General features: G+C 29.2%; 3 protein-coding genes across 13 annotated transcripts; 1 reads left to right on the plus strand and 2 right to left on the minus strand.

The window, feature by feature from the left end:
* Positions 1-227,130: 227,130 nt before the first annotated feature.
* LOC129963954 (NEDD4-binding protein 1-like) lies at positions 227,131-267,417 on the minus strand. Of its 2 annotated transcripts, none has more exons than XM_056078580.1 (6): positions 267,139-267,417; positions 263,021-263,272; positions 258,849-259,255; positions 254,751-254,990; positions 252,716-252,823; positions 227,131-228,110 (listed from the first exon to the last, which is right to left on the minus strand). In XM_056078580.1, exons 1-6 carry the CDS (start codon positions 267,304-267,306, stop codon positions 228,008-228,010), a joined length of 1,278 nt encoding a protein of 425 aa, XP_055934555.1. In that variant the 5' UTR covers positions 267,307-267,417; the 3' UTR covers positions 227,131-228,007. The 2 variants fall into 2 exon arrangements, with proteins under 2 accessions (XP_055934555.1, XP_055934554.1); XM_056078579.1 differs by having other exon boundaries at positions 227,135-228,110; positions 263,021-263,284.
* A 43,358-nt stretch (positions 267,418-310,775) lies between these two features.
* Positions 310,776-809,053, plus strand: LOC129963311 (follistatin-related protein 5-like). Of its 3 annotated transcripts, none has more exons than XM_056077602.1 (15): positions 310,776-310,927; positions 347,465-347,551; positions 651,129-651,255; positions 750,401-750,646; positions 756,352-756,675; positions 760,804-761,019; positions 777,872-778,038; positions 791,057-791,174; positions 793,580-793,738; positions 795,034-795,165; positions 796,400-796,659; positions 798,458-798,643; positions 802,427-802,607; positions 804,229-804,435; positions 806,148-809,053. In XM_056077602.1, the coding sequence occupies exons 2-15, from the start codon at positions 347,483-347,485 to the stop codon at positions 806,510-806,512; spliced, it is 2,757 nt and encodes a 918-aa protein (XP_055933577.1). In that variant the 5' UTR covers positions 310,776-310,927; positions 347,465-347,482; the 3' UTR covers positions 806,513-809,053. The 3 variants fall into 3 exon arrangements, with proteins under 3 accessions (XP_055933577.1, XP_055933579.1, XP_055933578.1); XM_056077604.1 differs by having other exon boundaries at positions 760,804-761,007; XM_056077603.1 differs by having other exon boundaries at positions 750,401-750,637.
* Positions 809,054-814,228: 5,175 nt separating this feature from the next.
* Positions 814,229-948,821, minus strand: LOC129963208 (rap guanine nucleotide exchange factor 2-like). 8 transcript variants are annotated; one of them, XM_056077389.1, is made up of 29 exons: positions 948,476-948,821; positions 903,881-903,956; positions 890,374-890,442; positions 844,464-844,625; positions 841,948-842,169; positions 841,046-841,150; positions 839,419-839,609; positions 837,750-837,972; positions 837,444-837,605; positions 836,946-837,053; positions 836,222-836,425; positions 835,391-835,499; positions 834,996-835,302; positions 834,175-834,424; positions 833,286-833,350; positions 833,033-833,198; positions 831,465-831,641; positions 830,560-830,659; positions 829,008-829,135; positions 828,780-828,863; positions 828,592-828,666; positions 827,848-827,919; positions 826,726-826,875; positions 824,895-825,003; positions 824,708-824,812; positions 823,923-824,168; positions 821,541-821,681; positions 819,628-819,695; positions 814,229-817,695 (listed from the first exon to the last, which is right to left on the minus strand). In XM_056077389.1, exons 1-28 carry the CDS (start codon positions 948,556-948,558, stop codon positions 819,655-819,657), a joined length of 3,930 nt encoding a protein of 1,309 aa, XP_055933364.1. In that variant the 5' UTR covers positions 948,559-948,821; the 3' UTR covers positions 814,229-817,695; positions 819,628-819,654. The 8 variants fall into 8 exon arrangements, with proteins under 8 accessions (XP_055933364.1, XP_055933361.1, XP_055933362.1 ...); XM_056077386.1 differs by having other exon boundaries at positions 831,438-831,641; XM_056077387.1 differs by lacking the exon at positions 948,476-948,821 and adding an exon at positions 914,086-914,336 and having other exon boundaries at positions 831,438-831,641.
* Between the last annotated feature and the right edge of the window lie 62,997 nt (positions 948,822-1,011,818).

The following is a 1,011,818-nucleotide window of genomic DNA, read 5'->3' on the forward strand; positions in this document are numbered from 1 at the left end:
CACACATTTCTTTGTAAAGAAATTCTAGGAAGCATTCTAGATTTAAATGCCATAAGCTCTTGCATCAAAAGGTGGACCTCACTTGCTATGTTTCCAGATCTCTTTATCTCATATTGGCTATCCCTTGAATGAATTCGAACACTTTGGTTTTCTTTCTTTTTATACAACCAAAGGGGCATTTTTCTTTTGCTTTCTTTCTGCAGCTGGAGAATTCATAAAAGATTGTTTTGTGTGAAGGCAGTGGATTCCCAATGAAAAAAATTACGAAACTTAATTTAGAACGTTCCTCGTAGGAACGAGCAATTTTAAAGTATAATAATTATTGCAAATAAATGTGTAAGCAGTTTTGAATATCAATTTCAAGAAGTAAACGTTTGGTAAAAGATAGATTCTGGTGCAAACACATAGACGTTTACTTTCCGCTTCTTTGGTTCAAACTAGACTGAAGACAACAGAATATTTTCATCGAGTACAGAGCTAATTTCGTTGTGAGCCGGTCTTTGCAAATTTATTACGTTCTGGGATTTGTACATGTAATATATAAAGTTTCTTTATTTTTGTAAAAAAGCCAAATTTCTTACTGATTTTTTTTTCAAAAAAGATGTGCAAAATGATTGGAATCAAATTATTCCTTGTGAGAGAATTATAGTAATATATAGCATCTGACGTTAAGTATTTCAAGTTACGATGAAATAAGCGACCCACAAGTGAATTTAAATTAAAGATAACATTAGTCAATTAATAAGAACATCCCATTTAAACCTAAGCTTATAATGGGCTGTTTTAAACTTTGCTTCAAAGCAGGCCATTTTGAACAAATTCGGAACGGAATTCATTTTATGAGTCTTTGCAGGTTAATTCCATCTTAAATTCATGTACTCGAAATTTGTAAGACACATAAGCAATAAGACGCTATGTACTCAGCACTGGATTTCAGGCATAATATGATTGTGAATATCAGAACCTCTTACCTCTAATCCGATTCTTTACTCCCATCCCCCCCCACGGACCCAATTTAAAACTTTACGAACCATTAAAATATATAATATAGTTTAGTTTCAAAAAAATTCACTCGTAACGATGATACATACACATTAAAAATTTGCAAATAATATATTTTTGCAATTCTTGTTCTAACATTCGAATGCCAATTTAATTATCGCTTATAAGCTTAAATAATAAGGAAAATCTTTTTTAGGTGTAGGAGAAACAATTTTTATCAAATATTAGCATTTTGTTTTGGCAATTCGTTTATTTTTATTTAAATAACTGATTTATAGCGAGACAAAGAATATACAAGCAGATGAATATTGCATAATTGTTCAGGTGAAATAAATAAAACTCATTAACAGAGCAAGAAATGCATAGAAAAATATATTATATTAAAGTTTTCAAAGAAAGGATTTCAAATGCTTCCTATATTTAGGAATAACCTGCTGAACATTGCATTCCCAGAAACATCGCTTCCCCTCATATCTCTCCCTATATATATTTATATATCTCTTCAAAATACACCTCTAAACGATTTTCCAACAATTCTGAGCAGCAGCTGTGAAGACATTCTAGCCGATGTTTTTGCCCGAATTAAGATTTCGCCAAACTATATTATGTCTTTACAATCTATAGGATTTTGCAGAATTCAATAAAATAATTTTTTAATCATCATAATGAAATCATTGAAATACACACACATATTATATATATATATATATATATATTGAAAATTTTATTGAAAAAAATGATTAATAACAAGTCATATAAAAAAGTTTGTGACAGTTATGTAGTGAACGTTCCACCATAGATCTTACTGAAATAATAAAAATACTCTAATTGTAGAAAGAAAGTTCTTAAATTCTTGAGTTTTTTTAGGTTATAAATTAGTCAAATAAACCTGAGTGTCCCGTAATGTTGCGAATCAACAGCTGCTTAAAACAGTTTTAACCAAAAGAAACCTAATGTTCAAACTGATTTTTCTGATGGTAAGAATAATACACGTAATTTGTTATTTTTCCTTAAATAAGCTAAATTATATATATCGAATCGTCTCTCCCTTAAACCAAAAATGTTCGTTAAGTGGGAGGTGTAATTTATTTATATTTATTTAAATTATTTACTCAAATCATATAAATAAAGAACACACTTAATAGGAAAGAAATTATATGAATGCTAACACAAAATTATTGAAATAAATCCATTTGGAGAACGTGTGATGTACAGAAATAAATATCACATCGTTTTCAGATATATAGAATTTCAATTCAAAGGAAAAAACGTAGTTTGATTTAAAGGATTTTAAAGTGCAAAACATTTATTATTATAATAATTGTATATCTAATGCATTTTTTCATTCTTTAAGAATGAAACAGTTATCACCCAACATTAGATTAGTATCTCATTAATCCTTTTCGTATGAATTAGAGGTTATTTACTTTTATGAATACCTACGAAATGAAAAGTTTTGCTACTTAATAACGGAATTCATTTAAAAAAATAATAAAAAAGCGCTCTTGAAACAAGAGAAACCTTAATTTTTTTAAAGAAATACTATAACTAATCAATGATTAATCTCAGTACTTCAAGGACGAAGTGCATCTTATACCGCATTTTATATATATAATTCAAAAAATTGTTAGAATTAATTCAAACTATTCCCATTTATTTTACAGCTTCTCCTCGTTTAAAACTACAAGAAAAGTTTATAGAGATATTAGAATGTATAAAAAAAAGGGTTTTCTAATTATCTTCACATTAGTTTTCGGAAATATCAAACTTTTCTCTTCAGGTTCTCTGACGTAAACCTCACTTGGAATAAGATTTTATTTAATTATAAAATATTTTTTCTCCGTCTTTAAAATGGAAAAAAAAACATTTTTGAATTAATTAAATTTCTTCTGAATGAAAAAAGTTTGATTAAATTTCCTTTAGGATTACATTTTTACTTTTGCTTCTCGTTACGTAAAAATAACTAATTGAAGAAATTGCTCTCAAAATTATTCATTTTTAAATTTAATTTTGATTTGAAGAAAAATTTTAATAGTTATTATTTAAAATATACATTTTAAATGAAGGGAAGAAAGAATATATTTAATTTATACAATGTTTCATAAAATCATATGCAATTAAATAAGAAAATTCTCCAAAATGTTCCTCAAAGTAATTACAGGAATTATCTGCACAATTCATAAATGATACCAAATTGCAGCAATCCTTGAACAAACATTTCCTGAAGTACTAAGAAATGAAATTCAAAGCTTAAATTCAAAATTCTAAAATGGGACGGGGTTTTGTTTAATAGCTTTATTTCCAGTGCTAATAATATCCCATGTTTTAAGGTATGTGACAGTGCTCGGTATGATTTTTTGGAAAAACTTTCAAGAATTGTTACATTTTTGAATATTTGCATTAAAAAGATTGAAAAATCATCTAAGAAACCAAAACATCAATAAAACATTTCGTAAATATGTACTACAAGATATATTTAAGAAACTTGGGATTTTGTTTATCTATTAAAATTTGCTCATTAGTTCTTGGTAGTAATAGATAAATCTCATTGCATTATAATTATTCGTTTTGAAATGTTTGGTTGAAAACCATGCAGAATTTTACCAAAACCTTAAAAGACTTAAGGGAATTCGAGACAAATCAGAATATATTTATAAAAACTTAACATGTAAATTCCAGAAAAAATTATACCACAATTATTTCTGAACATTACTTCTTAGCAGCTACTAATTATCTAAATTCATTTTGTGCTTTATAGTATAGATAAATACCATTATCTATATTATAAAGCACTAACGCATGTGCCACAGAAAGCAAACTGATTATCTATTTTCGAATAACAACATTCAAATATAAATTACGATTTAAAAAAATGCTTTCTTTGAGCATTAATTCCGAAGATTTATTTTTCCTTCTGCCTCTGTTTATAGCATGTACACTTTTCAAAATGCACGAGTTTTTTTATTGAATTAAATTCATAAATTATTTTTTTTCTTAAATAACAAAGTAAACTTCTGTTTTCGAAAAAAATGTGTATTCCATTTTTTAGCAGTCTAAGAAATCAACACCGGTGAACAATCTGGTTACCAAAGTTGGCTAATATTATATATCCCTTTAAATAGATAATGACTGCGAATGAATGAATATTCATGCAAAAGACTTTTGTAAGAAAATTTATATGAAGTTTTCTCAAATGGTAACTTCAAATATCGACTACAAATTCAAATCATTTATATTTTTTCGAGATAATTTAATTCTAGAAGACCACTATTTTAGGAAAAATATTGCTGTATTAAATCCTAGTCCAAATTTGGCGTTATGCTAAATGAGGATTATGAGATGCTTGGAAGCATTTTTAGTGTCGGATTCTGTAGACATAATTGAGTTTGGATCTTGTAGCGATTAGTTGCTGAAAACTATTTAAGACAATTTGTCTCCGAGTTTCATTCTGTCTGAAAACACTGAAACTTTGAAGAAATTTTCCTTGAGTATTCGAGATGTAAATTCTGCAATTCATTAGATGCATTCGCGCCTTTAACTAAATCTATTCAAAGTTTCACAGATTCAAATAAAAATCTTTCTAGGCATCTAAAGTATTCGCATTCAAGAGAGAATTCAGCTTATAACTTTGCTTGGGGATAATTTCTCCCAAAGTGTTTAAACAAGATTTTTAATTTTGAGCCTTAAGTCATCGAGACAGTCAAATTTCAACTTTGGAGGATATGGTACCCTTAGAGAAAAAGACAGAAATAGCTAAAATAATTTTGAAAGTAATAATAGAACATTCTATAGTAACACATGAAAAATTTTATTATGAGTAAAAAGATATTTAAACATTTATTTTAAAGAAAAAATTCCATTTGAATTTAAGATTTATCTATTTATGAAAGTGATTAATTTTTTTTCTGTACAGTTCCATTAATTTAAATGTTGCGTAATCTTAACTGAATGAAAAAACTGAAAACTTCCTGGTCAATAACAATATAATTTCCTAATGATATTATTTTATCCGACAGTTTTTATAATTTCTTAGTAAAATAGAATTTCCATTAAAAATTGAAGCAGTTTTTTTAATTTTTTTAATTGCCTTTTATTTTTATTATTTATAAAAAAATTGTCATTTAAACACCTGCAATTCAATGAACTCATTTTAAAAAAAGAGAAAATTCTGCACTTGTAAAAGAAACTTCTGATTTAAAAGATAATCAAAAAAATTTTTTGGCTAAAAAATATTTTATTAAAATTATTACTATCACAAATAGATGAAGATCACAAGTAAAAGCGTTTACAAGAATTAAAAAAAACTAGTTAAAATTACAAGAGCATACATGTTTGCTAATTCATGAAATTACTTTTTGGATTGGATATTTAATGTCTATTATCTCTGAATATTATCTCAGAAAATTCTAATATTAAGTAATAACATTTAAACAATATGCACAGTGCGAGGGAGAGTCAAAAAGTTAAGGGACATTTAGGAAACGGTGCCTTTATTTTAATGATAGAAAACTGAAACATTCATTATTTTTTTAAATAACCAGCCTCGATTTCGAAGTACTTTTCTCCACATCTAGAAAAATTTTTTATTCTCTCTGAAAAAAAGGTTTTTGATTGTATCCGTTACCAATTTTGCACCGCCTCAATAATTTCCTTCATGTGTTTCAAATTTACTTCCCCTTACAACTTTCTTCCAATCATATGAAAATCGCTTGGTGCCAGGTCTTTACTGTATGGTGGATGTTCCAGCACTTCGAATCCCAACTTCTTTATTGTTTCGTTGGCCGTGGCCGAGCGTTATCTTGCTGCAGGATGATATCTTTTCGCAGTTTTCCCACGACGTTTTAATCTGATTCCAGGTTTCAATTTAATTCGCAATACATCTCAATAGTTCTCTTACCTCTCTGAGTATACCTCTTGGAGTGAAATGAACAACTACTACACCTTACATGTCCCTGAATAGTGTAGCATAATGCATTTTACCAGCTGATGGTTGAGGTTTAAATTTTCTAACCTCTGGTGATGATAAGTGTTTTCAAACCGTGCTAGCAGCCTTACTTTCCAGATCGTGATAAAGTACCCATGTCTCATCTATAATAACGATTTGCTGTAAAACTCCATCTTCCCCGCGAAGTTAACGAGCCAAATGTTTACACTAATTATAGACTTACACCGACTATTACCACTAATTCAGCGCTGGATGCTAGCAGTGTTACCAAACCCTAGAAAGAGAAATTGCAAAAGTCCTTTTACTTTTTGACTTTCCTTCATAACATGTAAACCTCCAATAATAATTTTGAAACATAATATTTCAAAGCTCAACTAATTTGCTTTAAAAATTATTTGAAATTCTCTTCTATACAAAACCATTCATATAAATATTTGCTTACTGTAAAACTTTAAGGAAGTTGATAAGTAATTACGAAGCCGTTTTAGCTCATTAACAAAAGTCCCAAATAGCTTAAGTACAAGATATTGGTTAGATATTTTAAAGTTTATTATAATAACTTCAAAGAAAACCAGAGCACTTAGCCGCAAAAATGAACCATTTTGATTAAAAAATTGGTTCATTTTTTGATCACATGGGTTTTCCCTCTAAACATTAAATTATTTAATTTTTTAATAATTTTTTTTATAAATTGATATTGAGTAGAATTTTAATAACAGAAAAGTACAGGAGAATAGCTGAAAAGAAAAGAAAAACACAGAAGAGTAAAATTAGTTCCATGAACTGCAATAAGTACATTAAAGAAATTCAAAAATTTCATAGTTCTGACATGGTTTTGCATGATGAAATCATGCATGTTCTAACTAATCTTGAAAGTATTTTTATAACTATTGAAACCACTTTACTAGAGGAGCTATTAATATTTAATAAAAAATCAATCAAATAATAATTATCGAATGAAATTCTTCCAATACAAAGGTTTAGTGGATATGATTTCATTGTTTATAACATATTTTACTGTTTAGAATAATTAAATTTAGAACCAGACAAAAGTATCAAAAGCACTTAAAATCTTAAAATAATTTTGACATCAATACAGAAAGGAACATATATGAGACTCAAATTTTATGCACTCTGAGTGTTAAAAATTTAATGGTATACAAGAATTGAAGAGGCAGAGAAAGACCCTTTCCTACCAAAATCCATTAAAATTTCAAAACACTGGACATAGATTGTATGTAAGATAGCAGTTAATTTTTATTGCGGAAATTATTCAAATTCAGCGACAGCAAGGAATTATCAAATTTTCTCAGCAATAATTCCATGCAAAGGAAAATAATTCTTTGATTGAATGTTGAATAATACTGAAATTACTTTGAGAACAGTTAAGGTTTTCCACATGCAAGACCCAGATTTAACAAACCAATGACAAAGTTACATTTAGAGACATTTCTTCAGATTTTTTTTGTCCTTTTTGAAATATTAACACTTTTAGGAAGATCTTATAAAAGAACATAATTTTGCTGAGGAACGGATTTAAAACCCCAATTAATAATCCACAGACAATTGAATCCTTTTTTTTTATTTTCAATTAAATTTTATTGACTGGAAGCTAAGTATTTTGTACAAGCTTCATCCTGAAGAATTAAATGAACCTTAAATATGCCGTGTTTGTTGTTAATTAAAGTATTATCTGAGATAATTGGTTTTGTACTATCTGGAAGATTTTTTTGGGGTTCTTTATCATTAATTAATTTTTCTTCAATTAATTTATTTTTATAGAACATTAAAGCTCAAAACCGCTTGAAAAAGCAGCAGTTTTAATAATTAAAAACTTGTTAGGGACTGCAAAATTATTTTAAATGGTTAGTGATGAAGAACTCAATTATAAAAAGATATTTTTAATAAATATACTACCCAGGTTTTGATTAAGAGATTTTTAAAAATAGTTCTGTTTTAAGTTTAAGGCTGGTGATAACTGTACGAGTTTTTAATTATAAAAGTTTAATAGGTATAAGCTTGTTTTAGAAACATATGCTGATCGTGGTATCCTTGATAAAAAAAAATATGACCAATTATTAAAAACGATTAAATACCTTTAAATGTAAACAACATGGAACGTTTTTTAAAGACATTCCACAGGATGTATAAAAATGCAAAATTTTAAATTGAGTGATTCCATATGCATCTTATGAGAAGTTTATGAAAAACATCGATATAAACGAGCAATTTTAAAGTTATTATTGCAGTTTAAGTTGTTGTTTTTTCTTTTTTTTTCTAAATTTTGAATATCAATATATTTAAGAAATGGCTGGTAAAAAAATCAATTAAATTCTGGGCTTTTTTTTTTCTTTGATCGACAGATTTTGTCTTCAGAACAGTCAGAAGTTTCAAATCTGTTCCGGTCTTCATGAAGTGAACATTTGAAATTTTATGTCTCATGAATATAAAATCAATAAGAATCAAAATTCTTTATTGTTGCTGAGTTGCATAAAGAATGCCCTGTTAATTTCTTAAAAGGAGAAGCAGAGTAGTTAAAATTCAATAATTTTTTTTCAATACCTGCTAGAAAAAAAATAAGCTATACAATATCATAACTAAGCTAAGACAGTAGTCATGTATGTATAACTTAAATTCTGATGACATGCATTTAAACATATAGAAAAACATAATACAAAACAGTGATAATTAGATGATATTAACGTCTCACTTTAAAGCTACATGAATCTGGATTTGGAATGGACTAGCAAAGTTTGAGCCTTGGCAAGAGTGTGAAAAATCTATGTTTCCCCATTTCAAGAATTCAATATACTATAATGGCACATAAGTATTTACTAAATTATGAACCTACCCCTACTTGAGAATGATCTTATTGTCTTTTATCAGCTAAATATTTATAAATGCGTTTATAATTAGCATATATAAACAAAATTTTAGCATATATAAACAAAATCGTTTAATAATAAGGATATTAGTTTGATATTTATGGATATATTTAAGGGAATGATTTGTTTGACTCAAAATCAAACTTATTTTTCTTTATACGAAATGTTAGAACCTATAGGCTATTTTACTGCTTACTGGTTTTGAACACCACCAAGAAAACCGGAAAAGAGCTCACTTGCATTTGGTTAGGGCAGCAAAACCAAAAATGGATTTTGAGCCATTAAACCAAATTAAGACTACCAAATTTGTAGTACATCAGGGTTCTAAACATCATGAACAATCAAATATCAAATTTATGACTATCTGATCACAGCACCAAGATCTTATCACTCCCCACAGCCAGAGCTAAAAGCCAGGAAAACGATTGTAAAAATTTATCCTTACTTGTAGAGCAATTTAATCATGGTTGTGGAGCAAATTAATTAAAAATTGCGAGTAACATAGTATAATAATTTTTATAAGCATACAAGCTTCAGAGTTAAATAATGATTATATTGAAAAATTCTTCTGCAGTTAACCAAACATGACTCATAAAAAGACGAATAAAATTACGTGAAATGCTTCATGTGACATGGATACCAAGACAAAATTATTAAATTCATTAGCAATCAATGAAAATATCCATAAGAAAGGATCCTATTGAAGGACTGCAAGGAAAGAAGTTCGTTTAGTTATAAATAGGGATAATTTGCTGAACTTTTCATTCCTAAAAACACATTTTTTTCCTATTTATTTATATATCATTTTATAACACACTCTTAGCAATTTTCCATCATTTCTAAGCCATAGGCAAGACAGTTCTTAGCGATCTTTCAGTTCGAATCGAGTCTTCATAAAACATTATTACATTTAACTTTTTTTATAGAACTCAATAAATCTTTATCTTTAGTTCAATAATTTCAATGAAATAAATATGAAAAATACAAAAAAAAAGAACATGAGAAGTTGAAAAATAATTCAAATTGCAAAGAATATCTACAACTTCGATGAACAAACAGCAGAGAACCCTTATAGAATCACCTTACATTTATAGTTGCAGGAAGAATGTTCCTAGAATTTTGAATATTTTTTTTAAGTTATATTATAGTGAGATTAATTTGGGTATTAACAACTACCTGAAGAATTTCAGAAAGCATAATTTAATATTCAAATTGATTTTTCTTGGCGATACGAGTTTTAATGATTATTTTGTTTTAAGTATTTTAAAGATAAACGTAGTATTTAAATTATTCTAATTTTTTTCTCCCAAGAATGCTTATAATACTGAAGCAGTGTTATTTCATTACAAATCTATTAAGACACAAAATATCAATTTCTATAAAAATTGTAACAAATGCACTGTTTCATTGGTTTTGAAAGTAGAAAAGCCATCATTAAACTTGAAATTATAATTCTGTTTTTCTGAGAAGCAGAATAACTGCTCAGAATTTTTATCACTGTTTTTTACAAATGTTTTGCTAATAAATGGCGGAATTTCTTTTTATAATGGAAGAATAGAGAAATGCGAATAAAACAAAAAACGTTTCTTTGAAGAAATTATAATTATTTATTAAAAATACGCAGTAAATATTCAAAGATTTATGCTAGTGATTAAAGATAGCATCATCTTATACCACATATTATTATATAATAATCTAATAAAATATTTGAATTTATTCAAATTTATTTAAGGTTATTTTAATAGCCTTTCCTTTGAACGACAAGAAATGCTTCCGAAAATATTTGAATTCATAGAAAAAATTCTATTTAAAAATCTTAACTAGAATTTTGAAAATTTCGAACTCTTCAACATTACTTCTTGAAAATATCAATTATTATAAGATTTTATTTAAACATGAAGATATTTTCTTCTTTGATTTCAGGTGTGAAAAAAAAAACAAATCTTCTGAGTTAATTAGGTTTCTTTTGAATGGGGGAGATTCAATTAATCACCGCATATTTTTCTAATTTTAAATTTTAATAGGAAATGGATTTCAAAAATGTTAAAAATCTAAATTCAGAAAAATCTCGATTTCTTTGCGAATTTTTAAAATATTAATGATTAAAGAAATATAATTAAGAAAAAGATATTGGAATTATAATTACTTTGGAAATAAATGTAATGTTGTTTTTCGATTACGTAACATACGAGTCATCATCAGGATTTGAAAGCGATTATTTGAATGGAAAACCCGGCTCTTCTTAATCTGTTTTAAAATGCTTTTTATATTATATCTAGTTCTTATTTAATTTTCTTTATAAACGGGTATTAAATTGAAATGTACGACATTTTGCGCAGTTACTTGGAAGCATCTAATAGTCGTTCAAAAAATTAAGACAGAAATTGTTATCTTTGCTTCTCGTTGAAGTGTGGATGTTCCATGACTTATAAAAACAATTTATAACAAAAAGTTGTTTTGACATAATAATTAATTATATAATGTAATGTGTGTGTGTGTGTGTGTGTTTAGTTACAATTAAATTTTATAGTTAGAAGCAATGGCATAATATTGATATGAACATAATTTTTATGGCAAAATTATTTCTTTAGAATATAAGATACAACAACCAAATCTGATTAACAAATTTAATGCAATTATTCAAATTATGATTGTTTCGATTTCGAGAGCTAAGCAAACCACTCTTGAATTATTGATAATACATTTTTATTACTTATTGGCACAGAAAGTACAAAAGTAAAAGTATTGCAACCATAAAAAAAAAATTAAAACTCGAGATTTTTGGGAATCTGCAAGTTTTAGAAATCCACAATTCCAAAAAAAGCGAATTTTTGAAATTACATTTGCCTGAAACACTGTTCATTTTGCTTGATCAAAAACACGTCGAGCAAGAAGTATAAAATTTGGTATACAATTTTTACACCCAATTTGTAGTTCTACATTGAATTTTGAGCAAAACCGTTTCTGAGGAATTCTGTTGTCAGAATAAAATTAAACACAATACCGACAAAATGTAAATAATTAGATAAATAAAATTTGGTATAGTTTTATCATCTAAAATGTGGATTCGCATAAAATCTTAACTACATCTGTCAAAGTGTTGACTGTCGGACTGTACTATCGCTTATATGTAAATGCAATAGCTGAAAACTCAATGATTTAAATAAAGGGCATTAGATATATGTTCTTATGATTACAATTAAAGATCTATTTCAAGTTTTTATTTCAATTAAAAAGAAAAAGAGCTTCCAAAAGAACTATTCAATTTTCTGGTTATTGTGTATTTATCGCATGCCTGCAATTAATCGTCGAAAATCGCACGCTACCCTTGGAAATATTCTAGATTCATATCTAGAGATCGATATTTCTTAACTTTTGTTCGTCAATAACATAATTAATACTAGTTTTATTTACTATACTACAAAGCACAAAACTCATGTGTGGGATTCTGAAAATGAAAATCTGAACCCTAAAGATATTTACTGCCTTGCCAAAAGTTCACAATTACATACTGGGGAAGAGGGACGACAACGTTATTAGAGAATATGGGAGAAAATTTTGGCATATGAAAGAAATATTTCTTTGAACGTATCCATTAGAAATTTTAAAGTATTTACTTTGATTTTTTTTATCTATAATATTTTTTCAATGGCTAACATATGCTTTCAGAGACATCTCCATCTACCTCATTTCTGATGAAATAAATTATATATTTCTTTATTTTGAGAAGTCATTTCTTTCTTGGAAAAATATGCCGATAATATACCGCCTTTCATTGATTTATGAAATATCTTTATCACTTTTGTACTGTAAAAATAATGTTTTCCATGTTTGTACTAGTAAAATGTACTTTTTCTAATTTGCAGTTCAACTTGTGTGTGCGTGTGTGTGTTCGCGTGTGTGTGTAACTATTAGGTGGAAATATACTCTTTTTTCTATCTCTTGAACAAGAATTTTTGAAATTTCTATTACATTTTCAATAATTAGATCGTAATTGGACAATTCTTCCAACATCATCACTATACTTCAAGCTACAAGCAAACAGAAATATTGAATTCGAACATTTTGCAAACTATCGATAGAAATTTTGCAACAGTAACTGAATATTTTAAAAATAAAGTTTATATTTCTTTTTATATTTAAAGAAATTTATTATAATTAATTCCAGAAAAAATTCTTTTATTATTTCAAAAATAGATTTCAAGTCTTTATAAGTATTTTTAAAAAGTAATCAGGATGAAATGAAATTCTAACCTTATTTTTAATGAGAAACCTGAAATATCGATATCAAACAAAGCTGGTTGCATCTGTAAAAGGAGTGGCTTGGTCTTGAGTATTTGGCAGGTGCTAAAGAAAATAAATAGAAAAAGGAATTACGCATAATCACTTCCACATCTTAAAGCCAATTTAATGACACGAAAAAAAATTACTTATTTAATAATCTTGTGGGCGTTAAATTGCATTTCCAATGTTTTTAATCGTATTTCTCAATGCTGTCAAAACAACTTCCCTAGTTAATTAAAGTAATCACCGCTTATCAAATTAAAACTGTATACGGCATTTAATTTTCTTATTGAATAAACTTAATTGATGCATTTATTGTTTTTGCAAAGTTCTATAATGCGTACTTGTATATTTAAGATTAATATGATACAAACTTAAATTTTATTTCAATAAATTATAAAGCATCTTATAAGTGAAAAAATTCATTCAAATACTTAAAAATAATCCAGACATAGTTAAATGAAAAACAATATCTTTCATATCGGTTAATAAATTTAATATTCGATTACTATTCTAACGTTTGCATTCGGTTTTCACCCCTTGGCTTTAGAAATTTGAGAAATTTCTTAATTATTCCTGTCAATATCGACAATTCAAAGTCAGCAGAAGAATTATTTACTATAAAAAAGAAGACAGAATAACTTTTAGAAGTAGAACTTTTAAAAATAGTAAAATCACAATATCACCAATAGTAATAGCACAATATCGCCTTAAAAGATTATATTTTCCTCTTCTATTTAAAGACTAATATTGGAGCTTTACAGAATGTATTGGCATAGTTTGGTATAAATCTTTTGATACGTTAGAAAAGCCATAACACTTATAACTACGATTTTAATAAATTTTAAGAAAGAATTAAAATTAATTTTTGTAAAAGTAATCCAAAACCTATCAATTTTATGAATAAACATAAAATACAATTTTTAAAAGAATAATTTCTCAATAAATAACAAGTAAATTGATGCATTAATATAGATAATTATTAGATTGTTGGAGAGAAATTAAGCAAAGAAAATTTTATTATATTATATTATATATAGTAACCAATGTAAAGTAAGAAAAAGTTTGAAAACGAAACTAAAATGAAAACGGCGCTGGGAGCCTACCTCTGTTTACATAATTTACCGTTAATTTTTTTAAAAACAGGGAATCACAATCGATAGTTTAAAGTTTCCTTGACTGTTGGATGGTATGTTCTGGCCTTTTCGTTTTTAATTTTAATTTTAGTGCTAGTTTTTGTTTTTATTGTTATTTTTGTTATTGTATTTTTACTTTGTTGTGGTTATTTTCTTCTAATTTATTATTTTGTATTTCCTTTCTGTTAAAATGGTATATCTCTTGAGCATAATTTCAGGGGATTTTCGGGTCACGAGGAATCATTATTAGACAATGTCTGTATGTCCTCACAGAAAAAATCCCTTTCTTTGAATCCCTGCCTGAGGGTGACCCTTGAAAAAGTCTTCAGGCCGGATTCTTTTTTTATATTTTTTTAATAATTTTTTTTGGTTTAATTTTTATTTGATTTTTGTTTTTCCTATTAACTTGATTCTAATACTTTTGTATATTATATATATATATATAAAATTTGTTTTCTTTAAATATTAATTAATTTTTTATTTTAAAATATTTTTTTGCTTTATTAATATTTAAATTGGAAAGGTAACATTTAATTTTCAAAGAATCCTCTTTTTGCAGGTTTTAGCAGAAGAAACTTCGATTCGATGCTCATTTCATAGATGGTCAAAAGGGACACACTCGTTAGAATTTTGTAAAACCCAAGAAAAAGAATACCAATGCGAAACAAGATCCATTTACTTAAAAAAAAATAAACTATTCCAATAAATATGAATTCAAAGTTTTTAGAAGAAAAATTATAGTAACAAATATTTTTCTATGAAGGAGCGAAAATTTAGCCAGAAAATAAAATCAATCTTTTCATTTCAAGAGAGCGTGATTAAGTTACTTTATTAACTATTAGATAGCGCAGAAAATCCATTTTTGAAACAAAAACAGTCTTAATATTTTAATAAAATACAGAAGGGTGCTAAGATTTAGATTTCTTGAATATCTATTATGCACTTGAAAATTTAAAACTAAAATTCTTTTGTTCGAAGAGGAATTATATAAAACACTGCAAGCAATTGAGTCTTCAGAAAATAATAAAATTTCATTTTCAGAAGTCCACTCGCAGTTTTGATAACTACGCATTTACACTGAAGAAACATTAAATTGTCCAAAAATAATTCAGTCGAGTTTTACTGAATTTTTAAATCATTTTAATAGCGATCCTATAAATTTTAGTATTTCAACAATATCATAAAATAGTGATCACAAAACTAAACACCGGAAAGCGAGACTTTATTATATATTAAATGATGCCTTGCATTATACATTTCAAAAATATTCTCGATTAAAATTAGTTTCAGAATAAATGGAATTACATTACCAAAAATAAATCCATGCTATTCTTGCTTTAATCCATTTTAAAATTGAAAAATTCACAAGGAAAGTGGGTGCATAAAATCTATTTGTTAATTAAGAAATGAAAAATATATAATACAAGGACATTTTATATCTCAAGTTTATTATACAGAGGGTCAAACATACAATATTGTGACATTTGAGCCAATTTGTACTACATACTCTTAAGATTAAAATTCTACACAGACAACAAAATATTGAGCAGAAATATCTTCTCTACAAAAGTAATCAGAGTATTCTAATAATTACTTTTATACAACCAAATTACAGAATAACAATGATTATCAAAACAATCACGCCGTAAAGATAAAAAGAACAATTTGAATCACATTAAAAGTCTTAAACACAAGTCCATATAATCTCACTTTATAATTTTTTTAAATGATAGTAAAAATTTCATTCTTAAAATGGAAGGATAATTTACAAATTAAGTAAACATTTCAAATGCGATTTTTAAGATTTCAGAAAAAAATTTATGATCTAAGAAAAGAATTTCTGTAAGTTTCCATTGAGAAATAGTTATGTATTATTACTAATAAATTTATTCGTATTTTTAAAACTTTTGCTAATATGCTTTATTAGTTAAAAGCACCTTGAAGATCTCAAAGGAATGGCGAAAGTCTGTCCAGATCAACCCACCATTCATCCTTTGATGATACACTAGAGAAATGTTAAATTTGAAATAGGAAAGGATTAATTTTCAAATTTAAAAAAATCGAATAAAGTTAGCCCCGCCTCCTGAGACCTATAAAAGGAAGCACCCGCAGCTGCCAGGCAGTGGTGACTCGAGTGGTGAATTGAGAAGTCGGAAGCGACAGAGCAGAGCACAGTGAACCAGAGTCGTCGTGGTGAATTGGGTCGTGAACCAGATGGGAGAGTAGTCGGAAGCGACAGAGAAGGGTGGTCGTGGACCAGTGGAGTCGAAGAGTAGTCGGAAGCGACGGTGAAGAACTCGTCTTCCAGGGACTAGCGGAGCAGTAGAGCTGCTGTGTATACTGTTTGTATGCTGCACGTCTCGGCTGAAGATAATCGTCTTTTGTGCTGTATATAGTTGTCTTCTTTGTGCTGTTCTGTGTTTCTTCGTGTAAATAAACGTCGTTGTTTTATTTTCTACTGCCGCCTGGTAATTGAGTGTTCTCCACACCATATAACTCCTACTATCCAAACGAACCCCGGAAATTTCGTAACAATATAAAGAGGAAGGGTGATATGCGTACGAGATGACTGGACTAGGGAAAAAATAAATAATTTAGGATTAAAAAACCGATACTTGAAACGAACCTGTATATTTTCGTATTTATTGACGCGAAAGAAAGCAAAATTGGCTATTTTATATTTAAAGTTTTTAAACAACAGAAATCAATAAATAAGTCCGTGAAATTTCTCATTGTGCTTCTTTATTCTTAAATCAAAAAAAATCCACATCTCTCTTGAATTTCAAAAACGAGATATATACTTCGTTTTGCAAGTTACATCGAATCATTACATATATTCATAGAAAAGTAAAAATGAAATAAAATATCAATTGTCGCTATAGAAATTTTGATGCTTCCAGTTACAAAATAACCAGCATTATCACTACATATTAGTAGGGCTCTTACTATCAAGTAACAACCTGCATAATTGATTTCCTAATATGTAGCAGTTTGTATAATTATCATTAATGTTATCAGTATTTTGTAAAAACTACCCAAATAAATAGAGCACAAAACAATAAAATCGCAATCATTAATATAATGTTCAGTTTAAATAATTACAGCAAAATAAATAGACTCTAAACAGTTTTGCAAAATTATTATATTATTGAATAATAATTTTGCAAAACTTCCCAATGAATTCACGTACCAGAATATGGCGAGGTTCTAGTTTCTTAATAGATTAATTTTTATAAACATCTATTATAAATTATAAGACAATTAGACACTAAACAAAATCATGTACTTCGAATTTAAATTCATTTTAAGGCCGAAATGTTAATATGAATCATGACGAGTGGTTATGATCGAGTATTTCTTAGATTAGTTCATGTATTTTCAGGGTCATTACGCAATTTAACTTCTGAGATCAAACAGAATGAAGAAAGAAGTGCAATTCGCAAAAATAGAAATAGTACAAGTATGGGAATATGCAAATATGTTCTATGTAAGCTATATTTTAATAAATACTTATCTTTTACCAACAAAAGTTTTGCTATGTGTTAAACATTAAAAATGTACTAAACAAATAACATTGAAACGAAGAATGTTTCTGTTGAGCATTTTCCAACTCCATATTAAAGATTTGTATGATTTTAAAGAAAACGTTCTAAGCAACTTAAACACGTTCAAAAAGATAAAACATACTATATTTCTGATTACAATCAACAGATAAATCCAAAGTTTTATCGTATTATGGCGCAAATTTACTATCCACACTATCCTAATTGTTTCAAAACATTTCCTGCAATACACATTATCAACCAATATGAAACCGAATCACTCATTTCTCACATTTTCCCCATAGAGTAGGATGGACTCAGTACAAAACGTTAATACCGTAGTGTACCCCCAAATCTATGCTCTCATTTCCCACACCTCAGTCAAAAAAGAACAACCCCTTCTATACACTCATTTCCCACACCTCAGTCAAAAAAGAACAACCCCTTCGATACACTCATTTCGCACACCTCAGACAAAAAAGAACAACCCCTTCGATACACTCATTTCCCACACCTCAGTAAAAAAAGAACAACCCCTTCGATACACTCATTTCCCACACCTCAGTCAAAAAAGAACACCCCCTTCGATACACTCATTTCCCACACCTCAGTCAAAAAAGAACAACCCCCTTCGATACACTCATTTCCCACACCTCAGTCAAAAAAGAACAACCCCCTTCGATACACTCATTTCCCACACCTCAGTCAAAAAAGAACAACCCCCTTCGATACACTCATTTCCCACACCTCAGTCAAAAAGGAACAACCCCTTCGATACACTCATTTCCCACACCTCAGTCAAAAAAGAACAACCCCTTCGATACACTCATTTCCCACACCTCAGTCAAAAAAGAACAACCCCTTCGATACACTCATTTCCCACATCTCAGTCAAAAAAGAACAACCCCTTCGATACACTCATTTCGCACACCTCAGTCAAAAAAGAACAACCCCTTCGATACACTCATTTCCCACACCTCAGTCAAAAAAGAACAACCCCTTCGATACACTCATTTCCCACACCTCAGTCAAAAAAGAACAACCCCTTCGATACACTCATTTCCCACACCTCAGTCAAAAAAGAACCACCCCCTTCGATACACTCATTTCCCACACCTCAGTCAAAAAAGAACCACCCCCTTCGATACACTCATTTCCCACACCTCAGTCAAAAAAGAACAACCCCTTCGATACACTCATTTCCCACACCTCAGTCAAAAAAGAACAACCCCTTCGATACACTCATTTCCCACACCTCAGTCAAAAAAGAACAACCCCTTCGATACACTCATTTCCCACACCTCAGTCAAAAAGGAACAACCCCTTCGATACACTCATTTCCCACACCTCAGTCAAAAAAGAAAAAAGCCTTCGATACACTCATTTCCCACACCTCAGTCAAAAAAGAACAACCTCTTCAATACACTCATTTCCCACACCTCAAGCAAAAAACACTCCTCTGATACATTCATTTCCCTCTTTTCAAGCATAAAAGATACCCCCCACCCCCGAAATACTCATTTTCTTTTACCACATAAAATACCCTATCCCTCGGCATACATTTCATACAAACTACCATATCTCGAATACAGATATCCCTATTCATATTGGACTCCAACACTAGGTGAAAGTTTCCCCTGAAGAATACGGCATTTTTATTATACAAACCTTTAATCTATACTTATAATAAAGCTCAATGTGTGTGTGTGTGTGTGTGTGTGTGTGTGTGTGTGTGTGTGTGTGTGTGTGTGTGTGTGTGTGCTCTACAGGCCAGGTCATTTGACATACAGCTATCAAATTTGGTACATGTATACCTTAGAGGTCGGGATTGTGCACCTGGGGTCCCTTTTTTTGAAATTTTAATTAGGATTTTAATTATTAATTAAAACCTAACTTTCCCGCCAAAAAAAATCTTCCATTTTCCCCATCGCCAACTTTTCCGCCAAAAAAATCTTCCATTTTCGCCACCATAAATGAGTAAGGCTTTCGGTTGTTTGTTTTTTCTCCCAACAGTAATGAGGCTAGGGTTAGTATTTTTCGGCGGATTATTTCAAACGATTCTGTTTATTTTCTTAATGTTTGATGCATTTAAAATTAAACATTGTTAATTAATCGATCCTTCAGATTCATTCTGAAGTACTTTTGAATTAAAATAAAACAGAATAAAGGAAATTAAAAATTTCTAATCCGCATAGCGTTACCCCAAATGGCGTAGAAAAAAAATCACGTATTTGCGTTACGTAACTGGCGTTGAAAATTCACGCATGCGCTTTGTGTTCTGAATTCCGCATTGTGTTGACGAATTATTATCAAGGGATGCGGACTGGATTTAATTTTTTTTTAGGCTCGTTGCATACTTTTGTAATTAAAATGTATTTATGTTAGTTATATATTTTTTGTATATGCTTATAGTTTTAAGTGCATCGTTTTTTTAAAGTGCATAGTAGTTTTTTTAAAACCTGTTTTAAACCATCTATTTTAAACGATTCGTTTCATTTTCTTAGTGTTTGATGCATTTAAAAGTAAACATTGTTAATTAATCGATCTGCTCATTATGAATCTAAGAAAATTTTGTTGACAAATTCTTGAGATAATACGTAAATTGAAAAAGATACTCTTTAGTGCCCATAAAGTTTAAACGCTGAGTGACTCTATTTTCATTAATCAGATTATAAAAAAATTCTTTGTTTCAGTAAAAAATATTATATTAATTGCAGATTAATTCTTTCCACTTTAATTTAAAGCATAAATTCTACGGGTGCTAACAGAAAATGAGAGAGATACATATTACGTTATGACTGAAGGCCTTTATAATATTATGAGTGAATTATGACTATCAAAATTTGAAGTTTTAAAATATTTTGATGAAGAAGCTATTAAAGTAGGAATTGCATAAAATATTTAAATATAAAAATTTTAACGAACATTAATATTGGAGAACCGGCTGGTCGACAAATTCTTGAGATATTACATAAATTAAGAAAGATATTTTTTAGTTCCCATAAGGTTTAAATGCTCAGTGACTCTGTTTTCGTTAATCATGTTATTAAAAAAATTAACATTTATTGACGAACACGAACACACTGATATTCACCGTTACTCTGATTAGATGTTATAAAATCTGAATAGATAAACATAAACGTGTAAATAGCTGTGCGCCGGTTTCTATGGCAACACAGCTGTAAAGGGAAAAGAAGTTTCTAAGACAGAACATCTGCTTTACACAATTTTATAGAATAACTTTTCCCCTTTTTCGTTTCATTTTTTTTTTAAATTACTGATTTAATAAGAACACCTGCTTTACCCAATTTTTTAGAATAGTTTTTTCCCCCTTTTCGCTTGCTTTAAAAAAACATCTATACTTATATATAAAGTTCAATGTGTGTGTGTGTTGGCGCTCCACAGAAAAGACCATTTGACCTACAGCTACCAAATTTGGTACATGTATATCTTAGAGGTCGGGAATGTGCACCTGGGGTCCCTTTTTTGAATTTTTAATTAGAATTTTAATTATTAATTAAAAGCTAACTTTCTCGACAAAAAATTATTCATTTTCCCTACCACCAAATGTGTAAGAGTTCAGTTTTTTTCCCAACAGTAATGAGGCTATGCTTAAGATTTTTTGGCTGATTATTTCAAAGGATTTTGTTTATTTTCGTAATGTTTGATGCATTTAAAATTAAACATTGTTAATTAATCGATCTGGTCATGATGAATCTGAGAAAATTTTGTTGACAAATTTTCGAAATATTACATAAATTAAGAAAGATATTCTTTAGTGCCCGTAAAGTTTAAACACTCAGTGACTGTTTTCAATAATCATATTACAAAAAAAAAATACTTTGTTTCAGTAAAAAATATTATATTAATTGCAGATTAATCCTTTTCACTTTAATTTAAAGTATGAATTCTATGGGAGCCAACAGAAAATGAGAGAGATACATATTACGTTATGACTGAAGGCCTTTATAATATTATGAGGGAATTATATGACAATCAAAATTTGAAGTTTTAAAATATTTCGATGAAGAAGCTATTAAAGTAGAAATTGCATAAAATATTTAATTATTAAAATTTTAACGAACATTAAGATTGGCGAACCGGCTGGTCGCCAAAGGCGGCTAGTACTAAATATTCGCTCCACGAAGTCTTAGTTTTATCACACGATTTCCAACCTGTTCACGGCAAATAAAAAGCAACATATAAGCAGTTTTTCGAAATTTTACAACATTGTAGGTGCACTGGCTTACAACAACATGACAAGAAATTTAAGAAATTCGTTTCTTTCTGCAACATATTTTGCGAGACAAAAAATTGCAATTTCCTTGTTTATTTCCCTGAAATATTGTCACTCCGTGTCTTAAATATCACAATTCTTGCTGGGGAAAGGGCTTGATCCCAAAATTTTAACGTAACCATCTCAAAAATACCCTCAAGATTGATTTAAAAATACTCTATTACTCTACGAGGTTGCTTTATTTTTACAATAATGCTGAATTTTTACTAATGAATTTCGGTTTCAAAGAATATGACGAGTTCAATTTTTGGCTTTCCAAATGTCTTGATGAATACTTATTTGAACTGATTCACTCACTGATCCTTGAAACAAACTATTCTAATAATTTAATTTCTTTATCAAATATTTTTGAAAAACTCTCTCCGTGCTACTTTTCTTGAAACTTAGCCTGTCATTAATATTTAATTAATCAATCATTTGCATTTTTGTTCATTTCTATGCTAAACATTGATAGGTTCGTATATTCACCAAAACTGATGATGCCTAATTAAGCATGCAAAGGAACAAATTTTGATAAACTAATTATACTAATGTCTTTCACAAAGCTGAATGATTTGTAAATGGGATTAGTGAAGTTTATTTAGAAAGATTGTTATCTAATTTTGCACTTACGTATTGTTAGAAACTCAAAAATTGCCCACTAAGATTGCATTCAGTGTGCATAGCAAAATGCAATTCCTGTTTGAAGTTGTGTTAAAAACTGTGCTTTTCTTGAAACAGTTATAAACACACAGAAGTTTCTAGTATGCAAATGCTTCCGAGTTTAATAAATATCAACTATAATAAATTTTAACTGGCAGTAAATCGCAATTTCCAAAACGAAAATTCCCCTCCAATATATTTTCCGAGCATACGAATTCATCAAAGTGTTTTCTCCTCCATTTTTCTCGCTTGTACAAGTATTGTCCCTGCTTGTTAAGTTTCTCTGAGTTATTTCCCTTGTTACAGATTAAGTACTACATCGAATTTTCAAGCTTTAATATGCTTTAATAACTAACTAGGAGCATTCTTTAATTTATTTCATTTCGTTGCAAGAATGGCATCCTTTAAAAGGAATATGTGTTTTAATTTAAATGGTTTAATTTTAATTCTTACCATTTATTACTTGAATGTCGGAACTACATGCTCTTAATTGCTGTAATAAACGAACATATTACTAATATATAAGTAAGATTAAAGTGCTTCTTTCAAGTATCGCGAATATATAGAAGGTTAAGATACTCGAGCTTGCTTAGCCACAAAATTGCTTTTTCCCGATTAACAGTCTAATTGCTTGGAATAGGTTTAAAGCATTCTTTACATCTGGATGAAAGATTTTTAAATAAAAGACGCATTTCCTATTAGATTTCAATCTATTCGATAAAACAAAAGAGGAATATTTAATGTTATCACATCAAGCGCATTAGCTTTTAACATTTCATAAATTCAAAAAAAAAAGAGTTTTCAAATTTGAGAAATTTTTTGACATTAGCTGCTTAGTGGAATACCTTGATTATTTGATCATCTTTAAGAAAATATTTAAATAAATCCTGTTATTAAAATATCTATTCAAAACTAAGTACGTTTGCCTTTTTGCTATTTCAGATCGATGCAAGGAAAAAATGTGCACTACCTTAATATTTAAATTTCGTTGTAGTGTAGGAATATTTAAATTTAAAATAATATTTTAAAATATTCTATAACATTTTATTACTAAGGCTCATAATGATTTGAATTCTACAAAATCTAGCATCACCCTTAACATTGAAAATTTTTGAACTGATCCTAGATTTCATTTTCAGCATGCAAACTTATTATCCCCCACAAAACTATTAACAAATTTAGTTTTCTACTTCATAAAACTTGATCAAGTATTACATGTTTTTAAAAGTGTGGTAAGAACGGTATAGTAATGCTATTTAGAATCGGAATTGTTACTTTTATTTTCTCAAAATTGAGAGAGGGGAGTTGCAAAGAATGTGCGCCAAATGCAGATCTTTAAGACATCACAAAAACTCATTTACTGAAATGAAAAATAAAATTGTCGCTTTAACTAAGAATGAAATTATTAAACTAATTTTTATTCTATTTTTATTGATTCTCTGAATTCTAATCTAATTCCCTTAAGCAAAAAAATTGATTTTAAAACTAATACATTAGAATAATATCGAATTAGGGTGGATTCCAACGATATTTTGAAGAAACCTTTTTCGAATGCGCCAAGAACCATTTCTGAGTAACAAACACGAAAATTATTTTATCTTACTTCGTTAGAACCGTCATTTTTGAGATGGATTTCGATGACTTCTATTGACTTTATCCAAGTTAAGTTCATTGCACTCTCAGCTCTTCTGTTTACAGAGTTCTAGAACAGGATATGGAGGCGCCGACTTTGAAGCCTGTCATTGTCAGTTGACAGAGTGTCAGAATAGCTTGAGAAATGTTGAGAAAAAAATTCAGAATTCAACGTATTTAAATCAAATTTTCCATGTGGAATATTGAACCTGAAAAGAAAAATCATGTTACTATATATGAAAATTTAGAATTATCTGTATACTCTGTCAAACTGTTACAGAAATCTCTTAATAAAAAATTACAAATGGCACAAAATTAACCTTTCTCGAAATGTGATTATTTGAACTGAAATTAATTTTCATAATGAAAAGAAACAATGCGGAATAATAAGAACTTAAAATAAAAACTATATTTAATATAAGAAATTAATATCTAACAATCCAGAAGAGTCATTTTTAATTACCTCTTCAATTGACTTAAATATTAGCTTTTCAATTTCAACAAAATGAATAGTATTTTGAGAAGTGTTGAAACAAGCGTACTAATTTTTATTCTATGTGTCGATTTATTTTTCGCTAGAGAATAAAATTCTCAGTTGCCAAATTCCAGACGATTCAGTCAAACTTTAAATACTGAAATTATCTAATTAAATTAAAATATTTGCTATGATAGGCCATTTAGTTTTGGTGGCAATATATATACCGTATTCTATTCGATAATGCGCTATAAATATTTGGTACAAAATTACAATTTAACACTGAAGTCTTAAGAGGCAATTGGCAATTTCAAAACTGATCATAATATATTCACAGAAAATAAACATGAAGATCCAAGAACAAAAAGTACCTCAAAAATTACCGAACACGACTCCTTATCTGCTAGCTAATTATACATTGGAAGCTAATATGGATATCGTTTAGTTCAAAATGCGTCTGCGAGTCAATATATTTCATGCAAAGAATTATTTTCGTATAAAAATTAGCATTAAGTCTTCTCAAATTACGAATTACATTTTCAAGTACTACTGTTCTAGATTAAATAAGCTAGAATACATACCAAACTCACTTCAGAGAATCTGCTGATAAGTAAAAACGGCTTCAAGCTGAGACTTCAAGAGATACGTCAAACGCTTAGAAGTCCGATTCTGTAAACGTAATTGAATTTTAATGTTAATGATTAGCTGCATACAACTTTATACTCTCTTTTTAAGACAATTTGTCTACAACTTTGAGTTTGGGAGAACTTAACGAACTTATCAGAAGTTTCCATCCATTTAGTGAAATGCAAGCTCTGATTTATTAGATGCAATTGCGCCTTTTACTAATCAGGAAGTTCTTTTTAGATTTACGAAGTGTTCGGAAATTTACAGAATTTAGTTTAAAACACTGTTTGCAAAAATTCTTTAATTAAAAAAATTAACCTATATCGGAGTATTAAACTTTTTAAACTGTTTAGGAAGTTGGTAGTTCCAGAAAAACGAAAATGGTAAAAAAATTAGTGAAAATAATGTTCGATATCAAACGAATCGACTAAAAAATAATCTAAAATCACCATTTCGGGTAAAATATCTTACTCTTCATAAAAGTAATGTCTTCAATCTTAAATTTAATTTAAGTAGTGAAGTCTTCTGGAATATAAAATTAAGGTAAGATCAGACAAAACTAATTTAACTCAATTTATTGACAAAAATTAACTGCATAATTTTATTCGTCAGGAATACGAACTTCTTATAAATTAATATTCTTGTGCAAAATAAAAACTTCCAGAAATTTAATTATCGTTTAAATGCCCTTTGTGAATTATCAATAACACTTGCAAATATTTTCATCAATAAATACGTGTGAGAAATCATCGATTGAGTAATTTTTACGTTAAGAAAACTATTAGCCTAAAATACAGCAAGACAATGAGATTTTATTTTTTTAAATGATAATTTCGACATTTTTATATTAAACTACTATCATTGTTACAAATGGATAAAAGATAGTTCATTAGTAAAAATGTTGACAAGAATTAATCATTAAAAGAACATACTCATTTGCTTACACGAGGACTAAAACTTCACGATATTTAAAATGTTTACCGTCGCAAGTTAAACATTTGAAAAAATTTCATATTAAACAATAATCCAAGCGCATGTAAACCTTCAAAAGTACTTTGAAGTAAAATTGAGTCAATTATCAAATAATGTTCCTTAATGACATATTAGATAGATTGTATCTTAAATAAATCGTTTATATCATTTGCTTCCTGAAATAGCCATACGAAATATTTGAAAAACACTGTAAAGAATTTTGAAGACATTTATCAAAGAAATCTACATGATGAGAACTTCCAATATTTATCCATTTAACGACGTTAGTTGAGTTCTCAGGCATATGCATGCCATTCAAAAGGACGTTAATTTATTATTATATACATGTCATAACCTTTACTTGTACATCATTCTCTTCTGCAGAACTTTTGCACAATTTAGTACCCTATTAAGTATAGAAACTATATTGTATTATTATAAAATTGATAATTTCGATTTGAACCTAATCAAAATATGTATTAGACAATTTATATATTATGAAAAACTAAGGGAAGACAAAGATACTAAGCTTGAAAAATAAATAAATCTAAACTTCTACATAATGAAGAAAATGGATTGAAAGATTTCATTCAGTATGTAGAAAAAATGATATTTTTAAATAGGATCATCATTTGTTTGACTTTTATTAAACAAGACACCCAAAAAAGTTAGTTTATCAGCATGGATGTCAGTGAAAGAAAGGAAAGTACTACAGATTATGGAATCGAAATCTGAGTTCTTTGTTTTGCATATTTTGGGGCATTTTAACTTTATTTGTTAAGTGGCCACAGTTTTGCAACAAAATATTGATTTCATTCTAATAATACTGAAGGTATATAGTACATTTGAGCTTTTTGCAAGTTAAGTTGCAAGAGCCAAATGCAAATATCCTAATTTCCATTTGGTCAGGAAAATTTGGCTCCATGAGATGATTGCTTGGTCATTCGATAACGATGACTAAATCCGTTCTTAATATAATTCACACATTAATATAAGAAATCAATTAAACATAAGTTTAAAATTTAAAAATTATTCAATAGCATTTGTTTTGCTCATCATTATGTTTCCATGATTCCAGTATGTAGACTCTTAAGAAACTGGACTTCAAAAAAATTATACAATTCTATTTGGAATTTTAATTCTAATAAAAATGCATGTCGATTGAAAGCTAAATCGCTATGCATCGCAAAGATTTGCTAAAATCTTGTTAACCTTCTTTTTAATGAGCTATATTCTCTTGTTTTTTTTTTTTTTTAATAAAAATAATTTCCGATTTTGTAACAAAACGAGGATCTATTATTTATGTTTAATTACGTTTTATAATTTTTATAAATTATTATGCATTTTTTCAGGGTTTTTATATTTTAATTATGGCATTAACTGAATGTCATTGTGTTTCCATATCAGTGGCGTCATCTGGTGGTGAATTTATGGAAGAATTGTTTTTTATTTTTCCTTATAATTATAACAATGAAATTAAAAAATAAAAAATTGAAAAATCCTTAAAATAAGTATGTTTATTTATTAGTAAAATCCAATGAGTTTATTTTCAAATGCTTCTTTTCGAATTTATACTTTATACTAAAGGCATAGAAAATATTGTGTTATAGGTACCTCAAAATAATTGCAATTTGGAGCAGAAAAGACACAAATTGCTTTACAATTTGACTCTTTCCTGAAGTAATTGATATAGTCTAGAAATGGTCAAAACAGGCAAACAACAAATTTTGTCTTTGCTAATAATAAAGAGAAAATGTGTATTTGTTTCTTTCTGTGTGATGGGTTTCTAATAAATAGATTTATAGTACAGATATATTTTTCAAACGCTAAATTCCACCAAAGAGCAATATTTTGAGATCTTAATTGAAAATTTTAATTATTTAAAAATTATGCGAGATTTTGACTTTTTCTGTGATAGTATTCATAAATATGATTTTTAACGTCATTTAAACGTCATAAATTTTAATTTTTTTAATAATAAAAATGTATTTATTATTAAAAATAATAAATAATAATTTTTTAAACTTTTGTTGATGCCTATTTAGTTGTAACTTGTTTCTGAATGCTTCCAAAATTATTTTTTGTACAATTTTCCAAAACATTTTTTTTGTTGTTGTTGTTGAAACGAATTTGAAATTGTTTTAAGTTCACGCAAACCATTTAATGATGGGATTCTTTTTTTTTTATTTTAATGAAAGCTACATCCGTTAGGAAGATTCATGTTCATAATAAACTGAGCGGGAGTAAATTTGTTAAAATAAATCCATTATTGCATTACTTTAATAAATAATTTTTCTCAATTTAATAATAAAAATACTTCGTTAAATAAAATCATGTAAAAGGATTTTAACCAACTTCAAAAAACTAATATTCTCTTTGAATCTATCTATCTGCTAACTCGGCTGGATTTTTAATAATAATAATATATGTCGTTTTTTAGAAAATAGAATTTTTAGAAAGAATGTAAATTTCATAGCCCATTTATTGATATTATAAATTTCTCGCCATTGCTAATTTAATTATTTGTTCATCAGCAATAACCATAATATATTCTGCTACTTCAATAAAACATGAAAATTAATTTTAGTGATGGTTTGATGCTATATAATAGCATGCCTAAAATATCTACTTATTCATTCTTAAACTTCTGAAATATTTTTTTAAACATAAGAAAAGTTTCATTTTTTATTTCATTTATTTGATTTTCCAATTGTTCATACTGCCCAATTTTTAAATTAGTGAATCTTAGAAATGTTCTTCATTTGTTTATTTAAATACATAAAAATTCCAATCGCTTTACGAGTTCTGTTGTAAATTAAAATCAATTTCGAAACATAATTTTTTTTAGCCTCAGGCTGAAACTGAATAAGATATTTTCGTATCTGAAACTGATTTGTTTATTTTCCAGGATCTGCGTTGAAAAAACTTAAGAATCGGAAACAGTGAAATTCATCTTTTTTATATAATTTATTGTCATATTTACTTGCTGTAAAACTTTTTACAAATATATTCCAGAAAAATAAACATTTTTTTTGTTTGCGTTTTAGATTCTTAATCAATTTATTCTTCGTCTATAGCTAAATTTATTTTCAGGTAATGAATTTAATAGATCAATATTTTGTTTAAAATGTCTGCGAGATTTAAAAGCCAAAAGATTTATAAAACTTCTAAGATATTTTTTCAAAAAAATTTATTCTAGTTTTGTTTAAAAAGTAAATGATATTGAAAATGTAAAAACTCAAAAAACCGTAGAATCTTTAGTTCAGAGTATAAATTTTTCTATTTATTTTGGAGCTTTAACTAGAAAGCTCAATATTCTAAACGACATTGCACAATATTATTCATTATGATAAAGAAACGAATATCAAACTTCGAATCAAAATTAAATGCCTTTTATAAATACAAAAGAATCTTATGTCAAAGGAAATTAATTGTTTCACATAATATCTTTTAGTACGTAATGAATTAGAATGATAAGGCGAGATTTATTTTCACTAAACTGCGTGTTTATTTGAAAAAGCTAATCTATTAAATTCCCTCTTTCGTTAAGATCAGAGTGATTTGTGCAAAGTCAGAACGTCAATGCATAAATTTTAATAAGCTGTATCTAGTTACAGATATTAAAGGAAGCTATGTCACATAAAGAGTATTTTTAAAGTGTTTGCAAAGACTTAATAAATATATAATATAATATATAAATATATATAATATATATATATATATATATATTCTTAAAACGGATGAAAACCAGATATTGGTGGATTTTTTTTCTTCTTTAAAACGGAAATGAGGACAAATATATGATAAAAATAATTTGTTACTCAAAAAAAATTGAAAATTGTAAGAAAGTATATTATTTTAATTATTTTTAATATATCTAAATATTAGTTTCTTTAGAATATAAATGTTTTTTTTTCTATAATTTAAGTAATTGCTTTTATAAAAGGTAAATTATGATTATTTATCGGAAATAGTTAATCGCATTTCCAATTTTTTTTTAGCATATGAACAGTATATAGATGTTCAAGAACACATTGAAGTGATTATTGTCCAGTATTTAATAACCAATCAGATGACAATTCTTACTTTTTGCTAAATTTAATGCCAATATAACAGCTCGTAAATGAATCATAAACTACAACGTTGTTATGAACATTCAAATTTTTATATAATGTTTACGTTAAATTTAAATGCACAGAACTACTGACAAACTTCAGATTTTTCAAATGATAACTTGCCAAATCTGTTATGAGATTTTATAGAGTTAAGATCTAATGGTTTGAATATATATTAAATGTTGGTTAAATCTTTGACTTGCTTAGATTTTTGAATGTGTGTGAAGTTTTCTGCTTTAACTGAAGTATGAAGGAAGCAAAGAATTCAAAAACTATTTTCGGAAATTTAATGAAATGCTTTCTATATATATTTTTTAATTTATTGTCTTTTTAACAGAACCTTTATATGAGATTCCTTGCATTAGAAACTTTGTATGATAGTTTTAATTCCTTCTTTAAAATGGCAAATGTACCTTTATTTGATAATAGATAATTTTATCATAATGTGCTCTGTATTTGGTGGTGCTTGTTTCCTCTTCAAACTGCTGCTTTAATCATTCAAATTGCAATTTGGTTACAATTTTCATTCAAGTTTTAATAAACCATTTGAAAATTCAGTATATATCGTGTTTTTGTAAATATCACAATGTAATTACATATATTTTTATTTTCATTCCTATGTATATCGATATGTATATTTTTATTGAAAATTAATCAGTTAATCTTGTACCAAATAAATATTTTGAATAACAAACACCTTTGAATAATTAATAAAGGAAAAATATCTCGAAAACAAAGGTTTTGTAAATCTAAATTGAATCAAAATTTTCATAATCATATAATGTAATTATTAAATTAATTGTACCATTAATTTCATATGCTCCTATAAGAATAAGATGGTTTACGTTATCTTCATGATGTTGTATGTAATTCGGGATATCAAACAACATGATAAAGATATTTTGCAATATATTGTGCTAATAATAATTAAAGCAACAATAAATTAAAATGCATTTAAAAGGTAAAGAAGTCTTTCTTTAATAATTGCATTGTTTTTTTAACATTTCCTTCGAAAAAGTAAAAATTGCATGATTGTGTACATTTATTCTACTAATAAAAACCAGCTATAATTTTCTACCCATGAAAACGAATGAATATCTTACTTGGAATGAACATTTTCAAAAAAAAATAAAATAAAAGACTAACGTAGAAAACTATCTTTGTTAAAATACCAGTCGAAAAGGATTCATTTTACAAAGTAGCATCTGCTGATTTATTTGTAAAAACTATTGAATAGTATCTGATAGCTTCATGACAAATTTTTTATCTCCTGAGAAGTATAAAACAGATTTCATGTTCTTTCCGAAAATAACGAACAACATCTTATTTTCAGAGGAATTTCTTTTCAGTTTCCCTTTCATTTGTATCCATATCTAAATTTATTTTCAATTTTTAAAAAAGTTTAACAATTTTATACTTTGTTGGAATGTTTATTCTAATTAGCAGAAAAGAAATAATTTGGTTTATTTTTATTGGAAACAAAAATTGAAAATCGCTTCAGATCTTTTTCATATATTATATAGAATGAAACAATAACTAGATACTAATCAAGACATTATCAAAAATATTAATCAAATATATCAATACCCTTTTAAATATAGTTAGAGATTCTTGTATTTTTTCATCGTTCATAAATATTGTTTTACCTGATAATGGTATTAGTAATTCCCTTTTAAATTTAAAGCAACTGCCTCTAAGTTTTTGTTACAAAAATGAAAATTACTTCAATATCAATATTCGGGTCTAGTTTTCAAAATTTTAATCAGCTTTACATATAATATAAAACGAAATATGGACATAAAACAAAAAAATATTGTTTGTCGAGCAGATACAATTAATAGGTTGTTTCATTTTAATCTAGTTCATTGTGTGAAAGTAAAGAAATTATATTTTTAAAAGCCGCAGCACTCTCAGGATATCAATAGATCAGCAAACGAGATGGATACAACTATTCTTGCATATTTTAATAAATTCAAAATTGCTGCTCACTTTAGGAAACTTGAGCTAAAGAGATTTGACGATCAAATGATTTGAACTCAGTGCAAGCGGACTGTACTCTGAATATTTGTGTAGGACTTCAAAGTAAGTTTGTCTAAACCATTAACACCTCTATTAATGTGGAACGTATTCTGTGCATTATGTATTAACTTACAGTGACAATAGTTGACCTGTGATATTTCCCTTTGGAAATCAGTGTTCATGGCATTTAAATGCAAATGAATGATAGCATTTTGAATCTGATAAACTTAAATTAGTTCATACATTTTTCTTGCAAACACTTAGGAAGGAAACCTTAATTATCTTATCACTCAATAAATATTAGAGTAATAACGTGATTAAAAAAATTATGTTTTCACAATACAATACAAGTTGATTTAAATGAAAATAAATAAAACAGTGAGTATTTAAATTGTATTTTAACTTTTCAAACTATCATACAAACTGTCAATTATATCAAAGAACAAAATCCCATAAAACAATAAAAGTATTGAGCTTTCTTATGTGCGATAGTTCGGAAACAAATTTTCTAATCATTTGGCTATAAATTGAATTCTATTTTTGTAATTAACAACTGAAATTAAAATATTCATCTTGTTTATCATGGAGAAACTTACTCCACAAAATCAATAAAATCATTTATTTTTTCTAAAATCTATAAATATAAAAAATGCCTGTTAGATTAAGAAGCACATTTATATTAATTTTTACGTACTTATTCTTGAATAAACACGTAATAATAATAAAAAATGCATTTATCCTTTTCCTCGTAATACAGGATCCTATAATCTTAGCATTTCTCTAAATAGGTTACAAGACATTAGGGCTCATCAAATGAGCCTATCGTAAATAATTCTTATAAGAGTAGCTTAATAGAATCTCCCGCAATCAAAAAAATAGTGGGAAAGATAATGTGTTTGTTGCACAGATTTCCTAAAGAGCAATTATCTTATTCAGTTCAGAAAATTGTAGGATAAGAAATCAAGTACTCTTTATTATAAAATTATCAAGCATATATATGAGCCGAAGAAGATCAATATGTATATATTTATTTAAGTAAAATTAATGTAAAGATAAGTTAAGTAATCTATTATTCAGTGGATTTTGATACAATTTGAAGCACACGTGTAACAATTTTGATTTACGTTTATTATGTTTAGAATGTTCTACACATTTAAATTTCAGGAAACGCATGCAGTTACAACTTGTGATTCTAATGTACCTGTCATTTCAGCAAGTTTACATTATTTTCGTCTGATGATATATTTTTCTCTTTTCCAAAACTAATTTCTGCTTTTCTTCTAAAAGACTTGTAAAGAAATAGACGAACATAGAAACATATATTAGAATTTTAAAAAATAGCATAAGTACAGAGGTTTTATTAAAATATATTCATTTATGAAGGAATATCTTTTATTAATATAATTTTAAAAAAGTGTGAAGAAAATGCTATTTAATAAATTTCTTTTCCATTAAAAAAAACCCAGTCTATTAAAACAAATTTGTATTTTTTTATTTTCATAATAGATTTGATATTAATATTTCTTATTATTCCGACAATAATCTCGTTTCTCATTTTAGACAAGACAATGAAGTTAACGATAAGAAAAATTCAAATGATATAAAATTACATTATTCATGACACAATATTTGCAGCAAAAGTATCAAAAGCCCAGTAAATAATATTACAAGTTAGTAAGATAAAATAAATATTTTTAAATTTAACATTTTTTTATACAAATACAGGAATGAATTTTTAAATTCAGATCAAACCTTATTTAAGAGCTACTGTTTATTTTCTGTTTATTTTTATGCTTGAATTACAGTTATATTTTTTCCTTATAAGAAATAAAGTACTGATTGGCTTCCATCAGATCTGTATGATTAGAAAATTTACAAAAGAAAGGACTAAAAGTCACTAAATATAATTCAGTCATTAAGTTACATCCCTATCCACCATTTAACGACGAAATTCACTTCCATTTCTTAAACCAAATTTCTTTTACTGAACAATCAGTCAAAGATTTTTCTATTGAAGAGAATTATACTGGAGAAAATTCGTTGGTAATTACTGAGTGTTAAGGATATGAATTATTTCCGAAATAAGAATTTACTTCATATTTATTCATCATCCATTTCCATCACTTTGAAATCTTAATGGATTTTGGAAGAGCAAAATATGATTTTTTTGCCCAGCAATAAGGTACCATTAAGATTTCAGCATTGCAAGGAATCAAGGTTTGAAAGCACAATCTGCACTTCTTTCTAGGAAAGATAAGATGTTAATAAAATGTCTTAACGTCGAAATGAAATTTAATTTTGGTTGCGTCTCTTTTACTTTCAGGAACCTTTTATTATTCTAAAAATGCTTTTAAAAGCATCGATCATATTCAATTGGCTTTGTTGCTCGTATGTTATTATAAACTCTTAAAATTAAATGGCTTTCGAAAATTTTTATTTACTTTTTACTAAAATAGGTTTAGGTGATTTTCAATGAAAAAAATAAAGTTGAAAGATGAAACATGAATTTAATTTGTCGTGATAGTCATGGGTATGGACTTGTTTATTGTTCTTTTAACACTTCTTTTCTTTCTTTAACACAACAACAAACTTTCTTTTAACACAAACATGTGAATCTTAAATTTATTTCTTGTTTTTTGACAATTATTGCAAAATTTTGAATTTTTTCATATCTAATTTTTGAAAAGTATGTAAAAAAACACAAATAAACTTAATTTCAATATTACCACATTCTCTATCTCCTGGTGATCATTAACAATTATGATTGTATCTTTTATACTATTCTGCATTCTTTTTATGAAGATTTTATGTTTTCATTGATTGTGCTCTACGTCACTCAAAATATCTAACCCTGATATTATAACCTATTATCTGATGAACATTCAATTTGCAAATTTGATTTGAGAAAAACAGTTTATTTTCCTGACACAGTTTATTTTACCTTTATACTTAAGTTTCCTGTAACAGAAAGAGGAACTGATTATGCACGAGTTTTAACCACAATGCAAAACATTTGTATCAAGAAATATTTATTTTTATCATTATTTACATCATTATTGTTTGTTCTTCATGTCTGATCTCTTATTTCTAAATACATCATTTCAAATTACATTATTTAGTGTTATGTATTACTTATTATTTCCATTCTTAATTTGTCTAATTATTCATTCTTCATGTTTCACTTTATGCTTTTAACAAAGCTTTAACTGGTCTTATTGTCTAGATGCAAGGATATAAAATAGTGTTCATTTTGTAATCAGAGTTATTTGAGAAAAACGCTTATCAGAAAGTATATATAATTTTGTAATTAAAGTGAATTTGTATTTAATTTCTTTAATAAAAACTCAATCTTGATCTGCTATGGGCTTTCTAAAATAGGTGTTGCTGAATTTTAAAATGGTTTTTTCAAAAATCGATATATTTAAATATAAATCCATGTATACGATATTTAATACAATTTTCATCTGAATATTTGAATCTCCATTAATACTCATACTTATTACTACTCTTTACTTAATCTACTATATCAAAATAGTTCAGGTGTTGCGTTTATTTAACCTCTTTCTTAAAGAAGGCCCTTATTATATTATATTACAATCATTAAATTTTGATAATTTTCCTATTTAGTATTACAGTTCATAAAGTTACAATAAAATGTGAAGATTGTTTTAAAAGTTAGAAGCAGAAGGCTTAAATGTTAGTTTAACTTTGTTGAATTCTCATAATTCATGAAACTATTTTTATTAATGATACTTAAAACATTTTTACTGACAATAAAAATGTAATAAGTAGAATTAATATAGTTGAATATTATTGTTTATTAATTAATAAACAATTATTGAAAGTTAGCTGCATTATTGAATAATTTAGCTAGCATTCAATAATTCAGTAAGCAAGTGTATTAAACAGAAGGGAGTGTTTTCAGAATTATTACGACATAATTAAAAGTTAATGATCATTTTGTCCCGATTATTTTTACCTACATTCAGTCTTCCGTTTGCATTTTTAATTAAATAATCGTTTAAATAAAGGTTAAAAAAATTCAAAGAACATTTGCGAAAACCGAAAGAAAGTAGAGCGAACTTTTTATTCAAATAATAATGAATACATTTTTATTAAGGACTAGAGAATTTCGCTCGTTAATCCCGATGTAGTCCTGAAATCATGCTTGTCCTCAAGTTAATGGATATCCTTGAGGGATTGATTCCTTCCCTCCAACAAAAGTAAATGAAAACAAACTGTTTTAAATGTCATGAACCAAAAAAAAAAATAACTTCATTCAAAAAAATAAAAAAATAAATATCTTAGAGTTAAAATATCTTATAATTAGAGAAGTAAATAGCTTATTAGTTGAAATTCACGAGAAATCAAATCATAATTTTTAAGTTTCTTGGTAGAAATGAAGAATTAAAACATGAAATTAAAAAAAAATTAAACAATTAAATAAAAAGTTTCTTAAAATCAAAAAGTTTATTGCGTTTTTCTTCCTCTGATATCGCTGGACTCCCCATTACTGTTTTAAAAAACAATGCAGGATTAACGCTTGTGTTGCTTAAGTACTCAGACGATTGCTTGTGGAGAAACAAAAAATTCCCGTTATTCGAAAAAGGTAAACAAACCGAGAAGATATTTATTAGTGTTGCCACAAATAGTGTGTCTAAAAGTAGAATTAACAAATAATATTGTTTTAAACATTTGTTATTAACTTGATGTTAATTATGCTTTACTTTTCCTTTTTTGCCACCATATTAACATTAAATGCAATATATATATTTACTACGACGTAATAAAAATTTTCAATAAATATTTAGAACAATAATGGCAAAGCAAATCTCCAATGCCATCGATCTAATGATTCTCTATCTACCAATCACAAAGCGAATAAAACAAAATATTTACATAAAACTTTTTTATATAATAGATAGAATGAAGATGCGTATTTTTCTTTAAAATATCCTTAATCTTACTGATTGATAAGAGTTTGTAATATTATTAATTAGATACTTGATAATTTCTCTCAATTACTTCTTCATATTACTTTCAGTACTTCATATCTAAATCAAAACTTCATATTACTTTCAGTACTTCATATCTAAATCAAAACTTCACATTACTTTCAGTACTTCATATCTAAATCAAAACTTCATATTACTTTCAGTACTTCATATCTAAATCAAAACTTCACATTACTTTCAGTATTTCATATCTAAATCAAAACTTCATATTACTTTCAATACTTCATATCTAAATCAAAACAAGGGGACATTTTTGTATGCTGTATAAACAATATAAAACTGTGGTTATGTCCATAATGTGATAAAGAACTATTTTATGGAATTCAGTGATAAGTTTGGAAGGAAAAATCTTTAAATATACCATTGACAATATTGAGAATTATTAACAACTGAATATATTGTTAACAAGTAGTTTCTTTAGTATTTAGTAGTTTTAGTATATAGTATACAATTTATAAATATAAAATAAAAACGTTTACAATTTTTCATTTTATATTTAATACATTTTAAATTGAGTATCTGATTGTAAACTCACATGAGACAATCTGTTTTTTCTTTATATCAAGATACATTTACGCTGTTTACACTTTTTAAAGGGGTCTCTCAAGTTTTATGATTAATGGCTGAAAACAAATTCTTGTTATAAGTACTAGTACCGACAAAGTAAAAAGAAAAATGAAGCAAATGTAAAAATTTGCTGGTCAATATTGAGCTAAATGTAAGAGCTTGTCATGAAATCAAGTGATGTATGTTTTAATGACTCAAGATTATGAAATGAGTTTAAAAAAACTCAAAAAGTTCCACAAACATGCATAAAAGAACGGATGAGCATGTGAGCAAGAAAATTTATTACACAAAATATCTGCTTAAAATTACTGAATTCGCTTTAATTACATCACAGCTGCGTTTAGATATGATATAAAATGCAATGCTTAACTCAGCGACAGGGTGGGTAAAAAATCTGTAAAAAGTTTTAAAAACCCAGAAAATTAAGCAGAATTAAAAATAATGTGCATGTTTAGCATCGATAAGTCACGGGATTTTTTTTAAAGTAAGAAAAAATAAATAATTAGATAAACAGCCGATAGGAGGCGTTTTGTACATAAGTTTAAGAAAAGACAGGCAAATAACACAAATAATGTTACAAATATTATATTATAGCAATGTGTGTTCCACATTTAGATACTGACGCTAATGTTTCCATTTCGGTTGCAACGCGCGCTGAACGTGTTTGCCTTAGACTTGGTTGTCCGGATCTTACACGATCCTCCAGCGATCCAGTTTTCTGAAAACGCTGAGAAAGCTTTATAAGGCCTACCACTGTTAAAGGCCTTTTTCTTGTCTTAACATTTTTCTGAAGTCGGAATTTAATCAGCGAACCAGTCGCTGATTTCTGGCTCATGTAAAACAGCTTCACCAACAAAGCTTTATCTTTTCCACACAACGTCCTTTTTCACATACATGATAGCATGCAGCGGAGAACTATTTCTGGATCAAGAGCCTAAGTATTTATAATCGCCTGTCTCATTTGCATACATCACACTAAGTCGTTCGTGCCAGTGCCAGTGCCATCTGTCGTCTGTTTTTTGAATTTTTTTCTTATCTTAAAAAAAAAATCCTGTGACCTATCAATGCTAAACCTGCAAGCCGTTTTTTATTTTGGTTACTTTTCGAATTTTTATGGACTTTTTGCCCACCCTGTAGTTTGCATATAGCTCCACCTCGTGAAAGCAATCAAAAATAGTGTTCTCATCTCGAAAACAGTATGAGTTGAGTATGAGTCATGAAGTTATAAACCAAAATAATGTCAAAACAATATGGATAAATTAGAGTTAAGAATAGATTATATAAGGGATGCAATTTCCAAACTACTATGTCACAAATAAACTGTTTTAAAAGTTGTAACATCGTTTTAAAGCAAATAGAGTAACTAATCTCCAGTTATTTCTATATCCTTTTCTTCTGTATAGGCCTTCTATATTATTATATTTTATATTATTATCAATCTTCCTTAATTTCAAATTGATAGAGAATAAGTTCATACAAAGAATAAGTTTATAATAGACAGAGACATAACTCCAGAAAGGTTTCTAAGCAATAATGTTACTCTACTAAAAGAGAAATACCATTCAAAATTTTAGCACAATTTCCATTACGGGAGCAAATCTTAACATGGGCCATCATGTCTCTTAACTAAATATAGCTTCAAGAAAATTCCCACGCATTTCAAAAGTCTAAAGCTTTACAAGTTATTAAAGAAAAAAAAATATCTCCTCATCACAATCCATTAAAATTTCATTGCTATGAATATTCATTACGTTTGCAGGCATAGAGATTTATTTATCTGAACAAAATTAAGTCAAAATGTTCGGCAGGTGAATCAGCTCTTCAATTTTCATTCAGCATATATAATGACAACAAATTTTTGATTTGAAAGCTAAGTGAATGTTATTGGGCGCACCATTTTTCCGATAATGCACTCTCAGATATCGGCTAAATAAAGGGCTATTTTTGAAAATCGTGTTCGAATTTACAAGTGTTTGTCTGCTTTTGAGCAAATAATTTTCACGCATGATTGAGAATTTAAATATATTTGTTATAATTACTATTATAAAGAGAGTATTTACCAGTAGTATTATTTTATTGATGGTGTAAAATGAAATCAACACTGAAACCCGATATAAAAGTTTAGGGAATAGCCAATAACGTAATAGAGCCACTTTTTATCAATAGAGTCCATTCATAGTTAACCCTAATGACGATGATGTCGTGTCCGCGTTACCACGGAAAGGGGGTGCAGTAGCTTCTGAGGGTAAAGACCGTTGAGCACCCTAGGGCAGAAGTTTGACTTTTAGCTCATGAAACATACACACACATTCGCTTGTACAATCCCTTTTTACAGTGGGGCACATTCACACACCTCCCAGATAGAACGCAGATGACGAACGTCCATGCCCAAAACGGGATTCGAACCCGTGACGCCCAGATCACGGGGAAGACGCGCTACCCCTATGCCAGGACGCCGGCAGATAGCCCTAATTTTTACCTCATTATTATTTTTATATACTAATGTACATCAAGTTACTTTGAATGAATTACTTTTGAACTTGAAACAAAAATTTTCTGCTAATGAATTATTTTTATAGTTTAAAATTATAAACGCTGCAAAAGATATTTCAAATTAATTCAGGCATTTTGTTCTATGAAAATTTAACTTTAATTTTATGAATAACTGAAGAACGTGATCATAACTTATATTAAATATGTGTTAATTCGGTTTACTTCATAATTTTTGTGCAATTCTCAACAAGAAAAATCTTTAAAATATAAAGTTTATCCGAGTATTTGTAGTTCGAAAAACAGTTATTCAATGCAATGTCCCCATTTTTCATTAAAAAAATATTTTTTCAATCAATAAAAGATGGATTTGAACGTTTAAATGCAAATATATTACTCCTATTTACATAAATGAAATGCAGAAATTAAATAAAATGCTCCGTTGGAAAAAGAAATCCTGTTGATAAAAAGCTTAGTAAGAATAAACTGAAATATAAAAAGAATTTTTTTCCTTTCATTGTAAAGGCATTTTCGTTTCCTGAAGCCACATAGATAAGCAAATATTTAATTAATAAAGGCATTAATTATCAAATTCTTTTATAGTAAGACAGTTTTGGATTAACTGCTTTCATTAAATAATTGAAAATGATTATAGTTAATTAATATTTTTATCCCAGATAATTGAAACATTTATTACGAAAATAATTTTATAATACAAATATTCATCATTGAGAAGATTTAAGATTCACTTTTTATTACAAAAGATGGGATAGTTTTAATGGACAGGGTACTTAATACTTTAAATATGAGTTAATTGGTTCTTCAATTAAATTATAGTTTCGATAATATATTGTATTTCCTTTCGGTCAATCTTTGAAACTAATAACTGGGTTCAGTTTCTTATTGCTTTGTCAAATTTTTAATTCTTTATCTCAAAGTCATTCAAAGAAAATTTGTAATATGTATTGAATTTCTCTTTAACATATTTTAAAATTCATATCTTTTATTTAGAAGATATTAGATCAAAATAATTATCCACCTTTAAGACAAACTTTTTAAAAGTTTTTAAAATTTAAAGATATATTCTTCTTTATTTACTTAAAATTTCAGAGAACTTTGAGAGATCTAGATTAATGAGATTCAGAAAAGAGTACTCTTATTCTTTATTTTTGGAGAACTTAATGTATTTTGTCAAAAGAAAAAACGATTATTTCCAATAAGAGAGCGATTTTTATGATTTTAGGAATTGCATTTTAAAAAAATTAAAATGTAACACTAGAAAATATTTTATTAGAAATTATGAAATGACAAATAATAAAGCAATAGTTATTTCTTTCAATCTGTTATTGAAAAAAAATGAAATAACATGATTGTTTTTAATATACAAATTATTACTTCATACAGATTTACAATATTAAGAATGCAGTTTAATATGATGCCAAATATATAAGTTGATCAGAAAGACTTCATTACATGAAAAAACCTATATCATTCGGCTCTGCATAGAATAACTTATTTCCCAACTTTTAAATCTATTTTACAAATTAATTTCAAATGTTCCTTCTGCATGTATACAGTACGAATAATTTATGCAGCATCAAATAGCACTGTTAATAATAAGGTGTCTGGGATTGTTAGACAGAGTTAAATGTATACGTTTTATAGACACAAACTTTTAAAATTCTTTTATTGAATTATTAAAACCGGTTCCTCTGCATTTATTAGAAATGTGTAGTTAATCTGTAATGTAGAATGGATGCAATAAAATTTTAAAGGTACAGAGTCCTTGAGAAAACTGCTAAGCCTTTCTACAGGAAGTTCAACATCGTAAGAAATGGAGAACAAGTACTTCATTAAAATTAGATTCTCGACGACGAAACTGATGATTTAACCATCAAATTGTTGAAAGGCGAAATATTCAGTTCGTTTCAACAATCTTTCAGTTTGCAGTCGATTAAATATGCTGACTTCAGAGATCGATCACTTTTAATTTATTCGGATTTGTTTCCCAAGTAGGTTAAAATGATCCTAAAAGAATTTAACTGCAGGATGTTTATGGAAAACTTTTATTGCTACTATTTAGGCATGTTGACCTTTTATGGTATTTTAAAAGAAAGAAATCCAATGTTTCATTTTGATTTTTGCTTTGTATGATTGATGAAGTCAGTATTTTTTGTAATTAATTTATTTCCGATTAATTGTAGCATAACAAAATAATCGCTATTCTATTGTTTACTGATTATGTTATAAACCCCATTGGGGTGCACTCAAAAAATAGCCTTTGAATTATACACCATACCTTCTGAAGAAGGGTTGTACTGTAGTCGACGAAGATCATTAGAATTCAACATGCTGGAGTGTTATTGCTACAATGATAGACCTTCTATTTACTCTGGACACTGCAGCAGGGCGGGATAGCTCTTTTGCACTTCCGATCTCTTTAATTTTCAGCCAAGAGAAATTCAGTTACTCAAAATATCCGGATGCTATTTGACAGACCGAAGGTTGACTTTCATAAGGTTACCATATCACCAATCTCGCTGGAGAGACTGGATATGGTGATGGGAAATTTTAGTTCAGTGACTAATTTTTCACTTCTCTAGTGGGTACAATAATAGTATTACTGCACTTGAACCATCGTCGGAAATTAAAATTAATGCTTATAGAAAATTAAATTATCCTATTTTAATCAAATTTTTTAAAAAAATTTAAAATATTAAAAATCGCAATTTATTTAAAACTCCTTTTATCCCTAAATGCCAAAATAATTTTTTATATATTCTTTAAATTAAAAATAAATTTTAATATGGAAATAATCTATAACTATTTTGGAAAATATTTATCTTGGAAATTATGGATTATATTAAAGACCGTCTATTTAGTAGGCAAAAGAAAGAAAGAATTCTGAAGAAATATTAATTTTTTCAAACCATTTTTAAAGTACATCAATCATTTATAGTTTTTTTTCTAGCACTTTTTTTTTAATTATTTCTTTTGCGAATATGTTTTTGATCACTTTTCAGAAACTTAATTTTAAAATATATGTTTTAATCATGAATGATAATGTATTCTTTAATAAAAAGCAGATGACTCAAAATTCATTCTATTTATATTGAACTTGCATAATAAACTTATAAAATTGATAACTTCGAAATTTCGCTAATAAATTTTAATTAATGAGGTTTTATTAATAAGAAATCGAAATCCAAAAATGGGCTTTTAAATTCATAAAATTATTTTTTTTAAATCCTTTCTAAAAATAAATGATAAATTCAGAATCATTCAAAATAATAAATTCAGAAAAAAATATTATTGAAATAAATTAATTTTGAAAACAAAGCTTCAAAGTTTTTTTAAGGGAATATTCACCTTATTTTAACACACGTATCACATTTAGTAGCTACATTATAGTATAATAAAGTTATTTTCGATATAGATGTTTTAATGTATGCATTTTAGATCCTGGTTAAACTATAATTTTCAATCGGTTCTTGTCACAAAGAAAATGCGATATTTTTTTCTGCTAATTGTATTCTGTCAAAAAGAATTTGTGAAAGTAAAAATATATTGTATTCTTTTTGTAATGTAATTTCATATTTAAAATAACACCAATACAATAAGAAAAGAAAACTGCAAAAAATGATTTTATCCAATAAGCACATGGAGTTATAGAGCGTTGAAACTGAGGATATATATATATATAGAACTTACAAATAATAAATACTGTTTTGAGGCAGTAAATAGCTTTGAATTCTGATAGTTTTGACTCTCTAATATAGTGATAGCCATATTTCTCTAATAAAATTGTAAAACAAAAGAAAATGATTTCAAATTTGCAAACTTTTTTTGACTCCACAAACTAACTCTCGATCAAACTCCATGGTTTTGTTTGAGAAGAAAAAGGAATAAAAAAGAACATTATTTTGAATATTAATATTTCTGTGCTGAAATTAATCGATCATCATTGGTTATCGATCTTATATATATATATATATGAGCTTTTTACTTCCTAAACGTCTATTCACTGGCCGAAAATGTGCTATTTAAATCAAAATATTATCATTCTTTCCTTCCAATATTGTTAAAATGGATTTCTAATGAAATTTACCAAAAAGCAATCGTAATAAATGCGAATCAATAAACAGCTGGCAGAATGAGTTCCTCGTCAATAGAAATATAATAGCTCAAAGAGACGCTTTCTTTTTTAGCACAAATTCTCAGAATATTATCCGATAAAACTGAAATCAAATCATTTGTTCATTGGAATTTTTGGATAATCTTTCGCAATCAAGTATCCTAAGCCAAATTGCAATTTCTGCTTTATTATTACATACAATACATTAGAGAATACAGTTATATCTACCCTGAATAAAGATAAGCTTTTTTTTTTGGTTAACACGTTGAAACTATAATAAAGTTTCCTTTACATCATTAAGATAAAACAATTCACCAAATGAAACAAAATCAAATGAACACAAACTATTATTTTAATATCCTAAAGGAAAATATTTTATATACAAATATTTCTACTTTAAATTATATAAGAAAATAATTAAAATTATGAAAACTAGGTCCTAAAATTGATACTGAAAGGATCTTCGTATTTGAAATAAATGTGAAACCACAGTGGAGTTAGATCCAAAATAGAAAATTGCATATTGTTGTTGTTTCTGATGGCACTTGCCATGTACACGCTCGCCGACCAAGTCAGCGATTTTAGGCCAAGTGAGCCTCTTTTTGTTTAAGTAGCGTCAACTAGAGCCAAGAGAGCGTCTTAGTTACTCACGCAGCACTTTCTCTTGCACAACCCCTTTCTACAGGGGGGAACTTTCACACACCTCACAGATAGAACAGATGAAGAACAACCAAGCCCATACCGGGACTCGAACCCGGGACGCCCATATCACGGGGAAGACGCGCAACACCTATGTCAGGGCGCCGGCCGAAATTGTATATTATCACAAGTATCAAACAAAATGGCTTTGAAATGAGCAATGTGAAAAAAAAATCAGTGACTAAATATAAAGTAATATTGATGAATTTGACTAATAATAGTAGACGTTTGCAGCTATTGGATTTTTGTGACTTGATATTTGATCCATATTCTAATGGTGATGAATACACGAATGGTTTTTAATTTCCTTTTTCAGTAGGGCAAAATCATATAATTTCTTTTTTCACAATTTAATTAACATTCCAACCATGTATAAAATTGAGGGAATTAAAAAATAACACAAGAATGTCAACTAAAAATTGGGAGTAAAAAAGTAATGAAATCCTGCAAAAGCATATTATTAATGCGGTATATCCTAAATATTAAATTTAAAAAATAGAAATTAAATGCTATTTTCTATTTTAACCTGTTTTTAATAAAAGCTGTAATCATTCATCATAACCCTTTAAATATAACGGCTATTCAATTTTTTTAGTGTATACACAATTAATTGGCAGTAAGAAAACACTGAAACGAGTAGTTCCCAGTATGTGATGAAAAATCAAATATACTTTTTTTTTTGAAATATTTAATAGAAAGTGTGCGAAATTTGGAATCATGATTTACAGTAGTATGATAAATACTCATATCTCTAGTCGATATTTCAATTAAATATAAAAACACTAAACTGCCGCCAAAGTTGAATTTTTTGATATCTTACTAAAATTATTACAGGATTTCATGCATTTAAGGTTTAATTATTTTCAACCGTATTAATTTTTGGCAAAAATATTATGACGCAGGAGACATAACAGTCTTTATTATCTCTTCAACTCCGTTTCTGTCTAATCTAAACTAAATTTTAATTTTTATAATGTTGATGATGTTTATTGGTTTAATCTTCATTTTATGATAGATTTAACTTGAATGTTTTTCGCAACAATAAAATTTCCATTTTTCTTAGATTTTTGAATATGGATGAAACCCTCTAAATTGTTGACGCAGCCAAAAATTATTTCTTCTAGGTATTAAAAAAATAACTCATCCTGTGTTTTAATTTATTTCTTTTTTAAGAAAATTTTAATGAGCATTAGCATTAGTCATTTGCATTAGTTATAGCTTTTCAGCCGGCATCCTGGCATAGGGGTAGCGCGTCTTCCCCGTGATCTGGGCGTCCCGGGTTCGAGTCCCGGTTTGGGCATGGTTGTTCTTCTGTTGTTCTATCTGTGAGATGTGTGAATGTGCCCTCCTGTAAAAAGGGGTTGTGCAAGCGAATGAATGATGCGTGAGTGGCAAAGTCGTACTCTTGGCCCTAGTTGGCGCTGCTATAAAAAATAAGAGACGTCCCCCTCAGGCTTAAATCGATGTCTTCGTAACAGCGGGCTTGTCAGTGGCAAGTGCCATAAGAAACAAACAAACAAACAATAGCTTTTAATCTCTTCTTTTAATAACTCCTCATGGTTTAAATGGAAATACAGTTTTGAACGATGTATGAGCTGAATATTGTTAGTGCTTGTTTCTTTCCTTTAACTGTTGATTCAATTATCAGAATTTTAACGTTAATTATCTTTTATAACATTTGATAATTTAAAATATTATGTATTTTGAAAATTTATGAGTGTGTTTTCTTCTAATTTTAATTTTTATTATTATTATGCAAACATAAATTTCAAATGAATCTCAAATTTCATTTTTCATGAATTAACTATTAAATTACTGTAACAATAATTTGGTAAATCTTTCTCCATTGGCATAAGACGCACCACATCATTGTTATGATAACTTTACAATATAGACAAGAAAATCGAATGAAAGTTATCATAACAATCGAATTGTTATGATAACTTTACAAAGACAGAATATCGAAAAATATACATAAATAATGCAGTTTATTCCAATAAAGCTAAAGAATAAATATAAAAAACAGTGAAAAGTTTCCTACAAATATAATAATAAAATGTAAAAGCTGTATAATGATATACGTTATTTTTAACAAAGGAAACGAGTTGAAATTTTCTGCCAGTGAAAATGTCTGCTTAACCTACTTGGAAGAAAACTTTGAAACAAAAAGGAAAGGAAAGACACTATGGATATACATCTTGGTAATGATTACAAGCGAAAGAGAGTTTTTCTTACAAAGTAATTTCTGCTTTTTTTATTCGTGAAAATTATTGATGATGGATCGGATATATTTGAAAATCCTTTTTTTTTATCTCCATGGAAATATGAGAATATATTTCTTATTCTCCTTAAAAAGAAGTTCTTATTTTCCAAAATTATTAGATAACAAATGAAAATGAAAATAATTTAAAATTTTTAGATATCAAATGAAAAGGAAAATAATTTAAATAAGCAATAGGTTTTAAAAACAATACAATATATTACATTCGTTAGTTTTAAGACAAAAAAAAAATTCTCCTTTTAGTGAAAATTACTTGCCTGAAAGCTTCGTAATTGCACTAAAGTAATTTTAAATCACTATAGTTCGCTAAGGTTCCTTTAAATAGGCGCATCACATTTAAAGCATTGACGTCTGACCTTTTATAAATCATTCTGACCTTTTGAAGCTAGCAACTTTAATAAATTAGTTTTACAAATGAATGCACAGTTTAGTAGAAATAAATCTAACTTCATCAATCTAATTCATTAAAGAACTACTAAATAAGAAATACATTATGTACTAAAATATTTTACGTGGGAGAAATGGTTAAGTTTTCCGAAGAGAGTAAAGTTCTTTTGTTCTAGAATAGGCAATTAAATTTGGTTGGAACTTTACTATCGGTTTAATTTTGATGTTCAAATATCATTTAATATTTTAAAATTTAAGTAATTTGTTTACAATTTTCATTTAAAAAACTTCTTTGCTCAGCTAATTCACTTATTTTATATTTTAAGATAATTTTTTTCGGGTGTAAAAAGGACTATTATACAAATTAAAAATATTTTTCATTACAATCTGCAGCATCTGGGAAGCAATAAAAAAATCTCATTAAGACTTGCCTTACTTACATGCCTTGCAACAGTCAAGTATTCCAACAAATTTTTAAGTCGTAATTAACACTAAATTAGTTATAAGTAATATTGGTAAGGAAAGATTGAAGCAACCGTAATCTGAAGGAGCAACGTCTGGTGAACACTTCCGGCAGGGCAAAAAGTGACAGTTACTTTTTTCAAATTTTTTTTCTCTACTTTTACAACATTTGGCTAGCCATACATTTGACTTTCCGACCCGCCCAATGGCACACGGATTTAAACCATAAAACTGAATGAACGGACCGCCGCAACAGCAACACTGGTGGGAACTGTGGAGATGCTGCATGTAAATTACATCAATGAATCATTTTTATTTCAATTATATTTAATGTTAGTATAGAAAAAATATGCTCTCGGGTTTTCATGGAGAAATTATGTACTTTGAAAATAGTATATGGTCTTTCTACTTAGGAAGTATAACTTTTATGATATCATTTCTTGTTAAAGTGATATTTTATATAACGGTTGGGGATTCAGCCATTTGGTATTAGAGCACTGGAGTGTAAATGATGACAAATAAAAAGTCTCCAAAGATTGGATCCGAAAAAAGGAAAGGTTTAATTTAAACACAATTTATTAAGTGGAAATAAAATTAAACACATGATGAACTATTTAAAGATTTAATGGGAAAACTTATAAATACATAAACGGTCATTACAGGACCCGAAACCAGCACCGAACCACATTACAAAGATAATGATACTTATATCATGTCTTAATTCTTATATTTGCATATTAGCTACGGTTATCGAGAAAAATAAATGATAGATACGATGCCGATTTAATAGCTATATGGTTAATGTCAAGTGAAGTGATTTACTCATACTAATGACGCACAATAGCAGGTTCAAAATGAATTAGAATAAAGTACCAGAGACAAAAGAATTTGTAATTTAGAACCTTAATGCCGAAATTTCCTAACATTTCTCGAATAAATTTCCTAGGTCTCTGGAATGAATATAAACATTCTTCAAGAGACCAGCTGTCAGTTTTTTGAATGCGTAAAGCTTAAGTCTCTACACTCATTCTGTAGGCGGTTGGCTTGAATTACGAGATTTAATGGCCAAAATATACAAGGTGACCCATAATTCATAGTATAAGAATTGGTGCAGGACATTGCAACAATCATGCAATGTAGAGACGTACCGATACTAGTGGCAGTATATAGAGGGATAAAAACAATAAATAAGAGATGAATGGAAAAACAAAGTGTTTATTGATTGCATTGCTGGAAAGTAAAACTTTACAATGATTATTCAAAATTGTGCCCACCAACATTGATACAAGCTTGACAACGCTGGTGAAGGTGTTTGCTTTCATGTTCAAAAAATTCAGGACATTTCACGCACACGTGAAGAAGCTGCGGATATTCGCGCAAGGAGATTCTCACCTGAATCAGATTGATTCATGTACACAAGATTATTCGAAAGTGCCCATGAAAAATAACAGACGAGGTATAAATTGGAGGTCGTAATGGTCAAAGCACTCAGTTCATCAACTCCTCCTTTTCCTTTATTTGAACTTTACAGCATCATTGGCACCCATAAATTCCTACACGTTTATAGATTGTTACAGTATCCCGCACCAAACTTTAAAGTTTAAACCATGAATTCGGGATCACTCCATAGAAAAAGACATTAGAGGGAATCTCTAGACACTCTCTCTCTCTCTTCAGTATATAAAAATTTTAGTATCAAGGTATTTACAACATTAAAGAAACTGGAGTGACAAAGATTCAGACGCCAAGAATGGTATTAGTCAGAAACTGCAGCACAGAGAATGTAGCCATTAATCAAAGAGTTAATTTTCCTAAATCTTTATCTCATACTCTCCAATAAAAACGTTATTCCTCATGAGATTGTGAGCCTTGGGATAAACCGAAAGTTCTCTGCACGGCAATGGATAGTTACAAATTCGAAACATAGATGTTAGTGTGAGTTTAACATTTTTACAGAATAAGTAAGAATATAGAATTTTGGAAGCCTTTTAAAACTGATTACAACCAAACTTTGATACAAAACTACTGTTTTAGTAGCAAGATATTATACCGAATTTCATTTATTTAAGTCATTGCGTTTATCAGTTATTCCGTTTCTAGATACAGGTTAAACAAACATAAACAAACTAATAACATAGATGCTAAATAAAGACCTATAGATGATCAATCACTTGACGGATTTGGTCCAAAATTCAATAAGAATCTGTATTTTTGATGCCAATTTTGAGAACAAAACTTTATTTATCAGATCATTCTCATTTAGTAGTAATCGTATTCACTTATACTCGAACAGCCAAACAGGCAACCTTCTTGTAAATGAATTTCGATCAAAGTTTGATAAAAATTTATAAATTTGTTTATAATTCTACTATATATATATGTTTATAATTATATATATATTTGTTTATAATTATATATATATTTGTTTATAATTATATATATATTTGTTTATAATTCTATATATATTTGTTTATAATTCTATATATTTTTATTTATAATTCTCTATATATTTGTTTATAATTCCATATATATTTGTTTTTAATTCTATATATTTTTGTTTATAATTCTATATATATTTGTTTATAATTCTCTATATATTTGTTTATACTTCTATATATTTTTGTTTATAATTCTCTATATATTTGTTTATAATTCTATATATTTTTGTTTATAATTCTCTATATATTTGTTTATAATTCTATATATTTTTGTTTATAATTCTATATATATTTGTTTATAATTCTATATATATTTGTTTATAATTCCATATATTTTTGTTTATAATTCTCTATATATTTGTTTATAATTCTGTAAACCAAATTTCAGCTCTTTAGTTTGAAATGTTTTTGAGTCATTATGCTCTCAGACAAATAGACATAATGCCGAAAAGATGTATTTCGAATTCAAGAACTGAAACTTGAAGTTGCATCAAAATCTCGAGCTCGATTTTTTTTTTTGACAATTATAGTATTTTGTATAAGAGAAAGTAAAAATGATTCTTACTGTTAGTACTAATATTAACTCGGTTCTTTTTTTTTCTTTGGAAAAATTTCAAATATCATCTCCTTTCAAATGCACTTAAAAGAAGTTCAGGCGTTTCAGCGAATAAATATGTATAGCTTCAAAAACACCAAAGAAAAGCATGTCCTACTTTTGGATAATAATCAATGCCATTTCAACTTACTAACACTGAATTTCGTATGTCTCAATCATTGATTGATGACGTATGTCTCAACCATTATATTGGTCCACAGGAAATAAGGAATTTCTAGAAATATGTCAAAGTGGAAATCAGTAATGGTTTCATTTTAACAGATTTCATTGGTAAAAATATGCTTTGTTAACTGAAGCCGCAAGACAACGAACTATGAACAGAAAGCTACCATATACTGTATGGAAAACAACATCAGTTCTGAAAAATAAACGATGGAAAAAGAAATCTTTAATGGATGACTTTAGGAGAACAGGATAACGATTCATATTGCGTAAAATTTTCTGAATCCTTTTCAATTATGGACTGGTTTCAACGTGACTGAAAGAAAATGTCATTCATGCTGTGTACGATTAAACAGAAAAATAATGAGAAAGTATATCATTATTATCACAATAATACACAAATATTGCACATTATCAAGTAATATCTTACAATTTTTTCAATATCATATAATATTACTATATAATAATACTGCATTATATTGTATAGCCTCGAACACTATTGTATAATATCTTATTGTATATTATTTTATTTTGTTAACTTGAATAAATGCTAGTGCTAAAGCAGAAATCATACAAGATGCTTTAAGTTCAAAATATTTTTTTCTGCCAAAACAATTACAAATATCGAATATCAATTTTAAAGAATATTACCAGTGTTTAGTAATCTATCATTTAAAATTTTCGCAGAAATTTTAAATAAAATATTAATTTAATAAATGCATTATTTGAAACTAAAGCTTGTGTATCGACAAACAGAAAAACGATTTGAAAGCTAAAAAAGGGGGGGAAAATGAATGCTTATTTCCCTGGAAAATATTTGAAGAAAGCATTGCAATATCCACATATGACTTTAAAAAATAAAGAAAGGTGAATTTCAATGCTTATGAATCTTAAGAGTTGCAGTTCAGATTCGAGCAAATAAATAAAACAATATAGGCTACATAAAAATCGAATTCAGCCTCATCCTGCGGCTATATATTTTGATCTGAAATAGATTTTCAAATACAAGCGATTGGAAATTTTATCTTTGAAGATAAACAAAGGCTTATAAGATAGTTGTCTTAAAATAGGGAAATGTGAAATAAAGGAAGAATCAATTTAAGTGACTAAAAAGCTGAAGCTTTTCTTATGTTTTCAAAAACGTCCCAAAAGTTTAATATAATAGGAATAGTTTCTTAATGTATAAGTCACTATATATCATCAAAATAATATTAAAATTAAGATTCCTATTTTAATAAATCAACAAGTTGTATTATGATATAATGAATAAAGTAAATGGATAACGGAAATAATAGATTATATTATGAATTTCGCTGAATAAAGAAGTGAATGGATAGTGCTGACACATTTACAATATCTGTAAATGGATAGTGAAATTTGCGTCTTAAATATTTCAAAAGCAACATTTATTTTTACTATTAATATTTATTAAAAAAACTAGCCGCATTTGCAGATTGACTGCTTCATAGGAAATATTTGTTGTGTTTAGTTTAATTAAAACTTTTGTGAATAAGTAGATTCAACAAAGCATTTTTATGCATTAAATAGCGGCAAAAATGAAAATTTTACTATTTTAATAACCTTACACATGCTCTGTTTATTATGTGCATGAGCTTTCCTAATAAAGTCCTATGATGTCATTAAGCAATTTACAACTTAAATTTCTGAGTAATCTGTTCCAAATAGTATGTTGCTTTTGAGATTGTTGTATGTTTTGAGATTGTATGCTGAGCGTGCTTCGCAGATAGTTAGCAGAATCTTTATTTCTTAACTTCAACAAGAAAAGTAACTCAGACAATTAAATATCTGATGAAATAATGAAAGTAATTTGATTTTCCTTTCAAAAAGTAAATGAATTTTTAAAAATTTATTTAAACATTTCTTTTTTTGAAAAAAAAATAGTTGTAATTCAGAAAAAAAAATTGTACATAAATTAAATTGTTATTATTAAAAAGATAATATTTGGATTTTTAAATTGAAATAAAATTAATTTATGCTATAGTAGTTTTGAAAACTATCGTGGAAAAAATCCAAAAATCTAGCTAAATTTTTAAATAATTAAAATTTTGGTTAAAATTTTAAGCAAATGTTCTATAATGCACATTCCAATTCCAAAAATATATAAGTGAGTAATATGATATATCTATGGCAAATGTCCAAATGTCCTTCCAATTGAAAATTAAAATATATAGTGAAACAATCGCTCATTATCTACTTTTTATTATAAGATTCAATGCTACTTATTTTTAATAAATTGATGCAGCAATTGTTTCAAAAGCCGAAGCCAAAATGCAACTATTCTTAATACACTATACCCAATAACTTTTCCAGTTCCTTCTAATAAAATATCAAACGTTAATAAATTTAATAAAAACAGTTATTAGGAAGAAATTGCATTACTTTACTAATATTTAATTTTTTAAATTTTTTCAATTTGTATTATAAATATCATTGAACACTGAAATCAATTTTTCGTGAAACTACCACTAGGTGGTGCCACTGGTAAAGAAACAGAATATTATAGATTAACTGATAATTGAATTAAGAAACTGTTGAAAAGGGAAGTGTTATTAAGAAGACATTAGTATACATAATTTCGAAACACCAGAAACCTGTAAATGAGTAAAAAAAAATTGATAAGATTATTTCAATTTTTCATATTTAAAAGAAGCGTAGTTAAATAAAAGTGTAAAATTAAAACCCTCTGCACAATTCCGTGGATAGAAGCTGGAACGCAATTTCATTTTTACATTTTATAGCCATATATTGCTTCAAATTTGGGTTTTAATATGATTAAACTAAACTAAACTAAGCCAAGCACATCTCACACACTAAAAATAAGATATTTCCAGCCATTCGATTTTAACAAATCTTTGCTTTCCGACCGATAAGTAATTTTAATGGAATCAAAATTCCAAATAAATGTTCTGTGATCACTTACAGATAAGTTTCTAAGGAGTCCATTTATTAGAGTAATAAAAACACATTGACAAGTAAAACAAATCTATTGATTAGTTTTTGAATTTAAAGCTTATGGTTTACTGGTATATTGGATTATTGTCTAGTGTAGAAATTGCTGGAATTGTATAAGAACGGATTTAACAATCATTATCTAACTAGCATGCCAGGCAGCATAAAGTTTCTGAAACAAACGAACATTTAGATTTTTTATTTGATATAGTAACAGGCTTAATTTGTAAATGATTTACAAGCATTATATATTTTCACTAGCCTTTCATCGAAACCAATGTTTTATAATTTTTTTTAAACTGGGTTTTGGAACAAATCTTGTTCACATGTAACAGCAGGGCAAAATAATATTCCCAGAGTTCGAATCCGTAATCTATGGCGTTTTCTTAACTTGACACCTATGCTGTTAAATCAATATTTTTGGGTATATTCACAAAAAATAATAAAAAATGTTCTTTTTCAAATAACAATTGTATATATTGAAAAAATCATTCCTTCCATTTATTTTGTACAAATTTTAATGGAGTTCTGTTTTAAATTACGTTACATTTTCTTTTCAAGTTACACTTTTTTCATATTGCATAAATCGTCTAACACTTTTTCTGATCGGATTCGAAGCCAAATACTAAATTTTTCAACAATCCTATTTGATTACTATGCTTATTCGGCAATTGGCATTTCGAAAACTTCTGAAGAAGAGAACGAAGCCCAAGTAAAAGGTGTCCTAATTTTCATCATGATAAAACAGCTCTACTTTGAATAGCAAGCAACTGAACTGTACTAGCCCTTCAATGTCATTAACCAGGGTTATTTTGCATAGCTGTATTTGAAGTTATCGTTAAAAGTTATAAAGCCACCAGTCAATACGATGTTATGAAACCATTTTTAGTGTTTAGCATTGTGCTTAAGACGGTAATTTACTAAGCAAATAATCTTTGCCAAATTTATTAAATATTCTGCTTGAGTATTTAAGAAAGAAAAGTATTTGTATAAAGGACTTGATATAGAAGAATTTTCTCAATATTATTTACGGAATATTACTTTAATTTGATGTTTTATTTCAAAACATTTTTGAAGATTTCAATGCTGATAGACTATTATTCAAAGCTACAGTTTTTTAAATGTTTATTTCATAGTAGTAATCTTATAGTTAATTTTCATTTCTGGACTAGCAAACAGGTATGCTTTTATACTTTCTAATAATTTAATATTTGGTAATATTTTCTATTGGTGAGAAGTATTTCGATGTTAAGACTTTTTTATAAAACATGAAGTTTGACAAAATAATAACATTAGATTAATACCCGGAAACACAAAAATGCCTCGCAACTGATTTCATTTGTGAATAAAATTGCAAATATTTAAATACTAATTATTTTTGCAACCGTTCATAAAAGTCATTGCTTTTAAAAATGTTTCGTTTTTCTCTGGAATAGGTTATAGGATTGTTTTTGATTGTTTAAGAAATTATCAAGCCTGTCAAATGAAATTATTATTACAGCACCAGAAAATTTGGTTGCCAAATTGAAAAATAAGCATCAAAATTGCTAAAAGGCAAAATTAATTTAATTGGGTTTTAAAAAACCTTCCCCCTCCCCCCCCCCCTTATAATTGAACTGAAGATTTAAATAGTTATAGATATATATGCAAAAAAATGAAGAAATGTTTAACATTTATTGTTTAAAATAGCACTTTTAGATAGTTGAGCTGCAATATTCGACTATTAGTTTTAAAAATTATTTTAGAAAAATATAATTCTCATTTCTATAGACATTAACGGTCTAAAAGATAAATTCTACATTTTTCGACTACTTAATATTTCATTAAATGTAAAATTGTTCTTTACAGCTCTTAGAAAAAGTTTTGACAAAACGTTTGAAGCTTCTATTTAGGAGATAAATATTCAAATATTTAGAAAGAGAACTTGTTGCTATAATTTCTGAAACTTTGAGTATATTTAGCAAAAGATGGGTTGCATCTAATTAATCCCAGAATTTGCATTTAGCAAACTAGAGGGAAGTTTGTTTCCAAATGGAATGAAAATCTCGTACAAATTCTCTTTTTAAGAGTTCAGTGTCGCATGCAACTAATAAATAAGATTTAAATTGAATTGTGTTAAAATACGATATCGACGTATTTCATGCCTCTGATAACTTATATTTAGCGAGCAGTAAAGTTTTAAATCGTCTTATATTTCAATAATTTCTTTGAAATGACTCTTGCATATATCCCAGCTGATCTTGCCTGGAACATTCAAATTTGTATTTGAAATTAGAAGTTGCCTTTTGAGAACTTTTTTAATGAATTTTTCATATTAAAATAATTTCTTGTATAAAATGCATTGATCATTTGTCTAAAGAGATATACATTTTTTATCTAAATGTGCTATAATTAGCTAGCGGGTAAGGAATAAATTTTATAAAGTGCTTATTCTTGAAACATCCTTCTGATTTATTACGTTTATATTTTTAACAGTTTGAAATTTGTCGTTAAACGAGTGTCCCTTTCTAAATTTAATGCAATATACCATATTGCTTTTTTTGTTGCAAAATATTTTTAATAGGTAAGCATTTGTTGCAAAATTTAATAGTTTAAAATTGGTCTGAATTATTTAATTTTTGAAGCAGAGAATTCTATTTTTACGATTTCAATAAGACAAATTTTTAAATGCTATACTTTATATTTCAAGTCTTCCCAAAACAGAAATGGTTTTTATTAAAATGCAAAATTAAAACTCTCCAATAAAACAAATAAAAACTATTTTGCTGTGTTAAATATTTATTACTTCAATTATAATTAATTTTTAACTTTCTAAAAGTAAAGAGACGTGGGTAATATTTAGAATGGAAAGCAATTTAAATAAATTGAAACATTCTTTGAACTATTCTATACTGAAGCATTTTGTTAGAAACTCTCTATTAATGTTAAGAAATATTTCACCCATTCGAACAAAAAAACTAAATTTAATGAAAAAAAATCCCATCTTTATATGGGTTAATACTGACAGTTTTAATAATATATATTAAATGATTTCTTTAACAGACTATATTATTTTATATTTAGAAAACGTCAATTTTCCTATAAAACTTTTCTTTTCAGGTTTAATATTTAACATTGGAAAATTGAATTGAAATACAACTCGACCCTCAATCCTTTGCCTAGTATTTTTCAAGTGATTCTGACGTGTTTGCTGCCCATAACATACTTGAAATTTGGAACCTCCGAACTTATACTGGAAATCTGTAAATAGATCTAATGATCCATTGAAGTGGATATTGACTCGTACAGAACTTTGACAGAATCATCGTAACAATGAATATTCGTATCAACAGATCTGTTACTCAAAACCTTTCAGTGGCGTATTCGAAAATGATTCTTCTCTATTTATTCAGAATGCCGTAGAATGCCCATAGGAATGTAACAATTTGCAATATAATATTTTCAAATCTTATGACATAACTATATTAGCATTCAGTAATAATGGGAAAATATTTTAAAATTGGCAAACTATGTTTATTAAATAAAGCGTTTTTTATCGTAATTGAAATTAAATATCGCGTACATCTAGAAACTCATTTTGGTGTGGATTTTTTAGAAATGAATTTAATTTTTTTAAATCTACTTTAATATTAATTTAATAATTTAACATCCAGTTAAAACTGGCATCTTATTATTGATTCAGAAAATGAGGTTATTTTAAAAGATTTTTAGAGAAGAATTCAATTAATGTTACATGAACCTTTTCATTTTGCAAGTGAAGCAAAGACAGAATTTAAATGAAAAATCTGATTTTGAAGCGAATTACTGTTCTATCAATTTCACAACCTTGTAGATATGTTTATAATCTTTAACAAGTTTTATAAAATGGAATATTAAATTTTTTAATTTTTAAGATAATATACTGTAGGATGGAAGATTTATAAGGTTGGTTCAAAAATAAGTGATTTTTATGGGCAATGCTAGATTACGGAGAATGAAAAAATTTATTTTAGTAAGAAATGCTATAAAATATTACACATGTATTTTAAGTGTGAAATTCTTCTTTTCTGCGAAATAAGAAATGTAGGGCATGTAATCTGTTTTTTCACCATTGCATTTGTATAAAATAGAAGTTCCAACTTCAGTAAATCTCGAATGTTCCGATTTTAAATTGTTATAATTATATTTAATCGTATCCTTTCTTAAAGGCATGACAGTAATCATATCCACAATAGTCAATTCTCAAAGTAGTCGTCGTTTAAATGCTCTAAATGGGAAAAGCTTTGGATTTCGTGAGGACCCGTTAAATATCTAAAGTTAAACCCTCTAACTGATAAACTCTTACTGATAAACTTTCTTTAATCTTTATAATGACTGGAAGTCTTTGAAATGTGAATGTAATTTTAACTTCTAGAAGTAAATAATTGAAAATTTTAAATTTTTCTTGGCAAAAATTTATATTTGAAAGGCGAATTCATCTACTGATATAGGTATTGTAAAACGGGGAAACTAATATCCACTTCATGAAGCTGATTAGTTGAAATTCATAACCGATAATTGAAAAACTCAAATGGTTTATAGAAGTTCATGAAATTTCATTTCTATTTTCTATCGAGTTTCGCAAAATTTTTGACATCTGAATATGAAGTGTATTTTATGCAGGTTGCATTAAAACAATTACTTTCTTTGTAATTCAAACTGTCGTTAGAACAAACTAAATAGCAATGTTTAGATAAAAATTTCTTTTTCCAGTTACAAATCCTCAACATTGATTAATTTGCATTAATTGTTAGGCAACTAAATAGCTAGTAATTTCCATTATTTGTTTTGTATACAATAGGACAATATCAGTGAAAATTCAAATTACCCGAGTTTTCATAGAAAGGCATAAAAAAGGCAACCTATCAATTAAAACTATAATTTAAAATGAATATATGATATGCTTTTCTCTCATTTTAGAAATTCAACAAAAAAGAAAATATCTACTTAATAAGTTATAAATGAGATGAGTTAAGTAAAACTCTCGTGTCAAAATATGATCAGGTTAAGAATTTCAAAAAATAGATCAATTCCTTTAAACATGCCCTGAGAAATAAATATGAAAAGTTAAACATTCAACAAATCATGCCCTAAGAAACCTTTCATAAAAGATAATTATTGTAGAAAATTCTCTAATGTGGCGTAGAAGGGATTTGTGTGTGGGGAGGGAGGGAAATGTGTGTAAATTTGAGATGGATTGTTCTGTTATGGGCATGATATATCTGCTTTTTAAGTAATCTCTTCTATGCTGATTAGAAGGGGAGGGGATCTGTGGAATGGCGTACGTATGTGAACATTGGGGTAAGGCTTTTGTGTTGCTGTGGAATCGGAAATGTGTGGACTGAGTGGTTTTGTGCTGCTGTAGAATGGGATATGTATGAGAATTGAGGGTTTTGCTTTGTACTGGTGAGAAATTGGAAATATGCGAGCTTTAGGGGTGGTTTTGTGCTGCTGAGGAAGGGGAAATGTATGTAAGCTTCGGGGGTGTTCGTTTTGTGCTGCTGAGGAATGGGAAATGAGTGCGAGCAGTGGGGCTGGTGATTTTGTGCTGCTGATGAATGGGTAATGCGTGTGAGCAGTGGGACTGGTGATTTTGTGCTGCTGAGGAATGGGGAATGTGTGTGTGTGCAGTGGGGCTGGGGATTTTGTGCTGTTGAGGAATGGGGAATGTGTGTGTGTGCAGTGGGGCAGGGGATTTTGTGCTGCTGAGGAATGGGTAATGTGTGTGTGCAGTGGGACTGGGGATTTTGTGCTGCTGAGGAATGGGTAATGTGTGTGTGCAGTGGGACTGGTGATTTTGTGCTGCTGAGGAATGGGTAATGTGTGTGTGCAGTGGGACTGGTGATTTTGTGCTGCTGAGGAATGGGTAATGCGTGTGAGTAGTGGGACTGGTGGTTTTGTACTGCTGTAGAGTAGCAAGTGTGGGAATGGTCTGTAATATGTCGTGTTAGCATAATTATTCCTTACCTCTCATAGTGTGCACATTACTTCTATGCACACTACTTACATGCTTTTATTTATTTTTTGCCATTTGATGTACAAAAGTATTGGTAGATAATGTATTGTGGTGGGAAATGCTTCGTAGTGGTGGTGTGGGATGTTCGTATAGGAAAAGGATGTGTTATTGTAGAGGTATTGGAGGTGATAGAGAATCTTACTGTTGTGTTGTGCAGAATCTTTGATTCATCATGAGTAATTTTAATGAAAATTCGTCTAGAAACGTCTAAATTCTTAATACTGTATAAGATGAAATGTTTCTTGAACGATAACTAAATATTTTTTCATTTTAAGAAGGAAATGCATCTATGTGTTCAGATTTCGTTGCAGTTCGGTTAGTAAATATTTGCTGTTTATTATAAATTCTTCGATTCCTTTTCTAAAAATGTTTGAATTCACATATTATTGTTTCCCTTGTTATCGAAAATGGATTTTTGTTTTATCTTTAAATTGCAATCACGTAGTTAAAAACTCATGACCACTGCAAAAAATTTCAAAATTGACTTATTTCAGAAAATAAGTAGTTGGGAAATTGCTCAAAATTCAAAGTGATTTTCCTACTGTTTAAGCTGACGATGGACGTTCATTAGCTGACTTATTTAAAAATAAAACTCTTGACGTATTCAGTAATTTCAGTTCAATGGCTCGATACTACTTTCAGTAAATTATTCGTGACTGTTGTTTAGTTTTATTCTTTAAAGAATTTACGATGATCCTATTATTGACTAAGGTTTTTGTTCTGTCATTTTTTTGTGCGAGTGTGCATCCCTACTTTATATACTAAGAAAACAACGCGGTTAATTTTTAGTTACTTGATAGTAATTTTTAAACTAATACGTAACCCTAATGTTACCTGATGCATAACTGGAATTAGAACTTTTAGATATTAATTTGTTTAATTTTACATTTTCAGATTTTAAGAAATAATATACAGAATAATTTACCGCAACATGCATGAAAATACTTTCTTCCAAAAATTAGCCTTGAAAGATAAGTTATTTTTTTTGTCGATATCTTAAACATAAATTCATAGAAAATGTCGTAAAATAACTCAAAGATTCAAGCGATTTACGATTTCAAAAAAAAATGCGAATTTATCTTTCTAATGCTCTGATAAAATTTTCGAGTTTAAAAATTAAATTCCCACTTGTCAAATTTATGATCTTGTAATTATTTCGCATATGCAGTAGTTTTTTGTGATCTTTCCTTTTTCTCTTGACATCTTAAAATTTGATTTTCTGATTCTGAAAATATCTTGAACATTTTTCATGTCGTTTAAAATCTCAATCTTTTCGGTTCTTTCAATGAATAATTCAATTCAGGAAATGAAACATATGGATGAAAGGTTGTTAAAACAGATCTTATGGCGGGCTAAACAATTATTCGAAAGAAAGTTTATGGAATGTTGGGCAAATAATAATAAACCTTCGATATTTTAGGGAACTTTTAAAATGGGAAAATATTCGATATTTCAAAACTAAATATGAAATGTATAAATTTTATAATGTGCTTCCTATATATAGATTCTGAATATGCCTAAATTAATTGCTTTTCTCAATGCTTTTAAATGAAGAACTGTGTATATCTTAACATCAAGCAACAGTTTCGAAGGAAAATTTGATTAAATTAATCTTAAAGTCAATGTGCGTCTTATTTCAAATGGTCCTTACTCTTGCATTAAAATGAAAGATAATTATAAGTAGCTATAGTGCAGTGGGTAAGGAAGTTGGAACAATTTTTTCTGCTTAGGAAAGATTTATACCATTCGGACACAGAATGTTGATGAACTCTAAATTGTTGCATTAAAGGTTTTCTTGGAAAAATTTAAATATCTGAGCAAAAGTAAGAATACTATACTTTCAGTATACGGTTGACACTATAAATATTATCGGTAACAATCGTGACATTATTTAAAGACGTAACGTAAACAACTGCAGTTTTCTAAAGTTAAAAAAAATTACGTAACTCCACACCAAAATGATCTAATTGTAAGAAAAGATAATAAAATTTTAATTGCAGAACTGTTTTATTTCGTAGATATTCTTTTTCAGAGTTAGATCATTTTTATGAAATTTTTGAAGCGTTCTAAATATTTAACGGAAAAGATGTATTTAAAAATGTACAAATGCATTCTGAACAAATGAGGATGAAAATTTGCGAATACGTCTTAGAATTGGTTCAAATTAACAAGAAAGCAAAGATTGTAGGCCTGCATTCAATTAACTACTAAACTTGTGCTGCCAACTTCCGAAGAAATGAATTTCTGAATGCACCAAATAAAGCTTTTAAAAGCGAGAACATTTATATTTTTCACTTAATATGCAAAGTTGTGCTCAAAAGGATATGAATTCACCTGTTGCTCATGCTAAAATAAAATTCTGCAGTGAAGTATTGCAGCTGATGTTGGGCTTTGCTGGTTCCTACGTCAACTCTGTTTATCGCTCGATATGTAATGTTTTTAATGAAAAGAATATAATATCTTGAATTGGTTAACATGGAGGCCTTCAAGATTACAAGAGAGTAAGTTATATTTTCATGTAGTATCAAAATAATTCTGTTTGTAATTAGTATTGCACATATAAAATTAATATGAATGTGGACAAGTGAAATTTTCTGTAAATTATTTCGGTTGTGTTAATCTATACTTATAATAAAGCTCAGTGTGTGTGTGTGTGTGTGTGTGTGTGTGTGTGTGTGTGTGTGTGTGTGTGTGTGTGTGTGTGTGTTGGCGCTCTACAGGCCAGGTCATTTGACATACAGCTATCAAATTTGGTACATGTATACCTTAGAGGTCGGGAACGTGCACCTGGGGTAACTTTTTTTGAAATTTTAATTAAAATTTTAATTAAAAACTAACTTTCCCACCAAAAAAATCTTCCATTTTCCCCACCGCCAAATGAGTAAGGCTTCAATTTTTTTTTTCTCCCAACAGTCATGAGGCTAGGGTTAACATTTTTCGGCGGATTATTTCAAACGATTCTGTTTATTTTCTTAATGTTTTATGCATTTAAAATAAAACATTGTTAATTAATCGATCTGTTCATGATGGATCTGAGAAAATTTTGTAGACAAATTCTTGAGATATTACATAACTTAAGAAAGATATTCTTTAGTGCCCATAAAGTTTAAACGCTCAGTGACTCTATTATCAGTAATCATATTATTAAAAAAAATGCTTTATTTCAGTAAAAAATATTATTATATTAATTGCAGTTTAGTCATTTCCATTTTAATTTTAAGCATAAATTCTACCGGAACTAACAGAAAATTAGAGAGATACATATTATGTTATGGCTGAAGGACTTTATATTATTATGAGTGAATTACATGACTATCAAAATTTGAAGCTTTAAAATATTTGATGAAGAAGCTATTAAAGTAGGAATTACATAAAATAGTTAATTATTAAAATTTTAACGAGCATTAAGATTGGCGAACCGTCTGGTCGCCAAAGGCGGCTAGTTATTCATATAGATAATTAGATTCTGATAATTGGTTCAGTTTGATATTATTTTCTCTAAGCTAGAATATACTGTTATAATCCGAAGTTTATGTAATAATAAACTAAATCTCTTTAATAACCATAAGTTATATCTTCAAATTCTTAAATAATTCATGTATTAAATGAAGATTAATGTCTTATTGCGCCAATATTCTACTTGCATTTTAATCTCATTTATAGTTGGTTGAATTCGTAACTGAGATCTAATTAAAATATTTTCTACTCTTTTCAGATTCCGGAGTGCTTATGAGATTAGATAGTTTAATTCTTTTGAACAGTTCAAAGATTTCGCCGAAGTGTTTTGGTTCAATGTTATTTTCAACGTCTTTATGACAAATATCGCAATGAAATTTGAGAGCTGGTTCAACCTTTCGAATGTCCTTGGTTGCTGAAGACTGGACTTTCAGCACAAGAAATTGATTACACTAGAAATCTCTCTAAGGAATGAAATGTTTATTGCATTCATGAAAACTATATTTAAATTTTCCACATCTCATACAGCAATTATGGATTTACTATTTAGAAAAGGAAATATTTAAATATTAAATAGCAGTTTCTTAATTTAAAAAGAATTTAATCTTCATAGCAAAGTGACTTGTTGTGGGAAAAATATAAACTGCAACTGTAGTGAAACTGGATTTTTTTTTCAGAATTGGGTAATTCAGAACTATTCGAAAATATTTAAAACATTTTCCTACCGAAACTTGATGCATTCTAAATATATAAGAATGAAAAAAATATTTGCGAATTGTTTCAAATTAACAATAAAGCCAGGACTAAATGGCCATATTCAGTTAGCAACTAAAACTGGACAGCCAAGTTTTTAGGAAAGGGATTCCTCAAAGTACACCAGAATAATGCTTTTTTTCAGAAGAGTACATTTGTTTTTTCACTTTAAATGCAACGTTAGAAAAGTAAGGACAAAACGTATGAATACATCAGCTGCTGCTGTTATAATTAGAATATTGCAGATAAATGCCGATGCTGATGAACGGATATTTCTGCATCTAAAAGCGATTCTATTTCCTGTTCAATATACTAAATGCAAAGAATGTAATATTGTGAATTGAATGCCATCGAGATGTTCTATATTGAATGAAATGGTAAGTTCTTGTAGCATTTTCAAAATAACAATTCTCCTTGTGAATGACCGAATTAGAATTATATAAAATTTTAATGTAAGTGAATGAAATTATACTGTAAATTACTCAGTTGCAATTAAAAATTTGAAATGCTCATACATGTTAAAACTTTGAAAGACAATAAAATATAAAATATTCAAATATTAATAAGTATCCTCTAAGCTAGAACTTAATATAATCCAAACAGTTGTTTATATGCTGCTGAACTAAATCTCATTTGGATCCATAAGTCATGTTTTCAAATGGATGCGTGAATATTTTGATAGGTAGCGAATTTAACAAAGATTACCATAGTTTTATTAAGCCATTATTCTACTTATATTTTATCTGATTATAGTTCGTTGTATTCGTTCACTACTGATGCTGAACTGACATTTCTGGATCCTGAAGGCAGCTCTGTTTGATATTAAATATGTAAAGAAAGTAGTATTTTGAATTGCATGATGTGATGGCATTTGTGATTACAAGAGATTGTGTGAGTTATGTTTTCATATTTTTGCCAATACAATTGTTTGTAAACGGGAGAATTGGTATGATATGAAATTTAATATAAATATGAATAAATGAAAATTCAATTATGCTTAGAATAAGTGGAATTGGATTAATTTTTCATATACAGAAATAATTAAAAGGATTCTTATAAAGGATTCAATATTAATATTAAATTAAATAGAATTTCTGAATTAATGCTTTATTAATTCACACATGTTTATATAATATTAAACTAAATCTCATTTAGAACCGAAAATGTTTTCAGATGGATTCGTAAAATTAGACGAATTTAATAAATATTATAATTTGAATACATATTATAGTTCATAAATAAAATATAATTGAATATTATATTTACATTACGCACTCATTTATAGTTCGCTGAATTTGTAAGTAATATCTAATTTAGAATTTTCTCAATTTTTTTCAGATCTCTCACCGAGTGCTCATAGGATTATTAGATAGTTTAGTTCTGTGGAACAGAGCAAAGATTTTCTTAAATCATCGAATGTTCATGTTCAATACCATTTTCAAGACTTTTATTGTAAAATGCTCGATAAAATTTGGTAGTCGGAGTTGGTTATATCAGTCAGAATATTGTCCTTTCAGCGTAAGAAATTGATAAAACTGGAAATACACTCAGAGGAATGAAAACAAGTTTATTCCATCAAACAGCACTGTATAAAACGTTTCCTTTAGCATTCATGACGTTACTACTTAAAAATGGAAATATTTAAAAGAAAAAAAATTCAGAAAAAAGATTTTAAGATTTCAACTAAAGTAATCAAGTTAGAGAGAGAATCAAATTTTGACTGTAGTGAAACTGTTTTATTTTACGAATATTCTTTTTGTTTCAGAATTGGATCATTCTGATAAAATTTCCTGAATTGTTCGAAAATATTTAAATTTCCATAGGAAAATGTCCTAATGCGTCCTGATTAAATAAGGATGTAAATGTTTTTACGAATAGCTCATGGAACAAGAAAGGCAAGCTTCCAAGGTTATATTCAATTGGAAACTACAACTGGAGTGTATAGTTTCCAGAAAACGATTTTCTCAAAGTGCTCCAAAACAAAACTAAAAGCATTCTCAGAAGCGGTTACATTCTGTTTCACTTAAAATTCAACGTTATACCGAAAAGTATATGAATACATTTGCTTACAACTGTTTCAATTATTAAAATATTGCAGAGAAATGCCAGTACCTGATGAATAGATATTTCTGTATCTAAAAGCGATTCTAATTAATGTTCGTCATTCATTATAGTAAATTCAAAGGATGCAATATTATAAATAGGATGGCATCGGGATGTTCAATTATAGATTACATGAGATGGTAAGTTCTCAAATTTTCGAAATGACACCGTTTATAAATGATAGAAATGTATAAAATTTAAATGTGACTGAATGAAATTGACCGTAATTTACTCAGTTGCAATAATTTAAAATATAAAGTGTTCATATGTAGTAATACTTTAATAATTTTACTAAATGGTACAATTTTAATATTTTTATTGTTCAATATGTTCCAAGTTGGAAAGTATTATAATCTAATCCGTTGTTTATATACTATTAAAATAAATCTTATTTGGACCCAGAAGATTGATTGAAGAAGTTTTCAGATTGATTCGTGAATAATTTGATAGGTGTTGAATGTAATAATTGCCATAGTTTTATTGTACCGATATTCTACTTATATTTTGTATTTATTTTCCTCTATTTGAATTCATTCGCAGCTGATGGTGAAGTGACATTTCTGGATCCTAAAAGTGACTGTTTACTGTTTGGTATTCAGTATCCTTAATGCAAAGAATATAGCATTTTGAAATGTATGACCTGGTGGTATTGGAGATTACAAGAGATGGTAAGTTATGTTTTCATATTGTTATCAGTATATTGGTTCTATTTGTAAACAATAGAATTGTTATGATATAAAATTTAATATAAATATGAATAAATGAAATTTTCTGCGAATCGTTTTAAATAATTGCAATCGGGCCAATTTTTCATATACAGAAATGAGTAGATTTTGTTATGGGGTTTAATTTTATGTTCAATTTTTCTGCGTTACAAAATGCTCTTATAATTCAAAAACATATTTATATAATTTAAATTTTATTTGGAACCAAAAATGTTTTCAGATGCATTCATGAAATTAGATTAAATGAACAATAAGTGCTTTTATGCGTCAATATTTTTAAATTTTGTACTTGGTTATAATTGGTTAAATTTGTAATTAATATCTAAAACATTCTACTTTTTTTTCAGATCTATATCACTGGGTGCCCACAGGATTAATAGATAATTAAGTTCTCTGAAATGGAGCAAATATTTCATCTTTTTTCCTATCGAAGCTTTCCTGTTCAGTGCCATTTTCAAGACTTAAGTGACAAAATGTTCAATGAAATTAGATAGGTGGATTTGTTTATACGAGGCAGAATATTGCTCTTTGAGCGAAAGAAGTTGATAAAATTAGAAGTACTCAGAGGGGAATGAAAACGAGTTTTCTTGCATTAACGAGGGCAGAATATTTTTTTTTATTGCAGCCATGACGTTACTGCTTGTATATGGAAATATTAAATAAAAATAAGTTTTCCAAATTTAAAAGAAAATAAAACTTTTCACCAAAGGTGTCTAGTTGTGGAAAGAGATAATAAAATTTTAATTGAAAGTGGAAAAGTTTTATTTCAAGAATATTCTTTTTTCATAATTAGATCATTCTATCATCTTAGAAAATATTTTTATTTCAGTAGGAAAATGTTCTAATGCTTTCTGAGGAAATAAGGATGAAAATACTTTTGCGAATGCATCATATAATTGGTTCAAATTAAAGGCAAGATTCCGCGGTCATTTAATTGTCAACTACAACTCGATTGTCAATTCTTCAGAAAACGATTCTCTAAAAAGTCGCCAGACAAGTTTCTTTTCGAAGTGTTTATTCTATACTTCTATCGTTTAAGTCATTTCAAATAGAATGTTATGTTCAAGAGGTTAATATACATCTGTTGCTGATACTATAATTAATGGAATTCTAGCAAAATACCGGCGCTGATAATCGACGGACATTTCTGAATCTCAAAGTTGATTCCATTTCATGTCCATTATTCAATGTGCTTAAACGCAAAGAATGTTATAGTTTATCGGATGACATGGAGGTGTTCTACATTATATGAGATGGTAAGTTACATTTTCATAGCATCGTCAAGGTAAAGAATATTTTGGACAAGACAATTAAAATTATATAAATTTTATATATGAAAGCATTAAATTTATTATAATTACTTTACTGCAACAATTTAAAATATAAAGTGTTCATATATGAAATGTCTTGAAAACCTTTACTAAATGCTTCGATTTTAATATTTTAAGTCAAACTGTACCTAAGCTAAAAAATGCTATTATAATTCAAGCGGTCATTTATATAATAAACTGAATCTCATTTGAATTCGTAATGGATACTTTCAGTTATTTTCGGGAATTATTTGACAGGGTAGAGAATTGAATATAGATTATCATAATTTTATAACACCAATATTCTATTTACATTTTATACTCTTCTATAGGGGAGGAATGTATAATTTTATATATAATAAAATACCTTCTATTTTCTTTTTAGAATTTTAGAGCTTAAAAATCTGATCTCTTGAATGACGTAAAGATTCATCTGAATTCATACAGGAATACTGATTCAAGACTATTTTCAAGACTCATGGCAAAGTTCACAAAGAAATTGGGATGTAAGGTTTAGGGCATGAAATTTAGGTATGTTCCCAAGGCGCTTGAAAAGTCAAATCCATTGGAAAATAATTCATAAAAAATAATGGAAGTCGTGAAATTAATATGGAACTTGTTTAGAAAGCACTGTGAATTTGAAATATTTCATCAATGATGCTTGTAATTTGTATATTCAGTTTCAGAACTTTGAAAAATACAATCATTATCTGAAATTTCCAAGTGCATTAAACATGGGTGCAAGTCTTTTCGCATGTATACTACGCCAGCACACAATAAAATGAGTTTCTTTTTTAAGGAAAAAATGTATAGAGTGTTATTCGATATTAGTTATTTCTATTTCAAATTAATGTGGTATTTCAAACAATAATGGCAACTAGGTTTGGGACAATTCAAGATTCGAAATAGGCGTTTCTTTCTTTAGAAGTCAGCTTGAATCATAATATAGTTCAGTCATGCGAAATTATAGATTAATTCTATTTAGATTCGGTTACTTCTATTTTTTTCTTGCAGTCTTTTAATCATTAATTTCTTAAAGTAAATCAAAGACGTTTGTACAGCGTTGTCTATGTTTCACCAAACAAAAGGTTAAAATTTCCATCAATATAAAGCTGTAAGGTAATTCAAGTCTTCAAACTTGATTTCTTTGCCGAACTGTGCAATTAAATCGAATTGAAATGACTACTCTAAGATGCTCTTTTGAAGCCACCAGTCAAAATGTTATAAAGCCATTTTAGTATTTATTATTTTGCTTAAAAATTTAGATTCTTAAGCAGATAATCTTTGCCGAGTTTATTATAAATATTTGAGAAATATTTTCGAATTGAGAGAGGTTTTTGCATGAATATGTGAGAAAAAGTATTTGTATAAAATACTTGATGTACTAGAATTTTTTTAGTATTTATGGAACTTTCCTTGAATTTTTACATTGTTCTATTTCAAAAGATTTACATGCATCTAGATCATTATTCATTGTTTTGATTTCGAAATATTCATTTTGTACTAGGAAACATCTATTTTCGTTTCTGGACTAGCAAACAGGTATGCATGTTCTTATAAATTCTAATAATTTAATTTTTGGTAAGTTTCTATTGGTGAGAAATATTTCGACATTAGCATTTTTCTAGGTAAAACATGAATTATAGCAAAATAATAAAACTGGAAATTTCCCCAAAAACGCAGAAATTGCACACAACATTCATTTATGGATAGAATTCTATGTATTTAAATACCAGTTATTTTTCGTAAGAGCTCATTAAATGTTATTTTAAAAAATGTTTTTCCTTGGGATTGTTTTTGATTGTTTAAGAAATTATCTAGTTTATCAAATGAAATTGTTTTTAAAGCACCGGAAAATATTATCGCCAAAGTGAAAAATACACAACGGAATAATAAAAATGTTCAAAATTAATTTAATTGGGCATTATAGGAAAAAACATTACCCTTTATTTGAATACCGATCTGAAATATTTGTAGATATTTAAGAGAAGAAATGCTTAGAACGTATAATCTAAAATGGCATTTATAAATTGGATTGCAAGATTCGGTTATTGGTTTCAAAATTCATTTTAGTAAAATATTTGTCGTTCCCTTATTTCAATAGCTATTAACTGTGTAAAGTTGAAATTAACTAGTTTCGATTATTTAATGTTTCATTTTAAAATTGCTCTTTACAGTTCATAAAAAATTCATTTCGACGAAGTTTTAAGACGAATATTATTTTTAAAGAGAAATATTTACCATAATCTCAAACTTAGAATCTATTTAGCAAAAACCTGTTTGCATCTAATGAATTACAGAACCTACATTTCGCGAGCTTGAGAGAAATTTCTTTCAAGTACTCCCAAATCGAATAAAAGCCATGAGCAGTTTCTCTTTTTAAGAGTTCGATGTCTTATGCAACTATAATCGCTAAGATCTAAATTCATTTGTTTTAAAATGATATTCAAGCATCTGATAACTTACTTTTACCGAATGGCATTTGAAATGGATTCATGCTTCAGTAACTTCTTTGAAATGAGTTGTGTGTTTTCCAATCTATCTAACCCAGAAGATTTGAATTTTTATTCGAAATTGGAGGTTGTCTTTTTAAGAACATTTAATGAATTTCCATAGTAAAATTATTAGTATAAAAATGCATTCACAGTTTGAGATGAAAAATGTAACATTTTAAACAATGTGCTATAATTAGTTAGCAGCTTAATGTTAATAAATATTTGTATTTCCGATTCTTGAAATTTCTAATTTTTTACGTATCTATTTTTATTAATTTGGAACTGACCGTTAAACAAAGGGCCCTTTTTAAAGAGTATTTAAACGTTTGCCTTTTTCATCTCGAATGAATGAACAGTTGTGATAGGTAAATATTAATTACAATATTTAATTTATTCAATTTGTCCGAAAGCAGAAACTTAGCTTACTGAAATGGTAGCAAGGACAAATTTTTAGAATGCAATATTTTATGTTTAAGTAGTCTCCATAAAATGCCAAATAGCTTCAATAAAACAAGAAATAAAAATTATTTTTGTTATAAAAAATATTTATCATTTCAATCGTAATTTATTTTCTTGCTAAAAATAAAGTAGTTTAATTATTTAAATTGGTTTCCATTAATATTAATAAGTTAAAGCATTCGTTGAACTGCTATAGACTGAAGTATTTTATATTATAAACTGTATATTAATGTTAAAAAATATTTCATCCGTTCAAGCAAAAAAAAAAAAAAAAAACTAAATGAAAGAATAAATTTTTATAATTGACAGCATTAATCCCTCTAAAGTTTTCTATTCAATGGCTTCTATAACTATTAGACTAATGTTTTCAAAAAACGTCAGTTTTCCAATAAAATATTTTTTTTCAGGTTCAGTACTTAACATGGAAAATTGAATTGAAATACAACGCGACATCTCCATCTTTTGTCTAGTATTCAAGTGATTCTGACACGTCTGTTCCGCATTATATACTTGGAATTTGAAGCCTCCTGACTCTGTAATGAAAATCTGTAAATGTCTCCTAATCGAATGAAGTGGATATTTAATAATATACTAGAGACTTTTATTTATATTGCCTGTGGTAACAAGGAGCATTCTCATCATGTAGGAACCAAATAAGACTTCGGATCTTTTTCTAGGAACCTTTCAGTGGCGTATTCGAAAGAGATTCTTCCCGATTTATTCAGAATGTCGTAGGATGCAATAGAGGGGTGAGAAATTCTAATATTAAATTTCAAATAAACTTAAAACTCCCATGTGTAACTAGGTTGCAATGGGAGAATAATTCAAAGTTAGCTGATTAGAATGTTTGCAAACTGAAAAATTTTTTATCGCAATTGAAACGAAATCACGTCTTGCGTACATCTAAAAGATCGTTTTGGTGTGGATTTCATTTAAATGAACTTAAATTAAAATTTACTCGAATGTTAATTTAATAATTTGATTCTTAAAACCGACATTTTATTTTGGGTTCAGAAGATGGGGTTATTTTAATATTTTTTTCAAAAAGAATAAAATTCAATTAATGTTATGTAAACCTTTTCATTTTGATAGTGAAGCAAGGGCAAAATAAAAGCTTTGAAATCCAATTTTGAAGAGCATTCTTGTTGCATTATCTTCACATAAAACCCTGAAGAAATATATATCTTTAACAAGTTTTAGAAAGCGGAAGATTAAATTTGTTGAATTTTAACGATAACGTACCGTACGATGTAAGAATTAGGTGATTAGTTGAAAAATAAGTAATTTTTAAGGGGAATGCCAAATTACAAAGAATTAAAAAATTGTATTTTAGTAAGAAATCCTATACAAACTTTTAAAATATTCACTTCTATTTTAAATATAAAATTCTCCCTTTCTGCTAAATTTCAAATTTAGGGCATGCAATTTATTTTCCCACCCTTGCATTTATCTAAAAAACTAAAGATCAAGCATAGTAAATCTCGTATGCCCCAATTTTAATCCTTCATAACTAGTCAACCTTCTTTTAAAGTCACAGCAGTGATTGTACCCACAACAGTCATTCCTCTAAATAGTTAACGTTGAATTTTTCTCAAAATTGGAGAAAACCTTGAATTTTGTGAGGATCCGCTGAATATCAACTCAATGCCTCGAATGAGTTCATAAAGTTTCTTTAATCTTTATAAACAAGCATCGAATCTCGTAAGAATTGCATCAGTTCATTCATAACTTGTTATGCAAAAGTACAGAATGCTTAACCCAGCTCTCAGCAATCGGACTATTTGTTGGAAAAATCCGACAGCTATGCTCCGATCAAGTTGAATTCCTTTAACATTTTTTTATATCCGCAGTTCTTTACAGTACAGCTTTAATCACGCTTATTATCCTTTTGGCTGAAAAAATACAAATGTAATTTTAGATAGAAGAAATAAATGATTTGAAATTAAAATTATTTAATTTTTCTTGCATTTTTTTTTTCTCATTTTAAGCATATTTAATACAGAAATTAAAATTACTGGCCTTAACTTTTACTAGTTAAGGCTTAGATTACAATAAATTAAGGGTTATATTCAATCTACATCAAGAAGAATTACTACTAAAGTGGGAACAAATTCAAGGAACAATTTAATATGGAAGAAAAATGGCGAAACATAGATGAAAAAAAATAATATCCGAGAGGCGAATTCTTCTGCTAGGTATAGGTGCTGTAAAATCTGAAACTTATCTTCACTTTTTTAAACTAGTCGCTTTCTGTCACTTTTCTGAAATTTATAATCATTGAAAACTTAAATAGCTTACAAAAGCTCACGCAGTTTCATTTGTAAAGTCTCGTAAAGTTTTTCTGATAGCCTCCAAATATGAAGCATATTTTTTATGCATGTGCATTAAAGCGATTATTTTTTGCAATTCCAACAATCGTTAAAACAAATTAAATAGTAATGTTAGTTACAAATCCGCAACTTTATTAGTATTTTTATTGTTAGGAAAATTAAATTTCGATTTGCCTAGAATAAAGCGCATCAATATCGGCGATACTCAAATTATCGAATTTTCTTAGAAAGGCAAAGTTTCTTTTAAAAAAAGCAACCTATAAAAACAATTGAAATTATGAATAGGTTTAAAATGCGTCCATGATCGGGGTTTTTATTCTAGAAATTTTCTAGAATGTAAGAAAATTTTACGAAATTGGTTATAAATGAGATTAATATAAGCTTTTTGATGTCAAAATATAAATGATCAGGTTCTGAATTTTAAGCAGTAGATTCTTTTATATAAGTGCCATAAATAGATGAAACTCTAAGCAAATCATACCCTTCTAAATTTTTTCAAGGATAAATAAGTATTGTAAAAATACTATCGAGTGTAACTTGGAGTAGTTTGTAGGTGGACGTGGAGGAGATACTTTTGAAATGATTTTTTTGTTATGGACTTGCTTACATCTGTATTTGAGATCGCTTTTGTGAGGTTTTAGAGGGGAGGGGTACTGTGGAATGGCATATATATGCAAGTATTGGGGATAGTGCTTTTGTGTTGCTATGGAATCGGAAATGTGTGCGAGCTTCGGAGGTGTTTGCTTTCTGCTTCTGAAAAATGGGAAATGTTTGTGAGCGAGCATGGTATGTATCGTTTTTGTACTGGTGAGGAATATAAAATGTCTGTGAGCGAGCCGTGGTGTGTATCGTTTTTGTACTGGTGAGGAATGGGAAATGTGTGAGCGAGCCGTGGTGTGTATCGTTTTTGTACTGGTGAGGAATGGGAAATGTGTGAGCGAGCCGTGGTGTGGATCGTTTTTGTACTGGTGAGGAATGGGAAATGTGTGTGAGCGAGCCGTGGTGTGGATCGTTTTTGTACTGGTGAGGAATGGGAAATGTGTGTGAGCGAGCCGTGGTGTGTATCGTTTTTGTACTGGTGAGGAATGGGAAATGTGTGTGAGCGAGCCGTGGTGTGTGTGTGGCTTTGTGCTATTGAGGAATGGGAAATGTGTGCGAGCTGCGGAGATGCTTGTCTTGTGATGCTGTAGAATAGCGAATGGGTGGGATGGTCAGTGATCTGCGCCGTTAGCTTAATTATCCCTTACTCCTCATTTAGAAGGTAATGTATATGCTGTGCTCAACTTGCATACTGCGAAAGATTTTTGGCATTTCATGCACAAAAGCTGATTTATATCATTCGATAATGCGTCGAGTGGGAAATATGTGTGTCATGGTGGTGTGTGTACGTAGGGAAACAGATGTTATAATAGTATCGAAGATTATAGAGAATGTCTTAATGGTGTGCTGTATGGAATCTTTAATTTTTCACAAATAATTTTAAAGAAAAATATCAATTCTTAATTCTTTATAAAGTAAAACTTTTTCTTATAACGATAACAAAATACTATCTAATGTTAATATGTAAATGCACTTATGGATGCAGAATCCGCCTGTAGTTCGTTTAGTAATTTTTGGTTTGAGACATTCCGGAATTCCTTTGCTCTTAAATTACATATTACTTTGCTCTTGTTCTCAAGAAAGAATTTTTGTATTATCTTAAAAGTTCATAATCATTACAATTTAAATTCCAATGTTACAATTTAAAAATTGGCTTATTTCAGTATTAAAAATGAGAAGTTGGGAAGTAGCACAAAATTTCAATGGGTGACTTTTCGACTATTTATGTTGATGATGGATGTTCATTAGTTTATATAATTAAAAATATACGTGACGTATTCAATAAGTAATTTCAGTCCAATAGTTCATTAATTTCAGAAAGTTCTTCATGCCTTTAAAAAATTTAAGAATCCTTTTAATGACTATAGTTTTCAATGTTTTCCCAGGTGCCTTTTCGTGTGTATCTACGCTAAACACAAGTTGTTTGTATCTGCATTCCTGCTGTTGTATATTACGAAAACAACGCAGCTAATTTTTAATTACTAAATATAAATTTTTAAACTAATACTCTTAAGGCTATCCGATTCGTAACTGAAATCGGAACTTTTCTATAAACTTGTATATCTTAAATTTTCAGATTTTAAGAAACGAAAGATGTGGAATAATTCAGTCATGTCTGAAAATTGCACTTTCTATTGAAAATTCGCCATGAAAAATGCTTTTTATTTTTGTCGATACTTAAGAGTAAACATAAAACTAAAGAAATATTTTCAAATGTAAATGATTAGGGTTTGTGACTTCTAGCTATTATAAAATTTAAACGAGTTGCAATTTTTTTTTTAAAAAAAAATGCGAACTAAGCTCTTTTAATTGCTCTGATATATTTCCCAGCATAAAAGTTTGATTAGCAAGTGTCAATTTTATGATCTTATATTTTGTTACATATCTTTCATATGAAGGTATTTCTTGTTGTATTGTGATCTTTTTTTCCCCGTGACATCTTAAATTTTCACTTTCTGATTATGAAGGTATTCTTTTAAACATTTTGAACATCATTTAAAATCCCAGTCTGTGTTCTTTCAATGTATAATTCAATTGTTAGAAATGGAATTAAACATTCTCTGTATCAGGACAAAGTATATAATGTATATATGTTAAAGTATATAATTCTTGGCAGACTGAATGTACATTCAAAAGAAATGTTAAGCAATTTAATGTTAAGCAAATTTTTAAAAAAACCTGCGATATTTCATAAGTTTATTAAAATATCCAAACTTATCCAGGTTTTAAACTGAGCATGAAATGCATAAATTTTGGAATGCGCTTTCTATATAGATTCTGATTAGGCTTAAATTAATAATTACTCTTCTCGACGCTTTTCTTTAATTAAACAACTGTGCATACCTGAACGTCAAGCATTTCCAGAGGAAAACTTGATTCAAATTCAGTTAGGAAAAGTCAATGTGCTTGTTATTTTAAATAGGCTTTGCTCTTACATTAAAATAAAAGGTAATTATAAGTATCCACAGAGCAGTGGGTAAGGAATTTTGTTCAGTTTCCTTCAATATAAATTTTCTACATAAGGAATGATTCATATTACTTCAGACATTGAGCATTGATACATTCTGAATATTTGCATTAATTTTTTGAGAAAATTTAACCATATCGTCACTAGTCTTTCAGTATAAGATTTACGTTAGAAATATTCTAAGATGATAAAATCTTATTCCCTTCTAGAAAGATTTATCAAATTTATTTAAAATTACAGATTAGAAATCATAATTACTTTGAAACGGAATTTCAATAACATTAGTTTCTAAAAATTCTGAAACTTCACACCAAAGTGATCTAATTGTGGAAGGAGGTAATCAATTTTTTACTGTAGAGAAATCATTTGTTTTCGAGAATAATTTTTTTTGTTTCTGAATTTGATAATTCTAATGAAATTTTCCAAACCGTTCGAAAATATTTATCGGATAAGATTTATTCTTTAAAAAAAATTTCCAAATGCATTCTGAATAAATGAGGATGAAAATTCATTTTCGAATATGTCCTAGAATTGGTTCATATTAAAAGAAAGCCAAGATTTCATGTGCACATTCGATTATCAACTGGACTGCCAGCAATTCAAGAAAGGAATTTCTCAAAATACACGGATTCGAGTTTTTTAAAAGCGAGTACATTTTATGTTTCACTTAAAATGCAAAGTTGTGATGAAAAGGATACGAATTCCCCTGTTGGGCATGCTAAAATTAATGGAATTCTGCAGAGAAACATTGACGCTGTTGTTGGACTTCTCTGGATCCTATGACAACTCTGTTTACCGTACGATATGGGATGTTTTTAATGAAAAAAAATTGAATTGGATAACATGGTGGCATTCCAGATAGTAAGGCATGGTAAGTTGCGTTTTGATATCATTGTCAAGATAATTATTCTATCTGTAAACAGAATTGGAATGATGTAAAACTAATCAATGTGAACAAATGAAATTGTCTGCAATTTTTTTAAATTATTGCAGTTGTATTATATATCCATATATAGAAATAACTTCAAAGTTCCGGAAAAATGACTGAATTTAAATATCTTACTTTCTCTAAGCTAAAAAATGCTTATAATCCGAACCGAAGTTTATATAATAATAAATTAAATATCTTTGGAATCCGTCACCTAAGGATCCCAAACAGATCAGATAAATTTATAAATAATTCATGAATTGAATAAAGATTACAAAAGTTTTATCGTGCCCTTATTTTACTTGCATTTTATGCTCAATTTATTTGAATTCGTAAATGATATCTAAAATAATTTCTCTTTTTCGATCCCGGAATACAAAATTTTCATACAAAAAGTACAAAATTTTCATCGAAGTATTTCGATCCAATATCATGTTCAATGTCTTTATAGCAAAGATCGAAATGAAATTTGATAATTGGTCATATTGTTTGAAGGTCCTTAATCTCAGAAGACTCCTCTTTCAGCCTAATAAATTGATAATATTAGAGGCAATCAAAGGAATGGAAAGTTTATTGTATTCATATTTTTCACATTTCAAATACCAATCATGGAATAACTATTTAGAAAGGGAAATATTTAAATAAAGGTTGGTAGTTTCTTAATTTTGAAAAAATTAGAATTCATAGCAAAGTGATTTATTGAGGAGAATTTAATTTCAATTGTAGTAAAAGATATGCATTTTATTTCGTAATTGATCACCGTGATTAAATATTCTCTATTCACAAATACTTAAATTATCATAGGAAAAATGCTGTAATGCATTCTGAATAAATCAGGATGAAAGTCCATCTGCGAATGCATCTTAAAAAAAGTCCGAATTAACAAGAAAGCCAAGACTGCATGGGCCATTTTTCAATTAACCATTAAAACTGCTAAAGTGCTCCCAAAAGCTTTTTCAGAAGAATGTCTGTCACTTAAAATGCAACGTCAGGTAGAAAGGCAGATGAATGTCTCAGCTGCTGCTGATATAATTGAAATATTGCAGAGAAATGCTGCCACTGGTGAACGGATTTTTCTGCTTCTTAAAGGTGATCCAGTTTCTTGTTCATTATTCACTATGCTGAAGAATACAATCCAATCAAATACAATGCTATGCTAAAGAATACAAAGAGTAGTATATTGTAAAATCGATGGCATCGAGGTGTTCTAGAATACATGAAAAGATAAGTTCGCAAGGCATTTTTAAAATATCGATTCAGAATTACAATTACATAACATTTGAATACGAGTCAATTAAATTTACTGTAGATTACTCAATTGCTATAATTTAAAATATAAAGTGTTCATATATAGTATTGCTTCAAAAACTTTAATAAATATTTCAATTCTAATATTTTATTGAAGTTAATTTGTTTCCAAGCTATAAACTAATATAATAAAAAAAAATTGTTTATATACTATTAAATTGAATCTGATTTGGACCCATAACTTATACCTACAAGTGGATTTATGAATAATTAAGAAGTGAATTGAACATGATTTTATTGTTCCAATATTCAACATATATTTTGTATTTACTTATAGATAGTTGAATTTATTCGCTGCTGATTCTGAATTGACATTTCTAGATCCTAAATGTGGTTCTTTTTATTGCTTGATATTCAGTATCCTCAGTTATTCAATACCAAATGTCATCAGGTCATACAAGAAATGGTAAGTTACGTTTTCATCATGTCAATATGATTCTTTTTGTAAGCGCGAGAATTGTATGATATAAAATTTTCAAAAAGGGGGTCACTTTGAGGATTTAATGAAATTTAATTTCTTCGATTATAAAATGCTTTTGTAATCCAAACAATGTCTATATAATATTAAATTGAATATCATTTAGAACCAAAAGTGATGTTTTTAGATGGATGCGTGAATAATTAGACTATTCAGTTGAACAAATATTGTCAGTATTTTAGAGTCAATAATCTACTTAAATTTTATGCACACTTATAATTGCTCTAATTCGTAACTGATATCTAATTAAAATGTTTATTACTTTTCAGATATACCTCACTGAGTGTTCACAGGATTATTGATTCTTTGAAACAGAACAAAGTTTCCATCTTAAATCATCGAACTTTTTCTGTTCAACACTATTTTCAAGACTTCTATGGCACAGCATGCAACGAAATTAGATCGTTGGGTTTGGTCATACCAGCTATAAGATTGAACATTCAATGTAAGAAGTTGATGAAACTTGAAATATACGATTCTCTTTTAATTCCTTTAAGAGTTTTCAGATTTCAAGTAGTAGTCATAACATTACAATTTAGAAACGGAAATATTTATATAAAATAGCAGTTTCTAAATGTTAAGTAAAAAATTTGGGAACTCTAACCAAAGTGATATAGTTACGGAAAGGGAACCAAATTTTAACATTGTTTATTTTGCGAATATTTTGTTTCAGAATTAGATCATTCTGATAAATATTCTGAATTATTCGAAAATAGATAATTTTCTTGTGGAAATATAAATAATTCCGAATGAATAAGGATGAAAATGCTTCTACGAATACATCATAAAATTGGTTCAAATTAAAGAGAAAAGCAAGATTCCATGGCCATGTTCAATTGGAAACTTAAACTCGACTGCCAAGTTCCCAGAAAACAATTTTCTCAAAAGGCTCCAAATTTTCTTCTGGGACTATTCTCTACATCTATCGTTTAAGTCGGTTAAAATGCAATATTATGTTGAAGAGAATCTGTTGCCGATGCTATAATTAATAGAATTCTGTAAAGATATGGTAGCATTCATGATGAATAGACATTTCTGGATCTCAAAATTGATTCTATTTTCCTTCTCGTCATTCATTGTTCTGAAAGCAAATAATATAATATTTGATAACCAGATAGCATGGAGGTGTTCCACATCACACGAGATAGTAAGTTACGTTTTCATAGCTTTATCAAACTGATTCTTTTTGTACACAGGATTAGAATGACATAAAATTTACTATAATAATTGAATTGCAGTAATTCAAAATATATTCTTCATGTGTCGAAATGTTTTAAGCCTTTACTAAATTATTCAATTTTAATATTTTAAGTTAAATTGCCGCTCAGAGTGAAAATACTATAATTCAAACAAATATTTATTAACATTAAACTAAATATCTTCTTGAATCCGTAATGATATTTTCAGATGGATTCATTAGTTATTTATAAGCCTATGAAATGTATATAGATCATGATAATAACACCAATATTCCATTTGCATTTTATACTCACTTACAGGAAAGGAATTCGTAATTGATATCCAATAATTAAAATATTTCCAATTTTCTTTTTAGATCTTGCTAAATTTGCCTGAGAACTTTAAGATCAGATCTTTTGAATGGTGCAGATTTCGTCTGAATTTATCGAGGAATCCTGATTCAAGACTAGTTTCAAGGCTTTTATGTCAAAATGCACAAACAAATTGGGATGTGAAATTTGAGACATGAAAATTAAAAGCTTGATGTCAAATTCACTGGCAAATAATTCATAAAATAATGGAATCAAGGCCATTATTTTGTTATGTAACTGACATTATTATGGAATTTGTTATGAAAGCAGTGTTATTTTGAAATGTTTCATCAATGACGCTTTTCAGTTTTAAGAATCTTGAAAAAGAAAATCATTATCGAAAATTTAAGTGCATTAAATAACATACATGCAAACCTATTCACATGTATACTAAGCCAGCATGCAATGTTTCCTTTGAAGAAAAAATGCATGTATAATATTCTAAATTTAAATAGATTATTATTTGTATTTAAAATAGATCTCTAATTTCAAATGCCAACTCGGTTTGAAGCAATTAAATCAAGAGGCGTAGTAAGCTTTTATGCTTTAGGAAGTCAGTTTGAATCATGATAAAATTCAGGCATGTGAAACTAGTATATAGATATTCTTGCTATTTAGATTTTAGTTCTGTTTTTCGTTGCAGTTACTTTTTTAAGAAATTAATGTTTAATATTAATAAGTTTAAGGACATGTAGGAGGGTTTTACTCCACCGTCTGCAGCGTTGTTTATGCTTCACTAAACAAAGTTAAAATCATTTCCATGTATAAATGTAAAGCTTCAAGATAATTTGACTTTTCTAACTTGATCCTTGTTGAACTGTGTATTTAAATCGCATTGAAATGACTACTGTAAGATTTTCTGCTACAGAAATTTTCATATTTATATAAATGCATTAATGTCAATGCTTCTGGGTGCCATCATTGTTGCTAGTTTGGTCACCTAGATTTCATTAGACAAATGTGGAACATAAATCTTCAGAACATTTCATATTTTATTTACAGATGACTAAAATATATTTTAATCCAAGAAGTAAAATTGTAAACTTTTGTAATATTTAGCATATAACTATCGGTTCATCTTATATTTGCAAAAGTACTCAACGAAATTGTATTCCAATTTCCTCACAAATTTCATGTGTTTTAATTAGCCAATGATTAAGTAAGTTCAAAATGTAACCTTCAATAATTTAATTTTGTTTGATTACATCCTTAATAAAAGAAAATAAATTAATTTGCCAAAGAATTTTTTTAGCATATCTATATAATATTGTTTTCTTGAATAAGTCTTATGAAAATATTTATTTGTACAATTGTAAATTTCAATGGATGTAAAAACTGTACAAATTTTGTGTATAAATCCTTTAATACATAAGTTTTTGAAAAAAAAATGATTTTAAAATGCATCTTTTTGCTTAATTTTTTTAAAAAGCTTTAAATGCTAAAAACGTTTTTTAACGATATTTTAAGATAAGTCTCCAATTCGCAATACTAGTCTTTAGTTGGGTAAAAATGGGCATAATGATATAATCATGAATATTTTAAAATTAGAAACTTTTAATTAATTTACAGATTGTCATATGGTGTAATTAACCGTACAATAATAAAATGTAAATGCATTCCCAAGTAAAAAATCCCTCGTTGCCTTGAAGATATTGAGAATTTAACATTTTCAGTAAACACTTTACTGGGAATACTTTAAATTTTAAAGATTAGTCATCTTGATATTTTAAATTTCAAATTTTAAACTTTCTATCCATTTTTAGAAACTTTTTAAATATTAAGGAATTAAGTATGAAATAGACGATTAATTTCTAATTTTTTTTTATGTAAGGGTGAATGATAGGTTGATCCGGACAGTCTATCAGGCATCCTGCGGGTTTAAGGAAGCATTATTTGGTCACCATGCCAGATCACCATGGTGATCAATATGCATATAGTTAAAAATTTTCTTCATATTCTTTTTTAAATGCAAGCTTATAGTGAGCAGTATATAGCTATTTTTCAATGACTGTTGTCAATTCAATAGGGTATCCTTAAAGTTAATATCTTCTGTTCTTCTGAAGTTAATCCTCTTCTGAAATACTTGCAAATTCTTAATTTAGAAATTTTGTCCTTAATTTTTAAATGTTTTTAAAATGTAATTTAATAAAATAAAATATATTTGTTTTAATGTAATTAATTCTGTTACGATACTTTGATTTTTATAATCATTAATGGTTATCACTGTTTTTCTATAATTTTGTTAAAACAATGTAACTGTTTAAAAATTTGTTAACCCAGTAAAGTGGGCATTTTCTGTGTATTTTAGTATGTTTTGAAATTCTCACCTCAATATAGCATATATTACCTTAAATCTCCTTAATTGTGTAAATATTTGATTACTTGTTTGACAAACTTGTAAATAAATTTTTTATTGTATCGCATTCATAATGAGTATCTCTTTAGTCGGCCAGTTAATTTATATACCCACTCTTAATGCACGTACTTGAATTTGAATTTTAAAATGGTAGTGAAATTGTATTAAATCATACAATTAATTCAATTTAGATTTCCAAAATGTTTGTCTTTAAAATATATTTGGCTAATCATTATGATGTAAAATGTTAAAACTAGATCTAAATTGAAACAAGGAATTCGGCCGTTTAGTTTAATCTATCACATTTAATGTCAACGCAATGCTGGAGAAAATATAAAGGAATTTCCATAAAATTAGTTCTTTACAACTTTTAGTCAGTTTATAATTAAATACGTTACGATTAAGTTCCTTTTAGATCTCATTTGTCAAAATTATGATCAAGCTTTAAAAAAATTGAGTTTCTTTCCCTTAATTCTAAAAATTCATGGGCTTATATAAGCAGCTGTGGAACATTTTCAGGCAGTTTCAACTTCTAATTTTCCAAGGCTTTACGAAAATAATGGAGCTTCTAATCTTGCTTCTGAGAATATTAATTTCAGATTTTTACAAAATGCTGACAAACTAATTTAAAACTTTTTCCATTAGAAAAGATTTCTGGATTCGAAGTAGGTTCGAGTTACCAAATAATTCTATTCTAATGTTAAGCTTCCTTTTTCAGTGAAAAATTCATTGCTTGTATTTTATTTCCAAGCTAAGAACCGGCAAAATTTATCTGATATAATTTCACTGCAATGTGTTTTCCAATTAATGCATTTTTTTCCTTAAAAACTTTAAAATTGCTTCATAAATGTTTTATTTTCCATAATTTTTACCAAACTTTAACAAAACTTTTTATTATATATTTCTAATGACCAAATCAGATGAAATATTTTAAATGATTCATATTTTTCTGCCATTGTTGTATGCATTTAAATTTTTTTAACATTGTTAATCTTGGTCAATTAAGTCTGCTAACATGAGAAATAAAAGGTCAAATCTTTTTAATTTAAATTTCTTGGAATTTCCCTGGTTTCAAAGGGTATTTTTATTTATAAACAAAACTGTTGCTTTATATTCATAAGTTCGAATTAATTTAGGAATAGTTCTTATTTTCAGGAAAATTGTTAAATTTATCAAAGCCACCGAATATAATCTTTGTCTAGAAACTATCATAAATACAGAATTCTTAAGACCTATCATTTACTGAACTCGAAAAAACCATTTGAAGAGTATTTCTACACTTTATTTTTGTAAAGTATTTCATGATTGCTCGTATTCGGATAACAGCAAACGTCATTCAGTGAATAATTATTTAGAAAACACATATGATGAATTTATATCTTGTTTTAACGCGTAATTCCTCGTGTGAATCGCTTTTGATTCGTACTATCTAATTGGATATTTTTGTCTCTACTACAGTTAAAAAACAGCAAAGAAATAATCTTATTAGATAGTGGTCAGAATTATAAGGCGTGAATGGGGTAGCAAAATATTCAGTCCTAAATCATTAACTCTTTAAACTCGGAAAAGGAATCCGATGCATAATTATGTACCTAATACAAAGATTTGTTTATTGCTCTGAAAAATATATATGCATAATTGTTTTAAGTCGAATTTCTTTGAAAAATCGATCTACGTCTTACCTTTCAGTAGGCGTTTTTAACAATCAAAATTGAAAAATAAATGAATAAAATGTCAATGTTGCACCATCTTGAATGGTGAGTGAGAGGCACTATCCAGTGCAAAGGGTTAAAAAGAAAAAAATTGTTAATTAGATGCAAAAATGATATAAAACTAAAATTAGAATACAATTTATATCAAACTTAAAAGTTTCATCAGTGTTGGCACAAAAAAAAAAGTTTCAGAAAAATTTCTTATCAAAATATTTTCTTGACTTCGTTCGGTTATTCTTTTATCAGCTTATCGATTTCAGGATTCCTGTTCCATAAACAAGTCAAATAAGTGTTCACTTCGCTGTAAAAAGTTTTAAAGCACGAATGAAGTATCCATCTATGTTTGTTCTATTAAAAGTAACTAAAATATTTAAGTTACTTTTCCACCAGTCTCTTTTATTTAAATTAAAATATCACTTTACCAGATGTTTATTGCCGAGTAATTTTTTTAAAAAGTGTGAATTTTATTTAAAAAACATCTTAAATCTCAAAATTAGGATTTTAATTGAAAATTTATGAATGAATATTTTTAGAATAAATAAAGGTATAATATTTAGCATAAAAATTACTTTTTAAATATTAGAAATTCTCACACTTCATCGGATAATGCTGATACATGAATGGCATTCATGAACAACTACATTAAAAAATCGTTTAAATGCCAGTTGATCAGTTGATAAAAAAATTCATTTGTTAAGGACGAAGATCATGTTAATTAGATTTTATTATTAAATATTATATTATTCACCGTTTTCAATTGTTACAAATTTTATTGCCTCTATAAGAATAATTCTTCTGTTGGTTTTGATAAATTTTGTTTAACATTTTAAAACAAAGAAATAATGAGAAATTCGGAAATCTTTCTTCAATCAACGAAAATATCAAGACAAATGGATGTAGTGTTAATTAAAAACACGTGTATTTTTTTTTCTATCCAACTGTTTTTGAATTCTTTTAATGGTAAACTCCATTTGAATACTTAATGTTTTATTGAGAAATCAAAGTTTCATCTCATTTGTTACAAAAATGCAGTTTTGAAAAACCATTTAGTTTCTTTTAAAGTTTAGGTAAAGGAATCGGAAATGATCTCTCGCAAAAGATATCAAATATTATAAAGAATTAAAATAAACGCAACTCTAAGAATTTTCTAAAATTGCAGCTTCATATAAAATGCCCTAATTACTCTACTAATCCTCTATATTTTTAACCTATTTTATTCAAGTTATTTGTTTAAATTCACCTGGGCTAAGATTAATCTCAAAGTAAGAAAAGTAATTACTTATTGAAGTTTATTTTTTACATGAAGCAACATTAGTCTATTAAGGAATAATCATTTATTATAATACCTCATTATAAAAACAAATATCGGTTAAATAAATGAGGTAGTAAAAAAATTAATTCGCATTATTCAGCGTTGATAAGAAATTATTATCGATAAGTACAAATAATTAGGCATCACAAGGCATTAATCAGTTTATTACCAAATTTATTTTTTTGAAGTCCCTCTAATCCTTTTTTATAAAGCCATTTTCATTAGATAAAAATATTATACATTGATCATGCCAAAATGAATGTTTGTAGTGATGCACATTTACATTGAACGCATTCTGTGTATTGTTTGTCTTTCTCGGGGAAAAATATTTTTATTTTTCGCAGCAATATTTTCTTTTGCTTGTGCCAAATACTTAAAATCAGGACTTACCTTTTACATATATATTCAACTTCATTCGTTTCCTTTGATATCTCAGGATTTTTTTTTTATAAAAATTTGAATTCATTCCGTTTATGATTAATTTTTTATTGAAACAATAGAAAACGGTATATTTATGTATAACATTCTAAATTTTTTTTAGAATTTCGAGTAGTGCATGATTATTTAAGCTACTAGTATTACTGTTATACAGAGTTGTTCAATCGTTGATGCGCAACTCACTTTAAAAACAAGCAATACATTCACAGAAAACAACTTTTTCCTCGTTGCCTCACAGCATGAAATAATTAGCGTAGAATTATTAATAGCTCCATTTCTTAGAATGTTTTAGTTAAATTGTTCAAGAAATTGAAGAACAAATGTTTATATCTAATGTCAGAATTACACAAAAGGAAAATTGACACTATAAAGATACTTTATCTATAAAAATACGAAAGAGCTAGTTTTTACGGAACGGACTCGGAAAGCAGAAGAAATTTCGCCAACTTTTAAACAAAAGATTATAATCGCATTTCTAGATAAATAAGTCGCATTTAAGCCTCTACAAACATGTATGAAATTTTAAGAGAGCTAATATACTTAAGGTGAAAAATTCAAGAAAATAATTTCCAATCTGTAATGTAAACGTAGAACTTTTTCTAAAAGAAATCTATAAAATATATTCTAGAAAAAAAATACGGTTACTTAACCAATTCCTTGTATAGTTCCTTGCTAAATGGATCGATATCACTAAATAACAAATAACTATAATAAATAAAGTATTATAAGTTATGAAAAAATAATTAAATAGTTTAAAATTATTATTTACTAATTATTTTCATTTCAATAATTTTATTTATTTTGGCAATCGGTTTTTGTTGCGCTAACTTGCACTCTTAGGAAATATTTTTATATAAAAAAAATTAACATTCATATTGGCATGGTTACAGATTCTATCAGTAGTTGCATGGAGTGTTACACACTTCAATTTAGTGTCTATTTATAAGCAAATCAGAATATTTTATATGAACCATTGCAATAGAGTCTATTTAACTAATTCAAGAGAAAATTAATATATCAAATAAGAAAATGTTTATAGATTTTGGTGTGGCTTTCATATTTAACATAATTTTTTTAATAAATTTTCCATTTCGGCTACAATTGTTATTCCTACATTTTCAGGAGCACTGTTGCTTTCTTGAGCATAAACCGTTTTTCCTCTTTAAAGATTCAAAAATAATAAAAAAATAGGAACATCACTCATAATTTAAATAATACTGCAGTAATTCTAATAAATTTAATAGGCAAAGTCAAAATTATAATTTTATCAAAGCCCAACGTTTCGAACATTGCATTCCAATATATTTTTTCCTTGATCAAACACCTCATATTTACCTTTTTGCATTTTTAAAATCCATTTATTTGTATGCACACATTTAAATTTTGCTAATATTTCAGAGTATTTTTTTCACAATTTCTTTTTTTTTATAGTTTTATTGTCTTATATTGATGTGATTTTGCCTTTTATTTGATGCAGCAGTATCAACCCATTCTAGGTAATTACTGAAAACATAAAGAATAAATAACCAATTGTAGCATAAAATAAAAATAAATGCTAAAGTTATGAACTATCATCATATTTTGAGGCCATAATATCCTATTTTCTTGGCTTTGAAGTAGAAGAATTACCAATTTGAAATCAAATTCCACAAATATCAGTCCTGTATGGGACCTGATGCATGTTAAATCTCACATAACTGGTCAGACCTGACAGATTATTGGCTGCTGAAGTTTGGAGTGGAGGTTGCTATGTCAGGTATAATCAACTAACCCCAGTTCAAAATTATCAGGCATTTCTCTAAATATCTCTTATGTTACTTCAAAATGGGATGTTAAAATAAGTAAAAATATCATATTTTAAGAAATATATATTTCGCTTTTTAGTAATTTTTTAGAAAATGATTCTTTTTCTACTCTAGAAATATTGTAATTTTGTATCTTTACTAAAGTTTGCAGGTAGTTAGTAATTAGTTAGCTAATATTTCAATGCAATATTGCTAATTTAACAGCAAATAATTACGCAAAACACTACACCAGTGAAATATTTTCTTTTTTTCCTTCATCTAATGATACTTTTAAAGCAAAGTTAATTAATTTCAGAAAAAGTGTAATTTAAAGATGAATAAAGTTTTGAACCACTTCTTTAAGTAGTTTATTTCTTCAAGTATTTTATTCGTGAAACGAAAAAAAAAATTAATAATTGTGAACAAGAAAAAAATTTTTAATCAAATATTTTTTATTCATAAGAAATCTAATTAATTCAAGTTATCTGTATTTTCATATCGGATATCGAGAAAAAGAAGTATTTCACATTCAAATAAAATCTTTTTCTAATTGCCACTTCTGAGGATTCTTGGAGAAACATTTGAAGTTTCCAAACTTAATATGAAGTTTGTTGGTTAGTCTTATATCGATTGACTCTAATATCATCAATTTTTTTGTTTTTTAAAATAAGAAGCAATGAAATAACTGAAAATTTTGAATCAATTCTAATACTTCATTGGATTCTGTTGCAGAGTTTTTGTAATAGTGTGATAAATCCTTATTTAATATCGGCGTAAATTTTTAATTAAACATTATGATCTAATTCTAAAAAATTAAGAATTTTCATGTTTTATAAACGTCCTTCAATTTTTAAAATAAAAATTGTTTAAAACTAAATATATATTAATTAATTTGTATCTTTTTACTGCTCTGCGTGTATTTTTAACAATCAAAAATAAATAAATAAAACGCCAAAATGATTCATCGTCTTGAATGGTGAGTGAGATTCTCCCTCCTGGTACAAAAGATTAAATAAAATAAATAATTTTGGAACAAAGAATTCTATGTATTTGAATTTGGTATATCTCCTTTAGAGCAAAATGGTGATTTGTAACTCCAATTATTAAGTAAATTCGATTTGAATATTAAATTTCATTTTCTGACCTTGTTTCATATAGCTGTTGATTCTCGACATGATAACTTAAATATCCATGTTATCTTATCGATTTAAAACCTGAAAAAAAAAGAAATTCAAAATTCGGAGTATCATCTTTCTATTAGTTTGACCTTGGGGTGATAATCATAATAGTTAGTGATAGTTCGTTTATTAAATATGCATAATTTTCTTACAACTGGAATTAGTTTAAATTATTCTTTTTTTGGTGAAGTTCCTTTTTTTTGTATTAATATTTCAATGAAATTATTTAATTAAAGTATCTTTATTGAATTTTGCAAGCACAAATAGGGTGTAAAAATTTAATATTGTTCTACAGATTTGGAATTCGAAAGATTGCTTAGAACTGTTCCTAGACTGCGACTCAGAATTTATATAAAAGATCTAAGCCTAAAAACTGTGTATAAATTATTTGAAATAAATGGAAGTAAACGGTGTTTTTGGAAATGCAAAGTTCAGCAGGTTATCTCTACACATAAAGATACAAGTACATCTGAAATCCTTCTGTTTCACCTTCCAATGTAGTAAATTTTCATAAATTTTCATCCGCTCCATAAAAAATGAACTATTTTGTCTTCATATTCATGTCACTTCTAATTCTTAAAGTATTTTTTTTTTAATTTAACCAGCTATGAATCAGTGTCTACTAATAATAAAGATGAAATGTGCGTGTCCTTGGCTTTGAAAACATTGCATTAAAAGTGAGTAGCATGCTATCAAACGGAATTTTCATCTAACAAATAAATCCAGCAAAGCAGTTGGACAAAGTAAATCTTTTCCTCTTATGAACATATTCCCTTATTATTTAAATATGCAAGCATTGGTTAATTTTGGAGTTCAGGTGGTTATAACAATTATTGTAGTCCCATGTCCCACGCAATTCCTAATTCATTTACATCAGGTCTATGGTAGAACTACTGTGCAAGTAGAGGAAAATGATAGGATAATAGATGGATTTGATGGTTGGTCTCCATGCCTTTACTCAAAGCCGCGAGCAATTATGATAAGATCTTAGCTCAATAATCAGAGATGTTTAGTTTCGGAACCTGATTGTGCTAATATTTTACAATGTCCGTAGCCATTACATGCTACGACACTAGAAATGTAACTTTCTGCCATTTGTATAGCATAGAAACTTGGAGCAGAGCCCAATGCGAGGCAGTTTCATAGTCTGTTAAGAGTTCATACAAATGAAATCCATTCCAAAGCTGACCTCGTTTGTCCTTGAAAAAAGATGTTATTGATATCAACTTTAATTCTTATTTTTTGAATCACTTGTGTCCAAGCATATTAAAACTCATGCCAGTAGAATTTGACTGATGTCCACTGATTTTCTATAGTACTCTAAAAAGTAAGTAATTTATTCTATCTACTCTGTAAGTCTTTTTAAGAAATGAATAAGAGTGTGTTTTTTTTTTTTCAGAAAGAATAAGGAAGCTTGATCTTTATTAATATATTATCCGCAAAGCATAATGTGTGTTAATTTTCAATTGAATAAAGACTGGAGAATAGCATGAACAAATTCGAACTGGGCAATCATCACTCTTTGGTCAACGAAATAATGATAAGTTTTCCAGAAATTCACCCCAAAGTTTATCTTTTACAAAATGTTGCTTTCTTAAATTTATATTATAAATCTAAAAACATATCTATCACAAACAATAAAATTTCAATAATAAATCTAAAATTTCTTATTTATAACAAAGTTTTTTTCATAGAAATCGCCAAAAGGAACAATTGGGTTGTATCTTTTAATTTTAAATATATTTTAGTTTATATCCTGTGGACATTCAAGTCTCCGAATGAATTTTTCTATGTTTTAGTATCAAAGATATTAAATATTTTTATTTGTTTTCAGATAATTGCCTGAATTCTTTACTAAGGATACTAACACCTACTTGGGTTTCAAAATCATGGCATGTAAACTTTTAAAAATAAAAACTTGTACAAGTACAGTTAGGATACAATTTAACGCAAAATTGCATTGTAAAAAGTATCAAACAACAGTAATAAAACACATTAATAAAATTTTTTGTAAATGAATTCTTTATCGCTAACGATTAAAAATAGTTTTAAAGTACTTAAAAGGAATTTAATTATTAAAATTGGTGTTTACTCAAACTGTATTGCTGTTTCATATTCTGTAGGAGCGAAGTAATTGAAATAAAAAAGAAATTCAAACTAATAAAGAACCACTAAATGTTACCAGATTGTATAAAATCAATCATCTCAAATGGTGCTTCCATGAATATCAAGTATAGTATAACAAATACTTTAAACAATTTTAGTTTCAGGATAAAGCCTAAACAAATATACTTAGCTTTCAATCTAAAAGAATCAAATCAAAATATTATGCAATTAATGGTATTATCGTTTTTTAATTGGATCTCAAATCCATTGTGCAACATAAATTACCTTTCAAATGATTTGCATTAGTGCAGTGAAGTTAGTTTTAAAACTGACAAAATAATTGAAGGAATGTTTCTAAATATAGCTTTGTCATTAATTTGCATCTCTCTGAGTCAAAAGGAAGCTCGTAGGTTCTCAAAGTAAATTACGTTCACTTAAGGTTCAGTAAAAAATTATCCTTCTTTGTATCCAGTATAATTCATTGAGAGTTAAATCGTTGAATTTAAATTATTTCCGCAATGAAATACACTCACTCATATTGGTATCGCTTTGAAAACCTAATGGTTTTTGGAAGGGAAAAGGATCATTTTCCTTCCTTTATCTCTCGCGTATCATTAAGGTTTTAACATCCTGCTCAGCGATACCTTAAAATCCTAAATTGCATGTCATTCTTGAATGATTTCAAAATTATTTCACCACGATTTTAAATACTTTTGATTTTCAAATTCTAAAATTAATATTTTAAATATATTTTGCCATAATTAAAAACAATGGATTGAATGATGTTGTGAGAGTCGATATTTTTTTATTATTTACTATCAAAAAAATTACTTTATGTCGAGTACTTTTCTGTAGTTAAAAAAATAATATTTGTTAAAAACTCTAAGAACATGCATGATTCCACAGTTTTGCCACGCAAGACATGTGTTCTTCAAATAAACCTTGTGAATATTCTGCATGTCATTAATAGATTCTACTTTTCAAATTGCTTTTTTTCACTTACTGCATTCTTTTCACACTATCGTATGAATGACGCTTCTACTGCTGCAAGTTCTAAAAAGATTTTGTTCTTCTAGATGTTTCTAAACAAGGACCTTTATGAGAATCGTATATATTCTGAAAAAAATATAAAAAAACAGTCTAGATGAAACATATTATATCATCTGAAACATATTGAAAAATTTAAATTTAAATATTTCTTGGCAATATTGCTATGAAATTCAAACAATTTCCATTGTTGTATCTTATAACTAATTGCGTAACTATCTACCCATTGTTGAAACCTAAGAAGAAAGATTTTGTTAATCAAATGCGTAGTTTTCATAAGTAATCAGAAAATGGAATATCTTTATAGCAAAAGAAAATATAAAAGTTGGAATAGATTACCATTCTCATTATATAATCTCAATATGACGTCAAGGGATTCGATTCAGTTACGAAATTCCATTAACATAGTAATGAGAGAAAATATAGTGTATTCAAGTAACAAAATTGTTTTAATTTCTGTTCTAATTTTATACTAAAAAATATCTCGTTGGGGAATCATGAACTTGAATTGATGTAATTGAAATATAACGACTAGATTTGAAGAAATTGATGTTAGAAGAAGTTATTTAACAAGATATATCAACCAATAGTCTCAGCGATGCAGCTGATTGCTATAGGCAATTATTTATAAATAAGAGAAAAATCATTTCATTTTAGATGAATAAAGAGCTACATGTTTGCAATAAAACTAAACAATACAAGCAAGATATGATAGTTTTACAAACAATAGAAATATAAATGATATTTATAATAATATTATCTAAGATAATGGGAAATATTTGAATAGCAAAAGGTATTTTAAAAAACAAATATCTTTTTATATGATGATAAAAGTGTTATGTAATTTGCTCCTGAACAAATCCATATCAAACATCAGCAAACACTGTCTGGAAAGACATTTAAGTATTACTAAATTTAATATACATCGTCCAGTCATATTAATGTGACTACCTGTCAAAATCAAGAATAACCACTTTTCGCAGAGTGGACAGCTGTGAGACGTGCAGGAAGAGAGTCAATTAGGTTCCTGAAGGGGTTCAATGGGATGTTTAGCCATGCCAACTCCAACGCCAGGGCCAGCTGCGCTAGGTTATGCGAGTGAGGATCCATGATGCTGACAATCGAATCGAGGTGGTCCCGCAGATTCTCGATTGGGCGCAAGTCCGTGGAATTTGTTGGCCAAGGGAGTACCGTAAACCCATCCTGTTGCTCTTCGAATCACGCACGTACACTACGAGCTTTATGACAAGTCGCATTGTTCTGCTGGTAGATGCCATCATCCTGAGGAACAACAATTCACATGTAGGGGTGAACATTGTGCGCAAAGATAGATGCATACTTGTATTGATCCATCGTAATTTCCACAAACATGAGTACGCCCAGAGAATACCACAAAAACATTTCCCAGACCATAATGATCCCTCCTTCAGCTTGGACCCTTCCGGCAATTGCCGAAGGTTGTTTTCTTTCAAACGTTTCACGCCGTATATGCCAATGTCCATCTGTCCCATGGAGTATAAAACATGATTCATCGGAAAAAGCCACCTGTCTCCACTCAGTGAGAGTCCAGTTGCGGTACTGATGTGTAAATTCCAGCCTTCATCACCGATGAACAGCAGTCAGCATAGATGCATTAACTAGGCGTCTGCTGCGGAGGCCCATACGGAGCAACGTTCGCCGAGCCGTCGCTGTGGAGACACTGTTGGTAGCTCCTTAGTTCATATGGGCTGTCAGTTGCTCAACGGTTGCACGTCTATTCGCTCGAACGCATCTCCGCGGCCATAGTTTGCCTCTGTATTCTATGACCCGTGCTGCACCACATTTATCACGTTGCTGATTTTGTATAATGCCATTTTGCCATGCATGGTATACTTTTACCACGGCGGCCCACGAGCAATTTACAAAATCAGCCGTTTCGGAAATGTTTCCACCCTTGGCCCGAAAGCCAATGATCATGCCCTTTGGGACGTCGCATAAATCTCTCCGTTTCTGCATGACTGCAAGAACTGAAATGTTTTCCGAATGCCTACGACACATTTTATATATTATATATTTACACCAAATTTTCTGATAGGATGTGCCTTCTGCGATTGGTTATTTAATGTTGACGTCAAAAGTAAGCGGTAGTCACATTAATATGACTGGACTGTGTAGTTAAAGGAAATTTAAACCTTTCAATGAAAATTAAAAGAAATCTCAGTTGATGAAAGATCATGGAAACTCATAGAATTAAAAAACTTACATTCCTTGTATGGAGGCAGCGATTAGTGATTCGCCAGGACAAAGGAATTTTAAGATTTTCAATTATTTTTTGATGGGGGAGGGGGTTTAGTCTTAGTAGCTCCTTCTGCAAAATATTTTTAAACTTCCGATTTTGATAGATGTATATCTGATATTATTTTAGGAGTTCGTACTGTTCTACTCATTGTTACGTATGCACTAATTGTGCTAAAGAAAAGGAGTTTTTAAAAATGAGTACATATTGAAAAAATTTCAACCGTTGCTTAATTTTGAAGTTAAACCTTAATTTCTAGTAAAAGATATTATATCCATCAAACAAGTGATATTCCTATATTCTCATGAATATTATTTGTGAGTGAGAAATATTAAAATGTAAAGTAAAAATATTTACTAGTAATTACTAGTAAATATTAAAATGTAATGGCATTCAGTATTGGTAACTATTTGCTGTTATCAATCCTAACAAGTAAAAAAAAAAATTAAAAAGAATTCTAATCATTATGTTTTTAAAAACAATATGAGGACAAAATAAATTTAGAATGTAAATAAAGCAATTATGAAAAATATCGATCATAAAAATTCTAACATAGAATCGGTGGAATATATTTGTGATTCATAAATGGGATTTATAAATTTATAAAAATATATTTGTGATTAATTTTTGGTAAAATAATAGTTTTTAAGAAATATTTTTGAACGTTGTAAACATTTTATATATCAATTCATATTTAAATTTCTAGTCGCATGTCCTTTCAACTGATACTACTTGAGACTTTTATCTTCTCCCAATTTTTCTCGAGCTGGCTAAAACATGTTAAGCAATTAGGGAAAATTGAATTTCGTCTCATGAATAAGTTGATTGGAAATTTTTTACTCTCAGCTAGCGTCATCTAATCAACTCAATTCTTTTCTGAATGATAAGTTGCATCAAATATTGTGCATTTTCTCTTGGGCAATCAAGATAATGGATTAACACGAGGAAATTTTGAATATCAAATCATTAAAACATTTATCTCAATTATTGGCACAATAGTGCTAATATTTACAAATTTGGTGATACCCATTAAGGGTTTTTTTTCGTATGCGAATTATAGAGAAATTATTATAATCGTCAAAAAATCCATACTTTAAATTTTGACGAATCTCCGGGTTTTAGACTTTCCTGGGTACGAAAAACATATTTTTGGAAAATGTCTGCCCGTCTCTTTTTATATGACAGAAAATTATAAAACGCTTTGAACCAGAGGGATGAAATTTGGTATACAGTCTTTGTATCAAATTTATAGATTTCTGTCACATTTTGAGCGAAATCCGTTTAGAGGAAGAATATCTGTACGGTTGTCTGAATATAAGTTAACACTATAACTTAAAATTTAAGAGAGGTAGATAGAAAAAATTCGGTATATATGTTTATCATCTGAATATACCTATCCAATTCGGAGTCAAATCCCACATGAGGTTGACAGTTATTTGGACTGTACTTTCAGAAATAAGTATAAGCGATGATTCAAAAACTCAGTGATTTAAATATATCAAATTTGATATGGGATATTGTGATTACTAAAGTAGTCTTGTGTCGAAGTCTTCTTTCAATTCGTTGGGAAGAACAGAAGAACACGTCTAAAACACAAGTGCCGGCGTCCTGGCATAGGGGTAGCGCGTATTCCCCGTGATCTGGGCGTCTTGGGCTCGAGTCCCGGTTCGGGCATGGTTGTTCTTCTGTTCTATCTGTGAGATGTGTCAATGTGCCCACTTTAAAAAGGGGTTGTGCAAACGAATATGTTGCGTAAGTAGCTAAGACGTAATCTTGGCCCTAGTTGGCGCTACTAAAACAAGAGACGCTCACTTGGCTTAAAATCGTTGACTTCATCCGCGAGCTTATCCATGGCAAGTGCCATTAGAAACAACAAAACACAAATATGCATTTCAGATATTACATATTATTAATCGCGTTCCAAGGATTAATCGCGAGAAAACTCGCCAAGAATCTCATAATTGTTCCACAAAAAAATGTTAAATTCATGCCAAAGTTTAATGTCTCTTGACTGTTGTACGTTATTGCCATGCAAGGCTTGGCATAACACCTTTATTAGAGAGTATAAGAGAAAGTTCTAGAGAGGTTTTACAATGGTTTTTCTTTTGCAAAAGATGGTTTTAAAAAAATGTCATTAATCTATTTTTTCTTAAATATGATAAATCTTTCAAAATTTGAAAATCGCAATGATATTTTAATTTTTTTATTCTTATTCCTTCAACCAACAATTTTTCTCTTAGAATGTATTCTGTATGAAATCATCTTCAGTTTTCCAACTTTGATGTTACGTTTCATAATATTTAGTCTTCAAAGCAAAATTTATTACTATTCATCAATATATTCGATAGCTATAAGATGGTTTTATGACATGAAAATAAATCTAATTTCCAAAAGCAAAATTTTTATCTTCTTATCATATATCATTTCCCTTCACCTCTGTTTCAAGTAAAATTCCACTTGAAAACTCGATATTTCATCCAAATGTTACCCGATGCGTGATGTGCATTCTATTTTGAGATACCAAAATATTTCCAATGAAAAAAAAAGTTGAAAAATATACGGGCGATTAATTGAAGTTCCTCGGATTTTTAGAGAAAAATTCGCTATTTTTGCCTTGTGCTCATTCCTGTTTTTGAATTCATTAATCAGAGAGAAATGCAACTAAATATAATATGGGTTTATGAAATAAATTTTGTGGCAAAAGGATAAATTATATTTTATAAAAAATATCTTCCTCTTCCCAAAAGTTTGGACATTTTTTTGTTTCTTGCTTTTTTTGCTTGAAATAAAATTTATCTCTTTTTGGAAATAAAGTTGATTGAAAGTTGAATTAAAACTCTCTCTCGTTGTAATTTAAATAATTTGCTATAACATTTGATATCTTCATTAAAACCAAATTTAAAAAATTTTCTGTCCACTAATCTCATTAATTACGTGAAAAACAATTGCACTTTTCCCATGATGCTAATTATATATCCTGTAAATCGAGCTTTTTAATCTACTATTGTTTTAATACTTAGAAAGCATGTTATCCCAAAATCTCCACCTACTGTTTTAATTTAAATATCTAACATAAGAAAACTTTAACTTGTTATTTAAAAGGCTAAGTTTCATAAACAGATTCAAGGTGCATAAATAATAAAAGTTTTTTAATTTCCAAAAATACATTTCAAAACTTCTATGCCTATATTTATTAAAGAATTCTAATCAAATTGAGATTGAGATCTTTTTCATTTTTTAGAAAGTTGCATGAAAGCATTCAGAAATAATTTTTATATTTATATTAATATCAAAACTATATAGATTTTAAAACACAGAATAATAGCTATCTTTTAAATTAGTTAATTAATTTTTAAATAGTGGCTTTGTTTCGCCAAAACTTCCTTGTATTAAAACTTGGAGAAATCGGTGTTTAATTTCGTATATTGAAGAGAATATTGTATGCAGTTTGAAACAGTATGCTTTCCCATAAACTAATTTCATCCAAAACTTTTAATATTATGTGATATAATATCCTATAATCATAAATTTATATCTGGATTTATGTAACCAATTTAAAATAAGAAATATTTTGAAAATGAAACGAAAACGAAACGAAATCGTTTTGGAATCGCAACTAAAAATTATTTCTAATTCAAACTAAAACCAAAATAATGCTACCTTTCTGGATTTAAAAATCGAAATTGCTAATGATAAAACAATAGTTGGTATCTACGATAAAAGGGATGAATTCAGCTTTAAAATAACCAAACTTTGTAATTATCATTCCAATCTAAATTCTAAAATTTTCAAAAATCTAATTTTCTCACAATTTAATAGGATTAAAAGGGTTTGTAATAATAAAAATTCCTATATTGAAGCATCAAATAAACTCATTAAAAATTTAATTAATAATGAATTTCCCAGAAACTACTGTAATATCAACTTTTTGATTAAACAAGGTATGATTTGGGATTAATTCTTTACTTAAAATAAAAATAGAACTTTCCTTCCATATTAGATGTCTAGTCTGCATTCCTTCACGGAAAAAATCTTTTTTTAAAAATCCCTGCCTGAGGATGACCTTTGAAAAAGTCTTCAGGCCGGATTCTTTTTTTTTTTATTTGGTTTAATTTGATTTTCCTATTAACTTGATTTTTATTACTTTTATCTGGATTTATGCATACTTGATTATCGCATTCACATGCATATGAATAAGAGTATAAACAGAGAGTTTGAGAGATTTCATTCTAAATTTGATAGACACTTACAGTTTTGATGATCTAAGACAATTTTCCTTCATTTAACTTGTTACGATCTAGAGATCGTGTTCACATTAGTTGGGGCAGACAAACAAATATAATTCAAAAGCTTTGTTTATTCAAATTTATTAAAATCCAAAATTCATTAAAATATAAAAGCTATTTTCGTCTTTTTCGTTGTCAACATACTCCAGAAGGTGCCCAGAAGAAGATTAATAAACTTCAACAAAGCAGCATACATTGAGTAGAATCGAAAGGCCATAGAAATGTCAGGTCGGAAATGTCTTCCTGATGCGATAGATGGCGTTGTAGATGCACGGATGTTTCGAGTGTGTGTAGAGTGGTGGAAAAGTAGCAAAATAAATGAAACAAACAAATATAACGTCATTATCTAGTGAAGCAGTATACCCAATTCCCTGTCCCATCGAGTTTTGACTGCTTTTGGAAATACATCAGATCATCCATATACAAAACCGCACTGATCGGCGTCTCCGAAGTGCCTTGTCATTAAGAAAGAAATAACAATTGATTCTCTAATTTTCAAGAATCGTTCTATTGTTTTTAAGCACTCTTGGTTAATAAACAAATTTCAATTATTTATCATCCCTTTGCAATAAAACGTTTCACAATATTTGCATAGCATTCGTTGTGTACATGCGCATATTTTGAGTAAGAAAAAATCATATTATACAATAAGTTTCGTAAAAAAATTATGCTAATAAAAAAAATAAAGTTCCTGATTTTGTTTTCTTTTTTCAAAATCTAATGTATGCATGTATACTCCCAGAAAGAATACTAATGAATGTGAGTAAAATACCTCATCGAAAATAGAACTGTGAAAATTAATACATAAATCCACTATCAGAAATGCTGGTAAGTTGTAATAATTGAAATGAAGAATGTGAAACGCTATGGATATTTTCTAGACAATTATACATTCAATAATAATAATTTTCAATCTATTTTTATGCATTTACAATTGAATATCATGTTCAAAATTATCGTCTGATTATTATTTAGCAATTAACTCGAATTTAGAATGTGATATCTGTAAAAGGATAATCGGTTTTATCATAGCATAAAACTTTTCATTCAATCTTTCGTAAATGTCTAATCGATACGTAGTTACCAAAAACTGCATATATTAATATCATGATGTTTATCGCCGGCGTCCTGGCATAGGGGTATCGTTTCTTCCTCGTGATCTGGATGTCCTGGATTCGAGTCCCGATTCAGGCATGGTTGCTCTTCATCTGTTCTATCTGTGAGATGTGTAAATGTGCCCCCCTGTAAAAAAGGGTTGTGCAAGCGAATGTGGTGCGTGAGTAGCTAAGACGCACTCTTGGCCCTAGTTGGCGCTACTAAAACAAGAGACGCTCCCTCGACTTAACTCTTTAACATCCAAGCACTTTTCAAGTGGCACTCCCTTTAACATCCAGACTTTTTCAGCGTGGCTCTGAAAGACATGGACTCTTCCTAGCTGAGGGGCAGTTTAACCCCTCACTCTGAAGTAATAAAACTGTCGACGCTCTACCTTGAATAATTGCCTTGCGGTTTTCGACAACGAGATTCATTTTCCAGCAGCTTAAGAGTTTTATTCTAATGTATTTATATTTTTTAGTGTGAAGTGTTTCGCTCATCATCTTTGTGGGGTATTTTTTTTTTTTACAAAAAATTTGAAATTTATTCTATAATTTAGAAAATAGTTTTTTTTTTGTAAGTTTTATGTTAGGCTTACAAACCATTTAAATAAAAACTTGCTTTACTAGCAATTTCAAAAACATTTTTATGTTTCATTTGATTTTCAATAGGCTTTTACATTTTTTTGTTGCCAAAATTAAATAATATGTCATATATTACCATGTAAAATTTTTTTGCATAGTAATGTAAAACATACATTATATATATATATATCAATGCAATTAGTTCATTTTTTAACATAGTATAGATGTGAATGCTTTTCAGTGATAATCAAGATAATGTATTAAATCTTCATTTAATACCAAAATAAAAACAATCGTTGGATAAAAAAATGGTATTGCTCTTTTTGAAAGATGTTTCGAAAATAATATGTTCTTTCAACACTCAGCTAAGATTTTTTTTTATTGTCTTTAGCATTTTTTTTCAATATAAACGATTATCTTTATTGAATTTTTAAATATAAAATATTATTTTGCATTTACAAAAGTGATACTAAGAGAAAAGTTTTTGAAAAATTTTTAAAGAAGTTTTCACATTTTTTTCCCCAAAACCTTACGCATTCTTGCTTTTACATTAAATAATCGAAAAGAATGTAGGGTAAATATAAATTCCAAAAAATATCTTTATTTTGCCACTCATTTTTACTAATATTTTAAAATATAACTATTAAAATTTTTTTCTAACCAAGGGAATGTATTACGTCAAATCTTATATATCTCATCTATCGAATTGTTTCGATAGATGAGTTAACATATTTTTAAAACTTCATTTAATAATGATATACAAACATTTATGAAATAAAATTCGGGAGAAAAATTACTCATCGAAATATATTTCGAAAATACATTCCTTCAGTTTTCAGCCTGAACATTTTACTAAAATATTACGTTCTTCATAAACTAAATATGAAGATTTAACACATTTAAAATTACATTAATCATAAATATTACTTTTTTAGTATGAACTGTCATGTTGAATTTTTCAAGCTGAATTTCTGATTTTAAAATGTTATGTGAAGTTTTCTATAGTATTGTTAAGACAAGATAAATTTTTGAACGAAAGCTTCATGTTAAATTTCCACAAATTTACACAAGAGGGAATCATTTGCAAATTTTTGATAATATGTACATTATATAACATTTTTTGACTCCTAATCTCTCTCTCTCTCCTTCATCTGACCGACGTTAGTTTCATCTCTTGCTTCTTTGCTTAGAATAAACGAGAGATCAGCTAAAGTATCATTTTTTGGCCAACCATCATCTGATAGATCACTGTCACTTTCATCAGAATCAAGTAAAATTGCTTTAATTTCTTCTTCAGTGTGTTCACGATTTCTTTTACTCATAATGAAGAAATAATAAGCGTTTCAATAGAAAAATTACTCTGATAATCCAAACACCCGATTCACAGTACATAAAATAAAGAGTAGCAATTCACAACTGAAGAGAAATTTTCCGAATGGCATTCTAAAAAGGAACTCAGTATTTATATAACTTATATCACTCTTTAAAGAGGGCGATAAAGAATACTCCCAATCTTTTTTTTTGTCTGTCTTTTAATTCTATTTTAAAAGCGGTAGTTTGTACACTGCCTCAGAATTTCCGACAGTCCTTTGATGAAAGAATAAGATGCTTGGAGTGTAAAACGACTTCCTTCCATAGTAACAACTGTCGCTACCCATTTTGTAAGAAAACTGCGATGTGAATAGGCAGCAGTGTCAATGCAATGGTTTGTCTTTATATCATTACAATAGTCTTACTACTGAAAAGAGGCTTCTGATGCTTGTCCGAAAAATAAACAATGTGTCGGTATCCTTATATATCATTCATCGTTACCAGAGAACTTCAGTGGAAAATTTCTCTTATAAATGCCCATAAAATCTTTCCAATTTTGAGCTAACAACACGTGAAAATAGAAACTAAAACCCTTTCAAAATACAAAATGTACGCCAACAACCTATTTACTGAATCCCTCCTCAACCCCTACCGCCCTAAGGCACAGGGGAAACTACTGTGAAAAAGCCGCGATTGTCGAAGATAACGAGGACCTCCTGGAGTGCTCAGTAGAGGAGCCTCTTTTAATACCCATCTCCCCTAAAACGGCTAACAGCCGCCCCAAACCGACCCATGTGGATATTATAGGGTAAATTCTCAAACCGCCCCAAACCGCCCCGCTGGAATCGAGAGGGTTAAAATCGCCGACTTCGTCAGCGAGCTTGTCCATGGCAAGTGCCATTATAAACAACAATGATGTTTATCAAATCATTTTGTATTGAAACTCACTCTCCACATACTTCTAATATAGGAAATATAAAGATTACTTTAAAATTTTAGTAACTTTTATATACACTGATTTGAAATAATAAGGGATTTTATTACAGGATTATATCTAATATGTGCCATTAATAGAAGAAAATTTTATAGGAAAAATATAAAATAATAACAATGGTGGAATTAAAAACTAAAAATAATGCTTAGGAAGGTAAGAGGGTTGCGTAGATGTTTTGAAAGTGAATACGATGCTGAAAGTCGCCTTAAAAGACAAATATTGATGAAAAGAGAATTAGTAAAATAAAAAGAATATTAAAAATGCCAAGCAACATTGTTTTGAAAAGTTTTTAGACAGGATAACTTTTAAAACTCAAGGAGGTATAATCAAAATCATCGGCAAAGACGAAGATTCAATCCAAAATATGAACAAAATTAAGAAAAATAATGGAGAATATACATAAACAATCCAATATAGTTTTGATTATAAAATTCAGAAACAATTTGCAAGGATTCTTGAAGTAGAAGAAAAGGACTATAATCATTCTTTAGAAGAAGAAATGCAAGAATTTACCATCTTGGAAATCGAAAGAATTCTTAAAAATACGATAAAACTGGCCGCTTCAAGTCACAATGGATGGACAGTTGGATTATTGATTAGGTATTGTTTGCGGGCTATGAATGGTTTATAAAAATGATGAACTGGTGTCTAAATAATAGTTATTTTCCAGAAGAATGGAAGGTATCCAAATTAATTTCAATTCCAAAGGAGGGAAAAGATTTAACAAATCATAAATCTTACGGCATTAATTGCCTTTTGCCAGTTTGAGGTAAGGTTTTTAGACAAACTTCTAACGAGCAGAGTAATGCATTTAATGAGCCTCAAAACTTTTTTAATAAGAAGTATGGTTTTAGAAAAAGATTGAGGACAATACATGCCTTGGAAAAAGTTTAGGGATTTATTAATTGTGCAAGAGATAACAAATAATCACGTTTATGATTTCATTAGACATTGAAAATGTGTTTAATGCAATTGGTGTACTGAATATCAAGCGAAAACTTAGAAAATATGGGGAGAGCAAATCATTAAATGGGCTTTTGGATAGTTTCTTGTGTAATCGTACAATACTTTATAGCAACGAAATTCGGTATTACATTCAAGGAGTACTTTATGACTCAAGTTCCTCTCCAATTGTGTGGTTGTCAATTATGAACGAGTTATAGCAAGAATTTAAAGACAATCCTGAATTTAGAGTACAAGCAGTTGCAGATGAGGTGGTAGTCCTTATGATAAGTAAAATATCCTTTCATTTTTCTCGGACGAGCAAAGCTATAATGAAAATTATGGATTAAATTTTAGCACAAATAAATGAAAAATAAATCGTCATTTTTCAAAAATTAGATTAAATTGGAAAAGAAAGAATATACGAAAAACTTAAAATACTTAGGAATCAATTTCAACACTAATCTGTCATTTATTCCACACTTAAACGAAATAATACTTAAAATAGGAAAACTAAATGAAAAAATAAAAAGATTGACCAAGACGATGTGGGATATTACCACTCTTACAGTTAAAGAAATATATAAAAATGTACTTGAAAAAATTATAACATATGGGTTTGAGATAAAATAAGTTTATTTTTCTGATAACTTGACTGAATCAAACACTCTCTAATGAATTTTTCATTATTTATTTCATTTCAAAATTATTAGAAATAATTTCATAGAAACTTTTAAAGTATTTCAAAACCTAAGATTATTCAAAAGTCACGAGACTTTTATGTAGGCGATAGATCGGAATTCTAAATTCCATTTCAATCTTTTATTAGTAAATCTAATCATGAAAAACTTAAGAAGCAAATATCCTTAATCCACAATACAAAAAAATAATAAAGCATTAAAAGATTTGAGACTTCTACTTAGTATAAAGATAAAGAAATCCAATAATTTTAGTGAATAGTTAGGAAGAGGGTTGTTTTGCTTTGAGCTAAATACATACCAAAAGAGCAACTTTGAATCAAATTTTAAAAGATAAGTCTTTTTTATACGACCATTAGGAAATCGAAAAGTGCTACTTTACTTTTTTATTATTTTAAGAAGAAGAGTGCCCTCAAGTGTTTCTTAAAGTACCAATAATAGGTTGGACCGAAGATATTCCGAATTTTCTTTCTAATTTCGATCGATTCGAAGTTTTTTTTTTTTTTTTTTTTTTGCATATAAGAGTAGAAACAAAGTCCTGATGCGCTCTTGGCTGAAGTATCAGCACTTTTAGCCATCAACATTCTTAATTTTTCTTTGAATTTTTTTCTCTCCTCATAGTTTCAGTTTGTTACTTCAGTGTGGTTGTGAGAATGCCTTCATAAATAGTTGTTTATGCTTCATGATTTAAATAATCTTTTAAAATTAATAAAGAATTGCAAATACAATATCATAACCTTTGTCTTTATCCACATTTCTCTTATATTTTATTTGCAAAATGCTGAAGCAACCATAATGACGTACAACACAAAAGATATAAAGATATTAACAAATGACATTAAGAGCAAATCCAAACAATCTTGTATGCAAACAATATACTATATAAAATTAAAATTAAATTAATTCTCATAAAGATAATTACTAACAATGAAAACGGACCGCGTTGGCCTGGTGGCAAAATCTAGTCTTCCAGACCGGAAAGTTCTAGGTTCGAAGTCGATTCCACCGAAGAACCGCCGTGTCAGCGGAGCTGGTGCACGCTAAATGCGCTGTTGTTGATGGGCTGCAGAATTTTGGAGAAGAAAGTGTCGTCCTCGTCATCTGACCGCGGTTCAAAATTACCGTGGTGAGATGACGAGGATGACACTTCAAGACATAGTGTTACTTTAAAAAGGAACGTTAATATAACTACACCAAACCAAACTAACAACAAAAATTATCTTTAACTAACTCATTTATTTTATTAAACACTTTTACCCATTGTTTACAAATAAAAAGTTGAAGAGTTGATTCATTGAAAATTCAGAATCACTAGTAATTATTTCTTCAATACACCAAAACAATTCTTCTGAAGTACAGTTACCAATTATGTTGTTAACCCATATGCATAATTTGTAACTCCTTCTCATTGAAGGTCAATATCCAGTTACTCGGGCTGTTAATTATTCAGAAATCTCCATTTGCCTTCTTTTTATAATCACAATCTTCTGTTAATTATTTTGCATTAAAAAAATTTTTTTTCGCCTACTTTAACTTCCCTTCATTTCAGATAACTACAAAGATTGTCGTACATGATTGATTAAGACGGAAATGTTACGGAATTTACCAGAGGGCACTCGGATATTCGAAAAGTTTTTCAGAGGTCATGGGTAATCTATTGTTTTGAAACTAACCTTAATTAAAGGCGCCCTTTATATTCTTCGTGAATTCCAATAAACATTTTATTTCTCTTGTCCAAATTAGCGTATATAAAATTCAAAATATCTTACTATATAAAGACCAGGTATGCATTTTTTTCTTCTTTTTTAATTTTTTTTACTTCTTTTTATTTATTATTATTATTTTTATTTGAAAATGTGAGACATTATTTCCGAAAATAAAAAATCTTTCCACCGTTTTTTTTTTTTTTTTTTTTTTTTTTTTTTCATTCTGACTAAGTTTTCTTTTCAACTCAATTCAATTATTCATTTATTAAAAACCAATTTTAAAAAGAGAATCTTCCCAAAGGGACATTAACAAAATATCATACCTGATTTTATTCTTTTTTGTTATTTAAGCCAGAAACAAATGTACAAAATGGTAGGCCCTGATTAGAGGTCGACATAATTTTTAAAAACTGCCTCGGGAGATTCCGATTTTAATTCTGAATGAGTTTAAATTCCATACAATGTTTCATTAATCTCTGATTCAGTCCCCTATGTCAAATTATATTTATTATAATTTCTGTATTTTATGTGCATCTTCAATATTACGTTTAACAATCCTTTCACAGCAGTTTTACCTTGAAATTTTTAACCTTCAAATGGGTTTCGAATACCTTTATTAAAATCTAATGACCTAGTGAAATCTCGATGCATTAATTTATGTGACCCTTCAACGTAATTCCTGTCACTTACTCTGAAGATTAATTTAATCTATCTATCTACTTGATCGATTTGTAGTCCTAGTTTTACAAAATGATACGCGTTGTTCTGAGAATATTTAAAGCCTTTGAAATTCTGGATCTAACCAACAGATAGAATCTAAGATTTTAATAATATAATATCAATAGCAGCATTGATATCATTAAAATGCAGATGGCGCACCTATATAATATTTTTCACATTGAAATTTATTTCATCAGAAATACTTTAACACAAATATAGAGGTAAGTATAGTTTATGTATTTCAAATAAAAAAATAATAATATATATGTAAATATCTAATTTTAATTTAATATAGTAATCAATGTACACTTTCAGTTGGATTCATTAATTAATAAATATGCTAAAGTCTAGCAATAGAAAATATAACATGATTTAATTTCATATTTAACACTATAATTGCATTATATGTTAATTTACAGAATTCCAAAATATCAAATGGAACACATTTTTCCTGCCTTTTTATTAGCAATCTAAATAAAAATTCTTAGTAATAAATAAAATATTTGTTCCGGAAAGTGAAATAATTTATAAGGAAATTTTAATAATTAAGGTTTATGATTTTAAAAGAATCAAATTACGGCATTATTAATTATAATAGATACAACGATTGTTGCTGTAATTTAAATTGCTAATTCATCAAAAATACAATTATTGTTCTGAGCAATAATATGAAAGATTATTTTTTTCTATAGAAGTGCGGGAAACATCTAATATGAAGTATGGTATTGAGACAAAACTCCTGACAAGTGGCTAGAAAAAAAAACTATAGGACAAAAATACAGATGAATTATTTAATGCATAAATGAAAAAAAAAATTATTTGCACATATTTACTTAGAAAAATTGTGTTTGAGCTTTAATTAACCGACAACTCCGAAATGGAATAGTTTATTGAAAAAAACGTGGTAGTAATTTAATGGATATTGTTTTCAAAATAAGTATCTTCAAAATGTCCATAACACAATAATGAAACAGGGTTTAAAAAATTTGACAACTACCAATTCAAAATCTTCTTTTTTTATTCAGAAGAAAATGCAGCAGCTATCGATTATTTTTTGTAATTAATCAGATTGTTCTGCTTTTTTTTCTAAATTATGTCCTTCTTATGTTCCAAAAGATAGAAATAAAATGGGTTAATATCTGGAGAATAAAAAGGTATCCACTTTAATGATTTGAATCCCAATTTGAACAATGATAGCCATGAACTCACATTCAAAATTCACAGAAAATTTGAGTTGGTTTTTAAATGTTCGCAAATGTTAATTAAATGTTAAAGTGTAATAAATTAAATGTTAAAAGTCGCAATTTTATCACATGAATTCCAATTTTTTATAATAAACCTGTATTCGGGTTTCTATGAGGGTTTGAAAGACATTTTGAAAAATAGAGGAGCAATTTCTTCTTACTGCCTTTTTCATTTCACATATTTATTGCAATAATTTGTGAGACAGAGAAAGGTTATTTCTATAAAATATTGCAAGTTAATAAAAAATATCTGTAATGAAAGTTTATAAGCCAGTTAACAGCTACGCTACACGAGCAATTGCTTTTGTATTGTGGTCATGTTATTCGGCTGCGAATCACAAAATCCCAGGTTCTATCCTCGCTCATCACAACCGCCTCATTGGTGACCTCGGACGATGAACCATCAACCTTCGTACAGCTTTTGTGGCGCCATCTACCCACAGCAAACGAAAGTCGTTAGAATCACTTGACGCAGCAACACAAAGCCGTCAGACTCACTAGACGCAGCAACACAAAGCCGTCAGACTCACTTGACGCAACAGCAACCATTCACCCACACGCTCGCCATAACGCTTGGTGCTTCTCAAATGGGTACAAGAGCATTAGAATCAACAGCTATTACATCACCACTCAACAGCCATATCGTTCGTCTCACCTCCGACTCACTGGAGTGAGAGTCCGTTGTGAAAGCTTATAAGCCAGTTAACAGCTACGCTACACGAGCAATTGCTTTTGTATTGTGGTCATGTTACTTGGCTGCGAACCACAAAGCCCCAGGTTCTATCCTCCCGCATTACAAACCGCCACAATATATTGAAAACTTTTATAAAACGGAGATAATGAACTTCTAACTTGAAAACTGTACAAAAACCAAATAAATCGTGATTAATCATTTTTCACAAGTATTCAGTAAGAACTTTAGCGAAATAATTTTATTTGCCTAAAGAGTTATCTTAATAAATTTAAATAGCTCTTACTCTCAAATCACAGACATTTAATTCGCATCAACTTAGAGTCACTCAGAGCAAATAGATGTATGATGTGTTAAATAAATTTGCTGTACGTCTCTCAAGAATAAACATGATATACCATTTCCATCGTCAACTGAAATCTTATTTCAAAGTTGCTAAGGTCTCAATTATTTATACTTCCGGATTTCCTGTCTTTGGTTTCTCAAGGTTCTCGTTTCTTAGATTTTATACCAAGTTTTATATATAGCATGTTGCATTGTAATTTCCTCAGACATGCTGAAGTTTCTCTTACGGTAATTCAATCAAATAAACTAAAAGTTTGAGTCTAATTTAATACAAAAGTCAAACTCTCAGGTTTTCCAACAATAGAAAATTATTTAAAATTAAATGTATAGAAATAGTATTTGATAGACTTGAAAACAAAAGGCATTTGTTCATGTGAATTGTGAAAATATGTGGCAAATATATTGAACTAGATCTTCAGGAGCTTAAAATAATAATTAGGTAATTTTTATACCAAATAAATGTGGGGCTGTATAAAACATTTTTGGTTGAAACATTCGCAAATTTTATTATTATTATTTTTTAATTTCCATTGAATATGTTTTTTTCTCCTATGACCTAATTATTTGCAAGAAAAGTCATTTAATTTTTGGACTTGTAATATTAAGTGGATTTTTCTCCTGTGTAAAAGATTATCCCAATTTTCTCTGTCATACTCATCCCAAAGTAATTGGGAAAAGGCTTTTACCATTCTTAATTTTTACTTAATACAACTTTTCTTCTTAATACTTAATATTACTGATTTTAATCGTTTTCCTAATTATTAAAGTGCTTTGTCAATGTTGATTACAAAATAAAACCAAACTAAAAACGTACCATTTCTAATCCCTACATCTAGGATCACTAAGATTTGTACTTATAAGATGCTCGTTGAAAACATGAAACGAAAGAAACAGAAATATTATTAAGTAAAACAAAATACTAGAACTGGCACATTATGTATGCTGTTAAATATAAATATCTCAAAATAATTTGCTCAGAAATAAACGCTAAAATATAAAAAATTAAAAAATAAATATCAATGCTTGTGTTGCAAAATGCAAATAAAAAAGAAATTGCTGGAAAAAAACTAAAAAATTATTGAAGTACCGAGAACATGAGTCACTTGAAAAAATGTTGAGCAAGTTTATTCTATAATAAATAAGGATCATAATAATTAAATTCTTCAAATGTTTTATCGTTAATTGTTCATGAGCATTATTGATTCAAATGAACGAATAAATGTCATGGAATAACATATAAAATTTATATAAATATATCTGAAATATCTGAAAGCTAATATGTTCAGATTTTTTTTTCCAATTTTTAAATCTTTCTGAAAAAATTGATATACATTTTAAATATTATCAATTATTTCATTATTCATAAAGTGATGTAATTTGATTTAAATAGAGTAAAACTTTTTAAAAATTCACTAAATCCATTGCATTTCGAATAACTCAGAAAGAGAGTAAAATATTTTATAAAGTGAAACCAAAAAGTAATAAATAATTGTATTTTTGCAATATAATAATAATAACCAATTTTTCAACATGTACATTTTAATCTACATTGATTTAAATAAAAGATAATTTAATCAAGTTAATTCATTAATTTTGAGAATTTAAAAATCTGCGAAAATTTCATGCGCTGTCCGTCTTCGAATATTTTTTTTTAATAATTAAAAAAATTTAGTAATTTTTTTATCATTTGTTCGTATTTTTTGAATAGAACATTGGTGAATCTAAAAAAAATAAAATAAACAGAAAATTTTAGTAAACGAAATGTAAACAGAATTATACAATTTCATTTATTCATGAAGGAAATTCAAAATAACTGGTCCTTTTGTATAAAATATTAATAGACGCTTTCTGCACAATGCTGATAAAGAATGAAAAAAATATCTTAGAAAGCGAGCTAATTAATTTCTCACTTTCCTCTTCAAAGCACAAAGGTCAAATGAATATGATTTCAATTCTTTTAATAGCTTTTTCAGAATAATAAATGCATCCTAATGTAGAACAAAATTCAACCAAAATTAAATTTCATTTCGATGTTAAGACATTTTATTAATGTCTAACTTTCTTTGAAAGAAGAGAAAATTGTGTTTTCAAGATTTTGTCACTCACGAGGCTAAAATCTTAATTGGTATACAAGACTGATGGAAAAAAAATCACACCTTATCTTTCCAAAATCTGTTAAGTTTTCAAAGGTATGGGAAAGGTTTGTGTGTGAATATGTGGTGAATTTTTGTTTCGGGAGTAAATTCTACCCTTGGGCTAAATATGTACTGAATTACAATTTACCTCCTTATAATTAACTGCAACTGAAAATAATTCTTTAATTGAATGTCAAGAAAACGTGACTTGGTTCAGCAATGAAAGAGATTTTAAGTATTGCATGATGGATAATGTCGTAAACTAATAGCTACTATATTTTAGTGGCTTTTCGTCTTTTATTGTATTACTTTTCTAATCGCAACGCTTTAATGGCAATCAAATAACTTAGTTTCTTTAAAGATGATAAAGTAAAAGTAATTTAAAAGACAAAATTAATATAAAAGAAATAAAATTTCATTTTACACTTTTTAGACTTAATGTTATTACATTAAGTCTAAAAAGTGTATTCCTGCACATTTACAAAAGAAATTCTGAGAATGTAAATATACTTTTTTTCTGTTTCATTTGATTGTAAAATCATCTACTCGATTATTGAGGCCTTTTACTGCAAATATTATATTATTTAAACTGCATTTTTATATCATTTGAGTCACTTTTTTCCACTTTTACTGTAATTTTTATTTATTATTTGTCACTATTATTTTTCTCAATTATGAAACGAAAATATTACTGTAAGAAAAAGAAATATTGATACCAACTGTTTTGAGAAAAATTTTGTACAGTACATTTTTTTAGGTTATTCCGAATCCAGATTTTTTTAGGTACAATCCAAATTTTTGGTTTTAGGTTATCACTTTTCTAATCGTGTCACTTTAATGAAAAACAAAAACATTAATTTCATCAGAGATAATAAAATAAAATTGCTTAAAAAGACAGAAAATTAACAGAAAAGAAATAAAACCTCATAAATAACAGTAAATTTGAATCTGAAAGCTTACTCATGAGTATATATAAAAGAAAAATGAGTATATATATATGAGTATATATATATATATATATATATATATATATACATTTTCTTTTAAATCATTTACTTAAATGGTAATGCCTTTTGCTGCAAATATTGTATTATTTAAGCTATAATTTTATAGCATTTAAATTACTTTCTTCTATTTTTACTGTAAATTTTATTTATCTCTTGTCACTATCACTTTTCTCAATTATGGAAAGAAAATGTTATTGGAAAAAAGAAACATTGATATCAATTGAGGAAAATTTTGTAGAATATAATTTTGTTTTAGGAGATTCGTTAGGATTGAATTTTTTCAACTGGAAATAAATTTACAACAAAAAATTTTCTTCAAACTTTTCTTTACACACCTTGATTAAAATAGCTCTTTATAACCAGTAAATTTACAGAACTTTTGTGCGTATGGCTTTTTCTAGTTTCTTTATTTGAGAAAATCTAATTGAAGAGAATAAGGGAGAATTATTACCTAAGTTAAAAAAATAATAATGTCTTAAATAATATTGGTTTGAGATTGATTTAATCAATTGTCTTCAATGAAAAAAAAACATAAAATAAAATTGTGTCATGGAAAAAAAATTAGTTTTTGCTCAAAATATTCTGATTAATTAAGATTTTCTGATTAATTAAACTATTTTCGAAACTACTGTTAAAACACTTCATATAAAAACTTACAAACCTGCTCTAATTAGTATTTCATGAAGAAAATTACATTTCAATTCTTAGAAATAAATTTGTTTCGAAAGTAATTTTCAGCTATTCATCTTTTAATGAGATCAGATGAGTTATGAAATCTTTTCTTGACAATTTCAAATAAGAGTAAATTTTTATATTAGAAATGGGTAGAATAAGAATTAATTAAAATCTTTTTGCTCGATAGATATATGAAAGTTCTATTGACTTGAGATTATACAGTTCTGACTTTTAGCAAAATATAGCTAGTTTAAGTGCAGAAAATGATATAAAATATGAGCAATTTTTTTCTTCTTTGCATCTATAATAAACTTCTACATATTGGTAAAAATAGGAAACTTAAAACTTTCTATGGAATCTATAAATTTTTAAATTTTAAGATTCTATAGCAATTTTCTTTATAGATATTTCAATATTCTTTATAGAAGTCTCAAACATGTAATAGAAAATTTAAATAAACCAAATAAAAATTATCTTCACTTACTCCTTATGTTTCGGTACATATCAATGGTTTTTATAATATTGTTGTGGCTTTTCACCGGCGGGTTCGCTTTGATAGTGGGTGTATGGTGTTAAAGCACAATCAGCAGGCTTCAGTAGAAAACATCGACGTTTATTTACAAGAAGACGCTATTACAAAGACGACGAGTACACAGACAACAAATATTTACAGCAGAAATGAACACAGTAGCACACTACGGACTACAGTAGCCCACAAGTAGCAATTGTCCACAGCACACGAAGCGGCCAGACAGAATCCAGCAGGAGAGGGGATCCTCAGAGCTTCGCTCTACGCTCTCTCCAACGGCTGAACTTCTCACTGTCTCTTCTCGCTTTAGCTGCCGACTCACTACTTCTCACAACTGGCTACTACACAAAAGATACGACGCTGCTTCCCCAGTAGACAACAGAATTCGGCACACAGCAGTTCAGCACTTGCTCCACACAACGCTAGCACTTCGTTGTTTCTTCGCTATCCTCTCAAAGACTCGTTACTTGTTGGCGACTCCAACTACAATTCAATTCACGACGACGACTCCCGACGACACACCACAGCTTGAGAGTGGCGGCCTTTTATAGTTCCCAGGAGGTGGGCCTAGAATCTTCTAGACCAATTAGGCGTATATCGGTTCCTAATGGACGGATCGACCAAATACTCGAAATTTCGAACATTATCCATTTTGTCGTCAAATGTATCGCCAAGCTCTGGGATCACTGGCTCGACATCCAACAGCATCCAATACATATGACTGTAAAACGATCTGTCTTATTATAACACTATTCGTGATGGGCAGCAAAATTACAGGTTTTTAAGAATAATATACAGGGTGGTCATAATTAAAGTTACCCTGTTTAGACCTACGTAGTGTCAGCTCTAGTGGAAGGATGTCGAAGAAACTTGATATTTAGGTTGTATGGATCATGGGGGAAAGAAATCTGCAATAAAAAAAATTAGTTCAAATTTCGGCCGATAGATGGTGGTTTTCATGTACGATAAAGGCCGTTATGCAAATTTAGAGTAATTTAAAAAGCCAGTACTCACTACCGCAAAATCATTCTTCGCTATGTCGTTAGAAAAGAAAGGAAAAGCTTTATTGGTAAAGTTGTTTTATCAGAACAGCATAATTTGTCAGCTGCACTGCGAGAATATCGGTACTTGAAAGACTTACGAAAAGGGCCTATGTCCAGGCAGGCTTTGAAAAAGATGATTATTAAATATGAAGAGACTGGAGAGTTGGGTGTGGTACAAGGAAGAGAACAGAAACGGATTTCAAATGAAACTGCGGAAGATGTCGCTCTTGCCGTGTCAAAAGAGTGTCTGATGCGTAATATTCTTCATCAAGTGCTCAAGCGGTGACAAGTGATTTGTCCCTACCTTGGTCTACAGTACGAAAAGTTCTTCGACCCATCGTAAAGTGGTATCCATACACATCCATCATGTGCAAGCGCTGAATCCTGCAGACCTGGAGAAACGAAATCAATTTGCTAGAATTTTTGAGCCAGAATAGCCGTTGACAATTCATTGCCTTGGAGCATTTTGTGGTCGGACGAGGCTCATTTTACCCTAGGCGAAGCAGTTAATACTCAGAACTGTAGCTTATGGGGTACTGCAAATCCTAATGATGTGCATGAACAGTCTCTAAATCCTGATTACATTACTGTATGGTGTGGTTTTACTGCTGATTTCATTCTTGTTCCTTTTTTTTTTTTTTTTTTTTTTTTGAGGAGAACACGCCTCATGGTTCTTAAAGGTGTTCCGTTACGGGTGCCCGTTACCGCGACCTTCTTCAACAGCAAGTCATTCTTGCGTTACAAGAACGAAAATGTTTAGGGACTACTGTCTTCATGCAAGATGGTGCACCACCTCACATTGCTCGATCTGTGACGGCATTGCTTTGTGCCTATTTTGAAGATCAACGGGTAATTTCAAGACGTTTTACAACTGTCTGGCCTCCGTGTTCTCCGGACTTGAATCTCTGTGATTTCTGATTGTGGGGATTCCTGAAAGATCGTGTTTGTGGAGGAAGCATACGGACTGCATGACTTGAAAGCACGTATAACACATCATGTTGCTGAAATTGATCAAGAAACACTTCGTGCCACTGTTGAACACGCCATAATACGCTTTGAACATGTGCTTGATGAAAATGGAATGCACATTGAACATATATTGCAATAAAATAAAGTTTTTAAGTTCCAAATTGTGTTTTTCGTTTTTCATGCGCCGCCTTCTCACCTGGCGGTTGAAATTTGAACTAAATTTTTTAATTGCAGATTTCTTTTCCCCATGATCCATACATCCTAAGTATCAAGTTTCTTCGACATCCTTCCACTAAAGCGGACACTACGTAGGTATAAACAGGGTAACTTTAATTATAACCACATTATCCATTAACTATATATATATATATATATATATATATATATATATATATATATATATATATAATCTTTATTATTATTATCATTATTATCTTTTTTATATAAATAATCACAAGAAACTTTTATTTAATTTATATTTTTATAACTAAATTTTATATGTAATATAATAATAAATATTCATCAAGCATATCTTAAAATTGATGACTTCGTTTGTTTTTTCTTGTTAACAACAGGTACATTATTAAAATTTCTTAATCGCGCGCGCGCGCTCGTATGTTGTCTATGTTTGTCATTTTGTACTAAATCAAAAAGACAAATTAAATAAAGACAATTCATTTCAAACAGTATGAACTGCTTCTCATAGATATTAATTCGATACATACAAGAGACTATACTACAGTAAAAACTATAAATGACTACAAAAACAAATTACAGACTATAAAATAATAACAAATTATTTAAAAGGCAGGGCAAAATAAATCCTTTCAAACCTTCGTTTTTTCCTATTATATTAATGCATGTATCTTTCTTAACTACAGGTAAACTAGGATTTCCATTATTTCTCTATTGCTCTGTCACTTTCAACAGCATTTAATACATAATTCTAAGTAAAATTAACTATTAATCAATTTACTTTAAAACTCATTGATTATTAAAGTAATAAAAATTCATATAAGAATCACTATAAGATATAACATATAAGATCGACAAATCATTAGTGTATCGCATCACTTCTATTATAACGGGAAAAATTTATTTAATTATTACCTAATTTAGTAGATTACCTAATTACTTAATTTTTTTAGATTACCTAATAATCTCACAAAAGAAATTGCCTTCAATTGCAAGGAATTATTAGGGAAAAAATAGGATGGTTTTTCAATGAATACTGAAATATTTAGAAAAAGAGTATTTCTGAAACAAAAATTCACTTTTTTCTATAAATAATTCATTTCTAACTATTTGAAACTTTAATAGATTTTAGAAAAAATAAAAGGTAATTTTTTTTTTTTGCTATCCTTTTCTTGCTTTAAAATGTTAACGCTGGTAAATAAATACATTTAAAAGTCAAAATCTACATATCATTTCTGGGGAGAAGTTGATAAAACAATTTGTTAACAAAATAAAATCGAATATTGATTGTATATATATACTGAATAAAGAAGCTATTATTCTAAAAAGTACTTTTAAAAGCAAAGAAACATATAAATTACCGTTCTGCTAGAATATCGTGAATAATTTTATAAATTTTAATAAATATTGACATTTTTTTTTTAATTTTTCGTAGAAAGTATGAATAATTTTTGGTACTGTACAAAAAAAGAATGTGTGTCCGACATTTGCAACAAAAAATTTTGACAAATTTTAAATTTTCGCCTTTCTTTCTATGATTTTTTTTTATTCCAACTCATAAGTCGCGTTAAGAAAAAAGATCACGATTTTTGCCATTGTCGCATATTAACCCGTTTAAAATTAATTTGTTAAATTTATTAAATAATCTTATCTATATTATAATCGATTACACTTAATACTCTGAATTTAAGCACAAATTATGATATTTGCCACAGATCGTTTCTTAAAGATAAGATTTAATGCTTCACAATTGCTTCTAATTTCTAAAATTAAAGTAAATAGAATCTTTCTCAAATACTTATCCCTGTTTTTACTTATAGCGCACTAGTGTCTGGTGGTTTCGAGACCGTAGAGGCCCAGGTTCTAATACAGATTCCATTGAAAATTCGTAGTGTATAAAGACTGGTGCAATAGTGCAATTAAGACTGGTGCAATAAAGACCATAGAGTGCTAAAACACTCTATGATAATATGTTCAAGAGACTCGGAAGCAGATGCTGCCCTCGTCATCTGACCATGGTTAATAATTAGGAGATCCATTCTAAAATAGCCTCCATATTTCTTCGAAATTGTATATTAATATAAAATCCTAATGAACTAAATCCATTATATTTGTTACTTTCATATTAAATATTATTCTTGTCTAAATTGTTCAAATTTTAGAACTTTTTATTTATGAAATATTTGATATTATTCATTATATTATTAATAATAAAATTTGAATTTTTGACATCCATAACAAAAAATTAAAGAATTTAGAACTTGTAATTTACAGATGTTTCAGAATATTTTAATTACTAATATTTATTATTTCATGATATTAATTTCAGTCGTTCTCTGCTTAAAAAGTAATTGAATGCATAAAGATTCTAATTGTATTTTAAATTTCATCTAAAATACATTCCCTTTTTTTTAAAACCACATAATAAGTATTTCAATTTTTGCTGTCCTATTCTTGAAAAGTGAAACTGTTAATTTAAAGGTATTTTATCTTGCATCTAAATCAGTTTTTTTAGTGGCTTAGATAGAATATGCAGAATCCAGGGTTATTGTTTTCCTTTTCCAAGAAATATAGTATCTTAACCCTCTCATGAACATCCTAACAATATTGTTCAGCATCTAACAGCTTTTCAACAGCAAACATATTCATATTAGTTTAGAGAGACTATGTTGCGTTTCCTTTCTATTGTTTTTCTTTCAAGGGTATACTGTTTATTAAAATTCGAATGTTCATTTATCTTGCATTTAAAGCATATTTATTTTACTAGACAGGTTATAAAATGACATTAAATTTTATTTTGCTAATCTGTTTTTATATACATTGGTTTTAATTAAACTGGTCTTAAAACGAATAATGTCAAAGATCATTCTATTTTATCGTGCATATAAAGTATATTCTTTATTGTTTCTTAGCAATCCATATAGTGTTTCGATGCGTAAAAAAAATCCTTTTCATTATTTCCGTTTAGAATATAATCTTACTCATTATATTTCAAAGTAATGTGTTTTTCTTCAAGGTTTTGATTTTTTAGCACTTTTTGAATTCACAGATGCATGCAGATTGGTGAGTAACAAGCGTTTGTGGTTCACGTGGTTCATGCATTTTCCACATGGTCATACGCCTCATTTTAATTACATTTTCTGGTTTTCATTGAGACCGTATAAATTTCTTTCATTCTTTGGATTTTAATGCGTCTTCTCTACTTGGCAAAAAGTTTCTTTTCAATTTAATTTATTCTTGAAAGTCATTGTTATTTTTTAAGAAATTTAAAATAATATTCTTACTTTTACTCTATCACTTTTTAACATGAATTGGCATACCCGAGAAAAGTCTTGCTCCAGGAAAAAATCCACATTCTTACATCTTTTTATCGTTGACTTTCTCATCATTTAAACTTAAGAAAAAAAACTTCAAAGAATCGAAAATGTAATTAAAAACATATTTTTAAAATATACTTTTAATAGCTGTTAAATAGAAATTTTTACTTAATTATTTTTTACTTTTTAATTTAGAAATCTATTGTTCCTCAAATTTACTACCAGAAGAAATACGGTATTACTCATAAAAAATCAAGATTAAACTAAGTTAAACTGTTAATTCAGTTTTAAAAATAATTAAATGCAATATTTTTACAGAGAATTCATAAGTATGAAAGTTGTCAAAATTCTGCCACATCAGAAAATGAGCAGAAAGAAATCTATTACGAAATTCAATCTTCAGAAAATGAAACAAGTCAATGGGGGCCGCGGTGGCCTGGTGGTAAGGTCTCGGCTTGTGAACCGTAGGGTTTCAGGTTCGGGACCCGATTCCAAAGAAGAACCGTCGTGTAAGGGAGTCTGTTGCACGTTAAATCCGTCATGCCAAACGTCCTCCCGTTGGCGTGGTGTGGAGAGGGGGTGCCAGCTCAGGTGTCGTCCTCGTCATCTGACCGCGGTTCAAAACTACGAGGTCCATCCCAAAATAGCCCTAGTGTTGCTTTACAATGGGACGTTAATGTAACTAAACCAAACCAAATGTAACAAGTCAAATTAAGTCGATGTTTAAAATTGGAGAAAAGATCTTTTCCAAGACACAAATATTTATACAATTTTTCTATCCAAGAATTGGTTGCTATTTCTCGTAAAGCCTTTCTCTTAACTTTTTGTACCACTTAAATATTAATTTACCACTAATTTTTAATTTATTCGAGTACCACCAGATAAATTATGATGTACAATAAAGAAAAATAGAAAAGAAAAAGAAAAAAAAAAAACCCGTGCAAAAAATTATTTTAATGAATAACACAATTTATTAAATAATAAAAGTGTTTGTTCCGCCTAGTGATAACTGTTGTCAGTACTACATTCTTAATGTTTCATGGGTACCATCAAAAATAGCGATAGTGTTGCGAAGATATAAGATCACTATTGGCCATAAGCAACTAGTTGTACAGTTGATCCCATCGACGCTGACTAATCAGTCGAGGCATTGAATCTAACGAGACATATTAGACGACTGTGATAAGTGGATCGACCGAGTAACTAGTTGCCGTCCGTGATCTGAGCCATCAACTACATGGGTAGCCCTAAAGCATGATGGAGGGCTGTACTTAATGTAGCCTATTAGCGAAGGACGGCAAGGGGTATCATTGATCGCCTGATGTAACAGAACCCGCACATGAAAGGCCGCTATAATACTTGCTCTTAACTCTACAATCCTTCACTAGCTTGTCATTTTGATATTTTTAAAAATGAAAATATAAGTAGTTTAAAATCAGTTGTTTATTTTGAAATATGTTGCTGAATTTCAGTTATAGGGTCAAATACTTATTATATAAATTTTTATCAATTTCCTTTTTTGAAGAGTTAGTTACTTTTAATACGTCGTTTGTTGCTTTTAAAATCAAACGTTTGCAACCTTTAAATTTCTAATCGTTTTAAGATTATAGGATTAAATGAATTCAATTTTTAAATTTTTAAAATGTTTTTATTGATTGTGCATTTTTTTTATTGATTGTATTAAGCTTTTAAAGTTTCAAGGATTTAAGAATGGTTTCCCTTTCCTTTTAATTTCATTATGCATTTTAAATATATTTAGCTTTTAAATATGTCGTATATTTTTAATGTTTTAAGGTATATTGCCAATTTTTAATTCTTAATGTGTGTGTTCTTAATCTTTATGAGTTGACTATAGTTACACCTAATATGTTTATAATGTTCATGTCATTCAATATTATAGCTTTTATATTTTATGTATTAATTGTTTATTTTATAATACAGTCGAGAACCGGAATATTTTTTGTAGTATACTTTTTCTTTTCAAAAATAAATGAAATTTAAAATCGAGAAAGGAAGCAATAACAAATGAAAGCCAAAACCAAATTGCTTGAAATTAGCTTCAAATAATTCTCAATCTAAATTAGGATGTCTGTGTATGGGGGTGCATTCTTGCTCGTATCTTCACTCCTAGGGACAAACCAAAAAATCTAAAGCTACCAAACTGGAAAAGAGGGAAAGATACCCAAACTGGAAGCTTACCAAACTGGAAAAGAGGGAATTTGAGATGGAAAATGTCCATCTGAAATATTTTTTTTTTGAAATTTTAATTAATTTCAAATCAAGAAATCCATCAATTTTGATTTCTCCGTTAAACCTTCTGAAAATGTCACAACAAAAAATAATTACATTTACACCATCTCAACACTAAAAACCCCATCTTTCTAATCGTACCTATTTAATAGTTGTATAATTTTTTTTCTGGTTTTAATTAATTTTTAGAGATATTTTAAACTTATTTCGAAACAATGTATTTTATTTCTGTGAACAAACACAAATCGTTTTCATTGTTTCATCAGATTAAATCGCTTGATTTTTTTCCAATTTTGGAAGCTGAAAAAGAAAAACATCACTAATAATCAATCATTATATCTGGGAAATCCGAAAAAGAAATTTCATTACCACAACAAACAGCAATTTCAAATGACACTTAAATTTTTAATGCCATTTTGATATCATAAAGACTCGACTTCACTAGCAAAGTCCTCTTTTATTGATACACTTCTGAACACCAAATTATGCTAATATATTCAATTTAAACTATGTTCAATCAATATTTCAGACTAGCCAACTAGTTGTCAAAAGTGGTTGCATTAATTTTAAATCAAACCAATATTTCATAATGTGTGTTTACTCATGCAAAACCGGAGTCCTGGCATAGGGTCTTCCCCATGATCTGGGCGTCCTGGGTTCGAGTCCCGGTTTGGGCATGATTGTTCTATCTGTGAGATGTATGAATGTTCTCTCCTGTACAAAGGGGTTGTGCAAGCGAATGAGTGATGCGTGAGTAGCAAAGTCGTACTCTTGGCCGTAGTTGGCGTTAATAAACAAAAACAAGACACGCTCCCCCACAGGCTTAAATCGCTGTCTTCATAACAGCGGGTTTGTCCATGGCAAGTGCCATAAAAAAAATATAACAACTAATACAATAAATTATTTCAATTTCATGTCGGCCTAGATAAAACGATTTTATATAATTTGTAAAATTTACTAAGGCAACATGGAAATATAAATTTCCATGTTGTTTTAACAATTTCTGTATTTTTTTTAATTGAAAGAGAGATTTGAGATAAGATGAAAATTATCGTGTTATAAAAGCCCATATCGTTATTTATATCATGATATCATATTCAAAAATCTATGCATGCATTAATTATAGCTGCAAAGCCCTATTTTTTCTTATTGTTATGTGAATCAGTGTGAATGTGCGAAGAGAATGAAAGGAAAATACCTTAAAACATTAATTCTTATTTAAAAGTTCAATTCAAATGAATTGAATAAATTTGCTGCTCTTATTTCATTAATTGCAATTCTTTCTTATTACAATTTAAAAAATTGATAAGTTAATCATTTAATTAAATATATGTTAAATTTCGAAAAATTAATTTAAAATCGATAAAAATATGAAAGTTGAAGATATATATAATTAAAGACAGTGTATAGCTCAATAAAATACTAAATCTTAATTCTTTCAAAATAATAATCGATTTTATAGTGCATTATAATAAAAAAAACTAACAAACCAAAATTTTAATGAATTTAGTAATATTTAAAAAACACACATTTTTCACTTTCTTGTTTTCGAAATTATGAGAAAATATTATATTAATCAAAAGAGATTCGATTCGAAATTCTAAAATACTTTTACATTTAAGTTTCCACCAAATAAAATTTTTAAAAAAGACATATCTGCCTCCTGCTTTTTGGTAAACACTATAATTCTAAAAATCTCGAACTGGAATATTGGAATTTTTTATGCGATTTTGGAAGAAATTCATAAATGGGGAATCGGACTTCCTGGATATTCCGTAGGCATGTTATAATTCAGAAACTTAGAGGATTTTGAAGACTCAGACTCAGACTTATAAGATTTTGAAGAAGACTCACAGATCAGAAGACTCTGAATTGTAATGAGAATCGAGCTTGGGACTGATCCATCATAAAATGATCTGATTGGAGGTGCATCAATTCTTGGTCATTTAAGAGCGATGAATCAAAAATACATAAAGTTTGAGAAATTAATCTTAATATACAATTTTTACACATAATTTGTCTATCAATTTCAAATTTTGAATCAAATTGATCATGTAATGATTGAAAATACGTACTAAACTCTCTTCTAAATTCCCTTCAAGTTGTGGAAATATACAGAAAAAGACCTAAATTGTGAAAACATACATGCAAATTCTGGATACATCGACCGTTTTCTGCAAGAACAAGGCAATTCTTCATTCATGATGTCTTGAATTTATTTTTGAATGTCTAGTTCTTATTCTAGGAGTTAAAATAATATGCAAATGATAAGAAAATACTAAAATAGAAAATTCTGAAAGAGCAATGTCGCAAATGTTATGTCACATCGAATATGTAACTCCGCAAAACTTGCATTATATTATTTCAAATTGTCATGTCTAAATCTATTTCAATGTTTGATACTCAGACTTCTTCTTACAAGAAAAGGAAATTAAATGGCATTTTATTTGACATAACTGTAGAATGGTAAAAAAAAATTATATCACAATGCTTGAATAAATTATTTGCACAAAAAATAAAACAATAAAACAATATTTACCATAAATAAAATTCAAAGAAAATTTGAAATTTTAATCCAAATTATTTTAATTTTGTCAATATCTTTATTTTTATATACACTTAATTATATAGAAAACATGCCTAAAATACATTTAATATCATTGAAATAAATGCATGTGAATATAAATCCCACAAGTTAAATAATAAAAAATATGGCTGTGATATTTATTGAAACACACTGCTAAAAGTTTATTTAATTTAAAGTAACAGTTGCACTAAAATGAAATTAGAATTGCTACAAAAATAATACTTTCAATTTTAAAATGTTGTCCAAGTCGTTATTTTACGATAATGTGCTGGAAATTATATCTTTCGGGCGTTGTTTTTATTTATTACCTTTAAAATAACTTTCCAAAAATAGTTTAAATAAATTTTGAAAACTCTTCGTTATAAAAGTAATTTTTTATTAATGTGTTAAAAAATGGATAATTTATTTACAAATATACTTTTTATAATTTAAATTAAAAAAGAGTATTTCTATTATTATTAGAATTCGTTTTAAAGAATTTCTATTGGCTTATATAAATACTAAAGAAATTTGAAATTTATTTTTTAAATTCCCAACCAGATGGCGCCACAGGATAATAATAAACTTTGTTTAAATTATTCGAATAAATAATTGATAATTTTAACAGAAATTATTTATTTTTAATTTAATTCTGAAAATATTAGTGCATTATCATCAAAGATATACAAATTGATAAAATTTCAAACTATCGAACAATAACATGAATGAGAAAAAAAACATTATAAATAAGACTCTATTATTAATTTTTCCTTTATGTAATGAGTATATTTCGAATGAAAATATGAGCATGTACTGAATGATAAATATTTTTGGATGCAATTATTCTCGCTTCTTCATTTGACATAATGCATGCTCCGATGCCATGTCCAATAGTTCAAAACGGTTGACTTTTTTTCCAATAACTTAAAATGTATTGTATGAGCTAGTTAATTCTGATTTAGGTTTAATTCTGCTTTTTATACTATACTTAATATTTATTTTTCCGCCATTCCAAAATAATTACACAAATCATTTAAATTTCGATTGATCAAGCTCTTAATAAATTATTTTATTTAGACTAATAGAAATGTCATATTTAGTCTGGAATAATATACTCAAAGTTAACTCTCGTGCTAATAAACCGAAACAAACCATTTGAGATAAACTTGATACAACAAGCATCTTAATGAAAGGAGAGTAGAATGTGATGTTTTCCTTAACGGATCGATGCTTAGTATGAAAGTGTGTGAAAATATAAATTGCCAGGTTATACAATTCCACCAAATTTATATAATTATACTAGCTAAACTGAAATAATGAATTATCCATTTACCAGAAAATAAAAGAATAAATTAGACATAAACTGAAAAAATAAGTTAGACGTTCACTAGAGAATTATTTTGAAATTTAAATGGTTATAAATGTTTTGTATTGAAAAATTTACAATCAAATTTAAAAATTCTAATGAAAAGCATAATTTAATCCAAAAATAACTTAATATTCCAGTAGAATAGCCCAAAATTGTGTATTGATGATTTAGCTATCAACTTATATCAGTTTTATAACGTGATAAGTGAAATAAACTAATTTAATTAAGATATCTTATAATTGAAATAAAAAAATGATAAACGCTTGTATTAAATGATGTTTCATGTTCTAAACATTGTTTATATATTAATACTCTTTCCTACACAAAATTTCTAAAAGATTCCATAATTATCCTTTCAACAAAATAATATATCTTAATATAAAGAATATTTTATAAAAACAAATATTAATGTTTTTAAAGTAATAAATTTTTGATAATGTTGAACACAAATATGTTCCTTTTTTAATAAAAACATAAAATTTTCACTGCTTTAGCATATACAATTTAGCATATTTAATAATTTACAGCTGAGTGAGGATTTAATGGTCAAAAAATAAAACTGAAATATTTTTCAAAAAAATACTTATATTTTTAATGTATTTTCTATTCCTTATTTATATCTTTTTTATAACTTGGCTATGCATTATATGTGTGGAGAAATAATATGATTAACAAAAGGTTGTAGTGCTATCATTCTGATAGCTGCAAAATATTCAGAATTACAAACTAACTATATTTTTTCAGATTTTTATCAACAACTTTACCAGCACCTCAGATTTCCACAGCTTGATTGTACCGCAATAAAAATGGAATTGTTTCTTTTTCTCTTTCATCTCGTTACTGAATCGCTGACACATACTCAAAGGTAAGCATAAGCGTGGGGAGATCAATTTCACTTCAGTTCCAAATGATCGGGAAATCATAGGGAAAGTGTAATAATTTTAGGAAAAGAAATTATATTTTTAATGCATTTACTTTTTCTTGATTATAACAGTTTTCTATAGATTATGCATTCAATCATCATATTCTAAAATTCATCATATCAAATTCAACTATTTCGTTGAATTTAGCATCAGAAATATTTTTTCAAAAGTTGTCGGCTGTCATAATTTACCCAGACATGGTGCAAGTTGTAATAAACATGGTACAAATAGTAATAATAAAAACAAGAGTATATAAAAAAATTATCATCACCATTCCTTTTCCAATTAAAGAATATTAGATATTTGGTAATTATCTTTAGCAAACATTGTAATATATCATGGGTTTTACAATGAAATGAAGATATAATTATTAATCAATCGATATAAAAGTTAGTCTGCGTCAAAACTGCAATTGTAAAAAAAGCAATAGATTTATTTTAGCAGACAGATAAATTGCTTTGTACACATTTTGTACCTACATTTTGCCACAAAACATTGAACTCCTTCTCGTTCATCAAAATTGCCGGTTTGCGATGCGCTGGTAGTAATGTCTTGGCTTCAAAGCATGAGAATTCGAAATTCAAAATGCAATTCCTCTGAACATCATTCTTGTAAGTGAGCCTCGTGTACACTAAATTCGTAGAGGCTTAACATCCTCTTGCTGGCGAAACAGGCAAACTTGAAGATAATCCTCCAGCTTAGTTGCTGTCCTCATCATCTGATGAACGCTTAAAATTATATGATCTATCCAAAAATAACCCTAGCATTCCTATAAAATGGGATATTCATTTAATATATTATATCTCCAGAGTTGTTATAGACATCTCTGCAAACTCAGCGAGGACAGTTCTCCGTTTTCTGAATATTATACAATCAAAATCATCCTTTTTTTTTTTTTTCCTCTTTTTATATTTTTAAACCTTTTCCCTTCCTTTATCCTTTCTCTTATTGTTTTCATTTCTTATTAATTATTTCGTCATATTCTTTTTTCATCGCTTTTTTATCTTCAAGTTGGTCATTTAGAATATGGGATTTTGTTTAAATGAATCTCTGTTAGGGGAATCCTTAGAGAAGGATCTGAACTTTTACATTGCTTGCTTACTTTTAAAGCAAAACGTCTTATTAAGTAATTCAAACTCAAATCAGGATAAATCTCATAAGGCGCAATATGCTACAACTTACCTCGAAACTTATGTAGAAGCAATACAAATTATGTAGGACAATACAAATTGTCCCATTGCATAGTTTCCGATATTTGTGTTGATTTGTAGAAAAAAACACTGAAATTAGTAAAAGAATTAAAGCAGCTGGTCTTTAAAATTTAACAAATAAACAAATAAATAATAAAAAAAATATTAGCTATTTTTTTAAATTAAAATTTATCAGTCTGGAGTAGCTGGATCAGTCCGTCGAAAAGCAAGCGTTGTATGGAGCTCAAGTGATTGCTGAATTGAGCTATGTGCCGAGCCCTGGTGTTTATTGTAGATGCAGCATTGAGTCGTGCGAGGAGTAGCCAGTCGTGTAGCAGTGAGTCGGCAGGTGGATACAGCTAAAGCGTGGAGACAGTGGAGAATTTCAGGCATTTGGACAGACCTTAGAGAGTAGCTACATAGATTCCCTTCTCCTGCTGAATTCTGTCTGGCCGCTTTGTGTGCTGTGGTTGTTATTACTACCGATTAATATGTGTTGTCTGCGTTCGTCTCGGCTGTATATTTGTTGTCTGTCTGATTGTCTAAATGTTTAATAAAAGACGTCATTCGTTATTCAGGCTTGCTGAATGTTTTCACACCATACACCCACTACAATTGAACCCGGTGACTTTACGGATTTAGTGGAATTGAAGTTCCGTAACAATATTATGACGCCTCTTTTGCTGAGAGAAATATGTTTAAGTTTTTAATATTTCTACATAGTCTTTACCTATATGACCACAATTTTGTATTTTCCAATGGCAATTATTTTCAGAATCACATTTCCAAATTCTTAATATGGTCATTTTGTTGCATTTCTACTGTTGTACAGCAACGTAATAATAGGTTTCTCGTTTTTGATTCTATGTAGATCACAATTGCTCCCACAAATAATTCTTAATATTGTCATTTTGTTGCATTTCTACTGTTGTGCAGCTATGTAATAATAGGTTTCTCGTTTTTGCTTCTACAAACATTACAATTGCTCTCGCAAATAATTCTTAATATGGTCATTTTATTGCATTTCTACTGTTGTGCAGCAACGTAAGAATAGGTTTCTCGTTTTTGCTTCTATGTAGATCACAATTGCTCCCGCAAATAATTCTTAATATGGTGATTTTGTTGCATTTCTACTGTTGAGCAGCAATGTAATAATAGGTTTCTCGTTTTTGCTTCTATGTAGATCGCAAATAATTCTTAATATGGTCATTTTGTTGCATTTCTACTGTTGTGCAGCAGTGTAATAATAGGTTTCTCGTTTTGGTTCTACAAAGATTACAATTGCTCTCGCAAATAATTCTTAATATGGTCAGTTTGTTGCATTTCTACTGTTGTGCAGCAACGTAAGAATAGGTTTCTCGTTTTTGCTTCTATGTAGATCACAATTGCTATCGCAAATAATTCTTAATATGGTCATTTTGTTGCATTTCTACTGTTGTGCAGCAATGTAATAATAGGTTTCTCGTTTTGGTTCTACAAAGATTACAATTGCTCTCGCAAATAATTCTTAATATGGTCATTTTATTGCATTTCTACTGTTGTGCAGCAGCGTAAGAATAGGTTTCTCGTTTTTGCTTCTATGTAGATCGCAAATAATTCTTAATATGGTCATTTTGTTGCATTTCTACTGTTGTGCAGCAATGTAATAATAGGTTTCTCGTTTTGCTTCTACAAAGATTACAATTGCTCTCGCAAATAATTCTTAATATGGTCATTTTATTGCATTTCTACTGTTGTGCAGCAACGTAAGAATAGGTTTCTCGTTTTTGCTTCTATGTAGATCGCAAATAATTCTTAATATGGTCATTTTGTTGCATTTCTACTGTTGTGCAGCAATGTAATAATAGGTTTCTCGTTTTGGTTCTACAAAGATTACAATTGCTCTCGCAAATAATTCTTAATATGGTCAGTTTGTTGCATTTCTACTGTTGTGCAGCAACGTAAGAATAGGTTTCTCGTTTTTGCTTCTACATATATTACAATTGCTCTCGCAAATAATTCTTAATATGGTCATTTTATTGCATTTCTACTGTTGTGCAGCAACGTAAGAATATGTTTCTCGTTTTTGCTTCTATGTAGATCGCAAATAATTCTTAATATGGTCATTTTGTTGCATTTCTACTGTTGTGCAGCAATGTAATAATAGGTTTCTCGTTTTGGTTCTACAAAGATTACAATTGCTTTCGCAAATAATTCTTAATATGGTCAGTTTGTTGCATTTCTACTGTTGTGCAGCAACGTAAGAATAGGTTTCTCGTTTTTGCTTCTACATATATTACAATTGCTCTCGCAAATAATTCTTAATATGGTCATTTTATTGCATTTCTACTGTTGTGCAGCAACGTAAGAATAGGTTTCTCGTTTTTGCTTCTACATAGATTACAATTGCTCCCGCAAATAATTCCCTTGCAAATATTTATTTATTTTTGTTATTAAGGTATAAAGGTTATACTTTTTATCCAAAAATGTATGATTGATTATCTAAATGAAAATTAATGGCAAATAAGCTTCGATAAGAATAAACAAGTATATTAGCGAAATAATGAGATAAAGAAAAATTTATGAGAAATAAAATTTAAATTTGGGCGAAGTAATAACTATATTTGTTCGCTATATTTGTGTATCTATTTTCTTTCTAGTTCACTGTATTTGTGTATCTATTTCTTTTAAAACATTAATGTTGAATAAATTAATAAAATCGATATTATTACTATTTAAAAAAATAATAAAACACTTACTTGTGCAAACTTTGAGGAAAATTAAACTTATAAATAAAATTTCAAATTTTTCCCGATTTTATTCTTACCTAATTTTAAAAAAAAATTGAAATATATAATTTGAATTAACTATATCTAATTAATTCATTTAATTATCAGGAATAATTTAACTTAATTTTTAAAGGTTTAATGATGGCAATTCGTCTTTTTAATATTGGGCATAATAAAAAAATCTTTAATGCTACATTTTTAGTTAAATCAAAGCTTTAAGGGTTTAATGATGACAGTTCATCTTTCGAATATTAGGAAAAAATAAAAAAATAAATGCTTCACTAAATGTCAGGTAACCTGCTTCGAGCTTTCAAACATATTTCAACTTAAAAAGCAGCTAATTATATAAATATTTCCATCTATTTTTAAAACTTAACTACTATGTAAATCCTATATTTTATCCTATATAATATCGAGGAATAAACCAAAAAAATTGCCAAAAATAGTAAAATTTTTATAACTATAAATCATGGTTAAAATTACGAGGTATATAAAAATATGTAACCATCTTTAAAAATAATCATATAATTTCAATCCCTAATTGATTGAACTCTAGATTTTAATATCGTTAACCAGCTAAATAAGTATTAAAATATATTTAAGCAAATATTTTACTTGTTATCACTATAATATAATTTAAATAAAGGTTTTATAGGGATGAAATGGTAAATGTGTAGATAATCAACTCCTTTTTTCCTCATAAATGCCTATCTTGAGACGTTTGTTTATAACAACCTTGAACTGTTTCCTTGCTATTTTCTCTTCTTTAGCTAAAGCATTAAAAAGTAAAGAATGTAAAGATAAAGTAACTACATTTAAATATATATTTCGCTCTAAAATTACCTTTGAAAAGGAATCATATTACATTTGAAAACTATTTCTATTCTTTGGAGGATGACAGATGCATTAGAGGTTGGATTTGTTTTCATAAAGTTCAGCATCGACTCAAAAAGAAATATTAATGGTACTTTTAAGATAAAATCATCCACGTTGTTAAACCCTTAATGGTACACACAAGTGATAAAAAAGAATATCCTTTATTTTCCTAAAAATCAAGATTTCAAAGCGGTGGAAATGTAGGGAATCTTTATTTCAAAATTATTAGTGATTGAGAAGTGAATTTTTATTTCAAAATTTATTTAAATCCAGGGACTTAATGTGCTGTGAATTATTATCCAATTTACTCCTGGATAAAAGAGACAAATGGAAGGCAATTTTTTGACTAAACGCTATTTTTAGAATTCTGCATTTAATGTTAGAATGATATAAGTTAATGGCTAGGCTATGTTAATCAATACTTTTTTAATACTTATGTTACGATAACTATAAGACAGCTTGAAAATCACTTAATACTGTATTTTTAAAAGGTTGAAAATAATTAAGGAGAGAAAATAACAAGAACAGATAGTTATTGAGAGTACTTATTTTACTCAAAATTTTGAATCAAGCTGTTAAAAGCTTCGTTTATTCATGTTTCCTTCGCTAGCAAGTAAGTAAAGTTCCTATGGGGAGTAAACGCCAAAACATACAATTTTTTCTTTTGTTATTAAAAGGGTTTAGCTTGAATGTTATCACATGTGTTCAAATGAATTATTGTAAACACTGAGTCATTTCTAAACATATCATTTGACATTCTTTCATTTTAGTTATTTTCAAATTATATATATATATATATATATATATATATATATATATATATATATATATATATATATATATATATATATATATATATATATATATATATATATATGTGTGTGTGTGTGTGTGTGTGTGTGTGTGTGTGTGTGTGTGTGTGTGTGTGTGTGTGTGTATTGTGATTGGAGTTTTGTAATTTTTTGTAATTGATTATTCATTCGTATCCTCATGGTCTGTGGCTTATTCTTGGTTGCAATTCCCTTTTTAATATTTTAAAATTTAATTAACAGTATTCATTTAATGTAATTTTGATTCTGTATTAGTAACACTATTTGGCAATTAAATTATTCCGTGATTCTATAAATTTGAAATAATGAATTAAATGCTAAAGTATAAAGAATAGAAAATTATTTAAATAAAAATGTTATAATTTTTAGCCTTCTAGAAAAATCACAATTTGATAATTCTCGTTACTAATTTTCAATGAATTTAATGAAAAAAGTCGGTTTAAAGTAAAATATTTTTCGCTCAGATTTTTTGACAACTGTTATTAATTTTAAATGATTTTAAATCAATGATGCAGTATAAAAAAATACGCTGCTTCCCGCTGTTTTTTTGTCGTTTTATATCCCAATGTTGTTTTATTTAAAAAAATCAGACTTGTGGTACTTGTGTATAAATTTCTCTGATTATTTGTCTCTAATATTAATTCGAAATGTAAATAAGCCATTTTTTACAAATAAAATTCTGCTTGAAATTCAGTAAAAGAGAAAAATATCGAATTGCCTTTTTTCTAAACATTGTTTATGTACATGTTTCTCAAGACGAAATTTATTAAATTTCCTTTTTAACAGGATCTATTTTTAATTTCAAAATTTATTCGCCATTATGACTTGATAGTAGTCAATTTATCTTGTTTGGAAATGTACTGGTTCTTCAATTATACAACTCCAAAAATATTAGTATACCAAATTTCATCTCTTTAGCTTATTCCATTGTTAGAGTCATATGCACGCTGAGGATATATATTTTAAGACATTCCAGGTGTCCTAGCATACAAGACAAACGCTCCACCTTCACAGCTATGCACAATTTTCGCGAAATTCTCTTTCAGATTTTATAAACACCGAATTTTAAGCATTGGAAATATTAGGTGTCGATCTCAGCACCCCAAATGTAATATTCGTCTGTTTCGTTCAAATAAAGATTCCCAGTAAAAGAATATACAGCTAAAAAATCAATTAAATCTACAACAATAATCCATGTTATGACCACATACGAAATATCGCATTATTTCTCTGCTTATTTTAGTTACCGTTTTAAAGATAAATTAACAGTCAGGCATACATAGATCGGCAAACAATATTTTTTGTATATACATTCCCATTCTCGACATACCTACACAGATTCCAACTACCCAATTCTCCTTGCTGTAGCTGTGGGAAGATAGGATCCCTAATTCACTATGCCACCGAATGCTTACTGATTCTCTCATGACACAGGAGAAAACCAAAAACAAGTCTCGAGGAAGAATGGTATGGGAGAGCTGCATCGAATACCCTTTCACGCGGCAAGATCCACTCCATAGAAAATCATATTCATAAATACTAAGACTTCTTCAAGACTACACAATAGCTGAGACCAATATACCATTTATCAAAATCAGCCGAAATTATTCCCTCAAAAGTGCAGCTCTCACGAAAGAAATCAAAACCACAGGACCCAGCCAGATGCTACAGATTTCTGACTCTACAGTGTTTGTTTATATGCTTATACATGTTATACAGATGTTCACAATGTAATTTATTAATTTTTTTTTCTTTTTCAGTTAATAATATCATTTTCCTGTGAATGCAATAACCCAGAGTCACCATTTGTTTAAGTATTCTTGCCCCCTCCATTTAGTTATTACTTCACCAAAACATTGAATACAGTCGTGTAGAATTTGACACCGATGGGATTTTCTATGGAGATCCCTGCATGGTTTGTCGTCTCTTTCTTTCTTTTAACATCTATTTTTTTTAATTCCTTCCGCCTTGTGCTCATCCAATTGGTTAGATAACTTAGTGTTATAGACACCGGGGGCACAGGATGGCATTATGTTATGTATTCGAAGATGAAAAATGGGTATATTTTTTAAAGTTTTAAATTTAAATTTTTTTTTGACAAATATAGCAATATCCTTTCTTTTTTACAAAAAAAAAAATAGTGTGGCGGATGAAAAATGTAGACAGTTTATAAAACCAAATATAAGGAAAAAAAATGAACTTCATTTCACCAATCTTTAAACTTAACTAAACACTAGCTGCAAGAAAATATAAATGTAATATTTCATAATGATCCATTTTTTATAAAACATTTCAAATTATTTAGTGTCTGTATCAATAAATGAGCCAACACAAAATGGAAAATAAAGTGAGTATCTTTGTAATATCTTTTAAAAGTTTTTAATGCTAATTAGATTCAAATACTTCGTAAATTGTTATAATTTTTCAATTTTATAGTCTAGTTCTTCGCAAAAAATATAAATAGCAGGACTGGACTTTCAAATATTGTTTTTAAGTTATTAATGAAAAACAACACTAAAATGAACAAAATTTCCAAGTATGAAATCTTTTGTAGTAAAGATTTTAAATTTTAATAAAGAGTTTCATAGTTAATACTTTTGGCTACAACATATATGCTTGAACCTAATGTATATAACTGTTTCTCCAAAGTCGTTTTAGAATTTCCTCTAAATATTTTTGACTTATTGTAATATAAATTTTACTTTTGTAAATATTTCTAAAATCATTCATTTTTTTTAATTCTGAAAATACATTTGAAGTAACAAACAGCTTGACTCTAGAATCTCATTTTAAATATGCGTAAATCGTTATAGCCTTCAATTTCTCTTCGTTAATAACTCTTTTGAATAGACATAGTCGAACAAACAGGTTTTTTTATTTAGGTTAAACTGATAGATACAACTTTATCACGTTTTTCTTTTCTTTTAATTGCTTTATAAGCTTGCAATATATCAAAATCAATATATGCAATGTATACATCAAAAACCATGTAAATCAAAAGTCCTGGTCTTTAGTTTCATTTTCTATAGAAACATGACAGTTTGAATAAACATGTTAAAAAAATAAAACCCAGCGTTGCCAGACTTATCATGGGAAAAGATAACATTGACAACTGTGTTGAAATCCTTCAAAAACATTTAAAAAAAAGAATTTCAAACTGTGAAAGCATTTCAAATATTAATATGAACTCTTTACAGTTAAAGCAAATATGCAAGAATGTTCATAATATAAAAGTTAGAATATTTGAAATTTACTAACCTCAAGGTCTAAAAAAATCTATTCTATAAAAAAATAAGGAATGATTGAACAAAAGAGGAACGGGTGATATTTGATACATGAATTTAGGATCAGATTTATAGGTTTCCACCACATTTTTAGCGAAATACATTCCCAGGAAATCTGGCTTTCTGGCTGTCTTAGTATAAGTGAATTTAATAACTAAACACAAAGAGTGAGATAAATAAAATTTGTACATAGGTTAAGAATCTACAGTGAAGACTCTAGTTGAATTATGAAAAAAATCTGTAAAAGGGTTAACTGTCTGTCGTTTTGTATTTTCACATGCATACAATTGCAATAACTTAAGCCAAGGAATTTCGGTATGTGATTTTAGGCCTGCAGTTCTATGTCAAATTTTGGTTCCAATTGGCGCCCAAAATATATATTCGCACAATAGATTCAATAAAAATTATAGATTGAATCTAACTATTTATAATTCATAAGTATTATCCGTCATTACCAGGCAAGCCATTTAAGGCCTTTTCCGATGTTCCAATTTGTGGGAGGTGGGAGTGAAGTTAAGACTTACCGGAGAATATGTGAGAAAGTTTCGACAATACCACCCCGCTGATTTATTAAAAGAGGCGTGAAAGTACTTTTACAATAATACATCACAAAATTATAGAAGAAGACTTTAAAATGTTTATTAATTTTTAATTTATATTTTGAAAACGTTTCCTAAGTATGTATCACAAGCCCAAGAAGAAATTATTGCCAAATTTTTTCGATCTAGGTCTGCCGACATTTTTTTTCATTAGTCATACCACGTCTATAAAGTTATCTATAAACGTTAAGATATATATATACGTTATCATCCAAAATATTAAATAGATGCCTTCTTCCAAATTCTCATCTTGCCATTTTGGCGATATTTAATTGCTTTATAATATTTTCAATAAAGGGGAGACATAAAAATTAACTTAGTCAACTTTTAGTCTACAGTATGCGTAATAATTCAAATTTAATATTTTAAACACCATTATCTTCATGTTTAAAGTTTTAGAAAGAAAAATATTGCTCAGATATGTTTCTGTTTCCTTACTAAAAATATTTAAAATAATTTTATGTGTCGAGAAGTTGAATTAATGAGGAACTAATATCATATTTTAACCTAGCAAAAATGTTTTATTCCTATACTTCACACATTTTTTGAAACTCCTAATGTAAAACTTCAAAGAAATTTAAACTGATTAAAAGATGGTTTTCTAGATATGATATTTGTTGCTAAAAATTCAAACCTTTCTTCAAAGGTAATCTCTGTAGTATTAATTAGAGAAAATTCTTATTTGGGATTCAAATATTTTTTTCTGGGCATTTTTTAACCGAAAAAAATTATTGCACTTTAAATCAATTATCCATTTTTGAAAGAGAAAGAAGAAGAAAAAAATTATTTTTATAGCGGAGGCTGTCATTTTTTATAAGAAAAATTAATAAGTTATGAGAATTAATTCCTTATTATAAATGAAAATTCATTTAGCAATTATTTCGCTTCGCCCTCTTACATTGACTCTTTTTCCTCTACCATCTTTTTTTTTCTTTTTTTCACTAATGCTTTTGGTAGCTAACGTGTTTACCGAAATATTCATTGCATTTAATTTCAGTTTTATTTGTCAAATATGTTATTTAGTAATATATTTTATACTAAGTAAAGTATTTTAAACTTATATCTAGATAGAAACTTTGGGGCAGTGGTGGCCTGTTGGTAAGGTCTCGGCGGAGGGTTTCGTTTCAGGTTCGAAACCCGACTCCCCCCAAAACCGATATCTAAGCTGGTCTGGTTAAATCTGTCGCGGCCAAATGTCTTCCCTTTGGTATGGCATAGAAGTTTGGAGAGGGGGATGTCAGTTCAGATGTCGTCCTTGCCATTTGAACGTGGTTCAAAGTTACAATGTTCGTTCCAAAATAGGCCTAGCGTTGCTTTGAAACGGGACGTTAATATAACTAAAGTAATATGGAAATTTTAATAGATCATAGAAATCATAAGAACCTTGCTCTTTTCATTGTATGCTTGAAATTTCATTAGGTAGTGAAGTCATATAGCATTAGAGTCGTATGATAAACGTAGTTAAAATTATCAGTAGTTTCGCAGTTTATTAAATATGACTTCTATATACAGGGTGTTCATTAATTATTGTCGGGGTTTCCGTACCTCATAACTTTCTAATAAAAAATATTACTCAAAAACCGATTACGTATTCGTAAATTACAACTCAAAGAATTTTATTAATGATATTAAAGTGTAAAGCTTGCACAATTTGCACTTTGTAGGTATTCAGTTGAAGGCGATTCTTTGAGTTGTACTTTACGAATACATATTTCTTTGAGTTGTAATTTACGTATTCATAATTCTTTGAGTTGTAATTTACGAATATATAATTCTTTGAGTTGTAATTTACGAATACATAATCGCCTTCAACTGAATGCCAACTCAATGAATTACAACTCAAAGAATTATGAATACGTAAATTACAACTCAAAGAATTGTGTATTCGTAAAGTACAACTCAAAGAATCGCCTTCAGCTGAATACCTACAAAGTGCAAATTGTGCAAGCTTTACACTTTAATATCATTAATAAAATTCTTTGAGTTGTACTTTACAAATACGTAATCGGTTTTTGCGTAATATTTTTTATTCAAAAGTTATGAGGTACGGAAACCCCGACAATAATTAATGAACACCCTATATTTTCTGAAGGAAGGACAAAATATTCGTCCATTTTTAGAAATATAAGAATATTTGTAAAGGTTTAAAAGATTTTTTTTTTTTTTGTCAAATGACTGATTTAGCATTTGAAACAAATAACAGAATTTGAATCCAAACTGCTCTAAAATGTTCACTGCATTTTTCTTCAAGTATAATTCACAATATCAATTAAAAAAATTTAAAACTCTAATGATTTCTATATATTCCGAATACATTATTGAATGGTAATACTTTATTACATTTTCTTTATTTCAAAATATAAATTTTTAAATGTCTGTCTCACATGATGCATTTATAAGTACATTAAAAAAATCTATTTATTCGCATTATTTTACAACAAAAAATTCTTGTTAGTTCAAATTTGGCCTAAGAAACATATTAAACCCGCTGTTTCCTTGCAAATGAAAATCTTGCAAAAGTTTTACAATAAATAAATTATTAATATATTTTTTTACAACACAACAGGCGTATCCAGCTATTATTGGTAATATCCAAAATATATAGCGAAACTATATGGATTTCCCTTTTTTTGTAATAAATTCACATGAGAAAAATTTAGATCCTAGTACCTCACATTTCATGTTTAAAATTGTCATATTGCTGTTCTCCCTAAAGACCATCTTTGCTGCGTTTTCCGTTTCACTCCCATAAATACTTGCTTTTTATTCATTCTTTTTTTTTTATCATTTCTTTTATACTATATAATAGAAATCGTACGCTTTGTTTTCCAGATCCATTCTGTAGAATTTATGTCTGCTATAGAAAGAAAATTTATCTTTTTTATATTTATTTCCAAAATTTTATAGTTTCAGATGTGAAGTAACCCTCGGGAAACACTACTTCTGTCAAGATGATACATTTCATGTTATAAAAGTTCATCCAGTTTCAGTATTATATTCCTGGCAATTTCACCCAACTGTAATATCAATGATTGAGACTATGAATATAGGAGATACAGCAAAGTAGAAAAACTAATGAAGGTATGAAGGCGAAAATAAATATTTGCAATCACTATGATATAGTAGTGGTTTTCAAACTAAGTACCACTGAATCCTGGAGTGAAGCCAGATTTCCTTAGATTGAGTCTAGAGTGGATGAAGCAGGATTTCTTCGATACCAGAAATGCTTCTAGAAATAAAAATAAGGAGATACCATCCACTGATAACTGATAATCCAAATTATATCAGGATATATGAGATTTTTTGTATACTTTCAAAAATTTGGAAGACTGCAGGGAAATGATGCATCTGTGATGAAATTGAAACTGTTCATTGTTATTTAAAGGAATGCATAGAAATCTAGGAACTAAGAAAGAATTTGCAAGTTAGAAATGATAACTTAAGTACAGTACTGATGACACCAAATAATCTTCTTGTTGTTTATTATGACACTTGCAACGGTCAAGCCCGCTGTTCAAACACAGCCGATTTAAGCCTAAGGGGGAGCACCTCTTGTTTTTATCGTAGAGCCAACTTAGGCCAACAGTACGACTTGGCTACTCTCGCATCACTCATTCGCTTGCACAACCCCTTTTTACAGGAAGGCACATTCACACATCTCACAGATAGAGCAGGAAGAACAACCATGCCCATACCAGGACTCGAACCCGGGACGCCCAGATCACGGGGAAGATGCCCTACCCCTATGGCAGGACGCTGGTCAAATAATTTTAAAACACTGAACGTGAAGTTAAAAATTGTCAGTTATTTACAAACTATTTGAAAATTTTGAAGTGTTTGGGTTTCTATTGTTTGGAATGAGAATTTGAAGGAATATTAAGAATTTTGATTAGATTTTCTTAAAGTGGTGGCCTGCTCCTCGTTTAACAGGATGGTAGACGTACGGGAAGATGAGGAGGAAGGTCAGAGATTGACCACTTTGTTCCTGGGAGCCCATCGCCTCGAAGAGAATGTCAGCTCGGCGAATAAGCTATTGTTATGGACGGGTTATGTTGAAGACAGCAGTCGGTCACAACATATCCATTCGGTAGTATTTCAGTAGTGGAGGGGTGGTCGGCTCTACATAAGGAAAGGAAGATACTAGAAATGCTGATTCTAGTAAAAACTTATTCCAGAACAGGAAATGTGCTTGCAAATAACATATATAGAAATAGAAATTGTATTAAAAAATTGTGTAAAATTTTATTTGTGCAAAAAAAAAAATGAAATCACATCCCAGTCACTAGGTGCGATGATGCTAGAGGGACAACAGTTGTTATTAAGTGAATTATATTATTATTATTAAGAAATAGATAAATAAAATTACATTTTACATATTTTGAATTCAGCTCTCTATCCTGTAACTTTTTCTTTACCAGAATTAATGTAATGCAACTACAAATGTCTCACATATGCTTTTAGAGAAAGGTATAGGATTCTGCCAGGAGGACAAATATTTTGAAAGGTGCCATGAGTCTAAAAGGTTTAAAGAATCACTATGCTAAAGGATTGAAATTTTGTATACTTGCATATTCTCTGTTAAAGGAGTTTATTTTCAATACTTTCAAGATTTAATTATTGTTCCTTAATCTTTTGAGTCTATGTCCGTGGTACCTCCTGATAATAGCTTTCATAAATAATAAATTTTGATCTTAAATGGAAGAAAATAGTTTAAATAAAAGAAATTTCTGAATAGTAAGTTAATAAATTTCTCTAAATTGGGCAAAGTTATTGAATCATTAATTTTATTCTTTAGAGTTTATTTGATACTGTATGAAGTGTAGGAAAGAATACCGTCAGTTTTCTCTATGCATAGATATTTGGCAGCTGTCTCATTAAATTTATTAAAGTACTTCAATAACATGTATTGCTTAATAATAATGACTTTCAGTTAAAAATCGCACATAAAACTACTTAAATGGTAGTTTACATTTCTTGTTTAACATTATAATAAAAATAGCTTAACAATTTTTTTTTTTTTTTGAAGTTTTAATCATTTATAACCAGGTTCTTCCAAATTTTCTTTGAAATAAAAAGTCGAAAAAAAAAATGAAAGAGGAAAAATAAAAGGGGTGTTCAAATGAAAAGGTACGAAACGACACTGTGGTTATAAACGAAGATTTTATTCGAAGTATGCACCATAGACCTGAGCATAGCGATCCCATTGATTATCGAGCCGAAGGATTCCTTGTTCCCAGAATTCATGTGGCCGTGACGGGATCCAACCCTTCACAGCGTCCTTGAGTTTGCCGTCCGAATTGAAGCACTTCCCTTTCAGATGATTTTTCAGGGGACCAAACACATGAAAATCGCATGTCCGGGCTGTAGGGTGGATGGTTGAGCTGCTCTCACTTAAACTTAGCCAGTTCCGCGTGTATGACCTTGGAGACATGTGGACGCGGGTTATCATGGAGCAGAACCACACCATCCGTGAGTAGCCTCGGTCATTTGTTCTTGATGGGCCTGTGTAGTGATCGGAGTGCCCCACAGTACACATCGAAGTTAATGGCTTTGAAAAAACATCTGGAAGGGAAGCGCTTCAACTCGGACGACGAACTCAAGGACGCTGTGAAGGACTGGGTCTCGTCACGGCCACAGGAAGTCTGGGAACAAGGAATCCTTCGGTTCGATAATCAATGGGATCGTTGTGCTCAGGTCTATGGTGCATACTTCGAATGAAATCTTCGTTAATACCCATAGTGTCGTTTCGTACCTTTTCATTTGGACACCCCTTTTATCTTTTCTGATCCTTTCTGTAAAAGAAGTTGAAATAAATTAATAAATATATATCATTAACGTGATATGAAATCCAGCTTTTCTTTTCGGAAATTAGAAAATATATACCCGATGTAAAAAATCATTATTTTTGTTTTGCTGAATTCAAGTGTATGTAGAATTTTCAAGACAAATAAATTTTTAAAATCACACTATTACTAGTGTATTAGAAAGTAGAATTCTTTATTTTAATAATTGCCTATTTTTTATTCCGTAATGTATAATAAATACTACGAAATGTTGAAACCAATTTTCTTCTTAAATTTCTTTCCAGAAAATGTCTATTGGTATGGAATAAAAAATTACTTAAATAAATCTTACTGAATAATATGTTTTAGAAATACTAAAATAGGGTTTTGTCGGCAATAATACACAAATGCATGAAATTCCGAAAGTATAGCACACCAGAAAGTGAGTGAAAAATCTATTGAAATATTCCAATCTTACGCACACGACATAAATCAAGTTGATTAAAAGTATGCAAAAGTCTATTCGTGGAATATAATTATCTATTGTTCTTGAACTCTAAATTAAATGTTAAGCAAATTGGAAAATGTATAGCTTATAAAATTCGCAACAGTAAAAACCAATAACAATTCACTTTTATAAATTTTCAAATGGATAAAGCCATCATAAGTGAAATTCTCCATAGAATTAAAAAAATTTAAATGATGTGAAAAGGTTTTATTAATTAAAAATCACAAGTCGGTTGAAATAATATTTTTAAAATTATTCTTTGCGAAATGTCAAAGGAAGGTAAGAGAAGATTTACATTTTTCTAATATAAGAAAAAAAGATCTTCCGTTCTTGAAAAGTTACTTATGTGATAAAAATAAACTTATTCAGATTATAATCAAGTACTTCACTAAGCTTTAATTGACTCTAAATTAATACGAGCCTCTGAAAAATTCCAAATATTTTGACTCATTTTTGGAGGGAAGTAATGAATCATTCCCGGCTGGTAAATTTAGTACTAAAAGATGTTATTAAGATTTGATTCAAAATAAAAATCTCAAAAACTCTGTTTCATTAGTGAGCTAAAAGGAAGAATATCATCTTTTAAGAAGTTTATCTTAGTTTTTCCAAAAAGAAGAAATGCTCTACTCTATTAAAATTAATTAGTATATTCTAGATTTTTGGCATCGAGAAGGAAATAGTTTTGATTTTATATAAAATTTGGAAAAAACATAGATATATTCTCTATTGGTTGAGTTAAATTCACTTCCTCCTTTCGTAAAACGTGGAATTAAAACTGATGGCGTTATTTGTTTTAAATAACAATATTTTTTTCAAGAATCTAGGAAATAAAAAAAATCCTCTCGGCCAGCTGAAAAGTATAAGTGCATTCCTTTTCATATATGTTACTATTTTCAAATTCCTTTCAATTCTTAGACAGAAATCAAAACCTAAAACATTCTTGAATACTCTCCAATTATTTTTCCCACCTCCTCTCCCCGCATAAAATTTATTCCTTCTGCATTTAAATAATTTCAAACTATGGAAATAAAAGAAAAGTGACAGTTTCATTTCATTTTTTTTTTCAAAACTGACATCATAAATTGCTGATGTTAGAAACAGTCAGGACTTGAAAATCACTTTTTAATCTCTAAGATATTGCAGATATCGATAAACTTTAAATATAGAAGTGATTTGTCTTAATGAGGCGCTAATTTAGCTAATATAATTTATTTTTCTATCTTCAATAATAAGAAAGTTACAGGGAAATGAAAATTTCAACTCCCCCCCCATTTCCACTCCCTTTAATCTAGATGGCCTATTTACGAACTCATACGAGGTCTTTACATTTTTAATAACATATTCCAAGCCAGTTAAAATCCAAATAAAATTGTTCTAGTTACCTTGTTCCCTAGATAACTTAGGCGCCGGCGTGCTGGTGTAGGTGTAGTGCATTTTCCCCGTGATCTGGGAGTCCTAGGTTCGAATCCCAGTTTGGGTATGGTTGTTCTATGTGTGAATGTGCCATCCTGTACAAAGGGGTTGTGCAAGCGAATGAGTGATGCGTGAGTAGCAAAGTCGTACTCTTGGCCCTAGTTGGCGCTACTAAACAAACAAGAGACCCTCCCCCACCGGCTTAAATCGCTGTCTTCGTAACAGCGGGCTTGTCCATACCAAGTGCCATAAGAAACAATAATAACATGGCAAAGCGTTATACTCATACATATAAACTTTTGAAGAAGCTTAGTTTTGGGTTCTATAGACCATGATTGGTGAAGAACTGCAGAAATTTTCCCTCGGCCTTATCATGTGAATGAGTGCAACAGGTAGTCTTCCTATAGGAATCTACCTAATAGCAGAAGGGTATGAAATGATGGTAGAAAAGCTTTGAGTGAAAAGGAATTTTAATCTTACTCATAATGTATTCTGATTTTAATTAGTATTTATGATTTCTTTTCTTTGCGGATTCACTGTAGGTTTGAGTTTTTGTTTTAATTCACTTTTCGTATTTTACTTTTTGTTTTGTTTTTCATTCACAGATTTTATGTTGAAGAAATCCATATTATAATCTCTACTAATGATGAAGATATGTAGGGAGTGCATTCCCTGCAGGTAAAAGCATTCGATAAAGAGCTACAATAATTGAAATATAGATATTTTGGAGGGTGGAAATATGCAACTAAGAGTGATAGTTTTGAAATTTTTTAAATAATTTTAACTGATTAAATTTGGCGAAATTTTGCTTTTTAACGAGATAACTTTCCAAACGATTTACGGCATAAAAAGCTTTTTACTTTTTCTTAAAAATTCATAAAATTAAATTAAAACATCTTTCCTTATTGTTACAATTTCATCCTTGCTTTTCTTCCCATTGTTGATTACCAAAATATGAAAATTCAGCTAATTTTTCCATGTTCAGTTGGTATAAGTGTAAAGCCTACTTTATTAAAAAAAATGTTGAAATTTAAGGTTTAACTTCAAAATCAAGTAATGGCAAAACAATTTTAAACTGCGCCTATTTTTAAAAACTACTGCTCTTTCCTCTACCAATTGGTTGCACAAAAAATCTAAATGTGAAATAACAGAAATGTATAACACAATGAACAGGCAAGGCTTCTAAAATAGTACGAGTTATATGTTTGTGGTGAATAGCATATAAGCCAGTTCACAACTACTTTACCTGAGCATATGCTTTTGTATCCTGGTTATGTTACTGGACTGCGAACCACAAGGTCCCAGGTTCTATCCTCGCGCATCTCAATTCGTTAAATGTTTATCAAAATTTTAAATTTTAAAATATTTTACTGAGGGAGTTATTCAGACAGGATTAAGATTGCTAAGAATTTAATCGAAATTCTGAGCGATCATAATACTTGCGAGTCAATAGGTTGTCAAAGTCGACAAATAAGGAATAAGAAAGTGAAGTTACAATACCTACCTTTGAATAAAACGTATCTGAGAATTTTAAAAAATAATACAGTTGTAATAACTCATTATATATATATATATATATATATATATATATATATATATATATATATATATATATATATATATATATATATATATATATATATATATATATATATATATATATATATATATATATATATATATATATATATATATATATATATATATATATGAGAGAGAGATTTATTTGACAGTAATCACAACCAATATTTCCGGAGAATCAGCTTACCTCTAAATACGGCTAGTACACCAATAAAAGCATGTGTTTTTAAAACTTTTTTTCCTAATATTTTTAACAGTTTAGTCTTTTGTTTATATACCTATATTATGAATATTTGAAAAATCTTACCATTGAATCTTCTTAAATTCTGAACCAAACGGCTGTGCTTAAAAAGAACCAAAACAGGTCAGGATAGCCTTGTTGGTAAGGCGTTTGATTCGCATCCCTTGGATAGTGAGTTCGAATCCCGCCAACCGAAGACTCTCCATGTATAAGGTAGCTGGTGCACGTATTACTCTTTCGTGGTCACAAAGTCCTCCAAGTCGAGACAGTACCATTGGGGGTACTGATTCCGAGGTGATCTTTCTCTGATTCAGATCTAAATTACAATCTGTGGATGAGTGAATGAAATGTATGAATGAAGACCGCCTCATAAAAAGGGTTGTGATGCATGAGTAGCTAAATCGTGCTCTTGGCCCTAGATGGCGCTTCTGAAACAAGAAGTACTAAAAATCTCTGCTTAAAATCGGTGACTTTGTGAGCGGGCTTGTCTATGACAAGTGCCATAAGAAACATAATCAAAATTTAATTACAAATATTATTTGGTCAATTATCTTTCTGAGTATAATCAGCCAAATGCATCCATGAAAAAATATTTCCTTTTTTTATGAATATATCTTTAGAGAATTAGTTATTTTATATTCATATATTTTAGTATTTTTTTATATCTTAAAACGTTTTATTAATGTTTCCAATTGAATTTTAGAATGAAAACATTTCAATCATTTTTAACTAATCTGAAAAATATTCATTGCTCTTTAAGCTAACAATAAATTCGGTTTGATTGCATTAATTAATTTTCTTTTGTTTTAAGAAAGCATTATTTTTTATTTTAAATACGTTTTACGATTAAATATTCTACATTTTGGAGATAATCAAAGCTTAAAGTTCCATCTTCTGTTTTGTTTTGCTTATTAAAGAAATTACACTATCATTTCGATAGTGGAGGAATTTTATTATTTTTTTTTTACAAAGAAACGCATTTTTAGAGCTATAATTAATTAAAAAGCAAATTAATTGCTTAATTAATTTACTTAGACATATTACATTTCTATTGTATGTTTTCAGTAATTTCATTCCTTATATGATTTGATTTCAAATTAAATTTAAAAAATTGCTTGGGTAATTGAGATGCTCAATAACAATTATTAATTACATTTTTTATTGCACAATGATTATTATTAATTAACATTATGAAATGTCTGAATATTTTCGCTAACAATAACGGTTGAATATTTTGTTATGTATTAATCGCCGCTGGCGGCCATCTAATTCACCAGGAATAATGTTTGAATTTACTTTCAATTTATATCTTATATGTAGCTTAACGTTCATGATTCCCACAAGAAAGTATTTTAAGCCTCAAATTGGGAGATACTTCAAAACCACATTGTTTTAATTACCTTTTACTTGTCCTGTTCAATGTGTTTCTCAACTATCCTAATAGTCACGTCTCATGATATTACAATGGTATCTGTGAGTCACGTCACTGGGAAGGACGGGTACTCACAGATTCGCAGAGCTTTTACACTTCAGTTCTTTGCTTAAATGTTGGTTGAAGTCAATTGACCATGGAATATTCTCCGGAATGGCGAGGTTCACTTTTGGCTCAATGGACAAGTTATATCCAAAATTGTCGAATTTGGATAGCAGGAAACTTTTGCACTAATCAAGGACAATCCTTGCATCAAGTGACTACCTATACCAATAGGTCGTATTTTTTGAAGAAATAATTGCAAATGGAATCCAAACCTGTTCCTTCATAGGACATCGAACTGTGATATGCTGAATGACTTTGTAATCCCATAACTTCAACGACCTGGGGGCTTTCAGGACATCATTTTCATGCAAGATGGCACATCTCCTCACATTGGTCGCCATGTAAAGCAACTGATAATTTCCTAGATGCACAGGTGATCGGCCATCATTTTCCAATAATATGGCCTATTCAAACGCTCAATATCTCTCGCAGCGATTTCAGTTGTAGATTTTCCAAAAGCATAGCAAGGCAAGCAAGTGTGCCAGATCTGAAAAGGTAGTATTTGGCACCATGTTCTTGCTTTTTCAACAGACTTACTTCAATTAACAGTTTAACGCATAGTTCGAATAGATTAGAGGCACAGTGCCGAGCAAGAAGGAGGATAAATTAAGCCATTTTATTAATTTTACATTGTTTAACCTTTATAAAGCATATCAAATTTATGTGCTCATTTTATGTGCTTTACACCGCCACTTATCATCAGAATTTTTTATTAAAATGCCTTATTTAATAAATTTTAAGAGCATCTTTTGAATTATTTACTTTTCAAATTTTATCTTTTGGACCAATAGCACGCATTCTAGAGCCGTTGCAGTGGACAAGTCATTTCTTACTAACCCTGTATATGAACAGAGAGTCAGAATTTTTTATTTTTTACGGATTTTGTCAAAACTTCGATGCTAATCTATAATTCTAGAAATAAAATTTCATGCCAGATTTTATTTCTTTAGCTCCTTGTACAGTACAATTCAGACATGTGCTGGTGAATGTATAGACAAATTGCTAGAAGATCGGTTTGACCAAATATTAAATACAAAGCTACAATTTGTTTACAGCATACAGAATCTCCTCCTTCCAGCTACGCGCTTGGGTTTGAGTTTTCTAGACAAACAGATTTAATTCAAGAAACGATAGTTTTCTGTCTCTAGAAAATATAAGATTTGAAGATTTATCAAAATCTCGAGGGCAAATTTTTAAACTATTCCTAAATGTACTATGTATTTTTTTTATATAATAAATTAGAAACTGGACTTACTGCAAAATATAGATGATTTATCTAACAAAATATTTCTAGCTAGCAAGAAATAACAATATAAATGCTAATATATCCGCTCTTAAATTTTATGAAACTCGTTCTACAATCAGAAATATAGCAAAAATTTTATTTTTAAATCAAAAAATGAAACCATGCACAATTGAGAAAAAAATTGATCATCTTTATATATTTTATGAGATTTTTTTTTTTAATTTCATATTATACTTTATGAAAATCTAAAAAGTCGATTAAAGAATAATGATAAAACCCGCAGACTTGCAAATATTTATCTTAACTACTAAATGATAATAGCACTAAGATAAACAAAATTTTCTAGTATGGAAATTTTGAGATACAAGAATTTTGTGTTTTTGTATTTGAGTATTGCTTGTATTGTTTACTCAAATAAAAGATTTTGCAACAAAGTTCATCGACAACGTTATTTGTTTAATTATTTTAAATAAATCCTTTAAAATTTTAATTTCGCAACTAATTTTCTCTATGAAAATACTTCATAATACTTTAAAGTAATAGTTAATACAATCTTATTAGAAATAGTTTGAATTTTCAGAACTTGAAGTTTAATTTCTGTTTCTAGTAATTATTTTTTCTACATATTGTTCATCAAAAACCCCTTCAAACTATAAAAAATCTTTTAAAATTAGAAAAAACAAATATACTAAAATGATAAGAAGTTGCTTTGAAGATAATATTTACTTCGAAATTTCTGTGTTTGCAAATAATGAGAGTAAAAAGTTATAATTCAAAAGAATTTTCAAATTAAATTTAAACTTAATTAATTCATTTTTTTAATTTAAGACTAATCTCTCCTGTTTATGTCGTATCTTAATAATGCTTCACTCACTATTCGTCTCTCAATACATTATATTTCATATTCATTCTTATACAGATGTGATAATATACATTAAAGATATATTTAATATCATCAAAATGAGCGAAAGTATAAATCTAGCTATAAAAAGGATAAATACTTTTATATAATACGCTTAGTTAAAATTTAGCAGAAATTGCATGGAAATAAATATTATTACATAGAAAAACTCATTTCTTTCTTTAGTATTATTATAAAAATTATTTTTGTTCCATAATATGCTCCTAAGTTTTAAAGAAAAAATTTTGTATTTGTATTGATTAACTTCAGGTGAAAATTAAATCAAAATTTTTAAAAACCTTCTTAATTGAGTATTTATTATTCAACTAAGTAACTAAATCTCAATTAGATGATTGCAGGTCCAACAATCTGCCCTGCAGAAAGTTTTGAACCATTTTTTGTAACCATACATGTGGCATGAAGCAATCTACAGATAATATAATAATTTCCAAATATGATTATAATAAAAAGACTTCAAAAAAGGTAGATTCTATGGAATATGTTTCTATTGCACAGCCGCCACATAAAAGCTAAATAAATTAATAGCATAATGCATTTATCGAAGACCAAACTAAAATTTTCTTCATTTGATAACCTCCAAAACTAAATTTTTCTTGATAATTCCAATCTTGCATAACGTGTTTGATGAAAACAAAATTTAATTTCTTACATTTGATGGCATCAAAAACTAAATATTTCTTCATAATTCTATTCGAACAAAATTGATGGTAACAAAGATATAATTTCTTTTATTTGATAACATTGAAAATTATATTTTTCTTGATAATTCCAATCTGCAATTCGTGCTGATACTGGCAGCAGTCTCTGTTGTTATTAAGGGTATAGTGAAACTTAATTATTTTAACTGTAGCAGTTTGAAGTTTTAGATTTATAAAAAAATTATAATTAAAGACTGCTATTTTTTTAAATGTATTGAAAAAGACAAAAGTAAAATTTTTTTAAAGTCTTATTTTTTAGTATTCAATAATTTTAATAAATAAAAACATTTTTTTTAAATCTTTTTTTTTAATTTTTTTTCCTATTAACAAAAATAGGTATTCTTATAGCTTTCTACTTATGGATGATACCTTAACATAATGTTAATTGAAAATTCAAAGGAGAACGCAATTTAAATTGCCGACGAATTCGAATAGAAAAAAGCGTTCGAGTTAGCAATTTTTCATTACGTACGTTTTATATAACATGACAGAAAATTCATCAAAATTTTTAATCAATTAATAATTACATTATATTTTGTATATTTGAAACTAACAAATTATTCTACGCGTTTTTCTTTTAGTTGAGATTTCATTAATAATGCAAGCATATTTTCATTCTTAGAAAATTTAAAATAGAATTTTAAGACAAAATATATTCTATTAATTTAATAAATTCTATTCATTAAACTGAAATTGCAGATTATTTATCTCGTTAAATAGGGCAAGATATTTTTGCCTCTTTTTAATTATCTAATTATTAATTTCCTTTACCTTTCTTAGGTATTTTTTTACTTTGTTTTACATATTTAATACACTTAATTTTTTTTAATATTTAATTTTAATTCACCATCAGTATTAAAACAAAGTTTTTTTAGCATTCAAATAATTTCAGATCATTTACTTTTCCACAAAATTTAATTTAGTAATTAAAACTTTCCAGAAGAAGACTTTATATAATTATCTTTCAAATCCATACATTTTTAGTACATCTTCCGAAATACCGATAAGAAGTTTTCAAATTCTTTTTAATCTGCAAAATCGAAAAATAAATCGATGTACACTTTCAGAAACTTACAGAAAATGCATATTTCGATATAACCTTTTTTAATTTTCGTATTTCAGATAATTAGAAACTTTTCTAATACTCTCATTGTAATTCCTATATTACATAGTTTATTTTTTAATCTTTTTAATGAATTGTTTTTTATAGAGAATGTAAAATAAAACATTTTCACGCTTTTAAAAAAATATCTCCGAATGTATCGGTGAGAATTATCATAAAATCATTTTACTTGAAAGGAAAAATTTGAATTTTTTTCAAATAATTTACCTCAAAAATTTCGTTCTTATTTTTACTTTTTAACTTTTTATAACTTTAAATTTCTCGTAAAATTATTCAAAATATCATATGTTAAACTTTCATGACTGCTGATTAGAATGATTTTGCAAGTTGATAAAATGATATGATTAAAATTATAAAAATGTGGTTGCTGGCATAGATACTGTCCTTGCCATATTATTAATAATGATCAAAATAAAAAATCACGTTTCGAAACAACTTCCATAAAATTTCAAAATACGATCGCATTTTACAAGATTCGTATGAATTTATGATTGTATTTTAGTCGTATTAATATCTAAAAAATGTTTTTATTTTTAATATTTTGTTTGTAATTTATACTGTTTTGAGGAACCCTGGCAAAAAAAATAATAATAACCCTTCAGTCGTTATACTTATCCATTCTCATAGACATTGAATTATCGCTTCTTATAAGCTGAAATCGGATTATTTAATGACGCTATAATTCAATATAAAAATTACACCTATTTTCAAAACATCTCAAGTATTCTATGAATACTTAATTGAATCAAGAATTGTGCATTTCCACATTTAGTCTCACCTATTTAAATTAAAAAGTCTCACCTATTTAAATAAAATAACACAGGTCAGCAAGAAAATTTCATTTTGTGCCTGAAATTTAACGATTGTAATTTTAATGCTAATTACAAATTTTTAAAAAAACAACTTCCCACCATCAGTATTACTTTATGAAATTCAGAAAAGCCCTCTTAAAAAAAATATTTTGAATTTATGTTGAAAAGTCGATTTTTTTGCGGAACTATAATTTTTTTTTATTTAATATTCTTAATGTTTGTACAGGTTTCTATATAAAACCATAAAAATTTTATTTCTAAATCTATTTTTGAGGAAATCACACTGATTTTTTTTATATTTGCACTCACATACGTTTTAATTCTATTTTATATCTTTAGATGCTATTTTCTCATATAAAGAATATAATAGAATTTTCTTACGATAAACTTCATAGATTAAAAATTTAATGCATATTTTTTCATTCAGATTTGGTAAATAATTTCTCAATACCTCCTACAGTTCCAGATATAGAAAATAAGTAATCTATTCATTTAGAAATATTTTATATTTGTTTTCTAGTGCTTCAAATTGTGAAGAAAAATTAACAATTTCTTGTTATTTATCAATCAAAAGAAAATATTTTAAAAAAATGGATAAACAAATAAATGACTTTTAGTTCTAGAACTAGATAATATATTGCAACTATATGTAGAATTTTAGCAGATTATTTGATAAACTTAACTAGAAGATTTTTGCTTTATACGACCTTTTATCCAAAAAAATGCCTTTTTTACATATTTTTATAAATATTATGACACTTAATTGGTATATTTTAGTTTCATAGATGTTTTTTCTGTCATTTTTATACAAATATTGAAAAAAATAACAATTTTCGAACGTATTTTTAAAAACAAGTCATTCCGAACGTAGTCATTGTCGAATGTCAATATTCCGCGAGACAACTTTATTCTTTAAATTGTCAAATTGACAATTTCGTGTTATTTATCAGTCAAAAGCAAACATTTAAAAAAATGGATAAAAAAAATTAATGATTTTTAGTTCAATAACTAGATAATATATTGAAGCTATCTGCAAAATTTTAGTAGATTATTTGATAAACTTAACTAGAAGATTTTTGCTTTATACGACCTTTTATCCAAAAAAATGCCATTTTTACTAATTTTTGTAAATCTTATGACACTTAATTGGTATATTTTGGTTTCATAGATGTTTTTTCTGTCATTTTTATGCAAATATTCAAAAATATAGCAATTTTTTAACTTTCTTTTTTAAAGTCATTCCGAACGTAGTCACTTACTTTAAAAGAATAGGTTATTTCTTGAACAGGAAAATCAGATGAAAAGAAACGTAGATGAATATCAGTATTTTCTTTTACACAGAAAGTCCTTCTAGGAACAAAAGAAAAAGATACGATGTCTTTAATCATGACGAAGATTAATTTTATGAGAAAAATGATTAACTCTTCCCCTAGTCATCAAGGGGACTACATGAAATGTCCTTACTTCTTGTCCCTGAGGGATAACAGAACAATCAATACAATACAAGGAAAAGTGTCCTACCAGGCAAAATGGAGTTGGTGCAGAGAGAAATGACATCCATGAACTAATCTTGATAAAAATTCATGAAAAGTTTTTTTAAAAAACCTTTACTCTGCTGCATATAAGGTTATAAGATTCATGATAGCCATCGTTTTGCTTATATAGGTAAGAAAAATACCAGATATAAGTAGGAAATCACAAACTGGCTACTCCGACTCGCCGCAAGGCGCACGAAAAAAGTTGAATGACTGGACTATCTCGACAGAAACACTGGCAGGAATTTTGGTTGAGCCCTGTAATGTCTTGATCTAGACTGATCAAATAGCGAAGCAGAATTTCCAGACAATTCTTTATTTTACAGCCCTATATATACAAAAGAACAACTTGTTCTAATCTTGGTTAAATAAATAGTTATTTACACCTGTAGTAGGAGATACAACAGTCAAAGTCGAAGGGTTTCTTGAAACTCCTTTGGTTCACAAACTCCGAACTCGTGGGCGTAGTCCAACAGTCCCTGCAATTTGTTTCTTCTGTCCTCTAAAAAAATCTCCACATTTTATTTCGGCGACAATCTCCGCTTCTTAATTTACATTGGTCATTTGAGCTCTCTTTCGAACAATCGGGGTTCAGCCATATGCTCTCTCAGTGGCTCGTGGGAAGTTCCTTTCACAAAGAGAAACATCTTGCATCCAGATGTTTAGACACCCCTTTCTCTTTGAAGGTTCTATCAATACCTCTTGGACGAGGAATTCCACATGTGGTCTGTCATTGTAGTCTCTAATGAACAGATGCGAGACCACCTAGGTGAAAGGATCCACCATCTGGTTATCTCGAGGGGTTTAGTAAGTAACAGCGACGACACAGCTGGCTGTAAATGTCTTATCAGTACTGGGAAACGGGAAATGTTATAGTCCTAAAAGTAATTACCGGCTACAATGCAACTCTTCCCGTGGAAAGTACGTCCCGTCATCGATGAGAAGTAGCTAACTCCAACTTTTTTCTGTACCCACCAAGGTGGTGAGAACCAACCACCATACCGGAAGCTTCCCATCCTCATTTTTGAAGTGCCCACCCGTGGGAGTGGTGAAAGTAAGGACAAAATCTAGAAACTGGAATTTTTAATGATCGCTAAAATTTTAATTTCTTTTTCTACTTGACTCTGGAAGATAACAGTTTTATGCAATCGCAGATTAAATATATTACCAATCTACCTAGTTTCATATGTCTGAATTAATTTAAATTTTAAGAAAATGTATTACATTACAAAAGACAAAAACGGTAATTGTGTGTAGGAAAAATATTTTGAAGTGCCCACCTGTGGGAGTGATGTAAGTAAGTACAAAAGCTAGAAACTGGAATTTTTAATGATCGCTAAAAAAATTTTTATCTACGTGATTCTTAAAGATAACAGTTTTATGCAATCATAGATTAAATATATTACCAATCTACCTAGTTTCATATGTCTGAATTAATTTAAATTTTAAGAAAATGTATTACATTACAAAAGTCAAAAACGGTAATTATGTGCAGGAAAAATATTTGATTCATAACATGTAAGCGAAAAAGGAGAAATGTAAACAAATGAAGAAGAAAATGTTATCTTTTCATACGCAATGCAGTATATTCTCCGTTATTCCCCCCAAAAAATGAATTTCGTATCATATGTTCCATTCGAAGGGAAGAACTGAACTGAGCAAAAGAAATTTTCCATATATTCCACTACATCTTCAACTACTCAAAAGTTTTTTTCGAAAAAAAAAAAAGTGGTGTCTTTCCGTTTTTTCCATCGAGACCACATTTCTTGGATTCCTGTCAGCCACAACTTCCTCAAACGGAAAACGACTTGAACCATATTTCTTTTTAATTTCCTATGCGCTATAAGCAAAGCCTAGAAAACTACTTTATGATACGCAGTTAGAATCAATCCATTTTGCATGTAAAGATTTCAAATTCCTTTCTTTTAGTTAAGTTAAGTTTATTTTATTTATAATTTCAATACCGAAAATGCAAAAATATATAAAATCGGAAACATCGCATGAAAAATATTATTTTAAATATATTCGAAGGAATTTACTTAATTCATACATAGCTCAAAATCAATTCTTCTAATCTTATACATTGCTTCTCTTGTTTGTAGCGATCAATAAAATATTAATGGACAAAGTTTTATTAATGATTTCTGTAATAATATAATCAATTTAAAATATAGTGCATTACATGCTCACAATTTCAGTCAAAAGAAGAAGTACAAGATACAAAGATAATAATTCGATCCTTTATTGACAGCTTAAGTGAAAAAATATTTTCCTATTCGTAATCTTTGGAGTCCACTATTTCATATGTGCTATTCCAGATTATGATTTCTTCTAATATCACTTTTTCACTTTCTTATAGAGGAAATATGTGAAAAAAAAGTATTATATCCTTAGAAAAATTTGAATTCAAGAATTTGACACTTCTCCAAGTTTCAGATCACCCTGAATCCGAAAAAAAAACTGATTTGAAATTATGCCTGCCTGTGAAACAATAACTCAAAAAACACTTTTTCTAGAAAACATAAAACGGGCGTGGCTTGTGTACTGTACTGGCATGTCTTTACACTAAATCTATATATTTCCAACAAATTTTGAGAGAAATCCATTCAGAAAAAGTATGCTTATTTGACTGTCAGATGCAGGCAGGTAAAATCGGTCACTGTAAAAAAGTAAAGAACTTGATAGTTAAAATTTGGTGTACAGATTTAACATTTAAAATGTAAATCTCTACCACATTTTCAAGTAAATCCGTCAAGTGTGTGTGTGGGGGAGGGGGGGGGGTCTTTCTGTATTTTCGAATGCATGTAAACTAAATTATTCAAAAACATACTGATTTAGACAAATGAAATTCCGTATGTGAGCTTGTTAACAAAATTGCTAAAAATAAACGTGATTGATCTAACATTCCAATCGGTGAAGGGAAAAAAATGTTCAAAATACATATTTGGTTTTATTTATCTGTGCTATGAAGCACTAAATGTTCATTAGCAGGATTCTGAAAATAAAATTCATAGCATTCGGGAATTTCATTGTCTTACCTAAGAACCATCATTTTATTCCAGAATGGGACAGGATAACACTGTTATTAGACATTATGTTAGCAATTTTCTAGGAAATAACCCCCCCCCCCCCGATTTAAGCTTAAAAGCAAATGACGTTCATTATTTTTAGTGACTGCTGCTTATCTAAACACGGCAAATATCCCACGTGCAGTTTTGAAGGTTTTAACTCCTAGATTAAATATAATGATGTCGACAGTTTTGTCTGTCTAATACACAAATTTTATTATCTAAAAATACACAAAAATTAAATAATGAAAAACCTAAAGTTCACTATTTTATAAATCATTAAATTCTCTTGAATGATGTATAAGATGCTATATCATGCATTCCTGCATTTTCAAATTTGAAAAATAAAATGCTCATGAATTATTTCTTAACCTAATAATAAACATATTCTCCTAAGACTAGGACTTCCCTTCCCTGACATAAACATATATCCCCTATATTTAGGCGCTGTTTTCCTTTTTTAAATATTTTTTAAATCTTTGGCGCCTTCTATTTAGATATCTAATCTTCTAATCAACGAGAAATTGTTTTTTTTTGTTTAATTCATTCACTTAAAACTTAGCAAAAAAACCCAGACGCAAAATATTGCTTTTGCAGTTTCGATTATCAATTACTTATCACTATCATTCGTAAGAAAATGCCATTAAAAACACGTCAAGAACTAAAATTGTCTTAAATTATCTAATTCTTAACTTTTATTTGTTAGTAAACAAATACAATTGCATGCAATTGTTCTTTGAAAATCGCAAGAGTTCTGTTGAAAAAGAAGGAAGGAAAAATGCAATGAAGATTTCTAGCAAATTTCTCCACAGATTGTACTTGACAGGAAAACTTCATGTTTTATGCAACGAGCTAAACTTGTCATGATTCATTTGTCATTTCCGAAAAATATAAGAAACTTCAAATAATTTTTAGTATAACGAATTTACATTTCTCACAGTTGTAATATTTGGGGGACGGATAAGAATATTACTCTGAAACTGATATATATATATATATATTTTTAGCTAATAATGAATTGATTGTCATTTTTTTATTGACTAAAAATAAGAAACAACTGAAAATTCGTAATCTTAAAGTTTATTACCTCTTTCAGCAGAGATGGAATCGTATGAAACTTATTATGTGGGAACTTATAATATTATAGGATGGTGAATACTTTAAGTGACTTTCTAAGGCAGGTGGTGGAATTTCAATGATCTATGTCTTTTTTTAGAATTTTATAAGACCAACAGAGGGCATCTCTACTTTTTTAGATGTGTTCAATATCTTGTTTCTGCCTGTTTGCTTTGTTCTATTTCTTCCTTAATCAACCAGATCCACAGGAGAAATAAACATTAATTAAAAGAATGAAATATTAGTTTAAATATATTTAGTAATGAATAATTGAAAATAATGTCATAAATCTTAAAGACTTTAGATATCTACAACGAAATCACAAAATAATGAAAAGTTAGGGTCAGATAGCGTAAATGGGTAAAAGATATAATTACAAACTGTAGGTACAGTACCGGTGCCGATTTAGCAAGATAGAAAACATATGCCTTATTTTAGACAGTCTTTAAAGTAATGAAAAAACTTTCCTGCTTTAATCAGTGTTATTCTAAAACACCTAATTTTCTTTAGTAGAAACAGTTTTCAAAAGAATAAAAACCAAACTTTCTTATGTTTTGTTTTTTGTTCTCTACATAGGTTATTTACAAGGAAAGTTATAAAGTTTTATGTTTGCGAGTAAGATTCAATTTTCCCTTTTGGATTTTCACCTGAATATTATGTTTTACCCTTGACAATTTTCTCCATCGTTTAGTTAGAAACAGACATTTAATGTCATAAATAAATATATCCTTCGTGCATTTTGAATAATTTATTCTGTGATAGGAAGTAATATCAAGTTTAAAATGATGGTAATCTCCTGTGCAGCCAATAATGTTTATTATTTTATGCTAAATTTACAATTGCTATTTTCAAAAAATTTAATATTTAATGAACATAAGTGATTCATATGTAAAAAAAAAAATGATTTTTTTTTAATGCAATAAAATTTATTTTTGTGTAAAAATAGTTTCGGAAATTATCGTAGATAAATGTCAAATTCTGCTTGATTTTTAATTAATTAAACTTCTCATTAAAATTCAAAAAAAAATCAATCCGAGTTGTATATTTCCATCCTCCAAAGTACATATGACCCAAATTTGGCAGTTGTATATCAAACGGTGTATTCCGTGGAATATCAACACACTCACGCATTCATCTTTATTATTAGTGGAGATAGAGATTTCATTCCCTGCGATCACTTTTTTAAAAATATTGTAAAATTCTCTTAGTAAAATAAATCAAAACATATGAACACATCGCAAATTGTTGATATACATTATTTGTCTATTGTCAAATCCCAAAACAAATGTTAGTGGATCTTTCTTCCATAAAATATTCTACTATCAACAAAAATTTTAAAACATTTTCACACTTTTTTTTTTATTTTCTTTCTTCGAGCTTTCATTGGTTTTTCTCTTATTATTTTTTGATAAATAAGTTTCAAAATCCCTTATTTACTCGTAGAACCTAACATTTCAATTTAGGAATTTCAGCCTGAAAAATATCTTCAATATAAAAGCGCGAGTTTATGTAGTATTATTGAAAAGATTGTGTAAAAATAGAAACTTTTAGTCTATGACGAAGTTGAAAGAGATGCAGATTTATATAGTTCTGTGATTCGCGAAATGGATATTGCTTGGTTTGTCTGCTCAAGGGTTTAAGAGATTTAAGGCGTCATAAAAGACACTATCTTTGTTTATGCATACCTTTTGAAAGAAATTTCGAATGGTTGGAGTTGAAATATTTCTCGAGACATATTTCAAAACAATTGTAAGGGGAAAACCATTTATATATATATATGTATATATATATATATATATATATATATATATATATATATATATATATATATATATATATATATATATATATATATATATATATATATATATATATATATATATATATATATAGGTGTATACAAAAAGAAAATATTATAATCGTCAAAAAAAATTCAAATTTCAGATGTTAATGAGTCTTTTCATTTCAGATTTTCTTGAGTTCAAAAAATACATTTTTGAAATTATGTCTGTCTGTGTCGTCCTAGGGGGGCACCTCAAAAACGAGGATGAGAAACTTTGGTAAGGAAATATTTGGAAATCAACTCCAAATGAAAGAACGAACGAAAATTTTAGAGAGAATGTAATTTGCTCTTTATATTTTCATTTACGATATAAACTGCAAACTGTCAACGAAAACCTTTTTATGATATTGTATACTCTGTATGACATAATGTCTGATTTCCTTAAGAAAGCAACTTAATGAATAAATATATTTTTAAAGCAAGTTATAAAAATGTGAGTATAAAATACTTTTTTATTCTTGTTTTCAAACATTTTTTTTAATTCTTTTTCTTCATCTTTTTCTGCTTCAATAATATCATTTACTTTTATTTCTAAACCTATGAAAAGGTGCGTGATACCGACAGTATTGTTGCGAAAGTCATCCCTAGAAAACCAACCAATCAGAGCTAACCAGAATTGATGTCAGCTGTTCTGCTCTTACTTTTCATATATGTGCTAAATTGTTTGCCTTCTAAATTTTTTGTATGTGTTTGCACCATGTTTATTTTAATTTACATGGTAATCAATCAAAAGAATCAATCATTTAATCAATGAAAAGAACAATAAAAAGTCTCACTTTGAACACGATAAGTGCGAACTGCTCTCTTCATTTCGGAATTTTTTAATGTTACTTGCTTAAAGTGTTACATAAGTTATACCTATAGAAATTATTATTTTTAACTGTAATTATCACCTTATTATTAAAATTATTTATATTTTATTTATTAAAACTATTAACCTTTTGCACTCGATAAGTGACCCATGGTCACTATTTAAGACGGTGCATCATTTTGACGATTTATTTATTTATTTTTCAATTTGGATTGTTAAAAATGCCTGCTTAATGTTAAAAAGATTTATATTAATTTCTCGTTGTAAACTCAACTTAAAATAATTATATAGATTTATTTTTCGGAGTAATAAACAAGTCCTTGCTTTGGGTGAATAATTATGCAACGAATTATTTCTAAAGTGCAGAGTTAAAAATTAAAATAAGTTCTTTTCTGTCATTTTCGGCTTTAAAATTATCATTTCTTCTTAACTATTTTAGATCCAGTTATTTTTTTAAGTTGACTTTTTGGACAAATCGAGTTTTCATTGTGATCCTTTCAGTTTCAAATAAGCAAAATTTCACTAGATGTACATTTATTCGATATTATCATTTGCGGCGGAATTTTATTAACATTAAAAATTACTCTTAAAACCAAACAGTATTATTCAAAAAATATTATTTCAAACGACATAAAATAATGCACATTGCCACAAAAATCATTCTGAAGAATATGGATCTCTCAAAGCAACTATTAAATTCACTTATGTTCTTTTTACGAGCTTTCGTGACTTTTGGCAAATCCCTTCAGAATCTCTTTGATGCCGTTAATACAAATGACTGTTGCAATTTTCAATAAAATAAAGGACACATTTGAGAACATGGGATTGAGGGTTAGGTGGGGTCCTTCTACTATTTTAATCAATAAATACATGTAATCACCTAAAATTTATTTACATTAATGTACGCAACCATAGGCACATTTCAGTTTATGATATGTCGCGTGATCTTTTCTGGCTAAAAACACATCAAACTTGCTCTGGTCTTACAATATATAATGTAGTAACAAAGAATTGCTATGAAATATAGTTATTTTTACAAACAAATAAAGAAAATGATTTCTATTAATACATTTAATTATAAATTAAATTAAATTACTTTCATTTACGAGACTTACTATAGGATTATTTCATGTATAAAAGAAAATTACATGAATAAAAGATTAAATTTCTTAACATGAAGCAAAAAAATTAATTTCTGAAGTCAAACAATACAACTAAAAATTTAAACTGCCAATAAAATTTTATTTCTAATCAAAAGTTTTATTCACTAAAGAAACATAAAATCATTCCTTAATAGATAATATTTTATAACTTCCTTTTTGAATCCAAAGGAATTTACCTGCAGCTATTCACGATAGGCAGGTCTGTTTAATATTTTCGCAATCCATAAATGATGGTTGCTTTTTATTACCACTGAATTTTGAAAGCCGTTAATTTCTAAAGTGTCATATTTGCTCCGTTTCAGTGAAAAATCATTAGTAAAACAATATATATATTTTTTCACTTTACCTAAGTAATAAGCATATTAATGCATTTTAAATCGGAATAATCCAAATATTTATTTTTTGATCTTTTCAAAAACAAATAAATATCGTTAGAATTAAAACACTTTCAATATTTTCTTACCTTCGATCTCTAGATCTCAGTAAATATTTTATGTTTCAACAATTTTTAAACCTATTTTATCTACAATTTACTTATAATTATATGGAATAACTTATCTTTAAAGAATGATAATATAGAGTATTTGATTAAATTTTTTTATCCGAATATTCATTTAAATACACAAAATTAAGATGCTTTTTCCAAAAAAAAATTCTTATTTCATTTTTATGGGGGTTTTACTGGTAAAATGTAGATTTACTGAGGAATGTTCCAAAAAAACATTTTTTCACATTTCAGCGCTTCTGCCGTGTTAATTTACAGATTTACTTTGACAATCTACTAGTAATATGATTTTCATATTTCAGCAATAATTTAGTTTGACTTTAGGCAATTACTTTAAATAAGGTTTTCTAATAATGAGAATCATATTCCGTTCATAAAATCTACATCCTCACAATAACAACTCAATAAATACTAATAGTAATAATTAGTAAATAATTTGTCAAAACATTCTTTATAAATGCGCTTTTCTATAAAACTGAAATTAAAAATTAAGGAATTATTTCGAATAGGATTAAAAATATTTTTATACATTCAGAACCAATAAAAACATTGGAATGTCAATTTTTATCAATTATAAAAATTAATATAAGAGCTTTAGAAGCAATTTTGCTAAGAAATAATTAGCTATTCTCCCAATTATATTCAGATGGAAATTCAGATTTTTCGCTTGCTTTTTTTTCTAATCTATTCAGTAAAATTGTATTAAAGAGAGCGTGATTCTGATGAATTAGCAGCCATCTTTCTACCTGAGACAGATGAGATATAACATTAATGGATCGCTTAGAACTAACTGGGCTGCAATGAATACTTAATTGTATTAAAGAGAGCGTGATTCTGATGAATTAGCAGCCATCTTTCTATCTGAGACAGATGAGATATAACATTAATGGATCGCTTAGAACTAACTGGGCTGCAATGAATACTTAATTGTATTAAATAGAGCGTGATTCTGATGAATTAGCAGCCATCTTTCTACCTGAGACAGATGAGATATAACATTAATGGATCGATTAGAACTAACTGGGCTGCAATGAATACTTAATTGTATTAAATAGAGCGTGATTCTGATGAATTAGCAGCCATCTTTCTACCTGAGACAGATGAGATATAACATTAATGGATCGCTTAGAACTAACTGGGCTGCAATGAATACTTAAGTGTTATACTCGTGATGTTTATTTTCTACTTCTCTGCGGAGATTTAGATGAAATTGGTACAATGAAAGAGAGAAAAACAGCCAGATCCAACAGAATTTAATTCACATTCGTTTCCTATCTTATCGAAATAGATTCGTCTAATGCCATACACAATAATCTGTATTTTTCTATGTCATTTATCATGTCTGAAACTTTTACTGATGTTTATACAACTAGAATGATGTCTGCTCAGCCTCAGACCAGCAATAGTGCTGTAATACCATAACTGACAAGGTCGCAGAATAAAGAAATGGTGCTATGTTATGTTATGAATATCAACTGTCACTACAATGTCCTATTCTACTGCCACTACAAAATTCTACTTGAGCATAATCCAAATGAATCATTAACAGATTATTTCCGTTTGGAATTTATTATTCAGAAACAGCATGATATATTCAGTGATATTCACATTTTCAATGATAATTTTTTACCTTTTTTTCAAATTCTAAAATAGGTTGGAAACAAATAATTAGTACCTTATCTTATATGAAAAGATTTTTTTTATATCTATTTTTCTTTAACACAAAATCTGCTCAGACCAACGACATAGCAATTGTTCGCACAGTCTATCTAAAGTGTCTATTTAAGTCTATCTAAAGTGCAATTAAAGTTCAGATAACTTCAAAAACTTCCGAAACTTCTTTTTTCGTTCATTTCTCAGCTGCCAAATATGAAGGGGAAAAAACGATTTTCATATTTTACACTGAGAAAGCACTTACCTAACTGGATGAAATAATTTTGCAGCTGCTCCCTTCCATAACATTGATTTGTTGGTAAGCAAATTTGAGTGAATTCAAACATTTCAGGAACACCACAAAAACTGTTTAAAGAAGACGGCAAATTTTTCTTTACGGTTAAGTATACCAGGGAAAAAAAAGCTCATGTTTTATTCAACGAAATATGAGATGCAAAAACTTTTGGATAAGTTCACTTCTTCCAAATCAAAGATGTCACTAAATCTTTGAGTTATATATTTTGAATATCCGAATTTCATTTCTTATTGCGATTTTAAAGATCGACAGCACCTGAGATGGAAAAATTAATAAAAATATGTGTAGAATTATTTTCCCCTTAATAGAAAAGGAAATGACCAAAAACAAACGCTCAGTTTTTAATTAATTTCATAATGCATATTATTAAAAACAATATATGTAATGAAACATAAAAAGAAGTTAAATGAAATGTACAAAAATTTTTGCCGCACTGTTTTAAAAATTCTGAATACTCGTATAAAATTGTAGTGGAGCGAGATAGAACCTGGGACCTTGTTTTTCTCAGCCGAGTAACATGACCACAATACAAAAGCAATTGCTCGGGCAGCGTAGCTGTTAACTGGTTTATAAGCGTTCACCACAGACTCTCCCTCCAGTGAGTCGGAGGTGAGATGAACGATATGGCTGTTGAGTGGTGATGTATTAGCTTTAGAGTCTAATGTGCCTGTACCCATTTAGGTAGAGCGCAGCGTTATGGCGAGCTTGCTGTTGCGCCACGTGAGTCTGACGACTTTGAGTTGCTGTGGGTAGATGGCGCCACGACAGCTGTATGAAGGTTGAAGGTTGGTCGTCTGAGGTCACCAATGTGGCGAATTGTAATGAGCACGGATAGAACCTGGGACCTTGTGGTTCTCAGCCGAGTAACATGCCCATAATACAAAAGCAACTGCTCGGGTAGCGTAGCTGTTAACTGGCTTATAAGCTGCTTTCACCACAAAATCTAAAAACCAGCGCGGGTGTTCTCCCCAAAACTTTATCACATACTCTCTAACTACTATACTATTTATACTCTCTAACTACTATACTACTTATCCAGAGAAGGCCATGAATGACAGTGGCGTGCAATAGTTTCGAAATATTACTATCTGGCCAAAATTTAGCATTTTTACTGAACCAATCTTGTTATCATTGGCGAGTTATTTTGGCGATCAATCCTTAGCAAGCGGTTAATAGTGCCCGAAAATAAAATTTGTCTTTCAGACTCGTTTTTCCCAACCGATCGTAACACATATTTAAAAGAACGGAACTACATTTGTAATCACAAAACCGCTTACCAAAATTTGATAAATTTAAATCATTGCGTTTTTGAGTTACCGCTTTTTCATGTTTTCCGCGTTTCTGAATATACAGACCAACAGACAATCAACTCCTAGTTGGATTTGACTCAAAATTTGATAGGTGTCTACATTATAAATGTTAAATACGCATACCGAATTTTATCCATCTAGATTTCTTTGTTTTTTAATTTATATTCGAATAGCCGGGCAAACCAAATTCCTCTGAAAGGATTTTGCTTGAAATTTGATAGAAATTTACAAATTAGGTGTAAAGATCGTATACCAAATTTCATCCGTCTAGCTCAAAGCGGGTTTTTTTTTCAGTTATCTTTGTCACAAGCAGTCATTTTCCAGAAATATGTCTTTCGAACACAAGGAGATTAAAACGTGGAGATTCGTCAAAATCTGGATCTCGTTTTTTTTTATTTTTTTGACAATTACAATACTTTCTATGTACTTCGTATATGAGAATATATATAATAATAATCTATACGAATATGAGATATGATATCATATACGATATGTATATGAACATATATATGTGTGTGTGTTTGGCGAATAGTGATGCGCGAGAATAGAATCTGAGACCTTGTGGTTCGCAGTCCAGTAACATGACCACAATACAAAAGCAATTACCCGTGTAGCGTAGCTGTTAACTGGCTTATATGCCAATTAACCACAAACTCTCCCTCCAGTGAGTCGAAGGTGAGACGAACGATATGGCTGTTGAGTGGTGATGTATTAGCCGTTGAATCGAATGCGTTTGTACCCATTTGAGCATTTGAGAAGCGCCAAGCGTTTTGGCGAGTGCGTGTGGTTGCTGTTGTGCTAAGTGAATCTGACGACTATGGTTTGCTGTGGGTAGATGGCGCCACAACAGCTGTACGAAGGTTGAAGGTTCATCGTCCGAGGTCACCAACGCAGCGATTTGTTATGAGCGAGGATAGAACCTGGGACCTTGAGGTTCGCAGTCACATGACCACAATACCAAAGCAATTACCCCTGCAGCGTAGCTGTTATCTGGCTTATATGCTATTCACCACATATATAATAATTATATATATGAGAATATATATAATATAAAGATATATAGTAGTCTTTTTTATTTCATATTCAATTTTTTAAAAAAATTACTTCTTTTAAATTCCACAAATAAAATAAAAATAGTAAAATCTTGAACTTCTCATTACTTTTTCACGTTAGATCATTCCTTTCTAGAAAACCACATAAAGAGTATAGATGAGAAATCAACGTTTTTGTTCATTAAGCAGCAAATAAATAAATAATCTTGGCAAATTTCCTCATTTATCCAGATCCTCAACAGAAATGGTAAGATATACCTAGGAACTGCACTGTCACAGAGATAGAGCTATAGATACCGGTTTGAAAAATTCGTGACGGCCAGTCATTCGAATTTATTCGTATAGAATGATAATATATAGCATCCTTACTTCCGTGTACATTTTATCGCTCATAGGCTCAATCAAACCATATTTAAAACGAGCTTTTCAATTAAACGTAATATATAATTTATATGAATGATAAATGTACAAGTATATAAAGTCATGCCGTAACAAACTAGCTAAAGAATTCTATTTAAAATATTGCTTTTAAGCATTGTTTTCTCATTTCAAGCTATAAACAATTATTTCTCATTAAATTACTGGAACAATTATAATTATTTATAGAATTAATAATCAAAAATAGGCATATTTCGGGCCTTTTTTAAACATAAAAATGCCTAACAAGAGACAGAATTCACTTTATATCGTCTAGTTTAGTTAGAAACACCGTTTAGTCCTGACCAGACTAGCGGGCAGAAATGTAGAATTCTATAAATAGTATTTTTGACTGCAAAAAAAGTCGTTCATTAAATATATCTCAAAATTAGAATCTTTGTATAGTTCGTTCTTGTTTATTTTGTAGTTGTATATTTAAAACATTGAAAATATCTCGACAAAGTTCGACAATTAAAACTACGAAACCGATTTCGATAATTTTGGCTTCATATAAAAGTTCATAGTCCCTAAATTTGCCACCAAGAGTCGTTTGCCCTCCTCTTTCCGCACTTCTTGTGAAAAATAAAAAGGAAAAATCTTTGTAACGCAATCTCTAGGGGACATCTTACGACAAAGTTCGTCAAACAAAACCATCGATCCGATTTCGCTAAATAATAATAATTTTCTAATAAAATATAATTTAATTAATAATATTCAAATAAATATAATTTAATTTTCATATAAAAGCTCGTGATCCCTAAATATGTCAGCAAGGGCTCATTTTCAGCAGAAATCATAAAAACAAAGCTTCACTGTGCATTCTCTAAGGGAAAATTTTGTAACGGAATTCGTCAACCCCAACCACTGAATCTATTTCCAGAAATTTTACTCCTAATATCTGATGACCTTGATTGATTTAAAATGAAATACAAATTGGAGAAGTCGGTACAGCATTTATACTAGAGAAAATAATACTTTGATTTTTCCATTTCCTTTAAAATATAGATGGTGAGTGAACAGCTGGTCGAAAAGGCGGACGGTTCTTGTTTATATTGTACACAAGAAAGTAAAAAATGATACAGTAAGAATTACAAGAAGACAAATTTGTTGCTTATTGCATCAGTAAAAAAAAGTTAAATCATTAATCATTTATGATACTTTTATTTTTCAGAAATCTGTATTCTAAAGCTGTCGACGCAACAATTAGGTGCATACAGTATAAACATGAAACAATTGTGAAGATGTAACAAGATCATTACATATAAATATTATTATAAATCCACAAAAAAAAAAGAAAAAAGAATTTATAAATTTTAACAATAAATCTATTAATCGTAAAAACGAGCAGAGTATTATAAATACAATTTAAAAATAGAAATAATTTATAACCATTTTCGATTCCATTGCTTACAGCCTTTCTTTGCAACGAATTATTATTTCGCATCATAATAATAATGAAAACAATTCGTAAAAAAATATATATTTATAATAACTGGCAAATTAAGGAGCCACCACCTCAACTCCAAATATTTTAAAGATTTCGGCTATTCTGTGCCATCTGAAACTCGTGAATCTTAGATGGGTCATCAATAATCGCGTGCTATCCACCACACTTCCTTTTCGAAAGATTACTATTTCATTGTACATTCACTAAACAAAAAGAGAACTCCCCTGTCACAAACACTTCACTGATTTCGACAATTTTTATTTCAAATGAAAACTTATAATTCAGATTCGTTATCAAGAAACGCCCATTGCTATCATCCCTCATTTCTGAAAGACATCACAGTGGCAGAGAGCCCTAGCCTCGACGACTCGATCGATTTCAGTTATTTTATTTCAGAATTAATTTCGTTATTTTGCGAGTATAACTAATAAGTTCAATATTCTTAATTTTACTACGCAAAAAAACATGAAGAAGTTAATAAATTTCATACCTCATACATGCAATAAGTAGAATCCTTTTTTTTTTTTTTTTTTTTTTTTTTTTTAGCTTGATAAGATGCAGATTACCAAAGATGGTTGAGATCATATTACTTATATTAATGCTGTTATAGATTATATTAATGCTGTTAAGATGGTGGACAAACAATTGATCCTTGAAGGCAGCTTGAACTTATTAACCAAGGTTAAGTTTCGTCCTTTCCAGGATGCCAAAAACTCCCAGTATAGTCAAGAAATATTCTTTCAATAAAGTAGTTTGCTATCAATACGCAAAAAGCCGGTCTACCCTTCGACAATACTTGATGCAATTTACAAAGAACAGGCCAGATTAATTCTGGTGAGTCCTAAAGAATAACATATTTTCACGTTTCTATGTAATCCAAACATTGATTAGTTACCGAAATATCCATCTCTTAACCTGAAAAGAAATTATATGAAAGTTGTTACTCTATGATATATCTTTAGAAAGCAGGAAAGCATTCAATTTTCCAACAGTAAGTAGTGAAGAAATGAAAATATAAAGTTTCTACAATAATCTAAAAAGAAAAAGAAAATCAGCTAGTCTGAGTGATTGTAAGAAGTACACAAATAGGATAAAGAAAATGATAGTACATCACAGCTGCAAGTTGGTTCCTCTCTTTATTAATTTAAATTATATAATCTTTTTTTTAAATTCAGAATATCAGAATATTATTTAAAGCTTCTTATATTCTTTTTTAAACTTTTGTTTAATATTCATAAATAATGAGATAATATAATGTAATAAAGTTTTTATTTCCAACCTAATGTAGTGATTATAAAGGTTTTATGCGTTATGAGATCTCTATGAAAGTACAATATTTTAATATCATATTATCTTAGTTAAATTAATTAATTATTTTATCACTAAATTTTGATTCCATACCAATGAAATTTAATACTTGGTAGGGAATTTGATTGATTTTAACATTAAATAATCAATATATATAATTGTTCGATGCCGTCAGTATCACGTGGCAGAGGTAAAAATATCCCTGCTCTATTGGTTTGCGTTATCATCGGAAGCGAAATCTCAATTTTTGTTTTGTTGTCTAGCAACAGAGGAGACAAGTAATATGGGATCACAAAATTCGTAATTTATTTGCATTCTTTATGCGGATTGTAGCAAAGGGGAATAAGCTGAAGTCTGCACCGTACATCCTGCAAAAGACCTCCTTAAAAACATTATATGCGGTTAATTATTTTTTCTTTCTCGTTCTTTTTTTCAGATATTATATATTTTATCATTAAATTCAATATAACTATATTTATGTTATTAAATTTTACAAATATTAATAGAATACGAATATGGAAAGGTTACTTTTCTTTTAATACCTAATTTAGTTCAACAAGCAAACGAGTAATTCTTAATAAAAGAATCAATAAAATTAGATATCATAAGCTCGTTGTGCAATTTTTTTAATTGAAATTTCCTATGAATGAGAAATAAAATAACAAATTTTGAAATACAAAAAAGGAAAAAGAGAACTGGAAAGTATACGTACAAAATTTTAAAATATTTTAAGACGAGGTCTTTTTAACATGAAAAAATGAATGCAATTACTATACTTATTACTATACATACTATATACTTATGCAATTACTATCATTACATTTCTTTCTTTTACTGGATGCTTGGTTTCTCATTAAGTAGTAAAAATATTAATTATTTAAAAAAAAAATTTTACAAACACCAAACAATCTTTTTCATAAAAACTTCTCCCTCAGTCAGTAATAAAACTATTGATTATTTAATAAATAATTTTACGATTATTAAAACTTCTTGCTTAAAGCAGTAACTGAAAGCAGAATAAGAAACTTTAATAGGTCATGGAAGAATTTCCATTGTACAAAAATACTATTTAAAGTCAATGTAAAACATAAGTTAAAAAAAAAAAGTCGATAAAACTTAGAAAATTTCAACTACAATTCTGCCAATGTCTAACAAGCATTGACACATACTTGAATATTCATTAGCACAAATTATTATAAGTATTTTTATTTCAAGAATTAGAAAATATAATGTTACTTGAATACGATAATTCTCTCTCTGATGAGTTCTGCTCAGAAAAAAAAAAAGTACACTTTGATGCATAATAAATTTAAGTTAAATCTACCCCTCCCTACTGTTATGACATCGAGCAACGTTATCAATGATCTTGCACCAACACTTTTTTTTTCCGAGAGCGTTTTGTTATTTTATCGCTGTGTCATAAGCGGTAGAGTGAAATAGTTTTTGTGTGTTTCGCAGTCATTCATATTCCAAAATATTTTGTTTGAAATTTTGCTTAAAATTTTCAAAATCCGTTGATAAGAAAATTTAGGTTTTGCAACAAGCTTATGTAAATATTTTCTTAGTTATTCCAATGTTATGAAATAGAACACGCCCTAAAGACGGTTCGAAAATGGGAACAATTCCAAATAAATGAAGCAATCTTCACATAGGAAACAGATTCTTTGATTTTTTTTTTTTAAATAATCATTTAATTGCCCGCAATGTCTTAAATGTTATGCAGCTGAAATTTCGAACTCTTTACAATCAGTTTCTAATTTTTTAAGAGCGGTAGATATTTGAGTGAAAATATAACGGCAAATTAAATCTCCCATGTTCCATCGAATCTGTTTAGAAACAGTCTCTTGACTCAACACCTCTTCGAATAACAACCTTCAGTGATATGAGATGGATCCTAACAATTCTTTCAAGCTCCTTATCAGTCTGGAGTCATTATTACTTTGGTATCAATGCCAGCTCTCCAAATCAGCGAACAGATGAAAATCACTCAATTCTATGCGAAGGTGAGGGGACGAGAACACAAATCAATCGAAACGGAAGAATTTTTTCAATGAGTTGATCGCACGATTCAAAATAAATGGAGGATGCTGAAAACCCAAGCGAAGGGTTAGCCTGACAACATTCCAAAATGGGGGTTTTTAGAAGGTGAATATTTATATCTTAAAAGTCCATATTTTATTTTTCCTTCAAGGGAACTCAAAGAAGTTTCAGATTAATGGAAAGCTTCAAAGCAGGTTAAGATTCATCCCACATCATTGGTGGTAACGTTCTTTGAAAAAAGGATCGAAACTTGGTTTGCAGATATTACAAATAAATTCGTCATCTGAGCATCCCGGGTCTGGCATGGTTGTTCTTCTTCTGTGATTTATCTGTGAGGTGTGTGAATGTGCCCCCCTCCGTAAAAAGGGGTTGTGCAAGCGAATGGGACGCATGAAGTAGGCCTATTTGGCGCTACTGAAAAAAACAAGAGACCCTCACTCGGCTTAAATAGCTGACAGTTAACTGTCAGCTATTTAAGCTGACAGATAACATTTGGTAATAAATTCATTTTGTACTTTATTCAAATCTTTTTTATTGTCCATTGGAGCTTGAAAAACATGACCTTCGTTTATGGAAACTCACTATCAAGCCTCTAAAAACATTTTGTAAATCTCTAAAAAAGTATTTATATGAGCTTCAAAATAATGTGCAATAAAAAACAGCATATGATTTTCAATTTAAATGTCAAGATAAACATTATTTCACACTATGTTGGTAGGACTTTAGATTTTTAGGATTGAAAAAAAAATTAGAATTATTGTTGGGAAAACTATCAATGTAAAAAATGCCTATGTTAATATATATAATGTATATTTGTGCATAGATAATGTATAACATAATTCTAGTTATGTTTATACTCGAATGCACATATATAATCAGACTATATTAATTTTGATGTAAAATATATATGCAATATCATGTTTCCACCTAACTTTTGAAAATAAATTCATTCTGCTTTCTACTGCTATGTTCTACGGTCCACAGAGCTTGAAAAAAAGCTATTTTATATAAAGAAAAAGATGATGTTAAGTGCATGTAAAATAAATTTTAATTTAATATATGCACAAGTTAACTTTAAAACAATTATCTTTGTTCGTTGGCCTCAGCAATTAAATTTAATGTACTGAATGAAATTAAATTCCAAACACAAATTGTGAAGAGTATGAGGTAAAAATTATTTGTAAAAAAAGAGATACCAAAAGTTATCGATACAATCAATATCTTGAATTAGAAGGTCAACACATTAAAATTGTTGAATGTAAGTCAGTAACCCCTATTGTTGATTCATAGAAGATTATTTTCTGAGAGTTTCACACCATTGCTGCGCACTTTTCATCACTAAAACATTAATGAAATATTAAGTTACCCACTTTCCACGCATACATTTTGATCTTTCCCTTTGCAAAAATATATCATATTACAGACTTTTGTAACTGAATTTATTTCTCTTTGTCTTCTACAGTTTGTATTTGAAATTTGGTTTAAAACCGTCTAATTACTTTTATTTGTAAATACCTCTTGACAGATAAAGTTCTTTTATGACCATCATATAAAATCCTGCAATATTAGCATCAGAAATAGAGACATTATTATTTTATATTCCTTCGATTCTTTTCATTTTTTGAAGTAAATTGTTAACTTTCAGAATCGTATGTGCTTGCCAAGTTTCTTACTCTCTGCCATCATCTTATCACCAGGAAAAATAAAATTTTTACTTTCACAATATTGACAACACTATATCCCCATATGTCTACTCCAGCATAAATATGTTCTGATAGACCACATATTCCTGCTTTCATATTTTTTTCGTCCTTGATTTATTTTTCATACCCTATCAAATATATAAGTTTTCGTTGAGAAAAAGATATCAAGACTTTCTTTGTTTATGATTCCTTCGAGGAAAGACAAGTTTTATAAATTACTCTATGATACTCCTTTGTGTTTTTACGATTTTTTTAACAACGCTCTTTTTCTTGTGTTGTTTTTTACATATCATTCCTTCTCAGAATATTTTTTCGCAGCAATATTCTATATTTTATCTTAAACTGCTACAAAAGAATTCTAAATTCAAAAATGAATTATATTTTCGCAATTGGTAATGAATCAATTATAAATTCATCGAATTAGTGGTTGTCAACCACACTGTCATAAATCCGAAGAAACAAAGTCTGCGAATTATATTTTCACTAAATTTTGGAGAATGAAATCATGAATATAGAGTATAGAAAGGAAATGAATGAATTTTAAAATGCCAGCACACAAACCAATTCCATTTTTTTCTCAGAAAGTATATTTGTAGTCTGTGAAAAAAATCTTAAGAAATAAAATTTTATATAGCATATGTAATATTACGAAATATTCAGCATCTTGAATATTTTTTTTGAAAATTTTACATTGACTGGAGTGCACAGATTGTTTCTATTTCTGCTTGTGTCAATAGAAGAAAATATATCTGAACTTGAAAAATTAAAATATTCTCATATTGCACAAGCGCATTATAAGTTGGTCGCCCTTGGCGACCAGCTTGGTTACCCTTTGCATTCCGAAAAATAAATCGATGCATAATTATTCACCAAATACAATGTTTATTGATCTGATAAATAAAATTACATACTTATTTTAAGCTTATTTCTTCCGAAAATCACTTCCTACACTTTCTTATCACTCTATAGATATTTTTAACAATCGGATTTTTTTCCAAAAAAATTCTGCAACTTCAAAATAATGCATCGTTTTAAATAGTGCCTGAGAGGAGATATCCGAATATAAAGAGTTAATTTAAAAAACAATCATCTATATATAATTTCATATCCATAATTTTGACAAAATACCATATTTTAAAATCGTATTTTTTTAATTGTTTTACTATATTCTGTTCATTTTGTAAATAAAATATCAATTGATAATTAATATTTTATCTGCAATATCATCACTGAAAGGATATATTTTCAGAAATTCTAAGTGGTTGATGATATTATTCTAAACCAATGAACCCCCGACATTCGTGACAAACCTAGTAGCTATCTGGTGACTTGGCGAAAAATTTGGCGACTTTAGCTCTAATAAGTAAGATGTAGAAAATACAAGAGATACGGCGATATCTCCATTAGAAGTCAATATCCTTCTAAAATATTCGATATCCTGCTATGGATACTATTGTTACGGATTTCTCTTCACCTCCGAGTTCTTTTGATAGTGGGTGTATGGTGTGAAAACACAATCAGCAGGCGACAGTAGAAAACAACGACGACGTTTATTTACACGAAGACACGAGTACACAAAGACGACGAATACACAGACGACAAATATTTACAGCCGAGACGAACACAGGACAGCAAACAACAGTAGACAGTAGCCCACAAGTAGTAATCGTCCACAGCACACGAAGCTGCCAGCCAGAATCCACAAGGAGAGGGGGTCCTCGGAGCTTCGCTCTTCGGTCATTCCAACGGCTGAACTTCTCACTGTCACTTCTCGCTTTAGCTGCTGACTCACTACTTCTCACAACCGGCTACTACATAAAAGATACGACGCTGCTTCCACAACAGAAAACTCAATTCGTCACACAGCAGTTCAGCACTCTCTCCACGCAACATTGACACTCCGCTGTTACTTCGCTATCCTCTCGAAAACCCGTTACTTGTAGGCGACTCCGACTACAATTCATGACGACGACTCTCGACGATAACACTTTAACTTGAAAGTGTCGGTCTTTTATAGTTCCCGGGAGGTGAGGCTAGAATCTTCTAGACCAATCAGGCGTATTTCGCTTCCTAATGGACGGATCGGCAAAATTCTCGAAGTTTCGAGCATTATCCATTTTGTCGCCAAAGTCGCCGTCAAGCTCTGGGAGCACTGGCTCGGCATCCTGCAGCATCCAATACGGATGACTGTAAATTAGTCTTTCTTATGATGACACTTCGTGCTGGGAAGCAAAATTACAGGTTCGTAACACTATATAAATGTTGACGCGTTCAGTTGAGAAGTTCATTCTTTGAATGATGTTTATGGAATGAATTTTACAGATATATTGTTTGCGAATGTGTTTATATATTTCTCCTGAGGCTAACCTTGCAGGCGCTATATCTGTATTTCGCATTTTTTTTTTTCTTTTTTTATTAAATAAAACATCTTTATCCATTAGAGAACTTATTTGACTTTTCACCGTACAATCACCGGACAATTTTTTGTAGCAATATAATTTTCTTACTAGCAACAGTTAAAACTGTTAAGACTAATCATTTTGCATTCGAGAATTTCAATTAAATCTCACATTTTTAATGATTAAGACAGAATAACTATAGTTTTTGTGAGAGAATTTTTAGAAAAATTAATAATTATACATTTAAGATTTAAATATATTAATGATTTTTCTTTAATCTAAACATATTTAATACTTTGTAAGGGAATTATGAATATCAAATTATGTATCACAAATTTAACTGATATTAAACACAGATAAGACTGTCAGTGAAACTGGTCGCTAAAAACGGCAATCATAAAATAAAACAGAAATCGAGGGGGAATAATACGAGTTGAGTGAAGTGAAATATTTTCTTTCTAAAATAGTAACACATATATTGCAATGCAATTTTAGTTCATTTTTTGATTATTCGACACTTTTAGTTTTAGTTCTGGCTTCAGAAATAGATAACCAATGAAAAATTAATCTATTAAAGCTATTAAGAGAGTCCTGAATAGGAAATAAAAGTGATTATTTATTTCATTACAAACAGTTCTAGTACTCCATTTCCAGACTAAACTTACGGCTCACATACAGTGAGCAAATTGATAGAGATAAAAATTGTACTGACAGCTTCATCATCAATATCAATAACAATATTACAGTAGTGCGTGATTAATCATCCATCTCATCACTAACTTTCATACAGAAGATTCAAGGTCAAACGATGGAAAAATATTTATAATAGTTAATTGTATGTAGTAGAAATATTTTTAGAATTTTCATTTAGCATCATGACCGTTTTAGAAAAACTTTTTTAAAAAATGAAGCAATCTGGAAAAGAGAATTGTTACGAAAACCAAATATTTCATAAACTTTTTTCGGAAAAAAAGCTTTCATTATTTGCACATCTTGGAAAAATTACACATGACTGTTAGTATGTAAACGTTTAAGCTGTTAATATGCTATGCTAATAAAACAGTTTTTTTGAATGTGGGTAATATTTAACAAATAATTATTATTATTAATATAATTTTTAAATATTAAGTATTAATTAATATTTAATAAGTGATTAATTATTGCTATTAATTAATTTATTATGCAATTTTTAAAGTAAGGTACCGAGTTCCCTTAAAAATCTCTGTATGGAATTGATTACAATATAACGTTTTCTTTTTTTAATAATGCATAGCTACATCCATACCAAACCAAAGGGGAAACTACATGAACTTTAAAATAGAGGCATGACGTTAAGATTCTAAGATTATTAAAAAAGAGAAAATAAATTTTTTAACGAAAATAAGAAAGTCAAAGCAACATGAAAACATGGGTAGTTCTCAATAAATAATATAAACCAATTAAGACGTAATGAATATCATAAGCAGAAGTAAAGTTCTTAAATATTAACTAAAAATTAGAATAAGTTTAGCAAAAAATAAAGGTTTTAAGAATACAGCTTTGTTTGCTTACTAAAAAAAAAATTCCAGTTTATTTTATTTCACTATTTTGATTTCTAATTATAATTCCCAACTACTTTAACATTAATTATTGATAATTATTTCTTTTCTAATTATAATAAAAATTCTAGCATACCAGAAAGCGTGAGGAAAGTCGATGGCAAAAGTCCTTCTTACAAATATAAGACTAGTAAATTTAAATAAATGCTTGCAAAAATGCTTTAAGGTTATTCGAATTCAAACTTATTAACTACATTTATCCCCGAGTATGTGAATGAGAAGCTTCAATATAAGTAAGCGAGTTCTCGCTTCCCTGGTGAGTATAGCAATTTTGGGGAGTGTCTCATTATCTTAGATTTAATGACTTGATATGTCTCGTAAGCACCCTCACTGATGAATCGAGCTAATATTACAATCGTGGTCCTGAAGACTCCAATCGTAGATTCCATTTTGCGTTGTCGCGCAGATCCTCACTAACCTCCGGATGCCTAGGCCTGGCGGGGATTTCTCAGTCCTAATTATTTACTGTATTTCATAAAACGTTTTACTCTCTTACAGTTTTATTTGAGTCTAAATTTTTAGACAATATAAATTAAATTTACTTTTTATTACGGTAATAAAAGTATGCTTTAATTTTTTATTCATATTATTTTGCACTTTATTCAATTTTCAGAATAACATTTCGTTTTTAAAGAATTTTTTAAATCATTATAATGATTTAAGCAATTCTTACTTTTTCAAATTTCAGGGCTTCTTTATTTAAAATAAGCTATTTCTTCAAAGTAAAAAGTTTTAAAAAATTAATGTTGAACGCCCTTTCAATATTTTGATAAAATGTAACAAATTTCTTTCTGCTATTTAATCCGTTTCTTTTCAAAATTCTAATTAAAATTAAATAGAATGTTGCGAATTGCTACTGCCATTCATATCTCAACAGAAAAGAAACAATTAGAAATCCGTCAGATGCAGCAAAATAAAAATAAAAATATTTAAAAAAAATTAACGAAAACTTTTAGGAAAATGAAAGCTGCCTACACAATGCATGACGTTTACTGACTGACAAGAAGTTGAATAAAAGCTTGCTTACAGCTTTTAGATCCGAGTTCCAACCATTCTGAAGTTTCTATTTAAGGGAAAATGAAGCAATGTTTTTCTCCTTTGTGATAGCATTTCTTGGATTCCCAGTGCTATTTCTGCTTTATATTGAGGTTGTCGACCACAAAATACTTTTGTACAAGATAAAAAGTACAAATAAAAGTGTAAAGTTATTTTTGGGTTAAGCAATTTCCAGATCTTTGTATAGCTGAAATTTTATCATGGATCCTTCAATAACTCTCCCCTCCCATTCAAAGTCATTCTTTTTTTTTTCCAAAGAGAAATAGAAGTAATAAAGGATACAAATGAATCAGGCGATAGCAACTAAAAAAAATAATACATGAGATACATGTTAGTTTAGATTTTATGTATAGTTACTCGTATCTGATGAAATTCGTGATTAGATGCGCCTTTCGGGCAGCTTGCTTAAAGTGAAATAAGAAAACTATTGAAATGGAGATTTAACAAAAGTTTTATATTATTTCTAAATACTAAATTTTAGTTTACATACTTTTATTTATTAGTTCAATAAATTTTAATTTACTTAAATTTATTTTTAGTTTACTTAATTTTAATTTATTTAATTTTAGTTTAGTAAATTTTAATTTTAAAATTAAATTTAGTTCAATTATAAAAACATTTCAGATTTTCTTTCTTTTTCGTAAAAATGTATAAAAAAATTGAGAATTATTAATACTTAATAAATCGTATTCAAGATATTTGGAAAAAAAGGATATAGAAACTCTAATTTAATTTTTTTTTAATTCCTGCTAATCAAACGGAAAACGAAGATACATCATTTTTGTCAGAACATATTGCAAACACACTTTCATCATATTTCCCTCTTATTTCATAGAGTTTGAGCTACAGAGTTCAAAATAGGTGAAAAAGAATGCGAATTACATAAGCATCCCCTTAAAGTGCTTCAAATGTATGTTAAATCAGGAAATTGAAATTACAAATCGAAATCAAGAATTAAAAATCACTTTTTAGAAAGAAAAAAAATACTTATGAGCAATCGTAACAATCGAAAACTTTGAACTCAGAAATATTTTAACCCTTTATTTATTAAGATCTTTAAAATCTGTTAAATTTTGTGCGCACTTTTTTTAAATGTTAAATTTAGATGCAAGTAAACATTCTATTGCACAATTTCCATTATATCATCACCGAGGTTATTAATTATATGGAAAATATCTTAAAATTTCGAAGTTCCGACAAAGTTTATGGGAAACAATATCTTTGTAATAATAATATTATATTATTTTTAATATTTAAAATTGGTATACTAATTTAAAGGATAAAAAATTAAAAAATAATGTTATCAAATAATTTTGTTTATAATTTAAAAATATAAAATAAAAAATAGGCAACAATTATAATTAAAATGCAAATCAAATAAATAACTTATATATGAGAACATATAAACGACTATCAATATTTTAGTCACCAACTTGGTTTTACAACATCTTAGATACTTGTACGCAGCAAACGTCTAAAAAGAAATAATCCTTTGTTTTCATCCAACAATTGAAGAACATTTAAAATAACACAGTATCATGCGAAAACTGAGAGAATTTATAAGTCCCATTAATAAATAAGAGGAAATAATTTCTTAAAAATTAGATATTTATAAACATTTAAATTTTTTAATAAATGATGACTTGACAATAATTGCAGCACTTGCATTTTAATAGCCATCTTAAATAACCGCATAAACTATAATTTTTCTGTTTTAAGTTTTAGTTTTCTTGAGCTGAGTTATAGAACATATATCAAAATATAATTCTCTTTATTGTGTATATACACTGCGATTTTTAAAACACTTTATTACAAAAGAAATAGAAATTTATATCACTACTTTCTTTATAATAGTACATCTTAATTTCTCATTATTTCTTAAAAAATGTTTCCAAGAAGATACTTACATTTTAATAATCATTCACAACATTTCTGTTAGTTATCATAATAACTTAACTAATCATACTTAAAATATTCAAAACATTAAAAGCATGATAATAGCATTGGAAATTGAATTTGTTTAATGTTAAATATTCATAGAATATAAAAATTTTCAAAATGTCAAGAAATTTCAACAATTAATTTCTTCGTATTTCTTTTTATTAAATTTAATATTATGTTTCCCAATTATTGTAATGTCTCATTACATCTCAATATTTGTTAAATCTCAAACATTTTTGTGATACCAATTTAACTTTTCTAAAATATTTAATATCAATATTCCCCAGATTGCTCATTTTAGAAAAGGCATATTAACCACTCATTTGGAGCAATTCTGGAAATTTTATATTGATTTCCGATATTTATTCATGTTTGCATTGATTATTTCTTTTAAATTTATTTAAAATCCTTTGACTAAAAGAAAATTCAACATCATGGAATATCATACATATATTTTTTGAGATTATTGTTGTTAATTATATCTTTAATGAATTCAAAAGAATGTTTAAACTTTTCTCATCTAATCTTTGCTTTCAAAATAAAATAAAAAAATACAATTGTAGTGAAATATGTATCGGTTTTATAAGAAAGATACAATTTTTATTCTTAGCAAAGTTAATTAAATGAAATTTTAAAAAAATCATTCCATGGCAAGTAAACAGAATCGAACAGTTTTCGAAATTCCAAATTTTCTAATTTACATTTCTTTTTTACTAAAAAATTTCTGTATTTAACACTTGAATAATAATTTTAGAAATAATTTTAGGATAATTTTTATAAGCTGGCTTGCTATCTATATGGCATAATATTATGTGGCGAGAAGAAACTAAAACTCATGCAAAGCCCTTTTATAGAACAAATATCATTGGGCTTAAATTTAAAAGACAACTACATTTTGGCAATAGATAATTACTAAAAAAAATCAATTTCCCAACATTTTTGTTAAATTTTCAATTAAAAATTAATAAAAATGTCAACATTTTTTCCTCAATATCTCCGAAGCATACTTTCGTGTAAAAAACATTTTTGATGCACTTTAAGATGTAAAAAAAAAGATTTTTCTTTTATAGCAATTTTTTTTTGTAAAAATAAAATTTTGTACAAAACGCGTTTTTATTTATATTTTTAACAATACTTTTCTTTCTTTAATAATTGAATTTATATGCAAGCGCGTTACAATTATATCAAATATATATTTATATCGTTATCATTGCTATTGTTAAAAGTAAATTTTCAAAAAGGATAGTGTAGTGAAGGCTTATAAGTCAGTTAACAGCTACCTACCCGAGCAATTGTTTTTGTATTGTGGTCATGTTACTGGGCTGTGAACCATAAGGTCCCAGGTTCTATCCTCGCGCATAACAATCCGCCACATTGGTGACCAGGACGTGATACCTTCAACCTTCGTACAGCTGTTGTGGCGCCATCTACCCACAGCCAAAGCCGTCAGACTCACTTGACGCAGCAACCACTCACCCACACACGCTTGCCATAACGCTTGGCACTACTCAAATGGGTACAGGCGCATTAGAATCAACAGCTAAATACATCACCACTCAACACCCATATCTTTCGACTCACTGGAGAGAGAGTCTATAGTGAAAGCTTATAAGCCAGTTAACAGCTACGTTACCCGAGCAATTGCTTTTGTACAGTGGTCATGTTACTGGGCTGCGAACCATAAGGTCCCAGGTTCTATCCTCGCTCGTATCAATCCGCCACAATAGAGGTAGACCAATAAACTCTAAACCATTATGACGCTAAAATGTTTCAAACCAATGCGATTTTTTATTAAGTTATAATAATAAAATAATAAATATTCTTCTCAAAAATAAACCATTGTATTCTTTTAGTTTTTTTTTTTTTTTCGATCAGAAATCCCAACCGTTAATAATTGTTTCCATAAAATAAATAAATTTTTATAAACAATATTAATCAAAGAAAAATATTTGACAACCACATAAAACATTTTTTTATATTTTAATCGAGTCACGAAATCCGATAACTCAAAATACTCACGAAACAGAAGCAAATACTCTTTATTATGTGATGGTTTTACCGATTTCGTGACTCGTTACAAAGCAACTGAAAACCTCTTTAAGGCATTTGAAGGAATTGATTTTGTTGTAATAATAAAATAATAAATGTACTAGGGAATATGGGAGTTGGAAAAACATTGCTATTTCAGGTGTGTGCCTATTGATGTCACAATCTTTAGCTACCCATTAATTTAAGTCTTTTATGAATAATTCGGGTTTATTTTATTGTAAACAACCACAAACGCACTATAAGTATTAAACGTGGCAGGAATTTTTAAATAAAAAAAATATCATAAATAAATCTGTCATGAATTATATTACTGTTAATGCTATGTATGTTTTATAACATAGCATTAAATAAAAAATTCGTGTATTTTCTCCTAACAAAGGATTTTATTAAAATATGCTGCTGAAGGTAATTTTGAGAAAATATATAATTCAATGTCAAGTCTCTTATTAATTTATAAGCGATTACTATGAATTTTAATGTAATTTTTTTATTATATATTGAGATGTTTATGCGTGATAAAGGAATAGAAAAATTTTATAAGTTATTTTCGTTGTAATTTTATAAAATTTATTTCTAATAACTTCAAACGAGCAATTCTTCTATATAAATATATATATTTCGTGTATTTCGGAAAGAATCTAACGATTTGGATCAAATTTTATATTTATATAAGGATTCTATTTTTATGTTTGTCTATGTAGATGCCTTTCCTGAACAAACGCGATTTTAGATACAAAAAAAAATTATAACTAACTATTAGAATAAGTGTATTCAACTTCCGCTTCCAAGCGTGGACAGTGCAATTTAGTAATCAGAGCAACATGAATGGCACGTGCGTTTTAGGTACTCGATTCGAGTCGCGCTTTTAATTTTGTATTTTTTATGTATTTATATTTATAGTTTTTCTTTTTACGTTTATCTATATATGTAAATTTCCTGCAAAAAGGCGATTTTACACAAAAACCTTAACTTATAACTATTAGAGCCTTTAACTATCTGTTCTCATGTTGGCAATGTCATATAGCGCCATCTGGGACCCGATTTCTTCATGGTAAAACTGATTATAAGTTGAAAAATATAAATAATGATAAATAAACTGTAAAATGAATACTGTAATAGAGCAGATTGTTTCGAGTAACAAGTTAAACTAAGTGCATTCATGATTTTTTTTTTAAATGACCAGTTCATATGTAGGTAAGATTGAGAATATTCATAAAAAAATTGCCGAGCAAAGCTTGGTCTTCCAGATATTGTATATAAGACTCTAGCGTAAGTAGCACACAAATTGGATATATTACATATTGTAATAAATGACCTCAGTCAAATATAAACAAACTGTAGTACGAACGTTAAGCACTTCATTTAAGGCTTTTATAGCTACACAAAATTCCATTCTGTGCTTAACTAATTCATGGAATTACAAAATATCATAAGCATTTCTCATAAAATCCTGGCCATCGAAACCTTCATGCAGTCAAAGGAATGTAAATAAAATCAAAATTCTGTCGAAAAACAAAAGATTTTATTAGGCTAAACAGCAACCAAAAGGTAATGGCTATGACATACATTGTTAACACATAAAATCCAGTAATCCATAAAAAAAATTTATTATGTAACTAGAAATCCCATGACATAACTGATAAATCATGATCAGTTAATTCATGAAATAATTAAGAATTCTATAAAATGACTGAACTATATACTTTAACTATAAAATATACATTATTTCAGTTTGCCCAAGCAGTGATTTATTTTAGGCTAGCCGCCTTTGGCTACCAGCCGGTTCGCCAATCTTAATGCTCGTTAAAATTTTAATAATTAAATATTTTATGCAATTCCAACTTTAATAGATTCTTCAGCAAAATATTTTAAAACTTCAAATTTTGATAGTCATATAATTCACTCATAATATTATAAAGGCCTTCAGTCATAACGTGATATGTATCTCTCTAATTTTCTGTTACCCCTCGTAGAATTTATGCTTTAAATTAAAGTGTAAAGGATTAATCTGCAATTAATATAATAATATTTTTTACTGAAACAAAGCATTTTTTTAATAATATGATTACTGATAATAGAGTCACTGAGCGTTTAAACTTTATGGACACTAAAGAATATCTTTCTTAATTTATATAATATCTCAAGAATTTGTCAACAAAATTTTCTCAGATTCATCATGAACGGATCGATTCATTAACAATGTTTCATTTTAAATGCATCAAACACTAAGAAAATAAAATGAATCGTTTAAAATAATCGGTCGAAAACAGGTTTAAAAAAACTACTTAAAAAACGATGTACTTAAAACTATAAGCATATATCAAAAATTATATAACTACCATAAATACAATTTAATTACAAAAGCATGCAACTAACCTAAAAATAATTTAAATCATTGAAAACAGGCTAAAAAAAACTACTTAAAAAACGATGTACTTAAAACTATAAGCATATACAAAAAATATATAACTAACATAAATACAATTTACTTACAAAAGCATACAACTAACCTAAAAGTAATTTAAATCGTCCGTTGATAATGGTTGCCATGCCAACAATCAGAACACAGTGCGCATGCGTGAATTTTCTTCGCCTTTTACGGTAACGCAAATGCGTGAATTTTTCTACGCCAGTTGGGGTAACGCTATGCAGATTATACATTTTTAATTTCCTTTATTCTGTGTTATTTTAATTCAAAAGTACTTCAGAATGAATCTGAAACATGGATTAATTAACAATGTTTAATTTTAAATGCATAAAATATTAAGAAAATAAACAGAATCGTTTAAAATAATCCACCGAAAAATCTTAACCCTAGCCTCATTACTGTTGGGAGAAAAAAAGAACTAAAGCCTAAATCATTTGGCGTTGGGGAAAATGGAAGATTATTTTGGCGGAAAAGTTGGCGGTGGGGAAAATGGAAGATTTTTTTGGCGGGAAAGTTAGTTTTTAATTAATAATTAAAATTCTAATTAAAATTTCAAAAAAAGGGACCCCAGGTGCACATTCCCGACCTCTAAGGTATACATGTACCAAATTTGGTAGCTGTATGTCAAATGACCTGGCCTGTAGAGCGCCAACACACACACACACACACACACACACACATTGAGCTTTATTATAAGTATAGATTGATTCCATTCATATGTTTCAATTTTATTAAATAACATGGTTAGTTTTTAACAAATGTTTTCCATATTGATAATTTAATAATCAGAAAAGTGAATAATCTGAGCAAGCAATCTGGTCCCCATAGGCGGCTAGTATAATAATATTTGTTCATACCTTCAATGAACAAAACTATTCTCACTCTCTGAAATACTTGTATATTCTAGATCTCTTTAACTTTGCAGATTTGAATTTAGTCAATTCAACTGAGAAAACCCGGTTCTTAATTTTAAGTCTAAAGCTAACCGTGAACTGCAAGACTTTTCTGATTGTGAAAAATTGAAATTAGTAAGGTGTTGGAATATTTTCGCTTCTTTAATTTTTTATCTAAATTATTAGCAATTATATATTTGTCCTTTTGCAATATGTTACAAAGAGTCAACATGAGCTACATTTAATATATTTAAAATTTAGCAGAAATAGTTAATTCCAAAATGTCTATTTTGATTAGCTATTTTTTTTCCAAAAATTCCAGTAAAAAAATAAACCGATAATTTATAAACGGTTGCAAGTAACAGTATTTCAGGTGTCAGTCGTCATACATGGGGCTATATCTCCTAAGAAATTTGAAAGAGCCCTAATAAATTAAATTTATAAAGTTCTTTAAATATATAATTTCAACACACCATATCAATTACAGATATTTAAAACGCAGTTTTATTCTAAAATATTAATAAATTCAAAGTGTTTTAGATATTATTCAGACATATTTAACTGTTCATGTTCATATTTCATGTAGATTTTTCCTATAGAATTTGTGTTGACATTTTTAAACTATCGGTATGGTTTTGAATGAATCTAGTTAATGATAACTTAGATTCATCTTTAAAAAAATATTAATTATAAATCTGTCAAATATCTTTCATGGGCATTTCAGAAGCAATAAATAAATCAAAGAATTTTTAGTTTGTTTTCATACATGACAGATTTTTCAATTCAAATTAGATAAATAAAGAACACATTTTGGTATCGTAGTGGAAAAAGCAAAAAGAAATGGTGTAAATGAGCTTTCATTTTGTCTTCTTGTTAATATAAGCTGATTTAACATTCCACGTAAATGAAAATTATGCACCATATTCCTTTTTTTCTGCCCCCACGTAAATCTCTTCTATCTTATATTTTATTATCAGTTCACTGATCTTGTTCGATTTAAGGTATTAAAAATAAACAAATTTTGAAAAATAATTTGAAGGCTTCATTCGTGCTTTTCGAAAACTCTGAAAATATTCTTCTAATTAGCAAAAAGAATTAACGGTTTTCTAAATACGAAAAAAAATTATTTCACAATTTAAAAGCAGCAATTATTTCATTCTTTACTTAATTAGAACTTTTAAGATGCATTTAAGCTTATTTGTGCTATGTATGTTTTGTTTTCTTTATGTAACGAAAACAATGCGAACAATAATTATAAATAAAATTCCACTCCAATACGTGTCTTATTGACAAACGTTTTGATAAGGTTAATCCCTTTAATTAAATAAGATGCAAATTGCTGTATTCGATTATAATAGTTTTATTTTAAGAGGATTAAGAATCAGGCATATATATTTTTTCATAGAATTAAATAAAAGCACTTCTAACTTTAAATTGGTAGGTAATTGTACAACTAATTTAGTTTAATTAATGTTCATATTTGAAACTGCATTGGGCCTGTTTTAGGACAGGATTGAGATATCTAAAGTTGGCGTTACAAGATACTTTGAACACCTTCCACATCTAGACGTTAGAAATTTATAGCCTCCCTGGTGTACCTACGAATTAATTAGACATAGGAACTTCCAATGACAACCGGCAAACATTCGCTTTGGAAGATATTGCCGTGGGTGTCTCTCTTTTAAAATGTTCATCGTCCGCCTAATATTCGAATAATCTACCTAATTATATTAACCCTTCTTTACCATTTCTTAACTTGAAAAAGGATAATTTAATTAGATATTTGATTTGGTCGATGGGAATTGCAGCAGAGTAACGCACCAGTCAATGTATTAAATCAGAGTTAAAAGAGTTCTCTAACATTCGTAGAACACATCATGAATAATTTTACTGCCATTAATCAGGTAGACAATCATTTTTAATTAACAAATTAAAACAAGTACTTCGGCAATAACAAGTACAACTTCATTTTCAACATCAACTAACCGCTTAAATTGGTCGAAAATTGAATGAAATTTCAATGGATCAAATATTTAAAACACTGTATAGCAGATGCACTTATTTCCAAAACTAACGAATCATTTGACTCAACGTTGGATGACTCATCACGTAGTACTAGCTAAGCTGGCACTGCTTTTTTACCTATGGGAGGATATTTGACTTCTGATAGATTTAAGAAGTACTAAATAGTATAAATATGGGATAGGATTTAAGTTCCACACGAAGGCAACACGCAAAGTGATTTCATATTGCTTATACTACTCTCCCGATCGGCAATCAGAAAAGAGTAGAATTGGAAGACATTGACGCAATTTGATGTTCGCAATGTGATACCTGTTTTTTTTTTTTTTTTTTTTTTTTTTTTCATAAATATAAAAGGCAGTCAGCCTTCTTTATTCTTTTCCTATTTATTCAAATTTTTTTCTTGTCCTTTGGCATCGGATTTCGAGCCTCTGATTCCAAAGCCAAGTCTTTGCAACGAGGTCACCACAGCCCCTATTATTGCAGAATTTGATTTCTTCGAAATGATCTACATTAACGAAAGGTTCGAAATTATCTACTTTTATGAAGTGTTCGAAATTACCTACATTTCTGAAGCTATTTTATTTCTAAATTTTTAAATCTTTTTTAGAAAATTATGAATAGACCTTTTGTTCCTTCAAAAAAAATTCAAATATTCTTTGCTTCCTCACAATTAATTGCTTTATTTGAACGATTTCAAAGCACTAATAAAATAAACGCAAGCTCTTTATTGTTACAAATCTATAATGTTGCTTCCCAGCACGGTTAGTTCAATCACTGGAAAGACTGTTTAACAATCAGCTCTGATGGATGCTTGCTCTGGTGCCGAGTCAGTAATCTCAGAACTTGGCGACCATTTGGTGACTTGACATCCAATTTGGCTACTTTGGCGACATAATAGATAATACTGAAATTTTTCAGAATTTTGTGATAGAGCCAATAGGAACTGAGCTATGCCTCATTGTTCCAGAACCTTCTCTGCCCGCCTTCGAGAACTATAAATGGCCGGCAAACTCAAGCCGAAGACAGTCGTAATCGTGGAAAGAATCAACGGCGAATGGTTGGATCAGTCCAGCGTAGAGCAAGCATTGTTTGGAGTTCAAGTGATTGCTGAATTCAGCTGTGTGCTAAGTCCTGGTGTTTATTGCAGAAGTAGCATCGACTCGTGTGAGGAGTAGCTAGTCGCGTAATAGTGAGTCGGCAGTTGGATTCAGCTAAAGCGACGAGACAGTGGAGAATTGCAAGCGTTTGGAGAGACCATGGAGAGTAGCTACAAAGATTTCCTCCTCCTGCTGAATTCTGTCTGGTCGCTTTGTTTGCTGTAGTTTTTATTACTGCTGATTACTACTTGTGAGCTACTGTTTGTTGTCGTATACTGCTGTATGTTGTCTGCATATTCTTGTTTAATAAAAGTCGTTGTCTTTTGTTACTGAGGCCTATTGACTGTTTCTTCATGGATCAAGTAATGTAAGAACCCGAATTCATAACAATATACATGAAATAATATGAGCATCAGTAAATGAAAACGATTTTGAACTGTCAACTAACTAGCCGCATCCAATACTTCAAACATGTTAATAAATGATTCAAGACAATGAAATTATATAAAAGATTAAATCCACATACATAAAGATAAATGTTTAATCGATACACCATCGAAATAAGTACTTCAAACAGTATTAAATTTTATTCCAAATTTAGTTTCCGATTTGCACATCTTTATTAAACCTAAACAAAATGTCGTTTTTAAAAAATTAAGAATTTCTCAACTAAAATTTGTAAATCATAGTTTGTTTCAATCTTTTTATTCAAATTTTGTGGCGGAAATGAAACACGAATTATAATAGTTGCAAAAAAATTATTATAGTACAAAGAAATTAAAAATCTGTTATTAAAAAATAAATGTTTAATTTTATATTTTATCTATACTTTTATATTTTATATTTTATCTATACTTTTATATTTTATATTTTATCTATAATTTTATATTTTATCTATACAGCTCGAAGTTGATTATTACATCATCTTAAAGTTTAAAAATTAATCTTTTCAATGATACCAATGTTTTAACTGATAAATTAAGTTTCTGTTTTTAACTTTTCACAGTATTTCAATCATATTTTCTAACAATTTATTTCGCACAAAATGAAATTAAAATTTAACCTGCTCAAGCACGTTATGAGTGAGTGAGAAAAATTAGCTTTCAGCAACGCTTTGCCATGACGTTGACAAAAACTCAAATTGAAAGATTAAGTTAAATTTTACAAAACATTTACGGTAAACTAAATACCGGCGAATGTGTAATCTTAAACACGCGTTTGCATGAAACGGAATAAATATGAAATGTGATATTTTCCAAAAAATCCAGAAAAAGTTTCCTTTGAAATTTTAAGATAGTTATATTATTAATTCAGTTTTAATTAAGGCATACATAGTTTAATATATACAGAATATTAAATCTATTCAGTCTCCAACAACTAATTTTTAAAACTTTATTAATTGGTGTATATATCTAATAAAAAACTAAATGAAATAATTGTATTTTATGTAGTTTAAATCAATAAACGTTCTGATGAATTATGAATTTTAAATTTTTATGCAGATTCTCGATTTTTAGAGTTATATTTAATAAAATATTATAGAGACACTCATATTTTAAATAAAATAATGTCCACTCTTTTTTAATTAAAACTGATTGAGTTATCAAAATTTAAATGCCTCTATTCTATAAAAACGCACGATTTTAGGTCTCTCCATCGATCGCCTTAAGGAAAATACGGCAACCAGCGCTTGGACTTTCCCGTGACTGATCGTCTAAAATCCTTATATTGTTGATTGTTCATTATAATTAAGCTTTAAAATTCGGTCAGCCGTGATCGCAGAGGATTACAACGTTAGTTTGTCAAGATAATTTTATTATATATGGTTTATAGAATCGACGAACTGAATATAATTTAGATTTCATAATTGTTTTCAGAAATACATTTAGTGATTGAAATAAAATAATATATTATTTATCGCATTTAAATCTTTTTGAAGGTAAAACTGTATTTTATAATGAATCAGAAAAAATTTTATGGAATAATTCTTTGAAATATTTCATAAATTATAAAAAAAATATTTAGTGGTACGAATAAGATTACAATACTGAATGATTAGATCTTCTTTACTTATGTGTGTGTGTGAAATGTGTTTGGCTTCAGGAAAAATGTTTTCTTATTTATTAAAGTTTTTTCTCTTCCATTATAAATTCAAATTTAAATCTTATGGCAGCTGGCAGCAAATTAGAAAGATATATAGTAAGGCCTCTATATTAATAAGAGTTATGTGACTATAAAAATTTGAAACTTAAACTAATTTTCTGAAGAAGGTATTAAGAGACCAAGATACACAACTTTTAATTGAAAACTTTAACGAGCATTAAAATTGTCGAACCGGCTGGTCGCCAAAGACGGCTAGTTACCAACAAAAATACTTATTTACTCTGCCTGGGAAATTTATAATATTGCAAAGACATTTTTATTGATGTTAGAAAGATCATAGAGTTTACGTTTTAAATATTCATGATTGAAATCCATTAAACCGCATATACTTTCTACTCAGGCCAAGACGCACTTCTACAAAGCAAATGCGATGCTAGAAAATAGTAAAATACATGTGCTTTAAATATTTAATGAAGGAAGCGAATATTTGTAGCGTGGAAATGTAAATGTATATATTCAAAACAAAAATAACAGGTAAACTTTTTTGTCAGATTTAATAAACCTTCTTTATTTTAAATTTACTGTTGAGTAGCCTCTTAAACGTTGCAGTTCCAGGGAACAGCGCTTGGAGGTGTGCTACTCTCGTTCCCCGCCCGCCAACCTTCCCTTCATCGCTGCATGTGACGGCTCTCTTGATTCCAAGACAGCATCTTTTAATTGATGATAATCTTTGAAACCGCATCTAGACCCCGATAAAAGTTTTGGGTCCAGCATCTGGCAACTGAAGAAGACAGTTTTAAACATTATTGGGCAGCTGAAGATAGTTTTGATGTTACATTGCATTCTGCCGTTGTCGGTACTCAGCTGGCAAGTCTAGGGTCATACAAAATTGGTAGACCGCATAGGATTCCACAACTGGGATTCCTATAGGAAACAGTCGTGCAGGCAAATTTAAGGCACAGCACATTTTGTAAATCATTAACGATTTAACAGTTGGAGCATCAGTCTTCTGAACTTTAATAGGATCCAGTTCAACAGGTAGCTCCAAAGTCTGGCATATCTTAGAAACTGCATACGAGCGCACAACAGCAATTCGTGGAACAGGGAGATGAGACGGTACATCCGTATCAAAATCAAAATCCAGATCTGAATCAAGAGATAGTGAATCGGGAAAAAGGAAATATTCTAGCATTTCCCACATCGTCCTTAAGACGAGGAATACAAAGATGGCCAAGCCTCATTGAAATTCTCGAAAATCGCAAAAAGCAGATTAAAGCAAGAAATGTCACTCAACATTCGGTTTGCAAAACAGGAAATGAATTTTAATAGAAAACAACAGAGAAGGGATTCATTATTTGTTCTGTTAGATTGTTTGCGTTTGTAACTTTGTTGACTGTTTATAACAATGACAAGTATTAACTACTGAAATATTTTGAGTTTATTAACAAATGAAATATGGCGAATAGTTATTACCATCTTAACAATTGAAAGCCACCAATAATGCTTTGGAAGTTGATTGGGAGTGAAAAAGTAAGAAATTAATATCTAAATGAATTATGTAGACATAAATATAAAAATTTATTTAAAAGTGATTAGTAATTAGAAATTCTGAGTTAAAATTCACCGATTTTATTTAAAATTGCACGGAAAATACAAAAATAATATTTTCATTTCGCTTTGTAAGTGGGAAAATAATTGCACCTTCTTACATCATATCTGGCATAGGAGACATGGAACAAGGTGAGTTAAGGTTACGAAAAGAAGTGAAAAACTCGATGGGAAAATTAGTGTTGAACTGTTGCTATTATTATAATTAGAATTATAATAATAGCGGTAAATTTTAATACAGCAATTTATATTCATTTATAATCAGTTTTTTAAAGGGAAAAGAGTTTAATACAACTGAATAAAAACGCATATTATCGTGAAAATAAAAAAAAAATTGCCATTTTGATAGGGAAATAAGGTCATAGGGAAATCAATATCTGTGGTATTTAATATGTTTAAGTAATATGTTCTTTTAATATGTTTATGTTATGTTATAATAGTTTTATGTTCTTTTAATATGTTCTTTTAAAGGGAAAAGAGTTTAATACAACTGAATAAAAACGCATATTATCGTGAAAATAAAAAGAAATTGCCATTTTGATAGGAAAATAAGGTCATAGGGAAATCAGTATCTGTGGTATTTAATATGTTTAAGTAATATGTTCTTTTAATATGTTTATGTTATGTTATAATAGTTTTATGTTCTTTTAATATGTTCTTTTAAAGGGAAAAGAGTTTAACACAACTGAATAAAAACGCATATTATCGTGAAAATAAAAAAAAAATGCCATTTTGATAGGGAAATAAGGTTATAGGGAAATCAATATCTGTGGTATTTAATATGTTTAAGTAATATGTTCTTTTAATATGTTTATGTTATGTTATAATAGTTTTATGTTCTTTTAATATGTTCTTTTAAAGGGAAAAGAGTTTAATACAACTGAATAAAAACACATATTATCGTGAAAATAAAAAAAAATTGCCATTTTGATAGGAAAATAAGGTCATAGGGAAATCAGTATCTGTGGTATTTAATATATTGAAGTATGAATATAGCAGTGTGTTGAATTAATGTCATTCTTCCAAATAAAAATGACCGCTATAGTTCGTCAACGAATGTTAATATTTTTAGACGTTACAGCATTATCAGTTTTTTTTTAAATAAAGATTTTTAGAAATTTCTTACAGAAATTCATAATGCAGAAATCGATTCAATAGTTTACAAAATTATGTACGTAATAATGAAGTGTATCTCATCTTCCGAAACCAGCCATAAGTTTATAAATACTTACTACTTCTGATTTTCAATTTCCGTTTCTAATCGTTTTCAAGTAATAATTGTCCTTCTAAATAATAGTAAGACTACTCGAAGTTATGATATAAATTAAGACGTCAAAGTATACAGCACATGCAGTCAAAGTAGGTTTACAATGTGTTTCGGTTAATTCTAGAATATAAAAAAAAATTTACAATTTAACGAGCATTTGCACAGATCTCACGTTTTCGTGATATTTTTGTATATTAGAGCAATGAAACATGCTTGAATAACGAACGATTTAATCTAATATATAAAAATGAATTTTTGTTTGTTCGTATTTTTTGCGCTGCCGTACTGTTGATGCGAGTGCGATAAAACTTTGCCAAATTATTGCTTGCACTTGCGCAGAGGTTATAGGAATAGTACAATTATTAGCATTTAGTATTTTTAGCGCAAAAAATTTTACAAACAAATCGCTACATATGTTTCTATAATTCAGCATTACTTTGATGATGATGATGATGTCGTGTCAGTGTTACCACGGAAAGGGGATGCAATAGTTTCTGAGGGTAAAGACCCCTGAGCACCCGAGGGCAAAAGTCTGACTCCTAGCTCATATGAAGATGAAAATCACACATTCGCTTGCACAACCCCTTGTTTAAAGGGGGGGGGCACATTCACACACCTCACAGATATAACACAGATGAAGAACAGCCATGCCCGAACCGGGATTCGAACCTGGGACGCCCAGATCACGGGGAAGCATTACTTTAAAATTGACAATTGAAATCGACAAAAGACAAACAGTAAAACGGCACGTGTTAATCGCAAATATATTAATTAAAAAATATTATTGACATCGGTATAAATCAATGTGAATGAAATGAAATCGAAAATATTTAGTGTAAGGGCTATTTTTTCTTTCTTTTCGTTAATGAATAGTCATCTACACAAAATGTTATCATTCAACGTGAACAATATTCTGGCTGAGGTGAACTGCACATATTATTCAGAATTTATCTCACATATACAAAATAGAATTATTAGAGCAATGAAGCAGATTGCTTACGAATTGCAAATTCATGTGTTTCAGAATCTTAATCGTGCGAATCAATCGACAACAATCGAAAAGCAACGTTTCTATGCTACCCGATCACACGCATCAGAATCGGAAGATCAACATGGGGCAAGAATCGAAGCAACTGTTTTTAATGGAGAGTCGAATGGAGATGTGCACATTTCACGTATTCCCATTATTCCCACCGACATGACTTTTGATTTCAAACGACAGCAACTCCCGATTCGATTTGCATTCTCGATGACCATCAACAAGGTGCAAGGTCAATCACTTCAAGTGTGCGGATTGAACCTAGAAAATCCATGTTTTTCACATGGCTAATTGTATATTGGATGCTCATGAGTCGGACAGCCAAGACATTTATTTGTTTTTGCTGAAGACGGAAAAACAAAAAAACTATTGTCTACCCTAAAGCACTTGAATAATAAGGAAAAAAAGAATAGAATAAACATTATTTATACTTCTCCTTTATATATCATTCAATTTCAATGAATATTCATTGTCGAGAAGAAAATAAATATCATTATTTCATTATATCATTACTGCACTTGTGACCACAAAATCCCATACCAAATATTATATATTTAAGTCACTCCGTTTTTTGAATTATCGCGTTTACGCATTTCTGAAAATACAGATTGACAGACTATCAAACCCTTCGTTCGATTTGGCTCAAGCTTTGACAGATGTCTACTCTATAGATATGAAATCTGTGAACCGACGTTTTGTAGTTATCTTGTTAACTTATATTCGAACGATCGGACAGACGAACTTCCTTTGATCAGATTTTACTAAAAAATTGATATAAATCTGCAAATTTGGGATAAAGAACGTATACCAAATTTCAACTATCTAGCTCGAATCGTTTGTGAGTTATCTTTGTTACAGACAGACAAACAGACGGACATTTTCCCAAAATATATAACTCGAACTCAGTGAGATCTACAACGTGGAGATTCGTCAAATTTCGTATCTAATAATATTATAAATGTTATTAGATACAGACTGAAATTACTATAATATTATATTATATTAAATATCTAATCAACATTGCAAAAAGCAGTTTTGATAATATGCTTCTGGGAAAAAATAAAAATATATTACCATTTACAAAATGGACTGCAAGTGCAAATATGTGATAAATTTTAATACATCAGTCTCAAATCCCATAAAGACTATTTAAAGTTTATGCAGTTTCCGCAATCCTTTAAGTCTCCATTTTCAAATATTTCTGACTGTCAGATCAAAATAAAAAAAATTTCAAACCATTTTTATTCAATAAACTGAAATTTTATTCAAGTACTTTTTCCAGGTACTTGCCTAACGAAATAAAATAAATTTGATGCCTTCTTGGTATCTAGAACTTCAATTTGTTTGTAAGCAAATTTGTCTGGACTCAAATATTTGCTGAATATCAGGAATGCTATATAAAAAAGAAAGCATAGCCCAACGTGGCGATATTTTCCTTACAGCAAAGTAAAGAAAACGAAATCTCATGATTTATTCAACAAATATGAGATGTAAGAGGTTTTGGGCCAGATTCACCGCTTCCAAATCAAAGCTGTCATTGAATCTTTTTTTCCACTTATTTTCGATATCTGAGTTCCTGTTGTTATTTATTTTATTGACGGTTAATGCAGTAGAAATTGAAGGGAAAATACTTAAAATATGAATAAATTTTATTGCATTTTATAAAAGAACAAGAAACAACAGAAACAAAAGTTTAAATGAAAATTTTGAATTTAATTTTTATCGTTTGCTATCATAGTAATACATCTTAAAAGCAACATCATATAAACAATTAAACATTAAAATGAAAAATGGAAAATGATGCTTTATTCCACAAATATTGGCATGAATATGTAAAGAACTACGCCTTTAATTTAAACAAACAATTAGATTTACTGGAAAGAAACAACTCGCAATAGACAAGACTGAGAACTTACTCAGAACTGATGGAATTCACCTTTTATACACATATAAAATGTTCGAGAACAATGCAATTTGAATATTTAACCCTTTCGAGACCTATCTGATAAAATTCTCATTGGTTTAAATATTTTTTAATGTCTCGCAGGTCTTGAAAGGGTTAATAAAGATCTAGAATCTTCCGGAACTTAGATAATTAATAAACCTTTTAAGTAAATGAATTCCAGTCTATGATTAAAACACCGTGGTTGGGATTCGAACCATGGACCCACCAATCAGAAATGAGATGCTCTGTCGACTGAATCACGATGATTGCTAGTTACTCGGATTTGTGCAGCAATATTCTAGAAATCCTAATGCATAATTAGCAAAAGCACAGTTAACATGTACACATATAACAGCATTTGCAGATACTTTTAACACTGTAATTCACTCAGCGTAAAGAAGATTTAAAAAAAAAATAGCGTCTGCTATCTCCAAAGAGAGAAGTGACTGCTCGTGTAATCTCCTCACCTAATATAGTCTCCAAAAAAAATGTGATGTCAGATAGACTTCATAAAAAAATCTCTAGATCTCAGTTGTAATAAACATAGATCCATAAGTCCTGCATTTACTAGAATCGTCATTTCTATCGCCAAAATTGGGAGGTCATAAAATTACCATTAAGAATATCTCTAAATCTCTCTTTTCAGTAATGAGACCATCACTGATTGAAAGCAATATTGCAATAGACAACAGTGTCATCTTTAAAAATTATTTCCCATAATTTACAAAATATGTAATAAGAATTATAAAATAAAACATTTAAAGAGCTAAGACAAATATCGTGCCAAGTATAAATGTTCAAATATAATTTTTAAAAATTTATATACTTTTAATAATGGGAAAGGGAAAATATTTTTATAGATTTCTTTTATTTTTTTGTATTTATCATTCATTGTTATAACTATTATGTAAAATTCAAATCAAATATCTTGAATTGTCTACAAAATAATTACACGCATATGGAATTAACATTCAATTAATCTCAATAAAAAGATTTCATTTAAGTTTTCACTATTTTAACTTACATCTGATCTTACAATTTCACTAAAACGTGAGGAAATATATTTGCATTATCTTTAAAATAAAAATCTTGATAGGTAAATAGATTCAAACCATATAGAATCTTTTGTCTAGTTTTTCATATTGGATAAAAATCTGAACAACCTGAAATGTGATTTTTATCATTTTACTGACAAAAATTAGCAAACTTTATTAACTATTAAAACTTTAATAAAAGTGCTGACTGAATGAAAGGTATTTTATGACTTTATTTGACTTAGAAAATTTCTGAATACTTTCCAGCTTATACTTTCAGTCAAAAATGGACTTAATTCCATTTATTATTTTAAATCCAACTAATAAACATTTTAAAAAAATAACTTTTGAAAGAAATAATCTTAATTCTTCTCCTGTGGGGAAACGTAAAAATCGTTTTTTTTAAAGTTATTATTACAATTCATAATTAAACAGATTCATTTTTAAAAAATTATTAAATGCCTTAAAGTATTAATTGCAGCAAAAGCTTGAATTAATTAAAATAGCAAATATTACTGATCAAATTAAAATCGGAAACTTGGAGAGTTTAGAAGCAGCGTAAGGCTCTTAGCTTTCTGAAATTTTCAAAATAAAATGCACGTATGTATAGCTTTTCAAAATAATACATTTGCAAAAAAAAAAAAAAAAAAAAAAAGTAAGAAAGTGAATATAACAAGAGAAACTGAAATAAGGAGATTTAAAAAAAAAAGTCAAAGTGAAATCAAATAGATTTTACTATTTAATACAGTTTTATAAAACACTGTCAATAAGTCAAGTGGTAAAAAAAATTGTTTGTTTGTATTGCTATATAAAGATGTTATTATTGTTATATAAAAAAAGATAACAATGTGAATAAAAATATAAAATTCATAAAATATAAATGTGAGAATAGAAACCAATGACTTTCGAAAAAGAAACTAGGCTTCGATAGTGATATTTTTTTACTAAGTTAGAAATATTTGAAGATGTTTACAAAACCACGTGATCAATGGCGCTAAAAGAAATTGCATTCAGCTAAAATATGAGAATCCTAGGAAATAGGACAAAATTTGAAAAACAAAAAATGCGCTGAGCTGGATGGATTAGAATTACCAAACTAATGGAAATCAGAATTACCATTATTTGCACCAAAGAATGGTAATCATATAAGAATTATTATTTGTATTAATTACCATTATTATTATAATTATCAAATTTGACACAAATTTATTTTGAAGGTTAAATATGTGCACCTAAAAGCAATTCGTAAAAAAAAATAATAAGAGAAATTTTAACGTTTTCATGCGATAACTCCTGAAAGCATTATTATTTTTTGTATAATTTTTAGTAATAGATTTCTTTGCTGGAATGAATTGTAAGAAGAACAAATTTAATCATTTTATCAAATATTTAATCACTGATTTCTTCAATTACAGAAAGGTATGGTAAGAAGATTCTGCTAATAATTCTAATTATTCACACGGTTTGCATGAATAATCACAAAATGAAATTCTATTGACACAAAGGTCATAGTGTTTTAGATGACCAAAACACTTAAGTTTCCAATGGAATTACGATGCCATTAGGAAAGTTCAAGTGCAAAATAAACAGAACAAACATAAAACTATTAAAATTACACAACTTTATTGTTAATCATAATTTATTGTTGAAACATTCTTTATTTAGAAAATTATCAAATTTATACACCAAATTAAGAAACAGATTTAATCGAAATTAACCAATCAATATTAACTGGTTACTAAAAACGATTATTATATAACATTTAAATGAGTGATAGTTTTGAGTTTCATGGACAAACATAGGAGTATTTCTGCAGAATTTTTCCGAAGTTCCATCATTGCAATATGTAGTTTTCCAATAAAGAATGCGCCTAAAAAATCTGATAATATTATTCAGTTTATTTGATTTGATTTCAGAAGTGAAAGTTTTTTTACTCATATATTCATACACCAAAGATCAATTCTTAGCAAGACTGAATTTAGTTATCTTCTAAAAATAAAAGTATTGAAAATTTTACCAATACAAGAATTCAAATATTGTTGAACATTTGATCGATTAGATTAAGTATGAAAAATTTTTTCATAAATATTCAAAGTGTTGGATCAAAATATCTCTATATTAGTACTATGGATAGAAATGGGAATCAGAAAAATATATATTCATGTAAATCTAATCGGAAACCTGCCAAACTCTGAATGAAAAAAAAAAATTTAAAATATTCGATTTAAAAAATATTCTTTTTATTAGTGAACTAAAATGATAATTCAGAAAAATAATTTTCTGTTATCTCCGAATTTACTTTTCTTATTATTTCTAAAATTTTATTTTAAGATTTTAAGTAGAAATGCTTTATCAGAAATACTTAGGATTTTCGTTACACAAAAAAATTCAAAGCATGATAGTCTAATAGAAGAATTATTCTTCAAATACCAAAGGATTGCAAATTTGATACTGAATTCCAATAAAAATTCTAACCGCGGTGTGGTGGCGGTAAGGTCTTGACTTCGTGGTTAAAGAACTCCATGGTCGAGCCTCGATTTCTTCAAAGAGCTGCTGTACATGTGGATCAGGGGCACTTTAAATCCCTAAAACCCTGCTTCCCAGTTAATGTGGTTTAGAAGTTAATTGAATAGGAATTGGGGTTCAGGTGTCTCCCTCTTTATCTGATCATGGTAAATATACATCGTAAAGCATCAAAATGTGTCAATCTTGTAAAAAAATATAATTGATTTTGCTTTCTCGCATATGATATTCCTAGAAAATTATATATTATTTTATGTTATATATATATATATATATATATATATATATTGTTACGAATCTGTGAGACGGCTTCCCAACATAGTCGGTTCCATAGGAGGTCCCAGAGCTTGGCGACAAACTTAGCGACTTGGCGACGACTTTGGCATTAAAATAGATTATACCCGAAACATCGAGAATTTTCCCGATCCGTCCAGTAGGAACGGAGATACACCTCGAACGTTCCTGATTGGTTGAGAGGCCTCTAGCCCCGCCTCTAGAGACCTATAAAAGGAAGCACCCGCAGATGCCGGGCAGTGGTGAACGGACGGTGAATTGAGTTGTGGACCAGTGGAGTCGAAGAGTAGTCGGAAGCGACGGTGAAGAACTCGTCTTCCAGGGACTAGTGGAGAAGCGACGGAGTAGAGCTGCTGTGTATACTGTTGTATGCTACTGTGTATGCTGCACGTCTCGGCTGAAGATAATCCTCTTCTGTGCTGTATATAGTTGTCGTCTTTGTGCTGTCTTCGTGTAAATAAACGCCGTTTTTTTATTTTCTACTGGTGATTGAGCGTTCTTCAGGGAATCCAGCTCCTATAGGAATCCCAGCTGTGAAATCCTATGCAATATACCAATTTTGTATGGCCCTAGACTTGCCAGCTGAGTACCGACAACGCAGAATCCAATGTAACATCAAAACTTCGGCTTTGCTGTGGATTCTCCAAGGAGTGTCATGCAAGTAGGTGCCGAGGAATCTCATGTGAATCCGGACATGTTACGTCGTCGCAGAAGGACCCTTCCAGCAAAAACGAATGCGCTCTTCAGAGGATCCAGTGTGGAGAGCTGCGGACAATTCTCAAGTGTCGAGAATGAGCCGGGAATTGGCGGAGATATTTCCTTGTAAGCTTTGGCAACGAAGGTGAATACCTGGCTTTCGAGTGGACTTCAGAAGGCACCGTTGGATCATCCTGATATACGAGTGGTTCGATGGAAGAAGTTTAAAGTGACCAAGCTACCAGCCTGGCAAGAATTCATTCCGGAGGCCTCTACTACGATCCAGCGTTTCGCTCCATGGGACACATTGCATTTTAAGGAGAGCCGTTGTTTTATTTTCTACTGCCGCCTGGTGATTGAGCGTCCCTCACACCGTATAACCCCCACTATCCAAACGAACCCCGGAAATTTCGTAACAATATATATATATATATATATATATATATATATATATATATATATATATATATATATATAGTAATCTTCAAAGCACTTGGCAGTTTTCCCAAAAATTATATAATTTATTAATAAATCGCAAAACTTATTCAGTGGGAGTGGTCTCCCTTATAATTTCTCGCATACTCTCTAGGAAACTTATGATACCAGAAAACGCCTTACAAGGCATTGGCGTACAATAGTTACGAAACATTAATTTTTGGCGTGAATTTAGCATTTTTACTGAATCTATCGATTGGCGATTTTTTTAGCAATTATATCGTTAGTTGTATCTGAAAATCGAATTTATGCTTTAGACACGTTTTTCTCAATCATCTAAAGCAAAAATTTCACACAAAACTGCACTTGTAGTCACAAAATCCCATATGAAATTTAATATATTTACGTCATTGTATTTTTGAATTATCGCGTTTACTTGTTTCTGAAAGTACAGACCGACAGACAATCAATCCGTCTTTGAGTTCAGCTCAAATTTTGTCTATTGTCTGCATTATAGATGTTAAATCTGTGCATCGAATTTTATCTATCTAGCTTTCTTCGTTTTGTATTAATCGCTTTAACTTTCAATCAAACAGCCAGATAGATGGATTTTTCATCTGCAGATTTTATTCAAAATTGTTAGAAATCTGTAAATTTGGGTTTAAGATCGTATACGGAATTTTAACCGTCTAGCTCAAAACGTTTTTGATTTATCTTTGTCACAGACTAACAAATGTACATTTTCCAAAAATGTATCTTTCGAACTCAGGAAGATCTAAAACGTAAAGACATAAAAATCTCGAGTTCGAATTTTTTGGTGATTACTCTATTTTCTCTGGACTACGTATACGAGAAAGTAAAAATGATTTTGTGCAATTAATATTTGTAGCAGTTGCATTACTCTTATCTTCTCTTTTGGATACTAGATGGCGATACCTAATTAGGCCATCGCATATGTCAGCCCATAGTGCATTGCGATTTTAATTGGAATGAGATGTGATGCTGAACTGTGAAGCCGCGCGCGTGAATGTCTTGTCTTTGTGTTTGTGCTTGTTTAGTGTGTGAATGTGATTATTAAAAGAAATGTTGCTAAAAACATTCGTCCTGTTGCTTCCTGCATGGATCATAATAATATACATTCCACCACACTGGCGCCCAACGTGGGGTCCGACGGAAAAGAATTTGTGAGGAAACGAAAGTGACGTCGTCCCGACCATCACAGAACAGAACGCCGTCTCATACCCCTGTTTTCGTGACCATTCTGGTCACTGAACGGTTTGGTAGGCATGTTACGGGAATTTTATTTAATTAACAAAATATTTACAGTAGGAAAACGAAACAAAAATAACTATTTACAAAATTTACAATTATATAAAAAATTATATTATGATGAGACCGTTTACATAATTTTTCAACTTAGAAATATAATTTGTAGTAATTAACTTAGAAATATAATGCAGATTGAGAGATAAAATTTGTAAAAATATACATACAATCTGTGTTCACATTTTTTATGTTATAGTAGATCAGGATGCAGTTAAAAAAAAATCAGATGGAAAATGATTTGAGAAATGGAAATGAAGACAATCTCTGTTTGATTGAAATGTGTGACAGGAGACTGCAGTGCTTGTTTTTTCCCTTAGTCTTTTTTGGTATGAGACTTGATGTTGAGTGCTATGGAGGCGAGAATAGGTCTCTATTTCCACTTATAAATTTAATTATACTGTGGATTTTTTGCCTGGAAAGGAAGTTGCCGGCGACTCTTTTCACGAGAAAAGTTTCCCGCCACCACATTGGCGCCCAACGAAAAAGAATCTCTGATGAAACGGAAGTGAAGTCGTCCCGACGATCACAAGAAAATTTTCCCGCCACCACATTGGCGCCCAACGTAAATAAATTTCTGATGAAATGAAAATGAAGTCGTCCCGACGATCACAAGAAAATTTTCCCGCCACCGCATATTCTTATTTTAATTTTTAAAATTCTTGCGACTAGTAGATTTTACATATCATAACATTTTAAACAACAGTATATTTAGGCATAGATATTTTACTCCTAAGTAATAACGAGTAAAAAATTTAAGACAATTTATTGAATTAAAAGAAATTAAGTTTAAAGAAATTATAGAATTACATAAATAACCTACGTTCTTTGGAATTAAAAGGTTTGATATTATATATTTATTATTCATAATATTATACTAAATTGAATTTGAAATTTTAGGATAATATATTTCCATTACTATAAGTGGAAAATCCAAAGAAAGAACTCGACTTGTTTACGTCTCTAAATTCTTCCTTGGAACTTGGAAATATCAGGAATATGAATATCTATTCATATTCTTTACACTTTGCAAAATTTCCCTTGGGGCGATAAACTGATTTCTCACGTGACTATGCTCGTCACGAACTGGGAAACACGTGAATGAACACTTACGAAAAACTGTTCTAACAAAAGTACTTTTAAGCGCACGTGGCAAAAGAATCGAATCGGATAATTTTGGAAATTTCCTGACAAATTTATTCGAAATAAAGAAAAACCAAAATTAAATATTCTAATCTAGTAAAACTTAAACAATATTCTTCATAACCGAAATGTCATCTGTATAAATGAAAAAGAGATTTTAGCCGATAAAAATTATTATACTTTTCAACAACGGCAATTTAGAAAGCAACAGTGCTGCAAATAATAATAAAGAAAAATTCGAAATCTGCGATTGCAAATTTCAAGTTATCATGCGAGAAGATTCATATTTCGCAATCACCAATATTTAGAAAAGCAATGGTTTTTAATCATCTAAAACTCATTCTAATTCTAAAATTTTTCACGAGGCCAGAATTTTTTTTCGTGAAATACCAGTTTGAAACAATTATGTGACTATCAGATTAGGCATGCGTCGATATTTAAAAAACAATGATTTTTTTTCCCCAGCTCAAAGTTGTTCGAGTTCAAAAGCTTTTTTTTTTAACAATAAAATAGTGTTTTTTTTTTGTTTTTTTTGCAAAACACGGTTTAACTGGTTTGGAATGATCATATGACTATTATATTACGCAATCGTCAATTTTTAAAAGCGTTTTTTTTAAACATTTTTAATTAGTTCCAACAAAACTTTTTCTTTTTTGCCAGCTAGAAAATTTAAAATAAAAATTTTTGAAAAACTTTTTTTTTATTGTTATATATATATATACCGGGTGCGGCATAAATTCATACAAACTTCAAAAAATCATAATAAAAAAAGTAATTCTCGAAAAAAATGGCGGTTTGCGGGAATGTGTTAAGGGAGCCTTTGGATTTTGTTATTTCCATTAAAAAAAGTGCATTTAGAAGATGCACACAGATGGCCGATAGATGGCGCTCACACGTCATACCGATACGGTTTATGCAAATCAGCAAAGCTATAAAACACAAGGCTGGAAATGGATCTGTCATTCGACGTCAGTAGCATGCTATCGCTACCGGATCGAAAATTAGTGATTAAAATGTTCTATAAGAACGGTGAATCCGCACAAAAGCATTGCGACAGTTACGGACGGTGAAAGGAATTAAGGCGAAGAAAAACCCAATTTCATTGAATGGGATATTGAATTCAGTTCTAATTTTAAGGAAACGGGAAGATTAGAGTCTACGAAGTGGCAAACCATCCGTCAGCGCTGACTGCGTCCCTGTTATCCAAAGGGTCATGATAAATGTGGCAACCGAGACTTCAACGGGGAGTTGCAGTACACGTGAAGCAGGTAAAGTAACAGGAATTCCGGAAAGGTCTATCTGACGCATTCTGCACGAAATCTTGAAACTGCATCCGTACAAAATAGAGGCATTTCACCAGTTGTTGCCAGCAGATTACGAGAAAAGACAAGCCTTTGCAACATGAGTGCTCGCACAAATGGAACGTGACCCAGAATGGTTACTGAACATCATGTGGACAGATGAATCCCACTTTTCATTGCATGGTGACGTCAATACGCAAAACAGTCGTATCTGGGCGACATCAAAAGCTCGTACGAACACAACGAAACCACTACATTCTCCGCATGTGATTGTTTCGTGCGATTTGACTGCGTCCTTCATTCTAGGACCTAGGCTTTTGCGTGACCACGTTATGTCTGCTTTGCAGCAAAGACGTGCATTATCTTCCGGCACCTTCATGCAGGATGGTGCCCCGCACCACGTTGCTACTTCCGTTAAAACGTTCCTCCTAGACACATTCACTGAGGACAGAGTGATAAGCCGAGGATGTAAGAATGAGTGGTTCTCACGATCGCCAGATCTTGCTCTAGAGGACTTTTGGTTGTGGGGATACCTAAAGTCTCGTGTCTACCGGAGCTCTCCTGCCACTTTGATGGAACTGAAAGATGCCATTCAATTAGTCGTTGGTGGCATCGATGCCGATATCTTACAATCCTCACTTGCTTAATACCTTGTGGTGGCGGTCATGTTGAGCATCTTTTACTTTAAAATAAAATGTACTATAATGTTACTGTGCTCTGTTTTCCTGATTTGTATAAACCGTCTCGGTATGACGTGTGAGCGCCATCTATCGGTCATTTTCAAAATGCACTTTTTTTAATGGAAATAACAAAATCCAAAGGCTATCTGAACATATTCCCGCAAACCGCAATTTTTTAGAGCATTACTTTTTTATTATGATTTTTTGAAGTTTGCAAGAATTTATGCAGCACCAGGTATATATATATATATATATATATATATATATATATATATATATATATATATATATATAATTTCTGTTTTCTTCTTTGTACTTCTTCGGGCGATAATTTCTAAAGCCTTTATTTTCTGCCTGCACATTTTGAGGCATTAAAAACCACAAACCAAAACATCATACTCATACATGATTTTAAAAACCTTCATAAAAGGATATGATTAAAACACATTGTTTAAAAAAGTTTATTCTCTTAACAGTCCAAATTTTTCAACGTATTTTTCTGAAATGTAGTAAGACTAATAATTTATAATCTTAAAAAATCAGAGACTATCTTCTTTTGTAAAGTATACCAAATTAGATGAGTTTTCTTTCGGGCAGCGTGAAAGCGAAATCAAAATCAAATAACAGGTAATGAGGAAAAGTGAAGAAATACAAATCAAGATTTAAAAGCCGAGGGGAAGAATAAAAATATTTAAAAGAAAAGGAAGAAAAAGAGAAAGCCCCAAAGATTGGTTCGCGTTTGTCAAACCTGGTCTGTAATCACAACATCCAATCACTGATAAACTCAACTCAATCTAAGGAATACTCCGTTTTCGCCTTCCACTACTGCGCAGTTATTTCGAGTTTCACAAATTCAAGGTTTTCTGGGGCTTGTCTTCGAACAGACTAAAATTGCATATTTCTGCTAATTAATTCTTCCTCCGTCTTTTCTTCGTGTATTATTATTGTTATTATTATTCGTGTTCGTTATTCATTAAACTCATTGAAGAAAAATAATAAACAACTTTTCAAACGAAAAAAATAAAATTTAAAAATAATTTTAGGAAATGCTGCAGCCCTTCAATTCTAATGAAGGAACAAGCCTTGCTCTTCAGTAATAAATATGTTGCTTTTATAGCTGTTTACTTTAACTTAAATCTTTCCAAATGGAAATAATAAGCTGCAAACGAAATTGAAAAACAAAGAAAAATAACTGAATGGTGTAATTCATATGTAATTCGAGTAATATGTTTAAATTGTTTCATTATTTAGTTAAAATTAGCTTATTTCTACATTTACTTTATTTTTTAATTTGAAATTCTTTAAATGTGCATGGTCTAATGTTTATTAGTTGAAGAAAATTAGTTTTAAAAAAATAAAGGACTGGAAATATCTATTGGCAATATAATATAAAAATGCAAAATTTCAAAAGCTGCGCGTGTTGTAGTTTTTAAATTATTTGCTTAAAATTCATTTATTTAAATGTATCAATACAAATCGTATTAAATATGCATTCAGCATTAAATGCTAAATTATGCGACATCAATAATTATCTAAGATAGCTTCAGCAGGCAATTGTTCATTATTTTTGCACCAAGAATTCAAAAAAATTGAATTATTAACTTAAATGATAAGGAATAAGCCTTCACCTCCCAACTTTCCAAAAAAAATATTTTAATATTCTAAAATTTTCAGAAATTATTTTAGAAAACCAGTGGCAGTGATCTCCCAAAACTCTCTCGCTTATTCCTTAATAAACTTGTTGTGCCAAATATCGCCTTACATGGCATTTGTGAACAATAGTTACAAAACATTTGGCGTGAATTTAGCATTTTTACTAAATCTATCATGACATCATTGGCAGCTATTTGTTGATTATTCCCTGGAATGGTTAATAGTATCCGAAAATCGAATTTGTGTCTTAGACTCGTTAATATCAACAACTTGAAGTAATTTTTTTTTAAATTGAAATCTGCTATCGCAAATTTCAAGTTATTATAAGAAACATTATTTTTTTAAGTCACATGGTATCAATCCGACAGAAAAACATCATGTTCTCACATGACTCATATTTCACAATCATCAATATTTTGAAAAGCGATGGTTTTTGACCCTCTCAAAATCAATTGAGTTCTAAAATTTTTTTTTTCTCAACACCAGAATTTTTCCCCCTGAAAAACCAGTTTAAACTGGTTTGAAATAATCACGTGGCAGTCAGATTACGTATGTCGTATTACGTGTCGATATTTAAAATTTCTTTCCTCTTTTCAAAATTATTTGAATTTCAAAACATTACCTCAAAGCCATTTTTTTTTTTTTTTTTTTCGAAAATTTGGTTTAAATTTGTCTGGAATGATCACATGATTATTGAATTGCGCAATCGTCAATTTTAGGAAAGCGATGTGTGTGTGTGTGTTTTCCCCATCACAAAATCGCTTGAGTTTCAAAATTTGTTTTGTCAGATATATAATTTTTTTAAAATTTTCTAGATAGAATTTTTTTTTTTTTTAAATTTTTATATAACTCCCGATTTCTCCTCTCGCTGTTTTGAATTCACTCCCAATTTCTTCTCTGCGCTTCTTCGGGTGGTAACTTCTTGCGACCGGGTCCTTTTTGGACAGACAGGAGAATCGAGTGTATTGTGGACATTAGCGCCAAGTTGTAACTTTTTGTTGGCAATAAGTCGCCAAATCTCATAACCTTCTTTATCATTTTCTAATAACCCTAAACGTGAAAAATTGATGCTTCAAAAGCGATAACTCGCCAATTCTATGCCCGTGCATTTTCAGACTTCAAAAACTCTAAACCAAAACAACATCATGTTCTCACATGATAATAAATATTTGACACAAAACTCCACTTGTAGTCACAAAATCACATACCAAATTTGATATATTTAAGTAACTGCCAGTTTCAGTTGTTTCATTTATATTTTTGAATGTACAGATTCGACAGACGAACAACTCCTTATTGGATTTGACGTAAAATTTGATACATGTTGACACTTTAAATATTAAATATGTGTACTGGTTATTGTGTTAACTTATATACGAGCAGCCGGTTAGATGAACATTCCCTTGACAGATTTCACTCAAAATTTGATAGAAATCTGCAAATTTAATATATATACCAAATTTCAACCATCTAGCTCAAAGGATTTTCGAGTTATTTTTGTCACAGACTGACAGATCGACAGTTTCTAAAAATGTGTTTTTCAAATTCATGGAAGTCTAAAACGTGGATCTCATCTAAATCTCGAGTTCGAATTTTTTGTCAATTACTATATATATATATATATATATATATATATATATATATATATATATATATATATATATATATATATATATATATATATATATATATATATATATATATATATATATACTTTGGAGAGTAGGAATGTGCTGCTTAATTAATTAAAAATTAAGCGAAATTGTGGTGATAGTAATTGGTATAGTCTAGAGTTTGGTAAATTCAATATATATATATATATATATATATATATATATATATATATATATATATATATATATATATATTGTTACGAATCTGTAATGCTGCTTCCCAGCATAGTTGGTTCCATCATCAGAAAGACCGTTTTACAGTCATCTGTATTGGACGGAGTCCGGGTGTCGCGTCGGAGGTCCCAGAGCTTGGCGACAAATTTGGCGATCATTTGGCCACTTAGCGACGAATTTGGCCACTTTGGCGCTAAAATAGATTATACCGAAACATCGAGAATTTTCCCGCTCCGTCCATTGGGAACCGAGATAAGCCTCGAAAGTTCCTGCTTGGTTGAGAGGCTTCTAGCTCCGCCTCCTGAGACCTATAAAAGGAGGCAGTCTGCAACTGCCAGAGAGAGTAGTCGGAATCGACGGTGAAGAACGAGTTTTCCAGAGATTAGCAGAGAAGCGACAGAGTCAAGCTAGTGCTGAACTAAGCTGTGCGCTACTGTCTGCAGTAGAGTCTTGTTGTGTGCACGTCTCTACTAAAGATAATTGTCTTCTCTGTGCTGTATTAAGTTGTCGTCTTTGTGCCGTCCTGTGTGTCTTCGTGTAAATAAATATCGTTGTTTTTTTTTTCTACAGCCGTCTGCTGATTGAGCGTTTTCCACACCATATAACTTCCACTATCCAAACGAACTCGGAAATTTCGTAACAATATATATATATATATATATATATATATATATATATATATATATATATATATATATATATATATATATATACTGAATTTACCAAACTCTAGATCAAATGGTCTCTTCGGAGCATCTGCATACAATCATACAAAAACACAGGTACACGAACAATCATCTTTATTATTAGTAGATATAGATATTTTTCTTTCAGCAAAAAAAATTATCGGTAGCAAAAATTTTTATGTGCGTTAATAAGATTGTGCATGATAGATGGAAATATAGTTTTTTAATCAACAAAAAATTAGTTATTTAATTAATTAAACAAAACCTTCGATATTCAAATGTTAATTGTTCTTTCCCTTTTGGTTTATCATTTATATAGAATTTTTTTTTCTACCAAAGTTTTCTAAAAGTATTCAATCACAATTTTTTTATTTTCTTACAAAGAAATATTTGAAACTTACTGTAGATTGCCAAATCCTAACTTATTAGGAAGTTTCTTAAAGGTATAATAATGAAAGAATTTTTAATTTAGTGCTACACATAAAATGAAACGAAAAATTCTCCCTAAAAAGCAATTTGATATAAAAATGTGAGAACTTAAAAACTATTTAAAGAACTGAAAATAAATTACGAGCTTATAAAGTGTGGTGTAACAAATTCTTATTATTTCTTCCTGGATTTCGTTTCATTGAGGCGAAAAAAGTAGATTATCATTGCATTCGATTAAGCGAAATATATATTTATTTTACAGATTTGTTTAGAAACAGAACGATTTTTAGAAAACGATTTTTTTTTTAGAATTTGAACAATGAAAAAATAATTATATCTATCTTTATTCTTTATCAAATTTCAAATTCCTATGAAGTTCGATGACTTCAATTTGCAGAAGGATATAGCCACCGGGAATTTATAAAAAATTCAGTCCCAAAGGATAAGGGAAAAACTTTTTATCTTGCTTTTCTCATTTTCCTTTTATAAAACGGAACTTCTAAATTGTTGGAACTCTAACAGAAAAGTTGTAGGCATTTTTTCACTCAGCTTTTCCCTTGAGTCTGTATACGTGCTGTATGGTGAAGCAAGCTTTCATTTCCGTAAACGTTTCCTTTTTTTTTTTTTCAGTTCTTTGCTTTGCTGCTCTTGATGGCTTTGTTACAAACTGTTACTTTTTTGAAGAAATGTGAATGGCAGTTAACTATTCCCCATTTTCTATCAAATTCCTGAATTTCAAATAGCAAAAGAAAAATTTGTTAGATTCTGTAGAAATTCTTTCTTTCTTCTTGCTTTACGAAGTTTCAAAAGCCTTACATAGTTATTTGTGAATGATTGTGTTTCGTTACGATAAAACGTAATTTAAATTGCTTTTAAAATTAAAAAAAAATTATAAAAAAATGAAAAAAAATCAGCAAAAAAATAATTATACGACTTTCAATTTAATTTCATACAATTTATATCCTATCCAAAATACTTCTAAAACAGAGAGGTGATCTCTCCAAGACTTTCTCGTTTCGTTCTAATAAATTTATCATGTCAGAGAATTGCTTACATAGCACTGGCGTACAATAGTTACGAAATAATTTTTGGAGTAAATTTAGCATGTTTATTGAATCTATCGAGTAATACTTGGCAAGTTATTTGACTATTAATCTCTGGCATGCGATTAACAATATCCAAAAATCGAATTTGTGTTTTAGACGTGTTTTTCTGAACCGATTGAAACAAAAACAGAATTGCATTTGTAGTCAAATTCTCATACCAAATTTGATATATTTAAGTCATTGCATTTTTGAATTATCTCGTTTGTTTATTTCTGAAGGTACATACCGATAGACAGTCAACCCGCTGTTGAATTTGGCTCAAAATTTGGCAGGTGTCTACACTATAGATGTTAAATCTGTCGTCCTAATTTTATCTATCTAGCACTCTTCGTTTTGTAGTTTTCGTATTAACTTATATGCGAACAGTCAGACAAATAGATTTCCTCTCAGCAGATTTTACTGAAAATTTCCATATACCAAATTTTAATCGTCTAGCTCAAATCATTTTTGAATTATCTTTCTCACAGACAGACGGACAATTTCCAAAAATATATTCTTTGAACTCAGCGAGGTCTAAAACGTGGAGATTCGTCGAAATATCGAGTTCGAATTTTTTGACGATTACAATACTTTCTCTATACTACCAATACGGGAAAGTGAAAGGGGACAGAGATATATTCCATAACGAAAAGATTGGAAAATAAGACCTAAGAAAAATCAGAAAATAATTATAGAGTAATTTAATTTTATACGTGAATGAATCCAGAACATATATTGTATGGAATATCTACATGGAATGCTTGCGCCATCTATAAGTAAAATATGAAACTATCAGTATTTCGCACAGTCTCAGGCATTTTAGGCAGTTCGAAAAAAAAAAAAATAGTGAAATATGAAATACCCCTACTAATTGATTTATTTGTGTTTAATAAGCTTACCCTTTTAAAGCTACGTGAAGTGCTTTTACTTTCTCATAAAACTTAGGTTTTAAAAAAATTCATACAATTATGTTTTAAATGAAAATGTGTGATCATCTGATAAGCCTCCATAAGTAAGGTTCATGTACACAAAGACTAAACCAGGTTTAAGGCTAATAAAAAAATATTGCTTAAATATTTATTGCAATCCGATATATTTGAAAATACTTTATTGAAATAGCTTTGGATATTAAATTGTGGCTAAAAGATCATTGTTTTCATCAAAAAAAAAAAAAAAAAAATCGAATTTGAAATTTTGTGGAATTTTTATATTTTAGACCATTTAAGTCCAGAAACACGTTTTCGAAATCCTATCTGTTCTGTGAAAATAAAACTAAAAAATTCTTTAAGATAGACGAATGAAATTAGATATGTGATATTTACACTAGATTCTTTGATTTCCATTAAATTTTGAACTAAATCTATTTAGAGGAAGTTTATCTTTTCAGCAGCTCGGGTACAAACGAAAACGATAAATACAAAATGCAAACAGATAAATAAATAAAACTTGACATGCACAGATTACGCATCCAAATTATAGAAAATGGATGCATCTTTATGAAATTAGGACCTCGGATCCATCGCGGGATGGACTATATGTCGGTTTACACTTTTGTATGCATATAAGTCTATTAACTCAAGATATTATCAGATTTGTCTATGATATTGTTCGACATTCTGATTGCCGGCCAATATCATGAAGATATTGTACAATGTTGTTCGGCATTCCGTGCTTATAAGAGAGATTACTCAATAACGAAATGATGTAGACAAATGAAATTTGGTACGTACTTTTTGTATCTAAAGTACAAATCCTTATCAAAATTTGAACCAAATTAGTCGAGTCATTGATCGTCTGTCGGTGTGTACTTTCACATGCACGTAAACGCTTTATCTTATAAACGAAACGTTAATCAATGAAATTGGATATCTGATTTTGTTATAATAGTAGTTCGGTGTCAAATTTTAGTTTCAACCGGTAGAAAAAAAATATACCTCGAAAAATATTTTCGACTTTCCTTACTACACTACGAAGTACACAATTCCTACAACAGAAATCTAAAAGACTCTGAAAATAAAAATCTGGGAACTCGTGGTGCTCACTGTTTAGAATTTGGTGGAGAGGACATAATACCTTTATTAGAAAATATACGAGAAAGTTTAGGATAGAACACTCGCGCTGGTTTGAAATGGAACAAACAATATGACGATGATTGAACCAGAATCTGAAATCCCACTCAAAATTTCCGCACCATACCAGTGTGAGGATTTTGCTTAACTTATGAGGAATTAAATCGGCATTAGATACCCATATACAAGATATATTAACCCTCTGCTCTCGGAAAAGTAATTCGATGCATAATTATTCACTTAATACAAGGGTTTGTTTATTGCTCCAATATATATATATATATATATATATATATATATATATATATATATATATATAATGAATTTTTGGTTGAAGTAAAGTGCAGGTTTGAAGACATAGACGAGACGTTGTATTTTTAATTTCGTTTCATTCTCTTCCGAGTGGCAAGCATGATTATTTACAAGGCGCTGCGCGGCACAAAAGCAGACGTAAAGAAGAGCGAAAAGGGCCGAGCAAATGATCACTAGCCTTATATAAGATAGGATTTCTGGCCTCGCGCCAATTCAATATACGTGGTGGCCTTTGACACATTCTCAAGGGTACCGAAGGATCACTTTCATTTGAAACGTAGTACTGATGGCGCATTATTTTTACAAAGGGATTGATTAAACCGAAAGTGGAATTGGATCAAGAAATAAGAGAATATTTTAGAATGAAGTTACTAAGGTCTAAATAAAGTTTTGAAAATTAATTTGGATTAAATTAAGAGTTTAATATATATATATATATATATATATATATATATATATATATATATATATATATATATATATATATATATATATATATATATATATATATAATTGTTTTAAGTTGAATTTCCCAAGGAAATTAATCTACGTCTGTTTACCATTTTGTAGGTACTTTTAACAATTAAAATTAAAAAATAAATAAAACGTCAAAATGATGTATCGTCTTGAATAGTGCCTAAGAGGCACCATTCGAGTGCAAAGGTTTAAAAAGAATTACTGTTGAACTCGCAATCTTTCTGTATGAAATCGTAGCTTGGTCCTCATGGCTCTGTTTAGGTGGAAGAATCTATTATCTTATTATTTTTCTTAGTTCCGCTAAAAGGTGTTAAGTATTTAGTGTGATAATATCTCAAGTACATTCCAAAATTATTAGAAGAGTTTCGTTAAATTTTATAGCAAAATTGAAGCCCAAATTTCAAGTGGTTTCCACTCATCCACTCGGATAAAATATATGAAAGTTTTATTCACGGAACTACGCTTGTCATGAGTGTCATGAATTTTTCCGAAATTCCTTCACGTATGATAGAACGCATAACACTCACTGTCTCATGTGTGTTATCATGGATACTTTTCCCATCATAAAATGTCAAGGCAGAATTCAAATTTAAATTTAGATTACTTTTGCAATATTTTAAAAGCAACACTTGTAGCATTTTAGTAGGAAAATATATATATAAATATATTCTCTAAGAAAATATGATATGCAGAAAGCAGAAAAGGCCGCATTGCTTTAAAAAGAAATTCAGGAGAATAATTTATAAAACCATTCTTAAAGAATGAAGAACAAAAGATGATCTCGGTATCTTTTTTCCGCGAAAAAAATGGATAGGATATGATGAATAGAGTAGGTCCCCAAAAAAGGGGATATTTCTGACCTATCAGAGCTTCTTTAGACTTCAGAAGACGCACAGCGATATAGACTTGTCGGTATGAGCATGGGAAAAAGAGTTACTCTTGCAATGTGGTCAAGACGATGATGGAAATCTAGAATATCGATATAGCAGATAAGGGAACAGTACTTAACTCTTCATTTCTAAACGGCATGGACTCAAAAAATATGAAAACAAAACTCTTTTTATCTGATACTTAAATCGATAAGCGGAGAAGAGATTTTATTAGTTCGACAATAAATGCATTTAACATTTCTTTAATTATATATGTGTGTGTAATGATATATCTTCATCTAATTTAAATCCTAATTAATTTCCAAATTTTTATCGTAATTTAGTCCACATTAACTTAATTCTAAAATGTTCTCTTGTTTCCTGATCCACTTCCCACTTTTTTATTTAATTAATTTAACACGCTCTTTGTAAAACTGCTGATTTCAGCATTTTCACAAAGCTCCAAGTAAAGGAATAAAAATCTCTAATGCTTATAACATTCTTTTAAAGATACCTGAATTTCCCTTTCCTAAGTCTATAGTTGTCAAAGAAATCCTTATTAAAATCTCATTGTAAAATCACTGAAGGGAAAAATTTTGGTCTCTTCTACTCTGGTGTCAAGATGTAGACTGACGGTTTTTATTTGTACAAATTATGCTTCTCGGGATGAAATAAATCGAAGTTTAAAATTCCAAAAGTTTCTTCTTTTCTGCCACGTATCTGCTAAAATATGTTTGCACACACACAATTTTTCGATACAAAATAATCATAATTTTGCAGCGATCACTTTTCGCATACAGTAAAACGTCTTTATTGCGTCTTTTAAGAGATTGCTCCCAAATGATGCTGTTATTTTCTTTTTTCCCTTTGAACACTTAAATACCTTTTTAACGGATATTTTGCTATTATTGACTGAATTTTTAATACAGTTTGGTACTGATAGTTACACTGCTAGCCTTTTACCAAAGGCATATGAATATTTGTATGCAGAATTACTTACAGAAATGCAGAATATACTTGCTGAGAAAGAGAAATATATAAATCTGGAAGTGGATCACAGGGCATATTTTTCATACTTCTCTGCGAAGCACTTTGACGAATTTTGTGCTTTAAACTAGTAACATGCAGCCAGATTTGGCAAATTTAGATTCCCATTGATCGTCTCCTAACATATCAAATAGTGTTTGATATCATGGAATACTTATGCTGCAACTCATCAGAGCCAGGCTACACCCAATAGAAGATGTTATAATATTCTTGAAAGGAGGAAAACAAAATTGCTTCTTAAATCCTTTTATACAGATGACATTGCGTACTAATCGATTTTTGTGCGGTGATAATAATTTCTAGTATTGAACATATTTGCATATTTAACGCATCTTAAAAAAGTATCGAGAGGAAGAAGAAAAACCAATGATATAAGAAATAGGAAAGAAAGATTTTTTTATAATACATTTTAATTAAATTACGTCCTTTAAAAGATAGTAATATAACTAATGTATCAAAATATTTTTTTCTCCTGTTTAATACATTTCACAATAGTGTGCCTATCACATTCACTTCTCCGCAAAGGGGTGATACGTAATGAGTGAGAACACATATCTAGAATTATGTGTTAGCGCGTTCATCTTTATTTTCTGCTTTAATTTGAAACAGCGCAATGTTCCCTACTTTTCAGAAACTTAAGGCTATCACTATGAGGGATTTTATCTCGAAGAGGGTGATAGCAGTGAATAAGATGAACATCTTTGCAATGTTTTCATTATTAAGCCAAAACCTTTGCTTTGCTAGATGCTAAGGTTTCTTCAATTCTTTTCCCTTACCATTTTGATTTATTGCTATTTTATTTTAATTAAAAACAAGAGTAATTATTGTTGATATTACTTGTTCAATTTTGTTAATTATTCGCCATCCTTATGCCATCTAATTCCGCTGATTATCGGGAGTTACTGTATTGCTAAACAAAATGTACATCTCCCCTTCTAAATCTTATTTCACCCCTATTTTGATGAAATCAACGCCTCTTGGCGCATGTGCAAAAGTATGAAGGGTTCCGTATACGAGAATTTTCGATACAAATTGCTTAGTAAAAAATTAATATTTCTTACTCCATTTGCCATCTTACTCCAATGTTAACTTAGGTGCATGTGTAAAAGAGTGCAATATTTTCAGATCTGAAAACAGATAGAACTAGATATTCAAAATGGTGGTGCCACAATTCGTATAGTTTCCGTACAGAAGCCCCATATAACTATTAAAAATATTTTTTTTAAATATAAGAATACTTTGAAATATGTGAATACTTTTTATTCCGAACATTATTAGTCAACATACACTAGTTTTACGCTTCCACTACAGCCACAAGGCACTATAATCTGATTATCAAATAATAATACAAAAATTAAATTAACAAAAATAATAATGGTCTCCTCTTTGAATTCTCATTTTTCAATAATGTTCTCTAGTTTCGTTCTTGATGAAAAAAATCATCCATTTCTACCACGTTTCCTGATTAAAAAATAGACATTCTTAATTTAATTTCATTCATAAAATAAATTCCAGTTATTTTAATAGATAAACTCTCCTTATTTTTTAATTTTTTTTTTTAAATAAATATCCAAAATGGTTTTGCATGAATGAGAACTTGATGTTCTTTCCTTCTTTTGAAAATCTAATTTATTTACAAACTCCAGAAGTTATACAATAAAAACAAATTTCATAAGGTGCATTTCATTTTTAAGAGCTTACAACTTTCGCATTAAAATAATAAAATCCATACCAAAAAATATGAATACTCTTTCTTTACTTTCAAATAAGTATTTTATGTGATGACAAAGGTAAGAAATTATGTCTCACTGCTGCCATTGAAATAGTTCTAGATCAGCCTTAAGGGAAAATAATAATAAACATTAGAATTTCTCTTAGAAATCTACATTTTTATAATGTAAATTTTTAAAAAAAAACAACTTTTTAATAAAATGCATTTTACTCGCTTAATACTTTTTAGCTTCTGAAAATTATTACACCATAATACGAAGTCACTAGAATTTTAATAGCAATATATTTTCCAAAATTTTTCTTTCCACTTTTTCTGTATGGTTTTCTGAAAGAAGTACAACAGATCTTTATGTAGCCATCCTAAAAATGTTTACTATAAAAAATGATGAAGGGAATTGAAAAACTGAGATTTCTTAACCAATATAAACAGATAATAGTTGTTTCTTTGTAATTCCTTTGAAAACATGTTTGATATTGCCAAAAAAAAATGTCTTAGTTACATTATCCAAAAGCAAATCTGCGAGGTTTGCTAAATCTAAGAATAAATATTTTGTGCAAGCAAAACTTTCCGAAACATAATTAAAGTACAGTACACTCCCGATTATCCGCGGAATTGGGTGGCGCGGCCGCCGCGGATAACAAAAATCGCGGATAATCCGAAAAAAGCTAAAAACGGGTATAGCAAAAGAGAAAACAGTCATTCCAACTTTGAAAAATCGTCTTATGTACAATAAAACGTAAAATAAACAGCAGGAAATGTTTAACTAACGCTTGATATTTTAGTATATCACTCCAAACTAACCTAAAATGCATTTTGTTAATGAAAACAGAAAAGTGCTTTGTACTTACGAGAGGCGTCAAGGATGCACAGAAAAATTAATACATATTACTCATCAGAGGGGAAGGTTCCGAGAAGGCCTGGGATATTTTTGCCATAAATAAGCAAAATGTAAGCAAAATTTAACGTTTCGCTCAGTTTGGTGAACATTTTTATTTTCTTTGCTTTACGCTTGTACAAAAAAAAAAAAAACTTTGTGCGGCAGGCGCGGATAACCGGGAGTCTACTGTATATCAAAAAGAGCTAAATGAAATAACTAACGTACCAAATCTAGAGGCTTTAAGTCACATAAGGTTTGATTGAAATATATATATATATATATATATATATATATATTTGATTCGAGCATCAATGCTCCGAGACAGCGCGTGTATGTTTGCGCTTTACACTCCAAATCGTTTAATCCACAGCAAACAAATTTGGCACACATACCTCCTAAGGCGGAAACGCACATTTCGAAATTTTAATTAAAATTATAAATAATTAAAATTTAGCCTCTGCATGCGAAAACTTTCGAAAATATTACATAAATTCCACACCGTATCAAAATTTAAAAAATAGCTTTTCCATGATACCAATTTTATAACCAAGAAACTTTTTCCTGAACTTTGTGAATTTTTTTGAAAATATTTTTTTGTTCAAATTTCCAACGAAAGAGTACATTGCTGCCTTGAAATTCAAACCGTTTTCATTGTTTCGACAAATATTTTATCATATAATTTTCTTCCATGATTGACAACTGAAAAAAAAAAAAAAAAAAAAAAAAAAAACGCGCGAGTGGTTTTCCAAAAACTTTCTAGTATATTCCCAAATAAAGGTATTATCATAGAGAACGCCTTCCATGGCATTGGCGTACAATAGTTACGAAATATTAACCTTTGGAATAAATATAGCATTTTTACAGAATCTATCGAGTAAACTTTGGTGTGTTATTTAACGATTAATACCTGGCATGCGGTTAATAGAACCCGAAACTCGAATTTGTGTTTTAGACGCGTTTATTGACCGATTGAAACAAAAAAAATCTCACAGAGAGCAACAATTGTAGTCACAAAACCCCATATCAAATTTGATATATTTAAGTCATTGCGTGTTTGACTCATCATGTTTACATGTTTCTGAAAATACAAACCGACAGACAGTCAATTCCTTTTTGGATTTGGCTCAAAATTTGAAAGGTGTCTAAACTATAGATGTCACTTCTGTATATCGCTCCTGTGAATTTTATCTATTTAGATCTCTTCATTTTGGAGTTATTGTCTAAAATTATATTCGAAAAGTCGGACAAAAAGGCTTCCAGTGAGCGGATTTTGCTCAAAACTTGATCTAAAAATTTGGTGTAAAAGATTTTATACCGAATTTCATTCGTTTAGATCAAAACATTTTTGTATTATCTTTGTCACAGACGGAAATGTTCTAAAAACTCAGGGAAGGTCTAAACATTTTCCAAAAACAAGGACGATCTAAACGCGGATTTATCAAAATCTCGAGTTCGAATTTTTTGGACAATCACTATACTTTTTGTACTACATATACGAGAAAGTAAAGGGATTCTTTTTAATATCCGAGTAATTTATAAGACGAATAAAAAAGTGAAGTTACTATATAACGAAAGTTAGAAAATAGATGAACCGGACATTACTCTGTTAATAGGATATCAAAACCGATCCCCAGATGTCATGGGATCGGTTTCTGTTAGAATAGTCTGTAATGAACAGAGTATATGTAAGAGATATACTCTGTTCATATTGTTGTTGTTTCTTATGGCACTTACCGTAGGCAAGCCCGCTGTTCGAAGACAGCGGATTTAAGCCTGGGGGGAGCGCCTCTTGTTTCTATAGTAGCGCCATCTAGGGCCAAGAAAACGACTTAGCTACACACACGTCACAACCTTTTTTACGGCGCGGACTTCATTCACGCAAACACAGATCGTAATTTAGACCTGAATCAGAGAACGATCACCCCCGATCCAGTACCCCCAGTGGCATTACTCTCGACATGTAGGGCATTGTGACCACGACAGATTTAACGCGCGTCAGCCACCAAGCATGCAGGGAATCTTCGGCCGGCGGGGTTCGAACTCGCAACCTAAGGGACGCGAATCCGACGCTCTACCAACCAGGCTATCCCGGCCTACTCTGTTCATTAAGGATCATAACATGCATAATAAACGGAGCATATAAAAGACAATTAAAATTTTGCGTTTTTTTTTTTTTTTTACTTTTTGTTATTTCAGAAATTTATCACAAAAAAAAAACGGCAAGATTTCGCGTAATTTTTTAGTTAAAATTCTAATAAAAATAATCGCCCCGAGGTGCACATTTCCATCCTCCAAAGTAAATATCTGCCAACTTTACTTCAAACTCTCGAGTCTGTAAAGAGCCTACAAACATAATAAAGATGAAAGTATGTGTGTCTAAGTACAACTTTAGTTATATTAACATCCCATTTTAATTATTATAAATAATGCTTTTGAAGTAACACCAAGGCTATTTCGGGATAGTTACAACAGCTGTGAACTATGATCAAGTAAGAATATCACATTCTGCATCCCTTTCTCCAAACTTGAATGCCATAGAAGCAAGCTTGCATCTGATTTCACTCTTGTGCTCAAAATTTGAAAGGTGTCTAAACTATGATGTCACTTCTGTATGTCGATTCTGTAAATTTTATCTATTTAGCTCTTTCCATTTTGAAGAGAGCTAAAATTTATCCTTTACTATTATAACTACTTACTATTATTTTCTTTACTATTTATCCTTTATTATCATACTACACTATTTTTCCTGTTAACTATATACTTTTCAAGAGACAACAAATTCACAGCACTGTTGTATATGATATAAGAAGAGTGACATCTTGATATGTTTAGCAGTTTATAGATATATATATATATATATAGTGAAACCTACATACACTAAATCTCCTATACAAAGATTTCAAATAAGATTAAAAACCTGTTATTTGATTTATTATATGCCTAACACTTCAAATAACAGCTCTTGAAAAATTCTCACTTCAAATATGCCAGGTTCATCAATCAGTATATATTACTGGAGATAATTTCTTATATAGCAGAAAATCCCTAAAAAAATGTTTTAGATTAATGAAAAGAATTGTATCCATTATGATGTTATAAAGGATAACGTAGAACCACCATTATAGTTGCAAAATCAAATATTCCTTATTGCTTTTACCAATTTACAGGGGTGTTTGTGGGACCGCAAAAAATCCCCTGAAACTTTTACGGACTTACTACCGGCATTTTGGAGTTTCGAGAAGGGGGGGGGGGAGAAATGAAAAATTACAATTATGAAGTATTGAATGACCTAATTATAAAAGTTCATTGAATTACTTTTTTTGCAAAATTAATAACCATAAATTTTCAAACATATAAACTACTACATTTTATGCAAATATTTTAAATTACCTGAATTAATTCTTTTAAAAAAATTATCTAATTTCTGCTGCTATTTTTTTATTTTCTGATGTTTGTGGGCTTGTCTTTCTTTTGTGGTGAACTTCATAATTGCAGGAAGGTTGACTTTTATTTTCCTCATTTACAGTTGAAGAAATTTCCTCGAGAATAGCACATGCAGAGGTAGAAGCAGTTTGCTTTACTGCAAATGTAGAAGGGTTTTCAGAGACTTTTATAGGTTGACTCATCTGAAATACATGTTTTTAAGTCCTCTTGATATGTTTTCCAACTTCTGTTCATATTCAGTAAGAGATCTTTGTGAATTGGATCAGTCATTGGATTTTTTGAGCCATATTTTTCACATGAGGTTTCTTTAGAAGCCATTAAATCATATTTAATAGTCTGCACTGCATCTAGGGAATCAATCTTAAGAGAGGTTCTATAGTCAGTGACAAGTGTATCCATTAAGTTGAATGCACTTTCCACTAATGGGCCATGGAAGCAGCTAAGGCAGGCTTTGACCAATTTAGCCAATGTAGGATACTTATAATCATTTGTGAAATCATCTTTTAAATTAAAAACTTTAGACCAATATTTATCAATTGTACACTTGACTTGATTTCCACTTTCATCAGATGTGTAGAGCATTTCTTTGGTGATATCAATATCACTCTGGTATAACCTTATTTCAGCTTCTACTTTTGACTTTTCATTATCACTAAAAATATGGGACATAAAAGATGATAATTTTTCAAAAGCTAATATTGTACTGGTTTTACCTCTTAGCTCTGGATCTAATGCTGTAAAACTAATTAGATATGAATTTTTAAGGGTAATTTCTGTTTCATATGCTGAAATTTCAAAGTGAAATTCTCTTGCGTACATAAATAAAAAAATATTTCAATAAGCGAAACGAAAAATTTACACGTGCATCAATAAATGAAACGAAAATTTTACACAGTGGAGAAAAAAAAGTTGCAAAGCGATCAATGACAAATAGCTAATACGGCGAAAAATCCCCCTTCTCTACTTATTGGCGCCACGCCAGGAGAGATAAGACCTTTGAACCGAGAGTCACGTGATCGCACATCTGGTCGAACGAAGTCTCTCCCTTTTTTTTCTGCCGCGCCTACTTGCCGAAAAGAATCCAGAAGAGAATGTCCGAGAACCGGGGGAATGAGTCATAACTCGCAATAAGGAAAGAACAAAAAAGAAGTTTTTCCCCCCTTTTTACGCATTATCACTGCCTTTGGAGAAAGAAAGGAAAAGTTTTCACCACACACACTGCCCTTGCGTTTTCTGCTTTCAAAGCAAACAAAATTACCCAGATCAAAATAAATAATTCATTATTATTCCTACTTCCTTTTGAACGACGATCCCCGGAATTTCCGGGTATCGAAGTTCAAAATCCCCGGAATTCCGGGGTTTCCCTGGAGCACAAACACCCCTGAATTTAGATAAAAGGGTGTAAATTGCTACTGTTATTGCATTATATACTGCAATGATTGGAATTCAACTACTGAAATCTTACAGAGATCTCTTTATTCTTTTTCATTATCAAGAAATATGATTTGAGAATTGACTAACTCATAGCATATTTCTTTTTATCCAAAACAGTTTCTCTATGTACATTCTGATTCCTTTAACTTGTTCTAAATGCATTAACATATCACCCAGGACATCATTTGATCTTTTCTTTGAAATTCTAAGCAAAAATTTTTTGTATGGGTTTTCTCTCAGTGCAGGGTGTGTATACTAATTTTATCTTTAAAAAATACTTTTAAAAATATAAAATACTTTTTAAAAGTATTTTGCTTTATAAATACTTTTTAAGAATCCTTTAGAGTAAAAATAAGAACCTCCTCCTTAACCAAATTTTTTTATTATTATTATTATAGAACTATAAGTTCGAATGAAATAAATTAACTAAGTGAGCATCCAATTTTATACAAATATACACATAAAATACCATCAGGAATCACTGAATATTTTTCACCAACACTGAAACTAAGGTATTTAAAACACCTTTTTTTATGTGTTTCATTTGAAAAACCTTATTAAGACTTTCAGTGCATATCTTAAATTATTTAATTGCATTGCAATTAGTAGTATAAGAGGAGGAAAAGATTAAACTGCTACTTTAAAAACATTCCAATTTCTCAAATAAGGTCAAGTGCATAAGTAAACAAATTTTATTAAATATGTAAATAAAAGATTATTTCTCTTCACAGATTTTTTATAACACTTTCAATTTTTTGCATTAATAAATCGTCCCAACTAATTAATTTTGTTAATAATGAAAAGTTTTAGGCTTGCAGAAAAAGTAAATGCATTAGCTTTATAATCAATTTCAACAATTTCCTTTTCAAAGGTCAATTCCTTTCCCATAAAGAGATCAAGAAATTAGAGAGTAATTTTTTTTTTATATCATTGACAACTATTTTGCCATTTATTTCCACAAAAGTAGACAAAATTTTTAATGGTCTGATATAACTAACTTTCTCAATTCTTTAATAATGTTTACCAAATGGATTCTATCAAACTGTTTTATATGGTCATAGACTACATGTTATGAAACATTTTTATTCAGATTTCCACTTCGTTATTTTAATTAATGCCAAATCCTCTTTCAATAGATGCTTGTTCATAAGAAAGAATGAAAAGACTCTTCAAATTTTTTAAATTTTTGACCTTTAAATAAAGTATTTTTAAAAATTCCTCACCCAATCCCATTTTCCGGGCATGAAAATTATTAAAAACAAGTAACAGTGATTTGACAAGAAAGTCTATAAACACCATAAGAGCAGCATCTTCATACCACATTTCATCCTTTTTGATGAAAGCATAACAGTGAACATGGTTCATTTTTCACACTTACTTGTTCTCTGCCAAAACAACATCTCGTACTGATGCAAAATTTACTGAAATCATTGTGCATTCCAACATTTTAAAAACAAGATACTCACAATTCACATTTGAAAAGCATAACATGTTATTGCATATTGTTTTTGTGGAATGTAAGTCTTTCAATAATTTGTCCTTGCTTACGCCTGTACTTACTTTATCAATTGCAAACCAAGATAAATTAGAAAAATCATATTTTCACTATAGCAATTTATTGAAGAAATAATTTCAAATTTTCTTTCAAAACTTTGAAAAAGCACATATGTTGTTTTACTAACTTACATACATCATATATTATTATATATATTATTAAAAGGCAAGAGTAAGTCATCAATGATACATTTAAAGAAATACATGTGTGCTCTGTCATAAATACATGTGAAACCAGCTGAAAACTCTCACTGCTGCTTCATTGCATATTTCCTAATGAAGGTTATCACCCATTTCTCTGGGGGGTGGGGGGGAGATAAGAATATTCCAAAACTTTTGAGGCAGCCAATTAAATCCAAAATTTATGACAGAGCTACAATTTTAGAAACAAGACAACAAATTTCCTTTATATAAGTTTTGAAAATTAAAAATAAAATATAACAAAATCAATCATACAATTTTTCTATATAAGTCATGTACAAATAGCTTAATCTAAATTTTCAAAATGATCAAGGAAAATGTTTCTTCACTAGTTCATTAGTGGAATCCCCAATTATGATAAAACTAATATGTTAACATTATTCCATTTTAATAACAACATTCTTTACTAATAAAGTTTCACTAAAACTTCCGAATTTTTTTACCTGCGATTTGGTTTACAGAAAAATGCTATTCTTTTTATTCTTCTGCTCGGAATATACAGTCAAATTCAAATTTATTTTTCTCTAAAAAAAGGGGGGAAGGAGAGGAAAGAAAGCTGTAAAAAGTGAGCACATTTTATTTTAAATATAAGCTTTATTGCTGCTTTTTTTATAACCATTATTACACAAAATATTAAACACTAACTTGAATTCTCCACAAATTCTGAAATTCAAAAAAATTTAATAACTGACATATTTATGTCAGTTATTTTCCAATTCCTTCAGATTATAAGAGGACAATTGGATAGAATGATACATTCCATAATGTTTGTGTACAATCAAGTTTGATTTTACTAATAGAAATAGTATCCTTCAAAATAATTTGCTATGTTAATTCAGGTCTGTATAAATTTCTAAGAATTAATGGTTTCCTAGCAAGAAGTAAGTCTTGTACTTCTGTATTATATATAATAAAAATGTTCATTGACAAACAACAAAGCAACTGAATTGTAAAAGAAAACAATTATAAACTCATTTTAATTTTATTTCCACACAGTTTTGATGACTGTATGTACAATGACAGGGTGAAGTTTTAAATTATAAATTATATACAAACTTTTTTTTTCTTTTCAAAAAAGTATCAAAAACTCAGAACAAAAATTCAAAAAAATTGCACATAGTTATCAGGCAGGGAATGAAAGAAAATTTTCAAGGGATGGGCCATTCCTTCCTAATGGATCCTGAGGTATCATAATTATATCTCCAACAAAGCAAAACATTAATAATCTGCATGGGAAGGAAATAAAATTATTAATAAATGATATGTAAATGCAATGCAAGATTACAAAAAAAAAAAAAAAAAAAAAAATACTCCTTTAATGAAATCAAACAACACAAGATTATTGTTTGACTGCATTCACGGATTATTTTTAACAATACAAATTATAAAATAAACTCTACACAACTGAATATTACTATTTCAAGAATTTAAACAGGAATAAAAGAACTATCTATCAATTTATGCACAAAAAATTAACAACAGAAGCATTAACATAATATATTACAAGAAAATAGTAATACAATTATAATTTCTATTGACTTAACAGGGCTAAATATTTCTAACTTTTCAAAGATAACTTAACACCATACCATTAGAAATATAGTGGCTTTTAGAATTAAGAGAATTTTCAATCTGGCTTGCTTGCGCCCAAAAGTATAGGACAGATTTTAATGAAATTATTTGGACACAAGTTGATATAATATATAAAGAAAAGCCACACAATAATTATGATCCATACATATGATCATATATTCATCAGTAGAGAATATGAAATCGACATTAAAAAATTAATTTAAAAAAAGATCAATAAGGAGCCCTGTATAGACATATGAATTTATGTTAAAATTAAGGGATCCTATACTATATGAAATTATATTCAAAATTAAGCAGATTACGAATGATGGCGGCAATCACTCCCATTGTTTTCAGATCCAAGATCTCACCCCTATATATATATATCAGCACTCAAGAGCTTCTGTCTATGATATGAAGGTCCATGAATCCATTCATCAGGATGCCTGCGAGAGCTTTCAAGCCTCCACTGCCATACTAGACTTTTCTCTGAAACTGTCAGATGGTGGGTCCTTAGTTCCTCCAGTATGACTGTGCAGCGAGAATCAATGATTTAAAACTCATCATGGAAAGAAATATTCCTTATTTATTCTTGCTCCAAACTAATAGTTTCTAATCTTGTATCTGTGACTACTTTTAGTCATAGGGATGTGATCTTGAAGCCCTCTGCCTTTTTAAGCAGATAATTCACCTATAATTTATTTTTAACGATAGTAACTGTTCACATATGGTTCAAAGAGTCAACAAATTTCTGAAAAGTGAAAATATTTAGTACATGATATACGTCCAGCTTACTCTCTGGACCTTAACCCAAAAAGCATGTCTGGGACTCTTGGGAAGATGACATCAATTCACCTTCTCCTTCTGGGAATCTGAAAAATATTTCTAGAAGATTAAGAGTGATTACCAGAAGGATTCATAAGTTGTCAAACCATAAGAAATGACAATATCCATATTAATAACCTTCTCTTATCTTGTAATGTCTATTTTAATACTTGTCTGCATTGATGACATATAAATGATCATGCATGTAGCCCATAACAGTTTACGAGGTACTTCCAATTGTATCCCACCAACTAACATACATAATATCATTAAAGTCTATTTACTATTACTAATGGAGACAGATGACCAAAATTGAAAATTCTCTTAATTTTGAAAACTATTAAACATATTAGAATACTGAAGTTTAAATTTTTTATATATCCAATTGGATAAGTGCGGTCTTGGCCAGAATGAAACAAGTGATAGTTTCAGCTGTAACTATACAAAAAATTGATTCAAAATCGTTCTTGACAACACAATATGCAAAGTAGTGTTGTTGTTTTTTCACCCTTCACTTTTTTTATAATTTGAGATTTGCACAAATACATAATTAAATTTAAAAGTCTATATAACATGTTTTTAGCAGAATATTTGTTTCCCAAAATCGTATGCAAGTTAAAAATCCCTACATTTATACATTAACAAAAATGCAAAACCTGGTGCTTTAAAAATTTTTTTGAAAGAAATATTAAAAACTAATTATAAAAGGCAGATTAGGGGATTTTTTTTGTTTGTTTGTTTAAGAATAGTGCATATACACTTCTGTATTATTTAAGCCAAAGTTAAGCATAGGATTAAAATTACTATCATTTCCAATATTACAATTTTCTGATTAATATATGATCAATGCTTGAGAACTTCTTTGTGGTTAAGCTTTAGATTATGGGTCAAATGATGTTTCTAGAAAGAAAGGAAAAATAACTGAATAATAAAAACTGCAATTTCCTTTAACCATACAAAGAGTTTTCTTTTCCTTTTTTAAAAAATTTTATTATTATTATTAGCAATCAATCAATCTATAATGACACACAAACAATCTGTCTGCGCAAGATGACAAGGGAGTAAAATGATCAGAATAGAGACTGCTTAGTTTAACAGAAACATTGATCCTTTGCAATTGTTGTTCTGTTGGCAAAGATTAAATGTCCTAGTTGATCCTCTGAATTGTTCAATAGGGAAAAAATAAAAATGGGTACAAGAAAAAAAGAAGAGTTTTCATGTTAGGAAATGAAATTGAATATCATTCTTCCATTTTACTACGCAATTCATTCAAAGATACTTAACGTATTTAAAATCTTAATTTTTAATGCATTCTTTAACATTTTATAATATTTTATTGAAAACTATTATATTTTAAAAGCAATGGAATTTTTGAAAAAAAAATTCCAAGAAATTTTATTTTTGTTCGAGATTAGCTTTGGTTCGAGATTTACGAACAAAATTCAAATAAATGTTAATGAAAAAGCCATACTATCAAAAAAAATTTGGACATCTTTGAAAAACATTAGATTATAATATGATTGAAATCCAAAAGGGCATATACTAAATTTAAATGAAATATACATTGTTGTCTTTACAAAGAAGTATCAGAAGATTACAACATTATTTAGTTTTAATATTAGATTTTTTTAATCCTGACCAAAGTAAAGCATATAAGATAATTTAGACCAAAACAAACTTAGACTTAATAAATAATTTTTCTTAATAATACTGATTGTTTCATTAATTTCTTTAACTATTTTTAAATATACTTATTACTACTTATAAAAAAATATTCTTTTTCAATTATTTTCAGACATAAGGAGATGAACTATAGTAGTGAATATATTTATATAAAAAAGTATTTGTTATTAAAAAAAATCATCTAAAGTTAGACATGAAATCTATCCATTGTTTATGATTTCAATTTTAAAGATGAAAACAGATTTGGAAAACAAATAAGTTTTTACTATTTATTATTTTTAAAAAATATTACTAAAACTATTCAAAAATATATAATTATACTACTACTAAAAATTCCTTTAAAAAAATAACATATCTTACTAAACAAATAATGAGCTTACTTTTATTATTTGAAACTTGAAATGTTTCATAATTGCTGTAAAATAATTCAAATACCAAACTAGAATATCTAAATAATTACAGATATTTTTAAAATCTCAAGCTTAAATATCAAACAGAATAAAATTTTAGAACTGAAAAACATTAACGACATTATGCTATCAAATGTTATTAACTTGCTTAATACATACATACATACATACAGAAAATACAATGCAATAAAATAACAACAAATAAAATAAAATTGTCCTTGTTTCAAATATGAAATATGTAAATTTGACATTATGATAAGAAAAATTTAAATTTCAGTATAGGGCAGAGTGTAAGTTCTCCAAAGAAAGTTTTCCTTAATCATCCAAAATTTGCAGAACTTTTAAATAATCAGCCTGTTTGCCAAAAAATATTGTTTCAACTTCATTTCAAAAGAAACATTAATAACATTTTTTTTTAATTTTTCTTTTTTATTTAAGAAAAATTTAAATCTTATCTAAAAAAACATCTACACAAATTGAAAATGCAATGCAATAAAATTCTGCTCATTCTAACTAATATTCCAATAATTTTCAAAAAGAAAATGGTAGATAATAATTATTGCTTTATTGAAATATCACTATGAAGGAGGGGAGAGAGTGCTGAAAATGCTATTCATCCAGTTTAAAGAATTGTATAAAACACAAAGATAAAGACGGAATAACTGAGATTGTAGAAAAGACTACAAATGTAATTTTTAAAATACAGTTTCTCAAACTAATAAGCAAAGAGCTTTCAAATTTGTGAAAACTGCTTAAAACAGGAATTGCAAAAACTACAAGGATACAAAAAAAAAAAGGAAGCAAATATAACAAACAAATATAAAATTGCTAAAATATAGTAATCACCAGAAAAAAATTCTAAAACAGCAAATTCAAATGAAATTAAAGAATTTTATTTTCTTAAAATGGGAGGCACAGATGAAGTTGATAACTTACTAATGAAACTAAATTTAGTTTCAAACTGTTGTCTGTTATTTCACAATATGTTAATAATGAAATAAAATCCAAGAAACAATTTAAAAAGTAAATTAAACATTTTTATCACAAATTTCATTATAAGCTTGAAAGCAAAAGAAATTATATAGTACTTCATGAAGGAAAGAAATGAAAGTAAAAAGAAAATAATGCATGAATTGATAAAAAAAAAAAAAAAAAGCTGCACAAGTTGATAAAATAGAAATTTATAAAATCAAAGAACTATTAAATTTTAAAGAATATTAAACAAAGAAATCTGAATTTCCTTTCCCACAAAAATAGTATTAAAAAAAATTCTTGTAAAATATTCTGCTATCATCAATTCTGCAAAGCAAAGAATTTTTCTTTTTTAAAAAAAAGTTAGTTTAAGAAATAAGAATTAGTACAAGAAATAAAAAACAAATAATAAAACTTCTAAAAAGATATTCTAAGACAATACAATCAAAATTTAATTGATTAAAAACATTCCTTTTGAAACTCGATCTTTAATAATAAAGCAATAGCTTTACTTTATAATGGTATAATAATATAATATGATAAAAAACAAATGTTTTATATACAGTTCCACCAAAGTACAAATAAGCATATTATATATATATATATATATATATATATATATATATATATATATATATATATATATATATATATACAAAAGTATTAGAATCAAGTTAATAGGAAAAACAAAATCAAATAAAAATTAAACCAAAAAAATTATTAAAAAATATTAAAAAAGAATCCGGCCTGAAGACTTTTTCAAGGGTCACCCTCAGGCAGGGATTCAAATAAAGGGATTTTTTCTGTGAGGACATACAGACATTAAGTCTAATAATGATTCCTCGTGACCCGAAAATCCCCCGAAATTATGCTCAAGAGATATACCATTTTAACAGAAAGGAAATACAAAATAACAAATTAGAAAAAAACCACAAAGTAAAAATACAATGAAAACAATAACAATAAAAACAAAAACAGCATTAAAATTAAAATTAAAATTAAAAACAAAAAGGCCAGAACATACCTTCCAACAGTGAATGAAACTTTAAACAATCGATTGTGATTTCCTGTTTTTGAAAGTTAACGGTTAAATTATGTAAACAGAGGTAGGCACCCAGCGCCATCTATTGAGTGATCCAATATGCAAGTAAATTTCTATTTTTATTTAAGCCAAAAGATTAATCCCAAACCATACCTTGTTTAATTAAAAAATTGACATTACAGTAATTTCTAGGAAAATCATTTTTAATTAAATTTTTAAGGAGGATATTTGATGCTTCAATATAAGAATTTTTATTATTGCAAACCCTTTTGATCCTGTTAACTTGTGAGAAAATTAGATTTTTGAAAATTTTAGAGTTTAGATTGGAATGGTAGTTACATAGTTTTGTTATTTTAAGGTTGAAATCATCCCTTTTATCGTATATACCAACTATTGTTTTATCATTAGCAATTTCGATTTTTAAATCCAGAAAGGTAGCCTCAAGTTGATTTATATTTGTATCTTTTAGAATTAAATCTTTTGGATAGCAATTAGTAATAATATTAGTATTGTCGAAGTTAATCAAAAGTAGGTCATCAATATATCTCCACCCGTTTATTAAATTATATTTAATTATTTTTTTCTCATAGTAATGCAGGAAAATATTAGCTAAAGCACTTGAGAAAGCTGTCCCCATTGGAATGCCCTTGACTTGTTTATAAAAATTAATACCATTAAACACGTAATTTTCAGTAATATTAAAATTACATAACTCAAGCCAGTTATTTTTAGGAATGATATTTTCATTTAAATATTCGTCATATATAAAAGTGCAGACCTTTATTAATTTTTCATGAGGTAGATTAGTGTATAAATTTTCGAAATCAAAAGTATTAAGTTTATTAATGTTGTTATCTTTAAGAAAATCCAATACTTCTTTGTTACTAGAAATAATAAAGTTGTCTTCATTTTTTATTTTGTCCAGGATAATTTTTAAGTATTTAAAGAAATGTTTACCCGTATAGTAATTATAACTACCAGTGCTACAGGTTACGAATCTGAATTTTAATGGATTTTTATGAAATTTAACTGTTGGGAATAAATAAGGATAGTTAAGAGAGCAAGTCTTAGTTTTGGTTTTTTTTGCAAAAGCAAGCATTCTTTTATCTAATTCCTTTTTTCCGGTGTTCTTTAACATATAAGTTGCATTAGAGTTATATTCATTAATTAAAAGTTCTTTATAATAATATTTACAAATTAAACAGAAATTATTTGCTGATTTATCTATTACTGTAATAACAAATTTTTCTTTTAAATTTTTTATTTCATTTTTTAATGTTTTACTAAAATAAATCCCACGTTCTTTAGATCTGTCAAAATCAGTATTCAATTTTATTTTAATTTCCTTTAAAATTCTCACTTTCCATTCCCCGAAACCTTCCGCAGGCCAGTGGTATTTTCTAGATAATTTGGCAATAAAAACATCCAAATCATTACCAATAGAAATCAAAATTTTGTTATGGTTTATTTTTTCTCTTAATCTAAATTTTGTTCCTCTTCCCATCAAATCTCTTAAAGAGTTGGATTCAATAATTTTTAAATTACCTGTAATAATATGACCTTTATCAATATCTATAAAATCTTTATATTTTTCCTTGTTACAGTAACAATCTGTTTTATTTATTTTATCTAAATTTTTGCTATAGTAATTATAATTACAAATTTTTTTCTTTAAAGTTGAAGTGTAACTAAACGCTATTGATACATTAGTTTTATCTGCAAGAGGAAAAAATATATTATTATTATGTATAATTTTGGGTAATTTTAGATATTCGAAGTAAATATCCAAGAATTTAATCACACAGTATTCTTTGTAAACATTATTTTTATTATTAAAAAGTAAATCGTTTTTTCCAATGTTAAGTTTACATTTAATAAGATCTAGAATAATACATTTAGTGTACGAATTTTTAAACTCTAATTCCCCGAATTTATTATTTAAAAACCATTTCATTTTATTATTTCTAAGACCAAAAATGTATTTCCTAATTCTGTGAATGTTTTCACTATTGTGTTCCAGATTACAGTAATTTTGAAATTCCTCAAATATAATTTGAAAATTGCCTCCTTTCCCTTTACCTCTTTTAAATCTTTTAGAAAAGTTATCTTTATTTAGAAAATTTTTAAAAATGTTAAATTTGTTATAAATGCAATTATTGTTTAAATCTGCATAACCTTCCCCATTTAATTTACTATTGAGACCATAAGGAAATAAAGTTTTCAGGTTGCAAATATAAATGTTTTCCAGATCTAATCTTTTGTTTAATTCGTTAATATTGTCTTCTAGAATGTAGATATTAATATTGTTAAAGTTATGGTTTTGAAAATGCTCCAGTTCGAAGTCAGTGGTCCTATTTTTTATGAAGTTTTTTATATCGGATCTGTGATTGTTAATTCTTAAATTAAGCTCGGTGCTAGTTTGGCCAATATATTTTAAATTACATTCTGAACAATTAAGGAGATAAATCAAATTTTTGTTTTTACAGAATGTTTGTAATTTTGAGTTTTCATTTTTGATCTGTTCCTTATCTGCCAAAGGACATGTCCTACACTTTCCGTTTCCACAAATTTTATATTTTTTTGTATTTTTAAGATTTTTTAAACAAAACAATTGTGTCGGTAATTTTTTCTCCGTGAATGCTCCTGACACAAAGCTATCCACAGTGCCCCTTGGTAGAGCGCGCGACGGGCCATGCGCTATGATAAATTCGTTATTAACTTTTTGCATAGTTTAATTTATTTATTAAAATGAAAATATATCTCTTAAACGCCAAAAACAAGGAATTCTCGAAAAAGTAAAATCAGGAAAAATGATCTGAAAATTCTTAAATTTTTTAGGCAATACACCAAAAAACCTATTGAACCCCCCACCACCACCAAAAAAAAAACTATTAAAAATATTTTATTTAAAAATTTTGCAGTTCGTGGAACAGCGCACCTGCAGCTAAATTCCAACCAAATGCAAGAACGAGTAACCAATCTAAAGTAAGAAAAAGTTTGAAAACGAAACTAAAATGAAAACGAAACAAAACAGTTTCGAAATCGCAACTAAAATTTATTATCTATTTAAACTAAAACCAAAAAGGAACTTCATAGTATTTAGAGAGCGCAATTGCAGCTACTTCTAAAACACAGATGAATTTATACAAAAGTATTAGAATCAAGTTAATAGGAAAAACAAAATCAAATAAAAATTAAACCAAAAAAATTATTAAAAAATATTAAAAAAGAATCCGGCCTGAAGACTTTTTCAAGGGTCACCCTCAGGCAGGGATTCAAATAAAGGGATTTTTTCTGTGAGGACATACAGACATTAAGTCTAATAATGATTCCTCGTGACCCGAAAATCCCCCGAAATTATGCTCAAGAGATATACCATTTTAACAGAAAGGAAATACAAAATAACAAATTAGAAAAAAACCACAAAGTAAAAATACAATGAAAACAATAACAATAAAAACAAAAACAGCATTAAAATTAAAATTAAAATTAAAAACAAAAAGGCCAGAACATACCTTCCAACAGTGAATGAAACTTTAAACAATCGATTGTGATTTCCTGTTTTTGAAAGTTAACGGTTAAATTATGTAAACAGAGGTAGGCACCCAGCGCCATCTATTGAGTGATCCAATATGCAAGTAAATTTCTATTTTTATTTAAGCCAAAAGATTAATCCCAAACCATACCTTGTTTAATTAAAAAATTGACATTACAGTAATTTCTAGGAAAATCATTTTTAATTAAATTTTTAAGGAGGATATTTGATGCTTCAATATAAGAATTTTTATTATTGCAAACCCTTTTGATCCTGTTAACTTGTGAGAAAATTAGATTTTTGAAAATTTTAGAGTTTAGATTGGAATGGTAGTTACATAGTTTTGTTATTTTAAAGTTGAAATCATCCCTTTTATCGTATATACCAACTATTGTTTTATCATTAGCAATTTCGATTTTTAAATCCAGAAAGGTAGCCTCAAGTTGATTTATATTTGTATCTTTTAGAATTAAATCTTTTGGATAGCAATTAGTAATAATATTAGTATTGTCGAAGTTAATCAAAAATACTATGAAGTTCCTTTTTGGTTTTAGTTTAAATAGATAATAAATTTTAGTTGCGATTTCGAAACTGTTTTGTTTCGTTTTCATTTTAGTTTCGTTTTCAAACTTTTTCTTACTTATTGATTAACTTCGACAATACTAATATTATTACTAATTGCTATCCAAAAGATTTAATTCTAAAAGATACAAATATAAATCAACTTGAGGCTACCTTTCTGGATTTAAAAATCGAAATTGCTAATGATAAAACAATAGTTGGTATATACGATAAAAGGGATGATTTCAACTTTAAAATAACAAAACTATGTAACTACCATTCCAATCTAAACTCTAAAATTTTCAAAAATCTAATTTTCTCACAAGTTAACAGGATCAAAAGGGTTTGCAATAATAAAAATTCTTATATTGAAGCATCAAATATCCTCCTTAAAAATTTAATTAAAAATGATTTTCCTAGAAATTACTGTAATGTCAATTTTTTAATTAAACAAGGTATGGTTTGGGATTAATCTTTTGGCTTAAATAAAAATAGAAATTTACTTGCATATTGGATCACTCAATAGATGGCGCTGGGTGCCTACCTCTGTTTACATAATTTAACCGTTAACTTTCAAAAACAGGAAATCACAATCGATTGTTTAAAGTTTCATTCACTGTTGGAAGGTATGTTCTGGCCTTTTTGTTTTTAATTTTAATTTTAATTTTAATGCTGTTTTTGTTTTTATTGTTATTGTTTTCATTGTATTTTTACTTTGTGGTTTTTTTCTAATTTGTTATTTTGTATTTCCTTTCTGTTAAAATGGTATATCTCTTGAGCATAATTTCGGGGGATTTTCGGGTCACGAGGAATCATTATTAGACTTAATGTCTGTATGTCCTCACAGAAAAAATCCCTTTATTTGAATCCCTGCCTGAGGGTGACCCTTGAAAAAGTCTTCAGGCCGGATTCTTTTTTAATATTTTTTAATAATTTTTTTGGTTTAATTTTTATTTGATTTTGTTTTTCCTATTAACTTGATTCTAATACTTTTGTATAAATTCATCTGTGTTTTAGAAGTAGCTGCAATTGCGCTCTCTAAATACTATGAAGTTCCTTTTTGGTTTTAGTTTAAATAGATAATAAATTTTAGTTGCGATTTCGAAACTGTTTTGTTTCGTTTTCATTTTAGTTTCGTTTTCAAACTTTTTCTTACTTTAGATTGGTTACTCGTTCTTGCATTTGGTTGGAATTTAGCTGCAGGTGCGCTGTTCCACGAACTGCAAAATTTTTAAATAAAATATTTTTAATAGTTTTTTTTGGTGGTGGTGGGGGGTTCAATAGGTTTTTTGGTGTATTGCCTAAAAAATTTAAGAATTTTCAGATCATTTTTCCTGATTTTACTTTTTCGAGAATTCCTTGTTTTTGGCGTTTAAGAGATATATTTTCATTTTAATAAATAAATTAAACTATGCAAAAAGTTAATAACGAATTTATCATAGCGCATGGCCCGTCGCGCGCTCTACCAAGGGGCACTGTGGATAGCTTTGTGTCAGGAGCATTCACGGAGAAAAAATTACCGACACAATTGTTTTGTTTAAAAAATCTTAAAAATACAAAAAAATATAAAATTTGTGGAAACGGAAAGTGTAGGACATGTCCTTTGGCAGATAAGGAACAGATCAAAAATGAAAACTCAAAATTACAAACATTCTGTAAAAACAAAAATTTGATTTATCTCCTTAATTGTTCAGAATGTAATTTAAAATATATTGGCCAAACTAGCACCGAGCTTAATTTAAGAATTAACAATCACAGATCCGATATAAAAAACTTCATAAAAAATAGGACCACTGACTTCGAACTGGAGCATTTTCAAAACCATAACTTTAACAATATTAATATCTACATTCTAGAAGACAATATTAACGAATTAAACAAAAGATTAGATCTGGAAAACATTTATATTTGCAACCTGAAAACTTTATTTCCTTATGGTCTCAATAGTAAATTAAATGGGGAAGGTTATGCAGATTTAAACAATAATTGCATTTATAACAAATTTAACATTTTTAAAAATTTTCTAAATAAAGATAACTTTTCTAAAAGATTTAAAAGAGGTAAAGGGAAAGGAGGCAATTTTCAAATTATATTTGAGGAATTTCAAAATTACTGTAATCTGGAACACAATAGTGAAAACATTCACAGAATTAGGAAATACATTTTTGGTCTTAGAAATAATAAAATGAAATGGTTTTTAAATAATAAATTCGGGGAATTAGAGTTTAAAAATTCGTACACTAAATGTATTATTCTAGATCTTATTAAATGTAAACTTAACATTGGAAAAAACGATTTACTTTTTAATAATAAAAATAATGTTTACAAAGAATACTGTGTGATTAAATTCTTGGATATTTACTTCGAATATCTAAAATTACCCAAAATTATACATAATAATAATATATTTTTTCCTCTTGCAGATAAAACTAATGTATCAATAGCGTTTAGTTACACTTCAACTTTAAAGAAAAAAATTTGTAATTATAATTACTATAGCAAAAATTTAGATAAAATAAATAAAACAGATTGTTACTGTAACAAGGAAAAATATAAAGATTTTATAGATATTGATAAAGGTCATATTATTACAGGTAATTTAAAAATTATTGAATCCAACTCTTTAAGAGATTTGATGGGAAGAGGAACAAAATTTAGATTAAGAGAAAAAATAAACCATAACAAAATTTTGATTTCTATTGGTAATGATTTGGATGTTTTTATTGCCAAATTATCTAGAAAATACCACTGGCCTGCGGAAGGTTTCGGGGAATGGAAAGTGAGAATTTTAAAGGAAATTAAAATAAAATTGAATACTGATTTTGACAGATCTAAAGAACGTGGGATTTATTTTAGTAAAACATTAAAAAATGAAATAAAAAATTTAAAAGAAAAATTTGTTATTACAGTAATAGATAAATCAGCAAATAATTTCTGTTTAATTTGTAAATATTATTATAAAGAACTTTTAATTAATGAATATAACTCTAATGCAACTTATATGTTAAAGAACACCGGAAAAAAGGAATTAGATAAAAGAATGCTTGCTTTTGCAAAAAAAACCAAAACTAAGACTTGCTCTCTTAACTATCCTTATTTATTCCCAACAGTTAAATTTCATAAAAATCCATTAAAATTCAGATTCGTAACCTGTAGCACTGGTAGTTATAATTACTATACGGGTAAACATTTCTTTAAATACTTAAAAATTATCCTGGACAAAATAAAAAATGAAGACAACTTTATTATTTCTAGTAACAAAGAAGTATTGGATTTTCTTAAAGATAACAACATTAATAAACTTAATACTTTTGATTTCGAAAATTTATACACTAATCTACCTCATGAAAAATTAATAAAGGTCTGCACTTTTATATATGACGAATATTTAAATGAAAATATCATTCCTAAAAATAACTGGCTTGAGTTATGTAATTTTAATATTACTGAAAATTACGTGTTTAATGGTATTAATTTTTATAAACAAGTCAAGGGCATTCCAATGGGGACAGCTTTCTCAAGTGCTTTAGCTAATATTTTCCTGCATTACTATGAGAAAAAAATAATTAAATATAATTTAATAAACGGGTGGAGATATATTGATGACCTACTTTTGATTAACTTCGACAATACTAATATTATTACTAATTGCTATCCAAAAGATTTAATTCTAAAAGATACAAATATAAATCAACTTGAGGCTACCTTTCTGGATTTAAAAATCGAAATTGCTAATGATAAAACAATAGTTGGTATATACGATAAAAGGGATGATTTCAACTTTAAAATAACAAAACTATGTAACTACCATTCCAATCTAAACTCTAAAATTTTCAAAAATCTAATTTTCTCACAAGTTAACAGGATCAAAAGGGTTTGCAATAATAAAAATTCTTATATTGAAGCATCAAATATCCTCCTTAAAAATTTAATTAAAAATGATTTTCCTAGAAATTACTGTAATGTCAATTTTTTAATTAAACAAGGTATGGTTTGGGATTAATCTTTTGGCTTAAATAAAAATAGAAATTTACTTGCATATTGGATCACTCAATAGATGGCGCTGGGTGCCTACCTCTGTTTACATAATTTAACCGTTAACTTTCAAAAACAGGAAATCACAATCGATTGTTTAAAGTTTCATTCACTGTTGGAAGGTATGTTCTGGCCTTTTTGTTTTTAATTTTAATTTTAATTTTAATGCTGTTTTTGTTTTTATTGTTATTGTTTTCATTGTATTTTTACTTTGTGGTTTTTTTCTAATTTGTTATTTTGTATTTCCTTTCTGTTAAAATGGTATATCTCTTGAGCATAATTTCGGGGGATTTTCGGGTCACGAGGAATCATTATTAGACTTAATGTCTGTATGTCCTCACAGAAAAAATCCCTTTATTTGAATCCCTGCCTGAGGGTGACCCTTGAAAAAGTCTTCAGGCCGGATTCTTTTTTAATATTTTTTAATAATTTTTTTGGTTTAATTTTTATTTGATTTTGTTTTTCCTATTAACTTGATTCTAATACTTTTGTATAAATTCATCTGTGTTTTAGAAGTAGCTGCAATTGCGCTCTCTAAATACTATGAAGTTCCTTTTTGGTTTTAGTTTAAATAGATAATAAATTTTAGTTGCGATTTCGAAACTGTTTTGTTTCGTTTTCATTTTAGTTTCGTTTTCAAACTTTTTCTTACTTTAGATTGGTTATATATATATATATATATATATATATATATATAAAGGTATAGTAAAAATTCTTAGAAAATAACAGATAATTATTGCTCAAAAAAAAATCTTCACATAGAATAAAGTAAGTGAGAAATGTGATGAATCAATTGGAGAATGAAAAATGAATAGCAAATAATGTCAACAATTCATTAGTATCGAGTAAATAAAAGCAATTTCTACAGAAGTTATCATTAAAATGACAAGAGTAATAATAGAACTACACAAAACATTCAAAAGAGTCCACCAATTCTTAAACTATTAGTTATAATTTCAATAGTAGCAGAGAAGAATATTCAGGATATGTAAAGAAATTTGTTTACTTGAACATTAAAAATAATTTTCACAAAGGGAACAGAAAAATGATAACAAAAAAAAATCTTGCATGAAATAAATGCATACTTAAAACACATTCTCACAAAGAAAGATTTCAAAACTTAAATTGGTATAAGAAGTGACTTCTAAATTTTTTATGAATAAGTGACATTACATAGAATGGAAAATTTACCGTAATTTCATAAAAACTCTTCAAATAATTACAAATGGTATCAATAAATGATGTTATAATAGTACTAATAATTTGACAATTTTAAAAACTATATATAATATTGCTAACAATTTTATTTTAACTAGAATTAAAATATAAATTTGCAAACTATATGCATAAATTAATATTTTTTAATTTAAATAAAATTTTATGACTGCATTTTAGATCACATATTTTACAAGACAAAAAAATATACAATTTTGTAATGAGAAATAAGTATTATAACCAAATATCAATCGTATTTTCAGTTATGTTATGATAAAAGAGATCAAATCTTAAGAATTGGAGCTGAAAATTCTATAGTTTTAGAAAAAAAATTCAAAAAAAAAAACAAAAAACAATCTAATTATTTGAAAAGCTTGTGATAAAAAGTTCCATTAACAAAATTCAAACTTCTTTATAATAAGTGCATTTCTGGTAGCTGTGGAAAAGTATTTACTACATATTATGTGATATTCATTCCATAAATTATGAGCTAAAACAAGTCTGACTAAATTTGCTAAGAAAACATAATATAATGAAATAATATACATTTTGTGTTCTTTCAGTTAAATCATATCACAAATGATGATTATTGCTAACATTTCAGTAACAGTACAAAAAAACAAAAATACTGAAGTATATAGTTTTTTTCAGAATAAGGGGGAAAATATCACTTGAAACCAGCTCTATGAAAATTAAACTTTTTAAGAGAATTATTTTTCAATTAAAAACAAGAATGATAATGATAATTCATTTAAGAAAGAAATGATTTTAAAAAAAGTGATTTTAATAAATAGTAATATTTAAATAATAATCAAATTTTTTTGCTAGTTATCACTCGATATGACTTAAAAAATGGAATTCACATAAAAACTATAAATGCTATGTAAAAAAATATGAATGAATAGAACACTGGAAAACAAAAGAATGAGCAAAAATAGCATTGCATGCATGAATGAGCATGTAAAATTATAAATTAAAACACTAGCAGAAAGAAAGGAGCATGCTTTGCATAAACAAAATCAAAATGATCATTAAAAAAATAGTGTATTAAATAAATACAGTTCTCTTTCAAAACAGTCAACTTTCAAAATTTCCTTCTTTCTTTTTTTTTTTTTTTTAAATAAATACAACTTTTTAAAAAAAAATTTTTTTCAAGGCATGCATTTTTATAGACATGACACAATCTCAGAACAGGAAAAAGAATAAAACTTCATAAAATAATGAATAAAGAATTTCGTGATAATAATGAATTGTGCTAAATATAAATATCAAGAAATAAAATAAAAATGATCAATTTAACAAAAAAATGAATAAATTTATTTAAAAAAGTGTTTAAAAATAAAAAAATATTACATGAAAGAAAATTAATCTCAATAATGACCAAAATCGACTCCGAAAACACTAAAATTTGCGCTTTTACAAAAATGTGTCATATCAGATTTAAAATTCTTTGTTATGGGTGTTTTTTTATGATAATTGTTTTAGTTAAAATATTCTCCTCTTTTTAATACTACTTCTACTCTGAAACAATAAGAAAACTTACCTTTATAAAATTTATTAAATCTGTTACAAAAATAAATAACTAATAAAAAATGTTCCAATCTTCTTATTTTTAAAAAAAATTGCAATTAACTTTTTTACAAAAATAAATAAAATTTCAAAAAAAGGTACAAGGAAATAATCTTCCATTACAGTCAGAATATATTTTAAATAATATGCCATTCAATACCAAAACTAAGAAACAACTGAAAGCATCAATTAAAACTATTCTCTATTTGAAGAAACTGCAATCTGTACTTCATTAAAATATTTTATAAGATATACAGGATAAATACTTTAATCCTTCTCTCCTCAAATAATAAGTAAAGCAAAAATAAAATAATGAATTTTATATCTAGGAATATCAAAAAGGAAATTTTTTTTATACAATGAGGTATCTTGCAATTCTCAGCAGTGACAAGTTTCATAGTTCATATTTAAATTCAAAAATTAAATTAGATGCGATCAGAAACTTAAATAATAAAAAAATGTGGAAGAACACAAAATATCCAAAAAACCAAAGCAAAATGCTCTTCATTACAGCAAACATTACTTTTGTTCTTAATTAACCATATAAAAAAATTCTTCAAGAAACCGTCCATGAGAAGGCTCAACTGAAAGTGTATTTAAGTAACAAATAGAACAAAATTTTAACCATCCATCAATTGAAATAGTTTTCTTTGTCATGATTTATTTCATTTATTTTAAAAGATACATTAATTTTATATTTATAAATTTAAATAGAGGGGTCTTATTTACAGATGCACTTTTTAATCTGTAAATTCATACTCAATGAAAATAAATTTAAAAAAAATCAGTTCTAATAATTAAAATCTCTAAAAATTATTCCTAAATACAACAGCAACCCCCCTCCCTTCTACAACATCAGATGATATTTACTGATTTAAATTATTGCATTTGTAATTTTTTTTAAAATCTAATTTCTCTTAATGGGAAAAAAAAAAAAAAAATATTTAAAGAAATGACAGCATTTTGCACAGTTTTTGAATATTTCAGGCTGTACAAGAACTTATTACTTACGTTGCTTTTACAAATTGGTTACACTTTAAAACATTGTAATTATACTTTTGGTGATACACCCACAGTTTTCGAGAATGAGCACTAGCTACTGTTGTGGATGCATCACAGTACATAGCAATTATCATTTTATAATACCCAGATACCACATTCACATTAGTAACACAAGCACACAGTTTACATACTTCATCAGTTATTTGAATTAGTATTTATCGTGACGACATTTCAGTACTTTAAAGAATCAATTATTTTGATTTATTAACACAAAAGTTTTGAATAATATATTTTCAAAGAAAATAAATATATGCTCTGATATGCTGTTAAATCTTCATAACATTAACCCTCTCGCTGCATATCGAGCAATTGCCACAGGCAACATAGAAGTAGCAAAATTTGGGCAACCAGCGATTTCAGTGGGGATGCATTTCTCTTTTCCCATTCATAGTTTCGTATCAGCTTTTCTGGTTTCATTCAGATCTGGGTTCACAGAAGTGTTAGTTGTCCATGCTTCTACGAAATATACAAGTATGTTTTACAGCATGATACATGCTCTTTTCAAAGCTCAAAGATGTCTGGAAGGAAATGTTTCTCGATTTTTGGGCCTATTTTGATAATAAAATTATGCAGCAAGAGGGTTGAAGAACTATTTTTAAAGAATAGAAAGAATAATTTTGGTTTAACCAAATGGAAACTAAATATGAAGAAAACATCAGGGAAGATTAATAGATAGCTTTGAAAACAGAGAAGCCATTAAATACACAAAATTACATTTGCATTACAAAATCAAATCAAGTTGGCATTCAAACTTTTTAAGGCCCACTTTTGAGTGTCAGCCCACTGCTTATATAAATAACAGAGAGCCTCTGAACTCCTTAAGAATTCAGGATACACCAGTGCGCCTTAACGATATTTATAAGACATTCCATCTTTATTTATTTGCCCCAAGAGTGATATTTCATCAAAATGACATAAATTCACTCTAGTGGGCATGAAATCAACTAGCCATCAATGAAAGCAGGAAAGCTTTGACTGATAGCAACATCTCAATTTATTCCTCTTATGTTTTGTGGCACAAAATTTTGTCACAAAACATGAGAAATCCTATTGGGTTCTCAAAAAAGTCATGATAACATCTTTTGTTTTACAAATGCTATTTATATTAAAAAACAAATATAATGCAAGTTTAATTAAATCTTGCTATCTTTCAATTAATTTTAAGTCAATTTTAATTTTTATCTTAATCAGAAAAACTAAAAAAGATTAGCTTATTCATAGTTCTATCTAAATAAAATATGTTATATTCTATTTCACCCTAACTTGACAGTATTGTAAAAGGCAGGAAATGTGACTCTCCGCGTTGGGAAAGAGTTCCCCATCAATTTTGACTTTAAAATAGCTAAAATGCGCAGAATATCAAAAAATATCATAAATCACAGAAATCCTTTTTTTATCAATATGTATTTAAAATCATTCTCAAGTTAGAAGTGCTTATCTGTTAAGTATTTTGTAAACAAAGCGAACGAATAAAACCAAACGATTGACAATGAATTCCACTTTGGCTAGAACCGGTCTTCAAGGTCAAATATTTGGCGCATTTTTCTTGTACGTTTGCACCAACTTTGTTTCATTCAGTTCGCAACTGTTATTATCACAACTCACACTCTTTTATTCTCGCTTTATGTGTTTAACAGTATTTTTGATACTGTTAAACACGTTAATAGTTATTAGTTTCGATTGTTGAATATTTATTCAATTCGTTATTTCTATTCACTGCTAAAATGTCTAAAAAAGTGTTATCACCGATTGTGCTGTACACACCTTCAAGACGATTGAAACAACAAAAAGTGCAGTACGCAGAAACATATTAAATGTTTACACTTGACTCAGAGAAGAAAACCCTCAAGATTCTATCAACCAAATCGTTGATAAAATTTCGCATCTTACAGTTGTTTCGCAAAGAACAATTTCAGTTTGAAAAAAGAAATAAAGGCATCCAGTCCTTTAAGTACCCATAGAAAGAAATGACCAGGCTCAGTAGGTAAACAATCAAGTCTTGTAAAATATGATGACTTTACATTATCATGTATTTGACGAAAAATCCTTGCATTTTTTTGGAGAAATGAGATTCCAACATTAGATAAAGTTTTAAAAGATGTGAACAATGATACATATATCTTTTCGAAAAACATTAGCCGGACTATGCTTTACAGAATATTGAGAGATTTGGGGTTTTCGTTTGAAAAACGATGAAACGAAATGAAATAATTTTAGTGATTTAATAAAATAATGTATCAATAATATTGAACAAAATAAGGAAAAAATTTAATTCTCTGATATAAAATGATAATGAAGTTAATAAATATTTACTATTTGGTGAAAAATTTGCGAGATTAAGTTTTGCCAGTGATTTGCATTTCTAGTAACTTTGTAGTTTAAAGTAACCCAGTTCCCCTGCAACGACTGTGATTCGGCATGCCTAGAATATACTCTACTGCCAAGTGAGGGTGGAACAGAGTATAGCATCTCTCTTGCTCCTCTAGCCTATTTAGAGCTTTACACCCAGATAGGTAAACTCGGTCTGAGAGGGTTCTTGAAACAATGTACCATACAAAAATAAAAGCTCAAAGATATAAAGTTGATCAAGCATAGAAGAAGTAACAATATACCTTCTCCAAATTCAAACAATTTTTTATCCATAAATCAAACCTCAAGTCTGATTTTCTATTATTGTGATGCCCCTCTCTTCCCCCCTAGAGAGCTAGGAATACTTCTGCACAATAGTCAATAAACACAACATTCAAATTTCCTGTCTTATAAAATGCATATTACAAATATTTATATAAGTTATCAAATGAATATCTTTGAGTTACTAAAAAACCTAAATATGGAACTCCCAGTTTCTTCATTTCATCATGGACATTTGAATGATAGGTGTCAAATGATGTTGGAATATCTCGCATTACAAAACAAATGTTTGACTCAACTAATTGATTTATTTTGACATAGTGAGTCTTCCACATCAAGAAGGAAAATTCAGATTAAAATTATCTTGACAACATTTCATACAATTCTCATTTTAAATTTCACATTGTTTTTTACAAGTCTGATATATGTTCTTCCCTCTATGAAAGTAAAAATATAGCAATATTATGCAATTTGATGATAAACCATTGCCATGTGTTCTAAGAAAACAAAATGCATCATGACTTTTCATAAGACCCGATAGAAATTTTGAGGTGTGTGAGTGCACTGAAGCACAGTTTCATTAGTAATGATAATGTTAGCTCTAAGAAGAAGACAACAGGTACAAACCTATATCTTCTTAACTCTGAGCATCAAATGTTACCAATAGAATAATAAAAAATATATAAATATAACAGTAGAATACTAAAGTACAAAAAGAAAAACAGTTTGAAATAAAATCAATTCTTGATGCCAATTATAAGCAAACACAATATTTTACAATATGATATATATATAAAAAAAAATGAATGTTTTAATCTTTTTGATTTAATAGAAGATATACATTAGTGTGTATGTACTCATGAATACATAAACATATTAAATAACAAAATAGTAATAAAGAAATAGTTAAAAAAACAGCCAAACTAAGCTTTTTTTTACAATACTAATGTCAATATTATGCCTGAATAAAAGTATGGCTGGAAGAAAAAAACTTTAAGCAGTTCCCCCCCTCCTCCCACACACACACCTTTTTTTTTTACATGCACAGATTTTGTAAAATAAAAGATGGCAGTACGACTATATGCATGAGTGCATGCAATAAATTCAATGCAATACCATTTCTAAATTAATACTTTATCTAATACTTAAAGTAACAGTTTTTTTTTAAAGTCTTAATTATATATGGAGTTAAATGGATTTTAATTTCTGGTCTAATTTTAGAAAATTTCATTAACAAATGTTAATATTTTATTGATGTGAAAATTGTTTGCTTCAAAAAAATTTTAGTTCAGTTACATTTTGGAAATATTCCTTATTCAAAATGAAAAAGTTAAGTGTTACCACACTTTCCTCCTTGCAGTTAGGAAATGCTCTTAACATACTATTCAAATTCTTAGTCACAGTTAATCACAAAGAACTTTAAAACTATCTAAAAGATGAAATGGTGACTGATAATGAAGGGGAAACAATAAAGATGCTTTAATAATAGTCAATCATGTTCTACTTACGCATCAAAATACACACATTTATATATGCATCTAATATAAAGCTCCGAATTAAATAAGTTTCATATTTTACTGAAATTATTTTAGCCATACTTAATTTCACACCAAATACATAACAATTTTCATTTCAGAAAATTTCTTTAATGTATAAATACTGAATAATAAAGTGAAACATAAAAATGTGCTAAAAGCTACAAAGCATTTCATTGACTTTCCCCATTTTAATGTAAATTGCCTAGGATCTTTTTTTTATTTATTTAAAAAGAAGAAATCACATTACTTCTGAAATGCAAACTATAAAATCACTTATAGGGTTCACACAACTATTGAATGAGAAAAAAAAAAAAAAAAAAAAAAAAATCAAGGATCATGCAAATTTAATTGAACATTTTCACTGATTTTTCTTGCTCATTACTTTTAAATGTTAAAGTGAAAAGCATAAAAGAATTCTATGTTCATCTTGCAGTTAATAAAGAAAACTAAAAAGTTCATAATGAATTTCAAGATTGCAATGGAATGTGCCCATACTATTTGCAGACACATGATAAAACTAGATGCTAATTTCACACACATAACAACTGACATTTCCCTTCACTTTATACACTTGCACTCTAGCTGAAGCACTGAAAATTTTTGTCCTTTATTGCTTTCTGAGCTTGTTTGCTTGCAGACTTCTCGCTTTTCAAATTTCCATTCTTTAGATAAGCTATATGAATTGTATTTACCTTTCTTATACTTTTCATCATTTGATATTGTAAACTCTGCTTGTCAAAACTTTTGAAATATTTAGAGTCAGTACTTATTTATTTACATTTAATGCAAATTCCTTTGTGATTTGAAAGCCCTTTATTCTGCCATATATATTTATTTTTTTAATTCATCTAAACCAAAAGTTTTGCAATATGTTCCTTTTTTTTTTTTTTCCCCTTCAGGTTCTCATAGCATGTTCATTCCTGAACTTGAATATTTTTATTTAAGGAGAAACTCCATTTATCTAGAGCCAAGTTGTGGGATAGTATCATTCGATTTTTCATTACAGCCCATAATTTGTTAAGATTTTTTTTATCTATTTTGATGAAAATTTATCAATTTGATTCTTAGATACTTTAAATTTCTCAAATCCAACAGAATAATTAAAAAAGAAACAAAATCATTAAAAAAAGTGTTAAATTCCACTAAAACAATACCCCATTCTTTTTCTTATATTTGCTGGCAATTCACAAATGTAAAAAGGGTTGTTGCAAAAACAGGCTTTTTTTGTCCATTCTTCTAAGATCTAAACCACTCATACTCCAGATAAATACATAGTTGACAAAAGACATTTAAAAATCCAAAAATGAAGTTATATACCAAGTCCCAACATTCTTATGTTTCAGATTTCTTAATTGTTTTCCTGAATTTTTTTCTCATTAATAAGATTTAAGATTTTGTCCTTACTGAAACCCTACTAATATTACTGAAATTGGAATATGAATCTTTGTTTGAAAAATCATACTTGAAAATGCCATTTATAATTGTTCCGCCATCAAAAACATCCTGCTTTTATAACCAGTGTCAAAAAAGAGAAAAGTGAACAGCCTCTCTAGCAGAATGATAAAAAAAAAAAAACCTAGTATTCTTGTCAATCACTAGAAAAACTCAATTTGCCAGGTAACATCAAACCATTGCTATACTTTGCAATAAATTTAATATACGGAATCATCCAGAAAACTTGTATTTTCAATGTTCTCAACGACAGCTCCACCTTTTTACTGTTCATTCAGCAGAGCTGCATTCTTTAGCATTGAAGTTTTATAAAAACTTTTTTGGAAATCCTCACTCTCTGAAAATTTTATACTGCCCTACTGTCTTCTAGTTAATCTTTGATACACTCTAAATAAAGGAATGCCAATATCTCATGTGAAAATTAAATGAATTGCAGACAAAAACATAGGATACAAATAATCACATTCTCAACAATGTTTTTTAAAAAGTTTATTTTCTTGGCATTCTATCGTTCAAATATTCCAAAAAATTCCAATTTACTGATACCATAAATTGGCATGGGTAAAATCCTTCCTAAGATGGGTAAAATACTCATTTTATTCACAGAATTACCAAATTCTAGTAAAGTATTTTTGGCTGTGAAATAGCTTATGAAAGCTGAACAATATCTCAATCTCTGGTTTTCAGCAAACACCAAACATGTAAATCGACCTGCTTTGTTTACAGAGATGTGTTGAATATTTGTAACCATAAGATGATATATATACAGACACTTAAGATTACAGACTTTAAATAAAAAAATTAAGCAAGAAATGGCATGGGAACTTTTCACTAAAAAAATTTAATATCGCTTTGAAAGAGTTATACGAAAAAAAAATAATAAAAAAAATCTCTATGCACTTTAAAAACCAATGAATACAATGAATTATACATTAACTCCTGTTGCTGGATTGGAAATAGATGTGGTTCCTATAACAATACCCTTTTTCTCGGTGCTGAATTTTCAAAGCAAAATCAAATCACAAGTTCCTCTTCTCTCAAATCACACAAAAAAGGATGCTTACACCACCTATTTTTTAAGGACAAGAGCCTTCTAAAAAATCAAGTACTTCTCTGGAGCTCCGAGTATAGGGGAAAAAAATTAAGGTATGTGGGAATCCTGTTTTACTGGGGGGAAATTAATAATTACTTATACTCAGAATATATATATTAGTTCATATTTTAGATAAATTAGTTTCAGATATATATTTAAAAACACACTACAGAGCTACTTCAAAATTGATATTTCATTTTCATTAATTTTTTATATGAATATCTTTTTATTGATGACACATATTCATAACAATATAATTATAAACAAGTCAAGCAAAGAAAAATTAATAGTAATAATACTTTAAAAAGCACTGAGTAAATAAAGTATAATCTTCATTAACACACAACTCTGCCCTACAAATATCTATCAATATGCTCATTAAAACTGGAGTTCTTAAAAACCATACCTGTACAAAATTTATAATGATAAATATCAATATTATATTTATTGAATATGATATTAATAAAATATATTAGTATGATAAAATAAACATCAGCTTAACACAATATTTGACTTGAAAATATATCATCCATTCAGAACTTACTACTAAAAATGCAGATCTAAATAATGGGATAAAGTTATTATTATTACTTACTTACTTAAAAAAAAAAAAAAAAAAAAAAAATCCATACTAACCTTTCATTGATAGTTCTCTTAAATTCTTCATTCTCATCCACCAGATCTCTATAATTGTCATTGGATAATATGACACCACCAGTTTTAGCTGCCAATTCAACAATAAACCTATAAGGCAATTTTTTTAATTAAAAAAGCTTTAAAAAATATCTTAAATTTAATGGCTTTTTTTAATGAGTGAATACTTCAAAAATGAATTAATTTTAAACATTAAATAATGCTAACAATTTTTGTTATAAATAGTTGAACACTAAAATAGGATAGTTTCCCTCCATTATGAAATATATTTTTCATTTGATATTTAATAAGAAAAAATTTATATAACAAATTAAGTTTTGTAACATATGTAGGTTACAAATTGTAAATGAAATATATTTTGCATATTTAATATTATGTAGTCTAACTTATTGCAAAGTAATATTAAATAGCCTTTTACCACCAATAAATTCAGGTTATTATGAATTAGAAAACTTACTTGAAAATTAAGTTAAAATATTCTTCCTGAAAAACGAATACATAAAGACCACTCTTTCATAGCATGCAAATGAACAGTGTTTATAAGATATATGTGTATCATGATACACAAATGCATTAAAAAACAATTAAATATGATTTCAAGTAAAAGAATACATTAAAGGTAATAATATATATGAAATAATAGGATGATCATGTTTAATTACAAAAAAATTTAGCAATTTTTAGGTAGTAAGGGATGTAATGGTAAGTTAGGTAGTAAAGGTGCTTACAAAACTTTTAAATAATAAGATAAATCAAAATTTGTGAATATTCTTTAAATAATAATAAATCATAATTTTGAATAAAAACCTTTGAACAATGTTTTAAAATGAGTTTTTTTATTTCAACAATCTAACTCTTTTTAAATAATTTCTAACACATTTTTATTGTAATAAAAATACTCAATTAAATGAAATTCATTACTTCATTAAGTCTTACAATTATTCACTTTTAACATAACAAAAAATGTTCCCTTTTCCAAATTTTAACTACAAAGATTTTTCAAAACTGTTTTTATTAAAACATGTATGTCTTTAAGATAGCATTCTTTCTCAGAATAGCATATTAAAAAAAAAAAAAAAAAAAAAAAAAAAACATTCTGAAGCAATCAAGACTAAACTAGAATCATGCTATGATGTTTTGAATTAGATGTGAATTTGCTTTTTTATTATTATTACTGATTTATAAACTAAAGAATGGTGCATATTTGATATTAAGCTCAGTATATTTGACTTTACCTAATGTATTAAGAATATTACTTAATGTCATAACACATTCATAAAACATGTCCAAAAATAATCATGTTTTATAAATATATTTTTGTAACTTATGCTGCCTTTATCTCTTTATAAATAAAAAAAGAATAGTAAACACAAAAGAAAAAATGATTAACATCTTCATAATGCAATTTTTTTAACTAATTAAAAAATTAACAACTTTCTCTTCAAAACAGTTTGATGATATTGTAGTTTTCACATTGTATTTGATTTTATCTTATGTTATAAGTAATACAATAGATATGCATCAGGAAAATATGAATAACTTTTTTCTTGGTCATTTATAACACGGCCTTTATTAAATCTATTATAAAACAAAGAAATCTACAATCATATGAAAATACTTAATAATGCGCATTGCAAGCTTACATAAAAAAGAATATATTTACTTGTATGAAAATAGACTAAACTGCGAATTCATCTAAAGCAAATTACATTTCTTAAAAAATTGACATATCAAGGTATTTTAATTATTAAAGAATTACTGAAAAAAATCAATCCAAAGCATAATTATTTTTAAATTGTTATAAAAAAAACAAAATATTTCATAAAAGCTTTTTGTGGTATGTTTCTATAATTTCTAATAACACAGAATAAAAGATAAATACAAACATTATGGAAAGATCCAAAAGGTAAAATTAATTATGTTAAAAGTATTCAAAAATCCTTCACATAATGAATTATAAAAATATTTATTATTTTATACATATTTAAAATTTAAAAAAAAAAAAAAACTGCTTTACCGATCATCATAGCATGTGACTCTCTTATTATTTATTCTCCTTGATGGTGTGAAAACAACATGTTGTGCTTTGGATAATTCTTCAAGTAATGGCTGATCAGTAGTCAGAATTGGTCCAAACCTATTATGTCGGCGGTAGTGAGGAACAAAGGCTGTCACTTGTGTATGTCCTCTTTGCAGAAAATAATCAATAGCAATTTTAATACCTTTGCAAGAAAATGTATTGGTGACTCGTCCATGCCTGTTTAAAAATGTTAAATAAAAATTGAATATCAAAAAATTAATATTTGGTCTCAGATAACAGTTTAATAATATGGTCAGAGAAAAAATCAGGGTGCGTAGCGAGAAACTGCAGCCAAAATTAAGTACTCTTAAGCACTTTTTAAGCACCTTTGCATATATAAACTGCTTAGTTTATAAGCATAGTATTTTTTTGTTTTGTTTTATAATAATGCATAGTTTTTAGTGAAAAATTTTCTTAAAACTCAATTTTAAATATTTATTCTTTAAATTTTAATAATTAGTTCTGTATTTGCACAATATCTTCTATTGTGAAATTGTCTTTTTTTTTATTTGATAAAAATGTAGAAATGATCATAAAAATGGAGGGGAAAAAATTTAATACAAAAAAATTAAGTCAGCTTTTATAAGATTGACAATAAATATCTATGGACCTTTCCAGCCTTTCTTAAAATTAAAGCTTAATTTAGATAGACATACTTCTGAAATTGTATAGTGATATAGAAGCTCATTATGACCAAATATTTTGTATTTGATTTTATATAAGCAACAACAAATACGATTCAACATGGCTGAGATGGAAAGAGTAAATTTCCTTCCGCACTGACTCCTTCTATTCAGATATTTTAATTGCAATCTTATAAAGTTGAGAACAAAAACATTCCTATGGCTATCATCATAAGCAAAACTGCCATGATATTGATGATAGAACAACACCATGTTCTAAATGAGTTTTTAAAATAATTTTTTTTATAGAAAATAATAGCAGCATTCACAAATGATCAGACTAAGAAGACATTGTCTTATTGCCTCTTATTTCTAAAGTGTAGTAAAGGCCTTTTCTTTAATGTCCAATGTTCCTAAAATTTAATGAAAACCTGTTTTTTAACATACAAGCAAAAATTCTTATTATATATATATATATATATATATATATATATATATATATTATAAAGGACTGAAAATGCTTCAAACAAATTCATGAAGCCAACAAAAAAAAAAAAAAAAAAAAAAAAATAGCTCTGAGTTAGAACCTAAACGAAAATAAGCCGGAGGGAGTGCTTCTCCCAAAACTTTCTCGCATACTGCCAGAAAATGCCTAGAATGGCAGTAGCTAAGAATAGTTACAAAATATTAACTTTAGGAGTGAATAAACAGTTTTACTGATTCTATCATATGATCATGGGCAAGTGTTTTGATATTAATCTCCAGCATGCGGTTCAAAGTACCCGAGAAGCGAATTTCGGTTTTAAACACATTCTTCCCAATTTATTAAAACAAAAATCTGACTCAAAACTACACTTATAGTCACCAAATTTCATACAAAATTTGATATCGTTTTTAAGTTATCACGATTGCATGTTTCTGTAAGTACAGACTGACATACGGTGAACCCCTTATTGGATTCAGCTCAAATTTTGGAAAATGTTTATACAATAGATATTAAATCTGTGTAATAAATTATGTGTAACTAACTTATATTCTTAGTTAGTCGAACAGACAAACAGACTTCCTCTAAACAAATGTTGCTGCAAATTTGATCGAAATCTACAAATTTGGTGAGAAGACCATATACCAAATTTCATCCATCTAGCTCAAAGTGGGTTTTTTTTTTTTTGTGTGTGTGTGTGTTATCTGTGTCACAGACAGACATTTTCTGAAAATGTGTTTTTAAAATTCAGAGAGGTTTCAAAAGCAGTTTTTTTCTTTCTTTTATTACAATTTTAAAAGCTGCAAAATAATTGATTCAACAATTCGAAGAAGCAATCTTGTTTTGAATTTCATTATAATAAAAATCATTGGTATAAACTGTGTCCAAAACTAATTTCTCAAACATTTTTAAGACTAAAAAGAAAAAAAAATTAAAAAATTAAATTAACCAAACAAAATTTTTATCATTGAAAAGCTATCCTTTTTTAACCTTTAAAACGGTGTTAAAATAATTTTTATATGATAATATACTTTGATGTTCTGATGAAAACATGTTAAAATTCTATTTTTAAATTTAACTTTGAATTAAAAGTTTGAGAAATCCATTCTTAGTGGGTTTCTAATGCCCAAAAAATAATTTCCCGAATTTCATGCTCCTATTCAATGGCTTTATGCTGGACGTAGCTCAGGATAAGTCTTTATATATTAAAAGAGATTTCATTGGGAAAAAAATTTCTGTAAGTCATAAAAAGAAAAAAGTCCTCACTTTTTTTTTTACTTCTTTAAAAATGTTTTAAGTACCGGATCATTTTTTTTTCATAATCAAAACAAATCCAAAGAGATTAGTCCAACAAATAAAAATGTTCAAATCGATGGGGACATACAAAAAATATCGCGATCATTGAAAATTTAAGACTTCAAGTTAAAATTTCATTATACTAGATTTTACGCGATTGACAGATGCAATTACATACCGCAATTTATTATAGTTAAATATAGTACAATTGAATACCTGTAGCAGATCATTCATACATTTGCTCCAAAATGACATATTAATGAGAAAGATGATTAAATATGTTAAGTCTTTTTAAAGCAGCTTTTCCCATGTTCAATATATTATTTTGCCGCATCAAATTCGTATTGGTTTTTTCTCATTTTCCATTAATCGGACCATATCGCATATTCTTCTTTAACAACAGGTAAAAGTTTAAATATATACTAACCAGACATAAATAAATTCTTCAACATCTAAAACATTAAAAATTTAAAGAACGGTTTTCGATTCACAATAAGTATGGCATAGAACGCATTTGTACTGCCTGTTTCATATAATAATTGCAGTATTTTAATAAATGGCAATGCACGAAGAAAAAGGAGAGGAAAAAAGATCAGAAAGAGAGGGAGGGAAGGAAGGGCAGGGAGAAAGGAATCATTAAACGTTATCGTAATATGTACTGGAATACTTCTTCGAATTCTTCCCTTTTGTTTGTTTTCTTTTTTTGATACACCTGGTAAATAAGCCTTTATGACCATGATTTCAAATAATCATATTCAACTTGTGGGAAAACAAAAGTTGAATATGATAATTTTTACGGACCTTTTCAAAAAATTAAGCACTTTTAAGGTGCTTAAAAATGGTTTTCAAATTTACACTTTTTATGACACTACGCACCCTGAAAAACAAACTAACAAGAATAAATAGGTCAAATGAATAGAAAGTGGTTTAGAAGAACACCTATAAAATGTAAATAATAATCCCTGATTCTCAAGATCCTTGGAGCTCAGAAACCTCAAAATATAGAAACTTTCTACTTTTAAGAAAAAAAAAAATGTAAAAAATTCCCAACAACCTCCAAAACTACAATAAAAGTTTACCTTATTAATGAGTCAATAGAGAATAAAGGAAAAAATCTTTAACCAAAATTAATTGTCTTAGCTGTAGCCTTTACATATTTCACTGAAATGGAAATTCTAAGAAAGTCTTTCCATCTCAAAGCAAATCTGAGTAAGGCAAGCACTCTTAACTAAGAACATGCTTCAAATATCATAGACATTATACTTAACAAAAGAGAATGGATATTTAGCAAGGATATTTGGATATTTTGGGTCTCAATTGGAACTTGTGAGTTTTCAATATTGAAACTTTTTAAACTGCAGGTATTATTATAATTGTAAATGCATGCAAAAAGATTAAAGGTCCATTCGTATTTTTTTTAAAAATAATAATAAAGTACTTAATATAATAAAAAAACAAATATTAATAGTTAATGGTTAACTAGCCAAATATTTCTCTCATGTATAATTTCTTCCAGCAACATTCCCAATTCATGCTTTACTTAAATTTGAATCAAAATATTCATCTTAAGAAAATTTCAACATAAACATTATCTTGCAACAAGTACAAAAAAAAAAAAAAAAAAATTCTTACTCTCGAGCAACATTACTGCCATCAATTACAACAGGCCTTAAAGACTTAGGTCCACTAACAATGGGTCTTGGAATTTCATCTTCTATAATAATATCACAGTCATCTATTCCATTTGGAATGTTTTCTTCCTTTTCTTCAGAATGTAAGGAAATAAAATCAGGTGACAGTGGTGAATCACTCAATTCAATGGTGTCATCTACCGGATTATGCTCATTGAAGTTTCCATTTAATTGTGCATTTTCCACAGAAATATAACCAGGTGAGGGATTTGGCGATTCAGGTTTTGTTTTAGTTGATGAGTTGTTTTTGCCATCAATTTCATTAAAGTTCACAGTATTTTCCTTTTCACTAATGATAGGTATATAATCAGTTAGAGGTGATGATTCATCTTTTGACTGATTCTGTACCTGAACCAATAAAAAGAAAGCCTATCTTAAATAAACTTATCAAACTGAGGCAGTCAACTTCATTTAATAGTAGACAGTAAAAAGCTGTCAGTTAATCAAAATTTCGAATTAAGTTAGAATTTTTAAAAAATATTTATGATGGAACAGTTTCTATAATTTGTAAGTGACACAGAAATAATAATAAAAAAAATACAGTGAAAATTCTAGTTATGCTAAGAAGTTGAAAGCTTTTGATGATAATCTTTATCATACTGTATCAGAAAGTTGAATAAAAATTACAATACATATAGCAAATACCTTTATATTTATATAAAAAAGAATTAATCAAATTATTAATAAATTTCTTATGATAACACATAACTAGGAACAATAAATTAAAATATTTTATTTTTTATCCGCTACAGAAATATAAATATGTATGATGAATTCTACTTATGCCAATAAATCGGATAATGCAGTATCATTTGACTTCCATACAATATCTTTTTTTAATAAAATGAAGCAAACACATTTTGGTCATTATTTCCTTTATTTAATACACTCTAGTATAAAGAAACCGACTATAAAAAAAAGTCTTAAAAATGATTTAAAGTACTGCTTGGGGATAACTTAAGACTTTCAAATCAACATCATAACATTTTTGAGTTTAAATTACAAAGAAAATGTTTCCAAAAATAAGGATCAGATATTTAATTTTCAGCTTCTTCAAAACATTTTAATTTAAGCTACTTTTATTAACCTTAACTGCTAAATGTATCCAAAACTTTGACAAAGTTAAATAATATGCCACCAAACTACCACTTATTTATTCATTCTGTCAAATATACAAATAAAGGTATAGATTTGAGTTTTTAATTAGTTTTATTTTATTGCTAATAATAATAAACATGAAAAATTCTAAATTACCATTTTTTGAGTGATCTACTAGCTACGTTTGCATTCACTGAAACAGTCGCTATATTTTTTATCCCCCTCCCTCATACTGTTGGACTGATCTGCTTAAAATTTTATATCTGGGGTTTTTTTATTACAAAGAGTCAATTAAAACAGATGAGTATAAAATGTGTAATATCAGTCTAGAAGGTGTGCTTGGAAATTTTTTTATATGGTTTTGAAACATTATTACAATTTTTTATGTAATATTTTAAAATATTAATTGTAATTATTCATTTTATCTTTTTAAATTTCACATCAATAATCTTGTGTTACTTTAAGTATTATTGATCATAATAAAATGCACTATATTTTTAATATTAAATATCAAGTACTTTTAATGATGATTTAAAATATGATATGTATAGTTACATATTAAAAAATTACTTCATTTCTATGCAAAGAGTATTTTTTATTATGCATATTTTTATGAAATATAATGTGCGTTATAATTAGGGGAGAAACTGCTTTCAGCCTAAACAGAGAATCAACTTTTGTTTATTCCTGTTCTATGCGATCACTTCTTTCTGAATGCATCTGTCCAAAAGACTGTTAAAAAGAGCATTTACCAATGTCGAATATTTTCTCCTTGAAATTAACTTTTATAGAATAGGAGTAATAATAAATGTCCAAATTTTTTTAAACAGATTTTACAATACTTTTATAAATATAAGACAAAAAGGAGGATAGTATAATTTTCAGGGAAAGGCTATTTGCAGATACCATACAATAGATGAAACAATAGTTGCAGACATTACATACATATAATTGTTATGGAAATTCCTCCACTAAGTCTGTAAAGTTAAGGGGTATGCTGATACTGGGTGTATGGTGTAGCAGTTAACAGGTCTCAGTAACAAATAACAATGTTTATTAACAAGACACAAATACACAGACAACAAAACACATACAAGACCTACACAAGCAATACACAACAGCCCACAAATAGTAATTGTTAGTAAACAACAACCACAGCACCCAAAGAGAACCAGACAGAATTCAGCAGGATGAGGGAATCTACATAGTTATTCATTAAAGTCACTCCAAATGCCTGCTATTCTCCATTGTCTCCTCACTTTAGCTGTGCCTAAATGCCAACAAACTATTCCACACACAACTCACTGCTGCTTCAATACTTGTCTCCAAGACTTCATCACATGGTTCAATCCCACTAATCGTTCGAGCTCCATTTAATGCTTGCACCTTGCTGGACTGATTCAACTTTAACTATATGACTGACCTCGGCTTGGACAGCCAGCCTTTTATAGCTTCTGAAGCAGGACAGAGAAGGTTCTTAAAGAATCAAACATGATTTATCTCCTATTGGTCATATCCACAAAACTCCAGTATCACCCATTCTGCCTCCAAGCCCGGAGGAGGAGAGGGGGGCTCATTGATCCGATGTCCAATCAGCATCCAATAGAGCTGACCGTAAAATTGTCTTTCCTAAGATGGAATTAACTAAGCTGGGAAGCAATGTTACATTCTCAAACATTACAGCTATGGAGAAAATATTTGACAGGTCTAAAATATTCTATTTTGTTTAAATGCATCAAAATGAGTTTATAACTTTTCATTTGGATTTTATATAGAATTGCATTATGTGCAGTATATTAAAAAAAGGAGTTGTTCCAATGTATCTTATAATAAAAATAGTTTATATATAAAAGGCAAAATATAAAATATCAAATTTAATAAACATGTTTAAAATTGATTAATAAAATTTCCAGTCATCCTACTGAACAATCATACAGCTAACAAAGAATAAAAATGATATGATCCTATTGATGAAAATTAAATTTGCAATTCCTGGTCAGTTATTGGTGCTTTTTGTGATTAAGTCACAAGTCCTTACTGAAGACTGCAACAAATTTATTTAGACTATGATTTAAATATTTCTGAAAGTTCAAACAACACATTTTCAATATAAATTCACTATTTCCCAATGTGGTTTCACACAGATTTAATTTTGAAAGTATTGATTTCAGATTTTCAACACTTTAAATAGTTGTTTAAATTCTTGGGAATCTTTTAGGCTAAGAAGTTTTATATACTAAGTTATATAAAATATAAAAACCCTAACCATGAAAAGCATAACTTTTATCAACTTTCTAAGAAGTGTAATTTTATCAATAAACCTTAATATATTATTTGCAAATAAATTAGCAGAAAATCAGCATCTAATATCAGCCAAAAAATGAAATCCAAACACTTTACCAGTGAAATTTATTAATTTCCTTAACTTCATGTAAATAATGGCAAATGTAAGTTCTTACAGAAGAAATAATAAATTTGTAAATGATACAAAAAATATTTCATTTGCATATGCAATTCCTGTATAATTGTCTCTTTAAAAGGAAACTAAATTAACAATTATAAATATTTATATATGAAAGCATTTAAGATTTAAAAACGAAGTATTAAGCACAAAATAAAAACTTACTTAAAGTTAACATTTATTAAATTTAGAAATAGAACTATTTCTTCACCAGATATAAGTAACAAAAAATATTTATCCTCAAATACTTCAGATATCAACAGTCTGAATCTAACATGTACAGAAACAATTGCAACATATAACACAATGTATTATCATTGAGTGTGTCTTTTTACTAAAAATGCCTAAAATACATTAATAGCAATACTATAAATACATATATTAAATATTTTACAGATATGCTATTTGCTAAATTGCATTAAAGTTAGTCAACATTTAAAACAAATATAAGCAAAAAAATTATTAAAAATCTGAAATAATTTTCACACAATAAAAGTTTTAAGTCTCGCAAATAAAGAAACACAGAAGAAAATTAATTTCAAATAGAAACTTACATTATCATCATCTGCCGATTCCCCACTATCCTCTAAGAGTATTGTTGAAGACAAAACCACAGAGTCACCCGATTCCTTACTTGCAGCAGATTTTTTCTTAGGTCTTCTCTTTTGCCTTTTTTTACGTTTTGGTTGCATTTCCATGGGATTAGGTGAAAGACTAGAATCACTATCAGAAAGAGTTATAGTGGTAACATTGTTCTCAACTGTAATTCTCTGCTCACGTCTTTGTTTCATTTGGTCCAGTCTTTTCTGTATAAAATTCTAATCAAAATTATAATTATTTAACATAATTTCATAATTATTATAATGACTGATACGATGATATAGTATAAAAGTAGACATATTTACCAAAAAAAAATTTATATTTTCAGCTAACACAATAATAATATTTCCAATACCATCATAAAATGTTTAAACATTTTCTATCCACAGACATTCTTCCACTTATTCGAATTAATTGTAAGTCTTATCTATTAATAACAGAAATTATGGCCATGATCTAATCATAATTTAATGTTCTGATCTTTTCTATCAATACAAATTCCACCCATTCTCAAAATCAGAGTTTTAAATGACATTTCTCCAACAATAATTAATATTCTTAAGTCAGTCATAAAACAGTATTCTGATCCTCTTAGTCATCATTAATTCATCTTGTTCTGGGAATTAGAATTTTAAATACCTTCTATTATTCTAGGAACTCGGAAATCTAAAATAGCATCAAAAGAGTAAAGTTTACTTTCTCTTCTTTGGATTCTTTAAATGAGATGTGTCAATTTACTTATTCAGTAGGAATAAGTAGGTAATTTTTTTTTCAATAAAAGTATGTATAAAAATTGGAGATAAAAATAATCTTTAATTAATCTCCTCTGTCACTTGTTGAAATATATATATATATATATATATGTGTGTGTAACATTATATTGAATCCTGTCAGCTAAATAATATGTAAAATTTTGTTTGAAGCAGAAGGCAGGTTTGAAGACATAGACGAAACATGTATTTTTAATTTTGTTTTATTCTCTCTTTAATATCCATTTCCAAAAAGCAATTTATTTATAAGCAGACACAGTGCGACACAAAAGCAGAAGTAAGAAAAAAGAGAGAAAAGACCGAACAAATGATCACTAGTCTTATATAACATGGGGTTTCCGGTCATGCACCAATGGAATACATGTGCTGACCTTTGACACCTTTTCAAGGGCACCGAAGTATCACTTTCCTTTGAAACGTAGTTTTGATAGCACATTAGTTTTACAGAGGAATTAATTAAACCGAAAGTGGAATTAAATCATGAGAAAAGAGAATATTTTAAAATGAAGTTATGATGGGCTAAATTAAGATAAAGTATTGGAAATTAATTTGGATTAATTAAGTTTAAAATATCATTACATATATATATACTAGTTGCTCAAAGACTAAATGATAAACTATTTTTCTGCTTTAAATGTTATGCTAATAGATTCAGCTACTACAAATGTTTTCCCAAATTAAACTCTTAAACCCAATTTACTAGTTATATGCAATTCAATAGTGAAACAATGATATTAAAGCCTATTACTGAATATCTCAAAATTACAGGGTTACTACAATTCAGCAGAAAATTATTATGACTCCAAGAATATATTATGAAAAATATATCATTTTTCAAGATGTACCATCAAATAATGGTTGCACCTATAAATCTGTAGCCCAAATAAGTAATAGGTGCAAATAAGCAAAATGCTTATACAGTAACTGTAGTGTTTTATATAGTTGAATTATATATTCGAGTAATAATTAAATCAACAGCCAAAACTTACATGGTTATTTCTTTATTTCTGGCTCAAATTTAATACTAGCAAAACAGATTAAAAATACAAATTTGATGATTTTTTTAATTATTTTTTCCAGAAATTGTAGAGCTTTTATAATTTTTAAAAAATTTCATAATATTTAAATAGCTAGAACTCAAATATTATTTAATATAACAAAACAAAATTTTTACTTTGCTCAGGCTTTTCCTTTTAAAAATATATAAAGGATTGGGAACATGGAATAAATTTTGATGCCTTCACCAAATCAAATTAAAATATGAGAGATAGGAGATAAAAAACCTCTTCTTTTAATAATGCTATCTAGACATTGCAACGGTAGGACCAGGTACTGTTCATACAAAATCTCTTATCCTAGTTTGGCTAATAGTTTTGAAAATATGAATCAAACAGATTCCATAGAATGTAATAACTAAATACTTGTTTCGGTTGAAGTACAGTTTAGCGTGCCCCCGAGTTTGTCGCCAATATGGTAACCCAACGAAATAATGTTATAGCAACCCTAATGTTTTTTTACTGCTTTTTACAATGGTTGAGTTGTAGATGAACTACATCTATTTTATGAAAATGTTAAATTAAAAATAAAAAATATCAATTAAAGATTTCAATTTTGTATTATAATTCAAAGTTTTTTATTGCTAATAAGACACTGTAATGTTATTTTTAATGTGAATACGAACAGAAAATATTTATTCTTTTGCAATACTTAACTGTCGATATAAGTTTTAGAAATTGTCTGAATTACTAATTAAAAATATTGTCTGCAATGTAATTCCTTCACTTTTTGTAATTCTTTTGCTGATCTGATAAGTCGTTACTTTGCTAATCGTTCAAGAATAGATATGTGGTGAATGGGATGGCAGGAAATATATTGAACCTGCAGAATGGAAGGGTGAGTGCAATACATTTTTTACAAGTTCATGAAGTTGGTAAAGGATGCTTATTTGAAATTATGTATGGTGAATGGTTTGATTGCTTCTCTTTTCTTTTGGTTATATACTGTTCCTGTTATCTACACAGTCCTTACGTTCAATTTAGCTAGCGAAGCTACGAGGATCCTGCTCCCACAGCTAGCGAAGCTATAGGATGTTTTTTTAAGTTAAAAAATTCTGCCCAGTGCCTTCTTTAGATGCTGAAGGCATCACACGCTCTAAATTTTACTCTCTACACAACAGACCAGCACAGTCAATTTAAAAAATTTTTTATTTCAAAATTGTTAAAATAAGCAGCAATAGTGATCCCAAAGGTTAAAAACAAATAAAAAATCTCAGAGAAAACAATACTTATTAATGAAGATTATAATTTTAACATAGAAAGTGATAACTGTAACTGTTTTGCAGAAGTATGCGTTTATTTTGTCCGCCATCTTTATTGGCGACTTGGCATCTTTGGCACAGCAAGGAGCATACTAAACTACACTTTTACCCTTGCTTCCATCCAAGCTTACACAGCCTTCCTACTTTCATTTAAATTCAAAAAAAGAATTGGTTGAACTTAGTAAGTATAGTTGTTCCTGATAATTTCTTCTTAAGAAAAACAAATCTCTAATAGCAACAAGGAATGAGTGCATTTTTTTGTTTTTTTCCCTGTGTTATTTCTATTATCCTCAGAATATTAATGTTTGCCATAATAGTGACGCTACTAGATTCCAACTCCAACTACTTGTGAAGCCATAGGATGTTTTTAAGTTGAGAAACTGAGTCAGTGTCTTTTACAGAAGCCAATGACATTACATGCTCTATTCTCTAAAGCACAGACAAGTTTGAAAAAGTTCCTTATTTCAGAATTCAAAGGAGATTTAGAATTAGTGGTCCATAAAGAAGTCTTAGATAAAATAATTGTGATCAATAAAGATTATAATTTTAATATTAAAAAATTGGGTAAGTGTAACTAGTCATTGTTTATCTAGTGCATTGTTTTTTGGTAAAATCTCAACAGTGTAATTAGTTAATGCATATATAGACAGCCATTGTGATTGGCGATTTGGCACTTCTGCCATATTTGGCGAGGTAGGGGGGGGGGGCACACTGTTGAGATTTTACCAAAAAAACTCATTTTTAATAAAGTAAATTGGTAGGAGATAAAATGAACTACTTTCACTATACATTTAATGATTGCACTTTTAAAAAATCTTATAAATCAGTCCGTATAAATTCATTTAAGTCAATACTGCAAAACACTTAAGGTGAGCGGAATTCTTCACTCAGATAGGATTTGGTCACCATTCATCCTACCTCACAATACATTAATAGTTAATAAATTTTGAACATGAAATTAAATTAATTTAAAATATACTCTCACCTTTACAAGATCAATTTTCCCTCCATACACCGTTGCAACCACAACATCGTGGTCACAAGGAGATACATAATCAGGTATATGGATGCTTACATTATATCTACGCTGTATGATATTTTTTAACTTTAAGACCAATCTCTGTTCATCAGGCGTTAAAAGTAAATTTTCCATATTTATAACTTGAAAATCATTACAATTTACATTCACTTTTCAACATTCTACACTCAATTTTGAAAACAAGATACGGATTAAAAAATTCCACTTCAATTGAAAAATCTACAACGGCACAGGCAGTTAAATAATTTCCAGATTTTTCTTCAAATATAATGTGACGAGGACAAAATATAGAAATCAAATCATGCTGAAGTAATATTTTTAAAATTATAAATATGATTTTGGTATCCTAAAATGAAAGTGCAATACTGAAGAAAAAATTAAATCATCAAGAATTTATTTATGTTGCATATGTGTCGTGTTAGAACATCAAAAATATATGATGTATTCACTTTCCACAGAGCCACCATGGCATTGCATTAACAGATAGTATCTAAGCAGAAACGATTATAGCAAGAAAAATATTCAGTTTTTCTTTAGTTTGAAATATTTTGTCTGTAATTTTCCTTTTCAATATAGTGTTAGAATCCTAGACACCATGCACCAATGCATTACTTCTATTGTACAATATATTCGGATATATAATCCAAAGGCTTGGACTGTATTCTGGAAACATTACTATAAATTTTATTTAAAATTTTCAGCTTTTATGCTATCAATAGAATTTTTCGTAATTTTCCAAAAACTGCAGCAGTTCTTACTCACTTCCTGACCTTTCACTTTAAACTGAACAGTACAGCAATGTGTAATATTTTAGCAGATATTGAGCAATATTGTGACTACTGAGGAATAACGAATATATAACAAACATGTCAATAATATTATATAATATATTCCTATTCTAAATTTTTTAAAGCATTCACACAGTAAAATTCTGAAACAATAATATTAGATATGGCTTAATAAATCATTTAATTAAAAATTTTATTTTAAAAAATTAATTTTAATATTTTTTTTATTATTGCACAATATTGGAAAAAATAACACTCAAAATCTTACATCAAACAAGATTATCCATAGGAAAACTATATTTTTTATTCTGTATTTATCAGCATTGATTATTTTTATGAGCATATTTGGGTTATAACAATACGAAATCGCAGTTTATTAGTATGTCCTTTACCTGAAGTGATCAGACAACTGGATACATATTTTTGTGATATTTTGAATCGTTGAACTTATTAAAAAAAACATATTTTTTAAAAATAATAGGTCCTAGGTCATCTTATTTTTATTCAAAGTAAAATAGATTAAAGTTAGAAAATAAAAAAGAAATTAAAGAGAAAAAACAGTTAGAATAAAAAGAAAAATTGAAAGAAATAAAATAAAAATTTAAATGCATATAGATATAAACATTTTGTTTATATCTATTGAAAAATTCTTCATCCACCTTTCACTATAAATAGAAAAAAAAACCAAATTATTATGTTTCAGTAAACTGTCAAGAATTTTGATTAGCGACCCTTATTTTACAGATAATTTTATTTTACCATTTTCTAAATATTAAAATTTTAACTGAAAAAATTTAATTGTTTCAGAAAAAAATTTTCATACCTCATAAAATTAAAGGTCATTACTTTTGAGCTTAACTTTAATACAAATCGTAATTACGAGTGAAATCCTTTTTTCTTTGACTACAAATCACCTTCTTAACTTTAAATTCTTAAAAAATAAATTTAATTAAAAGGAAAAAATGTAGACGTGCACGATATTCCTTTTGAACCAAGCATATAGTTACCATAATCGAAATCGCAAATCCGACTTCTAGAGTTTGCTAACCCAATTGATAAGATGCTTTTTGCAAAGAAAAGATCCCAGTTCCGAATCTCAAGATGCGATCAAAACAAACATTTAACGAATTTAGATGAAAACTTTTAATGCATTCTTTCATACTCGAATTGATCATTTATTTTTAGAATATTTAAATCACATTAAAGTAAGTTGGTAAATATGGGGAAAACTAAAATTACTCGTTACTAAATTACTAATTTGCCAAAGGACAAAGTTTTGTATTCAAAGTGTTATTCATTTCAATGGTATCTAATGGCGTTTAGAGAATTTAGGGAAAGAATTTACAAATAATTTTGTTGAGACTACCCCCGAATGTCATCAAATATTAAAAATTCCAATCCCTGACAATTAATATTATATTCGTCAGAAATATAATGAATTTTGGATTCTTTCTTCCACTTATATTTGATGGATAATATCGCCTATAATCTTGGTAAGAGGTAAAGGATTTCTTCATATTTATTTAGATTTAATATAGTTAATAGCCCTAATTATGTTTGATTCTTTCTGCGTAATGTCAACGACTATGCTTGATTTTATTCTTCTATTCACAATTTTTAATTTTTGGTTTCAACTGATCCTGATAAGACTCGGTCGATTCAAATTATCAAAAGAAAAAATGCTTTGAAATCTAATTTTAAGATATAACTATTAATTTTTTTAATAAACCATTAAAAAATTATTGGCATATAATATCATGAAGATCTGTAACAATATTTATCATCTTGTGCTAAAAGGTATACTTATATATTTTTACATTCCCAGACAGAATTTCTCATCCTATAGTATATGTACTTCCAGAGAATATGTGAAAAGTCCCCAGTAGGAATGCGGGAAAAAAAAAATGTGTGGACGTGATCTTGACATGCATTTTAGTAGATGCCGGTAATTATTTACAATGGGTGGAGTAGAAGTAAATTACAACATTAATGATCATACAAGGGGGTATACAAATAAAGAAAGAGCTGAGAGACATCGCTCTGATCTGAAAAGCATTAACCTACATCTCTTTATCGCTAATTATGCGGATTTCTACTTTTCAAATAAGTAAGTATTTTGCAAAATCCTATCACCTTTCAGCCAGATAATAATTTAAATTTTATACTATACCACTTGTAAAATTGTATAATTCCAGTAGCATCACTATATCATAAAACACCTGTATATCGACTATAGATTGGTCAAGCTTCTTCATTTTAGATGTCATAAAATATATTGAGGAATACTTAATACCGTATCAACAATATTTCAAAGTATTTTTAAACGTTCGCCTTTCTTTTATTGCCTTTACTAACAATGCATTTGTTATTTTCTCGCATACCACTACTGGTGGTTTCCCTGTGGCGAAGGTATTTACGTTTCGAAGCATTAATTTATTTTTATTAAACCTTACGATTAGTTTTCTCTTATTCTGCCATTTTAGAGTATGTTCATTTCATCATTTATTCCTTTTAAAACATTCAAACTATGTCTTACCTCTGACTTAGTGCACCGTTTGGTGGATAACATAAATAAGAGCTTGTGTTGATTAGCTAATGCAGAAAAAAGACCTGCTATTGAAGCAGAAGATTGTGAATTACTTTATATTGCCATGATACAAAGTTATTCGTGCTTTGTAAATGCTGTTCCAGCTCACTCTCAATTAGTGAATGGAAATACAAAGCATAATAATGGTGCAACAACAACAGCAACAAAAAACACGCAATATATTTTTCCAAAATTTTTCATTTTGTAACTTAATGCTACCTAATAAATGCTTTTTTTCTGTATTTTTTGTTTTTGTTTTTGAAGCCTTTTATATGTAATTATAATAAAATAATTACTTATAATAACTTTTAATTAATAATTTTTATATGCAATAATAAAAGCAACATGTTGGTCTTTTAGTTTCGCAAATTCTTATATTTAAAATCGATTTGAGAACTCTGAAAAGTCGATAGATGCTTTTTAAAATCATCTAATCTCAGGTGATAATCATCAATTATCACCTGATGAAAGAATTAGAAACAAAAAGCATTGAAACAATATTCAAGATATTCAGGAAGTAAATTATTAAGTTATGCTAAGTAAGAAATTTATTTATTACGGACAATTTTCGCCATTAAGATTGGGTTTATCTTATAAGTCAAAGTGTGCTAAAAGTCAAATTAATTGAAAAATCAATGTCAGACCATTGGCATTTTTTTTAACTCCCGTTTTATTTTAAAATTACAACAATTTCACAAATGACATTTTTCATGCAGCTATATCCTCGTTGCTTTCCGGAACGTCATCGTCCACGACGCCAGAACCCACTCGCTCTCTTTCATCGTTCTTCAGCTGTGTTCTTCCCGTGTCGGCCGTTAGCTTCTCGCCATCGTTGTCGTTCGGCTTTGCTTCGTCATTGTTCTCATCTGTCTCCGATGTCGCCAAAGCAGCTACTTCGTCATTCGTTTCGTCTGGCTGATCATCCTGATCTGTCTAAGAAAAACACATTTTTATTACCTTAAAAGCTTAAAATAAATGTTTCTGATAAAAAGTACGGTTGTGATATTACCTTTAAACACGAAAAATTAACTGTATACTCATTTTGTCACCATTTGGATACTTTAAATCTGGGCCGGCCTTAGGAAGAACAGGATCCAATTAGAGAAAATACAGCCAAACTTTTTTTAATGCTTTAAGAATTTAAAGAATTAAAATTAAGAAGGGAAAAAAACAGTGGAACTGTTCTTCCTCCGACTTTCAGGTTATTTATTCGATATCGTGTGTAAAATGATTTGTAGTATAATCAGAAAAAGTGTGTAAGCAGTTCCTTTCTCCCATTAGGAAACAAAATGTAATGGAAAAAAAATAGAATTTTTACAACCTCGTATATGCAGTATAGAGAAAGTATAGTTATCATCAAAAAATTCGAACCGGAGATTTTGACAAATCTCCACATTTTAGACCTCCTTGAGTTCGTAAAACACTTTGGAAAATGTCCGACAGTCTGTGACAAAGATAACTAAATAACGTTTTGAGCTAGACGGTTGAAATGTGATATACGGTCTTTATACCAAGTTTACAGATACTAGAGTAATTTTGCTTGGAATTTAACTGACCTATGATATGTTAATAATAAACGCAGAAGTCTCAGCCGAGCTCGTGGTTATCAAGATTAAAGGGGGTGGAAGTTGTAAAGATTGATATTTTCATTTCCCCATAACTTCCTTACGATTGAAGATAGGAAAAGTTTTTAAAAATAGACTTTAAGACTAAAAAAGAAATATTTTTAATAATATTAATATTATTTATATAGAATTTTTTTATAACTTTAATAATATTTTTAATTTAATTTTATACATTATATGTTAAGATGTTTTTAAGTGTTATGATGGAAATGAAATTGATCCATCAAATATCTAATCATGTGTTTTTACCGATCATTAACTACGCAGTAGGATTTTCACTTTCTCTTTCTTTTTGTAATATATACAATTTTTAATTTACAGTAAGCTGATTTAATTGTATTCACATTTTTCAGTGATGTCAAATAACTAGGAGAAATGTTGTTTTTAAAAATAAATACCATTTTCAAGATGTAACAGGCTAGAAAAACAATAATCTGCAGGAGCAAACTAGTCGTCAAAGGCGGCTAGTTATCAATAGTTTCATTACTTCTTAAAGCTTAATTTTTCCTTTTCTATAGTCAGTAGTTAAATTTTGGGTTGGCCTATTAGCACAAAATGGTCGACAATAATTTTTGGATAACTTCACGATATTGTAAGGTATTAGACAAGCGATATAACATTACACAATATAACGAAAAAAAATTATGTGATATTTTAAAATTTTTGATTTTACATTATTTCAGAAATGAAAATGGAAATTACATTTATAAATAAAAATTTTAGGAAAATTTTATATAATCTTACGTTTGTAAATTTTAGGATTTTGCAAAATATTTTGAGGTGCTTGTGAGGAAAGGTTGAAATAGAATTAGACATAAAACGCGAGCCATCGTAACTCTTGATGGTTTTATAAAATGGAATATTTTTGCTTGTTTTATAAATAATTTTGAGAAAAGGAAATATAAATAATGTAGAGTTTTCTCATGACTATATCCATTTTTTTTTATTTAGTACAGATTTATTTTACTTTAAATTAAAATAAAAAACTCTTGGAAGTTGGAGAGCAAAGTGCATTCTTTTTTTTATCTTTTAAAAATGAAATTAATACTTTATAATTTCCTTCGATCCTTCGACAAAAACAATGAAATATTACACATTGATGCGACCATCGATAATAAATTTATAATTGTCAAACAATAATTGCAAAATGCATAATACTAAGGTTACAAATATCATAAAAGTAAAATACAAACAAGTTTGTTTCAAAATTTAAAATGTGTCATTAAAAAACTTTGATGTTTTTAATCAAGTGTCATAAAACTTTATCAGCTGGCAAGAACTAAAAATTTATCATCTGCATTTTAAACATGTTTGAAGGAATCAGTTATCTTCTGTTTCCACTGAATGCTGAAAATAATGATTTATGATATAAATTAAGAGTTTATCGTTTGATTTTTCATTTATATTGAAGGAAAAAAAAATCGTCTGCTTTTCTGAATTAATGCTGGGTTTACACTTGGCTACTTTTTTGGCGTGAAAAAATGGATCACTTATCACAGATTAATTCTGACATTTTTCTTATCGTTGTTCTTTCTAACACGAGGTTTTATTTATTAATTTTTTTGTCATATCTTTTCTATAATTTTCCAAATTAGGTATTTTGAACTTTTTTTATTTTATTTTACTATGTTTCTTTGATAAATATCCACCATTTTAATACAATACGCGATGAAAAACAAAAATTCAAGTATTCCAAAACGGCAATTTATAGCCAAGCATGGAATGCTTGAATCTATCTTATAAAATTGTGGCAAACATAAAATCAGTCCCTTTCTACGCATGCGCTGCCTACTTGCCATCTTATAACTGGCCGAGTGTAAACGCGGCATTAATATTAGAATTAAAATATTATTTGTTGCACTTTCAAATTTTTCTATTATAACTATTAACTGGAATAAAAGTATATATAGCATCTGTTTATAACATATCTATTATAAAGTTATAATAGTTGAAATTAATTTTAAAAAGTGAATTTAACTAACAAAATTTGTGTCTTTTGTAAGAAATACCGAGGAAATTATTTTGTAAGTAACAATTTCTACAAAATATAATCAAATCTTTAAATAATCTTAATATGAATTTCCTTACATCAATACCGGTTTCTCTTCGAGAAACCATTTTCAAATTAAAAATTTGACTTTCAGTTCATCTAACAAATTTAATCAAGTAACAAGGATCGTTGAAAAGTTTTAAGATAAGATTACGCAAAAGTAGATTAAAGTAGCAGTCAAGATGATAATATTTAGTGATAGTTAAAAATGTGCGAACATCCTGTGTATTCTGAATTTTTTGAGGCAAAACTTTGCATATGTTTATTTAAAATGGTCCTGAAACTTTTCAATTTAGAAGTTTTTCGTTGATCGTTCTTTAATTTTACTTTTAATTAAACCATCTGTCATATGTAAAAATAAAAACAAGTTTGCACTTCTCGGTAATGTGTTATTTACATTAAAAGTCGGATTTATCAAGTAAAAGTAAGGCATTCTTCAATAGTTTGAACCACTATATACCGTCATGCAGAAATTCCAATTTTAGAAAATAATTTGGTTTATTATTTGGCATGTAATATTTTAAAATAATTAATATTCTGGACTATTTTTAAATTGATTATAATGTTGTCAATAAATATTTTAATGCTATATTTTTATTCAATTATTTTTTCAAATTATTAAATTCAGCATTTTTATTAATCTGCAAGCTCTTCAAAGCATTGTGTTTCATAATAATTCAATAATGTCTCAATCGCGGCATTTTCTCAACAGGAAAACGAATAAGAAATAGCAACACATTAAATTGCAAAGCTTCTTAGTCTCAAAAACTTTATATAAAAACTAATATTAGTCGAAAAGTTATGGATATTAATTAGATAGTTATGAAAACTCAAAAAGTGCGCAGAATGTAAACAGAAACGATCCGAGTCATGAAAGAGAATAACCATTTCATCTAAAGAATTGACTCATTAAAAAATTATTAATTTATTTCTTAAAAAAATAAAATTGCTTCAAAGTGTGAAAAAAAAAAAAAAAAAGAAACTAACCAAATTTTTTCAGTCTGAAATTAATAGCAGAAAATTTCTGATATTTTCAATACTACTTAGATTTGAATTATAAAATTTGGAGTCAAACTTTTTAACCGTACGGACCATAAAAAAGTGATTTAAAAATATCAATATTTTTGTGTTTTTTTAGGCGTCATATATGTATGTGTAGCCTTAAAGAAGTACGAATTTCTTTTTCAATAATGTTATATCTGATTTTTCTTTGAATATTATTAAATTTAACTTTAAATATTATTTTCTTTTTTATAATATTAAAAAAAAGTTGGCACTTATAGCAATATAATGAAAATTAGGTTTAATATCATCGCAGAGCATGTCTAGATGCAGTTTCTGTAAAAGTATTAGTGCGAAATATACCTAAAACTGTTTTTTTTTTTATTATTATTATTAAAGTTAGAGGAAAGTTGTATGGAAATAAGATTAGCATCTCTTTAAAGCTAATTTTTTGAATTAAAAAATAAATAAGTCAATGAATAGGAACGAAAAACAAAACGTGGCACAAATTTTTTTTTTGTGCTCTTTAACTATTATAGGCTCTGACACTATCAAGACAAAAATTTTAAGTATTTCAGTCGTATTTATCTTTTTATAAGCTTACTTTAAAATAATCTAAAATACATAGATAAAAAAAAGCATGAAAAAGAAAAAGAAAAAAAGAAAAAAAAAATGTTTTGTGTCGTTGCTCGAGTCAGGAATTTCAAGGTCAACCATTAAATATATTTCTTCTCCATCATAGAGGAATTGAGTCATAGGCTGCATATCACAGTGAAATGAAACCAAAAAACTGGGAGCTAGCTCCACTATGCTGCGCATTCCTATATAACAAAAAAGATCGTTTTGAGAGAACGTAATAGGGACTTAATACGATAATAAACATACAGTATATCTCAGAGATTTTTCAGACTGAATAAAACCTAAATGTAGAATTAGTACAAAAGTTCAAACATGCCGAATTCGCAATTTTCTTTTCAATTGTAATCGACATTTTTTTTTTTTTTTTTTTTTTTTTTTACTATTGTCGGGATTAGTTTCCCTTCCTAAACCCAGAGGGCAGCTCATTCCCGTTGTCTTGAAAGTTATGTAGAAAAGATTTCTTGTTTGCTTGGCAGTCAAGAAAAGTTTAAGTTCACGCGGCGTGTGAGCGATGAGTAGCTCGCGAAGAAAAGCAGAGCAAGTTTATTTTTGCGATCACACTCAGCGAGTTTCTTAAGAAATCAGTTGTTTATGAAGAAAATAATTCTGTCATGAAGAAATATTCGAAACTGCGATATGGAATTGCTTATCAGAAATTGTATAAGAATAAGGAGTAGCTCGATGTGAGTAAAATGGATTGACTAGACAAGAAAACTGTTTCCTGATTTTTTCTTACGTAGAATCTTCTATTTTTTGCAAACAAGAGCACAAGGTATGTGCTCACGAACAGTGCGAAATACTTCGTAGGGATTTGCCCCCCTGTCGACAGCTATTAAGGAAATGTAATAACATAAAAAATTTAATATATATCTCAGCTTGAAATCTAACTAATTTTTAATTTGTAATTCTGTATATAAGGGTTAATCCCATGGAATCACAATCATACATGAAACTAACAGTTCAACTCCTCTTACTCTTCTCATTCCAAAGACATAATAAGAATACATGATATTCGAGAATAAATTATTATTTTTTCTTCTTTCATTTTACTTGGCTTTTAGAAATTGAAATAAAAGCATTAATATTTCATCCTCGCTGTCTGGCAAGTAAGACATCTATACCCCCCCCTAGTCCCAACCCCTTCTCACTTCACCACTGGCTCATGTGACTGTCATTTTATATTTTACTTTGAGCTTTTATTGTTATATTTTATATAAACTTTCAGAAAAAAAAATTGTGTTAGCTTTCAGCTTTTACGTATAATGCTCAAGAAAAAATCAATTGCCGGAAGAAAATAGTTTTCTAGCATCCACTTAGAAATCCCATTAAAAGCGAAGTCTGAAAGCTATTAAGCTTATGTCATGCTGTGTTCTTTAAGGCATATAGGATTTTCGCTTAAAATGGTTGCTTTTTTTATTAATAAAATTTTTATATAATGTCAATATAATTATCAAATTATATTTACTTTAGTAATACTATCTATTAAAGGCGAATAAATCTCACCTAAAAAACCCTTCTAAGTAGAATTAATTCAAAAAAAAACTTTGTTAAATAAATGAAGCAAAGTTAAAGAGCCAATAAAAAAAAATTAAAAAAACTTAACTATTACTCAGAAAAGAAAAATAAATGAATAATTATTTAAAACGACAAGAGAAATTTCAAATTTGATGTAATGATATTTCACTTCACGTATGTTACTATAGCTTATCAAGTTGAGGTTAAAAATCATCGCACTTAAACTCCATAGAAAAATATTTTAAATCTTAAAACTAAATTTTGTGCAAAATTTGGGAGTTGGGACCATTGGGAAACATTCTTTTCTTATTTTCGATGCTCTCTAAATATGGACAATCATTATAATCAATAGTGATTGCAGATTTATAGAATTTTGAAATTATCAGTAAATTGGTAAAATCATTAAACAACATTTACATACCGGTAAATTATCATACTGATAAATTTACATAATGGTAGCTACCACTTAGCTTTGAATATAAAACAAAAATTTGTAATAATGAGTCATTTCATTTGTTCTTGTGCACTGTGACAAAAATGCTTGAAGATAAATTACTTTCAGAATATAAATAATGCAAAAATAATTTAATAATTATTAAAGATGTAATTTAATATATGACAAATTTGTCAAAATGTTTTTAAAAAAATACGAATTGCGACAAAAATTCTTAAAGACAAATTGCTTTCAGAATATAAATAATGTGAAGAGAATTCAATAATTATCAAAGATGTAATTTAATATATGATCCATTTGTCAACATGTTTAAAAAAATACGAATTAGTGAATATGATTATCTGGAATAGTTCTCAAATTGTGAGTTAATTTTTAAACTGTCCAGCCATATATTTAAGGATAACTCTCTTCATCTAACAAGTGTAATTTTACAGTAAATCATTTTAATTGAATGCCCGATTTTTGAGCAGCATAAAGTTCACTTTTTTAAAACATTGAAATTTAACTTTGCTGGAGCTGGTGGATGATAAATGCCATCCAAATATTTTTAACTTTTTAAAAGCTATTCACTTTTAGATTTGCATTTTGTTTCATTAGCATTAGTTTTATCTCTGTAGTCAAAGGTTTTGCGTCTCTGATATCGCATTTTTTTGTTTTTGTGTCGCTGTTTTGCTTTAATGTATTTTATTTTTTTAAATTTTAACCTTTCATTATTGTCTTATCATTCCATCATCAAGTTTTTATTTGTTTTTTTCTTTTATATTTTTGTAAAGCATTTTATCGTCTAGTGGGATTTCTTTTTACCGTTTGCTTCGCATAACATAGCCAAATATGGTCCTTACGCCATTAGGAAAGCAAACAAACTAACTAATTAACATGTATAATCTAACCGAAAAAGAAAGCCGACAGTTTCTGTTGATCAAAGCGACCTTGGAACACAAAATCTTCGGCAGAGATAGAAAAATCTATCCTAAGAATTAGCATATAGGAAGTAGATTGCCTATCTGAAATCTTTTGAAGGGAAAATGGCTTATATTCCAGTGACCATTCCAATTATAACCAGCTATATACTGAAGAGATCAGCGATCTATCAGTTTTCAAATAATGTTCTTTAAAAGTACAGCCAGCATAAAACAATGAATAAATTCTTCAGATTTAAAATTAATTGCTTAAACCCGCCTTGTATGTTGTTATGTAGCTTGTATGGCCACTTTGTAGTTCATATGGCAAGTAATCGAGAAAAATGCGTACGTCAACTAGCTTATGAGTCCATGAACCAACTAGTGATTCTTTTGTTGCTAAACCAATATTCTGTCTCTGGGCCCATCATTATCCTTTTAATCAACCCATATAATTATAGGCGTGGACAAAAGATATCACTGAGCGTGTAATGACAGAGCCGGAATATCGATTGTGCAAGATAGATAACTGTCTAATGGCTCCAAAATTTAAGACGATTCCGATTCCTGGATATATTTTTTGAGGTATTTATTAAAACAATTTAACTTTGTCAATCAATCAACTCATCTACAAGGACCATTCACTTAAATTTATTTAAATTCAAATCAATAATCGTTAAATTTTTGAACACTCACTTTAGGAATTTTTTTATGTTTTTAACACTAATAAATCTTTGTGCTCTAACATCTTTCATAGTTGGCTGATTAGATAACATATCAATAGCTCTTGTTTTATATTCCAGCATTTAGAATACATTAAAAAGGATTTATAATATTTTTGAAAAATATTATTTGAAATTGTTTCACACGAGAATTTCTAAAGCCATTTCTATTGAAGATGACTATAAATTAAATGTTTTTTTTATTTCAATTTATCACAATATTATAAAAAGCTATAATTTAATCTCCGTAGAAAGAACGAACCAGAAAGGAATTCTTACTAATACTGCTGACCTTTTCCCTTTTGTTTACCAAACTTTGAAGAACTTTTTGATTCAATTTCCTGAAGATTATTAAGAGTTTGGCTGAAATTTTTTTTTCTTTTTTCTTTTTTTTTTTTAAAGAATGGGTTTCCAACTGGCTAAAGAAAATGATTGTAACAGAGATTAAGATATAGTTACTGTAAATGAATAGAAGGATTTTTTTTTCACTGAAATACTCATGAAAGTGGGTTCACAGCTAGATTGGATTGCCGTTGAAGTTACCCGTGTTTCCTAAAAACTCTTTTTGCTGAGAAAAATTAAAAAATGTCTAGGAATGTCGGAACAGCTTTCGTATATATATATATATATATATATATATATATATATATATATATATATATAATTTGGAGTGTACTTACTATAATAAAAGTTTGTTGACTTCTTCTACTCAGAAATTAGGAATAACAATCGATAATTAATCGATCAGAAATATTTTTATTTTTTCAAAATATAAAGAATGCTTTTTCTGTGGAATTCTAGAGGACTCGTGTGTTTGGTTTTTGCAGCCAAAAAATATTTGTGATCAAATCAACAATGAAAATTAATCCTCTTTACTTTAGATGCAGTAATATAACCTTTCTTTAAAGAACATTCTAACCATCTACATTTAGAAATCGAAAAATGGGAACTTTTTGATGGAAGAACGTATCTGGTTTATTTTTAGAACGAGCTTCAAGCAAAATTCTTTTTCGTCAAAACCATCTTCCTTTTTTCCTATTTTCATGTTTACACCAATAGTATTTGACTTTTCCCTTCGCCGAACTACGAAATGCCCTAAGCCTTTGGGTGAAGCTTGGGTTTTGGATTATTTCACATACCAGCAGGTATTTTGATGTCCATCTTTTTACTTGTTTGCTTTTTATCAGAATTTTTTGCTTCTTTGCATCTTATAACTTTTTGATGGTAAATTCTTATTTTTACAGGAGTAATTCCTATATCACTTCTAAAAGTAGGTAAACACTTTATGGTACTACTCTAAACACCAAATATGTCGAAACCGAGTAAAGGTGTCACAACAATTAATGCAACAGTTGCACAACATGCATATATCAATGTTAAGTTAAAAGAGCGATAATATATTTTTACACATCGAATTATATTGCAGTGTTTAAAAATGGGAAGATTTTACAAAAGTTCCATCATTACTTTCTTTTGAAGTTAAATATTTACTATGTTTAGCACAAAATTTAAATGAATCAAAAATTTTATTAAAAACTAAGCTTAAAGAGAAATATTCGAAATATGGAAAAATATTTCGAATCATCATATATTTGTCATTAAGAACGAAAAGAAATTTCAATATATAACATTTGTCGCAACAATGAAAGAATAAAAAATATTGCTGTAAAATATTTTTACAAATTTATTATTTTGGAGTAAGCATGTACGGCTATTAAATTTATATCATTACAAAAATAATTTTTTTTTTTGAATCTTGGAATGGTGTCAATATTTTTTTGTTCTGTAATAATTTTGGAAACTTGTTCTTTAATAATTTATTCCACTAGAATAAATTATAAAAGAAAAAATGTCAAAATTTCATTTAATCTTTAATTAACTTGTATTCTTATTTGAATTTAAAAAAAAAGAATGATTTCGGCTGCATGTTTACACCTTCAAAACATATTTGTGTCAATTTTGTTAGCTTTTATTCCAAAGCTGCTCCTTGCAGAATACTGAAATACACAGGCACACATTCGCTTCGATTACAAATAGAATCAAAATGGATGTCTAAATCTCTTGTAATATTATGTATGCTGAGTAGAGATTGCAATATCGGACCAAAAGTTCAATACCGGTATTCCGTATTTTTTAGATCTTAATACCGGTAGTAGAAATCTCAGAAAAAGAAAGAAAACCCAGCTGTTTCTTTGTTTTATTTGCCAGTTTTATTAGAGAGGGCAAATATCACAAAAAATAATTTGTAACTTATAAATTATGACAGTATATAAAGAATTACAAAAAGTAAAAGAACATCTTTTTTAGTTAAATCATAAAACAGTGTAAATATCACTATTCAGTCTGTGGTACTATTACGAATTTTTGAAATGTGATCTTAAAAAAACGTAATGCATCAATTGTACTGTCATTAAGCCTGGAACGTAAATTTGTGCAAAAATTACGAGCTGTCGAAAACGCCCTTTCGGCGTCTACGCTAATTGGTGGTACTGTTAACAATGCGCGATTTACTTTTTCCATGTATTTACCTCTAAATCCCTCATCTTCGAATAAATAGATTTCCCGTCGGATGGTTTGGATATAGCTGATTTCTGAATTGTATTTTGGTTTGTTGATTTTTTTATTTTATTTATCGCTAATTCTAATTTTTGTTCAAGAGACAATTCCTTTTCACTATCGACATTAGTGTCATCATAATCTTCGATAACTCTACAGGATTCTTCTGAATGTGGATAGGTTTGTGGGTAAAAAGTTTTAAGAAAATTTATTATAAACTTAATCAAATTTTAATTGGTAAGTCTTTTTCATTTTCATTTTTAAAATCATTATAATTATGTAAATACCGTAAGACATTTTCTATTTCAGTATGCCTTTCTTATATGCGATTTTTCAACGTAATATATAATTCTTCACATAGTAATGTGTGCTGTTCTTTCAGTGACTGCAACATGAAATTTATTGTTGCATTAGCTGTTAATAAATTTGAATCTGAACGACATAATGCCTCAACAGCCAATTTTATTGGAAGTAGAACTGATACAATTCTGGATATTATGTCGAATTCACTATTAGAAAAATTAATTTGCAGGTTTAAGTCGATTATTGTTTTTTGGATTGGATATCTCAGTTCCAAATATCGTTCCATCATTAGGAGTAAACTGCTCCAACGCGTTTTAGAATATAATATTAATATATATTCTGTTTTATTTTCAGTTAGTATATATTTTTGTAATATGGCATTTTTTTTTTGTAGCGAAATGTTTAAATATCTTAACAATTTTTCGAATTTTATAAATTATTGGAATCAATTCTTGATGGGTTAATATTTCATCCTCATTTGCAATAACTTCTTCAACATTGTCATTATCTTCATTGTCAATATCACCCTCACTCTCTTCAAAGTCGGAATCCGAAGTTTCTATATCCACAGTATTTGGATTCTTCTGTTCTTTATTTTTTTGATATAATGCATCTATTACTCCCAATTTCTAGTGAATACCGAAAAAACGGTATTTAAACTTGTGAATACCGGTATTACAAAATTGTACAAATGGCTCAAAATACCGCTATTCGGTATCCCGGTATTGCAATCCCTAATGCTGAGGAATTTGTAAACTCCTAAATAGTAAAAAATTAAATAATTAAAAATATAAAAAAAACTCTAATTTGCATTACAAGAATCAGTAATGAAACTTTTCTAAATACTTCAGACTCTTTCTTTGCTAACAAACAGCTCTTAAATGAATTTCTAAATAACAATACCAATTTACTTCAGATAATATAGCCACTATAAAATATGGATTGTGAGCGGATTGAATAAAACACAGATAAGACAAGAATTGTGAATGTTAATAATTTGAAACTAAAATACAATATTTCTTGTTCTTAACAGATTTAATTTTATTTTTAAAAAGGTTCAATATAATCAAATTGTAAAAAAGAAAGAAAAAATTAGTCAAAGCGAATTAGAATGATTGAAATCATCAATTTGTGAAAGAAGTTAAAGCAACTGCAGCCACATTAGATAAAGATTCATTATCTCATGAAAAATGACATACTAAACACTTCCTTTTTTCAGCGTTACTAAATATGCATCCTCTAAAATCAGTAAAAATTAACTACATCCAAAAAAATTCGAAAAAAATAATCTTTACTTACCACGATTCAGACATAGTTGCAACTTACAAATGACAATAAAATTTGACAAAAAGGTAAGAAACTTCACACATTCAATCTATAAGAATTATTTTCATTGGGGCGTCTTTTCAGGTCAACTTTTAGAGGACCTGTTTGTTACAAAATATCCAATCAGGGTAAACTTGCCCTTTGGAATTCTGGCTCAGAAAGTATGAAGGAGGGAGGAGAAAATTGAGGAGGGGAATTAAATCTGTGTCCTTATTGAGACAACTAGGGTTGTCTTTGCTTGTTGTTCTGCCTCCTTACTGCTGATAGATTTCGGAACATTTTGTTCTTATTTCATATTAGCCTCCTTTGGCGACCAGATGGTTTGTCCAGATTAATGATTTTTAAAAATTTCAATTGTTTCCGCAGCAAAATATTTTTTAGATTTTAAATTTTGATAGACATACATTTAACTTATATTATTTCAAAAGCCTTACACATTTCTGACCATTGTGTTGTTCATTTTTCTAATTTTCTATTTGCCTCCAATTATTTTGCAGGAAAAAGCAGCAGTATTGTAACCTAGAGGCACTTTAACATTTTTTCCACCATTTCCCGATTTTGAATTTAAGCCTTAATTTTAAGTACAAAAAAAAGTACCAAAAATTTATTAAATGCATGCCGTATATGGAAACCTATTCAATACAGAAAATTAAACCTAAACTTCATATCTTGATCACAACAAATGAAAAATAGCAGAATGAAATATTAATAGTAGAAACAAGGCGAACTATGAGTTTTACTTCAAAGGTGAAATATATTATAGTAAAATTCGCTTAATATATTTTAAAAATTAATTAAAAATTTATAAAATTATACGGTAAAAATTTGGTATTATTGAAAAGATACTTTTTTTTTAATTTTAAGGTGCTGCAAAAATTTTTTTTTCTATTGTAATGGTGTCGTAAGTTACTGCGGAAACACACCAAAATTTCGCATAATATTTGATTAATTAAAATTTGAATAAATATTTCCCCCCCCCCCCCCAAAAAAAAATCTCTCCGAGGTGCACATTCCCGTTCTCCAAAATATATATGTCAAATTTAGGAAGTTAAATGGTCTAGCCGGTAGAATGCCATAAGACACACGCACAACTTTATTAGTTATAGTTTTATTATAAATATTTCTGCATTTTCTAAGGATCTGTCTAGTTTTACCGAATGCTCCTTTTTTACAATGACATTTTAACTTTATTTTTGCTTAAAGTGTAAGGAAACAAAAATGCAGAATTCTTATTTTTATTTAATTTTATTAAATAAATATACGCATAAAAGTACCTGAATCTCCAGAATTTTGAGGACTTGATACTTTCCAATTGTGATGAGCAAAATAACATTTTAAAGCAAAAACGAAAATGCTCATTTCAATGATTGTGTTCATGAATTGAACACAATGAAATTCTTCATCGCGTTCAAATATTTTTATCTTTTTCAGTTCTCGAAATTGTTTTATATTTTGGATGGTGTTCGTTTTATAAAAAAATTGTTCAGAGTTAAAATTTACGAAATTTAGAAGTCTGATATTGCGAAATATAATTTTAAAATTAAATTTTAGTGAACAATTTTATGATGTAGAAGGTACTTTTGAATAGATTTTTTTCCACCACTGTATATGGAAATGAGGAAGATGCTATATATGATGGCTGCAAATATATTGAAGGCCAAAGAACTGTTTCAGATTATATTTTCATCTAACATTCAATGATTCATAAATTTATTTTGAATCAATTTTGAAATCGTAATATAAATTCTCATTCAGTTTCTACGACATTACTTCGAAATCATTTTAGTTTATAAATTATGAATCAGTTATTCATTTGATTTCAGTTTATACGTTATTTCCTGGAAACCCTTCTAACTTGTGAATCATGGATTATCAAACCTTTCTAACTTATGAATCATGGAATGGTTGATTATATTAATAATCAACCATTTTTTGGCGATCATCTAGTTCTCAGGAATTTCGGTTGTATTTAATTTCTGGGGAATATTTTATGTATAACTTAATATCCACGCTTCTTTCTTTCAACAAAATATTTTAAACCCTAATTTGAGATAGGAATTATAGAACAATTATTTTTGTAACTTTACAGCCATTTTATTCATTGCATACATCCATTCATATTTCAATGAAGTCAAGCTACATGATTCCACAGTCGCATGAAAAATATAAACATCCATGCATCTAATTTCAAATTGTTTTATGTGAGGCTGTAGCTTCACTTTTAGCTTAATTCATTCATTATTCAAAATGAGAAATTAATTTTGAAATTAAATTGGTTAATCAAGGGCAAGGCACTGATTGTAAATTTGAGTATGGGATAAAATTTAGTATAATGGTAGTATGCTTTTAAGATTTTCATTCATATACATATTAAAGAACAATAGCCTTCTAATCTTTTGCATTAACTTATATATCAGTAAACTGTCGCCATTATTAAACAACCGATCAGCCACCTAGGCAGTGTCTTCGTGTCTGTGAAGTCAAAGTTCAAAGCTCAAATTTTTTTTTGTTACATTTTAATTTTTCTCAAAATTATTTGAATTAAATTAACAATTTATAAGTAATTTTAATTAATATATCATTCATCTTTTATTCAAGAATAAATATTTATTTTTCTCCTAATGCTTGAATTATAATTCAACTTTTAAACAGCAAAATAATAATAAATATGAACGTGTTTTTTTCAAAAATTATTTAAATTAAACTTCTATTCAGTACCCAATCAACACGGTAGTCAAGACTTGCTGCCACGATGCCAGGATTCGATACTGGATATGTTTGTTAAAAATTTCTTTTAAAAATTCCTTCATATTATCAATTTTCAAATATTTTAAATTTATGTTACTCATTTCTTATGGAAAAATAATTTTCATTCACCTAATAATTGAAATATATTGAGAATTAAATTTTTAACTGTAAAATAATGATAAATATAACTTGGTGGTGAATGAACGGTGAGAAAAAATTAAATTACTATTATCATTCTAAAATTATTAAAACTTTTTAATTTTTGGATTTTAAGAGCGACAGATTATTTGTTCTAATCTACAATACCGTGCTTGACCCAAAAATGAAAAAAAAGCAGCTGATAATTTATTAAATATATAAGCAAGCGTTTCAGTCTTTGATAATCGAAAGTAGAAAGCAGATGTTAGCTAATGAAGGCGGTGGCAGATGGCCCCAAAATTTGACTATCGTTCAAATTCGAGCAAAACATTAATATCAGCATTTAGATGACATATGTGTATATACGAACAGGAAAAAAAAACTAATTCTAAACTAAACGAAGAACTGATATTATAACACACTAGCATAAACCTATAAGAAAAAATAAATGGGCATGGCATTCTGATTATATTTTGAAATACTTCAGTTCAACTATAGTTCTGCCAGAAACACCTGTCAGTTCTTTTTGGACTTTACTATGATTGAAGTGTCACATATCATCATTTACTTACTTGAACATAATGTAGATGGTTAAGAGATTCTGAAATCCAAATGCTTCTGTATAATAATAAGTAATATATTAATTAAAACTATTTGTAAATCGTTAAATTAATTGAAATAATTTTGGAAAAAAGTAAATAGCTTACATAAAAACATAGCTTACATATTGATAGTTTGAAGTCTATTTTCTCGGAATTGACTGCCTATTGCACTATAATATTTTCATGAATAAGGCATCCTAAAAGAATACAATCACTGTTTTAAATCTCATTCTTTCACTCAATCTAATCAAATTTTCTATCTAATTTTAAATTTCATTGGATTCAACTTTTCAACTCGTGTGCTCCCATTGTAAGATCAATTAACTTGTGTCAAGTAAACATATTCAACTGCCTTTTCTTCTAAGATCTTATCTCAGCCTCAGAAACTTATTCTGAGATCTTCAGATTCATAGAACTTTGCTAATTGTATAGAAGTTAGGAAAAGAAGAAGAAAAAGTCAAAGAACAAATCTTCCTAAAAAAGAGCAACAATGAAAGGAATGAAAAGCAAGTCTAAATTTTGAACTATCTCACCCCTTTATGTTTCCAATACAATTCAATGCAGGTTCCTGATTCTCCTGTTTTTGTTACAATGCTTGATTTCTCCTGTAGGCTTGATCCTGAAGCCATACCAGCAGCCAATCTCTCCATTAGCAGTACAAAGAAAGAAACCAGATCGTCTGAAACCAAAGATACAATGGACTGCGATCCAAATGTAACAAAAGAAGAAACCCATGCTACTGAACAAAAACAAATACCCCTTTCAGCCAGTTCTACTTGTTCTAATAAATCCAACTTGAGAAAAAAAAATTAGAAAAATTTAATTTTGATAATTAGATTTATAACTTTTAATTTTTCAACTTCAAATACTTTTGTCCATGAGAAGTATTTGAGGAAATGTCACATGAAAAGTATTAAATGATTTTTGTTGCAATATCTTCTCACATTTATAAAGCATATGAAGAAAAAGACACTGTAATTGCTAAAAAATTTCGAGCACCAGGCTTAAAAGAATTCTCACGTTTCAGATTACCCTGAATCAGAAAAATACTTTTTTTTAATGATGTATGCCTGTCGCTTTGCCTGTTTCTGAACATGATAATTCAAAACCCCTTGAGCTAGAAGGATGGAATTTTGTATATGGTATTCAAATCAACTTTGTTGACTTCTATCAAGTTTTGAATTAAATCTATTTAGAGCAAGTATATCTTTCCAGCTACCCGAGTACAATGGAATACGATAATTACAACGATTGAGGAGCTAAATAAATAAAATTTGGTGCACAGGTTTATCATTTAAAGTACAGATCTATATCAAATTTGAATCCAATTTAATGTCTGTCTATCCTTATATCTAAGAAAGATAATTTAAACAACCTAAGTTAATTAAATTTCATACACAGTCTTAGTATTTGCCGTATATATTCTTATGAAATTTCGAACTAAATGTATCAAGTTGTTGATTATCTGTCAGTCTGTGATTTTACATGCATATAAACTTAATGACTTGAACAAATAAAATCTAGTATGTAATCTGGTGATTATTCAATTAAGTAACGATACTGAAGAGACAGTTATAATATTTAGCAATTAAGTTAGCGATAATAAATCAACAATAACCTAAAACTATAACTGTAATCTTGACAACTGAGAATACACATTTTCAGCTATCTGTTCTGAAAGCGAGAATTAAGAATCTATATTTTCAGCGTCAGTTTAATGCAATAAATGGTAGGTCCTATAGGGGTTATAGAAATGATATTTCTGTACACTTCAATAAAAGAGGCTGGGCCGTGATTTAGAGGTTTTTCAATGTGATCACCCTCTCAAGGACAGTGGATGTCGCAAAATATATATCGTCATAAAATGAAAGATTAATCCCTATTAGAGGAATACTCAGCACAAGCCGAGATGTTGGGTCATATAAGATCATCGAGATCAGGACTTCCCCTAGATAGACCGTGAAATTTTACATAATCTCTCAGAAAAGAGTCATATTGCGTTGATGGAGGGGAGAGAGACGGCCATGCAAATGAAAAAAAGTGGCTTCTGAATCTTCTGTAAAGAAATGTAGAGCCAAGAGCCAAACTTCTCCAATGAAATTTACACGATTTCTTTTCTTTTCCCAATTCAGTGAGCTCGCGTAACTATAAAAGAATTTGTTCGATAAAATATTTGTTATGACATATTATTGAATAATCAATTGTATATCAATTGAAATGCATATTTCGTTTATATAAATTATTTTAACAGCTTCAGATAAGAAATTTTATGACTTATGTGAGCCTTTTAGTACTTTTAACTTTTAAATAGACAGGCTTACTTTTTATTTGAAAGGTCTTTAAATTTATTCATCAAAAGAGAAGAGTTCTTTTTTTTAAAAAAAAAGAATCATAATATGTAAGAAGCAGCAAGATGTTGTTCTTTTATGAAAACATACCAAAAACTGTCAAGAATTTCGCTGTGCTGCTATTTTTCTTATTTTTGTTTCTCAATTTTTTTTATACTTTAAATGAGATGTAATCTTTACTGTGAAAACATTAATAAGAAAAATTAGAATATTTTCTCGTTTAATGAAATTTCTTATTTTGAGGAATGTGTTTCATAGGCAATTAAGATCAACGCAATGAATAAAATTGTGGAGTGTTTTCAAATGGATTAAAAAAGGATAAACAAAATTTAAACAGGATTAATTTTAAAAGAAAATTGTTGGAGGGAATGTATAGAAAGAATGAGTAATTAATTTTTCAACAGCAAACATAACGTTCATTTTCTAAATGAGCTGTATATAGGCAGCACATACACAATATCGAAGTAGATTAGTTTCATTTATAACATTAATTCTTTACTACTAATGAATTGCAATATAATATATAACTATTGAAATTGAAAGCAAATCATTCATTTTAATCCTTCTTGTGATAGCTGTATAAGAAAATGTTTTTTATGATGAAGAATTTTCTTTCTTTATCCCAGAAAAGTGAACATTTTTGCCATTTAGAATTGATTAAATACAAGTTCGTCTGATTAAGACTTTTACAACTGTCTGTCTGGAAACAAATTTGGGAATTGATTAGATATAAGTTCATCTGATGAGGGCTTCTACAATTGTCTATCTGGGGCATGTCTAATTTGGGAATTTTCGAGGATAACTCAATTTACTACAAAATTAAGAATAGAAGAAAATAACTTATTGAGTTCCAGCTCCATAACAGTTTGATGCTTCTGTTGCTTATCTTGGGCTCCGAGTTTTCAACCTTTAGTTGATTATATCTTCATAGAATACAGAAAACAAAATTTCAAAGAAAAGAAACTATAATATTATGATGTTTTTTCTTGAATAAAACATTAATATTAATCATTCAGTAAATTATAAATTTATATTTTGGATTGAAATCAGTAATGTCTGTCATTCATATGTATGTGAGATTAGAATCATAATAATACATGTCAATTATACAGTCATAATAATTAGGTACGTCGTAAAATGTCTTAGAAGAAAAGTACTATTCTAGACTCAAATTCAATATGCCCTAATAAATCAAAATGTGAAAATGCTTTTGCTGTTGTCTTGCATAAATAAGGGCAGAAATAATTCGGAAATTCCATTCTCATTTGTTAAAAATTCTTACATCTCATCGAGTTTTAAAGGGGTCCGGGACACATAAATCGTCAAATTTTCGAAAAAAAATTTTTTAGCTGAAAAAATCCTGCATGCTTTTCTGCTTAAAATAACATTCAAATCATGTTTCTATCTTAATTAGAACGAGAGATATCATAATTTTTGTTGACCACTGCTTTGAAATTCCAACTGTCAAAAAGGTGTTGCCATGGCAACTTCATCTCTTTAAATGTAAACAGACATTTCCTGGCATTGTTTTAGCGTAATTTTTGATTTTTTGAAAATAAATTTTTAATTAAACCAAATACTTGTGAGGAAGGGAGGTGTCTCTTATGCATCTGGAAGCTTTTAAAGGTATTTAAATAGTTTTAGTTCTTATAAATTTTATTTTTAAACTTTAAACGCATTTTTAACCATGATGCGATTTTTCATTATTTGTTGTGATCAAATTGATATAAGTCCAGATCATATAAAGATAGAGGTCTGAAATTTGAAACACATACTTTTCAAACTATTTACTTTAATTTTGATTCAGCAAATTTTAAAAAAAAATTTACTTTTCAAGATATGATTTTTTTAAAAAAAGTACCCAAGATTTTTTCAAAATTTTCATTCAAATATTTTTTAAATTAATATTTTTTAAATTGCCGAATCAAAATGAAAGAATATATATTTGCGTTTGATTTAATGAAAAAATTTTGAAAATTGATCAAAAATATTTTGAGTTATATCGATTTAAAACAACGTCACTTTAAAAAAAAAATTTAAATTTTAAGTTAAAAAATTTTTTTTGAAAACTTTTGTGTTGTGATTTTGCTTATTAATAAAATGATTGATCAGTACAAAAAATTTCAAAATTTTAAATTAATTAATAAAAAAATTTTCAAAATGTGTCCCGGACCCCCTTAATAATTCCATACAGTTTTTAGTAGAATAGGTTGATACCAAATGGCAGACAGTGCAATTCTAACTATCTTCTTAGGTATAAAATTTGCACTCTTATAAAAGAAGATTTTGTACCGGAAAGTGGCACAAAAACAATGGATGAATGCAACTTGCAATTAATATTCATGTTGACTCCGAAACCATGCATGTGAGCAATTTTGGTCTAGTATCAAAAACAGGTTTTTATTTTCAATTTACTAAAGATTGTCAGTGATGTGCTGCAACAATTAAATGTTTTTAGATTAGAATGATATGGAAATAATTAAAATTTTAATACAAATGAAGTGTTTTCATTTTGGATTAAAAGTGTTCAAGTGTTCAGATAGATTCAGAGATTTCAAGTGTTTTTAGATATTTTTTTCCCAAAATTAGATAGTTTGTCAGGAACAGTCCACCGCATTATTGCTAAAGAGAATGTATTTGAAGTAACTACTAGTCACTTAGCCGATTAAGACATGATATTGCTAAGCAAAAATAATTGGAAGAAGGTGCGTATGATTTATGTCCATTAGATGCGCTATTAAGAAGAATTACTCAAAAAATAGTAAGCAGGTATATGCTTTTGCCACGAATAACTTTTTACAGTAACACTGGTTGCCAGAGTTTTCCCCGAATTAAGCATCATTGTAAAGAAGTTTTCAACCATCCAAGATGGCAACTTATCTCCACATACTGAAGTTAATCAGATATTTAAGTGTTACATAAATCCATTAACGCAGCTTTAATCACCAGAAATTGCCACACTTCCATTTTACATAAATCCTTAGTTAAATAAACTAGCGATTGTAGCTATCCTTACACAAATAAATGATATAACGCAGAATCACAGTTAGACCATAATAATTAAATTAAAAACGCCTCAATTCTCAGTAATCAAATTACGAAATTATAATTTGGCACAAATATCATAAAAATATTGATAACTCGAAGAACTGTAAAAGTTTTTTGGAATAAAAAAAAAAGATAGAACTTATTATTGAAGCAAATATATGAAAAGTAATTACAATAATAATAAATAGATAACATTTAAGTAATCTTAACAAAAATAAATAATACAAATTTGGATCACAGTGAAATCATAAATAAACAAGTAAGAAATTTGATTTCATTAAATGTAACTCGCCTCAACAATCTTCATCCAATTGAATTCTGATAGAATTATATCGAAAGTAATCAACGAAGAATATATATAGTTCAATATTTAATTTAGTACAGAAATAATTATATGCATTTTTTTTTGTGTGCAATCAACAGGTCAAACAGTCGATCTCTGCATAAAATTATTTTTCAAACTTTAAATCCCACTCATTTTCGACTAAAAAAATAATTTTTTGAAAATTAAGATTTTTTTATTATATGAATGTATAAAACTAGATTTTATTTCTTGAGAAAAAAATTAAATCAAAGATCTTTATTGTTGCACAAATTTAGTAATGTAATATAACACAAGCTAATAATTAAATGAAAATTGTATGGTTTCATGTAACATGTATAGTACATGTTACCTTTAATTAATTCCATAAAAACAGTTTATAAAACATTCTTTTATTAAAGTACTAAAAACATTATTTTTTTTATTTTGATTACTCATCTTTCAGTCTTCAATTTATAACTAATTATGGATACTAGAGATCAGTCTTTGGTCCATTTCACCACCAAATAGTCTCATTTACATGGAATTAAATTTTAACTAAAATTAATCAACTTATAGTTAAGTTTCTATAATATTATAATATAGTAATGCAATTGAGAATACACAAGCGTATGAAATTTCACAATTCAAACGCATAAGAAATAGTGAAAAAAAGTATTAGAGAATTTAACCTTTTCAAGCATCAAATAAATAAAATAAAAGCGTGTAGAAAGAAACTAAAATTCTGCATATTTATATTTTTTACGAAAATGAACTTTATCAAACTTTCTAACCTCTGGAAACTGGCATAAATAGATAACTCTACCAAAAAGCGCTCGATTAAAAACTGAATCTTTAGCCACCAAAATGGTTCCACACGAAAAACTGAGAAAAAAGTAAAAAAAAAAACTTGAAATGTGACAGAATTAGGTCAATGAGAAAAATACATCCGTTTGCGAAATTTTATTCACCGTATTGTAAAATGCAGGCAGATAATTTTATTTTCCAAGAAAGTTTCCAGACAGTTTTATCTAAAGTTAGCGAAAAGTAAAAGAGTTAGATATACAACAAAATTTCAAAATCATTATTATGTTGATATGTCGACTTCTGCTTTTGAAATCAAAATCATTGAAATATGCAATGCTAGGAGAAAAATACTTTTGAAAGTGGAAAATATTATAGAAACTTTTATAATATTATTGGAAATATATTGGAGAAATATTATTCAGATTTATACCATCTCTATACATAAATTGAATGTCTGATTGTATATTTTTGTTTGTTTGAGCCTTTTTAGATTCCACACTCCTTGGCAGAATTAAAAAAAAATCGACACGCATATTTCTTAGAATCTAGAAGAATTAAACACGCTGTTAAAAATTTCTACGGTTCTTTAAACGGGGCGAAATGTTGGTAGAATGATTTTATGTTTTTCCGACATAACTTTGAGACATATCGCACAGAATTTATTTTTACACCATTCTTAGATCTAAAATGTTCGAAGATATAAATTTAATTTCTGTACACTATTTCTCTAATTTTAATCTCTCTCTCTCTCTTTCTATAATCTGGAGAACCAAGATTAGATCTGCAGTTTTTAATTTTTTTAACTGTATTTTTTCGGAGAAAATATTTAGATACGAATCGCATATTGATTACATATGAATATTTTTCATTCAATCTTATCTACATATGAACTGCTCGTTTAAATAAAAAGAAATCATAAATGCACTTAATTTAATACGTTATTCGGAACAACAATGCAATACAACACGTTATATTATAGTTTGTCTATCATTATTTATATACTCTTAGTTTTAACATGGTGTAATCGTGTCTGACATGGTTCTATATGACATTATCAGCAAATAGAAAAAGGCTCTAATAGTTAATTGTAAAAAAAAAAAAAATCTGTAAAATCGCGTTTTCTAGGGAAAAGACACATGCAAAGATATACTTAAAAAGCAAAAATATTACATATAAATACATATGTAAAAAATAAAGCAAAAAGCGCGACTCGATTCCGCAACACATGCGTTATTCATGCTGTTGTGGTGAAAACTTCTAAGCGAATTAACAGCTACACTATCCGAGCAATTGCTTTTGTATTGTGATCATATTACTGAACTGCGAACCACAAGGTCTCAGCTTCCATCCTCACTCATACCAATCCGCCATATTGGTGACTTCGAACGATGAACCTTCAACCTTCGTATAGCTGTTGTGGCGCCATCTACCCGCAACCAAAGTCGTCAGATTCACTTGACGCAGCAACACAAAAAGGCAGCAGCAACACAAAGTCGTCAGACTCGCTTGACACAGCAAACAGCAACAGCAACCACTCACCCTCATCATAACGCTTGGCGCTACTCAAATGGGTACAGGCGCTTTAGAATCAACAGCTAAATACATCACCACTCAACAGCCATATCGTTCGTCTCACCTGCGACTCACTGCAGGGAGAGTCTGTGGTGAAAGTTTATAAGCCAGTTAACAGCTACGCTACCCGAGCAATTGCTTTTGTATTGTGGTTATGTTATTGGGTTGCAAACCATAATGTCTCAGGTTCTATCCTCGCGCATACCAATCTGCCACAATAAAGATAGACCAGTCAACTCTAAACCATTATGACGGTACAATGTTTCAAACCAGTGCGCTTTTTTTATTAAATTATAATAATAAAATAATAAATATTCTGGACTGGACTGCGAAAATATAAATATACAGGACTGCGAACCACAAGGTCCCAGGTTCTATCCTTGCTCATTCCAATCCGCCACACTGTTCTGACCATTATACTGTATTGCCCACACGTCCACGGGGAAATTCAGTGTACTAATTCTGATAATTATGAAAAAATGTTTCTTTTTTTTTTGTTTAAAATCGCGTTTTTTCGGTAAGAACACCTATATAGTAGATAAAGTTTAAAAGTAAAACCTTATCTAAATATAAAATTTGATCCAAATAATTAGAGCCGCTTCCAAACACAATATATATATATATATATATATATATATATATATATATATATATATATATATATATATATATATATATATATATATATATATATATATATATATATATATATATATATATATATATATATATATATATATATATATATATATACAGGGGTGTTTGTGCTCCGGGGAAACCCCGGAATTCCGGGGATTTTGAACTTCGATCCCCGGAATTTCCGGGGATCGTCATTCAAAAGGAAGTAGGAATAATAATGAATTATTTATTTTGATCTGGGTAATTTTGTTTGCTTTTAAAGCAGAAAACGCAAGGTCAGTGTATGTGGTGAAAACTTTTCCTTTCTTTCTCCAAAGGCAGTGATAATGCGTGAAAAGGGGGAAAAAACTTCTTTTTTGTTCTTTCCTTATTGCGAGTTATGACTCATTCCCCCGGTTCTCGGACATTCTCTTCTGGATTCTTTTCGGCAAGTAGGCGCGGCAGAAAAAAAAGGGGGAGACTTCGTTCGACCAGATGTGCGATAACGTGACTCTGGGTTCAAAGGTCTTATCTCTACTGGCGTGGCGCCAATAAGTAAAGAAGGGGGATTTTTCGCCTTATTAGCTATTTGTCATTGATCGCTTCGGAACTTTTTTTTTCTTCGCTGTGTAAAATTTTCGTTTCATTTATTGATGCACGTGTAAATTTTTCGTTGCGCTTATTGAAATATTTTTTTATTTATGTACGCAAGAGAATTTCATTTAGAAATTTCAGCATATGAAACAGAAATTACCCCTTAAAAATTCATATCTAATTAGTTTTACAGCATTAGATCCAGAGCTAAGAGGTAAAACCAGTACAATATTAGCTTTTGAAAAATTATCATCTTTTATGTCCCATATTTTTAGTGATAATGAAAAGTCAAAAGTAGAAGATGAAATAAGGTTATACCAGAATGATATTGATATCACCAAAGAAATGCTCTACACATCTGATGAAAGTGGAAATCAAGTCAAGTGTACAATTGATAAATATTGGTCTAAAGTTTTTAATTTAAAAGATGATTTCACAAATGATTATAAGTATCCTACATTGGCTAAATTGGTCAAAGCCTGCCTTAGCTGCTTCCATGGCCCATTAGTGGAAAGTGCATTCAACTTAATGGATACACTTGTCACTGACTATAGAACCTCTCTTAAGATTGATTCCCTAGATGCAGTGCAGACTATTAAATATGATTTAATGGCTTCTAAAGAAACCTCATGTGAAAAATATGGCTCAAAAAATCCAATGACTGATCCAATTCACAAAGATCTCTTACTGAATATGAACAGAAGTTGGAAAACATATCAAGAGGACTTAAAAACATGTATTTCAGATGAGTCACCTATAAAAGTCTCTGAAAAACCTTCTACATTAGCAGAAAAGCAAACTGCTTCTACCTCTGCATGTGCAGTTCTCGAGGAAATTTCTTCAACTGTAAATGAGGAAAATAAAAGTCAACCTTCCTGCAATTATGAAGTTCACCACAAAAGAAAGACAAGCCCACAAACATCAGAAAATAAAAAAAAAAAGCAGCAGAAATTAGATAATTTTTTTTAAAAGAATTAATTCAGGTAATTTAAAAGATTTGCATAAAATGTAGTAGTTTATATGTTTGAAAATTTATGGTTATTAATTTTGCAAAAAAAGTAATTCATTGAACTTTTATAATTAGGGCATTCAATGCTTCATAATTGTAATTTTTCATTTCTCCTCCCCCCCTTCTCGAAACTCCAAAATGCCGGTAGTAAGTCCGTAAAAGTTTCAGGGGATTTTTTGGGTGTCCCACAAACACCCCTGTATATATATATATATATATATATATATATATATATATATATATATACACACACACAAGAATCTATGCTTAAAGTTATAAGATATATATAAAGAGAATGCGAGAAAGAAAAAGAACAAACAAATGCAGGTAGAGTCGCTGATACAGCATCTAGTTAAAAAATGCAGCTTAAAAATATTGTTATTCATTGAAAAATACTATTTTTCATAAAAATTTGTATTATGGAAGGAACTTTTTTTTCAATAATAAGGCATAATTATTTATTAATTTTTATTTATTGGAAGTTTTCCCTTGAGCTAGTTAAGGAAACATTGCACAGCGGTATTGACTAATTCAAACTTCAAAATATATATATATAATGGGACCATTATGTGTTTATGTATCGATAAATTCGAATTAAAAATAACAGTATTTAAAAGTATAGTAACATAAAAACGTCAATTTCTGATATAAAAATGGTATAAAGGGTTTATTTTAAATACATGATAATGTTAACCCTTAGTACTTGAATGACGCCCCTCACTTAAAAGACGGTGTATCATTTTGAGATTTTATTTATTTATTTTTCAATTTTGATTGTTAAAAACGCCTACGGAATGGTAAAAAGATGTAGATTAACTTTTCAGTGAAATGAAACTTAAAAAAATTATATATATATTTATTTTTCAGAACAATAAACAAGCCCTTGTATTCAGTGAATAACTATGCATCGAATTATTTTTCCGAGAGTAAGAGGTTAATATATAAGTTATAATAAAACACCAAACAGCAATAGTTGTATCTATAATTTTCATTTTTATATAGTTACTAGCTGACCTGGCAAACGTTGTTCTGCCATATAAATTATTTCTAGTGAATATTTTGGTTGTTAATTAAAAAATAACGAATGTGTTTACGATGGGATGTATGACAGAAAGAGGAATGGAGAGCTGAAGACGATGATCGCCAATAAAAAAAAAAAACCATTTATTTTCTCAATATAATGTATTTCATTAACATAACGAACATGTGCACTGCTTGATCTCTTAAAAACTAAATGTAAAGTAAAAAAGTAATATATTTTTTATCCTAAAGTATAAAAATGAAATAAAGAAAATCAAAATTCATTTCAAAGAACAATTTAGAGTACAATATTTTTTGTCAGTCCGTCTTTAGAAAACACAAATACGCTCGATGGTTTGCCCACGCAAAAACATGCCACGTACATCCACGTATGCCACCATGTCCGTGTGAAAAACATGGTGTGCCCAAATCTAAGTTGCAAACAGACATTGTTTGTCCTTGCGACTTATTGATTGTCATTGCGAATGCCAATCTAATAGAAAATAGAACGCGTTTGAATTCAATTGGCACGCCTGTGAGAATCATTGGAATTCGTCGCAGCAAAACATTTTCGACTCGGAATTTGCCATTCAAAATGGTGGCTTCGATAACGTTTTACATCAATTTTTTAATGATCAATCGCGTGCCATTGCACAGCCGTGGTGAATTCAAATTCCGAAGTAAAATAACCGGAGATACAGCTTTCAGTCGTAGAAGGTGTGATAACATGCCCGGCAAATCCAGTGAGTTCAAAAACTCTGTAGGATAATTTACAGCTTCGTTAGCATCGCAAACTGTATTGATCGATTTGTATGATATCAGGTCGCCTGGGAACGACTGCTGTATCTTGAAGCTTAAATCGTCGACGTCCACATTTTTTGCTGCCAAATTGGCTCTTTCTGCTAGCCACGCATGATTTATGTATTGTGTGCGTACATCTGGAAATATGAATGATAATAAATAAAATAATAATGGTATAAAAATGAAATAATATTTTCAAATATTAACAATAAAAAGCTCATAAACAAGAAAATAATCATCATAAATAAACAAAATATAGCATTTTGATTACAACAATCATACAATGAATATCAAAACAAACAATAAAATTCACACCTGACGTTTCACAAATCACATCACAAATGATATAAATTTTCTCGCTTTGTTAATTGAAACTGCATACATTGTCATGTAAAGTAAAACGGGACTGTAGAATGCAGAACATGTATGCATTGACTAATAAAAGTGAATTCAGAAATAGAAACAATTTTTAATTTGGACTTCGAATTGAACAAAATAAATATGAATTATAAATAGCATCTAAACATTGAATTATAGGAATGTCAAGGATTCAGGATTCAGAGAAAAGGTTCGATTTGCCAATGAATTCGAATTAATTAAATAATGTTTTTTTGTTCACATGATACAATTTTTTACAAATAAAAAGAAAGTATCAGATAGATTGTTAAATAGTAATTTTATATGTTTTTTATAACACTGCATCCACAAATATAAAAAAATGTATTGTTTAATCAATCAATATTTTTAATAGAAAAAAAATCGAAGCCTAGATTTTATGCAAAAGCCATGGAAACATCTTATCTTTTGAAATAATTTCTAAAACTTAAGCATATTTATTCGTCTACCCACACTAAAATGATAAAAATCTAAAAGCCAAATTTTTAAATTTTTTTCTTTGCATTATTTAAACCAGAAAAGCGACTTTTTAAACAAATCCGATGATTTTTACAAAAGCAACTGGTTTTTTAACATCATGTAATCTTTTTCGATTAACTGGAATTCTTTTTTATTGCCATTTAATCAATTCTATAAGTAAATTGGATCAAAATGATAAATAAAAAAATCGTTTTATAAAAGTTTTTTTTTTATAGTTATTGCTTTCTTGCTTTTAATTTTTAATATTTATATTATAATTCAGAATTATAAAGAAATCTTATAATCAAATTTACTTCGGATATATAATTATAATTTTCCAAATAAAAGTTTTAATAAAAAAATTGATTTAAATTCTTTTAAACAAATTTTTAATTTTTGTATCATTTTAAGTAATCATTTTTAATTTTTATACCATTCTATAGCAAATATTATCAATATCTTAGAATAAACTAAAGATTTAGCTTTGCTGCAAATTAATGTAGTTTGTTTTGTTAGATTTCTGATTTTTCATTTCTTTTCTTGCTAAACAAATCCGAAACAAATTTCTAAAGATAATGTAAGAAATTATTAACTAATATAGTGCTTAATAACCTTTCTTCTCCTTTTATTGAAGTTCTTCAAACTAAATCTCTGTGTTCTAACTACTGACTGAAATAATGAATTATTATTTTAAAGAAAAATTTTGGAACTAATTATGTATCCAGTTACATTTTGTCCATTTTTATGACATTAATATTGTTGTAAATAAAATATGCTGTAAGATAAAGAATATTTTAAATAATAAGTTTCAATTTTTTCTCCTGTAATTAATTATAACTCAAAGTAACAATATGATGAACGCTTTGAGTCATATAATTATGACCAAACAAATAGTTCCGAATGTGACTTAATGAATATTAAAAAAATTTAACAAAGTTTAATTTTTAATACCCATTATCGATATTCTGTTTGATGAAATTCTACGTTTAAAAAGAAAGCTGTTTGAGATGATTGAATCTTTCTTATCGCATTAACGTATTGTAACTTATAGTAACACGTATTAAATGGCCAGATTGTAATACGATCATTAGTAGTTTAAGCTTTCAAACTTTTAGCTCAATTTGAAATGTTGCTTGTGATAATTAGCCTTTCTTTAAGAATTTTATCTAAGACTTTTTAAGTCATTCTTAGGATTTACAGGAATATGACAATGAAAAGCATAATTCTGTATAGTTATATTGAAGTTCTGATGACGATGTAAGGTGTTGAGAGTATTTTGACTTATTTAAGTGCGCTTAGCTAATATTTATAGATTAAATTGATTTATTTATACAGTTTATGTTATGTTATGATGGGCCTAGAAGCCAGAAAGACCAGTCTTGTCGGTTGATTGCGCTTCATTCTCTGACCAATGTAGTTCATCAACAATGTTTTTTGTTTTTTTCTTCACTTTGGAAATCCCCATGTCCCCCTTAATCAAGGCATCTGGTTTTCATCATGTCTCTAGGAGATAAGAGGCATACCCCATGGAGTGTCACATTTGCACATTGGAAGATAAACAAAAGCACCTGCAGATGATTTGTCCAACGTGATTGGACTATTGATTACGTCATTTTGGTACAGAGGGAAACATATCAACTCGTTCATTTCGAAGTACTAATATCAAATTTGAGTTGCTCCACATTACGTTACTCACAGTCGATGCAGTCCTTAATACCTTAAACAAATTTTTTTTCATTTGATCGTACCTACGATTATCTTTTAAGGATTTGTTTATCTAGCTTAGGATTAATTCTTGAGATTCACATGAATGTGATATTTACTATAATAGTTTAATGCAATTATATTAAATAGAAAGCATATAAATTACTACTTTTCGATTTTCCTAATATAGAATTTTAAGTTAGAAATTTGACTTATAACCCTTTTTAGATAAGAAGTTAATAGATGTCTGAAAAATGTGTTCATTTCTCTTCTGTTATGATTCTAAATTATATAGAACAAATGTCTGTCATTTTTTAAACTTGCTTCTGATTCTTGTGGGCGTTTTGTTTTAATGCCACAAGAAAAAATCTTGGGACAGATTTCAAAATTTTGAAATATTTCCAGATGACAAACACGATAATGATCCAAGAATAAAAAAAAAACTATTTTTCAGCGTAATAACAGAGAAAGAACATTTGCCATTAGACGTCGCATTTAACGTTCATCAAGCTCACATAAATGATATACCTTGGTTGAAATCGAGTTTCCGAACCTTAAACAATCTCAACTCAAAGATGGGACCTTATTACAGGGCAGTTGTTGGGAACTGTCGTGAATGTTATACTCTTTTAAAAGTAAATTCATATTGTCGAATTGGAATGTGATAAAATATAGTATTTTTAAAAGAAAACGATTTAATCAAATATCTGAATATTAATTTTAGCCGTATCAATATTGAGAGGCCCCAAACATCCGTTCAATGAAATTGCAACTGACGCCCAAAACTCTTGGTTATCAGTAACTAATTGAATATTCGAAGCCCGTTCTTTATTAATTAGAGGCGCTAGCCCAGATGGGTCTGGGAGACATGGAAGTTTTCTGAGACTTTCAAAGTAGGTCTGAGTACATATATGTTTAATATACATCAACTAAATGGCTGTTGTTGCGGTTTTAGAAAAGACAATGGGATTTTTCTTATTTTTGAAATTGTAGTCCCCTGTACGCATATGCAGGATCTCTACTTCGATTAAGTAATGGCATTGACTCTTAATTCGAAAAATTTCGTGCCGTGAAGTCTTCATAAACTCTTCCATACCAGAATTTAGAATAGGGAAATTTAATTTTTGAATTTCAGGAAAGAAAAAAGTTATTTTTAGGTTGATACATGCGATATGCTGTTGTGTTTAATTTTAGTAAATGATTAGTATCAATACTATTTTTTAGAGAAAAAAAGTATTTTTATGTGAAATCCTTGCTTTACCTTTCTTTCGAGGACTGATACATTGTCTAGACAAAAATTTAGAAGAATTATTGGATTAGGAACACGTATAGCACAACATAGCTAATCTTAATAAATAATTAAGAGAAAATTTAATCCTTCAGATTGGCAACAACTAGATTACTCCTTCATTTTTTACAATCTTTTCACCGAATTATGTTCTTAAACTCGGTTTTGAAATATTTTGTTGCGAATATGAGGTATGTGCTTTTTTAAAAAAAATTATATATATATATATATATATATATATATATATATATATATATAAATTTTGAAAATGATTTCATTTTGAGCTCATCGTGTATGACTTTCCGCCTCACAAATAAAGGAGAATCAGTCTCTTGAATCAAATGCTTAGTTTGAAAAATTTTCCAATCATTTTAATTTGAAAGCTTACCAATATGTTTAATTTGATAAACTGTCCAATATTTTTAGTTTGAAAAACTTTTCATTAATAGTTGTTAATACGGAACCTCAGAATGGAGATCCATATATCATAATTGGTCTTATGATTTGTTGAGCAGAAGCTTCTGTTTGATAAGTAGTTTATTCCATCGAAAAATTGTTGATTTTGACATTCATCATAGTAATTTGATAAAGATCTCTTTATTTTATCTATAAGAGGAGGATTTACTGTCTGGAAATAACCCCTGACATTTGTATTCGTGCGACCACGCGATAGGTTGGCCGAAAAATATGTATTTGTGGTAAATAGAACGTCAGAATTAACTTTGATTTTCCAATCAACGAATCAGATAAAACTGAAAGACATGGTGTTGCAAGGATTCGCTACAATAATTTTTTGATTTGAATTTTGTTTATTTGTGTTCCATTTTTAAAACTGCCTTAGTAACTACATTTGCCTTTATTTACAAGACGTTGGATGTTTTACGCAACCTCTTATAAATGGACTAAATAGAGAATTTGTCGTAAGATTAATTGAAATATCAAACTGCAACCCGAAACTCAATTTATGGTATTGCACCCATCGCTTCACAAACACATAATGCATCCGTTTGCCAGCTCACGAGTACATAATTATGCGAGTCTACCGTCACTGTGGGGTTTCCCATTCACGATCATCATTCATTTGTCTGAAATACGTAGTAATTTCCCCAGCCTGTCCAATTTTGTTCTTTTAAATTTAAATTAACCTCGCTCCGTCTGTCATGACGTCACAAATACCAATTCCATCATGGTTACTAAAGCTCCTCCCACGTCAGACGTCGTCGATCATCATGCAATCGCAAGCTGGGATTTGAAATCAGTACATATTGGATAACGGCGCATGCTTGAAAATATTTCTGCCTAGTATATCTGAGACTATATAAATCTCAATTAAATACATCCTCTTTATTTAAAATCTATTTTTCATTAAAAGATGACGATATTCAGGAACTTCTCATTATTTAGTTATTAACTGAATATTGTTTGACTCCATATTTTTCTTCCTTTTATCATTTAATTGTATTCATGCTTGAAAGTACGATAATATTTGAATTCTTTTTTCAGTAGATTTTTTTTTTTTTAGTTTTATCGATTAAGCAATTGTTGTAGGTTTAAATAAAATTCTAGTTTTTTTTTTTTTTTTTTTTTTAAACAGAAATATTAATTTTGCGGTCTTTCCGAAATTGATCCTTTGTCTACAGTTTGAATTTAAAGAAGACAAAAAAAGTAAAAGCGTAAGTATATATTTTTTTACGTTAATTTCAGTTTCTTTTTTAACTTATTCGCATACGAGAGAACATATAGAAATAGTATAGAGGAAGTATAGAAGCCGTCAAAAAATTCGAAATCGAGATTTTTACGAATATCCACGTTTTAGAGTCCCCATGAGTTTGAAAAATACATTTTTGGAAAATGTCCATCCGTCAATCTGTGAAAATTAACTCAAACGCTTTGAGCTAGACTGGTGAAATTTGGTATGGTTCCTTTACTCCAAATTTGCAGATTTTTTTGATCAAATTTTGAGTAAAATCTGTTCAGAGGAAGCCCTGCTGTCGGCTAATCGCATATAAGCTAACACCATAATTACAAAACGGTGATAGTTAGACAGATAAAATTACTCACCAATATTTTCACCCAAACATCTTCTAAAATTAAAATTTCTGTAGTTAATTAGAGTCCGTATTAATAAATTTAGCTGAAAACTATATAGATATCTACATATTTCTCCTCTGGCAATAACTTTGAACCATGGATTTAATCATGAATTATTTTGAATTCTTGAGGGTTTCCAATACTGAATGTATCTATATGTAATCTTGAATGTAGTTAAACCTGATCAGTTTATATAAATTATAAAATTATCTAAATTATTTTATTTAATTAGGCAGTATCAGAGACTATATCTTTTGTTATTGAAATGGAATATTTTATTTATCACGTAAAATTTTTACTAATGTATACACATCTCGCGTATCTTTTCATATAAAGAAAAATATTTAATTTTATGTTCTTTTATAAAAATCTTTAGTTTTTGCCCAAGTAGACGAAATTTCGCAAACGTGCTCTTCAACGCAAGAGGAGGCTTAAAGTTTAATTGGAATGTAAGTTAATTAAAAATTAAGCAAATTTTTAGCTTTCTGAATGTAACTTCCGAAAGTATTATTTCTGAAAAAATAGTTTTGCATTATCCTGAAATTAAATATATATATTTTTTCAATGATAGCAATTTCTTTTCAGTATATTTTATCTAATTTTAATAAAGTTTTAGAATTTAATTTGATGTACAATTACAGCAATGCTCTTTTTGTTAAAAACCGAAACTAATGTCATTATTCCATCAAATCATTTCATCGCGAGCTTTTGCCAATGTTGCAGTTAAAAAAAATCGTTTTCTTTTGACATTATTTCCGAAGTAAGAATTTCAATTCCACTGTTATTTAAGGTATAATATCTTTTTTTAATTTGAACCCACAATGAGTTTAGAAAAATGAGTCTGTTATTTTCTTATTTTTCAGTTTTATAAAATATAAAGGTAAAATTTAAGATAAATGTATTCCATATTAAAAACTTAACAACAAAAACCAATATAAAGTCAAGGTAGCATAGAATGCCCATAAAATAACTATACCAGTTCGGAAACATCAATGGCTACAGCTAAAGAATTGAATGAAAACAAATTTTATGCACAAACAATAGAAATAAAGCGTAGATTAATTCATGGCGTAAAAGTAGTATAATTTCCCTATGTTATATCTTGTACACAGGAAAGATCAATATGTTGAAAATGCTGACATATACCAGGAGCGCTTATGTTGATTAATAAAAAGTTATTTTCAGTGAAATTCATTTTTATGTCATTCGTTCTTGTATGAGTAATTTTTATCATTTGAATACTAATGAGGTATTTTCTGTGCGTTCATTGTAATTATTGACCCCTTTTCGGTTTCGATAGCATACAGATTTCTTCTGTCAACGAATTTTGTTACTTTTTTATGGATTTCATCTTCCAATGTCTTCTATTATGTATACGAATTTGGATACATCCCGTTGATGATTTCTAGTTTAGATGGCTCCAAATAGGGGAAGTTGGTTTTAGCCTTTTCATTATATTAAATGAGTCGATGTTCATTCCAAACAATGCTTTCAAGAAGATAAGAATAACTTTAATAATTCATTAATATGGTAGAACAGAGTAGAGAGATACCATTTATACAAAAAGGATGAAAACTAAGCCGTTATTATTTTTTAATCGGAATCACAATATGAGCCGTTTATTTTGAAAATAGGGCAAGTCCATTTTTTGTTATTGCGAGATATTTAAAGGTTTGCTTTTCAATAAATTTAAAAATATTGGTAAGTATTAATAGAGTTATTTTTTGCATTTTGTGGTACCAGATAATGTAGGTTTACAATCCAATAGTGGTTACAGTGCTGACTAAAAAAATAAGAGTTCCATTATAACTAAATAAACTTGCCTCACTTTTAAAATTAAAGAATTATTGAAATCATTCATTTAGTTGGGAAATGATATTTCGGTTGCATCAGCCTTTTTTTAAGAATTAAAACAAAATACTATTCAAATTTTTATAAATATTTATTCATTTGATAAAAAAGGAAACAAAACCAAGAATATTCTAGTAGAAAATATAACATAACAACAAACAATTCAGTTTTATTAAGAATTTCAATGAAATTATATATTTCAGTTTATACGTAGGTATAATCAATTTGAATTTTATTCAAGATTTAACCTTTTAAAAAATTCATGATGAACGGGAGGTATATATGGTAATAAATCCATCATATCCTCGTATTTTTAAGATGTAATAAATCTCCTTTTTTTCTTACATAAAATATAATTTTAGATTTCTGAAATTACTTGGAATTATTTATCTTCCTCGTTGTGTTGACAAATCAATAATTTTAAATTCAACATCTCGTTCTATCGAAAATTTGTAGAACATTTTGTATGGTGCATCCCTTGTAAATCTGATTCAGTATATAGTTAATCAATTCACGGTTTCTCCATCGGTATTTTTATTTCTTTTTAAAACCTCTTTTTCCAAAGGTTAGGTTGAAAATAAATTTCCATGTTTAATTTCATGTACTAAAAATTTATTATGTTTTCGACAATTTTGTTTTACTTGATAGTAATCCTGGGGAATATGCAAGGAACTGGTTTCTGGATTGAATACTTACTGGATAATTCCACTCCAAAATCACGATCGTTCGGTAGAAATGAATGTCCTGACAATAAAAATTTGTGATCAATGATATTTATTTCTTTGTCACTGGACTGAATAATCGGTGATGGAAGCAAACATATTATTATCGAACACACAAAATTAAGATATACTTTTTATTATTTATAAAATACTGTAGTTATCAAAAATAGATAAATAGAAACATCCTAGATTTCAGACATGATGTCAAACGGTCACATTTCTTTCACCATAGAGCAACCGGAGCTAAAGTTTGCCGTAATATATTCGGTCAAATATAATTTCAATCTAAGTTGGACTTGCACCACTTTCAAAATAAACAGATTTTCAATATTGTTAAGAGCTAAAACTTCCATCTCCAAAATACTAGAATCTAAATATTTTTTTACTATAATTTTTTTACTCATAAAAAGATCATAACAAGTTTTATCTATAACAGCCATTTTTTCAAAAACGGACTTACCCTACTTTCAAAGTAAACGGCTCATATATAATAACATAGTTTGCAGTTCTATATCCGTTACCAATTGTAGAGTTATCTCGTTAAAAAACTGGATAGCTCTGCAATTGGTGGAGCGATGTATTATATAGAATAAGTAATAATTTACAAATGTCCAATGTGCTGTCTTCCCTTCAGGAAAGCAATTATCTGATTAAAACCCGTTTTTTTCTTGGTATGAAGCAACACTTATTTGGTTTCTATACTGTTATAACATCAGTTTCTTTATTTAACCGCTGACTTAAAATGAGCTCTCAAAATGTAAGAAAAGTTCAATACATCTCAGAATCATAAAAAAAAATTAAGTTGTAAATGTTAGAAAAAAAAAGAATCCACATAGTGCCAAAAGAAACTTAATGCTAATTTCATAACTAAATAAATGTTCTTAGTAAATAAGTATCATTACTTAAAAATATATCAAATTAACTGACAAAAATGATTAAAAAACGTTTTTTTCCAGAAAAAAAACTATATTTAGTATCTATACAGATCTGGCAGAGCCTTTTCTTCAGGTAAACACTTATAAATATTCTGTGTAGATTCCAGGTCATTTCAAAATACCACTTTTGATACTTTAATAGACGGTTGCTTGTATCTTACCAAAGCTACAACTATTTCTGATGATGCTAGATACTTGAATTCTGTTTCAACAGTCTGATTAATTTCATATTCTGATGATTTAGCTGAGATTTCAATATTAGCAAGATTCAAATAATTAGATATTAAATGAAATATAACAAAGTTATTTCAATGCAAAGGCCGGGCACTATCATAAATTGCGACATCTGGTAGATGAAATATTTGAAGGAAAAGTCATTTAAAGAGCTCTGCAGAATAAACTGTTGAATCTAGAGCTAAGAAATTGGCATAAAATTCTTTTTGAATGGCAGAAGTTCATTAAAAACGAATTTTGAAAATTCTATTTTAATTTTTAATTAAAAGTCAATCGAAAATGTATCTGTCTTTTAATAGCTTAACGAATATAGCACATAAAAATTCTTTTTGTACCAATTTAATGATCAAAATATGAGCTTTTTAGTGAGCCGATTATATTTCTCTGCAATTTTTTCAATAATTTATAAAAATATATATTTTTTGTTTAGTTATTGGAATTAAACTTAAGCGAGTTTCAGCTATATTGAATATATTCTTTAGTCTGCATTATCGTATCTGTAATTGAAAGGCAATTTTAAAATAAATAAGGAAAAAAAGATGAATCAAACCTGAAACACAATCATCTTATTAAGTTTTATACTCCAGGTAAAAATGTCGTTTGGAATTTTCAAAGATGAAAGCTTTTTACATCTGCATAAAATTATTTCTTTAATTTTATTGAATAAAAAATCAATAAATTTGTTTTTGGTGTTAAGGTTGTTGATAAACCATTATTAAACTCTGTTTTTTTTAAAAATTAATCTGCTTTATCTGCATAACGCCAAAAGTCTTTTATGATAAGAAAAAAAATCATTTATCAAATTATAGAATTTATGACAAACAATATTGAAGGAATTTCAATTTAGAACCACTGCAACACATAAGTTACAATTTACTGGTTACGGAACAGAACATGACCGGAGACGACAAACAATTTATGATTAAAAAAACAACCACATTGCATTAAATATTTTCAATATCTCCAAACCATTGTTAGGGAACTGGTTTGTTATTGCATAACCGAGTCCCATGTATTTTTTTCCCTTACAAAACCCAAATTGTTAGATTATTTGTAATTTGAGAGTTTTTAGATTTTTGTTGCAAAATAGAAAAACTTGAAATTGTTCGATTTAAAGATGTTAAACTTTGTATTCAGATTCTTAAATCGAGACAAATTCATTTTATATGTCTAATTGTATTGCTTTAGTAGAAGATGCGCTATTTTATTTTTGATGATGAAAATTCCACAAGATGCTAATTTAAATTTCAATTTGGCTATTTGATATATTTTATACAAATTTGAATCCATTGTTCGAAATAAAATTTTGATTACTCTAACTAGAAGCGTTTTAACCATTTTTAAAACTTTTATTAAAGTTAGGGTTATTTATTTTTTTAAAAAATAATGGTTCACATATTTATTCATTATGTTCATATAAGAAAAATATTCATTTTTATATTGGACATTAAAGCCATCATTTATTTTAATTTAAGTCGTTTATGAGCTATATTTATGACGTAAACTTCTTACCATGAAAAATATTAAGCTTATTGTAGAACAAATATTAAAAATTCCAAATTTCGAAAATGGAAGAATTCCTTGCGATAACCTCTACGGCTTTGAATATGAGAGATTCTTCCCATTTTTCTACAGAATGCGGAAATAAAAATTTATAAGCTCAAACTATTCAATGATCACATGCGCAGTCCATCAACTAATACTTTCTCTATTCTTCCAAATCGCAGATGGGGATCGTCGGCGGTCTCTTCCCCCCAGGCGTAAACTGAAAGCACCGGTAGCGCGCGCCATCTGATGGCCATCGCTGGCAACTGATCCTCCTTATAAACGAAGTGGTTTTCATCGTCATATGACGTACGACGAGCTCGCTGTTGAAAGTGATATTAACTGGGGGTAAAAAAGCAACAAAGGATCTGGTGACAGGCGTTTGTGTGCAGTTTCGGATTCGCAACTCAGTCGGATTTATTCATTCTTGGTTTGAAGGTGAGGTAAATTTACTTACCGCTTTTACTATCCTTCAATGTTTTCGCTGATTTTCATGTGGATAGGAAAAATAGTAAAATCAATGAGAAAACATTCTTCTAAAAATTGCTTCGAAATGTTATGATGCCGATGAAAATTAAAATAATGTAGAATTTTGATTTGGTTTTTATGTTAATTTATGTCGTATAGAGTTTATTCAAAAATATAAGAAATATCGTTTATTTGTTGATAAATCCGCTTGATTCGGAAAATAAGTTAATTACTTTTTAATGGTAATTTGCACTGGATACTAGTTCTTATTTGATTATAAAATGGGCAATTGATAAGATAAACTATCTTCAGAAAAAATAAACACGCAATGAATAATTAGAATAATATAATAAGAAAAAACAAACATAAAACCTTTTACTTTGAAAAATCAATATTAATAATTTATTTTTAATGTATGTTTCACACACACACACACACAAAAATGCATGCAAATTCTTCTTTCATTTCGAATTTAGAACCAAATGTTTAGTTTCAAAACTGTTTTATATTTCCAAATTTAGCTGCTGGAGAAAAAGAAAGTCCCCAAAGTAAACAGGTTGTTTATTTGTTTGTTGTACAAATCGTCACATCTGAATATATTCTGATGAATTTTGTTTGATACTTGTTAATGATTGCTTATTAGCTTCATTCCTAGTAAAAATTTAAATGCAATACGTAACGTTATTTTGAATCCACGTGGAGAAAATTTCTTTATAAACCAAACACTCGGGCGTTTAACTTTAAATAGATTTAATTAATTTTAAGTAGATTTAATTATAATATCTTTTTCTATATGTTACTTTTGCACCACTAATACTATTTATTAATAAATTAAATGCACATATTTTGTTATGTTATTATCGTTTCGTATCGTTCACAATATTTGTGTTGATTTTTTAGTGTCATTCTGTGAATTATTTTTTTGTGTAAACTGCAAATTATATTTAATAATTTAGTTAATAAAGGAAAAATATTTTTCTGGTTTCCAACATGTATTCAAATTCTGATGTATTTTATAAGATTTTTATGGATTATGGAATATATTGCATCGAAATTCCACGTTGAGGTCTGAACTTTAAGCAGTTTTTAACTATTGGAAATTAAATTTAGATAGAATTTTATAGATTTGATAGATGCAAAATTTTGCAGTAGATTTTTTTTATATTGATATTATACATTGCTAATATAGTGATAAATAATAAAAATGTTCATGTTAATGAATGAATAAATAGTCTGAATAGGAGTCAAAATTCATTAAAAATACTTTTTTTCCTAGAATTTATAATAAGTTTCGTTAAATTATTGCATTCCTGTAACTTCTATTTTTAGAATGATCTATAAGTTGAAAATGATATAAATCAAATTCTCTTAAAATATTAACTCAATTATAATATCTTAGGATTAATCACTATTCGATTCTTATTTGTGTATATATTGCACTAAATTCTGGAATATAATTCTCAAATTGAAGTGAAATAGTGTTTTTACTGGATTTTGACAAGATGCAATTCTCAAAAAAACGCTCTAAAATTAAGTATAAAAAAAAGTTAAAAGTTTATGATGACTTTAATCTATGAAGCAATAAAAGCAAATAAGCCAATGAAGCTATAAAGCAATATACTATCTATTTTCCGATATTTACTGTTCATACAAATCAAAATTAGTTTCCCTAGAATTTTATTTCTCTATTTATATTTATTCAATCTATTTTCTTTTTCGTTTACATTATTATTTTTGATAAATTCAACAGCAAAGAAAAAGCGTATTTAACTTATTCCTACATTTTATTGCTTATTTTGCATTGAAGCTACGGTTATACAAACCTAAGAAAAGAATTTTTGTGTTTAAATTTTCATTTTACAGGTATTATGGGCAAAATTATGCTTTCATTTTTTAAAATAAAAATTGTGGTACTTTAAAATTAATTAAACATTATTCAATTTTAATTTTTTTTTTCAAATAGAAATAAGCTAATGAGTTTTAAAAAGTAGATAAAAATTAAATTTCTCTAATATTTATCCCTTTTTGCCTAAGATATTTTACAAGTATATTTTGTTTATATTTTTGTCTCAAAATATGTAATTTTATTTTTTCTTGCCCCGTTTTCAATTCATCTCGGAAAATCTGTATCAACGATTTAATCTGAAATTTTGAACTCAATTCAAACGAAGTTTTTTCTTTCTTCCAATAAATCGTGCATTGCCTGATAAGTGAACGATAAAAAGTATCTCGAATTTCTCATATTTCTAAATAAATGTGGTGTTTTAATCTAATGCAGAATGATTGTTGTATTGGATATTGCAGATTCTGATTCACACTTGGGAATTGAATTATAGTGCATTCGCGTTCTCACGAACGTGAATTGTAAATTCATAGGCTTCTGCGAATTATTGGACTATCTGGAAGTGAATTCCAATTAACTAATATAAGTGGAATTCCTTATGCGATCTTAAAGCGATTGCACTCTCTTTGAATCTCCTAGCTACGAGCGCTTCTTCACGCTCGTACACGCTTTCAAACACGATATGCAAAAAATTATAGAGATAAACCAAAGCTGGATTAAGCCTTCAAGAGACCTTTAGATAATACGAATTATAAAGCTCCTTTTTCTATCCGTACTTTAAAAGCCATATTTTTATCGATTTTAATTAATTGTTATATACGTAGTTTTAAGCAATAACTTTTGACTTACCAGAATAATAAATGCTTAGATCTTTCTAAAAAAATTGGCTTCATTATAATGTAAAAAAACAAAACAAAAAACAATTAAATTTAAAAATTTTAAACAAAATTGTTAATAAAAAAAATAAGACATTTTGTTAACACAATTTAAATAATATTTAATAAGAGTCCGAAAAATATTTAAGTTATGAAACACTAGGTATTTTTTAAGAATTAAAAATTTGTATAATTTGTTAGCGATGATGAATTAGATATGTTACTAAAGTAATGTTGAAACTTAATTTAAGCAATACTTGATTTTAATTTGAAAAAGTTCGATTCCATGGTCTTTACATTTAAATGAAAAGATAAAAATGACTTTTTAAATGATGCAAAACTGTCTCACGGTTTGGTGCATACTAACGTTTTGAAGCCTCTTGGTCATCAACCAGTTTGTCTATTTAATTTAATAATCCGATCTTCAGACATATAGTTAGAAAAAATTAGTAAATAACGTACGAAATTATTAAATATTTGTTTAATTATTTCAGCCATTTAATGCCATTGTGGGGAGAAAATGGAATTAAAAAAATTATTTTTTATATGAAAAATCTTCTACGGTCAAATAAAAAAAATGATCGTTTAATTTAATTTTTTTTCTTTCGATTTCTTCGTGTGCGCCTACAAACCTTTTAAGCAACCTTTTAAGTGTGGCCACAAATGGCTGTGCATGTATATTATGCAACCAGATGTTTTCGATGGCGTCGATAAACCTCCCCTAAATGCATTACTTTAAAGTAGACCTGTAATTATATTTAGCTGTAACGGTTTACCTGATTTACTTGATTTCGTTATTTTAATGTTGTCCAGCCATAATTTTAGAAAATATTATTAATAAAAATCACCATTACTCCATATTAGAATTTAGAGATAAAATTATCGATGCGTAATGCCAGTTTAATTGCAACGCTATCTTCCTGAAATCTACAATATCTGAATTTTTTTAATTGTAGTTATCGTAGTTTGCGTGTATCTAATGTTAAATATTTTTACCAAATGAAAAAAAACAAAAAACAGCGCATGATAAATAAATGAGTAATTATAAAAGTTATGTACTACTTCTCTTAGAGCGACTATGCCCTTATAAATAAATACAGTAATTAAAACTATTATTAGTATTTTTATTAAACGTTAATGACAATGTCCATGTAAATATCTATGTGTCTATGGTAGTTTTTTTTTTATAGTATAACGAAGAATATCAAATGAGCATTTTTTGAAAAGAACCATTTTCCGTTTATGCATTTATTCTAAAATTCGGCATATATGATATTTTGCTGTAAGAATAATGAGTCAAATTTCATTTATCTAGATTGTTACCTTTTTAAATTATTATTCACATGTCGAAATACTTATAGTTCAACATGTCAAACATATACCTTCTTAACTATAAGTATATTGCAATCCGATATTTCATTAAATGTATCAAATATTGGTAACCTGAAAATGCTGATGCATATAGTAAATAAGTAAGAGGAAACAAAAATATTAGAAGTTTCCATAGAGGAAGTCTTGATAAATATATATCAACGACAACAAAACATACAGTTTTCCATTAAACTGCACAAAGAACTTAACATTTCCTATAACCTTTCTGCTCTAACTTGATCAAGAATTCAACTACCATTTCTGCTTTTATTTATACTTTTTGTGGATATTTGAATTAAGACTATCAAGTTTTTAATTTTCAATATCGAATCAAATTTTTCTTATTTCAGAAACTGATGTTATATTGAGGCAAAAATGAAAATCCTTGGCAGACATATTTTTCTTAACATAACATCAATTTCTGAAATAAGACAATTTGGTTTCTTCTTCTTTACTTCTTCCATTTAATATAAAAACAGATTCATCATTTATACCTTTCGAAGATGCAAATGAAATAAAATTATCGTGTTTTATAATGTCCTTTTCATTTTGTAATATTTGAAAAAGTGCACAGCAAAGCACCGTTTATACAACTTTCAAGGGACTAACATAAAACAAAATGTAAATGCAAAGACATGTAATTGAAATTTTAATAAACCGCTAATTAATTTGAAAGTAATAATTTTTAAAAATAATGCTAGTATATTAATATACAAGATTCATAAAGATTCAAATTATCAAATATGCAAAGTAGGCAATTTTCGGATCGCCGTTGCCTATATATATATATATATATATATATATATATATATATATATATATAATATAAAGGCAATCTAATTTTATGCTGCCATTTTTTTTCAAAGGTCATACTCGAATGTTTTCAGATTAACACCTTGACTGTTTTGAGCATCACCGGTGACCGACGGGCTCATATAAATTACACTGTAAGAAATTCAGCGCAGCTGTCAATGTGTTAAAATCGAGAGACCTTTTAAATGTCAGAGTATTATCCTTAGATTTTCCATGTTTTCAAATTTTCCTAGAGATAATCGTAATCCAGTCTTTTTCGCAAATAACTGACTTATTCAATAGCTTTCACTAGTTTACTTTTGAGTATTTTGACAATGTTAAAAACGATCCTACATTAATATTTATACATAAATTGTTGAATCTGGTTATGTTGAAGGTGATCTCGATTTAATGTTTTGTTATTTCTGTTATAATATTTATTATTTAAAAATTGATTACACAGAGATTGAAATAAAATTAAAATTTTTACTTCTTCTGGTTTCAGAAGTTGTGGTGATAAAGGTCCTGAAACTTGTATAGCTATGTACCCTACACGGCTTAATCCGCCCTTGGTTACATGATAGGATTAGAAACACTTATTATTAAAATAATTAAATTTTTTTAATTAAATACTGATCGTAAGAGTGAGGAAAACCGTTTTTATATCGTATATCTAGAGCAATAATTATATATTTCTTGTTTTATCCGATTTACGAATATCTTAACACTATTTATCTGAAGATAGGTATTTTATTACAAAAAAAGAAAATAACTTCTTTAATCGCCATATGGCTTTTGTTCTTGCACTAGTTTTTTTGACAAACAAAATTAGTTCGAAATTTTTCAGTGGCGTTCACAGCGTCTTTCAAGACAGACGGAATTCTTTCTTCGTCATCGTTTAAATTTATTAAATGTCAAAAAGAAGAATAAACAACATAATAATTCTTCACTTTCCAAGAAAAATTATTTAATAGAAATGAAAAAAAAAATTACTGTGACAGAAAATTCGAGAGTAATATATAAAGTGTTTTGTGCTATTTTACTGAATATAATATTGAATCTGTTATTTGTATGCTTCCCTTATTTTTAATGAGCATTGAAACCTTTATGTTATAAAAGATTTTTTGTGTTATACATTTATAAAGTAATTTATCTTTTGTATTTGTCCTTTGAAATAATATGCTTCGATGTAACTAGTAAAAGTAGAGCTTTTTAAGAAAAACATTTATTTCGGAAAATTCAACGAAATTTCATTAATAATTGTTTTTCATAGATGTACAGTTGGTCACAAAATCTGAATACAAAAAAATTTAGTAAAAAAAAAACGATTATAATTTAGCATACGATTGTTTCCATAAATCATAAAGGCGGTTATAAAGATTTTAAAAACACTATTTACGTCGGTAAATTTCTCTGTGAATACTCTTGGTAGCTCGAAGAATTTCAAGGCGGTAATTCCAATTCCCGTCAATTATTGCCCACAAATTCGATTGTCACGCTAGACATAGAAGCTGCTATCCAAACTCTGATTCTATAAATATTAACTAGCGTTGTAAACAAAGTATCCTTTATGTTATCCTCAAAATTCACATTAAACATTAATTGAATTCATAGAACCAAAGAACACATTAAATCATTTTCTTCATTCGCGCCATTTTGATACAATCGAATTTAAAATCACTATTTCTGCATTAGATGAGGTATCTGTTGGATTAAAATAAAGTCAAGATCATGACAATTCTGTAGTAAAAATTATACAGTATTACATTCATTGACTCTTTCGTGCTAATGTTTTATAATCGCGGAAAGATGGCCCCTCTGTATTGTGATAAATCAGATCTTGTGAAATTTAAAAAAAACTGCGAAGGTTTTGTTGAAGATGACTTAAGTATTAAAAAATTTAATGATCAATAATGTTTTAGGATTGATTTGTTTCTTTTTATTTTAATTATAAAATTTACTCTTATTTATATAACTGCGATAACATATGGATAAAAACAAATTCATTTAATATTTTCGCAACTCACTTGAGTATAAATCGAGTAATTAAAATAATAGAAAGTATTAATGTAAATTTTTCTTCAAAATATTTTAAGAAAATTTACTAAAATTAAAGAAAAAGTTGTTAGGTAGAAAAGTTTGGAATCGCTGAAAAACTAAATTGTTGAATCTTAAAGTAGTGGGAAGATGGTTTTACTAAACTATGATGATTCGAGGTTATAAAGAAAAAAAAATGATAAAATTTTGATCAATTTCTTTTTATAAAAAAAATCTAATTAAAATTTTGAGAAACTCTTTCTTAGTGGTCGTTTACTATCCCAGAATTAAATTCGTAACAAATTTGTGGATGTATATCCACTTGTCTGTCCTATAAAGCAGTTTGAAAATTTTTTGCATCCCTTTTGTCTCTTGATGCAGACAAGATATATGCCAGATATATCCATATATGTTAGTACCCTTATGGATAGTATGCTAGTTTATAAACATTATAATATTAATATGAATGCTGTGCGATTAGAAAACAAATGAGTTGCATTTTTTTTAACACTACGCTTTGCCAATTTATGGGCTACATTTTTTTCGAATACATTCAGAGTATTTCAAAATAATATTTCTGCGATATGGTTACATCAAAAAAATTTCTATCAACAAATAAACCATCAATAAATAATTTTGTATGAAATTTGCTATTTGTTTTTACCTTTTGGTTATTCTTTAAATTACAATTTTTGTTTATTTCTGTTTATAATTAATATTAACTGCGCTTTGACGACCAACTGGTTTGCTGTGGTTATATTTAACTTCAGTTAAATCGATTGGACATAATTACTTACCAATGATTCTGCGAAATTATCAGCATTAGTGTTAATTTAAGTGTCTTATATCTATCTGTTCACTGAAAACTTGGACTTTTCTAATGGAGACTAGTCCTTTGACAACAAAAGCGCTGTTAAAAACGTAAATGTACGGCCCATCTGTCTTCTAAATTTCTTGCTATTGTAACTTTTTTTTTATTTGTCTTGTATACCACGCAGTTATTTAACAGAATCTTCCTTTAGCTCTCAACAATGAAAGAAAATCATGCAATTAAATATTTGAAACCATGAAACCGGTTTGAATTTCAGAACAATAATGTAATCTATAGTTGGAAACAAAGTATTTTTCCAAAGTAAGTAAACAATTCCGAAAATTAAGGAAAAAACTTTGAGTAATTATTAAGTTGGTATTATTAAAAGACACTTTTTAAAATTTTGAAGAGGTTTAAAATTAAATTTTATGCAATTAATATTTTCAGAAATTTTGAAAAAACGCCAAAATTCCGTTTAATTTTTAATTAATTAAAATTGTAATTGCGATTTCAGAAAAGTCGCTCGGTGGTACACATTCTCACCTTTCAAGATATATTTGTGATAAATTTAGTAGCTATAGTTCAAATGGTCTTGTTTGTAGAGCTCCAATGCACCCACGCACAGACACACACCCACGCATTCGTCATCATGAAATTATTATTTTAGCAATTAAAAGATTTTCAGCTTTTGATATTTTTCGTATACATGATTAAGTATATTTCAGTACATATTTGTAAAACTAATTTGTGATTTTTTTTAATAACTTCGTCGATTTTCATCAAACTTCCAGGCGCTTTTTTAAGTTATATCTTTATAAACTGATATAATTCAATAAAGTTTTATAATATCATGAGATTGCTTTCATTCATAGTACAATCAAATAGCTATAGTACGAAAATTAGATAAAATCTGTGGTATTATTTGCATATTGATATTTTGGTACCAATTTCTATTTTTAATTTTAATTACGTCTGCATTCGAACGAACTCGTTGAATTTTGCCTCCCTTTGACAGAATTCTTGAATTTTAAATATGGGTTATTAAAGCAACTTTTCAGATCTTAAGCCATTTTAACTGAACATATTTTTCTAATTACGGTTTCAGTATTTAACTTGTAGCTTTTTATTCCATTTTACTAATATAATCATTCCTTTCGGTTACTTGTGAGGTACTGAAGGATCTATACAGGCAAGCATTATCGAATAAAGAAAGGAACTATCTAGGGAACAAAAGTTTTATTAATGTAGAGTATTTGCTTAATGGAGGAGGGATTAGAGGTTAGACGATCGGAATGAATGCTTCTGTAGGCGCTCTTAGAGGGCGCCATGGGGACAAAACATTAGTGTTGTACAATTTTTTGCGGTCAATCTGATGACATGGCGAAAAAATATTATGCTTCAAGCGCCACTCACTCTTGTTATACCAATGTGAGAATATATTCATATAACATCATAGTAGTTGATATATATTACAATGTTTTTCCTTTGAAGCTATAGAACCGATTCCAGAATTAAATTGATGTCGTGAGTATGATGTGTCAGGCATGAACATAAATTGACTTCATTTCTGTTCGTTTAAATGATTGTTGTATGAGTTTGTATGAAACAAAAAATTCTGTTAATGCAATATCTCATATTTTTGAAAGTGACTAATCATAGCAAAGAAATTCTATTTAGAAAAAGTGAAATTTTCTTTTTTAATTTTAATTATAATAAACATAAATATCTGGAAATATACTTGAATTTCTAAAATGTATTTTTAAAGAAAATGATTCTGCTGCTTGAATTATTATGGTCAATATATGATACTCAATTTGCAACTAATAATTTATTGCAAGGTTTCTTATATAGTGGATTTCAACTCGAATTGGGGTTGTTTGGACCTATACTAAATACTTGGCCTTTTTTTATTTGAATCCTATAATATTTTATTATCAAAAATAGCAAATCAAATCATTCTTATTTAAAACATTTTAATCAAATATAATTTATTCTTATTTAAGCAAATCAAATCATGTTTATTTAAAACATTTAGTGTGTTTTAACGAGTTTTCCTAAACATTATTTTAGCTAATTTTGATAGTAAAATCTGACCAGATTTTATTTTTTATCAATTGTTATTCAAAATACATTATAATTTTTACAATAATTATAATTTCACTTAAAAGCAGCGAAATTATTTTTGCTTATTTGGCCCAGTATAACCAAAAATGATTTTTTTTTTTTAGTGTGTGTGTCATAAACCAAACTTTTATCTGCCATTAACCTTTGTGCGAATATCTTTTATTAATTTCTTACTTTCTAGATTTAATTAAATATTTTATTTCATCTTGCATGTGATCTTGAAAACATCCACTGAGTTAAAAAAAAGTGGTGAATTAACCAATGGTTTTATTTTCCCATCGTGTTATAAAATTAGAATTCTATATACATTAGAACTCTAATTTAAAAGCACGATACACATTTAAACCTCGATAATTACTGGGTTGCTTCAAATATTGGTAAAAAAATACAATTTTTCGCTGTTTAATATTATTTCATGCTTCTAATTCATTTATTATCTGATGATACATTTTATATGTACTTTGTATCAAACCTACCTGCAACCGAGCTGGAAATTGCCCTTCCACAATTTCCAGTCCCATTATACTTAGATTTGGATGGAATCCAGAGTTCTCCCCTTTAACTCTTTCTGAAGAATGGCTTACCTTAATTCAGTCTCAGTCGCGGACTGACATGAAGGATTAGATCAATACTTTGCGGGCGCAGGTATACGTGGCCGGCATTAATCTTCTTGCCTAATGGGGGAGGGGGGAAATGAATGGGTCGGATATATGCGGAGAAATCGAATTTTCTGTACATGCTCCGAGGAAGTGCATAGATCCATTAATAATACGATTTTTTTTCTCTTTTTCTGCTATGTATTTTAGACACATTCATTTCAACAAGTGGGGGCTCGCTGCTTGGGGATTTTTTTTTAGGAGCTAGCATTAGATCTGGTTAATGCATCCTATTTTTTTAAACAATGAAATAAGTTTTTGTGATATATTAATGGATTAGTTGTGGTTTATTATATGCAAGTTTTTTTTCACAGTTTAGACAAACTAAATTGCATCAAAAAACTTAATAAAACATTGATGTAAATTTTAAAAAAAAATATGTTGAAGGTTTAAACTTGATTATCCTTTTTTAATATTTAAATTAAATTTTGTAAAATAATTAGCAGTTTCTTTCCGAATAATGCTGATATGATAGGAGATATAGGACTTTAAGCTAGGAAAAATACAAGTGCAGAACATTTCGTTCATCTTTCCATTCCAGACTCCAGGATCAAAAATTTCCATTGAATATCAGCTCTCAGCAGTCTTAGTTCATCTAATCTGCAATTATGGGCTAAATGCTCTCAAGTGAATCCGGCATTATAGATAAAGATGAGCATCCAGTGTATAAGATGCGAGTTATCAAATGTTGAAAATTACATAATCGGAGGATACATTGTCGGAGGATACATGAAATTAATTAATTGAAGCAAGTTATCTATACCTGTTGTTTTTTTCTTCTTTTTTTTTGAAGTCATCATTGGAGAATAACATTATTCAGTCAAATTTTATTGAATTTAACTTTCATGTTTTTAAGTAATCTTGTATTATTATAAACTATCAAAACAATAAAAAATCAAAATATTTCTTTAAAAATGGATGATTGATAACACCATAAGTATTTTTTTCTTGTCTGCGCCTGAAAAGTAATCTGAGCCGCGAAAAGTAATCGTAAATTGATAAAACCATAAATATTTCTTTTCTTGTCTGAGCCTGAAAAGTAATCTGAGCCGCGAAAAGTAATCGTAAATTGATAAAACCATAAATATTTCTTTTCTTGTCTGAGCCTGAAAAGTAATCTGAGCCGCGAAAAGTAATCGTAAATTGATAAAACCATAAATATTTCTTTTCTTGTTTGAGCCTGAAAAGTAATCTGAGCCGCGAAAAGTAATCGTAAATTGATAAAACCATAAATATTTCTTTTCTTGTCTGAGCCTGAAAAGTAATCTGAGCCGCGAAAAGTAATCGTAAATTGATAAAACCACAAATATTTCTTTTCTTGTCTGAGCCTGAAAAGTAATCGCGATTAAAAAAAAATTGTATTCAAAACAAAGGTCAAGTAATGCCAAGGCAGGTATCCTCTACTTAAGAATTCATTAGTCATATGATTGATATCAAGAATATTCAGTCTACAATTTACTGGTTAAGGTATGAGGAAATTAACAAATCATATCGGAAGAAATTTAGAATGAAATTGCTTGTTTCACCAAATAATAAAAATGGAAAAGTTTTGCGACTTGAATGCATTATTTCATCATGCTTCAACTTACTAGAGTATATGGAAGACGAATTTTGTATGATTTTGTATCAATCCAGGAAAACTTTTAAGAAAAACCAAATAAATTTTTAATACTACACATGACCATAACTTCATCGACCCACGTCATCTAAAATAAAATTATTTATCCGACTGTAAAGCAACACGAGCATGTTTTGGGACGGATCTCGCCATTTCGAATAGAGGTCAGATAGCAGCTGAGGCAGCAACTTCTTTATAAACTTCGAGTCACTCTTGCTGGAGGACATTTGATCTTTGATGTTAGATTAAACTGGCTGCAGGTTCATACATTCGGGAATTTGTAATAAAATGAGTTTTAAATTTTTAGCCTCTGTTGCCGAAATCAAGCCAGTGCCACCGCTGCCTTAGCTATGCATGACGCAATTAGTTTTAAGCAGTTATGAAGCTTAATCAACATATTATTAATTAAAAAATTATTAATATAATGGAATAATTTTTAAGATATATGGATAATCTGCAATCTATATTATTTTTCTTACAATAAATATATTAATCATTTGGAAATTTTATTTTGCATTTTCAAAAAAGCCTTCAGAGTGTCTTCATTATGTTAATTCCTTGCTGAAACAGAGGAGCTGTTCTCCCCGAAAGTTTCTCGTATATTCTCCAATAAAGGTCTTAGCTATTTCCCTTCCTCCGCATAAAATTGCGGACCTTGAGCCGTGAATAACTTGAATGGTATTGGTGCATGATGGTTACATATGGATCTTAGGCTTGAATCTAGCATTTTTACTAAGCCTATTGTGAGAACATATATTTTGAACATCTTTTTGTCTGCTGATTAATACCATAATTTACCATCACAGCACTACAGCGCTGTAGTCAAAAAAAAAAAAAAAAAAAAAAAAGACATACCGAATTTTATTGTTTTAAATCATTGTGTTTATGAGTTATTGCATGCGAAATGACAGATCGATAGACCATGATACGTTTGACGAATTTGGTTCAAAATTTGACAGATAGCTACAGTTTGAATGCTAAACCTGTGCAACAAATTTCATCTGTCTAGCTCTTTGAGTTTTGCAGTTATCGAGTTCACTTGCACTCGAACAGCTAGTCAGATTTCTTGGGAATGGATTTCGATCAAAATATGTTAGAAATCTACAAATTTGGTGACAATTCCACATCCTGAAATTCAGCTTCAGTTGTCTTGCTCAAAGTATTGCTGTCTTACAGACAGACATAATGCCAAAAATAAGTTTTTGGATTCAAGGAGATATAACTTCGAGATCAGTATTCAAGGAGATCGTCAAAACTTCGAATACAGTATTTCTTCGATTACAATACTTCATCGTATCCGAGAAAATAAGAATGCTTATGAAAGCTTCATTATGGAGTCCCCGCTTCAAAACTGGAGAGTTGCGGTATTGACACCCGATTTCACGAAGGGTAATACATCACTTAATAAGTCCCCGGTCTGACACATAAATGGCAACATTACTGACAGACACAATTCCCGGCTAGTACTAACCTTCAAACAGTTCATATCAAAGTTTAATGGCACTCTGACCGTTAGTTTAGAAGTTACAGTCGTTTTAGTGACCCCAGTTTTATAATTTTCAAGACAATGGATAAAAAGGAATTTCGTGTGTTGATTTAGCACTGTTTTTTGATGGGGGAAAAATACTGCTGAAGCCAAAAAGTGGTTTGATAAGCATTATGGGGTCTCTGCACCAGGGAAATCAACTATTATTGACTAGTATGCTGAATTTAAACGCGGTCGTACAAGCACTGATGATGCTAAACGCTCTGGTCGCCCCAAATCGGCAGTTGTTTCAGAAAACATAAAAATGTCCCCAAAATAGTTTTAAAAGACCGTAAAATTAAGAATTTTGAGGTCGCTGACACCTTGAAAATATCAGAAGGTAAAGTCTTTACAATTTTGCATTTAAATTTGGGCATGTTCAAGTTGCTTTCGAAGTGGGTGCCGCGTTTGCTCACACCGGAACAGAAACAGCAACGCGTCGACGATTCAGAGTGCTGTTTGGAGTTGTTCAAGCGAAATAAAAAGGATTTCTTGCTTCGGTATGTGACAATGGATGAAACATGGATCCACCACCACACCCTGAATCTAAAAGATCGTCAGGTGAGTGAACAACAGCCGGTGAAAGTCGTCCAAAGCAACCAAAAACTCAAAAGTCGACTGGCAAGATTATGGCATCTGTATTTTGGGACGCGCGTGGAATTTTGTTCATCGACTAACTTGAGAAAGACAAAACTATCAATAGTGAATATTATATGGCGTTATTGGATCGATTGAGTGTAGAAATCAAGATAAAACGGCCCCACATGTAAAAGAAAAATGTGCTGTTTCACCAGAACAATACCCGTGTCACAAATCGATGAATTAGATGAATCGTTAAATTAGATGAATTACGCTTTGAACTGTTTCCCCACCCACCATACTCTCCAGATTTGGCCACCAGCGACTACTGTCTTTTTGCAGACATGAAAAAGGTGCTACATTGAAAGAATTTTGGCTCAAATGAAGAAGTGATTACCGAAACTGAGGTCTCTTTTGAAAGCAAAGACAAATCGTTTTACATAAAGGACATCGAAAAGCTAGAGGAGCGTTGGAACGAATGCATCGCTCTTGAAGAAGAGTATGTTGATGAATAAAATGGAATTTCTAAAAAAATTGTTTTTCTTAGTTAGACTGGAGATTTGAGTGATGTGTTACAATGTATGTACAGGCTTGTACATCTGTTGAGAAACAAACAAAATTTCCATTCCCCCTGGAATGAAAATTTTGAACAAGGTTGCCATCTCCATCAATTGCTAAAATAATATTTTTTTCTTTTAGCTGTTAAAACCAAAATGTTCTGCAATTATTAAGAATCAGTTCTCTATTATGTAATATTTCTTTGCTTGTAAGATTGTCATATAGCGAAAATGGAGGATATTTTAAGAAAAAAAAATGAATTGCATTGAATTGATTTTCTCTCTAGAAGAATTATTCCTTTATATGCTATGGGAAAAGTCTCTATTTTTTTTCCTGTCGTTTGTTCTCGAGAGGAACTCTTTCGTAATTTTGCTTCGATTCCCGTGGAAAAATATCCAGACGGCAGATAACAGCAGCAGTTGGATCGTGCTTGATACGGAAGCAGCCAGAAAAAAAAATAAACTCGCAAAAGACATACATAAAAAAAAAGAGAGACACAGACTTAGCTCAGTTGCAAATTCTAAACAATTCCGAAGGACGAGGAATAAATAAATAAAATAAAATAAAGTAAAATGAGGGGAAAAAAGGAAACACAATCAGAAAACAAGAAACGAATGAAAATGCCACGAAATAAAATAAAGGAGAAAACGATAAAAAAAAATCAGTTTAAAATAAACACCCTATCGATTTAAGGCTAGGGAGAGGTGGGCGAATAGGATAAGCAGACTCGGAGAAATGGCAGCACAGAAGGAAAGTTGCAATTCGATTTGCTGCTAACGCTTTTCAACTTGATCAAAAGAAGAGTTGTGTCTCATGTCGAGGAACATAGCTGGCTGTCTCTGTATATACAGTGCGAAGCAATAGTTGATTTCTAGAAACTGTTTACTCGCAAGTCTTACGGCGCTTTGATTCGATGCCCGAGGGCGTATAGAAATGAGATGGATTTCTCATCTTGTAGGCTAGAAATGATTGCCACTGTTTCGATATGTTTTCGATGCCTGTAGCAGAGAATTTTTTTCTTCTTTTTAAAGTTGCTTCAGAGCTAAGTACTTCTTTGTTTACAAATGCTGATTTGCAAGTGTGTTTTTCCAGCAAATTATGTTTTTTCAGATATCCTTTTTTTCTTGAGGAAGTGTAATTTCACCCTGCAGAGTTGATGGAATTCGTGCCATCTGTTTTCTTTTTTTTTTTTTTTCAGTGCCTCAGAGGAATTTTCAATTCATACATCGCTTCTAGTGAATGCAAACTTGGAATTTGCATTTCTTCGTCGATGCCTTGTTTGCTTTGACAAATAATAAAGTTTCGACTGAAATCAATCTGATTTTTTTTTTGTCAGATAGTTTTTTGTACTGAATAAATAATATTTTCTAAATATTGATACGTCACTAGAAATAAAATAATCTATTTTATAGAATGATGATATTTTGTCTCATTTTCTTTGCAAAATAAAAAATAACTCTGCCATAGAATATATTCCAAGTGATATTACATACTATAATTTTACGTATATACTATAATTCAAAGTGCAGGGTGGTTATAATTAAAATTTCACTTTGAAATGATCATAAACGGGAAAATTACTGGACCAAATGTTATCAAACTTGGTAATGGTTTAAAGGAGGCCATGGTAACTTCTTTCCTGTAAAAAAAAAAATAATAATAATTAAAAAAAATACAAAAACTCGCCACTAGAGGGATGGTGAGGTATTCAATATTGTTAAACAAAATAAGGCATGAAAACCTCGGTTTAAAATGTGTTTAATCGTTTCTGAAACGTGTTACAAAGCATGTTCAATGTGGCGTTACAATGCTAATGTAAGTTAAATCGCATTACTTGCATTCTTAAATACAGCTCGTAGCATATCAGGAGGAATGTTACGCATATATCGATGTATCGCATCTTTGCGTTACAGCGCCATTTTCTCCTGGTGGTGAGTTTTTTTCTGGAAAAGAAATTCCCATGACCGTCTTTAAACTATTACCAAGTTTGATAACATTTGGCCCAGTAGATTTCCTCTTATGACCATTTTAAAATGGAACTTTAATTATAACCACACTATACATTAGTCAAATTTTGTCTAGATAAATAGCGAATATGGATGTAAAAAAAGTCATTCATATTTTCATCAAATTTATGTTATTATTTATGGAGAAATTCAATAAAATAAAAAATCAGTTTTAAAGAAATTAGTTATACATTTAGGTTTAATCTATGCATCTTAATAAAAGTCATTGTGGTTGTGTATATATACATATATGTATATTCCACAACTCTTCCTTAACCACCGGCTTGATTTCAATCAAACTTTATCAACATTTATTCTTTAAGACAAGAAAAAGAATATTGCCAAATGTTCAAAGTGCAAAGTTCAAATTCAAAATTTTACCATTTCAGTAATATTATTTTCATTTTTGCTCAATATTGGTTTCAATTTTTATAAATTTATTTTTAAAAAATGAAACGGATTAATATTACCCTTTGAACTATACTACTAATTATTTTTAATATCTGTTTTATTTTAGTATCTATCTTTTTTTTTACTTGGCGCTCATTCGTTTCAAAGCATGATTAACCATGTGTAGAAGTATTATTATTTAAATTGATCTATTTATTCCCAGGTAGAGACGTGGTACTTGCTTTAGAATTTATTACAAAAGATGTTTTTTTGTTGGGGATCAATTTTATTTCGCAAAATAATTGATTTACGGAAAGAGAAATAGGAAAGCTTTTATATAATATACAGTAAATGGAAAAAAGAATGATAGCAAATGATAAGATGAAAATCGATTAGGAAAAGGGCAAAAAATTGGAAAAATGTTGTAATCAAGACAGAGTTACCCCTGCCCTGCCTAGGTATTTAGGCCACCTTATTGACTGAATAACTGCCATCGCGACGAGGGAATGTAGAAAGTGCAGTTAGAGGAAGGAAACACCTGCTGTTTTTATGAGTTACAGTCCGAAACATTTTGGACGCATTATTTCGATTTATTGTAATACTTATTCATTTATACAAATAGGCATTCTTATGTTATCACGAATACATACATGCAAATTTATAGATCAATTTAGTTCCAAAAATATGTTCTTCAAACTTAAATAGACTTGAAATGGGATGATTCATCGGAAACTCGACGTCGCATTTTTTTATCAACTATAATTCTTTTTCTTTATATATTTTGTATCTCAGAAAATAAAAAGAAATAATTAACCCACTTCTAATTTTCATTCTATGAACAACAGCAAAATATGTTAATAAAATAAAGCTAAATCCAATTTCTTACATAATTATCGGCAAATGTGTAGTAATTTTGTTATCTTAAACGAATTAGACGTTTTCTCTGTACTGAGCGAATATTTTGTATTTTCGCTTATTCCGCACAAAATAAAGAAATGGTAATTTATTAGTGATTTTCGACTTCTAATCTTAATAAATAGCTGATAAAAAAATCTTAGATACATTAGTACGTTGTACCAAAAGAAGCAAAAACTTATAGATTGAAATATTTGTTTATAAAAATCAATACTAATATCACTCTTGCAATTGTTTTGTTTGGCGCTATTCATTTTCCTTCTGCCATTTTTTTAAACCTTACATTTTTTTTTATAAAAAAATCCTGGATTTATATGATTTCCTTCTTATGTATAAGGATTAAAGATAGAATGTCAATCTTCTGCAGATGCTTCGTCTGTTACGATACCAGCTGCCTTTGGCGACCAAATAATTTGCTGAGATTATTTGTTGTATTTAATTTCAATTGCATCTCTTATGCATAATTTGATGTTCATGCTCCCCTCAATAAAGTATTTCTGAAGAAAAAATATAACAAGTCATATTGTTTTCATAGCCTTATACTTACTCTGTTTATTGTGTACATGAACATTCTTGATGGAATAGAGGTCCATGAATCTTTGTCATTAACAATTGAAACCCCCGGCTAATTTGTCTCTTATTGCATGTTGTTTTCTGTGGAAAAGCCTCTTCACTTTCTGATTCTCCATGTAAACTGCGGAGATAAAAACGTTTTTCCATGACTTTGAACGGAGAAAAAAACTATGGAACATCACTGTCGTACTGTTGTGATAATTTTCCATTTTAAAATTAATCATGTTCAATTGCGATACTATTTTTTTATTTCATTTTTCATTTCGTGTATTTTGTTGACAGAAAAAAGAATGTTGCCTTCTATTTATATCTAATTTGTGAAACTTTGGTTAATGTTTTTATCAAATTTCAATGAATTCTAACTAATAAAAATTTTTGCAATTACAATTTTTCTTAATTTTTGGAAAAAATGCAGTTGACGTTTCGTATTAATTTTTCTTTATTGTACGGGCGTTAGCTCGGCAAAAAAATTAGGAGTTTATATTTTAATTAAACGGATTAAATATATAAAGCATATTAAAAATTCCTCTTTCCGTGAAGCAATTTTTTCCCCTTAATTGCAAAAATAATAATAATAATAATAATAATAAATAAATAAATAAATCTAATTTGCATAATGAAGTTTATGAGAAGACTACGAAAGCGGAATTTTATAATAGAATCTTAATTTTTCTGTCAAAATAGCAGTAATAAACAATAAATAAAATTTTGAAAGCATTTTTCTTATGTTATATATTTTATAATTATTATGGATTAATATGATTTCATGCTGTATCCGTGCACGTTTATTATCTTTCTGCTTTTAAAACTCATATTATCAATCTCCTTTCATGTTATCTTATCTCCTTTTACACTTGAAAGAATATTTTAAAGAGCGTCTGAAAGTCACGAAATGCCCTACAATCAAATTCAGTCATGAGAAAGTCATGATTCTCCGACAAGGATAGTACATTTTTTTTCAGCCATGAATAATTTTCTTTGAATTCTGAGAATGGGAAAAGTTTCTGTATTTTTGAATAAAATAACTTTTTTTTTTGTACATTAAAATGAAACTATTTTGAGACGGGCCTTGTCGTTTTGAACAATATTCATATGATAAAGATGGCATTGATCCGATTTCCCGTTCTCCAAGTTTTAGATCTAATCAACGACTGGACGTTAGATGCCTTCAGTTTTATAATAGAATCCTGTAGAGGGGCGAGACTCTATAACTTCATTATGAGGTAGATGAAAATGATAGACGAGTTTCAAAAATAGTTATTTAATTATTTTCTAAATTCCACATTTTACAAGACAACATGAAAAATATGACACTCGGATTACAATCTAATAATGATCCCCAAGAAGAATCATGAGAAATATACCTTGATGTTAATAAGGTAGCGCCATCTGTTGTACCAAAAGAGAAGGTAGTAGAGCTATGTAACAGCTACAATCCTAATTTTTATGTCAAAATAAGCAACAGTAAACTATAAATAAAATTTTGAAAGCATTTTCTTATGATACGTATTTTATAATCATTATGGTATGGCTTTCATTCTTGGATGCAAGACTTCCGGTTTCTGAAGCTGTGTTTCTTTAGCTTTACCACTGCCTTAGTTCCTAAAAAGAAGGAAAAATAATTTTATCATCGCAAAAAGTCTTCACACTTGGTAATATGTATATATCAGTTGTTTTTTTTAAATTCTAGAATATATATGCAATTCTAGAATATATATTTTATTATGTTTATAAATTTATTTTTGTTTAATCTTTAACACATCTGTTCAAAAATATAGCCACTCAGATTATTTTTTTGTTAGACTCATTTTAAGATTTGCAATAAAAACTGTACTTTACATATTGTAAATTCCTTATAATAAAACATAATCCAATTTGTATACATCCTTACAAATGTAGCAACAGCACAATACAAATTATTTTCACAAGGTAGAGGTAATAAAAATACTACCAATGTTTGTAGCAGTTCATTGGCCACCGGTTTTTGCCTTCAGCTGCTTATCCTGGAGTTATTTAGACTTTTGTTGACTATGAAAATTCGTTGCATACGGAGAGGTAAAAAAAAAAAAAAAAAAAAAAAAAAACATTAGGTGAAACAATAGAAGAAAATCTTAAATTTGAACATTTCAGATTTAGTATTGTTTCCGTCTGAGAACTATAATGTGTTCATAATGTCTTTGAGGAGATTCCGATTGCCGTAGTTCTAAAATAAAGCAAAATATAACTATAATACTTTCACAGCATGAATATATAAAAACAAATTATGCAGAAAAAATAAAAAAAATACAAAAAATATTCGATGCATTAAATTCAATGTTTTTTTATTGTGTGTTTGGAAAATTGGAATATCGTTAGACATAATTTTGTATTGATCATGTAATTAAACTTGGCAAGCTGGTAAATAATTTTGTATCGAGTTGGAAAGTTTAATACTTAAGGTTATATCTACAAAATGAATTTAAATATTTTCCATAACAGTGTAGACATATAATATAATAAATTAAAAATAATGGAAGTTTCAATTGAAACATCTAGAAATTAGCTGAAAAATAATGGAGAATTCATTCATAAGAATATTTTACTTCCATTTTGGGAATTTTCACTTATCTTTTAATATTTATTTTTTACAAATTAGAAAAATTAAACATTTTTTTGTTATTTAAAGTATTTAATTTAAAATTTTGAAAATTCTTTCTAACCTACAATGACGGTTTTCAAATTTATTAGATTAAAAGCCAAACAAAGTTTATTTCTTTCTACATAACTCTCCTTTTTTGTAAACTACAGCAGATAAAATTTTTAAAACATTTCTTTCCGAATTATGGCAGTTTCTTTTACCTCCTCAACCCCGAACTCGAGAAAGAACCATTACACGTATGAATTCATGCAGCCATTCTTGAGGGTATTCTTATCCGACCCGAATAAAAAAAGTGACCGAGTGGCATGTGCGTGTGGCCCATCACCCTGCGACCTTGGAGAGGGTCGTCCGCCCGGTTTTTGGGACCAGCTGCCCTGTCTGCCCCGCACGCGTCTGGCGGACGAATAATTGAAAGGCCGATCGCCATTTCCACTGGTTATTAACACAGATCACGTGCTCTGAGAGGAGATCTTCCGACTGAAAAATGTTCAATTAAAATTTCATCAGCCGCTGGTGCAGCTGCCCGCGCTTGGTTTACGATTGGACCTGACTGATTACCAGCGTTCATCTCTACGTGACCCCCATGATTTTAATTTGGAAAAGCATCGTTTCTAATAAACAATAAACGAAGCGGATGCACGTAGAAGGGTTTCATAAAATGAATGCATAAATGAGAAAAATTATCTTGCGTTATTGTCATGTGTCTTCATTAATAATGATGGGTGCCAGTGGCGTAAAGGGGGAGGTAGGGGATTGTAGATTTTCATTTTTGAAGAGTTTCTATTGAGATATATATTTATTATTGATATTTTAAAATCTACAAAGATGACAAGAGATATTGAGGATTTCTAAATAGGCAGTTAACTAGGTAATTGGGCTAAGGCAAGTCTATTAAAAAATGCTATCAGCCCGGTTGTTAAATAAATAAATTTATAAGAAATACGAATTGGTTTATATGTAAAATATTAGGATTATGATGAATATTTACAATGGATTGTTAAAATTATTATTTAATAAATTAAATTATACTTAATTATATATTTTTAAAATATTAGGGTATTAATTATTTTTAATTTATCTTATTTTTCATACATCTTTAAATAGCGATTTAAAATATTGCATGTGTTTGGCTTTTATTATTTTATTAATGTTTTGCGTGATAATAGAATGCTTTTATTTGTGAGAAATATTTAGCTAATAACCATCATTAATTTTTTAGTTAAAATTTTTTTTTAAATTTTAAAAGGTTACTAAAATAAAAAAAAAATAGTCTAATACAAATCAAACTAAGACATATTCAGAATTAAAAAAAAAAGAAACTGAATTGAAGTACTTTATATATACTAAAGTACTTAAATAGCATAACCTCATAATATATATTGTCTGGGACCTCAAAATGTCCAAATCCACCGTTAACTATTAGATGGGGAAAGGGACATCCGGTGCGTTGTGCGCTATGGGATTTTAAACTTTGTTACGCCACTGATGCATTTCTCTAATCGCATTATTTTTATTTATTTATTTTATAAAGACCTAAATGATCAAATTATAGAAACATTAATTTGAAATGCCTTTTTGGGTGGTTGCTATATTTTCGTTATAATTACTCTTAATAATGTTTAAAGGCTGGACTACTATCTGCAAATTGCGTCATGTGACATTCATGATTAAAGATCGTGCAAAATGGATTACTTTTTGGAGTTAGAGCTAAAAAAATTAGCAAATAGTTGCTCATTAAGAAAAAAGTTCATTCAAAATTTAAATTAAATTGGGATATTAAATTTTTCTTTCATTCACTTCGATGTAAACACTATTTTTGTATTGCTTTAAATTTTAAAAAGCCACTAGGAGTGGTCTCCTACAAACTTCCTCGCATACTCTCTAATAAATATGCTCGTGTGTAATCAATCGCAAGCCGTTGGCGAACAATTGTTAGGAAAGTGCTTACTAGAATGTGATGTTTGAATATTTTTTTTTGCGATTAATCGTTGGGATGAGGTTAATACTAGAAAACCAAATGCATATTCTGGTCTTCTTTTTTTACTGAATTTTTAATTATTTTTATTCATAGAAACGAATTATGAATTATATCTTTATAATTCTGAATTATATATAATTAATTATATTAGAATTATTATTAAATTAATATTAAATTATATTAGAATTATTATACATTTTTATAATTCTGAATTATATATAATTAATTATATTAGAATTATTTTAAATTAATATTAAATTATATTAGAATTATTATATATTTTTATAATTCTGAATTATATATACTAATTCTAATATAGTTAATAATTAATAATATTTTTTAATTATAATTAGTAAATAATATAATATAATTAACTCCATTCGTATTATGAACTTTGTTCATTGTTCCAGAGTTTTCAAGATTGCATAATTTTTTAATGATTTTTCTTGAAAAAAAATGAAATAATATCAATCCCAGTTATTAATAATGTCATATAATATTATCAACAAAATTTATCAGCCATTATTAAACTCAGTAGTTATTAAATATTCTTATAATAATTTTCAAAAATCTTATGATAGTCTCGTTATCAAGGTAAAAAAACATTTACTTTACAGGGTAAATCATTAAAAAGAAGAAAATTTTCGCAAATGATTATGATGCTATGACCTCATGGAACATAATTGAAAAAGATTTTTCAGATAACTGTCTGCTGCCATAGACACTAAGAAACCATTTTACGAGCTTTCGCCGAAAGATTGTTTCGCAGTAAATTATTAATGAATTTAGAGACCGATATTTTCAAAAAGGGGCATTAATATCGCATATACATTTACACGATCTTTAAAAGAAAATTCTTCATAGAGAAATAGTTGCCTCGTTACACTGTAACATGCGAGAACTTATATATATTTTATAATTTTATTTATTTTGTACTTTAAATTATGATTAACTCGTTGAGACTAATCTAATTTAAAATATAGATTTCAGTAAATTTATTCTAAACAAGGTTAAAAATATAAAGATAATTATTAAACATAAGGAAACACCAAAAAAAAATGTTTTTGGTTTCAAGGGTTTTTTTTTTTTTTTTTTTTTTTTTGAAAAAATTGCAAAAAAAAAAAAAAAAAAAAAAAAACTCTTTGTTGAAAATCAATTAAAAACACTTTTTATCGATATATTTTAGAAGATTTTTAAAATATAGTAAAATATCAAAGCATAAGAATTGCTATTGAAATTTTTGCATTGCCTAAGGAAAAAAACACTATAAATTTCCAAACGGCAATACTTTGCTTTCAAAATGTAGCTGATAATTTGCAGATGCCAATTGAAATTTGCTAAATAATTGAAAATATATATTAATTTGCTAGGCAATTCAAAAATAAATGAATAAAATAAAATAGAAAATAGTGGGAAATATTTGGTTAGTCACAGAAATAAATGTAATTATCTTATATATAGGACATTGTGTTATATGCCAGCTAATAGCTTAAGTTATGTTAAGGTCCGCTTTTGAAGTAACATGGATTTAGAGGGACAAATACATACGTCCTGTAGATAAGTTGGTGGATGGTAACTGGTTAAGTTATATTAGGACCTATTTTGAAGTAACATGAATAGTTAGAAATAGTACGAATAATTTGAATCATGGCGAAATGACGAGAACGAAACCTGAACCGGCAAATTTTTTTAAAAACTTTTACACCTCACCTACGAAACGTGAGGTTTAACGTAATCTAACGTCACATTAACAATAATCATTTGTTACACTAATATTTAGTAAGCAGAACCTAACAATCTTGAAGTCCACGATTTCTTAAATTATGGATTACAGATTTAAATATAGTTTGATTATTACTACCCCATATGCTTTAATTAATATTCATTGTTAAAATATCTTATTTTTTATCCGTTAAAACAGCCTTTGTAATAAAAGCTGCTAAAATCTTTTTATATTACAAGGGGTGTTCAAATGAAAAGGTGCGAAAAGATACTGTGGGTATAAATGAAGATTTTATTCAAAGTATACACCATAGGCCTGAGCACAACGATCCCATTGATTAACGAGCCGAAGGATTTCTTGTTCCCAGAATTTTTGTGCCCGTGACGAGAGCTAGTCCTTCACAGCGTCCTTGAGTTCACCGTCCAAGGTCCAGTACCTGTTGAATTCTCCGAGCACAGAAGAACCATTAACTCCGATGTGTACTGTGAGACGTTCCGAAGACTACGCAGGTCCATCAGGAACAAAGGACCGGGGCTACTCACGGAGGGTATGATTCATGATAAAGAGCGTCCGCATGTATCTAGGATCACACACGCGGAACTGGCCAAGTTCAAGTGGGAGAAGCTCGATCATCCGCCCTACAGCCCGAGCATGTCGCCCTGTGATTTTCATGTGTTTGGTTCCCTAAAAAGACATTTGAAAGGGAAGTGCTTCAACTCGGACTGGCGAACTCAAGGGCGCTTTGAAGGACTGGACCTCGTTACGGACACATGAATTCAGGGAACAAGGAATCCTTCGGTTCGTTAATCAATGGGATCGTTGTGCTCAAATCTATGGGTATACTTTGAATAAAGTATTCATTTAATACCCATAGTGTCATTTCGTATCTTTTCATTTAAACACTCCTTGTAATTTGACGGCATAACTGAATTAAGCAAGTGGCCAATGCATTTGAATAAGTATTGTAATTAGAAAACTCAAGTAAATAAAATATTATCTCAAAGCGTCCTTAAATATTCTTCAAGGTGACACACATAAACGCACAATCTCATAAATGTTCTAATTAAATTTTTATACTTGGAGAAGATTTCAGAGAAAGGGAAGGAAAATCCTCTGCACGTTCTTTGTTAAAGAGTGTTCTTAATTTGTGAAGCCATTTTGACGCATAATTTTACCATTAAAATGAATTTCATGTCTTTCGAAGGAAGGGCGTTTATTAGAATTAAAGAACTTCCTTTGCAAGAAAAAAAAATTAGTAATTTACTAGTGCATCTTTTTAATAGAATTACTTTTTTTCTCTCTCGGTGAAGAGCACTAAAAAACGTCTTATTTATGAGTTACCTCGCATTATTTTTCAAATTATTAGAATAATTCATGAGTTAAAATTTAATTATTATATTTGTGTATTAAATCTGAATGTTGAAATGAGTTGTAGGAAATTTTTGATTTGGTGTTGATTCATATTTACGATTAAAGTAAGCTTAACCAATAGTCGTGGTTTCTCTGAGAATTTCGCATGTATTCTCCAATGAAGGTCGATAAAATCAGTAGAATTGTGGCTTTATCCCGGGTCCACAAATGTCTTGCATGGTATTGGTGAACATAGTTAAGAAATATAGATCTTTGGCTCGGATCTAATATTTGTACATAATCTATCGTGTTGTTGTGACTTATGTCACTTTACAAGCCCGCTGACAGTTATGTCAGCGATTCAAGCCGAGTGAGCGTCTCTTTTTTTTTACAATTGCGCCAACTAGGGCCTAGAGTACGACTTAGCTACTCACGCGTTACAACCATTTTTTACGGGAAGAACTTCATTTATGCATTTCATTCACTCATCCACAGATCGTAATTTAGACCTGAATCAGAGAACTATCCCCTCTAAATCAGTATCCCCCAGTGGTATTACTCTCGACATGGAGGACTTTGTGACCACGGCAATGCGCCAGCCACCACACAGAAGGAGAGTCTTCGGTTGGCGGAATTCGTACTGGCAATCCAATGGATGCGGGTTCAACGCCCTACAAACCAGGCTATCCTGGCCCTTAAATCTATCATGTAAATATGTATTTTTTCTGGCCGATTGAAACCAAAATTTGACACGGAATTACAACTGTAGTCACAAGATCACATAGCGAATTTTTATTGATTTAAGTCATTGCGCTTATGAGTTTATCTGCATGCAGAAGTATAGACCTACTTTCGGTCAATCCTTTGACCGATTTGGTTCAAAATCTGATAAAAATCTACATTTCAGATGCTAAATCCGAGTGCAAATTTTATCTAACTAGTTCTTTACTTTTCATTTTTATATAGTTCACTTATATTCGAACAATTAAACAGACAAACTTGCTCTGGATGGATTTCGCCCCAAATATGATAGAAATCTACAAATCTGGTTTAAAGACCATATACCAAATTTTATTCGTCAAGCTCAAAGGAATTGAGTTATAGTGTTTACATATAGACAGACATAATGCCAAAATGTGTTTTTTCGAAATTCAGGTAGGTTTGATACATAGAGATGAGTTGTAATATCGAATACGAATTTTGTAACGATGACAAAACTTTCTCCGCATTTCGTACACAGAGAATTAAAATCGAAATCACGCTGATAATTTTGATCTTGTTGATACGTGGAATCCGTGTTTTGAGAAAGTGATTGATTGACATTAGTAAATAAAATGCCTTTTATTAACGGATCATTTTAGATATATCCTATGAAATCATAGTCACTTGAAAAATGTAATTGTACCTGTCAACTAGCAAATTGACAGTCAACATTATATCGTGTTTTGCTTTGAGTCATTACTTTTATTTCTACTTTCGCATTTACAAAGCCATTCAAAGAGAAAATGTTATTACCGTCAAGAAATTCTTACTTTAAATTTTAATGAATATCCGCATTTCAGATCTCATTGTGTCCGAAAAACACATTTTTCTACCTCTCTGCCTGTGAACACAATAGTAAAAAAAAAAAAAAACTTTCAGCTTGACGGATGAAATTTATTATACGGTCTGACCATGAAATTTGTTGATTTCTATCAAATTTTGAACGAAATCTATTCATAGGAAGTTTGTCTGTCTTTCTGTTCGATTTCAAATGAAAATAACTACAAAATAAAAAAAAATAAAAACCCGAGACTAAAGCAGTTCCATTGTCTAATGTATAAATCTGCATCAAATCTGACAAAAGATGACTGTCTGTCCCTTTGTACATGAGCATGCATGTAAACGTTGCAACTCGAAGATGCGGCCACTTAAGTAGATGCAACTTCGTGTGTAATTGTATTGTAATTTTATGCTGAAATTCAATTTCAATCTCTCAACAAAAAAGTTGTTCAAAATGCTCACTCAGTTTTATTGATGTTACTACGAATTGCAAAATGTTTAATTGTATAACTCTGATAATAAAACTTGTTCATCGTTTTGCTCCAATTCAATTTTTGTGCTGGGGTAGGAGGAGGATAAACACCTTTTATTAGATTGTTTGCGAGAAATTTTTGCGAAGCCCACTCACACTGGTTTCCTATAAGAGGCACAGAACGGATCTCAAAATGAAATCAGAGCGGCGCATTTCAGTTTATGTTTAATAGTATCGAGCAAGCATGAATTCATTACGTCATCACGCGAAGATAAGGGAACAATTTACTTTGTGTTTTTGATACAGAATTTAAAATTCCATTAAAAAAATTTTTTTTTTGTCTTTGTGGACTGCATAAGAATGAGTTAACTTATTTACTTAATAGAACTTATGAACGTGGTTTAATGACTACAGAAAATGAAAAATATTGCTACAAAATTAATTTTCAAATTTATTTTGAAAACTTTATTAAAAAAAAACAATTGGTCAAACATAAAATTGGCGTGAAAAAAAATTAAACATTTACAACATTTTAAACTGATGCAGAACTTGCTTTTGTATGATAATATACACCAAAAATATGAAGAAAATTTTAAAATTTTAATTACCTTTTCAATTAATTGAGAAAATTGAAACTAAAAACCTTTTTACACATTTTTAACTTAAGAAATAAATTTGTGCCAAATTAGGTAGAACTAGATCCAAAGGCCTGTCCTGTTAAGATTTTGATTGATTTTTATATTAACGCACGAGATCGATGACATTTAGCCTATAAACATTATTTCGTAAAAAAACATATTGGAAATTATAAAAGCCATTATTTATGATTGATATCTGTGATCAAACAGATTATAGAAATAAAATCGACAGATAAATAAATCTATTGACAGGAAATAGAGCAAAGAGTTGTCATGTTAAACGTACAATATTCTGATTATTCACATTTTAAGAACTTATTCACAGTCTAGAACTTCTGGTTATATTAACAGAAACAAAATGATTCTTATTGTGTAGATTTTATGTATGTATTCATTAAATATCTATGTGAAAAATAAGCTGAGATTATTTTAAGAGCTCTTAGCTTCGCATAAATTCTTCCTTTAAAAATACCGATTTGAAGTCTTTGACTAAATAGAATAGAATGTGGTTTGCGAATAACATTTTATTCTTGTCGACTTCAATTTGAATTCGTGTCGTGAAGTGAATAAAAAAAACCCACATATGAATAAATCTGAATGAAAGAGAAGTTTCTATCTATTTTTTAATTTATTATCTATTTAATGTTGGTTTTTTCAGACAATTTTTTTAAGTCATTTTTGTACTTAAATGCTTTTTATTCATAAAACGATTGTTCTTTTCCTAATAATAATCTCTTTATTATCTAATTTATATCGAGTATAAAAAGTAGTTCTTAAAAATAAGAACTCTTTTGTTGTATATTTAATAGTCATTTTACAATTAATGTTTTGATAAATGTTATTTAATAACTAGAATATTTCTTAATCATTATTGACGTTGTAGACAAAATTTACTATAGATAAATAATACAAATTTTTTATGTACATAATAAAATAATTCATTTTTTATTAAATGAAAAATGTATATTAAGCTATAAACTCTTCAGTGGAAAAAAAATCCATTTTTTTTACATACATATGCATTTATAAATATCTTTCAAATACAGATTTTCTTTGTTAGCATTAACCAAATTATTTTATTTCAGATTTTTTTAAGTGCATCTTCATCTACTATGTTATGATAACAAGTGCAATAATTCACATAATGCATGTGTTTTTTTTCATACATAATATTTCTCTGCATATTATTACTCTAAATAATTTTTCTATAATATTTCAAAGTAGAAAACCATTGTAAACAATTTCGTATTATTATCATTTCTTATATGTTTGTAAATTTTGTACATAGTTATTTTTGTTTTATCTTTTGAAAATATTCTGGTATTTAATAAAATTCCCTAACATGCCTATCGGACAAGAAGGTATGAGACGGCGTTCTTTTCTGTAAGACCAGAGCCAAATAGAAGTGAAAGATTAATATATTTAATTTCAGACTTTGTCGCTTTTTTTAATTGAGAAAAATTATTTATTTCAATTCGCTGTGTTTATTTTTTATACAATTAAAAGAAAAAATTACAAACATTAAATATGCTTATTTTCCGTATCTAACTAACCCCCGGAGGGGGGGGAGGATGAGATGCTTCCGGCATGGTGGTTGGATCTCGCCACCCTGGAGGGTACACTAATAGATGGGAGATCTGACTCCTCCCATCGATGACGAGACGTACTTCCTTCGGGGAGGGTTGTACCGTGGCCGGTGATGACTCTTAGGAATCAACCGCAGTTCCCGCCATTCAGCCTTATGGTTTAAATCCGTGTGTCTTCATGGCGGGTCGGAGTGTCAGTTGGTTGTTTGACTTTCCGTATCTAACTGCATGGATTTTATTTGTATAAAAAGTATATCGCTTATAAGTAATTTAACAAAAGAATAAAAATCATGAAAATATTTTTGATAAAAAAGCCGAAACATTATTTCTTGGAGAAATCTTATTAAAAATCACACAGGTCGTATGAGTGACGTATATTAGGAGCTCGAAATGATCTAGGTCTAGTACTGTAATTAACTTTAAAACAGGTAGTTGAAAGCTAGGGTTGTGTTTGTATATACAATTATTAATGTAGTCTGCAACTTAATAACACGCTGTACATTTGACCGAAACTTTCATGTGCAAATTTACATCATCATATTATTCAATGTAACCCTTAATTATGAAGGGCTAAGTTGGGTCTTTAATTATGTTCTGACAATTTGAAATCCATTAAGCTGTAGAATGCTGGTTACTGAATTTAAACCCGTGTTTATCCGTTGTTCTGAACAGCAAAATTTGTTATTCTAATTTACCATACATTTTTATATTAGGCCCACTATATATCTAGATTTATAAATAAAATTATGCAAGTTGATTTTATTTATAGTTCTTCTTCAATATGTCTGCAAATGTAAAAATTTATTTTGTCCGAATAACTGATTTTTAAATCGTTAGAAATAGACAAGTGCTTCCAGTTCCAAAATTCCAAAAAAAAAAAAAAAAAAAAAAAATGTAAAGAACTATATTTTATCTCGTGTGTAGAATCAATAAAAGTAATGCTGAAAAAATTTATAAGTTTAAACTTATATATAGTTCTCCGGTCCTATTAATCATATATGGAAAAATATTTTTAACGTTTAAACATTTTAATCGAAAAAATGTTCCGTTCTTTTGTGATCAAAACTGTCCAAGGTATGAAGCTTTGAATTTCATTAATTTAGAACAAGAATTGTCGCTTCTAGAAAGGGCTCGTATATTGGTTGAAGGAACATCTTCTAGCTGACTAATGGAATAGTTTGAAATCGTGCAAAATATTGATGTTTTTAGCCTTCTAATTCGGTCAGCTTCCGTCACAGAAGCATGAAATTCTTTTCCTTTTAAGCGGAGGTCAAGAATATAATCTTAACATAACTTTATAATAATATAGTCGTGTGGCCGAAGGGAGATACTTTTGAATTTTTAATTCCTATTTATTCCATCCCGGGAGGCATAATTCATATACAGAAATAAGTGGGGAAAAACACACCAATCTACATCGCGACACAAGAACAGAAGAGAGCGAAAAAGAAAATTTTCCTTCAGTGATTTTATAATGAAATATTTATAGGGATTTCATTGACATGTGTAGATTTAGGATAGGGAAATTTAGGTATCTTTAAAAGAATGTGGTAAACATCAGGGATTTTTATCCCTTCGCTCAGATCATGAGAAAATGCTAAGATATCAGTATTACAGAACGCGTGTTAAAAAGGTGGAATCGGATCAGGAAATGAGAGAACAATTTAGAATGAAGTTAATATGGGCTAAATTAAGATAAAAATTAATTAGGATTTAATTTAGATTTAAAAATATCATCACACTCACACATAAAAAGGATGTTAACATTCGTTTTTCAACTTTCAAGATATAATATTCCTGCCTTTCTTTATATGTGCTTATAACTGTATTAATTCTTATTCTTGCATTAGTTTGATTTACTTAATAACTGTATAATCTTTTAAGAAAGATTATCCTTAAATTAGAGGAGTAACGGTTAATTTTTTACATGATTCTTTAATTAATTTAAGAAGATTAAGAATTAAGAAGAATTTAAATTCTTCAAGTCTTGCTTTAGCTATGTTCAATTGATATTTTCATATGTTTTATATAAAGCAGCTTTTTACAAACCTTATTTCATTTAAGATATTCCAAGAAAAAAATGTCCACTAACTCATTTCCGTTTCAAAAGATTTGATCCTAAAGTAGATAAATAAGAAAAAATATATATTAATTAATAATAAACTAACATTAGAATGATTATTTGCAAAATTTCATAGAAAAACTTATTAAATAGAAATAATAAAACTAAAAATATTATAGAATATTATAATATTATTAGAAAAAAATATATTAATTAATAATAAAAAAACATTAAAATGATATTTTACAAAATTTGATAGAAAAACTTATGCTATTCTTTGAGTTATTTCCGTTTGCATATATTGAAGAATATTGAAGACGAATTACGTATGAAGGATTTGAAGCCATCATTAAGGGTTTTATGCAACCTAATTGAGTTAGTGACTCTACCGTAATGGTAATTTTACTATTTTTATCCCACCATTGTAATGCGTCGAACCAGTTAATCAACATAGCTTTATTTTGATCTTTTAATTATTGTGACTTCGTTGGCTTCCTGCAGTCGTGCTGGTACTTTGATAACTTAATTATATAACGGATATGAAAATTTTAAGTCCAGACATGAAGTAATGCGAAAGTTGAGAAAAAAAAAGAATTATGGGGTCCCTTTAGAGGGACAGCTGTGGTCAACAACCCCTGGTCACTAATCATCTCATCGCCTTCCTGGATCTTAGATTAGTAGTTGAAGACTAGGTCTTTATCCATTAAGTATATCCATATTCAGTGAAGGAATAGGAAATTGAAGTATTGCACTCTGTGCTGAACATTGCCTCTATGTTGTCCAAAGGAATATAACTAAGTACTTCATCTTTTCATTTACTTTGGGCATTTCAAGTAGTTCTTCCGATTATGAAGTGTTGCCATGGCAACTATTTTTACGATTTTCAGGTGACAGTTTTAACGAATTTTTCTCCTCTGCAATGCATATTTTTTACTTATGAACCAAAAATATCCAGGCGAACCAACTTTTTTTGTTACAGATCAAAGAAATTTTAATCCTCCATTGTCAATTAATAATAACAGTTAATAATTTGTAAGAATTAATTTGATTTATGAATTTACTGATTAAAATAATCAAACGTTGATTTCTTTCATTCTCTGTTAATAAGATTCAATTAGTGTGTTATTTTTATCTCATGGAATTTCTATTGTGTTTTTTTTCCAAATAAGAGTTACAACTAATTAATCTTCTCCTTCCATTGCGTTTTTTTTTGGGTTTTTTTTTTGCAAAATTTTATCCTCTACAAGTAAGTTAATCACCAATTATTTCAACGAATCTATCCTTATTTACTTTATTTGAAATCACTTATCTGCGCACTTTATTCATTTCCCAAAGTTCATTATATCAGAAAATCTGAAGAAGTTTGTTGAAGCGTCATTATAATTTAATTTCCGTTTATGATTGCGATGTTGAAATTTTATTACAATGTAATTGATTCGATACTTATGAGGATTTGAAAAATGAAAATGCTTGGATAAATAATTCTTAACGGAGCGAAAAAAAATCAATTAAATTATTTGAATCTTCAAAAAATTATTTTCTGTTTGTGTACATACCTTATTGCCTTAGTTAATGCTATAATTTTTATTAAGTTTTGTTTGTGGCATTAATTAATATTTGGAAACATTATTTGCTTAATACATGAGAAACTGATGTGAAGTAATGTATTAACCTTTGATTAAAAACAATGAAATTCTTTATTGTATGTAATAAATAAGGAAATAATTTTTAAAGATGTTCATATTTATTTTGAAGATAATTTAATTGTTTTTAACCCTTGCCATTTTTTAATCTTTAATAATTTTTTAACTATTCATGCTCGTCTAACTTCAACTCTCTTACTTGCCGTTTTATCGACCTCAAAATTAAAAGTCGAGTTTTCAAAGGAAAACAAATCAATCGACGAATTTATTATTAATTCGAAATATTTGGGAATATTGAAAACTACACGTATTAATCTAATATTATATACAAAGGCAAGTAATGAAATGGACAGGCGATATGTTCGGTTTTTTTGTCAGAATTCCAAAACACAATATACAGGATTACTCAAAATAGTTGCATCGAAATGAGCGATCGTATCTTTTATGTAAATAGCAGTGATAAGAAAAATATAATACAGAGTGAAGTAGATAATTGAATATAATGCAGAGGGAAGTAGATAATTGAATATAATGCAGAGGGAAGTAGATAATTGAATATAATGCAGAGGGAAGTAGATAATTGAATATAATGCAGAGGGAAGTAGATAATTGAATATAATGCAGAGGGAAGTAAAGTAGATAATTGAATATAATGCAGAGGGAAGTAAAGTTGATAATTGAGTATAATGCAGAGGGAAGTAGATAATTGAATATAATGCAGAGGGAAGTAGATAATTGAATATAATGCAGAGGGAAGTAGATAATTGAGTATAATGCAGAGGGAAGTAGATAATTGAATATAATACAGAGGGAAGTAAAGTAGATAATTGAATATAATGCAGAGGGAAGTAAAGTTGATAATTGAGTATAATGCAGAGGGAAGTAAAGTAGATAATTGAATATAATGCAGAGGGAAGTAGATAATTGAATATAATCTAGATATTACCTGAAGGAAGCATAAAGTTTTGAGAGAGCTTGTGATAATTATTCTATATCTCTTTCCTTAATTCATTGGCATTTTTATAGTCATATATTAAACAAATAGTCGCCACATACAGTAGTGGAGGCTAGTTGTTTCTAATAATGTTATACTATTCTTAATCGATGTAATTGGTTTGGATAACATTGTTTTACTGAAGATAAATCATCGCTTCTTTCCCTGCATGGAAGAACAACGGTAATGGTTATTTTCTTTGCTTTCATTAATTCCTTTTTGTACTATATTTTTCATTTCTTACAAACACAAAAACTTTTCGTATGGGAAAAAAAAAAAAACTTACCGAGAGTACAAAATCGAATATAACAATCTAATATCCAGTTTTCAATAAAGAAAATGTGAAAAACTAGCATTTGCCTTCATTTAAATACATTCGACGAACTGTATACAAAATGTCATTATAAGTTTAATTTTATCCTTATACTAATTTAGAAGAAAATAGTGAATCTGAAGATTCATTTTTTGACTGAGGGGATATCGTCTCTTTATGGAAATCTGCGAAAGAATTAAAAATATTTTTATTTTAAATATATTTATTTAGTTGGTTTATTTCAGTGAAACTTGTATTGGTGGTAAAAGAGTATTAAACATTATTATTAAAAATCAATTTTAAGTTGTAAGTAGTTAATGTAATTTTTATGATATGCGGTCTTTCTTTTTGATTCAAATATGTGAGTTGCAAAATTAGCGCTGAAAAATTGATAACTTATCCTAAGTACGTGTTATAACGATTTTTGTTGTTTCATTTCATCCATAATATGCTGATAAAGACATTTTTTTCAGTTACTTTTTATATTATACTTTGTAATCTTCTTAATTATATGAAATATGTTTAATAAAAACTGTTTTTTAAATGCCATTTCTATTAGTGTTCTAAAGGAATGAATTTTCTACTACTTATTTTTTAATTCATAGCTCATTATCATAAATGTGAAAACCATGAAATTCTTGTGATAAATCCTGAATCTTGGAGGCGTATCCACTTTTAATGATATCGATTGATTATCAGTTCTGAGAATATTAAAGTAGTGTTTTGCCATCAAGAAGGCACTGTTGTATATAATTTCCATACTTTAATACGCAAAATCGATAACAGTATTGTGTAATTAAACCATTAATATAAGCATTTGATGAAAATTCATAAGTTCATGATATGGATATACTTGAATTCCTTAGAAAATTAATACTTATTTCTTTTGTTTCAGGGAATTTAAAAACTGACGATGATATTGCGGTCACTTAAAACGCCTCTGCTCTTCATAGTTTTGTGTTTCGTATTTACAACATGCAAGGTAAGAATGAGCATTATATGAATTACCTTTTTTAATGACCTTTCAAAAAAGTTACCAGTTTCGTAAAAAAAATTCGGCGAAAATAAAATGGTAATGTGTAGATTTTCAACATATATCAATGAGTAAGTTTTAAGTCTTAACTCTTTTTTTAATTCAACTTTTTAAAAAAAATTGTTTTTTATCTAACTGAAGATCGTAACGTCGAAAATTAATAGGCTAAAAGGTTTTATGTTTCTCATTCATTAAAAAACAGAAATCGAATTTGTTATATTAGAGCAACTTATTTTAAAAGATTTTCTCAACATTTCAAATTTTAAAATGTAAATGACCAGTTTTTTTAAAATTTCCAGTGTATTTTCTTTAGAGATTTGTATTTTGGATTTCCTTAATAAATATATATTTATATATTTTATATGGGACATTAAAATGCCTAAATTTGTGCTGAATTCTTATACATGTAAAAGCTGCAATTTTCGCAAGTCTTCTTTACACAATTATTCTATCTATTCATTTCTCATTCTTTATATAAGAATTTTCATTTCTATCTTAAATGTGAAAATGTATAATTTCGGTATCTGTACATTTTTTTTTTATATAAACATTTATGTTTTCGTCAAAAACATCGCAAATCTTCCTCCATTGCTGAAGACCCCCATATCTGTACTAGAAATAAATATATAAATATTTCTTTTAAAGAAAAAAAAAGATAGTGGTATTAAGAAAAAATCTTGTTCAATATGTTATGCGAATGAAAATTTTGTTATTATATCACATGTAAATAATTATGCTGACTTTCTCTTGTTCTCTGTTGATTGCATTCCATAAAATGTTTGGAAATTCAAGTATTGAAGTTATGGATCTTTATCCTTCACTGAGTAATCAATTCTGTCTAAACAGCACCCTGCACATTTCACAACTTATTGTTTTCAAAAAAATCCAAGAAATCTATCCTACTGCTTTATCAATTCCTAGTTCTAAAGTAGTCTGAGCTAAGGGATCAAATTTTACACCCAAGTTATCATATTTAATCTTGAAAATCCGAAAAAGGAGTAGTAATTTGAGTAGCAGCCTTTATTGAAATTTTTAAATGTGCATGATGTATGATTTTACCCCTCTTAGCTTCCTGTTGTTCTGAACAATTAAATAAAAAAAAGTCAAATTCACCCCACATACATGAACACAAGGGGAGTGAAAATTTTAAGAGAAAGAGAGTCTATAATAATTTTTGAGAAGGGATCTGTAATAATTTTGCATATTTTTCCTTTTTTTATTGCATCCAAGATTTTCAAAGAACTTACAAAAGGATTTTTTTTTCATACTTTTCAAATTGCGTAGATAAAATAGCTATATCGGTAGACATCAATATGATGATTTAATGGAAGAAATGAAATAGTGATATTGGAACAGTCTGTTTGAGTATTTATTCTAGGAATGAGTGATTTATGTAAGTGATAGTAATTTTAAGTGGTTATAGTAATACAATAAGTTCCTAAATGATTAAGTAATATCCTTTTTGTTGGTGAGGGGTTCATTGTGATATGGGATAGCAGTCACCGCATTCAGTTATGTTTAATTATCAATATCTTTATGATCAAGCTGAACGGAATGATGACCATTTGTTTCTCTTGATTTGAAAACTTCATGGCTTTTTTTTATATTACTTTGGCTAATAAATCGGATGATCCTGAAAAATTTTTGAATACACAGCCAAAATAGTTTTTAAACATTTCAATATGATTTTAAATATGAATAAGTTTTGTTAGCCGAGTAGTCGCATGTTTGATAATTTGATTTTTAATATGGATACATTTTATCAGTCATGCGTTATGGCAGAAAAAATCATATCCCTTACTGAATTTCAGATTTGTTTTAGCAATATTAAGGTGTATGTACACACTTGAAACTTCGAAAATCGTTCAAAATATCGAATATTTTTTTTATTGTTTAATAATGTTCTCTGATCCTTGAGCTTTCAAATGATACCAAGATGTTGTCAATATTCGAAATATTTCTCGAGTTATAATTATTTTTCTTGAGGTGCTTTCATTAAAAACTCTAGTTACGGTGTTTTTAAAACTCATTTTATGAAGAATGATATTTTTCCACTATGTTGCTTCATTCAAACAATCATAACTCAACAAGAAATGAACCAAATACAATTATTTATACATCAAAATAATCTGTATGAAATAGCGGATGTTTTGTGCCTCAATCAAAGTTATATTTATAGAAATAAATTTTTAATAGCTGTTTAAAAGTTAAAATGACAGAAAAAATCTCGCTTTTTCTATTCATCGTTGATGAAAAAATTGTTTTAAAAAAACTATACAATTTTATAAATTGTTTGAGGCAGACAGCATGAAGACTCATATTAGGCATCATTTCCAACTAGAATTGTGTGTCTGTACAAATTAGTATTTAAGATATCATGTTTCAAAAAATAGGCTAATTAGCTCATTAAATATTATTTAATTAATTAATAATGAGTGTAATATGGTTTTTTCTCACTGAAATGAGTTTAAACATATATGAGTTTAAACCTACTGTAAAAAAACTGGATTTTTAAAGTTAAAATTTTAAAAAAAATCTTGAAGTGTGTACGTACACCTTAATACAAAACACAGATTAATTATTATTTTTACAAAATAAAAGGCTGTTTGTGATTATTTGATTTAAAAATTATTTTTAAATGTAGCAATATAACATGCAGTAAATAGAAAATTATGAAAACATTACATAGCATTTAAAGACTATTTAGATGTTATTTTGAAGTATCGCCTGTATCTTAGAGCTAAGATTTGCCTGTGCGAAAAATATTTATCGAAAAAAAAGTCGCCTTTCATTTTGAAAATATAGGCATTAAATTTTGCTAATACTATTATGCTAAAAACAAAATGATCGATTTTTCCTCTTCATTCCCTCTTGATTGCATTAAGTAAAAAAATCATTCACAACAAACTCAATAAACTAAATGATGATCAAAAAAGCTTATTCGCCGTCGAGCAATAAATTCCATCGAAACAACACCCTGAATACATCAAGAATCATTGAACTCAAAAGCCCGCCGAAGCTAACAAGAGTGGGCTTCTTTATCAGTTTCCGATTCTAAAAACAAGGAAGCACGAGGGAATCGAACTTTATATCCAGACTGTCAGATTTAATCCCAAAATTTGAGGAAGGAGTACCTGGAATTTGAGCAGCTTTTTTTTATGAGGGAGGTGGGAGTGAACAAGCATGCGCGATTTTATCCCTCCTACTTTCCATCGCTTCTCTTCTAACCCAATTAAGAGGAGAACAAAGTCAAAATATCCCACCTGACTGAGTATATAAAAAAAGGGGGTGGATGGTAGAAAATATAAAAGGGAAAAAGTCATCACGGAAGAGTCAACAAAAATTTTTCTGTTATGGGCTCCTCATAGACTTTGGGAGGACGTGGAATGACAGTTTGGGGGAGAAAGAAATGCAGTAAAAGGAGGCTGGTTGTTCCTCTGCCATCGCAGGAATATAATGACTTTTCTTCTTTCCGCAAACGTCTAATTGTCTTTCGCGCTCTTTGTTCAAGGAGAAGACACTTAACAAGAACCCGGATGGGAAATTTTTTACGATTCTTCACCCCCCTCCCCATCTCTTGCTTTTTGAGTTTCGGGATTGCAGCGCCTCTGTGGCTGATAAGTTGATGACATGGTGGGTGAGTTCGGTATGCCTTAATGTCTACCGTTCCAAATTGACATTTTTTTGGCAGTGTTAGACGTTTTGCTATAAATATTATGCGGTTCCTCGATATTACGAGTTTTAGTTGTAGAAGATTGTAAATGTGCCACCTCAGAATAATAGCAGTAAAATAAAAGAAAGATTACTGAAGTTTCTGTAGAATTCTCTGAAGACATTAGCCATGTATTGGTATATGTAAAAGATGCGTCAAAATTAACGCAAGATTTGAATTTGCCACTATTCGTGCCGTAAAATGTTGGCAATCCTATTAAAAAACCATTTATAGTTTAGGGATAATATAAATGGAGCGTTACACGATAGAACAACGTATTTACGCAAGATTTGAATTAAATAAAAGAATACATTTTTTTAAAATTGTTATATTCTTATTGAATCGTAAAGTACACATAATGGAATAACATATAGGGCAGTTAGCCACCACGGCTTTGTTGGTACATACGCACTCTTTTGTCGGAATTTTCCATGCCCATTTTGCATTACGTGGCTGAATTTTGTCGAGTTTCCTCTTTCAATGCACTCATGCTAGTGGGCTTGTTGACATAGATCTTGGATTGCAAATAACTCTGTAAATCACACTGTGTTAAATCACACGATCCAAGGGGCCAATTCTCAAATTTTCGAACTGTTCCCGTCAGACTTTCATTATTTTTGAAATATTGTTCAACAATGAAAACACGTTGTTCTATAATATAGCGCTCCATTTTTACTAATCCTAAACTATCAGCTGTCAAATGTTTTGCGTTAATTTTGGGATACCCTCTATTTCCTTAATATTTGAACATTCTTTCCTTTTGAAGTGCAAATTTGCATCATATTTCGAGACAAAAGGCATTCCAACCATTAGTTATAGAAAAGTGGCTTTTATGAAAATTTCTTACAAATGAAAATTAATGCAAAAAGATTACATGCTTTTCAAGCGTCATTTTTTCTTCTTTTTGCGTGACTATTAGTGTATATTTTTTTCGTTCTTAGATTTCTTAGTCCCTTTCAACCTCCTCCCCAACATATTTTCGCATCCTTTCCAATCAAGGTATTTTACTTCTCTCCCCCCCATAAAACTGCGAATATTGGACAGGATCGTAATTCCAAGTGTACTCAGATTTTTATTTTTACAGTCGCCCTCATAAGAGCTTTGTGCTTCTTAATATATTCGGAAAAAGTGAATATACATTTTAGGCACCTTATGTTCAACCGATAGAAACGAAATTTCCTTTATTTAAGTTGCTACGTTTGTGAGATTTTACGTTTACATGCATGCAATTGGAATCTAAGACAAGGAGCTATACGATTAGCATACCAAAATACGACTTAGGAGGATGAATGTTTAGATATTTTTGCCCCATGTTCTTCCCTTAAAAGAGACTTCCAACATTCTTCATTGTAAAGATAAGAAACTTAGTTCCCCAATATGATGAATGTCTGATTTTTCATAACGATTATATGGAAAAGTAATTATGTTCGTACATAACTATTGGTAACAAATTCATTTTGTTCCCGATTCTTATATTTTTTTATGGTCCATTGCAAAAAGCAACCGCCTATCTTATTGACAAACCACGTAAACTATCTTAAACATTTAACTAAAAAGGAATTTAATAATAAAGCTTCAAAATGATGTGTGATAAAACCAATTTGTGATTTTCAGTTTAAAATTCAAAAGAAACATTATATTGCTACGAATGTGTGATGCTGCTTCCCAGCATAATTAGTTCCATCATCAGAAAAACTGTTTTACAGTCATTGGCATTGGACGGGAGTCCGGGTTCCACGTCGGAGGTCCCAGAGCTTGGAGACAAACTTGGCGACCATTTGGCGACGAATTTGGCGACTTTAGCGCCAAAATAGATTATACCCGAAACATCGAGAATTTTCTCGAACCGTCCATTAGGAACCGAGATACGCCTCGAACGTTCCTGATTGGTTGAGAGGCTTCTAGCCCCGCCTCCTGAGACCTATAAAAGGAGGCAGTCTGCAGCTACCGGTAGTTGTCGGAATCGATGCTGAAGAACGAGTCTTTCAGAGATTAGCAGAGCAGCGACGGAGTCAAGCTAGTGCTGAACTAAGCGGTGCGCTACTGTCTGCAGTAGAGTCTTGTTGTGTGCACGTCTCGGCTGAAGATAATTGTCTTCTCTATGCTGTATATAGTTGTCGTCTTTGTACTGTCCTGTGTGTCTTCGTATAAATAAACGTCTTTTTTTACTGCCGCTATCCAACTAACTTTCACTATCCAAACGAACCGGAAATTTCGCAACAATATTATATTACGTTTGTGAGATTTAGACTTTTAGTATTGAGAAGCTATTGGCATTATTGTTAAGAAATTTATAATTTATCAAAGAAGAAATCTTTTACATTATATGTTGAGATTAATAACCATATTGCTAAATGGCATAATTACGCTTAGTTAAAATTAATAAATTAAAACAATATAATGTAAAAAGTCCTTATTTCTTTTGTTTTCAAACTTTTTCTAAAATATTTTCTACTTCAATAAGAACCGAATCGAAATTTCTTCAGAAATATTTTTTCAATTTTATACAAAAAATAGTGTGTGAATTTTAATTCCACATTAGGAAGTGTTATCAGCTCGCTCGAATATAGTCTGAGCTTTACTTAAAAAAGTGCAATTTAGTTTTAACTTTATAAATGCAAATTTACATTTATTAATGTTTCTAAAAATGATTTTTTGTATAGTAAATATGCCTCTACTTTCAACTTGGATTTCATTTTAATTATGACTAAATTTTTGAAATTCTATTACTTTAAAATAAAATTCTATATTTTTACCAGAAGGAATTCAAAAATAATGTTTGCAAAATTAATCAATAAAAAAAATTCTAATTTTTCAATACAATTAGAATTTTTTAAAACTTTATCTCTATTAATATTATTTCCTTTACTTAATAAAATTTGAAACCCTAAATATTTATTTTTATAATTCCTCCTGTTAAATAAAATCGTTTGCTTTTACCTGCATCAGTTCGATGAAATGTAAAATTAATATTTTCTTATTCAATTCACGTCAAAGCACTCTATTGGACCTGCTCAGCATAGATAAAAGTAATATATTTATGTTCTGTCAAAGCTGATTACTGCCTAAAATACTTATTTAACAATTTACTCGAGTTCAGACCGGAAGGCTAAATTATTAAAAGCAGAAAATAATCTTATTATGAAAAAAGCAAAAGGGAATATTTTAATATATTTACTCAAGAAACTTCATTCTCCATGTACCTATATTTACGATGTCAATCTAAATTTAAAACACAATTGCGTTTGACAATATTTACTCTTGCGAAAATTATATCAGCTTCAAAAGACGGGAAAATGAAGTAAGACGCTGATATGAACTTATTTTCTCATTTTCCGGTTTAAACATAAAAAAAAAATATTAAACTAAGCTGAGAGATTCTGTTTGTGTATTCTAGGGAATAGATTATTAATGCAGTAAAGGAAAATTCTTAGATAAGTGTTAGGAGTTTGGATAAATTTCACAAAACAAACAAAAAAACACTCTTAACAGTATTTTTAACTGTTTTATTTAAAATTAATCTACTTTAGGAACTCGATAATTCTAGAATAGAATACTTGTTAAAGAAATTGATTTTTAAATATTCGTAATATTTTTATTTCCATTTTAGTTTAACGTTTAAAGATCATAATGAATTAAGTTTATTTGAAATAGAAATTTCCAAATACTGTAATATTTTCATTGAACAAACCCTAAATTGTATTTTAAACTGTTTTATTTAAAATTATTCTACTTTAAGGGCTCAATGATTGTAGAATAAAACACATGTTAAAAAAATTGTTAAATATTCATGGTGTTTTTTTTTTAATTTTCAATTTAGTTTAACCTTTAAAGGTCATATTGAGTTATGATTATTTGAATGAAAATTTCTAAATGCTATAATATATTCATTGAAATATATCATCATTACAAAATAAATTCAGTATAATTTCACAGAAAATTTATTGAATCGAATTAACTTTGTTTAAGTAATTGTTTTTACATGTTATCTCAACTTAAATTATTATTAGAACGTTCCAAATGTTTTTTGTTTTATTCTAATTAAAATTAAATAGAATAAAACAAAAATATTAATTATTGTTCCATTATTATTCCGTTTTTATTAATTTATTGTATAATTTTTAATATTAAATTAATGAGTAGGTTGTTAATAAGGTGATAAACGTATAAACGGTTATTTACTGCAGTTTTTTTAATACACTTGCAATATTTGTATAACACGATGGTAGGCTCTTTAAAAAATAGGTATGAAAGTATATAATTAAGCGGAACAAAGAACTAGTATATAAAAGGGCTTTCCAAAAGAAAGGTATATTGTTCATTTTAATTTTAATAGCACCCTGAAACTGGTTGACAATTTTTTTTGACAATGAAGAACTGCATAAAAAAACAAAAGAAAAAAACATTCGTTCAATTATAATCTTCTGAAGCATATTACTTCATTTCACTTTGTTTCTTTCAGCTGCTAAGTCGCCATTAATTGTCGATGCCGAAATGAACCCGCGAAAAGGTTAAGTGCAAATACAAAGCGAGCGGAGATTAAAAGTCTTCCATTTAATTTCAAACGCTCTTCATTAATTTCAGCTCGAGAAAGGAGATTACGATCGCATTAATCTGAATGGATAGTATCACTACCGCTTTTGTTGTGGAGATTAAGAAGAAAAAAAAAGTAAAAATCTTTCACGAAATCTTTGTTTCCGAATGAACTCGTGTACTTTAGAAGCTAGTTAAGCGACTTCTTATTAATCACGGAAGATTGGCTTTCATTTAAGCTCCTTTTTTTTGGAAGATATTGTTTTATATTCTTTTTTTTTATCAGTATCTTTATCAGTTGCTTATTCCGAATCGACTAAATCTTTTGAATTCTGTTGCGAGTTATTTCGTAAGCTGAATGTTTATGAAAAAGGATCCTAGGATGTACATCTGGGAATGTTGTACCGGTAAGCTGTTTGTATATGAAATGAGAACAAAAAAAATAAACAGCTTAATTATTAATTTTTGTAAATCTTGAAGATATGAATAAAAAAAAATCCGTAAAATGTTTATATTGCTATTATCTTTACTATTTTTCGTCAAGCTGAATTATTCCCAATTTTCAGATTAGATTATTATATACTTGGTTATAATTTAGTTACAAAGATGAGTTTTGCAGAAACCTTGCTAATCCTTTCTTTTCATTTATTCTGCTAACTTGTTAAATAAAGCAGCAGGAGCATTTTCTATCGAAACTTTCTCCCATACTCTACAATAAAGGCGGTAACATAGTCATCCGGCATAATATTATAAAATGCCATGAACATCACAAATACTCAGATTTTTATTTTCACAGGAGAGCTGGACACTTCGTAATATAGTAAAGAAAAATTAATACATGTATATTAACTGCACGCAGGGGCGAATAATAGTTACCGAAAATCAATTTTTAGCTTGAATCTAATGTTTTTTCTGAATCTTTCTTGCGATATTTGACCATTAATCGCTAACATGTTGTTATTACATAAATACTACAATACTGACTATGAATTTTGACGCTTTTTGAAATCAATGCTTGATTTAAATATACAATTTGTTACAAGATCACATACCAAATTTCTTTTATATGTCATTTTGTTTTTGAGTTATCATTTTTATATGCATGAGAAAAATGCAGACCGACAGATGATCAACTGTTTGATATATTTGGTTCAAAATACGATACAGAGTTACATTATAGATGCTAAATCTGAGTAACATATTTTATCTATCTGCGTTTTGTAGTTATTGTGATCATTTGTACTCGGACAGACTGACTTTCTCTGAATGGATTTCATTTAAAAATTAATAGACATCTATAAATTTGGTGCCAAGACTTATCTTAATTTAATTTGTCTATCTTAAAGCATTTTTGAGTTTACCATGTTCATTGGCAAATGACATAATTCCAAAAATGCATTTTTATTGATTCGCCTGAACTAACTGAAATGTGAGGATTCGTCAAAGTTTCGAGTTCGAATTTTTTGACGATTACAGTTCTTTCTATTTGTATGGAAAAAAAGTAAAAAGTTATATTTAAAACAAAAGTGATATATATCGCGGGACTCATTGCTTCGATGCTCTGAAGCACGTATTAATCCTATTCGTGATTATTTAATGTTGGCTTGAATGGCACTAATTATGAAAGAGTTGAAATGTTTCTTCTTGACCTTTTCATGTATTTACAAAATATGGCGTGTTTTTGTTTGTTTGTTTAGCTTCGTATTACAGTAAAGAGAATTGTGTAAACATTTTAGACTGCAATTTTCTCTCTCCAAAATTAGATTTTGATCTGTAAATTGAGTGTACAAAAATCAATATCTCGATTTTAAATTCATATATATATGAAAATACAAAAATGTGAGGTTCAAAATTGGACAAATGTATGCAATTGTGCCGAAAAGACCACATTTTAAAATTCACGTGATTTTCTTGGAGTGTTTTTCAGTTACCGTATTTAAATATTTACAATAAATACACGAATATAGTTAAAGACGAATTTTGCCCTGGTGGGAAAATCACATATTAAAATCCACACACTTAATAATGTTCTTAAGTCAAATTGTGTTAATATGCAGTCTAATAAATATGTCAAATTGAACATGTTGACAAATTTAAGTCCAAAATTTGATATTATTAGATGCCAAATCTCTTTTATCTAGCTCTTTGCAGTTTTGAGTTATCGTATTCATTAACTGGCAGATATAACTGTAAAAAAAGTTTTTTTGTTTCAAATTTGAGTTTTAAAATCTTGGAGATTTATTGAAATTTCGTGGTCGAATTTTGCGGTGATTGTAATATTCTTTTTTTCAATACGCTACATATTTTAAGATTTCGATTGTATGTTATGTAAGCAATGGAGCCGAGTTTAGTTTGAAAATATCTAATCCAAAACAGACCAAAAATTGTATGGCATGCTGCTTCAAACCTCCTTAATTATATGATGCACAAATCGCAAAAGTTCGTCCATGCAAATTTAGAAAGCATGATTAGCTTTACAAATGATATTATGATAATTGGAATCTTTCGCCAGCGAAGCATCAAACAAAGTCATTAAAGTTGCCATAATAATTTATGACTAAAATACATTAAGCTACAATTCACCCCGAGCATATCATACATTGTTTAACTTTAGAATTTACTATGTAATAACGTCAGGATGGAGTCAAAGATTGCTGCAGCATTTTCCCAAAATTATAGAAATGGATCATAGGAATTTAATTATAAAATATATGTAGATGAAGGAACAGTTAGATCAATGTGAGAGGTAAGGTGGAATATTTACTTTGAAATAAATTTATTATTTTAAACTCAATGAAAATTTTACTAAGATTAAGTTTGTTAAGTTGCTTCAATTTCAGAAGTTTGTATTTTGCATGACAGTTTTGTTGATTTGATAAATCTGTAACAGTTCGGAAGATGAATATTGATAATTTTTTTAGCAATCGAATCCTCACTGATTCTTGGCAGTGAAAATGATCATTATTTATCTCACCGAATACATTTAACTGCAACTGTGCCCCTTTCCTTTTGAGTGTATTCGTAATTTATTCTCTGTGTTTCTTCACATTTTGTGTTCCTATATTATAGTTTTATAAAAGCCGTGTTCTATTAAAAAAATTGCCGCAGGAACTAGTTTTTATATTTTTGTTTCTCAAAATCTATAATATTCTGTTTATATAAATCTGTTTACTTTTACTAAAAGAATCTTATGAAAGGGATAGCGTTACAGGATGGCCATAAAATAACTTGAGAGAAAAAAGATCAATGTATCCAAATGCAATCAAATTTGACTTACAACCATGGGATTTCAATCTATGTGAAAAATTAATGCTCAAATTTCTGCCAAAAATCTGCAACATGGCATTGAAAATGTAACCAGCCAAGTCAATTAATCGAACTAATAACTAATTAAAGAAATCAAAATTTTCATTGCAAATGTGCGCAACATGCAAATACTATATTGCATGAACTACATGCAGATTTTATTTTGACATTATAGATGCAAGTAGTTTGATGTGCTTGACATCACAGTAATTGAATATGAATAGGTAATTGTAACTGGAACTACGATTGTTTTAAACGCACAAGGTGACGTCACCATGAAAAATCTTCGAACTAATATTACGGTTCATGTCCTTTTATAGGGATATCAAACCAATGCTTGTAAAATTTGTTATTCCACAAAAGTGTATTTCTACCTACAATCTACTATTTTAGGCACGGTGTAGAAATTGTTGATTCTATATTAAACGTTCAGCAAGCTCTATGGAAACCTTTGGCAAAAAAAAAAAAAAAATGGATATGGATATGGATAAAAGCTATGCGTATTCTTACCGACGCCATCAAGTTCACCGTTTTTCTTTTCTTAGAAATTTTCATTATATTATCATCGATAAAGAATGGTTCACAAAGGGTACGATGAAAATCTAGCCGTCTTGGAAGATCGCATCAGTTAAATTTTTTCTTTCTGGTGTAAGACATGGATATATTTCTAAAGCGTTCGACTGATCAATTCATTGAATTTCATACATATAAGATGCCAAAATAAAAAATTTTGTGGAAATTGGGATTTTTAATTATCTTGATTTTGATTGCTCAATTGCATGTATAGCGCCTTATTACAGATAACGGTGGAAATTGGAACTAATTTATTCATTTTATACATCGGAATCTCGCGAGGAAATAAAACAGTTGACAAAATTTGATTATATTCTGTTAAACAGATTTGTTACTGATATATAGTATAAAATTGAATTCCATATTATATTATTTTATAGCCACTCTGTACTTTTCCGAAGATACCGAAACAATCATTTAGAGCAATAAAATTTTCATTCATGAAATATCTATGTCGAATTTGAAATATGTTGAAAATTTTTATATAGACTGTGGAAAAATAAGTAACTGTATGTGTTTTACGAATGCATTCAGCTAGAATTTCTTGATTAAATATATACCAAAAAAAAAGAACGAATCACTTCACGAACAACGTACAGTTCTTGGGGGTTTTATTAACGTGAACCATTTCTAAACAAAAAAAAACCCTTCTTTGTTTTTTTAATTAATTTTTCTTCTCTGTTTAGTCGAAAAGAAGTTTTGGATAGATTAAGAAAAAAAAAATGCTGATTCGACTTTCCATTAAGCATTTCGTAAGCTTCTGCTACGATTTTTTTCCTCCATTTCTTCCAATTTTAATTGAAGAACTGTGCTTTATTTTTTTTTCTTTTCTATTTTTTTACTTTTTTACTAAAGAAAAAAAAATAATACAAAAGAATTTTTTTTTTCGCATGCGACAATTCTTGGGGAATACGTTGATAGTTAATTTACGAATCGAAACTTTCCGCTAGGTAATTAGAAAGGAAACGAGAAAAGTCTGTTCTTTTGACCTCATACTGATAAGAAAGAGAGAAAAGCAAATCGGAAGATATTTATTTTTTCGAATGTTCGTTGCCATTCTTTTTTTCTTTAATAATCGTTTGCATAGCAATGAGAATATTCAGTCATCTGTGATCGAGAAATAAGTAATTAAATTCTAATCACTCTTTTGTTGATTTCCAAAAAAGAAATAAAATAAGAATAAGAAAATAGTGCTGTAAACATTAATATGATCAAATTGGAATGGAATGGTTGCTTGAAAATTTAATTCGCTTTTTTTAATCGATGAAAATGTGAGTGAATTTTTAAATGAGCGATAATCATTTGTTTTGAAAGAAAATAGTCATAAAGAAAAAAAATGAAAATGAATTTTTAAACCTTGAGTTTAATTTTAGACCTTTATTTATGAAATATTTCTTTCTGGAGTTTCAATTAAAAGATTATCGCTGAAAAAATAAATTGCTTATTGATTTATTTTTGTCTTAAAAATTTTTAAAAAAGGAATTTCTCTTTCATAAAATATATACAAATTTGAGCTTAAATTAAACATCGGATAATTTTCTAAAAATGCTTATCAATAGATAATTTAAAATTTCTTTAATTTATGCTCAGATGATGATGTTGAATATTTCTATGTTTTTGTAAAAATAAGACATTTTTGATTAATTATTTTTTTAGCTAAAAATGAATTAAAAAATTTTATCAAATTGAATTGAAAAACGAAATTTATTTAAATTTTTATTTAAAAGTATTTTAATAGATTATTTATTTGAATATCATTGTAATAAATTTCAAGTAATTAAAATATTTCGAACCAACTTAATTTATGCAGAAATATTTCTAAACAGTATCAAAATGTGTTTTTCAAGAAAATGTATTATTATTGTACTGATTTCTGCACTTTATTTCACAAAAATTCTTTTGAAATTATGGAGATATAAATGGGATTTAGAATAAAATTTACTTTCTTTATGTATATGTTTGTGTTCTATATTCTGTTTTGAATATCTGCAAAGAAAAGAACATTTTCTTATTTATTCATTGAGACTCCATAAAATAAATCTGTTTGAAGCATTGAAATTAATCTTCATATTTATAAGCACATTAAAGAATTGTAAATGTAGAAGCTTTTAAAACATATATCAAAATACTGGTTAAATATTACTCGCGAGTATTTTAATAAAATGTTACAAAAGTTTCATCTTTCTGTTTGCAAATTTTCCTTTCTTTCTTTCTCCATAAAATACGTATTTGTGCTTGAAATAAATCCTAAATTGCAGTGTCATAAAGATAAAAATTTTAATTAATAAATTGTGCATAATACCTAAGATTTTCTCATAAAAATTAACATTTATGTGCTGGTGAATATTCATTCGTCTACTTAGCAGCTTTATTCTTCCTTTTATTTTCATCACATTTATGTGAAAGAAAAATGAATTATTTCCGACTTAAAAAGAGCTCATTAGCTCTAATGTCTTAACCATCTTTAATGTATTCAAGAATTTAACTAAAGAATGATTTAAGATATTTTCATGAGAAAATATTGTATGGATATCTTAATTTTTCAAGAAAGAAGAGAAGATACACGGATTATTTAAATGACTCGACGAAACTATTTCTTAAGAGAGAAAGATAGTTTCATCATGACGATAATTCAACATTGCAAGTAGAAATATAATTTTTAAGTGAGCTATTTTAACTAATGTCTCAATTGCTATTGTTCTATAAAAGCTCTAATTCCTCTTAGCTAGATTACAGTTAGATACAGATTTTGTTTAATATCAAGAATAAGCTTGAAAAAAAGGTTCTTAAAAAACGAATTATCGGGCAGAAATTTCTTTCTGGAGGACTTAAATGAGCTTACCTCTTTTATGTTTGCATTAAGGTTAAGAAGAAATGTTTTAATATTACTATAATTACTTAATATTACAAGTTGACTATACGCTGAAAATTACGACCGAATATTTCATGGGTGTTTAACTTTTTCTACGTATATTCAGATTTATATAAATGATTATATTGAATTAAATGCTTTAAATTATGAGTTTCATTACGCACTAGACTGTGAGGAATCTGAAATATTGCTTCCTTGCCCAGCTAGTCTCATAGCAGGGAAGAGAGTTTTACAGATATTCTGAATTAATGCCAGATCAATGAAGTCCGGCATTAATGATAAACTCTGGCGACAAGTGGTTCTAGAAAATACTAGAATCATGGAGATATCTCAGTTATGAGCAAAGACCATTCTAAAAAATTCTATATCCTCTTGGGGAAACTATTAAAAGAGAAGCGTTCCAAATCGTGAATTCTCTGTGTGGAATATTCAGTGAAGAACGAGCTCTCCAGCTGTTTTATGCTGGACATTGTGCTGCTATTAAATTAGTAAATTGCTATCTGCTATTGTATTGTTGATTTTTGCAAATGTTACCTTTGTAGACCATTTAGGCTGTGTCTTGTTATCTGTGCTTTGTATTTTCTAGTGAAATAAAGCATTATTAAACTAGTTGAAGATCAAAGCATTTTGTTGCATTGGGCCAGTTAAAGTAAGAAATAAAAGATTCACCATGAATTTCGTACTCCAAAAGCAAATCATTATGTAACTAATGGAAGGTTTTAATACAAATAAATGTAATTCGAATTATTCATAATTCTTAGAAAAATTTATTCTATTTATAAATTTTATACTACCTTAATAATAGAACAAAAAATAACTTATAAAGCACTTATTCTCGCCGAAAATATTCTATAAAAATGCAGAAGAGACGATTTTTGTTTTGCCTTTCTGTTGAAAAGCTTCGGGACATGTAAATCTTTCACTTCTTCCTCGGAATAGCTTCGAGATGAGAAGATAAAAAGTCCCTCGGCACATCAAAACCATTTATTTTCAAAATACTCCTCGACTTTCCTTTAAACAGACTGTCAACGCATTTTAAAAGCATTTCCTATGAATAAAACTGTACTGCATGCTTTTTGTAGTGAAACATTATTGCATAAGAATCTCTATATTCTCCATCATTTGATAGCTTTTCTACACGAATGAAAACATTAATAGTATACCATTTATGCTAAGATTTCATTATTAAAGGTTTTGAATTGATATGATTTCTCATCATATTTCTTGCATTTTATCAATAATTCAATTCATTATTTTATATGTATTCCATCGGCAATCTAACAAATCGTGTTGATAAAAATATGAACTGTAAAAGTTTATAGGTTCTATTTTCGAGTCAAACATGTAACTGGCGTTACACGAGAATTTATAGATTTATGTCCACTTTAATTGTTAGATTGGCTGCTACTGATATGCCTGATATTTCTCAAAATAAGTCACAAGTGTGGACCAGTTTCACTTATAAGTATTCGAAGAAAGCAATTGAGCCCTGTATATTGTAGCTATTTCAAGATGAACTTAGCTACTGCTAAATAGCTTTGATCTACAGAGGATGCCACATTTCACCAGTCTTAGGCTAGATATTCTAAACCAAATAAGATGCAAAAGATCACCGCAGTATGCATGATAATTATTTATAAATTATTGTATATAAAATCTAACATCATAACTATATATAAATAACTGTTTTTACATGTTTAATCTAACCCTTCAGTGATGTGTGGTAATTAAATGCGTACATCTGTAAACAACTGTTATTACGCATTTATTCCGATACCATAATGATGAATAGTAACTATCTATAAACAACTATTGTTACGTTTTTAAGCTAATATCATAGTGATGCATTATAATTAGCTTTAAATAACTGTTAGTACGTATTTAATCTAACGCCATAACCATCATAGTGATGTATGCTAACTTTCTATAAACAATTGTTATTAGTGTTTACAGTAATGCAAGATAGCTATCTATAAATAACCGTTGTTAGTGTTTACAGTAATGCAAGATAGCTATCTATAAATAACCGTTGTTAGTGTTTACAGTAATGCAAGATAGCTATCTATAAATAACTGTTATTTGTGTTTACAGTAATGCAAGATAGCTATCTATAAATAACTGTTATCACGTTTTTAAGATATGTGACTACGTTCGGGAAGAATTTTTTGAAAAACGTTAAAAACACTGTTATATTTTTGAATGTTTGCATAAAAAATATTCGAAGGAAAAAAACGTCTGTGAAATCAAAATATACCAGTTAATTGTATAATTAGAAAAAATAGTATTTTTTTTAACTAAAAAACGGTATAAAGCAAAAATCTTCTAGTTTAGAGGTTTATCAAATGATTTGCTTTAATTTTTCCAGATAATTTAAGGAATATCTTATCTAGTTCCTGAACTAAAAAAATAAGTTTTTTTTCATCTATTCTTAAATATTACTACTGATATTACGTTCTACTGATAAATAACACGAAATTTTCAATTTTTTTTTCTTCATTGGGAAGCACTAAGACTATCATAAAATATTTCTAAATGAATAGATTACTTATTCTCTAATTCAGGAACTGCAGTACATATGGAGAAATTATATTAAATTTGAAAGAAAAAATATGCATTAGATTTTAATTATGGAGCCAATGAAGTAAATGTAATTTAATGTGCATATGAGTTTGAAAATAGCGACCCTCGTATCACTTTTCGTTTTACACACGTGCTCTTACACATCCCATATTTGCTACTTCTCGCTATGCCTTAATTTAGCTCTACACTAATACTGACAGACGTAAAGTTAATTTAATTTTTAGTTTGATATTTTATTCTTTATAATAAGCAATTCATTCAAAGCTTTAATTTTTAAATGTAATATGCTATAATGATGTGATACATATTTTTGATTCTTATGTATATGTTATAAAATTCAATAAGTTCGCGAGTCTCCTATGTACTGCATTTATTCGTAAGATTCGAAGGCAAAAGGCAAAATCAGGATGAAAATGCTAATTTGAATAATTTAAAGATGTTCCTTGATTCTCCTAAGTCCCTTGACAATCTGCTAATTTGACATTATGATATCTTAAACTGAATCGCATTGTAAATACGAAAGCAAATTTGCAAAATTTTATCTTTTATAATGGCAACTGGCACGAAGGATTCAAAATATAATGAAGAATTCTTGCTATCTTACTAATTAGTGCCTTAATTTAAAGTAAAACTATATTAAGGATTAGAATGGGCTGAATAAATAATATTGAAGATACATTGTAAAGATGTATTATGATGAAACAAAACACGTTATTACAATTTCTTTTCTTAAATTTTCCTCTGTTTAGTAACACTTGATATAAATCTTTTTATTTATTTACACATCTACGTTTTCGAGGCAGAAAATTTAATTTATTCGATCGCACTCTAGTAAGAAAAATCTGTTGGTGGATCCATCCATTTAATGAAATTACTTTTTTTTTACACGACAAGAGATAAATAACAGGGAAATAAATAATTTATTACAAAAAAAATATTTCATCCAACTCTCCTTGCAAAAGCGCATGCGAAAAAAAAAAAGAATAAAAATAAAATTCATCACACAGCTTAGAGGCTGGAATTTAATTCAAGAATCGGTTGCCACCGGATGAGGGGGAGAGAACTTCAGGTTTAATCTGCTTTAATGAAATCCACCTTTGAAGAGATATCGTTTGCTGTTCGAGAAGGATTTCTCCCCTCCCTTCATCTTGTGGCTGAAAAATAAGCAAGTACGTGATCACAGTTTTTAAGCAGGCACGGCTGTATCTTCAATTTTATTTTTATTTTGGAATTTCAACTTAGAGAATTTATAAATGAAAGGATTTTAATTGCAAATGAGTTTTCGGTCCTTTCAATGGTTATACTCGATAATATTCTGATTGTACGTGTTTATACACGCAGAGTGGTTTCGAGGATTTTCTCCGTTTAGTAAAATCTTAGTAAATAGAAAAAAATTACAGACGATAGAGAGGTAAATATTTGCATGCATCTATATATATTTATCAAATATATTTTCATTCGTTTTTGTGAAGAAAGCAATCTTTCAAAATTTCATTTAAACGTGTCTTCTAAATGGCATAACATCATGATAACAGGAAATAAAGGTTGAAACTTTTCTAGATATCTGCAAGGATCCTTATATAGTGGCGTAGTGATGGCAGGGTTGGGAATCGGAATATAAACGATTCAGTTGCCTGTCTTAGAGGGAACCATGGTAGCTGAACATTAATTTGATATTAGGTCACTTTAATAATAATGGGACGATAAAATACTATCATACACCAAGCGGCATTCATAACTTACTAAGCTAACGATGACGAGTAACGTGAATTATTAGGTCCTGGGCGCCATTTGCATTGTTTCGCCAATGACTGTCCTAGTGGCATAACTTCGGCTCTAATAATGGAGTATCATCTGCTCGATTTCCTTGAAGAATTGCTATGCACTGGTGCGCATAAAATCCATTGGATCAGTCATTGTTTTGCTGATATGGTTTCTCCTGATAATTTGATTTCCATGATTTTTAATTTTGTTCATGATGTTCGTTCCTAAACAGCGCTAGCATAGTTTTGAAATCATTTATTTACCTTATCAATAGACAAATAAAACTAAAAATTTCCTTGTGTTTTGTTTTTGAGAACTGGATAAAAAAATATTTATTAATAACATCCTGACGACACCTTTACGACTGATCTCTTTTTTGATATACAGGCCTGTCTTTATCAAAAACAAAAATCGAATATTGAATCTGTTTTAAAACTTTAGAATTCAGATTTTTACTAAATTCCATAGAAAATCCACCAACAATGTGGAGCTGGTGAGTATTTGAAAATAAAGCGTTCATTTGCTATTTTGAGTTGAAGGCTGAGGAAAGAGTAGTTGTAGAATCTAAGTTGTAGAATTCTGTAGAATCTAAGCAATTTTTGTCCATGTGAAAGTTTAAAAATCAGCTCTTTTTTAGCAGTATCATTCTTTTTTGACGTTAGATATGCGCGATTTTTACAGTGGATTATTTTTTCCCCTCTGTTATGATGTGGAAGTCTGGAGGCGAAATTACATGTTCGCATAATGTAGTCTTTGTTAAATATAGAAGATCCATGCCAGTATTCTTTAAGAATCTTCAAAACTTTATTCATCTAATCAACAATACAAATATTTCTAATTATTGCGCCAAGTAATCGCAAATATTTCCACAAATCGTATTTAAAATGCTTTTATATTTTGATTCAATAAAGTTTTTATAACATGCTATCAATTTCACAGCTGCTTTATTATTCGCTGAACAGCTGACCTGGAGCCCTCGATTCTCAAACAGAATCGAGGTCCAGGTAACATACAAGAACATCGCAGTCTTGTATGTATGTTAAATCAGCGGTAGAGATATTCCTAAAATTTTCTATATATTCTCTAATAAACTTTTCATGCAAGAGAACTTCTAACATGGTATTGGCGTACCATAATTATAAAATATTAACATTTGGCATAAATTTAGCATTTTTACAAAATCTATCATGTCATCCTTGGCGGATTTTGGAGATGAATTAAATTGGCATTAATAGTATCCGAAAATCGAATTTCTGCTTTCGGCACGTCTTACTCTAACGACTGGAACAAAGATTTGATACAAAATTGCACTCGTAGTCACAAAATCCCATATCAAAATTGATATATTTAAGTCATTGCGCTTCTGAATTATCGCGTTTACATGTTTCTGAAAGTACGGACCGACGGACAACTGACCCGTTGTTGGATTTGGCTGAAAATTTGATAGGTGTCTACTCTATAGATTTCAAATATGTACCAAATCTTATCTATATTATACACCGAATCTAATGTATCTAGCTCTCTTCGTTTGCGTAGTTATCGTGTTAACTTATATTCGAACAGTCAGGCAGACGGACTTCCTTTGGAAAGATTTTACTCAAAATTTGATAGAAATCTGCAATTTTGATGTATAGACCATGTACCAAATTTCAATAGTCTAGCTCAAAGCGCTTTTGAGTTATCTTTGTCACAGACAGATAGACATTTACTAAAAATGCGTTTTTCGAACTCAGGTAGGTCTAAAGCGTGGAGATTCGACAGATTTGACAATTATAATACTTTCTCTATACTAATCTCTATACTAACATGGGGCCGCGGTGCCCTGGTGGTAAGATCTCGGCTTCGGAACCGGAGGGTTTCAGGTTCGTGATCCGATTCCACCGAAGAACCGTCGTGTAAGGGGGTCTGTTGCACATTAAATCCGTCATGACCAAACGTCCTCCCCCTGGTGTTGTGTGGTGTGGAGAGGGAGGTACCAGCTCAGGTGTCGTCCTCGTCATCTGACCACGGTTCAAAATTACGAGGTCCGTCCCAAAATATCCCTAGTGTTGCTTCAAACGGGACGTTAATATAACTAAACTATACTAATATGAGAAAGTGAAAAATAATCATAATGTGCAAGCCAGATTGTTATTCATTATCATTTCTTTCTAGCCGACAAAACTGAATTGCGGAATTTGTCTGCCATTTTTACCTATAAATTAATTGACTAATATTGTAATCAAGTGAATATGGAAGTGCCTCTGATTTGCTACTTCTAAAAGAAGACAGAAAAGTACCACGAGAAACAGGAAAGCATAGGTAAAAAAGTAAACAGAGGGAAAACCAAAAGCTCGTAGGAAGTTGGTCAATTTTAAATTGAGCTACTTCTAAAGAATTATAAAACTGAAAGGATTTAAATTGAGCTACTTCTAAAGAGCTATAGAACAAAAAAGGATGAAAAGCTTTTATGATAAATGTTTAATTGATTTTGTATTAACAGCGTTTTTATTTCTGAATAATTTTTGCAGGGAATCCTATGCAGAAAATGTAAATATGATGCATAGCTAAATATTCATGCGTTTGCGAAGCAGAAATAATTTTATTTCCAGTGATGACCAGCAATTTATTTTCTGACAAGCAAGTAACATCTCTGATACAAGATTTTCCACTCCATATGCATTCGCGTAATTGAAAACCAGTATAGAAACTACTAAAAAAAAGAAAAGAAAAGGCTGGAATGAAAATCGTTTAACTTCTTCGTGGAAAAAACACCAAAACGAAATGTTAGTTTGAAATAACGAATTCAGTCTTTTACTTCGTTGCCTAAAGGAGTAGTTTTTCCTTCTAATCATGTAAAGCGTGCTTTTTCTGAAGGTGTTGATTGCTGGAAAATATGTAAAGCGCAGTAATCCAATAGAAATTCCCTTCTTTTTGTTGAAAAGTGAGACAGTGTAGCGTTTCACTTCTTTTATTTTAGCTTTTTTTTTCTTCTTCATCGCAAAGCATTTTCCTTTCGATAGTGCCAGGGGCTGTTGTTGGTCATTGCTAGCTGGAAACAAAAATCTTGACGCTTAACTCGATTGGATTGGGAAGAAATTCAATCAGCGATTTCTGCTTCCGTGGACTGCTCCTTTCTTTTTTGCTCTCTGTTTCCGTAGGTGCGGATTCGAATTCGGCTCACAGCTGCTAAGAGATTTATTTCGGAGGCCTTGTTACGTGACAATAGAGAAAACTTTTGTCTTTTCTTATACAAGATTTCTAGATTTTTTTCCCCTCTGCCTCCTTTATTCTTTTCGCGGATTTTTTTTTTATCTTAGAGCGTTTCTCATGCCAAATGAAAGTAATATCGAGCCTTCATGTAGACAGGATAGAAATCAACTCTTTTTCTGCTCTGTGGGGCATAACACGGGAGAGAAAGTATTACATTCTTCTGAAATTGCTGATGTTTCATATGAGGTATGGAGGATTTATGTACCCCAAATGTCGTTCGAACGTTATATTTCTTTTTATTAGTTTGATAATCTAGTAAGTGGATATTTTATTTCGGAAGAAGAAGAATTTTTCTGGAAATGAGAAACTCAGTTTCTTGGTTGTGTGTTCATACAGTTCTAAATTCGATTTGTATTTCAAACAAATTTTCACGGAAACTCATAAAACTTGACTTGCTTTTATATCCTCTTGTCGGTGATATCCATGAGAAGATTTATTAAGGAGAGAATTCAAGGTTTTATGACAGATTCTGAAAGTTTTGCATAGAAGTTTTTATTATTAGGCAACAGTTTTAAGCTGCTGATTCCGAATTTTATGGAAAGTTATTGAAATTTTGTTGCAACTATCTATGCACAGTTTGCAACAATTGAGTGTAGAGTCGAGCGAATAAAATTTTATTCAAACAAATTTCTGCACTTCGTGGCTGTTCTTTTCATGAAAGTGAATGAAAAACATAAAGTACTGAATAGAAATATTAGAATTGTAAACAAATCCGTCAGTTTTAAATAAAATCCCATAGCAACAAGATGAGTTGAATAGGAAGTGAATATATGTATATCATATAGATATCAGGCTATTTGGGGGCCATAGATTACAAGAAAGAAAATCACGAATTTTCGGCACAATTCATTGTGATATCTTTCAAATTGTTCTTTTTATAAATATCGTTTCATTTGAGGAAATATGCCGGAAGGATTTGATAGGATCAAATAGATGATGGATATTAATATATTGCCAATATTTGATTGTTTGGATCCATAGATTACAAGAAAGTAAAACTCATATTTTCGTTGTTGTTGTTTCTTATGTCACTTGCCATGGACAAACCCGCTGTTACGGAGACAGCGATTTTAAGCTGGTGGGGGAGCGCCTCTTGTTTTTTCAGTAGCACCAAGTAGGGCCAAGAGTACGACTTTGCTACTCACGCATCACTCATTCGCTTGCACAATCCCTTTTTATAGGAGGGCACATTCACACATCTCACAGATAGAACAACGGAAGAACGACCATGCCCAAACCGGGACTCGAACCCAGGACGCTCAAATCACGGGAAAGACGCGCTACCCCTATGCTAGGACGCCAGGACAAGATATTTTCGTTATATCTTGCTATGATAACACTAAAATTGCTATCTTACCAAGATAGTCCTGATTTAAAAAAATAATAGAAGCATCTTAATAGGGTTGGATAACTTATTTGAACACATAGATTTTAAGAAAACTAACAGGTATATTTCGCCGTGATCTACCGAAATTGCTATTTTCACAAGTAACAATTTAATTTTATTAAACAGTTCTGAAGTTTTATTTAACTGAAATAGAGCATGAATATGCGTATATTATTAATATGTAGAGATTTTTAAATAAATAAAACATTTGTTCGAACAAATTTTCACGGTGCAATGTTACCAAAAAAAAAAAGGCTTACACAGAAGCAATTACATATAGGATTCATTGTCATATGTATTATAAACAAACAAAAATAAAACACTCGGGAGCCCCCAAACTGTTGAGACATTAAAAATTTCATGAAAAAAATCAGATTTTATGAAATAATTGAGAATTATTTATATCGGTAGAGCTTTGAAAGTAATTCTTTTCGAAATTACCTTTCTTTTTTTGGTTCGAAGAATGTTATTGCTTGCTATGCAACTGGGAAAATTTTCTTTCTCAGTTTTTTTTTTAAGAAAAATAGCCAGCATAGCTTAGAAAAAAGAAAAAGGCGATGTTTGCAAAATAGTGTGTTAAGCTAATGGTGCTCATGATTAAGTACGTCAACCACTTTTCGTGTTATAATTATTTTTGGAAAAACTGTGCGATCTATCAGCTAAAAATCTGTAAGAACTTAATATAATTTGTTTCTAAGTTTTTATACCAGCTTTTTATCCACTTATTATGTTTAAGGTTCCGACAAACATGAATGCCATTAGTTACTGGGACAGTTACAAAAAATCACTTTTTCGCTACCGATGCAATTTTTCTGGTAAAAAAAAAATATTCAGTATTTCTATACATAATAGTCAAACACTTTATCTCCGTTGACGTAAATAAATGGCAGATATTTTTTTGTACGAAACGTTTTGGTCCATTGTGTAATTTATAGTTGCTCTGCATTTTTTGATTTAACATTTTTCAGTAGAGATAGGAATTTTTACAGATTTTGGCATAGAATATTCATACACAACTTGTAATCTACGACTGTAAATTAGCACCGTGTATGGTTTAGACTATATATTAACTCACAAATTATGGTGTTGAGTTTTTACTGCTTTACGAGAAAGTTTGTTTTATTTAATAGAGTAAAGTTAAATCCTAATTTAAGACACAGTAAGGTTTTTTTGGGGCTGACTTTATATACTATCAGATGACTCTGTAGAAAAACATTTTTTTACAGATTTTTGAATAGAATAGTCTTAGACAACATGTAAACTACGATTGTAAACTTGCACAGTGTACGGTTTGGATTATATGTTAACTCACAAATTATGGTGGTATTGACTTTTTACTGCTTTATGAGAAAATCTGTTATATTTAATTGAATTTAGTTAAATTCTACTTTAGGACACACAAAGGTCTTGTGGGGCGGACTTCGTATGTTAATATACAATACAGTAGATCGTATTGTATAATAACATATCATCGTATGTTGTCAATCAATAGAATAGAAAAAGAAATTTGTGCAGATTTTGGAGTAGAATATTTTTAGATAATTTGTAAACTACATTTGTAAACTTGCACAGATTAAACTTGTAGACTATATATTCTCAAATTATGGTGCTGAGTTTTTATTGCTTTACGCGAAATTTATTATATTTAATCGAGTAAAGTTAAATCCTACGTTGAGACACACAAAGGTCTTTTGGGACGGACTTCATATTATATCAGATGGCTCAAACCACACTTCATTCATCAAACTTCTTAGAAACATCAACTGGAAGATATCCGACCTGATAGAAAATTTAGCTTAAGACGCATTCACATGACGGGGGATATGAACCATGGTAAAAAATTAGAGATGATTATTATTTTAATAAAATTTTTAAGAAAGCCATCTTTTTAACAACTGTTCAATATATCAGGGCACCTCTAGAATTAGCGGCTACATTTTTCTCAAATATAATAAGAAATATTTTCTATAAATTGCAACAAAATTTCTGATGAAAAATTTAAATTTATACTGCTTAACTTTATCTTGAAGGCGAACTCAAAACATTTGAGATGCACCTCATTCAGATGTTGGCAATTCACCGAACATAAAAACATTTACTCTGCAACATAATCAGACGTGGCTCAGAATTCAAACGAAGCGTCCCAAATCGCATAACATTTTTTTTTCTTATATTTTTACATTCACTTTTCTCATAAAAAATGTGTAATATTTCTGTTGAAAAAAAATATTTCGTATGGCGAACGAACCGAAATACAACGTTCCCCTGTGCCCAATATCTTATCCATATTTATAGCCAACTTCTAAATCTTTTTTATTTATTTTCTTTTTTGAATGGGACATTCTATTTTTTCTTGTTCTCTTCGATGCATTATTGTCGACCCCTTCCTTTTCCTCTCCGAGAACCACGTAACCGAATCTTTGGGTCGCGCTTTTGCAGAAATTGAATCAGCAACGTTCTCTCCCCTTCTAAGATTTCATCTCTGGTGGAGCTGACGTGGGAAGCTCCAATTGACGCTGAGTTGGCATAGAATGCCGCCACGATTTCCTGTTATTATTGTATTTATAGATAAGAATTGCCTCCGGGATATTCCAGCCTTCTCAACCCCCCCCCCCCTATTCCTTTTACTTTTTTGTATCCATTTGCTGGATTAGTTGCCTGCTATTTGAGGTCTTGGCTTCCGGACTCATGTTGCGTTTGTAACTTTATATCAAATAGTCACTAAAGAGCTTAAGGTTATTATAGGATTGCTGGTTAGAATTCTCCAACTAACGAACAACCTGAATGAAATAGACTCTTTGAAACATTTTAGATCAGAACAAGTGTAAGTTTTCCCAATGACTTAATAGAAAATCCGCGAAGCTTCCGGGCTCGTATTGCTTTTGTAATTTAATATCAAACTGTTGCTAAATAGCTTTACCAGCTAGAAAGAGCAAACTAAAAACGCCAGCCTGATTGCAGTATATTCTTTAAAATGTTTTAGATTAAATCACAAAATTTTTGACATATTAATAGAAACTCCATTTTGTTTTTATAGCTCTCGAACTTTAACTCTTAATTTAACAAGTTCTAGCTATCATTGAATTGAATAAGACATCACTATGATGATTTTTACTATACAGATTGTCCATAATTAAATTTCACTTTTTCGAGACGTCTGTATCAAATACTACGCTGCAAAATTTCATGAAAATTGTATGATGGAGTAATTAAATGGTGGGAAGCTTATGTAGCTAAAGAAAGGTCCAAAATTGTGCGACAATCCTTTTGGCATATGAAAATGTCCAGTCATAGTAATCCTGATTCGTGCAGCAGGACACGCATATAAAAATGCAATAGGTGAATATCGGTCATATCTGCTTCAAAATTAAGACGATGATATTGATTATTTAGAAATATTATCTTTTCTAGTGAAATATTATCAAAACGGTGACTGCGAAAAGTTCGTCTTTGAAGATGTGACAAAAAGATCCAATGACTAAAAACATGATGAAGAAATTTGTAGCAGTGGCATCATTGGTCATTCAGCCAAGAGGACGAAGGTGCGTTGCAGCACAAGTATATTAATATTATGAATAATCTCCAGGATTTCATCAAGCATTCTGCTGCCTGTAGGGCCACGTTCTCAGATATTTGTATTTGAGATTTGAGCATTACAACTTCGAAATCTGATTGCGCGAAGGAGATATTGTGTTCGTTGTCTTGTTGCGTTGAACTATTAATCAGGTATGCTGAAGTATTCTATTATATATGACACTCAACCCCCCCCCCCATTGAGCATAGGAATTTTTAAAAACATTTAGCAAAATGATATTCCTTTTGAGAGATGAGTTGAACAAAAATTGATTCGTCTGAATTGAACTTTCTTTTTCAAATGTGAAATAGAAGTTAAGAGAGGGATAAATTTGTGACATTTGTTGTCCCACCATGTAACCTCTGATCAAATCACAAGTCCATTTCAAAACTGCTACCTCATAGCTTAAGAACGTAACACTAATTTAACTGTAAATAGAACTCTGGTAATTAAAATGATTCTCATATATTGATTTAGTTTTTCTTTGAGGCCATTTTTATTATCTTTTGCTGTATTATAAAACTTCAATATCATATTTACTTTAATTTTATATTATATGTATTACAGAAACAATTTCTTAGTAATCAAAACATTTGATGCAGTCTTGTGTTGCATTTGTTGATGATGCTTCATTAGTAGGAGAAACCTTGCGAAAAATTCTTAGAACAGTAATTAGATCTCAAAATAGTAGAAATTATTCTTTTCAGATTCAGAACATGACAATATACTGTCAGTTTTCACTGATAAATATAATTATAAATATGATATTTGGGAGAATCGCTTTTCATTCAATATTTTCTGCATTTTAGCAATGGCAATAAGCATTTTGTAACTTCAGACTGTGATATTTAGGGTTAATGTCTTTACACTTGACTGCATTATAACCAAAAAAGATTGTACGCCTTGGATTTACAAAATGAAAGTTGAGTTAAAAATTGGAGTACTGTTTTATATAAAAAATATTTTCTTTTATTTAATACAAAAAGACGGTAACAGAAAAAAAAATTATTATTTCGTAGAAAAGATTTGAATGATCAAGTTTAAATAAAATCACTAAAAAAAGGTTAAATTCCTTTAGGAGAATATATATATAAGCCTTTATCTTGTAATTGAAGAATGTAAATACTTTAGAAATATCTAATTATTATTTAATAAGATATTCATAAAATTTAACATACAACGCCACTTATACAAACACTTAAAAGCTGTTTAATTAATCATAATTTCTTTTCTACACCTAAGGCTTTCCTGAAAGAAAAAATATGTTCCATTATAAAATCAAAAAAAAAAATAATTTCATTTTTCAATTGCTTTCACGTAATTTTTTAAAAAATTGTTAGTAAAGCAATCGCTGAAGAACAAATGTAAAAGAATTTTATTGCTTTTAATAGCTCAAAAAAAATTTATCGAATAAATTTTTATTTATAATTTTGTTCATTCTGTTTCTTTTCCTCTATCATCCAGTTTTATGCGATGTTTTTTATTTATGAATATTAAGCCTGTTTTTATTTACCACGTTTTAATCTTTTTATTTATAGTTTTCTTTTTTCTTTTCTAGTAATGATATAATAAAATATCTTTTCTTAACAAAATTTTTGCTTCCTATTTTATTTGATTCTTTATTGAGCTGAAAAAATAATTTATGAGTAGGAATAAAATACGACTCTTCTACGAGATACGAATAAAAGAATATCATATTTTCATAGCCATTTAAAAAAATTGTTTTTTCATTGATTTTAATGTTTTTCTTTTTTTGCTGTAACTCTCGATCTTATTGTGCGAAATAATCATTTTTACAAACCACTAACAAATTTTTGAAGTTGCTAACATTAACTTTTTTGGATACAGGTTAGCAAATAATCGAATTCAATCTCTTAGGGATGGGTCGAACAAATTCTCAGCAAACGATATATTTTTTATCAGAAAAGATATCAAACTTTTTTTTTATACTTCTTTATTTGAAAGTTTATATTATCGGGAATTTCTTGTTTTCTTTATCGAAAAATTCCGTACCTAATATTTCACCATTTCTACTGTGTTTGGAAAGGAATTCAAGACTTGCATGGAATGGCGCCCATCAGTCATTCGAAGCATGGCTAGTTGTTTCAAGTAGTGGTAAATCTCAAACTTAACTGGTATTTTCTTCTTCAGCTCTACTAGTTTTCTTGAGAGCATGTCTAGTATTTTTTTCCGCTCAATTTTCTTGTTTCGTAGCTTCCTAACCATTTGAGTGTGAAAATATATCGAATTATCTCATGCGGAAAAAGAATTCAATTTCAGTTTAGTTGGATTAACGTTCCCTTTTGCTACTATAATAGAATTGTTTTGGATTAATTTAGTTTAATGACTCTTATGAAGATCCACAAAGGTCATTTTGAGACGAAACTTGTACATTTTAACAATGATCAGATGAAGAGGACGACACAGAGAGCTAATCTTTGTGGCAATTAGTTCCAAATTTGGAACTTTCCAGTAATTTTCTTGTTTTGAAGCTTCTTAACCTTCCGATTGCAATGATATATCGAATATTTTATGCGGAAATATGCAACTGATATGTACAACTAACAGATCTTGGGGCAATCAGTTTCAAATCAGAAGCATTCAAGTAAGAAAGTCAAGATAAACCCTAGGTCTTTTCAATTCTAATACTAAAACTGAAATATAACTATGTTTTACCCACTAATTCATTTCTTTGCAATTTCGTTCAATATGTAAGTAAATTTTTATATAGCTGTTTTGGGAATATGATTTGATTGAGAAAATAGAGAAAGAACAATTTAGGTAGTATAATCATTTCAGGGCATTACGATACATCAGGAGTGTTAATTGTAATTTAGTCAAAATGACATATTACTTGCTATTATTTAAAAAGTCTTTATATAGCTTCTTTTTTATATTAGTATAAAAATTTGTTTTTCCTATTGGTACATTATTATATAAGTTTATTTTTTCGTGTATCTCGAAAACGGCTCTGATGATTTGGAACAAATTTTTATATTTAGATAGGTTTTTTGCTTTTTAATATCTATATGGGTAACTTTTCTGAAGAAAAAAAAAACCCGCGTGATTTTACATAAAAACTTTTTTTATAACTAAATATTAACATATGGTTATACATGACTTGCATAAGAGTATTAGAGTTGAAATAGTGGTAAGGGTTTCGTATTCCCAGACAATATTTTTAAGGTTCGATCCCGCGTTTGCAATTAAATTTCGTTGATCTTATGACTTTAAGCAAGCAATTTGTATACATATAAATTCTCGTATCTCGGAAACATCTCTAACGATTTGGATCATATTTTATATTTAGGTAATGTTTTATTTTTTAAGTTTATCTATATTGGTGTCATTCCTGCAAAAACGTGATTTTACATGCACACACGCGCGCGCGCGCGCACACACACACACACACACACACAAACAAACTATTAAAGCCCTTTTCTATCTGCTCTCATGTTCACAATGTTATATAGTGCCGTCTCTTAAATGTTTGTGGTACTTGCATTGTTGCCATAGGATGATAACCTACTGGTAGCTGAAAAATTTTTTGAGATGATACTGATGAATGTGAGATGAGGTAAGAATGAAAACTATTCATATGCAATCAGTATGTAATTTGTATTTAAATATTTCAGAAAAAAAAATGCCAAGCGAAACTTGGTTTTCCAGATATGGTAATTCGAGGTAATTCGCAATGGTAATTCGAGAAACAGATTTTATGGCATTGTGCTGTTCTTATTTATTACAAAACACAGTTTACTCATCTATTACTTAGCTTTTCTATAAAAAAAATATTCAGAGTGTTTTTTTAGTGTTTCGGCAAACTCAGAGGATTATTAGTAAGAATCAAGAGAAACGGGAAAAAAATGCACGGGAACATCGTTCTCAAATGACGGAAGAACTCATTCAGGACTCAAAGAAAAAAATATATTTTTTTTTTAAAAAAAAAAAGAAGGGGAAAGCTTTAAAGTTCAAGTAAAAATCAAGATTTCTTTCAAAATAATGATTATGAAATAAGTTTCATAGATAATCGTTTCTAAGAAGAATAAAAAAAATCATTTCTACTTTGCAGTTTGATCTTTTACTTGAGAGTCTACGTTAAATTAAATAATGTGGTCATACTTGTGGTTGAGCTTTAACTATTATCCACGATTCAACACAGCTGGAACCAATTTATTTTTTACTCATAAAAACACATGACAATAGAACATATGATGTTTTTCGAGCAATTTTTAATATATTCTTGCCGGATTGCTTGAATGAATTCAAATATGAATTTATAAAAATTAAAAAAAAATCGAGAAAGCTATTATATTAAAGCACTAAAAATATATTCTACATTCAAAAATTGTAAAGTTACAGTGCAGCTAAATATTCAAGATTCCGTAAACTTGATGTGAAAGAAGGTTAGGAAGATGAAAACGGATTTGTAATACAATTCGCTAGTCACGTATGTATATATGTGCTGGAGTTAATTTAATTTTTGTTTTTTGTGCACTGTGTATTGCAAAAAAAAAAAAAAAAAAAAAAAAAATCTTAAAACTTTAAACAAGCATAATATCTTAATTAATTAGATATATGCTACGTTTTGAAAGCACATAAAAGTTAATTTTAGACTGGTTAGTATAGTTACAAATTGCCATCAGATGATGAGGATGATCATCTGATCCAACAACCCTCCCCTTCCTTTTCTAGCCCTCATGCCGCATCGACGGACGGCCATATAAAACCCCACAGACAACGTTACTAGTTCTGGGCATTTGGTGGATGTTCGGTTAAACCTGTCATCCTCCGGTACCAAAAGTAACATTGTGTTGTCAAGCCACCACGAAGCACCAATGGAATGGCATTTAAATCCTCACAGATTTAATGTTACTTGTTCTGGGCATTTGGTGGATGTTCGGTTAAACCTGTCATCCTCCGGTACCAAAAGTAACATTGTGTTGTCAAGCCACCACGAAGCACCGATGGAATGGCATTTAAATCCTCACATATTTAATGTTACATGTTCTGGGCATTCGGTGGATGCTCGGTCAAACCTGTCATCCTTTGGTATCAAATGTAATACTGTGTTATCAAGCCACCATGGTCTTTGTAAAAATTATTTATCTTACTGCTTCACTTTGGTTTTATTATCAACTCATAAGAAGAAATGTTGCTATAAAACTGCACATTCAATTCTCAGATAAGAATACTCTTAATGCTTTTGCGCATGCGTCAGGAAGAGTTTATTTCAAACAGGGGTGATTTAAAAATAATGAAGAAAGCGATGAAAACGCACTCTTATTGTGGACTCTTACTCATTGTGCTTACTCTTACTCATCACCTTTTTGTAGAGTTAAATTGTTTTAAAGGGCTGGTCTCAGGTTCTTGAAACGAGGAGTATATTATATGTTTATAAATGCATGTATTTTGTTTGCACGATATAGAAATGATGAATCCCTTTTGCTTTTATGCATAATATTTTCAGATGTTTTTTTTTTTCTTTTTCTTAAATTGTTACTATACAAATAAATTTATTCCCATTTTTTTTAAAGCTTGGATCTGTTTGCTTTCACACGTAGAAGTTTTTACGAATTTTAACAATTTTTTGTTTTTCTTTAGTTTCAGCATCTTTTTTTGTAAATTTAATCTATTATAAAGGTATATAAATAAATAAATAACTGATGCGATTGAAAGAAACGCAGAAATTTTCAATTCATTTGATTGCTAATTTAGCTGACTTAATATTCTATTAAAATGTAGATGGTTCAACTCGAAAATGGGTGAGCTTGGATGGTTTGCTAAGCCTTTAAAAATTGTTGACACACAAAAGCTTTCGGTATATTTGCTTTCAAATTCAACTGACTTTATATTCTGTCCTAGGACGATGAGATGACTTAAATTGAAAAATATAAAATGATTTACTAAGTATTTAAAACTTCGAAAATTATGCCTTTAATTAATTCACTTAACTCTTAAATCAAACTGCACTTAAAGTACATACGAACTCTCTGGCCCCACCAATTTAAATCCGATAGTTTTAGAAAAGTTTGCGACTTTCAAAAGCCAGCTGGAAATGCTGTATCCTTATTTTAACGATCATAATTTGTTCTTGATGCAAATCTGTTTGATTTAGCCGATGGCGTCTGTTTGACTTAACGGCGGAGGCTTTTCGATTAAATATGTGCATATCTCTGGAACTTTAAGTAGTTAGACTTAATGCTTCATTTACTGAGAATATTTAAAGTTGATATTAAATTGCTCAATTGGTGTCAGTGTGAAAGTGCAATATTTTAGGAATTAGTCGGGTGTTCCAAGCATATATTAATCAATGTAAATTTATCGTTATTAATGAAATTTTGAAATTGGCGAGCAACATGTTCCATCAATAAAGATACCTTTACTGCTTGGCGACATTTTTACATCGCCTATTTCATTTTGAATTACAAGTTTTAACTTGATAACGTTTATAGGTTAGCATACCATTTGCAACGTGTATGATTAACCAGCGGTAATAATCACCCCAAACTTTCTCTAATAAATTTGTCATTCCAGAGAATGCCTTATATGGCACTGGCTTACAATAATTACGAGATTTTTTTATGGACAATTAAGTAGCAGGATTTATTTAGTAGAAGAAATGATTTCATTTCGCTGATACAAGACAGGCAAGCTTGCAAAATATTTTTTATGCATTTATTTTTAAATGCATAAAAAAAAAGAAGCAATTATATTGCATCCTTTTACTCTAAAATACACAGTAGTTCACAGAAACTTTTATACCTTTTGAAATAAAATAACATCGAAGAATTGTCGAGCCACTTTTTTTTAAAATAGCAAATGCCTTACTTTCATTTTTTTTTTATCATAATGGCAATAGTATCCAAAATGAATGATTCGATGAGCGCTACATTGAAACTCAATTTATAGTCTTAAAAAGTGAATAATGGGCGAAATTCCAAATTTGGGATTTAATCAATGAATATGATGGATGTGGATACCATGGATATAAAAGAAACGTAGAAGAATGTAAAAATCAATAAATAACTTTTTTCAATGATTTACGGTTTGTGCCTGTGTATGAAAGAGAGAACTTCCGAGTTATTGGAAAATTATTACTTTTTCCTATTTTAATCCCATTCTGAATTTTCATCTTAAATCTGTGCTCACTCTTTATGTTCTTCGTTGGGTTCAAATCTGAAACCGTATCTGTACTAATAACTCGTCTGTATTTTCCCTCGAGCATTTTAATCGCTAAATTGTGCTTACCAATAGCATTTCTTTTCTTGCCAGTGAATATATACACCCGACTTCAATAAAACCCCGTAATGATCGCCTCACAGGCGTTTATACGTAAGTGCCATTTCCCACGTTTCACAACATATACACTACTCTTGAGGCATTGAATTGGATAAGTGGACTGTGCCTCACAGAGACAGATCTATGATGGAGTGAAACTTTTTCATGTCTTTCTTTTTTTACCATTAGGACAGCGTCACGTCTTATAAATGACGGCAGGGGTGCAGAAATATAATTGCTCCGGTCACATGATCGAGGCTGTTTTGTCGTGTAATTGGCGAGCCCCTTTTATCGACCCTCCGAAAGCTGACTCAGCCTATTGTGGTCTTCAGCCTCAGTCAGCTCCCCCTTTTTTTCTTTTCTGCCCCCCCCCCTTCCCCCTGCTATCGTTCGTACTTAAAGCAACGACCGTTGCTTGGCACTGAAATAAATTCCCTGGCCAAAAAAAAAAAAAAAAAAAAAAAATGCAATGATGCAATATAAACTATTGATAACTTTTAGAATAAAAATGCTTTTATCTCATATTTGTAATTAGATGTTTTGTTTTTTACAAATTCGGTATCATACCTTAGCAAAATTTTTCAGCCCTTGCATGATTGTTATCTAGACGGATGCCCGAGTTATTGCCGAATGATTAATCTTTCACATACACTTGCTCATTTAATGACTAATCGGTGGCCGACTTAAGCATTTTATGGCGCTATGCAGTGCACATCATAGGACCCCCTTTTTTTATAAAAGGTTCAATTTAATTTCACATTTCGACATACATACATTTTTACAGTAACAAAAATACAGATGATTTATTTCAGGATATCTTTTCTATTTTGTCTGCCTTGCTAAATTGTATCTTTCCCTATTTATTTATTATGACTATGATCTGCCCTGTAACTAACTGCATTTGTACTAATGTTGTTGATGCAGATTTGGCATTTATTAGGATGGTAAACATTAGTACTTTATATCTAGATGAACGTAATAAAACATATAGGAACCTGTTCAATTACATTTGTTTAAGCGTTAATATTATCCTAAAATTTTATACTTCATAGAATTTCTAATTTTTCATATTTTTTTTATTATGGAAAATAATATTTTAAATTGATTTGCTTGTGGCTCCTTCTAGGCTTAAAGTCTTTGGACAACTGTTTAGTCTGTTTAGTAGGCAATCACCAACTACAACTGAAGAATTTTGATACGTATACATTAACTACAATCAACAGGTTGGATCTATTATTAACTATTGTTGGAAAAGATAATAGTTAATAAGTGTAGAGAAACTATAATAGAGCTTGAGAGGTGACTAAAAAACTGGAATAATTCATATTAAAAGGAATTTTATAATGAAGACTATGCAGTGAAATCAAACGAAGAAACGATATCAAAAAGACAATGATGTAATTTGATAATTGGCGCCCGGGGCACATGAGTATTTTTTCTTCCCGTGGTTTGTAAATGTAAATGACTTCTGGGAATAAAATAACTCCTCCCAATCAAAATATCCAATGTAAAACAAATGTGTTTATTCGAATGTAAAACAAATCTTTATCTCGCTCCATTAATATCAATATAGCATCACATATCCATACTCGTTCTGACTCTAGCGGATCATATACCGCGCTATTGCAAATGATATAACCCTAATTTGGGGGTTTGCCAAATTTATCGTATTGGCAGCAAAGTATATAACGTTTATTTCCTGAGCTAAAAACATCATGAATGGATTGCTGAGAGAAATGTTTTGTTGTTTGTGGTGGAGTTTGTTATTCAAGCATTTTCTCTTGTAATCAGTGGTGTAGCAAGAACAAATTGAGCTGGAACATAACATGCTATTTTTTTTTCTTCCTCAGTCGTCACGAGTGACTTCGTAAGGATAAATGACGTCCAGATCATACTATTACTTTTTCTAACATTTTTTTAATGGAATAATTCACTATTGTCTAATCTCCATGATGCTCCTTAAAAGCAGCACCCAAGGATTCTATATCCTACTTGTCCCCCGTTCGCTATGCCTGTATTTGCATTAGCACTATGGTTTGCTATAGAGGCAAAGAATTCAAAGTATTGCAACAATAGATGAATGAATTCTTCTCGCGATATGAAATGTCTCTAAGAAGATAGAAAATAATATTCAAGCTATAAAATAATATATGTACTTACTTTCATTATTTAAATAAATATAAATTATTTTGTATGAATATGTAGAAAATAAATGATTTATTTGTTGACACCTATGTTGAAACTATTTCCTTTGATTTTGATGCAACATCTCAGTTCGTCTTGGGGATTGTTTTTGTACAAAAATTAGTCGTAAATAGTTGTGCCGACTGTTATGACGGTATTACTATGGTTGCCTTCGTTTCGGAAACATCAAACCAATAAATTTTGTAGTTAAATGAATACAGGTTTATTCATGTTGAGAAAAACCATTTTTCGATTTGTAATAAAGTTCGCTAATTTAATAAAGTCTCAAAATATTTATATTTATAATTTCAAATTACACATGAAAAAATGACGTTCCGTAAAAAAGTCATAATGAAGAAAATATAAGACAGAGTATTAATTTAGGGCGCAATGAAGTATACTATTTGAAAATGACCATTCGCTTTGATTAATATAATACAATTAACTGTGTGGAGTTTTGAAGTTTTTCCAAACACAGTTTCGTAAGAAACACTATTAAGATAAATGTTTTAATAAATTAGAAAATGAAATGAGGAGACATTGTGTCTTATTTTTAAATACATTAACTAAATATATCAATTAATAGAACTCATCAAACCTTTTCCATGAACATGAAACTAATCAATAATTCACTTTTCTTTAATAACATAGCGTTGATAAGTTTTAACCATCTTGTGTTGATAAGTCTTAATAATCTCGCAGATCAAGCCTCAAAGTATAGTTTTTAAATGTAAAATTGGAAAGAATGCAGAAAATGTGAGATTGATTTTTTTAAATTTTAGCCAAATTAAATAAGTCAAAGCAAGAAAATAGTTTTTCTTTTAACTAAAACCGTATTTATAATATTGCTATAATGAGCAGAATGACGGAAACAAATATTTGAGATATTTTCCTATAAAATGTTTACGTATTACAATTGCCTATTCATACAAAATCTTATCAAAGTATAAATCAATTTTTTTAACTGCTTTTTTTGAATGACTATATTTTATCTTGCTAATTTCAATATATTTTTTTATTTTTTCATTGTTAAATTTAATCGAAAATAACAAATTTTAAGAACCACTGTTTTGGGTTGTAATCTTCGGTTTTAGATAAGAAGTTCTCGGATTTAGGATTAAGCTCCTTTGAGGATCCATCTTGTAAACGGGTTAAGGTGATACTAAACTTATCAAGCTGAATGTTCACTCATTGCTGAGTTTGGAAATATGGAGAGTTAATGAAGGCTCAGGTATCGTTCTAGTCATCCGTTCACGGTTCCGAATTATAAAGCATATCTCAATACACACATCATGAAGTTTCAACTTAGCTTTGTTAACTAAATTAAGGTTTGTAAATTTATGTATAACCTTGTTAAATTTAATTTAGCCTAATTAAATTCATTTGATTAAAATAATTTTTCTTTTTGAACGAAATTATATTTAGTATTCTTGCGATTTATATAACTTCATCGTAATCCTTTTTTTTTATTCGTCTTTGTCTAATTAAAACAAATTCATTATATTTTCCGAATTTGAAATTATTATTAGATATTATCTTATTAAATAAAAAATATAATTATTATCATGTGAGAATATACGGTATTTTGGTTTGGGTTTTTTGACGAATCAAAATGCACGGGCAGAAAATTGGCGTATATCGCTATTGAGGCATCAATTTTTTTTTTTCTTTTAAGGCTATTAAAAATAATAAAGAAGGTCCTCACAATTGGCGCCTTATTGCCAATAAAAAGTTACAACTTGGCACAAATGTCCACCATGTACCCGAATCTCCTGTCTTACGATTGAAATGCAGGGGTGTAAGAACTTATCGACCGAAGAAGCACAGAAAAGAAAATGGGAATGAACGCGAAACAGCGAGAGACGGTATCGAAAGTTTATATATAGATATATATAATAGTATTAATAATAAGTTTTTTTAGCTGGCAAAATTAATTTTCGAGGTTGAACGATTTTGTGATGGGGAAAAAAACCCATCGTTTTCTAAATATCGACTCTACGTAATCTGATAGTCACCTGATTGTTTAAAACCGGCTTAAACCAGTTTGTCACGAAAAAAATTCTGGTCTCGTTAAAAAAATTTCTAGAACTCGATTGATTTTGAGATAGATAAAAAATCATCACTTATCCAAATGTTGGTGATTACGAAATATGAGTCGCGTGCGAACACGCTTTTCTGTCGGATTGATACCACTTGACTTAAAAAATAATGTTCTAACATATTATTAATTCTAACATATTAAATTAATTCTAAATTTGCGATAGCAGATTTCCATTTTTCTATTCATCTTTATCTAATTTAATCAAATTCAATATGTTTTCACGATTTAAAATTTTGAAAGAAGGCACTATTTTATCAAATAAAAAATATAGTTATTTTCATGTAAATCGATTTCTGTTCATGTAAATCGTTGTTCATTTTCATGTAAATCGGTGTTCATAACTTTTACCTCTAATGATCTCGTAATGTATCGGACTAGAGTCAAACTACTTTATATTTTATCTTGTATTATGACAACGTCTTTATTTGCTGCTTGACATGTATGACGCCAAGAGGAACTTCGTTAAATGAATTTGGTCGGCAAAATGGCATCGGAGATTATCTTCTGTTGTGCTAGTAATGCTTTTTTCCTCAAAGCAATTCATTTCGTTTGAAAATAGCTGTTTTTTCTGCCTATTCAGTGTTTCGTTTGTTGCTATGACAATGAAATGACATCGACATTGTCTGGTTAAAATATACTCTGAAGTATCTTAGATTTGATATGCGTCTGTTTCTACGACATAAAAGATTAGAAAGTGTTTTTATGACTATTTTTGGCTCTTTCATGATATTTCTTTCAAATGATGATGTGTTTAAGCACGATATTGAGACGTTTCTTATTTGATTAAATGTGATCGGGATATAGAAACTATCTTTATTTTTTATTTTTTTTGACATTTCTTTTTAATCTTGTAAGAAGATATGTAACCTTATAATATGTTCCTTTTTTAGACAAAGAAAATGTTACTATAAAGGGTTTGTCTTTCTAGGAAAAATACGTAAGAATAATAAGTAATTAAATTTTATTTCTATTTTGAAAAAAAAAATGTGTAATGTATATTGTTACCTAAAAAATCTAAAAGCCATCCATGTGCGATGAAAAGTACAAAAGGTTCAATAATGGATAAGGACGCTTTCTTGTACGTGAAAACACAATATAAAATACACCGAAATCTACACAAGAATATCGTTGGAAGTAAGCAGCAGCACACGAGAAGTAAATCGCTATCGCAACAAAGCGCTGAAATATTCTTTTGCAATCTGACTTACTACTGATTGTTCATTGACGTGCTATTGTTTCTGTGACAGAGCAAAGAAAATTCAAGAAGGATATCGTATCTTTGCTCTTAATGTAGCTATAGCCAGGATTCTCGAATATTCTAAATCCCTTATTTTGTCGCCAAATTTGTTGCAAAAAATAATAGGCACTAACGCAGTATCCATTAGTGCTGTCTGTAAAAATTTTCTTAGTAAATATGAAGGGAAACAATATTAAAATATATGATAACAACATATATTATAATAACAATATATAATTTTTGTTTTTTCTCATAGGTTACCTGGGAGAAAGACGCCATCAATGCTCTTTTTTATGTCAAAGATATTTTTTTGATAACTCTGATGCCTTTGACATTTTTTAGTTGAGCTAATACCATAATGAAATGTGTTTTTCCTCTTTAATCTTTAGAATTTTTTGAGACAGTTTTAATAGAAAAAATTTAATCACTGTTGTGAATACCAGTTCCTACCAAACGTGTCAAAATTTCTTATAATATATTCAAGTTTCCGGAATTTTTTTTCTAATAATATATTTTTAAAACCTTGAAAATATTTTAAAAGTAACCTTTAAATTAAGCTGATTCCGTTTTCTTCGAACTTTATATAATTTCAGCTGGAAATTTCGCTTCCTTCTTTAATGAATATTTCTAAAGACATCCTTTCATATCTCCTTTTTTTCAAAAAAAGTATTTTTAAACCCCCGTAAAAAAGTATTTATAACACTGGCATGCTCTGGGATTTCAACGGGGAACGACAGCCTTATTTTATCTTTATGGCTGTGTTAATATTCATGAAACAAAAAATACCTATGAATATTAATAACCTTATTTTTAATATTTTTAAATATGAAAAGAATGTTGAGTTAACGTTATTGAAGTGGTGAATGCGATTTCACGGTAACCTGACAAGATTATTTGCATGGATTTTCCTCCTCCCCTGTGGAATTGGTGAAAGAAAGTCTCAGTCAGGGTTACGTGATTTTCTTTCGTTGAGCACGGTTTAGATTATATGATTAGAGACTTACAGTTCCCTTCATTAATATCTGAAATATCTGGAAAACAGAGTTTCGCTCGGCAGTTTTTTTGGAGAAACTATTTACATATGAATCACATTCTGATTAGATATGAATATTTTTTAATCCTACTTACGTATGAACAAATTTATTAAACTATATTTAATAAACGGCTGGAGATATATTGATGATTTACTTTTGTTAATGTTGTTATTGATCGTTATCCAAAAGAATTGAGTTTAATTAGAACGAACGAAAATCTACACAAAACTGGATCTGGATTTAAAAATAGAAATTTCTAAAGGGAAAACATTAATAAGATGAATTTAACTTCCAAGTAATTTAACTGAATAACTACCGTTCTAATTTAAACTCTAAAGTTTTTAAAAATTTGACTTTCTCACAATTTAAAAAGATTAAATAAAATGTAATATCAAAATTTCTTATATTGAAGAGACAAACAATCTCATTAAAAACTTAACTTCTAATGATTTTCCCAAAAACGTTTGTAATATAGAAGTTTTAATAGATAAATTTTATTTATTTTCTAACATATTCTATTTTTACAACTAAAGATATGATTTCCAGTTTATTCACTTTGGGTTTTTAACTCAATAGATGGCGCTGGGATCGTTCAATTTATTTCTTATGATGACGAGGCACTTTTATCAAGCCGTTATAGGCGTATTCAGCATTAAACGCGGGAATTTTGAATTTACTGTAACGTTGTGGTTCTGCACTGATAGATTTATTTTCTTAGCAAAGGTTTTGGAATTTTTAATTTCTACTGGTATGTTCTTTGTTTTTATATTCTATTGATGTTTTTTTGGTTTTAATGTTTAATGCTCTTTTTGTAGTTTGGTTTGATTCACTGTTGCTGTGGTCTTACTTAGATTTAAATTTTTGAAATAATATTTTGGTTCTTATTGTGTAATTTATTGTCTTTGATTTTATGATGCCAATTCTTATCTCCAAAACCTCAATCTCTTGGCATTTTCGGGCATTAAAAAAGTCTAAAGGCCGGAGTGATAATTTCTTTTCCTTTTTTTGTTCCATTTTTGCATTTAAATTTAAATTTTATTTCTAATTTGGTTAAGTTCATTTGTGTTTTAGATCCAGCAGTATTGGCACTCTCCAAATACGATGCATCCATCTTTTATTAGTTTTGGTTCAGGGAATAATTTGGTTCAGGGTTCAGGAATATTTGGAATCAGGAATATATATCAGGGTTCAGTAATTCATTAATATAATGATTACTTTTTTTTGGTTGATAGTTTCTTACATATGAACTGGTAATTTAAAAGAAAAAAAATCATGAATGCGCTTAGTTTAACATATTATTTGAAACAATCTACTATATTACAGTATTCATTTTATAGTTTACTTATAATTACGTATATTTTTGAATTTACATTCAGTTTTACCATGATGAAATCGGGTCCGATATGGGGCTATATGACAATGTCAGCATGAGAACAGATAGACAAGGCTCCAATAGTTAGTTTTAAAAAAGATGTGTGTGTGTGTAAAAACTAGTTTTTTCAGAAAAGACGCCAATATAAATAAACTTAAAAAGCAACACCTCATCTAAGTATAAAATTTGACACAAAATTTTAGAGCCGTTTCCGAGACGCATGGAATAAATTTATATGTATATCTACAAGGAGTGTTCGTCTAAAGTTATAAGATCTATTTCATAGGCTGTGATTTCTGTGATGCCATTGCCCTTTTTTATATTAATGCGTAGGATATCCAGAAAATATGTCATCTTGGCTATTTAAAAAATATGCAATCAAATAAGACTTAATTATTGATTGAAATACAAGCTTTGGATTTTGTTTCAGTGTAACTTCCGTGTATATTAAAACATCTATCATAACGAAACATCATATTTTGTTTCTTTATATATAATAAAGCATAAAAAAGTTTATACAAGTGCATGCATTGAATTTTATCCTAATTTTCATCTATTTTGATTCATTTATAATAATGCAATATCATATTGATATTATATCTGTATCGGAAAATAACAATTCCTTTGATGATAACCTGGCTATAATTGCGTGTTTCTCTGCAATATTATTCTGAATTTTCTAACCAGGATAAAGAATCTCAAAATAGCAAAAATGTATGAATATCATTTTTTTTTTGTATGAGATATTAAAGGGGTTTTTTTCCTGACAAAATCTGTAATTTCTTTTTTCTAGACAAAATCTTAATTGTGTAAAATTAATTTCTGTACAAAAAACTTCATTTGTATGCAAAAAGGTGTATAGATTCAGTTTAATTTTTAATTATTTTTTAAATCCCTCCGTAGTGTTCATTTCATCTTTCGACGTGTATATACATCAAATTCGATCATTGTAGGTCAGACGGTCTGGGAAGTAGAGTGCCAACATACACATCTTTATTAGTAGTAGAGATTATTGCAATTCCTAATATTCCATTACTGGAACATTTGCGCGTTTGTATTGTTGTCTTTCTAAACATAATTTAACTCTGTCTTGTAGCGTATTTGAGCGTATTAATGCAAATATGTACTCGTATAGCTGCTGAATAGATGGGCGTGAATTTCAAATAGTTTTCTAGGTAATCTATGTGAGATTATTAAAGATAAGTTGATGGTAGACTGCGGAATTGGTTGATAATAGGTTGAAGATACAATTTCTTAAATATCCTCATCGAATGTGTGATGCAATTAGAATTTTCTATTTTTTCTTATAGATATATATTCTGTCTTTTCTAATTCTTCTTTTTATGATAGATCATGCGATAGTTGTAAGAATTAGAGAAACAGAAGTAGGATACGGGGTTTTGTTCTAGCTCGAACACTATCGCGTTGCTATGCAGTGTGAAGGTGTCCTGGTTCAGTTGTTCTCTTCTTCACTGCATCATGATTCTAAACTCTACCAACAAAATGTCTTTCTTCGCTCTTAAACTGTTAGCACCTTATACCTCGAAATTGTCATCTTAAAGTTGAATTCCGAACTCTGATCCAAAATAGCCAGTCAACACATTATTTTCGATTTGTACATTTCTTATCAATTTTCAGAAATAAGTAATTAAAAACTTATTAAGCACTTTGATGTTACAAATGATGGAGATGTAATAATTAAGTGCATAGCTTCAAAAGTCATGAGTTGTGGGTTTCAGCATAATTTCATGGAAAATCTGCAGTGTATGCTTTTAAGATGCATGTTAAATGCATTTTCTAGTAAAATATTCTAATACTTATTCTATATAAAATGTTGGGGTGGATTAAGTAATATTGAATCTTAGATGCTTGGGGCATCTCCAAATAGTAAAAAAAAGGGGGGGATTTAATCTAATTTAATTCAACTAAAACTTTAAATTGCCAGTGGGGTGATGAAATGAAATGACGTCAAGAGTATGTTTTTTTCGTCACCCATTCTGTCAATCTTTTAAAATATAGCAATTTTAAATAGCACCCGAATTATAACAGTTTTCCGCTCTTACGTATTTCACTTTAAAAAATGGTATAAATGCACTAATTTCTGGGCCAATGCACCTTTCATGATTGGAATCATCTGTCTGTATTGGTATATCTATACCCCTTTGGCCGCTACGCTAGTGTAGATGGCTGCATTTTTATTTTAAGAAACGGAATGCATACAAAATTTTAAAGGCGAAATATTGTGTCTATGCCAAAGTTTCAAACAAATGCTGCTTTCATATAACATCAGAAAACAAGAATTATGTATTCAATAAAGAAAATGTTTCTTATTGATGGAATACTGAGAATAACGGCGTCAGTGAAAATTGTTTAGGAATACATGAAGAATTCTTGCTCTAGACAAAACATTCTATTTTATTATTTCTCTCCTACATTTTCTCCTGTTCCGAAAATTTGTTGGATGTTAAAACAGTTTTGTAACATCGTATATACGTCCATTTCGTACTTCAGCTGAAACACATTTCGACTCTCAAATATATATTATGTTTATTACTGGAATGTGAAAAGTATCGCCAAATTTGGCTCTTGCACAAATAAATCTCAACCTATTATGTAATTCATGATCAATCTGTTAACTTAATGGTAATAACTTTTTAAAAAAAGATAGTTAATAGTAGGAAATAAGAAAATTGTGCTTTCTTTTAAAGTAAAATATTTATTTTATAAGAAATAAAAGAATTAATTTTTTTGCTCTAAGATATTTTAAATTTGGAAATTTAATGAAAACGATTAAAACCATTAAAAGTATAAAGTACAGAAGAAGGCAGGTTTGGTACAATTTTATAAAAAAAAATTCTTAAAACATACGTGTCATAATGATTTAGATTTAATGGATCGGCCATGAAACAATAGGATTCCTTGTTCGAAAACCAAATATCTAAATATCTAATTTTGCACCAACAATAGTGTAAATTTAGTATTGAAGTGAAAATGACTTCCTGTAAGTGTGAGGCATATATTTAAAGAGAAGGCGATGCTTAATCATCGTTTTCATCATTTATCCGCGAAAAGATCGTAGTCGAAACGTTTCTACTTTTCCTTCAAAATATTATGTTTACATCCATATCTCTAATAATAATAAAAAGGGATGTGTTTTTGTGTGTGTTGGCGCACTATAGAACCGATCGTTCGACTCAAAGCTATCAAATGAATATAGATACAATTTGGAAAGTTAGTGTATACCACGACGAATTTTTAAAAATTTAATCATATAAAAAATTATGCTAAGTTTTGGTATTTCTCCCCGATAATTCTCGGAAAATATTACGGTGCAAAACTGAATTCTGTAAATTTAAAATTTATCTTTTTAATGATAATAATTTAATTACTACACTAGTTTGCTGAATTTTATCAATTTTTTAAGATATTTTTTCTTAAATTTCAACAATATATTTCATTATTGATCTAAAATTCAAACTGTTTTCATTGTTTCATCAAATATTTTATTGTGTAGTTTCCAACCGTTTTCGAAAGCTAAGGAAGATGGATCCTGATCAATGTCTGTGTGATTTACGTATCAAATGTAGAAGGGAAGTAAAGTAAAATGAAGTTATAGTAACACTAACGTTAGAAGATAAATGAAACAAAGTTACATTTCTAATCGTATTATGATGCCATGGAACTTGATTCCATAAGGATAGTTCATATGTATATATAATAGATATAATGGGCGTAAAGCTATAAAAATAATATAGGCATAATATCTATCACAATTTGATGTCTATAAAATATTTTCTTGGCAAAATGAATATCAAGCTATGTATTCGAGATTGAAATTAAATACGATCAGAAGCTGCAACAAACACAATCAGTAACTAACAAACCCGCATTAAAAAAAAAACTGACTACTTGTATTAACTTTAGCTAGTAATAAATATTCATCCTAACACTTTTTAAACGAACGTTTAGAAGAGAAGGAATGAATATTTATTACAACGTAAAAGTATTTATTACAACTTATATGATATTCTGTTCATTTAATCTTTTTTAAAAAGATTAAAAAAAATTGTGTTGGGTTAAAAATTGGAGCCATAATAATTTTTAAACCACCTTTAACTTTAAATAAAAATTCAACTCTCCATTCCTTAAATCAAATGGGTCCAAGCAGCCAAAAAACAGCACATCCATAAAAATAATTTTTAATTTTATGCCCTTCTCGATGCTTTTACCAGATAAAAGTAATGCCTTTTCTTACCGAAAAGCCTTTCTTTTGTTTTATGTCCAAAGGCGGCAAGATATATTTCTTGCTTTTACTGGAGACTCAGTTCTCGGGCCAGCCCGCTCCGTTATGAGCTCATAACGGGTAACCCTTATTTCAGAAAGAAATATGGTCCCCGTTACGCCCGACAATTCGTCCGTGGAAGCTGTTACGGGCCGCGTCGTACTCCGAAGTCGCGAGTGCAGTATTTTCTTGAAAGATTTGTTCCCCTTGCCTTGCTTGTGCGATTTATGGCTGCCAGGTGACCGTGTTAAAAATATAAGGATCAAGACAGAACCTTAAATTTTTAGGGTTTATAACAATGCTGAGGTAATAGATTGAGTTCCAGTTGTAGTTTCCAGGTGTGTAAATTTAAAGCTTCAGGGAGCCCTAAGCTTTTTAAGCAAAAACTACACGAGTTTCTTGAGAAATAAAAAAAAAAAAAATAGGGTTTAAAAATATTCTGTAGTTCCTTTAATCCTTATTTTTAAATCTAATTCAGAAAAGAATTGCTTTAAAGTTTAACTTATATTCAATATTTAGGAAATTGTATAACAAGGAACAAAATTAGAATAAAAGATTTAAAATCTTGTAAATAGAGATGATAGAGGTATTAAATTATGAAAAAAAAGAACTTGAACAAAAATAATATAATTAAATTCTTATAGATATTTTCTTTTTGTAGCTCTTCTTCAATAATAGAATATATTTTATTATGTTCTGGAAATTACCTACTTTTGATTTATAGTCTCTGTTTGAAAAAAAATGTGGTGTAAACAATTTACATGTTTTAAAAAACGCTGCATTTGCCTGCAACTCGTATAGCAAAGATTTCCAATCAATGATTGGCATAATTTTGATGGAATATTAAAAATAAAGTCTTTAGAATTTTGAACAAATACATACTTTAAGGACTCTTAAGATTTCAACTGCATTTAAAAACTCTAAGGGCTATAATGGAAGATTTTTAATCCGTTAGTGAAGGTAACTTTAAACAGGAAAGAGAACGTGTCAGAAAGTATTTGAACCTTATACAATTTTAGAAAATAATTTGTTGACACAGCACTTTTATTTTATGGAAAAATTAGTGGCCTGTAGAATTTAGAAGAAACAGTGAAGCAACAGTTCGAGTGAATATATATATAATATGGTATATATAGATATTTATATAGTATAGCCCTTTTCTCAAGCATTTTTTTTTCTTATTTCTTATTTTTTTATTATTTATTTTCTTGTTATTGGTCCACCTTCTGTAAGGATTCTTGCGACGAAGCCAACACAATTAAGAGGTTAAACGAACAATAAAATATGTATATGATTAATTCCTCATTATCGACTATGTAGATATTTAAATTTTCAAGATATTTTACATTCGGAATTTTGTTTTATAATTAATAAAATACGCAAGATATGATATCGCAATCTAATTAAATGTATGTGTAATTTTTCTTCGCTTTAAAATAAATTGTGCCAAGAAAAATAGAATAATAGAAAAAAATGAAGATTTGAAGCATTTGAACCATTCTATTCTACTATTGCAATTTCAGAATCGATTTGCTCCTATCCTGCTCTATTTGCAATTGTACTATTACGTGAACTGTACCTAGAGGATCCGAGATCATATTGATATATAACTGCGATTATGTAAATATATATAAACTGCCGTAACAGTTGTCACAATAATATAATTATGGATAAACATTGAAATCCATATAAGCTGTTCTCCTGCTGCTGTCCAGAATCAAATGGGTGTTTGAAATGTAAAGAATTCTAAAACGGCTGAAAGTTTGATGGCTATAATTTTGAAATCACTATTTTCTTTTAGAAATCTTTTACACATTTAAAAAATAAGTTTAAAAATTCTATAATGTCATGTTAGTGACCTAAAAGTTTCTTGCGTATTACCTAATAAAAGGTGTTAACCCCTCTCCGTTTTTACGTATAAAAATTGTTTTTAATTTAAAATTTCATCGCCAAATGGTCGCCAAGGCTGGAGGTCATTCCTAATATTTCTTTATAGTATCTGTAAAATTTTCTTCCTTACTATGAGATTAATTATGCAGGGAAGCTGTGTTACAGATTATTAACAATGCGATTATGGACTATACAGTGGATTGGAATACTATATAACGGAAGATTGCAATTGTGGTTACAGTTTTCATGTTAAAGATTAGGAACAATGCGATTATGTTTTACAGTTGAATGGAATACTATACAACAAAACAATACGTTACTATAGGAAAGCATTTATCATCGATTTTGAATCAATAGATCTCTTTTGGTTAAAAATAATGTTAAAGAAAATAACAAACAGCCTTTCTTTTGTTTATTTAACAATAATCGTATGTTTAGTGCTGACAATGCAGCGGAATCTGAGTGCTGCAGAAATATTTGATAAAAGTAAATATGATTCTCTTTTTGGCTAGCAACTGTTCTTAAGTGCTTTTTTTAGCTGTAGTTTTAAACTTCATAATATAGATTGTATTTTTCTTCGATTCTTTGTTTTTACAATCATCTGAAAAAAAGTCAGAAGTTTACTTATAGTAAATAAAAACACAAATAAAACTCAGGATTATGTTTCAAGAGCTTCTACATTCTGCTACTGTGTTCCAATCTCTCCGAAAAGACAACAATACACACTTAATCCATTTTTCCTAACCATATATCACACACAATGAATTCTTTATATCCGCAGAAGGATCAGTGCATTTTTCTCCAGCGTAAATGCCAACTAACCCCTTGATGTTACAAAAGCAATAAGACGGGGGGTTTACCTCGAGCAACAACGTGAACGAAGTCTTAAGCGGATCTTTCCCAACTAAATACCTCTTGTAGAACAAAGAAACTACGGAATTAATAAAACGTCAAAGCTTTTAGCCCTGGCTTTCTAATGAGATACGAGGGTCCTCTGCACAATGCAGCTAGCCTTCTTGAGAAGAAAACGAAAAATTTAATATGATGGGATATTGGGGGAACATTTTTTTCCATCCTCTCTTGTCGTCTTTTAATTCCTTCTTAGAGCGAAAAGAAAAGAGAACCTCATAATGCACGGCTCTAAGGATGAATGACATAAAGGCCCAGGGCTTTTGTTTTGGGCTTCATTGGAATTTCTCATGTAAAAATTTATGAATTCTCTATTTATTGAAAATGACTCTTGAATTAAACAGAGCGAGAGAATGCGAGGAAATAGTTTCTGAGTCTTGACTTTGTTCCGAGTTTTAAAGTTTTAATATATTTTATCTTCCGTCTTTTATAAATAAGCCGTTGTGAATAGAATTCATTTCTGGCTCAGATTATTGAGAAATATTTGTTCTTGGTTTCATTGCGGAAATTTAATTGATGGACTGGAAAAAAAATCTTATCTGCTTTATAATTTGAAATGAATACGAGATTAAGAATGAGATTTTCTTGAAGAAAAAAACAGAATTGAGGCGGAATTTTTTTTTTGAGACACGTGATAATATCTGAATTCACATACATGAACTTCAGACTGTCTGTTAATTTTAAATTTTTTCTGTGTGTTAATTTTAAAGTAGTGTCTTTGTTGACCAGTTGGTTTGTCAAGAATATTGGTTTATTTAATTTTAATTAATTTTTTTAATGTAAAACTTAATTTTCCTTATTTCTTCAATACTAAATAATGGGAGACATCAAAGTCGAGTTGTTTTAATGCTTTAACAATTATTTTATTGACTCGAACCTTCCTAATGGAGTCGAGTCTTACGACATCCTAGAGCAATTAAAATTCATATATTTGAATTATCTGTGTTAAAATTGCACTCTGTTCTTTCGAATTATCATAATTTCTTTTCCTGATTCTTTGTGTGAACGGCGCAGGAAAAAACGAAATTATTTCTACAGAGGAAATTTTCAAATCGGTGTAAAATCAAAAAAGTTAAATATTTGATGGAACAAAGCAAACAATTAGAATTTTATTGCATTAACGAAAATTTCTGTTGAAAATATATATAAATATGTTTTCAAAAGAACATAGAACTTTAGGAAGAAATTTGTACAGCTATAAAAATTTTTTATCGGCAATTTTTTAATTTAAAAACATGTAAAAATCTCTTTTATATAATATTTTTGGAAATCAGCACAGAAAGCATCAATATCTTTCTGAATTTTTAATTAATAAAAATTATGGTGCATATCTTATAAAGTTTTATTTCTAAAATTATATTTGTATAATTGTTTATATATAGATTATATTTTCAACAGATTTAAAAGCTGTATATCAAGCAGCATGATTTTTGGAGCAGCTGGACAGACAGACACAAATTCGACTTTTTTTGTTAGTAGAGTTAGAGCTTTTCAACTGCTTTGTTGAAGTAAATTTTATTGAGAATATTTCCGAAATGACTATAATTCATAACTATTTTGTTTCTAATAAACATTTTTAAGTATTGCCAATTTAGAAACTTTTAGGCTTCTTTTATTTACAAAAATATGCGATGGAATTCGGTATTATATTATTTATATTTCTTATTCTCTAGACGGAATCCCAAAATAATTTCTTAAGAATAAAAAAAAATAAATGAATGAATGAATATAAATTAAGGGAAATGCTTTCTAGCTAAAATTATGCCTTCCTTGATTTAAAAAGTAACTATAATTCTGTTATGATTTCCCGCAATGAAATTTTGATTAGTATTATTATTTTAGGAAATAAAATAAATTAAGCATGTTTCAACTTAAAACAAGCCGTATCATTTTGTTTTCATTCGCTGTTTCATTTCTGTAGAATTGACTAAAAATTTCTGGAAAAGATGTCACAAATAAATGTTTCCTTCCTATGACTTCAAAACTGTCGGTAGAAAATAAATATTTAAAAGACCAAAGCTGTTACATATTTATTTTCCTCTAAATCGAAAAAGTTTTGAAATAAAATCCGTCAGGTGAAACAACATTTATTCAAAATATTATCATGCAAGATCTTTTAGAAGCAGATGCAACGTATATTTGTTTATATTTTAACATCATTCTAGAAAAGAAAAGCAGATGTTTATATTATTAGTAACAATAAATAAATAGAAAATCTTTTGCGCTGGGAAATCATAGTTGTGCTTTTTTTACTTTTCATTCTTCATAGAACTGTAAAAATAGTTACACATAATTTTGACTCCGAAAAATTGATTAAATTTTGAATAATTTTCGACTTATTAACATTAAGTAATGTTTCATTTTTTGTCTTTTCATTTTCTGGATGATTACTACTTCGATGAATTACTACTCAAATGATTACTACTTCATAGGGGAATAAATATAAATAAGAGCAGCTTTAACATGGTAATATTTTTTTTTCTCCCCATCAGTATATTTAACTTTATAGTGAAAAATAAGAATAATAAAGTTTTTTTTATTTGTATCCACTTATTCTTTATTTTATACTTCAAAAACCATCCATACCTCCCTATTTTTCTACACCACACATTTTAAAATTAATTTTTAAAAAAATCTTGTGTTTTTAAATTTAAAAATGTTAAAAAAGAAGGAAAAAAAGTCTCTATGATTACTTTAATCAAACCTTCAGCTGGGTGGAACGTAGGAAGTTGCCCCTATGAGTCTTTCCAATAACGGTTCAAATGTAGAAAATCGCTCTTCGATTACTACCCTAAAACCGGCTGAAACTTTTAGAACAATTTTCAAGGAACGATTTTATAAGACCAACAACGACTTAGAAAATCATCAATGCTTTCCCCATTTAGGACAATGGCTGTTTTACGAAAAATCAGATGCTAGATAGTCAACAATCAAAGGGTTAAAGAATACTTGTACATAAGTTAAGCGCAAATAGATTAATTTTAATGTTTCCTTCCGAATTCATCGTCATTCGAATTTGTTATTAATTTTCTCTGGAATTTTTCATTATTACGATGTTAAAATAGCGTCTGTAACTCACATTTATTTTGATTAATTCGAAGATAAAACTGAAAATTGATCGTCTTTTTAATTCTATTTGAAAATTTCCATATTACTTCCATACATATATTTCTATTTTTGTATCCATATATTTCCATTTTTTTTTCCATCCATATATTTTCATAATTTATTTCCTCAGTGATCGTGATTGAGTAATTTTTTTAGTTCCTTCATTCATTCGAGAATTTTCAGTACATTCAATTCAAAACAGCATTACATTTTTTTTTCTTTAAAAAAAAAAGCTCTGAATATGTTTAGATGTGAATTGGGTTATTTGTTTTGGGCTACAAAGCAGGTTCTCTATGTTCAAAGTATTGTGTATTATTTTTTTTATTAAAATAAATAATTAATTTATTAAAATTATTGGAAATTTTAATAACAGTTATTATTGCTTAATTTAATAAATTCTTATTTTTTTATTTATTTAGACATATAAATTTTTTAAATGCTGCTAATTTAAAAATGTGGTAATTCTAACTGTACTCAGTTTTAGACCCAGACTTTTCTAATTCAAATTTGAAAATAAATTTAACTTTTATTCAAGTTAAAATCAGCCGAGTTCCTCAGTATTTCAGAATCCAGCATGCTTTTATGTTTTATGCCTCTCTTCAAGTTTGCTTTCCACAGTTAACACCGACCCTTTCTAACCCTTCTCATATTTTGACTCTTCAACTCGTCTCCATCATCATATATCAAAAGGAGAGGCTTGCCAGGCCCTAATGAGCGTCGAATCAAATCTTGCCAGCAGCCCTGCCACGAGTGCTGCCGGCAATTAATTTCCCCACCTGCAGCCAGCGCCTTTGCCTCTCAACTCCACTCTGTATGCGATCGGCCGCCATTTGCTGCTACTAGAGAGAGGGAGATAAACAGAACCCTGGGTGTGTAGCTAATTATCAGACCAGATGGGGTAAACACTCGAGGGGTCGACAACAGAAAGGGTATTTCGTTACAGCCCCGGCTTGATCCCAATGACTGAGGACGCCACTGTGTATCGTTTGTGTTGAGAGCTAATCGTGAAGGGACAACGGTGACAATCCGCGTAACGATTCTCCAAATGCCTTGGAATTTGTAGACAGTTATCGGATTTTGATTCCCTGGTGGTAAAAGATGAGAACGACTCGCTTTTATGGGGTGTCAACGAACGCTAATTCATGCGCGGAGTTTGTGATACCGCTTTAACATTTCCGGTGAGACCTGTGAATCAATGACTCGTGCGAGTGGGATAGGTTTCTTAAGATATTTGTCTTAAGTTACCTTTGATATTTGTTTTTGAGATGAACATTTAATGTATGTGGAACCTATTTCTTTCGCCACATTTACGTGAGAGTTAGAATTGGAGCCAGATTGTTAAATAGACAAAATAGGCAATTTCTAGAGAGGTTCATTCAAATTTGAGGTCCTCAATACTAGACTTCTTTTCATGATATTTTCAGAGTAATTTAATTTTGTATTTTTTACTCTTTAATGACTGTACATTTTTTTATTTTCTGCTTTTAATTCTTGGAATATCATTTCAAGAACTTCCTAATTAATTATCTTTTGTAAATTTTATATTACGTTACTTATAATTCTAAAAACTAATGTTTCTTTATAAATGAAAAATAGTTATGAACGTTTTCAAAGTAGGAAATATGCTGGCATATTTTTTGTTTTTAACTGTTGTTTACGGGTTTTTTTTTGTATTATGTTTACGAAATTAGTCTAAATCCCATACCTTTTTTTGTTGTTGTTGCTTGTACACAGTACTTATACGATCTTGTAGATATTTGAATTTTACATTTTTATGGAAGAAGAAATTTGACATCCAAATGTTTTTGTGATATGAAGTTCAATAAAATTCTTCATTTTAGAACTTAAGCATGCAAAATAATAACAATAATATTTCACATTTCATTAAAATTTAAGAAAGAGAATATTTAATTTCAGTTTTTCATCAATAATTAAAGTCTTATTAGAATAGCTTATATTTTCCTCTGTGTGTAGCGCAGCAAAAACAGCTTTTAATATGTGATTTAATACTGCACTCCATAAAAGAAAATTAATCAGAACTGCATTTTATTTTTAAAAAAACCGTGATAAACTATTTACAAATTATCAATGTAATGATATAATTCTAAATTTTAATAAACTTTCATAATTATTTTAGTATATATATATATAATATATAATATTTAAAATATTTTTAAAATATTTAAAATATTTTTAAAACATTTAAAATATTTTTAACATTAAAAAATTCCAAATTTTTAAACTAATGAACATTGCATAGTGATAATTAAAATTCTTGTATTGCAGTGTTTTTCTTAACGAATCATATATAGATATTTCTGACATTTTTAAATTTTTATCTCTTATAATAAAAAGCATTTATTATTAATTCAATAATTCGGCAATTCATAATCATTTTTAATTTTTTTTCTATTTTAAGAAATCTAAAATAATCAATCGCGTGCTAACACTTGAGGCTCGAATATTTACGTGCTGTTATTTTTTTATTACTATTAGAAAATAAATAGTCCTAAGTATAATTACGTATTGAAGAAATTGATACTTTTTTTACTTTTTTGCAACTCTACAATAGAATTTTATCGAATAAAAATAATTCAAACTCTTTGTTCTATAATTTTTTTCGACGTAAATTAGACATCTAATAAAGTGAATATTCCTTAAACGTGTTAGCTAAATACTTATAAGTAATTACGATGATGTAACTTAACACTTTTAACCCTTTGTAGCTGAAGATTTTTCTCTAGAGTTGCTGCACCAAAGTAAGAGGCTACTAATAGTTGTCACTTGAGTTAAAGGGTTAAAACTTCAAAGAAACATTTGGTATTTTACATAATGGAACAATATTACATTTAAAAATTGACATCTATCTTTTCTAATTTATTGAAAGTTTGTGAAATACGAGGGTTATTTTGTCCTTCAAACTCCAATGGGCCATAAAAAAGTCAAATGTAGAGAACAAAATGAATTTATTGCTAAGAGTTAAGTACAAACATGTTACTTTTCGACATAATCCCCATGAAAATTCTGGCCTTTACCTGATTGGTGAATTAGGTTTCTGATTCTGTCTTCGAAGAACATTACCACCAGTGATGTGAGATGGATTTAACATTTCAACGACAACTTTCTTCGACTTCGTCCACCATTATGATAAGCGTCAGAATTTTCACATCGAAAAGTAATCATCGTGTTTGTTCATAATTTTTAGAAATAATAAATTTATTTTATTGTCTATTCTTGTCTTTTTTATAGTCTATTGGTGAAGTTGAGTTTGGAAAAGAAAACAGCCCTTGTCTTACAGCCGAAGAGATTAATTTTTTGGTCCTGTTACTGAACTCTAAATGCAGTGTCTTTTTGAATATTTGGACATTGATATAATAATATATTTGTATTTAACAATTTTTAATTTTTTTCATATCTTCAAACTCACATTGAAGAAATATAATATTTTCGGAGAAGATGTGTTTTCTTTAATCAGGCATGCAAATACACAAAAAAATAATAACTAATATATTTTGTAGTAAGTTTGTTTGTAAATTTTGGTTTCATTCTTAATCGCTTATATTAATCATTCCATAATGATTTGGATATCATAATATAGAGATTATTGGCAACATTTTAATAATTTTAAAACTAATTTTGCAAAATACATAATTTTCCGTTGTCAGAATTCCAAGATGTCAATTCAAATCTTTATACTTTTAGTTTACAAATAAACTACTTCTGAAAGTATGCATTACTTTAAAGAAATTTAAGTTGGAAATACTTTTAAATATTTAATTAAGTTTATATGTAATTTTTTCGTTTTATAATATGTAACCGATGTGAAAAGATTTCATTATTTGAAAAGTTGAATACATAAAATGTTCTTGCCAATTTATAAAATTTAAAACATTAAGCGTACTTAAAACACAATTATTCTTTTTAATATTTGTTTGATCTTTTATTTTCTGTTATAATGAATTTGAGAATATATTGATTAAGAAGGATAGCGAATTAGTTCCCTTTTATCTTGCCTATGTAAATATTTATTTTTTATATATTTGAAACAAATGCATATTTCGACTTACAGATACAAACAAAATAAAGTTTCCTTTAAATGCTCAGATAATGCACCGTATTTCCATTTCCTAATATCAGCAACTCTTTACTGAACCTTATTAATTCTCAAAAGGATAAAGATTTTACTGGGAAGGGGGAAAAAAGGAAAGTTCAAATATACTACTTCTTCTAATAGACTTTCATTTTCGCTAACTTGCAGTAATTTAATTTTTTTCGCATACGTAAACTCCTTTAATTTCCTTCGCAAAAGAAAATAATAATTTAGAAACAAAAATTCTTTGAATTTTCTAAGCTCTTTCTAACCAAGCCATTCTTCCTTTCTGCCTTAATTAAATTTAAGATGCAGAAGGTAAGAATGAAAAAAAAAAAAGAAAAAAGAAAGAAAGGCAAGAAAGTGGAACCTTGGTAAAAGTCAAAAATTCGAAGCCATGGAGAAGAATTCCACGTGGTGTGTAAAAGGTGAGTTTCAACCCTATCTTTTTAAAGTTTTTTTTCCTTCTACCGCAAATAGATTCCTGGAAAGAATTGAGAAAACATAGAGCGTAAAATGAGTTCGTCTGAGTGAAATTTGCTCATTTTAATGCGCGGGAAAAAAAATTAAGTTGGGAATTTATTTCAGTGTTTTGGAAAATAAGTTCATGTTTGTTTTTGTTTTTTCTGTACTTGGAAGAAACTGGTTTATTCTTAAGTCCATTTTTTTTTAAAGAATTTAACTCTTTGAATTTTGAATGTGTATAAATCGATGGGGAAATTTATGTGAAACATGTCTTACAAGAGGTAGAAGTAATTGGATTTATTTATTTTAAATTTGTATATTTTTAGCCATCTATGAAAAAAAAATCGTTTACAAGGTGAAACAAAATGTCAAGCGTAGTACGATTGATGTTCAGTTTTTTTAATTCGAGTATATCGGTAGCTCAAAATCGTAGTGACGTAAATAAAATATATAATCTGGAGAAGATAAATTTAATTATATTATTTTAGTTTATATATTAGTTTATGAACATTATATTTCATTTTGAAGCAACTTAGGTCTCATTTGGGACAGACCTCGTAATTTTGAACCATGGTCAGATGTCGATGAACAAATGTAAAACAGACTTGATGAGGGATATAGGTTCACCATTTCCAAGCTTCTTCAACTTCCAAGGGGGCTCCGATCTCATTATCTGTGGATATTAGAATTTCAGATATTATTTTACTATATGGTATGTATATCTCGTTAGAGGCAATCTGTTAAGAAATGCTTTTGCGCTTGAAAAAGAATTGATTAAGGTAATCTTAACTCGAAAGCCTAGTTTTTTTTTTTTTTTTGAGATTTGCTAATATGATTCTCATCAGGTAATCTATATCGAGGTCCAGTGGGGATATTGTTAGGGGAAAATATTCAATACAAATTCATCCATGTGTTGAAGGTTGAAAAAGTCCAATAGGCTCTAAGAAATAACGAAGTTTTTTTTTATACACAAAAACACGTACATAGAGAACAAATACAGATGAAGCGCGCACAAAACAACACTTGACGTAAATAATAGTATCCAAGCAGTAAGTTTTTAATAAATACCAAACTTGCACAAAGCGCTCAGAAAGCACTCGCAGATCAATAATCCAAACAGGGACTTCGCTCAACTACTCAAGTCTTTCAACTCATCATCTACTCTTATTGCTGATTTCACATCCCAGGTTTTTATAGTCTCCGTGGCAGAACAGGAACATTTTAGAAAACAAATGCGAGTCTTAATGGAATAATCGTAAAAATTTTCAAATATGCTGGATCTTCCATTTTTGTCACCAAATGCCTGCCAAAGTTGGCGACATTGACTCGAATATTATTCAGCAGCCATTACTAGATCTGTAAATATGTCTTCCTTACCTTGACTTACTGCCCAGCTAAGCAAAATTCTAAATCCGTAACAGTATACCATATGTGTTAGTCATGTTTATTTTTCAATTCCTACTATTAGTTCGCAGTCTCCCTATATATATTTATGTATCTTGTTCAAATTTTCAATCGTTAATAAAATACTTTTTATTTATCCACCCAAGTTCAAATACATTTTTTTAAAACTTGTAGTGGATGACACTTGATGTTAATACAGTTTTTCAAATATTAATTCATTAATTATTAAATTTAATTAATTTTTAATACTTTAAATAAAGTTTTAGCAGTTTGTAATGAAATCAACAATCAGTAGCTCAATCGGTAAAATGCAAGGATTTCAGTATTTTTCCAGTGAAGGCCAAGAATGCGAGTTCAGTTCTTGCGAAAGTAGGAATTGACTTTAAAAGTTTTTTATATTACTTGTTAATTTATTTGTTCGGAGTAAGCTGAGAGATTTCGTCAAGTGAAGCAATTTCTACGAATGGTTAACATAATATGAAATTTTGAACATCATTTATTGATTAATATTTGTTTAAAAAGTGAACAAGAAATGAAAAAGTATACACTTGATAATTTATTTTGCCGTGCGGGCACTGTTATATATCGAATTCCGTGACTTTATTTTTGCCTATGCCAAATAAATCAGTTAATTTTTGGATATACTCAGATGTTTGATTCCATCATTGTTTTCAAATTGTTCTTTCATAATCTAATTTGTTTTGCAATTTAGTGACAATTTTAGTGCATAGGTGTTTTGCACCCCTTTCCCATTCCATTAACAAGTGATCTTAATAAATCTAGGGTGCAAGCGTAGGAATGGGTGCTCCCACCACCCAGTCTCCAAAATAAAAAAAAAACATTTAACAAAAAAAAATTAATTACAAATTGCAACTGCCTGTAATAAATATAATTTTTAAGCTAACCACCCAGTCTCCAATATATAAAAAAACATTTTACAAAAAAATTAATTACAAATTGCAATTGCCTGTAATAAATATAATTTTTAAGCTGTTATAAAAACAGACTTCCACATAAAAATATTATATATTGAACAATTCGAAATTATACAGCGAATAATACATATTTCCATTTCACATTTATTTTTTAGAAGATTTTTTTTTAGTGCAAGAATAATTTTCTTTGACTGGAAGAAAGATATGATCTATATTATAATTATGTAATCTATATCTTAATTATATATTTGGAGTAATTTATTAAAATATCCATAATATGAAGTGCTTGAGCGTAGTTTTTTAAAACCAAATAATAAAACTTTTAAGGTCCGTAGGAACATTTTTTAAATTTATAGAAAACAGATAATATAAACCAGGTATTGAATTTGCAGTAAATAAAGTGAGGAAAATAAAATTACATAAATTATATCCTTTTTATTAAATGCATCATGGTTTAAATGTTATGGTTAAAGCAAGATCAAATATTGCTTCTCTTGTATTATAATTAAAGGTTTTATTTATTAACATTTTGCTTTACTGTAGAATAAGGCCAAATTATTAAATAGTCAATGTAAATTTATGGGTCAGCAATTTCGGAATTTGAGGCTTTGAGGTTCTTTGTGATATTTTCAGATTAATTTTGAATTTTCGATGAATTTGCAAACGCAGTGCACACGAAGTTTTACAAATTAATATCAAATATTGCTTACATTTTTGAATATTATTACAACATTTCTATTTATTTATCTTAAGTTCCATATTAGTTGTTTGCCTTGTTCTAAAGAAATGATACTCTATAATTTTAAAAATATCCATTTCAAAAATTTGATAGAATTTAGATTGTGTTAAAATGCTCTTTTTCTTCTATTTTGTATTCAATTACTTTTACATTTTAATGTTACATTTTTTAATGTATAGATTTTTATATATATAATTTATAAAAAACAAATCTCTTGAATAATGTTTTCTTTTTCAATTTATCTGGATTTTTAACTGCTTATATGGAAATTAAAATCAATAAAAAAACATATTCGGCTTTGGAGGTTTTGGTTTCCACTCTTCTATTATCTAAGAATTCCTACAGGATTTAATCCAACACTGATTGGAGACCTACACTCTATAAATGTATTCGGATAGTCAAAATAAAGAATTTTCGGTTCTGTAGGCGAATTTAAAAATATAATATATTTCGGAACTTGCTGAAATACTTACTAAGCATCATCTTTATTTGATGAATTCTCCGCCTGGAATACGTGAATATTTTTGCTGTATTTCAATAACATTGATTCTATTACACATTTGTGCAACTTTTCTTGGGAGGCACATCCTTGCTGAGGGCAAAAAGTATCGCATCATTTCTTTGTTCCTGCTTTTCACAGAAAATTATGGCTATTTTTTATAATTTGACAAGTACTCAAATTTCCAGGGGAGAAACCCGAGTTCCTGCTTCTCTAAGGCATCAGAGAGATCGTTAGGGTTGAAGGCAGTTCTTCCAAGTTTCTTTGAAATATCGGCGATGGGGATTCTAGATATGGAAGTGGAATTTTTGTACCAGCTAACGAGTTCCAGAATATACATGCAATAAAATATTAGTTTATTGATTTTTTCTTTATTAAAGAAGATACTGCAAGTAGGACTATTTTCCTATTTCAAGAGGATATTTTCTGCAGTTGGTATTGCTTTTATCAGACTGAATTTCAAGAAATTAGTTTATGACGAATATTTCATTTCTGTATCAATATTTAGGTTGTTTTTTTTTTTAAATTATAGTTGAAATTGCATGGCTGTATTATGTTTTCAACTTCTTGACAAAAATATCATGCATTTTTTTAATTGTTTGCTTGCGAAAAGTTTAATAGTTTAAGATGACTAATAGTTATTCCGCGCCCAGCTGAAAATAAATTCTGTTGCCTCTTATTAAATAACTTTATTAATGGTAACATGCTGAAAATAAAATAATATTGCGAATCCTTTTATAAGTCTCCCGACTGTGTGTGGAATTTTCCAGAAGAATCTAGATATTTCGGTTTCAAATAGATATGAAGCTAAAAATCCTGTATTTTCCAGAAACTTCATTTTTGTCTCGCAAATCGCCTCTATCCACCAAGATCGGGGATCCTTTACGTGACACTTATTAAAAATCGTTGTATAGCTGTCTTTTTCACATAGGGTACTAATTTTGCAGGAAAACTGTATTACAGATGCATAAAAATATATAAAAACATTGCATCAATTTCGAAGTCTAAAATCATTAATGCTTCTAATCAGACTGTTATATAATGGTAAAATATTTCTATAATGCATGTTTTTGCAAAATATTAAGTACTAAAATTATAATGTTGTGTTTTACTTTAAATAATTTAAATAAAATGGGCGCATCATAAAGGTCATCTGAGGTATTGACAATTCAGATGATAAATCCTTGCTAGTTCAGATGATAAATCCTTTGAACAAAAGGAGGAAAAAAAATCATAAGAAATAAGACAATTTAAGTTACTGGATTCAATTCTAAGCTTATTGTTGATATGAAAGTACTTTGCTTATCAAAAGTAACAGTTGGTTGACGAATATCGGACATTGCTCGAATCGCCTGTAGAAAATCTAGAAGTGTGAATTATTTATTCATCAGAAGAGTGAATTGTTAAGACCCTTGATATCCATTAATATAGTTTTTTAAATAATGATAAAAGGTATTTTGAAATGTATATGCGCTTTTAAAAAATGCATTTCTTAAAAAATAAATAATATTCTGGGCTAGAATGGAAATGCATTTAGGGAGTATTTCGACAATTTATTCATAGATTGATTTCACCATCCAGATTATGATCTACATATCGCGTGATGGTAAAAGAAACTCATTATTTTTGATGAGAGGGATGTGGAGTTTTGAAAAATATAATTCAAAGTTCTTCGAATTCAGTTTGATTTAGCACTAATATGAGATTCATCACGCAAAATCTATATTAGAAGTAATATTAGTCTTACAGAAGTAGTTTTCAAATAATGGCCACACCATTTTATCTTATGTTGTTCAAATATAATTTTAAAGTTTAATTTTTTTAATCACAAATCTTAGATTTGTTTCAATGTATTTGATTATTATAATCATTTCAAAGTCTTTAATTCCTTTTCAAATTTAACTAATCAGTTACCTTTGTTTTGAAGGCTGTGATTTTATTTCCTTTAGTTCTGTTTTAAGCGTGAAGACTTTCGATTATATGTGCTGTTATATCGAAGGAATATGCTGCATATATCAATTTATGCGATTGAATATGCTGCATATACCAATTTATGCGATTGAATATGCTGCATATACCAATTTATGCGATTGAATATTCTGCATATACCAATTTATGCGATTGAATATGCTGCATATATCAATTTATGCGATTGAATATGCTGCATATATCAATTTATGCGATTATGCAAAACAACTATAGATAATAAAAAAAACATTATCTAAGGCACCTCCAGCCAGCTTGCAATAAAAATTTGAATACTCATATGAATGGCTTGCTAAGGGAGGATCCAAGAGGATTACAGATGCGATGGTGTCAAGGAAGGGATTCCGCAAAATATCTCTCTATATATTTATTTCTTTTTTAAAATATGACGGTGTGACGTGCGATATGATGCATATACATACATACATACATATATATGTATGCGTATTACATATTCATGATGACTAGTATTATATATTTATGTATTCATTATATTTCTCTTCACCTTATATTTGTTGAGGGAAGCGAAAAACGTAAATTGCCTCGGGTTGTACTTATCTTTCATACTGCCTACTTTATTATTCTCATATAGAAGTCAATAGAAAACATCTTATCCCTATTAATTATTTACAGTAAATGATTTTTATATTCTATTTTTCATTTTTATATCCAACACCTGAAATAAACAAAAGCAAGAGCAACAACAACAACAACAACAAAAAAAAAATAAATAAATACAATACAGAGGTTTTGACATTTTTCTTAATCAGATGACTTTTACTAAAATGGCTATTATTAAATTGACTTTGTTGTTTATATGGAAAGCAAATAAGTTGACTTTTGGCCTGAATCTATACAATAAAAGATTAAAATAACATGCAAGATAAAATATAAAAAATTATCTAATGCTAACTCGTCCGTACCTTTCCTTACACATATCTGCAGAGGGTATATGTGTAAGGAATGTTTTGACCGCTTGAAGAAACCTTAGAAAAAGACTTCCTGGTTTTTAAGGCAATTATGGAGTAGATAAAAAAATGCTCAACCAACAGTAATGAAATCGATGGCCATTACAACTAGCATGATGTCTTTTACGTTTTTTATGTCAAAAAAACGTAATGTAAACATTTGTCTTTTTGACCGCAATTAGGAAATTTTGGGACATAGCCGGCAAGAGACTTATCTAAAAGATAAGAGTTAATTGCTAAAGTTACCATATGTAGAAAATATTTTTTTAAAAATACAGCTGTATTGGTATTGAATGAGAATTATTCTTTGTCTATGAAGGAATGTTATTATTATGCCTGTATTTCCCACGTGTATAATATATTTACATATTCCTGGAGTTCCCATGTTGCAATCTTTTTAAATTGTCATTTAGCTATCCTATTTATTTGGTAATTATACTTCTTTAATAGTATGTTTTTTTCTTCTGAATATCATGTATTATTTAATGTTTTTTCGTACCTGTTATTTTATTCAGATATTGTATATAATAAAGCATATGGATACGCATGCATTATTATACATATAACTTTGTTAAGTGTCACTCATCTGTATATACGTATATTTCTGTATCTGTCTTTGTATAGATTTGTACATACGAATAACTTTGTAACTGTCAATGTCCCAGAGCCTTTTTTCGTTTAAGAAAGTCTAGATATATATTTTTTTACTTTTTTGCAACCGAATATAGCACGATTCTTTCTTAGTTAATTTTTAATATTTTTACCTTTTTTGTTATTTTATAAAAATATTATAAGCGAGAAGTGACATGAATTCTTGCATAGAAGTCTATGTATTTTTTTTAATAACCCAGTGCGACCGTATTTTTTCTGTCTTGTGTACGTCTGTGAAGTTCTTTTTCTAAGGTTTCTTCAAGCCGGCATGAAATACCTTCTCTTACGCATGTAGTCTTAAGAATCTTTGCGATTCTGGATGATCAAGCATGCTTTAGTTAATTTGTAATATTTTATATTACGTGTTATTTTATACTTGTAATTATGTATATAAAAACAGGATTAAATGCTTGTGGATAATTAATTCCTTGGTCCAATATGTTTGAGTAGGTTTTGTTATTGTGGAGTCCTTCCACTGTAACGTTTGGTAAAATGGCCACGGTAGGCTTTCCTCTTTTCCCTTCCTGGATAAAGTCTTCCCGATTCTGCATGTAATTAATTATTCAGATATTTTAAGGTATATATCCAGGTAGCTCGTTTAAAGTTTTACACCCATTCAGGAAGACTATATCGTGTAGGTGCAAACTATTTTTGGGGGATGTGAAATCTTCGTCTTTAAATAGCGTGTTTCAGGGGATCCATTTTCTTTTCTTAATGGTTCGTTTAAAAGATTCTTTCTGATATAAAAACTCAAAATTATTAAAATTCTTTTAAATATAAATTATTAATTTTTTCAAATCTTTTTCGAATTTTTTCAATATGTCTAGGAAAGGGATAGGAAGAAAAAGTAATTTAAAGTATATAAAATGTTCACATTTTAACAGGAATTCTGTACACTTCACTGTGATAGACTTTAAAAAAAGCATTAAGCACACTGCACTGTACATACTGTGCAGCTATAATTAGGAACAGTGGGTGCAATTGAGCTCCATTACATATTGACGAAACAATCAACAACGAGCAGAACGCTGCTCCACTTGTATGTCGCCACTTGTATTTTGCATACAACACGTAGGAGGATCGTAGCAGACGCCCGCTTCCAATGCCTTGCCAATGTTGCCAATGTCTTGCCAATGTTGCCAGTGCCTTACTTTTTTCAATAATTACGATAAAGAAAACTAGGTTGGCTTGTTCTGAACCGGATACTCGGGAGTGTACTATAGTTTGAAAAATCACTTTTCTGAACAACGAAGCAAGAACAACAAAAGTTATTCTGCTGCTGACTTTTTTTAAAGATGTTATTTGTTGCTGTGTTCGTCAGCATGTCATTCGAATTATTCCACTGTTCTCGAGCATTAAAATAAAAAATAAAATTTTTAAATACCAACTATGGAAATATTCCTTCTCAAGAAATAAGTTTCTACAACACTGATCTCACATGCACAGAGCAACAGGTGTTTGTAAGCCTTTGGAGTGATAATTCGAAGCGCGCTGCTATCGAGTTTGAAACATTAATGCAAATTAATATGTTATGCTGAATCGCCTGCATTTTATCTATGCATTCCACGTATTTTTCCGAAAATATTTCGCCCGAATGGGAACAAAAAGTGCAAAAAAAAAAAAAAAAATAGATTGCTACCATCCAAGAAAAAGAATTGAACCAAAAAAAAAAAAAAAATGAAGAATCTGGAAAGGAGGGAGGGTGGTGTGCGTGGAAATTCGTGGATGTTTCATTTTTTTTTTTTTTCGTTCGTCGCGCTCGGTGCATAACCGAGATTCTATTTTAAGAGAAACCTCATCCGAAGTATTGATCGATTCGGACGTGCTTCGCTGGAAAGAAAAAAAAAATCAAAAAGAGCGAAAAAGAGGAAGAGAAGGAATTTTGGAGGGGAAACAATGCGAATATTATGCAACAGCTGCCGCGCCGTGATCGAATTTTCGCCCCAACAACTCCACTCCGCTCGACCGTCCCACAGCTCAACTCGACTCGTCAAAATGGCGTTGGGTTCCACAAACTCCGTCACAGGAGACAAAGACGGAATAAATAATAGTAATAATAATAAAAAAGAATAAAGGCCAAGGGACAGCTTCTAAAGGAAGATGGAAATTCTGGTGCTCCCCTAGATTGACACAATGAGGATTCGATTTTCAGATGTCCCTAGAGGCGATTTTGGCGCCAAATGTCAGTGCCTTGCTTATCAGATATATCCATTTCCTTTATATTGGTAGCGATCTTCTTCCGTGAAAGTGCAGATATCGTAAAAAAAAGTGCTACGAACAATCAGTTTGAAAGGATTTTAAGAGTTTTAGAGAATGCAGTGTGGGGTTGGGGAGAAATTTTTAAAGCCTTCGGATTTAGAAAGGAATCCAATAAGTGAAGGAATTCAATTTCCTTTCACTTTTCTTCGTTTAAACATAAGCTGTACAGATGCCTTGCGCATATTTTTGGAAGAAAATAGATTTTTCTTTATAAGCTACAGAGAGTCGCTTAGGGGCAGAATAAGGTTGAGAATTGGAAACAAACAAGAAGCAGAAATCAATAGAGGAATTCAATCATAAATTTTCTTAATGGCATGGGATTTGTTTCCAATTTCCTCCCAAAATGGTGTGAAGCTTTCGAAAAACGGTAAAATAAAATGCCATTTTAATTTCCCATCAAAATTGCTGCACATTTTTAGTTCCGAATTGATCCATTGGTTCTGGTCCATGATTTCAAAACAATTATTTCAAGTTCATTTAAAAATTTTATAATAATTTAAAAAATCTCAAGATAAAAAAACCCTCTTAATGACTGTCTAAAAATTGCCGTATTAGATGGCCGAATGTATTTTGAAAAAAAAAAAATGAAACTGTCCATTTTACCTTGCCGAGTTCATTATGTTATTTAAATAACAACTATGAAAACGTCTTTACATTTTCTTTTCACTTGTTTTAAAGAAATATTTTCAAATTTTTTGTTTGTTTTGTGTAGTCATCTAGTAAACAGAAATTAAAATGGAACGATTATGCCATTCTTTTTTCCTTTTATAAAATCTCAGAAATTATAACACTATTAATAAAGATGCTGCGATGGAGAATAAAAATAAAGTTTATTTTCCACTTGAAATCAAGATATTGCCGCATAATGAACTACTGATATCAATTCCTGTGGCTTGGTTGGCAAGACACGAGACTGTAGACCTTCACGACCCAGGTTCGAATACCAGCCAAGTCAGTTTTATCCAAAGACTGGAATTTTAATTTAAAATGTTATTTATTATTTCTCTAGTTTCTAGTTGATTCTAGATCTTTCTTTAAATGTTCTATCTGGATGTTTCTCGAACATTCTGAGAGTGTATATAAAGTCAAGTGTCACCAGTTGTGGTCGAGTTATCGGTCCTGTACGCTTGAGAGTTACTTTGCTTGAATAAATCTGATTACTTGTTCAACCTAACAGCCTTGTTATTTCCAATCTTCGTGACATATTTAATTAATGTCAACTGTTTGGAATCTCTATGAACTTTTTTGATAGATATGTTGTTAAATTATCCTTTTCTACATTATGATTGGTATTTAGCTAGTCAATACTGCATAAAAGCGACAACAGCAAAACAAGATCAAACATAAATATCTTTTTTTTAAACTCTTTCATGCAAGAAAGAAGGGTGTATATTTATTGGCTTAAGTATTTTGACACATTTCCCTTTGAGAAAAATAATTCTAAGTCCTTTTGTGAATCGTGTCTCTTTCATAATCCTTTTCCCTTTAAAAAAAGAAGTCTAGTTCGAAGAAAATGGCTTTAATTCGCGACAAAATTCAGCTTTTATAACTGTTTCTATTTTTAATAAAAAGTATTGGGAGACATATTTCAAATCGTCTGATAGCTGTGCTTTTTGGATGGAATTCAATGGTCCAGAAGTCGTGGTAACCCATGGCAACGCGACGTCTCGTCTGAAACAATGTCGCCGAATGAATGTCCGCGTTTTATTCCTTTTATTTTTTTTGTGAAAAAAAAATGTTTTCTGTGTACATCCAGTCACTGACAAAAGGCCTTGCAAAGAATCTTGACTTAAAAAAGAAGGATCATTTTTCAAGTCTTCTATTTCTGTAAAGAATGGAGCTGAAAATGGCGCCGTTAGTTGTCAATTAAGAAATCTTCCTTCTAGAAAGTTCCAGTGAGGATGATGCATTGTATTTTGCCTTTAAATCGTATTTCTTAGTTCGATTTAGATACTTAAGCTATTTTGCGTAAAGATCAAGAGCGTAATGTTGACAGAGAGAGTCAAATAATTTACTAACTAAACTGGAATTGACATCTGGAATGTTATTTGATATATATTCTTGATTTGAAAGCGCTTGACTTGTCCACTGAAACTTCAGGGACTTCGATTGTTTTAATGAAAGTTATTATTGTTTTTTAAAGGAATTTTGAAAGGAGAAAAAACGAAACGAACTTATTTTGAATTTTTTAAGACTATTTTGACTTTTTATGATAATTTGTATTTAAAAGTTAACAAGATTAGAAGAAATCCATTGTACGGAATGGTTTTATTAATCCGGTAATTTTAAAAACAAATTCAATAAAGTAAATGGTTTTTTTTTTTTTTTTTTTTTTTTTTTTTTGTATTGAAAACATTTGGTTTCCTTAGTTAGTAACATTCCCATATTTATAGAGATTTATTTATCTTTAGCTATAGTTTCATTTAATCACTTCTGAATTAAATGAAACTATTCCATTTCCGTTAAGAGTCCTATATCTCTAATGTGCTCTTCTAAAACAAATGAAATTAAAATATTGAAGAATATTAAATAATTAATAAATTAAAACTAATTGTTGTAACATTTATTTTTGAGCAAACCTTTGCTGTATGAGTTTCAGGAATCTAATGACTTAACAAATTTGTGAAAACTACAGATTTATTGCAAACTAGCCGCCTTTGGCGACCAGCTGGTTCGCCAATCTTAATGTTCGTTAAAATTTTAATAATTAAATATTTTATGCAATTCCAACTTTAATAGATTCTTCAGCAAAATATTTTAAAATTTCAAATTTTGATAGTCATATAATTCACTCATAATATTATAAAGGCCTTCAGTCATAACGTGATATGTATCTCTCTAATTTTCTGTTACCCCTCGTAGAATTTATGCTTTAAATTAAAGTGTAAAGGATTAATCTGCAATTAATATAATAATATTTTTTTACTGAAACAAAGCATTTTTTTTTAATAATATGATTACTGATAATAGAATCACTGAGTGTTTAAACTTTATGGGCACTAAAGAATATCTTTCTTAATTTATGTAATATCTCAAGAATTTGTCAACAAAATTTTCTCAGATTCATCATGAACGGATCGATTCATTAACAATGTTTCATTTTAAATGCATCAAACACTAAGAAAATAAAATGAATCGTTTAAAATAATCGGTCGAAAACAGGTTTAAAAAAACTACTTAAAAAACAATGTACTTAAAACTATAAGCATATATAAAAAAATATATAACTAACATAAATACAATTTACTTACAAAAGCATACAACTAACCTAAAAGTAATTTAAATCGTCCGTTGATAATGGTTGCCATGCCAACAATCAGAACACAGTGCGCATGCGTGAATTTTCTTCGCCTTTTACGGTAACGCAAATGCGTGAATTTTTCTACGCCAGTTGGGGTAACGCTATGCAGATTATACATTTTTAATTTCCTTTATTCTGTGTTATTTTAATTCAAAAGTACTTCAGAATTAATCTGAAACATGGATTAATTAACAATGTTGAATTTTAAATGCATAAAACATTAAGAAAATAAACAGAATCGTTTGAAATAATCCGCCGTAAAATGTTAACCCTAGCCTTATTACTGTTGGGAGAAAAAAAAAACTACTCATTTGGCGGTGGGGAAAATGGAAGATTTTTTTGGCGGGAAAGTTAGTTTTTAATTAATAATTAAAATTTCAAAAAAAGGGACCCCAGGTGCACATTCCCGACCTCTAAGGTATACATGTACCAAATTTGGTAGCTTTATGTCAAATGACCTGGCCTGTAGAGCGCCAACACACACACACACACATTGAGCTTTAATGTAAGTATAGATGAAGCACCTTTTATTCTCTGTAGTTGTTCGATATTGAAAAGAATTTCTGACATTTCGCCATTCATAATATGTTTGTGAAAGTCTTTTCTTTTTCTTTATCCGCGGACACAAGAAGAATTCTGCGAAATAAACTTGATTTAGATAATGCTTTTATGGAATGGTAACAATTATTCATACATTTTTAATATTTTCTCTTCTCTATTTCGAACAATATTTGTCACTATTTTTTAAGAAGTAATATGTGTTTCTATTCTATTCCATTCCATATTACTCTTAAATAAAACTATTTAACAGACAGTTTAGAATCCCTGTTATCAATGCATTTTTTAAGCAAAACTAGGCTCTCGAGTTATATGCTTTTTTTGAAGATAAATTTTTGTGTTCACTACACCAAAAAGAAGAATAAATGACGATTCAAAACATGCCGTGCGAAATTTAAAAAAGGAAATATACATAATGGCCATAAAATAACTTTCCCTATTTAAATGCTTTTGCATCTAAAATTAATAAATGCAATAAAACCTAATTTTATATGTAGGCTGTAAAAAATATGCCGAGATGAATTCAATAAAAAATAATCTATGCTATAACTTAAGTACAAAGGTAAAATTCACGCATTGAAAAAGTAATGCAAATGTTAGTAAAATTAATTCAAAAGTAACTCTAATGTTTCAAAAAGAATTTTTAAATTTCATACAGAATACCATTAAATTTTTTAAATTCATTTTTAATCCCTCAAACATTAATGAAATTTTACATTAACCGTTTTGCGAGCAATTGTTTGAAATTATTTAATTGAGTAGTTTCGATTCAACAGCGCCAAAATCTATCCTATCTATATCTTTAGTTACTATTTTTTGTCGTGAATTTTTTTTTATTTCTCCTTGGGCTCGAAAATGTGTACAAATATATAGTTACATTCTGTCCATTATTTTTTGCTTTCATTGTCGTCAAATGGATGTATCTTTAGATAGAAATCTTGTAGAATGTACAACTTTTTATTATTTAAAGATTGCGAAAAAAAATTACAATTAATTGCTAACTCATGTATTTATGTGTGTTGTACCTCATTGAACCTATTCAATTATCAGCATTGATTGTTTAAAATCTAACAATTTTTCCCGGTTGTAATGAAAATTTGCATATAAATGCAGTCATAAAAGTGAATACAAAGGTATACTGAAATCCGTTCATAATACACATGCATATAATTTATTTCAGTGTTTTCTTTCTTCATAATTTGCAAACTTACTCTTATTCTTTCTTACTTTATTCTGTGCATAACATTTTTAAAAGATTCTCCTTTTTATGTTATGATCCTATGTTTCCTTTAGATTTTGCTTGACATTTAAGAACTTGTAATTGGCTGATAATTAGTTACCTTTACAACATACCAACATTGGAAATATTTTGCAATTTTTCTTATGTATTATGGTTTTGCTATTAAATCTGACATTATACAGAAATTTTAATTTTATTTAATATTAAAATACTTTATTTGAAAAGCAGACTTAGACAGAGAAAATCCATTTTCGCATAAATTTCAGTTTTTTATATTTATATTTTTCAGTCATGTCATATAACAATGGTGAAATTTTAAATAAATGGATTCCGAATAAATAGTTAAACAGCCGGGAAAAGCAATATTCCAGACGAATAAACTGGTTGTCAAAGACTACTAGATGAAGTTAAATAATACATGTGTGAAAGCTTCATATTGATCTGATAATAATAATAATAAAAAAATGAATTTTAAGAAATTTTTCTAAACTTAATTATACTCCGAGATATGAGGTAAATATTTTATTTCCGCTTATGACCTAACAAGCCTTAAGGGGAAAATATTGCTTATGCAGAATCGAATTTAAGAAGTTTACCCGCCTGTCATTGATTTTAAGCAATTTCATGAGGATAAAAACCTGTAAACAATGTCCCCAAGCTACAATCCTTAACGTTAACCAGAAGTTCTCTGTTTTAGTTAGCAGTAAAGAACATTTTTCTTTTTCTTTTTTCCCGCCAAAACTCTCAAGAATAAAAAGGCATTAGTGTACCTATCAGGAAAGAGATTTCTGTCTGAAGGAATCTTTTTCTTTTTCCCACTTATTTTCGGGACTTCTGATCGATGTCAGGCTATCCACTGCTATTTTCCCGAAGAAGACTTATGGCTCCCCTAAAGCTGTCAGGCGGGCCTTCGATAAAGAACTCGCGCGAAGTTATCGGGCCCCGTGAGATAAAAACAGAAATAGAAGATTAAAAGGATGTAACTTCCGAATAGAACGTCGAATGTTGAGTTCGATAATAATATAAAAAAGAAGTTTTTTTTTCTTTCTTATCCAGTTTCATCAGATCTACTTGGAAGACTATTCAGTGTGAGGGAAGTTATTTAATGGGATTGATCTTTGAGAAGTTTAACTCCAAAAACTGCCCTTTCGAATGCCTTTGAAATAATCAGCTTTATACATGCCCGGATCAAATATTGTTAGCTGTTCGATACTTTATTTAAAAAGAATTAGGTTGCTTTCCTATATCTTGAATTTTTTCCATATGTGTAATGCAGAAATCTGGTGTGACTTTAAAAATTAATTATTTGCAAATGAATGGAGGCGGGGAAAACACTCATGCTGTTTGCACACAAAGTGAAGCTTTTTTTGAGATACAGATACACGTAAATGTTTTGTGATTTAAAAAATACATAATTTGCAAATGATTGAAAAGAGGGAAAAAAACACTCATATTATTTGCACACAAAGTGCAGCTGTTTTTTGAGATTCAGATATACATAAATGTTTCGTGATTTTAAAAATCAATAATTTGCAAATGACTGAAGACAGAAAAAAAAACCACCGATGCTATTTGCATAGAAAGTGCAGCTGTTTTTTGAGATACAGATGCATATAAATGTTTTTTTTTTTCCTTAAAGCCAGGTGTGTTTTTTTTTTCTTTCTAATATGACAAAATCCTTTATAGGTTTGAATACTAGCTGTAAAATGTGTCATGCATGATTAGAAATCTTTTCAAAAAATTCTATATGATAAACCGTTGAATTTAGAACTATGAAACATAGCAAGTAGTTATTTCTTGAGAAATAGGCGCTGCTTGGAAAAGATTTTGGAAAATTTTAAATAAATAGATTTTTAATTAAAAATAATTGAAATTGTAGCGTTCCTCACTAATAACTTTGAAGCATTGTATGGCTCAAAAAGGTTTTTACGCTTTTTAAAAATTAAAAAAAAGAACTTTTTCGTAATTTTCAAATAATTTTTATCATTTTTTAAGACTTGCACTTAATACACATACGCGTTGTAGCAATATTAAATACTGTTTGTGCATGTAGGTTATCAATATTATGATTTAAGGAACCCTATCCCTAAATAAAAGATAATCATATCTTAACAAATAGTCATATTACTATGTTTCGTAACAGAAAAAAAAAATCTTTGGTTTTGTTTAATTTTTTTTTTGCCATTAAATTAGAATTAACTGAGAGTGAAATTTACAATTCAAAATATATATTTCAATTCTACAGTTGATGTATCTATGTAGTAAATAGAATAAATCGCTGGTCGAGGAGACTGCTTAAGTCTTTTATATGCTGCCCTTCGACCAAAGAAATAGCAATCAACTGCAGTAACGTCCTATTTTAAAAATTTTCTAGGGTATTTTAGTAAGAACTTCATCATTTTGTATCGCAATCAGAAGAAGGGGACGGCACCTGGGTTGAAATTATCTTCCCAAACTTTCGTAGCAAACCAGCAGGAGAATTTTTGGCCTATGAAGTTGTATTTTTAAGTACACCATGTCCGCAAAAATTGCTGAGTTTTAATAGAATAGAGTTTCGAACAGGGACCCACTGGTCACAAATCTGATACCTTCTATTTAATCATTACAGTCTTGCTTGTGGACTACGATGGTCTAGTAGTAGTGGTCTCTTAAGAGAATAAAATGAAGGCATAAAATGAACTAATAAAGCATTAAATACCTGAAGAAAATTGAAAAAGTTTGGAATGCTTTAAATTATAACATATTTTCTTAAATAAATAATAGTTTTGAATAATATTTTTAAAATAAGGTAAAATGTGTATTTTAAATGTTTTAATTATAGTGGTTCGCATGGTATATGCGAACATTCAAAACTATGTCGTAATTTATAAATCCAAAGACAATTTAAAAATCAATATTTAAAAGTATGGTACAATACTTTACAGTTTAAAAATATTAGACTATTTTGCAGTTTCCGAATCCATGCATTTAACAGCATTGGTAGTTGTGCAAGCTAAGAAATGCTCAGTTTATTGTCTTCCTAATTTCTGACAGTAATTGAAAATAAAATCAAAATACCTATAATATAATGTGAATTTCGTTTTGATTTTAGAAAGGAATTTTTGATATTTCAAGTATTCATAATTTAATCTGAACATTAAATTAAATCGTTGCTTAGCAACAGTTACAATGCATGAAGTGTTCTTAACAAATAAATAACCAGACGATTCTTCAAGCAGATAATGCAAAAGAAATACAAAAAAATATTCTTAAAGTTTAAATGCTTTTAAATGATGAATTAATTATTTCAGCACTATGCAAAACATCTAATAAAGGATTAAGAAAATCTGTTCTTTCAGTCAGTCTAAATGTGCATAAATGCTATTGAAAGTTTTAAATTACTAGTACACTCATATTTATTACAATGTTTACTCGTAACATCATCTTTTAATTTAATGTAAACAACCTTACTTAGCAAGTACAATAATTTGCTCCGTTTTTTGGATTATTTCTTATATTTATTTTCCTGTAAAAGATTACTTTAAGAGAAAAAAAGTCAGATAAAACTGATAACTATGTCTACTCAGTTCTATTCATATAATTTCTTTATTTAAAAAGGCTGCGAAGTATGTTTGTTTTAATCATCCTTAGCTTTTAATTTATTACTGGGGGAACCGGTTACTTTTTAACAATCCAGAAATGAGTTAACTTGGAAAATGAATGAATTTAATGTATCTTTTTCCTGCATGTATCTTATTACAGAAAGATGTTTATTCTACATTTTTCTATTCTGATTATATCTTATCTCACACCATAATTTAAATGCGTCGTAAAAATGGTTAAAAAATTTGTAATATATTTTAATGAAGGGAATTAATTTGATTAAGCTGAGTTGGCGCGTTTAAAAGGGAAAGTATCTAAAAGTAATCTCAAAAATATAACAGCTTATGTTGTTATAATTATTCTACGGATAAAAATATCGATCACATATAAGTTTTTTTTACCAGAATAGAAATAAAAATTTAATTTTTAAAATATATACTTTGTTTTGAATTTATCTTAAAATTATTGCATTTTTTAACTTTACTTGAAACACAAATTTTATTCAGAACAGAAGTTGAAATCATTTTTAAAAATGTATGTTTGTATTAATCTAAAAATTATTGTTTTTATTTACTGTACACCAAACACAAAATCAAAACTGAAGTTCACATCATTTAATAATTGACATGCTGAATTATAAATTTTTATAATTCAATATTTTAAGGTCTGAATGTTTATTTGTTACTAAAAGCATTTATTCTATACTTATTATTGGGAATGAAATTAGCTGGAGTAAAAATTGTTAACATTATTTGATCTTAAAATTGTTGCATTTTTTTAACTGTACATCAAACATAACTTTTACTCAAAATAGATATAGAAATTTTATTTTAAAAATTTATATTTGAATTAATCTTAAAATAATTATATTTATCTCGTTTAGACAGAACTCAAAATCAAAATAGAAATTCATATAATTCAATATTTTTAATTCTGAATGTTTACTTGTTGCCATTACATTTTGAATGTTTACTTGTTACCACTCTTTCTCCCCTGAAGATTTTTTATTTACTTTCATCATATGAAGTATTTTATGGTTACCAGTATTGCGAATGAAAATAATAAGAATATCCCCGCTCTTCTTGTAAGTACTTTTTTTATAAAGATTTTTTTTTTACAGGGAAACACTTTGCTGCCTTCAGCATGAGACTCTATTTGATTAAGAATTAATCTGTCGGGAGTAATTTTATAATAATATTAAAAAAGATTCTAATGCATTTCCGAAAGTCAGTTATATTTTTAAAAAATAATTGTTTTAATCATGTAAAATAATGACATGTTTGTTTAGTAACATTAGTAAATAAAATATCTCCGCCCGAGCTAAAAACAAGAATATATAATTTTATAATTATATTAAAATAATAAGATCACTTTAAAAGTTACACAAAGTAGCTTGATTTTCGTTTTGATTCCAATCCTTTTTTACGATTCTAATGTCACTATTTTATAAAGTCACTATTTTATATCTAATCTGCATAACTGTATTTTTAAAACTTAATAGCTAAAATCAAGCAAAATAATGACATAAATCTAGTAACATTAGATTCCGCGGGGAGGGGGGGGGACACCTCATAATTGAGAATGAGAAGCTTCTGGCATGATGGCTGGTTCTCGCTACCCCTGTGGGTACACGAAAAGGTGGAGGTCTGGCTCCTTCCATCAATAACGGGCCGTATTTCCTTCGGGAAGGGTTCTACCGGTGCCGGTTTATTGCTCTTAGGACTCAACCACAGTTCCCGCCAGTGTTGCTGTTGCGGCGGTCTGGTCATTCAATTTTTCCGTGTGCCTTCTGGCGTGTCGGAGCAGTTTGTGATTGTGATTTAGTAACATTAGTAAATAAAATAGTTCCGTCCGAGCTAAAAAACGAATATCTGATTTTCGTTCGAGCTAAAAAAAGATTATCCACTTTTATAATTATATTCATATAGCAAGATTACTTTTAAAGTTACACAAAATAGCTTTAATTTCCTTTTGATTCCAATCCTTTTTTAAGGTTCTAATGTATTGCCAAAGTTATTATTTCATTCTAACCTGCAGAGCTGTATTGTTTAAAATTAATTGTTAAAGTCGAACAAAATGACATTAATGTGTAATAACATTGGTAAATAAAATGTTTCTGTTCGAGTTAAAAAAAAAAAAAAAGAATATCCCCAGAAGAACGCATTTTGCCGAAAATTATAGTGTTTCCTTTAGAACGAGTAACAACGAAATATTTTCTGCCAGCTGAAAACTTTCTTCTTTGTGTAGCTTGTGCAAGAGACCTATAAATTTGAGCCTTTAACATTGGGAAAAAGGGGGAAAGGAGGGACAGCCCTAAAAGAAATCAGAAAAGTAGCCGATGGAACTTGCCAGAAACCAACAAAGCGGCGGCACAGCGGCAGCAAATAACAGAATTTCTCGAGAATAACGCGATAAGAGAGGGAGAAAAGGTAGAAACTAGTAACACGTTCACAAAAACTCTGACTTAAAAGATTTATTGAACTCGGAAGATTATCTCTAGTAAATTATTTTCCACCCACCGAATAAAATTTTGTTGAAGGAAAGAAAAAAAAAAATGAAATAGGAAAAAAAAGAAAGAAAGCAGAAAAGCTTGCGTCAGAGCTCTGCTATTTTGTCATCTGCTGTTATTAAAAGTCCTTCCTTCTTTTCTAACGAGAGGAAATATTTCTTCGTTTTCTTCCTCTTCGTATTGTTAATCTTTTTGTGGGACTTTTCTTTCCTTTATTTCCTCTTTTATTATTTGACTTTCTTTTGAAAAATTCTTGCTTGGCAATCGAAGTCGTCTGTGGCAATTCGTTTCCCTTGTGGGGTGTATCTGCTAGAAATAATGCTCCACCTCTCAAAAAAAGAAGAAAGAAGAAGAAATGAAAGCCAGGAATTAAGAGAATAACCACTTCTTGCTGAAGTTTTTGGGAAAACTCCTGAAAATTATTTTCCTCGGTCTTTAGGGGAATCTCTGCAATATTGATGTGCCAATGCGAAGCATTTTAAAAGTCGAATCTTGAGGGAATTATCGTCTAAGATTATAATCTTCAAAATATTCAATACACAGAATATGATTTTGCCTCGATCCAATTTTTTAGTTTAAGTTATGATAAATGTAACGCATTTGTAGCAAAATAGTTTGATGTTCCGTAATGTTTGCAAAAGTGGAAATCTTTCCAATATATCGGAGTTTCTTTTGAGATGCTAAGTTTGACAAAAGCTAAAGTGGGACGAAAATGATATTTGGTTGTGTGAAATTAATAATAAATGAATTTTGTCATTGTTAAGATTTAGCAGGAAAAATGTTTGGCAAAGTGGAGATAATATATATATATTTTGATTTTGCAGACAAGAACTTATTGGGGCACTGTTGTGAGAACACAATGGTTATTATATACCAGTAAATAAGTAAATCTATTTCAAAGACCGAGTGTAAGCTACTTCTTTTTCTACCAAAATTTCCATAAATACGACTTTGGCAATTTGCGTGTAAGTTGTATACTTCTTTGAACTTCAATCTTCGAGAGTTTTATAACTGACAAAACTATTAATAGATTATGCATTGTGCATACTTCTTGTACTAATATATATCTATAAATTTTTTTAAAAAAATAATAAACATAAAATGGCACTGCAAAACTTTAAATCAGACAGTTCTTTTTTTTCATAGAATATGTGGTTAACCATAAATATTGTATTACCATAAATATTGATAATTGCATAATGGCCAACAGGAGTTCAACCTTTATATGGAACTAATACGAAATTGTTCAAGTATATATATTTTAAATGCTATATCTGTGTAGAAATTTTTTACCTAGCTCTGTCTGTTTTGCATTATCGAGTCCACTTGTATTCGAACAACCTCACCTACAGATTTCTTTTGGATGGAATTTGTTCAAAATTTGATATAAATCTACAAATTTTGTAGAAATTCCCTATACAGAATTTCAGCTTTCTAGTACAAAGTGTTTTTGAGTTATGTTCAGAGACAGATAGACATGGAATGCTAAAAATATGTTTTTCGGACTCAGAAAGGTCTGAAACGTAGAAAATCATCAAAATCTCGAACTTCGATATTTCGACAAATGAAATACTTCTTCTATTCTTCTTACAGGCCGCATTGGCCTACTACTAAGGTTTAAATCTTGAACCTTCAAGACCTGAGAGTTCAAGGTTCAAGACATAATTCCACCAAAGATCCATCGTGTAAGCACCATAGTGTACGTTAAATTCGTACGTTAAATGTCCTTGTTTAACACCAAATGTGTGTGGTGTGGAAATTTCGAGAAGAGGTGCAAATTCAAGTGTCGTTTCCGTCATCTGATCACGGTTTAAAATTACGAGGTCAGCCCCCAAATAGTCCTAGTGTTGCTTTAAAACCGGACTTTAATATATTTAAACTAAACTTTATATTTCTTATAAGAGAAAGTGAAAAGCAGTCTTTTATTACAAAAGTTTTCTTTATTAGAAAAACCACTTTAAATAAGTTACTTTATTGTATCATGTTAGTTACTTTATTGCATCAATTTTAAATTTCGTTTAAATAGCTATTTCATAATGAAATAATTTATATGTAATTTTTATGAACTTTTATTAAAATTAATTTACTCACTGTTACCAATTTTTGAATATTCCATCATCTTTATAATGTCTGTAAACAACGTATTTGTAATTTTATGAACTTTTATTAAAATTAATCAACTCCCTGTTACCAATTTTTGAAAATTCCACTATCTTTATAATGCCTGTAAACAACGCATTTGTAATTTTATGAACTTTTATTAAAATTAATCTACTCCTTGTTATCAATTTTTGAAAATTCCATTATCTTTATAATGTCTGTAAACAACAAGAATGTTGAGATACTTTCCAACCTTTATTTTAATAAGATATTCAGGGGCATCTAAAAAACCAGATGAAGGGAACGATGCTGAAGAGATTCCTTTACCATTAACAAGTCTGATAAGTACAAATCGAAAATCCATATCTGAAATTGGGCCGGATTGAAACGAAACCCGTATCGCTCCTTGATACTCTCCGTAGCTTAGTCATCTAGCTTTATAGGCTTAGATCGCCGTATCTGGAGCCATTATTTTGCCATTGTAACTCGTGCGCCATCACTGAAGGATTGAACATAAGTCTATCAGCCAATTAATTTCGAAAGAAAGGCAAAGCCATTTTCTGAAGATAGGCAATTCCTTGCTAACAATGGAACTCTTTCGGGAAATGTGGACGGATTGGCCGAAAATTTATTTTTCTGATATCGATACATATAATGAGGAATCGATTTGTCTGCTTCTTTGTTTGCTTCCCTTTTTTTCTTCTTCTTTGTTTAGGTAACATGTGTTATTCAAGTTATTCTCGAACACGTGCCTGTCTGTTATTATTGAAGTTTATTAATTGGGGTTTCCTTCTGAAGTTATATTCGATTGGCTGAATTAAGCAAATATATATAATATTGATCAAAGATTTAAATTTTCTTTTATTAATGACGGGAAAACTGGATTTTGAATCTTTAATTTAAAATATCAGGTTTAGAAATTGTTGTCAAATGCTAAAATGGGCTTTATATATGTTAAAATATTCGACATCTGCTCGTAAATGAAATAAAAGCTATACAGAATGTCATTTACATATGCATTATTAATTGATAATCTTAGAAATTTCCAACTAGAATGGTCTCCCCAAAATTTTCTCGCATATTATTTAATAAAGACTAACAATTCCTTTGCATAATATGGACTTAATGCAATATTTTTATTACATTACTTTCAAAGTCTTGCATATAAATGTTCTGTGTTTCATAATAGAAGACCAAGTAGAATATTTTGAAATATTTTTAATAATCGGACAAAACAAAAATTCAACACAGAATTAAGTAATTAGTAACAAGATAACTAACCAAATTTCGCACAGCTAGGTTGTTGATAGAATGAGCTATCGCCTTAACATGCACATGAAAATTTAGACTGACAATGGTCAACCCCTTGTCGGATTTAGTACAAAATTTAATACATATATACACTTTAAATGTTAAATCTGTGTAAATTTTATTCATCTATGTTTGTATCATATTCATGTGTTTTCAGACAACTAAAAAAAGTACACTTTCCCAAAATGGATTTCGTTCAAAATTTGAGCGAAATCTACGATGTACCAAATTTTATTCATATAGGTCAAAGTGGCTTGTACCAAAGCTATCGTGTTCACAAACTGAGAGACACAGTCAGGTCTGAAGCGTGAAGACTCGTCAAAAATCTAGTCGAATACATTGACGATTGCTATACTTTTTCTTTGCATACGAAATAGTAACTGACTTTTGTACCTAGCGTTACTTGGAATGAAAATATTATTTTACTTCTTTTTCTTATGCTTCAGTATTTGTAAGTAAAATTTTAAATACTTATAATATTAAAAATATCATGGGGATCACATATCAAATCTGCTAATAATTGCTATGTGGTGTAGAAAGTATATACGATAAAATAAAAACATATTTACTATTAGCATTAGACGAAATGCCAATGCTTGAAAAATAAAAGCATTTTTAAAAATGTGTATAATATTATTTTCTAAAGAATAAATTTAGCACAGAATAATATAATAAACATAGTTCTATTATTGTCAGCAATTTTTATTTTCATCTGTCCATGTTTCAAAATGGTGACTTTCCATTCCCTAATATCCTTCGAGTCTCTTAACAAACAGAAAGCAATCTTCTTTTTCTTTAATTTATAATGTTAAATTTTATATTTATGAAGGAAATCAAACTTAAAAAAAAGTTAATGGTATAGAAAGGCCGCTATTAGGTAGATTCCTATAGGAAGACTACCTATTGCAACGGTTCTCATAACAATATTTCGGGAAAATTTCTTCAGTTCTTCACCGATCATGGTCCCTAGAACTCAAAGCCACCCTTCGTTCTTAAGTTTATATATATATAATATAAAAATGCGCATAACACTTTGCCCATGTTATCTTGTGATAGGATAACTAAAGAGATTTTGTTTGGATTTCAACTGGCTTGGAATATGTTGTTAGAAATATAAAAATCTAGGACGAGTTCGTAAATGGCTTTATTTAACTCGAAAGGGTGGAAATGGTAGAGTTGTGTAATTTTCATTTCTCTATAAGTTTCTTAATATTAAAGATGGAAAAATAAATCCAATTAGGTAAATTAGCGCCTTATAAAGACGAATGACTTTTGTATTTTTAGTTTTTCACTAAAATGCAATATATAAGAAGTTAGAGGCTGAAAAGTGATTTCCAAGCACTAATTTTGACTGCTTCTAATATAAACAATTTATGTTACCAGATAGTAACTTAGATCTAAAGTAATCTACTTTTGGCTTCCTGTTTGACAAGATTAATTTTTTTTTAAATGTGTAGCAGTTTTAGAAGCTATTTTCGTTATCATATATTCGCTAAAATATCACAATTTATTTTAATAATGAGAACAATACGGTCGATTTTTTGTGGACCTTAATTTTTAATGTAAATTACTTATAATTAATAAAAATTGCTTCTCAAAATTAGAGTAACACCTCGCATCGAGTAAAAATTCGTTACAAACAGCCCGTTGCATGAAAAAGTAATATAATAAAAAAAACCGCATTATTTGAGGAATTTTTTTTAGAATAAATTTAATGAGAAATATTAAAATGAATAGAAGAATAGTATGAAATAGAGTAAGCTTGTCAAAGAAAAAAAATTCCAAATCCATTTTAACTGCTGTCTCGGAAAATTTTGTTTCGAATGATGAAGTTGAGATCTTTCGAAAAATACGAGATCTACACGCGTCTTAACTTGTGTTTTTGGAATGTTCCTGAAAGAGGCGAATGTGAATCCAGCAAAAATTCAACGTCTCTGTATTTATTTATCTAAAATAGCTCAAGAGGAATCGGAGCCCCATAAATAATTCAACGATTTTCGTCTGTTTCTCTCTCTCTTTTATCCAGTATCTCGCACGTTTTGAGTGGAACACTGAACTTCAGTTTCAGAAAACAGTGGATTCCCCAAAAACGAATGGGTGAGTCCTAGCAGAGAAATATCAATCTCCCTCTTGGTGACATTTCTGGTTGAACAAGGAACGTGAAATCCCTCTACAAAAAAACTCTCCCCTTAAAATATCGGAAAAGATCCCCCAAATGGCTCTCAAGAAAATAATGAAAACAAAACAAGATAACCGTTGGAACAAAGAGGAAGCAGAGTGTGGAAGAAGCAAAAACAGATCGAACAGCGAGTGGATGAAGTAGAATAAATAAAGGCTCCGGGAAGTGGGTAATGATATTGTCCATAAAAATTTCTTTCTTAGGAGGCAGGATACAAGGAAGAAACATTTTAAAGTTCTCTGGGATTCAGCGTCTTTACTTGCTGGTGTCTGATGCCATTTTATTTTGTGTGTGTGAACATTCATTTAAAGAAAACTGTTGTCAAACAGGGCGATAATCTGATAATATCGTATTTGGCTGTAATGTATTTCATTTAAAAAAACGTTACAGCATATGTCTACGAAGAAAGCATATTGAATTACATGTCGCAGTTATACATGGCATTTATTAGGTAGATTCCTATTGGAACATATGTTGTCTTGTGGACAAGATAAGTACGGTAATTTCATTTGGATTTCAATCGAATTGAAATATGTTTTTAGAAATATCCAAACCTCTGATGTGTTCTTAAACATATTTCACCAATATTAGAGTTATATACATTCAATAGACTGAGCTCTCAGTTTCGAAATCTTTCGATGGAGAAGTCTAAATTTTTCCAACAGCCCTGACTGATGCAATCAGTTTTCAGTACATATTCTCCTCCTTACAAACATTTATTAAGTAGATTCCTCTTGGAGGATTATCTATTGCATTGCTTCTCATGACAAGACTTCAGGAAAATTTCTTTAGTTCTTTACTGATTATGCTCCCTAGAACCTAAAACCAAAATGTTACATATGCGTTTCAAATGTTTATATATGCATATAACGCTTTCCCTTTGTTATATTGTGGACAATATAACTGAAGTAATTTCTTTTGGATTTTAACCGGCTTGAAGTATGTTGTTAGAAATGTAGAAACATTGGATGAATTCGTAAATCTTGGGCCATCTAGCTCAAAGGGGGTGGATATAGTGATGGTGGTTAAAATTTTCATTTCGTTATAACTTCCTTATTATTGAAGATAGAAAAATAAATGAAATTAGCTAAATTAGCGTCTCATTAAGACGAACTACTTTAGTATTTAAATTTTTTCGATATCTGCAATATCAGACATTAAAGACTAAAAAGTGATTTTCAAACCCTAGTTTTGCTTGAAATTAGATTCATGTACTAAGATGAAAAGGAATCTACTGTTGCCTTCTAACATGCCGAGTGGAATTTTAATAATTTTATGCTGCTAGGCAAAAAGGGAAACTTCTATATGTTGTTATAAAAATTACAATATCAAAGATAAATATAAATTTCGTAAAGCTGTCGCTACGAAAATATAGTTAATAAAGTCGTTTCGTTACTTTCTCGTATAGAAATATAAAGTATTGCAATCGTCAGTTTGTCAATTCAAACTTGAGATTTTGTCAAATCTCAATGTTTTAGAACACTCTGGGTTAAAAAAAACATATTTTGGAGAAATGTCTGTCTGTGACGAATATAATTGAAAAAGGCTATGAGCAAAACGGATGGAATTTGGTATACGGTCTTTACATTAAATTGTGGATTTCTATTAACTTTTGATCGAAATTCTTTCAGAGGAAGTCTGTCTGTCCGGCTCTTATAAAATAAGTTAACTTGATAAATATAAAACAAAGAGAGTTAGATATATAATATTGGCACACAGATTTAGCATCTATAGTGTAGATAGCACATTTTAAGCCGAAACCAATAAAGTGCTGGTCATCTATGGATCTGTATTTTAAGAAATATATAAAGTCGATGACTCAAAAGTTCCATGACTTAAATATAGCTGATTTGGAATGTCATTTTGTTACTATAAGTGTAATTAAGTGTCCAATTCCGATCTCAGTCGGTTAGAAAAAAGGCGTCTAAAATGCAAATTCGATTTCCATATATTATTAACCGTATGCCCGGTATTCATTGCGGAGGATCACACGATAGATTCAGTAAAAAATAATATGTTATCTTATAATATAGGTCAGAGCTTAATATTTCGTAACTATTGTACGCCAAAGTCAATATTACATTTTTATTGGAGAATATGTGAGAAATTCTTGGGGAAAACATCCCACTGGTTTTTAAGAGAAATATTTTTAAATTAAAATTTTGGGATATTTTTATATTTAAAAAAATTATTTGCTCCGAATGTTTCAAATTTCCCGCTTGTTTTTACTTATATCAATTAAAAAAGACGAAATAAGTTATTTTTTATTTGTAATGAATTAATTACCTAATTCCAAAATTTTAGACATATGTTTTTTTTTTAATTTTCTTTTATCGAATTCAAAGGTGATAAGCTAAGTTTTGAATCGTTTATTGTTTGTGTTTATTAGCGCGAGAACTGCATATGGTTGAACTAAGTTTTGAATTAAAACTACATATATTTTCTAAGTCAATCTTTGGTATCTTTCAAGTTAGTGTTAACTAATGACTTCAAAAGAACAAAGCTATTTTTAAAAATTACTGTAATTAATTAATTAACTTCTCAATTCTTTTAGATAATAAAAACCGTTTAATACCTTGTCTGCGGTAGGTGTCATCAGAGACCTTCGGAGCCGATATAAATTACATTGTAAGAAATTCAGCGTTGCAGTTAATGTGTTAAAAATGTTTGCTTTAGATTTTTTCATGCATTTCAGGGAACTTTAAGAAGGTCTTCCTCCTGAATGCTTTGAAGCTGACGTATACTTTTATTGCAAAAATAAATTTCCAAAATATCTTTGTCCAAGAGGGGATTCCGTTTACACCAAATCCATTTGACTGTTGTCTTAGAAAATTTTGTTTAGAATGATAAAGTTGTGATTTCCTCAAAAACACGGAGATCTACACGCGTTTTAACTTGTATTTTGAAATGTTCTCGAGAAAGGCGAATGTAGATTCAGTAAAAATTCAACATCTCTGTATTTATTTATCTGGAGTTGTTTGGCAGAATCTCAGTTCCATAAATAATTCAACGCTTTTCCGTCTCTCTTTTACCGCCATAACTTGCAAGTTTTCCGCGAAACACTGAATGTCAGTTTCAGAAAACAGAGGATTCCCTAAAAACGAATGAAGAATCCTACTAGTGGGGGAATATCAATCTCTCTTCCAGTGACATTTCTGGTTGAACAAGAAACGTGAAATCCTCCTGAAAAGCTTGAAAATATAAAAAGAGAACCCCCCAATGGCTCTCAAGAAAATAATGAAAACAAGACAAAAGAACGTGAGAAGGGGCGGGGGGGAAGGAAACTGATCGAACTGTGAGTGGATGAAGTGGAATAAATAAAGACGTCGATAGGCGGGTAATGATACAGCCCATAAAAATTCCTTAGAAAATGCTGCATAACAAAAAGAGAAAAAATTGAATTTCTGTGGAGTTTTTGCTTTATTTAGTGGCATTTGGTATTTATTTTATGGGAATTAATTGATAGTGGCAGTTGATGAAATCGGCAACAACTTGGTGATATTTAAGCGAGCTGCAGTAAATCGTGACTTGGGTATCCAAGGGACTTAAGTGCCATGGGCATGAGGTGTAATCTGAAACCTGAGTATTTTAAATTTACAGCTTAACCCTAGAAGGCATGTGCTTTCTTATTAATTTGTTGACAGAGGTAGTTGTTAAAATCGACAACAACTTGATGATATTTAGCCATTTTGCGGCGAACATCACCATTAGGCGCTCAGCTATAGACGCTCACTCAAAGCCAACAGCACCTACAGGCGCTCATTTGTTCCCTTCAGCAAATTCAAAATGCTAACCGAAACACGATTTGAATGTAAAGATTATATCGTTGGATTAAATATTGAACACTGCTTTAAATTATATCATACAAAGGAAAATTATTAAAAATTGTTATTAAAAATTATTAAAAATTGTTAATTGCTAAGATTATTAAAGTTTGTTAAAGATTACTAAAATCGTTATTATTATTATTTGATCGGCGTGCCGGCCAGCTGCATCAGGGAAATGACCGGCAAAATCGGCTCCGCGTATCGTGTTAGGAACGACTCGCGTGTCGTGTTGTCCGCGCGGTATATCTTCCACCGTCACACCACTGCCTAGAGCGCAATTCATTTCTGAGCGCTCCGCCGCAAATGGGTTAAGGGGGCTGCGGTAAATCGTGACTTGGGTATCCAAGGGGCTTATATGTCATAGGCATGAGGTGTAATCTGAAATTTGAGTATGTTAAATTTACAGCTTAAATCTACTTTTTTTTTATATACAAATAAGATATATCGGTTTTGAATAGATTCATATAATTTAGGAAAATTATTTATAAAATTTTAAATTATTTTTCCGTGAATTTTTTTAAAAATTAAAATGTGCCAAATATATATATTATAGATGAAACAATATTCCAGTGACGCAAATCACATTATAACAGTTCTGCAATAAAAATAAACAAATCCATTTACGCCAATATATTATTTAAAATGCAAAAATATTAACATTTTGATAATATTTTTAATGGCAGTTTTATGGAACTATTCTTACCACAATCATCTTTATATTTTCCTAAGTTTCCAATTTAAATCTTTCTAGTACTTTTATTGCCTTTAGTGTAGGTCATTTTTGCAAATATTTTTTTCCAACAAAATGCACAATATATTACAAAATTATGGCAATGACATGTTTGATGTGAATGTAATGGTACCAGAAAATATGCCTGGTGATATAGCTCTGATCTTTCACACAGTTAAAATTGTATGTGGAATGAAATGACCTAAAATAATCTTTATATCTGCTGTATGCCGTCGGTCAAAATCTGTCTTAGAGCATTTTTAATGGTACAAGAAAATATGCCTGCCAATATAGCTCTGATCTTTCACTCAGTTAAAATTGTATGTGGAATGAAATGACCTAAAATAATCTTTATATCTGCTGTATGCCGTCGGTCAAAATCTGTCTTAGAGCATTTTTACGACTTCCCCCATCCCAAAATGACTGCGAACGTTTCTTTATATTTTACTCTAAACTACAACTGAAAGTAGCTATAAAACCCTACAGTAAATTTAGAGCTTTAAATGGCATCAACGAAATCGATGGTAGCAAAATTCGTCCATCTTTTTTCTGTTTTCAGTGCTAACGCAGCACTTTTCTCACTACAAATACTTAGCCATCGATTAGAATGACTACAAACATTGAGAGAAACAGACAAAAAAAAGAGAAAGAAATAAAGCTTTAAAAAAAGCGACAAAAAATATATAAATTCTTTTGTGTGGTCCTATTTTATCCCAATTTAGTTCCATCCCCAAAGACGATTCTCCACTTTTTCCAGCATTTTTTCTCTCTCCTTTTTCTTATTTTCGTCTGTGATAGTTGAAGTGGGAAAAATTGTCTAGCAAACTTTTTTGGAAGTGCAAAGGAAGAGGTATTCTTTGGCGCCAAGGTGATTTTTTTCCATCGCCAATAGTGCGAGAGTTGTTTTAATCCAAAAGAAAAAGGAAAGGGTTTACTGTAGATATAGCAGTAACCAGAATTTATTAGTGTTCCTGGTTTTGTCTGGGAATGCATACAACCGGTTTTTCTGTTTTTCTTTTTCTCAAGAGTGCAGTTTTTTTGAAGTGCCGCATATTGCTTACAGTGTCTTAGGGATTTGTTCATTCATTTCCTATCTTTTTTTTTTTCTTGTTTTTTAAAATTTTCGGCCCATTTATTTATTTATTTGCTTTTCAAGAAACTTTAATTCTTCTTTTTTTAGTATTTCAAATAAACATTTACTTGCTTATTGAACGCTATTTTTGTTTAGTTGCGTTAAAAAAAATATCGTGAAACTAATGTTATAAAAACAACTATTTTCTAAAATATCAGTATGTGTTATTTGTATTAGTGGCGTTTGTTATTGTATTGACTGTTTAAGCACTACAATAATAATAAAACAATGTATCCATGAGAAACGAATTAAAAGTGCAAATACAGAGAAAACGGGCCATGTTTCAAGTTTTAATACATAAAATTTATTTTTTTGTTGCTTTTCTCTAAATATGAAATAAATCATTAACTTGAATACTTGACTCCTTATTTCTGTGTGAAATACGTTTTCGATAAAACATCAAATTAATTGCAGAATACATAAAAATAATTTTTAAAGCTCTGGAAACTCGGGTGTTTTTTAATTATATATATGAAGCTAACAATTATGAAATATAAACTTAAATAAGATGTATTAAGGAAATTTGATGAAATCTCTGCACTTGATAGATACCAACTTTAAGATATTATTTATGGCTGAAATTTAAGAGGTCTAACAAATATTTAGCGCTTAGTTATACATTAGTGGAGTTAGTCTGCCTTTTCGTATACTATCTAATGAATGCGTTATCAGTGGCATGAAATTGTAAAACCTAATCAAGACCCTGTACGCCACGAGCGTTCAGATGTTTATTTCCAAAGTCCCGCACAATAGAATTTTATGAGTCAAATCTCATCTGTTTAGTTCAAAGCGTTTTTGAGTATTGCGTTTATAGACAGACAGACAGACAGAGCGACAGAAGTAATTCCAAAATCCGTATTTCTGAATTAATATGATATTTGTCAAAGTCCTAAAATAGAATATTTTGATTACAATATTCTTTCTTTGCATATTTCGAATGTGAGAAAGTATAAGTTAACTTTAACTGCAACGGAAATTGAGAAAATATTCTTTGTTACTTTTTTTGTGTGCGATGCATACAAAGAATCTATTGTAATTGCAATCGATACTATTGTAATCGTCAAAATTTAGATTTTTGGTTGAATCTTCGCGTGAAACCTATCTGACTTGAGCAAATCCTTCACATGGTCGATGATTTGCAATACGAGAGAAAATTTCATCTCATAATAATAAAACCCCGGAATCACGAAGTTTTTTAAAAAAAAAGGTTATCAAAAAAAGAAAAACCTTCAATTAGTGCTAATGATCTATTATACTCAGTGGCTGTCACATTAAAAAGATAAAAAAGCAATAAATAATAATTATTATGTGATTTTTATTGTCCGGCAACGGACATAGTCAATTGGGACTTTAAATCTGGAAGCAATTTGGTCCCCGCTGTGTTACAATCGGTAGATGACACTCTGCTAATGGAGCTTTCAACTGCCTGGGGAACGGAAATCCATTGAAAAAATACTTTATTTATAGGATTCTATTTATACACGGGAGTGGCAGTTCCAACTAACTGTCCGTCTACGCGAAGATTTGTACTTACGAGTGTGATTCGATTCTAATGATAAAAATGATAGACTGGCAGGTGGTATTGAAAACGGAAGTTGCACGAAACTGTTTTTACTTTTTAATGAATTCTTAGTGATGAATATTTACTGATTTTTGTCCTATTATTGATGCTATTATGATATATCATATAATTTTGTGAGAGTAATTATGAATTATTTAACGAACAGAAGCAACATGTGCGGATATAACGCATAAACTTTGAGTTTCTTTTTTTTTTTTTTTAAGTGTGATAACAGTCTTTGATACGGTAATGTTTTTGAAGGAAATAGAAGAATGTATCTCAAATATTATAGTTATTTTCCTGGTGAGTTAATCCGTAAATTAATGTACTAATATAAATACTAATAGGCAACATTTTATATTAGATCAACTTAATCTGAAGGTTTTAAAATTAATTTATATTTATATAGAACTCACACTAAGAACAATAAATTTTATATCAGCACCACTTTACTGAATAGATATTTGAAAGTCAATTGCGTTCGAAGTGACAAATTGGTTAAATATTTTAAAATCATTGTCTTATCAACGAGCTTGATTGTACTTTATTTTTACATGACATTTATGCATCTGTGTATCATGAACTTTCTGTGTCATTTTTAATCTTTTAGACAATTTACTTTTAGACTGAATACCACTTAGCATCTATGGACAGCGTCTTAAAGAAAATAAAATTTCATAATATTCAATTACTGTTGAGGTTACAGATTTCTTAAACATTTCAAAACTCGCTTTATTAAATTACAAAACAACAATGGACATTGGCTCTTAAAGGACCATATCGAATTTGTTAATGGGTCTGTATCTCCTGCTTCGTATTGAAGTGGAATTATTAAAGAGATAGTAATCATATGTAGCTTAATTATTTTATTTTCAGTAGTATGGAATTTTTACATTTTTGTTTTATTGTTTTTATTCCTTTTTAAATACCTTTAATCTATAAAAGCATAAATAAAATCTCAGAATTAGTTCATGAATTAAAGACAAAAATTCGAGATAAAAAATAATAAAATCCAAAATTAAAATGAAATCAACGATAGCAAATTTCAAGTTATCATGTGAGAACATTATTATTTTTTAAGTCATTATTTGTCTTAATCAATTTAAGTCATTAAATAGTTTGAAACAATCACCCTGACTTCTGCTTTTGTGTCGCACTGTTGTGGATGTGCCTTGTACGCGTCTCTGCTTGTAAATAATTATGCTTTCCCGGATTGGATATTAAAATTAATTTAAAAACTTTCTTGCATACTCTCTAATAAACTTGAAATGCCGGAGAACGCATCACATGGCATTGGCGTGCAATAGTTACGAAATTTTAACTTTTGGCGTGAATTTAACAGTTTTACTGAATCGATCGTGCCATCCGTGGCGAATTATTTGGCGATTAATCCCTGGTATATGTTAATAATATCCAAAAATCAAATTTGTGTTTTAGGCACATTTTTGTCAACCGATTGAAACAAAAATTTGACACAAAACTGCAGTTGTGGTCACAAAATTCCATATATTTCAGCCACTGCATTTTTAAATTATTGCGTTTATGTGTTTCTCAAAGTACGGATAGATAGACAGTCAACCTGTAGTTGGATTTGGATCAAAAGTTAATGTCTATCCTAAAGTTGTTAAATCTGTGCACCAAATTTTATCTGTCTAGCTATCATTGTTTTGTAATTATCATGTTAAATTATATTCGAACAGCCGGACAAATGTGTTTCTTCCGAACAAATTTTATTGAAAATCTGCAAATTTGGTGTAAAGACCATATATCAAATTTGAACCGTATAGCTCAAACTGTTTTTGAGTTATCTTTATCACAGACAGACAGATGGACGGACATTTTCAAAAATACGTTGCTGGAACTCAGGCAGGTCTAAAACATGGAGATTATTCAAAATCTCGATTTCGAATTTCTTGACAATTACTATACTTTCTCAATACTACGTATACGAAAAAGTAAAAATTGTAGATAATAAGGGAAATGTGTTTATTATATTTTATATAAAAACAATTTTTACGATAAAAAATATTTTTGAAATATGCAATTATATACATTTATTATCTTATATTTATTATCATATTTGTATATTATAAATATAATCAATATTTTAATGTGTTTGTTGAGGCCTGCATTTCGTATGTGTAATGGCGTATTAATGTCAAAATTAGTTCATGATATTACCTTCATTCCTAGATAAATTATGAATATTAGATTTATAAATAAAATCACGAAGGAAATAAGAATATATTTGTAAATGAGAAAATAAATAAAATGAGCAAATATAAAGGGTACATAAATTTCTTCCACATTAAGCATTATTATTATGTGTTGAAAAATTTCCTTAATGTTTAAAGGCATAACACCAGAAGCAAATTCTAATTCTTCTCTCCCAGCGCTGCAAGGGGGGGGGGGAGAATTTAAATAGACTATCGCCAGCATTCACCTGCATATCAACAGCTCACCAAAAAGGTGAGGTGATGGGGGGGGGGAGATAGAGTGAAGGGAAGAAGAAAAAAAAAACAATAAATCGAGGCAGAAAAGAGAAAAATCCATCTTCGTCGTCAGTATCTCCCCTCTCCCTCTGGGTACTTCCCAACCCTCGTCTATTCGTCATTCGGCGAATACCCTACCCCTCATTTCTGAGCCCTCCATTTGCATTTCAGTCGTAGCCCTATCGAATTTCTTGACGGAATACGAACCATTCGCGCTTTTTTAGTGCACGGGGACCCCGAATCGAACTCAAGCGGTGGGTATAAAAGTAAACACAACTACCCGACTCAATGCAAATACGGCGAAAATAAGGTTCAAAATTTAAGAATCTCCATTAAACCGAAAACAATATTTTCAAGGATGTAGTAATATCACACGCATGCAGTGTTTAAAATCAAGCCTGCCCACTTTTATATTTACAGGGCAGGACTTGTTATTTTCTGACTTTTTTCCCTTCTTCTTTCCTTTCTTTCTTGTTCTGATAAAACCAATAAAAACCTGGAACTGAATTTAACGGTTCTTCCCTGAGTGTTTCAATTTTCCGTCGAATGTTGCAATATTTTTCTAAAGCAATGGAATCACTTCTACGAGATGGTGGAAGAAGAAGAAGAAGAGTAAAGAAAAAAAGATTAAACAAAATAGAATGAAAGAAAAAAAAAGGGTTATCCGTTCCAGAAAAACATATTCCATGCTCGTTTACGTGTTTCCCCAAACAGAAATCTTTTCGAATTCCAATTTTTGGTAAAGCTTTTTTCCACGTTTTCGATTTCTAACGGTTCGTGAGGCCGCATATCTAAAAACAGGAATTTTTCGGTGGAATTGCAGTCTAGAAGAAGGTAAGGGGTGGTGGCGAACTAGAAACTAAAATAAATCCTTTTGGTAAAGTGGGAGGCTGTAAGAAAAGGTGCATTGTGTTCCTAAGAATTGCCCCCTGAGCAAACACCCGACGAGAAGTTCTGGCGGAGATTGTTTGAAAGTATTTTGAACCCAGATGTCGCTGCAAAATAAAAATAAAAAAAAAACTTTTTTGTAAATCGTTTGTCCACGTAAGCCAGGAAGCTTCACCATAAGATGACAATTCTGGATCCTTGGGTTGTTATTCTGAGATCTGGACCCCCACCTTGACGTTTCTTTTCGAAGTTTCCGTCGAAAACTCTTCAATTTTGTTTCGCTGGACGAACGTCAGAAAATGATGGGGCTTTTGTATGCTCTGGCAAGATTCCAGAAGAACTTGACCGTAACTTTGCATACGATATTTTTTTCTTATTGGACAGTGTTAAGAAATCTGGCAGCAAGTCAGATCTTGCAAGGGAAAGGAGGACATGAAATGACCTAGAGACTTAGTATGACGTTATTCATAGTCTTCTTCGGATTTTTCAATTTGAAGGGTGATCTTTTTTTCTTATTAAGAAATGATACATCATGTTTTACTAAAAGGAATTAAGAAATTTCGGAGTATAATTTAGTATTCTGCCTTTCTTATTTAATCCAAATAATTATTCATATTTTTTTACGGTTTTATGATTATAGTGAGATAGAAGTTAAATTAATTAAGGATTTAAGTTTCATTTTCATTTCATGCATGAATTAATTTCAAACTTCAAAAGAAAGGTTTGCTTTAATTTTCCTGATTTTTTTTTAACAAAAAGTTTGAAAGAATTTTAATAAAAATATTTTTTGTATTAATTTTTTTGTCTGTCTATTCTAGAAAAGTTTCGAAATGGTTATTTAAATAATTAAAATATACCAGTCTTATAAAATTCTCAACAACCTTTTGTAGTCGTAGGCTTAATTCTTTTTCTATTCGTGTATTATATCTAGTAGTTTTTGTTTGCAAAATAATGTATTTTTTTTTTTTATCTCAGCCACTTTTTTTCTAAAGAAAAAAAAGAATTAAAAATTGCATTCTTTTAATTGCATGTATTTAAAATATTTATAAATGTTAAGAAGCATAAATTGACAATTTTTCAACCAATTTTCATTTTAATTATGTCCGTGAATTGATTCAGGTTCACTTGCGAAAAATTAACATTAGAGTTTATCATGACTCTAAATATTTAAAGATGCTATTTTAATTTATCCTTATCTAAGATTACATATCTCTTAGCTTTCTAATTTTACGAGCTTTAAATATTTCAGCCAAGTTAAACTTAATATTCTATTCAGCATAAGCAGAGATGACGCTATGACCCAATGACTCACAGTCTGAATCAGAGTTCAGTTTTGAACATGACTCACCTATTTTTTACAATCGTCTCATGTGACGGTATCGCTGTCTACAATACGTTTCTGCACTGTTAATGAGATGTTACATTCGACACTCATGCATATTTAGCTTTTACTGCCGCCAAGCCAGCTGTTTCTTTCTCTCATTAAGCATATTTATCCAGACTTGTATATCTGGCTCAGTAATTTAAAGTCCAGGTGGAATTAATGCCATCTTAATTTTCGCAATGTAAATGCACCCCGTTATTGTTTTGAAACCATGATTTTTTGTTATAAACAAGAAGTTTTTTCTTAGCTAATTTTTTTTCCATCAGTGGATTCTGTTGGGGCATATTTTCAAGCTATGATTGTTTAATGTCAAAAACCAAGCTTCTGGTCCACAGATTCGATTTTCGATTCTACTCTATAAAGATCATTTTGTACTTAAAGCATTTGACATCTATTCTAACATCATATATTCGTATACTACGCTGTTCGAAGGTTATATCTATTTGGCCTGTTTTTGTTCCCTTCCAACGTCCAAATTTCCATTTGGAAGCTGAATAATTTCCAAATATTTGGAAAATTAATCACTTTCAATGTTGAAATTTGATTAAAAATTTGATTGAAATTTAACATCTACATAAGCGATTTTTTAAGTTACAAATCGAAATAAAAATTAATTAATTGTGGATTACGTTCCAAAGAAACGTGTTCAATTTGTCGCACATCATAGAATTTAAAATTTAAATATGAGAATAATCCTGAACAAATTATTAAAAAAATTCAACGTTCAAAACCTTTAATCGTGTTATAAATAATCAAATACAAAGTTTTCCCATCGTGGTCGACATTTGGTTTAATAAGTCAACCTTAATCCCTTAACTGTTTCATTTTCTTTACTATCTGATAAGATGACACCTTTTATTTTGGTAATATTTTCTTATTTTGATTTAAATGGAAATCCATTGAATACTTGACTTATCTGTGCATTCGAAGTAATTTTAATATTTAATTATAATCGTTATGAATGTTTTTTTTTTGCTTACAACTATCAAAATTCGATAAATTGAAGCGCGTATGGCACTCGGGCAAAACAGTTAAGCGGTTAAATAAAAACAAAAACAATTCAGCCAACTGTAAAGTAACAGAAAATGAGAAGCACAGGTCTGCAAACGAATTCGTAAACATGAAAAAAACTCTAAGAATATTGTTCTAAAATGTAGTGACTAATTTGCTTTTAAAGGGCCTTTATAAATAAAGCGAAAGCAAAGAATTTGGTAAGCAACCCTAAGCAGTTGTGTACTTTGCCCATTTAATAATCCTATTGTGTACTTTGCATATTTAACAATACTATTGTGTTCTGTGCCTATTTCAGAATTTGTGTTCACGTTCAATCTACATTCAACATTGCGCACTTAAGCTTCGTTAACTATCGTATGGTTAGAAAGAATCTAATAAAGAAGAAAGAAGAAATCTAATAACAACAAAAATCTAATAAATAAATAAATAAATAAATAATATATATTTTGAAGTAGCGTAGAAAAGATAAGTGGCTTTTGAGGTGTAAGATTTTCACTCGCTCCTCCTCTCCATCCGCATTTGCCATTACTGTTTCAGCATGTGCTAATGTCTCCACCAGTGTGAATAGTCTCCTCAAAACTTTCTCGTATATTTTCTAATAAGGGTGATATTCCAGAGTATGTCTTGTATGGAAATGGCGAGCAATATCTAGGAAAATATTTACATTTGGCGGGAATCAGCATTTTTACTGAGTCATCCTTGGCGATTTCTTTCGCAATGAATCCCTGGCATGCGGTTAATAGTCTCCGAAAATAGAATCTAAGTTTTAGTCGCGTTTTTCCCAACTGATTGAAACAACAACAAAACAAAAAAATGACACTAAGCTACCCCTATAGTCACAAACTGACACACAGCATTTGATATATTTAAGTTTTTGAGTTATCGCGTTAATATGTTTCTGAAGGTTCAAACCAACAGATGATCAATTCGTTGTTATTTTTGTGTCAAACTTTGATATTTGTCTATATATTATTGATGTTAAATCTGTGTAACAACTCTTATCTATCTTGCATTCTTTGTTTTGTAGTTACCAAGTTAACTTATATTCGAATAGCCGGACAGACGGACTTTCCTCTGAACAGATTTTTTTTCAAAATTCGATGGAAATCTGCAAATTTGGTGTAACGACCGTATTCCAGGTTTTTAGATTTGATTTGGCTGTCAAATAAAATTATCAATAGGTTAACTGCGTTGGATTTTCCAATGCAAAAAAAAAAAAAAAAAAAAAAAACATGAAGCCAAAAGGAAAAGACATCGACTTGGGATAAAAAGCTGCTGAACCTGGGGCTATTCGGTCGGGCACCACCTTTCCGCCGCAAGGGCGCTGTTAAGTCACAATGCCTGTGTTGCCGGGGCAATCAATCAAATTTTTGCACAGCGTTCAACGGCGAAGGAATGGCAATAAATCAACCACACATGACGGCAGATGCGTTCTTCGTTTTCTCAGACTGATTTTTTTTTCAACTCTTTACATTTTTTCTTCCCTTGAGTTGGTTTTTCAATTTACTTTTTCTGGCTCACTTCTAGCTTCTCACACGATGTTTACTTTCAAATCCATTTTTTTTTTCTTTTTTCTCTCTCAAACGAATGGTGAATAGAGCTATTGCAGCTTCGAAACTTTTTCAGACACTTTTCCAGTTTTTGCCATTTCTACCGTATTATAGGCACAGTTTAAGATAAGGCAAGGATGTATGTGTGCATGGAATATAAAAGTGCTGAGCGTTGCCTTAAGTCGTAGATGATTTTAAATCAGTGTTGCATGTAAAAGATGTTGAAGTGTTTTTCCGAGTATAGAATTTTAATATTATCGTTTATTTATTATTTTATAATTACAGATTTCATTTGACTTGAAAAAATTGTTTCTAAATTGTTAAGCTTTTCAAGACGATATTTTGACTCAACGTCCAATTTTTTTTTTTTTTTTTTGGATCATCAACCATGTTGTAATGCTTCAGTTTTTTCATCGTTATTTAAGATGAGTAAAATGACCTTTTCAAATGCAAATAACACTGGAAATATGAGAAAAATTGTCTATACAGAAGTATTAATTTTTTAAAGCCCAATTTAATTTAAAATAACGGAATTGTTCTAAGTTTTGGCAAGATTTCATATGAAATTTTTTTTAAAAAATTCCTTTAAAAATGTCTTTATAAATTATTTTCCTATAAATTTTTTATGAAATTTATAGTACTTTAATTAATCTATAGAATATTATGAGAGCTTATATCGATATGCGACTAAAATATGAGGTATATTTAAATTTATCCAATTAGTCTATTAGTTTTGAATTATTTTAATAAATTACTTTTGTTACTTTGATAATTATTTCAATCAGTCAGCTTTTTACAGCCCCCCAAAAAATGAAATTGAAAACAACCAACACAATGCCTACAAAAAATGCATATATATATATATATATATATATATGTATATAATATAATATAATATAGTAAATTTTATATTAGGAATAACTTATTATTATATACTGTTGTTTGCTACTTAGTATTAAAATAAATATAAAATTATTCATCGAAAATCATAAAAATATGTTGTCGAAACTCTTATTTAATAAGTATTGGTTGTTTTCCTTTATCTATGTTTAAATATGTTATATGTAATAAGTTTAAACATTAATCGAAGATCAAAAATTTCGTTTTCAAATGCAATTAATCATGTTAAATATTTTTATTCAGCTAATTTTTTTTATCTATATTAATCAATTTCGTTTATGCAATAGTTATAAAAACTTTGAAGTATATACATTTCAATTACAATAGAATTCCCTTTACAGAAAGAACTTGGAGCTTTTCCTAATAACGGCAATTAATCTGAGTGACAGCGGCTTTTGACTTAACAAACACAAAACTCATCGCAAACTCTTCAACAGCAGAAACTTGGCGGTGAACTTAGAAAGACTTCACCGCCAACTTTTCTTGTTGTTGTTGCTTGTACCACAAACCAGTATTTCCTTTTTGGCAAACTCATTATACTCAGATACGCACGGCTGATGCCTTTAGGATGGAACTCCGATATCTTTTTTTCTTCTTTGCTCTCCGTTTTTTTATATATAAATATCTGCTACAACATCAAAGGGAACCACTCAGTGAAAAGCCCGGGAAACAAAAGCGTGCCCTCTTCTTCTTTTACCCGGGGTCCCCTCAAAGTTCACTTTGAACAAGGGAGGCTCCCCCACCCCACCCTACATCGATTGCCAAGGACTGCGTCACCGCGAGTATGTGTGGAATCGATACAACTACGTCCCTGTTTAGACTTCACTTCATCGATTCATCTGTCCCGGCCCCCCTTTGCAACAGACCATGATTCGGATCCCCACTTCCCACGCTACTGTGCGTGTGTACTGCTTCTAGTAGAATCCTCACTGCTCAGTGCTCAACAGACAGAACTGGGGGTTTTATCACTGGAATAGACCGCCCTGGGAGAACCGCACTTAGGGCAACCAAGGATTGGATGGTGGGGCTTGTTAATGCGCCCCTGTAAGAAGGGAGAGATCCTTCCATTTCAGCTGGCGCACGAGGTGAATTATTAGGATGATGGCTGGAGACATAAATTTCGTCTGGAATGAGAGGGAGGGGGTTGTTTTTCTCTCACGCGCGCTTTTCGGCAACATGCCACTTATAAACTGCTGCTGATGGCATGGAAGGAATGATATGTCGTCTCAGTGGCGGAAATGGCTCCTGTTGTCTTATAGGGATAGATTTGTTAAAAGACCAATAAATTACGGAAAGCTGCTTTTATGTCTGTTTTGATTAATGATTATTTACCCAGTAAGTGAACGTGTTCTGAAAGAGTTAGTTTTGGTCTATGCTTTGCTGGAATTGTATGAGCAGAGAAGCAGTACAATGGACTGTACTTGGTTATCAATATATAGAATTTCTTTTCACAACTAATATTTTATCATGGGGAGAACATGACGTTGATTTGGTTAGTGGGTTTTGAAGCTCGAAATAGTGTAGGCAATGAATATTGAAGCTCGGAATCGCTAGGCAATGAATAAAGCATAAATGGCAATTTTCATCATCAACTTTTAATCGCATGTATTTTTTTACCTGCTTTTACCAGTATTGCATTATTATTAGGTATGCTTCTTTGAAAGCAGATACGCTTTTAAAAGATTGACCTGCTTTTACCAGTATTGCTATATTTTTACATATGCAACCTGTTTAGACTGATTAATGACTTAAATTAAAGAATTAAACTGGTTAATGACTAAAATCAAAGACAAATAATGATTTAAAAAATAATAATGTTCTCACATGATAATTTGAAATTTGCGATCGTAGATTTCATTTCAATTTTAATTTTATTCTTTTTTGTAATTTTTCTGCGTATTAATTCTTTTTAGTTTGTCTGGGCTTTTTTTGCTAGTTTTTTGCCGATTCCGTTTCCCCTTCCTTTTTGGTTAAACGGTGATTTCATATCAAATTAAATTTTAGAAAATTTTATTTTTTAGTGAAAACATAATGTTGTAGTCATTTCACTTTCAATTGCAAACTCGTTGATTGTCATCTTGATGACTAATAACTAATAGGATTAATGTAATCACTCGTATACTGACCCTAGAAAATAACCTTCAGTTACTTGCAGACAATTTTCGAAATAATTCAGTTCTTCAATTTTTATTTTATTAAAATTTTTAGTGTAATAATAAAAAAGGAAAAAAAAAGAAAAGAAAACACCAGGCAAAGTTTTCAAAAATGTGCATTTTATACTAATATCCAAACATTTATTATTATTTTGATATTGGAGTTATTAAAATTATGTCTCTTGATAAGAAAAAAGGCATTAAAGTAAATTAAATTACAATAAAAATATTTATTATCAATTTCTTCGATATTTTTGCAGAGAATAATACTAATTGTCATATGATTTTGTCAACGTCGATAACTCATCTGTAAAATCAATCAATTTGTCTATATTCGCATTCTTCGCAGCGTAAATATTTTGATATTTTTCAGCTAAATGCATATTAAACGAAATTTCTTTTAAGTGTTGAATATAAATAAAAAATCCCGAAGGCATGTTTTAAAATGAGAGTGAACTTTTTTTATATAGGTTAAATTGAGGTATACTATACACTGCATATCTTCCATAAAATCGAGGTTCGAATCTGTAACCTTCTGCTTTGAAACTGCAATGCTTCTACGTAATCATTGGCTGACAAAGAATAACGAAACTTAAAAATGCTTATTGCGATGATTATATACTGTTAAGTTTACTCACCTTTGATTTTTTTAGGGTGCCAGATATATCTATCTATCTATCTATATATATATATATATATATATATATATATATATATATATATATATATATATATATATATATATATATATAATCTAAATCTATATATCTAAATCTATATATATATATATATATATATATATATATATATATATATCTAAATCTATATATCTAAATCTATATATATATATATATATATATATATATATATATATATATATCTAAATCTATATATCTATCTATCTATATATATATATATATATATATATATATATCTAAATCTATATATCTATCTATCTATATATATCTATATATATATATATATATCTAAATCTATATATCTATCTATCTATATATATCTATATATATATATATATATCTAAATCTATATATCTATCTATCTATATATATCTATATATATATATATATATATATATCTAAATCTATATATCTATCTATATATATCTATATATATATATATATATATATATATATATATATATATCTAAATCTATATATCTATCTATATATATATCTAAATCTATATATCTATCTATATATATATATATATATATATATATATATATATATATATATATATATATATATATATATATATATATATATCTAAATCTATATATCTATCTATATATATCTATATATATATATATATATATATCTAAATCTATATATCTATCTATATATATCTATATATATATATCTATATATATCTAAATCTATATATCTATCTATCTATATATATATATATATATATATATATATATATATATATATATATATCTTAATCTATATATCTATCTATATATATCTATATATATATATATCTATATATATCTCTCTATATATATGTATATAACTTTTAATAAAAAAAAGTTTTACTATAGTGAATGATTCTAAGACTGGAAGGTGGACATCTCAAATATGAGAATGAGAAACTTACAGTATGGTGGTTGGTTCTCGTCACCCTGGTGGTAGAGAAAAAGGTAGGGATTGGCTGCCTCTCATCGATGACAGGACGTACTTCCCACTGGAAGGGTTGTACCGGGGTCGGTGACGGCCCTTAGGATTCAAACAGAGTTCTCGCCCGTGTTCTCGTCCGGTCATTTAGATTTTTTTGTATGCTTTAGGGCCGGTCGTAGTAGTTAATTTGTGATATGGTGAATGAATATTTGTCTAATTTTAATAATCAATTCATCTTTAAAAGTTAAAAAAATTAAGGGAAATCAAAATTTTATGCTCCTACCAACCCTTTCCTTTCCATCTGATGACCCATTCACCAACCCATACGAGACATTCCCTTCTTTCAACATGTATCTCGTAGTTTAATTAGATTCAAAATTACTCTATTATGAAAAAAAGTAATTTAATTATTCTTTAAATAACATGGGTAAAGCGTGAAGATTTATTGATCATCTCTTTGAACGACAGGTTTTGATTTCTAGGACCATCACTTAGAAGAGAGCGGAAAAATATCTTGATGAAGAACGAATTTCATATTTTTATATAGAGCCTCAGTACTGTGAGTCATATATAGTTAAACATTCTTGAGATATTGCTAGGCTATTAAAACTGGGCTACTCTATTACGACTAAAACTGAGAGAATTAAGAGAATTTGCAGATTGTTATCCTATAAAAACGCGTCTTACAAAACCACTTCATTAACCATCTGTAAGAAGATACGCCAATCAACGTACAGTTTCCCCAAGACCAAGCAGTCTAAAATTATTTGCTGTCTATTATTATATTTTATATTGACTATTATTATTATTAATTTATTATTATAAAAAAGTTGCTGATTGTGCTAAAACAATTTTTGTTTTTATTATTGTTAAAAAATTATATTTTGAAGGATATTTTACTGAATATGATTTCCTGGGATCAATGACTTTGTAAATTTTAGATTTAGAATTTTTTCAAATGTTTATTTATTAACTGAAAAAAAATATTATTTGCGTCATTTAAATCCTTTTGGAAGTAAAATTAAATGTTGAATTTCATTAAAAATTGGATAAATTTTTATTGAATAATTCTTTGAGATATTATATAAATTATAAAAAGATATTTCGTATTGCACATAAGACTTTAATGTTAAAAAATTCTTTTTACTACTCTCGTATTAAAACTTTTTTGTTTTATTTCATTTTTTTGGTATTAATTGAAGTTTAATCACTTCCGCTCAATTTAAAGTTCTAATTTTTCTGCAGTTGACAGAAAATTAGAGAAATACATAGTACAATGAACAGTATGGCGCAAAGCTTCTATAATGGTATGTATTATACAAAATTTGGACTTAAACGCATTTTGCTGAAGAAGCTATTAAAAGATCAAGTTATATAAAATATTTAATTGAAAATTTTAATGAGCATTAATATCAGTGAACGAGCGAACCATCAAAACCGGCTAGTTAATAATAAGGTAATTTAATTAATTTAGAGAATTGCTTCATACATTAGGATTTAATTAGTTTGTTTTAAATGCGACACAAATTTCCTTACATTTCTATTTATTATGTTAAGTATACATGTCTTATTATTATTAAGTTTTGTAAACATGTAATTATAGGTATACATTTCTTATTATTATTAAGCTTTGTATTATCACCTTAAATATATTAAAGGGAAGATGCAAAATTCTCTTCGTAACAAATCTGTATACCCTAAGCCGATACGATTCATCGTAGGATACTTCAAAACTGAATATTTGGGAATACTTATTCATTTAGAAATGAAGACCAAGAGTCTTCGACAATACAGGCAATTTGGCGTTTGCATCTGAAGCTTAGCATTGAGTTGCTTTGGGACTTTTAATGCAGTCTCTCAGGTCCTTTGCCAATTCTTTTGGGATATTAGCAAAATAATGACGGGAATTGCTCAGCGACATAAATTTAGAGACTGAAATTAATACACGTATTCCTTCTTAGTGAATGACTTTCGGTTATTATTATAGAATGCTAAGGGCAGCGTTTAAGAGTCTTAGGTTGATGTTTAAAGGCTAGAGTTATTTTCCATCCATTATATTATGTAGTTATGTTGTTTATGATGAAACGGTTGATTATGTTTAAAATGTTTCTTATAAATAGATGATTTTCTTGACACATAAGAAAATACAACAAGAATGTCTGACAATGTAAATTTAAAACGTGCATTTAAAAAAATATTTCAATTTTTTTTTATGGTTCAAAGAAAGTTTTTTAAATACCATTTGTGATAATACATAAATCTTCCCAGAAAAGGTAGAGTACTAGAATGTGAAGCTGCTAGATAAATAATTAGGTTTTGATTTATCCTGGGATTATAGCGATGCATGTTATTGAGTTACTGCTATTTATCTTATGGAAGTACAGTAATGATATGGAATTACCTCCACTTATCTTGAAATGATGAATTATCTTGAATGGTAAAGGTTTGAGTTACCTCCACTTTCCTGAAGAGTATTGCAATTTCATGGATTTGAACTACCTCCATTTATCTTGGGAATATAACAGTGACACTGGGATGGAGTTATTTTCCCTTATCTCAGATATAAAGAAAAAATAGGGAGTTACCTAACTAATATTTGGTGTAATGGAAAAATATGGGGTTGAGTTGTCTCCACTCCTATGACGAGCCATGCGTAGTGCTTGATGGAATAAACGATGGCGTGAATAGTCCTTAGACTCATTTCCGAGCTGCTGTGGAGATACTACCTTTCATAAAACCTCATATGCCAAAAGTAGCTTCTGCAGTTACAATATTATGTTACAACTCTGTATATGCTCTTTAAGTTATTCTCAGTGTAAAGTATACAAAAAAATACGTGTAAAAATTCATAAGTTTTTGCAAATTTCTTTAAAAGGTTTTTTTTTTTAAATTTTATCATATTTATATAAGTTTTTAATCCCAAAGTTTATTTTATGCTATGAGATATTTCAGTATTGAGACCTTTATGTTGTAGCTTTTTATGGAATGAAAATGAAACTAGAGAGAAAATAGCAAAGTTAAATAAAGTTTCTTAGAGTACCTATCTCTCTGTTTTTTTTTTTTTTAAAACCTGACATTTATTTTACTCGCAATTAATACAATATACACTCATTTTTAAACAAATAATTTCGGATCCAAACTACACATTAAGCTTTTCCATACATTAACATTTCATTTTAGAATGAACCCATTTGAAAATAAAATTGTACGTCAAACCGACATCCATACGAGACACCTGGGTATACGTAATTTCTGGAGGGAAAAAAAATGACCCAACATTGCCAAAAACGAAATTTAAAATATCCTAGCCTGTCGTTTAAGCAAAATACATTAATTTTAACTGGATCATTACTCGGCACACATTTTATACCGCCGTTACTTTTTTAAATGAACTTTTATACCAACCAGGCGCCCCATCAGAAGAAAGAAAATTATCAGAAAAAAAGGCTATCTAGGTACTTTATTCCGTGCCCTAACCGAAAGAAAAGTCATCAAAATGCAATTTGTCATTCGGATGGGGGACGAATGTAATTTTCAAGAAATGAAACGACCTCTCCAACAGAAAGAAAGTCCAACCCACAACAGAATAAACAAGAGAGATATAAAAACCCCTTCTAACGTAAGTGGCATTTAAAACGGCACTTAGCTACCGCACAACGTCTTATAAATTAGATTTTATTAAAGCCCGACCGGGCTAATAAAAGCACCCTCCACAATACCCTGTACCGGGGCTTCATTAAGCACCATTTGAAGGGGCACCAACAAAAGAAGCAATGCTAATAACAGAGGGCTTTAATGTCATTAAAGCCTTCCTTATGAAGTATATCGTTCTCTGTAACGAACCAATTACAATGGAGGGCGGTCTGTTACTGCAGTCTGGATGTGTATCGGGACGAAATTGAGTTTGGAAGTTGAATTTGTCGTTACCGAGTAGCGACGCTCGTCATAAAGTGTGAACTTCAGGAAATACGTTTAATTATTACTCCTAACTCAAGTAATTGGATTTTGAACTCTTATGGCACAGAAGTGTGTTGTTTTTCAGCGAGACCGGCTAATATATTGGGTTGCTGAAATGCAGTTATTATTAAGTAATCGCCATTAGTTTTGAGCTGGGTCTTCTTAATTTTGATGAGTCGTACGGTGTGTAATGGGGTTTGTTTTGGGAATAAAGTTATCATTTTGAAGAACATGATGAATTTATTTAAAATTAGAAATGATTTTCGATAAAGAGTATGCTATTTTAAGAGATTTGTTAGATTTCCTAACACATTGCCTTCCGTAATCGGATGGACATTTTTGTTTACTTGACCTAGGATATGACTAAATAAAAAATAATTGAATCCCTTGTGAAAAAAAATTGTGATATCTCGTATAAATTATTGCTCTTATTACAATTGCTTTTTCACGAATTCTTGTTAAGCGCGTTTATCCTGTATTCTTCAGAACGGACGCAATTTAAGTAAATGCTATGGAAATCAAAGAGTTTAGAATAGATTAAAATCATCAATTATTATATTTTTATAATCATCAATTATTATTATATTTATTATAAGTTTTGATTCACTTTTTGAGTAAATTTTAATTTTTACTATTTTATATAATAATTAAAAAAAAAAAGTCTGTTTTTCTTTATTTTAACCCTTATTGTGGCAAAATTGCTTTTTGAAGAAAAGCAAAAAAAAAAAAAAAATGTATATAGATAGTTTATTTTATATTTTATACATATTTTTTTTGTATTTTATATTTTAATATATTTTTTATATTTTATATATATTTCTATTTTATAGTGGTAGTATATTTTTATAAAGTTGTATGTATGGGTATACTATACAAAATGAACATAAGGGTTAACATAATTTAAGAACATTTTTTTAATAATTTTTTCATATACTCTCAAGCATTTATCCTCTTAAACTTCATACTCGTGGGTCAAATATACATGGAATTATCGCTTCTAAAACTTACAAGCTGAAATTGAATCAATAGAAAAAAAAAACTATAATTCGATGCAATAATTAAGTAAAAGGCAAACATATTTCGAATATTCTATGTATTCTTGGTTCAAACAATAACGCAGCATATTTTTAAAACAAATAAAGGGAAGAAAAAAATTTTAAGGGTTAGTAATTTTTTTTCAAAATTTAAATAATTTAGAAGGAATAATTCAATAATTTTGATGTAGACATAATCACTGCTTTGTATGTTTTAGTGTTTTCTACGGTTGAAATCTGAAAATTGTCGAATTCTTTGAAAAAAAAATCAACATTCGTGCAAAGGTTAATTAAATATGAAGTATTTTTCTTAAATTCAAAAATTCTAGAAAAAAATTACCATATATCAAGAAAATAGACTTTTAAAATGATTATTCAACCTCGTTTTATTATTTTTTTATGGGAAAATGTGTAAATGTTTGCAATTGAATATAGAGATTACAGTAAACGTTTTTTTTTTAAACCTCAGCTTTCAACATATTTTTTGAAAAGTTGATGAATTAAATGTGATTTACATTTTATAATTTAATTAAGATTCCCTTTATATAATTTCCCATTTAATATTCAAAAACCTAGAAGTTAATTAATATTATGAAATAATCACTGAAATGTTCAAAAATGATAATGATAAAAATGTGTATCTATGTCCAGAATAGGATTAAAGCGAAAAATAAAAAAAATATATATAACACATAAAAGAAATATAAGGAATTCCCAGAATATCTTTACTTTTTACATTAAGTTCGCTGAAAGCTTTAAGAATAAGGAGTGAAAAGACCCTAACTCTATTAACTACAATTTCGCATTCATCAAGCTTAATCTGTTTAATCTTTAATTTTAATTTCCCTTCTTCGTAGACTGCCTTTTCAATGTATAGCGACAACATTTTTTTTTTCTTCTGTCATTGAAAATACGCTGGTTCCTCTAATCCGTTTAACGAGAAATTTGCATAAATGTTACTTACGCTTCGTATTCAAGAAACGACCATTCCAAAGATAGTGCTATAAAAATGAACGTTAAAGCTAAAATGGGGCTTTTTTTTTAGAAATGGAAATTTGATTATACTCGCAAGGCACACGATTATTTAACTAGTTTCTTAAGATTTTACCCAGTAAGCTAAAGTCAGTGGATTTTCTCTTATCTTTAACTGCCGTATAGTTTTATAAAAAAAAGTTTGATAAAAATATAGCTACGTTCGCGCTTCATGCTCGAGTTAGTTTTTGGTTGGCGAATTCTCTCTTTTAGTAATTCGAGGAAATGCGCTATGCGTGACTGATGTGATTTATAAAATGAATGATGAAAAAGGGATTCTCATTTATATTTAGGCTACCTTCAAATGTAATTACTCCGTTTATAAAAAGTAATTCTGTCAAGGCCTTACTATATTCTCGCTATTTGATAATTGAGGCTAATGAAGAATAAATAATGGAGTCAATTCACTCTGTCGTGACTCACGATCTCTGCGCTGCATTGATTCATATTTTGAATCTATTGCGCATCTTGGAACAGAAAAGAAGACATGATGATATAGAACAATATGAAATAAAATGTTAAATATCATGCTCTATCATGTTGTTAAATCGTTTTAATGTGGCATGTACTGATTCTATTCTGCAGAAAGCTTGCTTCTTTTCTGTTATCTTTCTACTACGAAAACATGTTAATATGCATTAGAATCAATATTGGAAACAAGTTTTTTTTGTATTGAAATCAGCATTAAATTATATTAAAAAAATATGTAAGAGTTTGCATTTTGTGAAAGGTAGCATTTTCTATAAGCATACAAAGTTGGAAAACATAAAGATTTTTAAAAGTGTCCACAATTTTGGCCACTACTGTATTTTAAACTATTAATTCAAGTATTAATCGATATTGGTGTATATTTAAATATCCTTCTCATTATTGCTATAAATTAAATAACGACAACTTTAACTGCTGAAAAGGAAAATCAACAAAGGAGTTATATAATATATTTTTTCTTGTTAATCTAACATTGATTCAAAAAGAGGGCTCGATTTCCTGATCGCAAAATCCTGGCTTTAATCCCCAAATTCTTTTAAAAACCACAGCAATAATATATGTCTTTATGTCTCTGCTGTACGCATTCGGTTACGTCTATAGGTCACATGATTTTTTCCACCCGTTGAGGGTAGGCTGTCATTGACTCGGCTGTGCCCAAAGGGGAAGGACAGCTGTTCTTTTTTTGGATTTGATTCGCATTTTCTGAGTTTAGGTTCATGATTTCTATGTTTATTGTCTTTGTTATTTCAATTCTTTTTAGAATCGAAGAACTGTGTATTTCATTTCAGATTGCAGATACCCAACTTAAATAACTATTAAAAAGCAATCACCTACTGTTCGCTTCAGTATTCTGAAACGACCACTTTTCGACAATTCTATCTCACTAAGAGTTGACACGCGAAAGAATGTGCGCATTTCACATTTCCGGAATTTAATTTATTGTTAAATGTGAACATCTCCTTTCCTCTTTCCTCACACCCCTATTTTGCCGAATTAAACCCATCCTAACGCATGCGCAAAAGTATGGAGTGTTTTAGAATCCATTGGCAAACAATATTTATCGTTATTTTTGTGCTTGGTTTCTGTTATCTTTTCTCCAATGAGGAGTATTGGAAATCCCATGCAACCTTTGTTCCTTTCTCGTCATTGGGATCTTTTCCAAATTTTATGGATGAATCCATAATGATCAAAGTATGCCCATAATCGAATACTAATCTAGCAAATGTAATCCGTTTGAGAGCTTTAAATAAAAAAAAAATAAAATAAAATAAAGCATTTAATCTTTATTCATGTGTAACAAATATATAAGCTGGACTTCTTATGTCTCTTTATTAAAGCATAGATCACAGCTTAAACTTTCTGAATAGACAATTACCATAAAAAGCTCCCGTTTCATATTTTTACAGATAGATATTAAGCACAACGACTGCCCTGATGTTTATCATGCAACATTTACACCAACAACTCATTCTTATCTTAAATACAGTTTATTTTCGTTACCCGGGCCCTATCACTTTTCCACCCTCCCCCTTCTAACTGCAACTGGAGGGAGGGGATGCCCCGTAGGGTATTGGGTGCGCAAGTTTACGATGAAATAGAGCGGAAAAGTCTCCTTCCCAGGCAGCCGGGCTAAAACGGGACAAATGGTCCTCCCCTTTTCTTCGTGATCTCTCCGCGAGCATAGATCACGCGAGGGCTGCTTTTAATTAGGCGGACAACTTTTCTCGGCCCGTAACTATGGAAACGAGAGAAAAAATGGAAGAGTTTTGTGCGGATCCCTCTGTGGATTTGCGGGGAAGCAGGAAAAGCCGCTGTCGTCTTCCAGGGAACCTGAGGGAGAAGCTTTGTTCTTGAAGTTTCTTCTTCAACTTGGTGTTCTCTTCGGCTTTAAAAATCGATTCCCGCGCCAGGAATAAACTGTAACCACTTTCCAGGTTGACATTCGACTGAGTGAGAAAAAGGAAGAATGGGTACTGAAGATGGTTTTTGGATAGAGATAAAATTCTGAGATTTATTAAAGATTTATTGTTTTTATTTTATATATTATATATATGCCGGTTAATGAAAAAATTGGATATTTTTTATACATCAAATTCGAAGCATTTAATATATGAATTCACTTGTACTTTTATACTTGCATTGAAACGGTGATATTGTTTACTATTATAAATTATACATATTTTAATGCCATTATAAATTAAACACGTTTTGATGCCATTATAAATTATACAAATTTTAATGCCATTATAAATTATACAAATTTTAATGCCATTAAAAATTATACAAATTTTAATGCCATTAAAAATTATACAAATTTTAATGCCAATATAAATTATACATATTTTAATACCATTATAAATTATACATATTTTAATACCATTATAAATTATACATATTTTAATACCATTATAAATTATACAAATTTTAATGTCATTATAAATTATACAAATTTTAATGTCATTATAAATTATACAAATTTTAATGTCATTATAAATTATACAAATTTTAATGCCATTATAAATTAAACATGTTTTGATGTTCATTATTAGAAGCATTTAATGTGTGAACTCTTTCGTATTTTTATACTTACATTGAAACGGTGATTTTCTTTACCATTATAAATTATATATTTTTATTGCTCATTATTAGAAGCGTTTAATATGTGGACTCATTCGTATTTTTTATATTTACATTGAAATGGTAATATTCTGTACCCATAAAAATTATATATATATTATTATAAATTATACATATTGTAATGCTCATTATTAGAAGCATTTAATATGTGAACTCATTCGTTTTTTTATAACTACATTGAAACGATGATTTTCTTTACCATTATGAATTATGCATATTTTTCTAAATTATACATATTTGATTGCTCTTTATATTTTCCTTCGTGTCTATATGAAATATTGAACAAAATAAAGATGCTTTTATGCGTATACTTCATCCAGAATATATTTCCGATGAATTAGTTTCAAATAAATGCCTTTGAGTTCTAAAATATCAAATATCAGATGCATCAAAAACCTAAATTTAGTTTATATTATAATTATTATGATTTAGTTAATATGTGATTTTTGCATCACATTAATATTCACTGTTATTAATAAAATTGTTATAAATTTTCTCATTTATATTAGTTTACCTAATTTTTGGACAAAACATTCCTAATGAGAAAAATTTCCGTGTTCCGCCACCCCCTAATTATTTCCTATTTCCTTGAAATTCTGTAAATTAAATATTCCATTGATAACAAAGAAACAAATATATATTGAGGATTTCATAAACGAAAATGAGAAGTTATAAAACTATTACACTGTTTACTTGATATAAGGGGAAAAAATACTAATAAAAGCTGCTATGAGTTTGATTCTGTGATTATGCATAATGTTACATATTAGAATTATTAATTAAAGTAATCTTTATTATAATAAAGATGAGTGTATGTGTGTTTGGGAGATGAATAGGCTAGACCGTTTGACTTAGATCCCCCAAACTTGGCAAATATACTTTAGAGCGTGTTTATGTGTACCTAAAAGCGATTTTTTTTGAAAATCTAATTAGAATTTTAATTCTTAACTAAATGAAATTTTGGTGGTATCACCAAAGCTAGAACAAAAACAAAAGAATTCTGGAAAGACACCAAAGTGATTGATAAAGTTTCTGATTTTTTTTTTTTTTTTTTTTTTTGCTTTGAAATCCTAATTAATATCGATATTAACACAAAAAGTAATCTTCTGTCTTTAACACAAATCGCTGGTAAAGTAAATGACATACTTACTTAATTATGAGAAGAATCCGTAAAAGATTTAAATTTATATTTAAAATACTATTAATATGAAGAAAAATGGTAAATTATACATTATTAAAAAGCTAGAAATAAATAACAAATCACATCAATTTTTTATGAATTTTAGAGAAAGTGACAGAAAATAAAGGAAATGTTCATTAAAATGCATAGCAGCGTAAGGCTTCTAAAATAGCATGAATTACATATCTGTCAAAATTTGAAGCTTAAAAATATTTTGCTGGAGACCAAGTTTATATAAAATGTTTAATTGAAACTTTTACCGACCATTAATCTCGGTGACTCAACTTGTCGCCACTGGCGGCTAGTTTTGAAAGTAGTCAATGAATGGGCAGGGAGGACTGAAAGTTTATTATGTGTGTCGAATGACAATTATCCTTTTTTGACTTTTGAATTAAATATGCTATATAAACTGAGTGATATTAGAATTCTACATTAATTTAATTCTTAGAAATCATTGTGACTTTCATTATAATTGTGCTTTTAAACCTGCAGTTTCTGGAACAGGGGAATTTTTTATCTCATTTTTGTTTTCTGCGTGCATTAAAAATTCTTTAGTAATACGAATAAATCATAATCTAATTATTTGAATACATTATAAATTCTCAATATTGTTCAGTTTATAATGTATAGTAAATTTGTTGTACGATTATATGTGTATTTATTATTAAAGAATAACCGTCTATCGTAAAGACAGTTCCAGTTTCGTTGAAGGCAACTGAATAGATGAAAACCTACTGTTTATTCATGAAGAAGGGATACTGAATATTTCTTTTTTCCTTCGTAGTCTATTTCGTAATTTAATTTTTGCAAGCAATTTATATTCTGATATGCAATACATTCCTCTTTTACTTTTCCAAAAAGCGAAAGACTTCAATAAAATTAAATCTGGCTTGTTTTATTCTAAATGTTGTTTCGAAAAATGCGTCTGGTGCGAAATTCAATTAGATCCATAACCGTTAACGATATTTTATACCACAAGAAAACACGAATCAATGGTAATAAAATATAGCCGAAACGTACATTAAGACGCGCTTGCAGAAATCAACAACACGAAGGTAAACAGCAAACTGCTGTTTAAATATCAACACATCCCAATATCTATCGGATTATAGTTAATGCTCTTTTTCCGCAATCACTCTTCAAAAAGAAAATTCATTCAATTAATTCTTCTGTGCTCAATCTATTTATATAGATTTCCGTGACAGCTTATGGTAATGTGTAGAAAGATATCAGATGTCGGTTTCTTACAGATATGGCGCCAAAATTTTTATATATTCGAGAACCTTCCTATTTAGGGCCAAATGATCCAGTAAGTTTGTCACCAAGACTGGAAATCAGTTACTTGACTTTCCATTCAGCATTCATTAAAATATATGTAAAACTTCCTTTCTTACTATGAGATTAACTGCGCAGGAAAACAATATTACAGATTCGAAGGAATATTATTAATTTAACATCTTTTATGTTCCATTAAACATATGAGGAGGAAAAAAAAACTTGCATCCAGAATTTTTCGTTATAAATATAGAGTATGCAATATTTTTCAACTGTAAAAATAATTACTATTTCATCGCTTCTTTTCAGAAATGTTAGTAAATTTTAAGATATTCTATTATGTATTTATCTCTCTAACTTAGTGAATTATCTTTTTTAAGGAATTTAAAAAAATAAGCGCTGTATATGTTAGTGTGTGAAATATTTCTTCTGTTGCTTCAAATGACTAATTCAAATTCATTTTCTTTTTAGGTAAGTTCCCGTTCAAAATCACTTCCTGATTTATTACTATATTATCAGAAACAATTTCTTGGCTTCTTCATAACTGTAAGTAGTTAATAAAAAATTTCGAAAATGAAAAAATAATAATTGTTTTTACATTGCACGTTAATTGAAAACCGGAAAAGGAAATAAAAAACTTTTTTTTATTTAAACGTGCTTTTATACCTGATGCAATGAAATGGAATAGTGCTCATTTTGCATAATTTGCATACTTCAATTATTATACAAATTATTTTAAGTTTCCCAGAATACATACCTCTAAATAATAATTAAAAAATGCTTCAATTATTATAATAATTTAAAAATGGCATAATATCTCTTTAACTTTATGGATCACCTGATTACTTTCCTACTAAATTTGAAGAACAAGTGCCATATATAATAATGTTTAAAAATAATTTCCATAAAATTCGTTAATAGTTTTTCTATTGTTTTATTTTATGTTACGTCGAATTCGAAAATGAGTTAATTTCCATTTGAGATTACATGTATTTACATTCATGAAGACATAAATTTGCAGCAGAATAAATGCTAACAAAAGTTTATATTTTTTATAGTCAAATGTCTTGCTTTTGTAATTTAAAATAGAAATATATATATATATACTCTAAAAATTCTGAATTTTAAAGTCAGGGCCTTATATAAGACATATTCATCAAATTTCCCACTTCTGCCCTTTCAAATTTTTACTCATAATATCTAGTAAATTCTTCTGTCAATCCGCGGATATTTAATAGAATATGCTAGAAACTTTTAAATGGCATAAACACGAATATGGAGTGTCCAAATAAATTATACCACGTCCGTTTGAGAATGGTGATGACTTTTGTCTTAAACTTGGTGTCTAGGTGTTATAAGTGACCGTGCTCTATGCGATGAAATTGTTTACATATGTTACATATGAGCTCCACCTGGTGTCAAACATGAAAGTGTTTGTCTTATTTCGAAATCGGTACAGGGAAAATATCTAACGCAATATTGTTGAGCGTCTTTGATTCAAAACGTAAAGACATCTTGAGTGCAGTAAGGTAATGAACAAAAATTGTACAAATGCGAGTTTCGCATTTTGAGGTGAACGTGCATTTGTTTGATACCCTAGGCACCAAGTTTGTGGCAATAAGTGTCGCCGTTCTTAATATAATGTGAAGTAGAAAAACTATAGAGGAGATCCTGTATATTATCTTTGCTTTGAAATTCTATCAAAACCATTTTTAGCCAGATATATTTTAAATTTTATATAAAGCCTCTTCGAGTTCACAAATTTCATTAGATTTCATTCTAGAACACTCGTTTCTGATATATATTCTTTATAAGCAAAAGATCTTTGATTTAATAAGAGAAAAATAGGGTTTTGTCTTAGAAGGCATCAATTCCATTATAAAAGGGTGCTCAAGTAAGCTGCCATTTATTAGCTAATTTGTAATATAATAAATAATAATTGAGTTTATCTGAAAATCTACGCTGCTCCATAAGAGTGGTCAAGTTCTATTTAAATCAAGATTTTTCATGTATTTAGTCTGGTGAATCTTAAATCTATTTATATATTGATATTTGTGATGATAAATATAAACAGTAGGAGTTTGAGATGCTAAATAGGAATTTTTTGCGTTTGGAATCAGAGTTCAGTTTTTGAAAATCTATTCTCATCTGTATTTTTATAATCCATTTGTATACACTTTTTCCAAATCTGTGTAATTAAAAATTATGAGTGTTTCTACGTTTCAAGCAACTTCAAGTCAATAATTTAGATCTAAAGAAGGCAAATAAAAGTTTCCCAATGCTTGCTTAGATGATTAAAACAAATGCAATTGAAGGACATAAAATACTTTTCATTCTATAATGTTTTGGAAATATTTAAAGTAATGTAATTAATAAGTAATTTGAACTAGCTACAAGACTAACACTTGAAATTGGAAGCACTTGGAACTTTAAAAACTTTGAAGATTCGATTTATATCACTACAGTATAAATTTATACTGTAGTGGTCGGTTCCTATTGGGTCTATCACCTAAATTCTGGAAGATTCCAGTATTATCTACTTTGTCACCAAGTTTGTCGCCAACCCTTGAGAGCACTGATTCGGCATCAGATCAGCATATCTAAAATGAGTTCAGGGGTTGATATACAGTATTACATCAACACCCGAAATATTTCTGGATTGAGAATTTAGAAATGAAGAAAAAGAATAGAGGGTGGTCGATAAAAAATATATGAAAAACTTATTAATATTCTCCATTGTCTAATGAGTTGTAATCCACTGTCATCACAAATCATTTGTTCACAAAGCGTTTAACTTGGATCAATAAATACCTTTGTGGCATGATGAAAACATTGTCGACATAAAACAGAAATTCGTAAGTGGACAGAAAGGCTCATTTGTTTATTTCATCTGAATACGTATTAAAATGCAAAGTTTCATTTCAGGTAAGTACTGTTATGAATCTGTTTCCCAGCACGGTTAGTTCAATCACTGGAAAGACCGTTTTACGATCAGCTTTGTTGGATATGCTGATCTGATGCCGAATCAATGATCTCAGGTGTTGGCGACCAACTTGGTGACGAATTTGGTGACAAAATAAATAATACTAGAATGTTCCAGAATTTTGGTGATAGACCCAATAGGAACCGAGATATGCCTGATTGTTCCATAGCCTAGTCTTGCCGGCTGTGGGAACTATTAAAGGTCGGAAATTCAAACAGTCGTGGAAAGAACCGCCGAAATGTTTAGAGTGGCATAGCGAGTTGACGGCGAATTAGTTGGATTAGTCCGGCGAAGCGCAAGTGCTGTATGGAACTTAAGCGATTGTTGAATTCAGCTGTGTGAAAAGTCCTTGTGTTTATTATAGAAGCAGCATCGAGTCGTGTGTGGAGTAGACTGTCTTGTAGTAGTGAGTCGGCAGTTGTATACAGATAAAGCGAGGAGACAGTGGAGAATAGCAGGCGTTTGGAGAGGCCGTAGAGTGAAGCTATATGGATTACCTCTTTCTCCTGAGTTCTGTCTGGCCTGTTTGTGTGCTGTGGTTGTTATTACTACCGATTACTTCTTGTGGGCTACTGTTTGTTATAGTGTGCTGTTGTGTGTTGCTTGTGTAAGTCTAGGCTTGTGTAAGTCTAGGCTATACACCCAAGCGAACCCGTTAACTTTGTGGACTTAGTGGAATTGAAGTTTCGCAACATCACTTATATAGTAACTAGAAAAGCTATTGATGTAACTAAATCAAATATGAGTCAACAAATATGGAAGCAAACTAAATTCATATTTTATTTAGCAATCATTCTATTGAGTCCTAATCACAAAATATGTGTTTAAAAATGTCAGTTATGCCATTTCTGTTATGTTCCTTCACAAACGAAATGCCTTGTCGAGATTTCCGGCATTGCTTTTTTTTCCTACGCGAAACGAATAGGGTCGCCCATGTTTTTATTCGATTTTCAAAACAAAGTTTTCGGAACCTAATTCAAACTTAATTCAATTATTTCTTCTTAGTTACGATTTTTAAAATTGCCATAATGTGGTTATTTCATTAAACCAACGAAAAAAGAAAAACTTTCAGCTTATATAGAAAATTTAAAAATTTTACTACCGCGGTCTTCCTAAAAACTTAAAAAGCTCTAAAGACCCAGCCATTACATCTCTAAAAAAATCCGTGGCATGCTGCTGGCGGGGGTAGATAAAAAAAAAGATGAAGAGGGGGGGGGTAAAAGAAAATCTGTGGAATACCCCTCCACACTCACCCCCACCTGATCAGTAGGATTCGACATGCATCACATAAGCCGCTTTGTTCCCAGAGCCTTCAATAAGAGTCAACAGAGATGAAAGCAGGCCCTCTCAGTTATATTGGTTTCTTCCTCTTTATTTTTCTTAGGCTTCTCTCCTCTTGTTATTGAAACGCACTGGAGTGATGAATTAATCATGTTTTTGTTGTATCCTTTTTTCTTATTTCTTTCTTATTTTGTAGAGAAGGCGAGCAGCTATTGTTTGACGATGGCTACTTATTTTTTAAAGAAAAGAGTGGCAAGAGTGAAAACTAATGCAGAATTTACCTTTTTGCCTTCCTTTGATGGGATTAAGGGTTGAGAAATTTTCCGAAGAAATTCGTTGGAAAAAAGTAGGGGGGGAGAGGGAATGGCGAAGAATGTTGGTAAAAAAAATAAATAATGGATTATTATTTTTTTTTGAGGGTCTGGGTGCCTAATAAATGCGGACGTTGATAGTGTAATAAATAAAGGATCGCTTGAGATGACATTGTGGAAAATTTCATTTATTTTTTTAATCGACTTCTTGTAGCGACGAATCTACTGCAGGTGCTCAAGTATGTGTTCTGTAGGGTGTTTATTATTTTTTATTACAGGCGAAAAGATTACGAAGGTTGTACATTTTTAAAAATGGGTGTATGATCGGCTTCTTGATTCTTTTATACATATAAGTCTTTTTTAAATTTATTTAGAGGTGGGTGTTTTTGTCATTTATTATAACCACGACTTATATTTTGCCTGTTTTTGTATAAACTCTGTATGCAAACTCTGAAATATTATGTTTATCATTAGCAAACACATTTTTGTTACCAGTATAGTTATTTGTAAAAGTATAATAAATTTAACATGTGAAAAATTACGTAGTGGTTTTTTTTTCCAGATATCCTTGTTAAATTTATTTCATATATTTAAATTAATGCTTAAACATTTTTTACTTAGTAAAATGTAAATTTTCTCACAATGCATTTCAAAGAAATTTATTTTTATATTGAAATTCTAACTCTTAAATATATGAGTTTGGAACGATAGTATTTATTATCTTACGTATTCTTATCTGGATATTCTTCGCTGAATCTTCGAATATATTTTATTTGGGAACATAATGATTCTTCTTTCATAAGCAAAATATTCAAAAGTGTATCTAGAATACAAGATAATAAAATCCTGCAATCTTATTTAAATTTGTTTCATTCTTTAATTTGCTTTGTATTCAATTTATTTTTCTCTTGCAAATGCTAATTTATGCTTTCAATGTATGAAATTTTTATTGATTTCTTTACGAAAAAGCTTTTGATGATTAATTTGTGTATGTGTGTGTTTTTTTCCTTACAATAAAAACCTCCTTGCGGGAAAACAGCTTTTACAGATTTGTTGAACCCTCCATAGGTTTGTTTCCTGAAAGAATTCCCATTAACCAGCTAAATATTTTTGACGAGTACACTTGTCATGGAACATTTTCTAAAGAGGTCGAGAAAGTTAATTATCTAGTTGATATCGCCATTCACGAACTAAATTTTATAAAAATAATTAAAATTTTAGATTTAGAACCATTAAATTATAGTATGTGTTAATCAGCTTATTTTTACCACATTATTAATTATTCAATCTGGTGTATCAAGTCTAATTAGATTATTATCGAATATTTAAGCTGTACATAATTTTTAGCGATGGATTTCATGCCTTCAAATCATTTATTAAAGATAATGTTCATAAAATAAAATGTAAGACAGCACCACTTCTAAATTTCACTTCACACTAGCAGAAGAATGTTTTATATCAATAAATTTAACGAGTTACACTGCGAATTTACCCTTACACTGCGAATTTTCGATGGAATTGAGTCTCAAATCCGAGGCCGAAGCCCAGATTCTGTCATCTGGCCTCATTATTGTTGATCCTAGAAAATCGTTAGCTGCCATTCGTGTCTTAGAAAGGTATTAATGAGTATCATATATTGGAAATATTAGCAAGCACAAATTCAAATTTAATCCTTGCAGTGCGATTTTCTGAAAATATGTTTTGAGTCATTGACGAATAGATTCGTAAGATGATTACTTTGTGATAAGGTCAAAGTTGAACCTTACTGCACTATTTTAATGCACTGGTGAATTTACCAGAAGATTTAAGAGTTGAACATTCTTATTCATTCTACAGGGTGTTCATTAATTATTGTCGGGGTTTCCGTACCTCATAACTTTCGAATAAAAAATATTATGCAAAAACCGATTACGTATTCGTAAATTACAACTCAAAGAATTTTACTTGGCAACAATGCGATCTTAGCTCATTTGCTTTACACTTTAATATCATTAATAAAATTCTTTGAGTTGTAATTTACGAATACATAATCGCCTTCAGCTGAATGCTTACAAAGTGCAAATTGTGAAAGATTTACACTTTAATATCATTAATAAAATTCTTTGAGTTGTAATTTACGAATACGTTATCGGTTTTTGCGTAATATTTTTTATTCGAAAGTTATGAGGTACGGAAACCCCGACAATAATTAATGAACACCCTATATTTTTTTACGAATACTTCTTGTTATAGCTTTACCTCGGATGAAAATTTTAGCCATAATAGAGATACCCTTCCTTGCCTAGGTACTTGGAGTTTTATTCAAATGGCTGTCGTTATGACATTTGGAAAGAAACTGAAGATAGGGGTCTTAAGTGCACATACCACTATTGTCCAACTCTACCCGCAAGAAGTACGTTCGGTTATGGAAGTGATAGAGATTAAGCCCCAAACCCTTATTGTAGCCCCGAGAGAAGTGATAACCTGCTTATTTATTCTGAAATGTATTATTCATGTATTTTTTGTGCCACCAAAGAGAATCCCTTGGATGGTAGTTGCAAAAGAGTGATCCCTGCATGCCGAAACTTGAACAGTACCTTAATAATTCTGGTCGTGATAACATATACGGCAGGAAGTAAAGTTGAGTGCTGATGGCTATCACCGATCAAGGAACAACTCTTTCTATAGGAAGTAAATCCCCTCATGGAAGAGAAGGGAACTCGAGCACGCAGCCTTAAGATTAAACTTCTCATTGGGAAGCTAGAACCATCCATCATAATGGAAACTTCTCATCTCTGTATCTTGGATTCCTTGAATGACAAGGAAAATAGGAACTATTTCTTGCTTCATAGCTCTAAATTTAAAACAAAAAGTAAAATATAAAATCCTACATCGCCCAAATAAAAAAATATCGCCAAAAAATTTAATATAGATGCCTATGAAGAATTCGTGTACTTTCTTTTTATTTTTATATTAAAATGTAATTGTCTCTACCGTACATATTTGCTTTTCTCTACGACTATTTTTTTATTCTACGTCTCGTATAACCTTTTATGGATTCCTGAGTATTATAAGAGGCTTACAGATCTTCTCTGAGTTTTGTCTTGCAGCTTTTTCATTCCCCTTCAGTCTTCCGTTTCTTCCCTGCTATTTGTTAGAAATGTCTTCCTTCTCATGCTATTTGTATTGAGTTTTATTTTTCCATTCCCCTGAAGCATTTTGTAGGTTCTGAGCTAAGATTAAAGGTTTATTTGGTTGTTTACTCACTCAGAAACTTCAGCGTTAGATATTGAATTTGATATTCAAAGTCGATTTTACAATGCTCTGGGGACTCTCTTTTCTTATAAATGTAGCATTTCTGTTTTATTTACATGTTCCTAAAAGAAATGCATACCTATGGAATGTAATAAAAGCAGGCATTATTTTCACTTTTATGGAAATTTTATAAAATTAAAGTAACAGTACATTCAAATATTAAATTAATCAAGGAATATATATCTTCAACCTTTGCAACTATATTTAAGTGAAATCCTTATTTAATAATAGTATAAGTGAATTTAGTTTTTTTTTCATGTAAATATTTTCTTAATTTTGTTTTATTTATTTGATTATTTATGATATCAGAAAAAAATATTTTAATCTCATTTAATAGAAATTTCTCAGCAACTATTAATTTTTTTAATAAACTAAAACTATTTTTTTTTGGATAAAAAGAATATTTTCAAAAAATTCAATGGAAATTATAAATTTTTAAAGACTTTTTTTCATTAAATGCATTAAATTTAATTATAATTTTGATTATACAAAAATGTTTCTGAATCCATTTATTTTTTAAAAGAACGCTGTAGTTTCATATTAGTTTCGAATCTTTTCCTTGTAATAATGACATATATTGAGCATTCTTTATTATTTATGAATTAATTGCGATTCAGCATCAGAAAATAAACATTAATTGTTGCCATTTTCTTAAAAATTTTGAATCATCAAAAATTAAGTCATTGTTGAAATATTGATGATATTAAGGTACATGTTTCTGATTTTGATTGTGGGAATTCTTATATATAAAATGTAGGAATCATTATGATCTTCGAAAATTCAACTTCAAAATTTTAATGATTCAACTTCCAGACTTCTCTCAGATCGAAAAATACATTTTTCGAATACATTCGAATATATGTCTGTCATTCCGTGATAACTGAAAAATGCAAATAAGCTACAGACATAATTTCGTATGAAGTCTTTTCAAAAAAACTTATTTGTAACTACTAAATTTTGAACTAAATCTATAGAATTTCTGTCTATTCATCCGATCTTGCCCATGTGAATATAGTAAGTCAAAAATGGAAATGGTTAGATCAATGAAATTAAGTATAGTTGATCGGCATTAAATTTTATATTTTAATCGAAAACTGGACTGTCTACTGGTTTGTTTTTGTTGACAGTCAGTGAACGCTAACTCTAATTGACATATACAAGTGAAATTCATTATGCTATTTTTATCAGCAATATATTTGTATCAAATTTTCGATCTATTCGTTAGAAAAAAAAGAAAGCCAAAATCTATGGTCGGTTTTCTTCAACTATATTATGAATCACAGAATGTCATATTGCGATTCCAGAAACCAGTAAGACAAACAGTCTTTCTTGTTTATTATTGTTGAAATAATCTTTTCTTAAATTTTATAAATTTTCACACACATTGAAAAGCATATGAACTCTTTTAACATTGAAGAACAACACATTCCTTGCAGTGATTTTTTAATTGGAATTGGCATCAGGAGGTCACAATTGCCAAAGTACGAATTGAATCTGTTCAAGCTAAATATCCTCTTTCTGCTCTTAATATTGAATCTATGCTAAAAATGAAGCATAGTCTAATGGTCCAACTAAAAACGGAGCATAATCTAATGGTCAACTCACAACGGAGCATAATCTAATGATCCAACTAACAACGGATCATAATCTAATGATTCAACAACGGAGCATAGTCTAATGTCCCAACTAACAACGGATCATAGTCTAATAGTCCAACTAACAACGGAGCATAATCTAATGGTCCAACTAACAACCAATCATAGTCATAATGACACAATTAATAACGGATCATAATCTAATGATTCAACAACGGAGCATAGTCTTACTCATACAACTAACAACGAAGCATAGTCTAATGGTACAACTAGCTGCGGAGCATAGTCTAATGACCCAACTAAGAACGGATCAGTGCTAATGGAGAGACTATGCTAACAACGTTGGGGCTCATATTATCTTACCAGAGTTCAAAATCATGATGTTTATTTCAAAAATAGCCCTTCGTGTGATTTTTAATAGAAACTTTAGTAAAACTATTTAAATAAATTGTCGCTATTTTTTATTTGATAATTATCTAAAAAGCAATTAATTTTAAATTAACTCAAGATTATTAAAATGTAATTAATTATGTTATAGCTAAATACTTTCAGATTGAAATCAGCAAACAGGAAAGAACTTAAGTTATTAAGTCGACTTTATAACTCTCAAATGATTTTGGGTTTAGCAAATGCACAAACCAAATCCCCTTTCATCGCCAAAAATCTTCTCCGTCCTCCCAAATGAATGCGCAATTGTAGTTTACCGAGTTTTATGATTTCCCTCCTGATTAAGACGCAAGGTCTGCGGCCGCAAAGTGCCACATTAAGCCACAAAATCGGAAAAGGCCTTTACCTAACGCTGAACACTCGCTGCTCGTGGTTCTTAATTACATGTCGTGCCCCACGTCATTAACGGCGGACGATACGAGTATTCTATTTTTGAAAGGGGGTGGCAGGGCGCATGCCCGACTTTTATCACGCAACTGGGTGCGCCCTCTGGAGATGTTGGTTGATAAGCATGAATTATTTATACCACGTCAATGACGTTAATGTGACGATTTAGGGAAATTTATTCATTTGAAGCAAAGGGATGGCGACGAGAAGCGTAATTTTTATTTTGGCACGAGATTGAAAGTGGTATTTTTAGGCAAGTGTTTTCAGGAAAACGTGTTCTTTTTCAAAGTACATAAGAGATTTTTTAAAAAAACATGTCGCTTATGTAGCATTAGTTGTTTCTAAAAGTACATTGAAAGAATCCACATTTTTTTTTCTTTTGGAGTCTTTATTCAAATAAATGTCATGTAATAAGCAGGTTGGGTTTATTGTGTGAAAATGAAGGGCATAGAAGTGTTTGATGTTACGGCGCGCTGCTTATATTTGCAATTCTGTAAAAAGAAGAAAAGACCATGAGGATGCGCATATCAATATTAAATGTTAATATTTTATTATCCTATATAAAGAACATAGCTGAGAATTCAGCTTTCTAAATGCTTAGCAGTATATCTAAAAGCTTTTTATTGTGTTCAAGTTGGTATTTTAAATAAATGTTATTAGATTTCTGTTTGGATCATTCCATTGTGACTTCGAGAATAATTCAGCTGTCACAGGATTTTCATAAAATAAATCTTAATTCCTCAATTCATAATTCATTTTATAAATAATGCAAAAGTAATTTTATATTCTAGTAGATCACGAGAAATAAATTTGTTTGAGAATTTATCAATTCTTTGGGATTACTAAAATGAATGTGAATGGTTCTTTTAAAGAATGTTCATATATCCAAAATCATATATTTAAACCAATATTTCATAGATGAATGTCGTTCAACGATTATAAAACAGACAAGAATCAAAACGAATTCTAAATATTTCAAGCTCTGTTTTGCTTTGAACTATAAAAGTTATTCAAAACTTTTTTTTCCTGCCTTGAAATATTTTATCTCAAATGGCTACAAGGCGATTTAAATATGACTAATATGAGGTACTTTTTCAAACCTGCATTATAATAATTAGGTGAGATTTGCGAAACTGTACGACTTGAATATAAATTATGAAGATCTTCTATGGCAGAGAAAATAAATTACTCCCAACTCACTTCAAAAGTATAAATTGTTCATTATGTTGTTCACGACATTTCTGAGAAAATCAATTACTTCTGTGATATTCATTGAAATGAAATCTAAATTTTTGTGGTAACATATTTCAAATGTTTGAAACTTTAATAATAATAATAATAGTAGTAGTAGCAGCAGAAATATATTGAAAATAATAGTAAAAATTGCTAGTAATCGATTGTAAACGTGATTTAAATCAACGTATCAATTATAATATTAATTTGATTACCAGCTCTTTTTGTTTTCAAATTTAAGTTCTTTACTTATTAATATATGCCCTTATCTGCTTTTGGTGTATTTTTTATTCAGTTTCGTAATTTTGAGTCGTAGTCAAATAACAATCCTAAAGCCTGTGCGCCAAGACAAACCTGTACGAATACCTTAATTGCAATAGGAACTCGATAATCTTTAAAACCCAAGCATCAATTTTGCTATCGTGTTCCCAAAGAAAATTTAAAAAAATTAAGAAGATCAAATTACCATTAAATTTGAGAAACGATGTGATATTCCCATCGAAGAACTTGAATCAAAAGACTTGTATATGAATGTATAAATTACATAATAATTAGCCTCATCATAATTGAAGTATTCGTCATTATAATTTTGAAGCGAATGAAATTTCGAGAGTTTCGAGAGTAGATTTGTGCGCCATTATGAGGATACAAAGCGAATCTTCGATAGAAATGATTCCGAATCAGATGCTCTGCTGAACAATCTACTTAGTTAAAAAGCCTAACCTAAAACGCGTTGCAAAAAGTTTGAGAATTTCGGCATAAAACTATCGCTGTATTTGAGAATTCATTTCATGATAATTTCAGAAAAGTTAAAATTTCTAGTAAGAATTTAAAATTCGCAAAATATTTTGCCTTCATACCTTTTAAGATATATGTAATGATATCTCTTAATCTAATTTAAATTCTAATTAATTTCCTCGTTTTTATCTTAATTTAGCCCATATTAACTTCATTCTAAATTGTTCTCTTATTTCCTGATCCAATTCCACTTTTTATTTAATTACTTTTAACACGCGCTCTAGAAAACTGTGAATTTAGCAGCTTCTCACATTCTGATTGAAAGGATAAAAATCCTTAGTGTTTACCTCATTCTTTTAAAGGTACCTAAATTTCCTTTTCCTTAGATTACATGTGTCAAAGAAATCCCTATCATAATCTCATAAAATCACTGAAGGAAACATTCCTGTCTCTTTTGCTCTTGTTTCGCGAAGTAGACTGATGCATCTTTTATATTTAAATTGTTCTTTCAGATATGGAATAAAGCAAAGTTTTAAAATTTAAAAAAAAATCAATTTGGCCTCGTAACTGCTAAAAAAGATGTTTCACACATATGTATATATTCTTTTTCTTTCTTTCACATTGCATTACACAATTAACTTGTTTAAACTGGAAAGGCTAACAAAACAGTAATTACCTTAGACAATTATTTTATCAAAATTGTTTCCAGTGGTTTGTATTAAGAAAACTAATTCCAATAAAAAAAAAGAATATCTGTCTTTTTAAAGGAAGATAGACTTTTTTGATGGAATGGATTATACCGTTAATTATATACATGATTGGGAAAGAATAGAAAAATATTAAGGTTAAATAAATATCATTCTCAAAACAATTTTATGTATTTGAAAGGCCATTTAACCAGTTTGATTTTGCAAACAGTAAAAAAAGAAAAAAAATCATTATATCCTTGCTTGAACTTCCAATTGCAAAACTTGCAGAGGGAAAAATAATTCTCTCAACCCGGTTTGCGAATGCAAGCAATATGCGTAATAGAGAAAACATGGCATTCACAGAACGAAAAGAAAATAGACAAGAAGAGAAGAAAAGAAAAAGAAAAAAGAAAAAAAAAAAAAATCTCAGAGGCAGGTGCAAGTCGGATGATGAATAAGAAGACGAGCTTTCGGCCGCACCTTTGTTTTCGTGCCCTTAGATAAATGGACACCATTTCTTTTTCTTCTTTTTTGGTCCCTTTCTTTTTCTATTTCGGGTTAGGGCTTCTTTTCTCATTTGTTATGGCATATCTATCCGAAGCGCATAGAACACCAGATGATGGTATTCTAAAATCCTTTTCACAATGGACAAAGAGCTCTCCAATTCCAATTTGTTTTATTTTCAAAGGAAGAAATTTGAGGATGTAATTTAAGCCAGTTCAGTAAAAGGAATATTGCAGGACCTTTATTTAATAGGGTCCATGGCTATTTGTTTTAGAAGTTGGTGTTTCATCTGAAGTTTTTCTTATCATTTTTATTTTATTGAATGCCGTTGATTCATCCGTATGGCTAATTTTGAAATGGAGCAAGCACCCTTTGTAAATTTGTTGACATTGACAAAAATAATTAAATGTACAATAATATACTGTAATTTGTTATAATTCACTTTATACACTTTAAGGTTACTGTATGTTTTTGACAACATTTAAAATATAAAAATTTTAATTTTCGTAAATTTATATTAAAAGAAGAAAACTATTAAGAATTTTTAATATAGTAATACAAAATTACATAACATATATTATTGTATTATATGCAACATAATTTTGTGAATGCTTGGTCTCAAAGGAGACAAATCCAAATTTGTCCAATTGAAGTTAATTCTGACTTCAGTTTATTTTTCCGCTGGAGGGCATGGTTTATACTGGGGAACGAAAGGAGGACAGCGTTTGTATACATCGAGACACAAGAGGAAAGTGTTAAAAATTTTTCCTTTAGGGCTGTTACTAAGAGATTTTCATAGGGATTTCTTTGGCATGTTTGAATTTAGGAAAGTGAATCTTAGTTACCTTTGAAGCTATGCCGTGGGCGTCAGGAATTTTTATCCCTTCACTCGCAGCATGAGAGCTAAAATTGTCAGCAATTTTTTTGAGAATTTGTGTTAAAATAATTAAATAAAAAGTGGGATTTGGAATCGGGAAATAACAGAAGATACTAGAATAAAATAATATGGGCTGCTTTACGACAAAATTTAAGAAATTAAGATATGAATTATATTGAGATATATAACTATATGTATGTAACTTTATTCTCGAAAATAGCTAATGATAAATACTGCAAAGGCACAGATATCTTAATTCTCCAAATATTTGTAAATTTGTAAAAATTTTGAAAATTGTAGCTTTAAAACCATAGTTTCAACCTGCAATACATTGGAATTATAATTTACACTTATAATACATTTTATACTTTTTTTATATACATAATATATATATTCGCTTATTTTTTATATATATTTATATATATATTGCATAGATTTTATAATTTTGATTTCAAACTGAGTTAATGAAGTTTATAAAAAATTATATCATCTATGTAAATTGCGGCTAATAAATAAATTAAAATTTCAACAATTTGGAATCGAAGATTTAGTAAGCTAATTTAATAACAATTTATTAAGTAAATCTCAATTTTATTCTGAAATGCTTTCTTAACTGTCCCTGATATTAAGTAACAACTTGAAAAACTTCTTGCGACAAATTCTAAACCAGTAATATAAATTTATTTTTGTTCATTACCAATTATAATAATACAGTTTGCTCTTAAACTAGATTCACATCCTAATTGCCGCATACACCAAAAAAGAAAACTGAATTAAGTTCTAATTGTGTCAGGAGCAATTAATTTCAGAACAAGAAGATTAAACAATTTTGTACAATTTATGAATGCTATAATGTAAATATAATAAGTATTAGAATTAACTATTAAGAGTAATTAAAGCTGACAATTTTTATGAAAAAATATTTAACATTAAAATTCCGAAAAAAAAGTCAGTTTTTTTTTCAAATCATTAAGTTTTGTGCATTTTTATAAAATAAATTTTAAGAGATATATCATTCTAATTGCCGAACATGCATCGTTTGTTCATCTGATAGCGTCAGCCCTTTTTATAATATCTGATTTTATTGATTGTTGAAAAATGAGAAATCTTTGTAACTTTAATAAAACATGCCAAAACTATGCACATTTTTTTTGTATAGAATAGTTGTTTACTTGCAGAAAAGTCTTTGAAACAATTTCTAAAGTGTTGTTCAATAATCCCATTCAAGATTAACAATAGTCATGAAAGATAAGCTTAGTAATCCCATTCAAGATTAACAATAGTCATGAAAGATAAGCTTAGTAATCCCATTCAAGATTAACAATAGTCATGAAAGATAAGCTTAATAATCCCATTCAAGAGTAACAATAGTCATGAAAGATAAGCTAACCATTTCGAATAGAAAACTATCGTTCTCATATCAAAATGCTGAAAAAATTGCAATAAATTCTAATTTTTCAAATTTCTTTAAGAGAGAAAAAGAGAATTATTCGAAATTTCTTGACTAAGATCAACGAAATAAATAACCGTGACTCGTATGCTCAAGCAGTGATATTTGAGCATTTTACAGTGAGCATGTAAACATAGAACATAGAAAAAAACACAGTTTTGGCAGTCATTAAATTAATACATCATAAGCAATTTTCATTCTTTTATTCTAAGAAATTTCTTTTAATTCGTTATTTATCCAATAATTAGGATAGAACATCCGTTAATCCGGAATTAATCCAATTAATCTGGAAAATTGGAGCTCACCTGCATTGAAAGATAATGTTTATTTTAAAAGGGAAAACTATATTCAGAACAGATGTATGTTTGTTTTGTTACATGCATGTCGCTGTAAAGTAATGAATCATTAGCAGGTTTCGTTTTTCTCTATTATTTTAAGAGGTTATTTTTTAACATCCTTTATTCCTTAGATCGGATAAACAATTATATGGATCGCATCCGGTCCCAATTTGTCAGATAATTGGAGGTCTACTGCATTAATTAGTAATCTTAGTTCATATATATATATATAATATGCTTGTTTTTCTAAATGTAAATCACTGTCAGAAACCGGTTTTAAGTGACTTTAATTCTACATTTTGTTTAATTATCACACATTTGGCTTAATATTCCCAAAAGATAATTTATTGTTATAAAAGTGAGACTTGAATAATTTACAACAGGTAAGTGTGTCACATTCCTTGTCAAGCGTGAAGGAAAACTTCTGGAGATATTTGTCACCAGGGCGAACTATACGTCTAAATAAATCCTACTTATCCACTTTTATTTCCTTCAAAATTTCGATTGACTTCATCGAGTACTCTAACAGATGTCATAAACGTCGTCGTAATTCACCAAGCCAGTCATTAAACTCGAGAAACCGTTCCATTCCGTTTCTCACTGATGACGTCACACACCCCTTTTCCGGATCCGCAGGAAAAGTCTCCGGCCAAACGATTCGAACCTATTCCGCCCCCCTATCCCCCTGTTTACTGAAATCACGGGGATGGATTGCCATCTCTTGGGAACTATGACATCCCATAGACTTAACTTTTATGACCGCCAGCCAATCCGGAGCCTTCGTTTAACGACTTGTAGCGACAGGCATAAATATCGTCTGCATTGTGAGGGCGGATCGTAAAAGTAGACCCCCTCAAATTAGTCGGCGGTTCCCTTAATTTGTATGCATTGCAAATCCAACGACGTCATATCTCGCCCTTTACGACTTAACCACACACGCCTTGTTGGAAAAAAAAAATCGATGGCACAGGCGGCTGCTTGTTTGAGCTGCGTGATTTTTAATGTTCAAAAAGCAGTCCAGCGTATTATCGTTTGGGTTAAATTTGCAAACGAATTGGAACGTAAAATTTTTGAATTGTGTGCATTTGCCTTTTGTAGCTCTTTGCTTTATTACTGTTTGCATTAGCTGTAGAATTTAAACAATACTATCTGTCCATTACATTTTTCTTTTCAGCAATATTTATTTTGTTAACTGCAGTCTAAAGAAGCGTGCAATGATCCCGAATATTCTCTCAATAAATTTTAAGGGCAGTTTTTCCTTACAGAATTAACATTTATGGAATCTAAATATGGCCGCCATATTGCTTCCTAAAAGAATAAACGTTAATTTGCTTTTATAATCTCTGTGATTTTTAAATCGTAAAATATGAAAATTAGCAAATACCAAAAGCGGGGTATGGGAGTAACTATAATCGGTGAACTATCAAATGCATTTAAGTTTAGTTCATTTACATGTTGTAAAATTATCGTCAAATCCAATTTCGACTGTATTGTATCTGTTTGCGGAACTTTTATAATGTTTAAATAAATGCCTTTTATATATGCCTCCTTTTATGTTGGTTTCGTGAAGTCTTATTAAAATTAATTGAATTCTGCTGCGTTGAATAGAATGCTATGGATTTTATGACAGTTATTTTAATAGGGTCAGTTTGTTGAGTGGAGTTGTGAAATTTGGAGAAGATAATAAAATTCAAAATCGCCTTTAAATTTTGTATTTAAAATTTATAGCGATGACATTTCTATTTATTATGGCTTTTATGAAGTTGGAAGACCAATCAAATAGTAATACTATTTTGTCATACTAGATATTTTAGTACAACAATTCTGATGTTATATTCATTGCTCTTAAGAATTTAGGATTAAATAATAAGAAAAAAATATTAAATTTTGAAAAATAAAAATAAAATGTATATTTCCATATTTAACTTTCAGCAGTACACTTCTGATAGAAACTACAAAATTACTGTTTAAAGGATTCGAGGTTCAGAAATCGGTGAGTGTAATCTCCCCCAAATTTTCTCGCATACTCTATAATAAAGGTACTTGTGTATTGTTGACTGCGTGATATTTTACGGACGACCCTATCGGTTACAAAAGAGCCTATTACCTTGCTTAGATGATACCTTGCTTAGATGATACCTTGCTTAGATGATTAATACACAAGTATTAGAAAACGGAGTATGTATTGTGGATATTTATTTCTAATTGATGGATATCACGCATAATCATATATCAAATTTCAAATTATAAATCATTGCATTTTTCAGTTATTACATTTTCATACTTGTGAAAGCACAGATTGAGAGATGGTCAACCCTTTCACAGTTGTAATTCAAAATTTGATAAAGTCCTACAATTTAGATGCTAAAGTGTAAACAAAATTTCATTTACTTAAGTTCTGACGTTTTTTTAATTATCGGGTTTGTAAGCATGCAAAGTAGCATATTGACTGATTGGCAACTCCTTGTTGAATTTGGTTCTAAATTTGATATCTGTATTTTAGATGCTAATTATGTGCACTAAATTTTATCTTCCTAGCTATATTCATTTTGTAGTTTTCATATTAACCTGTATTCGTACAGCAGGATTGACAAATTCCTTTGAATGGATTTAGTTAAAAAATTTATAGAATATAAATTTGGTGTAAACATCATACATTAAATTTCATTCGTCTCTGGCTCAAAGTGTTTGAGTTAAGAGTTAATGACAGATAGACTTAATTTCAAAAAATATGTTTTATGAACTCGGATAGGTCTGAAACATAGATTCGTCAAAATCTCGAGCTCGATGTTTTACAGTATTTTCTTTTTGTATAATTCCGCATACCAAAAACGGATGAAAATATGCATTCTATTTTTATATGCGTTAGAACTAGAAAATTATATCTCGATAAAGATGGTTCGTTCACAGTATAAAATTTCCATTTCCATCCATGTGTTATATAAAAAAAATCCGTTAAAACTGAAAACTGAATTTTCAAAATTAAGAAATTTACATTGGATTTGAGTTTGCTAAAGCAGTTTTAGTAGATGGACTTCCATTAACACGCTGACTACCGTGCCATTTGCATTCGCGTGACATCAGAAAATCTGATCCAATGTAGAATTTGAGGCGAGAAGAACAAGCCTATGTTTAGCCTGCATCTTCTTGTTTTAACGCATTGCTCAGTACGTGAATCGCCTGTGATACATACATACTGTCTAATTACATATTTTCTTCTCAACTACAATTTAAAAAGAACAAACGAGTAAGATCTTATTAGATAGTGGTCCGAATCACAGGCATCAGTTACGGCAGCGTATGCGTTAAAATTCTACTGATTGAATAGTGGTTTATGTTTGAATTGAATTTTATCTTAGTTTTCTCAATGAATTCATTTAATTTTCATTTTATGAATTTTTAGAAAGCACTTTATTGTTCATGTAAGATCTTAAGTTTTTGTTTTGTAATTCCATATACAGAAAGTATTGTAATCGTCAAAAAACTTGAATTCTATAAATTTTGAAGAATCGAAATTTTTTTTTTTTATGTCTTCAAGTGCAGAGATCATGTCTGAAATTGCCTACTCCTGAGGATGATTACGGAACGGAACGAACTAGAACGACTTGAAAACGAAACAAACTAGAAGAATATTATTTGATTTGTGATCTTAACATAAAAATTATTGAATTTATCAAATTTTAGACGAAATTCATTAATAAAGAAACATAGTTTCTAGTTATATGCAAATGAACAAGAGGATTCTTAAACATGATGAGCAATACCCAACCATCATACAGAAGCATCTCACCCTCTCTTCGATATACTCTTTTTTTTAAACTAAACTTGCAGTTCTGTATTGCACCATATTATCCATAATTTTATATTTTAGGACCTAATATGTTCAGAAAATGATTGATTGTCGTTCTATCTATTCGCGTGAATATAAGGCGATAAGTTATTAATCAGCCTGATAAATAAATAGATTTCTGTGCATGGCTCAAAAATGTGGGATCTGAACCAAAATCTGGATGTAATTGGTCAAAAAGAAGTTCAGAAGTCATATTCGATTCCATATACGATATTTCGAATTTAAATGTACAATGCACAGTATTATCTAAATATATGCGAAGATTTTCTTTGTTGTTACATATATTTTGTACTAGATAGTATTGTTGTCAAAATGCAGAATTTTTGAGACACTTTATTGAATAGGATTTGATATTTAAGACGATTTTCCATTGTTAGAAATTTTGGCAAAGATATGTGAATCACAAAGTTTATTAAATTATAAGAATTTAAATAATAAAATAAATGTATTCATAAATTGTAATTCAGCTTGACAGCACTGGTTCGTTTTGAAATTCTTCTTTGTAGTTTTCAGTATTCCAGAAAAATATTTTTTTTTTCATTTCAGAGGAAATAACATTAATAACAAAAGAATAAATGATTTATTTATTGAAAAGCACAAAACATTTTTTTAAACCATGCATTAATTTTTTTGAGCGACTATAAAATGACATCCCGTCACTTGCAAATTCACGAAGGCCATTTAAATAAACGCGGACTCTTTAGAAATACTTGGACCTAAACCAACAAAGATTTGATTCTCGTGACAGTCGTCATGTCATCCATAATTCTTTAACAAAAAAATATTCAGAGCAAACAACGGGGCACAAAAGCGGGCGAAAAATAAACAGCACTGTGCGTCTGGCGAGAGGACTTCTCTTGGCGGAAATCCCCTCCAATCGATTATGTCATCTCGTGACTCACAGGCGCCGCAGACCAATCAAAAATCGCCAACGACAGACGCTGAGGCGACTTCGCTGTTAGGGCTATCGTTCTGATGAATATCTCTGGCACCCCGTACCGTCTGACCCTTTTCCAATGGTAGGCCATTACCCGTCAACAACTCGCAAAGCATCCATCTCTCTCTCCCTCTCCGGGTAGTCTTATTTTTACTGGACTCGACGTATGTCCGGCTTTTATGTCGTACCCTGCTGCAGGAAACTGTATTTCAATGTCTAATGGCATTATCACAAATAGATAAGAAAAAGTGCTGAACTGGTTAGTAGAAATAAAACTGAGTGTAACAGATAAAGTCTGGAATAGAGATTTGTTCTCGAATTTAAAGTTACGGAGAAAGAATACATTATTCGAAATGTAGCTATTTGAGATAAAGTTCTGCTAAAGTATCATTTAAATCTTTCCAGATCATTTTTGTTTGCTACCCGGATTTTACCATACGTATAGTTAGTTTTCCTATTAACCTTGTAAAAGAAAAGCATATTATTTTTTCTTTGAATTCATCACATATTTAGGGATATTTGTTTTTAAGTTTAGCCACATTAACACATCAATTGGAAACAATACTAGAGCTATTTTGGTACAAGTTCATAATTTTGAACCCCAGTCAGACGACAATGCATAAATTGGCATCTGTTTACCGCTTTACATTAATGGAAGGTCGTTTCACCCACATGGTCAGATTTAACGTGCGCAGGTCCGAATATACGACAAAATCTTGAATGAAAACGGGTTTTGAATTTTGAATCTGGGGGACTGATAAACTGAAGCCTAGGCCTTGCAGCTAAACCACTGCAGGTTCTATTTAAGAAAAGAATTTGAATTGCGTGTTTCAGTTAAATAATATAATTTATTATTGAATAAATCTGATAAAAGCACATTTAAGTATCATATATAATTATTATTCTTTTTTGAAATATCTCTATAAGTCATATTATGATGATAGCCAAGCATTTATATCAACATTTTCAAATAAATTATTTAAAAAATGTACCTTTAGTTTAAAATGTTAACAACAGGTATGATCCTAAAAATCCACCATTTTACAATGAACTGCTCAAATATTAAATAGCATTGCCACTAATTCGGTGATATATAATGTAATTTCAGTTTCCACTTTGGCTAGTTAAACTAATACCATCAAATCTGTAATAAAGGTCAAAATAACAAAACATCTGGCTCAACTTGCAAAAAAAAAAAAAAAAAAAAAAAAAAATCATTACAGAAGTTATGGATGGGGGGGGGGGGCTTGGATGTTTTGGAATTGCTTTTAATGAATTTAACAAATTTCTTTCCGAATATTCAATCGATATACATCTAAAGTCGTTTGTTGTGAAGCGCGAGAATATTTATCTGCTCTTTGTAATGAAAATCGGAGCCTTCTAGAGCATTTTCTAAAGTTCGAATATTTAGAAGAAGAATCAATCCAGAATTTTCTGAAGTGGCACCATAAATAGTGTATTATTCATACAAAGTAAAGCTCCATTCGCTCCTGATACCAGAAAAAAAAACAGAATTAATTTATCTTTTCTGCCAAAGCAATATAGGAAGGATGCCAAAACATATGATTAAAATTTACATACTTTGCAAAAATAAAAAATAAAAAAAAATGTCCAGCTAATGCAATATATAATTGAAATTTTGCTGCCTTGTCGACATTAGATGGTCATTTGAAAGGAGTTGGATTGAGAAATAGCGTGTGATTAATATCCAAATCTCTAAAATCAGTTTTCCTTATTTATACAGTACACTCCCGATTATCCGCGGAATTGGGTGGCGCGACCACTGCGGATAACAAAAATCGTGGATAATCCGAAAAAAGCTAAAAACGGGTATAGCAAAAGAGAAAACAGTCATTCCAACTTTGAAAAATCGTTTCATGTACAATAAAACGTAAAATAAACAGCAGGAAATGTTTAACTAACGCTTAACATTTTAGTATATCACTCAAAACTAACCTAAAATGCATTTTGTTAATGAAAACAGAAAAGTGCTTTGTACTTACGAGAGGTGTCAAGGATACACAAAAAAATTAATACATATGTAAATTAATACATATGTAATACATATTACTCGTCAGAGGGGAAGGTTCCGAGAAGGCCAAGGGGAAGGTTTCGAGAAGGCCAAGGGGAAGGTTTCGAGAAGGCCTGGGATATTTTTGCCATAAATAAGCACGATGTTAGCAAATTTAACGTTTCGCTCAGTTTTGTGAACATTTTTATTTTCTTTGCTTTACGCTTGTACAAAAAAACTTTGTGCAGCAGGCGCGGATAATCGGGAGTCTACTGAATAACCAATTCATGACAAGCAGTTTTCATTTACTATAAGCTTCGAATAAAAGATTGAACAGAAAATTTATATACTCCTTTGCAAATTACTAAAGATATATGTAGTATATAAAAATATTTGTTAACAGTCATTTATGGAATCTAAGAAAAAAAGCAGGTTCATATACTACGTAAAGATGAACCAAATTGGCGATAGCGTAGCAAAGGTAAATGACTCCCGGATCAAGCATTGTCTCCGTCTCGTCGAAATATATAGCTTCAAAAACATAAGAGGCATATTAATATTTTGCCTTTATGGTACTGTTGCTATTAGCGATAAGCGAGGATCGAACTAGCAACTTTATGCTTCGTAGCCGAGTAACAAGACCACTAGACAAAACAAATTTCTCATGTCTCGTAGCTGTTATCTGGCTTATAAAGCGTCACCACATTATTCCCCCTCCAGTGAGTCGGAGGTGAGACGAACGATATTTTGTCCCGCTTTTTGTTATTAGTGGTGATATATTGGCTGTTGCGCCTTATCCATTTTTTTTATTGGCTGATTATTTATCAGCTGCATTTTTTTTTAATTGGCTGACTATTTATCAGTTTCATTTTTTTTATTTATTTATTTCTGGTAGAGGGCGCTACAACAGTTGTATGAAGGGTTTTTTTTTTTTTTTTTTTTTTTTTTTTTTTTTTTTTTGCGTTTCACGTCATCAGGTCACCAATGTTGCTATTGGCGATAGGCGAGGATCGAACTCGCAACCTTTGGGTTCGTAGCCGAGTAACAAGACCACTAGAGTACCATAATTTTCATTCTACACCGTTGCTAAATGCATTATAAAATATTTATTTGGATTGGAAGTGTTTGATTTAATATGAGGTCTTCAAAATTTGAAAGAAACATACATAAGTAATATTATTGACAAATGAAAGACCAAAACCTTATCAAACCCTTAAAAATGCCATCAGTTCTCGCCATTTTCACGTATCGTCGGAAGCAGTGGCGATTGGAGCGTAAAATCCAATTCCTTTTTCCATCTTGATGTTTTCTTTTTTTCTTTTTGCGATGTAAGAAATTCTTGTTTTGTTGTGAAATTTATTTCTCTCGCCAACCTGGCAAAAGCACATTTAACTCTGCCAACATTAATTTTGTCTCTCTTCGGGCCAGAAGACGAGTCTCTCAGCTGTCAGATTAACCTGACATTAAGTGGATTGCGAGAAAACGCTTCTTCGACGCAATGGTATTGTTCCGAAGGCATTCGCTGACGTCGCTTTATGACGCCTTCCGAATTAAATATGTCCTCTACCCCGAAGTAACTGGCGTGAGAAAGATTCGTTTTCTGGAGTCGAATTAACTCTTCCATCTTGTTTTGAAATTCCTTTTGACGTTCCTGGCGTATCGTCCGTTTTAAGTACAAGCTCTTTCGTTAATGAAATGCTCTTGTTGAAAGGTATCTCGCTTTAATTTTCTAAATTTATGTGACGAGTTGATGGGTCTTGAATTTATTAATTGATTCGATTTAGTTTTCCTAATGAATGGAAATTGTTTTATTGGAATTGATATTTAAGGAAAATAAACATCTCAGATTGATTGATCTATTTGATTAGCATCCTTAATAAATACTGAGCGAGAGTGTTTAGTGGATGTTGACCACGAGTGACCATTAATTGAAGTTAATCAAGAGTGTTTAGACCATTCACTTTTACTTTCTTGTATACGTAGGGGGCGGAGAGCTTGGTGGTAAGGTCTCGGCTTCGGAATTTGAGAGGCTCAGGTTCGAGACCCGATTATACCAAAGAACCGGCGTGTAAGTGGGTCTGGTGCATGCTAAATTCATCGGGGCGAAACGTCCTCCTACTGATGTGACGTGGAAGCTTGGAGAAGGAGGTGTCAGCTGATTTGTCGCCCTCGTCATCTGACGGCGATTCAAAATTAGAAAGGTCCTACCAAAATAGCACTAATATTGTCTTAAGAAGGGACATTAATATAACTAAACTAAGCTTCTCGTATACGTAGAATAGCGGAAATATGGTAATCTTCAAAAAATTAGAACTCGAGATTTTGACGAATCTCCAAGTTTTAGGCCTGATGAGTTTGAAAAATGTCCGTCTGTCTGTGACAAAGATAACTCAAAAACGCTTTGAGCCAAACGGTCGAAATTTGGTATACGGTCTTTACACCAAATTTACAGGCTTCTATCACACTTTGAGTAAAATGGGTTCAGTGGAAGTTCATCTGTCCGGTTGTTCGAATATAAGTTAACACAATAACCACAAAATGAAGGCACATAAATAGGCAAGATTAGTACACAGATTTAACCTTTATATTGTAGAGGCCTGTCAATTTTTGAGCCAAATCCAACAAGGGATTGATCTAGCTGTCAGTCTGTACTTCCAGAAATAAGTAAATCCTATAATTCAAAAACGGAATGACTTAAATATATCAAATTTGGTATGAGAATTAGTGACTACAAGTGCAGTTTTGTGCCAAAATTTTGGTTTCAATCGGGGGCGGGAGACATGCCTAAAACAGAAATTCAATTTTTGGATATCATTAACCATATCAAGGATTAATCGCCAAATAACTCATCATGTGCCATACGATAGATTCACTATGTTTAATCCGTGCTAAAAGTTAATATTTCGTAACTACTTTGCGCCAGAACCATTTAAGGTGTTCTCTTAGCATGTTAAATTTATTAGAGAATATGCGAGAAAGTTTTATGGAGACCACTCCCGCTTGTTGTAATATCTTTTACATCTCAGTATTGTTGAATAGCTGCACCAAGCGAATTAACATTCGAAAAAATGATGACACAGTAACAGAAAAGGAGATAAATGATGCTAGAATTTGGATTTCATGATGCTCTAATCTGAAGATTAATAACTGTCGCCTAACCATCTCGATTTTTTTTTACACATTTCGTTATCATTAAGCGGAAAAAAATAATAATAAAGAGTAGCATAGATCTTTCCAAATTACATGCAAATAACCATATGTAATTTTGAAACTTTGATAATAAATATTAGCTATTAATTATTTCATTTGTTAATTTATTTTGTTAAATTTGTTGTATATCTTTATCAATTAATTAATCTGCAGTACAAAATTCTCATGCCATGAAATGAAAGCCGTGACTTTTCTATAGACCTCGAATCATCATAATGGTAGAAATAGAAATTAGGCCTCAATTAAGGTTAAATAGGCTAATGTCCTGATTAGGAAATGCACGAGAGCTATTTGGGTGTGAATAGAGTTGTTTTTGAACTATAGTCAGATAACGTGAACGTTACTTGAACCGATGGCTTTCTTCATTTATAAGTTTCATACTATGCCAACAGGAGGATATTTGACTTCCAAGGAATTTAATGCCTACCTTATACATTACTTGAAGATCTTTGTTATAATCTTGTTTACAAATATACAACCTTTCGATTCCGAAGACGGAAATTGTCACTGTCCAATTAAGTTCGAGAAATTTACAATTAGACACGTTTTTTGGAAGACATGAAAAAAGGGAATCCAAATGCAATTAGAAATAACTCCCCAGAGCCAACTTGATCTCATCGCAACACCACTACAAATGCACACATTTCACCAAAAAGTTTTCGAACTATTTTGGTCTAGTGGGGGAATTCAAACATAATGTAGTTGGAAAGAATGAATCGAATGGAGAATGTTATGGCTTCTGCTTTCTTACATTCTGATTATGCGTTTTATTAACGAATCAGACAAGACATAAAGAAGTGGCATGCAGATACTACACACATAAGACTTCTCCTATATCTTCTCTCTCTATCTGTTCCGGGTCGCTGAAATCTCAACTTGGTTCGAGCCCCGGGATTCTAGCTTCTTCCCTGCCTCCACATTCCTGTGGGGTGAAGGGAATGTGAAAAGAAATGCTGTTGTAAGTTTTCATCCAAGCAAAATACATACAAGGGACAATTTTTATTGAAAGTCTTCAAGGAATACAGCTTATATTGGTACTCATATATAGGAGCTAGACAGTCTTCCTCCTCAATGACTCCTTTGGTACTTTCAGCCGATTTGATGAACAGAACTTCGAAGTGGTGCTTTAAATCGCCCTTTTCTTTTATCTTGGAATCCTTGAATCAAAGAGAGCGTTCAGATACGCTTAATCAATTGGGCGAGCCTACAGCTACGGATTCGTGGCCAATTTTTACTTAGCTTAGTCGATCTGCTATTCTTTGGGGTACCAGTTCACACATTTGGCATTTTATTGTTATCTCTGACATAACATGGATTTAAATAATGTTATCATTGGACGTTTATTTAAAAAAATAAAACGTGTTAAAATTTTTGAAAATAAAATTCGTATTACTCTAATTTCTTTAACCACTTCATTATTCTTTTACAGGAAAGTTAAATTTTTTTAGGAGCTTTCTTTCTTTTCCACGAACGCTTCAACAATCTAACATGCAGTCTTCATTTTCTTTCCAATCGATGGAACGATGCGCTTCCCTCTACATGAACTCCCTGCGCACATTTGGAACAATTTTTTTTATATTTTTTTTATTTCTTCCCTCCTTCCTTTTTACCCCCTTCTCTTTCCTTCTGTTATTCTGGCAAAAGCAATTTCTGCTTCTCTAATTAAATTTATGACCAATTTCTTTAAATTGGTCCATTCCTCGACGTATTAGTCCCTAATTTTTCTGGAACTAATGCTATTAGTGTCCTCTCTCCCCTCGCCTTGATTAAGAGGATCGGTTAGACATTGTTTAAGGAACTGAATAATTTCGAAGGCAGAAGGCAGAGGGTTTTCAACAAGTTGACGGGGTCTCTTTTGGTCTCCTGTACAACCATTTAATTAATCGACCTTTAATTGCCGAATGCCCCTTTGGATTTGATGACTTGTTGACATTTTGCTGAGTAGATTTTTCGTAGCTTTCAGCGCTCTTTTCTATTCATTCAATTTAGTTATAAATATGGGGGTTATAATGGTTTTCGCATGAGAGTGCTTTTTTGTTTTTGGGGAGGGTGGTTTTGTTGATTAGTTTTTTTTGTGTGTGTGTGTGTGTGTTCTTGGAGTTCTTTGGGAATTTAACTATGATTTGTGAATGAATTCTTCTTCTCTTTCAATTTTTCTAAATGTCTGAAAACAACTTTAGTTATTTGATATTCGTTAATGTGCAAACTCCGAATTAATTACTGGATTGTGAAGGATATAATCTTGGTATATTGAGTTTCTGCACAAAAACAGAATAAAAGTGCAACATTATTTTTTAAAAGTATATTCATACAAGGACCTTTACGTATTAAGAAAGAAGATATTTTTACTTCTTCGTATAAGTAATATAGAGAAATTATAGTAATTGTCTAAAAATTTGACCTCGAAATTTTGTCGAATCTCCACATTTTTGACCTCTCCGAGTTCGAAAAACACATTTTTGGAAAATGTCCGTCTGTCTTTCTGTGACAATGATAACTCAAAACCGCTTTGACTTACACGGATGAAATTTGGGCTTTATACCAAATTTGTATATTTCTATCAAATTTTGAGTAAAATCTGTTCCGAGGAAGTTCATATGTCCCGTTGTTAAAATAAAATTTAACATAACTGTTACAATGATATTTTTATAAAACTGCTGGGAATTCAGCCGTTTGATATTAGAGTATTGCAGTGGAAATGATGATGAATAAAAAGTCTCCAAAGATTGGGTCCGACAAAAGGAAAGATTTAATTTAAATACAATTTATTACGAGGAAATAGAATTGAACACATGATGAACTATTTATAGATATGACGGGGAAAACTTATAGAAACATAAACGGTCATTACAGGACCTGAGACCAATACCGAACCAAAACATCTTAATTATATAACGACACGTATTTATCTCATGTCTTAACTCTAAAGATTTTATATTAGCTACAGTTGCTAGGTTACATAAATATCAGATGCGATACCGATTAAATAGTTAAATGTTTAATGTCACGTGAAGTGATTTATTCATATCAATGACGCACAAAAGCAGGTTCAAAATGCATTGCATCATTTTTTCAATAAAGTACAGGAGACAAAATGATTTGGAATTTATAACCTTAATGCCGCAATTTCCTAACAATAACTACAAAACGAAGAGAGCTACATAGATAAAATTCGATACACAGAATAAACAAAGATAGTCTAGACATCTTTCAAATTTTGAACGAAATCCAATAAGAGGTTGACCATCTATCGGTTTGTACTTTCAGAAACATATAAACGTTTTAACTTAAAATCACAATGATTTAAATATATCCATTTTAATATGAAATTTTGTGAATACAATTGTATTCGCTTACAATTGTATTTTGTCTTCAGTTGTATTGATTACAATTATATTGCCAAATTTTTATTTCAATCGATAGGGAAAAATGCGTTTAAAACTCCGGTTTGAAATTCGAATATTATTAACCGCATGTCAGGGATTAATCGCCAAAACATTCACCAAGGATCACGAAATTCAGTAAAAATGCTAAATTCACGCCAAAAGCTAATATTTCTTAATTATTGTACGCCAATGCCATGCAAGGGGTTCTCTGACATGACAAATTTATTAGAGAGTATGCGAGAAAGTTTTGATGAGACTTTTACCGCTGCCCCCCCCCGAACTTTGTGAAATTGTATATGAGAGTTCCCCTAAAACCCATGACAGCTGCATTTCTGAGTAACTCTATTTGTCTACTCAATAGACTCCTTGGTTAGCCATAGCAAGAGTTGTGAAACGTCTTAAGCTGTGGCAGATTAAACAGCTGCTTTGGGCCATTGGGTTTAGGAGAGAAACAGCAGGCAGATCTATTAAAAAACGTTATTATCTTAGTATATATCACTCCCTAAAATTTACAAAAACTATTAATTGTATGGATTATTAGATATAGAATAATATAATCTCTGTCAAATATAATTGGTCATTTTCTTAACTGTTTCATTATGTTAAATCTTATTTCATCTTGTTACTTCAATTTAATTAAAAGAAGCTTTGTGCATTTGCGATAGTATATTAATAGTATACAAAAATCCATGAAATATTTGATTTGGTCAGCAGATTTCAAAATTAATTTTTTTTTCTTATATAAAAATCTCTTACCTTTCATATTTCCTAAATCAACTAAACAAAATTTTTAGCTTAATGTTTGTTGTTTAGTTTCTATTTTATGAAATAAATGAACAAAAATTAAATTTATTCTGTGAACCAAATTTAAAAATGTGGCATAATTTAAGCCATCATAATGTATTATTTTGAATAAATGATTTGCCTTCTATATGATTAATATATTAAACTCTGAAGGAATTATATTTCATTTATATTAATACAGTAGTTATAACTTGAATCGTATCAGTAGTTTAACATCATGCCGTCAAATACATCCAACTACCCTTCTAACACGTTGTGATTGATAATATTGTACAAAATGCAGTTTGAAATTTGAATTGTTAATTAACTGAAATAATCGCTGTAATAATAATGACTTCAAAAGCCAGCGTGAATGTTTCGGCTACGTGTGCTGTTAAATAATTTATGTTACGTTCATTGGAAGAATTTGTGTCTTTTTATTTCTATATTGTTACGAACCTGTGATGTGGCTTCCCAGCATAGTGGGTTCCATAGGAGATCCCAGAGCTTGGCGACAAACTTGGTGACCATTTGGCAACTTGGCGACGAATTTGGCGACTTTGGCGCCAAAATAGTTTATACCCAAAACATTGAGAATTTTCCCGATCCGTCCAGTAGGAACGGAGATACGCCTCGAACGTTCCTGATTGGTTGAGAGGCTTCTAGCCCCGCCTCCTGAGACCTATAAAAGGAAGAACCCGCAGCTGCTCTGCAGTGGTGAGTCGAGTGGTGAATTGAGTCGTGGACCTGTGGAGTCGAAGAGTAGTCGGAATCGACGGTGAAGAACTCGTCTTCCAGGGACTAGCGGAGCAGCGACGGAGTAGAGCTGCTGAGTATATTGTTGTATGCTGCACGTCTCGGCTGAAGATAATCGTCTTCTGTGCTGTATATAGTTGTTGTCTTTGTGCTGTCCTGTGTGTCTTCGTGTAAATAAACGTCGTTGTTTCATTTTCTACTGCTGCCTGGTGATTGAGCGTTCTTCACACCATATAACCCCCACTATCCAAACGAACCCCGGAAATTTCGTAACAATATATTATTTGGTGCATAAGGATTACTTGATTTGCTATGAGATTATCAACTTTTCCTGTTTTCCTTTGAATTAAGTGGAATAAATTCGGATGATCTAAGTTCACAGATATAAAAATATTCCTCGTCCGAACACATGATTTCAAGTTCTATTAAAAATTAATAGAATTTGGGTTGCTATCTTTAGTACTTTCTGTAGTAATAATTGTATTCTTATAAAATAATTTAGTAAGATATTGTAGTTTAAATAAATAAGAACATATGCAAATAAAGAAAAATAAACCTGGACGCGATCCAAAATTCGGTTATGCAGTCAATACGTGTCGTTGTTTTGAGGGAAACAAAATCCATGTAAAACGAAAACAATGCTTGTTTTTAAAACTTTATAATCATAGTAATTCATAAAATAAAAAAATATATTAAAAATGATCTTAAATAAAATTATATGTAAACTTTTCTGTAACAAAAGCTCAAATCTTACATTGAAGAAACATTATTTCTTTCCTTTAAAGGAAAAAAATGCTTTTAATTTAAATTCTAATTAAAACATGTCATTGGAGCAGAACAGAAAATACCACTATCTTTAATACTCGATTTTGTGTCGCGTTATTCAAAATAAATCGACATATTTCCACTGTAAAAAAATAAATAGTAACTTTTCCTTTAGTTTGCCAGCATTTATCGAAGTCAAAATTTTACTTTTATTAAATTCTTGTAATTATATGTTAATGAGCGAAGTATATCTACTTACAGGTAAGAAATTCGGGGAAAAAAAATCGTGTTTCAGAGTTTTTATATTTTGGCGACGGATTTGGCGAATATTTTTCTCTTACTCTAACATAAAGTTATTACTATTCCATTTTCTGGCCATTAAACAATGCATTTAAAGTATAATTAAGATTATATATGCAAAGCGAATTTTAAAAAAGGTGAATTATAATTGATAAATTTTCAATGTATATCAAAATTAAAAATTTCCTTACTAGTAAAGTAGTTGAAAAGTAAAGAAATATTGGCCTTATAAGTTTTTTGCAGATTTTGTTGAATGTTTCATTTTGCTAATATTTAATGATAATGGACAAAAAAAATGAAAAAGATCCAGAGCAACTATTGACCGAAAGATTTTTTGTTTTTGTTTTTATCTTACAAATTATAATTTATTATCTTTAACAGGGTAATTTTAGCGAAACTTCTGCGAGGGTACATCGTAATTATGTTTACGAAGTTGACTTTGCGTGGCAACATTAGCCGTATGCCATCATCCAAAAACGCCGACGCCGACTAAAATAAAAGTGCACACTAATCTAAATAATGTAGGGGCTGTTGCTATGAGTTACCATTAATTTCAGAGTAAATAAATACAAAAAGAAAAGGGTACAAGGATAATAATTTCGATAATATGTTCTTTTTTCTTTCTGCAGACGATTCAGCGTAATGCGATTTTGTTTTTGTTTTCATTCTTCAGTTCATTTTTTTTTCCTGCTTTTGTTGTTTTACTTTTATGGAGACGATATTTCTGAGGCTTATTTCGTGGTGGAAAGAAGGTTTTATCTCATCCACACAGCTTGTAGGGAACAGGGGAGTAAAATAAATATGCCGAAAGCAGGCCTCTGCTGACGTGAAGGTTTCTTCTATGCAATGAGACCTTTCTCACAGATGGAACAAACACTACGGGATTATGCGGCCTTAGGCTTCGAAAAGCCTGATATAAGGTGTTTTTAAGTTTTCCTTTGAGAGAGGAGAGGAGTTGTTTTAGAATTTCCTTTATCGAAGATACTGTTTGTTAAGCTTAAAGTAAAGGAAAAGTTCGAGATCAAATTCTGTCGAGTTGGCATTCTTATATTTTGTTCTTGTTTCTCCATAGCTATCATTCGCTTCCTCTATTTTTCCCCATGTTATGTTTTTCTAAGGTTATTTTGCAAATTTATATCCAATGCGAGAGTCTTTCAGAAAAAGATACTTTTGCTGTGGACAGTTTCGGTTAGATTTATTCAAATTCTCATGGCTTGAAAGTTATTCCAACACTTTCTTATTTTTGGTTATATAAGAGTAATTATTTAATAGTGAGGACTGCTATTAATTTTTTATATATTTTGCTATTGTTTTCTTATTCAATTCGGATTAATATTTTTTTAAAAAAAATTACATTTTTTCTTTATTCAAGTAATCTGAAATTCTTCTGGTCTAATCCAGACATAATTTCTTTTTAATCATTTGTTCATAAGGAATTCCTAATCTACAGCACTAAACCTCTATGTGCATCGCATTCCGTATAGAAATATTGAAATCTAAATTAAAAATATCTTCTGTGTAAAAAAAAAAAAAAAAAAAAAAGAACAGAAAGGGTTGACTGCGGAATTTTTAATAGATATCGTAAATCTCTATCAATACGAGAGTATAATTTATGCATTTAATAATTTAATAAAAGAAATAGAATTAATAATACTTAATTTTCGTAGTCTAAGTATTTTAGGGCCATGTTGAAAACTCGGGGGGGGGGGTCACCGAAATGCAACCCCACCTAACATGAAGAAAAAGACGACACTTGATGATATAGGACATTTGCAAACAACAAAGAACTATCTAGAGTGAACGCATATTGATCTTGGAAAGAAAAAATATTGAACATTAATATTATACATTACTGAATAGTTTTTTAGTATATTATACAAATGCGTTTTTTTTAAAAAAAAACCTGCTTTCATATTTTTTGAGAGTTTGCATAATTCCTGTGCCAGTAAATGATGATAAGACAATATGATTATTTCATATTTAATGGTGCAACACGATCCTAAACGTAAGCCATGAAACACAAATCTCTTTTTAACTCTTTATATTTACCTAATTTATTATCTACAACCTTATTGCAGTATCCAATCTTAAACTTTCATTTCCCTTTCTGCCAACTTCTTTCAAGACTGGAAAAGAACTCATCTAAACTTCTACGTTTTCCGTTCTCTCCACAGTTACCCCAGTCGACCCCCTCCTCCCAGAATCCCCTTAACAATGCCAAACGTCATTTTAATGCCTTCAGAACGATAATGCTCGGATAGCGCTTTTGAATATTCCCCTCCCTGCCTTCCACTTTTCCAAAATGCGAAGCGTGGACTTCTACATTATTCAAGCTTTACTCATATTACGTGTAACAGGTTTCTGGGTTTGCGTATATTGAGCGCAACCCTCCAAGGAGGCAGACGTCTGGCTGTCTTTATTATCCATTTCTGGCTGTTCCTTAACTTTGAAGGGGGGCGACGGGGGCGTGCTGGTCTAAATACGGGAACCAATTAGAGAATGTGTCTCTCCGTTGCTTGGCAACTCGCAGTTTGTGTCGAGCTTTCGACCTTTGTGGCTATTAAGCTGAGCACGAGTTGGCTGTTGCTGTTACTGGAATCGATGGAAGTTCGAGTGGGATTGGACTAAGTCCACACTCTGGTGAAGTGTAGGTTGTGTCACTTGAGTTATAACTAGTGTCAGGGAAGATGGTATAGATTTAGTAATTATTTGTAAGGCAGGGTATCGTCGTTTTCTGTGTTCAGCTGAAATGCAGGCTTACTGAAAACTCCTTTTGCGGTTTGTTGTTGAAGAGAACGAATGTTTTACTCTTTCTGCAATTAGATTTTTCTCAAGTTTATTCATTTTTAATTTTAAGGCAATGTTTAACAAAAGGATGGTGAGGTACTTCTTTGTATGACATGTGTGAATCACATATATCCATGCATTGGTTTTTGTAACATGAGTTGGCTGTTACGGAATCGATGTTGCTGTTACTGGAATACATGACACTTATTTTAGATTACAATATATACTTTGCGGATCTTATCATAGAAATGGTAGTTGTATGATTTTATACGAATAATGAATATTGCCATACGAAAACTATGATTTCTTTCTTAATTTTGCTTATTTTAAGTCTTATATATTTGCAGGTGTTAAAAAATTACAAACTTCAAAAACAAACAAAAAAAAAGATTGATAGGATGAGTCGCGCATTGTTTATTGTTCGCTAACAGCATCCATGGGAAAGATTTCTGACAGATTCAATCCCAGAGCCTTGCAATAAAAATGATTAAATTATATACCATGCTTCCGAAGTCTGTTGTTGTTCATCCAATACTTGCTGAATCCAATACAAATAACAGTGTACCATCCAAACGACAAACTCATAATTGAATAAAAAATATTCTGGATAAAACAATAGATTGAGTCAAAATTGAGCGAGTATAAATATGGTGAATGAACTAATAAACCTGAAAAAATATTTAATTTTAAACTATATTTCAGGTAGATTCAAATTCTAAGCCAGGATGAAATTCTGAATCATGAGGAACCATAACAATGATGAGATTCTGAATCATGTTACCGACAATTCTTAAAACAATATGGTGAATCACATATTAATGATAGTCTTCCTTTACGACGATTCATGACTGAATCAAAATTGATACACGGGGCGAGCGATGTTAGAAATGGGTGCTTGGTTATAAAAATCGTTTGAAATAAAACCAAGAAAAAATTATCTTATTTCTTGGAAATTTTAAATTTTCCTTTACGACTTTTTGAAGTATTATGAGTAAAAACATATTACTTTTTCAAACACAAATATGTCCCTATTTTATCATCTTGCCCAGAGCAAGTTAGAGCCTCGGGGAGAAAATATATACAATCACCTGTTGTTGTTAAGGACTTCACAATCAGCCCCTTAAAAACTCCACCGGAATAAAAATCGATTTCATCCTCCCAGAAAGAGAAAGAAAAATAAAAAGTAACAAAATAAAAATCGCCGAAGAAAGCCTTTTTCTTGGCCGTCGAGATTGCTTTATCCGACACTTTCCAAAAGGCAATCCAGCCCATCAAACAAAGAAAAAAAAATGCCATACAGAAAAAGAGTCGGGACTAAAATTGCTACCTTACTCATGCTATGAACTGGCATTTGAAAAAGACAGAGGGAGGGAGGGTTGAAATAGTAAAGAGGGGAAGGGGTGGAGGAGAAAAAAAATCACGATGGAGGTCGGGTTGTTTTATCCAATTTCTTGTAGCAGAAGAAATTTTTTTCTCTCACACAGGGTGGAAGATGATAGGGTAAAGGGGTGAAGAAAGAAATCCCTTAGAAATGAAATGGAAAATGTATTCAAAATGCAGAAGCAGAATTCAATTTTGCCGGGCAGCGGCATTCATAGGCGCTATGTTCTGGCAGGTATAAAAGCAAGCGCTGAGCAGACGCAAACGGTGGGATTTCCAGCGTTTTCACAAATAATGGTCATATCCGGCATTTTTTTAACACCTACTTTTGATTCAATTCCGTGTAATCGCAATCGCTTTGTTTTCGAAGGGGAAGGATTGGCGCCGAATAGTATTTTGGAGCCAGTTTTGATGCAATCCTTTGAGCATGCTCCGATGAACATGTTTTTGAGCATGTTTTTTTTTTTTTTTTTTTTTTTTTTTTTTTTTTTTTTTTAATGCAATTAATTTTGTTAGCTGAAAAAAAGATATTTTCAAATTTGGGTTATTTTTAAATAACGTTAAATAATTAGAAATTAACTTCTAATCTTTTAAAAAGTTAAATGCGTTGAGATTAAAATGTTATATATATGTAATTATATCTCTAAATCTAAATTAAATCCTAAATAATTCTCTAATTTTTATCTTAATTTAACTCATATTAGCTTCATTCTAAAATGTTCTTTTATTTCCTGATCCAATTCCACCTTTTTTTTTATTTAATTAGTGCCACACGAGTTCTACAAAAAGGCTTTAATCAGCACGACTGAAGGGCTAAAAATCTGTCGAGCTATACAAATACCTATAATTCCCTTACCTAAATTGACAAGTGTCAAAGAATCTCTATTAGAATATCGCAGTATAAAATCATGAGGGAAAATATTTCTCTCTCTTTTGCTCTTGTGTCGCGCTGTAGATTGACGTATTTCGTCGCTTATTTCTTGTACATAAATTATCCTTTCCGGGATGGAATAAAATGAAGTTTAAAAATTCAAAAGTGTCTTCTCTCTTTGGCCACGAAATTGCTGTGTTTACATTATATATATATAATATAAAATTTCCTATTCCCATTTTTTTATTTAATTATTTCTAATACGCGATTAACAAAATTGCTGCTTCCGTCGTACCCACGCCAAAAACTAACATATAAATTAGCACATTATTTATAAAACAGCACATTATTTAAAAAAAGATACCCAAGATTCCCTTGCCAAAGCCGGTCGGTTCGTGTCAAAGAAATTCCTATTTGAATCTCATAGAATAAAGGGTATCCTTCAAAGCTTCAATTACCTCTTTTCTTTCTATCTGATTTAAAAAATCAGATTTTTTATCATTGCATTCCCAATAATTTCTCGGTAGTTTCTTTGTTTTTTTTTGTACTGAAAATAAATGAGAATTTAAAAAAAAATTACTCCCCTTTAAACCCTTCTAATTATTTATTAAAGCAGAAAAAACATTCTAATTATTCAGACTGTTGTTGACACTTCAAAATAACTCGACTCTTATTTCTTGATTACGTATAATAAATGTGTTTTCCTGCAGCTACCATTACATGATACTTTTATTCCATCCTGGGCCATTATTTGATTGAATTGATACTAGAATGGAGAAATGATGGAATTTAATTTGTGGAATTAAAAGGAAAAACAAAATGTCTAAAAGACTTTCTTGCAAATTTTAAATTATATTAATAAGCAAAAAGAAGTGAAATTTAAAAAAAAAAAATTTTTAGTGAATTATAGCAATGACAATCAAAATAATAAATCAATGGGAAAAAAATCTTCTTGGCAAGCTGGAAGACAAAGGTAGATTCTTTTACTTCTGAGTTACTATCTGGCAACATAAATTGCCTTGAAAATCAGTTTTCAGCACCTAACTTCTAAAATATTGGAGTTATCGAAAAATTTTACATTCAAAATTTGTTCGTTTTAATTAAGCGCTTATTTGGCTAATTGAACTAATTTTTCTATCTTCAATAATAAGAAAGTTATAGCGAAATGAAGATTTCAACCCTCCACCATTTTCAGCTTCTTTGAGTTAGATGGATCCAAACTCACCTGAGATTTTTATATTTCTAACAACATATTTCAAACCTGTTAAAACCCAAACAAACCTAATTTAAGTCTGAATTTGATAATTTTATCTTAGTTTATATTATAACTGCATTCTAAAATGTTCTCTTATTTCCTGATCCAATTCCACTTTTTTACTTAGTTAATTAAGCATGTGCTCTATAAAACTGCAAACTTCAGCATTTTCTCACGCTCTGAGCGAAGAGATAGAAATCTTTTATGCTTGCAACATTCTTTTAAAGAAATCTGAATTTCTCTATCCTAGATCTACACGTGTCAAAGAAATCCCTATACAAGTCTCATTATAAAAACCATTGAAGGGAAAGTTTCGGTCTCTTTTGCTCTTCTGTTCATGTGTCGCGATGTGGACTGACGTTTATTTTTTTTTTACTACTTATTATTGTACATTACTTGTACGACTTATTCTTGTACTTATTCTTGGCTACTCATCTGCTACCATACATGGGGTTCTAGGGACCATGATCGGTGAAGAACTGAAGGAAGTTTTTCCGAAGTCTTGTGATGTGAACCATTACAATAGGTAGTCTTTTAATAGGAATCCACCTAAAATGCATTATTTTGAAGCAACTGATTTTAATAAATTTTTCTCTAAAATTCTTTAATAATGTCAAAAATTCCCAAATTTTTAAATACAAATATTAGTAGAATTGAAAAGTATTCACATTTTGAGAATAATTCTATTCGTTCAATTTCTTAATCATTGAACAATATGACGTGGTCATAATATCTGTCTTGAAATCTGTAAATCCTGGCCTCATCGATCGTAAAATTGAAGCAAGTTCGCACTGTAATAGCAAACTCATTCAATTACGCATCCGAGAACTCTAAACAATTTTATGCAATCGAAACTAGTTTCTTTGCCAAAACGTGTTATCTAAATTGAATTCTGAGCCTATCTGGCGCGGATTGAATTTTAATAGACTATCTCTTTTCGAATCACCCCGAATTTTCAGAATTGAGCCATTTCTCTCCGATTAAGACACGAATGAATAATTCAGAATTTGCTTTTGAAGAAGAATTCTTGGAAAATATGATGCACGAGAAACTGATTTGGAAGTCTTCTTGGATTTGATTTGTTTTTAGTTTATCAGCGAATCGTATTTTCACAAAATCTTAGAAGTTATTATTCAGATATAAGTTCCTAGGGGAAAGAAAAAAAGAATTTTTATCCCTGATTTGAAATAGATTTTACATTTGCTGTATAAGTATCTGATTTTATGTAGCATTGCATTGATGCTATATAATGGCAGTCAGTTGTTAATTTAGTTTTTACATGGTTGTAGTTTGATTGGGTTCATGTGTGAGACTCATGAGAAAAAAGAATTTTTCTTCCCTGATAAGAAATAGATTTTACATTTTCTGTATAAACGTCTCATTTTACGTAACATTACATTGATACTATATAATGGCAGTCAGTTGTTAATTTAGTTTTTACATGGTTGTAGTTTGATTTGTTTCACGCGTGACACTCATGAGAATTTTTTTTTTCTTCCTGATTCTAAATAGATTTTACATCTGGTGAATAAATATCTAATTTTATGTAACATTACATTGATGCTATATAATGGCATTCAGTTGTTAATTTAGCTTTTATTTAGTTGTAGTTTGATTTGTTTTACTCGTGAGACTCATGAGTCGGTCGTTAATTCAGTTTTTACATGGTTGTAGTTTGATTTGTTTCACGCGTGACACTCATGAGAATTTTTTTTTTCTTCCTGATTCTAAATAGATTTTACATCTGCTGTATAAATATCTAATTTTATGTAACATTACATTGATGCTATATAATGGCATTCAGTTGTTAATTTAGCTTTTATTTGGTTGTAGTTTGATTTGTTTTACTCGTGAGACTCATGAGTCGGTCGTTGATTCAGTTTTTACATGGTTGTAGTTTGATTTGTTTCACGCGTGACACACATGAGAAAATTTTTTTTTTTCCTGATTCTAAATAGATTTTACATCTGCTGTATAAATATCTAATTTTATGTAACATTACATTGATGCTATATAATGACATTCAGTTGTTAATTTAGCTTTTATTTGGTTGTAGTTTGATTTGTTTTACTCGTGAGACTCATGAGTCGGTCGTTGATTCAGTTTTTACATGGTTGTAGTTTGATTTGTTTCACGCGTGACACTCATGAGAAAAAAATTTTTTTTTCCTGATTCTAAATAGATTTTACATGTGCTGTATAAATATCTAATTTTATGTAAAATTACATTGATGCTATATAATGGCATTCAGTTGTTAATTTAGCTTTTATTTGGTTGTAGTTTGATTTGTTTTAGTCGTGAGACTCATGAGTCGGTCATTAATTCAGTTTTATCATGCTTGTAGTTTGATTTGTTCCACGAGTGAGATTCATGAGGAAAATTTTTTTTTCTTCTCTGAACCGAAATAGACTTTACATTTGTTGTGTAAATATCTCATTTTACTTAACATTACATTGATACTATATAATAGCAGTCGGTTGTTAATTTAATAGTTTGATAATAATTACATAGTTTGATCTGTTTCACGCGTGAGACATATCATTGTAAACAAAGAATTCCGTCATCTATTTTGCATTAATTTTACTTATGTATTAAAGTAGAAGAATCTTATTATTTGTGTGTTTACCCTGATAATATAATCTAATAATATTTTTTGAACTTAATTGCCAGTTGAAGGTTTAATTTTAATTAAATTTTGACTAACCAATTGACTGTTTCGACCTCTTCGGAAAATGCGTGTCGAAATTGTGTCGCAAAAATGTAGCGATGACGAGTATACACATCCAAACACAGAGTATGTGTAATATAAAATTATGTTGCGCTGAAATGACTTTTATTTTTTTATTTCAATAATCACATTTATTTATTTACTTAAACTAGTATACATTTTTTTGCGTATGAATGAAAAGAAACACAAAAGATTAATTTATTATTTTGATTTTCCGTTAGAGAATGGTATTGAGCAAAGCATGGTATAGCATATAATGGAACTTATCGAATATTCTGAAACAATTTATGGTTGCCCAATTGCTTCTGGGATGGTTAATACAACACAACGATACATTTAAGAAACACAATTCATATTATATGCGGGGTTTTTGATAATAATTATTAATAATCTTTTATTTGTTTCTTTGATTTCGACTTGACCTCAAAATATTTTTAAAATCTTGAAATTCGCGAATATGTTTGAGTTTTTACTATAATTGTAATTCAAACTGAAAAATTCTTACTAATTATTACTCCTGACGAATGAATTAATCACAACATTGTACTTTGTACATTGTACTTTTTTCCTTGAAGAGTATACTCGTCAAAAGCAGTTAACGGATTAACCAGTTAATAATCGTGAATTAATCAGTTATTTTTTGTTATCCTAAATAAAGGCGTTGTTTCATATCAATTGAACCATTTAATAACAATAATGATTACTAGCACGAGAGTATGACAGTATTGTATGATTGTTTAAGAGAAAAATCAAATTATTAAAGGCTTTTAACCACATTATTAATAAAATATTTTATAATAATATATTAGGAAAAGCATCAGAAATGAAGAAAAAGAAAAAAATAATATAAATTTCGATTTATTATAAACATTTTTTAAAAATTATTTTAAATATACGTTTGTATTAATGATTTAAAATAACAGAATATTTTTTAAACTAAAAATATGAAACTTAAAACAAAATCTCAAAAGCTTATGACAGTGAAGTTATATTATGAGTATATTAAGCCACAATAAATATCACTAGAAATAATATTCATAGTCCTTTTAAAAATGCAAAATAAATCACAAATATGACAAATTTTAATTCTCTCAGAAAACTTATATCAGCGCTTCATGTTTTTATAATTTTATTTCGATTTTTATATTTTTTATTTGAAAAAATTAATTTTATTCTTCAATATACTTATAAAAGCATGCTTTCAAGCATGCAATGTTTACTTTTCAAAATGTGTTTATTTTTATTAACTTAGCTTCTGTTAAAACTTGTGATTTGAAATAAAATATTTTCATTTATTATGTGCATTATTTTTCCTCATACATTATTTTTTTTATTTTCAGGTAAGTGGCAGAAAAAAAGAGATGTTTTTGAAGATTATATGTTTTGCTTCAATTAAAGGATCTAAATGCATTTGTTGTGAGACGAAAAGAGGTTTGAACTAGTATAATAGTTAGCATTTTTTAATGTTTAATCCTATCTATATATCATAAATTATTTATTGTAACTGTTTTACACTTAAATAATATTTTTTATGTGATTTTCTGAATCCTGTTGTAAATTTATTTAAGCTGTAAAGTATATCTAAAAAAGTTTAGCACAATAAAGAAATAAAAAAAATATATGATATAATTTTATAAAATTAATCAAAAACTACGAAGACATTAAATGCAAATTAATTTAGTTTAAAAATAGACGATTTTAATGATATCTAAAGTTCTAATGGGTCATTAACATTGCAGTAAAACATGGTTACTAGCTAATTAATAATTTAACATCCTGATGACTCACTTTTTCATTTAAAACTTTTTATCTAAAAACATTGGGAAGATAATTAAATTTGCTCTCGCAATGTACTTTGGCGAGTACAAATTGGTTCAAAATGATTTGGAAATTGAAATTTTGCATAAATATACTTAATAGATTGGGAATGTTCATATCGAAGTCGTATTTTAATTACCGAATGAAATCATCCATTCTCTAATCTGCTCATCTTTTTTCTATGCATAGTAAAAGCTGAAAAGAATAATTCTTAAGCTTCTTTCATAAATGAATTATATCGGACTAATAAGTTCTTTGGGCTGAATACTGGCTTTCCTAGCTGTTAAATTATTTAAAATTTCACCTTTTGAACCCAACCGGAATGACATTACTGTTCAACATGGTCATCGAACCAATCAATCATTCGCCGACATCCTGACGGCTGACTCATCTTCTTTGTCAAAACCCATACACCTCGAAGAGCCTTATTCCCAGCCAAACAATGCAGCCTCCTTCCCGTGACCCGATGAAGTGTGTACATGCTTTCCTCTTTTACTGTCAGTGAATCACGCTAATTCATCCTCATCTCTGGAGCCACAATTCCAGAGACACAGAACATCATTTCATACCCGATGCTTCCTGCCTGCAAGGGATGCTCGCTGCGATTTAAGAGAACAACTCATTAGTCCGGTCTAATGAGAGAAGGCGAAATACTCTGCTTAATTAACCTTTGCTCTCTGTCTTCCTCTCCACCCCCTGGCGAAGAGCACTCTCTCCCCCCAAAGCCCTCTCCCACACTCCCTCCAGCCTCTTTGTACTAGAGGAATTTCTGCAGCTTTTGAAGTAGGCCTTGAATCATGGAGGTTGCCTCGATTTCGATCGTCAAAAAATTCGCGCACATTCCAGAGATCTCGGTGTGGTATGGCAGGAAGCTGCCCTTGAAGTATTTTAATGTTCAATAGAAAGGATGCTCCTGATTTAATTAAATATTGCTCGCATGCCATAGTTTCTTGTCATTTTATTTGGTAAGTTTAACTCGGAGGTAACTGCTGAGGTGAATTCAGGGGTTTGGTAACTTTAATTTTGGGGTTTGTAGGCTTATGGGAGTTTAGATATTTGTTTCAGTTAGCTATGATAAAAATTTATATACAATGAAATGGAAAATAGAGAATAAATAGTAAATGATAGTGCACTATGCACGTAAGTAAATCTAACTATAAATATATAATTTCTTTTTTTAAAGATAATTATGGATACACATGTATTTTTAAGTTTTGATTATAATATCTGTAATTGAATTGGAGAAATTAAGTTTATAATGAATTCTAATAAATCATATTTCATTAATGTGTTACTAGTTTCTTGCAAATCAATCCTCTGTTGTTGCTTTCCAATAATAAAGATTGTTATCAAGCAGTTTTAAAATCAATATTATCAAGAATATTATCAAGCAGTACATTAAAAAATTTGCATTGATCATTAATCGCTTGCTAAATTTATAGAATAGAAAAGTATATTTGTGAGTACAATTAATAAAGTTTTATTAATTTACGTCAGCTGTCAACTGGATTCTACCATTCTAAAGTTAATTGTCACTACTCAGTATCATGAAAAAAAAAAATGAATCCTTAAACATCTCTATTCTCATGTAGCATATAGCGCATATTTAATATTTTTACATAAAATGAATCATTTAATTCATTTTTTCAAGACAAATATCTTTTAGGATAAAATAACAAGAAGTATCTCATATAAGATGTGGATCTAATTAGAATGTTAAATAGATTTGTAATTCAACGGAATAATATTGTTGTCTTAATTAAATCTCCTTGAAACTGCTCTGATAATTATAATTGAAACCAATCATGCAATTAGGAATGAACGCCAACTGCAACAACCATCATGGAATTGCCAAACAAATGTTTTCTTAAAAATTACTGGTAAAAAATTCGATTATTGCGTTATAAATAATCTCTTTGCGAAGCAATTAATTTCTCTTCATAACATTCTGTAAACTATTAGTAAGATTCTCCAAATAATGAGACTAAAAATATGAAATAAAAATGGATTCGCCATAATAGAGCTGTGTCCAAATGGATTTTGTGTCTATTTAATTATATAGTATTAGTTTCTTAATGCCACTCCTAAATCTTATTATTCTTTTAAAAGAATTTGGAATCAATAAAAATGGTTGTTATATAGTTAATTCCCACAATAAATCTATATATTATTTCCTCTTTAACGATTATAAAGTCTAATCCAGAGTGGACTGTTTTTCATAGAATGATCTTCGACCATGAGTTATCTTTTAAAGCACTTATAAACAAATATATCTATACATGATACGAATTATTTTAAATGTTTGTTATTTTATTCAATCTAAGTATAATAATCTTTCATATAATAATGTATTATAGTTTAAAATACACAACAAAAGGTAACATAACTGACTGAGCATTTAAATTCTGGGCATAATATAATCGGGAATAACTTATCGCTGGAAAATAGCCATTTTTTTATGATATTTCATGTTCTGAAACAGTGTTAATCATTTTTATGTATTCTTTAACTTTACAACGATTACTAAAAAACGGTACTTTAAAGGTTTATGAAGTAAAACATAATCGAACTCAGTTTATCGAATTCTGTTTATAATAAAATAGGGAATTAATTGACGCACTGAAAGTTTTGATTAATATTTCAAATTTTAAAATAATTCTTATCATTTTTATTCATACTCTTTTCTTATAACTATTATTAAAAGAATTAAAAGTTTTGACAATTAGTCGAATAAGTGGAATATCCGGTATCGTTCGGTCATTTACTCCTCAAAACCTTGTGAAAGACAAGAAATATGTGAATATTTAATAAATGAATATATAATAATGTTTTGTGAATTAAATATTTCCCTAATTCTGATAAAATAATTAACAAATTTAATGTAATCGCAGATGAAGAAAGAAGGGAATTGTTGGCAAAACCGAATACGTTGGAATTGAGGTAACGGCCTGCATCATCAAGACAAACTGTTTCTGACGATTCCTATTCGTTGCAAACTTTCTTAACAAGCGCTGGGTCACCCACCCTAATCCCCAACCAAGAAATACACGAATAATCAGCTTTTATAGGAGTAATTACACAAATTGAGGGGACGAGAACAGGAAGGGTAATCTTCGCTGAACCTTATTTAATCTGGGATCCCTCTTTCATCCGACCAACTCACGATTTCCAATCGGAAACCTTTCCCCGGACGGAAGTCGTGGTCAAATCAGCTGTTTATTTCCCACAGTTTTATTCCATTCTTCTTTCTTTTTCTCTTTTCTTCTTCTTGCTGTGGCTTCCGGACAAGACGAAATTAGTTTCAAAGCGGTGGCAGCAGCGCATGCTCACCCCCTTTCTTCTTTTCCCAGCAGTATCTGGATCTATCGATTCTTTGTGGGTTGGAGTGGAATCCCGCAAAGGGACCTTGTCTAATTTGGGAACCTCCATGTCGTCACGCGGACTATGTGACAGTAGGAAGAGGCTGGTAGGGGAAGGAGGAGTAGACCTCAGTATTTCTCTGCTTGTGGGTCGACCGCCCCCACGGCGGCAGGTGTGATTGAAACGTTGTCTGGAAGGAAACCCGAAGGGAAATTGGGCGTTGGGGATAAAAATAGTCTTATCGCAAGAATATATATCTTTGCTAAATTAAGACTGCTTTGAAGAAACTGAAAGATATTTTAGGTATTGTTTCAAATTCTTATTTTAAAAATATTTGGAATTTTACAAGGGTTGCTGTTGGGGTTCTTTCTAATCGCGCTATGAATTGCCTTATCTGGCTCTGCTTATCTATTAGCCGCCTATATCATCGGTTTCAGTCGTACCAGAGCTCTAATACACCCCCAAAAAATTTATTTTGCCCATGTGGTAAGATTGGAAAGGCGTAATTTCCTACGAGCTCCTTCTTTAAGATGAAACAAAAAATTTTACGAAATACTCTCATCAACTAGATCAATTAAAAGGTGTCATGGCAAAAAAGAAAAACCCGGCCAGAATTAATGAAATGACGAGGCGTTGTTTTTCACCATGACAACGAAAGACTACATATTGCATTAGTCGTAAGAGAGAAGCTCTAACAGTTTGATTGGGATGTTTTACCGCATCCTGCATACACTCCAGATCTCGCTCCATCTGATAATTACTTCTTTCTGTCCTTGAAAAAAATTCTCTTCACGATAAGCGCTTTAAATCCATCAGTGAAATAAAAGCGCTCCTCGAGAATTATTTCTTGTCCAAAACACAATAATTTTGGGAAGAAGACATAATGTGGCTTCTTGAGAGATGGAAGAAAGTAATAGAGCAAAAGGGTTCTTTATATATCAAAATAAATAATATCTTAAACAGTAAATATTGTATATTCATTTCATATTAGAAATAGGGAAGAAACTTATGGGACACCTAATATAATCTTACAGTAATTCTTGGCTTCGAGAAACCTATACCACTAAAAGATTTGACTTACATACAAACCTAGTGATCAGATTACAATTCAAATTCGCATTCATATTTCAATTAGCAAATAGATCATTCTGAAAGCTCTTACCTATCAGAAAGGAATTGGAGTCAACGAGTGGATTTTCCACATTTTATTTCAGATGCAGTTAGCACATTTACATAGGCACAAAGGCGCAGGCAATACAACTAGACATCACATTATATAGGTAGAGATATAAACAAAACCCATGTGAGGCGAACACCGCCATCGGATAAACCTTGGACTTCAAGAATGCAAATAAGGTGTTAACACCTAGTATGTATCATAAAGACTGCTAACGACAAATTGTTCTCAGTTTGATACAGCACAGAAATTTGTTACTGGCTCAGATATTGTGCCTGGCTTTTGGTTAGAGTTCAGTGTCGCAAGATATTTGTGAAAACGATTCTCCTGTAGTTTAAAAGAGGGATGTTACTCAAAAATAATCTAAAAGGAGGCTATGGTGATGTATTTGATTATAATGCTTCGGTTTCGATGCTTTAGAATTACAGTTCGAATTTAGTTCCGTCGGAAGATCTTTGTTATAAAAATTGCCCCAAAATTAACGCAAAAATTTAAATTTGCCACCATTCGTGTAGTAAAGTGTTGGCAACCCTATTAAAAAGTCATTTGACAGCTGATAGTTTAGGTTTAGTAAAAATGGAGCGTTACACGATAGAACAATGTATTAATGAATTTTTAAAAATTTGAAGAATAAAATAAAGCTCTTTCTTTTCTTTAAATTGTTGTATTCCTATTGGATCGTAAAGTATACAGGATAGGATTATATATGGAAGAACACATAGGGCAAATGACATCCACGGCTTTGCTCGCACATACGTACACTAGACTTCCTATGATCATTTTGCTTAAATGTGGCTGCATTTCGTTAATGCAACGTTGAACTTCCTCCTTCAATGCACGCATGTTTGTGGGTATGTTGGCATAGAGACCTTAGATTTCAAATAACCCTGTAAAAAGAAATACGATGGTGTTAAATCACACGATCTAAGGGGCCAATTCTCAAATTTTTGAACTGTTCTTTCCAGACTTTCATTATTTTTGAAATATTGTTCAGCAATGAAAACACGTTGTTCTATCGTGTAACGCTCCATTTTTACTAATCCTAAACTATCGAGTGTCAAATGTTTTTTTTAATAGGTTTGCAAAATTTACTGGCGGAAAAATGCAAATTAAATCTTACCTGAATTTATAACCCTGATTTATATTAGATAAAAATTGTCATATTTGGTTAATATGGGACTTTAGACAAGAGGTGCTGGCTGTCTAATATATTCTCCTCATAAAACCGAAGTCCAAAGTATGAAATCCTTCCTAAAACATCCTATTGTAGGTTTGAAAAAATGTTGAATTTTTTTTCTTGAAAATAATTAAAATAAAGTTAATCTTGCAATTAGTGGTTTTTGAAAATTGATTAATGTTTTCAAGTTGTATGGGCTTGATGTACTTGCCATGTCTTTAGAATTATGAAATTTCCCACCGCGTTTATTTTTTTTCTGATAAAAACAAATATGTTTTACATTTAATTTTATAAATGTTATATTTCTATATTAATAAATGTAATATTTCTATTTTATCAGAAATCTGCAAAATAGAAAAATTTTAATCCATTCTATTTTAATGTAGTCACACTACGTCAGCGGAGTCTAAAATATTCTAGGCATTTGAATGCACTTAATTTCGGTTTTTTTTTGTATGCAGGTTTTGTTTTTAAGTGAGGGAAATGAACTTTATATTAATTTTATGACTAAATGCTAATTCTTACTAGTCTATTAATGTTGCTGAGTTTAATGCAAAAGATTACTCGAAGATAAAATTTAATAATACAGCTTCGAAAAAAAAATCAACCATTAAAAAGCATCTAAACAAAACAACAACAACAGTAATGATAATAAAACTGAAACAAAAAGGTTAAAATATTGTATTTTTTAAAAACTTCTGCAATTCTGTAAATCTTTTAGTTACTGAATTTTTAATTTCCATTGAGACTCGAATGATTTTCGAATCTAATTGTTTCAGTCATTTTTATTTTATAATTAACGATATCTTTGTTAGAAATAAAATGTTCGGAACAGACGATTAAAAAAAAAAGAGAAATGAAAATACTGCTCAAAAAATAATTTCAGTTCGAGTGAAAAATGGGAATATTTTTCTTTTTTTGAAATCGTTTTCCATTTCCGAGTTCTGAAGTTCTGATCCTCATTATTATCAATTCGGTCGGTAAGCATTTCTTCTTTGCCCTAGAGATAAGCAGATAGCGGGACCAATAAAAATAAAAATATAAAATAATAATAAAAAAAAGGAAGAAGAAAGGATAAAATTCTCGTGGCGTACGTTTCTCAAACCTGAGTGCCATTCCATGTAGTGTTTGCGCTCCCTGTTGGCAAACGTCACGTGACTATTTCCATCAAGCGTAAGTCCCAGAATTATGCAAAAATCATGCAAATCCATTGTCTTCGCTTCGTTGGCTTGAAGGAGGGATTTCAAGAAAAATGAACAAACAGAAGACATCCCTTTTCTTTCGAGGTGGTGGGCTCGACTTTTTGGCATGGCAGGTTGGTTACAGTAGGGATTGGGGTTTGAATAGAATTTGCTACTAAGTGAAAACGCAGTTTTGTCAATGAGTTATTACTAGCCTCGAGTTTCCAATTTAGCTTGACAGATAAATTTCTAGAATTGTTGTTGAGGTCGGAATGTTATTTAAGTCTTGAATGAATTATTATTTAAATTTTGAATAGCAAATAAAGAAGAATATGCAAAGGTTAAAAAATAAATTTTAAGCAGATTCTTAGCCAATTTTTTAAACTTTAGAGAAGAATGGAAAATAAGGAAATGTTTGTCCTTTTTTGCGATAGCTGAAATTAAGAATTTTTACTAATTGTTGATTGCATTAGTATTTATTGGATCAATGTTGTGTTTTGAAGACAAAAATATATGCAATATTTGATTCATTAGATTCATTAATAATTAAGGATTAAAAATATACAGGGTGTTTATAAAGTCCCGGACCCATTTTGATGTTTAATAACTCATAAAATAATAAAGATAGATTTAAATTAATAACATAAATGGTTAAATAGACTCAAAAAGTTTCATGACCCTTGTCAATGAACTTCCACATGTGCCCCCTTCGTCGCACGGAGAATATCAAGTCGATAGTCAATTTCACGCCAGGTAGCGACAAGCATGTCGGCATCCACAGAGCCATTTGCGCACATTATGGCGATTAACAATGCCAGAAACATGAAAGGATGCTTCATCGGAGAATATTATGCTCTTCAGAAAATCAGCAGCATCTTCTATCCTCCTTAGCATATCTGTTGCAAAGGCCATCCTCCTAGGCCTATCGTTCGGTTCCAAAACTTGAACAATTTGAACTTTGTATGCATGCAGTCTTAATTTTTTCTTAATAACCTTGTACACCGTAGAAATTGGGATATGCAATTCTGTTGCCGCTGATCTCACAGATATTCTAGGATTATGTAAAAATGTCTCTCTGACACGCTCAACATCAAAATCACTTGTGCAAGGACGTCTGGAACGTTTCTTATCTTCGATACTTCTCTATGAACTACCATAAAATCTGTGCTTTCTCTTGTGGTGTATGCATTCTCCTTAATATCCGCTAGAATAAAACATCACATACAAAAGTACTACATAGAACAAACACATCAAAAGTAAACACAACATTGCAATAGTTGCCAAAAATAAAAGAGAGAAAAATGCAATTAATAATCAGACAATATTTAGAAAAGTACAGATATTTAGACTGGAAAATGAAATTATCTGAAATTAACCACACGTGCAGACGATATTTACAAAAGTAAAAATATTCAAACCTGAAAAGGAAAATATACGAGTTATTCCATCAATAAATGCCATAAGTTTGTTTATATCTTTATTATTTTACAAGTTATTAAACATGAAAATGGGTCCGTGACTTTATAAACACCCTGTATTTTACCGTGGAAAATAATCTCTTTTTGGGGAAAAGTAAATACCTATTTTTCTACCAATAAAAAAAAACCATTTAAAAATTTGTTTGATTTTTATTCAAGAAAGAAAAATTGTTCTTTTTAAATTTATCTTTAGTAATACAATCAAATTTTTCGTAATTATTATTTATTAGATTTTAGTACATAAAATTTTGAGTCAGAAAAATATAAAAAGGAGACGTGATATCATACATATGTGAACTTTTTATATGCCATTTATAATTTTTTTTCTGAAATTTCCAAGGAAGTTATTTGCTATATGATAGGAGTATACTAAATTGATGGAAGGGATTTCAGTCAATTATATTCCAGTCAGTAGAAGGAAAGATAAAGATATAATTACTATCATAAATATAGACTTAAAATAGCATACATATTGTAACATTCCCCGTTTCCCATTACTGATAAGACATTTACAGCCAGCTGTGTCGTCGCTGTTGCTTACTAAGCTCCTCGAGATAACCAGATGGTTGATCCTTTCACCTGGGTGGTTTCGCATCTGTTCATTAGCGACTACAGTGAAAGACCACATGTTGGAATTCCTCGTCCAAGAGATATTGAGAGTACCTTCAAAGAGAAAGGGGTGTCCAAACTGGTGTATGCTAAATGTTTCTCATTGGGAAAGGACTATGATAACTCCGTGTTCCAGAATAGTCAGTTATGAAAGGTGCATCACACAGAGGACCTTCCCACGACCGATTGGCGCCGCTGAGAGAGCATATTGCTGAACAAAGATTGGCCGAAAGAGAGGGCAAATGACCAATGTAAATTAAGAGGCGGAGATTGTCTCCGAAATAAAGTGCGAGGATTTTTCTAGGAGAAGAGAAGAAACGAATTGCAGGTAGACTGTTGGACTACAATCACGAGTTCGTAGTCCGAGAACCAACTGAGTTTCAAGATAAACCTTCGACTTCGACTGTTGTGTCTCCTACTACATGTGTAAATAACTATTCATTTAACCAAGATTAGAACACGTTGTTCTTTTGTATATATAGGGCTGTAAAATAAAGAATTGTCCGGAAATTCTGCTTCGTTATTTGATCAGTCTAGATCAAGACATTACAATATATGATCAAAATTAAAGGACAATATACAGGATTATCCATCCAAATCAAACCTTTCGTTTTCGGTGAGCATGGAACACTGAGCATTTGTGTGAGTATTGAAACAAGAATGGAGGAATATTTTGGGGAAGTGTGTTATTTCGTTTTGTAATCAAGATTGATTTGCTTCAAACATTTCCTACCGTCATTGTGTTTCCTAATGAAATCTAGCTATTAAATAGCAATTTTAACTTTTTGAACTGCCATGACCAATTGCCGGTGACCGATGGGCTCATATAAATCACATTGTAAGAAATTCAGAGCGGCAATCAACGTGTTAAATAAGACCACTAAGATTTATCATAATCCTGATATTTTGCCTTGTGATTTTACAATGTTTGATGAAATGTAATTAAAAAAAACGTTTCCATTTGGTTGTTAAACATAAAGGAAATGCATAAAAAAAATCCTTAAAATAATTCTAGAATTTTACTAAATCACTCAGGGTCTTTTATTATTCCCATGGAATAAATATTTCAACAATTGCGGTAAATAAAATAAACGTTCCATTTGGATGACAGATGTAAAGGAATTGCATAGCAAAAAATCATCAAAATAATTAGAGAATTTTACAAGATCACTCATGGTCTTTCGTCATTCCTCTGGGATAAATATCTCAACAATTACGGTCGATAATTTCGGGCAACTATTAATTTATAACATTCTAAATTTTTTTGCATTCTATTTATTATCATCCTTTTTTTCTTTGAATCCTTTAATCTCATTTGAGTTTTAAAAAATGGTATCAAAGATTTTGAACTATTTCAACCTGGATTTACATTGAGCCAAGAATTATTTTTCTTTCTATAGGATTCCGCTAGAGAAGCGTCTGCATCTAATAACCAAATCTCAGTATAACGTGTAATAAATCTTATTTATCTGAATTTTTTTAGAATCAGCCTTCCTTTCTAGACATGTATCTGCGTGCAAATCGTGTGTTCCCCTGATGTATACGAGAGCTTTCAGGAGAATAATTACTTTTTTGAAAATGACGTCAGGAAAGTTCGATCGATAACTTAGTAATTTTTCCGTTCGAGCAAATTTCACCGTCATTATGAGGAAGTACCCTTAGAACATGAGGGAAAAAAGTTTTTTTCTTAGAAGAAAACGAAAAGAGAATAAGAAAAAAAAAAAGAGCTGAAAAAAACATGATAATCCTCTAAAATAAATTCTTTCATTGTCTGCATTGACGCGGTTACGTTTTGCCTTCACTCCAATCCTTTTACCTTCACCGAGTAATTTTTCAAAGCTCTTTTTTGCAATTTTTATTTTTATTTTTTATACCTTCCTCTCACTCATTTTATTCTGTCGTTTCTGGAGTTGATGATCGATGGAAACTATCGATAAAATGTAGGTTTGTATCGATTCGTTTTAAAATTCTTCACGGTTGCAGTCGTTTTTCAGTTATGGAACTAAGACAATTTTTATTACTTTTTCATACATTTTTCGGTAATTCGCTTTTCTGCTGTTTTTTATTTCTTTTGTTTCTTCGGCATTTTTAGGTTTTTGTCCGATGCGGTTTTTACCCTGCTTCGGTCTTTGTAATTTGGATGAAAATGACGATGGGGGGGGGGATGAGGGAAGGGATATGAGGTGAAGAAATTATTCTTAAGTTTTATCGGAAAAGTAAAATTAAACTTCCTTTAATTGGAGAGAGTTTATTATGGTTTTCGATCTCTACTTTTTTTTCTGCCGTTAATTCTCTCGATTTAATTTTTTTTTTTAATTTTAAGAACCACATTTCTTTTTTTATAGATAATTTAAGAATTGAAGGTATAATTAAATACTATTTAATATCGTTAGTGAAAAGTAAATATCGAATCAAAAATTTCATTTTTAAAAGAAAGGTTCATTTTTTTACAAAATGGATTTTTTTGGTAAAAACAAAACAAAAAAACAATGAAATTATTTCAGAGTCGATTTTTGAAACAAATTATTAGTTGCAACATTTAATGCATTAAAGATGTTAATATTTTGTACTTATTGTCGGTGAAAATATATGGTTTAAAATTTCTCTTACACAGAATATATTTTAACATTCAATTAAAAAATGGGTTATTAAATCATCATGAACTTCTAGTGTTGCAATTAATTGATTGTTTTAGCCGTTGATTTCTTTATAAAAATTTCACTCTCACCAAAAACGCTTTAAGTAATTATAATCTGTGGAACTGCGAATATAATTTTACTAGATAATACTGGAGTACCAGATATTTATTTGGGATAAATACTAAAAATTAGTGTTGAATGAAATATTAATAATGTGCATTTATAATGTGCATTTTATAAATGCACATTATTAATATTTTATTCGACCCTTACCTTTTTCTGGTTGTTTTTACCTATATAATTGGTTTCTGGTCTTTCTCTCATTACTTCTGTGGTCCTTTGAAAATTATGTAAGTTAATATCAAATTTTGATGAATTACGTGGCGGGGGGAGGGGAGAGAAATGCACCTTATCTTTTGGTTAGGTATTTTTTCTTCTACACGAATATCTGGCGCACCATTTTTCAGGATTCTTTTTAAAACTCATCGATATTTTTTAATTGAAAATCGCCCTATTTTAAATGAAGTGCATATTCAATTGTTTGCCTATATTCCAACATTCATACTGTTACGAAATTTCCTGGGTTCGTTTGGATAGTGGGGGTTATATGGTGTTAAGAACGCTCAATCACGAGGCGGCAGTAGAAAATAAAACAACGACGTTTATTTACACGAAGACACACAGGACAGCACAAAGACGACAACTATATACAGCACAGAAGACGATTATCTTCAGCCGAGACGTGCAGCATACACAGCAGCATACAACAATATACACAGCAGCATACAACAGTACACACAGCAGCTCTACTCCGTCGCTGCTCCGCTAGTCCCTGGAAGACGAGTTCTTCTCCGTCGCTTCCGACTACTCTTCGATTCCACTGGTCCACGACTCAATTCACCGTCGACTCACCGGCAGCTACAGCTCCTTTTATAGGTCTCAGGAGGCGGGCCTAGAAGCCTCTCAACCAATCAGGAACGTTCGTGGCGTATCTCCATTCCTACTGGACGGATCGGGAAAATTCTCGATGTTTCGGGTATAATCTATTTGGTCGGGTATAATTTACCAAAGTCGCCAAATTCGTCGCCAAGCTCTGGAACCTCCGACGCGACCCCGGACTCCGTCCAGCACAGATGACTGTAAAACATTCTTTCCGAGGATGGAACCAACTATGCTGGGAAGCAGCATTACAGATTCGTAACAATACATTTATGAAAGAAGATTAATTCTGTTTTTATTATTCTTTCACCTGTTGGTTTCTAAATTTACGTGCTTTTCCAAACACAAAAAGAACAAGCGTTTTAAATGTCTTTAAAGCAAACTTGTCTAGTCTTAAACCCTGTCGGAATTCTGTTCGGGAACTAAGACACATTCCAGGAAAAGGAGAGATCGACGCGTCTGACGATGTGTCCTCCGAACAAACTTTTCCCTTTTCGAATTTCGGGTTGGGAGAAGGCCAAAAAAATTCAGTTATAAATTTTTCTTTTTCCAAAAAATGCAGTTATGAAGAATAAACAAATAAAGAAACCCCCAGATGAATAATGTGTTTTGTCACGTTTTGCTTCGATTAATTTTTTTTCCCTGCCGAAGAGCTGTGGGAGATTAAAGAAAAAAAGTTTTTCTCCGCAGAATTTCACCATGTACCAGGTTGTTGAGAATCTACGAACGCAAGCATAAATCTCCAAGGGGAAACTGTGGATTATTTTAGTGTCTGGTGATGGTGGATACACATTTCTCTGTCTTCGAACGCGAAGGTAAATAAAAGAGGAAAATGCCGTCGTAGAATTTCTATTCTTTGTTCATAGGTAATTTGAGTGTTCTTTAAAACTGAGACACCACTTAAGTATTTAACAAATTTTATTAAAAATGTATGGAGAATCGTAATTATTTCCAGCTGCATTTACTAATTGAAGCAGACAGGTTAGAAGAGATTCCCCCAAGAAAATTAAATTATTTACAACTTACTAGCAGAATAACTTCGGTAGATACCAGAATGGTTCACTTAATAAAAAGTTTTAAAGAGTAATGTAAAGTGATTATTACTTCAAGGGAATTGTAGGTGTTTGGGATTCTTTTACAGTAAATAATATGATGCAATTTTATTGGTTACCCCCAAAAATAGAAATATTCATCATATTCTTGCATTTAAGATTTACTATTACTAGTTAAAAAATATTTTTGCGCTTGAGACGTCTCCTGTGAATATTTTTGCACTTAAATTTGTTCAACGATAATGAAGTTCACGTGCATATTAAGCAACTATTATTACTTAATTTGCTTACATTCCTTTACTTTAAATATTAACACTTTGCACTCTGAAAAGTAATTCGATGCATAATTATTCACTTAATACATAGAATTATTTATTACACCAAAAAAATAAATACATACCACTTCTTTAAGTTGAATCTCTCTGCAAAAAGGAATCTACATCTTTTTACCATACTGTAGGTATTTTTAAGAATTAAAATTAAAAAAATAAATAAATGAAATATCAAAATGATGCACCGTCTTGAATAGTGGCCATAAGTCACCTCTCTAATATAAAGGGTTAATAGTACCAATACAATTTGTTTTTTTTTCTCCCTGCATATGTCGAATTATCGATATAGTTTTGAGAAATGTTTTTACATACTTCAATGATACCACTTACGAAGTGTCGCTGATTGTAAATAGTATAAAATATCCTTTTTTTTTCAAGAAACATTTTATTCTATTTATTTTCAAATCAGCAGTTATTTTGCTTTTATTTGTATAATTTAAATGTGTTTGAAAATTCATGATCAATAACACATTGGTGATAAAATATGCGATATCCATTGATTTGACTGGACAAGAATTCAAAAGGCATTTATCAGTGATTCTAAAAAATATTCTATAAATATCTTATTACATACTTTTGAAAAAATTTTGTTCTAGAGTAGAATTTTTTGTGAAACTCTAGATATAAACTCATAGTGTGCCAACGAGTATGGCACAAGGCTTACAAACGTAGGACAATACTCAATCATTAGTGGAAAATATTTCCAATGGAAAAGATACTGGCACAAATGCAAATGAGAAGAGGGGAAAATAAAAATATACACAAACAAAAATAAAAAAAATTGCTCACGGGCAAACAGAATCATTCAGTAATTTAGATATAGATAGGATATTTAGAATAAGGTATTTGTACCGTTATATACGTATAATCATTTCAATTTTCTTCTCTTATTTTACAATTAGAAAAAGATATTTTCGAAATCAATAGAATTTATTAAAAAATATATCATGACACTTTTTACCATATGATGGTATTTGATAAATTATAGAAAAGAATAACCGTTAGCGTTTTGAATAAACAATTATGAAATCAACCACAAGTTTATACATATATGGTTTGGGACCCGATTTAACTTAACTAGAAATATTAATGAAAAAAATTGCCCTAGATTTATAAAAAGTTTTAGGTCAAGAATTAGGGAATTTTTCAAGGATTCAAAGAAAAATTAATCTGAATGTTCGGAATCATTCTGTTTTATATTTATTATCAAATTATTGAAAGAAGAAAGGCTTAATTCTAAGAAGAATTTACCAAACTTTTTTTTCACTTACATAGCATACAGTCACCCTGTTTTAATCAATTATTACAATTCCATATCATAATTACTTTTAATATTAAACCCTTAAATATTCATTGCTAATGATGACGAGTCTGTAGTAAAGTGATCAATCGTATCGGGTTATCCAATGTCAAATGTTTACTAATTCTCCTTCTTACTCTTCCGTACCCCTTTTTTCCCCCACTATATCCCGTTGAAATTAAGAAGCTTGATCATTGTAATAATAAGTAGTTAAAAATCAATGACATCCCTTTTCGAAATATCGATCATGATCATTCTTGTAATAAGTGGTTAAAAACGTTTTCATTCCTTTTCGAAGTATCGATCATGATCATTCTTATAATAAGTGTTTAAAAATCATTAGCATTCCTTTTCGATATATCGATCATGATCATTCTTATAATAAGTGGTTAAAAAGCATTAGCATTCCTTTTCGAAATATCGATCATGATCATTCTTGTGATAAATAAGTGGTTCAAAATCATTGGCCTTCCTTTTTGAAATATCGATCATCATTATTTCAACATAAGTGCTTAACAAAAAAGAAATATTTATATTTAATTTTAGTAGAGATTTTAAAATTAGATACATTCTTGATAATTATCTTAAAACATGATATATAATACCATTAAATCAAAATAAATTTATTTTAAAAACATTTCTGTACTTAAGAAATGAAAATTTTAATCAACGGTTTTTTAAAAGTTTAATTACTTAAGAAAATAAATCGATGAAAAGTACATGCAATGTCTCTTCTAACATTTCTCCTACAAGATGATGAAAAATAAGTTTTACAAACCTTTTGAAATTTAAGAATTATTAGAAAATTAACTTTTTTATGTGTTTTTCTCCTGTAATGAATATGTTATAAAGAAACCTTTCTTTGTATAATTTTTCTCTATTTGTATACATTAATTTAGGCAAAAATGATTCCTTATATTGATAAACATATCCGGAAAACTAATTATAATAAATCTTTCTAATTTAAAAATATCGAAACATTTTCCTCGTTTCATAATTACTTAATTTTCTTCGCAATCACTTAACGAACTAAGTAATTAGTTCTCGTTAATAAAAGTTTTTCTCAAAATAAATGTCGAAAATAATTTTACTTGCAATTCCTCTTTTCTTAGTTGATAATTAAAATTCGAGATTATAAATAATTGCACACTCCAGAAGAAATTAAGCATTCTTTAGTAAATTTATTTTTAATGAAAACTATTTTTAAAGTAAAGTTCAGGTCTTGTTAAGAGTCTAAATTCGGAAATTATACATTGTAATTATTTTCATTTTCATTAGGCTTTTTAAAGTAGCCAACTAGTAAATTGCGAAGGTTTTGTATTTGTATTTCACGTAATAATTTTTGCTTATTTTTAAAATTAATATTCTATAACCATGGAGTGATTGAGGGAAAATATTAATTTCAAAAATTGCTAATTTGAGGGATAAAATAAATGAAATTGTAAACATAAAGAAAAAAAATTAATATGTGGATTTTTTTTAAAAAATCTGTATTAATGTTGCGAAGATTTCTTCAAATTATTTACTTTGTTGTCTCAATAGAAAATATAAGAATATCAGAAATGATAAATTATGAAAAGATTATTTTAGAATTTTAAACTTCAATTATTTCATATGCATATCAGATTTTGAACAGTAATACTTTCAGAAGTTATTGAGAAAAAACTGTTACCATTTTGATTAATTATTATTTAAAAATCTAATTAAAAATTGGAAATCCTTATCTTATTGAGAACCTATAACTCAAAATTTATCTCGTCCCAGATTTCTAGTATCTACATGCTCAAGATACTTGCCATATAGAACGTTTCGAATAATTTTTTGCTAATCATGTTGCATGGAGGAATTTACACATTAATATGTCATAATATATGTTAAAAACCATAAACAAGTAGGAATATTCTACATTTTACAGTAATAAAGTTTTCAATTTCATACTGATGCTAAGCATTGTTTAGTGTCCTCATTTCCCATCGCATTTGTTTTTCTAATTTTACTATTTACTAAATTTTTTTATAAATAAATATTGATTATATAAAAAATATAGAGGTAAATGATTTTATGTTATATAATTTTCCCTTAATTGAAAGAAAAATAATCATGAAATGATACCAATGAATAAATACAGCAAAAAATGCTGAATATTTATTTTACAGGAAAGAAAACGGAAATTATAATTACATCTTAAATATTTAACTCTATATACTCTTATTTGAATAAACTGTTAACATTATGGATGTCCGAAGATTATCTCTTACATTATTGCCTGATTGCCGCATGAATTATTTCCAATTTGTAAAATTTCCCACTGTTTTTTTACCTTTTATTGATAAATTTCAGAAGCAAATTTCCATTGAAAGAAATTGCAAGTCCAATCCACCATAGAATTATTGCTTTGGAAACGATTAATACTTTGAAGGATTTCGGGTATATCCTTAAATCTGAATATACGCCATCGTTTTTGATATCTTATTATTGTTCATCTCGACATAGCTTCTCATTGGTAAATATTACTCTGTCAATATTTTTGCTACTATGCTTATTGGCCAATTTCTGGTATCTTTTAAACTTGTATGGTAATATTTGTGCGGCAATCAAGCCTGGGACTTTTCTTTTATAATAAAACCGGAAAACTTAAGTCTTCAATTATGATAATTTGCATTGTTATACGGTTATTATTAGCGCGAGAGGATGCTTTATTTATAGGATTTCTTCCTACTTTTTTCCGAGTTTATTTGATGCGCTCTTTTTGTATGAATTTTACTCGGACGACCAACCTGAGTTGATTTTTATCGCCTTTAGTTTCCAATGATCCATTTACAGCTCTAAATATAAGTATATTCTTAAAAATTCAGCATTTAAATTTTTTAAATATTTTATTCTCAGGAAATCTATGGTCAAAAGGTTTGTTAGTCATTATCCTTTTGAATTCCATCTTTAAAACAATTCTAAATTTTTTGCATTCTGCTAAAATCGTCTGTATTTATAGAAAGTTGCCAATTTGAAATGGAAAGAAAATACGTGTTACAAAAATATTAATTATTATTTTTTTAGAGTTTCAGTATTTAATAGAAATTCTATAACATTTCAAATTTAATTATATATATATAAAGGATTCTAAGACAGAAATTGTAATTCTTAGGAGTAAAGAAAATTGTTTATTTTATTTCCCATTGGATTTCATATTTTACCTTTTTTTACGTAGAAAACTGTGGCTTTTGTCTATTTTGATGAAAAACTCTATTTTACATATCTCTTCTTCAAATTTATTTTGGCAACAGTTGAAATGAAACTGAAATTTTTCACAGGCGCGAAACAACTAATGTAACATCGTGACTTCAGCCTATTCATACTCTAAAGGGGATTTTTACATTTTTCTTTTACTCCATTTATGTATTTTTGTAGCTTATATTTCAAAATATTCCACTTGTTATTGTAAAAAAATTAAATTAAAGATTTATTTCTCTTGTTATTAATTAAAATTATTATTAAAAAATTATGTTATTATTAAAAATTTATTAAAATTATGTTATTATTTAAAAAAAATGAAATCCCCACAACGAAATGGATTAAACTGTAAAAATATTAAATCTTCAATGACTTCACTGCTAATTTAGCTTTTCACTTTTTAAAATGCAATAAAATTTTAGTATTTAAATGCTTAAAATTAACTTCAAATTAAAGTCTTTATTGATCATTTATCATTCTGCAATTTTGATGCTTTTTATGAGATATATAAAATTTTTATTTGAATGATTTTTACGTAGTTTTAAAAGAATTCAAAATATTGTTTTCTCAAGTAACAAATTCATTTCAAATCACAGCTTCTTTCACGTGCATTAAAATAAGGTATTTAGTTGCTTTTTGTGTAAATAAATGGAATAAGTAAAAAGAACTAATAATTTCCTGCTACTTTTAAACATTTTTATGTGCAATTCATTTCAAATCACAGCTTCTTTCACGTGCATTAAAATAAGGTATTTAGTGCTTTTTGTGTAAATAAATGGAATAAGTAAAAAGAACTAATAATTTCCTGCTACTTTTAAACATTTTTATTTAACTTGAAATTATATTGCTTAATCAATTTAATTACTGTGTTTTTAAAACATTTCAAATAAAATCTATTCGATTTGTTTCATTTTTGTAAAGATAGTATTTTGTTATCGAATTTATTCACGCTTTTTTAGAATTTGTGCAGTTGTGTATTATCGATGATAATGTAATATTTTCATGTTTACAAATTTAATTTATGTTAATAGATCATTATAACTAAATACTAATTCCATGCCATTGTTATATGATTGAGAAATAAAGAAAAATGTAGTTTCATGACATTTTTAAATATTTTTTCCAAGATATTTTTAATATTGCACATAATATAATTTCAGAAAAATGTATTTCATCAAAATCTAAAAAACACAATCAAAATTTAAAAAAAAATTAGTAAGCAATAAAATTGTGTTTTTAAACACATTTTTAAAGTAAAATTAGTTTTTTTTATTTTAATAAAATTTTGATGTTTCAAGAAAAAGTGAAATGTTGGATGAATTTTATAGAAAGCGAAATATATATAATATAATTCCTACGTTTATTCGAGTATTTACATTTATGTCTTGTAGCAGAGCAAAGTCATTTTTTTCGTTTGCAATTGCTATGATATTCTTGATTAATTATTTGGGATCAAGAACTAATTAATTAAAGTCATGGATGAACAAACACTAAACAAATATTCTGCTCTCTTTATAGCTAACTAACGTCATCATCAATTATCTAAATCAATACACATTAACGGGATTTCCTTTTTTCCATTAAGGCAAACAGAATGCATTCTGTAATTAACCGGATAAGATTTTCATGTTTTAATTAAAACATTCTAATAAAAAAGATAAAATGCACAATGCATATATTCGTAAATAACATATAAATGAAATATTTTTGATATGTTTCGATCGCATAAATAATTTTATCAAAATACATGGAAGGTAAGACAAAAATAACAAAATTTATTGAAAACTTTTTACTAAATGGAATTTGGGGATAACTAATAAATTTAATGAATAAATGTTTAGAAATAATATGCTTTTTTGTTTCATTTTTCCTGTAAAATAACTTAATTTATCTCTGGGAATTAAAACTGCCCGTTTAATACCAAAAAAAATTTTCCATTTAGGTTTAATTATTCGTTTTCATGCTATTAACGTTATAAAGTTTGTATCCATCCTTTAGAAGATTGTGGAGCTTTTAAATTAAATGTAATTTTTCGCTGAAAACTATTTTTATATGCTTTCATTATTTTTGTTTTTCTGTCAGGCTTTTAGTGAAAACTTAACCATTATTTTTCTGTATAATAATCTTTTCATATATAATTCTTTTTATATGAACTTTAAAAAAAATAGCAATCATTTTAAATATATGTATATTTAATCAAATATAACTAATTATAAAACTGTTTCAGAGTAAAACAGCAGGCATTTTTCTGTTGCGATTATTGTCCATTTTAATATACTTTAATAAACACTTATTATTTTGAAAGCAATATTAACATTACAAACAACGTCAATATATTTGCCATCTCAATGTACTAAATTATGTTTAGTTCTATATTTGAAATATAAATGCAGTGGTACATATTCTTAAGTTTAAATTTAATTTAATATTTTCCTACATTCGACAGTTTTATTTTATTGGCTGCTCAAAAGAAAAAAAAAACATTTCTCATTTTTCAAAATGCGAATGTCAAAGTTAATAATGCCTTAAAGCCACTGATTTTGCATTATTTTTCTTGAAGTTATTAATGGAATCTTTGAAGTTTTTTTTTTCTTTTTCATTTCAGACTTCATTACCTCTTTTTCTAATTATTTATTTATTATTCTATTTTATCTGCTTGTTTGGAATACAATAGAGAGTTGAGTTCAAGAAGCAACTCGTAAGAGAGCTTTAAATAAAATTCAGAATAACTTATTGCCTAAGCAATTGTAAATATCAATTAACATTTCAGAATTCTTAATTTATTGAAACCATGGGAATTTTCGAAACGCTCGTTGGACGAAAGAAATTAATTAACTTTTTTTTTTAACTGCAATTGAATATGAACTTCGAAATATTCTGCTTTTGATTATTTTTAATGTTTTAGTGTTATTTTTTAATGTTATTTTAGTGAAAGAAAACCTTTTTTTTTTAATTATATTCTCTGGACATTTGAAACAGTTTTGCCTATAAAACATGACTTTTGTTATAGATATAGGTTTAATGCTTTAGAACTTTTTTACTCCCTAAAGAATAATTACACTTCACTGTAGTATAATTATTAATCAAAAATTCTCTTTATATACATTTTAAAAGTTTAACATTTTTATAAATATCCAAAATACCTTTTCACTGATGGAAATGATTTCTTACTTCAAGTGTTTTAAAGAAGTCGGTAATTTTCTACAATACAAACAATCTTTCTTTCATAGTTCTTATATATATTCAAAAATACTTGTATATATCAAAAGTAATAATTAAAACAAGTATTCAAAATATATATAAAGTTGATACATTTTAATGATGGCATATTAAACAATATTATTAATTACATTTTTAGAGGCACAGTAAAAAAAAATTGAAAATGCCAAACAATGATATTATTTTTAAATTTTTATTATTTAACATGCAAAAAAATTTTTTATATTTAATTTCATTAATTTTAAATATTTTTGTTATTTCGATATTTAAAATAAATTCCATGAGTATTCAATAAAACATATTAGCGGTAGTTATGAATTAGAGTGATAAGAGTGATATATGTATTAATTGGTTATCACATGTATTGATTATCAGAACTATTTTTTATTTTTATCATTTTGATATTATATTTTCTGTAACATTTGTATATTTACATATACGAATGCATTTTGGAGATGTATATTATTAATGTAAGACAAACATTAACAATGGCAATGGCATTAACAATTAACAATGGCATTGATTTTTTAAAGATTTTTTTAAAGCGTCTGTGCGTTTATAAATTTCTTACACGTTTTTGATTAAAACAGTTAAAATAAATTGTTTAGAAAAGCATTTATAGCAATGTAAAGCTGAATTAGAGCACAAAATATTTTTCGAAATTTTTTTTTCAATATTTTACTATACGTGGTGTATGTTTTATTACATACAGTTATTATGTATATAGTAATGTATATATTATATATAATTTTGTAAACATATTTGAACAGCTGCTTGGAGAAGGAACTTATAGAAGGAATAGAAGGAACTTTTGAAATTTTGTTACTTCTGTTGCGGCATAAATGGTGGATATTTTATTTAAAAGTAGCTAACGATTATTTTAATAATTATAAATTTTATTTTGTAAATAGTTGTAAAATTCAGATTGGCAAAAGTGATACTTTTGGAACTTGTTGTTTAAAAACGATGCTAGAATGTTGAATGAAAATAAGTTGATGTAAATTTGATAATATTATCTATATGTAATATTTAGTTTTATAGTACGTTTGTCTGCATTTTATTTTTGTTGATGCACGAACACAACAGTGTTAAGCGCTCATCTTAACTAGTTCAATTAATTTTATCCCTTCCCTTAAACTTACAATAATTGCTATTCCAAATTATGATGTAGAGGTGCTCATGACCACTTTGTCACACCCCAGAACTCTGAAACATCACAAAGTTGCTGCTGCCATTTGCCGACATTGAATAATAAGTATTCTTATTTTCAATTTTGTGCACACAATTACACATCACACATATAATAAGGGTGTAAAATAAATAGCTAAATGATTAAAAGCAAAACAATCATTCACTAGAAAGGGATGGTTTAAAATCTAAATTGGCAATAAAATAAATAAAGCTGATAAATAATCAGCCAAAAAAATGGATAAGACGCTACAGCCAATATATCACCACTAATAACAGCAAAAACAGGACAAAAAATCGTTCGTCTCACCTCCGACGCACTGAAGGGGGAGTAATGTGGTGACGCTTTATAAGCCAGATAACAGCTACGAGACATGAGAAATTTCTTTTGTCTAGTGGTCTTGTTACTCGGCTACGAACCCAAAAGGTTGCGAGTTCGATCCTCGCCTATCGCTAATAGCAACACTTCTCATTATTTTATCCCGGGAGCCATAATTTGTACAAGAAACAATCATATAAGATGCATCAGTCTACATCACGGCACAAGAGCAGAAGAGACAGAAAATTTTTACCTTTGATGATTTTATAATGAGATTTTGATAGGGATTTCTTTGACAAGGGAAATTTAGGTCTTGGAAAAGGGAAATTTAGGTATCTTAAAGGAACGTTGTTAGCATTAAAGATTTTTATCCCTTCACTCGGAGCGTGACAAAATACTCAGACCAACAATTTTCTAGAGCGTGTGTTGAATTAATTAAATAAAAAGTGGCAATTAGATCAGGAAATGAGAGCATTTTTTATGAAGTTAATACGGGCTAAAAATTGGAAAATTAATTACTTAATTAATTTTTACCTTTGATGATTTTATAATGAGATTTTGATAGGGATTTCTTTGACAAGGGAAATTTAGGTCTTGGAAAAGGGAAGTTTAGGTATCTTAAAGGAACGTTGTTAGCATTAAAGATTTTTATCCCTTCACTCGGAGCGTGACAAAATACTCAGACCAACAATTTTCTAGAGCGTGTGTTGAATTAATTAAATAAAAAGTGGCAATTAGATCAGGAAATGAGAGCATTTTTTATGAAGTTAATACGGGCTAAAAATTGGAAAATTAATGAGGATTTAAATAAGATTTTAAAATATCATGACATGTATATATATTATATATAATTACTGGTACCTTGTAAATTACATAAATACAATTATGGGTGTATAGTTTACTGCAATTGTATATTTTACTATATAAAATTTAATTTTAAAAATCACATATATTCTTAAATATTTCATTTGCCTCTAATAATAGTTTTATCTAGTCATCAACTCGTAAATGTGGTTCTTCAAATTACTATAATTTTATAATATTATTTTTGCATATTTGATTTTCTACATGATCCTGTATGCAAAAACGAAAAAAAAAAAATACTAAATTGATTTTTCTTTCTGTTAAATGCTCTGATTAAAATATGATCAACATCATTAAGTTCTTTTTCTTCCGCACAACTTGCAAATGCTTTAAAATTAAAAAAAAAAAAAAAAAAAAAAACTTTTTCTCCACGCACATATATAAATTTAGGAAGCTTTATTCGTATAATCATAGGAATACTTTTGATATTATTAAAAATTTATGAATAATAATTAGAGGCAATATATGATCGAAAAACAAGTATATTTTTCAGAGAGTAAGCCATTTTAGTAAATGAGCTGAGTGACAGCACCATTTTTTAAATTATAATATATTAACAAATGAATTTCTAGCATAGTAAACATCCCCCAAAGACAAAACTTTCTAAATTGCTTATTATTAACATAAATCTAATACGTAAGGCTTCTAAAATTTTTGAAACAAATTCTATTAAAATGCTTTATTCCTTAGCCTTTTAAACAACAAAATGCACAATCAATTCTCCGGAAGAAATTTTTCGCTCGCTAACGATATCGAATTTAAGAGGCAACTTCATCGTCATCGAAAACATTTTCTTAATCGTAATCGTGCCAATATTATAGTCTCTCCGAAATTTTCTCTGTTCCTCATTAAGGAAAATCTCCGGGGTCTCGAAAGACTCACGAAAGTCATTATTATTGTTATTATCAGGAATATTGTTTAAAAGAAAGGTTTGGATAATAATGATGGCAGAGTGAGCAAAGCTTGCTAGGGACGAGAAAAAAAATAATTGAAGCCAGAGAGATGCGCTTAAGCCTTTTCTGTTGGAGATTGCACCGCCTGTTTTATTAGTGGCAAACAATTAGTGACGAAAGAGTAGTTCTGAAGATGACTTTGCTAAAGCTGAACTGCATCGTGGATATTTATCTTTCTCTGCATGCCAACGGCATGATCTAATCATTTTCTTGGGATTTTTAAAAAGTTGTGGGATTATTTGTTTTAAGAATTGTTTATCACCATGTATTTTAGCTCTGCATATAAAATTAGTGGTACTAAGTAGCAGGTTTTAAATTAGTTTAAAAGGAGTTAGCAGCGCCACGGTTTTGGAGTTTGACTCTCAAAACTCATTCATTGAAGTGCCATCTAGATTTTAATTCTGAGTATATGTTTATTTACTAAAATACTCGCTAACATTCTAATTATGTTTTCTTTGAAACATGGAAGCAAAACAATTGTCTTCGAAAATCAACAGATTAAAAATAAATTGTGGTTAAAAAACTGGTTTTGTATATCAGATAGATTTTATAGCATAAATGAGATTATTGCCAAGAATCATTTTCTATACTTACTAGGGGTCTTCGCCCCCTGCTTGTTTTCGCTCTCTCACCCCGATGTTGTCTGATATTGTACACAATGTTTGTCATTTCCAATTAGCAAGTTTTTAAACTGCACTGGCCCTTTGTCAAAGTTGAATCATGATGAGAACATACATTTTCCGATTCAAAACTCAAAGCCCTATAATAAGAATATCTTTGATTATATCTCCAATATATAAATATTGAACCAATTTTTTTACATTTTGCCAATTTTAGAGTTTCACTATGAGCTTTTCTTCCCGAATTACCAGATTCTCGTTTCGTTTTTCTTCGCATTTTTTCTTCATCTAATATCGCTGAGCGCTCCATTACTATTTAAAAAATAATGCATTATTAATAGGTTTATTGCGTAGATATTTAGACGATTGCTAGCCGAGAAACGAAAAAAAATCCATTACTCGAAAAAGGTAAACATACAAGAAAAATATTCATTAGTGTTGCCAAGAAACGATGTGTCTAGAAGTAAAATTAACAAATAATATTATTTTAAATTCATTTACTGTTACTCTGATAAATAATATCTCTTAACATTTTTCGAATGATTTTCAACAATAGATTTCAATGTTGCAATGAATCATTGTTTCATCAAATATTTAAGCCCGTGATTTTCTTCTATTGTTCAAATCTATGAAAGAAATAGTTTGCTATTTTATAAACAGTTATATGAAGAATTAATGAAGTTACATTGCAGTAAAAAATGCTCAATTTGAAATAGATTACCGAAAAACTTCTATGTCACTATGATATCTTAGGACTCGATTTGCTTCGGCGAACTATTGAGAGAATAATTAATCCTTTAATGAGAGAATAATTAATAGTTATGCTTTAAATAATTAATTTAAATTAAATGATAACATGACATAATGATGATATGATAGTTAATTAGTTTAAATTTTATCATTACTAATTCATTACATGACGGACGAAATCAAAAAAATAATTTCAGAAAAATGCAACGTTACAAAAAATTATAGTTGTTGTCTTGTTAAAATTTCTTATCTTAAAATACTGGTTTTTTTTTTTCAAATAATTTGTTTAGCTCAGACACCATTTATATTATATTAAAGAAAAACTGCTTTTTCTTGCTTAGTTTCAACATGATAACGTTTATATTAACATGATAATACTGGTATATTATTGGTAAATTAGGCGTGATTAAAAATCGTACAAAATGCTTTTCATAGCAAATAGTTGAATTTAAAACTCCAAAATTTGACTCTAAATATGTTTTGGATAAAATATGCATATTAGAAAAGAGATTTTATTATTTTAAACAGACTTCTTATCAGAAACACACACACACACACGCACGCACGCACACACACGATTTAATCCTATAATATTAAGACGCATCGAAATAGAGGATCGAACCTGCATTGATTTTTAAAAACTTATTTATGAAATATGAAAAAGAAAATCTCAAAATTTCATCATTTACCGTATTTTGAAATGTATTCAATTAATTGAAATTCAGATTAAATTAAAGTATCAAATGTCGGTCGCGATGTTTTATGCTTGTTATTTATTATTTACGTTTGTGGTTTTTATGTTTATTTATCAGTATATTCATGTTTGTAAAAAGAAAAATAGACAAAACATACAGATGAATTTCAGTGCGTGATCACAAATATGTAGTCTATTCTTTGCCTTATGGGAGAACATTTTATTTTGCGTCGAAAGTCCATAATCATACAAATTCGTTGACTCATTACTTTTATTTGAATAGATTCATTTAGTAATTCGCAAATTCGGTTGCTTAAGCTCAAAATTATGACTGATGCTTTCTTTAGAAAACGCTGTTTAAATAAGTGTCACATTAGGCTTTCCATAAAAGAAGAAACGGGTAATCATAGAGACCTGAAGTACTTACTCAAACAACCAACAAAATTTCTAACAGTTATTGTTTTGACAAAGCGGAGGATCCAGCACTCCGTTTCTGGTATTCAGAAATGAAGTTTACCAGAAGAAATTCAATACAAGAAATATCAGAATGATTGCACAAGGAATACTAAAATTAATTTTGATATGAAAAATCTGCATTTTCAGTGATTAAAAGATTACTTACTTTTAACAATCATCATGATATCTATGGTCTCCCAGATTTCCTGTTCCTTCATTTCTAGAACACTTGATGTGAACGATGGTTATTTGTACGATGGCCTCAAGGGAGCCATAAATTTAAGCTTGAGTATACAGACTATTTATCTGAATATGCTAAAGAGTTTATTACGATTAATAAGCCAATGAATTATTATTTAGAGCTTTCGACGTAACTTATAATATCCTCATAGAAGAAATAAGTTACATATTTGTGATCACATACTGAAATTCTCCCTCTATATTGTCACATTGTTATCATAAAGCTAAGACGATGATTTATTCATAAATTGTATGAGGAAAGCGAATAAGTCCCTTAAGTCCCAGGTGTCAGTGATTCGTCCCTTACTGAAAATCGAACGTTAGTTAAAAATGATCTCTTTGATTGAATGGCATTTTGGCACAATTTTTATTCTGGCATTGATATCTAAATTTCTGATATTTGTCTATCACAAATTCTAATACTGCACATTTAGTAGTACAGCATAGCCAATGAATGGCTCTTATGCCAATAAACCAAAACAAACAAATACTGATTCAAATGCACAAAAATCTCTCTTTTTCTCATATTTAGTCAATTTTCTTCTCTTTCCTACCAAATGTTTTGGATAGAGGTGTGATTTAGAAGCTTTGCCAGTTGATAGAGTGCATTACCAGGGATCGATAGCTCCATCGGAACTTGAAGCCGTCCGTTATGCAGGACCACCCTATCACTGACACCTGCAGCGTCCGACCATCACTGATTTACGGTTCTCCCCTCTCGGCCCACTGAAATAACCATATTCGAATTTCCATCGGATCATTCTATTATTTGCAACAGAGAGCGCCAACTAACCAGATGACTGTTCCAGATTCTATGCATAGAAAGTGCCAGCTAATAACGGATGGAAATAGGAACTACTTCGAGTTAGCGTGAGGGTGTGAAATGCAGTGATAACAAAGCGGCCTACGTTCTGTGTCTTTTGAAATGTAATTAGCCTTTGCATTGAAATACGCAATTTTGATAGATTGGTAAATTGCCATGAGCACTTTTAGAGAGAAACCAAAGCACAGTGTTGATTTTGTAGATGGATGAATTGCTAAAAATGCTACGTAAAAGAACACGACAAAATTTATCATATGATTGATGTATCACTTTTGCATTAATAATTTATTTAAGATAAGTATACTAAAAATGGGCATCAACATTTAAAAAACGTTTCTGTTAACCGAATTGACGGTACTTTTTATCTCAACTAAGTATATACTGGATACGATGTATTTTCTTTGCATCAAAGTCATTTCTTTGAAAAAAATTCGACTTGTCAGTGTGGTACCGAAGAAGTTCTATAAATCACGTGATCAAAGCCTGTGCACTACGTCAAAAACATAGACTCAGATGGCCAAGAATTTGGATGATGTCTCTTGACCTTGAAGAACTCTTAAAAATTCTAGTTATTAAATCTTTTATTAAGGACATTTTGTCAAATTTAATGTTATAGTTTGTGTAATGTAAAAATGCAATGTTTCGTTTTCCTGGGCAAATATGTGTTCCCTCTCGAGGTTCAATTGTTTGCAAGTCTCCGATATCATCAAGGGTCATTGGTTTTTTTTTTTTTTTTGTACTATATGGGGTTGCACCTCGGCGGCTCCATCAAGTTTCCCGTATGGCCTCTGGCTAGTTTGAGGTATTGCTTGCATTGAACTAAAAATGAATTTTTATAATTTCATTTTAATGATATCGATTCATCTGATCTAGTATATCTAGTACAGGCATACCTTTGAGAGAATATCGGGAGTTTTTGAATGAAAAGTTGCTCTGTAAATAAGTAAGCTTTAGCTTCGCTGGCTGGTATAGTAATGCTAGGGAGTGAGTTACCTCTACTTCCACGACATGACGTGTCTTATGGGAGTGTTGTATCGTATATATAAATACAACTTTTCCAGTTGTGGTCCTTAATATTTCAACAATAGTTCCTCTCTCCTGCTGTTGCAATGACGGATATTAATATTAAAATAAATTTATTGACATAAATGGATCACTAAAAAAAATATAAACGTCTTTGTAATACATTGAAACATCCATATGCTAGATTGTAATAATTTTTTACAATAAATTTTTATAGTCAGAGAAAGACTTTGTGATACCCCCGTTGAATAACTACTCTATGTTATCTCCTTTGATTACACTGGCAGCATCTATTATGTCTCCATCTCTCTGAATCCATCTATATCTCCATCTATATGAACTATTCTCTCAGTGTATCATCAGTTCATTCACTTTTACGCGCAATGTAGGCGTTTTTGAATTCTAGGCATCATCTTAATGAAATAAAGACCCAATAATAATTTCAGAAGCTTTAAATACCCACATGCTCAGCATGTGGCTAATGCAAAACAGTGGTTGTGAGTATATTTTACAATCCCTATGACATGAAATAAATTATTATATGAATGGTGTTCCAGTGATCAAGGGAACAAACATTCGGTAATTATTTGTACTCAACCAAAAACTTAAACTTTCTTGAATAATGTTCCTCAGTTTGTCATCTCATCATTATTTTAGTCATTTGTAATCGGTTCAGCCATTTCAAATAACTACGTTTGATATACTTTTCACTTACAATACACTTAAAATTTTGTCCATTGGTGTAGTAAAATGATTTCTTTTTTCTATTTTTTTTTATTTTGAATTAGCGCACTAAATCCTCTGTATCTGAGCATCAATGCAACTTTGGAGCTTTAATTTGTATCAAAAAGAAAAAAAAGAAAAGAAAAAACTCATCCTTTCAACTTCAGATACACTTTTCTTTTTCCTTTTCTCTTTTTACATAAATCATTTTGTAACTAATAAGTTGAGAATATTCAATGCATTTTATTTGTATATATATATATATATATATATATATATATATATATATATATATATATATATATATATATATATATATATATATATATATATATATATATATAACACAATAACTTATTAGTCTGAGCAGTATTCAATTATTGCACATCTGAGCAATTAAATAATTCTTTATAAAGCTGAAGAGATTACTATTTTACATTTATAAGTTCAATCCCTATTTCAATTTTCAATTTCGCTTCATTCAATCTCTAATTAATGTCAAGAAATACTGACTACAAAATAACCCTCTGCTGCCAACTATTGTTCAACGTATTTTAATTTACATGTAAAACATTAAAATATAACGAATTGTATGAATATATTTCTACAACATTGCATTTAATACAAAATGTAGATACTTTAGCATTGAATGTTGGTATCTCGCGAAATTAAGAGGATTTATCATGCATGTAAAAAGCTTTTCCCTTCAATGAAATTTGAAATAATTATATTAGTTCAATTGCAATAATAAAAGATTAATACACATAGGCAAACAATGTGCACGAGTAAAAATAAATTTTTTAATCTTTTGTCTTTCATTATATTTAGTTTGCTGTTCTAAACTTTAAATGAATATTAGAAGTCGGTGTATTGTGAGAATAATAATTGATGTCAGGTACGCTGAAATATAATTTGTTTGATGGAGAGGAGATGTTATTGGATTAGTTTAAATTTCCATCAACTTATTTTTCGTTTGTATAGCATTTCAAAATTTAAAAAGAAAAAAAAAGACTTCAAAACATACTGGCTTTTCAGATTTTGTGCTTTAATATTATATATACTAGAAGCAGTCAAATATTGTTGTCAAATATCCTTTATTGTTTTATATATTTGATGAAAAATTGTCTATAATGTTATTAGTTTTATGTGTTTGACTTTGTGGCATCTTTTGAAAGTAAATATACGCAATTGTTTCTGCAATATTTTTTGTTTATTCTGGCAAATGCAGGAAATCCCTTTATTTATATAGAACGACCATTTTACCGTTAGAAAAACGTTTTGCTTTTAAAGATTATTGGAACAATAAATTAATTTTGAAATGTATCTTTTCTTATCTTTATTTCAGTAAGTTTTATATTTATTTACTCGAATCATTCATTTAACTGGAAAAAGGTTTTCTCTTATGATATTCCAAGGATAAAAAATTCCAATGTAAATTCCATTAATTAAATCAATTTTGGATACACATTTAGTAGAACTACCCCATAATGAGTATGAATAAAAATAAATACAAACTAGAATTTTATTGCAAATAAGAAAATACAAAATAGAATTTTATTGAAAGTAAAAATAAATACGAAATGTAATTTTATTGCAAGCAAAAATAAACGTGAAATAAAGCCAAATTTTAAATGCGAGTGCACATTTAATATATGAAAATATAATAAAATTTGAAATGCATAACTCGTTGTCATTGAATTTGTATTAATTCTCACCTCATCCCACCCCTTCCAAAAAATGTTAAAATATCAAAGCACATCAATTGCTTTATAAAATATATAAAACGCATAAGAGACTTCGGGATTTGATAGAAATAGATTTTGTGAAATATACGTTTGAAAATGGATATGTTCAATTTTATATTAAATTAAATGTACTGATAAAAACAGTGAAGAAAGAATATTTTAAATATATTATGCAAACAAAAAACAAAGAATGTTATGCCACGAGGGAAAAAAAATGAGCACTATATTTTGTTTGATTAAATTCTTTTGAAAAATAAATACTGATAGATTCTTTAGCTCAAATAGCGGCATTAACCCCTTAACTGTTTTATTTTCTTTACTATCTAATAAGATGAAACCTTCTACTTTAGGAATATTTTCTTATTTTGATTCAAATGGAAATCCATTGAATACTTGACCTAACTATGTATTAGAAGTAATTTTAATATTGAATTATAATCGTTATGAATGGCTTATTTTTTGCTTACAATAAAATTGGAAAAATCTATGCACGTATGGCACTAGGGCGAAACAGTTAAGTGATTAAGAACATATTCAGATGAAGAGTTAGATTCAATGGGATAACATAAAAGTATAAAGAGAAGTAAAAAAGGTTGGTTTTTAAAAATATTTTTTTTTCTTTTTTCAGCAGCTAATTGATTTCTATGCCAAGAAACTTATCAATAAAGTATATTAAAAATAAGCGCGTTAAATTTGTTTTGAATATGAAAGTATGATCATGGAAAATATTGAATCAAAATAAATTTTATTCAAAAATTTTTTTTTTCGGTTATGATAAAAAATATTTTGTTTGAATGCATCGTTTGATCATTGCATATCTGTTTACTTGTCAAAATGAAAAAAATGAAAATTTTGTTCAATTATTACATTTAATATATATATATATATAATATCAGTGCTATCTGCATTTCACCGGAATAAAAAAATTGTGTAAGGAATTTAATTAAAAAAAGTTTAAAAAACACGTAGAGTTTGCTATTAGATTATTAACATTAGATTACTAAACAGCAAAATTTTTTAATAATAATGATTGCATTTTCTTTTTTTTTTTTTTTTTTTTACTTTTTATTGTGATTTTAATCTTAGTAAAAGTACATCATCAAGAAGAGATATATGGATTATCAAGTTCTGAAAATATTAAAATATAATACTGTAATAAAAAATTATGCTTTTAAAATTATTTACAAAATTTTAAAATTAAATATAAAAAGATACAACATCTTAAACTTTAGTACATCGGAAAATTAATGAAAAAAAAATCCTTTGCAAATTCTTACTAGTATATAAAGTGAAAAAAAATAAAACCTTTTAAAAATTTGTCATTATTCCTATTCGGATACTAACAAATAGTGTAGATTAAATTCTGATGCATTTAATGTTAATTGTATTATGAAAATTTCATTCTTCCTTGAACAGATTTATTTCATAAAATAATTATTCCATAATTTATGATTGAGATGAGACAATAATTAATAAGTGAACGTTTCATGTTTCCTCTTGATCATGGTTTAAATTAATGAGATTTTTTTATGTCGTTCTAGGATTATTATTACTAATGAATTTTTTTTCGATTTTATTTACATATTTATAATCAAAAGATGTTATTTGGGTTATTTAAAAATTGTTGAATTTTTTAAACGTTACTTGTAAAGGTTTAAAAATTTGAAAACTAATCTGTAATCGTATTTTAATAAACTTTAATGCACGATTTTAGGAAGGAATATTAAAATTAGATTCAGTTGTATTTATTCATTCGTAATATTGATTTATATTTAGTTTAAAGAACATAAAAGGAAATTTAGTATCCAAGAAAAAAAATGAATGATATATATATTCTGAATGTTTTCCTTGCTCAAAAGATTCGAACTCGAATTCAATGACCTTTTTAACAAACGTTGCGGAACATGGAAAAGGAATTGTCAAGCAAGTAATTCTATTCATGTTTAAGCTCCTCTTATTTTCTGAGGTCTTGTTGTGACAGCCCAAAAATTTTTATTCCAACAACTGAAAAGGTTTTCTCCGGGCCCAAAGACTTATGATAATAATGATCAAAACTACACTCAAAACGTATTAAAAAAAAGGAAGAAAAATCTAATAAAAAATAAATCCCAAGTTTTATGTATTTTCACAAAAAAAAAAAAAAAAAAGAAGAAGAAAAGAAATGCGCGTATTTATTCTTTTTTTTTTTAACACGGATAAAAATTGTTCTTTTTCATTTTAAGAAAGCGGAATTGCTGCTATTTTGAAAATGTATGATACTATTCCGCGCTCACTCGCGTGAAAGTTAAGATTATGTATTGAAGGAGAAAAAAGATTGAAAGGGTTTTTCATTTCAATTCCAAATGTGTAATCTTGCTTTTCTTCTATTCAGTCTTTTGAATTTCTTAGAAAATTTCGAACACAAGAAATGCAACTTGAGACACACTGCCTTGCATTTTTCAGCTTATTATTCTTTCATATAATATTCAGGCTTACGGAACATAAACTTCAGATAAAAATTCAGAACTGAAATTTTACTTTAATAATGCTGTTTATTTTTTCTATTGATTTTTTAATTTAATTTTTAGTGCTAATTCATAACATTCTATAAATTTTTCTTTTGAACACTGTTGTCCCAATAAGAAATACCATCTGCCTTTATTAATCTTCTTTCCCTACTTTAGGATTAGATGTTTAAAGATTAAGATAAACTTAAGCCTTCCATTTTTCTGTTTGTTATTCTTTCATATAATATTCAGGCTTATAAAATATAAATTTTATATAGAAATTCGGAATAGAATTTTCAGTTTAATGATTATGTTTATCTTTTGTATTGATTTTGTAATTTAAACTTTTAGTATTAATTCATAACATTCTATAAATTGAACACTCCCTAACAAATAATAACTTTTACCTATACCTAGTCTTATTTCCCTATTTTAGGCTTAGATATATAAAAATTTTAAAATGTTTAAGGGGTTGTCACAATCTTTATACCTGACTTCATCAAAAGAAATTAAATTAATGTAATGCATACCAGAATTTTCAAGCCAGGGATGATCCGTTCGATTGATTTTTAAAGTTAAATGGCATTTTAAAAACAAAGCTAAGAAAGGATGGTATTGGATTTATCGAACTTCAAATTAGTTTGCATTCTTTTCAACACTGTAGTGGAAGGTAAAAATATGATTTTCCTTCTTTAAGCACTCTGTTTTTGACCTTCCTGTTATGCAGTTTTATAGAATCTTATGCTGAATTCAGTTCATTGCTGCTTATTTTACACTTGAACCATTCCATTTTGAATCTTTTCTGCACTCAAATTTGTATTAATCTTGAATGAGTTTCACGCTTTCTTTGTTTTTATAAGCTATAGTACACATAAGTTTATACAGAAGTTCATTTACTTCAGGTTCCTTAAATTTTCAAAAAAATTTGTAAAAATGATTTTTAAAAATTTTAGTGGATTAATTGAAGTTACGTTGGTGATTTATATATGTAATACATGAATTAGGCTTGGGACCGGAGAATTATAGATTGGAAACTCGATCCCTTTGAAAACCCACTGCTTAAACGATTCTGCTACAGGTAAAATCAGCCGACACCAAATGCCCTCCCGTTAGTTTGGTATAGAAATTTCTGAACCCACCAGGGAGGCGGGAAGCAACCACCAAACCGAAAGTTTCTCATCCTTATTTTTGAGGTACCCCCACCCCTGTGAGAACGAAATTGAATTTAAATGTAATCAAGCCAATAAATAAATTTTCTTTCATAATTTATTTCATTCCAATTTCGAATAAAAATCCATAATAAGTATAACAATAAATGCAAACGAAGGAACCGAATTATAGTTAGTAGAAACAAATTTATAGAATTTCGTAAAATAATTTTAGAAGACACTTTTTTAGAATAGTTTATAATTACTATTTTTCCAGAAAGTTCGAAATTAAATTAGTTCCGAATCTCTATTTTCCTAAAGATCAGTGATTTTTTTCACATAGTTGCTGTTTTTGTGAGTTTTGTAAATTTCAGTAAGTGTTGCTTTATCTAACAGAATAAATGTTATTTTCTTTTCTAATGAAATAAATCTTACTTAGGCTACGAATTGTTAGTTGAGAATATTTAAACTTATGTTATTTTATCTACTTTATTAGTAAAAAAATGAATTAATTCATTAAGGAGACAGTTGACCTTTAAATAAGAAAAAGAGACAAAAACGTACAATTTTATTTTTATCTTTCCATCAACAAAATATATGTTTATATTCAACTAAAATAGTGTTATAAAATGTATTGTTCAATAAAATAAATATTTAAAAGGTTAATAGGGGAAAAACATCTTAATGATTTTTCTCAAAATGATATTGTAATTAGATTAAAATATATTTGAAATGTTCTAGGTGTCTTAATTTTTGAAGATATTAATTTAAATTGATAATAAAAATTTCAGCCAAAGAAAGTAGGGTTAAGAAAATTAAAGAAAAGGGGAGATTGCACTTTATATTTCAATTTATTTTAGCTCGTTAAAAGTCAATTTTAGTACAGAAAAAAAAATAAAGTTTCTATGCAAATTCAGCATAGAAACTTAATTTGAGCATAAAAATATTTCTAAGAGTGCATAAAAATGTGCATAAAAATATTTCTAAGAAATTAGCATTTAATTGGAATTACAAAATCATACGTAGTTTTATTACAAATAAATTTACATTGGGTAATGAGAAATAAATTAAATATTAAGTCATCTGGAACATTTTTGAAATTTTTAAAAATTATATATGTTTTTAAATTTTTAAAAGATAATATATTTAGCTTTAATGTGTTTTTTAAAGAAATTTGTAATATTTATATTTTAATGCATATGCATAAAAAATTTTTATAACTCTATTGAATAATTCCCCAAAGTGTGTAAAAGAGTCCACTGTCCCCTGAAGTATGAACAAAAATATATTCGCTGAAATATTAAAGTCATTTGGTAGATGTAATTGCACGTCAAAATTCCTGTTGAAAATTGCAATTTTGAGGTTTATACTTTCATTTTCCTGCTAGTTTTAACTTATCTTAACTTCACTTTTAAAACTTACTTTAATTATTACAATTCTGAGAACTTCCATCCATCCTGTTTGCATTGCAAAATGCTTACATCCCTTTCGAAATGGTCAATGCCTAAAGCCAATGCCAGTATTTCCTGGTGTTTACAAACTTCTCTCTAGGTTGTCAAACAAATCTGCAAGGAATCACTCTGGCGCAAGAGGAACTGTCAGTCCCCAGAGAGAGGGAGGTTGAAATGTTCTAGAAACAAGCCATCAAAACAAAACTCAATGCTAAGCCGGATGAGACGGGGACTTCAATCTATTCCTCTTCCCTTAATCCTGGGATGGAGGAAGTGGTCGAGGGAGGAAATGACCTCCTCCCTGCTGGGGATTTAAAAAGATGGGTGCAGGGAGAGAAACCTCATTGCATCCTGTCAACAGACGATCAGCGTTTGTCTTGTCCACTAACTACCGACCCTTAGATAGGAAGACTGTTTCCAGCTTTCCAGACCAAAATAATGTTTATGTGATAAACATGAGCGAGGAAGTGAGGATAAAGATGATCATTTGGGTCTAGCGTATTTTGTGCAATGCCGTACTAGTCTTTTAAGAGGTTAAAATTTGATGGATCAAATGAAAGGCTGTTAAAAACATATACTCTTGTTTTGAAACAAATCTTTGATTAGTTAAACCATCAGCGGGATTATTCTTAGATAGGGAGACTATTTCCAACTTTCCAGACCAAAATAATGTTTATGTGATAAACATGAGCGAGGAAGTGAGGATCAAGATGATCATTTGGGTCTAGCGTATTTTGTGCAATGCCGTACTAGTCTTTTAAGAGGTTAAAATTTGATGGATCAAATGAAAGGCTGTTAAAAACATATACTCTTGTTTTGAAACAAATCTTTGATTAGTTAAACCATCAGCGGGATTATTCTTAGATAGGGAGACTATTTCCAACTTTCCAGACCAAAATAATGTTTATGTGATAAACATGAGCGAGGAAGTGAGGATCAAGATGATCATTTGGGTCTAGCATATTTGGTGCAATGCCGTACTAGTCTTTTAAGAGGTTAAAATTTGGTGGGTCAAATGAAAGGCTGTTAAAAACATATACTCTAGTTTTGAAACAAATCTTTGATTCGTTGAACCATCAGGTGGATTATTTTATTGTATTTTAATGACATAAAGCTTTTTAGAGTGCTAGAATCTAATCAGATCTTCCAACATTTGATATTGTCTTTTGGAAATGAGCTGCAGTTCTCAGAACCACTTGTTATGTTTATGAACATAATTTTTGTATTGAACTGTAATATCAGTCAATACTTACTTTTGATTCATAGATTTAAGAAGTTTCTTAAGTTTGATTTTGATTCGGCCAGTTTTAATCTATCAATGTTTTCGAATTATTACACACATACAAATGCAAAGACCGACAGATAAGGATCTCTTGGGCAAATTCAATCCTTAATTCAATGTTTATTTACTTTTTTGATGTTAAAATTGTACACTAAAATTCATCTATCAAGTTAATTTTGTTTTTGAGTTAACGTTTTCGCAGAGTAACAGATTTCACCCTAAATTTAACAGAAATCTTTAAATTTATTGATAATACCACATATTATTAATTTCATTTTTATATCATTGGGTTTATTTATTAAGTTTTACTTCATTGCATTTTTGAGTTATTAGATAGATATAATTCGAAAAACATGCTTTTCTAACCCAGGAAGGTCTAAAACTTGAAATTTCATCAACTTTTCGTGCTGAATTTTTTGACAATTAAGATTTTTTAGCTTTGTTTTACTGAATATACGAGTAAGTGAAAAGAACCTGTTTATGATTTCTGCTCATTTTTATTTAAGCTTGAATATACACGATTACATTGTTATAAATAAGTTTCTAAATGTTTTAATTCCATGGCTGCTTTCCTAAAACATTCCTATCAGCTTGTATTAATGCAAATAAAATTTCTTAACACTTTGACCGCCATTCACTTATATTCGAGGGCCGCGGTGGCCGGGTGGTAAGGTCTCGGCTTTGGAACCGGAGGGTTTCAGGTTCGACACCCGATTCCACCGAAGAACCGTCGTGTAAGGGGGTTTGTTGCACGCTAAATCCGTCATGACCAAACGTCCTCCCGCTGGTGTGGTGTGGAGAGGGGGGTGTCAGCTCAGGCGTCGTCCTCGTCTTCTGACCGCTGTTCAAAATTACGAGGTCCGTCCCAAAATAGCCCTTGTGTTGCTTCAAACGGGACGTTGATATAACCAAACCAAACCAAAACACTTATATTCGAGTGACAGCAAAAGTTCTCGGTTAATGTAGAATTTGTTGCTGATACACTGCGTAAAAAAAGTAGAAGGACACTTGATTTTGTAACAATAACCGAAAAATATTTTATTTTTACTAAAATTTTTTATTAGACACATTTAACAAATATTTCAAAAATACAATTTTAACATCAGAATTATGATGTTCAAACATAAAATATTAATGGCAACAAAAATAGTTTCTCTTTTTTTAAACTTTGTAAAAAAAGTAGAAGGACAGCATTATAATGAATGAAAAAATAGTGTCTTTAATAAGGAATGGTCTTCCCATTGGCCTTTATAACTTCAAATATTCTGTTTGGAAGTGAATTGTATAAAGTTTGAATTTCAGTTTGACAAAAATTGTCCCACGAGTCATTCAATGCTTCTCGAAACTGGGTTTGCGAATCAAATTGCCTTTCATCAGCATAAACTCGACGAACTAGCATTGCCCAGATGTTTTCCACTATATTAAGGTCAGGACTTTTGGCTGGCCATGGTAAAACATCCACATTATTTGTTAGGAACCAATTTTTGACTCCAGTCGCGGTGTCAATGGAAGCTCCGTCTTGCTGAAACTTCCACTCTTCACCCCCCCCCCCCCATGTCAGAGGCATAAGGAAGAAGCTCGGAATTCAGACTTGAATGTAGTCTGTATGTTTTTGCCTACCATTTAATAAAACCAGACTTGTCCTTCCTCCTTATCCAACAGCCAACCAAACCATTAAACTCCCTCCTCCCATTTGTCGTGTTGAATAGTATTCGCCTTCAGTCCCCAGACAATGCCAGTAGTGCTGATATCCGTCTGGACCGCCTAAGTTAAATTTCTTTTCATTTGAAAATATCACAGAAGTCCACTCTGTAGTCCAGGACATGTGCTCCTTCAGCCCACGCTAAACGGTTATCAATGTGAGCTTGTTTCCACTTAGGATGATGTTTCCGTTTTTTGAAAATGAATTTTTTAGATCTTTTAATATAGTTGTAAACTGTTTGTTTCGTCACATGATTAAGTCCTGCTTGATTTCTTGCCTTTGAAATACATCCTTTGTTCTTCTTCAGCACACGAGCAAGTTTTCTTTCATCACGTGGTGTTAACTTCTTCGGTCTACCAGTCTTCTTTTTATTTCCATTTTTATAAGGATTTCTGATAAAGTTTGAAACTGTATTGGGGCTCACCTGCAACAATCGAGCAATCTCTCTAACACCTTTACCATCATTTTGATATGCGGAAATTTGCCCCTTTTGCAAATCGTTCAAAGGTATTCCTTTAGGCATTTCTGAGAACGGAGAAACAACGTAACTTTTAAACAAATTATATTTTTTTGACAGAAAAAGATAAACAAAGTACAAAATCACTATTTAAATAAAGAACAACTCACTAAATTAAATATATTAGCAAGTGTCCTTCTACTTTTTTTACGCATCGGAAATTATATATACTAATTTTCTTAATAATATTAGTGGTAGATGTTTAATTTTTGCCTAAAATGAAAACAAGGGTTATTAAATTAAATCTGCATAAATATCTAGTAGTTAGGAGAAAATAAGAGATATTAATTGGCAAAAAGACACTGTCCTTCTACTTTTTTTACGCAGTGTAGAACAAGCATTAGTTCATATCTCCTTGTTTTAACATGTTGCTCAACTCGTGAATCATCTGTGATTCATACATATTATCTAATTAAATATTTTCTTCTCTACTACATTTAAAAGAGAATAAACAGTTAATAATATTCTTAGACAGTGGTCCGAACCACAGGCATCAATATCATGGCAGCGAACTTATTAAGCAATGTTATGTTATTGTTTTTATCAAATGACATCCATTTCTTTTTTCATTCATAAATATTTCTAAAATAAAAAATGAAAATAAACTTTTTTTGCTATATTGATTTTCTTACTGTAAGTTCTATCCACTTTGTGATTCAAATCCAAATCTTAGTTTTGATTTGAAGTATTCTATCTGCCATGTTCTCAATTTTTCAGCAAATGTCTGCAAAGCAATTTCATATCATTAATAAAACATTTTACTTGATGCAAAGCATTCTTGCCATCCATACGAGTGAGCATTGTTTTACAATGAAGGAGTATTCTTCGCAATATCATTCTTCATTCTTGTTTTGATTTTCTGACTCACATGGGGGTCATATCCAGAGTAGATGATAGAGCAGTGGCAATAGAGTAGCCATCTCCATTGTCGATGTAACAGCAAACAGCTTTCGAAACGATCATTGATCGTCGTGCAAGATCTATATTTCAACGAAATGCTCCCCAATCAAAATGTTGAGAGTTTGTTTTCGAAAAATTTCTTCTATGTATTATTTGAAATATTGAAGGTGTCGATCTAAAATTTTTATAACATTTATTTTTCTCCTCTATTTCGATATTATCCTTTTGGCGAACAGCTGGTTTTCTTAGAATATTGGGTATGTTTGATTTGAACTCATTTTTTATACATAAATTGATAGTCATGGTATTAACATGTTCAATTCAACAAGTTAATTTTGAGCTTCACATTGAGATAGAAATATAAATAGCATTATTTTAAATGCCATAGAATTTTTTTAAATTTTTATATGCTGGAATTATCTTAATGTAATCAAAATATCATGAAAATCGTCACCTTTTGCATAATTTTACATCTCATTGCACGTTATCCTACTTGGGGGCTTAATTTGATTATGTTATTCGTCATGCGCTGTAGATTCCAACATTAAATTGGTGCAATGTAACGAAGTTGATGTATATGATGTGATCACATTAGCTGAACTGAAACTGTGGTTTTTTATATATAAATGTAATGATGTTTTAATTCTAATTTCAATTTAATTAATTTCCAAGATTTTATCTTAATTTAGCCCATTGTAACTTCATTCTAAAATATTCTCTTATTTCGTGACCCAGTTCCACTTTCCGTTTAATCAATTCCTCTGTAAAAATAATGCGCCATCAGTATTACGTATCAAATGAAAGTGATATCTTCGGTGTCCTTGAAAAGGTGTCAAAGGTCACCTACGTGTATTGAATTGGCGCTTGGCCAGAAATCCTATCTTATATAAGACTAGTGATCATTTGTTCGTCCCTTTTTGCCTTCTGTTTTTGTGCCGCGCTGCGCCTTGTAAATAATCATGCCTGCCACTCAGAATAGAATAAAATGAAATGAAAAATACCAAGTCTCTTCACTGCTTCGAACCTGCATTCTACTTAAACCAAAAATATGTTACATATATATCAAGTAAAATCATGAAAGACACTAGATTTATTTCTTAGTACATTTCAGAACTTTTAAGGCTATGTTTATAGATATCACAAAAAAACAAAACAAAAAAAAAAACTCCTGAATAAAATCAAGACAAAAAGAAAAATTCTTAACAACTTTGCGAAAGAATATAAAAATGTAAACAATCTTCATTCCTTACTTTTCACAATAAAAGAACAGCATTCCTTACTTTTCACAATAAACAAACAGCATACGATTATATATTTCATGAAATAATGGGATAAAAATTGATTTCCATTATGGTAATGAAAAGTATTGCAACAAATTTTAGTTTTTAAAATTTCTTTAGTAAAGAAATACAATTGTACTTCAATAACATGATAAAATTAAAAAGGTAATTTGTTAGCATTTTAAACTGGTATAAAAATGAGTTCTCATGAGGCAATATTTGTGGAAATTACTGTGGAGAAACGTCAAAATCTTACTTTATTTTTAATTAAAGGAGATTCGAGTTGAAATTTAAAAGAAACATCCCGAGTTGCCCATTTCCAGCTTGCAATGTGTATTTACAAAATATTTGGTGATTGTCGATTCTTCGATCCATAGAACGACAGCAGACACGTTCACGCGCAGGCATACACAAATCCTTATTATTTGTAAGGATACTTAAAGTATGCCTTTAACTCTGACATCATTTTTTTCTTTGAATTTTATTCCAATAAAATTGCCTTTTGTTCTATTCATTCATATTTGTTTTGCTATCTAGAAATATTTCTACAGTATGTTTTATGTATGTACAGTATGTTTTATGTTCTACAGTACGTTAATTTCATCAGTTTTTCCTAGTTATTTGACCATAGTCTAAAATTACAACATTTACTTTAAAATAGTCATCTAGTTGCTTCAAATAAGGGGAATGTATTCTTTCTAAAACTAAACTAAACCATATCAATGAAATTATTTTATCAGTGAATTCATTTTGAAGTTGTTACATATTTTTGATTGCGTCTTACTTTCATCTACTCATGTATATTTTTTAAATCAATTTTAGTAATCTTATTTCAAATTACTCCTGATCCAATAAGTAGAGAATACAAATGAGATTCTTATATATACACTCATATATACATAGCATATTAAATCATACTCTGTACCTATTACTTGTTCGTCTCTTTTGAATTTAATGGCAGTGGCATTCGAATGTTTCATGCAAATAATAAATCAAACAATTCAAAAGCCATCCTTCACATGAAGGAAATTTCGCTAAATTATAAACGAATATTTTCTCCTGTGTTACTATAACTATTTGGGGAGATATTTAACATATTTAAATATTTTTGTGCAGCTTGGCATACAATACACCATTTAGATGGAATATTATGATTGAATCAAGCAGTAAGCTTCCCCATCAATATTTCATGAAATCATCTCATTAGAAATTAAAATGCTTATGAAAAGTCATTTCGTTGATTAATGGAAATTTGGTGCATTAAAGGTCAGTATTCACCCTTCAATAAGGTTATTACAAATTCAAGCCGGTGGCCATAAAGTCAGTGAATCAATGAATACGGCTTGCAGTTGGGTTCTCTTAATAAATGTGCGGCAGAGAATTGCAAGTGTCTTAAACTGCCATTCATGATATTTGGAAGTGAGTCACTTGCAAATAGCTGAGAACTATCCTTTGGCGCAACGGAGCTTTCAAACTATCTTCACAATAAATAACATGAAAGCGACGGTTATGCTTCAGTATCAGTAAATTTCTCGCCATCTTGGCTTGCAAATAAATTGAAATGCGTCCTGTTTATTCAGTTTAGAGGGAAATATGTATAATTCTGTTTTGTTCGGTATATAAAGCGAAAAGCTTTCTGATATATGCAAAGAAATAAATATGAATTAATTAATATATTTATTATATGGAAATTTAAATGTTATTATTAATGCGTAATATTTGTGTTTTTCTATGCAAAAAAACATGCCAAGATATGAAAGACTTTAAATTTATAATAGTTTAAAATTTTTTAATCTAAATGTAGAGATTTTTCTTTTGGAGTCATTTTAGGCAGACTGTAACAAAGAGCCTAGGCAGCTTATTTATTAATGAAGTTTCTGTTCTATATGCCATAGAATTCTGGATTTGTATGTAATTTTATTTTATTAAAATAAGTAACTTTATTCATAAATTTTATTAAAAAATCCTTTTTTATAAAAATTATTTCACTACATAAAATTAATCAATAAAAAAATACTGACTTTATCGAAAGCATAGGTAAATGTCTCGGAAGAAAAGTGGAAGGATATTCAAGTTCAATGAGACACAGCAAGACAAACGTAGAGAAATTAAGTTTAGAAAATTATTTTTTAAATTTACTTTTAATTATCAAGCATTGATAAAATGCACAATAAAAAAAATTTAATAACATTGCGTTATGCATGAAACTAATCGCAACTATTAAAACAATGAAAGGTATTGTTGCAAAATATACAAGAAATACTGTTGAAAAATTTATTAATTTAGGAATAATTTTAAATTAAAAACTTAATTAAAACTGAAAAAACTTTGAAAGGAAGCATTTTTTTCTTAAAAAAGAAATAACTATATTCAGAATTTGGCGGCTTTAGATTCGCCAACGTGCCCTATAAGATGTTTTGATCGATTTTTTTTTTCATCTTTCAAAACGCAATTTGTCGATAAAATAAAAATCTATAAACATTATCATCTGAATATTATTTAAAAGAAAAAAAAAATTTTTTTTTGAAATTTTTTTATATAAATAGACTTGGATGGATTAGTTATATTAATTTATTTAAAATTACAGAGTCTTTTAAAGTTATATGGTTCTGTTTTAAACTACTGATGTTCAATTATCCCTACATGGTCAGATATTGACGACGATCTATATATGATTATATCCTGATTTCCGATGCATCCCACCGTACTACCGCGAGGATATTTTAGCATGAGAAAAATGACACATCAACAGATTTAAGTTTGGGATATCTATATGTTCAAAACTTCTTCTGTGCTATCGAATCTCAACGCGAACCATTCACAAGAATTTTTAAAAAATGCCAAGATGATGTTTCTCACCCATCTAGCAGTAAATATCCTTTTAGTGACTCATTTTCTATTTAATGATAACTTAAAAAATTGAGTGTTAAAATATACTGATACAGGAAATATACCTTTTCTATTTCATTTAATTACTTTTCAATGTTACGGGCATTTTATTTTTCTTGACTCGTATATATATATAAAAAATATACTTATCTTCAACAATCTATTGCTCAAGCATTTCGAAACATTAAAAAAAAAAGCTGCTTCAGAAAAAAAAAAAAAAAAAAAAAAAATAAGCGAGACACGTTGGATAGTGCGGAAGGAAAAAATATATAAAAAAAATAATATACCAAGGAGGAGCAGGAATTGATCTGATAATTTATGAGGTTCCTGGTGCACGAGAGAGATCGGGAAAAGTTTATCTTCCCGGAACGATATGATCGCGAGAGGCGGCCGGAAGCGTGAGGCACGGAAAGAGAATGGATGAGATACCTACTGGGCGGAAGTGGGCAATCGCCTTCATATCCAGATTAGCTTCCGTACCTCATTTGGGAAGCAAATACCACTTCCGGGTTCGCTCCTTTTCCTGAATAGTAAAAATTGATTCTCCCCCCCCCTGAAAAAAAAGAAACTCCAATTTTTTTTCTGTACTTTTTTTTTTCCACTTTTTACTCTCTGCTGAGGTATTTTTTTTTTAGTTCTTTATTTTTCTTCTTTCTTCGTTTGTATTTACAGTTTGTTTACTTTGGGAAATGTCAATTTTGATGGCTTTAGTGATTATTTTTTTTACTGGAACTTTCTTTTTCTTCATAAACTTTGTTTGTTTACTATTTGATGAAATTATATATTGGTTAAATTTAAAAAGCTACTTTCGGGAGGATATCGAAGTTTTCAGACGTTATAAAATTTTTGAATCGAATCAGTTATTCGGCCGCGTGTCCTGGTGGTAAGGGAGCTCGAAGGATTTCATGTTCGAGATCCGATTCCAACGAAGAACAGTCGTGTAAGCGGGTTTGGTGCACGTTAAAACCGTCAGGCCTAACGTCTCCCCCTGGCGTGGTACGGAAGTTTGGGGAGTGTGGTTCCAGTTCAAGTGTCGTCCTCGTCATCTGACCACGATTCAAAATTACGAGGTCCTTCTCAATATAGCGCTAGTATTGCTTTAAAACGGGACATAATATAACCGAACTGAATCAAATCAGTTTCTAGGCTTCTATGCCTCACAATTTGTATATATCAAACACTAACGTATGTAGCACAAAAATTGCTCTTATTACTTAATGTCGAAGGGAAAAGTCAAATGTAAATAAATCATTGTTTGAATTTCAGATTGGTTTATCGAATGTTTTTACAGTTGAAATGAATTCATCACTTCGCTTAGATAATTAATGGAGCTGAAAACTATTGTTTGCAGAGCGTTCATTTGTCACCACAGATTAAATTCGGTCAAAAGAAAGAAGATATAAAATAAATCAAGAAATAGACATCGAACAAAAATTTTCAAGTAAACTTAGACTTCACTTTTGACTTACGGGTAATTGCTATGACTTGCCTGTGGAAATTGGTGTTCACATATTCCAAAACAATTATCTCTCAGAATTCGTTTTTGATCATCTTAAGGCTAAAGAAAATTACATTTTAATGGCATCAATTACATTTCAGTAAAATTTTCCCTTTATCTGTAATAATATTTTTAAATTCAATTTTATGCACAATTTGTTTTGAAATATTATGATGAAATTCAAACTCAACCATCAAAACATTCAATCGCATGCCTTTGCCAATCATTAACTCCGTACAAGGATTTTCATTTCAGTTTTTATTTTACATATATACACTTTTTAATTTGTAGTAAACTGATTCATTTGAATTCACGTTTTTCTACCAAGATAAAATCGTAAAAAAATGCATTACATATTAATTATTTAATAGCCTAAAAAATCATTAATCTATGCAAGCAAGCTGGGCACCAAAGGCGGCTAGTATCATAAAATCTTTTGAATTTCGATAATTGATTTAACGTTCAACAAGAATGCAGATCAGAGGCCTTATGCTAACTTATTTATAGAATTCGTAACCTTTATTTCTAGTAATTAACTGTCTGTCACAAGTGTACATTACCTTCAATTGTTTATTGAAAATGAGATGATATTGTGACTTCTGAACATATGAGAAATCTGCTTGTATTATTCTGTTCAGTATCTCTGTAATGTCAGATAGTCCGTAAAATTGACATTGAAATCATTGAATATTGATCAAAGCAAAAGGTCAGCTTCTGAATCCTTATTCCAATGTTCTACTTACTAAAGTGAGATGTTTGTTCCAAACTAAAGGTTTATAATGCACCAATTCTATTTATGCAGCATAATCCTTTCTGGATCCAAGTCTCAAATTAATGGTTATTAGAAGCATGAACATTATTCGAACATGAATGTTAAAAGTTTATCCAAGTCTCAAATTAATGGTTATTAGAAGAATGAACATTATTCGAACATGAATGTCAAAAGTTTATCCAAGTCTCAAATTAATGGTTATTAGAAGCATGAACATTATTCGAACATGAATGTTAAAAGTTTATCCAAGTCTCAAATTAATGGTTATTAGAAGCATGAACATTATTCGAACATGAATGTTAAAAGTTTATCTTCAAGTTGTAGTCAGATGTCAGAATGGCATCCGAGCCGACTTTTACAAGAGTTGAGTGTGTAATAAACAAGATAGCAGATGTAAAGTGACGCCTTTAAACTTACTTTACTTGTATTAAAATCCACTTTTAAAGAACACTAGGCCTGTTTTGTTGTTTATAATTATAGTAAGATAAGGAAGTACACGATTGATCTTTCTTAAAAATTTTAATGACTTCACATTTGATGAATTTAATGCGACTATCTGGCTATACAGGGCTCTCTAGATTATTCTCTGGATTTGGATCTCCAACTTCCGATCCTTTATTTCAGAATTTAAGCATTCAAGATATGTTTTTGATCAATAATCACGTCCATTCAATGCTGAAAAGGAAATTAATTTCGAATTTAAGTACTCAGGATCTGTAATTGATCACGAATCATGTTCATTCACTTTTGAAATCGGAATCATGTGTGCCCAAATTTAAGTATTCAGGATCTGTAATTGATCATGAATCATGTCCATCCACTTTTGAAATCTGAACTATATGTTCCCAAATTTAAGTACTCAGGATTTGCCATTGATCTCGAATCATGTTCATCCACTTTTGAAATCGGAATCACGTATGCCCAAATTTAAGTATTCAGCATCTGTAATTGATCATGAATCATGTTCATCCACTTTTGAAATCGGAATCACGTATGCCCAAATTTAAGTATTCAGCATCTGTAATTGATCATGAATCATGTGCATTCACTTTTGAAATCGGAATCATGTCTGCCCAAATTTAAGTATTCAGGATCTGTAATTGATCATGAATCATGTGCATTCACTTTTGAAATCGGAATCATGTGTGCCCAAATTTAAGTATTCAGCATCTGTAATTGATCATGAATCATGTGCATTCACTTTTGAAATCGGAATCATGTGTGCCCAAATTTAAGTACTCAGGATCTGCCATTGATCTCGAATCATGTTCTTCCACTTTTGAAATCGGAATCATGTCTGCCCAAATTTAAGTATTCAGGATCTGTAATTGATCATGAATCATGTGCATTCACTGTTGAAATCGGAACTGTATGTTCCCAAATTTAAGTACTCAGGATCTTCCATTGATCTCGAATCCTGTTCACCCACTTTTGAAATCGGAATCATGTGTGCCCAAATTTAAGTATTCAGGACTTGTCTTTGATCTCGAGCAACGTTCGTCAACCTCTAGAACGAACTTTTCTAAATTAAAGTACCGAAGAATTCATTTTTGATTATGAATTACTACTGCCGAAATTCAAAATGTGTGTCACATGTTAAAATACTGAATACCTGTCTTTGATTAAAAAACCATGCTTATTCTCAACTGAAGTCCAGATTGTCTACCAGACACGCTTCCGTATTTCATTTGAAAAGTAAATACGACTTCCAGTTTCATTATTCTAAAAGATAACATATTTAATGGTAAAAACTGATGCAAGGTTTAAAAAAAATCTACGATATTTTTTGCTTTTTTTTGCCTCACGCTTTTTTTTTTCCCCGTCTTTGGCAGTCGCTGATTTTTTTTGTTTTCTCGAAGCTCGCACTCACAGTTTGTTTACTTTGGAAAATGTCAAATTTCAACGCCATGTCAGGCAGTTTTTTATTTCCTGACACTCCCCTTTTTTATAAGGAAAGTGTTGTTCTTTGTATTCCTGTCTTCTGAAGACGTGGTAATATTGAATTCTTCTGGACATACCGAAGATCCCTTCAATACAGTAGGCGGTATTGTCATAAGGATGGAAAAAAAAAGTTGTTTTCGACTGGAGCAGCGTTTGGTTTTCTCTTCCACTTCTGTGACGCGAGAAATTCTCCTTACTGGTGGAACTGAGAAGTACAACTTTTATTTATTTTCTGTTTATATATATATATATATATATATATATATATATATATATATATATATATATATATATTTCAGAGCAGTTATTTATGATATATCTTTCTTCCTCGAGTAAAATGGAGAGATAAAAATATATCTTCGATAAAATTTTGGGAATTCACGAAATGTGGAAACGATAGCTTTATGAAAGATACTCAGTTTATCTAATGTTTGCAAACTTTTGCTATCGATTTCCAACTCTATGATATATAGATATTGGAGTATGTTGTTTGTATCTTGCTTTGAAGATTTCGAGGATACACAATTTTCTAAATAGTATACGTTTTATTGATAAAATTATTCTTTTGTTAGACTCAGAATTTAGAAATAGAAAGCTTTTATCTGTAATCATTTATAAATTCAGTGACTTTACTTTTGTAAATTATTATCAATTGAAATAAAACATAATCTTCCTATTTCTTTTTGTTTTTATTAATGTTGACAGTTCGAAGAGTTATTAAAATAACTCCAATTTCTTATAAAGACGATTTGAAACTTGTTTTTATATTTAACCCTTTACACTCGGAAAAGTAATTATATGCATAATTCATCCAATACAAAGACTTGATTATTGCTCCGAAAAATAAATATATATATAATTGTTTCAAGTGAAATTCTCTCGTTTAATTAATTTGTATTTTCTTACTATTTTGTAGACTTTTTTAACAATCAAAATTGAAAAATAAATAAAATGATGCACCGTCTTGAATTGTGAGTGAGAGTCACTATCCGAGTGCAAAAGGTTAAATTACCATCTTCCTTTTTCCCTTGTTTTATTTGTAAATAGCAAAACTTTTACTTTTAAATTTAAATTAGTCTATGTATCTTGTAGGAATTAATGTAAAATGTACGCGCTATTTTTACATAGTGTTAAAATTTTATTAAAATTTAGATGATGTATTAAAAATTAGATTTTAAATTTTAACTTTTCTATAATAGAAAGCTCCCAAAATTTTCTATAGTTAATAAGAATTTTTATTCTGATATAAGGTTTAAAATATTTACATTGAAGATATATATATCTCGTGTTTTCCCTTACTGCTTTCATATGGGACATACGGATTCAAAATTATGAATAGAATTTTTTCAGAAACTTTAAAATATTTTTGATACATAATTTTAGAGGCCTTTTATATTTTTCAGTCCTTTACAAATTTGCGAAAAGACGATTTCCTTGCGATTTTTAGGTGATTATTCCAATGGAAATCTAAATAACACTGCTTAGTTAAAAAAAACTATTTTTATTAAATTTAAATCAATTTTATTCACATTTTACATAAATTTGCGGAGTTTAAAATATAATTTTTGGCTTGAAAACGTTTTGATCATTATTTTTTCATTCAACAGGTATAAAAATATAGAAACATTTTATCGGCGAATGTAATGATACGTGATTTGCATTAAAATGAATCCAGGTATTAAACCATTAAAGAATAATAGATCTTCATATGATATTTCAGTAATATGGATATTATTCAAACTACTGAATATTACAATGCAACTTTAATATCGAGGTATCTACAGCAATATATTCTATGAATATTTTACTTTAACAACATTAATATTGATTCTTTTAGAAACTACATCAGTTTTAATAAAGCAGGTTATCGTTCATTGTACATAAAAAAATTTTAAAAAAAATTTGATAAATTAATGTTTTCTCAAAAGATAATGGTGTATCATTATCTGACGGTATTAAATCATCTATCATGGAAAATGTAAAGGAAAGTTGAACCTTTAGTTTGAAACATAATGGCGTGTTAACGATGCATGCTGTATCCATCTACCTTTATTTTATTTTTTAAATTTTCTTTTAGTTATGTAGCAACGATAATGTTTTTCACTAAAATTGTACTTTATCGTATCGTTTCGCACGCGTGTATAAACCTAATAACTAAATGAATTGTATAGTTACCAACTATTCTAAAAAAACTAAAAATTAAATTTTAATTAAAAAGATGCAAATATGATTTTTTTTGAGCGATAATATTTCGAAATAATTGAAGAAAACTTTTAAAAATGTGAATTTTTCTAATTAAAAATCTATGTAAAACTTTAAAAACGATGTATCGTTTGAACAAATTAATTGTCACTTATGTCATATTTACAAACAGTGAGCCAACCTTTAAGCATCATAATGTTAAAATTCATTATTATTTTTATTTTCATTTATAGCATTTTAAAGACCGTGCCAATTGTCTTTCTATGCGCATCCCTAGAAAAAAAAAGTGCTTTTAACCCTTTCTAGGGCCGTGGGAAGTATGCTTCCCACCAAATGTATCAATCTTTGTATGAATTTATGTAGGTTGGCATAAGTTCTGACAAATTTTTTTTAGAAAGACAGAAACTTAGATGCTTCAGTTCTTTATCTCGCACAAAATTGATGTGTCTTGATTTGTTACTTAATTATTAATTAACCAAATTAATTAATTAATCAAATTAAATTTATCTAATAAGCTAAATGAATCCCTTTTCTTATTCTAATTTCAAGCCTAAAAATATTTTAACATAATATGACTAGAAAAAAATGGCCCTTTAAAGGGTTAAAATATGATTCGTTGCTACCTTTTTACTCGAGAAAAAGAAATAAATCATTATTAAATTGACGATTCTTTAAATAATTGAATTTCAGTATAGTATATGGAACATTCCTTGAATGTACCATTGTGTTTAAAAATAAACGCATAAATATATTTTATAATTGGGGATAAAGAAATTTAAGGAAATAAAAAAACTATTTTAAAGAAATATTTCTGCTTCATAATAATATATTAAATCGAATCTTAATAGCTTGAATTATATCTCTATAATTGACATAAGAATGGTGTCAACAAAATTTTCTTCTGCATCTTATTATAATAACAGAATGTGCTATTATAATAATTTTGAATATTGATAATTTGAATAGTTATTACTTTATTCAAAATAAGAGTTTCATTTTCATAAGATGTATGTCACTAAAGAAACTGAAATACATTTTACCACTGATTTACCATTTTGTTATTGCGATAGGTTTTTTGGGTTGGGGAACAGCTTCGAATTCTCATGTGTTTGTGTGAAATAATTTCTAAACTGAAAGGAATATCAAAAGCAAAATACATTTTTTTGTGCTGCATTAGATTTTCTTAAATGTGAAATAAAAATATTAATTATCAGAATTTCATTTATTTTATTGATCACAGGATTTATTAGATAAAGAATAATACTTTGACTACAAATGTTAAATTGTGACTAAAATTTTATTGCAGGAAAAATTGCTGTTTTATTAAATAGGTAATTATTAACTTATGTCTAGACTTTGTTAAAAATGAACTCCTTAACCGTATGGCCGAAAGTAATTCATGCATTGATTAACCATATTTTTAATTAAAAGGCTAAATTACTTCATTTACAAACTTAATTGTTAGATACATAGATTATGTGGGAAAACCATAGAAATTTCAAGTGGTGTTCTAGGAACTCTTAGTTTAATCAATATGGACATCTTTCCATTACAGAAGATGCCATCAAATTATGTCGCAGAAATAACTGCACAGTTCAGAGGTTAAAAATAATATTTCTTATTGAAATAGCAATTTAGGTAAAAAGCAGCGATCAGTTTTTTAGAATTTATAAATCCTAATAAAGTGATGACTACAGTATCTAAAATGGTTTCTGTACTTTTAGTGCATTCTGATCCTACTAAAGTGAAGTATTTGATTCTTTAGAGATATGACACGAATATTTGATGCAAGCAAATCCTGAATCTCTTGTTTCTCGATGGAATGTTTGCCAGGTCATTTTGTTTCATAAAACGGTATCATTTTTGGCAAAGTTACATTACCAGTTAACAGCGGAATTTCTTTTTTTTTTAAGTCCTTCAAGTCCCTCTTTTTACAAAACCAAGCGATGACACATATACACGTCGAAAACAATACAAATGGTTGCATTTTATATTTTATCAAGGCGGATAAGATTTCATTTTTATTAAATAAAAAATGACACATCAACCACTCCAAAATGAAGGTTTGGATTTGCATGTATGCACGTCGAATGCACTTAACTGGTTCATAGAATCGAGAAATTTATTATTTCTGAAAAATCGAACTTCCATATACATTCAGATAATATAATTTAGCATAATACTGCATTATTTAACTTTTACACTCTCGCCTGTAACATTTTCTTTCCGTTTAGAGCACTTTTTATTGGCCTCCCCAGATTAAGCTTAAGTGGTAATTAATGTAAGTGTTTTCCGCCAATTTACGCTTCCGCCCTCTTTATACCACTATTCTTTGAATCTTTTAAAAAGTGTAAAATAATATTGTGTCAGTTCGTTCAGACTTAATTGCCACTGTAGAAAGTTGTTCCTTTGAATTATAAATCTAAAGATATTAGTATTTTCAACTGTGATTCCCGGAGTCGGTACATCGTTTTGAAACTTCAGCTCAACACCAAATGGGAGAAGGTTTAATGCTTCACAATAAAAAGAGATGGATATGATGCCTAGTAGGATTGCATATACGATGACATTCAGCAAAATTCGGACTCGGACACAATATTCTCTGATTCCGAAGTCTGGATTTTTGTCACTGAGTCATCAAGATTTTCTGATGGAATGCTGTCAGTACAAAGAGGGAAGATTTAAAAGTAATATTTCAACCAAAATTCCGCATTTTTCTTCTGTCACTTTTTTTAACCCCCTTTTTCTGACCATAGTTGGATGATTTTAATATTGTTAAATTCATTAGAACCTCATCTTGTCCTGAATTATAAAAACAGCGTTTAACGCATTGTTTAAAAAAACTGACCAATCAAATTTTCTGTGTTAAGTTTACAGACGATGATTTCTATGTTCACTAATTCATATTGATTTGAGAAACTAGTGAAAGGCAGATATTATTTATTACTATGTTATTTACTGGTTTCTAATTTCTCACGGCACACGTTCGTAGTAAAGTGGTTTGATACACATTAGAAGTTTTATTAATGTACATTCAGTAGAAAAGAATCATGTTACATGTGTGTAAGTGTAGTTCTACATTCCCGAGTTAAAAATTTGTGAAGATTTTGCCATTCTCTCTTTAAGTGATAAACTTTCCGAACGTAATATTAAACCTTTGCACTGGGAAAAGTAATTCGGTGCATAATAATTCATTAATAGATGGACTTGTTTATTGTCCCAAAAATAAATATATGTCCAGTTGTTTTAAGTTGAATTTCCTACATCTTTATACCATTCTGTAGGCGTTTTTAAGAATCAAAATTGAAAAATAAATAAAAAAAAAGGTCAAAATGATGCACCGTCTTGAATGGTGTGTGAGAGACACTATTAGAATGCAAAAGGTAATGGATGCTTTTTTGTCTAAAATGTCATTTAAACTTGAAGTATATGCAAATTTTTCAAGCTATTTTTTATATTAGGGTATATAATATGTTAAATCTAGTTATTTAAAAAAGATTTGTACTAAATATGTTTTGTAAAACATACTGTAGTTTGAATTTTTGGTGTTAAGGATCCATTATTCTTACCTTTTTAATGATAAATTTGTGAAATTTCTTCCATTTTGTTTTCTTTATAAATTTTAATACCATTTTAAGTAGGCATTAAAATTTTTTTGTTCTTCCATATCTCTAAATTCCTCCTTCATTTACGACTCCTGGTGATCTTTTCATTTCTATGAGGAAAAAAAATCATAAAGAATATACGAGTAAATAAAAGGAAAGAAAGATAAATGGTTAAAAAAAATGAGCATATTTCCATGTGACAGCAAAAATGGCAGATAGAATGGAAGAATAATGAAAGTTACTAAAAAAACCTGGCAGCACTGGGAGAGATTTCTTATTCACATCCAAATAAAGACCCAGCAAACGAATTTAAAAACTTCAAAATAATCTACATGCAGCATCTTTCTTTAACATGCAGCGTTTATGGAAATGCGAGCACTAACAATGATCATTACTTAGAAAATGTTGAGCATTCGTACTCCCCGTTCTGTTCTTTAATTCGGTTTAGGCTCCATTACTAGATGAAGTTGTATAGTAGAAGCTCTGAATAATTTATTTCCAGTATGAATGCATCTGCAGAAGGTATTATTTACATTCTTTAATCCTTACTGTGGAGGAAATTTGCATTAAAGAACATCTTCATTTCGAAATTTCCTGTTGTCTCTAATGTGGAACCATTCTGGTACATATTTTTGAATAGAGTAATATGATGAGGTAAATAACGATGTCTATTTTCTCTAGACGCTAATGCAACGAATGCTGTAGGAAATAGTCGTTATATTAAGCAGTTACCAAATTTTCAAACTGATTGCTTGAGTTTTCTTGTTATTCGTGTTGCTTTCAAATGTTTAAAGGGAAGTAGAGTTCTGTGGTAAAAAAAACATGCTAACCTATTATTCATCTGTTAATGTTTTGCATAAAGAAAGGATCAATGCTGATTTTGTTTCATAGATTACTTAGTTAAAGAATTCAATAAATAAAAAAAAAAGGGTTTTAACCCTTTGAACGCGGAAAAGTAATTCGATGTATAATTATTCACTTAATACAAAAAACTTGTTTATTGCCCCAAAAAATAAATATATGTATAATTGTTTTAAGCTGAATTCTCCCGTTTAATTAACTTGCACCTTCTTATTAATTTACAGGTATTTTTAACTATCAAATATAAACAAATGAAATGTCAAAATGATGCACCGCCTTGCATGGTGAGCGAGAGTCACCATCCAACCTCAAAGGGTTAAATTGTTTATCATTTTTATAGATAATTTATACGTTAGAAATTAACTTCACTCTAATGAAATAAAATGTATATTCAAGATTGTAATGTTTCAACTTCGCTTCAGTTTGGCAGAATATAATGAATGTGATTACAAGTCTCTATGATTACGTATTTTCCATTACTTGGTTACTCATTGATCAATGGTAATATTTCAAGTAATTTTCTATGGATAATTTGGCTTGATTGGGACTTTTATTAAAACTTAGTGTTATAAACAATGAACTTTATTCTAGACTAGAATATATTCCGAATGTTAAGTTATAATTACATTCAAATAAGTGTTTTATTATTGGCTTAATATCCTGCTGTTCTACTAAGGAATGTTCAGTTATATTATTTTTTTCTTAATATAACGGGACTTCCCTTAAAGAATATAATTCATTCCTGAATTGTATTGTGCTTACTCGGACGCATACAATTTTTTTTCTATAGGAATCTTATGTGAAATAAGACAATAAGTTCCATTCGAAAATAAATATGCAAATAAATTTGCAATAATGCAATTTTTCATTTATAATTCATTTTTATTTTGTTTACAAGAAAGCTATTTAAAGATTTTTATCTTTGGTTACGCTTCAACAACGCCTGTGCATCAAACCTTTTAATGATTGTGAAACGCAAATTATAATTTTTTTAAAAAATATTTTAGCATTTTTAGTTGTATTGATTATTATTTTTTAAAATAAATTCGACTTTATCACTTTATTATCTTTGTTTAGACTCAATTTTAAAACATATGTACATCAATGAGATCTAACGTTTAGCCTTAATAATTTTTTTGATAATTATCATTATAACATGCCGACAAGAAGCGCAGATGATAAAATCTGGAAGATATTAAATAGAATAGTTGGAAAACTTTTAGATTTGGCACAGCGCTTACTTTTTTTTATATTTAAATCTACAAAATATATTTTTTAATATCTTCCAGTATTATTGAATGTCTTAATTCTTTTATTTCATGTTTGAACTTTTTTAAACTGGAAAATAAACTATCCTATTGTGAAATTTTTGTATCAGTTCTCTCTCTCTTTTCAGTATAATTTTTCGGACGAATAAAAATTTGGAATTATATAAAAAAACTTCAAAATACTGATTCGTTAAAAATAAATGAACTTTGTTAGGAATATTTATAAAAGCTTAGCATGGAACTTAAGTTAAAGTTTAGTTCACCTAACCAAATGACAAACTATTTTATTCAAACATCAAAAGAACTAGATGGAACATAACCTAGAAATGCAATCATAGTTAATATAGAAACTATATATTTTAGAACTAAACTAAGAGTATCGTTGAACATTCATCATCCAATGTTTTATTTTTCATTTAGTGTTAAATGAAATACCGTAATTTCCTGCGTATAATCCGTGGATTTTGAGTAAAAAGAATGAAAATAGCTACTAATAATCTGCCGCCGTAGATAATCCGCCGTATAATCTGCAGATTATATGGTATTGCGGATTACAAGCTGAATTTTTTTCAGGGCTAAAAGTAGCATCTGCTAATTATACGCCGCTTAGGATAATGCGAATGAAATTCTGGTAACATTTTTTTCTTCTTTATAAGCAAAAGCAGAAACTCTTAATCTTCTTCAAGAATATTATAAGCTATCCTATTTGTGGTACCAAAATTTAAATAATAAAGATATTATATTCACTATGAACAGCAATATATATCTTCATCAAAAGAAATGAGTTTCAACAATATTCTAAAATATTCATCGATCAAACAGTAAAATTATTCATCATTCCGATAATATTTATCCACTTTTTATCCGAACATTCACAACACACAACCTTTAAGTTTACAAAAGCCAACAAAGGTCAACTGTAATTTTCGTAAAATATTTCTATTTGCCTTTAAAAATAATTTCCATGCTGAACAAATCAGAGACTTTATAGTTCCAGCTAATATATCACCAAGCCTTTTTTTATATTTCTAATATTTCTGGTGCTTTTGTTTATATCCATATCGAAGATGGCTTTGCTGTTAGACGTTCCAAAATCGAATAATTGATGACCTACACTAGACACATAACGTTAGTCCTCTGTATCATTTTCCAGTCCACAAAATACATCTTTTAATATCTCCCTCCCTCCATCCACATCCAGACATCGTGATTCCATTTTTTTTTTTCAAACAGCAAACAAAACCAAACATTCCATCGCGCCATTTTTATTTTAGCTTTCTTGTCATCCTTTGTAATACAATTTCCCGGACGACAATCGCTCTTGCGGGATAACTTAGAGGCTTCAAAATAATAATTCTTCAAAAGCGATGGCACTTTGCCAGAAATATTTAGGAAGGCACAGATAGCTTAGTCCACGTCACCTAATGACAAACTACTTCAATCACCCACCACAGGGCCCAAAGTCTCATAACAACAAGGGGGTGGTGCAGCAAAAAAGAAAAATAATACTTATGATGGATGGATGAGAGGGGGGAGGCGACCTCGCTAGGGCAGGAAGGGGAGAGCCTTGGCTATCAGTCAACCCCACATGATGGATGATGGCCTGCTGGTCTGACACCTCATCATTGGAGACCGGACGTGGCGTACGGAGTCCGGTCGTGTTTTTGCCGGATGTTTCGGACAGTCTCTAGCGTCCCACGAACTGTTTAGCAATATCGTTATTTCTGTCACCTTTTTCAGGTGTCGGAGGACGATGATGAATGCTCTGATTGGTCGAGTTTTTAGGAGTTTGCTGGGGGGTGTTTCTGAATTAATTGGTGAGAAATTATGATGTTTTTGTCAGTAATTGCTGATGACTGCATTGATGAGGTGTCAGCAGCAGAATTTAATGAATTTTTGAAATGGAGGATTATGCGTAAAGAGTAAATTCGTAGTTAAAAGGCGTTTTGTAGATTGACCCTAGTATTTTCTAATCTTTTGGTTAAATTCAAAATATTTATTTGATGTTGGCCTTTTATGAAATATGTTTTGCCATTTGTTTTTATCGATACGCTGTGTAAAATACTTTTGTTCTTTCTTTTTAATTCTCATATTCATTCTGTCAAAGAAGTTTTATTATTAACAATAGTCGCATGAGAGGGGCATTGTGGTTCGTTCTCGCCACCCTTCTACAAAAAATGTGAGGAGTCTGACTCCTATTGTCCATGATGGGACGTTCTTACCAAGGGAACCATGACCGGTGATAGCCCTTATGACTCAACAATAGTTCTTGTCAGTATTGTTGTTGCGACTGTCCAGTCATTCAAGCTTTTCCGTGTGCCTTCCTTCAGTTTATGATTATGATTAACAATATTATATTAACCCTTTAAAGGGCCATTTTTTTCTAGTCATATTATGTTAAAATATTTTTTGGCTTGAAATTAGAATAAGAAAAACGATTCATTTAGCTTATTAGATAAATTTAATTTGATTCATTAATCAATTTGGTTAATTAAGTAAAAAATCAAGACACATCATTTTGTGTAAAATAAAGAACTGAAGCATTTAAGTTTCTGTCTTAAAAAAAATTGTTAGAACTTATTCCAACCTACATAATTTCATACAAAGATTGATAAATTTGGTGGGAAACATACTTCCCACGGCCCTAGAAAGGGTTAAGAATGAATATTAAAATTTATTTTTAAAAAAATATATTTCTACGAAAATTAAAGAATTTTTCTGGTTAATTGTTTTTTTCTGTTTAAAATAAGTATTTTTTTAATATCATTTTGGAAATTGAGGCATTATTTAATTCGGAACGGATTTATACGTTCATATTAAATATTGGTCAGCTCTGTATCTCATAAGGTAATTTGAAATTGAAACAAATAATGTCTGCAAAATGTTTTCCCAACTACCCTAACTGCCTTTATTGAATAAAATTGGTGTTGCTATTTCACAATTTTATTGTATACGAAACTGCAACTTGTTAGATAATGAGATTTTTTTTTTTCAACAGAAGCAGATTAAATGAAAAGTATGAAGTTATGAAATCTTATGAATGAAAATTGAAAAAAAAAATATGAACTAGAAATATTTTTATTATTTTTCTTCATTCATTCTATACAGATATAAATATGTTTGCAATAAAATTTTAGTACATATAATTTTTACCTTTTAATGAAATACAATTTTATTTTGATTCATTCTATTTTCTTATTTTTAAAAAAAAATAATTTCAATTAATATATTTATTAAATATATATCCAATTAATATTAATAAATAATTCAATACACTTTCCTTAATCATCCAGTTTTTAACTTTGTTTTTCTTTTGGATAGATTTTCTGTATTTATTATTTATTTTTGTATGTTCTTTACCTGCTTTTTTTAAATCATGATCGAAAACTCTAAAAAAACGAGGATATATTTCTCATAAAAGTGAGCCTTATAAAATCAAACTTTTTAAACGAAGTATATTAAATTCATTTCAATCAAAAGTTTCACAAGATTCCATAAATGAAATGGAATTTTGTATTTCTTCATCCCAATCCTCTAAAACATCTTATATTTCGCAAGCATGTGTTATTACCATTTTCAGCCCGTGGTTTATTGGAGGGGAGATTAATTTTCTACCGAGAAGATTAAATATTTTCGTTAAAAAGGAGTTAGAGAATGATTTGGATAGTATATTCTAAACTATGCACAACGAAAAGGGTTAACAAAACACTGACATCCACTTCATGTCTTGGCAATGAGCAAGAATTGTTTCCCCTTTGGAAGTTTGTTTCTTTACAGAAATAGGGCATAGAAAGTGAAACAAGTTTTACAGATTTTGTTCAGCTTGATGCATAGTTACTCACTAAATGTGTATACCAACCATAATTAATAATAAAATTTAAACTTGATGGATCGATTATTAAATTTCGTTTTACTGCTCGTATTTTTGCTGGTTTAAAATAATTTTCTATCATAATTTTTATATGAATGTACAAGGATTAGACAATTTTACTAAATCTTCGTTGAAAAAATAAAATTTCGTCAATTAAAGAAGTTTTTTAAACAAGCAAGTTGAAACATTTGAGAAACAATATTAAAAAAATTAGTACTCATCATATTGGTTTTCGCATTTGTTATGATCTTTTAAAGTTAAAATACACTTTCTTATAGAATTAACTCGAATTTGTATACCATTTAAAAATGTTTTGATAAATATATTAAATCAAAGGTAGCATTTAATTAGTCAGCTTAAAGACTTTAATTACTCGTACTCAAAATATACTAAAAGAAGTTATTGCAATCGTAACTGAATTCGAACTTCAGCGTTTGGAGAATCCCCACATTTTTAGGTCTGAATCCGAAAAGCACATTTTTGTAATTCTGTCCGTATATCTGTAGACAGAATAATTCACAAATGTTTTAATCTAAAAGAATGAAATTTGATATGTCTCCGAATTTGTAAATTTCTATCATATATTGAACGAAATCATTCACATGAAATCTGTCTTTCCGGTTATCCGATGGCTAGAAAAATATAAATAGTTAGATGGGTAAAATTTTGTGTATAGATTAAGTAGCTACAATGTAACTTTATGTAAAATTTGGAACCACCTCAAAGTTTTGCTCTCTGTTCAAACTGCATTTTTACATGTATGCAAACACGATACTCCGACGTTACAACTTAGGAAAATAAAATTTGATTCAGAATTTTATTATCTAAAATACAGATTGTTATCAAGTTTTCAACTTCATTATCAAAAGGTTGACCATCTGTTTATACTTCTGCCTGCTCAATAATAACTCAAAAATGCAGTGATTTGAACTACAAGCAATGATTTGTGATTACAATTGTAGTTCTATGTAAAATATTTATTTCGATCAATAGGGAAAAAACGACTTCAAAAATACATATTTGGTTTTCAGATATTTATGTATTAATCACATGCCAAAGACTAATTACTCCAAAAGTCGTCAAAGATCTAGAGACCTGAATCTAACGATTCACCTTTCTCTAACACTTTAAATTCACGCTGAAGATCGATATTTCGAAACGATGGTTTGACAGTGTCATTAATACACAAGCACATACTTTCTTCTTCTTTACACAAGTACATTAATACACAAGCACATTAATACACAAGCACAGATTTTCTTTCTTCACCAAAGATTAATTACTCCAAAAGTCGCCAAAGATCTAGAGAACTGAATGTAACGATTCACCTTTCTGTAACACTCTAGATTCGCCCTAAAGATCGATATTTCGAAACGATTGTTTGACAGTGTCATTAATACACAAGCACAGATTTTCTTCTTCTTTACACAAGCACAGATTTTCTTTCTTCACCAAAGATTAATTACTCCAAAAGTCGCCAAAGATCTAGAGAACTGAATGTAACGATTCACCTTTCTGTAACACTCTAGATTCGCCCTAAAGATCGATATTTCGAAACGATTGTTTGACAGTGTCATTAATACACAAGCACAGATTTTCTTCTTCTTTACACAAGCACAGATTTTCTTTCTTCACCAAAGATTAATTACTCCAAAAGTCGCCAAAGATCTAGAGAACTGAATGTAACGATTCACCTTTCTGTAACACTCTAGATTCGCCCTAAAGATCGATATTTCGAAACGATTGTTTGACAGTGTCATTAATACACAAGCACAGATTTTCTTCTTCTTTACACAAGCACAGATTTTCTTTCTTCACCAAAGATTAATTACTCCAAAAGTCGCCAAAGATCTAGAGAACTGAATGTAACGATTCACCTTTCTGTAACACTCTAGATTCGCCCTAAAGATCGATATTTCGAAACGATTGTTTGACAGTGTCATTAATACACAAGCACAGATTTTCTTCTTCTTTACACAAGCACAGATTTTCTTTCTTCACCAAAGATTAATTACTCCAAAAGTCGCCAAAGATCTAGAGAACTGAATGTAACGATTCACCTTTCTGTAACACTCTAGATTCGCCCTAAAGATCGATATTTCGAAACGATTGTTTGACAGTGTCATTAATACACAAGCACAGATTTTCTTCTTCTTTACACAAGCACAGATTTTCTTTCTTCACCAAAGATTAATTACTCCAAAAGTCGCCAAAGATCTAGAGAACTGAATGTAACGATTCACCTTTCTGTAACACTCTAGATTCGCCCTAAAGATCGATATTTCGAAACGATTGTTTGACAGTGTCATTAATACACAAGCACAGATTTTCTTCTTCTTTACACAAGCACAGATTTTCTTTCTTCACCAAAGATTAATTACTCCAAAAGTCGCCAAAGATCTAGAGAACTGAATGTAACGATTCACCTTTCTGTAACACTCTAGATTCGCCCTAAAGATCGATATTTCGAAACGATTGTTTGGCAGTGTCATTAATACACAAGCACAGATTTTCTTTACAATACTACATAGCACGAAATTCTCATTTGTGGGATTCTGGGTAAATATCTGGATTCTCATTGGGTTTGCGATATTTTCCAAGTCCAATATTTCCTGCTAGGGGAGGACTTCATTTGAAAGGATGTGAGAAAGTTTTTGGGAGACTGTTAATAATAGGAATAGACATTGAAATTCTTATATCTGCTCCAAAAACATCTTTCATTGTTAATTTAAATTCCCTCCCCTCCCCTAGAAAAATTAATCTATCCATTTTTTAAAATTTTTATTTATTTATTTTGCAAATATTAATATAAAAAATACCAAATGTTGATTGTAAGCAAATGGTATCTTATTTAAATTTAAAATAATCATATCATGATGCTGAAAACGAACCCGATACACAAATTTGTCTTACAGCACATTCATCTTTTGCTGAAACTTTTCAAAGCTACCTCATGCATTATTTAATTAACGAAAAGCAGTTTCTTGCTGTTCAAACATTTACAAAAATGAATCGAATCCAACAGAATAATATGGATCGCAACTTTCATGTAATTTCATCACATAAGAATAGTATGCATGTAGTTTCCAAACATGTATGTAGTTTCCAGAAACAACACCGTTTATCATTTATTCTGATGAAGTTGATTTGTTATGCTTTATTTATGCACTTGTATAATCCCATTTGTGCAGTTACACTGAATTGATTCGCGTACTAATTTATACCCAAGTACTACATAATCACATCAAGCTCTCGTTCTCAGCCAAGTTGGCAGGATTTTCTATGGAGTGCGCCACGATGAACAAGTTGGCATTATTAAATCATATATAATCTGTATGGTAAGTGGATAAACTCAACACCGCTAATATTTACTAATGTTATTAAAGCAACTGAATGATATATTCGGGCTCATTTGAGAATCACGCTGAATCATTCTGTTTGGAAGGCTATTTACTCTCATTTCGAGTACCTGACTTATTCAGAATTTTAGAAACTCCCGTAATTAGGTTACATCTATTCATGGATCTATCATGGCAGGACCATAAAATTGGACTCTAGAGTGGGCGTGGATAATGGGTACAGATGGTAAAATTCATTAATTATTGACAGATTGAAGTAAAAAAAAAATATCGAATAAATATCGTAGTTGCAATTGAAGCTAAAAGTAAATGCATGTGTTGAAAAATATATGGCAAAGTTAATTCTATTTAAATAAAGATCACTTAATTCATTAGGGCTCAAATTGAACGAATTATTTTCATTACATTTTTTAAATCAAAATTATAATAAAAAATAGTAAGATAATTGCGAATTAAATATAAGATAATAGGAAAATTCTACTTTTTTAAAGAAAAATAACGAATCTGTAGAAAAGCATTTAACGAAGTTTTTTTTTTTTTTTTTTTCATGAATGTACATTAGAGGAAGATTTAAATGTAGTAAATACCTTCTAAAACACGGATTCTTTTTAATTTACTTCCAAAACCTTAAAATAAGTTAAATAAATTTAAAACATTAATTTCATTGAAATTCTTTTACATCAAATTTGCAATCAAAAAAGAGTAAGATAATTGTGAAGTAAATATAAAGTAATAGATAAATTTTGATTTTTTTTCCCTTTTGTAAAAACGGAATCTGTAGAAAATCATCAAAAAAAAGTACATTCATGAAAACAAGAGGAAGTTTTAAATGTAGTAACCCTCCCCCCCAAAAAAAACACGGATTATTTTTTATTTACTTGCATAATCTTGAAAATAAGTTAAATAAATTTAAAACATTAATTTCATTAAAATTCTTTTACAACAAAGTTACAAACAAAAAGTGTAAGATAATTGTGATGCAAATATGAAATAATAGTAAAATTCCATTTTTTTTTTTTTGGAAAATAATACAGAATTTGTAAAAAAAATCATCAACAAAGTTTTTTTTATGCATATACATAAGAGGAAGTTTAAAATGAATAAAATACTCCCAAAGATATGAATTACTTTTGATTTACTTGCATTACCTCGAAAATATAGGGTGTTCATTAATTATTGTCTAGGTTTCCGTACCTCATAACTTTCGAATAAAAAATATTACGCAAAAACCAATTACGTATTCGTAAATTACAACTCAAAGAATTTTATTAATGATATTAAAGTGTAAAGCTTGCAAAATTTGCACTTTGTAGGCATTCAGCTGAAGGCGATTATGTATTCGTAAATTCGCTGAACAAATTTTGACTTTTCATAATCGTGCGGGTTCTCCGAGCCCTATATTCTACAGTTACGTTTATTCACTTTTTCTGACACATGAAAAGTGGATTCGTCACTGAAGAACCATTTCCTGAAGATAATTTTCATCATCCTCAATTCGAGTCAAAATTTGTTCAGCGAATTTACGAATACATAATCGCCTTCAGCTGAATGCCTACAAAGTGCAAATTGTGCAAGAATTACACTTTAATATCATTAATAAAATTCTTTGAGTTGTAATTTACGAATACGTAATCGGTTTTTGCGTAATATTTTTTATTCGAAAGTTATGAGGTACGGAAACCTAGACAATAATTAATGAGCACCCTGTAAATCAAGCAAAAAAGTTCAATAAAATATGACACTACTACTTCAAAATCTAGCCAATGGAAAATCAAAATCATTCTCCTATCGATCTGTTGGTATGCGTATGATTATGATACATAAAAACGATGAAATACAAAAAAAAAATTATTTAATTATCATTTTAGGATGTATACTAAAAGCGTAGGGCAAGCACACACACAAAATTTTAAAAAACAGTAAAAAGGATTACAAGGCTGGCTGCCTTTTACAATAGAAAATCAAATCGTCAAATATCGCAAATTCATCATCTAAGTTCCGACTCTCCGTTTAGTCAATGGCAGAGAAGGAAGAGTTTAGTGTTGTGATGATGCCATGATTATTAGGTGCGTTGTCTTGAAACAGAACTAAAATTTTATCTTGTATGTATTTTAAGAAAACATTATAGGTTAGAAAATAGAGTAAATAATTTATTAACCAAATATCCTCCTTTGAACCTGGAAATAATTACGAACCTGGAAATAATTATTAAATAACTGTTATGTATTGAAGCAAATAACTGATATTTCTTAACATCCAATAAGGTAATAACATATCAATAAGGTAAAACTTCAAGACATTTACCCGAGAATTTAATTTGTTTTTAAGAAGATCGAATTCCAATTCAAATGAAATCGTCAGCAATCTTGCTATATTTAACTAATATACAAACTACAATTATTATAAAACCTTCTCACAAATAATTTATCAAAAACTAGACTTCGATTTTTAAAACTTGTCAAGTGTGACGAAATCAGTCTTTTTGTAAAGGAACGCCTCTAAGTAAGAATTTTTTTTTAACTAACTTTTAATTCCAACTATTTAAAACTCTCCTATTTTTAAAAAACATTTATGCTTTATTTTTAGTTTTTTTTATTGTTTCTTTTAAAATTGTTTTGTTTTCATTGTAATTTATTCATTCGGGCGTCTTTTGTACTTGTTTGTTTCTTTTTGTACTTTTCTCTAATTATTTGTCTTTTTCTTTAAAAAAAAATAAAATTTGGCTTTAAAAATATGGATGTCGGTATTGTATTGTAGAATAATTTTAGCTAATATTACAACATTTGCTAATATTTAAAAATTACTTCGGCAAATATACTGCACTTTGAACGAAGGGACTATATTTAACAGAAAATCTTTCTCTCTCAGATATAAATAATATAGTGTGTGTGTAATATTTAACTTCCTTGAATTTTTGTATATTTTTAAAATTTTTTATAAGGTAATGGAAAGAAGAATTTAATTCTTCCTATAAAATCTATTGAAATCAATGCTTGAAGCTGAATTCTTTAGGAAAATGTTTCCTCATCTTTACATATAGCATAAAGGTAGTTAAGGAAATTGGGAATAAATTTTGCAGATATTGTCATTTTCTTTGAAACACTCTTATGAGAAGGAAATAAGACTGCAATTTATATGAGCGAATTATCGTGCTCTCAAGGACTCATTAAACAGCGCTTTTCCTTCGAAATTAATTTAAAAAGAAACTAGTATTAATTATGGTATCTGCAAAATTATACCAATATGTTGCCAATTGTCCCCAAAAATGTATAAAATATATTTCTTCTAGAAATGATTAAAGAATGCACAAGTTTCGCAGTTTCCTATGGTTTCACTGATGAATACTTCTAATCACTGTTCCCAATTACTCCTTACTTCTAATTACCTTCACTGACCCTATCACTTTAAATGCATTTTAAATTTTGTAACTTAATGGCCAACTTGGGAAAAATTGACTATTACAGAAATGTGGTGAAGCTGCAATGCATGGTAACTGTATTGAAATGACAAATGTGTCTTTAGTGACTTTCGGACTTATCATTTAAAGCCATTAGTCGTTTTTAAATATGTATTGTAACAATGAAACTAATTTTTATTTACTAAATTTCTAAAATTTACAAAGAAATTCAAATAATTCTAAACTCATGTCAAGCAATTATTTCTTTTATTAATCAGTTTTTTTAATTACAAATAAGCATTTTCTATTGATAATCTGGCATTAAACTTCCTCTAATTTGATTTCCTCTAATAAACTTCCTCTAATATATTTTCTGAATAGTTCGAAAGCTTTATTAGATCTTTGATTTGTGAACAGAACTGATCAGATCTCCCATATCTTTATCCATAAATAATCGTTTCGTTTATGATTGTTATCAACTGAAGGTTAATAGAGGTTAAAGGAGATCAGAGAGTGAATGCCAAACATTATTCTCTCACAGTTAAAAGTTTCCCGAACACTTCAGAAAGTTGTAATGGAAAGTTCTGATTTGAAAATTGTCCACGTCTAAGTTCTTTTACAGTACATTCTTTCAATTTCTTAGTCGAAATCCATTCAAATAAGCTTTCAGTTGAGAAAGTCAATTTACATGTGAAAAGGTCTTTTTAGATTTTGCCAGCAGCTAAAGGCGTTTTAGTGTGTCTGCTTATTTACATAAGTTCTATCTGCGCCGTTAATATCTACGGAATTGTGAAGGATTGGCTCCACGGCAGCGATGTAATGAAGATTTTTGTTTGTTCCAGGCGAGGAAATGAATTCAGGTGTAATGTGGCATGATTTCCTGGAAAAGGTGAAAGTTCCTTCCTATTCGAAATGTGGAAACTTAGTTTACTGTAATTCATCAAACTGTCTTCCTCAGTCTTTTATTGCCGACTTAATGTCTCGTCTTCAATTCCTTCTAGGAATTTCCTGTCGTTGAAGCCAAACATGAGTGATGTGACTTCATTTATAGTGAATTAGGGACTGCAGGAGTTAAGTGAAAATGGGTTCATTTTTTGAGAACATGCAATTGTGAGTTCTATCTGCAAGATTCTGCCATGTCTTTGACTTGGTGTATGCTAATCCTCTGATATTCAGTGAATTCTAATTGTACCGAATGAACTATTGAATCTGTTGATTCATTCTTGACTATAGTTCAGAGTTAGTAATGAAGAGGTCATCTAATTAGATAGATGGTTCGGTATAATAATATATTAATCGTAGGCGAGTCACGCAGCAGTCAAGGTGTTAACAATTTTATGGGTTTTTTTTCTTTATCTGTGCTTATCTTTTCAATGGTTAAACCAAGGGCATTTGATTGTCAAAAAGCCTACGAAAGGTTATTTAATCTCACTTTACTCATCAAAACTCCCTTTTCAATGTGATATAGAGCGGGTTTGTGAATACATAATTATGGTTTGCAACTTCAACAATTTTCACCATTAATCATCCTGCAGTTTACAAACAGCTGATTTTAAAACTTCGTAAGTCAAAGCAATTTAGGGAATAACCGAAAATTCAAATGTCATTGAATATTGGACAGAATGGTAAACTCAACACGTTACAGAAAAACGAAATCCAGTCTTATCTATATTTCTAACAATATGAATTTAAGCTGAATTGATAATATTCCGAAATCAGCAATAAGTCATTGTTTCAACAGGAGGAAATGACATTATTATTTAACTAAGATGATATAAATATTATTTTTCCAATAATCAATAAAATATTAAGTTATGAGATATTGGCATCTGAAAAATTGCTTAAACTTTGATTTATTCTTAACATGTATAATCTAGTCTGAAATTGATTTGCAATAAACGAAATTGTTGCTTGCCATTCTTAAAACATTTATTAACATTAACAAGACAACATTTTAAAACATTAACAAGCTAAAATATATCAACCTCTTTGAATTAGTCATATCTATTTATACAACACACTAGAGTACGTGACACAGAAATCGATTTTATTACTTATTGCCAAATGGCAGCAATTAATTGTAAACAAACTATCGCACAGATTTCAGACAGCTTTTTTACATCTACATTGAATTCAATACATCGCTTAGCCAATTAGTTCAAGTGAAAATGTTATAAGCTGCAAAATATTATTATTCCGACATTACGCATCAAATATTTCAAAACTTGAAGCCCATTGGTACTTCTATCAGTGCTGCCAACATTTATTATATTACACTGGCATATTCCGAATCCACAGGGACAGAGTTAGACAGATGGCAGGGGAGGAGTAACGACTGGGAGGACCACTGAGAATGAAGATGAATTACATATCTGCACTATACTGTACGAAAGTTATGACGCTCTTGATACGTTGTTTGAAATGGCATTGACGTCAGGCCGTAGTGGATCAGTGCAGCCTGATACTTTTATCAATAATTTCAGTAACTCGAAATAAGTTATAATGCATAATTCCAGACTTTAATAATGTTGTATATATTTAATACCTATTTTTTCTTGATTGGTTGATTCTAACTTGATTGGTTTCATGTTTGGAGAGATGGAATTATTTACAACGATTCTTCATACATTTTCTATTGTGCTAAAATTTTGTATTCCGTATATTCTTGTGTGATACTGTTATTTTCTAATATTTGCAGGTCTTAAATGGCAGTGAATCGATTAATTTTATTGAATTTTGATTCCATACGAATAGCGCCACCTGATGGCGAATTTTAGATTAAAGATAAAAATAAAAAATAGTAAATTAAAAATTTCTGCCTTTTTTTTAGATTAATGAAATGGTTTTTAAAAATTGAGATCATTCATTTTATATATTATTTGTAAAGATAACATAGATAAAGAGTTTTTTTTTGATAGAGTTTTTATTAAATTATTTTTCTAAAAAAGAAAAAAAAATGGAATATAATCATTTTATCTCCTCCCATCCAGAATCTGTACCATTTTCAACCATTCACTGGAACGGTAAACATTGCTAAGGAAACAAAAACAAAGTCAAATTAAATTTATTTTCCGTTTTCTATTTATTTTTTATTTACTTTGTACATATATTCCTCCTTTCTTTGTTCTTTTTTTCGTGAAAAAAGTGATCCCCTTCTACAGCGCTTCATTCTTTCTGGAGATAAAGATGAGACACGCCACAAACGAGAGAAAATATATATATATATATATATTGTTTTTGTATGTTCTTTGCTTTCATTCGGCTTATGCACGACTACGGGATCAATTTCCGGACTGACGTCATTTCCGCTGGACATGTGTCAACTATCGGATGTTTGTCCGTCCGCGAAAGAAGAATAGGGTTGGATAAAAATAGTGGGATATGGGAGACAAACAGGTTACCAGTGACGTTTTGGTTATTTCGAAAAACAAAAGTGATGCGTTTGTTGGAAATAAATGTTTAAAACAAACTTATAAAAGTGGGTTGAATCTAGTCGTTATGATTCTATTATCTTTGAAAAACATCAAAGAAGATTGAGGAAACCTTCCCCCCCCCCTTATTTTCCAATTATATATTAAGTCTTTTGTTGTGATACTGCTGGTGTTTAAAAGGATTCATTCGTGCTTTATGCATTCAGTCCTTATCTTTATTTGAATTTCAAAAAAGGCAAATAATTCCATTTCAGGCTTCGAATGAAAAAATTTATCTCTTTAGCTGTGGAACTCTTGTGTAGGTAAATTAAAAATAATAATAACTATACTTGGAATCAGTTGTGTGTTTTTCAGCTCTCGCGCTCAAATAATTTCCTAAATATAGAATATTATTGCGAATCTATAAAACAACTTTCCTGCCATGTAAGTGTGATGGTTGGTAAGAGAGATTTGCAGCGATTCTTAATAGATGTATGGATATACCAGGCCAGTGACGATTGGAATTGGCGGATTTAGTAACAAAAAAAATGAATATTAACACTATCCCTATTAAGACTCCAGATTTAGAGTTTCTCCTAGGAAATTTAATTCCCTGTATGGAGATTAAAAAAGGTAAACACGAGAAGTGATTATCTCTTTGAAGTGCTTCCATATCGTGAAAGAATGCCGTCGTGTTGTTATTGTTGTTTAATTAACTATTTCTCGTTTACGTGTTGCTGATTTCTGCGCTTTTTTTTTTTTTGTAAGCCTCAGCTATGTTTTGATACTTATATTTTGTGCTAAAAAAATCGTTAATTGTTTATATGATCACTAAAAGATTAATTTTTTAGAAAATAAAAAGTTTAATTGTTGTTTCGGTTAAATCATTAATTATTATTAAAAAATTGACTAATTTATATAAAATCTTCAGATTACTTGAAACCGGGCATAGTTATATAAGCTATAGTTACAATTCAACTTTACAATTGCTTTTCTTGATAATACCAAAAAATATATAATGAATACATATTTTAGATTTGAAAAAAGAATCAATTAACTCGAAGAAAATGTTTTTTTTTCTATTTCTTGTTGAAAATATATTTACTTAAACCGATGAATATTATTATTTATAATTATGTTGTTGACTGCTTCAACGGAAAAAATATGAGCTTCAAAGTGGTAGAAAATCTGAGATCAACCACATACTTAGATTTAATAACACTTCCAATAAAATAATAAATTACTCCAAATACTATATGAAATATATAAGTTTTTATAACATTAAAATTATTATTATCCCAATTACTCTGCTTTGAAAATTATCTAGGATAATTCACAAAGCTTACCCGTTTAGTTAGAGGAAATCTATAGATGAAAATTGAACTTGTCTAATAACCTTTATATTCCAGAGCTTCAAGAAATATGCAGCCTAACAACTTTCTTTCCAATATAACAGGGAGAAAATAAATAACGAATCTTTAAAAACTTTTGGTTTCGTTTTTTCTGAACTCTATTGTAACTAAAATAAACCAATGTTAGAATGTAATATTGCATGTTGAGTAGATTCCTGTTTAAAAATGTCTTTAATAAATTTTCTAAACTTTTTGTTATACTTACAAATGAAGATTTAACTTCAGAAGTAAACAAAGAATTACTTTTTTAAAAATTTAAAATAAAGATTAAGTTTTTCCATTCTTTTAAAATAGATCCAGAATATTGGTGGATGTTTTTGTATTAACTAAAATTTAATCTCTCCAACTAATTAAAAATCCATTTCAACTTCAAATTAACGTGAAATGATAAGAAATTAAGGGAATACATATCACAATGTACAAAATGGTTTAAAGCTTAATAATTTCAATGACAATTGCGATAAAAGATAGATAGAACATGGCTTGAGGTTCTGACTTCACCAAATTTTCCCATGTGCTTGGATACCCTGATATTCATTAAATAAATATCCATATTTGTAATGTTCTTGATGATTGCAAACTTGTAGATTAATATGAATATTCGCCATCGTTTAAATCTTCAATTAATCACATTTATGACGTTCATTTCCAATATTCTACAAATATTTTCAGAAATGGATGCTAACAAAAAATATGTAGAATTTACTTATTGTGGATTTCATTACTTATGTATTCATGTCTTAAAAAGCTCCAGATTTATGATTTTCGTCACCGTTTTGTACCGACGTGGTTTCAATAATATGTATTGATCTTTCTACAGTTTTCATATATCTGAGGGTTTTCAGTTATTGCGGATTTCGGCGAAAAACGAATCTTTGCTATCTTAAAGATAAACAAATTCAGGATGTTCGTCCCCAGTAACATCCAATCAACTTTAAAAATGGATTTAAAGTAATAAAACAAAGCTAATCATAAAATGTGCATTTATTCAAAATTTTAGAAAAGAAGAAATACTTGTCAACTTAAAATATTTTAAATTTAGGAGTTTCGTCCCTGTACTCCTAGTTACATGCTATATTAGCATCAATAATCGGTGCTAATATAGCAAGTCAGATAGATCCGTAAAATTTATAGTAAAAAATGAAACAAGCTCTTTCTACTTAATAATAAATGCAGTATTGTGAACTCTTGTTGCTTTTATGTCCAGTCTGACTACTATTATGCAGGATGCATCGTTTTCACATTTTTGTTCATTTATTAGGTATTTTAGTTAGGTATTTAGTTCATTTGTCTGGTATTTTAGTAAGAAATGAATCAAAATCTTTCTACTTACTAATAAATGCAATATCATGAACTCTTATCACTCCTATATCCAGTCTGACTACCATTATGTAGGATGCATCATTCCCACATTCTTGTTCATTTATTAATTATTTTAGTTAGGTATTTAGTACATTTGTAAGGTATTTTAGTAAGAAATGAATCAAAATCTTTCTACTTACTAATAAATGCAATATCATGAACTCTTATTATTCCTATATCCAGTCTGACTACTATTATGCAGGATGCATCGTTTTCACATTTTTGTTCATTTATTAGGTATTTTAGTTAGGTATTTAGTTCATTTGTCTGGTATTTTAGTAAGAAATGAATCAAAATCTTTCTACTTACTAATAAATGCAATATCATGAACTCTTATCACTCCTATATCCAGTCTGACTACCATTATGCAGGATGCATCATTCCCACATTCTTGTTCATTTATTAATTATTTTAGTTAGGTATTTAGTACATTTGTAAGGTATTTTAGTAAGAAATGAATCAAAATCTTTCTACTTACTAATAAATGCAATATCATTAACTCTTATTATTCCTATATCCAGTCTGACTACTATTATGCAGGATGCATCGTTTTCACATTTTTGTTCATTTATTAGGTATTTTAGTTAGGTATTTAGTTCATTTGTCTGGTATTTTAGTAAGAAATGAATCAAAATCTTTCTACTTACTAATAAATGCAATATCATGAACTCTTATCACTCCTATATCCAGTCTGACTACCATTATGTAGGATGCATCATTCCCACATTCTTGTTCATTTATTAATTATTTTAGTTAGGTATTTAGTACATTTGTAAGGTATTTTAGTAAGAAATGAATCAAAATCTTTCTACTTACTAATAAATGCAATATCATGAACTCTTATTATTCCTATATCCAGTCTGACTACTATTATGCAGGATGCATCGTTTTCACATTTTTGTTCATTTATTAGGTATTTTAGTTAGGTATTTAGTTCATTTGTCTGGTATTTTAGTAAGAAATGAATCAAAATCTTTCTACTTACTAATAAATGCAATATCATGAACTCTTATCACTCCTATATCCAGTCTGACTACCATTATGCAGGATGCATCATTCCCACATTCTTGTTCATTTATTAATTATTTTAGTTAGGTATTTAGTACATTTGTAAGGTATTTTAGTAAGAAATGAATCAAAATCTTTCTACTTACTAATAAATGCAATATCATTAACTCTTATTATTCCTATATCCAGTCTGACTACTATTATGCAGGATGCATCGTTTTCACATTTTTGTTCATTTATTAGGTATTTTAGTTAGGTATTTAGTTCATTTGTCTGGTATTTTAGTAAGAAATGAATCAAAATCTTTCTACTTACTAATAAATGCAATATCATGAACTCTTATCACTCCTATATCCAGTCTGACTACCATTATGCAGGATGCATCATTCCCACATTCTTGTTCATTTATTAATTATTTTAGTTAGGTATTTAGTACATTTGTAAGGTATTTTAGTAAGAAATGAATCAAAATCTTTCTACTTACTAATAAATGCAATATCATTAACTCTTATTATTCCTATATCCAGTCTGACTACCATTATGTAGGATGCATCGTTTTCACATTCTTGTTGGATAACGATTATTGTTATAACTCTAAAAATAATATTTAGATATTATAACAAACTTGCAGTTATTTATGATAGTCTAAGATCTAAACTGAATTATTATACTTACATATGCATAAAAATGCATCTCATTACTTTTTGGAGTGATAAGGGTTAAAATAGAAATAACGCGTTTCCCAGTGTTTATTTAATAATGAAATTCATGAACAACAAACGTAGCTTTCTAAAAGTTATGTTTTTTGATATTATCATGACATTCTAATAAACACTGTTTAAAATTGTTACTGTTTACCTAAAGGGCACTCTTTTTACCGAAAAAGGCAACATTATGGACTCAGCAGATAACATCGGAGAAACGTATTTACGAATCCTTATCTAAATTATGCACTAATTGCTCCATTGATTAAGTTAGAGAACGAAGTATTCAATTATTTAGGACTTAGACAGAATAATGAGCGAAATGGGGGAAGTGTTCCTTATGAATATTCATTATAAACGGCCGGTTATTAAGCGTTCCGAACAAATATATATACTGATAAATGGCGCGCAAATAAATCGTTCAAAGCGAAACAGTTGGAGAAACCATGTAATATTGCGCTGTGTTTTATCGTCCGAGTAAACTAAAAACTAATTAAGGGATGTTTATGGAAATATAATTTAAATTTATAGATATTTTCATTTAGAAACAACATGAGGCATTAGATTAGGATTTATATCATTTTTATACAATTACACAAAACAAAATTGTGGAAATAAGTGGTAATTCATGTATTATGCCGTATTGAATTATTTTGAGGTATAAAAAAAGGGCAGAAAGAAAGAAACAAATGTTTATTTAAAAAAATCAGCGATTCAAATAATGAGGCGATTTCAATACTTTTTTTAAAATTTCTTATATGAAATCTTTAAAGAGAAAATATTGCTATTATCCCAAAATTCAATCTCGAGATTTAGACAAAATTCCCTCGTTTCAAATTTACTTATATTAAACAGTTAAAAATCGCAAATTTCAAGTTATCATGCGAGAACATTATTTTTTAAAGTTACGTGGTATCAATTCGTCAGAAAAACCTTATGTTCTCACATATTTTGCAATCACTAACATTTAGAAAAGCGATGGTTTTTGATAATTTCAAAATCAATCTCGAGGCCATACGTCGATATTTAGAAAACAATGTCTTTTTTCATCTAAAAATTCTTTCCTTTTTTTATTTCATTTCTTTTATGTTTCATTAGAAAATTACAATTTTGGATTTTTTTTGAGTTATGAATATTTTTATGATAAAAGTGTATATTTATATAAATATATGTATACGTTTGTTGCTTTTTTCATGTGATTCTTTTTTTTTTTTTTAGGTAAGTGAACCAAAAATGAAATCTCTTATTGAAGACATTCTGGCGTACTATCTATACATCAGGATTAGAATGAATTTGTATATCTGTCCTGCAGAAACAGATTTGAAGAATTTAGATAAGTTATAAAATTTAATTATTAAATATTATCTACATAAAATAAATTACGAATTGCAAATAATTGCTTTTGAGAATATATATATAGCTATAGCTTTTAAGACTATATGCTTTTGAGACTATGACTTAGGGATAGATATATTAAACTACAATAAAAATTTTAGAAACCTTTTTTTTTTTTGCGAAAAAGAATTTAATGATATATTGCAACATAATTTTGTGCAATTGGATTAATATGATTGATTTTTGTTACATATACGCTTCTGTGATGCTCTAAAAATTATCAGTGTTTTTTATAGAATATTTAGTACTAATTACTGAACAAATAACTTCTAAAATTTATCACATTTTTATTACAGTTCATCGATTCGTAGGCCTTATGTGCATATAAATGATTTTTTTTATATTTAAGAACTATGTAAAATTATTTATATATTTTAAAAATATATTTATAAATTTTAAAAAATCCTTTATTTAAATGCGAATTATTAATACATGGGAAAAAAAGAAAAGACCTTATTGTTTATTTGAAATTTTTCCTTAAAATTATAAACTATCTGTTAAAAATAGTAAAAAAAGTCAGAGAAACTAAGCTAAATTGGCCAATAACCTAAGGATGCATGTTTATTTTCCCCTACCCTTCTCCATTTTTCTAATTTAGCTCCCATTCGTGCATACTTATGAATATTTTGTTTTGTTCAGTGCTGTAAGCATCAATGCAATTCCGATATTTAATGGAAATGTACTTTACCTCCTCGTTAACAAAGTATGCAAAGAGAAAATATCGTGATCGTCAAAAGATTTGAATTCGAGATTTTGACGAATCTCCACATTTCAGATCTCCCTGACTTCAAAAAATACATTTGTTGAAACTAAGTCTATCCATGTATGAGCGTAATAGCTCAAATATGCTTTGAGCTGAACGGATAAAATTTGGTATAGGGTTTTCACATGACAATTTTTGCTTTATATCAATTTTGAATGTTACAAGAAATCTGTCTGCCTATCTTAACAAATTTGAAATAATAATAACTACAAAACATACCCAACTAGATAAAATTTAATAAATAGGTTTAGAATCTGTAAGACGGATACATATCAAATTTAGAACAAGATCTTAAATGTTTTGACCCTCTCTCTATCTGTATTTTCTCATGCTTTAAAATGCGATAGCTCCAAAAAGCACTAACAAATAAATAAAATTAGGTATGCATTCTTGTGACTAAAGTTGATCGCTGTCCGGTCTTTTGATTAAGATCAAGGTATAACTATAATCGTAATTCTATGTCAAGTGTTACTTTCAATAAGTCGAAGAAAGCGAACCCAAGATACATATCTGACTTTTAAATAGTTTAAGCGCTTCAGCGATTAACTGCGCCAAAATTCGCCAAAGATCTCTCTCTAGATTCAATAAAATTGCGACTAACATCGATCTTTCAAAACTATTGTTCATCAAAGATAGGAAGTTAACACGATTGTCAGTTTCCTATACTATACTATGAATAACAAGACTCTTATTGGATACTTAAAACAGAAATATGAACACTCACTGAGTTTAGAGTTTTGTCCAAAGTTCACAATTATATGAAGGGGGGGGGGTTAACAGTTTTAGAGATAATATCTGAGAAAGTTTCTTTAAGATCACTCAGGCTGATTTCTTTTGTAGGTGTTAATGGTTAGAGAAAGATTTCCAAATGATGAGTTAAATCATTGGGTTAGTTTCTGCTACATTGTAAAAAGAAAACCACAGCAAAAAAAAAAAGCATTTTAGATTTTATTGGAAAAATTTACTTCGCTTATTAATAATTCATAGAAAGAGGTAGGTCCTATCATCAGCGATAGGACTGTTATCCAATCAACACCGCCAGAAAAATTGAAAGCTTACTTTCTTGTATCGTAACCTCTAGTTGAAGAGACAGTCTGGTAGATCGCCTCAGTGAAAGTATCGATACATACATAACGTGCTTGGAAAATTAAGAAATGAACATTAAGGACAAAATCGGAAAAGGCATCAAATACGAATGAGCATTTATATCAGTGCTATTTTCTTCTTATAGGCCATACTGATTGTAAGAAATCCAAAGCTAATCTAAATTTAAAACTAAAATTTTTATCTCGTTTGTTACTTTTTTCATAAACTAGTTTTGATTTAACGAGAAATTTTGTAGGGAATCAATGGAACAATTTTTCTCTTAGCTGATTTGTATTCCCTTTTAAGGGGAAAAAAAAATAGAATATTTCGAAAAAAATGGACACATTAATTTTTAATAGATGGAAGTTCGATGAGATATTATAATATTTACTAAATGTGTTAAACACATATAACACGAATTTTATAATAATTATCTTAATTTGGATGCATTTATTACATAGAGAAGCTTTTATTACAAAATTGCGAAATCGGCCGGAAAAAATATTTTCCATCATTCTTTTCTAAAGAATTTTAAGAATAAGAACAAAGAATATAGAATTTTTTCTTCATTTAATACATAAAAATGTATGCTGTCTGCTATCAGTTTTATAAAATTTTGTGCTTTTAAAATAAGAGCCTCCAAAAAATAAGTATATTTAGTATTTAAAAATGTACTTTCAAATATAATATATAAAAGTTAACCCTAAAATGTTAACTTTTCATTTTTTTATACAAAAAGATTATGTGTTTTAAATAAAAGCATATAATTAAAAAAAATATTTTTAAAAAAGTTTAATTATTTTCTTTTTTGAAATTTAAAAAAATTAAAATGTGCCGAATGACTACATTATGAATTAAACGATATCTCATTGACAGAAATCACATTATAACGATTCTGCAATAAAAATAATTTATCTATACATTTTTTTACAGATTAAAATGTATATATTTTGATAGTATTTTTATTGGTAGAATATTATATAACAGAATTATTAAAAACTGTTATTGCCATATATTTCATAATTATTTATCAAAACCATTTAAGAAAAGATTTCCAAACATTCATTTTTCCATTTTGAACAGTCATACGAAATTTATAAATGGAAATAAAAACGTGTTGCCAAATGGCTACATGATTCACTGTAGGGATTAAGATTTCTATTAAGACTTTTTAAATATTTTAATTGAGTTTGAAGCTAAAAATTTCTAGTCTATTCTTCTCATATATCAATATGCACCTTTGCTATTTCATTGCGTAATTTTTGGCCTTATCATTGTCGAATTAAATAAAAATCAAAGCATTCTAGAAAAACATTCTAAATTGCTTCATTCTGAAAATAAAATTGAATATTACTTAATTTTTCGAATTCTACATTTCTCCCTCTGAATCCAATAAAAATTAATGCACTCCCCCCCCCCCAAAAAAAAAAGAGTAGCTCCATCCACTTTATTTTTATGTGTTCAATCTTCTCCAGAAAAAAAAAATTGCAAAATGTCTCGATGAAACAAATCGAATCTTCTCGTTCCAGAAAACGACATTAAAACTGTTAAATGCTCTTACATGACTCCATTTCTGGCTGGCACTCTATTCGTTGAAGAACGCATTTTTTTTTTGTCTCGTTGCCATCCATTTCTCCTAAATATGTATTTCATGCGCGGTGAAATCTAATTTTCTTTTCCAAAAATTCTTGCTAAATCCCATTCGATTCGATTTATGGGCGACTCGCGGGTCGTAATGCCGCCACGGTATATTCCCCCTCAAGAAGCAGCAGTGGAAAATCTGAATCCCATTTCCTAACATTTCCATAGGGTGTTCTCGAAAGTTAAGCTCACGGGCCAACGGTTTATCATACAGGATATATGCGACGGACCGATCAACTTAAGGCGATTCCCTATACATCACTGACTGTTCTAAGCCCACGGATTTTTACCTTTTGTTCTAAGTGAAGAACGTTGTGCCACTTTTTTGTTCTTTTTTTTCTGTTCCGTATCCCTTCTTTGTGATTTAGAGAGAAATGGGAGTGGGACGTTTATCTCCCCATGAGCTATAGCTCTGGAGAGGGAGGAGGCCGGGCGGGTAGAACATTGGGAAAAAGAATGGAAAACCTTCTATTTCCCTCCCTCGATTTCCGTTCTAACCAATAAGGCAACACTGAGAAATCGAACGTTAGAGAAGTCGTTTCGTTTTCGGAAGGGGAGGAAGAGTGAGACAAGTATATTTTGAATAAACATGTTGACGATACGGGCCCGAAATCCTGTAAATATTTGGCAACTTATGCTTGAATTTTTAGCTTCTTTATTTGCTTTGAACTGAAATGACGGCTGTTTGCTCTAAATGAATGTTTGCTTCTAATTAACTGTAAGTTGTTTTGTGTACATTGCACGTACATTTTGAAGCGTTGCAGCGTGATTCATTAATTCTGTTTTCTAGTCAAAGTTTGCGCTCAAGGAAGGATTAAATAGCATTAAGTAGTAATCTCAGCGATTTCCATTGGATTTCCATTTGTTTTGAAGCCAAAAAAAGTTACAAAAATTTAAATAACATTTCATTGCTTATTGCAATAACTAAATTCCCAATTTTTTGAAAAGAAACGAAACTTCCAGGTGCTGAATTTCCACTAAGAAAAAGGTGACGCCAGTGAATACTGTTAAACCCTTTTACACTGCAAAAATAATAAGATTCATAATTCTTCTTATCTAAGTGCAAAAATTTTTTGAAGTTCTTTGGAAACTCAAAATATAGTTATATGCTTGTTATAATTTTAAAAAATAAACGTATCAGTATATACCATAATACAATTTTTGCAATAATTGTTATTTAATAAAAATGTGAACACATTTATCCTTCAGAATGGCGAATCAGACTAGATGTTGGTGTTAAAGGTTTAATGAAGATTTAAAGGTTATTTCATGCGTACATGACATACATTGAACAATGCTATAGTAAGAGTAATTGGTGCAGGTGGTGGAGTAACATTTATACAGACCTTTCAACCCTTTATTTAAAGCAACTTCTGCTTTATAAACGAAAATTAATCGCTCAAAAATATTGCCACCCTTCCTTTTGATATCTTTCACTATGCCACTAATGTCAAATGCGTCAAGCCAATTGACATTATTGCCAACATCAAACATTGGCATAGCAAGAGTAAAATTGCTTTCCTCCCCTTTTGACATGCTTCACTACGCCACTGATGTCAGATATGTCATAGCTATATTATACACATCAAACAGTGGCGTAGCAAAAGTAAAGACGTATTGCCTTTGTACTTTACCTCTTCTTTAGTACGTTTATTTCTACTTTAAAAACGTAAATTAAATGTATAAAATGTTGCCTTCATGCCGCAAGGTGTATTTTATACCTTCCACAATCTCATCGTCCACGACATTTAAAGGCGTTGCTTAAAATTAATTATCAGATATATTCCGCTTTCTTTCGGCGAGAAATGTTAATAGTATCAAATCACATCGCATTATAGCATAAAGTAGCGTCTAATGTATTAGATTACATACTAATTTTCTGATGTTTCTCATATGGTAGTAATGGCACATTTTTCATTACAATGAAGGTGAAAACACTGAAAATTCTATCGACAATGATATTATGTTGTCTTTTAATTGTTTGCTATTGTTCTCAGTTTTCAATAAATAAATTTTACGTTTTCCCATTTTAATCTTCATATTTTTCAAAAAAGACCTATAAGGAAATAACGAAATCCATATATTGATAAATACGTTGTTTGAAATACGTGTTATTGCAGCATAGTGTGATATTAATGCAAAAGACTTTATAATCTAGAAATGGCATCAAATAAAAAAGTGGGGAGCTGTTCAAGAACATGACAATTGTGGATGAAGCCTTTGGCTATATATTGAAAAAGTTATTCGCAAATTATGCGTGTCTTTTACATAATTCTTTTTGATACTTTTTTGCAAATTAGCAAAACAAATTCATGTTACACGTAATTAAATATAAAATCTCATATAAAAATCGTAAAATGTAAGAATATGATGATCTCCAGCGCTAATTGTTTGTTCAGCATGCACGCTTGTGAAGTTCTATTGTTAACAGTAACACCACTTGAGTAAATTACTTGCGCAACCCACATATTCTTAACTGCTTCAACCAAATCTTACTAACCATTTCAAATCTATCTAAGAAACATTTAGCTAATTCTTATGATTGTATTTGCAGTTATAGCTGTCATCAATATAATTTGAAATCGTAATGTTATAGCTTCTAAATTATTTTGTCGACAGTAAAAGTTGCTTTGCTTTGATATTAGTGTAAAAGGAACAAAGCTGGTTACGATACTGTTCTAATCATAGCTCTTTACGTTTTATTATCTTAAGCTTGTGTTAAATTTATGATTTTTCAAAAAGATGATGATGCGTTTGGCGTTGCTTTCATCATCCTGATCGGGATATCTCATATTTATGTGTTAACCGCATCACACATCACCACAAAAATCGCCAAAGGTCTCACTTTAATCAGTTCTTTCGTAACTGTTGTTCGCCAAAGACATACGTAATACACTTGGGATTTGTTAGTGAATATGCGAGAAAATTTCAGGATGACCACTCCCGCATATATAATAACGGCATTACAGGGATTAATTGCCGAAGAAAAATACGCCAAAGATGGCACGCCAGTAGGCTCTATAGTAACTACTATTCGTTAATGGTTTGAGGTAAATAATTCACAAATATATTTATTAGTGAATACGCGAATTTCTTTTTTGGTGGAACGTTCCGTTGGTTTACGAAAATAATTGTTTTATAATATTTGATGGGTTAATACTGAAAAATAGAAACGAAAGGAAATACAAAAGATGAGCAATACTCTTTTTTATATTTCCTTACTCTTATATTTAAAAACTGTGCAGAGTCAGAATTGAAAATCATAATAAATATTAAAATGTGCTAAATCAAATTATAAACTAACATAATAATTTTAATATCGGCATATGTGTGTTATTTTTCTTTGCAGAATAATATTAAAATTTGTTAAATCAACAATATAATTAACATAATAATTTTAATATCGGCATATATATGCTATTTTTCTATGCCAAGAAGGGGAAAAAATAATTTCCGAATAAGTTATTTTATTTCGTTCCGCTACTCCGTTTCCATTTTGTTTCTGCGAGAAATAAATACCCCTGTCACTTCATCCCCGATTATTGCATCAGATTCCGACGATGAAGTTGAACAGTTTGAACATTATCCTGTTACTTTTATCTGTCCAGTCGAATAAACTCGGCATTCAAATCGATTCCACCTGAACCGAACTACACCAATTTCACTTGCACTTCCGTTCTCGTGATCTCCTCCACCGCTGGAAATAATAAGAAGAAAAAGTTAGTCCGGAAAGTAGGATGGAAAGAAGAAGAAAAAAAAAGAGAGAGAAGAAAAGAAAAGATTATGAATAGGAGAGCACGATGAAGAATATGGGATATTGTGGAGCGAAATCTATGTATCCCCTTCTTGAGAAGGAAGAGAACGTCCCCCCATTAAATTACCTGCTTCTGCAGGTGAATCAATGGACCATGAAGACTAGCTGTTGCTTTTTCTTCTGGATTCCCTCCCCAGTGCACCCCCCTGACCTACCCCCCCCCTAAGACTTTATGGGATTTCCAGTACCACCGCCCCATCCTCCTTCTTGTTAGAAATGAATAATCTTTCCTCTTTCAGAATGGTGCCCGTTCCATCCATCCCAGTTTCCAGAACTGTTTTTCGGTTGGAAAGAGCTGTGATCCCCCGTTTTACTGCGAGAACATTGGAGGTATTCTTTCGAGAGAGATTTTCGCTGTGATAAGACCGTCGTGTGTGTGCACACTCTTTTCAGAAGGTGAAATTACGCAGGGTGTTCCGTTTAAGTTGGCTGGCGGATATTAATGAGTTCATTTGCATGTATGGGTGGGAAGGGGTCAGGAACGCAATTTGCCGCTGTTCGTGTGCCTTTTTAAGGTGTTGTATTTGATGAAATTTAATTGCGTTTAGGAAATGGTAGTAAATAAAATGAAATTGTTTATGTGCATCAATTGTTTATGTGCAATTGTTTAAGTGGTTTATGTGCATCATCATTCATAATTTCTAAAGAATTCATATTAGGAAAGTTGTTTATTAAAATTTATTTTGTATTACAAGTTATATTCTTTTATTGTATATTATTTTGCGACAATAATTTGAATTATTATTCATTAGTTTATGAGGATTTTTGTACTTTATATTCTAATAATTGATTTTCCATGTAATAAAATTTTGGGATTTGATCTTTAAAAAAATTTAATTTGATGTTTGGACGAATCATCGAAAAAAAAATACCGGATTCTAATATTTCCTTGAATTTTATTACCGATTATTCTGATATATTCTGATGATGATTAGGTGTGTGCCAAAAATGGCGTTACACCGGTAAAAGCTCATAAATAAAATTTTAAAAAATAGAATTTAAATAGCTGTCAAAGGACTAACTATGAACTACTATCGGACCATTACCGATTATGAAGATTGTATTACTAACATTATAGAATTTCGAGCAGTAAAACGCTTAAAGTACAAGCATCTAAGGCCAAGATATTAGTAATTTTTTTTTGAAGTAGAAACAATAAACTGTAAGAAATTCAACTAATAATTTTTACCACGCATCTATTAATTGTTTTTGTTTTCGATATAAATATAATTCAAATGTATTTATCTTTTGTATACATAACTGCATACAAAATTAAATGATACTATGTTCTTATCTGCATTCTAAATTATAACGCTATCGAAAATTATTTATTCAAATGTTCATGCAAATATGATTACTCAATTTTTCATTTAAAAATAAATTAAAATTATTTTTCCATCAATAAATATATGTTTCAGATAATTTATCTTTCATGCTCACAAATTATCATACCTAATTGTATTTTTAAGATCGAAGCGAATAAATCTGCTGTAAATCTTCATTTTTTGAAAACCCTTAATATATTTGAAATCATATAGTAATGAAAGGAGACTAATAAAAAAAAATTAAGGCCCATTTCTTTGTGACGTAATCATAAATACCTAGGGATTTTCCCATTTTTTTAATTAAACTTTCTCATCCCAGTCATAAACCCAGCGACCATTCCCTCTAGATCCCACTCCTGATAATGCCCAAGTAGATGTATAATCCCACTTTCCACCATCCCCTGGATTGCCATCGAAGGATGGAGCGAAATCGGCGCATGGAAGTGGAAAAAGATCCTATTGATTGTAATCAAGTGGAGAATACTACAGCAGGGCGTCAAGTCTATAGACTAGTACTGCCGCTGCCCTTACCAGCAACTTTTTTTTTATTTCCTTTTTGGCGATCTCCAGAGCAGTATTAGTGCGGATTCCCCAGGCGATGTCCAAGCGGTCAGTGGTGGATTGTCCAGTCTCCTCCCCTATGGGCCAGAGAAGATGTTTATTGGACCTTAACGCTGTCACGTGAGCCGGGGATGATTTCCAAGGGGGGGATTTGGGGCTGATATAGTGGTCTCTTCAGATGAGCTTCACTGGCCTGTTTGTTGTATCACAGGAGTCTCCTCTTTTTTTCTTGGCGAGGTTATTATTATTAGTTTTTGCACTTCCTGTATTTACCTTGGATGGCATTGAGGTCTTCGGTCTTTGTGTCCAGCTGACACGCTGATAGGAACTTTCCATCAAAGCGTTATGTTGTCACGTACTTCCTTGGTCTTGTCGATTTTTGCTTAATGGAAGAAGAAACATAAGATAACTCAACTCCGCAGAGTCTTTTAATCTCCTCGCCTCGGGTGTCGCGCTAGGGATGCGGTTATCATACGTAATCAGTTTCTGTTTACGTGTGGTTGATATTTTATCTCGGATAAGTCACCGTAAATTTATTGAGATGAATAATATTTAAATGGAATAATCAATTAAAGTATGTTAACCATAAAATTTTAAATCCGCCATTCTGTAGAATATGTAAGCATTTTTCAGAATGACGGACACTGGCCAGCAAAGTATGAACCAATTAATATTTAACTTATTAATTAGGCATTTTATATAATCATGAACACTGGCTAGTAAAGTATGATACAATTAACATTTCATGCATTTCCTAAGCATATTATAGAATGACAAATATTGGACAGCGAATTATGAAGCGATTAATGTTTCACACATTTCCTAAGCATTCATTCCATTGTATGGGAAATGAAAAATTATCAAAATATGAAATACATTTCTGATTCGTTTTGAATACGAATTCCGAAATATAACTTACTGCAATTAAATATAAGGTTATTTCCGTTTTTGGTGCATCAAATACGTTTATATTTAATTTTGTATTCTGTAATTCTCGCAAAGTAGGAAATACGAGTTTTTTTTATATATAGCTTTTAATTATATATAATATAATATAATAGCATTTAAACGGAATAATCCATTTAAAATGTTAATGATAAAGTTTGAAATTCGATATTCTATAGAATATGTAGGCATTTTGTAGAATGTGCATGAATGGGCAGCAATGCATGAAACGATTAATATTTCACATATTTCCAAAGCATTCTATTGTAGAAATGTATTAAATACATCTCCTATTCGCTATTAATATCTAATTTCGAAATAAAATGTACTGCAATTAAAATCAAATTATTTTCTTTTTTGGTACAGCAACTAGATTCATTTTTTAAAAATAATTCTAGTAGGAAATACAAGATTTTCTTTTGTATAAATTTTAATTTTTCACATAAACTTTGAATAATTTTTTAATGGAAGTCTTTTATTATTTTTCTGAAATAAGGTTTGTACTTTTGCAGAATGAATACCTTTTAAATAACAGTCACATCGTGATCTTTTTTTGCCTAAATACCTTTTGTCATTCTATAGAATGCCAAAGTATTCTATATATTATCTTGAGAAAATATATAATAATTCTTGTATTTCATAACTTTCCCTGAAAATGCCATTAATATTATTCAGCCGGTAACGTATAAAAATGATCCTTATTAGACTTCCTGAAGTGAAACAAAAAATGGAACTGAATTAAATTTGGTATGTGGTCTTTTTACCAAATTTTTGGATGTGCATTCAGTTTTGGATAGAATCTGTCGAGGGGAAACTTGTCTATCTTGGTCATCAGAGCATGTGAACCGTATAAGTCTGAAACAAACGATCTAGATAGATAAAATTTGGATTAAGGTTTTCTACTGCAAATGTAAATGTATCAAATTTTGGTACAAATCCATCAATAAGTTATCATTTAATTAATCTACTACAGATGAATTGTGTTTTGACTTAGAAAAAACACGTAACAGTTTTGTTTGCTTCGTACTGTTCAAATGGCGATCGGAACAGCTCATTATATTTGCATCTGGATATCATGATAAATGTAAAAAGTTTGGAAAATTGAAACAAGGATTTTTCGAAACATCAACATCTTTTAATCTGGAAAGAAAAGTTTAAATGGGAAATTGACATGTATTAAAAAATTTGACATCAAACGCTATAGATTATTTCAATCATATCATTAAGATATCTTGAGAGAATCAAGACTAAATTATATAAATAAAAACAACATAAATTTGAAATATATATATATTTTAGGAAATTTTTGAGATTTCTATTTAAATAATTGCTTTTTATACAAAAGATAATACCTGGTAGAAATTTCAGATAAGCATTATTCTTTAAAGTGTATGTACACACTTGAAACTTCGAAAATCATTCAAAATATCGAATATTTTTTTATTACTTAATAATGTTCTCTAATCATTTAGCTTTCAAACGATACCAAGATGTTGTCAATATTCGAAATATTTCTCGAGTTATAATTATTTTTCTTGAGGTGCTTGCATTAAAAACTCTAGTTACGGCGTTTTTTAAACTCATTTTATGAAGAATGATATTTTCCCACTAGGTTGCTTCATTCAAACAATCATAACTCAACAAGAAATTAATTAAAAACAATTATTTATTTATCAAAATAATCTGTATGAAATAGCGGAGGTTTTGTGCCACAATCAAAGTTATATTTATAGAAATAAATTTTTAATAGCTGTTTAAAAGTTAAAATGACAGAAAAAATCTCACTTTTTTCTTTGATAGTTGATGAAAAAATAGTTTAAAAAAAACTATGTATTTTTATAACTTGATTGAGGCAGACAACATGAAGACTAATATTAGGCATCATTTTCAACTAGAATTGTGTGTCTGTACAAATTAGAATTTAAGATATCATGTTTCAAAAAATAGGCTAATTAGCTCATTAAATATTATTTAATTAATTAATAATTAATGCAATGTGGTTTTTTCTCACTGAAATGAGTTTAAACATATTTTAATAGCCTACTGTAAAAAAACTGGATTTTGAAAGTTAAAATTGCAGAAAAAAACTTCTAGTGTGTACGTACACCTTAAAAAATTCGAATTCAACTTTATCGAATGAAACACTGTCGTCAAAAAATGTTTTTTTTTTTTTTTTTTTTTTTTTTTTTTTTTTTTGTGAATTTGCTGACTAAAGCAGAAAATCCTCTTTTAAAAGTATTGCTCTACGGTTTCAGATAGTATAACAGTGATCGAATTCAGGAAAAAGTTGATTAAAATCAAATTTGTTGTTAATATTTTGGCTTGATTAATATACTAAATGCATTTTCCAATGGCCCCAGCTATGAACCAAACTCTGATTTTTAATGTTTTTCAAAAAATAATTGCTAAAAAGTTCTTTCATTTTTTAAATTTTAATTTTCATCTTTCTTTTCTGAAATTCAACTGTTATAAAACCATCTTAATCATAAAATAGCACTTTTAAAATTACGTGTTTCTTTTTGGTCCATAGGTTTCTAGCAGATAAAAAAATAGTTATAGGCATTTTTTAATGATTCCGTTTTTTTCTCTTACAAATTAGAATTAAAAAAAAAATAATGAAGACAGGTATCTGAAACTTTTAGGAAGTATCGTCTTTTGCGCAATGTAATCACTGAACGTTAATTATTTAAGTGGAATTCCAAAATCTTGAATAAATAAAATAATGAGATGTACATTTTCGATTTTTTTTAAATTTGCTCCTGATTTAATAAAGCTCTCGTAGTTTTCAATGACTCATTTTATGTTTTGTTGAACATTATGAATTTTCAATTTCAATTTTTCTTTTTAATAGTCTTCTATTTAAATATCAAAACTGAAGTTGTAACTTCCTTTCCTCTCTTACTCTTATCCGAATCACTATATAGGGTCAAATATAATAGCCTTTTTTGGATAATTAACTTTAGATTATTTTTCTACATTTTGATTCTTTCATGATAATTCAATTGATCCTTTTGTGTACTGAAATTCAGGAACACAATAGCTCCACAATATAGATAAATATATTATGTTTTATGATGTTTATTCCAAGATTGCAAATTTGTCTAAAACTATCAGTAGTTTATCTTCATATCCATAATAAATTTATTTATATTTAATTATCTTACATGTCTCCTTGTAAACAAATGGGGCGAATCTAACCAAACGTTATATGGTATTATTTAAGATAAAAAAAATGTTAAAATAAGAAATGAAAATCAGTGTCATATTATTTAAGACAAATAAAAACGAATACTACCATCTTTCCAAATTACAAAAGTTAATTGAATATTCAGCTAATTAGAAACTAACCGAAATTTTACCCGCTGACTTCAGAACATGTTATCCCTAGAGAAATATTTTTATTCAATGATAACCATTTCAATTCCATACAATTTTCCGTCTATGTTTATTAGATTATCAAAATTTAATAAATAATTGAATAAATGCAGACGATTTTGAAATTAGGAAATTATAGATATCCCGTTGCTAGGCAACGTTGAGACTTTGAGTACTATTTAATTTTTATTATGTGTTTTATTTAATTAAATAATTTTAGCAACGCACTTTATTGATGTTAGAAGAATTCTAAAGTTTATTTGATGTCAGAAAATCCTTCGCTATGTATTTAATTAGATTAAAAAATTACCAGTCTTTAAAATCCGTCATCTTTATCAACATCTTCTCTAAATCAAGTGATATTATAATTGGGAAGAATACAAAGCTCTGAGTATAAGAAATTTGGAATAACCATTTAATATAAATCCATCGCTCAAATTCAAACAAAGACAATTTAAGATTTTAAGTGCAAATTAAATTTCATTTAGAAGCATAGTAACTACTCAATTTATTGAATCAAAACGTTCACTAAAACCATTTTTATATTATTTTTGTTAATAGCATGGAAATATTTATGTGACAGATAGTTATGACTTTCGAAAAAAATTTGAAAAGAATCTGCGGCTTTTAATAAACGTTTGGTTCAGTTGATGTTTTCATTTTAATTAAAAACAGGTTTCAAAAGATTAAAATATCCTGTGTATATATTACTAAAACTATTCTTTTAATGACATTTGAATAATAGTTTTCATATTAAAAGTATTAGAATTAAAGTAGTTTAATAGTGAATAATGCAGTGTAAATCAGATAGTTTAAAATTTAAAACATTGCATTGAAGTCCGTTAACTAATAAAACATCATTTTCGAACAAAAACACGAACGAAAAGAGAAAATCAATTCACTCTACAGCGCAATGCCAAGTTTTGTTAAAACTAAAATTCGTTTTCTATCGCATCAGAGTCTTCTTCCCGTGGAAAAGAGTCAAATATTAGCATACGATGATTGAATTTGCTGTTTCCCAGTTTGATATTTCAGTTTCGCTGCGGAATATTTTCCAGCGAAAAAGAAATACAGATAATCTGTATCAAAAAAGTCATCTGCATCTAAAATATTCTATGAAATTATAATAAGTGAATTGAATTTAGAAGATTTTTTATTCAATCTGTACCAATTGACGAATTTATCGTTTCACCTAAAAATTATAAATATTAAATATCGTTTCGAATTTGAATATAACTTTAATTCAAAATGATTCTCAGGGCCAAAAACAGGGACTCTTTTAACGGATGCCTGAATAACGACCTTCTATTAATATTAGGGTCAAATCTGGCAATCATTTGGAAGTTTGGTGACTTTGGAGACAAAATTGAAGGTTTTAGAAAATGCAGAAATTTTTCAGATTCTTCTTTTACAACTCGAGATCAAAGAATCTTCTAAACAATTCCATGCCTTTTTTTAAAAGTAAAAACTTATATAAACGCGAGGAAGATAAAAAAAAAGTGGGGGGGGGGTCGTTGATTTGTCAGTCTGGTGAATTCCCTCTTTTGGAGTGTTAATTGTTGTTCAGTGAATATATGCTGACCACTATTTGTGCTGTGCTATTGTTTAGAATGATTCGATCTCTGCTCGCGTCTTGTTGATTGCTGGAGCTGTTATTTTTGAGTGCGCTTCGATTGTCTTTTGCTACTTGTGATTCATCTTTCGTAGTTGAATAGTGTCATTATTCGTTATGAAGTTCGCAGGGTGTCTCACCGTACACCCACAGGGACAATTTCCGTAACAGTATGAAGAGAGTTGGTTTTATATACCTTTCATATATCTATTGTTTGAAATTAGACAAAAAATACTTTTTAATTTCCAAAACTCAAGAAAAAAAATTGCACGATTGTTTAATTGGTATCATTAAAAAGACAATATTTCAAATTTAAAAAAATGTAAAGTTTATTTTTGTGCAATAATATTTTTGGGAGTTATTATGGAAAACCGGCGAAATTCAGCTTAATTTTTAATTAACTGAAACTTCAAAAAAAAAAAGTTCCGAATCTCTTGGGAATCGAACTAACCTGTAGAGTGAGCGCGCACATACGCATCTGTCATACGGTAATTCAAAAAGCTCAACGATTTGAGTAAATAAAATTTTGTATAAAGTTTTAGTATCTGAAGTGTAGATTCTTACTGATTTTACAAATCCGTAAAATTACAATTCCATGTTTTATTTTGGTTTCTGTCGGTCAAAAAAGAGTTTCCAAAATGCACATTCGGTTGCACACAAATGCACATTTTTTTTCCAGCAGTATTCTTAAGCATAGGGATTAGCAGAAGTAGATAGTCGCTATAAATAGAAAATAAATTATTTTAATTATAAGTTTTTTTTTTCTGGGGTTAATATTATGTGCTGAAATTTATCGGACGGTACAGAAACAAAATGGAACGTTGCTAAGGAATTAATTTGATATGAAATCCATTCCATTTCGTCCAAAAAACTGTAACGCAACCAATTTTGATAAATATTTGCGAGAATAATAAGAAATGACTTTAGTGAACAGTAAAAATACGAATGCAAACGATTCATAAATTAATTAAAATATTTATTGCTTTAGTTGAGTTAATTCTTGTTATTTTTGAATAAAATAATTTTGACATCTCAGTCTTGCCAAATCGTAAATAAATTAAAATTGAATTGCAAGTAGTTAATAGATTATAACTATGTTGAAATAATTTCTGAAAATGTTTTGTGCTTTTATAGAATGTGCGAATAATTTTTTTAGAATAAATACTGTATCAGAGGTTTGTAATAATTCAAAATTATTGTATTAGCTAATTAATTTACTTAGTTTATGCTTCTATTAGTATTTTTAAACATAGCAAGGTAGCTTATTAATTTAATCATGTAAATAAAGTTCTTTCTTCTTAATGTATTATTCTTCTAACAGTTTTATATTTTCCAGAATAAAAAAGATTCTGAATTTGTTTGATTTTGCATTGTCTGCGATAGAATTTGTATCGTAGAATATGATCTAATAAATCCAGGAAATTAAATTTATTTTTCTCTCCTATCAAAATCAGTCAAATATTAGCATATGATAATTGAATTTACTCTTCTCAAGTCGGATACTTCATATTTGCAACGGAATATTTTCTGACGGAAATTAGATGTTATTATCGGAGACTGAAATAATAAGGTCCACAAGGTTCTTGTAATTTTCACCATATTTGTAAAGAAAAAATCTGAACTTATTAAACTGAAATATGCATTTTGAAAAAAGAAAAATCACTTTTTTGAAAAGTTGTATTTTATTATTATTATAGTACTATGATAGCATTTTACCAGTTAATTGTATTTTATACTAAGAAATATCGGCGCAATGTTCATTTTTCTTTCTAATCTCCATTGCTTGAATTTTATCAAGCGCTTTATTAAAAAATTTCAATAAAGCGCTTGATTATTATTATTAAATCTCTGGAGGATTTTAGTGAAAATCATGTATTATTTCGATTTTAATCGAAGAAAGTCAGACGTATTAAAATCGCATGTTGAAAAAAATTGCTCTCTGATTTTTGTATTAATATATATAATATATCAAAAATATAAAATTTCAAATTCAGCTTTTTTTTTTACTTATGTACAGTTGGTTTGAAAACTGTATTTAATAAATTATAAATATTTTCCATAGGGTTGTAGTAATTTTGTTGCAATATTTATACTGCAAGGGGTGTTTAAATGAAAAGATACGAAACGATACTGTGGATATAAATGAAGACTTTATTCAAAGTATACGCCATAAGCCTGAGCACAACGATCCCATTGATTAACGAGCAGAAGGATTCTTTGTTCTCAGCATTCTTGTGGCCGTGGCAAGACCCAGTTCTTCACAGCGTCCTTGAGTTCGCCGTCCGAGTTGAAGCACTTTCCTTTCAAATGTTTTTTCAGGGGACCAAACACATGAAATCGCTGGGCGACATGTCCGGACTGTAGGGTGGATGCCCGAGCTGCTCCCACTTGAACTTAGTTCCGCGTGTGTGACCCAGGAAACGTGTGGACGCACGTTATCATAGAGCAGAACCACGCCCTCTATGAGTAGCCCCGGTCTTTTGTTCTTGATGCACCTGCGTAGTCGGAGTGTCTCACAGTACACATCGGAGTTAATGGTTCTTCTCTGCTCGAGGAATTCAACTAGTAGCGGACCGTGGAAGACGCTCTTTATAAGAGCCTCTACTCTCTTCTGCGCATGTGGGCGCCCGCGCATGCTCCTATCTACGCCAGACTCCAATCGCATCCTTAGATGCCTCGCTACGTTCTCCCATAGCGGCATAGGCAAATATGTTAAAGGTTACGCTGTTACGACGTTTCGTACATTTTCATTTGAACACTCCTTGTAATATAATACGTTTCACCGTAGCTTTCATGATCCAAAATTTAAAAACTTAAGATGGGAGAAAAAAAAACCCCTTGAAAACTATTCTTATTGATTTTAGTGTGAGAAAGCATCATTTTATCGCCTCATTTTGCATTCTACAATATAATGGTGTATTTCGTATACAATGATCGCTTTGATGGCTAGTTAACATTGTTTAAATCCAATAAAGTGCTTCTATAATTAATGCTTAATACTAAGATTGTCCTTTCAGTTATTTTCCCCGAATTGAATCGTAGGTTCCCTAAATTATATTCCTGAAAATAATTTCTTTTTAAATTTTAATTCCATTCTGAAATTGAATCTCTCCTCCTAATCAAACGCTTTAGTAAGTACAAAGTTTCGAATTTAATTTTTTTCTCTTACTAATGTAACAATGAATCTAAATAACAATATTTTTTGTATATTGTAGTAAAGTGTAAAGATTATTTTTCTCCGTTTAAAAGGGGCAATTTTATGGAATAATTTATTGCTGGAAAAAACACAGTGAGGACATTTCTTTCTCCAAACAGTGTAAAAAATGTAGGTCGCATAAAGATAATGCGTTGAAAGAATAGGAGTAAATTAGAGTTTTTCTGCACAAGGATAATGTGACCTTGCTGTACTGACTGAGTGACTGGGAACCAAAGTAGAGGTGCAGATGTTCCGATCATGTTGCGGGCATCTGGAAGTGTCTTAGAAACAATACTCTGATGCCACTTTTTAATATCAAATACAATGATGGAAAAGAAAAATCTGCTGCAATTTACCCTTGCTGAGCTAATGACGATGACTGTGCGAAATTACCGCTACGTCACCAAATAAACAACAACGGTTACCGACAGACACTTAAGAAGAAAAAGTTATCTCTAGCAGTTAAAGGAATTTTTGACAGTACAATTGCGGAGCAAATATGCAGAAAAATCGAATGAACTTATAATGCTAAATGAACCCAGTCTTTAAATCGTGAAGGCAAACTCTATTGTAAGAATTTGATTCCTATATAAAATGTTGAGATATAAGCTCCCATTTTTAAATATATACTATATTTTAGCAAATAAAGTAATAAAAAAATAAAATGTTCAGCTGATTTTTTCGTTTAACACTCTTTTATTTAATTCGTGTCTTTGAAGATAGAATTTTGCATCCGATTTGCCACTCGTTCTATAGAGTCCTAAAATTTTGTGCACTTGTATGTTTTCAATGACAACGCACTATTTTAGTATTTTTGGAGAATAAATAAGTCACTTGATTGATTTTAATTAAATTTGATTTAGTTCATTAAGCACTGGCAAATAATGAACGTGTGAAAAAATTGATTACAAAATTCTGTAATTTTATAATAATGATTTAATAGTTTCAAAACCAAAAAATGTTTTAAAAATTAAAATAAAAGGCTTATATTTTCAATTTATATTATTATTTCTAAAACCGTTATTTTAACAGTCTGCTTTTCTGATTATTGTTCACATAAACATTCCTAATGGGTTCGAATTCTATGATATTATAAAGCCATTAAAAGGTGATTGTTCGATTACACAATCTTCACATTGCAAATTGTCTTTCGCAGTAATGCAATTTCGCTTTCTAACAGCTCGTGTAAGTATATTATATCTCGAAAGAAAGTAGGTAGATATGCAATTTGAGATTTAGTGGCGAAAGATCCGCATATGCTTATACTGCATCAAATTTATATTGCTATCTAATAATCAGAATCTTTCTTGAATACCTTTTAACAGCGAAAAAAAAATCAAGCGATCAAATATTTGATTAACTGCAAAAATTGTCTGAATTTCATTGAAACAGTAAAAACTATTGTTAAAAATTATACAAATAAGTATTCTTAAATTGTCGAAAATGAGCAAAATATCACACAATTAAATTATATAATTAAATTTACAATTATTTGAATTTTAAGATAAATTTTGCTCAATTATAGTTTCTGGATTTATTTCAAGAGAGTATTAAAATCTCAATTAAAAATTTAAAAATAATTAAATTAAAAATTCTTAAAAATCTCTACCAAGTGCAGATACCCTAATACCAAAATTATCTGTGTCAAATTTGATAGTTGTGAATCTATCTGAGTGGGCAGTAGAGCGCAAAAGTATTCACACTCAGATTTTTCTTTTCATTATTAATAGAGATTCGTCTTCAAAACTTATAGTTAATGGAAATGATGAGCATGAAATGAGGAAAATTTAGTTGGCATTTCTTGAAATACATCTTCCACGATCTCTTTTCATACATAATAGTAACTTATTAAAAAACTCATTTTGTTTCCCATTCCGAATCTAGAGAGTAGCAAGGTCTTTTCCAACATCATCCAAATTGCGTTAGTTCCTGAAAGAAATTCTGTAGAAGTTCGCTACTTCATAAAATACATTTTCTATCATTCAAAGCTTTCCTTTCCTTTGTGCAGTTTCAACTCTTCTCCCCATTTTCATTGCTGCTGGAAAAAAAAAATAAAAGTAATTACGAGGGGAAAATCTTCTAGAAATCTTTGCTCATCAATTTCTCGGTTTGCATTGCGAGGAACTGCTGAAGATAATTTCTAAAGGAAGGATACTATTTTCTGTAAGGAATTTTTGCTGTAATAGCTACGACTCTAAATGCATTTACTGAAATATTTTCCAATCGCTGGTGGAAGATGTGCATTTTCTTTTTGTAGTAAATTTTACTTGGAGTATTATTATTCTGTGTGTATATCTGCATCCAATCACCCCTTTAACGTTTGCAAAGTTATTTTTGAAGCATTTTAAAATCGTATTGGTTTGTCGCTTGAGTTTGAATACATTTGAACAAACACTCGGGCCTATTGCATGCTTAATTCATTAAGATTAAATGTCCTCTAATTGATACAGGTTTGAATGTTCTCCATATTGTCTGACTTACGAAAAGATCTTACAATTTTCATTAGTGTTTTATTAGAGCCTATTGCATGCTTAATTCATTAGGATTAAATGCCCTCTAATTGATACAGGTTTGAATGTTCTCCATATTGTCTGACTTACGAAAAGATCTTACAATTTTCATTAGTGTTTTATTAGAGCCTATTGCATGCTTAATTCATTAGGGTTAAATGTCCTCTAATTGATACAGGTTTGAATGTTCTCCATATTGTCTGACTTACGAAAAGATCTTACAATTTTCATTAGTGTTTTATTAGAGCCTATTGCATGCTTAATTCATTAGGATTAAATGTCCTCTAATTGATACAGGTTTGAATGTTCTCCATATTGTCTGACTTACGAAAAGATCTTACAATTTTCATTAGTGTTTTATTAGAGCCTATTGCATGCTTAATTCATTAGGATTAAATGTCCTCTAATTGATACAGGTTTGAATGTTCTCCATATTGTCTGACTTACGAAAAGATCTTACAATTTTCATTAGTGTTTTATTAGAGCCTATTGCATGCTTAATTCATTAGGATTAAACGTTCTCTCGTTGATGCAGCAAGAAATTTTCATATGGAATAAAGACTTGAATGTTCTCCTTATTGTTGACTTACGGGAAGATCTAGCAGTTTCGAAGACAAATTATGCGTTCCATTTGTAAGAATAAAGTAGCAAAAGCTTTTTTCAGAAGATAGTGTTTCGAAGTACATCTACATAAACTATTTTTTTTGGAATATACATAAAAATTCATCAAGCATTAAAAAGTAATTATTTTGACGTATCAAATTTTATTTATTTTATCTTTATTATTATTTAAAATGTTGTAGAACAATTTCTGTTTACTATCATTTTATGCTTCGATTTTTATTTGTCTTGAATAAAATCTAAAACAAAATAATGAAATATCACTTTTTACCTACTTTCTTTTTTACAATATTTTGTTGATACGTTAGATTTTCTAATTTGACGATGTATTAAGATCCTGAAGTGTAAATTTTTTTTTTATTTCATTAAATGTTTCCCATTGTTTTTACCTTAACAGACAATTCGAGTATTAACCCTTATGTTCATTTTGTATAGTATACCATACATACAACTTTATAAAAATATACTACCACTATAAAATAATTTTTATAAAGTTGTATGTATGGTACACTATACAAAATGAGGTATACTATACAAAATGTATAGAGCTACTTATATACATTTTTTTTTTTTTTTTTTTGCTTTTCTTTAAAAAAGCAATTTTGCCACGATAAGGGTTAAGAAAATCAACGTAAAACATTTAATATTGGTATTAGTTATTCATGAAAACTATTAATTTCGCAAGAATGAAATTATTAGTATTCGCCGTTAAATTCATCGCTAATTTCACTTCCATTTTAAATTTCTCTTTTTAAAATTTAATATAATATTAACCTTATTTGATCATTGAAACTATATACTTCAAAAAAAAATCCTATCATTCTTGGTCATTCAATGCATAAGAGAATTTCACTGTCATGTTAAGTGTTGGAACAGTAACATTTCATTTAATATTAGCCACAATTGTTCATTAACCCTTTCTAAGGCCGTGGGAAGTATGCTTCTCACCCAATTGATCAATCTTTGTATGAAATTATGTAGGTTGGCATAAGTTCTGAAATTTTTTTTAGTAAATCAGAAACTTAGACGCTTCAGTTCTTTATCTCAGACAAAATGATGTGTCTTGATTTGTTACTTAATTATTAATTAACCAAATTAATTAATTAATCAAATTACATTTATCTAATAAGCTAAATGAATCCCTTTTATTATTTTAATTTCAAGCCTAAAAATATTTTAACACAATATGACTAGAAAAAAAATGGCCCTTTAAAGGGTTAAAACAATTATCCTCAAAAGATGTCTTTATCATAAATGCACATCAAATTTCTTTGCTATGTTAAATATTAGCAACCTAGAATATCTCAATTAATGCGAGGAGTATTCAGAAACTGAGTAATTAAAATCAACGGATTGGTCTCCCCGAAACTTTCTCGCATACTCTATAATACATTTGTCATGACAGAGAACGCCTTACATGGTATTGGCGTACAATAATTATGAAATATTAACTTTTGGCATAAATTTAATATTTTTATTGAATCTATCGTGTCATCCTTGGCCGGTTATTTGGCGATTAATCCCTGGCATACGGTTAATAGTATCCGAAAATCGTATTTTTGTTTTAGACGTGTTTTTCTCAACCGATTAGAAAAAAATTTTGATACAAAACTTTCCTTGTAGTTACAAATCCCATACCAAATTTGTAATATTTACGACAGTGCGCTCATGAATTATCGTGTTAACTTATTTTTGAAACTATAGACTGACCGACAGTCAAACCTGTGTTTGGATTTGGCTCCAAATTTGATAGATGTATAACACTGTAGATGTTAAATCTGTGCACCGAATCTTATCTATCTAGCTCTCTTCGTTTTTATTGTTTTCGTGTTAACTTAAATTAAAACAGATTCACAGAAAGACTACCTCTGAATAGAAATCACACAAAATTTAATTGAAATCTACATATTTGATGTAAAGACCATATACCAGATTCCAACGCTTGTGTGGTGTGGATAGAGGGGTGCCAGCTCAGGTGTTGTCCTCGTCATCTGACCGCGATTCAAAATGACGAGGTCCGTCCCAAAATAGCCCTAGTGTTGCTTTACAGCGGGACGTTAATATAACTAAACTAAAACCAGATTCCAACCACTTTGCTGAAATCATTTCCGAGTTATCTTTGTCAATGACAGACAGACATTTTACAAAACTGTGTTTTTCGAACGCATAATACATTGGTTTTTAAAACGTGGAGATTCGTTATAATCTATTTTCGAATTTTTTGACGTTTACTATGCATTCTCTGTACTACGCATAATTGAAAGTAAAAAACGACACGATTAAAAAAAAAAAAAAAAAAAAAAAACATTTTTATCGCATAATGAAGTACAACGTTTTGAATATTCTTCTGCATAGTTGCCACCATTCTCGAAGCATTTATCATTATGTGGCACATTTATATGCCCTCTTTGTACAAAGATGTCCCCCACGAGGATGAAGAAGCAAACGGGAAATTTGAAGAAAACACATTTGACAGTGTCGTAATGGCGAATCTTTCCCTCCTTAATCTTCTCTTCAACTTCTGCAAGCAAATCATCATCAATCAAAGTTCGCCGCCCAATTCATTCCTCATCGTGAACATTTTCACGTCCTCCATTCGAAACTTCGCACCCACCTCCTTACCATCGAATCACACATCGCATTTCGTCCGTAAACTTTTTTTTCTGATTTAGTGTGCTAGCATTAAGAAAGGGGAAGACTGAATGTAACTTGCATGCGGAGGAATATTCAGTTAAAAAGAGCATTTTAAACTCACAACATGCAGCCAGCATAATATTCGGCTATCCAAAAATGATTCTTGTTATTTACCTGTGAATGAACGCGATTGATTGAAACCTCGACCGCAACCGCTGCGCGTCAGAATTCGGAAACAAATAGTAGATTCTGGATACCTTTTTAATGTGTTCTTGATAATTGTTTATTTTTAAAAAAATGTCAATTAAATAAAAACAGTTGTTTAATCAGAGGAAAATCAATAAAAAAAAATCATTATAAAGAAAACAATACACTCAGTGTCATTATAAAAAAAGCCATCAGAATATACAAGACCTTAATTATCCTACTACTCACAGGAACAGAATAAAATTTTGATTCAAGATATTTCGAGGTATGTGCTCAAGAATCATATAAAAAACAACAGTTTTGCTGTGACAGTTACGATTACAGTGACAGAATTTTAAAATTTTGAAATGGCAGCACCAACTTTTTTTATTGGAATGTGTTCTACGTAGCTAAAATAATCATAAAAAGCGTCGGAACAGTACCTATAGCATAGCATGAAAATCACCAGCGCTAGACGGGGCCGCGGTGGCCTGGTGGTATGGTCTCGGCCTCGGAACCGGAGGGTTTCAAGTACGAGACCCGATTCCACCGAAGAACCGTCGTGTAAGGGGGTCTGTTGCACGTTAAATCCGTCATGCCAAACGTCCTCCAGCTGGTGTGGTGTGGCGTGGAGAGGGGGGTGCCAGCTCAGGTGTCGTCCTCGTCATCTGACCGTGGTTTAAAATTACGAGGTCCGTCCCAAAATAGCACTAGTGTTGCTTCAAACGGGACGTTAATATAACTAAACCAAACCAACCAACCAACCAACCACCAGCGCTAGACAGACGAAAAAGAAAAGGGGAAATAACCAATAAGAGCAAAGAAACAAAAGAAAAATCATTTTATTGTGTTTCACAAATTTTATGCTTGACCCACTTCAACCACGATGACACTTTGTATGCGGCAGATGGTGCCTAGAACCAAAGCACGTGCCACGCTGAAACGAATCCTTTGAATTTCATGCCTTTGTTAGGCACTCTGCAGTTGTTTTCCGTTTTCTCTGCCCAGCGGTGGTAATTTCCGTACTACAGACTACCCTTTATTGTAGTTTATTTATTTGCTATGAATAGTACATTGCAATACGAAAAGGTTGCTGTTGCCATTTAAAAATTTTGAAATTTTATCATTGTAACCGTAATGTTAAACTGTTGTTTTTCTTATGATTCTTGAGTGCATACCTCAAAATACCTTGAATTAGTTACGGTCTCGGATGTCGGGATAGTTTTTATTAAAATTATTTTTTTTATAATCATCCTGCTAGTTATCAAATTCAGAAAAGATGTTTAAAGGAAAAGTTGATTATGTAATTTGGGATACATAAATTTAAAACTTGTTAAAAAAATTAAAATAATATTTAATAACAATAGTTATTTTTGAGGCCTTTAAAATAACAAAATTATTATAGAGAAATTTACAATTCCGCAAAGATTCATTCTGAAATACATTATCCAAACCGATTTAAATATCTTTGAACTAGATTTAATTACTCTAATACTAAGCTCTTAAGCTGGTAAAGAAAATAGATAATCAAAAGCCGATTACATGAGACCAATATATGCATTTGAGTTGAGTTGCATTAAACAGAATGTTAAAACAGAAAGTTAAAAAAAGCAATATTAATGGAAACAAAAAAATAACATCTCTAAGATATTGGAACTAATTTCGCAACAAATGGTATTCCTCTTTTAAACCTCTCTTTAAACAGAGACTTGGTAAATAGATTTTGCCTAAACCTGTTTATCGAAGTTAGCTATAGGAAGGGGAAAAGCATAAACGCATTGGGAAGGACGGAAATTGTCCTATTAAGCGAAAGGCGTAGTTCCTGATGCGCCCACATTTGCGAACTAAGCAAATGTCTTTACCGTTAAAACCAGTTTAATTTCTTTGTCGATAGTTTGCAAAGTTGCAAAACCAGTTATAGTCCCTGCTGGATTTTTTTATTGTCATTTGTTATTTATTTGCAGTTTAAGGGACATTTTACTGCAAGTTTAACAGTAAGAATGAAAAAATATATATAATTTTTTAATACATTTAACTCAGAAGGTGAAATCAACAAATTTGAGGCAAAACTTATGAAAGAAGGTCAAAGAATTTTCAGTTAAAAGCAAATAAATATAAATGAAGCAAATCCTGTGACATCAAAAGGCAAACTTAGCCACGCATGTCGTGTGAGTGCACATTTTTTTGAAATATGTTACAGTAACATGCATTCTTTTTGCTCGTTACTAGATTAACAATGAGTTCCAAAATTAAATTGGCACAGAACACAACATATAATTATCAATTGGTTATATTATATATTGAGGATTATCAATTGATTGCTACACAAGATGTAAACTTCTAAATTTCTAAAAAGTAGTTCGAAAATTATTTTTTCTACTTTTTACTTCCTCGTATACAAATTGTAGAGAAAGCATTGTAGTCGTCAAAAAATTCGAACTCGACGAATTTGACGAATCTTAACGTTTTAGATCTTCTTGAGTTTGAAAAAACACATTTTTGGCATTATATCTACCTATCTGTACAAAAATTATTTAAACTAGATGCATAAAATTTGGCATACGGTCTCAACACTAGATTTGTAGATTTCTGTCAGATTTTGAGCATATTTGATACAAAGGAAATTTGTCTATCTGGCTGTTCGATTATAAATTAACTTGATAACTACAAAAACAAAAGTACGGTATGAATAAAATTCTGTGCACAGATTTATCATCTACCGTGTGAATACCTGTCAAATTTGTGCCAAATCCAACAAGGTGTTCACCGTCTGTCGGTCCGTACGTTCAGAAACATGTAAACGCGATACTCAAAAACTCTATGTCACTCTATTTGACTTCTATGTCATTTGTCAAACTCTATTTGACTTCTATGTCAAAATTTAGTTTCAGTCAGGTTGAAAAAAATTCATCTAAATTACAAATACCTTTTTCAGATACTATTAATCTCTATCTATTAATCAATCTTTATCTATAATTCCTATCTGATCTATTAGTAAGGAAAGGAATCTCCAAAAAATGCCCAAGGTTGACATGATAAATTCAGTAAAAATGCTAAATACACGCCAACGGTTAATATAATTGTTGTATTTTAATGTCATGCAAGGAAATTTCTGGAATTACATCTTTATTAAAGTGTATTCGAGAAAGTTTTAAGAAGACGATTCCTGCTAGACATCCAGTATTACTATACTCTGTTTCACCCTAACTTGGCAGTATTGTAAAAGGTAGAAAATGTGACGCTCCGCGTTGGGAAAGAGTTCCCCATCATTTCTGACTTTAAAATAGTTAAAATGCGCAGAAATTTATCAAATAATATTATAAATTACAGAAATCCTTTTTTATCAATATGTATTTAAAATTATTCTCAAGTTAGAAGTGCTTATATGTTAAGTATTTTGTAAATAAAGCGAACGAATAAAACTAAAAAATTGACATAATGAATCCCACTTTGGCTAGAACCGGTCTTCAAGGTCAATATTTGGCGCGCTTTTCTTTTACGTCTCCGCCAACTCAACTTCATTCAGTTCGCAACCATTATCATCTTCCGTACTTTTTTATTCTCGCTTTTTTAGCAGCTGATATTTTTGATACTATTAATCGCATTAGTAGTTATTAGTTTTGTTTAGTGAATATTTATTCGATTCGTCATTTCTATTAACTTCTAAAATGTTTGAAAAAGAGAAAGTGTTTTCACCGACTACGCTGTGCACACCTTCAAGAAGAGTGAAACCAACAAAAAGTGCAACATGTAAAAACATATTAAATGTTTATTCTCGACTCCGAGAAAACCCTTAAGATTCTATCAATCAAATCGTTGATAAAGTTTCGCATCTTACAGATGTTTCGCAATGAACAGTTTTCCTTTTGAAAAAAGAAATAAAGGCATCCTTTAAGTACCCCTAGAAAGAAGCGACCAGGCTCAGTAGATAAACATTCAGGTCTTGTAAAATATGATGATTTTACATTATTCTGTATTTGACGAAAAATCCATGCATTTTTTTCGCTGAAATGAGATCCCAACATTAGATAAAGTTTTAAAAGATGTGAACGATGATACAGATATCTTTTCGAAAAACATTAGCCGAACTACGTTTTACAGAATATTGAAAAATATATTGTTTTCTTTTGAGAAACGGTGAAACGAAAGGAAATAACTTTAATGATTTATTAAAATAATGTGTCAATAATATTGAAAAAATAATGAAAATAAGGAAACAATTAATTCTCCGATAAATTGATAATATGATAAAGTAAATAAATATTTACTATTTGGCGAAAACTTTGCGAGATAAAGTTTCGCCAGCGATCTGCATTTCTAGTAACATTGTACTTTAAAGTAACCCTGTTCCCCTGACGACGACTGCGATTCGGCATGCCTAGAATATACACTACTGCCAAGTTAGGGTGAAACAGAGTATAGCACATTTTATGTGCTCAGCATCATCCTACAGGGACAAAACTTAACTAAACATATTTATTATTAACATATTTAGAACACTTTTCTATTGACAGATTTGAGTCTGAAATTTGATATCGTTCTAAAATTTTAGTTCAAAAAGTTCATATCAATTTACTTTGATTGTGTGTTCAGTGCTGTAGTGACTGTATATCTCTATTTATCATGTTCTCATAGACTTATATAGGCAAGCAAGATAATTATCTAAACTTATTTGCATTTAATTGCAAAGTTTCATGCAGATATACAGTTTTAATGTGAAAATCGTTAACTAAAACGCATTCACTTATCTTGCTTCGTTTTTTAGTTACTGAACACACCTATTATTGGACGTACACGACAGTCTCTAAGATCCTTAAAGATTAAGGAATTCTTCTATTTTAGCAATAAATCAATCTGACTAATTTCATCTATTTTTTTTTCTTTCCGATTTTTAATTATCTTCATATGCATATAGACAGACAGACATTCTTCAAAAAAAATTTTTTTAATTAAAATTTTGATGCAGATATGTAATTTTGGTGCTAAACCTGCGTATCCTGTTTTTTGTTATGGCTGCATACCATTACCATTTTTTGTAGTTATTATGGTAACGTACATACTAAAAAATAGACTTTCCTAGTTAAAAAAAAAACTGAACTATAAAAATTCATTAAAATCTAATACATGATTTTATATCAAATCGTATTTTTTCATGAATGTATATTTTGTGTATGAGTAACAAAATTTATAAAAATTAAATGCATAATCTCTGGTATATTTATATTTATTTATATTTTTGTGTGAAATTGTATGGGTCGAGTTGATTACTTGTTTTGAGTTAAAAAAAAATCTGAGAATGTATTCAACTTTAAGATAAGGAATTGTTAATAATAATAATAACTGAAGCAAAATAAATTTCTTTCTAAAACAATGTTTTCATTCCTACCGTATCCCAGTTTACTCTTTAAAACGAATGTAACTGTGGTTTCAACAAAAACAAAGTTTTTTTTTTCAAACTGTATTTAAATTTGTTAGTTTTTTCAGGTGCAAAAAATTTATTTCCACCTTACGTAAATCCTTATCTGAAAAACAAAAACAAAAACAGCCTGCATCTTGGTGTAAAAAAAAAGACATCTCTCTCTAAATTACCAACAAGAACAAAACAACACTTTCATTTCAGTACCCAAGCGGTTTTAACGATTTGACTGCACGCGAAATGTACATAAATGTAGTTTTTCTTAAAACATAAAACATTTTTAATGTTTTAAAGCATTTGTTTTTTTAATGGCCGCATTTTCAGTGTAATGCATACATCACTGAACTGCTGCAAATGGAACATCAAGTCCTTAAAACTCTAAAATTCTCTTTCATTTTCTGTCAGCAAGGGGAAATGATTTTTCAGTTAGAAACTAATCAATTGATTGGTAATATCTTTCATTTGTAAAATAATATCAAAATATCTGTAATACAATATGAAATATTCTCTAAAATTGTTTGAAGGAATTAACATATTTATATTAATTAGCCATACTTATTTATCTTTAGGGTTTGTAACTAGAATTTCTGTGTGATTTTGATTAACCAAAAATGTATGGTGTTTGATGAATCTTTGTGAGTTTGAGTTCCTGTGATCTTGGAACTTGTGAGTCTGGTTTCGAGACCTGATTTCCTCAAAAATTATCTGTGCGTACTGGTCAGGTAAACATTAAATCTATAGATTAATAATTCCGTGAAAGATATGTTTGCACACTGCTTAATTGAATTGCACAATTGGCATTAGTTGCTCATATTTACGTGTTTTTCAATTGGAATTTTTTTTAATACTGATAAGTAAAAAAGGATATATTTAGTGACAAAATGTGGTCTCAAAATCGATGGATCGCGGTTTGGGACTCAATTGAGCCAAAATTCTTCCATTTACACATTTCTGGTTTGGTAAGTATTAATTCTGGCGGAATCTATCCATAATTCAAAACTAAATATATTTAGAAAACTGCTCAATTCAGCTACGTTATTAATAATTATTGCCCATAACTACCTGTTGCTTAATATAAGCATCTGCCTCCAGAAAATTGTTTAATCTTTAATTTCCTTTCCCTTGATTATTCCTTTTTATGATATTAATAATGAGACTCTTCTGATGTTAGTATTTTAACTTCAAAACAATGAATTAAGGTTTTCAAATCTGATGCCACATACTTCTCGTCCTTCAGTGTTTCAGAATTTAATGATTGTGTAACAATCTGAAGAGAAATCAGCTGCCCTGTGTGTTGTACTTTTTCTCTCTTTGGCCACAGTTTAAAATTATGAGACTCATCTTAAAAAAAGATCTTTGTGTTTTTTCAAAACGGAGTATTAATACAATCAAAATTTAAAAATTAACCCTGCAGTTAAGATGGTCTAATTGCACAACGCTTGTGACCACAAAGTCGAGAATTCAGGGTCCCATTCCATGAATGTTTACCACGCTTATGTAAATATTGATAGTTAAACTATTGGAGGACCAAATCGTCCCTTTACTATCAAATAGATGTTTGGAAAGCGGATTTCATTTAAGTAACCACGATTTAAAATTAACCCTACAGTTAAGATTATCTAATTGCACAATTCTCGAGTCCAAAAAGTCGAGAATTCAGGATCCGATTCCATGAAAGTTCACCTTGCTTATGGAATTGGTGCTAGTTAAACCAATGGAGAACTAAATGATATCTTTAGTATCAAATAAATGTTTGGAAAACGGGTGTTATTTAAGTAATCACTATTAAAAATTGTTAGATTTATCCCAAATTGGAAGTCATGTTACCTTAAAATTCGGTGTTAACCTCTATATTGAAATGTCAGGAATCTACATCGAAGTACAAAATTTTTGATATTTAACCCTTTGCTCACAGAAAGATAATTATTTGCATAATTATTCACTTAATACATAGACCTGTTTATTACCCCAAAAAAATAAATATATGCAACTGTTTTAAGTTGAGTTTCCCTGAAAAATGAATCGATATCTTTTTAACATTCTGTAGGTATTTTTAACAATTAAAACTAAATAAGTAACTAAATAAATAAAATGTCAAAATGATGCACCGTCTTGATTGATGACTGAAAGGCATCACCCGAGTGAAAAGGGTTACATTTTTATTTCAGTCAAGGTAACAATTAATTTAAACTGCAAAAATTACTTTTATAAATTTAAATTATATCATCTGTTTTTCCAATTTTTTTTGAATAAACGGAAACAGGAATAATATCAAAAAATGTCTATAATTATGAATCTAATAAATTATGATAGGAGCCCTTATTTGTTGACAAACAAAGACTCCCTCCAGAAATAGCAATAAATAGTGAAAGTATTTCTAATTATGGTACTTAACGCCTTAGCACAAAGAAAGCCCTTATTTGTCAATAAATGCACGTTTGTGTTATCGTTTCCTACGTGCCTCAAGATGTTTCGAAAATTATTATGTGAAGATCCATTTTTCTTTCAATCTTGTAGCGAATACGGGAGTTGTATTAACAAAACAAAACAATATTCCTTAACGAACTGTGAATCTTCGTAAACAATCCGGCAATTCAAGAAAAACAAGCCAGCAAAACAATAACACACCATTGCAACAAACTGCCAACCTAAAACTTCATTCCCATGTCTAACGATGATCCTAAACTAATGGCTACGTTTCTAAAAGTCTACGTAAAATGCATGGCAAGGGTCGATTCATTAATTTTGCGAGAAACTGAGCAATGTGTCAAATAGAGCCTTCATACGCTTAAAGTTGCCAAAGGTAATAGCAATACATCATTAACGCTCGAGCCTATTGGCAGCTTAATAACAAAAATCAATCAAGTTCGAGCCTTACTTCACACATTCTGCCTGTCAAAAATGATGCTTTTCTGCAAGACCGTAAAATCCGGATTATCGATTAGTTTAGCATTCAAAAGGAAATATGGGGGTTGTGGGGAGACAAGGGGGACTACATGGAAATAGGGTGATTTAGTCTTGGGGATCGTTACTTATTCGGATATATCGGAACGGTTTTTGGGATCCACGTGCATGGTTATTGGATTCGAGGTAAAACAAGTGGAAACAGCATCGATTCAATGCTTCCTTTTTTTTCTTCGTCTTTATTTTTTCCCCCTCCCCGCATCGAATCGTAATCGTAATATGGCGGTGGTCGAACGATTTCGAGGATAATTGTGTAATTTTGTGGAATAAATGAATAGCCTCTTCTGCGTGATGCCATCGGAAAAATGCAAATACTGGATACACGGATCGAACGTACAGCGTGGGAAATTAAGTTATTTGTCGCAGAGAAAGAGAGAGAGAGAGAGAGAAATTGCGCGGTTTTATGATAAAATCAATTTAGATTATTGATTCGTATTTTTGAATTATTCAAATAGGATGTAAACGAATCTAGAAGAGATTAGCGGAGTTTTACGATGCGGAGTTTTCTGCTTCTTTCGTAATTGGCATATTCAAAAAAAAATTTAAAAAATCAGACCTCAGACAGTAATTTGCTTAGTTTCAATATGTTAAATTTCTTGGATATAAAAGTCATCGTTTGTTATAAGTTTTGAAGAAATGAATCAGTTTCAATACTCTTAATGAGATTAAATATAATTTACTCAAAGCTCATAAATTAAAAGTAATATGTATGACAGTCATTGAGTCCTGCATACACCGTTTGTATTATGTACGCGGCTTTGAAACATTTTAAATTCTTACAGATTCAAATTTCCTTTCACTGATGTGACACAGGAGTATTTTGGGATGGACTTTGTATATTTGAACCGTGGTCATATGACGAGGACGACACCGGAACTGCCACCAATCCTGTGAAATTTTGCGCCATATTAACCCGTAACTGGGGATAGGAGTTAAAATGAGACCGCGTTCTGATTATCACGTGGTTTGTCCTTAAATACAATAATCTCCTCAGTACCTTCAAGTTCTTCTTTCAGCATTATGTTGGCAAAAGTCTAAGTATGAACACGTGCGTATAAGCGAGTTATTCTTTTTCAAAGTTTTTCTTATCATTTATGGAGTCATTGACGTCATATATTTGAAATTGCTTTTAATTTGAATAATACAAAAAGAATAAAGGAATATTCTTAAAATAATATTATAATATATTGTATTCTTCATTTTTGTTTCTAAGATTCTAACATTTATTAACATTAGAGTAATTCCGTTATATCAAAAGAGAGTAATTGCTCATTAAAAGATTTTTAAGTTTTTCTTATAACATCTTTCCAACATTTGATATAACATTTGACATTTTTAATATAGTTAATATTTTTGGTGACTACATGATTTCCAGAATGTATCGTGTTTCCAAAATAAATTCCAGTGCTGTTTATAAAAGACAAAAAAAAAAAAAAAAAAAACTATGGAGTCATTTTGACATCGTGTCTCTGGCCGTATCTCCATTTCTGTCTCCAGTTACGAGTTAAAGAATGGATATTTGGGACCCGACGGGTTTAAAAGTGCGATGCAGAATCTTGAAGAAATGGTGCCTTTTATGGTGCTCTCCTCGTCATCTGACTGCGATTCATAATTACGATATTTGACCAAAAACAACTCTGATATTGCTTCGAAATGGGTATTAATATATCTAAACTAAACTATCCCCTTGCAACTTGGAAAATATATTAGCCCTTTAACCATCCTATTCTGCTTCGAGTTATCGCATCTAAAACTTATATATTGAAATAATTCATTCAAAGACGTTATAATTCGATATAGAAGTTACATATAATATACAATCACTTCAAGTGCTCTGTGAATTTTTAGTTCAGTCAGTAGGATAGCGCCTATCTAAAATAGAAGATGTCCTCTAATTAGACAGTAGATAAATAAAAAAAGTAAAGGGTTTAAATGTTTTTCTAGATGACTCCAAGTTCTATCTAGATGTGCTGATAGAACACTGATGTTTAGTGACGCTTTGTAAAAAGGAATTCTGGGATAGCTCCATATTTTTGCTAGTCATAATTGTATTTGTATATAATTGTAACTATAATCTTGTGGATTTCTATATTCCAAACTGATTCTTGGGAAAAGAAATTATAACCAGATGTATGTACATCGTGTATTCAACGATAAGATATTCTGTGCTTATTCCCTAAATATAGTAATGAATCCATGTTCCAGATATGCAAGAAATGTTCTTGTTTATAGTCCGGCATAAATATTTCTTAAAAATTCCATAGATTACATGTGCATTCTCAGTGATACCGACATGATATTGGGGCCAGCTCAGGTGTCGTCCTCGTCATCTGACCGTGGTTCAAAATTACGAGGTCCGTCCCAAAATAGCCCTAATGTTGCTTCAAACGGGACGTTAATATAATATAACCAAACCAAACCAAACCGACGTTATACTATACCGTTCGGAAATGTACTTTGAAAGACGGAAAATACAAATATTTTCATCGTATTTTGAATGCATTTAAATAATATGATTTTAGAACTTGCCCTAAATATTTCACCTACTTAAATTCTTTTGATAGTTAATAATAGAATATTTGTTCCAAAAATATTCATATCATTACTAATTCATTCTTTTAGAAGGTCTTTTATGACAGATGGACTAACATACAGTCATATATATTTTCGGTTTCTTATGATATATAATATGCGGAAAGCTATGAGTGAACCACATAATCCTCGTTTCAGAAAATTATTGCTATTTGGGATAAATATTTTTTTTTTTTTGAATGTCTGCTTCCTTGAAATACATAATATTTCATTACATGAAAAAAAAAAGCTAATTTAATTCATGGTCTCTCTCTCTCAAAAGAAAAACAAAACAAATTGTCTTTTCTTCATTCATAATATTAATGTTATCTCTTTGCAGTCTATCTCTATAAATATATATATATATATATATATATATATACATGTAGCAATGAAATTAAAATATAAAAATTGCCAAAAAAAAGTCGCCCAGCTTTGTATTTCATATCTATATATTAAAAAAACAATTTGTGGAAAACTTCTTTTTGTACAAAAAAAAAAAAAAAAAAAGGAAAGGGTAGGGTTGGGGGGATAAAAAATGCATTTTACCTACCTTCGGAGTAATTTTTTCAAGTTTAGAAAAATTAATAAAACAAAAATATTTTTAATTACAGTGGGGAGTCTAAAACTTCCAGTAAAATTCCTGTGGCAATTTTATCAACTTTGGAATTTTAAGCAAATTTTTATGAAAATCTGCAGTTATGCCATTCATCTTACAGCTAATTCCAGTGTATATGTTTTACTTTATTTTACACCATATATAATTAATATATTTAGCCATGTTATGAATTAAAATATTTCCAGCAACTCTGAACGTTTCAGAAATATTACCAATTTTAAAAGGTAACTCGCAATTTTTATTAAAAATTATTGAATTTTTTCACTAAAAGACCGGTAAAATAAATAACCAAAAATTTAGATTCTACTTCATAACATAACTAGTACCAAGTAAAACATTGTAGAAAAATTTCGTTTCTATATCTAAATTTAGATTTTTCGAAAAGATGTTTATCTCAAAGAAAAACGGCAAACAATATCGTTTTCCAGAAAAAAGCATTTAAAGATTTTAATACAGCCAAAATATCTTGTAATCACTTTGTAATGTTAAAACTTGCCACATTAGCAGGTCAAACACTCTTTTTCCTGATTTTAAATGAATGATTTTAGTTTTATGCATTATTTTAAAATAATATTTTAGTAGACAATGCCTGATGTTTCTGTAGTTAAATTCGCTCTTTTTCTAGTTGCGTGTGAGATTTTGAATTCAATTGATGAGAAAATGGCGTCGAAAATGCCTACTCAATTTCCTGTACCGCATTACGAAATTAAAACGCTCATATGTGATACTCTGAAAATAAAATAAAAAAATGTATGACATTTACGAAATTGCTGATATTCCACAGATAACACCTGTATTATAAAATGTGTAAAAAGACTTCTAAAAACTATTTCTATTGGTTTGGAAATAAGGATTAAAATATAAAATCATGGTAACACGAGTCATTGAAAGCGGTACTTTAATGGAATGTCATATGAAAAAATTTCTAAACAGTTTTAACTTGAAATATATATTTTAAATGTAACTAAAATTCCAATTTTCTCAGAGTATAATTTTTATTTCTCAAGATTTTTTTTTGATATAAACGATTTTTATAACGATTATTTTGATATAAACGATTTTTTTTCTTGCTTTTGAATGCAATGATAAAATTTTTAAAAAAATATTTAAGCCTTTATTTCATAATCTTTTACCTGTCTTAATAACTTGATAAATGAATTCAAGTCTTTATTTCTTTACAACTTATAAATTAAAATGAGCCAAAACTATACTAACTTCATTGTGGTATTCAAGAGACTTCACAAGTCATTTGGAATTTTAAAGTACAATTGAAATAAAAATCACCCTAAAAGTCGAGCCCGCCAGCAATTCCCTGCATTTACCTATCTAACTAACTCCTTCATTCCTTATCGCGTCTATTGTCTTTGATCCTTTGTCGGCGAGTGTTTGTTGGTACGAGACCCGTTACGACACAGGTGATCGCTCTAAGTGTAGTTTTTCTTTCTTCTCGGCGCCGGACGTAACGAGATAAGGGAAACTACTACAGCGATTGCTATTTGCTGTTCGTTCCCCTAACGACCAATCGTACGTTTTCCTCTGCCTATCGCACATAAACAAAAGCCGAGCTTCCATCATCACCCCAGCCCCATTGTCAATCCTATTATTGTCTGCAGCCAGTAGTAATGGCAGACGGTCATTTGTTCCTTAACACTTCCTTTGAAGAACTTTAAGAACTCCGCTTACGGCTAAGTGAGCTCTCTCTGCTCTTGCTCTAAAGAAAAGGACGAGTGCTTCTGCGTAAAACACTGCTACGTAAAATACTGCTGCGCCTCAAGAAAATATAATAAAAGAATAAAGTAGTGGAAAAATTAAAAAAATAAAAGAAGATGAGACGAAGGAAGGAAGAAAAAATAATGATAAAGAAAAGAAAGATAGGATAGGATAGGAAATGAAGGCAGAAAAACTTAGAAAAGGATTTTCGAGCCAAAAGAACACTTAATCGCAAGATAAAGCTTCCAACGATCGAAGGCACAAAGGGAGATTAAATTTAGAGCTCGCCAGAATCCTTCGGTAGTATCTTTGAGTTGCAGGCGTGCTGCTTCAAGGTGAAGACAAAAGGGGAAAGAAGCTAGGGGACTTCTTTCACTTTATTCCTTTTTTTTATTTTATTTTCTTCTTTTTTTTTCCACGTTTAATCAATGGGAAACAGAGCCAAGAAGACGAGGAAGAAGAAAGTGCGGTTCTTGTGAAACTTTTTGAAATTGGAGCGCTGACTTGATCGAGATTGGCTTAATTTATAATTCTGGTGAAGCAGCGCTATCATGATCACTAGGGGAAGAAAAGTTCGTTCGAAATCTGCTTAAATTAAATCAAAGGTTTCTCTTGGACTGGCGAGTGGCACTTTCTTTCCTGTAGCACGTAATTTTCTTACTGCCAAATGCCATGGCTCTGCTTCTCTGCCAAATTGCCTTGATTTTCAAACAGGTAATAGAACCTGACAGAAAGAGGGATCTTTGAGTCTCTGATAAATATAAGCTGCCTTGTTTAGTAAAGTGTTCTTGCTAAGGTAGGAATTCAAGTGTGGAATTTTCTAATTTAACCATCTTCTGCTGTATATTATATGATATAAAATATTTTTGATCTTTTATGGTTAGAAATACTGATTTAGTTAAAAACTAAACTCTTCAAAACAAGATTAAAATGCAAAAGAAATATGAATCAACGAGCATTAGCTATCTTGTTATAAACTTAATTTAAAAAAGTAATAAAGAATACTAAAAAAACAAACTATCTTCTAAAACAGATGTTAATGATGGAACATAAAAGAATCTTGGTGTGAATTTATGAGATAAAAAGGCACAACACGCACATCCTCTTCGATAGATTTAAATACGCTGAGTGGACAGCGGTGGCCTGGTGGTAAGGTCTGGCATTCAGAATCGAAGGGTTTCAGATTGGAGACTCGATTCCTCCTAAAAATCATCGTGTAAGTGAGTCTGATGCTCGTTAAATCAGCCGAGGCCAAACGTCCTCCCGCTGGTGTGATGTGGAAGTTTGGTGAGGGGTAGTGCCAGCTCAGGTGTCGTCCTCGTGACCGCAGTTCAGAATTATGTGGTCTGTCACAAAATAGCTCCAGTGTTGCTTTAAAAAGGGACGTTAATATAACTAAACTAATTAAGTTCACCAATTCTTCAATGCATGTCTCGACGAGAGATACCTCTAATTGTTTTGTTTAAATTAGTTCATTTTCCTCTCACAACATTAGTCTTAACTTCTGCAAGTTGGAAAAAAAGAGTGAAGTAATTTTGATTAATCATACTTTTTCATATATATACTTATACCACATATTCTTACCACCCCCGATATTCTTAAAAGTGTAGAGGATCATGAAATCGTAGTTAAAGTTGTAGAAGATCATTGCATTTGGCAAAGATCTCGCTCTGTAAAATGATCTTTATTGACGTACGCAGGTATTTCTGGATATAAGGATTAATTTGTTCTTATATTAGTGTGGAAACCTGATTGGCTATGCACAAATGTTTTATTTGTAAAAAATCACACATTATTGGAAAATGATAACAATATCATATTTAATTAAATTATACTTGTAAATTTTAGTGTTATAATAATATTTTTGAATTAAACTATGATAAAAAGTGTATGCATGTTAATGTTTATTTAAAATATGCATGTGTGGTGAATAGCATATAAACCAGTAACAGCGCTTCTACCCGGACAGATGTTTTGGTAAAATGGTTTAGTTAGTGGACTGCTAACCAAAAGGTCTCAGGTTCTATCCTAGCACATCCCATACCGCCAAACATGTTAAATAAGAAAGGGATGCGTTTTACAGTTATATGTTGTAGGTATCTTGACCATTAGAATGTCTTTATATGTTGAAAATTTTAAAAGTAAGTCTGCCTTTATTAGAAGAAAAATATCTGCTTTGAATGGGTTTGCTGTGAAGTTAATTGCATGTGATGGTGACAGAGATTTTACCGACGCCTGTGTAAATTATATTTTCTATGAGCACCGACACCAAATTCCTAACAGTTGTAAATTTCGCTTTTCATCTTAAGAATTTCAAATTATAATTTCTAAAATGACAGGTCATTTCATACAAAAATAAAGATATTTTAATTTTATAGAAATTTTTATTAAGTACCTCCTTTGAAATATGAAATTCATATTTTTGAGTTAGTTTTCAGTTGGCTTGGGAAATCAAATTCGTAACCTTTTATTTTCTAGATTAAATGTTTAATTTATTCCTATTGTTGCTAGCTAAATCATAAATAATTTATGAAATAAAAATAAATTAATTATTTTTTTCTGTTGGAAATTTTAAATAATCTTTTAATTTAAATTTCTTTGATTTTGTTTTTTATTTACTATCTTGTTAAGTACAACAAAATGTAAAGATATCAAAAGTGTTCTTTTTTTCATTAATTTTTGCTTTTGTAAGTTAAAAGTAAAATATTCTTAGAACTTGCATGATTACAAACGATTTCTCTTTCCCAAATTGAAAATTCGAATAAATTATTCATTAAGATAAATGATAACTAGTTCCTTATTATTATATTCCACGATTGGGATTTGATAAAAAAAATTATTTTTCTTCAATCCAAGCCTGCTCCTAATTTTTATGTAATTCCATTATCTTTTCATGCATACGTGAAAAATAATTGAAAACTGAACTTTTTAACTTCCTACGAAATTAATATCTTTCATTTTTCTATAGAGCACGTGAAGGAATAACAAATTGCGCTATTGTTTTTACATCGTCTCTACAAATTGTTTTTCAGAATTTGGTATCAATCTTTTCTCTTCCTTCCTTTGAATCTAATGTTTCTAGGAGCTTGTGAGGCAGAGAATGAATTTCTTATAAATAAAAAAAAGCACATAAAGCGAATTCCATTTTATTTTCAATTCGATTTACCTTCCATCTCTTCAAATTTTTCACTTTTTGATGGCGAAGTTCCGTAAACTTCGAAACAAAAATTCTAAATTAATTTCTTTCATTTCACATCGTATAAGAGGAAGTGATCGTAATCGACACAAAAATACGAGTTCGAAATTTTGTCGGAATTCCACTTTTCTGACCTTCATGAGGTCAAAATGTGCGTTTTTAGTATTATGCACTAAACGACACGATAACTAAAAAAATGCTTTTAGTTTGATGGATAGAAATCGGTATATGGACATAAGATTAAATTTGCAGATTTTTATCAAATTTTGAATGAAACCTATTCGTAGGATATCTCTTTTTCTATCTATACGAATACACGTAAATTCGGTAACTACAAAACGCAAAGATCTAAGCATCTAAAATTTCATGCATAGATTTAATATCTAAACTAGAGATTTTTATCAAATTTTGAATGAAATCTATTCGTAGGATATCATTTTATCTATCTATACGAATACACGTAAATTCGGTAACTACAAAACGCAAAGATCTAAGCATCTAAAATTTCATGCATAGATTTAATATCTAAACTAGAGATTTTTATCAAATTTTGAATGAAACCTATTCGTAGGATATCATTTTATCTATCTATACGAATACACGTAAATTCGGTAACTACAAAACGCAAAGATCTAAGCATCTAAAATTTCATGCATAGATTTAATATCTAAAATATAGAATTTTATCAAATTTTGATGGAAATCTTTTTGTCGGAAATCTCTGTCTAACTATATGAATACATGTAAATTCAATAACTATTATAAAACACAAAGATCTAATTGGATAAAAAAATTTTCATACATTTAGTATCTAAACTACAGATTCTTATCAAGTTTTGAATCAAATTCGTCAAAGGATTGACTGTCTATCGGTCTGTACTTTCGTATCCATGGAAACGTAATAACTCATGTATGTAATAACTGAAATCAATAAAATCGGTATGTATTTTGTGGTAACTGTAGCTCTTCGTCAACTATTTATTCCAATCTATTGGCAAAGAGGTAACTAAAATTTCTTACAAAAAATTGTCTAAAAGTGCTGAATTCAGTCCAAAAATCCATATGCTCGGATATACAAGGCATTTGCGGCCTTATCAAAAATCCATAATTCTATGCGAGGGTAGCAGTATAAGATGTAATGTTTAGTGGAGAGTATACGAGAAAGTTTAAAGAAGACTACTCTTGATTATTCTATGCGAGGGTAGCAGTATAAGATGTAATGTTTAGTGGAGAGTATACGAGAAATTTTTAAGAAGACTACTTTTGATTATTCTATGCGAAGGTAGCAGTATAAGATGTAATGTTTAGTGGAGAGTATACGAGAAAGTTTTAAGAAGACTACTCTTGATTATTCTTTGCGAGAGTAGCAGTATCAGATGTTATGCTTAGTGGAGAGTATACGAGAAAGTTTTAAGAAGACTACTCTTGATTGTTCACATTTAATTTTAGATAAGTGCAAAGAAATTACGTTATATATTACTTTAATTGCAAAATTACAATCATAAATTAAATAGTATCACTTTTATGTTTTACCATTGGAAATAAATATTTTCTGTTCTAAATATTGCTCAATAGATAATTTCTAAACCTTTGGAAATAGGTGCATGCTATTTGATGAAAAAAAATGTCGTTGTTTGAGTCAATAAATGTACTTCTGGGAAAAAATATGAGATCTAAAATTTTACATTGTCCTTAACCCTAGTTGTGACGTTTATTGAAATATTCTTAATCATAATTTAAATTTAAACAAAAAAAATGCTCCTCACATCAATGAATAACACTGGTCAAATTCTGACACTTTAAATATCATTGTTTTAAACGACTTTAAACAATTTCAAAATTTGCTTCAATGATTCACCAACAAATGAACATTACTTCTTCGGAAAGGTTCATTGATTGACCTAAATTAATGAAATATAAAAATTTCATAACTCAGTCAGTGATAGTCTCAGACAGAAGATAGTAAATTTTTTTACACCAAATTGATAGTATATTAGAATATTTTACTTAATATAGAAAACACTTAATGTATCAAAAGTTTAGACTTCGTAACTTTTTCAGGAATGCAGCTGTTAACTTAAACAGCATTAAATAAAATTTATATAATTTAATGCATGTTTCCGCTTCGAAATATATGTCTAATAGTTTTATCTATTCCGCGATGAATAGAGTAAACACCTTTATATTTTCAAAATTTTACAATTTTTTTTATTTATTGTATTTTTTGCTTAAATAAATTTGTTTTCTTAATGTTATTATTATTTTAATGAAGTGTTTTTAAAAATTTAGTAAAAATATCTTTATTGAATATTTTATGATTTTATTACAGAGTTGCAAGGTTTGTTTATTTTGATTTTCTTTTCCATTTTTAATTATTTGTTATTATAAATATTAAATAGTTTTAAAATCATTCTTTCCTCCATGAAATTTTCTATTAAGTAAACCTATCTGAGAGCAATAAAATTTTAAAATTAGCATATTCGATTAACTAATAATTTGTCATTGAAAATGCTAAAATGGAGATTAATTGGTTAACTGATGATTTGGTTCTGTAAATATTCAAAACGAGAGTGAAAAATGCTATGGAAAAAATTCCATCATTGCGAATATGAAACTAACCAAATTAAATAAAAGTAAAAAAAATTCACTTTTATTTAATAAATAAAAACGTGGAAGGGTGATGGAATATATAATTTTTTTAGCCGGAAATTTCATATTTAATGATTGTTTCAATAACTGATTGTTAATATCAAAATACAAACTTCAAAATGTTGAGAACTTCCGAATGATTGTGTGAACATTTATGAAGATACTATCGAAACTTCCATTTAATTAAAAGTCTAATTTCAAATAATGTTTTAAATAAACTGCATTTTTCTTCCTTTTGTATAATTCCGCACAAAAGTTAATGACTCGATTTCATGTCATTTCTCAACAAAAGTTGCTGAGAGAATAATGAGAAATTCCATCATTAATGTATTAAACATTAATTAAGTAATGCAAAAATATACTAACATTTATTTTAATTTCGTTTCTTTGATTTGAATTCTGGTTTTCGGAATTTAGAATTCATGGATTAGCAAGTATATGTATTATAATACAAAGAAATTGTAATTAAGTCTTTAATGTACGCTCTTAATTGCATTAAAGGTATAATAATGAGCACTAAGTTTCTAATTAACAATCTTAAAAAATTCATTAAGCAATAATTATCCATTAAAATAATGGAAATTAAGACTATTAAATTAATAGTGATAAAATGTGATTCACATTCAATTACTGTCAAGCCTTTCTGGCAAAAAACTTTATATTTCGATGCTGCGCCGAGCTGTTTAGTATTTCAAGCTGGCTTTGAAAAATATTTTTATCATTTTTGTTTGCAAAATTAATGAGTCTGTGAAATTAATTTAAAACCTAAATGTAACGAATACAGTAATTAACGTGGAGGGAAAATAAATGAAAAATGGCTAAGAAAGATAATAATTAAATTCGGAAAATAATGAGATTGAAAACACATCTCTTGAGATATGCATCATTTTCATGGATGTCATTATTCGAAAATTCGAATTTATGTTAATATTGTGTTTTCTCTACAGATTAAATAAAATTTCTATTTATAATGTTACTCCATACTTTCAGCACAAATGACCTTTCATTGAAGTTATATAATTATATCATTCAGTATTTAGTCATTATGTGCTATTTTCACTTATTAGTCATTGTGCTATTATCGACTTAAAATTATTCATTTTCTCTAAAATCTCTGAAGTGTTTGATTTATTTCGGAAGTTGTTTGATTATTGAGTTCAATTCTAAAAATGCAGTTTTCGGACTAAAGAATTCTAAAATGTAGAAAGTGGTAAAAAAAATTTTGAGTTGGAAAAAATTTTGAAAGTGGTAAAAAACAGATGCAATATATAGAGTATATATTCAATATATTACAAAGAAATTATCACATTACATTATTTAAAACAAATTCGCCGGTAACAAAGGGCTATACTTCTTTGTAAACAACCGTAGAAAGGACGAATATGAAACATAATCAATAGAATGCTTGAAATTTTGTTTGAATAAAAAAATAATTATCTAGTGTAAAATTAAAATAGAATTGCCCTTTTGATGGGAATTTTCCAATAAATTGACCATGGTTTTATGGCATACAAATTAAATTAAAAAATAATCTTAAGAAGTTAAATGTTTTGCTTGTATGGCATTTTCCTTGTTTCTATCTTCGATTTTTAAGAAACAAGACGAATAATGATTCTTGTTCCGTGTTCACATTCTGCATTTTAGAATGATAAAGCAGGTGTAATAGAATAAAATAAAAATTTGATGTTTTCATTAAAATTTACTTAACATTAGAAAAGCACTTATTTGCAGACAGTCGAATCTAGTCCAGTAATATAACAGAGAAAGAAAATTGATAAACATAAGGATAAAGTAATAAGTAAATTAAGAAAGGGAATAATATAATATTTTTTATTTTGAAATCTAATAATATTTGCTACTAAAATTATACCTAGAAAAATATGATTTCAATTTTGATAAAAATTCTTTCCGAATCTCGGATGAAGCAACTTTATCGATGCGCTACTTTTCCTTGATGAGCTAGCATTTTGCATAAGAGCTTAAGGCTTCCATGGACCTCATTTACGAACTTGGACCAAATCCCGGACATTTACCAGATAAGTCCTTGCATTTGACTATAAATTCGATTTAAATATTTCAGCTGAATTTTAAATATTGATGCCTCCAGTTCTGACTGTTATCAGGGAGGAAAATATTCATTACAAATTCGAATATTTCTAATTCTGAAAGTCGGCCCGTACAAATAAGATTCAAATCAAAAACATAATAAAATGATTTTTAGTGTTTTGCTATTATCAGTCCAATCAAGATAGGATTTTATAAGATGGTATTCGGGAAAAAATTATTAAATATTTTAGTTATACCTCGAAACTTAGATCTAGAAATCAATGAAAATCATATAGGGCCAGGGTCCATCATTGTTTTATAATACATTAATGATTAAAACGCTATTAAACTAATTAATTTAGAACAAAACCTAGGAAAACAACTGTTTCAGACTGAGGCGTGTAATTTTCAAAGAATTGCCGAGGATCTTCTAAGTATAAAAAATTGAATACAGTGGGAAAATTTTCCTTGAACATCTTTTGGGGAAATTTTTTTTCACAATTAATTACAGTGGGTACGAATCTAGAATTCTAAATTTCGAAGGAAATTTAGAATTATAGATAGAATTTATCTAATATCTTTATGCTCTAAGTAAAAATTATTAGCAGAAATCAAAAAGCAAATTTGTAATTGAATTTTTTTATTGGTTCTTTCACACATAATGGCGCGTTTGACACGAGCATCGAATAAGTGAATTTTTTATTTTACATCTGCTACTCAATGTAAACATTAAGTAATTTGAAATGAACAAAAAACTCTTCCATATACTAACTTCTCATTGCAGTATTATAAGATTTAAATAGCAATACATGCTACCAATCTAATTAAAAACTTAAATGAATTCGTAGGTCAATTTTTTAAAAAAAATTTTGTACTTATTAGTAACTTGTGTGGAAATTAGTTCCTTAATCTTCGTCCTGTGTTTTTAAAGTAAATTAAGTACATCTAATTGTTTATAGATTTATTTGACACTGTGCAGAATTCTCAAAGGGATCCGAAAACAAAGTAAAAATATCACAAATGTCTCGACTTATTAGGTTAAAAGTTTACCGGGCAATTGTTCTTGTGTTTTGCTGTAAAAAAACTTTCACCTAAACAGTCTATAAACAAAGAATTTTCTAGCCGATAAAATACAACTTATCACAAAAATAAAACATATAAATGCATAAATATTACAATTAACTTAAGCGACATTTAAATAAAAAAAAATTATAAAGATTTCTTTTTCGAATACAGAGAAACAAAAATTATGCATTTCAAGCAAAAACATTAAAAATTCAATGAAAACCTTTGAATAATTTGAACCATCTTTAACATTTTAAATTGCTGAAACAATGCATTCACTTTATTGGTTGAAGTATTCCATACTAATACTCAGGGGAGCAAATTTTAATCTGCCTTAAACCATTGTTGACTGCTTTAAGCCTTTTACTTTAATGACTAAAACTCCAACAAAAGGAGGAAGAGCCAAAAACCATGTACTTTTAGTAATTACCACATCTTCTGAAACGGGAAAGGGTTTTTTAAAAAAAAGAGCCCCCCTCCCACCGCTTGTTGCCGTTAGTGTAAAATAATTTCATTAAACCTTCGCTCTTCTGTTTTAGGCTTGAAATAAAAGAGATAAAAATTAAAAATTTCCCAGAACACCTCTTAGATTCTTTTTCCTCTCCCGCTCACTTTTTAGGTGCAGATGGAACAAAATACACAAATTACTCTCTTTTTAATTACACATTTGTAATCGGAAAACCATTAGTGTCCTTATTTAGGCGGATATTTAACCACCCCCTCCAGCCCTGTGCGAGGACAGAAAGACAAACAATTTCGACAAAGGACAACAAAGCGGTGCAGATGCCCGCCCATTTGTTCAAACAGTAGAAACGCGAAGGGAGACAGAATGGATTTTAATGCACTTTTATCTCACAATAACGAGATGTCTTAATCACTTTTTGGTGTGGAAGAACAGAATAGCACACGACGCAGATTCTTTGCATAGGGGTGGACTCGGCGTGGAGGTGGTTCGCGGCAAAATGATATAAAGCTAGCCGTAGATGGATGTAATCCTAGTATTTAGAGCAAAAGGAATGTTTGTAGTTATTTTGATATAGAGTTGTAAAAACATATGTAATCACAGTTAGTTTAATATCTGGAATCAAATATAATTACTAAATGTGGGAAATGGGTCAGGAATCGTATTCATATTCATCCAAATTAGTGAAATATAAAGTGAAGGGTGTGTCTTTCGTCTAAGTATTAACCACCCCTTTTTGCGTGTAATTTCTTATTTAATATTTAGAGGATCTTGATGATCCCATACCATTAGTAACAATTACATGTAAACTTTCGAATTATTTTCGCAAATATATGATGGGAAATGAAATATTAACTCATGTTAAGTTGTTAAGGTATTTCTAGAACCTGGTAATAAAGTTCCTGCAATCCTTTTTTTTTTAATTACAGCCAGTCACGCCTCTACCACAAGTCTAAGCTGTATGAACAGTGATATTTTGATTAGCTGTTATGCTCATTAATTAGTCAATTTTCAAATTCAATAAGAAAACAATGTCGAACAAAAATTCAAAGAGACTTCAAGCTGTTGGTAAAAAGCGAGATATTTTTTCAATCACTTTTAAATATTTTTAAATTTTCGGGGTATTGTAATATTGTGTTAAAATTATCACTATCCAGAATGAATCTTCCTCTAATTTCATAGAGTTCTACACATTCTGTTAAGTAGTACTGAACCGAGCCTATTTCCCCACATATACGCGTGTTGTCTTGCATCCTTTTGAATCCTGTAAAAGTATTCAGGAAATCTTCTATGCCCCGATTTAACTTGCACTATCATCAGGTGAAATATTCTTTTTATAAGTTTGGGTTCCAATATGAATCCATATGTCAATGTGTCCTTTGCATGACACTATCCATTTATATTGCCACTGCATAGTCATCTAATTTCCTTCTTTAACATTTGGAATGATTTGGGACTAGAATATCTGTTTGATCTTTCTGTGTAGCTTTTGTGTGTGTGTGTGTGTGTGTGTGTGTGTGTGTGTGTGTGTGTGTGTGTGTGTGTGTGTGTGTGTGTGTGTGTGTGTGTGTGTGTGTGTGTGCTCTCCCGTTTTCGCATATTCCGATGTGAGCTTCAATCCAATTTAATCTAATTCATTCGGTCTTCTTAGCCTTTCTCGAATTTTCTTTAATTTTCCAGATTTTAATATATTTGTTGTTCGTGGATTGTATTGTCTGAATGGCTACAATCCTATGTAAAAATATAAAATTAAATAATCGCCGTAATTTTTTAAATACATAGTGTTACAAATCAAGAGGTATTGGGCAAGAAATATTACCACAACGTATGAGATATCTCATGCACATAAATTACCGACTGGATCGCAATCGATGTTTTACACATTCTCTGCCGAGTATGCAATTGCGATTTCAGAAGGAAATAGTTCATATTTTGGCCAATAGGAGCAAATGACGCTGCGGTGCTAGTAATTTGCAAAAATAGAAGAAAATTAAAAAATATTTTCTCTATGTAATTGTGAAACATCAATTTGTCACTACGATTTCAATGATTAGTACACCAAGTTTATGAGGTCGAATGTGACTTATCAAATTCTTCTACCTGAGAAATCACTAAACAAATTTTAAAGCTTCAAACAACAAACGAACAAAGGAACTCTCATGTTTTTTCGATACTAGCTCGGGGTTCTCCTATTATTACAAACAATATGGTAAATGATTCTATAATTTGTGCAGACTAGAACGTTTTCAATGAAACCTGTTCAGGCCGTAAAATTGAGACTGCAATTGTACAACAGGCGGGAACAAATGCATATGATAACAGTAGTGCATGTGCAATTAAGAAATTCGCACTTTTCTCTTAAAAGAAAATATTTTGAGTTAAAGATCTTGAAAAGTTTGTCATTTAAAAAAATTATTTATTTATAAGAAAGCTCTATTGTTGCCTTACTAGCTAAAATGCGAACATTTATTCTACACTAGGCAATATGATTATTTGTACATCACTTTTTTTTTTTAAGTTTTAGAAACATATAAGCAGCTATTTTATTCATTGCGACGTGTGAGCGTGAGTTTGTTGTTTTTCTAAGTAAACGAAAAAAATATTTTGAAATAATTGCAAATAAAATCTAAATCTAACAAACTTGGAAAATTTCTTGCAAAGAGTATATTTGTACAGCTATATCTCCGGTAAATATTACTATCATTTCATGTAATTTTTCACATTATAGTTAATTTTTTGGATAGTTTGTGTTTTTTAAACATTGAAGGTTATCTTTTTTACCAGTAAAGGTCACTCGCAGAGAAAAGTTGAGAAATGGCCACGAAATCAAAAGAAGTATCTTTAGACATGAGGACTCATATTGTTAACCTTAATAAAAGTGGAAAATCTTATCGCGAAATTCAAAAGATGGTTAAGTTACCCTTTACAACTATTGGTTACTTCGTAAGAAAATATAAAAATACTGGACGCGTTGAAAATGAAAGCAGGCCAGGCTGCCCGAGTAAATTGACTTCAAGAAATAAACGAAGTATTGTTAAAGAAGCTAATAGAAAACCACAAATTTCTGCTCAAAAAATTGCAGATGACCTTCTCGCATCTTCTAACATTAGAGTGACCGCTCAAACAATAAGAAATGTGTTACATAGTGCTGGTTTAAAGGCAGAAAGAGAAAAAAACCAATGATCTCTGAAGTAAATAGAAAGAAGCGTCTAGAATTTGCTATGAAATACAAAGACAACCGATGGACTTCTGGAAAAAGGTTATTTTTTCAGATGAGAGTAAGTTTGAAATTTTTTCACCCTATAGTATCCGAAAAATCTGGCGAAAAAATAAAACAGCCCTTTATAGTAAAAATGTACTTCAGACCCTGAAACATGGTGGTGGAAATGTGATGGTTTGGGGCTGTGTATCTCATGGCGGTGTTGGAAAATTACACTTTATTGACACAAAAATGACAGCTTTAGATTACATTGATGCGTTGCGGCATAACTTAGACAGTGCTAGAAAATTGGGTATCGGTGACACTTTCTTATTCCAACAAGATAATGATCCAAAACACACTGCGATAGTTACTAAAACATGGTTGCTTTATAATGCGCCAAGACGCCTTGAAACTCCACCACAATCCCCAAATATAAATCCAATTGAAAATTTGGGGATGCTTATTGGATGCTCAAGTCCGAAAAAAAATATTACAGGTAAAAATAGTTTGAAAGAAGCACTCATGGAAGCTTGAGAAGAAATAGATCAAGAAACCACCAAAAAATTAATAGAATCAATGCCAAGACGTCTTGAAGCAATTGTAAAAGCCAATGGAATGCATACAAAGTATTAAATTTCTATAAAATAATTATAATTATGTTTAAAATTTGTCACTAAGTAAGTGTACAAATACTCTATTTGTATAGTTTTTATAAAGTTTTATTTATTAATCAACTAAAGTTTATGTGATTGTTTTTTTTTGTTGATATTTTATTATTATTTTACCTCACTAGAATATATTTCTGCAATTTTAACTTAGTTACCTTATTTTATTTTGCTATAATATTCCAAAATTGAAGTGTACAAATAAACTGTATATGTTTTGAAATCGAATCTTCATATTAAAAAAAATATGAAATTTGGTTGGAGCAAAATGAAATTCAGTTTTACACATAGGTTATCAGAACCGGTTGACACTTCAGAAATGAAAATGAAAAGATTCCGATATGGTGGTTGGTTTTCGCCACCCTCGTGGGTACAGAAATAGTGGGGGTCGGCTACCACCTATCGATGACGAGACGTACTTCCCACAGGAAAGGTTGTACCTTGGCCGGTGATGGCACCCTTAGTAGTCGACTATAGTTCTCGCCAGTGTTGCTGTCCTGACTGTCCCTTCATTCAGATTTTTCCGCGTGTCTTTGGATTGGTCGTAGTTGCCGGTTAGGACTTATACAGGAGGTTGCCTAGACTTTTCCTGATTCTGATCGCCCTGTACTTGTAAGATATTGGAAAAGCTCTGAAGCATATAGAACAGAACGCCGTCTCATACCCCCGTATCCGTGACCATTCTGGTCACTGAACGGTTTGGTGGGCATGTTACGGGAATTTTATTTAATTAACAAAATATTTACAGTAGGAAAACGAAACAAAAATAACTATATACAGAATTTACAATTATATAAGAAATTATATCATGATGAGACCGTTTACATAATTTTTCAACTTAGAAATATAATTTGTAGAAATAAACTTAGAAATATAATGCTGAGAGATAAAATGTGTAAAAATATACATATAATCTGTGTTCACTTATTTTTTATGATATAGTAGACCAGGATGCAGTTAAAAAAATCAGATGGAAAATAATTTGAGAAATGGAAATGAAGACAACCTCTGATTAATTGAAATGTGTGACAGGAAACTGTGGTGCTTGTTTTTTCCCTTAGTCTTTTTTGGTATGAGACTTGATGTTGAGAGCTATGGAGGCAAGAATAGGTCTCTATTTTCACTTATAAATTTGATTATACTGTGGATTTTTTACCTGGAAAGGAGGTTGTTGGCTACTCTTTTCAGCCATTGCTGTTTATGGCTTGGCGATGGTTTTTTCGTATGCCAGGAGATTGTAAGGATGCATTCCGTAGCATAATGAAGTGCGGTGCCTATCCCACCACAACTGCACTGGTCACTCTCGGACAGATTGAACCTTTTGAGGTAGGCAGGAAAAGGGCTGTGTTCTGAGAAGAAAATAATATCCTCTCGGATCCAGTTAGTGGGATTAAGGTTGACTGAAGGCAGGATATTAAAAAATTTTCTGCCTGTGACACCATTGCTCCAATATCCTTGCCATTCCTCAAGCATGTCGTTCCGGAGGAGGGCTTTTATATGTGCTTTAGAAAGCTTTGTCTGCATATAAAATTGCCCATTTTGCGTTGCGTCCTTTGCCAGTTTATCTGCTTTTTCATTGCCTATATTGCCCGCATGTGCTTTAACCCATGAAATTTTTATTGTTGGTTTTGAAAGCAGGACACCAAAAATTTCTCTTGCTGTTTGGTTTGTGCTCTTTGGATTTGAAGATGCCATGATACAAGCTCTATTGTCAACATGCATTTTAAAAGTATTGTTCTTTGAAAACTGAGATGTATATTTTACTGCTTCATGAAGTGCGGTGAGTTCAGCTTGGAAAACCGTATTGTTGCCAATCAATTTGGCAGATGAGTGGTAGGACCAGGAATCATTAAACAGAACACAAAAAGCAGCTCCAACTCCATGTTCTGTTTTTGAGCCATCTGTGAAGATATTGATATTGTTTATTTGAGGTAAATTTATTCCTTCATCTTCCAATGAGATTTGGTTGGGATTGAAATGCTGTGAAGGGTGAGTAGACCAACCAGTTGCTTTCTTCTCAAGCTCTTCTGGTTGTATCTCTGTTATATTATGCGGAAGAGGAATTCTTAGTCGATATATTGTCGTTAGTCTGGCTTCAAACTGTAATTGCAGGTGCAGGGGTGGAATGCCGAGAATGGTTTGTAGCGCTGCTGTTGGAGTTGTGCGGTAAGCACCTGAAATGTAGAGAAGAAATGGTCTCTGAATGGTGGAGAGCTTCCTCTTCATTCTATATTTTGGGTTTAGACACCACGCTGATGAACCATGGGCGAGCATTCTCTCAACTACTGTCTTGTAAAGAACTCTTTTGTGTTTCTGAGAGATTTCCCATGTGCTGCCAGCGATTCTTTTGAGGTTTTGGTGAATTTTAATGGCCTTTTCTCCTTGTTTTTCTATGTGTTCTAGCCAGTTTAATTGGTCATCAATGTGGACTCCTAGATATTTAATAGATTTGTTTCTCTTAATGATGTCTCCATTCCATATGATTCTGGGGCCTCTCACCATTTTGCTGAATAAAATTTGGGTTGTTTTCTCCGTGGAGATCTGAAGCATATAGGGCATGCAGATAATATGGAATCCTGGTAATGCGTTTACTTCTTACATGGTGCAAAAGTTGTGATAAAATATATTCTGCAAGGCTTTCTAACATGGTCTCTGGGTAACAAAATACATAAAGATTTCATTGTTATACGATGTAAAAATATTGCAACACACCCTACAATATGATATTTTGATGTTATTGCTTTTGCATAAGTTCATTATCATACGCAACGAATTAAATTATGTAAGTGCTAAATGTACTAAATAACTTATGAAAATACTTCCAGAAATTTCCTTTTAGTTCCGGGCTTCCTTTCTGATTTAAGGCCCTACTGAACACTTGATGCGCTTTTGTTTTTAACCCGTTCCATTTATGAGTTACTTTATTTTATTTGCGATTTCTTCTTTCGGGATGCGATGTACTATTTCTAACTATAATAAACTATATTCTAACTATTCACGTCTGTGGCGTGATAATAAGATTAATCATTTTTTCGATGCCATAAATAAAGTCCCTTATTGTGAATAAAAGTTCGCTTGCAAGGCAAGAATATAAAATACCATATTAATAATGTGCTAACTATTTCGAATATAGAGTTCAATTAAGATATTTTCACAAAAGTGAATCTTTAGAATTTATATATGTAATGTCAAAATTATAAATGTATCTCATATATTTATTACTGAATGAATAAATTAGGTATGTATGTTTTGAGTATTTGCATTTTGGTTCATCATTTATAATAATGGCAATCTTTGAAATTTCATACATGCCGCTACTCTCTGTGTATACACTGGCATGTTTGACTCGTGTATGGCTTAACAATTTTTTTTCTTTCTTCATCAATGATTCAATTGCAATTATCGTTAAAGTCTCGGCTTCGAGACCGAAAGGTTTCAGATCCAATTCCACCGAAAAACCGTCGTGTAAGCAGGTCCGGTGCACATTAAATCCGTAGGGGTCAAACGTTCTCCCGCTGGTGTGGTGTGGAAGTTTGGAAAGAGGATGTCAGCTCAGGTGTCATCCTCGTATCTGATCGCTGTTCAAAATTGTGTGGTCCATTCTAATATAGTCTTAGTGTTTTAAAACGGGATGTTAATATAACTAAAATAATTAAATCGCAAATAATCTAGAAGAGAGAATTCTGAATTTTTTAAACTAAAGGATTATAAACATTGTACATTAAGGGATTAATTTACTCAGTCCGAAATGTAATGATAAATAAAGTTTTAAAAAGTATCATTTTTCTCTACACATGAAAGGGCAAACCGTTATTAATATATTTTGAAATTTATTGAATCTTAGTTGGCTCAATACCTTTCACCAATGCATTTTTCCTATGCAGTCGTTTTCATCATATGGTAGACGACAAAGATTTCTTATTCTTGCTTATACAGAGAAATCGATCTGTTTTTATAAATTCAGTTCGTGACTATTGTCTATATTCGAGTATCCTGCATCATCAAGAAGCATGCTTACAACCATCAAGAAAGCGACAGTTCTTTCAAAGCGCAGCTTCAAAAAGAGAAACATTTCCTTTTAAAAGGCAACCATTTTCTTGTAAACATCTATTGACTGCAAGGAATTGTTTTGTGACATTCGTTTCCTTTCTGAAGATAAGTTTTTTTCCCTTCATTGGCAGAACTGAAAGAATAAATGGTTAAATCTCTGAGGAATATACTCTACAGCACTGACTACGCATTGATTTTTCTTTCACGGCGAAATATCCGTTTCCTTGCAATATATTTTATTGCAATAAAGAGCTATTATATGTCAAAAACTTACCAGATTTTTTTTTGCAAGTAATAAATCTTTTTATATATTATAACTATTCTTGTTATTTACTACTTTCTTTATCAATAATTATATAAAGCTCAATGTGTGTGTGTGTGTGTGTGTGTGTGTGTGTTGGCGCTTTACAGAAAAGACCATTTGACCTACAACTACCAAATTTGGTACATGTATACCTTAGAGGTCGGGAATGTGCACCTGGGGTCCCTTTTTTGAATTTTTAATTAGAATTTTAATTATTAATTAAAAACTAACTTTCCCGTCAAAAACTCTTTTCAATGAGTAAGTCTTCAGTTTTTTTCCCCCAACAGTAATGAGGCTAGGGTTAACATTTTTCGGCCGATTATTTCAAACGATTCTGTTTATTTTTTTTATGTTTTATGCATTTAAAATTAAACATTGTTAATGAATCGATCTTTCAGATTCATTCTGAAGTACTTTTGAATTAAAATAACACAGAATAAAGGAAATTAAAAATGTCTAATCTGCATAGCGTTACCCCAACTGACATAGAAAAATTCACGCATTTGCGTTACCGTAACTGACGTTGAAAATTCACGCATGCGCATTGTGTTCTGATTTTTGACAATATTATCAACGGTTGATTCTTGATTTAAATTAGTTGCATGCTTTTGTAATTAAATTGTATTTATGTTAGTTATATATTTTTTGTATATGCTTATAGTTTTAAGTACATCGTTTTTTAAGTAGTTTTTTTAAAACTTGTTTTCGACCGATTATTTTACACGATTCATTTTATTTTCTTAATGTTTAATGCATTTAAAATTAAACATTGTTAATTAATCGATCTGTTCATGATGAATCTGAGAAAATTTTGTTGACAAATTCTTGAGATATTACATAAATTAAAAAAGATATTCTTTAGTACCCATAAAGTTTAAACGCTCAGTGACTCTGTTATCAGTAATCATATTATTTAAAAAATGCTTTGTTTCAGTAAAAAGTATTATTATATTAATTGCGGATTAATTCTTTCCACTTTAATTTAAAGCATAAATTCTACGAGAACTAACAGAAAATTAGAGAGATACATATTACGTATGACTGAAGGCCTTTATAATATTATGAGTGAATTATATGACTATCAAAATTCGAAGTTTTAAAATATTTTGATGAAGAATCTATTAAAGTAAGAATTGCGTAAAATATTTAATTTATTAAAATTTAAACGAACATTAAGATTGGCGAATTGACAGGTCGCCAAAGGCGGCTAGTTTTGAAATAAAATTATAGAAGAAAATAAAACAAGAGCATAAAATTAATAATCATGTTTAAAATGTTTGTTGTTGATGCTTTGCAGATAAAATCGATCGTAACTTCTGTGTCGCTCTGTAGACAATAAATGTTGCTAACATATATTTTGGCAACAGTTGCTGTATTTTTTTTTTTTTTTTTTTTTTTTTTTTTTTTATGATGCTTTGGCACGTTTGGTTGAAAGAAAAGTAAAACAAGAACATCGCAACAATAATCAGGCTTTGAATGTTTGCTGTTGGTTATTTGCAATTAAAGTCCACCGTTACATCTATATCATCCTGTACGCAATAAATGTTGTTCACATATTTTTTTGGCAACAGTTGCTGCAATTTTTTATGATACTTTGGCACGCTTGGTTAGAAAAAAAGAACATAACCAAGAACATAAAAACAATAATCATGCTTAAAATGTTTGTTGTTGGTGTTTTGCAATTAAAATCGATCGCTATTTCTGTATCATCCAATTGACAATAAATGTCGCTCGCATATAATTTGGCAACAATTGCTATAATTTTTTGATGCTTTGGCACATTTGGTTTGAGGAGTATGAGTACTATAATTTCCTTAATGATTTATCGCCAAAATTTCTGTTTCTGTTTTCGTGCTAGACGAAGAGCCTGGTGAATTCTAGATAATTTTAACCATAATGATTATCCATGCAGAATTCCCAAGCATGATTCTTGAACCGTAAAAATTAAATTATTATAAGAAATTTCTCAAGTCATAATGTGAAATTTCAGGATAAATCATAATTCTTGGTAGACGAATGATAATTCTGATTGAAAGTCATGCAATTAAATACAAATCAGGTCAAATCTCACATTACCAATTAACTATAGTTAAAAATAAGAGGACTTCGATAGACTATGAAAGAACTTTGCCATTCAGATGACAAATTTGAAATGTCAGACCTAGTTCCATAAAAATTGATCATCTGACCTTTACTCTGCAGTATTGATATCACTTGAAATATTGCCAATTCGTTGTAACTGGAAAAAACAGAAAGCATATTGTCACTTACTGAGCAAAAGTCTTGTATAAAAAATCTCTTTTAATTAAAATCCAGTAATCGCCAACGGATGCAAAAAGCTAGATAATACTGCGACTTTACATCGGTTTTGGTTATTTAAAACGGATACTAGGGAAATTCATTTTAACCAAATGGGATTTTGACTACCTACTATTTTGCATTGTGAGCGAAGATATCTGAATACAACGGCAGGGAAGTGTTAATTTACATTGCACTACTTTTAATCATTTACTGCCAGTTGCTTAAGAATTTATTTTTTAAAATTTTTTTGCCATTAATAATAACAATAATAAATTTCTATTTCATTTCTATTTAATAATAAATTTCTATTTCATCAGTTCTTTCAATCTGAGATTATAAATAATGTTTATTTATTTTGTTCCTACTAGATATTTTACTATTTTAGAAATATTCCATTGAAGTTTTATAGAATATATGGAAATCCTTCTTTTTGTAGCATTCTAAGTTAGAATGATTGCCACTCTCTGGTTTTCTAGACGTTCAATTAGGGTTTTGGAATTGAAGGTTTGTGGATTGGGAGCCGATTTCGCCAATAAGTGAAATCGGATCTCAATTTTGTACCAAGAACTGGTGCAAATATCGGGCATCCTTCGTGTTGTTGGCCAAACTTTGTTGTAGAAGTTTTAGAAAGAGTAGTTAGCTCAGATGTCTTCCTGACCACGGTTTAGCATTATGAGATCAATATTTTAGAAAAGAGATTACAAAATAGGCCTCATGAGACTTTGAATTGGGACATTAATCGTACTGCAGGAGTTGAACTGGAATAAAATGATTTCTTTTAAGATTAAAAGATTTTTACTTATTCATACTAACTACCTTTGTTCTCCAGCGTATTCGTATCATTTAATTTCAATTAAATCGCCGGCGTCCTGGCATAGGGGTAGCGTGTCTTCCCCGTGATCTGGGCGTCCCGGGTTCGAGTCCCGGTTTGGGCATGGTTGTTCTTCTGTTGTTCTATCTGTGAGATGTGTGAATGCGCTCTCCTGTAAAAAGGGGTTGTGCAAGCGAATGAGTGATGCGTGAGTAGCAAAGTCGTACTCTTGACCCTAGTTGGCGCTGCTATAAAAAATAAGAGACGTCCCCCTCAGGCTTAAATCGCTGTCTTCGTAACAGCGGGCTTGTTGGTGGCAAGTGCCATAAGAAACAAACAAACAAACAAACAATCAATTAAATCACTTATGTATATCTATATTCTTGTTCTTTATTCCCTCAACTAAGTGTTTTTAAGCATCAAATTGTGACATGTATTTATTTCATGTTATTCTAATAAATTTACATAAATTCTTATTGTTTACATAAACATTCCTAACGGACTTAAGTCCTGTGACATCAAAATGCTATTTTCTAAATAACAGATTTGAAAATGTGTCGATATTTTTTCTTTTATAGTAAAGTAATTTCACTCTTTGATATCTCATGCAGTCCACTTTCAACAATGAAAAGAAATCATATGATTAAAAATTTGCTGAAACAATGAAAACGGTTTATAATTTGCAATTATCAAATCTTATAGTTATTAAAGCAAAAAAAATATTTTTTTTAAATATCAAAATTTGGGCAGTAATTGCACGACAATTGCATCAAATAGAAATTATCAGAAAGAGTTACTTGTTGAATTTTATTATAGTTGAAAATAAATTATGTGTGGAAATATTTTCAGAAATTATTGCTGAAGAATGTCAAAACCACGATTAATTTTTAAGTATGCAAAATACTAATTAAAATGTCAAAAAAGTCGCTCGAAATTGTACATTTCCACACTTTCAAATAAATTTATTTGCGCCAAATTTTTAGCCCTAAATCAAACAATTATCCTGTTGCACCCACACATCATTCCACCCACAATTATCATTTATCTTAAATTTATCTGTATAATTCTTTTCGTCAATTAAAAGTAATTATATTAAAATTGCTGAATTCTTGCATTTTTCCATTGTTTTTTGCGCTTTTAATATAGCATATTCTGCTCTAACAATAAAATTAAAATAACCCTTTCCTGCTGTTAACTACACCATTATTCATCCGACGTGCTTTGCTGCAGTGAGTCAACACTGTCTCAAGCATGACTGGAGCAGCAAATATTCTCCGGCGCATTAAGCCGAGAATACAAAAGTAATTAGAGACCAGGCGTATCGAAATGTGTGTGCATATATACACAGCAGTTTAAAAAGAATCCCATATTGATTCTGAGACAGGAGCTGCTTTTCTGTTTGTTTTTGGCATCTGATATCACTTGGGAAAACGTTGCATTGTCAATCGGGACGCGCCTTCAGATACGGCGTTATTTGATGAGGGCTTACTAAATAAGGAGGACTTCTTACAACCATGAGTGATTTCTTGAAGACAGAGGGAAAATCTTATTTGTTTTGAGGACAGAAAGCATAATTTCAAGCTGAAATCCTGTGTTTTCGTTGTTTATCTTGGAAAAATTATTAGGATTGTTGTTTGAAAGTTGTGGTTACTTAGCAAACATAGTTATTGGTGTATTATTCCAATGTAAATATTTTGCTGTTTTTGTATGAAATATTTATTCCTTTCGAGATGGTATTAAGTTTTGAATGCTATATAAGTTATAATTTTTGAAAGAAAATGTAGCAAATTAAAAGACCGAGTTAAATTTTTTGGAAACAGTTTTCCGGATTAAATTCAATCAAGTGTTATAACTGTCAAAGAGCTTCCAAAAGAAATATGAATTTCATTTGAATAAAAGGCAAGAATTGGACAAAAATAATTTAGACCTTACAAAAATAATTTGAAAGGAATAAGTCTTAAAGTATCTTTTTAACTAAGCAGGCGATGGAGAAAAATCTTTTCAGTTTTAATTCTTTGATGGGCACATTTTATTTCCAACACTTTTTTAAAATTTTAAGTATAATTAAAAAACATTTTCATGGAATTATTATTAAACATTCAAATAAAATCATCTTTTAAAATTTTTGATTTACCTCTTCAAGTGATATTTAATTTTAATAATTTCTCTTTTTAAATTATCTACTACTTTTTCAAATATGAATGTTTTTACTTAAAATTATATTTACTGATTTGCGAAAATAAACTATTCAAAATTCTGTATACATTTGAATATACAAATAGCATTAAACTTAATATAAATTTTTGTTATGTTTATTGAAAAATGAAAAAAAAAATTGTATTAGCTCATTTTATATTGTGTTTAGAAGGGGGGGGAATGATAAATGTTTAATAGTTTTATTATAATATTACGAATTTGTAATATTGTTTCCCAGAGCCGTTAGTTTCTTGGTAAAGAAGAGAGTTTTACATATGCAGTAAATGTTGTTGAATTAATATTGAATTAACGAATTCCCGAAAACTTTGGCAACTTTGTCAACAAAAATGAAGGGAACTGAATATTCAAGGATCTTAGCAATATTTCCATTAGGAATCGCATTCTGATGTTTGTGCTAGAACATTCGATGCTCTATCACGACAGCTATAAAAGCAAAGCTACGCAAACAAAGAACCGGTCAGTAGTAAGTACAGTTGAGCTCAAGCGAGTAATTAAGCGAAGTCTCCAGGGAGTTCTCTCTGAAATCTTTGTGCTGTTGTACTTATGTTAAAAAAATAAAATCTTTTAAACGGATTTTTGAGTAACTCGATGCTAAAAGGAAAACAAAGAAATGACAATTGGAAGCAATATGTCTTTTTATCCTATTGTAAATTTTAAGAAAAAAAGTTGGAAGCACAATTAAAACGTTGCAATCAAATCTCTGTTTACTAAAAGTTGCTTGTCAGAGGAACCGAGAATAACATATTGAGTGTACCTACAGCTGGAAAATTTTATTTGCGTGAAAGCATGACCGGCTGCTTAGAAATAAGAAATAATGGAAAACAAAATCATTATCTGAAATTATTCAAATATTTGACGTTAAAAAGAATCATTGAAATAATTGATCCCTTCCTTATAAATGAGAATGTTTAAAAGCGATTTCTTTCTGTATATTCATTGCTTAAAATACAATACTATTTCCCAAAACAATAAGGATTGGATTTTATACTGACGAATGCATCACACACTACTTTTCATAGAGCTTCAATACGTCACACATATTATTCAATCATGAACTCATTATCATTGTCTTCTCAAGTAAAAGACAAAATCATCAGACCTTACTTAAAATACAATATGATTTCCCAAAAGGAATTTCCTATAAGGATTGGATTTCACACTTAAGAACGCATCACATATTACTCTTTATAGATCATGAATATATCACACATATTATCCAATCACGAACTTATTGTCATTGTCTTCTCAGGCCAAAGGTAAAATGATCATATCTTACTTAAAATACATTCAGCTTAATTAAAGTACAATATGATTTCGCAAAACAATAAAGATTGGATTTTATACTTATGAAATGAATTACCCATTACTCTTTATAGATCATGAATACATCACCAAATTATCGAATTACTAACTCATTATCATTGTCTTCTCAGGCCAAAGATAAAAATGATCAGACCTGTCCAATTATTACCTCAGAGAAGACATGCCTTATTGCCTTCCTCCATTTTAAATTCCACCGTGGTCTTCCAGAACATAAGGACGACGTAATGAATGCGTTTACTAATGAAAGTTAATGAATGGCGGAGAGAGAGGCGATACTTGCCTTCCTTTCTTTTCTACCAAAACTTTTCTGTCTTGAAAAAGAAGCTGTCTTGGAGGGCGAGGGACAGCGGATGACTAAACTCTGCAGTTCTTTTACAGAACTCTCGTGAATGCATGGTTGTGGAAGATCCAACAACGGACAGAATGGAGTGGCTGGGGAAAAAAAGCGACAACCGGAGAGAAACAGGAGAGGAAAAACTTAATTAGCCCGTAATTAATTATAGAGCTAATGAAGCTTTATTAAGGACCGGCATAGCTTCTCTTCAAGTGTAGGTTGGTCTTTTCCTTCTAAGAAGTCCCATTTACTAGGCTCTTGAACCAGTGTCTGTTGAAATTTCTATAGACGTGGTTAGATGTCCCTTCGATTTAGCAGAATAACTCTATTCAATTTTTATAGAATTTTTGGAATGTTCTTGATAGTTTTTAGATTATTATTGGAAGTTTGTGGCTTTGGCTCAAAAAATAAAAATTTGCTCCATGCATTGAAATATTTGGCGGGATCAGCCATAATGGTGTGAATACACTTCAGAAAATTGTACCCATCAAAAAATAAAATTTTTGGAAATTTGTATCGCGCAATTAAATGCTTGTTATTTTTATTTATACTTTCTTTATATTGCTGAGACTAGACTTTCATCCTGGCTTAGAACGTAAATCGTATTCAGTTTTGTTAGAAATTTGCAGAAGTCTGAAAAAGGTTTTGGAAAAATCTCGGCATATTAATATTTTTTGTATTATTCTTCAAGAAGATATTTGAATACGATGTAACCGATTCATGATGCATCAAAAGTTCCGTAATATAGGCATAGAGATCCTTGAAAGGTGCCTCAAAATCAAACTATTAATACTTTATTTTTCAAGTTATTTAGACAAAATTGCCAAGAATATGGCAAAAAAAAATATGGAAAAGGAGTTTTAACCTATGCTGAGAAACATCTTAGCATGATAATATCTTAGGCCTGATAAGTTTCCCTTCATTTCATTTTAAAAATTTGCTATTATATAATTTATTTAAAAATCTTTATATTTAGATATAATATTCTTAAAAGTAAAAAAATAACGTTTCAGTTTAATTTACATAGATTAGGAATATATGTCTATAATTTTTAATGCTAAACGATAATATTAGTGAATGGAAATACTTAAATTGACATTGTACGAAGGAATTAATAATTTTTCCAATAATTACTTTATTTAAAGTAATTACCGGAAAAAGAGGCAATATTTGTGAATTTTAAAATTTCGATAATTTTTCATACATTAACTGCACTTATGGAAGAATGAATTTCATATTTGAAAAAAAAACCTTAATTCTGAAATGATGAAATATTAGTTTATTATCGTTTATTAATTAATTAATTATATTATTATGATAATTCATGTTTCATAATTTCATCTGTTATTTTACAATTTAACTTATTAACTCTTACATTTCTGTGGTGTAATGTTGGAAATAAATAACATTTCTAAAATCGTTTGATACATTATTGTGAATTTACTAAAATATTTTTAGATTTAGTTTTAATGATTAGTATTTAAATGAACTGTATGATTAATTCTCTGATATTTTTCGAATGGAATTATTATATTTAGTTTTATTTCTTTCGCTGAAATTCTTTGGTCAAAAAAATAGTTCTAATTTGATATTTGTAGTTATTATTTCCTTCTCGATTCTTTTTCTGAACTAAAATAAATTCATCGGTTGTTTTTTTTCTGTCAGGAAAAAATTCAATTACTTCCTCTTTCACTAATTTTTAACAAGAAGCCTGAAATGATGAAAAATATTTCGTGCGCTTTTTTAAAGTAAATTTTCCGTAGAAAATCCGATTTATTTGATGTATTTACTTAGGATCTCAAACTTGCATTCTTTTTCTTTTCTTTTCTTTTTTTTAATTCTTAAAAAAAAAACCTGAAGTTTTCAAAACTTGATAAATTTTATTTGTCAGTAACTGCATCATGGAAAATGTTTCGTTTTGTTATTTTTGAAATCATCGGCTTGAAAAAGGGAATAAAAAGTTTATTTCTGTTGTTTTTAAATCAATAAAATGATTAATATTGCAAGCATACGTTAATTTTTAATAGGAATTTTTTCCAATTGGTTTTTTTTATACCAAGAATTGTCAAAGATTATTAAATCTTTTTCAAATTTATAATTACTGTCATTTTTTTAAATAATGTGTTGTGATATGACGCTATAACATAGTGGGTTTATTTTAGAATTTTTTATTTTCGTTTATGGGATCCAAAGTGGTAGTATTTTAAAGTAGCCTTATTTTTAAGTTTGCCTTAAAATTAATGGCTTAATATATATATATATAAATTTTCTTGAATTTTTTTGTATATTTTTTTTGAAGCCATGCTTAATTCGAAATGATTTAAAACAATAACGTTATGCAGAAATTTTTTCATAATAGATTATTTATTTCTAAAGGAAATAATTTTCCCACTTCAGTAAAGTTTTTTCCAAAATACATAAATGAACTGCAGAACAATCAATTGTAAAAGAATCATTTCCTGTGTTTTATTTCTTGAAATTTCTTAATGTGGTTTATTATTTTTATAAAAGTTTATTTTATTTATTATGTGGCAGCAATATATCCAAACATTTTTTCAAAGATATATGAGCAAAAATATCTCTAGAAGTTTATGAACAAATTCTTAAAAATTTAGAGACATTAAATTTCTGTGGTATCTAAAACACTGCCAGAGGTAAAAAAAATTTCGTGAAAACCGGAACGACAGCAGTTAAATTATGAGCTGATATTGCATAATGTTTTCATCTAAAAACATTAATATATATTCAGTACATTCTTAATTATAATTGAAATGAAGTTTAAAAAATATTATTTAACAAGTTTCTTTTATGATTAGTTATGGTTACAAAAAATGATTGTAAGAAGACTATTATAATGTGGTATAAGATTGTCTCGATTTATTTAAAAGACATCTATGAATTTTTTATTAAAGTAACTTATGTCAGTGAATTTTAATTTAATTGTTCGAAAACTGTCCTGGCAGTGTTCCAGTTCACGTCACGTACTGTCTAACATTTCAGCTGTCATACTAAATCCAGCATCTGAGTTCCTATATTTGAATGCATCATTATTTTCAAATGGCATTACAAAACACTCTGTCCTTTATGTAACACCAAAATTGGCATTGAAAAGTAATGACCAATTTGAATTTATGGAAAGAAAGAACACATTTAAAAATTTTCTTTTTTGACGCCCTTTTGATAAAAATTGCTATTAGTTGTTGCACTATCTGTTAGATTAAAAAGGAATTTAAGAACACGACAATTCCATGGTGAAGATTTTACAGTATTGTATTCAATGATTGTTTTGTAAAATTTTTTTGTGGATACAGAGAATGGCTTTATGATCATCCTGATTATCAAAGCCAATTTAATATGTTCTTAAAATTATCGCATCACTCAAATCCTTATTTAAATATAACGAATTACATTTAATCAACATTTAAATGCACATAACATATTCTCAATTCGTTCTTTCCATTCTAGTGAACGATGGTAATTTAATGATTATCTCTCTTTTTTTGAGAACGAATGTTGCCAAGTTTATGTAAAAAAAAAATAAAATTAAGTTTACTTTTACCAATTCCTTTTCTTCTTCCATTGCATTTTTTTTTTTATTTTTCTGGTGGGGAGAAAAAATTCTTTTCCAGATGGCGTTTGAAATCCGTGAATCAGTGCGCAATTTTCTCTCTATCTCAGTCTCTTCACTTCACTTCCTCTTCCCGGGTCGCGGTGTATCGACGATAATTAAATCGGTCATGCCTCGCTCCAGCGGCCTTTTCGTCTGCAAGCACCGCACCCTCTATCCCCAATCCTTTTCCTTAAAGCCCTGGATGTGGAATCCACTTTTCAGTGATTGCGCAAATGAATGCGAATTTATTAAAGTGGAAGCCTCGTGGATTAAATCCAATTGAAGAGGGCTCTCTCGCCGTCTGAGGGAAACTCTTAGCAAATTATTCTACCTTTTCCTTCCCCTCCTCCCCTTTCTCGACCCCATCCTTCTCTTTTCGAATTCGATGCTTCGATTCGCAGTGATTGAGGAATGCTTCCGTGTACGGAAAAGTGTAGGCAACTCACTCTTAGATAGTAGGATACAAAAAGAATATGCTGATTCGGCCACTCTTTGGTGGAATAAAACTGTGTAAAATGGGACTAAATGGACGATTGCGTAATACTTCAGCGGACATTCCTAGAGATATGCCGACTGTGGATTCATGTTCCAGTTTCTGAAAGATCTTTTGAATTAGCTGTATCGCAGAAAAGTTTGGAAATTTTCGCTTGCGAATTTCAAGTTTTATTGAAATTTGTAACAGAAAGGTATTTTGGAGCAATTAATGTTACAGATGAATATTTAATTTTAATCTGGTTTGTTAAAGTTAAGACCAATGTCATTCATCTTTGTCAAGTTTAGAGAGGAAATGGAATATTCTAATATAGAATTTAATTGCTTTTAGTTTCTCTTAGTATTAAAGTTTTAAAATTCTTTATATTTTTACTGTTATTTCGATGTCCTTTTGTTGCATAAAACCCTAAATCCATGGCGGTTAAGAAAACATTACCGAACGTTTATGTCACGATAGTCTGTTAATAGCTTGAAGTCAGAATTGTTTTGTGTTGAAGATTCAGTATATAACCATCAAGGACCCAAGGACCATCCTAGACATCCATCAAGTCACCATAGAGTAAACGTCTTCTTGTTATTGTTCAGTACAATGGAGAGAGGTGTTCAGGCTAGGGTGTTGTATTCGCCATTCGAACACTACTCTAAACTTTGCGTCCGTACCAAACTGATTTCTTACAGCTTCCAAACATTTCATTAAATTAAAATAAAGAAATACTGTGAATATCATTGTAACTTTTATTTACTAAATTAATGAGACGTTTGTTAGAACATTTGGTATTTTTATTGTATTCCTTTTTCAAGATGGCAGATTTAGTCAAGCAACAGCAATAAAAAATAATGTATTTTTTGTCAAGTTTATTTTTTATTATCATTTTTTGTTACCATGAAAATATTTCAAAATCATTATGAAATATCTTCCTTAAAAATTGGTCGATTAAGTAAATTATAACCAAATGTATATATTTTCTTTGAAACAATTTTCACATTTTTCAGACAAATGTGTAATGAATTAAACTACCCTATCAAGTTGTGTATCGATCATTAAATATGAGCATTTTCCAATTTCAATTTAATACTTTGGTATTAATTAAGCTTAAGCTTCTGTTTTTCAATTTAATTTTAATATAAATAAATCATCCTACGTAGTACTGGGATGTCATTACTGGATTTACCTAAATGGACCTGTCACACACATGAGTCTGTGTGTGGCATTGTACTTGAATAATGAAACCTCTACAATTACTAAATGTTTATTCAATGCATAATTGAAGGTAGTTATAAAAAATATACTGCAAAAGTAAATCTGTCTGTAGTGAAAATATTAACAAAAATATCTTGTAATATTAAATGATTTTATAGTGTGAATGTGTATATTGAACGATCTTAAAGTGCGTTTTAACTTTATTCGAAATAAAATATTGTTTTTATTGATATGCACATATAGAAGAATTAAATTGATGTTCAAAGCAACTCAAATAAAACGATATATTATAAAATAATAGAATTAAAATTTGATTTAAAATTTGAATTGAAAATGATCCAAGCATTTAACCGGTAAATACATCTGGAGTAGAACAGAGCAAGTTTTCACAATTTCCATTAATTGTTAAAAGAATTTATAACTTTGTGTTTTCTGTTTTTAAATTGGTATTATCATTGTAATTTAAATTTGATTTGAAATTTAAATATAAAATCTAAGCATTGGAAAATAAACACATTAACACAAAACTGAACAATTTTTCACAAATTTGTCTAGATTTTATAATGAAATTTCAAACCAAAAATGCTTTTAATGCATTGCAATTTCAAATAATTTATAGTAGCTCCATCTGTCTTGAATTTTTTTAAACGTATATTTCCTTTTTCCTCTTTCAGGGCCACCGAGTGGATGATGATAGCCACTTTAATGACGCTGATGAAGACCATTTCTTAGGGATCGATTCAGAAGATGGTCATGAAGATGAAGAACCACTGCCACCTCTGGCCCTGCCTCTTCAAAATGGTTAGTGCCGATTTCTTTTCGGAGCTAATCTTCTATTGTAATTAGAAATATTTCTTTTTAATTGATAAGAACAATTTTTATTCAGACTAGTATCTTCGTTAACTGAAACAGATAAATTTATTTCATAATAGGATGCAGTGTTTTTCCCTTCCTATCTTTCTTACACGTTATAATCAAACTCTTAATATTTGGGAAAAAATCATACCTTAGAAAAAGGGACTGAAAATCTATTTTATGATCCATGGTATCCGAATTTCCAGCTCGATTCTTGTAAAACATGTAAATATTGGTGACTAACAAAGCTTACATGTGGAAAATAGTGGCTAATTGAATAGACATGATTCTATTTTTATCTAAAGTTAATCATGAAATGATTAACTTTAGACATGATTCTATCTAAAGTTAGTAAAAGTAACTCGAATCAAATTTATAATGCAGCAAAAGTGATTAGTTGTATCGTTATGCTCAGAAAATTAGTCCTAAATATATGATCCTAATGTAAATTACCTTAGCATATATATATATCTGAAAAGAATATAATTTTACGCGTAAGGTTTATGCATAAGATTTTTGATTTAATAGAACATTAATTAACACATAGTTTGGTTTTATGGAACTAAACATGCATCTTAATGTTTTCTTTTTTGAATTATGTTGTTACTTTTTCATGCAGCTTCCTAAAAAGAAAATATCGACAACTTTTGATTGCATTTTTTTATTAGATAAATTGCATAAGAGCCACTTTTAGCAAGTAAACGTGCATATTTATTAGTTTATTGTTCGTATTGTTTTCAATTTTTTCTGTAGCTTTCTAGTAAGAAAATATAAATAATTTTCATTACCTTTTCCTGTTAGATAAGTGTATGAAAATTTCTTTTAACATGCAAATGTGCATCTTTATTAGTTTCTTTTTGTATTGTTGTTAATAACTTGCCTGTACCTTTCTGATAAGTAAACATAAAGGACTTTGGATTATATTTTCTTACAGTATAACCGAATAAAAACTATCATTTTTTACATCTGTGATCCTATAAAGAAAAACATCTACACAAAGAGGTACGAATCAATATGGGTTTTGAAATAACAGCTAAATTCTTTATTTTATTATAAGCTAATCTTTATTTTAATTAAAAAAAAAGCGACAGATAAGTAATTATGATATTCCCTTACAATACCTACCCTAATGTAGCAATGAAATCGGAAATCAACTATTATTTTCTGGATTTCTAATTGACTCCTAATTAGTCTGCAATTCAAAATTTAAACATCTGTAATCTATCGCCCAGCAGATCAAAAATTAAGCTATATTTAATTTTGTTGCATAGCTTTCTTGTGTGTTAAAGAAGCATTTATGACTTACAATTGTTAGTTTGAAGGTCGATCTTTGTTGCATAAATGGCCCAATTTATGTATATTGGATAGTTAACTATTTAAAATTCTTTTTAATTATGTTACAAATATTTAATTTAGTGACCCACAAGGCATTAAAGTATAAACTTTTTAAAAGAAGAATAAAATAAAATAAGCGGGATATAGATTAACGTCTGTCATAAAATTTCAATTATTTCGGGGCGATTTTTCGCCCGTATAATTATTGCCCGTTGTATTATTGGCAATTTAGCCATTTGTTATCAAGATGTTTATTATTATATTCTAATAGCCATCCAAAATGATGGGCTTTTGGCAAGTGTTTAAACGATTAGGACATGACACGACTGGTTGTAAACCGTACCTTATTCTTAAGTCTTACTAAACAAAATATTTATTGAATAGCAAAACGTACTGGAAACTTAAAACGTAAATATCGGACCATAATTCACTCTATAGCGGATTGATATGAGCGAGGATAGAACCTGGGAACTTATGGTTCGCAGCCCAGTAACATGACCACGATACAAAAGCTATTGCTCGTGTAGCGTAGCTGTTAACTAGCTTATAAGCTTTCACCACAACTCTATCGCACTTTTCTTTATAATATGTTACAGAAAATGTAATTAATCCGGTGATTATATATAATCGCTACTAAACATATTAGTGATTACGAATGATCACCGGTAATTATACGTAATCAACAGTTCATTACATGTATCGTAACATATATAAATTCAAAACACCTAGTTGCTGCCATATCTCTATAGAATTCTTCACCATTAGTAATATATTGACCGTTATTATACTTTTGTCTGCCGTAGATAAAATAAAAATATTTATTTTATTGAGCATTGTGGAGATTCAACTAATTTTTTTAGACTACAGCTGCATAATTAAAGCATTCAAAGCAGAACCAGTTTAATATAAAAGCACTTATGTGAAAATAACTTCTAAAGGAAGAAGGACAGACTTAACCATGCATAACGAATTTTCGGTAAAAAGAAAAAAAAAAAAAAAAAAACTCCTTTCTCCTCATTTTTTAAAGTACGGTTTACATTCAACCAGCTACAATCCATCCAGTAAGACCATGCATGCGCAAAAACTGTACAGTAGCAAGTACTTGCCCGTCGGGACAAGAACTCGCTATTGTCCTCTCTTTCAGCGCATGCGCAATCTTCTTGCTGTGTATGCGTAAGATAAGCAATTATTATCAACTTTTGAATACAATTTGCTTGTAGAAATTTGGGGAGGAGGCCATTTTAGCTAAGATTACTGTATTTTAGAGTCTAAATAACGATTTTTCACCTATTTTTCAACGATTTACATATTTTTCGCCGCTTTATTGGTCAAAATATGGAGGAAATTTAGAAAAAAAATTCATTAAAACAACCTCAGATGTTTATAAAATATTTATTCATTAAAATAATTTCTATCATGTAATCTATTACATTCTAATTGTATGAGAATAAGTGTAAAAAATTAAATATGTCTATTCATTTCTAATTATACCTTTTTCTTAACTAAAAATTTTGATAAAATTTCATTAACCAAGCAGTTCTGTTTTTCTTTTCAAAAACTAATGGTAATATTAATGGTTTCCTCAAAAACTAATGGTAATATCAATAGATTTTTCTCAAAAACTAATGATAATATCAATAGTTTTCTCAAAACACTAATGGTAATATCAATGGTTTTCTCAAAAACTAATGGTAATATCAATAGATTTTTCTCAAAAACTAATGATAATATCAATAGTTTTCTCAAAACACTAATGGTAATATCAATGGTTTTCTCAAATCACTAATGGTAATATCAATAGTTTTCTCAAAACACTAATGGTAATATCATTGGTTTTCTCAAACATTTAGGATAATTTCAATGATTTTCTCTAAAACTAATGGTAATATCAATAGTATTCTAAAAAAAAAACAATAGTAATATCAATGGTATTCTTTAAAACTTTTGGTAATATTAATGGTTTTTCCAAAAACTAATTGCAATATCAATGTTTTTATCAAAATCGCATGTTAATATCAATGATTTTCTCAAAAGCCTGCATAATATCAATGGCTTTCTAATGATAATATCGATAGTTTTCTCTAGAAATTAATGATAATATCGATGTTGTTTTCTAATGATAATATCGATAGTTTTCTCAAAAAATTAATGATAATATCGATGGTTTTCTCAAAAAATATGGTAATATCAATGATTTTCTGAAAATCTTATGGTAATACCAATGGCTTTTCTCAAAAATTAATAGTAATATCAATGGTTTTTGTCAAACATTAATGGCTTCTAATTGTAAATTTTTAAGGCAATTTGAATTTTTTGGAGCTATATAAATTTTGAATGTATCATTTCACGTATTTTTTCGTTTACCATATAAATATATTGATTAAATTTGTATATTTCGCTACTCTACAATGGGTTTCTTATAAAGAATATTTTATGAAATCCGAGATGAAAATTTGACACTGTTATAACAACTTCTCTCTTCCCCATCGAACCCGAGAGAAATTCGTCTGTCCTTTTGATTAAACCTTCCTTTTAGTCCCGATTTGCTTTTGCGAAGAAGAATGACGCGGCGGCGAGATTACGTCGTATTTTTCTTCATTCGAACGGCTTCCCTCGAACCCAATGAGTTATTTTTCCTAATCAAGCAAATGCAAGACCCGTGTTCCTCAGAACAGGGTCACGTGACGCGGAGAGAGATTTACGAGGGGGTGGTCGCAATCAATTTGGACGTCGGAATCTACCCCGGGTCGAGTTTTAAGAATTCAGCTCTTTCCGATGTCGAGAATCCTACTGCGAACGTGAAAGATTTTCGCAAAGCTGAAGCCTGGCTTATCCTTGAGAAAGAGATTTTTTTTTTTCACGGAGAGTATATTTTATAAACGGCTTTGAAGATTGCCATTTATGAAATGATATAACTTTGAGGGAATTCAAATTCTATAAAAAAATATTTGGATTCAGAATTTTTAATATTTTTGAATATTTATTAACAGTAAAACTTTCGGATTCATTTAAAATAAGAATCTTAGTAGCAAAATGCTAGTATATTAGGAACTAGCTGCCTTTGGAGACCAGCTGATTGGTGTGTAATAATGATTATATTTAATTTCAATTAACATAATTTCATGTTCATGATTTAGCAACAACTGTTCCCCCTTACCTTACATGACGAGTCGCAGCTTATCGATTAGTCATATTCTCTTAATATGAGTTAGCCTTTACAAGTCAAACAAACGTCCCACAATTATGAAAAACTACATCTTTTAATCTTTCATATCAAGCCTTCCTCATTTTCATAATAATTTACATCAAGTATTATAAAATTTAGGCAATTATTTTAGGAGGATACCTGATACAATTGATCACGTGTAACGAATAAATTCATTCCTGTTATTAGTTGGTAAATATATTAGTTGAAGTTGGGAAATCTGATCTGGGAAATGAATAAAATGGTGTCTCCAAAAGAAAGATTTGCTGCTGAAAGATGTTTTGCAATATAGAAGGCAAAAGAAATCTTTAATAACAGTTCATCCTAGAGATCATTCATAGTACTGATATGTTAATGAATAGTGGAAGGCTTTCTGCATTGTGTTTCACTTAAACTTAAAGTACGTTCATTTCGGCTTTCTTTCAATTTTCTTTGAATATCCCGTCGACAGATCAGCGTGTGCCATCCTAATGATCAATCAATGTTTGTTTGATCATTGGGATGAAGCTCATGGCAATCATGCTCAATCAGATAAAGTAACGTGTTTTTTGAAGTATGTTCACTCTGGCTTCCTTTCATTTCGTTTTAATATTCCATCAACAGATCAGCGTTTGCGAGCTTTAATGATCATTCAGTGTTTGTTTGTGATCCTGTTCACTCAGACAAAACTACATACAGTGTATGCATTGGCACTTTCCTTGTCATCACAGCATACATTTTATGGCACTTGCACTGCGGATTGAGTTTCGTGAAAATAGCAAATATCTGTGCGCTTTTTCAATACTGTTACACGTTACGGAAAGAATTATAAAATAATGGAAAGAGAAGAGAGACACAGTGATAGGAAAAATGATGTACAACAGAAAATCAGACGATCAGAGGCAAATTAAATGTTACTCAGAGAAACCACATAACGCCATCTATCCGAAAAAGCAAGAGAATAGTATTACAAATCTATCTAGTAAATGGCATCTTGCAATTAATATTTCGCCAATTATTCAATTATGAGATTGTTCTATATGTTTTTGTCTGTCTAGCGAAATAATAGAAATCCCTGACAGAAAGAAACGCAAAATGGAAATAATATAAGATTCCGACTCTATTTTCATTGAGAAACGATAATTTAATATAAATGGTCTCATATAAAAATATAATCATATTTCCGTAACTAATTTCTAAACCACATAAGACAGGCGTATAGTTGAAAAAAATTTGCTAAAGGTCTGAATTATGCTACATTATAATTCGTGCCAGTAAATGTACTTCTGAAACAACTACGTTATCCAACTTTGAAGATAGTATACCAATTTTTTTAAATTTTTTTTTTATGTTTAGTAAAATAATCTTGGCTCAAATTTGAATTTTAAACAAAGAAAAATTCAAAACTTTTGTGATTAAAAATGATCGAGTTCTGTTTATTTGAATCTCTCTACTTTAATGAAATTAGACCATTTCAGTGGTTGGCTGGATTATCTACCAAAGGACAATGCGCCCTTGAGGTGCCAACGAAGATCTAAATGACTAAAATTCAAAATTTCCAAATTCGGCCAGTTTTTGAAATGTAAGCGTATAAAGAAAATTTTACTAATAGGGTTCGGAATAAGTTGAAAATTTAATTTAGTTTTAAAAAATGTATATTGACTCATAGGACAACAAAATATTATTTTCTATGTCAATTTGAGAATTTTTCCAATTGAAAGTATAATATATGTAATATTTCAGATGTTAATTATTGGGAAAAATAAAAAAGAAAAGTCTGCACATTCTGTCGAATATATTGATCAAAACTAAAATACTTATATATTTACTCACTCGCATACATAGTATATAGTAAGTATTGTAATCGTAGAAAAATTCGAACTCTAGATTTTGACGAATCTCCGCGTTTTAGATCTCCCTGTGTTCGAAAAACACGTTTTTGGAAAATGTCAGTCTCTGTCTGTCTATCTATGACAAAAAATAACTCAAAAACGCTTTGAGTCAGACGGTTGAAACTTGGATAGGGTCTTTACAGCAAAGTTGCCGATTTCTATCAAATTTTGAGTAAAATCTGTTCAAAGGAAGTCCGTCAGTCTGTATAAAGGTGTATACGCTAATTACAAACTGAAGAAAGCTAGATATATAAAATTTGGTACACATATTTGACATCTATGGTGTAGACGCCTGTCAAATTTTGAGCTAAATCCAACTATGGATTGACTGACTGTCTGTCACTCTGTATTTTGAGAAATAAGTAAACGAGATATTCGAATTCGCAGCAATTTAAATATATCAAATTTGGTCTGAAATTTTGTGACTGCAAGTACATTTTTATGCCAAACATTTGTTTCAATCCGTTCAGAAAAACATGTATAAAACATAAATTCGATTTTGAAATACTATTAACCATATGCCAAAAATTGATCGCCAAATAACTCACCATGAATGACGCGATAAATTATTCTGTTAAAATGCTAAAGTCACGCCAAAAATTAATATTTAATAACTATTATGCACCAATACCATGTAAGGCGTTCTCTGGCATCAAAACTTTATTAGAAAGAATACGAGAAAGTTTTGCCTAGACTAATACCACTGATTCTCTCTGCCTTTTGAAATAAAAACAAGTTAACATCTCAATGTTATATATTGACTCTAATATTATTTTCCAGACTTTAGATTTACGATGCCTTTTATAGGTTTAATTAAATTTAACGCCAAAAGTCTACTTTTTGATAATAGAGAAAAGGTTCTGAAATTATAAAAGTTAACAACAGAAATCCCTATTGTCATAAAATTATGAGTCATATATCCAAGTATTCTACATCCAAAATGCGTAATTTTCCACACTTGGGTATTAAATTAACTTTTGTCAAATTTTGTTTCAAATATTTTGAAAGTTCTCCTCACAAAACGCTGGAGAATTACACGACTCCAAGCTATGCTAAATCATCGGTTGAAAAAAAGCGCCAGTTTTGTGATGTCTCTAAACTTTTCCCTCAAAATAAATTAGCCACCGTCTCCCGCCATCGTCTTTTACACTTTGATGCGGAAGCACAAACACTTTTCCGCCAAAAATTTTTATCCCAGGGCCGAAAAAGAGCGTCTCTATTGTGACTTGCTCCAGATCAGCTACGGGGAATGCAATTTCTTTGCGATCTAACGCAAATTTCGTTACAAACAGAGCCTCTGCCTGTCCAGACGAATGAGTGAGCGAAGGGTGGAGGGGGCGATGCTGTTAAAAATTTCATCTTCGCCCACCCCTCTTTCTCTTCGGGGGAACGAAATTTGCGTTTCTGCCAGAATGAGCGCATAAATCTCTCCTTTTCTCCCTGGAGCCAAAAGAAAAGTTCCACTTTTCAATTTCCGGGGACCTCATCAATTCTCGTTAATGCCTCCACGACGCCAGAAATAATTTCTTCGCTTCTTCCCCGTCCCTCCCGTAGAAAGTCTCCGCCGATCCCCCCTCCCCCCGCTTTCTAATTAATGGAGCAGTCTCATGAGTTGTGTTAACGTGCATAATTGATGGTGGAAGGCAGGTCTGCAGCTTTTGCTTTTAAAATAAGAGGGTCCGAAACGAGGCTGGACCACTCCTAAGGAAAATCTGGACCTTAAATTCTGGTTAATGGGATATTCAGGGCCCAATAAACTTTCTAAACCATTATCGCATGCCGGTGATTATTAGACACGTTAAGAAATATCTTAAGTTTATGGCTTTAAAATCCTTTGCGTGAAATGGAATATATTTTATATTGCTTTACTTCTTTGGAAGTAAGGTAAGGAATCTAGTTTCGGTACAAGATGTAGCTAAAACTGTATGCACACTTTTGGTAACTATTACATAACCATTTATTGCCATACATTAAGATTCTTTAACCAAGTACATTATAAATGAGGATATCTCCAGAATTATATGAAATTATAAAATTCCCAATGAAGTATTATAGTATCTTTTTATTTTTAAACCGGTGTTTTTTTAAAGAATGCCATAATTTCTATAAATATAATGCTACTTGAGAGCGCGTCCATTTAGACATGATATTATCGTGTTAATATTACCTCAAATCTGACTTAATGTTCCTTTGATTTGTCTCGACCACCATCGTGCATTTCACTCTCTCTTATTAGCCTTATTTTTTTTTCTTACATAGAAATCTTCTCTAGACATAATGTTCACGAACATTCAAATCAATCTAAGCAAAGTTAATCATTAAAATCGGATTAAAGAAAATAGTGATCCACTAACAAAAAAAGGCAGTGTGAAGTATAAAATTAAAAAAAAAAATCCGGAAGAACTCCAATTGGTCTATGGAATGAGAATATAATGAATCAGCATAAATATCTCTACTTCTAATGACGTCGAATGCATTTGTGCTAATAATCCACAAGCCGGATAGTTTGACATTATTAAATTAAACCCATGGGGGTTGGAAATATGCCCTTTGGAGCGTTTTCTTATTTTAATCAATTAAAAAAGTAAAAGTAAAAGTCTGAAAATATTATAAAAAAATAAATTTTATATCGTTTAAATAATCTCAAAACTAGCATTTTTAATTATACGCATTTAAAAGAAGATCTAAGGGCGTCTTAGACAATCTTCTGGGCATTATAATACATGAAGTAAATAAATTATAATAAAGGCGTGCATAATTTATTTGAATTTTAGTAATTAATTTTTTTGCCTAATTTCCAATTATGGATTGCACTGTTGTCCTTTAATTCAAACCATTCTTATTGTTTCATCAAATATTTAATGGCGATTTTCTTATAGTGCTAAAAGCAAAAGTAGAAGGATTCTGTATAATAATTTAATAAGCATTATTATACAGAATTAATTAATTATGTATCTGTATAATCTGTAGTTTATAAGACGTATAAAGAATATCGTGAAAGAAAACATATATTATACATTTACCCTTACAAGACAAATAAATATATAATACCTGTTTCCGAGAAATTCGGAAGTAATGAACCGAACGTTTTCTAGTCTTCATTCAAATATGTACAGAATGAACAGATCATATATAAGACAAGTAAAATAATAAGGCTATATTGTCTGGTAATTTGATTTAATAATGGATATAAAGTTATAAATAAGCCATTTAGTTGAAATTAAATATAATTAATATCCCTAGGAAACCAGTTGTCCTTCAGAAGTCATTGATAAAATTATATTTTACTATTTATTATGCAGGCAATCAGCTGGTTTCTAATAACAACTTGTAGCTCTGTTAATTAGCTAAGCGAAGCATTGAATAAAGTACAGCTAAAATAATCAAGTATGATAAGAGTATATTGTGAGGAATAATGTGAGAGTTAATATACTCAAAAACCTAAACCTAAAACCTAACCTTTTCTTGTCTCATCAAATCCACCTACAATCCAACAGGCCCTCTCATGTTTGTGTCAAGGGTAATGAGATTGTGGACTTCTGCAAAAACGGGAGCTAGTGATGCCTCTGTGGCTACTGAAACTCTTGCCTTTCATGAAAACTTTCTCGAGAGCTAAAAGCCAAAATAGAACTTGGTTTGTCTCACCATTATATCACTGGTTTAAGAATAATCTTCCAGGGGACATTCTTACTCTTGATAGCAGTAGGCAGGATCAGATTACTCTTACTCGCTTTCTCAGTGGGCACAATGGAACTATGAAATATTCTGAGGATTCTCCCTTTAAAGTATTCCCTAATATCTTATGGAAGAGGCTTCACCTAATCACACTCTTAATTGTATGGGCCTCTTCAGGCAGGATCTGTTTTGCATTCCATTGTTAGTATTCGAACCCTTCAAGGTACAGTGCCTATTGTAACTCCTGCCTACATGGAATTTTTCTTGAGAGTTAAAGGACAAAATAAAACGACTGGGCTTTTCTCACCAGTATATCACTGGTATAAGAGTAAGGTCCAGGGGGAATCCTGAATCTTGATTGTAGTAGGCAGGATCAGGCTACTCTTACGTTTTCTCAGTGGGCACCTTGGAACAACGAAATATTCTGAGAGTTCTAAGCGCTTTCAAGTCTACCTCAAGTGTCTTTCGGAAGCGGTTTCACCTGATCACATTCTTATTTATCTAGCTTTCTCTACGCAGGATTTTTTTGATATTTCATTGTTAATATTTGATCTCTTCTGTGTACACTATTTCATAGACTGTATATATCTCTGCTGTTCTTGGGAGCGTGCAACAACAACAACAAAATCAAAAAAAAATCCTTTTGTAGTATTTACTGTAATAGAAATATCCATGTCTCGAATTCTACAATATTTTTTTCAAAATTTCCGGTTGAAAAAATTATTGTATTCATAAATATTCATTGGACAAAAAAAGCATTACTAATACTTTAAGCCCACTGATACAGTTACAATAATTATTCATTCGACTTCATGCTCTTTTTCTCGTTTCTATTTCTGGTTTCAAATTTTGATTAATCATTATTCATAAAATGATTGCATATCACGACCGTTTAAATTTCGATTAATTGAAGCATCCGTAATAAGGCATAACATTTATTTTTTCTAAAAAAATACACTTTTTTTCCCTCCTGATATTTTTTATCTTTCACAGAACATGAAAACTATTTTAATGCAACATTCAATGCCTTTGGTCATTTCTTTCACAGCTTCTTCCCATCTAATTAATGCAGGACTCAGATTCGTAAATTTCCGCTTGGGAATCCTGATGATTTCCTATTTGAAATCATTCTTGTTTAAAGCTGACATCTTCTTAACGTAAATTACACCTCAGAGCAATTTGTTTTAACAACACGTCTCACTAACTTTTTTTTTTTTTTTTTTTTTTTTTGCTGCTTCTTCTTCGTGATAAAATAAAATTCTCAATTGGCTCAAACATTGCTCAAGGGTTCTATGTAGTTTTTCTTTGAATGTTTTTATTCATTTATCCTTTACTTTTTTCATTTAAAAGGGTTTTTTTAATCTTTTGTTTCTCCAGATTTGCGAAAAAATTTACTCCTAACAAAAACTAAATGTATTTATTTTGTTAATGATTTAAAAGAATAATAAAGAATTAAAAAAAAATAACACTATCACCCTCCCTAAAGAAGGTATTTGGATTATATTTTTTTTTCCTGCGACATTTTTTTTTCCGTATAGAGCGTACATAGCTCAAAGAAGAAAACTGTTAAACAGAAGTGTCCTTTCGATTCTTTTTTTTTTTTTCTTCTTCTTTGTTTTTCTTTCACTCAATAAAAAAATCAAATGATCTTCCGAAATGACACGATGAGATAGTTTGAGAGAAAAAGTAAAAAAAAGAAGAAGAAAAGAAGTAGAAATTTTCTACTTAGAAATCATCTCATTTAAGTTCGCCCATTAGCTTAAGAGCTGTTTGAAGCGTGTCGCGAATATCAAAGTTCTTCATTCGATTTTAAGCGATCTATTAGCAGCATCGCGCTAATGAGACTGTCTTTGTATTCTTCAAGAAAATTCTTCTTCTTTTTTTTTTTCTTTTTCTACTCTTTTTTATTATTATTTTTTCTTCTTTCTAATTCTTTTCGCATTCTGAAGAGGTTTTGTTAATGACCGCGTAAAGAGTATACCGGCAATCGAAACTTTTATAAATGATTTAAAAAATGATTTTTCAAGAACATTTTTCAGAATGTCTTATGAATATTAATTAGTGTTAACATTTTCTTTGTTCTTCTAGAACAATACTCAAAATGAAAGTTTTCGTTTTAAATTTGTGTATTTATTCTCTCTTATGGAGTTTAAGTATTTGTTTTGATGGATTTTGTTCTTTCAATTTTTTTTCTTCATAAGCAAACAGGATTCTTAAAAATTAATTTAGATTATTGCATTGTTACTTTTATATTTTGATTAACGTTTAATCTTTCTTTTTTTGTTTAATGCTTTTCGAAGATTTAGTGTTTGTCTTTCCGAGTTAAAAATGCTTTTATTAAATGTTCGATTAATTTGATATTCATAATCATCGAAGACATATAACAGATTCTTTTATGATTTTCTAATATTTTTTTTCAAAATAAATCTTTTCCTTTATAAATGAAATGGACTGCATCAAAAGATTATAACAATTGCATTATGTCTCTGATCTTTCTTTTTGCTATTTGATGCATTTTTCCTATTTGTTTTGACTTTTTGACATCAAAATTTTTTAAATAAAAGTAGCGAACATAAATTTAAAAAAAAATATACTTTCATTAGCTTGGTATTTTTCACATGTACATTGTCCTAAAACTAAATATTGTTTTATGATAAAACTAGTTTTTCAGAGAAAGTTAAAAACTTTAATATCTTTAATGACAAGTGTTTACCATTGTTTTAATTCTTTAGAGTGAAAAATAAAAGTTTTGATGTAAATAAATGATTTGGCTTCGAAAAAAATAATAGTGATTTCTACTTTTATTTAATTTGTATTAGTTTTTGTATAATTTTTATGTTATTTCTATGTTTATTTGTTATTAACTTTCATATTTATTAAGTTATTTCAATGTAAATAATCTGTGAAAACTCTCCAAGTCGACTTTTATTTCAAAATGATAATATTTATGATGTGGTTTGTTATATATAATTGTGTGAGTCGACAAGCTAACAAACTTTACTGCACTGGATAAACCATGTAAGTTAAAACTACTAAATTATTATTACAGTTACATTTCTATTTTATTTGCAGTTTGCATGCGATATTATTTCTATTATATAATTACTACATAGTCATATTATTATTCTACAATGTTGCTTCCCTTTGTACAGTCTCATCGTCAGGAAGAAAGACTAATATATTGTTACAAAATTTTTCTTCTACAAATACCGCTAATCAATCGCAACACATTTAATCGCTAGTTCAGCAGACATTTCTTCGCAACACATTTCTCTGTCTAATCCTCCAGTTTTTCTACGTTTCGGCGACTCCGACTCCTCTCACACACGACTTCTGACGATACACACACTTCTACTTCGCTTCAGAGTGCCCGTCTTTTATAGTTCCTTGAGGCGGGGCTAGAATATTCAGACCAATCAGAGCGTACCAGAGTGTATCTTGGTTCCTACTGGATAGATCGTGAAACTTCTCGAACTTTCCAGTATGATCCATTTTGTCGCCAAATTCATCGCCAAGACGCCAAACGCTCGCCAAGTTTGTCGCCAAGCTCTGAGGTCATTGATGCAGCATCCGCTCAGCATGCACAGGACAGATCTTACAACTTTTTTCCCACGATGACACTATTCATGCCGGGTAGCAAGATTACAGATTTGTAACAATATATATATATGTTTTAGTAGATGATGAATGGGTGCCAGTTCAATAATTCCTGGTATTGGTGGTCAATTTGGCAATGAAGTTGAAAGACCTCGAAAATATATTGTGGTGATATCTCTGTTAGGACTCGAAGTGCGCCAATTTTTCTTAAAGTTTCTATGTTCTGTCAGAGGACCTATACAAACTCGAATGGATGAAACATATATGTCGAATGAATTTTTTTTCCTTTGAAATGGGATCGTGGTGGGAGCTCTTTTACTATAATGTGATCGTCATTGTGCTGTGCTGTTATTTAATGGACGCTTTGCTGCTTCAGTGGTTTGATGTCTTCAAATAATGTATTTGTGCACATTTATGTGCTTTGTGCTTTGCTACCAGTTTTCTTGTTTTCTTATGCAAGAAATTATAGTAATTCCTTATCCAATTATTTCGGTTTCCCATCGCACTCCCTCCCCCCCCCCAAACAGATTTTCATCAAAATAAAACTCCAATGCATTATAAGGGTTAGAATACTTTTCCTGTTTATAGACGTCTAATGAATGAAATAAAATCTTCGTTTCGTTCATAAACTAATGCGCAAAATGGAATCAAATTTCATATGCAGACTGAGAAAGACGTCGTAGCATAGAATAATTTTTCTCTATTTACGGAATTCCGAAAATCACTGATGCAATGATTCGAACATAAGAAAGCTCAGTACATTGGAATTAGTTGCACATAATGAATATTACATTATAGTGAGTTCCACATCTTTTATTTCTATATGTACATTTTTTTCATTGTTAGAATATTAATGAAATTTTGCATTGTCCATTTTCCGTGTTTCATCATAAATATTGACTGGTCTTCGTTCTGAAAGTTTCAATATCTCTTGTATTGGCGATATTCTTTTTATTTCCTTTTTTTATAAAATTTATTCTCTTAAGCCTTACGTATTCTATATATGAAATTTAATTTTATTCCATTCATTGGTTTTAGCTGTAGATAGATACCTTCTAATAAGAAAAGTCCCACCCCCCCACACACACACTAATGGAAACGACTAAATAATAGTTCTTTTTATATTTTTCTTGCAATGTAAAAACATGATACGTTTTATTTCTCTTTCTTGCTCAATTAAATATAAAAAAATTGCCTTAAATGACCATTGAGAATTCCAAGATAGGGGTAATCTAATTCTTGATATTTAGATAGAACATTCTTCAAAGTAAGAAACGCACTAACAATCACCTGTTTCTTTAGCATAAATTATAATTTGAAATGAAACTTAATTTGATGTTAAATGAGACCCAAACTGTTTATTTCAACTAAATCCAAATATACTTTCTCATTTTCTCTTCGCAAATCTGATATTTTCCGCTCATAAATTGTTTCTTCTTGGTTGTACGGCCATTGAAAGCTAATAGTTTTGTCACTTGAGTGAATTACGGCATCTTTTGTACCGATTTATTTACCACCATAAACGTTAATAACCTCGAAGAATTCAAATTATTCTTGCTAGAATTCCTAACATTTCTGTTTGTTTCCCTCAATCATTCTCTGCGAGAAAAGACGCGAAAGCAAAAATTCCCTTTCCCCAATCTTCCTAATTACTAGCTGTCAAGAAGCAGAAAGTATCTTATTACTTCTTGACATGTCTGCTGCTGGCTTTGGTTTTATTGCTTTTCCCGCCAAAACCGACGATTCGGCACATTTTAGTGGATGCCATCCATTGGAGCGTTTGAAATATGTAGCTTTTTTTTCAGCCACTCAGCGTTAGTTCTTCCTTTTGTGGGCAGTTGAGTTTGTCTTCTTCTTTTACCGACGTAACTAATCGCTGAAACTTTATATATTGTTCAGAACCCCCCTTATATTTTTTTTTCTACAGAAGAGACTTAAATTATCTTCTATAAATATTTGGATTCTTGGCAAGAAATACATTTGATGAAATAAATTTTCTGACTGAAGTCGCTTTCGCTATAGAAGATAAATTCTGGTTCATTCAGTAGTTTATTAAATTGAGTTTTAATGCCAATTCTCGTAAAAGTTTGAAGATGACAGTGGTTTTGATATATTTTACTTGGGTGCATTTTATCAAAGCGACTGAAATATGAAATAACTTTTTCTTTGTTTTTGGTGCAGAATTGATCAGAGTTTCATTTTCTGAGATAATAAATCTTTGATTGAACGATTTTCATATGATAGTTTAAAAAATAGTTTAAATGTTGAAAATATAATGCTCTGAAATATAATATTCGTTATTGCATTTGTAAGGAAAAATATAACTAGAATTTTCCAGAAATTTCAGAATAAATATATCGAGAATAATGTTCAATGTTTTGAGACGAAATTCAAGATGATATTTTGCAACGTTCTTTTTGAAAACCTTCTACAGTTATTTCTGAAAATACTTGGACTACAATAAACGAATTATGTTACTTGATGGAAATTAGAATTACAACTTCTTTTATTGATCTATTAGCAATTTTTAAAATATTCATGTACTTTGATCAAAGAATGTTTTCGATTTACGAGGAAATTTAGTAGCGGTATAAGGATTTAGTTTAGTTTAGTTATGTTAACATTTCGTTTTGAAACAACATGATTTGAAATACTGAAGTTTCTAGGCAATATCAGATACATTATATAATGTAATATTGTTATTTCTTTTCAAGGTATCTGTTTGTTAGAGGAAGCAAAACCTCTTCTAAGCTATAGTATCTTTAAATTTACACTATATAAGTATCCTGTACTCAAATTTTATTATGTTGAATATTTTACTCAAATTTTAATGTCTTATAATAATAATGGAATGAATAAACTTGATTCGAATCCAAAACCCACCTAAATACATCACCCATTCTTCATAGTCGAACATTCTCTTCTAGTATGGTATGAAAATTTGCAGATAGGCCGCCAGCTTAATTGCATTCCTTATAATCCGTAGGAAACTTACGTTTACGTCTTTACTTGCGAAACTTTACGTCCGTAGGAAACTTACGTTTTTAGTAATGCAACTTGCATTTCCTATCACTCATAGGAAATGTAAGTTGCATTGCTATAAACATTTGCTTAGTTTCAAAATGAGACATTAAACTTATAAAAAAGAAGAATCATTTAAAATTTTTAATTCATTAGTTGTTGTTTTTTTTCATTCTATATTAAAACATCAACGTAAGATTTATATTCTTGCTTTACCTGTTCAAGACTAGCTAAATTCATTCATGTAATTTCTTAATAGAGAACACAAATTAAGATTGAAAATAAATCTTTTGACTTTCGTCCTCCATTAGTCCACTTATCTCTAAACTTTTATTTGTATTGCCACTTTGAATCAATATATTGCATGGATGAATTAACTAGCAGAGCACTAACTTATCTCCAGCCAGTTCTTCCCATTAGCCCGTTTGGAGAGACGGTAATTATCGATTCCATTATTCGAAGATGGCAACAGTGCCCACCTCAGAAGTTATCTGATTGACAGTCGATCGATCGCGTGACGCCAGCGCCACACCGAGGGGTTGAACAGGTGCGTCGACCCATCAATTATTTATAGCAGGCGAGGAAGAAGACGAACGATGGGAACCATTTCTTATTTTGGACTGATTTTCTGATAGGATCGCCAAGGAATGCATTGGTCAATTTCGCCCTTCCTTGCTGAATAATGTTGTTTCCCCGGGATTTGTCCGAGGAAACTCTTCAGAGAGGCGATATTTAATGCCTTATATATAACCATTAGACGGAAGGGGCCCGGAAAGTTGATGTTAGCGAGGAATGATTTAGCTCTTTGTTGTATTTGTATTCGTTGCTTGGCATTCAAGATTAATAAGGTTATTTTATTTTCTCGTATATGAAATATTGAAGTACCGAAAAAGAAAAACGTCAAGTTTTTGACATTGAAAAAAAAAGTTAAATTCAAAATGTTGACGCATCTCCACATTCTATAGTTTGCCCGAGTCCAAAAACATGTTTTTTCTATTATGTCTATCTGTCTATGTCTGTTTAAAAATGCTTTGAACTAGACGGAAGAAATTTTGAAGGTGATCTTTACACCCATTTTGTAGACATTTGTTAAATGTTAAGCAAAATCCAAAAACATGTTTTTTCTATTATGTCTATCTGTCTATGTCTGTTCAAAAATGCTTTGAACTAGACGGAAGAAATTTTGTAGGTGATCTTTACACCCATTTTGTAGACATCTGTTAAATTTTAAGCAAAATCCAAACTCTGAATGTCTGTCAGGTTGTTCGGGTAAAAAAGGAGCAGATAAGTTCAAAACGTAAGGATTTGTATTAATAAAATTGAGTACACATATTCAACATCTGAAATGTAGATATTTATCTAATTTTGAATTCAATCCGTGAAGGGATTGACCGTCTCTTGGTTTCTACATTCTCATGTATATTGTTGTTGTTGTTACTTATGGCACTTTACAAGCCTGCCGACAGTTATCTGTCAGCGATTTAAGCCGAGTGAGCGTCTCTTGTTTTTTCAGTAGGGACAACTAGGGCCAAGAGTACGACTTAACTACTTCATACATCACATTCGCTAGCACGACCCCTTTTTACAGGCGGATACATTCACACATCTCACAGATAGAATGCAGAAGAAGAGCAACAATCATGTCCGAACCAGGACTCGAATCCGGGAAGGTCAGATCACGAAGAAGACGCGCTACCCCTATGCCAGAAAGCCGGCTCTCATATATATAAACATGATAGCTCAAAACCGCATCACCTTAACATCACACCACACCTCAACTCATTTCTAGAGCTCATGTCGCCCCTCTCTGGTTTGGTTTAGACGTAGGTGGACTTTATTTAGAAACAACGGAAATTACATTGCAATCAATTGGAATAAACATACAAATGACAAAACATGACAAACGTGGAAACATAAAACATAAGAAAATGAATAAAACGAGAATGAATAATATCTGGAGTACAATAAAACTGGATGAATGAACAGGATAATGTACAATATGAGTGAAAGAATAAGGCAATTATAAATACTATGTACTAGAGGAGGCTTAAGTCTGTATTATGAATAAAATGCGAGGAGTATTAAATAATGCACGGGAAAAATTGATACGGTTAATATAATTACAATATTTTTCCATGATCAATTAGGAATCTAATCATGTTTATGATTTTTTTGGAGGATGAATTATTAAGGACTCTTTTGTATCAAAGACTTTCTACCGAAGTTGAGGGTTTTCGGAGGTGCCATGAAAGAGTAAAAGGGCATGATGTCCAAAGTGAATGGGATTGCCGCATTCACCACTAGCGCAATACTTATATTCTAATAAATGGAACCAGTGAACAAAAGAAGGGAATGGACCATGTTCTGTGACAAAGCACCGAACAAAACGTCAATTTTTTGACACGTCAAAAATTCAAATTTAAAATTTTGACGCATCTCTGTATTTTATACTTTCCCGGAGTTCAAAAACATATTTTTGGTATGATGTCTGTCTGTCTATGTAAACTCAAAAACACTTTCAACTAGACGGATTAAATTTTGTAAGTAATCTTTACTCCCGTTTTGTAGACATCTGTTAAATTTTAAACAAAATCCATACACAAGATGTATGTCTGTTCGAATGAAAAGGATCCGATAACTTCAAAACTTATGAATCTATATAAATAAAATTTATTATGAATATTTAGCATCTAAAATGTAGATATTTATCAAATTTTGAATCAAATCTATTAAGGGATTGACTGTCTCTCGGTTTCTACGATAAAAATACGATAGCTCAAAAACAAAATGACCAGTATAAAGGAAATTTGGTGTACAGTATTAACATTGATGTGTAGATTTTATATATCTACATTTTTGATACTAAATATGATTACAAAATTTAAATTATAATTTTGGTAATGTGAATACCAAATTTGTTATATTAACTATCGGTTTCTATATTGTCACGCATCTAAACGTGGTAGTTCAATAATTGCAGCAACATTGATAAATGAAATTTGTTTGTTATTGTTACCACAAATCTAATTCTGTATGAAATGATAGTTCCAATCACTTGAAAAAAACTCTTTCAAAATACATACTCAATTTGCTTCATTATACGATGTAGCACAAAATTCCCCTGTACCGAACTCCCACTAAATCCCTCTATCCATCCATCCATCCATTCTTATTGTATATAGCCGACCACACCGCCACAACTGAACGAAGTAGTATCAATAGGATTTGTTGTAGCAGAATGTTGATGCGCGGAATTCTGAAAATAAAAACATCTGAGCACTGGTTGCGTTCACGGCTTCCATTGGTCCACAATTTTATAAATAGCAGTTGGCCACAATAAATCCTGTCGATACTGCTACGTTCAGTGGTGACAGGGTGGTTGGCTGTACACAAGAAGAAGGAGGTCCACAATTAAAGAGGGATAACGCAATTATCAGGTCGATACAAGAAAGTTTCGGGGCAAAATTCCTACTGGTTCATTTATACAATTACAAAGATTATTACAGATCACCATGCTCTCTGGCAATTTCCCATTTATTGCACGTAAAAATTAAGTCTCCTGTTTACTTATTCTAATAACAAGTAAATAGATTCTCGTTCTCCCTAGAGACTGTGTAATTGTCAGTCGATACTGCTTCGTTCAGTGGTGACTGGGTTTCTGGCGGTACCCAAGAGGAAGTCTGTATAATGGTTCTGTTCGCGATAACATAACACCTTGTGGTGATTCGACCTATGAGATGTTCATAAAGCATCGCTCATTTTGCCCTTATTATTACCAATGAATGTCCAGTCATTTAAATTTTGCAAAATATTCTCTCATATATAATGTGAAGATTTTTTTTTTTTAGATACTCGTTCTCGAGTTTGAAAAGAAATAAAAAAAAAAAAATCTAAAGTTTACAAATCAGAAAACGATTTGTATTTCACATTCATAGTAAACAGCTTCATTTTTATGTCAGTGGTATTTATAACTAATAATAATAATTTTATTTATTTCTCTTTAATTTGTTACTATAATAGCAGGCCGATTATGTGGGGAAACTAGCAAATACAATGATTTTGAAGCAACAGTTTTTCTGTCACGTTGGACAGCCTTAAACTCGGTATTCACCAGCACTCCATGCCACGTCATTCCAAAATCGATTGTCAGGTGGAAAACTAGTCCGAATTGGCATGCCGTGGAGTGGAAGATTGAATATTTAACACGTCTTAGTTTCCATCGTTCTATTCGAATAGGACGCTCCGTGAATAGAAGTGGTAAGAGAAAGGATGGTATATAAGAGGACGGGATGCAGTGTACTAGAACAAAACGTTTGCTCGAAGGGTTTAAGGGAAGGGAGTTGTAAAATTTTTAAAGTTAAATTAAAGAGAGAGAGGATATAGTTCGCAATATTTAATATTTTGTTCATTTCTGCTATGAAATTTAATTAAATTTATAATGTTTGTAAAATTACCTTTATATTTTAAGATGCGCCCTAAAGTATTCAATCCGAATCTGAGATGAATCATGCATTTATGTTCTTTAATATTAAGAAAAAGATTCTCCGCCATTTTATTCCATTATTATTATTTAACTTCTTCCAATAATAATGTAACTTCCACCAATTTTTAAATAATCCTTTATTTAAATGTTCTATAATTTAAATGATATATTTTAGACATTTTTGTTCTTTGCTGCCTTGCTGCCTAAATTTTTTAACAGGTAAGGAAACTGGTATTAAGACAAAATATATTACATTTAGTTCTGCCCAATTTTAGAACCTTAAGTCTAAAGAATTAAATTCAGTATGATCTTTGCCATAATTCGATCATTGTTGCTTGTTCCGTTACTAATGGTTAATTATGTACTTTTATCTAAGATAAGATCCCTTAAATATTTTCAAATATATTATTTTTTAAAATAAATTAGCCCTATCCAAATGGATTAGAAATATTTTTTGGAACTTGTCACATTAAATTAAACACATAAATTTTGAGGTAGTTTAAAATTTTAAAAGTTATCTTCTTAGATTTTATAAGCTAGCTTCTTATTCTTAGATTTTATAAATTAGCTTCCATCGTCCTCTAGACAGATTTGGAACCTTAAAATTCTAAAGAATTAATATTATCATTGCCACAAGTCAGTCGTTGTTTCTTGTTCCGTTACCAATGGTTAATTATGAACTTTCACCCAAGATTTTAATTCATTAAATATTTTCAAACAAATTACATATTTTTTAAATAAATTTGATATCAAAAGTTTACCGAGTTAAATTTAACAACTTGTAACAATATTTTAATAATAATTTGTTTGGGAAAATTAGTTAAAGAAGTGGCATCAAATGTTCACTACTAAATGAAACAAATAAAATGGTAAATCCTCTTTTGTTACAGTTAATTAGAAGTTGTAAAGAAAAAACGAATTCGCTTCAGTAAATTAAGCTTTCTCGCTCGAATTTTATTCACGCACTTAATCTGCTGGAAGGGGAAAATAAAAAGAGCATACACTGCTTCGCAAATAGTTAAATGCGGCAGAAATTTACCACTCTGGTGCTGAAAGAAATTAAAGTAGTTTAGTTTTCTGAAACGCACTTCTTTCTTATTCCTGAAGGCTTATCCCCAGAATCGAATATATGCACTTTTTAATAGCTGCCTTTTGTCTCTGAGAGAGCAGCAACTTCATTTCCACCAGTTCCAAGAAAGAAGTTGCATCGAATCTTTGGGCATTAAAATCTCATCAAGTTCACAAAATCTTCGAAGAGGCGCATCGTATTATTCCGGTTCGCATCTTTCTTCCTCCAATTTTAAGAGAGCATTTTGTGAGGAAACCCGCTTTGCGGCTCGTTTGCCCGCTGGAAATGCTGCTGCTGCTGCTCTCATTGTGCATTCAAGATGGCGGCTGCCCGAAGAAAGGTCGTTAGGGCAGGACACGCGATTTACCTCTTTGCATGTCATCAAGAATTTTCTGTTTACGCCCGCTTGACGCTGGCTGACTTCATTAGAGTGGAGAATCCAGAAAGGTCTGCTGCAGAGAGTTTGGAATTTTACTCCAGCTGTAATAAATTGCTGCACTGGCGAACCTCGGGTAAAATGAAAATCGCTCAGACATTAGAATTTAATACTGGCAACCGTAACTTTTGTTGAATGACGACGAAAGGGAATCACGTGAAAAGTTTCATTAAGACTTAACGAATTATCTCAACAATGCGTGAGAGGAATGGAGTGCAATTGATACATATGGTAATTTATACTGACAAATGCCCATATTTCATGATTTTAAAAATGAAGTATTATTTATTTTTATTTATTTATTTTTGAAAAAGAAACAGAATTTATCTGTTGATGGAAGTAATTTAAATTATAATAAGTGTCTGAAAAAAATTGATACATATGGTAATTTATTCTAAGAAATTGCCATATTTCATGATTAAAAATGAAATATTATTTATTTTTATTTATTTATTTTTGAAAAAGAATCTGTTGATGAAAGTAGTTTAAATTATAATAAATGCCCGAAAAAAATTGATGAATATGTTAATTTGTACTGAGAAATGTCCATATTTCATGATTAAAAATGAAGTATTTATTTTTGAAAAAGAATCTATCTATTGATGGAAGTAGTTTAAATTATAATAAATGCCTGAAAAAATTGATACATATGGTAATTTATATTGAGAAATGTCTATATTTCATGATTAAAAATGAAGTATTATTTTTATTTATTTATTTTTCAAAAAGAATCTATCTGTTGATAGAAGTAATTTAAATTATAATAAAAGCCCGAAAAAATTGATACATATTGTAATTTATACTGAGAAATGTCCATATTTCATGATTAAAAATGAAATATTATTTTTATTTATTTATTTTTCAAAAAGGAAGAATCTATTTGTTGATGGAAGTAGATTAAATTTCAATAAATGCCTGAAAAAAAATTCTGCTTCTCAAACATTTTTTAATGGAATTTATCGTCGGTATCATTTTGGGAAAAATAATTTCATCATAAGCAAACATGTTAAAATAGATTAATTGTCTTTACCCTTCTAACGTCAAACCTGAGATATATTTGCTAACTATTTTTAATTCAAAAGGGCAAAGTTTAAAGATATCTCGGGTAAAAAAAAAATCGCTTTAAGATTTCAGATCCGAGATTTTCCTGTTACCGATTTTTCTCTTCCCCCATTTGTCCAGTTTGCGGCTATAATGAGCGAGAATATATAGTATGAATTGAAAGTCAGTGATTGATGAACGGTTGTTGGGTTTACCATAAAAATTAAAATGCATGTTTTTAGTTGTTTTATTTGTATATAAAATGTAGAAAATATTTTTTTAAATTGAAAATCTAGTTCTTTAAACAATTATTCTAAAAATAAGAAGCGCTGATATATCGCCAAGATCATGCTAAAAATGTATAAAAACAAAAATCCCTAATATACGTGTAAAAAACCTTTACTGTCTAGTCTCTTTTATAATTCATAATTCTTTATTACAAATATAATTGTTGTGATCAATTCTTCATTAAATTTTTATTTCATATCATAAGTTGGATATTGTACTAAATTTGAGAAAAGCTGATCCCAATAATTCAATTTTTTATAAAAAATTATGAATTATATCAGAGATTAAACAGAAGCAGAATTTTAAGTATGCCAGGTTATTTGAAATGAAAATTTAATGAAAAATGGTCAATGAAATATGAATCAAATTTCAAAGGATTTTAAAATATTGACTTATCTCAAGAAACAAAAATTGCACTAAATTTTAGAGATCTCAAGCACCAAGGAATGAAAGATTAATTACTAAATTTCATCTATACAAACACGAAGTAAGTCAAGCTAAACAGAGGCACATAAAAATGTTATATTTACTAAATTGTGTAAATATTAATCGAATCGCAGTCTGTTTCTATTTGGCAAATAATTTTCTTGTAGTTGAAAGTGTAATTTCACAGAATAAATAAGTTTTTCTTTAAAAAAAAATTTCAACCAGATTATTTAGATTAAGTTTTTCCCTTTTTCCATCTAGCATGAAATTGTAAACACGTTCTAAGTATTTTAAGTAAGAAAAAAAAGTTTCCAGTTTCCGAATTTACATTGGAAAATTTGTTATTCTCGTTTGGCGCAAAAAATAAATTTATCAGTAGGGTTAAGTAGAAAAAAAGTTTTGACAAGCGGTATAAAGTTTTAGTTTAGGGAAATTTCTTTTTAGTTAAGTTTTTTTTTCGGCATGTTAGTTTTATTTCCTTCCGTTGGAAAAAGATGCTTTTTTTTATTTCGTTCATGAATTATTTAGTAGAAAAGTTTATATATTGTAAAGGGGAAGTTCATCTCTTCCGAAATATAGACAAGAAAACGCTGTATTTGTTCGAATTTAGGCATGAAAGAAAAATATAGAAAATCGAACAAAATATTTATGCAACTTAACAAGATTCGACATTTTTTAAAAAATAAAAGTTTTGGATTACGGCACTGAAAAAATTTGAGTCCACTCACACACAAACAGATTTCGAGTTCAAAAGATCTCCAAAAAAAGGTTCTTAACACAGGGAAACATGGATAAAAGTAATCCCGAAAAAAAGTGACATTGCCATCAATCTGTCAAAGAAATTAATAATTTATGAAGTCTCTGTGGTTGTAAGGTGCATAAGAAAATCTAACATGCTTCAAAATGGAAAAAAGTCAAATTCTTTAGTTTCACAACTGAATTCAAGCCAAAACATTTGTTGTATAGCAAACAGTGGAGGCTGCTCATGATCATGTGACACATTCAAATGCACCGGATGTATTTCATTTTTAATGCATTACAAATATTATAGGATTAAAATGAATCTCAAGTTAAAATACTTATATATTACTAGGCAAATCATTCGTGAAACTATACAAAAAAAAAGACACTGGCAAAAACTTATAACATAGGCAGGGATAAAATCGCAAATTAGTAAACAGTCACAGTGGTCAGAGTGAGCAGCAAAAGAACTTATTCACGAACTACGCACGGGAGTCTAGTGCGAAGCCTCCACCTTTTATAGTCTCCAATTAGATATGGAATTTTTTAACAGAATCTGTGGATCTCGGGTCCATGTAAAGTAGAGCTAATATTATTGCATTTTCCAGAATCCCTTTTTGTCGATAAAGTCGTTAAATGGTCACATTGATTGTTGCCGTGGTCGATCTCATTGACCTGGCTCCATTAAGAGATATAAATTTCTGTATCCATCCATGCCGCTGTATTGGCAAAAAGACTGTATTCATAACAATGTAAATATTTAATATTAATTTTTGTGTCATTTTTTTTATTCAATGATTTATATGCATTTATTTGCCAATCTTTATTCAAAAAGTATGCTTCAAATTGATTTAGGGTCAGGAGATATGTCTCTGAGAGGAGCGTAAATTCAATTTAAAATATGTGTAAATGAAAAAATGTAGAATGAAATATTGAGCAGGCCTGCTTGTTCATATTGTTTTTATTGGATATGAAGTGTTGACTTTTGCCGGTACGGTTTTTCTCACAAATGAATGTAAATTTCGGTCTATTGTCAAATCTTACTGAAGTAATTCAGAGGAGAAGAAAATCTACTTTGAAAAATTCATAGTCGTTGTTACAACTAAAATGTATCCATTTTTTTCAAAATGAACAAACAAAAGTGAAACAGGAAATATTGATATTTTCAACCGGAAGTGAATAATTTGTCTAATTTTTTTTCACGAAATTCTCCAAGTAATATATTTAAAATATTTATATTAATTTTCTAGCAACCATAGTTGCTTATTTTAGACAATACCATTTTTTTTTTAAAAAAAAGGTTACAAAACAGTGTTTTTTTAGTGTAATTAATTTAACTAATTTTTCAACTACAATTTTTAAACGCATTTTCTGGAGAATGAACATTTCAATATGAAGGGTTCACAGAAAACATGAAATATTAAAAGCAATTCGATAAAATCTCATGAAATTTGTTATGTATGTGTTAGGCATTTTCGGAGATGTAATAAATCACTGAATTTAAAATAATTTTATTTACTAAAGTTTTAGACACTTTCATTTGAAAATATAAAGAAAATTCTTAAGAAAATAATTAACGACCCATTCAAATGCTCATAAAATAGATATGGGACGCTCATATTTATGAAAAAACGCTCATATTTATGAAAATAATTACTTTTTTCATATGAGGAAAATAAAGTAACCGTTAAAAAAAATTCTAATTCTAGATTTTGACAAATCTACATGATCTAGACCGCTCTGAGTTCGAAAAACACATTTTTGAAAAATATCTATCTATCTGTGGCAAAGATAACTCAAAAAGATAAGATTGAGATTAAAGTTGAAATTTGGTATCCGGTCTTTTCGTTAAATTTGCATATTGCTATCAAATTTTGAGTAAAATCTGTCCGGTGGAAGTCTGTCTGTCCGAATATAGAATATATATAACACGATCATTATAAAACGAAGAGATCTCGCTAGATAACAATCCATTCAGAGATTTAATACCTATAAATACCACCTCCCAAATGTTGAGTCAAATCCAACTACAGGTACGGGTCTGTACTTTTATAAGCATATAAACGCAATAATTCAAAAACACATTGACTTAACTATATCAAATTTGGTATGGGATTTTTTGACTACATACGTAATTTTGTGTCAAATTTTTGTTTCAATCGGTTGCGAAAAAATTGTCTAAAACATAAATTAGATTTTCGAATACCGTTAATGTATGCAAGTGATTAATCGCTTAATAACTCGCTAAGGATGACAGGATAATACTATTCAATAAAAATGCTAACTTCACGCCATAATATTTCTTAACTATTGTAAGCCAATATAATGCGAGTCGTTCTCTGATTCGACAAGTTTATTAGAGAATATACATGAACATTTTGAGGAAATGAGTCCTGCTGCTTTTTATCTTGTAATCAGTTACACTCTAAGTAGTTTGAGAAGTATATATGTGAAATAAAAGTTTGTTTCCATTATTTTTTAATTTAATGCTGAAAATTCCTAACACTGATTAACTAACTAACATTTCACTAGCTAATCATTTATTTTTTCGAAACTGAAGAATTGTGTTTATTCTTCTGGGACCTTTTAAGGCTATTTCGGTATTACAAAAAAATTTTACGCATCATTTTCTTAAAACTTCCTAGTGGAAGCATTATTTTGAATACCAACTATTTAAACTGAGAGTCATTTCAGTTTTTGAGGGGGAGGGCGCAGTTTTTCTTATCTTTGAGAAACTCGGAAATACTAGTAACTCGAATAATCTTAGAAATGGGAGGCTTAAAATATTTTACTGTATATTTTAACTGAAATAATTTACATTTTCTTTTACTAGCACTGAAAACAGGTAAACAAAATAGAAAAGATCACCATTTTTTTATCCAACAGTTTTCACACCGCCACGAAATTACTTGATATTTTCTAAAGGAACTATCGATGTTTATTTCTTGAGAAGGTGCCAAACACATTAACATCTCTTTCGAGCCATGCCAACAAGAAAAACAAGTGTAGTTAAGAACATGTACCATGCACGGGTAGAAGGAAGCTACCAAGAGATACCATATCCTTTTCTTGATCCTTTTGTCAAGGAGGCTCCCATTTCTCCTGAATACATCCGATTTTTCTACTCTAAGCAGAAAAGGCCCCTGTAAAGCCTAACATCTCATTCATTTCACTATATCCGAACATATATTTACATGGAGAGCTTTTACCTTCCATCCTTTAACAAAGACTTTTAAAAAACCTTGGCAAAAAAAAGAATTTCTGTCGGCATAGAGGAAGCAAAATAAATAAAAATGGCGGAGGAAAGCTATCCGAACTGTTCCATCAAAGTGACAACCCTGTTCAAAGGACGTTTAATGGAGGTATCTTGTACCAGAAAGGGAACTATGAAGGCTTTTGCGCTACAGCCATATCTTCTCGTTATTTCGTCGCCGTTGAGGCGGGAACACTAGAAGTCGATTAAAAAATGACTCCCTGGGGCGCAGTTGAGACCTTTTTTTGTTACAGGTTTTTACCTCTTCTGCTCTGTTTCTTAAGAACTTCATATAAGGTGCTGGGATGGTAAGGCATAATGTAATTGTTCAAGGGAACTTAAATGTGCAAGACTATCTTTTTTTTTCTCTCCCTTTTTCTGTTCTCGCTTTTAGATTTTTAGTATTTATTTTCTAGTTCCTAATGTCGGTTATGTTTCAGGAGCCATAAAAAAAAAAAAAAAAAAATTGCTGCGCAATTATTCTTAAAAATTTATCTTAATGTTCGCCAGGGAATGGGAATAAGATGGCACTCATAAAATGTGGAGAAAATTGAAGTTGGAGATCTGTTTTTTTTTTGTAAAGCAAATTATGGGAGCAAAAGTGTTTATCATTATTAATTACTGTAAATCGTGTCCTCAGTATTTTTCGAATAATTTGAAATTTGCTGAAAAGAAATATTTGATTTATTAATTAATTAATTTAATGCAGTGTTTGTTATAATTTTACTATTTTTTTCCATAAAATAGTGAAATAAAACTCATTTTTAATTTACATTATTTGTGTAAAATAAAATAGATTAGCCATAAAGTATTCGTCAGTTCTAATGATTTAATCGATTAATGGTTAAATTTTATTTATTGATTATTTAATTAATTTAATGCAGTTTCGCTATGATTTTTCTGGTTTTTCCATAAAACAGTGACATAAAACTCATTTTTAAGTTAATTTACATTATTTGTGTAAAAGAAAATAGATTAGCTATAAAGTATTCGTCAGTTCTAATGATTTAATCAATTAATGGTTAAATTTTATTTATTGATTATTTAATTAATTTAATGCAGTTTCGCTATGATTTTTCTGGTTTTTCCATAAAACAGTGACATAAAACTCATTTTTAAGTTAATTTACATTATTTGTGTAAAATAAAATAGATTAGCCATAAAGTATTCGTCAGTTCTAATGATTTAATCAACTAATGGTTAAATGTGATTAATTGATTATTTAATTAATTTAATGCAGTTTCGCTATGATTTTTCTGGATTTTCCATAAAATAGTGAAATAAAACTCATTTTTTTTCATTATTTGTGTAAAATAAAATAGATTAGCCATAAAGTATTCGTCAGTTCTAATGATTTAATCATTTAATGGTTAAATTTTATTTATAGATTATTTAATTAATTTAATGCAGTTTTGCTATGATTTTTCTGGTTTTTCCATAAAACAGTGAAATAAAACTCATTTTTAAGTTAATTTCCATTATTTGTGTAAAATAAAATTTATTAGCCATAAAGTATTCTTCAGCATTCGATGATTTTTTTTTCTGTAAGAAACGATTTTAACTGAAATCATATTACCTTTGGTGGATTTTAATTTTACGCTATTTTAAATATCTTTTTTTTTTTTTTGGATTTGAATGGAAAATGCTAAGAAAAGTAATCAATAATATGCTAAAGTTTACTTATTAATTTTTTTTCTCTGTGAATATTGGGAAATTGGTCTCATAATTCTTAATGTGAATTATAAAGTCAATGTAGCATTATAACTATACAAAAAAAAAAAACTCTTTAATCAGAATATCTAATATTTCTTCATGTATATAATATTAAAATGGGGCCAATTCCTTGGAAAGGATGCGTCATTTTATTTCAATTTCTACATTAATTTTTCTTGTTACATTTTTATTTAAATATGTTATTGATCAATATGTATTTTTAATTCTGTTTCAAAGCATGCCGGAATATTGTGCATGTCGGAAATATAACTTCGATTCTTATTTTTCTTGCATAAATGAATTATTACTCTTTGAATAATAAGTTTTTTAATTTCATTCCAAGAACTTTGTGAAAAAAAATATGTAAAAGGAAATTATCGGTTCACTTATTTTTCTGCGCATCTAACATAATTTATCTTTAAATCTATCAAGATTCTGCTTTCAATTCATCTTTGTCATACCTAAAGTTTCACTGCAAAATTTGTTATATCCTGTTTTTCAGTTCATTTCATAAAACTATCGATTCATTATTTCATACTGTTTTTTTTTTAATATGGAATAAAAGGTCAGTCACCTTGTCAATAAAAATATTGTTTGCGATTTTTGTCCAGTTTCAAGATTAAAAATTAAACAAAAAAGATTTCTTTATTACATGAAATCTATAAAAAGAAATTAACTGGAAATAAATATGTTTTTGGCGGAAAAGTTCTTTGCCAATGGCGTCTCAGATCCTAGTCTATAAAATCCGATTATTTCTGGCGAGAATGCAATAATAACTTCACTTCGCTTCACTTCTCCGAACTCTCTTTTCGTTTTTCACCAAAAGTCAGCTTCATCGCAAAAATTGATGGTTCTGTATTTTTTTCCTCCTCCTTTATCTAAATGGCCATTAACAGCATCTTTGCTGGAAACTGGTTGCTTTAACTATTACTTTTATGTTCAGTTATTATTAATATCCCGTGGTTAAAGAAAATCTAAAGCAAATACCAAAATTTAATAGACTTTCTTTTTTACTGTTACGAACGCATGTGTGAAAAAAAAAGACGGGGACAAAAATTAAAATTCTAAAAATCAGAAACCATCAAAAGATTTCTTTTCAAAGAAGCTTTTAAAATTAATGAAAACGTATCGCGCTCTTTTTTTTATGGAAAAAAAGGGAAGTGTTAAAAAGAGACATATTCAAATAATTTTAAATCGAGTTTCTTTTCATAAAAACACTTTGATTCATAATGATATTAGTTTCCATCGGAGTTTTCAATAAATCATAAATCTTTTATGAGCGTTGGGTTTGTCAGAATCTCTTTTACGCTTTCTCAAGATATGATTTTTAATTAATGATGAGAGAAATTCATATTTAGTTTTTAGTTAGAATTGATGAAAATGGAAGCTGAGATTTTCAATTTAACTTCCAAAAATTAAAAGTTTCATTTTTTTCTTCTTCTTATTTTTACGAACTATTTATATTTATTTGCAGTTTCTTTTTCTTTGCACACTTTTCCTCATCAACTTATTACTTGTAAGGAAAGGATTCTTTTTAATATTTAATATCAAAATAAATATAAAGAAATGTGTGTCTTGCATGTTTTTTTAAAAAGATATTTCCAAATAAGTTTGTTCCATTTCTTTATCTTTATACTCTCTTAAAAAAGATTAATTGAAACAAATGTGCGCAGTTTTGTATTTTGTTATTAAACTCAAGTTTTTATTCCATGAATTAATATTAAAGGAATTGTATTTAAAAAACAGGAATACTTTTTTTTTCTATGCTACTCGATAAAATTATTTTTCTTTTGAAAAAGTTTGTACCATTTACTTTTTTATTGCTTTTTCTGTTTTGATTTTATAAATGAGTGAACAATCATTAAAAAGTCCCGACGTTTGCATTTCTCGTTATATTATTATTAAATGCGTTATATATGTGTGATATTATAAATTTTACGCTAGGACATTTTTTATAGTTGATGAAATCAGTTGCTTTTTAGTAAAAAAAATATTTCTGCTTTCTTGTTTAAGAAATTAAGATGAAGTAAAAAGCATAAAGCTAAAATGAAATAAAAATTTAAAAAACAACGAAAAATGAAATGATATAATAAAATAAATAACTTTTGGGCCCATGTATTTATTTTTTAGAATGAACTCTAAGTTTCTGCTATAAAAAAAAATTAACTCCAATTTTTCAAATTTTTGGAAAATCGTTAGAAACATGTTTGAAATTTCAAATTTCGAAATTATTTAAAAATATTTTTTATCATAAATTTCCTTAATTGTTTTGCAAATGAAGGAGGTAGGGAGGACACGAGATTGCTGAAGCTTCTTTTTTCTTACCTCAAAATGTATGCTTTATCTACTAAGAAAATTATTTTCGAAAAAAATATAAAGTAAAAGTAAAATTTTATTTCAAAGGAAACCTTAATTGTAATATAGCATATATTTTTTACGTTACAGAAAGAAAAGAGTTGATCCAGTTAAGCTCTCTTTCCCATATCTATAAATTTCCATTGATGTCCAGAAATTCCTTTTTTTTTTAAAAAAAATTATTAAAATAAAACTCTTACTTCAAATAGTTACCTTCCAAAAACACGCTGAGTGTGCATTAATTACTTTCGATCTAAGTCATGTGCAAGTCCAAATGCTTATTTGTATACATAATAATTTTAAAATCTGCTCTTAAGTTGAATGTTAGAATTAAAATAGCCTTTCACTCAAATAACATTATATGTGGCAATAGCTAAATGCTGAAAATTTTGGATTTAACATAATTCTAATCCAATCAGGTGATATTTGCCAAATCCAAAATCTTCATTACGGGAAGTTGCTGGAACACAAGGAAGAAGGAATTTTTTCCCCTCAATTGCAACGCTGATTCGCCGACTCCGCCCAAGTTTCAGTGGGATGGCCCTCTTTTGTTTTACTTCTTTGTCCAGCACCTAATATAATCGCCAACAGACGCTTCCCGCGCTAATCGAATGTAGCCCTATCAAATCACTTGGCAATGTCTTTGCCTTCCTTCGGTTGAACAGTTGGCGTCAATTGCTGCTGTTCCTTGATTGCTGGAATTGTTGGGATAAGTTTTTTTTTTCTCAACTTTGTCTCCTAACTCAATGAAAAACTATGAAAGTGATTTTAAAAGTAGAATATAATGTCTTGAAGGAAATAATTGCAGTAAACTATTTCTGAAAGCAAGAAGTAATTAGTTATTTAAGATTTTATTTTTGTTCAAATCAATTTCCGTCATTATCGTCTCCTTTCTTAAAAAATGTAGCTGGGACATAAATTACATTAAAAATTATTGATACTCTATTCCATTTTGGAAGAATATATATTTATAATAACGTTACTCTCAAATATCAAGAAAGATGGCGCTGTTATTAAATGGTTTTCATATAGGTTATTAATAGACTATTTTAATTATAATTTTTACATTGAAAATATTATGAAGGTAATGAAACGATGTAAAAATTACTTGTGCTTATTAACAGTAATTTTGAGAAAAACTGCTAGATTATAAATGAAAGAATTTCAGAATCATTTTCGTTCCTTTAAGTATCGCGTAACTATCCGAATTTTAGATTTGGATTTTTTTTATACATGTTGCCAGAGATTAGTTGTTGTGTTTTACTGGTCGTACGTCAATTAACGATAAGCGAATATTATTTTAACACATTTCTTTCCGTATTTACTTGATATTTTTTGTTAACTTTTAAAGAGTTTAATTTTCATCAATTTTTTAAATATAACTTTAATCTAAAATGTTATATTATTTACTAATAATAATTACAAATTTTATTTAATTATTATTAACACGCCCTCTGGGAAACGAATGACTAGCATTTTCTAACACTCCGAAAGAAGCGATAAAAATCCCCAGACAAACATTCTTTTAAAGATACTTAAAATTCCCTTTCCTAAAACTACACATGTCAAAAAATCCCTTGTAAACTCTCATAGTAAAATCACTGAAGGAAAAAATTCCCTCTTAATTTTTTCCTTTTATGTCACAATGTAGACTGACGCATCGATTATCGCTATTTCTCCGTACAAATTATAACTCCCATGGTGAAATAAATCGAAGGTAAAATTTCAAAAATTTCTTCCTTTCGGTCACGCATTTGCAAAATAATGTTCATATATGCGCAATACTTTTTTAGTGCTCAGCCAAATTCCACCTTAAACTATCTAGCAGGATGTAAGGCAAATATAGGGCTGAAAGAAAGGGGAACCGTCCAACAACTCGAGAAGACCAACGGGACACCACAAGCCTCGCAGACAAACAAAAATAGCGCATTGAAACTATCTTTCAGTACTCTAGAAGTCCAGATCCACTATAAGTAAACCATATGAAAGTTTATTCGATATAAATTTCAAAAAGATACTTAAACATTGTTTGAATTACATCAGCAGAATATAGGTAGAAATGAATTTTCTGAATATAGTGAATATTTCCTGGTATCGGAAAGTAAAAGAAGTAAGGGAAATATTTTAGTGGACTAAAACTTTTTATGACGGGACTACTCGCCTTACGCAGAGGAAGTGTACAAATAATTAATTTCTTCTAAAATTCCTACTTTTCAAATTGATTTTTTTTTAATTTTCAAAATGAATTGACAATGATCTAGGGCTTTTTTGAAAGCACATAAGCTGGCGGCCTTTCATCGTCCGTTCAGCTAAAATGAATGAGTTAGTAAGAAAAAATGTGATGAAATAATTCTTTTGAAAAGTAAGTATAATACTGCAACTAAGAATAATAATTAAAGTAATAATAATTAAGAATAATAATTAAAAAGGAAAAATAAATAAAAATATAAAAAAATGAAATTAAAATAAATAAATTAAAGTAAAAATAAAAGTAATAAAAATAAACATAAAAAATAATAAAAAAATTAATAAAACATTGTGAATTGTAAATACACAAATTACATGATTACGCCTTACCTTCCTTTTTTAATTATAATTAATATAATAAATAACTAAATCAATAAAAATAATAAAAATAAAAATAAATAAATGCGTCGTGAATTGTAAATCACTAATTACATGATTCCATTTTATTTTTCCTTTTTTTAGTCAAACGATTAATAATAATAAATAAATAAATAAAATAAAAAAATAAAAAAGCGTCGTGAATTGTAAATACACTTATTACATGATTCCCTTTTACTCATACTTTTTGTTAGTCGGACGATTAATAATAATAAATAAATAAATAAAAAATAAAAATTAATAAATCATCGTGAATTGTAAATACACAAATTACATGATCGCACTTTACCTTTCCTTTTTTGGTCAAACAATTAATAATAATAATAAATAAAAATAATAAAAACATCATGATTTGTAAATACACTAACTACAGGATTCTACATTACCTTTAATTTTATTAGTCAAGCAATTAATAATAAAAAATATTAAGAATAAAAATTAATAAAATTTGTAAATACAATAATTAAATGATTCCACTTTACCCTTCCTTATTTGGTCAAATAATTAATAATAATAAATAATGGAAATAAATAAAAACATCGTGAATTGCAACTACACAAATGACATGATTCCACTTTACCTTCCTTTTTTTGGTCAAATAATTAATAGCAATAAATAATAAAAACATCGTGAATTGCAACTACACTAATGACATGATTCCACTTTACCTTTCCGTTTTTGGCCAAGCAATTAATTGCTGGAATCGAAACTTTCGCATATTTTTATATGAAGATTTCGAACATTAAAATCACTAAGACGCTCTATAGCCGGTTAGTGTATACTTCGAGTGATTGAATAATTTCATAACCACAGTAAAATTCCAAAGAAATATATAATATAAATACTGCTTTATATATACTTCTTTAACTTGCGGTCAAACCGAAACTCTATTTCGGCAAAGGGAACAAATTTCTCTCTCTCCGTAACATACGATAATCTTCGGAGAAAGTTAAGTCCTCCATTAATTGCGGCGACCAGGAATCTCATTTATCTCCGCAGATTAGCGACGATTAGGAATCCGATAATCGCCCCCAAAAGTTCGCTTCATCAAGAAAAGATATCTCGTTTAGCGAGTCCCGCTTCTTTTATGCAAAAGACTCGTTTCCGACCCAATCGGTCCGACGAGGTCGTCTGTTGATTAACGAATTTATCCCCACACCTCGATGAGTTGTGATGGTTAGAAACATTAGTTCGAATATATTCTTCCCTCTTTTTTTCCCTACAAATTCACTCGTTTTGAAAGTTTTGGCGAATTGTTGGCGTCTAAAAGTGTAATCGATTTTAATTAGACTTTCTTAAGGAGAGTTGTTTGCGAGGTGATTATAGTAAGCCGCTTTTCCAAAGAGGCGCCAACTTTTCTAATAGATATTGGCTGCTTCTGACGGCCCCTCAAGAAGGATTTAGCTCCAACTTTGAAAATGAGTATTTTAAGATGTGTCATTTGTTTCGCCTCAAATGGCGGAGATATTTTTTTTATAATGATTGTGGATTAAACTTGTTGCTGGTTTTTGTTCAGCTTAGAAGCAATTATGGGGATCTTTTTATATTTTTGTTAGCTCCAATAGATTAATTAATATCACTTCTTTAATGTAAAATAAAAAAAAATTACTTAAGCCCATAAAAGTCTTTATAAAATATCGAATAATTATTTTCTTCATAAGTCACTGGAAGTGGCATGTTAACTGTAACGAAGTAACTGTAAATGTTAACAGAGGATTCCAATGGTGTAAAGATCTTGGCTGCAGGATCAGAAAGTTTCATATTGAAATCCAGATATTACTAAAGACTGATCGTATACATGAGCTTGCTATAAGTCTAATCTCATGGCAAGAACCAAATCTTTACCTGCTTGAATGGCGGAGAATTATAAAGCGTATATTTCAGCGTCTTCATTATTACAGCAAAATTAAGAGGTCCGTTCTCTAATATTGCTTCAAAGCAGGACTGTGATCTGATTTAATTCAATTTTGCAAATTCTCATGAATAAAATTTCATACTTAATATTTTAAAAGCTCGTTAAATAATACGCATGTGAAAAAAAACCCGAAAGAACTAGAACTAAAATAATGTGCATCAAGTGCTCAGCGCCATTTTAATTTTGGAATTCACTGTCATTCTTACAGAAGTAGAAAGAACATGATGACAGAGAGTTGAATGAAATAACACGTAATCAAAAATCAGATGCCGTGTAGGGACTTTTATCACGTATTTGTAATCTCATATGAAATAATCCTATTCTTTATTTTTCTCTTGAAACGTTGTGCCTCAAGCACAGAATGCTCATGACATCATGTTGCTGGCTGTCCCGTGAAATATTTTCCAGTTTCTCACCATATTTTGATTGTTTTTTTTTAATTCAGTGTCTTTCATATTTTACATAAGCGTTTTATATAAAAATTACACATATATAAAATAGCTCTGAACAATAATGAAATTTAAGTGCTCCAATAAAAACGAATGCATGTATAAATATATAAGACCAGTATATATGAAAACGAAAACCAAAAATGAATATAATCGAAATATATAACTGGAAAAGTTCTATGCACATAGAAAAATCGATCAATGCACATAGAGCCGAATTCACCCGGAAAAATTATTTTTTTTTAAAATTCTTCTGGATTAAGTTTTACATGAAATATTTTAGAATACATCATTAAAAATTCAAAAAAATGTTGTCCACAACACAGTTAGGTTGGAAATTTTAAACGTATCTAGTTTCTTTTCCCTTCACATTATTTTATGAAAAAAATCGAACATTGTGATATAAGTGAACTAATGTAATATAAGTTGATCATTGTACTTAAAAACTAATTTTCACTAAAAATTCTTGAATTCAAAAAAGACATTTTGGTCATTTTTATCGTCGTTTTAATATTATCAAGAAACATTTGCTCTTAATTTGTTTTTTTCTTTCTTTTTGCTTTTTTTGGGAACGTTTATGAAGGATTGTATCTTTTGCATTATTGGTTAAAGTTTTCTCATACATATTTTTGCTTGCAACATGATAATTCTAATAAGTTTTTTTTCTTCTTATACCAAGAATTTTAAAACTAACTAAATAAAAAAAATCAATAAAATCCTCTCCTCTCTTATCATCAATAATTGTTCGAATCTTTTAGTCATTTTCACCGAGATTTCTTTCTTCTTAATTACGGTACTCCAAACTGCCACGTTAAGGACCTGAGCGAAATCTCTCTCTAAAAATGATGCATGGCAACCATCCAAGACTCAAGAAGTCATTAAAAAATGCCCAACCGTAAGCCGCTCGAAACCTCGTTTTCCCGTGTAAATCAAATACTTTTATCGGGTAGCGAACCCGTTAAAAAAATTAGAAAGGTACATACATTTGCTCTGAAACTAGCGATAGGGGAAAATCCTATCCAACCCTTTTTCCCAAGTGCAGATGCAAAAATCGATATAGGATGTGCGTAAGACAACCATAAAATTCCCAAAAGCTTATCACTATCGAACATTCTGAAGAGCAGGATTTCATTCGCCCAAGGAACCCCCAGCCTTTAAATTAATAATTGCGTGAAAAAAAGAGGTTTTGAATGACTGTTTACTCGGGAGAACGCGTAACTCATTAGCCGTGGCTTTATGAAGATTCATTATCGACAAGGCCATTTTTAATTAATTATTCCCGGAGATAGATTATAAGACCCCCTCCCGTGCTCCATTTTTCCAGCCACTAAGCCATAAAAGGCGAACGATTGAAATGTGACCTTTTCCTGTGAGATTGGCGCAAGTCACAAGAAGGAAGATTTTCCTCGTCTTGGCCGTGTTTCAAATGGGTGAGTCAATGATAAAAGTTGGACCGGGCAAGAAACAGCTACTCTTAGTATCGTTACATGAAGTTAAATAGTCCTGAATATAATGCTAATGCATCACTTCAATCGATACAAATCGATCGGTTATTGGTATTCAAGGTTGTTTCGCAAATTCAGCTTTAACTACCAATAATCGATATATCTGTATCATAAAGTTCTGGATTTGAAATGATCTTTAATGTGTAGAAACAATGAATGGATAATGAAATGATCCTTAGATCTAAAATGTGTAGAAACAATGTGTGATTCTAATCTTTAGCTTTCATTTCTTTCGTCTTAATTTAATCTGATTTCTGAACTCAACCTGAATACATAGAGAGATTGGTATTTGATTCAAGTGAAATAATCGAAATTGTGCATTTTCAGTTTCAATTACTTCAAAACTTATAGTAAATGTCTTTAATTTAATGAAGACCAAAACATATATTATTGCAAATTAAATATTGAATAAAAAATCATATGTTGCATTGAATTAGATATAATTAAATACTAGATTCAAGATATAACATAAGATAATTCAAGATATCAAATAGAAGATATTTATTGCATCATACAAAGATTAAGCAAGAAAAAATTCTAGGATTGTGGACTTGAAAACAGGGGGTCAGGATTTTCATTTTGAAATATATAATATTTACGTAAAATGACTTCAAAGTGAATTACGGTGCATCATTTCCTGTAATAACTTTACTAAACTTATTAAATGTATTTTTTTTGTTTTATTTCCATTTTTTTTAGTGATTCCATCATTTTTCGAGCATTTAACAACACGAAAAATTATTCTAAGAGAAAAAGGAAAACTCGTGGGAGTAATTTAGTTTTATTGGAAATTTCATTAAATTAGAAAAAAAACCCATTAAATTAAATACCATTTTCTTGTTTTTAGAAAGCAAATATGGTTTTAAATTTTTTTAAAAAATTTATTTTGGCACTTCTGCGTTTGGTGTTACGTATTGCTAAATTTTATATTTCTCAGTTTAATGTTCTCTAATATATTATTAAAGCTGGGATTTATTTTATAGAACAATATTTTTAATGATACATTTCACAGATTTGGGAATATTACTAGAATGAAAAGATGTTTTATACTGGGTGTTCATTAATTATTGTCGGTGTTTACGTTCCTCATAACTTTCGAATAAAAAATATTACGCAAAAACCGATTACGTATTCGTAAATTACAACTCAAAGAATTTTATTAATGATATTAAAGTGTAAAGCTTGCACAATTTGCACTTTGTAGGCATTCAGCTGAAGGCGATTATGTATTAGTAAATTACAACTCAAGGAATTTTACTTGGCAACAATGCGATCTTAGCGCATTTGCTTTACACTTTCATATCATTAATAAAATTCTTTGAGTTGTAATTTACGAATACGTAATCGGTTTTTGCGTAATATTTTTTATTCGAAAGTTATGAGGTACAGAAACCCCGACAATAATTAATGAACACCCTGTATTATTTTCAAAACAAATTATTGGTTTATTCCAAAGGTGTCAGACACTTTTATATTCGTGAAAATAATAATTTATAATTATTAAAACTGACGCGAAACTGAACATTATAAATATATAAAAAAATAATTAGTATACAATAACATAGGCTGCATTGCTTATTCACAATATTTATGTAATTTAAAATTCAATATTGTAATTCACAATATTGATTTTTTGAACTTGCACTGTGTTTCTTTCATCCTAATTTTCAAAATCATTTTTGCTAAAACTTTGTTTTCCTCCTTTTTTTCTTCAGTTTCTCTTTGTAATAGATATATAAAATGTTATACTCAATAAGATTAATAAATTATTATTAATTATTACAGATTCATTACATTGGCCATAGCATATATTGGTGAACCTTTATAATTAGTTCTAACTTCTTGGGAAATCTTACGTGTCCATTGAATTATGATTCAATTCAAATCTTTAAATAAATGAAAGTAGCAATTAATTTAAAAGACAAAAATAATTTAAGTGTGTTTAAGTCTTATTCAGTATTTACATAGATTCGTAGATCATTTCATTAATGATCTACGAATTTACGAACCTTTCAAATTGTGAATAAATTGTGCTTTATCCTAAAATCATTCTTGTTTTTTCTTATCTTATTATTTCTGTTATGTTTCCGAGAATGCTAATGATGGCACTTTTTGAAAAATCATATCTTGTCATTTCATTTTCTTGTCAATGCTTTTCAGTAAGATTAGGGCACAATTTTATTTTATTATTTTTCAACCGAAACTTCTAGTGTTCAAGAACAAAAACATTGTATACATTCTTAGCACTCATTTCTCCTTAAGACTGCTTTTTAGCGAAAAAAGCATTATTTGACATTAAAAAAAAAATAGTATCTCAGTATAGTATAAATGGGATTTCGATTCACACATAGTCTACATTGCTGTGTTTCAATCAAAGTTTTAAGTTTCGAAACTGAAAACATGTACTGTCTTTTCACTCATTTCTTCCCAAGAGTACTTCTTGGCGAAAATCGGACTGTTAGTCATAAAAAGAAAAAAAATGTGTCTCAATAATATGTAAATAACATTATGTAATAATTCATATTGTTTTTAAGCTTCGCTTGAAACAAAGCAACCTAAAAGTTTCGAAACCGAAAACATGTACCATCTTTGCACTCATTTCTTCCCGAGACCTCTCCTTGGCGAAAAAAGCATCCTCAGACAGAAAAGTGAAGGAGCGCTTTTCCGAAAACATAACGGCCACTTGGCTTCTTAAAAGAGATAAATTTTAAAAACCCTTTCTACCTTCCTATCGTGACTCCCAATTTCCTAAGGAAAGACCCTCTCTCTCCCACCTTTTGTCTATCCCCCCCCCACCTTCCATGTCATCCCGCAAAATCGATGAATGGCCCTGCAGAAGCAGACGTTTAATTAGTCGTTTACAACCCCTTCGCTTAACTTACCATCTTAACGGAAAAGTTTTCAAGCGGACAGTATCGATTATTTGTGAGGTGCCGATATCGATTGTCTAAATGCGACCAGCCGAATGAATGATCTCTTGCGGCCAGATAACTATCCATAAGGGTGTTAGAGTAGGGAGAGGTTGGAAGCCATTGAAATAAATTTCGGTTCGAAGTCTGCTGCTCACAGGTATTCATCGATTTGGCTTTAACTCGAGTTTTTAATCGATTTACTGATGATGATAGAAACAATAGGAATGAAAGCAGGAAGTTTAAATTGCAATGAACACGAAACATTTGTCTTCCATTACCTTTAAACGTTAATGAGATTCAAAGAATGTAGGAATCAAAGCTTAAAGAGAAATTTTTAAGTGAGAAGATTTGTTTACAAATTATTTGAAATTTGTTACCTATGAAAAGACAAAAGGGTCAAATTAAAACAGATAGTTACATTCAATATAAATATGTGAATTTCCTTTAGAGATTTAAGCTAAAATGTTGTAAAATTATATTTCTGAATTGCTCTCCTTTTAGTGATATTTGATCTTTTTCTAAATATTTAAATAAATGGTATTGTACTTAAATTTTTCTGAACTTTAAAATTTGGTGCATTTATTAAATTCAAAGACATTTCTATTACCTTAATCTCTTATATATTATCTGTTTAAAAAAACAAGAAAATTTTAGCCGCTTGTGATGCGCAAGGATAGAACCTGGTGAAGATATGAATGTTGAGTGGTGATGTATTTTAGCTGTTGTCTAATGGGCCTATACCCAGTTGAGTAGCGCCAAGCGTTATGGCGAGCGTATGTGAGTGTGTGGTTGCTACGTCAAGTGAGTCTGACGACTTTAGTTGCGGGTAGATGGCGCCACAACAGCTGTTACGAAGGTTGAAGGTTCATCGTCCGAGGTCACCAATTTAGCCGTATTGAGATGCGCGAAGATAGAACCTGGGACTTTGTGGTTAGCAGTCCAGTAACATAACCAGGATACAAAAGCATATGCTCCTGTAAAGTAGTTGTTAACTGACTTATATGCTATTCACCACAAAATCCTCATTGTAATAGTCATTAATAATCGTCAGCCGTTGATATAGAATCCGCGAATCATATGACGAAGCGAATTATGTGCTTATTTTTTTGTTATTGCTAAATGTAGCACCTCCGAACTATACGCCGTCACATGCAATATCCAGGAAATTACGGTATATCTGCTTTCATACAGATATCTTTCCCTTAAAGTCCTGATATTACTATTAATAATCAAGTCGGATTATCATGTAAATAACGATGAGGGAGAAAATATAAAAGGTTAACAATAGCTCAATAATTTCGAAAAAAGAATATTTTTTCCACATGTTTCGCATATTATTATATTTCTGAGAACCGTTCAACTTAATAGTGCTCAAAGCATCTTGAGCTTTGTTTAAGATAACAAAATTGTTATCTTAAGTTACATATTAATTTTAAATCGAGTATGTGAATCTCCGACAAATAATCTATAAAAAAAACTGTTTAAAATATCTATTATTATTTTTCTTTCGTTTGTTTAATAAAAACTTTTAACTGAACACAAACAAAAGCTGCATCAAATTTAGTTTACACATCGTATAGTTTCAAAGTACCATTAGATTTTAAAGACTTTGAAAGCCTAAATTACAAACTGTGGGAAGATTTGAGGATTTACGTAGATGTTGTTTACTCTGAAATTTAAAAACAAATTCGGAGTAAATATGTACTTGCTAGAAATTAAGAGTAAACATGTTATGGCATTTAAAGATGAGTTCTCGACAATCCGTTTGTAAAAGTTACTAAAAACAATTGTCCTTCTTAAATGTAATAGATAATCCCATACAAAATTTCAGCACCTTCTTGCTTTTTCTTCATATCAGAATTCACATTCTGTGTATCTTCGGAAGGATGAATATATAACATTTTGTTCGCTAGCTGAACTTGCATTAAAATAAAATTTTTCATTATAATGTTAAGGTGTATGTACACACTTAAAACTTCGAAAATCGTTCAAAATATCGAATACTTTTTTATTGCTTAATAATGTTCTCTGATCCTTTAGCTTTCAAACGATACCAAGATGTTGTCAATATTCGAAATATTTCTCGAGTTATGATTTATTTTTCTTGAGGTGCTTTCATTAAAAATTCTAGTTTCGGTGTTTTTAAAACTCATTTTATGAAGAATGATATTTTTCCACTATGTTACTTCATTCAAACAATCATAACAAGAAATTAAACAAATACAGTTATTTATATATGAAAATAATCTGTATGAAATAGCGGATGTTTTGTGCCTCAATCAAAGTTATATTTATAGAAATAAATTTTTAATACTTGTTTAAAAGTTAAAATTACAGAAAAAATCTCGCTTTTTCTACTCATCGTTGATGAAAAAATTGTTTAAAAAAACTATACATTTTTTATTACTTGTTTGAGGCAGACAACATGAAGACTAATATTAGGCATCATTTCCAACTAGAAATGTGTGTCTGTACAAATTAGAATTTAAGATATCATGTTTCAAAAAATAGGCTAATTAGCTCATTAAATATCATTTAATTAATTAATAATTAGTGTAATATGGTTTTTTCTCACTTAAATGAGTTTAATCATATATTAATAACCTACTGTGAAAAAACTGAAGTTTTAAAGTTAAAATTTAAAAAAAAAATCTTCAAGTGTGTACGTACACCCTAAGTTATTTTATTTTATTTAATTTGAAATTTTATCTTTTGGCTTATCAACCATAAAATTCAACATGTTGATGCTTCTGTTTTATTCTGTGAACGATAAGAGTGTAGGATTTTGTTCTCTCATCTTTCTATCTTGTATGATGAACATGTAACATTCTGCTCATTAATTGACCTTGAGTTAAAACAGAAATGCTCATGATAAGGTTGTTTCTTTATTGAATTTGAGACTTTGTCCTATATAAAATAAATTATGAGTTTTACCACTTTGTCGTTTCTATTTAATTCTTTGGATAATGAGCAATTTTGTTTTTCCCTTCTGTCACTGTTTGGTAGATGAACGTGTAGCAATCTGTTTTTTGATTGAATGTGAGTTTATACAGAATTGTTCATTGAAATTTTAAAATTATTTTATTAATTTTGAGGTTTTGACTTATATCAATTATAATATCCATCATCTTGATGTTTCTGTTTCATTCTTTGGACGATGAGCATTTAGAATTCTGTTCGTTTTTCATTCTCTTGTGGATAATGAACATGTAACATTCTGTTCATTATTTAAGTTTAATCAAAATTGCTCATTAAAATGTTATTTTTTAAAATTTGTTACTTTGTCAAATACTAAAAAAAAATTGTGAGATATTTTTCCCGATACTGAAAAAATCTTTATTTATTCAGATCCGAGTCAATTCTTTGGAAAATGAGCATGTAACGTTTTATTTATTAATTTGTTTATTTTCGATAAATGAAAGTGTAGCATTCAATTTCTTAATTGAACTAAGTTAATACAAAATTCATCATTATAATGTTAAAACAATTAAATTAGCTTTCAGACCTTACCAAGTGCAAGGTTCAATATCTCCGTGTTTCAGATCGTGAATTGAATACTTCAGAATGTTCAGATCAGAAAATTATTTTTACAACAGAATCTAAGCCCCGGGGGAGCACTTCGAAATGATGACGAGATGCTTCCGGCATGGTGGTTGAATCTCGCCACAATGGAGGGTACACTAATAGGTGGGGGATCTGACTTCTCCCATCGATGACGGGACGTACTTCCTTCGGGCAGGGTTATACTGTGGCCGGTGACTGCCCTTAGGACTCAACCACAGTTCCCGCCAATGTTGCTGTTGCGGCGGTCCGGTCATTCAGTTTTATGGTTTAAATCCGTGTGCCTTCGCGGCGGGTCGGAGATCTAGATGGTTGACTTACAACAAAATCTGTACTATAAAAAAAATGCAACGACATACAGAAAAAAAATTTCACAACAATTCAATTTATTTTTGTTCATTTTTTTTTCCTACATAGACCCATCCCTCCTTAATTATGGCCACGCCGTCTCAAGTTTTCAATCTGAAGCGCAATTTAAATGCTTCATCTTGAAAAACATGCCTATATATATTCCTCGAAAACTGCCTCCGCAGGACACTAATATCATTGGTAGGAATGCTATAATCCTTCCCCGCGAACAGAAAAAAGGCCCATAACTACACCTTTTATTATTGAAGACATTATGTAAACGTTCCAACGTTCGACCATCACTTTTCCTGCCACTATCATTAAAACAAAGAACACATTAAGGAACGGAAAGCTAAGTAAGGATCCCTCAGGTTCGCAATCGCCAGCCATTACGAGAGAAATATAAGAATGAGGATACGATATTAAAAGCAAAAAAGGGGGTATTATTTTTATCACGACCCTGGCATTATCGCCCAGCACCTCCTTGTGCTTCATCATTTTTGGTCCGTTAATTTCTTCTAACCCTCTTCCCGGTGTTTTCACTGGACTTTTATAGATGATCGGTTCTTTCTCCTGTGTTAAAAGCCATTTTCTCTATCGTTCCATTCTCTCTTGGATGGCCTTTCGTTCCATCCTTCCTCTGGAAGTCTCTTCCCTCGCCCTCTTTCCGTTCTTAAAGAGAGAGAGAGAGAGAGAGAGAGCCTCCATTTCCCGGGTGGGCAGTTAATCGAAGGTTCTAATGGTTATGCCAAACGAGTGTTTAAATGTAAAACCCTTGAAGATAAAAGTTGAGGCATTTTTTGAATTATTTAGGTTGTGAGACATTCCATGGTATTTGATTGGTTGGGGGAATGATAAGTGTGGAATTTGTCTGTGACTCCTCAGACTGATATCTCGGATTTATTGGTTCAGCTGTTAGATGGAAGTCCATTCAGTTCCAATCTCCACTATGTGATGTTTTTTTCTTCATCCGAAGGAAGTATCAGACACTCAGATAAGACACGGACGTTTAATTCATAGATATAACATTTCTTCTATGTTATTGTATCGATAAAGATATTGGCATACTTTGTTATAAAGTATGTATTTGGAACAATATATATTTGAAATATACTTTATTATGTATGTTATAAAGTAAAGCAATATACTTCCATTGAAAAATATTGATTTTCATGAAATAGTTGGGGGAAATAAGGAGACGCCTTTAAGAAATCCCCCTTGATGTTACAAGATGCTCATTAAGTGAGTGATTATATAGCAGCGCACTTTGCTGTGACGCTGAAGATATAGTATATTAGTAAAACAAACTATATTTTGTAAGGTTTATTGAGACATCATTTAGAAACAGTGGAAGTTGTGAAGAATTCGAGTTAGGTTCATTTGATGGAGGAGGAGAAATTTTGAATGAAATTTGTAGGAATTTTCAGACAGCTACCTTGAATCTATTCCTGTAGCAGTTGGTAGAAAATTCAGTTAAGCACTCCAACCGTCTTCATAACTAGGAAGATATTGGCATACTTTGTTATGAAATTTGAAAATAATACACTTACATTGAAAAATGTTGATTTTCATAAAATAGTTTGGAAGAAATAAGGAGACGTATTGCTTATAAGAAATCCTCTTTAGTGATACATACGTTTCATAATTGACTGATTTCATATCATCACATTTTCCTGTGAAGTTAAAAATATAGTTTAGTATTGAAATAAAATGTATTCTGTGAGATTTATTGATAGTATAGTAGTGAAGCAATAGTGGAATTTGTAAAGAATTCAAAGTATGTTGATAAAGGAAGATAAAGTGCAAAATTTGTCTGAATTCTCAGACAGCTATCGTGAATTTATTCTCTTTAATACTTGGTAGAAAGTTCAATTAAGCACTTCATCTGTCTCCATAGCAAATCGGCATACTTCGTTATAAAGTTTGAAAACAATATACATCTATTGAAAAATTTTGATTTTCATAAAATAGTTTGGAAAAAATAAGGAGAAGTATTGCTTATAAGAAATCATCCTTGTCGATACATAGGTTTCAAATATACTCATTAATTGTCTGGTTATATAGCAACGCACTCTACAGTAACACTAAAGATATTGTATATTAGTGGAACAAATATATTTTGTAAGGTGTTTTGAGACGTCATTTAGTAACAGTGGAAGCTGTGAAGAATTCGAATTAGATTCGTTTGATGTAGGAGGAGTGAACGCGGAATATGTCTGAAGTTTCAGACAACTATCGTGAATTTATTCCTGTAGCAGTTGGTAGAAAGTTCAATTAGGCACTTCATCTGTCTACATAGAAAGAAAGATATAAAGATATACTTCATTATAAAGTTTGAAAACAATATACTTCTATCGAAAAATATTGATTTTCATAAAATAGTTTGGAAAAAATAAGGAAACGTATTGCTTATAAAAAATCATCCTTGTTGATACATAGTTTTCAAATATACTCATTAATTGAGTGATTACATAGCAACGCACTCTACAGTAACACTAAAGATATTGTATATTAGTGGAACAAATATATTTTGTAAGGTGTTTTGAGACATCATTTAGTAACAGTGGAAGCTGTGAAGAATTCGAATTAGATTCGTTTGATGTAGGAGGAGTGAACGCGGAATATGTCTGAAGTTTCAGACAACTATCGTGAATTTATTCCTGTAGCAGTTGGTAGAAAGTTCAATTAAGCATTTCATCTGTCTCCATAGCAAGGAAGATATTGGCATACTTCGTTATAAAGTTTGAAAACAATATACTTCTATCGAAAAATACTGATTTTCATAAAATAGTTGGGAAAAAATAAGGAGAAGTATTGCTTATAAGAAATCATCCTTGTCAATACATATGTTTCAAATATACTCATTAATTGTCTGGTTATATAGCAACGCACTCTACAGTAACACTAAAGATATTGTATATTAGTGGAACAAATATATTTTGTAAGGTGTTTTGAGACGTCATTTAGTAACAGTGGAAGCTGTGAAGAATTCGAATTAGATTCGTTTGATGTAGGAGGAGTAAACGCGGAATATGTCTGAAGTTTCAGACAACTATCGTGAATTTATTCCTGTAGCAGTTGGTATAAAGTTCAATTAAGCACTTCATCTGTCTCCATAGCAAGGAAGATATTGGCATACTTCATTATAAAGTTTGAAAACAATATACTTCTATTGAAAAATGTTGATTTTCATAAAATAGTCTGGAAAAAATAAGGAGAAGTATTGCTTATAAGAAATCATCCTTGTCGATACATACGTTTCAAATATGCTCATTAATTGCCTGGTTATATAACAGAGCATTCTACAGTGACATTAAACATATAATATATTAGTGAAGCAAAATATATTCTATAATTTTTATCAAGATATCTTTTAGTAACCATGGGAGTTGTGAAGAATTCGATTTCTTTTCGTTTTATGGCTCAGCCTCCAGGAATTTATTCCTGTAGCAATTGGTAGAAATTTCAATTAAGTACTCATCTCCATTTATTGACATTTATTATTTGACAGTAACTTCACACCTCAAATAAGTTAGAGTGATACTGAATATATGTCAAATTAATTAATTGAATATTTATTTCCTGAGGCTAAATAATTTCGTCCGATCCAAAATGCGAATGATAATAACCTATTGAATTATGGAGCATATCCTTACGTGGAAAAATATTAACATTCAAGAAAGAATAAAGAATGTAACTCCATTTGTATAAAATGTTAAAGATTCAGCTTGCATAATGTTTCTGTTGAAAAACTTTTATTGATGCTAAACATAATATATCTATGAATTACTGTTCAGTTTATAAAATTTATTATCACACTATAGTGGCGTGCTTGTAGGAGGAAAGCAGGGTTTACCAATCGCAAAAGCATGGTAATTTGATGAAGCTCCTGTCATAACCTCATTAATACCTTCGTTTACAGAATACTGCTCTATGTGTGTATACTAATTTCTAGTTGAATCGGCACAAAAGCATTCAACTAACACCATTGCCACAGATTCCCCAGTGAAGAATTCAAAACTTTTTTTTCATAGCGCAATCTTTAATTTATTGATCTTGTAGTTAAAAGAAATTTTCATTTTATCCTTATCTTACTTGTGTGTTTTTATGATTTTACTGCAACACCACATTTCTTAATTAGGAAACTGAGCATCAGTGATTTGTTTTACAATTTCCAAGAATCATTGTGACGTCATTTATAGAGACAGAGTGGAAAGATTGGTTATAAAACATGAAAACATTTCCACTGAAACGTAAACTCTCAAAAATATTTTATAATAAGTTTTGCATTCTGGCTAACTTTTACGAAATGGTGTGAAGAATTAACTTTTGCAAAGTTTTTCTGTTGTATAATTATGCACAATTGCGCATTTAATCGTTCTTAGGGCTTATGAAAATAAAGAAACAGTTTTCGATGCGTGGGGGAAAAAACAGATCATTTAGTGTTCAAATGTCTTGTAAGAATATTTTTTACTTGCCTATCTAGTGACCAATTGTTTCATCTGGGAAATTGAACGCATTTAATTTGAATCAAATTTCTTTTATCTTTCATGTCCATGATTTCATCAACGAATAACACGTATCTTAATTATAGTCTTACATATGTTGTTTTTCTTTATTTTATACACGAGTTTTTATAATAAAAACTAATCTGTTATAGAAACTATACTAAATTAGATTAATAGCATGACGTAATTTAAATTTCATGTTATTGTAAATTTCTTTTTTATTCGTCTTATTAACTACACAGTAATAAATAGAAATAATCTTTAACTTTCAATAACGGAAGAAAATTCACGTTTGTAAAAATTAATAGATGCCCTGCGTTGGTTTACTTGAATTCCTTATTTTGAAGATAGAACTAAACCTTTAGAGAAATTTATAGAATTCAATAAAATTACAGTAGAAAGATGCAAATACCCAACAAAAAATAAAGTTAAGTACGAAAAAAGATATAAAATAAAGAGCATTATATTTATAAATTTATATGTTTCCATTGTTTCAGACTGAATTCGGAAGAATAGATTCAACGTAAAACTCTGAACAAAAAATATCAATAGAATGTTCTGTTTCAGAATAAATCCTTCTTCGCTTCAAGTTTTCAACTGAAAGGTATGCATTCACATGAAAAATAATGGTGAAGACTCATAAAATATTAAAATCAGAAAGAAATTTCGTCTGCATTTTAACACATATAAATAAATGTAGATTTATGCTTTATATATTGTATAATTTACAATCCATGGAAGAATGTTTCACTTTCTGTGTTATATTATGATGGAAAATGGATTCCTCCAGGTTCAGGCTCTTGCCATACATAATATATAATAATATTTAAATGCATATAGCATTATAAGTTACGTCACGTCACGTCATATATAAATTTTAAATTTTATACTTTTTCACAATATGTTTAGAACAAAAGAGAAAGCTAATAAATTCAATTCAAAAAACATTATCGCTTTAAATATGTCGAGAAATGTAATATTTTGGAACTCTATAAGTGAATCAAAAACAGAGACAGAAATAATCTTTAATAAATACGACAAAAACAAATTCGAAATCTAAAATGAATTAAAAAATGTTATTATCTTATTGGCAGCTATTGTCTTATTGCCGATATATTCTCTGAAATATGTTTAAATTTCAGTACATTCTCTGAAATATGTTTTTGACTGAAATTCATTTATTTTTATTACTTTATATTCATTGCGTTACTTTAATATTATTTATTATTCATTACTTCAAAGTAAAATATTACTTAATTTGGAAGAATTTTCTTTTTTCTTTAATTCTAAAAAGTGTTTTTTTTAAGTTATTGTTATAAAGCTTAAGGAATCGCCATGTCAATAAATTTAAGAACTCAGAATCACTTTCTGATATTTACTATATTTACTTTTAGTTAAAATAATAAAGTTCCTGTAAATCTTTTTCTTTTCAATGAAATATCCTGAAGATAAAACATTCAGATAGCTGTTCATGCATATTTAGTAATTATCAAATGGTTTTCGTAATACATACTAACTATCAATTAATTTTGTTTTTTGTTTGTTTGTTTCTTATGGCACTTGCCACTGACAAGCCCGCTGTTATACAGCGATTTAAGCCTGAGGGGGACGTCTCTTATTTTTTATAGCAGCGCCAACTAGGGCCAAGAGTACGACTTTGCTACTCACGCATCACTCATTCGCTTGCACAACCCCTTTTTACAGGAGGGCACATTCACACATCTCACAGATAGAACAACAGAAGAACAACCATGCCCAAACCGGGACTCGAACCTGGGACGCCCAGATCACGGGGAAGACGCGCTACCCCTATGCCAGGACGCCGGCATCAATTAATTTTATACATAGGTAGTAATTATCAATTAATTGCTCATATATATGGTGTAATTCACAAGTGATTTGCCATATCATTTTAATTACTACACATATATGAACAACTAATTAAAAAGTAAATCAAAACCAAATATGTTTAATTTTTCCCTCTTTTCAGTAAGACAGTATTTTTATTTCAATGCTACATTAATTTTAGCAATTTATTGGAGTCTCTTACCTATTTTGAAATTAAGAGACTTCGAATTTCCCCTAAACATGATTTTATATGTACAATATTCTGTACATATCAAAATTTATTTTTATATAACTTGTATGTAAGGAAGATGATAAAATAATATGAATAAGGGGTGTGGAAATAGCATCAAATAATTTTAGGAAGACTTTTTTCTCTGAAAATTTCGGTTTTTTTCCAACATTAAGCTCTGAAATGTTTATTGACAAAGGCCTAATTGTTCCTGATATAATAACATGAGGAAATATATAAAACATTTTCAACTAATCTATTTTGTCATGTTTACTCCTCTTTTGAAACTATTAGAAGAATATTGGAAACAGACTTCAAATTCTTAGTTATAATTAGAGAGCACAATACTCGAATCGATTCTTCTTATTACAATCTAACACATAAACGTAACAATATTTGACACAAACCCTTATAAATTGATATCTCAAGACCAAGTTGATAAACTTTTTAAAGAGATTGAATTTATCCTTACCAGTTGAAATAACTTAAGAATGGAGGATCGGAGATGCTTTCCACACGCGGTAAATGGCGTTTTTTAGTTATCCTTCCTTAAATCCTATTCTTGAAAAATTTAAATTTTCCAAGATATTAATTTATCGCATTTAACTATTATCTCATGAATATCGAAAATTTGCAACAAAGTACAACAAGCTGTGTTTAAAATTTCCCATTTTGAAATATTTATTGAAATAATGCTTTCCAATTTCTTAAGACTTTCTAGTACATGAATGAAGAAAAAAATAATTTCTGTTGAAAATGATTTGGAATTTGCTGCTCATCGTGCATTAAAGAAAACTCCCTTTTAATTTAAAATGCATTTTCTTCTCCAATGAACAGAAACTAATTTTTAGATCGAAAAAAAAAATTAGAAGAACGAGTTAAAAATTCGATCGAAACTCATTGACCCAAATAATTATCTAATTAAACCTCGAGACAACCCCCTAAAATCCATTTTAAAATTAAAAACAAATCTAAAACCAAAAAAAAAAAAATCACATTGCTTACAACAACAGAATACAAGGAAAAAGAGAGAAAAAAAATGAATAAATTAAAACTTCCTGCAGTATGATCCATTATACTCACTGATTTTCATTAATTAGTTTTTTTTTATGAATGTCGATACAAAGAATACCGAGTCAGACTACTCGTCAACGTAAAAAATTGTGTTGAAAAAATATAGAATAAAAAAAATTAAACCCCAAGGGCCTAAAGGGGAGAGAACAATCTTTTGGTACAACCCTGTTATCCATGATCCGTGAGATTGCTTCTGCAGACACCACGGGGTGGCGCTGTATCGCTTCAACGACTTTCGAAATTTAGGGTTACATAAAAAAGGTGGGGTAAAATCCCTTGAAAAAGGTTTGGAACAAATATAGAGCTTCAGTACAAAGGTTAATTTGAAAGAAATACAAATATTTTAGTAAAAAAACGAAAAGGCGTCTTCTGAATAAACTGGAGTTGCAGTTTCTTTAGTGATGAGAAATTCTATACAAAAAAGGTCAAATACCTAGGTCAAATTCAGGATATGTTTATGAGATGAGATTTCAAAGGCATATATTAACAGATAATAAAATTTCCAGAATTATGTTGAACCTATGAAAAAGTTTTTAAATTAAGGAACGTCGTATTCATGACAAAAATAAAATGTATTTAAAAGTGCACATTTATTAGTGTATTAAAAAGATGAACTTTATTTCGGTTACTCCATTTTTTTAATCTTTAATTTATAATTTATTGCTATAAATATTATGGAATATTTTTTAATTCTTTTATTTAAATCCAAAATTAGGTGGTACCAATCGTATTTAAAAATTTAACCAAGAGAATGTATTAACGGATCCCTAATTTTTGAAAATATTTAAACAATGTACTGCCATCAAGAAGATATAAGCTTATTGAATTTTCGAAATTCTAGCATATGAGAAAACTAATGAATCAATTTAGAAATTCCATATTTACAAGCATGAAACTTGTCAAGTTAGATAAAATTATGTAACTTTGATTATAATTTTCTTTGTCTCATGTAGTCTCTAAATTAATGTTAATAATCATAATTATGGCTGGTAAGTATTTGTAATGAGTTTATATGCACAAGTCAACATAGAAGAATATATTTATCACAATGCTATCATTTCCATGTTTTTCTCGTAGATAGTATTTAGATTAGTATCTTAGATAGTATTTCTGACAAATACTAATCTAAAAATGCAAGGGAATAAAAAGAAAGAAGAAAATGAAACCCTTATCCATACCTTCGGATTTAATCCTAGCCTATAAGTTTGAAAAACAATTAAATTATGATATTCCAGATGTCTTACATTAAAGTCTATATATGGCAATGATGAGTTTTCGTTATATATTATAATGTAATTATGTTCCCAATATTTTCTTTAAAAACTAATATCGGATTTTTACATCATCTTGAAATTCCAAATACATAGTCAAGTCATATTATTATGAGCTATATTATTAGTCATATTATTAGATAATAATCGAAACAGCCTTCTCTTGCAGCCAAAGTAACTGTTAAGAGGCCGGGCATGGGTTCAGTTGTGCTTGGAAGATGCGACGGGTATCTTTGACCATGAGAAAAACATAGTATCACATAATTCGTAAAGATTCTGATATTTTTATCTTATGTGTCTGTCGAGATGTTCTCACACATTTTCTCGTGGATTAAGATCTGGTGAATTTGGAGGCCAAGGCAGTAACTGGAACTCTTCCTAATGCTCTTCGTACTATGCACGGACAATTTTGGATACATGGCATGTTGTATTTTCCACTTGAAACACGTCATCATTCGCAGGATACACAGTTACCATGTAAGGAAGTACCTGATCGACAACGTTGGATATTAAAGCACACTATTGAAATTGTCTTCCATAAGAATTAATGGACTTGGAGCATATCTAGGAAACATACCCCCATGCTATAACATTGCCTCCTCTACCTTGTAGGTCCCCCAACAATGGTTTCTGGAATTTATTTTCTGATGTTTCTTTGCGAATATGCCAGAATTCGTTGATCCTATGCAATAATAAAAGAGACGTATCTGAAAAAGCAACGTTTTTCCACTTTCCATCGTCAAATATTCGTACTGTAATGCAAATATACGTCGTTTCTTGCAATGCGCGTTTATCAACATGACTGCTGAAATATATGTGTACTGCAAAGACCAATACGTAATAAAGTTTGTTAAATAGTTGTCCTGGATAGATTTCTGGTGCATTGCTAATTCATTTGGACCACCAAAGTATTACCGGTATTCCGACGATACCTTGTAACCAAACGTCGCAAGGGGTACCTTGTAACCAAGCATGAGGAAGTTGATCATCGCTTGCAATGATCACCCCCCCCCCCATTAATGTTTCGTGATGTCCCACAGTTTGCACGCCTGGACTCTCACCCTCTTTATGCTTCCATACACAGACTGTTATTGAACATATTCACTACGGCGCTACGTGAACACGTACAGTTTCACAAATGTTGCCCCGCGTGCTCAGCACCCGATGATCATACCCTCTTCAATGTCCATTGAATTACGTGACTTGCCCATTACGGCAACTATTGCTAAGCGAACGCGTACTCTGGAACCACCTTTATATGTTTTCAAATAAACAAATTTCTCATTTTTACATGTGACTGTGCTTATGTCAACTTGCTTACTAGTCATAATATTGTTACTCGACTGTGTGTTATGCATTCAAAGTTGTCGGATATATAACAATGATTTTTTTTTTCTATTTGCCACATAGTTTTTAAAAATTCACTTTATCGTGACTGCGATAAACTACACTGTAATAAGTATGAATTATATTTTTGTAATGCAGGAAATATTAGTGCGTATGTGAAATCAGAGCAGTAACTACTCGTAAAAATGTATGCAATTTTGTGACTAAATTTAAAACACAAAAAATATTCAAAAATGCTTGATTATGTATAAATTCTGAAAGAGACAAAACTCGTAAATTTTAGGGAAAAAACCCCATAAAGTAAGTACGATATAAGGAATTTTCATTACAACAACAGATTTAGGCTTTTGTTTTCATTTACCGAATTAGATCTTTAATAAAATCTTTTATTTTAAATAAACTTCTCTCATCATTTTAATGAAAAATAAATTATTCGTAATGCTATGTAATTAGCGTAATATAACTCATGATTGAATTATTTATTATTTTGTGTTCCATTTTTTTTCGGAATGTAATGTATCGATTCAATTTAGAATCTGTGGAACGCTTGAGATGCCTATAGATTTATGTAATCTATGTTATCTAATCTTAATATTATATCGTTAACTGTACTTTACCTAACTAATTTGAAAGTATAATAATTCAATATAAGTGTAGCTAATACTAAAGTAGAGCTAATACATTGGAGCTAATACATGTTAGTTAATACATTGGAGCTAATACATGTAGAGTTAATACTAAACTAAATTCATCATAATACACTACTGACGTCCCAGGAATTCTGTGGAAATATTCGCGACACACTGATTCAAAACACCGCCATGTTTCATTCTATTAAGTATATTTCATTGATATTTTTTACGTTATTTATAAAAAAAAACTCATGTACACTTATATAACTTTTATTATCCTTTAAGTATGCTTATATATTATTTATTAAGTCATCCATTTGGAAGTGACTTAGAAAATACTTCTAAGACTGCCAAAAATCTGGGAAATGTGTATGTCTGCATTATCCGATAGTTGCCTTGGTTATTTTAAATATTACCTTTTGATTCCGGAAATTTTCAAAAACAGAAAATTGAGAATTTGATCCAATTTAACATCTATCATCATTATGCTTTTCTTTGTTTATAGTTTGAATAATGCAAAAGGACTCGACTATTTAAAAATTTCCGTTCGATTTTGTAGATTTTCAAAAACAATTCGACTCAACTCAACACTTTATTATTATTTCGCTTTTCGTTGTTTTTATTTTTTTCGATTCAAAAGGTCTTCACTATTTTAAATTTTGCCACTTGATTTCGTAAATTTTTAAATAAATCGAAATTTACGAATTCGATCGTTATGCCTTACTTTATAGTTAATTTAATAGAAAAAAAAGCAAGATTTTATCATTATTAGTTTTATATTATCCAGAAAGATATAAAAAATATATACAATAGTATAACTGGTATCACGAATTTTTATAATTTTCAGGTCTTTATGGAAGCGTAATGAAATAAAAAGATTGCAACATAATGTAGAAAGAGAATAAAAACAATTATCGAATACCGGTAAAAGATTACACTTCGAAATAGATTATTTATAAAGAATCAGATCAATAACGTAAAAAAAGCAGATGCATTTTTTATTGAAAATAGTTATACATCGCTTAGTATTTATTAAATGTGCTTCTTAATTAATATTGTTTATGTAACGAATTTTATGATCAAAAATATTTCTATAAAACTGTATTGTTACCTATAAAAATTTTGCCATAAAATATAACGTGTGTTTTGAATACCCACAAAAAAGAACTGAAAATATTTTTAAATGATTCTAAAGAATAACAATTTTAATAGAAAAATATTTTACTCACTGTACAGAATATTTTGAAGAAGCCTTTAAAGCAATTGAAGTATTGAATATGCATGCTTATTCAAAAATGTTTTGAAACAGTTAACTCTGCCGAAATAATATTACAAGAATGTGGAAAAAAAATAACATTTTAAAACCCGGAATCTGAAATAAATTTTAAAGCTCGGAATGTCTTATTATGAAACTCTCCTAATAATGGAAAGTTTTCACCACTTAACGTCAAATAACAAAGCAAATTGAAGAGCAAATAGAAACGAAAGAGAATCTTATAATAAACTTCTTTTCAAATAAAAGATAAGAGTCCTTTTCAAAGAAATTGAGAGGTTTATGAAAACAAACAATAAATTCGAGTTCAGCAATAAGAGTGGGATTTTTTTTTTATTATTATTTTCTTCAAGATAATGTTTATTTTAGATTCAAGAATTCAATGAAAGACGTCAGAATGAAAATTCTCTATTTGTACTCATTTTAAAATATCGTTTGCATTTAATGAACCTTATTGTTGCTTTGCCTATAAGACTCAATTAGAATCTTCTATGAACAATTTAAAATAAATTGTTTTATAAAAGTTTAAACTTAGTAAAGAAAACCTTACTGGAAATTTATAGTAAATATTCTTCAAAATTTACCTGAAAGTTATATACTAGAGTCTCTTGCATATATTCTCCTAACCCTTTCTTTAACTGCGAAATAAATAAATTGCATTTTTGAATTAAATTTGCTCACTATCACGAATAAACAGTCAGTCAACCATTTGGTGAATTAGGTTTGATTAAAATGTAAATGCATGCTTACAATTCTTAAAATAAAAGCTTTATCTATTTAATTCATTGCCTTATTGAGTTATTACATTTTCATATTTGTAAACTTAATGAATTTCGTTCGAAAGTTGATAAGAATTTGCAATTTTATTACAAAAAATGCATACCAAATTTAATTTGAATAGCGCTTATTTTAAGATTGGTACAATGTCAATTCTTATGTAGCTTCGCTGTCAGACATGTATATTGAATCTTCATTTTTTTTATCTGTTCCAGTAATTTAATGTAACAAATCTGTCATAATTAATAGACATTGTGGTTAATGTTTCAGATAGTTTTAAACAAAGTAATAATGTTAATAAAAAGCCCATAATTTTTTAAAGGAAATTTCAAATTTGGAACAGCACAATTGTTTAGTTATTTTGTTCTCAGTTTATATTTGAAGCTGTTTCGTGTTTAAGAGAGAAGGCATTTTGAGTTTTTAAACTTCAATATTATTCCATCCCGGGAGGCATAGTTTATATACAAGCAAGAAGCGACCACGTACGTCAATCTACATCACAACACAGGAGCGAAAGAAATATTTTTCCTGGTGATTATATACCATGAGATTCAGGTAGGGATTTCTTTTCAAGTGTTGATTTAGGTAAAGGGAAAATATGTATATTTTAAAAGAATTTGTTTAGGTTGACAGATTGTTATCCCTTTACTCGGAGGAGCGTATGAAAGTGCAGATTTAAACATTTTTATAGAGGGCGTGCAAAATTAATTAAATAAAAAAGTAGAAATGAATCAAGAAATAGGAGAACGTTTTAGAATTAAGTTAATATAGGTTAAATTAAGATAAGAATTTGAAAATTAATTAGGATTTACTTTAATATATATGTATATATAACTTTTCCAGTTATTTCTGTACATGAAAAACTTTGTATATTATCATATAACTTAATTATTAACATGAGATCAATAAAAAGTAACAAAACTAAAAGGGTAACAATAGTCTTAATACCTTTTGTGACTCAAAAAAATATATAGTAAAATATTAGTGCATAGTTTTAATAAAAGAATGGTTTAAGTCAAATTAAAACAAGAATTCTCTTTTCCTATCGCGAAGTGAAATGTTCCATTCCATTCAAAAAGAATTACAAAAGCATTCTAATCTCGTTTGTGGCATATGCTTTCCATCTAGTGGCGATATTTTCCGGAGAGAAATACGGAATAAAAACCAAAAAAACACATCTTGAGACAAATGCGATCCTCGGAAGGCGAAACAATTGACATGGAAGTAAAAAGGAAACCTTTATTGATAGTGTTGCCACAATAAAAACGTAATATTCTCCATACGTATCTGTGTTATTGTCTTTGTGAATCGAATAATCTATGCGTCTCATTTTGCTGGAAAGAACGATTTTTTTTTATTTCTTTTTATCATTCATTCGTTTGAAGGGAAAGATTCCGGTATTTTTACGACGATTTCGATTCATTTAGAGAACCTTCTCGATATTCCGGTGCCGTTCTTTTCTTCGATATTATCGTCTGCGAAATTTTACGAGTCGATCAGTGGCGGTCATAAAAACTCGGATTCAATCTCATTTTTCCCGCTTTTTTTTATTCCGCCTAGAGCTCATGTAATATTTATGGTTGACCTTTTATGCTTTCTACTTCTGTACGAACATTGGAATGTGTAGAATAGACTATTTGATCCAAATTCGAACATCCGATCTACAGAACTTACGGAAGAGTCAATGTTATGCATTTAGAAGGGGAATTCGAATGAATATTTCTTATAAAGATCTTCGAAAAGCCTGTCAAAAGAATGTAAGCCTAAGAAGCGGCTTTTACATCAAGCCGAAGAAGATGATTCTAAATTTCCCATGAGGTTAAGATCTTTGTGGCTGACTTCTTACATTCCTTTTCATACCTAAGTATTACTTTTTTAAAGATCTTCTTTTAAAAGTGAAAACTTCTCGAAGAAATATCGTATTCGAAGTAGTTCACAAAGACTTATAAATAACCTTCTTTTCTCAAAGATTCTAAACATTCTGTTTTCAATGAAAGTTCAAAGGGATGCAAAAGATTTTCGTATAAAAATAAATGAATATCTGCCTAAAAATGTATCGAGTTTCTGAACGCTGTTTCAATCTGGTGAAACAGCATTAAAATTCTATTGTTATTCGATGATCAGGAACTAAAGTAAAGTAAAAGTTACTCTAAGTAAAATCTTAAATACTTTTTTTGCTTGTTTTTCTATGAATTTAAAATTTCTTCTACAGAATTTATTTTGAAATATATACCGAGGTGACCTGATGGTAAGATCTCGGCTTCGGAACCGAAAGGTTTTAAGTTCGAGATCCGATTCCACTAAAGAACCGTCGTGAAAGCGGGTCTGATACACGTTAAATCTGTTGGGGCCAAACATCTTGCTGGTGTTATGTGGTAACTTGGAGAGGATGATGCCTCATACTCGTCATCTGATTGGGGTTCAAAATTATGAGCCCTAGTCTTGCTTTAAAACGGGGCATTAATATAACTAATCTGAACTTAAATATATATTTTAATTCAGAATGACTGATAGATATTTAGATTTATAATAAATGTTAATGAACTAAAAAAACATTATTATACCATTGGAATCCAATGGTTGCCTACATTTTCTTCTCTGAATATAATTTTTTGCCTCATTTATTTAATGGTGATTATACCTTTCGCAATGAAACTTGATTTTTAAAGGTTTTGGTATGGTGTGTTCTAGTACCACTAGAACCCTCCTGGCATCTTCTGATAATCAGGCCCGCCGTAAAAGCACCCATGTAATAAAACCACAGTAGAATGACTTAAATCCAATATATAGTTATAAATTGTCTTTCAAAAGGATTTCCAATGGATCTGTCCCACATTTGACCCTCACTTCGAGGAATATCTTCAGTTTTAGGCCGACTAGACCCAGCAATTCCTTGCTAAAACTCACAATAGCTTATTAGCCTTTTATATTTATAAGTCTAACCAAAGTACAGAACTCTAATGTTCTTTATTTATACCCTATCTTAACCACCACTGCTGGCTGGATTTTGAATTCAATAATTCCAAAATACTTTAAGAGTTGTTGTGTTTGTTTGTATTATATATTTTTAAGTTTTTGTAAAAGAATGTTTTTCTTGCATTTCAATTTTATTCGTGGACTCAGTCCATGCTCTCGTTGGACAAAACTCTCGCAGTATCAACTCCACGACTTATTAGTTTCTTGGAATAAGAAGCATGACTCCATAATGAAACAAATGAGAAGTTACAGTTAGATTATTTGTGCGGTGACTCATTTATTGACTCTATTGAGTTATGAATGTATTTTGCTTTCCTTGCGTTCGAGCTTCATTAAGAAAGTTTGTGCATCAGGTTATCAATCATAGTACAAAACCAAATTTATATTTATTTCATCATTACTTTTATTTATCCCATGTTAAATACATTGATCTTTCTGTAATCCGAAAATCTGATCTCTCAAGTAGACCGACTTCGGTTGAAATCTACTTTAACGTGCCCCTTGAGTTTTTTTCCAATATGGTAACCTATAACCGGTTACTTCGACCCGTCGGACAAGGCACACGGAAATATCTGAATGACCGAACCGCCGGAATAGCAACATTGGCGGGAACAGTGGTTGAGTTCTAAAGGTCATCACCGGCCATGATACAACCCTTCCCTTGGGAAGTACTTTTCATCATCGATGAGAGGAAGCCGACCGCCTCCTTTTTCTGTACCCACCAGAGTGGCGAGGACTAACCACCATATCGGAAGCTTCTCATCCTTAATTACGAGGTGTATCCCAGTGGGATGCGCCAATATGGGAACCAAGTAAGTAGTCTTGGAACAACTCTATGCATAATATCTTTTACCATGTCAGCCATCTTGATTTTTGGCTTTTGCAATTTGGCATCTTTGAGGAAATGAAGAAACGCATTAAAACAGATTTTATGTCCAAATACTCAAAAAGATAAATATATAGTGTGAAACGGAAAGTAACTCACTACATATCATTGTCAGTAATATATTTTGGCATCGAAATGCAGAAAATAAGTAAAGGCGTTTGTTAATCCAGCACTCCTCTAGTATAATTACTGAAATCCTCTTATACAGCAATCATCTGGTCTGAAGTATTGAGAAACTACTGTGCGTGATCTTCAACTAACCTTCATTGCTTCTCTTGTTGTTTTGTTCAGTTTCTGGTTGAAATGATTCTCAAAATAGATTTTTTTTTCATGTACCCAATAATTTCCTCTTAAATATCATAGCGTTATGAACCTATTCTCAGAATAAATTATTGAATATATTCTTCACGATTACCATCTCGTTTCCATTCTGCTTAATTAGACGTTTCGTGTGGTAGTGGTTAGCCACTTGGGTAATTAAAGTTATCAATAACGTCTAATGGGATGCGTGATTATCATCCAGTGTTTCCACGCATTTGTCATCTATTTTGGAGATAATTGATTGGAAGATGTATTAAATGTCTGAAGTCTGAACTAAGTTCCTAATCAACTAGTTAGAATTCTTGCAAATATATGTCTAAGTTATTTTTAAATCAGAATTTAACTAGCCTCGAAAGTCAAGTCAAAAGTGAGATATTTGTTTCAACAATTTAATCTTGTTTCTGTCTTTTAATCACGTCAGTTAATATAATAGAAATGTTTGAAAATGCGAAACAAATTATTCAGCTCATAATTTTTTAATAATATGTAATTATTCGTAAAATTTAACAAAAAGGGGGGAGTATTTCTCATACAGTGTGATAAATAGTCCCATATTGCGCCTTAGATAAATTTAATGCTTTTCAGCAATCGCTATTTTTTTGTTTAGAAAAGTAAATTCTATTCTTAAATAAACTTCCCTGTTTGTTCACGAAGGTAAAATCTATCTTAATGTGCCTCTTGAGTTTGTAGCCAATGCTGGTAATTCAGAAGAATATATTTAGCAACCTATGCACAGTATTGTTTATTTTGTCAGTTATCTTGATTTCCGACTTTCGTAACTTTCACCATTGGCATCCATAACAATATGAAGAGGCATATTAAAGTAGATTTTAAATGCTACCTGTTTTTAAAATGCAAGATTTTGCTATCTACATACGTAGTTACATATTAGGGCTATATATATGGAATACAGAACAGGAAGTGTTACTGTACACCCAGCGTAACACTTCCTGTTCCATGGAACATAATCTCTTTATTGTACTCCTTTGTATTTTTACTAAAACGATCTGGATATTTCAGAGATGAATTGTTGATCTTATATGTTTTGCTACTAAAAAAATTATTTTTGTACTTCCAGTTTTTATTAGCGGTCACTTGATACCAGCTGGTTCGCAGGAATGGATAGTTTCTAAAACTTTCAATTAAATATTTTGTATAAGTCTGCTTGTAATAGCAATTTATTTCTCACAAAATAAAAATAAAATATAACCTGCATTTACATTATGAAAACGTGGCAAAAATTAGATTTTATTATTGCGTCGTCATCATGTTGACAAAAACTCAAACTGAGAGATTGGGTTAACTTTTACTGCGAACTGAACCTAAGAAATTGTAGTGTTCAGTACTTGTTTCTATGAAATGGTATAAATATGAAATGTGACATTTTCTTTAAAAAATGAATGCAAAAAGAAAATTCCTGTAATGTTTTAAAATAGCTATATTATTAATTCAATAATTATTCTTTATTTAAGGCAAAGATAGTCTAATGTGTACAAGATATTCATTGTAATGAGGTCCAAATGATAATTTCTAAAATTTTAGAAATAAGCGTATACATCTAATTAAAAGGTAGTCTAAATGAAATAAATAATAATATTTTATACATTTGAATGAATAAATGTTCCAAGGAATTACGAATTTAAAATTTTTATTCCGATATCCTGTCCTGGTAGTCATGTTTAATAAAATATTCTTGAGTCAGTAATATTTTAAATTAAAAAAATCCATTCATTTGCAATTAAAATTGACAGAATTCTGAAATTTTGAATGTCTCTATTCTATAAAAACGCATGATTTTAGACCTCTCTTTCGACCATCTTGAAGAAAATACATTAATCAGTGATTAGACTTTCGCCAAGATTGATTGTCTAAAATAATGGGATAGTGATTGCCTTAAAATAATGATATTCAGAGCTTTTTCATTATTCGATCAGGTTTGATCGCAGAAGATTGAAACGTTGGACTGTCAAGATAATTTTAATGAAAGTGATTTATAGAGTCGATGGACTCAAAATAGATTCTTTTAGACTTCACAACTGTTTTCAGAAATAAATTTATTAATTGAAATAAAATAAAATATTTTTACCACATTTAAAGCTCTTTGAAAGTAAAATTCAGCACTGAATTCTATAATGAATCAGAGTAATTTTTATTGAATAATTCTTTTAAATATTGCATTAATTATAAAAAAAATATTCTGTGGTACACTTAAGATTACATTGCTGAAGGATTCGATTTTATGTAGTCATACTTAAAAGTATAATATGTTTGGTTTCAGCAAGAAAAAGTTTCGAATTGATTGAAATTTTATCTCTTCAATTTCAAATTTAAATCTTACGGCAGCTGAGATCAAATTGAGCTGATTGATAATTAGTACATCTCAAATTGAGATGTATATGCCAAAGGCAGCTGAGATACATAATACAATGAACAGAATATTATAAGACTTCTATAATAACAACATGAGTGATGTGACTATCGAAATTTGAAGCTTAAAAATACTTTGTTGAAGAAGCTATTAAGAGACCAAGATACATAAATATTTAAATGAAAATTTTAGAGAACTCCTGGCGAATCAACTGGTCGCCAAAGGCGGATAATTTATTATATATTACTAGAGAAAATGTGCTATTTATGTCATTGGGTTCGCTTTGAAAATCTCTTTTTTTACAATATTGCAGCCGAATATTTTTACAATATTGCTTGACTTTAATCCTATATTATTCAGAATCATTGATTAGGTTTACGATTACAATACAGTTTCGTCTTTCTAGTCGCGAAACGTGTGCCAAGCGTTAAAAGGGTTGACAAATGACTGCCATATTAGATAGCAGAAAAACGTTCTACGAGAGAAAGCTAAATTTTCATTTTCATGAATGCATTTTTCTGAATGCGGCATATGAAAAAAATTAGCTTGTCGGATTGAATCATATATAATGCATATTTGTAAGATACTGCAACTGAAAGATATTTTTTTTACTAGAATAATCCAAATAATTACGCTTTTTATATATTATATTTTAAAATATGTTATGCCTAACTTTCAATTTACATTTTTTGATTTGGGCTTTTTCCTTCGTATTTAATAGATGATAAAGTCAAATTTGTGAAAACTTGGTTTTGGATAATTCACTATGCATCTTTTAGCAAACATACATTAAACGGAACAATAATTATCGTTTGTCTCCTCTGGCAAAGAAAAAAATAGAAAGAATCTGTTCAACTACATTTCGTGTTTTTTGTTTAGTATTAGAAGACAGAAAGAAATACTAATATATTTGATTATTAGACTTAATATGCAGTATAAGATCATTAAGTTTATGGGTATTTCCGTACATTTTGGAATAAATAATAAGCTACTTGTTTTTTAAAATCGAATTATTACTTTGGAACATGGAATAAATTTATTATAAACAAATTTTAAGAACACGCTTTCATTAAAGTCCTAAAAAATAATTTATTATTATTATTATTTATTTTTCACTTTTTAATTGAGAATTCATGACCATAAATATTACGGGAAAAATCACCATTAGATTTTTATTGAATTATAGAATTAAAATCTGATTAATATTATTTATATTTGATAATTAAATTCTAAAATTGTTATAATCGTGTATTGTTATTGAGAATAAATAAATGTACAAAATTTGAAAATATATCAAAAATGGAATATAAAATCCAAGCCCCATTTTTGTAAATATGAAATTAATCAAATTGAATAAAAGTGAATAAAAAATGCAAATTAATCAATTAAAGTTAGACAGAGACCGTATAATTTTAAAATTTAACAGGGTAATGATATAAAAATTAATCTAAATTAATTAAATATAATATATAATTAATTAAATACCACAAATTATCCTTATATTCAGTGATTTAAATTTAATTTCTCAGACCTAATATAATCTAATTCACTACAGGTGGTGTGTAGAAAGAGAGGTATAATTTAAATCAAAACCGAGTAAATTTCTGAAACGGAAAATTTAATCCATTACTGAATAAGTTTAAATTAATAATGTATATATTCCTTTGTCTTTGTAAATGCCTTTATATTAAGACTTTTTTTATAACTCTTTTAGAAATATTACAAACACTATTTATCTGTCTGCAGAATATTTTTAGACTCCTAAATGATTTTTTAACTAATACCAGTATACTGTTAACCACCGGTTTAATTTTAATAGGAACCTTCTGCAATGCTAATCTTAATTAGCATAATTTAAGATAATATATTCCTCGTAATTGGAAAATAAATTTCCGCTCATTTCATTTCGCAAATGATACAATTAATTTCCAACTTAAAATTTTCGGTTATGCAAATATATTTTTAAATATGGGAAGTTTTTATTTGATTAGAATTTAAAACTTTTACGAACATTCAACATTTACCGTGGAATAATCTATTTGATTTAATCATCCTAAATATGGGATTAATCAGTTTCGGTTACAGCTAAAGATTTTCTTCAGTTAAATTTTTTTTTTTTTAATGTATCTATTCAGTAAAATTTTAGTTCGAAGATCTGGCAGCACCTGATCACTGACAGATGCTGCTCTCTATAAAAAGAACGCAAGAATGAAAAAAAGTCGTCTGCAAGAGAAATAAAATGCATGTGGTAGATGCTATAGCACAAGTTTAAATTTCAGATTTTGGATGGCAAGCGAGGGCAAAAATCGTTACACGACAGCTGTTTTGGACAAGAAACCCTCTTAAAGCACCGCAATGGCTCTAATGGCAGCTTTTTGCTTGGTCTAAATTCTTCTCTCGATCAACCATTTAGAATTTTTTTTTCAACTGCGTTTCGAGGAATATCCTTCTTTTTTATTTATAAAATCATTTTAAGATGTATATATTGCATTGATTTTAGGCCGCGGAAGAAGTTTTATGTCGGCTTTTATTTTAATATGCGTTTTCTGGAATAAAAAGAATTCTAAATCTTTGATTCATGCTACGTTCTTTCTTCTTTACTTTGTATGTAATTGGAGATCTTGAAAAAAAGCGGATTTAAGTTTTGACGTTCTTGCATCGGATAATATTATTTTGATGTAGTATAATATTGATTCAACAGTGTTTCTAAATTCTATTTTAAAATCGAATTTCCATATCCTTTCTTATTTCAAAAATAACATTCTGTCCTACTGTATTTTTATCAAGGAAACTGAATCCACCTATTTTATAAATAATAAAGTCATATATAATAGATAAAAATTTAAAAATAATGCTATATATAAAAGCCATTATGCAAATATAAAACTGCATGCGTTGTATCAAAAATTTTAACTTGCTGTTTTTTATATTATTATTGAATGTTCTACTCTTTTTAATATCTGTGACCGATTTCTCCTACCATTTTTAATGATCTTCTCAGACTTTTTATTTAAAATTAGGAATTTAAAATAATTAATTTCATTTCAACACATCTTTTGTCTTCCTATTGTTTTTGATTGACTTTATATATTATTATCTATATTTTTGTTGTACACTTTCCAATTTATAAAGATAAAATTTTATATTTGATTTTTCACTAGCTATTTGATGTTTTAGAATTTTTAAGTTTTGCATAATTTTACATTCTCTACAATTACATTATACTATTTTAACATTTCCTTACTTTAATTACTAGTTAATCTAGTGCTTTAAATTATATTTCTGGTCCATAATTAAATTCCCGGATTAATGTCATTACATAGTGGAAAATTTGAGAAAATGTGACTTCTCCACATATATAATATTTATAAAAAGAAATGATTAAAGATTAGAAAGTAGAAAATGATTAAAATAAAAATCCAATTTTTAATACTGTAATAACCAATCCATTAGAGGTGGTGAGCTGCTGAACTTTTTGAAATTATTTTTTTAAAGCTGCATTTCCGTTTTTTTAAAAAAAAATCTAATTTCCTTATTTTTCTGTTCTAAATGTTCGATGCTATTTGTTTAATTTTGAGAGTTCGATGAACAAGGAAAATTGAAAATAAAGCAACAAAGAATATGAAAAGAAGACAGAAAATAAAACAACAAGAAAGTAAAACACAAATCGAGGCTATAGCTGAGCATCTAAGAAAGCCCAATACTGACACAACTGATTGATTGATTTGGAAAACAAAATCAACTCTTTCTCACTTTGAATTTAAAGGCACTGCAACTGCAATCAAACTAGCTTAGCTTGGAGCATGGCCAGTTAATTCCCTCCCCCCTTTTTTTTGTCTCTCTCATTTTCATTCAAAGTTTGCTTTTTTTTCTCCTCAGTTTAAGTATAAAAAGGCTCGGTTTCTCTCTCTGTGTTACTGACATTTTAATATTTTTTTCGAATTTTGCTATTAGGACGTAAAAACATTTATTTATTGGATACACATTTTTTTTCCTCAAAGGCCATTTTTTGAAGAAAAAAAAATACATGGATAATTTTCTAAAATGTAATACAGATGAAAAATTTCATGATACTGTATCACTTGTAATTAATTATTGTGCGTAAGAAGCCACAAATCTTGCAGATCTTTTATTGCATTTTTCATTTGATGTTCATTTGTTGTTGAACATTATAGTGCTGAGTGATCGAAAATAGATGTGCATATATGTGGGAGGAGAGGGATTGAGGAATTTGATATTTTATCTGCTGAATTATAACATCAAAATCCACATAATTTTCTTCTGTTAAGTAGTAATCAGCTTTCTTCAAATCGCAATCTCTTCAAATCGATTCTAACCTAAAATTTAGTTCTAGTGTATTATCGTATTATACTGAAGATGCAGGTTTCGATAAATTCTCGAAACATCTTTTAAAAATAAGGCTTCACACAAGAAAATAAATAAAATAAAATAAAATCAGCTTTTTTTTTTTTTTTTTTTTTTGCAGACATACATTTTTCAGGCCATTGCAAATTGGGTTTGAAGCTACCGAATTGCATAATTTCTCAGTACGAATAATAATACCAATATTAATTATGCAATAACATATTGCTGAAAAACTGTCTACTGAGTGTTTAATATAAGAAACTAGTTAGTTTCTTATGATAAATAAAATTATTATTGTGCATTAATTTGGAACGTGTACTGACCAAAAAAATTTTAAATACTCTTATTGTTCCGCTATAACTTAATATAACTTAACTATATAACTTAATCATGAAAATAAAAAAAAAATGAATAATTATTTTTTAGAATAATTAATATTATTAAACAGGTAAAAACATTTTTGCTTCCTCTTCATCACGATACTTCTAATTCATAATCAGTAAATATAATTATAATTTTTTTATATATTTCGTTATTTATTGTTCAAATTATGGGCTTAGTCCATATGTTTGCAAAGTACATAATAATTATTCTTTTAAAAATGGCAGCATCTGAAAATATCGATATTTGGGAGCATAAAATTTTAAAAGAATACTATGATTAAAAACAACAAAGAAAGAATAAAATTGGATAGTTAATGCCAATATTTGTTAAGCTGAAATTAGAATATTAATCATCTGTCTTTGATATTTACTTTTTAAGCAAATTTGTTTAAGCTTAAGGAAATATTGAAAAAATTAATTAGTGTTTCTTTTTTATCCCCCGAAACTAATCAGTAAAAACAATTATTCGCTTCGTTTGTTCTTCAGTTACTTATTAATCTCTTTGTTTACATGAAATAGTTTTCAAAAAATATTTTTTAATATTTTATTGTCAGTATCAACACTTCCCTTCGTTAGGTTGTAATTAATTTTTTTGTAAACTGGGTTGTGAAATATGAACTTGTTGAAAAAGTTTTTTTTCAGCTAGGAAAAAAAATTTATTAAATTTCATTATGAAATAAAAATAAAACAGCATGTTATAATTCAAATCTTTTTTTTTAATTCAACAGCATTATATATTTGCTTTGTATTAATTTAAATGAACTAATTTAATTCGCAAGTACGTTATTATATTTTGTTTCTCGCATTTCATTTTTGTTGTTTGTAATTATTTTTCGTTCTATCAGAAATATTCAAACAAATGCAAAAGTACAAAGAAATATTATAAAAATATCATAAATGCATAAAGTCTTTGCTTTTTTTTTCCTTTTATAATCCATTTCGCGTTTTGCTTTTATTCGTTACATGATAATGCTTGTATGAAAGAAATTTTCAAAGATGCTGAATTGAATAAAATAAAATTATTATTATATATGTGTTTTTTATGTAGCCAAAAATGTATGAAAAAAACTCACCCAAGAATTAACCGAAATTCACCTAGAAATAATCAATCCTATATTATTACAAGATAGTAATATCAAATCTCCCACATCATAGAAGGATTATCATATATTATTTAGACAAATCCATGGATAATATACATGATAAACAGTTTCTTACACGATTCTGAAATACTACTTACCGATGAGTCAATAATTATTTGTTTCTATTTTGATCTATATTTTCTCTTCATTTAAGAAAGACACTTATAGATGACTTTACGTCTAAAGGGTTAAGGGGTTTACTTTCCTGTTACACAATTCGTTTTTAGACTTATTTTTTTGTCTTTAGTTTCTATAGATGCTGTACCTGAGAGCAATTTTCTTCCTGCGAGCTGGTACAGCTGTCATATCATGAATTAATGGTTTTGCTCTCCTTTGAGGGCTTATTAGTTAACCTTATAATAACCTTGTAGATAGTTGATTGCCGTTTTTATTTTAGTAGCACGTCACTTACGTGATGATTAGATGCATTTCTAATGAGGAGACATTATGAATAACATAATTAAAGTGACAAAGACTCTTTTCTTTTAATGAAAAAATGATGGAATACATATTCTTTTTCTTTGAACAAAATCTCTCTCTTAATAGAATAGTTGAGATCGTTTATAACAGTATCTGGAATTTTAATTTCGATTAAAATATTCTAAAAAATGCATATTCTATGAAAAATAAAAAAAAATTGTTAATCCAATGACTTTTGATTAAAAAATTTCTTATATCTACTTTTTTTTATAGTTTCCATGAGTATTATCCAAAATTACGAAACAAAATGCACAAACTGAAAACTTTTACAAGATTCCCACTGTTTTTAAAATTCTTTGAAAACTTCTTTAAATTTATTTTACAGTACAGGAAAGTATTTGAATTTTCTCTAGATTCTTGAGAAGTCCTTGTGCAATAGTTGAAATGTATATTCCTTATTTTTGGGGACAAAAGGGAAAACTAATTGGTGGTGTTTTGGCCTTGAGAGTATTAAAGTGCCTGTGTAGTATTTGTATCCTCTAAATAATTTGTATTCAGTAGTATTTTGTGGCATTAGCTTCTAGTTCTAGCAGTCCAGTGATTTTACAGTAAGGTCGCTTGCATTGTGATCTGGAAATTACTTTCAACTACAGAATGAGCATTACAAATGTGCATAATACTCTTTAATTAAGCATCTACAAGTGAACATCTCAAGAAAACAATGATCAATATGAACATTATGGCCAAATTTGTAATTTATCATTTGTATTTTTATGTCTAAAATATAATATTTTGTAATCTTTGAATTTCTTTAAAAAGATTATTTAAAAACCTTGAAAAGTCTTGAATTTTCTGCTTGATTCAGAGTGGGAAACTTGTTTTGAAAAATATTCATTTCCTCTGTTTCATTCCTCATTTTCTTTCCTATATTTTCAAAATGCGTGTGATTCCTTTTTTCAATAAATAAATCATTCTATAACAAACATTGCTATATTCAGAATCCTAAAACATATTTAATTTTTACAAAACATGAAACGTTTCACAAGGTATGCAGCGTTTAATATTTACAGATTCGAATAGAATATAACATGTGAAGTCCCCGAATATAGCGTCAAAGTCTAATTTAGGTGTAAAACTTGTTTTATGAAGCCGCATCCCTCTTCATTATTTGATACACCGGGCTATTGGACATGTCGAGTTATCATGCCACCTGTCGTACCGAAGTGGATGACATTGAATTTCATTTTCTGAACATTAGCCTACATGCATCTCTGTTTTTCCCATCGCTAGCACATTATGTAACACAATGATACTCTCCTTAAACCTTTCGTACGTTCTTTTGATCGTCCTGTCCGTATATATTGTAGGGATTGCCGAATTTTTTTTCATTCCAGCCACTGGTGATTGCAATTCATGATAAGTCAGCACCATAAAAAAACGCTGCTCAATCGAATATTTGCTCATTTTAGTTCCACAACGATTACGTACTTTCTTAGCGAGTAACGCTCGACGCATTCTCATCAATCCTGTTTTCTAGCCTTATATGACACGGCGGGAATTTGCATATTCATTTGCAGACGCGCTTTCTCTCTCTTTGGTTACCATAAATTTGCATAGACACCTAAGGAAGCTTCCAGGTTGTGCAATCGCCGTATGTATCGCAATCTGGAATGCAAACTATCAGATTCGTAATTAACGTTCTTTGTGAAATTAGACTATGACACTATATTCGAGGATCCACATGTTATATATCAAAATATCGTGACGTGTTGTATTCGAATCTGTAAATATTAAACGTTGCATATCTTGTGGGACACCCTGTATTAATTTAATTGTTATATTTTACTATTAGTTCTTATATTAAAAATGTACTTATCTCTCCGGTTAAAATTTTCGTTTTTCTTGTTCTAATGAAATTGTAGCGAGTTGGAATGAGCGAGGATAGAACCTGGGACCTTGTGGTTCGCAATCCAGTAACATAACCATTATGCAAAAGCAATTGCCCGTGAAGAGTAGTTGTTAACTGATTTATATGCTATTCACCACAGACTCTCCCTCCAGTGAGTCAGAGGTGAGACGAACGATATGGCTGTTGAGTGGCGATGTATTGAGCTATTGTCTAATGAGTCTGTACCCAGTTGAGTAGCACCAAGCCTGGGACATTGTGGTTTGTAGTCCAGTAACATAGCCATTATGCAAAAGCAATTGCCCGTGCAGCGTAGTTGTTAACTGGCTTATATGCTATTCACCACAAAATATTTAACAAACCAACAACAATTGAATAGTTATTTATATATAATCAGAACTTCTAAAAAAATTTATCCCTCTATTCTCTTTTTCGGCTGATAAAGTTTCTTGATTATATTTTCGCCGTAAATTTCCCATCTTGATCTTAAGTTTGAAAGATAAATAATAAAGTAAAGCATTAAATAACATCAGTTAAAAGGACATTCCGATCAAAATTATTACTTATTTAGAGATTTTGTTATGTCAAACTATTTTCTTATTCATTTTCTTTTCTTTCAAATATTGAAGAATTAAGCAGAAGTTTTCTTTACTTCACTTGATGTCAAGTACTCAATTTGAATAGCCTTTGATATAACTTTTCTTTAAAATATCAGTTTTACAGCTAACAATAAACTCTTTCAGTACTGATTAATTAATCTTACCACACACAAAGATAACCCAATTTTATAAAGAATCAATTTCCTCTTTACATAAAACATAACCCCACTTCCAACAAAATCATTATGCTTTTAAAATTATTTCACATTTTTTTTTCGAGTCAAGCCGCATCACCACCCTTTTATTCTGCCGCACAACACGTCCAAAAGCTTTCAAGCGTAGAAAAAGAGTCCCCCTTTAAAAAGTAGCCCTCCTTGTAATTGAAAGGTACATAGACGAATGAGAGAAAGCAAACTCCTAAAGCACCTCCTATATAACTTCATTAGAGTAAGTGACGGAGGAAAGAGCCTTCATAAACATACTCATTCACTGATGCAGCAGGTTGTTGCCTAACGTTTCTTCCTGGACTGCCACTGTAATTAGGGGTGGTCTGGGCCTAATGGCTTTTGCTGGAAAGAAGGTTCAGGAATTTTCAAGAGGAGATTTGTTCGGCGAATCTTTGTTTTGTGTTTTGTAGTTCCATTGAGATTAATTTTGAATCTCGGATAGGGATATAGTAATTAACTGTAATATTAAAACCCTAATAATGCGTTTTTGAAATAAGTACATGAATGTATATGAAACTTCTTTATTAAAAAAGAATTTTATATAGTATGGCTCTACATCGATTGAACTTAGCTTAGCTAGCCTGTTTTAAAGCAACACTAGGACTATTTTGAGACTGCCCTCATAATTTTTAACCATGGTCAAATGACGAGAACGACACCCGAGCTGGCATCCCTCTCCAAAATTCCACACCATACCAGCTGGAGGGCCTTTGGCACCAACGGATTTAACGTGCACCAGATCCGCTTACACGACGGTTCTTCGGTGGAATTGGGTCTCGAGCCTGAAACCCTCTAGTTCCGAAGTCGAGACCTTATCATCAGACCACTTCGGCCCTTTTACATCAATCGAAACTAATATTATATACAGTGTGCATAAAGCACAATTAATTTTCACTATATATGTTATAATACACACGTGTTTTACGAAGGGCAGAAATCAGTCAATCGAAAAAAAATTCATAGCTGCCATTTGAAAAAAATTTTTATAGCAAATCCGAAATTTGAAAATCCTTCCTCTCTCCTTATAATATAAAAATGAATGAATTAATGTAAGTTTTTTTTTTAGTAAAATCTATACAGTTTACCTGATCTTTATGAAGCATACCATTATGCTCTTTTGGTGACCTGGTGGTAAGTTCTCGGCTTTGAAACCGGATGGGTTTAGGTTTGAGACTCGATTCCACCAAAGAACCGTCGTGTAAGAAAGCCTGATGCATTCTAAATCCGTCAGAGCCAAACGTCCTCCCGCTGGTGTGATGCTGAAATTTAAAATAGCGGGTACAGCTCTGGTGTCATCCTCGTCATCCGACCGCAGCTCAAAATTGCGAGGTCCGTCTCCAAATAGAACTAGTGTTGCTTTAAAATGGGAAGTTAATATAACTAATTTGAACTTCAAGGCAGTAAAAAGTTCGTTGTCAACTTTTCAAATTTAAAAAATTAAGTTATAAGCTAATTAAAAATTAAGCAAGTTTTTGGTATTTTATAGCAATGTCACCTGAAAAGGTTTTCAAAAAATTAATTTCCCATTAACTTACAGACTGTAATTTAAAATTACCATTTTAATTACAGCAGTTTTATTTCCATAGATTTTTTTAAACTGACTTTAATATTTTATTTATATTTAATTTGATTCACGATATGTAATAACTGCTTTACCGTTATTAATAAAATTCTAACTTATCTCATAGTTCCAACAAACCGATTAATTAAACATTTTTTTAAATGATAAAATTAAGATTTTTTTTAAAGTATTTTATTTGGACATTAACTCCAAAGTGGGATTTTCACTTTTGCTTTTATATTGTAACAATTTCCATTCGTAATAATTTATAATAGAACTTATTCTATTACATTCTAATAAATATTAATCTTTGGTGTGAATTTAGCATTTTTACTGAATCTATCGTGTCTTCCTAGGCGAGTTTTTGGGTGATTAATATTTGGGTGATTTTGGAGTGGAATGGTATCAATACTATCTGGAAATCTAATTTGTATTTTAGACATGTTTTTCCCAATCGATTAAAATGAAAATTTCCCACAAAGTCACACTTGCAGTCACAGAATGGTCAATTATTTTAGTCCTATATCTTACTATGTTTGTTAAAAAAATTTCTGAGCATTTGTAGTTGTTGTTACTTAAGGCACTTTACAAGCCCGTTGGCAGATCTGTCAGCGATTTAAGCCGAGTGAGCGTCTCTTGATTTTTTGAGTAGCGCCAACTAGGGCCAAGACTACGACTTAGCTACTTCATGCGTCACATTCGCTTGCACAACCCCTTTTTACAGGGGGGCACATTCACACACCTCACAGATAGAACACAGAAGAACAACCATGCCCGAACCGGGAATCGAACCCATGATGCCCAGATCACGGGGAAGACGCGCTACCCCTATGTCAGGAAGCCGGCACATTGGCAGTAAATGTTTTATTCGTAAAACCAAAAAAGAAAAACAACTTTACATGAATCATGCAATAAATAAAATTTGAAGGCTTCAACTAACTGTTAAATCCCTAAACCTTCATTTTTAGGAAACATGCTTTCCTTTCTACTGCTTAAAGCTAAGTTTTCATGAGTTAATATCAGAAGCAGATTCTCTGTAGCAAAAAATACGGTGGGAGAATCAGAAAGATTACTTTGAAGATTCATTTTAAGGAAAATATTTTATGAATGGGATGGCAACATAGTTTCCTTTGGAAACTTTCTCATCAAAAGCCAATATCAAAGTCATAGAATTTTTATTTTATTTCAGATGTTCGAAATTCGCTGTTTACCTTCGCGGAACAAGCTGAACACAAACACGGAGAAGTTCTTATAGCGTCTTTGTGTCATATAAGAGATTATTGAAGTGGAATTTTTCGAATATAATAATCAAATGGTTAAATCGAATATAACATATGATTCATACAATAATGCAAAAAATACTATAAACGAGAGTATTTATGGAGCGTTGGATTATATTTCCTGGTAACAGAAATAATAATCTTGATTTTACAGAATAATATCTATCGAAGTTGCTTTATAATATGAATTAGTATTTTACAATGTATTTCAAAACAAAATTCATGTTAGATTCAGAACTCTTTTGAACACATTTATTATAAAGAATCGAAGGAAAATTTATTTTCATATTCTTTACAAAATGTATTTGTTGTATTTTGTTTCTAAGATACCTGAAAATGGCCTGGTTTCTACTTTTGTATCTGTGGATTCTAAGTTCGAAATCAGAATCCACCGAAAAAACCCTGTGCAAAAGGATCCGGTGAATGTTAAATCAGTCTGTGACGAATATCCTCCTGCTGGTATAGTCTTAGTTCGGAAAGAGGGTCGGTAGCTCAGCTATCGTCCTCATCATCTGATCGCTTTTCAGAATCACGCAATTCGTCCCAAGATAGTCCCAGCGTTGCTTCAAAATGGAATGTTGATTTAACTTAACTAAAGATACCTCGAACTCAAAATGCTGGCTAATATCATACTAAATAGATTGGTAATAGAATGGTATTAGTTCAATGGAATCTTCGTAAAGGTACAATCACGTGATAAACGTAATAACCATATCATCTTAGAGCAAGTTAATTTACGCCTTGTTTTTATGTCTCGCCTTCTCCTCTATTATAAAAACGCAGTCGATTCTAAAATTCAATACCTCACATTACATTTCATTTATACTCTGTTATGACATTAATCTATTCTATTAAATAAATAAAAATCAAATTAAAAGGCATTAAAAAAACAGTAATTGCGCTGACTATTGATATTTTATATGAAAAAATAATTTACGCTTCTGTATTTATCCAAACTAGTTTACAAGTCAAAATCTTGAACTAGAATGAGATATTTTGTAAAAACAAACAAGTTTATACATTTCTCTTCTCCAAAGTATTAAAAGTGGTAAGATTTTAAACTTGCAAATTTTAAAGTTCATACGATTCCAAATAACGAGGTTTTTATAATTTAACATAAATGATATATCATCTTGAAAATTTTACATCACATATGTTATTTATATACCACAATCATATCAACATATTTTTTCTGTTATTATTATTTCAAATATTGTCTTATATATTATTATCGAAAATAGGATTAAAAATTTTCTTTCAAGATAATATAATCTTTTTATCCGATTTGACAAGAAAAGGATTGCAAAAAAAATATCTTTATTTTTCTAATTAAAACAAAATTATTTCCGAATATTTTAATGTCAAAATAATCAATTTTTTTCCAATATTAGCAAATCCAATTAGTTAAATAGAAACTAAAAACTCTCTAGGAGCTTAATTTTAATGAGATTTAGCCATCATTCTAGAAATTAAATAATTTTCATTTCGGATTGCGAATATTTTGATGCAAAATATTAATATATTTCTAGGCTCGAATCATCGTTTCCTTTTTAACTCAAAGCCTTTTCTTTCCAAATCTCTTTAAGCGCTTTTAATAACAGAATTTGAAGTTTTAATTAAAATAGGCTTAACAGAATTTGATTTAATGTATCTTGATGAAGCTGAGGTATTTGACAAATTTAATTTCAAGAGAAAAAAAAAGATTAATTTGGTGCGTACGAAATTGCTTAGTAAATTAATTCATAAAAAATTGAGAACTGTCGGATAAGAATTTTAAATCGCTTTGAGAAACTATTTATATCTCAATAAGAAGATTACTAAAGAGAAAAAAACCGTCTGCTAAAATAGATTAAAATCCAGCATTAAATTCTTAGGAATATTAAAATGTTTGCTTCAAATATCCTTTTGAAAACAAATTGAAAGTATTTAATATTCGTTCTTATTTAAATACCTATTACGAGTTTTGAAATTTCGCAATTATAAATATTGTATTTCATTAGTTTTCATGTTTATAGCATAACTAATAAAACTAGTCATATAGATAAAATGCTGAAATATTTAATTAAAGTGTGGTTCTCACCATTGGATTGTTTTTCTTTCTATATTTTTTGCATTAAAAATATAACAGAGTAAGAATATAGAGACAGTTATGAAAGAGTAAGAAAATAATTCAAATTCGGGTTTGATTTTGACAAAAGATTATAAAGATAAATCCTTCAAGACAAAGCTGTATTTAAAACTTCAGAATAATTTACTTTAATTTGAGCTTATGATAATTAACATAAAACTTTATTTTTCTTTGCTTACATCTAATTGCTTAGATGGATTTAACTTCATAATTTCTTAACTTTTTAAAATTTGAAGAAAATTGTGAGCCAAAATGCAGAAATGAGTGCTGGCAATGTTCAATGACCAATCTAATGACATTATGCAAAATCTTTCAAAATAGAAAAACAAAAGGAAAATATCCAGTTTTTATTATATTTAGTACCCTAAACCAATGCGAAATACCTTGCACCTTAAGGAAGTTCCTCGTCATTGCAATAGTTTTTATTTTTGGGGGATATGAAGTGTACAAAAAAAGCACATTTTCGAAATTATTTCCCTTTGTTTAATTATAAACAAGATTAGTAAACAAACGCGGTGGTTAAATTAAGTATCTAGGGAAATCGTAGATCCCACAACTGTATCTGTTACCCACAATTTTATAAGGAATAAAGATAAATAACTCCTTTATGAAAGATTTTGCGAGAAGAATTCTGGAAATGCAGAATGAAAGTGAAAAAAATATGCCCTTCGTATCAAAATTTTATATCTGTATGAAAATGAAGGTCCTATTCAACAGATGTCGATCTGAAACTGGTGGTAGATTTTCGATCCTATATGGAAATTAAAAGCAAAATTTTGCATATATAAAATGAAAATACGAAAAATGCGCGAAAGTTCGAGAGGAAACACATTGATTTAAAATTTAGTTAATCTATTTCAGAAATATGAATGTCCATCTAATTTAGTTCGTCTATTTCAGAGATAAGGATGTCCATCTAGTTTATTTCGTCTATTTCAGAGATATGAATGTTCTTCTAGTTTAGTTAGTCTATTTCAGTTATAAGAATGTCCGTCTAGTTCAGTTAGTCTATTTCAGAGATGAGAATGCCCGTCTAGTTCATATAGTCTATTTCAGAGATATGAATGAACATCTAGTTTAGTTTGTCTATTTCAGAGATATGAATATCCGCCCTGCTTAGTTCGTCTGTTTCAGATATTAGAATATTCGTCTAGTTTAGTTAGTCTATTTTAGAGATGAGAATTTCCGTCTAGTTTAGTTCGTTAATTTCAGAAATATGAATATCCCTCTAGTTTACTTCGTCTATTTCAGAGATAGGAATGTTCTTCTAGTTTAATTGGTCTATTTCAGCTATAAGAACGTCCATCTAGTTTAATTAGTCTATTTCAGAGATAAGAATATCCGTCTAGTTTTGCTCATCTATTTCATTAAATTTGCTGTCATACAATCGAATTTCCGGTCCTCAGAAAGCGTTGAATTCCGTAGAATCCTGCGAAAAATTTCACAAGACAATATGTAATCCTCATTGGCATTTATAATACCATCGCGATTGCCCAAATCTCATCTTATGATGACATTAGTCAATAAGATAGCAATGAAAATAAAGCGCTAACTCTCAAACTCACTCATCGAAATTATTTGCCTCATTATATCTGGCTACATTAGTCCCATCAGTCCGAGCAAATCGAGCAAAGTTCGAACTCCACCTAATTAGCCAAATGGATTCTCCCCTATGATCCCGTTCCCTTCTGAGACAGGAACGTTTCGGGTTACTTGGAAAGCACGGCTTTAACACCTTAAATATGCACCGTGCTTAAGAATGCATTTCGGTTCCACTATCGCCATTTATTTCCGTAATTATCTCTTGTTTCCTTAACGAACTTTTGTGGGATCGTCCTTGTTCAAAGATTGTACGACGAACTGCATTAGACAATCTGAATTAAATCTTTCAACGAATTAATACTCGATGTAATATTCGAGTTTTCTGTGTATATATTTAAATTTTGTTCCAGCAGATGTTAAAAGAGTCGTTAATGTTAAATTTATAATTAAGAATTTTATAGGTTATACATGGAAATGGGTAAATTAGCCATACGATAATGATTATAAACCTATTAATATAATAAAAGAATCAGATTTAAAAAAAATATGAATAAACATTTGTTCGATCGTTTTTTTTTCTTCTATTACATTTATATAGTAAAACCATGATGAACTGCATTTGACGATCTGAAATCCTACAACGAATTAATACTCGATATAATATTTCAGTTTTCTGTGGATATATGCAAATTTTGTTCCTGCAAATATTAAAAGAAGTGTTAAAATTACAAAGGAGAACTTCATACGGTAAAAAATCGAAATATGTATTAACCACACAATAATGATTATAAACCTATCAATATAATAAATAATACATGTTATAAACGTTTGCTCGTTCGATATTATATTATTCTAGTTTTATTACACCTATACAGTAAAAAAAATGAGGAACTACAATACACGATCTGAATGAAATCTTGCAATGAATGTATGCTGGATATAAGTTTCGAGTTTGATGTAAATATATGCAAATATTAAAATAAGTATTAATATTAAATTTATAAGTGAGAATTTTATATGGTTATAAATAGAAACATGTAAGTCATACGATAATGATTATAAACCTATCTATATAATAAATATGATAACATATTTAAAAATGTGAATATTCATCGCATTAAAATTCTATTTTATTAGTGTTTATTCGAATTTTATTAGTTTTATGCAGTAGAAATCGCAATTTTTACAAGAAGCCAGAAAGTGTAAAAGAAACAGCTTCTCGTATTTTTCAAAAAAAAAAATGGTGATATTTATTTTATTATTAAACCAATAGATGTTAATTCAATAATTAATCCAATAAATATTTATCAAATATATATTTTTTATGGTTAAGCTTCGTCATACAATTAAAGAATAGAATGTAAGTACATTCCTATAGGCCTAAATGAACGGATCGACTGATCATCAACTTCAATACTAATTAACTCCACAATTTTTAGATAAACCTGAAATTATGATGATAAACTCAAAGTTTGGGTTTATAGTGACAAACAAACCCAGACGATCTCTTCATACCTGGATCACGATCTGGATATAAAATTTGATTCGCTCCCTCTCGTTCGTTTTAGCTGCAGAGTTATTTTTTGGCTACTTTTTTTATATATATGTATATTTGCATATTGCTTTATAGATAAGTTACTAACATGTACTTTTGTTAGAAATCCTTTTAAAATATATTTATGATTTGATGACAATGCAAGAAAAAAAATGTTTTAAAATCGTTTTGAGTTTTTATTTTAAAGGTATAAATGTCCCCTGAAAATGTTTTTCCTCACTAGATTAAATCTGAGAAACTATTGAATTTCGTATAAGTTTAATAGAAAGGTAATATTTTTAGCGATTTAAAATAAAGGAAACTAATAAATCTTTTTCAAAACATACGAAATAATAATAAAATCTTCTAGAAATTCATTTATAATATCCGACAAACCTAACTATTTGAATATATATTTTGCTTAATCTGTGAAGATTTGGGATTCTTACTAAGAATACATTTGAAAAAAAAAACTTTTATTGGGAATTTTAATTTTGACGAACAAGTTGAATATACTAAGAAACATTGTACATCTATAGGTATTATTGTTTCTCTATTTTAATTAATCGAATAAAAAAATCACATTTATTTTTCTTCTTAACTCTAATACATGTATGGATCTTCACATAGTGATATTTATAACAAGTGATTAAAAATCTTTTTGTCCGTTTGTTATGCAGCCAAACTTTTTAATTTTATCTTAAAAAATATGCTCTAAAATAATTAAACTTTTCTTTTCCTGTTAGATTTTTTAAAAAATTTTTTATGTATTTTTATTCTTTATTAGCTATCAGACGAAGTAAACGATTTTTATGCCATTTCGAAATTTAAAATATAAACTACATTTTGAATTTCTGCTATTTGTCATGACTTCAACTATTTCTTAACAAATATTGTTTTTATTTATAGCCACCTTGCACATAAATGAGGATTATTTATTTATTTATTCTGAGTGGCAGCGGCTAGCACACATATCTGGCTGATGTATTAATTTTTTATTTACGGCAATGTTGCTTTTCTGCTAGTAAAACGCTGTTCGGAAAAGTTACATTTCAGTCACGATGAAACTTCCATAATTTTATTAGTCGATGAGTTTCATAATTTTACGAGTTGAAAATTTAAAGATGCCTTTAAAAGAACTGTTTACGCGCAATTCTTTTCAACGCATTTTTCCTGAATATTAAAAGAATTAGAGATTGAAATACGTAATTATAATCTTTACATTCGTATAGTTAGAGTATGTTGTTATTTCACACCTATATACTCTAAACTCAAACCGTCTGTACTAATTAAATTTTGAAATAATTTGGACATATAACTAGAGGAGAAAGGCTAGATGTCCCAGCACAGCATAGGACAATATGTATTTGTTTCTCTTAAGAGACTGCAACGTCATGTCAATACGTTTGATTGGGATTGATATTTTTGTTCTACATTTTTACAATGCGAGATTAAATTAATAATATGGCACATTTTTAAGCTCTATTTCTTAACAGAATATCAATATACTTAAAATAATAGGAAAACCAAGAATCAGTTTGCATTCAACTCAAACCTCTTGTCAAATTCCGCCAATTTTTATTTTATATGGAAGCTCATATTCTCTAAACATTTCATCAGTATTCGAATATATATGATTCCAGATTTTCCCTTATCCGAGAAAAATCTCAAGAATGCATTTTAACTTACATTCTCTGCTAGTAAGAATCCTGATAAAGTCACCAGACACAACCAGTGGATTAATCCTTCTAAGTTTAATTTCATGTATAAGTTCATTTGACCTGCATAATCAGAGTTCCCCTGCCTGCATTTTCGAGAGATGTGGCGAAAATTTGACTTCACTATATACACCATTTCACTATAAATTAATACTATTTAGAACCTCAACCTCAAATACTGTATCTATTGTACCTATTTACCCGGTATTTATTTCGTATGAAAGCTCATGATTTTTAGATACATCATCAACAGTTACCTGATTTCCACTACTCCCTATTCTGAGAGATTTCGCAAAATAAAAATTTGACTCAACTTCCATCCTGTACAAATAGATCGATTTCTCTCATTAATTTCACTACTTTTCAAGCGTATGTCTGTATATTTATTGTCAAATGCTCTGTATTTATTGTGCAAATATAATTTAAAATAGAACTTTCTGTTGTCTTGGTAAAATGATTATAATCAAAGTTGGTTGACGGTATTGAATTAATACTACTTATATGGGGATCGAAATATGGGTCGCCGAAGTCATTTACAACTGTTTTAATATGTTCTTGAAAATTAATATTTTTGAATTTAAAACGGAAACAAATAAATAAATATAAACAATTATGATATTAAATCTAACACTATAAACTGAAATCGTGCTAGGTGAAAACATCAGAATGAACTTAACAACCTGCTTATTGCTTTTTTTATTTTGTACGAAATGTTTACTGATTAGTTTCTGGAAGAAACGTTTAAACAATGTTTATTGGAACTAGCAAAAATATATGCATAGTATATAACATAATTATGCATAGTATATAACATAATGCGGTATCATTAGTATTGACGATTTTCAATCAAACGTTATATAACTTGATTATTTTATCTAATATTAAGCCATCATTTATCTTTATTTCATTTGTTAAATTTAGAGAAAACCTGACGATTACTGGTTGATATTTAATCATCATCTTCAAAGTTATATTTTTTAATTAATAATTTAAAATCGTCTAGCTCTTATTCACCAATGAGTATATCCATACCCAAAACTTATCTGTATAAAAATCCCCAATGTATAAATATTCTTTATCCAAATCACTACGAAACAACTACACAAACCTCATTCGATAACGCTCTCGATCCAAAGTGTTTCTCATCGTCCTCATTTTCGTATATCACGTGGCTTATTTTTCCACACCAGAGATTGGTTGAGGCGCACGAACTCATTTCCGGGCGGATCAAACCTCTTAATTTAGACTCAACCCTATCGCTTTTCTGGAAATTGAACGTTTAAAACCGAGCGAACGCGTGCAGGTAATCGCTGATAAGACTCTCCAAATAAGTAGGTAATTGCTGCTTTTCTAGAAAACTGTTCGGGAATATATTTTTCAGGATTGGAAGGGGGTCTAATTGCAGTCGGCAGGGATCGTTTTATCCCGATGTCCTTAATGGGGTTTTAAATGGAACGGCAGAGCCGCATAAAAAACTCATTCGAGCCCACCTCATGCATTCATGGTTTATGGATGAGGTTGCCAACACCGTTGTTGCCTCTGGCTGGTTCTCGCCAAGCCTCATCGCCAAATTTTGGAGGTAATAATTCAGAGGGAATCGTCTTCGTGCCTAATGTGCCGATGTAATCGCCACCATAAAACCAGTAATTAAAAATTTGTTGCCACTTGTTTAGGCGATAATTTATTAACTTCTAGCTGAATGAAGAAGGAGGATGTTATGAATCGGTTGATTAGTTAAGAAATAATAGTTAGTTTTTTCTGGTGTAAATGGTAATTAAAGAGTAAATAAACTGATGTGGAATACAAATTGCATTACTGCTGCTGGTGTTTTGACGTTTTCGACGTAATAAATTAACTAATGAATGAGCCTTCTTTTTTCTTTTTGTAATAATGAAAATAATTGTTTATAAGAAACTTCATTCGTTACAATTCTTTATTATGATGGAAGAGAATAAGAATATCCAATTTAGAATTCCGTAACGTTTATATTTTTAAATAATTAAAGCTATTTCTTAAAAAGAAACTTCTCACTTTCAGTATTTTATTATATAGTTTTAACTAATGTTTCACGGAATATTTTCATGATTTTTATGAAACATATGTGACAATCCATGGCGAACAAAATGACGCTGGATCATTAAATAATAGTAAAGAACTAATATTGTAAATTTAACAATAATTTGTGCATTATTTCAATATGCTTAAAAAGTGCTTATTTTAATGAATTTAATTCATCAGAGTCATTTGAAATTTCTGTTTCGTTATTGTTTCAATTCTGATCTCTTTTTAGAAGCAATCAGCATATCTAAAAAGGATTAATGATAAATATAATGTCTGTTTCTGAAACTAAGCTATGTCTCTGTTTTGGTTCGGCACCATTTTCTTTCAAATATGAAACGAGAACAAAGGTGGTACATAAGCCTTTACCAAAACTGCAAATTTTTATACCACACGGTGGATCGAATATCCCAAATTAGCTGTCTTCTTTTACGAAAAAGAAAGTTTGTTATAGATACCCTTTTGCTCAAAAATAGTGAAAAAATTCTGAAATTTTTTTAAATAGTCTTTTTTATTTACTTTATTTACTAATGTAAAATGATGGATAATGTTCAAATAACATTACAATTAGTTAGGAAAAATTACAATTTAGTGTTTTTTTTAATTAAAATATAAAGCCTCTATCTTCCATCTAAATGATGTTTATCACAGAAAGTGATTTTAAAATGCTGTATTGATGTTTTATAAATGTCACATATTGAATAATTATTTCAACAGCACTTTACTTGCAAATATTCCTGCATAATTTGAAAATAAAAATCTTTATTTTTAAGGCGCCGTTTCTTTATGTCAGATTATAAATTTTTTTTTTTTTTGCCCGATTTCTAACATTAAATTACATTGTTGTTTTGAAATTAGAGCCATTCAAATTATTTCATCAAATATTTAATGATGTTATTTTCTTTCATTCTTGAAAGTTAAAGAAGAAGGATTCTGGCAACATAAATGGCGAAGTAAAAAAGTAAAGTTACAGTATCACGAAATTTAGTAAATAGATGAACCACGCATTTACGTTTCTAATAGTCATATGATATTATAGAACTTGTTTCTTTTAACTCTAAACATACTGGCATTTCACCAATGCATTGCCATTGGAAAGTGGTTATTTGACAGCTCGCGATGGATTTAGTGTTAATAAGCTTTATGTATACAATGAAGAGGTATTGGTCAATTAAAAAAAAGACTTATGTCTGGCAATGCGACGGAATCGTAGACAAGAAGTTATATCTAAATGATTTAACTAATGAATTGAATATAACCAATAACAAGTGAATATATTCCAGGAGAATCAGCTGGTCGCAAAAGGCAACTAGTTAACAATAAATTTGTAGAATTTTCCATTGAATTTATATAATTCTGATAAAGAAATTATTCTAATTACATATATGAATACTGAGAATACGAATACATATATGTAAGTTTTCTTCTTAATTAATATTATTCTTTTTTTAAAGTTCATGAAAAAATAAAATTATATAATTAAAGATATATATATATATAGTTCAATAATTTTACAAATATACAAAACTAGGTGCAAAATTGAATCAATGCATAATTTTTTCTGATTTTTTTAATACGTAAAACGTTTTAAAATGTCAGTAAAGATAGATAAGTCAGATATTAAAATACATAGGAAATCCTTAAATGCTACAGAAGAGTTACAAAGTATTTATACACACTTATCATAACTAAGAAGAATCTTTTTTTAAATAGTAAGAATTATATAATAAAAATTCTAGGCTATTCTTTTTTTATTTTTAAAAATTTCGATTGTAAACTCCGTTTTATTCTTAAATCCATTTTGCACTTAATAAAATTCGACAATGTATTCCCATTTTCCAAGTATTGTGTTAATTCCAAGTTTTTTAGGCTCCCCACACCTGGATTTTGAAACTTTTATTTGGCGATACATCGCCAATATGGACACTAAGATCTATTTTCACTCGCCATCTGTCACACTTCGCTCAAGGCCTAACGACGCCATTTTTCTGTCACCGCTTCTGATTTCAGCGGTGAAAAAAAAAAATAAAGTAGCCTCAACGCATGGAAATTTTGGATGAAAAAATCGTGCTCGTCACATAGAATGGACGTGACATATTTAATTTATGAAGCAACGTCCCTTTTCGAAAAAAAATTCACTTCTTTTTATATGAGAAAAAGACGAATTCGCCAGGTGTTTGTTGATTGCGACTGATTTTTTTTCCAGGTTTCTGCAGTCGTATTTTGCGACAACCTCAGAAAATTAATAAATGTCTAATGATTACAAATAAAATATTAGATATTTTTTATTTAGAAATTTAACATTTTGACTCATTTATAATGCACACACGCAATCTATTTTGGAATTCTCTTTGTATTTTTGAATAAAGAGAACCAATCTCCTCTCCAAAATTCTACACCATACTAACTTAAGAATCTTTTGACCCACGATAGTAGATTTAAATGCAATAGTGCTATATTACAATGGTATTGACTCTCAAACTGGAACTGATTTGTTTAAATGCCAGAATGTTAATTTCTCAAATAGAACTTGGCAATAATATTTCAAGTGAGGATCGAATATTTTTCTTAAATAAGAATATTTTTTTAAGAAACGCATAAAATTGTTCTATATTTTTCAAGTGTATTATTCTTTTTTTTTTCCTTGCATTTATTTTGTTAACTTTTTTTTAAGAAGCACCATAAAAAAGATAAAAAGCATTTTTCTGTTAAAATATAAAATTTTCTTGGATTAAATGTTCAATACAATTTTAGAAAAAAATTCCGAATATTTATTTATTTATTTAATAAATTTATAGACTGTTTCAGATATCATGTTTCGATACCACTTATTGAAGAAAACTAAAAAAAATGTTATAAATAAATAAAAAATCCATTCATTTATTGCCCAAATTTTCTCAAATTTGCTATGAAAGATATTCTTGCATGAAACAATTCCATGAGATATTAACTTTATTTTATTTTTATTGCAGGTGAAAATATTATGGCCTGTTGATCGTTAAATGAATTTATGTTTAAGAAAATATATCTTATCTGCTCGTTATTTTATAAATCTTTTCTAAATTTATATATATATATATATATATATATATATATATATATAGTGTGTGTGTGTGTTATCGACAAAATTTAAATCTGGCATTCTATAAGTTGCCTTAATTATACATTATACATTAATTGGATGGTTTTTCAGATTAATAATTTTGCTTTGAATCTTTATGTAAGTTACAGAAAATAAATTGGATTTTTCTGAATTCTTTTCAAGTAACCTGAACTAAAAACTATCTTCCAACCCCCCCCCCCAAATAGGATAACATTTGGAAATATAATTGAAATTTATTACAAAACAATTGCGCATAAATTGCAAATCTTGCTAGTCATCTTAGCTGAAATCAGGGATAACCCAATATTTAAGGACGTTGTTTTCAGAGTCGTTTTGAAGATAACATTCAATACTTTTGGTGATTTCTGATAACTAAATAAAAAAAATGCTAGAAGAAAATCGTCAATAAAAGCCAATATTGCTCCATAAAAAGAAATTTTTTTCTACAATTCAAAATATTATACTATTAAAATTTTAACATAAAATATGCATTTAAAGATCTGCCATTGTTTATGTTAATAATTCATTTACCATAGATTGATAAGATATGCATTATTTTTGTTTTTAATGTGTGCTTGGAATATTTTTTTGGAATATACGGACAATTTTTCCATCAATTCATGCACTTCTCAACTGATATGATTATTTGATTGAATAGATCGATTTTTTAAAAATTTATATGAGTTATATTTTTTTCTATTCCAGAAATACTTGTAATTCCAATTCCAGTATTCAAGTCCGCTAATTCACCAAAAATGTTAAGCAAATACAAGTCGACTAAGTTATATTTATTGTTCTAATAATCGATGATTGTTTGTTCTAATAATTTTATTTCATAATAAAACTAGCATAATAGAGAAAATAGAACAATTTTTTCATAAAAAGATCAACAGATCAAAATTCATTCTAATCAAAAAATGGAAAATATTAAGAAAGAAAAAAAAATTCAAGACAAAAAGTAAAAAACAAGAATCCGAAACAAAAGAAGATAAAGGAATTTACTTCACTTTAATTCTGTAATACATGACGATTCAAAATCATTCTAAACCTAAAAGAAATAAATGGCAATTACGAGAATGCCAATTTTTATGTATTTATAAATGTATAGCATAATAGAAGACAATTAATACAACATAACAATAAAAACTAAAAAGAGCATGTTTTGAAATGAAATTCAGTAAACAGTCAAAAATACATAAATACCTAAATAATAAAGAATTATCACAATAAACGGTGAATATAATCTGTGAAAATGCATACATGACATAAAATGCAATTTATCATATAATGGTAAAAAATTAAAAACATTAATAAAAAATTTCCTATAAACAATCAGAAATCTTCACACGGCCTGATTATAATTTAGTGCAAATATAAAGGAAAAATGTCTAAAAGAGAATAACAATACAAAAGAAGACTATAAAATTTCAAACAAATCAGCGGCTTACAAATAATAGAAACTAACAAAGCAATGAGCAGCAAAAAACATTTATTATTAGATTATTACTATCTTCGTTATTAAAGAAATAATTCATATTATTATTAAAGTCTTTAAAATTTTGGAAAAAAGACAAAATATGATCCCAAGAGTACATTAGAGAGAGCTACAAAATAAATACTTAAAATTGCATAGCTAAAACTACAATAAAGAAAGAAGCCTTATTACCAGCAGGTCAAACATATTTAGCGCAGCAAAACTATATCTGATGTTTTCTTCTATCACTTTTCTAACCACTTATCCAAAACTAATGCCTGTCAAATGCTATCCATTATAAAAGGGCACTTAACACGATTGTCCTTAACTCAATGAGTGGAAGTAATCTTTTTTTAACAGAATATATTATCAAAAAATTTAAAGACAAAATTTAATCAAAAAGTTTAACTCTCTTTGACCTCAGCATACCGGTGTATTTGGGAAAATGTTAACAAGCTTCTTGTGAGAATCGTCTGTCATTCGAAATTCAGCCCATGCCAATGCTGCTTTCTTGCACTACTATTCTCTTAGTGGTAAAAGTAACAATACATTTCTCTTGGTTAATAGCAGTAGAATTGTATATGATAAACGTATTTTTGGATTTGAATTAATTCTATCATTTTAATTTTTTGCGAATGGTTTTAAGTTTTTAAATGGAAATATTTTTGTTATTTTCTCAAAAAATATATTTTTTTCTATAATCTTAATAATATAGTCAAGAAATATTTAGTTGAAATTTATTTCCATTTGTCATAGATGTTCCTTCAGAAAAAATATTTCAAGAATGTATCTTGTGTTCATGAAAAGATTCAAGTAGTTGCAATTTTTTTTTTTCAGAATATCCGATAAAAGAATTAAAAAAAAAATTAGAAAACTTAATGTCTCTCACTTTTTTAGAAATTTGATTTCTAGATAGTTAACTTTTAAATGATAAATTTTTAAAATCACTGTTGATTTATTAATTCACTTAAAGCAATTTACGTTCCATAGATACCTGAACTGAAATTTTCCTTTATTTCAAATAAAGTTAAAAACCCAGCTAAATACGAAATATCTTACAAGAATAAGATAAAAAATACTTAAGAATTTAATTTGCTTTTTTTTTTGTACAAAATCTAGGCCTATTGAGCTCTTTTGTTCATTGTCATTATTTTGATGTAGAACAAGATGTTTTATCGCATATTCATTTATTTTTGAATATTAGTTAACAAATAATAATTTATATTATACAATTTTAATAACCTTATGTCTGTACGAATTATACGCTATTTTAAGAATACATTATTTTTAATACAGATATTCTGAAAGATTTTAATTAGTCTGGTTACATAATACTCATTTCTTTATCATAATTCCCTTAACAGTCGTTTTTAATAAGCTTCATTTCATCAATTCATCAGATAAAATTATAGTTTTAAAAATATTTAACCATTTTTTTTTTAATTTGACCGTTTTTGATCATTTGTTTATTAAAAGTTATTGAGTTTCTTAAATATTCAATGAATTATTTGAGAACTGAATTGCTAAAAATATCAGGTTTAAAATATTCACTAATTATCAAATTAAGAAAATGTTGCATTATAGTTTGATTCTTTTATGTCATCAGTTTCCTTTATAATTATTTCATTATTACCCTTGGAACAATACAATATCACACTACCCTATTCATATCAGTTATTCCCTAAAGCATAATTATCTCATTACTATAGAGTTGAGTTTTTGCTGCAGAAATGTTAATTACTGGCGTGGCATGGCATTTAAAGGACATCTTTCTTTGCCGTTGGGACAGGAGAGCCTCATACTGTTTCCTCTTGGCGAATTTCCCAACTTTTATTGAACTCACGCGTCTTTGTTTCCGTTGGTTGGCTGCCAAGAGAAACAGATAACATCTTGGTCCATTGCGCCAAATTTGGCACAATTGCGAATAAATGATGTAAAAGCTTCCTAACTACTGAATGATGATAACATTTCCCCTTTAATAATCACTGGGAGATTGAGACATAACTTTCCATCAAACACCAACGTCAGATTGGGCAATCGGCATTGCCAGCACCTTTTGTATTTGCAGTGTCACTTTTTCTCTCGCGTCGAATGGCATCGATTTTGTGATTAAAAGAACATTAGGGAGAATTTGAATTTGAATCTTTTGTTCTTTCTGAAGTGCTTTAATTTCCTTCTCTACGACTTCATTTTGGCTCTGGACAATACTTTTGATATTGAGGATTCCAAATCTAGGTCATTATACAAAATTCTGGAAACTTTTTTTTGGTCGAGTTTTGTAATTTTAGAATGCTTAGAAGAAAGCTCATTATCGTTTGCTCTTTATTTCTAACTCTATGTGTCAAAGAACTTTGAAATAATGGTGATAATTCTGAATTTTAAGAATGGTGCTTTCATGGAACGAAAAGAAAGAAACTTCAATTGAAACTCTTATCTAACTTAGTTATCAGTAAATTCAGTTTCCGATAATGAAATAATCCATAAATTTGTTTTCTACAGGCAGATAAATTATTGTAAAAAACACAAACATATAAAAGTGTGCACTAAAAAGTCTTCCCAGTTAATTATCCTCACATATGTACAGAGTGGGCACAAATTATTTGGAGGAAAAAAATGGTTTATTTTTCAAATAAAATATGCGAATTAGCAGAGTATAAAACAATGAAATACAAATACAGTACACTCCCGATTATCCGCGGAATTGGGTGGCACGGCCGCCGCGGATAACAAAAATCGCGGATAATCCGAAAAAAGCTAAAAACGGGTATAGCAAAAGAGAAAACAGTCATTCCAACTTTGAAAAATCGTTTTATGTACAATAAAACATAAAATAAACATCAGGAAATGTTTAACTAACTCTAATATTTTAGTATATCACTCAAAACTAACCTAAAATGCATTTTGTTAATGAAAACAGAAAAGTGTTTTGTATTTACGAGAGGCGTCAAGGATGCACAGAAAAATTAATACATATGTACTGTTTTAATACTGTAATTACAAAAGCATAACTGTAAAACTGCGCCTTTTTGAAAAAATCAGTAAAAAAAAAAAAAAAAAAAACTTTGTGCGGCAGGCGCGGATAACCCGCCCGCGGATAATCGGGAGTCTACTGTAGTCGATGTAGTTGTTCCAATTATTCTGAAATTTCCCCCATTGGTAAAAGAGTTGGTTTTACACAAGGAATCACTCTAAAAATGCCATCGCCTGCACGTCCACGCCAAATAGAAAGTAAATGGCTCTTGACATCCAATTTAGACATCACCAAGTTTGAGTGTATGTCAGATCTTTGGTAAAATCGGGTTTTAAATTTGGAAATCTCCATCTAGACTCTCAGATCTTTTCATCAATCCCACTTTAATATGGAAGTAATAAAACAGAAAGTAGTAAGGAAAAAATAAAAGGTCAATCTGTAAATTAACCTTTTTTGGAAATATCTATTTCTCCGTATATTGAAACATATGATTTTTTCAAAACGAGTTTTTTCAATTTTTATGTCTTTCTTTTTATTAGAGATTAAAATTTAAATCATATTGCACTCCATCCGATACAGGAAAAAATATTAGACACTCTGAAACTGGGTCGTAGTAATTTATAACATTTTACAAATGTACTTTCATTATATACTAAACTATTTATATATACTGTCTCAAAGTAATTTTTCTCATCTGGTTTTCTAATAAAAATCTTAATATAAATAAGAAAGAAAATCAGTGTGGTTATGTATGTATGTATGTATGTTTCACATCTTCACCTAAACACTTGTGCAAACTTCAACCAAACTTTGCATACTTAAAAGCAAGAGAAAGAATCCTTTAAACTCCTTTAATTAAATATTCAATTAAAAATCAATGAAAATTTCACCATTTTTCTGCAAAGGAAATTATCGTATAAAAATATTAATACCATCTTAAAATTCAAAATGTTACCTTATTGATCATACCAAATTTCACTAACTATTAATTAAATTCGTTTCCATTGTCATAAATTCTTCTAAAATTTAACTTTGAACATTTTGAAATATGAGAAAGATAAGGCTTTGATCTACTTTATCATTATTTATTTAAATTTTTGTCTCGTGTATTTGAAAATATTTTATTGGTTTATTGTAATTATTTGATGGTAACTAAAAGAACTGAAAAAAGTATTGATATACCTTTCATCTTCTGGTTTGGCTCAGCATAGTCAAAACCATGGCTCTCGCACCAGAAAAATCCAAGCAAATCAAATACCTTTCCTCTTATAAAGATTACTAATAACCAAAGCCCAAAGGCAGTCAAGTGGTGTGCTGTAATAAAAGGATTGTGCTTTTTATAATAATTTATAAAAAATTAGCTTTTAAGTTGAAAATATTTGACATGAAAGTATAATTTCAAGTAAAACTTGATATATCAACAAGTATTTTAATATCTAAACGTTCGACTTCATATGATAGCAGTCATAACCTCAAAGGTATCCTCTCTAACTAATGCCTACGTTCCTGTACCATAAAATGTTGACTGTCTCAGGCGCAAGGAATTGATTCAGGAGGGCTTTGATGAAATTCCATTTTAGCATGTAATGGATACTGAATCTTGCACCCTCTCATGCATCGTATTAGTGATGTCCTAACAAAACACCATTGGCTCGATTGCTGCAGGTTCCTTGCTTGCAGCTCTCCGCTAACAACGTCCTCTGAGAGTTGGCGAACAAGCAGTCGGCATTACATGCTGATTGATTGCTGCTAGTTGATGCAGAAATCACTTATTTCATTCAATTCTGGTGAAATTCCGTGGATGTTTCGAATTATGGGTTTGTAGTGTTCACCTTAGCGTTTGGTTTGTGATTGTTTCTGTAAAGTGAGATTTGATTGTTTTTGATGTTTGGAAGAATGTGATTGTTCTTTCTGATAAAAAAAGTTTTTGAAGTGTTCTATAAAAGTATATGAATCATAAAATAAATTGTTAAAATTTCAATGTTAAAGATTTGGATTTTATGCCAATCGAAATTTTGTGGGTGCTTTGAATTATGGGTTTGTAATGTTCACCTAAGCGTTGGTTTTCTGATTGATTTTTTAAAAGTGCGATGGCTTTTGATTTTCGGAAGGATGTGATGGTTCTTTCTGATAAAAAAAAGTTTTTAAAACAGTTTTCCATGAATGTTTTATAAAAGTATATGAACCATAAAAAAAATTGTTAAAATACCAATGTTGCCAATCGAAATTCCATAAATGTTTCGAATTATGTGTTTGTTTATGTTTCGAATTATGCGAATTATGCGTTACGTTTGGTTTTGTGATTGTTTTTGTAAAGTGTGATTGCTTTGGATTTTCGAAAGATGTGATTGTTCTTTCTGATAAAATAAATTTTTGAAACGGTTCCATGAATGTTTTATAGAAGTATATGAACCATAAAGTAAATTGTTAAAATACTAATGTTAAAGATTTGGATTTTATATCAATCGAATTTGAATCCTTATGGCTTATGATTTGTGTTCAAATCTCAGAATTTTTAATATTTAAATTTGTTATTAAATCAAAACAGCAATTAATTCTTTTTAAAAAATCATTTAGTTACACAAGTTAGAAATATTTTAAATATTCTTTATATTATTATTGGTTGGAGAGAAATCATAATAAATGCCTCGAAAAGAATTTACAATCTAATAGAAGGAATGCTCATAAAGTCTTACCTTGAGACCTCTTCATTCTCCAGATTTAACATATTTGAGCGTTTTCACGTGACGTTGCATGAAAGATTATTTCGATCAAATGTTTTTTTCCTAATTTGGAAGAAGTGGATCTGCGTATCACGATATCTATTACTAATATTTTGCCACATATTACACGATATTATACAATGCATTAGAAGACTCTTCCGCTAATTGTTGATTCTCTCAAAAACCCCAGTAGATTACCAGGCATTTCTTCTTAAATTCGCTACTAAATATTTAATTGTTTCATTCACTACAGTATTATACATCTTAGCACAGTTGCTGTAAAAAAGAATTAATTAATTAAAAAACAGCTGACCTTAATTGATTTAATTTCGATGCTTTAACTTAGATTAGCAAAAAAAAAATTGTTCATCCATTAAAAAAAACTCTTTATGGATTTTTTCAAAATTTTTAGGATTGTCGTTGTTTGTTTGTTGTTTCTTATGGCACTTGCCATGGACAAGCCCACTGTTACGAAGATAGCGATTTTAAGCCGGCGGGGGAGCGTCTCTTGTTTTTTTAGTAACGCCAACTAGGGCCAAGAGTACGACTTTGCTACTCACACATCACTCATTCGCTTGCACAACCCCTTTTTACAGGAGGGCACATTCACACATCTCACAGATAGAACAACCATGCCCAAACCGGGACTCGAACCAGTCCACGGAGAAGACACGTTACACCTATGCCAGGACACCGGCAAATTTTTTAGGATAAATTTAATAATCAGATGAAACTAAGAAAAAAAAATATGTAATTGCAATAAATGTTTAAAAAGTTTTAGAATGCATAAAGTGAATCCTAAAAATAAATTCAGATGTATTTATAAGGAATTCATGACGGGTTGCCTTAGCATAATGTTATATATTAACAAAATTCCTAAATTGATTTCTTTTTTATGCTTTTACCTTAATCATCACAGAATAAAATACTTTCGCTCTTAAAGAAACCATTTTGATAGTGAAGATACTATGAAAACATATTTAGCGGACAAATGAAACTGAGAAAAAGTGCAAGAATGTATCACTAAACAAAATAAATTGAGTTTACTTAATGTGTTTTAACGTTTAAAGTAAACAACAAGCTTGTAGTTATGTAACAAATCATTATGTTGATGTCTCTATGAACTTTCTTAATAAATTAGTGTACGTTTAAAAAATTAATGAGGTCGCAGGTCAAAATGCAAACTATATGCTAATTTATTTCGTGAAGGTTATATTTCTGTTTGTAGTTCCTCTTGATAAACAAAACTATGTAAACAGACTGACAACTTGAATAAATTATTTCTTCTTCTTGAGCGGTGTTTAAAACTTTCTTCGAATGTTTTATTCGCATTTCAATTAGTTTTAACAATATTTAACAGCACAGATGTTATTCATGTTTAACAGACTGAAGTGGAAACTCGAATAAAATAAACATTTTTAACCGCATTTTTATCAAATTTCAATTTTTCAATCAGGTTAAACAATTTCACAATCAATCAAATCTACATTTGTAAAACGAAATCACACATTCCATCAATTATTATTGATGTCGCCAAATCTTGTACCTAAAAAACACGTGTTTAGAAGCCTCACAACATCAAGGTATAGATTATACATTATTGCATTGTGTTGTTCTTTGTCATGCACAATTATACAATAAATGCGCACTACTGGAAGAATTTCATAACTTATCATATAGTTAAAATGTGGTGTCATATAGTCAATATGTGTGAATATCATAGTCAATATGTAGTGTCATTTAAATAAGGCTTGTATGTACAGAAAGCAACCATATGAACTCGTTCCGAAATTTATTAATTTATACACTTTTTATTACTTTCTCGTATACGTTGTATAGAGATAGTAATCGTCAAAAAATACGTGCTCGAAATTTGCTCAAATCTCTACATTTTAGACCTCTCTGAATTAGTAAAACACATTTTTTGGAAAATGCCTGTCTGTCTCTTTGTAACAAAAATAATTCAAAAGCTTTTTGATATTTATGGTTAAAATTTGGTATACGGTCTTAACACCAAATTGTCAGATTTCTAACAAATTTCGAGTAAATTCTGTTCAGAGGAAGTCCGACTGTTCGAATATAAATTAACAAAATATTTACAAAACGAAGAGTGTTAGATAGATAAAATGCGGTACACAGATTTAACATCTACAATATAGATACATATAAAGTTTTCAGCCAAATCAACTAAGGGTTGACTGTCTTTCGGTCTGTATTTTCAGAAACATGTAAATGTGGTAATTCAAAAACACAATTACTTAAATACATCAAATTTGGTATGGCAATTTGCGACTACAAGTTCTGTTTTTTGTCAAATTTTTGCTTCAGTCAGTTGGAAAAAAAATGGTGTAAAACGCAAAATTTGATTTTCGCATATTATTTACCGCATGACAGTAATTAATCGCCAAATATCTCGCCGAGAACGAAAGTTTCAATAAAAATGCTAAATCCGAGCCAAAATTCAATATTTCGTAAATATGTACGCCAATGCCATGGAAGGTTTTCTCTGGCATGACAAGTTAATTAGAGATTATGCGGGAAAGTTTTGGGGGATGTGCCCAACATTTTCAAGGTACAGTTCGTATTGTGTTAATTATGTTTTGTTTTTTTATTCTTTTCACAGATGTTGTCGGAAATAAAGGGTGCAGCCGGAATACGTGTGGCCGTTGGCGCGAGTGTGAAACGAACTCTCTGGGAGATGCCATCTGCACTTGCCACAAGTACTGCAAGAAAAGGAAGAAGCCCGTGTGCGGTACTGACGGACGTTACTACGCCAACCACTGCGAGCTCCATCGACAAGCCTGCCTAACAGACACCACCATTGCTATCGATCATAAGAGACTGTGCCTCAAAAAAAGAAGTAAATCAGGTTATTTTTTTCATCCTTGTTTTTAATTTGATATTTACTTATGCATTTAATGTGATTATTAAAGAATCGGCCTTGCGAAAGTTTAAAAAGCGTAGCTTAATGCACACATTTTAAGTTCGATTACGATAACCACTTTGAACTAGGTTTAAAAGCGAATTCTCAAAGAAGATTAATTTGACATTTCAGACTGTTCAAATGAAGGCGATTTGAGGAGATGAAATAGTTTTAAATTATGTATATTTATGTGTGCTTTTTTTAATTCTGGTTGAAAAATGTTTGACAGCTAAAAAATAGATTTTGATGACTCTTGATTTTGTTGAAGAAACTCCATAACAGTTTCTGAATATCAGTTTCAGTTATACCTATTTTTTTCTGTACAATATTCTCTTTACCTACCATGGCACGCTCATAATGATATCGCTTTTCTCATTCGGTAGAATAGGAATTTGCTGCATGCTCTGCTTATCCAGAGCTTCCAAAGTGTATTTGTGCGAATTTCGCACAAATATACTTTTAAGGATGGGAAAATGAGATATTTTAAAATAAATTTTAAATAATTAATACATAAAAGAGATTTTAGTACATACTTGGATATATTTAATGCTTACAATAACTGTTGTTTTAATATTATTGGCGTTTAAAAATACTTTGTTCATTTTATAAAGTTATTAATTTTAATTAAATTCCTTATGCATAAGTCTAATCTTAATCCTGCTGAACTAGCCGTTCGTGAAAAATACGATAGTAAAGTTACAACACCACGAAATTTAGTGGAACCCAACAACTATTAGTCATGTCATGGGACTTGACTCCATTAGTAAAATTCATTTATATAATAAATAGAATAAGTGTAAGGAATAAGTATAAGTATAAGTAAATAGAATAAGTGTAAGGCTATTAAAATAATATGGCTTTAATGCATATAAAAATTCGAAATTTAACAATATGTTTTTTAGGAAATCATTAACATTGAAGCTGTGCATAACAGATTTAATGAAAATTAAAATATTCAATATTCCAGGTGAGCAAGCTAGTCACCAGAGGCGAATATACAAGACATATAATATCAATTCTGACAAAATATTTAATAGTTAATATTAAGGTTTACTATTAATGAAGACTGAAATTGTTTATTTTGATCTTTTTCGATATGTCGGACTTTATTCATAAATTTAAAGCGCAGGTTCAGGTCCAATTTCAATTGTGTCCTATATTTATTTTTATAAAATGGCATGATTGAAAATCCACATTCTCGCAGATTGATATTCAGAGTTATTCTGTCAGAATCCTATTCGTTGATTTCTTCTTTTTAATTAAAAATTTAAAGTTTTTCTTTAACTCACTCTTAAGATTTTTTCACATAAAATATCTAAAAACTTGTGTTTTTTAACTCAAACCTTACCTAGTACAGTATTCCATCGTATTGCTAGTGTGGCCTTCATCGTAAGTGCCAATTTAAAAGGGGTAGGGGGGGGGACAAAATAGAAATATACACATGTGACAAAATAATGAGTATTAATGTTAAGTGAGATGTCATTTTGTATTTCTGTATGACACTTTTATCCCCCATAAAATGTACCCCACAATGTAATAATATTGGTACATTTATTAAACATCGAGAAGCCTTATCCATTTATTACGTTGAGTTTTCATTTTAATCACTATCTAATAAACTAAAAAAAACAGTTTTATCTTAAAAAAACAGCATTGTATTTTTAATGATGAATTATTGAAAGCAATTAAGAAGTATTTATATCTTGGATATCCCACAATTCTTAAATTCATTAAAAGATAATGGCATGTTATAATATCTAGCTGATATCATCATATCTTTAGAAATTTTTCACCGATGATATTACATATTTAAAAAAATATCTATTTCTGAAAAGAAATAAGGTGAATCTGATAGATGCAGATTATTTCTGCGTCAACACACTAATTACTTTTAACTTGGTTCAACAAAATTTCTGCTTCATATAAATTAGAAGGACTGAAAATCATGTATTTGTGAAGGGAAAAAACAGTTTTATATATCTAGCATTCACAGCATAATTAAAGCAAAACATGGTGCTGAGTTTCCAAGAATTCGTTAAAACTGCTAATGTCATTTCGAATTTTCAGATTTAAAATGTTTTATGCGATTTGATAAAATGATGATGTTTTCATTCACCATCTTTTAAATAAAAATTTGCATTCAGAATTTTAAAAACAGGTTTTTTTTAAATTTGATTGGTAATTCCTACTTTACTTATTAATATGTTAATAATGCGTTAAAATTCAACCTTATTGTAAATAGCATTAATTAATTATTTTGCATTATTTTTGAAACGATGTTTGGTAGAAATATATGAGAATATATGCGTAAAATATGAGATACTTTAAATCATTATTTGGATTTGATTAGAAATTTAATGAAATCTTTATAATTAAGTCTATTTAATTAAAGATAAGGAATTAAAAATTTGCAATGAAAATTTATACCTTCGTCATTTTTATAAATGATTTGGATTCGTACATGAAATGATGATCCGATGATTGAAAATCAAATATTTGTTTAATATATTTTTTTAAATAATTTTTTAAATAATAAAAATCCATTTAATTGAATAAACAATCTTAGAAAAAATGGCTTATGAAACAGATAAATTTTTTTCAATTATTATGTAAATACATAAGTGGTTAAATTTGCCTTTTTTTATAACTATTTTTTAATTTTATTATCTTAATAAAATATCTCTTCTAGAAAGAAAAGATTTAATCGGCAAAGAATTTTCATTGAAAAGTATTATAAAAACCATAATAATTCTTTATTTTTATTGCATTTTTATATCGTGTAAATTGTTTATATGCAAGGCGTAATTTCATCATTAAGTAAACCACTAAACGGTTTTTGTTTTAAATGGGAAAATCTTTAATCACAAGACTATTTTTTTTTCGCTATTAGAAGAAAAAAAAACTGGATTTTTAACACTTTGTTAGGCAATTTTAAGCAAAGATAAAACTTTTTTTATCGTTTTGAGCAAATCTTTATTCCAAATCTCTATATTGAATAAAGGAAATATTTACTTTTTTTCACCGTTAAACTTCTCAAGTCATTAGATCATTGTTATATAAAATGTAAATTTCAATTTTGTTCATCAGCAAACATCTTTTGTATGAGTTAGAAGAAATGTAAAGAAATGAATGCGTTAATATATATTTCTTAAATTGAAAATGTTTCTGCAAAACGTTCTACCCAGAAATAGCAAATAGTTTTATTATTCTATAAGCATGAAAACATGTGTAAGTGTAAATTTATGTAAATTTAAACAGTACTTAACTTTTTATCGGAAGTCATATAATGCGTGGCGTAAATATCTCTATAAGTTAGGGATTATTATAATTCGACAAAAAAAATGAAATCTGACAGTACAAATAATTTAATGCTTTAACTTTTTATTATAGAATGTGATGATTTTAAATGAACGTGGAATACGTGTTTAAAACATTCTTTAATTCATTTGTGATAGATTATTTTTAAACAAAATGAAAAATAAATTATTTTTCTATTGCTTCAGATAATGAATTGATTCATTACAATATGATGAAAATATTCATACAATATAATCCAAACTTACAACTTAGGATATACATAAGGGGTTGCGCATTTTGTACGCGTGAGACTAGGGAATTTGATATATATCACGTTAAATAAATAAAAATTATCAGAAAAATCCATAAAAAATCGGATTGAATAATTTGTTATCTTATTTTTATTTATTTTGAAAAACGGTATCCGCAGATATTTGATACATAAATGGCCTTTTGTCATTATGATGATGATACAATGGCCGAAATTGTAGTACCTGATTTTGTTCCTTAAATTATAAAGGATTTAAAAATGCAAGAAAGTTTAACCCTTATCGTGGCAAGATTGCTTTTTTGAAGAAAAGCAAAAAAAAAAAATGTATGTAGGTAGCTTATTTTATATTTTATATATATATATATATATATATATATATATATTATATTTTTTTATATTTTATATATATTTTTATTTTATAGTGGTAGTATATTTTTATAAAGTTGTATGTATGGTATACTATACAAAATGAACATAAGGGTTAATATTTTGGCTTATATGTTTCAAACTCAATGGATTATATGTGCCCCAATAATTTCGAAAGTGTTGCATAAAATTTATAATTGAGTAATAAATTTTAAGGCATACAAACACTTTTTAGCTACATAATGTACTTTATATATATATATATATATATATATATAGAGAGAGAGAGAGAGAGAGAGAGAGAGAAAATTTCCAATTGCCCTATTGCATACATGTCAAGAATATTTCTGTAACAACTTTTGTCAAAAAAAAAAAAAATTTAAAACAAATTATCATCTAATTTGATCTATTTGATAAAATTATATAAATTTTCTTAAAAGTATATATCTCTGTTACATTTCTTTAATTTCAAATGCTGTGATAAAAAATTTATCTAAATTTATATACAACAAGAACATATTTTAATTAAATGGAAATTTTTATGTTAAAGATTTATAAAATTTGAGAACATAATGAAGATTCTTTTTATCGACCGTTTCAATTTCAAAAGTAAAATGTATCATAACTGCCCACGTACTTTTCTATTATATTCCACATTATCCTTTATTAGTTTGTGATCACTATTAATGACAAGTTAAAGTTAAAATATCAGCAGCATCATAGTATATGCAGTATCAGCATAGTGTATGCAAGTAATACGAAAAGAAAGATAATTATTATTTTGCTATTAAATAACATCAAAATTGAGAAGAATACCTTGAATACAAGCTGATGTAAGTTTGAAATCATATGATATTCAATTTAAGCTTGTCACTGAATGCAAGATTATAAAAATTTCATAATATGCATTTCAAAATTCCGTATAATGTTTTCCATTTTATAGCTAACATTCTATTCAACCAAAAACACTTAAATTATGAAACATTTCAAAATAGAAATGTTGTTTACTATCTAAAAAAGTCGGTGTATTGTTCTATCTCGGATCATAGAATACTAGAAAGTTTCCAAAGGCTTTTAAACTTTTTTCTGGATTACACAGATAATACACATGGATAAAACTAGTAGATACATAGATAAAAATACTAAACTATAAACTGATAATATGACAGCCAGTCATTATTTTAAAGTCTGCTACACTTGCTCATAAAGTCACGCAATCGTAGTAATCTAGATTTTTGTCAAGTGGTGTTATAATATTTTGTATTTATATTTAATTGAATATAATTTTCTATGTTGAACCTACTCTATTCATTCTTGAACAGACTGGCTACATATCGCCACTATTCTAAAATATCGTATGCCAAAAACCATATGCATGAAAACATACGAAATTTTAACCTAACATTTTGTGATAACCTACTACAATCACATATCACGTATCGTAATTTGATAGCAGGTGAAGTTAATGTTATCTATCAATATGTTTGGAAAATTTGATGTACTAAATTTCGATAGAGCAATAACAATATTAATGGCATAACTAATTTTAAGATAATACAAAATTAGAATTTTTTTAAAAATATTTTTTCAAATATAACTACATCTTAAAATATGAGATGCTTATCACCGCAAGTTTTTTTCCCTTATTTTCTATCGAAATCAAATCTTATTCCATATAAACAAAAAGAAATAATTGTTTCTCCATTTTCTACCACAGTTTTAGAAACCACAACAACAGATGTAGAGACATCAGCCGAAGATGTGTCCACCAGCAACACTCCAGTGACCACTCTCGGAACCACGGACCGCCGGACAGACGATCCTTCCTCTTGGACCAACATCCCTCAGCCGGAACCGAGGACCGTAGCCCCCTCAGTTCCCCTGAGCACCGTCCTTCCTCTCACCACGATGATGACCCAAACCAGCGACGTGGATTCCGAACTTCCTCCCCAGAGGGAATGCAGCCAACAAGATTACGATTTTATGAAGGAGAATTTACTGCTTTTCAACAGTGCGAAACTTACCGATTCTAAAAAACCAGGTAAGGAGGTTCTTGGATTTGTAAAACAACCATGTCGAACTCGAACCCTATAACACTTAAAGGAAATCTAGGTTACAAAAATGGCATTAAAGTTTTAAATGAATAAATTTATATATATATAGATGCTAATAGGGAAAGAAGCATCTCTGTGTATAAAAGATATAATCTTAACCTGGCGCTTTATCTTTTACTTTCTTTTACGAATCTGAATGATCGGGTCGTGCAATAATAATACTAGAATTTTTTGTGTACAGCTCACCACCCCGCTCCACCACTGTCGATACTGCTTCGTTCAGTATAATATTGGTACTGTGAGTAGTTACAAAAAAACCATCACTGGTCAATGCATGAATCCCTTCTGTAAAGACTAATGCATATGGTCATTGAAGATGTGGCCAGCATAATCCCACCACCATTTCTGCCCCCCCCCCCAGCCAGTGGAAATGAAAATCGGCATCCTGAGTTATACCATTTCCTTGTACGTTCTATAGTGCTCTGTCACCTAATCGGGAGAAGTAAATATAGATATTAATTTTTTATTCGCAACTTTATTTGCCCCAAAACTTATTCTCAAGTTAAATAGTAAAAGAATAAAGACGGGAAAATATCTAAAGAAAACTTACATATGTAGTGCTGTCGGTTTAACCATTTTTAGATGTAACCATTTCTTAACGGCTTTTCCTATGATTTCCATAACTCATAGTTTTCAATTTCTTTCTTTGAGCTAATTTCATAACTACTCTATTGTCAACTAATATCGGATGAGTTTCAGAACTCTCATACGAACTCTTTTATTAATATAAACAATATAATTCTCTATCGTCTCGGAAGATAATAGGGCTTTCGTATAGATAAATGTTTCTAATTCTGTGCTGCGCGTACCCACGAAGAAACGGGAAATGGTTTCAGGGGGTACACGAAAAAAAATGTGATGATGGAAATTGATGGATAGATTGGATATTAGAACAAAAAAGATGGGTTGTGATATGTGGAGCAGTAATGATAAGCCAAGGGATGTTGCATATATGGCCCAATGGATAATGAATTTCAAATTGCCTTTTCAATCATTTATTTTATAAGTTACTTGAAATTATATACGTTGTGTACAGCAATTCTTGCTTTGGTGGTAAATTATTAGGTTATTCTTGGCGCCTTTCATCTGTACTCTTCGTTGCTTGCCACACAAGTTAGGCAAGGCTTGCATCCATTATAAGACGATGCTCAACAGCGGGATCTGGAGCAACAGAAATCTGTAACGAGGGGAATAAAAGTATAAAAAGGTTGAGAAACACTGTTATAAATGTTTGTTGCGTCTGAAGCTATTAGAGAAAAAAATCTTTAATTTTGAAATGCAATGACTTTTTTTGCACTGATTTTAGATATATTGACCGACTGATTATTATTTTTACTTATTATTTTTAATATATGGCAAGAAGTTCATACAAGTCATGTTCTGGAAGCTAAATATTTAGACACTAAATTGATTTTCACTTATCGAACTATCCACATTTTAAACTTATAAATTAACATTGATTTTTAGACATTATTCGAAAAAGAATCTTTAATTACTTAGATAGCATGAAACGAAGTGAAAGTTACAGTGAAATCATTTAGTCTCATCGTAATTTCATTTTTCTAAGAAAAAATATTCAAAATTCATGATTTTTAAAATAAAGATTAAACTTTCTCCTTTTATGGAATACTGCATCTGCAATATCATTTTTAACTCGGCATTTATAAAAAAAAGCCATAGTGAAAGTTTTCGAAAATAGTGCTGTTGCCACAGCTAAATTTAATCGTGATTTCATTCCTTTTTTAAATTTAAACTAGATTTAACTTCCAATTCTGCTTGGGTTCTTTAATGCCATTTTACTGTACAATTTATTTGTAAACTTCTAACTTAATATTAGAATAGGAATTTTAAACGAGTTAAGAACTAGAATCAAGAAAGTTTTAAAAAATACATCTTATAAGGCATTTAAAAAAATCTATTCAAAGAACGAGCTGGTAGACTAAAAATAATGTTACCTGAAAATAACTACTTTTTCTTTACTTTAAGTCTAAAGCCTCTCCATACATGCCATTTTGAGAAAAGCTGCGAAACTAGCAAGACTAAAACAAAAGAGGACACTAAGCAGAAAGTTTAATCCGTGGTTTTCCTTCGCTGTCACTCGAGTTTGTTCTCTTTTCCTTGGAGTCTCTTCAGCAGGAACTTTCCTATTCGAGTTGCCGACAGCCCTTGTTATTCTCAAGGCGTGTCAGAGAAGGAAAACTTACGAAAGCATAATAGGTTAAGGTACTACCAAAAGGAAGATAAATGGTGGCCCAAATCGTATTTTACTATATATTCTGCTTTGTTCAGCACGAAATTAAAACAAAACAATCTCGCACGCAATTTTACGAACCTACTTGGTGAATATGTATGATAGTTTTGAATGTTCAGTGAGATATTTTGAAACTAATACTATCATTTTTACTATATAGAGAACTATATTTACTATATATACTAAATTGAGAAAGTTTAGTAATCATCAAAATATTCGAACTCGAAATTTTTTCCAATCCCTACGTTTTACATCTCCCTGAGTTCGGAATTTTTGGAACATGTCCGACTATCTGTCTGTCTGTGACAGAGATAATTCAAAGGCGCTTTGAGTTAGATTTTTGAAATTTTTTAATGCTGTCTTTACACCAAATTTGCAAAATTCTATCAAATTTTGAGTAAAATCTGTTTAAAAGAAGTCCGGCTGTTTGAATACAAGTTAACACGATAGTTACAAAACGGAGAGAGCTAGATAGATAAAATTCGGTACACATATTTAACATTTATAGTGTAGACACCTGCCAAATTTTGCGCCAAATCCAACAACTTAATGGCTTAAATATATCAAATTTGGTACGAAATTTTGTAAGTGAGTCACATTTTTGTTTCAATCGATTCAGAAAAACATGTCTAAAACACAAATTCAGATTTTTTTATAATATTAATGCAGGCCAGGAATTAAACACTAATAACTCGCCAAGGGTGGCACAAAAGATTAGAAGGGGGGGGGGGATTTGGGGAAGATAACTTCCGCTGTTTTTATGATTTAGCATCGTTAAAACACTGGAGGTTATATATTAAAATTAAAGTTGTGGTGGAATTAGTTCAGACTTTGCCAGTGGGATGAGAATGAGCTATCAAGGATTTTTTCACACTAGTGTACTTGAGTGGCCTTCAATAAAATTCAGTGGTTTCTTGGATTACAATCATGTAGCATTTCTGTAATGAAATGCTGTTTTTCACCATTAGACGTTTGAGTAATATAAATTTTTCACTATTATTTGCATATATATATATATATATATATATATATATATATATATATATATATATATATATATATATATATATATATATATATATATATATATTCTTTTTGGATGAATTAAAGTTTTTAAAGCATTTTGTATCATTTTCCCCTTTTTCCAAATGGGATATAAATAGAAATCATTTTTAATTTATATTTCTCTAATGTATTAAAAGCTCCACACTAACATCTACTTGATTTTTATTTTATTTGTACCTTAATTAAATTAGAATGAAGAAAATTTATTGGGTAGATTTAACATAGGTTTCGAACTAATTTTATAAAATTTTCTTTCCAAACACTATTTTAAATGGTCTTATGATACATTTTATATTCAAATGCCATCCATACATAACGATGATGGGATTTAAAGATCCATATCATTTGATCATTACATTATATGTAATGATTAAATTACATACAAATAATGTAAGGATTAAATCACATCAATTCCAAAATATTTTATATATTATTATTTAAGTTTAGTTGCACTTTCAATCTTTGCACTACTCGGTATAAAAAGCAAAAAAAAAAACCGTTGGGCATAATTTTAGTACTCTTTCCACACTTTACAAGTACGTCGCTGACCCGCACATGGTGAAATCAAAACTCCTAGTTTTCTTATTCTTCCAATATAAAATTAATTAATCAAAACTAACTGGTCTTTAAATATCTTTCAATATCCATTTTTTCGTTTCACGAAATGGTAGCTTATAACCTGCATTTCGGTGTCATATGAATCTGTATTACGCATTCTAACATTGTCGCTTGTCCACAGGCAACGAGTACTTGGTGAGCATCATGTTCTCTCATTACGACCAGAACAACAACGGGCAGCTGGAAGCGGAAGAACTGTGGCAAGCAGCCGAACGGGACCACCTGGGCCAGCTCTCCAAATCCTGCATCTTGGCCGATATGCTGCTCTTCGATGACACGGACAGAGATGGAGCCATGTCCATAAACGAGTTCTATCTCGCATTCAGTAAGTTGAACAGTAAGTGTGCCTCAACCCCTCCTTCTACCCGCACCTTTGATTAGCCGCTGATGTCGTGCATGGATGGAAGTGTTTTCATTGTAGCATGCCCTGTCCTGTCTGGTATAGTAGATAAGCATGGCAATTAACTCCAGATTTTATTTTTCTTAACCCGTAACTGGAGACATGAATTTCCTCAAGCGGCCAGAGACATGGATGATTCAAAACGACTCCATTGTTCTTTTTTTTTTCTTTCTTTCTTTTCTAAACAACATTGGAATGTATTTTGGAAACACAATACATTCTGAAAATCATTTAGTTACCAAAAAATATAAAAAATATTAATATTAAAAATGTTAAATGTTGAAAAGATGTTATAAAAAAGCCGAAACAATCTTTACTATATACTTCCGTTTGTAGTTGGATCCGTTCTTTGAGTATTTACTTCGTTTAGACATTACAGAATTACACTAATGTTAATTGCTGTTAAAATTTAACAAACAAAAATGAAAAAATACAATATTTTAAAACATTATTTTAGGAATACTTCTTTATTCTTTTTGCATTATTCAAATTAAAAGCAGAGACATGGAGTCAATGACTCCATAAATAACAATAAAAACTTTGAAAAAGAGTAACTCGGTTATATGCACGTGTTCATACTTAAGACTTTTGCCAACATACTGCTGAAAGAACATCTTGAAGATGCCGAGGAGATGATTGTATTCAAGGACAAAATACCACGTGATAATCGGAGCTAATGGAAACGCGGAGTCATTTTGACACCCGTCTCCAGTTATGGGTTAAAGATGGCATAGCCTTTTATTTTTTGAAACATTAAAAGAAATTTATTGTTCTGCAGATTTTTTGTTTGTCTTAATCATAGCCAAGACATTTTTAATCAGAAATTACATAGAAAATCATTAATTAAAAAAACTGCTTATTAATCACTAGCCGCCTTTGGCGACCAGCCGGTTCGCCAATCTTAATGTTCGTTTAAATTTTAATAATTAAATAGGTTGAACCGGAGTTTAACCCCCTTCTTCGCCAAGTTGCGATAACGCACCAAAGCTGGCAATCTTTATTATGCACTATAATTGAACATCTGCTTCTTTGCTTTTGAACATTTCGCAATGCCGTTGTTTGCGATTTTTAAAAATTTCTCCAAGCAGGGGATAAAACTCCGGTCGTACCATTAAATATTTTACGCAATTCCAACTTTAATAGATTCTTCAGCAAAATATTTTAAAACTTCAAATTTTGATAGTCATATAATTCACTCATAATATTATAAAGGCCTTCAGTTATAGCGTGATATGTATCTCTCTAATTTTCTGTTACCCCTCGTAGAAATTATGCTTTAAATTAAAGTGTAAATAATTAATCTGCAATTAATATAATAATATTTTTTACTGAAACAAAGCATTTTTTTAATAATATGATTACTGATAATAGAGCCACTGAGCGTTTAAACTTTATGGTCACTAAAGAATATCATTCTTAATTTATGCAATATCTCAAGAATTTGTCAACGAAAATTTCTCAGATTCATCATGAACAGATCGATTCATCAACAATGTTTCATTTTAAATGCATCAAACACTAAGAAAATAAAATGAATCGTTTAAAATAATCGGTCGAAAACAGGTTTTAAAAAAAACTACTTAAAAAACGATGTACTTAAAACTATAAGCATATACAAAAAATATATAACTAACATAAATACATTTTACTTACAAAAGCATGCAACTAACCTAAAAATAATTTAAATCGTCCGTTGGTTGTCATGCCAACAATCAGAACAATGCGCATGCGTGGATTTTCTTCGCCAGTTACGTTAACGCAAGTGCGTAAATTTTTCTACGCCAGTTGGGGTAATGCTATGCAGATTAGACATTTTTAATTTCCTTTATTCTGTGTTATTTTAATTCAAATGTACTTCAGAATGAATCTGAAACATGGATTAATTAACAATGTTTAATTTTAAATGCATAAAACATTAAGAAAATAAACAGAAGCGTTTGAAATAATCCGTCGAAAAATCTTAACCCTAGCCTCATTACTGTTGGGAGAAAAAAACAACTGATGCCTTACTTATTTGGCGGTGGGGAAAATGGAAGATTTTTTTGGCGGAAAAGTTGGCGGTGGGGAAAATGGAAGATTTTTTTGGCGGGAAAGTTAGTTTTTAATTAATAATTAAAATTCTAATTAAAATTTCAAAAAAAGGGACCCCAGGTGCACATTTCCGACCTCTAAGGTATACATGTACCAAATTTGATAGCTATATGTCAAATGACCTGGCGCCAACACACACACACACACACACACACATTGAGCTTTATTATAAGTATAGATAGATATAGATATAGATTAAGCAAAAAGCATTTACCTCCGCCTCTTAAACTAGAAAATGTGATGGAAAGCATTTTGTAGTCTAACAAAATTAAAAGGCATCATCATGCGAAAGTGAAAGATGAAAACCTTTAAAAAGGCTTAATATCAAAAGAATATTTTGGTGTAATCGGAACAATAAAATTAAACTGAAGTTGGGTGAATAAATTAAGAAAGGATCAGTTTATTACTATTGTAAGAATCTCAAAGCTAGTAAAAGCTTTAATAGTACAGTGATTTTGGAAAATCCTACTTGAACAACTATAATAAAGTTGTGCAAATTGAATATTTATTTATTCATTTACTAGTTTTTCTTCTCATAGATAAAAAATGTTTTAAACATTTTTTTCCTCTGAAAATAAAGCGTATGACTTCTTTCCATCTTTATTGAAATATAACAGAGCAAAACATAACAGAGAATGGAATATTATAATATAGGATGATAATGGTAATAAAGTCAACAAAACAGAATAGTTGATATTGAAGTAGATCAGACATTAATGATTCACTACGGTATTCTGATCAGAATAAGAAGAAGTAATAAAGCATATTTCATCCCTATTGAAACAGAACAGAGCAGTAACGTAGCAGAGAATAGAATAATAAGAAACGAGTTGTTAATGGTAATATTCAACTCCGTAAAAATGATTAGTATTGAGATAAATCAGATATTAATGATTTTCTACAATGTTCGATCATAACACTATAGAGAAAAAATTATCAAGATCTTAACAGCTGGAGTCATAAGAGATAACATTTTTCAATATTAATTCTAGTGAATAAAGAAAACAAATGCAATAAAAATGAAAAAAAATTTAAAGTATTGAAAAATTTAGTGAAAACCAATTTTTAACGTTAATTTTTTCTTTGAACATTAGATTTTAATAATGGTTTATAATTGCTGGAGTCTTATATTAACATTTTGTGATTAATATGCAACATGATTATGATTAAATTGCAAATATATCTAGGAATCTTCTCCTATTTTGCTCTACAATTCATTTTTTTTTTTTGATATCTGCACAGTCATTTTGCGTAATTGAATTGTTTTTGCTATATGTATAATATATTCTGACTTACTAAAAAGTATTAAATATATGAGAAGTACAACTAAAAAAACGTATATATATATATGCATAACATTTCATTAATTTTTTCATACAAAATTTATTTATGTTTATTTATTTCAAACAATATATCCCAATATCGGAAAAATGGCTTAAGATCGTAAAATAAATTGCCAGTTTCAAAAAAAATTCTTTAGTAATAAAATGTGGAAATTTAATACGCTCCAAAACACTTTTTCAATCTTGGAAATTGCTTTAACTTGATTTATTTGGTCTAAAGAATTGCAAGAAAAAACGCGCATTGCATTTGTATTTGGATAAATAATTTCAATATACGAACTCCTGCCCCTTTAAACTTTTCCAGACATCTGATCAAAATATAAATAAATATTTATTTGCTCGAATAAAATATTTATTGCCAGAATATTTCATAATGATTTACTGCAAATATTAAATTTGTATTTTAGTTTGAATTTTGCTCCCTTGCATTTATAGATTCCCATGTAATTCTTTGATTCCTTTTCTATCTCAAACAAAAAAAAGTATAAAGGGGAAAAAAATCTTTAAAATATTTTCCAGGATTCATTTGCAATTCTTTTCCTCCTACGAGTATAAGTCACTCCAGGAAACAATATATTTCACATAACGAAAATTGACTCTCAAAAAACATCAGTTCCCAGAAGAGAGAAAAATCCTACACTTTTTTTTTTTAAAGATAAAACTCAATACATGTGATCGTTCGCATATTACGAAGAAATGAGCTACAAAAAAAATACAATACAGTGTTATCTGTCAGCAAAAGAAAACGGTTTTGAAATAAAAGAAGGATGCAATGGAAGGAATAAAGATGCTTTAGACATATAAAAGGCTTTAGAAAAAGAGAGATGGTAATAAATTTCTTCAAACTGCCTACGCGTTTTTGTTTAAATATAGAGAAACTCTACAGAGAACTCAGCTTGAGTTTTATTCGATACCATTACGTGCGCGAAGTACATAGTGCATCCAATTTTCTAACTGAGGAAATTTTATGGAATTTAGATCATGCTGTGTTAATATAATATTCTAGAGACGTTTTCTTCATTTTTTTAATTTATTGGTTGCATTTTTTTAACAATTGATTCAAAATTTAATTAACTTTTCTATAAAACAATAGGGCAATGATTTTAGATTTCAAAAAAAATTTGTGGAATGTTTTTTTCAGAAACTTTTTTTGAAAGAAATGAGCTCTGATTTCTTTTTAACCACTTACTGTTTTATTTTCTTTACTATATAATAAGATGACACCTTCTGTTTTGGGAATATTTTCTTATTTTGATTCAAATGGAAATCCATTGAATACTTGACTTATCTATGTATTCGAAGTAATTTTAATATTGAATTATAATCGTTATGAATGGTTTATTTTTTGTTTACAACTATCAAAATTCGATAAGTCGATGCACGCATGGCACTCTGGCAAAAATTCTTTTAATATCATTTTTAATTCTTCAACTAGAATATTTCGTACAGATATTTATTTTCATTTTTTCTAAGTTGGAATGCAATTAGTTATTTGTATGAAAAATAATGTCATATTGCATACAAAAATTTATTTGTAGAACTAAACATATTAAGTCGTATATTATTTTTAACCAAATGTTTAAAACCCTAAAAGGTATAATTTATTAATTTATGTATTTTATTTCTTAGCATTTAAAATCCATAAGAAATGTGCTAATCAAATTAAAATTAGTTAAATTAATATATATATGAATTATAAATTAAAATTTGATTAGTACATCTATCTTATTTAACTATGTTTTGAAAAATGCTATTTATTTTTTAAAATCAAATCAGAGTTAAAATGGTCTTTTGGAGGAAAAAATTAAATTTTAAAATAAAAGTAATTGAATGCCCGTATTTATGAGAAAAATTACCCAAATTAGTAATGGTGCTTAAGGCCAGGAAAGGCAATTGCGAATTGCAACTATTACCCATTTACCAGTGAAAAGCTAGAAAGTGCCAGTGAAGCTTCAGGTGCTAGAAAGCATGTAATTTCTGTTAGATACTCTAGTAAGAGAGGACTTTTCTGCTCTCTTCAGTGCTAACACTTGTTTACTTTAGTGACTTCCGTAATAATAAAACTGAAACTGAAACTTTCTGCTCTTATTTATTTCCCACCCTTATTATTTACAAGATAAATTGACAAGTTATATATATTTTTGGATTTGTAGAATATTACGGTTACGATAAGATTCAGTTTTCATTTTTGAATTTTCTCCTGAGATGGAGAATTCTACTCTCATTTAACCCTGACAGTTTTCAGTATGGGGTAATAAAGAACGGAATTTCATAATAATAAAACCTTTATTTTTTGTATATTTGGAATTATTTTAATAAATGACAAAATGTTATTAAATCTAGGTCGGCGCTAGTGTTCCTTAATGTCTATAATGTTCATTATTTAATCGAAGTTAATAACAGATATTGTTAAAGAATCTACCATACGATCTACATACATATTGTCTTTCACGAATAAAAGTTGGTTATTAACAATTATTTGATGTCGTTTGGCGTCAAATATGGAAGAAAACTTAAGTTGAGCGGAAAAAACTGATTTTGAGGGAGGAATCTAATGATGATTATTTCGATTCTTTCCAACAAGAAATGGAGATTGTAGAGATATAGAAAGTTATTAATCTAAAATGATAACACTGTTGATTTTTCAACAAGTATGCATGCTTTTATCGATTTTGTCGAAGGTATTTGAATGAAAACTTGTTTCAATATGAAAACTGAATGAGCAGCCAAATCTGACAGGTTTGAAGAATATCAATTTGACTACTAATCAACTACTATATCAACTAAACTAAAATAGGTTTTGGTAGTTCATGATATTTTGTTATCTCCAAGACTGAGATAAAAATTATTATACCAAATCATCGCTAGATCAGGCCATTTCATATCGCGGAAATATCAGAGAAAATTGAGTCGAATGGGAGATTGGACGTTCTATTTTAAATGAGAACTATACTTTCTATTACTGAAATGAGCCTCTAATTCTTATTCATCATAAAGTACTTTTCTATGTGTTAGATACTTCCTTCAAGCGTCTCGTAATATTCAGTCGTTTTTCCGACTTTTCCCAACAAAATTGACGATAGGATGATATAAATTATTCTTAATTGAAGGCATTAAATAGTTATTATTTATTTGCGATTTTCAATGAAATATAATATATTTTTTTATTTAAAATTAATAAAACTAACGGTTTTTTAAGGTATTTGAGTGATTTGGAAATAGTAGCATATTTGGAAAAGGTCTGATGTAATAAGCAGTAGTTTATTAGCATTTCAGATAAATTCTTTTCACGTCAATTCTGTACTGAAGCCAGAAGACAAGACAAACAATCCCAATTATATCATAGTCCCTGGAGTAATTGGGAACATATTGGTATAATTGTGAATATTGCTGTAAATGGAATTGAATTATTAATAATTTTTTTTGGGAAAGAAGGAGTTGTTTAAAGAGAATTCCAGAAAGTTATTATGCATTTATGTAAATTATAGAATTTCAGAAAGAATGTTATTATGCATACCATCATTTTAAATCGAAAAAAATTACGAAACTTATTTTGCATAAAATGTATAACAATTCTTCAAAACTGTTTACCACAAAAGTTACAGAAATTTCAGAAATAAAAAGGATCGAATCACAAAATATATATATGAATTTAAGCTCTTGAATCTTCTTTTTTTATGAATTCAAGTTCCAACTTCCATGCTTCTTTTTTCCAACTGGAGGGAAGATTTTTCTTCTTCTTTTCCGGTTTTGCCAGCTCACATTGCGAAATAGTACTCTAGGATTCTGTCTGAGAGATTATTCAACAAACGGATCCACTTCTAGAGCTCCTGTTTGTAGGAAAGAAATCTACATTTCAGTTAACATTCAAATAAACTCTGCATTTTATTTTTCATAACATGAATAATTGTATTTGCTCGTGTAATGTAAATTTTTATTTGAAATACTGTGTTAACTGTACTTTCTATCTATTTTTGTGGAAGTAAGTTCTTTTATTATCTGTTCTTGTTTTCTGAAATATTATTCTAAATTTTTTTCATTAATTTAAACGAACTGCTAAAAATTCTTAACAAAAAATTATAAAAATGCTAAAAAAATATTTTTTTTTATTTCTACTCTAATATTTAAAAATATTTTTTATCCCTGTAGAATAATATTGGTTTGCTATCTTATTCAGATTTAAATAATATGGCTTAGTAAATAATGCGATTAATCGTAATATGGTTTGATTCTTCTGTGTTTGTTTAATTTTTAAAAACGTACTGTTATATATAGCAAACGATAATTTTCACCTAAAAAAATGTATTTAATATCTTTACAACGCGAGTATGTAAAGTACAAGTATTAAAGCAAAGAAAAAAAATTGTTGTAAAATATTTTTAAAATTCATTAAAAGACGGAAGATAATTATGAGGAAATGAAATTGGAAAGGAAATAAATTATGAGGAAATAAAATTAAATTTTAAATGGTGTTTATACAATAATATGTTCCAAAGGAGAAAACCCATAATTAAAATCCTCTTGAAACGTTACGTGCATTATGTTTATGATGGATTATCCGGGCGATTGTATTTTTAATGGCATTTTGATAAAAATAACATGGCTTTAAACTCTATTTCATTTGATGCTTAAAACTATTTTGTTAAAGGAATCATAAACGTTTTATAAGATAAGAGAGATTTGGTTAAAATTAAACAAAGCCAACATTTCTAGCTAGTCGCCAAACATGTTTTGTAATTCAGAAAAACTAACCGATTTTCTCAATAAGGTATGCCTAAAAAATGTATTTACAATAAAAAGAAAATGTATTTTTTTCTAATTATCGTTTATAGTTTACATTGCTATAGTTATTTGATTGTCATCGCGTACAAAAGTTTGATAATGATTTATAAAAAATCTTATTGCTTATTTTAGAATAAGATTTATGCTTCATTTTAACGAGAAAATATTTAAATTATTTCAGTGTTTTAATTTTTTTTCGTTCTATAAAATATACTACCAGAGTGTTTAGAACTAAATCTTTCCTATTATAAGCTCATAAGATGGCCAGGTATCGATGATAACGCTTTTAATAACAGAATTACTTACGGCACAATAAGGAGCTGAAAATAAACTATAGAGGAAACTAGGTGGGTAGCCCTAAATATTAACACGATTCAATTATTACTTAATGCATATTAATTACTAATTATATGCTATCTAAAAGTGTAATAGATACTAGCAATTGCTGTAAACAATCAAGCATTAGTATGTGATAATGCCAAGAAATTTAAAATTAAAAAAAAATGGTAATCTTCATCAAGTATTTCTTTTCTTCTTAATTTTCGCTTCTTTTTATTGCATCATTATGTTCATCATATTGTTACAAATTTTTTCTTCTACTACAAATACCGCCACTCAATTGTAATGACGCAGCGCATTTAATCTCTAATAGTTCAGCAGCTTGCTTGCTGTCTAATTCTCCAGTTTTTCTACGTGTCGGCGACTCCGACCACTCGCACACACCATTTCTGACGATCCACACGACTTCTTTTCTGCAGATTCAGATTGCTTGTCTTTTATAGTTCCGGGAGGCGGGGCTGGAATCTTCGGACCAATCAGGGCGTACCTGGCTGTATCTTGGGTCTTAGTGGATGGATCGTGAAAGTTCTCGAACTTTCCAGTAGTATCCATTTAGTCACCAAACTCGCCAAATTCATCGCCAAACCACCAAATTCTCGCCAAATTTGTCGCCAAGCTCCGAGGTTATTGACGCGGCATCCACTCAACATGCACAGGACAGATCGTACAATTGGCTTTCTTACGATGACACTATTCGGGCCGGGTAGCAAAATTACAGATTTGTAACAATATTTTGAAATGATATCACTGTGACAACAATTAATTGACGTTGCTGCAGTAATTCATTCTATCTTCTTCATAAAAGACTCTCAACAACAATATTTTAATGATAATTTCTTTGTATTTTGATTGCCAAATTTTCTGAAATTCATATCACGAGATTGGGTACTCTTATGATCTCTGATTTTATCCGCTCTCGGGAAAGGGAATACTTCTGGAGTATTCGGAGAAGTGAATTTCAGCAGGAGTACTTTTAATCACTCAGTATTGAATATCAAATGTCTTGATTATCTAATGGCACGCTCTCGGCTTAGAGAACACTTGTGGATATTCAGTTTGCAGAGATCAAAATAACATTTTCAAGTTGATAAAGTATAGGAATGTCACGTATAGAATACCAGAGTAATTCTCAGATAGTCTATAATTAATCAATCCTGCTCCACAAACTCTAGAGTAGTCTGAAAGAAGATATCAATGTAATTTATTGTTTTAGATTGAAGAAAAATATTGAACAAAAATGTGATCTCATTTTTCGTATCACTCTACTTGAAATCTAATTTACTACTAGATTTCTGTCTAAAGAATATACAGATTTATTTTCATCTTAATATAAATAAAAGTCATTGTGGCTATAGATGTATGTTCCACATCTGCTCCTAAACAATTGGGCCGAATTCAACCTAGTTTTGCACACCTATTATATAAGACTTGAGAAAGAATATTGATGATTTTTCAAAATATAAAAATTAATTAAATATTCAATTAATTAGAAATTAAGAAAACAATCCTTTTTTAGGCTTCTAACTATTCTAACACTATTCTTTTAAGTTTCTTTGATTTTAATACAACTTATGAGCTTGCTTTTAATTAATATTACTTTATTTTATTTATCTTTTATTGATATTTGGAATCTTGGGGATTTTAATATTCTTAAAATTAGGATAAAGTCAATCGCTCAAACGAAGACAATCTCTAATACTTTAGAATTCGTGTACAAAATTCGTATAACTAATAATAATAATTTAAGAAAACAGTTATTAGCAATTAAGGATTTTTAAGATTATCAAGTTCAGTTGATATTTTAATTTTAATTACAAGCAGAAGATAAAAGGCTTTTGTATATTATTTTATATAAAAGTAGTGTCTTAAGAAGCATAAAGGAAGAATCTTTATTTTAAGCAATGCCGGATATATCCAATAATAACATATATTACTAAGGAAAATAATCAATAATTCTTTTAATATCTCTACTCTTAAAAATTATATTTGATGTTTCATTTAACTCTTTATAATTATCTTAAAGGTGCATTCGCCTTAAAACTAAAAATATGTATTCATCATACATACCCCCCCCCCTCCACCACCACCACCACTCTTCTTAAGACAGGTTTTAATAAAAACGAAGAAAGAACTACTAGCCGAAAGCTATCTTCCCCCCCCCCCGTAGAAGAAAATAGTTATAAGATTATCTTTAAAACCTTGGAAATATTTCGATAATTTTTTGTTGCATATCTAGAAAATAACTTCAAATCTTTAATAATAAATGCCAAAAGATTTCAACTGATTCTGATATATGCACTGAATAAAAAAAAAACTTCCATGACTTAACTATTTCAGCATTTTATCGTCATAAATCTTTAAGACTGAATAAAATATCATTTCAAATATCAAGTATAAAGATATTTTCTTTCGTCAATTAATTGAGTAACTTTTTTTTTTTCTTTTACTTCCTTGCAACTAAGTTTTGGTTCTTTCAAATTTTACTTTAGGGTCATTAATGAATACTTACTTGGATACTAACGAAAAAAGATTTTAATAAAATATAAACATTCGCTCAATACGTCGAACGAACTAACATTTTTCCACTGTAACCGTAACTCATAACGACTGAGCAGTTGTTAAGCAAATAAATATTATTAAGCAAAAGAACTGGCAGCTCTCTAAGAGCATAAGAATTTCCGAAAGAAAAATTCTTCAACCGCCGCAGATTTTCTGAACCTCGAACAAAATAAATATATATAAAAAAAGAAAAGAAAGAAATACTTCTTCCACACAAATCAGAAGGAAAAAAATGCATGCATTTCTCAGAATTTTTTTCCCCGCCAGCACTCAATAAGTAAGCACTTCATAAGGAGAAGACGGTGAAAAAAAAGAATTAAAATTGCTGATCATTAAAACCCTCGCTCGACTCGACTAAATGAAAATTCTGCTTCAATCTGTAGCCAAAACTGAGAGAGAAATGTATACGATTTAATATCGTCTGCGGTTATTTCTCCCAGAAACTGTTTTGATTCTTCGTTTTCTTTTTCGGGTTTTTTTTCCCCTCTTTCTTTAGGATACATTTGTCGCAGTGCTAATTAAGGCAGTTGTCGATCGAAAAGGGGTCCCAAACTCTTTGCTTTAGGCAAGTTGCACTAATTAAAAAAAGATTTTTCGATCGACTTGTCTGAATCGAACTTTGCACCTTCTTTCTTTTCCTTCCCACAAACTACCGATAAAATTGCACGCAGTGTTTTGCTTTCAGAGGTCGATTGAGTAAATTATCATTTATCACACTCAGAATACCTCCCTCGATTATTTAGCTATGCATTTCCATTACTTCACTGTATGCCAATAGGGATCCCCGTGATTTTCGATTAAAAAACTTATTCGTTTTTGCCATAAGCATTTGATGTAAGTATTTATACTGACCAATCTACACCTTCACATTATCTAGCTTATTTATTACTTGTCGCTAATGTCTGCCAACTGATTAGTCAAAAATATCGTTTGCTTCTATTCGCCAAAAATATCGTTTGCTTCTAAATTCTATCAAATCTCTTATATATAACTTGTTGTTCTTGGTTCTGTCAACAAAATATTGCTGAATATCAAAATGTAACAGATATTGAAGCCTTATTATTTTTAAAGCTTTCCACTTATTCTGTTTATTTTGTGTATGAAAATCCCTAATGGAGTTAAATCCCATGACCTCATAATGCCAAGAATTTGAATGATCTATTTAAGTTTACAGGCTGTTTTTTACTGTAATGTGGTTCCGTTTTCTTTTTTGTTTTTGTTTTTTGTTTTTTTTTAAATTTCTTATATGAACTGTGCGAGTAATTAGTAGAATATTTCTTCTTTTGCTTTCGTCATTGGACTTAAATCACGTGATTAAATATTTGATGAAATAATGAAAAAAATTTATAATTTTTAAACAGTAATTATAGAAATACGCAAAAAATATTTTTAAGAAATTGTCAAAATTAAGATGAAAAATGCTTGGGAATTGAATTGAAATCATTTAGAAAGAACACAAATTTAAATTTTATAATGGTGTAAAAATATTCAAAACCATTTTTTGTTAATGTAAGAGAAATTTCATATTAAAGAGAAATTTAAAGAAAACAATAAATTTTAAAAAAATAAGAAAAAAAGCCAGGAAAGTCAATATTTGGACCAGCTAACTGGTTGGTAAAGACAGTTAGTTGCATATAAAAGCAGCAATTTGTCGTTATGCTACTTTGAAAAACTGGACCCGTTTATAAATTTGCATTTGAAAATTTATAAATTTATTATTTGTTTTTGAAAATTTATATATTTATAATTTGAATTTGAAAATTTATAAATTTATTATTTGCATTTGAAAATTTATATATTTATAATTTGAATTTGAAAATTTATAAATTTATTATTTGCATTTGAAAATTTATAAATTTATTATTTGCATTTGAAAATTTATATATTTATAATTTGAATTTGAAAATTTATATATTTATTATTCGCATTTGAAAATTTACAAATTTATTACTTGCACTCGAAATTTGAAACATTTTCCAAACTTCATTTATGCACAGTAAAATTTCTGTATAATAATAAATATCAAAAGATTTGAATTTATTAAAATAATTCAGTCTAATTAAGGAAGAAAAATAATTATATATTGGTATCATTTCGTTAACTCATCTGGAAGCAGGAATTTAAAAAAAAAATCTGCCTCTATATCAATGGAGAAAAACAAATAATGATTCTATGTCACGTAGTTGAGTTACTTTTTCGCTTTACTTCCATATTATCTACCCTGGTTCTTTCAAAACCTACCTTCAAAATCATTAAGAATGCTTATTAGAAACTAAAGGAAAAGAAAGCAATGAAATGTATTCGCTTTCTCAGAGAACATGAAACGAACCAAATTTTTTAGCTCTAACCGTTACTTCGTAACTATTGAGAAATTGTTAAATAAATAAATACCATTAAGCAACAGAAGCGACATCTCTCGTAGAGTTTAAGAATTGTAGGAGGAAGAATTCTTCAATCTTCGAAGATTTCCTGAACTTCGAATGAAATAAACATATAAAAATAAGGAAAGGAAAACTCTTTTTTTAAATGCAAATCAGGATAAACGGACAAAAAAAAAACTTTTTTCGTTGGATTTTTTTTTGTACTAAAATTCAATAAGTAAGTATTTCGTAAAGAGACAGAGAAAAGTAATTAAATGCGCTGATCATCAAAACCTTCACTTGACTAAATGAAAATTACTTCTAACTGTAACCATAACTGAGATAGAAATATATACGGTTTAAAATTATCTGCGATTTTTTCTCCCAGATTTTTTTACCCTCCCCTTTTTTCATTGTCTTTTTATAGATAGCTATCGTACTAATTAAAATTTTTGCTCAATGCATAAGTATTCATAAAATATTTGCTTCGAGTAAACGTTTCTAATTGTAAAAGAATTTTTCATTTCATTGATCCTGAATCGAGTTTATCTGCTTCCCTTTCTCTCCAACTTAAATATAATATAGAAATTCTAACCTACACAATGACTTATAATCAAAATGGTACCTTTCAGTTTTTAAACAATAAGTAACCTGCATATTAGGCGCAGAAACGAATATTATTTTAAGAATACAATGCAACTACATATTAATTACTGACATCAGCATGTGCTGTAATAATAATTTTTAGAGACGATTTAATTTTATTAATATTAGTTTTTGAAAATTAAAATATTTAATTGGATATATACTATTTAAATTGCGGCATATGGGATACATAAGTCAAGTCATTTAAAGCTTTGAATATAGAATTATCAAATTCGATAGGTAAAACCGATTTCTTAGTTTATGAATGCTCATTCAAAAAGGGTTTTTTTCAAAATCTTGTTTAGATTTTTTTTATTAAAAATTAATTGCAACTTTAATATTTTTCTTTAATAATTTCAAAGCATATTATGGCACAATAACCGAAAACCTGATTCTAAATTATATACAAATATAAAATACTAAGTCTGTGTACCAAATTTTATCCGCCTAGATTTGTTTACATTTTTTTTTTAATTATCGTGTTCGACAGAGCCAGGCAAACAGATTTCATGTAAGTGGATTTCGTCCAAAATTTGATAGAAATCTATAAATTTGGTGTAAAGATAACATAACAAATTTCATCTTTCTAGCTCAAAACATTTTTAATTAGCGTATTCACAGATTTTGGACTGGAAGATCTGAAACTTGAGCGATTCGCAAAAAAAAAATGTCAAGTTCGAAATTTTTGAAAATTATAATTCTTTTTCTTTGTACACTTCGTGCACGCGAAGGTAAAAATTGGACATATTGACAGAAAGTATCCTTTTTATTATTTGTCCACATGAAATATCCATTTTATGACAAGAATATAGATAAAAGGGGAACATAATAGTTAATCTCATTTTTCCTCTTTGATTTATCTACTTTATCAACAGAAGACATGTATGTTTATCGAAAGTATTCCGTTTGGGGTATTTCTACCAAAAAAAAAAATCTGCTTCGTAAGAAAAATCCAGATAAAATTGGATGGTCATAGATATATTGATTCTTCTTGCTATGTAACTATTTTATTAAGATAATCCCTGAGTTCTTCTACGTCACTTTTGATGTCCGCTATCCTTGCATATATCTCTTAAATTGACTCCGCTGACAGGAAATTCATCCAAAAGATATCTGAAATGTCACTTGTGATAGATGGGTGTCTTTTTCTACTAACTGTAACTTATCTGGAAGTCTGACCTCTGACATTTTCCTAACTTAAGTTTAGTGAGTTTCTTTACAGATATCTAAGTTGACAGTTGAAATTTATTCAGTATTTCAGTGAAAATATAAATGGTGTCTACTCTAACAGTGGTCGGATATCTGATTTCTGAACCATTAGATCTATGTATGAGCTTTCAATTGAAAAAAATATTCTAAATGACGCAAAGAATTTTTTATATATATATTTGAGTTAAAAAAAAAAAAGAAAAAGATTATGAAGTTTTACAACTTTTTAACTTTTTTAATAATCTTCCGAATTTTTCAATTATATTTAGTAAAATATTTTGATACTCTAATATTTTAAAAAAGAAAAGTTCTTTTTTTTTTGTGACTGAAAACTGAAAGAATCATGAAGCATTGAATTTTATTATTTTTAGTCAATCAACAATCGCCCCATGAAAATGCTGTCCGTCAATTGGACGAAGTTTTCTCTTCTCTTGATGTTGTTATTTAAATGGTCTAAAATAGTAATATTCAAAGCATTCATAACTCGGTCAATTTTAGCTACAGAAGATTCAAAACTTTTTTTTATTTAGAATGTTAGTGTATCAAGAATAATTTGCTGGATATGAATAACAGTACCAGGGTCTGTAAAAATTTTTGCACTTCGCTATTTTTTTCAGCAGTAGACTTTTCTTATTCAAATAAATGCAATTATTTACGCCATTTAGGAAAAAAAAATTCTATTGAGAATATGTGTCTAAACTTAACAATTTAGAAATTAGCACTTGGATCACCTTTAGAGTAGACAGATTTATATTAAAAAGATGACGTTGTGACTTTGAAAACAATATATTCCTAAATCAAATTTTATTGAATCTGTGCTATAATTGATAGCAAATTTAATATTTTAAGTTTTCGTATTTAATTATCGCTTTGGAGATATCAGGAGTCATTTCATAATATTATAATAGCTTTTATCTTTTTTTTTTCTTATTTAAACACATATCCGTTTAAAATTGTCATGCATTGATTAAAAATTTCTGTATTTACAAAAAAAATTGTATATTGAATAATTAGGTAGAGAAAATTGATAACTGAATATAAAAATAAAAATATAAAAATTATAATTCCTTATTTTATAAAACTTTTGAAAGTGCTATTTTATTTTATGAGCAGATTTCTGAATATATAGATAAGTCTTCAATAAATCTGAAATTTTAATGCAATATTAGGAAGAAAATGCCGATTTTTCTGTTTTTAACATTTATTGTGAGTTCTTTTTATTTTATTAGAAGAATATGGTGAGCGTTTCCTTAGTGCAACTAATTACTTAGTGATCCTTTCCTCTTTCTTCCCTTTCTTTACTGCATTTATGTATTTTTGTACAACTCTTTAATTTTAAAACTCAAAAAAAAAAAAAAATGTTTTCTTTCACATTATTACCCTGATGTTTTTTTTTTTTTTTTTTTCATTTTCTATGTTTGAATATCTGGATATTTAATTTGAGCTTGTATTTTTCTCCAGGCGTGTCCGTCGTATCCTTAGACAAAGCCTTAGAAGTGAATCACGTGACCGCCAGAGTTGGAGATAATGTGGAAATAAAATGTGACGTCACTGGAACTCCACCGCCACCTATCGTCTGGCGACGAAACGATATGGACTTGGCGTCTCTCAACGAAGATGAAATAAAAGTAAGTACTTGCATTTTCCACGACAGCCAATTGCGATAGAAATATTTACACATGAATAAAAGAAAAGATCGGACATTGAACTGGAAGCCTTCTAAGGTTATTTAACCTTCCTTCTTATCATTATATTACCAACTATCTGCCATTCAATGATGGCTAAAAATAAATACCCAAGATCAATGAGTGCTAAAAATTTTCATTAAATATTTTATGCTTGTTTACTATGTTTCGAGGCTTTCCATATAAAAACATTTTTAAACAAATTTTAAATAGACATACGAGTGATAATAATGAAAAGTCTTATTTTTGGAAAAAGCTGCAGTATTTAAAAATAGACACACTTTAAAAACATTTCACAGTCTCTTAGTTTTGAATTTTAAACCCTAATTGTAAGTATAACAAAATTGTTAAAATTTTATTAAAAGTGTATTCTTTTACACCTATTTAATATGGAAAAAATAATCTAATTCTTTATACCTTAATTATTAATAATGGTAAAATAATCTGGACGAAATATTAGTGGCAACAATGAAAATTATTTTAGTTTCACTTCAACAATGAACCTTTATTTGATTTTAAAGGAGAATTACTTTTAGCTGATTTTACAAGAAAAATAAAAACTTATTAACAAACAAGTTCGGGTTTTTTTTAATTGAAAAATTGCAGGTACATATACCCATGTTTTGCAATAAAAAGAAACTAAACAAAAGAAAAGAAAAGTAGTACAAGATAAATAGATTCAAATAAGGAATTCTCTAAATGGATAATAAATTATGCTTGTTAAATATAATAAAACACTGTTTATATATTTCACACTTATGTGTCGGTTCAGTATTTCTAATTTATTCGTCACTTCGTTTACATGACGATTAATTACTAATTATTCGTCACTTTTAAATCACTTCGTTTACATAATGCAAAGTGCGCAAATCTTCAGTTGAGAGTCGTTTACTACCTTTATAAAGTTTTCAGTTTCTGCCGCAATAATTATTTCTCCTATCATGCTTAGGGGAAACTTTTCCTAGAATGCATGCTAATAACATCCTTTTTCTTCTCTTCTATTTAATAAATTTAAGTTATAATGTAAAAATTGCGAATAAATTATCTTATCCTTTTTTTTTAAAGGCAGTGGACTCCATTAACAAAATTCGAATATATTTATCAAAATAGATCATCAAAATGCTGTACTTAAGACAATCAGAACAATCCAGACGAATATAAAATGTTTTTGATTAAACTCATATCTGTATGCAAAAAATTGTAATTAGTACTCAATATATTTCATTAATGAATATAAAAAAGGAATTTCTTTATGTCAATAAAACTATGACGATGAATTGTTGCCAAACGATTTTACATAGATATTCCAAATAAAATCAAAATATTTCATACTGACTGTAACAACTTTATCGTTTCGTCTTCTGGATTAGATGCGTAATAATGCATTCATCATATAATCGAAATGATCGATGTTAATTTATTATATTTATCAAAATATACTGAATATTTACAAAATAACTTTTCCTATTCGGCAACATCTGTATCTAAAACTAATCAATGAAATGAAACCAAATTTAAACTGTGGAAAGCAAATGAAGATGAATTCTGAAAAAAAAATAATAAAAATCCCCTGTAGAAGAGATTTCGGCACTGATGTCACGTACCTACTAGGAAATTCGTGCAATCTAGCTAGATTATGCAAATTTCCTATGCGTACGTGACAGTAACGCCATTCATTCTTTTTAAAAAGTGGAGAGAGCTATCATTCAGTCAGCGCTTCTTTGATTGACTGTTGATTTGTGCTTGATATGCTTTATATCTTACCTGAGCGTGCTTTATTGTTAAAACTGTTTTATAACAGGATGTATAGTACGGCGGCGGCTTTTGTGGAATTTAGAAAATTTCATGATTTACGTAAAGGTATTATGTCTGCTGCAGCAGTAAGAAATATGATTAAAAAATGAGGGGAAACTGGACCTCTGGAGTCAGAGCCGACGCAGAACTAAAAGTATCAAACGATAAAATGGAAAGTTGAGACAAATAGCGAAAGGGATAACAGTAATTGAGAATATATACCAAGTGCATTACCATGTGCACATGGAAGGTCGACTCACTGAAAAAGCCACACATGGTCTTGGGGAATATAAAGTTAATTAATAAAAAATTAATTTTCTTCTAGTTTTATACTATATGTCATTCATTTCTATAAATTTATTTCTTTATTACTTGAACATGAATGAAATTTTACATAACCCATTTTCCAGGAATTATTGATAATTTTTAATTTCGACAATCATGGTGTGATTCTTTTGAAATTTTAATTAGGTTTTTTTTAGTTAAAAATTAACCTGAATGTTGACGTTTTCTCGCTATAACTTTAGAAAATATCCTTGCGCAAAAATTAATTTTACACCATTTCAAAATTTAAACGTTATCTTTTTAATTATACCAATTTAACAGTCTTATGAATTTTGACACTTTTTACTTTCTGATACAAAGAAAGTATTGTAATCGTCAAAAAATTCGAACGTGAGATTTTGACGTATATCAAAGTTTTCAGACTTACCTGAATGCAAAAAATACATATTTTGGAGTTATGTTTCAGATCTATAATTGTGAACACGATAGCTAAATAACATTTTGAGATGAGTGGGTGAAATTTGGTATAACTTCTTTATTCCAAACTTATGGAATTCTATCAATTTCTGAACGAAATCCATTCAGAGAAAAATTGTTTGGCTATTCGAGAACAAATCAACACGATAACTACATAACAGGAATAAAATTTAGCATATATATTTAGTATCTAAAATGTAGAGAGATTTTTTTTTTTCAAATTCTGAATCAAATCTGCCAAAGGATTCACAATTGATCGGTCTGTATTGGCGCATATATAAACGATTAACTCAAAAGTGCAACGATTTAAATGATGGAATTTGGTATTCGATCCCTTATTATAATTGTAGTCTTTTGGAAAATTTATGTTCCAACTGGTAAAAAAAAGGCGTCCAAAATGAATATTTTATTTTCTCTACTATATTTCGAAACGCATAACTCTCATGTGGGACTCCGAGTATAAAAATCTGAGCACACGAGACGTTTGCGGCCTTGCCCAAGATCCACAATTTTTTATGGAGAAGAATAACCTTATTAATTAGAGAATATGCGATAAATTATTATTACTACGGGGTTTCACACTTTGTGCTGTTCATCAACCTTTCCTAAAATCATGTTAGGATTCTTTTAGGATCACCACGTGATTTCAGCTCGCTGAATTTATTCATTTCTACTAGTAATAAAAAATTATAAATAAACGTTCTTTATTAAACGTAAATTTAAATTATTTCCAACTGTACGAAATACGATCATTAATTTTTCATCAATTTTGTTCCTGTGAAAGCAAAAGCCACAGTAGAGTTATATTCACTTACAAGATTGCAATATGTATATATTTTTTTTTTTTTTTGAGTGAATCATTGGTTTGTAAATCCTTTCACGTTTCCAGCGGATTCAACAGATTTTCCAAAACATTTTTTTTCTTCTTTTATCTTGGCAACATTAAATATATTTTTTACTTGAATTAACTTCTTTTTCTCAGAAACATGCCAAACAAAAAGAATTGAATCCTGTTATAAAAACCGATAACTATGCTCCTGTAGTTCAGGAACTTCCCTTTGTTGTCATAAAAGCATCTCTATTTCGTCCATGAAGACTGGAACTTCTTATGAATGGTTCTTCAATACTTTCATTTGGCCTAATCTCGTTTCCGATGATTTCGATGCATCATCGAAATTGCTCGACAAATTCTTCATTGTTATTATTTTCCAATTCCAAAAAATAACATATCTGACACTTAGCCAAGTCAAGCATGTAAATAATCCGAACGTGTGTGCTTTGGACAAATAGCGCTTAACAAACTGGGCCTGATTTTCCCTCTACATAAGCGTTTTGTATATATGTATGTAATGATATTTTATTATCTAAATTAAATCCTAATTAATTTCCTAATTTTTTCTTAATATAATCCATGTTAACTTCATTCTAAAATGTTCTTTTATTTTATGTTCCAATTCCACCTTTTATATTTAATTAATGCTACGTGGGCTCTGTAAAAATACTTAAATAAGCAGTTCTCACGCTGTGAGTGAAAGGATAAAAATCCATCACACTAAACAAATTCTTTTAAAATATACCTATAATTCCCTTAACTAAATCGACACGTGTAAAGAAATCCTTATCAGAATCTCTTTGTATAAAACCACCGGAAAAAATATTTCTGGCTCTTTTGCTCTTGTGTCGCGCTGTGGATTGACGTATCTCGTCGCTTCTTGCTTGTACATAAATTATGCCTCCCGGGATGGAATAAAATTAAAAAAGCTGAAAAGTGTCTTCTCTCTTTGGCCACAAAACTGCTTAAAAATATGTGTTTTACATTATATATATATAATAATACAATAATAATAATAACATATATATGTTATTATTATTAACATATATATGTTTTTATTATTAACATATATATGTTATTATTATTAACATATATATGTTATTATTATTGTCGAAATGCCTTCCTATTACCACCCTACGTCTTCCACAGTTTACATACGGAATTTAATTTCATTCAGCTCATTAGTTTTAGCTGCAGATGTCTCCATACTAGGAAAAGTTATTTTATGGTCATCCTGGTATATTTCAATAATTATTCACAAAATTAATTATTCACAGTTGAAATAGCCATCTTTCATCAATGAGTAAATAATTAAATATCTTGAGTAAGATTTCCACTCTCCGAAGTGAAGTTTCAATCTACGACGTGAATAATGTTTCTCTGTAATAATAATGCCTCTTAAGTGGACGAGTGCAGGTCAGCAACATCTGCAAGAGACAGGTGGAACTGATTGTAGCATCATAAATTTGCAGAAGAGAAAATGGCACATTATAGAGTTTTGACTTTGCTCCGCTGTTGATCAAAACAAAGAGAGCCACGAATGACTAATGAGGAACGCTTCGGTAAATCTTTCGTAGATTTTAAAAGAGATTCCTTTTAGTACTTTAATCTATTGTGTTTATTTATTATATGATTTTTTGCGAGTTTTATCTGAATCACATATGCATAGATAAAAGAAATCAATTGCTTGTATGATCTTTATTTTAACTGAAGAAGAACTGTTTTTGATATATTCCATTTTCACTTTGTTCGAAAATTTCTAGTATTTTCAAAATGAATATTGTTCTTGTTTGCATTAATGGTATCCATAAATGATGAAAAATTAAAGAATTTGAAACAAAAAAAAAGTTAACACAAAAGGTAATGTAAATAGTACATTTGGAGTTTGTTGCGATTTTATTTCAAAAGATGAAAGCAAATAGCATTAGAAAAAAATATTTCTTGAGACTTGTTTTGAAATTATGGCTGAAAATTCTGAAAACGGAGTTTGAAAATCAAGTTTCTATTGTATTTATAAAAAAAAGCTAGATTAAACTCTATAAGGACAATAGGCAATGGAATAGGCAATAGAAATGATGAAGATTATTATGACAATATATTCTATATAATTATCCGTTAGAAAAATAAAATAAAGGTAAGTTAGACATGAGAAATCTATCAAGCTGTCTTTAAAAACCTCAAAGATTCACTGTTGGGTTTATATCCTTCTTCTTTTCATCAGATCTTGAATCAAGACAACAGCTTTCATGGATCATACAGCAGATAGCTTATATGATCCGTGATAGAAGAGGTATAACCCACTGTACAAGATCATATTATAACATTGATCACTTTACATGCAATTATAATTTTTCTTTTTTCATCTTAACTTTACTAATCTTACTATTTATAGATAATAATAAATAAAGTTTAGTAAATGTTACATAAACAAAATAGATATGATTAAAAGATGTCAGATTTTAAACACTTAATAGAAAAAGTAATCCAAAGTTCAGCAGCCTCTCAGATGATATATGAAAAGTAATGATATTTCCAAAGAACCAATAATTATAAATTGCCAAATATAAAAAATGTTCTGTTTTAAGGAAAGAATTGAGAATGATATTCAGTATAAAATGATAAATTAAATTATGTGTCTTCAATTTCCTTTTTAGAAGTTTTGCTAGTTTTACTCTATTTTTAAATATTATTCGTGATAAATTCTTAAACATCTATATATTATTAAAAAATTTTCTTTAAAAGTTATTATTAATAGAGATCAAACTTTAAAAGTATTGGTTTTAACAAGTTTTCCTTCTAATTAAGAATCATTCGAGCGCGAAATCAAAACACCACTTACTTTTGTGCTCTTACATTAAATTTTAATTGGACACCTTAGCTGTGAAAAGATAAAACCTTCCCTTTCCTTGAAGAGATAATAAAGATTATGAAGTTCAAAACTATCTCGAAATTTCTAAGCGTTAACTCAAAATGAACTAGCTGACAACAGAAAATTCTCCCCAAAACAAAACCGAACTTTATCGCGTTAAAATTATCGTTTGCAACACGCGTGAAATTAACTCTGTTCGGATAATGAAGAGATAAAATGAAAGGCCCGCCAAATCAAGAATTCATTGTATAACTAGCTATTGGAAGCAAATTCTGACGGCCCGGTAATACCTTTTGTCTTTAAATGAAGCCCTCGACACGCTTTAAGAACGGCCGCAAAATATTCGAACATCTGGATGGCAACAAGCGGCATCGATCCACGTGGTTCAGAATGTTCATTCATATTCTAATCCTATTAATTTTCAATCAGGTCCTGGAAAGGGCGCGAATTAATGACGTAATCAGGGAATGACGTCAGAGCAAGGGAGCCTTGCTCTCCCGATCTGTGATTAGAGCAGCTTTCTGATCTTCCCGACGTCGCTAATCTAATAAAGGCGAAGATGTTCTTGCCTTTGAAGAGAAGGCGCGCGTTTTCGTAATTAATCTAAAAAGATACGTTCTGCTTTTAACCCTTGGGGGTATTTGGATTACAATGAACCGCAGGCGGTGAGAGGTACGGATTCGGTGCCGTGTGTTTACCATAAGCAGACGATTTTTCTCAGTTTCGATTTTAGAGAGTAAATAAAACTGTTTATGGAAACATCAACAAAAAAGGGAAAATATAGTTGCAGAGTTTATGTAATCGAATAAAAGAAATAAGACACTTTTTGTAAAAATAATATTTTAAATTGAATTGACTGTATTTTTTTTATTTTTCATGTGAAAGTTTGTTTGTTTTTTCAATGATTTATGCTAAACTTAAAACTTGAATGTTTGCTTTTCTTTTGAATTTAAAAATTGTCAACTTTTATCTTTTACACTGTCATCTCCTTAGACTCAATTCTTCTATATATTTTTCTATTTTTCAAAGAAAAGATATCATTTTATTGAGAAGCGTTCTTCTAATGCTTAACAGCATAATTAAATAAAGTAGGGTTATATTTCCGTTGAAACTATTCAAACTTTTTATTAATAATTTCCTTTCAGAAATCAAATAATAAGTGAAAGAAAATTCTTTTCCTCCAAAATCAATGCCTGCTCCTGAAAAATAAAAATAAAGTCATATTTTCTCCATTTTGTTTGCTTTTTGCTCTTATTTTGAATTGATATTGTATGCATGATATTTTTCCTAGAAATTCCGGAGCATTTATTTGAATTTTGTTGAAAAGTGAATTTTTTCTGTCTATGCCAAATGACTTACAGATATGAGCTATTAATAAAATTGCTTTTTTTTAATTTTTGATAAAAGAAGGTGATAATTTTAGACTATAGATATTTAGGTTTAGAATATTTCCATTAAATTAATCGTATTTCTATTAATTTCCATTAGTCGTATTTCCTCAGCATAAAGAGTTCCGAGTCTTTTAGCGCAACAGCCACTTTTGGTTTTGCTGCGCTTCCTTATGATATAAGGACAAGGCAATTTATAATATATTATGTGAAAGAAATCTTAATGCCTAAAAATGAAAAATATAAAATTGAAATCTGCTAACGTAAAATTATCATATGTGAACATTATTTATTTTTAAGTCATTTTTTGTCTTAATTAATTTAAGTCCTTGACCAGTTTAAACCGGTTTGAAACAATCATGTGATTATCAGATTACACAAGCGTCAATATTTAGAAAAACAGTCATTTTTTCATGCCAAAATCGGTCAAGGTTCGAATTCGAGCTGCGAACCTTTTTTTTTTTTTTTTTTGCCAGCTAGAAATTAAAAATGAAAGTTTTTTTTTAATTATGTTATTATTATTAAGATATATAACTTTCGATATTGTGCTTCTTCCAGCGATATCTCCTTGTGACCCAAGCCCCTTATTTTCTGCTCGCGTATTTGAAGCTCAAAAACCCCAAACCGAAACAACATCATGTTCTCACATGATAAAAGAAAAAGACATTGTGACGACAAACGAAGCCGGGATAGAAACTTGATAATGCAAGGGATACAAACACTGGAAAACGTTGTTAAATGTCATTACATAATCCCACATTTTAAAAATGAATTAGATTAACGTGTGAAATTATGGAAAGCAAACCATACAAATTAGCCATGTTGTGTATGATCGATGTTATGTAGCCATGCTCGATGTTGTATAGCAAATCCCTGCATTGAAATATGAAATAAATAATGATGTTAAATCATATATTCACAATATTATTAAAAAGGTATTAAATTTTCTGCTAAGTATTACAGGCTAGATATATAAATTATGCTTTATTGCATGGGATTTATTACGAATCTAAACTTGCTAGCTACTTATTTTTCCCCCAGGGGAAGAAGCGATGAATTAGCATTTTTTCTAAAATAGTTTCTTCGCTATGATATTATTTTCTCTCAAAAGAATAGTAGAAATTCTTTATTAATTACAAAGGCGAATGCGCATGTGTGTACGCGTGTACATTCATGTGCATGCGTGTACACGGTGGTGCTTTACAAGACAGACCATTTGACCTAGATATACTAAATTTAGCGTAATATATATACTCTGAAGATGAGGAAATACATTTCGCTGCATTTTTATCATGTAAGAACATGATGTTTTGGTTAGGGGGTTTTAAAGCTCGAAATCGCGTAGGCAATGAATAAAGCATAAATGGCAATTTTCATCATCCTCTTTTAATAGCATATATTTTTTACTTGCTTTTACCAGTATTGGATTGTTATTATGTATACTTCTTTGACAGCAGATGCGTTTTTAAAAGGTTGACATAGAACTATGACATCATAGCTGTTATTTCATCTCAAAATCGGTCGAATTCCAAAACTTTGTTTGCCAGCTAGAAAAATTGAAAATGGAAGTTTAAAAGAATTATCATTAGAGAGAGAGAGACCAATAGAGAAGTCTCGTGATTGTTTCAAACCGGTTTAAACTGGTTAATGACTTAAATTAATTAAGACAAATAATGACTTATGTTCTCACATGCGATCGTAGATTTCATTTTAATTATATATATGAAAATTCAGTTTTAAAAATAATGCGAAATTTTGGCGTTTTCGATGATTACATCTAAAATTGAAAACATATTGAACAAAAATAATTTTAACATAATTTTATAATTTAACAAAAAGGTTTTTTTTTTAAATCGTGCAAATTTTATTCTTCTGGGATTTTTCCACCCTTTTCTTTGCTTAAACAATTTTTATTAATTTTTTTTTTTTTTTTTCATAATTTTCAACAACAGATTTCAAATCAAACATTTAAGCGTGGAATTTTTTTCCACTGCAGAAAGCTGAGCAAGAAAGATTGCTTTTTTATCTGCGAAGTTAAAAGTAAAATTGCATTTACGTGAAAGACAACGAGCAACTTGAAATAGATAACTCAGACACTTGTTTTTAATCGCCCTCTGATGTCATAGGACTCTAAGCCATTAGGAAGTTCATGCATATAATAACAGGACAAGTGTAAGGCGATTAAAATTACATGACTTTCATACCTTTCACAATATCAAGCATAAAAATATTTTTATGTAGGATTCATAAGTATAATGTTATGCATAAAAGATTTAATTGAAATTAAGCACAATCAATATTCCGGGAGAATTAGCCGGTCAATAAAAATGAATAGTATAAGTTGAAGAAGGACAGTTTGAAAGTATTTAATTTTTAAAACTAAGACCAAACCTAAGACCAAAAATTAAATAAAACTGTTAATAATTAAGCGTTTGGTGATTTTTCAGGTATGAATTTAGAAAATATAACATTTACACTATTTTAAAACTCAAATTTTTGTTGATTTTAATAATATTTTTGATTTAATTTTATATATAATCTGATTCAAGACTTTATTTTTATAGTTAAGTTCAAACCTATTTCATTTTATTGCATCAAATCATTGTGATCAACCTGTTTTAGTTAGTGTTAAAATAAGATAAGAAGTTATCACTGAATATTTACTCCGAATGTAGAATTTTTACTTCCGTTTTTATTTCGTGATGTATATACTTTTTAAATTACACACGCAGTAATTTGTAATAGATTTATTCCGTGAAATTTATATTTTTCAATCGTAACAAATAGTTAGGTGAAATTTTAAGCAAATGCATTCTATATTCATAGTTTAACAGCCAAGAAAGCCAAAATATCTAGCGAGAAAATGGGTCACTGAAGGCTCCTAGGATAGTCATAATTCCCATAAACCAGGCATAAAAACAGCTTCTCTTTCCACTTATATTATAAATGTTTATAATGAAATATTCGATATTCACGTGGAAATAATATTTGGCATCTGAAACCGAATGGTCATACTTAATCATCCAATAAAAACACTAAATATTCCCCCACTGTATCGGAAAACATATAATTCAAGATAATATCTGAAATTGCATTTCATTATCAGACTCCCGATAGTAATTCTAAAGCATGCCGGTTCAGAAAACATAGCAGTGGCTGAGCGAGATGCAATTATGTTGAGATAATGCACGCACATGCATCTTCTGTTAACGATGGTCAATTTTGCATTCTCATGTATAATCAGATTTGCTGTTTCGGTCGATTGTAATTGCTGGAATTATTCCAGAGCTAGTTTATAGGATTAGAGGGGAATACATTTGCTGTAGAATCATATTTATTGTACATAGTATTGATAAAATGCTTTTATGTCGGTGGAGGAAAACTTCAATGTTAAAATGGAATCGTGCATTCATGTGATATTTTGAAAGGAATAAAATGGATGCCGAGTCTTTATATTCCCTCGAGACTTTTATTATTAAGTTTTAAGGAAAAAGAATTCTGATTTACAAAAGGCATTGTGTATCGTTAATCCTTTTATTTATTTCAATAAACTATTTCGAGTGAAAAAATGTTTTATAATGATGTTTTATGCTTGTCTGGTGGAGCAGACTACAGAAAATGATTTGATTTGTTAGATTGATGTTCTATTTCTTTAACGACAATAGAGATCTTCACTGATGTGTACCCCATTTCTGGTACTAGTTTTACGAGAATCAGCGATGGATATATGATGTAGAACAACAAGTTGAATGATGAAAAATTATGTTTTATTTTATGACCATTACAGAAGACAAGAATTGTCTAAAATATACATAAAGAACAGCACATTTAGAAAATAACATTTCAATCTTACAAAAAGTCACTGATTAAACAGCAGTAACAACTTCAGCTTATAACAGTTCACCAGCATAATATTGTCAAAGTTTAGAAAAAGATTAAATGGCTATTAAAATAGTGTCACTAAATGATAATTTCTCTTTTAATTTCAACACGGAGTAAACACTTTTGTATAATAATAGCTTCAAAAGTTATCGCAGAAAAATTTTAAAATTGCTTAGTTTTTAATAAATTGAAATTTTAAACAAAATTTCAAAAAGATGGGGAACAGGCTTCCACAAACCATTCTCCATCCACAGGTTTCCACAAACCATCCTGTCTAATAAACTTTCATGCCAGAGATTTGCATGGCATTGGCGTACAATAGTTACGAAATATTAATCTTTGGCGTGAATTTAACATATCTACTGAATCTATCGTGCCATCCTTGGCGATTAATCCTTGGCATGTCATTAACAGTATCCGAAAATAGAAGTTGTGCTTTAGGCACGTTTTCTCGACCAATTGAAACCAAAATTTGGGACAAAATTGCACATGTAGTCACAAAATCTCATACTAAATTCCATAAGTTATTAAGTTTTTGAATCATCGTGTTTGCATGTTTCTGAAAGTGCAGATCAACGGACTATTGGATTTGACTCAAAATTTGACAGATGTTTATACTCTCGATGTACCGAATTTTATCTATCTAGCTCTCTTTGTTTTGTAGTTAATGTGTTAACCCTTTAAAGGACCATCATATTATGTTAAAATATTTTTAGGCTTGAAATTAGAATAAGAAAAGGGATTCATTTAGCTTATTAGATAAATTTAATTTGATTCATTAATTAATTTGGTTAATTAATAATTAAGTAACAAATCAAGACACATCATTTTGTCTGAGATAAAGGACTAAAGCATCTAAGTTTCTGACTTGCTAAAAAAATTTGTCAGAACTTAGGCCAACCTACATAATTTCATACAAAGATTGATAAATTGGGTGGGAAGCATACTTCCCACGGCCCTAGAAAGGGTTAACTTATAATCAAACAGCCGGACAGACGAACTTCCTCTGATCAGACTTTATTCACAATTTGATAAAAATCTGCAAATTTGGTGTAACCAATATTAAACTGTCTAGTCCAAAGGGTTTTGAGTTATCTTTGTCAGACGGATATTCCCCCAAAAATGTGTTTTTCGAACTCAGTGAGATCTAAAAGCTGAGATTCTTCGATTTCGAATTTTTTCACGGATACAACGTATATGTTTCGTATACGTTTCCATACTACGTATATGGGAAAGTATAAAAAAATGGGAACTTTTTCATCCTCTGAAGTATATTTCTGTTAAATTCTGTAGTTCTATGTCTGGTCTGAGAATACCAACACTTATATATTCCCCTTTATTATGAGAAGAAATTTATTTGAACAAATATATGATTTTATGGACTAAACATTTTTAAGGATAGAAAATTTAATAGCACTTTCTTCTTTTTTCTAGGTATTTGTTGACGGATCTTTATATCTGACAAATGTGCAGCTTATACACGGTGGCAATTACACGTGTCATGCACAACACAACCGAGATGTGGTTCAGACACATATCTTGCATGTTCACAGTAAGTAATAATTCTTTCATTATAAATAATTTATAATTCATAAAACAAATTTATTAAAAAAAATAAATTAACTTCATTATCTTAAAATAAGGATTTACTCGAAATTTTTGAATTAGTTATTTCAGAGAACCATTATAAGATTTGTCCAAATTAAAAAAAAAGAATTTTTATTTCAATAAAATAGTAAGTAATAGTTAAATATTTATATAGCTGTTTAAACATAAGCTTTAATTGCTTCTAGGTTGAATTGTACATTTTTTAATTTAAGACTCATTAATTTAATTATAAAATTAAAACTTCTTTCGTTCGGAAAGCATTCCTTATCAAATTTTTTCATACCATCAGAATTTGAATATTTATCTAACGATTATTAACATGAAGATATCTTTAATTAAATAATGAAGTAAGATTTTTCCGAACGATTCTACTTAAATCCCTTGGACTGCAAAATAAACATTTCGATTGTAATTAGATTTTTCTTCTTTTAGATGAAAAATTTTACCTTCAATTTGGTTCATTCAAAATAATGCTTTAAAAAAATCTATTATTAAATTAAGATTAATTATATCGAATGAGGAGTTAATGATTTGTTCCGCATTTTTTATTATTATCATTATGTATTTTTAAAAGCTTGCATTCAATACTTACATTTTATATTCCATTGATTTTCAAGAAACTCAAAATAATATAGATCTCTCTCGATTCTTTCGATCAGTATCTATTGACACTTTCTTTCGTCAACAATTTGTTTAAAATTTGATTCATATTTAATTGATTTTAATTTATTTTTATATAGTTGTAATTTTTTATATAATTTATCTTATTATTTGGCTGAAGTTCTAACTTTCGATGCTACAATTAATTAATGGCTCATTTATTTATTAATGCTACAATTTATTAATGGCTCAATTACATTTTATACTCCATTGATATTCAATACTTACATTTTATACTCCATTGATTTTCAAGAAACTCAAAATAATATATTATCTATTATGATTCTTTCGATCAGTATCTATTAACACTTTCTGTCGTCAACAATTTATTTAAAATTTGATTCATATTTAATTGATTTTACTTTACTTTTATATAGTTGTAATTTTTTATATAATTTATCTTATTATTTGGCGGAAGTTCTAACTTTCCATGCTACAATTTATTAATGACTCATTTATTTATTAATGCTACAACTTATTAATGGCTCATTTATTTGCTGTAGTGACTTACCTTCAGTCAATAGAATGGAATTAAGTGGAGACACAGGTTATTTTTGACTTCTAATGAACAATCAACACATAAAGGAGTTCAATAATCTAATTTAATTTAAAGAAATTATTGATTAATTTAATTTATAAAATGTCATGACTTTCGCAGTGCAGTCAATATTCGTCATATCACAATCACATACCAGATAAGACACGTGACATTTAATTGTACAATATATAAAGCCGTGTTGAATCATTAGTTTCTTTCCCGTCTGTGCAATAGGCAATGAATTGCAAATTATTATACTGTGATGAATTTAATGCGTGTTGACTATTTTACTTCGCATTTCTTTATTTGCCAAAATTGCATTAAAGATTAAATTGTTTTACATCATAGTTACATTTCTGTAATAAGATATATTTTATCTGGTTAATAATAAAGGCCAAAGACTCTATAAATTCTTTTAAATTAATAGACTATTTTTTCGAAACATAGAAATAGAAAAATAAGCAGTGAAAAAAGGGAAAACTTTAGGTAGATTCTTATAAAAAGACTACCTACTTACCGATCATGATCTCTAGAACCCAAACCCACTCTCCGTTTAAAAGTTTATATTAAGCTTATTTTCGTTGAAGCAGAATGCAAGTTCGAATACATTGAAGAGACGCTTTACATTTTATTAACTTCCTTTTATTCTGCACAAAAGCAGAAGTAAAAAAGGGACGAAACAAATGATCACTAGTCTTATATAACATGGGATTACCGGCCATGTGTCGACTGAATACATGTGTTAACCTTTGAGAAGGGCAACGGAAGTATCACTTTCACTCGATACGTAGAACTGATTGCGCAGTAATTTATACACAGCTTCATACGTGAAATGGTATCAGAAAACAAGAGATCAGTTTAGAATCCCCCCGACATGGGCCGAATTAGGCAAAAAATTTAGGAAATTAATTTGAATTAAATTAGATATTAAAATATCATTACACACACACATATATATATGGAGTTTAATTCGGCCCTTGCTATACTAATCTTACATAGGACATTTTGTAAATTTGTGAGTGCGAAATTAGGTTGAAATCTTCTGGAAAAATACTACAAAAAACATTAACAGTTGTTAGCATATATCGATTGTTGAGAATATCTCTCTTTTTCTATCGCTTGTTTGAAATGTATCCATTTTTCTTTCGTAGCTATTCCTGAAGTCCACGTAATACCGAAACTCCAATCCCGGGCCCCGGGTGAGCTGGCGGAAATGGAGTGTCACGTGATCGGCGTCCCCACCCCCGCTGTCTCGTGGCTCAAGAACGACGAGGAGCTGAAACTCATGACGGACAAGTACACCATAGTTGGTGAGTACAGCACGCCACACTCGCACACGACAGTCACGAATGCCCTTGAGGAGCTGTAGTGCTTTTAAGGGAAGCTTTCGCGTCTATAACCAGAACAACCTATTATCCAATTAAATATTAAATTTGAAAATTAAAGACAAGTGGAGTTATTTAAGCACGGACATTTTGTGATGTTTGAAATTAAATCTCCATTAATATTAATTGATTATGCATTTTGGAGATTATAAAATTCAAGATATTTGTAAACGATTACTCTCAATTCACTTGCCTATGATTTTAATATTAAAATTCTAACAGATAACTATCAGCTAGCTTGTAAAGCGCCATATGTCACAACACAACAACTGGTATATACAATAAGAATACTTTCCAAATTTCTAAAGAAAGTTTTCCGAGTTTATCTTTAAAGAAATTAAATTAGACATATAATATCTTGAAATTTTCTGATTTTGTTTAACATTAAAGCTGTATATTTCTAATGGAATCAACTGGTACTAGAAAAAAAAAACATATCTCTAGTGTGTCTGCAGAATGGCAGTATCTTATATTTTGTAGTTAAAGAATTGGCATGTGGGTAGTATTTTTCCTATTGAAAAATAATATTTTGAATGATAACCAATATTATATAATTAATCTTTGAATGAAACCTTAGATTTTATGTGTATGAAATCTAAACATATTCTTTTACAACGTGGATTTTTCCAGAATAATGACGACGGTTTCCTCATTTTAACACAGTTCGAAGATGAGATTTTTTTTATCCATTTCGTCCATCTTTATAATTATTTTTGTTTGCATTGAATAACAAAATTAATCATTAAATATAGGATGATATAATAAAACAGGGCATTAGAAATATCTACAGCGTGATTAGCAGATAATAGATTAGCTTCGTGGTGAGAGGTTGAACTCTAATAGCTAGATCAGAAATAATTTATTTCAAATCATAAGCAAAATTAAAAATCTAATTTTTCCTGATATAACAGCTAATTCATTTCTCATGATATGCGATTTCTGTTTATATCTACTATACATAAGAAAACCATTACATATTATTATTATTGATACGAGTACGAAAGAAAATATTATTACCAATTATAAATTATAAACATTGAAGAGATGGTTCATAAAATCTCTTCTTTTTTGGCATATATATTTGTGAAATATTTTATTAAGTGCATGCAACAATTTTATTATGCCATATAAGTCTAGCATATATCGTGCAGTGCATGGAAACATATCTTACTTTTATGTTCTTTCTAACTAATGCTATTTGTGAATGATTTGCTATTTAGGTAATGGGACAGCTCTCCTGGTCGGCAAGATCACGTACAGTGACACGGGCGCCTACATGTGCGTGGCTAGTAATCCCGCCGGGATGACCAGAGACATCACATCTCTCATTGTTCAAGACCAGCCGACCCCAAGTAAGTTTCTTCTTACATCAGATGATGCCGCTGTGTCCTGCTTATTATAGTGATCGCAACTGTATAGAATAACAACTGCCCAGCATCATCGAAATCGTCTGTAGAAAAAAGATTTTGTGTGATTCCCCATGTAGAATTGTTTTACATGGAATGACATTAATTAGGGTCTTTTCATAATTACAATATTTGGATATGTTTTTCGATTTTGTGCTCTAATCATAAATATGTAAATTATATTATACAGTTATATAAGATAAGACTGTTTTCAAAATATCACTCATACAGTACGTTATCCTCTCTACTTTCTGTCATTTTATGCCAGAAGTGTTTTAAATTTTGTAACAACTGTCAAATTTTTAAAACAAGTTTAATTAAATAATATGGAATAATAATTTAATTTTCAATTGGGAATTCTATGTTAACACGAGTAAATCCTCACTTATCAAAATCAGAATCAAAAAGGTAGTAACTTTCATATTAGAATAGTTCATTTTCAGTTGCTTTAGATGGGGTAAACCTCCAAGCAAATCCCCTTTAAATTAACTAAATAAAGATTCAGAAATGAACGTTAAAACTCATAAATTAATATTCTGTTCCTAGTGAATACATATCCTATTTTTGTGTGTTTACCATAAATCAACTGCATATTCATTCATACTGCAATTCAATGCTTTTCTTAGATAATTAATGGAAATGAAAATTATTATTAAAAATGTTCTGAAAATATTTCGCCATGTCATCAAAAAGATCATTTGATCAAAGGGGGAAAATTATAAAAGAAATATGGAAAGAGGCTTCAAACGAAGTATAATTAAACGTAAAAATAGACTTAACCATTGCCATATGGGTAATATTTATGACAATTATAGAAATTGAGAACTGTATCTTCCAAGATAATTATTTTATGAAGAAAAAAATCTTTGTATTATCTTAAGACTCAAAAAAATTACTTTTTTATTGATATCAATTTCATTTCTGTGCGTTACCCCCTCCTCCTCTCTTTTTATTTTTAATTCGGTTTGATATACAATGTTTTTAATTGTTATGATGAAATTCAAATTCATCAATCCATTTAACTGCATGCCCCCATTGCCAATTATTAACACCATAATAGTATTTTCATTTACACTTTTATTTTTTAATGTATATACTTTTTAATTTCCAGTAAATTGATTCAATTGATTTCATGTTCCCATTCAAATGAATTTTTTTCACGAATTTTAATTTTTTTCAGCTGCTCCGTCAGAAGAACGACGGTTTTTCGTATTCCATGATTGGGGCGTGTCTGTGTTCGATCCTGATAACTGCCGCCTGTACCACCAGATTCAAAGCACGGATGTCATCCCCGGCACTCAAGAATACGTCTGCGGGGACCGGGGCATCAACTGCTCTTGGGGACATGCCATCAACGTGGCAGACCGATACGTGTACGTCACGCAGCCCACCAAAGACAGGGTGCTCATCATCTCCAGAGTGCAGATGGTCGTCGTCGATGTGAGTCGGCTTTTCGTTCTTTGATCATCTGAATACATGATTTTGTTTTGGAAATGAAATCGACATTGTTAGAATGAAAGGGAAAAATGAAAATGATGAGTAGGGAAAATAATTATGAATGAAATCTTGTGTCTAATAATGTGGCCATAAAATGAATGACCGAACCACAGGAAATAACATTGGCTTTGAGAACCATGCCAAATAGTCTCGACTATTCATTCATCTTACTAGAATTATTGCCCTATTGTTGATGAAACTATTAACTAGTCTAGTAGGGAACTATTAACTAGTCTAGCTATACTTCACCATATAAGGCATCTTGTTGCTTATATCGCAACATTCCGTACTCGTAATCAAAGTGTTCCCTGCAGGAGTGCAGCGAAGGCAAATAGCTTGGGGCTTAATGCTTTTATGTCCCCTTGTCTTGTTAACTACTATTGTTGGAATGCCAAGGAGGCTAAGAACCTTATTGTTTATATGGCAATTTTCTATACTCTCAATCAAAGTATGCTTGCAGGGGTGTAGCAAACAAAAATGGCTTGTGGCTTAATGTTTTTACGTCTCCCTGTCTTGTGTTGTTTTGATAGCATAAGTAATATTTTGTCTCCAACACTGCTAAGCCACTATTTAAAATTTATTGCGACCATGTTTTCCTTTGAGAAATTATCCGTTAACCTCCAATTCGAATAATAAATAAGAAAATGAATAAATAGTACAAGAAAAATGATTACTATAAGAACATATAATAAAAGCAGTTATTTAGAAAATTGAATGATATCCTTTAAATCATAACTATTCTCTTGTTATTTTGCTTACAAATTCTGAAAAATATGGATCAATAAGAATTTCTGTTTACCCTTTCTAAGGCTATGGGAAGTATACATCGCCATATTCATTAATCTTTGTATGAAATTATATACATTAGCATAAGTTCTGACTTATTTTTCACTAAGACAGAAACTTAGCTGTTTCAGTTTCTTACCTCGCGCAAAATGATGTACCTTAATTTTCTTGCCTAGTTATTAATTAATCTAATTAAATTTATCTAATAAGATAAATGAATCACTTTTATCATGCCAGTTTCAAATCTATAAATATTTAAATATATATAAAAATATAAGAAAAAAAATGGTCTTTTAAATGGTTAAACCAGTATTTCTGTACGCGTTACCATTTTTATAATCTAATTCCCCAATTTAATTGTAATAAACTAAATACCTTTCAAATCAACTTATTAATGGCACTAAGTTGAAGTAAATTATTAATTTAATGAAATAAATTACAATGAATAATAAACTGTATTCGCAACAAATATAATATTTAAAATTTCATATTATTTAATAAACATACTAACTTTACTGCTTCTTTTAAGTGAAATTTGGCTGCTATGTCATTTTGGTTTGTGCAATTAGAGAAAACTGTTTATCAATTTCAATTTTTTTTTTCAAAATGTTTCCAAGAATTCTTTTTTTTTTTCTCCTATCGGTCAAAACATCCAATAAATGCAATCAGTTTCGTAGATATAAATATCACCGAATATAAACATAAAAAAAATCATGGTAAATGTTCATATTACTAAACTCTACTCTGCCCCATAAAACACTTCCTATGTCTACTGTTTTATGTATCAGATCAGTTTTATAATCAAACTTAAGTATCTAATGCATAAAACACTAAACGCATAACATGTTTTATGTATCAGATACTCGGGTACTTTTTCTCGGATATGTTTCGCTCCAGCAATCGAGCCACAACTCTAACATGTCTGGAAAAAAAATGTCTTTTGCTCCGTTGACAGGTGGTGGTAACTGACAAAGTGCCTGTGGATATTCATTACGTGCCTCACCTGGATCAAGTGTGGATCGTGTGCTGGCGGGGTCGGGAAGACAGAGGGACCAAAACTATCCAGATTATCCGAGATGCCAGTCAAAAGAAGAAGCACCACACCGTGCATCCAGAGCCCGTGGATGGACATTTTGACTTGGTAAATGAATTTTCAGAATTTTTTCCGTTTAAAAGTCGGGCATTATAAAAAATATATGCTAAAAAAACTGGTGTCTTAGCTTAGTATTGAGCTACTTTGGCAAATTATCCTAACATTTTATCATGGCGATGGTTAGAATTCCGTTAACTCTTTGGGGCAAGGCGGATTAAAAACTATCTCGCATGGTGGGTATATTTTAAACCACCTCGAAAACTTGAAGCAATAATAAGTTTAATATTTTATTTAAAGGTTTTTATTCAATTGGCAATGACATGACGGTAAATAAGAAATAAAACATTTATACAAATCAAATTGCATCAATATGTTGTGTATTATGGCTACTAGAGTTAAGATTAGCGCATTATGTGATGCAGTAAATTTTTTTCTTTCATGACGGTGTATGTTGTCTTATTATAAGTAAATAACTTTTTTATAATTAAAAAACATTTTATTTGATGCTTTATTCTAATTTTGAAGCCATGAAATGGCGGACTTATGTATGCCCAACCCAGTAAAAAAAAAAAAAAAAAAAAAGATTTATTGAAATGTTATTATTTTTTTTCCTTATTTTGAGTAATGTTTTATGTTAAATAATCGAAAAAATTATTTCTTTTATTCATTTTTGTGATTTTTTTTTTAAATATTGTGCCCCAAAAAGTTAGCGAAAAAGTATCGGGTTTTGTTTTTTTTTTAGAATTTTTTACTTGCGTTAAAGTGGGTTGACACTCGGTCAGTAGGCATCGCATGTGTAGAAAGGCAGAAAAATGTGCTGTATCGTATTTTTTCCTTACTGCGTATGAATTTGTAGAATTTTGCGGGGTTTTTTTTGGCGAGAAAAAATTTATCACTTATCATAGATTAATTCCGGCATTTTTTGCTCTTTGTTCTTTCTAACGGAGGAATTTTTTTTTTTCATTTTATTTGCCATTTTTTTTATAGTTTTCTAAATTTATTGTATTGTTTGTTGTGTATTGATCGTTTATATATATTTTTTTTACCCTGTTTCTTTCTGTAAATATCCATCATTTTAATACGATACTTAGTGAAAAAGAAAAATTCAGACACCAAAACGGCAATTTATAGCCAAGCATGGAATGTTTGAATCCATCTTAAGAAATGATGGCACGCATAAATCGGTCACTTCTATGCGCATGCGTTGTCTTACTGGCTGTCTTATAACTGGTCAAGTATAAATCCACCTTTAGTAAAAGCAGTATGCTTAGTTGTCAAAACAAAGTAGGATTTAATCTAGTACTCTTGTTATCAATACTAATACTAAAGATTTAGAAAATTTTGCCACAAGCCCTGTCTATGTTAGTGATTCTGTACCACGCATTGCTTGTAGAAGTATGTAGGTTCAAAGGAAAAGTTATACAGAAAAGATTTTTTTTTTTTTTTTTTTTTTTTGCCTCTTTCGAATATTTAATAAATTTGGTTATAGAAGGTCTCAAAAAGTATTTTCTCCCATAAGATAAAAAAATTATGGATAAAATTATTATGGATAAAAATTAGATTTTTTTTCTAATTATGTGAATACAGTACACTCCGATTATCCGCGGAATTGGGTGGCGCGGCAGCCGCGGATAAGAAAAATCGCGGATAATCCGAATAAAGCTAAAAACGGGTGTAGCAAAAAAGAAAACAGTCATTCCAACTTTGAAAAATTGTTTTATGTACAATAAAACGTAAAATAAACAGCAGGAAATGTTTAACTAACGCTTAATATTTTAGTATATCACTCAAAACTAACCTAAAATGCATTTTGTTAATGAAAACAGAAAAGTGCTTTGTACTTACGAGAGGCGTCAAGGATACACAGAAAAATTAATACATATGTACTATTTTAATACTGTAATGTATTATGTAGTTACAAAAGCATAACTGTAAAACTGCACCTTTTTGAAAAAATCAGTCAAAAAAAAAAAAAAAAAAAAAAAAAAAAACTTCGTGTTGCAGGCGCGGATAACCCGCCCGCGGATAATCGGGAGTCTACTGTACCTAATTAAAAATAGAAAGGCATATGAGAGTAAAAAATAATCTCAATTGTTATTGAAAAATTCATATATAATAGGATTGTTGTCCATTTTTTAAAAATTTTTAATAAAATTTAGAAGATACTTTATTTTAAATTAATATATAAAATTAAAGCATTTCATCTTTCATTTATATGAAAATTTACGACTCCAAAAATGAAACTCGCTTTATATATCTTTTTATTAATAATAAATCATGATGCATTCTCATTCATGAAAAGAAAAAGAAAAAAAAATGTTTAATCTTCATTTTACCTTTTCAAAATCTTTCAAAAATATATCGGGTATCAGGGTGTAAAAATCCTTGATCCTGATTGCTTTATTCTTTTTATTATCTATTTCGTGAATACTGATGACATTGTAATTATGTTTTCTAAAGGGAAATAATTCCGACAGAAAATCGATGACATTTAATCATTTCATTTGCATATTTTTACATTTATTTATTTTGGATTTTCATCAGTTTTATTTCAAAAAATAAAATGTATTTTAATGGAATTCTTTGCAAATTAAATTATTTTGGTGCGATTGAATTCTATTGATTGTTTAAAAGTTGCGTGCGTACGAAGCATTTATTAAAAGGAATTCTTTCTTGGGAGATAATAAAATAGATATCATAAATATATTGTAATGTCAAATCATCCTTTAAAGCTTTAAAATAACTTTAAGTAATTTTGTGACAGATTTAATCAAAATTTTATTACGTCATATGATGGCATTTTGCAATTTTCATTTTTTGTTACTTGGTCGAATTTGTTTTTCTTTTTAATTATAAATCGTTAAATATTTTAGTAAACGGTCAATTATAGATATTAGCATGTTTTCGCTTATAAAAATAACACTAAGGCAAATATTTACTACTAATGAAAAATATATAGGAGATAGAACTTCGCTCTGCAGTTTTTCTGTGAAATCTTGTTTTTTCGGAGAAAATATTTAGATCCGTATCACATATTACATATGAATATTTTTCAATCTTACCTCATCTCACATTCATTAGTGCAATCTTATAAAATTTTGAAGTACCAATAAGTTATCATCCTATAGCAATATAACATTGTCAGCGTGAAAGTAGATAGAAAAAAAGGCTCTAATAATTAGTTATAATAAGATGTGTGTGTGTGTGTGTAAAATCGTGTTTTTCAGGAAATACATCTTTACAAATAAACTTAAAGAGCAAAACCTTATCTGAATATAAAATTTGATCCAAATCGTTGGAGCAGTTTCCAAGATACACGAAATAAATAAATTTATATATACATTTAAGAATTGCTCGTTTAAAGTTATAAGATATAGAAATTAGTCTAAGAAACTTGGTGACATGCTTCAATTTTCAATATCGTGTTGTTCTTGCCGAATCATAATGAAATTTTATAATTATTTTCCACAAAATAATTCATAATTGCTAATGCTTTCTGACAATAACGCAGTGTTGTTGTTTCTGTGTTAAAACGCAAGTGGTTAAAATCTTTGGCTCAGTTTTGTTAACTAGTAGTTGTTAACCTAATGTCCGAGAAGACATTATCAACCTCTCGCAGGAATGTTACGGCTATATCTTATCTAGTGCAATTTGTTTATTTACTAAAATATATATTTAAATTGTTTGATATTGTGTCACTTAAAAACTTATTGTAGCTTTTTTTAGTCGCTCTGGGCTTTGTCACAATCAGTTTTGCTGCAAATTGTTGGACCGACAAATGTCATTTCAAAAGTTTATTTTACAATGTCATGATTTTATTTTTACTCACAGGTGAGTGGTTTGTTCATTCCCCCTACCCAAGACCTTGGACATGGTTGGAAATATGGATACGTCGTGCACACCAACCAGAGGGGAATGTATAAATTGGATTTGCAAGCAATGAAATACATCAAGACTGTGGATCTCACGCCTTACAATTGCGCTCCTAAGACGGCAGATTTCTCCACTCTAGGTAATGTGATATTTTCTAAATGTGTTACGTATAATTTTCCGCACTTTCAAAATGGCACCTTGAATAAATATTTATCTTCAGCCTTTTGCGGAAATTATAATACATCAGCAAATATTTTGAATTACAGGATTCAAGGTTATAACGTACGAGGTGCTTTCCCCGAAACTTCGTCACATACTTTCTAATAAAAATGTTATTCTCATCTCACTCTGCATAAAATGGTAGATTTGGGCTAAGGCCGTGAACAAAATGAGTGCTCAGACTTTTATTTTCAGAGTTCCACATATGATAGTTGGTGCTTTATAATATAATAAATAATGTCAGTACTTGGGTATCATTAATCACATGTTATTAGTGAGCAATAATTACGAAAAGAACCTATTAGTGTGTGAACTTTGGCAATTAATCGCTGAGGTGTGGTTAATACGTAAATCCCAGAAAATCTGATATGATTTTTTTTCAAACCGATGATAGCCAAAACTTGATATAAAACTACAATTGAAATAGCGAGATTATATACCTAATTTCATTTATTTAAGTCATAGCGTTTATATGCGTATGAAAATACAGACCGACTGATGGTACCTTTTAACGGAGAAGATTCAATAAAATATTATGATTATTTATTAAAAAAAAAAAAAACTCATTCATTATTTTGACAGTTTTTTTTTCATAGCAAAAAAAAAAAAAAAATCAATCAATCGATTGTTATTAAAATAAGGGACGTTTCCAGATTTTAACTATTTGTTTTGAAAATTCGTGTCAGAAATTGGTGAATCTATATGCAGATACAAATTGGAAAATCGGAAATTTTATTCGGAGCTCTGCAAGGAAAAACAAAAACTATAAGAACCTAAATCTAAATAGCATGAAGAATATGGAAGAACAAATAAAATTATGAAGAAAGGGGGGAGAAGATATCGGAAAAAAAATGGCCCTACTTTATAAAAAATGGAATTTTCTATGCATTTTTTTTTCTCTCATTTCTAGAAATTTTATCCTTTTGTTTATTCGGAATGACAATACATTTTGATAATTTTAGAACTTAATTATAAATTATTCTATTCATTTTGATAGCACAAAACTGGCATCACTTTTAATAAATTCAAGGAAAAATTGTTAAAATTTAAAAACATTTATTATAATGAATTATAAATTAAAAAATAAAAATAAGTCTAAAAAATAGATATAATTAAATGAAAAACTCTACTTCCATTAGGTTTATAAAAGTATGTTTCTAAAATTAATTTACCTTAGAACTCTTGAACTGACCTTGTATAAATATATTAATATTTTAATGTTTACGTTGTTATAGATATAGGATACGGATATTTTAATTTAAATTCCTAGTAACTAAATTAAAAATTAAATTTTTACAAAAAGATTGATGTCCATAATTAATTTTAAGGACTTTATTGTTAAATATAATTTGATCAAATATAAACAAAATATCAGAAATTAAGATTTTTTAAAAAGAGCATTCCACCATTATCGCAATTAGTATTATATGCAGTAGAATCTTCGGGTCATAAGAAGCGATAATAAGGCATATTATCATGTGATTGAAAACACTTATCAGTTTATCGAAACATAATTAATCTTACGTTTTTGTAAATTCCAGGCGGTTTTGCTATCCTAGAATGTCGAGAACCCATCACTGATCGTCCGACAGGACAAGTGGTGCTCGATTATCTGACCGACACTGTTCTTTCTCACAAAACCGCCCTCTTTGGTCAGCCACATGTCTCTCCAGACTCCAGGCATGTAGTGACTCTCGAAAGGACCAACAACAGCGTCATCATAGTGGCACAACAGATCACAGAAAATGGTAAGTTTGTCTCAGTGCTTCTGCCTTGTGCAGGGTTATTTGAAAAAAATAAAAATTCATATATAAAGGGGGTCCTCCGCATTCTGCTTAATAATAATATAACTGTTAAAACATTTAAAATAGTAGTTACAAACACAGTTAATAATGTATAACTCATTATTGGCCTGGCATAGCTAAGATGAATTTGTCCTTTCTTCTAGTTTTAATTAATATTATTTAAGGCTTGATAGAAATCGATAGCATTTTGGCAACATATTGCTTGTTGTGGTTTGGCTTCTTGGTTTTTCTCCACCAAATGAAACACAAATGAGAGCCAGGGAGCACCCGAAAATACAAATGTAGGTCCTACGACAAAATTGCCTTTCTGAGGACTTAGAAATTCTTATAGGAAGGCAACGTTCTCCATTTATTAAAGTTAGCACAGATTTCTGATGTTACTTAACCCGCCAAAAAATTCTACATTTCCTTTTATCATAAGTCTTGGACACATGCACTTGACTCAAGATGACCTCTGTTTTAGATCATCGATAAATATTTCATTTTCATTAGTTATCAGCGATGTTTCAATACCAGAGAATTATCATGCTCGATAAAAATTACAGATTTATAAAAAAAATTCTATTTTTTTATCATAAATTTCCTTGATTTTTCTCGATCTCACGGAATTCACTGTTGGCTGTCTACACTATGAGTAGATATAATAGGATTAGAACCACTACCATTAATGATATATGCTACATTAATTACCATCAGAATTATTAATTATTTAAATTGTGGATAAAATTGAGCTCTTTTCTGATAGAATTCGATTAAACTGGTTTGGATGATAAGACAGTATTGAATTCCTTTCCATTCACCTGCTTTCTTCGCAGATGGATTTCTTTTCTTGGAGAAATCTGAAACATTACGTTTCCACCTCAGGAACCGCGGTGCAACTAAATATCAACTGATGTTAGCAATTCCTTAAACAGCCTTACCAACAGTGCCTGATCCATTTATGTACAGTACTGACGGCACCAGAAAAACTTAAAACACTGAATGACATGATGTTAAAAATTGGCCTTTTTTACCAACTGTTTGAATTTATTACGGGAAGAAAGTCAGAGGCTGACATTGTGACTATTGTTTTTTTATTATTATTAATTACAGCAGTCGCCTTATTACTGCAGAAGCCGTACAAACGATACACTAAACCGTATAAATAGGGTTTCCACTTTGTGGCTGGGGACCAATGGCCTCGAAAAGAATATCAGTTTGGTCAATCGGCTGGTTTTATGGACGGGCAATTCGTTCAGAGGGGCGGGATGGTCGTCTGTACACAAGAAGTGCATGTTCAATATTTCGGAAATATACAATAATTCAGATAATTTTATATTTTTATAAATCAATTTTGATTCATTTATCAATTATACCTAAATATAATTCGAAAGGACATATTATATTATAGTTTGATACTAAAGTTTCAGAAATCTTGCATATGATTTCGAAGACACGATCAGAAAGAAATACATAAATTGCAAAATTTACAATGCTGTAATCGGATCAATTTATGATAAAAAATACATATATTTCTAAATGGTATAAATTATTCTAAAATTCGATGCCGTCTAATAATCTATGAAATGAAACGTCTTTTAAGCAAACACCTTTACCTTATGTTCTAGTAATTAATTGCCTATCTTCTAATACTAACCTACTTCTTGTCCTCAAAGGTTTGAGATTCCTGTTCGACGTAAAGACCACACTACAGATTGGAGACATTACCTTCTTCCCATCAAGAACCACCCACAATTACGACCTCTACGCCAGTTCCTCCACCAAAGAGGACATCCTCTTCGTAAACCTCGCCGATGGGAAAGTGGAAATGATCACAGGCATCGGGCGGTCCATGGACCCCATGGTGGCCGAGTGGGGCAACACCAATCGACCCATCTCGAGCGCGGGAGTGTTCGGCACTTATATGGTGACCACTGCCAATGAAGCCATCTTTGTCATCAATGGGAAGACCAGGACCGTGAACTGTGAAATTGGCAGCACGGTCCATCCAAGGATGGTGGTTTGGGCCAAGGCTCCTTGAAGCAGGCTGAGACATTTAGGCGGCTCCTTGTAAATGACCATGCCGGACAGTTGGGGGTTCGATCCTCCCGACAACACCTTAGCCTTACAGTACGGCTTTAATGCGCACGGATGAATGACAGTTTATTCTAGATGTCGAAAAAAAATGCCTTGATATTTCTTCACCAAAACTAGTTCCAATTGTCTTTGGATATATATATATATATTTCTCGTGTTTCATGCGTTTTCCCACTACTAATTCGCTGCTTCGCTTGAGGATATTTGAAAGAGAGCACATAGCCAAGTTTGACGTTCCATTCTTATACAAAAGTTCTTTTTTTTTTTTCTTTTTCCTTCAAAGCATATCCTATTTCATATTTGACCAAAATAAAGCTCTTATTTGTAAATTTTTAAAAGTAATGAATTTATCTCTGAATACTTATTAATAATGTATTTGAAAAATTTATTAAAATGCACCATTTTTTTTTTTTTATCTACATCCAGCGGAGAATGTTATTTGTTCTAAATAGAATATATGTATTGCATTCATTTTATTTAGAATAATTTTCAAGAATGTAAGAGATGCTCTTCAACTGCTGCGAAAGCTGATATGTAAAGTTAAGGTGTTGGTTAATGCAGAAGACAGTTCTGCTTTGCAAAAGTGCAAGTTCTCATTCCTGTCACACGATTTTTTTTCTCTTGTTCCAAGCAAAAAAAAGCACTTTGCACATCGGTTCATAGGTCAATTATTTTTGTTTCGATCATGAAATTTGAGTTATCAAAAGAAAAATTCATATTTAACGTATCTTCAGATACTCAAGTATTATAAAATATAATAAAAAAATGCAATAAAGTTTCTAATTAGAAATATTTTAGATATATGGATAGTCTATTTATATATAAAAATGCAAATGTGTCACCCATCCATAATATTTAACATATTAAATATTATCGTGATTTTATGACCGATTGTTTAAAATTGCTCGTGTATATTGTTTTCAGAGTTTCAATACAAAATAAATGAAACCTTAATAACTGTCCATATGAGCCGAGTACACTTTTGCTACAATGGATGTTGCACTAATGCTTCTGCCAATCCTGGGATTCTCTCGGAAAAGCTACGTTCATAAATCGATAAACATTATCTAAAATTTTTCATAATTTTAAAATATTTTGTAGCTATATAAGTGAAAAATGCTACTATATTATGCTTGCTGAGATTGATTCGCTGAGCCTGCAAAACAAAATTCAACTTTTTTTATTCCTTTGATGTAAGGAAACTAAACGATAAATTAAAGGGGAAATAAATTGCAATTCTACTTATTTTCAGTATTCTAAAAAGAAACAAAAACTATTTGAATAACATAGAATAATATTGATATAATAAAAAAAAAAAACACTCTATTAAAATTAAAACACAAAATATTTATACAAAATCCAGTAATCAACATTTTATATCGATAAAAGTAAATAAATATCAGTTTCTTTTTTTCCCCCTGAACGTGGCTTCAGAGATCTCAGATCCTTGCACACACTACTTGTATTATTGTAAAAAAATGTCCAGTGTATATGTATTTTTTACTTTAATTTACAGAAATGTATATTGAATTTACTTCTATTTTTTTCAAAAATAGATGTAGATTTATTCTAACAGAGACCATAAATCACACTTAGCAGCTTAATTACTGATGTGTAAAACAGTATGTTTTGGTGAGTAATAATTTAGCACTTTATATTAACCTCACAGTGAAACTCAATCAGCACAAAGTATATTCCCCATGTCAATATTTTTTCGGCAAATTTACGCAGTTATTTTAAAAAAATAACAATAAAAATAGGCTTAAAAATGGGAATAAGAAAATCAAGCAAATTAATCAAAAAATAAGCTTAAAACAGATGTGTTTGCCCAATTTATAGCTTTTCATCATTTTTGCATCTTAGAAAGAAGGGGAAATTGATAAATTCTTCCTTATATTTGATCCAATAACCCCCTACCAAAAAAAATGTCAAAGTAAAATAAATGTTCAGAATTTATAAAATTATTATAGCTATTTTCAAAAGCAATAAAATTAAATTAAGTGATATTCCAGAAATAAAATGAGTAGAATTAAAATATGCGTAAATGTATTTTACTAAACAGGAATCAATACATTAAATCTCTGTGGTATCCTCATCAGATCTCTTAACTATACATGTATCAGTGTATTTTCGTTAATGATTTTCCCCCCAATTATTTGTTTCAATTTTAAATAGCAGTGCACAACTTAATAATCAAACATTAACATATTTCTAAAAGAGCTCAAAAATGTTAATTCCAAAAGATAAACATGTTTCATATTTTACATGAAAATAAAAAATATAAAATAATTAAAAAGTAATATTGATTCAACAATAAGAATGGTAAGAATACATTTAAATACCATTCAAAATTCATTCTAAAATAATTTGCATCTGTTTTCAGTTGTGCACTGCTGTTTTTAGGTAAACATAATCATTTTGCTTTATATGTTTCTCTTTTGTCTAGTCTCTGAATTCACTTGTATAGCGACATGTACAGTTGACACATCACATCTAATAAAGAATTTCTGAAAAAAAAATGTGTTCTGTTGTTTTCCCTTCTTACAATAAATTTGTCTTTAAAAAAAAACAGCTTTTAGCAAATTCCTGTTTCAAAATATGCATCAATGAAAATTTTCCTAAAATTGTTTGAATTAATTGTAAAGAAATCAGGGCGAAATATAATCGAATGCATTGTATGCGTATTTAAGATTACGAACACAACCCTATTTACATTTTGTAGACTTACATACTGTATTACAGTATCAGTGTTACGAAATATCGTTAAAATAAATCATTTAGTTGCCTGTATTCAAAATTCATTGAAGCATTTCTTTTCTTCTATTGCAATCTTACTGAAAGAAATCTTTGCAATCTTTATCAAGAAATTATAATAAGAAAAACTCAACTTATTAAATGCAGTTAGAGAATAAGCAATTCATTTCATTAAAAATATGTTAAATACAAGCACTGTTTTATACGTTTCTTCATATACATTCAATTTATGTTACAAAATTTACCCCCACATTTACTGAATATTAGATAAAGCAAGTTTATAGGCGAAAAAAATATTTAATTTTAATGATATATAGAATATAGCACTATGATAACATATTTTTCTTCCCCAGTGATTTTAACACACTTTCCCAGCATTCTTAAATGTTGTAAAGTATAACCATTTAAATAATTTACATATTCGAAAATGTTCTGCCCCCCCCCATTTCCATATTTATCGGACATTTCATTAAGCATCAACTTCACAAAAAACAAAATCTCTAGTTTCTATATGATTTTATTTATAAATACAATCAAATCAATCACTTTTTGAAGCTTTCCAAAACTGAATCAAATTTTGATTTCTCTCTAAATCTGAAATTCATTGTTCGTAATTCTGATAAAAATGAAATGTGAGTTATAGACAGTAGTCAGCTGATATAATTTTCAATAAAAATAATAATAAAATTTGCCCCAAAGTCTCTAATCATGTATGCCTGCAATACGGATTTATCCTATCAGACAAGATTTCTCAAACTAGGATTCATCCTCGCCACATGGTGCCCAGTATCTATATACTACAGATATTCGATACCACTTGGGGGATTTCATAATTTACGAAATCTTGTTTTATATAGGATAATTTAAATCCGTATTGCAGACATACAAGAGGATTAGAGAGGCTACGCTGCTAGTTATTTATCCTTTGGTTTGAGACCGACAAGTAGGGATTCATGGTGACCTCAAAAGTGGAGACAGATGCAATATAATTTGGAACATTGAAACATTTTGTAGCAATTTGTGCCAGATTAGGCATGCAGAATTAGCTACAACATTATAAAATAAAGAAAAAAAATCAACGCTGAAAATTATCCTGATTTGAAATATTTTAATAAAGTTTTAATAATGAATAACATAAACGAGTTACCACTGATGTCGCCACAGAAGAAAGCAGGAAACCGATGTTGAGTCGAAAGGCTGTCGACGCAACCTCTCCCATAGGAGGTACGTCCCTTCATAAGCAGTAACTAAATTCTATATTACTAAGCCCATCAGAGAAGCAAGAACCAACCAATGAACAAGTGACACCTTATTCCCAAATATGAGTTCTCAATGGGATTTGATAATTGAATCGGGACATATTTGCCATTGCCCCATTGTGGTCACATGATCTTCCTGAAGTAGGCGTGACCTTCTATTGCGAGCAATAATTGGCCTGGTGTGAACGTTGCTTTGATGATTGCTTCATTTTTTCCTCATTTCGTTTTTAGAATGATGGAATTTAGGACATCTATTTCCCTTCCAAGTTGGAAATGTTAAAATATGTTAAATGTGAACAAGACTGGAAAAAATTCGAGAAGTTTCATACAAAAATATTGGGAACAAAACGTGTCATTTCATTTTTTAAATCATATTTATTTTCACAGATATAAAACAAATCGCAAAATATATACATACAAAGAAATTTTGTCATTTATACAAGACACAAACACATTTGACTCTTTCCAATTTTCCGTGCACTGCAGGTAAAAATGTAAAAGAATATATCAATATTGCAATTCACAAACAGGTTGTACATCTTTCAGTAAGTATTTGCAATATACAAGCTACTAACAGCTACTTTTAGATTAATTCATACTGAACACAATACAATAAAAAAGGGACAACTACACATGAGCATCTAATTTTGGTTAGCATCACAGACTAAACTTGTTGCAGTAAAGAGATTCACATATGAAGAGCTAAAGGAAAATTAATACAGACATCGCTCGTGTATTAGACTTCATTCTACTTCTGCTTTAAATGTTTATGCTAATAAAACAGAAAAATAGCATGCAAAAAAGCAAAGTTAGGAAATAATACAGACTCAACATATTAGAAAGCTTTATTTCCTAAATATTGTTTTCCTTAAATATCAAATATCTAAGTTTAAAAAAAATAATAATGAAGACTAAATATTCAAATTTAAATCTAGACGAATTAGAAAAAAAAAAGACAAAGAATGTATTACTTTGACAACACTGATCCTACACAAATATCATAATTATCAAAATCTCAAACTGAAGATGAAAATCATACTTAAATACATATTTAACATTTGGAGAAATAATATTTCTGTTTATCTCTCTGTTGATGTCAAAACAGATATACTGATGTGTCTGCTGAAATCCAAATCAAAATTATCCATGTGATCAATTCAACAAGTTATTGATCAATGAAACAAATAGCTCTTCATACAGAACATGATTCAATGGTGATATGCAGAAGCATATCAAAAGAGGTAGGGTGAGATTTGAATGATATACAAGGTATGCATCACACAGACAGACAATTGTACATACAAATAAATATTCACCAATTCGAACACCAATTTTTTTGAATACTGAAACATTTGAGCTCAAATATGTCTTGGCACCATAAATAATATTTAACACCATATTCAGTTGCCATTTAACAGACAATAACACAATGAGTTGACGCAGCATGCATCTGAAATACTATTACACTGAACATACTACGAAATTATGTGCTGATTATACATTGTGCTGGTAACTTCATATTTTCGTGAAAAGGACTTTTAAATGAGTAAAAACTGTTTTTGTGCAACTTAAAAGTGGATTACTCTACATGCATTATATGATGCACCACATAAAAAAAAAATGTACATTATGGTTTCTATGATGTTCAGAACTTTTTCTGGAGATTGCAGGTTGTTTTAAAGAACATATGCAAATGAAAATATTTTAATTAGCGGAATTGTTCAAAGAGTTTTAATTGAATTTCATTGCAAAGAATATTTGCGATGACAATTAAAACTTAAAAAATTAATGTATGCGAGTCCACAGTTTTTCAAAACATAAAGAATACCGCTTATTTTCGATAAACTATTTTGTGTTAATAGAAATTACCTTTTCTTGATTCTTTATAAAAAATTATATTGTGTTTAAAATTATTCTTTAATCAAGAAACTATAAAAATATAGAAAGAAAAGGACTTCAATTTCAACAAATGTATTTCCAATTTTATGCTAAAAAATCAGTAAAAATAAGGTTTAAATAATTAAATATAAAGATTTCATCGCAAAATAGTTTTAAAAAATAAATAATGCTAATTTATTCTGAGTGATTTTTTTTTTCCTTTGAAGCTCTACAACACTGACAGACAATATATTATTTCTGATAATTTCTATAATGTATTTTTAAAGAATTTAATTAACAAAGCATAAATTTTATAATGGAATGATTCCCAAAATATTGGTTTCTACTGCAAATGAATTCCAATAACATTTGCTATTTTTCTTAATTTCAACATATATCAAAATTTGTAATTACGTAGTTCCAAAATGAGATTATTTCCTTAAAACCCTTAAAAAAGTCATCTTAAAGAGAAAAGTTTTTCTAATGTGCATTAAAAACAATGCATTACTAAAATTATAAATATACATACCAAATGTTCCCACGCTTTTTTTTTTCATTCAATACATGTTTCTGTATATTGAATAAATGGTCACATACATGACAATTGATAAGCTGTTACTAAAAGATATATAATAAATTAAAACAAAAATAATTAATCATCAAATGAGATTCCAAAAAAATTACTCAACAAGAAAAAAAGTTTTATATATCACTCTAAAATAAACACAAAATCTCCACATAATTTTTCAGAAAATGAATGACATTAAATAAGCATTATTTCTAAAATTATTTTACGGAATTCTAATATGTGGTCTAAGAATCAAGGACGTGAAACGACAGTCAATCCTAATATAACACTTAAAACAAACTACTCCAAAAACTTTATCTTAGTGAAATAAAATAATTTTACACACACCTGAAGACATTTCAAAGTTGAGGAAAAATAATTGATTAATATTATTTAAGTGAAGAAAAATAATTTATGACATAAGTTATTCAATTTGCATTATGAAAATCTTATCAATGTTAAAAAAAAGGGATAAAAGAGATTTTAAATATAATCATATGAAGAAAGTATAAAAAATTAACAAATAAAATCTGTTCAAGTGAAAAAAAAAAAACTATCAAACAATCTTTTGTATGAAGAATTTAAATTATTTCAATATATGTTTCTGTTAAAATTAAGGGGGGAGGGGGATAATATCTATTCCAAAAAAATTAAGTAGAACAAGTTGAAAAAAAAAAAAAGATTCTGTAAAAACATAGATAAAATTATAACTGACAAAGAAAAGTACTTTGCTTTCCTGCTATATGACAACGTAAGTAACTCAATTCTAATAATTTATCAAAGATATAAACATAAATATTTTTGAGCACTATTCAAGAAGATTTCTTTAATAAATGGAGATATCTTCATCTGATAAATTCAAGAATTTTATAATTCAATAACTATGTTATTATACACACTATTTATTATATTACACAAGTACTCGCAAATCAAATTCAGAAAGTTTTAATAAATTCAAAGAAAAAGCATTGGTTTATTTATAAATTTCAAAAGGAAAGCAAGCTTTTAAATAAAACTCATTACTTAAAAACAAATCACTAAAAAATTTCAAATTTTAATAAATTTAAATAATTTTTTATAAATAATAATAATTACCAATTAAAATTATCATTCAGGGTTTTGAAATATTTTACAGCTAATTTAAATAACTTGTATTGTATATTAAATATATTGTATATATAATAACTAGTATTGTATATTAAATAACTAGTTGTAGTATTTGCATCAAATCATTTATGTCTTCTGAGAAGTTATTTAATAAATTAATACAATAATCTTCAATATCTTAAGTTACCACTTTCTATTTCAAATTAAAACAAGCATTCTGGTTTTAAATAGCAAAACAATTTACAAGTTTGTTAAAATAAAAAAAATAATAATAATAAATTAATGTTTCCAAACATGAAAATTTTACACACCTCAGCCATGAAATTATAATAGAATGTTTTAAATATAAAGCTTCTTATCTAAAAATTAACATGTTAATTATATAGAATAATTAATTTTTATAAAACTGCATGCTTTGAAAATGCATCTATCTTTCTTAATACAATATATTTTCTAAGAAAATAAAACGATTTTGAACGATTTCTAAAATTCATCTTACATCCGAGTTTACATATTGTAGCCCACAGAGCATAAGGTCATATACTGCAATCAAATATGGGTGAAATCCATTAGCTTGTACTTCTTCATATACTCAAGAGATGGCATTGATGACAAATAATTCATTAGTAATATGAAAGAGCACCAGTTAGCAGATCTCAACAATATTTAAATTCTGAATCCGCAAGTTTCTGCATGTGATTAATGATGCAATCTTGTAAATCTTTTATAAAGTTAATCATACATTTAGGTTTGGAATTCAAATATACATATTTCAGAAATAATAAAATGAATTTAAAGGATCAAACCTACTTAAATTAGAATGCTGAGCTCACATATTTCTAAAAACCAGTCAGCTATCATAAAAGTAATAGTTTGACATATATCAAGAAACTTCGGCAAGTATATGAATGAATAAAAATTCATACACACTGACAATCTCATTGTAAAACACTACAGTTTCTTTTAAGAACATCTTTTTAGTTCAGGCTGATACTCTTAAAGTACACGTATTTACATTTAAAATAATAGAGAGCCTGCTAAATTTGCCACATGTTCACAGCTTAGCATAACATATTAGGATGAAAACTTACTAATTATCTAATATAAAACAGTATCAGTGCCAACATAACAAAAACATCCTAATCTCACAATTGGTCCTTAACGATTAATTTCTGCTAGCAGAAGTTAGTGAATATTTCTAAACACACATTTCAAATTAAAATGCGAAATAAATTCAAACGAAACAAAAATAATGTTAAAATTAATAAATAAAAGGAAATTATTTGAATTGTGGAATAATTGAATGTAATTGAATTTGAATTATTCAATTACACCCAACCAAATAATTTCATTTTCAGATTAAGTTTCTTTATAAAACTGATGGAAATATGAGAATTTTAAATGACTTAATACATTTCTTTATCTTTGATATTCAATAAAGTTTAAATATAAAAAAATTATGGAGTGAAATAGTACTTTGAGAAGAATTTAATATATGAAAAAAATGCTTCAACAGTTTTTGAATTCACTTTTAACTTTAACAATCGACAATTTTTTTTTTTGATTGAAATAATTTGATTCATTCATAATCTTCAATGGACCAAATTTTTTCTATGAAAGAATTTTATTACAACTATTATTTCAGATTTATCACAAAATAAAAAATTAAAAAATATGAATAGTGTATTTGTTGTAATGGTGCACAGTAACTTATGGAAGTTATTCATATTTAAAAGAAAATGCCAGAAACTGTTCATAGAAATGCATATATACTTTGCAGAAGAAGAAATATTTTCCAAGGAAATACTCACAAAAAAATGATAAACTTTTTAGAACACTTTACTATAACGTAAAGTACCCTCAATGAGCATTATTTGGGAAGACGAAGTAATTATATTTTTAAAAAAGACCTACCTATCAAGAGTAGGTAAGAATAAAATATAAATGACAATATAAAAACAGGTGGGTTATGATATGAATCTTTTGAGAAATTAATTTCTATAAAATTGTTAATTTCAGATCATATGGATGGAGAGTTAGATTATTGGTCTTTAAATGGTAATTCTAATTCAAATTTCAGAAAACAAGACAAATTAATCATTAATGAGAGTTTAAGCTTTATGATTAACTCACAATATACAAAAAGACTGACACAAATCAATTCTGATTGACAAACACTTGCTGTTCTAAACTAATTGTGTACATAACAATACCCATCTTTTTCTTACTCATTAGCCAACAATTAAAAGCAAAATCTTAAATATTGGCATTTGACTCAAAAAAATCAGTCTAAATGTAACAAATACTTTAAGATATGTACATAAATATACTTATAATACAAAACATACAAGAAATGGGACAACAGACAATATCGAATCATAAAATAGATTTTCCCCTAATTCATAATTTACATCTTTGGTAAGTATATATACAAATATGCTTTTACAAATTATGTTGCTAAATGTTACAAAACAATAAAATTTTAGATCTAAATCAAATATCATAAAATATGGAGCATATACTCGCAATATCTCACAGCATTAAGTCTCTTTCATAAGGGTCTAAGCTCAAAACTATACGTACACGTGGGTCAAACCATTAACTTTCCAACAAAGTTGTTCACTTTAAATCAACCAAGATCCAACCCTAAATGACCTTAGACAAAACTTTACAATAAATATTATCCTTACATAAATATATTTTTCTTCTCATCTTTCTCCAATCAAATATATAAAAAAGCATCCGAAATATAACTTTTTGTAAAGAGAATAATGATATACACACTCTTAAATTTTGCAATAGCAATGAGATTTTCTTCCTGTAATTCTAAAATAAAACTTCATATAAATTTATCCTAGGAAATAATGAACACAAGAAAAATGCAGAAGAAAACTCAAATAGGAACTCCAAAAAAAATACACATATTTGTTACGCTTAGCTATGCATAACAATAAATCCATTGAATGACCATTGCATTACTTCACTACTCACAGTCACAGTTCAAGAAATCTTTAAAAACTATTTCGATTGTAAAAACCAATTTTTACATATTAATAAAAAATTTAAATTTAAATCAGAATATGACTATGGTAATGGTAATATCACAATGATAGATAAACAATTCACAAATGTTCATTCATGTTTTAAAAAATATATAATTCTGAACCTCCACTGAAAGGAAATTACAAAATCCAGCAACTTATTATACAACAAAAGACATATCAAACAAAGTAAATTACATATTCATACAAAAACGGAAAATTCGAATCAAGGGACACAGATCTGAACACATCACTTTGTGCCTTCGGCTGTACACATTTTGATTTATATATTACAAATAAGTTACTCCACAGACATTTAATCACAATGCAAAAGTTTAAGTCAATATCTTTGGTGAGAACTTGAAACTCTCATGTCAAAATTCACCACACATAGAAAAGCAAATGACAGCAAACAGTGTCTTTCAATCAATTATTGCAATCTTACACATTGATGATTACACCACAAAATCAACAACTGGACAGCAAGAAATGAGATTCAATACATCTAACATGATTTTACCTGCAAAAAAAAAATTTACATGTTTATGCAGTAAGATTAAATATATATGCAAATCATATTACATCTGTAAAAATCCCCCACTCTAATAAGACACTTTTGTTTTGGTGAATGAGAAAGGTGAATGTTTGGCTAAATAAGTGTTTTGCAATTTACAAAGCAGACTGCAAGGCCTAAAACTACGAAATTTGGAATAAATAAATTTTAGAATATAAAATGTGCACCCAGTTTTTTTTTTTTTTTTTACCTGAAAGTATCATTAGATTTTTAATTAATAAAAAATAAACCAAAATTTGGCATTCATTCTTGATAGCATCCATAAATATTAGCACAAGTTATTTTTACACCATAATGCGCAAGTTATTTTTAGAGCAAGTTAATTAATAGCGAAAGTTATTTTTACACCATCTAAAGATTCAAATAATTGTATTTTTTATTCTATTAATTTAGTTACTGCATTAATTTTAATAAAAATCTAAAATATTTTAAGTATATTTAAAGTGCACTAAATTTAAATAATTTTCAATGTTGCAATAAATATTATATTCCTAATTTTTTTATACTGTGATTACCAAAGTATGAAGATCGGGCTAACTTTCCATACTAAGTAGAATTCTTTTTAAATTAATTTTAATAAAATGTTTTATTTCTTTTTTTCCTACTTTTGAAATTAAATAAAGTATAATTTCAAAAATAGACAGTAATAAAATACAATTTTTATAAATTGTACATTTCTAAATTCAACAATCCTTTTTTATAATACTGTTGGATGTATATAAAAATTTATTATCAATCTTTAAAATTGAAGTGCACTTTACTAGTGTATAGCACTAGTTTATGACTAAGTGAATAAAGTTTTTTCAGCACACATACATACATACACAGAAGAAGAAAAAAAGTTTTGCTGATTTCACTAACTATTTTTATACATTTTTTTGAGCAAGTTATCAGAATTACTTTAAATTTTATTATTTTCCCATTTATCTTAAAGCTCAAATTTTAGGTCAGATGGTAAAAATATAGAATTTAACAAATGCTTAGCAAAATAAAAAGAACAAGAGTAAACCGTGTAAAATAGCAAAAATTACAAATCTATCAAAATTTACAAAACTTGCTGGGAGAGAGTATTAAGATCAAATTACAAATAAAAAATTTTATTGGATTTTTTTTTGCTTGTAATTATTTAAAATAATTAGTATATAATGAGAGAACATTCTGGAAATAATCATGAATCCTAATTAACTAAAAATATTTAACCTTATTGATGGATATCATCTTTAAAAGTACAATATTTAAATTTCCCAGTGTGAATTAAGGTACTAATCTTATTTAAAAAAAAAAAAAAAAAAAGAATGCAAACATGCATGGAGATTGTAATATCAAATGAAAGAATAAGGTGTGTGGATCATCAATATTAGAATGGAAAACAATAATGCTTGTATATCACTAACAATGAAAAAGGAATGTGCTTAAAATTATCTCTTAGTATGTCAAGTCACAAAAGCATATACTGAACACTGACTAATGACCATAACCTTACAGCAGCCTTCTCAAAAATGAACAAATTCTCTTTACAGAAATGAAATTGGTCCAGTAGGCTCATTCTTTGAAATATTCCAATATGGGGGAAAAAATTAACGTGTTATAGCTGGTAACTGTAAATGACCAATCAGACGATCTCAGAGAAATTCAAAGATGGATACAATAAATATTTTACTTCTTATATTATGAAATATCTTTTAGAAAATCAGACATCGTAAAGGTTTAGTTCTCAGGTATTTTTATGCACTCCGACATCACACAGCTTGTGCTACCTTGGTTGAACAACATATGTTTTACCAATGCAATTAACTATATTAAAAAGCAAAACTGAAGAAAAGCAACAAAAAGTAAGTGTACAGTTTTATTTTTAAAAAAATAATAATAAATACTTACATATCTAACACAAATATGGAATGACATTTACTCAGGAAATCTTCTCACATAGTGTGATCCACAAGGACCTACAAAGAGAGATAAAGATTATTTTCCTATTGATGAAAGCAAAACAAATAAATAAATAAAAACTTGATATTCATTTTTTCCCTATAGTAAAATTGTAATCATATTTTTTAATCTTTCAAAATAAATGAAATTATAACAAAAGTTAGCTTAAAATTTATCCTCCATATTAAAAAACAAAATATATTATACCTATATGATAATAATTCAAATGAAAATTTATAAAAATATTAAGTATTCAAATTCAAGCTGGCAAATTTAATAAATAGTTTCAGATAAAATATAACCAGATATAAGTTATAATAAAACTAATATTTTTTTTAAAAAAAAGTAGTATAGGAATTATTTTATATACTTAATATTTTAAGTACTCTTAAAACATGGGTAATAAGTCAAACATTTATTTTAATACAATATTTTTAAAAGTGGAAATATTCTTAAGTAAGTTCTAGTTCTTAAGTAAGTTTATTCTTAAGTAAGTGGAAGTTCTTAAAATAACTATTTTATAGAAGGTGTACCCAGACAAAAATTTTGCAAACTTCTAATCACAATTACCAATAACAAGACATTACAATACAGATTTAAATACAGAGAACAGATACATCTGATTAGATACAGAGAAAGAAAAAGAATAAATTTTGAAAAAATTACACACAGTACAATGTAACAACACTCAAAATTTCAAACATGCAATTTGAACAAAGACAACATCAAAATAGTTACAAAGGCTCTACAGTAAAAGGAAAGGGAGAGGTATAGGTATAGACACATAAACATAGGGGGAAAAAAGCTGTAAATACACTAAATTTTCTTTACTTTAAAATTAAAACCATTAAATATGCTTCAATAACAGAATGTTTAAAATGTTGTAAGAAGTGTTAACGAATATAAATTACTTTTTCAAAGCCACAACGAATGTAGAAGTATAAACATAAAACTCAAATTTCAAAAAAATGAGCAAAGTTATTTAATAAAAATGTTTCAGCAAAAATTTCCAAAGAATATCTGTCTAAGCAAAATAAAGAGCAGAAATTACACAGTTTAATCTATTTGATCTCATTCAAAGAGACATTCAGTACATTTGTACGTTTCTTTAAAATATGTAAAACTGAATTGAAAGAACAAATTGAAAAAAAAATCCTTAAGACAGAAATATCTTGACATTTTAAACTTTTGATTCTTTAAAACGGGGGCCAAAATCTTTCAAATTGATAGATGCCAAAAACACAATTTGTTCACAAAAGGTTTTTTTCCCCCAACTGGAACAACTGTCAGTCATTTTTTTATTATTATTATTATTATTTACCATCAATGCTAAATTACAAATGCTTATAGCCAATCTTTCCAAAGGATCCATGATCTTTCTCAGAATTTTAATAACAGTAGCTTTCAAAGAGACGAGAAAAAGAGAGAAAAAAATTGAAGATATATTCATATACACAAAAAGAAAATGGAAAATCTTTACATCATGCCAAAATATATAAAAGACAACCCAGATAAACATGTTATGTACATGACTCAAAACCATTAGTAAAATTTCAAATAAATTTCAGAATTCCAATTGAAATATAACTAATATAAAAAAAGACAATTGGAGGTCTTGGCAAAACAATATAATATTACACACATAAAGCCAATTAGAAAGCAATTTCCTTAGATGCATTGAGCCAAAAGACAAGCGTTTTCTTAGGACTTGTTAGTGAAAATAAAAATGAAACTCAGTAATTTAAGAAGCTCTCAAGAGTTCCCACCAGAAAATCCAGCTCACATTAACACTTGATCACAAGCAAACACAAACACAGAACTTCAAAACACAGGAAAACAAATCTCTTAAATATCATGCATACCAGATGCATGTCTCTTTAGGTGGGGAGGAGAATTAGTAGAGCCAGCAGAACTGGTGCTGTGGCTATCAAAGCTTGTAGAACCATGGCCTGAATCAGTCTCACAATGTTGAAAGTGGAGGCTTTCCGACGATGTTACAGAGCCTTGAGAGGAAAACGGTTAAATTTTGTAAAATAATATGAAATCACTCACTTTATACTAAAGAAAAGAATTTAACTTTCTTTCGGGAAAACAAGGAACACCAATACTGTTACATAGCTCTTCAGAGTGCAAAATATAATAAAAATAATACCTTAAGACATTTTTAACTTGGTAAAAATTAAGAAATTTTTTAAACTCAATAAAAAGAAAAATAAATGTAGCTTATGCTATTTCAATCATATCATATATTCAAATAAAATACTAAATAGCTGAAAGAAATTTTTAAAAAGAAATCTTTCTGCCATTTACTTCTTTATTAATTTACAAAATTAATGTTCCCAAAGATTTATTCTTAAAATTGAAATTTCTATGAAACAAAATAATACTTAAAAATATCTACCTAATATAAATTACAATATGCATAACAATTTTAATAAGCAAATTTTAAAATAAACCTCAAGGCTCTATGACTCCTCTAATTTCAAAAATACAATATGATATGTGAAATTGCATTCATAAGCTGCTAATTATATTATATATATATATATGCACTTTTTAATATCACCACCTCAAATATAGATATCTATTTAAAACTTATTACTGGTATTTGAATTATCTGTGACTGGTATTTTTAAAATGACTTTCTGTCTCATTCTTTTCTAGTAATACTATTATATGGAATTACAATGACTCCCCACTATCATTCAAATTATTGATGCTAAGACATTCCAATGATTATATTGTTTACTTAAAATAATAAAATGTAAAATAATAAAATTATATTTAATGCTGCTCTTTTATAAAAAAATCTTATATCTTATCTTGTCTTTTATCTTATTTTTTATTAAAATATTATCGAAGAAAGCTATATTAAAGTATGAAAAATAATTGATTATTTATGTAAGGAAATAATTCATAATTATTAGCATATATCAGGAGAAAGCATTTTTTTTTTTTTTTTTTTTTTTTATTATTCTTAAGAGTTAACAACAGAAACTCAACCTCAGCAAAAAAAATAAAAAATGATTTAACTCTCAAAAACTAATTTATGGTCTCCCACTTCTTTGAAAGAAAAAAAAAAAAAAAAAAAAAAAACATGGCAAATTAAACATACTTCTAACTCAAGAATTTATATTATGTTTCAACAAAATTATCCAAATCTTCTTTGAAATTTTGAAAGAATATTGTATAATTAAAATTCTTTTCTCAATAATGAGAAGTTGATATATATAGAGAAAACAATCTGAAGAAATATACAGATTGATATATTCTGAAAATATAAGTCTTAATTTTGAAATTTATTCAAATCTTTCAAGATAATAAAGTACAAAAAGATCTTAATTTGTTTAATTCCCACTTCAATAAATCCAAAATTATACGGTCAATCTACCTTGAAGTAAGTTTTTAAAATATACTCAAATTATTAATAATTACTAACAAAAATCCTGCATTACTTATATGCATTACAAAGTGTTGGAAGTTCAAATTATAATCACCACAAAATGGGAAAAAAAAAAAAAAAATCACAGCCATAGACCTAATCAAAAATAAATTAACAAAAGTTTAATTTGTGTATTTGATTTAATTTAATCAATTTCCACCTGAAATTCAATAGTTTTATGTTATGTGCCTCAAACAGTTCAGAATTAAACATGTGAATTTTGTATATTACAATGTGATTGAACGGATTTCTTGCTTTTATATATCAAGCAATGCATATTCTAAAACAATCTGGGTACATAACTACTTAAAGCTAATTTTTAGTAAAAGTTATCTGTGCAAAGTTAACTAAATTATAAAGTCACTTGCCCACAGCTTCTATAGAAAGGAAATAACGGAAATATAAAAGCCAAGGATGGGATATGAATTCACAACATATGTAAGGAATTCCTCTGCTCTAACCATTGATCTAGTGAAGCCCTTACACATGATACATGTGAAGCGTCTGTGACAGTATCACATGTATTTAATTCAAATATTAAGAACTTGAATTTTATCAGATCATCTCCAAATTACAACCTTTCAAATTCATATTTGGCAATTTTCAAGAACAATTTTCACACATATCATTAGTCACACTCCATGTGGGCTGACTAAAGCTACAAATTACTAATTTATATCATCAAAAAATTTTGCACACAAAAAAAAACATATAGTCTCAGAGTTTTTGTCAACTACTGTATATTATTCATGCCAAATTTATCAATAATATTTATATAAAAGAATTACTTAAATACACTTACCAGATGTCTGTGATTTCTTAATGGAAGCGGCCGAAAGGCTTGAACTTTCTGGATACAAGTCAACTGGCACAGTTATGCTTCCCATTTCGGCAGCAAAACTTGGACGTGGGTCATGGAACCGGCGGCCAGTTACTGGCGATAAAGAAGGTGACACATTAACAGGAGGACGCAATGGCTGATGTGGACGCACTTTGTTTGGGTCGGATAACGCAAGAAGCTTCCTCACTGCCTGTGGAGAATCAGCTCCTAATAACAGAATGCATAAAATACAAATCGCTTTATAGAATATATATACATAAATATATATTTTAAATAAAAATTGATTTCTTAACTTTTTAAAGATACCTATATAGAATGTAACAAGAACTGATGGGACTAGAACAAAAATTCGATGTATCCTAAATTTTAAATTATCTGACAAGGTGAATAAATAATACACAATTAATAAATATATAATTTTAACAAATAAAATAATTACAATTTTAAAATGTTAACTAATTTAATTATGAATCTGTAGCATCTGTAATAATAATAATTTTTAAATGTTAACTAATTAATGAGTTGAATAAAAGTAATATGCAGTAGTTTAGATTTAACATAATAAAATTTTAAAATAAGAAGTACATTTCACTTATAACAAATTCAAACCTATTTTTTTTTAATAAGAAATATTTTACTGTTTTTTTTTTTACCTAAAACTTTGAACAATATCAAGTAATAATTATGAATTAAAATGACTTACAATTTAATTTATTTTCAATGAACTAAGAATGAACTTTTCATACCAAATTTAGGATTACTGCTTTTTTTTATGTCTGAAGAACTACTGGTACTACTTGCTGCAGATAGAGTTGGTGATGGCTGTCTTTTTCTCACTTGAAGAGTATTCGCTATCATGCAAAAAAAAAATCAGTTATAAAGAATATATAACACAAAATAATAAAGAACAAAAATATATTCATGAATAGTTACCAGATGTAATCAGTGGTTCACATTCCACAGACATGGCATGCAGCTGATCCTCATCTGTAACCACTTTTAAATTGTTAAGATAAGCTTTCACTCGTCTAACCATCTGAGCCTAAAGACAAAAACAATAAAAATAAAACAACAGGACCCAAAAAATGCAACTAATAACAAAAGAGAATATTTATGTTTACTTGTGAGTGTGTTGGTGCACTACTCAGACTTGAATAAAATAACTTGCTAGAAATACAAAATTCAGCATACTTGTATTTTGGAGAGTAAGGAGATGTACCTTGTAGCAATTTTGTTTAAATATTACATTAAAATTTAATTTATTAAAATAATTTATCGGAATTTTTACATTTTTCCAGAACTGTTTATATATATATATATATATATATATATATATATATATATATATATATATATATATATATTCAATGACAGCATTTTATTGCTGCAATATCTTTTTTAATCAATTATTATTTAATTTTTATATATATATATATATATATTTCACTGGAATCCAGAAACTCAAATCATTTCCACAGCTGTCATAAGTATTTCTTGCTAGATTTTTTTTCATTATTGCTGAAGTATAAAAATACACCTTATTTTTCCATAATTAAAGAATACTTTTAACAAACTTTGGGAAATTTTGTTGCTCTTACAGTACAAACTTAATTTTGAAAGTAACTATTTTTAAATTTGTCAATTTTTAAATTATTCGAGAAAGAAAATTTTTGTATTAGATGAAATTTAATCATCTGTGTTCAAATTAAAGTTCGTATTTTAGGTGAGATGATAGAAAATTACAGAAATGCATAGCAGAAAGAACAAAGTGGTAAAAAACAACGTTAAAATACTAAGTGTTACATATATCTATCAAAATTTTAAGTTTAAAAATAGTTTTCTAACTGAGTCATTAAGGTGAAGCTGCAGCAAATTTTCAATTGAAAATTTCGACAAACATCGATCCTAGCAAACCACCTGGTCAGGAGAAGTGGCTAATAATAAATATAGTAATATAGGGAAAATTTATAAGAACAATAGATCTCTATCTGTCATATCATCACAAAGAAATAAACTTTTATCATTAAAAATATTTGTTGCAAATAAATTGGTATTTAATTTTTTTGGCCAATTGGGTGAAAATTTCACTTTAGATTTGATCAATTGCAGAAGTATTTTTCAAAATTTCAAACAGGAACAGATGATATGGTATACAAACAGACTCCAAATCTCCATACTACACCAACAAGAATATATTTGAGCCATGGTAAGTTGATAAACAATATTTTTTTACTAAAATAAAGTTTTTAAGCATTCAATTTTCCAGCAGCAAAATTTATAGTTTTTAGGTCTGGCTGGGCAGATGGGACTGCAATTTTTTTAAATTAATTTTTTAGATAGCTATTGCACCTCATTTATTAAAATTTACATGTTATTCTAAATACTGTAAATTTTCAAACCAAATTACTTTTTTATAGAATTGTACCAATTTTATAGAATTGTACCAATTGAATGTTTGCTGGTTAAACTTTACATAATTTTCTTTATTGATCATTAAACAAAGATAACAACATGTTCTTGTCTTAAATTTTTTTAAATTGAATCCAAATATGAAATTTGTTCTTTAAATTCATCATCAAAAACTTTTATCTGGTAATCATATATTTATAATGTAGTATAACATCATTAACAGCAGATAATATGCAAAGTATAATAAATAAATAATTGCAACACATTATTAAACTCTGACCTATATATATTCGTCACAACAATGAGTTTGCACAATCAATAATAAAATAAATTTTCAAAAAATCACATGATATACCTCTTCAAACATTTTTTTAGGATTTGGTTGTGCAGAACTTTTCTTTCGTCGCTTGACTGTTGCAGCATTTGTGGTAGTTGCAAAACTATTAAGTGATGCCATAGCTGCAGTTGGATGAGCTCCTCCACTTTCAAGCATGTTAAACAGATCCTGAAATAGAGAATTTAGTTTATTACAGAATAATTGATGCTCAATTATTAATACTGAGTAAATTTGCATGTATGTAATTAAATATAGTAAGGCATGCCTTGGAAAATAATAATTTACTATTAAATAGAAATTATAATACAATTATTTCCTATTCTACTATAATTGATAATTACTAATAAAATTATTCCATTTTGTACAATAATAACAATCTACTATCAGGAATTAGTATGAAAATGTTTGTAGATGTATTTAAATCCTGGATAAATGTTTTAAATAAGAACTATATTTCAATGAAAATGAAAAAATTCTTATGTATTCAAAATTACTGTTTTACCCAATTGTATACAGACCAAATATTTATTAACTGGTAAATCACTTCTATATAATTGAAAAAGTTCAAAATATTTTCTTTCTGTATATAAAAACAAATCAATAATATACAAAAATTATCAAAATTAAATTGTTCTGTTTCAAAACTTTCTTTATTAAGATACAGTGCTGCTTGTGAAAGAGTCAGTAACATAAAAATAAATACAATGCATTCTGAAACCAAAATAAATGTAAGAAGATATTATATACAACTTTCTGTAACAAAAAAAAAAAAAAAAAATGTAAAACTGCTTTATTAATAAAGATTTTAATTTCACAATAATAAATTTCATTACAAATGTATAATTTTTAAATGGATCTTTCAGTTAAAATTATGACAGATATATTAAATTAAAAATGGCTGAAATTGTATAAAACTACAGATAGGCCATCTTTGTAATTTATTAAAGCTTTTAATTTATTTACTCCATGGTTAAATTCTTAGTTTCATTAATATAACATTAAATAATTAATTTAAATAAAGATTTTAAAAACATAGAAATGAACTATTAAGAACTCTAAAGAATGATTATACATATATTTGCAATAAAAATCAGAAAATTAAAATTTCACAAAGAGAAAAACACAAGAAAACCTTCTTACATAAGGTGCTGAGCACATACTGCTGACATTTCTGATTTCTTTAGCAACCATGCGTAATTTTTCAAAATTAACCTACAAAATATCAAATTAGAAATTTCATGTTCAACTTCAAATGAGGTTAATTAATTTGAATTGATAAATTTATAGTGATTAGGATAAGGCTGATTTTCTAAATAAGATAAGTAATAGTAAAAAAGATTAATGCTATAATGTGCAAGCATAAATTGGAACAAAATTAATTCCAACAAAAGAGAAGAAAAGAAGTCAAGAAATTCATTCAAATTCTTACAACACAAATGTGCAATTTAGCAAGAAAAAATAATTATTCACAAAATATCACTTCAAATATACACAGTGAAATGATATAAAAACAATAAACTTTGCCTAGTAGTAATTAATGATTTACTAAAATTTATTACAAGACTGCAGTCTTCAGTGAAATAGTATAAACTAATAATTAATAATTTCTACTTTTTGTAGAAATAGTATAAAACGAATTGAAGAACAGAAACTTTTTAACAAATAAAAAAATACACATACTGTCCATTAAAATTTCTTCAGGTTGTTAACAAATCTGTTCAGACTTATTACACATAAAATAAACATTACTTTCAACAATGAATTGAGTTACTCAATAAGTGAAATTAAACCATTCACAAATGTTTATATAGTAATTTTCTTGAACTTTTAAATTAATCATTAGCTAAAAACAAAATTCTTAAATAAATGGCAAAATGAACTAACCAGGCCCTCAATAATGGAATCATTCCCCAAATGTATGAAAGTAAGATCCTTTTTCAATACTGGATAAAATGGGATCTGAAAAAATGATATAAAATTTAAATAACTTATTTAATGTTTTTTTTATACAAATGCTGAAACAAATAGAAAATAAAATTATAAACAGTTTTTGTATAATGAAGAAAACATACCATTGGTGGCTGAATGTGATCCGAGTTTATAAGATTTCTGTATTTGTACATGTTTCGAGATGGATCCATAAAATCTTGCAAATCCTTAAAAAGAAATAAAAAATAGTGATAAGTGAGTCACAAATATCAATACGGATTGTTAAAAATTTTTTCTTCTTCTACAATGTCATGTGATTGTTTAAATAAAGTAATCATTAAAACTATATAAAAATCATTTTACACAATTACCTCAAATAATTTTTGATATTTTGTAGGGAGTTTTTCCCATGTGAGACGTAATCTAGAAACTGCTCCATGCCCTAAGCCACTCAGTATAGCAAACATGGAATTAAAGTTTTTACATTCCTTACATTGTCCTGTAAAGAAAAAAAATACACTCGGATTTTAGTATATGTTTTTAGTTTTGGAGGGGAAAAACAATGTTTTGATATGGTTTTAAAAACAAATATACAGAAAAAATTTCTAAAAAAATTATTCTTTATATACAATTACAGTACAATTATTCTTTTATATTTCAACAAATATCATCAAAATAGTTGTTTTCAAATGCTCAAGTAAAGAGCAATGCTTTATAAATGAATACCATTAAAACAAATTATAGTAATGGTACAAACTGGTTTACGGTCTTGGTAATCACTATTTATGAAATTTAAGAGGAAGAAAAAAAGCTGTTTTTATATTACAGTTTTATGTCAAGTTTCATATAACATCTTTTAGCAATTTTGTATATTAAACCAGTGATGTACAGACCTTTTACAATATTTCAATGTTATTGAACATAGTTGCTCATATAATTTTGTGCAATGATAATAAAAGTATTATCAGGAGTCTGATTGACCAAAAGGCAGAAAAGATTAAATCTTAAAAAAAAAAAAAAAAAAAAAAAACATGTGAAGGTAAAATATGAGAAAAAAAAGGCAATGTATAGAAAAAATTATCAAAACTACAGTCTAATTGACTTTCATTCATTTCAAAATATTTATAAAAGTAAACAAAATCCATAGCATATAATTTTCTCAGAGATAATTTAAGAATTATACTGCCCAGAACAAATTTAAAAGTACATAAAGCAACTAATATGAGAGGAAAGGCAGTATTTTATTGTAAATGAACCTCACTAGCATATTTAGCAAGCATTTCTTTAATGATTAATGGATCTTAGCAGTGTATCTTGGACACATTACTGGCTTTTTATTTTGTTTTAGAGGTCTTTCATTGACATAACTCAATTTCAAAGTTTGCTTTTGAACATCAATCATATTGGTATTCAAGTATACAAGATTCAGAGATGGAAGAAATTTTTGAGATCCAAAACTTAATTTTTTTTTAATTGAACATTATTATTTTTTTTATTTAATATTTTTCTACAATTTGACAGTTTTCCCACATACTTTCTTAGCTACTTCCTTTAATACTAGCATTTTCCTTACACTTAAATTGTTTGTTACAAACTTTTTTTTTTATTTTACTCAAACATTTTGGTTTGTAATTTACTTGTGGCTGAACTCATGCTTTACAAAAATTTCTGTTCATTTTCTTTTCTTTCAATTAAACTGCAAATTTCTTAAAAAATGAGAAATAAAAAAAAGGAAAGAATCATATCCTTGCACAATACAGCCTCTTATGTTATTTGAGTATGAATAATGAAAATGTTACAAATCAGTACAACATTATTATAGCTGAAAAATTAAATTTTTTAAAGATGAAAAAATTGTAGCTTGTGTTAAAAAATGTAATTCAGCAAAATCTTCAAATAATTAAAGTAAAAATTATTACTTACTTGCTACTTTAATGAACTGTTTAATGATTCTCATTCGTCGGATCAAATTATGCTCAAAACATACTTCTGTTACAACCCAAAACATTTCTCGGTTAACCAACTAAAATTTAAGAGCATTCTTTTAGAATGAAAAATGATCATATTCGTTAAGTTATTAATTTTTCTACTTAACAAAAATTTGTAGAGTCTGAAAAATTAATAAAAATGCAGAGTAGAGTCTGTTAATAAAAGATATGAAAATTTAAATTCTTCATACAATCAACTAATTAGAAAAATTAAAGAAATGAGCAAAAATTTATTTAGAAACTTTATATTAAGAATTATACAAGAAATGATATTAAAAGCATTGAGCATCTCATACACACACTTTAACATACTATTAATAGGAATTTAAATTAAGTGAAAATAACATTTATTTGCTACTATTTTTTTTTTTTTAATGAAAGTATGTAGAAAAATTATTTCAATTTCAGCTTAATATTAATAATTTTTAAATTTTTATAGAAATCCATATCCTACATTCCAATTAACTAAAAAAAAACATTAAAAAAAACACAAGAATAAAAGTATAATTATAAAATAATTTTGAATAAGGATAGTTAAACAATTACTAATAAAGACAATATAACATCATATTTATCTATTTCTTTAAAATTTCTATTTAAAATATATTTTAATGAATTAAAGTGTAATTTCATCAAATAAATTTTAGATAAACAATTGGGAATAAAGACAATGTAACATAACATTTATCTAATATTTCAATTTAAAATAAATTTAATGAATCAAAATGTCATTTCATCAAATAAATTTATGAGACGAAAGAAGATAAATGCAGATTAAAATATAATTCAATAGCAGACTAATAAAAAAATTACCTTCACAAATTTTGATAAAGAAATTACCTCCACAAATTTTGATAGCATAGGTGTCCCATATTTGGATTTAACTTCAAATAATTCATTTATATATTCAGTAGGTTCAATCTGTCGAAAAATGCTGAAATCTTCAATTGTGAGTTGTGTTGCTAATTCAACACTATTTAAATGCAATAAATGCACCTGGCTTTCCCTCAGTAATTCCTATTGAGATAAACAGATAAATGAGGATACATAAGCAGATAACAATAAATTATTCTCTTAACAAAAAAATAAATAAATAAACAGCAATTGAAAGAACATACCATTCATAAATCAAGCAAAATACACATAAAAAATTAAACCACAAATAATAAAATTCATTACTAAATGTATTGAAAAGTTTTATAATAAAGATATTAAGTTAATTTTATAGAAATCTGAAACAGGTAAATGAATAAAAATGATAAAATATTTTCTATGATGAATGAAATTTTAAATTATAGTATTTTTACATTTAGAAACATTTTTTTATTAATACAACTTTAAAGATTAGCAATGAAAGTTAAGATTACGCACAAAAATAATGGATAAATCAGTTTAATGACAATTAAAAAATTTTGATAGTACAGGAATCCTTATCTTATTAGTTCAAACTTTTAATGTCTTAAAATGTACTCGGTACTCATATTTAATAAACTCAATTTCAATTCATCATTTAATTAAGATCCAAAGAAGAGAATGTAACTGATTTATTTATGCTTGAATTTTACCAAATTTAAAGCAATGTCCTGTACATGGTGCCTATTCTAATATGATCCAATAACCAATTTCTAGCTATTAAGATATAGACATACATTTCCATTTCCAGTTGAAAATAATGCTTTAAATATGATTTTTAAAAAATCATATTTTATGCTGTTTAGGTCAATAATTGCACTGCTGAAAGAATTACGAAGTCTAAATTTTTATACAATACACTTGTATTAATAGTCATCTTTAATAAAATATTCTGAATATATTAATGTTTTAATAATAATAATCATAAACATCTACTCATCTGTAACTAAAACCAGTTCAAAACTTCAGTTATGAAACTTTGAACATCACTATTTTAAATAATCTTAGACTATTTCAACAGCCACAACAAGGCAGATTTATCGGCACTTATTTCATGTGGCTATATTTTGACTTAAAATAATTATCTTCAAAGTTTCATAATTCTATCATTTTTACTTGCTGAAATGTAAATTTATTTGTTTTTAAATTACAGAATGTAAAGAATTTTTAATTAAATATGATTAATATGACAAGAAAAATGTATTAAAAAATTAAGCTTTGTATTTTTTTCAGCAATATAGTTATTGATTAAAGAAATATACAGTGCTATCTTCTATGGCATTTAGAGCATTTTCCCAATGCAAGATATACATCTAGTCTTAAAGGTTTCTAAATAATAGTTAGACCATAATGGGCAACTCCTGTATATAAACAAAATCAACTAAACTGAAAATTCTAAGACAAAGACATTAGAGCTGAAACAAAATTTTAACAATCATAGGCATTGAATATCATAATACAAAGATCTTTATAAATAATGCAAGATATTAACTTACCAAAGCAAGTTCATCAGGTACCAATGAATCACTAGACATATTACTCTTCAAATAGTATCTACTGTTCAGTGAGATTCTTTCAGCTAAATTCTGTTGGGGATCAGGTAATCGACGCTGTTTTACAACCCCTCCTTCACCAACAGATACTTCACAGAGACAATATTTGCTATTAAAAAATATAAAAAATTTGATGAATTTGCAAAATTAAATATTTAATTTAAAAATAATGTCATTTCAATTACTAAACAAGTACCTGCTTGATTCAGTAATACCAAATTCTCGTAAAGATAACATAACAACTTCTCTTGCAGTTGTTTCCTGAAAGTAAACATACAAAACAATGTTAAACTCAACTAAATATGCATTTAAATACTGATTTAGTAAAAAGATATTGTAAATTATTTCAAATTTTTATCATATTATATGTGAATTTTTTCACCTTATATGGTCTCATTTATCAAAGAATTACAACAGTGCCAGAATATTATAATTAAAAATCATTTCAGAAATATGATAAATATCTTGCACAGTGGGGCAACTGCATGCATTACTTCTATTAATATATTGCATAAATTATTAATTTGAGTTTACTTGCTATAAACCTGCTGATAAAAATTTGTTTCATGACATAGCAAGGCAAAAAGATCGCAAAAATTTAAAGGCAGACTAGACATACAAAAACAAATCATTTTCATATGGGTTGAATTCAAATTCACCACAACATAATTAATTGGATGAATAACTTAATCACAAATAGTATGTACCATGACAAATAGAATACTTAAAATATACATTCAAAGGACTAGTGAACACATGCTTTGCACAATGTTAACCATACAGCTATGTTGTTGTGTTATTATAAATTTATATTTCATTGAAGCTATGCTATATATATATTATCTAATGAATCCTCTTTTTTTCCCTCCTTAATTCACTGATAAAGAACCTAAAGTAGTGTTTTGATCCATTATAAAATTGTAAGATCAGTGGAATTATCAGATGTACAGAACAAAAACTGTTTCTTTACATCTGACTTACACTGGAAGTTTAAAAATGACTATTTGAAATATCCTGTAAAACCATATCAATAGGAAACAATATTTTCATTTTCATTTCATCATTTTATGAAAAATCTAACTTACTTTATGTACAAGTAAATGTTTGTACGTCTGATCAGGTCTGTAAATTTTCAGTACATGCTCTGGAAACTCCAATCGCACTTCATCCAGTGGATTTAAAGAAGTTAAATCAGGGTTACTGTGACTGTGATAAAGAGTACCCCTGTTAGATGGTTGTGGAGATGATCCTCTGCCACTGTAATTTCCAGAACCGCCACTGCTACTACTGTTGATGGAGTACAGACTATCATCCGAACTGTTTAAATGAGATTCCCTGTAAAAATTGTATTGCATATTCCATATATAAGAACATATTTTATGTTACAAAACTCCATATTTATTTATATAAATAAGTATAAATAAGAAATCTGAAATTTTTATTAAAAAAAATCAGTATAGCCTGAAAAGTAATATATCACAAGATAAAACCTAATTTTTAATTCTAAAGTTTTACTCATTTATGCAGCATAAATATTAAAAATTCAAAACCTCAACTGAATAGGATAAATAATTAAATGAAAAATAAAAGTGTCGACTCATTAATAATTTTCTTCGAAGAACTGTAATGTTTCACGTAGTATTTTTTGACTGATATTAGCAAGGAAGTACAAATAAAAATCTTTGCTATTTTTTATCAATCTACATTAAATAGCAAATATTTTTTTATAAATTCTTTAACAGCATAATTAACAAATTTCTGACATAAAAATATAGCAGTTTTTAAAAATATCTGAAGCTTAGTTTTTATACTATTTACATAATTTCTTGCATTAGTAAAGTAGCCTCTACAAGAATCTTTTTGCCACAATAAATTACAGAAATAGAAACAAAATTACAATACTAACGGGTTCAGTGCTCTCGGAATAATGTTGATATGAGCTAAAAATCTGCGGATCTTGGCTCTATGGCCCAGTGTTGAATAACCTTTCTTCTCTGATTCCTTCTTTCCTTCACTAGTGGAACGGTAATTTGAGCCATTCACTTTTGATGTTGGTGAACCAGGCATTGTCCCATGGGAATTGCCAACAGTTTCATGCCATTCCACCTGAGAAGATAACCTTGAACGAGGATCATGCTGGAGAAGAGAGATTTCTGAAGCCTTGCGACAGCGTCGAGTCGTATTCTCAGGAGCACTCAGCATCTCCTTGAAAGCTAAAAGAAAGTCATAGTTGTAATTAAAAAGATTTTTAAATGAAAGCAATCATTATACGGTTAAAAGATTATTTACAAGGGGCATTACCAAGTAAGTTTGATTTCACAGTGATGCATAAGTGAGTGGTCCCTCGCAACAACTCTAAAGCCCTCACATGACTCATGACTTCAAAACTCTGGCCATTCACTTCCAAAATCTGAAAATAAAAAAAATTAAGGTTCAATACAAATAGAAAATTATGTATTGAGAATAATAATTGTAAAAAAATTCTGTAATACAATTAAAAATTAGTATCAATATAAAGTTGAATACTCAAAATATAGTTTCTTGGAAGTGAAATACAAAACAGAATTGAAATTATCCAAAAAAATATAATAATGGTAATCATAATGGTCATTTTTAATCCTTATATTATTTTCATATGAAATAGTAAAACAGAAGAACAAAGAATTCACATCCAATGCTTCATTGCTATAATTTTTAGCTTCCAATGCTTCAATTATTCAAAATCAAAAGGTGTATCTAAATCAACCCTCATTTTACTCATACATTCTTACAGAGCTTCATGCCCTGAGAAAGTTACATATGTAGAACAAAGGCTAAAATATTTAAATACCATGAAGAACTGTCATGTGCAGGTTGAGCTAAAGTGTTTCATGGAATTTTAAATAATGGAGAACATTCAGATTGCAAAGATCAAAAGAAATTATTTTGATTACTTATAGATACCTAGTAATAAACTAAAGCAATAAGAATAATCGAACAAAACATAAATCAATATTAGAAGGTTATGATAAATAAAAAGATTTATCGTATATACAAGGAGAAACCAATTTTTAACCAAATAGTTGTTATCCTTCTCAGAGAGTTATCAAGCCTTTTTTTTTTAATAAACATGCAAAATATGAAACACATTACCTGATCTCCTCTTTTGAGTCCAACCTCTTCTGCTTTTGAACCTTTGTCCACTTTTGAGATAAAAGTAGCAAACCCAGTTTCATACCCTCCAAGGATTGAAAAGTGTAAAACTTCTTCTCTTGTTGAACGGGCAAGGGTAATGACTCTTGTTCGTGCCTTTGTAGCACAAGCAATATTTAAAAGTCGCTGCTGACCAAGCATTTTCTGTAATGAAATAAAACTTCAATTTGTATCGCAAAATTCTTATAGCATAAAACTAACTGCAAATTGTAATTATTAAAAAAAAAAAAAAACTATTTTTTTTAAAACTAAGCAATTAAATTAATTTATAAATATCTCGTATTTTTCTTATTCATGGAACTATTGACAATAGTACCCAGAAAATACATGACAAAACTATAAAATCAGAAGCATAAACATATTATTATCATTGTATTAAATACCATAATGTAATTTAACATTTGAAATTAAATCACATTATAAAAGAAATAGTTGATAGCTTAAAATTAATCAAGAACATTTACAGAAGAAATTGATGTTTATACAAAAAAAAAAATATTTATTATACCTTTTTAACTAAGATATTTTTTAAATCATAATAATTTTAAAAATAATCCTGAGCAAACACAAAAATAAAAGATCATATAATATATATATATATATATTGCAAAGATATTTCACTACATTTTAAAAAATTTACACAGATTTATGAATATTAACTTACCTCTCTTTCTAATTTCAATTCAAATTGTTCCAAAAACTCCATCATTCTAACATCAGTTTCAAAATCCGTGAAATGATTGTGAACCCACAAAAGAACGACTCTCGTAACCTGCAATAAAAGAAAATATTATTAGAGAGAAACATTTTTTAACAAGTATTAAGTTTTAATAAATATAAATTTAAATTAAATAATCATAATATATGAGATATACTAGCCACGTCTATCGACTAAATGTTTCATCCGAGTTAGTGAAAGTTAAAAATTTCTATTTTGTTTAACTAGATATATATCTTTATACATCCCATTATATCACAGAATTAAATCTTAATAGCAAGTACTACCAGTTTCCACCTGTTTTATGTAAAGTTAAATGGAGAAAATAAATAATAATGAATAATTTTATGACTGAAATTATTAATCAAGATTGAATTACAAAAACATGTGCATAGCATTTTACATTAAACATATCACATTCAAATCAACAATTTGGCTGCTTACTCTGTCTCTATATCTTGGATCATCAAACCAAACAAGAAGTTTATCTGCAATGATCTTTGAGTCATCAATAAATGTACGGTATGCTAATAAAAAGTCTTCAACATATGTAACATCCATAGAATTGTCTTCCACAAGCTGCATGAGGAGTCTATCTGGAGTACCCTATGTAAGTTTAAATGCTTTGAGTATTAAATTATCAAAATTTTCCAATAAACATTCTAAATTACATTTTTCAGTCAAAAAAAATAAATAAATAATTAAAAAAGCTTTTATTCGATATAAAATCAAAATAAGAAATAAAATTACCCTAATTATGACATGAGCTTTATTCCTCCCTGAATCAACTGTTCGGAGTTCTGTAACATATAATAGTTTCCCATTGTCTTCATGCCTTTTAATATTTTCTTCCCCTTGGTGTAGAATTTTGTAATAATCACCTTGTGCAACACATACAAATTGGCAGTCTTCACATTTGGTACGCATAATTCCTTTCTGATACATTTTCTCCATAGTTGGAGTAATGCCAAAACTATATAAAAAAAAAAAATTGCTTCAGAAAATATATTAAATAAAGTTTTTCACAACCAAGCTACAGATCAATATACACATTAAATAAATTAAGTAGTTAAAATGAAATACCTGATAAATGAATAGCATGAAACTTAATTATAATTTATCAATACTTAAAGTAATAAATAATTTTATCTTAAAAGCTGAAAATATTGTAATTCTAGAAATTGTATTCAGTGATTGCTTTTAAATATGAATAGATACCAAATATATGAAAAGTAAAAGATAACCACAGATATTCAAAGCTCAAATTAACAAGACAGAGAAAGCAGTCGAGAGAGAATGACTAATAAAAGACATAAAATATATTTCTGCATGTCTAAGAATCTTTAAAAAAAATTACAAAAATTAGAACTTAAAATTTAAAAAAGTGAGTTTCTTAATACATCGACAGCTATATTAAATCTTGTAGGGGGCATATTAGCAAAAAATATTTTGCTTTTAACCCATTTCACTCTTCAACTGCTAAAAGTAGATATTTTTACTGGATTTAGTTTCTGTTTGCAGCTTTTCAATGACAAATATTATAATGGATTAAAAATAACAAAACATTTAATTGTGGGTCTCTTCCAAAACATTTGGTTTAACATAACATAAAACACAACACATTTACATAAGTAAAAAAAAAAATCATTTAGGTGTAATTTAAACAAAATGGTTAAAAAAAAAAAAAATTACTAAACTTTTAGAAAATCTAAATTATTTAATACAAAGTTTATTAAGGCTATTGGTCTCTACCAAAATAATTGGTTTAACATAAAATAAAACACAACCCATTTACATATATTTAAAAAAAATCATTTGGGTGAATTTTAAACAAAATAGCAAAAGAAAATTACTAAACTTTTAGAAAATCTAAATTATTTAATACTATGTTTATTAAGGATACTGACTTGCAAGTCAGTCAGCCAACTGTAAAAAAAAAAAAAAATACTATGGAAAAGATTTTAAACTTTATTTATATTTTAAATAAATTTGATTCTGCAAATGAAGTTGAAAACAAAAAAAATTCCTTCAAAAAACGTTCTCAAACTTAAAACATTATTTAATTTAAATCTGAATATGTTCAAGTACATAATTCTTTTATAGCAATAGAAAATACAAAATTAAATTTTCCAGCAAATTATTTTTAAAAAAATTTCCAAGAACACAGCCATCTTCAAAGTAGTGAGACCCCTAGGTAATTGCCTACTTTGCCTGTTTGATAAGCTAACCATAAACATTAATTAATGCATTCAACACTAAACTGTTTACCGATATGTCAAATACTTTCAAGCTCATTAATATGATATTCTGAATTATTTTGGTAGTGTAATGATAGAACACTTAACTTTTATTATATTGTCAAATTGAGTTTTAACTAACTCTACCCAAAATGTCAAAAATATCACATAAATTGGCATACCTGTCACCAATTTGTAGTTCTGTGATTTCTCCACTTGGCAGTTCAATTTCAACAGCACCATTTACAATGACAGACCAAGAGTCCAGCTCTTCCCCATCATTCATCACAACTACTCCAGGCTTTTCAACAACAGCAAACACCATTACAGCACACAGTGCTTTTCGGACAGTGTACGTCATATTTGCAAATGCCTAGAATATCATAAATGAAAACATTTTTTTTATCAATCAAACAATTACATAGAATTATAACTCAGAGCTTCTTAAGCTGAGGGTAATAACCCTCTCAGAAGGATTATGCAGAAAAACATTTGGATTCTAAAAAACTCTCTTTGATACAAATTTCTTATTTTAAATTCTTCAGTATCTGCTAAAATGTGTTAAATAATTATTTAAAACTATTTTTGAGTAAATTATTCTTCATTTTATTTTTCATTTTTAAATAGAACTGAGATGAAAGTCATTTCTAGCTGTAAGAAGGTTACAAGTGGAAATGGTTTTAAAAACCCTGTTATAAACAGTGAAAATGAGACAGAAAGTAAATTAGCTAAACGATGCAATATACTGCATACTATAAACTTAAAATAGAAACTTTCTCTTTACTTTTCTTGCCAAAAAGTCATTTGAAGTTTTTCATATTATTTCATGCCATATTTTAAAACATGGCATCTATAAAAGGAATAAATTTATTTTGGATACAACATTTAACCATGACTTACTTCAAGCTTTCAAATCATATATAATAAAAGTGTGTGTTTTTGCAAATTTTAACAAAATTTTATATATAAAAAAGCAAAAGAAAACTTTCCCATCTCTGTTTTTACAGCAAAAAAGAGGAGAAAGACAAATGGCAATAGGATTCAAAATTCATAATAAAATAATAGATAGTTGGTACTACAGATCTCACTTTTACATTAACCATGTATGGTCAATATTTAGTTTGAAAAGTGTTCAGTTAATATTTTTCTCAATATTATCAAAGAAGATTTAAATAATATAAAAAGATTAACTTCTTGCATTGAAATTTTATTGGGTATCAAAGCACAAAAGGTTTGACATTCAAATTTGTATTTAAATTAAAATAGCAATTTTTTTTCAATCACTTAGATTTAAATATCTCTATTTTTATATGGATAGAAATAACAATAAATGTTCAAAATAAAATACATAATCTAATTAAGAATTTAATAAAAAAGATCTTCAATGAATAATAAAATGATCAGAAAATTACAAACTAGTTTTATAAAAATAATTGAAATTGACACGTTAGCACTGCTACATATTTTAACCAATAAACAACTTTTTTTTAATTTCATTTGTTCAAGAGTTTTATTAGATACAGAATCACACATCTTATAATAATGACAAGCAAACTCCTACTAAAATTCACATTTCGTAATTAAGTATTTTTCAAAAGTATTTCGTTAAGAGGACCAAATTTTGGTACAGTTGAAACATTTTATTTTTCTTAAAAACTGAATTAATAGAATAACATCAGAAGAGAAAAAAAAAAATCTTGAAGTAAAAGTTTTAATTTTTCATGATCATTTTCAATACACATCATTATTTAAAAGAAAACAGGAACAGGAAAGAAAGAAATTTGGTTCGTTACAAATATTAGCACTTACAGGTAAATGCTGCATGTATTCAAGAATTATTCCCACATCTTCTTCTGTACGAAGAACAGGATCTTTCTCTAAGCATTCTCTGACAGTATCCCTTACAGTTAGGCTCTAAGATAAAATAGAAGCAGAAATGCTTTCAAAACCAGAATAAAGTTATACAGCTTATTAATTATATCAATGATTATTATAATTATTTAAAATATTTTTAGATTACAAAAAAAGTGATAAAAAATAAAATTAGGAATAAATTATTTGACAAATTTCATCTACACAAGGCCTTCTTGAAAGAATAAAGATAAGATATCTGAAATCAATTAATTCAGTGATTTGAAAACAAGAAAACGTCTTGTGAATTTAGACAAAGTAAATTCTGAAGAACAATTCATAAATAATATTCTGCAATCGATAGGAATCACATAGAAACAGCCTTTGTAAATTAAAATTCAGTGTTTTTTTTTTTTTTTCAGTTGAAAATCTAAAATAACTTGATAAACCTGGTAAATCGAGAATTTAAAAGAAATAGTAAAGAAATGTTGTATCTGTTGGAAATGCTGTGACATAATTTAGCTTTTAAAAGTGTAATCACAACTTCATTCTTTCATTTTTATTAGATAATTTTTAGAATAAAAATCTCTTTATTATTACTGAGATGTATAATGAATTACATTGGCATCCTTTTGGACGGAGGGCATTGCTAAAAAAATTTATCTATTCTTGAACTAAGTTTAAAAAAATGAATTAAATTTATTGTAATTAATTTCATACCATTTTAAAAATTAAAAGGGGATATTTTTCATCATTTATAAATTTATAGGATAATTTTTTTATAAATTCAAAATTTCAAATTTTTATCATAGTTCTAAACACAAATAATAATTTTAAAAATCCTTTTTATGATATCATACCTCCATAGATTCAGTAAGCTCCTCCTCTTCATCTGAATCCACAATACTTTCAACCAGTCCCGAAAGATCAACATCTTGTTCATCCAACGAAACTGACTGTACAGATTGCATCGTATCAGAGCCTGAATAGGCAGAAGAAGTATCACTCCCATGGGAGCTACGATTTGATTTGCTCAACACACTACCCCTCTGCAATAAGGGGTGTGAAAAATCCATGGAATACTATAAAAAAAACAAATATATTAATCATAGTAAAAACATACTATTAACTAATGAAATAATTTGTCTTTAAAATAAAAATTATTATCCATACTTATAATAAAGGTGAATGTGTGTGTATGTGTTTACACTCTACAAATCAGACCGTTTAACCTACAACTACCAAATTTGGCACATGTCTACCTTGAAGATCGGGAATTTGATCGATTTTTTGAAAACTTTTAATAAAATTTTTAATTAATTAAAAATTATGCGAAGTGTTGGCGCTTCTACGCTATAATTTACGAAAATATTTTTACATCCCGCTAGCGTACAATCAATTATCTTTTATCTTTACAAATGTTTTAACCTATAAATCATGTTCCTTTTTTAAATGAATTTTTTTTTTAAAAATATCTTAACCATATTTTTCAACAATTTATTTCACACAAAATAAAAATAAAATTTAATCTGCAGGGGCATGTTAAAATTTTAAGGGTGCTGACAGAAATTTAGAGAGATACATAGTACATTATGGCTTAAGGCCTTTATAATAGTATGAGTGAATTATATGACTATCAGAATTGAAGCCTACAAATATATTGATGAAGAAGTTATTAAAAGACAAGTAACATAAAATATTTAATTGAAAATTTTAACCAGCTTTAAGAGAGGCGATTCGGCTGGTCGCCAAAGGCGGCTAGTGAGACACAAATACATTTTTCGTTTTATTTGAAAAATAAAACCCAACGTTTAGGCATTAGATAGAAAACACATCTACATAACATCACCCTTTAGGTCAAAATTAATAAATAATAAATCAAACATTTTATATAAAACCTCCTTCCATTTATAATAACTCAACTATTAATTAGTTTTATAACACTTAGTTCGCTTTCCATACCTTTTTCATGTCGGTCGTTGTTAAGACATAAAAGAGTGCGGTTAATTCATGGTATCCATGTACAATACGAAATTATACAAACATACGAGGAATTTTTTTTTGTACCGTCCGAATCATGTTTTCACTATATAACGACTGATTTGAAATAATTTTGGGTTATTTTATTGAAAAGATTAAAATTCGGAAATGATGGTTAAAAACGTAAGGAAAAGCGGAAATCCTCCGACCGATGAATTGGGAAATAATTTGTAATTTCCTCTAATTAATAAATCATTCCAATCATAGTTTCAAAACTGCATATTTAATGAAAGGAAAAAACAAATCCTTTCTATAAAAAACAACAACCAGAAAATACATCCGATACGTAAACAAAATAATAGACATAGAATGCATTTTTTGCCAGGAATAGGCACTCTCTCTCTCTATTTCTCTCTCTTGCTTTGTGTATATTTTTTTGTTTTCAATCACAATATTAATTTGCCTATATGACTATCAACATCAATTACAGCAAATATTTCTTTTCTCATACACAAGTATTTGCAAACAATATTAATCACCAAAACGTATAAGAAATGGTATTCTAGTTTAAAATATGCATTTACCCTTTACTGAGTGTAACTCATTGGGGGAAATGTATGATAGTTTAAGCTGCCATGACGGTTCACACATTTTTGTCTTTGAACTTCGATTCATACTTTTGACTCTTTAAACGCATTTAAATATAGATCAAATTTGGCCCAAAGTTACCTCTTTTATAGTAAATGCTCACTAAAAATGGGTTTCCCAAAATTTTAATTACACTTTTTTTTTTTTTCATTTAGAAAATTAACCAATTTTTTGCAATTTTTCCTTTAATATCATTAGTTTATATTATTGGGCAAAAAACGCTTATACTTTGGTATTTTTTTTTTTTTTAATTAGCGATACAATTTTCATTTCCGTATAATTTTTTTTTTTTTTTTTAGTTATTATGAATTTTTTAAAATGTTTTATAACACTTTTCAATGTTTTAATTACTAGCTTTATATCCACGCGCGTTGTGACAACATTAAATACATTTTTTTATGCATGTTATCCCTGGTATATAATCAAAAATAGAATTTAAAATTGAAATAAAAGATGAACGAATAAATTTAAAAACATTATCATTTACAATGTTCCGGATTATAAGTTCGAAATTATTCTTTTAATTCTCGCCACTACCTTTAACACAGCAAAACAAGAATGTTTTTTTTTTTTTTTTTTTGAATAATTAAAATACAAAGGGCTCAAAATATAAAATTCTATTTACTAGAGAAAATTAATTTTTCAGCAAAATGTTCATTTCTGAAATCAAAATGCAACATAATAGGGTGGTCTATTTACCGACACTGCTTTAATTCGTTAAAAGAAAAGCAATAAAAGCACGGCTTACAAGTGTATTCCGTTGTCCACCATGGCCATGTAAAAGTTCATCTGAGAGTAAGTCAGGGCTCATGGGCGAACCCTCATCCTGGTCCAAAGATAGCATTTTCTCCAGACTGATGGAAGGGCATGAAGGCCTCATGAAGACGCTGTTTTCGGACCGAAAGTCCGACTGTAAAGAGAAAAAAATATATATTATAATTTTATGAAAAATAACGAAGTCAAGCTATCACTGGAGAACAAAATTTAAAAAAAAAAAAAAAATCACTTAAGACAAGCAAATGAAAAACAAGATTACACAATTTTTAATTAAGCTAGATTCAATCAAAATTAACATTTATTTATTTCAATTTAACATCACCAGAACGGGATTTGGAACAAATAAAATCTAGTCATATTATTAATAAGTCGAAATATTAAAGAACAATATCAATGCCTTTGACATTCATATAAACTATATCATTCGGTTCAATTCATGTGATGTCATTGTCACGAGATATACATAACGGTGCATGCTATCTAATAAGAAACTTCGCGTTATCTAAAGCTATGCAATAATGTCCCGCTCCTTTTCCTATTGCATGAGACACAATGAATCAAAATTGAATCCATACTGTCCATTTAAAATTTTATTTAGCATGGTGGCTCAGAATTATCACGTGCTTCTATTGGCTCTTATGGGAGATCTACAATCACAAATGCTTTGCATGACTATTGAAAGCATGCATTTGCCAACAGATTTCTGGGTAACAAAATAAAATAAAATAATTAATAGTAATTAAAAATAATTAATACTAAATTCTTTTAGTCTCCCTCACTCTCTCTCTCACTGTGTGAGTGTGTGTGTGTGCGTGCGTGCGTGCGCGAAAGAAAGACAGAAAGATTTGTAAAAATTATAAGTTCAAAAATCTTCTGGTTCCTTTAAAAAAAACACCAGATATTTTCTATTTTTTCAGAAGAAAAAATACTCAATTACAATGATAATAACAACTGACGTAATTTTACAAAAAAATATACATTAGTTATGTCATATTTTCAGTTAAAATTTGAAGCAAAAGTTTAAAACAGTAATAATATTTTTAGAAAAAATAATTATTAGTTCATTACTATATTCTTGTAAAAAAATATATTATTAATGCTCGGTATCTGCGTTTGTGTTATTTCATTGTGAATAACACAAAGTTGAAGTCCCGTCACATTACTGTGTGAAGCTGTGAAGTCCCGTCACATTACTTGTATAGAATAATCCGGAACAACAACCAAAATATATAGCATTCACCAGACCACGGGATTTTAAATCTAGAGACTTCCAGAAGAAAGAAACAGTGATTACATTTTAGACACAAAAAGTCAGGCGTGACTTCAAAATTGAAAAATAAATAAGCTGAAGTATTAAATAACTATCAAGACAAATGTTAAAAACAACTAATACGATAAAGTACCAAATAATTATTTTCATTACGATGAAATAAATTTAAAATAATTTTTGAATGATAATTCCATACGATTTCAACTTTTTGCTTACAAATGTCAAAGAATCGGAAAGAATAATAATAAAAAAAATACTTAACTTGTAGTCGTTGCCTATATAATCAAGTCTCTCATTAAAAAAATGTTATCACAACAAACAAAAAAAAGCTACTATTACACAAAAAGTTGGGAAATGACAAAACGCTTCTATTGTACTGAAAGAAAGAAAAAAGAAAAATACATTGCTACAATGTAACTGAAGTCAATATTCCGGAATCGTTCGAAAGGAAGTCGACAAAATTCACCTACCTTACCAATCATGATGGTGATCAAAGCATTCTTTCAGTTACAAATCTTAAAACGGCAAACTTTTTTAAGTACAAAAATAAAACTCTGGGCCACATTTTACTCTCGAATCTTCAAACTCAGAAACGTGAGTCACCACTGAAGGTAACAGCATTAGTTGCCGCAGCTCCAGTATTACACCCAATCACACATCATAAATTTTCAGTATCTACGGAAGTCTACACATTACAAGCAAGCAAAAACCAATCAATGAAAGGAAAGAGAAAGGAAGTGACTCAAAAGACGTCACTGGAAGCTCAAGAGATTTAAAAAAGGAACAGTGGTGTAAAGCAAGAGCATCATATCTATGACGTTAATATTCGTCGAAGATTGTCCCCTTCAAAACTAAAGGGATGTAGTAAATACATTTTTGGGGGAATTATGCGAAAAAATTAAATTTACAGGTAACTGGTATCATGGTTTTTACATTTCTTACATTCTGTGCCATATGAAACAAGTACTTAAACCGAACATGGGGTTAAGACTATAAAAATAATTAAAACACATTATAATACCTTTTACACATTCCCTCCTCCTAAAAACAAAGGTTTTTAACAGCAAGTTGCTAGTGAAAATACAATTTATGAACAAATATTATTTAATTTATTAAAAAGAATGATTTATTAATAACATTATTATCAATATTATCATTATTTACTAGTAAATTTTTTTTTAACAAGATATATTAAACGTTACCACAGATCGTTAAAAGTTATCTCAGTGCTTTCTGTTTTAAAAAATGACAGTGTTTCACCCTTGGAAATTAACAATTTTTTTTACGTTTGACTACATTCCAAGCCTAGCTTCGTCATATGACGATAGAAGTTAATCATGCACTGTTTGAACCGCTTTTCATCAAATGACCGAGTCCAACATTTGAAACAATCATATTGTTAATCATTTCATTGTACAGTCATATCATAAATCCGATATTTAGCCTTGAACAGTGTCAAGGCTAAATATCAGATTTCATGAATTTTCAGTTTGTAGTGTTCTTGAATATTTAATTCACATATAGACTAACAAACATACAAACTCCTATTTTAAGGATTTAAATCAAAACAGCATTCAAATCTACACTTTCATAGTGAAAATCATACACGAAATTATATTCATTGAGTTCATTTTTCATTTTGAATTATTGCTTTTACAGACAAGTACAATTGCATAAATTGCTGTTTCAACTACATTAATACCTTTCATCTAGCTTTTTAAAATAAAGACTTTCCTGCTTTCACCTGTACTACCAATTCTAAATGACACTGCATATTCCAGATTCCAAGAAATAAATCTTAGTCTTAAAATTTTTTACTATACATTTTATGAAACTTATTTCCTTTAAACACAAATTAATATGAAATGTCCCTAAAAATTATTACAGTAGACTCCCGATTATCCGTGGAGCGGATTATCCGCGCCTGCTGCACTAAGTTTTTATTTTGCTTCCAAGCAAAGTGAGAAGGCTTCCAAAACAAGAAGCAAACACAAATGACTGATTTCTTCAAAAAGGTGTAGTTTTACAGTTATGCTTTTGTAACTACATAATACATTACAGTATTAAAACAGTACATATGTATTCATTTTTCTGTGTATCCTTGACGCCTCTCGTAAGTACAAAGCACTTTTCTGTTTTCATTAACAAAATGCATTTTAGATTAGTTTTTAGTGATATACTAAAATATTAAGCGTTAGTTAAACATTTCCTGCTGTTTATTTTACGTTTCATTGTACATAACACTATTTTTCAAAGTCGGAATGACTGTTTTCTCTTTTGCTATACCCGTTTTTAGCTTTTTTCGGATTATCCGCGATTTTTGTTATCCGCGGCGGCCGCGCCACCCAATTCCGCGGATAATCGGGAGTGTACTGTATTTCTTTTTTTATATATAAAAAATGTTTGAAGGGAGGGATTACGAAATAAAATATAAATATACGTAATGAATATTACGCAGATTGGGATCGTTATTGAAATTATAACACAGAAAAGGCTGGAGAAAACTACTTTAAGCGCAAAATGCAAACAGAATGGGTAGGATAAATATTTACATAAAATCACCATTCAAAAATGTTCACTGCACTTATCTCAACTGATTTTTCAATCACTCTTGTGAAAGATACTTCTTTAATTGAAGTTATTTTAATGATAAGCCTTTCTCACTATTATCACAACTTCTAGCATCCTTTAAACAAACTTATGCGATAACGCAATACTAAATACGAAAAATCAAGATAACAACGAATGAAAAATAGAAAAAAAATGTACAATATCTCAAGAAATCACATCAAGATGCACTTTAGAAACTTTGATTAAACAAAAGCAAATTAGAGTACAATAAACAATTTCATAAAAAGATTAATTAATATGTTAATCAACAACAAAAAACTGTGGCATAGATAATCAAATTTTTCTCTACCCTATAGCACACAGTTATGAAAGGACACCTAAATACAGTAGGCTCCATTATCAGCGGTCTGAACTATCTAGTTTCGTACTTTCATTGCTAGTTGCTAGCTATAATGATATATTATTATTATTATCTCCGGTAAAATGTAAGTTTTGACTCTCATATTAGGTGACATGTTTACCTAAGTGTAATCATTAGCCAATGAAACTTACCTATCTATAAATTTACGTTTCATATTTATATTTAAAATGTATGTATTTTAATTGCCAAAATGAATAAGATTATACTCAGTAAAAATTATCAAAAAACTTGTACTATATTTTTACTTTTGAACTTCTTTTCCAGTAATAAATTACTAAAACGCACAGTGTAATAAATAAAAGACATTTATTAGGTATCAGTTTGCACTAAGAAGTCAGATGTGTAGGAACGGATCTTAACCCAAAAAGGGCATTTTTAACGTATGGCAGGGTAAAAAGTGAGCATTTGCAGAACTCTGTCTGGCCTATTCATTTTTTTTTTTTTAATTCAACATGCCCTTTAGTCACATTAGACTCGATAGTTGCAAGTTTACCATATTGCAATTTTTCACAAAGATCGAAATTAATAAAAAAAAGATACACGTTGCAGAGTATAAGTACCAATTGTTTTATATGTAGGGGGCTTTTAATCATTCACTCGTTGCTTGCAATTTTCATACAAATATACCGATCGGTCTTTTCACGTGCCCCCCCCCACACTCTTTTTTTCATGTAGATAAAACTTTAACTTCCACAAAAACGCCAACCAGATAATTTAGTTTTAACATACAATTTTTCGCTATTTATTTCACTAAGCCATTCGTTTTTAAATTAATATATTAAATTTCATTCAAAAAACATACAGGTTTTTTTTTAACTATGTAAAACTGAATTAAATAGCATATTTTTTTTCTCAAATACAAGTAATAATATAGAATTGGTATAAGCAATTAAAAAACACCCAGTAAATAACAAATCTGACTATGTATCCATGCTACAATTGTTAATACAGGAAAAAATTTTCATTCACTCTTCAATACACTAGCAACAAACTTTTAAAAACTTCTATCGGTATTAACACATGCATGAATCAAATGGGATACAAAAATAGATTGATGCATTTTTTTTCCCAAGTAAATCTGTAAAAAAAAAAAAAAAAAAAAAAACTAAATATTTAAAGATTTCAGCCATTCATTCAATTAAAACAAAATCCAACTATAAAAAACAAATTTCACAAAAAAGTTACAAATGGATCCCCTCACCCTAAATGTTTAATTTAGAGAAATAATTCAATAACAAAATGCTTTGCACGGTTTAAACAACTTAGGAAATGTGCGTAAATTGTTTTTGGTTTATGGGAAACGAAATAAATATAGTAAAGCTATAGTCGCACCTCAGCATCTGTTCCTTCCATGGAAAAAAAGGAGACAGCGAAAGGCAATTAAAATGTATTCTTTCAAACCTAACCCTTCATTTAAGCTTGTTAGTTTAAAGAGGCAAATTGCTGGTAAATTACCCATAACTATGAACACAATCGAAATCTACCCAAAACAAACCTAAAAAGAGTCAATTAACTCGATAAAATATCAACTTTGTCGAAGCACTTAAAGCCAAAGTATCTTATTAGAGTCCGTGGGTACAATACTCGAATTCATCAGTGCATTACAAAGTTTGGATCATCTCATGATTCATTTTTATTAGAAATCGACATTTATCTGCAGTCAATATTGCTCTTTCATCGGGCAAACAAGAAAACTGAAATATAAAAGATAAACGATGCTATGCTATATGGTCATCTTGTCGGAATAAAGTTATGATGAAAAGTCTTTCAAAGCAACGGAAGTGGTCGCCCCAAAACATTCTCGCATATTCTCGAATAAAAGTGTTATCCCAGAAAACGCCTTGCGTGGCACTGGCGTACGACAATTATGAAATATTAACGTTTTCCTAGAATTTGGCTTCTTACTGAATCTATCGTGTTATCCTTGGCGAGTTATTTGGCGATTCATCCCTGGTATATGGTTAATAGTATCCGAAAATTCAATTTCTGTAATAGATGCGTTTTCCCAACCGATTGAAATAAAAATTTGACACCAAAACTACACTACAGACATACAGATAAAGCTACACTACATAAAATACAGAAAATTCATCCCAAACCAAATATGATATATTTAAGTCATTGCGTCTTTCAGTTATTGCGTACACATGCTTCTGAAATATGAGACCGATAGACGGTCATTCCCTTGTTGGATTTGGCTCAAAATTTGATAAAAGTCTAGAGTATAGATAAAATTTAATACACAGAATTAACATCTATCTAGCTTTCTTCGTTTTGTGGTTATCGTGTTAAATTATATTCGAACAGCCGGATAGACAGACTTCCTCTGGGCGGATTTAGCTCAAAAGTCTATAAAACTCTATAAATTTGGTACTGAATTTCATCCATCTAGATCAAAACATCTTTGAGTAATCTTTGTCACAGACAGATAGGCAGATGAACGAGCATTTTTTTAAAATGTGTTTTTCCGACTCGGAAAGGTCTAAAACGCTGACATTCGTCAAAATCTCGATTTGAATTTTTTTTTTTTTTTTTTTTTTTTGACGTTTATTCTACTTTCTCTATATTACGTACACGAGAAAGTAAAAAAGTCATTGTGGAATTTGAAACTTATAGATTTAAAAATGAATTTACTCTTTAGATATTATTAACTGAGACCGAGCCAAGATTACTGGAGAGGAGCATGTCGAAACTTTCCAAAAAAAAATTCAAAGTTTAAAAAAAAAATTTTTTTTTTAAGGAAGAAGAAGGGGGGGGGGAGTCGGATGCGGGAGTTGCCGACTTTTTGACAACTCAGTACGGAAACATCTCTATTTCAGAAGTAAAAATGGAATTAAAGCAAAAAAATTGTTTGCGCTGCAATTGAGCACAATCAAATTTGCATATCTTAGATCTTAAGAAGCATAGAAAATCGCGCAGTTCAAAATGTACTTTACAGTAGGATTTAAGAGGTTAAGAAAATTAATTTTAAAAAATGCAAATAATTTGAATTCTAAATATGTGGAGATAAATTGACAGAATGCGATTAATACTAAAGTACTATAAAATCGAATATACATTTTCAGCCCCATTTTCCCCAGACCCATTTTTTTCCAGAAACCAAAATTTGACATAAAACTACACAAAATAACATAAAGCTATTTTGATATTCATTTATTCAATTCCGGGAATTACAACTTCTCTAGAAGATAATATGCAAGAGCACACAAAGAAAAGTGCCAAATAAGTGCACCTAACATACAAATTATGACCTATAATTTTTAAAAAATTTCTAAAAATACACAAAATTGTGCGAAAATGAAATTGAAAATATAATTTTTCTTCAGTTTTAAACTAACGTAAAAATTATTTTTATGAAACAATAGTTTTGGAAGATATGAACATCAATTTCCAAAAGCAAGTCTCAGCCCTTCGGGTAACATTTATCATCTTGATTTGGAGTTTTGGAGACACGTTGAGTCCTCTCTTCGGCCTTCTAATTATTATTATTATTTTCCAGCTGCTGAGCAAAGCGTCCAATGAAGTAATATGAAACGTTTTTACAGAGGTTTGTTAACTATTGCCCTTCCCCAATAAATAATAAGAGCGATTTTTATGTCACATACATTAGCGCTTTATATATATATATCAATTTAAAGCAGCTTCATACACTTTCGATTTCTTTACCTTTTATAAACAATTAAAGAAAAGAATAAAAGTTATTACATAAAAATTATAATAATGACACCAGACCATTTAAAATATTCTTTAACAGTATGTGCTTATAAATTACTACACTTAATAAATAATATCTAATATTTATAACTTTAAAAATCAATATCTACTTTCAGTGTGTGATTGGCAGTCGTAATTTCCTTTTCAGGATACAGCAAAGGAAAAAAAAAGTGCCGGTTTCCTAGTTTCACAATTAACATCCGCTTAGTAACGAATCCTATAAATAAATGTGCAACTACAGCTGTATAGGTACGGTTAAAGATATCGCGGTTAATGGAGCATTTTAAAAAAAGAAAACACAGATAAAGTTTTTGAAAAGGATAAAACCCTTTCTCACGCTTGCTTTATTCTCTGTAATTTAATTCAATTACTTCTATTTAATTTTTCGAAAACGTTCCATTTCATTTGGGGTAGAATGTGTTGTATTAAGTTATCTCCAATAATAAAGAAGTCTCATTATAAAGGGGAAACACAATTATTAAAATACTTTTATTAACTGTTTAGAATATTTTTAACTTTCTGATTATTCTATAGAAACAATTTTTATCAATGAATAATTCTGATTAATTTTCAATATTAAATTTAAAATACTGACACAAAAGGGAAGTTGCGAATTTTATTCAGAGAATTTAGAGGTAACCATTTATATTTAATTAAATTTATTAGAGCCTTTTAAATATTAAGATCCTGAATTGAAATTGCATTTGTATGAAACAAACTAACTAAAAGTGCATCCATATTTTTTCTAATAAAGACTTGCCAAATAAAGAGACTGTCCGTTATTATACAGCAAAGAAATAAATTTTAATCGAAATGAAAAGCAACGTAAAACAGAGAAAAAAAAAATGTAAATTAAAAAGTTTCAAGCTTGTTCCTATTTCATTCTTTTTTCATTGTTTGCGATAAATCATACCATATTTTCAAATTAAATTAGGCGAGGATGAAACCTCAAACTATAGTTTTAAAACAAGGGTTAGGATGGTTACAGAAAAATACTTTTGTCTTTTCCCATTAAAAGGGAATATAATCTGAGATCCCTTTCAATTGATTGTACGATAATTTACTTATGACTGCCTTGATTAATGAAACGTTTGGCTATCCTACATTTAATAATACATATAGAAAGAGAAGTAAAACTATCGGCAGAGTGATTAAATGAGAAATAGATGAATCCTTGTAGGAAGGAGAGATTGCAATTCTAACGACAGAATGTTATACAGCAATTCTACCACGCCCCACGCACACGAATAAATTCAAACTGTATAGATTCTACACTAGAAGAATTAAATGTTTAGCTGACATTTTATTTCTTTCGCGATAATAAATTCTATTCAATCTTTATTCGTTCAAATTATGTATCATTATATTATTCTGTTTAAAGGACACAGCAATAAAGTATAATTAAACTAACAATATTAGCATGCATATAAAAGTAAAGCGTACAAAAGAATGAAAATAAAATGTTAATATTTTCTTAATTGACAGTTATGTAATTATAACAATTCAGTTATCGACTATTTTAATTAAATTCATTAATTATGTATAGCATCAGTGTCGTTTTCGTTTGCTGCGTAGAATTACTCCTGAGAACAATTTTCTTAAAAATATCAGAGAAATAATAATATCAAATGGGAGCAAAAAAACATTTATGCCTATACTTTGACTTTCGAGCATTTATTGCATGATCGAATATGTATTAAATATATGATTGAGAACAAAAGAAAAGAATATTCTATTGCAACCAAAACTCAACATACGGAAGATATATTTAACATTAGTCACAATAATAGAATTGACATTTTATTTGAATTATATTTACAATATTCAACACTATTCAATGACTTTTTTAATCGCCGAAACAGTAGAGCAGAAAGAAGAAAAAAAAATGTGAAAATACCAAAACATTCTAAACATCTCTCACTTGCGCGCGAAAATCGTTCGTATTTATAGAATAACAAATTCCACAAGCAGTTGCCCAAGGAATTGTTTTATTTCTCCGAAATCGTCTTATACAGGAAACAACTATACTTATCTTACTTACTACTTATCTATTACAAACTTAATAACGTCATTAACAAAGCGTAACCTTGCCCATTTGCTTTAATGAAACCACACAAGGAATAGAAATAAAAAGCATATTGAGTTGAATGGAAAAAGCCAATCATCAAACCACAGAAAGAAAAAAAAAAAAAGAAAAAGCTACGGTTGTGATTACAGCAGACTATTGTTTTACTGAATCGAAATTTATGAATGATAATAAAAAGGAAATACATCGAAATTTTTTACAATAGAAATCTGATTATTATTCTCTTAACTCATATGGAAAGCATGCCTGGAAAAATTTAAATTGGAAAATAAGTAATGCATCCGCAGTGAGTGAAATAGAAAAAGTGACTGATGTTTCCCAGCTTCGCATGATTGACCGAAATGCATAATTATGCAAGTTATTTTTGACTTTCGCTCTTGTTATTACGACAGTTAAAATGATTTCTTTCTAACCGTGTGACGGCATTCTTTGAGTAAAGTGAAGTGACGAGATTTTCTGCTCTTCAATCCGGGGAGCCAGCTCGTGAATCGTTGAAATCACAGAAGGAATACAAATAAAAGTATGTAAATAAAAAATTAGAATATTCAGAAGCCATGAAATAGGAAGCAATTTTAAAAATTGAAACAGGAAGAGATTAAAAAAAGCATAAATATTATATTTTGTAATTACATTAATTTTTTTTTTTTTTTCAACAGATTCATTTTTCTAACATTGATCCTATTAGGAAGACCAAATTTATTGAATAGCAAAGTTGGGAAGGAGAATTTTATAAAAATAGTAATTACTAAAATAAAATTACTAGACCTGCAACTCCAATCACAAGTCCCATTTATGTTAAATAAAAATTCATGATCCCTAGCTATATCATCAAGGGCCTCATGTTCCTCGCCACCTTTAGTTCTCAAGATAAATCTCAAAAACACTACTTCAATGTACATTTTCCATAGGGAAAAAAATTAACAGAATTTCTTCAATCATTGAACTAATTTCGTCATTTTTTTAAAAGCTCATGGGCCCTAAATAAGAAAGCAATATTCACTTTGTCTCTCACCGTTCTTTATGTTCGAGATATGACACACAATATTTAGAGAAAGTACACAGCTTTAACAACAGGACTGATATGGTCAATTTTTTTCACCAATTACTTCATCGCTTTACAAGCATAGTTAACCAATTAAAACGCTCTGTGCCTAGTGTCAAAGTGTCATTTAAAACAAGGCTTTTTTTTTTTTTTTTTTTTTTTTTTTGTATGTATATGAAGTATGTATGTATATAATTCAAACTGAGTGGTATGGTTAAATCACGGATATTAATAAGATATAACTGAAATCTGACTCCGATATAGGCTAATCTTTTTTTAAAAATATTAGCTTAAAAATGAAAATCCCGAGATTTCATTCGAATCCGACATTTTTTATATATATATATATATATATATATATATATATATATATATATATATATATATATATATATATATATATATTTATTTATTTAAATTGGATTTGAAAATCAGTACTTTACTTACCTACCCAGAACACACGGGCATTTTACACGTTTTTCGAATCTTAACATTTAAAATTAATTTTTTAAAAATGAAATCTAGTAATCAATCTAGAAATTTCACTAAAATTCTGGACAAAATGCTTTTTAAATTCTAGAAAATTCAGGACAGAACCTCTGGTCATCTGAATTAATGTTTTAAAAAAAAGAAGATAAAAGCTTTAATGTTAAAGCTCTTAAAATAATTGTTTTTCTTTTCAAATTTTTTTTAAATACATATGAACTGGGAGAGGGAGGAATTATATGAAGCATAACCTGAAAAAAAATCGTGTTGCATTAAAATTTGAAAACGATAAAATAGTTGTATTTATTTAAAAACATCAAACGATATTGGCTGTCAGTGGCAGTAAAAATTCTCAAAGTTAAAAATTAATTTCGTTTGAATTGCACGTTCTTATAAAAATGAAAGCATTAAAACACATATAATATTAGTAATTAATTTATAAACACCAGTGTTTCAGAATATAAAAATGTGAGCAGTGTAAAATTTGAAAAATAAATTATTCGAATTTTTGAAAAACGGTGAGAGCAGCAAATGTTACAGTTCGTCTCATAAAATTTATATCAAACAAACCAAGACATGAATTATAAATTTGTGAAGAAACCATTCATTGAGAAGATGAAAACTATCGTTAAAATTTTCCGCAGTTCTAAAACTGCTGATTTTAATTGAAATCTCAAGCCTCTCAGAAGAGTTTGAGAAACGTACACTAAAAAGTTTAGAAATGACCCATAGTAAACAATGAAATACTTTCATTTTATATAGCAATATCAGAAAGCCACAATTTATAATTCCGTCGCATTTTTATTAATAGTATCATCGATGAAGTTTATAGTGCTCGATTTGAAAGTATTTCGATAAAATTTTAAGTACAGAATCATCAATTTATTGCTTAATTTTACGAGCATTTGAAAATTAACTTCCGAAGATATAAAACGATGACAGGAAACGTTGCTCGTAAATTTCTTTAAAGTCGAGAAAGAATTTGAGCATGAGTTTTATTTCACCCGTATTGAGAATATCAATATTATACAGCAGTATATTTCAAATTAAACTTCACCAACTCATAAATGTGTTGAAAGCATTCTGTTAACCTATTAAAGACTTTAAATCTTTTCTCATCCTGTTTTGTCATGAGTCATTTGAACTTTTTGCACAAATGCTTGCACTTATTCTTTGTATCCATTTTTAATTTTTGTATTACTTTTTTAATTCCATAAACAACGGGTGCATCATCAGAAATGCTGTTCAGATTTCATATTATTTGGACCAATAGAACGCCCTCAACAGTTCCCTGAGGTGTTTCAAGTGTTAACTCAACATTCCCTGAAGTGGTTTTGAACAAAGATACACTTGCTGAAAGAGTGCTGAAATATCACACTATTTTCTGCAAGCTTTTTGCTTCTTTCTATTAGTTCAGTTGAGAGTAAATAAATAAAGTATTTTGTGAGTTTTCGATGTCTGTTACTTAGTTGTCTTAGAAAAACAAGATCTTTTGTTTCACAGGCTGTTAAAAGCATTATTAAACATTTTTTTCTCCTTTTCTGAAAAGAAAAAAAAAAAAAAATGGTGTTCAAGTCACAAGTCAGCCAGTTAAAGCACTCCAAACTAATCAAAGAAAATAATTCAGTTCTATGCATGTAAAACCATAGCGTTTTTTAGCTTCTTTAGATAATGTTGACTATCATTCTCCATAAGCAATAGGTTCTTTTGAGAGCATTGTGTGCACTTTCTGAAGCTTTACTTCAAGAATGCAGCAAAGCAAATTTTTAAATTTTCCAACCGCATTTCCAAATTATTTTTAAAACACATTTTGTTGAGTCTGAAAATAACTGACAGTCAATATCGAAATAAATAATTACAAAAAAATTATTTTCAATAATAAATAACCGTAATAAGCATCATTATTAATATTGCTTATTATATATCCTATAAACCAAATGAACTGTATGGAGAAAAAACAAAATGGTGGCAGCATGAGTCCCAAAAGAAAAAGAAAGATGAAAGAATTTCGATCTCACAATAATTTAGAGCAATCGAGCAAAGAAACCATTGGAGCATATAAGCTTTACTTCTTAAAGCATAGCTGTTGTTCAAATTCAGAAACGGCATGAATAAAGTTAAGACAAAATGATTGCTTGCAACGAAAACAAAATGATAAGCAGACTTCAAAGTATGTAAAAAAATACGTTTTATTTTAACTGAATCTGATTACAAAAATAAATAACTTTATTCTAACCTATTCCGTTTTTTAGTTTTCTATATCTATATGCTCTCAAATGATATGTAAAATAGAATTACCAAAAATGAAATACATATGTATAATATAAAAACAAGCAATAATTTAAAATGATAATTAAAAAATATACATCAATTGATTAATAGAAGCATGGATGTCAAAATTTCATGGTTTATTAGTAGGGATTAATTTGTAATGATTTGATTTTTTTTATATTTAATTTTAACATAGAAAGTAACAGTGTAATGAACCACAGTAAATGTTAATTAAGAAATGAAAAATAATATGACAAGAAAAAATACATATATATTGATATAAAAAATAATAAAATATGAAATCTCTGCATTCAATCGCAACTAACATGTTAAAAATGTACAGATCCGACTTTTGAACAGAAAAAAGAAATCAAATGAAAATTGAACAAGATAAATTGCTAGCTAATATTAATCAAATCAAATATGGCATAAACATTACCAATTTATTCCATTTGAAAGAACTTCTACCTTTTGTTTTTTAATTCATTTTAAATGAATACGCTGAATTTAAAATACCCTTTTCGAAAAAGAAGTTTTTGATTCACTAATCTCATTAAATTTTCTAAAAATGCTCTTTTGCAGAAAAAAATAAAGAAATCTTGTCAAGATAGTGTCACCTTTACTATCGTCTGTGAACGTTTTGGTGATAAATTTTTGTCAAACAATCCGTATTCGCAAGATAATTAAATACCCGCTCAAATAAATCAAGCAATAAATTCGAAATCGCAAATGGCATTCAAATTAATTAAAGACGTTAGGGTAGAAAATAAATCATTCATTCATTCAGAAAAGCCTAAATTAAAGGTGATTAAGTTAATGAAATTATTTAATTCAAACTCGGTAAATGTTAATATAGATTGAAAGAAATCGAAAAATGAAGTACTATCGCAATTGTTATAATTCTATTTGTATAAATCTTTTTAATTTCATAATTTATTTAAAATTGTCTGTACCTTATAAGAAAAGTGGCAAATACATAGCCTGTAGATTTTGTATTTCTGCAGCATGTAACTTCAAAACGATGAAAATACTATAAGAAATGACAGACAATAACTTCTCTTTAGCAGATTGGGTTTTAATTAATATTTTTTTTAGTTTAGTTTTAATTATATTAACGTCCCGTTTTAAAGCAACACTAGGGCTATTTAAGGACGGACCTCGTCATTTTGAACCACAGTCAGATGACGAAGACGACACTTGAGCCGGCATCCTCCTCTCAGAAATTTCACACCACACCAGTTGGAGGACATCGGGCCCCGACGAATTTAACGTGCACCAGACCCGCTTACAAGACGGTTCTTAGGTCAAATCCGGTCTCGAACCTGAAACCCTTCGGTTTCGAAGCCAAGACCTTACCAGCAGACCACCACGGCTTTTTTTCTTTTTTTACCCGAGAGAAACATTATTCTTAACACGTTACCTGAAAGAAAAGATTAAACGAGCAGGAGTGGTCTCTCCGAAACATTATCGCATTCACTTGAACAATCCTCATCCTCACTCCCGCATAAAATTGTGAACTTTGGACATCAGGAGTGGTTAGATATTTGTTTCCTAAATTCCGCATATGACAGTTGTTAGTTTCATAGTATAGTAAAGAAGTCCTGCATTTGAGTATTGTTAACCGCATGTCACTGGTTTAGTTACGAAAGACAGATTTATTTACGAATAAGAATATCATCGATTATCTTTCGCGATTAATCGAAGGGATGCAGTAAATACACAAGTATCAGAAAATCGAATATATCATATTTAGGACACCTTTTTTTCCGGCTGAATGAAACCGAAATTTGATATAGATCAATAATTAGAGCCATAAGATATCATATCAAACTTCATTTATTTAAGTCATTGTGTTTGTGAATTATCGCGTTTACAAGCATGTGAAATTACAGATCGACAAATGATGAATCCTTCGAAGGATTAGGTCCCAAATTTGATCTATATTTTAGATGTGTAATCTGAGTACCAAATTTTATTTATTAAACTCTTTACAATTTCTAGTTATTGTATTCACTTGCAGTCGGATAGCCGGAAAGACAATTTTCCCCAGAATGAATTTCTTTCAAAATTTGATAGAAATCTACACATTTATTGTAAAGATCACATTCCGAGTTTTATTTGCATAGCTCAAAGCGTTTTTTAGTTATCGTTTTCACAGACAAACAAATGTAATTTTAAAAAAATGATTTTGGGACTGAGGAAGATCTGAAAAGTGAAGATGTGTCATGATCAGGATTCTCCAATTCGGATTTTTTGCCGATTATAATATTTTATCTTTATATACTTAGATAAAGTAAGTGATTAAGTAAGATTGGCGTATAAGTTTAAGTAAAAAACTTAATTTTCATTCAAATAAAATGGTAATAAGATCATCTATTTACTTAAAATCATAAAGAGAAACCAATAAAGCAGTCGTCCAGCTCCAACCACTGGTCCGATTAAGCCACTTTCACTGTTTCACATGAAAGCTCATGACCTTTAAATATGTCATCATGGTTACCTTGTCCTCATCTGTCTTTCATTATCGAGTATAATCGAAAATGCTTTTCTTTCTTTATGGTGGAAAAAAAATCATCAACAATCTTAACCACTGGACCGATTTCAAAAATTTTAATTTCAAATTAAAGATCATCGCTTCTAAACAAATCATCAATGGTCGTCGGTACATATACACCACTGTAAATTTTCAAGAAATATTGCAAACTAAAACATTGGAAGAGCCCCAAGTCTTAGCAACTGAACCATTTTCACCAATGTGCACACATTACTAACCCATCAGAATGCTCTATATTTATTATTCAAGTTTAAAACAATACTTCCTTTATTGTGATTATAGACGTAGTTCATCAGTTAGTTGAAAAAAAAAATAGAAGACAAGTCTATTAATATGCTTGGTGAACATCAGATTACCGTTCGTAGCTAGATTTGTACTTAAATACCGAAATAAAAATTAATTTAATATCGCTAAATTTATTACTTATCACATATGTTAATAAATGTTAGAAATAGTATCAAAGCTAGATGTATAAAACTACAAGATATTAAGAAATTAAAAAAATAACCTAAAATTCAGACAGAATGACTAAAAATTAAGCACTGCTCAGGCAAAAGAGCTGAAAGTCACAATTTGAATTTGAATTATCCATGGAAATAAATTAACAATAAAAATTCAAGCTTAAAAAAGATATTTAAAACAATAAAAAGTAAAGGCAGATAAATGAACAATATGCGTGGGAATGACTAAATCGATAAAATTAATCTTAAGCTGTGAATACCACAGGTGAAAGTGACAGAAAAAAAGAAACTGGGGCAAAATCGGACAAACTTTACATTCATCAAGATTAGGATTTGCATGACAAGGACGTAAAAATTCACAGGCGTAGGGGGTATATTTATTTATTTATTTTTTACATCTATTTAACAACAAGCATAACCCTCTTTTCAAGGCCGTGAGCCACATATTAATGGGGTTTGTGGATCTTGTTTTACGAGCCGTCTCATTTCCCGAAAATACATTAACGTGTGATTTAAGTTTCCTGTTCCAAATCGCATTTCGCAGACGGTAGCACGGCCTACAAATAAACGCTTCAACAAATAAAACTCTTCCCAGCAGAATAGGGCTCTCCATCCGATTAACCGAGCCCATCTCATTTCCATATCCCAGTAGTGTGAAAAGAAGTTGTAAATGCCCATGACACGCGTGCAGCTGTCGCTTGAAACAATAACGCGAATTTTACAAAATACACGCCTCCGTGCTGTTTGTTGTTCATGATGAAGCAGGCAGAGAGAGCGCGTTTGCAGGTAATTACTTGCAAAATGAAAAGGGAAAATAATATGAAATGGCGCGAGGGAATAATGGTTAAGATAGAGAATGCTTTCAATTTCTAAGTGGTGGATGCATCAGTACAGAATTAATTTTATTTCCAGTTTAGTTTACTTATAGTTAGACAAGAGAAATCTTGGAATTAAACTTGAGGACGACACATGTACTAACAAACCATCTCCAAATTGCCAAGCAAGGAAATTCGGGGGATTAACCTAACGATTTAACAAGACTGCAACGAAAGGATTAACCTAATAGATTTAACACGTAAGTAAATGGAGAAGTCTTGAACAAAACATCCTCAATATTCAGAAGTTGAGATTCTTAAACGCACCACCCACTATATCTTATTTTAAATAATTAAAGATAAAAATTCTATGCTACAATAACCTACACGTATTTGATCGGTGTCAAAAGTACATAGAGTATGTATTAAACTCTCCAGCAATCCTTAGCTCACTTTTATAATAATAAACCCACAATTAATCTATTTTATGTGTTTTTGCCATAAAGCTGTTATCTATTTTATTTCATGCTGTCATCTATTATATTATTCTTGTCATAATTATTCCAGAACATGTTATACAATCAAAAAATCAAAATTATCTATAGTTTTAAGTGGATATATTTTCGAGAACAACAACTTTAAACTGAGGCATTTTTTTAATGTTCTCTATGAAAAATTTGCTGATAAACTTGGAAATTAAAAACTATTCAAGAGATTATCATGTGAACACAAAGTACAAAAGTGGCCAACTAACAAAATATGAAATGGTCTGTAAAACAATATGCATGTATCGGATCAACAGCAATATTAGCATTCTTATCCAAGTCACGTAACAGCGATCGAAAGGAAAAAGTGTGAGAAACCGTAATTGAACCTTTCGTTCCAGTTACCATTAAGAGCGATAATAATCATTAAACAAAAGCGTACCTATCGCATTCTTCTTTTCAAACAAAACACGCTTCGGCACTCATGATATAACAAACCGTTCCACCACAACTCTTTAATAAAAAGCATTCGGCGCATACCACAGTTACATATGCTGCTGCGTTTCTGAAAAAAAAAGAAATTTTTTTAAATAATTGGTGAGGGTAGGGACTGAGCGAAATTCCGATCCATCTGCGTTGTTTTCTTCTGTTGAAGGAAATCCAATAATTCCGCGCCTCTTATTCCAAGCACGTAATGTCACGGCCTTCTTTTCTTGAGATGAACACGAAGATTTGCGGAACAAAAGACGAAAGCCTTCGAGATTTATTCTTTCTATTGTTCCTCCCTCCAGCGCAGAGTGCTACTTTAAATGAATGAAATAAGAGATGGACTCTTTTTCCAGCCCATTTCCCGAGAGAAATGTTGCTTTATAATTCAGACATCGACGGATTTGATTCCTATAAACTAAACCAAACGGTGGTCTTTTCCCTTGTAATATCTACGGCTGTTATCTGTTATCATGTGGAAACAAATCACTTTTATGAATATTGTAATAAGAAAAGTTGCCCTCCTGGAAGAAGTGTTCATATATGAGATTCAGTAACTGGAAGAAATATCGCACATGTTTTAAAGATATACTACAGTAGCTGACATTCAGATCGATACGTACAATTAAATAGTAATAATTGATAGATTTGAAACAAACTGAACTTTTAATAACAATAACCAATACGATATAAGATAAAATCGAATAATTAAAGCTGAAGTCCTTGAAATTCATTTAGCTCTTTACAAGACATTACGAACCGTAGAAACATATATATTATACCATTTGTCAACGATTCGGACCCACATATGTGCATATTAACATATGTTTATTTGAAATTTACAATGCGCAGGTAAAAAATAACTCTTATGCTGAATTGTAAAATATATAGCTTTTTAAACACAGCAAAATATATTTGAGGTTTGGACTAAATATGCATGTTATGAACAGAAAAAAAAATAATTAATAAAAAAGCCAAAGCATATACAAAATTTTATAATTTAGATATATATCAGTAAAAATATATTTATTAGCATTTACAATATCAGATAAGTTTTTTAAATTTGCAATACATCAAAAAAATCAAGGATTGTTTTCTTCAGTACGTAATCATACAAACTATCTATTATCATAGAATAAAACATTAATACACATCATTTATTTATGCATTTATTTTGTATTGTAATGAAAATCCAACAATTTGACAAATACTTAACAGTGCAAAGTCATTATATGAACATTCTAAAAAGAAAAATTAAAAACTATATTTTCATCATTTTAATCAATATTATTCAACTTAGGTATTAAAGATAACAGAGAAAAAGCAAGCATCAACCAAAATTTTTCTGCTATTTTATGGAAATTTAATTGATGTACTATTTAGTTAAAATAAATATATTCGATTTTTATTGTTGAAACAGCTATTTAATAACACATAGTGCTTTTTCTTTAGCATAAGATATCGTTCCATATTAATAAATATCGTAACGACATCGTTAGGCAGTTTAAGCGAATACAAATCCAATTATATAAAAATTATGTAAAACCGTAAAACATTCGAAATTATTTCAATTTACGATCTTTTATTTACTTCGATTGTCCTATATTAAAAATAATGATTTTGAAAAAAGCTTCTTAATTTATTTTTTTTAAATATATATATCATTCTTAAATATATATATATATATATCTTAAATATATATATCAATTGGGAATGCAAAAGAAAAAAAAATGCACCCAACGCAGATCATTTTTACACAATCTTCACCAGAATTGTCAAAAGGAAATAAAACAATTTATTAAATGAAACGAATAACGTCAATAATATTAAAAATGAAATTGATTAAATATATACATCCATCATATATTTATTAAAAAAAATTGAAGTAATTTATTGTTCTTGTTAGTAAAACTAATTTTAAATAATAAAATAATTAAGAATAGTTTTGAGATATTATCTTCATCCAAAATAGTATTAAACTTACAACCCAGGCGTGGGGAAAAAACTATTAGAATTCCATGTCATAAAAACACGTGAAAGATAAGCAGTAAAATGTGGCAATATAGTTATAATGTTTACTTGTTGTTGTTGTTTTTTAACTCATAACAAAAATTAAAACGCTTTCGTAGAATCATAGTCAACCTCCCCCCAACTTATCTTTAAAATCCTCAAATATAATCCTGAAACAAGTAAATTGCAAAATATCGCAATGAAAATCTTTCCTTTTTAATCACTGATAATGATCATTCAAAATCCACAGATATTTAAAAAGAATTTCCCCCATTTCATTTTACAAAAAATACGATATTCCTTGTACAAATAATTCATAACACTAAAAGAAAAAATAGGCCCTTTTTATTTACTTTTTTAAGTAATCATGCATTAATCTACTTTTGAATTCATGTTTTACATATTCAGCTACCTCTTTTCAAAAATCTAGAACAACATGAATAAACCACAGCGCGCGTATGGTCCTTGTAGAATTTTCCGAGAACAAAATGGTTAAAATAAGCCAAACACGAAATGAATTATTTTTTTCATGGTTTGTCCTCTTTACGTGCACAAACTACATTTCAATTCTAAAACTAGAAATCCTTCTAAATTTTGCATTTTCTTCTCATTTTCCATTATTTTACCTATTTTCGGAATGGACATTCCACATCGGGCATACTGCTCTATGACAATGACTGGAAACCTAATCATGCTCGTCCGAACCAACTTGCATACAAATACAAGGTGCGAAATTCGAACCGAGATAGTCATGGATGATATCCTCTCTCTCATAATACAGTGGCGAAGATTTATAAAGATACCATTCATGTTAAGATCACGTTTGACACGATGCTTAAAGCATTTCTAGATTAGATGAACGGGTCCAAGAACTCATCTCAACAAAAGTTCTGAAAATAGATATTCATAACATGTGCAAGAGCACTACAAAAAAATTTCTCGGCTCAACGGTCTTGCTTGGAAGATGAAGAATGCTATGGGAAACTCAAAATAATAATTTTCGAAATTTACTGTAAGCTTTTGAATCACGCTAACTTGTATCTAGATGGATTGGGAAAAAAAAAAATCAATGCCTGGCTGGCATGAGAGAATCAAAACTTGAAAAGAACCGAAGAAGTTCCACGATGGGAAATGCATAATCTTCGACAAGATATAAGAAAAGAGACTTTACTTTTTCGAAAAGAGAAAAGGAGATTATGCAAATATTGGAAAACTGAACAGTTGGAAGTACACATTATAGCCAAGTAACATGTAAATGTTAGTCAACAATCCGTAAGAACTCGTTAGGTTTATAGGAAATTAAGAAATAAATATATTGCGAACTAGCATGGATCGATAAAATAAGGAGCTTTCTTTTTCCCGGAAACGAAATAGGATAGAGCATTTTAAAAAGTAAACCAGACTAGGAAACGAAATTGAAGAAATATACAAAAGATATCGAAGAAGAATGTCGGGTGTTTTATAAAAGCAAGTATTTTATGCGACTATCACTTTTTATCGCTAAAAAATTAGATGAAATTTTCCATTAGTCGACAATTATATTTCAAAACAAAAAATAATTAACCCTCAAATCCTCAGACAGCCCAAATGCATTACGGACTTCCCCAAGTGTATATATAATCTGCTGTGACGATCAAAAAACAGCATTTGCATGGTTAAATGATTTGATTTTTTAAATTCAATAGCTGCACAGCAGAATAAAAAAATAAAACCGTTTTATCTGACCCGATTTAACATTTTTTTTTTGTCTACTTTTTCGTAAAATCAATACATATAAAGTAACTTTAAAGCTTACTGAAAAATTTTATATATTTTGCTCAACAGTTTTATTCCCTTTTTCAAAAAAGTTTTATCCTTCTGATAGTTCTTGGAATAGAAAAAAACGGTAGAGCAAAAATATGCCATGCACAACACCGTTCCACATACGACTGCGTTCAGCATTTCATGTAGTATGAAATACTTTTAATTCCTATTATCACATTCTTTGAATCTGGAACCTAATTAAAATATAATATATTCAATACATCGCGGTATGTATTCTTGCAGACATATAATTAAGATAATTAAAACTTTTTTTTTTTTCCTTCCTTCTTAAAATAGAGCACAGAACACTTCATTAATTTTTCCTTTAACAGAAGCCAGTCTCGAATTAAAAATCAATTCATTATGAAAGAGGAAAATAACTGTAATAAGTATTTGTCAAAAAGGACAATAATATATTAATATCGATTATGAAAAGTTAGTTCTTTTGAATAAATAATAAGAATAATATGAAACTAACATTAGCTATTTAAAAATGGTATTAATAGTTCTGATAACATCTAATAAGATAATTAACACCTAATCATCCAGACAACATCATTAAAATTAACAACTGAACTCTCTTTTACTGATTTTTATGCAATGAATGATGAGATCTCATGATGGTTTAGTCAGAAGCTTAGTGTTAAATCTTTTAGTTTATATGTTTTAACTCCGAAATAGATAAACGAAAGTTATTCCGCAACAATAAAATCCTATGATGAAAAGGATTCATCGTGTTTTACAATTTATATTTATTAACATATTAACTGTAATTCATTTTTAAATAAAACAAAGCAAAGTTTTTTGACTTGATCAAATTAAATGCAACATACATTTAAATGTTAGCTGGCAATATTTGTCATTTGTTATATTCCAGTTTGGATTATGCTTTAAAAAAATATAGAATGTATATCAACTATTTCATACAACAGCAAAACATTGTATTTTCCTAACACAAACTGAAAACAATACTGCATTTCTTATTTCCATCATTTTTAATATGTTACAAAAGATATTGGAAACGAAACACGTAAAATTTGCATCGAAATGGTGAATCTTAAAAAAAAAAAGTTAAACCCAATCCCAGTTTTAAAGATCAGAACGAAGCAGAACGATACTTGAAAACTCAATCAAAATCCCAAGTGGATTTGAGCGAAATGAGATTAAGTTCACAGTAACAGTACAAAAATTGTTCACCAAAACTGACTGGTAACAAATAAAGTTTAATTTCTTTTAGTTCAAAGAAGATTACAAAGTCATTTACCAAGTAAATAATATTTGGTATATCTAAACACGAGTTTTTCAGTCTAGATCTTGTTAAGTAGTAATCTTATAAATGATGCCTCTTAACAAAAATCCCTATCAATTTGAAAATAACATAATACATTAGATTAAAATTTACCCTCTCGCAATGTTGCAGAAGTTGCGTCGATATAAATAACAATTTATTGAGGTTTGGTTAGTATAATACTAATTATAAAGGAATTTTAGTTATAAAACTCAAATTAAAAAACACTTTCCCAAAACTTTTTCGCATACTCGCTGATAAAGGTGTAATCCATAGATAGCCTAGAAAATGCACTTTATTGTGAAAACACGATCTATTTATATACGAATTAGGAGAGCAGAATTTAGTTTATATAAATCAACGTTAACTATCGATTAACGCTTTCAAAGGAATATCGAGAGTACATTAAAATTCTATCGATGTTCGGTCCTAAAAAAAGAAAAGTTGTGCATGAATGAATGCACTTTAGCACAAAGCCTTCAAGCATCAGATGGTGGGCGTCAATAAAGACAGTAACACAAAAAGAGGTCACATATCAAATATATATGCATTCAATAGTTTTCACGAAAAAGGTTGGTAAATCCGATTTTCATACCAAGGGGGGAAAAAATATCAAAATTCATTAGTCAAAGAAAAATTTAGATATAACCTAAAAAGCAAAGAATCATTAAAGAAATCAGCAATAAAAGCTAAACTCTTTCATCATAGTTTTAAGCAGTTAACATTCTAAAAAAATTAACCATTTAAACCAAATTACTTAACAAAATGCAAATACATTTTTGAGAATACATATTAATACAGAATTAAATTATTATTCATTCAACAAACCCACCATTACAGTAAATACCTAATTACAATCAAAGCTTATAAACGGATCTAAAGCGCTTAAGCAAACAGCACTAATCACAAAATGCTAAATCACTGCTTAAACTAGAAACGTGCCTATACTACTTCCTAAACAGTCTGGTGGTTAGACTACAGCGGTCAATGATCGATATTTGGGAGGTACTCAACGAGAGAAAATCGCCAGTCTTGTCTTCCCCCCTACAGTCCTTTAACGCGATTAAATCCTAAATAAACAAAATCGAAATGTGCTGCGTCCGGCGCACTTTTGTTCACTCAGTCGAAGCCTTAAAGAACCTGTGTAGGCAAAGATCACTCGATGCAAAGCTGGTACACTATCTGGACCATAGCAGAGGAAAGCACGAATCTTCGACACATCCTGTCACGGTAGGTTGCGTCCAGGTTACGTATGGTTGGTTATCTCCCGGACGCTTGATGAAGCCAGGCTGAAGAGTAAGGCACAGAGGTTTCCCATGAAAGAATTAATAATACAAGGGTTAAATAGAATAATGCTGGCGTTGGTAAACTCTGTCGAGGTAGAAATCTATTTGCTGTGAGACTGAAATGCTTCCCTGGAAAGCTATGCCGGTATTGTTTCGCTCTCTTAATTCTATAGAAACATCTGCAAAATGGTATTTTCCATTTAAGAGTCTATTGTCTCAGCAAATAGTTAAAGAATGGAAAATATAATTTGAATCATTCATTGTATTTCGCAAGAGAAAGTGGAGTTTGATCGCACAAAGAGCAACTAATTTATTCGAAACAGAGAATATTAAATATGAAGAATGGAATTTACAAGAATAATCAGTCTTGAATATTTAAATAAGTAGCAAGATTAATCAAATTAGAAAATGAGTCATAAATCTTCACTTTAAACTTTACTTAATACTTTAAATAACGCCAAAGAAAAATCTTTAATATAAACAAATTTAGAAAAAGGGTTGTTTTTAAAAAAAAATTAAGTTATTCTTTCTATATTGTCGAAACAGATAAAAGAATTAAGTTATTCTTTCTATACTGTCGAAACAGATAAAAGAATTAAGTCATTCTTTCTATATTGTCGAAGCAGATAAAAGAATTAAGTCTCGAATAATTATTGTGAAGAGCCAAGTGATAAAAAAAATCAAGTAAGTTTATTAATAAAATTTCGAGTATTATAAACTAATTTAAGAAAAATATAGAAAAAAATTATAATAAATTATATTTAAAAATTAAAAATAAATTCGAAATAAATATATATCGAATGTTGAATAAGCAGACATTTTAATATTCAATTATAACTTCCACAAAAAAGTTGAAAGTAATTTCAATTAAAAAAATAAAACCTAAAATACTACATTCCAAATCAAGCTTCTATAAAAATATTTTTTTAATAAAATTTAGAACAAAATTATTCACTAAAGCAGAAATGAAACATAGCAGTTGCCCTCCAAGTGACATGATTTAAAAAATTTGCATCAAAAATCAGATTTGTGAAGCAATTTTTAAGTCGATTTTCCTTAGAATCCAAAATTTAAAATCTAAATAGACACTTTATCGAATCGGCATTTCTCTTTAAGGCGGCATTAATACCCAGAATGCATTTAATTTCATAACATTTGGAAAGACAATCATTTATGAAATATGAAAAACAACACTTAAACCTTTAATCGCTTTTTAAAGCAGAGATAAAAACACTGCACATCCCAAGCATCAGAGGCATTGCACCTTCGCCGATTAAGATAGCCTCTAAGCTTGTAAAACGTTAATTCCCGTTTTGCCCAGGGTCACTATTCGTACTTAAGGAACGCAATGGTCCTGTTTAATCAGAAAATCCCGAGTAAAGGTAAGTAGTCTATATAAGCGCAACGAAGCGCAGAATTCGGAGGACAGATACAAGTGCAACGGCCTTCTTCCTACGTGCTATTAGGAAGATCAGTCGCTCTGGTTGCTTACTGAGCTAAGACGAAAGCCTTTACCATAACACTTCGGTATGGATCGCCTGAAAAGCCATTGGAACCCATGCTATGCAATAGCTGCTTTTGTGCGAGATAATAATACTAATAAGGACGGCCGATCTGAACAAGTGCTTTGTAGGTAACTCAATAGTATGGTGTTGTTTGTTACATTGTTGCTGAAATATTACGACAGAAAACAAAGAAAATAAAAATATAAAAAAATACAATGCTTCGATCATTTTTTAAATGCTTCTGAAAGAAACTGTCCCATGGCAGAACCTCCCCCTTTCTGTCAATTGAAGAATCATCAACAATTTAATGATAACAATGCAGATTCAGTGAGTCGTTTCCTTGCACAAATGGACAGTACTAGGGGTCTAAACACAATCACATTTAACACTGTACCATTAGGCAGGGAAAAATCACTTCTTTAAGATAATTTTCATAGAATGAAAATAGTCTTAAAAGAAAATGAAAAAATTGTTGAGAAATAAAGAAATATAATTCAAAAATATTTGAAAAAAGTAATGGAAATCTGTAAGATATGTAATATTTGAAGAAGTATGGGACATTTGAAAAGTTGGAGCATTCTTTCACTTTATTCTTTTCAAAAATTAAATCAATCAAGCGTTAACTAATCATTAGCAAATTTTAAAATTTCTTTGTTAAAAATACAATTCTTTTCTCATTTTACACTAAAAATATAAGATTATTAAATTTTACTGCCACAAACCTCTTATTACTTTAAATCTAACTCCCACCTTATTGCCTCAAAATCTTGCCAAGCATGTTACTGAGATACTAAAGGAGAGAGAATTGACTCACCGCCTTTCGATACTGAATATTACAGCAAATTATCCATTTCTCAAATTTCGCTATTATTTACTCAAGAGTGATTCACTTCTCAAGAAGAAAGTAAAAAATTTAGATAATAAATATCTTCCCCCATTACAGATTAAATGACATGCCCTCATCAGATTTCACTGTAATCCAAAGCTAAAATGACTATTTGAGTGGAGACTGAATGGCTACTTCGTCATTCCCCTTCTAGATGATGGCAACTTTTATCCTAATTATTGAACTTTAAAGAGTCAAGCTATTTGTTGCGATTTAATCCAAATAGATAATAGACGTCTGAAACGTGATTGACCTTTTCGTTTACTATTAATTTAAAATTTTTCCCATTTGTTCTTAACCTCTGGATATAACAAGTAAATAGAGGATTTATTTATAGATAGCAATTAATTAATAAGTCGAAAGAAAAAATTTACATTTAATGAATTTCGGCAAATTCGGTCTAGAGTGAAGTGGGCGGTAAAGCTACGGTGATGTCCTATGCATGTAGAAAATGGCGAGGTCGTTTAGCATTCTTTAAAAGTACAAGTAATTGTCAATTCTAAAGAACCCGACAGGATTATTTGGCAAATTCTTTATTGCAATGATTTTCCAAATTCGGTAATTCGGAAAATTTCTGCATAGTTTCTCTAATCATAATGTCTAGATTTCAAAATCACTTTTCTCTTCTATAGGGTGTAAAACTCTCAGGTCAGTTCATAAATGGGCAATCCAGCTCAAAATGGGTGGAAATGGTTGATGATAGAATTTTCATTTTCTCATAACACCCTTATATTCGAAAATAGAATGATAGCTCGAATTAAAAGAATTATGCCTCTTTGTAAAGAACAACTTTTGTTCTAAAATGTTTTCGATATCTTGTAACGAAAAACTTTTGTGCTAAAATGTTTTCGATATCTCATAACGAACAACTTTTATCTAAAATATTTTCGATATCTGCTATCTTATAGAAATAAGAGCTATGGAAATTAAATTTCAACCCCTAACTTCGATTTATTTTCACCCCAAATTAAAAACACTTTGCAGGACAATCTTATCAATTACATTCTTTTTCAACTCTAACCTTTGTGAAATGAGTGGGAATGGTGGAACATGGGAAATTTTCTTTTCCCTACATTTCTAAGAATAAGTATCTACCTTCGTCTAAGATTCATTAAAAAGAATTTGAATAAAATGCATTCTTGTGGTAAAATCGTATGCCAAATGTCACACATCTATATTTTCATAATTTTAAGTTATCATGCTCATATGGTATGATTGAACAGATCATATTCTCGCACGTGGATTTCGATCAAAAGCAGTTTAAAAAGTTGCAATTATCGTATAAAATCTGTATACCAAATTCCATCCATCTATTACACTACAGTTTTGAGTAATAGTGTTTACAGACAGGCGTATATAATTCCAAAAAACACTTTTGTTTTCCTTGATTAAAACATATTTAAAGTTCAAAATTTCCAGATTGTAATTTTTCATAACAGAAACACTCTCTCTATATATATACTTTACAAAAAAAATCATTTTTAAGTTACACAGACTTCTGTTTAAATGAATAATTTCTTTAATATTTAATAATTTTCATAAATTTATATCTAAGAAAAAAACAATTTAGAGAAAAATTAGAAGAATGGGAAAAACGTCAGACTTTTACCACTCCCGTTGTAAGGAAAAAACAGAATTTCATAACTGAGTCATGAGGTAGCGCATCCTTTGATGTCAATTGTTAAGAGAAGTACCGGTATTCTATTGAGTAATATCCTGACAATGCAATGCAGCCTAAACACTAAGTAGTTCAATAACCGGTGGTTCCCTCTAGAAATTTCCTTTCATATAAATATTATATACTGTCCATCTTAAATCAATGCATATATTATATTGATTTCTAATTTTGATAATACTTATACGAATAGTTTAAAAGACGAAGGTTTACATTCATTTTAAATTAGAAAGCTAATGAATTTTATTATTTTTAGAATTATTAAGGAGTCTTAAAAATTTATAATCAATTTAGGAATGATACAATAAATTATATTATAAACTGAAAAGACATATACTTTTACTATATATTTTGTCAGTATTACATTTTAAAACCGCATAAAAAAAAATAATTTACAAAATAAAGCAAAGACATACTGATTAAACTATTGGTAAAAACAGAAGTATTTATTGTGGGTTCTGCATTAAGGAATACTGTAAAAATAATATAAAATTTCAATCTTAATTTGTTATTAATGCGTGATAATTTTTTACCAAAAATTAAGCAGGAAATGATGATAAAAATGATCTTAGGGAACTTTTGAAGAACTGCCATTTGCGAATTGATGGAGTATCTTTGAAAACCTGCAAATAATCCGCATATTTCTCATAATTTTAGGATGCATTATGTATAACGCGCATTATGCGTAATTATTCGCATGCTTACAAAGCATTCATGAAATATTATAATCATCAAAATTACTTTCATGGAGATTTTAATGAATTTCATCTTCTATTTTAAAATCAGAGGGTGAAAAAAAGTATTTTTAATTTTGTCTGCGTTTGCCTGTCTTTTCGTGCGTATACAGACAGATAATTCAAAAACGTACTATGAACGGTTTTGAATTCCAAAATCGTAAATCTGAAGGGGAAAAAAATGAATTGAAGACATCAATTGGAAGGGATATTTTTCCCCATAATACATACTACATTTTCTTACTGATATTAAAGTCATGTAAATACACACACATATACACATGAAAAAAAGAAAAAGAAGAGAGTTTTGAACCTAAGCGCGATACATGTCGTATTTATTTCATTTTTAAAATTTGCTCTTACTTATATTACAGCAATAATGTCACAAAAAAAAACCGTTTAATATGTCACAAGTGTACAAATGTAATAAAATAATGAAATATTGTAAAATACGCTTAGAATATATATTTTTTTAATTTATAAGAATTAGTGAAAATAGCTATATAGAGATTAAAGAGGTATCACTGAAATTTTAATTTCTGAATTTCAAAAAGATGTAAAAGTAATATTCGTACAATAATATTCAAAATTTTAGGGGAAAACTTTATAATTTTGATTAATTTTTCTTAAAAAGTAAATACAAATTTTGAAACCCCTTTTCTCATTGAGCATCTGTTATTCAAATAGTAACAACATTTCAAATTTGGTAGTTCTAGGTAATACAGTCTGCCCAATAAAGCGTTTTGAGCGATTTTTTTCCAGACGCAAATAGAAATTTACAAATATGTCAGTCTCATGTTCAAATACAGTATAAATATTTCATTAAACATGTGGGCATTCACATTGCATGAAAATAAGTACATTTTTAATTTCTGATATATTTATCTATTCGTTGATATTCACACCAAAAAAAACTAAATCTTTAATGACAATACTTATATAAATACGCATTTTTCACAAAAATATTAAATACATTTATTTCTGTATATTCTATTATTGGGGCTATAAATAAAACTAAGGTTTTAAAATTTGTGGAAATCATGAGACGAAGAAAAATCTCATACTCAAACTGAAATCGAGGGAAAAAAATTATATTCAGTTCCTTAAAAAAAAAAACTTCTTATAATTTAAATATTTTAAAAACTTCTATAGATACAGAAGAAATACAATCAATTTTTATTAAATATGATTAGTAACTTTCTCATAAGGAAGTAGGTCTGAAGTCGAAGAGAAAATATTCTCATTTAGATATATATTCAAGAGCTGAAATTTCCAATTGCAGTACGCAAGTCTCTATTCTAAGGAACTTTTATACATCAAGCATTGGTCTGTCTTTTTTCCCACACTTTTATTTAACTTAATTTGTTGTAAGGATGAATTTCATAATAATTTTTCATTTACTTCCTTATGAGCTAATTTTGAAATTCATACATTAGTGTGTTCTTTTTGATAATTTCAAACCTTGATTATCAATTAGCCAATTGATTTAATTTTCGATTCCGTATGAGTAACCCCAGCAAGTGGTAAATTAACCAAAAAAAATCATTTTGAGACACCGCGATATTTATAATCAGAAACCATAAAATTAAAAAAAAAAATCTAATTTTTAATGCACTAGTACAAAAATTTCCTATCAACTGTTTAGATAATAATTTTTTATACTTAAATAACATAAATTTCATCAATAAAAACATCCAAGCCATTAAAAAAATACAAAAATTACGGCCAATGTAATGAGAAAAATAAACACAACTACAGTCCATAGACATCAGTTTAATGGAAAAAAATGTTAAACAATTTCACAATATCGCTATAACAAGTATGAAAACGAAGTTGTTTTAATTTTGTGACGAATACAGCTATATTGAACCGAGGCACATTAAATACATATGATTAAGGATTTTAATTTTCTCCTAAATTTTAATTGGATAAAGCGGAAATTGCTTCGGAAATGAGCTGGGCAACAATGCTCCCAGCCTTGAAAGAGGGAAGCATAATTGAATTTAGTAATGTAGGAAATGATGAATAGCCATCCATCCCTTATGGATAAGATGAAGGAATAATAAAAAACAGAAATAAAAAAATACGGATGCATATCGTCTGCTAACTTTATTTTCAATTATTATTTTTTTATTTCAAGATTCAGAATGCTTTTTATCGTTTGCTAACTTGATTTTCAATTATTTTTATTTTATTTCAGAATTCATAACATTTATTAAAAATTTAAATATTCATCTACTTTCGCTTATCTTAAAAATTAAATGCTCTAAGCCTTAAATTAATCTATTTTTTAGAAACAGGACGATAAAAAGACGAATTTTTTACATACTTTTATTTTATTTATTTGTTCACTTTGTAAATACAGAAATTTATGATCTTTCATATGTTCGATACAACTTATATGTTCTATATGACAATTTTAAAATTTAAATATTCTTAGGGCTTAGTTATCAGTTTATGCATAAACATAATTAAATTGTTATTACATAATTAAATTGTTATTCATTATCATTGATGCCATCTGTTAGGGAATTTTAATAAAATTCATTTCATGAGTCATATACGAATATGTTGTATGACAGACGGTCAACTTATTGGTTTGGTTCATAATTTGAAACTGATTTACAATTTTAATTATAAAAACATATGTGAAACCTCATGAACTCAGTTCTTTGCATTTTCTAATTATTCTGATGGCATGTATGATGAAAGACATATAAATTTCCTTTAAGAGAATTTCATCAAATTTTGGTGTAATAGCACATACCAAATTACAACAGTCTAGCTTGTTTCCTTTTTAGAGTTATCGGCCCGAAATCAAATAGGCATGTGTCTGAAAATGTTCCGAAATGGGAAAATTTATCAAAATATCGATATTATTATTATTATTTTATGATTATTATCCTTTCCATTCATATTATATATATATCAGAAGTATCTCTTTGAGCATACCAGAAAGTAAAAAAGGTACAGAATTTTTAGAGATTTTACGTACGTTGCATCTTATATAATCTAATTAGCACAGAAAAATTGCAAAATTTTTTGCCAAACAAAACTATTGGTGAAAATTAAGAGGAATGTTAAACAATACAGTGAAATAAGAAAGAAAAAGTTCAAAAGGAAAAAAATAAGCCTTAAATTCGAAACATTGTATTAGGCTTAATTCGTTCATCTTTACTTTATTTTCGATATTTATTTTTACATACATAGACAGCGACAATGTGAATAGGAAAAAAATGTAATTAATATTGCAATAATGCATGTGAGAATAAATACCGTAACTAAAAGAATGAAAAGCATTATTATAACAGGGGTGTTTGTGGGACCCCAAAAAATCCCCTGAAACTTTTACAGACTTACTACCGACATTTTGGAGTTTCGAGAAGGGGGGGGGGGAAGAAATGAAAAATTACGATTATGAAGTATTGAATGACCTAATTATAAAAGTTCAATGAATTACTTTTTTTGAAAAATTAATAACCATTAATTTTGCAAAATTAAGACCTTTGAACCCAGGTCACGTGATCGCACATCTGGTCGAACGAAGTCTCTCCCTTTTTTTTCTGCCGCGCCTACTTGCCGAAAAGAATCCAGAACAGAATGTCCGAGAACCGGGGGAATGAGTCATAACTCGCAATAAGAAAAGAACAAAAAAGAAGTTTTTTCCCCCTTTTCACGCATTATCACTGCCTTTGGAGAAAGAAAGGAAAAGTTTTCACCACACACACTGACCTTGCATTTTCTGCTTTCAAAGCAAACAAAATTACCCAGATCAAAATAAATAATTCATTATTATTCCTACTTCCTTTTGAATGACGATCCCCGGAATTTCCGGGTATCGAAGTTCAAAATCCCCGGAATTCCGGGGTTTCCCCGGAGCACAAACACCCCTGTTATAAAATATATTTAAAAATTTATTATAAGTACAGAAAAATTGTACGAAATAAAAGTTGTATCATTGAAAAAAACCCTATTTTGTTAAGTTTTAAAACAGGATGGAAATTATTTTGTGGAGTAATATGCTGTAAACTTATTGAGAAAAAATGTTTAAATTTGAATTTTTTTTTAATTGAAACTAAATACATCCTTGAAAACCCCTGTTTAGTGAACATCTATTACGAAAGAAGTAGCTAGTGTCAAATTTGGTAGCGCAAAAGTCAACAATCAGTTCCGTAGAGTATTTAAAATGATTTCTAAATCATGAATGTCGCCTGGAACAATTTAAAAATAGAATACCAACCTACAAGTATCATTCTATTAAAAAGAAGTAGGAAAATATCCAGAAAACTCAAACATTTCAGGTCAAAGGCAAAAGCCTCTCGAAACAGAAAACTTTCAAACTGTTGAATGGCTTAACTTAACAGAACATAAGATAGCTCTGGGAAATGTACCACACATTTCTAGCACAGCATCAAAATCATACAAACGCTATTTATAAAATGCCTATGCCTTACAGTCCTCCAACTTCCAAGTTCAATTTTGAAGAAATATTTTTTAAAAAATATGACGCACTTCAATCTTTCTACCCATAACAGTCCGTCTACAAGGAAAAAGGGTATTGACACTTATGAGGAATAAATACAGAGAAGGAAAAAAGAAGCATTTTGAGAGAAGCACCTTCCTTACGTAAAAAGTGAAGTAACACTTTAGCCAGCACGCCGACACCGCCTTCTCAATTTGGGTTATTAATAAGCGAGCCGTTTTCACGACACAAAGCCTGGGGACGTTTGCCACTCGCTCGGCAGTGGCCCGTCTTTTTCAGCATGACGGTTGTTTATCGACATAACGTGATGCTAAATATAGAGGAGAACGATATTCGAACGTGCGATTAATTGAAGGCTGTGGCCGCAGCACGAGATACTAATGAAATGTATACAAGGAAGAAGTTTAAAAATAATAACCGACGGGTGTCACGTCTCAAATGATCATGCTGCCAATGGGTGCAATCGATGATGATAATAATAATAAGTCTTGCGGGTTATAAGCCGTAGATTAAGATGTTAGTGAAAGCGGTTGATGAAAGTGGAGAAATTATAGACTTCACTCTAAATGTCATTGGGCTAATGAAAAAGTTATAAATAAGATGATGAACTTCGGTGATTGCAAATGGCAAAAGATTTAATCAACTACTGCAGATTGAATCTATTAATCTAAAGATTATATTTATAGCAATCTACTGCTGAAATGTTATAATTGTCTGGACGAATGAATTTTGTTATAACAAGTCTTCTAAAAATGCAGAGATTTGGTGCGTTCCTACATCTTATTGCTGAATAAATAAAATAGGAAATTTAAAAGTTGCAGTTGCGCTTAATAATGTAATATTGTAAGTTTTAGCCGATTATATAAAAGCAATACACATTGTTTTTAAAAGTTTCCTAAAAAGGAGCGAAGATGCGGACATGTAGTAAATGTTTTATCCAATAAATGCAATAAAATAAAGTTTAATATAATATTGCTGCCAAATATAATTTATTATACAGTTTCTAATTAATTTTTCTTCCAAATCCTTCGTTTTACATTTAATTCGCAAACTCAGCAATTCATAGAAAAATAGGCTGGTATAATAGCATTATTAAAATAGCTATGAAATATCTCTATAATGATCAGAAAGTAATTATTATAAGTTATAATTATTATTTATATAATAATGTAATATTAAAATAATTCACAAAATATAATTTAATAATAAAAATATTAAAAACATAAAATCGTCTGATGAAATAAAATAAATGATCACTTTTTATAAAGCAAATAGCTTTAAGCTTATGGAGAAAAAAAATAATAAATAAATGCTTTCAGCCTCATAAATATTAAAAGTAACGAAAGGACAAAATATGATTCATATGACCGATAGACTGTACAAAATTTAGAATTCATAATTCTTTTCATAATTTTTTGACTGAATTCTATTTTCTTCACATATATTTTAAGCACATGTTTGGTTACAGAAAAAAAGCTTTTGTATTAGTTTAAAAAAAGAAGCCCTCCCGCTTCAATCAAAGTTCCGATTTTAGGAAAACTGGCAGAAAATTAGGAAAACGCTTAAAATAATCTGAATTATATATCGATTAAAACTGGAAGATTAAAAAGATTATGCCAAAGAAGGTATTAAGATCAAAGAAATGACAACTAATAATAATTACAATAAATATTAAATTTAAAATTTTAGAGACCATTAATCACGGAGAACAATTGGTCGCCAAAGGTGGACAGTTATTTATAAATACGATTTTTAAAAAAAAAGGAAAATTCGAGTTGAAAAGGGACATTCTTTGCATGCTCATAAAAGTAATATCCTTATTTTTGCCAACGCATTATTACTAACAACATAGCATGAACTAGATAGTTAGAATCCCAACTAACTGAAATGTCAAAAGAAAAATTATGCATTTTTCACGAGCGCCACCCTCTCTGGAACAAAACGCAAAAAAAAACATCTTTCGCGCTCTCATTCTCTTTGATGGTATAAAAAAAACTGCTCTTACTCTAAGCAGTATTTTTTTAACAGAATTATTGGGCTTAATTTACTTCTAACCAGGTCACAACGAATACCTTTAAAAGCGGATTTATTTAAAAAAAAAAAATACTAAAACCCATTTATCTCCAAACATCTAGATCATTTCTGAATTTTGTTTATGACCATATGGCAGCCTGTAATTAAATATCCATGTGCCTTAACTATCAGCAGTGAAGTTAAGGCACGACCTCCGTAGTCGTGGTTAAGGCCTCGGATACCAAATCAAACATAATTCTCTCTTCATTCATGTTGACTTATAACCATAAATTTGGGAGTGGTCTCTTCAGAACCTTCTCGCATACTCTCTAATAAAGGTATTATACCAGAGAGCGCCTTCAATGGCATTGGCGCACAATAGTTACGAAATATTAACCTTTGGTGCGAATTTAGTATTTTTATTGAATCTATCACGTCAATTTTGGCGAATTATTTGGCGATTAATCCTGGCATGCGGTAAATAACATCCGAAAATTGAATTTGTGATTTATGCGTTTTTCCCAACTGACTGAAACCAAAATTTGAAAGAAATAAAAACTATACCTGTAATCATAATAACACATACCAAATTTAATATATTTAACTCACTACGCTCTTGAATTATAAGTTTCTGAAAGTACAGAACGACAAACGGTCATTCCCTTCATTGGATTTGATTCAAAATTCGATGGATGTCTACACTATAAATGTTAAATCTGTGCACCAAATCTTACCCACATAGCTCTCTTCATTTTGTAGTTATCTTATTAAATAACATTCGAACAGCAGGACAGACAAATTTCCTCTGAGCGGATTTTGTTAAAAATTTGATAGAAATCTACAAATTTGGATCTAAAGATCACAAACCAAATTTCATCCTTCTAGCTCAACGCGTTTTTGAGTTATCATTGTCACAGACAGACAGACGGACATTTTCCAAAAATGTGTTCTTCGAACTCGGGGGGTCTAAAATAGGGCGATTCGTCAAAATCTCAAATTCGAATTTTTTGACAGTTGCGATATTTTCCCTATACCATGTGTACGAGAAAATAGAAAGCAGGAATTTTTGTCTTTGCTAAGGGCAAAGATAACTTAGTACTGCTCGGGACAAATAAACCACGACGAACAACATACACAGATATAATCAATTCAGAAAAATTCAAGTTAAATCAAATAAATGCTCAGATGATATTATCCATAATCTTCTACCAAGAAGAATGCATAGGTTGATTAGATAACAAACAAGCTGAACAACGGATGCCTTCACCAGAGATTTATGTTCGGATAGCTAACAACTAATAGGAGAAAAAAAACATCATTATATCTGGGGCGACAATGCTATAATTCATCACTTCCGAAAATCCTAGAAAAACAAACAGCATCGATTTCTTGGCGTATCGCAAATGGAGGGGGACAGACAATGACTGATGTAAAAGCAAGATAGCATATGCATATTAAGTGAATTAGATGTAATTTTGAGTGCCACTGCCAAAACACTCAATTTCAGCGCCAATAAAAATTCCAATATTTGAAAACCTTAATAGATAGTGAAGAAAAAGTAAATTGTGGGTTGGTTTGGAAAATTTTATAAAAAGTAGTTTCAATTAGTCATAAAATGCGTGACACGCGATTTAAAGAGTATGTTTTTAAATAAGAATTAAAAATTCCATACTGCATGTATTGAAATGTTTAAAAGGACGTTGTTATTGAGTTGCAAAAAAAGTAATAGGCGTATAGGCCATTATGTGCGAATAACAACGCTAATAATTTAAATAAAGCTGCATAAAAGTAAGTGGCGTATATACTCTTGTGTGCGAATAACAATGCTAATAATAAAAGTAAAGAACTTGCTTATTAAGTTTTTTTTAAAGTTTTTAGCTTATTATGAATTACACTTCACTTCTATCGTACTCTTGAAATTTATTATTATTATCATTATTATAATCCATAAAAACTTTTGGAAAAATTTGCAGGTTTTTTTTAATTGTTATTATAATATGGATTTTGACAGTGAGGCCCATGGCCGAAGAAACTTGTTATTCCTTAAAAATTTCTTCTAATAAAAAAGATTTTTTTTTTTTTTCTTTTGAGTTTTGCCTCAAGAATTTAACAATTATATCGTAAACTCTCGACAGCCTTATATAAAATAACGTGTTTATTGAGGAATGAATAAAGGCATTGTAGTATTAAATGTAATTAATATAAGAAACTACAAAATTATTTATTTGGATCTCCAGCAAAAATTAATAATATTTCGATAAAGACTTACATTTGAACATTGGCGGTTGGTTAATGAAATTTACAGGTGCAAATACCATCTTTAAACAAGACAACACCATATTGCGAAATATTGTTACAGCTATAGAAAACATTGCATAATAGGGATCTCATATATTTTTACTTTTTCCTATATGAAATATAGAGAAAGTACTGTAATTATTAAAAAACACGAACTCGAGATTTGACGAATTCCAATGTTTCAGAACACCCTGAGTTCGAAAACACATTTTTTACATTATATATGTCTGTGCATTTTTATAAAATTTTGAACGAAATTTCAGAGGTCGTATATCAATACGAATACGATAAACTCAATAACTACGTAAGGAGCTAGATGGATACAAATCGATACACAGATTTAGCAACTAAAATGTATTCTTATCAAGACTATCAAAGGAATGACCGTCTGGAAGTTTGTACTTTTGCATGTCCACAAACAGTGCAATAACTTAAAAGAAATTCTGTGTGTCATCTGGTAGCGACAGCTGGAGATCCAAGACAAATTTTGGTTTCAATCGGTAGCCGAACCAGCTGATGTGGTCTTCTCAAAACTTTCTCGCATACTCTCTAATAAACTTGACATGCCAGAGAACACCTTATATGGCATTGGCGTACAATAGTTACGAAATATTAACTTTTGGCGAGAACTTGGCATATTTACTCAATCTATCGTGTCATCCTTGGCGAATTATTTGGTTATTTACCTCTGGCATGTGTTAATAGTCCAAATCCAAAAATTGAATTTGTGTTTTAGACATGTTTTTCTCAACCGATTGAAACAAAAACTTCACACAGAATTGCATTTGTAGCCAAATTCTCATACCAAATTTGATAAATTTAAGTCATTCCATTTCTGAATTATCACGTTTACTTACATCTGAAAATACAGACCATCAGATAGTCAATCCGTTGTTAAATTTGGCTCAAAATTTGGTAGGAGTTTACACTATAGATGTTAAATCTGTATGCCGAATTTTATCTATCTAGCGCTCTTCGTTTTGTAATTGTTGTATTAGATTATATTCGAAAAGATGGACTTCCTCAGAACAGATTTTAATTAAAATTTGATAGAAATCTGCAAATTTGGTATACACACCATCATTTGGTATACAAAACTTCAACCATCTAGCTCTAAGCGTTTATGGGTTATCTTTATCGCAGACAGACAAACAGAAAGCATTTTCTTAAACTTTTTTTTTAACTTAGGGAGGTATAAAACGTGGAGATTCATCAAGATTTCGAGTTCAGAATCGTTGACGATTTCTATACTTTTTCTATACGACGGAAAAGTAAAATAGGCCTTAAAAATGCATATTTGCATCATAAATACAATAAAAAATCCCAGATTCACGGCAAGATCTTCGTTTCGTAACTGTTGTTCGTCAATGCCTGTTCACGGTTTTACCCAGAGTCCATAATTATATACGATTTATTGAAAAGCATGCAAGAAAGTTTCGGGAAGACTACTCCCTTTAGTTATGATGCAAAAATGACAGAAGCAGGTAAATCGTAAAGACGAATCGAAGTTGTGAAGATGAAAAGAATAGTTTGTCTTTAAAACTTCTCTACAAGGACATGCTCAAGCGGCGCAAAGCCGACATAAAACGCTTCTTTCTTCTTCCAACAAATAATCAATATAGGATCTTTCTTCGCAATAACAATTCAGTCAACCGAGGAAGATTCATTCGAGCATGGCACTCTTAAATCAACACGAGTTAAAATGGATAGAGTCCTTTTTGAGTTAACGCTGTTCTCAGTCCATTATCAATAATACGTGTAAGAAAATGGAAATACAAAACGAGGCGGCTTCTGAAATAATGATTCAAAGTCTGAATCACCATTTCAAATGCCATTTCAGACGAAAATAAATACATAAGAAAAATCAAAAACCTGATTTTACTTTCACTAACTCATAATAAATTATTTCTTAGAAAGAAAATGTAATTTTTGTCTTGTTTCTGTTTAATTTTAGTTTGATTTCACATGTATCTGATATATTCTTTGCTGGCATCCTGGCATAGGGGTAGCGCGTCTTCCCCGTGATCTGGGCGTCCCGGGTTCGAGTCCTGGTTTGGGCATGGTTGTTCTTCTGTGTTCTATCTGTGAGGTGTGTAAATGTGCCTCCCTGTGCAAGTGAATGTGAAGTCATACTCTTGGCCCTAGCTGGCGCTACTAAAAAGACAAGGGACATTCACTTGGCTTAAATCGCTGACAGATCTGTGAGTGGGCTTGTAAAGTGCCATGAGTAACAACAACTTATTCTTGCATCTAAGAATATAATATATTTTTACCTTATTGAGAATATCATCTTCAATGCGGTAAAACAAAATATCACTATGTAAATTAAACTTTGATATGATGAAGCTTCCAGTCGTATATCCTATAATCTTTTAATACCAAGGATATCACATCAGCGACTTTAAACAATTAATTAGAAAACAGAGCTCCTTTCACAATAAGTATATTATTTATTTGCTATTGTACCTTTCCATGCAGGGGAAAAAATCGTTATGCTTATTAGAATTTCTTCATTAATGAATTGCTTATCGAAATCCATTTTAATATAATCTATTTTAGCACTCTACTTCAGTTATGATATAATGTCTATATATCATAGCAGGTAAAACACATTTTAACACAGCAATATATATTTCATTGAGAATCTTACAAAAGATAATATTAAAATATATTCTCTCAAAAGATAAACAACTTTTTTTTGAAGCTGTAACAATTCGAATCTTCGAATATTATTAATGAGTTTATTTATGGAAATGGCAACGTCGTGATGTTTCGGAGAGTGACAAAGTGATCGCTAGCACCTCCACATCATAATTTGGAATAGCAATTATAATTTGTAAGTTTAGAAAAAGAACAAAATTAATTGAAACTAGTTTAGACAAGCGCTTAAAGTTCTAACGTCATAAAATTTGGTATAATTATTACATTAATATGTTTATGATATAATTACTACTAGAAAATAATATTTTGATTATTTATGAGGGAATAGACAACTTTAATGGAATTACGTTGCATGTGCATTTTACTATGGGTACTGAATTAACTATTTTGATTAGTTATTTTTGAAAAAATCCAGAAATTTCAAGCGTGTAGCTCATTGTAGCTATTTAAGGCCGAAACAACAATGTTCAGGAATTTAGTTCCTGAACAAAGCATAAACAGTAGACAACATCCATATAATTTGAAGTAATAAACAACAAATTTTGATGCTCTTGTAAAATATACTTATTAAATTACATTAAATCGAGAAAATAAATACATAAACATTCATGAACTAACGATAAAATTGAACCACCAACAAATGAACACATTATTAATAATTTCATACAAAAGCAAAGCTACATTGAGAATGATATTAACTTCAAAATGAATCACATTCTTTACAAACATAAATATTCCTCGGAGATTAAAAGAAGAAAAGAAAATGTTTAATGTAACATGATAACCTGACTTATAAGTCCAATGACCGTCACATGTTATTCAATAAAAAGAAACTATAAACTTCATGCAAAAGAAAAAAAAAAAAAAAAAAAAAAAAAAACGAAGTAAAGAAAGAAAGAGATGTGCGCTCAATTGAAAATTAACAGAGCTTATTGTTTTTAGCAGCGACATATGTCAGCACATAAGGAAGAACATTATAATAAATGGGGGTTTTTTAAGCTTCTCATGATTGTCAGTTGTACACATACGCAGCAAAGGAGTCCGTTAAGAACGAACTAATTACTATAAATCAAACAGCAGTAAGAGTAAAAAATAGAAAAGCTACTAGTATCTATATCGACATGCGATTAAACTGCTACTGAACAGACTGCTTGCTAATAATTTATCTTGTTACAATCCTAATTAATTCAATCAAAAATAGTTTTACAAAAGCCACAAGAGAAACGATCGAAGAATCTAATTTTAGGTACACGAACAAGCAGGCTCAAGTAAATGAAACTGAATAGATTAGCTGAGTAACATTTTTGCTTAACAAGACTTTATAAAATGATGAGAATTCTAATCATTATTGGCAAGTAATTAATACGAGGGACAATTAGATTAGAAGACATTCGACATTCTCATTGCGCAGTGGATAACAAAAGAAAGAAAATGTAATCGTTAGACGTTTTTCTCATTTTTATTTGACATTTCAACGATGACTTTTGACTTTTGCTCGTCTGGATGGAAAACCAATCAAATGGAAATGTCAAGAATCCAAAGTATGTGTACAGACGCAATCAGATGAACTCCCGAAGAAAAAATTTTGAAGCCGTTATTTTGTTAGCAAATTATTTAAATTGTGTGAAATATAAACCATGTTAAATAATGCATGATTTTTATACAATAAAGGCAGGCTAATTTGTAGCTTAATGCAAAGCAATAAAATTTCGATTTATTCAGAAATTCCAAAGAAATCTAAAAATGAGCATATAAGAGAAAGCAACAATTTTCAAACTAAATAGTAGCCGTGGTTTATCTTTAATATTTAACAGTTTTAATAAAAAAAACACATTAAGTAAATAGTCAGTAATTTTAATAAATAAAAAGATAATAAATATAAACTTAAAATACGATATTAAAAAAAGGATTTAATAAATAAGTAATTTTAATAAACAGTGCAGAGAATTTTAAACAGAAGAATTATGCAATAAAGTTTCAAAATAAAACAATACAATTTATATCTACTTTTCTTATACACATTTCATATACTCCTTAAAATTTTTTACAAAGTTAGAAAGGCTTCATTTACTTTTTTATTGAATACATTGTGCACTAATCAAGTTCTTCCCTGAATTTAAAAATTGTTCAAGTACGATCATTAAGATCACGAGGAAAGAATGTATTTAATAAACAGAAACAATTCAAAAAGAAATTTGTACTTTATAACTTTTAATTTCGAATCAACCAAAATTAATTCGAATAATTCAGAATAACTTAACCTTATGTTAATATGAAAATTCAAGGAATACGAAAAGGGAAAAAAAAAAAATGGAAACGTATTTTTGTTAAAACGAACCGCAAATAATATTTTTGCAATAGACATTATGAAAAATAATAAGTTAAAAGCAAAAAAGATTCAGAAATAAAACCAACTGTTATTATCGGCAAACGGAGAAATTACAGTAAAATAATTGAATAAAACAGATACTTCAATGATATCTTAACATCTACATGAAAATAGTTCTTTCTTCCTCTTCCGGCGATGGAAAAAAAAAAGATATATACCGCAAATTATGTATTTTACACTTTTCTTTGACATCTTTCACCACCGAGCGAAAATCATAATTCTAATCATCATTAAGATGTTAAATTTGTTTCTAAAATAAGTTCTATCACTTTGTTAAACTTTCAAAACGTGTGGTTTAAAAGTAGAAAATATATTATTTATATGAAAACATTTTTACTCATATCTCATTATTTAAAAAAAAAAAAAATCATTAGATATTCAATAATATAAAGAATAAAATTATTATTCTAATTTACGCTTTAAAAAGATTGATAACTATTATAGCATAATGCCGTAGTTTATGAAAACACTGTTTCTCTTTCAAAGTTACTTTACCATTTTATGAAGAATATAACGATTTGCATATTAATTTTTCATATAATTCTTTCAAACCAAAAGCTTCCCTTTACGAAATACTACTTATAATAGTTATGCTATCACTATTTTATAATAATATATTCTCTATTATGAATCTCTACCACTGATAATTAAGAAGAATAAAGATATATAAAATTTATAATAACGGCAATTAAAATTTTATATCTCAATAAATCAAACAAGTCTGCTAAGAAGAATTTTGACATTTTAACCAGAATAGCGATTTATAAGGAGGTTCTATATCATAATTTGAGCCTTATTTTTAATTAGTTTAGACTGCTGGTGATTAACTAACCGGCTCTTCTAACTGCTAGTAGTTAACGTAAAGTGACAGTTTAAGAGTGCCTGGCTATAATTTATAAAACTCAGTAATGTGTTCGTTCGCTTCCATATCTCTATACAAATTTAAGGCCACATTTTTCTTCTATACATAAAACTGCACTCAGTATAGAAAGCGCTGCCATTTGTTCTTCCGGATTGCCAAATAAACCATCGGAAGACGCTCGTTCAAGTAACCACGATTTAAAAGCGCTTTTCATCTCCATGGAAACGTGATCGGATTATGCACGGAGGAAAAGCACACCGAGTTATGGATTAATAAAGCTGCATTTTCATGCCATAAACAACGATTCAAGCTGCAGATGCGGCCAAGCGAAATGCTAGGTAATTTTGGGAGGAAAGCAATAATGCACCACAAGCATCCTCAAATACCACATTAACAGGAGGGAGGTTAAGAAATATACGATTTTTCAGAAAGACAATTTTTGATGCGGTTGAATAATACAAGGGACAATTCAGAGGTTTCTTGGTGTAATCTTTCCTTGTTGTTACAGCAAAACATACACAGGAGCCTTAACGAGCCCATGGCGTGACAAGTGAAAGTAAAGCAAGAGCGTGGGTTCGCGCTGGAATTTAAAGCGATTTGGAAACTTGCTTTTATTAAATCTGATTTTTGATGGCATGCGAAGGAACATCGTAAAAAAACAAACAATATCTAAAAAGTTTTCTTTTTATTTATAATTAAAGAACATTTAGCTGAAGGAAAGAGTAGGTCAAAGATATAATTTTAAGACTGAATTATTGATAAATGTACGCATACTCCTTTTAGATACTGAGAAACGCAAGATTAAAGGCTTTGATGGACCAAAAGCATCATAAATAAGAATAAACTTTATTTGTTTAAGGTCATAGGTAAACAGGAAAATTAGAAAAAAAAAATGAATTTCGTAAATTCTATTTCCTGTAAATGAATTCAGTAATCGCGGATATATAAGTTGTTTATTGAAAAGGTCCACGTTGAGGTTACTAGGTAAAAGTCTTAACAACTGGAATTAGAAGAACAAAAATTGAATTCCATTTAACGAAAACAGTTTTTAAAAAAGGCAGTTTAATAACAAAGTTTGAAGTTCTATACGAGAATATATTTTCTATAGTTCTATACGAAAATATATGTTCCAATTCTCTTGACAATTACAATACTTTGCATGCGAGAAGGTAAAAAATTGAGATTGTACACCAGATAAGGCAAACAACAAGCCAACAAAAGATAATTTATGAATAGAAATGTCTTAACCAAGCAACAACGGAACCTCCACACATAGAGATAAGATATTTTTTGCCGGTTAACTGGATATATATTTTAAGGACTTACCTCATCATGTTTCGGGATGCCGTCTAAAGAAACTGCACCAGAAGAGGATCGAAGATAGTGTTTTTCAATCTAGAGGTTACAATTAAATAATATCAAAAATCATGCGGATGTTAAAAATTTTCAAAATTCATAATTAGGTTTTTTTAAAAGATATATAGCATTTAAAATTATAAAGCGTACCATGCTGGAAACAGTGAGATATTTAGCCATCATTATTATGTTTCTCTCCAAATCCAAGCGTTCTACATATTTTTCTTATTTGACATTCGAAGTCGGCGTTGTTTTTTGGGAATTGTCAATCTAGTAGATATCTATTACTAGACGTTTATATGTGTCAAGTGAAAGTCTAATTAAATTTTACCGAAACTGTCCTTCGCCAGAGGAAGTTACAAAGATGAATGGTAATAGTGAAAAACGGAAGGAAATTTCTATTTCCTTACTAAAACACGTAAATCGCGTTGCTTCCCATAAAATCTATTTCGATCGATTAGCATTGATTTTCACATTTTAAAAGCGGGTAAATAATATTTAATTTTAAATAACCAGAAGAAGCCAAATATTTTAAATCATTAAATAAGAAGGGTAAGACTTCATTAGTAGACCGTAAACTCGTGAAAAGTAAAAGAAACAAACGAATTCATTCCTTTTAAAATAATTAGACACTTAAGGGTGATAGCGTTCGTTCTTTATTAATTACTTTGGTGCGGATTAAATTTCGAATACAGGATTCAAATATACTTATCGTTAAGACTCCTGGGAAGTGGCAGCAGCTTAACAGGAGATTGTAATAACGAGTTAAAAGTCCCCATTTCACCCCATTTTTCGAATCTTAAATATATTCCCTATCCTTCAGAGATACTCAGCGTGAAAATAAGTAACCTAGATTTTCATTCCGTGATCTACAAACAAATGATGAGAATTGTATGAATAGGATACACTTATGAACGCATCAATTACTAGCAATGTTTTCCAACTTTTTTTATGGTTGATGTTTTGATTTGGCAAATAAAGAGTTTCGGAGGCATTTTCTATATTAGTACAGTGAATGACAATTCTAGTTTAGAAAAATATCGTAGAAAATTAAGCAGTGCATTGTAACCTCTAATTAAATAGTCCCGAATATTATGCTTCAGTCTGTAAAGCAATTGATAAACGGCATTAAACAGAACATTTTCAAACATTAATAATTGGTTTTCTACGTTATAAGCTATATTTGAAAATGATTATTGCTTTTTTTTTTTTTTTTTTTTTCTTTCGAGTCGTTTCTAGAGTTCTTACGATGAGCTGCTTTACATCATTCACTGATGACGAGGTCGGCCATGTCTGTTAACATATTGCCAACTTGGGTTGCCACTAACTTTAGCCAAACCCATATCAGTAGAGTTCGACGGCAGCGATTGCATAAAGACAATTCTCTTTCAGCAGTGGAAGAACCAATTGTTTGGTATATACGAATGATATTATATTCGAATATCATAGAAATTTATGATAATGGAAATATTACAAAAAAATAGTTGAACTGTGAAATAATGTTATGTTTATGAATCAACGTTAATTTGAATGAATTTGCAGCTTACTTTAGATACAACAAAATATGTTCAACAAATAAAACGGCTTTTTAAATAGATTCAAAAATGCAATAAATAGCAAAATGACTGTTTATTACAGATGACAAATAATTTAAATATGCCAGAAAACCAGGAAGTGACCTCTTATTCAACACACAAACAAGACATACTATATTTTCGGTACAAATATTGGGAATTGTGGTATTTGGATTTCATTACAGAACAGAAGAATTCAGTTACAGAAAGAATAAAACTATTGTTTTCAAGTGCGTTCAAAAATAAATTAACTTCAGATTACATTGGAAAAACAAATTTTACAGCACACAAGTATGCGATAATTACATAAAATATTAATAGTTAAAGCTGAGTCTTGATTCTGTTTAATAGCAAGTGAATAATGATAAGTGATGTCAATTTTTCACCCCATTTTCATCCGGTTTTATAACAATTCACTCTTTATTCCATATTTGTTTTAAAGCATTTTCATTGTTTCCACTAACATACAGAATAATGAATTCTTAAGAAATGTGCATCTATCATATGAATCACTAATAAGTATTAAATATTTTAGTTAAATATATGAAATTTGTGGTTGTATCATTATTCTTTACTAAAATGACAAAATCCTCGAATGATGAAACGCAGATAAAGTTAATCTTTGTCTAGCGGCCCCATAAAGCATTTTTGCATATGAGCACTTAAATAATTTCGAACAATTTATTACAATCTGGAGAAAATTTCAGACAAGGGAATTACAAAATCACAAAATTTGAAACAAGAAAATTTTAAAACAGCACTTAACTCTTCTTCACAGAACACATCTAAATCCTGTAATTCATTTTTACCAGACTGACTTGATATTCGCTATGCGAACATAACTTGACAAAAGAAAATGGCAGCAAATATTTTAACAACTAATTATTTTAATTGGTAGGGATTTCAGGATAAAAAACATTTTCAATAAAACAATTTCCACTTGAGTAAAATGTATAACAAAAAGATTTGACCTGGTTTGACAATTCATTCAATCTATAAAATGCATTTATTTATTTTTTTATTTTACGGAGATGGTGAGTATTTGACAAATTTTATGACACTAAAAATCAAATAAATTACTCAAAAAACAGAGCAAGGTGTATCAGCAACAACCTGCGACATCGTTTTTTGTGAGGATAAAATAAGGCGCCACTCCTTCTATGTCATGTTGCTAATTTTCAAAAATTAAAACTTGTCACAAACGCTATTATTGTATTGGAAACGATCACCGAAATTAGGTAAGAATTGAATGTATCTTTCAGGTATTTAATAGTAAATACAAAAAATATGAATAAGATTTTATAAGATACTTTAGGGCTTCCCATTATAACAACAAAAATTAAAATACATCTCAATCTGTTTTTGTAATAAATGTTATTGAAATTACTTTTTTTTTTTTTTTTTGTAAATTCGCTTCCTTATTATATATATAGTATATATTATCATTTAATATAGACGTTTTTGTCATAATTTTATGAAACGCCTTAGTCAAAATATTTTAATATGTATATTGAATATAGAAAATATATTAATATTTTCTATATTCAATATTTCGATAATAGCATTCAAACTGAATGCTATTATCGAAATCTTCGTGACACGATTAAAAGTAAAATTATTAATTTTTTTTATTAATTCAAAGCATTTTTATTTATTAATTTAAAGCACAAGAATATGTAAACAGGCTGTTTCTAATGGAATGATCAGCCAATAACAATTGCAAATTAACAGATACTAAGTTTTAGGCGACTTTATGATAAAAATCTAGATTTCTGATGAATTGACTAATCGCAAACTTACCGTGACTGAAAACGTTAATATACACCCTAATAAAACTAAGCATAGATCTTAAAAAAAGGGGGAATGAATTTAACAACTTAATCAATTCACAAATACTTTCTTAAACTTTACCAATGACGATCGTACTTCGTTAGGAAAAAAAAAAAAAAAACACTTATGAATTCCAAAATATACATATTTAAGCAAAAATGCAAAGCAGAAAAATAAAACATTAATTAATGACAAATGAAATGTAAGCAAACATGTATTTAACCGTATAATTTAAATCAAATGTTTCAAATCAAGATATTAAGCTTTCTGAAACAATTTTCCTTCTTATTACTATACAATCTGATAGATGCAGACACTGTCAATTTTTGGTGATTCCAAAATTCCAACACGAGACACCCCCTTGGGGTCAGAACCCATAGTTTAAGGAACTTCGCTCTAGACCAATTTTTTGATGAAAATCTCTTAAGTATTCTCACCTATCCACCCCGGCTACAAACTGGGCCAGGGCCTTTCTCCGTCTCCAGAGCTGAAAAGCAGGAAGCACCCACAATTACCCATACACTTCCCTTCGCCATATTGTTTCCTGCTCGAGATAGCGCATAAAAATCGCAATTAACCCATTCATTCAATCGTTGGGCAGCGCAATCTATCTGCTCAAAGGGAATTTCTCGAAAGAAGAAGAAAACAACTGTGGAGGAGTAAACGAAAAGCAAAGCTTTGCCAACAAATCATACGATAAGCAACACTGCACGGATCGTGTGAAAACAAAGCCTGAAGAGCCAACAAGAAGGACTCTGAGACGAATGAGTCTTTAAGATTTCTTGTTGAGATAATTGGTGAAATGGCCGAGGCGTGGCTCACGGAACAATCACTAGAATAGCTTTAATGAACTTCCATAAAATGGCAGCTTTCTCGCTTGCAAGGCTATGGCTGGTACTGTGTTCGGCTACTGTGAAAAAAAAAGGACCTCTTTTGTAAATGAGTAACGGATTAGTAAACAAAAACTAGTAACCGTATTGGAATGGAATGCTGGGCATGTGAAAGCATTTATGGACTTAATTTCTTATCAGTGCATAACAGATAAAGTTTTAAGTACATAACACATGACCGCGCGCTGGCACACACAAAGGGTTGACTTACAAAGGGCATCTGAGTAAGAAGGGAAGAGAGCGAAAAACAATTATTGCACATTATGTAAATACTTTTTAACGAAGTTGAAATACTTCCTGAAATAAGGTTTAAATTAAAATCTGTTCATCAAATTTCTGAATGAAAATAAAAGTGAAATAAAGTTGATTTTTATGTATGTATTAAGAATATGTTTAAAGAAAAATGAATCCCACGAAATTAAAATTTATAACAGACAAAGTATTAAGACAAATCAGCTTTTGTGAAGAGAAGGCTAGTGCATCATATTCAAGGTTATCGGCAAAGATTACTTAACAGATAATGAAAATAATACCATTAAATGAAGACGCGCCGTAAAAATAACAGTATTTGCAATTTCCTTTTGTAGCAATATATGTATAAGGGGGAAAAAACAGATAACGAAATATTTCCCCAAACTTCAAATAAATTATTTATACTGAAAAAACATTTTAATAATGTATGTTGTATAAGAGAAATAAATGTTTCGTTCCTTTCTCAAGAACGCTTAACATTTCTTTGTAAAATCAAACAGGGTGTTTACAAAGAATTTGATGCAATAAAACAATAAACGTTTGTGATAACTTGATGCAATAAAACAATAAACGTTTGTGATAACTTGAAATGGCAAAGATATATTGACGTATAAAATTTGAAAAATAAATAAATATATACATCTTGAATTGATTATCGTGCCTCGAAATGACATACCTCAAATTATCTGACTGCCGCCATTCTTTTCTGTTCTGACTTACTTGATTAATATTAAAAATTTCAAGCTACTTGAGTTTCATTTATTCTTGATCAGATGAGGAGCGTGTAGCAACACTCTCTAAACTTCTACGCACCACGTGAGGACATTTGATTCTTGAACATTTAGCATGCACTTCACCAAAATGCCAGAGCTGAAACCATTTTTTCACAAAGGAACGTAAAAACTAATTTTATTTCTTTTATTTGCGTGTTTTTAAATATTTATCTCGTAAAGATGAGTTTGTTTTGTAAATAAAGTATAAAGGAAAATAAGTTGTTCGCTTATAAGTCAGATTAGCAAATTCATCGATTAATAAAAATCTCCGGTCTAGCAAAAAGTGACACATAAGAAATATGCAAATCAAGATGTTTAACAGCACTTAAATATCAAGATTTTAACAATAATTTCCGATTTCTATATTGAATAATTGAAATAATTACTACAAATAGCAAACTGATTCTATTATTATTTGTATTAAATTTTACTGCTTAATATTATTTATCAGCATTTAGAATTTGTTTATATATTGTTGTTGTTGTTGTTTTTTAAGTTTTTAGTTTTTTTAGCTTTTTAAAATGGAGGGAAAGCATTAAAATTTTATCCCCATTTACTAGGTTGATTATTAGATATTATTTTACGCTAAACTCTCGGCACTTTATGACAGGCTACTTACTGGAAAGAAACCTTCTATTTAAAACATGTAACAGTTTTATTATTGAGATAAAAACGATAAAAGAATAACTTAAAGGATATACAACTTTTCATGCTTTAAATATATAAATTACTTAAATTAGCATTAATTAATCAATTTATTAAAACATAATTATCTAAACTGGACCATCAAAACTGATGAAAGTGTTAATCTTTTGGCAGCACGTAGTTGTATCAAAAGAAAGGATTCTCTTTTATTCACAGTTTGGATATTATAAATTTAATTTGATTAATTTATTTAGTTAATTAATAATTAAGTAATAAATCGAGGTATACCGTTTTGTGCCAGATTAGAAATTGAAACGTCTAAATATCTGTCTTATTGAAAAATTTGTTAGAGCTTATGACAACTTACATAACTTCATACAAAGATTGAAGAATTTGGTGGGAAGCATACTTCCCATGGCCTTAGAAAGGGTTAAAGAAGAAAAAAGATTTTATATCTTGGATATAAACATTCATAAAAATACATCAGTTCATAGAAATGTCCTAGGTTTATATTAAAAGTATCACACCCCTCCATCTTGTTTTAAATATTCCCTACTGCAAAATAAAATTTTTTAATAACTATTTATATTAGCATATAGAAATTATCCCAAATGTGTGTATTCCAACTGTATAAAACCAAACGTATATGTAAAGAGGGAAAAAACGGGGGGATGAATATAATAGGTATCATAAAATATTTCATTATAATGGTCTTGCAGCTTTTGAAGAACCAAAAAGAAATTTTTCTAAAACTAATTGGTAACAGATTTTATATTCTAGGTAGGTCTTATTAACTTGTACAAAAGCAAATGAGTTTAATATATTCATTTACCATATTAGCTTCTGCTTGTAAATAAATGGAGCAATGTAAAATTTATACTATATTTTTATTCAGCATGAATTAGAATTTACATTTTTGACAGACTTTTGTAAATCCAGCCCTTGTATTTTTACTTTATTTATTATTATCATAGCATAGCAATGATGATTAATAAGTAAAACAAAATAAAGTTTATATTTTTAAAAAGTAATCGCTCCTTTTAATTGATTTCTAACATTTCTCTCTCTCTCTCTATGTATATATACATGTATACATATATATACATTATATAATTGGCAAGAGTAACAAATTGATATTTATTGACAAGAAATAAAAATTGCAACTATTTATTTAAAATTATGAAAAATAGAAATCTTTAAACAAATCTATGCCTTTCTTCAAAGAATGTTTCATATATATAAACAGAACAGCCACAATGTACCTTTACAATAGCCAAAAATTATTCATAAATGTCTTTATATTATTCAAATTTATCCATTGCACTCAATCATTACTGAAGTTTGTGATTTATTCTCAAATATTTCAGTTACTCTGCCAATGAAACAAAAGTTTATTGGAAGAAAAAAATTTTAAAAAAGGATTGGTTTTCATAAAAAAAGGAATAATCTGTCTTACAGGACATGCATTTTTTTCTGTTATATTAGAGATAAAACATGCTGAACAAAAATATAGGATATAGCAGTTGCCTATTTGTTATGCCTTATTTGCATTAAAGAAAAATAAGGCATAACAAACACAATTTGCATTAAACGCAAAAACTTTTAGATAGGATACTGTATTTAAATAAAGATTACTTAAAGATTTTATTTCTTTTAATGATCCATATGATGCTATGCTACTAAGAAAAGTGACAAGGACCCGAGAACCATTTTGATGTTCTGCAAGCAACAAATAGTATCCGCATAGATGTGGATTAAATTATAGGAAAGGTGGAAACCTTTCAATATCTATTCCAGATTTTGCAATAATTTCTGAAAATATGACAACATGTTTTCATAGTAAAATCTTGATCTTTTAAAGAGGCTTTACAAAAACCATATATTATATATGATATACAATTTCTCCATTTTGTCTACGTAATTTTGCTTACGATTTGAATCGACATAGCTCATAATTCACATAGTGGTGTTTTTGTGTTACAAATCCAAATGATAACCACTTTTTTCACTCAAGATACAGCTAAATATAACCAAAATATATTATATTTATTTTTATTGGTTTAATGGAGCTTTTAGAGTTGGAAAAATTATAACACTTCAATTGTTGGAAAGAATGGGCAAATATTAAGAAAATAATAATAATAAACTTGTGAAATAATTGTAGAAGCTATAGAAAAACAATAAATTTGTAAAATTATAGAAAAAACTCTGCAGATCTACAGCTTTAAATATGAGCCAAAATAATACACATCACTAAGAGAAGATTTTTGCTCTTTATATAATAGAGATGATATATCTTTAAATATCACCAATTATATATCCTTCAAGAGATATATACTTATATTAGACCTGATGATTCTGACAAATCAAGGTCACAAGAAGCAGCTGCATTGATCATATTTGGTTAATCTTAGACTATTCTTAGCAAGAAGTCTGCAGCAGCTTAATGCAATATTTCTTATTTCCCCCCCCCCAATATTAAATTTCTTATTTAAATAGCAAAAGTTATGCAGTTTTCTAATTGTTTTATAGTGATCAGAATTAAGCTGTTTTACTTAGGCATGGTAGGTATTGTTGTGTAATCATACATATTGTATATTTTTAGATTTCACTAAAGGGATGATGTCAACACGGATTCCTTTATAATCTGTATCTTTGTAATTAGATTATCAGAGATAGATATTTTGGTGTTTGATATTTTTTGTATTTTAAACATTTATATATTGTGGTGATAAAATGGGATACTAGTGAATTAACTGTATGCCATAAACGAACTTTAAGCTTAGCCACATGTCACTACTGAATATATTCAATATACTTACATCTTTGATTACTAATCACTAGTAGCAATAAACATGACATCTACAGTGGGAAGATGCGATCAACCGCATGAAAATGGATAATACATACATCTCTTATTTATTATACTTTTTGAAATTATGATATATATATATATATATATATTATTAATGCTGAAGAATATTATTCTTTTCCTATTTTTTATCACCTGTTAGAACTGAAAACATTATTATGATCTCCTAAAAAAATTTAGATCAAGACATAAAAATTAGAAAATTTAAAAATACGGTACTTTTCTGTTAGGGGACGCAAACGAAAAATTGTCAAATAATGTAGAATTCCACCAATTTTTTTCTTTGTGTGTATCTTCTTTGGCGACTTGGCTCACGTTTGGTTCACAATTGGTGACATTTGCACCCGGCTAACGAAAAAGTACCAAATATACTTTACTAATAATAAAGACAAAAGTGTATGAGTATGTGCGTGTTGGCACTTTATAATATATTTCATGTAGAGCTATCAAATTTTGCACATACATACTTTAGAAAATAAATATGTGCATCTTTGAGCAATTTTTTCCATTTGTAATTTTAGTTAGAATTTTAAATAATAAAAAAAATTCATCACACTTTGACGTTTTTCCTCAATTAATTTTCAAAAATATAATTATAAAAAATGAATTTTACATCATTTTAAAATTTAAAGCAGTGTCTTTTTAGTTATATCAATTAATTAATCATACAATTTTTTTCCTGGATTTTGGTCTTATTTTCCCCCAATTTTCAACAATAGATATTACACTGCTATACATATTTAAGCGTATGATTTTCTTAAAAGCTAAAGACATTTTCTGTTTAATATCTGTGTAGTTTACAAGACAAATAAAAAATTGGACTTACAACATCACAATATTAGAAGAAAAGGATATTGAATTTTCAATGACACTATGATGTTATTAAACTGTCTCTATTCAAAAGATTCATGTACCAAATAAATAAAACTTAAGTAAGACAATTAAAAGAAACATGGCATTAATGTCAGAAAATTTAGCAAAATCATGGATGTAAAGTTATATATAAATGATTTATTTAAAATTAAATATAATAATACTGTCGACAAACTAGCTAGTCGTCACAGATGACTACTGATAAATGCACTCAAATTCAATTATTAAACTGCTATAACAAATTTTACTGAAATCTTTTCATATAAAATTATTTTTTAAAGCTTTTATTTAAAGATATTGGGGAAAAAGAACAAGAAAGACAATGTGGAATTTATGAACCTAAATCTCATGTCACAAGATCATACTTGAGTTTGCTACCCACATTTCAAGAAGACCTGATCTAAGGAAAGCAGGGATTGCATTTTTTAAACATTCTTCTCTATTAAAAAAAATTAGGTCTGATTAAAACAGCAATAAGATAACTTTAAAAATATAACTTTTCATTATTAAAGTATTAATTTTATTTCTTATGCCCTATTAGTATAAGAATTTTAAAAAAATCAGTTTTAAATATTTCATAAAAACAAATAGAAAAAGTATTAAATTAAGTCCAATTAATTTGTGATTAATAAAATTAAAAACAGAAACAGGATTGTATAATTTTCTCAGCCCATAAAAGATGTTAAAAAAATGATATAAAATTTATTTTAAAAATGAGACTGCACACATTGGTGGTTTTCATAAAAAAATTATTATACAAACATAAAAAAGAAAAAATCTTATAAGTAAGTAAATGTTATTAAAATGTGATTAACTCAAAAAATATACAATTAAAAAACCTATATACTTGATGCATATTAAATAATGTTTCATTTTGTTTTATGATTTGATACCTAGCATAATTTTTTTCTAGTCTTTTAAGTTAATATTCATTTGTAGTTTAAAATAATACATTTTTATAATATAAGATGTTTTGACTACTACATTCTTAAAATCATCATTTAAGTAAATGGGAATTATACAACCCATTATTGATATTGTTAACTTCATAAAAAATATCTATTTTTTAGATTTTGCATACTTTTTTAAAATTATTACTACAATCATTCAATGCTATGGATTAAAACTTGAATAAATTTTGCACTTGCATATGCAATTACTGAATGAACTATTTCTAAATGGATTAAGAACATATTTTTTATAATAATTGCATTTAAGTAGAAACTCATAAAATAAGATTTGATATAAATATAAAATAAAAATAAAGATTTCCATAATTTAACCCCCCACCAAAAAAAAAAACAGGATTACACAAAAATAACAACAATGCTTTTAAAGAAAAAAATATCAGATCCAAATATAATTGCTAAAGTGAAACATAATAATTACAAATTACTTTAAAATAAATTAAACCAGAATTATACAAAAGAATAGCATAATAATTATGTCTGTTAAATATCTTTCATCTTCTGCTGTCAAACATCTAAAACTATTATTGGTCTTCTTTTAGGATTTGCCTATCAATCAACAGAATTAGAACAGAACTCATGATAAAATACTTACTGACAATAAATATTTATCATGCAGCTAAAAAAAAAATCTATAAATTTCATATATATAAAAAAATTTCTTTAATAAAAAATTATGAATGCACAAAGTTAAATGTGAAATATATTCTTCACACATAACTAAAAGATCAACAGCAGATTCTTCAAATAGTTTAAAAACTATTCTTTAAATTTATATGTGCAAAGTAAAATAAGTGCCACTAAATAAATGAAATGCAAAACTTCACCGATTATTAAACTTCACAAATATTGCAAATCTGGATTCTTTGCGTTTAGAAATTGATTAATACAACAACAAAACTACGGAACTATGAATAATATTGGAGTATAACTTACGAGGTTAGCTGCATTGTCAATTTGCTATACGGATGAATTGTAAATCACAGATTCTGCAAATGTAATCCTAAAAATGCATGCATTCCACGTGCATCACACAATTTGAAATTTAAATAATTTCTAAATTATTCTGTTGCATACAGAAACACTTTTATTTTTCCATCATTGAAGTTTATTTTTAAAAAATAAAATTAGCAGGATAGCATCGTCTTTTCTTTAAATCAATGTTTATAATAAACGCTATAATATCCGGTTAAAAACGAAGAAAATGAGTAATATATTCAATAAAAATCACTGGATTATTCTCCAATAAAACTGTACAATAATTACAGCATCACTAAATAGTTTTAATAGTAAGTTCAGAGCCAGTCAAACACCACACACTCTCTGCTAACTATTGACAAACTCTGAATGTTTGCTATGAAATAACATTGTTGTTGAATTAAATAGTTGCCAAAATATAACGCCAAGACTCAACAACACGTGCTTCGTTATCGAACAACATGGCACAATATTCTAGATACTGCGCCAAATATGGCAAACCAAACTTTTTATCGAGTTGAGATGTCTAAGTGGCGTCTTCATCAATCCATAGAACTGGAAGTAAAGTCTCCAGATAACAAGATTCCTAAATTATCAGATAATTCAATCTCAGATTCAGATTAGGCTAAGAATTTTTTTAATCTTTTTTCCTATAGAAGAGTTTGAAATCTCCAAATTATATTGAATAAACATTAGAAGATGCTAATATCAATGAATACCGGAATTTAATCAATAATTTTACAGTTTTAGAGCTAATTTATACATATATAAAGCGTATAGCCCAAAGAAATTTACTTTATATTTAAAATTCTTTATTGATTGAAATTTATTAAAGGAGACAACCGCCTGCTAAATCGATACCGAAACCGAGTGTTGGTTGGTTGTTTCCCCCTGACGTCATTTTCAAGCGACTAGATCAGATATAGAAATAGAAAAATGCACTCTTTAAAGTGGAATAGATTTATTTTGTACCCTAGGGAATTTGTTATATCTCTGTCCTAAGAGTTTTATAAGAATTCTTCAATTTTTTCAAAGTTATATATATTTTTTTTCATTTCCTTACTCTGTTCCTATTAATCATTAATTTCGACGATGTCACGTTGGTGATTTAAATCAAATGTTAAATCAAATCTGTTCAATACTTAAATATCTGTTTAGAAGGACAACCAGAAACAAATGTTTTCTCTCAAATTCAAAAATGTCATAAATAAGTTTATTTTGACTTGTTTGCTCAGCTCGGGGAAATAAAAAAGATCACACAGAAAATGAGGTTCAGGAACAAGTAGTCTTCACAAGGAATAATTTGACGTTTAAATTTATTGAGAATTTAAAAAATTCTGACTAAGCGCGTATTATATGATTGAAAACTATATGTTTAAAAAGTGAATATAGAATCCATATATTTATATAAGTTATATAAATATAAATTTCTGCTTAATAATAAAAGAAAAGCATTTTTGCAAAGAATGCTGTACGAAATGTTGACGTACATATAAAAAAACAGTTGTCTAAATATTAATAATTAAATATTATTTCGCAGCGGTAGCTCTTTTTTTAGTTATATGATGTTGTTTCATTCTTTTAGATTAATTTTCTGTTTCAAATGTTCTTGTGGTTTTGAAAACAAAAGGAAAAGAAAGAAAATATCTCTGAAATTGAATATACTAAAAAGTAAGCATGACTCGTAATCAAATGTGAGTTATAGCATAATTTTTAAAAACTACTTCAAATATAATTTTTCTAGAATAATTTAAATAGCATCCTTTTGTATAAAATATGAAATCTTCTTTTACGAAATTAAAAAGCATACCAAGATACTTACATTTACTAAAGGAGATATCGGCATTGGTTCATCATATAAACCTTGACGTCCAACGCTAAGAGATCGTTTTCCAAAGCTGCAATATAAGAAAATTAGTTAAAAGTTTTAAGCTACCAAGATACATACAGAAAATTTATAAATTAATAAATGAACATTCGAGAATTGTAAAAAGAGAAAGGGAGAGAGAGATACAGCAAATAATAACAGAAAAATATGAGTACAATTAACGGAAAATTAATTCAAATGTTCATAACAATTACTGGAATAAGTTATCTTATCTGTTAAATCACACAAATATTTAACTAAAGATTTCAACCAATGCAAATAAAATTTAATTTTACCTATTATTTGAAGATTGATTTTACTACTTTTTTAATGATTAAAATACTTCCAGTTGGAACTATAGAATAGATAATCTTTATAATTGAAATCATAGCGTACTATACTAATCAAATTATTTTATTAGTGAAAGAAAAAGGGCCTTCAAATGCAGAGTCGAAGTGTTTGTTACATATGCATAATTTTTTTTTATATAACATTGAAAGTTTTTAAAATAAGAGAATTTTCGAAATGTGAATTAGCTCAATTTTTGATTATCATGATAAAACTCGGCATTTGGATTTTTTTTCGGAATCTTTTATGCTCTCATTTTCAATTTTTCTAGCAATAGTACAGAGAAGCAAAAATAAGAGCAATAAATGAATTATTTTTAATTATTTGACTGAAAAATTTTAAAAAAAAATTAATTTAATAAATAAAACGAAATTAAATAAACAAATCTAAATAAGATAAATTGGAGTTACGCAGTTCTTAAATAATAATACAATGATTAAAGTAATTAGTTCTATTGCCAGAGAAGGATTATATACATATTGTACATAGTAAAAATGGTCTCTATCGCTTTCTGCTAAAAATAAAGCAGAATGAGCATCTCTGTACATGTTTTTTTTAAATTATTTTTACATTTATTTTTAGATATTCATTATTCAATAGCTGGTTCAAAAGATATTTAACTGCGAAATCGACTTTCACAGTAAAATTTCTAATTCAAATATTAGTTTTTTATATTTCAAAAATATAAAAAATTATGACTTTTTATATGGTTTTGTATCCGATTTAATAGGAATATCTTACATTTTGTGTCGTTTAAAAATAATTTTATAAATTTGTTAACTTGATGACGAGACAGTAGAATCCGGAACAGCACATAATGCGAGAATTTACGATATCTTCAAGTTATTGTGAGACATTTAGAATATTGGACGTGGAGATATTGTGCAATAATTCGTGTATATAACTCATATAACAAAATAAATCATTGTTTTTAACATGATAAAACTATCATGGTACGATGTTTTATACTATAGATTCTATCATCTTTCTAATTTTTTAGACTAATATGAAGCAAATAAAACACGTTCTGCAATTTACTTTTCAAATCCATTATAAATCTTTCATAAGAAAGAAGAAAGCAATCTCGTTGAACGTAAGCGAATTTGTGGTAAGATGAAAGATCCAACTACATCTTTATAACAAGGATGTAGATTAGATAACATATCTATATCTGCCATAGTTGATCTCAAGAAACAGGATGCATTTAAATCTTCATTCATGAAGACAATTTTCTGAATATCAGACATCCCAATTTGATACAAAATTTTCCAATGAATTCGTTCAAAATATATTGGCATAATACTGCATTTCAGGAAGAATGTGATTGATATTGGCACCATTAATGTCATTTCCAACGTATCATCTAGGCATGCGATCACATACAGATATACATATTTATCTTTTATATTTAGAAGACAAATTTTCGAAATTCATTTCGATTCGTCGGTAAACAAATCAAGCAAAAAAATAGCAGTTCTTTGTTCAGTTTTTTTTTTTATTTTTTACATTTTTTTATTCAATTTCTTTCCCAAAATATACTATATCGAGGTATTTTCCAAATTTATTATGTTTGGATAAAACAAATTTCATAATTTACTATATCTAAATAAATGTTATTGAAAATAACAATATTAAAATAGCTTTTCGAAAGAGAAGGGGGTGGGGAATGAAGCAGCCCGGATAACTTGAATCGATTTGCTTTTCTAAATAATTTAGTTATTAATTTGGCTCGTAGAGGGCGGCACGAAATTTTGATAAGTAGCTTAAGAAAAGACCTTTTTTTTTGTATATATGTATGCATGAAGCGCAGAAAAAAGAGACAGTGTGTGAGAGAGGAAGAACAGATTCCAAAAAATTCCAAACAATTCAATATTTAAATGGATAAAAATTAAATAAAAAATTGCTATCGTGTGTTTCATTTCCAACAATATTGCACTTCTTCATGCATAGCGTTTTATTATTATTTTTTAAATAACAGCACAGAATTATGTGAAAAAAAGAAAATTTCATTATCCTGCCAGTTAAAATTTTTTTTTACTTGCTTAAAACATAATAGCTAGAGATCATACTAAAAATCAAATCAATTATTAAATTGATTAATTAGGTCTTTTGAGACTTATTTTTGATTAAACAAACGACTTGTTGATACAAAAAAATTTTAATATTAAACATTCTAGATGAATTATAAACTACCTTTCATATTTAATTTATCGGTAATTGTTTTCCTTAAATATGATTTTAAAAACCATTCTAAATGAATAAGGTTAACTCAGATAAAATTACTAACAAAACTTTTTAATCAGAAATTTATAGAAAAGAATTTAAAACAATATAAAAGGCAATATGTCTTAGAAAATAATGTTATTATTTTTTTAGATAGAATTAATATTAATTTTTCTAACAGATTATAAGCTGCATAAATAATTAAAGACTTTGAGCAGCGGAAATTATTTATTGACGTCAAAACGCTGTAAACTGACCGTAGTTTTGTTTTTGATGTTTAACTCATTTACATGAAATTAATTACAAGCTGTTATTATTCAAAAACTATGCTGAAAATGGTTTATATAATATAATGATATAAAATAAAAATCAAACATGTCATCACAGTCGTTGAGAATAAAAAAGATATATTCACATATGTCTGAAAATAATGTTATTATTTATCGCCTTATGCAGTGATATATTTTTACATCATCATCAATTATGCACTTTTTACAGTTGATTTTTGAATAATTTAGCTATTCATTTATAAATTTATTTGTCAGATCTTATAGAAGTTGGTCAGTTTTTAATTGGGACATTTTATGTTAAAAAATTATTTGTTTCCATTTAGTTAATTTTAACAAAAATGAAGCTTTAAATTCATTTTTAAACTTAGTTTCCCAATCCTTTACAGATAATTAGACCGATTTAATCTATTACTTTAAAAAGTAAGGATAAAAAATCGTTCTGTATAATGTAAACAATATTTCCTTAAAAAATGTCAGACTAATAATTTTAGCATTTTCTTAAGGTAAACATAGAGTTTCTTGCTAATTTCTTCCCTATTACATTAATATAAATTATATAATATTAGATTAATTAAAAATTAAATAGATTTGAAACATTTTCTCTGTAATCTTTGGATTCTTTTATATAAATTAAAACAAACTGTGTAATTTTTTAACAAATAACATGCATCTCAGTTTTAACAATATCTGCCAACAGAATTGGGGTGACGATTTAAGTGTTATCGGCTTTCAGACTTGCTTAATTAATAGATTATAATGCTAGCTTAAATTTTACAAGTTTTATTTTAACTGTTTTAAGGCAGGGAAAAAATTGGATAATTTATAGAATTATTAGATATATGACAATTTTCTATAATACTGACTAAAATATTTGGATTAAAATGACTCTTTTAAATACTTTCGCAATTTTTTAAATATAAAAAGCCAAATTCTAATTTTCTTTAACTCTATTTAAATAAAATTATTTATTTCGTTCAGTGCATTTTTCGCTGCTTTTCAGTAAAGGTCTTAATTGCAAGTAATAAAATAAATTTTGAGAGAGTTTTTATTTGTGTATTCAGTTAAAAATTCTCTGCAGTCCTTTGCTCTTTCATTATTTTAGATTCCTCATATTTTTTTCTCTCGTTTTTTTTTTTTTTTTTTTTTTTTTTTCTGCAATTGCATTCCTTGCGTAGGATAAGTCACATAATTGCTTTTAAACCATCTTCAAAAATTATTCAAATGTAAAATAAATTGAATCAAAATATTTTTAGAAACATATTTTTGACATCAAACAAAATTAATAATTTGTTTTTTTTTTTATTTTAAATATTTTTTTTTATTTCTTAGCCTTTTATTTATAATTGATTAATTTAAATAATATGGTATGTTCAAAAAAAATGTCTCGAGTTTCCAACCAGGTGGCGCCACTTGTATGGAATAAATAATAAATAATCAGTTAATAAATCGATTAACTGATAATTAAATTCTGATACACTTCATTAAGTATTGTTACTAAAAATATTCAAGTGTAAAAAAAAAAAAAATCAAAACTTTTATGTGTCAAAAAAGAGTGAAAAATAGAACGCAATATTCCATCTTTAAACAAGCCAAATAGGCAGTTTATAGAAAATAAAATTGTTTTCAGTTTTTTTTTTTTTTTTTTTTTTCTTTTTTCGAAAAGGTCTTATTAGAAAACAGAAGGATTGGACAAAGTTATTAAAAATGCTTTTATAACTTTAAAAAAATATTTTACAGATCTCGGATCCATTTTTATAATTAAAAATTTTAAAAAAACTTTTAATATTTTGAAAAGTAAGCTTAGAGAAATAAAAATGGAACTAAGAAAATAAATTTAACTAACCGATATTAATTAAAAATACCGTTAAAAATTTAATGACAAATTCAAAATAGCATAATTTATGGATCATTTAAAACAATTTTGAGATAAAATTTTTTGGGAATGTTTCTACCATATTTAGAATCTATTTATATATTTTGATAACCCTAATGGACTAAAAAAAATATTTTGCATTTTTCTCTTTGCATCCATGATTCAATTGAATATTCGTTTTGCATGCCATAAATTTATCTTTAATTCGATGGTTTGCTAAGAATATGTTTTTTTTTTTCTTTCATTTTTTTTTTTTTTTTTAAATCTGAGATTGCAGTAATATGTGTTTAAAAAAAAGTAAATTCTTTTCAGTAATATTTTGTTCTCTTTCAAATAAATTCTTAAATACTTTTTTTTAATTTTAAAATTAAACAAAAACAGAAGCATTACATTTATATAGACATGTTGTCTAGATTTTATTTTTCTAAGCTTTTTAAAAATCTGAATTGGTTTTTAATTGAAACTATGATCAAAAAGAAATCTCGAGAAAATCTTTTCTTTTTTTTTTTCTAATTAGTGATCGGAATACCAAATTTACGTTATGTTCAACTTTCATACTATGACGTAATTAATTTTATCATCATATATCATCTGGCATCTAAACGTTCGTTACTTTAAGAAGCGATACAAAGTGGGTTTTTTTTCTTTTGTTTTTTTATTCGACAGAAATCTTAATTTAACCACGACCTAATGTATTCATCACGCGTTTGAAGCTACAGCATAAAACGAATCCAATAAATTTTTAATTCTTTAAATAAAATAAAAATCATAGTGACTCTGTTTGTATGTATGTTCCACGTCTTTTTCTAAATAACCGAGATGAATTCCACCAAATTTTGCACACTTATTATACAAAACAAGAGAAAGAATATTGTCAATTTTTCAAAGTACAAAAGTTAGTTAAATATTCACTTATTTAGAAATTAACCATAACTGCACCTTTTTTACTCTTTGAACTACTATTACTATTTCTTTAAGTTTATCCTTAATTTTTTATGGTTCTTTTGCCAATAATTTATTAATTCTAAAGTGTGACTTAAATAGACTTAAAAACAATCTTAAATCAATCGCTCAAACGAGGACAACCTCATTTACAATTTAGCACTTGTGAACAGAATTTGGAGAATTAATATAACAAATATTAATAACTTTTGGAGAAAAGTAGCAATCGAGGGTTTTAAAAAGCATCTGGTTCAATTGATATTCTAATTTTAAGTAAAAGCAGACAGTAAAAATCCTATATGATAAAAGCATTTCGTATATAATAATATTTTGTACAAAGCTACATTACAATAGTTTTTTTTTACATCAAAACTATTATATCATAAAAGGATTTTAATCCCGTGTAACGCTGGGTATATCAACTTGTCTAATATAAAAATTACAAGCTTGAACATTTTTTTAAGTCTCTTGCCAAACTTTGCAGGAATAATGGAAGTAATAATAATTCACAAGGAGGGGGCTGACTCTTTTGATGTAATGATTTTAGATGCACTCATCGCAGCATAATAACAAAATCTGCTTTCTATACATTGAGAGAACTCTCAAGTGTCCAATATCAAGGAAATTTGCTCGCTAAGATGTTAGTAACAGTTAACTGACTAACAGATTTACTAGGCAGATTCTGCTTTCACTGGAGCTGAAAAATGCCCCCCCCCATTTTATGTTGGAGTTTCAAACTGTTTAATTAAATCATTGACTTTTACATTCATCAAATAAAGGATACTGCCAACTTTCAGATCAAATATAGAAAGATATATCAAAATAAAATCCATTTTAGATCAGTTGATTTAACAATGGATTGGACAGAAGACGAAACCTTTAAATAGTTGTCCCAGGGGCAACTGTTCTTAATGGCAGATGATTTCAGAATGACTACTAATTTAAGCTGGGGGGACTAGTGATATGTAGGTATCAGCCTCTACCTGTTTACTTTGCAAGCTGCTTTCAATACCTCTGACAAATAATAGAGCTCTCTAGTTATGCCCTCCGTCAGAGAGGAAGTAAGATAGCATATGTTAATATAAGTTTAATAGAACAGAATAAGTGGTAATAACACTTGGAATGAGCCTAATAACACTTTGGAATGAGTGAATTCTTCATGCAATTGAAAAAAGTCTTAAAATAATACATTTTTCACCCTCTCTTAAAAACTGAATAGTAATGTATAAGAAACTTAAGATATTTGCACACATTTTTTTCTTCCAAATATTTTATGTTCGTACAGTGAACAGCAAATCAATCTAATATTTAAAATGTTTCGGTTGTCACTTCAATACCCAAGAGTTGTGTTCATATTTATTTAAAGTAAAACTTAAAGCATAATGGGAGTATAATGTTGTTTTAATGATAAAGATAATGATAATTATTTATCAATTAACCTTAAAGCTAACGGAAAAGAATTCCGTTGCAATTATATCTTTCCCGAAACAAATTTGCAAAAACAAAAGAACGATTTCATTCACACATTATATAAACGCCATCTGTCGACGTCAAAACTTCCAAGTTTCTTTTTTAACGATTGCATTTATTAATGACTTCAAGGAAAATTACAAATTAGCGTTGAAAAGTTTTCTAAAGAGAGAATACATTAAAATAACCCTTTCAAAAGACTTCGTTATAAAAATAAATGCTCACCCGTTAAGAAAACATTTTTATGAATTCGAGTTAGAATTTTAAAAAGTTGTTCTGTTGTTCTGAACTTTCAACACTAACTTGCTCTAAGGTATTTAAAATATAAGAAAGAAACGGGGAAATAATTAAATTCAGCAAGCGCATATTGTTATCTAAAATTAGCATATGTTGACAAGGGTGTTTTAAATATTTTGTATCAAGAGACATTCTTTTTTGTCATTTTAATTAAATATTTTAGAAATTTTCTTTAAGATAACCTTACATTTAAAAGGTTGTCTAACTAAGAATGAGGCAAATTTTCAATATTTAAACTGTTAATACGTAAAATTAAAATGTCAAAGATCAATGTCCGGGATTTCATTGTGCCCAAATTTTCGAATGTTCGAACAACAAAACTGATAATTTCGAATTCATAAATTAAATTCATAAATTAAAATATCTATTTTTCATATGCTATAATATATTTTTTTCAAAGATTAAAGATATCAGCAGGAATAGAAATTGTATGCGTATGGAAAAGGAGGAGGGATTTCATCGAAAATAAATCGATGAAATATCGAATGAGAAATAAGAAATTGCGATAGCATAGCTAAAAACGAAATTATAGATTACAAGGAGAATTAATTTTTTAGTGGCGCTATGAATTATGCGATTAGATTCCATTAAGAAAATTCATTTATAAAATAAACAGAACAGGTAGGTGAAAGGCTATTAAAATAACACTACTATAACTTCCATCACATTTTGATGCTTGAAAATATATCATTGAGAGCATCATGAACAGTAGGTTATGCATATTTAATTGAAATTAAACACGCACTCTTCCTCTAAACACAAACATACTCTCGACGAATCAACTTGTCGCCAAAAGCGGTTATAAATTTATAAATGAAAGGAGGAAATAGTTATAAATACTTACTAAAGTTTAAAAAAAATTAAAGTTATCAAAAAAATAAAAAAAAAACATGTGTGAAAGTAGGAAAAAAAATTAGTACTCATTTAAAATATTTATTAACGGATGATAAGAAAGAGGGGAGAAAATAAATGATTATTTTCAAGATTCATGATTATTTTATCAGCAAGAATGTTTTTGTATAATTGATAGTTAAATCACTTCTGTACCAAATTGAAGCTCACATTTTAAAAAATTAACCAATAATTAAAGTGATAAATAACACAATGAGCAGAACAGCACCATGCTTCTAAAAAATGTACATACCAATCAAAATTTAAATAAAAATATCTTTGCTGAGACAGCCTTTAAGAACAAAATATATAAAATGTTTGATTAAAAAGTTTGGTAACCATTAATCCCAACGAATCAGCTGATTGCCAGTGGCGGCTACTAAATAAATAAAGGTGATTGGAGCTCCTAATAGAAAGCTTCGTAGCATAATAATTGTATAGGTTTGAGTCTTCAGTCTCTATTTTATTTTTAAAAATTCACTCTTAAATACAACAACGTATAAAAAGTGCATTTTATATTATCTTGACTCTTTTGCACATAAGCGCAGTCATTAAAACGATGACAAAATAGTAAAATATATTTAAAAATAGTTTTACAAATTTATTAAAATTAGAGAAATCTTTGTACGAAAGAAAAATGGATATTCTTTAAAGCTAAGTTTTCCAATTTTAAAATTGTAAAAATGACTTTTCGACAAAAATATATGATAAATGTAGTAAAATACTTGAACATTTACTGCTAACAGAAATTTGCATCATATATTACAAATCACAAAAGTGATACTTCGAATCAACCGTATTAATTGTAGTCACGAAATTCTAGCCATGTGACTATGTTCTGAATGAATTTTTTCGAAAAATGTAATAAAATACTCCATTTTTAAATTTTCGTATCAAATGAAACACAAAACTATAGTTACTATATATATAAAATAAAATAATTAAAAGTTAAAAAAAATAATAATTAAAAGTTAAAAGTTTCTTGTAAATAAAAAAAAAATCTTTTCTTTCTTCCTTTTTTAAAAATCTAAATAGCATAAAGTAAAACCCTTCTAATTTATAAGTTTATGAAAGGATTCGCTTAAAACCTTGTAGATAATATATATATATATATATATATATATATATATATATATATATATTACCTAGTTTTGAAACTAAGAAGTGAGCTCTATCCACTTTTAAAATAATGAGTTTGACTAATAAATAATATGAAATTTTCATTAAATCTTTTTCTATTCTGGAGTACTAAAACATATGTGAAATCTTAGAAAATGGGTAGATTATTTATTCTGTAATTAAAGAATTGAAAAGCTGAAAAATTTGTATACCAAATTTGAATAAAAGTACGCAAAAGGTTTTAATTTATAAGGTTTTCTTTTAAAAATTTTTGCCCTTTTTTAGCATTTGTGAAAATAATATTTAAAGATATAAAATAGCATTGTAGTAATGTACATCATGAAAATAACCATGAAACGAAATTCAAATGGTTTTATGAAGAAAACGGTCCAGAAATTAAAGATATTGAATAAAAAATATTGTATGTTTTCGCCAAAAATTAACTATTTAACTTATTTACTTATCTTACTTCTGAACTTATATATAACTTCTATAACAAATAATATTTCTGATTTTCTCTTGTAAAACACACTTTCGGTATAATATAATAAAATGATTCAAAATATTAGAATAGCAGAAATGAAATAATCAATAATTTTAAAGAAAAGGAATTAGTTCTTCTTAGTTCAAGAGATCATTACACTGAAACTGATGAAGAACATACACATAAGACAACTATGAAATAAAGACTAGCCCGCTTCACTTACTTCAAAAACATTGGATTGGATGAAAGTTCCCGAAGGACTGCGTCCAGCTCTCCTTTGACTGGACTCATCATTTTGAAAAACTTGTAAATCTATCCACGGGCACCGAAGAAGACGACACAAAAATTCAATTGACAGTAATTCACAACAGTACAACGAAAACACTACACATTCTCTAAGAATGACTCATTCATAAATATCAAGCGTTATATCTACGGTGGAAACCATACTTTCCCGAATAAGCACATGCTATACTTTCTTCACATAGATCCAACCGGCTGCCTTGTTTTCGTCAAATAGGTCAACGATCGTAGATGATAATATCAGATAACATCCAATTCCAGTGGTGTTATGGCATCTTACCGTTCAGGGAGAAGTATTTTATCGCCACTGCCGCGACTTCAGGAGCCTTTTAGTAAATCGTGATGACAGGAATTTGGTGCAGTCTTTTGATAAGAATCCTTCTTAGTACTGATTGGTTGATAAAAATGATCGGTTTCGAATTCTATTAAGAGAGCATGAGGTTCATTAGGAAATAAGAGCAGAAGAAATTATTTAACTGTTGACAGCAGTTTTTATATTATACAATCATGCTTTAAAGCAGAAAAGATTAGATATTGGATGCTCTTGGACTTAAAATTGTTAAAAAAATCTTGAAATGCCTACTATTCATCAAAAATTTCAAATGGATAAATTTAGTATCAAAATATATTGGAAACATACATACATTCATAAAGGATCACATATCACTGGATTTTAGAAGTCATTATTTATTAATTTCGAATTCGTGAGAAACCAATTCTAAGTTCCAAGATGTTGCCACAGTTTCATTAAAAATTCTTTCGTATACTTGTGTTCTGTTTAACTAAAATATGTTATTTCTTCTATGAATTATTAAATGGCATACAAATAAGAAAGTCATTTTCAATGTATCATTATAAGATTTTGAATGCTGAAATATAAAACATACCAGTATCACCATTAAATTTTGGAAGCTATGATTATGTAAATAATTCTTTCTTTACAGAGATATTTGAATAAGAATACTTTCGTTTTAAACGTCTTTGCACATTTTAATAATCATATTCTTAAACTATTCAGAAAAGCACTTTGATTCAAAACAATTCATTAAAAATATTTGAATTTCATCATTTTTCTCTAGATATTCTTGTAATATTATTCATATTAATTATTCTTGGATAAATGCTGTTATTTGACGTGATCTGCAAATAATACTATTCATTGCAAGTGCTTATATCAGGTTTCTTCAGATATCCTTCCTTGTATATTTTTAAAGATCTATATCCTAGGACATATGCTATTCCTTGGTGCAATATCGGATCGAAACCTGTAATATCCATAAAATGCGATAGGATTATTTAAAAAACGGAAGTCTAAAAAGAAAAAGTTTCACTCGCAAACGCTAGAACTTCAATAAAAAAATAATAAAAAAAACCCAGAAGATTATTCACAAAAATAACACTGAATAATTTATGCAGTATTAATCCGAGCAGTCATTTTTCCAGGAATCGTTTGTAGATTTGAAAACTGAACACAGTCATTGTTTTCATCAGTGATGGAATACCATAACCACAAAAGATTGAAGAAACTTGATCATTCACAAACACAATACCGAAATAAATTCTGCCACAACAAATTATGCAATATTAATCCAAGTATTCACTTTTTCAAAAATAGTTTGCAGATTTGAAAATTGAACACTGTTAATTTTCATTAATGATGGAATACTAAAACCACAAAAGATTGAAGAAACTTGATCATTCACAAACACATTACTGAAATAAACTCTGCCACAATAAATTACGCTATATTAGTCCAAATATTCACTTTTCAAGAATCGAATGCAGATTTGAAAACTGAGCACTATCGTTTTTCATTAATGATGGAATACTATAACCGCAAAAGATTGAAAAAACTTGATCATTCACATAGAATACCGAAATCAATTCTGCCACAATAAATTACGCAATATTAGTCCAAATAGTCACTTTTTTAGGAAATCGTTTGCCGATTTGAAAAATGAATGTAATCTTTTCGTCAATATAAAACATCCAAACATACAATAAATTACGCACTATTAGTTCAAGTATTCACTTTTTCAGGAAATCGTTTGCAGATTTGAAAACTGAACGCAGTCATTTCGTTTATATTAATCATCCAAAAAAGTTCATTACAGATCCATCCATGTTGACGACAGATGCTTCAGGTAGAATCTGACTCACTTTCGCTTGTTTTCTAGAAGTGCCCCCACGTACGTCTTTCTTAGTGGGAGTCGCAATTCCGTTTTAAGCTCTTTCCGAGTTGGAGAAAGTCGGGCCATATGGCGTCAACCCCAGATGTTGAGGTTGCAATCCTTTCAGAGAGGATTGAGGCGACCGTGACATGAATAGTAAGAAGCGAGCAGCCAACAGCTGATGGGGCGAAAGATTAGGAGGAGGGGGGGATGCTTGTTTATATTTATTATTTTTATTATTGTGTTCCTTTTTTTTTTTTTTTTTTTTTGACGTTGCTACATTCTTCAGCAGACATTTTTTTTTTTTCACATTGCACCCGGTGCATATGAGATTCGACTGTTATTTTTATCCCTACTATATTTTTATTTTTTTTCCCCACGTAGATACAAAAATATGAAGGAGATTTGAGTTTCTAGTCCATAGTAGTCGTGATAGAGTTTTAAGTTAGATTCATCTATCCTTTTTTATTTTTAAATTTTATTCTTAGTCATATCGTGACGATAATTTACAAACAAAATATATTTTAACATTGTTGCAACACGCTTGAGTATGAATGCAGTAATTAAAACACCGAAGAATTTTGCTTGCTGTTGCAAAATTTATTTAAAAATATTTTTAAATATAAGCGAAAAATTGTATGAAAATAAGAATGCTATAATCAAAAATTTATATTTTTTAAATTTTAAGGTGGCATAAAAATGATTGTTTTACAATCATATGTTCAGTTATTGACAAAAAACGTAAACATTTTCATTAATATTTGATTAACAATTTAATTTAAATTTGAAAATCCTTATCTAAGTGAACATCTACTTCCCTTTAAGTAATTGTATGCCACAAATGGTTTTGAATGATTTTTTTTTTCCGTATGCCATTAGCATAACAAAATTTACAGAGAACATGCCAGTTTATAATCATTACAAAATTAAAAAACAACTATATGTTTCAGTAGATATATGTGGTTAAATACAAGGTTTAGTTAGATATATGTGTACATATAAATTATCATGCAACAATCATAAAAAAAAACCTGCTAAGATATGCTGGCATATTGTATTGTATTATATCTAAATCCATTGTAAGTCTCCCTCCAAATCTATTTCATCAATAAATTTCAAATTTTTTTTAAATATCATAAATATTTACAGTATAAAATATAGTAAATATTATACATATTTATATTATGTCATATCAAATCATTTATTGAAAATTACTTTGAGTAAGAGTCTTATGCAATAAAGTAAAAACATATTTAATAACGTTAACTCTCGATGGAATCCCAAAACTGCAACTTTCTTTTTGTTAAAATGAGACCATCTCTTGCATTAAAGAATTTTCTCAAAACATTATAGAATGTATCAAAACATATTTTTTTTAAAAATTGTAATAAGCTGTTTTTTTCTATAAATTATTAATGGTTTTCAAAGAATGATATTACTTGAACTAAAAAAATGTGAGTGGCAACTTCGATGTATGTTTACTACATAAAATATGAAGAATCAAATTTCTATCCTATTTACAGTTAAAAACAAATTGTCCAGTTTTGAATCAATTTTCAAGTAATAGAAAAGTTCGAAGCAATTTTCTAGACACAGTTTTCAGTATCAATAAACCGTATTTAAATATTTCTCTTTAACATATTTTGTTTATTCAAAATTATGTTTTTAAAACGAATCTTTGATGCCACCACCATTCGTTTTGTAAATGGTTTCCTATGAATTGGCCCAATATTTTAAGTGCACAAAGAAAACATAGTTTTTAATATTTTTTAAAAATTAGCAGTTTAATTAATTATTAAAAAATATCTCCACTAAGACCTTCTTAATTCTTTACAAGATGTGTAAGAAAAATTTGAAGAATATCTATTCTGTAATTTGGATTTCTACAAAGAACAGGAAATTGGAGTTCCAAATTTATTTACATAGATTATGGATTTATAATTTAAAGATATTTAATTTGTATTTAAATTTATAGAGTTGTATACGGTAACTTTTACAATATATTTTCGTAAGACATAACGAGAAAAATTTATATTCAAAGTTTAGTGGTTTTATTTATCATAAATCACTTCTAAGTTCTTAGAAGATTAGTTTTTTTAAAAATTTAATTACAACCAATTATTTTCTAAACAAAATGTTTTCAAGAAATCTATGTAGATAATTTTTCAAAATTGCTAATAATAAATAAGAAAAGTTGTTCTTTCTTTAGTACACAGAGCTTTACACTCAAGTTTCATTTTATTTTTTCTTAAATAAAGATGCCTTTTCTATGTATAAAACAGACATGAAAATTCTCTAATTCTCGAATAACTACCCAACGAATGGCTCTGCATATGACAGGTTTTGAAAATAGGAAGTACTAAATACAGGAAAACAGTCTGAGCGGACGTGATGTCATTCGCAGCTCGTTTTCTATCGTCTGCAGTTTCCCGTTCTTTATTTATTTAATCTTACATTTAAGAACATTTGAAAAGAACATTAGTACGTGCAAGTAAATTTTACAAGGTAACATCGAAGAATTCCAGAGCAATTTTTTGGCACGTGTCTTGAAACTTTGTAAATTAATTCGAGCAGATATTCATTTGGAATTCTTATAGAAGCAGTTAGTTCATTGACCTTAACTGTAGCATTTTTCGCGAACTTTCAGAATTACAAATACTAAATGAGGAGAATATAAATAAAATAAAATGTTCTATTTTGTTTTAAAGTATATGGCTTTTTTTAATTTTTCTTCTGAATAGACTGCTAAATTTAAGGAAAGTAAATAGCTTCTGCTAATAAATATTCGGCTTATGGTGTCTCTGATTTAAGTTTGTGATATTGTTAATGAAAATTATTACTATTTTATATATATATATATATATATATATATATATATAAAGATTTTTGTTCTTTGTCTAGATGGCGAAATATCATTAAGATGTGCTGAGATTTCCGGATTTTGCTAGGGGCTAACTTATTTGAGTATAATTTCGAAAAGTTTCAAATGTAATGAATTTACTTTTTTTGAGAAATATCCCAAGTGCAGAAAACACAGAAGATATTTTTTTCAAAATATAAGTTCATACAAGAATTATTTTTTAACTTGACCACTTCTAATTAAAAATATTTTAAATGAATCTTCGAAAAAAAGTTTCACCCAAAGCTTGATCAAAAATAAACCAATAAAAAGGATAAAATAGGTGAATACTAAATGTTTTTGATACATTTAAAGAGTATTACTCTGTTGAGACGAAAGATAAAAAAAGTAAACCAATAATTTTAGATAAAAAGAAACGAAAGTGGTTATTGATTTTGAAAATGTTGCTGTTTAAACGGCGAAATCTTGTACTAAAAATGTTAGATTGTTTAAAAAGAATTTTACATAATTATTCAATTTTGTGTTTCAAAATCATTGCTTTCATAAATAATATATTTCTGCGAAAAGCAATATGATTGTTTATCATACATTCTTCAATAAATAAACATAAAAATTCATAAATATTTTGAGGGCCATAGTAATCGACTACTGCTACAAATATGAAGCACGAGGAAAGTCTTCATTAATTAAAAAAATTATGCTTCCGTATATAGAAATTATTATTTTATCTTTAACATTTACATTAGAATTAAATGAAAATATTTAAAATAGTATTATTTTTATTAATTATTTTGCTATTTATTATTTTACTAGCCGCCTTTGGCGACCAGCCGGTTCGCCAATCTTAATGTTCGTTAAAATTTTAATAATTAAATATTTTATGCAATTTCTACTTTAATAGCTTCTTCATCAAAATATTTTAAAACTTCAAATTTTGATTATCATATAATTCATTCATAATATTATAAAGGCCTTCAGTCATAACGTAATATGTATCTCTCTAATTTTCTGTTAGCACCCGTAGAATTTATGCTTTAAATTAAAGTGGAAAGAATTTATCTTCAATTAATATAATAATATTTTTTACTGAAACAAAGCATTTTTTTATAATCTGATTACTGAAAATAGAGTCACTCAGCGTTTAAACTTTATGGGCACTAAAGAATATCTTTTTTAATTTATGTAATATCTCAAGAGTTGGTCAACAAAATTTTCTTAGATTCATTATGAGCAGATCGATTCATTAACAATGTTTAAATTTAAATGCATCAAACACTAAGAAAATAAAACGAATCGTTTAAAATAAACGGTTGAAAACAGGTTTTTTAAAAACTACTTAAAAAACGATGTACTTAAAACTATAAGCATATACAAAAAATATATAACTAACATAAATACAATTTACTTACAAAAGCATGCAACTAACCCAAAAATAATTTAAATCATCCATTGATAACGTTGTCATGGCAACAATCAGAACAGAATGCGCATGCGTGAATTTTCTTCCCCGGTTACGTAACGCAAATACGTGATTTTTTCTACGCCAGTTGGGGTAACGCTATGCGGATTAGAAATTTTTAATTTCCTTTATTCTGTTTTATTTTAATTCAAAAGTACTTCAGAATGAATCTGAAAGATTGATTCATTAACAATGTTTAATTTTAAATGCATCAAACATTAAGAAAATAAACAGAACCGATTGAAATAATCCGCCGAAAAATTTTAACCCTAGCCTCATTACTGTTGGGAGAAAAAAAAACTGAAGCCTTTCTCGTTTGGCGCTGGGGATAATGGAAGATTTTTTTGGCGGAAAAGTTGGCGGTGGGGAAAATGGAAGATTTTTTTGGCGGGAAAGTTAGTTTTTAATTAATAATTAAAATTCTAATTAAAAATTCGAAAAAGGAAACCCCAGGTGCACATTCCCAACCTCCAAGGTATACATGTACCAAATTTGGTAGCTGTATGTCAAACGGTCTGGCCTGTAGAGCGCCAACACACACACACACACACACATTGAGCTTTATTATAAGTATAGATTATATCCTTTTATGCACTTGCAATGTGTAGTAAGATTTTACACCATTCTTTAAAATGTGATAACAAATTATGCAAAAAATAGCCTTCAATGGCTTTTAAGTATTTATTTTGGTACAACCAGTAATTCGTAAGATAATGTACATTATAGTAGTTTTCATAAAAGTTTATCAAAATTTTAAGCATTGGAGTATTTATATCCTAAGCTGCGATATTTTAGTTAGTATGTAATTAACAACTTTTTTAAAACTGTAATCCTGCAATTTTATCTTTATTTTGCATTTCGATTTTTTTTTTTTTTTTTTTACATAAAACATTTATTTATTTAATTTGAGATATATATATGAATACTGTTGAATCTTTCTTAATTTACACCGATTTACATATTCTACAAGCAAAATATTTTCTACTTCATAAAACAGTTATGTGATAACACAAATAACTAAAAATTCATATCCATTACTTCTTTATACTCCTAAATAAACTTTGAGGGGGCGTTCCATATCTCTCTGTGCGGTGAACTGTTGGTTCAGATAAAAATTGTTGTGAAATGGTATGGTTTAAAGCTATCTAATATATGAAAGAATAACAAAATAAGAAATTCATCGAATAAACATCAATGTAATAATAATCGTCTGCTCAAATTCTGACAATAACAACTAAGATATGTGACCATGGAATAAAGTAATATGATATAAAACTTTTAAATATTAAAACAGATGCTTCATTTCGTGTTTTGATTATGATCATATTTCAGAAATTACTTTAGTTTTTCTGAAATTTATTTAAGTTGTTTTTTTAAATCAGAAAAGTTTCTTAATTATTGTTTAACTTGTAAGATTAAAGGAACAGATTATCGAACCTTCAATCCGTGATATTGTAGGTATTAAAAATTTCTATAATAATAATAATAATCATTTATTTATTAAACTATGAAATTATTTAAACCCATCTTTTCTTACTAGAGACATGAAGTTGAGCTCAAAACATTTAAAAAAGTAATTAATGACATTCAAAGTTGATAATTAATATTCTGTTTAATAATTTTATATCTCACAGAATATGTTTTTACTTCTCCAGATATAATTTATATGTTAGAAAATAATCTTTTTGTAACCAAACCTATTCAGATTAACTAAAGAAAAATTTCAATAATTCAAAAACGTTAATAAAATTTAGTAGAAAGTGAAAAGTCCATTTTATCAATTGCAGGTCACAATATATTAAAAACCATATATTAATTTATTTATAGTGCGTCTTCCGTTTTCTTGTGATACTCATTGTTCTTGAACCTTGAAATATCAATCCCCCCAAAAGCATAGGAAGTAATTAAATAAATACGATAAAAAAGTAAAATATTATTAAAATTTTTAAAACGAAAAAAAAATTATTTTAAAAATTTTAATATTTGATTCAATAATATTTAAAATAAAATAAATAAATCAAATCAAAAAATAAATATTATTTAAAATTAGTTAACGATAATATAATTTTTGCAATATACTATAAAAAAATCTAATATTAATTTTGTTTCAATTTTTATAAAAAAAATTCAAATATTTCCCCCGATTAGATTTAGATAATAGTATCGTAAGTTTAGTAAGTAATACGTTTAATAAGTTTAAAACGTTGAATTATTTTGCATTTAAAAAATAAAATCAAATTTTATTTACTCAAAGAAATCTAGTTACTTTGCTTAAAACACTATTTTAAACTGTGAAGAAAAAAAATATATAAATACTCTCTTTCTCAACTAGAATTTCCAATAAAATTGCTATCATCAGAAATTTAGACTGAAACGAAATAAGATTCCAGAATTGAATTTCTACTTTTGAATCACAGTCTATTTTTTAAACAATCGTCGGATTAAGATTTATTTTGTATCTTTCATGCAAATATTTATGGAAAATATTTGTATGAAGCATACAAATGAATTATATGGAATGTTTAACTGGCGAAGTTATTGTTAGCACAATATTTGATTACAGATTTTCACTGAAGTCTGAACAGCGGAGAAAACATATGAAATCTTGTCACGAAAACAGCATGCATTGCACGACGTCTCATTAAACTGAGCTAATGAATAATTAATATATATGTTTCTTTTTTCTTATTATTTTGCGTGACGTGTGAAATAAATTTTGTTTCTTGCACAGTGTGTAGGCAAGTTCGGGCTTTTCTTGTTTGTCGTAGGCACGTGGTAAAAAGTGCTCAGCGAAGGTGGGGAGAAATGAATCACTCCCTTTCAAAGCCACTAACACTTTAAAAACAAGTAGAGAGTAATTCTGTCGCCTTTATTTGAAAAATGTTATTCTGAATTGAAATTTTCCAACCCACAAAACACCGATCTGATGTTAACATTCACTAATTGTTCTGTTTTTTGAAGATCAAGTGTATTTTTTTTATTAAATTTCTTTTTACGAAAAGTTTCGTTTTAAGATTTAATCTAGATTTAGCTCCAGCTACTCATCCACCATATTAATATTATTAATTTAGTCATACCAAAAAACTTTAACAACTTATGCCTCATCATAACAAAAGAAACTTCTATTTTATTGTACTTGTTCCATGAACATAGAATATTGGAATTGGTTTGTTATATTTCAAAAGTACCGAAATTAATTGATAAGTCAAAGTTGCCAAAACTTTATTTTGCAATATCGTTCCAAAATGGAAGTCTATGTAACAGACGTTCATTGCTGGAGCATTTCTGGTCATGAATTTCCATGTAAATAAAAACTGATGAAATCGATTGAATGGTTAAAGCTCGAGGAATCTGTCATGGCTAATTTCCCATACAGAATATATAATGAAGCAATGTTTTTGAGATTTTGATCACAAAAAGGTGGTGGTGAGAGTCCACTTTCATTTTCTTACGCTCTAAGTCGCCAATAGTCATCAATGACGATCATTGGAGATTTATTTAGAAATCATGACCTTTTACATAAAAGAAAAAGTGGCTAAATCAGAATATTTGTTGAGAATAATGAAGCAGTTCCTTTTGTACTTCTCAATTATTTTAAATTCATAGTTTTCATATTCAACCAAGTGTCTGACTCGTGCAAATCATTTTCTATATTTGAATCTGTAATTAAGTCAAAGTGGCAATTAATTTAAAAGTTGAAATTAATTTGGGCAGTATATCAGATGGCCAATATATATTTCATATTGTTTAAAAGTACCATTTAAATCATATTCATATCTTCTTCATATGACTATTTTTTGGGCTGCATTTAGAAAACCACAAAAAATGCAGCTCCAATAGTAAGCAGTAGATATTAGCTAAAGGCAGAAATTAAAAATCTATAGTTACTAATTAAAATAATAAAACATTTTAATTAATTTCAAAAGTTTTTTACGCTTTCCTGGGATTATTCTGCTCCAAAATTTTTATTTATCGGTACAAAAATAAAATTGAAAAATTGATAGTAAAATAATACAGGAAACAAAAAAATGAAAATCGGTAAACCTTTTGTTCTCTTGTCGTCAATTAAACTAGTTCACAATTTTATATAAGTTTATAATTTTATTGTAAGACCTACATAATAAATTTCATCTATCAAGTTCTTTATTCTGTTATTGCATGTATCACACACTCTGACTTATTTTCAGAACTGCTTCTTTTTTTTTTCAATTCAAACTAGAGATTCACCAAAAGCTCAAACTTTGCGATTTCAGTATAATCAATATTCTGTACAAGAAAAAAAAATAGTAAAAAAGAGTAAAAGAGAAAAAAAAAAATACTAAAATAGTAAAAGAGTCGAACATTTTTCACTACATTAGTTCAGATCTTAACTTATTTTTTTTGTAGTAGAATATATTATTTACGAATTTTCATTAAAACATTAAACCTTACACAAAAACGAAAAGAATCGAATTTTCATTATCAGACACTAGAAAAAGTAATAAAAAAAGACTAACTTATTAAAAAGTTTTCACAACATTAGTTCAAATCTTGACTTATTTTTTGCAGTAGAATATATTATTTACGAATTTTCATTAAAAAATTAATTCGCACACAGAAAAAGAAAAAAAAATCGAATTTTCATTATGAGGTACTAGAAAAAGTAATTAAAAAAAGAATAATTTATCAAAAATATTTTCACTACATTAGTTTAGACCTTAATCTTTTTTTTTTGTAGCAGAATATATTATTTACGAATTTTCATTAAAACATTAAAACTTACAAAGAATAAGAAAAGAATCGAATTTCCATTATCAGATTTGAAAACTGATCAATTTCCAAATTAATTATTGTAATCTTATTTCACAAATTTATATCCTTACTTTCATTTCCACTAACTTTTACGCCCACTCTTTAGCTTAATTATACTCGCATTACAAAAACAAAACCCGCGGTACCATAAATATCTTTTCGAGGGACTCTGCTCGTAATCCTCTTACCATAATTTTCTGTGACAGAGTTCTTAAGCCTTGCTTCTAGTGATGATATTAACGTCATAAAAATGGAGGTTTTTCTTGGAGGAAATTGCCATGACAGTGCCATGTGACATGTATTCCAAAAACGTTGCTGGGATCTTGGAAGGCAATTAAGCTTATATGTAGAGTGGAAGTTGACAGGCGCATTTTAATTTTGTTTCAAGAAATCTTTTAGATGGGTATTAAGGAAGAAATATTTTTCTGAATCATTTTTTGAAACATTTACTTTTTCGCCAATAGGTAGAAGTTTTAAATTAAAAAAAGCATACGAAATTGGCTTGGAGAAAGTTTCGTTGATGTCGGATATAATGGATCTTGTGTTTATGTTTAATTCATTTCTACATTTAACTGGTGCAATTTATGATAAGAAATTGGGTTTATCGATTATATGGATCATGAAACCAAACGCACCAAAAAGGAAAAACGGCGCCAAAATTTGGCGTTCTTTTTAAATATCCACAATATTCAACGCACAGAGAAAGAGATCGCTAATGATCTCCATTTTCTTGTCGACTGCTACTTGAAACCGTCACCAACGAATGGTTCATTTAACGGATATGTAACTTGTAAGAAATTACATTTTCTCAAAAATAAAATAAATTATAACGTTTTAAAGTAAAAAAGTAAAGGAATTACTAAAGTGAACTGATGTCTGGAATTATTTGTCACTGATTTGTCTAGAGTTTGAATTAAATATCTCATATTGCACCGTATTTTATTTGAATAATGACTCTTATTATAAAAGAATTGAATTAAATTTTTAAAATTTAAGAAAGTTAATTTTGAACATAACGAAAGTAAAAAGGAAATCTTCCAATTTTCTAAAAGTGAAGCCTAGCAACTTTTATCTTTATGTATATAATGGATCATATTAACAAGAATCGTTCCAGTTTGCAATATTTTTTTGTCTCTTTTTAGAAAAATATTGTACAGGAAAAGCATCCCATTTTTGACTTAAATGTTCCAGGTATTCTTATTTGATATTTAATGGTAAATAGTTCATATTATAAATTGTAGTTAATTTTTTTTTAACATAGCTTTCAATAACTTTTCAACTTTTACATTGAATACATAGATTAGGCTCTTCTTAATGTGATCAGCATAAATTAATTTGGCTGATAAATAACGCAATGAATCTCAAAATATTTTATTTACTCTTCTTCATAAATTTCAAATTTTAAAATGATTTTTTATGTTTAATTAATTAAATTTATTTTATTATTCCACAGAGTTACATTTCTCTTACGTAAATATATTCCATATTTTTTCAATATACCTCCATAGAATAAAAGTCATATTTCAGAATTTGTGATGTACTCACTCTTTTGCAAAATATTCTTCTTTTTAAAATAAAATTTAAATTCATATTAAATAGAAAAGAATACTATTTCAAAATTTCACTTAGGAACTTTTTAAAAAATGCTAATTGATGCGATAAAATAACAGACCACACAATAAAAAAATTGATTTCAGCACTTTAACTAGAAGACTGCAAGAAAATTCCAATAAAACTTTTCCCATTTTCTTAGGCTGAAAGTTTCCACAGACTTAACAAATACCCTGAGAAAAAAATACACTAGAACGAATACGAATATAAAGCTTCGAAAAGATTTCGTATTCATGGAGAAAAGGTTAATGGGATACCAGATTCGTGGTTTAATAGGAATTCCTCAAATTTTAAAGCAATCCTTCGATTTCAGAAAAAAGATCTAGATTTTTGTGTCCGATTTGAAAGGCAAATAGAGTTCGTGGAATTGAGAAGACCGCCATAAAAGCTTGAACTTTAGTGGAAAAGAAAACGAGAAAGAATATATATATATATATATATTGTATAGTTGTGGTAAATGCATTGTATGTCCTATTTACGAAACTGTTTCGTACAAAAAAATATCTATCGAACAAATGTATTTCAAAAATTATTTGCAGACGATATTTAAATCTCAAATTTCGAATGTTTCCAAAGTTTCTAGGAAACAAGAAATAAACGTTATTTCAAAAGATAAATCTACAAATATGTTTCAACATCAATAAAATGTTAGTGAAACGTCAAAGGGAAATAAAAAAAGAATTCGTTTCATTGCAATGAAACAGGAAGCAAATCAGTAAGACCATTTGGAAACAAATTTAAAACTTTTATTATTCTTTTGTGACAGGAAACTTGTTTTTCCTTTCATTTCCTTCAATTTTGGTATTTTTTTTTTCCTTCTAGATTTCTCACTACAGTAGACTTAAAATTCATATTGTTCTTTCAAAATTAAATAGTTTTTTTTTCTTTTCAACTTTTCAGCTAAAATGATATTCATTAATAATTTCTTACTTGTCAAATACAACATTTTAATTTTTGGACTCAAGATTTTCCGCATTTTTTAAATAATTTTATTCTAAACTTCAGCCACAGTAGAACAAATTTTAGCCAAGAAATACATATGTATATTGGAGATTTTAAAATTATTTTCTTCTAATTTTCTTGGGAGAATATTTTTACTATTAACAGAAAATAAAAAGATCTGAAAGACAATGAGACGTTACGTACAAAATTCCAAATCCAAGAAGATTATGCTAGACTAATCACTAAAATGGTCAATAAAAGCTTTGAGGATTAATCCCAAAATGACTTTCAATAGATGGCAGCACGAAATAAATTTTTAAAAATCGAAAGACATAAAGATATCCGATCTTTTCTACAGATATGGATCAAAATACAACAAACTCTTTTATCAGTAATTGTTGATCTTAAAATGTTTAAAAAAACTTTAATTAAATTTTTTTAAGTCTATTTAATGTTAAGAAAATAAATGTTTGATTTCTTTTAAATTATTTTTTTTACTTAACGAAGGTAAGACAACAAATTTACAAGTTCTAGATTCCGTGATTTATTAATTCTTAAATGTACTCGTAGGTCTACCATAATAGATTAAATTGTTTAAAATCACTCTTGAGTTTTGTTCTTTTTCAACCATTTTGTAAGTTAGCGAAATGCAAGCAGTATTTGCAGAAATTGGCTTATTCGTGAATGCGTCATCACCCAACTTCACGGATAATCAAGAATTCACTGTACTACAGTCGAATTTGTCAATTAAAGTGCCAAAAATAATTTCAAGAATTTGTGAGTGTTGGTAGATTGTTTTTTATCTCTCTTGCTGCTGGTGTAGAACCTATTCTAAGTAGATATAGGTAATCGAAAATTCGGTACACGTGTAATTAAATAAATAAAAAAAAATCGTGACGTAACGAGATACAAAGCATGCCATACAAAATTTCCTTTTTTAAAAAATAAATTATTTCCTTTTTAAATGAATTTAGCATCTCATTGATATAAGTCTGTATTTATATAAAATAACAGAAGGGAGAGAAAACATAGAGTAAAATAAATCGATGAGAGTATATGCTAGCCAATACAGATTATTTGATTTAGAGTTACAAAGTTGGGCATAAATGCTGTTTGATCAGCAAAATGTGATTTCAGAGAAAATTTTTCGAAAAATCAACAAGAAATTTAATTAGTTAAAAGTTAAAGCGAGATTTTGAAGTTCTTCCACAATAACTTTTAAAAATATGATTGGAGGAAGAAAAAAAGATTTTAGCCTTATTTTAAAATTTCGAATTTACTTTTTTAATACCAATTTGGCGTTTCAATTATGATGTAGTGAAACTTTACTCTTATAAAATGGTTCATAAACACAGTAAACGAGCTGTAAAACTATTAAAACAACACGACTTTAATGTATCTCACAGCTTGATGTTAAGAACTATTTTGTTGGAGTGACTTTATCTCAAGACCATCTAGTTATGCATAAGAGATTTTAATGAAACTAAGCACAATCAATATTCCAAATAGTTGCCTTTGATGAACCATTAGTCGCCAAAGTATTCTTATTCGAATTTTAGGAAAAATCAAATTTTATTATAGTAGCAGCAGGAAATAAAACCAGCTGTTTTTACTTTCAATACATTAATTAGGTAAAAATAATACATATTGAACAAGATTCTTTGCTTAATATGTATATTAATTTTTTGTTTAAAGCAAGGTTGTTTTGCCACCACCCCCCACCTCCGTTCATTCTACTTAGAAGAAAGAAAAAAGATAAATGTATAAGATAATCATAAAGACCATCCAAAATTTTATACACAAGTTATATATTATTTTTTTTGAAAACTAAAATGTCCCAAAGAAATTCTTTACGCCAAAAGAAATGTTTTATAAGAGATCAGGTAATATCGATTCATTGGTTTTTCTATATTTTTTTCTTCCTTCTTTGACGAAATATTTAACGTGCCAGGAAATCTTCGATGGCCATTTCGGAAATCAGATCATAAATTTTTATGTCAGAGAACATTCATTGAGAGGCTGTCGTTGCTTTAATGATATATTTTGAATTTACAAGCATCCTAGTAGAAATTTTACAATTCTTTTTCCCATTTTCTGAACAATCATATCATGTCATTGAATAATGAATTATAAGATGAAGAACAGCTGATGCTTTTTGTCTTTAGCAGTTCAAGTCATGGAATAAAACTAAAATCTACAATCTTTTTTTATATACCTTTTTGTAAGTTATTGCATTGCACAAGTAGTGTTTCGAAAGTCATTGCGTTTGTTACAAAAGGAAAAAACATACACTCACACATTAATTTTTTAACAGGATGGCTTTATTATTTGACTGAAAAACATGCTGTGAACTATGAAACTTTTACTCTTATATATATATATATATATATATATATATATATAAAGACACTTTTGAACATTTTAAAACTTCGTTTCATTCAATCTGGGAGTAATATTATGTACAAGAAGCGATAATGAAATTAACGTCCGTTCACATCACGATACAAGTGCAAAAAAGACAGAAATTTTTCTCTTCGATTATTTTACTATGAAATTTTGACAGGGATTTCTTTGACACTTGGCACATCTTAGGAAGGGGAAATTTAGGTATATTTTAAAGATTTGTTAAGTTTTGAGTATTTTTATCCCTTCACTCGGAGCGTTAGAAATTACTGATTAAAACAGTTTTACAGAACTCATGTAAGATTAATTAAATAAAAAAGGTGGAATTGGATCAGGAAATAAGAGAACATTTTAGAATGAAGTTAATATGTGTTAAATTAATATAAAAATTCGGAAATGAATTAGGATTGAAATTAGATTTTAAAATATCATTACATATATATAATGCGTGGCCGTAAAGAAGAAAATTTTAAAATTTTTGACTTCGATTTATTGACAAAAAAAATGGTGCCTTCCATGGTTTTACTAAGTGATTCTGATAGGGATTTCTTTGCCACGCGTCGATTTAGGAAAGGGAATCTTAGATATCTTTGAAAGAAAGTCGCGAGCATAACGGATTTTTATCCCTTCGTTCGAAACGTGAGAAAATGAATATTCCTCAGTTTTCTGGAGAGCTTGTTAGTAAAAAAAAAAAAAAAAAAGACGTGATTGGATCAGGAAATAAGAATACAGTTTTGAATGAAGTTAACATGAACTCATTTAAGATAAAAATTAGGAAATGAATTAGGTTTTAATTTAGATTTAAAAATATCATTATATAGATGTTGCAAAAATTTCCAAAATTTTTAAATCAGCTTTCGATTCTTTCTACCTATTCTATCACCTCCCCCCCCCCCCACCCCACACACAAATGGTAAAGCTAGGGAAGATAACCATCGCTATATAAAAACAAATCATTCTGTTTCTGTAGAATATGATGTTAACATACGAATAACTACTACCACAGCATACGAATAACTACTAACCAACGACTCCGAAAAACATAAAAGTTTAGGATCTTATATTACACACAATTTAAGGATAATAGAAGTAATATTTGAATATTTATATCATTTGGATACCATAAATTAAACAAAAATTTCGAAATATTTGAAAAATATAATATTTTAAAATATTACCTTTGCATGAATATTACTATTCTGGTCTTTTTCTTGTTTTTCAGTAAATTACATCAATAAAATGTAGCCAATACATAGGTGCTCTATCAGCAAATGTTGGCTTAACTTTTTGGTTTTGTATATGTATACAAATGTTTATGACGATTCGCCAATTTACGTAAGAAAAATTTGTAATATTATTTCGTGAACATTCTCAAACGGAGGCAAATGTTGAGAAATAAGCCTTTTTATCTGGAATCTCAGCTTTCACGAAATAAACATTACGTTTCGTTTTACGGAAACGCTCGGTGTGGAAGGGAATAGTTCCGTACACAGAAATGTGTAGGAAACGTATCTGACGAACAGAAAAACGTGGATCATGACTATGAGAAAAATGTACAAATGATGTATATGAAAGATATTACTTTCTTCTCTGTTATAAAGATGAATATTTAACTTGCTTAGGATTTGAACATATAATTGTCTTATAGTTAGGGTTATAAAACTACTTTAGCGATTTAAATCAGTTTAAAGTTGAAAATTAAAAGTTACACGTTAAATGGATTAACTTTGATTGAAAATGAGTTAATGATTCCAAGAGACATTTTGTGCAAAAGAAAAAAATTCAACAGAAAAACAACTTTTTGCTCAGAAAACTAACAGAGACTAAAAAATAAGAAAAAAGGGTGTTTAGATTTATGATAAGGCCGGGATAGCCTGGTTGGTAGAGCATTGGAGAGCCCTTAGGTTGCGAGTTCGAACTCCGCCGGCCGAAGATTTCCCGCGTGCTTGGTGGCTGACGCGCGTATAAATCTGTCGTGGTCACAAAGTCCTCCATGTCGAGAGTAATACCACTGGGGTACTGGATCAGGGGTGATCGTTCTCTGATTCAGGTCTAAATTACGATCTGTGAATGAAATGCGTGAATGAAGTCCCCCCTTTAAAAAGGGTTGTGACGTACGTGTAGCTAAGTCGTTGTCTTGGCCCTAGTTGGCTCTACTATAGAAACAAGAGACGCTCCCCCACAGGCTTAAATCGCTGTCTTCGTAACAGCAGGCTTGTCCATGGCAAGCGTCATAAGAAACAATAACAACAACAGATTTATCCTTGCGTCAAATTTTAAGCTTCTGCGATCATAGGAATCATGTTTATAAAGGTAAAGGTAAAGTAATCTTAAATTGTAATTTTCTCAAAATTCGTTTTTCGTAAAAATACTTCATTGTTAACACATAACTTAATTGAGATAATTGCCTAAAAGTTACAATGTAAGTTTCAAATGACATAGGCAATAAAATTAAACAAAGTTTTCAAGAAGACGAAATACTTTTCATTTATAGATATTAATATTAAAATTCAATTGTAAAGTAATAGAAAAATGAATATTTATACACTTTTACTCCCCTAATTTACTTGTATTTCAAAAGTTTCTTAAGCTTTGGGTGTTTTCAGACATCATTATCTCCCATAAATTGTGTGCAAAGAAAATTACAATTGATGAATCACAATTTGGTTCAGAGTATTAACCGTTTTGGTCAAATTTCATTAAAACTTACTACAAATTCTTCTGCTTCTAAAAGGCATTATATTTATGAAGACTTTTTCACCGCTTTCAAGTTTCTATTTTAAAGGAATCAAAAATAATAAGTTTATTAAAAAGAATCCATTATTTTTTTTTATCCCGAACGTTGGTGGTCACCTTGAAATAGCATTTTATTTTGTTTTGATAAGACAGATTTCATTAAAATTCGTCGAAATAGCTATGTTAATGTCATTGATATGGTTGTAATAGACGGCTAGTATTAATAGGATTAATTAACACCACCATGTAACTTTGATGAACTGCGTGGTAATACATCAAAAATATAATAACGGTATGATTGCAATAATATATTTAAAATTTGCACAATAATGATAGAGCATCCTGATGAGTTAGCTATACTTCAAAGTGGCGGAATCGTCAAGTTGGAAACGAAAATTGATAGAATCTTTCCAGTTGCTGAAACGGAAGGCTATGCCAAAAGCTAAATTTGCAATATCTCTAAAAAATATAGAGGAATTGAGAAGACCACCAAACATGGCGTGGCAAGGGGTCAAAAGCATGAATTTGAAACAACGATTTTCGACATCGGTGTTGCGAATGGGAACTCAGCAAAAGTTTTCTCCGCAGAGACTGTATAGATAAATAGTGTGTTTTCTTTTTCTTCCAAAAATGGAGAACGATGAGAGGCAGGCAATTCTTCAGGATACATCCAGAGGTCATAAACTTTCATAAGAAATAAAAAAAAAAAATTGAGATTGGTTTAGTGATCGAAGCTGGCGAACTCTGTTGATACATAGGGTGTTCATAAAAGAACTCCACGGTTTTAGAAAATTATATCGAGTTAATGGTATGAGTTTGGCCAGATCAGTTAATTTTAAAGAAATTAGTAGCTCATCAAATTTTATTCGTACCAATTTCAGTTTTTTTTTCTACATTAGGTAGCGTCGTGCGTCATTGACCTAGAAGTAACGTAGCAGAGGTTGATTCTATAGTGCAGTGCGATGGCGACGTCACAACAGAAGTCTTAATATGTTATCTGGCTAATAGAAATTAAATCTATTCCCACTTTACAGCGGAACTTTCGGTGAAAATATGGTGGTAATGCGTCTAATTACAAAACTATTCGTCCATGGCTACGTATGTATAAAGAAAGGGATGTGTGTTAAAACGAAAGTCGCCTGGTAGGCCAAGATTGTCTGAAGAGAACGTCAATAAAATCCGTAATTCATGTCAACTAAGTCTGAAAAAACCGTTGAGACGACGCAGTCTTCGTTGAGCATACCCAGATCAATTGTTCATAAGTTGTTACACAAGATTCCACAAGGTACAACTTGTACACGAAATCAAACCAATAGATAAAAACAAGAAACTACAGTTTGCTGTTATTATTCTAGACAAGATAGATGATAATAAAGATTTTTTTAATGTGATTTTCACTGATGGATGAGGCCCCCTTTTATGTAAGCGGTACTGTGAATCAACACAGTAGAATTTGGGGTTCATAACTGACTCATCATTTCGTGGAACATCAACGTGACTCACCGAAATTGAATACTTGGAACTTATTCCTTGGCTCACAAGGAGTCCGGATCTGACTCCATTAGATTTTTTCTTCTGGGGACGTGTAAAGAATTCTGCTTACGCTGAGGACCATCTCAGGTAAAGGATAATCACTTTTGTATGAAACATCACTCCAGGCATGCTTGCCAGGACATGGAAAGAGATTGAATACCGTTTGGATATGTGCTTTTCCACAAACAGGGCACATATTAAAATCTACTATATGGTGAAAATCTAGATGAATTAAACTTTAAGTACATCTATATAACATTAACCTAATTTTATTATCGAATAAAAAAAATGCATCAAATCCCCGGAGCTCTTTTATGGACACCTGTAATCACCTGTTTTAAGGACACCTGTTATTTTTATTTCTCTCAAAAATGATGAATAGTGGAAAGTAAATAGATCTTGATAATATATCTAGGGGTCATGGATTTTTGCATGAAATAAATAAAAAAAATTTGATGGTTTGAGCAGGTTAACTTTGTCGCCATTTAGAAAGTACAATGGGGCAAAGGATAAAGGAGAAGATCTCTCAAAATTGAAAAATAGAGGAGAGCAGACTGTCTTTGTTGACATATCTAGAAGTCATGAGTTTTCCTATGAAACAAAAATAGGCGAAATTGGACAAGTGATTGAAGCTGGGCGAATGGATTATTGACTTTTTATTTTTTCCACCCAATTTTGTAATTACATTTAAGGATATATTGATGTAATTCAAAAAATAAAATCGGCTTTAAGATAAAATTGGGCTTGACTTCGCCTTGTATCCTTTTTTATTATTCTATGAGTTCATTTTAAATCACTTATCTGCTTTTTTAATGATTCATAGTACATTAACGACCTGTTTCAATGATTGAGGATTATAGTACAGTTAGTTCAATTTATGTCAGATTAAATGTCCCAGTAATTTCACCGATAGCTGTTAACGTACTTCAACCCTTCAATGCTATGATTAAAACTTACTTATAGAATACTCCATTAATTCTCCTTACTTATAGAATAATCCATTAACTACAGTATCAGACTCATAAAATAAGCTCTTTCGATTGATACAAATATCTCGCTTTAGGTATGTTAAAATCGTCTCTGTGCTTTCAACCAACCCGGTATTACTTTTTGACACATCATTGATGGCATTTTAAATCTGCAAATTCGCCTTCTCATATCAATGAAGTTAAACGTTTCAGAGATTTCATTGATAGGTATCCAGCTACTTTACACCATCAGAGCTTTGATTAAAAGACGCCAATAGAATACTCCATTAACTACAGCACTAAGACTCATAAAATAAGTTTGTTCATTTGATACAAAGTATCCCATTTTAAATGAGATGTCACGGTCCAATAAAAACTGATCTCTGTGTTTCTGACCAATCTGATATTAAAGACTTCATTACTTTCAAAGACCATTTCACTGGATTTCTTCCAAGAAATGGAGGCGAAACTCTTTTTCCGAAAAAGCGAAATAAATGTCTTTCCTGGGACCGACCGATCGCAGAAGTTCGTCTCAGGGGTGTCTTTACGACGGGCGTTACTTTCAAAGTGCGCCGAAACTCGGCGTCATAAACATTACCTGCTAAGCACAACTGCTATTCTTGGCGAAAATACGAAGACTAGTTTGCTGCTGTTCATAAAAAACGCTTAATTTAACTTGTTGAAAGAAACGAAATGTTTCGTAGCAGAGCTGTTGCATTTCTTTTCTTCATTTTTATATACATTTTGAAAGATACTTTTTTGTGAACGAATAAGATACAATAATGATAAAAATGCAGATAAACAAGAGCAATGAATTTATTGTACGCATAATGAAACCCTGCAATTCTTGCTACACTGTTTTATAAACGTCTGTAAATACTAATGTTGACACTAAAGATTTAATATTAAAATGTTGTTTTTAAATTGTTATCTGTTATCTGCCCTTAATGAAGGGCCGCAGTGGCCGGGGGGCAAGATCTCGGTTTCAGGTTTGAGACACGATTCCACAGAAGAACCGTCATGTAAGCGGGTTCTGGTGCACATTGAACCAGTCGGGGTCAAACGTTCTCCCTCTGGCGTGGAGTGGAAGCTGGAAGAGGGTTGTGTCAGCTCAGGTGTCGTCCTTGTCATCTGACCGCGGTTTAAAATTAGTAGGTTCGTCCCAAAATAGCTCTAGTGCTGCTTTAAAAACGAGACATCAATAAAACTAAACTGTCCTCAATGAAACTAAATCCACTCATGCTGAAGTTTAGTTGGAACAGCCCCTGTCAGAATTCTCTCGAATTTTGCTAAACATCCCATATTGACCCATCCCCTATAAATGAATGCATATGTAAATAACTGTGATTCATTTTATTTCATTTTTGAAAAATAGCGTCTGAAAAGTTTTCTTTTCCAATTTTTACTGAGCATAATAATTTTGTTTCAGTGAACAATCCCGATTTCATACTGGTATTCTTTTAAATTTTATTGTTCCGAATGATATTCTTCTTATTGATTGTGTTAATGATAGCATATCCAAATATACCTCGTTTCCCTTCAGCAAAAAACTGGAAAATCTGGTCACATTGACTTTTAGAGCATCCGATGAATACTCATGCGATACATGTCAAGTATTCCCTGCTAATTTAATTTCGGAATAGGCTGTTCCTTTATCTCTTGTAGTGTTGTAGTGTCACATTATAATTTATTACAAGATGCAGATAGATAACACAGTTGATCATTATGTTTGTCGCGTGATTTGGTGCCTCTTGAATCAACTCATTAGATATAAATAATTTTTTTTCCTAATATCAGTCAATATATATATATATATTGTAAATAAAGACGGTTAATTCAGACTTTCTTGTCTTATCTGAATGGTTAGTCCAACCATCCGCATTGGTGACCCGGACGTGATTTGAACACGCAACCATCTGATCTGACCTAACATCTTTAGTGCAATCCTAACGAATCTATGCAGAATACGAGAACTATTAGAATGCCTATGGCAACTGAGAACTCAACTTCCAGACTGAAAATATTCGAAATACGATCTTAGCAAGAAAGTGATATATATGTGAGCCTCATGAAATCTGAAGTTAAAGAATCAAAGATACTCCCAATTAAAACAGTGTGAAAGTTTGGAAGAGAACATGAACGTGGAATAAAACATGAAGTCTACGATCCCATGTCTGATTTTTGTTCATAATTCGTTTCATTTGCACACGTAAAATAACCTGTCTTATGTGATGAACGAGAAACAGAAACTGGGATTTTTCATAGACAGGTATAAAATTTTAAACTAAATTTATAGACTGTTATATATGCAGTTATATATGCTGACTGCGACGGATGAAGATTAATCAATCACAATGTGACTGATTCCTAATTAATCTTCATTATACTCTGCGAGCTTGGCGCAAGACAGCACACACACACACACACACACACACACACACACACACACACACACACACACACACACACACACACACACACACACACACACACACACACACACACACACACACACACACACACACACACACACACAAACACCTTTATTTCTAATACGAAAAAAGTCTTCTTAAGATATATTTCTTTTGAGAATTCTTTACATTTAGAAATTCTTCACATTTAGAAATTCTTCTCTTTGAGCTAAGTATAAACGAAATCTAAGTTGAGAATAGTCATAACGTTCGTTGTCGTAGGAGAAATATTCAAATCGTAGCGGATATGATTAAAATGCTTCTTTTGTCTGGGAGCTTCTAGAACATTCTTAGTGGAGAAGTAATTTTCCTAATGACTCCTCTTTTTGTAGAGATGGATATTTTTGGCATTTAAGCATTCTTTGTTTGAAACGCAGCATCTGGAATCTTCCACCCCACCACTTTCTTGTACCTTTCAGCAAAGAAACTTTACTTGTAGCATGCTGATAAAAAATATTTAAGACCCTATAAGAATATAATCTATATATTAATATTAATCTATAAGAAATATTATCTATATATTAAATATTATAATATAAAAAAATTATCCACGGGTACCAAGAATTATATTTGATAGTTCAAAATTACGCTTTTTACGCTTTCATTCAATTTAACATTTTTCATGTTTGTAAAAACGCAATTTTGTAAATTATTTCCTTTCGCTTCCTGATTGTTTTGAATTCTAAAATTTTGTGCAATTGTGTGTTCTTGATGACAAAATACTACTTTAATATTTTTTCTTAGGTTTTAATTGTCAGATAATCAATTAATTGAATTCAATTTTATTTTTATTCCAATGGCGCCACTTAGTTTTGAATTTGAGAAAAATTAATTATCAGGTATTCATAATAAATCAATCCCTGGAAATAAGATTAGAAAGTAGAAAATAACCGAAATAAGAAAACGCTTGTAGTTATTAATACACTTATAAAAAAGGTGTTATTTAACAACTGTTTTCATTAAACTTAGTTTCATCAAGTAACATTTTTCCGTATTTGTTACATGCATTAATTATACTATCTTGCTTTCATTTATTTTATTATACGCATTAATTACAAGCAATCGATGCAGATAACTTTGTTATATGAATTGGTGGTTTATGACAGTTGTATCACATTTACATTTCGTAAATAATATGCATCGTCTATGATTGAATTACTATGTGTCGACTATTGTTTTATGATTATATTCATTTTAGCATACATTCTCTTATCGTTTTCTTTTGGAAAGTTTTTAGCGATCACGCTCCAAATTCTGAATACAACCAACACGTTACAATGCAATTCATATTTTTTATTCGTATTAAGTACATTGTTGCAGAAAATTCATCCGGTGTGTGCAAATTGAAAAATCCAAAAGTTAGATAGCAGATAACGATGTTTTCTTTATTCGACAATAAGCTCAGATGACGAAATACAGCTGAAGCGTGCACAAGGACAAAATTTTCAAAATTCAAGAGTGCACTCGCAAGTTTCAAATTGGTAGTGGACAACCTTAGCAGCAAAACGCGCTCAGAGAAAACTCGTTAGAGATTCAAAATTCGAAAGAGATAATTCACTTGTATATTCTTCTTGATTAACATTCGTCTGTGCACCTCCGCTTTTTATAATTCCCGTGACAGGGTATCGAGCGTTCTAGAGCAAACTGTGGAACTCAAATGTTAATAGAAACTTACCAAGATTCTCGAATATTCAGATTTTTATTTATTTGATCCCTAAAGTCAAGGCATTTTCCATTGATCCAATATCCTTACGGCATCCATTAGAGTTATATGTAAAACTCTTCTCTTTACAACGAAACGTTTTCTCCAAAAAAAAAAGTTTCATTTTGTAACAATATAATTCTTACCTTTATTTATTTGTTTTTCCTTAACAGTGCTTTAAATAGGTTTTATATAATTTAACCAAGTTACTAATCACTTATAACGCAAACCTTGGAATATTTTTGTAACTAGACAGTAAATCTTTGAAATAATAAATCCATCAACCAAAAATTGTATTTTCTGCAAGAAATACATGTGTCAAATAAAAAAGTCAATGAAGAACAATTTCCATTGTAATTTAGGAAATTTAATCAAATAATTTCTCTACATTAATAATAAAGGAACATATGCGTATGTCTATTGACTCTATAAAGGCCAGATTGTTTGAGTAAGAGCTGGCTGCTATTTAGAGCTCAAAAATGCTTTAGGAGGGGGAAATGCACACCTCAAAAGGAGTTTTTTTTTGAAATTTTAACTATCACTTATTATTAATTATTAATGAAAATTATGGAAAAAAGATTTTCTGTATTATTTATGCAGCTTATACGAGTAATAAGAAAGTGAAGTTACAATATCACTAAAGCTTATGTGCAATTAGAAGATGGATTATCCGGATGATTACATTTTTGATGGCACTTTGATGTGATGGACTTGACTCCACTTGAGTTCCAAACAATAAATAGAATTTACAGTAAAGTTATTTAAATTATTGGGTTTTAACATTTCTGATACTTAGAAATACTTTTTTTTTTGACAAAATTATAAACATCGAGTAATGCATGAAAGTCGTAATCAAAATAAAAACAAATACATTATTTTCTCAATGAACCATTTTGTCGTCAAAAGCGATGACTAACAATGCAATGTTTCTAACAAACAGCTTAATAAAGATAACCAGTTGCATTTAAATAACAAATATTTCTTTTGATGTAAAACACGTACAATACTATGCTTTTATGCATTTTTCATTTTATCAAAGGTCGCGATTTCATTTATTTTTCATCTCCGTTACTGCTAATTAAGTTCCTCATTTCGCTTGTTCTGCGAATAAAAATATTATCTTTAGAAAGTAATTAAAGGGGTTTTCTTTTATTCTGAAATAAAATTGATTTCAAAGATCATATTTGAAATTAATAACTCCACCGAACATTGTTAGAATGATGTTGCTGTGTTTGAGAAGTGTTTATATAAATGTAAACTATATAATTAAGGATTCTAGAATTATTTTATGAATATGTAATTAGGATAATACATATAATTTATAATTTGTTCCTTTAAATTTTGATTACGGAAGCATGTAATAATTATTTGAATTCAATGGGACTAAAGAATCTTGTTTAATTCTATATATTTTAAAATGTAATATATCTGTTATCGGTGTGCTAAGAGGTAATATTAACGTTAAAGAATTCGAATATGTCATTTATTACGTTTTAGTAAATTTTTTTAAACAATTTTACATGAATTCATTTTGAAATTATAAAATATTTTATACATATGCAGATAAAAATAAAAAGATTTTCTTTAAATATCTTTGATAATTAAATGAATATATTCCATATCTCTATGCTTCCTAAACTTTTGTAGACTTACTAATTTTACAGCAAATCCAAAGCTGTGTTAAGTAATCTGAAGATGTCTTTTTTCTTTTTTCAAATTTTTTTCATTGGGAAACCAAAATGCTAAAAATTAATTATTATTTCGTTTACGATTCATTAGAGATCGAGAAATTTCTTATGAACGATAATGACATCTTTAGAAAAAAGAATCTATGCTTTTATATGTTCGATTCACACCAGTAATCTTTCACTCAAAATTACAAGACATTTGTGGTATAATATTGTATATGAATAATATGTTGGGTTACACAAAATAATCGAATAATAGGTGTGATACAATGTATATATATATATATATATATATATATATTGTTACAAATCAGATAATTTTGCTACCCGGCACGAATAGTGTCATCGTGAGAAAGACCGTTGTAAGATCTGTGCTGAGCGGCTGCCACGTCAATGACCTGAGAGCTTGGCGACTTGGCGACTAAATGGATCATGCTGGAAAGTTCGAGAAGTTTCACGATCCATCCAGTAGGAACCGAGATACACCCAGAGATGTCCTGATTGGTCTGAAGATTCTAGCCCCGCCTCCCAGAACTATAAAAGACAGGTACTCTGTAGCCGCGAGGAAGTTGTGTATGAAAGGAGTCGGAGTCGCCGACAAGTAAAGATTTTTGGAGAGGATTAGACAGCAAACAAACAAGCTGCTGAACTATAGCAATTAAATGTGCTGCGTCATTACAATTTATTGGCGGTATTTATAGTAGGAAAAAAATTTTGTAACAATATATATGTGTGTGTGTGTGTATAATGATATTTTAAAATCTAATTTGAATCTCAATTAATTTCTAAACTTCTATTCTAAATTAGCCCATGTCAACTTCATTCTAAAATGGTCTCTTATTTCCTGATCCAATTCCACTTTTTATTTAATTAATTCTACATGCGATCTATGAAACTTCTCACTTCAGCATTTTCTCACGTTCCGAGTGAAGGGATAAAAATCTTTAATGCTTACAACATTCTTTTAAATATACCTAAGATTCCATTTTCTAAATCTACACTTGGCAAAGAAATTCCTATTAAAACCTCATATTAAAATCATTGAAGGAAAAAATTTCTACCACATTTGCACTTGTATCGCAATGTAAACGAGCGTCAGTTTTATCATCGCTTCTTGGACATAAACTTCCATGTAATCCCGTGGTGAAATAAATCAAAATTTAAAAATTTTCTTCTATTTGGCCACGCGACTACTAAAATACATTTACACATGTATATCAGAAATGGAAAGAAATAGGTATTGTATGCTTCTATAGAGCAGATGCTGAAAAATATCAATTTTTGACGAAGCCACGAAGTCATTCTAAGGAAGCCGAAATAGGAATAATTGGATAAGCACATACAAGACTTAGTTTGACATCGATTTAGGTTATTATACAGTATAATGAGATTCTCAGTCGGACACAGTCAATAAAGGCGCCACGAAGTGTTTGCTTTATCGAAAGGATATCAGAGACTAAACTCCTTTGAGAAGATATCACGAATTGGAATGCAGTTCCTAGTTTAGAGAAGTACACAATTGTTGTGACAGGAAACGTGTAATATCGTATGAAGACTTGTCGCCCTACCTTATATTGTGAAGCTCAGAATACAGTCAGACAAAGACGTTTATCATATTGGATCCATTCTAAGGTATAGCGATTTATCATTTGGTGTATTGCATGAAAGCGAAGACACAAAATGTAGATCTATTTGCTCCAAACTAAAAGAAATGGATAAAAATAATACTAATTTGTCCATATAAGAAAATAATTTTATTATAATAGGTATATATTATAATAATTATCAGATAGCATAATTCTACCTGTATAATAGAAACTATATTTCTCCATTAAAATATTGTAGCGTTTTAAACGCACACCATTAGCGCAATCATCTGAATCTTATATCCCTCGGCTACAAACCTATACTACGGATAATGAATGCTTTGTCTGTTATTACAATTGATTCCTAAAAAGTCAGGACTGTTTACCTCTTCGATAGAATACTTTAAACTGTCATGCCAAAGAACGGTATTGGAATGTAGCATTACCATACCCTTACCATCGTCTCAAATAAAAATTTCGACTTGTTAGGTCCAGTACAGTTTCATTTTACACCAAAGACTATTATTCGTAGTTTAAATAATATTATAAAAACGTTTGGTTTTATCCTCAGTACAAGTCACTGTACAAATGAATGAAATACAATCAAGTCACTGTACAAATGATTGAATACAATCAAATCATTGTACAAATGAATAAAATTCAATCAAATCATTGTACAAATGAATAAAATTCAATCAAATCATTGTACAAATGAATAAAATTCAATCAAATCATTGTACAAATGAATATAATTCAATCAAATCATTGTACAAATGAATGAAATACAAACAAGCCATTATACAAATGAATGAAATACAGTTATTTCTTCTCACTGTTTGTTTTTACTTCACTAATTTAAAAGGGTAGGGATATTTTCTGAACTCTCACCAATCAATTTCACATGTATGTATTATCCTTACTTTATAAACTCGCATATTCATTTTTTTCTTGCATGCCTGTGAAAAGGGATTTTCAGATGAAGGAATCAATCTTCTTAAAGAGTAGAGAAAGCGTTATCCTGTTAGAAGTAACTTTCTGTTATTTCTAGCATAATGTTCATACACAAACGATTTTTTTAGCTATAGAGCGTCTTTAAAGGCATATGAAAATGATTTCTTATTGAATGATCTGTATTTGTAAAAGGTAACTGGCAGTCCTTTCAAATGCAGTTCCTAGCCAATTTAAACTCACCTGTTTCACATTGTGAAAATATTTAATATATTTTTTCGTTGCGTGTACCATTTCTTTTCCTTTTTCCTTTCTTTCTTTTTTTGCATCTTAATTCTAAAAAAGGTGTAGTATTTTTGTTCTTATTAAAAAGCCAAACGATTATTTAAAAATCTAAAAGAATTCTGAAAAAGTTATAGTTCAATTAAGATTTTTTTCTTTTTTTATAAAAGTGAAGTTATTCTGGAATGCAAAAAATTGATTTCTTTTAGTCAATGAAATAGTTATTTTTGCCGAATTATTTCGGTTTCTTTTCATTCCTTCTGGAGATCTCTTTATTCATTTGCGTGAATTTTAATTTTAAACGCGGTCTCGAATTTGTTTTCTTTTCTGTTATTGTTTTTTTTTATGCCTTTGCATAGTCGTGGATAAAGCCACTATGAAAGAAGATGAAAACCGATTCAACATATTATTCAGCGAATGTATGCATTTACTTAGGGCTTTAATGCATATATTTTTAAAGTGATCGGAAACTAAATTTGTATATTGATCAAAGTACAAATACATTTAAAAAAAATAAGTATAAATTTTAAAGTTGTCTTTTTAAGAGATTTTTTTGATATAAGTAAAATCTGAAATTCATAAAAGGGCAAGTAGTTTTCAAGTTTTCAACTACATGATTAAATAATATCATATTAACTTCCTTTTTTTAATTCTTGTGAGCAAATGAAAAAATTCTTATATGACAGGACTGAAACAATCATCTGAATTGCTAACAGTAATTATTTTTAGATTTAAGATGATAATCAATATATCGGAAACTTTTAATGATAATTGCAAAATCTGTTTGATGCTTCCCAAATTTTCAAGATTAACCACAACTTATGACACATGCAAATGAAGTAATAAGATATACGTACAATGATATCATATCTCAAAATTATTCTCATTAAAGACAAAATGTTTTGTAATTTCTTTAGAATGTAATAAACATTCGATTCTTGCTTTTGAATGAGTAATAATTATTTTCTCAAATGTTTCCTGAAAGTGGTTATGAATATGTTTATGAAATCATTTAATTTTGCTACAAATGATATTCAGGAAATTTGTTCATGAAATCATTTGTAATAATGTCTTTTATTATTATCTTAGATTTTCCTTTTTTTTTTATTCGTGAAAGAATGTGAATCATTATCTTAGCAAATCCTGCTAATTTAAATAAAAGAATTTTGAATTATTTTATCAAGGATATTTTCTGTTTTGAAATTTAGCGTATAATAGTAGATATAGCTTTAAATCCAAAAGTCAGTTCTTTCTATTAAATTTTGTCAGTAAAGTATTTAGGTGACATGCGCATTAAAAGGCCTTCTTCTGTTTATAAATTGGTTAATTTAGTTCTATATTTTAATAGATTTTTAATTTAAGCAAAAGGTTAATGATTTATTTTAGGCAAATTTCTCATTTTGGAAATTTTCTGAATATGATATTATTTATTTATTTATTATTTCTTGTGATTGTGCAACATCCTCGTTTTACACAATATTATTTACGCAGATATTTATAAATACTGCGAATATAAAATATTCGAAAGAGAGAACATAAGAGCCTGAAAAATTAAAATGGAGAAAGAGTTTATAATACTTCAATATTTATCGAACATGCATTCTTTACAAATATGCTTACTTAACATCAACGTCTTTTAACGTCAACGTCAACGTAATAACGTCTTTTAATTCACCTTCGTGCTGCCCCTTCATATATCTCGGTGGCCCTAGGAAGCTGCTTAGTATGCCTGGTCAGAAATCCCATAGAATTTTACAGTTTTTGTATGAAATCCACTGTTCTTCAAAGAAAAGAGTATTGCTCTGTGTTTACGTAAGCATTTGGAGATAGAATATAGAAAAAACAATAAGTAACACCAATTCTTTTTGTTGTTGTTGTTGCGTTAGATCGTAGTAAATGTCATGGTTTTCAATCCAAAAAACTATTCAAAATTTCTAACATATCTTAAATAGTTGGAAAATACAGTACACTCCCGATTCGGGTATAGCAAAAGAGAAAACAGTCATTCCAACTTTGAAAAATTGTTTTATATACAATAAAACGTAAAATAAACAGCAGGAAATGTTTAACTAACGCTTAATATTTTAGTATATCACTCAAAACTAATCTAAAATGCATTTTGTTAATGAAAACAGAAAAGTGCTTTGTACTTACGAGAGGCGTTAAGGATACACAGAAAAATGAATACATATGTACTGTTTTCATACTGTAATGTATTATGTAATTACAAAAGCATAACTGTAAAACTGCACCTTTTTGAAGAAATCAGTCAAAAAAAAAAAAAACTTTGTACGGCAGGCGCGGATAAACCGCCCGCGGATAATCGGGAGTCTACTGTATTCGTACATATCGCCATTTACAAAAAAATACTACGATGAGGGCTCTAGGAAATATTATAGGCACCATGCTTACCTTCGAGGTATTATCATTTCACCTGCTAATGAGTTAGTTATTGTGAGTATCATATATTACAAAACTGACTGCCTCCTGCGATTGGCTAGTTCCCTGGGAATATTGGTTTAGTTTAGTTTCAATTAAATCTCATAAACATAACATTATACCCAACAATCTATTTTTAAGGACAAACTGTCACAGACTTTAAAACTGAGTTTTTTAATAGCCTTAGATATGTTCTGCTTATTCTGTGATTGAATAGGACCTTAAACGAATTTTTTTTAAAAATAGATAGAAATCGAAGAATTTTATGATTTTTATGTTTTGTTTTGTGATCGTCTATAAAAACTAAAATAAACATATTTAATAATAACAGATAAAATGCCACATTTATAGTAATAAATATCAATTTTCATCGTTCATTTTTAAAAAGAATTAATAGAAAATAGCTCATAAATATTAGCTATCGTCTTAATAACAATATGTTGTAGTTTTAAGAAAGTATGCTTATATTTTTGACACCACCTATTCATTAAAATAAAAACAGACAAAATATAATTTTAATTGAGCGTATTTAATTAAATTAATAAGAAAAATTTTTGGTAGAGTGATGCCAATATAAAAACATAAATGAAAAATATTGATTAATATACTACATTGCATATCATCAAAATATTTACTTTTTCTGCTTCGAATTTAATGCTTCTATTTATCTATGTTTTTATGTTTAGCAATATGTTTAAAAATATTACATGCTGCAAAAATATCAAAAAAAATGAGACATAATTAAATAATTAAAATATTTTAAAAAGAGAAGTAAAATATTTATTAAATAGAAATCAAGCTTTTGGTCACTTACTAAATTAAATCTTAACACAATTTTGAAATATATGCATTTTTCTAGAGTAGCAATGCAATTACGAATTTAAGCACAATAGAATTAGTTTATAGTTTGATAAATATTTAGTAAATAATTTTATGTATTTTTTAATAAATTATGTATTTTTAGCTTATGGATAAAAAAAGCCAGCATTTTTGGCAATTTATTTAGGTATTATGCATTTCATATAAAATTTCAAAGGTATTGAAATTTTCAAAATAAAATGCAGGAAAAACGTATAAAATTAAATTAAAATTGCAATTATATCAAACCTCGAATGGAAACTATAATGCAGCTTCCAAAGTAATTCATTAATTTTTTTCATTTTGCATATCTTAGGTAGCAAAAAAACAAAAAAAAAAAAAACAATGGTTTTTATTTGAGAAATATAAGAAATTTTCATATTTTTATTAATTTTTTATAGCAAGATTTTATATTTATGCAATTTAGAATTCAATTTCTAACTGCATAATCTTACAAAAAAGATAAGGGTTAATGTTTTCTTTTTAAGAATATCTATATCAATTCAATACCACTCATAGTATTCATAATCTATTTAACAATTAAATAATAATCATTCAAAAATAAATTAAATTTTAAAATAATAAAAAAAATATCACGTTATATTTCAATATTCTAAATGTAAAGAAATAAATATTTTAGATTAAATTATTGCAGTAGAGATAAAACTAGGAATTCCTAATTTGGATTATCGTTCAGAATATTTAAATAAAAAGAATTATTTGCATTGTAATTGTTTTATAATAATAACCTCAAAAGCTTATTATCAAAAGAAAGGAATATTATAAATTTAAACTTTTTCTTGCAAAGCTATTTTAAAATTATAAGCATAAAGGGCATTAAAGTGAAAATCTTAATACTTACCACACAGAGAATCGTCTGACTGGTACTGATGGAGATCTGTGGGTTTCTTTAAAAGAGTGATGGCGCTTTCTGTATGGATCCATTTTGTTTATTTATATAAAAGATTGTACCTCGGCTCGAAATTAACTTAATGAACTGCTCGACAGCTTTTTGTGGAAAGTCACACGAAATCTTAGTGATTCGTTCAAATGAAGTATTACAATATGATTATTAAGAACATTAACATGACATAAGAACAATGTGGTGGGCGGGAAAATTATCCTTTAGATATTTACTTTATCTGACCCTCAAAATATTGCTATATTTTTACAATGGAGATTCTTGGATCAATGGAGATCTCAGAATGTCATTTTTCTTTGAGCTAAACTTTAGGTTAATAAGCAAAATTAAATATCAATCAATCATACGAAAAGGATAGAGTTCTAAAAAAGTAGTCAAATGACTTACATGCGAATGATACTAATTACTCGTAATTAGCTCATTAATTTAATGTACTTGATTCCGAAACGTTTTTCCGTTTCTACAGATGGAAAACTTTAAAAGAAATGAGAACGATTTAAATATCGTTCTTTCTTAGAAAAAATATGACAGAGAAGTTCTTCTCCAAAAATTTCCTTCAGATCAATCTATTAAAAAGTTTACAAATGAAAAATAATTCTGTTCGAAAATAATGCCAAAGGTTTTAACTAAATATCCGATGCATCAAATACCGATCTAAAATCCAATAAAGTAGCAAAATCGTTGCTCACAATAATCCCGAAAAAACTAAATTGTAGGCATCTCTCCGAAGCCCTGAAAAATCTCGTCACCTGCTTTCTAAAGATAACCGATTGCATCGATTTTCGAAAGATTAGAAAGGAATTCTTAATCATGAATTAAATCATACACTCGAATAATAACAAGAAATCTATCTAAGACAAATTCTAAATGCAATGCCGGATACACGGAACCAAATGCAGACGAGAAAAGTAAAAATCTTTTCGACTAATCTCTTCATGGAAACCACCGGTTCGTACCGAGTTTAAAATATGTATTCTTGTACCAGCTGTCAAGCAGCTATTTTAGAATTCATTTAGAATCAACAGTCGTTCACCTGATCCAGGTAAAAGGGAAGGTACTCCATTCATATTCGGGGGGTCTTGGATCCATACTGTTGCACATCACAACTCCATCTACCTTTGCAACAAACGATTATTTTAATCGAAGTGACACGAGCAGACGATTTTGAAAACAAAATTTATTTTTTGAGGTTCCGGCAAACTGAGAAGCGTCTCAAGCAGTAGTGCGTCTGCGTAAGGCTGAACGGGGATTCAGCTAAAGGTAAGGCTCGAGTCGCCATGGTAACCTCCACTTCCGGTACGGAACTTCCGGGTTTCTGCACCTTTTCGCCACCGGGTTCCTTTTATCTTAGCTTCTGTTATATATAAATTAAATTACACTTCATTAATTCAAGTGCAAAAGATTCAAAACGAAATCCTTTTGAATGCAGCAGCAGTTTAATGGTCTGCTATTCCCCGAAAGCGGACTAAAATCAGATGCTTTTAAATGAATCTTCTTCGCTAGTTAAAATGTAGCCACCATTATTGATAAATATAGCTCTGAAGTAGCAACAAAAATTGTCAAAATGTCGCTATAGCTTTCAGAAGGAATAGCAGCTTTATTTTAAAATGGTTGCTTGGGAAAAATTGGAAAGAATTTATTGAAGGCGCTATTTCTGTAATAGGAAAGGTTTTATATAATATGCAAAATTGCATTAGACATAACAAGCAGTTTTTCTTGCATACATAAATTCACTTTTTGCAGAAAATAATTTATACATATTATTTTTAATTCATTTTCTGTTTCAGCTACTACTAAAACAATTCAAACAAAAGCAATAAAACAGACGATAATTTTATTTCCTCTTGATAAAGTATCATTAAGGGCAAAAGATATTTTAGAGAGAAGGAAGGAAATTTAAAAAAAATGCAACAAATATTTTTAATTATTACATAAAGTTATTATGTAAATTTATATAATAAATGAAAAATCAAAATGCATGAAGTAATTTGAACATAATATAACGTTTTGCACACAGAGATATTATTCAATACAGACTTAATATTTGCAAAGTAATTTTTGGAACAGAATGATTTTAAATGACAATAATAAATATTTCTTTCTATTGCATGATATTAGTGATTCATTTTAAATAATACATCGCAACAAATGCAAAGCAAAAAAAAAAATCATTTAAAGAATCATTATTCAATTTACATTTGATATATATCACAGTAAATATACAATGTGTTTCATGATGAAAATAATGCATGTAAATTTGCAAATATAGTTTTTACTGAAGAATAAAATGAATTTCATGTTCGATTGTTTCTTATAAAAACTTCTTCCAAACATTGCATTAATTGTCATAAAGCAAAATAGAAACAAAATAGCATTTCTCCAATTTTGTTAAAAATTAATTCAATTGTATTTAACAAAATATCATTCAAATACAAAAGATTTTATCAAATGCATCATCGTACTGTTTTCTTAAAAAATTCATTAATCCGAAAAATAAGTCTGACATGAAACTGCTTTATAGTTTCCTTAAAATTAATTAATAAATATTTTGATTTATTAACTTACCTGTAGATTAAAATGGCTTTGCAAATTTCAGTTAATTTATATACAATTTTCCAAACAGAACAGTTAGCTTACTTAAAGAGAATGCAAAGCAATTATTTTAATTCTCAATAAAATTTTATATTAATAATCAACAAATATTTATGTTTCACTCTCTTATGAAAGATAAAGGTTGACTAACGATAGAGGAAGTCTGCTCGATTGTTAAATAAGTGAACAATTCATCGTAATTGCTGTCACGTGATTGTTTCCGATTTCCTAATTTCACAATTCTGTTCAAAATGAAAGATTTAAAAAAATCATTTCGAAAAAACGAGAAGGTAAAAGCTATTGTAACAATTGATTTTTGGATTAATTCAAATAATAATACAAACAAAATCCAGTAAAAAGTAAATATTATTCTTCTAAGATTAAAAATAGCAATTTTTAATAATAATGCAATAATAAATGTGCTCTAAATATGTTACATTATATTTAGCTTTGATGACATTTTATAATATAATGTATTATTATACTTTACAGAAAAGTACCACCGCATTTTCACTAGTGAGAAAACAATATTATTCAATATTTAAGGCATAAATATAGATGTTTATAATAGCATAGAATAGATAAATTCTTTAATTTAATATTTTTACTTTCTGGCAAACGCAGAATAGAGAAAATATAGTAATCGTCCAAAAATTCGAACTCGAGATTTTGATGAATTATAATTGCTTCACAGGCGAGTAATTGTTTTTAATAAAACACTTTATACAAATTAGTAAATGCTCTTCTGTCTTTCTGAAATTTTCATAAAGAACTCCACACTTCAAGTACGAAAGTCTTCATATGAAAAAAAAAAAAAAAAAAAAAAAAAAAAAACATAAGAAATTATGAAAAGTTCACCAGATAAGTAAGTAGGTTCTCGATTCTCTCAGAGGTATGAGGAATAGTGTGAGGCTACGTTACCTCCACTCCGATTACGGAACATTCAGCGAGAGTTTCTAGGTCGTGATCGATGTTGGACTATTAGGACTCCCTTCCATCAGTTCATTCCTCATGCTTGGATGAAGAACTCTTGTAATTTTCTGAGAGAAAGAAAGAGAATATAAATGGTTTTCTATCTCACCGAAGCAGAATTTACTTCAAATTCTTAAACTGTAACAGGAATAAACACTGGTAGCATCGCAGATTTCCCCCCGCCCCGCTTTTCTTTCTTTTTTTTTTTCTTGTCTAATATGCAAAAGCATTACAGGCAAATATTTTTTTAAAAACTTTAACGCCTTATATATTTTGGAAAGCCTTTACGGGACATTTAAACACCAACTTAAACTAGTATCAGAAAAAATAGTTCAGAATATTTTGTGATTCTACTTCATTAACCCTCCAGCTGCGTATCCCGCAATTTCCACGAGTTGACATTCAATCCATTTTTCTGTTGCATCCCGCGTTTTTCGCAGTTTAGAGTATTTTTTTTTTACGATTACAGATTTTTATTATATTATATTATTATCGTATATATAGTATCAGTTCACTTTCTTTGAAAAGTATTTCAGCTTATTTGCAAACATCGCATATAAATAGGATTTTAAAGAATTACGCAGCCAGAGGGTTAAAGGATTGTTATAAAACAATATTATTTTATTACTCTTCTTAGACTTCTTACATGTGTGTTGATGCCTATGCTTAAACTATTTCTTTCGAAACTGGTAACCCTGAACTCGATTTTGGTGATGGATTTTGCTATATTTATGTCTGCTAATTACAAGAATTTGTTGCAAATAATTATACCGATCTGACGTCTGCATTTTGAAAGCATCAAAATAAACTTTGTTATTAAAAAGAAATACTAGCTTATTATTTTTTTTTTTTTTGAAAATAAAATATCTTCGATTTAAAATACAGACAGGTATTAATCAAAGCTCAATACAGTGGTCCGCCAAGTGTTTTTTATATTAGTTATTCCTTTTTTTTATTACCATCAATGACTTTGGTTACTAAGGCTAGACGGAATTTCCATTTATGCACGTTATATTCTTAAAAAAATTTCCCGTTAGCCAATTCATTATATTCAGATGTTTGTTCTCACATTTTTCTAAGTTTATGTCGATCATTATCTAATTAGCCTAACAAGTACGTGCCGAGGCCATTGTCAAGTTAGAAAATAAACTTAATAGAAAATACGAACATCATTAATGATTACTTACGGGAGCTTGTGTATACTGTGATATACCGAAAAAATGTATGTCGCCGAAAAAAAGAAAAAAATTGCATAACTTTACGTAGTTTTCGCCAAGTGTTTATCACCGTTCAGAGGATAAAACATAGAATTATACCATCTTTCTATTTTTGTTGTGTTGTGTTGTGTCTTATGGCACTTTACAAGCCCGCTGTAAAGTAGCTAAAAAATATTATTATCTGTCAGCGATTTAAGCCAAGTGAGCGTCTCTTGTTTTATTCAGTAGCGTCAACTAGGGTCAAGAATACGACTTAGCTACTCACACAATACAACCCTTTTTAAGCGGCGGACTTCATTCATTGAATTCGTTCACTCATCCACAAATAATAATTTAGACCTGAATAAGAGGACGATCACCTCTGAACAAGTACCTGCTGTATTATTACTCTCGGCATGGAGGACTTTGTGATCACAACTGGTTTATACGTGCGTCAGCCACCACACACACGGTGAGTCTTCGGCCGGCGTGGTTCGAACTTACAACTTAAGGGATGCGAGTCCAACGCCCTGTCAGCCAGGCTATCCCGGCCTTTTCCACCATATTAAGAAAACGGCATAGGGAAATTTGAGAAAACTTACTTTAGGATATTTTCCATACGTTTCATATACGTAACTATACCTGTTAAAAAAGTTATGGAAAGAATCAATATCAATCTCTGTATGTGGAAAATATAAATTTGAAAAAGAACAATATGGCACCAGGCTATACTAAAATATTGGCGCTAAAAACTTGATTGTTGCCAAAACCTTCAGCTATAAACTAACAACAAAGAATAAATAGTAGCCAAATACTAACATGACAGAGTTGGTTCAAAGCGAAAACATTAGCGTTAAGCTAAAATGATGATATTAGTTTTCACCAAGTAATAAATAGGTATCAAACACTATTTATGTTTCTTTAATAGTACTGTTCAGATCATGGTTAATGCACGAAGATCTGGCCAATGATTTCAGATCAACAATTAACCATGATGATATGCTACTGAAAATGATACAAAATGATCCATCAACTCTATTCAGCAACATTTCATGGTTTGAATTTGGTATCAAAAGCACAGAATATCACCAATACATTTAATTATTGAACTTAATATACCGTATAAGCCAGTTAGTTTAATTTTGACTGTTTCCACGCCTTTCTGTATTAAGAAATAATGAATTTCCTGATTTTTTCTGAAAATCGGATAACTTAAGTTGGATAATTGAAATACATTTTGATTAAAGATAGGTATTTAAAATGAACTAAAAAGTATAAAATAGTTTATTTTATTCCTATTAAGATTTATAATCACATATATATTCTTAACCCCAAGCAGATTGTCCTGAGAATTTGAGATAGTAAATTTTAAAAATTATGGGTCTAGGGGCAAATGGCCGGGCGTTAGGACAAGCAAGGATTAATGACCATGATGACAAGTGATCATTAGTGACCATGTTTCTACCTATTTGGAAATTTATATAATGGCATGGCGTATTGGCTGTACATCAACGAATGTGGCAATTTGTCGCCAATTTCGTTGTAGATTGTTCCCCATGAACAGAGCTCATTAAATCGGGATCCATTCAGCAATTATTTCTATATCTGTGAAATAGCTTAATTACCAAGACACTGTGCAGAGAAGTAACATTACAAATTCGGAACAATACCGACCACTGTTTCTATTAATAATAAAAGAGAATGAGTGTATGTATGTGTTGGCACTAAATGAGACAAACTGCTAAAAAGAGGATTAGAAAATTTAGATTGAAATCTTCTGGAGAATTTGAGTTAGCTCGAAGCCTTTTTTTGTTTTGAAATTTTGACTAACATTTTAATTAAATAAATTATTAAGCGAAATTTTGGAGTCCTTCAGTGATTTCTTATACTTTTAAAAGTTCTCTGTTTGAATTCCAACTTTTTATTTAGCGATCTGGCAGACCGAAGCTGCTCCTAATTGCCTACATTTAAAAAGTTTTTTCCAAAGGAGAAAAGAAATGCATTTGTACGTAGACTTCGCTTGCAATTCTTGATACTTGACAGACAAATAAATTTACTTGACATTTCTTTTTTTTACGTCTCAAAAATTCGAAATTTTCTTAACTCATCTGTCAAACCCAATAAAGAGATTATTTTTATTCCTTTATTTTATAAATTCAGTAGTCGTACCAACATCGAAATACTAAAACAGGTTTGGAATTCAAAGAGGCATTTATGAATGCTTAAAATAGCTGCAAAGAAGACAAATATTATAAGGAAATATTTTTTTTAAATATGTGATATTCTTTTCATCTATGGCTTATTCAGTTACAAAAAAAATATATTTTTTAGCTACTTTATGAAAGTAAAGTTAAATAATATTAACTACCGTTTTATTAATTTCTCGTATAAAAAATAATGTTTTTTAGCTACTTTATGAAAGGAAAGTTAAATAGTATTAACTACTGTTTCATTAATTTCTCGTATAAAAAATAATATTTTTTAACTACTTTATGAAAGTGAAGTTAAATAATATTAACTATCGTTTTATTAATTTCTCATTTAAAAAATAATATTTTTTAGCTATTTTATGAAAGTAAAGTTAAATACTATTAATTACCGTTTTATTAATTTCTCGTATAAAAAATAATATTTTTTAGCTACTTTATGAAAGTAAAGTTAAGTAATATTAATTACCGTTTTATTAATTTCTCGTATAAAAAATAATATTTTTTAGCTCTTTTAAGAAAGTAAAGTTAAATAATATTAACTACCGTTTTATTAATTTCTCGTATAAAAAATAATATTTCTTAGCTATTTTATGAAAATAAAGTAAAATAATATTAATTACCGTTTTATTAATTTCTCGTATAAAAAAAATATTTTTTAGCTCTTTTATGAAAGTAAAGTTAAATAATATTAATTACCGTTTTATTAATTTCTCGTATAAAAAATAATATTTTTTAGCTCTTTTATGAAAGTAAAGTTAAATAATATTAACTACCATTTTATTAATTTCTCGTATAAAAAATAATATTTTTTAGCTCTTTTATGAAAGTAAAGTTAAATAATATTAACTACCATTTTATTAATTTCTCGTATAAAAAATAATATTTTTGAGCTATTTTATGAAAGTAAAGTTAAGTAATATTAATTACCGTTTTATTAATTTCTCGTATAAAAAATAATATTTTTTAGCTCTTTTATGAAAGTAAAGTTAAATAATATTAACTACCGTTTTATTAATCTCTCGTATAAAAAATAATATTTTTTAGCTATTTTATGAAAATAAAGTAAAATAATATTAATTACCGTTTTATTAATTTCTCGTATAAAAAAATATTTTTTAGCTCTTTTATGAAAGTAAAGTTAAATAATATTAATTACCGTTTTATTAATTTCTCGTATAAAAAATAATATTTTTTAGCTCTTTTATGAAAGTAAAGTTAAATAATATTAACTACCATTTTATTAATTTCTCGTATAAAAAATAATATTTTTTAGCTCTTTTATGAAAGTAAAGTTAAATAATATTAACTACCATTTTATTAATTTCTCGTATAAAAAATAATATTTTTTAGCTATTTTATGAAAGTAAAGTTATATAATATTAATTACCGTTTCATTAATTTCTCGTATAAAAAAATAATATTTTTTAGCTACTTTATGAAAGTAAAGTTAAATAATATTAATTACCGTTTTATTAATTTCTCGCATAAAAAATAATATTTTTTAGCTACTTTTGAAAGTAAAGTTAAATAATATTAGTTACCGTTTTATTAATTTCTCGTATAAAAAATAATATTTTTTAACTACTTTATGAAAGTAAAGTTAAATATTATTAACTACCGTTTTATTAATTTCTCGTATAAAAAATAATATTTTTTAACTACTTTATGAAAGTAAAGTTAACTAATATTAATTACCGTCTTATTAATTTCTCGTATAAAAAATAATATTTTTTAACTACTTTATGAATGTAAAGTTAAATAATATTAATTACCGTTTTATTAATTTCTCGCATAAAAAATAATATTTTTTATCTACTTTATGAAAGTAAAGTTAAATAATATTAGCTACCGTTTTATTAATTTCTCGTATACGTAGTATAGAGATAGTATGCCGGCGTCCTGGCATAGGGGTAGCGCGTCTTCCCCGTGATCTGGTTGCCCGGGTTCGAGTCCCGGTTTGGGCATGGTTGTTCTTCTGTTGTTCTATCTGTGAGATGTGTGAATGTGCCCTCCTGTAAAAAGGGATTGTGCAAGCGAATGAGTGATGCGTGAGTGGCAAAGTCGTACTCTTGGCCCTAGTTGGCGCTGCTATAAAAAAAATAAGAGACGTTCCCCCTCAGGCTTAAATCGCTGTCTTCGTAACAGTAGGCTTGTCAGTGGCAAGTGCCATAAGAAACAAACAAACAAACAAGAGATAGTATATTAATAGTCAAAAAATTCGAACCCGAGATTTGGTAAATCTTGACGTTTTAGAGTTCCTGAGTTCGAAAAACACATTTTTGGAAAATGACCATCTGTAGGTTTGTCTGTGACAAACATAACTCAAAATCGCTTTGAGCTAGACGGATGAAATTCGGTATACTATCTTTACACCAAACTTACAGATTTTTATCACATTTTCAGCCTAATCCGTTCAGAGAAAGTCTGTCTAGCCGGTTGTGCGAATATAAGTTAACACGATAAATACAAAATAAAGAGAAATAGTTTGGATAAATTTCAGCTCACACATTTAACATCTATAGCGTAGACACCTATCAAATTTTGAGGCAAATCCAACGAGGGCTTGCCTGTCTGTCAGTCTGTACTTTCGAAACAATATAAACGCAATAATTCAAAAATTCAATGAATTAAATATATCAAATTTGGTACGGGATTTTGTGACTAAATGTGTAGTTTTGTGTCAAATTTTTGTTTCAATCCATTAGGAAAAATGCCTTTAAAGTACAGATTCGATTTTTAAATGTTATTTATCGCATGCCAGGACTTAATCGCCAAAAAAATCGCCAAGGATGACACAATGTTTTCAATAAAAATGCTAATTCACATAAAAGGTTAATATTTCATAACTATTGCACGCAATGCCATGCAGGCGTTGTCTGGTGCAACATTTTTATACAAGAGTATGCGAGAAAGTTTTGGAGAGACAACTGCTATTGATTATTTCTGAAAGTCATTGATCCATTTTCTTTTATTGTATTATAAACAAAATGGTATTATCATTGACAAAAAATCGGGTTATGGTATCTCGAAGAATCTCCAAATTGTAGATCTACTTAATATAAAAAAAAAAAATTATTTGTTGAACTTAAGTTGCCATCGAATATGATAAAAATCACAACCAGCTAAATGGAGGAAATTGAATATGTGGTCTTTACATAAACATTATAAATTTCTATCAAATTTTGAATATATATACATATTAAATTTGGAATTTCTATCAATGTGTTTTTTGGGAAAGGGAAGTCTTTCTATCTGCCGCCTGTGTGTTTATGTCTGTGTGCACATGCATATACATCTGTGTGCTTATACTCATACTCAAAATATTAAAAAGATATGTAGAGTCGGTAATCTGCAGCTGTTATAGAAAATATTGTAATCTCTTAAAGAAAATGTTGTAAAAAAATCTTATTCGATATTTTGACAAATCTCTCGTTTTCTGTCCTTAATGAATCCGAAAATTATATTTTTAGTGTTATATCTATTCTATTACCTTTCTTCTCTGTTTACATGATATGACAAAAATGCTGTGAGCTAAACAGATGAAATTTGGTATGCTGTCTTAAAACCAAAATTTCTACCAAATTTTTGAATGAAATTCAATCAGAATTGTGTGCCTTTTTATCAAAATATATGTGAACACGGTCACTGCAAAACGAAAACAGTTAGTTAAATATAATTTGGTACATGCTGTACAAATAGTATTATTAGAAACATGGTTTTAACATTAAAAAAACGTACATGGTTTTAACATCAAAAATGTACATGGTTTTAACATTAAAAAAACGTACATGGTTTTAACATCAAAAATGTACATGGTTTTAACATAAAAACGTACAAGGTTTTAAAATAAAAACGTACATGGTTTTAACATAAAAACGTACATGGTTTTAACATAAAAACGTAGATCTTTATTAAATATTGAATTAAATTCGTCAACGGGTTGACCATCTGTTGTATTTCCACAAGCATATGAGCAAGAAAACACAAAAACGCAATCATCTAAATTTTTTATGACCTTGTTACTAAAATCATAGTTCTTTATCGAATTTTTGTTTAAAAGTAAAATACTTTTGAAACGCCTTTCGTGCTTTTTTGCTATATTACGAAGCGCAATTTTCTCATGTGCGGTAGTTCGAGCATTCGTGACATTCTTACTCTCAAGAACACCAACTTTATGTGTGGAGAAAAGAAGAAACATTAAGAAAAAGTATATAAAAAAAGTTTTGGAGGAACCACCCCGCTGTTTAAGTAAATGATTACTTTAACAAAATAAAATATTAAAATTAAGGGAGAAAATCCTAATATTATTTCGTTGAGATAACAATCTTTCTATTCTTGTTTATCTCTGAATCTTTTCTTATATGATGACAGTCAAATGATCAGCTAAATCAGAAATTCAAAAAGGTTCAATCATATTCAATAGCATGTGAAAAAAAAAAAAAAAGAAACGTCATATTCGCCGAATGTTGAAAAACTTCCTAGGAAATTCAACAATAGAAATATCATTAGAAAGTATAAAGTTTTTATCTATACTACTATTATAAATGTGAAAGTTTGGATGGATAGATGGATGGATGGATGTTTGTTAGTTAATCACGCCAGAACGGCTAAACGGAACTGTATGAAATTTAACACAGAGATAGGTTATAGTCTGGAATAGGACATAGGCTACTAATTAATCCGGTTAACTGAGTGGTTAATTTTTTATTAATTAAAAACTAACTTTCTCGCCAAAATTCTTCATTTCTCCACCGCCAAATGAGTAGGGCTTCAGTTGTTTTTCTTTTCCACGCCGAAGAGGCAAGGCTTAACATATTTTCGATCGATTATTTTAAATGATTCTGTTCATTTTCTTAGTGTTTGATGCATTTAAAATTAAAAATTGTTAATTAATCGATCTTTCGGTTTCATTCAAAAGTACTTTTAAATTAAAATAAAACAGAATAACGGAAATAAAAAAAATTCTAATCTGTATTGCGTCACCCCAACTGGCGTAGAAAATTCCCGCATTTGCGTTACGCCAACTGGTGTTGGAAATTCACGCATGCGCAGTGTGTTCTGATTGTTGACAACTGTGTTTTCATACATAGCGTTAGTTCTCATACATACACATCAAAATTTCCAGTCGAATGAAGTCGCGGGTAATAGCTAGTATTTTATATATTATTAAAAATCTAAAGGAAGTTATTTCTATTTCTATTTTATTATTCGGAAGAGTTAAATGTATTATAAAATATTTGAAATCCAAGCATATTGTTTGAGGAAAGCAAAATGGAAGTTTACGATTAAGAATGATTTAAAACACTTTTCACTTCAGTAATTATATATGTTATTATGATTACAGTTATTGTAACATAGATAGTAATTGAACTGCAATGCATTTATAACAATATGCTTGCATGTGTGTGAGTGTATGAATGTATACATACATGCATAGAGGAGGTATATATTTGTATATATATTAAAAAGCAATAATTTCGATTTGCATTACAAAACAGGCGTATGCTGCATGTCTGTATTTACATATACATTAGAAAGAGGTATGTTCCACATCTCCTTCTAAACAACCGAATCGGTTTCAAGCAAACTTTGCACACTTATTCTTCAAAATAAGTGGAAGAATATATTAGACTTTTTTAAATGTAAAATTTAATTATACATTTATTTAAATAGACACATTTATTTAATTGAAATTTTGTCGTTTTTCTGCAGTAATTTTGTCGCAAATTTTTTTGCCTGGAAATATTTTGATACCGTCTTAAAATTCAATATTTTTCCTTTTCAGTAATATTAAATTACTTTTTGAGTAATTTTTTTTAATTCCTTTAAAATTTTTTAAACAGCTTTTTAAAATACAATAGCAGTAATACTGTTTTATTCTAACACTATTATCTGAAATTTCTATTTTCTATCGCTTGGAATTTTTTCATTGGTTAAATAGATTAAGTAGATAACAGTACCCTAAAAGAGTTGAAGGAAACAACTGATATATTCTTCAATTTCAAACGATTACAAGTGAAGAGCATCCAAAGTTAATCAATGAAACAATATAACACTATGAGAGAATTGTGTCTATTTTAATAATTTATGCAAAATTAATTTTCACATTAAAATTATCATGAATGAAAGCATTTAAATTTCGCGCAACACCGATTATTTTCCTAATATGCTTATATAATATCTTTGAATAAAAGTTTTCATATTAAATGAAAGCTTTTATATGAAATGAAATTTTTTGAAATCGGCACTGAGGTTATAGGTGGATAACCCTGTCGAGGGGTTTCCTCTAATAAAATACACATCTAAATAGTGTTTTTGAAACTTACCTTTCAAAATTGGAGGATGATGGAGGCAGGAGACCATTGGTAGTGTAACGTTTCCCCTTTTCCTCTCACATGATAATTGGGATTCCGGCCAGAGGTAACGTCACCCGTTTTCCCCCACACATCGTTAAATACCTTCGGACCGCTATATGGGGATTCTCTTCTCCAGTGGAGTCATTGTGTGGTCAATAAAAAAATATCGTCGTTTTAAAAAGATCCATCATATTTTCAAGGGAGAAGAACATTAAAACATCCAGATGTTACACTTTTCTTTCCATTATGAATGGACTCCTCACATCTTCGAGAAACGATCAGTCACCGGCAACCGCTGTCATTAAGTGTCGAAGTCAGATAGACTATAGCCGGTGCGCATAACGTGGTTTTTTTTGTGTGTGTGTGTGTGTGTGTTTATTCTCCGCATTGATCAAGGAACTATTTCATAATTAACTTTCAACTGTTGTGTGAATTTTGTAAATACTATTAACCTAGAAGGAAGAAGTTTTTCGTGTACGTTTATAAGGCAGTAAATAAAGTAATTGTTTGTTACGCTATTCCTTATTTGATCGGTCAGGAACAAAAACATTACTAGGAGCCATAGCTTTCATATACATTTAGCCCAATGGGGAAAAAACATCAGATGCAAGACTTCGTCAGCAGTTGACATGCTTTCATTTTTTTTATATCAATCTAGCTTTTTTCCAAAATATTCAATTTGTATGAAGTGGGGAAAATACACATATATTAGGTTAGAATTTGCAAACCCAAACTGACTGTAAAGAAAAATTCGAAATTTATTATAAAGAAATCGGCTTTGTATATTAAGCATTTCTTATTGCAGACATGAAAATAGCCGGCGTCCCTGGTTCGAATCCCGGTTCGGGCATGGTTGTTCATCTGTGTTCTATCTGTGAGGTGTGTTAATGCGCCCCCCCCCTGCAAAAAGGGGTTGTGCAAGCGAATGTGTGAGTTTCATCTTCATATGAGCTAGAAGTCAGACTTCTGCCCTCGGTGCTCAGGGGTCTTTACCCTCAGAAGCTACTACGCCCCCTTTCTGTTATACGCGAACACGACATCATCATCAACATAAAAATAGCTATATGTATGTGAAACTGCTAATAAAAGAGAAATTATTATTATTTTTTTTTCTTTTGGCAGAAGACAAATTTTGCATTTGGAATGAAATCGGAGAGTGATATTTAATCAGGTTTGTATTTTTGATTTGTTTCGTGTTCTTAAATTTCTGGGTTTTAAAGATGGAATTTTGTCATTTATTTTCCGTTCTAGTCTTCAAAAACTAGTCTTCAAAGTAATTTCTAAGAAATACTTTAATTTTGAATCATAAATGCTTTTAAAATAGATAAAGTGCACACAAAATTATTAGTCAACAATGGATATAGAAGGAAAATAAAGTAAATAAAAACATCTTTAAAAACACGCATTTTTAGTCCACTAAATATTAATTTTTCTATTTCATTATATTCAGTATTATGATGATACAATTCAAATTCTTTATCAAGTGGTGTAAAATGTATGAATTCAAAATTTAATTGAAAATAATAAATTACTTGATAAACAAATTCTGAAACTATGACTTAAGTTGTATTGTATTTCCATCGAGAACACGCAAAGATTTAAAATTTCAGATCTTTTGAATATCTGAAAATGGTGGAACATCAATTCTAAATTCCATAAAAAAAAATGTGTAAAAGATTCAATGTCATTAGATAAATCCTTTAGTAACAAATATTTCTTCCAAATTGAAACAAAAAATAAAAGCAAATACAAATCTAACAAATATTTAAAATATGAGCCTTTAATCATTAGCATAAAAAAATTACTTTCTTTATTAAAGACTAATACATCGGTAATTAAAACTCCCCAAAAAGTGAAATAAAAAGGGAAAAAATGAAATGATAAGCAGATGAAAAGGGAAAAAAAAAACTCCCTTATTTCCTACTGCTGCTGCACGTTAAATGAAAGAGATTAGGAAATGATAAGCAATCTCTATCTTATTAAGCAGAACTCTTTATTGGCTGCGAGTAAAGTAGAAATTCCCACGAAGAAAACATTTTCTTAAATTATCTACACAAAAGCCAAAGGATCACTGAAGATAGCAGAAGTAGAAAAAGTTTTCCTAATAAAAAGGAAAACACAAATGGAAACTCTTTTAGCTGCAACTGCATTTAGGGGAATTAATTGCCAATGAAAGGGAGAATTGTAACCCTTTCTATGTTAAGAGCATTGAAGCATTTCGAATTCAATTGCTAAACCATTTCTTTGTTGCTCATAAAATGTTTGTTTGAATTATCTTAATGAGGTATTTACTTTATTAAATATTTGTAAGTAAAAAGAAACGGGAATTTTATCGCTGCTAAACATAAAAGCGAATGTGTGTACGTCTTTTGACACTGTACAGAGCATACATTGGACCTAAAACTACAAAATCAGTACAAAATAATTTGATGTTGGGAATATTTAAACGATTTTTTTTGAAATTTTAAGTAATTAAAAATAAAGCAAAATTTTGACGTTTTATCTCAACGACTTCTGGAAATATAATCACATGAAAAAGATCTTCGTATCATCTTAAAATCCATCTTAAATTCTTTTCGATCATCCCATTTCGATAATACGCGAATTTCTTCCATTGATTTTTATAATATTTTAAATATATTTTCATGCATGGTATGCAAAATATCTTTTTGTGCAATTTATTACTTTCCTATCCTAAAAGTGTTTAATAATCTTTTTTTTTTTTTTGCCGAATACTAAATAAGGAATGAAGATTATTTGGCTAGATTAAATTGTATAGCAACCATCGCCAAACACGAAATTTTTTTTTTGAAGATTGCTTGTCAAATGTGGCAATGCCAATTAATGGAATGACATTTAATGAGTTTTTACATTTTTGGTGTAAATTTGAAAAGATTGGTTAAAATCAGGTACTACACACTTAAGTCTTACTGTTTGATTTTTATATTCTTGAGCGATGTTGTAATGAATTTGCATTTATTAAAAAAAATTATATCAAATTTTGTAATATGTACTACTACATAAGCGCAACTACGCTTTTTGCGCTAAATTGAAGAATACAATATAACCTCCAAATTGTAATTTTTAAATGCGATTAAGTGCCAACTATGATAACCTACTTGTATTCTTTAATTAATATTTGGCGAGTTTTTTATTGTTTGGCGCGATTTCGAAGCGACTGAATAAAAATGTGTACTGTGTTCTTTAATTTAACCACTTTTTGTATACAGAATAAGAAAGTGGAATTACAGCCCGAGTGAAACAATCTGAAACTGTTAAATGTCATAAATAATTAAAATGTATTTTATTTTCATGCAACTATTATGTCACATGGTTAATATCATCGTGAAGGTTCATGTACATTCAGAACAGGTGCAATAATAGGATCTAAATTTCTATTATAATTTGAAGAAAAAGAGCATGTTGTTGAGGGAACCATGGATTTCAAACTATGCATAGAACATTTAATCGAAATGAATTTATTAATACTCCCAGAGACTAAGCTCTTCTCTAAAGGTGGCTAGTAGTAAGTTAAGAAAAAATATATAAAATGTAATAAGATAACATTCTTGGTAATTATTATTCTTGACATAAAAATCCAATTTTTTTTATAAAAGCAAATATCATTACTTTGAGCATCTCAAATATGCAAAACAGTGATGTAAAAAAAATTTTTTTATTAATATAGCGCTGGATGGAGTGACTTGCATATTAAATTTCAATGAGAATTTTCATTTTCTCTTCTATAAGAAAGAATTTGATCACAATATTTCTTAAAGCAAAAAATGAAAAAGTTAAGCCACTTTCATAAAGCATCATCTTGATGGATGTTGTATACTTGCATTTACTTGCTGGCATGCAATCCCATTTTTCATTCCGCTGCAGGCAAAATGCACGTAATAAGACCAAGAAAGAATTTCATTAGCAAAAGAAAGCATTCCATTATTACCTCGAGGGTCTAACAAACAGGCATGCAAAAAGAAAGAAAGACCCTTAGAGTGGAAGAAAGATCCTGAGATTTTTTCTTACTGTTATGATGTCGTTTTTTCGGGAAATGTAATTTGGTTTTTGCTTTGACATCTAAGAACTAAGCGAAAATTCATAATTTATAATGCATGGTTATTCAAGACAACTGCATCTATGATAAATAATTATTATTTCCTTGTAAACAAATAAATATTTGAGTGAAATGCATAAGAAAGCTTTAAGTTTTTGGAAAAGGAGAAAAAGAAAAAAAATGTTTCTTTTTCTTTCTCACTGTAGTCAAAATTTTCTTCCTATCTTAGTTTATTATGTAGAAACAACATATCATAAAAAGTGCATTTTAAAAATTATCCTGCATTTAAAGCATCTGTGAACGGCATCGACAAAAATATATAAGATTAAGAGAAACTATGAAAATGAGTCACGTCAATTTTATAGAAAATTTATAGATGCAAGCTGGAAAGTACATGTCTCTCTCTTATGTGATAAGAATTTCTTCGTCCAGACATATAATTTGAGGGAGATTCTTTAAGAGCATTCTTGATCCCCATGGGATGGTGATGTACTTACTGGGATGAATGAATGTCTTTTAACATTAATTAGCTTTCAGCATTAAGATTAATTTCTCTTCTCTGCCTGTGTACAAATGCTGTCTTTGTCGAAAGTGATTTCTGTAAGTGATGTTTTTATATAGATTTCATCTATGTTTTCTTCCCATATTTTACGACAAATCTGAAAAATATCGGGTTACAATTCTATAATATAGTTTCCCTGCACAAGGTATTTTATAATACGGAAGAGAGTCGTACAGATATTTAAATGGATGCCAGATCAATTACCATTTGGAAGACTTGGTGACAAAAATGAAGGTTCTGGAAAATGCAAGAATTATGACAATATCTCTATTCATACAATAAGTCGTTTCTTCTAAATAATTTCGAAGCGATGAAACTATAAAATAAAGTGTATTCTCTCGTTGCAATGTTGATCAAGAGTTCTCATGTTGAACTGTCTAACTGTGATCCGACTACTATTGTGCTATGTTATCATACAATTTGAGAGTTTCTGTCTACGTGCGTATTGTTGATTATTACAAATACTGACTTTATATACTCTTCGCCGGTGTTTTCTGTCTGTAATTAGTATTTTCTTGAGGAATAAAGCGACATTCTTTGTTATCAAATTTGACTTCTCTCTACAACCCACCGGAAGAGTTCCGGCAACAGAAATGCTATCTTTGCCTGTGGGATAAAATAATGTGCCTTTTATAGTCAAGCAGTTTTATATTAAGGCTTAAAATCATTAATGCTATAAACAGAATCCCTAAATTAATATTTTTGAAACTAAGAAAGCATATTTTTTCATGACCAAGTAGCTTTCAAAGCAGTTTTTGTTCAGTACCAAATGAAAGAGTATTTTTCTGCATGATATTGCCATGTTGATGTGTCTTGAAGGTCAGTTATCATCATAGATCTCAGACTTTTTTGTCTGCTTGCATTTGAAATTCATGAATTCTCTTTTCCAAAATTTTTATTTGCCTCAAGAATTTAATGTTAATCGTTTTATTTATTTTTTATTCAAAGAAATTTTTATTTCATTGCAATAATTGTCAAGTACGCAGTTGTCTTTAACACAGAATAAAGCTTCCGAAACTAAAATTCATAATATATTTTACTTGAATATATATGATAATAAGTTATAAATCAATACTATTTTAGGTATATGATTAAATATTTCATATCGTCTGGGAATTCAGTCTAAAAATGCAACTACTTGGGATTTTACAAATCTCATTCAGAAACATGGCACAGTATTGTGATACTTCAATTTTATCTATTTCTGGTGGTTCATCTTTTGTTCGGTATCGAAAGATATTTGAGTTTCCTGTTACAAAGGAATGATACATTTTCCTTTCATTTTATGGGTCATAAAAATAATATATAGCATATAAAATAAGTTGAAACATAATATCTGTTTGTTTTCCTGTCATTAAAACAGTATATTTTTAACAAAAAATTTATCTACAACTACATGGATAAATTTTTTCATTTATATCCCAAACGACGAAATCAATCAACTTAAAGAAGAAGATATTTAATATAAATACATTTTTATTAGGATATTAAACTTTAGAATTTTCTTTCCTATGTGCTGTTTGCTGTGCTTTAATTTGTAAATTATAATTATTACGTAGCATTAGATTCATTTCTTAAATTCAGAACCAAATGAAATTAATAATATCGAATAAAAATAAATTATATTAATCAGTTAATTGATAAAAAATTTTAAAATGGGTATAGATGTCAAGAACACATAAGTCTTCAAAATTTCATATATCTAGCATATCAGGAAATGAGTGAAAAACTGATTACAAAATTCCATCTTAATTAAATGAAGAAAAGGTTAATCACATTGAATAAAAGTATGCAATAAATATATAATATTAAATAATAAGGATATTCAATTTTGAAAAGTATGTTATAAGAATATATAAGAGTAATTCAAATTTCAGCCATCCCATATTAATTTATTTCATGATTTCATTGTCATATAAATGGAAATATTCCTATTAACATGGTAAATAAAAATTACTCGTACATATTTAAATGAACGGAGCATCATGTAATTGTTACTCCTAACAATATGAATAACTGCTTGAAATAATTATTTCTTTATCTTTTAATATTTTCTTTAATTAGATTATTCAAATTCTGAAATTTAATCATAAAATACGCTTTTGATTTTTTTTTATCCTTAAATTTCATTTCTTTTATTTAATATAATTTTTAACAATATAAACATTTAAGTTCTTCTGCATTATTAAATTTAATTTTATCTAAGTTTTATTGACACTTTTTGAATTTAAAATATTTTTGATAAATTAAGTTTTTTTCAAAGAGCTTGATATATTTCAGTAAATTATAAGAGTTTTTCGCTATTGCTTGATTGTGAAAAACGACAGAAGCATCCAAAACATAAGCATTTTTTTGTAAAATACAACAAAATTTCAAAATTTTTATTAAAAATGTGTCTTCTTACCTTGAAAATTATTCAATATGAAATAATAAGTCGCATTTTGCTACTTTGATTATTAACAATGGGGAAAAAAAGCAAAGGTAAAATATGTTGTTACTACAATGAAAATGATTTGAGCTCCACCTCTGTAAACAAATACATTATTGTAAAATACGCTTAAAATATTAGCAAGATAATGCTGATAAAATACTTTTTTAAAAATCGTTTGAACAATAGAAAAAATATATAACATATCCAAAAACTTGATATTACTGTAATAGATTTTTTAAAAAAATTTTAAAATGATGTGAAAATTATTTTGCTTTATAATATTTTCGAAAGTTAAGGCGGAAAAAAAATTTAATTGCTACATCTAATATTTATTCATTTTAGTAATCCTTCGCTTAACTTTAAATAGCATTTAAATTAAAATTTAAAATATATGTATCACTTCAAGAACACATTTACATCCTTTAACGTATAGATGAGTCCAGTTTTTGGTAGTTTTAAGTCAAACAGTCTGATCTGTAAAGTGATAATACATATAAGCATGCATCTTTATTGTTAGTCATCTGAATATTAGATGTAAAATGTATTAATTATCACACGATTATTATATAACTATATAGTTGTACATCACAATTTTAGATTTACTATTTCATATCATTTTTTTTGTATTATATGAAAATCGTCAGGGCTTCAAAATTTATTCTGCGAAGAATCATTTTCTTTTAAAAATTTTACTTCTATGATTTTTTTAAATCTGTAAGGGAATTGAAAACTAGCTCAGATTCACACGAATACATTCTCCAAGATCACAATTCTTACCAATTCTCCAAAATGAATCCCACATGTTCTTGCACGATAATATTACCACAAAGAATCGGAAAGGTCGACGTTAGCATCTTGCGTATCATCAAATAAAAAAAATAAGTGTAGACGTTTTACCTTCTTAATTGTTTTCTTACCTTCATTTCTTGTAATTAACCTTGATTATTTTTCTTGTTATTAAATGTATCGTATTTTCAATAATAGATTCTAGCCATTTCCCATTACCGTTGTTGCATTCTTGTACAACCTTTAGTAATTATTTGATAAAAAACAAAACCTTACCTTTCTATGGAACTTTTTTTACAATGAACCAACAAACAATGAACATATGTAATTTTAATACAGCTGACTGCTTTCGGAGCCTTATTTTAAGGATATCTGAACCAGTACTGCTACTTTCACAGAGAATTCATACTGATGTCTCTTGAAAGACATTTAAAATTTCATTCAATTGATAGTAATTTTAATGCCTTTAAAAAAAACCTTATTTTCAATAAATTCCACATATTTCAAACAATTTGATAAAAATGTTCAACTCGCTAGAATAATATATTTCAATCAATAAACAAATGTAATTCTATAAATATTATCTGGAAACAGAAGAAAATTTTGCAAAATTTCTGAAGTTCTTCAATATTGCATTAGTTTCATTATAAAATTGGAGATTTATAAGAATTTTTTTCACCTTCCTTTTGAATTAACATCTTATATATAACAAACTTTTGAAATTTTGAAACTTCGATTTATTTCACCAAGGGAGGCATAATTGGCGTGCAAAGGATAAGTGTTAAGAAATATGTCAGTCTACATCGCGACACAGCAGCAGAAGAGATAGAAATTTTCCCTTCAGTGATTTTATAGGGAGATATTAATAGGGATTTTTTTGGCACTTGTCGATTTAGGAATGAGAATCTTAGATATATTTAAAAGAACGTTGTAAGCATTTGGGATTTTTATCGCATCACTCAGAGCGTGAGAACATGCTGAATTCATTAGTTTTCTAGAGCGTGTATAGAATTAATAAAATAAAAAAGTGGGAATTGGATCAGGAAATAAGGGACCATTTTAGAATAAAGTTAATATGAACTAAAATAAGGATATATATATATATATATATATATATATATATATATATATATATATATATATATATATAAATTATATAATATTTATATTTAATTATACTATAAAGATAGTTTAATATATATTATAATTAAACTATCTTTATAGTTTCGACATATATTTAAAAGTAAATGTATTTTTCATTGCTACAAGTTAATCAATGAAAATTTTATTTGTGATTTGATATTATTTAGTAATTTTGAACTGAATTTTTACTTTCTAATTGCATTTACACTCTTTTGGAGACTTTGGAGATCTTCTTTGTTAGAATGTTCCAATATAGCCAACTTTTTGTCGAACACGCTTACATAATATACACAAATTGCAAAGCACTACAATTAATTCGAATAAATTACATTTTCCCATAATTTGCATTTTACGCATTCTTCAAAGGGAACACGGAAGTGGAGAAATAGTAAAGCGAAAGACAACGTGCAACTCGAAATAAGATAATATAGACAGTTACATATTCCATGCGAATATGATGGTAAATTCCCAGAGTCCACAACGACCAATATCTATATACACAATAGGTATTTCTATGTGTATTTAAGTTCAAAAATATTTTATTAAAAAAATTACGAATATTATATAAAAAAGATTCATTATTATATCTCATTTACGTTCCCACTTTAAACATTTTCTAGAGAACCATGAATTATATTCCAAAATGATTCATTATTATACCCATTCCCATTTCCATTTTTAAACATTTTTTTTCAGAGCACCATGAATATTATGCCAAAATGACTCATTCTTATCTCGTATTTACGTTCCCATTTTATATATTTTCTAGAGAATCATGAATATTACGCCAAAAAAAAATCTTTATTTTTAATTATCAATCATTGTTTATCCCATTTAAATTAACTAATCATTATCATAATTTTATTAATCATTATTATTCCATTTTAAAACATTTTCTGCTCTTACAATACTTTTTGTAATCAATCTTTTGTCTTACAATGCTTTTTGTATCAAGTTTACAGAGTATTTTTAACATTAAAAATTATTGAGCAAAACTTAAAATATTGATAGATTTTTAATAAAAAAAAATCTAATAAAAATTATGAAAAATATTTTCTTATTGAGCATCTATTACCAAAAAATAACTTTGTACTAAATTTTGTACCTTCTGATTAAGCCGTCTGCACAGTCGAACGCTTTAAATGTTTAATTTATTTTCAATCAAACATAATGCTTCAAACATGTCGATGTCGCAATTTAGTGATAGTATAACAACCTATCAATGTTATCATGTGAAATTGATGTTTTTTTTCCCTTTGACTTTCTAGTCAGTTTGGATTCTTCTTTCAATACTCTTTTTTAAAGTCTGCATCCCCTGAAAGTATTAGCCCGAGGGGGTGAGGAAGAAAGCAGATTGTACACAAATTGAAATTTGGGTCCTAACTACACACCAAATTTCATTTATCTATATCGTTACATTTTTAAATAACAGCATTCATATACATGAATAAACAGGCAGACAGATGGTTACTCCACAATCGGATATGGCCCAAAATGTAACCACCATATATATTTCTGATGTTTGAATTATGTACCAAATTTCATTCTCCTAGCTCTTTGCGCTTTCGAATTAGCGCGTTAATATGCACACAAATTTCCTTTCACGTCCAAAAGTTCATAGAAATCTACAATACTGTTGTTAGGGTCATAAACCAAATTTCATTTTTCTAGCGAAATGCTTTTTAGACAAATAAATATATAAACATAATTCCAAAAACTATGTTTTTCTGACTCGATGAGGTATAAAATTAAACTTACGAATGAAACTTTTTTAACGACTACAATACCTTTTTTTATTTATATACTTCATATACTAGAAAATGAAAAGAAAATGGATTTTTTAGAAATTCATATTGCGACCGATTTTCAGCATTTTAAACTGTCACATAATAAATTTTCCATTTTTAGTGAGCCTCTCATTACACATGAGGCCCATTTTAACTTCAATTATTGATAAATTAAACAACTAGAAGTGCGTATTACAGATGAAGCAGCTTCGACATAATTAAATCAGGTCTCTGATTAACGAGTTCTTGGAAAATGTTAATTAACCGTTGGACCTCACAGGTAGCAATGCTGCTGTGAAGCATGCAGTGTCTCAGTTCTGATTGGTACACATGCATTATAACATTTGGCTACAGATTATCAACAAAAAGGTGTAAATTTAATTACTGGAGAGGAGAGCTGCGAATGGCTTTTACTGACTCTGTGGCCATGTGAACACTGAGTCACGTTGAACTGAATAATGGTATACGCACGAATTTTCGTAACGTGCTTTATCGTTTAACTAGGAAATTAAACGCTTGGAAAGCTAAACGAGCGAATTGTTTGCCATGGTGACATTTAAAAGGGAGTTGGAAGGAAATATAAGTTATTAACAAGCGGGAGTAGTCTCCTGAAAATTTTCTCTCAATAAAAGTGCAATCCGATAACATTTGGCATAGTATTGGCGTTTGATAATTACGAAATATTCACCTTTGGCGTGAATTTAGCATATTTACTGAATCAATCATGTAATCCTTGGGGTGTTATTTAACGATTAATACTTTTTCCACCCGATTGAAACAAACAAAAATTTGGCACAAAATTGCACTTGCAGTCACGAAATCCCATACCAAATTTGATGCATTTAAACAGTTTCATTTTTGAATTATTGTGCTTACATCTTTCTATACGTACAGACCGACAGACAATCAATCCCTTGTTCTATTTGGCACAAAATTCTGTAGGAGTCTAATGCTAATTCTGCGTTCCGAATTTTATCTATGTAGATATCTTCGTTTTGTAGTTATTGTGTTAATTTGTATTCGAAGAGCCGGGCATACAGACTTTCTCCGAACAGATTTTGCTTAAAATTTTATAGAAATCTACAAATTCGGTGTAAAGACACTATGCCAAGTTTCATCAGTCTGACTGAAAGCGTTTTTGACTCCTCTTTGTCACAGACAGACAGGCAAAAATTTTCAAATATGTGTTTTTCGAACTCTGGGAGTTCTAAAACGTGTATATTCGTCAAAACGTTGAGTTCTAATTTTTTGACGATAACTATTCTTTCTTTATGCTACGTATACAAGAAAGTAAAAAGTAATCTAATTTAAAATATTTATTTCTAAAAAAGGCATTAGATACAATAGACATATCACATGTACCTCTATCTATGGCTCTCCATTAGAAATAAATATATTATACCCTACGATTTTAAACCTATGATATATCATAAGATGGAATATCCCTTTGAGGGGCACCTCAGATATAAGGATGAGAAGTTTACATCATGGTGGTTGGTTCCCACCACTCTTGTGGGTAGAAATATGATGTGGGATAGTTACACCCTATCAATGATGGAAGCTGCCTCCTACAGGATAGGTTGTGCCGTGGCCGGTGCTGGTCATTAAAACTCAATCATAGTTTCCGTCTATGTTGTCTAGACGTCTAGTCATTCAGATTTATCCGTGTGCCTCAGTGTGATTGTGATATTATACGATAGAAGAAAGTTTAAAATTTTATTTCATACATGTGGATAATCCCAGTAGAAAAAGCACTGCTGATTGTTTAAAAAAGAATGGCGAGCTACAGGAAAAATTGCTTCATGTTCTGTAATATGCAAAGATTGAATTCATTTTTGTAGTTCAGTGTATAATTATTACGTTCAATAGAGTTAATAAAATCAACAAAGAGCCATTTCCTTAAATAGATTAAGAGTTGGCACAAGAAATTCGTGGAATATGGTAAGATATGCAAAGGCAAAAGTTTTGGTAACCCTATCATGTGAGATGTAAGGATTGAGAAAACCTGAGATATATTCGAATGCTAGTCTAGTAAACGTAATCTTATATGTGGAGTACATAAAAGGCAGCGTGCTTGTATTACCAATGCTAGCACTCTCTCCAAGATCTGAGAGACTAAAATTTCACAAGAACGAATTCAATAACCTGGGGTCGGTTACTTTATGTGTGGCAGGAAATGGACTTCCGAATTGATTTTTGTTCCTTAACAAATGGTGGATGTATAACGCATAAGAATGAATGTATAAGGAAAAATACATAAAACTGAGCTTTCCAGCGATGTATCACATGTATATATGTCTATTGTTATTTATTTTAAATTAGACGCTTTCGGCGACCAGCTTATGCACTGGGGATATTAGTGATTTTAATTTCAGTTTAATCGTTATATCTTCATATCCATGATACCATGAAATTGCTAGACATTAAAGACGCGTTACTTTAATTGTCTCTAAATATGCTCCAATCATTGTGTACGCGAAATTTTCTAATGAAAACCAATCACGTGACATGGCGTTATTTAAAGTGTCAATGTGCGATTCATTTATTAGATAAATTTCGTAATATTTGTAACTTTTATTTTTCAGTTGCCACATGCAGTATACAGATATTAAGCAAAATCTTTTTTGTTTAGCTTTTAACAATCGAAAAAACAAATGCACGGAATTAGATATTTGATGAAAAATAAATTCGGTTTGAATTCCAAGGCAACAGTGTAATCTATTAATAGAAATTGGGCAAAAATAATTACAAAAATTGCTAAGGTTCATCAAAAGTTTTCACAACTGTGAAATTGGTATCATTAAAAAGATAATTTATTAAATTTTGAAGCAATATAAAATTCATTTTTGTGCAACAATGTTTTTTGAAGGCATTGCTGCAAATCTTTAAAGTTTTGCTTTATTCTTAATTAATTAACATTTCAGAAAAACTCAGTGGTGCACATTACTAAATGCCTAAAATATAAATATATCAAATTTGGTAGCTATTGGTCAAATAATACGGCCTCTAAAGACACACACATTCGTCCTTATTATTAGTAGATATATTTTCTGCTGTTTCTTTTGAATAACTATGTGTATTCGTCAAATAAGAAAATATTGAGAACGTTCTTTATTCGAATTGCAATGTGAGTTTAGTCGTAAAGCAACACTAGGGCTATTTTGGGACGGACCTCGTAATTTTGAACCGCGGTCAGATAACGAGGACGGCACATAAGCTGGCACCCCCACCCCCTCTCCACACCACGCCACACCAGCGGGAGGACGTTTGGCATGACGGATTTAACGTGCAACAGACCCCCTTACACGACGGTTCTTCGGTGGAATTGCAATTAGGCCACTGCGGCCTAATTGCAATGTGAGTGTGTGTACGTTTAGCAATATTATTATTACTTACTTTTCTTCACAATTCTCTCTAAACTTATTGTTTAAAATTTAATAGGATTTAATATTCTGAAGCAGAATTATCTTCAAAAGATATGATAAAAGATATTTAATAAAAATATTTTTAAACAGCAATTTTATTAATTACTATGAATTATAATTATTTTTCCTTTTAATTATTTTCGAACTTTTAGATTTCACTTAATAATTCATTATTATAAATATTGCAACAATTGACAGAAATAAAACGCTCACATTTATTTTCTTTTTTACTTTAAGATTGCAAAATTAAATGCATTTGGATCAGAGGTCTCTGTTCCTTTATCTAATTATTTTTTTAACTAAAAAAAAATATTTTCTAGCAATGTTGTTTAAAATGTTCCATATTAGAAATATCCCGAACTTATTTTGATGCACAAATTCAAGCACTGCTTTTATTCATTTGAATATCTTTTTTATTACAATTTTTATTTTACAGCGACAGTATGCGCACTTTAATATTTTCTTTTACATTTTGAGATAAATCAAACTGCTTCCTGAAAATTGATTTTTTTTTCGTTACAATGTTATGAAATCGCGGTATAACCCCCCCCCCCCTTCCTCCATGAAGCTTAGTATCAGATCCTGGAATGGAAACAGTTTTATTCTAAAAACCGATTAACATAATCAAACACAGGGATATATATCTTAATATCGTATTTTCGTTAAGAGCATGCAAGAATTACAAAAGTCAAATGCATTAGGAAGGGTTATGTTTAGTTTAGTTAGGTTATATTAACGTCCCGTTTTAAAGCAACATTAGGGCTATTTTGGGACGGACCTTGTAATTTTGAACCGCGGTCAGATGATGGGGACGACACCTAAGCTGGCACCCCCCTCTCCACACCAACGGGAGGACGTTTAGCCTTGACGGATTTATCGTGCAACAGAACCCTTTACACGTCGAGTTTTCGGTGGAATGGGGTCTCGAACCTGAAACCCTACGGCTCACAATCCGAGACCTTACCACCAAGCCACCACGGCCCACATTAGGAAGGGAATGAACACATAAGTGTGTGAAGTTTCTATCTTATTGAAAAATTTGTCAGAATTTATATCAACCTACATAATTTCATACAAAGATTGATGAATTTGGTGGGAAGCATACTTACCATGACCCTAGAAAAGATTATATGGGCTGTTCTTATATAAAATGGCATCATATCCAGGCATGTTAAACATTGAAAATGGGTCCTTGAGCTGTAGCTATTTACAGCAAAATTAAAACGCTAGAATAACGAATATTTTATACAAAGATAAATTAAGCATAACATAGGAAAGCTTCAAAACTTTCTTTACAAACAATACTTAAACTTATTCTTAACTATTAAATTCTCATTTTAAAAAAAATTCTGGAACTAGTCTGTATTTACGGTGCTCAAATCGGCAGATTTGTATCATCTACTAATAAAAGGTAAATTCAAGTAATCCATAACCAATATTACATCATCCTCTCAGACTGAGAAAAACTGAAACCACAGAGGAAATATCAAACCTGTCTGAAGAAGCCTCTTCACATAGTACCATTACTCATGTCAATAAACTTATGGCCAGACAAACATCTTCACCTCCAATTCTAGCAAACACAGATACTCTTCCTCTAAGATCAAATGGTATCTCACACTTAAGCTAAAGTAAGTTAATTTTGTCCTAAGCCATTCGCCTTTGGTGACCAACGGATTCGGAGTTGATATTGGTTATCATTAAGTTCATTTAAAACCTTTACATACAACTTCATATCCATGATACTGTGAAATTGTCAGACTTTAAAGATGTTATTTTAATTGCCTTACATATGATCTACACATTGTGTACATGAAACTTCCTAATAGAGTTTAGTCCCATGACATCATGGCTTTATTACAAATATAAATATTCTGTAATCATTCATCTTATGAATTTCGCGGTGATTTAATTTTTCATTTTTATACGTCTCCTAAAATACGCAGATATTAAACAAAATTTCCCTTCCTTAACTTTCAACATTGGAAGAAAATTAGATAATTAATGGGAAAATGAAAACATTTTGAACTTCAGGACAAAAATCCAATAATTGTTTGATATTAAGCAAAATATTATTTTTAAATGATTGCCGAAATGCAGCAAAGTTTTGTATAATTATTAAATTGGTAATATTAAGAAAATAATTTTTAAATTTTGAAAAGATGCAGAATCCATTTTTGAGCAGGATTATTTTCGGAAGTTATTGTTCAGAAATCTTAGAATTTAGCTTAATTTTTAATTGCATAATTTCAAAAAAAAAGAAAAAAAAAATCACTCCAAGATGTACACATTCTCGCCCTCTGAGGTATATACATGCTAAATTTGTTAGTTGTAGATTAGATAGTCTGGTCTATAGGGCACGAACACATCTTTATTAGTAGTAGATATTTAAATTTTGGATTTCCTTTCTACATATAAAGTTAGAATTCCCAGTATTTTTGACTCAATTCAATTACAAACTTTAAATGCGTTTTTTAAAAATCGATTTGAATTTTCATTATAATTCACTGTTTGCTCATTATAACAACATCAATAATTTTATATAATAAACGCATAAAATAATTATAATTTAATGGTGACAAATTATTTATAAATTTAAATTACATTTGCACAGCTAGCAAAGGGCATCATTCTGGCTGATGAGTTATGCATTCAGTGTAGCGAAATAAATCAGCAAAAGAAATAGGCGAAATCGCTAAAGTTGCTGACACTGAATGCGAATCAAGAATTTATTTTGTAATTTTTTTTTTTTTGAAATGATTGTAAGAATGTGTAGACGATCATTAATGAACGCATCTGGAGGTTATGAACTTTCAAATGAAATAAAAATTATCAAAATTGGTACAATAATGGGACTTGGAAACAACACTGTAATGTAATCCCCCCTTAGAGACATACGATAAAATGTTTATTTTTATAGATTTTTTCGAAAAGGGAGGGGGTGGGGTGATGAGGAACAAGCGATAATTGGTGACATATCTAGGGGAAATGAGTTTTCATATGAAATTTTAAAGAAATGGCAAAACTGGACTAGTGATTGGAGCTGGGGACTGAATCCTTAGATTTGCGAATTATTTTAAATAGATTAAAATTATTTTAATTATTTTAATGATTATCATGTTTTTCCTTCCGATTTTCATTTAAAGAGAAAAAAAAATACACTTCTCAGGGTCATTATTTTTTCAGATAATATTATAAGTTGACAGATTATTTAGGGATTTGTTGATTTAAAGGTGATGATGTTTTCGCTGGTAATGTTCCTAGACTGGGTATTATCTGCAAAACACATGATTCGATATGCAATGCACATAATGCAAACATTATCATTTATAGAAGACACTGTTGAAACTAGAGCTGCAGGTCGTTACATATTGGTAATAGGAGCTCAATAACGAAAGTTTTTTTTTCTTAAATAATTTAGTTTTTTGATTTAAAATAAAATGAAACTTTAAAATTTTTTCCTCACTAATTTTTTAAATATTTTAATAAAAACATTTTTAGCAACAAAAAAAAATTACACCATATTTAAAATTTTTTAAAAATTGGCTATTCAGTGACCCTATCTTAATTTTTCAATTATTTATGAATTTCTAAAGATATTTTTTAACGTTTTACAAAAATAACTTTCTTTGTTTTAGATACTATATTTCTACATACGAGTGCTGTGGCTATATTAAAATTCATTTTTTGTAAGCGCATTATCGTTTGCGGTATAAAGGATAAATTTAAAAAAATAATATAAAGAGAAAGATAAGCCTAAAGCTATAACTATGCTATTTAGGACTGACTATAGGTTCGAATCTCCTTTCAATATTTCGTCTGCAGGTATATTTTTATCCACAAATTTGTCGACTGTCGAAGGTGGATGGGGGGGGGGGAGGTGGACACTAGATAATTTTAAACCATGGAAGCAGAGAATTTACAGCTTCACTTTCTAGAATAGCGCACGTTTTGATTCATAGCTAATTTAAAAACGAAAATCCCGTTGCTTATTCCATGTTATATCCAATCAAGTCTCTGATTTATACGTTTTTCGCTTTCTGAGACGATAGAATAATCATCTATTGTAATACCGTGTTGTGAAAGACGATTTAAGTACTGTAAATGTGACGTGGAAAATAACTTCGGCTACCGGCACTGAATCTTTTCTTCGGGTTTTTTATGGCCCCGATGTCAGTCCAACTTACGATGTCGAAAACAATACCAGAATTTCCATTATAGGTATTTATTTCAACGTCTCCGAAAAATACGCTATACAACCTTGGCGTGATTTGAATAGCGTTATGACGTCAGTAAACCCACATTTTATTTTTTTCCCTTCTTCTTCAAATAATGTATTCAAAACCAGAGTTTCGACATTAAAAAATATAAAAAACTGGAAAGAAATGTATAAGAAAATAATAGTATCAACCATCGTACGTAATTTCGGGCAAAAAAAAGGGGATTATAAAATCATCTTTTGTTTGGTTTTGGGTGATAAATTTCTATTTGAATGTTCGGTAAGACTTTCTCTTGTAGGGTTACCGGAATGCTTCTTTTTTTTTTTTTTTTGAATTTCTAGAAACTAAAGTTGAAAATGCATATCATAATTTCACTTCTTTTGGAGCGTGGCAATCGTGACAGCTTAAAATGCCAACAACTTCTAATGTAAGATTGTTTTCATTCTTTTTAGATTCGAAAAAATGTTTTAAAAAATCGGAAACAAGAAGTAAGTAAACAAACATTTTGCCAAGAACATACAAAGAGAATAAAAAGCTACCTCATTGTCATTAGAACCATAAAAAGTTACCTATTGTAATTTCGTATTGTTTTTAAATAAGTTTAATATTTAGACAAAGCCCATTTAAACTTGAATTATTTTACATTCGTTTACGAGACCTCATACATGTTTTCATTCATTGGCTGTTAAGCCATTGTAACGATTTATTATTTTTTTTAACTGATTTGTAAGCATTTTTGTGCATGCAATAGTAATGGTTGCAATAGTAATTCAATGATTCATTGTTTCATTATGCTGATTTTTAAATATTCCTGGATATGTACTAGAATATCGGATGTAAAGCTAATTTAATAATTTATTATCATGTGAGAACATGATGTTGTTTTGGTTAGGGGGTTTTAAAACTCCAAATCGCGTAGGCAATGAATATTGAAGCTCGAAATCGTGGAGACAATGCTTTTTGAAGCTCGAAATCGCGTAAGCAATGAATAAAGCATAAATGGCAATTTTCATCATCATTGCGGTATTAATATGTATGCTTCTTTGAGAGCAGATGCGATTTTGAAAGGTTGACCTGTTTTTACCAGTATTACTTTATTATTACGTATGCTTCTTTGACAGCAGATGCATTTTCAAAAGGTTGACGTAGAACTATGACATCATAGCTGTTATTTCATCTCAAAATCGGTCGAGCTCCAAAACTTTGTTTGCCAGCTAGAAAAATTGAAAATTAAAGTTTAAAAAAATTATAATGTTCTCACATGATAACTTGAAATTTGTGATCGTTAATTTCATTTAATCTTTTTAAAATTACTTTAGGAAAAGTTTTGGTGTTTATTATTTATTAAACTGATTTTTTAAACAAGTTTTTTTAGGCTGCTCTTTTTCTTCATATTATTATTTGTTAATATAAAAAAGAAAAAAATTGAAAATTATTATGTGATTTCAACCCGTGGCGGATTTAGATATTTTGCGATTCTAAGCAGTGCTCATTATGGGACCTCTTTTTTATTAAACTTATCTATATACTTCCTATTTATGTTAGTATTTATTTTAACTTAATCATTTTTTTATTAATTTTGTGTAGATGCATTTATTTTTATTCATCTATTGTGACTATTTTTATTTATTTATAATGATTATTTATCGATTACTTTTCATTTATTATTATTATTTATTCATTGTACAGTTAAACCATTACCCATGTTTGCACATTATATTATTGAAGCAAATATTTGGTGTTTGTTAATATATTTTATTCTAAGTAGATATAATGAAGCATATAGGAATCTGACCAATATATTTCATGTAGCATTAATATTATCTTAATATTTTATGATTCATAAAATTGTATTTTTTTCAAATTTATTCATTTAGCAACTAAGAAAATGAAGTTTTTCAACAAACTCGCTTGTGGTCCTTCCCCTGTGCCCCAGCATTGTGGCTCTAGGCAACTATCAAGCCTACCTAGTTGGAAATCTACCACTGATTTTAACGAAAAAAAAAATTATTGTAAACAATAAGCATGCAAAACAATTAAATTCATCCTCATCCAAGAAAAGAATTGGCGGAGAATCTTAGCTAGCCGCTATTGTGGCCTAGTTATGATTATAATATTAAATAGTATATTTTGTCAGAACAGCCGCAAAGTATCAACCAAATTAATCTGATTTCAAAAAATTTAATGTAATACATAACGATAGTTTGGTGGGATCAAATCTCGAAACCACGAATCTTTCTGCCTCTGTCCCAACGTGCTGTCGAGTTATTACAATTTAAAATATCATCACAAATAATAACGCTGTACCCTATTTGCAAAATATATGAAAATTACCAATAAGGTTTTAGATACTTAATTCAAGTCTACGGTTCACAAAGCATTGTTATATGTAAATTGTAACACTTAAAAATAGAATAAAAAAATATCAACAATTGTTGTTAAATAATGCAAGTAATCTATACTTATATAAAGCTCAATGTGTGTGTGTGTGTTGACGCTCTACAGGCCAGACCGTTTGACCTACAGCTACCAAATTTGGTATTGACTTGGAGGTCGGGACTGTGCACCTGGGGTCCCTTTTTTTGAAATTTTAATTAGAATTTTAATTATTAATTAAAAACTAACTTTCCCCGCCAAAAAAATCTTTTCATTTTACCCACCGCCAAATGAGTAAGGCTTCAGTTTTTTTCCCACACTAAAGAGGCTAGAGTTAACATTTTTCGGCCGATTATTTCAAACGATTCTGTTTATTTTCTTAACGTTTGATGCATTTAAAATTAAACATTATTTATTAATCGATCTTTGAGATTCACTCTAAAGTACTTTTGAATTAAAATAAAACAGAATAAAAGAAATTAAAAATCTCTAATCTGCATAGCGTTACCCCAACTGGCGTAGAAAAATTCACGCATTTGCATTGCCGTAACTGGCATTGAAAATTCATGCATGCGCATTGTGTTCTGATTGTTGACAACGGATTCAACCGATTTTCAACGGATTCGGACTTGATTTAAATTATTTTTAGGTTAGTTGTGTGCTTTTGTAATGGAATTATATTTATGTTAGTTATATAGTTTTTGTATATGCTTATAGTTTTAAGTGCATCGTTTTTTAAGTAGTTTTCTTTAACCTGTTTTCGACCGATTATTTTAAACGATTATGTTTATTTTCTTAGTGTTTGATGCATTTAAAATTAAACATTGTTAATGAATCGATCTGTTCATGATGAATCTGAGAAAATTTTGTTGACAAATTCTTGAGATATTACATAAATTAAGATATATTTTCTTTAGTGCCCATAAAGTTTAAACGCTTAATGACTCTGTTTTCAGTAATCATATTATAAAAAAAAATCTTAGTTTCAGTAAAAAATATTATTATATTAATTGCAGATTCATCCTTTCCACTTTAATTTAAAGCCTAATTTCTACGAGGGGTAACAGAAACTTAGAGAGATACATATTACGTTATGACTGAAGGCCTTTATAATATTATGAGTGAATTATACGACAGTCAAAATTTGAAGTTTTAAAATATTTTGATAAACAAGTTATTAAAGTAGGAATTGCATAAAATATTTAATTATTAAAATTTTAACGAACATTAAGATTGGCGAACCAGCTGGTCGCAAAAGGTGGCTAGTAATTAATAAAACAGCATTTTTCTTGATAGTATTTCAGGGCTGGATTAAGCCTCAAAATGGCCCTTAAGAAGTTTCGTCTCATCTCTTCCAATCCTCAACTACCTAAACTATATTATATATATATATATATATATACAAGGGGTGTTCAAATGAAAAGGTACGAAACGACACTGTGGGTATAAATGAAGACTTTATTCAAAGTATACACCATAGGCCTGAGTACAACTATCCCATTGATTAACGAGCCGAAGGATTCCTTGTTTCCAGAATTTCTGAGGCCGTGACGAGACCCAGTCCTTCACAGCATCCTTGAGTTCGCCGTCCGAGTTGAAGCGCTTCCCTTTCAGAAAAAGGGTTTTTTTATAGGGGACAAAATGCATGAAAATCGCAGGGAGATTTATTCGGGATGTAGGGCGGATGGTGGAGCTGCTCCCATTTGTACTTGGCCAATTCCAGTGTGTGACCCTGGGGACGTGTGGACGCGCATTGTCATGGAGCAGAACCGCACTCTCCATGAATAGTCTCGGTCATTTGTTCTTGGTGGACCTGCGTAGCCATCGGAGTGTCTCACAGTACACATCGAAGTTAATGGTTCTTCTGTGCTCGAGGAATTCAACAAATAGAGGACTTTGAATGGCAAACTCAAGGACGCTGTGAAGGACTGGGTCTCGTCACGGTCTCAGAAATTCTGGGAACAAGGAATCCTTCGGCTCGTTAATCAGTGGGATCGTTGTGCTCAGACCTATGGTGTATACTTTGAATAAAGTCTTCATTTATATCCACAGTGTCGTTTCGTTACTTTTCATTTGAACACCCCTCGTATATAGATTATTGATTTTAGTTTAATCTCGATATAAGCAGTTTAGAATAACATAATTTTTAATTGAAGAACATTTTCCAGAGAACTGGATTCACTGTTTCATGTCTAATAAAATTCAAATTTAAAAGCAATTTTAAATAAAATGGTAAACATATATAGCACTTTATAAGCAAGAAATAATCTATTGTTATACAAAATTTACCCAAATTGTTGATAGTTAATAAATTAGATAACTGCAAAAAACGTTGGACCACACATTGATTAATAAGAAACATTTAAAAATATGAATCTTAAGAATAATATTGTAAAATTGAAAAAAATTATTAAGAAGAATAAAATGGAAAACATGATTCTTTACAATCATGTTTTTGGTGATGCAAAGGAACCATAAAAATTCGGAGGATGCCTAAGTAATTGCCTACTTTCCTATTTTATTTATATTGCATTTGATTTATGTAGTATTTATATATAATTACTAATAAAGAATGGATACATATCACGCGATCTCCCAAAATAAACGCTGTTACAACTGTTCCGAAGTAGCTAACTCTGTTAAGGTATCTTCCTTTGCTTCCTGGATTCTAGTATTAAATTGACTCATTACAATTAATATATATTAAGGGAGTATAAATTGATCTAATCGAAATCATACTTTAATGGCATAATAATATATATTAATTTCTCCCCTTGCACGTTAAATTAAAATATGTCAGATAATTCCTACCGACTCATTCAGTTCAGGGGACTATTTTCTGGGTCAAAATTATTAGATAACGATAGCCCTCCTCGTATTTCCAGTATACTAGCATGATATAACATGTTTTGTGTAAAGATTTGTAGTACTGTGCAGACAATTCTGTATAAACTTTACACGTGTTTTAATCGATATCTTCCAAATTTTATACAGATTAAAAACTTTAATATCAAGATTACACATCGAATTTCATTCATATATTTAATTTTGTTTTTAAGTTGTCGTAATTACATGCATGCGAGCAGATTAACTATCAGCTAACTCATGTTTTGTTTGCTATGCCCCGATGCGATAGATCTAGCCCTAAATGCATTCATATTTTCCATTGTGGGGACGCTCAGATTCATTGTTGATTTTATGCAGCTGGGATGAAGTAGTTGATTAAAGTTCAGGCATCAAATGTCAGTATAATAATAGGTATAATATATATATATATATATATATATATATATATATATATATATATATATATATATATATATATATATATATATATATATATATATACACTAGTAAAAGTAATATATAAAATACTATTATAATATACGCACAAAGCATGTGAGCTAAAGATCGGATTCTGACGATTAAAGATGCCCAAATATTACCTCTGGCAAGTCAGGAATCATAAAAACAAAATGTTCATATAAGGGAGGATCAAAAGAAAAAGGAATAGTGATCGTAGTTTAGTTTATTTTTGAGCAAGTGGGACGAAAACGTTGTGAAAAAGTCGAAAAAGTGAGATAAGAAAGAGTACTCAATTGCGGAATCGAATTGCCTTTGATAATCGTATAGAACCTCGTGGTATGACTGATGGTTGCTAACTACATCATTCAACAGCAATCGGTTGTTATTTCATCAGCATCTGCTTCATGTGTGTGAGTAAAGAAGGGTAACGTGATGTTATTTGTTATTTAATGGTAGAAGATGTTTGATTTCGGGAATTGTGTCAGGGAATGAAGAACATTAAGAACACTTATGGTACTCATGTGCAAGACTGGTACAAGCGTTTCTGCATTCCCTGAAATGGTTTTGCTCAATGATAATGAAGTCTTTCGCACACTGAACAAGTTGACATAGTTTTGGTGAACAATGTTGTAACATCCAATCTTATTCCCTCTTAACCTTTTTATCAATCATGTTCTGTTGGAAAAGGCATCGAAAAAAGGACCTTTTTAACTCTCACATAAAAGTTATGGACACAATTCGAAATTAATTTCAATCCCAGCCAAGCATCTTCGAACAAGATATCCACTACTTGGTAAATCAGCGGAACAGGTGCTTATGTATGTTTGATGATTATTATAAAAAATAAGTATGTCATTTCACTCTGTGGATCCTGTTATATTTTTATTTAAACCGGTCTCATAGTTCTGAATTCAATATACATCTACAAATCTGGCTACAAAAGCAAATGGCATATTTCTCCCATATAAATTTTTGAGTTACTATGTTCATATTTACCCGGACAGGCAGACAAGCAGATTTCTCATAGATGGATTAGTTCAAAATTAACAAAAAAAATCTTCAGTTTTTGTTAAGGACTATATGCTCAATTTTTATACATTTTAAAGTTATATTATACCAGATAAATAGAGATGTAATGACAAACATAATTCCAAAACATATAGATGGATTCAGAGAAATCTAAAAGAATCATCAAAATCTCGAGGCCTTTGTTTGTTTACATCGTATAGATGACATTAAAATGGAATATATCATTTTAACATTAAATTTACTATCATTTACAAATTAAATTTGTAAAGCATTGTTTCATTTTATCACTTAACAACATTGAAGAAAATCTGCACTAAAATTCAGTTTCAAAAAGAAACGAAGATACTTTATGAGTCACCATTATCCACAGTATCTTCCTAAACAGCTCTTCTCACGCGAATAACCACCCCTATCCAAATATATTACAGGCAAACGCTAGTTTCTGTTTGCAGCTTGTTATTCGCGTAATAAGCTTCCCAACAGATCTTATTAAATCATTCACCCATACCATTGGGAAGTGACAGCTGCTTGTGGGGAAATTACGATTTCACTCTGTCACTGTCGCTCAGCGAGAGCCTGGAACTTACCACTCGTGGGACTAGCGGAATGAAATCATGGATGATTTGCTTCTAGCAAATCATGAATGACAGAGTAACACTTTTAAAAAGGCAGTGAGCTTATTTGTATTGATGGATGCTTTATATAAATAGATTGACTACATAGTTCTGTGGTTAGTTTATTCAGCAGTTATTTAATTGTCGATTTGAATGAATAAATCTCCTATTGTAATACTTAATCTCAAACTTAAAATATTATGCATATATTAAAACATTTAATAAAAAAAGATTCTAAATAATGATGGTATAATAAAAATAAATAATGATGGTATGTAATTAAATATGTCGTAAATGCATATTTATTTTTATTTAATAAATAAGCTGAAATGTCTCTTCAAGATATTCTCATATACTTCTAAAATGTATCATGTTCCATGTTTGGCCTCATAATACTGCGGTTAATAGCTTGTAAGCCAGTTAACAGCTACGCTACATGGGCAATTGCTTTTGTATTGTGGTCATGTTACTCGGCTGCGAACCACAAAGTCCCAGGTTCTATCCTCTCTCATCACAATCCGCTATAATACACAGATTTCTAAAACATTTGGGATAAATTTAAAAGACAAGCCAGACATAAAGACATTTAGTTCTACAATAGAACTTTTTGTGGCAAAAGAATAGGCTAGGATCGTTACAGGTAGTAGCATATTTTCAACTACACAGCTACCTAGGACTTTTGACTTAAAGAGAAGGATCTCAGTAGGCCTGTGGTTTAGTTTTTTTTTTCCATTAGAAGTAATAGCAAACATAATGAAGAAAATCTACTGGCCATGAGGATTCCCGATTAGGCAGCAGGGCTGAAAAGGATGAGCCACAGATAATCTATTTTTTTTTAAATATTAGTAGCTTAAATGACAAATATTTTTTTGTAGAAATTTTATTTCTGCAAATTAAAAAAAAGTATTAGAATAATTCTAGCATTTTATCAAAAGAAATGGCTAGATTCCTGTCTGTTTCATTGAGCTCATTCGGTTATTAGATTATTTATAAAAACTAGACGTTTGTTTAACTATAATTTTGAACAACTGTTCATTTCGTCTGGTCATGAGTTGCAATCTTTACAGATAATAAAGATGAATGAGTGCCTGTTGTTGCTCTACGAGTCAGATTTGGTACATATAGAGTTTAGAAAATAAGAATATGCACCTCGCATTTTTAAAAAATTTTAATTGCAATTTTTATTAATTAAAAGTTAAACTTCATTTTGGTGTTTTTCTGCGATACTTCTGAAAATATTACAGCAAAAAATTATGTTTATATCATCTTAAAATTTAAAAAAACTGAATATTTCAATGATTAAAAATATTATTTTCGCATAATTTCAGTTTCTGCTTTAATCAATTTATAAAAGCATCTTTAAATGTATATTACAACAATATACTTCATTGTGAAGAGAAACCAATCTCTTTCATTGTTGCTATTAATATTTCATTCTGGCCCTTTTTTCAAATCGACCATTTTTCCCTATTAAATAGGTTACAGGATAAGGCATCAATTTAATAAAATTTTGAAATTTGGTTGCAATTAAGATTTAGTTTCAAAACCAAACAAAATTTTTTAAATGCTCTTTATTTCAAATATTATGATTCTCTCTAAATAATTGGATGTATAAAGATACAAACAGTGAATAAGAGATATACATAGCAAAATGAGCAGAACAATGTAAGGGTTCTAAAATATTATGATTTCTTTGTCTATCAGACATTGAATATAAATATATTTTGCTGAAAAAACAATTTAGAAACAATTATATAAAATATTTTATTGATACTTGTAGCAGCCATTAATTTCACTTAACCAACGGACTTAGTAAAGAAATAAAAAACATTTATTTTCGTAAAGTTACTAAAAATGATAAAAACCTAAAATAAATCATGAGCATGCTGTTATGCTAAAAACGCGTTGATATGTGAAGGTAACTTCACCAGTTTATTAAAAGATTGGTTTAGATACTGCCTATGGCCACACAGAGACTAAATGCACCAATGGCTACATAGGGTTCTTTGCCATTAAATCTAATAAAAGAAACAGATGCACTAAATATAGAGTGTAAAACAAACTTAATGGAATACAAATTCACAAAAGTACAACAACATTGTTGCGCACTGTTGCAACATTATTAAAAATTGTATGTAGACGACAGAAACTAATGGAGCTCGACATAAATAACAAACTTTTGGTGAACTTAAAGTGTTCAAGGGACATGATTCCTAAATTATAAGTACCTCACATGTTGTTATTCAAGTAATAGCGTTATGCTCTGTAATAAACTTATATTTCACTGAATATTGTAAACTAGCCGCTTTTGGCGATCAATTGATACTTCGTGATTAATTGTTACTAAAAATCTGGAATAAATATAATGTGAAACGTGTCCTAACTGCTTATTATAATACTTTATCTTTATAATATTTATAAACTTCGAATTTTAATAGTCATATAATTCATACTATTTTAGAATTCTTATACCATTCTGCTTATTATACTATACATTGCCGATATTTTTGCCTATATCTTTATTCATACAGTTATATCACATGGAAAAATAGAAGTATTTGAAAATAGTTGCACTTAAAAAAGCTGTAATTGTAAGTTTTAATGTTAATGTAATTGTTATCTTAATTGTAAGTGCAACAACTTTTCAAGAATTCTTCAAAAGCATGCCTTATAACAAAAGGTACTCCTTATGAAAAAAAAAGTAATCTTTTTAACTTGGTCACCAATAACGGAAGAGAAGTTTCAAAGTGAAATGTTTGTAACAACAATAATAGAAACGATATGAATTCATTTATAGCAATGAAATGTATTTTTGTTAAATATGTTTAAAATATTTTGATATAAATTGATATAATATTTGATATTTTGATATAAATTGAAAATGAAGAAAAGCTATGCGATAAAACACTTGACATCTTTGAAACATTTTTTTTTTATTTTAAAATGATTCAAAATTACAATCGTTTTATTGTCAAAAGATATAGATGGGAAAAACCATCAAACTTTTACTGATTTCATAAAAAAAATCGCTTTCAGGTGTATGTTCTCATTCCTCAAAGCATATTCCAATTTTCCATGTTGCTGTTATGTCAAAATGTAGTATGTCGGAAATAACACACGGCAGGAAAATAAAGAAATTTTGATGGAACAAAAGGAACCATAAGCAACATATGGCCTTTTAAGACAACTTACAATAATCACACACAACTATCTCAGAGTAGACGCGACTGTCAAGCGTTCTGATGAATGAAAAGCATTCAAGAAACCAGGTATGACAATTCGACTCAACACCGACGATATGCTCCTATGAGCACAAAATGATCAACAACACTATTATAATATTCTCACGATACCGTCAAACATTCAGAATATCGAACAATATAGAATATCGAACCTATTAGTACAAGATATCGTACGTTATCTTGTACTAATTACCTATGTACTTGTACCTTTATATGTACCTTGTATGTTCTTGTACCTATTAGTACAAGATATCGTACGTTATCTTGTACTAATTACCTATGTACTTGTACCTTTATATGTACCTTGTATGTTACTTGTACCTATTTGTACAAGATATCGTACGTTATCTTGTACTAATTACCTATGTACTTGTACCTTTATATGTACCTTGTATGTTACTTGTACCTATTTGTACAAGATATCGTACGTTATCTTGTACTAATTACCTATGTACTTGTACCTTTATATGTACCTTGTATGTTACTTGTACCTATTTGTACAAGATATCGTACGTTATCTTGTACTAATTACCTATGTACTTGTACCTTTATATGTACCTTGTATGTTACTTGTACCTATTTGTACAAGATATCGTACGTTATCTTGTACTAATTACCTATGTACTTGTACCTTTATATGTACCTTGTATGTTACTTGTACCTATTTGTACAAGATATCGTACGTTATCTTGTACTAATTACCTATGTACTTGTACCTTTATATGTACCTTGTATGTTACTTGTACCTATTTGTACAAGATATCGTACGTTATCTTGTACTAATTACCTATGTACTTGTACCTTTATATGTACCTTGTATGTTACTTGTACCTATTTGTACAAGATATCGTACGTTATCTTGTACTAATTACCTATGTACTTGTACCTTTATATGTACCTTGTATGTTACTTGTACCTATTTGTACAAGATATCGTACGTTATCTTGTACTAATTACCTATGTACTTGTACCTTTATATGTACCTTGTATGTTACTTGTACCTATTTGTACAAGATATCGTACGTTATCTTGTACTAATTACCTATGTACTTGTACCTTTATAGGTACCTTGTATGTTACTTGTACCTATTTGTACAAGATATCGTACGTTATCTTGTACTAATTACCTATGTACTTGTACCTTTATATGTACCTTGTATGTTACTTGTACCTATTTGTACAAGATATCGTACGTTATCTTGTACTAATTACCTATGTACTTGTACCTTTATATGTACCTTGTATGTTACTTGTACCTATTTGTACAAGATATCGTACGTTATCTTGCACTAATTACCTATGTACTTGTACCTTTATATGTACCTTGTATGTTACTTGTACCTATTTGTACAAGATATCGTACATTATCTTGTACTAATTACCTATGTACTTGTATCTTTATGTACCTTGTATGTTACTTGTACCTATTTGTACAAGATATCGTACGTTATCTTGTACTAATTACCTATGTACTTGTACTTTTATATGTACCTTGTATGTTACTTGTACCTATTAGTACAAGATATCGTACGTTATCTTGTACTAATAAGGACCTAACCATGAAAAGAAAACAAAAAGGTAACGACAATCCTAACTGAAAAAAAAAAAAAACTTTTGACACTAGAACCAAGAAGGTTTGGTGAAATGAAGTATAAGCGTGCTGTATAGCCATTATTAAAACATATTATTTAAAAATTGTATCAAAAATATAGAGGAAAGTAATAGCAAATAAGAAATGTAAAAATTCTATAAGATTAAAGACAAGGAATCATAAGGTATCTCAAATAATTGTTTGATATATATAAATATAAAATCAGACAGAATATTTTATTTCATTTGGGAATGTGTTCACATTTAATGTCTCTACTCGAATACTGTATTATGGCAATAAAAATAGGACAATAAAGCCACTTACATTAGCAAATTTTCACTTGTAGGGATCATATTTCTTTATTTTTTCATTTAACATTTTAGTTGAAATGTGCAAAAATCAGCTATTCAGTAGTTAATAGAATTTACATAATTTTGGGAACAATGAAACACGATTTATTACTCCGCAAGATTATGTAATAAATATAATAATACATCATACCGCATCTTGTGCTATTAGGGAAATGTGGTAGATTTGTACTCAATCTTAGATTTAAAAGTACACTTGTAATTATTTGTATCATTTTCTCATTGCCATAAAACTTTTCTATTATAAGTTGTCAAAAGCAGAAATTTCTGGAAAATCGTAAATAACAATGTGAATTTTAATGCCGTCGTCACTTCGGGAAGATATCTTATAAAAACTCATGGTATATTGGAATATTTCATGTTTTATTATTTTTTAACTGATTTTTGAAGTAAGCAAAAATACACATTTTTAGAATCTCTTTTGACCCATAACTTTAACTGAAGAGAAAACAAATTGTTTTCGTTTGTTGGTAAAACTATTAATGCCTAATTTTTTTAAAGGAAGGAGGGGGGAATACAATTATTTCTTTATTATAAATAAATGTGTATAGATATTCTATTTTCTCAAATAGCGGGGGGGGGACTTAATCAGACTTTCTGAAAATCAGCTTAAAAATATTATCTGAGCATTAAAAATATTAATATTTATTGTTAATAATATCATAGATGCATGTTGCAAATTTGCAATAACAATATATATTTTAATTTTTTTCTCTTTTAATCATATTTACATATTGTTTTTATAACATAGAGAGCGACAAATGTAAATTTTCTCAAGAAATCTATAGAAAACATCCAACATCTAATGAAAATCATTCTAACCAGTCATCTGAACCAAAGAAAAGGTTTTTATCATTTATTTTATTAACAAACGAAATCTGTTGAATTACAATGGAAACAGAATTTGTTCGTCACGTACATAAAAATATTTATTTTCAATCATCTAGAATACTGAATCAGTCATATTCTAGAATTTCTGTAGCTGTAACTTTTCCCTTTTACTCTTCACATTCAAGCATCAGCGACGTCTGCAATCAACTGGCTGAACTTTGCTTAATTCAAACTGTTAAATTCCTCTAATTTTTTTTGTAATCTTCAATATATATTTGGTTTTTAGGATTTTCCATGGCTAAAGATTATTTCATTCTTATAAATGATTAACATTAACATCTGCATGAATTTACAAAAATCTCTTTGAGAATGTTAAATTATAATCAGCAATAAGATTTACGATTATTATTTTCCTAACTTTTAAGAAATAAATTTTCATTGCAAGCATTTGACTACGAAAATAGGAAATCGTAAAAAAATATATATTTTAAAATGGGAAATTTAGACAGAGAAAGTAAAAAGAGGTTTAGCTTTATTTTTTTCTTTCTTTTTTTGGAAACTCTGGAAGATCTCGTCTGTGGTCTTTATCTACAATCCGGAGAAAGATTTTCAGTTTTTTCCCTCTTATAGTACCTATCCTAACTCATGATATATGAAATGATGTTCATGAACTCATTCATCATACATTTCATACATCATGACTCATGATGTATGAAATGAAGTTTATTGAAATGGTATTGTGGTGGTAACTTCATAAGCCAGATAACAGTGTTTGGACTAGAGTGATCACTTTTGTCTAGTGGTTATGTTACTCGCTTACGAACTCTAACGTTGCGAGTTCGAACCTCAAACTAGCACAGTATAATATTGTTATCAATAATTCACTAAAAGAAAATAGATTTATTGCTAATGTTTTAATTATGCTTATTAGTATAAGAAAATTAAATTTATTTCCAATAAAAAATAATCTTTATTACTATTGTACATTTAGATGATGATGTCGTGTCCGCGTTACCACGGAAAGGGGGTGCAGTAGCTTCTGAGGGCAAAGACCCCTGAGCACCCGAGGGCAGAAGTCTGACTTCTAGCTCATATGAAGATGAAACACACACATTCGCTTGCACAACCCCTTTTTACAGGGGGACACATTCACACACCGCTACCCCTATGCCAGGACGCCGGCTGTACATTTAAATTTATTATTAAACAGAAAGCAGCTAATTATTATTGCATATTTAGGTTTATTGCTGTGAAACATTGGGTTATTACAATGAAACAATAGGTTATTGCTATGAAACAGATTGCTATTTCATATTTAAGTTAGTTATTGCTAATGAAAAATTTAGTTTATTGCTAACGTTATGAATAAATTTATTTATTGCAACTGTGACACATAGATGAGAATTTCAAATAGTAAAAGAACTCACGGTGATGCTGTACGAAGAGATAATATTTTTTATCAAAGGATTGATACCAAAAGGAACCTACATGTGATTAACGATGAAGCAGGTTAGTTCTGAGTGGAGAATAAAACCCGAATGGGTCGAGGAGAAGTTACTGATACAGCCTATACAGGCAATAAAAAAAATTGTACGCACACATCAATTCTAGGGTAAACTTATTGGATTTACCTTTGTCCTACCAAGCCATTCAGGATACCGGTAGAACCATCGCTGCGATACCCAATGGCAGAAATTATGGTTGAGTTTTAATTCATCCTTGCTTATCGTACAGCCTCTCCCGGGAGAGATATGTTCCATTATAGGAGTGGGATAACTCGAACCCACAACATTGTTATACTTACCAAAGAAGACAGAACGAAACATTGAACCGAAAGCTCCTCATCTATATATCTGGAATGGTCCCCAATAGGGTTTCATCTTTAATTCAAAGTAAAAATTATGATAATTGTACAAGAAATCGTCATTTGTGTATAATCATAAGAGTAAACGGCATTTTGCAGGTTAAATTTAAAAACACAATTATTTTACTAACAGAGATTAACATTTCTATGAATAAATTCACAATTTTTTTTTCCGAAGTAATAGGGAAAGGTGTGCATTCTTGACATTTTCTTCCTGGAATTCTCTCAGAAAGAATATTCAGTAACTTTTAAGGGAATGAATTTTTCATAGGGCCATAAAACTGTCTCGAATAAATTGTTTTCCTGCGTCATGCTCGGTTCTTTTAACTAGTACCATAAATAATGGTGCTCTAAAATAAAAATACGGCGGTCAAATTATTTTTTTTTCTATTTCGAAACAGTATGCAAGATTCACATCTAGTTTGAAATTGTAGGAACCACAATTTTTTTTCCTTGGAAGAGTGAGAAGTAATTTATAACTTTTTTTTTTTACATATTCGTAGATATTATTGGGAGGAAATATGGCAATCATCAAAACGGAATCATCAAACCCTTCTAATTTTTGATAAATTTCTACTTTCAGTCATCCCTATAGATTTTAATTTCTGTTAAACTTTATACATCTTCCAGTATCACCTTAAAAACATATTTCAGCATCCTTGGATTTAACGCCCAGATAAAACTGTGATTAAAAATTTCAGTGCCTATTGCCCAATGGAAATGCCTGCTTGATAATGAAATAACCAAGAAGAAAAGAAAATTACACGGATTTTTTAAATTTTATTTTGGAATTTTATAAATCGACTTTTTTTTCAAATGGAATTTTGAAAGTCAACTTCGGCCACAATTGATTTGATTAGTAATAAAGTTTGACAATTATATTACACAAGTATTTGTTATATTTTATTATGTATTTTATATAAAAATGCAATAATATACTTTAATAAAATAAAAAAAAATGCATAAACACTTTGTGTTTTATTTGATACTTATAAGATTATTCATTAATTAATATAAAAAGGGGCAACTTAATTTGTAATACAAGAAAAGTATTGTTCTAGTAACAGATTATGTAATACAGACATTAAAAAATATGAATCAATATAAGTATAAATTTACAATATTTTATTGTTATGATTGTTGATTTTTTGAATATTTTACCTCTTTTATTTATGAAAAAGTGTTAATTATATTGCTTACATTAATATATATATTTTTTAATTTCACATTCTATAGATAAAATAATTAACCCATACAATCCCCGCTATACTAAAGACGAACTTAAATAATTCATAAAAAAATACTTATAAATGCCCTAATTATACTTTTACTTTTAAAATATTTGCATTATAAAGAAATAAATTTTTTAGTTAAAAATAAATTTAATGCAGTGTGGTCAATTTTTAGGATCTGAGGCAACCCCCGTGTACCACCTAATTAGTTCACTGGATAAGATGACCAAGCTTCCCTTCAGAATTCTCCATTTATGTCTTCTAGTTTAGTTTAGTTATATTAACGTCCCGTTTTACACAACACTAGGGTTATTTTGGGACGGACCTCGTAATTTTGAACCGCGGTCAGATGACGAAGACAACACCTGAGCTGGCACCCCCTCTCCACACCACACCACATCACACCAGCGGGAGGACGTTTGGCCCTGACGGATTTAACGTGCAACAGACCCCCTTACACGACGGTTCTTCGGTTTAATTGGGTCTCGAACCTGAAACCCTATGGCTCACGAGCCGAGACCTTACCACCAGGCCACCGCGGCCTTATTTATGTCTTCTAGGTCTAGACTTCATATTATGTCTTCTTCTGTCTAGATTGTATAATACAAAAACCTAAAAGTTACGAGAATGGAACTGATATGAAATTTTATTCCAAAATAGTAATTTCTGACATCTTTTTTTCTCTGTGTCCATATGAAGTCTATTCATTTGTGTGCATACATTTGTGTACTGATCAGTGAAATTCATACAGATTTTCTGCATGAAGATGTGTATGTATGTGAACAAGATAACTAGAAAATTCAGCAAAAGAGACAGATGAAATTTGGCGCACAGTTTGGCACCATAATAAAAGACTTTAACTTAAAATAAGCTAAATGCAGGAGCTTAAAAAATTATATTTGCCTAATTGTAGATAAATCACTGTCAAATTCTGAACAAAAACAATTACAGAAAAATGTTTGTTCCAAAACATTCTTTGATCCGTTTCGATATCATGAAGCTCAACATAGAAGTATATATAAAAAACTACACACGAAATTTGATAGAAGAGCACTTCTACAGCAAATGATTACAATTTATTTGTTCGTTTCAAGGAACAATTTTGAATACTCCAATTCTTCTAAAAATGACACTAATTAATATATTTATAGAATATTTGCTACAAATTAAGTTCCATTAATTAGCGAAGCGTTGAATAAGTGTAGCTGTAAAAACATATTTGTTCACAAATTGCGTTGCCATTCGACATCAAGTAATAAGAGCGATTTCAGTGTCACGTAAATTAGCGTTTCATATACATATAGATATTTTATAAATTCAAAATATGTCATAACAGTCTATCTATTCAAAATATGTCATAACAGTCTATCTATTCAAAATATGTCATAACAGTCTATCTATTCAAAATATGTCATAACAGTCTATCTATTCAAAATATGTCATAACAGTCTATCTATTCAAAATATGTCATAACAGTCTATCTATTCAAAATATGTCATTTTTCCAATAATTCTATCATGAATGATTTTAATAAGAATGAAAAACGATATCAATAAAAATTTGACAACATTACAGAAGAACATGATTATGGTATGGAAAAATAATTTGAAACATTAAAAGTACGGTTACGATCTTTAAGCAACAACTGCATGGACAATTTATTCCAATTTTGATATGATGCGGCTCATTTTGAGCATATAACGTAAATTAAAATTTACTCCAGTTATCAGCTAAAAACCGATTGAATCAGCTTTTAACAGTGTAAAGTGAAATGTGTGGAACTTCTGAAATACCGAAGCCATTCCATTTTCTGCAGAGCTTATTGAAAATTTATGCATACGATGACAGGTAACAATAGTATTCTAAAGTTGCATGCGATAGTCTTTTTAACAGATTCTGGCAATAACATCGCAGACAATAAAATGGTAAATCAGAAATAACACAATGAAAGTAACGGCGCTCCTCGCCAAAGCTGACAGCGACGGGGGAGAAGATTTTTCTTGCGCGACATCACAAAACATCACGCCTCAAGGCGAAGGTTCGACAAGATTTATCTCTGAATATTGCACGATCGACCACTTAGAAGTTTTCACACTCTACCCAATGACCGAAGGAAATTTTGTGCAATGCGCAGTGGCAACGACGAAAACCGTTTGCCACAATAGCTCTGGAACAAAGAAAAAAAAAAAGAAAAAAGTGCTACTTCGTAGTCATTTGAGGTAATACAATGCTGCTTAAAGTTTCATTTCCATTGAATGGAAAACAAGGAGCTGGATTGCAAAGTTGAGGTGTTATTTAAACAAAAAAGGGAGAGGGGGTTATTTTCCAGAATTGCTCACCATCAAGTTTGCAAATAAAGCTTGATTACAATCTACGCATTTGAAACCAGCAAATCTCGCCAAATGGTGCCAACAATATAAAAAAAAAAATGAAGCACATTAAGTTCGCAATTTATTTACTTAATGAGCTTTTAAACGGCTTCAAAGTAATTGCTATAATTTCGCAATGGAGAGTGTTTTAACTTTTTCATTAGCATTGAGCAATAATATTTTTGCAGTTGAGTAATCTATTTAAACTCCACTCAGGGAATTTTAAGAATTATTTCTAAGGATTGAAATTTAAAACATTATTTATCGCAAAATTTGTATACATCTAAAATATTCCGTTAAATTCTAAAGATAATTAGTTTTAAAATTAAATTTTACATCTCTTTCGACAATTTATCTCTAACAACCATGTGCTTAAGGGCTGAATAACAAGTAAGTTTGATATTGTATTGGCACCAGTTTTATTTTGAAAATAAACAAATGAGTAAATTTTATGAAAAGCAAAATTTTGAAATTGTTAAAATCTCTTGGATTTGAAATGAGAGGTTTACAGATTCTAAAAAAAGTTCCATCATAGAGCATCGAAGCTCGATTCCCTCATAAGATATTGTGATGAATTGGAACACATTTAAATTCATCTTTATCGAAGATTCATCATTATATAAAAGATGGAAGAAGAAAATTTAGGGTTAAATTGTCATTACTGTTTTTTTTTTAGGATCCTGAGACTAGCATTTTTCGACGCTTGCAATACGCTAAGGGGTATAAAGCAGAAAAATAAAGGGTTATTACGCCTCCTAATTCCACGAATAATCTGAGTTCACCCTATCACTATCTCCTGTTAGCTAAATGTAAACATCCTATTGAGAGCGCTAGAGAGAACCAGTTTTTTCCGTGTTTTGGCAGACTTGTTAGACAATATCATTTGTATCAATCCAAAATTATTGTAATAAACTATACTTAGTAAAACAGTGTTTGAGGAAAGAACCTATCATTGAAGAATAAATATTTTATTATCTATTTTTTTATTTATACTTTAATTATACCTTATTATACTTATTTATTTTTTTATTATTTCACTAGCAACAAATCTAAATTCATAACTGTTTTAACTGGACAAAAACCGGAAATAACTAGAGAAAACCGATTCTCCATAGCGCTGTTGATTAAAACGCGTTTTACATAGTTAATTCACGTTTTGACCGATTTCGGGTTTTCACTGTAACATATATACACAGGCAAGAATACAGACGAAGACACAGTTTCCTGAATATATTAACAACTTCTGGAAGAACACTAAAAGAAAAACTTAAAAGCAGACGATTCACAGACAGTTAATAATTTTGGTCAAGAACAATTGTCTCTCTGAAAAATAACTGTCTGCCTGAAATCTTCTTGAAGTACTCAGGTCTTATTTTCCATCTCTGCTAATTTTATACTAATATAAAACAATATGTTCAAAGTGGTTAGAATTTAAAAATTCCTATTGAAAGTACTATAAAGAATGACAAGGAATTATCGGCAGTATGCATTTCTAAAAGTTTGGAAACGATAGACGCAAAATTGTTCAAACTTGAAAAAAGAAGCACTTGGTACAAATGGCCATCATTTATTTAAGAACCTAATATGCTTTAATTAAATGGACATCTGGCTGTTTATGGTGATTGTTAAAATCCACTACACTCCTTGATGATGGTGATGTCATATCGGTGTTACAACGGAAAGAGGGGCGCAGTAGCTTCTGAGGGTAAAGACCCCTTAGGCAGAAGTCTTACTTCTAGCTCATACGAAGATGACACTCATACACTCGCTTGCACAACCCCTTTTTATAGGGGGGGGGCTCTTTCACACACCTCACAGTAGAACACAGGGTAAAGAATAACCATGCCCGAACCAGGACTCGAACCCGGGACGCCCAGATCACAGGGAAGACACGCTACCCCTAATCCAGGACGCCGGCATTACATTCCTTATTGCTTACAATTAACAAATGACATGCATCACGGTTTAATGTAAAATAATAGATATGATTAAAACTAAATCATGTTCATATTAAGAACCTATACTAAGACTAGTAAAGGTATCTTGAATATCCTCAAGTCATTTATATGCTCTCGAACACAACGTATAGAAAAATATTGTGATCATCAAAAAAAGGTGACTCGAAATTTTATCGAACCACCGTTTCAGACCTCTTTAAATACTAAAAACATGCTTTTGCAATCATATCTATCTGCCCGTGAGAAGATAACAAAAACACATTGAGATAGACCAATAAAACTTGGTATATGGACTTCTGGTTTTCAAGAACAAAATAAATATCTAACTACAAAACGCCAAGAGCGATGTAGATAAAATTTGGTATACGGAATTAGCATCTAAAATACAAATTTTTATCGAATTTTGAATGATATCTATGAAAAGATTGACCGTTTATCATTCGATAATTTCGCATGCATGTAAACAAAATACTCATCAACTCAATGATTTAAATCAATGAAGCTCAGAATCTTGTTCGGGATTAGTTATCTTGTGACACAAACTGTAATGCCATGTCAAATTTTGGTGTAAATTCATCTACGAAAAGGCGTCTAAAATTCATATACTCTCTATGGATTTAGTAAAAATGCTAGATTCACACTAAGGATCTATGTTTCTTAACCATCTTTCATCAAAGTCATACAAATATTCACGTACTTACCGAAAGTACACAATTTTTTGAGCGAAGGCAGATAAAAATTTATTGCGAGGCCATTCCCACTCTTTGGAATTTCATGCCGATTTTCCATGTTCTAAAATGCATAGCATTTAGATTTGACATTTCATTGTCTTTCTTTCTTTTTTATTGTTTATTTTTTTTTCTATGTAGCTCATTTCTAAAGGATGCTTTTATTGTAATCTTTCGTTATCTTTATATTTGTAAATAATTAATATAAATTATATAATGTTCTTAATCTGTTTTGATGTACAAAATTATTCATAAGTCCAAATAAAGTTTAAAAAATTAATAAGTCTGGAAAATGAAAGATGATAGGAAACAGCTTGCTCATGGAAATAAAACCGTTTTTCTTTTCTTTTCTTTTCTTACTGCAATTATTGGAAGGATGCATCATATAAAAGAAAACATTTGTTAAAGTAAAACCTTGGCAATATTCGTCATACGAGTTGGTTGTGGGTTTTAGTGACGCAAGTGTTTCTTTTGTTGTTGTTGTTAAACTGTGCCATTTTTTTATTTAGAAACTTAGCAGTTAGACGAGGAAGCAAACTTTTTTCATAAATATTGTGAATTGGAAGCTACAAAAGTGTTGTGAAAATGTAATTCATCGTTTGACGACTGAGCTCCTGAAAAATGGGTGACACGCTAAGCATTTTACAGCATTATTTAGGAATCATTTATAAAGTATTGCTTCATAAATTATATAAACGCCCAATGGTTTAAATTGTAAACTAGCCACCAATAAATTTGAGTTTTGTGACAAAATATCCAGTTTCGTTTCCGTACTGCACTCATTTCAGTACCATAATTTTCTAGAATATGTTATTTTATAAGAATAAATTAACATTATATAAACATTTGAAATTTATCTCCTCATGGTCACATACAAAACCGACGGTAATAAAAGATCGGATGAAATTCTACTTTCGCCGCCTATCGCACATTAGAATAATAAAGCGTTCCACTCTACCACAGAATGGGCGCTGGAAATTAATTATACTTCCGACGGATTCCCCCACAGATGGGATAATACTTTCTAGCCCAAACACTCTCGACTGCAAATGGATGGTTATACATAATTAAATTTCTGTGTTAGTCTTCTGGTATAAACGTAAAAGCGTAGATAGTTTCTTACACATTCGTGCCAGCTGCACTTCCATCATTATCCTTGCATGCCAAAACATTCTTTATGCAGAGCAGGTGGAAATCTAATATAGCAGTCTTGGTGTAAATAGAAAATCGGTTTCTAATTTCCGTATAATTGTGTGTACAGTGGAAATGCTTTTAATTATAAAATGTTTTCCCACAAGAGTCTTGAGTGGATTTTATGCTCTCTTTATGAAGAGTTTTGCTTTGAAATGACAATGTTTTCTCAGTTTCCTCCCGGGATGTTATGTCTGGGATATATAAAGGAGGTAATCAAGTTGGGGCAAAAATCGATACTGTTTCGTTTGAGCTGAAACGTGTCTTTCACATTGCGTTTGAAAATAACAATATTGTAATTCTATGTATAACATAAATCTCTATCTCTACTAATTATAAAGAAGAACGCGTATGAGTGTTTTGGTTCTCTGTAGGTCAAATAGTTTGCTCTACTGCTAACAAATTTGGCATAAATATATTTTGGAGAAAAAATGTGCACTATGGAAATTTTTTTTTTATAATTTCAATTAATTGTAAATTATATAAGATTTTGATGATTTCTACTCTTACTTTTGAAAATATTACTAAGTAAAAATTATCTTTATGCCATTTCAAAATCTAAGAATTTTTTTTTTTTTGAGTTATACCTTATAAACTTTGTGCAATTTTTACCTGAATTTAAAAATTTGTTAAAAAATATTTTTTGTATATTTTTATTGTTGCAATGAAATTCAAACTTTTCATGGTACCATTAAATAATTAATCGCGTAATTTTCTTTCATTGTTGAAAATTTTAGAAGAAATATCCCGCTTATTATCTGCATACTTTACATAAGAAATAAGGAAACGAAGTTACGGAACGGGAAAGACAACTCGCAATTAGAAATACATCACCCGAGCAGTTATGGCTTTATCGACACAATTATATCTTGGAACTTGTCTAAATTAATAGAGATCATGTATTTAGTCATAAGTAATATGTATAATGTTATTAAGATAAGGTAATTTTAATGCCCTTCACAAGTTAATGTTTGCACATACTTTGTTTCAAAAATCATGGATTTTTACTTATGTATAAATGATTTAATAAAAATCGGATACATTTAAATTAAAGTTAAACAAAGAAGACTATTCTGGTATAATAAAGTAAATTGCTATAACGAACTTCCGTTATTCGCTAAAATAAAATATTTTATGCATTAAAAACGTTAAGAAAAAAAATTCTTAAAAATATATATATTTCTATAATTATTGCTTACTTTCTTATTTCTGCATTTTTTATATTACTTACTTAATTTCATTCCTTTTCAAATGAAATATGAAACATTCTAGGATAGTTTATGAAAAAAAAACAAAAAAAAAACGGGCAATTATATTTGTATAAACCATATACTATAAATTTCTAAATGTCCCCATCTAATCCTGGTAACTGAGCACCTAATTATTTCTCTCTTTTGAAGGCATGTGAATATTGACGGGCATAAATATTTATGCAAAAGTTGTTTCTAAAAACTATCGCTAAAAATATTTTAATTTCTACCTGTAATTAAAAAAAAATGTGTATAGGGTATTCGCGCGTGCGCACGTGTGTGTTTGTGTTGGCTCTCGACAGATCAGACCGTCAGACCTAGAGCTACCAAATTTGGCTTAGATATATTTTAAAATCGTGCACATCGGAGAAATTTTTTTAAAAATTTTAATTGGAATTTTAAGTAATTTGAAAATAAGCTAGATTTTAATGTTTTTACGCAATAACTTGAGAAATTATTCTTATTGTATTCTAAAGTCTAAAAAATTATATTTTCAACAATGCCGATTTATTTAAGATAAAATTCTTTAGTTTAGACTAACTTTTAAACTTATCTATGAATTTTTATCACAACAATATTTTCACTTTTGTGAATGAAATCGAAATCGTTTTCATCGTTCTGTCAAATATTTGATAGCGTTCGTTTATTTCATTGTTCAAAGCTAAAGAAAGATATCTTTTATTATCTATGTAACTTACAAAACGAATAAAAAGTGAAATAACGTTACATTTAGAAGATAAAGGAATTGGACATAATAGAACTATGATGTCATGGAAATGCTCATCATTAGAAAAGTTCATACATACAATGAACAAGTATATGTAAATATATTAAAATAACAGGTCTTTAAAGTCTGAGACATTTGACAGAATCATTATCTATACGATTTCATTGAAATCATACATAACCAATATCTCTGGCGTTAATCAGCTGGACATTAAAATCGACTAGTATATAAATAAAAAAAAGAGAATGTAGTTATTTTTTTGCTCCCAAATTTTATTAATGTTTGAAAAAAAACACAGAAATTTTGAGTGTATTTTAATTAAGAAATATAAAAAAGCTGTTTACGATTTTTCTTTCAACAATTTTAATTTCAATGCAAATTTCATACCTAAGGAAATTATTTCACGGTTGTCTGAATAAAAAATTTATAAGACTTAATTAAAAGTACAATTTTATTCTTGTATATAAAAATTTTCTTAGATAAAATAATTATATAAAAGGACATTGTAAAATTTACATTAATTAATCGTTAAAGCAATATCCTATATCGTCTATCCTATATATATCTATAAAGCAATGTCCTTATGGAGAGACAGGATACATAGATATACTGAGTAGACAAAATTTTATGAAAAATATCCGAATTAACAAAGAAATTCTGTTATATCCAAAAGAAATCCATAGATTCGAATGGTGTATTGTATTTAACTTTTGTAATAAATTCCAGCAATAGAAACAATAATCAATAGATATTCATAAAATAATTAATATTTTTAACTATCATAGGATGAACAAAGCAAAGAAAGAATGTTCAACCCATTTCTCTAGATAATAGTTGCGAAAACCTTCAGAATGCTGTTCCGGTTCTTCAAATGTGCAGACGGAAAAGAGTAGGCTTTAGAAAAATATTTCTTCTTAAGAATCATGCCCTTTATACAATAAGAATAGAAATTTTATAGGTAAAAATAATGCTAGGATAGGATAAAAAAATTCATTTCCTACAAAAAAGTACACATTTATTATTTTTAGTAGAAAGTGTGAGTCTATTCTCATCATACCAAATGTATTTAAATATATTGAAGTTATATTAGACTTTGAGAGAGAATCTATAGATTATCAACACAAAGTGTTACAGAATTATACAAAAATGAAAAAATAAAGTATCTTCCAAAGAAGATTTTTTTTAAAAAATGACACTTTAAAACATTTTTTTTTTGAAAAAAAAAAATATTCATCTTAGTAACAGTTGTGAAAACCTACTTAAAACTAGAAAAAAAAATCAAAACATCAAAAGTTTGCAAGAAAATAGGTAAGCCATTTTATAATCAAAATAAAATTAAGTACTAAAAATTCTATAACATTATATATAGTCACATCCCTTTTCCGTGTCAAATAATATAAATATGAAGAATTCTGAATATTTTTGCTTCAAGGATAAAAATAAAACGAAGTATGAGCCAATTTTTATGATAACTGTTATATATAAGTTATGAACAAATATATTCATTTTTTTAGAAGTGACATAGAAAACCTATATTGATTTTGTTCAAGAGTTTTAGAAAGGCAACTCTTTAAAGCAATCGGTGTTGTGATTAAAGTGTTGAAAATTTTTCCTCAGATTTTAATACTGAAATCACAGTGGCTTCATACCTCTTGGCAGAAAATATTTTCTCATTTCATAATCTGTTTCACAAAGAATATTTGTTAGAGCCTGATTCCTGACTTACTAATTATGATTTTATCCAGCGTTGAATATTATCATGAGATTGGGAGAAAGTTTTTATTACAGATATTGAACGCACTGTAATATGGAAAATATTTATGCGTCTCGACATGGAACACTCATAACACATCTTGTTACTAAAAATTGGAATGTAGCATTCAGCTGTAGTTTCTCACAAATAATCTCCTATAGCTATGATGTTAGAAAATATGTTAGGAAAGAATATAAAGTAATTTCAGCATTTAAAATAAGAAAATTAAACTGATGAACAGTATTAGTTACTTAAATTTTTTTTTTTTACAAATAATGGTCTTCGACGTAGTGGTCTTTTGGTAGGATAAAAATATCGATTATGTTTCATTTCAATGAAATCTTTTTCCACAACTTGATGCTCATGATTCCTTCAATAAAATCTGAATCTTCAACAGAACTCCATAAAATCCTTCAATAGATCCAAATTGCGAAAGGCATTAAAGATGTGTAATTTTAGCAACTTTTTCTTTCTTTCTTTTGTTTAATGTATGCCTGAATTTTCCAAATAGAGTAGAGTCTCATGACGTCATAGTGACGTTCAAAACTTGAGTCATCGATTTCAAATAGCACGTTCTTCTTTGCGGATAAAGTAACTTGACATTCTTCTTTCTCAAATAAGTTGCGCAGATAATAAGGGGAATCGGTTTTCTACTTTCAACAAGAGTAAAAAAAAAAAAAAAAAAAAAAAAAAAAAACTCACGATTAAAAAATTTGATAAAAAATGAAAATGGCTCAATTTTATTTGAGCAATGAAATCCATTGTTAAAAATTATTTAAAGAAATATTTTAAAAAAATTCAAAATTTAGAAAAAATGTGCACGCCAATTTAATTGGCATGAAAAATTTTTTTAGTTTTAAAATTATTTATAAATTATTTTTGTGCAATAATATGTTCTTGATCATCACAGAAAAATTTCAAAATCTCAAATTTTAATTAATTAAAAAAATTTAAAAAATTGCTTCCAGGTACACATTTTTATTCTTCACATTTATATGTTGGTCAGCCAGAAAATAAAGACTATTTAATTATACAATCACAACATTTACACAAAAAAACAATTCTATTACATATATGAAACTTCCTTCATTTTTCTGTATAATCATCCTTCTGAATAATCCTCGCAGTAGTAGTAGTCGTAGTTCTTGGTTAAACGTTTTATACGTAGACCACCAATAGACACATTTATACGTAGACCACCAATAGACACTCACAAATACACATTTTCTTTTATTATAAGTATAGTAGGGAGCCTCGCCCCCTGTTCGTTTTCCTCACCAACCCCGATGCTGTCCGAAATTGAGTACGACTTTCGACAGTTGCAGTTAGAAAGCTTTAAACTCCACTGGCTATTCGTTCAATGCTGGAAGCTTAATCTTTCGATAGGAAGAATATACATTTTCCGATGTATACTTCTGATTCAAAACTTTAAGCCCTACAATGAGACTCACAATCCAATACCTAAACATTGAATCAATTTTTCACATTTTGCCACCAACTTAACATATTCACAATCAGTTTTTCTTTTCAAATTGCCAGATTCTCACTTGGACTTCCTTCGCATTTTTTTTTTTTTTTTGTCTGATATCGTTGAAAACCCCATTACTATTTTGAAAAAACAATTTTATACGTGTTTTGCTTAGATATTCAGACGATTGCTAGACAAGAGACGAAAAAGAAAACAAATACACATTTTCTTTTATTATAAGTATAGTAGGGAGCCTCGCCCCCTGTTCGTTTTCCTCACCAACCCCGATGCTGTCCGAAATTGAGTACGACTTTCGACAGTTGCAGTTAGAAAGCTTTAAACTCCACTGGCTATTCGTTCAATGCTGGAAGCTTAATCTTTCGATAGGAAGAATATACATTTTCCGATGTATACTTCTGATTCAAAACTTTAAGCCCTACAATGAGACTCACAATCCAATACCTAAACATTGAATCAATTTTTCACATTTTGCCACCAACTTAACATATTCACAATCAGTTTTTCTTTTCAAATTGCCAGATTCTCACTTGGACTTCCTTCGCATTTTTTTTTTTTTTTGTCTGATATCGTTGAAAACCCCATTACTATTTTGAAAAAACAATTTTATACGTGTTTTGCTTAGATATTCAGACGATTGCTAGACAAGAGACGAAAAAGTTCCGTTACTCGAAAGAGGCAAACAAAGCGAATCAGTTTTTTTTTAGCTTAATTATATAAGCGCCCCGTTTTAAAGCAACACTAGGGATATTTTGGGACGGACCTCGTAATTTTGAACCGCACCGCGATCAGATAATGAGGGCAACACCTGAACTGGCACCACCCTCTCGAAGCTTCCACACCACACCAGTGAGAGGACGTTTGGCCCCAACGGATTTGGCGTATACCATGCCCGTTTACTCGACGGTTCTTCTGTGGAATTGGGTCTCGAGCCTGAAACCCTTCTGCTCTGAAGCCAAGACCTTACCACTAGGCCATCGCGGCCTCATAAACAAACCGGAAAGTTATAAATCAGTGTTGCCACAAACGATGTGCCTAATGTTGAGTTAACCAATAATATTGCTTTAAACTCTTTTGGTGTTAATTAAATCGTTGTTTTTCCTTTTTTTTTCACCTCTTCAGCTCCAAGTGCAATATACATACTTACTATGACGTAATAATAATTTTCATTAAATATTTTAAACAATACTGGCAAAACAAACCTCAAATGTCATGGGTCAAGTGACTCTCTATTTTACCAATCACAAAGCGAATAAAACGGAATTTTTACATAATTTTTTTTTTATAAACAGTCGTACTGAATTAAGGAAGTGTGACAGAAAATATAAAATACCCCTATATTGATTCTAATGCTGCATGCGAAATGGCAGGCTCCTTGTTACTTTAAGTGTTAAAAAAATTTTCCGTAGCTGGTTTGCGACAAAAAAAATTTTTTCTATAGAATTGTAACAGACATTTCCTTTATAAAGAAAACTTATCAAAATATGCACAGAAAATTCCATAGAAAGAGAACGTGATCTTTCCGAAAGATCTTGTTTATAAAGACCGAAAACATACAAAAATCACGAACCCGATGAAACATAGTAAAAACCTACGAGTAACGATAAATACGGGAACATATATCTTTGGCATAAATAAATCTTCATAACTATATTTCTAACGAAGATAAAAAAAATTCTTTCAGCAAATCCAGAGTTGATGATATCTTTATTTTGTAAAATGAAATAAAAAAAGAAAATTCGATAATTCTCAAAAAATGCATCATTAAAAATAAATTTTCATTATTTTTAAGCGTATAAGATGAAATCTTATTAATTACAACGGCATTTATATGAAACGCGTTTACTGAGACGAAAACTGGCAGCTAGACAAAAATTGTTATTTTTATTTATACTCTAATCTTAGATCAATTTTATGCGTGTTTTGACTTATGTTTTTAGAACTAAAAAATTTTATTCAATAGTATTAGAGCATTTTAATGGCCATCGAAAACTCTTACTGTTAGCTTTCACAACCAGTCTTCTAATGAAATTAATGTCAGAAAATGCTATAAAAACTATCTGCGTATGCCTGATAAATTTATATAAAATCACAAACTAAACAACGAACCATTTATTTCCTTTATGCATCATTGTGTTTGCAGTTTATAGAACTAATTACAAGTAAAAATATATTTTATTGCATGATATAGAGAGCGTGTATTTTTTACATTAATACGAAACATCTGTTATTGCATAATCGGGGCTTGCAGGAGGCCTTAAGTGATGCAAATTAATTTTCACTATTTCACTATTTATTCTTTCAAAACCAGTTATTTTTTTTATTGATTTTAATTTAATATCTATATCAGAATGTTTTAAGTAGAAAATATTACTACGAACAGAAATAAAATTTCATTTCAGATGCTCTTCAAAGGAATTGGTGCTGCATTCTGATAGTCAAAAATTAAATTTAAAATAAAACTACTTTAAAAATTCTGGATTTTGAAAGGTAAATAATTCCATAAACTGAAGGAAACTAACGTGGAAGGTCTCCCTAAAATTTTCCCGCATACTCTCAACTAAACATCTTATCCCCCCCCCTTCAATTGCAATTTCAATGAGATTTAAATCATCGCGTTTACATACAATCAGTTCATTGGCAGATTTGATTTAAAATTTAAAAAGAGTCCATAGTTTAGATGCATAAATTTTGATTTTCTTGTACATGCCACTGAAGTAACCATAGCCATTAAGCGCCCCCTCTCTTTATTTATCCCCTTGAAAGTTATCTATTTTGCCTTTTTAATAATCTGGTCCTGCATTTTGTATAGTGATTATTTCATCTTTATTAGGCTATATTCTTCAAATCCTTTACATACCCTCAAACCCATATTGATTACATCTCACCGATGATGGGACGTACCTCCTACGAGAAGGGTCTTCTGTGATGATCCGTCATTTAGGTTTATCTGAATGCCTTCAGATGAAGGGGGATATTGTCTTGTTCTTGCAGCATATATCAAAACTTTCACATGATATTTTGTACAAATTACATTTTTACTAGTGCTAAAATATTTTTCTAATGAAAAATTCACGATTGTGCATTTTACAGACCAGTTTATATGTGAAAATTGTTTTTTCAGCTCACAAAATACGATTATTGAAAGGAAAATACCAATATTCGTACTCGGTTGAAAGTGAAGCCCCATTCTATTAGTGAAAGTAGCGACTAATGTTGCACTGTATCAGAATTTTATTAGGTTTATAATCTCATTTCAAGCTGATTATTTGCACATAAAATTAAAGAAATATAAATCGTAATTCATAAACAGAATTATTTGTTTAATAAGGAAATTAATTAAAATCTGTTTAATAAGCAAATTTATGAAAATCTGTTTAATAATCAAATTATTCAAGATCTGTTTAGTAAGCAAATTAATTAAAATCTGTTTAATAAGCAAATTAATAAAAATTTGTTTGATAAGCAAATTAATTAAGATCTGCTTAATAAGCAAATTAATAAAAATCTGTTTAATAAGCAAATTAATAAAAATCTGTTTAATGAGCAAATTAATTAAAATATGCTTAATAAGCAAATTAGTGAAAATCTAAGGGTCATTCACATTTAAGAAACCAAAATATAATCATTT

The sequence above is a fragment of the Argiope bruennichi genome, chromosome 3 (genome assembly GCF_947563725.1).
Source record: "Argiope bruennichi chromosome 3, qqArgBrue1.1, whole genome shotgun sequence".
Taxonomy (NCBI): Eukaryota; Metazoa; Arthropoda; class Arachnida; order Araneae; family Araneidae; genus Argiope; species Argiope bruennichi.

Coding starts and splice junctions, on each gene's coding strand:
- LOC129963954 (XM_056078579.1), bottom strand. CDS start 267,306: ATGGAAAATTTACTTTTAACGCCTGATGAACAGAGATTGGTCTTAAAG. Junction 263,285..267,138: donor GGAAAATTGATCTTGTAAAG/GTGAGAGTATAT, acceptor AATTTTGATTAG/AATTTTATACAGAAAAGACT. Junction 254,991..258,848: donor GGCAGTAATGTTGCTCGAGA/GTAAGAATTTTT, acceptor ATTTTTAAACAG/GCATGGACGAGTCACCAATA.
- LOC129963311 (XM_056077602.1), top strand. CDS start 347,483: ATGATATTGCGGTCACTTAAAACGCCTCTGCTCTTCATAGTTTTGTGT. Junction 651,256..750,400: donor GGCCCTGCCTCTTCAAAATG/GTTAGTGCCGAT, acceptor TTCTTTTCACAG/ATGTTGTCGGAAATAAAGGG. Junction 761,020..777,871: donor CGCATTCAGTAAGTTGAACA/GTAAGTGTGCCT, acceptor ATTTTTCTCCAG/GCGTGTCCGTCGTATCCTTA.
- LOC129963208 (XM_056077386.1), bottom strand. CDS start 948,558: ATGGATCCATACAGAAAGCGCCATCACTCTTTTAAAGAAACCCACAGA. Junction 825,004..826,725: donor CTAAAAAAATGTTTGAAGAG/GTATATCATGTG, acceptor TTTTGTCTTTAG/GCTCAGATGGTTAGACGAGT. Junction 819,696..821,540: donor CCTAAAGAGACATGCATCTG/GTATGCATGATA, acceptor CTCTCTTTGTAG/GTCCTTGTGGATCACACTAT.